We start from the raw sequence: 1,153,433 nt of genomic DNA, 5'->3' as shown, positions 1-1,153,433 counted from the left end.
ACATAAACCCGAAATGACCGGCTACAAAGCAATCGTCACCAGATTGCGCCTCACGATGAGTTCCATATAGAGGAAGAGGAAACAAATACTCGCGGGTCTAAAATTAACCAAATTTTATAATGGATAACATATATGTTACAAAATAGACAAAAGCATCAAACTAAAACTGAACAATAAATGACATTAAGCAAATTATAGTTGAATCTTGCATGGCGAATCTCTTCATGGCCAAGTGGGGGGAGGACATTGTCTATAATGGTCATAGACCAGAACTCCTCCTTTGGAGGAGATATATAGACAATGTCTTCCTCCTTTGGAATTTGTGAAGTGCAGTCCTTGAATGATTACATTACACACCTAAACAACTCTCTAGGTATAGTATTACAGCAGGAGTCTAGTTGTGAAAAGATCAATTTTTTTGGACCTCAACATAGAGGTTAGGTATGGTGCTCTTGTTTCCACTACCACTACTTACTTTAAGGAGACCGACTTGAACAGCTTTATCAACCAAAATCCATCTTGGCTTAGGTCTGTTCCTAATATTCAGTTTTTAAGAGTACCTCGGAAATTGCACCATTCTTGATGATTATGAGCAGACCTCTGTGTGGAGATCCCAATTCATTGATAGAGGTTATTATCCTAATGAATTGGAGCACATCATCAGAGATGTGGGTAATCTTGATAGATATAAAACGTTGGAAGGTAAGCCTAGGTTTGAAAGAGATTTGAACCAATTCGGTTTCTCTTTTATTACCACCTATTTTGATCAGCATTGTGACAATAAACGTATCTTTTCTAGGCATTAGAAAGTTTCTAAAAATTATAAGTTACTGGGTCCTAAATTGGCAGCTAAACCCCAGGTTGTGTAACGGGAGGTGCAACCTTTGAGATTATATGTAGCCCTTACATAATAGATAATCCCAAGAGAACCACCTTTGTTCAAGATTTAAAAGGCTTTTTCCTTGTTATGGAAAAAAAAAGGCTTTTTCCTGCGTAGAAAGTGCCCTGTATGTTAATTCTTTAACTGATAGGAGGGTGTGTACTTTTCAATCTAATGTCACGTCTAAAATGTATGACATTAAATCTTTTATTACATGTTCATCCACTAATGTGGTTTTCCTCCTACAATGTCCATATGGCCTACAGTATGTGGGCCATACCAGAGGCGTAACTAGAACCTTCAGGGCCCCGATGCAAGAAACCATGAAGGGCCCCCCAGACCCCTGGCCGGGGCCCTTCCCTTCAAGCCCGGGGCTCTTCCCACTAATCCTGGGGCTCTTTAATCTCATTGCATGGCCTTTTATTATGGTCCCGCATCAGGATCCTTTCACAAGTTCTGCAGTGGGCCCCCTTCCTGCAATCTTGGGGCCTCCCCACAGTGATGAAATGCCAGGGCCCGATCGCAAGTGTGACCTTTGAGATCCTAGAAGTTCACCCACTGGTTTGCTACAGGGCCCCCTGGAGCATGGGGCCCGGTAGCGATTGCAACCCCTGCAACCCCTGTAGTTACGCCCCTGGGCCATACAATAAAGACTATGCAAATCAGAGGTAGTAAACACCTTGGTAACTTCCGACGAGGTTTTCCTTGGCATAGTGTGTCCAAACATTATGCATATTATCACATGAAAAAACCTGAGGGGACACTAATTTTGGGAATAGATCAATTTTCCGCACACTGGAGAGGGAATCATGTCTGGCGAGAGATCTCAAAGCTCAAGGCTCGCTGGATTTATGACCTCAAAAATTATTCACCTATGGGTATGAACATAGAGTAGGATGTTAACTGTTTTTTGAACAATGGGTGATTTTAAATGTATTTTTATCATTTGCTTTATGTCATTTATTGTTCAGTTTTAGTTCGATGCTTGTGTTTTTAACATCACATTGGAACTATTGTCTATTATTTTGTAACATATATGTCATCGAATATATATGTGAAAATTTGGTGAATTGTGATTATTTTTGAAAGTTTACTAGATGCTGCCTTCAATATGTGTGACATTGGGATTTTTATATACAAGTTTTTTTTATAAAAGTTCCACTGCGGTTCTATACAATAAATAGAAATAAATTTGGGCCCATATCGGGGTAGTTTTATTTTCCCCCTTTTTTATTCTAATATTATGTTAAGTACAGTTTTATTAATGCATTTTAGACCTGAGAGTATTTGCTTCCTCTTCCTCCATATGGAACGTATCGTGGGGCGCAAGCTGGTTACGATTGCTTTTTTGCCGTTCATCTGCTATTTAAAGCATGCCTACCTCTACGGGCAATGCCTCTGAAGACCTTATTATATGACAAAAAGCGTAAGGCGACTCCCACGACGTCACGTAAGCACACTGTATGCCGCGGCCATCTTTTTACTATGTTGAAACGCTTGTAATGTTTTTTGGAATGTGGGTGTATCCTAATATAAATAGTTTATATAGCTTTTTTAGAATTACTACACCATTGTAGCACTTTAATTTCTTTGAGGCTCATTGCCTATGGGGTCATATGCTACTTTGGGAGAGGAAGTGTTCTGTACCATGGATGCAAAGGGTACATGGAACTAGATACTACGGTGGGGAACGCGGTGTGCCTGGCTCTGATGTGAATTTTCAAATTCAAGCTTTTCATATGCGGTTATTGACCTCTCTATAATCTGAGGGTCAACACCATCCGGTAAGCTGGATTGCCCCCTTTTTTTCCAAATTGGTGACACGTGCACCTCTCTCACTGCAGTCGGTGTGGGGATCTTCTTCTACATCTTTGCAAGTTGTAACATGTGGACTTCAAATTACAGTGTTTCATAGAACTTTTTGTTGGCTCTGCACCCTTTGTTTTAAATTTGTACTGCGGGTGTATGATAAAACCTGTTGGTGCTGGCTGCCAACTCTGATCCATTCACCAAATACAGATATAATTTTGTTTGTGATCCACTAAAAAAGAGTGAGCTGCTTAATGTAATGCATGTTAAAGCAGGAAAACAATGCATGTTAAAGAGAGGTAATTTTTCCCATTCAAAGCAAAGCGACAATGTCTATCAATCCCCCCCCCCCCCCCAATCTACTAATACATTTCAAGTGATCCATTGTTGCTTCCTACTTCATTACAGCCACTACTGAATTTCCCAGTGCCAGAAAGAGAGCAGCAAAGGGACCAGAGCACCGTGGTTCCAGATAGGGATGGGACTTTTAATTGACACTGTAATTTTGTCATAAATTGGCCCCTAATTGCCCATCACACTTGTGTGTTGTGTTAAAATGTGGTAAAACATGTTTTACTGCATGTTGCTGAGTTGCCATCCTGTTGAGAGAATCCCCATAGTGCTGCTCACAGTTTTCATAAACCACCAGATGAAAAGCTTCACCATTGGTTATGGTGAGTAGGCACATAAAGCATATAAAGTGCACAACCTTCAAATGTTGTGTTGCAATTAGTCCCAATCCCCTACAGAGCAGTCCAGTTCCCACCAGCAGGCTGAATCAACTGTATGGAGAGGATAAATTATATTTGATTTGTCTCCTATCATGTAGCCCCCACTTTAACCCTCCAGCCAGCCATGGCCACCACAACTTGTAACCTAGCCAGGACATTAGGAGAGAAGATCTTTAAGTGACTTGAAACCTGGCCAGGACTTTGGGGAGAAGATCTTGAAGTACCTGCATGAAGCTAGAAAATACAGCACCCCATTTGGGACAGGTAAGCCCTGTGTGCCAAAAAAAAAAAAGAAAAAGCCAGGACTGTAAAATAGCAGCTATATGTATTAACTTTCTGGCAGTCTGTTCAAAAGTTACTGCTTTGCTGCTCCAAAGCCACTGCAGGTATTTCCACACTTCCACGTGCGTTGAATACCTGCCCCCCCCCCCCCCCTGCCACAGTGTATCCTCCTACCAGTTTCTATGTATTGTGTGATCTATAAACTGGTGGGAGGAGCCACAGCAACCAGTGGTAAAAGCAAGTATTCAACAGTGATTTTAAAAGATACAGGCCACTGGAAGTCTAAATATGCATGCCATTCTTTTAAAGTCTATAGTTACATAGTTAGTCTGGTTTAAAAAAGACACAAGTCCATATAGTTCAACCAATAAACGGGGGGGTAATTATACAATCCTATACCTACAGTTGATCCAGAGGGATGCAAAAAACCCCAGCAAAGCATGATCCAATTTGCTCAAGCAGGGGAAAAAATTCCTTCTTAATTCCCCGAGAGGCAATCAGATATTCCCTGGATCAAGTTAGTATCCAGTTATATTTTGTACATTTAGGAAAAAATCCAGGCCTTTTTGTAAAGCACTCTACTGAGCTGGCCAGAACCAGCTCTTGAGAAAGTCTATTCCACATTTTCAAAGCTCTTCTTGTGAAGAAAACTTTCAATATTTGGAAATTAAATCTCTTTTCCTCTAGACGTAAAGAGTGCCCCCTTGTCCTCTGTGATGATCTTAAAGTGAATAACTGAACACCAAGTTCACTATATGGACCACTTATGTATTTATACATGTTGTCCATATCCCCCCTTAATCTCCTCTTCGCAAGAGAATAAATTCAGTTCCTCCAATCTTTCCTCATAGCTGAACTCCTCCATGCCTCTCATCAGTTTGGTTGCCCTTCTCTGCACTTTCTCCAGTTCTCCGATATCCTTTTTGTAAACTGGTATCCAAAATGGAACTGCATATTCCAGATCAGATCAATCTTCTTTTACAAGTGACCCTGTGATACCCATCAAGGTTTTAGTGAGGCATTGTTTTTTTTCCTTTGGACATGCTTCGGTTTGTGTCAGTACAGAATTAAGGGCGTTTCTGCAGATATGTTTATGGCTATGTCCATTGTGTGTGTCTGTTTATCTTTTAGTACGTATTTTGTGGGTACAAGGCTAGTGTCAAATGTTACATAGTTAGTGAAGTTGAAAAAAAAAAAGACCAGTCCAACCTATGATGAGTGTGTGTGTTTAGGTCAATAGTACATTGTATACCCCTGTATATTGTTGTCGTTAAGGTGCCCATCTAATAGTTTTTTGAAACGTTCAACTCCATATGCTAACACTGCTTGTGGAAGAGAATTCCACATCTTTACCGCTCTGACGATAAAGAACCCTTTACGCAGTTTAAGGTTAAACCGCTTCTCTTCTAATTTTAGTGAATGCCTGCGTGTCTTTTTAACTTTCCTTTCGCTGAAAAGTTTTTTTTTACCCTATGCTAGGGTCGCCAGTATGCGATTTGTACATTGATATCGTATCCCCTCTCAAGCGTCCTCTCTTCAGAGAGAATAAGTTCAATGCCTGTAGTCTTTCCTCATAGCTGAAGTCCCCCAGTCCCTTTATTAGCTTTGTTGCTCTTCTCTGGACTCTCTCCAATTCCAGCACATCCTTCCTGAGGACCAATGCCCAGAACTGGACGGCATACTCAAAAAGCGGCCGGACCAGAGCTTTGTAGAGTGGGAGAAATATTGTTTTATCTGTGGAGTAAATCCCCTTTTTAATACATATCAGTATTCTGTTGGCTTTGCTTGCAGCAGCTTGCCCTTGCTGAGCTTGTCCTCTACTAGGACCCCCAGGTCCTTTTCCATACTAGATTCCCCTCGTGAGTAGCTTGCATTCATATTTTTGTCACCCAAATGCATTGCTTTACATTTTTCAACATTAAACTTCATATGGCAACCTTGCCATATAGTTTCCCACCCCATTATTTTGTTCAGGTCTTCTTGTAAGGTGTCCACATCCTGTGCAGAAGGTATTGCCCTGCTTAGCTTAGTATCGTCCACAAATACTGAGATTGAGCTATTTATCCCATGCTCTAGATCGTTTATGAATAAATTAAACAGGATTGGTCCCAGGACAGATCCTTGGGGGACCCCACTTTCTACACCAGACCATTCTGAGTACTTGCCATTTATCACAACCTTTAGGACTTGCCCCTGAAGACAGTTTTCAATACAGGTACTCACCCTATGGACCATACCTAGGTACCTTAGTTTGTACAGTAAACGTTTGTGGGAAACTGTATCCAAGGACTTTGCAAAATCCAGATACACATCTACAGGCCTTCCTTTATCTAGATGGCAGCTCACTTCTTCATAGAAGGTTAACAGATTGGTCTGGCAAGAACGATTCTTCATTAATCCATGCATACAGTTTTCATTGCTAAAATCTTGTATATAGTCCCTTATCATCCCCTCCAATAGCTAGCAGACTATCGATGTTAGGCTAACTGGCCTGCAGTTCCCAGGGCTATCTCCCGGTCCTTTTTTAAATATTGATGCCACAATGGCTTTTCTCCAATCAGCTGGTACCATTCCCGTCAGTAGACTGTCGACAAAAAATTAGGAACAATGATCTGGCTATCACCTGGCTGAGTTCCTTAAGGACCCTTGGGTGTAAGCAATCTGGTCTTGGTGACTTATTTAGGTTAACCACTTGCCGACCAGGCTATAGCCAAATGACGGCTACAGCACAGTCGGCTTATTCTGGGAGGGCATACAGGGACATCCTCCCAGAATTGTGATGATTAAATGCCACCAAAAAAAGCTCTATAGTGTGAAAAGAAAAGTACAAAAATGTCATATGGGTACAGTGTTACATGACTGAGTAATTGTCATTCAAAATGCGAGAGCACTAAAATCTGAAAATTGGCCTGTTTGGAAGGGGGCACCTAATGGGTAAGTGGTTAAGTTTTTCAAGTCTACTTCTGAGTCGGTCTTCTGTTAACCATGAGGGTGCTTCCTGTGTCGTATTAACATTACAGTCTAGGTTACTTTATACCCCTGCTTCTTTTGTGAAGACTGAAAAGAATTTATTCAGAACCTTTGCCTTCTTCCTGTCCTTTGTAGCCAAATTCCCTTCATCATCCTATATGGGGCTTCACTTTCTTACCATTTCCATACTTAAAGAATTTCATTTTCTTTTTTAAATCTCTTCTGCTATGTATTCTATCTTAGCCACCTTGATTGCGCTCCTACATTTCTTCTTGCATTCTTTGTAATGTTGGATTGCTGACAATGACCCCACAGCCTTGTATTTTTTGAAGGCCTTTTTTTTGTTTTTTATATGCCTTTTTACATTGGTGTTTAGCCACCCAGGGTTTATTTTAGCGCTTTTAAAACATATTCCCTGTTGGAATGCACCAGCCAACACCTTTATTTAGTATGTTCTTAAAGCACTCCCACTTTTCCTCCGTGTTATTCGTTCCTAGGATTCAATCCCATTTAATATCATCTAGCAAAGAGCGCAGTTTGGGGAAGTTTTGAAATTCAGTGTCCTTGTATTACCCTTGCGTTTCCTATTTCTGTGATTTATACTGAAACGAATTGACCTGTGGTCACTGTTTCCTAAGTTGCCCTGTATTTCTACAGCCTCGATCAGGTCTGTATTATTGGTAATCAGTAGGTCTAGTAACACATTGTTTCTTGTTGGTGCGTTTACCATCTGACCCATTAAATTGTCCTGCAAAACATTTGGAAATGACGAGCCTTAGATGAATGCGCAGTTCCTTCTGCCCAGTCTATATCTGGATAATTTAAAACCACCCAATATAATGACATTTCTCATCCTTGCCGCCATTCCAAGCTGTGATAGGAGGTCCACGTCCCCCTCCTCCCTTTGGTTGGGGGGCCTATAGCATATGCCCAGTATTACTTTCCCCTTAGTTTCCTCCCTTAGAGCGAGGGAGGAGGTGGAATCCTTATGGGTAGAGCTTCAATTAGTGAGATCGTCCCTTATATTCACTTGCACATCATTCTTGATATACAGGCATACCCCTCCCCCTTTTTTTTACCTTCCCTATCTCTGTGATAAAGGGAATACCCCCAAACAGCCAATCATGAAAGCTTTCAAAACAAGTCTCTGAAGTTCCCACAAAATCAAAATCTTCCTAATTTATTAGCAGCTCCAGTTCTCCCATCTTGTTACCAGACTTCTAGCATTGGTATACAAACCTCGATGGACCTTATGCCCCGTACACACATGCAGATTATCTGTAGACTTACCAAAACCATATAATATGAGGTCAAACCTAAACACTTTCAATTTGTATGCAATCCAGCAGGCCCTTGCACTACATAGAAAAGGTAAATCTGAAGACAAAAGTCTTCAGATAATCTGCACCTGTGTACGGGGCATTAGATGTTATGAGTGAATAAATGTATGAACTGTAGGTAGACTCTTTAAAGCAGAGTTCCAGCCACAGAATCGTTTTTTTTTTATCAATACCTCCCAAACTATCACCCCCCCCCCCTTCATACATCAACTAATCCTGTTTTTACAGTATAAAAATCCATTGGCAATTAGAAAATCTTACTTTATAAGTAGTCTCCTGAGCGCCGCCATCTTTGTCCGGGTTCCCCAGAAGCCGCTGTGTTAATGAATGCCCTGCTTCCTGGTTCGAGAAGGAGAGGGGCCGGTGAATGCAGCGCGAAATCTCGCGCATGCCCAGTACTATGCGATCGGCATAGTATAGGGATGCCTATCATCGCGTTAGTTCCTGTTTGGAAATAACGCGATGAGAGGAATGGCCTGCCTACGTCACTGCCCATTGCATCCTGGGAGCGACGAGTAAGAGCTCCCAGGACGCATTGTGGGACAGGAAGTGATGGCGCGGGCCGCGGAAGGAGGAAGTGGATGTAAAAGGTGAGTATATTATCCTCTGTAATAAGGCAAGTTAAAAAAAAAAAAAAAAAAGCCGGAAATATCCAATTCTTGCTCAGGTAAGGATAAGAAAGCGGATGTCATAAAATCTAAAGGCATGATTTTGTGGCCGGAACTCCGCTTTAACCACATCCAATATGCAGTGTTTCAGAGCCACAATCTGGTTTTGGATGCTATGTAGGCAATCTTCCTATCTCTTTACCCAATGAGCCCCCTAATCCCAATCTACCCCTGAAATCACCAATTACCGTCAAGACCACCTAAATTTTTCTATATACAAAGTAATTTTGGACGCAATGGGGTTGATTTACTAAATGTACCTTTCCTTTTCAAGCTGAAACACTAATTTTCAGTAAAATGCAATATGGCAACCTGGAGGCATTCTGTAAACCATTGGTAAAATGAATTACCCCCAAAAATTAAACAGCTAAACCGTAGTTTAATTTAAGCTTAATGTAAAATAATGCACCTAGGGAAAAATAATCCCATGGCAGAGTACAAAATTGGGGGTGCAGTGTTAGCCAGCACTACAAAAGAAAAAGATTTGGGTTACTTATTTTAGATGATTGCAAAATGAGCAAACCGTGTGACCAGGCAGTTGGAAAAGCAATTAGAATTATAGGATGCATCACTAGAGGGATCACCAGCAGGAGCAAGGAGGTCCTGGGAAATGCCGAAAACCCCTGTGAGGGAAACTTTTTTTTTTTTTGCGTTTGCTGAACTCTTAATAAAAATGGGCAAGAAAACCCCTTAAAAAGAATAAAAGCGAGTGGCGGTGTCCTTAAAAGCTCTACATTTGATGCTAGCTCTCACAAGGGTGAATAAGGTTCAGGAGGGCAGTGTTTTCAATATGAAATCAAAATCAAGAACACAGGGACATGACTTCAAACTAACTGGAAGAAAATGAAAAAAAAATGGATTTTTGTAAAATTGTACCGTAAAATCCTTTTCTCTTAGCTCATTGACAGACGTAGTCCTCGGTGATTCAACACCCTCGGGTTATGCTGCCCTCTACAGGAGTAGGACTAGACAGGAAAGAAAACGTTCTGGCCACACCCTAGGGGCAGTCCCAGAGGGTATATCCTCTCACTTCCTGCTCTAGCAAATCAGTTATGTCACAAAAGCAGTGTTTAGAGAATTTAACCCATGGAGCGACTGGGCGCCACCCTTCGCATTGAAAAGTTTATTTACCTGCATAGAGGTGCCCCGGCTAAGTTCCAGAAAATCTGGGGAGTCTGGCTGGGTTCTCCGGGGATGGCTCCTACCGACCTGGTCCTCGACCGTCTGCTGCTTTAGGTGATTGGGGGGGGGGGGGGGGCCTCTGGTGGTATGTGTTGTGAGAGCGGATTTGATTTTGATGCATGACTGTTTTTTTTTTTTGCTACGATTTTTTTGGTTCAGGCTGCTCTCTGATTTCTGATGTATACTGGTTCTGTGGCTGAGATCTGTAACACATTGTGTCCCTTATCTTGTGGCTGTTTTTATTTGTTTCTTCTGTTGCACTGTTTGTATTTGCCTGCGATTTCTCAATAAATTTTTTTTTCTTGATTTAAAAAAAAAAAAAAAAGAGAATTTAACCCAACCCAACTCAAAAACAGAGGGGCGGGTACTACGTCTGTCAATGAGCTAAGAGAAAAGTATTTTACAAAAATCCATTTTTCTCTATCGCACATTGACAGACGTAGTCCTCGGTGATTCAACACCCTCGGGACGTCCCAAAGCAGTACCACAAATGAGGGGTGGGAAAATGGAAATCAAATCCAATCTAGAAGGCCCAACCGGTGCCAACTAGAAGTTTACAATGCTCATCCTCAATGATGAGACTCAACAGAAATTTTTCAACAGAAAAAAACCCCCGAGGTAGACCACCGGTCTCCTCAAATTGCAGCCTGCAAAACCTTGCGGCCAAATGAGGCATCCGCCGATGCCATCACATCAATCTTATAAAATTTTGTAAAGGTATGTACCGACGACCAGGTGGCCGCCTTACATACCTGGACCACTGACGCCTGATGGCGATAGGCCCAGGAAGTACTAAGCGCTCGAGTGAAGTGTGCCCTAACAGGGAACGGAGGATTCCGACCCTTAATAGAATAAGCCTGTACCACCGTCTGACTGATCCATGTAGATATGGTCGCGGCAGACACAGGCAACCACCTTCAAGGGCTATCCGTGATCACAAAAAGTGAGTCTGTCTTACGAAAACAAGTTCGTAGTAGTCAAGTGTATCCTTCTGAACCCCATCCAAGGAGTGTAATGCAAACTCCCAAGCATGGCTAGTCTTAGGACACGGGGAAGGTAACACAATACTTTTATTCAGATGAAAAACTCTGAAAACCACTTTAGGAAGGAAGGATGGATTCGGAAGAAGAACCATCTTATCCCTATGAACCACCAGATATGGGGAACGACAAGATAATGCGGCCAGTTCTGACACCCTGCGTGCAGAAGTAATGGCCACCAAGAAGGCCACCTTCTGGGATAATGTAAGCAAGGGAATCTCCCTAATATATTCAAAGAGAAGTTTCTGAAGAACCGACCACACTAAATTAAGATCCCAGGCGGTAAGGGTGCACGCACTGGCGGAGCCAGATGTCGCACCCCCTGGATGAAATTCCGCACCAAGGAATGATTAGCCAAAGGTTTCTTGAAAGAAGATTGCTAACGCCGAAAACCTGACCCTTGATCGTGCTCAAGGATAGTTTCTGCTCAACCCCTTGTTGCAGACAGACCAAAATTCGGGTCACCGAATAGGTATGTGGGGGAAATCCAATAGATTCACACCATGCAATATAAGACTTCCATGTGCTGGAAGTCGCTTTCCTTGCTTTAACTGGAGGTAGGAATAACTGAAGCTGACACTCCCTTGTCCTTCAGTACCTGGGTCTCAATGGCCAGGCCATTAAGCCAGCGACTGTAAAGCAAGATGCAAGATCGGTCCCTGAGACCGCAAATCCTCCCTGAGGAGGAAGTCTCCAAGGAGCGTCCGCGACTAGCCTCACCAAGTCGGAGTACCAGGCTCGACGAGGTCAGTCCGGAATTTCCAGAATAACTGGAATTCCCTCCACCTCTATCCTGCGAAGAAGTTCCCGCAGCAACTTGAGCGGATGGAAGGCATGCCGTAGCTGATACTGCCCCCACGGGGTGATCAGCGTTTCTGCTGCATCCGCTAGAGGATCGCGGCGCGAGCTACAAACCTCCGCACCTTCCTGTTAAGCCAAGGTGCCAACAGATCCACATCCGGGATGTCCCAATGAAGGGACAGCTAGTGAAAAACCTCTGGATGAAGAGGCCATATGCGATTGGATCCGAATCGGGCTGCTCTAGAGCTGCTCGATCCAGTAAATCAGACAAAATCTGATCGCTCTCAGTTCCGATACCCTTATTGGTAATCTGGATACTATCGGAAGAAATTACTTCCCCTGGTTGAGCATCGGAGACTTCCTGGTCCGCTCGCTCAACCGGATCCAATTGTCCAGGGAATCGGAATTCTGATTCCATTAAAAAAGAATCTCCTTCAGGAGAATTCGGGTATGAGACTGGGTATACGGTACTGCCTCTAAGAAGGCCACCATCAGTCCCAGCCAATTGACGGACAGCAACATCCGAATCGTTGACTGAACCTTCTGGAGTTTCTCCGCAAGGAGAACTCTTGCCCAGGATGTATCCAACCTTAGGCCCAGATAGTTCAGTCTCCTGGTGGGAACCAGGGATGATCTTTGGGAAAGCGAAAAAACGCTGATGTCCTGCGATGATGGGGATATAAAGATAGGCCTCCTAAATGTCTATGGACGCCAGGAAATCCCCCTGATGCAGGGAGGCCACCACTGTACGAATGGACTCTATTTCTTCCCAAGTCCAGATTTGGACGCACATTGCCCTCTTTCCTGGGCATTGTGAATAGGTTCGAATAGAACCCCTGAAACCGTTCAATGTTAGAAGGGAAGAATCGCACCGGTGGAAGTGATCGAAACTCGATCCTGTGTCCTCCAGAAACCGGTGAAGACATCCCCCCCACCCCAGAGATGGGTAGGGGCGCATCAGGCTGTATCTTCAGGCTTGGCTGAGCCGGACTTTTTGTTTAGCCGACCAGCGCCCTTTGAAACCCCTCTAAAGGGGCTTTGGAGGGTTTCGCCTTATCGCCCGCCCTCGCGGAACGAACAACTCTTTATGAGCAGAAAAGGAAGGTCCTCGTTGTTACGAGGTCCTTTTATCCTAACAGTCTGTGGCAAGACAGCAGGTGGTACCGTCTATCCTATAAAGAGGAATTCCTCAAACGGATAGCACCTAGCCATGCGTTTGGAAATAACAGGGGTTCGTTTCAAAACGACCCCATTTGGGTAAAGGAAAATCCTTCGCCCTTTTGGTAGGCTAACAAGTACCAAAAAGGAATCTCAGTCTCAGCTACCTCTGCCGGTGTAACCTCAAGACTAAAGGTTTCCCGGACGGACACAACTAGTGGATCCACCACTCTTGTGCTATGGCGGAGGCAGAAACGTGCTCCTCACTGCTGAGGAGATATTACCTGAGACAACAGCCCCTGAAGTATCTGATAAACAATAGGGGTAGGCGGGGGTCGCTTCTTGACCCCCGTCCCTGACAGGCCACCTCCACCCGGGATACCAAAGACTCCAAAACTGCCGATAATGCATTAAAAACAAGTGGGGTACTGGAGGGTCCTGCGGCCACCTTGAGGGGATCAGGTGGGGATACCTATGCGGCAGGGTCAATGATTATACAAGACACTTGCCAGCGACAAAAAATGACAAAGTAAAAAACTTTTTTTTTTTTTTTGTGTCCCCCAGTCGCAACAGCGCCCCTCAGTGTTACCTGCCTTTTTGGACCCGAGAGAGACCCCAAGTTTTCATCAGCTTGCTCAGTGCTTGTCTTGTTACAGACAGAAAGTCTTTGGCCCTATTTCCTGGGTAAAGGAGGCGGCTCCGCCCCTTAACACGCCTGCCGGCGCCTCCCCCTGGCTCCATGAAGTGTTTGAGTCACCTCAAACATGGCCGCCCCCATGCTGGAGACACGAGGCTACACCAAAATGGCGGCCTCGTGCAATCTACCAGACAATGGCGGCGGCCTGCACAGAATAGCGGCATGTCTGCAGAAGGATCTCGGCCTCACAACCCTTCACCCTCATGGTGGTCAGCATGGTCGGCGGTACCGGACCCTGGCGGGCCGTATGCGGTCCGTGGCCGTCGGGAGGCATCTGCTTAGCTGGAGGAATGATCTGGAATGCAGTATACATGTATAGACATCGCCCTGTGGCTTCTGACAGGTAGGATACCTTATACTATCACAGTAAAGTTCCAGTACTGCCACTGACTACAATCATTTTCACATTTTTACAATTAGATTGTCAGCTCCCAAACCAAGCCTCCTGGCTTCTTGTACACAAAAATCACACTCAATTAGGGGGATCTGTGACATGTTATAGGATAGAGGGGAACCCATCCTTACCATTACAGAGAGGGGCCCGCGTTCACCACAAGACCCGTCAGGGGGAAAGGGGGAACATACTACTCACCATACCGGAACCAGGCGGGCGCCAACTCCTGACAGTACCCCTCTCCACCGAGGTAGGAGGGCTGTCGACCAATACGGACGCCGTGACTCATGGTCTTCGGCGTTTCAGCAAGACGTTTAACTCGCAGGGTCAGTCCCCATCCAGTGGGACTATGTCGCGGCCGACCCAGCGCGGAGCTATGGCCTGCACGCGCTCGTAGGCTGAACTGGGGTGACCACTGGATCTCAACATCCAGCCCGTCGCCCAGTTCAGCTTTCTTGCTTGAAGATCTCACAGGAACACTGGAGAAAAAAAGCTGTCTAAAAAATCTTTTCTAAGAAAAAAATCCTGCCAGGACCGAAGATCCCAGCAAGGTATCTAGGTCCTTACTCCTAACTAGACAGAAAAAAACTGATTTGCTAGAGCAGGAAGTGAGAGGATATACCCTCTGGGACTGCCCCTAGGGTGTGGCCAGAACGTTTTCTTTCCTGTCTAGTCCTACTCCTGTAGAGGGCAGCATAACCCGAGGGTGTTGAATCACCGAGGACTACGTCTGTCAATGAGCAATAGAGAAACTAATTTTAGAAAGCATTTTTACTAAAAGGGTAGTGAATGATTGGAATACACTTCCTGCAGAGGTAGTAAATCCGTCAACAGTAAATGGTTCAAACATGCTTGGAACAAACATAGATCTATGCTCAGCCAAAAAAGTTAAGAAAAAAAGGAGAAGGGCAGACTCGATGGACTACTTACATCTTTTTTCTGCTGTCACTTCTCTGTTTTTATTAGAAATGCAATATCCTGTTGGGTGAATGATTCACTCATTTTGCTAGAAGCCTGCATTAAGATACAGAGATCTTAGACTTTAGGCTAGGTTCACAGGTCTGAGTGTGGCTGTGGAAATAGCATGTTTCTGCATCTGCAAGCACCAGCAGCCAATTTGTGCTGCTCTTAGGGGGCGCGCGGGGCTGGCATTAATTCTGAATGGCACCCCCATGCATTTCAGCATGCAGCGTGTTTGTGGCTGAATGCATCTTTTTTTTGCAGAAATGCAGGCACAGCAGCCTTTTCATTTAAAATGGGCTGCCATGCCTGCACAAAATGCATATATGTAAACCTAGCCTTAAGTATTCTCTGAAATAGGTATTTCATTTTTGGTGAGATACTCCCGAAGGGTTAATCCCATGTAAAGGGATGATGACACTAAAATTTCCTCACTAAAACTCTGTAAGTGCATCAGTAAATTAATACTGGAAAAGTCACTCCCATTCAGATTCACTCTACAAACAACAAATAGCTTTTTCATCAAAGCAGAAACAGGTAGGACTCCGCAATAGTTTATTAAAATCCTTGCAATGTACATTGTTCACCTAAAGGAGATTGTTTTTTACTCAAGAGTGGAAGTGCTCCTTAACCATTTGCCTACTTTGCACTTTTACTCCTTCATGACCAGGCCAATTTTCAGTGCAGTCGCACTTTGGGTACAGCATTCCATGACTGCGCAATTGTCATTCAAACAATTTTTATCAATTTTTTTCATACAAATAGATCTTACTTTTGGTGGTATTTAATCACCACTGGGTTGGTTTTTTTTTGCTAAATAAAACAAAGACCAAAAATTTTGAAATTTTTTTTTTTTTTATAGTTTTATAAATAGTTTTATAGCCACTAATTGGCTCTTTACCTCACTGCCTGTAACCAGCAATGGGCGCGTTCACAGGAAGCCATCACGGGAAGCCAACCCAGAACTAGCACTGTAGCTGTCATTTGGCTATAGCGCGGTTGGGAATGGTTAAAAAATGAGGTGGAAGCTATGCGCAAATTCACTTTGCAAAGAATGCCTGATAATGTGCAAGGATACAAAAAAACAAATCGGATTTTTATTTGCACATTTAGATGAATAAAGTCAGCAGAGCTTTGACTCATTCACTAAGCTCAGTGAAAACTGCTATGTAAACAGCCTATACTACTTTAGTAAATGAACCCTAGGGTGCCAAACAGTAAATTTGTAACAGAGCCTATGCCAAAGGAAATGGAGGCTGTATAAGAAATAAATTTACCACCATTATTGTAAGGTATCTGATAATCACAATAAATGCAAAAAAATAGTGATTACGCACACTTCCTTTCTAAAATCTTTTATTTTATGCTGTTAAGCAAATAGCAGGTAATAAAATATGGCATTTAAGTCAAATTGATAAAAACAGGAACCATCTTTAGACATACAAATAAGAGCATGTAATTTGTAGACATTTTTTTTGCATTTATTTTAGAACATAAAAGTCCCAAATTTAAAATGACTAAAAACAAACAGGTAAACTTAAATTCTGACATTTTGGCTTAGGAATTCTGATTTCACAATCACTAAACCACCCAACAGATTCAACCACTTACAGAAAAAAGTGCAGATTATATACTAATGGCAATGCATGTTTAGGTATATTAAAGCGTTAACCGTTTCTCTACTTGCATTCCAGAGAGATGAGTGCCTGTTGCCAAGGCACCAATCAGTTCATCAAGCAATGTAGATTACTTCCAGTTGATGTGGTTGAGGTTTAGTTAAAAGGAGGAGAAACGTTGTTGTACACCAAAACGCCAGAACAGCAACAGCTAACCAGTTCATCAAAAAATCCAGGTTACATATAGTAAATTAAATAAAATGACATGGTTTAACTGTATAGCAAAGAATGTGCACCAACACCTGAAGATAATGGAAAAACTGTATTTAAAAAATATTTTATGTTAGAATAAGCAGAATCTGATATTGTAACCAGAAAGCCTTTAGTATTGCTAGTGATGTAAAAGGTCGATAAAAAAAAAATTAAAAAAATAAAAATCAATTCTGGTTGAGATTCTTCCCCCTGACCTCAATTTCCATCTGAAAACCACCAACAAGAATGCCACTCTTCATATGCAGCAGTGAGAGTCTCACTCCTACTACTATATTCTATTGAATTGGAAGGAAATAAAAAAAAATCAAACAGGTAGAGTGGGGTCCTTTTGCAGTGTCTATATAAGGTTAGCTCAGAAACTTGACTGCAGTTATTTCTCTGCTTGAGTTACTCAGAAAATTAACTGAAATATAGTTTTTTTTTTTAAATAGACATATCATTCAAATTTATCATTTGTAATAAAGGTTAAATATGTGTGTACTAGCATAAAAATTGTCCATTATGCTGTCTTTAATTCAAAAAAGTATACAGTATCTCATGTGAAATCAGATGAGAATCAAATGTCCATGCCAAGTTTCTTTTTACTTACAAATTGCCCCAAGTTGTATCCCTTTAAAGACCCTGAAAGTAACAAACTAAACAATTCAACCACTCCTATTATCAGACATCTACAACGTAAAAAGGAGGACACAGAACAAATTTTACATTTCTGACTAGATCAAAAAGTTTTGGCACTTATCAAACAGAAATATTAAAATGCTTTAATGGTATATTAAACAGACCAAAAGGAAACTAATTATAGTTCATTGCTAGAGTTTACAGTTCATTGCTAGAGTTTACAAACTATAGGCAGTGAAGAGGAGACCTTCCATTTCTTTTCCAGTGCAGTATTGCTGGAGAAGAATAGGTGGGAAAGGTAAGGCCATTAAGACTTTATTTACCCCTTGTTTGTACCAAACTATATTTACCAAAGCTATTGCCAACACTGTATGATTAGGTTTATACTTTGGACGCTTACCGTACGTATTACCTGAGAAACAATCAATAACCAATTATTAATGTTCTGTAAAATGCAATATGTATGTAAATGAGACATCTAGACATTCACACATACACCTATATGTACATTTTTTGTGTTTGTGTATGCATGCATATAGTTGCTTATTTATATCACAACACATGCACATCAGGAAATCTGTATACATACACATGCCTACCTATTTTGCAATACACAAGGGGAGATTTACGAAAACTGATGCACACAGAATCTGGTGCAGCTGTGCATAATAACCAACCAGCTTCTAACTTCCGCTTGTTCAATTACGCTTTGACAATAAAACCTATTGGTTACTTTACACAGCTGCACCAGATTCTGTGTGCTCCAGTTTTAGTAAATCTCCCCTACGGTGTCATCACTCAGGCAATAGTCATTGAAGACTGGGGGACACGGTGATGACAATCAGATCTGCAGTTAGCAAAGTCTACACTCCCTGCTCATGATCAAGTTGACAAATCTGTATGTTTCTGGTTGCTGCAAATACACCATTAGTAAAACACAGGGCATTTCTAGTCACATCCTACTGAGGAGCACAGTTTTAAATTTCACTGGTGCTACACCTGCATCAGTATTAGAAAACATGGAGGAAAATCAAAATGAGAACATAAATTGTTTTGCTGCTGCAAATTCATCTGGACACTTTCAAGTTCAATTCAGTGTTCAATTTGGCTTTATAAGCAATAGTACTTCAGGGTAATGGTCTATTGCTCATTCCTTGAGAATGCCAAGCTTTTTCAAGGCTTGCCGTCTATGCTCATCTGTGGATCCTTTTGGTGCAATCTTCACACTTGTGACGGGAGCAGATTGACGAGATGGCTTTGAAAAAAATGAATGCTTTACTGTGCTGTCTGCAGCTGCAGTACTGGAATCTAGGTTTGCAAAGTCTTTCCCTGTACCAAGGGAAGCTGGTCTTGGTCTGTTATTTCGCAGGAAATTTCCAGAAAATAGCGGCTTCTTAAAGAAGGAATTGCCTCCCTTTTCAATACTCGGAAGAGAGCTACTAAGACCCACCCCAGACCGTTCCAAGGTATTAGACTTGATGCTTATTTGTCGCAGACCACGGACTGAACCTTCAGGAAGATGCAAATATGGTTCATCAGATGATTCAAAATGAGTGCTGTGTCTATTGCTCTTATCAATAGGTGGCCTGCCCTTCCCATCATTAGGAGTAATTTTAGGACTGTGTTGAGTATCCAGTGGTTCTTTTGGAGGAGAAAAACTAAACCTATTTCTAGGGATGGAACTAATCATGTTAATATTTTCTAAAGAAGCTGCTTTATTTTCTTGGGCTATCCTACCCTGAAGATGATCAACTCTTTTAAAATGCTCATATGTTTTGTCAAGCACAAGATTTTTTTCTGGTACTGTGGATGCTTGAACGGGTGCTATTCTTGTCTGTAACTTTACAGGATTTTTACTACTATCTTGACTCGGATTCAAAAAAGAGTCTGGATTAAAGCGGGCTTCTCTAAATGGATGATCAGGTTCATCAGTCACATTTTCCTTTCTTTGAGGTACTGGATTCCGTTGTGAGGCATTTTCATGACTTTCAGATTTTTCATTCTTGGAGTTATCAGTTACTTCATGCACATCAGATAAAGATAGAGTTGTCAGTTCATGTGGCTTTTCTTCGATGTTGGTCTTCTCACTGTGTTTAGTCTTTACAGTGATATCATGGTTTATGGGGACATGACTCCGAATATTGTTTTCTATCGGATTCACTAGAGGAGTACCACTTATGGGCTGTTCAGCTTTCTCAAACAAGTTTGACTTCATGCTTAGCCTATTCCTAGCAACTGCTTCATTTTTCGCATTAGTTACAACAAGAGGTTGTACTGGAATACTTTTTGATGAATTTATTTCCTCTTGCTGATTTGTTACAACACTTGTGTTTTTATCTTCCTTTTTTCCTTGTTTACTACCATAGGGTGCTGCAGGATGGTCTGTTTTGGATGGTGGAACAGAGTTAATTTCATGAGAACTAGATTTCTTCTCCAAGCCTAGTTTTTGCAGTGCCTCTTGCCTAGCCCGCTCTTGTTCTTTAGAATGGAGAACATTTGTGATCACAGATTCATTGGCTGTGCTCCTTTCATGTGCTGAAAATGTTCTTGGTCTTTTCTGTGGGTCTAGATTTTGAATATCGCCCCTGCTTGTTTTAATAACTATGTGGGGTGGTAATAAACGTGGCTTGGGTGCTGTAGGTGGGCCCTGTTTAAAGTTGGTCTCTGAAGGCTTTTCTATGGCTTGACTGAGATTCTCTTGTTCACCTGTTAAGAATTTATTTGGTGAAGACACCCTTGGGTATACAGGCGGTGGTAATTTTTGGTCAGATTGCTTTAATGCAGTCGGTGCCTCTTGATGTTCTGAAATCACTGCAGGTTTCAGTACTATTCTATCAAACCAGACTTCACGAGCATCTGTGGGATCAGTGACTGAATGCCGTTTGTCTACAACTTGCGGGTCCCTAAAAGCTTCGGGAGGTGGTAGAATTAAGGATTCTGATATAGGAAATTCTCCTGCGTGCTGCTGATTAATTGTAGACATCCTCTTGGGTTTCTCAGGTGATAACTTCTGTTGGTCTTTTTGGGGGGCTCCCATCTTATTTCCAAATGGTTCTTTTGGACTTTGCTTGGAAACTTGGACTCTTGGAAAACTGTGGTGTCCCTGTAAAACTGTATTGAAGTTGTTAGCTGTATTTGTCCATTCTTCCAGTTTAGGCAGTGTTGCAACCTTTGGTGATATTTTCTCATTGTCTGTAATAACAATATAAAACATTACTTTGGCATATATCTTTCGAGAAAAAAGGAAAAATTCACTCATTATCAGGTGGTGAATCTCAAATTAAAAATCAATACCATTAGGATACTAGAAACATACTTCGTTTTTTCAAGTAGATAACAATACTTGTTAATACATGTTAATTAAGTCAGTAAAGAGCTGGCTTCTCACCTATGCATCTGTATTATCCTCTTTTTTTTTTTTTTTTTTTACTGCTGTGGGTATGTGTAGAAGCATGCTGCCATTTATATGATTAAGCTCTTTAACATGCAATCACACACCCAAAAAAAAATAAAAAATATGAACTTTTTCACCCAATGCACATTAATCCATCGTACAGATGTGAAATAGCACTGATAAAAATAATGGCAAATCTGTGCACAAATGTTAGCAGCCATTTAAATGCATCAGTGTGTGTAAAGTATTTTTATTTTTTTTATTTTATTTTGGGTAGTGTGTGAAATATTAGAATGTTTTTGATTAGATGTTTGTTTTAATAGCTTTCTCTTGAGTTCCTTTGCATTTAATGGGGTGTTCGAACAGAAATCTAGGGAGCTTCCTATTTTTTAGTGTTTTTTTGACAAGAAGAGAAAATCTCAATACCAAAGTTCCAAGTAGAAATAAAAGCGACAAACCATAAGGCCCCTTTCACAGGGGCGGTGCGCCCGGCGGACTCCGTTTTGGCATTTGACAGCTCTGTCTCCTCTCACTGTGCAGAGACGGAGCTGTCAGAGCCCCGCTCTCCTCTATGGGAGATCGGATGAGGACGGACCGACTGTCAGTTTTCATCCGATCCTCCAGATGGATGGAAAATAGGGTTTCCCTCCGTCCAGATTTCACGGACAGTATCAGATAGCAGTGCGTGTCAGTGGAGATGTCTCTGCTGACATCCGCTGCTCCATGGAGCTGCATGTAGCATCCGATCAGGTCCGCATGAAAAACTGACAGGCGGGCCAGATCGGAAACCCCGTGTGAAAGGGGCATTAGTATAGTGTTGTAAGGATTTTATTGCCTAATGCCTATAGAGATTTCCTTTTACTTCTTATCCATGTGACATGTATTAGGCAAAACAAGAAGAGAGAAGAAAACCTCTGACAAATTTTCTGTCTTTTCCCAAATCCATCCAAAATAAAAGTAACACTGCAAAACAAAAAATGTATTACACAATTTTTACAATTGTGTTCGCTTTCCTCTTTTGGCTTAGAACACAAAAAAAATGCTTGGATTATGGCACAGTGGTATACATGAGCTTATTGTGAAAAAATGTTCGTAAACTGATTGAAAATAATTTTGCTTAACCTACTGTTAATTTTAAAGGATTTACACTAAGTGCACTGCTCTGCAAATCACATGCGATGTCTGTGCGTTGTATGGCTGAAATTGCATCGCATTCAGACTAAAGTCGCACAGGACCCCTTTTTTGGTCCGCACCTGAATTGGGTCTCATGGGTGTTCACACTTATGCGATCTGATTCATGTCCGAATTGACAGTTCGCACTGCGATATGCGAATTGATCTGGGGGTGTCGTTAACTCTGTATTGACACCCCCAGCGATTCGCATATGGTAGTGTGAACTGCCTTGCGAGTCGAGTGCGATGCTAGAACCCGCAGTGAATTCGCAGGGTTTCTGCATCGCATGTGTGAACCGGCACTTAAGGATGATGGAAAAAATACCTTCAACAAAAAGCTGTTTCTATGAAAGTACACCTCTATATTTGTTTATAGAACCCTGTGTTCCAAGCAGCTTAGGACATGCTGAAAATAGAAGGGAGGCTCCGACTGTACATTCATTTAAAATGACTCACATGCTTATAGACGTATTAAATTATTCATAGCTGAATATTTGGTCATACATTGCTGCAATTAATTGTTTCATTTCTTATGTAAGATTAATTGTCACATAAACAAGAAAAAAAAAAAAAAAAAAAAAAGTTTACCTTTCTCAGATAATGCTTACAGAGGTGACGTAAAAAAAAAAAAATTAAATCTAAACTTAATACCTCATGCGAATCTCATACATTTTGAACACTAAAATAAAGGTTCTTCTTATGTTCATTACTCATGGCTTTATAAATGATCAGACTAGACACAGACAACTTTGTCTGCTTTCACCCATCTATCGTTACCAGGGAAATCATAAAACCACGTTTCTGCAAACTGAATTCCTTACCTCATGGCATGAAGGGTCATTAAAATATAGTTATAAAACCACTGACAAATTAACTCATGGACTTATGAAAATGGTTCTTAGGTCAGTTTCACAATGATGTGCTGTGCTACAGGTGTAACTGTGGGTTTTCATTTGTTAACCAGTTTCCCATAGAATTTCTATTATATTGTGTGTTTTTGGCGTGTTTCCTGAAAGCGCACCAAAGATGCAGCATGCAGGACTTTTGATGCTCTTTCAGAAAACATGGCAAAAACATGCAACCTAATAGAAAGTCTACAATATGGTTAAGTAAAAAAAACGTTTTCCTGGTATCCTAGGTATAAAGGAGCATTTAAACCTTGGAGTATGGCGGATTAGGAAGGAGGGGATATTTCTACTCACAGGGTTATGCTTTAACCCCTTGCTGACAGGCACCATATATTTACTGCCGCAATGCGGTGCTATTGGGTGAAACAACATACCTGTACATCGTTTAGTTCAATAGCCACTAGATGGAGCCATGATTTGCTAGCAGGAATTTCAATCAATTTCAATGTCCACCAGCTAACCACGATCATCCCTGTGTTCTGAGTGGAACCTGTCCTGGTAAACCCCTGTATGGTCTTGGCCACTGTGCTGCAGCTCAGTTTCAGGGTCATGTCAAACTTGTTATAGCCTAGGCCATCTTTATGTAGAGCAACAATTCTTGTTTTCAGATCCTCCGAGAGTTCTTTGCCATGGAGGTGCCATGTTGAACTTCCAGTGACCAGTATGAGAGAGCGTGAGCGTGATAACATCAAATTTAACACACCTGCTCCCCATTCACACCAGAGACCTTGTAACACTAATGAGTCACATGACTAATTGTGGCCAATTTGGACATTTTTACTTAGGGGTGTACTTACTTTTGATGCCAGTGGTTCAAACATTAATGGCTGTGTGTGGAGTTATTTTGAGGGGGGGACAACACATTTACACTGTTATGCAAGTTGTACACATGTGAGGGGTACACTCACTTTTGTGAGATACTGTATATACACAGTATACTATAATATATATATAGGATATAGAGCAGGTTTTCCAGGCCTATGGCCTGATGTGGGTCTGTCATTGTTACCGGTTACCTTTCCAGCCCATGTGAGCTGTGGCCCTGAGTGTGAAGACTGAGACATGAACCACTCTGGCATCTTTGTTTTGTTGTTTTAATGTAGATAAAGGGGATGGGAGAAGGGAATGAGCGGGATACTCCTTTAGGCTTCAACTATATACAATTGGGACTTTGTTCCTGAAAAATGCCTGTTAGCGCTTCCTTAACATCAGCCGGCGCCAGCCAACGCCCACTATCTCTGAGAACACTCTGTAACTTAACCACTTAAGCCCAGGAAGATTTGGCTGCTCAAAGACCAGGCCCTATTTTGCGATTCGGCACTGCGTGAATTTAACGGATGATTGCGCAGTCATGTGATGCTGTACCCAAACAAAATGGATGTCCTTTTTTTCCCACAAATAGAGCTTTCTTTTGGTGGTATTTGATCACCTGTGCGATTTTTATTTTTTGCGTTCTAAACAAAAAAAGAGCGACAATTTTAAAAAACAACAATATTTTTCAAAAAAATTTTATGTGAAATTCTCAAAAAAAAAAAAAAAAAAAAAAAAAAAAATGTAAAAAAATCAAAAATTTAACATTTTAGGCCTTTTTGTTTTCTGCTACATATGTTTGGTAAAAAAAAAAAAAAAAAAAGTCGCAATAAGCGTATTTTAATTGGTTTGCGCAAAAGTTATTGCGTTTATTAACTACGGGAAATATATGTCATTTTTATTGTTTTTTTTTTTACTAGTAATGGCGGCGATTTGGGATTTTTTTTTGCCAGACTGCGACATTGTGGCGGACAGATCGGACCCCTGACTGACATTTGACACTTTTGGGAGTACCAGTGACATTACTACAGTAATCAGTGCTATAAATATGCACTGTTACTGTCAAAATTACACTGGCAGGGAAGGGGTTAACTTTATTGGTGATCAAGGGGTTAAGTGTGTCCCTAGGGGAGTGGCTTGTGATGTAACCACAGAGACATACGATCCTACATAGCAGGATCGTATAGTCTCTGCACTTACATCAGGGAGAACGACAGATGGCTGTGTTTACATCAGCTGTCTGCCTTTCTCCCTCTCCTGCGGGAGATTGCGAGTGACCGGCGGACATCGGAGCCGCCGGTCATTTGCGTGGGGATGCCTGTGAACGAGCAGGGGCGGGAGCGCGCCAGCGAGGGTGGGAGCGCGGCACGTGCTCGCCCCCTACAGGCGAGTGACGTACCCCTGCGTCACTGACCAGCAGCGGCTGCCTGCCGCAGTATATTTGCGGTGGGTGGTCGTTATGTGGTTAAGAGAAGTGCTGAATCCTTGACTTGTAGTCCAGAAGATCCAGGACTGTGAAATTGTAGAACCAACTACACTGTTATACTGCAACAAGTCACTGAATACTTCCCTCCTGCCTTGCTCTGGCAAGTATGTTATAGAATCCTGTCAAACTGTACATTCCAACTGGCACACTCTGTACAATTCAAGGCCCATTAGTAGGTGCCCCCTTTAGCCTCTCTTCGGGGTTCACTGTCTATGCACCCCCTCTGTAACTTCAGGGTCCTCAACCTAGGTACCCCCTTTCAACTAACTGGTACTGGATCCCAAAACCTCTTCCAGAGTGGTCCCCTCTGACTTTGGCAGACCCCCAGGGGCAATCCGCAGTACTCACAACCTGTGTAGGCTTTCCTGGGACTGGACCCCTCTCACTCTCCTCAGGTTCTTGGCACAACAGATCCCCTCAGCTCAACTCGGTACTCTGGATTCTCAGGCGACACCCCGAGACATCCTCTTCCCTCAGACAGGAGGAGAGACAGCCGCACTCTCCATCCTGGGACTCTGCTTCCGCCAAAGACACAGTGTCATGCGCTTCCCCCAAACTAATACCCACTCCCAGAATCCTTTGCAGCATATTCTGCCTTCTGGGGTAGTTACAGGCTTGGATGTTTCCCCTGCCCTATCAGAAGCCTCTAATAGAGCCAGCGGGGAGACTCCCCTCTCAGGAGACACACTTGGAAACCATGACATGCTTCCTAGCAAAAAGAAACATGGCCCTGCTGTTAGGCAGACAAGGCCCACTATGCATATACCTAGCACCTACCTGTAGGGTGCTACACACATACACACAAGACCTGAGACTGGGATGGAGATTTGTCTTCCAACAAGACAATGATCCAAAACATAAAGCAAAATCTACAATGGAATAGTTCACAAATAAACATATCCAGGTGTTAGAATGGCCAAGTCAAAGACCAGACCTGAATCCAATCGAGAATCTGTGGAAAGAACTGGAAACTGCTGTTCACAAACGCTCTCCATCCAACCTCACTGAGCTTGATTTTAGTCTCTCGATGTGCAAAACTGATAGAGACATACCCCAAGCGACTTACAGCTGTAATCGCAGCAAAAAGGTGGCGCTACAAAGAAATCAGAAAGCCGGAATAACGGTTGCAGTGGAGCACAGACGTCACTTCTGGCCTTGTATAGACCCTGAAGGCATCTGGAAGCAGTAAGAAGTGTCACTTTAAACAAGCCAGCCACGGCACCCCTGCACATCTTGCCTGGGCATCTGTTAGTTACAGGAGGGGAGCCACTAGGAATACAAAAACCTAAAAAAATCCCCTAAGAGCCAATTGACCAGAAGGGCAACTACAAGTGTGGGGTTAGAAACTGCGGCACATGTAGCTTTATGTAGCATCATAAGCGGGATGTACTCGGACTTGATGGCAAAATTATGGCATTACCTCATTTGTAAAAGATGGTCTTTTATGCCCCTGTGGTTTATTATACGTTGGTCAGACATGTCCTCTCAGGGTTTGCATTGGTGAATACACATGCAGTGTCATCAATGGGAGAGACATTTTCTGTCCCCAGGCATTTTAAAGAAAAACGTAAAGGGAATCCCACAGGCATGAGAATTTTTGGTATTGAAGCTAGCTCTGACGAACTAGACAGGGGGAGGAGAGATCAGAATCTGTGCAAAAGAGAACGTTTTTGGATCTTCACCCTTGGTATTCTGACACCCAAAAGGATTGAAGATTTGGAAGTACACAATTTAGTTAATTAGTTTTAGATTTTCATGCATTTTTTATGAAAACATCAATATCAGTGATAAAGGTTAGATTTTATGCCCTTTGTGCATCAGGGCGGTCAGTCCCTGTTCCTATTGACAGACTGTCCTTAAATTCTTTTACATAATGCCAATATGTTTTCTGGCACACAATCCTCTATTGTATTTATATACATCTTTCAGGATTTCTCATGTTCTTTTTATGGTTTTATATAGGATTCTATGCCTTCTCCAGCAAGCACCTAGCACTGAATGTGGTACATACAAGTATCAATATAATAATGTCTTCATATCAATACTCATAGCCATGATTAGTAATTGAATTTATTGATAAATTTAAATTTGTGTGTGTGTGTGTGTGTGTGTGTGTCCTCACAGCACAACAAGCACATAGTATATTTTGAGCAATGGCAGGTCTCCCTTCATCTATTGTACGGTGTAGTGGCTCCACTCCTGTACCTAACAGATACCCATGCTAGATGTGCAGGGGGGTGCCACGGCTGGCTTGTTTACAGTGTCACTTCTTACAGCTTCCAGATACCTTCAGGGTCTATACAAGGCTGGAAGGGACATCTGCGCTCCACCGCGACCGGTTTTCCAGCCTTCCTGTTTTCTTGTGGCGTGGAGATGACGTGACAGGGCATCACCGGAAGTGACATCCACGTATTACAGGTCCGGCGCTTGGAACGCATAACGCGGCCACAATCCCAATTTTTGGCCGGCATGCATTTCAATGGTCGTCTGTCAGACTCCCATCACCATTCCTATCACTTTGATTGTTATCTTTGGCCGCACTTGCACCCCAACCTAATGAGTATCCTGGATGGCAAGTACACGGTAACTAGTTGACGCTGATGAGCTTTCCATCTCACAGATTCATTGATAAACACATGGTATGTCACACAGTATACAATAGATTATAGAGCCAAATTACCTGTCTGTATTTTTGAGTTTATTTTAGGAATAGGTTTATACATTTCCCCCCCCCCCCCCCTTTTTTTTTTTTTTTTTTTTTTTTTTTTGTAAATACCGTAATGCTTTTTTAAAGGTCTTTTTATACTTTTTTTTTTTTTTTTTTTTATTATGTTCTTTCATGATGTAGGCCTATTGTAGGTGATTTAAATTTGTATTGATCTAGTTACCTACACGTGACCTAATTTCATCAGCCTGCCCATTATAGGAGGGGCTTCTACTAGAGGTCACATGGTTTTGATCATATAAAGACCAGCTACCTGCATTCCAAATCCAGCTGTGAGGAAAAGGGGACACCCCTTGAAACGTGTCAGCTTTAGTTCGACGTTTCAATTCCACAACTGTCACTAGTCAGCAGTCCATGCGGAGTGGATATCTGGTGGACTTTACATATATTTTGCTTGACTTCTTCCATCTCATTTGGGAGTATGATGTACACACAGTTTTAACAATAAATTGTCGTAAAGGTAATGCGCTAGGCTGGTGTGCCCTATGTTTCTTTCTAAATCCACCACTGACAGGACATCTGTAGATGCATTTCCTGCGTGGATCACTCCAGATAAGTTCATGGTTGAGGGAGTACTGTATGGATTTCATCTCTGCAGACAGGTTTCAGGTTGTCTCACCAGGTGATTGATTTGTGGCTCTGTGGACCTGTGCACTACAATATGGATTGTCCCTCTCTGGACCTGTGCACTACAATATGGATGGTCACTCTCTGGACTGGTTATGATTTTTCTCACTGGAATTCTTAATTGTCACTTCTTTCTTGTTTTCCCACCATAAATTGTGTCTCTTTTGACATGTTTCTTGTTGTCTCATTAGGATATGGATACGTTTGCCTTACAATTATAACTTACTGAGAAGCGGTTTCTTGTGTTTGTCTTGTAAATGGTCCAATTTTTTTTTTTAAGTGCAAAGGTTTACTCTAGTGTGTCTATTACTACATCTTTGCTTTACAATATTCCATGGAACTCTGCATATGCCTTATGTGCATGTGTTAGAAAGGCAGTGAACAAACCCGTTGTTTGAGGGGGAACAGGGTAGCTGGACTAGAAGGGGAAAAAGGTACAAATCTGGCTCTGGCCAGTTTGCTCTGTCCATAGCAAGGCTTTTGTTTTGTACAAGAAAAAGTGGGCTTTTATTATTATTGGGGGGGGGGGGGGGGGGTCCACAGCCAAATACGCACAGACTTTCAGACTATGCGGTCACCAAAACTTCCATAAAAAAAAAAGAGAAATAAAAAAAAAAAAAATTTCATAATTTTTAAATGATTTGTGCATCTTGTTTTCAGAAACTCATAAAATGGTCCCCTCCTTGCTAAACATTATGTACTAAAAACTTTATTTGCATTGGTACATGTCCCCCAAAGCCTAGCTTCCTATGCCTCTTGACAAACTTTGCCTATTCGCCCTAAAAATAGCCAGAATTTTCATGCACAGTTTATTCCCCATTTCCCCCGAAAGACATTAGCGAGCAAAAGCCCATCAGAGTATTTGCTGTCTGGGTTTAATTTGGGGAGATTTCCTCCCATATGCTTTCCTGGTTTAACTCAGGGACAGAAAATGGGTCTAAGACAAGAACGGCAAGCCTAACAAAACAGGAAAACTAAAGAACACATTAAACACGTGACAGAGGTTTTAATCATTCTTTACTCTACGCTATCCAAAGCAAACATTTGCAGATGGAGTTCCACTCCCAGTCCTATTAATAATTTAGCTGTCTTCCTTTGAATCCCTCTACTTATGCCCTTATAATGTGATGCTCAAAGTTACACCCCAATTTCAAGAGGCTGGCCTTTTTATCAAGTAATTTAGGAGCAAAGTAGAGGTTATCTTAACTAGATGGTGGTGGCATCTGCATGTGCGCTAGTGTGTGGCTGTCTTCTCTTGGCCATGGTCTGGTAAATGTCTTCTTGTACAGTTGTGCATATCTATCAGAGTGGGCATGTAATAAAACGAGCTATTTTATGCTTGGCCTTACAAGAGCCCTTTCTACAATGCCGACTGGTCTTCAATGGGTTTAGGTCAGGTCAGATCACAGAAATATGGATGAATTCCTGTTACCAACGTGGCTAGTTATCAACCCTACTTTTGGGCTCTCCTCCTTTGCCTATGCCTGAACCTTCACTTTTAGGTTACAAACTGCATTGAAGCTTTGCTTCTGCCTCATGAACAGAAACCTCACTACCAGCCAAATGCTGAACAGGGCTCATCTCCTGACCCTGCCTGCTGCATTAGATCTCGGTGTGATCTTTTTCATCTCCAACCTGCATTCAACCCAAACCTGCTGTTCTCCTGCACCTGTGTCCTTTGGCTTCATGGATTTTGCGCCAGCATCTTTAGTGTGATTACCACTGTGGTGTGCCCTGAGACAACACCCAAAGGTTCAAGCTAATCACCAATTCCGCTGCCCATGCATTGCACTAATCCACTGCCCAAGGACTACGTGTTACCGTATAAGGGATAAGGTTTCCAAGCAGTGTTTTCAAGAAAGGCATACTGGATAAATTCAAGAACAAATGTAGGAACACCAGAGAAAAAAAATGCCAACTTCAAAAAACAAAAATGTGATAGTCAATATGTATCACTTCAATGTTACTACTACAGCCTGCATCTAGTGCTGATCACTCGCATGTGATCAGAGCATGAGAAATTACATGAGAGAGAGTGATTACCTGTGGGATCAAGGAGCCTTCCATTGCTTTCAGTGAGGCTGCCTCTCACAGCTTACCACGGGAACACCCTCTGAGATTCTCACACCTAGTCACCGAGTGGGTGCATTCACAAGTGTGAATGTGCCTTAAAGAGGAAGTAAACTCTCCTCTGACACTTTTACCTATAGGTAAGCCTATATTAAGGCTTACCTATAGGTACTGTAAATATCTCCTAAACATGTACCGTTTAGGAGATATTTACCTTGCATGCATCCAGTGACGTCACTGGCGCATGTGCTCTGAAGGAACGGCCGCTGGTGCCGTTTCTTCAGAGCCCCATGCCGTGACTGTCGGCTCCCGCGCGCGGGAGTGACGTCACCGCGGCTCCGGCCAATCAGATGGCTGGATGCCGCGATCCCGGAAGACGGGTGACTGGACATGTCGCCCGTCATACAGGTGAGCGGGCGGCACGGCGGGGGCTCGTTCTTAGGTAAGTATTTCATAATGAGCTAGTATGCGATGCATACTAGCTCATTATGGGTTTCTCTTTCAGGTTGCAGCAAAAAAAAAAAAAAAGTTTCGAGGGTTTACAACATCTTTAAGGGAAAGTGGAAGAGTAATAAACCTGAAACCTGTGAAAAAAGGACAATGGTGGTGAACATCCAAACATGTATAAAAAGTGGTAGGCAAGGGTAAAACCCCCCCACACACACAGTTGATCCAGAGGAAGAAAAAAATAAAATAAAAACACCTCTATAAAGCATGGTCCAAATAAATCCAGTGGGTGAAAAAAAGCCTTCCTAACTTCCTGAAGGCAATTGAATATACCCTGGTCTAAATCTGCAGTGCGGTTACCTACAAAAAACTTTAATATCCAGATATATTTTGTGTATATGCATCCAGAAAGCTTCGTACCAAGTTCATTATATGAACCACCTTTTTACAAGGTGATCTTTTCTCAAGACAGAACAAACTTAGTTTGGCTAATCTTTCCTGTGGTCTCCCAGGACTATTATCTAGCAGTTTGGTTGTCCTCTGTACTTTCTCCAGTTCCCCAATACCCTTTTAGTAAACTGGTGCCAAAACTGAACTACATATTCTAGAGGTGTTACAGTGGCTTTGTACAGGGGCACAATTTTGTCTCTCTCTAGGGTCTTTAATACTTCTAAACACAAGGAAGTATTTTGATTGCTTTTGAAACTCCAGCTTTTCCCTGCATGCTATAATTAATTCTATGATCTGCCACAACATCCAGATCCTTATAGACCATTGACTCCCCCAGTTGTACCCCTATTAGAATATATGTTGCATGCATGCTTTTAGAGCTCAAGTGCATAACTTTACATTTATTAACATCAAACCTCATTTGCTAGATAACTGCTCAAACCGTGCATAATGTCTGCTCATAAGTTAGAGGCCTTCTCTTAGGGCATTATATTGATACATAACTTGGTGTTATCTGCAAACAGAGAAATTATCATTTATAAATAAGTTAAAAATTAAGGGCCCCAACAGTGAATCCAAGACAAGGTTAGTTAGGGGGACTTCTTGGTCCAAAGGACAAGCTTGATGCTAGTCTAAATTCTAGGTTTTCTTACTCAAGAGGACCCTTTACTCAAGAAGAGTAAGTCCGCAGTATAAGCTTCCCTTGCCGGATACCCTTAGCCCACCCAGTCACTTGTCGAGGCATCAGCGTAGGGTGGAAAGATGCATAAGACGGTTTATTCAAACACCGGCAATAAGATATACACTCAGGGACAACCCCCCCTTCCCTTTAGCAGCTAATCCACATATATATCCCATAATAGGTTGATCCCAAGGCAGACAGAAAAAAAAAAAAAAATAGGACAATGGGATACAGGCACTTCACAATAACACACCCCACCCCAAACTATCCAACAATGGTCTAGGAGATAAACTCCTACAAGGAGCCTGATAAGGTTGAACCAATGTGTCATACTATTTTTCTTGAGGGATATTGTTCATAAATATTACTGTCCTTAGTGAAAGAGCCCCTTCATTCTTTTAACACAAACCACACATATAGAACCCAGGATAACCGGGGTAACATGAAATGCTGAGTCCGGTGTGGTTGTACTGTGAGCCTGGTTAGTGCAGACCCGACTGGGGTTCTCAGTCACCCTGTGCCCCTAATAGACACAGGGTGACTTACACATAGGAGGGGCTGGGGAAGCTGGTCAAGGAGTTTCCCAACCTCTCTAAAGGTAATCTGGGTTCCATAAGCCCCCCCCCCGTCCAAAGTGACTCCCGTCATACGTCATAGAGGGCCTTTTTGGTCCAAAGGACAAGCTTGATGTCAGTCTAAAGTCTAGATTTTCTTACTCAAAAGAGGACAGAATAATGGGAAGAACCATGTAAAACTGAATCTGATGATAGTATCCTAGGCTTGGCGCCAAATGCAAGTAACTAGGATATGAATTTCCTTACAGGATGTCTCCAACTTACAAGCCAACCTCAATGCACTGTTTCATTGGGCAACTATGTGGAAAATGAGGTTTAAATGATGATAAATGTAAAGTTATGCACTTGGGGGCTAGGAATATGCATGCATCATACATACTAGGGGGAGTAGAACTAGTATGTATGGAGGAATCCATGCAGGGAAGAATCTGGGTGTTCTGGTAGATCATAAGCTATATAATAGCATGCAATGCCAAGCTGCGGTTTCCAAAGCAAGCAAATTCCTTTCTTTCTTTATTAACAGAGGCATGGACTCCAGAGAGCGAGATCTTTTTGCCCCTGTACAAATCATTAGCAAGACCTCATCTGGAATATCCATTTCAGTTTTGGGCACCAGTTCTCAAAAAAGGATAAATCGGGGAACTGAAGAAAGTGTATAGAAGGGCAACCAAACTGATAAGAGGCATGGGAGGAGTTTAGCTATGAGGAACTGCATTTATTCTCTTTTGAGAAGAGATTAAGGGGGGGGGGGGATATGATCAACATTTAAAAATACACAAGGGGTCCATATAGTGAACTTGGTGTTGAGTTATTCAATTTAAGATCATCACAGAGGACAAGGGGGCACTCTTTACGTCTAAAGGAAAGAAGATTCCTTCTCCTAACACGGAAAGGTTTCTTCACCGTAAAAGCTGTGAAAATGTGGAATAGACTCCCTCCAGAGATGGTTCTTTAAATAAACTCTGTTTATTTTGTAGCCATAAAATCCCTCAGGAGAGTTGGAGAACCAAATACTGCAAGGGGTGTAACAATGTGTGATAAAAAAGCAGGCTCCCCTGCAAAAGGAGTGTGGCATCCAATTAGATATGATTTTCAAATTTATGGTGGCATCGGAGAAGGATTCAGAGATCCTAGGGTATGAAGTATCCAAACAAACCTATTTAAAAAGGTCAATAGAGTGCCAGAGTGCCGTAATTCCAGAAAACGCAGGTAAGGAGGGTGCCCGATTCAAGAAGGAGGTAGGCTGATCATCTTTGAATTACTGCTTTAGTAGTAGGCGAAGAATGATTTTTTTCCCCCCATTCCAATAACTCCTACAGTAAGGCAGGAGCCATTCCCAGTCTGAGTACCGGAGACATCAGAAATGGTCATTTCAAATGCAGAACCAGAGATGCCTACCCTTAAAAAGGTCAAGCAAATCAAGTGTTTCTTAAACATAGTCTTAAGCAAGCGATACATTATGCAGTTTTCTTTCCTTCCACCACAGGATTCAGTGTTGATGGGGGAATCCCTCCTGCAGCACTAATGTGTTCTACCGGCAGGGAGCCTTCCCTTCCAGCAGAACACAATGATTTTGATGTCTTATAGCCTGCAGCACTAATCATTTGGGAAAAAAACCCCAATAGGCTGGTTGTACACAAGTCAATCGATAAATCAAATTCTGTTCAACCAGAGTATCTATACACGGATTGAAATTCTGTCGGTCCCTGCTGAACCAGCCGAACTACGATCCATGTTTGGCCTGCTTTAGTGTGCTAGGCACAAAGCCAAAGCATCCTGCACATCTGAGCAGACAATATACCCATGCAAATCACAAACTTAGATGCTTGTAAGAGACCATCACCACTAAACCATAGGGCCCCAGACTTTTGTTCTAAAAGTTTCATGACACAACAGTTTGTTCTTGAACGCCTTATAAGCGATTTGATTAATCCACAATGACAGATTCACAAATCTGAGTCACTGCAGGGGATGGAGAGTTAGGCTAGATAATTCACACTGGGACCTAAGTGGGGACTATTTATGTTAGTGAAACTACTAAAGATAAGAACACCCATTTTCTGGTATGTTTGTTAAAGGTGGAGGATGCCTACAGTGAGAGGAGACAAAATGTCCAACATTCTTTTTCAGAAGGAAAAAAAGCTCCTTTGTGATGTAAGGTTTGAGCTGTGATTACAGATGTTGTGTTCAGTGCTCACAGAGGAAGGTTTAACATAACGAGTCTATTAGGAAGGTCTTTTCAGCCATTACAGCTCTAAAAGACGCTATGCCTGGAATGCCAGCGGATCCTCCAACTGCAGGGTCAATAGATTAACAAGAACTACTTGTAAATCTGAGTCATATGGAATTTTCAGAAATAAAGCGCTTTAGAGCTTCTCTAAATTTCTCTATATTTCTCTTTGAGAAATATGAATATGAAATGGTAATCAGGGCCTCAGTCACACAAGGTCTTCTCCAGTAGTGTCAGAACTAGACTCCGTCATGGATGGCATCAGCTCTCGGTTCCTTCAGCCTTAATAATTACAACTAAGTTTGCAATGGGGGAAATTTAAAAAATGGTATCCAATCCTACTGACAGTGAGGTAGTTCCCAGTGCTTTAGCTTGACCAGCCCTACTAAATTTTGAGGACAGTCACGGCTCTGGACCTGGAGAGACCTGTGTGGCTAACAGCACAAAGTAGTCTAGAAAGCACAATGTAGATACCAGTCCTCGAAGATCACATTCCAGGTAAGCCATGACATGTCCAGAGGCCTACTCACTGAGTGAGTGTCCAGAGACTGGGTCCTACCAGAAGCTGTGCCATGGCTCCAGACATGGAGAGCACTCTGCAGGCCAGCTAATACAATACACAAAGGTCTGGAAAGTACCATAACATAGAGCCTAGAGCCTAGTGCCTGAAGGACTCATTCCAGGCTAATCCCACAATGTTTCAATCTAGCAGGTTTGGCTATGGCCTCCCAAGATTTCCTGAGCATATAGGGCTGGGCTATATATTGCGCGGGGTCTTCATCTCAGGCGATTTTTCCATTGGCTCTCAGATGCTGCCACCACCATTGCTAGTAAAGAAACAGGCAGTAAAGCCTTGTGACTTCAAAGCCGGTTCCCTAGTGCACTTGGTGAATGGCCCGGCAGTGGGGGGGGGGGGAGGGGGGGAGAGGAGGGGTGCCGAACTTCCTGGTGATCTTGCTGTGGCGGGATCACCCAGGGGTGGGAGCGGGTACCTGTCAAAAAGGTTCCAAGTGTGGCACCAGGGGGGAGGGAGCAGGCAGGCAAGCAGATCTTCCCCTTTTGCATGGAGCTCCACTTTAAATGAACTTGACAAAAACTCAGTATACCAACAGCTGTACTCACTGGATAACGGCACCCCAAAGTTCCAGGCCACAGTGTTGGCACCCTGGCACTTGCGTCTTTCCATCACCCTTGCAGACCCTGTCTCAATTTCCAGGAGTGCTCTTGCAGAATGGTGCATTTTGCCACCCTCATTTTAGGCTCTATATACAGTATCTCACAAAAGTGAGTACACCCTCACATTTTTGTAAATATTTTATTATAGCTTTTCATGTGACAACACTGAAGAAAATGACACCTTTGCTACAATGTAAAGTAGTGAGTGCACAGCATGTATAGCAGTGTAAATCTGCTGTCCTCTCAAAATAACACAGCCATTAATGTCTAAACCGCTGACAACAGAAGTGAGTACACCCCTAGGTGAAAAAGTCCAAATTGAGCCCAAAGTGTCAATATTTTGTGTGGCCACCATTATTTTCTAGCGCTGCCTTAACCCTCTTGGGCGTGGAGTTCACCAGAGCTTCACAGGTTGCCACTGGAGTCTTCTTCCACTCCTCCATGACAACATCAAGAAGCTGGTGGATGTTAGAGGCCTTGCGTTCCTCCACCTTCCATTCGAGGATGCCCCACAGATGCTCAATAGGGTTTAGGTCTGGACACATGCTTGGCCAGTCCATCACCTTTACCCTCAGATTCTTTAGCAAGGCAGTGGTCATCTTGGAGGTGTGTTTGGGGTTATGCTGGAATACTGCCCTGCGGCCCAGTCTCTGAAGGGAGGGGGACCATGCTTTGCTTCAGTATGCCACAGTACATGTTGGCATTCATAGTTCCCTCAATGAACTGTAGCTCCCCAGTGTCGGCAGCACTCATGCAGCCCCAAACCATGACAATCCCACCACCATGCTTGACTGTAGGCAAGACACACTAGTCTTTGTACTCCTCACCTGGTTGCCGCTATACACGCTTGACACCATCTGAACCAAATACGTTTATCTTGGTCTCATCAGACCACAGGACATGGTTCCAGTAATCCATGTCCTTAGTCTGCTTGTCTCCAGCAAACTGTTTGTGGGCTCTCTTGTGCATCATCTTTCCTTCTGGGGCAACAGCCATGCAGACCAATTTGATGCAGTGTGCACTGACAGGCTAACCCCCACCCCTTCAACCTCTGCAGCAATGCTGGCAGCACTCATACGTCCATTTACAAAAGACAACCTCTGGATAGGACTCTGAGCATGTGCACTCAACTTCTTTGGTCAACCATAGGGAGACTTGTTCCGAGTGGAATCTGTCCTGTTAAACCACTGTATGGTCTTGGCCACCCTGCAGCAGCTCAATTTCAGGGTCTTGGCAATCTTCCTAAAGCCTAGGCCGTCTTTATGTAGAGCAACATTTCTTTTTTTCAGATCCTCAGAGTGTGCTTTGCCATGAGGTACCATGTTGAACTTCCAGTGACTAGTAAGAGAGTGAGAGTGATAACACCAAATTTAACACACCTGAGACCTTGTTACACTAGCGAGTCACATGACACCAGGGAGGAAAAAATGGCTAATTGGGCCCAATTTTGAAATTTTCACTTAGGGGCGTACTCACTTTTGTTGCCAGCGGTTTAGACATGGCTGTGGGTTGAGCTATTTTGAGTGGACAGAAAATTTACACTGTTATACAAGTTGTACACTCACTTCTTTGCTTTGTAGCAAAGTGTCAGTTCTTCAGTGTTGTCACATAAATAGATTTTTTTCCAACACAGTACACTGATTGGTCTGCGCAAAAGCCACCACATCTAAAACCAAAAAGGGAAAGATTTGTAATTTTTATTTATTTATTTTTTAATAGTAAAGGCAGGGATCAGCGATTTTTAGCGGGACTGCGACAATGTGGTGGACAGATCGGACACCTGATATTTTTGACACTTTTGGGGGGGGACAAGTGACATTACTACAGCAATCAGTGCTAAAAACATGCACTGTTACTGTACTAATGACACTGGCAGGGAAGGGGTTAACATCAGGGGTGATCAAAGGGTAAGGGTTAAAGGTGTTCCCTGGGGGGGTTTACTAACTGTGTGGGGGATGCTTTGACTAGAGGAAGACAGAGATCCGTGTTCCTGCTTAGCATAAGCACAAAATATTAATCTTCCCCCCTGACAGAACTATCTACCTTGTTTACATAGGCAGACTGCCATTCTGCCTCTCTCTCATATCGGGTCCGCCGGTCCCAATGATTCGCTCCTGCTGTGTCGAGATCACAGTGGGAGTGGGTCGCGGATGTGCTCCCCAGATCCGAAAAAAAAAAAACATACCAATACGCGACTTCATTCTGAAGGGCCGCCCTGCCGCAGTATATATGCGTGAGGCTGTCTGGAAGCGGTTAAATTAGAAGAAAAGGCCAGCACCAACCACTACCAAACAAGTTCCCCTCTCCCTCCCCATATCTATTCGGCATACCCTGTGTAAAAAATAATTTGCATATTTTGCAGCTGTGCCCCTCTCTGTAAAGGAGGGCTTGACACCAGGTGCAAATTCTGGGAGCTGTGACATTACCCATAGGTTCTCATGTCCCAACCTTTGTTGGCATTTCCTCCTCTTTGCAGCAGTTGTTCAATGACACAAAGAAGCCGGAGCTGTAGGATCATGCGACTTTGATTTACAAAAATGTAAGGGGTTTACTCCCTTTTGTGAGATACTGTATATAGGTATGTAACAACAACATATATGGGACCCGCGGTAGTAGGAATCGACCGATTATCTGCAAGGCTGATAGATCGAGAGCCGATATGGACTTTTGCCGATATATCTGTATCAGCCCGGGAACTGGCTGGCCGATATTCTAAATATTGAGTGAGAAGGCTGCAAGTTAGGGAGCGCTTCTGGTAATAATTGTATTAATGAAATCAGTCACAAACACCTGAGGGTAAACAGCATAGTGGTGGGAAAAGCTACACAGTTTATTGCATAAAATTAATAGAAGTTAAAAACACACACTGGTCGGATGTCAGGCTGAGCCTGTGTACTTGCCCCCACCGCCGATGTACTGCTAGCTGGGTTTCTGGCCAGTGTCAACGTCGCCAGCAGGCGTCCATGCCGTCACAAGGATGGATGCTTGATGTGACAGGGCTCCAGGTGGACCAATGGTACACAGACCGATACAGGAAACACTTGCGCCGGACAGCTGAAGCGGTGGTGGCACGCGAGAGGACGTCACTCCCCCGGCAAGAGTCCTAGTGGACCTTTGGCTCTTCCACTGTAGGAGTCATAGGCTCTTCCTCCCTGTCTCTCTCGGACAGCTGAAGCGGTGGCGGCGCGGGAGAGGACCTCACTCCACTGCGCAAGCAAGAGACAGGGAGGAAGAGCCTGCAGGTGGCACCGAATGTTTGGAATCCACCAAAGCGGATATCCTTTTTTCAGGATAAATGTGGCTTCTTTCCGTGCAAATCATGTAGAGTTTGCAAAATAAATATTGCTGGCAGAAAAAAGAGTGAAGAATTTGAGACCTGTGTAACCAAGGTGACACATAAAATCAAACCCGTCATTACCTGCGCCTCTAGGCACGTGTTGTACCTTATTAGGTGCCCATGTGGGTTGGAGTATGTGGGACGTACCACCAGGATGCTTAGAGTGCGTTTAAATGAGCATATCACAAATATCTTAAATGGCTTTGCAAAGCATATAGTGTCTCTCGTCATTACGACACTTGCCATAATAGAAACCCTGCAGGTACTTTGTTTTTAGGGATTGACAGGTTCACAGGAAATTGGAGGGGCAGTAATTGGACAAGGGGGGTTTCCAAGCTGGAGACAGCTTGGATATAAAAGTTAAAATCATATACACCACACGGGCTGAACGTAAAGTGGGACATAAATGCGTTTATCGCCAATTCGTGATCACCCTCTTTGTTTGCTATTAGACCCCTCTTTTGGTTCATCATATCCATATTATTCATCATGTGGACATAATCTATTTGTACTTTATCATGTCCAGGTTTTTATGTTACTAAAAGTTTTTGTCCGGTATATTTATATATCCTTTTAACATATATCATGTATATGTTTTTAATTTACTGTTAATTTGTGGTGTTCTTTGTGTGACACTGACTGTCCATTACACTTTTTGTATAATTAGCGCTGTGTTAGTGTGGTTCCCTTTCCTGAACACAAGATAGCGCTGATGTTTTCAGACTGCACATGTCAAAACAAATTATTTTTTTTTGCCATTGTGGTAATTATAATGCCTAGTACGCCATTTAAATAATTTATTGAACTAATAGCTGAATTTGTATCTGCGTTTCTGTAATATTGAACGTGGTTACTTTCGGCTAACTTATCTATATGCGCTTTCCTCTTCCGGGTTGTGGAGTGCACTTGATTGAGTCTCCCATTTCCGTTTTTCTGAATGGCCAATCCAAATTGTCCTCCTGCTATATAACGGCGTTTACTTATCACGGGGCCACGCCCCTGAAGACGTCATTTGCGTATGACGAAACGCATTGGGACTCTCCCTATTGGTGGACACCTTGACGCATATGCGCAGCTGAGGACGACCGCGCCAATCTTTTCGGTTAGGATCGGAGCCACGCAGATCGGCGTCTACATGCCTGTATCCCCCGGGTGTAATGTGAGTGTACCCTTTTTGTACTAATAAAATCATTGATGTATACATGCTACACCATGAGGGGTATCATTTATTCTCTTTTAGGAGTCAATTCTGGTGTGCCATTTGATCATTTATCTGTGGGAACCTCATTTAAATGTGGAGTGGGACGGCCATCTTCTGACTGTTACTAGCAGCTTGCCATGGCCAATGCTTAAATGCATGTGTTTTCATCTATCTGGTAAGCATATTCTGACAAGCTCACTTGGTGGTGGATTTGTTGCACCCTTCCACTCGAGATTGATTGCTGTGTTTACACTGTTCCACGAGGATCTCTGCTTATCTTTTTATGAACCATCTATGGACTTTTTATTTATGATTAAGCGCTACATATTTGTATTTATCCTACAGTGGAAGAGCCAAAAGGTCCTGTCACCAGGACTCTTGCCGGTGGAGTGAGGTCATCTCCTGCGCCGCCACCACTTCAGCTGTCCGGCGCAAGAGTTTCCTGTACCGGTCTGTGTACCGTTAATCCACCCGGAGCCCTGTCACATCAAGCATTCATACTTGTGACGGCACGGACGCCTGCTGGCGATGTGGACACTGGCCAGAAACCCAGCTAGCAGTACATCGGCGGTGGGGCCAAGTACACGGGCTCAGCCTGACATCCGACCAGTGTGTGCTTTTAACTTCTATTGATTTTATGCAATAAACTGTGTGTTATTGGACCTTTCCCTGGAGTGGAGTTTTTTTCCACCACTATGCCGTTTACCATCATCAGGTGTTCGTGACTGATTTCATTAATACAATTACCAGAAGCGCTCCCTAACTTCCAGCCTTCTCACTGATCTGACACTTTCATCCACTAGTTGTTTGGGCGCCCTGTCTCTCTTTGTCTGCAAGAGTACCTGTCAAGTAATAAAATACATTTTTTTTAAAAATGTACGCAAATATCAGCCGATACCGATATGCATTGGCAAAAATATCGGCATCGGCAACGAAAAACAGATATCGGTCGACCACTATACGGTAGTAAGCATGCCAGTTGGACTAATATATATATATATATAACTGTACATTGTATACCCCTGTATGTTGTGGTCTTTAAGGTGCCCATCTAATAGTTTTTTGAAACGATCGATGCTCCCTGCTGATACGACTGCTTGTGGAAGCGAACTCCACATCTTTACTGCTCTGACAGTGAAGAACCCCTTACGTATTTTAAGGTTAAACCGTTTTTCCTCTAGTTTTAGTGAGTGGCCACGTGTCTTATTGTATTCCCTTTCTCTTAAAAATTTTGTTCCTTATGCTAGGGTCGCCATTACAGTATTTGTACATTGATCTCATATTCCCCCTCAATCGTCTCTTCTCCAGAGAGAATAAGTTCAGTGCTTGTAATCTTTCCTCATAGCCGATGCCCTCCATTCCCCCAATTACTTTTGTTGCCCTTCTCTGGACTCCCTCTAGTTCCAGCACATCCTTCCTGAGTACCGGTGCCCAGAACCGGACAGCATACTCCAGATGTGGCCGGACCAGAGTCTTGTAGAGTGGGAGAATAATCTCTTGATTTCTGGAGTGAATCCCTTTTTTATACATGCCAGTATTCTGTTGGCTTTGCTTGCAGTGGCTTGGCATTGCATGCCACTGCCAAGCCTGTTGTCTACCAGTGCCCCCAGGTCCTTTTCCATCCTAGACTCACCCAGAGGTTCCCCCCCAGTGAGTGGCTTGCTTTCGTATTTCTGACACCCAAGTGCATTACTTTACATTTTTCAACATTAAACCTCATCTGCCATGTAGTTGCCCACCCCATTATTTTGTTCAGATCCGCTTGTATGGTTTCCACATCCTGCATAGAAGATATTGGCATGCTTAGTTTAGTATCCTCCGCAAATACTGAGATTGTACTCGATATCCCCTCCTCTAGATCATTTATGAATAAATTAAACAGGATTAGCCCCAGGACAGAACCTTGGGGGACCCCACTTTCCACACCCGTCCAATCCGAGTACTCCCCATTAATCACCACCCTCTGTACTCTCCCCTGGAGCCCGTTCTCTATCCAGGTACTCACCCTATGGTCCATACCTACCTTCCTTAGTTTGTACAGTAAGCATTTGTGGGGAACGGTGTAAAAGGCCTTTGCAAAGTCCAGATCAACCACATCCACAGGCTTACCTTTATCTAGGTGGCAGCTCACTTCATCGTAGAAGGTTAATAGATTGATTTGGCAAGAACGATTTTTCATGAATCCATGCTGATTACTACTAATGATACCGTTTTCATTATTAAAGTCTTGTATGTGGTCCCTTAGCATCCCCTCCAAAATCTTGCAGACTACTGATGTTAGGCTGACCGGCCTATAGTTACCCAGGATATATCTATCTCGGCCCCATTTTAAATATTGGTACCACATTGGCTTTTTTACAATCAGCTGGCACCATACCCATCTGTAGACTATCCTTAAAGATCAAGAATAATGGTCTGGAAATCACCTGGCTGAGCTCTCTAAAAACCCTCGGGTGCAAGCCATCCGGTCCCGGTGATTTATTTAGGTTAAGTTTCTCTTAACCTAAGTCCATCTTCTGTTAGCCATGGCGGTACTTCCTGAGATGTATTATTTAGTTTAGCCTTACAAGCTGGGTTAGTGTAGCCCCCCAATTCTTTTGTGAAGCCTGAAGAGAAGAAACTATTTAACACTTCCGCCTTTTCTCTGTGGCCATATTTCCTTTGTCATCTTTTATGGGGCCAATGTGTTCTGGCCTCGCTTTTACTGTTTATATACTTAAAGAATTTCTTGGGGTTCTTTTTACTTTCTTCCACTATTTGTCTCTCATGTTCTATTTTAGCCTCCTTGATTTAGTCTTTACATTTCTTATTACACTCTTTGTAATGCTTGAATGCTGCCAATGACCCCTCAGTCTTGCATTTTTTTTTAAGGCCTTTTCTTTAGTATTAATATGCATTTTTTTGTTGGGAGTTTACCCAGGGTTTAGTTTCGCTCTATTTAATTTATTTCCTTTTGGAATGCACTGGCCAATCCCTTTGTTTAGTATGCTCTTGAAGCACTCCAATTTTTCCTCCATGTTCCTTGTTTCCAGGTTTCTATCCATTTTGATATTTTATAGCAGAGAGCACAGTTTTAGGAAATTGGCTCTTTTGAAATTCAGTGTCCTTATAATACCCTTGTGTTTCCTATTACTATGATTAATACTGAAACTAATTGACCTATGGTCACTGTTTCCTAATTTGCCCCATATTTCTAATATGTGATCAGGTCTGTATTGTTGGTAATCAGTAGGTCAAGTACCACATTGTTTCTTGTCGGTGCGTTCACCATTTAGGAACTGCCAAGCCTTGGCTGAATGCGCGGTTCCTTCTGCCCAGTCTATATCTGGATAATTAAAGTCCCCCATTATAATGACATTTCCTATCCTTGCTGCCAATCCTATCTGTAAAAGGAAGTCCGCCTCCCCCTCCTCCCTCTGGTTGGGGGGCCTATAGCATACACCCACTATTACCTTCCCTATAGTGCCTTCCCTTTTAAGTTCTACCCATAGGGATTCTGCCTCGTCCATATCTCCATTATTAATAACATCCCTCATATTTACCTGTACACGGTTCTTAATATACAGACATACCCCTCCCCCTTTTTTACCTTCTCTATCCCTGCGATCAAGGGAATACCCCTGAATGGTTGCCATCCAATCATGGGAGCTGTCGAATCAAGTCTGTTATCCCCACAAAATCTAAGCCCTCCTCAAACATCAGTAGCTCCAGCTCTTCCATCTTGTTGGCCAGGCTTCTGGCATTGGTATACAAACCTCGTAATTTTGACCGGTTGCATATATCCTCGTTTGATGTTGTTTTCAGGCTGCTCTTGTGATTTTTCCCCAAACCCACCTTGGGTTTTTGGAGCTCTGAACACCCTACCGCTAATGTCCCCAATTGTACCCTCTGAATCTTGCTCCCCGCTGGCTAATTCTACATCTGTACCCTACCCCCCATCACGTAGTTTAAAAGCCCCTCTAACTTTATGGCCATCCTCTCACCCAGTATGCCTGCACCCTCCCCATTTAGGTGCAATACGTCCCTACCAAAGAGCCGGTGGCCTACTGAGAAGTCGGCCCAGTTCTCCAGGAACCCAAAACCCTCCTTACTACACCAGCTCCTCAGCCACTTGTTAACTAATCTCCCGCTGCCTCTCTGGTATGGCTCGAGGTACAGGTAGTATTTCTGAAAATACTATCTTGGAGGTCCTACTCCTCAACTTAGCGCCTAAGTCCCTGAAATAGTTTAGAACTCTCCCATCTTCCTCTGCCTATGTCATTGGTACCCACGTGTACCATGACCGCTGGGTCTTCCCCAGCCCCACCCAATAATCTGTCCACCCGAACTGTGATGTGCCGAACCCGAACGCCCGGTAAACAAGACTGTTCGGCACTCAGTCTTTGTGACAGATTGCACTGTCTGTCCTAATGATTGAGTCCTCTACTACCAGCACCTGTCTTTCCTTTCCCTTTCTACCGGCCTCACTGGAGGAGTTCTTCCCCTGGCAGCTAGGGGCATCGCTCTGCTCCAACCATGCTGGTCCCTGACTGGTTTTCCCAACATCCCACAACGGGGCATATTTTTTGGGTTGCTCCAGCCCAGGATCGGCCTCCTTGCCCTTTTCCCTTCTACCCTTCCTGTCACCCATCTACTCTGCTCTGATACCTACACCTCCGTTACTCTGCCCTCCTCTGTGCAGGCCCCGGCCTGTCCCTGTCGGGTACGATCCCAGCTCTCCTTCCTATGGACATTCGTCTCAGTGTTGCCTAGATTCAGGACCTCAGCTTCCAGCGAAGCAACGTACTTACATTTTGTGCATTTGTATTCGCCATCTCATGATCGAGGAACGTATACAGACCACAAGAGGTACACCGAATCACATCTCCACACCCGCCGGGCATTGTACCTACTAATCTAATCTAATGGGGATTCAGTAGTTTAAGTCTGTCCTGTGTGGCTGTTTCCTAGCTTCCTAACTCTACTTTCTCACCCTCTGGTACTCCGCTACAGTCACTGACACTCACAGTCAGACGCAGGTCACAGTCAGACGCAGGTCACAGTCAGACGCAGGTCACAGTCAGACGCAGGTCACAGTCAGACGCAGGTCACAGTCAGACGCACAGTACCCACTGATATTCAGTTACATGCAAGGACTTTGGCAAACTTTTTTTTGCAGACTATTACCCTCCGAAGAAAAGGTTTGTTCCCCACAAATTTTCTCAGACTGACAGCAAAATCAGTAAGAAAAAGACTTCCATGTCTGTATCTCTTTAAAGAGGACAGGTCTTTCAGACTACAGTATATGACCAAAAAATAATATTCATAGTGAAGGAGATACCTGAAACTTTACATTACAAAGGCGTGCGTTGCGATTACTTTTCCTCTCTCAACAAACGTGGAGTTTTTAAAAGGAAATTTCCGTACCATTCAGAAAAGGAAAACTTTTGAATGAAGAATGTATTGCTCTTTGATACAAAAGCATAATGGTCTCAATGTACATTTTCGCTTTCTAAATCAATATCGTGTATTTTTAGGACCATTTTCACCTCTGACTCCTCTTTCATTCTATAACCTACTCTGTACACCTTATCTGACTCACTTTTATTGCCCTGTTTTTCACTCTATGGCCGGTGACATAATTATAGAATCTGTCTTGGCATTTTGCAGGGATGTTTGTGAAGCACTGCTACTTGGATCAGAAGAAAGTGGATCTCCTAAATATGTTAGTACAAATAACAGAAGTGTCACACACAGAATTCAACTGTGCTGGTACAAATATCCTTTTGATCTGCTAGCATCAGGGTATGGCTAGAATTCTAAAGGACCGTGGGCACACTAGAAAGAGAAAAAACGATGGCGTAAAAGAGCATGGCTAAATAGAGCCAGAGCCTTGTATACATATGCTACAGTATCCACAAAAATATGTCTGAATTACTGAGCCATAAGCAAGAGTTAACTTCAGTCGTATGAAATGACAAGACAAACTATCAAAACAGGGTGAACAGTTTGTCTGAATCTACTAAAAAGATAACTTAAAATAGTTGGGGGATACATAACCAGCAACAGATGAGATAATGAACAGAAGACTGCAATATACTGCAGTCCAGAGCAGTGTTTCTTAACTCCCGTCCTCAGGGCACACTAACAGGCCAGATTTTAATTATTACCTTGGGGAGATGCAGACTAGAATACTGCAATCACTGAGCAGCAAATGATATCACCTGTGATGCATTTCAGTTTTCTTGCAAACCTGACCTGTAAGTGTGCCCTGAGGACAGGAGTTGAGAAACACTGGTCCAGAGTATGTAACATACATGTAAGCAGGTGCAGTCTACTTTCTAAACTGCAGGTGGCACTTAAACCACAGCAGCATTGCAGAGGGAGAGAGTCAAGAGGAACATGGTTCCTCTATGGTTTCCTGGGTCACTAGGGAAGCTATCCGTTTGAATGCTGCTGCTCCATATGACTCTGGCAGACACCTTGGGTCAGGCAGAATCTATTTAAGACCATGGCTCCCAGGCTTGACATGCACTTCAATATAATGAGGGTTTGTAGCGCAGAGATATCAGCAGTACCCAGGAGAATATGTAAATTCCAAGCAGACAGTCTATAAAGTCCTTTACAAAAAGTCCAAAGTCTATGGGATAATCACACTTCAGGCAGCTTGTTCTAAAGAGTAGAACTCCATGCTGAAAAAAAAAAAAAAAAAAAAAAAAAACACAGGATTTATTGTGCTTACTTTAAGCATTAACTGGATAACTGTAAATACAGCTCATCAATCTTCCGCTATCCGGGCGTCTGAGCAGCACAACTCCCACTGGGATAGAATGTGAACTCCTGGAAAGGTGTCCCCTGCAAGAATCCCGCGTCTTCAGGTTCAGGACAAGAGGCAGACGAGACGTCACCAGTGATGCAGCTTAGGCGTGGCTATACGTTTGCAGAGCATGCGTGCTCCTTCCTCAGACCTGGCATCCATTTTAGAAAAGGCATTTAAGGACACCGGCAGTTAGCGGACTATAGAATCCAGCCAATCGGGTGCTACATTACAAAATACTGAAAACCAGGATATTATTGAGCAGTCTGACAGAATCAACTAAGAGCATATATTGTACATAAATGTTTAAAATAGTATTAGGAATAAAATGGCATAATACTTACAATAAATGGATTAACTCTATAATTACCATAGGAATCCCCTGAGAAGAAGGTATGAAGGTAATTTTAATACTGCTAAACTAACAGTATATATCGATGTAGCACCCTCCTAGGTAGGTGCTAGGCAAAGCATATATGCGACCCTGTTCTGCTTATCAGGAGGGTCTGATCTGTTAGTTAGCCTATCACATGCTTCCAGGTGTGACCTGTTGAGTCTAGGGAATCTCCCCACTGTATCCAATGAGGGACCTTGTTGGACAGTGTAGAAAACCTAGCCAATAGCACACCAGGGTTTAGGACTGTCCCAATGGGTGGGCATTGCATTGCATCCTGGGATTGGGAATAAATCCAGAGGGGCATGGGAGAGAATCTTCGGGCAGGAAGCAAGGTCCCAGGAAGAGGGTGACGGCTGTCTCTCCTCCTGTTGCTGAGGAAGGTGTTCCAGGCAGTCTGCCTGGACTAGGGGTTGAGCTGTGTTGCAAAATGATCCAGTGTGTGCTGATCAAGTGGAGCTGCTGGGCAGAATAATTCTGGAAAAACAGTATCGTGAGTACTCAGGCAGCTGCCCAGGCGTCTGCCTAAGAGAGAAGGGACCACACCAGAGGGGTCAAGGGGATCCAGACGTCAGCTCACCCAGAGTGTCACCATCACCATTAGATGCCAATATTCCAGATGATGAACCTGATCCAGTTTATTTGGTACTTTTGGAGGATCTTCTAGCTGGACGAGGAGATGTAGATATGTCCTGGTTTATTCAACCTTCCACTTCTTTTCCAACTACACATACTTAAATTTAGACCAAAATCCATATTCAATCCAACTAGATCAAAAGGCCCATATTTACAGACCTTTTATCAGATTTTTGGGTATATGTCAAACGTAGACATGTGCATGACGAAAAGGTTTGTTTCGTTTATATTCGTTAATCTAGTTAGTTTCTGTAAATTCAGTTGATTCATTCAATTCGTATTCGTATTCGGAATTAGTTTTAGGTCTTTCAAATTTTTTTCAAAGTTACCCATTTTTTTCAATTTGAAACAATAAATTTTGAAATCGGTCAAATCGAAAAAACTTCAGATTTTTCTATTCGAATGTGGCAAAGTGAACAAATAAAAGAAAAATCTTCATCAAATGATTACAAGGACTCATCTTTGGCTTAACAAAAACAGCATTATTTCAAAATGCTACTCTAATAAAAAAACATTTGATTTCAGAAATAGGTTTACAGTTCAAATTCGACTAAAATTTGATGTAAAATTTACTTGAATTTCAATTAAAATTTTGTTTAGTTATTCAGAGCATTCGATAAACTTTGTTTATACTGCAATTCGGGTATTCAGATATATTCGAATCTCCGAATACCAAAAAATGTGTCCGAATATTTATTCTGAACTAAACTAACCGCACACGTCTAGTCATAAGACCACTTCTATTAAAAATAGACCATCCAAACTTAAACCTTTAGAATTACGAACCTTTGATGATCCATCTAAAAAATATGAAATTATAATTAAGTCAGCGGATAAAGGGGGTGGCACCGTTTTCCAGGACAGGGTGGACTATGTGAAAGAAACACTAATAAAATAAATACTCACACTATCGTGAATTTAAAGTGAAATTATAAGCCGCAGCTGTGCACCAAGTGTTAATCACTCGTAAACCTGAAAGAATAAAAAAAAAAAAAAAACAACAACAACACAGCGCTAGCATCAAATATATGAAATATAAAAAAAAAAAGTCCAAAAACTGATGTAATCAATATAAAGTGCTCTAGTGCTCCAATCTTCTTAAAAGTGCTGAAGTGCTCCACATACAGTAAATTCATTCCATGATGTAACACACACCCCCTTTTGTGTCCCCCTTACCGGAATCAATTGACTCCCAGATTGAAGTGCTGGGGATACGACAAGCTTGGTTGAAAAGAAGACTAATGGGTCACAAGGAACGGATCAAGGACACCCCAGCAGCCTCTTAGATGTTCCAAATAATCCCCAAGTGTAGAACAAAGAGAAGGAGCCAATAGTAAAGTACCGTAGGGTTGCAATTTAATTGTGCAATAAAAACATACTTCCAAGACAGTAGTAATAAAACAGCATGTGAATAACGCTTTTCTTCCATGAACGCCGTACCCACCATGCGTTCCAAGGATTCCAGACTGCTCATAAATATCCTGGTTTTCAGCATTTTGTAATGTAGCACCCGATTGGCTGGATTCTATAGTCCACCGACTGCAGATCACTTAATACCTTTTCTAAAATAGATTGGAATTAGGCCTGAGGAAGGCACATGCATGCTCCGCAAACGCATAGCCATGCCCAAGCTGCATCACTGGTGAGGTCATGTCCACCTCCTATCCTGAACCCAAAAGACGCCGGATTCTTGGAGAGGACATTTTTCCAGGAGCTCACGTATGGCGTTCCCCCCCCCCCCCCCCCCCCACTTCCATCCCAGCAGGAGTCATGCTGCTCAGACACCCAGATAGCGGAGGATGGATGAGCTGTATTTGCACAGTAATCCTGTGAGCTTCTAAAATGCAAGCGCAATAAATCCTGTGTTTTTTTTTTACCACTGCACTTGTCTTTTCTTCTTTTATTGTTGACATGCACTTTGCATGTGGGTAGTGTATGGGGCAGGTCACCCATCTATCAGATACAGTATTAGAGGTAGGGAGAGGTTTCAGATGAGCGGAGAAGGTGCAGGGACACACTCTTGTTCCTGGAAACCACCCTGTTTGGACAATGACCAGAAAGGCCACATTACATCCTTAAAGAAAGATGCTGTCAGTGCATCAGAGACCTGCTGCCACATCTGTGCCCAGTTGGTTTGAGTTCCCACTGGATAGTTGTACTTGTTTGAACTGCATTTACAATACAGTTGTATTACTGCATCTGGACTGAGTGTTATCTGCCGCCTTACCTCCACACATAAAATATAAGATCCAGCAGTAGGATTTTTGTAATGTACAGCACAATTTACAGAATACAGTGGCTAGAAGTAGGTCTATGGTATGTAGCTAAAAAGTAAAGACTGCCTCACACTATTGGTGGTTGAAGGTTTTGATTACCCTTTATGACCCTTAATAAAATGGCTTACCCATCTTTATCTGATCATCCGACAAGCTCTGCCCTGTCACACCTCAACTTTGATGATCTCATGTCCACAGGAGGAGTTAAATTGTCAGAATGCAAAGAATGAACTATTTAAAAACACACCACCAAAAGCTGAACAGAAAAGGATTAGCAAATTTGAACAAAATAGGGAAAATTAATGCAAACAGTCCACCCAATACCAGTCCCATCTGGCAATGAGAAATCACCTGGACTATTCACGCAAAAGAGAGAAGATTTTAAATTCAACTATGGGGACAATATCGGAGTTGGATTAATTGGCTGTTTTTTCAGGAAGTACTGCACCTGAAAAAAGGTAACACTGCACCACCGATCCAGACACATAAGGGCTAGCTGAAAAACCTGAGCAATGAGAGGAGATTGCCCCATTTTCTACTCATGTGTAACACTTTTTGAGCAAAATATGGGATTTAGACTAAAAAAATAAAATGTACGTACATAAATGTATCTTGGAGCAGGATTTGTACCAATTATTTTGCTTGAGGTCATTGTAGCCATATTAGTTCACTTGCGGCAGAAAATTGAGTACTGTCCGTGATACTTTTTTATTTGCACTAACATACAATTTTTCAGGACAAGCTTTCGGGGTATGTCCCCTTCTTCAAGATCCAAGCAGTACTGATTCACAAAATGTTTAGCAGAATGGTAAAAAAAAAAAAAAAAATAAAAAAAAGAAATCTCTAAGCCAAAAGGAAAAAAAGAAAACCAAACAAATAAATTTAACTGGCAATGGTAATAAAACTAGCATAGTTAGTGAGAGAAGACAGAGGCACAGCTGAAGACCGGGGGCGAAGGTGGGGGGGATAGTCACAGAGGGGGTCGTAAAACTGTGGGATAATGAGTAAGGAAACCCATAGCTACTATTTTTTGTCTCAAAAAGAAGTATCATTCTTAATTAAAAAGTTTTCCTTTTCTGGATAGTTCTGAAATTCCCTTTAAGAACTAAAACATTGAGGTCTTCCATAGTGTGGTCCGGTTGTGAAAAATGATGTTCCACAGGTGTGCAGAAACTTTCTTTATGTTCCTTGATGGTATGTCTGTGCAAATTCATCCTCGCTTGCAACTTCTGTCCTGTTTCCCCTACATAAGATCCCTTAGCTACATCTTTTGCATTGGATGAGGTACACAACATTACTGGAGGTGCAGTTGTATGATCCTGTTACATTGAAGGTCCCATTTGTGTGCATGATACTTTTAGACAGATTGATCTGGTTGCACAGTTTGCAGCGTTTTTATGGCTTCATAATCAGAATGAAGTTTTCTGCTGATTAGTTTATGTCTGAGGTTGGGTGGTTGTCTGAAAGCCAGTATTGGAGGTTGTTGGAATATTCCTTTCAGAGTTTCATCTTCGGTTATGATGGGTTGTAAATCTTTGATTATCTTTCTTATCCCTTCTAGTGCTGGATTGTATGTGGTGACTAGAGGTACACGGTATTTGTTTTTTTCTCTTTGTATTGGAGAAGAAGATTTTCTCTTTGGGTTTTCAAGGCTGTGTTTATGCTGGTGTTGATGGTTTTGTTTTTGTAACCTTTCTTATGGAAGGAGTTTGCTAGTGTTCTGAGATGTTTATCTCTGTCTTCTGGGTCTGAACATATTCGGTGGTATCTGATGGCCTGGCTGTGTAGGATGGCCCGTTTAGTGTGTTGGGGGTGAAAACTGGAACTTTGGAGATAGCTGCATCGGTCAGTCGGTTTCCTGTATATCGAAGTATGAAGCTTGTCATCCCTGATGTATACTATGGTGTCTAGGAAGTTGACATGCCTGTTAGAATAATCCATTTTAAAGTTTGATAGATGGGTGAAAGGTGTTGATCAAGGAAAAAAAATTGAGAGATTTTCCTCACCTTCTGTCCATATGATGAAAATATCATCAATATAGCAATAATATCTGTATGGCTTATGTTGTATGCTGTTCAGGAATTTGTCCTCCAGATCAGCCATAAATAAGTTTGCATACTGGGGTGCCATTTTACTTCCCATAGCAGTACCCATACACTGGAGATAGATGTCGTTATTGAAAGTGAAGTAGTGGTGTGTAAGAATGAATTTGATGAGCTGTGTAACATCCTCAGCACTGTCTTTGTGGTTTGGTGAGGATAAGAATCTGTGACATGCAGCCAATCCATCCTTCTGAGGGATGTTACTATACAGCGATTCTACATCCATAGTGACTAGAAGTGTATTTGGTGGTAATTGTTGTATATTGTTAAGCTTGTTAAGAAAGTCAGTTGTGTCTTGAAGGAAACTCGCAGTATTCATGACTAATGGTTTTAAAATATTTTCTACAAGGCCTGAGAATGGTTTGTATCATGGCCTGATTATTGCGCAAAGCATGTATAGCTCTTCGCTCCAGTGGTGAAAGGTTGTATAACATTTTCTTTTGCTGGGTGGATATCAGGGATGTAACTCGCAGTCTGAAGCGTTCAATATAGGTGTCCAGTTTGGCGTCCTTGTGGAGGTGTGAAGTTGCTCTTTTTTCTTTTTGTCACATTCTGTTGTCCTAGGATAACTTTCATTACTGTGAAAAAATTATTTGAGCCTTAGTCTCCTGAAGAATTCCTCTATATCTGACAATACCTGTAAATTATCCAATTTGGTGGTTGGGCAAACGTGAGGCCTTTGGAGAGGACTGTTATTTCTGGTTCAGAAAGTTTATGATTTGACAAATTAATGATTCCAAGTTCCTGTTATATCCGCATTTTCAGTCATGTCAGCATTTACACAGAGGATACCTTGGGATTTTGAATCTGATTCCAAGTCACTGATAGCAGGAGTTATAGATGTTGTCGGCCTAAAAGTGTCACACACACAAATGGGACCTTCAATGTAACAGGATCATACAACTGCACCTCCAGTAATGTTGTGTACCTCATCCAATGCAAAAGATGTAGCAAAGGATATTATGTAGACGAAACAGGACAGAAGTTGCAAGCGAGGATGAATTTGCACAGACATACCATCAAGTAACATAAAGAAGATAGAAGACCTCAATGTTTTAGTTCTTAAAAAGGGGAATTTCAGAACTATCCAGGAAAGGAAAACTTTTGAATTAAGAATGATACTTCTTTTTGACACAAAAACTAACGGCTTAAATTTAGATATGGGTTTCCTTACTCATTATCCCACAATTTTACGACCCCCTCTGTGACTATCCCCCCCACCTTCAGCTCTCCCTCTGTCTTCTCTCACTAACTATGCTAGTTTTATTACCATTGCCAGGTAAATTTGTTTGTTTTTCTTTTTTTTCCTTTGGCTTAGAGATTGTGTTTTTTTTACCATTCTGCTAAACATTTTGACAATCAGTACTGCTTGGATCTTGAAGAAGGTGACATACCCAGAAAGCTTGTCCTGAAAAATTGTATGTTCGTGCAAATAAAAAAAAAGTAGTATCACAGAGAGTACTCCATTGTCTCTACCAATTATTTTAAAAAAGATTTCAAACCTGCCTGGACTGTGAACCACTAGGACGTTTTTTTGTCCACTTTCTCATGAAATTATGTGCAGACATCTTGCTTCAGTTTTCTCATATTTTTGAGATTTTCTACAGATTACAGATGTTGCAACCTTATTTATATGCTGACAAAAGATACTAGATAGGCCAGGTTTACCAATGGATTTGCAGCAGAACCTTTGTAGACATTCCTACATTTCTGGATAAAAGACTATTGCCTTTCATACAATACTCTAAAGCATAGTTAGTTATTTACAGTGACTGATACGTTTGCAGCAGTCTGGAACCACCCAATTTTGTTCATTTTAACCTCAGTTTCATAGACGTTGAAAAATTCAGATACTTACCAGTAGAAAATGGAATCTTCACTGGCTTTGAAGCTAGGAGGCTGTCCGCATTATTTGTTTCAACTTCATCATTTGATAATCCACTGTCTTCCTCATTGTCTAAGGACTCTATAGTTTCTTCAAGAAACATCAAGCATTCTCGCTCCTCAGCAGAAAGATGATCATATCCTTCTCCACTCTAAAAGAACAAAATTAAAAATCATCTAACTAACAGCAGTTGTTGTTACACTGATGCAAGTGTATGCATTTACAAAGTGCAGGGTTGCTAAGCTCCTAATGGTATAGCACTGGAAGATGAAGTATATATGTCAAATGCACTTTAAGTTTAATGTGTCTTTCTCCAAGATTATTTTCTCTGCCTATACAAACTTTTTAACCTAAATTAAATTGCTTTAAGTTTTATGATGCATTGTACATTTGTAGCTAGTATATTGTTGGCAGGGATTTATTCTAATCAGTAGGGCATTGGTGCAATTTCCCACTGGCGGCATACCATCTAGAATTAGCTTTATAAAGCATGTTGCAATTTTACAGTAAATGCTGCTCCAAACCTCCCAACTGTACATGAATTAGGGGAGCGGGGGGGGGGGGGGGGTTGACTGTCCCTCTTTTGGAACCAAATCCCTCTGTCCCTTTTTCATGCTCAGCTGTATCTCCCCATGGGAGGATCCCTATACAAACTTACTATTTAAAGTGTTTTACGGCGTTACAATTCTATTTGTTTTTTTAAAAGCCAAAATAAAAAGTGATAAAAAAATAGTTATAAAAAATTAAACCAGTAATATTTTGCGCATTAATCCTCATGGTCCATGTTACTGGAGGCATGGCAGGGGCATGTCGTTTGCCTATATGCTTTGTGCTATAATAATATGTCCTCTTTTCTCAACCCACGAAGTTAGAAGGTATGCTGCTCTATCAATGAAAAATATCAGTGATAGGTTTGCTTCTCCTTAATAGGATGAATAAACAACCATTATGTGGGATTACCATATCGTATGTGAATACATGTACCATCAAATAATAACACAAGATGAATGGAAGAGATAATCTGTAAAAGCATGAGAGATTATATATAGGCTCCCGTAAATGATTTTATTAGAAAAGGATATGTATGTGTTTTACATGAATAAGGTTGGACATTCAGTGTGTCAGAAAGAGTGACCCGATTTCAAAACCTTATATCTGTGCAACCACGCACAACCAATGAATGAAACGTGTACTACTTGAATGGGAGTGGCCTAGAATTTCAAAGCTGCTAGATACCACTGCTAGAGCCCAAAAAAACTGTATTATCAGTCATTAACAATATGGCGTCTATATGCAACAGAAGGAGCTCTCCATATTAGCAAGATTGAGTCTGTAAATAATGGTGCAGCTTGAGTGTCAACAGCATTTCAGGATTTATGCACCAGTAGCAAAGAACATTCATCATTGCTATAGAAAATTTGAAGAATCGTGATGTTTATGTAAGGGCAGGATCCCAGGGTGACCACGCACTTCAGAGGAAAATGTGCAATGTGCAACGAATTCAGCAAAGCCCACACAAGTTGTCGTACTAACCAAAAACTTGTAAATCCTCATATGTCGGTTTGTGTCGTGTTAAGACATTTGCTTTTGAGGCCATACTGATTGCAACTGATGGAAAGTTGTGTAAGTGTTGTGTTTGTGTAAGTGAACGAAGAAAACATTTTGATTTAGGTCATATGCTCTTAGAGGACATGGAGGAGGACGACGGATTCTTACAGCTGTTGATTTTTAGGCCTCATGCACACTAAAAACACCAGTAGCATTAGCTGTAGAACGCCGTGTTAAAAAAAGCGAGTTTTGCAACGTTTTGCTGCATTTTTGGAGAAGTGTTTTTTTAGCAAAACTATGCTCCCACAAAAGCTTGAAGCTCAAAAACACTCATGAAAATCGGGTATCTGCATTTTGCCACGTCTTTTAGGGTTAGAGTGTTTTTATAGCTAAAAAATACGTGTCAAAACACAGTAGTTCTGGGGTTTTTTTCCAGCCTGAAAACGCCCCTGCCAAAAAATGCTGATAAAATGTGTGCATGGACACACAGGATAGCATGCTGGGGAATTTACTGGCTGTAGAAAAAAAAAAAAAAAAAAACACGTCCGACACCCAAAACAGCAGCTGTAAAAATGCCCAATGTGCATGAGGCCTTAGTGATGAAGCAAGGTTTTATCATTTAAGTTTTGCATCACAATGTTTGCATATGGGGACTTAAGGAGCAAGACAAACTTGTACAGCATGAGCGAGATTCACCAAAAATGAATGCGTTTTGTGTGGCTTCATTTACAAAGATTTATGGCCCTTTTTTGAGGGAAACACTGTTACAGGGCATTCCTATCCTGAAATGCTTAAAGCGGAGTTCCGGGCACAGAATAGTTTTTTCAAAAAACATACCCCCGGGACAGTCAGGGCTAGTACATTCCACAATGGATGGCCTCTGATCTGTCCCTGTTCGCACTTACCTGCAAGAAGAAATACTCACTTTTAAAATTTCTTCTCCAGCGTTGCCATCTCTGTTGTGGGCAGCTGAAGCCAGCGCGATCCTCTTCTGCGTCTCCTCCCAGAATGCGCCTTCACCGGCCCCTCTCGTCACTTCCGGTGCGGCGCTGCATTCCTCCACAGCTTCTGGGCATGCCCAGAAGCTGTTTAGCAGGGAATGCGGCGTCGCACCAGAAGTGACGAGTGGGGTCGGTGCCGTCGCATTGATTCCTGGGAGCGATGGCGTTCAGCTCCCAGGAATCATTGCAAACCGGAAGTGATGGCGCGGGCCGCGGCCACAGAGGGAGGAAGTGGAAAATAGGTGAGTATTTCTATCTACAAATTACAAGGTAAGTAAAAAAAAAAATAAATAACCCTAACTATCCAATTCCTTTTCAGGTGAAGAAGAGCAAGCGGATGGACACAAAATCGAGGTCGATTTTGTGCCCGGAACTCCGCTTTAAGGACTGGCTTTTCCCACAACTTAAGACGGAGACTGACTAAAGATTTCAATTTTTAGAAAGAGGGAGCACCACCACATTGGCACAACCAACTTCATCCGTTTCGAAATTCAACATTGCCTCAACATTGGATAGGTTGCACAGGACTCCAAGACTTAGTACCATACATTCTTGGCCTCCAAGATCTCCAGACATTACACCCGGTGACTTTTTCCTTTGGGTATATGTAAAAAAAAAAAAAAAAGAAGTGTTTATGTTCCACCATTAACCGCAGACTTGAATGAGCTCAAAAACAGAATCACAGCTGCAGTAACTTCTGTGGAAGAGGACAACCTCAGATGCATTTGGGATAAATTCAGCTATCATCTTGATGTTATCTATATAGCAGGTAGAGGGCACAGAGCATTCAGAAAATGGTGAGGGAACCTTGGGAGGTTTTAATAAGTTTGTTATGTAACTGCAACACATTTTTAATTATCTAATAGATCTACCAGTATTTAAAAAGCAGGTCTTTTTGAAACACACTTCTATTTTGTGAGAGAGTGAAGTTTCACTTTAAGCCCATTCCGCATTTGTAATAAACATCTAGCACTGCCTTTAAACTTTTTTTTTTTTTTTAAAGTATTTCCCTGAATTACCTGCACAGGTTACAAAGAGAATACCTAAACTTCTAGTCCTTGGTGCATTAACCACTTCTGGACCGAGCCCATTTTGGACACATGTTTACAAGTTACAATCTGTATTTTTTGCTAGAAAATTTCTTAAAACCCCCAAATATTATATATATATAAATTATATATATATATATATATATATATATATATATATATATATATATATATATATATATATATATATATATATATATATATATATTTTTTTTTATTATCAAAGACTCTGGAGAATAAAACGGCAGTTGTTGCAATATTTTTTGTCACGCGGTATTTGCGCAGCGGTTTTTCAAACGCCATTTTTTTGGGAAAAAATAAATTTTACTGCATTTAAAAAAACTAAACAGTAAGCCCATTTTTTGTATATTGTGAAATATGAGGTTACGCCGAGTAAATACCCAACATGTTACGGTTTAAAATTGCGCACGCCCGCTACAAACTATGGTCAGCAAAAAATCTCCATAAAAAAAAAAAAAATTGTAATGGTTACCAGGTTAGAGTAGCTTTTTTTTTTTTTATTATTGTTTTGCGGGCGCGACTTCTGTATACGTTTTCTTTTGTATGCGTGCTCGCGGCAACGGGGGGGGGGCAACTTTAATTTTTTTTTCCTATTTTACTTTAGCACAGGTTTTTAAAAAAAAAAAAAAAAAAAAAAATCTGAACACTTTTAATGCTGTCACAAGCAATGTAAACATTCCTTGTGACAGCAATAGGCAGTGACCGGTACTCCTTATGGAGGGACGGGGGTCTAAAATACCCCAGACCCCTACACTGCACTTCAAAAAAAAAAAACTGCATTATTGAATACTGTCACCTTTTTCAATTCGGCGCCTTTAGCCGCCGAGTAACCCGGACGTGACTTCATGAACGCCGCTTCCGGGTTACATCATTGAAGACCCGATCAAAGCCAAATATGGCTTTGTTCGGGACTCCAACAAGCCGGCCGAGGTGCCGGCTGGTTGCTCGGGTCTCTCGGTTGGACGGGAGACCAGGGCAGAGCCGCGGAAGGTGGCGAGAGGGGGGCCTCCCCTCCCACTCACTGGGGTAAAGACCGAGCGGCTCCCGCGCTGCATCAGCCATTACCACATGAAAGTCGACCACTGGCTCTAAAAAAAAACGGTACCGGGATTATGACTCTAGCTGCAGGCATCACCCTGGTACAACCACTTCTTGCAGCTGACGTAGAGCTACGCGAGTTTGCAGGGAAGTGGTTAAAAAGGCCTTTTGACTTCCTAACTGTAAAACCCCTATCCTGGGATATTTATGCTCCCATAGTTCACAATATAAGCCAGGATACTATTGTCAGAATGGAGAACTTGCACAAATGTATTTGAACAGTAGGCAAGCCTTATGTTCTGCTTTCTCAAATCTCCAACACAAAGCTCTACCAACTCTTCTTGGTTCTACACACTGACTTTTTCAGTTCCTGAGTAAAGCTCCTAATTATGAGAATGCTTCTGCCTTTGATGCCACAGTGATGTCACATTTGCCATTACTGTCCTCACAGCCTACATGTGGATTTATACATATTCTTCTTGCCATTGAAGGAACACTGCTTTCTTTAGAAACCAGCTTATGAAATCTTGGGTTCATTATGCATTTTTACAACCATTTGTTTGCCTACACCATGCTGTTGTTATCGGTACGTTCCATGCATATTCATTTGCTTACTTTATTGCCTGGTCACAAAATGCTTGCCTTAGATCTGTCAGTGCTTATGTACCTCCAAAATTATGTAGACAAGGTTGCAGTTATATTTTCCACAGTGTTTTGTTCCTTCACCAAAAGTCAGAGACCTAGAACATGTAGCCATACTACCTTCAGCTAGTAGGGGAGAGAGGGACTTTTTCCCCATTTAGGGAAAGGCTGAAACCTAAAAAGGGTAGGATTTTTCTGCTGACTGACTTGTTGTCAAAGTGCCCCATGTGCCACAATATGTTGTCCTGGTTACTAGGGGAAGAAAGGGAGGGAAAACTTTTAGTGGTGAGGGGGAAAAAAAAATCACAAACAGCAGTAAAGAACTGACATTTCCATCATTTTCCTACTTTATTCAAAATTTAATAAAAGCTTTGGCTGGAATGTTAAAAAAAAAAAAAATAAAACTGTAGAACTAACAAGATACACTATAATACCAAAAGTATTGGACGCATGCCTTTACACAAATGAACTTTAATGGCATCCCAATCTTAGTCCATAGGGTTCAATATTGAGTTGGACCACCCTTTGCGGCTATAACAGCTTCAACTCTTCTGGGAAGGCTGTCTACAAGGTTTAGGGTTGTGCCTATGGGAATGTTTGTCCACTCTTCCAGAAGTGCATTTGAGAGGTGAGGTGTTGGTGTGAACGAGAAGGCCTGGCTCATTCCACTCTAATTCATCCCAAATGGCAATGCGCCAACTCCTATCCTGCCAATTCATCCCAAAGGTGTTCTATCAGGATGAGGTCAGGACTCTCTGCAGGCCAGACAAGTTCCTCCTTGTCCTTATAGACCTTGCTTTGTGCGCTGGCCCAAATCATTTGGTTGGGGGGGGGGGGGGGGGTTCTCTATGGTTTCAGCTTCCAACAGCTATCTACAACTGCCATTTTTATGTAGCCCCCAGATAGGTACCCATGTACACAAATATACACACAGTATAAAGTACATATATATACATATATATATATATACACACACACACACACACACACACTACTATCCAAATGTCACTTTGCACATATCCACAAAATATACTTACAAAAGTAGAGTGGTTGGAGGAGATGCTTTCAATACTGTCACAGCTACCGGTACTGCCAATGCTGTTCAAGGCTTCCATACCTACATGCCTTGTCCAAAGTTTTTTCTCTGGCATTACCCAAACCAGATTTTAGAATAGACACCTTGACTAGTCTCAAAACCGATGCTGTAGAAAAAAAAAAAAAAAAAGACAACCTCCAATTACTAAGTGTTAACGTTATAAATAAAGTGGTACAAATTAAACATGTTCTGCTGTATCGTTTTTTTTTTTTTTTTTTTTTTTTAAATGAATAGAAGTAGTAATGGCAAAATATGTATATATGCATATAAGTAGATGCATACCCTCTTTTTATAAGTACATCTCTTATTTGTTAAATACATGTAAAAAAAAAAAAAAAAAAAAAAAAACTTTGACTGTTTTTCCTCAATCTTCATAAAATGTCTCAAAAGCATTTCTCCTGCCTGGGGCATGACTGATTTACAGAAGGAGCTTTCTATGCTTCATAGAAAATGGCCACAAATGTTTGTATTCTCTGATGCGCGGGTAGCCCCCAGACTATATTACCCATAACTACTGATGCCAAACTGTACTAGTGCAGGCATGTACAGGGGGGGAGAGAAGGACAGAATACTGGAGGAGATTTCCTCTTGCGATCCAGAAGCTCGTTGGCAGCAGCAGTAAAAATTAGGGAAATTAGGAAAGGGTGAGGTGCTAACATATACATAACATTAGAACGTTCACTTGCTCTCCAGACACAAATTACACACAGAGGGCTGACATCACTGCTTAGCATTTTCTTGTTACGGTGTCAGCCCATAACAGTTTGCAACAGCCTGAAGTTTGGACAGCAATTTTTAAAGAGAAATGCCACGGGGCAAGGCTCATGTATGGGAAACCTATGCTGCATATGATTTTATTCATATTTGACCACACGTACTGTACATTTTAGTACTGGGGCTCTTACAAAACAGCAATGACTTGAAAGATTTTTAAGATGAACACTAGTTTTTTTCCTCTTTATCTGCATGAAGATTATAATAATAATAACAACAACAACAACAACAACATAGGATTTATATAGCGCGGACAGTTTACGCAGCGCTTTACAACTTGAGGGTAGACAGTACAAATACAATACACTGATTCCTACTGTATTAGAGGGCCCTGCTCATTAGAGCTTACAATCTAAGGAGGGAGGGTCAAGAGATACAAGAGGTAACAACTGTGGGGGGATGGGCTGATGGAGAAAGTAAAAGTACAGTTGTTAGGTGGATGCCAGATAGGTTTCTCTGAAGAGATGTGTTTTCAGGGATCGTCTGAAAGTAGACAAAGTAGGATATAGTCGGACAGATTGGGGTAGAGCATTCCAGAGGATGGGAGAGGCTCAGGAGAAGTCCTGGAGGCGAGCATGGAAAGTGGTTACAAAGGAGCTAGAGAGCAGGAGGTCAAGTTTACCATAATACATCAGATATCCATATACTGTAGCCTTTGACTACATTGCTATATAAACAGTGAGATAACTAAGGCAAAGTGACACCTTTTGAGTGATATAGAAATAAAGAGAAAACTTTAAGCTGACTGCATGATCAAAGGCACAGATTAGGAATCTCCTGTTTATTGAAGGTGGAGGAAAAGTTCAAGCATAAATAATTTTAATAGGAGCAAAAAGAAACAATGTTGCTAAACCATTCAGGTTTCACAGAATATGAAAAGACTAAAAATAAACAAAATAAATTTGAAAAAAAAAAAAAAAAAAAACACTGGATTAGAAGAGATATGATGGATTTCAAGACAGGACAAATACACACATTGATGATCACACAGACTAGATACACAACTATGACTACAAAGAGTGAAACCAAAATTTCAAATGTTAGCAGTCAAGAGAGCAGCTCCTTCAGATTAAGCTTTCTCCCTTGAATTGGAGCAAGATGGGAATTGAAGTAAAAAAGTAAAATCTAAAAAACGGAGTTGTAGGTTTTAGCCAATGGCAGAATACAGGAAGCACTACTGAACAAGTTATAGTGGTGCCAATATTTTAGGCATACTCATCTGTTCACAGAATTCTCAGAAATTGATAACTTTGAGCAATTTAGGTCACAGAAGGGGTATAGAGGTTGGAGATGTAAAGGAAGAGACAGGAGTGAACAGACTGAAAATATTCAATATAAGAAAAAACTAAAAATTTAGTCCCCATTATATTTCATATGGCATATACATGCACGGTATTCCACATAATGATTACAACCCTCACATTTTTGTAAATATTTTAGAATATCTTTTTATGTGACAACATTGAAGAAATGAAACTTTGCTACAATGTAAAAGTAGTGAGTGCACAGCTTGTATAACAGAATAAATTGGCTGTCCCCTCAAAATAACACACAGGCATTAATGTCTACACCGCTGGCAACAAAAGTGAGTACACCCCTAAGTGAAAATGCCCAAATTGGGCTCAATAAGCCATTTCTCCCTGGTGTCATGTGACTCGTTAGTGTTAAAAGGTCTAGGGTGTGAATGGGGAGCAGGAGTGTTTAAATTTGGTGTTATTGCTCCCACACTCTCATATTGGTCACTGGAAGTTCAACATGGCACCTTATGGAAAAGAACTCTGAGGATCTGCAATAAAGAATTGTTGCTCTACATAAAGATGGCCTGGGCTATAAGAAGATTGCCAAGACCCTGAAACTAAGCTGCAGCAGGGTGGCCAAGACCATACAGCGTTTTAACAGGAAATGTTCCACTCCGAACAGGCCTCGCCATGGTCGACCAAAGAAGTTAAGTGCACGTGCTCAGTGTCATATCTAGAGGTTGTCTTTAGGAAATAGACATATGAGTGCTGGCACACTGCTTCAAATTGGTCTGCATGGCTGTCATCCCAGAAGGAGGCCTCTTCTAAAGATGCACAAGAAAGCCTGCAAACAGTTTGCTGAAGACCAGCAGACTAAGGACATGGATTACTGGAACCATGTCCTGAGGTCTGATGAGACCAAGATAAACGTATTTGGTTCAGAAGGTGTCAAGAGTGTGGCAGCAACCAGGTGAGAGTACAAAGACAAGTGTGTCTTGCCTACAGTCAAGCATGGTGGTGGGAGTGTCATTGTCTAGGGCTACATGAGTACTGCTGACACTGGGGAGCTGCAGTTCATTGAGTCAACCACGAATGCCAACATGTAATGTGACATACTGAAGCAGAGCAAGATCCCCTCCTTCGGAGACTGGGCCACAGGGCAGTATTCCAACATGATAAATGACCCCAGACAAACCTCCAAGATGACCACGATCTTGCTAAACCCTATTGAGCATCTGTGGGTCATCCTCAAAATGGAAGGTGGAGGAGCGCAAGGTCTCCAACATCCACCAGCTCTGTGATGTCATCATGGAGGAGTGGAAGTGGACTCCAGTGGCAATCTGTGAAGCGCTGGTGAGCTCCATGCCCAAGAAGGTTAAGGCAGTGCTGGAAAATGTGTGTTGAGTTATTTTGAGGGCACAGCAAATTTACACGATTATACAAGCTGTGCACTCACTACTTTACATTGTAGCAAAGTTTCATTTCTTCAGTGTTGTCACATGAAAAGATAATAAAATATTTACAAAACTGAGGGGTGTACTCACTTTTGAGAGATACCGTGTGCTATAAAAAGGACATTATACTTTCCCTTCCAAAAATAGAGAGGTTACATAATGTGTAGACCAATCTGTATCACGTGGAAACAATAGAACAAAGCTTCTTTGAAGAGCATCATTAACAGCCTATTAAAGTCAAACAACGTGACTGACAACTGCCGGACAGACAAAATGTCTGTACATGAAAGTGTTGATCATTCCCTTTTCTGTTAAACAAAGGGAACAAACCTTTCCCCAAGCATGTGTTACATAGTACTTTCAACCAAGTAGGGAGAGGACAGATGAGGATGGGTACGGGTCTCGAACATTCACTAAAATGAAATTACACAGAGGTATACTTGCAAGCAAAAAGAATAGTATATATAGGATCAGGTAATAAAGAGCTAAAGTAGATGACAAACATAAATAGCAATTTAACTAGTGTCACCTTCATATCAACATTAATGTGGTCATGTGTCACAGACAGAACTTGACAAACCGGGTTTACTAGGTAGTGTACATAGGGTGTGTAACATGGGGAGAGGACGTGACATACGTAATAAAAGAGCATGGGGAAAAAAAAATAAATAAAAAGGAATGCAGTTGAATCTCTTGCTTACCGAGTATAATGCTACTGATCAGAAAGAGGATGCAAATGATTGTACAACTTATTTAGTACTTAAATAGCTGCTTTCTGAATCAGAAGGTACAGTAATTTTACCAACAGCATCTCACAAATTTAAAAAGAAATGCATTCCATGTCTACACATAGTAATAATGGGTACCAAGACTAGAACAGTTTAAAAAGGAATACAAAAAACAAACCCCTCTAAATAGCGAAGACCAAATCTATGCAAGGGTCCTTTCACACGGCCGCTCAGCTGCTTTCCGTGTGTCCGCAAATCATCCTATTTTTTTGCGGATGATTTGCGGACATCAATGTAAGTGAATGGCACTGCGGGTGTCAGCGGAATACCATCCGCTGACACCCGATTTTCCTCCTGTCAGTTCTGTTCCGTTTTTATGAACGGAACAGAACCCTATTTTTCCTTCCGTGTAAAAAACGGAAAGGAAGGAAAATCGGATGTCAGCGGTGTCATCCGCTGACATCCGCAGTGGCATAGACATACATTATGTCCGCATATCATCCGCAAACGGATGGGATGATATGCGGGCACACGGAGCGGATGACAGAAAGGTCATCCGCTCCGTGGAAAAAAAAAAAAAAAAAAAAAAAGTCCCGCAGCGGACCTTTCACACGGAGCGGCCGTGTGAAAGGAGCCATACAGAACATTTCCTTCTGGAATCCACACAGGCACTTTGTTTGCTGCAACAAAATATTTCCAAATTATCCTTTAGTAATTAAAACAATGAATGTGGTTAGTTGTAATAAAGGCAGTCATTTATTTTTAGATTTGATTTTGCCATCACTACATCAATCCCCAACACTAGCCATATTTGCTACAGTCTAATTACACAATCTTTTAGATATACTAACATGATAGTTATATAGATACCAGTCCATCCATTTCAACCTATGTGCATGCGATTTTTTATTTTCTAACAATTCCCATGACCCCGTGTATTCTGCCTCCTGAGAAAGTAAAAGCCAGGAACTGAATGCATAGTATAAGTGGAGGGCCTGCCTGACAGAGTTTGCTGGGTAGGCTGTAGTTTGGGTTTGTAAAATAAGAGTATAAGGCTTACCTCATTGTGTGGCCAAAGGGGGGCAGGGTGTGGCAGCAGGGAGGGGTTGAGTGAGGGTCAGTGGGAACCTGGTCAGAGTGGAAGACACTTGTCCACCCTCCCTCCCCTTACTTTATATGGTTTTCATGGGTCGATTTAGGTATTGTATTTCCTTTAGGTGGGTTACAGGGGCTACAGGGTGATTGAGCTCATGGTTTTTGCTGGTGGGTTTGGGAGTTTGTTTTGTCATAGCAGCAGGCGGGGGGGGGGTCACAGGTTTTTATAGATCAGCATGGTCAAAACATTACGTGGAGTGTGAGGTTGTGCCCATCTCGGTATGGGTGTACCTTCCCTACTAAGTGAAGTCAGCAAGGGGCTATCAGTCATCGGGCTGCATCTGCCCTGAAAACTGGTAATAAATGGTCACTGAGCTAATGGAACAGTGGCTATGGGCCGGTATAGTGGTGGTGGACACAGTTGATGCGATAGGGAAGCCATCCATCTACCCGAGACATATAAACAGGCAGTTCGATACATTAGGTTTGGAAAGTTCTTGTTTACGTGGAATTAAATTAAAAGTTAGTGTTATTTATGGTTGTTAATAAAAGGGCTGCTATGGCCATTTAAATCCAAGATGTGTTGTCATTATTTAAGGCAGCCGTGGGGAACCTTTTTTCTGCCAAGGGCCATTTGGGTATTTATAAAACCATTCGGGGGCCGTAAAAAATTATCAACTTAAAGTTATGTTATATTTGGTCAAAAATTGAATGAACTCGCCCCTAATGTGATGGCTGCAACTGCTTCTCTTTGGTGAGGTGTGTGATGTTAGCTGGTATCGATGTTGCTACTCGCAACTGGTTTTCCAGGTTTGCATCGGTCAGTCTGGAGCGCAGTCGACTTTGTGGTGGTAAGTTTTGAAAAGAACTGCTGGCGGGTAATGCTGGTGGGTACAGCTGGATGGTACTGCTGTGGGTACTGCTGGCTCAGGCTGGTACTGCTGTAGGTATTGCTCATTCAGGCTGGTACTGTGCTGTAGGTACTGCCTTGGGTACTGCTGGCTCGGGCTGGTACTGTGCTGTGGGTACTGCTGGCTAGTACTGCTGGCTGGTACTGTGCTGTAGGTACTGCTGGCTGGTACTGTTGTGGGTACTGCTGTGGGTACTACTGGCTCTGGCTGGTACTGCTGTGGGTACTACTGGCTCTGGCTGGTACTGCTGACTCAGGCTAGTACTGCTGTGAGTACGGCTAGCTCTGGCTGGTACTGCTGTGTGTGCTGCTGGTGGGAAATGCTGGCTAGCAGCGGCACCGCACTGGAGGAAGAGGCAATGTTTCATGTATTGTTCACAGGCAGAGTGCAATTGATATCACTCTGCCTGTGACTCACTCAGACTGTCAGAATGGAGCCGGAACTATACAGGAAGCATTGGCTCCATTCTGACAGATCAGCTGAGAGACACAGACTCAGATGCACGGGGGGCCGGACAAAATGACTTTGAGGGCCGCATACGGCCCCCGGGACGTAGGTTCCCCACCCTTGATTTAAGGTAAAGAATGGTATGTGGGTAATAAAAAGGTAAGGTCATGGCAGCCGCAACATCAGCAATACCTAGCCAAGACATTTTTACGTTTTTGAAGTTGTCGACACTCAGCTAGTACCACTTCCTGAGGATGGTTCCATAATTGACTGCTCTAACAGTAAAGAACTCTTTCCACAAAAGATTAAGCTTCCTTTTTTCTAACCCTAAAGCAATATTAAACCAAAAAAAAACCAAAAAAAAAAAAAAAAACAATTCCACAAGCAAACATGTTCTGCCCTGCCCAACCCAGACCCTCCTTGGGTCCCACACTGGCGCTTCTGGCCCCTCCCTCCCACTGGATGCCCCCCACATGAAACAGCTTGCTGTGGGATCACCCAAAACAGGCACATTCCCGACCAGTAACTCCGTGTGTCCATTCACACAGAGCTGCGGCTTGGCCCTGCCCCTCTATCTTTTGATTGGCTCATTGGCTGTGATTGAAAGCAGCGGGAGCCAACTGCTGTCAAAAGCAATTTAGCAGTGGGAGCCCCCGGAGAGGCAAGGCTCTCATGGACATTGCTGGATCAAGAGGGGGCTCAGGGGAGTATTAGGGGGGCTGGTGCACACAGAAGGTTTTTTACCTTCATGTATAGAATGCATGAAGGTTAAAAACCTTCTGCCTTCACAACCACTTTAAATTAATAGTTACATAGCTACATGACTGGATATAAAAACTTAACTGGACTGACCAGGTAGGATCTCACATTATACAGGTCCCTCTCAAAAAATTTGCATATTGTGATAAAGTTCATTATTTTCTGTAATGTACTGATAAACATTAGACTTTCATATATTTTAGATTCATTACACACAACTGAAGTAGTGCAAGCCTTTTATTGTTTTAATATTGATGATTTTGGCATACAGCTCATGAAAAGCCAAAATTCCTATCTCAAAGAATTAGCATATCATGAAAAGGTTCTCTAAACGAGCTATTAACCTAATCATCTGAATCAACTAATTAACTCTAAACACCTGCAAAAGATTCCTGAGGCTTTTAAAAACTCCCAGCCTGGTTCATTACTCAAAACCGCAATCATGGGTAAGACTGCCGACTTGACTGCTGTCCAGAAGGCCATCATTGACACCCTCAAGCAAGAGGGTAAGACACAGAAAGAAATTTCTGAACGAATAGGCTGTTCCCAGAGTGCTGTATCAAGGCACCTCAGTGGGAAGGAAAAAGTGTGGCAGAAAACGCTGCATAACGAGAAGAGGTGACCGGACCCTGAGGAAGACTGGGGAGAGGGAAATGCCTGAAGTCCAGTGTCAAGTACCCACAGTCAGTGATGGTCTGGGGTGCCATGTCAGCTGCTGGTGTTGGTCCACTGTGTTTTATCAAGGGCAGGGTCAATGCAGCTAGCCATCAGGAGCTTTTGGAGCACTTCATGCTTCCATCTGCTGAAAAGCTTTATGGAGATGAAGATTTCATTTTTCAGCACGACCTGGCACCTGCTCACAGTGCCAAAACCACTGGTAAATGGTTTACTGACCATGGTATTACTGTGCTCAATTGGCCTGCCAACTCTCCTGACCTGAACCCCATAGAGAATCTGTGGAATGTTGTGAAGAGAAAGTTGAGAGACGCAAGACCCAACACTCTGGATGAGCTCAAGGCCGCTATCGAAGCATCCTGGGTAGGGATGCACCGAAATGAAATTCTTGGCCGAAGCCGAATAATAATGAAATGCTTGGCCGAAGGCCGAATACCGAACGCAGTGTTTCGCATTTTTTAACATAAAATATGCCTATTAGCGTGCCCCTTAACATAAAATATGCTCATCAGAGTGCCCCTTAACATAAAATATGCTCATCAGCATGTCCCTTAGCATAAAATAAGGGGCACGCTGATGGGCACATTTTATGTTAGGGGGCACTCTGATGGGCACATTTTATGTCAGGGGGCACGCTGATGGGCACATTTTATGTTAGGGGGCACGCTGATGGGCAAAACAAAACATTTAAATCAGCATTGCTCTTAACATAAAATATGCCCATTAGCGTGCCCCTTAAAATGAAATATGCCCATCAGAGTGCCCCTTAACATAAAATATGCTCATCAGCATGTCCCTTAGCATAATATAAGGGGCACGCTGATGGCCACATTTTATGTCAAGGGGCACTTTATAGGGCACTCTAATATAATTAGCATGGCAAGTGGCAACAACATATGGCAGTCTGCACACTAATGCTTGTGCAGCTGCCAGCTACCGTATTCTTCTCCCCCAAATGTGCTCAGCTCCACATCACATACCTCAACTGCAGCCAGAGCCAAAAGCCGCGAACAGGGGGGCGGGGCGTGGACCTAGTGTGCAGGAGCCGCCAGTCAGGAGCAGGGGGCGGGACGCGCGCGTGACGTCACACCCCCTACTCGCGGCCGGACAGGACACCGGCGGCGTGTGAGAAGGGAGCCGCAATGAGGAAGGTGAGCGGTCAGGGCGGAAGCTACAGAGGATCATTGCATACATTATCAGAGGGTTACTTACTGCAGAGGACATTTTTTACATAGATCATAATAGAGGACCGCGAGCCGCAATGAGGAAGGTGAGACATTGTTCGGCTCAAAATTATTCGGCCTTTTGATTTATTCGGCCGAACACCGAAAGTGCCATTTTCTCTATTTTCGGCCGAATAATGTTCGGCCGCCGAATATTCGGTGCATCCCTAATCCTGGGCCTCCATAACACCTCAGCAGTGCCACAGGCTGATTGCCTCCATGCCACGCAGCATTGAAGCAGTCATTTCTGCAAAAGGATTCCCGACCAAGTATTGAGTGCATAACTGAACATCATTTTTTGAAGGTTGACTTTTTTTGTATTAAAAACACTTTTCTTTTATTGGTCGGATGAAATATGCTAATTTTTTGAGATAGGAATTTGGGGTTTTCATGAGCTGTATGCCAAAATCATCAATATTAAAACAATAAAAGGCTTGCACTACTTCAGTTGTGTGCAATGAATCTAAAATATATGAGAGTCTAATGTTTATCAGTACATTACAGAAAATAATGAACTTTATCACAATGTGCTAATTTTTTGAGAGGGACCTGTATGTGATATGTGACATTTTAACAAGACCTTTTATAAGGTCTTAAGACACAAGACTATATTTCTAGTGGTCTCCGTGCTAATGCCCCTTTTTTACCTACCCTAAGGATGCAGCAAACAGTTCCTTACTATATTGCAATATCATTCTATTTTCACATCAAAAACATATAGTAAATCTAAATACAAAATGTAACAGCAACCTAAAATATTTGCTTGCAAACGCTGGAAATCTGGCAAGCAAAATGATAGAGCTTGAACTTTGATACATGAAGAACACTGATCTAACTGGTTTTGCAGAATCAAGGTCAGATTCCTCACGATTGAGATGAAAATATTCCTGGCTTTTGAAAAGGACCGGGTGAATGAAAAAAGTAGTGGGGTCTGTCTATTTGATAGAAGATATTTAAAAAGATTTTGAAATTGTGATTGCGTTGGAGTGCATTAAGGATCTGTGTCATAGCAGGATTTACATATAGGCGTGCATGCTGCAATTACTGAAGTATGTTGTAGGCTGCCAAGTGTTACGAAAATAGAAAGGACTGATGTCACAATATACAGTGGGTGTTCTGTGCGATCAACAGGGAATGAAAGGTTCTTAATGAGGCACAGATTGTCAGGTCTACCCTGAGCAAATTAAGGTACAGATAGTGTGCAGAGATTGCACCAAAGCAAGACCCTTGGGATTGCCTAAAGGGTAAGCCTTCACTCACATGGCAAAAATGTGCCAGCCACAGCAAGAATCCAGTAGATTCCTGTGACCGGATTCTCAGGTGGATGCGGAATGTTGCAGCTTCTAAATCTGTACAAAATAATGACCAGCTGACAGCGAGTGCAGCTGTTGGCTGATTTTGGGATGTAATTGCACATAGAGCAATTACTTATGGTTACAGACAGATGATTGCCCATGGATGCAACTAGCTTGCTTGTGTCTCCAACAGCTTTTGATCTGTCCCTTAAGCTGGATACACACTATCCAACTTTTAGTGCAAGGGCCTGCCAGATTGCATACAAATTGAAAGTGTTTAGGTTTGACCTCATATTATATGGTTTTGGTAAGTCTAAAGAAAAAAGTGCTGATAATCACTCCATGTATCATTACCTCTGAATGCTGTCCTGACAGCTGCGTCCACTATCAACTTGTCCTTCCTTTGGACATGCTCAACAGCCACAACTATCTATATCCACCCAGGATTCCACAGGATTCTTTTCACAGCTGCCACATTTTTTTCTGTGTGAAGCCAAATAGTTGCTATGTGAATGACCCAACCAAAATCAAGTACCAAATTGCTAAACAGGACAGGAATCAAAATCAAGGTTGTTTGGTAAAAGTAAAAAAAAAAAAAAGTTTAGTGATAAACTGAAGATCACGGTAGTCAAAGGGGAAAGCGGACGAAACGATAGGTAGGTGACAATGACCAGAACATGATCTCAGTTTATAACAGTATAGTACAGTGCTTATTTACCCTAAACCCACATATTCAAAATGCATAAGTAACATAAATAAAACGTCACAATGCTTGTGAATTGTACAACTTGCAAAATAAAGTATTTTTAAATATGAAGAAGTGTCATTTCTGCAAACAAAAATCCTTATAAAAATATATTGCATCTTATACATTAGGATTTTTGTTTGCAAGAAATTGCACTTCTTCATCTTTAAAGAGACTATTTTGTAAGCTGTACAATTCATAGGCATTGTGTTTTTATAGGTTGCATATGCATTTCAATATGTGGGTTTAAAGTGTTAAATTCAGCACCCTGCATTCACTATATTTGGTCTCCCACACTACATAGAACATGGAAATGCAATTAGTTTAGTTAATATAAACTGCTAAATAACTTCTCTCATCAGCAGTATATAGCAGTCTTCTGACTCCTAACAGTGTCTGGTTAAACCTTGTAGGAGGAGTTTTCATTGTACTTTGACTGTCCTATGAAGCTGCAGGACCTCTGACCCTCTGTCTGGACAGTGCCGATTGGCCTTGTGCCAATCACAATCACATGCACCCTCCACCCCCCCCCCCCAAAAAAAAAACAAAAAAAAAAAACTCTCTAGCAATACAATAAACCAAACTGGAGCATGTACTGAGTGCCCCCAAGGCTCTATCAGGAGATGGATTGGGGACTGTGGAAAGGGAGGAGGATCAGAGAAGACAGGTTCAAACAGCCTTTTTACATTAGGTTCCACAGTGAGTATAACAAGCATGCTTTACTGCATAAAAAGACTGATTAGCAACACTTTAAAGTAAATAGCTTTGCTATACTGTTTTATATTTGTGTTCCATGCATATATTAGAATGTAGGGAGGGGTTAGCAGCTGAGGGGTCGCTTTATTGGTAACATTGAATATGATCTCAGTTAAATATACTGCAAGAACGAGAACATGCTAAAATAAAAAAGCACTGTATTTTAAGAAAGCCATTTTCCTAATGTTGAAGATTGCTCTCTAAAAAACACACAAAAAAAAAAAAAATAATAATATGTGAGAAAATATTGGTCGACAAAAGACAAAGAACAAAAAACCAGAGAGGTTTCAAAATCATTTTACGTATAACACATTACACAGTACATTCCCTGAGGGAAGATTTTTAAAATGCTAGAAACAAAAAACTGGTTTTAATGTCTAGCAAAAAAAAAAAAAAGTCCATAAACGTATAAGATATTCTAACTTTCCATGGTTTGTTCTGCACTATGTCTATGGCTAAAGATGAGCGTTTTCCTTCATGTCAGAACTGCTCATTTAATGACTGGTGGTCTGATGACTAATAGATGAATAATCAAGGCAAGGTTCAGAAAACAGAATCCAAAAAGGTCCACAGAACAAATAAAGTCAAAGCAGGGAAATGTTGGTCTGCAAGCCCACCGCCACCAGTAATCCTTTTCTCTCCAGCAAGAAAACCGGTAAACAGTCTGTTAACATTGCCAAATCTCACTGCACATCTTGTAAAACTAGCAGTCAGAAGCAGCAATGACTGATCTCACTCAGGAATTCAAAGCAAGGGAAAATATGTTTATGGTGTTGCATACTGTAGGTACAGCTAGCATTTCTTCACTTTTTGAGTTCAGGTACAATTTTAAAGGCCTTGAATAATTTAAAAGTTAGAAAGAATACACGAAAAGCTGCAAAAGAAAATAAAGTTGGATAAAAATCAAAATAAGCAAAACTCTTCAAAGCTCTTTAACCACTTCTGGACCGGAAGGTTTTACCCCCGTAATGACCAGGGACCAGGCTATTTTTTTGCGATACGGCACTGCGTTGCTTTAACTGACAACTGCACGCTGTACCAGTGGCGGCTGGTGCTCAAAATTTTTTTGGGGGGGGGGGCGCAAAAAGAAAAAATGTAATAGGTATTGCTTCGCGTCAAAAAACGCAGTAAAAAATTGCATGACTTTGAAGTCATGGTACAGGCATGGCACAGGAGATGGTATAGGCATGGCACAGATATGGTATAGGCATGGCACAGGTCATGGTACAGGAGATGGTATATGCCCCCTTTCAATGCAGAGATCAGCGTGCGTGCCCCCTTTCAATGCAATGAATATGGTGCTGTGCCCCCTTCAATGCAATAAACACTGTGCTGTGCCCCCTTCAGTGCAGAGTTCAGCGCGCAAGCCCTTTCAATGCAGAGCGCCACAGCATTGTCCCCAATCACTGCAGAGCACCACAGCATAGTCCCCAATCACTGCAGAGCGCCACAGCATAGTCCCCAATCACTGCAGAGTGCCCACAGCATTGTACCCCAATGATTGCAGAGTGCCCACAGCATTGTACCCCAATGATTGCAGAGTGCCCACAGCATTGTACCCCAATGATTGCAGAGTGCCCACAGCATTGTACACCAATGATTACAGAGTGCCCACAGCATTGTACCCCAATGATTGCAGAGTGCCACAGCATTGTACCCCAATGATTGGAGAGTGCCCACAGCATTGTCCCCCAACCCAATGCACTTACCTGGCGGCGGCTCGGCTATCGGCGGCGGCTTCTCCCCTCCTCGATCCTTCGTCCTCTTCTGCGGTGGCGGGAAGGTGAGCGGAGCGGCTTCTCCCTCGTCCTCTTCTGCGGTGGGAACCGGCGGGAAGGGGAGCGGCGGTGACGGTGAGTGACTGATGCACGCACCGGCACCGCCCCCATTGCGACGTCAGCAATCGGATGTCCTGGATGATGATTGGTCCAGGCTGGAGATATCACGAAGGTGGGGGTGGCCAAGCGCTCTTTCCTGCGCCCAGGTTATGCCCCCAGAAGGCAGCCAATCGGCGCCTTTCTGGGTCGTAAACCCCACCCCCCCCCCTTTAGCCACCACATAGGCCGGCGAACCGTTTTTTTTTTTTTTTCTATAACTATTTTGTCATTTTTTTTCTCCTTTTTTTAAGGGGGGCGGCGCCCTGGCGCCCCCTATGCACAGGCCGCCACTGCGCTGTACCCAAAAAATATTCCCCCCATAAATAGAGCTTTCTTTTGGTGATATTTGATCACCTCTGCGATTTTTATTTTTTGCACTAACAAAAAAAAAAAAAAAAAAAAAAATTTACATATTTTAGGTAAAAAAAAAAATAAATAAAAAAAAAAAAAATCACAATAAGTGTATATTCATTGGTTTGCGCAGAAGTTATTGCGTCTACAAACTAGGGGAAAGATTTGTTATTTTTTTTATTTATTTTTACTAGTAATGGTGGGGATCAGCGATTTTTAGCGAGACTGCGACATTGCGGCGGACAGATCAGACACCTGACATTTTGGAAACTTTTGGGGGGGACCAGTGAAATTACTGCAGTAATCAATGCTAAAAATATGTAAATATATATATATTATATATATATATATATATATATATATATATATATATATATTAGTTAAATGTATCCCTAGGGGGTGCTTTCTAACTGTGTGGGGGATGGGCTTGCTGGATGAACACAGAGACCTGTGTTCCTAAATAAGAGGAACAGAGGATCCCTGTGTTCATTACTGACAGAACAGCGGTCTGCTGTGTTTACAATGGCAGACCACCATTCTGTCTCCATGGGGAGCGAATGCAGGTGCCTGGCGGACATCACTGCCACTGGACCCGCTGATTGACTCCCCCCGTGGCCAATCGCCGCATGCGCATCTCCACTAGCTGTCCCGCAAAACAACATACAGGTATGTCGCTTCGTGGGACAGAGCCGACCTGCCACAGTAGAAGTACGGCGGCTGGTTGGCAAGAGGTTTAATAATTAGCAAGATCTGAGAACATAAGCCTTCTATAAAAAACTGCCTTGGAGTTGGTCACTGGGGACCAAAAAAAAGCAAACCTTTTAAATATCTAATTAGCTCCATGTGTACAAAGAAAATAGGCGACGTTGATTCAACAACAATGGTATTAAAGCAGTTGTAAACCCCGCCTGGTCATTTTTACCTACAGCTAGGCCTAAAAGTCTTACCTGTAGGTAAAATGAATAACTCATAAATGTGCAATGTTTAGGAGATATTCACCCTGCATGCAGCCAGTGACATCACTGACGCATGCGCTCTGAAGGTCCGGTATACCTTGCCGGAACTTCAGAGCTTTGTGCCGGAACCGAGGGTTCCCACACACATGCGCGGGAGTGAAAGCACTGCGGCCCTGGCCAATCACATAGCTGGAGCTTACAAACTCAGACGACAGGTGGAACGTGTCAGCCCTCTCAGTGGTGACATTACAACCGCTTTAAGGCACCTTTAACCACTTCGGCCCCAGAGGATTTTACCACCTTCCTGACCAGGCCCTATTTTGCGATTCGGCACTGCGTGATTTTAACGGACAATTGCGCGGTTGTGTGACGCTGTACCCAATTTAAATTGATGTCCTTTTTTCCCCCACAGAGCTTTCTTTTGGTGGTATTTGATGACCTGTGCGATTTTAAATTTTTGCGCTATAAACAAAAAAAGGAACAATTTTGAAAAAATTATATATTTAATTTTTTTTTTTTTTATATATATATGAAAATTCCCAAAAAAAAAAAAAAAAAAAAAAAATCGCAATATGCGTATTTTGATTGGTTTGCGTTTACTAACTAAGGGAAAGATTGTCGTTTATTGTTTTTTTGACGAGTAATGGCGGCGATCTGCGATTTTTTTTTTGCGGGACTGCGACGTTGTGGCGGACAGATCGGACTCTTGACTGACATATTTGGGGGTACCAGTGACATTACTACAGTAATCAGTGCTATAAATATGCACTGTTACTGTAAAAATGACACTGGCAGGGAATGGGTTAACTTTATTAGTGATCAAGGGGTTAAGTGTGTCCCTAGGGGTATGCTTCTTACTGTAAAGGGGTGTGGCTAGTGATGTAACCACAGAGACATACGATCCTACATAGCAGGATCGTATGATCTCTGCAGTTAGATCAGGGAGAATGAGAGGTGGCTTTGTTTACATCAGCCGCCTGCCTTTCTCCCTCTCCATCGGGAGATCGGGTCCGCCGGTCACCAGCGTGGATTTGTCAGGAACAAGCGGGGGCAGGAGCGCGCCTCCGGTGGCACGCGTTCACCCTCTAGAAGCTCACAGGCGAGCGACGTAGTACTACGTTACTTTGCCTGTACAGGGCTGACTGCTGCAGTAAATGTACTTGTGGCGGTCGTCAAGTGGTTAACACTTGCCTCTCCTTCGGCGGACTCTGTTTTTCTCAGCGGGGGATTGATCTGCTGATCCCCCCCTGAGCAGGCGGATGGCAGCTCTGTCTCCGCGCTGTGTGTGGAGACAAAGCCGTCAGGTCCCCGCTTTTCTCTATGGGGGAATTGGATGAGAAAGGAAAGCCTGTCCGTTCTCATCCGATCCGCCAGACGGATGGAAAATAGGGTTTCCATCCGTCCATATTTGACACAGGATCGGATGTCAGCGGGCATGTCTCCACTGACATCCGATGCCCCATAGAGATGCATGGGGCATCCTGAAAAACTGACAGGCGGATCTGAACGGTCCACAAGTATGAAAGGGGCCTAACAGTTTCACATATATCAAAGTAATGTTTTCCAAAGACACTTAAACAAGAAAATGTGAATAAAAATTACCTAGACCAAATAACAGACTCCTACTTCTTCTCAAAGAGGTTAGCTCAGCTACATCTAAGCCTTGGTTTATAATTTAAGAGGCATGGTACACCTTTGATACTAGGTTTCATATCGCACGCGTTTGTAGGTGTAATATTAAACATGGTTACTCATTTTATTCCAGCCCCTTCCCCTTACATGAATTATGAGGTGCATCCCCCCCGAGGAAAGTTGTAGATATTTTATTAATATGGCTATGCATGACTCTGCCAGCATAGCCGCAATGCTCTGGTTTGTTAGTTATTGTTTACATACAAGTCCCATCTGCCACTGCAGCAGATTTGTACAGAGTGTGCCGGTGAACTGCACATTTTTTATTTTATCATTGCCAGTGAATTGATTACATTTTTGCAAAAAGTGGGATATGCTTTGAAGAACTAAGCCTTTAAGAGACTCTTAATGACTGACAAAAAGCGTTCAAGGTCTTTACCAGTCATGGCCTGTACCTGTAAATTTTTACATTCATTTCAGGGGATTGGTAAAGAGCCATACATGAGCATATTCTAGAAAAAAAATAAAAATAAAATAACCAGAAATTAGGACAAAAAGGTAACTGTGGAAGATATATACGAGTTGGTTATTGTCAGTCAATGGGGATCAGGGTAGGGAATTTAATTAGGTTTTGTTTGATTGTGGGGACATGTCACCCAAGGCACATAGGACACAGTATTTATTAGTGTTGGTGAATTCAAACACATCTTAAAATTGTTCTCTTGAAGGGGCTAGCATGTTCCACCATCCATTTTATTTTGTTGATTCTTCTGAAAAGCATGCTGCATTCACTAAGTTTACTGTTTATCAATTTTTGAATGCTTCGAAAACATTGGGTCTGTTAGGCTGTCATTTTTCATTTTATTAGTGAAAATATTTTACAAAATTTATATTTTAACCTTCTTCACACACAAGGAGAACAGAACCAGCCAGCCTAAACGGCCTATTCCTTACCACACAAAAGGGAGCACAGTCCATTTACATTTAGAAGCCTGTGTTCTACAAAGAAATATTGACAGGATAGGCTTAAAAGGAATCAAGGCTGCATGCATTAATTTATTCAACATACTTCTAATGATAAAATATTTACAATAAAACAGTAGGAATGGTGCACTGTGTTGCACATTCACACCACGAGGATTTGATCTAAGGTGGTAGAATTTTTATTCTGCATACAGCCGGGTCCATAAATATTGGGACATCGACACAATTCTAATCTTTTTGGCTATATACACCACCACAATGGATTTGAAATGAAACAAACAAGATGTGCTTTAACTGTAGACTTTGAGCTTTAAATTTGAAGGTATTTACATCCAAATCAGGTGAAAGGTGTAGGAATTACAACAGTTTGTATATGTGCCTCCCACTTTTTAAGGGACCAAAAGTAATGGGACAATTGGCTGCTCAGTTGTTCCATGGTCAGGTGTGTGGTATTCCCTCATTATCCAATTTACAAGGAGAGGATAAAAAGTCCAGAGTTCATTTCAAATGTGCCATTTGCATTTGGAATCTGTTGCTGTCAACTCTCAATATGAGATCCAAAGAGCTGTCACTATCAGTGAAGCAAGCCATCATTAGGCTAAAAAAAAAAAAAAAAACAAACCCAACAGAGAGATGGCAAAAACATTAGGTGTGGCCAAATCAACTGTTTGGAACATCCTTAAAAATAAAGAATGCACCAGTGAGCTCAGCAACACCAAAAGACCTGGAAGACCACGGAAAACAACTGTGGTGGATGACCAAATAATTCTTTCCCTGGTGAAGAAAACACCATTCACAACAGTTGGCCAGATCAAGAACACTCTCCAGGAGGTAGGTGTATGTGTGTCAAAGTCAACAATCAAGAGAATACTTCACCAGAGTGAATACAGAGGGTTCACCACAAGATGTAAACCATTGGTGAGCCTCAAAAAACAGGAAGGCCAGATTAGAGTTTGCCAAACATCTAAAAAAGCCTCCCCAGTTCTGGAACAACACCCTATGGACAGATGAGACCAAGATCAACTTGTACCAGAGTGATGGGAAGAGAAGAGTATGGAGAAGGAAAGGAACTGCTCATGATCCAAAGCATACCACCTCATCAGTGAAGCATGGTGGTGGTAGTGTCATGGAGTGGGCATGTATGGCTGCCAATGGAACTGGTTCTCTTGTATTTATTGATGTGACAGCTGACAAAAGCAGCAGGATGAATTCTGAAGTGTTTTGGCCAATATTATCTGCTCATATTCAGTCAAATGCTTCAGAACTCATTGGACGGCGCTTCAGATGGGTGCAGATGGGACAATCACCCGAAGCATGCTGTGAAAGCAAAGAGTTTAAGGGAAAGAAGTGGAATGTTATGCAATGGCCAAGTCCATCACCTGACCTGAATCCAATTGAGCATGCATTTCACTTGCTGAAGACAAAACTGAAGGGAAAATGCCCCAAGAACAAGCAGGAACTTAAGACAGTTGCAGTAGAGGCCTGGCAGAGCATCAACAGGGATGAAACCCAGCATCTGGTGATGTCTATGCATTCCAGACTTCAGGCTGTAATTGACTGCAAAGGATTTGCAATCAAGTATTAAAAAGTGAAAGTTTGATTTAGGATTGTTACTGTGCCATTACTTTTGGTCCCTTAAAAAGTGGGAGGCACATCTACAAACTGTTGATTTTCCTACACCGTTCACCTGATTTGGATGTAAATACCCTCAAATTGAAGCTTAAAGTCTGCAGTTAAAGTACATCTAGTTTGTTTCATTTCAAATCCATTGTGGTGGTGTATAGAGCCAAAAAGATTAGAATTGTGTCAATGTCCCAATATTTATGGACCTGACTGTAAATGGTTCTAGGTGAATTTTGTGGCAGACACTCGGATCCATGGCAAATGAATTAAATCTTTAGAAAATATTGTCACCAAAAAAGCTTTCTAGAGTTCATTGATGTACAATATAACAAATGGAGCTGCAAATCCCATCCCATAATTATGTTGGCCATCACATAACACTGAAAACATTTTTCCCCAAAACACCAAATGTGGTGAATAGCACTGGCAGCATGGTCATTCTTCTCAGTGCACCTATGAATGAGCTAGCCATGATCCAGTATTCTATAAGATTGATTTTTTTTTAAATGATAATGCATCATGATGGGCAGCAAAATGCTTTATAGTATTTTTATATTTTTTTAGGCTTCTTGTACACGGGAGTAAAAAAAAAAAAAAAAAAAGTTATTTTTTACTGATCTGAGCACGGCAACAAAGATCAGTAATAAAGCAATGGATAGAGAGGTAAAGAAAAAAAAAATATTTAAAAATGTTTGAGTGCAGTATTTTAAGCGCATACACATGTATTTGCGCCTACATTGCAACACTGGCAACTAAAAGGGGATGAATAAGAGTTTTACACACATGTATACTCATACACGCAAGACAAAACACAAAACATTTTACTGCAGATAGGTCAACAAGATTCTTAGTATAAACATCAGTAGATTATTACATTCGTGTGCAAGAGGCCTTAGTGTGACTCACAGGTCTTCTTGTTTAATATACTGTACAGTTAGGTCCATATATATTTGGACACAGACCCAATTTTTAGTTTTTTTCAGGGATTTACCAAAACATATTCAAGCTATAGTTATACAATAGATATAAGCTGAAAGTGCACACTTCGGTTTAATTTAAGGGGAAATGTACATCCAAAATTAAAAAGGAAGGGTTTAGGATTTAAGCTCTTAACAATAGCCACCCCCATTGTTTAAAGGAACTATAAAGGGACTATAAGTAATTGGACAATTAAATCAAAAGTGGTTTTATGGCCAGGTGTTAGCTACTCCTTCGTTTTTTTCTTCATCAATCAAGCAGGTAAAAAGGTCTGGAGTTGATTCCAAGTGTGGTATTTGCATTTGGAATCTATTGCTGTGAACCTACATCATGCGTTCAAAAGGAGCTGTCCATGCAAGTGAAACAGGCCATCATAAGGCTTCAAAAACAAAACAAATCCATCAGAGAGATAGCAGCAACATTAGGAATGGGCAAACCAACAGTGTGGTACATTCTGAGGAAAGAAGAACGCACTGGTGAGCTCAGCAACATGGAAAGGCCTATACAGCCATGGAAGACAACAGTGGTGGATGATCGCAGGATCCTCTCTATGGTAAAGAAAAACCAATTCACAACATCCAGACAAGTGAAGGACACTCTCCAGGAGGTGGGCATATCATTGCCAAAGTCTACAATCAAGAGAAGAATTCACAAGTCTGTCTCCACGGGGGGCGAATGTGGTTTCTTTTATTCATAAAATAGGGAGAAAAGTCCTCAGTCTTTTGGAACCATGTAGGATCCCTTTATCAAGGTAAAAAATAAAAAATTTAAAAATTGAGATCCTGGAGATACAGTGCATCAGGAAAAGTATCACCATGCTTTACTTTTTCCACATTTTGTTATGTTACAGCCTTTTCCAAAATGGATTAAATTCGTTATTTTCCCCACAATTCTACAGACATAGTGAAAAAGTTTGTTTGAAATCTTTGCAAATGTATTAAAAATAAAACAGAAAAAAAAAAAATGACATGTACATACAAGTATTCACAGCCTTTGCCATGACACTCAAAATTAGGTGCATCCTGTTTCCACAGATCATCCTTGAGATGTGGCTACAACTTGATCGGAGTCCACCCTGTGGTAAATTCAGTTGATTAGACATGATTTGGAAAGGCACACACTTGTCTATATAAGGTTACGCAGTTAACAGTGCATATCAGAGCACAAAGCAAGCCATGAAGTTTAAGGAATTGTCTGTAGACCTCCAAGACAGGATTGTATCGAAACACAGATCTAGGGAAAAGTACAGAAAATTTTTTCAGCATTGAAGGTCCCAATGAACACAGTGGCCTCCATCATCCATAAATATAAGAAGTTTGGTAACACCAGGACTCATTCTAGAGTGGGTGGGCCGGCTGGCAAAACAAAGCGATTGGCAGAGAAGGACCTTAGTCAAGATGCTGACCAAGAACCAGGTGGTCACTCCTGACAGAGCTCCAGCATTTCTCTGTGAAGAGAGGAGAACTATCCAGAAGAAGAACCACCACCATCTATGCAGCACTCCACCAATAAGGCCTGTATGGTAGAGTGGGCAAAACGAAAGCCACGCCTCAGTAAAAGGCATAGGACAACCCGCCTGGAGTTTGCCAAAAAGGCACCATAGACCATGAGAAACAAAATTCACTGGTCTAATGAAACAAAGATTAAAAACTCTTTGGTCTGAATGTCAAGCGTCAGTTCTGGAGAAAACCAGGCACCGTTCATCACATGGCCAATACCATCCTAACAGTAAAGCATGGTGGTGGCACCATCATCCTGGGGGAAAGTTTTTCAGTTTCAGCGGCAGAAACTGGCAGACTAGTCAGGATCCAGGGAAAAATATGAATGCAGCATAGCTTTGTACCTCAGAAGGTGAAGGTTCATCTTCCAAACAGGACAAGGACCCTAAGAACACAGCCAAGATAACAAAGGAGTGGCAACCCGACAACTCTGTAAAGGTCTTCCAGTGGTCCAGCTAGAGCCAGGGCTTGAACCCAATTGAAAACCTTTGGAGAGATCTGAAAATGGCTGTGCAGCGACGCTCCCCATCCAACCTGATGGAGCTTGAAAGGTCCTGCAAAGAAGAATGGGAGAAAGTGCCCAGAAATAGGTGTACCAAGCTTGTAGCATCATACTCAAAAAGACTTGAGGCTGTAATTGGTGGCAAAAGGTACTTCCAAGTATTGAGCAAATCCTTACGTACATGGGATTTTTTCTCTTTTTTTTTTTTTTTAAGTTTAATTTGCAAAGATTTCAAACAAACTTCTAGAATGTTGTCATTATGGGGTATGGTTTGTAGAATTCTGAGGAAAATAATGAATTAATTCCATTTTGGAATAAGGCTGTAACATAACATAATGGGGAAAAAGTGAAGCACTGTGAATAACTTTCACATGCACTGTATAGCATTAACAATGGTTGGACCAAAACAAGAAGTCACTGCAAACAGTTTAAGGGCCCATTCAGAGGTCTGTGTTTATGTGCATTTTTTCCCTAAAGTCTTTATTTTCATTTAAATAATCTGAAACACATCAAAATGCATGTCAAACGATGCACTTTGCCTTGCATTTCAACGTGTGCTGCAAAAGCACTTTGCATTTAATGTCAACACATGTGTTGACATGCATCAATGTGCATTAACCCTTGTGAACTGCATAGAACAATGTACAAAGCAGCAAGCAAAACCTAAGGTGTGTTTCAAACATTAAAAAGGTCAAAATTCTTTCCTGTACTTAATGTCATTATGATATTGCGTACTAGTCTTTTGCTTGGTTTGTTTACCAGGATCAGAAAACAAACCTCACTACATGTTCAGACGGAAACGGTCAATCATAAAAATTAAAACATAGCATACTTCGCTAGAAAGCAGACTTCATTAATTTAATAAATGCCAGGGAGGTACTTGTGGCAAAGCACATTCAGGGTCTGTTCACACTCGATGTACTAAAGTGTGTGGTACAGCACGTTTTAATCATAGGCAACATGATGTACATGTTCTTTGCAATTCATAAAGAGCACAGCAGTATGCCACAACTCATGGAAGGGCATTGTGGTGCTCTAAAATATCTAACAATATAGAACAGGGTCAATTTTTTCTTGCATTGGGCCTACTAAAAATGATTGGGTCATGATAATGTGGCATTACCTGGAAAGCCTTCTAAAATGGTAGATAAATTAGCAAAACAAAATGGCCGAATAGGACAATCCCAGTAGTAATACAAAGACAGAAACAGTCAAGCTGTGCAGTTTAGACCCCCTTTTTCTCCCACTATCTCTCTGTTCTCCTATAACTAACAAGAATACAGATAAGTGTGAAGCCGGGAATGTAACTCTCATAGATCAGAAGTAACAGGGAACATTTGTATTGCTTGCCAGGCTAGTTAGAAAAATATGTATCTATGACGTAACTGCAGTTATAAATGTGATGTACACACTTATTTGGGCACTTGGCAAATTGACTTAAGTTATTGCTAAATCTTCTTCGCTATCGAATAAAAAGGTTTGTTTTCCTAACATTTGCATCCGGACTCCATTTCTGGTTTCCAAAAACGGTTTGCTGCTACATTACTTGGTGCATTGGCCGGAAAACCAGGTGGAAAATCCGACATGGGTGGCCGTTCCACTGCGACTCGTGGGTGGCCGTTCCACTGCGACTCGTGGGGATCGATCCGGAGTCGGCCCCTTGCATCACGCCTACGTCTCAGGCGCCACTGGACAAATTGTCTGGAAGACTACGCTACATCCTAGCCACCTGCTCCGAAGCCACCCCGACAACATCTTGAACCTGGACTCAGGAACCAATCAAACAGTTGGAGCTCCACTTCAGGACCAGGCAAGATCTTTGCCTTTTAGTTGGGATAACCGCCAGACAGGACCTCTCGACTAAAATTCGAAAGAAGCGGAGCCTGATCACCTCTCCAGCGAACCTTAATCTGTTAGTTATCCCAGGTGGCAAAAGTTGGTATGAATGGTGAGTCAAGAGTCTTGGACCCCTTACCAGATTCTCAAAACCTTATCCTACCCTGTGTCTGTCTTGAGGTCTCTAGCTTACAAAATGGGTGGGAACCAGTCAGTCCTATCCCCCCTAGAGTGTATGATGAAAAAAAATTCAGGGAGGGATGCTCAAAAAGGTATAGAGACATAAAACAACAGAATAGGGTTATTGCGGTGTCTGCATCTTTAAGTGTTAAACTTCTAAACTAAAAAAAAAAAAAAAAAAAAAAAAAAAAAGGTATCAGCTGTGTTCGTCAGTGCTTGCCAGCCTTCCAGTGAAAATGAATAGACACGGACATCGTAATATTTAGTGCTTTGCTTAACTGCTGTTCTGCTTTAAGAGGGTAAAGTCCCTGGTAAGGGACCTCTGCCCAATGTACCTTATACTCTGTAAGAGGTATTATAAAAAGAAATAAAGAGAGCGGAGCAAATGACATACGAGTTACAAAAAAAAAAAAAAACCCTAACAACAACAACATGTAAAGAGAATGTTATAAGAATCTCTTCCTGGTATGATTAATATGTAGACCCATGGATTGATAATTTAGCAACATGGAGTGAAAAATTGTCCCTTTCTCCGGGATGGAGAAAATTATGAGTTCCACATAAATATGGTGAAGGGATTGTGTTTGGCGGACAGGAAAGCATTCCTATGGTCTTCAGGCAATCCAGAGTGGGTCATGAAGTATTTGAGGGCGGGAGGACTATATTGGTTGCAGTATGCCCTGGGATATACTCCTGAGCCCCCACAAGTATTTTATAATGTTGACCAAATCTTACTGCATCTATGCCCACACAAGTACGTCCTGCCCCTGTTCAACAAGTAGAACAACAACTCCCAGATAGCCAGCATGGTGCACGAGGGGGAACAGGGAGCAAGAGGAGAAGAAATTTCAAGGGAAGATAAGGGTGTGGCAAGTACCTCATCGTCTGACTCTACAGTGGTGTATTCCCCTATTGCATTATGGTCAGGGCCGGCGCCACCTATAGGCGAGATAGGCCCCCGCCTAGAGCGCACACCAGTCAGGAGCGCTGCCAGGGCTGAAACTAGAGGGCAGGGAGTCGCTTCTCCATTCTGCAACTGTGAGGGGGGGCCGCCTGCTGTCCGTTCTGCCACCGTGGGGGGGGGGGAGCGGCCGCCGTCCGCTCGCCGCCTGCTTACTCACTGCAGGGGAGGCTGAGCACTTCTCTCCATGCCGTGTAGCTGTACCGTACTGTACGGAGGAGGAAACTGAAGGACAAAGTCAGCTGACTAGCTGACAACCAATAGCGGTAAGGGGGAGGAGCTCTGCGTGGAGTCCAAGCCACCATTAGAGGCACTGGAAGAGATGAATGAGGAATCCATCGGCTGACATAGTGAGTAATTACCAGGCCCTCCACCACAGGTCTCATCCCCATCCCCCCTATCACCTCTATGGAAGGAGGGGGGGGGGATAGGGATGAGACCTGTGGTGGGGGATGGCACTGCCACTGATCTCATCCCTATCCCCCCCTCCATCCCTGCTCCCACTTATCCCACCCCCTCCATCCCTGCTCCCACTCATCCCACCCCATCCCATCCCTGCTGCCACTCATCCCACCCCATCCCATCCCTGCTGCCACTCATCCCACCCCATCCCATCCCTGCTGCCACTCATACCACCCCATCCATCCCTGCTCCCACTCATACCACCCCATCCATCCCTGCTCCCACTCATACCACCCCCTCCATCCCTGCTGCCACTCATCCCACCCCCTCCATCCCTGCTGCCACTCATCCCACCCCCTCCATCCCTGCTCCCACTCATACCACCCCTCCATCCCTGCTCCCACTCATACCACCCCTCCATCCCTGCTCCCACTCATACCACCCCATCCATCCCTGCTCCCACTCATACCACCCCATCCATCCCTGCTCCCACTCATACCACCCCATCCATCCCTGCTCCCACTCATCCCACCCCATCCAATCCCTGCTTCCACTCATCCCACCCCAACCCATCCCTGCTCCCACTCATCCCACCCCAACCCATCCCTGCTGCCACTCATCCCACCCCATCCAATCCCTGCTTCCACTCATCCCACCCCCTCCCCCCCCCACCTCAGCCACTCATCCCATCACCGCTGACACCCATCCCTTCCACCACCACCGCTGACACTCATCACATCCCAACGCCCAACACTGATCCAATTCTGCCCTCCCCCACCACTTCTGCCATTAATACCATCCCCCCACCACAGCTGCCACTCATCCCATCCACCCACCACAGCTGCCATTAAGCCAGGGGGGGGGGCGGCAAAATGAAGTTTCGCCTAGGGTGTCAAAAATCCTTGCACCGGCCCTGATTATGGTCAGGGCAGAAAGACCAGTGATGCAATTTCTATATATTAGAATGGGAAAAGATGTAGTAATTAAACCCATGGATACACCTAAACTAAAAGAGAATAATTGACAAAATCTTGGGATATGGCTTGGACTCAGGGTTTGACTGGACAAAGGTGCCCATGACTGGACACCGGCTTGCAATTTTGTTTGACAAATTGGGTGATAGACTGATATACAAATGAAACTATACAAATGAAACTATTGTATCTTCAGGAAGCCTCAAATTGGAATCGTAAAAAAAAGCATTGGTCTTCGGATTGTAGAAGTTTCAGAGCAATGAGACTTGTTTGAATATTGAGAACGATGAGCTGACCGCTCAGATTGTAAAACTGCAGAAACGTAAGATGTGTGTATGCGCCAAGCTCTTTGTGTTAGCTAACTAATGAGAAAATGTTGCTTGTATGAAGATGTTGAATGCATTTTGTTTTCTCTGTAGTAAATGTGGCAAGGTTGCCTGAATTAAGACAGAAAGGTTAAGCTAAATATGACTGATTTGTAACATAAGTTTTGCTACTTCTGTTTTGAGAGTTTATGCAAGTTTATTATTTGGAGAGATAAGTAATCAAATTAGGGTGAAAGTTTTGTAAAGTGGCACTGTATAAAAGAAGAAAAGAAGCCTTTGTAAAAAGTTTTTGTATGTTTAAGGCTTCTTTCACACGGCCGCTCCGTGTGAAAGGTCCGCTGCGGGACTTTTTTTTTTTTTTTTTTTCCCCACGGAGCGGATGACATTTCTGTCATCCGCTTCGTGTGCCCGCATATCATCCCATCCATTTGCGGATGATATGCGGACCTAATGTAAGTATATGGCACTGCGGATGTCAGCGGATGACACCGCTGACATCCGATTTTCCTTCCTTTCCGTTTTTTACACGGATGGAAAAATGGGGTTCTGTTCCGTTCCAAAAAACGTAACAGAACTGAAAGGAGGAAAATCGGATGTCAGCAGATGGTATTCCGCTGACATCCACAGTGCCATTCACTTACATTGATGTCCGCAAATCATCCGCAAAAAAATAGAATGATTTGCGGACACACGGAAAGCAGCGGAGCGGCCGTGTGAAAGGACCCTAACTGAGAAATCATTTGTACAGCCTCCCCCATACGTAGGGGGACATGTAATGGGAAGGTATGAGCAGAAAGCAAGTCTCTACGCCCCACCCTGTAGACTGGGGGAATAAAGTTTAAGTGGGCTTGATTTTTATTTTTAAAAAGGTGTAATTTTGAAATCATATACAATATTGATGTGGTGTTTAGGGACTCTGAGGCTTATGCTGAAGTGTATATTATCTATTTCTATAATCCCTGCCCTATATGGATCACTATGTTAACTCTCTATATACCCTGTATTTGGGTTATAGTGGGAGTTACCGGGTTAGGCTACTATATATGCACCTCTTCTCATGCTATTCTGTGTTTCCGCCTGACTCACGTGCATGCATATAAAAAAAAAAACTTAACGCACCAACACTGGGCGCTTCTATTTCAATACCAGAAGTTTCCTGTGGCAAGTAAATATATATTTTCATATCCTGTCCAGATACTGAACATAAAGTGATTACCCTCATCTTTGTGCAAAGGACTACCCATTACCATATGAGCTTCCTGTAAACTCACAATAGTCCTCCTCGTTAAGTATCAAGAAAGTTGAGATTTATGTCTCACCATACAATGTACAGGTATGTACAGTGGGTACGGAAAGTATTCAGACCCCCTTAAATTTTACACTCTTTGTTATATTGCAGCCATTTGCTAAAATCATTTAAGTTCATTCTTCTTCCTCAGGAATGTACACATAGCACCCCATACTGACAGAAAAACACAGAATTGTTGACATTGTTGCAGATTTATTAAAAAAGAAAAACTGAAATATCCCATGGTCCTAAGTATTTAGACCCTTTGCTGTGACACTCCTATATTTAACTCAGGTGCTTTCCATTTCTTCTGATCATCCTTGAGATGGTTCTACACCTTCATTTGAGTCCAGCTGTGTTTGATTATACTGATTGGACTTGATTAGGAAAGCCACACACCTGTCTATATAAGACCTTCCAGATCACAATGCATGTCAGAGCAAATGAGAATCATGAGGTCAAAGGAACTGCCTGAAGAGCTCAGAGACAGAATTGTGGCAAGGCACAGATCTGGCCAAGGTTACAAAAAGATTTCTGCTGCACTTAAGGTTCCTAAGAGCACAGTGGCCTCCATAATCCTCAAATGGAAGACGTTTGGGACGACCAGAACCCTTCCTAGAGCTGGCCGTCCGGCCAAACTGAGCTATCGGGGGAGAAGAGCCTTGGTGAGAGAGGTAAAGAAGAACCCAAAGATCACTGTGGCTGAGCTCCAGAGATGCAGTCAGGAGATGGGAGAAAATTGTAAAAAGTCAACCATCACTGCAGCCCTCCACCAGTCGGGGCTTTATGGCAGAGTGGCCCAACGGAAGCCTCTCCTCAGTGTAAGACACATGAAAGCCCGCATGGAGTTTGCTAAAAAACACCTGAAGGACTCCAAGATGGTGAGAAATAAAATTCTCTGGTCTGATGAGACCAAAATAGAACTTTTTGGCCTTAATTCTAAGCGGTATGTGTGGAGAAAACCAGGCACTGCTCATCACCTGTCCAATACAGTCCCAACAGTGAAGCATGGTGGTGGCAGCATCATGCTGTGGGGGTGTTTTTCAGCTGCAGGGACAGGACGACTGGTTGCAATCGAGGGAAAGATGAATGCGGCCAAGTACAGGGATATCCTGGACAAAAACCTTCTCCAGAGTGCTCTGGACCTCAGACTGGGCCGAAGGTTTACCTTCCAACAAGACAATGACCCTAAGCACACAGCTAAAATAACGAAGGAGTGGCTTCACTCCGTGACTGTTCTTGAATGGCCCAGCCAGAGCCCTGACTTAAACCCAATTGAGCATCTCTGGAGAGACCTAAAAATGGCTGTCCACCAACGTTTACCATCCAACCTGACAGAACTGGAGAGGATCTGCAAGGAGGAATGACAGAGGATCCCCAAATCTAGGTGTGAAAGACTTGTTGCATCTTTCCCAAAAAGACTCCTGGCTGTATTAGATCAAAAGGGGGCTTCTACTAAATACTGAGCAAAGGGTCTGAATACTTAGGACCATGTGATATTTCAGTTTTTCTTTTTTAATAAATCTGCAACAATGTCAACAATTCTGTGTTTTTCTGTCAGTATGGGTTGCTATGTGTACATTCATGAGGAAGAAGAATGAACTTAAATGATTTTAGCAAATGGCTGCAATATAACAAAGAGTGAAAAATTTAAGGGGGTCTGAATCCTTGTTTCCCAATCCTTCCATTTCTAATGATTAATTTAAGGATAGGGGCACCACCAAGAGCCAACTATATGGGCCCAGATAGCTGCTGTCTGAAGGCACATTTTCTCAATTAATTCAGAAATGGAGAGAATCTGACTGTAGAATAAAACAGTAAGTTGACATGTTAGAGGCACTGACAAAAAAAAAAAAAAAAAAAAAAAAAAAAGAACTCAGAAAGGCAGAGAACGCGCAGACGGGGATCAAAGGAGATAAAAGGGAAGTTCTGTTTCAAAACTGAGCAGTAACCAGTGTGCATATTGCAAAGAAGAGGGGACACTGGGGAGAATGTCTCCAGAGTGGACCCAGGAGGCGGGGACCGGACCCTGCGAGGAAGGAATGGCGGGGGGGCAGGTTCAAAATAAGCAATATGAGAGGAACAGGCAGGGAGACAAGTATGCAGACTTTGTGGGACTGGTGGGTTTTGTGTACCCAGACGCGGACCAGTACTGAGACCAACCAGGCTCCATCCCATTAGCTCCCCTGGAGCCCTTGGTCACTGCTACAATAGGGGGCCAAAGAACCAAGCTCATGGTAGACACAGGAGCACAATATTCAGTGATAACCCGACAAATAGCCCCCATCTCCGACAAACAAATCCCCATTGTCGGAGCCACAGGAAGTAAAGTTAAAAGACCCTTTTTGACAAAAAGACTTTGTAACTTGGGTGGACACCAAGTCCAACATCATATGCCAGAGTGCCCTATTCCCCTGCTAGGCAGAGACTTAAGCCCCACACACACGCACCGATTGTCGGCCGAACGATCGGCCGTCTTTTGTCCGGTGCTGTCCTGTCAGCTGAAAAGTGCTAAAGACTGCACACGAATTTTGTCGGCCAACAACAGCCGACTGCAGAAGTGATGTCATGTGATGGTTAACTTTCCGTGTGTTTTTTCTTTTCTGAGCATGCCCAGTCTTGCTAATCTGCCGTTTGTCGGCCGAATTCTGTACTGACTGGCGAACAATCGGCTGTTCTGGTGACGGCCAACAAAAATTTTAAAGTCTGCACGCCAGATTCTGTTCGGCCTAAAATTCGCTGTCGGTTGTCGAAAGCATCATACTAACAAGCCGACAATCGGCCGATTGTTCGGCGGTCGAATATTTATGGCCGACAATCGCTACGTGTGTACGGCGGCTTTACTCACCAAACTCTGAGCACATATATACTTCGGATCTGATAGACAGGCTGTCCTACAACTGCCCCATCCCTCCAAGACTCCTATTCCAGTCCTCAATGTGCCAAGAGTGGAGGAATGGAGAAGGTTTACTCTGAAAGAGGACCCACTCCTCTCCCTGTAGGACCGGGAGTATGGGCAGAGGATAATCCACCAGAACTAGCTAGGCACATTCCACCAGTCCTTCTTGAACTAAAACCAGGAGACCTCCCAGTCAGCCTGAAACAGTACCCATTCCCACGTAAAGCCCTCGCAGGTATCCAAAAATACTTGAATAAAATTCCTGCGGTATAGGATCCTGAAGCCCTGCCACTTGCCCTGGAACACCCCCCCCCCCCCCCACCACCACCACTCCCAGAACAAAAACCCACGACAACGGAATACCGCCCTGTTCAGGATCTAAGAGCTGTCAATAAAGCTGCAGTGACCATCCATTCAGTGGTCCTGAACCCGCATAACCCATTGGGACTGATACCTGGGTAAGTCACCCATTTCACAGTCTTAGACCTGAAAGATGCCTTTTTCTGCCTCAGAATGGCAGAACAATCCCAGTGCATTTTTTGCCTTTCAATGGGAAGACCATCAGGGTTAAGGGACAACTGACTTGGGCACGTCTAGCCCAGGGATTCAAAACTCCCCCACTCTATTAGGAGCATTTAAAGAGTGTTAATACCCTAAACCCAGCCACTCTGCTTCCCACCTCACCAAGACCTCTGGCACATGACTGCCTTCAGGTAATGGATAAAGTCTATGCAAGTTGGCCAGACTTGAAAGACAGTGCCTTGGAAAAGCCAGATTGAGTACTTCACTGATGGCAGCAGTTTTGTAAAGGATGGGATCTGCTATGCCGGCCATGCAGTGGGTAAACAGGAGACAGTAATAAAGGCAGGAACCTTACCACATGGAATCTCTTCTCAGAAAGCTTAACTAATTGCACTAACCAGGGCATTAAAACTCACTGCCGGACTAAGACTGAATGTTATGTGGACTCAGTATGCCTTCCTGAATCTCCAGGCTCACAGAGCCCTGTATAAGGAAAGAGGGCTCATTACATCCGAAGGGAAAAGCATCAAATATGGAACAGAAGTACTGAAATCTTAAAAAACAGTATGGGCCCCCTCTGAAGTTGCAGTGATCTACTACCATCAGAAGGGAGACTCCCAGGTAGCTAGAGGCAACAGGACAGCATACTGGCCAGGGATGCAGCATTCCAGCAGCCCCCACAACAGATAATGGCCCCCCTGTTCCCAGTACCACTCTCTGAATGGGATCCAATCTACACAAAGGCAGAACAAGAATAGATAGAGACTGAACCTTGAAAGTACAGGGAAGACCGGGGGTACCAGCAGCAGGATGGAAGAATGGTCATCCCAGCTGCAGTAGCAACTGAGTTATTGACAGAATTCCACAAGGGAACACACATTGGCAAAACAGCCATTGAAAAGGCCCCAAGATAAAAATTAGGTAGCAGTTACAAATACTGTAGCGGCTGACTTTAAATATTAAAGACACTCACCTGTCCAGGTATCCAGCGGTTTCCTCACCCAAGCAGATTTTTCAATTGACTATTGCATGCTGCCACCACTATCTCCACTAAGAGAAACCAGCAGTGAAGCTTTGCAGCTTCACTTCTGTGCATGCGCAAAGCACGCTGCATTCTGCGAAAGGGCTAGCTGCAGGGGGAAGGAGGAGGGGGGGGGGGCAAACTTCCGGCTGAGTTAGCTGCAGCGAACTCACCTAGAAGTGTGAGCAGGTACCCATTAAGCTAGGTACCCACTCCCCCCACCCCCAAAAGGTGCCAAATGTGGCACCAGAAAGTGGGGGGGGGGGGGGGGAGAAGGCAGACAAGTGGCGCTTCCACTTTCGGGTGGAGATTAACTTTAATGATCATTGCCAGCTTGAATACGTGTTCGCAAAACCACACCTTTATTTGCCAACATTTTACACAAACTGGCATTCCTGGCTTACAGACAGTAGAAGCCTGACCTCTATCACATAATCCCCCAGGCTTAGACATAAACATCCCTGTATAGTCATCTCTTACACTTCCAGAGGTTCAATCCATGCCTAGTTAATATGTAGTAGCAGGATCCTTTGTTTAATTTGCTCTACTCTCACTATCCTGCCTAGAACCCCTTTCTCCCCCCCCCCCCCCCTTCTTTTTAGGACTAGCCAACTGGCCTACAATGGTGTATAATCTTCAGGTTTTTATGTTAACATTCCCAATGTGGACTTATGGTTTTGTATTGTGCACCATTATTTACAGATGTCATTCTCTTGACAAAGACATCTATAAAATTAAGCTAAAAAAAAAAAAAATAGTTAATAAGCATCCGAAGTGACTGATGTTTCCTCTTTGGTCAATGCACCAATTCCTTTATCAGGACATATAAAACAAATGTTGCTGGAAAATCTCTGTAAGAGCTTTCTGTCGTAATTAGTGCTTGACATTAGTGTTTGAATGCCCCCTACAGTATACCAATTCAGATCTGCTATGCTGACAAAATGCATTCATTTTTACAAAAAAAAAAAAAACACTTTGCTAATAGCTACGTTAATTAACGTTTATTTTAAAAAAAGCTTGCTGTGATGACCCCATGAGGAAAATTAACTTAAGAAAACAAAAAAAAGTTTAAAAAAAAAAAAAAAACCCTATAGTAAATGCATAAATCTGGCTGCAAGGTTTAAGTGATAAACGTGGTTATGCAATAAATTACATTTACATACCAAACATACTGGCTGTATCTGGATTGAAGCATTCCAGAAACCAGTTTTTATACAGACACAAATGAAGTGCATATTAAGGTAGCCAACCATATGCAAACGTAATAAGCAACAACAAACTGTTAATATACAACTACAATCTGGGTCTCCGGTCAATGCTGTAAAAAGCTTAATCTCACTTCTGTTTACCACTCAGGCGGAGACTCCAGTCGCATGTGTAAATACACACGTTGTACTCTCCAGCGGCAGGAATCAGGGGAGTCTTGCAGATGGAAATGACAGATGAGTCAAACTGCATCCAGCTATAACCACCACAGGTAATCTCTAGCTGGCTGTACAGACTAAAAAATAGCTGTTGCTGCTGAAAAAGTTGCATTGCAAAGTTTCAACGCAGCTTTTTACACACATCTAGATTTTGCAGATTCCTGCCACGTGAAATCCTAGCACGTTTAATCGCTTGTGTGAATAGAGCCGAATGTGAAACTAAACCGCTTGAAAAATGAATATAGGAATAAAGTAGAAACCCCACTAACAGGAAATTATATTTATGTATATAGTTATTGGGATGCATGCCTTTACATGAACTATAATGGCACCCCAGTCTTAGTCCATAGGGTTTAATATTGAGTTGGCCCACCCTTTGCAGCTATAACAGCTTCAACTCTTCTGGGAAGGCTGTCCACAGGGTTTAGGAGTGTGTCTATGGGAATGTTTAACCATTCTTCCAGAAGCGCATTTGTGAGGTCAGGCTCTGATGCTGGACAAGAAGGCCTGGCTTGCAGTCTCTGCTCCAATTCATCCCAAAAGGTGTTCTGTCGGGTTGAGGTCAGAACTCTGCAGGTCAGTTAGGTTCCTCCACTCTAAACGGGATCTTCTATGTCATTATGGACCTTGTTTGTGCACTGGTCCAAATCATTTGGTGGAGAGGGGGGGGGGGGGGTTGGAATATGGTGTGGGGTTGTTTTTTAGGGCTTGGCCCCTTAGTTCCAGTGATGGGAACTCTAAGGCATCAGCATACCAAGACATTTTGGACAATTTCATGCTCCCAACTTTGTGGGAGCAGTTTGCGCACGGCCCCTTCCTATTCCAACATGACTGCTCACCAGTGCACAAACAAGGTCCATAAAGACCTGGATGAGCGAGTTTGGGGCAGAGGAACTTGACTGTGCTGCACAGAGTCCTGACCTCAACCCTATTCTTGTGGCTTAGGTGAGGATTAGATCACATTTAACCACTTAAGCCCCGGAAGATTTTACCCCCATTCCGACCAGGGGGTATTTTGCGATTCGGCACTGCGTGACTTTAACGGACAATTGCGCGGTCATGCGACGCTGTACCTAAACGAATTTGGCGTCTTTTTTTTCCCACAAACAGAGCTTACTTTTGGTGGTATTTGATCACCTGTGCGATTTTTTGATCACGCGCTATAAACAAAAAAAAGTGTCAATTTTGCAAAAATAACAATATTTTTCACATTTTTTTTATATAAAATTCCCCCCCAAAAAAAAAATGTAAAAATCAAAATGTTTTAACATTTTCGGCCAATTTGTTTTATGCTACCTATGTTTGGTAAAAAAAAAAAAAAAAAAAAAAAAAAAAAAAAAAAAAAAAAAAAAAAAAAAAATCGCAAAAAGCGTATTTTGATTGGTTTGCGCAAAAGTTATCGCGTTTACTAACAAAGGGAAAGATTTGTCATTTTTGTTGTTTTTTTTTTAACGCGTAATGGCGGCGATCTGCGATTTTTTTTGCGGTACTGCGACATTGCGGCGGACAGATCGGACCCTTGACTGACATTTTTGACACTTTTGGGGTTACCAGTGACATTTCTACAGTAATCAGTGCTATATATATGCACTGTTACTGTAAAAATACACTGGTAGTGAAGGGTAGTGAAGGGGTTAACTTTATTTGGGAGGGAGGGGCTGTGTGTGTCCCTAGGGGCGTGCTTTCTACTGTGATTGGCTGCGGCTTCAGCTGTAAGGACACTGATCAACGGATCTACATAGTAGATCCATGTGATCAGTGTCTTTGCAGCGAGGAGAATGACAGGCAGCTTGTTTACACAAGCTGCCTGACATTCTTCCTCTCCCCCGCCGATCGCCGAGTGACCAGCGGACATCGGGTCCGCTGGTCACACGCGCGGGGGGGGGGGTCCGTGACCACGCGGGAGCGCACCTCCGGGGGCGCGCGCTCGCTCCCTAGACCCTCACAAGCAAGCAACGTAGCCCTACGTTAGTTTGCCTGTGAGGGGCTGACCGCCGACGTAGATAGTCGTGCGGCGGTCGGCAAGTGGTTAATGGCAAATTACTGCAGAAAACCAGTTAAGTCCAAAGGGTCCACATACTGTTTATTGGCAGATTATGCATATTCTAAGGCAGACCTTGCCAGTTTCCCCCCCCCCCCCCCAAAAAAAAAAAAAAAAAAAAAAAAACACCTTTTCTTGGCCAGGCAGGCTGTATGATCTGATAAGGGTTTGGTATAGATTTTGGGACAGACCCCAAACTTTTCCTTGTTTGTGTAGGGTCGGTTGGTAAAATTCATAATAGGATTACACAGCATCCTTTGTTACGGTGCAGCAATGATCGTGTGGCTGGAAGTGGCAAGGGCGCAGGCAGCACAGCAAGAAGTCACTTCGTGGTGTTGCCACCATTAAAGGGAGGACTTTCTTTTTCAGTAACAGCCAGAGGTTCACATGGGCAAAACAGGCCAAATCTAGCTTTTTAGTTTATACTATCCATAAATCACAAACATGCAGAGTTCAGTGCGAACCTCAAATGGCGGCATATGCATGCCGATTTCCCACCCTTAGGCAATGATAGTAAACAATATTCAGCATCTACATGTCTACAAAGCCTCCCCTCCCCCCCCCCCCCCCCCCCCCACACACACACCAAACCTATTTCCTTGCAGGAGTTCAATCCACAGCTGGAAGTCAACATTTAAGTTTGTTTAGCATATATTTTATATATCATGGCTAGCCTAAAAAGGATACATTTGTTTTTTTTTGTCAGGTTTTTAAGTCAAGTAAATATAAAAAATATTGCATGTGGATATTTTGCATTCTCATTTTATAAATGGATACAAAGTTTAAGGGGTTTTGAGTCACTACAGAAAATTAAGCAATTAAAAAAATCACTATAATGTTATCAAAGATTAAAATCAATAAAAGGGCCCCTTACAATTTGCTACTGTATAAATATATTCTCCATCATTAACCACCTCAATACTGGGCACTTAAACCCCCTTCCTTCCCAGACCAATTTTCAGCTTTTAGCGCTGTTGCATTTTGAATGACAATTGCGCGGTCATGCAACATTGTACCTAAACCAAATTTATGTCATTTTTTCCCCACAAATAGAGCTTTCTTTTGGTGGTATTTGATCACCGCCAGGTTTTTTTTTTTTTGGTGCACAAATAAAAAAAGGAAAAGTTTGAAAAAAAAAAAAAAAGTTTTTTTGTTTAGGTTATAAAATTTTGTAAATAGATACGTTTTTTCCTGCACTGATGAGCACTGATGACGCCGCACTGACAGGCACTGATGAGGAGACACTGATGGGGTGGCACTGATGGGGTGGCACTGATATGCAGCACTGATGGGCACTGATAGGTAGCACTGATATGCAGCACTGATGGGCACTGATATGTGGCACTGATAGATAGCACTGATATGCAGCACTGGTGGGCACTGATAGGCAGCACTGATGGGCACTGATCGGCGGCACTGATCGGCACTGATAGGCAGCACTGGTGGGCAATAATGGGCACTGGTGGGCGGCACTGATAGATGGCAATAACGGGCACTGGTGGGCAGCACTGATAGATGCCTTTGGTGGGCAGCACTGATAGGGGGGCACCACTGGCAGGCTCTCTGAGCCCTGTTTCCCATCCCTGGTGGCCATGGTGGGCATCCCTGGTGGTCATGGGTGGGCATCCCTGGTGGCTCTAGTGGCATCCCCTCCCCCCAGGGCTGCACTGGTAATCAATCATCTGATTACCAGCACAGACCCCCCCTGTGATCAGTGAGTAATTAGAAATACTCACTGATCACCCCGGCTGCAGAAACGATCCTCTGATCTTCTCCTCACTGACAGGATCTGTCAGGAGGAGAAGAGATCGAAGCCGTTACAACGGCTGTATTGACATTACATGACGGCTGTGATTGGTCACAGCCGTCATGTGATCAGGAGGGCCAATCACAGGGCCCTCCTGCCGAGTCTCGTTGCTCTGTGTCCTAGGGACACAGGCACATCGAGATCGCGCCGCTGCACGTGCCCGCGGCGGCGCGATCTCTCTCCTTCTGAAGGACGTTCCGGAACGTCCATTCAGAAGGAGGAAGCTCCCACCCGGCCGTATATGTACTATGGCCCGGGTGGGAGGTAGTTAAATAACTCCCCACGGGGAACTGAAAATCAGAGCAAAATCGTTGCTTGGTTGAGGAGGAATGAGAAGAGCTTCCCTGGGAAGGTAAAAACAAGGCTGGGAAACAGTTATCACAACTAGGGATGATCGAACGGTTCGGGTCGACCATCGGTTTGGCCGAACATTGGGTGTTCGAGGTTTGGCCGAATTTAGAACTTTTTGCCCAAAAAGTTCGGAATTCGGCAACCAGAACCGCCCAAAATGCAATGCTTCAGGAAATGGGCTTTAAAAGCCAGTGATTGGACCAGAACCATTAGCAAAAGCCAATTGAGGGGGCAGGAGAATGCTAGGAATGTGATTGGAGTGACTAGGGGGTCCCTAGACCAATCATTAGTGAATACGCCCCCCAGTATACAAGATCGCCCCCGCCATATTCCTAGCATTGTTATACTGGACATGGAAGAGAGTGGAAGCAGTTCTGTTAATTTTACTTTAAAAGTGTCATTTAGCTATTTATTAGTGTGAGGAAAGGGATATCTAGTGTAGTTAGAGTGCTCCTTTACACTTAAGTTAGCTTCAAAAATTTAGTTTCTGTAGGGAAAGTGTTAAGTGTAAGGGGACCGTAGTGTAGTGTAGGGTTAACTGGCAGTGACTGCTATGGCAGGGTGACAAAACCCTTCCATAGCAGGGTGACCGCTATAGAGAAGTTATCATTTCTCTGAGTTGCTTCGGAACTGGAATATGGCTTCTCACCAGCCAAGCATTTTTTATGCTGCAGGGGCTGCCACTGTCAGTGCTTTTTTGAGGACATGTTTGATGTCAGACATGACATCTGAACATGTGTATAGGGGATATATATACACATATATGTCTGTATATATACCCCTAGACATATATAGGTGTGATAGTAGCAGAAATAAATGCTTGCGCTAATGAAATCATTTACAGTAATATATTTCTGCTACTATCACACCTATATATGGCTAGGTGTCTATATACATATAATTATGTTTGTATATATACCACTATACACAAGTTCAGATGTTTTGCCTGCCTCCAAAAGAACCCAAAAAATGCCAAAAAAACGCTAGCGTCAAAAAAAATGCCCAGGTGTGTTTTTGCTGGCATTTTTTGGGGGGTTTTGGAGGCAGGCAAAACATCTGAACTTGTGCACAGTACCACTATACACAAGTTCAGATGTTTTTCCTGACTGCAAAGAAAACAAAAAAATGCCTTCTATTAAACCGGCAAGGTGTTACAGCAGCGAAGCCATACTCCTGTGCTGAAAGTTTTCTAATACAAACGATCTTTTTTTTTTTATGGTTCTGGACATGCTACAGAGCTGAAACTTCACATGTACACTTTTTAGACCCCCCAGATCTGAAATCCAAAGTAAAAATCAAAAAATCTTTTTTTTTTTTTTCTCAATAATTGGCTTTTTTTTTTTTATCAAAAATGACAATTTTTAAGAACTTTTTTTGTGTGATTTTGTGTCTGGGGGGGGGGGTCTAAAAGGTGTACCTGTGAAGTTTCAGCTCTGTAGCATGTCCAGAACCAGAAAAAAAGATCATATAGGTGTTAAAGGAGGGTCCCACATCCCTGTTCTACTGAAAAATTATCTTTTTTTTTTCATGGTTCTGGACATGCTACAGAGCTGAAACTTCACATGTACACTTTTTAGACCCCCCAGATACTAAATCCAAAGTCAAAATCAAAAAATCTCTCTTTTTTTTTTCAATAATTGGCTTTTTTATCAAAAATGACAATTTTTAAGAACTTTTTTTTGTGTGATTAATAGTTAATGGGGCATGACCCAGAACCCTAGGCACTTTTTAGGGGCATTTATTGGGTTTTAGGGCTTCAAAATGGTGTTTTTTGATTCCAGAAGTTCGGGTCCCATTGATTTCAATGGGGTTCTGGAATCCGAATCGAACTTTCCTGAAATTAGGGTGTTCTGGTCGAACCGAACTTTTCAAAAGTTCGATCATCCCTAATCACAACCTGCAATATCTCCAGCCACCACTAGACCGAAACCCCTCCAAAGGCCAGCCATACATTATTCCAGTGGGTTGCACAAAAAAAAAAAAAAAAAAAAAAAAAAAAAAAAAAAGTGAGCCAATTCCCCCATCCACCCACTCCATGCAGATGGGGTAATCCTTCTCGCTGAGCCTTTGTATTCTGATAGTGGGGAGCCTTCCCCGCCATCACAATACAGATATAAATAACTTCCACCTCTTCCCCTAGTAAAAGTACCTCACGCAGTTCACATAAACATGGATTAGGCACACCAGTTAACCCTTTGATTGCCCCTTATGTTAACCTCTTCCCAGCCAGTGTCATTAGTACAGTGACAGTGCATATTTTTAGCACTGATCACTGTACAAGTGTCACCGATTCCCAAAAAGTGTCAAATGTGTCAGTTAGTGCCAGAATGTCCACCGCAATATCGCAGTCCCGCTATAATTTGCTACTCTGACTTCGAGTCTACTGGGTTAGTGCATCTAACAAGATGGCATGGCAGGGGTTACATAAACTTCTTCCTCTTTATAGCTAGCCAGAACCCATAGCTAGCCAGAACCCATAGTGTTCACTGCCATAATTTATAGAATATGAGTGGGCACTCAAACACTCACATGTAAAATTTAGGAATCAGCATCAATGACCACATAGATATAGTATAGGATCGCCATGAGGCCCAAATAATGAAATATGTCACTCTGCTCCAAAAAACAACTGTCATCCCATCAAGCAAGCATGGTGATATCACAAATGGGTACTACCCTTAAGAATTACGTCCAATCAGGGACTTCAGAGGAAAAAGCGTACAGAATAAAGATTACAAGAGGCAAGGATGAAAAATGCTTACAAGAAATATTGGATATTTGCTATAGTACAACAATACCATTTGGACAGTATTCGTTTATCTGGTTAGTGGGAGCAGCCCAGACATTGCTTTTCACCACTTTTGAACACCAAAGATTCTTTGGTCTTTGTTGAAGAGGGGGGGGGTGTTATGGGGGTAGGTAACCGCTGTGGATCTTCTTTCTTTGTGGCTGTTGTAGTTTCCTTCTGCAGGGTTAAACTGAACATTCATTAAACCAGAATTATGGGTTCACAAAAAAACAAAGATATGTACTCGCCTAGATGGCTGCACCATTGATCCAATACTTCAGCTGTACCTCACAGAGCAACCGCTAGTCTCAGTTCTTCGTCTTCAGAAGCAGAGAGCCAGTGACTGTCAGTCGCCAGCTCTCTGCTCTGCCCCTCCAGTGCTCACTGTCATTGCTAGGAATGCAGGTGAGTTCCGTTAATTATTGTTTGGGCCAGTTCACAAAAAACGCATGGAAAGTAGGTTATATGGTTTCCAATGGCATAGTTCACACCAGTACTTGCAGTTCCAGAAAAAAAAAAAAAAAAGTATAACCTGCTACATTTTTCCTGCACTGGACTGTACTGGAACACTGTAAAATGCATCAAAAAACACACTGGAACACAAATGTCCTTATTTAAGATTAAGTAAAAAGAAGGGGGGGGATGCATTGGACTGCATCAAAAATGCGCATTCAGAAAAGCATCTGGAACGCATCCCGGACTGCGTTTTCTATGGTGTGAACTGTCCCTTACTCAGAATATTGTAGGTGTTTAACCATATATCTCTGAGTGCATTGTTATTGTCTGTTTGTATGTACAAGTACACTTGCCTAATCCTTTCCTATTATAGGCTTAAGCCTAGTACACATGATGAGATTAACGGACGAATAATCATCCGTTTTTTTTTTTGGATGCTAGTCTTGATATCGAAAAGGAGTAGGTTACTAAATTCCGAATTTTTATTCTGTCGTAAGAGAATTTTTGTACGTGAAGTGATGTAATGTATTTGTATCGTATTTTTGGATGAAAACTGTGCCAATTAAACGAAAATCTTACAAGAAAAATGTTTTCTTCAGCATCTGAAAATTTCGGATGACAGCTGCATACCAACGGATCAGATTATCGCACAATCACTTTGAAAGCGGTATTTTTTTTGTACAATATTCTGATCGTGTGTATGGGGCTTAAGCTTGGTCTAATAAATTCTTTGAAATATCTCAAGGTGGTGGAGAGAAGGGAATTTTCCCAATATGGATTTTGAGGTACCCCTTTCCTTTTTTTTTTTTCCTTTTGGATTCTGCCCCTCTTTTTCTTTGGGGGGGGGGGGGGCGGAGAGATGCCGAGATAAAAGGGAAATAGACATTGAATAAGAAGATTTAACTTTTGACGTATTATGTGAAGGGTTTAAATACCCCGGCAAAGAGACATAAGATACTTAAAGAAATTCAACATTACTCCGCTAGCATAGTCATTTTACAAGAAACACATTTCACATGAATCAAGGGTTAAATTATACTCAAAACAAATATCCACTATGTTACTATGGGGGACTGCATAACAAGTAGAGCAAAGGGAGTGGCAATAGGATTTGCAAAAGATATAAGGTTTTCGGAAAGTGAGAGGAGGACAGATCCGGGAGGGTAGATACATGCTTCTGAAGGGAGAATTATTTGGTAAAGTCTATAAGTTGGCAAATATTTACTGCCCTAATAAGGATCCAAGGTATTTAGGGCGGATTTTAAATGATCTTTTGGAATTTAAAGTAGGTAAAGTGGCAGAAGATTTCAATTTCTCAATGGATCCACAGCTTGATGCCTCGGGTCGTGTCCGGAGGAGCAAAATGTTATCAACTTAAGTTATTGAAAAAAAAAAAACACTAATATCAATGGACATTTGGAGAATTCAACACCCAAATGTAAGGGATTATACATCTTACTCCTCTGTACACAAGACATATTCAAGACTGGATTATATTTTAAGAGAACATTTTGGACATGGTAGGTAAAACATCTATTGAAGTAATAACATTGTCTGATCATGCACCAGTAACAACAGAAATCAAGATAGCGGAGGAATAGAATAAGATAAATAACTTGAGATTAAATGAGATATTAATACAAAATCAAGAGGTGGAAGGAAAAACAAACAAAAAGGAAGAAATAGAACAGTACTTCATGCTAGCCAAGACACAAGATTTATCAAAACTCATGATCTGGGAAGCTCATAAAGCCTACATCAGGGGTATTCTGATATCAATAGGGACTCAGAAAAAGAAAGATTGAACAGAAAAAAAATCAAATATTAAAAGCAGAGTTCCGGCCTCAAACATTTTTTTTTTTTTTTTTTTAGATAAAAAATACCCCCGGGACAGTCAGGGCTAATGCATTGCAGCAATGATAGCCTCTGAACTTTCCCAGGTTTCACTTACCTTTTAGAAGAAATACTTACCTTGAAAATTTCTTGTCCAGCGCTGCCATCTCAGGTGTGGGCAGCTGAAGCCAGGGCGTCCTCTTCAGTCCCAGAATGCCCTGCACCTGCCCCGCTCATCACTTTTGGTGCAGGCGCGTCATCCCTGCACAGCTTCTGGGCATGCCCAGAAGCTGTTTAGCAGGGAATGACGCGCCTGCACCGGAAGGGACTAGCGGGGCCGGTTCAGGCGCATTGACTCCTGGGAGCGATGACATTCAGCTCCCAGGAGTCAATGCAAGCAGGAAGAGACGGCATGGGCCATGGCCGCAGAGGGAGGAAGTGGAAGGAAGGCAAGTAAATTTTCTTCAAAAACAAGGTAAGTAAATGGAGGGGGGGGGAGGGAAAAAAATAAATTTTTTAGTATAAAAAATAAAAATTGTTAGAACTAGAAAGTCCCATAACTCGAAGGAAGAAATCTTGAATGCATAAAAGGATATACTGTAGCTATAGGGAAATGCCCAGGACCAGACGGTTTCCTTGCCATCTATTATAAATGGATTTTTGTAAAATCTTACCGTAAAATCCTTTTCTCTTAGCTCATTGACAGACGTAGTCCTCGGTGATACACCACCTTCGGGTTATGTTGCCTCCACAGGAGCAGGACTAGACAGGAAATTAAAAAGCTCTGGCCACACCCTAGGGGCAGTCCCAGAGGGTATATCCTCTCTCTCTCTCTGCCTCAGCAAATCAGTTATGTGAAAAAGCAGTCTTTAGAGATTTTAACCCAACTCAAAAAAACAGAGGGGCGGGGACTACGTCTGTCAATGAGCTAAGAGAAAAGGATTTTACGGTAAGATTTTACAAAAATCCATTTTTCTCTAGCGCTCATTGACAGACGTAGTCCTCGGTGATACACCACCTTCGGGACGTCCCAGAGCAGTATCACAACTGAGGGGTGGGAAAATGAAATCAAATCCCAATCTAGAAGGCCCAACCGGTGCCAACTAGAAGTTTACAATGCTCATCCTTAATGATGAGACTCAACAAAAGAAAGAAAAAATTTCTCTTTTTTTTTTTTTTTTTTTTCTTCAAACAGAAAAAAACCCTCGAGGTAGACCACCGGTCTCCTCAAATTGCGGCCTGCAAAACCTTGCGGCCAAATGAGGCATCCGCCGATGCCGTCACATCAATTTTATAGAATTTTGTAAAGGTATGTACCGACGACCAAGTGGCCGCCTTACATACCTGGACCACTGACGCCTGATGGCGAAAGGCCCAGGAAGTACTGAGCGCTCGAGTGGAGTGCGCCCTAACAGGGAACGGAGGACTCTGACCCTTAATAGAATAAGCCTGTACCACCGTTTGTCTAATCCATTTGGCAATGGTCGCGGCAGATGCATGCAAACCCTTTCTGGGGCCATCCGTGATCACAAAAAGTGAATCCGTCTTACGGAATGATTCCGTAGCTTTCAGGTATACCCTGATTGCCCGAACCACATCTAAGGAATGCAACGCATGTTCCCGATGATGCTTGGGCTGAGGACACAAGGAAGGTAGTACAATATCTTCATTCAGATGAAAATCTGAAACCACCTTAGGAAGAAAAGATGGCTTAGGATGAAGTACTACCTTATCCCTATGAATCACTAGGTATGGGGACTGGCATGATAATGCAGCCAGTTCTGACACCCTGCGAGCAGAAGTAATAGCCACCAAGAAGGCCACCTTCTGGGATAAAGTAAGCAAGGGAATCTCCCTGATGTTTTCAAAGGGAGGTTTCTGTAGAACCGACAAAACCAAATTAAGATCCCAGGGCGGTAAGGGCGCGCGGACTGGAGGAGCCAGGTGCCGCACCCCCTGGATGAAATTCCGCACCAAGGATTTGGTAGCTAAAGGCTTCTGAAAGAAGATTGCTAATGCTGAAACTTGACCCTTGATGGTGCTCAAGGCTAGCTTCTGCTCAACCCCTTGTTGCAAAAAAGCCAATATTCGAGACACCGAATAGGTACGTGGAGGAAATCCTAAAGATTCGCACCACGCAATATAAGTCTTCCATGTGTGATAATAGACTTTGCTGGAAGTCGCTTTCCTTGCTTTAATAAGGGTAGGAATGACTGAAGTAGACAAACCTCTGTCCTTCAGTACTTGGGTCTCAATGGCCAGGCCATTAAAACCAGCGACTGTAAAGCACGAAGGTAAATTGGTCCTTGAGACCACAGACACTCCCTGAGACGAAGTTCCCACGGAACGTCTGTGACTAACATGTCCAAGTCGGCCAGGCCGGCTTGAGGAGGCCAGCCTAGAATTTCTAGGACCACTGGCGCTGATTGGATCTGAACCAGGCATCCCTAGAACTATCTGGCCCCGACCATCCGAGAAAGTCTGGTCGTTTTCTGTTCCCACACATTTATCAGATACCTGATAGTTATCAGGAAAGGTGATCTTTTCTGGTTGAACCTCAGGGACCGAAGTCACCCGACTAGAGGCTACTTGGCCTATCTGGTCAACCAGATCCGATTCCTGTGAGGTATCGGGACTAATCTTAGGAAAAGGTAAAGGAAAAGATCTATTCAGGGAACGGTAACTACCGCTTCCTGTGGTACTTAAATGTTGGAAGGGAAGAATCGCACCGGTAGTAGTGGTTGATGCTCGATCTAATGTCCTGAATACCGGTGAAAACGTCCCCCCACCCTGAAACCGGGTGGGGGCGCACCTTCAGGCTGTGTACTCCTTTACTTCGGGTTTGGCTGGGTTGGCCCTCTGCTTGTCCGACCAGCCCTTCTTGAACCCTCCTGGAGGAGTCTTGCCTTTCGCGCTAGTACCAGCCGGGCGCCCCTTATGGGCGGTAAAGAAAGGTCCTCGCTTGTTGCGAGGTCCCTTAGCTTTTGCAGCCTGTGGCAAAAAAGTGCTCTTGCCCCCAGTGGCATCCTTAATGATTTCATCTAGGTTGGCCCCAAATAGACGATTCCCCTGAAAAGGGAGATTGGTCAAGGTCTTTTTGGAACCTAGGTCAGCTGACCAGCATTTTAACCACAGCACACGTCTGAGGATCACTGCTAACTTAGATGCATGCCCTAATAAGGGAGTAGTGTCCAAGGCTGCGTCACAGATAAACCGTAGCCCTTGTATGATCTGTTCCATCAAATCAGATGTCTCCTGGGGAATATCTTTTCCCCTAAGATCTTGGCGTACCATTTTCGCCCATTCCGTAAGTGTCTGGGAAACTAGACCAATAACAATTACTGGTCTAAATGCTGACCCTATCAGAGAAAAGATAGTGCGGGACTCTGCTTCTATCTTTCGATCCACCGGATCCTTAAAGGACGAAGTGTCCTCCACTGGAATAACCGTGGCTTTATTCAGCCTGGAAATAGGCGGATCCACGATTGGTGGTACCGTCCATTTCTTAATGATGGATTCCTCAAACGGATAGCGTCTAGCAATACGCTTGGAAATAGTAAAAGGTACGTTTAGAATGCTCCCATTCTCCTTTAATCTGATTACCAAAACATTTAGGTACAGGAAAAGCCTTCGCCGTCTTGGTGGGCTTATTAGTACCAAAAGGCATCTCTGTTTCAGTTGCCTCTGCCGGTAAAGCCTCAAGTTTTAAGGTTTCTTGCACTGCCACAACTAGTGCGTCCACCAATGCTTCTTCCTGAATAATAGCAAGAGAAGAAGCGTCCTCCTCACTGTCTGAGGGGGCTTTACCTGGGATAACAGCCCTTGCAGAGGAACCTGCAACTGCCGTGACCATCTCTGAATCTGAGTCAGAGGTGTCAGATAGTATAGGGGTAGGCGGGGGTCGCTTCCTTGACCCCCGTCCCTGACAGGCCGCCTCCACCCGAGCCACCATAGACTCCAAAATTGCTGTAAATGACTCTATACTCTGTGCACCGGCGGGTCCCGAGGCCCCCTCGAGGGAAACAGGTGGGGGAATATGTGTGGCAGGGTCCATGATAACTCCAGTTACTTCCTGGATAATATAATTCAAAAGTAAAGAAAAAAATTTTTTTTTTTTTTCTTTTTCTGACCCCCAGCGCCACAAAAAGCCCCTTAGTGTTATATCGATCGATCGAGAGAGAGAGAGATAGACCCCCAGGCTCACCACTTGATGCTCAGAGTTAAACTGCAACAGCTTACAGCGCTGTCTTGACAAACAGGAAGTCTTTTGGCTGGCTGCCCAGGAAGAAAGGAGGCGGCTCCGCCCCTCTGCACGCCTTCCGGCGCCTCCCCCAAGCTCCACGAGGTGTAGGATCACCTCAAACATGGCCGCCCCCATGCTGGAGACACGAGGCTACGCCAAAATGGCGGCTCGTGCGATCCTGCAAAAAAAAAATGGCGGCGGCCTGCTGAATAGCGGTGTGCTGCAGGGCACACAACACTCTCTCTGCATGGGGATATGGCGTGGTTGGCGGTACCGGCCCTGGCGGACCGCATGGCCGTTCGGGAGGCCTGCTAATAGCTGGAGATCTGATTTGGAAGGCAGTCTACATGTCCGTGGCTTCTGACTGGTAGGTAGCTTATACTTAACCCATAAGATTCCCAGAATGCCACAGATTACATCTTTTAAACATGTATACAATAGATTGTTAGCTCCCAAACCAAGCCTCCTGGCTTTTTGCACACATAAAATCACACTCAAAGTAGGAGGATCTGTGACATGTTATAGGATAGAAAGGACTCTTTCTTACCATACAGAGAGGGGCCCGCGTTCACCACAAACCCGTCAGGGAAAAAGGGGGAACATACTACTCACCATACCGGAACCAGGCGGGCACCAACTCCTGACAGTACCCCTCTCCACCGGGGCGGGAGGGCTGTCGACCGATACGGACGCCGTGACTCATGGTCTTTGGCGTTTCAGCGAGACGTTTAACTCGCGGGTTCAGTCCTTTTAATGGGACTTTGTCGCGGCCGACCCAGCGCGGAGCTATGGCCTGCACGCGCTCGTAGGCTGAACTGGGGTGACCACCGGATCTCAACATCCAGCCCGTCGCCCAGTTCAGCTTTCTTGCTTGAAGATCTCACAGGAACACTGGAGAAAAAAAGCTGTCTAAAAATCCTTTAAGAAAAAAATTCTTGCCAGGACCTAAGATCCCAGCAAGGTATCTAGGTCCTTACTCCTAACTAGACAGAAAATAACTGATTTGCTGAGGCAGAGAGAGAGAGGATATACCCTCTGGGACTGCCCCTAGGGTGTGGCCAGAGCTTTTTAATTTCCTGTCTAGTCCTGCTCCTGTGGAGGCAACATAACCCGAAGGTGGTGTATCACCGAGGACTACGTCTGTCAATGAGCGCTAGAGAAAAAAAGTTTAAAGGACTATTCGTACCCAAACTTTGCTCGTATTGGAATTCTATGGGGGAAGAAAGTGAAATGAGAAAGAAATCACTATTAGCCTATATTACAGTAATACCAAAGAAAAGAGGATAAGGATATAATGCAATGCACTAGTTATAGACCCATATCATTACTAAATGTACAAAACCATATGCCAAAATATTAGCAAATTGAAAGGATTAATGCCGGAATGGATACATGTGGATCAAGTTGGATTCATCCCTGGAAGAGACAATGGAGTGAGAACATTGTTACTCTTACAAAAAGTATGCAAAGAAGGACCCCCAACTCTGCTACTGTCAGCAGATGCTGAAAAAGCATTTGACAGGGTGGATTGGGGCTTCAGGTTAGCAACATAAGGCCCCTTTCACACAGGAAGTCCATCAGGCGGACTCAGTTTTTCTCAGCGGGGGAGTGATTCGCAGAGCAGGCGGATGGCAGCTGTGTTTCTGCACTGGGTGCGGAGACACAGAACAGCGGGACCTGACAGCTATGGGAGAATTGGATGGGAACGGACCGTCTGTCCATTCTTATCCAATCCGATCCACTAGACGGATGGAAAATAGGGTTTGCACCAGTCCAGATTTGACAAATTGGATGTCAGTGGAAATGTCTCCGCTTGCATGCGATGCCCCATAGAGATGCAAGGGGTATCCGTTCAGATCTGCCAAAAAAACTGACAGGCGGATCTGAACGGTCCACCTGTGTGAATGGGGCCTTAGAGGAAATAGGGATGGGCCCAATAATGATCCACTGGATTAAAACATTATACAAGTATCCAATGGCCGCAAGATAAATGAAACCCGGTCTTAATCCTTTGAATTAAACAACCAGATCTCGGTGCATGGCAGACTGGGGAGCAGCAATACCTGAGTGAGGCATTTGAAGCGTTCTGCTGTTGGGAAAGTGTTGGGGGGGATGGATTCGATGATCCAAACCTTGAGGCTCAAAGAGGACTTCTGGTGATGTTTAGGAAAATGTCGGGGAACGCTGTGCCGGTATTTGCCAACTGAAATGTAATTGACTACTTTTTTTGAATAAAATATTATATTGAATACTACACTATGAGCCTCCCTACTATATCCATCTCTATGCTGATACCCTACCACTAACGAGTGCAAGACTAGCGAATAGGGGAATCTCCAACACAGCCCCCACCGCGCTCTCTACTGAGGGACACAGCGGACCCCCTCTAAGGATATCTCAAACCCTAGGACAACCCTTGGTGTATCATCCTGAGTAGAGGGACCCCCAAGAACTGACCCATAGAGACCACTTACCTACACGAGACCCCAAGGGGTCATCTGGTAAGTGGGAAGCATATAAGGTGGAGGATACTCACACTCCAGATACCCACTGAAGTCACCTGTTTACAGAGCATGAACCTGCACTTTTTTGTAATTTACTTAAATATTACCACCTTTGGAGCACTATCACTTTATCAGCATACACAGCTAGTGTTTGCACAAGGACTTACTATTGCACTATTATATAATATATTTTTTATATTTATCCAATTGTGCACAAATCCCTTTATAATTAATTTTTATTGTGTTATTAATATTGATTTGCCTATTCGGTGGAATAGGACACTGAGTTCATTTATACACAAATATTTTATTTTATGAAAGGGGACATTGTTGTCATTCACATATGAGCACTGTTTTTTTTACTATACCCTTATTATATAAGTAACCAATGGCAGCAATTAAGATAAATGAAACCCGGTCTTAATACGTTGAATTAAACAACAGAAGGAGACAGTTGTCCTCTCTCCCCCTTATTATTCACATTATCACTAGAACCACTACTTGCAACTATCAGAAACAGCGTAGATATAAAAAAAAAAAAAAGAGTGAAAATAAGAGAGGAAGAACATAAAGTGGCAGCATATGAGGATGATTTTTGGTTTAGGTTTCAAATCCTAGAATATCCCTACAAAACATGATGAAATCATTGAAATATTATGGAGAACTATCAAACTTTAAAATGAACCTGATAAAATATCTTAAACATAAATGTGGATAAAAAAAATAATAAAGGAGGAACAATGCTTACAAGAAACGTTCCTGTTTAAATGGCAGGAAAAACTAAAAAATATTTAGGGGTAAATTTAACAGCTGCTTGGAAGAAAAAGAAGAAAAAGAATTGAGAAAAAGAAGAAAAAGAATTGAGAAAAAGAAGAAAAAGAATTGAGAAAAAGAATTGAGAAAAAGAAGAAAAAGAATTGAGAAAAAGAATTGAGAAAAAGAAGAAAAAGAATTGAGAAAAAGAAGAAAAAGAAGAAAAGGAATTGAGAAAGAGAAGAAAAAGAAGAAAAGGAATTGAGAAAAAGAAGAAAAAGAAAAAGAAAAAGAAGAAAAGGAATTGAGAAAAAGAAGAAAAAGAAGAAAAAGAAGAAAAGGAAAGAAAAGGAAAGAAAAAGAAGAAAAAGGAAAAAGAAGAAAAGGAATAAAGGAAAAAGAAGAAAAGGAATTAAGAAAAAGAAGAAGAAAAAGAAGAAGAAAAAGAAGAAGAAAAAGAAGACACTGGGGCATATTTTGCAATACAAAAAGCAAAAAATAAAATTTGCAACAATAAGTTAAGATAAAATTACAAGGGGGATTGGTTGTCCCAGATTTAAAAAGAGAGAATAAGGCGGTCTTACTAACAAGACTTCTGGATTGTAAATATAATTTACAAGAAAAAAGCTGGGTTAAAATTGAAAATGTATTAAGACACCACTACACAAGGTAATATGGGTACCTCAACAATACCGTCACTTTTCAAAAGACACTAGTACACTTATAAAAACGCACGTATTTAAAATATGGGATTTGATGCACAAGCAGAGGAAATGGGAGTATAAAAGTCACAATTAAAACCATTATCAGGGACAGATTTTTTTTTTTGTGCCAGGTAACAAGACACTATTTGGGGTATGGATAAAGGACAAGAATGCACAATTAAAAAGATATGACAAAAGGAGGGATATATATATAAACTACAGGAACTAAGGCACAAGAGAGAACTGCTGTTGATGAATGAAATAATGTATCACAAATGAAAGCACCGTATAAAAAGATACTACCTCAGCCACAGGGGCATACTGCAACTTTTGGCACAGGGGGCAAGTACAAACCAGAGGCCCATGGTGCAGCACCCCAGGCCCCTCTCCCTTTTCCCGACCTCCTCCTGACCCCCATTCCGGGCTGAAGCTCTGCTCCAGGCACTCTCTATTCACTCACAGGCCGAAACCGGGTTCCTGACCTAGCCAGCAGGGGGCGGTTAGGGGGAGCTGGGACAGCTTGGTTGGGGCCCAAGTGGGGCAAGGAACCTGCCTCTGCTCAGCCACAGTTTACATCATCCATGCTGCCCTTTGTCCTTTTTTTCATCCCACACGCAATAGGTCAGCAGTGGGGACTTTTTACTGTTCTTCACCAGGAATCCTTTAGGCATGTCTGTGCCACCTTTTTACTGGGCATCAGAGCGGCCCAGGGGGCAAGTGCCCCCCTGACCCAGTCCTCCCCTGCTCAGCCAATAAGATCAGGCAAAAATGTATTACCATTTGAAAAAATGCTTAGCTCACAGTCTGCACCGAAGTACTGCATTTATATGCAGGTATACAAGATTCTTCCAAGATGGCAGAACCAGAAACTCCGCCTTACCTGGGGAAATGGGAGGCAGAGCTTGGCACAAACTGGTGAAAGAAAGATAAAAGAGAAAATATTAAAACTAGCAGATGGGACAGCAATAGGCATTTATAATTCATTTCTATCATATTTATATCTATAAAAATGGTATAGGACACCTACTAAAGCACATAAATGCCAACCAGAAAAATAACTGCTTTTTTGGAGAGGTTGTGGGCTAACTGGAACAATGGCACATATATGGTGGGAATGTCCAAAGATACAAGAATTTTGGGATGAAATTATACAAACAGATTCAGAGGATATCAGGAGTAGAAATGTCTAAAAATCCTGAAACGTATTTATTCCACAATACTAACTTGACAATCAAGCAATATATTAAAAAAAAAAAAAAAAAAAAAAAAAAAAACCCCACACAATATTTTTCACATTCTGCTATACGACATTCCACCCAAAAAAAAAAAAAAAAAAAAAAAATCTAAAAATATTGCAATAAGTATTTTTATTGGTTTGCGCAAAAGTTATCGCGTCTACCAACTATGGGAAAGATTTGTCATGTTTATTGTTTTTCTTTCCACTAGTAATGGTGGCGATCTGCAATTTATTGAGGGACTGCGACATTGTGGCGGACAGATCGGACCCCTAACTGACTTTTACACTTTTGGGGGGTACCAGTGACATTACTACAGTAATCAGTGCTAAAAATATGCACTGTTACTGTAATAATGACACTGGCAGGGAAGGGCTAACAGTATAGGTGATTAACGGGTTAAATGTGACTCTAGGGGAGTGATTCTAACTGTGGGGGCGTGGCTTCTGAGATGACCATAGAGGCATGTGATCCTATATAGCAGGATCACATGGGCTCTGTGCTCATCCCAGGGAGAAGGAAGGAGCAGCTGTGTTTACAACAGCCGACAGTCCTCTTTCAGAGGGGAGCGATCACGGGTGTCAGGAGGCAATTGGAGCCGCCTGACACATGCACCGGCTTCCCGGCAACGCGCGCTCGCCCCTAGACTCCCAAGAGCGAGCGCCGTACATGTACGGCGATTCGCTCAGGAGCGGCTGCCTGCCCCAGTACATCTGCGGCGGGCGGTCGTAAAGGAATTAAAAGCACAGAGAAATATTGTGAATTAAGGGGAGCTTGAAATGGAATATAGGGAAGGAATAGGAGGATAAAAAGGAATGTATAGGAAGTGAAGATTAAGTGGAACGTGGGAAATAGGGAGGGAAATTTAGAAATTGTATTGAAGTGTATGTAGTTTGTAGAATAAAAAAACTAATAAAATTTATTAGAAAAAAAAAAAAAAAAAATGAATTATTTCAAGATGTGTCGGTAAGTGCTGGGTGAGAGAGGAGTGCAGAGAAATAAAACAATTCAGTGGGGGTAGCATACAATTACCATCCACATTTTCAAACAAACAAATTACATTTTTCATGCTACTGAATTTATAGAAGCAACATGTGGCATGGACTCTTCCCCCTTTGGCTAATAAACTTTAGAGGCGGTACCTCTACTAGGGTATATGGACCAGCTAGTTTTGATAGCTGGGTCGGAGTTAGGACACCTGTCCATTATCCATTTGCAAAGAGATCATTATCCCCAGTTGAAAGCTTACAGGTTCCCATCAGAGATCCATTAGTAGTGAAGTGTTAGCACCTTCAGGTCCAAACGGTCTTTTCAAATTCTAGATTGTAAACCTTTCTCCATACTTCTGACCACTGAATTAAGAACCGATCTAGAATATTATTTTACTTCCTTTGTGTAAAGTTACATGCAAATCTATCCATCTATTGAAGCAAATCCAAATTGTCATACCACTCTAATAAAATATTTTGTAAACCAATTTAAAGCTTCACAATCTATTTCAAATGTACGTTGTAGTAGAATTTGGACTACTGTATTGATAACTTCTCTAGCCTTTGCCTTTGTTATTGCAAAACGGTTTACTTATAAAAACACAAGTACAAGTGATAAATCGTTTAACTGTCCGGCGTGCTGACGTTGCCACGCTACCCGGAAGGATGGGCTTACTTTGAGCCGGCCGGCTGTTTGTTTCATGCATATTTTCTCCTATTCATGGAACTTTTAATTAATTTTTAAATAAATATATATTGTGGTTTTACACTATGGAGCATATGGTTTCCTTTTTATGACATCAGAGGCAACCTCAGGAAATAATGGTGTAATACACCACCGCCCGTGTACTACTTACTGTTTGTGGACCTGCCGAGGATGCATTCACGGAGAGGAGTGAGGACATGAGCATTGGCATTGTATAGGCTCCATTACTATGCAGTTCTGGTAAGCATATATGCATGCTTATCTATTGAGCACCGTGGTGGAAGTTATCAGTGACAATCAACTTCACTTTTACCAATTCACCATTTTGGGACTCCTTTTTTGCAGCTCTTAATCACCAGAGAAGCACTAAGGCCCCTTTCACACAGGTGGACCGTTCAGATCCGCCTGTCAGTTTTTTTGACGGATCTGAACGGTCCCCCAATGCATCCCTATGGGGCAGTGGTCCTCAACTCCGGTCCTCGGGGCCCACTAACAGGCCAGGTTTGCAACATAACTAAATTACATCACAGGTGATCTCATTCGCTGCTCAGTGATTGCAGTATTCTAGTCTGTATCTCCCCAAGGTAATACTAAAAATCTGGCCTGTTAGTGGGCCCCGAGGACCGGAGTTGAGGACCACTGCTAAGGGGCATCGGATGTCAGCAGAGACATGTCCGCTGACATCCGATCCGTCAAATCTGGACGGATGGAAACCCTATTTTTCTATCCGTCCAGCGAATGGGATCAGATGAGAACGGACCGACGGTCTGTTCCAATCCGATTCCCCCATAGAGCTGTATGGGGCTCCGACAGCTGTGTCTCCGCACACAGCGCGGAGAACAGCTGTCATCCTCCTGCTCAGCGGATTGATCCCCCGCTGAGATAAAACGGAGTCCGTCCGACGGACACACAGTGTGAAAGAGCCCTTACTATTATTTTTTTGGGACTTTCTTAATCTCAAGAGAGGCTCTAATTATCTTTCACATCACTTGTGATTTAATTGTCTTCAATATCTGTGATACCTTTTTTCACCTTTTTTCACATTTGTCCTTTGATGTTTTACTATCATTGATCACTTTATGATTCATTTATCTGTTATATCTTTGATCAACATTTGTCCTTTGGTGTTTCACTTTATTATTGAGCACTTTAATTAGATACATTCATAATTTAGGTATTTCGTGTCTTTTTTAGCGCAGCTTTTTTCCCTTTTAGATTTATGTTTGGTGACATCTCACTTTAAAGCTGCAGCTGTTGACTATTTGGATCCAATAGCGCGGTTATACACTGGTTACAAAAAGTGTACGTAAACTTAAAAGTGTTACTAAACCCACAACCATAAAATCAGTCTGTATATGCAGTAAAGCATGCATGTTATATTAACTGTGGAATCTGAGGGATTAATCCTGCACATTGTGTAAAAAGGTGGTTTGATCCCATCTTTTCTGATCCTCCCCTTCTTCCACTGTCCCCAATCCATCTCCTGATAAGACAGAGCCTTTAGAGTCACTATGCACATGCTCAGTTTGGTGTATATTGCTAGAGAGTTTTTTTTTTTCTTGAAAGGGTGCATGTGACGGCACAGGGCCATTCAGCACTATCCAGAGAGAGGGTCAGGGGTCTTGCATCATGATCGATCAGTAAGTGCAGAATGAAAACCCTTCCTACAAGCTTTAACTAGACAGGGGAGGACTGGGCAAGGGGGCAGGGGGGCAATTGCCCCCTGGGCCACTCTGATGCTCCGTAAAAAGACTGCACCGCTTCTGCCACAGACATGCTTTAAGGATTCCTGGTGAAGAGAAGTAGAAAGTCCCCACTGCTGACCTACTGAGTGCAGGATGAAGACAAGGACAGAGTGCAGACCCCCCCAGCATGGATGGTGTAAACTGTGTCTGAGCAGAGGCCAGTTCTATGCCCCACTGGAGACTCTCCTCCCCCAGGCAGCCATGACCGAGCTGTCCTAGCTCCCCCCATATGTCCCCTGCTGATCAGGTCTGTAATCCGGAGAGTACCTGGAGCAAAGCTTCAGCCTGGAAGGGGGGGGGTCAGGAGGAGGCCGGGAAGAGGGAGAGTGGGAGGGGGGGGGGCAAGTCACTGCACTATGGGCATATGGTTTGTACTTGCCCTCTGGGCGGAAAGTTGCCAGTCAGCCCCTGTAACCAGACACTGTTAGTCACAAGACTGCTATATATTGCTGATTAGAAAAGGAATTTAGCAGTTTATAGCTACTAAAATAATTGCATTTACATATCCTGTGTAATGTGGGAGACCAGATATACTGAATGCAGGGTCCTGGGTTTAGTAACACTTTAAGTTACATGTAGTCTTAAAAACGGCCTATTTAGCTACAAAACTGGAAAATCACATGCCCTTGAAGTGAACCTTTATAGGAGTCCCCTTTTTCTTGACATAAATACAAATCCTGCTCTGAGCACTAACAGCATAGGCAAATTTTTCCATTTCCCCCGATTACCATTCGCATGTTGGGTGCTTCACATCATTACAGGCTGAAAAAAGTCAGTTGTTTAACAGACAGACCTTATTAGTGAGATTAAATAATTAGCAGAAAGAATAACCGGTTTATGGCATGTAAAGCCAGTTCCCAAGGAAGGCATTATTATTATTATAATTGGAGTGTGCTATTTATAGTGCTTTGTACAGGTGAGTGTATTTTACAGGAGGTTGCTACTTTTAATACTGGCTGCCCTTTCTTGCTTTCATGAACTAAAGGGCCCATTTAATTACTGTTGCTCCTGGATGCTTGTACAATTGGAAGTTTTTACTATTGGTGTTGTCCAGTATGTGCTAACCTTGAAACAATACTGCAAAAACTATTACAAAGTGGTCTAGACCCTCCTATTCATTTGGGGGTCATATTAGCAAGGAGTATAGCTAGGTTCACACTTGCACATCTTCCTTTTCATGCATTTTTCATTCGTTCCCCTGGAGTGCATCTATAAAAAAAAAAAAAAAAATGCGTTGTAGCATCAAAAAAAGCACCTGTACCTGTAGGACTTATGGAAACTGTGCGCCCACTCAAGGTTAACAGCTACTACTGCATTTCCAGAAAAAACACGGAGCACTTTGGTATTTCACGTTATAGTAATAGTTGAACCTTACAAACATTTTAAAATCGGAGAGAAAGAGGCTATAAAAACCTTTCAAATCTGCTTTAAAAATAAGGAAGTGTTGTGTTTATCAACTAAAGAACAGCTAGGGCCTTGCTCAACTTGTTCAAAAAACATTGAGTGCTGCAAAGAATGAGTGAGAAAAACCAGGAAGCCCAAAAAATATATGGCATGCCTCAAATCAGAAAAAAAAAAACATTCACATACTCCTCATCTGATAAGCCTATCCACAACTAGCCCTCCACTACTCAACTACAAAATGCCGTTGACCTAGAATGACCATACAGGTCAAGTGTACTTGGATATCAACTCCATTTATGCGACAGGCTTGCCTCCCTTGGACTTGTATGTAAGGAGGTTTCTAAAATAGCTGAAATCACAGCTGCAAGCAGAACCTCTTGTCGGCTGGAACAGAGCAGCAGCCGACATATGCGAATAGGTACTTCCAGTACAGGAGAAGAAAAAAGAAAAAAAAAAAAAAGAAAGAAAAAAAAAAAAAAAAGAAAGAAAAAAAAAAAAAAAGAAAGAAAAAAAAAAAAAAGAAAGAAAAAAAAAAAAAGAAAGAAAAAAAAAAAAAGAAAGAAAAAAAAAAAAAGAAAGAAAAAAAAAAAAGAGAAAAAAAAAGAAAGAAAGAAAAAAAAAAGAGAAAAAGAAAGAAAGAAAGAAAAAGAAAGAAAGAAAGAAAGAAAGAAAAAAAAAGGAAAAAAGAAGAAAGAAGAAAGAAGAAAGAAGAAAGAAGAAAGAAGAAGAAAGAAGAAGAAAAAGAAGAAAAAGAAGAAAGAAGAAGAAAAAGAGAGGAGAGAAGAAGAGGAGAGAGGCGAGAGAGATGGTTGTGTGAATTGAGTTAAAGTGGTTGTAACCCAAAATAAAAAATAAAACAAAAAACCTCTTCTTTTAGGGCATGATCTATAGCACAGTGCTTGTGCTGTGCAATTTGTCCCTTCCTATGTTGTAACATACCTGGTTAATTCTGCCTGTTCCTGTGTCTGTGCTAACCACGGTAATCATGGCTGCTGAGCCATTACTGTGGTCAGGTTACATGCCTCTGTCAGCCCACTGTTTTGAGAGTCTCTCGCCTCTCCCATTCCTACTCTGCCTGTCAACGTGAGCGGCTCTCCTTCCACCCCTCCCTCCGCTATTCAGCTGCAATATTGAGCAAATATACATGTATACCCTCCGGAATATGCTGCCTATAACTACTATGCATTTTCTTTTTTTAAATGAAAAGGCTAAATACCTTTTCACACATCACTGCTGTGCGGTCATGTGACCCCCCTCTGCTGGCTAAAAAATGTCACAGGGGAATCTTGGCCCCTCTTGCTTCTCTCCATAGATCGGGGAAGAAGATCGGAGGGGGAAATCATGTAAACACACAGCTGTGGTGTGAGAAAAACACATACACACAGTAGTTATAGGCAGTATGATCTAGAGGGGATACATGTAAAGCCACTATGTGACTTTACAAAACACTTTAAACATTCAAGTGCATTTGACTTGTATTAATCTACTGGGTCAAAAACATTAAGGCCTCGTATATGCTACTAGCTTTTTTTTTTTGCTCAAAGCTGACAGTTTAGGTCAGAGCCACTGTACTAACTATGTGAAGTTAGTACAGCGATTTCCACTGCTTAGCTATTGTGTTCTGCCATTGGCCGAGATCGATGAATCGGGAGCCGGTCGGCAGATCTTTTTGGTCATGAGCCTTCGACAGAAGCAGGCCAAACGGCTGGCTTCTGTTAGACTAGCTGCCGTGCACACGGGCCGAATCTCAGCTGGATTATATTGAACTGGCCGATGCCAGCCGATATTCAGCCCATGTGTACTAGGGTTAAGTGAGTGGTATAAAGAAGAAGTCATACACTTTTCAGTATTTAGGTTCTTACCAGCTGCAAAAACCACAGTATAGATGAGTGTGTTTGAATATTGTACATATATTTTGGCATGCCTGCAGTGGCGTACCAACGGGGGGTGTGGGGGGGGCAGCTGCCCCGGGTTCCACGCACTGTGGGGGTGTCAGGCTGGCGCAACTCAGGGGTGCCTGCTGGCTTTGCCAGGCCGGCCGCATCTCCCTGTGAAGGCAGCTGCAGTAGGAGCTCCTTCAGTCCGGGCTGCTCACGGGGGACGGGAAGAAGGCGAGTGCCCGAGCAGCCTCCCAGTGTGCCTGGATAGGAGAAGCAGTGGTGGGGCAGCTGCATATAGAGGAACTGATCTTTCCATATTCCTCCTGCGGCCACTGAATGCCTGATTCTCCTCTTCTCCCTCCTGCAGGCATTCAGCGGTTGCAGGAGGAATATGGAAAGATAATTCCTCTATATACAGCTCCCGCTGCTTCTCCTATCCAACTTCTTTTGCTGGCCCCCCCAGTGCTGTCTAGCCCCCCCAGTGCTTTTCCGCTCCCCTCTGCTCTCCACCCCCCTGTGCTCCCAGGCTCCCCCCACTCAGTGATCTCCAGTCCCCCCCCCAGTGCTCTCAATTCCCTTCCAGTCGCCCCCCCCCCCCCGTGCTCTCTGTTCCACTGGTTTTCCCTGCCCCCCCCCCCAGTGCTCCCCGCTTTCCAACCCCCCTGCAATGCTTTCCAAACCCCCCCCCCCCTAATTCTCTCCAGTCCCCCCCCCCCCCCGTGCCCTTCAGCTCCTTCAGTGCTCTTCGCTTCCCCTGTATTCTCCAGGCCCCCCCTAGTGCTTCCATCATGTCCATGGTCTCTGTCTATTTCTTGTATCATGTCCGACGTATCTAACCATCTCTTGTATCATGTCCACAGTCTTTGATCATACATAGTCTTGTATCCACAGTCTTTGATACATACATATATATTGTATGTTAACACTTTATTTTTTAAGGAGTACACTTATTTACAGTCTGTTATGTTTAATAACAGAAGAAAAAAGAAAGGAGGAAGAAACATTTAATACCTGCCCAATGAAATGGTTTTGCACAGAGCAGCCCGATCCTCCTCTTCCTGAGTCCCTTGTCTGTGTTCCTGGCTCCTTCCACCCCCCCCCCCCCCCCTGCCAAGTGCACTTGTGCATACTCGCTCTCGAGCCGTGCTCTCTGTGTCCATAAGATACAGAGAGAGTGGCTCAGCCCCGCCTCCCCCCTCCCACTGGCTGTGTTTTAAAGCAGAAGCCAATGGCTCCAGCTGCTGCATCTCAGCAAACGAGGGAGAGACCCAGGAGAGTTGCTGCTCTTGTACTCATCGCTGGTTCAAGTTCATGCTCGGTAAGTATTAGGGGGGGACTGGAGGGGAGCCACACACTAAAGTTTTACCTTCATGTATAGAATGCATGAAGGTAAAACATCTTCAGCCTTTAGAACCAATTTAAATGCACCAAGACACCACATCCTTAAATCACTCTGTTACCATAGCTGCTACTGAAGTTAGGCAATCTTCTGTATTCTTGTCTGGAGAGCCTAAAAGGCAGAGGTTCTTCACATGCAGGTAGTAGGGGTGGCAAGCAGGTTCTGCATCCTAATTGCAAATCAATGGTTGGGCCACCCCTTTGAAAGGCAGGACACATACACCTTTATTTTCTGGCAGTGGGTTGGCTATAGAGCCAGAGCACACTGAAGAGGTTGTGGAGTCACAATTTAGTCTTTCATGTTCCTCCTCCAAGGCACAGAGCAGTGAATTTCCCAGCAGCTGCAAAATTTGCAGGCTCTTTCCTCCTCTACAACTAATCCTGTTGCCCCATGAATGGCATTGAGGAGTGGGCAGATTTGAGCACAGCTTGAGTAATTTAAAAGCAAGAGATTGATCAAAAAAAAAAAAAACACATTTGCTGTAATGGTTTGCTGCATCAAGTGTGGTAAAAAAGGTACTAGTAATTTGGGTACCATATGCATGAGGTGACAGGATTCTTTACCACAAATCACAATGGCGGTAGGCAGCAATACACATTCCTTTTCCACCTCTCCCCACAAGAATTTCCATCTGCAGCCTCAATCATAAGAGATGTTAAAAAAGGGTTAGTGAGTCTTACCTTATGGCACATACAATTAGAAAGGGGTTAACAAGGGGCCATCCCTTGCCTTCACCAGCACCTGGAAGGTGATGTCCCCATGTTTCTGGATCACGCAAACAGAGGTTGGGTCTGCATGACTATAGACACATGGTCCAGCACGCAAGGGCAGGGACGTTACATCTCATTTACAGTGGACTTGATAAGTTGGTGGTATAGAAGACATTCTGCACCCAAATTTTTCCTGCTGCTGACATTTATTCTTTTTAACCATGACAGTTCTCACAGAGCCTTTACTGAATTCTACAAAAATATTGAATCCAATTTCCCAGAAGCTTGTCAGAATTTAGGAAAAAAAAAAAAAACGTTTTTAAAACATTAAGTATAAATCCATGGTCTATCTTCCCTAATATGTCATGACATCAAAACATCCAAAAAGATTATGTTGTGTGGGAATCTATGTTCCCATCCAGGTTAAAGGGGCAGAATTTGGTAGAATTGGATAATGGGGTAGTGAGGAACCCTTGATTGATCAATCTGATGAATTAGGAAAATGTTCCTGACATGTCTCAAATTGTCCCTCATGTTACTCATTCTTCGTATCCCTCAGATTGCTTTCCCTACAGTCCAGCAAGAACAAAGGATAGTGGAAGAAGGAGAGATTGCAACTTAGAACTTTTAGACAAATTAGACCACCTCTTGGTGAGCGGTCTTTGGATACATGAGAAAATATTATATATATATATATATATATATATATATATATATATATATATATATATATATTTTTTTTAACATTACCAGGCTGAAAACCTATCCTAAAAACTTTTAGCAAATCTGCCAACTTTCAGCTATGAGCACTTACAGATATGTATTGTTGATGAAGGGAACCTTAAGGGTCATACACACAGGCCAAATATCGGGCAGGAACAGGCAGTTTAATAGAATGCGGCCGACATTCGGCCCGTTTGTACGACAGCCAGTCCGCCAGAAACCGGCAGTATGGCCAGTTCCTGTCGAAGGGGCTTGATCAAAAAAGGTCTGCTGATCGGCATCCAATCAGCACTCTCAGCCAATGGCTCAGAGCACTGACCGGTGTGTTCTGCCAGGGGGGGCGTCCATCAGAACACAATAGCCCAGCGGAGGAGATCGCTGTACTAACATCGCATAGTTTGCAAATGCGGCTCAACCCAAGCTGTCAGTTTTTTTTCTGCTCTGCCCGCTGTAGTGTGTACTAGGCTTAAAAAGGAACCAGCCCTGTCATCTACAGGGAGTCAAGATTTAAAATGGTGTCACTTGTGTCAAAAAAAAAAAAAAAAAAAAGTGTCTGACACCTTTTAGATACAGTATATAGAGGAGAGCTTTTCAGCTTTCTCATACCAAGTGTTGGAGGAAGTGTAATCTCTCATATTTTTCAGAATGGTTTCCTAATATTACTGGGGTTCTGTGCCATCTTTAATTAGGTAAAACAACCAAAGTGCGGCACTTTTCCTGCTGCATCTGAATTCATGAGAATTTAATAAAAATAGTTTACTGGTAACTCAATGAAAATAAATCTCCAATTATATATACAGATATAAAAAGGCAGAGAAGATTATTAGAATGATATATTTTTGTCTTGCTGCTTCCAATTGCAAGGCAAAAGTTTTTAAGGCCTAAATCCTGCATCCCAGGAAACCCCATTGCTGCCAAAATGGTTTGCTTGTATCAACAAGATCAAAATCTTAAAAATAGAAAAACAGGGCGCCAGGTCAGTGAGAGTATAAACACCAGGGGCGTACCTAGAGCATTTGGCACCCGTGGCGGATCGGATTTCTGGCATCCCCCCCCCCCCCCCCCCAACTTTAAAATGTAAAAACAGCCACAAAAATTTGTAATATTTTTAAGAATATTTGCAATAGGCCCTCCATACTTCTGTCCTCCCCTTAGCAGACAGGAGGTAGCCCCTCCATGCTTCTGTTTCCCCCCCCCCCAGCAGACAGGAGGTAGCCCCTCCATACTTCTGTCCCCCCCCCCAGCAGACAGAAGGTAGCCCCTCCATGCTTCTGTCCCCGTCCCACCCCTAGCAGACAGAAGGTAGCCCCTCCATGCTACTGCCCCACCCCCCCCCCCCAGCAGTCGGGAGGTAGCCCCTCCATGCTTCTGCCCCCCCCTAGCAGAAAGGAGGTAGCCCCTCCATACTTCGGTGACAGAAGCATGGAGGGCCTACCTCCTGTCTGCTGGGGGGGCAGAAGCATGGTGGGCCTAGCTCCTGCCTGCTGGGGGGGGGGGGGACAGAGCATGGGGGGGGCTACTTACTGTCTGCTGGGGGGGGGAAAGAAGTTCTGTCCCCCCCAGCAGACAGGAGGTAGCCCCCCCATGCTCTGCCCCCCCCAGGCAGACAGGAGCTAGGCCCTCCATCCTACTGTCCCCCCCACAGCAGACAGGAGGTAGCCCCCCATGCTCTGTCCCCCCCCCCAGCAGCCAGGAGGTAGCCCCCCATGCTCTGTCCTCCCCATTAGCAGACAGCAGGTGTTCTGATATCCTCTCCTCTTGAGGCAGCGGAGCGGCATGAAAGTTATTGAAACCCTAACCCACTGACTTACCTGCTTCTTCAGCACTCTCTCCCTGAGAGCATGCCACTGCACCAGAGAAGAGAAGGAGTTGGGTGGAGCGTGTAGGCGGAGCTAATTACTGGCGCGGAGGAGCACGCTGTGAATGCTGGGGCCTCGGTATCAGTCGACTTCTGTCAGTGACGTCACTGGTTGCTAGACGCCAAGCGGTAGGCGGCTAGCAACCAGTTAAGGATCAGGATTAAAAATAAATATAGCTGGCTGGCTGATGCATTTCGGTTTCATTCTGGGACACTGCATTGTCCCAGAATGAAGCTGCCTGTGACCTACACATGCCAGTACACGGCGGCGGCACCAGCCTGTCTGGCACGGCACCCCCCTCAATATATGGCACCCGGGGCGGACCGCCCCCCCCCCCCCCCCGGTATGCCCCTGATAAACACCACTTTATTCCAATATCCACTTACATCTGAATAACTTGCAGACTGAATGTAGAGGAGCTGGGGTACCCTGTGTGGTAATCCAAGACAGCAGACAGGGTGGACTGGAGGGCTGCTGATGATGTCTGGACCCACTAAAGATGACCACTGGGGCTAATTGCATTAGCAAACTCCAAGGCTCCCACGGCCAAGTGACCCAAAAAAAATGGCCCGATAGGGAGACCACCGCTCAAACAAGTCCAGACCCACCACATAAGAGAGCAGGAGGATGGCGGCGTCACGGCTCTCACTCACCACTACTGGCTGCAACAAGACAGAGCACACAAGGTGGGGAGGGGAGCGGGCCTCAACTAGTCCAAAACATCCACCACATCTATTGATAATGTGTTAATATCTTCCACAATTTTTCCAATTGGAAACCTTCACTCTGCTAATAGCATTACACCTTCTACACCAGGGAATTTAGCTCATACCCCACCTCTGTCCAGCCGAAAAGACATCAAAAAGAAAGAACAAGAAGAGGCAGATGAGGTGGGAAACACAAACAAGAGACATCACACAGAGGCACTATAGACAGGATAAAAATATTCAACCTTTCTTCGCATACATTGTCTGTTGAGGAGACCTCTATCCTGAAGAAAGGTCTAAATTTCGCCCCAAGCAGTCCTCCCAACCCCTTTGTTTTGTTTAGGGATAATTAGCTTAAAAAGATTTTTCCATATAAACAGTAGCATCCCAAGCTCTTCCTCCTCTGGATCTAGGGATGATCTTTTGAGTAAGGAAGATCAAGGCTTTGGAAGAATTAGTCCGAACAGTTGTGCAAGGATTTTCCCTTACGCCCACCTATATAATTTGCCCCTATTGTACACACAGATTTCAAACCACCCTCCACCTTTTATCCAACACACGCAAAGGCCTCGTTTAATAGACGCATTCTATCATGTTACCTTTGTGGATTTGCGCCAGTTGTGTACAGCTGCACAGTCTAATCATCATAAACACCAAAGCTTGACCAAAAATGAAAAACTAGCCCTAGATTCTCTAGGTCAGAACAAAAACATTATCAAACAGGCAGATAAGGGACAAGGTGTGGTGATCCAAGATAGATCGGACTATCTTAAAGAAGCAGAGAGACTTCCCACCTTGTGTGCTCTGTCTTGTTGCAGCCAGTAGTGGTGAGTGAGAGCTGTGACGCCGCCATCCTCCTGCTCCCTTATGTGGTGGGTCTGGACTTCTGTGAATGGTGGTTTCCCTATCAGGCCGTTTTATCTTCGGTCACTCGACAGTGGAAGCCTTGGAGTTTGCTAATGGAATTAGCCCCAGTGGTCATCTTCAGCAGTCCTCCAGCCCATCCTGTTTACCGTCTTGGATTACCACACAGGATACCACAGCACGTCTGCAAGTTTTTCAGATGTAAGTAGATATTGGAATAAAGTGGTGTTTTTACTCGCACTGACCTGGCACCCTGTTTTCCCTTTTTATTTTTGTTCTCGAGGGAATCCCATACCTCAACAAGGAGCTGCCGTCTTGTGAGTTTTCTGTCGAGTCACCACCTACCCTTTCTCCCATTGGCCTTGTTATCCTGTGGTTCTCAGCTATTTATGGACTAAATGGGACTTAGAACACCATAATATCTCATTACAATTTTTTTTTTCTCTGTTCCCATCAGTCTGCATATTTTTACTTTTATTTTTATTTCCATTTAATCTCATATAGATCCCATTTAATGTCAGTGAGCACTGACTCACTTACTTGCAGTTGGAATTGTTTGCAGAAGATCAAACTCGTGGAGGATCTTTCCACCACAGTCAAGGGAAAAGAATAATCCTCCCAACAAGATTGGTTCCTGAAACATCCATTTATTTAGGGGAATATTTCTCCCTCATTGCTGCTCCATGAGTCCTGCAAGTATAATTGATGCAACGGGTGTGTATAAGTCAACATTGCAAGTTGATCTCTATGATCCCCCCTATTCCTGCTCCTTCCTTCTACCCATTCTCGCAGCTAATACTCCCAGCCTGCTTTCCATCTTTCTTCTCCCCTCAATCCTCTCTCCATACCGCTCCTCAACCACATATCTCTGGTCTTTGCCATTCTCCTTTGGTGAGAGCCAAATACATTTGCCCTTGCACCAGGGGTTGTTTTCTTTTACTTGCTTTGTTTTTTACAGTCACATAATACCATGTGATGATGTAACAAAGTATTGGCTCGAGTTTAGACAAACAATAGAATGTTTGTTATAACGGACCATAGTATTATTGCTTAATAGGTTGTTATTTGTGTCATTTTTGGTTAGATTATAACTTTAGGATTAGTTATGCGGACGATCTATGCTCAGTCAGGTAAAAGCAGCTTAGCTTTTATTGCTCATAACCACACTAGGTTTTCCCTTGTTGCACTTCATTAAAAATAAAAAGCGCTCTCAATCCAGTCCCTTTTAGCAACAGCTTTTCCCACGGCAAATTTAGAGAATGTGTGAACTGAGGACCAGTTGGCAGCCTTGCACATCTGGGAAACCAATACTGGATGCTGAAAATCTCAGAAAGTACCCAAAGTTCTAGTAGAGTGCACTTTGATAGGAAATGGTGTAACCCAATCCTTAAGGCAGTTTTTGAAGTGTTTGACAGAACCATATTCATATCCTATAGATTCACAGTTGGTTGCATAGGAGGAGCCACAAGAAGCATCCTGTACAAAAGGTCTTAATCAATGAACAGAAGGCTGTGGGTCTTTGGAATAAAATCTCAAGAGCTGAGATTTGTCCCTTGATGGTACTCAGGGCAAAATTCTGTTCAGGTCTAATTGCAGAAAGGAAATATTCTCATTTTTACAGGACTATTTTCTGGGGTGGAAACTTCTTTCCTTGCACCAGGCAAGGTATGCCTTTCATATGTGTAGCAAGGTTTCCAGGCCTGTGGCCTGGTGTGTGTCTGCCATTAGTACTGGTAGTCTCTCCAGCCCATGTGAGCTGCGACCCTGGGTGTGATAACTAAAGCAGCGACAACTCTGGCATCTGTTTGTGGTTTTTATTTGAATTAAAGGGGATGGGAGAAGGGAATGAGTGGGATACTCCTTGAGGCTTAACTAATTACACTTGGGACCTTTACTCCTGAAAATGCCCATTGGCGCTTCCTTGACGCCAGCCGGCGCCCACTAATGCTGAGAAACTTTGTAGAATACAGAAGTGCTGAATCCTCGACTTTTAATCTAGAAGATTCAGGACTGAGAACTGTAGAACTCCCGACACTGTTGTGCTGTACAAGTCACTGAATACTGTCAGGTGCCCCCCCTTTGTAACTTGAACGCTTCAGGGTCCACTGACTATGTACCCTCTTTGTAACTTGCTGACTCTGGATCCCAGAACCTCTTCCGGAGTGGTCCCCACCTAACTCTAGGCACACTCCCAGGGGCACACCTCAGTACTCACGACCTGTGAAGGCTTTCCTGGGACTGGACCCCTCTTGCTCCCCGCAGGTTCTCGGCACACGGGATCCCCCTCCGCACTCTCTGGATACTCAGGCGACACCCCAAGATATCCGCTTCCTCAGACAGGAGGAGAGACAGCCGTACTCTCCCTCCTGGGACTCTGTTCCCTCCAAAGACACTGTGCCAGGCACTTCCCTCCAAACTTATACCCACTCCCAGAATCCCTTGCAGTCTAATCTGCCTTCTGGGGTAGTTACAAGCTGGGATGTGTCCCCTGATAGGCTTCTCATAGGGCAGAGGAGGAAGCCCAATCACAGGAGCCAGTGGGGAGACTTCCCCCCTCAGCAAACACACCTGGAAACCATGACACCCTAACCAAATAAAATACAGCCCTGCTGTTAGGCAGACAAGTCCCACTATACATTTACCTAGCACCTAACTGTAGGGTGCTACATACGCTATGGTAGACTTTACAGCAGGTAGACTTCCTAGCTTTAAACAGTGTGGGAACAACTAAATTCAGGAGACCCCTGGCTCTTTAGAAAATATAAGAAAAAAACAGAGCGCACAGGCTCTTGGTGCAATACTGTTTTAATAGACAACAAAATAAAATCAATGCACTTACAAGGTGGCAATGAAAGCGGACATCAAAAGGTTGACAAAATGGTTCCTTGGGCAGTAGGTCCTCGGGCACAGCATATAAAGTAACATCCAGAGAGTGGTTTAGCCACCGAAAAGCTGCAAACACTCGTCCTCTCTCGGAGCTGAATCGGCCACAGGGAAATGGCGCTGCCTCCTTTGTCACGCGATACAAGGGAGAGCCAGCTGACCAGGATGCACTAGGTTGCCAGGACAACTCATTTCAGAGGGCGTGACCTCCTTCAGGTTCTCTAAAGCGGGAAGCTCTTAAATAGGATCAGGGCGGCGGCGCTGGTTCTCCATGGCCGATAAGCTTCCAAGGAACCCACTGTCCAAGGAACAGAATCGTCGACCGTTGATGCCTGCTTTCATTGCCTTTTTGTAAGTGCATTGATTTTATTGTTTTTATCTAATAAAACTGTATTGCACCAAGAGCCTGTGCGCTCTAGTTTCTCTTATGTTTTCACAGTTGTCAGTAGTCCGCTGAATCACAGAGCTGCAAGGCGGTGTGCATACCTGTTATTTTATCCCTTTTGTAAAAGACTCATGAAGCCACCCCATACATCACCCTGCACACAAGGACACTGTTGGGGACTCTAGCGCAATACTGTAAAAAGTGGATTCCCTGTCTCTTAAGACCTGGGCTTCAACATCCATGTTGTTTTAAAAGATACATTTACTGTATCGTTGGGAACATGTTCCACCCATTTTTTAGGGTGGAACATATAAAAATGTTCCCACTGCTGCAACTGACACCCATTCTCCCTGTGGCAGCAGTACGGGGAGAAGTTCCCTGTACTAGCAGCCACTTTTTTAAAACGGCGCAACCGCCCCCGTGGCCGCGTCATTCATACACAGAGCTTTGTATATGAATGAACTACAAGTCCAAACATCCTTTACAGCGGTCAGCTTGTAGTTTTCAATTAATCTTCCTGTCAGAATGTATCGGCTTCCTTGTACGGGAGGTATGAGCAAGCAGATACACAGGTCTGCAAGAGACTTGCATGGTATCAGCGATTTGCTTATCGCTGGTACAATGCTTTACAGGCTGCAAAAAAAAAAAAAAAATTATAATGCACATTTTAAGTGAACTTATACTTTAAAAGTCAGCAAGGCTGTAAAAGGAAAACCAGTCATTGGTATAGGAGATCAAGATGATCTAGAAAATGCCACGAACTGTCTGCCAAAAGTTTGATCAGGTTGGAGTACCCCATCCTCCATCACAAACCCACCAGAGCATTCACTGGTTCCACCAGAGATTATCTGCATTCGGAGACATATCTGTCCAGTTTGTTAATGAACCTGGGATTCCAGGAGGTCCACATTGGGCCTCCCCTACTGGTGACATACTTCCCGAAAGACTTTCAAGTTAGGGACTATTAGGTCCAGGCACTACCGGCTGAGGTAGACGGTCTGATAATTGTCCACATAAACAGTTGTCCCAAGTAAGGAGTGTACCTGAAAAGTTTTGGAACCAACCAATCAGGAGATCCCGGACTAGTACCAACACTTAAAAGTTAATGCTTACATCCTTAATAAGGTGGTACATACTGTGCAAGTCAGAACTGATAAGGTATCTTTAATCCTGGGAACCATGACAGCTGCATGCGGCTCCTGAGGGACAAAATTATCCATTATAGCTTTGTGAGACTATGACAGATCGTGACCACTGAGCCTTTTGCTGCAGAGGCTCTAACAGCTGTAGGTATGTCGGACAATGATTTTAGAGGACAGGCTCTGCATTCCTAGTAAGCAATCAGATTTGTAATTTGGTCCATATAATGAAGCCAAGGTTGACTCCAAGGGGGGTGTGGACTCAAGCAGGGGACAAAGATCCAGGGTATCAGTATCAGGTCTATGAGGTGGAACACTGCAGGCTGCCCTGGAACTGTTCACAGATCATGAGCTGGAGAGACCTGAGGCAGCAGGACCAATCCCCTTGCCCATTTTGATTTTTGCCCAAGAACACCAGGTAAAAACAGTGGGTACTCCCAAACCCACTGCTGAAAGCAGGAAAGGCCTAAATGTTTAGGAGGCGACTAGGCAGCAGCAAGTACTAACCAAGCTGGAGCAGCACGTCCCTTGGAAACAAGAGCAATATCAGAAAGTTGCTACCACATACTGAAAAGGCAGCGTGTGGAGTACATGAGTGCGACAGTTCAGCTGGTGACACAGCACCCAACTCCTCAGTATGTTAATCTTTTCCGTGGACCCAATTTAAACTAGGATAAGAATGGCACCTTAAGTTTCCAATAAATGTAGTAGTTTACAATGCTCAGCCAACATGGCATTCTCCATAAGGAGTATTCAAAAAAAAAATGGGGCACATCAGAGGCTGCACTACAGCTCTGGACATAGAAAGTGCTCTGTGGTGAAGTTACACTCTCCACAAAAGGTCTTGAAAGTGCCACCGAGCCTAATGCCCAAATGCCACATTCCAGGAAGGGCCCTGCAATCTTTGGTTCAGCGGGGTTCATGTATGGCTTTCAAAAAAGATTGTAGAGGATGTGCTGATCCTGGTGTATATAGGGGTCAGCTTAGAGGCACAAAGACAAAGGCCCCTTAATGTGCCTGTAAAGTGGCACATCTTTAGCATTCATTAAACATGCTACAGTAAAAAAAATTTATTTTTTTTTTCCTCTTTTAGAAAAGTCAAATCCCATTTAAAATTACAATTGCCAGCTCCTGGCTATTAAAATGATGGGGAAAAAAAAAAAGTCTGCTCCCTAACCAGATTATACTGTTCCCTGATTGGGCAAAGCTTTGCCCAATCAGGGCGCAGCATTGCAGTGTGAACACCCTGCAAATTCGGGTGTTCGGTGACGACTGAACAGGCAAATGTTCGGCCCAAACGCTTGCTCAGGCCGAACCGTTCGCCCACCCTAGTGGAAAATGGATAAAATAGGTTTTTAAAATGGGCAAGTCTCACCTGATACTGTATCCATGATACCTTAAGATCGTCATGTGTAACCGGGAGCGGACTACCATTATCTGACATTGCAAACTTATTCTCCAATTCTTCAGATGTTTTCTGTATCCTAGTGTTGGGCTTAGATTTCTGAGCCTAGAGATGAGCATTGTGAGAGCTGTAGTCCTCTGTGCAGCCATCGCTGAACTGTTGGAACTACACCTTCCAGCAGGCCATGCTCTCCAGGGGAGAATGATGGAAAAGACTTTAAGAGAATCTGCTGAACCAGCCTAAACTCCTGGGGTCCATTAAGTGAGCATCGGTCCGCTGCTCCATCTGGAGACTTGCAGCCTACCACGCCACCCAGTGTCACTGTGATTTCAGCCCAGCTTGGACGATCTTTGCTCTGCCACACCAAGGGTATCCTTCACACCAAGGGTATCCTTGCATCATCGCTGACAGCAGAGATGCCAGGCAGACTGCTGAATCAGCTGACTGAACAGTCATCTTGAGCTGATCGCCATATGGGGAATCGACTTGCATCGCTTGCAGTATAGTTGTGGTCATCAGGATTGGGAAGCGGGCACATGCCCAAAGTCCCATTTCCAGCCATTAGCACTTCGCTTAACACTGTATACAGACATCACAGACTCAGATTGCCAAGAGGACCGGTCATTAGTCAGATCAAGTATCCTTGCATTGATTGCTGACCACTTTTGCCACACCCAAGGATCCTTTGCTTCTCTGAGCTCCAACTGCCGGTGAAGATAATCATAAGGCCTTATAGTCAGAACACTAACCAATTTCTCTTAAGGGGACACATTGCTGGTACCTATAATACTCAATCCCTTAGGATTAGAGGTACTATAGGTTGGCCCGGGTTTTCCCTTTAGTATTAGTATTGACATCAACTAATGCCCCTTCAAAAATTCGTTTGATTAATGCCCGTTACTCTGTATACTATGGTCATGGATTTGTTATTGCCATTTTCATTCAACTGCTCTGAGATTTGCCTCAACTGAGTCTTGATTGCGGTTTTAAGGACATGTCAGATTTGACAATCTTAGCCTCTTTTTCTTATTAAGTAAAACTATCTAAGAAGGCTGAATTATGTGTGCATTGTGTCCGTGCCTCATTTAAAAAGGTGTACACATCATGTCTAAACCTAGAGTGTCAGAGGGGCTGGAAAGTTCACAAGGTCAAGGCTGTACAGCAGAACATAAAACATTTAACAGCCCTTGGGGGGGGGGGGGGGGGTAGCACTACACATTTGAACTATTCTACAAACATAAAATTATGGACCAAAAAGTGTCTGCACTGCCACAATAATTATTTTTTTCACTTGAGTGGCATAACATCTATAAGAAGCCCTCTGTATTCCTTAACAGCATTTAGATGGTCAGTTGGCCATATATCTTCAACAAAGTAACAGAATTTCAAAGGTCATTTCATCAGCTTTTTAAAAATGTACAACTTTCATAAAAAATAAATAAAAAAAAGCCTACCATGAAGGCCCACGCATTATGTTATAGGGTGTTACATGATCAGTTGCCTCCCAATCAATGCCGGAGGGCACACTAGGGGGCATGTGTTCCATAATGCACAGGTATACTGTGCATATCTTCACAATATGCAAGAGATCTGGGTACCCAAAGCAGAGAGAATATATGAAACTCTACTTTCTGCATTCAAAGCAAAATTACTTTACGACAGTCAGAGGCAGGGCTTTTGCACCGGTATTTTTTGCAACTTCTAGCTTTTGGCAGGCCTTGCACAAAGATAGCCCCCTTTTATTAAAGTTTATGATGTGTAATCTGGATGGATTTTGGGGGTTTCAAAAAGCTATACATGCAGCAAATATTCTCCCTGGTAGTTTTAGCATGGGAGAGTGAAAGTGAGAGAGAAGAGAAAAAAAGGGAAAAAAAAAAAAAAAAAAAAAAAGGAAGGGGAGGAGAGGGGAAGAGACAAATGGGCATGGAAAAATACTATATAGTATATGTGAAGCTTGCTAGGTGTGTAAGGATGTACTGCCATGTGCAGTGAGCTAGTTAAAATGTTAATATCTGGGCACACCTCTCTAGCACCTGGCATGTTATACATCTAAATACCATTTGGGTTTGGGGAGGAAATGAAAGTACTAGGAGGTGGCTGGCTTTCACACTTTGAAAAAACACCGTTGTCGTCTGGTGGTCATTGGAAGAGTCGGGGGGGAAACCCAGTTTCCCCTGGAAGCAGTACCTCAGTCAGAAAAGTCAGCAGCAAAGGCCCACTCTCGTACTTATTCTTCAGTTACCACAAGACGCTCCTACACAAGCTTTTCCAGTTACATTCTTCGTAACATCTGTGGCCTGGGAGAGATATCTCACAATGGATTTCTGATTCTTAGCACATGAAATGTGAGTGGGGGGGGGGGGTCATACGGCAAGCTCTTTTGCAGTTCTCCTATACCTACCCCACTGTCTCCAGAAGCTTCCTCACAAGGAAGGCATTTCCTCTGCAGCTGATGGAAAAACAATATCTCCCAATAACCCCCATAAACATCATCATTTTAATGCCAGTTTGGAATAACTGCTGGTATTGCAGAGGCTCCCAGTCCAGCTTGTGGAATCAGTCTGTAGGTAGGTGCAGTTAGCTACTCTGCCACTGGGTGGATTTTTGCCAGAATATGGTCTGGTTACAGCAGATAGTGTCACCATGTTAAGGACAGCTGGCTATAACCTCTGACCCTTATGTAGGTGGTGGCCAGATTGGCTTGCAAAAGGCATTTTAAGCAAAGAGATCCCTGAGGTAGGCTATTCCCCTGGATGATCCCAGGAGAGATGTACTTATGGAGGAGGGGGGACTACAGAGACCTCATTCCAATGAGTACTAATGAGCCCAGGTAGAAGGAGAGGCTGTTGAAGGGAAATGGCTGTTTGAAGTGCTGCATATGCTTTCACATGTGACTGTTGCGGACCAGCCACTAAACGTGATTAACTATTTATTGTCAAGCGACTCCAGAATGCAAGTCGATGTGCTATGTCTGTTATGCTATTTCCTTAGTACCATCAGTAAAGTGAAGCAACCCTATTTATATGTGGACATTCTTTCCTTGGGATATAAAAGGTCAATGGCCGGGAGTGTTCAGCCTCAGCAGGAGTGGCAGTATTCTAGCAAAGAAAAGAGTGTGTCAAAGACGTGCTCTTGGTGCGAATATTAGCCAATAGTGAAGCTCCTCTTACAAGCCACCTTCTACAAAATGTATGGCCTTAGCTACACCACAGTGCAGGTACCTAGTCACCATTATTTTGTCCAGAGGGCCATCTCTATCTTCCACTAGCATGTGGAATAGAATGTGTGTCTTTTGACAACACTGTCAGGGTAGACATGACCATGGACAGTAAGCATTGGCAGGGATGCTACATATTGTTCACGGTACACTGGGACAACCTTCGGGCAGGTGGCAAAGATGCAGGATGGGGCACACCACCAGAGCTGATGGTGCCGTCATGTGTCTTGTCTGATAGTGACAGTGCAGTCACCTGAACATCCTCCTCTTAATTGAACTCTGAATCCTCTGACTCTTTGGAACCAGCAGCCCCACCCCCACCAAAACCATGTTTCCCAGAGAAAATGCAATGCCCTGTTACAACTTGCATGCCTAGGGGACAGGGGGGAGTCACACTGGGTATAAAAATTGCTGGTACCTCTCTAGACCCAGGGTAAGAGGTGGCTGTCCCCAAGCCATCTTAATCCAGGCAAGGTCATGTGTGACAATTGGATCCTACCACAGGCAAAGCCGCTCAGGTGAGATGAATGATCCAGGTGCAAGTCGGATCTGCAGTCCAGGTAACAGTCCAAAGCAAAAGATGGTGACCGCACTCAGGTGTAAATTAAAGCATGGAAGGGTTTAATTCTTCACCACAAGTAACAAACCTGACAGTACATCACAGAACAGGTATACAGGTTGGATCGCTTACTCATAACCATATCATATGGTTATGAGTAAGCGATCAAAAGCATCATGAAACGTGTCAACCTGCATACCTGTCCTGTTATGTACTGTCATGTTTGTTACTCGTGGTGAAGAATAAAACGCTTCCATGCTTTCATTTACACCTGAGTGCGGTCACCATCTTTTGCTTTAGAATGTGTGACAATTGCACTAACCTTTTGTGCTGGCTTCCCATTGCCTGGGGAAAAAGTGCACATGTACCTTGCCTGGCCCATGTTCTCAGCCTGGTAGTGCAGTGGTTTATTATGAAGCACCCTGGCTAGAAAGGCATTTGGCCCTGTTAGGTGGTCATATCCAGCTAATATTTGCCTTGGAAAAATACAGCCTCAATATTACTGTAGCTGCCTTCCCACCACCTCATCTATGATACCTCCATGTGCTGTAACCTACAATTTGGCCATGCTGCAGTGGCTGCTGCAACAGCAGCATGACATCAGTGAGTGGTATGATTATTATACAAAGATAGGCTTTAGAGAGCAGAGTTTCATTTTACCATGTCAATGGTTCATCATTCACAATACATTCATGCAGAAATTCAACACCTTAGAAAGAGGCAATCAAAATGGGGAGCTGCAACAAAGTGGAGATAAACAGTACAACCCTTCTCATGCCACTCCTGGAGCACAAACTTTGTGGCATGATAAACCAGGCACTGGGGGCAGGCAAAACAGCATGAGAAAGATGGATTTGTCACTGTCTCAGGGTCAGCAGGTTCATTTGCGCAATTAAAATAAACCCTGTGCTAGCTGTCAAACTACCCACTTTAAAAAAACATCACTGACTGTGGAAAATTTTGATATTCATTTGGAATTTAAGGTCCCAGAGTCTGGAGGAAGAGTGGAGAAGCACAGAACCCAAGCTGCAGGAGTTGTGAAGTTTCCACAGTCAGTGATGATTTGGGAAGCAATGTCATCTGCTGGTGTTGGTCCACTGAGTTTAATCAAGTCCAAAGTCAGTGCAGCCTTCTACCAGGAAATTCTAGAGCACTTCATGCTTCCCTCTGCTGACCAGCTTTATGAAGATGCTGATTTAATTTTCCAGAAGGACTTGGCACCTGCCCACACTGTCAAAAGTACCAATAGCTGGTTTATTGATCATGGTATCATTGTGCTTGATTGGCCAACAAACTCGCCTGACCTAAACCCCATAGAGAATCTGTGTAGTATTGTCAAGAGGAAGATGAGATAAACCAGACCCAACAATGCAGATGAGCTGAAGGCCACTATCAAAGCAACCTGGGCTTCCATAACACCTCAGCAGCGCCCCAGGCTGATTGCCTCCATGCCACACCACATGGATGCAGTAATTCATGCAAAAGGAGCCTGCCCCTGACCAAGTATTGAGTGCATACTATACTGTACTTGGACATACTTTACATAAGACCAAAAAAAGGCTTTTTAATACAGAAATGTTGGCCTACTGTAATCTAAATTTTCTGAGATACTGAATTTTGGGTTCTCATTAGCAGTAAGCCATAATTATCAGAATTAAACAAAAAAATGTTTGCAATATATCACTCTGTGTAACGCATCTATAGATTATAAAAACTAGTTTCACTTTTTGAATCGAATTACTGAAATTAACCTTTCATGACATTCTAATTTTATGAGATGCAGCTGTATGTTAGACAGTTAGAAATTATACGTTTTTTCAATAAGTTTTTTCATAAAAAAATGTAATTAAAACAAAATGTGTGTCAAAGTGAATACATATAAGCTTAAAACTATAATAGAAAAATATAGAGTATGGGCACTAGGGACTTTGTAGGTGCATAAGATAAACCAAGTAGGTTATATTGAAAGCCAAAGAAAAAAAAAAAAAAAATTATATATATTAAAATTTATAAAAAATCTATATAAAATGTATTACAAATATGTTTAAAAGCCTCATCAAGATAAAATCTATCTATCGTAATGTTTGGGGGGGGGGGGGGGGGGGGGATTGTGGCTCCACAGGACCGAGTGTAAAATCGTTAACTTTAAAAACAAAAAGGCTTTTATTCAGCAGGCAACACAAAAATAAGGCTTCCAGCCACACACAAGCACAAAAATACAAAATAAAGTCCGCTTATCTTCAGCGCAAAGTAAAAGCAAAAAAACACACAGTTTGTAGTTCGGTCTTCGCCCCAAGGTTTAACAGTCCTTGTTAAGTCCTGTTTCTTGCAGCCTCCAGCCAAACTCGCAGCTCTCCCAAACAGGTGCATTCACTCCTCCTATCATTACTTCCTGTCCTTTAAGAGCTGCTTCCTGGAGGTTCTTAACCCTGTGTGTGCTGGAATCCTCAGTCAGAGGTGGCGACCCCTTCCCACCCGAATATCACTTCAGGGTCTCCCAAATCCCGGGTCCCATATATTGCTCTATTACACCAGAGAGAACTGCGAGTCAGTCCTCTCCTGCTTCAGGCTATTCCCGGGAATTCCTCACCCATCCTGGGTGACCCCCTGAGTACTTCCACACTTCCCTTAAGGGACCATAACCCAAAAAAAAAAAAAAAAAAAAAAAAAAAAATCGGTGCTATATAGCACCCGTCCAGGACCCAACCTTCACGTCCTGTACTAATATATATATATATAAATAAACAAACAAACAAACACATACATACACACACACCCTTAAATAAACCGATTTTGCCTAAGCGGCTTCTTCTGAACAAGTGCAGATCAAAAAATCGTAGCTAGATGAATAAATACAAAACATTAGAATGTCATGAAAGGTATATACAAACCAATTCATTTAGACATATTTTAATGCACACATTTATATCATTGCAAACCCCACCAACCAAACCAAGGGAACATCTCTACCAGAGTGTGGAATACACGGCGCAGACAAGATGGTACAGATTCAACCCAGAAAACCAGTCGGGACAAGCACCATGTACCAATGGGAGGAAAGAGTGGGGGGGGGGGGGGCTAATATTGATAGAAGATTATTGCAAACTGAGACCCAGTGGATTTATTCGCTACATGCTACCCAATATCCAGGGCTGAATGAGGGGGGTTTCAAACCTTTTTTTTTTCTTTAGCCTTGGTAATTGGGATTCTATATTGATTTTGATCTTGATCTAATAGTTTCCCCCCCTTTTGCTCCTCCTTTTTTTTCCCCAGTGCCTCCCCGTGATGGACCAGTCTCTCATTGCAAATATTGTGGTGCCATTATCTTACTGTGTTATCCATTATGCATACAAGATGAACTTGTCTTGTATTTAGGTTGGATGTTTTTGGAATATCAGTATGGTATCTTTATAATTTAGTTTTTTCTTTTTTGATGTAATAAACATAAGCTGTTGTAATTGGTAAAGTATTAGGATTAAGATATTTCTCAGTAGTCATTGTGGCCCCTTTTCTTGCCTGCAGGGGGTGGTCTCTTCCAATGAATGTGATGCGTTGTCCACTGTGTGTGGTTTGGATTGCCTGGACGTTCGGGGTTGAGTACTGGGGAATTGATCTACCATTGTTAGGGCCCCCATACGGATGCCCAAGGCGTCCCTTGTGGTTATGACAATCTAGGTCTATGATTTAGTGGGGTGTGTCCTCTTCACCAGAGCGCTGCCTATTGTTGGGGGGGGGGGGGCATGTCGGCACATGCGGTGGCCGGCCCTGGACTGCCAGGATGCTTCCGTTCCCTCCGCACTTCTCACAGGATGTTGCGATCCACTCCCCCATGGGCGTAGCATGTGGGCAAAGGTCTGGCTGTTCTAGTGTGCAGGTGTGGCCTCCTAACTGTGTCCGCATGAAGCTGATCTTTAGGATCAGCTGGGTGGGGAATTAACCCATACTGGTCATTTACTCTAGGATGCATACACACACAGACCTGGGATCATTAGGAGGAGTGCCCAAAGGTAGCTATGCTGCTCTTAATGGAGGGTCATTGATATAGGATATATTTAAGCTGACCTATGAGGCTTATAGCCTGGGTGGTTTCATTGCGTTTTTATGTTAATTATCCTTTTTAGGTTTCAGTTTCTTTCCTTGGGACCCCCCTCCTGTTCTACATTTGGCCTTTTACAAGCCAAAAAGCAGAATTGTTGTGGGCTTTTAATTACAAAACATCAAAGGATCTACTTGCCGTCTCTGGCTCAGTACTAGACATCACTCCTTTAGTATCCATCAACATGGCCCTTTTTGGAGGATATGCACTGTTATAGCCCTTGTAAGTATATATTGAAGATTGGGGATAATGATGGTAATATAGGTTTATTGGATTATGTAATAGACTGAGACATGTCCAAATACTCACACGATAATTATTGACAGGGTGAGTGGGTGACCCCTTTGGGTCATATATCTCTCCCCCTGCGGGTTGGCCATTGAGGTGGGCTTTCCCCAATTGGTGCCTTTCCCGAATGTTTTTTTGGGTTGAATCTGTACTATCTTGTCTGCGCCGTGTATGGGGTAGTAGGCAGGATTTCCTTAAACTTACTTGTAACTATTAAATAAGACACCTTCAGACTTAAATTTGGAATGAAAGAGGCCGCGGCCGTTTATTATTTTACACATTAAAGATCGATAAATCTTTTAAACTTTAAATAACAGCAGTATAGAACAAACCCGGTCCCAACGACCCAGGTTGTCATTACTCAACTAAAAACATCGACACATCCAACTTAAAAATATAACAAACGTCCCCCTTCGTCATGACCGAAGGTGACCCTAAAATAACAAACTGACCGCGACAAACAAAAAAAGGGGGGGGGTGGGAGGGGAACCGCTGGGCTGTCTTCCTTCTTCGCTGCTTGACCGACGGAGTGACGGCTCATCTGTGAGGGGATTCTTAAATGGGTCCTCTTGAACCCCTTCAGCCAATCAACTTGAACTTCTTCACAGGCGGGAGAAACCGGCTCAGACAGGTCAGGGGCTTATTCTCCCTAGATACTCAAGTACACTGACTAAACCCTATAGCCAATCAGCTTACATTAAACTCTGACAGGCTCTAAACTGCCTGACAACTTAAATTCTGCCTATTCCTTCTCCTAAGCTATCCTCACCTGCCACTACCCCATGAATAAAAGGGGGCATTCGTCCCCTTTTCTTTTCATGGGGTAGTAGGCAGGATTTCCTTAAACTTACTTGTAACTATTAAATAAGACACCTTCAGACTTAAATTTGGAATGAAAGAGGCCGCGGCCGTTTATTATTTTACACATTAAAGCTCGATAAATCTTTTAAACTTTAAATAACAGCAGTATAGAACAAACCCGGTCCCAACGACCCAGGTTGTCATTACTCAAATAAAAACATCGACACATCCAAAAGGCAGGCGGCTCACACCCGCCTGGCACACCCCCACCACGCGGCCTCTTCCACGCAAGTACCCAGATTGGCATTAAAAGTATCCAGGCCAATGTCTGATAAATGGGTGTCATCAAACCTGTATAGTCCACTAGTACCTCCCTCCAACTCTATATGCCGAAAGGATAAAACACCAACGACGCGCAGCAGCTTCTCCAAAGCCCTGTTTACGCGCTTACGGATTTTCTCAAGCGGTTTCAAGTAACAATGCTTGAACCAAGCGAGCCTAGGTATAACCTCCGAAAAAACAATGGTCATAAAAGGGAATGTTGACCTTAATAATTGCAAGTCATCCCGGATCGCAAAAATCAGGTCTAAAGTTCTCGCTCTGCCTACATCATTCCCCCCAAGGTGTACAACTAGTATATCCGGGGGGGGGAAGAAACTGCAGTAGTCTAAAAATTTCCGGACGAAATTCTGACCACAGCATCCCTCTCTTGCTAAACCACTGAACTCTAAAATAATTGGGATCTAAACCGATGTTTTCGCCATAAGGACGTCTTCTGGCTCGTGCACGAGCCCAGTGCACGAACGAATGTCCGATGATCCACACGTCCAGACATTGACCTGAAAAATTTTTTAACAAACAGTGTCAGGGCGGATGTAAGTTTGAAAAAACATCCGACTTCCACCTGCCCAACTTTTTAACAACTTGATCATCGAGACCCAATCTTGCCGCTTCAGTAGCAGCACCAATACGAAATGAATGTGAAGTCAACCTTTCCTCTTCCAATCCCAATTGAACGAGACATTTTTTAAACACTGCATTGAATTGATAGCCAGTCAATGGCCTACCATCCCGGTGATTGAACAAGAATTTGGAACCGGCCGATCTAATTGTCAAAAAGTTTTGTAATAAACGCACCGGACATATGGAAGAGTTGCGAAACCTGTGTAAATTAACGCGCTTCCCAACACCCAATTGATCCGTCTTAGAGAAGCGTATCAAAATGCAACACGACACGTCAGATAAAACCGCATCCGAGAGAAAAAGACCAGAGCTAAGCGTCCTACTCGTCGGCACCAGCTCCGATATTCTCAGTGCCGCAAAGAACATTAACGAAAAAGCCGCCCGAAAAAGGACCGACTCATAATAAGAAAAACAAACGACCGACGTAACTGCACACAAGCTCTCCAAAAGTGGGACAGTAATGGGCTTCCTAGAATCGGGCAAAAATTTCGCTTTACGGTAACCCTTCAGGGCCTGACGCACTGTAAAAAAGGAAGAGCATGAAGGGAAATTTTTTAACTTAACGAAAAAGGATACTCCTGCCAGAATTTTGTTTACATGAGACCATGCATACTCCATACGGAATAAGGAATTTAAAAAGGACAAAACCAAATTTTCCGAAAAACTATCGGGGGATGCACCCAAGGACTGAAGATGTGACACCCATAATGACCATGCTGATTGGTATCCCGCCATGGTCGCCGGAGCCAAGGAACGCAAAACATTCTTTGCTACCAAGTCTAAACTATGTGCCATAGGTGGCTCGGGTAATGACAGCTCAGCTCGTCCGCTTCTGGAAACAGCGTAAAAAATCGCTCCATCTGTAAGCGAGACAAAGCATCCGCCAAACCATTATCTTTGCCAGGGACAAAAGTCGCCTTAATCCAAATATTAAATGATAAGCATTTAGCTACTAAATACCGCAATAAGGCTATAACAGGAGGGGACTTCGAAGACAAACAATTGATAGCGAACATCACCCCCCTGTTATTGGTCCTAACCATTAATCTCCTGTTCCGAAAATGATGGCCCCAAACCTCCAGGGCCACCACAATGGGAAAGAGCTCGAGAAGAACACTATGCGTGTATAACCCAATTGAACCCATTTCTGGCACCAGCGATCAGCGCACCAATGCGTGCGCCAAATGGCGGCGAAGCCGACCGAACCCGCTGAATCGGTGAAGAGACAAAAATCCTTATCAAGAATAAATTCTTCCTGCCAAAGACTTTTGCCATTGAAATCCGTTAAAAACTGGAACCACACCAGCATGTCCTCCCTGACCTCCTGAGTTAACCTCACGTGAGAATTTGGCGACTTCAGACCCGCAATTGTTGCATACAGCTTCCTGGAAAATAGCTTACCCAGGGGAATAACCCTGGAAGCAAAAGCCAGCAAACCAAGCAAGGACTGCATCTCCTTAAGGCGAACCTTACGTCTCCGTATCAAAGTTAAAAGGCAAAACTTCAATTTAGACACTGTCTGGCGGGAGCCTAAATTCCATCTCATCGGAGTCGATTGTGATGCCTAAAAATTGAATGCAAGTAGACGGAAAAGCCGTCTTCTCATGCGCCAACGGGATCCCAAACAGCTCGCACAACTGAACAAAACCATTCAGTAAGCGCGAGCAGTCTGTAGACCCTGCCCTACCCAAGAACAAAAAATCGTCTAAATAATGGACGATGTCGGTCGAATCGCAAAGTAGCGAAACTGCCCATTCCAAAAAGGTGGCAAAACACTCAAAATAAAAACATGACAGTGAACATCCCATGGGGAGACATCTGTCAAAATAAAAATTACCCGAAAAGAAAAAACCCAGGGAATTAAAAGGCGTCCGGGTGAACCGGCAGCAGACGAAAAGCCGATTTGATGTCCGCCTTGGCCATCAAAACCCCTCGTCCCAGACCCCTTAATTTAACCAAGGCATCGTCAAACGAAGAATATTGGACCGTAGCTAAATCCTCGCTTATTTCATCATTTAAGGAATCCCCGAAAGGAAACGACAAATGATGAATAAGCCTGTAAGAATTAGGCTCCTTCTTTTGGACAATGCCCAAAGGGGAGATCCTAAAATCCTCAAATGGTGGGACAGAGAAAGGGCCAGCGAATCTACCTAACTCGATTTCTTTACTTACCTTTTCGGCCACAACCGATTACAAACCCGCCACGGATCTAAGGTTATCTACCAACCTACAACCCTTACCATAAAATTTGGGAAGGGGGAAACCGTCCTGAAAACCCTCAATTAGTAGGGTGGCTCTCACCCTGTCTGGGTAGCGCTGGAGCCACGGGAGCATGGCGGTGAGGTTCACTGGGGACACCGCCTTTGTGTAAAAAACCCGGGGCCTGACCCCCTTGCTTCTTGAAGCATTTTGCAATGGGGTGGGCCCCAGAGCAAAAGGCGCATTCGTGCCGATACTTGCACGAACCCGGCCACTTACAGACGGATTCGTTGAAGTTAAAGCACACTCCTTTTCTAAATTGAAAACCCGGAGAGGCTGCTTGGGACTGCTGACTCGGAAAGGGCTGTCTGGAAAAAATAGACCTCTGGGGGAGAAAAAGGTCCAGCCAAAGGCTGACGTCCTTAGTTCCCCATTTCATGGCAGGCTGCACCGCCAGTTTCTGGCGAAAAGCCACGTCATACTGGAACCATGATGTCCCACCAAAATTCTTGTACGCTTCTAATATGATATCCGCGTGTTGAAAAAGCCCCACGCTTTTAGTAGGGAATCTCTCACACATTACTGATGAAAAAATAAAGAAACCCTGCAACCAGTTATTGAAAGATTTGGAAACAGGGCGCCTTCGTTCCTCATCATCCTTCCTATCCCCTTTAGCAACAAAATCCCTAGCTGAAGGCAACAGTGACAACATATCAATAAAATGTCCCTGCCATATCCTCTCCTTAACCGATTCGGATAGGGGGAAACCTAGCGGGGACATTTCACAGGTGAGAGTTTCCCTAAGGGAAGTCTCAGGTAAATTCTGTGATTGAGCTAGGAGATAAGAAGCCGACATCTCAGAGTGCAAGCTTTGGGGCCTATGAGGTTCAACCTCCAAATTGCCCATGGGAGGAACCCAGACATCCCTAGGAGAAGGGGCAGGTTGTGATACCCCCATATCGCCCGTTACATGAGCGGGGTTGGCAGATACGGCTGTAGCATTGGCCGGTGTACTAGCTGGGATGCAAGACCCAGTAACAGTACTGGTCTCAAGCATAGACTTAAAATCCTTTAGGAAATTCTGTAGTAAGCCTGAAATGGCTGGCAGGGGGGTACTGTCCTGAGCGGCAGCACCCCCAGTGTTAAAATCTGAGATAACCTGCTGTGGTCCTGGGGGCCCAGTGCTTAAGGCAGATGCTGGCGACCCCTGCTGCTGCGTCCCGGGGGGCCTAGGGGCCCTAGTAGGGGCTGGTGGCCCGAGCTGCAGTGTTCCGGATGGCCTAAATTCTAAGTGTCTGGCTGGTGGGAGTGACTGATGTCCGGGGGGCCTAGCGATCAATGTGGGGGCTGGCACAGTGTCCATGAAGGTCTCCTCACCTGATCTCGCCGGCGCGATCCCCTCCGGATTCCTGGTCCCGCCGATCGATCCCGCCGCTTCCGACCGGGACCTCGCTCCGGGTCCTGGAGCAGGTCTTCCCGCTTTTCTTCTTGGCGAGTCTTCGCCTCCCCTCCCGGCGCGCCTGACGTCTGCCGGAGGGGAGAACCGTTGGCGCGGAGTGCGCCGCCTCTTCGCCGGCCCGATCCCTTGGCCGGTTCTTCCGGGTGTGACGCGCCTGTGCACACCCCTCTCCGTGACGTCTTCTACGACCGGCGTCACCGACGATGACGATCTTCCGTCTGCGCCCGCCGCGTCACCCGATCCTCGCCCGACGTCTCTTCCGGCGGCCACCGTCGATGCCGGTCCTGCGCGTTCTTCACCTTCCGCTCCCTCGGATGCAGCGACGAGCGGCAATTCGAAACACCTCCGGAGCCAATCTTCGCCGCCATCTTCTCCCGCCCGTTTGATCAGTCTTCTTAGGAGGCTCATCTCGGCTGAGGTAAGCGGGGGCGCCTAACTCCTCTCTTCTGTCTTCTTCCAGGAAAACCGCCGCTGTCGTCTTCTTCCCCGAACCGCCTGCTGGAACTACCGACAGTGGAAAAACGCTACCACTGACGATGATTCTTCCCGAAAGCCTATTCTGGAACCGCTGGAACCGCTGGGCTGTCTTCCTTCTTCGCTGCTTGACCGACGGAGTGACGGCTCATCTGTGAGGGGATCCTTAAATGGGTCCTCTTGAACCCCTTCAGCCAATCAACTTGAACTTCTTCACAGGCGGGAGAAACCGGCTCAGACAGGTCAGGGGCTTATTCTCCCTAGATACTCAAGTACACTAACTAAACCCTATAGCCAATCAGCTTACATTAAACTCTGACAGGCTCTAAACTGCCTGACAACTTAAATTCTGCCTATTCCTTCTCCTAAGCTATCCTCACCTGCCACTACCCCATGAATAAAAGGGGGCATTCGTCCCCTTTTCTTTTCATTCCGCACTCAGATAGAGATGTTCCCTTGGTTTGGTTGGTGGGGGTTGCAATGATGTAAATGTGTGCATTAAAAATGTGTCTAAATGAATTGGTTTGTATATACTTATAATTTATCCATCTAGCGATTTTGATCTGCGCTTTTTCTTAAGAAGTCGCTTAGGCAAAAACCACTCAATTTAAAAGCGTAGGTATACATATTTTGATTTTATCTTGGATGTGGTTTTCAAACACATTTGTAATAAATAAATTTATATAAATATTTCTATTTTCTTCATTTTTTTGTTTATTTGAATTTCTTTGGGTTTTAATATAACCTTCTTGGTTTATCTTATGCGCCTACATAGTTCCTAGTGCCCATACTCCATTATATTTTTCTATTAGTTTGGGATGTTGGCGCTTCAAGGTTTTACAAATGGTTCCACCCTTCTAATGTAATCTAAAACTAGAATACTATATTTAGAAAAATAACAAAAATGTGTCCAAACTCTGAATACTCCAAATAAAGTCTCCTTCACAAGAAACATTATCTTCTTTGTGTTCAAATGTTCTTCCTCCATGCATAAACACTTCAAAGGCAATGCTATGCCCCACACCCGTGTTTCTCAAACAAACTCACCAGAGGTGAATGACCTTACTCCGCATTCAGGCCCTAAACACTTTTTCCACAATAAATCATCTCCTCCATTAAGTTTTCACTTTTCCACCCGTCATTATCTCAAGACAACACAAACACAGCTCCCTGTAGTGTTCTATAAACTTTCTGCTTTATTTACATGCACATCTTCTGGTGCCAACATTCACACCAGTTTAAACAGCATACGAACATAAAAATACCCTGCTGTTAATACTGCCACTGTATGACACATCTCACCCACCCAATACAACCTCAAGCAGCCGTAAAGGCATTTTTTTTTCTCTCTAAAATATGAAACAGGTTATACTTACAAGTAAACTTGTTACTTACTAATAGTATTGCACAGAGCGGTTCGAACCCCACCCTACAGGGTTCCCCCACCAGAGCTCTCGGCTCCTCCTATTCTGTGAATGCCCCCATAGTAAGTAGCTAACCTGCAGGCATGCTCCTGATCCGGGCTGTGTGTGTGCATAGACACACACAGTGTGGTTGAGCCCCGTCCCCTGCTCCCTCCTCACAGGATTTGATTGACAGCAGCAGTCAATGGCTCCTGATGCTGTCAGTGTCCTGGGTGGAGAGGAACACAGATAAGCACCATTGCAGTAGTGCAAATCACTGAAATGAGATTGGACTCCGGTAAGTATATAGGAAGGTGGAGGGGGGGGGGGGGAATACAATTACTGGGACATTTGTTACCTTAATGGAGGTTGTAAAGGCACATTCTATGCCAAAACCTTCTGTGTGTGGCAGCCCCCTCCTAACACTTGCCTGAGCCCCCTTGTGATCCAGTGATGTCCACGAGAGCCTTGCCTCTCTGGGGACTCACACTCCTGGCTTTTGGCAGCAGCAGGAGCCATTGCCGCTTTCAATCACAGCCAGTGAGCCAATTAGGAGATGGAGGGGGCATGGCCGAGCCACAGCTCCATGTGTGAATGGAAACACAAAGCTATGGCTTGGGAGCGCACCTGCTTGGGTGCCCCCAGAGCAAACTGCTTGCTGTGGAGGCACCCAGCAGAAAGGAGGAGCGTCGGCCAGGGACCTGAGAAAAAGGAGGAATACGGGCTGCTCTGTTTAAAACCATTGCGCAGATCAGAATGTTGATTTTTTTTTTTCTTAACAAGGCTTTAATATTGCTTTAATGGATGGAATGCATTATGGTAAAAAAATAAATAAAAAATGTGTGTCCTTTAGAACAACCTTAACCTGGCCATACACCGATGGAATTTCGATCAGTGTGTGGCAGTCCTCGCTTGACAGAAGTTGATCGTTTGACTTCTGTCAAAAAGACATGTTGGAAATTTCTCACACATCTACTGAAGCTGCTGTTTAGTGTATGCTGACAATTGGAGGTGTAGATCTTTGCTACAGTTTTTTTTTTTTTTTTAATGTGGCAGGATCTCTTCTGAAGATTGTGCTTTTGATCCTCGGTTTCCTCAAAGGAAAAGCAGCAGTGGCGGTCTCAGTTCTGCTTATCAGTTTGTTTTTTTTTCCTCCCTTCCACCCCCCCCCCCCCCCAAAACCACAGCAGCCAGGTCAGCTGCAAAATGGCAGCCACAGATAGCACCTGAACCATATAATTGCTGACTATATTGGGTCCAGGGCTTACACAGACACTCTCAAAAGTAAGGAACCCATTGACTATTGGGTGTCCAGGGCCAGACCCATGGCTGCAGCTAAAGCTGGATACACACTATACAACTTTTGTGGTTAGATTTCCTGTAGATTTACCTTCAACTAGGTAGTGCAAGGGCCTGCCTGATTGCATACAAATTAAAGTGTTTAAATTTGACCTCCTATTATGGTTTTGGTAAATCTAAAAAGGAAAAAATCTAAAGACAATTGTAAAGTGTGTATGGCCCATTACCCAGTATGCTTTGGAACTTCTGGCTTGCCAGTGTGTGGTCCGGTGCCTTCAGCAGGTGGAGTGTATGGTCTGCATACCATTAAAATGAACTGGTCCTGGATCATCATTGACTACAAAACCCTTGCCCCTCTTCTAAAAGACATTTTAGGTAATCATCATGATCTTAAAACAAAAAAAAAATAGAGAACAAAGCACTTATTCATTAACTGTATATTATCAGGTCATTACCCACTTAAGCCCCGGAGGATTTGGCTGTTCAAAGACCAGGGGTATTTTATGATTCGGCACTGTGTGACTTTAAGGACAATTGCGCGGTCGTGCGATGCTGTACCCAAATGAATGCGATTTTTACGCAAAAAAAAAAAAAAAAAAAAAAAATCGCAATAAGCGTAGTTTGATTGGTGGGCGCAAAAGTTATTGCGTTTACTAAGGGAAAGATTTGTCTTTTTTTTTTTTTTTTTTTTTTTTTTTTTAACGAGTAATGGTGGCGATCTGCAATTTTTTTTTGCGGGACTGCGACATTGCGGCGGACAGATCGGACCCTTGACTGACATTTTTTACACTTTAGGGGGTACCAGTGACATTACTACAGTAATCAGTGCTATACATATGCAGGGTTACTGTAAAAATGACACTGGCAGGGAAGGGGTTAACTTTATTGGAGAGGGAGGGGTTAAAAGGTCCCTAGGGGCGTGCTTCTAACTGTAAAGGGGTGTGGCTTTTCATGTAACCAGAGAGACATACGATCCTACATAGCAGTATCATATGATCTCTGCAGTTACACCAGGGAAAGTGACAGGCGGCTTTGTTTAAATCAGCCGCCTGCCTTTCTCCCTCTGCAGAAGCCGATCGCGACATGCTCAGACATGTCAGGGAACGAGCGGGGACGGGAGCGCGCCCCCTATTGGCTCGCGGGCGAGTGATGTATATATACACACGTCACTTTGTCCAGGAGGGGCTGACCACCGCAGTAAATGTACTTGCGGCGGTCGGCAAGTGGTTATATATATATATATATATATATATATATAAAAAAAAAAAAAGGTTAATAGTGGTGCAGCAAAACATGGGGATAATAACAGGCCTGCATCAAATTATATTCAATAAAAAACGGGCAACAGTCCAATGTTAACAAAACATGGGTAACACACAGGCAACCATTGTAATACATAGGCATTAAACAGCTGATTGTTACAATATTGAGGATACGACAAATAGTGACACAAGTAACAATACTTTGTCCAGTCAGTGAGGCAAAGCTCACATTTAAAAGCAATTTTTTTGCCACTCTCCATCTAGACCAGGGTGCCTGTGGGTCAGTCAAGGGTGCTGTGCAAAAATGAAAAAACGTTGGCAAAAAATAAAAATACACATGCATACAGAAAAAAGAAAGGCTAGTGGATCAAGGGTGACGTGAGAGTGAGAGAGAATTAGGTTTAATTCACATCGGGCATTTAGCCCAGATGCATGAGGCTTCAGCATTTAGCTGTGGCTGGTGGACACCAACACACCATCCAGCATCCTGTCAAACTCTATGAGAGTCTGACAACTGGTGTGGCAGGACAGGGCTTGGTGGCGCACCCAATGCGTCTGTTTAGGGCACTATGTGCCTGGGGACTAATGCCTGGAAAACACACAGACTGCTTGTTTTTCCAGGCATACATTTTGTCTTTTTTTTTTTTTTTTCATATTTCTGTAAAAAGTACAATGGTCTGATTTACTCAACGGTATAGTGAAAGTCCATAGGTGTTAGGTTTACAATATAAAGTAAATTATATTGTAAGCTGTTATTTATACAACACATCTTTTCACAGAGTTTGCTCTACTTTTTTTCCCCAAGAAAACCTGTTTCAGTGGCAAGGAGCAGAAGCTCTGGCCTGTGCCAAGTCAAACAACTGTGCACACCCATAGTAATGGGTTGATGTGTTTCTTGCCCCAACTTTGCCCTTGGTCCATCTCTATGTAAAGGCATCATGCTACATAAGGACAATAAAAAAAACACTTAAGTTAGGAGGTGCCACGATGGACAAAATATTGAGAAACATACACTAGAATTCTAGACAATATGTTGATATTTAGCAGAGGTTCGGAAAAGCATCTCCCTAGTGTACAGGTCATGTTAACCTTAAAAAAATTATTAACTTTATTGTACAACCACCCAAAAAGTGTACACAGCAGTTATGTAAATGTAACATAAAAAAGGTCAATACAGAACCAAAAAAAAAAAAAAATTAATAATAATAAAATGGGGCTGAATTGAGCTAACAACGTCCAAATATCACAACACTAAAGAGTGAAAAATGTACAACCATTACAACTGGAACATGAATTGAGTTGAGAAATCAAACCTATCACATAGATATTTACTTGACACCTGTAGAAATATCAACTGTAGAATAACGTATATTATTACAACAGTCTAGCAAAATGAAAAAGATTCAACAGTACTTTCATTCCAAGCACCGCTCTAGGTATTAGTTGGTATAGTGCGATTAGAATTCACCCATACATCCTAGACTTTATGACATTTATGAGGACAGCCTCTGGCTTCATACATCAATTTGTATAATGGAAGAGCTTGATTGATAAGAGTACGCCAAAAAGCTATAGTAGGAGGGGCTGAGGACTTCCATTGCATAGTAATAGATTTCTTAGCATAATACAGAACAAACCATAGAAACAGCTGGGTGTTTTTAGAGAGGGATTCATCAATATATCCAAGGAGGCACCTTAAGGAATTACAAAAGGTTAGGCATTAAAGAAATGGAGCTAAGAAATGCAGTGAGTTCTGACTAAAACGCTCTGATTGGCGGGCACTCCCACACTATATGATAAAATGTGCCATCCGCTGAGGAGCATCTGGACCATAATCGCAGATGAAAAGTCTATTTAATCTAAAGAGGGGATAAGAGGTGTAATATGCTCTGTACAGAAATTTAGTTTGAATAACATTATCCTACCCGAGGGTAGGCAGGACAAGCGGCTCCTCATTATTTCCAAAGGCCTCGGTTTATGATCCGGGGGGCAACATCCCATAATGCTGGGGGACATGCACTAAGAGACCTTGATACATCCTGTCTCCATGTGTATCTTCAGACCACATTAGAGCACGTTATAGTATTGAAGGACGTGGCTTGGGAAGGCTCATCCATTGAAGTGGAAAGTCCAAAGACTTGGCTAGAAAGTTATACTTTTGATATTAACTCAAGGAGCCAGGATGCAGCGTTTGTGCTGACTGACTATGAGGATACGTCCAGATAGAGGGGTATAAAAGGACTACCTTACAACATATGGGGAACCTACATAAACCTAAGGATCAGTAATTTCAGATTGGTCTGGTGTACCATTTTAGTGCTCACAAGATATTTATGAGCACAGGATTCTGGATGTTCTGCCCATGAACAACACGATATACAGCAAGGGTGGTATAAGATGCCCACAGGGACTCTGACTAGTGATCTTACCCACAGCATATAGATTTGTATGTAAATTTGATGTTACTAACTGGATAATGAAAATATTTTTGAAGCTATCTATATATGTATGATCTAATTTATGTTCTTTATTGTATATGTACATATTACAGAAAGATCGGTATTGCTCGGTCTCATTGGCCCTGACGAAGCCCGATGCGAAACACGTTGGCTCATTGGGACCTTCAAACCGTATAACAGAGACTTCTCGCACCAACATCAGCTTGAAGCATGTATTAGCCCCTATTAGGGTATATTTCTGTGCTGCGGTTTTTTTAATGATTTTGGTGAATAGATGGGGGAATTTGTCTCTTGGTGTTCAGTAATCCCTCATGTATTACACACTATATTTTTATATGATCTAAATAAAATGTTCAATTTTTTATTAAAATGGTCTCTTGGTTTTCCTGTTTCAATTGGTCCCTAAAACCCATACTTTCTCTATATTTTTGTGATATATATACCTTTTTTGGGGCTTGGGCCAATTTCACTGTGATTTTCTAGATAATAGGTAGATACAAGTTAAGAATTGCTCGGGTCTGTAAAAGATGTTCCAAAAGGGAAGGTTGTATAGAGAGGTTAGGTAGGCCAAATGGAGTTGCAGCTGTATGCCGTATGCCGTAATTGAAGGATATCTAAAGTATGCAGTAGGGGGAGGCCAAGGTCGTTACAGAATTCAGAGAAGGAGTGAAATGCATCTATTGTAAACAGCTGAGATCAATTTTACTCCCCTCCTGGACCAACACGCCCCCTCCATCCATTGAAAAAAATTCTCGTAGATGTGGATTTTTCCAAAAAAGGGAGCATTGGGAGACCATGATGGATTTGCAGCAGATGGAAGCAGATTTGAAGATTTAAAAATCCTCAGTGTCACAGATAACAGATTGGTACTTTCTCTACCCAAAGTGGACTGACTGTGAATAAGATTCTGAAGTGACTCAGAAGATGTAAGAATTGCTGCCTCCAGAGCAGTTGCTGCATTGTTATGTTCTGGATAAAACAACCAGTGGGCATGAGCCAGTTGGAAGCAAAATAATATAAGTTTTTAAATTGAGAGCTGCTGCTGGGCCTCCCTTTGAAAAAAAGTAATTGAAGTGTATCCTTAGCAATTCTAACTGATTTACCTCCCCAAATGAAAGATGTAAGAATAGCGTCAATCTCCCTAAATCAGCGTTTAGGAACATATACTGGCGAGTTAGGCAATATTAAATTTCATAGGTAAGACTAGGTTAATAGTGAACCTAAATAAATATGTCCTAGACCTAGAGTAGGTAGATTGCTTTGGATACTGGGAGGTGTAACAAAACCTCAAAATTTACAAGGTAGAAGCACCCAGAGATTTTCCTCAACGCACCAGGAAAAAACAGGTTAGAACTTTCCTGGACATAATGGGATAGGATTAGAGCTTGTTCACATTATATGCTGAGCACCACAGGTCAACACTATGGCTAATAGAAAACAATTGTTTCATATGTGTCCGGTTCCCACCAAAATGCTGCAATGATGTGCATTTCAGAAAAATGCACACAACAGACCTGCTGCGTTTTTCTGCACCGCATTGGACAGCAATAGGCGTCACCACACTGCTGCACGGCAAAGATTTGAATAGAGTAACTTTGTACACTCTCAATAAAGGTAAAAGAAAAAAAAAAAAAAAAAGAAACCATGGTCCCCATACCCACATCTTCTGCTGGATGCTGGTCTTCATCCATCTCAGTAGCTGGCCCAGGGTGACGTCATTCCTGCACAGGAATCAGTCATCCCAGCACACAGGGACCAAGCCGGCAATGCAAGTTGAACTGTGAAATTTTAGAAAACAGTTCATTGACTATTGAGGTATGTTCAACTATTATTACTAAGTAAAGCCTTCTTTATGTAGTACCACCTCCGTAGGGGCCGCCGAGTAGAGATCTATTGGGTGTCCCTCTGATTATCCCGTTACCAGACATTTTCACACACTGCCAGGTGCATACCAGTGGTCAAGTCCTGGGGAACAAAAAGTGTGGGAACTCACCCAAGACACCCCCCCCCCCCCACCTCAAAAAAAATAAATAAATAAGGGCTCTTTCACACGGGCGTCCAGTTTTTTATGCCCGATCAGTTCCTTTTTTTTTTTTTGAAACGGACACGGATGACACTTGTGTCATCCGGTCCATATGTCCGTTTTTCATCCCATCCGTTTGCGGATAAAAAACAGACATAATGTATCTCTATGTAAATACAGGTGTCAGCGGATGACACCACTGACATCCGTTTTTGCGTCCGTTCCGACGAAAAACGGATGTCAGCGGATGATCATCCGCTGACATCCGTATTTACATAGAGATACATTATGTCTGTTTTTCATCCGCAAACGGATGGGATGAAAAACGGACATACGGAACGCCCGTGTGAAAGAGCCCTAAATGTTGCACTTTATTTGTTAAAGTGCCAGTTTACGAGGTCACCTCGAAAAGTCACATGCATTAAACAAATATAGAACAGCTGTAACAAAATAATTCAACCTGTATGCTGTACAAACCAAAAAAAAAAAAAAAAAAACCACCACAATATGGGATAATCGTTCCCTCGCAGGAAATTTCTAAAAAAAAAAAAAAAAAAAAAAAAAAAGTGTGTATATATATATATATATATATATATATATATATATATATATATATATATATATATATATATATATATATATATATATATATATATATATATATATATATATATATATATATATATATATATATATATATATATATATATATATATAATATAAAACCCACACGTAGCACAGTCTATTCGAAAATATCCCACAAACAGGAATACATTTTTCTCTTGCTGTACAAGATGATCAACTTTGAGATTTAGGATCATCTGCAGTGAGATGTGTGGTCAGCCATTTTGAGACATATGGTAAAAGGGTCCCAGAAATGCACAGGGGGGCAATGAGACTGACAAACAAAAGAGAAGACAGGCGTTCAATGCCAAGCCCATCATAATGGGTGACATCACCAAATTTATTGTACTGAAGCCCCTTTCACAATCACTGGATGTCCCTGGAGGACTGTTAACTGGTGTCATAACTGGTTTCAGATTTTCAGGAACCTCTGCACCACCATTATCAATGAAATCTCTGAAACCTTCACAGATCACGGTTGCATTGTTCAGACGGAATCTCTTGCACAGCTGCTCCAGCTCATCTCACCGGAATCTCTTGCACAGCTGCTCCAGCTCATCTCACCTTCAAACCAAGGACTGTACACATCAATTGGCCAGCGTTGGAAATTCAGCATGTCAATTTCAGAGACAAGAATTTCAAATTCACCTGCGTGTGATGAAGCTGCAGGTCTGTTGCTCACAGTTAAAGCATGAAGCCTTTAGATTAAAACTATCCAAACATTGATAAAATTTAAGGAGTTTTATCCTCATTTGTCATTTTGTATTCTCTGGATTGATGGTCACACCTTAAAATGTGATGACTTCTTTCAAATGTTTTCCAGGCATGCCTTTCATTTTTTCAATTGCACAAACTGACCATCAGCTGGTAGGCTCGTGGAAGTGTGATGCCATCTCTCTGAAGGGCTTCAAATAACAGTCCCATTTCCTGAACAGCATCTCCAACTAATGTCAGGACCTTGTTAGGGCCACTAAATTGAGATTTCTGCTTACGGTTAGGAGCTGGATTTAAAGCAGAGTTCCAACCTAAAAATAAAAAAAACTTTGCACCGTCCGTTAGACTAAAAAAACATGAAGAATTGGATAGTTAAAATTTTTTTTTTGTTTCACTTACCTTGTTTTTAATGCAAATATACTTACCTTCCTTCCTCTTTCTGCGGCCGTGCCCCCCCCCCCCGACGTCCCTTCCTCCTTGCATTGACTCCTGGGAGTTGAGCGTCTTCAGTCCCGGGAGTCGATGCGCCTGCACCGGAGTCACTCGTCACTGCCGGTGCAGGCACGTCATTCCCTGCTGAACAGCTTTTGGGCATGCGCAGAAGCTGTTCAAGGATGGCGCGCCTGCCCCGGAAGTTACGAGCAGGGCATTCTGGGACTCGACGTCACCAAAGTGGGACGCTCCGGCTTCAGCTGCCCACACCGGAGAAGCGGTGGACAAGACATTTTCAAGTAAATTATTTCTTCTTACAGGTAAGGCAGTTCAGAGGCTATTGTTGCTTAACCACTTGCCGACCGCCGTAAGTACATATACTGCGGCGGTCAGCCCCTCACAGGCTAAGTGACGTATGGATACGTCACTAGTCTGTGAGGCTCTGGGGAGCGAGCGCCGCAGGAGGCGCGCTCCCGCTCGGTCACGGATCCCCCCCACGCGTGGGCCCGGTGGACCCGATGTCCGCCGGGCACTTGCGATCATCCGTGACAGCGGGAGAAAGGCAGGCAGCTGATGTAAACAAGCCACCTGTCATTCTCCCCTGTGTAAGAACAGTGATCATACGGTTCTACCATGTAGGACCGTTGATCACTGTTCCTACACCTCAAGCCACAGCCAATCACAGTAAGAATCACGCCCCTAGGGACACACACCACCCCTCCCTTTCAAATAAAGTTAACCCCTTCACTACCAGTGTCATTTTACAGTAACAGTGCATATGTATAGCACTGATTACTGTAGTAATGTCACTGGTATCCCCAAAAGTGTGAAAAATGTCAGTCAAGGGTCCGATCTGTCCACCGAAATGTCGCAGTCCCGCAAAAAAAAAAAAAAAAAAAAAAAGACCAAAATCTTTCCCTTAGTTAGTAAACGCAATAACTTTTGTGCAAACCAATCAAAATACGCTTTTTGCAATTTTGTTACCAAAAATACGTAGCATAAAACAAATTGGCCTAAAATGTTAAAAAAATTAAGATTTTTACATTTTTTTTTGGGGGGGGGGGGGGGGGGGGGGAGGAGAATTTCACATAAAAAAAAAATTTAAAATATTGTTATTTTTCCAAAATTGTCGCTTTAAAAAAAATAAAAAACGTCAAATTCGTTTAGGTACAGCGTCGCACGACCGTGCAATTATCCGTTAAAGTCATGCAGTGCCGAATCGCAAAATACCCCTGGTCAGGAAGGGGGTAAAATCTTCAGGGGCTTAAGTGATTAAATGCACTAGCCCGGACTGTCTCGGGGGTATTTTTAGCTAGATAAATGTTTTTAGGGTGGAACTCCGCTTTAAGCTTGCTTTCATGAAATGACTGCGCAGTGCAGGATATGGCTCCCAAACTGCTTGTATAGCTCTTTGACTTGAAGCAACCCACCTAACTGAAAAAAAGGTTTCAAATTTTAGGAATTTGTACTTCTAATTCTTTTGCACATTCAGAGTGCTCCGACAGGTTTTTTTGTGACTGATAATACACAGCATTACAACTTCTCAAAAGAATTATTTTACATGAGGAAGACCAGAAATAGAATCAATTATATCACATTATTATATTATGACACAAGCAGTTCCATTTCACAAGCTGTGGAAGTGTTTCACTAAGTCATTCCAGAACACCCGATTTCTTCCAACATTACACTTGCACCATCACTACAAATCCCAATCAAGTTTTTAGCAAGCAAGTCATTACTAAACCCATGTTTAGAAAGACAAGCAAAAAAAAAAAAGTGCAACTTAATAGACTGCGTGTCTGCTTTACGCAAAATCGAGAAAGAAATTGACTAGGTCTTAACAGTGGCACAAATATAAACATTAAATGTGAGCGCCGGTTCACACTACCGCGACGCTACTTCAGGTGGCGACCTCCGAGGTCGCGGTGCGAGCAGCGCGCCGCGACCTCGGAGCGGCCGCCACGGACTTCATAACAGTGAAGTCTATGGCGGTCGCCTCCTGGTCGCCCCAAAGAAGCTCCGGACCCTTTTTCTAGGTCGGAGCGACTTGTGTCGCTCCTATTAGAACGGGTCCGTAGCTTCCCTATGGGAGGCGACCTGAGGCGACCAGGTCGCCTCACAGGTCGCCCTAGTGTGAACCGGCACTTAAACTGTAGTGGATTCATCAAAATACACACACATTTTTGAAGTCTGTTCAACAATTGCCTTGTAAATCTTTTTTCCTCATTTCACTGGCAATGCAATCTATTATTTGTGCAGCTGCATGCTCACTATGGAGAATACATCCAAGTTTGCACCATTTGCAACCTGCAAACTGATAAGATCTCGGAAGTCCGTGAAAGGATGATTTTGTTTTGCACAAAAGTAGGCAGTGCAAAATACTTAAGTGGTGGATGCAAACTTATACTTCTGCAATGTTGGATTGCAAAATCCTATTTCTAGATACAGCTTGAATATCTCCTACCTTTACATGTGCTTCTGAAATCTTAAGGCCCGTACACACGTACCGATCGTCGGCATACAAACGTCGGCGGACGAAAGATCTGCCGATTGTACGCGTGTTAGTATGGTGCCTCCGACAGATGTCTGCGCACAATCCGCGGACAAAAGTCTTTCGTGCAAACATGAAAATTTTTGTCTGCGGACACCAGAACGGACGATTGTTCGCCTGTCAGTACAGAATTCGGCCGACAGACCGCAGATTTGCAAGACTGGGCATGCTCAGAAAATAAAAAACACAGGGAAAGTTAACCATTACATGACATCACTTCTGCAGTCAGCTGAAGTCTGCAGACAAAATTCTTGTGCTGTCCTTGTGCTGTCTTTGCACTTTTCAACAGACACCGACATCCCGGGGAGAAAAGAGGAACATTTGTATGCCGACCATCGGTACGTGTGTACGGGGCTTTATGTACTGTATATGGACTTTTTTTTTTTGGTCAACATATTTTTTTTTTTTGTTTTGCCATATGAATTAGTCATACCAGTGGTCTATTCTTTTGAAATATATACACCCTGTGAAACAGACACTCCAAGGTGTTTACCCCATGACACACATTGCATCCTAAAGGGCCATTTTAGAAAAACAGCCAAGTGTCTTTTTTTCCCCAATTCTAGCCACAGATTTTGGTTTCAACATTCTGGTAGAATTATCTCACTAACAGCAGCTGTATCTCTTCAGTAACTTAAGCCCCGTACACATGCACAGATTGTTGGCCGACCGATCGGCCGTCTTTTGTCCAGTGTTGTTGGTTGGTTGGTTGAAATGTGCTCTAGACATGCACTGGACTTTTGTTGGCCAACAAAAAACAACTTCAGAAGTGATGTCATGTGATGGTTGACTTTCCCTGTGTTTTTTCTTCTCCAAGCATGCCCAGTCTTGCTCATCTGATTTTGGTCTGCCGAAATCTGTACTGACTAGTGCCTCGTACACACGTGCAGATTGTCGGCGGAGGGCTGTCTTGTCTGTTGAAAACTGCAAAAGACTGCACACGAATATTGTCGGCCAACAACAGCCAACTGCAGAAGTGATGTCATGTGATGGTTAACTTTCCTTGTCTTTTTTCTTTTCTGAGCATGCCCAGTCTTGCAAATCTGCTGTCTGTCGGCCGAAATCTGTACTGACTGGCGAACAATCGTCCGTTCTGGTGTCGGCATACAAAAATTTTAATGCTTGCACGACAGATTCTGTTCGGCCGAAAGTGCGCTGTCGGAAGCGTCATACTAACAAGCCGAAAATCAGCCATCGGCCAAATCTTTTCGGCCGACAATCTGCACGTGTGTACGAGGCATGAGGAACAATCAGCCATTCTGTTGTTGGCCAACAAAAATTTTATAGCATGCACACCAGATTTTTTTCGGCCGAAAAGTCGCAGTTGGTTGTCGGAAGCATCATACTAACAAGCCTACAATCGGCCGATCGGACGTTGGCCGACAATTTACGGCCAACAATCTGTGCGTGTGTACGGGGCTTAAGTCAACTACAGCTGAGTTACTGACTGGTGTAGTTTCTGCAGAGGACATGGGTCATCCCGCTGAAGCGGAGGCTCACACTGAGATGAGCAACTTGCAGAGCCTGTATGTTTTTGTTTTTTTTTTACTGGAAGCCTTGGAGAATAAATCTATAATGCTGCCCTTTCGTTTGCTCATTTCTGTACAAAAAAAAAAAAAAAAAAATCATAATTTACTGAAAGAGTGGAACACACACTGGGTTCTGCAGTAAATCTAAAAGATGGCAAAAACCTTTGAAGCCAAAATGGTAATCAAAAAAAAAATGTCTTAATAATGTAGTATTTTTTCCATTACTCAGGATATATAGGTTTTGTGCTCTGCATGCATCTTGAACACCACTTTTTGCATATCACCTTTTTTTTTTTTTTTTTTGTGTGAATCTCTCATTTTAGTTTATGGCACTTACATTAATTATTTTATTTATAAATCAATCAATTTAAAAGTTCCCCCAATTAATGTTGATGCTTCTTCCCCTGGCTGTACCTGTTGCTTGAGAGCCTCACTAATTAGTTGGCTGGGGCGTGTGTAATGTAGTAAGCTGCCTGTTCCTTGCAGTGGGAGCTGCTCTGTGAAGTGCATTTTGACCCAGGATGCCACTTCCTCCACAGCGAGCTGCACGGAGCTGCTGTGAATCATTCCAGGGGGAAGCTAAAGGAGGAATACTGGCAGTCTACTGCAGCTGCATCTTTATCCTTTGCAGAGGCTCTGCTTTGAGCCTGTGCTCAGCCTCAATCAGTGTGCGCCACTTACTATTGCGAGCTGTGTCGGCGGCTGCTGGTGTAGCATCTGTCACACAGTGGAGACTCTAGGAACAATATATGGGGGGCACATAAGATACCACAGTCAAAACTAGGGGGCACTTATAATTTTCACAACTAAATCATACCACTGAAAATAAATAAGTATATATAAATAAGTTTACTAAATAAGTTTACAAAATACAAGAGTAATGCAGCATGCAAAGATACCTTTTTATTGTACTAACCTAACACTTTAAAGACAAGCTTTCAAGAGTTTTCCTTTCTTCCCCAGGTATTGCTTCAGACCCGAGATGGAAAACTCTCAAAACCTTTTTTTTTTAAAGCCTAAAGCAATTTCAGCAAACATTTTACACAGTAATAGCCCCGAGTATTGGTGCCAGCTTTACGCAGTAATAACCCTTAGTATTGATGCCAATTTATGCAGTAATATAGCCTAGCATAGGTGCCAGTTTATGCAGTAATAAAGCCTAGCATTGGTGCCATGCTTTCAGCGCAGAGGAGGTGGGGGGGAGGGGGAATAGTGAGAACTGCCAACTCCAGTGATATAAAAAAAAAAAAAAAAGTGTCAAGGCCAGTCACGACAGTGGCAGCAGTCTTAACACTTTTATCAACTTCACAGGAGATCTTTGCGATTTTCCCCCTTTGGTCTCCCGCTACAGTACTGCACACCTCTCCATCCGGGACTCCTTTCTTCCCCCACACACCACGGTGAAACTTAAGGCCCGTACACACGTACCGATCGTCGGCATACAAACGTCGGCGGACGAAAGATCTGCCGATTGTACGCTTGTTAGTATGGTGCCTCCGACAGCTGTCTGCGCACATTCTGCGGACAAGAGTCTTTCTTGCAAACATTAAAATTTTTGTATTGCCGACACCAGAACGGACGATTGTTCGCCAGTCAGTACAGAATTCTGCCGACAGACCGCAGATTTGCAAGACTGGGCATGCTCAGAAAAGAAAAAACACAGGGAAAGTTAACCATTACATGACATCACTTCTGCAGTCGGCGGACAAAATTCTTGGGCAGTCTTTGCACTTTTCAACAGACACCGACATCCCGGGGAGAAAAGACGAACGTTTGTATGCCGACGATCGGTACGTGTGTACGGGGCTTAAGGGGGAAGGCTGCTACAGCACACCTCTTTATCCAGGACTCATGCCCTTACAGCAGGGGTGCCCAAATTTGAGGAGCGAGGGCCACTTTAGCGAATTGGTAACCGGTCACAGGCCACTATGAGCAGGGCAGACAGATGACAGGTCCATGTTCACTCAACATATGCAGAGCAGACATGGACACAGCCTGCTCTACTCTATGGGCCCTCCAATCAGACAGATGGGGATGGATTCCCTTCTGTTTTTTTTAAGTGGATCAGATTGGAGATAGGACACAACAAAGAGGTGAATGGAGGGTCCGATTGGGTCCACCTGAAAAACAGACAGGCGGACCCGATCAGACCAATCGTGTGAAAGGGGCCTAAAGCGGCTTTCCCACAGATGCACTACTGTTTACCTGCAACTCAACTGACCTGGGGGAATACTGCTGGCTGGTGCTGCTGGCAGGTACTGGTGGATGGTTCCCAACCCACTGTATCCCCGAGCATCAGTGTAAATCTGTGAAAGTAGCCGGTGCTAGAGGAAGCATGTGGCTGCAGTAGATAGAGCCGATGCTTCCCTGTATCACACCTGTCATAGGCAGAGGCAGAATGCATTTGGTATCAGCCTGTGACAGGAGCCGGCGCTAAACTATACAGGAAGCATCAGCTTTGCTTCCTCTAGTGCCGGCTGAGCGGCTCTGTTCTTCACAAGGCCAGTGACGGTCAGTCCTGAAGGACGCGGCTGATAACGGGAAGGGCATTCCTGCTGTGGCAATAAGTACAGGAACGCCGTTAATATGAGTTCCTGCAGGACTCGAGACCTGGTACACACACACACACTCTTTCGCTCGTTGTCTCCAATGACCTGTCTAAGGGATGTATTTTTGGCGTTTTATTTGGAGAACTTGGATAGGAGAAGGGGTTAGTGGAATACTCCAAATTCAACTTTGTACAGGTGAGGAAAACTCTCACTTGGCCTCAATAAGTGGAACTAAATTGCAGATCTTCTGCTGAACCCTACAGCACTTGCATGGGAAGAATTAAGCCTCGTACACATGCTACGAATTTCCGCTGACCGGTCATCCATCTTTTGTCCAGAATGCGTGTCCGTTGGTTGGAATGTGCTCTAGACCGCACACGAATTTTCCCGTACAACAGAATTTTATTTCAGAAGTGATGTCATGTGTTGGATTGCTTTCTATGTGTTCTTTCTCTCTGAGCATGCCTAATCTTGCTCATAAGATTTTTCCCCGTCGAAATCTGTACTAATGAGATGAAAATTGGACGTGTGTTGACGGAGGACAAAAATTTTATAGCCTGCACATCAGGATTTTGTCAGCCGAAAAGTCCAAGTCGGCTGTCGAAAGCACCATACTAACAATCCGAAAAATCGGCAGATTGGTCAGACGAATTTTCCCTTCCGAATTTCTTATCGTGTGTACGGGGCTTAAGTCCTTTGCGTGTGTTAGCAGCAGACTCAATGAACTCTTTATCTTCAGGACACTATTAAGTATCCCCTATAAAGCGGTTGTAAACCCTAGAAAGAAAAAAAAAAAAAAAAAAAAAAAAAAAAAAAAAAAAACCTGCAAGACAAAGGCATAATGGGCTAGTATGAATCGCATACTAGCCCATTATGTGTAACTTACCTTAGAACGAAGCCCTGACACGGACCCCCGGACATCGCTGCGGGCGCTGCCATGATCCCTCGCTGTCTCTTCCTGGTTCGGTGGCTCCGGCGCGGTGATTGGCCGGAAAAGACAGCTCCGGCGCGGTGATTGGCCGGAGCCACGATGACGTCACTCCCGCGCACCTCCCCCGGACCTTCAGAGCGCATGCGCCGCTCGCGAGAGCGGCTGCATGCACTGTAAATATCTCCTAAACCATGCCGGTTTAGGAGATCTTATTTGTACCTACAGGTAAGCCTTATTATAGGCTTACCTGTAGGTAAAAGTGTGAAAAAGCGGGATACTACCGCTTTAAGCTTACACCCAGCCTGCTGACATTCTAGCACCAAGTGGGGGATTTTCGCAACAGTCTCTAGTATCCCAGTGGATCCAACAATCACAGCTCCTAGATTTACCTGGCGGTCTCCCTGTTAACCGGTTGCCGATCGCCGCAAGTACATATACTGTAGCGGTCAGCCCTGGCCAGGCAAAGTGACGTATGGGTACGTCACTAGCTTGTGAGCCAATAGCGGGTGAGCGCGTGCCCGCCCCGTTCCCTAACAAGTCAGTGGGTGTGACCAGCGGACTCTATGTCCGCCGGTCACTCGCGATTGTTCACCGCAAAGGGAGAAAGGCAGGCGGCTAATGTAAACAAAGCCGCCTGTCATTCTCCCCTGTGTAAAAATGGAGATCACACGGTTCTACTATGTAGGACCGTTGATCTCTGTTCTTACACCAGTAGCCATGTCCAATGACAGTTAGAAATGAGCCCCTAGGGACATACTTAAGCCCTCCTTCCCCAATAAAGTTAACCCCTTCCCTGCCAGTGTCATTTTTACAGTAACAGTGCATATTTATAGCACCGATTACTGTAGTAATGTCACTGGTACCCCCAAAAGTATCAAAAATGTCAGTCAAGGGTTCGATCTGTCCGCCGCAATGTCGCAGTCAGGAAAAAAAAAAAAAATTACAAAAATCTTTCCCTTAGATAGTAAACGCAATAACTTTTGCGCAAACCAATCAAAATAGGCTTAATGTGATTTTTTTTTACCAAGCATATGTAGCAGAAACCAAATTGGCCAAAAAAATTTTGATTTTTACATTTTTTTGGGGGGAATTTCATATAAAAAAAAAAATGAAAAATAGTTTTCCTGACAGACTCCATGGCAGCATACGTTCGGGTAGCCCCGCCTCCTCTCCTACCCTATAGGACCCCACTCCCATAAATCTTTGCTCCCTTTCAGCATCCGTGTTCCTTTTTTGTCCTCCTCAGCATAAGTGATGCATTCCTGCCAAAGCAGTCCCATACGTATACTGGAAGCGAGGATTGGGTCAGCATGGAGCCTCCGATAAGCCCTTTGCTCTTAGCAGGGTATGGAGGGGGCAACCGAAGAAGACCCCAGGCAGGAGCTTGGTGGTCTGGCCAAGAGAGCCTGACTGCTGCGGGTGGCCTACTGTTGCCCGAAGGAGAAGTCCGGTGTTGTGTCTCCATGGACCTGTCCCTGCTCCAGGACGCAGGGTGGTAAGCCCTGCTATGGGATCTCTTTTATATCTATATATCTATATGTGTGATGTCTCTTATAAGTACCAATGGTCTCTCCTTTTCTTCTTTGTTTATTCCTGTTGGCTTATTCTCTGTGCCCTTTTTGCATTTCCTACTGTGCCTGCAGTGCGGGTGGTCTGTCCCCTGTGGGCTTGTACTCACTGTTCAGACATCCGGTGTCTCTGGCCGCGGCCGCTATTGCGGTCCGCTTCCGGGTTGCGCGGCGTTCTGCGCATGCGCAGTAGAGTCGGGTGTCATTTCTCGGTGCGCATGCGCAGGAGAGACGTGTGACGTCTCTCGCACATGCGCCGTGCGTCCTGATGGCCGAATGGCGCCATATTTAAACTCATAGGTTACCTGGAGCTGGTGGGAAGGTCGGCGTTGTCTATAGCCTCCCCCAGCTCCGTGGCAAGTGGCATAAGGTCAGTTTTTCTCTGGTTTGTTCCCCCCCCCCCCATGCTTATTACAAATGCGGGCTGTATGTGATGTATATCCTTTTATTATACAGTCAGCAAGATTTTTTCCTCTGTGTCCAATGGACTCATCTCCGCCCCCTGGTGGCCAGCCCGCTCGTGCCAGGTAGGTACAGGGCTGTAAGGGGGCAGGGAGGATCTTTTCTGTCTGCTTCATAAGATTTTCTATGTGTTGCATATCTGTCTCTGCCTTAGGTCTGATCCGCAGCCCAATACATGCAGCGAAGATCGGCGTTCAAAATCACAACACCGACACTCATCGTCCAGATCCAGACGCAGGTCTCCCCATAGGGAGCGCGAGGGCCAATCCTCTTCTACAAGTCATCATGGCCGCTCACAGCGTCCTCATGGACGGAAATGCTGGGGATGTGATACACCGGTTCCGGATGGTGCATCCCTTTGCAACCGCTGTTATGCTCAAGCAACAGGCGAGCGGGAAAACTCTGACCAGCGCATAGAGGAAGTTGTGCGAAAGGTCTTAAAAGACTCTCTGGCTGACCTGCACCGCCCAAATACATCTGCTGGGCCATCTCGCTCACCAGAAAGGGACAATCTGGATCAAGACCTTTATGAGGCCTCTCAGCCGAGTCATCCCTCCATTCTTCCCTCGGACTCAGACTCGGAAGCAGATGAATCCTCTTTGGGGTTTGAATTTCATCTCGTGTCTCCCTTGGTAAAAGCGGTAAGAGAAGCGCTTGATTGGGAGGACCCTGCAGTCCCTCCCCCGAAACAGAAAAAATTCTTCAAACAACTGTGTAAGGAACGGTTGAACTTCCCGTTCCTGGGGGAGTTAGGAGACATCATTACAGAGGAGTGGAGTAAAGTTGAGAAGAAAAACTCCATGATCGCTAAAATGGCAAAGCTATACCCCTTTAAACAGGAGGAAGTCAAGCATTTGGAGTCTCCACCTTTAGTTGACGCCGCAGTGATGCGACTTGTAAAACATGTCACTTTGCCTATGGAGGATACGGTGTCATTTAAAGAACCTCTAGAGAGGAGAATTGATGCCGACCTCAAGCGGGCTTATCTTACAGCAGGCATGGCTTGTAAACCAGCCTTAGCTCTGGCTACGGTCTCAAAAGCCATGGAGGTTTGGATCAATAGCCTTGATGATACCCTCAAGGGAGTATCGGAAGAAACGGCAAACAACTCCCCAATCCAAGAGCTTAGGATGGCGGCGGGGTTCTTGGGGGAGGCCTCCATTGACATCATTCGTCTCTTGGCCCGGGTGATGTTATCCTCGGTCACCGCTAAACGCGCCCTCTGGCTCCGGCCTTGGGTGGCTGATGCCGCGTCTAAACAGGCATGGTGCCGAATTCCCTTCGAGGGCTCGTCCCTCTTTGGGAATAAGTTGGACGCGGCCATAACCCGGGCCACGGGCGGTAGGTCTGGCTTCCTCCCCCAGGACAGACGCGCAAATGCCCAGAAGCGGGCTCCTCCGAGAAAACAAAACACAAGCCGTGCCAGAGAGGCACGCAGTTATAGGCCAGGCAAGTCCTTTGGGAGAGGATGGAAATCCAGGCAGTCAGCCTTCCAGAAGGGCTCTAAGGCTACATCGTCTGGAGACCGAGAAGCCACGAAATCTTTTTGAAATTGGGCCCGCCCAGGCATCCCCAGTGGGAGCTCGCTTGCTCCGCTTTCGGGACGTTTGGGCGGCCTCAGTTCAAGACCCCTGGGTCCTCAGCACAGTATCTCGAGGACATTCCTGGGTTTTCAACAACACCCCCAGGGCCAGGTTTGTTGCTACGTCCCTTCCTTCCTCCACCGACAAAAAACAGATCCTTCTCTCTTACCTAGAGTCTCTAGTGGCCCAGGAGGCCGTGGTCCCAGTTCCAGAGCCGGAAAGAGGTCAGGGGGTCTATTCACCCCTCTTCTTGGTTCAAAAGAAGAACGGCACATGGAGGCCCGTAATAGATTTAACGTACCTCAACAAGTCCATTTGCAGAGAAAAATTCAAAATGGAGTCCTTGGTTACAATCCAACACTCGATACATCCAGGGGATTGGTTAGCGTCCATAGACCTAAAGGACGCCTATTTTCACGTGCCAGTAGCAAAGGAGTTCCAGCAGTTTCTCCGCTTTGCCATCGGAAAAGCCCATATGCAATTCACCTGTCTCCCCTTCGGGCTTTCAACATCGCCTCGCACATTTTCCAAAACCTTATTGGCTGTAGTGGCTCTTATCAGGATCAGAGGCATCAGGTTACACCACTATCTAGACGACCTGCTTCTCCTGTCGCAGGACAGAGCTCAACTGCTACTACACATAGAGCAAGTGATCTCCATTCTCCAAGAGTTCGGGTGGATCCTGAACTTCGAGAAGAGTCACCTAGTGCCCACACAATCACTCGTGTTTCTGGGAGCTCTTTTCGACACAGTGAAATGTACCATCTCCCTACCCGAGGAGAAAATTCCGGTAGTTCGCGACAGAGTGGCACTCGCTCTTGCCTCATCCCACCTCACAGCTCGGCAGTGCCTGAGAATAGTGGGCACTCTAGTGGCTACGGCCCCTATGGTCAAATGGGCCTTATGGAAACTGAGGCCGTTTCAAAGAGGCTTTCTCCAACAGTGGACTTCAGAGAGCATGTCTCAACCTGTCCGGATAACCTCATCCATGAAGAGCTGTCTTCCCTGGTGGCTAATACGGGGGAATCTAGTCAACTGCCATTCCATAGCTCCAATCAGGTGGATCATAGTAACCTCGGATGCAAGCAGTACAGGTTGGGGAGCGCACTGCCAGTCAGAAGTGGCACAGGGCAGATGGTGCTTCCCCGCCCACGGGGTGGTTTCCAATATTCTGGAACTGAGGGCGGCCTTCAAAGCCCTACAAGCTTTTCGTCACTTGATCCAGGGAGCCTCAGTCATGCTCAGACTGGACAATACAACGGCAGTGGCGTATGTGAGAAGGCAAGGGGGGACCCGCAGCCTGTCTTTACTCAAGGAAACAGAGCCGATTATGTCCTGGGCTCAGAAGCATCTGGACAATCTCTCGGCGGCCTATGTTCCAGGGACACTGAATGTGGAAGCAGACTTCCTTTCCAGGTTTACACTCAACAACAACGAGTGGTCTCTCCATCAGGAGGTGTTCGAGTGGATACTATCTCTAGGGTTCGATCCGGAAGTAGACCTCTTCGCGGCCCCCAACAACAACAAGCTCCCGAGGTATTACTCGAGATTCCGGGACCCTCGGGCATTCGGGGTCGATGCACTTACAGACAACTGGTTCTTCAAAAAAGCCTATGCTTTTCCACCGGTACCCATAATTCTCCAGTTCCTGCGGAGACTGAAAATGGAGACGGTGGAAGTTCTGGCAGTAATTCCTTATTGGCCCAACAGACCTTGGTTCCCACTCTTGTCTCTCCTCAGCTACCAGGATCCGATCCCTCTGCCTCTCAGACGGGACCTGTTGTCGCAAGGACCTACACTGCATCCATGCCCAGCACGCCTGCATCTCAAGGCTTGGTTCTTGAGAGGGGGAGGCTGGAGGCCTTAGGATGTCCAGTAGAAGTGATCCCTACACTTATGAACGCTAGAAGAAGTAGCACCAACAGGGTCTATGAGAGAATTTGGGGAAAATTTGTGAATCATCAAAACTCCAGATCTGGCTCAATAGAGGCACCTACGGTCCAGGATGTCTTGGGTTTTCTACAGTCCGGCTTGGATCTCTCCCTCTCGGTCAGCTCGCTCCGTGTACAAATTTCAGCCATCTCAGCCTTTTCAGGAGTACCATGGGCTAAACATCAGCTGGTCCAGCAATTTTTCAGGGGCGCAGTCAGGCTTAGGCCCCAAAGGAGACCAAGATTTCCCAAGTGGGATCTTCCCCTAGTATTGGACTTCTTCTCTTCTCTCGATGCTACTTCTCTTTCAGTTAAAGAACTTACTCTTAAGACGACGTTCCTAGTGGCTATTACTTCTGCCAAGAGAGTTTCCGAACTTCAGAATCTAGGGTCAAAGGAGCCTTTCTTGACCTTCTTCTCAGATAGGGTGGTCCTGATCCCCATGTTGGGGTCAAATCCCAAAGTGACCTCAGTCTTCCATGAGAACACAGAAATAGTCCTTCCCACATTCAAGACCAGTGGAGATTCTTCGGTTCATCCGTTGGATGTGGGTGGCACCCTGAAGCAATATCTGGCGGCCACTTCTTCTTTTCGTCAGTCGGATTTTCTGTTTGTACTTCTTCAAGGGAGTAAGAGAGGTACGCGTGCTTCTTCCAGAGCAGTGGCTGCATGGATCGTCCAGGCTATCCAGTGGGCATACAGAGCAAAGGGCCTGGCTCCTCCGGAGGCGGTAACGGCACATTCAACCCGTAGCATCTCTACGTCTTGGGCAGTCTCTCGGCATGTCGCGCCTGAGGTGATCTGCAGGGCAGCGTCCTGGTCGTCTATCAACACGTTTCTTTCTCATTATTGTGTTGAACCAGCTGCCTTATCTTCTGTTAATTTTGGTGTTCAAGTACTGTCAGTGGATGGCAATAATTAAAGCTTTTTGTTCAGCATCTTCCCACCCGGGAGTGTATAGCGAGTTATTTCCCGAACGTATGCTGCCATGGAGTCTGTCAGGAAAACGGAAAATTGATATCAAATACTTACCGTAATTTTCCTTTCCTGATGGACTCCATGGCAGCAGGAGTCCCCTCCCGATTCCTGAGTAGGCTAGTTACAGAACACGGATGCTGAAAGGGAGCAAAGATTTATGGGAGTGGGGTCCTATAGGGTAGGAGAGGAGGCGGGGCTACCCGAACGTATGCTGCCATGGAGTCCATCAGGAAAGGAAAATTACGGTAAGTATTTGATATCAATTTTCCGTTATTTTTGCAAAATTGTCGCTCTTTTTTTGATTATAGCGCATGATCAAAAAAAAAAAAAAATAAAATAATAATTCGCACAGGTGATCAAATACCACCAAAAGAAAGCTCTATTTGTGGGAAAAAAAAAAAAAAAAGACGTCAAATTCGTTAAGGTACAGCGTCGCACGACCGCGCAATTGTCCGTAAGTCACGCAGTGCCGAATCGCAAAAAACCCCTGGTCAGGAAGGGGGGTAAAATCTTCCGGGGCTTAAGTGGTTAAGCAGAGAAACCAAAAACGATATACACATACATTAGCACCTATCTCTAGGAGGGTGCTACACTTAGAAATAATAGGCAGCAGCTGAAGCAGATGCATGTAGATAAAGGCTGATGGTGATCAGTAGCATGAAGAGATCTATATATATATATATATATATATATATATATATATATATATATATATATATATATATATATAAAAAAGCATAAATAGCATTTCTAAAGAAGCGCAAACCTAGATCATGATAAAATAGTTTAGCAGCAATTTAAAGGTCACCTATTTATGGTTTATACCTGCTTTAAATATGAACATGTATGCTTTGTATAAATAAAAAATTATTCTCTTCTTCTATCCTAAATGTACAGCAATGAAAGATCTTTAGCATGTGATACTGGGTTACAGTCAAGTGTCAGAAAGAGTTTTTTGCTTAAGTAGTAATCTTTTCATGAAGAGGTTCAATTCAAGACATGTATGTACTTTTCTATGTTTACTGGACTTTGTGCCAATTTGTTTCAAAAGATCTGCCTGCATAGCTTAAAGTGACAGTTAAATATATCAGGGTGTAAATTTTTTTTTTTTTTTTTTTTTTTTTTTACAAAAAGAGTATGGCTGATGATAGTCAACTATTCTGTGTCCATTTCGGGATAAACCTCTTAATGATCAGATCCTCACCCAAACTTTGAAAATAGCGGTTTATCAGTCATCCTGCAAGACTCCCAGTTATGCCTCGTACACACGCAACGATTATCGGCCGACCGATTGGCCGTCTTTTGTCCAGTGTTGTTGTGTTGGTTGAAATGTGCTCTAGACTGCACACAAATTATCGGCCAACAAAAACCAACTTCAGAAGTGATGTCATGTGCTGGTTTACTTTCAGTGTGTTTTTTCTTCTCTGAGCATGCCCAGTCTTGCTCATCAGATTTTTGTCTGCCGAAATCTGTATTGACTGACGGAAAGTCGGCCGCTCTGTTGACGGCCAACAAAAATTTTATAGCCTGCACACCAGATTTTGTTCGGCCGAAAGAATCATACCAACAAGCCGAAAATCGGCCGATCGGACGTTGGCCGAAAATTCACGGCCAAATATCGATGCATGTGTACGAGGCATTCTTCTCCATGAGGAAAGCTCTCATGACAGAGGACCAGAGTGGTAATGAGAGGAGTATGACTAACAAGTGACTAAGGTTTAGAGGAATAATAATAACAACAATAATGACAGGTAACAAAAGGTTGGAGGAAGAAGACGGACACGTTTTAGAGGCGCAGTGAGAAGGATGATGATATGTCCTACAATAGATATTTAATGGCTATTTTTAGCAAATATTTATAACAGTATGTTGTACGTGTGTAAAGTGGTAGGCTATTTGATTACAGTCTAAAATTATCCCTAGAACAACTGGCTTGGCGTTAGAACTTTTGCTTTCAGCAGTAGGGTCCTCAGGTTTAAATCCTGACCAGGACACTATCTGCATGGAGTTTGCATGTTCTCCCTGTGCTTATGGGAGTTTCCTACCAACTCCATGCTCATAGGTTAATTGGCTAAAGAATGAGTGCGCCCATGATGGCTACCTCACTTCATAAGCGATTTGAGCTCTCAGGGAGAAAAGCCCTATAGAAATACAAAATGAATTAAATAATCTACTCAGCATGTCAAAGACGGCTGCCTCACCTCTCATCTACGCCAACACCAATTTGATAAGCTATTTCCCTGTGCTGTCCCCTGGGAGAAGCACAATAGCAATACAGAATAAAAAAAGAGAAAGTTCACCTCCAAATACCTTGGACATCCCTCCTGACCCCGCTGTCATAGTGGGCGCGAGGCACTGTATTACCAGTCTGCAGTGCGGCCCGTCCATTGGGGCGCAGGAGTGACGCCGCCCCCCCCCCTCCCCCATCCATGCGTCTGGTGCCCTGCATGTAGATTAGAGGGCCGGACACATGGATTCCAATGGGATTTTTTTTTTTTGAAGCATGTCATTTAAGCCAGAGGCTCCAAAAAAGGGTGGGCTTGGGGGCGCAGAGCACTGCGCCCTGAGCCCACCCAGTTGTGTGACCATAGCGAATTAATATTTGCTTTTATCACACCGATTCTCCTCTCAGCCAATCAGTCCTGAGACCCATTTCCCGATTGGCCGAAAGGAGAGGCCATGCTCTTGGCCGAGGAGGAGGAGGGAGGAGACGCAGGGGAAGCCACCACCAGGGAAACCGCCGCCGCCTGCCCTCCACGTCAGTCCAGGATGAGCGAAGGGGGGGGGGGCGAATGGTGCGCGAGTTGTCCGGGGGGGGGGGGTGGTATGGTGTGGTCTGCCACTGCCAGTCTGTACACCACAACACACTGGCCCATGAGTATTCATTATAATGCTCACAATGTCAAGCTCTCATTGGTCAGCACAGCTATGTGATCATGCTGGCCAACGAGAAGCACATCTGATGCTTCTTCTTCTGGTAAGGTGTTCCAGATTAAAATTAACAAAAAAAAAAAAAAAAAAAAAAACACACTGGTAAACAGGTTTACAGACCAATCAGAAACCTATAATATAAGAGGACCCTACTGCTGTCAAAGCATGAGGAAAGGAATGCGATAACTGGTAAGTATATTTACATTGTGATCAGCTGTGATTAGACACAGGTGATCACATAGTAAAGGGCTGCTGTGATTGGTCCTTTCCCCCGATCTGTGATCATCGGTGTCTGGCGGACATAGCAATTACAGAGCGTGCCGGGTGTGCGCCACAGCGAGCGGACATCAATGGACACCCTCCCAGAACTGGACGACCGCGCTGTAGCCATCATTCGGCTGCAAGACATGCTGTATTTCTAGGTAAAGCAGGCCATGTACTAGCAGATTTAAGAATGAACGTTCGTGCAAACATTTGTATGAAAATACAAAGTACATTTGATGACTTAACGAATTTTGTTAAAAAAAGTATGTCAAAAATTTGTTTGCTTTTAACAATCGATTTTGGAACAAAGGAACTTTACAAACAACAACCACATACACTGCTAAACATTTTCCTTCCTGCCCTTTTGAGTTTTTTCCATCACTGCGGTTGAAAAAACAAACATCAATTTGATCCCACTAATGATAAAAAAAAAAAAATCAAGTTAACTTTCCTAAAGCAAAAAAACACGGCCAGCAAAGCAGCAGTAAACACTGTGTCACTTGTACCTACTAAGCTTATAATAACACTTAAGCCTCATACACACTATACAACTTTTGTTGTTAGATTTTCTTTAGATTTACCTTCAACTATGTAGTAAAAGGGCCTGCCTGATTGCATACAAATTGAAATTGAAAGTGTTTAGGTCTGACCTCAGATTATATGGTTTTGGTAAATCAGGAACAAAAATCTAAAGACAATTGTATAGCGTGTATGGCCCATTACCCGTAGGTACACTGAATGACTATCTCCTAAACATGCACTAGGAGGTATTCACAATTTCTTCAGCCGGTGATGCCACCACGGCATGCACACTACGTTTTGAAGTGAGGGCACACTAAATGTGCCATCATCCAGCGAGCTGTACTGCGATCGGGACTCCCCTGTAACTACGCAGGAGTGACTTCATCACAGCTCAGCCGTTCAAATGGCCAAAGTCTGCAAACCCGGAAGGAAGACCGGGTGAAGATGGAAACCCTGACAGTGGTGATTGCGCACTGCTGGAGGGATACCTTTTAGTGCCGGTTCACACTAATACGACTTGTCAGGCGACTTGGTCAGCCTGGCGAGTCGTGCACCGTCGCTCCCATAGTGTAGTACAGGACCCGTTCGAATAGGAGCAACACAAGTTGCTCCGACTTAGAAAAAGGGTCCTGTACTACTTTGGGGCGACCTGCATTGACATTCATTTTATGAAGTCCGTGCAAGTCGCACCGAAGTCACGCTGCACGCGACTTCACAGGTCGTCCCCTAAGTCGGAGCGACCTAGTGTGAACCGGCACCCACAGGTAAGGCTGTCATAATTTGCTACTATGTGGTGCATACTTGCATATTCTGCCATTTACAGATAGACTTTTTTTTTTTCTTCAAACACTTCGCTACCGCTTTAAGGCTGGTCATACATTATACAATTTTCTGTACAATTTTCTTCAACTATGTAGTACAAATGCCTGCCTAATTGGATACAAGTGAAATTGTTGTTTAGCTTTGACCTCATATTATATATTTCTTGGCAAATCTAACAGAAAACTGTACATGTATGGCCAGCCCAAGTATGCCTTCATTGGCAGACATACAACTCTGCAAAATACACTGACAACATACTGGCAGTAGCATAACAAAACAGGTCACGGTATGTGTAACAAGTTAACATATACACTATATAAAGAAGGGCGCAATGACCTTAAAAAAGGGCCTACGTTTGAACTTTAGATTGGAAACTTCAATTGAAAATATAGCTGTAATATTTATTTCAGATTTCCTTATCTAAATCAGCTACTATGGTTTATTCATGAGAGCAGGGTGAGTTCAGCAATGCAAAGTAATCAAGCTCACAACGTACGATAACCCTAGTTTATCTCAAATCCGTTTTCCAAATAAATGCGATTTCACTTTTTCACTTGAGTTCGCCGCATACAAAAAGGCGAAGAATATTTGAAAATAGAAGAAAGCCATTTCCAAGAGACCATGAACGCAATCCTTAATACCCTATGCAAATAATTAAAAATAAATAAATTGCTACTTATTAACTTACCTTGGCAGCAGGATATTAAAAGCTTAAAAACACAGAAGAAAGCGAGAAGGAAGACACTCGATCGGTTCAACGGGCAAAGCGATTAACTAGAGATTGACTCTCCTTTCTGAAATCTTCAGAAGTCAGTAACTCTGGATAAAAGTCACCTGCCTCTCCCTCCCTAACCTGCTCTCTACCTTTGCTTGCTCATGGAAGGGGCGGATAGACAGCTTTTATTAACCAACCAGAAAGCTTAAAGTGCAGGTACACAAGGAATGCTGGAGGAAGTTAACCCTGTACTCTCTGTTGATGACGTGATTGGAAGCAAACAGCCAATTCCTGTATGACACACTGTGCTAAGTATCTAGTCTTTATGTCAATAACGTTTTGCATAAAATGTACCGAAGATATGCAAACAAGTGTTCGAGCTGATAAATATTCAATAATGTGTGTTAGATTGACACACAGGTCTTGTTAGGTGTAATAAATAAAGCTGAGATTTTAGCTTTGCACTAATTCCTACTTCTTAAGATGTTGCCACTGATAGGGCGGCATGAACAACACCCACATACTTACGTATTTCAGCGCACAGGACTGTGTTAGGACCAGAAGGTTCCCCCCCCCCCCCCACCCCCCCTAAATGACTGGACCGTTTTTTGCGATTTGGCACTGCGTTACTTTAACTGACATTTGCGCAATCGTACAACGCGATAAAATTGATGTCCTTTTTTTCCCCCCACAAATAGCGCTTTCTTTTGATGGTATTTGATCACCTCTGCGATTTTTATTTTTTGCGCTATAAACAAAAAAATAGCGACAATTTTGAAAAAAACAATATTTTTTTACTTTCTGCTAGAAAACACTCCCAATAAAAAAAATGATAAATCAAAATTTTTTCATCTTTTTAGGCCAATTTGTATTCTGCCACATATTTTTGGTAAAAAAAAAAAAAAAAATCACAATAAGTGTATTTTGATTGGTTTGCGAAAAAGTTATCGCGTCTACAAACAAGGGGAAAGATTTATGTCATTTTTATTTAATTTTTTTTTTTTACTAGTAATGGCGGCAATCAGTGATTTTTAGTGGGACTGCGACATTGCAGCGGACAGATCGGACACCTAACTGACATTTTTGACACTTTTGGGGGGGACCAGTGATATTACTATAGTAATCAGTGCTAAAAATATGCACTGTTACTGTAATAATGACACTGGCAGGGAAGGGGTTAACATCAGGGGTGATCAAAGGGCTAAATGTGTCCCTAGGTGGGGCTTTCTAACTGTGTGGGGGATGGGTTTGCTGGATGAACCCTGAGACCTGTGTTCCTAAATAGGAGGAATGCAGGATCCCTGTATTCATTACTGACAGAGCAGCGGTCTGCCATGTTTACATCGGCAAACCGCTGTTCTGTCTTCCCGTGGAGTGATCGCGGGTGCCCGGGAGCAATCATGGCCGCCAGCCCCGCGGATCCGCTTCCCCTCTCTCGAGTCGCCACGCAGGACCCCACGCTTGCTCCCGAGGAGCGAAGTATGGGTACAGCGATTCACGCAGCCCAGCCAGCCTGCTGCAGTATAGAGAATTGTTACAAAGCAAACACCTGTCTCATAAACTTCTGCAGGAAGCTGCCAGCTTGCAGACTTTTATCCCAATGTAAGGTTGACGGAGTCGTTCTCCGGACATGTAGTTGGCCCAAGAGTCCAGATATGTGGGCTCATTTAGACATGCTTTGAAGTTTTTGATACCATGTAAGCTCATTAACGTGCCCATTACAGTAAAGGAAAGCTCCAGTCTGGGCAAAAAAAAAAGAAAAGTCAGCAACTACAAATAGTGTAGCTGCTATCTTTTAATATAAGGACACGTACCTGTCCAGGGATCAAGTGATGCCGGTGTTCCGTGAGAATTACCTACCCGTGAGAAAAACCTACCCTCGTCACTTCCGGTTCACGGCAGTGTGTGTAATGCGGCGGTTACATTAACACAGCTGTGCTGCAATATGAGTCATCTCCGCTCCTATCCCTGACACTTCCCTGATCTCGGCTAATAAATCTAAAAGCGGCGGCGGGTGTATGAAAAGATAAATCACGGAGCCGAGAGCCGCTTTTATATTTACTAGCCAAGATCAGGGAAGTGACAGGGACAGGAGCGGAGATGACTCGTATTGCAGCACAGCTGTTTTAATGTAACCGCCACGTGGGTAGGTTTTTTTCACGGAACACCGTGATCATTTCATACTAGTGCGCATGCATACTAGTCAGCTCCTCAGCTGTTCCATTACGTATCCGGGGCTGTGAGCATGCGCACTGCTGCGCTGCTCAGCTGTTCCTGGCAGGAAGTGAAGAGGGTAGGTTTTTCTCACGGGGTAGGTAATTCTCACGGAACACCGGCACACAGAGCCAATTTTTCAATCAGCTTAGGGTGCATCTTCAGGCCTAACAGCTGGTTTCCTACTGAGCATGCGCAAGCCGCTCTTTCTGAATGGTGTTGCCATCTTCTTGGACCTGTGTGTGTCCCAGAAGGCAATGGGGGAATGATCTTACCTTGAAGTGGGAGCAGATATCTGTCAGAACCAGGTACCTGCTACCTCCTCCCCTCCGAAAAAGTGCCCAATTTGGCAGTGGAGTGGGGGGGGGGGGGTGCAAACAAGCAGAGCTTCCTCTTTTGGGTGGAGCTCCACTTTAAGACGCATTATTGGCATATTTTTAATGCATCTACGTTTCATTAACCACTTTACCACTGGAGAATTTTGCTGTCTTACGTCTGGGCCACTTTTTGCGATTCGGCACTGTGCGAATTTAACTGACAATTGCGCGGTCGTGCAGAGACATGGTCAGCAAACAGGCAAAGGATCGGTGCAGACACTGCAGAAACATTATCAATAAACAGGCCAGGGTTGTTACAGGTGCCAGGCAGAGACAACGCTGCACTGGTGTGGCGGTGGGACTTGTGTTATTGCAATCAGGAACATTGTTGCTGGCTTACAATGGTCTGGTGACACTGGGAACTAGTGTGGCAGCAATCAGAAACACGTTTACTGACTTACACTGGTATGGTGACATTGGGACTGGTGTGGTGATAATCAGGGACACCATTGCTGGCTTACACTGGTGTGGTGACATTGTTACTGGCCTGGCTTTCCTGACCTGGCAACCCAGTGCTTACTGACCAGCCGTCTGCTTCATAGCTGCTGACCATCCATCCTATGGTCAAGTGTCTGCTGATCACCCACCTGCCAGCTTAGTGCCTGCTGTTGTTCACCTGCTCCTAACCAGTGACCACCAAGATCCTTCCAGCCATCTCACCAGTCATGTCACTACCTGCTTCCATCAGCTGCCCGTCTTCTGACTTGACTCTGTGGGAGCACTGGCCACCTACCTGCACCAGCCGCTGGAAGAACCAATGAGTACTCGTGCCACTCTGTGCCCTTGCACCTCTTGTTACATTACCAGAAGGCCTGGAGCTGGAGGTGTGAGGGTGGTCTTCCTCATTGCACCAGGCTCCACTAAAAAGGTATGTGACCAGTGATGATCACTGTATAAGCAATCATTTTCTAACTGTGTTTGGCCCCATTCATAATGCCATTGTTTACTACTATGATTGCTGTGCTTGGCCACAGATCTCACAGGGTACAGGACCACTGTAATTGGCCCTGTACCATGTGTTCACTTTGACTAATTACAGAAATCACAGTAGTAAGCAGCAGCATCATGAATGAAAGCCATTGTTTACTACCTGGCATGTGATCACTGTGATTGGTCACAGGGATCACATGATACCAGGGCCAATCACAGTGACCCGGTACCCCGATCAGTGATCTACTGTGTCCACAGGTCATGCCACTGCATGCCCATGGGGGCATGCATGAAGAGTGCTTCTGGGAGGATGTATCAGTACATCCTCCAAAAATAATGCTGCTCCTGTCTGTCCGTTTATCTACAGTGGTCGGGCAAAAGGTGGTTATGAAGGCAGGCATTGTGATGTGGTAAGTTTTAGCATAGTTGGAAGTGTAGTAGAAATTGGCACGTATGTAGATATCCTCCTGGCCTGGTCCTCTCCAGTTCCAGGTCTGACTTGACCAGAACTAACATTTCATAGAGACCGGAAGCCGGAAGCTGCGAGTGATCCACAGCACAGCACACACACACACACACACAGCGAGGAGAGCTGTGTGGAGGAGGAGCGGAGGAGGAGCCGCACGTGCGGGGGGAGCGGGGAAAGCCGCACTAGGAAGCTGGGGGCCGGGTGCAGGAGCCTCGGAGCCGCGGACCAGGGAGACAGTGAGGGGGACATAGCAGCAGCAGCGGCGACAGAGCGGACAAGGGAGGCAGTGCGGGGCCGGAGCAGCAGCGGCATCAGTGTGGACCAGCAGGGAGCCAGTGCGGGGACATAGCAGCTGCGGCGTCAGAGCGGGGACAGAACAGCAGTGGCGGAGATAAGGACCTGGACCTGACCGAGGGGCGTAAGTAGGAAGCAACTGATCTGCTGGTAGGGGGGTGGGCTGGTGGGGGACTATAAGTACAATCTACATACAAGTACAAAAAACTACAAGCAATACAGATTACTAAGGGGCTACTATAGACTGAGAGGTGCTCTTGCGACTGGTGGGTATCTTGCGACTGGTGAGTATCTGCGACTAGTGAGTATCTGCGACTGGTGAGTATCTGCGACTGGTGAGCATCTTGCGACTGGTGAGTATCTGCGACTGGTGAGCATCTTGCGACTGGTAAGTATCTTTGCAACTGGGGAGTATCCTTGCGACTGGTGAGTATCTTTGTGATCGGTGGGTGAGTATCTTTGCGACTGGTGAGCATCTTTGCGACTGGTAAGTATCCGTGCGACTGGTGAGTATCTTGCGTCTGGTGAGTATCTTTGCGACTGGTAAGTATCTTGCGTCTGGTGAGTATCTTTGCGACTGGTGAGTATCTTGCGACTGGTGGGTGAGTATCTTTGCGACTGGTGAGCATCTTTGCGACTGGTAAGTATCCGGGCGACTGGTGAGTAGCTTTGCGACTGGTGAGTAGCTTTGCAACTGGTGAGTATCTTGCGACTGGTGAGTATCTTTGCGACTGGTGAGTATCTTTGCAACTGGTGAGTATCCTTGCGACTGGTGAGTATCTTTGCGACTGGTGAGTATCTTTGCGACTGGTGAGTATCCTTGCGACTGGTGAGGATCCTTGTGACTGGTGAGTATCTAGTGACTGGTGAGGGTATTAGCGACTGGTGGGAACCCCAGGTTTAGTACCAGGGTAGTTAGAGGTAGTGTAGGTAAGGAAGAGCGGGTCGTTAATATTATCCCCATAGAGTAGTGGGTAATAATGTCCGACAGGATTGGGGATGCCACTCAGTGCACTTCTTGCTGCATGTATGAGTTTCTTGATGAACCAATCGAGGACGAATACTGCTGTGCAAGATGTGAGTGACTTGTTGCTCTGGAAGCCCACATCGTGGATCTAGAGAACACAGTGGCAAGACTGCGTGGCATCTACAACCTGGAAAGGAGCTTGGACATTACCCATCAGGCGCTGGCAGGGGCCAGCATAGAGGAGGAAGGAGTAGAGGAGACGCAAGCAGCAGAGGTACGCAGCTGGGTGACCGTTAGGAAGCCTAGTGGGAAGAGTGTCAGGGAGGCCAGTCCTGAGTTGGTACACCCTAACATATTTGCCGAGTTGCAGGTTGAGGGGGATATCAGCTCAGGGGTGGCAGTGCTGGAGCATACACCCTCCCCCAGCTGCCAGGGGAGGGGCGGCTCCAGGAAGAAGGGGGGCCATAACTCAGGAAAGGTTAGACAGGTTGTGGTAGTTGGGGACTCAATTATCAAGAGGACAGAGAGGGCAATCTGTAAGAAAGATCTCGGTAACCGAACAGTATGTTGTTTACCGGGCGCCCGCGTTCGGCACATCGCAGATCTGACAGACAGATTGTTGTGTGGGGCTGGGGATGACCCAGCGGTCATGGTGCATGTGGGCACTAATGACAAAGTAAAAGGTAGGTGGAGGATCCTTAAGAACGATTTCAGGGACTTAGGTAATAGATTGAGGAAAAGGACCTCCAAGGTGGTTTTCTCTGAAATAATGCCTGTACCTCGAGCCACACAAGAGAGGCAGAAGGAGATTAGGGAACTTAACAAGTGGCTGTGGAACTGGTGTAGGAAGGAGGGGTTTGGGTTCCTGGAGAACTGGGCTGACTTCTCAGTCGGCTACCGGCTCTTTAGTAAGGATGGGCTGCACCTTAATGGGGACGGTACAGCTCTTTTGGGGAGAAAGATGGCCACCAAGTTGGAGGGGCTTTTAAACTAGGAGACGGGGGGGAGGGCTCAGAAGTAGAATCAGTCAGGAGGGAGCAGAGGACTGAAGGCAGTTGTAGGGTCAGCAGCGACAGTAGGTCCACAACGTCAATTGGCGGGTCTGTGCGGGAAAACCTCAGACCAAACAGGAATAAACATAACCGCCAATCACGTTTAACTTCCGTAAAACTAAGAGGGGTATATGCTAATGCCAGGAGCCTAGCTAATAAAATGGATGAGTTGGAAATGTTAGTACATGAGGATGACATAGACCTTGTGGGAATAACAGAGACTTGATTCGACCCCTCACATGACTGGCTGGCCAATATCCAAGGGTATTCGGTGTACCGGAAGGACAGGGTAGGAAAAAGAGGGGGAGGGGTATGTCTCTATGTCAAGAACAATATAAAGGTGATAGAGAGGAGTGACATTACGGAAGGGATGAGCATGGATTTAGAATCTGTGTGGGTTGAACTCGATAGGGAAGAAGATAAGGGAAAAGTAGTTGTGGGGGTTTGCTATAGGCCACCTAACCAAGGGGAGGAGGTAGAGCTGGAATTTTTAGCACTAATGGGTAAAGTGGCAAAACTGGGATCAGTCATCATATTGGGGGACTTCAATTATCCCGACATTGACTGGGAAGAGGGGACTACACACTCACAGAAGGCCCGTCTATTCACGGAAACCTTACAGGACAACTACATGTCACAGTTGGTGGATTCCCCTACCAGAGAAAACGCAGTCCTGGATCTATTGATCACTAATGACCCAGACATAATCTCGGAGGTAGGAGTCCAGGACAACCTGGGCTCTAGCGATCACAGGATGATCACATTTAGTATAAATAACAATATAACAAGGCAAGTGGGGAACATAAGAACCCTAAACTTCAGAAGGGCAAACTTTCCAAAATTGTACTCATTGATGGAAAGGGTAAACTGGGACCAAACCCTGGGATCACTGACCACATAGGAAAAATGGGAATGCTTTAGGAACATATTAAGCAAATGCATCTTGCAGTGCATTCCTATGGGAAATAAATTTAGAAGAGACAAAGCCAAACCTGGCTGGCTAAACCGTAGCGTTAAAAAACTTATTAGGGGAAAAAAATTGGCCTTCAAGAAATATAAATCAGAGGGCACAGTATCGGCCTTCCAGCAATACAAGGAGGCAAATAAGAAAAGTAAACAAGAAATCAAGATGGCTAAAATCAACTTTGAGAGACAAATAGCGGAGGATAGTTAAAAAAAAACCCAAAGAAATTCTTTAAATATATCAACAGCAAAAAAAACTAGGGCAGAGCATATTGCACACATAATTAACGACGATGGGAAGATGGTTACAGAGGACACTGAAAAAGCAACCGTACTGAATGCTTTTTTCTCGTCAGTCTTTACGCAGGAAAAGGAGGGGTACACTGACCATGACCGTATGGTTAGTAGTAATACACAGGACTTGCCACTATGGCTAACAGAGGGTGAAAACAGGGAAGACTGGATAAACTTAACACAAACAAATCACCGGGCCCGGATGGCGTACATCCGAGAGTACTCAAGGAACTCAGTAAGGTTATATCTAGACCACTGTTCCTGATCTTTGCTGACAGTATTAGGACAGGAGATGTACCAGGGGATTGGAGGAAGGCTAACGTGATTCCGATATTCAAAAAGGGCCAGAGGCATATCCCGGGAAATTATAGGCCTGTCAGTTTGACATCAATAATATGTAAACTTTTGGAGGGGATGATAAGGGACTATATCGTAGAATATGCTAAAGACAACAACATCATCAGCAGTAACCAGCACGGGTTTACAAATGGGCCTTCTTGTCAAACCAATCTCTTAGCATTCTACGAGGAGGTGAGCTGTGAGCTAGATAGGGGAAGACCAGTGGATGTGGTGTACTTGGATTTCGCTAAGGCGTTTGATACAGTTCCCCACAAGCGCTTAATTTATAAAATAAGGTCTGCAGGTATCGACAGCAGGGTTTGCTCTTGGATACGGAACTGGCTAAAAGGCCGTGTCCAAAGGGTGGTAATAAACAGCGCATACTCAGACTGGTCTGAGGTAGTAAGCGGGGTGCCCTAGGGCTCAGTCCTGGGACCAACCTTGTTCAATTTATTCACAAACAGCATTGAGGATGGGATCAGTAGTTCGTTATCAGTTTTTGCAGATGACACAAAATTGGCCAGGGCAATAACTGCACAGCATGAAGCAGATATCCTACAGAATGACCTGGACAAAATTACGGAGTGGGCAACGACATGGCAAATGAGGTTTAACGTGGAGAAGTGTAAGGTTTTGCACTTGGGGTCTAAAAACATAAAAACACAATACACGTTAGGAGGGGAACCCTTGGGGGAATCAAAAATGGGGAAATATCTGGGAGTCTTGGTTGATGATAGATTAGGCAACAGCATGCAATGTCAAGCGGCAGCTTCCAAAGCCAACAGAATATTAGCATGCATAAAGAAAGGGATGTATTCCAGAGATAAGACTATAATCCTTCCACTTTATAAAACTCTGGTCCGACCGCATCTGGAGTATTCTGTCCAGTTCTGGTCGCCAGTCCTCAGGAGGGATGTGTTGGAGCTGGAGAGAGTCCAGAGAAGGGCAACTAAACTGATTAGGGGGTTGGAGGACCTTAACTATGAAGAGCGGCTGCAATCGCTCGATTTATTTTCCCTGGAGAAGAGACGCCTGAGGGGGGACATGATAGCAATTTTTAAATATCTCAATGGGGATCTAGGTTAGAAAAAAAGCTGTTCAGTCGAAGGGATTGCATGAGGACTCAAGGACATACAATGCGATTAGAGGAGAAGCGTTTTAACCTCAGGCAACGAGGAGGGTTCTTTACTGTTAGGGCTACAAGATTGTGGAATTGTCTACCACGAGAGGTGGTTTCTGCGGGTAGTATGGTGGCTTTCAAAAGACTCTTAGACTTACATCTCAAGGATCAGGACATTAAGGGCTATGTTAGATGATTACAGCCACACACACCTACACAGGTTGAACTGGATGGACTATTGTCTTTATTCAACCTCACCTACTATGTAACTATGTAATAATGCAATAATTTATATTCCATGATCCCATCAATATACAACAGGCATCACTAAATGGCAGACCGCGGTCTGGGTCCAGACCCAGTTAATGTCTCATCCGGACCCCTGTAGTCCCACCCTTTAGAGTCGTTCTGCCCACAGCCATCACCACGGCCATTCTCACAGAGCCAACAGCTGGAGGCAGGACAGCTATGGACAGAGGGCGGGGGCTACTAAAGTTAACAAGCAGGGGATTGGTTGCGAGGATACAGGGCGATCATCACACAAACATGCGATTCGGACCTCTGCTGGAAGAATATTTTACTGACTGGACCTTTGTGAATTTTAATTCAATACCCCTGATATACAGTATAGTGTGGTTATATGTATTTGCCTATATGTACAGGACTTACAGAGCCTTATATCTTAAGATCATCCAAATATGAACAGCGGTGAACTTTATGTTTTTCAAAATGCAATTCTGCCTTACAGCACCAGGGTAATTGGTTTAAATACCCACCACAAAACTACCTGCATTGAGTTTGCATGTTCTTTCTGTGCTTGCCTGGGTTTCCTCCAGATACTCCAATTTCCTCTTACACCTCAAAACATGAGGGTACATTAATTGACTCCTGCCGAAATTGGCTCTAGTATGTGCAGTGGCGGAGCCAGAGGGTTAGCTGGGGTGGCAATTGACACCCCAGAAAAAGTCCCTGCCACCCCTGTTGCCACCCCGATCCTGGACAGGTGCATGGCTGGCAGTGGAGGAATCACAGGCAGTGGTGGGATCAGCCGGTTCGCAGAACCGGCTGATCCCTCTAAGCTGGCGGCCAGGGTCAGGGAGCAGCAGAGCAGTGCGTCCCGAGGCCGAGCCCGCCCATTCTGTGACAATAGCGAATGAAAATTCGCTATTGTCACAATAGCGAATGAAAATTCGCTATTGTCACATGGATCCTCCTCTGGCCAATCAGGGAGCCGTGCCATTGGTCGAGGAGGCGCCGGCGGGAGGACTGAGAAGATGCAGGGAGCCGCGGACCGATGAGAAGCTGCTGTGATGACCGTCCGTCCATGAGGTAAGTAAGCCGGTCTCACGGGGGGGGGGGGACGCTGGCACTCTGCAATGATTGCGGGCAAATGCTGTGGCTGTGGCTGTGGCACTCTGCAATAATCATTGGGGGCAAGGCTGTGGCACTCTCCAATAATCATTGGGGGCAAGGCTGTGGCACTCTGCAATAATCATTGGGGGCAAGGCTGTGGCACTCTCCAATAATCATTGGGGGCATGGCTGTGGCACTCTGCAATAATCATTGGGGGCATTGCTGTCTCACTCTGCAATAATCATTGGGGGCAAGGCTGTGGCACTCTCCAATAATCATTGGGGGCAAGGCTGTGGCACTCTGCAATAATCATTGGGGGCATTGCTGTCTCACTCTGCAATAATCATTGCGGGGCAAGGCTGTGGCACTCTGCAATAATCATTGGGGGCAAGGCTGTGGTACTCTGCAATAATCATTGGGGGCAATGCTGTGGCACTCTGCAATAATCATTGGGGGCAAGGCTGTGGCACTCTGCAATAATCATTGGGGGCAATGCTGTGGCACTCTGCAATAATCATTGGGGGCAAGGCTGTGGCACTCTGCAATAATCATTGGGGGCAAGGCTGTGGCACTCTGCAATAATCATTGGGGGCAAGGCTGTGGCATTCTGCAATAATCATTGGGGGTATTGCTGTGGCACTCTGCAATAATCATTGGGGGCAAGGCTGTGGCACTCTGCAATAATCATTGGGGGCAAGGCTGTGGCACTCTGCAATAATCATTGGGGGCAAGGCTGTGGCACTCTCCAATAATCATTGGGGGCATGGCTGTGGCACTCTGCAATAATCATTGGGGGCATTGCTGTCTCACTCTGCAATAATCATTGGGGGCAAGGCTGTGGCACTTTGCAATAATCATTGGGGGCAAGGCTGTGGCACTCTGCAATAATCATTGGGGGCAAGGCTGTGGCACTCTCCAATAATCATTGGGGGCATGGCTGTGGCACTCTGCAATAATCATTGGGGGCATTGCTGTCTCACTCTGCAATAATCATTGGGGGCAAGGCTGTGGCACTCTCCAATAATCATTGGGGGCAAGGCTGTGGCACTCTGCAATAATCATTGGGGGCATTGCTGTCTCACTCTGCAATAATCATTGGGGGCAAGGCTGTGGCACTCTGCAATAATCATTGGGGGCAAGGCTGTGGCACTCTGCAATAATCATTGGGGGCAATGCTGTGGCACTCTGCAATAATCATTGGGGGCAAGGCTGTGGCACTCTGCAATAATCATTGGGGGCAAGGCTGTGGCACTCTGCAATAATCATTGGGGGCAAGGCTGTGGCACTCTGCAATAATCATTGGGGGCAAGGCTGTGGCACTCTGCAATAATCATTGGGGGCAAGGCTGGGGCACTCTGCAATAATCATTGGGGGCAAGGCTGTGGCACTCTGCAATAATCATTGGGGGCAAGGCTGTGGCACTCTCCAATAATCATTGGGGGCATTGCTGTGGCACTCTGCAATAATCATTGGGGGCAAGGCTGTGGCACTCTGCAATAATCATTGGGGGCAAGGCTGTGGCACTCTGCAATAATCATTGGGGGCATTGCTGTGGCACTCTGCAATAATCATTGGGGGCATTGCTGTGGCACTCTGCAATAATCATTGGGGGCAAGGCTGTGGCACTCTGCAATAATCATTGGGGGCATTGCTGTGGCACTCTGCAATAATCATTGGGGGCATTGCTGTGGCACTCTGCAATAATAATTGGGGGCAAACCTGTATCCTGTCTGTATCCTCTGATCGCCACCTGTATCCTGTCTGTATCCTCTGATCACCACCACCTGTATCCTGTCTTTACTAGTAATGGCAGCGATCAGCGATTATTAGAGGGACTGCGACATTGCGGTGGACGAATCTGACACTAAATAACACTTTGTATATTGACCCCCCAAAATAATACCTAGCCACCCCTTTGCCACCCCTGTTTTAAAAGTCTAGCTCTGCCACTGAGTATGTGTATATATGGATGTAAGGTAGGGACCTTAGATTGTAAGCTCCTTGAGGGCAGGGACTGATGTGAATGTACACCATGTAAAAGCTATGTGTAAATTGCTAGCATATATAAAAAACTATAATAAATGAATAACCAAAGTTTAAAAAATTAAGTTTGCTACCTAACAAAAGCACCTATGACAGGGGCTAGTAAAATTACAAAGGACTAGTAGAAAGAGCCTGTTCCTTGAATGGCTAATTCACAATGGTGTGTTTTAATTAGGTTTAAATGTTCTTAAAGCCTGAGTGCAGCCAAAATTCTTGCCCCCACCAATACTGCTGTAATCTTCCGGTGCGGCAGGGAATAATACAACTAAGAGCTCATCAAGACAGCCTGACAATGTTCACCCTCTCAGTCCAGTTTCTGTGTTTATAGAAGCTGTACTACAGCTTCTATGAATGAAACAGGATCAATGAATGGAGTGGCGGACCTTTAAATCATCTGTCTCCTCCAATAATAGATCATGTTTCATTCATATAAGCCAGTGATGGCGAACCTTGGCACCCCAGATGTTTTGAAACTACATTTCCCATGATGCTCAACTACATTGCAGAATGTATGAGTATTATGGGAAATGTAGTTCCAAAACATCTGGAGTGCCAAGGTTTGCCATCACTGATATAAGCTGTAGTACGGCTTCTATGATTAGAGAAGCTGGGCAGAAAAGGTGGGCATTGTCGGGCTCTTGCTGAGAGCCTGTGACAGCCTTTTAGTTGTACTAAGCCCAGTCCCACTGGAAGAATACAGGGACGGAGGAGAATTTCAAAAGAAGAGGCATCAGCACAAGGGGCGCATCCTACTGACTGTAAGTTTTGTCTCTTGTGCTGATTTTTCTTTTTTTAAACAAGATTTTATTGAAATTACAACATAACAAACAGGTAAGAGTATGCAGGAGTACAGAATTGCATAATAAAACATCATCTAAGATAAGTCGCCAGGTAACATGTGGCAGGAGGTAGAGGAACTTCAGGTTTACACCAATTTTGCACACTATGCTTTTAGGGAGGAAAGCTCAAAACTGGGTCAAGAATGGAGAGAAGGGAGGAAGGGAAAGAGGGGGAGGGATGGATAAGGTAGTAGGGCGAGTGGGAAAGGGGGGGAAGGGCTGGGGTGGGGACGTAGGGTAGACAGATGCAAGCTCAAAGAAAAGCAGAAGTACCATCACTATACTCTGTGGTCAATATCATGAATGCTGGGCAATGGTTTGCCTAGTAAGTAGGGAAGCAAAGGACACCTCCACAACAAATCATTCAGAGCTAATGCGGTATAGCAGTAGGTATGAACATAGGCGTGCGCACAGGGTGTGCCGGGTGTGCCTGGGCACACCCTAATCACCTAGGGCACATTAGCATTATCGCTCTGTTTGCCAGTGAGGAGATGGGAAAGATCTCCCTCAGACCTGCTCTGCCATAAGAGAAGTGCCACACACTTCTATTTCAGTTTGCCAGCAGGGAGAGTAATGCCATATACATGTAGGCAAACACATGCATGTGTATTTAAACTTTGGGGTGCACACCCTAATGCAATAGGCTGCGCACACCTATGGGTATGAAAAACAAAGTCTCACAAGCGCGTCGGGTGAAAAGGGACAGAGGGTGGAACTCAGGTCAAAAGAAGTCAGAGATCAGGAGACCTTGCCAAGAAGCAGTTCCATTTTCGGAGGATCTTTAGTTGGTCCATCTGTGGGTTTAGGGATAGGCCAGTTTGTTCCTTACTTATGAGGGCATGCAAGTCAGCAATCAGTTCTGTGATGGAGGGGGAGGAAGCGTCCATCCAGTGCCTTAGTATAACTCTCCGGGCGGTCAAGAGACATGTGATCACCCATGGCTTGTAGCCAAGTAGGTAAGCTCTGGGCCGACGTGGTAAGGAGCCCAGGACTGAGTCCAAATACCCAAATAACAGAAGATAAATATCTTTAGGAAGGATCAGGCCTGTCATTTTAGAGATGTATAAGAGTAGTTTATCCCAAAAGGAGGATATCAAAGGACAATCCCAAAGCTTGTGGAGAAGGGAGGGGTGATTTGCTTTACATAATGTACAATAATGATGCTGTACGTCTTGGGACCATCGCAGGTGGGGAACATATGCCCTGTGGAGAATTTTAAATTGTTGTTCCCTTCAAAACTCGTTGTGAATGTAGCGACGAGTGGTGTGGTATCCTTTCAAGACATACAGGTGAGCAGAGTCAGAGTGAAGTATCTTATTCCACGGCTTAGCCACCGAGAGGGATGTGTTCTTGAAAAGTTCCTCATGAAGCGGTTTATATAGATGGGATATCCTATGTTTGCCTTGTTGCCCCCAAGAGTCTATGACCGAAGTGTTAAAGCGCCTGGGTTTAGCAGTATAAAGAGAATCCACAAAACTCACACATTGTAGAAAATAGAGATGATGACCCAGGGGGATGCCGTATGAAGAGGAGAGATCAGTAAAAGCCTTCGGATTTCCCTTTGAGTCATCAAAGTGCTGCTAGAATAACGTCACTGCCCTTGCCAGCAAATCCTGATAAGCTGGGTGTTGCTGCTCCTGTGGGAACAGGGGGTGATGATGAATGGGCAAGTAGCGTGAGAGACGTTGGAAGGGGCACAGTCTCTTCCTTACCTCCCTCCAAGCCATCACCGTATCCCTGATAAAAGTGTTGTGCCTTAGAAGAGGGGGGAGGTCTCTGTGACCACAGTGCAGATACGCCGCTAGATCATAAGGGGTGACCATCTGAGACTCTAGTTTGTAATTGGTGTATCTAGATTCATGATATATCCAATCCAAGCACCCACGAAGAAAACAAACAATATTATATATCCTTGTGTTAGGGAGGTCAGTCCCAACATTCTGTTTTGAAAGGTGTCGTTTACTCATAGCTATTCTGGGGCGTTTACCCCTCCATAGGAAGGTGGTGACGGCTTTATGGAGCCTGCTAATATATGAATGCTTCAGTAGGAGAGGAATCGTTTGCAAGGGATATAATAATTTGGGAAAAGAGGATATTTTGTAAAGATGACATCTCCCAAAAAAAGAGAGTGGTAAGTTTGCCCAGTTAGCTAGTTCACCTATAATCTTGTCCAGGATGGGGGTGAAATTAAGGCGATAAAGTGAGGAAGGAAAGCGTCCTATCTTTATCCCTAGGTAGGTGATATGGGTGTTGGTAACACGGAGGGTAGAAGAGGAAGCCAAGAGAGGTGTGTGCATGGTGTTGAGGGGGAGAATTTTGCTTTTAGAGAAGTTTATACGGAGTTCCGAGCACCTTCGAAACTCGTCAAAGAGAGATTAAATGATAGGGAGATCATGTTGGGGGTCAGATGTAAAAATGAGGACATCATCCGCAAATAGTGACAATCTCAGTTCCTCTGAACCCACTTGGATACCCCTCAGCGCAGGATGTCCCAGCAGAGCTCTTGAGAGCGGGTCTATAGCCATATTAAATAACAAAGGGGAGAGGGGGCAGCCCTGCCGTTTTCCTTTTGAATAAACGAAAATAATTTGAGGCGGCCACCACCTGCGCCGAGGGGGAGGAATACATCGCTCTAATTAGATGTAGGAAGGGACCCAAAAAGCCAAGTTTAGGGAGAACTCGGTCTAACCATTGGAAGCTGACATTGTCAAAAGCCTTTTCGGCGTCAAGGGTAATAATAGCTGCTTCTGTGTTGGGATTAGCTTTGGAAATTTCGAGTGCAACGAGAACCTTGCGAATGTTGGACGTGGCGGACCTACCCTGGGTGAAGCCCGATTGGGCGGGGGGGAATGAGGAAGGGTAAAATAGAAGCCAACCTGTACGCCATGATTTTGGAGAGCAGTTTGGAATCTACATTCAGTAGCGAAATAGGTCTGTACGATCCAGGATCAGTAGGGTCCCTGCCTTTTTTTGATATGGGCTTGGAATCCCGAAGGTAAGTATGGATTGCCTGCTAGGATGTGGTTAAAAGTTGATAATAAGGTGGGGGTGATCGAGTCCGCAGCTAATTTAAAAAATTCAGGGGTGTACCCGTCGGGGCCGGGGACTTCCCTGGAGCTAGCAATTTGATTGCTGTAGTGACCTCTTCTAAAGTAACGGGGGCATTCAAGAAAATTAATTGAGCATCCGTGATCGATGGGAGGGAGACTGAGGACAACCACCTGGAGGTGGCTTCCTCATCAATTGGTTCCTGACCATACAGAACCTGGTAAAGCCGTTCAAAGACCTGTATTATGTCTTTCGGGTCTTCCACCAGCGTACCATTTGAGACTTTAAGGGCACTGATGTTAATGGGTGTATGAGAGCCTTCACAAAGGGAGGCCAGCAATCTCCCGGGTTTGTTTCCAAAGCTATGGTATTTCCAATCTTGGTGGGATTTGTGGAGGCTTTCCCACATCTCGGCCCACTCATCAAGGTTTGTCTTGGCTAATCGCCATTGTTCTCTTTTGCTAAGGTTGTTGGAGTGATTCAGGTTAGCTTGTGCCTTTCTCAAAGAGGAGCTAGCGACCAAGAAAGCCTTGGCCACAGATTTCTTGTAAGCTGAGGCGTACGAGATGAGGTGGCCTCTGAGGACCACTTTCCCAGTCTCCCAGAGAAGAGTGGGAAAGAAAGTCAGGAGTGGCGTTGTGGGTAAGGAAATCAGACCACACATCTTTGATGAGGGAAGAGACTCCAGGATCCCTAGTCAGCAGTGGCTTAGCGTGGGTTGTCAGCGCCCGGGGGAAAGCCAAGTAATTTGCGCCCCCCAACCTGTGGACTTTTAGCACTCCCTAAGTCCCTTACTACAATATTACTAACCTACCTGATTCCTACACTGACCTACCTTTCCACTTCACTAACCTACCGGATTCTACACTGTCCACTACACTGACCTACCTGATTCCTAAACTGACCCCTACACTGACCTACCTGTCCACTACACTACACTATCCATTACACTACGATGACCACTACATTACACTGTCCACTACACTGTCCACTACACTACATTGTCCACTACACTACACTGACCAGCCTGAACAGTGTAGTGGGGAGTGTAGTGTATTGGGCAGCATAGTGTAGTGGGCAGTATAGTCTAGTGGGCAGCATAGTGTAGTGGGCAGTGTAGTGTAGTGGGCAGTGTAGTGTAGTGGTCAGCGTAGTGTAGTGGGCAGTGTAGTGTAGTGGGCAGCGTAGTGTAGTGGGCAGCATGGTGTAGTGGGCAGTGTAGTGTAGTGGTCAGCGTAGTGGGCAGCGTAGTGTAGTGGGCAGTGTAGTGTAGTGGGCAGTGTAGTGGGCAGCGTAGTGTAGTGGGCAGTGTAGTGCAGTGTAGTGGGCATTGTAGTGTAGGGGGCAGTGTAGTGTAGTGGTCAGTGTTGTGTAGTGGACAGTGTAGTGGTCAGTATAGTAGTGTAGTGTCAGTGTAGTAGTACCACTACACTACACTGCCCACTAAACTACACTACACTGCCCACTACACTACACTGCCCACTACACTGCATTACACTACACTGCCAACTACAATACCCACTACACTACACTGCCCACTACACTACCCACTACACTACACTACACTGCCCTCTACACTACACTGCCACTTCATTGCCCACTAGACTACACTGCCCACTACAATGCACTACACTGCTCACTACACTACATTACACTGCCCACTACACTGCCCACAACATGATATTGCTAACTACACTACACTGCCCACTACACTACACTGCACTGCCCACTACACTACACTACACTGCCCACTATGCTACCACCTACACTACACTGCCCACTACACTACACTGCCACTACACTGCACTACACTGCCCACCAGACTACACTGCCCACTACAATGCACTACACTGCCCACTACACTACACTACATTACACTGCCCACTACACTACACTACCCACTACACTACACTGCCCACTACACTACACTGCCCACTACACTACACTACACTACACTGCCCACTACACTACACTGCCAACTACACTACACGGCCCACTACACTACACTGCCCGCTACACTACACTGCCCACCACACTACATTGCCCACTACACTACACTGCCCACTACACTACACTGCACTACACTGCCCACTACACTACACTGACCACTACACTACACTACACTGCCCACTACACTGCCCACTACACTAACCATTACAGTACACTGTCCTACCTACAGTATTCCTATACTGAACTACACAGTGTGACCCTAACTGCTCTCCCCTAACTCACTCTGTCTGGCCATGTGGCTGCTGACTTACCTGAGATCCAGGCTTGAGGAGAGGAGGAGAAGAAGACCTTCGCGGTTCACATTCAGAGGCGGAGGCAGGACTCCAGGAGCATCCTGTGCATATGTGCCACCCGGGATCTGAGACAGGCCAGGCCCCCTGCTGCCGCACATGATCCTATTCGCCCAATAACAGGGCGCAGCCTGACAGAGGACATGGCGGCCTGGAGCGCGGGGACACCATAGCGGATTGGGAGTGACACGGCGGTGCGGGATTTCGCCCCCCTAAAGTTTGCGCCTGGTGCCACCGGCCCCCTCCGCATCCCCCACGCTATGCCACTGCTAGCCAGGTAGGATGGAAAGCGTCATTCATGCCGCTGGGGGGAAGCCGCAAAAAGTGTAAGGGCGACAGACACAGGGTCGTGGTTGGATATAGCTATGTCATGGGTTTGGGGTTGGACGGAATACAGTAGCATCTTATCGTTAGGGAAGATATAGTCAATTCTAGTGAATGTGGTGAGGGTGCGAATAGAAAGAGTATTCTTTGGTGTCAGGGTTGTTCAGTCGCCAAACATCTGATAGATGAAGGCTGTCTGCAAAGTTGGCCAGAAGGTGGGAGTGACTGTGGCGGTTGGCAGCAGGAGCTACTGCCCGAGGATTTGTCCTCTTCCGGGTGCATGAGCAGGTTAAAATCTCCTGCCACCTGCAAGGGGAGGTGAAGACAGGGGGCCAGGAGGGTGGTTAGAGTTTGGAGAAAGGAAGGAGAGGGTGTGTTAGGGGCATATACCCCGGCTAGCGCCCAGTCATAGTGCGCGGTGGTGAGGTGCAGGAGAATTATGCGTCCTGCTTCATCTAGGCTTAAAGATATCAAAGAGGAAGGGTGGCGTTTATGAATCAAAATTAGAACACCGGACTTGCCTTTGACTGCAGGAGAGCCGAAAACCTGGCCCACCCATAGCTTCTGCATGCAAAAAAATCCTTTTCCTCCAAGTGAGTCTCCTGTAAAACAGCTATGTCTGACCTCAGACGTCTAAGGTGTCTGAGAACAGCCATCCGCTTGTGAGGTGACCTAAGACCTTTTACGTTCCATGAAACAACTCTCATGGGGGTCATATTTGTGAGAGGAGGTACAAACCATATATAATAACCTGGTAGGTGGCAGTGTGGTAGTATGAGAGCACAGCAAATAGCCTAGGGGCTGGATAGGTCTGAGAATTGGGCGTAGGGAAGATGGAGCTCAACGGGGGCTAAGAGTGAAAAAACAAAGGTAGCACATAAGGTGAAGCCTGGACTTCGCTTTTTTCCACATGTAGATACACATACGTAAGGGACAACTTTACTGGTTTTTAGAAAGAATGGCGTCCTTGACAGAAATAGTAGGGACCGAAAAATCGCGCCCAGCGGCTGGGGGGTCTGACTGTCCAGTGAGGAAGTAAGAGCGCTGTCACTTTACGAAAGACGGTAAGGCTGTGGTCCTGGAACAGAAGCAAAAGCTCCCTGGGAGGAACAAAAATAACACAGGTTAAATATCATACAGTAGAATGCTACAGTACAGTCTAGATAAAGTTAGCAAACATTAAAGAACATATCCTAAACAGTAGAAATTGTCAAAAATTATTAAAGTAGCCCGTCACAAGTGAAATTGAACAGAAGAGATGGCATCAAGGCAAACATAGGATGTTTGAATAGGGAGAGATCCCGGTATCTGGCGGGTGGGTACAGTGGGATCAGCGTGGTCTAGAACAAGAAGAGGGGCCAGAGAGGTGTTGTTTATTGGTCGATTCCTTCCTGGGACTCCTTTGTTCCCTCGTGCCCTGAAGACGTTGGGGTGAGGGGATAGAAGAGGTTTCCAGAGGAATATTGAAGTGGTGCTGGAGAAACTGACTGGCCTCTTCAGGGTGGCTGAAAGATGTTTGCTCCCCAGAATGATCCACAAGGCGTAGTGTGGCCGGATAAGTCAGGGTGAACTTGATGGCCTTGTGGTACAGGGCTTGACAAATGGGTTGAAAGGCCTTTCTACGCCTTGACATTTCCTGTGAGTAGTCGGCGAATATTAACAATTTATGGCCATCAATCTGAAGAGACTTAGATTTGCGAAAGGATTCAAGAATGTTTTGTCTGTCCATATAATTGAGGTATCGAACTATGATAGGGCGGGGGGAGCGTCGTTCGTTAGAGGGGGCCCCCAGATGTTGAACCCGTTCCACTGTGCAAGTGCCAACAAGTCCCAGGGCAGAAGGGAGCCGTGTCATGGTGAAATCAAGCAGGGTATCTGTGCCATAGGTCTCTGGGAGCCCAATGATCCGGAGGTTATTGCTCCTGGATCGGTTCTCAAGATCATCATGTTTGTCTAGGAGGTAGCGCTGGGTTTGGCGTGCCTGCTGAACCATAAAAAAGGATCCTTGCATCTCATCTTCTAATCTGACATCCTATGTTCCAGTTCAGAGATCCTGTGAGAATGTTCCCCCATCTCTTTCCTCAGCTGAGCTATACCCTGTGAGATAGCCTTGTCTACTGCCTCTGTAGTCATGGGGGACATCAGGGCAGCCACTGCCTGGGCCAAAAGTAGCGATCTGAGTGTCAGGGAATGGACTGGATGACTGACCATTAGAAGCTGCGGCGGGCGGGAGAGCTGCGTCCGCCATGTCTGACACTGCAGAGGCCTGAGGCGGCGATGTGGCTTTGTGAGGTGGAGTAGGACCGTGCTGCAAGAAGCAATCCATGCCGCCGAGTCCCAGGGATATAGCTGACAGGACCGCCAGGTCGGATGGCTCAGATGGACTGTGTAAGCCGGTTTTATATGCTGCCTGTCACGTAGCCGTTGTCCCGCGCTGCCTTCTACATGGGTGCCGGAACCGGAAGTCCCCCTTTTGCTGCATTGTTATCAGTTAGCAGTTTTTAATGTGAGCTGCAAAACAGAAGAAAAGGGGAGAGAGTTCAGTAATCTGTCCTGTCCTAGTGTGATAATGGTGTTCCTCCACAGATACAGTACAGTAAGTGAGTGCTGTCATCCAAGGACAAGAAGTGTATCACTGATAGAATCACCAGGTGAAAATAAATGAAAAAAAAAAAGGCTAAAAAAGACAACAAAAAAAGAAAACAAATTCAGCCACAACATACTGGAATATAATGCATTACTGTTCTGATATTTTTTAAACCTTTAACCTTTAGGCCCCTTTCATACTTATGTGACCTAAAAGTCACGCAATTTTACCGTGATTTTGACTGGACTTGAAGAATGCCTATGTCTTTGGACCTCAAAACACATTAAAATCATCCCAAAGTAGTGCAGGGACTACTTTGAAGTCGTCGCGACTTGAAGTCGTACAGATATGAACGGTACTCATTGGAAATCATGGAGTAGGACTTGTCATGTGACTTTGCAGTCCCAAATCACAGGACAAGTCGTACATGTGTGAAAGGGGTCTTAAACATTTTTTTTCTTGCATGTAGTGCATTGTTGTGCATATGTAGGAGATCCTACTTTAGTACAGTATGTCATCAAGGTGGTGACTGGGATCCAGGAGGGTATGGTGGCTTCATGAAACATGCTCAGCAAATTACAAAACAAATATTATATGACAGCTTGCCAATTTTTAAATGTTGTGGGCTGCATCTTTTTTAAGGTTTTTTACCCATATTTCCATCTGGTGATCTGGCCAGTAACACATCTCCTATCTTAGGCTGGGTTGAGGTTTTTTTTTGTTCAGCCAAAAAATTGAATGAGAAAAAATAAAAAAAAAAAAACCTCACAGATGCCTGCATCCACACAAGTGATTTGGTCGCAGGGATCGCCCCTGCCACACTATTGTATTCTGACAATAGGGACTCCCTCCATCAGAATACACTGATCAGAGCTGCAGCAGCTGATTAACTTGCCAACTGAATCGCAGATCGCCGCCATTACGCGTTAAAAAAAAAAAACAACAAAAATTACAAAAATCTTTCCCTTAGTTAGTAAACGCAATAACTTTTGTACAAACCAATCAAAATACGCTTTTTGCAATTTTTTTTACCAAACATATGTAGCATAAAACAAATTGGCCTAAAATGTTAAAAAATTTAGATTTTTACATTTATTTTTGGGGAATTTCATATAAAAAAATGTGAAAAATATTGTTATTTTAGCAAAATTGACACTCATTTTTTTGTTTATAGCGCATGATCAAAAAATCGCACAGGTGATCAAATACCACCAAAAGAAAGCTCTGTTTGTGGGGGAAAAAAAGACGTCAAATTCGTTTAGGTACAGCGTCGCATGACCGCGCAATTGTCCGTTAAAGTCACGCAGTGCCGAATCGCAAAATAGGCCCTGGTCAGGAAGGGGGTAAAATCTTCCGGGGCTTAAGTGGTTAAATGCTGGTTTTGCAGCAGGACTGTGTAATAGAAGCCAGTCTACCAACCAGCTTCTGTTGAACAGAGAGGGGTACATACTGATCGAAACCGAAAATTGAACCGGCCAAATTTTTTATATGTGTATACAAAGCTTTAGGATATCTTCTCTATGTGTGGAGAAGCAATGGAGTCACCCATGGATAGCAGCATTATCTGGAGGGAATAGTGTTCGTGTAATATACAGTGCTTCTGGAAAGTATTCATACCGCTTAACTTTTGCCACGTTTTGTTATGTTGCAGCCTTTTTCCAACATGGATTAAATTCATTATCTTCCTCAAAATTCTGCAAACAATACCCCATAATGACAATGTAAAATATGTTTGCAAATTGTTAAAAAATAAAGAAATCACATGTACATAAGTATTCACAGCCTTTGCCATGACACTGAAAAATTCAGGTGCATCCTGTTTCTACTTATCATCCTTAAGATGTTTCTAAAACTTGATTGGAGTACACCTGTTCTAAATTCAGTTGATTGAACATGATTTGGAAAAGCACACACCTGTCTATAATAGGTCCCACAGTTAACAGTGAATGCCAGAGCACAAACCAAGCCATGAAGTCCAAGGAATTGTCTGTAGACCTCAGAGACAGGATTGTATTGAAGCACAGATCTGGGTAAGGGTACAGAACAATTTCTGCAGCATTGAAGGACCTAATGAGCACTGTGGACTCAATCATCCATAAATAGAAGAAGTTTGAAACCACCAAGACTCTTCCTAGATCAGGCCGCGGTGCCAAACTGAGCGATTGGAGGGGAAGGGCCTTAATCAGGAAGGTGACCAAGAACTCGATGGTCACTCTGACAGAGCTCCAGTGTGTGGAGAGAGGAGAACCTTTCAGAAGAACAACTATCTCTGCAGCACTCCATCAATCAGGCCTGTGTGGTAGAGTGGCCAGACGGAAGCCCCTCCTCAGTAAAGGGCACATGATAGCCCACCTGGAGTTTGCCAAAAGGCACCTAAAGGACTCTCAGACCATGAGAAACAAAGTTCTTTGGTCTGATGAAACAAAGATTGAACTCTCTGGCCTGAATGGCAAGCATCATGTCTGGAGCAAACCAGGCACCACCTGGCCAATACCATCCCTACAGTGAAGCATGATGAGGACAGCATCATGCTGTGGGGATGTTATTCAGCGGCAGGAACTGGGAGACTAGTCAGGATCGAGGGAAAGATGAATGCAGCAAAGAATGTCTTCATGAAAACCTGCTACAAAGCACTCTTGACCTTAGACTGGGGTGAAGGTTCGTCTTCCAACAGGAAAATGACCCTAAGCACGCAGCCAGCTATTGTCACACAACTGGGTGAGCTCAGGGTGCAGTGCTCTGCGCCCTGAGCCCACCCTGTTTTGAAGCCTATTAGAGCCTCTGGCTCTAATCACGTGCTTCAAAAAAAAAAAAAAAAAAAACCCTCATTGGAATCCATGCATCCATCGCCCTGCATGTAGATTAGGGGGCCAGACGCATGGATAGGGGGGCGGTGTCCCTGCCCCCCTAACGAATGCGTCACCAGGTCACGGTGAAAGTCCTGATGAAGGCGCACGCATGCTCCGGGCGCGTGTCACCCCCACCGCTACGCATTGCGGGGGTGATGTCGCAGCCGCTTGTCTTGTGTACCCACACCAGCCAGGAAGTCCTGGGAGCCACCAGCACAGCCAAAGTCAGTGTCCATGGTGCATGTAAACAGGACGGGAGTGCTCTACTAAAGTGGTGTTTACTTTCTATTCTTTCCAAGTGAGTTTTGAATTGTGTGAGAATAAATCGTTATACAGCCATACTATATTCAGATGGCTCTGCTCTTCTCTTTTTTGTTGCTTCAAAAGGTCATAAAACTGTGTTACATGGAGGACCCTGAAAAGCAAAGACTGTTGTAGTAATTCTAGGGACAGACTGCATCATATAAGTGATTTTTTATTTTGTCTTTAGTTTAACTTTAATTTATTGAATATATAGGTCATAGGAAAAGTCTTTAACAACATGGCAACAAAAATATGGAGGCTGTTCGCACATGATCAGACACAATTCATCATCAGCAAAAGTAATGGCCACGTCACCCTAGCAAGTTTGTAGCAGCTATCTACTGTATGTTTCTGCTTATTATCTCCGGTGATTTGTAGCTAGCTATAAAGTTTCTGCTGCGGTTGGTTACAATGCTTATCTGTGCAGCTACACGGTGCTTTTTGCCATGATCATCAGCAAGTACGTTGCATAACATGAGTAAGCTGCCGAACCCGGGTCCAATAACTCCAAACCCTACAGAAAATTAGTGGCTCAGTCAATAAACTACAAATCTCTTAAAATGTCAGCAACATAAATCTTTTATTAATACATGTAGCACTGCCCCCTAGAGGACTGCTGGATATAACACTTTCTGGATTCCCCTGGGTTACCCGTAGCAATGGCTTGCAGAAACGTATCACTTTAAGTACTTGGCTCAGTCAATGATCAGTCCAGGGGATGTTGTTTTGTAGTTTTATTTAGAACTTGGATAGGAGAAGGGATGAGGGAGATACTCCAACTAGGAACTATTCACAGTAGGGATAGACCGATATGGTTTTTTCAGGGCTGAAACCAATATATTTTGGTCACAACATATCGGTATCGGCTGATATGGGCCGATATTTTGTACATTTAAAGTTTTGAAAAATAAAGACAATTTTTTGACACAAATCTGGTACTGAACAGGTTAATTTTTGTTTAATGCTTAATGGCTGGCTTGCTAGCACCCTGTGGTGGGTGGCTGGCTGGCTGGCACCCTGTGGTGGGTGGGTGGGTGGCTGGCTGGCTGGCACGCTGACACCCTGTGGTGGGTGGCTGGTTGGCTGACACCCTGTGGTAGGTGGGTGGCTGGCACAGGGGCTGTGGGTGGCTGGCTGGTACAGTGCCTGTGGGCGACTGGCTGGTACAGGGCCTGTGGGCAGCTTGCTGGTACAGGGCCTGTGGGTGGCTAGCTGGTACAGGGCCTGTGGGTGGCTGGCTGGTACAGTGCCTGTGGGCGGCTGGCTGTCTGGCACCCTGTCTGTGGGTGACTGGCTGTCTGGCACCCTGTGGTGGGTGGCTGGCTGGCTGGCACCCTGTGGTGGGTGGCTGGCTAGCACCCTGTTGTGGATGGCTGGCACAGGGGCTGTGGGTGGCTGGCTGGTACAAGGCATGTGGGTGGCTGGCTGGTGCAGGGCCTGTGGGTGGGTGGCTGGCTGGTTGGTTGGTACAGGGTCTGTGGGTGGCTGGCTGGCTCGCTGGCTCGCTGGTACAGTGCCTGTGGCTGGCTGGCTGGTACAGGGCCTGTGGATGTGGGTGGCTGGCTGGCACCGGGCCGCTGTGGGTGGGTGTATGGCTGTGATACACTCCCGCGAGACTAGTCCCGACTCCAGATAGGCTGTCCAAGGCGAGGGAGGCGGCCTAAGAAGGCAGAATGACGTCACAAAAATATCGCCAATATCGGCCTTGCCGATAATCGGTCTATCCCTAATTCACAGTATTGAGGACATCTGACTTGAGAATGTGGCAAGGCCGCTGCTTCACTTTGCCACTGAAATGAAGGTAATAAAAGTGTTCCTATGTGCAGTTATCTTCAGGGTTCTAACTTGGCACCCCTTTTCTCTCTCCCCGTGGAGCTGACACCTGTCCACTGACTCTACACTCCAGAGTTGTCCCCTTCCTAGGCAGACCCCTGGGCAAGTTCCTCTGTACTCACGGACACTGTTTTTCCAGAGTCACTTCAGCCCCAACTCTTCCAGTCAGCTTCTCCTGGACCTCTGCGTTCAGTCACACTCCCTGGTTCACTAGGCCGACCACCTGTGACCACCATCTACTGCTACAGAAGAGGAGATAGTCATCACCCTCCTTCTGGGACCTGGCTTCCCGCCCAAAGACCCCTTGCCTCATATGCTCCTGGCTTTTATACCCTATCCCATGATGCACCACTCTCTGTGCCAAACCCATGGGATAGATATCAAAGCCTGTGTGTCATTGACTGGGTTTTCTCCACTGTCCAATGTACCTCTCCATTGGATACAGTGGGGACACTCCCTTGGCTCACATGAATCACACATTGAATACATGGAGCAGGCCTAACTAGCAGATCAAACTCCCTGGTAAGCAGAGACTACAAATGCTTTGCCTACTGCTTTTCTGGTAAGCAGAGAAAGCCAAAATTATATCTGCTGTCTAGCACCTGACTAGGAGGATGCTACATAAATATGGAAATACACTGAGCTACCTGTAACTTGAAAGCTACCAGCACTACAATTGACATAAAATTTTTTCCACAAATCATACATAAAAGTGCAGCGCTTAACCACTTCTGGAACCGGAAGGATTTGCCCCCTTAATGACCAGGTCATTTTTTGCGATGCAGCACTGCGTTACTTTAACGGATAATTGCGCAGTCGTGCGGCGCTGTACCCAAATAAAATTGATGTCCTTTTGTTCCCCACAAATAGAGCTTTCTTTTGGTGGTATTTGATCACCTATGCGATTTAAATTTTTTGCGCTATAAACAAAAAAAGAGCGACAATTCTGAAAAAAAAAAAAAAATAAAATAATTTTCACATTCTGCTATATAACATTCCCAAAAAAAAATGTTAAATTCAAATTTTTTTAACATTTTAGGCCAATTTGTTTTCTGCTACATATTTTTGGTAAAAAAAAAAAAAAAAATCGCAATATGTGTATTCTGATTGGTTTGCACAAAAGTTATTCCGTCTACTAACTACGGGAAAAATTTATGTCGTTTTTATTGTTTGTTTGGTTTTTTTTACTAGTAGTGGCAGCGATCTGCAAATTTAGCGGGACTGCGACATTGCAGCGGACATATCGGACCCCTAACTAACATTTTTGACACTTTTGGGGGCCAATGACATTACTACAGTACTAAGTGCTAAAAATATGCACTGTTACTGTAATAATGACACTGGCAGGGAAGGGGTTAATACTGTGGGTGATCAAGGGGTTAAATGTGAGCCTAGGGGAGTGATTCTAACTGTGGGGGGGCGGGGCTTGTGAAGTGATCACAGAGACCTGTGACGCTATATAGAAGGATCACAGGCACTCTCTAATCATTCCAGAGAGAAGAACGGTCAGCTGTGTTTACAACAGCTGACTGTTCTTCTCTCTCAGCAGGGAATGATCGCGGGTGTCAATCGGACCCGCCTGCGCCGTGCATCTGAGACCCCGCTGCCAAGTGGGGGCGGGAGTGTACCGCTGGCGGTGCACGCTCGCCCCCTAGCTGCAGGCGCGCGACCGACAAGGAGTGTTGTCTCCAAGGGTAAGAGAGGCTGGATTCACCCCTTTTTTATGGATAGTGTAGGACCCACTAACAATGGGGTACTTTGACGCAGTGGTGGGCTTGAGCACGATATGGCCATATGGTGGAACTAAATCCCCATTTTTATTTATGGATTGTCTCCATATTTGATAGTCATTTCTTTTGCATGGTTGCGCTATTCTTTTTTAATATGCGCGACCGACGTATACCTACGTCGGTTCGCGCAGGATGGGCTGCCTGCCACAGTTTAACCGCGGCGGGCGGTCCTTAAGTGGTTAATGAAAGAATAAGTACATATAACTGTAATGATAAAAATCAAAGAAGTGCCTCTTTATCACAGAAAGTGAGTCCAGAGTTCATATGACATGGTGAGGAAATACTGGAAAACACAAAGGGAAGTATTCTGATATCCAAACTCATCAGTGAGAGAGAACCCAGCACCAACATAAAAGGCATAAGAGCTCACCAGAAGATTTGGGCCCAAGTACCTTACAGTAAATGGGTCAAACAGGCCAAATAATGCTCATAAGGGAAAGTGGCTCGATTGTGGATGATAAATAAATCCATACACTCCTGGGTTATGGTGTCTTGGTCTCCCTGCAGCACACCGATATAAAAAGCAAGCCAAAGTACACATACATAGCGTAAAACCACTTCAATAAAATTTTATTCCAATGGTAAAAAAAAAAAGAAAACACTTACAGACATCAGCAGATAACTAGCATGTAGAAGCCAGACATGGAGACAAGCAAAAGGGAGTGCTTTGATCATCCAATATTTTTTCTCCTAGCCACAAAATGCTAAGCTAATGAGCGCGCTTCTGTATCTGCTACAAAATCACAGCACAAACTGTGGCTTTGGAAACAAATGGAAGTGGTATTATGAGATTATAGGTGCTATGGTGCCAAATTCTAGGTTGCCAAACAGACATGACAAACATTGAGGATGTCTGCATATGCACAAATAATAAGTTAGCATGACCATCTGCACAGCAACATATTAGGTCCGGTTATATAGTTATGTCAGCATGTGACCTATGTTATGGGTAATGCAGCCTCATTGTTACATTATCTCTCTATGCTTTGAAGCTTCACATTCATAACATCATAAACCCATATAAGACATGACTCCATCTTCCTGTAGTCATTTCTTGTGTATTCATTCTTCATTGTTCCACATAACAGGGGCACAACAGGGGGTGTATCCTTTGCCTACATGATTTGCGTTATTACCTACTTGCCAATCAGCCGCCATACTTATACCTGTACGTCATTTCGAGGGACAGCTAGTGGGGGCACGCGCCGATTGGCTACAGGCCGGACCAGTGGCTGCAAGTTCCGCCTTGGCACCCGCGATCACTCCCTGCGGAGACAGGAATAGCGGTCTGCCGATGTACACACAGCAGACCGCTGTTCTGTCAGTAATGAACACAGGGATCCTGTGTTCCTCTTATTTAGGAGAGAGAGAGAGAGAGAGAGCCAAGCGCCGATCTGAGTGTAGCACAGCAGTAATTTTAATGACACACAATAAAATCGTTACTCACAAGAGGTCCATAAAAACAGGCATTGGTAAATTCCAAGAGGGGAAGGTCTCTGGGGTCACATCCGAGGTGGAACATCCAGTCAGGCGGTGCCGCTGTGATGAGGGAGGACAGCCGATGGCCTCATGTCGGAGGCGGGAGACGTGCAGGTCCTCTGTGGTGGTGGAGCAGCGTGGGACCGCCGGTCGGATGGTTGTGATGTCACTTCCGGAGACAGCAGGGAATCAAACGGCGACGCGTTGCGGAGCTCCGCTCCTTCTTCAGGCCGGACACGGACTTCATAACATTGAGGCCAATGCAGGTCGCTCCAGGTCACCCCAAAGAAGCTCCGGACCCTTTTTCTAAGTCGGAACGACTTGTGTCGCTCCTATTAGAACGGGTCCACAGCTTCTCTATGGCAGGCGACCTACGGCGACCTGTCAGGCGACCAGGTCGCCTGACAGGTTGCCCCAGTGTGAACGGGGTCTTAGGGCTACAGGACAAAACAAAAACAAAAGCAAAGAAAGGAAGAAATACTGAATGTGTTCTCATTCTTAAGGTAACATTACAAAATGAAATAAATAAAAAAGTGATAATAATAATTAGGGATGCACCGAAATGAAAATTCTGGGGCGAAACAGAAACCGAAAATTCAGGATGCCCTTGGCTGAAAACCGAAACCTAAAATAAATTTTTTCCCCCAAATGATTTTAAAATAGTTACAGTCTGTATATAGATGCTCCTGGCACTATATAACTGTCCCATAGCTGTATTATACAGGTATAGTGCCAGGGGGTAGCTAAGTATAGGGGAACAATGATGCACATCATAACACATAATATGTTGTCACTCACTGCTCCCCACAGATAGCAGGTTGACTCTGGTGCTGCTCCTGTCCTTCCAATCCGCAGTGGCTTACAGTAGAAGATGGAGGGAGGAGGTGGGTGGAGCCAGAGAGTCAGTAATAAGCGCGGAGGAGGACGAGGAAGATCCTCCTCCACTCTGCATGCTGGGTCCTTTTCTCGGCCTCGCTTTCCTCTCGGGACTGTGACGTCACTGGTTGCTAGCACAGGGCTAGTGAGGAGGTACAAACGGCGGGTCTTGGGAGCAGGCCGCGGCCGGTCACGCACCATATAAATTAAAGTGAAAGCTTCTGCTGCGGCGGCCATTCATTTTTAGGATATATGACCCATTTTCGGACGAAAATTTTGGTTGCCGAAATTTTGGTGCACCACTAATATCAATGATAAACAAACAGCAATGCCTTGCAAATAAGAAGTACAAAAACGAGTTAAGCATTACATGAACTTAAAAAAAAAAAATGGAAAATGTGCTAATTTGTCCTCACATCTCTTCCTCACTGTACATGCACATTTTAGAGCACTAGTTAGGTGTATCTGTGAATGTTCCTTTTTACCAAGGTCATGACATAGCTAGTAGTTTTTAGGCACATTCAACCAGATTCTTTCTATAATCTTGAAGATATTTTGTAGCTTACCCAAGTCATTCCTTCATTTCAAACTGCTTCAGGAACATACCTCAGCATTTATATTCACACAGGTTGCACAGACACCTTATTCAAGTTACCATATAACAGGGGGAATTTACTAGAAATGGAGCAGCCAGAATTGGGAGCAGCTGAGAACAGTAACCAATCAGCTTCTAGCTTCTGCTTGTTCAGTTAACCTTTGAAAATGAAAGCTAGAAGCTGTTTGGTTGCCATGCACAGTTGCTCTAAATTTTGTTCTCTCCAGTTTTAGTAAATTCCTCCCAATGTGCCAATGCAGATGTTGACTAACTACTTCTACAAACTACCAACTAGCAATTAGTCAGGTGACACTTTTCTTCTGGCTTCATTTTCGCATATAAGTCAAATCTTTCAAGAGTCACGTCTCACTACATTCAACTGTGTCAACTGGGTAAGTTGTCATTCCAGTGAACCGCGTTAAGTGTTGCTGGAAACCACTGGAAACAGTACACTTTTCATTTACTTTCTATGCACAGACATTAAGTATGTGCTGAGGCAAAATGGAAAACAGAGACCTTTTGACCTATTGACGTTTTTGTCAATATGTACAAAATCAAAGGCTTTGTCATGCAAAAATGACTGCATGAGCCCATGATATAGTACACCGGAGGGTGGATTTAATAAAGGCAAATAGACTCTGCATTTTGCAAATGCAGTTGCTCTCATCTTCCCCAGAGTTTAGTAAATGTTGTAAAGCTCTGTAGATTTCCATAATCCAAACCTGTGCAAGCAAAAATGCTGTTTATTTATTTTTCTTGTACCTGATTGGGTAATTTTTACAATTTTTTACAAAAGGAAAGCTTCACCACATACATTAGGCTCTGGGGAAAAGGAGTGCAACTAACCTTGCAAACTGCACAGACTATTTGTCTTTAGTAAATTCACCCCTAGTCTTTTTAGATTCAGCTAGGTCTTTTTAGGTTTATCCAAAATGATGACACAGCCCTCTTATCATCTATACATCAAATGTCAGGCCCTGCTATGCAAAAATGGATGTTGTAGCCCAAAAATGAAGGCATCTCTTCTAATTAGGCTCAGCCAAAATGGTGGCTGCAGCCTACTCACTACACTCTGTGCAGCAAATACCAGGCTGAGGTACACAAAGTGGGCAGCTGGAGCCCATAGTGTAGGGCACCTACCCTAACCTTACCATTAGTCTTATGCACATAGGAGGGGTTCAGGCAGCTATTCGCTAGAGCCTACAGACAACACAAATTTGCATCTACTAACTTTGGTAGCCATTTTTGTGTAGCCGTAACCATCATTTGTTATTAACATACAGGCTCCAGTGAGCATTTCTGCATAACCCAGCCCGACACTTTCCCTATAGATTGATAGGAGAGCTGTGGTCACCATTTCAAATTAGCCAAGTAGTGTATAGATCTCCTATTTAATCAAGTATTTTTGGCCATAGTGCCCACCTCATTCAAAGTCCCAAGGCGATTTTTTCCTTTGTTTATCCTGATTGTCTGAGATACAGCTGCGGCCCTATTGGCTCCTGTGGCTGTCAATTAAAGTGAGTGAGCCAATCAGGAGAGAGAGGGGGCAGGGGCCAAATGGCAGCTCCATGTCTGAATGGAGCTGCAGCTCGGCTCGGGTGCTCCCAGAGCAAGCTGGTTGCTGTGAGGGCACTCGATAGGAGGGAGGGGCCAGGGGCAGGAATGAGGACCCGAGAAGAGAAGGATCCTGGCTGCCCTGTGCAAAACCAACTGCACAGAGGAGGTAAGTATATCATGTTTGTTATTTATTTATTTATTTATTTAAAACGAGACTTTACAATCACTTTAAATAGATGTCCCAATTTACAGGGCTCAGTAGATCCTTTTGTGTAGCAAGACCTGCCATGTGTTATTCAAGGCACATCTTACTACTGTTGGGATGAAAAGATAGAGAGCTCCTAAATCGTGCATGTGCATGAGGAGATGCAAAGAGGACAAATGACCTAATTTGCTCATATGACGAAGACAATGATACTTGTCTACTGTGAGGAGCAAGGCCGTCTTTAATATTGATTAGACCCTGGGCAAACATTTTCTTTGCCCCTCCAGAATCCACTTATAAACTATTAGCAGGCAGCGAGGCTCAAGGGACAACTGCTTTGGGCCCCACAACAATGACTGGGCCAGGGGCAGCTTCCCCTTTTGCTCAGAATTAAAGATAGCCCTGGTGAGGAGATGCAAAGAGTATAAAGGAAAATGAACACTGTATAGGAAACTATGCATAGAGGGTTTGAATGTTTCTAGAGGTGCCATTTTATGAAAGACATGAAGATACATAGATGATATATGATGAAATAGTTTCACTAAAATATGTGCATCTCTTTTCTGCGAGAGGCAGAGCATGTACACAGTGCTGGTGGTGAGTGACAGTTAGCTTAGGTCTTCAGCAGCTGACAGCAATGGATGCAGCTGAACTCCTCTCTAAGTGGACCAGGAAGTGGAGGGAAATCCAACAAAAACCTCTGTCCAAAAATGAAAGAAAAATGTTTTGGCTTTATATACTGTATACTTTAAGCTATATCACATACAAAAAATGTAATCAGCACCTGAATTTAACCACTTGCTGACCGCCCACACAGATTTGCTGCTGCAGGGTGGCTCGGCTGCACATAATCCCGTAGATCTACCTGATTATGTGCACGCACCGCACTCCGCTGGAGCTGCGCTCCCGCTGGCACTGCGCTCCCGCTGTGATTAGTCACAGCATGAGGCTGGCCGCAGGAGGAAAAGGGTCAATTGCCGCAGGCCTCCCACGATCTTTGGCAATACTGACAGGAGATACTGATCACCCCATTGTTAACCCCTTCCCTGCCAGTGTCATTATTACAGTAACAGTGCACATTTTTTAGCACTTATTACTGTAGAAATGTCACTCGTCCCCCCAAGAGTGTCAAAAAGGTCAGTTGGGGGTCCGATCTGTCCGCCACAATGTCGCAATCCCGATAAAAATTGCTGCTTGCTACCATTACTAATAAAAAATAAAGTCCATAAATCTATCCTGTAGTTTGTAAACGCTATATCTTTTGCGCAAACCAATTATTATACGCTTTTTGGGAATTTTTTTTACTAAAAATATGTAGCAGAATACAAATTGGCCTAAACTGATAAAAAAAAAATTAGATGTTTTAAAAAGTTTTTATTGGGAATGTTTTATAGCAGAATGTAGAAAATATTGGTGTTTTTTTCAAAATTGACACTCTTTTTTTGTTTATAGCGCAAAAACGAAAAACCGCAGAGGTGATCAAATACCACCAAAAGAAAGCTCTATTTGTGGGAAAAAAAGGACATCAATTGTATTTGGGTACGGCATTGCAGGACCGCGCAATTGTCAGTTAAAACAAGGCAGTGCCGAATCACAAAAAATGGCCTGGTCATTAAGGGGGTAAAAAAGGGAACACTGCTAGTGACTGAGCTATGTTTCGAATTAACCCTATTTACCAACATGCTCTGATACTATTCTTTAGAGGTGGCAAAAAAGAAACAGACCAAAATATCTGGCCTAAAAGCATACACTAAGCCCAAAACTAGAAGGTTTACAGGAAGGTCTGTAGGAATGCTGCCTGCATAATCTAGATCACAGATATTTATTACCACTGTCACCCTTGATAGGACACTGGACTGCAGATCTACTTTCAAGAACAATAAAAATACTGCAGTGGAGGCTGTCCTCTCACTGCAGTGTTATAGAAGAAGGCATGTGTCTAAAAGACACATGCTCCCATCCAGCCCAGCCCTCTTTTTTTTGTTTAATAATTTTTTATTGAAAAGAAAAATTTTCAGATACAATCAGCATCAAACAATAACTTATATCAGTTTGTACATTGTAACGTGTCCATAACCCACAAATCTGAGAATACATCTAACAAAGACTTCAACATGTATCCATAAAGCAGGCAATATGTCAACAAGAGGAGCCTCAGTCGAAGAGTGACAGCACCCAACGCAGATCCACATTGGCAAGAGAACGCCACTAATCAAAGAGGCTGTATATATGCATCTCTATTAAGGAACCGATAAATAGTAAGCAATACAGTAGTAGGCTGGTACAAGCAATACAGTAGCAGGCTGCTACAAAAGTTAAATAAGAAGAGGGTAAGAAAGAGAGAAAAGCAAGGAAGAAAAGAGGTAGAGGGGGGGGGGGGGGAGAACCACAGCAGCGACCTTACATTTGAATACAGTACAGACATTCTCCATTGGCATAAGCAATACACTCTTGAGGTTATGTACATAGATTCAAAAAGACCTGAACAAATGTAGGCCAGTGGGGTCACCTTACATGGATGGCAGAGCCATTAGGGCAGCGTAATCGGCAGTTGCAGTGAAGGCCAGACTACACGGCCAAATTTAGTAGGACAGTGAGGAAAGATTTCTTTGTGAGTATATTAGATCCTCCGATTGGTATATACGATCAACTCTTCTGAGCCATTGTGGGATCGTGGGGACTGTAGTTTGTGCCCAGTGGCAAGGAATAAGGGATTTATCAGCGTTTAATAGATGAGGGGTAATGGATCTCTTATAAGCCCTCGCAGGCTCTGCCACTCCATGAAATAGGACCACCCACGGATCATGTGGGACCAGAAAACCTTGAATTTTGTGTATCAACTGTAAAACCCCTGACCAATATGTCTGCATTTTAGGGCAGGACCACCACAGTTGAGCATGAGAGGCTATTTCACCGCAACCCCTCCAACACAACGGGGAGGAGGAAGGGTAGATGCGGTGCAGTCTGACTGGAGTTAGATGCCAACGAGTAAGCAGTTTGTAGTTCGCTTCAGCTGTCAAAGATGAAGTCGTGGTGGAATGAGTCAATATAAGGATGTTAACACGTTGATGGTCAGATAAGGTAGCGGATAGGTCCATTTCCCATGTTTTCAAAAATGGAGGGGGTTCCTCCGGTGTGAGGTCATGTAGAGCTTCATAGAACAATGAAAGAGTTCCTTTGAGAGGTTTAGACGATGCAAATACGCTTTCCACCTGGTTCAAGTCAGAGATAGAGCATATAGGTTTCTGGAGTTGTAGTACAAAATGTTGTAGCTGTGCATAACGCCATTGATCCATGTAAGTAAGAGAGGCGGAGGTGCAAAGCTTACGCAAGGGTAGTACCGCATCTTTAAATACTATGTGGTGTAGCAGAGTGGACCCCAGTGGCGGATGGTGCTCAAAAATTTTGGGGGGGGGGGGGCGCAAAAAGAAAAATGTAATAGGTATTGCTTTGCGGCAAAAAACGCGGTAAAGAAATTGCGTGACTTTGAGGTCATGGTACAGGCATGGCACAGGTCAATGTACGGGCATGATGGCACAGGTCAATGTACAGGCATGATGGCACAGGTCAATGTACAGGCATGATGGCACAGGTCAATGTACAGGCATGATGGCACAGCTCAATGTACAGGCATGATGGCACAGGTCAATGTACAGGCATGATGGCACAGCTCAATGTACAGGCATGATGGCACAGGTCAATGTACACTCATGATGGCACAGTTCAAAGTACAGGCATGATGGCACAGCTCAAAGTACAGGCATGATGGCACAGCTCAATGTACAGGCATGATGGCACAGGTCAATGTACAGGCATGATGGCACAGGTCAATGTACAGGCATGATGGCACAGCTCAATGTACAGGCATGATGGCACAGCTCAATGTACAGGCATGATGGCACAGGTCAATGTACAGGCATGATGGCACAGCTCAATGTACAGGTATGTGTCTACTCACCCTCCCTGGCTGCGCCTGCGGACTGCCTGAAGTCGACTGCCGGTCTGTGGTGGGGTGAGCCAGGATTCTCCTACCGTCCTGGCCGCGGGCGGCTGTGGCTCACTCACTCCTCCTCGCGCTCCGATGTCCGATCCGTACAACTGTCAGCTCCTCCACGCAGCTCTTGCTTGCGAGTCGATCGCCGTTCCGAGTCCTCTCTCTCTGCATCGGGCCGTGGGAACGGAAGGTGATCGTGGCGCCGGGGCGGTGCACCGCCCCCAGGCGTCACGTCGCCAGGTCCGATGTCCTCCTGTGATTGGTCCAGGCTGGACTCTGGGCCAATCACAGCCCGGACATCGTTAAAGTGGGGGCTCTGCGCCCCGACACACCCCCAGAAGAGCGCCAATCGGCGCCTCTGCCAGGCGAGGGTGGGGTCAAAACCCCCCCCCCATACCCAGCACTAAGTCCGGCGCCCCTAGTGGGCGAAAAATTTACTTTTTTTTTTATCTTTTTTTTTCTGCTTGTGTTTGGGCGGGCCGCCACTGGTGGACCCCAGAAGAAAGGAGGAGCTGAAAACCGGGTTCAGTTGACCAGGCGGGAAAAAAGAATGACCCATAATAAGCATAAGCGGAGAATTGCACTGCCACTTATTAGATTGACGGAGTTCCCAAATGCGAAACGTGGTGGTAGTGAGAGGAGAGATAGTGGCGGTTTGTGGGCGGTAGGATTTTGGAATCCAGAGAAGTGGGTAGAGATCCGATCCAGCTAGATCTTTTTCCAGTTGTACCCAAATTTTGGAGGCAGTATGATGTTTCCAGCCTGAAGCCCTTTGAAGAGCTATTGCATAATAATAATGGAGATAGTCAGGTAGAGCTAGGCCACCCCTTCCTTTAGGTTTATGAAGGAGTGAGCGAGCTATACGTGGGTGCTTGCGGTTCCACATATATCTTAGAGACAATTGGTTCAACATTTTAAAGAAACTAGATGGAAGCCAATACAATATCATCTGCAACAGAAAGAGGACCCTGGGCAACACATTCATTTTCAAGACGTTGATTAAGCCTAGCCAGGAAGTGGCTAGATGATTCCACGACCGTAGACCCTTACGCAGGGAATTGAGCAACGGGAAAAAGTTGTATTGGAACAAAGAGTAGACTGACCTAGTTTGGAAAAGGCCTAGATATTAAGGTGTGTGACGTTGCCAATCAAAGGGGAAGGAAGTTTGTAATGCTTTTACTGTTTGGGGCGGAACAGATATATTGAGGATTTCCGATTTGGACAGATTATTTTGAAATTAGAAATTTCCTGGAATTTCCTAAACTCAGATAGCAACTTAGGGAGGGATATCACTGGTTGTTGTATATAAAATAATATGTCGTCCACATACGAGGCGTATTTATGTTCTTGAGAGGGGGTCCGAATGCCACGTATTTTGGGATTTTGCCTAATCAACGCTAAAAAAGGTTCAAGAGTCAAAGCAAAAAGGACTGATGATAGGGGACAGCCCTGCCTGGTGCCATTGTGTAAGGTAAATTTGTCACTGAGGGTACCATTAATGTGGATCTGAGCATTCGGGGAGTCATACAGGGCCGTGATCATATTCAACATACTAGGGCCAAGACCCAGAGCTTTGAGAGTCTCCCGGAGGTACTCCCAGTCCACCCGATCAAATGCTTTGTCAGCATCTGTGGATAAGAGAAGGGTGGACTGGGAGAGAGCTCTCACGTAGGAGATTAACGAGAGGGTACGCAGAGAGTTGTCCCGCGCTTCACGGCCCAGAATGAAACCCATCTGGTCTTTCATGATCCATTGAGGGACAAAGGGCAGTAGCCTTCTCACTAGTGCTTTAGCATAGATTGTAACCAGCCTAGCCCTCTTAACTACAAGGAAATAACATAGATTTATGGGTATAAGGTTTACCCATCCCTCCTAACTTTTGAACTTCAGAATGAGGTGCACTTAAGGGAGGAAGCATCCAGCGGCGTGCTAAGCGCACCAAGGCAAAAGGGGGTGTGGCCACTGATTGCTGCACCACATGCAAAAGTCTCATGGACACATACAAACCCCAGCACAATTATTTAAAAAAGAATAAAAAACTTCCATTACAAACAGTTTTCAGTAAACTATGAAAGTGTGCGTTACACAAAGTGTGGAAGAATTCAGGAGTGCATTACGCACAGAGTGCAGGGTTCAGGAATGCGCTACATACAGAGAACAGAGTTCAAGAGTGCGTTATGTACAAAGAACAGGGTGCAGGAGTGAGTTATGTACAGAGAACAGGGTTCAGGGGTGCATTATGTACAGAGAACAGGGTTCAGGAGTGCATTATGTACAGAGAACAGGGTTGAGAAGTGCGTTATGTACAGAGAACAGGGTTGAGGAGTGCATTATGTACAGAGTGAAGAGTTCAGGAGTCCGGTATGTACAGGGTGCAGGGTTCTGGAGTGCATTATGCACAGGGTACAGGGTTCAGGAGAGTTCTAGACAAAGAGTGCAGGGTTCCGGAGAGTGCTAGACAAAGAGTGCAGGGTTCAGGAATGCACTACATACAGAGAACAGGGTTCCGGAATGCGTTATGTACAGAGAACAGGGTTCAGGAGTGCGTTATGTATAGAGAACAGGGTTCAGGAGTGCGATATGTACAAAGAACAGGGTTCTGGAGTGTGTTATGTACAGAGAACAGGATTCAGAAGTGCTTTATGTACAGAGAACCGGGTACAGGAGTGCTTTAAGTACAGAGAACAGGGTTCAGGAGTGCATTATGTACAGAGAACAGGGTTCAGGAGTCCGGTATGCACAAGCTACAGGGTTCTGGAGTGCGTTATGCACAGAGTGCAGAGTTCTGGAGAGTGCTAGGTACAGAGTGCAGGGTTCAGGAGAGTGCTAGACATTGATTGCAGGGTTCTGCAGTGTGTTATGCACAGGATGCTGGGTTCGAGTGCTAGGTACAGAGTGCAGGGTTAATAAGAGTGCTATATACAGAGTTCAGGGTTCTGTAGTGCGTTATGCACAGGGTGCAGGGTTCAGTAGAGCGCTAGGTACAGAGTGCAGGGTTTAGGAGCGTGTTAGATACAGAGTGTGGGGTTCTGAAATGCATTATGCACAGGGTGTAGGGATCATGATAGTATTAGGTACAGAGTGCAGGGTTCTGAAGTACGTTTTGTACAGGAAGGTAGGTACTGGAGTGTGCTATCTACAAAGTGCAGGGCTCTTGAGTATGTTATGCACAGGGTGCAGGGTTTTGTAATGCATTATGTACAGAGTGCAGGAGAGTGCCAGGTACAGAGTGCAGGGCTCTTGAGTATGTTATGCACAGGGTGAAGTGTTTTGTAATGCATTATGTACAGAGTGCAGGAGAGTGCCAGGCACAGAGTGCAGGGTTCTGGAGTGTGTTATGTGCATAATTCTGGAGTGTGTTATGTACAGGAAGGTGGGTTCTAGAGTAAGTTATGCACAAGGTGCAGGGTTTAAGAGAGCGCTAGGTACAGAGTCCATTCATCTATTCACATCTCACTATTGCACCTCTCGTCAGCTATAACCTCTACACACACACACAAACACACACACATATACAAACACACGCACACATATAAACACATATACAAAACACACACATACAAATACACACACACACATCCCTCTACTCTGCCCTCCCCTTCTCCAAAGCTCTATCATCTTCCACATGGTTACCTTTGTAAATGCACCTTTCTGTAGCTGGCTAGCACAGCTTCCTTTTCCTTTTCAGTGCACTAAGTGCACTCTCACCTCATTTTCAGCTCCCAAACTCCCCGAGCAGGAAGGCGATAAGGATTACAGTGCAGCTCATCCCTCTCCTGCCCTTGAACATGCTTCATGCATTCAGTCAGACCAGCAGCACTTGTCCTGGTTCTAAGTGCAGAGCAGGCCGCGGGTGAAATGTAACTTTCACTTTCAACTGCAGAAGCTGGGCTGTGAGTGCAGGGCTACCACAAGGCTGGAAAAAACCTCTGGGTACAGTATGTGAATGGATAATGGATTCTAAACCTTGGCATCTTTTACCTCCAGCAATGTATAATTGTGGGCTGTTTCCCCATACACTGGTTGCTTGACAAATGGATGGGCCTGGGTAGCAGTCTCGTCCATCCCCGACATCACAGCTTGAATTTGACAGCTTCACTCTCTGCAGCCTCACAGAGCATACCCAGCGGGTTTATTTGCCAATCCCTGGTTCTTTTTGATGTTTACACTTCCACTGGAATTTACTATGTTATCAATGGGGTGATGTGGGACAAAGCCCTTGTACAGCGGGACTGTGGGACAGAGGTATAAATGCGGGAAAGTCCTGCCCAATCCAGGACTGTTGGGAGGTATGCGTTTACCCATAATCCAATGCTTTTCTCACACAGTTAAGAGGGAGAATCTGCCGCTGCTGAAAAGATACTTTTTTATCAAGAAAAAAAACATATTATGCTATATGTTCTTACATAATATTTTATTATTTATTTACTGTGTAATTACTGGTTGGAAGTCATAACTTCAAACTTCAGTAATTTGTCCGTTAAGCCACCTGCTTGAGCACAGTTTCTGAAAATATAGTAAATTACCTTAAAACAATATATAATAATTGGTTGTTGTATATAAAATAATATGTCGTCCACGTATGCGGCGTATTTATGTTCTTGAGAGGGGGTCCGAATGCCATGTATATTGGGATTTTGCCTAATCAACGCTAAAAATGGTTCAAGAGTCAAAGCAAAAAGGACTGGTGATAGGGGACAGCCCTGCCTATGACTGTGTCCAAATGATCCGAGATATAGTCCATGATATATCAAAAAATCCAAAAACCATAATATAATAAGTGATAAAAACAAGAAGTCCAAATTCAATATTATAGTAATGGTGAAAATGAGTCCAAAAAACTGCTGTGGTAGTGATAGACCAGATGATCTTTGTGGGATTCCAGTGCTAATAGGATAAGGTGACACCCAAAAAGAGATCCACCACCGATGTGATCCACACCCCTCAAAGTAGCTACTTACCCTCATTTGTTGCCTACCACTCTCGTGGATAAGGCAAATATCGCTGTATATGGTAGTATATAGTAATCCAACTTGGCAATCCAGACAGCAGCCCTCGTAAAGACCAGATGAATGGGGAATTTTCCTCAGCTCGAAACCATGTGGAAGAAACATACAAAAGAGGAGCCCCGCTGGTGCAATACCATTAAACCACTTTATTGGATGAGCAAAACAACTTAAAATGCCCGTACATGTAATCAACTTGCCAAGCGCATATACAAATCAAATAGCACAAATGAGAGGGGTAGGAGAGCTCACTCTAGTTCCGGGATGCTGCAGCGTTGAGTGCGTTGTGTCCACGGAGCCAGAGGGACATCTCCGCTCACCTCGATCTATCCTTCAGTCTGTCGTTTGGCCACGTCCTGACGCATTTCGTTACCTGCTGACTTTATCAAAGGGGGCTGGCCACACAATGCGACTGTCGGTCTTATCACTACTTCTTTCCTCACACCGACCAATCAGGGCGCCTTAACCACGTAGTCTACCTGCACCAAATGTTCTACAGGTATCTGTCAGTATTCCCCGCATGTCCGTCTATACCATTAACCCTTTAGCGGCAAAATATTCACGGCTAGAATCAATAAGACAATCTAATAGATCAGGACATGCCACGGTCTGGCTATACCATTGACTTACGTATTTCATTAATCAATAGGATTAATCAACATAGGAATGTCCGTGTGTTCTATTAACCCCTTATATACCTGGTATCGGCCGCTATAAAGCAAGCGCAAAGCATAGATCATTAGGATCATATCGACACTAAGGTGTCCGTGTGTTCAATTAACCCCTTATATGCCTGATAACGGCCGCTGTAAAGCTAACACTGGACATATATCAATTCAATGGTAAGTTATTTGGTGTGTTGGACTCGGGAGAGATAAAAATGGTATATATGGCCATAAAAATATATATATACAATATGATACATAAATACAGACCATAAATTTATAAAATGTTATATACAAATCGACGTATAAAATATACATACTGTATATAACATATATATATATATATATATATATATATATATATATATATATATATATATATATATATATTGTAAGGGATTACTCGGTGGTAGGCGTGGATGACCCCTTGGGGGGGTGCGTTTTCACAAGAAGATATCCGAGAAGTGGTTGCAAACAACAGTTTGGTTTATTAATGCAATTTTCTTCACCAGACTGCAAGCGTCAAAACCAGCAAAATAAAATAAAACACCAAAATAAATCCTTGCCTCTGTGGGCGGCTACCTTCTCACACTGGAACCTACCTAAGAGTCTGTCTCCAACCTACTGTTGGGTAGACTTTCTTGTCCTACAGCGGACACTCAATAGTCCATGTTTTATCTTCCCACCACAAATGTCTATTGAACATGTCCCTTTACTCTTCACATTGAGAATGTCCCTTTGCTTGTCTCTTCATATGGCAAACATTCCTTTATTTCTTCCACATAGAAATAGTTTGTTTTCTCACCTTGAGAAGTCTACACAACTGGTTACCATCCTTAGCGCACATCACTTCAGGGGGTCTTCTCCCATGCTCACACAGCTTGTCGGGAGGCACACATCTGACTGCTCTCCTGTCCCCAGCTCACACAGCTTCAGGAGACAGCTTCCGGAGGCAGTAATCCTTAGACTTCCTTTGGACAAATTATAGAGGCCTTCATTTCCTCATTCTGAACAGCTGAATGGTCTTCAACTTCCTGCTGGCCATCTCTGCAGCCAACACCCTATAGTAATTGGTGAACTTTCTAAATCAGGTGGAAATGTATCTCCTGTCTGTGACTACATCCACAGATTTACCTGACTTCCTGTCACAATATATATACACATAGAATTATATATATAAAAAACACATAAAAAACCAAGGAATTGGTGCAACTCTACGCTAATAAAAAGCATAGAACTTCAAATATAATGGAGATTAGTAAAAGATTATATATGTGTGTATACGGAAAAGGAGAAAATCGTTATGAAACGATATATAATGATGAGATATAGGTAAAATGATTAATAAAATATTAATATTAATATAAAATTGGTAAAATAGGTAAAATATTAATTAATAATCACTGATAAAACAATTCAAGTCTAATTCAATGTTCATCCCTGCTGGTTCCAAGGTATTTAATAAATATATCCACTTGGTTTCACATTGGGTAAATATCTCTGACTCTATTGGATCCCCTCCAATCGGTGGGGACCCTTTTAACGCCCTAAAATTGTAAACCTCTAGGGTCCTTGTGTTGAACCGTTCTAAAATGTTCCGAAACACTGTGGTATATAAAACCTTTTTTATATTTTGGACGTGTTCACATACCCTTACTTTTAATGTTCTTTTGGTGCGTCCTATATACATGAGATTGCAGGGACAGGTCAGGGCATATATCACATGCGTAGTATCGCATGTGATCAATTGATTAATTTCAAATACTTTGCCACTGTGAAATGATGGGAATAATGATCTGTTTTTTATATTGTTTGGTGTATGTTGGCATGCTTTACACCTCCCACAGGCTTTAAATCCCTTTCTATCTGAAAAGAAAGTGGCCACAGGGGGATCCAATATCTTTTTTACTATCCTTTGGCCAAAACTAGGGGCTCTCCTGTAAATAAAAGTAGGAGCTTGGGGGAGGACAGGTCCCAGGACCCTATCCATACTTAGTTTATGCCAATGTTTCTGGAATATTTTCTCTACCTCCTTATATTGACTATGGAAGTTAGATAAAAATGAAAATTGATGTTTGTTATCTCTGACTTTTATTTCATTATCCAGACATTGGCTTCTTGGTACCCCAAGTACCTTTTGGATCTCCTGATCAATTACCTGTTCTTTGTAACCTTTTTGTATGAATCGGTCCTTTAATATTTGGGACTGTTCAAGGTAGTCACTATCAAAAGTGCAGTTCCTTCGAACCCGCATCAGTTGGCCCCTGGGTATGTTTCTAAGCCAGATGGTGCCCACTGTTGATGGACAGATAACTATTTCTGTCTGTGGGCTTGAAGTATACCCTGGTGGCAAACCTATCATTTGACCTGAAAATGGTTACATCTAAAAAGTGTATAAAATCATCGTGACATTTAAAATCCAATTTTATATCATTCGCATTGTTATTTAATTTAGTCAGAAAATCCTCCAGACTTGTTTTAGATCCTTGCCATATAAAAACAATATCGTCTATGTACCTTATATAATAAATTAGTTCAGGTTTTCGTGTTTCATAGACATATTTGTCCTCCCATTCTGCCATGAACAGATTTGCTAGGATGGGAGCAAACTTTGCTCCCATCGCAACTCCTTTTACTTGACTAAAAAATTCCCCTTGGTATCAGAAGTAATTATGCGCAAGGCAAAAGTCCATGGCACAAAAAAACTTTATTAGCATGTGGAAGATCATCCCTTCTACTTCTACTTAGAGCCCAATTAAGGGCCAGTAGTGCGTCATCGTGTTGTATAATTGTATATAAAGATGACACATCGGCTGTCACCAAAAAAATGGGAGATCCTTCCGACACTTTTATAGTTTCCAGTGTATTTAAAAGGTCCTTCGTATCTTTCAAAAAGGATTTTGTTGCTGTGACGCTAGGTTGGAGGAATTTATCTAGATATTCTCCCACCCTAGCTGTTACTGACCCTATCCCATTTACGATGGGTCTTGAGGGAGGGTTCTTCTCATCTTTGTGTATTTTTGGCAAGGTATAAATAATTGGAATTCTGCAGGCACCGGGCAGTAAATATCTCTTTTCTTTTTTGCTTAATACATGTGTTTTGTAACCATAATTGACAAGGGCTTTCCATTCTTTTTTAAAATTGTACGTGGGATCTTTTCTTATTTTCTGGTAGGTGGAATTATCATTCAACATGTCTCTCAACTGTTTGTGGTAGTAATCCCTATCGAGTACTACCACTCCTCCCCCCCTTATCAGCAGGTCTTATGATAATTTCTTTCCTAACTTCCAAGCTTTTTAGTCCCTCATTTATATGCTGATGATTATTCTCTCTTTTGGGTTGTAACCCTTCAAGATCTTTTAACACCAGCTGTTTAAAAGTTTCAATTTGATGATTATTACTTGAAGGGGGATTGAATAAAGATTTATTCTTTAGACCACTGTCTACTGGGACTTGTTCAAACCGTGAGTTACTAATGGATATATCAGGGTTGTTGATATAGTATTTCTTTAAATTCAACTGGCGGATGTATTTATGTGTGTCTATAAACACACTAAATGTATTAATTGGGCGTTTAGGAGCACATTTAAGTCCTTGATGCAAAATATGTAATTCGTTATAATTTAATGTGACGCCACTTTAATTAAAAATACCTTGGTTTAAAACTCGCGCCTGCGCTTTTTTGTTTTGGATTTTTCTTCCAACGCCTTGGTTTTTTATGTGTTTTTATATATATATATATATATATAAATATATATATATATATATATATATATATAATGTTTTGTGTGTGTATATATATATATATATATATGTTATATATGTATATTTTATACGTCGATTTGTATATAATATTTTATAAATGTATGGTCTGTATTTATGTATCATATTGTATATATATATTTTTATGGCCATATATACCATTTTATCTCTCCCGAGTCCAACACACCAAATAACTTACCATTGAATTGATATATGTCCAGTGCTAGCTTTACAGCGGCCGTTATCAGGCATATAAGGGGTTAATTGAACACACAGACACCTTAGTGTCGATATGATCCTAATAATCTATGCCTCGCGCTTGCTTTATAGCTGTCAGAGACTCAATACCCTGCGCAGGCGCTGTTAGGAATGCTTCCTGAGCACACTGATGTGCTGTCATGAGTCTCCTAAAGGGTTAACCTAGAGCAGACTAATTGCTGTAATTGGCAAACAGGCTGCCTTATTTAAACAGCCCAGCAGTACTGCACTTTGCTGTGTTGTCTTCAGCTCTCCTGTATCCTGTGCCTGTTATATCTGCTGTTCCTGTTTACCTGACCCAGCTTGTCTTTGGATTCTGATTACCTGCTGCCCGCCCTGATCTTGGCTTGTCCTGACTATCCTCCTGTCTCGTCCTGATCTGTTTACCTGCTACCGGCTATTGGTCCTGGATCTGTTCCTGGCTCTCCCAGGGAATCCGGGGGGCCGCGACCTGGTGTTAGCAAGCAGCCAAATCCATCCCCACCTTCTGGGGCCCTGGTGAAGACCGGCTTACACTTAGACTCCGCGCCTCTGGTGAACCTGTGCCACGCCAGTTACCCGGTAAGCCACTCCTCTTACGTCAGGCTCTGCCACGTTACCCCGTGACAGTACAACACAGCCTAGACTGAGCCTGCTAGAGGAGCCTCTCCTATGGATGACATCTGCCAGCACCTTGCGGCCCTTACCCAAGCCGTTAAGTCCCTGCAAGAGGGCTATACCCAGCTGGAGGGGCGTGTTCAGTCCCTGACCCCCTCCACGGACCCTACAGTTTCTGCTGCTTCCATGGCTCCCTCCGGTCCGACCGTGGTGATGCTGCCTCCTGAGCCAAGGGTCCCTACGCCGGAAAGGTTTTCTGGGGATCGGAGCAAGTTTAGAGCCTTCCGCAATGCCTGCGAGCTGTACTTCTCCCTGCAACCCCGAACCTTCTCCTTGGAAGCAACCAAAGTGGGGTTCATCATATCCCTGCTTCAAGGTGAACCTCAGTCCTGGGCTCACCGCCTGCTTGAAGAGCGCAATGACCAGCTGGACTCCATGACGACTTTCTTTAACGCAATGGCGCAGTTATACGAAGACCCGCAGCGCACTGCTACCGCAGAAACCGCGCTTACTTCACTTCAACAGGGCCGTAGAGCCGTAGAGGATTACGTCACTGACTTCAGGCATTGGAGTACGGACACTCACTGGAACGACGCAGCCTTGCGACATCAGTTCCGCCTGGGTCTTTCAGAAAACTTGAAAGATGAACTGGCCCGAGTGGGTATACCCAAGACCTTGGAGGCATTAATCACCCTGGCCATACAGATAGACCGCCGGCTCCGTGAACGTAGAGCAGAGAGGTCCACGCAGCAGACCCGCCCAGTCTGGATGTTGCCTCAGGTTCCTAATCCCGTCCACACCTTCTCCTCTGGTGCCCGTTCCAGCAACACTGCTCCGCTTATTTCTGAATCGGATACGTCGGAGCCGATGCAACTTGGGCTTATGCGTCCTTCCTTATCAACAGAAGAACGCTCACGACGATGTCAGAACAACCTGTGCCTGTACTGCGGAGAGGCCGGACACTTTGTACGCTGATGCCCAGCAAAGATGCGTAAGCGTCTTTTTATATCCCCCTCAAGTTATCCAGTCTCTGTCAACAATACCACTCACCTGGCTCTCTCTATCTCATTTCAGCTCCCAGAAGGCCCGATCCCGGTCACCGCTATTATTGATTCCGGGGCATGCAGCTGCTTCATTGATCTTACCTGCCCATCAACGCATCCCACTTCGACCCAAGTCGCAGGGAATCTCCATCTTCCTAGCAGATGGGTCCCACATCAAGTCTGGGCCAGTTACCCAAGAAACCCCTCCATTGCCTGTGGCCACTCTCGAAGGGCACAAGGAGTTGTTATGCCTGGATGCCATCTCTTCTCCCTTGTTTCCCGTTATTCTGGGGTTACCCTGGTTGCAGGCGCACAACCCGCAGATTAATTGGACTTCTGGAGACGTCAAGTTCCAGTCCCCTTACTGCCAGAATCATTGCCTGCCAGTACGCCATAGTGCTCCTAGCACCCTACTCTGTATGGACGCTGATAAGGAGATACGTTCCTCTGTCCCAGTATCTTATCACGAATACTTGGATGTCTTCAGTAAACAGGGGGCTGAGACCTTACCCCCCCACCGCCCCTATGATTGTCCAATTGAATTGCTTCCGGGGGCCGAGATCCCTTTCAGACGTATCTTTCCTTTATCGGAACGAGAATTGGGTACCCTTAAAGACTATGTGACGGAGAATCTAGAGAAGGGATTCATCCGACCCTCTACTTCTCCGGCAGGAGCTGGGATCTTTTTTGTGGAGAAAAAAGACCATTCACTTCGGCCATGTGTGGACTACCGTGAGTTAAATAAAATTACGGTCAAAAACCGGTACCCCCTACCCTTGATTCCTGAACTTTTCCAGAGACTAAGAACCGCCTCTGTATTCACCAAACTGGACCTACGGGGAGCCTACAATTTGGTCCGTATTAGGGAGGGGGATGAATGGAAGACAGCATTCCGCACCCGATTCGGGCATTATGAATATTTGGTGATGCCTTTCGGGCTCTGCAATGCCCCGGCCACCTTCCAGCACTTCGTCAACGACATCTTCAGAGACTATCTGGACATCTTTGTTATTGTCTACCTGGACGATATCTTGGTCTTCTCTTCCTCCCTGGCCCAGCACCGAGAACACGTTAAAAAGGTACTCCACCTACTACACAGGCTCTACGCAAAACCCGAGAAATGCGAATTTGAACAGCAGAGTATCCAATTCCTCGGGTTAATAATCTCCTCTGAAGGGGTCAAAATGGACCCCCAGAAGGTCTCCGCCATCCTGGATTGGCCCGCACCGGTGGATAAAAAAGGGATTCAGCGTTTCATAGGATTCGCAAATTTCTACAGGAAATTTATCAAGGGGTTCTCTTCCATCATCGCCCCTATTACCCTGCTCACCAAACAAGGTACCCGCTTCCACTGGTCTCCCGAGGCGCAAGTCGCATTTACAGCCCTGAAGGAGCTGTTTACTTCTGCTCCTATCCTCAGCCACCCGGATCCCGCCCTGCCTTACATCCTTGAAGTTGACGCCTCGGAAATCGCAGTAGGAGCAGTCATCTCCCAGCGTCAAGGTCTCAAGGACCTGATTCATCCGGTAGCTTTCTTCTCCCGTAAGCTTTCTCCTGCGGAGAGGAACTATGATGTAGGGGATCGGGAGCTCCTTGCCATCAAGACCGCCCTGGAGGAGTGGAGGTATCTATTGGAAGGGGCGGCACATCCCATACTCATCTACACGGATCATAAGAACCTGGAGTATTTGAGGACGGCCAAACCCCTGAGACCTCGCCAAGCAAGGTGGGCACTTTTTTTTTCCAGATTTACGTTCCATATAACGTACCGACCGGGTTCCAAGAATACGAAACCCGATGCTCTCTCTCGAATGTACGACAGTTCTAAAGAAACCATTGTACCTGACACCATCTTAACCCAAGGTAACTTTCTGCTATTACAGTCTGACCTTCTTACCGCTCTGAGACAAGCCACAGTAAATGCTCCCCATCCTGCTGGAACTATACTGGTACCCAGAAATGGACTGCTATGGAGAGGGGATCAAATTTTCGTTCCAGAAAGTGCTCGTGTGTCCATCCTAGGACTGTGTCATGACCACCCGATGGCTGGTCACTTCGGGATCCATAAGACCCTGGATCTTGTGCAGCGCACGTTCTGGTGGCCCGACTTGGAGAAGTGTTGTAAACAATATGTTTCCTCCTGTACTGTTTGCACACGAAGCAAGGCAACCCGAAATAAGGCATGGGGCCTGCTCAGACCACTACCAGTCCCTGACAGACCATGGAAGATGATTGCCATGGATTTCATTGTGGAACTTCCTCCATCAGACGGTTATTCTGCAATCTTCGTGGTAGTAGACCGTCTGTCGAAAATGGCTCACTTCATACCACTAAGAGGTACACCCTCCGCGCTTGAGACGGCACAGGTCTTCATCAGAGAAATTGTAAGACTTCACGGGGTCCCAATGAACATTGTGTCGGATAGAGGTGTCCAATTTACTTCTCGCTTCTGGAGAGCGTTATGTGATTCACTGAAAATCAAGCTGTCAATGTCCTCCGCATACCATCCCCAGACTAACGGGCAGACTGAGAGGACCAACCAGACCCTCGAGCAATATATCCGATGCTTCACCACCTTTGTTCAAGATAACTGGGTCTCGCTACTTCCATCAGCAGAGTTCGCATACAATAACGCCAAACACTCGGCTACAGGTCAGTCCCCATTCTATGCCAACTACGGGTTTCACCCATCTTTCTTGCCCTGCTTTATTCCTGAATCTACAGTGCCAGCAGTCCGGGATATCTTGGAGTTCCTTAAGGAGAACAACAAAATCTTACAGGATGCCATGACCAAGGCTCAGACCTCCAATAAAGAGTTCTTTGACAAAAGAAGGAGAGGTGAGTTGGTTCTCCAGCCCGGCAACCTGGTATGGTTAGCCACCACCAATCTCCGATTGGCATGCCCTTCCAAAAAACTGGCACCCAAGTTTATTGGCCCATTCCCTGTGAGGAGAAAATTAAATGAGGTATCTTACGAATTGACGCTTCCCGATTCCCTCAAGATCCATCCAGTCTTCCATGTTTCACTCTTGAAACCTTCAGTACCTGACTCCTTTCCTGGTAGAAGTTCAGAACCACCTGCTCCTGTCACCATCAACGGGGACGAAGAATTTGAGGTGGAGGCCATCCTAGACTGCAGAAGGCGGAGGAACCAGCTACAATACCTGGTTAAGTGGAGGGGCTACGGCCCCGAAGAAAATTCCTGGGAACCGGTACAGAATTTCCATGCCCAGGACTTAATCCGGAATTTCTTCCGCAACCATCCCCACAAAGGGAACCTTTTGGGCACCCGGAGGTTGCCCTTAAGGGGGGGGGGCAATGTCAGAGACTCAATACCCTGCGCAGGCGCTGTTAGGAATGCTTCCTGAGCACACTGATGTGCTGTCATGAGTCTCCTAAAGGGTTAACCTAGAGCAGACTAATTGCTGTAATTGGCAAACAGGCTGCCTTATTTAAACAGCCCAGCAGTACTGCACTTTGCTGTGTTGTCTTCAGCTCTCCTGTATCCTGTGCCTGTTATATCTGCTGTTCCTGTTTACCTGACCCGGCTTGTCTTTGGATTCTGATTACCTGCTGCCCGCCCTGATCTTGGCTTGTCCTGACTATCCTCCTGTCTCGTCCTGATCTGTTTACCTGCTACCGGCTATTGGTCCTGGATCTGTTCCTGGCTCTCCCAGGGAATCCGGGGGGCCGCGACCTGGTGTTAGCAAGCAGCCAAATCCATCCCCACCTTCTGGGGCCCTGGTGAAGACCGGCTTACACTTAGACTCCGCGCCTCTGGTGAACCTGTGCCACGCCAGTTACCTGGTAAGCCACTCCTCTTACGTCAGGCTCTGCCACGTTACCCCGTGACAATAGCGGTCGATACCAGGCATATAAGGGGTTAATAGAACACACAGACATTCCTATGTTGATTAATCCTATTGATTAATGAAATACGTAAGTCAATGGTATAGCCAGACCGTGGCATGTCCTGATCTATTAGATTGTCTAATCTGGCCGTGAATATTTCGCTGCTAAAGGGTTAATGTTATAAACGGACATGCGGGGAATACTGCCAGATACCTGTAGAACATTTGGTGCAGGTGGACTATGTGGTTAAGGTGCCCTGATTGGTCAGTGTGAGGAGAGAAGTAGTGATAAGACCGACAGTCGCATTGTGTGGCCACCCCCCTTTGATAAAGTCAGCAGGTGACGAAAAGCGTCAGGACGTGGCCACACGACAGACTGAAGGATAGATCGAGGTGAGCGGAGATGTCCCTCTGGCTCCGTGGACACAACACCCTCAATGCTGCAGCATCCCGGAACTAGAGTGAGCTCTCCTACCCCTCTCATTTGTGCTATTTGATTTGTATATGTGCTTGGCAAGTTGATTACATGTACGGGCATTTTAAGTTGTTTCGCTCATCCAATAAAGTGGTTTAATGGTATTGCACCAGCGGGGCTCCCCTTTTGTATGTTTTTTCCACATGGTTTGGAGCAGAGGAAAATTCCCCATTCATCTGGTCTTTACGAGGGCTGCTGTCTGGATTGCCAAGTTGGATTACTATATACTACCATATACAGCAATATTTGCCTTATCCACGAAGAGTGGTAGGCAACAAATGAGGGTGAGTTGCTATGAGGGGTGTGGATCACATCGGTGGTGGATCTCTTTTTGGGTGTCACCTTATCCTATTAGCACTCACAAAGATCATCTGGTCTATCACTACCACAGCAGTTTTTTGGACTCATTTTCATAGTTACATAGTTACATAGTAGGTGAGGTTGAATAAAGACAATAGTCCATTCAGTTCAACCTGTGTAGGTGTGTGTGACTGTAATCATCTAACATAGCCCTCAATCTCCTGATCCTTGAGATGTAAGTCTAAGAGTCTTTTGAAAGTCACCATACTACCCGCAGAAACCACCTCTTGTGGTAGACAATTCCACAATCTTGTAGCCCTAACAGTAAAGAACCCCCCACGTTGCCTGAGGTTAAAACGCTTCTCCTCTAATCGCATTGTATGTCCTCGAGTCCTCATGCAATTCCTTCGAATGAACAGCTTTTCTTCTAAGCTGAGATCCCCATTAAGATATTTATAAATTGCTATCATGTCCCCTCTCAGACGTCTTTTCTCCAGGGAAAATAAATCGAGCGATTGCAGCCGCTCTTCATAGGTAAGGTCCTCCAACCCCCTAATCAGTTTAGTTGCCCTTCTCTGGACTTTCTCCAGCTCCAACACATCCCTCCTGAGGACTGGCGACCAGAACTGGACAGAATACTCCAGATGCGGTCGGACCAGAGTTTTATAAAGTGGAAGGATTATAGTCTTATCTCTGGAATACATCCCTTTCTTTATGCATGCTAATATTCTGTTGGCTTTGGAAGCTGCCGCTTGGCATTGCATGCTGTTGCCTAATCTATCATCAACTAAGACTCCCAGATCTTTCTCCATTTTTGATTCCCCCAAGGGTTCCCCTCCTAACGTGTATTGTGTTTTTATGTTTTTGGTCCCCAAGTGCAAAATCTTACACTTCTCCACATTAAACCTCATTTGCCATGTCGTTGCCCACTCCGTAATTTTGTCCAGGTCATTCTGTAGGATATCTGCTTCATGCTGTGCAGTTATTGCCCTGGCCAATTTTGTGTCATCTGCAAAAACTGATAACGAACTACTGATCCCTTCCTCAATGCTGCTCAATCCTTTTCACCATTACTATAATATTGAATTTGGACTTCTTGTTTTTTCACTTATTATATTATGGTTTTTGGATTTTTTGATATATCATGGACTATATCTCTGATCATTCGGACATTTCTAATATATAGGTACATTCACGGGTTTAGTGATTGTTTTTCTTTCACTAATTTCCATTTTGTTTATTTAAGTTACGGCACATTTATTCATATTTACACACACTGTTTTATTTGATTTCCTTCAAATAGGATATGATAATTTAAAGCGCAAGATTCTTCTTTAGTATAATATATAGTAATTATTTGTATATTATTTACTTATGGTAATTAACCACTTGGCACCCAGGCCAATTCTGACACTCCTCTCCTACATGTAAAAATCATAATTTTGTTTGCTAGAAAATTACTCAGAACCCCCAAACATTATATATCTTTTTTTTGGCAGACACCCTAGGGAATAAAATGGTGGTTGTTGAAACTTTTTATGTCACACAGTATTTGTGCAGCAATTTTATAAAATGCATTTTAAAAAAAAAAAAGTTAGCCGGATTTGTTTGTCTAATGTGAAAGATTAAGTTACGCTGAGTAAAGAGATGCCTAACATGTCACACTTAAAAATTGCGCACACTTGTGGAATGGCGCCAAACTTCAGTAATTAAAAATCTCCATAAGCGACAATTTAAAAATTTTTACAGGTTACAGAGGAGGTCTAGTGCTAGAATTATTGCTCTCACTCTAACATTCACGGCGATACCTCAAATTTGTGGTTTGAACGCTGTTAACATATGCTAAAACAAGTCCTCATGCTGGTTAAATTAGTAAACTATGAGAACTAATGAAGGTGCTATATATAATCTATATAATCCAAGAATGGTTCAGTTTCTGTTATTATATAGATTATATATGACACTTCCATTAGTTCTTATAATTTACTAATTTAACCAACATAAGGACTTGTTTTAATAACATTAGGACTGTTGTTAGCTATAAAGCACAGTGTAATTTTTATTTTTTATTTCTGCCTTCTGTAACAGCCCTGTACTTGACCAGGGAAATCTCAGGATTTACAGGGCTGTTACAGAATGCAGAAAAAAAAAAATCTGCTGTCCAATAGATTACTTTCACCAGACGCTTGTTTGTCTGGGGGAATCTAAATGACTGTATTCGTCCTGACGCGCAAGTTTTTAAGCGTAAGTCAATGGGCTGAGGATGAAGATGACATTTTTCATCTCACAGTGCTCGGCTATGCTGTGGGGATTTATTCACTAAATGATAATGTGGGGGTTTATCCACTAAATGGTGATGTGGGGGTTTATCCACTAAACGGTGATGTGGGGGTTTATCCACTAAATGGTGATGTGGGGGTTTATCCACTAAATGGTGATGTGGGGGATTATTCACTAAATGGTGATGTGGGGGTTTATTCACTAAATGTTGATGTGGGGGTTTATTCACTAAATGGTGATGTGGGGTTTATTCACTAAATGGTGATGTGGGGGTTTATTCACTAAATGGTGATGTGGGGTTTATTCACTAAATGGTGATGTGGGGTTTATTCACTAAATGGTAATGTGGGGGTTTATTCACTAAATAATGTGGGGGTTGTATCTGGCTCTGATAGTAGCCAGTGCCCCACCAGCCACTGACCTCACTGCATGTATGAATTTCCTTGAAATTGGGAGGTTACTTAACTTAAAGGGTCTGGTGTGTATTTTTGTGATTTCATTCATGCTGTTAACCACTTTATGACCAGCCACCACAGATGTACTGCGGCAGTCTGGCTCGTACAGGCAAAGCCCCGTACATGTACGGCACTCGTTTCCGGGGCCCTGGGGCGCGCTCCCGGCCGATGGCCTGATTGGGTTCAGAACCGATCAGTCATCAGGTCCAGGCCAATGATTTCTGGCCTGGACCTGTTGATTGGTACTGACCAATCACAGACCGACTTGTGCCTGTGTAATGTAAACACAGGCACAGAAATTACCCTCTCTCTCCTCCTTTTTGGATTCATTGAGAGAAGAGAGAGGATCAAACATGAGTACTGCACCAAGCCCACTTCCACACACCTAGCTAGGTACATTTAACCCCTGATCACCCCCCCCCCCAGTTAACCCCTACACCCCCTGTCACATCGCACACTGTATACAGTATATAGCAGTTTTCTATATTTCTGTATTAGTGTGCCTTGTGGCATCATTTAGCACTAGCGACCGTTACTTTTAGGCTTAGGATACACACCACCCCCCCAATAAAGATTTGACCCCCTGATCCCCCCCCCCTGCCACATTGCACACTATATACAGGTAATATAGTGGTTTTCTGTATTTCTGTATTAGTGTGATTGTGACTTAATTTAGCGCTAGCGAGTTAGTTTCTGTCCCAAGTAGGTTTAGGGTCCCCGCCACCCCCCAATAAATATTTAACCCCCTGATCACCCCCAGTTAACCCCTACACCCCCTGTCACATTGCACACTATAGGCAGTATATCGCATTTTTCTTTATTTCTGTAATAGTGTGACTTGTGACTTGGTTTAACGCATGCGACCGTTACTTTTAGGATTAGGATACCCGCCCCCCCATTACAGATTTAACCCCATGTCCCCCCCCTGATCGCCCCCAGTTAACCCCTTCACCCCCTGGAACATTGCACACTATATACAGGTATAGAGTGGTTTTCTGTATTTCTGTATTAGTGTGATTGTGACTTCAGTTAGAGCTAGCGAGTTAGTTTCTGTCCCGACGGGTCACGACACCTGCAAGCACCTGCGTTTAGCCCCTCCGAGCAGCCCACCCCACCCCATCCAGGCAAGTGCAGTAATCAGTAGATTACTGTCACTTCCAAAAAACACAACACACAAAACCGCTGCATTAGCAGAGTCAGGCCTGATCCCTGCTAGCATTAGCAGTTTATTGGTAGCGGTTGAAATAGTCCTTGACAACCAGGTGCTTTTTTTACCTGTGAGTCACACTACTGTACCTGTAAATTTAGCTGCTAAAATGTCCAAACGGTGGTTCAGTAGTAAAGAGACCTACAGCATACTGACCATGTCAGATGAGAGCGATGGGAAAGCCTCACTGGCAGAATCAGGGTCAGTATACCAGCCTGTAGACAGCAGTGGCTCCCTGACAGATAGCTCCAACGATGGATGGGTCCCTGCTAAGATCAGGCGTACCTGACCCCATTCTGGAGTTGCTGAGGTGGAGGAATTGCAGGGTGCTCTATGCAGCAGAGTGTCGGTACTAGTGCCGCTCACACTTCTGATGAACTGGCAAGCACCAGCGGCCTAGTACACTTTGGACCTAGACATACTAGCACTGCAGTATCACTTGGTGATGTGGCGAGTCCCATAAGTGCAGTTGAAACTGGTGCGGTGGCTAGCACGAGTAGTGGCCCGCAGCCACCGCACATTCGAAGACAGGCCCGTAGAGGCCATAGTGCCCTCCCTGAAGCGCTGGCATATCCTAATTGGCAGCCCACTGATTCTACATCGCCCGTACATCCCCCATTCACTGCCCAACCCGGAATTCACGTGGAAACAGCCAATTTTACGCCCCTTAATTTTTTTGAGCTGTTTTTAACGGAAGATCTTTTCAGATCTATTGTGGACCAAAGCAATTTATATGCTGGTCAATTCATCGCCGCCAACCCAAATTTGTCCCAAGGCAAACCATTCGGCTGGAAACCTATAACGGTTTCCAAGTTTAAAACCTTTCTAGGCCTTTCCCTTAACATGGGCATAACCAAAAGGAGTGAGTTGCGGTTATATTGGTCCACTAAGTAAGATACAGGGTAAGATACAAGTAAATTCTGCAGTTCATGCACTTCAACGACAATGAACTCTGTCGTCCCTGGGTAGACCCTGGATATGACCGGCTCCACAAAATTCAGCCCCTCGTAAACCACATCAATCAGCAGTTTGCAGCCTTGTTTACCCCCCAACAAGTTGTCTGCGTTGATGAGTCCCTGATTAAGTTTACTGTCCGCCTTGCTATCAAGCAGTATCTCGCCAGCAAGCATGCCAGATACGGGGTCAAGCTGTATAAGCTGTGTGACAGGGCCACAGGCTATACAGTTAGTTTCCGGGTTTACAAGGGAAAAGATAGCACTGTGGAGCCCCCCACCTGCTCACACTACATCGGGAGCAGCGGAAAGATAGTTTGGGACTTTGTGTCACCCTTATTCAGAAAGGGGTACCATTTGTACGTGGACAATTTTTTTTCAAGGGTGCAACTTTTTAGTCACCTGCTAGAATTATAAATTGGCGCATGTGGCACCGTGCGACCTAATCGCCGGGGGTTCCCCCAACGGCTTGTAGATTCCCGTCTTAGTCGGGGAGAGGGCCTGCTTGAAAACGGACAAATTGCAGAATGCATGTGAGGTATCGCCACGAACGTCAGGTAGAGGGCAGTAATTATTGCAGTAGACCTCCTCTGTAAGTCCAAAGTGGTAACCTATAAAGACTTTTAAAGGCTTTTAAAAATGTACGTAGTTTGTTGCCGCTGCACAGGTGTGCGCAATTTTAAAGCGTGTCATGTTTGGTATCTATGTACTCGGCATAAGATCATTTTTTAAATTTTACCAAACAATTAGGAATTATATAGTGTATTTGTGCATTCAGTTTTACAAAGATTTATATCATTCGCATAAATTGCATTTGGAATATCTGTGCACAAATACCGTGTGACAAATAAAATTGCAACATCCACCATTTTGTTCTGTAGGGCCTCTGCTTTAAATAAATATATAATGTTTTGGGGTTCAAAGTAATTTTCTAGTAAAAAAAAAATATTTTTTCATGTAAACAAAAAGTCATAGAAAAGGCTTGGTTTTCAAGTTGTTAGAAGAGTGGGTGATGTGTTGCTAAGATTGAGCATAAAATGCCAGGCAGTTCAAACACCCCCCCCCCCCCCCCAAATGACCCCTTTTTGGAAAGTAGACACCCAAAGCTATTTGCCGAGAGGCATATTGAGTCCATGGAGTATTTTATATTTTGCCCTAAGTTTCGGGAAGGTGACAATTTTTTTTTTTTTTTACACAAAGTTGTCACCAAATGATATATTGCTCACACATGCCATGGGTATATGTGAAATGACACCCCAAAATACATTCTGCTGCTTCTCCTGTGTACAGGGATACCACATGTGTGAGACTTTTTGGGAGCCTAGCTGTGTACGGGACCCCGAAAGCCAATCACCACCTTCAGGTTTTCTAATGGCGTAAATTGCTTATTTTACTTCTGCACTACCTGTCACAGTTTCAGAGGCCCTGGAATTTCAAGATAGCACAAAACCCCTCCAAATGATCCTATTTTTCAAAGTAGACACTCCAAGCTATTTGCTGAGAGGCATACCCCATGTGTGAGACTTTTTGGCAGTCTAGCCGCGTACAGGACGCCAAAATCCAACCACCGCCTTCGGTCTTGCTAAGGGCGTAAATTGTTGCTCCTCGCTACCTATCACAGTTTTGAAGGCCATGAAATGCCAAGATAGAACAACCCCCCCCCCCCCCCCACCCAAATGACCACTTTTCGAAAAGTAGACACCCCAGGGTATTTGCTAAGATGCATGGTGAGTATTTTGCAGCTCTCATATATTTTGGAAAATGAAGAGAAAAAAGGAAAATTTATTTTTTTCCTCTTTTTTCAATTTTCAAAACTTTGGGACAAAAAGTGAGATCTCCAAAACATTCAACATGCCTCTCTGCAAATAGCTTAGGGTGGCTACTTTCCGAAAAGGGGTCATTTGAGTGGAGTTTGTGCTGTCTTGAAATTTCATGGCCTCCAAAACTGTGATAGGTAGTGAGGAGTGAAATCAACAACTTACGCCCTTGGAAAGCCTGAAGGTGGTGATTGGTTTCAGGGTCCTGTATGCGGCTAGACTGCCAAAAAGTCTCACACATGGGGTATCCCCATACTCAGGAGAAGAAGCAAAATTTATTTTAAGGTGTCATTTCACATATACCCATGGCATGTGTGAGCAATATATCATTTAGTGACAACTTTGTGTAAAAAAACAAAAAAAATAAATAATAATTTTCCCGGAACTTGTGGCAAAATATAAAATATTCCATGGACTCATAATGCCTCTCAGCAAACAGCTTGGAGTGTTTTCTTTGCAAAACGGGGTCATTTGGGGGGGGGGGCTGTGCCAGCTTGAAATTTCAGGGCCTCTGAAACTGTGACAGGTAAGGCGGAAGTGAAATGAACAATTTACGCCATTAGAAAACCTAAAGGTGGTGATTGGTTTTTGGGGTCCCGTACACAGCTAGGCTCCCAAAAAGTCTCACACATGTAGTATCCCTGTACTCAGGAGAAGCAGCAGAATGTATTTTGGGGTTTCATTCTACATATACCCATGGCATGTGTGAGAAATGTATCTTTTAGTGACAACTTTGTGTTAAAAAAATAAAAAATAAATAAATGTAATTTTTCCAAAACTTGTGGTAAAATATAAAATATTTCATGGACTCAACATGCCTCTCAGAAAATAGCTTTGGGTGTCTACTTTCCAAAATGGGGTCATTTGGGGGGGGGGGGGTTTGTGCTATCTTGAAATTTCAAAACCTCAGAAACTGTGAGAGGTAGTGAGGAAGTAATATAAGCAATTTACTCCATTAGAAAACCTGAAGGTGGTGATTGGTTTTCAGGGTCCTGTAAACAGCTAGGCTCCCAAAAAGTCTCACACACGTGGTATCCCTGTACTCAGGAGAATCAGTAGAATGTATTTTGGGGTGTCATTCCACATATACCCATGTCATGTGTGAGAAATGTATCTTTTAGTGACAACTTTGTTTTAAAAAAAAAATGTCAGTGTACCTCACAGATTTGTACCCTTCACAGGCAGGATTTGTAATTTGGCGTTTTTAATGTTTCCCTTTAAGCATTAAAAAAAACAAAAAAAAAACACTGCTCCTGACCAAATGAAATGTAATATTTTTTTTTTTTGGATTGGTACGAGTTAGCCTAGAAAATTTGCATTTTTAAATTGACGGATTTGGCTGCCATTGATTTCAATAGGGTTCGGGTCTGAAATCCAAAGGTTTGCCAAAGAACACTGAAAACAAACCCAGAGCAGTTCAGTTCATCCCTAGTCATGCCAAATATACATGGTGAGCTCTTGTTAACCACCTCAAAATACTAGTTGCTTAACTGTTCCTGGCTTCAATGCATTGAATAGCAGACCCTGCAAACCATGCGGCCATTGAAGTAAAAACCTCTGGTTTGCAAAGAGAAAAAGGAAGTCTGGATGTCTTCTGTAGAAATCACCGTTATTAAGAAAATCGCCAAACAGGGTACAGGCATCGAGGAATTAGCAGTGGAGTAGCAGGGTGACCCGCTGACATGTTTTGCACTACACTAGCGCTTACTCATAGAGGTCTCAACCACCGCTGTCAGACATATTTATATAAAATACTCATGGCAATCAGGACAAAGGGGAAAGAAAAGAACTCACCCGCAAAAGGTACACATGTATGTGCTAGAAACAAAATAAAAATATAAACATATCCACTTCAATTAAATAATATTATAAAATAATAAAGATTCAAAACCTTCAAAAAAGTAATAATATACTTGAAAATGCATGGAGCTGTGTTTTCTCTCTTGTCCCAACTTGCATACCTGTCATTTTCTCAGTGTATTCTAGTATTATCAGGAGACTAACATTTCCACAAACAGATCAGCATTGTCAAGGTTGAAGAAATTGCCTTGCATCAAGTTAACGTCTTACAACTCCTGGAGATTTGACCCACAGGAAAACAGAACAAAAGTCATTATCGATTTTTTCCACACAGTGAGAAATTAAATCCTTTATTATTATTATTCAGGATTTAAATATTGCCAACAGTTTGCTCAGGGCTTTAGAAGATAAAGGGAGACCGTACAGTTACAATACAACTTAAAACAAGAGGGTTAGGAGGGCCCTGTTCATGCCTACAATCTAAGGAGAGGGGCTAGTGATACAAAAGGTAGAAACTGTGTGACCCCTCAAGGTCCGTCATCTTTTTTCTCTGCATTAAAATATTTCTCTCTTCGCCTTGGGTAATTTTTATATTATGGCTTTACATTAAAAAGCAACCTAACAGTGTCTTTTCAACTAATGTTGTTGTAAAAATAAAAAATAAAAACTTCCTGAACTGACGGAAAATATTTTCACCAAATATTTCCTTGTCGTTGAACTTCAAATTATATTTCATAAAGATAAGATTTTCTTTCCTGATTCGGATTTTCTGTCTCTCTCCAAAACCCCTTGTTTCAATTTTACAAATACATTTTACAATTTTTTATTCAGCTAACGATTTGTTTGCTTTTACAGCTGCTGCTTAGCATTAAATGGTGCCTCCTTACTTTTTCTTACCTAATATTTCCAAGTCCTTCTTCACCTCAACTTTTTGCCTACTGTATTCCATCAAAGGTGCTGTATAAGAAACAAGGCTCTTGACTGAGGTGTGTAACCTTAGCCTTTTCAGCTTTTCGTTTCTTTTGCCACATTCTTTATTATGTCACATCTGTGCCCTTCTTTAAGCCCTATAGTCATAACAGGTTGAATGTGTTTTTTTTTTTTTTTTTTTGCAAGGCATGATCTACAATTGTAATACAGAAACCGCACACTAGATGTTTAACAAATAATATTGAAATTGTTAACAGCTGAACCGTGTATGGTACCAATCTGGGCTAAATAGTCAATATATATACAGTATCCCACAAAAGTGAGTACACCCCTCACAATTTTGGAAATATTTTGTTATACCTTTTAATGTGACAACACTGAAGAAATTACACTTTGCTATAATGTAAAGTAGTGGGTGTATAGCTTGTATAACAGTGTAAATTGGCTGTCCCCTCAAAATAACTAAACACACAGCCATTAATATCTAAACCACTGGCAACAAAAGTGAGTACACCCCTAAGCAATAATGTCCAAATTGGGCACAATTAGCCATTTTCTCTCCCCGGTGTCATGTGATTCGTTAGTGTTAAAAGGTCTCAGGTGTGAATGGTGAGCAGGTGTGTTAAATTTGGTGTTATCGCTCTCACTCTCTCATACTGGTCACTGGAAGTTCAACATGGCACCTCATGGCAAAGAACTCTCTGAGGATCTGAAAAAAGAATCGTTGCTCTACAAAACATTGACCTAGGCTAAAAAAAGATTGCCAAGACCCTGAAACTGAGCTGCAGTACGATGACCAAGACCACACAGCAGTTTAACAGGACAGGTTTCACTCAGAACAGGCCTCGCCATGGTCGACCACAGAAGTTAAGTGCTCATGCTCAGCGTCATATCCAGAGGTTGTCTTTGGGAAATAGAATTATGAGTGCTGCCAGCATTGCTGCAGAGGTTGAAGGGGTGGGGTGTCAGCCTGTCAGTACTCAGACCTTACGTCGCACACTACATCGAATTGGTCTGCATGGCTGTCGTCCCAGAAGGAAGCCTCTTATAAAGATTATGCACAAGAAAGCCCACAGTTTGCTGAAGACAAGCAGACTAAGGAAATGGATCATTAGACCCATGTCCTGTGGTCTGATAAGGCCAAGATAAACTTATTTGGTTCAGATGGTGTCATGTGTGTGTGGCGGCAACCAGGTGAGGAGTAAAAAGACAAGTGTGTCTTGCCTACAGTCAAGCATGCTGGTGGGAGTGTCATGATCTGGGGCTGCATGAGTGCTGCCAGCACTGGGGAGCTACCGTTCATCAACATGTACTGTGACATACTAAGCAGGGCATGATCCCCTCCCTTCGGAGACTGGGCCGCAAGGCAGTATTCCAACATGATAACGACCCCAAACACACCTCCAAGACAACCACTGCCTTGCTAAAGAAGCTGAGGGTAAAGGTGATGGACTGGCCAAGCATGTCTCCAGACCTAAACCCTATTAAGCATCTGTGGGGCATCCTCAAATGGAAGGGGGAGGAGCGCAAGGTCTCTAACATCCACTAGCTCCGTGATGTCATTATGGAGGAGTAGAAGAGAATGCCAGTGGCAACCTGTGAAGCTCTGGTGAACTCCATGCCCAAGAGGGTTAAGTGCTGAAAAATAATGGTGGCCACACAAAATATTGATACTTTGGGCTCAATTTGGACATTTCCACTTAGGGGTGTGCTCACTTTTTTTGCCAGTGGTTTAGACATTAATTGCTGTGTGTTGAGTTATTTTGAAGGGGCAGCATATATACACTGTTATACAAGCTGTGCACTCACTACTTTACATTGTAGCAAAGTGTAATTTCTTCAGTGTTGTCACATGATAAGATATAATAAAATATTTACAAAAATGTGAGGGGTGTACTCACTTTTGTGAGATACTGTATATACAAAAATCTGATGATGTGAACACGAGTCAAAAAGTTCCATGACAGAGGGTAGAACCGAAGGTGACTAGTCCCGGAGGAGAGATGGACTAGTGGATGGAAGAGTTCAAACAGTCTCTGGCTAACTATGCATGGAGGCGGTGAGGAAGCCTATATGGCGGGCTGGGAATCTGACTGCTGTAGCACAAGAAGGCGATGGGGAAAGAGAGGCACCAAATCTGGCAATAGTGTAGTATTGTTTGTTAGATGATGAACAAATAAAAAACATAGGTAGCGCACTCACAATGTTTCCAGGATAACAGGCATATGTGGTAAACAATAAGTCTGCTTAAAGAGTCCAGGTCTGTGCAGTAGACATCATGAAGCAGGATCCTCCGAAGGCAGAGACGCCATCTAATAAAGGGTACTACACTATTGGCGGTTTTGACGCCTCTCTCTCCCCCAACCCCTACTTTCCAATTGTTGCTGGCTGTAATTGCTTTTTTTTTTTTTTTTACAGGTCTTTCTTTGAAATAGTAACATCAATGGAAAATGTCTGGACAATATGCATCAGCACAGAAGCTTACAGTATAGTTTACTCTTGGAGAGCATGTTAAAAAAAAAAAAAAGAAAAGTGCTTAAAGGTAAATCTGCATACAATCATAAAACAACATAAAAAATAGTGATGTTGGGAAATGGCTGGGTCTGGACCAGCATTTAGCTTTCAGCACAATCAAATGTCACATTTCTGCCTTTCTATCTTGTTTCAGAGACTGTTGGCCTTTCAGCCCTTGACTAAACCTAATTTGGTTCTCTCTGCGATTTACTCTGTCTTCATCCTGATCAGTGCATTGGGCCTGCATGGATGTACAGTTGGGTTGTACTTCAAGATCCATGCAGATGCCCACCTGTCATTTATTTGAATAGGCTACCTGCACGGAATACCTGTGCATCCCACGGGGGTGAAGATGCAAAAATGTTACTAGTTTTGGAACAAGTGGGTTAGGATTTAAACTCTTTTTGGGTTTGCATTGTTTGCATCCTTTTTAGACATTATTGCTGAAGAACTTGAACAGGGGAGGGATTTAGGGTCACAGGATACTTGAAAACGATAACAGCAATCAATTTGAGGACAAACTTCTTAGCAGAAAATCTTTATAGGAGCAGGTACACACTAAAGTGCCAAATCAGGTCTTACTCGCAATGTCCCAGAAGCTGTATGACGTCCAGCTTCCACATTGAGAGAGATAAAAGATAAATAGTGCCCTCCAGCAAAATCCTTAAGCAACTTCCTCCAGGCCCTCAGTCCAGCTGAGCTGAGGCCCAGACTGCAATTTCTTGGCTCAGAGGCAGCAGCCCCTGGAGAGGAAAGAATGCTCTGGAAAGGCCTCCCAAACATTTATCCCCTCCACAACCACCCTCTAGATGCCTCCTTCTAGGGTTTGGCTGGAAAATTATAAATATTCATACTGGTCATTGAACTTTCCCTGCCCTGTATTCTTCCAGAAGCAGGTGGGAGAAAATCAAACACCCAGCTTAGGAAGCCCTGATCAGACAATACCAATAGATCACTGCTTCACTGACAGCCTGACCACAAAAACCCATGCATATTTTTAGCACTGTTCACTGTATTAGTGCCACTGGTCCCCAAAAAAGTGTCACTTAGTGCTTGATTAGTCCACCGCAATGTCGCAGTCCTGCTATAAGTTGCAGATCGCCGCCATTACTATAAAAAAATAAAAATTCCATACAAATGTCCCATTGATTGTAGACGCTCTAAGTTTTGCGCAAACCAATCAATATACGCTTATTTTTTTTACCAAAATTATGTAGCAGAATACATATTGGCCAAAATGAATGAAGAAATTGAATTTTTTTACATTTTTATTATTGGGAATGTTTTATAGCAGAAAGTAAAAAAATATAGAATTTCTTTTAAAAATTGTCTGTCTTTAATTGTTTATAGCGCAAAAAATAAAAACCGCAAATACCACCAATGGAAAGCTCTATTTGGGGGGGGGGGGGGGAGGAAATTTTTATTTGGGAACAGCATCGCACAACCGTACAATTTCCAGTTAAAGTAACGCAGTGCCTTATCGCAAAAGGGTCATGAAGGGGGTAAACCCTTCCAGGGCTGAAGAGGTTAAAGAAGAAAAGGCACCCTGGGTGTCTGCATTGCCTTTAACCCCAATAGCATGCCAAGTTACAGCTTTTTTAATACGCTTTGTTATCAGATTTTTCTAGCCTATAAAAAGTGGTCAGATAACATATTTCCCAGGAACCAAAACAATCTCAAATAAAACTTATTTTATTAGCTCCATAAATGCATGTATACAGACTTGAAAACAAGCAAACTTTACATGGCTAAAAAAAGTCTACACATGCATAAACCAAGATTTATGTATCACACATACATTTTCTTCCAGGTAATAGAAACATATTCCATTGCCTCTGCGGTCAAGAATAAATGCCAGGGCTCCAAATGCAAATAAAAATAATAACACTACAGGGAAAGGTTAACCACTTCAGCAAATGAATGACCAGGCAATTTTTTGCGATACGCTACTGCGTTATTTTAACTGTCAATTGTGCAGTCGTGCAATGCTGTACACAAAAAAAAAAATTATGTCCTTTTTTCCCCACAAATAGAGCTTATTTTTGGTGGTATTAAATCACCTCTGCAGTTTTTTTTTGTTTTTTTTTTGCGCTATAAACAAAAAAAAGACTGACTATTTTGAAAAATAGAAATACAATAGAAAAACAATATTTTTTTTACTTTCTTCTATAAAACACATCAAATAAAAAATGTAAAAAATAGAATTTCTTCATAAATTTAGGCCAATATGTATTCTGTTACATATTTTTGGTATAAAAAAAAAAAAAAAAATCCCAATAAGCGCATATTAATGGGTTTATTTACTAAAGCTAGAGAGGGTAAATTAGTTACAATTCTGCAGAGAAACCAATCAGCTTCCAGGTTTTATTGCTAAAGCTTAACTAAACAAGTTGAGGTTAGAAGCTGATTGGTTTCTCTGCAGAATTGTGACAAATTTTGCCCTCTCTAGCTTTAGTAAATAAACCTCATAGTGACACTTTTTTGGGTATCAGTGACCACAATACAGTGATCAGTTTTAAAAAATATGCACTGTCACTGTACAAATTACACTGGGGGAAGGGGTTAACATCAGGGGCAATCAAAGGGTAAATATGTCCCTAGGGAGTGCTTTCTAACTGTGTGGGGATGCTTTAACTGTGGGAAGACAGAGATTTGTGTCCTTGCGTAGCAGAAACACAAGATCTCTATCTTCCCTGGTCATAATCCTGGGGCCAATTCTGTTTAATTTATTCATAAAGGATCTAGAGGAGGGGATATCGAGTACAATCTCAGTATTTGCGGATGATACTAAACTAAGCATGCCAATATCTTCTATGCAGGATATGGAAATCTTACAAGCGGACCTGAACAAAATAACGGGGTGGGCAACTACATGGCAGATGAGGTTTAATGTTGAAAGATGTAAAGTAATGCACTTGGGTGCCAGAAACCAGAAAGCAAGCTACTCACTAGGGGGGGAACCTCTGGGGGAGTCTAGGATGGAAAAGGACCTTGGGGTACTGGTGGACAACAGGCTTGGTAGTGGCATGCAATGCCAAGCCGCTGCAAGCAAAGCCAACAGAATACTGGCATGTATAAAAAAGGGTATTCACTCCAGAAATAAAGAGATTATTCTCCCGCTCTACAAGACTCTGGTCCGGCCACATCTTGAGTATGCTGTCCAGTTCTGGGCACCGGTCCTCAGGAAGGATGTGCTGGAACTGGAAAGAGTCCAGAGAAGGGCAACAAAAATAATTAGGGGAATGGAGGACATCAGCTATGAGGAAAGACTACAAGCACTGAACCTATTCTCTCTGGAGAAGAGACGATTGAGGGGTGATATGATACCAATGTACAAATACTGTACTGGCGACCCTAGCATAAGGAACAAACTATTCAGAGAAAGGGAATACAATAAGACACGTGGCCACTCACTAAAACTAGAGGAAAGGCGGTTTAACCTTAAAATACGTAGGGGGTTTTTCACTGTGAGAGCGGTAAGGATGTGGAATTCTCTTCCACAAGCAGTCGTATCAGCAGGGAGCATTGATAGTTTCAAAAAACTATTAGATGGGCACCTTAAAGACCACAACATACAGGGGTATACAATGTACGGTTAACAGCAAACACACACACACATCATAGGTTGAACTGGATGGACTATCACTAACTATGTAACTATGTAACAGAGCGGCAATCTGCCTTTCTTTGGAATGATCAGCGGGTCCTGGCGGACATCAGATCCCCTGGACCCGCTGATTAGCTCCCACTGTATCTAATTGCAGAACACAGTGGCACGCATGCTGCAGACCTGGAAACACAAGATGACATACCTGTACATGATTTTGCGTAGACGAGCCGCCGACCCGCAGTATATGTACAATACGTGGAGCAGTCGGCAAGTGGTTTAAACTAACCCTTTTAGATTTTTATTGCTAGTCACAGCTCTGTTAGAGATTTTTTCTCTCACTTCCTATCCTGCAGACATTTTACTCCTTAACAGCAACACAAGCAAAACAACAATGATTTCTTTAGTAGAATAGAGAAAGGATATAACACCGGTCGGATATGTATTTCTAGATTTTCTGAGGGCTGGTTCATTTTTGAATGCATTGTGGGAAAGTTGTGTTGCGTATGAGTTTCCTGCAATACCATCCGATTTGGTTCAGCGCTTTTTTCAAAAGTAGTGCATGCCCTATTTTCTGTATGATCTGGTGTTATTTCAGCCCAAATAAATAGGCAGAAAATCACACTGCAGGGGAAGGAACAGGAATGCACACCACATTACTGTGTGATTCTGTTGTGAACTGGCCCTTAAAGAGGTTGTAAACTCGTTCAAAAATATTTTTTTTTTTTACAACCTGCAAGAGAAAGACATAATGAGCTAGTATGCATCGCATACTAGCTCATTATGAAATACTTACCTTAGAACGAGCCCCCGCCGTGCCGCTCTCTTACCTGTATGACGAGCGACATGTTCAGTCGCCCGTCTTCCGGGATCGCGGCATCCGGCCATCTGATTGGCCGGAGCCGCGGTGACGTCACTCCTGCGCACGCGCGCGGGAGCCGACGGTCACGGCACGGGGCTCTGAAGGAACGGCACGATCAGCCGTTCCTTCAGAGCGCATGCGCCAGTGACGTCACTGGCTGCATTAAAGGTAAATATCTCCTAAACCGTACATGTTTAGGAGATATTTACAGTACCTATAGGTAAGCCTTATCATAGGCTTACCTATAGGTACAACTTCCTGAGGAGGGTTTACTTCCTCTTTAATGGAGGTCTTCTGTGCTCACCATACATATACAACTTGATTTTTTCCAAAAAATGTAAAACAAAATATCTAAATAGTATCCTCTATTAGGGTCTAGTTAGAGACACAAGCAAAACTATTTCAACAAATGTAACCCCAAGGAAGCTGACATTGCCACTTGTTACCTGTCATTGTTTTCCCATCTAAGAATATCACCACCTACTACAATTTGGCATCCACTCGGTAGTCTTAAATTGGTACTAAAGTCTAAATTTTTATTACATTAATGCATTCTCTGCATTAAGGTAAAAAACACCCCACTACCTGTACCACACTATTCCCTTTCCCCTGTCCCTAGACATCTACCAGGCTCCATGTTACCACTCAAGTGTTGTCTCAGGCTTCAGGACCACTCCCCATGCTTCCTGCTTTCACATAAGAAACTGAGGGCAGCAGAACCATAGGCTCCTACGGCCATCAAACTCCTATAAGTAGGAAGCAGGGTGATGGTTTACCAGCACTGCATATGTCTATGAATGCACACAACCGGTGTTCTATCAGAATACCGCTACCTATCAGATTCTGCAACCAGAAGTGACGTTTGGACGAGAACAACTTACTGCACATGCACCATGCGTTCCAACATGGCCGCTATGCGTTCCAATAGGTTTCCTAATGTGACAGCACACAAAGCAGCAGCGGACATCTTCTTAAACCCACGCAAGTCTTGAATTTTACATCTATTTTTGCAGTAAACTCACCTTATATACTGAATAACAGTATTAATTTTTTATTATTATTGTAAAATAGTAAATATAGCAAGAAACCTGCATGTAAAAGGTGGCGACGGCCATCTTGGTACACTCCACACTGCTCAGCGACAAACTGATTATATAGTGAAACAGACTATTCACTCGGTTGCAGTGAAATAGTCTGTTTCAATCTATAAGGTGAGTTTACTGCTAAAATAAATGTAAAATTCAAGACTTGTGTGGATGTAAGAAAATGTCCACCGCTGCTCCGTGTTCTGTCTCCTAATGGAGCTCATAGCAGCCATGTTGGAACATATGGCGCATGCGCAGTAAGTTGTTCTTGTCCGAACATCACTTCTGGTTTCAGAATCTGATAGAACAACGGCTCAGGACCATGCACACCCAGCTTGTTAAAGGAAGCACCTGAAGGAGGTAGACGCTGACAGTGCTTGGGGGACTCCCCCGAGGAGAAAAGTGACCCTCATATATCAATATCATTGCACAGAGTAGGTAAATATTACCTTTTTTATTAAAATTGCCTTTAGTATCACTTGAAGTCTTTGATACAAACTCTCAGTTTAGATTTGCAGTTTTTCAGATGGATCCAGATTGAACCACAATGTATATCAACGAATGGGTGGATATGGATGTTTGCCTGTATGCATCTGCTTACATTCGAGTCAATTTGTGTCCACAGAAAGAAGACAAAGAATTGCATCCTTTTCCATTTTTGTGGACATAAACAGATGCCGTCTGTCAACATCCAACTTTAGACATGAAACATATTTTTAGTTCATCATTTTTCTCACCTATGATTTATCTTCAACAGCTAAAAAAGAAAAGGCGTGTGAAAAATGTATATTAATCACTTTACGTCTGCCTGCAGTAATATTACTGCGGCAGAGTGGCTCGTTATCGTCTGACGACATAATACTACGTCGTCAGACACTCCCCCTTCTCGGCGGCGCGCGCGCGCCGCTGGAGGCTCGCTCCCGCTGTATTCAGTCACAGCGGGAGTCGGGCCAGGGGAGGAGCAGCGGCGATCGCCGCCGCTCTTCCCCGATCATCCGGGATCTAGTGTGGAGATCCGCCTGCTTGTGTAAACACAAGCGGGCGGATCTCCTAAGTGACAGGCAGGGTCAGATTGCAGTGTTCAGCGTAGCTGAACCCTGGATCTGTCCTTGTTTCACTCAGTCACCTCCCCCCACACATGTCAGTAAGAACCAGGCATACATTAACCCCTCCCTCTCTAATAAAATTAACCCCTTCCCTGCCAGTGTAATTTTTACAGTAACAGTGCATATATATAGCACTGATTACTGCAGTAATGTCACTGGTACCCCCAAAAGTGTCAAAAATGTCAGTCAAGGGTCCGATCTGTCCGCCGCAATGTCGCAGTCCCGCAAAAAAAATCGCAGATCACCGCCATTACGCGTTAAAAAAAACCACCAAAAATGACATAAATCTTTCCCTTAGTTAGTAAACGCAATAACTTTTGCGCAAACCAATCAAAATACGCTTATTGTGATTTTTTTTTACCAAACATGGGTAGCAGAAAACAAATTGGCCAAAAATTTAAAAAAAAAAATGTTTTTTACATCTTTTTTGGGGGGAATTTCATATAAAAAAATGTTAAAAATATTGTTATTTTTTCACAATAAACGCTCTTTTTTTGTTTATAGCGCAAAAAGTAAAAATCGCACAGGTGATCAAATACCACCAAAAGAAAGCTCTGTTTGTGGGGAAAAAAGGGGACATAAATTTTGTTTGGGTACGGCGTCGCACGACCGCGCAATTGTCAGTTAAAGTCGCACAGCGCCGAATCGCAAAAAGTGGCCCAGACGTAAGACAGCAAAATGCTCCGGTGGTAAAGTGGTTAATGTAAAATGAACTGAAGACAGAAGTATAAACAAATAAAACAATGTAAAATGATTAAATGTTCACGCATTTTGTAACAGAATTGTTGACCCTCGTCGGAAAGGACCCTTAGGGCTCATGCACACTGCAGCTCAAAGAAGCGGTTCCTTCAGGCTTTTGAGCTTTTTTGAGCTCTCGTTTTTGCTGCCTGAAAACTCACCTCCATGTTAGCCAATGTGTCCATGTACACTATGGCTTTAAGAGTTTACATGCATATGCTCTTACAGGCAGAAAAAAACCCCCACCAAACTCGCATTTTTTTTTTTTTTTTGTATACAAACTTTTATTGAAAAACAGAAAATTGTGGTACAAAGAGGGTTGACAAATTTGTCAAGACAAGCAATGGTAACACACTTAGTTTATAAAAATATAATCAATTAAGGTATTCTCTATGTTTGCACAATTGAATAAGGCACAATAAAGTAAAGTTAGGAGTAGAATATCAGTTAAACAACTGAGGATAATAGATCTGCAATAGTATCAACTATAGTATCACGTGAGATTAAGGTAAGTTTCATACATTAAAGAACAGGAAGGAAGCATAGTGTGTAATGGTCCGGGTTTAAGTGTGTAGATCTCCATTATTGAAACAATGAAAAAAAATTCATAGTGTGTAATCCATGGGTTCCATTTATTAGTGTGAAACTCAGTGGCGGCCGGTGCGTTGGGGGCGCAGGGGAGCCGCCCCCCCCTATCCATGCATCTGGCCCCCTAATCTACATGCGGGCCTCGGACTCATGGAGTTCAATGAGGTTTTTTTTTTTTCTTCTGAAGCACGTGATTAGAGCCAGAGGCTCTAATAGGCTTCAGAAAAGGGTAGACCCGGGGCGCAGAGCAGTGCGCCCTGAGCCCACCCATTGTGTGACAATAGCGAATGAATATTCGCTATTGTCACACGGATCCTCCTCCTGGCCAATCAGGAAGCGGGTCCGAAACCAGTTTCCTGATTGGCCGAAAGGCGAACCTTTGCCATTGGCCAAGGTGGAGGACTCGGGAGACGCGGGGGACTGAGGAGAAGCCGCAGTGGCATCAGGTAAGTGCACTGGTCTCTCTGCATGCTGTGGTCACTCTGCATTGAAAGGGGCACGCTGTGGTCACTCTGCATTGATGGGGGCATGCTGCGGTCACTCTGCATTGATGGGGGCATGCTGTGGTCACTTTGCATTGATGGTGGCACGCTGTGGTCACTCTACATTGATGGGAGCATGCTGTGGTCACTCTGCATTGAAAGGGGCATGCTGTGGTCACTCTGCATTGATGGGGGCACACTGTGGTCACTCTACATTGATGGGGGCACACTGTGGTCACTCTACATTGAAGGGGGCACGCTGTGGTCACTCTGCATTGAAGGGGGCACGCTGTGGTCACTCTGCATTGATGGGGGCACGCTGTGGTCGCTCTACATTGATGGGGCATGCTGTGGTCACTCTACATTAAAGGGGGCATGCTGTGGTCACTCTACATTGAAGGGGGCACGATGTGGTCACTCTGCATTGATGGGGGCACGCTGTGGTCACTCTACATTGATGGGGGCACGCTGTGGGCACTCTACCCTGAAGGGGGCATGCTGTGGTCCCTCTACATTGAAAGGGGCACGCTGTGGTCACTCTGCATTGATGGGGGCACGCTGGGGTCACTCTGCATTGATGGGGGCATGCTGTGGTCACTCTGCATTGATGGGGGCACGCTGTGATCACTCTGCATTGAAGAGGGCATGCTGTGGTCACTCTACATTGAAGGGGGCATGCTGTGGTCACTCTGCATTGATGGGGCATGCTGTGTTCACTCTGCATTGATGGGGGCATGCTGTGGTCACTCTGCATTGATGGGGGCATGCTGTGGTCACTCTACATTGAAGGGGGCATGCTGTGGTCACTCTACATTGAAGGGGGCATGCTGTGGTCACGCTGCATTGATGGGGGCACCCTGTGGTCACTCTACATTGATGGGGACACACTGTGGTCACTCTGCATTGATGGGGGCATGCTGTGGTCACTCTGCATTGAAATGGGCCACGCTGTGGTCACTCTGCATTGAAGGGGGCTGTAACGCTCCTGCGTTTTCTGAAACAAGATGGATTTGCAGCTGCAGAAAAACTCCACTCAGCAGTCATGTAGAGATACGTTGAAATACCAATTCCAACTCCCAAAACTCATCACTGTGGTCTGTCTGATTCAGCATACAAATATACACACTCAATAAGATGTTCCTGGAGTGATAGATGTATATAGCAGTATAGTGGTGATGAGCTGAAGAGACAGGTATGAACAGTGACAATAGGTGAACAGCAGTTGAGAGAAATGTTCATGAGAGCATAGATGGTAACAGGTAGGATCCAGATAGGTTAGCAATCATGTATGGTAGTAGGTGGTAGGATAGCAGATGACATACAGGAGAGACTAACCCAGTGCAAGGATAGATGTTAGTAGGCTCAAGAGCTAGCAATCTAATTAGTGCAGATGATAGTAACAGTCCTTAATATGCAGAGCTAGATAGTGTAAGCTTAGTAGGAAGGTTATGGAGGATTCCCCTGTGGGGTACTTATCACTAATAGCAAGCAGTAGTAGAGAGGTTCAGTATGAGCGAGTGATCCGGTAGCGGGATACAGGGATCAGTAGCGAGGTTCCGACAGCGAGGTACGCTTGCAAGCATATGAGCTTCAAGGCAGGTCAGCAACAAGGCACATTGAACGAACATGTGAGTGAGAACGCCGGCGGTTGAAATAGCCGCCCTGCGGCGCTCAGTGATGACAGCATCGGTCTGAAAGGTGTATGCGCACCTACCAGAAGAGAATGGTGGGACGCATACACTGAAGTGGAAAGTGGAATAGGGGTACCAGAGGTACCAGAACATTACAGGGGCACGCTGTGGTCACTCTGCATTGATGGGGGCATGCTGTGGTCGCTCTACATTGATGGGGCATGCTGTGGTCACTCTACATTAAAGGGGGCATGCTGTGGTCACTCTACATTGAAGGGGGCATGATGTGGTCACTCTGCATTGATGGGGGCACGCTGCGGTCACTCTACATTGATGGGGGCACGCTGTGGGCACTCTCCCCTGAAGGGGGCATGCTGTGGTCCCTCTACATTGAAAGGGGCATGCTGTGGTCACTTTGCCTTGAAGGGGGCACGCTGTGGTCACGCTGCATTGATGGGGGCATGCTGTGGTCACTCTACATTGATGGGGGCACGCTGTGGTCACTCTACATTGAAGGGGGCACGCTGTGGTCACTCTGCATTGATGGGGGCACGCTGGGGTCACTCTGCATTGATGGGGGCATGCTGTGGTCACTCTGCATTGAAGGGGGCATGCTGTGGTCACTCTGCATTGATGGGGCATGCTGTTGTCACTCTGCATTGATGGGGGCATGCTGTGGTCACTCTGCATTGATGGGGGCATGCTGTGGTCACTCTACATTGAAGGGGGCATGCTGTGGTCACTCTGCATTGAAGGGGGCATGCTGTGGTCACGCTGCATTGATGGGGGCACCCTGTGGTCACTCTACATTGATGGGGACACACTGTGGTCACTCTGCATTGATGGGGGCATGCTGTGGTCACTCTGCATTGAAAGGGGCCACGCTGTGGTCTCTCTGCATTGAAAGAAGGCATGCTGTGGTCACTCTGCATTGATGGGGGCACTCTGTTGTCACTCTGCATTGATGGGGGCACGCTGTGGTCACTCTATATTGATGGGGGCACGCTGTGGTCACTCTGCATTGATGGGGGCACGCTGTGGTCACTCTGCATTGAAGGGGGCACACTATACTTTGATTACTGAAGGCCCCTTTCACACTTTTGTGACCTCAAAGTCATGCAATTTTTTGCCGCAAAGCAATGCCTATTACATTTTTCTGTTTGCGCCCCCCCCCCCCTCCCCCCCCCCCCCCGAAAAAAATTTTGAGCACCAGTCGCCACTGGTGAAACTGCATAGAGTTATATATGGTATGAAGAATTCTTTCCATTATATATATATATAGAGTTTAGTCTTGCTTTAAGTTGCGAGATCGGGAAAGAATCTGATTTCCAGTTTATAGCAATCAGCCAATGTATAGCTACCGCAATTGTGTGGATTAGCCTACTGTGCGGTACGGATAGATTTATTATTGGGGTAAAGAGCAGGCAGTTAGATAGGGAGAGGGGGACATTAGTATCTGAGATTTTTAATGCAAAGATTTCTAACTGGCGCCAAATGAATGAAATTTTAACGCAATTCCAAAATATATGTTGAAAGGATCCTGGAGAGGAGCAGCATCTGAAGCAACTAAATGGAGCAGATGGGAAAATAGCGTGTATTTTTAAGGGTGTATAATACCATCTGGTGAGCAGTTTGATAGGTGTTTCTCAAATGGTGAGGGATCTAGTACATTTCCTAAGATTGTCTATACTGACATACCAGTCTTCTAGGGTAAGGGTTAATGCACATTCATCCTCCCATTTAAGCATATATGGGAGTTTGTTTAGAGGAGTAGTATTGATTAAATTAATATATAGTGAGGAGAAAAGGCATATATTCTCAAGTAGGTAGGGGGTTCAATGTTGGAAAGGGGGTTCAATGTTGGAAAGTGGGTAATGAGTGTGATAAAAAAATGTCTAATTTGTAAAAAGGTGAAGTCTGTAAACCTCGAGTTATTGATGAATTTAGAAAGAGTTATTAGGTTCTTATTAATCCATAAAGAGAATGGATTCGTTTTATGTAGATCTAATGGGAATTTCGGGTCACCAAGGAAAGTAGCATTGTTAGGGGTTGTGGATGATAGTTGGAATTTAGATTAGTATGTTCTCCAAAGCGATAGAGAGTGTGAGACCAGTACATTGAAAGATTTAAGTCTATGCAATGGGATATTTTTTGACCATAATATTCCAGAGATGTGGAAAGGGAGAATGGAATGTTTTTCAAATTGTATTCAGGGAATTTTGGAGTTAGGGATATGCCATTGGGTTAATTGAGAAAAGCGTGCAGATAAATAATATAGCCAGAAATCCGTTAATCCCAAACCACCTTTGTGTTGAGAAGTGTACAGGATTGTTCTAGAGAATGGGAATGGGGATGGGAATTCGCCCAAATAAATTTATAGATTTTTTTTTTTTAATCTCGTAATGAAGTATTTGTTTAATCTGATGGGGATGGCTCTAAATAGGTACAGAATCTTTGGTAACACTGTCATTTTAAATGCAATGACTCTGCCTAAAAAGGAGATATGAAAGAGGGGAGTGAAATTCTTTACAAAAAGGGAGTTAATGTCTGGAGTGAGGTGAATCCCTAAATAAGAGACTGCGGAAAAGGACCATGTAAATTTAAAGGTTTGTTGAAGAGTGTTAAGTTGGGAGGTAGGAATATTCAGTGGCATTCCAATTGATTTAGAGACATTTACTGTCAGTCCTGAAAAGGAGAATATTTGAAGTGTCTTGAACAGGTTAGGTAAAGAAGTGATAGGTTGGGATATGAAGAGCAGCATGTCATCGGTATACATGTTGAGTTTATACGTTTTATTGGCTGAATGATACACTTTTATATCGGGATGGGATAGAATGGCTATGGCTAGGGGTTCTATGGCCAAGGCGAAGAGCAGGGGGGAGAGAGGGCATCCTTGTCTGGTATCTCTACCTAATCTAAAAAATTTGGAGTTGCACCCTGGAATACAAATTCTAGTAAGGGGATTTTCATATAATGCTTGAAATGCGTGTAAAGATTCTCCCTGTATGCCATATTTGGGAAGGATCATATTCAAGTAGTCCCAAGATACACTATCGAAAGCTTTATTTATATCCAAACTTAGAAGGAGAGCTTCAGATTTGATGTTCGCATCTAATGTTGGTTGGCGAATATTGTCGGTGATTTGGCGTCCAGGGATGAAGCCTGATTGAAACAGAGAGGGGGAATCACTGAGGAAAGTCTGTTCGCCAAAAGTCTACAGAAGATCTTAAGATCATTATTAATAATAGAAATTGGTCTATAGTTTTGTGGGAGGGTGTGGTCCTTATCAGGTTTGGGGATAAGGGACATATTGGCCAACAACATTTCATCAGGAAATGAGCTTCCTTTCAAGATGACATTATACATTTCCGATAATTCAGGTGACAATAGATGTGAAAATTGTTTATAATAAAAGGAGGTGAAACCGTCTGGGCCAGGGGGTGAGCCTTTTTTAAGGGATTTAATTATTTGTGCAATTTCATCAGGAATACAGGGGCGTTAAGTTTATCTGCTTGAGATGGTGATAATGAGGGAATTATTTGCAGACACCATTTTTTTTTGTTTTCTGTTATTTTAAAAGTGTAAATGATGGAAATAAAATCTAACTTTTGTTGACATATTATAAGAATGTCTAATCTGTAATTTGATGCCTTTTGGAGATTTTTCCATCTTTCCTTGGCTTCTTTATGCACATTAATACAAATTTTTACCTGGGGTGCCCAAACTTTTGATCACCACTGTATATCCTCTCCCATCTAAGTTTATTTCGAGTGGCTGCTAGGTGGAGAACCGCTTTGTGTGCCAGCCATATTGTCGTGGTATTTACTTCAGGGTTGTTATTAAGGTTGAAATATTCCGGGGCGTGGCTTGGCGCGCAACGTGGATGGCTGCCTGAGAGCGGAGCTCCGGGCCTGAAGCGGCTCCTTCTGCATACTCTGCGGCCTCACGAGCATCGATTCTTGCCGAATATGGGCAGAATCAATAAACCAAACTCCCAGGCAAGATTTTGAGGAATTCCAGGACCTCAAACGGCAAGGTGATTGCCGAAATCTTCAGGACACAGGCACAGCTGAAAAAGCACACTACAGGATCCAAGATGGCGAGGAGACTGTCACAGGAGATGGAGGAGGACTTTGAAACTGAATCGCTGGCAGCTTCGGAGGACACAGTAAGTGATCTACCATCTGCTGATAGACAATTGACATTTAATGATATGACTGCTATAGCTGCTGACATAAAGGGCTCATTTGCAGCTGAGATCACCGATCTTAAGGCAGACATAGTCAGTCTCAAAGAGCAGATGGCAGGGGTGGAGAAGGCGGGCAGACAAAGGGACAAGGCCATAGACAGACTGGAGGCCATCACGAGCACCCATTCCAACCATTTGATTGAGATGAACAGACATCTGGAAGACCTTGATAATCGTGGTAGAAGGAATAACATCAGGGTGAGAGGTCTTCCGGAGTCTGTGGATGGAAATAATATACGTTCTGCCTTAACCTCCATATTCAATAATTTATTGGAGAGACCACAAGAATCCCCAATAGAGATGGACAGAGCTCACAGAGCCCTAAGACAGAAACCTTCAGATTCTATGCCACCCAGGGATGTGATCTGCTGCTTAACAAGTCACATGTTGAAGGAAGAAATACTCACAAAATCTAGACAAAGTGACCAAATCCTGTTCAATGAGGCACAAGTTTTATTATTCCAAGATTTGTCACCAATCACTTTGAAGAACAGGAGGGCAGTGAGACCAATTCTTGAAGCATTGAAAGACAAAGTATTCCATATAGATGGAAATACCCCTTCGCTGTCCAAGCTACTTTCCGCGGCAAACAATTTTATTTGCGTACCCCAGAGGATCTGCCCTCTTTTTGTACCAATCTTCAGCTGGATCCCATTGACCTCCCAGAATGGTACGCAGAATTTCTATTGCCAGCCTCACCGAACAACCACTTGGCTCGAGAGGGACCGTCCTCTAGCTACAGATCACCCTCCTCTAAAGAAGGGAGAAAGACCAAAACCAAAAGTCCTCACATTCAGTCTTCATCGCCTCCTAAAACCCCGAGATCCAGGAACTACAAATAAATCGTAGATGTGCTATAGCCGGGAATAATGTCACCCTTTTAATTTTAATTTTGACTGTGGGACTTTTTTCCCAGAACACTTTTGACTTTCCCCAGTAGATGGCAGTCTTGGACCTCTTTAATACATATGTCTTACAGAAGATGCTTTCCTGCAACAACTATCAGTTATTTAGCATATTCTCTATTCAACGAACAGAGGATGTTCACGTTTACCTATAGTTCTCCTGTTTAATAGATCCCTGGCTGATAAATTACCGCAGGGAAACTGCTGTTGGATCGCATCTAGCAAACAACTACACAAATCTGATGGTTCACGGTTTGACCCAGATTTACTAACACTGTCTACCACCATCCTCACTGTCCATGTTATTGGAACTTCCCTGAAGGTCACTGATGGGACTGAAACTTGTAGCTTGGTTGTTGTTAGATATTAGAACTTATGCTTTTTCCTTTGGTGCTTAGACACGGTCACCTGAGGGACAGAATCTTGCTGCTTGCTAACTCCTTTTTTCCATGCACTTCCACAATTTCGAAGAGGTGATTTGCGAAGTTACCTTGTACTCTTACACTTCTAACAAGCCTTTGTCTTTTTTGTTTCTGATACTCAAGAGGTACACTTTCAGAGCCCTCCCTCAGAAATATACTATGTTTGGACAATCCAGGAGAGGTAAGCAGGGAATTGACATGCTGATGAAGGAAGATCTCAGTTACCTCACCAACAACAACCACCTCAAGGTACTGTTTGTTATTCTACAGTTGCTAGGGTATACATGTTAGTCTACCTTGCCCATGTTGTAGAGACTCTGGCAGATTTAAGTGCAAGACACTCTATTGTGAACTTCCACCACAAGTATCACTAAAGCATAAGCTCCTATGTCAATAACATGGACTCTCACTGAATGTTCCTGACGTCCAAAGACTACTGCCTATGTTTTTCTTCCCCTTTTTGTGTTCCTGGGACCTCCCCTTCAAGGTTTTAATTTTTTTTTTTTGGTGACCACGGACTGTAATTGCTCTGGTTTATATTTTTATTTTCTATTTTCCATTGCCGCAGAACACAATTAATAGAGTTGATTCAGCTATTCTATAAGGAGCCGTCTTCCCCACGGTTCGGGACATGTATCTTGATTCATAGGATCTCAGATACTGTCGGTGACATTCACCTTCGCTCCTTCCACATCACCCGAAAGGCTACTGTCACAGTTGATATTTATAACATCATATTTGAATATATAGCCTATTATTATAGTTGACAGGGAGTTTCTCTAGTCAACCGGTCTTGACTTGTGTCTTTCTTCTTCTCCATTCTCTTTACCTTTCCCTTCTGCTTTCTCTCTTATCTCTCCCCTCCCACCCTCTCCCCATTGCTGTACACGAAATATTCTGGTAAAGATGGCTTTCTCACACTTGGGGAAACAACCCACGATAATCTCATATAATGCAAATGGACTCAACATTCCCGAAAAAAGGAGGAAGTTACTAAACGAACTTAGAAAAAGTAGAGCTCAATTTGTTTTCGTGCAAGAAACCTACTTTCATGGGAACAAAACACCAAAATTAACAGACAAACATTTCCCCACGATTTACACTGCGTCAAATCCACTTGCAAAAACAAAAGGAGTCGCCATTTTAATTAGTAAAACTGCCCCCTTTACTATAGATAAGCATTACGCGGACCCTGAGGGTAGATATATCTTCTTGGCAGGGACCCTAAAAGGCCGTCCAATAACTTTAGCTAACGCCTATTTCCCAAATAAGGCCCATGTGTCTTTTTGCACTAAGCTTATTGAGGACTTGAAGAGTTTTGCAGTGGGATGCATCGTGCTGGGGGGAGATTTCAATATCCCATTGGACCCACTTCAGGACTCTTCCACTGGTAAATCCAGCGTGACATACAAGAAGATCAAAAAAATTAGGACCTTACTGAGATCATTGACCCTAGTAGACACTTGGCGCTCGCTACATCCTACGGACAGGGATTTTACACATTTTTCCGCACCACACAACAAATACGCCAGGATTGATCTTCTTTTTATATCTCAAAGAGATATACCAGAACTAACAGAAGCCGAGATTGGTGTAACGGCGCTATCTGATCATGCTCCTGTTTCGATAACAATTGCTACAGATAAAGTCAGTAAACCAATATTTAACTGGAGATTAAACCCCTCCCTGTTAACTGATCCTACAGTCAAAGAGAAAATCTCAGATTCCATAATAAATTATTTTAATGAAAACTCCACGGCGGACGTTTCCCCAATAACTATTTGGGAAGCCCACAAAACCGTAATAAGGGGGGAGTTTATTAAATATGGAGCAAGAAAAAAAAGAGAGAAGGAAAAACAAATAAACGATCTTATTGCCAAAATCACACGTTTAGAGACCCAACACAAACTCTCACTCGCTAAATCTCTCAGGTGGGAGCTGACGGATGCTAGAAAAGAGTTGGCAAATATTCTCAACAATAAAACTAAAAGAGCCCTATACTTCAATAGGGCAATTTACTATGAGCATGGGGATAAGGGTGGCAAATATCTTGCTAGAGCCCTCAAGGATCTCCAATCTGCCTCTAACATCTCCTGCCTGAGAGACAAGCAAAACAATAAGATTCATGATCCCAGGTTCATTGCCAAATCCTTCCGCTCCTTTTACGAGAGTTTATATAATTTACCACAGAAAACACGCCCAGCAGATCTTAAGGGTTCGAGATCCTCTCTCATTTACCAATATATTAAACAGAGCCGTCTCCCTAATTTACCTAATTCGGATATTGCTAATCTTGAAAAAGACATCTCTACTGACGAAGTACAACAAGCTATCAGTTCCATGAAAAGTGGCAAAAGTCCTGGGCCTGATGGACTGACTTCCCAATATTTTAAAACGTTTGAATCTGCCTTAACTACTCCCTTAACAAAAGCTTTGAACGTCCTCGCCAAAAATGGTAAACCATCCCCTGAATTTCTAACAGCCCACATAACAGTGATCCCCAAAAAGGATAAGGACCCAACTTTATGCGCCAACTATAGGCCCATCTCTCTTCTCAATCTGGACGTTAAGCTGCTGGCAAAAATATTAGCAAACAGGATTAGACCCCTGCTATACCTCATCATTGGACCAGAACAGGTGGGCTTTATGCCGGGCCGGGAAGCCAGAGACAACATCATAAAAACATTGAATCTGATTCATGAAGCACGCAAAAACAATTTAGAAGGGCTACTTTTGTCAACGGATGCCGAAAAGGCTTTTGACAGAGTGGCCTGGGATTATCTCCAGGCCACCTGTCGCCACTTAGGTCTTGGTTCCAACATGATGGGCTGGATAGGAGCACTATATGCAGATCCCATTGCCAAAGTGAAGGTTAATAACACTTTCTCCACGCCCTTACATTTGAGAAATGGAACAAGACAAGGGTGCCCCCTATCACCAATACTCTTTATCTTGGCCTTAGAACCGCTAATAAGACATGTCAACGCAGAACCGGCAATTCATGGCTTCCAGATTGGGACCAGAGATTACAAAGTTTCTGCATACGCAGACGACTTACTTTTCTACATTACCCAGCCACACATTTCGATACCAAACCTTAATTTGAAATTTCAAACATTTAGATTTTTATCTAATTTTAAAATAAATCATTCAAAATCAGAGGCCCTAGATATATCATTACCCACAGATATGAAATCACTAACCCAACGCAATTGCCCCTATAAATGGGAGACTAAGTCCCTCACATACTTAGGCATCCAGCTCACCCCTAAAATAGAATCCCTCTTTGAAGCAAATTTTATTCCACTCATAAGAAACATAAAGAAAGATCTACATAGCTGGAACACTAAGAATTTCTCCTGGTTCGGAAGAGCGGCCATCTTAAAAATGGTTATTTTACCAAGGTTACTTTATTTGTTTCACGCTCTTCCGATTAAAATTCCGAACGCTTTCTTCCGCAACCTTCTCTCCATACAGAGACAATTTATCTGGGCCCTTAGAAAACCCAGAATCAAGCTGAAATTCTTACAGCTATCTAAGATCAAGGGTGGAATAGGCCTACCCGACTTCATCAAATATCACCAAGCATCCCACATAACTAGGGTGGTTGATTGGCATTGCCATTCCCATCACAAAGATTGGGTAGATCTCGAAATAGGCCTATCGAGGTACCCAGCCCACCAACTTATATGGACAGACCCTTCAAAATATCCATCTGATGTCAAGAAACATCCCCTAGTCTCCACCACCTTGTCAATTTTCAATAAAATAGCTCCGGGACACCAATTGGTTTCCAACCCTGGTCCTATGACCCCAATCACCGGAAACCCAGATTTTCCCCCTGGTCTGGAGTTTAAAGCACATTTAACAGATACACAACAGATCAGCACCCCGTTAAGGGTGAAAGATTGTCTGACAAACTCGAGATTGCTATCCCTGCAGGAGTTCAATGAGATCAAACCTAAGGGTTACACAATTTCACACTGGAACTACATACAACTACACAATTTTGTTCAGAATAACAGGCGCAGGTCCCTTTTTTCAAAGCCAACAACTGCTTTCGAGAAAATCTGCGGGGAACAAAGACTTTGCTATAAAACCACGTCTCAAGCTTATAAATGGATCGCTCATGCCCCTGACTTGGATCTGGAGGGCTACAAGAAACTATGGGAGAGAGACTTAAACCGCTCTTTCACTGAAAAGATTTGGGAGAAAGCGTGTGTATTTACGCACAGGTGTTCTCTTAGCACCAAGATCCAAGAAACTTCGTTCAAAATAATGACTCAGTGGTATTTGACACCTGTGAAATTAAAATCGTGGTCCCCGCAGAGTTCTGACAGGTGCTGGAGGTGCCTAAAGGAAAAAGGGACCTTTGCCCATATCTGGTGGTCATGCACTAAAATCCAAACATACTGGGAACAGATCATTCACCTGATTAAAACTATAACAAACACTTCTATGCTGCTGGATGCAGCGACTTGTCTATTACATGTGAACACCCTTTCATACAAGATGTACAAACATTCCCTGGTTAGACACCTGCTGAACGCAGCTAAGGCATTATTCCTCTTTATTGGAACTCTCAATCTATTCCTTCAATTAAGGAATGGGCAGACAAAGTAAAACTGATACTTGAAATGGAAGAAATTGTTGCTATCAAAAAAGAAAACTGCACAGCTTTTCATGAAATCTGGAGACCATGGATAGCATTTACGCTATCCGCCAACTATACAAAGCTTATTACTCGTTAGTCGATTGACCTGCGGCTATACTCCACTCGCTGACATGATTTGAGTCCACTCATTTCCTTTGTGTACTCCCCCCCAATTCTCCTTATACCGCCCCCCTTTTTTCTTACTTTCTCCTTTTCTTTTTCTTTCCTTTCTTTTCTATTCTGTCTCTCTTTATCTTGGGCTTAGGCCCCTGGTGTGGGCCCTTTGGTCCATGCCCCATATGTATTTCATGATTGCTTCGATGTACATCTAGGTTTATACAAGTTGCACTTTTATGTACATTATTTTTGTACCACGTTTATTGGATGTATGTCATTTCACTACTGTTATATGGAGCTTTACTTGATATGCAATTTTAATGTTATTATTGTACTTTTTCATTTGACTTCAATAAAGCACCTTATTGAAAAAAAAAAAAAAAAAAAAGAAATATTCCTCTATAGAGGAAGCAACCTCCTGTTGGAGTGTGGGGTCGGTGAGCAGGGCTTCATTAAGTCTCCATGAATAAGGGGTATGGGAAAGACCTATGAAAACAGTGGAGAAGTAATAATGTGGTGATCCGACCACGGGACCGTATGAATGGAGGAGTCTATGGAATTGGAAAGAATTATTGGGGTGCAAAATATCGTATTTATCGGCGTATAACACGCACCGGCGTATAACACGCACCTCAAATTTAGGAGGGAAGTTTTAGGAAAAAAGCTTAAATTTGAAATAAACAGCTTGAACTCAGAACTTTTTTTTTTTTTAGTCAAATGCAGACTTACCAGTGCCCCTGAATGCAGCCTCATCAGCACAGTGTTTTATATGGTATATATATATATATATATGACTTTACAATCACTGTAAAGGAACAAGCTGAAGTAAAATGATGTACATAGCTGCACCAGATTTTGCAGGCTCTGGAAAATCAACCCACCACATGTGAAGGATCTCCTATTTACTGACGGTGCTTATCACCAGTTTAGGACTTCAATTGCTCTATATACACAGGTCACACTCATAGTCTATAAAATAAAAGCTATTAAGAATTTAGCCATGTACTTGCAGCGATATACCGGTATTTTAAAAACAGTCCAGGCAGCGCTGAGAAGCCTAGGAGGGGGGCGGGCCAGACCGAGGAGGAAGAGAGGACGAGCGGCCGCTGTCATCAGAAGTCCCGGCGTCTACCTATGATAGACGTCAAACGTCCCGTATCCCTGCATTGGACCACTGTGCTGTCTATCATAGGAGGCGGGACTTCCTATGACAGACACCGCTCGTCCTTCCTTATACTCGGCCCGGCCCGCCCCCCTCCTCTGCCTCTCAGCGCTGCTCGGACTGTTTTTTTTTTTACTAGATCGGCGTACAACAGGCACTGGTGTTTTGCCCTCCATTTTTAGGAGTAAAAAGTGCGTGTTATACGCCGATAAATACGGTATATAATCTAATTGTGAGTATGATTGATGTGGGTGAGAATAAAAAACATATTCTTTGGCACCTATATTTAATGCTCTCTAGGAATCAATGAGCTGTAGGGAGTTTAAGTTATATTGTAGGGACTTGGAGAAGGTATCTGAGGATGGGGAGACCTTACTACGATCCAAATGTGGTTGTGAAACAGAATTGAAATCGCCCCCTAAAATTATGTGTGTAGAGTGATATTTCTGTAGGAAAATCTATCTACATGCACAGTCCATACCTGCCAACTGTCCTGTTTTTCCCGGGACAATCCCAGGAAATAGGAGCCTGTCCCGGGTATTTTACAGTGTCCCTGTTAATCAGGGACAATGTAAATCATTTAAAAGAAAAAAAAAACATTTTTTTTTTTATTTTGTGCCACACAGTGTCGCTCTCACCCCAGCTAGGAGTTGTAGTTCTGGCAGCAGGTTGTCTCTCTCTCTGTGCCCGCTCACTCTTCCCGCCTGTCGCAAATTTAACGTGTCACCGAAGGCAGGGTGTCAGCATGGTGCACTTTCCAAAATCCGCCAGCAGGGGGAGGCAGAGCACCTTCCGACAAGCTGGAGGCCTCACACTCCATTAATTACTACTATCATTAATGTTTTTTTATAGATATAATTTATACACCTGTTAATTGATACATATATATCGTTTTCTAGCTCTAGATAAATGTGTGTACATATCCGTGTATGTGTATGTGTGTGCATATATATATATATTGCTCAAAAAAATGAAAACAGACCTCAATTCTCAATGGGAAAAATCTCATGCTGGATATCTATACTGGTATGGACTTGGTATGTGTTAGGATAGTATGGACTGGGTAATGTGTTAGGATCTATACTGGTATGGACTGGGTAATGTGTTAGAATCTATACTGGTATGGACTGGGTAATGTGTTAGGATCTATACTGGTATGGACTGGGTAATGTGTTAGGATCTATACTGGTATGGACTGGGTAATGTGTTAGGATCTATACTGGTATGGCCGGGTAATGTGTTAGGAAGGAAAGGATGCCACATTGTTTGATGGAAATGAAAATTATCACCCTACAGAGGGCTGAATTCAAAGACAGGTGAATAAAGTGTGAAATGTGCTCAGGTGTGACCATACAAAAAATGTAATATGTAAATATAAATAAAGTGCAAGGTGTAAATAAGTACAATAAAACCTAATTATACCAGATAGTATAATCATACTTACAGTATTTACACCTTGCACTTTATTTATATTTACATATTCCATGTTTTGTACGGTCACACCTGAGCACATTTGACACTTTAGAATTGCAGGGAATTGTGATGAGAATTTTAAACTTTAGGCAGAAGTAGTGCAGCTGAATGGGAGAATTATTCCAACTCTGCTACTTTGGCCTTAAGTTTTCAATTCCCTTTTCAATTTCCTGTAATTCTCTCTTTATGAAGTAGACCCTATAATCTGATAAGTAGGCGGAGATTAATTATGCGGAGTGGGCGGGGCTTCGGGGAAGTGGGTGTGGTAAGTAATTGATAGCTGTGCTGCAAAGTGTCCCTGGAAATTTTTTTCAAATGTTGGCAACTATGACAGTCTGTTCAGTGGCCTTTGTAATTGCACTGCACTGCACATATCTAAGACAGTATTAACACAGCCTGCAGGCCTCATATTTAAATTGGAAGTATCCCCAAATTTTTACCTTAAACTCCTTAGGCACCTGAATTGAGCCTTCCTTTCAATACTGTATACAGTCTGTGTCTCAGTCCTCACGTGCTGCACCTGCATGCACCTGCAGCCAGCCTGCACTGCTAACCGCGCGGTAAAACCACCTTCCATCACCACAAAAAAAGACAACCTTGCAATCCAACAAACACATCCATGCAATCCAACAAACAAGAACATAGTGTAGGTACTAAATGTACAGAGTAAAGAACTGTATATAAATTCCACCAATAGATGTCCAGGAGAGATACTATACAACCCACAAGGGAAAGGCAAGAAAACCAGGCCAATGGGAGGAGCTCAGGCGTAAAGTGCATATAGCCCAGAGCTCCAAGCTAAATAGCCATAATATATTACTCTAAAGAAGTATCTTGGGGCGTAACAAATATAAAGCACAAGGGGGTGCAGCAAACATACTGGGAAGCAAAAATGTCTATCAGATATTTTACCACTATAGCCTAATATTAGAAGTCCTGGAAATTATCCATATGTATGTATATGCATATAGGCGTTGGTGGACTATAACTGTCAGCAGAAATCAGAAAAAGTCATATTAGCCACAGCGGGAGCATATAGCCAGATAGTTAAAAGCAAAGCAACATGAACAGGGAGATGACAGCATGTTTTCAAGCAGTAGCACATATTGCAGAGCAGACACTGTCTCAGCACCTGATCTCACAGCAAGATGAAGCAGCCACAGCAGAGGGTGAAGCAATGGGCAATGTAGTGCACGCCACAGTGAAAAACAGTCATTTGATTATCCACTTCTCAACCTCCGCTGACAGAGTAGATAAACACAGCTTGTGCATAAATACCATACATCGGTAGTGCCTCCTCATGAGTCACCCGCTGTATGCAGGATCAGTCCCTGTCACTCAAAGCAGGACACCATTGAAATGTACCATGCCGTCTCCCATGTGGCAGAAGTGGAGTGGGTGGAGTGGAGGTGGAGCCAAATTGGAGTAGGCGGGGCCAGGGAGGCGGCGGCACAGCAGAGTGGAGGAGCCGAGGTGGAAGGAATGACGTCACTGGTTGCTAGATGCCAAGCGGCTCTAGCAACCAGTGCTGTGTGGCCTCCGCAGCAGAGAGAGAGTGCGCAGCAGCCACAGAGTCGGATCAGATGTGGTCCGGTCCTCTGGATTATGATGACGAGATCCATTCCATATGGTGCACAGCACAGGTCACTCACAGTAAGTGACACAATCCGAGTCAGGCAGTCAGCAGTTCTGCAAAGTCTGGCCAGCAGTGCGCCCCTAGGCGGCTGGCTAGTTCGCCTAGGGGGAGCGCCGACCCTGCTTGTGCATCATTAGGGGCATAAATGTTGGCTATTGTTAAGTCTCTACCTGCCAAGCGACCCTTTATGATTATAAAGCAACTGTCAGGATCTTTATATACGTGTTCAATTTCCATTGGAAAGGTATGGTGCAGGAAAACTGCTACTCCTTTAGTTTTTGAGGAAGTGGCAGCATAAAACGATTGGTTGTAAGCTTTGTGGAAAAAGGTTGGATGATTATCAGTCATAAAGTGCGTTCCTTGTAGCAGCACAATTTTGGCGCTGAGTTTTTTATAATGCAGAAATGTTTTTTTGCGTTTGATGGGGGAATTAAATCCCTGGACATTATGTGAAACAATGACTATAGCCATATCAGAATATTATTAGAGGATAGTTGGATTAATATTGCAAAATTAACAAAATTTATGTGGGAAAATAATGAGATGAGTAATTGATTTTTAATAAGGCTCAAGAGAATAGGAATGAGAATACAAGTATGAAAAAAAGCGGGAGTCGGGCCAGGGGAGGAGCAGCGGCAATCGCCGCTGCTCTGCCCCGATCGTCGGGGAATCCAGTTTGGAGATCCGCCCGCCTGTGTAAACAGAGCGGGCGGATCTCCTCAGTGACAGGGAGTGACAGATCGGAGTGTTCAGCATAGCTGGACATCCGATCTGTCCCTGTCTGACACAGTCACCTCCCCCCCCACACGTCAGTAAGCACCAGGCATACATTAACCCCTCCCTCTCCAATAAAATTAACCCCTTCCCTGCCAGTGTCATTTTTACAGTAACAGTGCATATTTATAGCACTGATTACTGCAGTAATGTCACTGGTACCCCCAAAAGTGTCAAAAATCTCAGTCAAGGGTCCGATCTGTCCGCCGTAATGTCGCAGTCCCGCAAAAAAAATCGCAGATCGCCGCCAAAACACCAAAAATGACATAAATCTTTCCCTTTGTTAGTAAACGCAATAACTTTTGCGCAAACCAATCAAAATACGCTTATTGCAATTTTTTTTACCAAACATGGGTAGCAGAAAACAAATTGGCCAAAAATTTAAAAAAAAATTGGTTTTTACATCTTTTTTGGGGGGCATTTCATATAAAAAAATGTGAAAAATATTGTTATTTTTTCAAAATAAACGCTATTTTTTTGTTTATAGCGCAAAAATGTAAAATCGCACAGGTGATCAAATACCACCAAAAGAAAGCTCTGTTTGTGGGAAAAAAAGGACGTAAATTTTGTTTGGGTACGGCGTCGCATGACCGCGCAATTGTCAGTTAAAGTCGCACAGCGCCGAATCTCAAAAAGTGGCCCAGACGTAAGACAGCAAAATGCTCTAGTGGTAAAGTGGTTAAACCTGTTATAAGATTTGGGAGAAATTAAAATCTGAAAACCAACATAGTATAAATATAACAAATCACTATGAAAAGAAATGAGGGCTCTAAAGAATGTTGCCATCTACAAAGGTGACATTAGGTGTCCTCAGTGCAATACACCATTCCAGCAAACATGTCATTTGGGAAGTAACAGGTTGTAGTTTGGTGAAACAACCACAAGATGTCCTCAGTATGATAGAACAGTCAGAATGGTAACAGCTGTGGGTATGAAAAGGGCATTCTTCTTCAGTGATGAGCAACAAAACTAAAAAATTTGAAATGCAACCAAGTAAAAAAATATGGAATTATAGAGTATGGAAAAGGATGCCAAGAATACAACCACAACTATTAGAGATTAATATTTAGTCTTGAAATTGTGGACCAGCTTCATGGCGGAGTCTACGCCTGTCCCTGCGTGCAGTAGGCATATTCCAAATTGGAATAGGACGTGGGGTTAAGGGGGTGCGAGTTATTGTTCCCGGGTCAAGGAGACCCAATTTGACTAGAATATCTTGACCTTCTGGAATGGATGTGGCTATATAGGTGGAGCCATTATGTGGAACAATTAATGCAAATTGAAACCCCATCGATAGCGGATTCTTGCTGAGGATAAGACATATATTATTTCTTTCATCTTTCTTCACCTGTCTAACGTGGCTTGTGATACATCCAGATAGATCTGGATTGGAATACCGTCGAGTTTGAGGTTTCGGGTGTTACGAGCAGCTCTTAAATTCTTCTTTAATAAGGAAGTCTTTCATGCAGAGCATGATGTCTCTGGGGGGGGGGGGGGTTGTCTCTCAGGGCACGGTGAATCCTATTGCAAGTAAATGCCTGTGCAGGTTGATCAGGGAGAAGGCTCTGGAACAGCCTAGTGGAAAATGCTGTCAGGTCTGTGACTGACTCAGGGGCTCCTCTGATTCTGAGCTTGTTCCTCCTGTTTCTATTGTCCAGATCTTCAACATGAGCCTGTGATTGGGAAAAGGCTGAAGATAGGGATTCATGCTCTCTGGAGAGGTCATTATAAGCAATGGCTAGCTCGTCATGCTTATTTTCAAGGAGGTCAGTGCGGGTGCCCAAAGTTGCAATTTCCTGTGATAATGTGGAGGTAGACTTTTGCAGTTCTGTGTGGAATTTACTTAATAATGTAGTGCAGAGGGTCTCCAGGCTGCTATCTAAGTCACTTTTTGTGAGGGGGGTGTACTCACAGTTTGATGCAGAGCTTGCAGCATGTTGAGGAGGCTCTGGTGTGGAAGACATAGTAGCTGTAACTGCAGTTGAAGAGGGACTCAGCGCCATGTTCAGCCATGCTGAATTTCTCATGGGATCGTAGGAGGTAATAGGTGAGCGATTTAGGAAGTCCCTTACGCTGTTTCTTCTTTGAAGTAGGCATGCACGGTGCTCGGGTGACCAGGGGGGTGTAAGCAGTGTGAATCTGTGATCTTCTGACCCTGGTATGACGGCTTTAAGTCCAGTGCAGAGCGGAGCTCACATCAGAAGTGGCTGCTCTGCTCCATGCCACGCAAACTCGCATTTTTGAGCAGACAAGTGGCCAAAAACACGCAAAAAAGCATGACAAATGAGCTTGGGGGGGGGGGGGGTTATGTGAAAAAAAAGTTTATGCTCAAAGCAGCTTGAATAAGCTCAGTATAAATGTGCAAAAGAGCACAAAAAAGCACAAGCTTCTTCAAGCTAAAATAAAAGCTCAAATGCCTGTAAAAGCAGCTTTTTTTTTTTAGCTTAAATGTGCATGAGCCCTTGGGCCCTATTCACACCTGAGCTTTTTTCAGCTCGCCAAACGCTCATCTCTGAAGTCTTAAAAACACCCAACAAGCAAAACCCCATTCATTTCAATGGCCCCTGTTCACATATGACCGTTTTGTCACCTGAAGCTCAAAAAAGTACATGAACTTCTTTTTTGGCAGATTACAAGCGTTTTTGTTAGATGTCAATACCTGCAAAAAACGCCTGAAAAAAGCCCAAAAATAGCCTGAAAAACGCCCAAAAAAACTTCTGAAAACAATACGCTCAGGTGTGAATGAAGCCTTCGAAAGAAATATTAAAACACATTCTGCTGAGCTCACAAGAGGACAAGGTGCTAAATGTTTAAAAATCAACAAAAAAAGGGGGAATTTACTACAATTTCTTGGTTCTACTTCTACTGCAATCACTCAAGTTCTACTTCTACTGCAATCACTCAAGTCCTCCAACAGCTCACCTGTTGGGTTGTTTTTAAAGTAGTTCTAAAAGAAAAGGTTTTTCTTTTTCTTAATGCATTCTCTGTATTAAAGGAGTTGTAAGTAAAGGCAGCAGGTTTTTTTTTTTTTATCTTAATGCATTCTATACATTAAGATAAAAAACCTTCGGTGTGCACTGCAGCAGCTGCTCTCAGCCCCCCTAATTCTTACCTGAGCCCCATTTCTGTCCAGCAATGTCTACAAGTCCCTCGGCCATCTGGGACTCTCTCTCCTGATTGGCTGAGACCAGGGGCAGACTGGCAAGTTTCAGCCCAGGGGGCAAGTACAAACCAGAAGCCCATGGTGAAGCCACTCAGCCCCTTCCACTCTCCCTCTTCCTGCCCTCCTCTCGACCCTCATTTCAGGCTGCAGCTCCGCTCCAGGTACTCTCTACTCACCGACTGAATTCTGGTTCCCAACCTGACCAGCAGGGGGCAGTTGGGGGGAGCTGGGACAGCTCGGTTGGGGGTGGCCAGGGGGAGGACAGTCTCCAGTGGGGCATTAAACCGGCCTCTGCTCAGACACAGTTTACACCATCCATGCTGGGGGGGAAGGGGCGAGCTGCGCTCTGTCCTGGTCTTTAAGCTGCATACAGTAGGTCTGCAGCCGGGGCTTTTTACTTCTTTTCACCAGGAATCCTTTAGGCATGTCTGTAGAGGAAGCAATGCAGCCTTTTTACAGGGCATCAGAGCAGCCCAGGGGGCAATTGCCCCCCTGCCCCAGTCCCCCCCCCCTGGCTGAGACACAGCAGCTGCGCCATTGGCTCCTGCGGCTGTCAATCAAAGTCAGTTAACCGATCAGGAGAGAGAGGGGCAGGGCCGAACGGCAGCTCCATGTCTGAATGGACACACCGAGCTGCAGCTTGGGTGCCCCCATAGCAAGCTGCTTGCTGTGGGGGCACTCAACAGGAGGAAGGGGACAGGAGCAGCAAAGAGGGACCTGAGAAGAGAATGATCCAGGCTGTTTTGTGCGAAACAAACTGTACAGAGCAGGTAAGTATAACATCTTTGTTAGTTTAATAGGAAAAATAAAACGAGACTTTACAACCACTTTAGGGTAGAAAAAACTTCCAACGTTATCTGACACCAAGCTCGATCCAGCGCTGCCCCTCTGGCAGCCCTTCTCTATGCTCTTTCTGCATTCACAGGCTTTACTGAGAGCAGCAGGAGCCATTGTTTGCTATGAGAGCACTCAGAGAAGCGGAGTGAACAGCGCCGGCAGGGGACCACCGAGCAGGATTTTTAGAGCTGCTCTGTGCAATACTATTGCACAGAGCAGGCAAGTGAATAAAGTTTATTATTCTAATAAATAAAATTTAAAAAAAATGTAGCTTTACAATACTTTAGGTTCTCCAATTCAGCTACTAAATTCCACAACTGAGTCCTCAGAATGCCGCGCAGAGACAGAATATTCTGTATTAAGGGTTTATTTAGCCACCTACTGCCCGCCCACCGTCAAATGACGGGTGGAGCAGTGCAGCTCTCGTTTTCGGACGCTGATGGCGCACCAGAACAGCCTCTCTCGCGCACCCGACACGTTGCTAGGACATGGCGCAATCCCAATCTTGGTAAAGAGCCAATGACATGGCTCTTTACCCATGTGATTGGCTGTGACCAATCACAGCCGGTCACATGTAAATGAGGAAGTGCCATTTATCGGCTCTCCTCGCCTCTCACTGTCAGAGTGTGTGGCGAGGAGAGCCAATCAGCGGCTCCTCCTTTAAAGGGAAGACTAGGACAGGCAATCAGGGCACTGATCATCAGTGCCCCGATTACAGAAAAGTGAAAAAACAGTGCCAATTAGTGCCCACCATCAGTGCCCACCATTAGTGCTCACAGTGCCCACCATCAGTGCCCGCAATCAGTGCACATAGTGCTGCCAGTCAGTGCCTGCTCATCTGTGCTACCCATCAGTGTCCATCAGTGCCGCCCGTCAGTGCCTATCAGTGCCGCTTGTCAGTGCCCATCAGTGCCGCCTCTCAGTGCCACCTATCAGTGCCACCCATCAGTGCGGCATATTAGTACCTCCTCATCAGTGCCCATAAGTGCCACCTGATCAGTGCCCCTAAGTGGCACCTCATCAGTGCCCATCAGTGCCGCCTCATCAGCGCACATCAGTGAAGGAGAAAAATTACTTATTTTAAAAAAAAAAAAATTTTGTAAGAAATAAAAAAACCTAGTGGTGATTAAATACCATCAAAAGAAAGCTCTATTTTGTGTGAAAACAAATTATAAAAATTTCATATGGGTACAGTGTAGTATGACTGCGCAATTGTCATTAAAATTGTGACAGCGCTGGAAGCTGAAAATTGGCCTGGGCAGGAAGGGGGTGAAAGTGCCCTGTATTGAAGCGGTTAATTATCCAGCAGTGAAAGTGTTAAGTGGGTGTATTAAAAAGGCCAGAAATTCCTGCAAGCATGATCTTGAGGAAGGGGAAACCTTTCTCCCCAGAATGTGTCGTGTAACAATTGGGAAGCCTTATCCAGTGGAAAAGCGGCTTGGCTTCTCTGTGAGACACCACTACATTGCTGACCACAAGTGTGTGGTGTTCTTTGCACACAAGGACCTCAGAAGACCTTTTGCACTTTAGAGTATCAAGGACAACAGCAGAATCCTTGGACGAGGTCTCCTCAATTTTAAACATTAATAACAACTGATACTAACTCTTGGCCTTGCATCAAATTGGCAGCTGGCACCTCCTCCTTGCTGCCTTAAAGCGGAGTTCCGGGCACAGAATCGTGTCTGTAGATTTGACGGTATCTGCTTCCTTATCCTTTCCTGTGCCTGAATTGGATATTCCCGGCCTTTTTTTTTTTCCTTACCTTTTTAGAGAGGATAATATACTCACCTTTCCATCGACTTCCTCCTTCCTCGGCCGCGGCCCGCGCCGTCACTTCCTGTCCTGCAATGCGTCCTGTGAGCTCTTACTCGTCGCTCCCAGGATGCAATTGGCAGTGACGTAGGCGGCCGGCCGCTCCTCTCAATTGCGTTATTTCCAAACAGGAAATAATGCAATGATAGGCATCCCTATACTATGCTGATCGCATAGTACTGGACATGCGCGAGATTTCACACTGGATTCACCGGCCTCCGCCCACTAGAACCAGGAAGAAGGGAAGACATTTCCCCACAACGGACTCGGCGATCCAGAACAAAGATGGCGGCACTCATCGCAAATTTTATAAAGTAAGATTTTATGCTTGCAAACCGATTATTTCATTGTATGAACCAGGATTAGCGGATGTATAGAGGTCTAAGGGTCACTGTTTGGGGGAAATTAAAAAAAAAAAAAACGATTCTGTGCCTGGAACTCCGCTTTAAGGATCTGGATCTGCCACCAAAGGGGGGTTGGTGGCTGAGGAAGGTTCCTTGTTAGAAACCTCAGAAGAGGACAGAGAAGGAGGGGCATGATTCTTTGAGGAATTCAGCAACTAAGCCTACTCAAAATAGGAAACAAAGTTGTCCATTGCAAACTGTAAGAAGCGAAAAGTTAAAACCAACCCTGAAGCATCCAAAGCCTGAGAACAAAACCAGTATAGAAAGAGATGATCTACAGGCAGGAAAGAGCAAATCACTGGGATAAGCAATATCAAAGAGCCCACAGCTCATATGCAATGATTCCAGAACCCTCGGTTTTTCAGTTACTGGCCTTCCATATGCCCTACAACTGGGGAGTAAAGGTGATCACAGAGGTTGATCCCCAACAAGGAAAGCTTAACACCCCCCAAGCTGTGCTATGTCCCCAGCAAAATGTTCCTGTGCACCGTGGGAAAGTGCAGAGCTGCTTAAAGCTGCTGCTGTGTTGCCCCCAAACTGCCCTCCCATCCAAGTAGGCCTTCAGGCCTCCATGAGGCGGCAGGCAGAGAAATCCAATGCAAAGGGCACACACCCAAAATAAAAAGGTGGCAGCTGCAGTTACTGCTACACTATACAGGCCACAACTGTGAACCCAGTAAAGGCCGGGGGAAACTTAGCACCCACAGAGAAGGCAAAGCAGATGATCCAGGCCAATTTTCAACTTCCGGTGCTGTCTCACATTGAGTGATAATTGCGCGGTCATGCAGCGTTCTGGGAGGAGCTAGCCGTGTCGCGGGTGGGGGGGACCAGTGACATTACTACAGTAATCAGTGCTAAAAATATGCACTGTTACTGTAAGAATGACACTGGCAGGGAAGGGGTTAACACCAGGGGCGATCAAAGGGTTAAATTTATCCCTAGGGGGTGCTTTCTAACTGTGCAGGGGATGGGCTTGTTGGATGAACACAGAGACCTGTGTTCCTAAATGGGAGGAACACAGAATCCCTGTGTTCATTACTGACAGAACATTCTGTCTCCATGGGGAGCGATCGGGGGTGCCCGGTGGCAATTGTGGCCGCCAGACCTGCTAATTGGCTCTCCCTGTAGCCAATCGGCGCACGTGTGCCCCCACCAGCTGTCACGCGAAACGACGTACAGTTACGTCATTTTGCGGGACAGAGCCGACTTTCCGCAGTATATGTACTGCTGGTGGTCGGGCAAGTGGTTAAAGTGATACTAAAGTCTTGGGGTTTTTTTGGTTTTATATTAACAAACATGTTAACTTACCTGCTCTGTGTAGGAGTTTTGCACAGAGCAGCCCAGATTCTCCTCTTCTCAGGGCTCTCGCCAGTGCTCCAGGCCCCTCCCTCCTGCAGAGTGCCCCCACAGCAAGCAGCTTGCTATGGGGGCACCTAAGCCGAGCCGCAGCTCTGTGTTCATTCAGACACAAAACCGCGGCTTGGCCCTGCCCCCCTCTCTCCTCATTTCCTCTCTGACTTTGATTGACAGCAGAGGAACCCAATGGCGCCCTCTGTGTCTCTCAGCCAATCAGGAAGGAAAGTCCCAGACAGCCGAGTCTCTCGTGCAACACGGCTGGATCGATATGGGGCTCAGGTAAGTATTGGGGGGCTGCTGCACACTGAAGGTTTTTTTATCTGAAAAAATAGAATGCATTCAGATAAAAATCCTTCTGCCTTTAGAACCACTTTAAACAAAGCAAGTTGTGCAGCATCACTTGCAGTCAGAGGGTCGAGACTAACTGTTTAACACTGGCACAGATGCTTACAACGATTAGCTTTTATCCAATTGATTAAAACCTTTATCCAAAAAAAAAAAAATGTTGCTGTGCTTAACCACTTCCATACCAGGCCTATTTCGGACACTTTGTGTTTACAAGTTAAAACCAGTATTTTTTCCTAGAAAACTACTTAGAACCCCCAAACATTATATATATTTTTTTAGCAAAGACTCTTGAGAATAAAATGGCGGTCATTGCAATATTTTTTGTCACGCGGTATTTGCGCAGCGGTCTTTAAAACGCCATTTTTTTGGGAAAAATTACATTTCACTGCATTTAAAAAATACTAAACAGTAAAGTTAGCCCATTTTTTTTGTATATTGTGAAAGATGATGTCATGCCGAGTAAATAGATACCCAACATGTTACGGTTTAAAATTGCGCCCCCCTGTGGGATGGCGACAAACTACGGTCAATAGAGATCTCAATAGGCGACACTTTAAATTTATTTAACGGTTACCAGTTTAGAGTTGGAGTGTAGCTCTTTTTTTTTAATTATTGCTCACGCTCTGGCGATCGCGGCGATACCTCACATGTGTGGTTTGAACAGCGATTTCATTTGCGGCTCGACTTCCGTATACGTTTTTTTTTGTGCGCGAGCTAACGGTGATCGGGGCGGCTAAATTTTTTTTTCCCATTTATTTTATTTATTTTTTTAACTTTATTACAGTTTTTAAAAAAAATAAAAAAATCTGATCACTTTTATTGCTGTCACAAGCAATGTAAACATCCCTTGTGACAGCAATATGCAGTGACAAGTACACTTTATGGAGGGATCGAGGGTCTAAAAGACCCTCGACCCCTCCACTACACTTCCCTGTATGCAAAACGCCGAAAACTGTGTTTTTGCATACAGCCGTTTTTCAAATTTGGCGCTGTTTTGCAGCACACTAACCCGGAAGTGACGTCATGGACGCCGCCTCCGGGTTACGTCATCGGAGACCCGATCGATGCCGTTTCCGGCATTCATCGGGACTCCATCCAGCCGGCGGACGTGCCGGCTGGATGCTCGGGGCTCCCGGTGAGACGGGAGCCCCGGTAAAAGCCGCGGAAGGCGGCGGGAGGGGGGGGACGTCCCCTCCCGCCCCCCCGGGTAACGATCGAGCGGCTCCCGAGCCGCATCGATCAGTACCGACGGAAAGCCGACCGTCGGCTTCAAACAACGGTACCGGGATGATGCCTCTAGATAGAGGCATCATCCCGGTATACCCCCGCAAAGTTTACGACATCATATGACGTCGTCCTAGGGGGAAGTGGTTAAAAACTGTTTGCTGGAGTTCAGCTTAAATTTGTTAGTCAAGTCCATCAAGGTCTACTAATGTATTCAACACTATCTTCTCCCCATATCTTACATTATTACATTTTTGCTTTTGGGTTAAGATATGCTTTAAAGCTCAACCCTGGTAGAGAAAAAAAATAAGGCACAAAACACCAGTCCCATTCAGTAATTTGCCTCTAATAAAAGCGTATGCACTACTGGAGATAGCAGCAGTGGCTAAAACTGTAAGGGATCGTGTCACTTGCCTTGAAGGTAAGGCATTCTGTGAATGGAGGAGGGGCAGGTGAATGACAAGATCTCTCCTGTCCATTCACATAAAGCTCTGTATCCTGGGAGAAGAAAACCAGCAGACCAGCAGTTTTGTGATTACTTTTGTAACTGGTGATGAGTCCAAAACATTATTTTACTGGTGTTCAGCTTTAAATACCCAAGTGTTAAACACAGAGTGAGGCGTTTTTTTCTTATGAATGACATTATACACAATACTTTTAGACACTGTAATTTTCTACTTACAGTAGTCTTTAATACAGTATGGTTTTAGACCTCTAAATTTAGAAGTATTCTGTTTAACTACTTGTCGACCGCTCACGTTGAGCCTACTGCGGCAAAGTGGTTAGTTATCGTCCAGGGACGTAGACCTATGGCGCTGGACTCCACCCCTTATGGGTGGCGCGCGCGAGCCGCCGGAGGCTCGCTCCCACTGTATTCAGTCACAGCGGGAGTCGGGCCAGGGGAGGAGCGGCGGTCATCACCGTCGGGGATCGAGTGTGGAAATCCGCCCACTTGTGTAAACAAAGCGGGGGGGATCTCCTAAGTGACAGGCAGGGACAGATTACAGGATTCAGCATAGCTGAACCTGCGATCTGTGCCTGTGTCACACAGTCCCCTCCCCCCACATACGTCAGTAAGCACCAGGCATACATTAACCCCTTGATCACCAATAGAAGTTAACCCCTTCCCTGCCAGTGTCATTTTTACAGTAACAGTGCATATTTATAGCACTGATTACTGTAGTAATGTCACTGGTCCCCCCAAAAGTGTCAAAAATGTCAGTCAAGAGTCCGATCTGTCCGCCGCAATGTCGTAGTCCCGCAAAAAAAAAATCGCAGATCACCGCCAGATCGCCGCCATTACTAGTTAAAAAAAAAACAATAAAAATGACATAAATTTCCCGTACTAGCTGCGATAACTTTTGCACAAACCAATCAAAATATGCTTATTGCGATTTTTTTTACCAAAAATATGTAGCAGAAAACAAATTGGCCTAAAATGTTAAAAAATTTAGATTTTTACATTTTTTTTTTTGGGGGGGGGAATTTCATATAAAAAAAATGTAAAAAATATTGTTAGTTTTGCAAAATTGTCGCTCTTTTTTTGTTTATAGCGCAAAAAGTAAAAATCGCACAGGTGATCAATTACCACCAAAAGAAAGCTCTATTTGTGGGGAGGGGGGAAAGGACATAAATTTAATTTGGGTACAGCATCGCACGACCGCGCAATTGTCCGTTAAAGTAATGCAGTGCCAAATCGCAAAATATGGCCTGGTCAGGAATAGGGTAAAATCTTCCGGTCTTAAAGCGGTTAAAAATACGCTCATTGAGAATCTTTTTGTCAAAGACATGTAGCTAAATACATTTTGGACAAAATATATGACACAAATGGAATATATTGGATATTTTTAAACTGTCAAAGTAGAAAAATATTGTTATTTTTTCAAAATTGTCGCATTTTTAATTAATATCGCAAAAAATAAAAAGCGCAGAGGTGATCAAATACCACCAAAAGAAAGCTCTGTTTGTGGGAAAAAAAGGACGTAAATTTCGTTTGGGTACGGTGTTGCATGACCGTGCAATTGTCAGTTAAATTTGCACAGTGCCGAATCGCAAAAAGTGGCCTGGACGTAAAGCAGAAAAATCCTCCGGTGGTAAAGTGGTTAAAACCCATGAATTGCACATTAGGAGTTTTGCCAGCAGGTGTCATGAGAGTTCAGATATTTGCCATGTGACAAAAATTGACTGAGAAAATGGATTTTTACTAGAGTGAACTACAGTATAAAATACTAATGTGTCTGTGTTTTGAGTACATGGCATCATTACTTAGAGTCTAAACTTTAATTTAAAATTTGTTTTCTAAAGAGTATTAACCTCCCTGGCGGTATTCCCGAGTGTGGCTCGGGGTTAATATACAGTGCCAAAAGCTGTAACCCTGAGCCACACTGGGGATTACCCCGCATTCAAACTTATCTTCCACTGCGATCCCCCGCCGTCCTCCCCCACTGTCCTTCAGCCATCCTCCCGCTGTCCTTGATGTGTGATCAGGCCGATGCTGGCACCTGTCTTTTGGTTCCCTTGCCTGCGAGCGCCGAAAAATAAATAAAAACAAATTACATGATGCAGTGTATTCTGTTAGAATTACAACTTTGTATCAAGCCATTTTACCACAGGTTTTCAGCTAGTGGCTTTTCAAGTGCCCTGCCTGTACTTTTGCGGTTCTTTGTGCCTGGAAAATTTAGAACGTCCATGACGTCCAGAAAGCATTCTTTTAGCTCAAAAGCGCTTTTAGATTAACTGGAAAAGAGTGACGGTGAATCGGAATTATTTGAAGAACTGAGCTATAGTGATTCGTGGGAAAATTCGTCATCAGGTTGTAAAAGTGACGACAGCAATGATTCTGCGACTGAGCTCAGCGATGTGAGAACTTGGTGCTCTATTGACTGCGGTACGAATCAGACAGCGCCCCCAAGATTCCCACTTACTGGAGCACCTGGTATGAAAGTTGACGTTGACCATGACAACCCCTTGGCATACCTACAATTATTACTGACCGATGAGGTTATTGAAAAAATAGTTACCGAGACAAACCGGTACAAAGAGCAACAATTGGCTATGCATCGGAAATTTTCAAGATGCAGAAAGTGAGAACCAGTGACCAAAGAGGACATTTTGGAAGTTTCTGGGCCTAATAATTATTCAGGGAGTGGTGAGGAAACCCCTGCAGAAGTGGTATTGGACAACCAATACATTACTTGTCACTCCATTCTTTGGCACGGTCATGTCAGAGTACAGATTCTCCCTCATAATGAAATATCTACACTTTGAAAACAATGAAGAATTTGATGAAACTACGCATCCTGCACCAAAAATGAAGAAAATTTGGGAAGTATTTCAAATGATTCTACAGAATTTCCAACGGAGGTATGTGCCAGAAAGAGACAACAGCATAGATTAAAGTCTAATGGCCTACAAGGGAAGGCTCAGCTGGGTGCAATACATTACATCAAAGAGGGCACGATTTGGCGAAAAATCCTACATGCTATGCGAATCGTCAACTGGCTACATTTGGAATTCAGTGCTATACACTGGAAAAGGAACAAAATTCAACCAAAAATATAGCAATTATGGAATGGCAACATCTTCTGTTCTTTCACTAATTGAGCCATTGCTAAATCAGGGCTATTGTGTAACAACGGACAACTTTTATACGTCTCCTGAACTTTGAACTATGAGGTTCTACTGCAAAACAAAACCGATGCCAATGGAACCGTAAGGGCATACCGGCGCGAAATGATGCCAATGTTTGGCAAAAAGAAGCTCAAGACAGGAGAAATGATTGCCTGGCAGAAAGGCAAAATGATGGCACTGCAATGGCGTGACAAGAAAGATGTGTGCCTAATGAGTACATTGCATAATACCTCCACTGTTATGGTACACTTGAAAGGTGGGAAAGAAGTCATGAAGCCACAAGTAGTGGATAGACTACAGACAACACTATGGGAGGTGTCGACAGAGCTGACAAAGCAATGACATTCTACCCAGCAATGAGGAAACAGCAAAAGAAGTACTATGAGAAGATCTTCAGATATCTTCTTGAACAATGCTTGTGGAATGCATACATTCTGTTTGAAAAAAGTGACAAGCCTGTTATTCATTCGTACTTCATTTGGAAAGTTGCCAAACAAATCTTTCTGAGTCACCAAACACCATCAATGGCTGTGAACAGATCTGGACATCGTGCTGTTGGCGTTGTCAAGCCGGAACGCCTGACTGGTCGTCACTTCATGGACTACATCCCAACAACTGAGAAAAATTCAGCACCTACAAGAATGTGTGTGGGTGACAGTGGAGATGACAGTCAGTGTTGGGGGTAACTAGTTACAATGTAACGGATTACAGTAACTACGTTACTTTTTTTTTTTTTACGTAGTAATGTAACGAGTTACATTTGTAAGATCGGTAACTAAATTACTTTACACGGCTTGAGGAACACGCTTTCCTGCGTTACTCAAGCTGTGCGATCATCATACAATCAGGGCAGCTTTATTGCCTATATAATAAAACGATTTTAATAGCTTCAGCCACCCACTCCTGCTTTTACTACCCAGGGCCTTAAATAAGTTAGTTTCCCTGGGCCCCATCTGCTCAAAAGAGGGTCCCAGGAGGCGAACCTTTTTTCCATTTTCGGGCCACGTAGGTATCTATCATGAAGAGCCGCGTCGCATGAACCGCTGCACATTATAGTTCCGGCTGGGCGCCGGCCGCCCACTGCCTATGCTCTGCGGCCGGCGCCCTCCTCGTCGGTGGAGTGATTCTCCGCTCCCTCCGCAGCTGCCGTGGGCGTGGACTCGGAGTGAGGGAGAAGAAGTTTCTGTGAGGTGGGCGGCTGTCTGAGACTGAGAGGGCGCAGAGATCACCAGCAATCCCAGTGGCGGGTGGCGGACCTGGCGGTGTAAGCGGCAATCACACAGTGACACAGTGACAGACTGAGATAACAAAGGAAGGTAAAGTCCGCAGACTGAGACTCCCAACGAGGAGACGCGGGGAGGAGGAGGCGGGAGTACCCAACGAGGAGACGCGGGGAGGAGGAGGCGGGAGGACTTGAGGAGAGCGGGGGACTGAGGAGAAGATGCCCGCCACTGCAGGTAAGTGCATTGGTGGTCAATCTGGGGGCACACTGACTGTGGTCACTCTGGCATTGAAAGGGGGCACACTGTGGTCAATCTGGGGGCACACTGACTGTGGTCACTCTGGCATTGAAAGGGGGCACACTGTGGTCAATCTGGGGGCACACTGACTGTGGTCACTCTGGAATTGAAAGGGGGCACACTGTGGTCAATCTGGGGGCACACTGGCTGTGGTCACTCTGGCATTGAAAGGGGGCACACTGTGGTCAATCTGGGGGCACACTGACTGTGGACACTCTGGCATTGAAAGGGGACACGCTGTGGTCAAACTGGGGGCACACTGTGGTCACTCTGGCATTGAAAGGGGCACACTGACTGTGGTCACTCTGGCATTGAAAGGGGACAAACTGTGGTCAATCTGGAGGCACACTGACTGTGGTCACTCTGGCATTGAAAGGGGGCACACTGTGGTCAATCTGGGGGCACACTGAGTGTGGTCACTCTGGCATTGAAAGGGGACACGCTGTGGTCAATCTGGGGGCACACTGTGGTCACTCTGGCATTGAAAGGGGGCACACTGTGGTCAATCTGGGGGCACACTGTGGTCACTTTGGCATTGAAAGGGGGCACTCTGACTGTGGTCACTCTGGCATTGAAAGGGGGCACACTGTGGTCAATCTGGGGGCACATTGACTGTGGTCACTCTGGCATTGAAAGGGGGCACACTGTGGTCAATCTGGGGGCACACTGACTGTGGTCACTCTGGCATTGAAAGGGGGCACACTGTGGTCAATCTGGGGGCACACTGACTGTGGTCACTCTGGCATTGAAAGGGGGCACACTGTGGTCAATCTGGGGGCACACTGACTGTGGTCACTCTGGCATTGAAAGGGGGCACGCTGTGGTCACTCGGGCATTGAAAGGGGGTACGCTGTGGTCACTCTGGCATTGAAAGGGGGTACACTGTGGTGGCATTGAAAGGGGGCACACTGTGGTCACTCTGGCCTTGAAAGGGGGCACACTGTGGTCATATATATATATATATATATATATAAATATATATATAAATAAAACAATAAATATTGTATTGTTTTTTTGTGCACTACAAATAAATATGCGCATTGGTATTTGTTCATATTTTTTTTCAAAAGTAAAGTAAAGTAATAAGTAGTGAAGTTACTTTTCAAATGAAGTAACAAGTAAAGTAATCTCATTACAATTTACAGAAGGAACTAGTAACTAGTTACATTTTTTGAGTAACTACCCCAACACTGATGACAGTGGAAGAAAATAGGAAAGAAAACCAGATTCTATTGTCCCGATTGTGACGTCAGACTTTGTGCAGTCCCATGTTTCAAAATCTTTCATACCCGAGATGTTTACTAAACCATTATTACAGTGACTAGTAATAATTTGTTTGTACATATTTCAGGTGTTTTTGGTTTGATTATATTATTGAATAAAATGTATTATTATATTATATTATAATTTATGATTTTGTGTTTTAAACTTTATCATACACGGATGTCTACTAGACTTTTTTGGATAGATTTAAGTGAGTTATTCCTAAGAATTACAGGCCTAAAATATAAAACAACAGATTTCTATGCAAAACAATGTACCGCTTTTAGATCAAAAATTGTGACATAATCAGACCGCCAGGGAGGTTAAACAATTGCTATGATTTCTTTTCATAAAATATGGTTTTACCATATTTTTTTTAACCTTTTTTTTTCTTACCCCTTTTTCACAGTTGTTATCTCTTAACATAATGTGCCTGAACAAAGATCTTCATGGAAGGTATTACTTAACCACTTTCTGTCCGGCCACTAAATAATAATAATAAATAAACAGCTGGACAGGAAAAGTGCTGTTCTGGGAGGACCTACCCGTACATCCTCCCAATCTAGCCACCCGTGCGTGCCCTCAAGGGCATGGGGTGATGCAATGTGATTGCTGTGTCCAGTGCCGAGACAAGTTCATCCACCGCCCAGGGCAAAGATGCCAAACTGCGCCCCCCCTTCCCTTAGGCTTAGGGTCAAGACGCCCCCATCCCTGCAATAAACCATTACGCCCAGGGCAGCTTCCCCTCCTGCCCACCCCTTGTCCCGACCAAGGCTGTGTCCCTCAGACACAAAGGATCACAGATCGAGGTACAAGGCCCTGTACAATGTGATTGCTGTGAGCAATCACAGTGAAAGACACAGGATGCATGAATGCAGCCAAATGGTGTTAGAACTGATTGCTTATATGGTCATCATGAGACCCCCCCCAGACCAGTACAGTGTCACTATGGTAATACAGCACTGCTCTGGTGGCTATATGTAAAAGTATATCAAAAGAATATATATTTTTGGAAAATACTGTCACCAGAGCAAGTGCAGTGTCACTATGGTGATGTTGTACTGTTGTGGTGGTGATCATGTACAATGACTGGCTGCTCTGATATCACTGTTTTTCAGTGTTGCTAGCTATTGTCTCTGATCACCACCACAGCAGTACAATGTCATCAGACCAGTGCTGCTGGTCACAGTGTCTCTAATCACCACCACACCAGTCATAGTGTCCCTGATTGCTGTCACACCAGTCCCAGTTTCCAGATCACCGCCACATAAGTCACAGTGTCCTTAATCCCCACCACACCACTCATAGTGTCCCTGATCACTGTCATTCCAGTCCCAGTGTCCCTGACCAATGCCAAAACAGTCCCAGTGTCCCTGTTCAATGCCAAACGAGTAATAGTGTCATCATAAGGACTTGTTCACATGTGCTATGCTCTCTAAAGAGTGATCTGTGTTTGGATCACTCTTCATACAGCATTTGACAGGTGGTGAGGAGGTGTTGTATCACCTCCTCATCACCTGCTTTAACCCCTTGGATCATGCATAAGCACTCCCATTCACTTTAAATGGTCATTGTCGGCAGGCGTACATGGGGTAAATTTCCCACCACTGATGAGAAGCAAAGCATCACAGATATGGCATGTGTAAACCTTTGGCCGCTGCCTCTGCAGCTAAAGTGGGTAGCAGTTGGAGATAGCAGTCTCCAATCATCACCACACCAGTCACTGTGACAGCAGACCAGACTAGCTAGAATCAGTGTTCCTGATTGCCACCACACTATACCAGTGTATGCCAGCAACATTGTTCCTTATCAATACCATTCCAGCTGCAGCCTCACCAGACCAGTGCAAGCCACCAAACTGTGTGCCTGATAGTCCCCACACCAGTCCCAGTGTCACCAGACAGGTGTAAGTCAGAAACAGTGATGATGATTGCTGCCACACTAGTTCAGTGTAAGCCAGTAAGAGTCCATTCACACTGCCGCGACTTGTGAGGCGACTTGTGTGCCCTCAAGTCGCCCCAAGTCGCTTGACATAACAAAAGCAATGTTAATCAATGAGTGCCGTCTTAATTGGCACTACTGAAGTCGCTCAGACTTCAGAAAAGGGTCCTGTACTACTTTGAGGCGACTTGTATCCGACTTGTCCCATAGACTTCAATGGGAGTCGCCTCCTTATCTTATTTGAAGTGACTTGTGATCCGACTTTCCATTAAAATGGTCCTGAACCAGAAAAAAAAGACAATTTTTCTTAGAATTTTTAGTAGTGCAGGGATGGGGCTCCACTCCACCTGGGCGTTTTTGTTGCAGGCGTTTATCGGGCATTTTTTGGGCGTCTTTGGAGGCAGGCATTACATCTGAACTTCTGTATAGGGGTATCTATACACACACACATATATTTATATACACATACACACATATAGGTGTGAAAGGAGCGGAAACCCATCCCTGCAAATAATTTCATTAGCGCAGGGATGGGGTTTCGCTCCTTTCACACCTATATGTGTATATGTGTATATATACATATATGTGTGTATGTGTGTATATACCCACACCCAGAAGTTCAGATGTCATGCCTGCCTCCAAAGACGCCCAAAAAATGCCCAATAGAAGCCTGCAACAAAAACGCCCAGGTGGAACGGAGCCCCATCCCTGCATTACTAAAAATTCTAAGAAAAATTATCTTTTTTTACTGGTTCTGGACAGGCTACAGAGCTGAAACGTCACAGGTACACTTTTTAGACCCCCCAGACACTAAATCCAAAAGAAATCTAATTTTTTTTTTTTTCAATAATTTTTTCAATAATTGGCTCTCTATCAAAAACGACAATTTTTAAGAACGTTTTTTTGCGTGATTGAGCATGACCCAGAACCATCATATTCTGATTGGCCAAATACAAAGTCGTACAAAGTCGTCTATCATACAAGTCGCTCTGAATTTGCGCAAAGTCGCGCTGAAGTCGCGCTGAAAGTCGCGCTAACAAGTTGCCCCTTACGAGGCGACTTTCTGGTTGCGGCAGTGTAAATGGGGTCTTATAGTGTGCCTGACAGTGCAGTGTCACCAGACCAGTGTAAGTCAGCAACAATGTTCCCGATTGCTGCCACATTAAATCATAGGTTCACCAGACCAGTGTATGCCAGCAACGGTGTTCCTGATTGTTGCTACACAAGTCCCAGTGACATTTCACAGGTGGTGAGAAGGCATTGTATTGCCTCCTCACCACCTACTTTTTTATTTTTTTTTACAATAAAACTTTATTGAAAAAAAGTATTATAACAAGTACAGAAAAGTGCACAGTGCATCTGGAATGTATTCACAGCGCTTCACTTTTTACACATTATATCATATAACAGTCTTATACCAAAATGTATTCAATTCATTATTTACCTCAAATTTCTACAAACAATACCCCATAATGACCACATGAAAAACGTTAGTTTTAAATCTTTGCAAATTTATAAAATAAATTAAAAAAAATCACATGTACATACGAATTCACAGCCTTTGCCATGACACTCAGAATTGAGCTCAGGTGCATCCCGTTTCCACTGATCATCATTGAGATGTTTTCTATAAGGCTCCTTTCACACACTCCGTCCGTTGGACGGAGTCCGTTTTTCTCAGCGGGGGATCAAGCCGCCCATCCCCCGCTGAGCAGCAGGAGGACAGCTGTGTCTCCGCGCTGACAGTTCCCCATGCATCTCTATGGGGGAAATCGGATGTCAACGGACCGTCAGTCCGTTCTCACCCGATCCCATCTGATCCGATCCGCTGGACGGATGGAAAATAGGGTTTCCATCCGTCCAGATTTGACGGATCAGATCGGGTCGGATGTCAGCGGACATGTCTCCGCTGACATCCGATGCCCCATAGGAATGCATGGGGGGACCGTTCAGATCCGCCAAAAAAACGGACAGGCGGATCTGAACGGTCCGCCTGTGTGAAAGGGGCCTAACTTGAAACATAGTACAGAGCTTGTATGGGAATTACATGGTCTGGAGAACCAAGGCAAAAGGCCAGAGCAGTTGCACTGCTAGAGAGGGCCAGGAGGCTGAATGCAATTTCTGTTTGTGTTGATGGTGGAAACCCCTGTTTCGGAAACTTATTTTCAGTGTGAACTTTTCCTTTTTTTCAATAAAAGTGGGCAAACAAGCCCTTAAACAGCATTTGTTGAATGGACTGAGAAGCACTAGCACTGAGCGAAACCCCCCACAACAGAACAATATATCTTCTTCCCGGTTAGCAGAAGTCCTACATGCACACATACATGTACCATATATACTGTATAAAAACTTGAATGGCAAAAAAAAAAAATCACAGATTACACAAAACAGCAGACCCCTGCATTTAACCACTTGCCAACTGCTCACAGTAATCCTACTGCGGCTCCCCTGGGTCCAGCAACGTAGACCTACGTCGCTGGACTCCTAGTGATTCCGGCGGCACAGCGAGAGTCGGGCTGGAGGAGGAGAGGTGGCGATTGCCACCTCCCTTCCCCGATCGTCGGGGAAACTGTGAGAAGACCCGCCTGCTTATGTAAACAAAAGCAGGCGGATCTTCTCAGTGACAGACAGGAGGAGATCTCTGTCTCTGTCATAGAACCCCCCCCCCCCCCACACACACACACACACACACACACACACACATCAGTAAGTATGAGGCATACATTTAACCCATTGATCACCCATAGGGTTAACCCCTTCCCTGCCAGTGTCATTATTACAGTAACAGTGCATATTTTTAGCACTGATTACTGTAGTAATGTCACTCGTCCCCCCGAAAGTGTCAAAAATGTCAGTCAGGGGTCCGATCTGTCCGCTGCAATATCACAGTCCCGCAAAAAATTGCAGATTGCCGCCATTACTAGTAAAAAAAAAAAAAAACAATAAAAATGACATAAATCTTTCCCGTAGTTAGTAAACGCGATAACTTTTGTGCAAACCAATCAAAATAGGCTTATTGCGATTTTTGTTACCAAAAATATGTAGCAGAAAACAAATTGGCCTAAAATCTTAAAAAAAATAGATTTTTAAATTTTTTTGGGGGGAATGTTATATAGCAGAATGTGAAAAATATTGTTTTTTTTTTTTTTTTTTTAAATTGTAGCTCTTTTTTTTTTTTTATAGCGCAAAAATTAAAAAACACACAGGTGATCAAATACCACCAAAACAAAGCTCTATTTGTGGGAAAAAAGGACGTAAATTTTGTTTGGGTACAGCATCGCACGACCACGCAATTGTCCATTAAAGTGCCGAATCGCAAAATAGGGCCTGGTCAGGAAGAAGGTAAAATCTTCCGGGGCTGAAGTGGTTAAAGGCTTACATAAAAAGACTGTGATCCATCAAATGCAGTCACATCCCTCCAAAATAGTAATGAATCGGATATCCTTGGGGCGATTTTGCATTGATTTTACTGCGTTTGTGGTGTGTTTTTTTTTTAACGGACATGCGACTTAAAAACCTCACCAAAAAAAAAAACGCATCGCGGGTGCGTTTTTTGCCCTGGTTTTACCACTTTTTCCATTGCTTTCAATGGGAAGGTGCGGTTTTTTTAGCTCCCCAGAATGCTCCAAAGATGCTGCAGGCAGGATTTTTTTCACAGCAACGGAAGCGCACCCCTCCACCGTACTACTCCATAGTACCCCTACTTATTCACCAAGGAGAATAAAGTTGATAAAAACACAAAACCAGTTTTTGGCAAGTTCTTTATTGAAAATATTAAAAAAAAAACACAAACGCCGACCTGAACGAAAAATAAAGATAAAAAAAATAAAAAGATTCCTGCCAAACACGACTGCTCCCATCCAGGGACACAGCTAAATGACAGGTAAACATAGAGGTGGGGGTTACCTCCATAACAGGATGACCCCGCACCCATGTCTACCGCTCATTAGCGCTTTTTTTTTTTTTTTTTTAAATAAAGGGCTTTTTAAAAAATGGTGTTATTAACCCATTGAGCACCTTTTTCAAAATGAGTAGGTGTACCCCATACCCACGTACCCCATACCCATTTATATGGGGGGCGGGGATCTGGGAGCCCCCTTGTTAAAGGAGGCTTTCAGATTACTGATAAGCCTCCCGCTCTCAGGCCCCCCACAACCACTGGACCAAGGTTGTGTGTGGGGAAGCCCCCCTGCCCCCAAAGCACCCCCCCCCTCTTTATTGGCTTGCATTCTCGGATAAGGGTCTGGTATGGATTTTGGGGGGTCCAATGCCATTTATTTTTACATTTTGGTATGGAGATCCCCTTACAATACAAAGCAGACCTATGAATCTGATATGGGTTTTGAGGGGGGACCCCTCCCCATTTTTAAAAAGATCTCCTGGAAGGAGGGAGTCCGTTTCCATATGGAAATTGCATTTTTTAACCTGCATGAACAAGTTGAGAATCTTCAGATCCATAATAGGCCAGACTCCACAATTGTTTTGAAACCTCTGAGACGTGGGGGAAATCACTGGGAAGAAGCCTATGATCTAATCTTGGCTGGTTTGGAAGGCTACGTCTTCTTACAAATTTACATTTCTCTAGAGTTAAAAAAAAAGGGCTAAATCTTTAATGGATTCAGGAGGTGAGGTAGAAGGGGCACGAGTGTGACCCCCTGCTATCTACAGCCTCAATAAACCCAGACATTCTAGCCATTAAATCTGAAATTGTGGAAGAAAATTTCTCTCTGGGTAAGAAAGAAGCAGCTGGTGTGGCAGTTGGGCCAGAGTCAGATTTGGGGCAACCATCAGATTAAGGGGTACTAAAGCCCAGGGATAAACTACTACCCTTATTAGAGCTAAAAGCAGAACCTGAGCTTGCAAGTCCATCTGGTCCTTTTCCTTTACTCTTGAGATCAGCTGTGCTTATGAAATACTGTCCTCGTAGGGGTGCTTGTGAGCTCTACTCTTGTGTAGTGGGAGAAGAATGCCTTTATGCCAAGCACTTGTAAGCCCAGATGTTCGATAAAAACCACTATACCATGCCACTAAAAGGAAATCAGGAGTTGTTGGCAGTCTTGCCCAGAACAAGGAAGAGGCACGACATGCAGGATTTTGAGAGAAAAGGCATCCTGGGCATAGATTTTAAAGGGCTTTTGCCCTGTACTCACCAACACAGCATCTGTAGGCAGGATTAATGAAGATTCCATTCTGGCTTTGTGCTCAGAATCCAACACAAGTCATCAATATTACAGGTCAGCCATGCTTTTTTTTTTTAACTCAGCAGGTCCAGGCACAGTCCCCCAAGGATCTGCCGAAGAGTCATCTAATCCAGAAGCGACAGAAGGTGCCACAATGGCTATTGTGTAGCTGGAATTTACAGGAGAATCATCTTTGTAGAAGAATTATCAATACAGAAAGAAAACCTCCACAGGAAGAGGTTCAGTATAGAAGTCCATCACCTCTTTGCTAGGACACCAGCAAAAAACAGGGTTAAGAATGGGAGGGGTTAGATGAGGGGAGGGGGGGTGTAATGATATCCCGTACTGGACATACGAAAAGCTGTAGCAAGCAGCCATGCTGTTCAGTCATTATAGGTCAGCCATGACAGTCTTGCAGAACAGTTACACCTTGCCGCAGTGATTACCCCCTCCCTCTAATTCATGGAATGCATAGGTTCTACACTTCAAAAGAGCCATTGAGACATAAAAATCCAGCGCTTAGGCCTGTGCAGAGCTGTAAACCGCTAATTAAGTCCTGGCAGGATGTCTGTTTCTTCTGTTCAGGCCTATCATAAAACGTTGACCAAATCCATTAAGGATAACCAGAACTAATGGGGATCATACAAGGCAATCATAGAGCTCTACACAATTCAAAACTTAACAAATCCACACACAATTCATAAACTCAGACAGGAACATGACACATTAAAAATAAGTATTTATTTGAATTAGAAATGTTGTACTGAACGAAATAAGATCATACATGACTACACTAGCACATATAGAAGCTGTCAGATATTCCCTGGGTGACATGTTTATCTGAGCTACCCTGTGTGTAGTATCCCTGGATGCGAAATTCAATGCTTGCTGAATAATAATCTATTAGTTTCAAGAATGCAACCGGTACATATTGGAAGATATTAATAGTGGTATAAAATTGTCAATAAGGGAGGGACCTGATATTGTCATAACCCCAGAAGAGCCCATGGCCACTCCGTTTTAATGATCAGGGGCATCTGTCAACACCCCTTTGATCCCAGAGAAAAAGGGAGATCCCTAACCAGTTGGGAGTTCTCCTTTACCATCAAAGCAGGAATATCTGTCAAGTTTGAGAACCGATAACACCTGGCTCATCACCTGAACTCTGATAGCACCCAGGATATTGACTGCAAGTATTCTTCCTCATCAATTCGACCTTATTTTTCTATTGCTGAATTTTGTCTCTAGTTCTTTGAAATACCTTTTTTCTGTAAATATTTTATTTGCACCAACTTTGACCTTTTCATTATTAAAACCTTATTTTAAAAAGCGTTAGCTTGTATTAAGAGCTTAGGGACAAGGTTAACAAAGAACCCGTCTCTTGAAGAGTACTACTGTATAGAATAAATTCTCTGAGCATACCTGACTATGGTGAAAGTGTGTGTTACCAATTATTCTTTTAGAATAATCACCTGTATTGCTAAAATTACGAGCTTCCTCCTGCTCAGACCAAAATGGAGGTGGCATTTAAAGGGTTAATTGCTTAATTAGCACAGTAACAATCGCTCTCAGCCCGTTGGCACCTAGATTGTGGTGCTGTGAGCTGGAAAATCTTTGTGCAGGATGCAGCTGAGAGTGGCATTGTTACATGAAAGCGTGGTGTGAGATTGGCTGGTCCTTTGTCACGAGTTGGTAAGGAGGGCAGGGATCTGATACCCGCATCTGGTACAGGGGGCAGTTTCTTCTTCTTTGTGGCACTGCACCAGTGTAGGGTCTGACAATGGGTCCAAGGATTTCATCCTAATACCTAATGGCAGTCTGTGCGCTCCTGCATGGATATGCCTCTCCAGACCATCACTAACCCACTACCAAACCGGTCATGCTATACGATTTTACAAGCAGTAATGTTATCCATGGCTTCTCTAGACCCTTTCACGGCTGTCACATATGCTCAGGGTAAACCTGCTCCACCCTGTGAAAAGCACAGGGCGCTAGTGACAAACCTGACAATTCTGGTGTTCACTGACAAATGCCAATCGAGTTCCCCAGTGCTGGGCAGTGAGCACATGGCCCACTAGAGAACATCAGGACCTCAGGCCACCCTCACAAAGTCTGTTTGATTGTTTGGTCACAGACATTCACACCAGCGGCCTGCTGGAGACCATTGTGTAGGGCTCTGGCAGTGCTCATTCGGTTCCGCCTTGCACAAAGAAGCAGATACCGGTCCTGCTGATGGGTTAAGGACCTTCTATGGCCCTGTCCAGCTCTCCTAGAGTAACTGTCTGTCTCCTGGAATCTCCTCTATGCTCTTGAGACTGTGCTAGAAGACACATCAAACCTTTGGGCAATGACACGTACTGATGTGCCATCCTGGAGAAGTTGGACTGCCTGTGCAACCTCTATAGGGTCCAGGTATCGCTGCTACAAGTAGTGACACTGACCCTAGCCAAATACAAAACTAGTGAAAAACAGTCAGAAAAGATGAGTAGGAAAAAAAAGTGAATTGGCCTCCACCTGCAAAACCATCCTGTTTTGGGGGTCATCTCACTGTTGCGCATCTAGTGCAGCTGGTAATTTCATTAATACCAAAGCAGCTGAAACTGATTAACAACCCCCTCTGCTACTTATTTAACCAGATCAATATCCCAGGAGTTTAAATTGACTATACTCTTTTTTTTTAGCAGTATTATTCACCAGCATGCTGGTGAAAGGCATCATAGCGACTATTTACCCTGATATTTTGCATTTGCAATTTGGGAGTTTTGTGAACAAGGGAAGTCTGAAGGTCAGCATCTGAACCAGGATGAAGAAGGGCCCATCTTCCTATCGTCAGCAGGTTTCTTTTAACCACTTTAAGACCGGAGGATTTTCCTGCTTAATGACCAGGCCACTTTCTTCAACTTGGCACTGCGTGATTTTAACTGACAATTGTGCGGTCATGCAATGCTGTACACAAACAAAATTTACGTCCTTTTTTCCCCACAAACAGAGCTTTCTTTTGGTGGTATTTGATCGCCTCTGCGCTTTTTATTTTTTGCGATATTAATAAAAAAATGAGTGAAAATTTTGAGAAAAAAATGATATTTTCTACTTTGTCTTTTAAAAAATATCCAATATACTCAATTTTTGTCATATATTTTGGCCAAAATGTATTTAGCTACATGTCTTTGACAAAAAAAATTGCAAAAGTTATAGCGTGTACAAACTATGGTGTAAATACTGGAATTTATGCAGCTTTTACTTTCTGACTGCCTACCTCATTTCAAGAAGTGCTAAAATGGTAGGGCAAACCCCCCGCAGAATTTACCACTTTTTTAAAAAAAAAGGAAGTCCTGGAATGTCCTGAAAAAGGAATGTAAAAAAAATAAAGGAAGGTAAGGAATGTCCTGAGAGGCATGTTGAGCTCATTGAATATTTAATTTTTTTGTCACAGGTGTTTGTAAAATGACTATAGCTATAAAATGTTTTTTTTTTTTTTTTTTATACAAAGTTGTCATTGAAATAATATATTGCTCAGGCGTGCCAGGGGTATATGTGTAATTACACCCCAAAATATATTCTGCTGCTTCTCCTGAGTACAGGGCTATCACATGTGTGAGACATTTTGGAAGCCTAGCTGTGTACGGGACCCCGAAAACCAATCACCACCTTCAGAATTTCAAAGGGCGTAATTTTCTCATTGCACTTTCTCACTACCTATCACGGTTTCAAAGGCCCTGAAATGTCAAGCTAGCATAACCCCCCCCAAATGACCCCATTTTGCAAAGTAGACACCCCAAGCTATTTGCTGAGAGGCATGTTGAGTCCATGGAATATTTCATATTTGCCACAAGTTTCGGGAAAATTCCTTTTTTTTTTTTTATTACACAAAGTTGTCACTAAATAATATATTGCTCACACATGCCATGGGTATATGTAAAATGACACCCCAAAATACATTCTACTGCTTCTCCTAAGTATGGGTATACTTTATAAAACTCTGGTCTGACCACATCTGGAGTATTCTGTCTAGTTCTGGTCGCCGGTCTTCAGGAGGGATGTGTTGGAGCTGGAGAAGGTCCAGAGAAGGGCAACTAAACTAATTAGGGGATTGGAGGACCTTAATTATGAAGAGCGTCTGCAATCGCTTGATTTATTCTCCCTGGAGAAGAGACGCCCGAGAGGGGACATGATAGCAATTTATAAATATCTGAATGGTGATCTCAGCATAGAAAAAAAGCTATTCAGTCGGAAGGATTGCATGAGGACTAGAGGGCATACAATGCGTCTGGAGGAGAAGTGTTTTAACCTCATGCAACGAGGAGGGTTCTTTACTGTTAGAGCTACAAGATTCTGGAATTCTCTACCACAAGAGGTGGTTTCTGCAGGAAGTATGGTGGCTTTCAAAAGACTCTTAGACGTACAGCTCAAGAATCAGAACATTCAGGGGTATGCAAGATGATTATGGCCACACACACCTACACAGTTTGAACTGGATGGACTATTGTCTTTATTCAACCTCACCTAATATGTAACTATGTAACTCCATGTGTGAGACTTTTTGGCAGTCTAGCCGCGTACAGGCCCCTGAAAACCAATTACCACCTTCAGGCTTTCCAAGGGCGTAAATTGTTAATTTCACTCCTCACTACCTATCACAGTTTCGGAGGCCATGAAATGCCAAGGCAGCACAATCCTCCCCCCCCCTCCAAATGACCCCTTTTCAGAAAGTAGACCCCCCCCAAGCCATTTGCAGAGAGGCATGTTGAGTGTTTTGCAGATCTCACTTTTATTCACAAAGTTTTCAAAAATGAAAAAAAGAGGGAAAAAAATGCATTTTCCTTTTTTTTTTTTCCATTTTCCAAAATAAATGACAGCTGCAAAATACTCACCACATCTTAGCAAATACCCTGGGGTGTCTACTTTTCGAAAAGGGGTCATTTGGGGGTGGGGGGGGTGTGCTATCTTGGCATTTCATGGCCTTCAAAACTGTGATAGGTAGTGAGGAGTGAAATCAACAATTTACGCCCTTAGAAAGCCTGAAGGCGGTGATTGGTTTTCAGGGTCCTGTACATGGCTAGACTGCCAAAAAGTCTCACACATGAGGTATCCCCATATTCAGGAGAAGCAGCAGAATGTATTTTGGGGTGTTATTTCACATATACCCATGGCATGTGTGAGCGATATATCATTTAGTGACAACTTTGTGAAAAAAAACAAAAAAATAATAATTTCCCCGAAACTTGTGGCAAAATATAAAATATTCCATGGACTCACCATGCCTCTCAGCAAATAGCTTGCAGTGTCTACTTTGCAAAATTGGGTCATTTGGGGGGGGGGGGGGGGTTGTGCTATCTTGAAATTTCAGGGCCTCTGAAACCGTGACCGGCAGTGAGGAAGTAAAATAAGCAATTTACACCATTAGAAAACCTGAAGGTGTTGATTGGTTTTCGGGGTCCCGTACACAGCTAGGCTCCCAAAAAGTCTCACACATGTGGTATCCCTGTACTCAGGAGAAGCAGCAGAATGTATTTTGGGGTGTCATTTGCCATATACCCATGGCATGCATGAGCAATATATCATTTAGGGAAAACTGTGCAAAAAAACAAAAAAAACAAATTGTCATTTTCCTGAAACTTAGGGCAAAATATAAAATACTCCATGGACTCAATATGCCTCTCAGCAAATAACTTTGGTTGTCTACTTTCCAAAAAGGGGTCATTGCTGTTTACATATGACACTAGACCGACGCTTGCGTGCACCTTTGTGCCAAAGCACGGGGGACAGGGGTGCTTGAATTTTTTTTTTTTTTTTTATAATTATTTATTTTGCTTTTTTATGTTATTTTGACATCTTCCCTTTGTTTTTTTAATAATTTTTGCTGTTATCACAGTGAATTTACATATCCCCTATGACAGCAATCTGTAGTGACAGGTACCCTTTTTTAAAAATTGGGGTCTTTTAGACTCTAGATCACTCCTCTGACCTTAAAGCCTCTGACCACACCAAGATTGGTGTGATAAGATGCTTTCCCAATGGCGCTGTTTATTTCTAGCGAAACAGAAGTCATGAAATGCTCGTAGCTTCCGGTATCTTAGGCCACAGAGATAATTGGAGCCATTCTCGTCTCCAATCAGCTCTATGGTTAGATAATTGAACCACCAGCTGTACTCTCTGGTTAATGGGTGGTCCTTGTTGGGCATATATTGTAGCTTTTTTTCCCTCATCCATATTGATCGATGTGGATGAAGAAATCTCCGCCAGAAAATGTGTAGTATACCCATCATTAGCCGCCCAAAACATCCAACCCACTTTCTAATGATGGGTATATGTGACCAACGCCATGTATACCTTTTTTTTTTTTTTTAACTATGGTGGTGAAATCACCTCCTACAGCGCTGCCATCAGAGATTTCCATATATGCGGTTTGTGTCAGAATATATATAAATCAGTGTGACAGCTGATGAGTGTACCTGCAAGGCAAATTGAACAGTAAACATAATAACATTACACTGGTACCTGAAAAGTAAAAAATGGTTATCAATGAAAAAAAAAAAACTATATATATATATATATATATATATATATATATATATATATATATATAGCAGTGCGATCTTCAAGTTCACACAGAATCGGATCGCACTAGTGTGAACCACCATGTTATCCAATTCTGCTGCAGATAAAAAAAAAAAGGGTCATGTGCGTGTTTGGCGCGATTGCGGTGTGAATTAGCCATACAAACTGTATGGCTGAAATTTGCACAGCACAAAGATCGCATGTAATTTAGGAGCAGTGCGCTTCAAATTACATGCGATCTCTGTGATCGCACTAATGCGAACCAGCCCTTAAAGAAGAAAGAGTAGAAGTAGAAGAGCAAAGTAAGAACAGAAAAATAACTCAAACAAAATCTATTTTTGGCTTTTTTATTTTGTTTTTTTTTGTAACTTTATTTTGTAACTTTTTTTCCCCTTCAATTGTAACATTCCAGCTTAGGGTCTCTCAAAATGATGATAGCCATCGAACATCTTTTGAGACCCTGTGTAAGTGTACCGTAGACTGTGTCGTGCTGTACCCTACGCTAATACTCCACTAGTGTGTGGTAGCGTTGGAAACATTTCCCGATGCAGAGACCAGGTTGGTCAGAACAGAAGGGACAATAAGTGCGGGTGTCACGCCTAAATCCGTGCTTACTACAGACACAACATCTTCTTTGGGGGTGTCTTTGGGTAGGGGTACTCGGGAGGACATGTGGAAAATGCCTCTCATGCAGCCGGCTCACTGCATCTGGTGGGAAAATTGGGGCAGGAGCACCTCCTGGATACAGGTAGGCACTGATGATCTCTTCTTGGAATTCTAGGAAGGATCCAGTTCATCCTGACGCTTTGTATAGCACAAAAGCTTTCAGCAAAGCCAATTGGAATAAATAAACAGACTTTTTTTGTACCAGCGTCTGGCCTTACAGGCAACTGAGTACGGCGCCTAAAGCTGGTCGTGAGATCCACCCCTCCCATATTAAGGTTGTAGTCGTGGATGTGACGGTGGCGGGTATCAGATCCCTGCCCTTCTCACTAACTCGTGACCAAGGACCAGGCAATCTCACACCCACATGTGTAACAATGCCACTATCAGCTGCACCCGACACAAAGATTTTCCAGCTTGCGGAACCACAATCTAGATGCCAGCAGGCTGAGAGCGATTGTCACCGGGCTAATTAAGCAATTAACCCTTTCACTGTCATCACCGCTACATCAGGAGCCCAGCGGATGCTCGTAATTTTAGAAATACCAATTATGACTTTAGAATAATCATCTGTAACACGCACTGTCACCGCAGACAGGGATGTTCAGAGGATTTATTCTATACAGTAGCACTCTTCAAGAGACAGGTTCATTGTTACTTTGCATTAAGAGCTTAGGGACAAGATTAACACTTTTCAAAATAAGGTTTAATAATAAAAAGGTTAAAATTGGTGCAAATAAAATATTTACAGAAAAAAGTGTTTCAAAGAAATAGCGAAATAATTCAGCAATTTAGAAAATTACGATAGAATTGAGAAATGAAAATAATTGCATTCAATGTCCTGAGTATTTATCAAATTTCAAAAGCTGAGCCAGGGTGATCGGTCCTCAAACTTGATAGATGTTTCTTTCTTGATGGTACATGAGAACTGAAACCCCATCTACTTCTCTCTTTTTCTCTGAGACCGCAGGGGGTGTTACCAGAGGTCCCTGACCAATAAACACAGTGTCCATGGGCGGCCCTAAGGTTTAGACAATACCAAGGAACCTCCCGTATAGACAGATTTATAACATAATTCATATCTCGAAATATGTAATGGTTACATTCTTTAAACTGCTAGTTTATAACTCAGCATGTCGTTTGGCTTTAATAGATACTAAACATGAATAACTTTATCAAACAGGGAATATCTTACCGCTATTTTCTATTCTATATGTGATAGGGTGGTCATGCATGATCTCGTTCCGTTCAGTATTTTATTTCTCATCCAAATATATACTTTCTTGAGACACATCTTGTTTGTGTTTAAAGTTATGAATTGGTGTGTGTGTGTGTGTGTTACATCTCTAATTAACAGCTGGGCTTTGGTATTTACGACACAGCTCTGGCCAGCCTTAATGGCTTGCTCGTTTATGACCCGGCCTGTACATCTGCCAGGGTTCCTGTCTGTGGAGATAAGGTTCTTTAAAGAGCCGTTTCTTTGAAGTCCAAGCCCTGCATTCCAGGAATTAATTAAGGAAGGGAAGGGGCTGTGTGAGTGAGTGGTCTCTGGTCTACCTGTCATGGCTGCTTTAAACAAAATGGTTGCTTGCGACAGCTTCCATATCCAGTGCAGGATATCATTACAGTGGACACAGAGGGGCTTCTCCAAAACACCAGTTGCCGTAGGAATTTGGACCGTCGTGTCTGCGTGAATGGAGGACAGAACGAAAACATTATATGTATCCCACTTCACTGCAAGCAATTGGTCAGTTTTCAAGCAGGCTTTCCCCCCCCCCCCCCCACTAAGTTGGGAATCTACAAGCCATTGGGGGAAGCCCTGGCGATTAGGATGCACGGTGCCACATGCACCAATTTGTAATTCGAGCAGGTTATGAAAAAGTGGCACGCTTGAATAAAAATTGTCCACGTACAAATGGTACCCCTTTCCGAATAAGGGTGACAACAAGTCCAGAACTATCTTGCTGCTGCTCCCTAAATAGTATGGGCAGTTGGGGGGCTCCACAGTGATATCTTGACTCTGGTAAACACGGAAACTAACTGTATAGCTTGTGGCCCTGTCACACAGCTTATACAGCTTGACAGCTTGACCCCGTATCTGGCACGTTTGCTGGGAAGATACTGCTTGATAGCAAGGCGGCCAGTAAACTTAATCAGGGACTCATCAACGCAGACGACTTGATTGAAGATTGAAGTGGTTTACGAGGGGCCGAATTTTGTGGAGCCGGTCATATCCAGGGTCTCCCCGAGGATGACAGAGTTCATTGTCACTGAAGTGCATGAACCGCAGAATTTGCTTGTATCTCGCCCTGGCCAAGGAAGCAGACAACACGGGTATATGGTGAATTGGGTTAGGGGACCAATATAATTGCAACTCACTCCTTTTAGTTATACCCATGTTGAAGGAAAGGCCCAGAAAAGTCTAAAACTCGGAAACCGTTATAGGTTTCCAGCCGAATGGTCTGGCAAGGGACAAATTTGGATTGGCGGCGATGAATTAACCAGCATATAAATTACTTTGGTCCACATTAGATCTGTAAAGATCTTCCGTGAAAAACAGCTAAAAAAAATGAAGGGGAGTAAAATTGGCTGTCTCCACCTGAATTCTGGGTTGGGCAGTAAATGGGGGGGGGGGGGGGGGGGGGAGTACGCGCGCTGTAGAATCTGTGGGCAGCCAATTAGGATATGCCAGCACTTTAGAGAGAACACTATGGGCTCTACGGGCCTGTCTTCGAATTCTCGGTAGCTGCGGGCCACTACTCGTGCTAGCCACCGCACCAGCTTCAACTGCACTTATGGGACCCGCCACGTCACCATTATTGATTTCCAGCCGAATTGTCTGGCAAGGGGTGAATTTGGGTTGGCGGCGATGAATTGTTGTGCATATAAATTTGATTGATCCACAATAGATCTGAAAAGATCTTCCGTGAAGAACAGCTCAAAAAAGTTCAGGGCCCTAAAACCAGCTGTCTCCACGTGGATTCCAGGTTGGGCAGTGAATGGGGGAAGTACTGGCGCTGTAGAATCAGTGGGTTGCCAATTGGGATATGCCAGCGCATCAGGGAGGGCACTATGGGCTCTACGGGCCTGTCTTCGAATACGCGGTGGCTGCGAGCCACTACTCGTGCTAGCCACCACACCAGCTTCAACTGCACTTATGGGACTCGCCACGTCAAGTGATACTGCAAGTGCTGGTATGTCTAGGAACAGTGTGTACTAGGCGGCTGGTGCTTGCCAGTTCACCAGAAGTGTGAGCAGCACTAGTACCAACACTCTGCTCCATACGAGCACCCTGCGATCTCTGAACCTCAGTAACTCCAGAATGGGATCGGGTGCGCCTGACCTTAGCAAGGACCCCTCCGTCATCTGAGCTGTCAGGGAGCCACTGCTCTCTACAGGTTCGTATACTGACCCTGATTCTGCCAGTGAGGCTTCCCCATCGCTCTCATTTGACATGGTCAGTATGCTGTAGGCCTCTGCACTACTGTACCACCGTTTAGACATTTTAGCCACTAAATTTACAGGTACACTAGTGTGACTCACAGGTAAAAAAGCACCTGGTTGTCGAGGACTATTTGAAACACTACAAAAAAAACTGCTAGTGCTAGCAGGGATCAGGCCTGACTCTGCTAACGCAGCGGTTTTGTGTGTTGTGTTTTATGGAAGTGACAGTAATCTATTGACTACTTAAAATAATAAAGTGAAGTCAGCGCCTTAAAATAACTCTACTAGCAGCTTGCAAACAGTGTAATAAAAAACACTGAAAAACATGTGAAAAAATATAGGTTGCAGCGCCTAAAACATAAAATAGTGAAACATATATATGTGCATATATGTAAGTGCAAAAAAGTATATTGAACTTAGTCCATAAAAAACTTGAAAATAAGTCCACAGAAAGTAATATTCAGTGCCAATGTGAAATAGTCAAACCTCCACCAGTGATTCTTTACCCAAAAGCAGGAATGTGCACTCACCAGACCATTTTGCTGTCTTGTTAGGACAGCTATTGCGTTTAAAGTATAACATCAGGTCTTGAGCCAAAACAGATAAGGAAGAAAGATATACATCGGAGGTAATTCTTCAAATACTCCAACTCAGCAGGAAATTAAATCAGTAGGCATAAAGGATAGAAAAATATTCTCTGAATTACTGATTACTGCACTTGCCTGAGTGGGGTGGGGTGGGCTGGGCGGAGGGGCTAAAAGCAGGTACTGGCAGGTGTCGTGACCGATCCTCCTAAAGCTGCTTTTGGGAACCCTAAACTATTAGGGACGCTAGTATAGTTCTGATTAGATCAAAGATATTGATACTATACAAGTAATGGAGGTGTTTGGTGTGTGTATGTGTGTGTTACTGGCAATCAAAGGGTTAACTAATATTTCTAACTATGCAGCGGGATCTGCGCTGTCCTGGACTGATGCTGACTAGCGTTAACGCTAACTAATGTCACCTGTGACACTAATAATAGTGATCAGAAAAAAAACTGTACACTATAAAAGTGACACTGTGACAGGGCAATGAAGGGGTTAACTGGGGGTGATCAGGGGGTTAAATCTTTTTTTGGGGGGGATGGCGGGTACCCTAAACCTACTTGGGACAGAAACTAACTCGCTAGCGCTTAATCCAGTCACAAATCACACTATTACAGAAATACAGAAAACCTCCATATACCCGTTTCTAGTGTGAAATGTGACAGGGGGTGAAGGGGTTAACTGGGGGTGATCAGGGAGTTAAATCTTTATTTGGGGGGTGGCGGGTATCCTAATCCTAAAAGTAATGGTCGCAAGTGCTAAACTAAGTCACACTATTACAGAAATATAGAAAACTGCTATATACTGTCTATAGTGTGCAATGTGACAGGGGGTGTAGGGGTTAACTGGGGGTGATCAGGGGTTAAATCTTTATTGGGGGGGTGGCGGGTACACTAAACTTACTTGGGACAGAAACTAACTCGCTAGCGCTAACTGAAGTCACAATCACACTAATACAGAAATACAGAAAACCGCTATATACCTGTTTATAGAGTGCAATGTGACAGGGGGTGAAGGGTTTAACGGGGGGTGATCAGGGGGTTAAATCTCTATTGGGGGGTGTCGGGTATCCTAAGCCTAAAAGTAACGATCGCTAGTGCTAAACCAAGTCACAAGTCACACTAATACAGAAAACTACTTTATACTGTATTTAGTGTGCAATGTGACAGGGGTGTAGGGGTTAACTGGGGGGGGGGGTGATCGGGGGTTAAATGTGCCTATCTACGTGTGTGGAAGTGTGCTTGGTGCAGTACTCACAGTTGATCCTCTCTCTTTTCACACTGGAGGATTTTGGGAGGGGAGAGAGGGTCATTTCTGTGCCTGTGTTTGCATTACACAGGCATAGCTAGGTCTGTGATTGGTCAGGACCGATCAGCAGGTCCAGGCCAAAAATCATTGGCCTGGACCTGATGACTTATCGGCTCTAAACCCAATCAGACCATCGGCGGGGCCAGGGGCATGCGGGGGCAAGCCAGAGCGCGCCCCAGAGCCCCAGGTACAAGCAACGTAGTACTACGTCGGTTTGCCCAGGAGCGTCCCCCTGCCGCAGTAAATCTGCGGTGGGCGGTCGTCAAGTGGTCAAGGTTTACATATTAAAGCAGAACTTTACCCATAACAACTAAAAAAATTATATTATAATATATATATATATATATACACACACACACACTTTAGGAAAGTACATACATTTCACAGGAATAATTATGCTACTAAAATTAAGGTGTGCTGTTTATTGCCTCCAGCATTGCTCCTGTTACTTCTTGCTGGAAGCTGTCATTTTGTTGAAGCCCAGAGCCCCATGAACAGCAGTAAATCATTAAGTGGAATTAAACAAATCAATTTAACAGTTTCAAAAAAACAGTTACATTCCTGTCAAACCATCAAATGGCTCGTCATAACTAATCACCATGGCAGTTGCAAATCAAACAGAAGCAGCTTACTTGGCTGTAAACAATAAGAGGGTTTAATTCCCCTTTTAAGCAGTTGTATCCCGTGTAAAAAAAAAAAACCTAGCAGGACAAAGGCATATTGTGCTAGTACACATCACATACTAGCACATTATGAAATACTTACCTTAGAACAAAGCCCCCATGCGGTCGTCTGGACATACCAGAAGGAGCTGACATGTTCCCTCGGCGTCTCTTCCGGGTTCGCCGACTCCGGCGCTGCGAGTGGCCGGAGCTGCGGTTACGTCACACGGCTCCTAGCACTTTCTGGCTAGGAGCCAGCAAGATACAGCGGACCTTCAGAGCGCATGTGCCGCTGGTGTCAGCGGCTACATAGTTAGTGAGGTTGAAAAAAGACATCAGTCCATCCAGTTCAACCTATGATGTGTGTGTCTGTTTGCTGTTAACCGTACATTGTATACCCCTGTATGTTGTGGTCTTTAAGGTGTCCATCCAATAGTTTTTTAAAACTATCAATGCTCCCTGCTGATACGACTGCTTGCGGAAGAGGATTCCACATCCTTACTGCTCTTACAGTGAAGAACCCCCTGCATATTTTAAGGTTAAACCGCCTTTGCTCTAGTTTTAGTGAGTGGCCATGTGTCTTATTGTATTCCCTTTCTCTGAATAGGTTTTTCCATATGCTAGGGTTGCCAGTACAGTATTTGTACATTGATATCATATCCCCCCTCAATCGTCTCTTCTCCAGAGAGAATAGGTTCAGTGCTTGTAGCCTTTCCTCATAGCTGATGTCCTCCATTCCCCTAATTATTTTTGTTGCCCTTCTCTGGACTCTTTCCAGTTCCAGCACATCCTTCCTGAGGACCGGTGCCCAGAACTGGACAGCATACTCCAGATGTGGCCGGACCAGAGTCTTGTAGAGTGGGAGAATAATCTATTTCTGGAGTGAATCCCCTTTTTTATACATCCCAGTATTCTGTTGGCTTTGCTAACAGCGGCTTGGCATTGCAGGGTGAATATCTCCTAATCCGTGCAGGTTTAGGAGATATTAATTTTACCTACCGGTAAGTCTTATTATAGGCTTACCTGTAGGTAAAAATTAAAAAGCGGAGTATACTACCGCTTTAAGGCTGTCAGCAGATCGGCCTCTACAAACGCTGCAGTGCCTAAAAATGGGGAGCAACTGAGCATGTGCAGAGCAGGGTGAGACAGTGTATTACTAGACTTTAAACAGTATAGGCACTTATTTTTAATGTTTTACATTGCTATACCTGCAAAAGGGGCCAGCCTGAAGAGATCGAACAGGACTTAATTTTCTGACTAAAGTTTCGCTTTAAGGCACCTTTTTTGGTGGAAAAATGAGCTTTGTACCAATATAGCACAGTAATTCAGGAATCAGATGATACCAACCAATGACATAGTGGAGTTGGTTAGCTTAAAGTGGTACTAAATGCTAGCATTTTTTAATACATTCTCTGTATTAAGTAAAAAAAAAAAAAAAAAAAAAAAAAAAAAAAAAAAAAAAAAAAAAAAAAAAAAAAAAAAAAAAACACCCCAGCGCCTTTTCTACACCCTCACTTAATTCCAAAACTTACCTGTAGTGCATATTCACTGCTGCCAGCTCCTTTGATCAGCACCGCATTCCTGAACTTCCAGGTCATTAGGATTGCAGCAGGGAAATTGATTCCTGCTCACCTTAGTCAAAATGCTGGGAGGAGGGAGCAGGGGCATTGTGTGTACTCTGTGTGTCTATGCATGCACACAGCATTGCCTGGACATGTACATGCATATGAGTCTCCTTAGCAGCCAGCTGCTAAGTAGATACCTGCAAACAGGAGAAGACTGTCTGCGTCTTAGGAACTGGCCATAAAAGTACAAAGAAAATAGGACATAAAATGTAGGTCACCCTCTTAAAATAAAGGGGTTTAACCACTTAACCTGTGGAAGATTTACCCCCCTTCATGACCAGGCCATTTTTTTTCGATACTGCGCTGTGTTACATTAACTGAGAATTGTGCGGTCAGGCGGCACTGTACCTAAACAACATTTTGGTGCTTTTTTCCCCCCCACAAATATAGCTTTCTTTTTGTGGTATTTGATCACCACTGTATTTTTTTTTTTTTTTTTGCACTATAAACAAAAAAAAAAAAAACTAAAGATTTAAAAAAAAAAAATTATAATAATAATAATCTTCTACATTTAGGCCAGTATGTATGCATGTATGTATGTATATGTAAAATTCCATTAAGCGTACGTTGATTGGTTTGCACAAAGGTTATAGCGTCTACAAACTATGGATAAACAGTGCCTGAAAAAGTATTCATACCTCTTGAAATTTTCCACATTTTGCCATGTTCTAACCAAAAACGTAAATGTATTTTATTTGGATTTTATGTGATAGACCAACACAAAGTGGCAGATTATTGTGAAGGGGGAAGGAAAATGATAAATGGTTTTCAAATTTAAAAAAAAAAAAATATTTGAAAAGTGTGCATGCATTTGCATTCCGCCCTCTTTACTATAATAACATTAACTAAAATCTAGTAGTACCAATCGCCTTCAGAAGTCAGTATGAATTAGGCTGTTCTGTGAAGCCCCCAAAGGTTTGTTAGAGAACTTTAGGGAATAAACAAAATCACAAAACCCTAGGAACACACCAGACAGGTCAGGGATAAAGTTGTGGAGAAGTCTAAAGTAGGGATGATCGGACTTTTGAAAAGTTTGGTTCGACCAGAACACCCGAGCTTCCCGAAAGTTTGGGTCCTGATTCCAGAACCCCATTGAAATCAATGGGACCCGAACTTCGGTAATCAAAAAACACCATTTTGAAGCCCTAAAACCCAATAAATGCCCCTAAAATGTGCCTAGGGTTCTGGGTCATGACCCAGGGACTATTAATCACACAAAAAAAGTTCTTAAAAATTGTCGTTTTTGATAGAGAGCCAATTATTGAAAAAATTATTGAAAAAAAAAAAAGAGATTTCTTTGGATTTAGTGTCTGGGGGGGTCTAAAATGTGTACCTGTGAAGTTTCAGCTCTGTAGCATGTCCAGAACCAGAAAAAAAAAAAAAAAAAAAAAAAGATTGTTTGTCTTAGAATTGCAGTAGAGCAGGGATAGGGCTCCGCTACTTTCACACCTGGCCGTTTTTGTTGCAGGCATTTTTTATTGGGCTTTTTTGTGGACGTCTTTGGAGGCAGGCATGACATCTGAACTTCTGTATAGGAGTATACATACACACACACACACTATATATATATATATATATATATATATATATATATATATATATATATATATATATATATATATATATACACACATATAGGTGTGAAAGTAGCGGAACCCTATGCCTGCGCTAATGAAATTATTTGCAGGCATAGGGTTCCGCTCCTATCACACCTTTATGTGTGTATATATACATATATGTGTGTGTGTGTATATATATATATATATATATACCCCTACACAGAAGTTCAGATGTTATGCCTGCCTCCAAAGACGCCCAAAAAAAACGCCTGCAACAACACACCTGGGCGTTTTTGATGCAGGCGTTTTTTTGGGCGTCTTTGGAGGCAGGCATAACATCTGAACTTCTGTGTAGGGGTATATATACACACACACACACACACACACACACATATATGTATATGTACACATACACACATATAAGTGTGAAAGTAGCGGAACCCTATGCCTGCGCTAATGAAATTATTTGCAGGCATAGGGTTCCGCTCCTATCACACCTGTATGTGTGTATGTGTATATATACATATATATATGTGTGTGTGTGTGTGTGTATATATATACCCCTATACAGAAGTTCAGATGTTATGCCTGCCTCCAAAGACGCCCAAAAAATGCCTAAAAAAACACATGCAACAACACACCTGGGCGTCTTTGGAGGCAGGCATAACATCTGAACTTCTGTATAGGGGTATATATATACATACACACATATAGGTGTGAAAGTAGCGGAACCATATGCCTGCGTGTATGTGTATATATACATATATGTGTGTGTGCATATATACCCCTATACAGAAGTTCAGATGTCATGCCTGCCTCCAAAGACGTCCACAAAAAAGACCAATAAATGCCTGCAACAAAAACGGCCAGGTGTGAAAGTAGCGGAGCCCTATCCCTGCTCTCCTGCAATTCTAAGACAAATTATCTTTTTTCTATGGCGGTCACCCTGACATGGAAGAGTTTGGTCACCCTGCCATAGCAGTCAGAGTCAGTTCACCCTACACTACACTACAGTCACCCTGACACTTAACACTTTCCCTACAGAAACTAGATTATTGAATCTAACTATAGTGGAAAATAGTACCCTAACTACACTAGATATCCCTTTCCTCACACTAATAATTGCTAAATTACACTTTTGAAGCAGGAGTAACAGAACTGCTTCCATTCTCTTCCACAGCCCCTGTATTACAGTGCTAGAGATTTGTTATATACTGGGGGGCGTATTCACTACTGATTGGCCTCTGGACCCCCTAGTCACTCCAAATCACATTCCTAGCATCCTCCTGCCCCCTCAATTGGCTTTTACTGATGGTTCTGGTTCAATTACCGGCTTTTAAAGCCCAGTTCCTGTCCCATTGCATTTTGGTCGGTTCTGGTTGCCGAATTCCGAACTTTTTCCGCAAAAAGTTCGGAATTCGGCCGAATTTCGAACAGTCAAAGTTCGGGCCGAACCGTTCGATCATCCCTAGTCTAAAGCAGGGTTAGGTTATAAAAAAAAAATATCCAAAGCTTTGAACATCTCCCGGAAAGCCTATGGCACAACTGCAAATCGACAAAGACCTGGCCATCCACATAAACTGACAGGCTGGACAAAGAGAGCATTAATCAGAGAAGCAGCCAAGAGGTCCATGGTAACTCTGGAGGAGATGCAGAGATCCACAGCTCGGGTGGGAGAATCTGTCCACAGGACAACTATTAGTCATGCACTCCACAAATCTGGCCTTTATGAAAGAGTGGCAAGAAGAAAGCCATTGTTCAAAAAAAGCCATAAGTACCATTTGTAGTTTGCGAGAAGCCATGTGGGGGACACTCCAAACACGTCAGATGAGACCAAACTTGAACTTTTTTGCCTAAAAGTAAAAGGCTGTGTGTGGCGGAAAACTAACACTGCACCTCACACTGAACACACCATCCCCACCATGAAACAAGGTGGTGGTAGCATCATGTTGTGGGTATGCTTTTCTTCAGCAGGGACAGTGAAGCTGGTCAGAGTTGATGGGAAGATGGATGGAGCCAAACACAGAGCAATCTTTGAAGGAAACCTGTTAGAGTCTGCAAAAGACTTGAGACTGGGGTGGAGGCTCCCCTTCCAGCAGGACAATGACCCTAAACATATAGCCAGAGCTACAATGGAATGGTTTAGATCAAAATTCAGGTGTTAGAATGGCCCAGTCAAAGTCTAGACCTACAGTATCTCACAAAAGTGAGTACACTCCTCACATTTTTGTAAATATTTTATTATATCTTTTCATGCAACAACACTGAAGAAATTACACATTGCTACAATGTAAAGTAGTGAGTGTACAGCTTGTTTAACAGTGTAAATTTGCATAATGTGTAAACTTGTAAACTGTAAACTTGTATAACAGTGTAACTCAACACACAACCACTAATATCTAAACCTCTGCAACAAAAGTGAGTACACCCCACTGACAGGCTGACCCCCCACATCTTCAACCTCTGCAGCAATGCTGGCAGCACTCATACGTCTATTTCCCCAAAGACAACCTCTGGATATGACGCTCAGAGATGTATAGTAACGAAGTAGAACTACTTAAGTACTGTACTTAAGTACCGAAATGCGGTATCTGTACTTTCCTAGAGTAGAATTTTTTTCTCCTACTTCTACTTTTACTTCACTACATTTTTTCGATGATTTCGATACTTCTACTCAAGTATTTTTTTTTTTGTGCTGCATAGTTACTCGTTACTTTTAAAAAAATTACCACTGCCAGAACAGTAGATGGCAGGTTGCATAAAGCTTAAAAAAATGTGTATGATGTCATTTGTAAATCAGTGCATACGAAAATAAAAAGAACAAAAAAGGGCGCACCGACCTAGCGCATTATCCTCAATAAAAGGCTTTATTTAAATAACATAAAAAATGGCTACTCACAGACGTAGATAAAAGTAAAGCATATCAAGCTGGATTGCTCGAAAGTCCGTGTTTTAGTCCATATGGTTGTCCATGATGAGATGACTGACGCGTTTCGAGGCCTAGCCTCTTCCTCAGAGCCACTCGAAAATAAAGGCTGTGTATAATAAAAGCTGCTATACCAAATCTTTCCAATAAAAAGAAAATATGAAACAAACAAATAAATGGTGCTTCAGCGCTTAAAGTGCATCAAGAAACTGCTAAAAAACACAGGTTAATCATTTGAATAAATCATTTGAAATAATAAAAAACAATATGATGTTCAAACTTTTGACTTCTTTCTTTAATAACTACATAACACAGTACTTGTACTTCTACTTTCAGTACTTGAGTAGAATTTTTTTTTCAAAACTACTGGTACTTTTTACTTTTAGTACTTAAGTAGCAAATTTTTTGAAAAAACTACTTGCAATACTTAAGTAAAAAAAATGTTGAATACTTTAGTACTTCTACTTAAGTAACTTTTTCTGCGAGCACTTCCACTTCTACTTAAGTCACTTTTTGATCGAGCACTTGTACTTTTACTCAAGTAGAAATTTCGAGTACTTTATACAAGTCTGATGACGCTGAGCATGTGCACTAAACTTCTTTGGTCGACCATGGCCTGTTCTGTTAAATCGCTGTATGGTCTTGGCCACTGTGCTGCAGCTCAGTTTTAGGGTCTTGGAAATCTTCTTATAGCCTAGGCCATCTTTATATAAAACAACAATTTTTTTTTCCCCGAATCTCAGAGTTCTTTGCCATGAGATGCCATGTTGATCTTCCAGTGACCAGTATGAGAGAGTGAGAGCGATAACACCAAATTTAACACACCTGCTCCCCATTCACACCTGAGACATTGTAACACTAAAGAGTCACATGACACTGGGGAGGGAAAATGGCTAATTGGGCCCATTTCAGACATGTGTACTCACTTTTGTTGCAGGGGTTTAGACATTAGTGGCTGTGTGTTGAGTTATTTTGAGGGGACAGCAAATTTACACTGTTATACACTCACTACTTTACATTGTAGCAAAGTGTCATTTCAACAGTGTTGTCACATGAAAAGATATAATAAAATATTTACAAAAATGTGAGGGGTGTACTCACTTTTGTGAGATACTGTAAATCCAATTGAGAATCTGCAGCAAGACTTTAAATTAGCTTTTCACAGACGCTCTCCATCCAATCTGACTAAGCTTGAGCCATTTTTCAAAGAATGGGCAAAAATGTTACTCTCTAGATGTGCAAAGCTGGTAGAGACATACCCAAAAAGACTTGCAGCTGTAATTGCAGAGAAAGGTGGTTCTACAAAAGTATTGACTCAGGGGGGCTGAATACTAATGCACACCACACTTTTCAGATATTTGTAAAAACTTTTGAAAACCATTTATCATTTTCCTTACACTTCACAATTATGTGCCACTTTGTGTTTGGCCTATCACCTAAAATCCTAACAAAAATAAGATTTTTGTAAGATCTTACCATAAAATCTTTTTCTCTGATGTCCATTGACAAACACAGCCTCATCTTCATGAGCAATGTGGGATGTCCCAAAGCAGTATAGGCATGAGGGTTGGGAAAAAAGCAAACCAGAAAGTAACGTAAACTGCAAAGGCTAAACCTAGCCAACTGGGTAACATTAAGCTCAACCAAAACAACATGAGCTCACCCAGATAAAGACCCCTAAGAGAATAAGAAAAAAAAACATTCTTGCATGAAACAGCAGCCTGCAAAGCCTTGTGGCCAAAAGAGGCATCCAAAGAAGCCGCCTCGTAAAATTTGGTAAAGGTGTGCACAGACGACCAAGTCGCTGCCTTACAAATCTTATACGACTGAGGCCTGATGGCAAAAAGCCCAAGAGGCACTCAGCGCTCTAGTAGAATGAGCCTTCACATGGAAAAGAGGAACCTGACCCTTGAGAGAATAACCGTCTGTAAGAACAAAGAGTGTCCGAATCTCTAAAGGACTCTGTAACCCATCAGGTAAACCCTTATCACCCGAACCACATCCAGAGAGTGCAAGGCAATTTCCTAGGGATGTTTAGGCTTAGGACATAAGGAAGGCAAAACAATGTCTTCATTAAATGTGAAAAACCAAAACAACCTTAGGGAGAAAAGATGGTTTTGGCCGGAGGACCACTTTATCCCTGTGGACCACCAAATAGGCGAAAGACAGGATAGCGCCGCCAACTCAGAGACTCTGCGAGCAGAAGTAATAGCCACTAGAAAGGCAACCTTCTGTAACAAGGAAAGCAGAGAAATCTCCCTGATATTCTCAAAGGGAGGCTTTTGAAGAACAGACAAGAACCAGATTGATATTCCATGGAGGTAACGGAGATCTCCTCGGAGGAGCCAGATGACGCACCCCCTGGATGAAAGTGTGAAAAGCTATTATTTGCCAATGGATGTTGGAAGTAAACAGCCAAGGCCGACACCTGGCCCTTGATGGTACCCAATGCCAAGTGCTGCTCAACCCCTTTTTTTAAAAAGGTCAAAACCCTAGCTATAGAAAACAAGCAAGGGTGCAGCTGCAGCAGCGATTCACACCATGAAATGTATGATTTCCACGTGCGATGATAGATCTTCCTGGAAGTCGACTTCCTAGCCTTCAAAAGGGTAGGAATCACTGAGTCAAACAGACCTCTATCCCTCAACATCTTGCTTTCAACAGCCAAGCCGTTAAAGCCAGCGACCGTAAAGCATGATGGAAGATCGGCCCTTGAGACAGTAGATCTTCCCGCAGAGGTAGTCTCCATGGAGGGTCTACGACCATTTGTACCAGGTCTGTGTACCAAGACCGCCGAGGCCAGTCTAGTGCCACCAGAATGCCTTCCATCGCCAACCGGCGAAGAAACCTCGGGAGGACTACGAGCAGAGGGAAGGCATAGATCAGGTGATCGCGGCACCAAGGAGCCACCAGAGCGTCTGTGGCGTCAGCCAGAGGATCCTGAGACCTGGCCACAAACCGCTAAACTTTACTGTCCCCCACCGGGCACAAAGGAGATGAAACACTTCCGGATGAAGGGACCATTTCCCTTGATCCAACACCTGCCGACACAGATAATCCGCTTGCCAATTCCCCACCCCCGGAATGTGGACTGCGGAAAGAGCCGGAACATGTTGTTCCGCCCAAAACAGAATCTCAGTCACAAGCACACTCCTGGTTCCCCCTTGATGATGGATGTAAGCCACGGCGGTGGCACTGTCCGACTGTATCCGAACCAGCGAGCCATGTAGCCGACCCGTCCAGTGAAGCAGGCAGAGTTTGATCGCTCTCAGCTCCAGAATATTGATTGGCAAGGAAGACTCCTCCGTCACCCAAGTCCCCTGGGCACATAGCTTCCCTAGCACTCCACCCCAGCCTGATAGGCTGGCGTCCGTGGTGACCACCATCCAAAACACCAGCAGGAAGGACTTTACCATGGCACAGGACAGGTGATCGGAGCCACCAAGAGTCGACTTTGTTAGATGGCTCAAGCGAATCTTCTGGTCCAATGACCAAGGATTTCTGTTCCATTTCGCCAGAATCTTCTTTTGCAAAGGTCTTGCGTGAGAAGGAGCAAACGGGACTGCTTCGAAGGTCGACACCATCAGACCCAGGGCCCTCATGCAAGCCCACAGGGAGGACTGATCAGTCTCCATCAGCAACCTAACTGCTTTTTGCAGCTTCTGAAGTTTGTCCAGGGGGAGAAAGACCCTCGCCAGTGCATGGTTGAGAGTCAACCCCAGATAAGTGACCCATACTGATGCCGTCAGAGCAGATTTTTTTTAATTGATCGCCCACCTGAATTCTTGAAGAGTTTAAATCGTGATAGGTTGCCCAACAGATCTGAGTGGGAGACTGCTCACAACAGGAGATCGTCCAGATATCCCACAACAGGGTAACGCCACAAATGGAAAGTGCTCCTCTGCCATTCTGAGGAATTGCTGATGCCCCTTGAAAATGGGGACATGGAAGATCGATGGAAGCCAGAAAATCCCTGTGATTCAAGGATGCCACCGACCGAATGGACTCAATATGAAACTTCTGCACCCGCACAAATCGGTCCAGAGCCTTGAGATCCACAATTAGATGCACATTGCCCTCCCTTCTGGGCACTTTGAGCAGGTTTGAATAGAAACCTTGAGAGCGTTCCTGCTGAGGAACCAGCACAATCACCCCTTGAGCCAGGAGATCTTGCACAGCCTCCCACAGATCCTTCAAATGCTCTGGAGACAGGCGAAGATTTGACTGAAAAAGAACTGTCCCCTGGCCGGGACCAGAATTCGATCTTGTACCCGGAACAAATCCGTTTGTGAACCCAATCATCCTGAATGAAGGAAGTTCAGGGTTCCTGGAAGAAGCACAGACGTCCCCACACCCCTGAGCCAGGTGAGGGCGCCCCTTCATGCTGAAGAGGACTTATCAGCAGCACCAGACTGACCAGCCTTGGGCTTGCCCCAATGCTTTTTTAGCCCCTCCAAAAGCTCTGAACGGCTTACCTTTTTCTTGCTCCCCGGGAGGCACAAAAAAAAAAAAACGCTTGCGAGTAGAAAAAGAGGGACCCTGATTAGTACGGGGAGTCTTACCCTTGGAGGATTGAGGAAGAAGAGTACTCTTCCCGCCAGTCAAGCCCTTGATCAGCTCATCCAATGAGTCGCCAAACGCTCTCCTAGAAATGGGAGGTCAGCTAGGGCTTTCTTAGAAGCTTGGTCAGCTGACCAGCTCTTCAGCCAAACCATGCGTCTCAAGGCAATGCCCACGGCCGAAACCCTGGCCACCAGGGGAGCCACATCCATAGACGCATCAAACAGGAACACCAGAGCCTGGATCACCTGGTCCAACAGTTCCAGCTGTTCTGAAGGAACAGTCTCGGGGTCCAACGACTCCCGCAAACTCCTAATCCATTCCGTCACCGTCTGTGAGATTAAAACAGACACAAACACTGGTTTCAAAATGGAACCCGCCAACACGTGAAGATGGCGGGAAAGGGATTCCACACGCCTGTCCACCGGATCCGTAAAGACCGGGGAATCTTCCATAGGCACAAGAATAGATTTGTTTAATCTGGAGACAGGATGGTCCACTTTAGGTGGCACCGTCCAATGGTTCGAGACCCTTTCAGCAAAAGGATACCGATGTTTAAAGCGTTTTGGCACAACTAACACTTGCTTAACGCGCCGCCATTGATCATACACAATATCGTGAACAGTCGGGACAAGGGAAAACCTTGCCAGCTTTCTGAGAGCCAAAAGCCACCCGCATCCCTGCCGGCGTGGGCTCATCAGCCAATTTTAAAGTATCCAGTACTGAAATAATCAGGGCCTCCACCAAAGCGTGTTCCCACGCTGCGGCTGAAGAGGACAGGTCCTCTTCGCCATCTGACTGCGAGGACAGCGACCCCTCAGGAAATGGGAGTATCTGAGGCAACCTCATCATCCTCTGAATCAGAGGACACCTCCATAGACGGAGAAGGCAGCGGCCGTTTACGGCTATCAACCTTTTTCATGACTAAATCATCTTTTGTCGTCACCAGGCTTTTCAGAGTTGCTGAAATCACGGTCAGCGACTGCGATCCGTACTGTCCGGGAGCCGCACAGAGTGGGTCAGAGGGTGAATTCATAGTTTGGGACTCCATATTGCAAGTTGCAAAAAATGGACTACTGTCGCTTTAAGAAGCGCCGATCCTGGTTCCCACCACCGATCGCAGCAGTCTGCAGAGATCCCCTTTAAACTAAACAGCAGAGCGTGCAGGGATATGTCCGCAGGGACCCCAGTACTGTACCACCTCAGAGAAAAGTCCTCCTGATCGTTCCAGCAGCATGCAGAAAGAGACAGGAAATGACCTCGGCCAGCAGCAGGAAACAGAGCACAGGAAGTGATCTCGCCTGAATGAAAGGTCATGCTGCTCAGTGCAGCACAAAGACTACATAAGCATGGTTGCCCATACAGTCGCAATAGGAAGCTCAGGGAAAATGGCTGCCCTATACAAGTCTATGGGGAAAAAACTACATTGCCCACACTTAAGATGGCGGCGCCCACGGCGAGCCAGGGACCGACACTATGAAGGCCTCAGGATCCACAACAGGAACCAGCAAGCCCAAGGTACCATCCCACCCCCCCCCCCCCCCAAGGCTCTAGGCGCCCAAGACACATAGCCCCCACAGGAACAGGGAAGGGAGGGGGTAGACAGACCGGGCAGGCCAAGGGAATCTTTCAGGAGGTAGAATACCATTATCCCCAGGAGAGGGCCCACATCCCCCCAAGGCCAGCAGGGGCAAGGGGGGCATATTTACTCACCATACCATGGACCGGGTGGACTCCACACCGGGCAGACTGCCTCCCACTCGAAGTGGGGGTGCTGCCAGCCGAGGGGTACGCCGTGACTCAGGGCATTCCAGGTTGTCACATGCCGGCAAGGCATCCACTCGCAGGCTCGTTCCCATCCGGAACAGGGGGACCGTTGTGGCTAGGCCTAGTGAGGGACTATAACCTGCTCACGCTTGTAGGCCAGGCTAGGGGGACCTTGAGGATCTGGATTATACAGTGCGAAGCCTCAGCCGGCATCGTTGCTTGTAGATCACCAGGAAATTCTTCCCTGAACACTAGCTAGCAAGTGAGTAAAGAGAAATAAAAGAAAATATTCTGAAAAGAATACAAAAAACTTAGACCGGTGTCCCAGCAGGAAACCTAGGTCCTACTCTTTCTCTAGGCAGAAACAAACTGATGTGCTGGGCTGTGTCTGTGAGGACAGCCCTGTGGGCGTGTATATGTAAAAACTTTGTACTGACGTACTGCCTAGACTACTCCTGCAGGTGGCAGCATAACCCACACAGCTCATGAAGATGAGGTTGCATCTATCAATGGATGATAGAGAAATACATTTACGTTTTTGGTTGTAACATGACAAAATGTGGAAAATTTCAAGGTGTATGATTACTTTTTCAAGGCACTGTATACTAGAATTTTTTTTTTTTTTACTAGTAATTGAGGCGATTAGCAACTTCTAGCAGGACTGCGATGTCCAACGGACATTCAGACACTGACATTTTTTTGGGAACCAGTTACACTAATACAGTGATCAGTGCTAAAAATATGCAGTCACTGTACTGGCTGGGAAGGGGTTAAACATCAGGGGTGATCAAAGGGTTAAATGTGTGCCTAGCCAGTGTTTGTGTGTACTTTGCGCAGTGCTTTTTCTAGGGGAAGAAATAAGATTTTATTCCCTGGTTTGAGGGGAAAGAAAAGCTTTGGACTTCCCCGCTGACATGACTCTGCCTTGTTTACAAAAGGCAGGGCTCTGTCCTGTGTGAATTCATGATGATCGCCAGGTGCTAGCAGTAATCCATTGGTCGGCACCCAGTGATAGACATCGGCTGTGTGTAACCGCATTGCAGGCAGCTTGCGTGTCTCCTACCCAGAAGTGTCAGATGACGTACTAGGTACGCGATCTGGCGCAGCTGAGCAACCTTGCCGCTGTTTATGTAACTTATACATTTAGCAATCGGTTAACCACTTAAGCCCCGGAAAATTTTACCCCCTTCCTGACCAGGGCCTATTTTGCGATTCGGCACTGCGTGACTTTAATGGACAATTGCGCAGTCGTGTGACGCTGTACCTAAACGAATTTGATGTCCTTTTTTTCCCCACAGAGATTTCTTTTGGTGGTATTTGATCACCTGTGCGATTTTTTGATCATGCGCTATAAACAAAAAAAGAGCGTCAATTTTGCAAAAATAACAATATTTTTCACATTTTTTTATATGAAATTCCCCAAAAATGTAAAAATCTAAATTTTTTTACATTTTAGGCCAATTTGTTTTATGCTACATATGTGTGGTAAGAAAAAAAAAAAAAAAAAGATCGCAAAAAGCGTATTTTGATTGGTTTGACAAAATTTTTGTCATGTTTGTTGTTTTTTTTAACGCGTATTGGCGGCGATCTGCGATTTTTTTTTGCGGTACTGCGACATTGCGGCGGACAGATCGGACCCTTGACTGACATTTTTGGGGTTACCAGTGACATTACTACAGTAATCAGTGCTATACATATGCACTGTTCCTGTAAAATTACACTGGCAGTGAAGGGGTTAACTTTATTTGAGAGGGAGGGGTTAAGTGTATCCTTAGGGGCGTGATTCTTACTGTGATTGGATGTGGCTTGAGGTGTATGTGGCTTGAGGTGTAGGAACAGTGATCAACGGTCCTACATAGTAGAACCATATGATCATTAATCTTACACAGGGGAGAATGACAGGCGGCTTGTTTACATTAGATTCTGCTCTAACGGACGATCGCGAGTGATCGGCGGACATCGGGTCCGCCGGGCACACGCGCAGGGGAGTCCGTCACCGTGCGGGAGCGTGCCTCCAGCGGCGCGCTCGCTCCCTAGACCCTCACAGGCTAGCGATGTAGCCCTATGTCGCTTTGCCTGTGAGGGGCTGACTGCCGACGTAAATAGTCGTGCGGTGGTCGGCAAGCGGTTAATATCACTTTAAGACCGGACTATTTTTGACACTTGGTGTTTACAAGCTAAAATCGTTTTTTTTTTTTTTTGCTAGAAAACTACTTAGAACCCCCAAACATTAGGACGACAAAACTACCAGTGGATAGTCAACCCCCCCCCCCCCCCCCCCCGAAAGGTGCCAAATGTTGCATGTGCCACCGGAGGGGGGGGGAGCAATTGAGCAGAAGTTCCCCTTTTGAACACACAACCATGTGCAAGGGAAAATAAAATAATGCTTTGATTCAGGTGCAGATAGATTTGCCTTGCCCACAAACAGTGAACAGTTACAAAATGATAAGTCCCTATTCCTAGTACGATGACCCCCATTAAACAGGTTGACCAAAACTGATTAACTGAACAAGCTGTGTAGTAGGAATAAAACTAAGCAAGAGCAACCCATAGGAACAAAGATAAGGTTCCAAAGATAAGGTTCCAGTTAAGTGTGGCAAATACCATACCATGACAACAGTGAGCATTGCAACAAGTCAAGATAATTATCTTGCATCAACAAGGTTTCTCCCGAATTTTGCAGAGGACAGGTTTTTCCAGACTGGCTTCTTTCATTTCTGAGCTGATAAAATCCTCTGGCCTCCCACTTCCTGCTATAGGACTTCAGTTTTATAACAAGCAGTGTCAGAAGAATATATAACCACACTCACAGAGGGGTGGGTGCTGTGTCCGTCAATGAACATCAGAGAAAAGTATTTTACAGAAGACAAAAATCCAGTTTTCTTTCGTTCATTGACGGACACAGCTCCATATCTTCTTTGACCCTTGGCACGTCCCAAAGCAGTGTGAACATGAGGGGTGGGAAAAAACACAGCAACAAACAGTTCCCAAAGGGGCTAAACTTAGCCAACCAGGTAAACCAGGAGCTCAACCACAAGGCTCTTTGCTCTTGGAGGCCTGTGGAAGCAGAGTACTCTTACCTCCCATAAGACCTTTTATGATCTTTTGCATAGAAGCTCCGAACAGGCGGTCTCTTAAAAAAGGTAGCTCAGTCAGCACCTTTTTTTAAGCCTGGTCCGCAGACCAGTATTTCAGCCAAATCATGCGGCAAAAGGGTCACAGCTGTCAGACACTCTGTAGGCTAAAGGGGCCACATTCAGAGAGGCATCACAGATATATTGTAACCCCTGTACCAACTGATCCGCCAGCTCAGGAGAATGCTGCCCCCTTCCAAATCCTGGCGCAGAAGCTTTGCCCATCCTGTTAAGGTCTGGGAGACCAAGGTTATGGCAAACATTGGCCTCAAAATTGAAACCTGCCTCTCTTGTCCACCGGGTCTTTAAAGGACGGTGAGTACTCCACCGGTAGCAGTGTTGCTTTATTCAATCTGGAAACCTGAGAATTCACCACAGGAGGGAGGAACAGTCATTTTTTTCAAAAGGAATACTCCTACCGAAACACTACGGTATCCCAACCATACGTTTTGGGGAACCCCACCGACTCAAAACAGGCAGGAAATAGGAAGACCTTAGTCACCTTGGATGGTTTGCGGGTACCAAATTGCATTTGCTGTGTCCTCCAATTGTCCCCCAGTGATACAATCAATGCCTCCACAAGCTCCTTTTCATGCGCGGTTGTAATGGAAGAGGACTCATCCTCCCTTTCGGAGCACTCAGGGTGTGTGGACGCAGACCCAGCGGGTTGACTCACGTCCGTGGCGGCCAAATAAACCTCAGAATCTGAGGAATCAGAGGATACAGGAGAAGGGGGTACTTTTTGCTAGGCCTCTTTTGAGGAGCCATATCAACACCAGTGACTGTAGGACCGCAGTCCTGGCCAACAGGGCAGACTGAGACCCAGAGGATCCCGCAGCTTCTGGGAGTGGGTAAAGTGGTGGCACCACAGTCCCTTCACACCAAGCGCTGCTTTAGCAGAGAGAGGGAGAATGCACACCCCCAGGGACTCACAACCATCGACTCCGGAGGGACAGAGCGCCAAGCTGCATGCCGCACGGCGATCAGAAAGGAAAAAGGAAGCGCAGGCATCGTCACTAGAGGCCCACCACCGAACACTGCTCCACAGATCTACAAGAAAATGTCCGCTGCATTGACTTTAAGGGGAAACTACAAAAACATGGCCACCGGACTACACAAATATGGCCGCTAAGCTCAATAGCAGCCATCAACAAGAAAATGATGGTGCCATGCGACGGCTGCACGACACCCGGGTCCCCCAACAGCCCCTCAGGTACATGTAATCCAGCCAGGGGGGCCTTAACAGGGACCGTCCCAGGACATTTTTCCTCAGAAAAAAACATTGATGTGAGCCGCCGGCGGCGCGCTCCCACCCCCTTCACCACATAACACCCCACACTGAAGGATAGCCTGGCCACCCTGTGGGTGGACTAAGTAGGGGTATTAGAGCAGGGGGACCCCGCTAGTGAGGTGGGCACCATTGGGAAGAAAGGGCACATAGGGGGCCTACTAACCCAAGGGAAGGGCCCGCGTTCACCCCGATAATTCCCCAGACGAGAGGGGGGGGGGGGAACACTACTCACCGCACCTTGGAACCGAGCAGGTACCACTCTGGGCAGTCAACTGCACCATCTTGGAATGTGGGTGCTGTGGCCCAGAGGTACGCTGGGACTCAGATCGTGACCAGGGCTATGCGTCCTCGCGAGGCGTTTAACTTGCCGGCCAGCCCCTGTCCATTGGGGCTATGTCGCAGCCAACCTAGTGCGAAGCTAAAGTTGGGTCACACTCGCTGACCAGACTGGGTAGACCGTAAAGATCTAGAATATCCAGTGTTTTGCCTAGTCCGGCTGTTGATTGTAGTGCTCTCAGGAACAGAAAATAAAAAAAAATAATTTTGTTTAAAAAAAACTAAAAAATGCCAGGACCAGAAATCCCAGCAAGGAACCAGGTCCTGACTAGGCATAAAAAAACTGAAGTCCTATAGCAGGAAGTGGAAGCATACCCCCTGAGACTGCAGTATAGGCATAGTCAATTCCTTTTCAGCCTAGTCCTACTCCTATGGAGAGCAGCATAACCCAAGGGTCAAAGAAGATATGGAGCTGTGTCAGTCAATGAACGAAAGAGAAAAAGTTAGATTTTTGTGTTCTGAACTAAGGCTTGGTTCACACCTAAGCAGTTTGCTTTTGATCCATTTCTGAAGTGCATTTTTTATGCTTTTGGGGGTTTTTTTGGTCAATTTGTTGGGCAGATTAAAGAACCCAAAATGCAAATCGCCGCAAAAAACACACTGCATGCTTTTCTGCACCTTCTCCATTGAAGTCAACTGAACCAAAAATTGTTTTGCATTTAAAAAAGTCCCTGACCCTTTCCAAAAAAGCAGCAGCTGAAAAAAGCATAGATGTGAACATGTCCCATAGGAAACCATGTTAAATGGACTATAGTGCGTTTCTGCAAAAAGCATTAAAAAACACAGGTGTGAACCGAGCCTTAATGCGGAGCTTCAACCAAATGAGGAAATTCCGCTTTAAGGCCTCCTCCCCCGCACCTCTAAATTAAATGGCACTTTGGGGAGGTCTTTAAAACCAGAGGATGATGCTATCAGTTTAGAATTGCAAAAAAAACAGTAGGACTCTGGTACACACATCTATATTTCTGAGAAGTCTTACCAGAAGCGGTCTTCATGTAGTAGCAAACAAAAAAAAACCCTAAACATTCTTTTAAAAAGGTGGAAACAAAGCCAAACCGCTCACACAAAAACAGAAGGATCAGGACGCAATAAAATAGATCTATAGTAAAAGACAGTTTATCACCTTAAAGAGATTGTAATCCACCCTTTTAACCACTTCCCGTCCGCCCTATAGGCGATTGACAGCGGGAAAGTGGTTGCATTATCCTGACTGGACGTCATATGACGGCAGGGGGCGCAGAGCGGCGATCGGTGACACACCGCATCTCCGATCTCGTTAAAGAGCCTACTGACGTAGGCTCTTTACCATGTGACCAGCTGTGTCCAATCACAGCTGGTCACATAGTACACAGGAAGAGCCATTGATCGGCTTTCCTTAGTTCGTGCCTGACAGGCACGAATAGAGGAGAGCCGATCTGCGGCTCTCCTGACAGAGGGAGGTCTGCACTGATAATCAGATCATTGATTACCAGTGCAGACCCTCGGGAGGGGGGGGGGCTGCCACTAGAACCACCAGGGATGCCCACCATGGCCATCAGGGATGGCAATCAGGGCTCAGGGAGCCCGCCAGTGCCCTCCCCATCAATGCTGCCCACCAGTTATCATTTCCATCTATCAGTGCAGCCCACCATTGCCACCTATCAGTGCCCACCAATGCTGCATATCAGTGCTACATATCAGTGCCGCATATCAGTGCCACCCCATCGGTGCCTCCTCATCAGTGCAGGAAAAAACGTATCTGTTTACAAAATTGTATAACAAACAAAAAACTTTTCTTTTTTTCAAATTTTTCGGTCTGTTTTTTTTTTTTTATTTGTTTAGCAAAAAAGAAAAAACCTTGCAATGATCAAATACCACCAAAAGAAAGCTCTATTTGTAGGGAAAAAATGACAAATTTGGTTTAGTTACAGTGTTGCATGACCGCGCAATTGTCATTCAAAATGAAACAGCGCTAAAAGTTGAAAATTGGCCTGAGCAGGAAGAGGGTGAAATTGCCCTGTATTGAAGTGGTTAAAAGAAAAGAGGAACAGAGCATATCCCTAGCCGAGCGCCTGGTCTGTGTTAATAGACGAAGATAGGACAGCTGTGGCGCAAGCCTGCACAAGTGCCCCCATAGGAAGCCGCTTCCTTTGTGGGGCACTTGCCGAAGTGGAGGAGCCAGGAGCATGGGCGGGGAACCCCAGAAGGGATGGAGGATCGGGATGCTTTTTGCAAAACCATTGCACAGAGCAGGTAAGTATAACATGTTTATTATTTTAAAAAAGAAAAAGAAACCATCTATAATATCCATTTTAACCTTGCATAATTTAAGAAATGATTTGCCATTATTTACTTTACCAATTAAATGGTTTTGTAAATTATGTATACAAATTTGCATTTCGCAAAAATTGTAGAGATATGCTCTGCACAAAGTTTCTTCTGCCAAGTTTTGCTACTTCCATAATATGCAACTTGCGCTGAACACAAAAGGTACACATTTAAAAAAGGTTAAAATTGTTCATTACTTCTATGTAAAAGAAAAAGCACAATCACGGATTCGTTGAAATAGTGTCTTAATTATTTTGTGTACACACAGCCAAAGTAACAGCCTTTACCAGTGATAAATACAAAATTAAAAAAAAAACAAAAAAACAGCTTATTCAAGAGAAAAATATTCAAGTACTTATTTTGAATGCAGCTTATATTTGTACCGGAAATTCAGTTATAAGATCTTTCAAATGGTTTTCATGCAGGAAAAGAAATTAAAACATCCCTTTCCCTGGAATGGTCCATAGCTGTATTGGACAAGTGATGCTCCGGCAGTTGGCTAAAGCGATGCATTCATCTGTGTTGGTTCCAGTTTGTAAACAAGTGATCTCCCAAGAAGGTGGCAAGGATAACACAATTCTTTAGATCAGTAACAATAAATACAAAATCGGTGACAGTTATAGGTCTCTGCAGAATTGTTTTTACAATTATTCATTTGACATGCTTGTAAAATAAAAAGCACTGAAGATTTCCAGTATTGTGGCTTTGTAAGGCTTTGGTAGGGTTGCACAGAAACTTACATGCATACAGCCCTCTTGTGCAAATTAAAATACAGTAGCAGCAATGGTATCTGAAAAGTTTAAATGCAGCTCCAGCAAACGTGGATGTGATATCAATTCCAAAAACAAATGCATCAATGAGCAGTTCCAATAAATTATCAACTTTGATATGGTAGTGATTATTTTGAACCATTGTACATTAATGGCTGCAAGCAATAAACCATGCAGATTGTCTATTTATGCACTAAAAGTGTCAAAAAGTCCATCTTTACAAACTGCTTCAAATGAAAACTTGCTTCCACAGTATGATTGGGATATGTAACAAAATAAAATGTTGCATAATTCACAGAAAGAATATTTAATTATATTGACCTAACAATCTTTTCACATATGGAAGGGAATATCATCAGTCTGAATTACAGCTCACAGGTGTGATGAGGAGTAATCTAGAGGAGTTTTTATCCACCCATCCTGCATTGGAAATACTAAAGATTAAAGGAGTAACTCCACCTTTGTTGGGGGGGGGGAGCACATTCCCTTCTATATGAATAATGAACATTACAGGGATTTAAATACACAAATTTTGTTGAAGATTCCTACTTTTGGTTACTAGTTGTTTGCCTGTTTCCATGTGCAGTGAAGCTGTATGGAAGGGATTTTGTAATTATCAATCAGCTGCTGCACTTGCAGGGCTTTAATTAGGAAAGTTGCAGGGTCTGCAACCTTTTAGACACGATTTCCCTTTTGGAGAATCTCAGCAAAAATTAAATTTTTGTTGCAGGGGATAGCCAAAAGTGGACTTGTATGTTAGTGCAGACTTCTGGGACAATCAGCAAGCCAATCCCACAAGCATGAAGTGACATTTCTGTAAGGGGAGGGTATTCTATACATTATCTGTGTACAGAATGACGAGGTTGCCATATTACAGAAAATTAAAGCGCTGCATCTTGTGTAGCAGTTACATATGCATTTTTTTTTTTTTTAACACAAAGTGGAGTTACCCTTTAAAACTGGCGATGCACTTTGTGCTCGTCTAGGACAAAATGCAATGAAACCAATGGGTTCACAAAAAACACTGCTCCCAAATACTCCTACCAACTCAATTTATTCTTCTGCCTACAGGAAGAGATGCAAAAAATAAAGAAATTAAAAATTGTAAGTTAGCGCCCCCCCCCCCCCCCCCCTCTTACTAGCAGCATGCCTCGTTTTTTTTTTTTTTTTTTTTTAGCAAAGCAGCAAAAACTGGGGATGGTCTGAAGTTCAAAGAGCTATCTGATGAACCTTACATCAGATGCGGACTAAACATCCACCTAGTAGAACTTGGAAGGCATGTGAACAGAAGGCTTTGCAAATATGGGAAACAGTAGCCTGATGCTGAAGTGCCCAAAGGCACTCACATATCGAATAGTGAGTGCCTTGACAGGAAAATTATGCAACTACATCCTTAAAACCAAAAGATTTGACAATAGTTTGTCCAAGAAATGGTGGAACAGCAATGGGGACATGCAGGTATGTATCCTTGATATCCACATGCCAGGAAGTCTCCCTGATGAAGGGAGGCAATGAGAGAACTGATAAGTTTCACACAGAACTTCTGAACTCAAATGAAAACATTTAGAGCTTTTAGATGCAGGATGGGCACTTAGACTCAATCTCAGCCGCTGATGGCTCAGAGGCTGCTAACCGATCCGATACAGAATATGCAAGGAAAGGGGGCGAAAACTAGCTTGGGACCTCTGTCTTCAGCAAGTCAACAACCGCCTGTGCCATTTGGCCTTAAAAGTGAAGCATGACTGAAATAAAAACCGCCTTGTATAGAGCAGAAGCAGTAGCCATGTTCAAAGGAGCTAGGGAAGACTTTAAAGGTGGCATAGGCTATAGGAGCAGATGGCAAAATAATTCCTGGCTGCAGATGTCGAACGCATCAGTAGGCACACTGCAGACAACACCTGGAGACTTTAGTCGAGTGTAAGCTGAGGGCACCTGGAACAGGACTGTCCCCTCCTGTTTCTAGTATCAGAAATGTTGCAACTGCTTGGTGATAAGCAGCTTAGCACAGGGTACGGGACAAAGCCTCCTGGATACCTACAGAACCCAAATTTTGGTAGCAGATGTCGGGTCAGATAGCTGAAGGGCATGTCATAGTAGGCGAGCATTAGGAACGTATCGAAGATTGGAGGTCTACGTGGCTCCTTGAAAAGTAGTTGGGGAAAAAAGGGAGGAGCACAGCAGAGTTCATCTCATCCCAAGTGAAACCAGCAGAGACTGGGAAATTCAAGGCACCCAGAGGTTCAACAACTAGAAAGAGTTTCCAGTGTTCAGACTAATTGACTTACTCACAGTAAATCTTGGAAAATAGGGCAAACAGAACCCAGTCCCTGGAGGTCACTTCCTGGCTCAGCCTGCAACATCTGTACCAGCAGGCTCCTGGTACAACACTCCAAAGCGAGGCAGGAGATAGGCTACTCTGGATAGATGCAAATGTAGAGACCAGCTCAAGCAGCAATGTAGCGAAAAACCTTGACTAAAGAGAAAAATGCTAGCAAAAAATATGATTTTTCCACTTCGAACTGAAGAAAAGACATCTGTCCTAGGACATGAGCAAAAAAAAAAAAAAAATTGGTGTGGCAAGCTGGTAGTAAGAGGGCTTATCCTATAACTTTTTTGTTTACCAGTATCTAGTCCTTCTGTAGATGGTAGTATACCTCTAAACATTGAATATCTCCCTATGTCCCTCAATGGATGAGTAAAAACTAAATAAGGATACGAGTCTAACTTAAAGGCAAACATAAAAAGACACAAACAAATTCAGCTTTGTATTATTAAAACATCAAGTTTTTTTTAAATGTTTTTTTTTTTTTTTAAAACCTAATCTGGCCTTTTCAATGTGAACTGAACTTGACCTGGTATAAGCCTTTTGCAGTCAACTGTACAGCAGAGTTTACACTGGCAGAAAAAGAAGCACCACAAAGAGCCAGTCATTTGTACTGCTGCGTTCATGCACTAATAAGGGACATGCTGATAGGAGAAGGGATTGGATTGACGAGCTCATCTACGTTCTGCTTCACCTTTCACTGTCAAGACCTGTAATTGTTACTTAACTGCAGCAAAGAAAAGATGGTCTGCTGTACAGCAGGGCTGTGTAAACATCTTGACTGGATGAACAGAAATGCAAATACTTTGGCAGGCAAAACAGCTCCAATACATGCATTTCATCTGTTTGCCTGGTGTTCAACTTTAGGCATATCTAAAGCCAAGAACAAAAAAGTATATATTGTAGCTCAGCAGATCTTAGATGTGGCGATCAACTAGTTTTCTTCCGCCTTTATTTTAACCTGGTGATCTTGTCAGTAATCCTTCCTTCTCATGTTGACAACACTCACTCACTGTACAGTATCTATGGAGAAGAAGTGTTGTCACCTTGGGCTGCTCTCCTGATCTGAACTACAAAGACCTCTTCTTCTGTATAACAGAGGGTAGGGGTTCTGTAGACTTCAGAGAAGGGTGGGAAAAAATAGAGTGCAGCACAAGCACTGGACGTTATCAAGTCCCACGGTTTTGGAAGGGAAAATTTTTTTTTTTTTTTTGCATGCATCATTGTTAGGATTAAAAACAATGTTAAAGAAAAACAAGATCTTAGCTAATGTTGACCTAGAGTTTAGCTAGCTAAAGAAACAGTAATATTGTATAATATGCACTGGAGATATGCCATGTCTTACTTTTTTAGCAAACCACCTTGCCCATTTGCTACGGAAACCCAAAGACATATTTAGTAATGTATGCAGGACACAGTCTCCCCAAACTGCAGTACCCAGTGCTTGGGAGAGTTACCAGACCATAATGTTGTTAAATATAGAGGCGTTTGCTTGGTCCTTTACACTTTCAGATTGCTGTATCTGCATTGGATTATCAAAGGGCTGAAGTGGTATACGAGATAGTGAAAAAGGTGGGAAATGGCAGTCAATAGCACCTATTATACAATATGACTTAAAGCGGAGTTCCACCCAAAAGTGGAACTTAAGCTCATTTACTTTTTTTTTTGACAGATACCCTTCCCCATTCCTAGGAGACAGCGCCACAGCTTGTCCCCTTTCTCCTTCCCCCAGCACCAAGCCAATGAGAATGTGTACCGTGCTTCGCGCATGCGCAATAGGGATCCAGCGGTGAAGCCAAAAGGCTTCATTGCCGGCTTCCCTTACAGTGAATGGCAGCGGCAGAACCCTGCAGCAGATCCAAAAATGGGCTGGGGTGCTGACATCACAGGCTTCCTGGACAGGCAAGTGTCTATATATTAAAAGTCAGCAGCTGCAGTATTTGTTGATTTTTTTTCTACAGCTGGAACACCACTTTAGGAGTAAAGTAAGTGTACACAAAAATTGTTAAATGCAGTGTACCTACAGTAGAGCTGCACGATTCATTGAAAAAAAAAAAAAAATTCGTGATCTCGATTCACTCCCCCTCACGATCTTAAAATGGCATGTCCTCGATTCTTACAGAGCTGTTCTCTGCTAACAGCTGTCAAAAAAAAAAAAAGAGCCTAAGTGCCCATTCACACTACCGCGACTTGTCAGGCGACTGGTCAGCCTGACAAGTCGCGGTCCATGCAGTGCTACGGGAACCATTCTAATAGGAGCGACTCAAGTCGCTCCGACGTAGAAAATAGTTCCTGTACTACCTCGGAGCGACATGGGAGCAACTTGCATTGACATTCATTATATGAAGTCTGTGCAAGTCGTGCCGAAGTCGCGGTGCACGCAACTTCACAGGTCGCCCCCGAAGTCGTGCCGCGGTAGTGTGAACCGGCACTTAAGCAAATGTTTATCAACATTGTTAAGGCTGCTAGATAACTATAAAACACAATGTTTTACAATGTATACTTTAGTTCTTTAGATGAAAGGAATGAACTTTACTCTGTGAGGGCAGTTTAACCTCTTAATGACTAAAGCCCCCTAGGGTTGCCACCTCATCCCTTTAAACCAGGACACACTTTAATTACACAGGTTCTGTGGCTGTTTAAGGTGGTAATTAAACTTGCTTGGTGCCTTATATGTGCATTATATCAGCCTCAGAACCTGTGTAAATAATGTGTGTCCTGGATTAAAGGGATGAGGTGGCAACCCTAGTACACACGTACTGATCGTCGGCCGAACGATCGGCCGTCTTTTGTCCAGGGCTGTCGTGTCTGTTGAAAACTGCAAAAGACTGCACACAAATTTTGTCGGCCAACAACAGCCAACTGCAGAAGTGATGTCATGTGAAGCCCCGTACACACGTACCGATAGTCGGCTGAACGATCGGCCGTCTTTGGTCCAGGGCTGTCGGTGTCTGTTGAAAAGTGCAAAAGACTGCACAAGAATTTTGTCCGCCGACTACAGAAGTGATGTCATGTAATGGTTAACTTTCCCTGTGTTTTTTTCTTTTCTGAGCATGCCCAGTCTTGCAAATCTGCTGTCTGTCGGCCGAATTCTGTACTGACTGGCGAACAATCGGCCGCTCTGGTGTCGGCATACAAAAATTTTCATGCTTGCAAGACAGATTCTTTTCGGCCGAAAGTGCGCTGTCGGCTGTCTGAAGCATCATACTAACAAGCCGAAAATCGGCCGATCGTTCGGCGGCCGAACATTTTCGGCCGACAATCGGTACGTGTGTACGGGGCTTGATGGTTAACTTTCCTTGTCTTTTTTCTTTTCTGAGCATGCCGTCTTGCTAATCTGCTGTCTGTCGGCCGAAATCTGTACTGACTGGCGAACAATCGGCCGTTCTGGTGTTGGCCAACAAAAATTTTAATGCCTGCACACCCGATTCTCTTCGGCCAAAAATGCGCTGTCGGAAGCATCATACTAACAAGCCTACAATCGGCCGATCGGTCGTCAGCCAAATATTTACGGCCGACAATCGCTACGTGTGTACGGGCCTTAAGCCTTTTGCTTACAAGTTAAAATCAGTATTTTTTTTTTTTTCTAGCAGAGATTCTAGAGAACAAAATGGCGATCATTGCAATCTTTAACGGCACAATGTATTTGCGCAGAAGTCTTTCAAACGCAGTTTTTTGGGAAAAAATACACTTTAATCATTTAAAAAAAAAAAAACTGCCCAGTAACGTTACCCCAATTTTTTTGTATAATGTAAAAGAGGATGTTACGTCGAAAATCGTGAGAGAATCGTGATCTTTATTCTAAGCAAAAAAAAAAAAAAATTGTGATTCTCATTTTTTCCAGAATCGTGCAGCTGTAAACATACAGTTTACCATTTTACGTGGCAAAAAAAAGTGTTTCTTTTTTAGCCAGTTTTCTAATCAGATATTATAGTTCATAGGCAGATTGGGGGTACCATTTAAAATTACATTTAGGTAATTAATGAATTGGCAGCTAGAATAAATGAAGGATTTTTAAATTTGCATACGCTAAAACCCTAGTACATGTTTAGCTTAAATATCACACCATTATCCCAAGTAGCATTCCATCTTAATACAATTATTTAATTGTGGAAAAAATGAACACGTGTCAACTTCTTTGCCAGATTAAAGTGTGTGTGTGTGTTGTTGAGCCTCTTTGGCTCAATAACGACTGGCTGACCGTATGCTGTCAAATTCACAGATCAAAAAAAAAAAAAGAAGACCTTAAAATACCACATATAAAAGCATTAGGAATACGCATGTCAGATAAAATAAAAGATCTTTTGCTACCTGATGGTCTTAGCCTCTGACACAGGAGCCGCCTAATGTATATGGGTACCTTTAGCCTGTGGCACAAAACTTGTTTTAACTACAAATCCTTTAAATTAATTTTAAAACTGCCAAAATATTGGCTGGAGTTCAGCTTTAACACCACAATAAATATCCCAAAACCTTGAATACTTAACAAAAAAAAAAAAAAAGCAGGTGTTGCCAACTTTCTTTCCTTAGTTTGCAAGAATATCACTACGTGTGCACGTTAAACTAAGTTCTGGGGTGCGAGGTAGTTTTCACCAATTTTCCGATATTTTTTCGGATACTACACCTCCCCAAAGTTGGTGTGCCCAGTTTCCTTGGCATGATCTCTTGCTGCCGACTGTCCAGTTAATCCCTTCTGGCAAACCATACAACGTAGGGCAAATCTATTCACATCTGTGAACTTCCTTTTCTTCCTCGCTTCATCTGCCAACTCCAAGGCCTGCACCAGTGCATCATCATCTGTTGTGGGAAAAATGGTCATAGGGGGCATGCTAGGATCAGGAAACTGGCGCTGTAAAGGGTCATAGTGAATGCCATCATAAATAAGCAATACCCGTCTGCTGTAACCAGCGTCTTCCCCAAAACGATCTATTCTCACTGTCTGGGTATCTACTACACAAATTTCACACTGATAAAATTTGGAAAGTATTGAAACTTCTATAGCTCCACCCCATGTGTCATCCCTACGAATCCACAAGCAATATTCTTCATTACTTTTTCCAAGCACAGCTTCCGAATAACTTGTGGGATCACTTGCAACAATTTCAGCTATAAGGCTGCGCATGTCTGGGGCACATCCTGGGTCATATACACCACCTTCCACCACATAGTAAACACTTGTAAAGAGACAGGAATTGTCTGCTGGAACTACTCTACGAACAATTGCTGGAGCTCTTGGCAGAGACTGATCATTAACACATTGCTTCACGACAGTAGCATTCCTGCTTTTATCTTCTTCCACAACCAATGTGTCACCTGTTTAAAATACATAAAAATATACACTTTGAATACCTGTCAAAATACAGAATTGTACAAAAAAAAATGGATTATGAACAGTTTATTACACACACACTATATATATATATATATATATATATATATATATATATACACACACACACACACACACACACACACATATATATATATATATATATACACACACACACACACACACACACACACACACACACACACACACACACATCACACCATCTTTCAATGCAAGTTAAAAGAAATACAATCCTCAGCTGCTAGATAGCACTCAAAAGGTGTCCACTCTAATGGGCTATACACACTATCGGATTATCTGAAGACTTGTCTGTAGACTTACCAAAACCATATAATATGAGGTCAAACCTAAACACTTTCAATTTGTATGCAATCCGGCAGGCCCTTGCACTACATAGAAAAGGTAAGTCTGAAGGAAAAAGTCTTCAGATAATCGGATAGTGTGTATGGCCCTTTAGGCTAGGTGCAAACATATGCAGCTCTGCTCTTTAAATGGGATGCCATGCCTCCTGAAACACAGGGAAAAGGTCCCTGCAGCATTTTAGAAATCGCAACCCACACAGAAAGAAAAACATGCTTGAAATATATCACTGTGTATTGAATCTATACAATATACAAATATATAGTTTCACAATTTGATTACTGAAATAGAAATTAAGTTTTTGATGATATTCAAACTTTTTGAGATGGATTTATAGGCTCCATTCACACCTGAGCGTATCATTTTCAGGCATTTTTTCTGGCTTTTTTTTCAGGCTTTTTTTTTGCAGGCGTTTGGTGGCGGGCATTGACATCTAACAAAAACACTTGTAAATCTGCCAAAAAAGAAGCTCGTGACTTTTTTGAGCTTCAGGCGTTTTGCTTTAGGTGACAAAACGCTCATATGTGAACAGGGGCAATTGAAATGAATGGGATTTTGCTTGTTGAGCATTTTGAGACTTCAGAGATGAGCCTTTTACGAGCTGAAATACGCTCAGGTGTGAAAAGGGCAATAGAGCTGAAAAGTGATCAGTCCTGGTGTACCGATGCCCTATCTCGTTTCTTGAGGCCCTTAAAAAGAGGAAGTAAACTCTCTCTCATCACTTTAGCACATACAAATCTGAATAAAAAGCTCTATTGATCGGTGTCCTCAGATCTCACCTTACTTGCTCAGTTTGCTTGTCATCCGTCCATTTATCTGTAATGACGTCACCGGCGCATGCGCATATCTCCTGCGATTCACGGCACGCTCTTTGTGCTTATAGTCCATTAAGCAATGTGCCGTGACCACTGGGCTCCAATACCGCGAGATTACATTCCCAACCTCAGGAACTAGAAGGAGGCTTGGGTGGGAAATATTGCGCGTGCGCGAGATTACAGCAAAGGGCGGAAGTATTGTACACTACAGACACGGAAAAACAAGACTAAAATAAATCCTGGGATAAACAAATTTATAAACTTCTTAAAGACACAGTAAGGAACCTGCGATTTAAGCTAAATGATATAGTATAATGCGTTAGAAGAATTTAACAAAATGGTCTAATTGAAAAGCAGCATAGGAGGGGGAGAGTTTACTTCCTCTTTAAAAAGCCACAAATACCCCCCAAATGACCTTTTTTGGAAAGTAAACAGTCTGAGGTGTTTAGCAAGAGGGATAGTGAGGTTTTTTTTTGCAGTACAGTGTTATCATATGGTGTGGTGGTGATCAAGGATACTGACTGTGGACAGTATGGAAAAAAAAAAAATACATTTAAAAAGGAGTTTAAAGCAGAGTTCCGGGCACAAAATCTGTATTTTTTTTTGTGCCCCTCCGCTAGCTACACAACCTGAAAAGGAATTGGATAGTTATATTTTTTTTTTTTTTTGTACACTCACCTTGTAATCGAAGATCGTAAATACTCACCTCAGGGTACTTCCTCCTCCAGCACCGAGGCTCACCCCGTCACTTCCTGCCTCGCGATGATTCCTGGGAGCTGAACGTCATCGCTCCCAGGAATCAATGCGACGGCACCGGCCCCGCACGTCACTTCCGGGCGACGCCGCATTCCCCTGCTAAACAGCTTCTGGGCATGCCCAGAAGCTGTTTAGGAATGCGGCGCCGCACCGGAAGTGACGAGAGGGGCCGGTGCGGCGCATTCTGGGAGAAGACGACGCGGAAGAAGACACCGAAGAGGACCGCGCCGGCTTCAGCTGCCCACAAGAGATGGAAACGCTGTGGAAGAAATTTTCAAAGTAAGTATTTCTTCTTGCAGGTAAGTGCGAACAGGGACAGATCAGAGGCTAGCCATTGTGGAATGTGTTAGCCCTGACTGTCCTGGGGGTATGTTCATCAAAAAATGAGATCTGTGCCCGGAACTCCGCTTTAACTTTTTTTTTCTTTTACTATTTTTAAGTACATCCTGTCATCAGAGTGATCGGGGATTTGTTTAATACAGTTATTGCTTATTCACGGATGATCACTGTAAAAGTAATAGTTTTAGCGGTCATAAATTGGTTAACATACATGAACAGCTTGCTTATGGTTGTGATCTGTGATTGGCTACAGCTAATCACGTTACAGGTAGCCAGGTACCATGTGATTGCTGTGGGCCAATCACAGAGCACAACCGTAAGGCAAGCAGTTCATGAAGGAAAATCCTTTCATGACAGTTTGCTTAGATGGTCATCACATGATCGCGAGGACCAATAATTGCAATCTCATGATACCCGTTACTTTAAGTTACCCTAACCAAGAACAGGCTGGATGACGTACAGGTACTGCAGGCAGTGCGGAAGAGGTTAAAGATTTGTCAAAAAAAGGCGTGCGTGTTTACCATTGAATTTTATATATTTTTATTATAGGTTAAGGAAAGGAACACACATGCTCACTCCCCCTATCCTGGCTGCATGCTTGGACAAGGGTCTGGTATACATTTTTTGGTGGGACCTCATACTTTTTTTTTTCACCTTTTTGCATTAGGTTCCCCCTTAAAGTCCATGTTTTCATGGAATCCTCCTTAAAATCCACACCAGAACTAAAGAGCCTTGTATACATTTTAGGAAGAGGAGGATTTTTTTTTTCAATACAGCATCCCCGCTATTATTCCTTACACTTGCACGAACTGTGAAAAATTCACAAAGCAAATGTATTTTAACCACTTGCCAATCGCCCAATGACTATATACGTCCTCCGTTTAAACCTAAATACCGGTGTTATGGCAGCAGATAGCTGCCATAACACTGGTATTTTTTTAAACAGTGGGAAGTTGGCTTTCGGATAAGGGTGGTCCCAGCAGCGGCTTTGCCGCGGGATCAACCTTCTGGGATGGCGGAATAGGTGCCCCCGCCGTGTCCTGGTCCTTTTTCCCCGCTTACCGGACCCGCCGGCAGTGGGGAAAACGATCCAGTCCCGGATCCTCACAGACAGGATTTAGAGTGAGAGCAAGCTTGCCCTCACTCGACTCTATGGTCTTGGAGGACCGGAGCAACGGCAAACGTGGTTGCCTAGCAACCAGTTTAAAGGTCCCTTTTTTTTTTATTTTATTTTTCTTCATCTTTTAGTGTACTTGTGAGATCTGAGGACTTTTTGACCCCAGATCTCACAAAAAAGAGGTCCTGTCGTGCCTATTTCTATTACAAGGAATGTTTACATTCCTTGTAATAGAAATAAAAATGATATATATATATATATATATATATATATATATATATATATATATATATATATATATATATATATATATATATATATATATATATATATATATATATATATATATATATATTTTTTTTTTTTTTTCTCTAAAACGGTGTAAAAATAAAAAGATAAAAAAAAAAAAAAAAAATGAAAGCGCCCTGCCCCCGTTCGCTCGCAGAAGCGAACGCATATGGAAACCCCGCCCACATATGTAAACTGTGTTCAAACCACACATGTGAGGGATCGCCGCTATCGTTAGAGCGAGAGCAATAATTTGAGCCCTAGACCTTCTCTGTAACTCTAAGATGACAACCTGTAGAAATGTTTAAAATGTCGCCTATGGGGATTTTTAAGTACCAATGTTTGTCGCCATTCTGTGAGCGTGGGCAATTTTGAAGCATGGCATGTTGGGTATCTATTTACTCGGTGTAACATTATCTTTCACATTATGGAAAAAAATTGGGCTAACCTTACTGGTTTCTTATTTTTTAATTAAAAAAAGTGAATTTTTTCCAAAAAAATACAGGGTGATAAAAAAATATTGCAATAATCTCCATTTTATTCTCTAGGGTCTCGGTTAAAAAAAATATATACAATGTTTAGGGGTTCTAAGAAGTTTTCTAGCAAAAAAACTTTAGCTTGTATACACCAAGTAGTTAAATAGACCCCTAAGTGTCAGCGTGTGCAAGCTAGTGTATCTGCCAGACAGAGGTGTGTGTGTATGGTTGTCAGACCAGTCAGCTGACAAACTGCTAAGTTGTGAATGTTAATGTGTATGTACACCATTTTATGGTTGTTACCTGAGTCTAGACTAGAGAACTTTGGATTCTGATGACAATCTGGCAGTGTGCCGATATCCAAGGACACAAGACACACAGCGATACCTGACATATGCTTTATATACATTATATTGAGTTTTGGGTCTGTGCAAGTGCTGTGGCTATTTTGAAGGTATCCCAACCCACTCTTCCTGATTGCTATTTTAAATCAGATTTCAAATTCAGCTGAATAAAACAAGAGATATGGGAACATGCAAGAATGAATGGTTAATAACCCAAAATTCCCAGGTTGATGAGAGAATTATGAAAGAAAGCTCTTGTGTGGTATCTGCATAGGGCAATGGGTTAGAGCAATGTTTCTCAACCTTTTTTCAGTCGAGGCACACCCCAGAAATTATGGACAGTCTCGAGGCACCTTTTAAAAAATTAAGGACAGTCTTGAGGCACCCCATCTTAAAGGTTTTACATAATGCAGCAACATACACACACATAGGAGGCCCAACATTAGAGGTACAGGTTGGTACTGACTAGTATTCCAATGTTTCTCTTTTTCCCTCAGTTTTTCTCCTTCACTTAGCTAATATGACCCCAAAACTTATGGAGAGAAGCAGGGGAGAGTCAAACAAGCATGCTATGCAGGCGACTGACATCCTCCTTATCAACTCATGATGTCATTGGTCGTTATCAGGTCGTCAGCTAGAGGGTCGTAATGGTGCACAATGAAAACCCGTGACTTTGTGTAGCGTAAAAAGGCAGGCTTCATCCACCCACTGCCCTGTATACAATTTTTGGGGTATTTTGCTGAGGCACCCCTGAAGAAACCTCAAGGCACACCAGGGTGCCTGGGCACCCTGGTTGAAAAAGGCTGGGTTAGAGGTCAGCCTAAAACAGGAGTTGGTATTACTGGCAGAATCTATAGGAATGAGAATGAATGGAATGAAAAAAAAAAATCATTACATACAATAAAACACAACATGATGAAAAATAGATTTGGGTGATCCTGAAGTGTACAATGCTCATTCCCGGGTGATACCTAAACCTAGGACATGAAAAACCTCACCTTATAAGGAAGTAAAGAAAGCCAAATTCCACAGATCCCAAACTCACTTGAATTTACCACAAGGAAACTACAAATTCGCACAAGGGATAGAATTTAGGAGTCACAGTTGTATAAATAGCTAAATTAACATGACAAGTAGGGGATGATTGGCAATATGGATTATGCAACAGATTACAATGTTCAGAGTGGAATTTTCACATAGCCCAGAAATGAGGTGTGGAGTATGCAACATTCTGTACGTGACATTGAAAGGTGTAAATCAGGATTACATGACATACATAGTGAAGACACCACACCATTCAACCTAATACACTCAGCACACCCTGCCATATACACATCACATCGAATACCCACCTCACAGCTTCCATTAGCGGATGAGCAGACTTTATAGAATTTATTATTTTTATTAGGCAACACAGCAAGCTTCCTTTTTCCTGAGGCTTATCTATGCATCTGTATAGTTTAAAGCTCTGCTGAAGAATAAATGCAAAACGCCTCCCGTTACCTTTGTTATGCAGAAAAGGTTAATCGACTTGCTTTTATTTTGTTACTTTAGACTTCAAGAATGAGACTAACAACTGCCATGTCAGTGTCCAATGAGACAGCTTGCCAGTAAAAAGGTAAGCTCCCTGGAAATGGTGATCACAGTTGAGACACTTAGCCATGAAGTCAGGGAAAGCAAGCCCCGGTAAATAAGTGAAATGAAATCAGAGGCAAAGAAGCTGCTTGTTTGAGTAATAGGGAAATAGCTGGGATCTTGTAATGTATGCTTATACACTAGAGACTGTAGCTTACCCGGTTAGATTTTCTGGGTGTCATGGTTTTGCACTAAACGCTTCTTTTTCTTCTCTTTAGACTTGGCAACCCTGCCAGTATGAAACTTCATATCTTGAGGTAACAGCACTGTCTCACAGTCTATGGAAGTGAAGTCTTGTCAGATCAGGCCACACGTTCCCATCGCAGTACAATGTTATGTACCAGCGCATAGCACATCAGCATGTTCAGCTTGATTGCTGCTATGGAGAACAATCTCTTCATAACTACAGCATAAGGTCTGCTCAGAGAGATCAAAGTTTAGGCCATGAAAAGCACCTGGCGCTATGTAGAAACCAGACCTACGAGTTACTGTACAGTAAAGTAGAGGTTGGCAACCATTGAGAGGTGAAGATATACAGTACTGTGCAAATGTTTTAGGCAGGTGTGTAAAAATGATGTACAGCATCTCATAAAAGTGAGTACACCCCTCACAGGTTTGTAAATATTTTATTACATCTTTTAATGGGACAACACTGAAGAAATGACACATTGCTACAATGTACAGCTTGTATAACAGCGTAACATTTGCTGTCCCCTCAAAAAAACTCAAACACAGCCATTAATGTCTAAACCGCTGGCAACAAAAGTGAGTACACCCCTAAGTGGAAATGTCAAAACTGGGCCCAATTAGCCATTTTCCTCCCCGATGTCATGTGACTCAGTGTTATAAGGTCTCAGGTGTGTTAGATTTGGTGTTATCGCTTTCACTCTCTCATAATGGGAAGTTCAACATTGCACCTCATGGGGAAAAACTTTGAGGATTGGAAAAAAAAAAAAGAATTGTTGCTCTAAATAAAGATAGTCTAGGCTATAAGAAGATTGTCAAGACCCTGAAACTGAGCTGCAGCATGGTGGCCAAGACCATACAGAGGTTTAACAGGACACGTTCCACTCAAAACAGGCCTCACCATGTTCGACCAAAGAAATTGAGTGCATGTGCTCTGCGTCATATCCAGAGGTTGTCTTTGGAAAATAGACGCAATGAGGTTGAAGGGGTGTGGGGTCAGCCTGTCAGTGCTAAGACCATACGCCGCACACCATGCCCAAGAGGGTTAAGGCAATGCTGGAAAATAATGGTGGCCACCCAAAATATTGACACTTTGGGGCCCAATTTTGGACATTTTCACTTAGGGTGTACTAACTTTTGTTGCCAGCAGTTTAGGCATTAATGGCTGTGTGTTGAGTTATTTTGCACATTTACACTGTTCTACAAGCTGTACACTCACTACTTTACATTGTAGCAAAGTGTCATTTCTTTAGTGTTGTCACATGAAAAGGTATAATAAAATATTTACAAAAATGTGAGGGTGTACTCACTTTTGTGAGATACTGTAAATAAAAAATTATTTCAGAAAATAAAAGTGTTAGTTTATTTTTTATCAATTAACAAAATGGAAAGCAAACAGAAGAGAAATCCAAATCAAAATTTGGAGTGGCCACCGCCTTTAAAATACTATGAATTCTTCTAGGTACACATTGGGGTACATATTTTGAAGGAGCTCAGCAGGTAGGTTGTTCCAAACATCTTGGAGAACTAGGACCCAAACTAAATTTACAGTTGCAGCTCCAGGCTTCACCAGGTCCTCTTCTGTAGCAACCGCTTGGAGTCCAGGCACGGACAGACCTTCCCCTAGTTCTAGACATCTAAATGGAAAAGGGAAAAGTCCTGGAAGTCGCACATCTCTGCAAAACCCCAAAAGGTGTTATGACAGCCTCAGCCCAGTCTCCAACCAGGCCATGCCCACAACGTGTTTCACTTCGCTCTCTGAGCTTAGTCATGACCATGCTCCGTGGGCAGAGTGAAACGTGTTGGAGCAGGGCATGGCCTGGCTGGAGCCCAGGCTGAAGCCATTATACACCACCTTTTGGGGTTTTGCAGAGATGTACGACTTCCAGGACTTTTTCATCTTGGAGAACTAAGCAAATATCGTCTGTGGATGTAGGTTGCCGCAAATCCTGTCTCTTCATGCAATCCCAGACACATTCAATGTTGAGATTAGGGCTCTGTGGGGGCCCAAACCTTCACTTCCAGGACCCCCTACTCTTTACGCTAAAGAAAGTTTTAATGACATTGGCTGTATGTTTGAGGGGGTTGTCCTGCTGCAGAATATATTTGGGGCCAATTACATGCCTCTTTGATGGTATGCCATGATGGATAAGTATCTGCCTGTATTTCTCAGCACTGAGGACACCATTGATCCTGACCAAATCTTCAACTCCAGTTGCAGAAATGCAGCCCCAAACTAGCAAGGAACTTCTACCATGCTTCGCTGTTGCCTGCAGATACTCCTTATGGTGCCACTCCCCAGCCCTTTGGTGAATAAACTGCCTCCTGCTACAGCCAAATATATTCAAATTTTGACTCATCAGTCCATAGCACCTGCTGCCATTTTTATGCACTCCAGTTCCTATGTTTTCATGCATAGTTGAGTCACTTAGCCTTGTTTCCACATCGGAGGTATGACTTTCAGGCCGCAGTTCTTCCACAAAGATGGAAGAGCTGCACCAGATTTTGCACGCTCTAGTTTTCAAAAATTAACCCCAATCCGTCATCTGCCTGGCCATGTGGAGAGGCAGAGATGTGAAAAAGACAAGATGGGTTAAACAGGCAGGTGGTTTCCGATGGTATTGGTATTATGGTTGGCTGTGAACTTGAGGCTTCCTTCGCTGATGTGAAGATAATCAACAAAGGCCAGGCTTCTTACATTCCGGTTGGATATGTCGCAAGGCTTGAGTCAACATAACATTTGGTGAGTGCATTTGTATGGTGAAGGGAAAGCACACTGCAGGAACCGTTTACAACAGATGAGGTGTTCCATTGTTTGTACATTTACGGTAATTCTTCTTACAAGTTTGGTGAGTGTTCTGACACTCTATATACATCACGGATGGATTAAGCATCTACTTATTGGACTGTGCACTTTATACACTTTAACTTATTTATTTTTGTTTGATTTTATAATACTATTAGCGCTGCACCTATATTTGTTTTATAGTGTCACTTGAAGGTTGTATATTCACCTTTATTGGTTCTAGCTGCTGTTTGCATTTCTGGGACTCACTTTGCACACAAATTTTGGACCACTTTGAGCCAGACTACTCTGGACAGTAGATGGGTTTACCTGGGTAATACAGGGTTCTGTAAGTTCTGTGCTAATGGCCCTGCTGGACATCTTCAAATATCAAAGGAAAGAAAGCATGAGATGTCTCATCTGCTGCATTGAGTTTCCTTGGCCTACGGTCCTCAACATTGTGCTTCTTTAAAAAAGCTTGAACAGCACATCTTAAAACCCCAGTAGGCTTTGAAATCTTTGCCTGGGAGAGAGCTTGCTGATGCAATATAACTACATCGTATCTTGTTTTTGTGCTCAGTCTTGCCTTGGTGTATGACCTGTAACATGAAACTGTCTTCCACAACCTCACCTCAGTTTGGCAGGTTTAGTTAATGACTGGGTTTAAACCTACTTTATGAAATTGATGATCAATCAGCACCTTCTTGATAGAAGTGGTTTATCATACACCTGACTGCAAGCCTACAAAATCCCTGACTTTGTGCAAGTGTACAAAGTGTGAAAGTGTAAGAATTAAATGCTTGTTTATGCTTGAGGGCTGGTTTGAAATCGTGCAAGTTCAGCTGAGCTCGCAAAATTTTAAACCCGCATCTCAGTGCACATTCGGGGTTGATTTGACAGACATCTGTGTAGGTTTATGCACAGATGTCTATTAAAATCGCCCCCCAAAAGTAGTGCAGAACCTACTTTTGGGAATCAGTGCAGCGCCGCAAAGTCGGTGTCGCACTGATTCAAACGGTGCCGTTGCCGGCAACAGGCTGTGATTTGATATATCAAATTGGCACGATGTGAACTGCGGGGGGGGGGTGGAGGCTTAAAGCCAATGGGTAGCAACAACAAATATTTGATTTAGATTTTTCTTCCGTTTGCTCACTTTGCATTTTGTAAATTGATACACACACAATTCAAATATACATTTGACAAAATAAAAAGTCTACACACCTAAATTCTAAAAATGTCAGGTTTCTGTGATGTAAAAAAAAAAAGACAGAAATATTTCAGAACTTTTTACACCTTTAATGTGACCTATAAACTGTACAACTCAATTGAAAAACAAACTTAAGTCTTTAAGGGGGGAGGGGTGAAAAAATAAAAACAAACTGAATTAATGTGGTTGAATAAGTGTGCACACCCTCTTATAACTGGGGATGTAGTTGGATTTAAAATTAGGTTCAGCTGTCTTTCCAGACATTTTCTTTGTCCCATCCTACAGCAAAAACCATGGTCCGCAGAGAGCTAAAAAAGAATTTCCAAGGCATTAGATATACTATGGAACCCAGTGAAGACTGTAGTCAAGTGGAGAAAATATGTCAACAGTGACATTACCAAGAACTGGACGTCCCTCCAAAATTGATGAAAAGATGAGAAGAAAAAACTGACTCAGGAAGGCTGCCAGGAGGCCTACAGCAACATTAAAGGAGCTGCAGGAATATCTGGAAAGTACTGTGTGGTACACGTGACAAAAATCTCCTGTATTCTTCATATGTCTGGGATATGGGGTAGAGTGGCAAGACAGAAGCCTTTTCTTACAAAGAAAAACATCCAAGCACAGCTACATTTTGCAAAAACACATCTGAAGTCTCCCAAAAGCATGTGGGAATATGCGTTATGGTCTGATGAATCCAAGGTTGAACTTTTTGATAATTTCATAATTCCAAAAGATATGTTTGGCGCAAAAACAACACTGCACATCACCAAAAGAACACCATACCCACAGTGAAGCACGGTGGTGGCAGCATCATGCTTTGTGCCGTTTTTCCTTCAGCTGGAAAGGGGGCCTTAATCAAAAGGTTGAGAAAATCTAAACAGTTCCAAATACCAGTCAATATTGGCACAAAACCTTCAGGCTTCTGCTAGAAAGCTGAACTTCATCTTTCAGCATGACAACGACCCAAAGCATACATCCGAATCAACAAAGGAATGGGGTTACCAGAAGAAGATTAAAGTTTTGGAATGGTCCAGCCAGAGCCCAAACCTGAATCCGATTGAAAATCTGTGGGGTGATCTGGAGATGCCCTCACAATCTGACTGATTTGGAGCGTTTTTGCAAAGAAGAGTGGGAAAATATTGCCAAGTCAAGATGTGCCATGCTGATAGACTCCTACCGCAAAAGACAGTGCTGTAATAAAATCAAAAGGTGCTTTAACAAAGTATTAGTTTAAGGGCGTGCACACTTATGCAAACATTGTTTTCGTTTTTTATTTTAACTTCCCTCCACCTAAAAGATTTCAGTTTGTTGTTTAACTGAGTTATACAGTTTATAGGTCACATTAAAAAGGTGGAAAAATTTCTGAAATGATTTGTCTTGGTCTCATTTTTTTTTTTTTTTACATCACAGAAATCTGACATTTTAACAGGGGTGTGTAGACTTCTTATATCCACTGCATTGAAAGCATAAATTTACAGCATTACACAGTACTGTGTTTAACAGCCCCCAGACTGACAATGCTGTTGTCTGCTGTGACTCCTGTTCTCATTCACCCAGAATTGCGTCTCACTAATACAGGAAGCAGGTCACTGGCCAGATCAACTGAAAACAGAGGGAAAAAAAACGGAAGCAGCCAACACATCTAATGATTGGCAAGCTGCAATACATTATATTTTTGGTTTAAGAAAACCGATGCAGCCACCACATCTAATGATTGTAATTGAGCAGACAAGGACTCACTGCTCAAGGTGGTGTAATTGCCTGATGACTCACACCGATGCATGCCCCGGCTCGCCTCCGTGAAAACTTGATAAAGGAAAAGGAATTGGCAGCACTCCAGGTTGAGTCAAAATCCAGGTTTATTGACTGGACATCCAAATTATGACAATCGTGACAAGGTAGACGCGTTTCACACACTGACTGTGTGCTTAATCATTACCAGCCAAGTAATGATTAAGCACACAGTCAGTGTGTGAAACGCGTCTACCTTGTCACGATTGTCATAATTTGGATGTCCAGTCAATAAACCTGGATTTTGACTCAACCTGGAGTGCTGCCAATTCCTTTATAATGATTGGTAAGCCACAATATAACGGAATTTTTGTAAAATCTTACCTGTAAAATTCCTTTCTCTGAGTCCTCCGACAGTCGCCGCCTCTTCATATTCGTCACATATGGGGTATTAGACTTTGCTCCGAAGGAGTAGCTAGGCAACAGAATATGTTAACATTAAAGCTTTTAACATATCCCACCCTCAAGGGGTGGTCCCCTCAATCAATACCCTCCTACTTCCTGCAACCATATCTCAGTTTTAGTGGAATAGCAGTAGAGTATACAACCAAACCCCAAAAGAGGGGCGGGGGCGGCGACTGTCGGAGGACTCCGAGAAAGGAATTTTACAGGTAAGATTTTACAAAAATTCCGTTTTCTCTTACGTCCTCCGACAGTCGCCGCCTCTTCATATTCGTCACATATGGGGACGTCCCAAAGCAGTGCAAACATGAGGGGTGGGAAACGCATCCGCGCCGAAAAGGCAACGCAGTCTCCGCATCAAAGAAAGGAACCTTACCAAAGGAAGGAAACCAGCTGGGCAACAGGAAAAAACAAGTGCTCAACAGGAGCAACAACCCAGGAAAAGACAAATAATCATGGGATAAAAAACTTATCCCAACAGCCAGAGGTCCCCAACAAGGGACCCTAGGGAATTGCCGCACTAAGAACCTTGCGGCCAAAGGAAGCATCCGCCGATGCCTGAACATCTACTTTGTAGAATTTTGTGAAAGTGTGTACAGTCGACCAAGTCGCCGCCTTACACACCTGGGCTACAGAAGCCCCATGACGACAGGCCCAAGACGTACTCAGAGATCTAGTAGAGTGCGCCTTCACAGGCACAGGGGGAACCTTCCCCTGCAAGGCATAGGCCTGTTCAATGGTCTGCCTGATCCATTTGGCGATGGTAGAGGCCGACGCCGCCATGCCCTTCCGAGGACCCTCTGGAAGAACAAACAAGGAATCCGTCTTTCGAAAAGACTCAGTCGATTTAAGGTAAACCCTTATCGCCCGAACAACATCCAGAGAGTGTAATCTCACCTCCTTTGGATGTTTAGGCTTCGCGCACAGCGAAGGCAAGACAATATCCTCATTAAGATGGAATTCCGAAACTCTTTTCGGAAGAAAAGAAGGATTAGGTCGCAAGACCACCTTATCCAAATGAACAACCAGATACGGAGACTTGCAGGATAAAGCTGCCAGCTCCGACACTCTGCGAGCCGAAGTGATCGCCACCAAAAAGGCGACCTTTTTGGACAACATAGACAACGAGATCTCCCTGATCTGTTCAAAAGGAGCACGTTGCAACACAGACAGAACGAGATTCAAGTCCCAAGGGGGCAAAGGATCCCTGCTAGGAGGAACCAGATGCCGCACACCCTGAACAAAAGTGCCAACCAAGGAGTTGGAAGCCACGGGACGTTGAAACAGAACGGCCAGCGCAGACACCTGACCCTTAATCGTAGCCAGCGCCAAACGCTGATCGACACCCGTTTGAAGGAAGGACAGCACTCGGAAAACCGAGTACGTGCGGGGTGAAAACCCCCTGGACTCACACCAGGCAAAATAGGCCTTCCAAGTACAGTAATAAACCTTCCCCGAGGAAGAATTCCTCGCGTTGATCAAAGTATGAACGACCTCCGGGGAGAGACCCTTCTCCTTCAGGACCTCGGTCTCAACAGCCAGGCCGTCAAAGCCAGAGACTGTAAAGCAGGATGGTATATCGGTCCTTGAGACAGGAGATCGTCTCGAAGAGGCAGACGCCACGGGGCGTCGACCGCCAGATTCACGAGGTCTGCGTACCAGGACCGGCGAGGCCAGTCCGGTGCCACAAGAATCACCGTGCTGCGTTCCGAGTGTAACCTGCGAAGGAACCTGGACAGCAACTGAATCGGTGGAAACGCGTACATCAGCCTGTACTGATGCCACGGGGCCACTAACGTGTCCGACGCGTCTGCCCGAGGGTCGCGCGTCCTTGCCACGAACCTTGTAGTTGAGACGAGACGCGAACAGGTCCACATCTGGAAGACCCCACTTCGCGCACAACATCTGGAAGACAGTCGGGTGGAGAGACCATTCCCCCTGATCCAGGGTCTGGCGACTCAAGATAGTCCGCCTGCCAGTTCTCCACCCCCGGAATGTGAACCGCCTGCCAGTTCTCCACCCCCGGAATGTGAACCGCCGTTATCGCCGGGACATGAGTCTCGGCCCAAGACAGAATGCCGGCCACTTCTCGAGCCGCTCGGGCACTCCTGGTGCCCCCTTGGTGGTTGATGTAGGCCACCGCCGTGGCATTGTCCGTCTGCACCCGAACCGGGCAGCCCTGCAGCCGGTCCGTCCAGCGATGAAGACAGATTTATCGCACGCAATTCCAGAATGTTGATCGGAAGGGAAGACTCCCTCTCCGACCAAGTTCCCTGGGCGGACAGAACGCCCAGAACACCACCCCAGCCCGACAGGCTGGCATCCGTGGTGATCACCGTCCACGAGATAGGACGAAACGACTTGCCCCCGGACACCATCGGGGATTGGAGCCACCACAGAAGGTCTCTTCTGGTGCGATGACTCAACGAGATTTGAAGATCCAGAGATTGAGGTCGCCCGTCCCACATGGACAGGATCTCCGCTTGGAGACCCCGCGTGTGAAACTGGGCGAAGGGAATCGCCTCGAAGGCCGAGACCATCAATCCCAGACATCTCATGCACGTCCGCAGAGACGAGTGCGGAACGTCCCTGAGGGACCTGACTTCCTCCTGAAGAGTTCTGAGTTTGTCTTCCGGCAGGAAGACCTTCGCCTGCACCGAGTCCAGAATCATTCCCAGGTAGGGAAGACGAACCGACGGACTCAGTGTCGACTTTGGAAAATTTATCGTCCAACCAAACTCCTGCAGAGTTTGCATCGTGACAGACAGGTCCTTCTCCAGACCCTGGCTGGTCGCAGACCGAACCAGAATGTCGTCCAGATACCCCAGGACAGAAATGCCCTGGGCCCTCAATAATGCCAGAACCGGTGCAAGCACCTTGGTGAAGACCCGCGGAGCCGAGACCAAAAGGCAACGCCACGAACTGGTAGTGATCCTCCGCAATGGCAAATCGAAGGTACCTCTGGTGACCCTCGAAAATGGGGATGTGAAGATACGCATCCTTCAAATCGATGGAGGCCATGAATTCCCCCGGAACCAGGGCAGCCACCACCGACCGCAGGGATTCCATGCGGAACTTGCGAACCCGCACAGAGCGGTTCAGAGCCTTCAAGTCCAGAATTGGACGAACCTTGCCCTCCTTTCTGGGCACGGTGAACAGATTGGAATAAAACCCCCGAAATCTGTCCCGATGAGGCACCGGAACTACCACTCCCTGAGCCCTCAGGTCCCGCACCGCCAGGTGCAGGTCCCGTAAACGCTCTGGAGACAGTTGAAGATTTGAGGGAAAAAATCTGCTCTCCGGCCGAGAGAGAAACTCGATCTTGTAACCAGATCGAACGATCTCCTGAACCCATCTGTCCCGCACGCGGGCCAACCAGGGCTGAAGAAAACCGAGCAAGCGTCCCCCCACCCCAAAACTGGGTGAGGGCGCCCCTTCAGGCCGCACTGTTATGGGCTGCGGATCCGGATTGACCGGACTTCTGTTTTCCAGACCAGGGCTTCTTCTGAGAGCCTTGACCTTTGAACGGTTTGCCCTTGTAGTGCGACCGAAAGGCACGAAAGGACCCCTGAGGGGGCCGAAAATTAGCATGCTTCTTCCCAGAAGCCCCCTTAGCCTTGGGGAAATGGGGCAAGAGACGGCTCTTACGTCCGGTGATCCCCTTAATCAACACATCCAAGGACTCCCCAAAAAGGCGAGACCCATCATAAGGCAGATTGGCTAAGGTCTTACGTGAAGACTGGTCCACCGACCAACATTTCAACCAAACCAGGCGGCGAGACAACACCGCCACGCTGTGTACACGTGCAGCCAACGGGACTAAGTCCAAGTCCGCATCACACAGATACATGACACCCTGGTGGATTTGATCCACCATATCCAGGGTCGCCGACGAGGCCGAATCGGCCACTAGGACGCGCCGAAGCATCTGCGTCCAACTTGCGACCGCCTGGGCCGCCATGAGAGAGGCAAACAGAGCCTTAAGCATAGAACCCGTAACAGAATAAGTATGACGGGCAAGAGACTCCAATCTCCTATCCGTGGCATCACGGAACACCGGGGAATCCTCTGCAGGAATCGCAGTGGATTTGTTTAAAACCGCAATTGCGTGATCCACTGGGGGTGGTAAACACCACCTGTCATCAGTGGAAGGCGAGAAAGGATAACGCAGCTTGAACCTACTTGGTACAGCAAAAGGTTTGCGCAGATTGCGCCATTGTTCCTTAACAGCGCACTGAAAATCATCATTGCAGGGAAAAACCTGCGGCGTCCTGCGTTTTCTCTGCGTCCTATAAGCCGCCAAGGCAGCGGGGGGACACACCTCATCCTGCAAACGCAGCGTTTGTTTTATGGAAGCAATCAATTCATCCATGATTGCAAGCTCTTCAGGCGAGCCAGGGGGAGAATTATCAACCCCTTCAACTTCAGCCTCCACCTCGGACCCCACTAGATCCAGGAAGGAGCGGGACCCCGATAAGGAGGCCCCCGCCATAACAACCCCATCACCTTCACCCTCAGAATCAGAGGAAAGAGCAACTCTGGGTCTTTTAGTAGATTGAGCAGCCACCAGCATCTGCACCTGAGCAGCAAGGCCAGCCACAATAGTGGCTAAATCCCCCCCTGGGGGGGGAAACAGCGGTCCCCTGGCTTTCCACCAAGGCGGTAGGAAATTTGCCCTCCTGAGAATCCATTGCCCCAACAACAAATGCCGGATAATAAAGGGTTAACTGCCCCTTTAACACGCGCGGCGAGCGCAGCCCACCGCACCACAACACAAGCACAATGAGACCCCCACAGGGACAATAAAACTGACACAGGCAATGGATAGGAAGGATAAAACCTGAGGAGACCCTCGCCGCTGCTGCTGCCTCGATCGGTGTTCCTGGAGAAGAGGAAGTGATGCTGCCAGGGCGCTCTAAGAAAGCCTATGGGAGGCTACAAGAAAATGGCCGCCATGCATGTAGAACATGCGGCCGGAGCGAGTGTAGGCAAAATGGCGCCGTTTGGCGCGGAAACCGCCGCTCCACAGTACAGTAATGCACACGTCTCCATATAAAAAAAACATGTCAGATCGCCGCAGCGATCGCTGTATAATGCCCAAACATGCCACAAAACATGCCCCACAGCACACAGCTTCTCACACTGACAAGGCTGACACACACAGTGTCACACAGCTCCCCCCCCCCCCCCCCCCCTTGCAGCCCACAGCATGCAGCCGAGAGATAGGGAGACAAACAGTGTGAATAGAGGCAGGTTACACAGTCCCAGACTGACACCCCCCCAGACAGACAGGTCCCCACATAAATACACTTACCTCACAGTGGCGTGGGGGACCCGCACAGGCGAACAAGCCGCTGCACATGAGGCAGGGAGAGTCGCATACAAGACGCACAGAATGGGGGTTAAGAAACCGCACAGCGTCCAGTGAGGTAGCCACCTCACCAATCTTCCCTGCACCGAACAGGGATGGGTCGTTCACTGTGCCAGGAGCGTTACCTGGCTGAACGCTCGATGGCAGGCTGGGAAGCCACTGACCCACGACCTGCGACCAGGGGGATCAGCCCGAGACCCAGCCCGCATGATCCTCTTCATCCGAAGAACTAACTAATGCTGACAAAAAGAACAGCTAAGTAAAAGGTAGAGAGAAAACTCAAACAAAAAAATCAAAAAAGAAGAAAGAGTCTGGGGCACAAAGCCCCAGCACAGAGAGAGCCAGCCACTCCTGACAAGCTAGACATTAAAACTGAGATATGGTTGCAGGAAGTAGGAGGGTATTGACTGAGGGGACCACCCCTTGAGGGTGGGATATGTTAAAAGCTTTAATGTTAACATATTCTGTTGCCTAGCTACTCCTTCGGAGCAAAGTCTAATACCCCATATGTGACGAATATGAAGAGGCGGCGACTGTCGGAGGACGTAAGAGAAATTATATTTTTGGTTTTAGGTTGAATACAACTTTAAACAAATTCAGTCCCTGTGAAGTACCGGTACGTCCCTGAACTGAGTGGTTATACCAGGATGATGGCAGCGGCTGCAGGCATCATCCCAGTATTTTTTTTTTTTTTTCAGCCGGCAGTCTGCTTTCTTGTAAAAGCAATGCTAGGAGCCTCAATAGCCACTGTGTGATGTTCATTTGCAGTAAAGTCACTGCCTATTACTATCACATAGGATATTTCCATTCTCTGTGATAATAATAGTGATCCCACTTTTTTTTTTTTTTTTTTTTTTTTTTTAGAGGGACAGTGTAAAAATAGAAAAAACTAAATAAACAAAAAAATGTTTAAAGCACCTCCCCCTGCTTGCACGCAAAGGTGAACATCTGTGTTGGTCACGTAAACAGCGATTACACCACACATCTGAGGTATCACCGTGAATGTCAGATTGAGAGCAAAAATTTAGCACCAGACTTTCTGTGTAAAGCCCCTTTCACCTTTGCAGACCATTCAGATCCGCCTGTCAGTTTTTCAGGCAGATCGGAACGGATGCCCCATGCATCTATGGGGCATCGGATGTCAGCGGAGACATGTCCGCTGACATCTGATCCGATCCTGTCCGTCAAATCCGGACGGATGGAAACCCTATTTTCCATCCATCTGGCAGATCAGATGAGGACAGGCGGTCCGTTCTCATCCGATTCCCCCATAGAGGACAGTGGGGACCCGACAGCTGTCTCCGCACACATAGAGACAGAGCTGCCATCCGCCTGCTCAGCGGGGGATCGATCCCCACTGAGATAAACCGAGTCCGCCGACGGAGCGGATAGTGTGAAAAGGGCCTTACTCTATAGTGGTAACCTGTAAAAGGCTTTTAAAGAGTTGCCTATAGATAAATAAGTGTACGTAGTTTGTCGCTGTTGCAACATGTGCGCAATAGATTTGGTATCTATTTACTCGGCGTAACAACTTTTATATTTTACCAAACAATTGGGTATTAAACAGCCAGTTTCCTATTATTACACAGGATTTATATAGCGCCAACAGTTTGCGCAGCGCTTTACAATGTGGGGGAAGACAATACAGTTACAGTACAATTCAATACAGGAGGAATCAGAGGGCCCTGCTCATTAGAGCTTACAATCTAGAAGTTTCCTACTGAATATCCGTGAGCCACGCTGCGCTTTCTGAATGGTCCTGCTGTCTTCTGGGACCTGTGTGACCAAGGAGGCTGCGGGGGAAGGAGGAGGGGCCAGAGATACTCAAAGATCGCCACGGTGATCTTACCCGGAAGTGGGAGCGGGTACCTGTCAAAATGGGGAGGCGGATGTCAGCAAACATGTGCACACTGTCACCCGCTGGAATCCTATCCTGTTCCCAAAAAACAGGTGGATCGGGATACGAGCGCCATCTGTCCGGCGGATCTGATAGCAATCCGTTGGAAATGGACATGCAGTCCGTTTCCATCCAACCGCCCCATAGAGAGCAGCAGGCTGTGTCAGTGTTCGCTCTACATAGCGAAGCAGACACAGACCTGTCATCCTTGATCAGCGGAGAGATCCCCCGCTGAGCAGGCGGATCTGTTTGGACGGATTCCGCCCTGTGTAAAAGGGGCTTTCGGCATGCAAGCAGTTCAGTGTTTTCACTCACAGCCAGGATTCTCCAAAGCCATCCTATCGCTGGAGGCTTCTCACCAGAAGGGATGAGAACAGGTTTGGACTGAACCCACAAGGGAGCCGTCACTACTGCCAAAGCAGCACCCAATCAGCTGTGACCAAGGCATTCCCTGCCCACAGCCACATGTAACAAAGGGGTGGGGAGGCTCATGGCATCATTAATCAACACAGGGTGGGGAATGCCATGGTCTGAGCACATTTTATATTGTCCTGCTCCTCACTACTCACGTGTGGCCAGACACACTTCTATTTTATGTGCCAATTCAATCAAAATGGTTGAATCGGAAAACCGTAATAATATCCCTCCTGATCAATTTTGACTTGGTTTAGATCAGATTTGATCATAATGAGCCAATCAGCCAGGGTGGAAAATGAACTGATTAAGCAGCCCTGCAATATTTTGGTCATGAACAATCGTATTTCGATCAATCACATTATTAGATAGCATGGTGGAAACAAAGATGCGATCGATAACTTATAATTATAAAGAGAAGCTTCAGTCTAGGCAAAAAAATTAAAGTTAGAAGCTGCAAATACTGTAGCTGCCGACTTTTACTTTAAGGACACTTACCTGTCCAGGGATCCAGTAACGTCGGCTCCAGGTGCAGGCATCGGCATCTTCACTAAGGGAAACCAGCAGTGAAGCCTTCAGGCTTCACAGACAGTTTCCTACTGCATGTGCGCGAGTCACGCTGCGCTTTCTGAATGGTCCTGCTGTCTTCTGGGACCTGTGTGTCCAAGGAGGCAGCGGGGGAAGGAGGAGGGGCCGGACATACTTTAAGATCACCGCGGCGATCTTACCCGGAAGTTGGAGAAGGTACCTGTCAAAACCAGGTACCCACTTTCCCCTCCTCACCAAAACGTGGCAGTGGAGGGGAGGGTGCGGACAAGCAGAGCTTCCCCTTTTGTGTGGAGTTACCTACATATCTTGCGGTGATATTCTAGCTTACACCTAACTAGTCTTAAAGCAAAACTAAACCCATCGATTTAATGGTTTAAAAAAACAGCTGGGAATGCTAACTGTCATATTTGCTTTTGCCCTCAACTAAACCATGACAGTTGCAGATGATACAGAGGCTAAGAACCTCCTTGGCTGAAAAAGAGGGTTTAGCTCCAATTTAAAACTGGCTAGTCCCCCCCAAAACACCTATGCTGAAAAACCTGTGTAAGAAAGATGTATATACTTACCTATTTTCAGGGCCGTTTTTTCCAATGGGCACGCCCGGCGGCCCCACTTGCCAGGGGGCCCCACACACAGGGTGGCAATTACACTGTTTCCTCCCCCCCCCCCCAGGCCAGATTAGTTTATCTGGTGGTCTAGGGCCCCCCCACCCCGTTGTCCGCCGGTGGCTCAGAGTCTCCAATGCACACTGGTTGCTAGGAAGGCCAGCCGATTGGCATCTAGCAACCAGCGACGTTCTGAGAGGACCCATCATGCACAGCGGAGGAGGATCCTCCTCGTCGGCTCGTCCTCTCCTCCATGCCTAGAAGAATGGCTCCACCCACCTTTTCCCTTCATGCGCTGTGCAGCCATTGTAAAAAGGTAATCAGACTGCTGCAGGCTGCTTGATTTATTTTTTCTCACTCTCTCTCCATTGATTGTCTGTGCCATCCTTTTCCTGCCCTATATATCCTCTGTGTGTGTGCCATGTTCATCCTCTGTGTGTAACATCCTCTGTGTGTAACACCCTCTGTGTGCCATCCTCTGTGTGTGTGCCACCCTCCGTGTGCCATCCTCATCCTCTGTGTGTGTGCCATCCCTTTTGTGTGTGCGCCATCCTCTGTGTGCCATGTTCATCCTCTGTGTGACATTCTCTGTGTGACATGTACATCCTATGTGTGCCATCCTGTGTGCCATGTACATCCTCTGTGTGCCATCCTGTGTGCCATGTACATCCCCTGTGTGCCATGTACATCCCCTGTGTGCCATCCTATATTTGCCATGTACATCCTCTGTCTGTGCCATCCTTTACCTGCCATGTACATCCTCTGTGTGCCATTCTATACTTGCCATATACATCCTCTGTCTGTGCCATCCTTTACCTGCCATGTACATCCTCTGTATGCCATCATCTATGTGCCATCCTATATCTTCCCTGTACATCCTCTGTGTGCCATCCTATATTTGTCCTGTACATCCTCTGTGCCATCCTATACCTGCCATGTACATCCTCTGTCTGTGCTATCCTATACCTGCCATGTACATCCTCTGTGTGATATCCTATATCAGTCCTGTACATCCTTATATTGTCCAAACGTTGTGTTAATGTTTAAACACTGATTTTGTTGGAGGGACCAATGAATATCGCCTTATCGATAATTTGCATTTTTATTCTCGTGGGTGATTGTGTAGGCGGGGCCCCAGTGCACTGTATTGCCTGGGGGCCTATAAGACTCTTAAGATAGCACTGCCTATTTTCAGACCGCTCTCATCCACTCACGTGCTCCGGATCCCCTGTATCAGTCAGTGCAGGGGAAGGAGGGGACACTAACAACAGATAGACCATTGATGCCTATGGGTGATGTCACCGCTCCAGCTATTACCAGTTTTGCCATCGAAGTGCTCTCTCCGCTGCAGCCGCCTCTGGCTGATACATGGGACCACACATGACCGAGCAGCCTAAAAATAAATAAGTATATAAATCTTTCTTACACAGGTTAGTTAGCATAGGTGTTAGGGAAGGGGGGGGGGGGGGACAGTTTTAAGGTTGTTGGGATGCAAGCTGGCATTCTACTTTAAACTATTGATCGAAGTCCACTTCTCTGTGTATGGAGTATATGGATTAAAAGGGTTGTTGGCTATGGAAGTATTGTTCTTATTGATAAAGAATGATCAAACGAGAAACTGATTATTTATTGAACAGACTATAGCCACCATTAGGCTAAAAGCAAACGGTCGATTCTGCTGCTAGAGACAAATTGCCATCAGCAGGATCACTAAAGGCTTTAGGTATTAGGAGGGAAGAGAGGGAAGTTTAAAAAAGAAGTATGGCCAAAGCTTTCTTTGCACTCCTGTGACCCAGATTCATCTGAAAGCAGGCTAAAGTCAATGACATCACAGAGCCGGTCCAGGCTCTGCAGAGTGGTCAACAAAATTGTCAGGATCCACCCAGATGCTTGGATAGGCCAGCCACTTCTGCCCCTTTCACAATTCGGTGCTCCACTGAGCTCTGGAGGGGCCAAGCACACAGCCAGTGACTGACAGTTACCACTCTGTGTTCAGATCGAACCTGAGAACTGAGCAATCAGTGGTCTTTGATTGCTCAGTTTTCGGTTTAGAGCCAGCAGGGGACAGCTGCAGCATTGGATTTATGCTGCATCCACCTAAGTGTGTGTGTGTGTGTGTGTGTGTTATTTTGAAATCACAAATTCCTGTTTTAAAGTGGATGTAAACCCTCATATATACCCAGTGAAGTGAACAGCCTCAGATGATACAAAGAGATGAGAAAAATCTCCCTACATAAGTTTTAGGCTGGATACACACTATACAACTTTTGTTGTCAGATTTCCTTTAGATTTACCTTTTCTATGTAGTGCAAGGGCCTGCCCGATTGCATACAAATTGAAAGTGTTTAGGTATGACCTCATATTATATGGTTTTGGTTAATCTAAAGGAAAAAATCTAAAGAAAATTGTATAATGTGTAAGGCCCTTGAGGCTCCGTTCACATCTAGGCGTTTTGGGGGCGTTTTTCTGCTCTAGGATCAGCTCTCAAAACGCCCAACAAGACAAATCCTATTCATTTCAATGGCCCCTGTTCACATCTGAGCGTTTTGACGCTGTATACAAAACGCCCAACGCTCAAAAAAGTACATGAGCTTCTTTTTGGGCAGATTACAGGCGTTTTCCATTGATCTCTATTCAATCTAAAAACGCCTGCACAAAAATCGCGGTAAAATCGCGGTAAAAAACGCCGCAAAAATCGCGGTAAAATCGCGGTAAAAAACGCGCGAAAAACGCTACGCTCAGGTGTGAATGTAGCCTAACACGTATATCTGCTGTCTTCAGCTTTCTATAGTCTTTAGAAAGTACAGATTAGGTAACAATTTTTTCTGTTTCATCAGGGGGAGGGGAGTCTACACATACACTGTGTGAGCTGATTGGAGGAAAGGCACACACCCCCCACCTCCACATAGGCAGAGGAACGAAGAAACTTGCAGAGCTGTGCTGCGAATAGACAAGCTCTGCTCTTATCTAGCTTTAAGTTCCTCAACACAAATTTTCTTCTGCTTTTAGCTTGTGTTTCAGAGAACTTGTCAGGCGATATCATGCTGATGACAGAGGAATGGAGCAGCATAAAGACACTTAGGGCTTTGGAGAGAAATAGGTAAACACTACAGATATATTCCCCCAGGTCAGATTTCATTAATGGGGTTTACATCCACTTTAAAGCTAGTTAGGTGCAAGCTTGAATTCCACTTCAAATGTTAATTAGAGCTACACGATTAATCGTTAAAAAAAATGCGATCGATTCAACATCCCCCCCCCTCCCCCCTCACAATCCTAATCTGGCATTTCCACGATTCAGTGCAGAGCCGTTTGCTCACTAACCGCTGTCACAAAAAAAAAAAAAAAAAAAGCCCCAGGCAAATGTTTATCAACATTGCCCAGTGCTTAAAGAGGTTGTAAACCCTTTTTTTTCTTTTTTACCCTGAAAGACAAACACATAATGAGCTAGTATGCATTGCATACTAGCTCATTATGAGATACTTACCTTAGAACGAGCCCCCGCCGTGCCGCCCGCTTACCTGTATGACGGGCGACATGTCCAGTCGCCCGTCTTCCGGGATCGCGGCATCCGGCCATCTGATTGGCCGGAGCCGCGGTGACGTCACTCCCGCGCACGCGGGAGCCGACGGTCACGGCACGAGTGGCCGTTCCTTCAGAGCGCATGCACCAGTGACATCACTGGATGCATCGAAGGTAAATACCGTATTTTCTGGCATATAAGACGACCCCCCCTAATACTTATACTTTACCTTGGAGATATTATACTCGGCATATAAGGCAACCCCCCATTTTTGGGGGATTTTTTTTAAGGTTCAAAAGTAGTCTTATACGCCAGAAAATACAGTATCTCCTAAACAGTACATGTTTAGGAGATATTTACAGTACCTATAGGTAAGCCTTATCATAGGCTTACCTATAGGTACAACTTGCAGAGGAGGGTTTACTTCCTCTTTAATTTCAAACATGTTTTACAATGTATCATTTGGTTCTTTTAGATCAAAGGGTTGAACTTCGGTCTGTAAATTAGGTCAGTTTAACCGTTTAAAGCGGAGTTCCAACCATTTTTTCATGATCATTGCAGGACAATGCCCACCCGCAGAACAGTATGTAATGGCAATCTTTTTTTTTTTTTATTGCTAAATCCCTAATTTTTCTCTCTGCGGTTTGCACTTTCTGTCCCAGCCACCTAGGCGGTTTCGTCATTAGGCGATTCCCTAGGACTTCTGGGATACCGGCATCATCTATCCCAGAAGTCCTAGGGACAACAATGAAATCTTGCGGTATATAGAGACAAGAAGTTCTGTGTTGATTGACAGATTGAATGGGGCTGGAAATTCTGCCAATGCCGACACTTTTATAGCAACGTGTAAGCAAAACACCACGCCACGTATTGTCATTACTGCGCAGGCACGAGCCGGCCGCTCAGAATCCCGAAGCAAACGGGCTTCAGATGCCCATATTACCAATGGTCACTGCCTCCCTTCTGGGAAGAAGAATGTTTACACTAGGGATGCACCGAAATGAAAATTTTGGGCCGAAACCGAAACCGAAAATGCAGGATGCCCTTGGCCGAAAACCGAAAATGACTTTTTCCCCCAAAAAAATTTGAAATGGATAGAACAGGGACATAAACCAAAAACAGGCAGCGACGTACACCTACACCTGTCGCTGCCACCCTGTCACAGTATATGTACTGTGATGGGTTGGCAAGAGGTTAATTTAATTACCAATGGTATTTGTATTATGAGGCATGAGGGGTTAATGTATTGTCACTGCTGGTCACTCATCTATTAGTGACTGACCAGTGGCAGGTAATTAACCCCTTTGTGCTGCATTAGTGAAACCAGTGTTAATTAACACTGACACTGGTTGCACTAATGCAGCACAAAAGGGGTTAATTAACTGCCACTGGTCAGTCACTAATAGATGAGTGACCAGCAGTGACAATACATTAACCCCTCATGCCTCATAATACTAATAGCATTGGTAAGCTGCCTCAGCTCCCCTCCCCCCTCCCCCACTGCCTCAGCGTCCTCCTCCTCGGGTGTCCTCTCCTGCATTCAAAAGTCCCGCCTCTGGCCGGCGGCACCGCCTCTCAATGATGTCCCTACTACTCTGTGCATTATGAATGGACATACTAGGCGGGGGGCGGGGCGAGCGGCCGCTATAGAGAGAACTATTGTGATCCTTCACTGTCAGCTCCTCACGTCTATGTATGAATGAGAACTGAACTGAGCTGACACCGGGCGGGGGGGCGGGCGGAGCGGCCGCTATTAGCTGTGACTATGTGAGAGCTTCTCTTCCTTGTCAGCGGAGATACGTGCCTGTCAGGGAAGTGAAGCTCTCACATAGTCACAGCTAATAGCGGCCGCTCCGCCCGCACCCCCGCCCGGTGTCAGCTCAGTTCAGTTCTCATTCATACATAGACGTGAGGAGCTGACAGTGAAGGATCACAATAGTTCTCTCTATAGCGGCCGCTCGCCCCGCCCCCCGCCTAGTATGTCCATTCATAATGCACAGAGTAGTAGGGACATTATTAAGAGGCGGACGGCCGGCCAGAGGCGGGACTTTTGAAACCTGCCCTGCGCTGCGCTGCGCCCTCCTCCTTCCCCACGGCGGCCATTTTTATTTTCGGCACTGTTAACCCATTATCGGCCGAAATGAGAGAGGCTCATTTTCGGCCGATAATTTCGGTGGCCGAAATTTCGGTGCATCCCTAGACTTTACACTTACAGCAGTAACCTAATTTTATAGTACAACTAACAAGAATCTGGGGGGTGCTTTTTGAAAAAAGTTGTCAAGGAGGCTGGAACTCTGCTTTCACATGAGCGATCCGATCAGATCCACCTGTCAGTTTTTTAGGCTGATCTGATCGGATGCCCCATGCATCCCTATGGGGCAGCGGGTGTCAGCGGAGACATGTCCGCTGACACCTGCATCCGATCCTGTCCGTGAAATCTGGACGGATGGAAACCCTATTTTCCACCCGTCCAGGGGATCGCCTGTCCACTCTCATCCTATTCCCCCATAGAGATGCATGGGGCTCAGACATCTCCCTCTCCGCACACAGAGCGGGGAGGGAGCTGTCACCTTCCTGCTCAGCGGGGATCCGTGTTTACGATCCCCTGCTGAGCAGCACAGATCCACCTATGGAGGCGGACCGTGTGAAAGAGCCCTAAGCCTTTCTTTGACATTTGTTGCTTACAAGTTAAAAATCATTTTGAGTTTTTTAGCAAAGACCCTAGAGAATAAAATGGCGATCATTGCAATATTTTGTCACACTGTATTTGAGCAGTGATCTTTCAAATGCAATTTTTAGGGGGGAAAAAAAAAATACACTTTAACGAATATAAAAATAACTAAACCGTAAAGTTAGCCCAATTTTTTTGTATATTGTGAAAGATGATGTTACACCGAAAATCGTGACCTTTATTCTAAGCCAAAAATTTGCGATTCTCATTTTATCCAAAATCACGCAGCTCTACTATTGATCAAAATAAACGTCTTTGTGTGTGGCATATTGATTGAATGGGTCGTCGACTATAGATGGAAGATTGCTACCAAAAAAGACTGATCAGAAAATAAATCCATAATTTATCAGGTCGTTTATGGCTGCCATAAAGCCCCTTTCATACCGAGCGGATCCGTTTTCACGGACTCCGCATGCTCAATGGGGATCGCTCTGTTGAGCAGGCGAATGACAGGTCCGTCTCCGCTCACTGTAGGGAGACGGACCTGTTAGTCCTTCTCTCCTGTCTAGGGAGATCAGATGAAAACGGACAGCCTGTCTGTTTTTATCTGATCCCGCCTGCTGCGCGGATGGCGAACGTATCGCCATCTGTCTGTTTTTGGCGGATGGTGTCGGAACGGATGCCAGCGGACAAGTCCGCCTCCCCGTAGTGTAAAATGGGCGGCCCGATCAGGTCCACCTGAAAAACATACCGGCGGATCTTATTGGTCCGACCGCGTGAACTGGGCTTTCGTGTGATGTCATATAGGAGATTCTGATGCCAGAGATAAACCGCCAGTGGCAGGATTGCTAAAGAGGCTACCTATGGAATTGCTTCTTCTGTAACCTGGTTCGGCAAGATATCGCTGGCCTGAATGCTGCTGTATCTCCGTCGCTAGCGATGGATGGAAGCGACATCTTGCTGCTTCAGCTACAGACGAAGCAATTCCATAAAGATATATAGCCTCTTGGAGATGCTATGAGAATCCTTAGCAGTAATTACCTGGCTGACTTCAGCATCATAGCACAGGTGACCCTAAACAAACCCAACAAGTAGGCCCTCGCACCATTACTTTTAGCAGACCCCAATGACAATGTAGTTGGACGGCCACCTTGTGCCCCCTCATCAGCCCCTGTATCACACACTGGTCACAGTCATTACCTGATTTGATTGGCAGCTCCCGCAGGGGGGCGTCAGCATCGCTCAGGTCCAGACTGGCGGGGGGGTAGCCCACCATGACTCGCTGTGCGGGCCCGGAGATGCCGCTCACCCCCGCTATAAGCTCCTGCAGCTCCCGGACACTGGACACCTCTGTCAGCCCCTGCAGTAAGTGTGTCCCCTGCCGGGTTTTACAACGGAGCCGCATCATTGTAGCTGCTAAGACCGGTAACGGTGACCGACTACACAATAACTGGGGGAAGCCGGGTAGGCACGCTGAATGACAAATCTCGCGAGAGTTCGTGGTAATGAGCGATACGCCATCTTGGTACACCCTTCTTTCAGGTGTCTTTTCTCAGTCACCAGTGAAATGTTTTCTAGTGCGGAGGGGGAAGGGCTACCATCTAATTGCTTTTGTGGTTGCTATGGGTTAATGTAACCACTTTAGCTCCAGAAGGTTTTACCCCCTTAATGACTAGACCATGCATTTCTTGCTTAAAGCGGTATTATACTGCTTTTTTCCACTTTTAACTACAGGTAAGCATATAAGGCTTACCTGTAGGTACAATTAATTTTTCCTAAACCTGCACGGTTTAGGAGATATTTGCAGTGCATGCAGCCGCTCACGCGAGTGGTGCATGCGCTCTGAAGGTCCGGGGGGACCTTCAGTTTTCCTTGCTGGGAGCTTGCCGGAAAATCACTCCCGCGTGCATGCGCGGGAGTGACGTCATCGCGGCTCCGGCCAATCACAGCGCCGGAGCCGCCGAACCCGGAAGAGACGCCGAGGGATCATGTCAGCTCCCACAGCAGTGTCCGGGGGTCCGTGTCGGGACTTTGTTCTAAGGTAAGTAATACATAATGAGCTAGTATGCAATGCATACTAGCTCATTATGCCTTTGTCTTTCAGGTTTTTTTTTTTGTTTTGTTTTTTTCGGGTTTACATCTGCTTTAATGACTACTAGACCATGCATTGCTTGCTAAAACTGACAGTTGCACGATCGTGCGACGTTATACCCAAATAAAATTGATCTCTTAGATCAGTGTTTCTCACCCTTTTTCAGTCAAAGCACCCTTTAATATTATAGATAATCTCAATTATGATCAGTCTCGAGGCACCCCATTCAAAAATGTAAACAACTATTCTAATAGCTTTACACAATGCAGCAACATCCACACATAGGACACACAGCACTAGAGGTGATTATATCTTTCAAAACAAATACACTTTTAGATACTGGTACTGACTAGTATCCAATGTTTCTCTTCTCCCGTCATTTCCTCTCCGTCGGTCAGCTAATGTCACCCCAGTGCTAAGGGAGAAGGGCGCAGGAGGGTCAAACAAGGATGCTGTGGAGGCAGCAGACATCCTCCTTATAAACTGATGTAATTCCTTTCACGCGACCGCTCCAACAGATCCGCCTGTCAGTTTTTTAGGCGGATCTGATCGGATGCTCCATGCATTCCTATGGGGCAGCGGATGTCAGTGGAGAAATGTCCGCTGACACCCGCTGCCATCCGCATCCGATCCTGTCTGTGAAACCCTGTTTTCCATCCGTCCAGCGGATCAGATCGGATGGGATCAAATGAGCGGACAGGCGGTTCGCTGTCATCCGATTCCTCCATAGAGGTGCATGGGGCTCTGACACCTCCCTCTCCGCTCACAGAGAGGAAGGGAAGCTAAGCTCACCTGCCCGCTAAGCAGGCAGGTGATAGCTCCCTCTCTGCTCACAGAGAGGGAGCTGTCACCTGCCTGCTCAGCGGGGATCTGTGTTTGCGATCCCCTGCTGAGCAGCACGGATCTGCCTATGGAGGCGGACCGTGTGAAAGGACCCAAAAGGTTTTGTGTAACTAAAAGGCAGGTTTGATCCACCTGCTGGCTTGCAGGGCCGGGACAAGGGGTGGGCAAGAGGGTCAGTTTCCCTGGGTGCAATAATTTATTGCAGGGATGGGGGGTCTTGACCCTAACCCTAAGGGAAGGGGCGGTGGGCATAGGTTGGCATCCTTGCCCTGGGCGCTGAATGACCTTGTCCCGGCACTGCTGGCTTATATACATTTTTTGATCAAACCTCAAGGCACCCTGGTTGGAAAAGGCTGTCTTAGATTGTAAGCTCTAACGAGCAGGTCTCTCTGCTTCCTACTGTTTTAAAGTGTATTGTATTTGTACTGTCTACCTTCAAGTTGTAAAGCGCTGCGTAAACTGTCAACGCTATATAAATCCTATATAGTAATATTAATGTCTTTTTTTCCCCCCACAAATAGAGCTTTCTTTCAGTGGTATTTGATCACCTCTGCGGTTTTTATTTTTTTGCACTATAAACAAAAAAAGGCTGACACTTTAAAAAAATATATATATATATTTTTTTACTTTCTGCTATAAAAACACATGCAATAAAAACATTTTAAAAATCAAACTCCTTTATCAGTTTAGGCCAATTTGTATTCTGCTACAAATTTTTGGTAAAAAAAAATCCCAAAATGTGTATATTGATTGGTTATAGCATCTACAAACTATGGGATAGATTTATGGACTTTTTATTTTTCCTATTGTTTTTATTAGTAATGGCAGGGATCAGCTTTCTAACTGTAGGGGGACTGTACTGACTGCAGGAAGAGAGAGATCTGTGTTCCTGATTAGTAGGAACGCAAGATCTCTCTCTTCCTGTCTGACAGAACGACAGTCTGCCTTGTTTTGACAGTCAGGCCCGCTGATTGGCTCCCGCTGTGTCCAATCACAGTGGGAGTGTGGCTCCAGCGGCGCTTGCACCCCCTAGATCCCTTTCACAAAATCATGCTACAAATACTGTAGCTGCTGACTTTTAATATAAGGACACTAAGGGCCCAATCGCATTAGATGCAGTGTGAATTTGCTGCAAATTCGCACTGCATCAAAATCACAACCTGTTCACAGGGCTGTTAGAAATCATGGGGCCCCATACTGCCTACCTGCCAGGGATCCGCTCCCACCTCCCTCCCAAAAAAATTATAAAATGATATTCCCCTGCTCTCCACCTTTGAAACATCCCTGCTGCCAGCGGGAGAATAGAGGAGGGAATCCGGAGATGCTGCTGGGAAAAGGTGCACAAAAGTGGAACTTCCGCTTAACTGTGTGTTCCCCCCCCCCTCCGGTGCCACACTTGGCACCTTTCGGGGGGGGGGGGGGGTCCCTACTTCCGGTGGACTTGGCCCCCGGCAAAGTATGTCACAAGCTCAGCCTCCTCCTCCTTCGCCCGCCACCGCCCTATTTAGAATACGCAGCGTGCTTCGCGCATGCGCAGTAAGGAATTCTTCCCGGCAATGGCGGCGGCAGCACCAGGCAGCCTTTGAAAACATCAGCTGGGGTGCCGACATTGCTGAATTCCAGGACAGGTAAGTGTCAGAACTCCACTTTAAGGCTCCTTTCACGCTTGTACGACCTGAATGCCGTGTGACTTTGATGCGACTACGCCGCAACTTGAAGCAATGCCTGTGTTATCTTGAGGTCTCAGGACCTCAAGTCACATTAAAGTTGGACCAAAGTAGTGCAGGGACTACTTTGAAATCGCACAGATATGAATGGTACTCATTGGAAATCATGGGGTATGACTTGTTATGCGGCTTTGCAGTCCCAAGTCGCAGGACAAGTTGCACAAGTGTGAAAGGGGCCTAAGTTAACGACACACCGCAAACAGTTTGCAAAATGCAGTGCAATTTGCAGAATCAGATCCATTGGGTGTGAACAGCCATGCGATCCGATTCTGGTGAGGACAAATAAAGGATCCTGCGCAAGTTTGGACCGAATACGATTCAAATTCATCCATACAGTTTGTATGGCTGAATTGGAATCGCACAGACATCGCATGTGATCTACACAGCAATGCAGTGCGAATCACATGCGATATCTGCCATTGCACTAGTGTGAATCGGCCCTCACCTGTCCAAGGATCCAGTGATATCCTCACACAAGGCGATTCTTCAATTGGCTTTGGGTAAAGGCGCCAGCATCCTAACCACTTCCGCTCTGGAAGGTTTACCCCCCTTCAGCACCAGGCCATTTTTTGCGATACGGCACTTTGTTACTTTAATTAACAATTGCGTGGTTGTGCGACACTGTATCCAAAAAAAATGTGGGCGCTTAAGTAGAGCTTTCTTTTGATTGGATTTTTATCACCTGTGTTTTTTTTTTTTTTTCTTTTTTTGCACTATAAACAGAAAATGAGTGACAATTGTGAAAAAAAAAAAAAAAAAAAACATTTCTTACTTTTTACTTTTTCTTACTATAAAACAAATCCAATAAAAAATGTAAAAAATTCTAGTTTCTTCATTAATTTAGGCAAAAATGTGTATTCCGCTACATACTTTTGGTAAAAAAAAAGCAAAAAGCGTATATTGATTTGTTTGCGCAAAAGTTTTAGCATCTACAAACTATGAGATATATTTTTGGAATTTTTATCCATTTCTTTTTTTTTACTAGTAATGGTGGCAATCAGTGACGAATAGTGGGACTGCAATACTGCAGTGGACAAATTGGATAACGTCTGACACTTTTTGGGGACAAGTGACATTAATACAGTGATCAGTGCTAAAAATATGCACTGTCACTGTACTGACACTGGCAGGAAATGGGTTACCATCAGGGGGCGATCAAAGGGTTAAATGTGTTCCCTGGGAGTGCTTTTTAACTGTGGGGGAGATGCTTGTACTGTGGAAAGACAGAGATCTGTGTTTGTGCTTAGCAGAAACACAGGATCACAGTCTTCCCCTGTCGCAGAACGGCGATCTGCTTTGTTTACGTAGGCAGATCACCGTTCTGCCTGTGTCCTGAATGATTGGTGGGTCTTGGCAGGCATCACGTCCACTGTACCCACTAATTGGTTCTGCTAAATGGCTCCCGCTGTGTCCAATCACAGCAGGAGTGGGTTGCCGGCAGCACGCATGCTCGCCCTAGACCTGGAAGTGCAGAATCACGTACAGGTACATGATTCTGCTCAGAGTGATCACCCTTCTGCATTAAATGTATGTGGGGCGGTCAGCATCTGGTTAAAAAGGAGCTCCAGCCTGCCCCTAAAAATTTTAAATTCAGCCGCTGACTTTTGAAGTGGTTGTAAAGGCACAAGGTTTTTTACCTTCATGCATTCTAAGATAAAAAAACTTCTGTGTGCAGCAGCCCCTCTAATAATTACCTGAACCCCCTCTTGATCCAGCGATGTCAACAAAAGCCTTGCCTCTACCGGGACTCGCACTTCTGATTGGCTTTTGGCAGCAGCTGGTCATATACAGCCAGTGAGCCAATCAGGAGATGGAGGGGGCGGGGCAGTGCCGCGGTTCCGTGTGTGAATGGACACACAGAGTTACTGAGTGGGAGCACTTTATTATAAGGACGCTTACCTGTTCAGGTATCCAGTGATGTCGGCACCCAGGATCATTCTTCAATGGGCTTCAGGTGCAGGCTTCAGGTATCTTAGGTAAGGGATACCATAGCCAGTGTTCTACTGCACATGCGGGAGTTGCACTGTAGTTTCTAAATGGTCCCGCGGGGGGGGGGGGATGAGGGGCCCAACATAGTTTTAGAACACCACAGCGATCTGACCTGGAAGTGGCCGCTGTTACCTGTCATAATCAGGTACCCGCCCCAAAAATTGCCAAATGCGACAGTGGAGGGGGGGGGGAGAGTGCAAACAATCGGAGCTTCACTTTAAATCTGTATTGAACTTAAAGAACAGCTGCAGGCAGGATTTTTGTAACAGAAAAAACCCTAGTGGTCACCTCTGCCCTAAATGCCCCTCCATTTCCCATCTGTAAGTGGTACCTTAGATTGTACGTAAATTGACGGCGCTATAAGAGTACCTGTAATAAATAAAATAATGTGATATCCACTGCACTCACATAGCTCAGACTGCATTTACTGCACCTACTGTGCGCCATGGTGGCTTGACTCCCGTGCACATGCACAGGAGTGATGTCATTGGGGCCCGGCCATAGTGACGGAACACAGAAGGAAAACCGGGGCAAACATGGAAGCAACTGGAACCAGGGGAAGATGTGGCAGCACATCGCTGGAGGACAGTTTTACAGGTAAGGTACATAGTTACATAGTTACTCAGGTTGAAAAAAGACACAAGTCCATCTGGTTCAACCAATAAAAAAATAAAAAAAAAACAGTAAAGAAAACCCAACCATACAATCCCATATACACAATCCTATTCCCGCAGTTGATCCAGAGGAAGGCGAAAAAACCCCAGCAAAGCATTATCAAAGCATTATCAAATTTGCTACAGCAGGGGACAAAATCCCTTCCTGATCCCCTGAGAGGCAATCTACAAACCCGATTCCAAAAAAGTTGGGACACTGTACAAATTGAGAATAAAAACAGAATGTAATGATGTGGAAGTTTCAAATTCTCATATTTTATTCAGAATACAACATAAATGACATATCAAATGTTTAAACTGAGAAAATGTATAATTTTAAGGGAAAAATAAGATTTTAAATTTCATGGCATCAACACATCTCAAAAAAGTTGGGACAAGGCCATGTTTACCACTGTTTGGCCTCCCCTCTTTTTTTTTCATAACAGTCTGCAAACATTTTGGGACTGAGGAGACAAGTTGCTCAAGTTTAGAAATAGGAATGTTTTCCCATTCTTGTCTAATACAGGCTTCTAGTTGCTCAACTGTCTTAGGTCTTCTTTGTCGCATCTTCCTCTTTATGATGCACCAAATATTTTCTATGGGTGAAAGATCTGGACTGCAGGCTTGCTATTTCAGTACCTGGATCCTTGTTCTACGCAGCCATGATGTTGTAATTGATGCAGTATGTGGTCTGGCATTGCCATGTTGGAAAATTCAAGGTCTTCCCTGAAAGAGATGATGTCTGGATGGGAGCATGTGTTGTTCTAGAACTTGGATATACCTTTCAACATTGATGGTGCCTTTCCAGATGTGTAAGCTGCCCGTGCCACACGCACTCATGCAACCCCATACCATCAGAGATGCAGGCTTCTGAACTGAGCGTTGATAACAACTTGGGTTGTCCTTGTCCTCTTTAGTCAGATGACATTGTGCCCAAGTTTTCCAAAAAGAACTTCAAATTTTGATTCATCTGACCACCAGTGGCGGCCTGCCCATAGGGGGCGCTGGGGCGCCCGCCCCCCCCCCCCCCCCCAAAGAAAAGAATAAGAAAAAAAAAGATAAAAAAAAAAAAAATCAATTTTTAGCCCACTAGGGGCGCCGGACCACTAGGTGGGTATGGGGGGGTGGGGTTTTCCACCGCACGTGCGGCGGACAGAGGCGCCGATTGGCGGCCTTCTGGGGGTCATCGGGGCACAGAGCAATGCGCCCCGACCCTCCCCACTTTTGTGATGTCCTGCCTGTGATTGGTCCAGACTCCAGCCTGGACCAATCACACAGGAGGACATCCCGGGACCTGTGACGTGGCGCGAGGGGGCGGCGAGTGCGCCAGTCAATACGTCCCGGGCCGGCGTCACACGTCACAGGATCATCAGGAGCATCAGGAGGAGTGCAGCGCAGGACTCAGGACGGAGAAGATGTTCCACCACCAGTATCTAGTCCGGCAGACAGTGAGTGACCAGAGCCCCGGGCCTACAGTCTCAGTCAGAGGCAGAGCAGCAGGCCAGCAGCACGCCACGCAGCCGGTCACCACTCACCGTCCGCGAGGTAAGTCCACTCCACACTGGTCACTGCATTGATGGGGACATGCTGGTCACTGCATTGATGGGGGCAGCCCGGCGGTAATGGTAAGTGAAGTGAATGATAATTTGTATTATTTCGAGGGGTAACTATGAATACTTTTTCAAGGCACTGTTCCTTGATTACTGAAGGCCCCTTTAACACTTGTGTGGCGTCAAAGTCACGCAATTTTTTACCACGTTTTTTGCCGCAAATTTTTCTTTTTGTGCCCCCCCCCAAAATTTTGAGCACCAGCCGCCACTGCTGACCACAGAACAGTTTTCCACTTTACCACAGTCCACTTTAAATGAGCCTTGACCCAGAGAAAACACCTGCACTTCTGGATCATGTTTAGATATAGCTTCTTTTTTGGCCTATAGAGTTTTAGCTGGCAACGGCGAATGGCACGGTGGGTTGTGTTCCCCAACAATGTTTTCTGGAAGTATTCCTGAGCCCATGTTGTGATTTCCATTACAGTAGCATTCCTGTATGTGATGCAGTGCCATCTAAGGGCCCGAAGAACATGGGAATCCAGTATGTTTTTCCGGCCTTGACCCTTAAACACAGAGATTGTTCCAGATTCTCTGAATCTTTGGATGATATTATGCACTGTACATGATGATAACTTCAAACTCTTTGCAATTTTACTCTGAGAAACTTCTTTCTGATATTGCTCCGCTATTTTTTGCTGCAGCATTGGGGGAATTGGTGATCCTCTGCCCATCTTGACTTCTGAGAGACACTGCCACTCTGAGAGACTCTTTTTATACCCAATTATGTTGCCAATTGACCTAATAAGTTGCAAATTGGTCCTCCATATGTTCCTTATATGAACATTTAACTTTTCCGGCCTCTTATTGCTACCTGTCCCAACTTTTTTGGAATGTGTAGCTCTCATGGAATCCAAAATGAGCCAATATTTGGCATGACATTTCAAAAAGTCTTACTTTCAACATTTGATAGGTTATCTATATTATATTGTGAATAAAATAAAAGTTTATGAGATTTGTAAGTTAGTCCATTCCTTTTTTACTCACAATTTGTACAGTGTCCCAACTTTTTTGGAATTGGGTTTGTAATATTCCCTGGATCAACTTTACCTATAAATATTAGTACCCAGTTATATTATGTACACCCAGGAAAGAATCAAGGCCATTTTTTAAGCAATCTAGTGAGCTATCCAGAACCACATCTGGAGGGAGTCTATTCCACATTTTCACAGTTCTTACGGTGAAGAAACCTTTCCGTATTTGGAGACGAAATCTGTTTTCCTCTAGACATAAAGAGTGCCCCCTTGTCCTCTGTGTTGACCTTAAAGTGAATAACTCAACACCAAGTTCACTATACATGTTGATCATATATAGATAAGGTTACATAGTTAGTCAGGTTGAGAAAAGTCCATCTGGTTCAACCAAAAAAAAAAACAGTATTGAAAACCCAACCATACAATCCCATATACACAATTTTGATCCAGAGGAAGGCAAAAAAACCCCAGCAAAGCATGATCCAATTTGCTACAGCAGGGAAAAAAAATCCTTCCTGATCCCCAGAGAGGCAATCGGATATTCCCTGGATCAACTTTACCTAAAAAAAATGTTAGTACCCATTTATATTATGTACACCTAGGAAAGAATCCAGGCCTTTTTTAAAGCAATCTAGTGAGCTGGCCAGAGCCACCTCTGGAGGGAGTCTATTCCACATTTTCACAGCTCTTACAGTGAAGAAACCTTTTCATATTTGGAGACTAAATCTGTATTCATATCCCCCCTTAATCTCCTCTTCTCAAGAGAGAATAAATTCAGTTCCTCTAATCTTTTCCCATAGCTGAGCTCCTCAATGCCTCTTATCAGTTTGGTTGCCCTTCTCTGCACTTTCTTCAGTTCCCCGATATCCTTCTTAAGAACTGGTCCCCAAAACTGAACTGCATATTCCAGATGAGGTCTTACTAATGATTTGTACAGGGACAAAATGATATCTCTCTCTCTGGAGTCCATGCCTCTGTTAACACCCAGATCCTTCTCCGCTATGGATTCCCCCAGTTCTACTCCTCCTAGTATGTATGATGCATGCATATTCTTAGCCCCCAAGTGCATAACTTTACATTTATCAACATTAAACCTCATTTGTCACATAGTTGACCAATAAAACAGTGCATTGAGGTAGACTTGTAAATTGGAGACATCCTGTAAGGAAGTTATTCCACTGCAAAGCTTTGTGTCATCTGCAAAGACTGAAATGGTACTTTTAATCCCAGACCCTATATCATTTGTAAATATGTTAAAAAGTAAGGGTCCCAACACTGAACTTTTGGGTACACCACTGATAACCTTAGACAATTCAGGGTAAGAATCATTAACCACTACTCTCTGATTTCTATCTTTTAGCCAATTTTCTATCCATTTACAAACAGATCTTTCCAAGCCTGTAGACTATACCTTACACATTAGCCATGTGTGGGGAACTGTGTCAAACCCTTTTGCAAAATCCAAGTATACTACGTCCACAACCACCCCTCTGTCCAAGGTTTTACTTACCTCCTCATAAAAAGAAATCAAGTTTGTTTGACAAATTCTGTCTTTCATTAATCCGTGCTGTCTGTTGCTTAAAATATTTTTTTTTTCCAGCAAGAACTCATCTATGTGGTCTTTTATTAAACTCTCCAGTATGTTCCCAACTATAGATGTTAAACTAACAGGTTGATAGTTACTTGGCAAAGACACCAATCGAGTGGTACTATTCCAGTCCTTAAAATTTAGAAACAAAGGCTTTGAAATGACAGAGCTCAATTCTTTTAGGATGCGTGGGTGGATGCCATCTGGTCTAGGCGCTTTATCCACCCTTTTTCTGTCTAAATATTTCTGGACCATATCACTTTTGAGCGATTGTGGATCATTTGGGGCTGTGTCAATACCATCCTCATTATGGTCATGAGCTTCCCCATGCTCCTTTGTATACACAGAGCTGAAGAAAGTATTTAACCTCCCTGGCGGTGATCCCGAGCGTGACTCGGGGTTAATTTTTTCTATCAGGAGCGGTAACCCCAAGTCACGCTCGGGGTAGTATTGCAGAATGCCAGCGGAGCCCCCTTAGCTCCCCGGGTAATGCACTTACCTTGTCCCCGCGATCCAGCGATGTCCTTCGCTCCGATCGCCGGGTGACCGGCGTCTGACTTCCTGGTTCCGTTCCCTGCGAGCAGAGGCGGCGCACGGGAGCGGAACTGGGCGGGAATTTCAAATAGTAAAAATAAATAAAACAGGTGATACAATGTAATCTGAGAGGATTACACTGTATCACCACAGATTACCTCAGATCTGACAGTACAGTGCCCCTTCTGATATTATACTTGTGATTTGTGCCCAAAAAATATATATATTATGGCATCAAAAAAGCGCCAGTTTACTAAAGCGCTTTAGGACCAGCTGAGTGACAGCGGCAGCGACCCGGAGGTTCTCGCGGAAGTGAGCGATAGCGAGTCGTGGGGTGACATGTCGTTTGACACTGACACGGATCTGGCAAGTGACAACGGCGATGACCCTGCACCTGACCTGAGCGATGTGACTTGGTGCGCTATTGATTGCGATGCGGACCAGGTAGCACCCCCAAGATTCCCGTTCACTGGATCACCTGGGATGAAGGTAGATGTCGAGCGTGACAACCCTCTGGCATTCCTGCAATTATTCCTCACTGAGGAGGTAATTGAAAAATTAAAGTTACTTACTGGTAATGTCTTTTCCAGTAGTCTTTCAGGACAGGCACTTCTGAGAGAACCTGGCTCCTCCCTTCTTAGGAAACACCGCCCCAATTCATTGGATTTAAGCCTCCCTCCAGCTGGCTGCCTCAGTTCTTCAAGAGTACCTCCGGCCACTGGGGAGACACAAAGATATATCATACTAACCTCCATCCTCTGATCATCTTATATTCAGTCTTCGGGTGGGTATTAGTGCTGTCCTGAAAGACTACTGGAAAAGACTTTACCAGTAAGTAACTTTTATTTTCCCTTATCGTCTTTCAGGACAGGCACTTCTGAGAGGATAAGCGAGTACTTACTTTCAGGGTGGGACTACCGCTTGCAGGACTTTTCACCCAAAAGCCTGATCTTTAGCGGATATTAGGTCCAGTCTGTAGTGCTTGGAGAAGGTTGTGTAACTGGACCAGGTTGCTGCCCGACAGATCTGCTCCGGGGTAGCTCCAGCTCTTTCCGCCTGAGAGGCCGCCATTGCTCTTGTAGAGTGCGCCTTAATGCCCATAGGAGCTTCTTTACCGGAAAGCCTATAAGCCTCACTAATGGCTAGCCTAAGCAATCTGGCTATCGAGCGTCTGGACGCTTTAGTACCCTTTTTTGAACTATTAAATAAAACAAAAAATGACTGACTTCCTGAACTCCTTTGTGATGTCTAGGTATTGCAGAACACATCTTCTGACATCTAGTTTGTGAAAATTAATTTCCTGTTCCCTCACAGGATCTGAACAAAATGTCGGTAGCGCTATCTCCTGGTCTCTGTGGAATTTTGAGACCACCTTGGGAAGAAATGCTGGGTCGGTTTTAAAAATAACACGATCTGCAAAAATTTTTAAGAAAGGTGCTTTAACAGAAAGGGCCTCTAATTCACTAATTCGTCTGGCGGTAGTGATTGCCACTAAAAAAACTGTCTTGAGGGTTAAGGTTTTCACCGAACAAGACTCCAATGGCTCAAATGGCTCTTTAATGAGAGCCTGCAAAACTAAGGACAAATCCCACATTGGAAATGGGAGACTTCCTGCTGGTCTTTGTCTATTCAAAGCCTTAAAGAAACGGATCACCCACGGGTCCTTTGCTAATGGAAGTTCTAGGAACACGCTAATGGCTGAAACCTGGCTTTTTAGGGTGCTGATGGCTAACCCCTTGTTTGCCCCTTCTTGCAGGAACTCGAGTACTGACACTGTGCTTCCTGCGTCTAAAGAGCTTGCTTTGCACCAACCTCTAAAAAATTTCCAAGTTTTTAGGTAAATGCTCTGTGTCTCTTTCTTCCTGCTTCCTAGCAGAGTTTGCAACAGTTGGCCCGAGAAACCCTTGCTCCTTAACAGTTCTTCTTCAGAAGCCAGGCTGCAAGGTTCCAATGTTGTGCCTGAGGACAGAGTACTGGGCCCTGGTAGAGGAGATCTTCCCTCACTGGTAATAACCAGGGGGGTTTTACCGCTAGATGCTTTAGGGTCGAGAACCACGGCCTCCTCGGCCAGTGTGGTGCTATAAGTATTAGCGTTGTAGTTTCCTCCTGAAACTTCCTCAAGACCGCTGGTATTAGCACCTGCGGAGGGAAGGCATAAGATTTGGGGAACACCCAGGGTTGAGCCAGAGCATCCACTCCTAGAGCTTCGTCCCATCTGCTCAGGGAAAAAAATTGAGGTGTCTCTGTGTTCTGCCGTGAGGCAAACAGGTCGATGTTTGGTATTCCCCATCTCTGGGTAATTCCATTGAACACCTCCTGATTTAGCGTCCAGTCACCTTCTCTTACAGTCTTTCTGCTGAGAAAGTCGGCTAGTTGATTAAACTCTCCCTTGAGATGAACTGCCGAAAGAGAGAGAACTTGGACCTCGGCCCATTGCAAGATCTTCTTTGCCAAACCCCATAGGAGATTGCTCCTGGTTCCCCCCTGTCGGTTTAAATATGCCACCACTGTATCATTGTCTGACCGGAACTGGATTCGGCGACCCTGCAAGTCTTCCTGGAAGGCTCTGAGGGCTAGCTCTACCGCCCTCAATTCCCTCCAATGTGAGGATTGTTTTGCTTCCTCCAGTCCCCAAGCCCCCTGAGCTAGCTTGGATCCCAGATGGGCCCCCCAGCCTATGCCGCTTGCATCTGTGGTGATGATGGTGAAGGCTATCTGAACCCGACAGAGGCCCTGTGATAGATTTTCGACTTTTCTCCACCACCACAGGGATCTTTTCACTGCGGTTGGGATGTGTATTAAAGTCTCCAGGGAATCCTGGCAGCGGTCCCAAGCTTCCAGAATGAATAGTTGCAAGGGAAGAAAATGCAGGCCTGCCCACTGAACTGCTGGGATGGCTGCTGTTAGTAACCCCAGTATAGACATGGATTGTCTGACTGAGATTGCTTGGTTGGTTTGCAACTGTCCTACCGCCTTGTTTATCTTCTGCTTTTTGTCCAGAGGTAAGAAGATTTTTTGGACCCTGGAGTCTATCTCGTAACCCAAGAACAATATCCTTTGTGTTGGTACTAGGGAGGATTTTTCTAGATTCAGTAACCAACCCAGGCCTTCCAGAATCCGTGTTGCATCCCGGAGATCCCTGGACAATTGTTTTTGGGAGTGGGCGAACAATAACAGGTTGTCTAAGTACGCGATGACCGACAATCCCTGTAGTCGCATAAATGCCAAGGTCTCTGCTATGACCTTCGTGAATATTCGGAGGGAAGAGGAGAGGCCAAAAGGGAGGGCCTGAAATTGCCAGTGCTGAATGTCCTCCCCTATTCTTACGGCTAACCTCAGGAACTTTTGGCTTTTCTCTGCGATGGGAATGTGCAGGTAGGCATCCTTGAGGTCTATTGAGGCCATATAACACTGTGGGGGAAGGATGGTCCTTATCGAATAGATAGAGTCCATTCTGAACTTCCTATATCTGATTGAACGATTCAGGGGTTTTAGGTTTAACCGCTTCCATACAGAGCAGTTAGACACCCTTCCTGCCCAGACCAATTTTCAGCTTTCAGCACTCTCACACTTTGAATGACAATTGCTCAGTCATGCTACACTGTAACCAAACAACATTTTTATCATTTTTTTCACACAAATAGAGCTTTCTTTTGGTGGTATTTGATCACAACTGGGGTTTTTTATTTTCGTGATATATGCAAAAAAAAGAGCAAAAATTTTGAAAAAAAAACACTTTTTTTTAGTTTCAATTATAACATTTTGCAAAAAATTAATTTTTCTTCATACATTTGGGCCAAAATGTATACTGCTACATGTCTCTGGTAAAATTAACCCAAATTAGTGTATATTATTTAGTCTGTGTGAAAGTTATTGAGTCTAGAAGCTATGGTACCAATTACTGAAAATTGATCACACCAGATGTACTGACTGCCTATCTCCTTTCTTGAGGCCCTGAAATGTCAGGACAGTACAAATACCACCCAAATTACCCCTTTTTGTAAAGTAGACAGTCCAAGGTATTTAGTAGGAGGCATGGTGGGTTTTTTGAAGTTGTAATTTTTTCCCACAATTCTTGGGAAAATGAAGAAAAATTTTTTTTTTCTTTTTTTCCCCACAAAGTTGTCAATTTATAAGCTATTTCTAACACATAGCATGTACACAGCAAAAATTACACCCCCCAAAAATACATTCTGCTACTCCTTCCGAGTATGGCGATACCACATGTGTGAGACTTTTACACAGCCTGGCTACGTCCAAGAAGCACGTTCAGGCGTTCTAGGAGCCTAACATCCAAGGAGCATCATCATGCATCCTAGCCACTTGCCTAGGCCTATTTTTGACATTTGGTGTTTACAAGCTAAAATCAGTTGTTTTGCTAGAAAACTGCTTAAAACCCCCAAACATTATATATTTTTTTTAGCAGAGACCCTAGAGAATAAAATGGAGATTATTGCAATTATTTCTTATCACACCGTATTTGCGCAGCGGTCTTCCAAACGCAATTTTTTTGGAAAAAATTCACTTTTTTTAATTAAAAAATAAGAAACCAGTAAAGCTAGCCCAATTTTTTTCCATAATGTGAAAGATAATGTTACGCCGAGTAAATAGATACCCAACATGTCATGTTTCAAAATTGCGCACGCTCACGGAATGGCGACAAACTTTGGTACTTAAAAATCCCCATAGGCGACAATTTAAAAATTTCTACAGGTTGCCATCTTTGAGTTACAGAGGAGGTCTAGGGCTCAAATTATTCCACTTGCTCTAACGATCGCGGCGATACCTCACATGTGTGGTTTGAACACCGTTTACATATGTGGGCGGGGTTTCTGTATGCGTTCGCTTCTGCGCGCGAGCTCACGGGGACAGGGCGCTTTAATTTTTTTTTTTTTTTTTTTTACTATTTATTTTATTTATTATTTTTTATTTTTACACCGTTTAAAAAAAAAAAAAATTATCATTTTTATTTCTATTAAAAGGAATGTAAACATTCCTCGTAATAGAAATAGGCACGACAGGACCTCTTTTTTTGTGAGATCTGGGGTCAAAAAGTCCTCAGATCTCACAAGTACACTAAAAGATAGAAAAAAAAAAAAATTATTATATAAAATGAAAAAAAAAAAAAAAGGACCTTTAAACCGGTTGCTAGGCAACAACATTTTCCGTAGCTCCGGTCCTCCAAGACCATAGAGTCAAGTGAGGGCAAGCTTGCCCTCACTCGACATCCTGTCTGTGAGGATCTGGGACCGGATCGTTTTCCCCGCTGCGGGCGGGTCCGGTAAGCGGGGAAAAGGACCAGAACGCGGCGGGAGGGGGGGGCGCCTCTTCCGCCATCCCGGAAGGGTGATCCCACGGCGAATCCGCCGCTGGGACCACCCTTATCGGAAAGCCAACCGTCCACCGTTTAAAAAAATACCAGGGTTATGGCAGCTATCTGCTGCCATAACATCGGTATTTAGGTTTAAACGGAGGACGTATATAAACCTTTTTGGACTTGGACATGGTGGCTGTATGAAGGGTGACAGGTACTCGGGTACTTTGCTGGGCAGGTGACAGGTACTCCGGTACTGATGAGCAGGGGGCAGGTACTCGGGTACTCCGATAGGCAGGTGACAGGTACTGATGAGTAGTACTGATACTGATAGGTGATACTGTACTGATGGGTACTGATGAGCAGGCAGCAAGTACTCGGGTACTTCAGGCGTCAGGTACTCTGATGAGCAGATGGAAGGTACTCGGGTACTCTGATGGGTAGGTGACAGGTACTCAGGTACTCTGATGACGGGTACTCCGTTGACAGGTACTCAAAGTACCCGAGTACCTGTCATCAGAGTACCCGAGTACCCGTCATCAGAGTATCCGAGTACCCGTCATCAGAGTACCCGAGTACCCGTCATCAGAGTACCCGAGTACCCGTCATCAGAGTACCTGCGTACCTGTCATCAGAGTACCCGCGTACCTGTCATCAGAGTACCCGAGTTCCCGTCATCAGAGTACCCGAGTACCCGTCATCAGAGTACCCGAGTACCTGTCATCAGAGTACCCGAGTACCTGTCATCAGAGTACCCGTCATCAGAGTACCCGAGTACCCGTCATCAGAGTACCCGAGTACCTGTCATCAGAGTACCCGAGTACCTGTTATCAGAGTACCTGATGGGCTGGTGACAGGTACTCGGGTACTTTGATGGGCTAGTGACAGGTGCTCTTTATTGGGGGGGGGGCAATCAGTGTGTTTAGCGTGCACTGTAATCGGTAACTAGCTGTTACCACAATCTCCTCCTCACACAGGATCAGTGTGTGAGGAGGAGAACACAGTGACAGCTAGTTACCGTGTTCTCTGTTGACATTTGTGACCGGCTGTGATTGGACACAGCCGGTCACGTGGTAAAGAGCCAATTTCATTGGCTCTTTACCTAGATCGGGGATCGACTCTGTCCGAGGGACGAGCCTCGTCCCCGATCGCTGCTCTGCACGCCCCCGGGGGCGCGCATTGCAGAGAGAACGAGCGGCTCGTGCTGGAGCCGCTCATGTGATCGGCTGTGATTGACACAGCCGATCACATGGTAAACAGCCAATTTCTATTGGCTGTTTACCTTGATCAGGGATGGGCTATGTCCAAGGGACGAGCCTCACCCCCGATCGCCGCGCTGCGCTCCCCCAGGGGCGAGCAGTAGAGGGGAGTTCCGGGCGACGTCATATGACGGCGGCCCGGATCCTTACAACCACTTTGCCGACGTCATATTACATGACTCGGTATGGAAGTGGTTAAGATTAACCTGTAATTGCCTGAGGGCTTTATTACCACAAAAATGTGGGAGTAAAACCCTTCTCCCACTTCCCCTGATGAAACTCTCCGAATGACCTTCGGTCTCTTTAGGTCCTTGAGAGAGGAGTGTATGGCCATGGACTTCTTTTCGCACTTTGGCAGATGGGTAATTAGCATTCTGGCAGGAGGGGGACTTGAGAACTTCAGCTGATAACCCCGTCTTATGATTTGCAGGATAAAGGGGCTGGAGGTGATCTCTTCCCTCCGAGGGAGAAAGGTCCCCAATCTTCCTCCCACAGTGGTGAGGTCGTCATTGTGACTTTCGGGGCTGTTCAGGAGGGCGAAAAATAGCCCCCCCACGGCCCTTCCCTTTTTGACTCCAGGATTTCCTCTGCCCTTCAGATTTTCTTGGAGCCGAAAAATTCTTCTGGGGATAAGACTTTCTATTGAACCCCGTCTTTTTCCCCTGTTTTACTGGAAAGGATTTATTTCGATCTGCCGTATGATCTAGGATTGTCTCTAACCCTGGACCAAATAAGTGGTCCCCTGTAAATGGGATCCCACACAGCTTGGCTTTAGAACCCCCATCTCTTTGCCAAGTTTTTAACCAGAGGGCTCTCCTAGCCGAATTGGTTAAGGCCGATGACCTGGCCGTCATGTGCACCGACTCTGCGGAGGCATCCGCTATGTATGCTACTCCCAGTAGCAACATGGGAAATGAGGATAATATGGTCTCCTTACCAGTACCCGCCTCAATGTGCGCCTTTATCTGAGTTAGCCAATACTCCATGTTACTACAGTAATTGCCATAGCAGGCTTTAGGTTTCCTAGAGCTGAGTCCCAAGCTTTCTTGAGGAGGGAGTCTGCCCGCTTATCCATGGGATCAGGGTGCGACCCCATATCCTCGAAAGCCAAATCAGTATGCCTGGAGACTCGTGAAAAGGCTGCGTCCAGTTTAGGTGATTTGTTCCATACCGCCGAATCATCCTCAGAAAAAAGGAAATCTTCTTTTTAGAGCCCCTGAAAAGAAGGGTTTCCTTTCTGGGTCCTGCCAAATCGTTCTTTACTGTGTCTACTAGGACCTCGTGTACTGGGAAAACCTTTTTCTTAGGTTAGCCTAGACCCGCATACATCTGATCATGCAGGGATAAGGCTTTCTTCTCTTCCTGGATTCCCAGAGTGGTGTGGATAGCCGCTAACAGGCCCTCCACCTCTTCTAGAGACAGTTTGTATCTAGAGGTCCTATTGGATTCCCCATCCGACCCCTCTGCCTCAGATTCCCCTTGGGAATTGGGGGGTGTGCTATCGCACTCTTCCCCCTGACGTTCAGAAACCGCAGGTGCCTCCCCACTTGTAGAGGGTAGTACCTGCGGTGTTGGAGCAATTTCCTGCCGTGCCGACTGGGGGGAACTCTGTGGAAGCTGTATGTTAGCAAACAAATCCTTAAAGGACTGGAAAGTGCTAGTAAGCTCCTTGACAGAGGTGGCTAAATCTGCATTCTGACTTTGCCTCCGACATGGCTCTTGGAGTGGCTCACGATATGTTCAGGCAGCTGTCCCCCAGCTTGTTGAAGTGCACCAGCCTTCATATCTGGCCCACTCACTGCCGCGACCTGGAACCGGAAGTCGCGGTTGCCGCCGGATGTGCCCGCCCCTACCGGAAGTGACGTCCCCCGTCATCCGGCCCGGCTGCTCTACACCGACCGCAAGCGGGGGCGGTTGCACAATCGGCGGACACGTGGAGAGCAGGCCCCCCAGCCTGGAAGCCCCGTTGAGCGGGGCTGGGGTGATACAGGAAACTTTTTGCCGCGGACAGGTAGGCGGGTCCCCCCCCCCCCCGGTGCTGTCTTTCTGGCCGCTTCTGAGAGTACCTGACTGTAACGCTCCTGCGTTTCTTATAAGGTGTGGATTTTCAGCTGCAGAAGTAGTTCCACGTCAGTAGTCATGTAGGAGATATGCTGAGATACCAATCCCAACCTCAATGACTCATCATGTATGGAAGGTCTTATTTCAGCAAGTAAATACACACAGTAATTAAGCTGGTTCCTAGTGTGACTTTATATACATGTGGTAAGACAATGATAAAGGTCTTAGGGATAGGTTTGAGTGGAAGTGGTAGGTGACAGACACTTGAGGTGAGACAGTGCAGATGGATGCAGGAAGGGTTAGCGATCATGTATGATAACAGATGACAGAGTAGCAGGTGCATACAGGAGAGATCAACCCAGTGCAGGAAATAGTAGCAGTAGCCTCAAGAGCTAGCAATCTAGTTATGCAGATGTAAAAGACAGTCCTTGCTATGCAGAGCTAAATAGTGTAAGCCTAGTACAAGTCTATAGAGATTTCCCCTGTGGGGTACTTAGCACTAATAGCGATAGCCGAAGGATCGCTCAGGAGATGCGGATGATCCAGTAGCAGGATGCAGGGATCAGCGCAGCGAGGTTCGTCAGCGAGGAGAGCTTGCAAGCATGGAAGCTTCAAGCAAGATTAGTATCCAGGTACTGGTGTTTGAACGAACACATGTGAGTGAGAACCGACGCCCTAAATAGCCATCTAGTCCGGCGCTGGGTGATGACAGCTTCAGCCTTAAAGGGAAACACACCTATATGTGTTTCTTCTGTCTAGGTAGATGGAAATCACCCGGAATAAATGTGATAGGAGGCACTGAGAGTGCCAGAACCTTACATTACCCCCCCTTAAGGCCGGCTCCGGAAGGCCTCTAAGGCTGGTTGTTGATATAAGAATCACATGAGACTGGTTGCCGATGCGAAAATCGGAAGGAAAAAAAAAAAATTTCTCTTTTTTTTTTTGTTGCCGATATGAGAATCGGATAAGACTGGTCTCCGATATGAAAATCGGAAAAAAAAAAAAAATGGTTGCCGATATGAGAATCGGATCAGGTTGGTAACCGATCTGAGAATCGGATCCCTTGTTGCCGATTTGAAATAAGGATCAGGTTGGTAGCCGATGAGAATCGGATCCCTTGTTGCCGATATAAAAATCGGATCAGGTTGGTAACCGATGAGAATCGGATCACTTGTTGTTAGGGTGTCTGCTACATGGACCCCTCACTAGAATCGGACGCATAACCATCCGAAGTAATCCTAGTAGACCTAGCAACCAATGCTTCTTCAAACATCCTCAGATCCTTCCTACATACCACCGTGCCATTAGAAGCACGTACGCAGTCAGGTGCAAGAATCTCTGTATTTTCATCGGAAGCCAGAAATGTGCTTGCAAAAATAGGAGTATCCTCAGGAGGTGGTACAGGAGGGTTTTTTGAACGTGGTATAAAGTTCACTGGAGTTGAAGGAATATCTATTCCAATATTTGTTAATTTCTGGGTGTCCTTCACTGATATAGAACGGGGACAGGGCTGGCAACAGCCTTGATAATTTCCAGGCTGTTTTTCAGGGAAGACCCTTCGGATTCGCCTGGCCTCCATTGGGAGAGCCTTAGGCCTATGGGGTCTGGTTGGGCAGAATGTAATGAAATGTCCCCCTTCACCACAATAAAAACAAAGGCCACAGATTCTCCTGTGATCTCTTTTTTCTTGTGAGGACAACCTAGCATGTATGGCACCAATCTCCATAGGCTCCTCATCCATCTCTGTAGGATCAGGGTCCAAATGGGATGTGTCAGAGTGACAAGGTCGACTGTTTGAGGCAGGCTCGGACCATGACCAGGCAGGATCACCATATCTACTAGGTCTCCTTTTTTCCTTAGGTAGCCGGGGTCTGTGGTTACCTGGAGCGGGTTTAGGAGTGGGGTCAATAGCTGAATTCTGAGAAGAACTGGATAATGGCATTTCCATTTTTTCAGACTTCCTTTCTCGTAGTCTTCTATCTATGGTGATACTGAGTTGTATCAATGTATCCAGGGTTTTTGGCATCTCTGCTCGGGCGAGCTCGTCCTTGATGGCTTCTGATAGGCCAAGCCTAAATTGGGTTTTCAGAGATGCATCATTCCATCCTGAATCAAGGGTCCATCTCTTGAATTCTGCGACAAAGTCTTCTACAGGCCTTTTTCCTTGTTTCAAGGATCTTAACTGAAGATCGGCAGTACTCTGCCTATTGGGGTCATCATATAGGCTAGTGAGCTCTGCCAGGAACAAGGCATAGGAGTTGAGAAGCTGGTCGTTTTTTTCAAAAAGAGAATCTGCCCAGGCTCGAGGATCGCCTGATAGGTAAGAAATAATAGTACAAACCTTAATGTGATCAGTAAGGTAGGTACGAGGTTTTAGCAAAAAAAGTAACTCACATGCGTTTTTAAATTCGCAAAATTTTTTGCGATCGCCTGTAAATACCAAAGGGGGATTTATCTTGGGTTCAGGAGACTGTGCAGAGGTAAGTTGTGTCAGTCTAATTACCTGCTGCGACAGAGCCTGATTGTCGTTTTTCAATTCAGCAAGTGCGTGTATTAACGCAGATACCTGCTGTTTTAATTGTGTCACCTGAGTGGCTACTTCTGCTGAATCCATTTTTTGGGTTCGTTCAATCTGTAACGCTCCTGCGTTTCTTATAAGGTGTGGATTTTCAGCTGCAGAAGTAGTTGCACGTCAGTAGTCATGTAGGAGATATGCTGAGATACCAATCCCAACCTCAATGACTCATCATGTATGGAAGGTCTTATTTCAGCAAGTAAATACACACAGTAATTAAGCTGGTTCCTAGTGTGACTTTATATACATGTGGTAAGACAATGATAAAGGTCTTAGGGATAGGTTTGAGTGGAAGTGGTAGGTGACAGACACTTGAGGTGAGACAGTGCAGATGGATGCAGGAAGGGTTAGCGATCATGTATGATAACAGATGACAGAGTAGCAGGTGCATACAGGAGAGATCAACCCAGTGCAGGAAATAGTAGCAGTAGCCTCAAGAGCTAGCAATCTAGTTAAGCAGATGTAAAAGACAGTCCTTGCTATGCAGAGCTAAATAGTGTAAGCCTAGTACAAGTCTATAGAGATTTCCCCTGTGGGGTACTTAGCACTAATAGCGATAGCCGAAGGATCGCTCAGGAGATGCGGATGATCCAGTAGCAGGATGCAGGGATCAGCGCAGCGAGGTTCGTCAGCGAGGAGAGCTTGCAAGCATGGAAGCTTCAAGCAAGATTAGTATCCAGGTACTGGTGTTTGAACGAACACATGTGAGTGAGAACCGACGCCCTAAATAGCCATCTAGTCCGGCGCTGGGTGATGACAGCTTCAGCCTTAAAGGGAAACACACCTATATGTGTTTCTTCTGTCTAGGTAGATGGAAATCACCCGGAATAAATGTGATAGGAGGCACTGAGAGTGCCAGAACCTTACACTGACTCCCTTGTAGCTTCAGCCTCCTGACTTCAGCTATGGCTCCTCTTTTTGGACGGTGTCTCCCCGCTGGAGGAAACACCAGAACCGAGGCAGCCAGCTGGAGGGAGGCTTAAATCCAATGAATTGGGGCGGTGTTTCCTAAGAAGGGAGGAGCCAGGTTTTCTCAGAAGTGCCTGTCCTGAAAGACGATAATGGAAAAATTGTCACGGAGACGAATCGCTACCAAGAGCAGCAATCCGCTACGCTGCATGCCAGGTTTTCCAGAAGCAGAAAGTGGGAGCCGGTGACGAAAGAGGATATATGGCAGTTGCTGGGACTCCTCTTTCTTCAGGGGTTGGTGGGGAAACTGTTCCAGAAATGGTACTGGACCACCAACAGGTTACTGGCCACTCCGTTTTTTGGCACCGTGATGTCTGAGTATCGCTTCTCCCTGATTATGAAGTATTTCCACTTCACAAACAATGAGGAGTTTGATGAGGCCACGCATCCTGCGCCCAAACTGAAAAAAATCTGGGAGGTATGGCAAATTATTGTGGCCAATTTCCAGCGGACCTACGTGCCAGAGAGGGACTTCAGCGTGGATGAGAGTTTGATGGCCTACAAGGGACGCCTAAGCTGGATTCAGTGCATTGCATCCAAAAGAGCGCAGTTTGGCATCAAATCATATATGCTCTGCGAGTCATCCACGGGGTACATCTGGAATTCGGTAATTTACACCGGTAAAGGCACTAAATTCAACCCCAGGTACAGCGGCTATGGGATGGCCACATCATCCGTCCTTACACTTCTGGAGCCATTGCTGAACCAGGGATATTGTGTGACCACGGACAACTTCTACACGTCCCTGGAACTATATGATGTTTTGCTACAAAAGAAAACCGACACATATGGTACCGTTAGGCCTAACCGATGAGACATGCCATCTTTGTTTGCCAAAAAAAAACTAAAAACCGGAGAAATGGTTGCCTGGCAGAAGGGTAAGATGATGGCAATGTGATGGGGAGACAAGAAGGACGTGTGTCTCATGAGCATTGTGCACAATACCTCCACTGCCATGGTCCACACAAAATGTGGGACAGATGTGCTGAAGCCGCAGTTCGTGATAGACTATAACAAAACAATGGGAGGTGTCGACAGAGCCGATCAGGCCATGACCTATCCGGCTATCCGAAAACAGCAAAAAAAATATTATAAAAAAATATTCAGACACCTTCTGGAACAATGTCTTTGGAACGCTTACATCCTGCACAGAGCAAACAGTGACAAGCCTCTTGCTCATTCCAAGTTTGTCTGGAAGGTGGCTGAGCAGATTTTTGTAAAGCACCAGACACCATCAGGAGTTGTAAATAGACCTGGATGTCGCGCTGTTGACGTTGTCAACCCAGAACGTCTGACCGGCCGTCACTTTGCAGACTATATCCCGCCAACCGCAAAAAAGGCAGCACCGACCAGGATGTGCGTAGTTTGCTGCTCAAAACGCGATAGCAATGGAAAGAAAGTCCGAAAGGAAACCAGGTTCCATTGTCCTGATTGTGACGTTGGACTTTGTGTAGTTCCTTGTTTCAAAATTTATCACACTAAGGATGTTTATTGAATTTTCTTTGTTTGACAAATTTCCTTATTTACTACATTATTGAATAAAATTACATTATTTATTAGATTATAATTCATTATTTTGTGTTTCAAAGTTTATCACATCTGGTATGTCTACTAGAGTCTTGTTTGGTCAGGTTTAAGTCAGTAATTATTAAGAATTGTAGGCCTATAATACATAACACCAAATTTCCATGCAAAAAATTGTACCGCTTTTGGTATAAAATTCCAGACATAATCATACCGCCAGGGAGGTTAATAAATTTGTCTTCTCTGTGTCCCCAGTCACCCACTCCTGATTATTTTGTAAAGGGCCTACATGCTCAGACCTAACCTTTTTACTATGAATATATTTGAAGAATTTTTGGGGTTTTGGGGGTACTATCTTTTGCAATTTGTCGTTCATTTTAAATTTTTTGCATCCTTGATTTCCTTTTTACGTATTCTGTTATATTCTTTGTAACAATTAAACAATGATCGTGTTCCTTCATTTTTATATTTTTTAAGAGCTCTTTTGTTATTATTTATAGCTTTTTTAACTTTGGCCGTGAGCCACATAGGTTTTATTTTTAGCCTTTTAAACTTGTTTCCCATGGGAATATACTTTGCAGTGAGTTTGCATACAGTTTTTTTGAAAAATTCCCATTTCTGTTCTGTGCTCATCGATGTCAATATTCCCTCCCAGTCTAAATACTGGAGAGCAGCCCTCATCCATGGAAAATTTGCTGTCTTATGCCTCGTACACACGTGCAGATCGTCGGCCGAACGATCGGCCGTCTTTTGTCCCCGGGCTGTAGTGTCTGTTGAAAAGTGCAAAAGACTTCACAAGAATTTTGTCCGCCGACTACAGCCGACTGCAGAAGTGATGTCATGTGATGGTTAACTTTCCCTGTGTTTTTTCTTTTCTGAGCATGCCCAGTCTTGCAAATCTGCTGTCTGTCGGCCGAAATCTGTACTGACTGGCGAACAATCGGCCGTTCTGGTGTCGGCATACAAAAATTTTAATGCTTGCACGACAGATTCTTTTCGGCCGAAAGTGCACTGTCGGCTGTCGGAAGCATCAAACTAACAAGCCTACAATCGGTCGTCGGCTGAATCTTTTCGGCCGACAATCTGCACATGTGTACGGGGCATAAAAGTTAAGTGTTTCTATATTTTCTGTATGCGTTCTTTGCTTTGTTTTTAAGTCTAGCACAATGTGCTAGTATAAGGCGCATACTAGTGTAATATGACTTATGCTGGCCATACACTAGCCAAAAGATAGGTCAAAAATCTGTCATTTGGTCCGTTTGTTCGTTTTTCGTCCAGTTAATGGGCACAAATTGAAAATCGGTTTTAACTTTTTAGAGCTGAAAAATCGAAGGAACAGTTTGGAAAATTCCACCGAACGAATGATAAATTGAAAGGTTGATGTGTTTCTCGCCCCAAAATGTTTTCACTAGCATATGAGACAAAGCGAACGAAAAACAGATTCATTTATGTGCATTGAACGATTTATCAATCGAAATTCGGTCATTACATGATGGCAAAATTGTTTGCTCTCATGGCCGATTGTTCGTTATTCGAAAACTAGTTTGAACAATTTTTTGGCTAGTGTAAGGCCAGCATTAAACCTGCAGGGGGGGGGGAGGGGTGACTATGCTTCTACTAGGGTTGAGCTTAGGCATGTTAGTCCCAGTCTGAACCCACTTGAGCTATTCCGCCAGAAAGCTGACACTTCACACCACCAATCATAAGCAGACATGGCCTTTCCCACAGCCACATGCATATGGGGGCTGCAGGATGGGGGATTCCTCAATATAATATTGATAAGACAGGACGATTTCGGAGACTGGCAAAGAAAAAATGTTCAAAGGTCAGAGGAATAAAACATATCAGGAGAGACTTCAGCCACCTAAAGTGGAACTAAATGCTCCTGTCCTTTACAAGGAAGCTGCCTCTAAAGCCCCGTACACACGTACTGATCGTCGGCCGAACGATCGGCCGTCTTTTGTCCAGGGCTGTCGTGTCTGTTGAAAACTGCAAAAGACTGCACACAAATTTTGTCGGCCAACAACAGCGACTGCAGAAGTGATGTCATGTGATGGTTAACTTTCCTTGTCTTTTTTCTTTTCTGAGCATGCCCAGTCTTGCTAATCTGCTGTCTGTCGGCCGAAATCTGTACTGACTGGCGAACAATCGGCCGTTCTGGTGACGGCCAACAAATATTTTAAAGTCTGCATGACAGATTCTGTTCGGCCGAAAATGCGCTGTCGGCTGTCGGAAGCATCATACTAACAAGCCTACAATCGGCCGATCGGTCGGCGGCCGAATATTTACGGCCGACAATCGGTACGTGTGTACGGGGCTTAAGACTCTGTTTGATCTGGAGTTGCCATGGTGCTGCACATGTGGTCAATTATGACACCAACCATTTGATGGTTTGACACTTTGGTTGAGAATAGAAGCAGCTTTGACAGTTATCATTCTAAGCATGCCCTGAATATAACTGTTTGGAAAACTGGTAAAATGATTGATTTAGTTTTGCCTTTAAAAAGTAAAAAAAAAAAAAGAAAACATTTGATCTTGTTCCTTTAAAGCATGTTATACAGCACAGTGCTTGTGATGTCTAATTTGGTCCCCTGTCTCACCTGAAGTACCTGGCTGATCCTGCCCTCCCCCCTGTAAACTGACCACGGTTTATCATGGCTGCTGAACACCATGGTCAGTTTACATGCCTCCGTCACCCGCTGCTCTCTTCTGTCCTATCCCCTCCCCCCGTCTGCTCAATTCGTAACCCGTTCCTCCCCTCCTGCTGCTAAAATAACAGTGTTAGTTAGTTAATCTCATCTGTTGTATCAAATGATGTGCCCCAGTGTATGTGTTTTGTAAAAAATAAGCCGCTGATTACCTTTTTATATAGCGGCGCTTAGCGCTCACGTGATTGGCCACCTCTTGCCTCTTCACCTTTCCTCCTCCTGGCTAGCGTCAGCGGGGGATTCTCAGCCCCTCCCACTGTAGCTGTTAGATCTCAAGAGGAGAGAGATGGCCGGTCACGTGAGCGGCGCTATAAAATAAGGTATACAGCTGCTTATTTTTTTACAATCTGGAGATTCTGGTGAGCACAGTTTATGTGTTTCTCACGAGGTGGAGCACTGGTCTTAAGCCAGAAGAGCACCTTTATTGGGAGTGGAGTGTCACAGATTATTGATATCTTATTTATATAGGTGTGGACTGTTACAGATTATTATTATTATAGCAAACTATATATGTTATATATTTTTATTGTGCAAAATATTGGTTATATTTTATTTGTTTATTTGCACTATTTGCAACTCTGCAGGGGGTTGTGATTAAGTGTCGGTTCACACTATGGCGATCCGACTTCAGGGGCGACCTGGACTTCACATAATGGAAGTCAATGCAAGTCGCTCCGATGTCGCCCTGAAGTAGTACAGGAACTATTTTCTAAGTTGGAGTGACTTGAGTCGCTCCTATTAGAACGGTTCCCGTAGCACAGAATGGACCGCGACTTGTCAGGCTGACCAGTCGCCTGACAAGTCGCGGTAGTGTGAACCAGGACTTATTCACTTGTTTATTAATATTGATGTTTACAAGTTTGAAGTTCATGGCACTGTAATTTATATGTAGTTTAACACGGGTGTCGTTCGCTCTAGCGGTAGATGCGTTTTTCAAGGCATTAGCGTCAGTCAGAACTTTGGTTTTAGGGCATGGCAGCCCATTTTTATTAAAAGGCATAAAGGAAAATCCATAACACATAGAGAGGAGGGGTTCTTCTCCCATCAACAAATGACAAACAGAAAATGCTAGCCCACCTGGCTCTTAAGCTCTCACTCAGCTTTATGTTAGCAGTACCTCTGTTTTTATGCTGGTCCCCAGAACATAAATTCTCCAAAGCGGACAGCTTCACTCTGGCCTTAGTCCTCAGGATGTCACCTGTCTCTTGCAGACACACATGTGCTCTGGCTGCCACCTGCAGCCTCTGACTCCTAGAGACCTCCTGTCTCTCTTGGGTGGAGCCATCTCCAACTGGACACTACAAAGTCTTCCTAGACCTTTATTATAAGGACTGTGTGCACCTGGGCACACACCCTGCTGGTGATCCCCAAAACATGGACACAGGGTTGGAGATTCCATCCCTCCCAAGACACTATGGAATCCCCAAACTACAGAGCCCCAACCAGGTATATCAAAACCTGGAGAAAAAGCTGCAAAAGCAGTTTTCTCCACTGTACATCTACGCTCTGTAGCCCTGCACAGAGCCAATGTGCACACTCTGTGTCCTTTAAATTACCACTTTCACCGTGACGAGTCTCCACCTGTCACAGTAGTTATCACACATTTGTGTCATATTTGCATATTGTGTCATTTAAGTTTTTGTGTGTTCACTGTATGCACAGTTTTCCATAACAGCCCCTTACTTTACTGAGTTTATGATGGTCTTTAATATGGTTCACATTTAAAGGGGCGGCAGTTATGTTTTAGATTAGCTGCACATCTTTGTCTGATGTAATTGTCATGTATCAGTATGTTTTGAAAGAGTATGTGCTCCATAGTATATTGATCAAGCTGCCACTATATACACATAAAGAATCCTTCTCCAGAATCAAAATAAAGCCTTTCCCCTTGATCGGAATATAGGATAACTATATCCAATATCCTTTTATCTTTTTGCTCTAATTGCTGTTTTTTTGTAAATGGAGTATACCTTTTTCCTTTAAGTAGACCATCCATTACAGGTTAAGCGATATTAAAGCGTTAAATGTACAAGAAGCTCCCTTTAACTGTTTGCTAGATACACCTGTTGCCCGTTCAGCTGAGGAGACTTGCATAAAAGGGATCAGCTTGCGGCTTACCATCGTCCAGACGAAGCTACGCTATTCAGATAGCGAAACGCGTTGACGTCACCAAACGCCAGTGTTAATCCACTAAGAACCCCTCACGGATGGTGGACCTATGGTAAAGTTCCAATAGCAGCATCTAAAGCCTTGAGTGGAGACGTGAGTGACTATCAGTGGTTCAAGCAGTGGATGGCTAATTCAGCAGGCAATCCCTGGAGAGACCCAAGCATAAGATACATCGGTAAAGGTGCATTCAACCCTTCTAAGGAACTAACCAGGGGATTATCAGGAGAATTTCAAACTTCAATCAGCTGGAAGGTAAAGGGCACTGTGCAACGAGTTGATTTATACATTCTCAATATTTTGTCAGCTCTATTAATACCATTATCAGCTACAATCTAATTCCCCTGTCTGTATAGGAAAGTAACACCTTTGCACCAATGTATTCATCGCTGATCTGCCGACTTTCTCATGACACATAGTTGTCAAGGGAGTAGCCTGCAAGATACAATTGTAGCCAGTCCTTCACACAGTATACATCTGTTTTTTTTCTTAACCACTTAAGCCCCGGAGGATTTGGCTGCTAAACGACCAGAGGGTATTTTGCGATTCGGCACTGCGTGACTTTAACGGACAATTGCGCGGTCGTGCGACGCTGTACCTAAACGAATTTGGCGTCCTTTTTTTCCCCACAAACAGAGCTTTCTTTTGGCGGTATTTGATCACTTGTGCGATTTTTTGATCACGCGCTATAAACAAAAAAAGAGCGTAAATTTTGCAAAAATAGCAATATTTTTCCCTTTTTTTTATATGAAATTCCCCCAAAAAAAAATGTAAAAATCAAAATTTTTTAATATTTTCGGCCAATTTGTTTTATGCTACCTATGTTTGGTAAAAAAAATCGCAAAAAGCGTATTTTGATTGGTTTGCGCAAAAGTTATTGCGTTTACTAACAAAGGGAAAGATTTTTGTCATTTTTGTTGTTTTTTTTTTTAACGCGTAATGGCGGCGATCTGCGATTTTTTTTGCGGTACTGCGACATTGTGGCGGAAAGATCGGACCCTTGACTGACATTTTTGACACTTTTGGGGTTACCAGTGACATTTCTACAGTAATCAGTGCTATATATATGCACTGTTACTGTAAAAATACACTGGTAGTGAAGGGGTTAACTTTATTTGAGAGGGAGGGGCTGTGTGTGTCCCTAGGGGCGTGATTCTAACTGTGATTGGCTGTGGCTTCAACTGTATGCAGAGTGATCAATGGATCTACATAGTAGATCCATGTGATCAGCTCTCATACAGAGAGGAGAATGACAGGCAGCTTGTTTACACAAGCTGCCTGACTTTCTCCCTCTCCCCCGCCGATCGCAGAGTGGCCGGCGGCGATCGGGTCCGCCGGTCACGCGCGCGGGGGGGTCCGTGACCACGCGGGAGCGGGAGCGCGCCTCCGGCGGCGCGCGCTCGCTCCCTAAACCCTCACAGGCGAGCGACGTAGACCTACGTCACTTTGCCTGTGAGGGGCTGACCGCCGCCGTAGATAGTCGTGCGGCGGTCGGCAAGTGGTTAAAGCGGTAGTATACTCCGCTATTTGACTTTTACCTACAGGTAAGCCTATAATAAGGCTTACCTGTAGGTACAATTAATATCTCCTGAACCTGCACGGTTTAGGAGATATTCGCCCTGCATGCAGCCGCTGACTTCAGCGGCGCATGCGCTCTGAAGGTCTGGCGGACCTTCAGAGCTCTTTGCCGGTCCTTGCCGGAAAGTGAAACTCCCTTAACGTTGTCCAGGCGACCATGTGGGGGCTTCGTTTTTAAGGTAAGTATTTCATAATGAGCTAGTGTGCAATGCATACTAGCTCATTATGCCTTTGTCCTGCAGGTTTTTTTGTTTTTTTTTACTGAGTATACAACCGCTTTAACCACTATGAAGATCAAAGGACAATGCGTCACTGACCATCTCATGCACTCCACATAATTTACAGCCGTTCATTGCACCCTGTTAGCAATATCCCTAATCAGCAAACCTGTCTGAATCATAGATCATTTGCATTCCAAATACGGAACTTTTCTCATGGTTTATTGCATCAGGAACAGCACCGTCGGCGGCTATTATGCCTCAGTTTCAGGCTTATTTTGTGCTATTTTTTGATACAGAAAATTTATATACTGTGGGGTGACTAGCTCAGTGGTAGGCGTGGATGACCCCTTTGGGGGTGCGTTTACACAAGAAGATATCCGAGAAAGGGTTGCAAACAACAGTTTGGTTTATTAATGCAATTTTCTTCACCAGACTGCAAGCCTCAAAAACAGCAAAATAAAATAAAACACCAAAATAAATCCTTGCCTCCGTGGGCGGCTACCTTCTCACACTGGAACCTACCTAAGAGTCTGTCTCCAACCTACTGTTGGGCAGACTTTCTTATCCTACAGCGGACACTCAATAGTCCATGTTTTATCTTCCCACAACAAATGTCCATTGAACATGTCCCTGTACTCTTCACATTCCTTTATTTCTTCCACATAGAAATAGTTCGTTTTCTCACCTTGAGAAGTCTTCACAACTGGTTAATTTCCCCTTCACACAGGAAATGTCCATTGGTTTCTTTTCACCTAGAAACGATCCAAGACCTCACTTCAAGTAGTCTTCACACTTGTTACCCTCCTCAGCTTCACATCGCTTTAGGAGGTCTTCCCCATGCTCACACAGCTTTCAGGGGGCACACGTCTGTCTGTCCTCCTCTCCCAGCCCACACGGCGACAGGAGGCAGCAATCCTTAGACTTCCTTTGGAAAAATTATAGAGGCCTTAATTTCCTCATTCTGAACAGCTGAATGGTCTTCAACTTCCTGCTGGCCATCTCTGCAGCCAACACCCTATAGTAATTGGTGAACTTTCTACATCAGGTGGAAATGTATCTCCTGTCTGTGACTACATCCACAGATTTACCTGACTTCCTGTCACATACCCCCCCCTCTTGTTTCAACCCTAGGGTTGGGACACATATTTCCAGGCACGCATGTGTCAAGCACTGCTAACTCTCACTGATAAGCCTCCTATTATCCTCAAGCTTCCGGATGAAACTGTTTCTGTCATCTTCATTGACAGATTTCTCATAAATGTCACACAGTTTGTCTCTCATCTCATATACACATTCTTCAACTGCATTTTTGGCATCATTTTGCTCCTTCTCGTTTCTGTCATCTTCATTGACAGATTTCTCATAAATGTCAGACAGCTTGTCCCTCATAACCGTCTGTCCTATCCACCAAGGAGGACCGTGATCCATAGGCAACTCAATTTTGATAGTCTTAAAGTCTTCAACATTCTTAAGACGCCTCTCTCTGCAATCAACAAATGATTTCCACAACACTTTGAGAACCTCTGCTTCACTTAGCTTTGTTCCAAGAAATGCCTTCTTGAGCTTGGCTTGCTCTAAGATGCTGTGCAGAAGGCCTTCCATTTGAGACAACAGGCTGTCACACATTTCTTCAAAGTGACCCCTGTTCATTTTTCCAGCGACATCATCAACTTTCCTTCCACCAACATATGGGTCAAAGGCAACAACACAGTTGAACCCAGCGATCTGGGTGGTATCCATTATAGACCTCCTCTCTGCATCAGTGAAGAAGCATGGAACTGCAACACATTCTTTTACAGGTTTCTTCAATGCACTTTCTGCTGAACTATTTGACCGCTCAAGGTCCCCTAGTTCCTTTTCTCTATCTGAATTCCACATGGAATGCATCTCAAGATCACGATCAAACTTCTGCCACCTGTCTTTCACCAGTTCCATTTTGGAAATATTCCCTGAAAGGCACTTATTCATTTGCTTCACGTTTTCATCAACAGCCTTAGTTTTCTCCATTAGGTGGTGTTTCCTTTTTTCTCCCAGCTTTATATCACTTGCTTTAGTTTTCTCCGCTTTAGTTTTCTCCACTAGGTTTTCAGCCTGAACTGAGAAATCATCACATTTCTTACACAGCTCCTTTGTTTGCTGAAGTTCTAATGATACATTTTCCAATGCTTGAAGTTTTTGAAGGAACTGTTTATTCCAGGGGGTGATTCAAGCCACATGTCATCACATTTCTGAGACTCACTCAGGACAGACCCCAAAACACTGATCCTTTTAAAAACTGCATCAGGCACACTATCCCCTCTTTGGGACAGATCCTCTGTTGCCTATAATTCCTCTTCCAGTTCCTGCAACGGAATCTTCATCTCTTCTACTTGCTGTTCTAAGGCTCGCTTTGACTCTTCTAGCTCCTGAACGCGTTTCCCAACATCATCCTTGGAGCTGACCAATTCTTCCATTTCTGTACGCAGCTGTTTGTTAACACTTTCTAGTTCAGCCTTACACTCAAGAGCTTCCTCCAAGGAGCGAGCCAAGAACAGGGCTTTGCTCTCTTTATCACGCGCCTCCGCTTCTGCATGGTCGCGTTATTCTGCATATTTTGCAGACACAGTCTTCTCCCCACCAAGCATCTGATCAAACTTCTTTTTCACATCTTCAACACACTCTAATGAACCAACGCTTTCTTCCATGCGTTTTTTCATATCTGCTATCTGAGCTTGCAATGTTGCGTCTTGCTCTGTTAGGTTTTTCTTGGCTTCCTCCTCCTCTTTTAATTGTTCCAGGAAGCCATTTTTCTCAACTTCCATTTGTTTTAGTTTTGTGCTAAAACTCAGCCTTTGACACCTCTCTTCCTGTAAGAGTTCCTGCGTGTCTTGCAGCTGCGATTCCAAGATAGAAAAATCTTCTGCAATTTCTCTAGATTTGCTGTCTGCTTGAGAAAGCTGATTTGTGACATTGTTCAACTTCCTGCTGGCCATCTCTGCAGCCAACACCCTATAGTAATTGGTGAACTTTCTAAATCAGGTGGAAATGTATCTCCTGTCTGTGACTACATCCACAGATTTACCTGACTTCCTGTCACAATACATACAATATATGAACTTCCTATTACAGCCCGAGCTTCTTAGGGGACTTTTTTTTTGCCAGGGGAATACTTTTCAATCATTTATTTATATATAAAGCATTGGTTGTGAATTTATTGCATTTCCCCTGTCATTGGAATTTATTACACACCAGCCGGTATTCTCTCATGTCAATTTTTACATGTCCGCATGTTTATGTATTAGCATATATATTTTTCACTACATGATTAATAAATATTTGGAATCACTCATTTGGTCTCTCTGCCTAATTTAGGATCTAGCCATAAACCCTTCTTTTTTTTTCCCACTACTAGTTGGGATATATTTTTTGCTGGAGTTCTGTTTGGTTAGGCTGATCCCCACTAAATCGTGGAGGCATTGTAGAGAAAACATTCCAGTATTGAGGATATGTCATGTTTTAGATCAGGGGTGGGGAACCTTTTTTTTGCCAAGGGCCATTTGTATTTTTGTAACATCATTCGGGGGCCGTACAAAATCTATGCATAAATGTAATAGGCATTGCTTTGCGGCAAAAAACGCTGTAAAAAATTGCGTGACTTTGAGGTCACAAAAGTGTGAAAGGGGCCTTCAGTAATCAAGGTATAGTGTGCCCCCTTTCAATGCAGACTGACCACTGCGTACCCCCTTTCAATGCAGACTGACCACAGCGTGCCCCCTTTCAATGCAGACTGACCACAGCCTGCCCCCTTTCAATGCAGACTGACCACATCGTGCCCCCTTTTCATTTTTAATTCAGACTGACCACAGCGTGCCCAATTTTAATGCAGACTGATTGACCACAATGCAGAGTGCCAAGCCCCAGTGCACTTGACTTACCTGTTGTAGCGGTGGCTTCCTCTCTTCAGTCCCTGCGTCTCTTCGAGTCCTCCCGCGTCCCGCCTCCTCCTCGACCAATGGCATTGGCCAAGGAGGAGGAGGATCCGTGAGACAGTAGCGAATTTTCATTCGCTATTGTCACACAAATGGGCGGGCTCAAGGTGCACTGCTCTGCGCCTCGGGTCCACCCTTTTCGGAGATTCACAGTGCCAGAACGGAGCCATCGGCTCCTTCTGACACAGCGTCACGGGGGGGGGGGGGCGGATCGCAACGATTGTGCGGGCCGGACAGAACGATCGTGAGGACCGCATGCGGCCCGCGGGCCAGAGGTTCCCCACCCCTGTTTTAGATTAACAGGGTTGGCGCCTTCAACAATTATATGTTATCTTTTTACAAAACACATACACTGGGGCACATCATTTGCTATAACAGACGAGATTGTACCAAGAAGACACAGTGGCTTAAAGCGGTTGTATACTGCCGAAAAAACAAACAAACAAACAAACCCTGCAAGACAAAGGCATACTAGCTCATTATCAAATACTTATCTTGAAACGAAGCCCGGACACGGACGCGCAGACACCACTGTGGGAGCTGACATGCTCCCTCGGCGTCTCTTCCGGGTTCGGCGGCTCCGGTGCTGTGAGTGGCTGGAGCCGCGATGATGTCACTCCTGTGCATGCGCGCGGGAGTCATGTCCTGGCAAGTAGCCAACAAGGAACTCTGAAGGTCCGCGGCTGCATGCAGGCCAAATATCTCCTAAACCGATATTAAGATATTAATTGTACCTACAGGTAAGCCTTATACCTATACAGGCTTACTTGTAGGTAAAAGTAAAAAAAAATGAGTATACTACCACTTTAACAACCACTTTAAAGTGTTACTAAACCCACAACGGTAAAATCAATCTGTATGCAGTAAAGCATGCTTGTTATACTGGCTGTGGAACCTGAGGGGTTAATCGTCCACTTTGAGTAAAAAGGCTGTTTGATGATCTTCTCTGATCGTCCCCTTTCTCTCACGGTCCCCAATCCACCTCCTGATAGTACAGAGCCCTGGGAGGCACTTTGCACATGCTCAGTTTGGTGTGTATTGCTAGAGACATTTTTTGTTTTTTGGGAGGGTGCATGTGATCGGCACAGGGTCAATCAGCATTAAAAGAAAATAGGTGTACTGCGCTCTTAGAATATGTTAGAATTATATTTCCACTGATAGGCCAAGTAGGTATAACCTCTGTGTAAGGATGATCTCAAACCAAATCGGATGTTGGGCACTGACTTATCTTCTACTATGACTGAATCGCATATGTTGCGATTTAGAGCATATGTGGCTATTTAAAGTGCTTAAGTGTGAACATATACCTTAATTAAATGTAGTATACATTGGTTCATATACTAAAAATTAGGAATCGCATACGTAAAATATTAAATCCAAAAATAAGAATTCGCATACGTAAAATCTCAAATTAAATAGTGCTTAATCCAAAGTGCAATCAAGCTATATATGTGCAAACCTTCAGGTGTTTGAATAGCAAATAAATATTATGTGCAAATAAGCAGTAAAGTGCATTGAATTATTTAAAGTGCTAAACAATTGTGCGAAATAACATTATAGTAAACCATATTATCTTATTCAAATGTGTCAAATAGTCATTCCTTGTGAAAAAAAGTCCATAAATAGTGATTCTCTGTGCAATAAATTCAATTCATTAAACGTGATTCCCAGCTGTAGTGGAAATGCCTCCACCTCCAGTATTATGCTCCTATTTATATGTGCTCTTCAGTAAAAAACACTTATATGTGTGCTAGCCTCTCACCTCTAGCCACACATGTCAGAGCATATGGGTTTTTAAAGATCAGGGTTGCCTCGGGTCCTTTTCCTATTAGTACTATGGATGCCTTCAGCGGGATGGTTTCTCCTTATTAGGGGTGGGGGAATGGACCCTCCTGTATGTTCCTTCCAGTCCTCGTATATCCCTCTCCCTTAGGCCCCTTTAACACACAGAGTCTGTTCAGATCCGCCTGTCAGTTTTTTTTGACGGACCTGAACGGATGCCCCATGCATCTCTATGGGGCATCGGATGTCAGCGGAGACATGTCCGCTGACATCGGATCCGATCCATCAAAACCGGACGGATGAAAACCCTATTTTCCATCCTTCTGGCGGATTGGATCGGATTAGAACGGACAGACGGTCCGTTCCCATCCGATTCCCCCATAAAGATGCATGGGGACCTGACAACTGTGTCTACGCACACAGCGCGGAGACACAGCTGTCATCCGCCTGCTCAGCACATAGTTACATAGTTAGTCAGGTTGAAAAAAGACACATCGGGTTCAACCAAAAAAAAACAAAAAACAGTATTGAAAACCCAACCATACAATCCCATATACACAATCCTATACCCATCGGCGGATCGATCCCCCGCTGAGGAAAAAACTGAGTCCGCCTGACGGACTACTGGGTGTGAAAGGGGTCTATGGCTCTTGGGCTCTCCTGGGGGGGGGGTTCCCACCACCCCCCCCCCCCCCCCCCCCAGGAGAATCCAAGAGCCTAAGGGAGAGGAATATACAAGGACTGGAAGGAACATACAGGAGGGACACTTTGATTTGAGATCATTCTTACACGGAGGTTATACCTACTTGACCTATCCATGGAAATATAATTCTAATATTTTCTAAGATTGCAGTACACCTATTTTCTTTTATTGATCATAAATATTGTTTAGGTAACTGCCCAGTACTTGCAGCATCTTAGAGATATACATAGATACCCCATTGTGGTAGCGCGAGGATCACCACACTACAAATTTTGTCAGTCAGCATTGTTTTCGGACAAAGGTCAGGGGTCATGCAACCTCATAGGACAGTCAGAGGAGAATGAAATCTCCTTCTACAAGCTTTAATCAATGCCCGGCCAGACACTGATAGAAGTCACAAGACTGCTATATACTGCTAATGAGAAAAAGTATTTAGCAGTTTATTTACTAAAATAATTGCATTTCCTTATTCTGAATACTGTTGGGGACCAGATATAGTAAATGCAGGCTCTTGGGTTTAGTAAAGCTGGCCAAACACTAGCCGAAAAATCATTCGAAAATCTGTCATTTCGTCCGTTCGTTTGTTTTTCGTCCAGTTAATGGGCACAAATAGAAAATCGTTTTTAACTTTTCTGAGCCGAAAAATCGAAGGATCAGTTTGGAAAATTCTGCTGAACGGACGATAAATTGAAAGGTTAATGTATTTCTCGCCCGAACTGTTTGCACTAGGCATATGTGACAAAATTAACAAAAAATTGATTCATTTATGTCCATTAAACGATTTATTGTTCAAAATTCGGTCATTACATGATGGCACGATCGTCTGCTCTCACGGCCGATTATTTAGAACGATTTTTCGAATAGTGTATGGCCGCATTACACTTTAAAGAGGAAGTAAACCCTCCTCTGCAAGTTGTACCTAAAGGGAAGCCTATGATAAGACTTACCTATAGGTACTGTAAATATCTCCTAAACATGTACAGTTTAGGAGATATTTACCTTACATGCAGCCAGTGACGTCACTGGCGCATGCGCTCTGAAGGAACGGCCGCTGGTGCCGTTTCTTCAGAGCCCCGTGCCGTGACCGTCTGCTCCCGCGCGCGGGAGTGACATCACCGGTGCTCCGGCCAATCAGATGGCCGAATGCCGCGATCCCGGAAGACGGGCGACTGAACATGTCGCCCGTCATAGAGGTAAGCGGGCGGCACGGCGGGGGCTCGTTCTAAGGTAAGTATTTCATAATGAGCTAGTATGCGATGCATACTAGCTCATTATGGGTTTCTCTTTCAGGTTGTAAAGAAAAAAAAAAAATTTGGGTTTACAACCTCTTTAAGTAGGGTACACACTAACAGAAAATACGGCAAACATTTTTGTGCGAGGAGCGATCATACGATTTTCTGACAGCCGATTCAGACTTTCTAAACAAAAGTTTCCGAAGGGACAAGCTTCAAATGTATTCCTGTGTGAACAGACCTAACGATTTTTGTTTAATGTACACTGTTTTCATACAAAAAAAATCGATCAGAAACAATAAACAACAATATAATCTTCGTAGGACATTTCGGCTGTTCAGCCGCTTGATTGTTTTTCCAGGTGGTGAGAGGGGACCCAGTGCTTCTGCCGGCTTGCTTGTGTGATCAACGAGCCAGAGAATGAATCGGCCAGCGGTGGAAGTTTACCATAGTGCGGACCACCGGATGGTCTGCGAACCCCCAGATGGTCCCCGGCAGTTTCTTTGACCTTCAGAGGCCGGTTGTGACGTTATGTCTCGGCAAATGTAAACACTGACATTTTTTTAACAGGTTAGGCTGAGATCAATTTCATTTTTTTTTTTTTTTATCTCAGTCTTTTAAAGAGGACCTGTCATGCCCTATTCTTATTACAAGGGATGTTTACATTCCTTTTAATAAGAATAAAAGTGATAAAAAAAAAAGTTTAAAGGGAAAGTGTAAAAATAAAACAAACAATTTAAAAAAAAAAAAAAATTGGAAGTGCCCCTGTCCCTGTGTACTCAAACAAAGAAGCGAACGCATACATACGTCGCGCCCACATATGTAAATGGCATTGAAACCACACATGGGAGGTATTACCGTGAACATTAGAGTGAGAACAACAATTCAAGCCCAAGGCCTCCTCTGTAACTCTAAACAGGTAACCTGTAAAAATGTTTAAAGTGTTGCCTATGGAGATTTTTGTGTACAGAAGTTTGGCACCATTCCAAGAGTGTGCGCAATTTTAAATCATGACATGTTGGGTATCTATTTACTTGGCGTGACCTCCTCTTTCAAATTTTATAAAAAATTGGGCTTACTTAGGTGTTTTTTTTTAAATTTACGAAACCACTTTTAAACCAATATCGTGTAACATAAAAATTTGCAATGACCGCCATTTTTATTCCCTAGGGTCTCTGCTAAAAAACATATATAATGTTTGGGGTAGTGATCGACCGATATCGTTTTTTAGTGCCGATACCAATATTTTGGTCATCGGATATCGGTATCGGCCGATATTGGACAATATTTTTGGACATTTAAAAAAAAAGTTTATTTTTCACAGGTACAGTTGTGGAGGCATTTGGGGATCTAAAATACCCCAAATCCCTCCTCTGCACTTAAAAGCATTCAAAACAGCCAAGTCCCTTCGACGGCCGTGGAGGTAGGATGCCCGGGCGAGCCGTGGAAGGCTCCGGGAGGGGGGGGTCGTCCCCTTCCGCTCCTTGTAATGACAGCCGAGCGGCTTCTCAGCTGCATCGGTTGTCATTACAAGACACCTGACCGTCGGCTATGGACGCCGCAACCAGGGTGATGCCTCTAGCTGCAGGCTTCACTCCGGTACAGCACTTTCCTGGAATATCAGTAACCTCAGGGGCCAATGCACTTTCCCCGATATATTGGAATCGGCCCCCAATATGTCGGCATTTCCGATAGTTGGTTGATCCCTAGTTTGGGGATACTGAGTAGCAAAAAAGAATGATTTTTACATGTTGGAGAGGAGTGCCAGAATTGGCCCGGTGTGGAAGTGGTTAATATGCTATTCATCTGCAGCGTCAATGTTGTCCTGGTTAATGAAAGAGGCGTTTTGGTTGCCATAGTATCAGAGACCATCTACTAAACTGCTGTTTGAGTGCCCTGGATGTAACACGTACGGGGGAGGAGCTACGCATGTCGCCACCCACGGGCGGCTATCTTCTGGTTTGTAATGTACATATTGAGCACTCAACATTTCCACTTGTTATAAGTGCTGGACTTGTAAGGTATTGACTTTTTTTTAATAAAGGAAAGTTTAGCAGAGAGCACCATATTTCTTTATCTCTTTTTACATACCAACTTTATCACGGAGGAACCCTTACTCCAGACTTACAGTGAGGGGAAAAAGTATTTGATCCCTTGCTGATTTTGTACATTTGCCCACTGACAATGAAATGATCAGTCTATAATTTTAATGGTAGGTTTATTTTAACAGTGAGAGACAGAATAACAACAAAAAAATCCAGAAAAACGCATTTCAAAAAAGTTATAAATTGATTTCCATTTTAATGAGTGAAATAAGTATTTGTCCCCTTCGCAAAACATGACTTAGTACTTGGTGGCAAAACCCTTGTTGGCAATCACAGAGGTCAGACGTTTCTTGTAGTTGGGTACCTAGCTTTGACAGGTACCTGCTCCCACTTCCGCTTGGGCCACCTAGGCAGCTTGAGCGGAAGTTCTCTCCCCCTGCCTCCCTGCAACCTTCTTTGACACGTCACAGATCCCAGAAGATTGGCCACCCATTCAGGACACGCAGCGCAACTCACGTATGCGCAGTGTGCACCCAGCTGTAATGCCGCAAGCTGTCACAGCTGGGTGCCCTTACTAGTGATGCTGGCGCAAGGGAGAGCCGAGATAGAGAACCGAGGCTTCAGGCGGCCCCATCGCTGGATTGTGGGACAGGTGAGTGTGTGTTTATTTAAGGTCAGTGTGATGGGACGTTCATGACGGGTTACTGGAGGAGTGTGGAGGCCAGCCTCCTGCCCACGGACTACGGCCCTGGCTTGTAGGGGAGCGCGGCTCTGGTTGGGGGTGTATGCTGGGGGACCCTTGGAGTACTGTTACTTTGCATTCAAGTCCCTGTCACCCCAAGCGACACAGACTTTGGGCCTAAGCTGCATATTACAGCAGAGGACTTCTCCACATATTGAGAGACTAAAGAGATGCTAATGACGTCTACTGTGGGGATGTGTATTGACAGTTATAATAAGGTGTGTTGAAAATGGAGACGTGCAGTCTGAGAGCCTATGTCTTCTGCTTTCATCTGTTTAGAGGTGAAGTGTGTTCACACTTCTAGGAATGTGTATTCGGCTATGTTTTGGGCTTGTTGTTTGTTTAATTAATTATGATAATGTTGCAGTCTTATTCACCTATTGTCTCTTTCCAGAAGGCCAAGGTATGTTAATTACGTTCTGTATACAATACATTTGCATGATGTAATCAAGCTCCTAAAACTGGATATATGTTGGAAGTGAGTTGGTGAATAAAGTGTCTTTTGTTTTACCCTTCATTGAGCTCAGGCTAATGTTTGGGGGGAATTGAGGGGCCAGGTCACTGCATCACTTGAGATTCTGGGGACTTAAGACAGAAATACTTGGTCCAAGTATTGGGGATCTGTTACAGTCAGCAGCTACACTTTTTGTAGCTGCTGACTTTTGACAAACACATGTAGCACTACTCCCTTGGGAGCTGCTGGTTACAGATTCCCCTGGGTTACCCTTGGCAAAAACTTGAAGATAAAGCATGTTCAAAGTACTTGGCTCAGTCAGAAAAATGTCTAGGGGTTTTGTTTTTTTGTAGTTTTATTTGAGAACATGGATAGGAAAAGGGATGAGTGGAATACTCCAACTTAAATAACTATGCACGATGTGCTGGGACTGCTGAATAACTGAATGCGGCAAGGCCGCTGCTTCACCTTGACTTTGCAGTGAAGAAGTATTTAGAATAAGCTGTACTGTACTGTAGAACACTCTTCAGGGCCCTTCCTGGTACCCCATTTGTCCCTATTCTTCAGGGTTCTCTACACGGCACCCCCTTTACTGTAACTCTCTGTGTGAGCTGGCTCCCTGATCCCCTGACTTCGCTGGAGTGGTCCCCCTTCCTGGGCAGACCCTTTGGCAAGTCTCTTAGTACTCACGGACACTGTTTTTCCCAAGAGACTCTGCCAGCGGCTCCACTGTCAGCTTCACTGGATCCTCTGCAGCTCAGCTCCACACCTGGTTCACTAGGCCGACTGCCTAAGACCACCTAATACACAGCAGGAGGAGAGATAGCCGTCTGCCTCCTCCTGGGGCTCTGTTTCCAGCCAAAGACCCCCTGTCACATGTCCCCCCTGGCTTTTATGAGCAATCCCAGGATGCAATGGAAGAATGCCCTTCCACTGGGATTCCCACAAAAGCCAATGTGTCACTGGCTGGGTTTCCTCCACTGTCCAACAAGCTCCCTCATTGGATACAGTGGGGACACTCCCTCCGACCCAGTGAATTACCCCTGGAAACGTGACAGGCAACCTAATAGATCAGGCTCCCTGATAAGCAGAAGGAGCAATAGATGCTTTTGCCTAGCACCTACCTACCTAGGAGGGTGCTACACACAGAAATGACTGGAAATCCGCTTTAGGGTTTCGAGGCTGACATGTGGTAACTTTAACCTTCAGCTCCCTCCACTTATTTTCTATGAGATTAGGGTCTGGAGACTGGCTAGGCCATTCTAGGACCTTAATGTGCTTCTTCTTGAGCCACTCCTTTGTTGCCTTGGCCGTGTATTTTGGGTCGGTCATTGTCATGCTGGAGTACTCATCCACGACCCATTTCAATGCCCTGTCTGAGGGAAGGAGGTTCTCATCCAAGATTTGATGGTACATGGCCCTGCCCATCGTTTCTTTGATGCAGTGAAGTTGTCCTGTTTCCTTAGCAGAAAAACACCCCCAAAGCATAATGTTTCCAGCTCCATGTTTGACGGTGGGTATGATGTTCTTGGGGTCATAGGCAGAAATCCTCCTCCTCAACGCCAAGTTGAGTTGATGTCAAAGAGCTTGAATTTGGTCTCATTTGACCACAACACTTTCGCTCAGTTCTCCTCTGAATCATCCAGATGTTCATTAGCAAACATCAGACGGGCCTGTACATGTGCTTTCATGAGCAGGGGGGCTTTGCTGGTGCTGCAGGATTTCAGTCCTTCACGGCATAGTGTGTTACCAATTATTTTCTTGGTGACTATTGCCCCAGCTGCCTTGAGATCATTGACAAGATTCTCCTGTGTAGTTTTGGGCTGATTTCTCACTGTTCTTATGATCATTGAAACTCCACGAGGTGAGATCTTGCATGGAGCAGGGGATCAAATAATTTTTTCCCTCACTGTATATCGACCATAAGAAGATCCTTAGACTCCTATAGGGGAATGCTTGCTTTGACCATCCTGTTGATTCAGAGGGTCATACCTATGAGGTGAGCAGCCATAAGTGGCTTTGGTGGAGGTGATACATGGACTCTGATACCTGTATGCTTGTTTGGATGCACAGCTTCACACCATCTGGTGTCTTTCATTTTTAATATATGAACTTTATAATATATAAACTTTATTCTCTCTGGTTGATGACTTGATATTGGTATTTTACACTGCACTATTTATTTTTTTTGACAATTTGATTTGAGGCATTGTGGGATTAGCCTTAAGTGTTCAGCTTGCAGTTTTTTATTATATTTATATCTATGTAGCACTAATCCCTTGGGAGCTGCTGGTTACAGGTTCCCCTGGGTTACCCATAGCAACAACACAATAGTTTAGCGACTTTAAAGTGCTTGGCTCAGTCAAGAAACAGTCTAGGGTTTTTTTTTTTTTGTAGTTTTATTTAAGAACTTGGAAAGGAGAAGAGATGAGTGGGATACTCCAACTTGAATGAACTATGCACAATTTGCTGGGACGTCTTGAAATAACTGAGTGCGGCAAGGCCGCTGCTTCACCTTGTCAATAGCAGTGAAGCAGAATTTAATGGACTTTTACTACTCTGTGAATCGCTCTCCAGGGCCCAACTAGGCACCCCCTTTATCCCTATTCTTCAGGGTTTTACACATCACCCCCTTTACTGTAATTCTCTCTGTGTGAGCTAGCTCCTTGATCCCTTGACTTTATTGGAGTGGTCCCCCTTCCTGGGCCAGACCCTTTGGCAAGTCCCTCAGTACTCATGGACACTGTTTTTCCCAAAAAACTCTGCCAGCAGCTCCACCGTCAGCTACACTGGATCCTCTGCAGCTCAGCTCCACACCTGGTTCACTAGGCCGACAGCCTAAGACCACCTTCCTCACACATAGCAGGAGGAGAGACAGCCGTCCACCTCCTCCTGGGACTCTGCTTCCCGCCAAAGATGCCCTGTCACATGTTCCCCCGGCTTTTATGAGCAATCCCAGGATGCAATGCGAGAATGCCCTCCCACTGGGACTCCCATAAAAGCTAATGTGTCACTGGATAGGTTTCCTCCACTGTCCAACAGGCTCCCCTATTGGATGCTGTGGGGACACTCCCTCAGACCCAGTGAATCACACCTGAAGACATGAAACGGACACCCTAATAGATCAGGCTCCCCTGATAAGCAGAAGGAACAATAGATGAATTTTCCTAGCACCTACCTAGGAGGGTGCTACATTTAGGATTGTTTGCGCTGATTATTTTTACCTGATTTGATCTGCAGCTTGTCTCCAGATCACCAGATGGACATTCCTCACAATCTCAATCTTAACAGGACCAGTAACTTATGTCACAAAAAGGGATAAAATAACACGACTCCCATAGTGTAAAACTGCATAAGAAACAAGCTTTATTAAGCAAATGAACTTACAATGTATTGCAGAGCATACAGCGTATATAGAATCAGAAACCTCCGCTACGCCAGTAACCAAGATGGCTATGGCACAGTATGCATACGTTGTAACTGGCTCCGCCCTACGCATATGACATCATTTGCGTGAGATCAGTGCTGTTTAAACACCAGTGTGGACTTTGAAATACTTTTATTTCACTTTATTTTTCTTATACAAATTGCACTTATTTGTACATTATTCTTGTAATTTTATATAGGAGTGGCTGATATAACCACACATATACTGTACATATGTTTTGCGTATTTGCACATTCATTGCTAATTATAGGGTAACTGTTATATGAATTGCTAATGCATATGAATTATGGTTAAGCATTTTTTTATATATTTGCACATTTATGATTGTTATGCGATTGGACAGTTTTGATGAATTAGAGAATATAATTTTATTTATTATAGCACTGTACTCTAGTAATTTTTTATTTGGTTTATACATTGTATCAGAGTATAGTGTTAGTTGCTTTTAGATTTATTTGGACCCTAGAGTGGATTTTTAATATTTTAAATACTGCCAATAAGTCTGTTTTTTTTTCTCAACAGAACAAGCTGTCTTTCAGATGTAGCAGTTAGAGCTTGCTGTCACTTTATTAGGTGTAAGCTGGAGTTTGGCTTCATTTTATCAATGTATTTAAAGTGAAACTTTAGTCAGAAAATTAGTCCTAGATCACTTCAGGCTGGCCTCTTTTGCAGCTATCGCAATGTAAAACATAAAAAATAAGTGCCTTTACTGTTTAAAACCCAGTAATACATTGTCTCACCCTGCTCTGCACATGCTCAGTTGCTCTCCATTTTTCAGCACTGTGCCAAAAATGTAGAGGTTGAGCCTAAAGATTGACTGCTGCTCAGGAGCTCTGGGCTTTAGCAAAATAGCAGCCTCCAGCAAGAAGAAGCAGGAACAATGCTGGACGCAGTTTACAGAACAGGACAATTTTAGTAGCATAATTATTAATGTGGAATGTATGTTCCTTGCTAAAGAAAAATATTTTTTTATTAAGTTGTTATGGGTAAAGTTTGGCTCTAAATCTGCTAGTACATCTAGCATTCCCCTCCCCCCAAACTGACAGTGCTGCTGTCCAAAGGTGCCCCCCCCCCCAGAGTGAGGGCATTCTAATACAGGAGGTGTGTTACTGGCCAGATTACCAGGTGACGACAGAGGTGGAGAAAGCCTTCAAAAAGAAAATGAATGCAGCCACCACATCTGATTGGTATTACATTTTTGTTTTTGGGTTTAATGCTGCTTTAACCACTTCTGGGCCGGAAGATTTTACACCCCTTAACCACTTCAATACAGGGCCCTTTAACCCCCTTCCTGCCCAGGCCAATTTTCAGTTTTAAGTGCTGTCACACTTTGAATGACAATTGTGCCGTCATGCTACACTGTACCCATATGACATTTTTTTTTTTTTTTATCTTTTTTTTTTCACACAAATAGAGCTTTCTTTTGGTGGTACTGTATTTAATCACACTGCTGGGTTTTTTATTTCTTACCAAAAAAAAAAGAAAAAAAGAGAAATTTTTGAAAAAAAAAGAAGCTTTTCTTATTTTTGTCAGTAAATTTTGAAAATAAGTAATTTTTCTCCTTCACTGATGTGCACTGATAGGCTGCACTGATGGCCACTGATGAGGTGGCACTTATAGGCACTGATGAGGAGGTACTAATATGCCGCACTGATAGGCTGCACTGATGAGCACTGATAGGCTGCACTGATGGCCACTGATAGGCGGCACTGACGGGCAGCACTGACGGGCAGCACTGATGGACACTGATGGGCAGCACAGATGAGCAGGCACTGATGGGCACTGACTGGCAGCACTATGGGCACTAGTTGTGGGCACTGATTGTGGGCACTGTTTTTTTTACTTTATTGTAATCAGGGCACTGATTACCTGTCCTAGACTCCCCTTTGAGGAGGAGCCGCTGATCGGCTCTCCTTGCCACACACTCTAACAGTGTGAGTCGAGGAGAGCCGGTAAATGGCACTTCATCATTTACATGTGACCGGCTCTGATTGGACACAGCCAATCACATGGGTAAAGAGCCACGTCATTGGCTAATTACCAAGATCGTGTGCTAGGAACAAAGCGCAGCCACGATTGCCACACTGCGTGCCCCCCCCGGGCGCACAAGAGCGGCCGTTCTGGGGCACCATCATATGATGTTGTCCCAGAACGAGAGCCGCACCGCTCCGCTGTCATTTGACGATGGGCGGGCGGCAAGTGGTTAAAGACCAGGCCATTTTCTCTATCGTTCATTGACGGATGCAGTCCTCTGATGATATCAGTAGGGTAATACTGCTCCCTACAGGAGTAGGACACTAGGCAGAAAGAATTTCTGGCAGTGTGAGAGTACAAAAAGCCACACTACTGGTTGAAGATGTGAAATGTTAAAATCCAGATTTATTGAAGTCCAAAAGATAAAAACATGCGAAATATAACCACAACAGTCAGAGACATGGGGAAAAAAGCAAAGCGGTTAACGCGTTTCACGGAAACGTCCGCTTAGTCGTAACCATGCACAAACATTACAAAACACTGCTTTAAATGGAGGAAAACATTTCCTGTGCTCCTCCTAGATCGTAAATTGATTGGGCACACAGCTGCAGGTATTCACCTTCAATTAGAGGCACACAGACAGCCCAGCAGGAATTGTTTGTATAATTCAGCTTCACCCCGAACCAAATATATAACAAAATACACCAACAAAAATATAATGGATGTAAAACACCTGGTAAATGAGTGAAGCCCAAAAAAGAAAAAGATATATAGAAAAACCAGAAAGTATAAAGAAAAAAGATGAAGAGGAAAAAATGTTAATGAATAAAATAAGATAAAGAGAAACGAAAAAAGGAATGAAGAGAAAAAAGAAGAAAAGGAAATGAAGAGGGAGCAAGCGAAGCTGAAGGAGAAAGGGATGTATAAATAAAATATATAAAATATATACCAAACAAATACATAATGGAAAACTCTAGAGAGCATGGCACCATTCATAGAAGATGTCCCGACAATCGTGTGCACAAGCAAAAAACGATCCATGAGACACGATATATCATTGATCAAAACCATTAAAGGATAAACATATGATCCTCCCAGTAAACCAAACATATTAATAGATAACACACTCGTACAAAAATATTTAGGGTATATCACATACCGATATGTACATATATAAATAATAAATCCAATATACATAGTTATCATAGAAAATATATACATATATGGTTAACGGTCCCACATTCTACACACATGGATTCAGATAAAGTTCAAATTGAATAATGAAAAATATATACATACTTCAATGTGTCAAACATGGGTAATGATTCATAGAATATCCAAACTCATAAAAATCCTAAATATAAATAACTGTATGTCACAATGGACATCCACGATATCGCAAGATCTCCATATATGTTGCGATAAATTAAAATTAATTGAAAAGCCCATTATGTATAATATCGTTAAATATAACCATCCCAATCAGACTGGAAAAAATGCAGGGTACAAAAAGTACAAGGGGGAAAATAGAATGGAAAAGAACAAGAAGGAGAGTGAAAGACAAAAGACTGGAAAAGAACATCATAGAGACACAGAATGACTGATCAAAAAGAACATACACAGATGCTCCTGGGGACCGAGTAACAAATAACATGAAGACATGAGCACCATATCCATATATCGCAGTATTGTTAGAACACCCTATCCAACACATATATGTATTAGATATTACCATCGTACGTATCCTGCCACTGTAATATAATCGTTGTCCCATTCAAAGATAAGTACTAATCAATATTAAAGATTAAAGATTAAAGATACTGCTTTGAAGGTAAAGACATTAAATCAAATGAAAAGAAATGAAGGATGACTATTGACATCCTCCAAGAGTATTCCTAATACATATATTACCCAACAGGAACAGAATGCACATAAATTCGGGCTAGGGAGAACAAAAGCCAATGGAAATAGTATATAAACGAAGTATATGTCAAAGATACGACCAGACTGATAATCCAGATATATGACAAAATACGCCAATAGGCACTCCTTCTGTGATGTCAGTTTTAATATGCCTAGTCAGGAGTAAGGACCTAGTTTCTTGCTGGGATCTTTGGTTCTGGCATTAAAATAATTTTTTTATGTAGATTTTTTTTAGCTAGTCTTTTTTTCTTTGGAACGTTTTTCCTGTGAGATCTTCAAGCAATTATGCCAGGCTGGGAGACAGACTGGACCCCCATATCCAGTGGTCACCCCAGTCTGGCCAACGAGCGCGTGCAGGCCTTAGCTCCGTGCTGGGTCGGCCGCGACATAGTCCCACTGGATGGGGACTGGCCCTACGAGTTAAACGTCTCGCCAGGACGCACACGACAGGGTCTGGGCTTATGTCGCAGGGTTCCTATATGGCCGACAGCCCCCCTACTCTGGTGGCATGGGGTCCTTTCACGAGATGGCGCCCGCCTGTGTTCCCTATATGGTGAGTAAACGTCCCCCCCCTTCCCTGGCGGATTGTGGGGTGGACGCGGGCCCTCTCTCAGGGATGGTCGGACCCTCACACTCCTGGGTTTCCCTCTGTCCTGTTGTGGCTGTCATTGCTCCTGGGGCACGGGTTGCCTTTGGCACCCATAAGCCTCCAAGGGTGGAAAAGTCTTTACCCTTCCCCACTTTTTTTGCTGGCCTGTTCGCCAAAGAATGGCAGCGGCTGACACGTTCTCCCGGGGTGTCTAGGCGTTTTAACAGATGCTACCCTTTTGAGGAGTCTCTGGTAAAGAAGTGGTCGGTGCCACCTAAGGTGGATCCCCCGGTCTCCAATCTTAACAAGGCTACCGTGATTCTGGTAGAAGATTCCCCTTCCTTTAAGGACCCAGAGGATAGAAAGGCGGAGGCTGTGGCCCGCAACATGTATGCCAGCCCTCAAATTTTCCACTCGCCTACTCGCATTGTGCGAGTGGAAAATTATGTAGGGCGAGCTCTGGTCAGGGGAAGAGAGGAGAGGAAAGCCGGCCGAAGGATTGGATAATGTCAGCGGCGGATCATCCCGCTGTACCAGCTTTAATTGTAATTGCCGGGCGCTCGCCGACATACACATCCCGCCTCCTAGCCCGGCTTCTTTGATAGACAGAACACCTGGCCAACCAGGACGTGTTCTGTCTACAAAGAAGCCGGGCTAGGAGGCGGGATATGTATGTCGGCGAGCGCCCGGCAATTACAATTAAAGCTGGTACAGCGGGATGATCCGCCGCTGACATTCTCCGGCCAGCAGTACTGATGGAGGGGGTAAGCCGATCATCTCTTTTTGAGGCGAGCCGGTACAAGGGAGGGTGGATGGATGGATGGCTGCCCTGGGCGTCTGTGTCATGGGAGGTGGAGGGGGCGCTGCCAGGATTGTTTCTGTGACTAGTGACAGGAGAGAGCGGGATGTGCTCTCTGTCTATCTTCTCGCCGGGCTTCACACTGCTGTCAGTGTATAGCAGACATCAGATCGGGACTTCTTCTCCCCTGGAGGTGGAGCAGAGGAGAAGACAATTAATTTCTAAAGCTTTGCACGGACAGCTGGCGGGAGAGATGCGGCTGCAGAAGGGGAAGAAGATTGTGGCTCAGGAATGACACTGGATGTCAGATCCGGACTATACAGAGTTTGTTACCCGCCCCCTTTCCACATTGCTTGCTTTGACTCGGAGGACAGGGGATAACAAACTCTGTATAGTCCGGATCTGACATCCAGTGTCATTCCTGAGCCGCAATCTTCTTCCCCTTCTGCAGTCGCATCTCTCCCGCCAGCTGTCCGTGCAAAGCTTTAGGAATCGGCTTCTCTTATTCTCCTTCTCCTCCGCTCTGGCATATGAAGAGGAGGATCACAGAGCGATGTGCCGCGCTGTATCTGAGGTCTGCATGCTGGAGGCAAGGGAGAACTGCACTGGGGGTACAAAGCTTATCCTGTCACCTCCCAAATTCCCATCTCGGCACAACCCCCCCCCCCCTCCTAGCACAACCCCCATCTCAGCACAACCCCCCCCATCTCAGCACAACCCCCCATCTCAGCACAATCCCCCCCTCCTAGCACAACCCCCCCATGTCAGCACAATCCCCCCCTCCTAGCACAACCCCCCCATCTCAGCACAACCCCCCCCCTAGCACAACCCCCCCATCTCAGCACAACCCCCCCCATCTCAGCACAACCCCCCATCTCAGCACAACCCCCCCCTCCTAGCACAACCCCCATCTCAGCACAACCCCCCCATCTCAGCACAACCCCCCCATCTCAGCACAACCCCCCCATCTCAGCACAACCCCCCATCTCAGCACAACCCCCCCTCCTAGCACAACCCCCCATCTCAGCACAATCCCCCCCTCCTAGCACAACCCCCCCATCTCAGCACAGACCCCCCCTCCTTGCACAACCCCCCATCTCAGCACAATCCCCCCTCCCTCCTAGCACAACCCCCCCATATCAGCACAATCCCCCCTCCCTCCTAGCACAACCCCCCATCTCAGCACAGTCCCCCCCTCCTAGCACAATCCCCCCTCCCTCCTAGCACAACCCCCCCATCTCAGCACAACCCCCCCCCCTCCTAGCACAACCCCCCCATCTCAGCATTATCCCCCCCCTCCTAGCACAACCCCCCCATCTCAGCACAGTCCCCCCCTCCTAGCACAACCCCCCCATCTCAGCACAACCCCCCCATCTCAGCACAACCCCCCCCTCCTAGCACAACCCCCCCATCTCAGCACAACCCCCCCATCTCAGCACAATCCCCCCTCCTAGCACAACCCCACCATCTCAGTACAATCCCCCCCATCTCAGCACAACCCCCCCCCATCTCAGCACAACACCCCCTCCTAGCACAACCCCCCCCCCCATCTCAGCACAATCCCCCCCTCCTAGCACAACCCCCCATCTCAGCACAGTCCCCCCCTCCTAGCACAGTCCCCCCCTCCTAGCACAATCCCCCCCTCCTCAGCACAATCCCCCCCATCTCAGCACAACCCCCCCATCTCAGCACAATCCCCCCTCCTAGCACAACCCCCCATCTCAGCACAATCCCCCCTCCCTCCTAGCACAACCCCCCCCCCCCATCTCAGCACAATCCCCCCCTCCCTCCTAGCACAACCCCCATCTCAGCACAGTCCCCCCCCCTCCTAGCACAATCCCCCATCTCAGCACAACCCCCCCCCCCTCCTAGCACAACCCCCCCATCTCAGCATTATCCCCCCCTCCTAGCACAACCCCCCCATCTCAGCACAGTCCCTCCCTCCTAGCACAACCCCCCCATCTCAGCACAACCCCCCCCCCCTCCTAGCACAACCCCCCCATCTCAGCACAATCCCCCCTCCTAGCACAACCCCCCCATCTCAGTACAATCCCCCCCATCTCAGCACAACCCCCCCATCTCAGCACAACCCCCCCATCTCAGCACAATCCCCCCCTCCTAGCACAACCCCCCCATCTCAGCACAGTCCCCCCCCCCTAGCACAACCCCCTCATCTCAGCACAACCCCCCCATCTCAGCACAACCCCCCCATCTCAGCACAATCCCCCCTCCTAGCACAACCCCCCCATCTCAGCACAACCCCCCCCCCCTCCTAGCACAACCCCCCCATCTCAGCACAATCCCCCCCTCCTAGCACAACCCCCCATCTCAGCACAATTCCCCCCTCCCTCCTAGCACAACCCCCCATCTCAGCACAATCCCCCTCCCTCCTAGCACAACCCCCCCCATCTCAGCACAGTCCCCCCCCCTCCTAGCACAATCCCCCCCCCCTCCCTCCTAGCACAACCCCCCCATCTCAGCACAACCCCCCCCCCTCCTAGCACAACCCCCCATCTCAGCATTATCCCCCCCCTCCTAGCACAACCCCCCCATCTCAGCACAGTCCCCCCCTCCTAGCACAACCCCCCCATCTCAGCACAGTCCCCCCCCTCCTAGCACAACCCCCCCATCTCAGCACAACCCCCCCCCCCCTCCCATATTGATCCCACCTAGAATTAATCATCTTCTCCCCACCCCTCCTGCTACAAATTCTCTTAATCCCCCCCCCCAAGGACAATCCCCAAAAAGTATTTGTACTAGGAGGGGTGGGGAGAAGATGATTACTTCTAGGTGGGATTGATATGGGGGGGAGGGGGGTTGTGCTGGGATGGGGAATTTGAGAGGTGACAATACAAGATTTCTTCTAGCAGGGGAATTGGGGGGGGGGGGAGGGTGCTAGGAGGAGTGATTCGTGCTGGGGGGGGTGAGGATTTGTGCCAGGAGTGGGGATTTGGGGATCGTCCTTGTAGAGATTATTGGAATGGGGTGGGGGGGGGTAAATTTGTGCCAGAACAGGAAGTCTTGGGGCTGTTAAAAAGGGGTATTTGGGGGGGAGGGGTTGTGCCAGTAGGAATAATGGGGTTTTTTTGTGCTAGGGGGAAAATTTTGATGGGGGAGGATTTGACGGGTAGGATTTGTTCTAGGAGGTGAAATTTGGGGGGGGGGGGTACTAGGAGGGTGATTTGGGGGTTCCAGACCCTTGATGGGCACTGATTAGGCTGCACTGATGGGCACTGAAAACGTTGTTATTAATATTTATTTTTGTAACTGTAATTTTATGAGATAATTTATGAGGGCGTGTTTAGGGGCGGAATTTGGGGCAGGGCAGGGTAGGAGTTGGGTGGGGCAACTGGTGGCGAGTAACCCTTAAGGCCTGGCTAGTAGCTCAGGACTTTAAATTTTGAGCCCTGATGTATGCTATGGCAGGGACTGCACTGCGGCTTGCCTTTGATTCGGCCCTTGTCACCCAAACGGTAAATGAATGGGCGAAGCTGCTACGCCGTGACGTGGAGGGCCAGCCTATTCCTCCTGAATTTGGGGAACCGTTGGACCAGATGGTGCAGGCGCTGCAGTATGCTTGCGATGCTGTGTTGGACATTGCTTCCCTTTTGGGTGGTCTTTCGTTTTCGACGGTGGTCATCAGGGGCATGTTGTGGCTGAAGTGTTGGTCTGCGGATCACGCTTCTAAGAAGGCCTTGACGGAACTCCCTTTTCAGGGGGACCGTCTGTTTGATGCTACACTGGATGACATTATTAACCACTTCCGGTCCACGCTATAGCCGAAGTACGGCTGCAGCGCGGACTCTAATTTTCGGAAGGCCGTCTTTACACGGCCTCCCAGAAACAGGCTCGGGGAAAATCTGTGTTGGCCGTGTCCCTTGGACACAGCCAATCACAGATCGTGGTAAATGGCCAATCACAGCGGCCATTTACCACGTGATCGGGCCGTGCAATGAGAGATGATCTCATATGTAAACATATGAGATCATCTCTCATCGCCAGCTCTCTTCCTCACACAGAGACTGCGTGTGAGGAAGGAGCAGAGCCCGATCACCGGTAAGGGAACACACAGCAATGTAATCAGGGCACTGATCACCAGTGCCCTGATTACTGAAGAGGGGAAATAATGCCACAACTGCCCACAGTGCCCGCCATCAGTGCCCCCATCAGTTCCCACAGTCAGTGCCCATAGTGCTGCCAGTCAGTGCCCATCAGTGCCTGCTCATCTAGGCACTGATGGGCACTAACTAGCAGCACTATGGGCACTGAGTGTGGGCACTGATGGTGCTGCCCATCAGTGCTGATCAGTGCCACCCGTCAGTATCCATCAGTGCCACCCATCAGTATCACCCATCAGTGCCCTTCAGTGCCGCCCATCAGTGCCGCCTCTCAGTGCCCAGCAGTGCCACCTATCAGTGCTCATCAGTGCGGCATATTAGTACCCCCTCATCAGTGCCCATAAGTGCCACCTTATCAGTGCAGCCTATCAGTGCCCATCAGTGCCACCTCATCAGCGCACATCAGTGAAGGAGAAAAATGTATTTATTTTCAAAATTTACTCACAGAAAATAAGAAAAACTTTTTTTTTTCAAAATTTTCTGTCTTTTTTCTTTTTTTTTTGTAAGAAATAAAAAAGCCAGAGGTGATTAAATACAACCAAAAGAAAGCACTATTTGTGTGAAAAAAATTATAAAAATTTCATATGGGTACAGTGTAGCATGACCGCGCAATTGTCATTCAAAGAGTAAGAGCACTGAAAGCTGAAAATTGGCCTGGATAGGAAGGGGGTATAAGTGCCCAGTAGGCAAGTGGTTAAAGGTGTTACGGGTGGTAAGAGTACCTTTCTCCCACAGGCTTCCAGGGGTAGGGGCGCAGGCGTCCAGGGGTAGGGACTCTCGCCGTTCTTTTCGGCTCACAGAAAGTATTCTCGTCCCTCGGGGGCAGCCGATAAGGCTAAGCCCTTCAAGGCTCCCTCGTGTGCTTCCAAGCATCCCAGGTCTGGGATACAGAAGTCCGGTTCCGCCAGACCTGCGGACAAGGCCCCGTCGGCCTGAAGGTGCGCCCTCACCCGTGACTGGAGTGGGGGAATGCCTTTGCCGGTTCTCGGACTTGTGGCTGGCCCTGATCCCAGACAAATGGGTCCTCGAGGTTGTGCAGTCCGGATACAAGATCGAGTTTCGATCCGTTCCTCCGGACAGGTTTTTCCCTTCCAATGTCCGCCTATCCCTGGATCGCTTGCGAGTGCTCTATGGGGCAGTGCAGGACCTGCTACAGCAAGGAGTGATAGTGTCTGTTCGCGCACGTGGAACGCTTTCACTGGTTTTATTCCAACCTGTTCACAGTTCCCAAGAAGGAGGGCAAGGTGTGGCCGATCCTGGACCTAAAGGCACTGAATGTGTTCGTGCGCGCTCAAAAGTTCAAGATGGAAACTATTCGCACAGTGGTGGCCTCTCTATGTCAGGGGGACTTGCTGGCCTCAATAGACATCAAGGATGCCTACCTTCACATTCCAATCTGTGCTGCTCACCAATGGTTTCTCAGTTTTGCCGTGGGAGAGGATCACTATCAGTTTGTGGCGTTACCCTTTGGTCTCTCCTCCGCTCCTCAGTCTTCACGAAGGTGTTGGCCCCGATCCTGGCGCTGTTGCGGCAGCAGTGGAATATCGGTCCTGGGTTACCTGGACGATCTGATTTTCCGTGTGGAGTCCCCCCACGTTGCTGATGGAAAACGTGGGGATCACCATGAGTACTCTGAAGGAGTTTGGTTGGATCGTTAACCTTCAAAAGTCGTCTCTGACCCCTCTTATGAGACTGGTCTATCTGGGCCTGACCTTGGACTCGTCCTCTGCCAGGGTGTTTCTTCCTCCGGAAAACTCCAGAAGATCCAGTCAGTGGTTCATTTGTTGATGTCCAACGACTGGTTGTCCCTTCGGACCTGTATGAGTGGCCCACTCCCCGGACCCTCTGGCAGACACCGCAGACGCGCTGGTGGCCCCCTGGGGCCAGTACCGGCTGATGTATGCCTTGCCTCCTCTCAAGTTGCTGCCAAGACTTCTTCGCAGGATAGAGGCGGAAGGGATTCCGGTCATTCTTGTGGCTCCGGACTGGCCCAGTCGCGCTTGGTACGCCGACCTGGTCAGGCTTGTCGCAGACGCCCCGTGGAGACTCCCTCTAAGGGAGTATCTGCTGTCTCAGGGGCCAATCTTTCATCCTGCTTTACTGTCGCTGGTTTTGACGGCTTGGCTATTGAAAGCCAGGTGCTGAAGGACAGGGGTTTATCTGCTTCAGTGATTTCCACTCTGCTAAAAGCGAGGAAGGCGACTTCCAGGAAGATTTATCATCGTAGTTGGAAGTCGTACATTGTGTGGTGTGAGTCCCTTGGGACCCACCCTCGCTCCTATTCAGTGGCTCGGATACTGGCTTTCCTTCAATGGGGAGTTGACCAAAAGTTGGCCTTGAGTACTATTAAGGGTCAGGTCTATTTTCTTCCAGAGGCCATTGGCCGCCCATTCCCTGGTGCGTAGTTTTATCCAGGGGGTGCGACACTTGGTACCTCCGGTGGGACCTCCGCTGCCGCCATGTGATCTTAATTTGGTGCTGTCGGTACTCCAGAGGCCTCCCTTTGAGAATATTCAGGAGGTCCCCCTGCTTACCTTGTCTCAGAAGGTGGCCTTCTTAGTGTCGGAATTGGCGGCGCTGTCCTTTCGTTCTCCCTATCTGGTGGTTCACAAGGACAAGGTGGTCATTCGGCCGGACCCGTCTTTCCTGCCGAAGGTGGGTTCTAGTTTTCACCTGAATGAGGACATTGTGTTACCTTATTTGTGCTCTAAGCCTAAACATCCTAAGAAATTTGCTCTGCATACCCTGGATGTTGTTCGGGCGATCAAGGTGTATTTGGCGTCTACCGAGTCTTTCCGCAGGTCTGACTTGCTCTTTGTGCTCACGACTGGCCCAAAGAAAGGGCTGCCTGCATCTGCTGCAACTATTTCCAGATGGATCAGACAGACAGTGGTGCAGGCTTAATCCATTAAGGGTCAGGTTCCTCCTTTCCCTGTCAAGGCGCACTCTACTCGGGCACTTAGTGCTTCCTGGGCTTTTCGCCATCAGGCGTCTGTGCTTCGGGTGTGCAAGGTGGCGACCTGGTGGTCTGTTCACACCTTTAACCACTTCAATACAGGGCACTTTCACCTCCTTCCTGCCCAGGCCAATTTTCAGCTTTTAACGCTGTTGCATTTTAAATGACAATTGCGCGGTCATGCAACACTGTACCTAAACCAAATTTATGTCATTTTTTCCCCACAAATAGAGCTTTCTTTTGGTGGTATTTGATCACCGCAAGGTTTTTTCTTTCTTGCTAAACAAATAAAAAAAGTCTTATGTTTATGTTATACAATTTTGTAAATAGATAAGTTTTTTCATGCACTGATGAGGCCACACTGACAGGCACTGATGGGATGGCACTGATGGGGTGGCACGAATATGCGGCACTGATAGGCAGCACTGCTGGGCACTGATATGTGGCACTAATAGGTAGCACTGATTTGTAGCATTGGTGGGCACTGATAGGCGGCACTGCTGGGCACTGATAGGCGGCATTGATGGGTACTGATAGGCTGCACTGATGGGCACTGATGGGCACTGATAGTTGCCACTGATGGGCACTGATATGTGGCACTATTTGGCAGCACTGATGGGCACTGTCAGAGTGACACGACGCAGCACCGATCGCCGCTCTGCGATATGCATAATCATATCATATGCCGCTGTCATATGACGTCCGGTCAGGATAATGCAACCACTTTCCCGCCGTCAATCGCCTATAGGGCGGGCGGGAAGTGGTTAAAACGTTTTATAAGGTGGATGTGATGGCATTTGCGGATGCCTCCTTTGGCTGCAAGGTTTTGCAGGCTGCGGTTTAGGGGCCCCTTGGCCTTCCTTAAAGGGTGCTTTTTTCTGTTTGTTTTCAGGTGTACCTCATCTGGTTGTTCTGATGAGTCCAGTGTTGCCTGGTTGGCCATGTTGGCATTGGGGACTGTTTGTTTCTTTGTTCTGCTGTTCCCACCCCTCATTTTGGTACTGCTTTGGGACGTCCCTACTGATATCATCAGAGGACTGCGTCCGTCAATGAATGATAGAGAAAACTGGATTTTTGACTATCGTCCTTTTCTCTTAAGTTAATTGACGGACACAGTACCTGCCCCTCTAATTCTTGAGTTGGTTGGTATTATTTTCTCTGACACGGCTTTGATACTAAACTGACATCCTATGCAGAAGGAGAGAGGGTATACCCCCCAGGGACTGCCCATAGGCGTAGCCAGAAATTTTTTCTGCCTAGTGTCCTACTCCTGTAGGAGGCGGTATTACCCTACTGATATCATCAGAGGACTGCGTCCGTCATTTAACCTAAGAGAAAAGGATTTTACAGTAAGTCAAAAATCAATTTTTTTGTGATAAGGCACTGCATTATTTTAACTGACAATTGCACAATGCTGTACCCAAATAAAATTGATGTAATTTTTTCTCCACAAACTGAGCTTTCTTTTGGTGTTATTTGATCACCTCTGCGATTTGTATTTTTTGCGCTTTAAACAGAAAAAGAGCGACAATTCTGAAAAAAAAACAATATTTTTTACTTTCTGCTATAAAACATTCCCAATAAAAAAAAAAAATTAAAAATCAAATTTTTTCATAATTTTAGGCCAATATGTGTTTGCTACATATTTTTGGTAAAAAAAAATCCTAATAAGTGTATATTGATTGGTTTGCTCAAAATCTGTCGCGTCTACAAACATTTTTCTTTCTTTCTTTCTTTTTTTACTAGTAATGGCGGCGATCAACGATTTTTAGTGGGACTGCGATATTGCGGCAGACAGATCAGACACCTAACTGACATTTTTGGGGGGACCAGTGACATTACTACAGTACCAAGTGCTAAAAATATGCACTGTTACTGTACTAATGACAGGGAAGGGGTTAACACCAGGGGCGATCAAAGGGTTAAATTTGTCCCTAGGGGGTGCTTTCTAGCTGAGTGGGGGATGGGCTTGCTGAATGAACACAAAGACCTTTGTTCCTAAATAAGAGGAAAACAGGATCCCTGTGTTCATTACTGACAGAACAGCGATCTGCTGTGTTTACAACACAAGGAGCGATCGCGGGTGCCCGGCAGACATCACAGCCACCCGACCCGCTGATTAGCTCCCCTGTAGCCTCCAGCGGCACACTCGCTCCCCCACTAGCGGTCCCGCAAAACAATGTACAGGTACATCGTTTCGTGGGCCAGAGCTGACCTGCTGCAGTATAAGTACAGAGGCTGGTCAGCAAGTGGAAAGGTCGTCTTTAACAACAATCCTAGCTCTCTATTAGGAATATATTTGATTTAAAAAACAAGTATGGAATTTAGGGAAAAAAAAAAACAATAATACTCATCTAGGTGAATGCAGCATCGGTCCAATGCTGCATCTGTCCCCAACCTCGTCTAAGACCGAGTTCTCAGTCTTCTCTAAGCAGAGAGCAGTAACTGTCAGTCATCAGGTCTGTGCTCTGTCCCTCCATTGCTCACTGGAGGTAGGAGCAGGTGGCTCGCTGACAGGCTTAGTCAGATGCCAGTCAGTAATTTGGGTGAAATCACTCCAGATAAGAGTTGAAGGTCCCAGGGAGCATCAGAACAAGAGCCACTGTATATGAACAAGTGGCAGTCTCAGGCTGGACCCCCACCAGGCCATGCCCCCAACACGTTTCACTCCATCCACTGGAGCTTACTCATTGTAAGATCCTGGTACCTGCGGTACCCTTCCAGCCTATTATTTGTACATTACGTTCCACCATATAGATAGGTGGAACGCATCTAGTACCTGTCCCTTTAAATTCCATGACCTCATCAGTGAGTGCCGCTCTGAGCGGCTATTTCAACCGCCGGCATTCACTCACATGTGTTTGTGCAAACCGCTTACTACAGCATTACCTAACGCTGCCGAATCCTCCAGCTATTCCCTAATACCTGGATTGACCGAAGACTTGCTACAACATCTTGTATCTCGCTACAAGATCATTACCTCACCGCCGGAACCCTCTCCTTACATACCTACCAGTGATAAGTACCCCACAGGGGAATACCTTCCTAATCTACTTTCACTACTACTCTGCTTACTAAAGACTATTGCTACCCTAAGAACTATACTGTTACATCTAACATCTGCACCGCTACTTAGATTGCAAGCTCTTGAGCCTATTACCATCTTGTCACTACACTAGCCTAGCATCTCCTGTACACTTCATCTGCTCTTCACTACCACCTGTTACCTGTACATGATTGCTATCCTAAGTGCTTACTATCACCATCTGTTACCTCTTACCATTGCTATCACTATCCACGCCTGTCCCCTCAGTATCACCTCTATACTTTCACATATAAACATATCACTCCAGGAACATCTTTAATGAGTGTCTGTGTTTGTGTATGTGCTTGCTGAGACAGGCTGATGCACAATGATGAGTCTTGAGAGTTGGATATGGTAGTTCAACACATCTCTACATGACTACTGAGTGTAACTTCAGCAGCTGCAAATCCACACCACACAAATAAACGCCGGAGCGTTACAGATTGCACGAACCCGAAAAATGGATTCAGCGGAAATAGCTACACATGTGATACAACTGTCACAAAAGGTAGATTCATTAATTCTCTCACTTACTGAAGTGAAAAATGAAAACCAGACCTTGAGACAGCAGATAGCCCGTGTTTCACAGCTCACTGCTGCCCAACCCCGTGAGCCCAAAATAAACCCTCCACAAGTGTTTATGGGTGATCGAAAAAAATTCCGTGAATTTAAAAACGCATGTCAATTGCTTTTTAATCTAAAACCTCGTACTTACACTACAGACCAATTAAAAGTCTGCACCACTATATCATATATGTCAGGTGATCCACGGGCTTGGGCAGACTCTCTTATTAAGAAAAATGACCCTCTTCTCAACTCCTATCCTACGTTTTTAGCAGAGCTCTCTAGCCTATATGAAGACTCTAATAGGCAGAGTACTGCTGACAGCCAATTGAGGGCTTTAAAACAAGGAAGGAGACCTGTTGAAGATTTCGTAGCAGAGTTCAAGAGATGGACCCTTGATTCAGGGTGGAATGATGCATCTCTGCGAACCCAGTTCAGGCTTGGGTTATCTGAAGCCATAAAAGACGAGCTCGCCCGAGCGGATTTACCTGGCACCTTGGATGCCTTGATACAACTTAGTATCAAAATAGACAGACGATTGCGAGAGAGGAAGGCTGAGAAAATGGGAATACCATTACCCAACCCTTCTCGGGAGTCGTCCTTCGATCCTACTCCTATGGAGGTAGGAACCATCCGCCCACCAATATCGTCTACTGAAAAGGCCAGGAGAAGAACAGAAAATCTCTGTATGTACTGCGCCTCCGCCGAACATTTGATAAGCGTTTGTCCCCTTGTCCACAAGAAATAGGGTGAGTGTTCACAGGTCTTGCTGGGGGGATTAACGACTTCTTTTACTAATCCCTATCTCTTTATTCGTTTGATCCTACAGTGGGACCAAATTAGGATCACCACCAAGGCCATGATCGACACAGGATCTTGTGGGAACTACATTGACACTAGTTTTGTTGCTTTAAATAAAATACCTATTATTTCAAAACCCAAACCTGTCTCTGTTAGTTTGATTAACGGTATTCCGTTATCTTCTGGTCCAATTACCACTCAGACACAAGCACTCCTTGCTACTGCTAACGAGTCTCATGTTGAGACCACCACGTTTGATGTGTTACCCTCACCACATTTTCCCATTATTTTGGGACTTCCCTGGTTACATATACATCAACCAACTATTGATTGGAAGACACGGTCCCTAACCTTCCCTTCTCACTATTGCGAGACCACGTGTAACCTCCAATCTCAAAAGAAAATCCTGTCCATGGTGTCAGAGGAAATTACACCACCACCATGCTATCAGGATTTATCAGAAGTCTTCCTTGAGAAAAATGCTCAAGTGTTGCCTCCCCATAGGGACTACGATTGTTCTATTGACCTACTCCCTAATAGTAAGCTACCTTTCGGTCATGTTTATCCTCTTTCTCAGGATGAACTTTCTCATCTCAAGGAATACTTGGATGAGAACTTAGTGAAAGGGTTCATTAGACCCTCTACTTCCTCTACAGCTGCAGGACTTTTCTTTGTCCACAATAAGGATTTAAGCCTTCGGCCTATTATTGACTATAGGCAATTAAATATTATTACGATAAAGGATCGCTATCCCTTACCTCTCATCCCGGAACTGATTGAACAAGTGCGTGGAGCCACTTACTTCTCAAAGTTAGACCTTAAAGGGGCTTACAATCTCATCCGCATCCGTAGTGGGGATGAGTGGAAGATGGCATTCAGAACTAGATACGGACTATTCGAATATCTAGTGATGCCGTTTGGGTTGTGTAATGCTCCCTCAGCATTTCAGCGGTTCATGAACGACATCTTCCGAGATCTACTCGATGTCTGTGTCGTAGTATATCTGGACGATATACTCATTTACTCTCAATCCTTGTCTGAACATAAAAGACATGTAAGACTTGTGTTGTCCAGATTGCTCGCACACAACTTGTACGTAAAACTGAAGAAATGCCTATTCCATAAGGAAGAGGTGTTATTCTTAGGATACATCATATCCAAGAACAGTATCAAGATGGATATGAGCAAGATATCCTGTATTCTGGATTGGCCTGTACCAACAACTCTTAAGGCCTTACAACGATTTCTTGGATTCTCAAACTTCTATAGGAAGTTCATCAAGAACTTCTCGTCTATTGTGAGACCACTCACACAACTTACAAGTGTTAAGCAAACATTTAAATGGTCTGAAGAAGCAAATAAAGCGTTCAGCTTGTTGAAATCAAGCTTCATTACCGCTCCCATACTACGCCATCCAGACCCATCCCTCCAATACATCCTGGAGGTAGATGCGTCAAATATGGCTGTAGAAGCAGTTCTTTCCCAACGACCTACGAATACTTCACCACTTCATCCAGTTGCCTTCTTCTCTAAATCACTAAGTAACCCAGAGGTGAACTACCCAGTGGGTGAAAAAGAGTTACTTGCCATGAAGTTGGCACTGGAGAATTGGCGACATCTACTTGAGGGCACCCGGTTGCCAATACTCATATATACAGACCATAAAAACCTCCAATATCTCCAGACCAACAAGACCCTTTCCCACCGACAGGTACATTGGTCGCTATTCTTCCTAAGATTCAATTTCTTAGTGACCTATACACCTGCAGACAAAAACAAGAAGGCAGATGCGTTATCACGGTTAACCGAAGATAACTGTGCCGAAATTCCTTCATTACCTATAATACCCCATGACCGTATTATTGGTGTTGTTCGTCCCTTAAAGGAAGAGATTCTGCACAGTCTAAGACTTGATTCACCACCACCTCAACTAAGTACTGATGCAGAAGGCTTCCGCTACTTTAACGACAAACTCTACATACCTCCCGGTATGCGTACCAAAATCTTGGAGTTATCCCATGACGTACCTATGGCAGGACATATGGGTATGACTAAGACATTTAATTTGCTCACTAGGCAATTTTGGTGGCCTGGGATGAAGACGTCTGTACAAAAATTCATTTCTTCATGTGACATCTGTGCAAGGTCCAAAATTGACACTACAAAACCTTCTGGTTTACTTTGCAGTCTACCAATACCCAAAGTTCCATGGGAAGTTGTTTCTTTAGACTTCATAGTGGAATTACCACCGTCCAAGGGATTCACTACCATCCTAGTGTCAGTGGACCATCTGACAAAAATGGCACATTTCATTCCCATTCGCAGACTACCTTCATCTAAGGAAACAGCGGAATTGCTAGTAAAATATGTGTTCAAACTACATGGAATTCCAAAGACTCTTTTATCTGACCGGGGCTCGCAGTTCATCTCTAAGTTTTGGCAAGCTCTATGTCACATACTGCGCATTGAGCGAAAACTTACTTCCCCCTATCACCCGCAGACCAACGGACAAACTGAAAGAGTCAACCAGTGTATTGAACAATATTTGCGTTGCTACACCTCATACCTACAGGATGATTGGGTGGACCTCCTCCCTCTGGCAGAATTTGCTTATAACAATGCAACCCACAGTACTACTAAGCAAAGTCCGTTCTACCTGAACTATGGGTTCCATCCCACAATTCTTCCACCACGCATCCTAACATCAAGTAACCCAGTAGCCTCTGACTATCTCACCCAAATAAAAGACTCTTTGGGCTTACTTAACACCACCATCTCACATGCTCATAGCCAACAAAAGAGGTACTATGACCTCAGCAGAAGACCTTCACCTCAATATGCTATTGGGGATCTTGTTTGGCTATCTACGAGGAACTTGAGGTTGAAAATTCCTAGTAAAAAGCTTGGACCTCTATTCCTGGGACCTTTCCCAATTGAGAAGCTTTACCGGCAGATCTTAAAATACACCCCACGTTCCATGTATCTCTATTGAAGCCACATACACCCAACCAAGGGATTAGACCTACCACCGCGCCTCCACCTCCAATACAAGTTGAAGGTGGAGAAGAATTTGAGATTAAAGAAATTTTGGATTCTCGTATCCACAGAGGAAAGCTCCAATATTTCATAAGATGGAAAAATTATGGTCCCCAAGATGACACCTGGTTGGATGCTTCAGACGTCCACGCACCCAGGCTTATACGAAGGTTCCACTCCAAATACCCGGAGAGACCAGTGTTATAGGCCTTCCGGAGCCGGCCTTGGGGGGGGGGGGGTACTGTAAGATCCTGGTACCTGCGGTACCCTTCCAGCCTATTATTTGTACATTACGTTCCACCATATAGATAGGTGGAACGCATCTAGTACCTGTCCCTTTAAATTCCATGACCTCATCAGTGAGTGCCGCTCTGAGCGGCTATTTCAACCGCCGGCATTCACTCACATGTGTTCGTGCAAACCGCTTGCTACAGCATTACCTAACGCTGCCGAATCCTCCAGCTATTCCCTAATACCTGGATTGACCGAAGACTTGCTACAACACCTTGTATCTCGCTACAAGATCATTACCTCACCGCCGGAACCCTCTCCTTACATACCTACCAGTGATAAGTACCCCACAGGGGAATACCTTCCTAATCTACTTTCACTACTACTCTGCTTACTAAAGACTATTGCTACTCTAAGAACTATACTGTTACATCTAACATCTGCACCGCTATTTAGATTGCAAGCTCTTGAGCCTATTACCATCTTGTCACTGCACTAGCCTAGCATCTCCTGTACACTTCATCTGCTCTTCACTACCACCTGTTACCTGTACATGATTGCTATCCTAAGTGCTTACTATCACCATCTGTTACCTCTTACCATTGCTATCACTATCCACGCCTGTCCCCTCAGTATCACCTCTATACTTTCACATATAAACATATCACTCCAGGAACATCTTTAATGAGTGTCTGTGTTTGTGTATGTGCTTGCTGAGACAGGCTGATGCACAATGATGAGTCTTGAGAGTTGGATATGGTAGTTCAACACATCTCTACATGACTACTGAGTGTAACTTCCGCAGCTGCAAATCCACACCACACAAATAAACGCCAGAGCGTTACACTCATGGGGATCTATGAGTAAGCTCTCAGTGCGTGGTGACATCAAATCCAAAGCCCCCCTATGTGTTTCGTTATCTGACATCTTCAAGGGGCAGTAGCTACTGTTTTAAGCACAGTTACATAACAGCAGACTTTAGCCTGCTGTCAGCTGAATATGGGTCACAGGACTGCAGAACTAAGTGCACTCCTGTGACCTACAGTATAGGAGAAGTAAGACCAAAAGAGCTTTGGTTCTTCTTTTCTTTTAAAACAAAAGAGTAATAGGGGTCACAATCCAAAGGCACCACTTTTGTTTTTCTTTCATGGCCCAAACATCAGTTCTGGATTAAACTCTGCGGAGGCCCTTAGGCAGTCAAAACTTTGTGACCCCCCTTGCAGGTTTCTGGATTTGTAAGGGCCGTAGGGGGATAACAATGAACTAACTAGGGCCACTAGATGGAGATGACTCACTACTGTATATTACACGTATGTAGGTTTCACCAACCGTTTTTCCCAAACTGACAGCTGAAAGCAGATGAGTTTTTAACCACTTGCTTAATGGGATCTTATAGTTCCGATACTATCAGCTGCCCTACGCGTGTTGTCACCGTCACGACGGTTGATAGTATCGGAATAGTTGCCAGAGGACCGGCCGACCTTCTACGCGATGTATGCCGCTTTGCGGCTTTGCCTAATGTGAGTTTTTTTAGCCTTTTGCCTAAATACATTTTAATAAAACTGTATCACACTATTGGAGTCCCTTCTTCTCCGTATATCTTCCTGTGAAATCTTCTTTGTGGAGCACCCACCGCTGCCAGGATAAAGATACACACTAGCCGTAGAAGGCATCCCCTAGAGCAGTGTGGAGCAAGCGGGAGGATCCTCAAGCACAGACCCGCCGTGGTGCAGGAGTTTATGCTGTTACCTTACAGCAGTAAGGTAAGCAGGTAGCCCTTGCACCCCCTCCCCCCTCTTGTTTAGTATTTACCTCTATTTGACTGAGACTGAGAGATCTTTGGAAGAGACAGCTGGAGGGTGCCCTGTCCGTATAACCCCTTTAGAACTTCACTTACAGACTTACTTCATTAGATTCATCAATATGTTACTTTATTAATACTAAGAGGAGTCCGTGGACCTACCTTTGGTTGCCTTTTTTAGCAATCAATGTGTTCTATCTACTAGTCCCAACATTATTCGTCTTAAAGTGATTATTTGCCTGAGCTTTTCAGTTTACCTTCTATGAGTGTTTCTGTCATTATCATTTACAGTGGGGATCGAACGTTTGGGCACCCCAGGTAAAAATTTGTATTAATGTGCATAAAGAGGCCAAGGAAAGATGGAAAAATCTCCAAAAGGCATCAAATTACAGATTAGACATTCTTATAATATGTCAACAAAAGTTAGATTTTATTTCCATCATTGACACTTTCAAAATGACAGAAAACAAAAAAATGGTGTCTGCAAAAGTTTGGGCACCCTGCAGAATTTATAGCATGCACTGTCCCCTTTGCAAGGCTGAGACCTGCCAGTGTCATGGATTGTTCTCAATCATCGTCTGGGAAGACCAGGTGATGTCAATCTCAAAGGTTTTAAATGCCCAGACTCATCTGACCTTGCCCCAACAATCAGCACCATGGGATCTTCTAAGCAGTTGTCTAGAAAACTGAAACTGAAAATAGTTGACGCTCACAAAGCTGGAGAAGGCTATAAGAAGATAGCAAAGCGTTTTCAGATGTCAATATCCTCTGTTCGGAATGTAGTTAAGAAATGGCAGTCATCAGGAACAGTGGAAGTTAAAGCAAGATCTGGAAGACCAAGAAAAATATCAGACAGAACAGCTCGCAGGATTGTGAGGAAAAACAATTCAAAACCCACGTTTGACTGCACGATCCCTCCAGAAAGATCTGGCAGACACTGCAGTTGTGGTACACTATTCCACTATAAAGAGATACTTGTACAAATATGGTCTTCATGGAAGAGTCATCAGAAGAAAACCTCTTCTACGTCCTCACCACAAATATCAGCGTTTGAACTTTGCAAATGAACATATAGACAAGCCTGATACATTTTGGAAACAAGTTCTGTGGACCAATGAGGTTAAAATTGAACTTTTTGGCCGGAATGAGCAAAGGTACGTTTGGAGAAGGGGCACAGAATTTAATGAAAAGAACCTCTGTCCAACTGTTAAGCATGGGGGTGGATCAATCATGCTTTGGGGTTGTATTGCAGCCAGTGGCACAGGGAACATCTCACGAGTAGAAGGAAAAATGGATTCAATAATATTTCAGCAAATTTTGGATGGTAACTTGATGCCATCTGTGAAAAAGCTGAAGTTAAAGAGAGGATGGCTTCTACAAATGGATAATGATCCTAAACACACCTCGAAATCCACGGGGGATTACATCAAGAGGCGTAAACTGAAGGTTTTACCATGGCCTTCACAATCTCCTAACCTCAACATAATTGAAAATCTATGGATAGACCTTAAAAGAGCAGTGCGTGACAGACAGCCCAGAAATCTCAAAGAACTGGAAGACTTTTGTAACGAAGAATGGGCAAAGATACCTCAAACAAGAATTGAAAGACTCTTGGCTGGCTACAAAAAGCGTTTACAAGCTGTGATACTTGCCAAAAGGGGCAGTACAAGATCTTAACTCTGCAGGGTGCCCAAACTTTTGCAGACGCCATTTTTTTGTTTTCTGTTATTTTGAAAGTGTAAATGATGGAAATAAAATCTAACTTTTGTTGACATATTATAAGAATATCTTATCTGTAATTTGATGCCTTTTGGAGATTTTTCCATCTTTCCTTGGCTTCTTTATGCACATTAATACAAATTGTTACCTGGGGTGCCCAAACTTTCGATCCCCACTGTAAGCATAATTAGAAGATTTTTCACCTGGTTTTTACTAAATATTTTTATATATTATTAATGCTTGCAATCTAGCACTTTAATAATATTTTTTTCATCTGTATTCACGAGAGTGAAGATATAATCAATAATTATTGTTTTTACCTCATCAATTGTGCTCTATTTTTTCACCTTTATTCACGAGATTTAAGACATAATTATAAATTCTCCTTTCATCGTATTAAAGAGGTTGTAAACTCGGTAAAATTTTTTTTTTTTTTTACAACCTGAAAGAGAAATATATAATGAGCTAGTATGCATCGCATACTAGCTCATTATGAAATACTTACCTTAGAACAAGCCCCCACCGTGCCGTCCACTCACCTCTATGACGGGCGACATGTCTAGTCGCCTGTCTTCCGGGATCGCGGCATCCGGCCATCTGATTGGCCGGAGCCGCGGTGACGTCACTCCCGCGCACGCGCGCGGGAGCCGACAGTCACGGCACGGGGCTCTGAAGGAACGGCATGAGCGGCCGTTCCTTCATAGCGCATGCGCCAGTGACGTCACTGGATGCATCGAAGGTAAATATCTCCTAAACGGTACATGTTTAGGAGATATTTACAGTACCTATAGGTAAGCCTTATCATAGGCTTACCTATAGGTACAACTTGCAGAGGAGGGTTTACTTCCTCTTTAATTGTGCACTTTTGTCATTTTAGATTATTATCTATTTTGTAGTCACCTTCATACATTAAGTATTTATCACTAGTGCACCTTATTTTATCTACCATCTACCACACATGCTGAATATTTTATCTGTTATTTTATTGGAGATCCAGCACATTTATTTTTGAATAGGGCAGCACCATTTTTTCTTTATCAATCTTAGAACTTGTGACGTGAGTTACTTTGGTTGGGGGGCTTGTGGAATCCAGATTGCTTTAGGGAGGTTGGGAGACTCCTCGTCCAGTTTCCCCAGTCCTTCCTATGTGTAAGTCACCCTGTGTCTATTAGGGGCACAGGGTGACCAACAACCCCAGTCAGGTCTGCTCTGCACTAATCAGACTTTTGCTAGTGGGGTGGGGGGTTTGTTGTTGTTGAATACCTGCATTCCATTGTTCTATTGTTCCTGTCTGCCTTGAGTAAGCTTATTATGGGAAGTGTATGTTTGTGTGGATTGGGGGGAGGGGTTGTCAGATTGTATATCTCTGTGTGCATGTGTTTTGAATAAACAGTTTCATTCTGGTTGACTCCAAAACTTGTACTGTCTAGTTCTTGGGGTAACTGTAGCCAGATTCACGGATCCCGTTATCACGTACCTGGTGTTGGAGGCAAATGGAGAGAGGGCTTCCCTTGCGGCTAAGTTCCAGACTCCCCTGAAAGTGAGAACAGGAGGAGTCAGGCTCAAAGTAGCACAGGTCGCCTGTGATGTTGATTGCAGAAGAACTCAGAAGGGTTTCTGATGTGTGAAGTAGTGGCTGCAGCCAGGTGGCGCCTGTGAGAGGTGGCAGGTCTGTGTTTGCACTAAGGCAATGGGAAGTCAGTTCAAGCCAGAGTTCAGAGCCAGAAGGATACCAGAGCAGGCAAGGTCAAATAGGGAAGCCGAGATCAGACACAGGTAACAGGAGAGAATATCCAAAGACAAGCCGGGTTTGGGTCAGGAGACAAGCAGAATAGTAAGGACAAGCCGGGTCAGTAACAGAGAACTTTCAGGAACAAGGAACATGGTACAAGCTGAAGATCACTTCCTTATAAAGGCCCATGTGATGTGCTGGCTGAGATGCTGGGTCCTAGAGCCCTTCTCCTGCCATTGGTGTCCTGACTGATGCTGGGTCCTAGAGACCCTCCTCTACCATTGGAGCCCTGACAGTGCCCCCCCCTCGCCCCATTTGGGCAATTTTCTCCGGGTGTTTGGCCCGAAACTCTCGGAGGAGTCTAGGGGCATGTAAATTGGCTTCGGGTTCCCAGGAGCTCTCTTCGGGGGGATACCCCTTCCATCTAATCAGATATTGGATCTGCCTTCCTTGTCTCCTGCAATCCAGAACTGACTCTACTTCATACTGTCTCTTCTCCAACAGTTACTGGTGGTGAAGGTGGTTCCACTCTTCCTGGGAATGGGTCAGGAATGGCTGGTTTGAGAAGAGAAACATGAAAGACCGGGTGGATCCTGTAAGAGTCAGGCAGGGAAAGCTCAAATGCCACTGGGTTTATCTCACGTTTGATTTATAAAGGACCGTTTTTTCTTGGTCCCAACTTCCTTGACGGGCACGGTAGCTTCAGGTTCACAGTTGACAGCCATACCTTGTCTCCTACTTTAAGGGGAGGATTGCCTCTTCGTTTCCTGTCAAAGAACCTCTTGTAATCTGTCTGAGCCTTTTGTATGCAGTCTTGAAGGATTTGGTAGCTGTTCTGTATAAAGGTAAGCCTGTCTTGCACTGCTGGTACTGCTGATTCGCACATTGTTGCTGGCAGGGCGGAAGGGTGAAATCCGTAATTGGCCCAGAATGGAGATTGGTTGGTTGCTGAATGTAAAGAGTTGTTGTAGGCAAATTCTGCCAGTGGGAGCAGGGATCCCCAGTCATCTTGAGAGAATGCAGAGAAACAAAGCAAATATTGCTCCAGTGTCTGATTTGTGCGTTCCGTCTGTCTGTTGCTTTGAGGATGGTAGGCGGATGAGAGGCAAAGTTGCACTTGTAGTGCATTACAGAGGGCTCTCCAAAACCTGGAGGTAAACTGTACCCCTCCATCCAAAACAATATTACTGGGTAAGCCGTGGAGTCTGATAATCTCTTTGATAAAGATGTGGGCAGTTTCTGTAGCAGAAGGAGTACCAACCATGGGCAGAAAATTTGCCATTTTGGACAGCCGGTCTACCACTACCAAAATGGTAGTAAACCCTTCAGAGGGAGGTAGGTCAATGATAAAATCCATGGAGATCATCTCCCAGGGACGGTTAGGAATGGGCAGGCACCTTAAAATCCCCCAGGCTTTAGCTTTGATGCCCTTGCTGCGTAGACACACTGTACAGGAATTGACATAGGCCCTACAGTCCCGGCTAAGGTTAGGCCACCAGAAGGCCCGTTGAATGAGCTCGGAAGTTTTACGAGCCCCAAAGTGTCCGGTTAGTTGGTGGTCATAAAATGTCTTGAGAACCTGAGGCCTTGCCTCCAGAGGTATAAAGACCTTATCTTGGTGCCACAGCAATCCATCCTTCTTTTTTAGTGAGGCTTGTTCAGATTCAGGACATGATGCTGAAGCCGCCTGATGGAGGATTTCAGACTAGGATGAATTAGCAAAAAATTTTGGGCAGAAAGAATGGTGCTGGGGGGAGCAGGTTCAGATCTTCAGGGAACATCCAAGACAGGGCATCTGCCTTCCCGTTCTTGGATCCTGGTCTGTATGTCAAATGAAAATTAAACCTGGAGAAAAACAAGGCCCATCTAGCCTGACGAGGTCTTAGGCGTTTAGCGGATCTCAGGTACTCCAAGTTGTTGTGATCAGTAAAAATCATGATTGGGTGACTAGCCCCCTCCAGCAGGTACCTCCACTCATCAAAGGCTACTTTAATTGCCAGGAGCTCCCTATCACCCACATCATAATTCCTTTCGGCTTGGTTTAGTCTATTAGAACAAAAAGCTACCGGGTGAAGCAAAGCCTTTGGGCCCTGACGTTGAAAAAGCACTGCTTCTGTTGCTACTTCGGAGGCATCTACCTCTAGAACGAAAGGAAGTGCTGGGTCTGGGTGTTGTAACACAGGGGCAGAGGTAAATAGGGCTTTCAACTGTTCAAAGGCAGCTTGGGATTCTTGATTCCAAAGAAAGCGTGTATGTGAACGAGTAAGCTGAGTAATCGGGGCAATGATATTTGAGAAACCCTTGATAAATTTCCGATAGAAGTTAGCAAATCCTATGAATCTTTGGACTCCCTTCCTGTCTGAGGGCGCAGACCATTCCATAATTGCTGAGACCTTCTGAGGATCCATGGAAATTCCCTCGGTAGAGATTATGAGTCCCAAGAACTGAATAGACTGTCTCTCGAACTCGCATTTTTTGGCGTATAAGCCATGAGTTCTTAGGGTATTTAACACCTTTTTGACATGGTCCCGAAGGAGCTCGAGTGAGGCAGAAAAGATTAGTATGTCATCCATGTAGACAATGAGAAAAAGGTCAAGGTACTCTCTGAATATGTTGTTCACAAAATGCTGGAACGTTGCAGGAGCATTACAAAGCCCGAAGGGCATCAAGAGATATTCAAAATGACCGAATCTTCCGGTCGTCCCCCTCCCTTATGCGGACTAGGTTGTAGGCCCCTCTCAAGTCCAACTTCATGAACACCCGGGCTGCTCGGAACCTCTGAAATAATTCTGGAACTAGAGGAAGTGGGTTTCTATTCTTGATAGTGATCTTGTTAAGCTCCCTGTAATCAACGCATGGTCTGAGGGAGTGATCCTTTTTCTCGACAAAGAGGATACCTGCTCCAGCCGGCGAGGAAGATGGACGGATGAATCCCTTGGTTTTCATCAATGTACTGTCGGAGGGCTTCCAGCTCAGTTTCAGACAGTGGAAAGATGCGCCCAAAGGGTATCTCCGCTCCAGGAAGTAATTCAATTGGACAATCATAGCATCGGTGTGGGGGCAGAGTATCGGCTTTTCTTTTGTCGAATACATCAAGGAAGTCGTGATAAACTGGTGGGACGGCAAGACTGGTACCTGTTGAGGGCTGGATGGACAAACATGCAGGAGGAACGGCATGCATGGAGGTGCCACAGTGTTGTTGACAGTAACTAGATGAGAAGGTAATTTCTCCCTTGGACCAGACAATTTGTGGATTATGCATTATAAATAATGAATACTTCCATTATACTTTGCTGACCTCTAGCCATCAGAAATACTCATTATTGGCAGGTATGATATATACACTCTCACTATTCCTTCCCTTTTCACATGGTTTTTCAGATACCCGGTTACTGAATACAACTATATATATATATATATATATATATATATATATATATTTTTTTTTTTTTTTCTAAACCGATTCATTTTAGGTATTCTATACCGGCCCATATGCCCACCAAGGATTTTCCCGGACTAACTGTGGATCATTGTGGCGCCCACGGTCTTGCCGCTTACCAGCTATTTTCTACTTTCTTCTCTTTCCCAGTGAACTATGCACATGGGAGACTTGGCACTCCTCTTTCGGTTAATACCGTTTTAATTGACAGCCCAGCTATCTCTATATGAGGACTTCCTTCGGTAGGTACCTTTTACTAAATGATGATGATACTCTATATAGAACTTTTTCTGAATATGTCTCTACTTGCATAATACTAAATGCAGATTTATTTATATAGGTATAATTAGTGTATTGAACTTTGGTTGACCCCTGAAGAAGGGTTTCATACCCGAAACGCGTAGGGTCCGGTCCGTGTTCCACATTGCTTAGGAAGCAGCTTCTTGGTGGAGATATCCAGTCCGGGTGTCCTGTTCCGTAACATTGCAGTTTGTTTCTGGTTGACTCTAAAACTTGTACTGTCTAGTTCATGGGGTAACTATAGCCAGATTCACGGATCCCATGTTGCAGAGCTTAGGAAGCAGGTTCTTGGCGGAGATACCCAGGCAGGGTGTCTGGATTCCATCACAGAACTAAATACAGATTTCAGTCTCACTATAACCCTCCCGTGTCATACCTCCATAATCCCGCTTTCTACCCAGCTTGGTCCTCCCACTCTTCCTTCCATAAGTGGTCCTCATCTAACCTCATCCATGCCTACCAATTTACAACTCCCGATACCTTTAAACTGTTCCCCTTAATGAATCTCATGGCATCTCTAATTGATAAATTGTTCGCTAACCCCCCACTCCTCCCTCCGCTATGTGGCGAACTGGGAATCTGACTTAGACCTTCATCTGGAAGCCAAAGACTGGTCCTATATTTGGCTAGCCACTAAGTCTGCTTCCCAGAAGGGTGTGGTTTCTGAATCCAACTAGAAGGTATTAATGCGCTGGTACTTGGTCCCTGCCCAGATCTCTAAATACCTCCCATCCTACCCTCCCAACTGTTTCCGAGGCTGTTTAGACAGTGGCACCCACCTATACATTTTTCGTATTCTCTTCACTCTAGTTCGAAATACTCTAGTTCCTGACCCTTTAGTTGCCCTACTTAATCACAAGCCCCCCCCCCCCCCCCCAGATCACTCACAGCTTCAATTCAAGATATTTCTACAAGTTACAACTGCTGTGAAGCAAACGATTGCAAAGGTTTGGAAATCTGCCCGTTTAAATTCCGTGGAAAGCAAAAATAGAATCACAAGAAGAATGATTCATGCTAAGATTGAGGCTGTAATCCTTGACAAGATTACAAACACCTGTGTCAGCCATGGGTCGATCACTTCCTCCTCCTTTACTTTGATAATTCATTACTTCACTTCTAGCCTACCTCCTCCCCAGCTATGTTTGCATATAGACACCTTTTCTGTCTCTCCTCTCTTTATCCCCCCCTTCCCCCCGGCAACACTCCCCCTTTCTCTTACTTATCTTCCTCTTGCTCCTCCTCCTTCTCTCTTCCTCTTTCTTCCTCTCTTCTCATGGATCCCTTTCAGATCAATCTCCCCCTTAGGGTAATCCCCCTTGCCTAGCCTCACTGATCTGTGATGTAAAGAACTGGGCGCCCCCAGTTATTTGTATCTTAGCAGACCCTGCACCTCAACGTCTCTTGACATCACTTATATCGGGCTCCCGCTCATGCAGGCCCCCCCCCCCCCCTCTACCTGGCCCTACTGGTAACCTGCTTCTGTTTACCCTCAGGATTTCAACCATTTACATGTTGAGTTATTTTCTTGCACCCCTATTGCACTGCATTGTTGATTTTCAAAAGTTTGTACTGTACAGGCTGCATCCCAGTTTTCTCTTTTGATTGCCTTTTAAGTACCATTTTTTTCTCTTTTTGCATTTTGGGAATGTCCCTCCCTTTATTCCTTTTTATTCTGTACTTTGTACTTTGTGTAATGCTTTTCAAAAAAATGTTTGAACAAGAAAAAAAAGAATTTGCAAAAAAAGTAATTTTTCTCCTTCACCGATGTGCGCTGATGAGGCTTCACTTATAGGCGGCCCTGATCGGCATTGCTAAGGGCAGGACAGATGAGGCTGCACTGATATGCTGCACTGATAGGACACACTGATGAGGAGGCACTAATGGGCAGCACTGATGGATACTGGTTTGGTCACTTACCTTATTATAGAAGAAAATATACTCACCTTCCTTTCACTTCCTCCCTCTGCGGCCGCGGCCTGCGCCGTCACTTCTGGTTTGCGATGATTCCTACATGATTTACAACAGTAAAATCAGTCTGTATATGCAGTAAAGCATGCTTGTTATACTCACCGTGAAACCCAAGGAGTTAATCCTCTACAATGTGTATTAAGGCTGTGTGACCGGGTCTGTAGTGTATTAACACGGACCAGGCTGTACAGGTTGCTTCTTTATTCACTGAACATCACGCATGCAACTAAACTTCAGCCACACCCAGCTCCCAGACATATACATAATTGTAACATTTTGCAGACAGCAACTTAACCCGTTGCTTACCATACTACATTCCCTCCTCTCTTTGAATAAAACATAACATGCACAACGTATTAATAAGATTAACAAAATGCATGGATGAACAACCAGAAATTTAAACTATAAACTCCTGACTATACACATAGTCCTTAAGGTAGGCCGGTGGATTAGTTGCTCGTTTTTCTCTTGGCCATTCCGATGTGGATGGTTGTGGATTGAAGTCTGGATCACTGGCAGTATCATCACTACTCTTTGCCTGTTCGCCGTCTTCCGATACTTGACCTTCTGACTCAATAAATTTCTTCACAAATGAGGAATTACGCACTTTTGTGTGTCCATCTAAATCCTCTAAAACCACTTGAGTACCTCTTTTCTCCTTTACAACATAAGGCTCAGGTTCAAAGGACGGAGCCAGTTTGTTAAACCGATCATTTTGAAGCAACACCTTATCACCCTGTTGAAGGCCACTAGGTTGACACTGGCGGCGGTGGTTTGCATACTGTTCAGCCCGGATCTTCCTTTCCTCATCAATATGCCGAAAAGGTTTCTGACTCGTAGGAGGACCCCCAATGTCTGGCAATTTTGTCCTGAATTTGCGACCACAAAGAAGTTCCGCAGGACTAACTCCAGTGACAGTATGCGGAGTTGTGCGATAAGCCAAAAGAAAACGCCACAGTTCCTTTTTCCAGTCTCTTCTCTCTAAATGAGCAATCTGCAAAGCTTTCAGCAAGGTTCAATTCTGGCGTTCCACTTCCCCGTTAGCCTGTGGCCAGTATGGAGTTGTACGATGATGTTCAATAGCATTTGATTTCAGATAATCCTGAGAAGTAAATTGGGCACTATTATCACTCACAATCCGTTTAGGCAACCCATGAGACTTTGCCAGATATTTCAGCCTAGTCACATAACTGTCTGTGGTTTCTCCCAGGCCTTGCACAGCCTGTCTAAACTTATATCTTTCATAGGGAATATTTTTCTTTGGCTCAAAGTACTCACTCAGTCTATTCATGGCTGTCTCATAGTCTGAATCATCCCCTGTTGCTCCCAGGGTTTCAAAAATGTCCTGAACTTGAGGTCCAGCTAGATGCAGCAGCATGGCTCTCTTCTGAGCAGGTGCAGTCACTCCTGTGGCTATAACATAGAGCTGAAATCCCTTCTTCCACTTGTCCCAGCGCTGTGAGAGACTAGTGTGGTCTCCAGACACATCAAACGGTCCGATAGCCGGTAAATCCAGAAAGCTAGCCATCCTCGTCGCCAAAATGTAGTGTATTAACACGGACCAGGCTGTACAGGTTGCTTCTTTATTCACTGAACATCACGCATGCAACTAAACTTCAGCCACACCCAGCTCCCAGACATATACATAATTGTAACATTTTGCAGACAGCAACTTAACCCGTTGCTTACCATACTACAGGGTCGCTCTGATCCTCCCCTTTTTCCACTGACTCCAATTCAACTCCTGACAGAACAGGGCATTAGGGGACAAGCTGCACCTGCTCAGTTTGGTGTGTATTGCTAGAGAGTTTTTTTCTTGGGATCAGAACAGAGCTCATTAGCACTGTGTCCAGTCCAGGGGTCCTGCAGCCTGATAGGACAATCAGGGGAAAATGAAAACTCCTCCAAGCTTTAACCAGACACTGATCCAAGTCACAAGACCGCTATATACCGCTAATGAAAAAAGTATTTATCAGTTTATATTTACTAAAACTATAGCATTTACATGTTCTGTGTAGTGTGGGAGACCAGATATAGTGAATGCAGAGTCCTGGGTTTAGTAGCACTTTAAAGTAAATGTTAAGGCATCAAAGTCAGTGAGTAAATGAGAAAGAGAGGGCAGCCGTGGCTCCGTATCTGAATGGACACACGGAGCTGCGGCTTGTCACTTTTGCCCCCATAGCAAGTTGCTTGCTGTGGGGGCACTTGTAAGGAGGGAGGGTCCAGAAACGCAGAAGAAGGGACCCAAGAAGCAGTGGTGTATTTAGGTTTTGTGGTGCCCTAGGCCTGACTAAACTTGTGCACCCCCTAATTTAAATATGACCCACCCCTTCCGGTAAAGGCCACACCCCTTCCTGTTTATGACCCACCCTGTCATCTGTAAACCACAGACCATAACCACAGTCTATCAGTGCCCATCAACATAGCTTCATCAGTTCCCATAAGTTCAGCCTCATCAGTGCAGCCTTATCAGTGCTGCCTCTTTACTGCCCATCAGTGCCGCATATCAGTGTGGCCTCATTAGTGGATACCAGTGCAGCCTTATCAGTGCCCATTAGTACAGCCTTATGTCACGGGATTAGTAAGATTACTCTGTTAAGATATTTGGACTTGTGTTTGCTGCCACTGATTGTAATTATAGGATTATTTCACTTATGTGTATAATAAATAGGACGTCCATAGTCATTATACAAATAATGAAATATTTTTTTTTTGCTGCCCCCCTGCAAAGTGCCGCCCTAGGCCTGGGCCTTGTTACAGCACTGCGGAGAAGAAGAGGATCCGGGGTGCTCTGTGCAAAAGCACTGCACAAAGCAGGTTAGTATAACATGTTTGTTATTTTTAAGCAAAAAAAACAAATTTAGTATCACTTTAAGTTGTTATTGGGTACATTACATTAATATAGTATTTTCTCTTAAGAGCCGGTTCACACTGCCGCGACCTCTAAGTCGCCTCATAAGGGGCGACTTGTTAGCGCGACTTTCAGTGTGACTTCAGCCCGCTTTGTGCCTATTCAGCGTGACTTGTATGATAGATGACTTTGTACGACTTTGTATTTGGCCAATCAGAATATGATGGTTCTGGGTCATGCTCAATCACACAAAAAAAAATTCTTAAAAATTGTCATTTTTGATAGAGCCAATTATTGAAAAAAAAAAATTAGATTTCTTTGGATTAGTGTCTGGGGGGGGGGGGGGGGGGTCTAAAAAGTGTACCTGTGAAGTTTCAGCTCTGTAGCATGTCCAGAACCAGAAAAAAATGATCATTTTTCTTAGAATTTTTAGTAGCACAGGGATGGGGGTCCGCTCCTATCACACCTATATGTGTGTATGTGTATATATACATATATGTGTGTGTGTATATACAGTGGCGTAGCGTGGGTTGTCAGCACCCGGGGCAAGGTAAGTCATTTGCGCCCCCTAACCCGGGGATTAGCACTCCCTTCCAGTAGTATAGTAGTTCTGACCTACTTGACTCCTACACTGACATTCCTGACCCCTGCGCTGACCTACCTGACCCATACACTGACCTACCTACACTAACCTACCTACACTGACCCCTACACTAACCTACCTGACCCCTACACTAACCTACCTGACCCCTACACTAACGTATCTACGCTGACTTACCTACACTGACTCCTACACTAACCTACCTGACCCCCTACACTGACCTACCTACACTGACCTACCTGACCCCTACACCAACCTACCTGATGCCTAAAATTACCACTACACTAACCTACCTGACCCCTAAACTAACCTACCTGACCCCTACACTAACCTATCTGACCCCTAAACTAACCTACCTGCCCCATACACTAACCTACCTGACCCATACACCAACCTACCTGATGCCTAAAATGACCACTACACTAACCTACCTGACCCCTACACTAACCTACCTGACCCCTACACTGACCCATACTGTACACTAACCTACCTGACCCATACACTAACCTACCTGACCCCTACACTAACCTACCTGACCCATACACTAACCTACCTGACCCCTACACTAACCTACCTGGCACCTACACGAACCTACCTGACCCCTACACTGCCCTACCTGCCCCATACACTAACCTACCTGACCCCTACACTAACCTACCTGGCACCTACACTAACCTACCTGACCCCTACACTGCCCTACCTGCCCCATACACTGACCTACCTGACCCCTACACTAACCTACCTGGCACCTACACTAACTTACCTGACCCCTACACTGCCCTACCTGCCCCATACACTGACCTACCTGACCCATACACTAACCTACCTGGCACCTACACTAACCTACCTGGCACCTACACTAACCTACCTGACCCCTACACTAACCTACCTGCCCCATACACTAACCTACCTGCCCCATACACTGACCTACCTGACCCCTACACTAACCTACCTGACCCATACACTGACATACCTTACACACCTACTTCCTGCACTACTCACCCCCCATCCTCCACACACAGTACGATGCAGATGGTGGATCCATCATTCTCCTTACCTCTCTACTGCCTCATCGTCCATTTGATCAGAGCTCTCCCCAGCAGCGGGCGGGCAGTATTGTAGGAGCCCCCACCATCCAGCCACAAGTTGGTATCCCTGCCTCCGGGAGGTCAGCTAGCAGCCACTGCACCTCTGACCTCTCCCATGGCCATAACTGCTCTGAGCACTGCCCCTCCCCCTCCGCTGTTTCACAGCCCGCGCCAGAGAGACAGACTGGACCAAAGGAGCCCTGGGGCAGGGGGAGCTGGAATAGGGTGCCGTTGAGAGGAATGCCCTAATGCCTCACCGGAGGTGGAGGGGTCTGGGGGAGGCAACAAGCTGCAGCACAGACCCTCGGGATGGCAAGGGAATCATTTTGCGCCCCCCTAAATGTTGCGCCCGGTGCGAGATGACCGGCTGCACCCCCCACGCTACACCACTGTGTATATATACCCCTATACAGAAGTTCAGATGTCATGCCTGCCTCCAAAGACGCCCAAAAAATGCCCAATAAATGCCTGCAACAAAAACGCCCAGGTGTGAAAGGAGCGGATTCCCATCCCTGTGCTACTAAAAATTCTAAGAAAAATTATCTGTTTTTTCGGGTTCTGGACAAACAGTCTTTTTTTTTCTGGTTCTGGAGTCCAGTGGGGAATGTGGGGGATGCCTGGCTAATAAATTTCCTTCTTCTTCATGGAAAGTGGGATCACAAGTCGCTTCAAATAAGATAAGGAGGCGACTCCCATTGAAGTCTATGGGACAAGTCGGATACAAGTCACCTCAAAGTAGTACAGGACCCTTTTCTGAAGTCGGAGCGACTTCAGTAGTGCCAATTAAGATGCCACTCATTGATTAACATTGCTTTTGTTATGTCAAGCGACTTGGGGCGACTTGAGGGCACACAAGTCGCCTCACAAGTCGCGGCAGTGTGAATGGACTCTAATGACTCAGTCTTTAATGTTGTTTTCTTTTCTTTGAGTTGATTCATTCTTTCTATCCTTTGTAAACAATTTAAGAAAGCTTCATTGTATTTTTCTTTCAGGCCTTATGCACACATCATGTTTAGCAAACTCTCCTAGAAGCCTTTCCTCCTGGCAGCAGCGTTTTGGCAGACACAATTTCCTAATGCTTGTAAGCCTCGGTTCACACTAGGGCGACCTGTGAGGCGACCTGGTCGCCTCACAAGTCGCCGCAGGTCGCCTCCCATAGGGAAGCTGCGGACCCGTTCTAATAGGAGCGACACAAGTCGCTCCGACCTTGAAAAAGGGTCCGGACCTTCTTTGGGGCGACCAGGAGGCGACCGCCATAGACTTCAATGTTATGAAGTCCGTGGCGGCCGCTCCGAGGTCGCGGCGCGCTGCTCGCACCGCGATCTCGGAGGTCGCCTCGGGAAGTAGCGTCGCGTAAGTGTGAACTGGCGCTTAAAGTGTGCAACATCAAGCGCTTGGGTGTTAATTCATTTCAATAAATATTTTTCTGGCCATTGAAATGAATTAGTGCTAAACGTGCCTAACATTAACATGTGTTTAGCCGCGTATACAAGCACCAAGCATGTTTTCTGCCAAAACGATGCTGCTCCTGGACGCACTGGCAGTGTTTTTTTCTGCTTCTAAAAGCCCCTAGAAGCAGCTGCAAAAACATCCAGTGTGCATCAATATTATTATTATCTGTTGTCGCGGAGCCCTTAAGGCTCCGTTTCCACTATTGCGGCTACAAAGTAGTGCTACTTCTAGCGCGACTTTGTAGTGTAAGTTGTTTGCGGCTTTCAGTGCGACTTGTCCCTCATTATAGAAGGAAGTCGCACTGAAGTCAGCCCAAAAGTAGTGCACAAACTATTTTTCAAGTCGCGGCGACTGAAGTCGCAGCAGTTAGAACGGGCCAAATTGAAATGAATGGCTTTTGACTTGCTGTGTGACTTGACATGTGTCAAGTCGCACAAGCCGCAATAGTGGAAACGGAGCCTAAATGCCATGGAGGGGCCCATAGGCCAGTGCCTACTCCTCCTATTTGGTAATCCAGGACTTTCGAAGGCTCCTTTCACATGAAGGGTCCGATGAGGTCCACCTGCCAGTTTTTCAGTCAGACCAGATCGGACCCTCTATTCACCCCCATAGATGTGCGCAGCCTATTACATTAGGGTGTGCACCCCTAACCTCAAACACATATGCATATGTATATATACTGCCAGAGTCAGTAAAGCAATGGACGTGTAAGTAAGGCAGAGTTTGGTGTCAGTAGGGCATTGAACGATGTCCGTCATTTTTATTATTTTATTTTTTATAATTTACAATTTTATTTTTTTTTATTATTTTTATACAATTTTTTTTATGAGCCCCGTTAGGGGGCTTTGGTGAAATATCGGGGGTCTAAACAGGGGGAATCTGCAGCACTTGGAGTGATTAGGGTGTGCCCAGGCACACCTGGCACACCCTGTGCGCACGTCTATGTTCACCCCTATGGCCTTGGGGTTGTAAAACCGCTTATCTCCAATCCGATAATAAAAAAATTAAAAAATGGACGAGGATCAGTCCTACCCTGTCAAGGTGGATCAAATCAGAGGGCAATTGGATATAAACGGACAGGGGAGTCAGTTTACATCCATCAGTCCATTAAACTGGGTGGGCTTGGCCCGTGTCCCCTCTGCATAAACTGAGCTGGCACAGACCTATCATTTGGCCTCTCTGCGCCAATCAGCAGGGGATTAGCGAACAGATTCCCCGCTGATCTAATCAGAGTCCGCCCCGTGTGAACGGGGCCTAGCATAATATACCAGCATCCATCAGTTTGCGTGTAGGAAGAAGAACCCAGCCAGGATTATAGGTATGACACCATCTTAGATTAGCACTAGTGAGTGATGAATGATTATTCAGGAGATGAATCCAAGCTCCAACCATTGAAACTATATATATATATATATATATATATATATATATATATATATATAGTATCACGCTGAAGAATCTAGTTCAACTTTTTTCTAAAAATTTTCCACAAAGTATTATGTGTGCTGCATTCATGAAGCCGACACTGAGCTTCCCTTCCTGATCCTTCTCTGCAAACTGACCAAACTCATCTGTTAGTGCCGGTTCACACTTATACGATCACAGACATTGCATATGATTTGGAGCGCACTGCTCCTAAAATGACCCTTTTTTTGGTCCGCAGCAGAATCGGATCGCATGGTGGTTCACACCAGTGCAATTCGATTCATGTGCGAACTGTCAGATCGTACTGCGATATGCGATTTGATCTGAGGGTGTCGTTAACTTGAATTGACACCCCCAGCGTATCGCATATGGCAGTGTGAACTTCCTGTTTTGCGGATGCAAGGCGGGAACACGCAGTATATTCGCAGTGTTTCCGCATCGCAATAGTGTGAACCGGCACTTAACCACTTAAGCCCCGGAGGATTTGGCTGCTCAAAGACCAGGGCCTATTTTGCGATTCAGCATTGCGTGACTGTAACGGACAATTGCGCGGTCGTGCAATGCTGTACCCAAATAGAATTTACATTTTTCCCACAAACAGAGCTTTCTTTTGGTGGTATTTGATCACCTGTGCGATTTTTACTTTTTGCGCTATAAACAAAAAAAGAGCGACAATTTTGAAAAAATAACAATATTTTTCACATTTTTTTTATATGAAATTCCCCCCAAAAAATTTAAAAATCAAAATTTTTTAACATTTTAGGCCAATTTGTTTTGTGCTACATATTTTTGGTAAATAAAATCGCAAAAAGCGTATTTTGATTGGTCTGCGCAAAAGTTATTGTGTTTACTAACTACGGGAAAGAGTTATGTCATTTTTATTGTTTTTTTTTTAACTAGTAATGGCGGCAATCTGCGATTTTTTTTTTTTTTTTTTTTTTTGCGGGACTGCGACATGGCGGGAGACAGATCGAACCCTTGACTGACATTTTTGACACTTTTGAGGGTACCAGTGACATTACTACAGTAATTACTGCCATACATATGCACTGTTACTGTAAAAATGACACTGGCTGGGAAGGGGTTAACTTTATTGGCGATCAGTAGGTTAAATGTAACCCTAGGGGCGTTATTCTAACTGTGGGGGGGGGGGGGCGTGGCTTGTCATGTAACCACAGAGACATACGATCCTACATAGCAGGATCATATAGTCTCTGCAGTTACATCAGGGAGAATGACGGATGGCTGTGTTTACATCAGCCATCTGCCTTTCTCCCTCTCCAGCGGGAGATCGCGAGTGACTGGCGGACATCGGAGCTGCCGGCCACTCGCGCGGGGATGTCAGGGAACGAGCGCGGGAGCGCGCCTCCGGCTGCGTGCGCTCGCCCCCTAGAGGCTCGTAGGCGAGTGACGTACCCCTACGTCACTTTGCCCAGCAGCGGCTGCCTGCCGCAGTATATCTGCGGTGGGCGGTCGTTATGTGGTTAACCACTTGCCGACTGCCCGCCACATATATACTGGCTCAGCTGCGGCACTTCGCGGGAGCGCACGCCCGCCCCATTAGGAATTAGGGAAGCCGATCCACGGGACCGCCAAGCACCCGCGATCGCTCCACGCTGAGAGAAAACGACGGTCTGCTGTTGTAAACACAGCAGACCGTTGTTCTCTCTAGAATGAACACAGAGCGCCTGTGATCCTCCTATTTAGGATCACAGGTCTCTGTGTTGATTCCACAAGTCCCTCCCCCATACAGTTAAAAAACACTCCCCTAGGCTCACACTTAACTCTTAAAACACCTCTGGGTTAACCCCTTCCCTGCCAGTGACATTATTACAGTAACAGTGCATATTTTTAGCACTGATTACTGTAGTAATGTCACTGGTCTCCCCAAAAGTGTAAAAAATGTCAGTTAGGGGTCTGATCAGTCTGCCGCAATGTTGCAGTCCCGCTAAAAATCACAGATCACCGCCATTACTAGTAAAAAAGAAATAACAATGACATCAATCTTTTCCCTAGTTTGTAGACACGATAACTTTTGCGCAAACCAATCAAAATATGCTCATTAGGATTATTTTTTTTTTTACCAAAAATATGTAGCAGAATGCAAATTGGCCTAAAAGGATGAAAAAATTTGAATTTGAATTTTATTAATTTTTTTTTGGGATTGTTATATAGCAGAAAGTGAAAACAAAATATATATATATATTTTCAGAATTGTCACTCTTTTTTTGTTTATAGCACAAAAAGTAAAGATTGCACAGGTGATCAAATACCAACAAAAGAAAGCTCTATTCGTGGGGAAAAGGATGTCAATTTTATTTAGGTACAGCGCCGCATGACCACAATTGTCTGTCAAAGTAACGCAGTGCCGAATTGTAAAATAGGGCCTGGTCATTAACGGGGAAAATCCTCCGGTCTGAAAGTGGTTAAGGGGACAAAACCTTCCGTTCCAGAAGTGATTAAAAACTCAGAGAACACTAATCATGTGATTTGTAGTCCTTAGACAACATTGTAACGGAAACGATGACAGGAATGTCCGCACTTAGCACATCTTGATCATACCCTTGAAAGTAATCAGGTGCAATTAATTAAGGAAAAGCAGCTCTTGTCAGCGATTGGTGGAGTTGTGTGACGTTGAGCTGTCACAGGGAAGGAGTGGCTGATGATGATCGCTGTGAGTAGAGAAGCTCGGTGACAGGTGCACTGGGTGGACGGCGGAGAATCTTGTGTGAAGAGACGATCTGTAGTGTCTGGGATAAAGTCTGGTAAGTTGTTTCTACCATATGATAATATTTCATAGATCAGCCGGACTTAGTGCTCAGGTTACTGCTGTTTGTTGACTTTTTTCTCTTTTTATTATTAATCTGCGGTACGGATGATGTTCCGATCGGTGTGCTGCTGTCTGTCAGTATTTTACCAATCCTTGTATTAATAATGAACGGCAGCAGGTGTGGATCAGATGTCATATTCATAGTGATTGATTCATTTGATAACTCATATGATTGGTTGTGGTCCTGGGAAATGACAAACCTGAATGTGGAAATAGCGATGTCGCATACCTGCCCTCTGTAGAGGAAAGCTATGGTCATCGAAACCGAAAGTGAAAGTAGCTGCTGTGTTTATGGAAATACCTGGATGTGTCGGCACTGCTCACTGTGTTTTTGGTTGTAGAGAGAATTATCTGGAATGTATAGACAAACTTATGACTCCCAGATCATGTTCTCCTGTATTTTTGTGTACTTAGCTTCCTGGAAGTTTAGATGAGTTCCGAGTACCTAATTCAGGGCTGCTATTAGAAATCACAAGGACCCTCAGGCTGGGTTCATGCTATTGCGATGACCGACATCTCATGTGATGTCTGTGCAATGCAAACCGTATCGCTGAATTTGCATCGCATTGAGATAAAAATGGTGCAGGACCCCTTTTTTTTTTTTTGGTCCGCACTGGATTCAGATTCATGTCCATATTCACAGTTCACACTGCGATCTGCGAACCGATTTGAGGTGGTCATTGTCTTTACATTGACACCTGCAGCAGTTTGCATAGGGCAGTGTGAACTGCCTCCGAGTGAGATGCAATGCGGGAACTCACACTGAATTTGCGCTGTTCCCGCATCACACAAGTGTGAACCGAGCCTAAAGCACAGTCTACTTGACACAGCCAACCCCCCCCCAGAAAATATAAAAATTATATTTTTATATTATATTTTTGCAAAAAATACACCAAAGTCAGTATTTGCCGATACACAACATGACTTACAAAATTCTTTCTTACTAAAACTGTACTTGGTTAATAAGGGTCCTTTCACATGAGCGGTGCTCCCGGCGGACCCGTTTTTCTCAGCGGGGATTGATCCACCGATCCCCGCTGACTTTGCAGAGACGGAGCTGTCAGAGCCCCGCTCTCCTCTATGGGAGATCGGGTATAAAAACGGACCGCCTGTCTGTTTTCATCCGATCCTCCAGACAGATGTAAAATAGGGTTTCCATCCATCCGTATTTCACGGACAGGATCGGATCGGATGACAGCGGGTGTCAGCAGACATATCTCTGCTGACATCCGCTGCTCCATAGAGGTGCATGGAGCATCCGATCAGGTCCGCCTGAAAAAACTGACAGGCGGACCTGATCGGAAAGGCCGTGTGAAAGGGGCCTAAAGCTCTTTGTGTGGATGAGGTCTTGGGTTTCATTCACATGGACACTGTGGCCTGAACATTATTATTTTTATGTTTTGTGTGACTGGAGCTTTATGCAGTCTGTGTTACACTACGGGGATGCAACAGCTGAATACAGCCGCAGGTCCTAATTTGACAGGAGTGTGGGTGCAGGTGTATGATCTTGAACAGAGACCTTCAGCATTTGGGGCCACTAATCCACATCTGCACACCTGTCATAATTAGGACCTATAGCTGTGACATAGTTTCCGGCCCCTTCCCCCTAATCTCCCTTTTGAAACATTCCCTTGCAGCGGTAGGATAGGCCAGGAAGCTGGCAGCGCTGAAGGTAGAGAGGACAGCAGAAGGAAGTGGAACCTGGATAGGGGGGGCAGTTTGCTTGGCACAGTTACAGTAATCCCCCGCTACATCGCGGTTCAGTTTTTGCGGTCCCGGTAATTCGCGGTTTTTTTTGTAATGTTATTTTTCTATATAAATCATTAAAAATGAAAGATTTTTGTGTTTTTCATAGCTCTTGCTCTGTCTCTAAGTATCTTTTATGTGTTTAAATGAGTTTCTATTGTTTTAAAAGTGTGTTTAAAGACCTTAAAATTCTTCTACACGTACAGTGACATTTTAATAGGGTTTTTCTATTTCGCGGAATTTCACTTTTCGCGGCTGGGTCTGGAACGTAACCCCCGCAATGGAGGGGGGTTTACTGTACTGGAAATGATCCCCTATAGTTCCCCCCCCCCTTCCCAATCCCAAGTATAAATGAGCCCTTCTAGGTATTTATAAAGCCCTGACAGTTTACACAGCCCTTTACGTATACTGCATATTGTACATTCACATCAGTCCCTGCTTTCAATGAGCTTATGATCGAAGGTTCCTAACTCTCATTCATACAAACACCTACTAGGGACCATTTAGACAGGAGCCAGTTAACCTACCAGCATGTATTTGGAGTGTGGGAGGAAATGGGTATACCCGGTGAAAACCCACGCAGGTAAAGGGGGAACATGCAGGTAGTGCCATGGTTGGGATTCAAACTAATGACAGTAGTGCTGCCAGGTGGAAGTGCTAACCACTCATGTTCTATGGTGCCCTTTCACGTCCATGCAACATGGTGAAGTTTTATTTTTGAAAAGGTACAGTTGCTCAGTATCCTTTTGTATGTTCCTGCTGCGTCCCAACATCGCTAAAGCCTGGAAGTCCCCTAACCTATGTCTACTGGAAACCAAAAATAGACTAATGCAATTTGTGATCCAAAGTAAAATAGAGGCTAGCTGCTTGACCAAATATCTGAACACCTAAAAGTCTGGCAACCGTGGGCTGATTACTTCTTGCCTCCGCACTTTGACCAATCCCTGTTCGAACCCTGATTGATTCTATTGGGCATAGCAGGATTTGTCTCATACTACGAGTATGTGCTGCCTTGACCTTTGGAATCCCGAGCCCCTTCCCCTCCCCTTCTTTCTTTTCCTTATTACTCTACTACATTCTTTCTCGTACCTTGAACTTTTTATCTATGTACATCCGCCAACACCCCATGTCTTGTATCTCGGGGCTTTTAAGGACTAAGTTTACTTTTTTATTATTGCCTAAATTCCAGCTCACCTATGTACTAATATAGCATTATTGTACTTTTGCAGACACATAGCCCTTACCACACTATTCAGCTTGTTGCATTAAAAAAAAAAAAAAAGTAATTACTTCCTGGACGAACCTTATCAAAACTATTAAGACACATGAAGTAGTTCACCAGCTGACCTCATTAGACATACCCTGCATCTGCCCTCCCCCGTTCCAGAAGATTGCTCCCACCCACCTCTGTAGGGGCATGTTTTTCTAATGCAGTCCGTGATCACCTTTCTCACTAAATATACATGCATCCTTTTTTTTTTTTTTTTTTTTCTACCTTACTTTTTTGCATAGATCATTTTAAATCCTTTGGGTGCAGTAGTGTTAAGCTGGATACACACCATACAATCTTTAGATTTTTTTTTTTTTTTTTTTTTTCCTTTTTAGATTTACCAAAATCATATACTATGAGGTCAAATCTAAACACTTTCCGCCTCTCCCCTGTTGTATGTAATCCCCTTGCATCCTAAGGAAGGGGGCGGTTGGGGGGTTTAAAAATTCTACCCCCTCCCCACCTCAAGTCTAATGCCCCATACACACGTGCAGATTATCTGCAGACTTTTGTCTGCAGACTTACCAAAACCATATAATATGAGGTCAAACCTAAACACTTTCAATTTGTATGCAATCCGGCAGGCCCTTGCACTACATAGAAAAGGTAAGTCTGCAGACAAAAGTCTGCAGATAATCTGCACGTGTGTATGGGGCATAAGAGAGCCCTAAAACTTAATTTACACTGCAGATTTCAGGTCTGGCAATGGATTCCTGTGGCTAAATGTGGATCCTTGCAGTTTGAGTCACAGGTGATTCAAACCAGCCTCAGCCTGTGCAAATGTTGTTACCCAGTTACCTGCAGATGGGGACAGATAATAACCAACCCTGAAGGCAATCTTTAAACTGTCCCTAGCCACAGGTAACCGCCGGATGTGCAGATACCCAACATTTGGCAGACAGCTAATGTTCCTTTCAGCCTGTTGTTGCTTTGTGATTCCAACCAAAATAATCCACCAACTCTCTTGCTGTAAGAATCTGCAGCTGGACTTGAAATCAGCAGTGTGAATGAGGCCTAATCTCTGCTGAGGGATTCTCATATTTATAATGGGGAGCCTCCTTTCCTGTATCGGAACAAGGTCTAGGTTAAACACCACTAGTATTGTGTTTCTAACCTCTCACTTTTATCCTCCTCATTATGCTGTGAATTGCACATCACTGCACAGCCGAAGGAGGGACAGAGGCACAACGCTTTTTAGGCCTCTTTCACACAACTGTTCCAATCAAGCCTGCCTGTCCATTTTTTTTTTTTTTTTTTTTTTTTTTTTTTTTGCTTGTTTAGGCAGACCTGATCAGACGCTTTATCCATCTTTATGGAGGGGCAGGTGAAAAAAAGACTTGTGTCTGTTTACTCCGGACTACCCCTTGATCCACAAAACAAAAATACAGAAGGTGTGATTAGATCGAAGAGCAGCCCAGTGTTAACGGAGAGCTAGTTTGTTTACACCCAACTGCCCTTAGAGCAGAGCTGTCTGTATCCATGTCCGCTCTTCAAAAAATGAGCGGACTTGGACCTGTCATCTGCCAGCCCTGCTCACCAGCAGATCAGTGAACAGATCCTTATTCTGCCCAGTGTGAAGGGAGCTTTGCCAATGTTGATCATAGACCTCTTTACGATGCAGCAGGATGCCAGAAGTTTGGCTTCCCAGTGTACCCAGTCCCTTAATGCTTTGGGCTCACAGGAAGTAGGAGTCATGCTGGGTGTTGCTCAACCCTAGAAAGGGACATGCTGTGGGCCTCAGGAGGAAGACTAAGCAGGCAATACAGGAGCTTAGGGTTTTTATGCCATCTGTGTTCCATGTTGGAGATTTCCCTTTACTTCCTTTCCACAACAGAAAGTGAGGGAATCCCAGTAAGTCCCTAGAATCTGTGTCTCAATTGGTAGTGTCCCTCTTTTTTCTTTTTCTGATGACCTCTTAAAATGTGGGTTTTTCTTTCACATTTCCTGGGAGCAGTCATCAGGAAAAATATTTTACCCTACCCTTTTCCCTATTTGGGACAAAGAAAACCATAACAACCTGATCGATATTCTAATCCCTTACTACTCTACCCGAAGCTAAAACATTTTGCCTTCATTTTTTTGTTAATTGCCTAAAATTGACAGCTATTCTTTATTAGCTTTAAAAGGTGTTTGTTGCTTACCTTAAGTCATTCTAAAAATATATATCCACTGGGTGACCACGCTGTGGTAATTTTAGTGCTGAATGATCAGTGTTGTTGTACTTCTAAATTCGAAAATCAATGCATTTACTGGCAGGAATAACAGGAAAAACTGCTTCAGAAGAACTTGTTAGTTGCTGTGTTTATAGCATAGACAAACTTTTTGACTTCCTCATAATTTAGTGTAATATGAGTACATGTACTCACTTGAGATACAAATCTGAGCCTCTTCACATTGGGCATAGTTCCCACCCAGCCTATTACAGATTAATGCCGGTGGGAACCTCTTATCCTTCCGGGCGGACGTCATATGATGTCCTCCTGGTCACGCTGCTCAGGGTTGAGGCATGTCCTTCAGACACAGCCCATCCTCCAATCAGGGTAAAGCCAAAAAAATTGGTTGTTTACAACGTGACAGGCTGTGCCCAATCACAGCTGGTCACAAATGTCCACAAACAGCAGTAACTTGCTGTTACTGGTTTCTCCTCCTGACACAACGATCCAGTGTGTGAAGGAGATTGTGATAACAATGAGTTACCAATTAGTGTACCTTACTGTGCCTCGATTGCCCCAGTAATAAAGAGTACCTGTCTGTGCAGCCCACCAGAGTTATCTATCATACAGCCACCATGTCCAAAAAATTGTTCAAACGTCTCATTATGCCTCATAGAATATACGTTTGTTTGCTTTCCAAAACTGGGGTCATTTTGTGGGCGTTTCCATTGTTCTGTTGCTGTAGGGCCTTCAAAAGTGTGACAGTTAAGGCCCGTACACACGTACCTATCGTCGGGCGAAAAGCGTCGGCCGACGACCGATCTGCCGATTGTAGGCTTGTTAGTATGATGCCTCCGACAGCCGTCAGCGCACATTCTGCCGACAAGAATCTGTCATGCAAGCATTAAAATTTTTGTATGCCGACACCAGAACGGCCGATTGTTCGCCAGTCAGTACAGATTTCGGCCGACAGACAGCAGATTTGCAAGACTGGGCATGCTCAGAAAAGAAAAAACACAGGGAAAGTTAACCATCACATGACATCACTTCTGCAGTCGGCTGTAGTCGGCGGACAAAATTCTTGTGCAGTCTTTTGCACTTTTCAACAGACCCGACAGCCGCGAACATTTGACGGCCGATCTGTCGGCCGACGATCGGTACGTGTGTACGGGGCTTAAGTCTGGAAATTGGATGTGTAACTTATGTCCCTAGAACACCTGAAAGTGCTACTTGCATGTTGGGCCTCTGTATGTGGCTAGGCTGTGAAAGTCTCACACGTGGTATCGCCATACTCGGGACAAGTAGCAAAATAGGTTTTGGGGTGTAATTGCAAATATGCAGTGTGTGAGAAATAACTTGTTAATGAGACACTTGTGTTTAACCACTTGCCGACTGCCGCACGACTATATACAGCGGCAGTCAGCCCCTCACAGGCAAAGTGACGTAGGGGTACGTCATTAGCCTGTGAGGCTCTAGGGAGCGAGCGCGCGCCGCCGGAGGTGCGCTCACGGCCCCCCCCCCCCCCGTGCGCGCTCACGGCCCCCCGCCACCCGTGCGTGTGAGTGGCGGACCCGAAGTCCGCCGGTCACTGCGATCATCAGTTACAGAGGGGGAAAGGCAGGCGGCTAATGTAAACACAGCCGCCTGTCATTCTCCCTTGTGTAACAGCAGAGATCATACGGTCCTGCTATGTAGGATCGTATATCTCTGCTGTTACATGAAAAGCCACATCCCACAACAGTAAGAAGCACGCCCCTAGGGACACACATAGCCACTGCATCTCTAATAAAGTTAACCCCTTCCTTGCCAGTGTCATTTTTACAGTAACAGTGCATATTTATAGCACTGGTACCCCCAAAAGTGTCAAAAATGTCAGTCAAGGGTCCGATCTGTCTGGCGCAATGTCGCAGTCCCGCAAAAAAAATCGCAGATCGCCGCCATTACTCGTTAAAAAAAAGAAAAAAAAACAATAAAAATGACAAAAATCTTTCCCTTAGTTAGTAAACGCAATAACTTTTGTGCAAACCAATCAAAATACGCTTATTGCGTTTTTTTTTTTTTTTACACCAAACATGTAGCACAAAACAAATTGGCCTAAAATGTTAAAAAATTTTGATTTTTAAATTTTTCTTTTTTTTTTTGGAAAATTATATAAAAAAAAATATGAAAAATATTGTTATTTTTGCAAAATTGTCGCTCTTTTTTTTTTTGTTTATAGCGCATGATCAAAAAATCGCACAGGTGATCAAATACCACCAAAAGAAAGCTTTTTGTGGGAAAAATGGACGTCAATTTCCTTTGGGTACAGCGTCGCTGTCCGTTAAAGTCATGCAAAATAGGCCCTGGTCAGGAAGGGGGTAAAATCTTCCGGGGCTTAAGTGGTTAAAAAAAAAAAAAAACATAATAAATTTTCTTAATCTTCCCAAGAGTTGTGGGACAAAACTCACAACTTCAAAAAACTCTCAACGCCTCTTGCATGTGTCTTGAGGGAGCCCATCCCTTCCTAAATGCACAGGGAAGCACGTCACATCCAGTAAGATCACAGCCAAGTCATGTATTATCCTGGCCATAGACAATATGGGTATATGTGGGTGCACAATGTGGGCAGCCTTTTTTTTTTTTTTGTATGGCAGGTTCACACCTGTACAGCTTGACATAGAAGTGCTAAGATGCTGAGCTATAAAATCATTGATTGGACTCTGAGCAGTACACAGCATTGGGGAAAGGTCCAACCTGATGTTTGTGTTCATGTTACACAGTTACCTTTTACCTAAGAATTAGTCACCTGCATACTTTCTTTCTCAGTTAATAAAAGACATATGTAGGTTAAGTGCAGCTTTGCAAAACTTCTGCAGTGTTGATACAGGAATGGCAAAACAAAACTCCCTCTGAGCAACTGTTGGCACTTTTGCCACATAGAAGAAAAACGGTTACTTCCTAATTCCCACAAGGGCAGTCAGGTAAATTCTCTGGCTCAAGATACTGCTCCTTTAGCCCCAATTCACACCTGTTCATATTAGGTGTACTTTAGGTGCAGTGTGTTTTTAAAAATAGTCCTTAACAACCCTTGGTTTCCCCTTAGCCTACATCCCTACCAGTTTAACTGGCATTTAAATAAGGGTTTATACTGGATCTGACATTTCCTAGATCATAAAGGGATCTCAACTCAGGAATACTTCTCCCAAACACTTGAGATGCCCCCCTCAAAATCTACTACATGCACATAGTTACATAGTTAGGTTGAAAAAAGACACAAGTCCATCCGGTTCAACCAAAAAAAAACAAACCATGTTGGAAAACTAACATAACAAACAATCCCATATACACAATCCTATCCTATGTTGATCCAGAGGAAGGCAAAAATAAACCCCAGCAAAGCATGATCCAATTTGCTACAGCAGGGGAAAAAAATTCCTTCCTGATCCCCCAAGAGGCAATCGAATATTCCCTGGATCAACTTTACCTAAAAAATATTGGTACCCATTTATATTATGTACACCTAGGAAAGAATCCAGACCTTTTTAAAGCAATCTAGTGAGCTAGCCAGAACCACCTGGAGGGAGTCTATTCCACATTTTCACAGCTCTTGCGGTGAAGAAACCTTTCCATATTTGGAGACAAAATCTGTTTTCCTGTAGACGTAAAGAGTGCCCCCTTTTCCTCTGTGTTAACCTTTAACAACTCGACACCTAATTCACTATATTATTATTATTATTATTATTATTATTATTATTATTATTATTATTATACAGGATTTATATAGCGCCAACAGTTTGTGCAGCGCTTTACAATGTGAAGGAAGACAATACAGTTACAATGCAGTTCAAAACAGGAGGAACTAGAGGGCCCTGCTCGTTAGAGCTTACAATCTAGAAGGGAGGGTCAAGTGAAACAAAAGGCAATAACCGTGGGGGATGGGTTGATGGAGAAAAAGGAGGTACATTTGTTAGGGGTTGGTAGGATAGGCTTCTCTGAAAAGGAGGGTTTTCAGAGATCGCCTAAAAGCTAATAGAGTGGGAGATAATAGGACAGATAAGGGTAAGGTGTTCCATAGGATTGGAGAGGCTCCGGAAAAGTCCTGGAGGCGAGCATGGGAGGAGGTGATGAGGGAGCTAGAGAGCAGGAGGTTTTGAGAGGAACAAAGAGAGCGATTAGGTTGGTATTTTGAGATGAGGCTGGTGATGTAGCTGGGGGCTAGGCTGTGGATTGCTTTGTAAGATGTTGTAAGTATTTTGAATTTAATTCGTTGGGTGAGCGGAAGCCAGTGGAGGGCTTGACAGAGAGGAGCAGTGGACGCTGAGCGATTGGTGAGGTGGATGAGTCTGGCGGCAGCATTCATGATGGATTGAAGGGGGGATTACCTGTGTAGAGGTAAGCCAATGAGAAGGGAATTGCAGTAGCCGAGGCGCGAGATGACCAGGGAATGAACTAGGAGTTTTGTTGTGTCTTTGGTTAGAAAAGGGCGTATTTTGGAGATGTTGCAGAGGCTGAGGCGGCAAGATTTGGACAGCGATTGGATGTGGGGTTTGAAGGAGAGTTCAGGACAACACCTAGGACCTTGGCATGTGGGGATGGGCTGATAGTAATGCCATTGATATTGACGGAGAAATCAGGGGAAGGGGCACGCGGTGGAGGAAAAATTATAAGCTCGGTTTTGGATGGATTGAGTTTGAGGAAGTGGTGAGACATCCAGACCGATATATCTGATAGTAAATTAGTGATACGTGAGGAGACTGAGGGAGAGAGCTGAGGAGTGGATAGATAGATTTGGGTATCGTCAGCGTAGAGATGGTATTGGGAGGCTATCAACTGACCTAGAGAGGAGGTGTAGACTGAAAATAGGAGGGGTCCAAGAACAGAGCCTTGGGGGACCCCAACAGAGAAGGGAAGAGGAGAGGAGGAAGTAGAATTGTAGGTAATGCTAAAGGTATGGTTAGATAAGTAGGAAGATAACCAGTGAAGAGTACAGTCACGGAGACCAAAGGCATGGAGTTTTTTGAGGAGGAGGGGATAGTCAACCGTATCAAAGGCAGCAGAAAGGTCCAGAAGTAGGAGTACAGAATAGTGTCCATTGGTTTTGGCCATTAGCAGATCGTTTGTCAGCTTTAGGAGTGCAGTTTCAGTGCAGTGTTGAGGCCGAAATCCAGACTGAAGGGGATCAAGGAGGCTATTCTCGGCAAGGTGGTCGCACAGTCGGTTGTAGACTAGACGTTCGAGGAGTTTGGATGAAAAGGGGAGCAAGGAAATGGGGCATAGGTTGTTCAGATCGGTTGGGTCCAGTGAGGGCTTATTCAGTATGGGGCTGACTAGTGCATGTTTTAGAGAGTTGGGGAAGATGCCAGAAGAGAGGGAGAGATTGAAGATGTGGGTTAGAGAGTGTAGAATAGGGCCAGAAGGTGAACGTAGCATTTGCGAGGGAACAGGATCCAGAGGGCAGGTTGTTAAGTGGACGTTAGCAACCTCGTCTGTAGTGGCGGGGTTGAATGAGGGAAGTAATGATCGCACCTGTGGGCGTGAAGCATAAGGCATGGAGGAAGGTATCTGAACAGCAACGATCTCCTTACGATTTGTATCAATCTTCTGTTTGAAGTGGTAGGCAATCTCCTGGGCAGTGAGTGAGTCGGTGGGAGTGGGTAGTGGAGGACGGAGTAGAGAGTTAAAGGTAGCGAAGAGTTGCTGGGGGTGCGATGACAGGCTGTTAATGAGAGTGATAAAATAGGTCTGTTTGGCAGTGTGGAGACTGGAATTGTATTTTTGGAGGGCGGATTTATATGGGTTGAAATCCTTCTGAGACCGAGTCTTACGCCATAGGCGCTCAAGAGCATGGCTATGCTTTTTCAGACTTCTAGTGTTATTGGTTTGCCAAGGTTGAAGGGGTCGGGCCTGATTCGGTGTGGTGAGGGGGGCCAGTGTGTCCAGGGAGGCTAAGAGTGAAGCGTTGTAGACAGAAGTGGCTAGGTTGGTGCAGGACAGGGGTGCAATTTTGTCATAGAGGTGGTCGGTAGCAGAGTAGAGAAGAGAAGGGTTGAGATGCCGTAGGTTTCTGCGGGTAACTGTATGTACGGTAGCTGGAGGGAGAGGAGGTGGAGGAGAGGGAGAGAGTGAAACTAATAAGGTAGTGATCAGAGAGAGGGAAAGGATTGTTGTAAAGGTTGTGCGGGGTGCATAGGTGGGAGAAAACAAGGTCAAGGATATTGCCTTCAGAGTGAGTAGAAGCATGTATCCATTGCTTCAGGTCAAAGGAGGAGGTTAGATTGAGAAGTTTGGAAGTGGTAGGAGTGTTAGTATTAATAGGGATGTTGAAGTCGCCCAGAATGATTGTGGGGATTTCGGAAGAGAGAAAGTAGGGTAGCCAGGCAGAGAAGTCATCAAGAAAGGTTGATACTGGTCCAGGTGGGCGGTAGATCACAGCTATCCTTGGAGAGACAGGGGAGAAAAGACGAATGCAGTGTACCTCAAATGAGGAGAGTGACCAAGAGGGAGGCGCTGAAGTACCTGAAAGGAGCTAATCGGGGGCTAGAAGGATCCGGACACCGCCCTCCCTTGCGTTCCTTGCACCACCCCTATATGGACCCCTTATGTATTTATACATGTTGATCATATCCCCCCTTAATCTCCTCTTCTCGAGAGAATAAATTCAGTTCCTCTAATCTTTTTTTCTCATAGCTGAGGTCCTCCATGCCTCTTATCAATTTAGTTACCCTTCTATGTACTTTCTCCAGTTCCCCCGATATTCTTTTTAAGAACTGGTGCCCAAAACTGAACTGCATATTCCAGATGAGGTCTTACTAATGATTTGTACAGGGGAAAAATATCTCTCTGGAGTCCATGCCTCTGTTAATACAAGAAAGGACTTTGCTTGCTTTGGAAACAGCAGCTTGGCATTGCATATTAAGCTTATGATCTACCAGATCCTTCTCCGCTATGGATTCCCCCAGTTCTACTCCACCTAGTATGTATGATGCATGCATATTCTTAGCCCCCAAGTGCATAACTACATTTGCCACATAGTTGCCCAATGAAACCGTGCATTGAGGTCAGCTCAGCTTGTAAGTTGGAGAACTCCTGTAAAGAAGTTATTCCACTGCATAGCTTGGTGTCATCTGCAAAGACTCAAATGCTACTTTTAATCCCAGACCCTATATCATTTATAAAGATATTAAAAAGTAAGGGTACCAACACTGAACCTTTGGGGTACACCACTGATAACTTTAGACCATCCAGAGTAAGAATCAATAACCACTTGCCGACCGCCGCATTTTACATAGACTGTCAGCCCCTCACAGGCAGGGTGACGTAGATCTACGTCGCTAGCCTGTGAGGGTCTAGGGAGCGAGCGCGCGCCGCCGGAGGCACGCTCCCGCGTGGTTGCTAAACCATTGATCATATAAAAAGAAATTGATACATAACTTAATAATCATCAGACTTAAACATCAAAGTGCTAGTGGCTTGTGCATAACTGTGCAAAAAACAATTCATAAATGTCCATTCAAGTGCTGGTGATTCCTCTGTGTAATCAATTACGGTGTGCTCCCCCTTGTGGTATTGTACTCACCACAACACGCTAGGTCATCAGCTGTTTTAGTAATCCGTGGCAGCTTTCCTTGCTTAATACTTACAAACAAACATGAATTAAAAGCAACATGTAGGCTCGGTGGTTGCTGCTCACGCAGCGTGCACCTCACCGACCGGAAGCTGTAGCTCCAGAGCTACAGAGGAAGCTGTGATTGGATGGCGAAACGCGTCTAGCGATTGGCTGAGTGGACCTGACGTCACTTCCGGTCGGTGAGGCGCACGCTGCGTGAGCAGCAACCACCGAGCCGAGTCTACATGTTGCTTTTAATTCATGTTTGTTTGTAAGTATTAAGTCCGTTTGCTTGAATAAATTTGATGAAACGTACTTCACTATGTCTGGCCTTTATTTATATCTGAGGACATACGAAGCAAGCAGGACCAGAGAAGGATCTATGCCTACAGCACTGGCAAGGAAAGCTGCTACGGATTACTAAAACAGCTGATGACCTAGCGTGTTGTGGTGAGTACAAAACCACAAGGGGGAGCACACCGTAATTGATTACACAGAGGAATCGCCAGCACTTGAATGGACATTTATGAATTGTTTTTTGCACAGTTATGCACAAGCATATTCATTGCTATAGTTGCACATATACTTTTTTTATTAATTTTATTAATTTTAAGCAGCGCTGCAACACTGGTTTCACAATTTTAAAGGCACATGCACTTTATTTGCAGCTAGCAGCTTATGACACATCATACTCGTATTTATTTATTCACAGATTGCTAATTAAGTAATATATTTATTAATGAATTTTATTTATTTAAATACACCTAAAACGTGGGGTCCTTTTCCGTTATACAGTGCATATGTATAGCACGGATTACTGTAGAAATGTCACTGGTAACCCCAAAAGTGTCAAAAATGTCAGTCAAGGGTCCGATCTGTCCGCCGCAATGTTGCATTCCCGCAAAAAAAATCGCAGATCACCGCCATTACGCGTAAAAAAAAAAAAAAGACAAATCTTTCCCTTAGTAAACGCAATAACTTTTGCGCAAACCAATCAAAATACGCTTTTTGCGTTTTTTTGTTTTTTTTTTTTACCAAACATAAGGTAAAAAAAAAAAAAAATTGGCCCAAAATGTTAAATTTTGATTTTTACTTTTTTTGGGGGGGGGGGGGGGAATTGTATATAAAAAAAATTTGAAAAATATTGTTATTTTTGCAAAATTGACGCTGTTTTTTTTGTTTATAGCGCAAAAAGTAAAAATCGCACAGGTGATCAAATACCACCAAAAAGCTCTGCTTGTGGGAAAAAAAGGACGTCAAATTCGTTTAGGTACAGCGTCGCACGACCGCGCAATTGTCCGTTAAAGTCACGCAGTGCTGAATCGCAAAATAGGCCCTGGTCAGGAAGGGGGTAAAATCTTCCGGGGCTTAAGTGGTTAACCACTACTCTCTGAATTCTATCTTTTAGCCATTTAGCCAATTTTCTATCCAATTACAAACCAATCTTACCAAGCCAGTAGACTTTACCTTACACATTAGCCGTGTGTGGGGAGCTGTGTCCAACGCTTTTGCAAAATCCAAGTATACTACATCCAGAGCCACCCCTCTGTCCAAGGTTTTACTCACCTCCTCATAAAAAGAAATCAGGTTTGTTTGACAACTTCTGTCTCTCATGAATCCATGCTGTCTGTTGCTTAAAATATTTTTTTCCAACAAGAACTCATCTATGTGGTCTTTTTTATTAAACTCTCCAATATCTTCCAGACTATAGAAGTTAAACTAACAGGTCTATAGTTACTTGGCAAAGACTTTGATCCCTTTTTAAATACAGGCACCACATTGGCCCTACGCCAATCAGTGGTACTATTACAGTCCTTATCGAGTCCCTAAAAATTAGAAACAAAGGCTTAGAAATTGCAGCGCTCAGTTATTTTAGGATGCGTGGGTGGATGCCATCTGGTCCAGGTGCTTTATCCACCCTTATTCTGTCTAAATATTTCTGGCCCATATCACTTTTGAGCCATTGTGGATCATTTGGGGCTGTGTCAATACCATCCTCATGATGGTCATGGGTCCCCCCATGCTCCTTTGTATATACAGAGCTGAAGAAAGTATTTAATAAATGTGCCTTCTCTTTGTCCCCAGTCACCCACTCTTGTTTGTTTTGTAAAGGGCCTACATGCTCAGACCTAACCTTTTTTACTGTTCATCTATTTGAAGATTTTTTGGTGTTTGTCCTATCTTTTGCAATCTGTCATTCATTTTGAATTTTTGCGTCCCTGATTTCCTTTTTACATATTCTGTTATATTATTTGTAACAATTAAACAATGATGGTGTTCCCTCGTTTTTATATATTATTATTTTTTTTTTTTTTATTTTTTTTTTTTTTAAAAGCTCCTTTTAACTTTTGCTGTGAGCCACATAGGTTTTATTTTTAGCCTTTTAAAACTATTACCCATGGGAATATACTTTGCAGTGAGTTTGCATAAAGTCTTTTTGAAAAATTCCCATTTTCTGTTCTGTGCTCATCGATGCCAATATTCCCTCCCAGTCTAAATCCAGGAGAACAGCCCTCATCCTTGGAAAATTTGCTCTCTTAAAGTCAAGTGTTTTTGTATTTCCCGTATGCGTTCTTTGCTAACAGCTAACATTAAATGAAATCATGTTATGGTCACTGCTACCCACATGTTTGTTTATATGAACATTGTTAATAAGCTTTGCATGGTTTGAGATTACCAGGTCCAACCGAGCATCATTTCTAGTGGGGGCCTCAATAAACTGCACCATAAAATTGTCTTGTAATAGACATACTGTAATATTGCCTACCTGATGTCCTCACTTAGGCACTAGCAGGTGTCTTTGAGTTAAGTATTATTTCTGTCTTTTTCCTTTTGTAGTTTTCTTATTGAACCAGACAGGTTTACTGTCACCAGTCTGTTTTATGCCTTTATTTTGTTCTAAGGCTGGTTTCACAAGGACGGTCCGATCGGACAAGCCATTACTCTCTATGGAGCAGTGCTTCTAAGCCATTACTCTCTATGGAGCGGTGCATGTCAGTGGACATGTGTCTGAGAATCCTTTCCCCATCCATCTGGTGGATCAGATTATAGTCAGATGGAAACAGACAGCTGGTCCGTTCCCATGTTACAGCCCCATAGAGAACTGGGCTGTGTCCATATCTGCTCTGCATAGCTGAGCAGACAGGGATCTGTCATCTGCCTGCTCAGCGGAGAGATCCACTGCTGAGCAGGTGGATGCTCATTATGGATACCGCCCGTGTGAAACCAGCCTTATATTAGTCTGTACTGGGTAGGCCAATACCAAGGCAGGAGAGGTGTTGGGCGCTTGTGCCAAGGGGAAAGGACCCCAGTGCAGCAACAGATAAGTTGAGACGATCAGGGACTGCTGAAGGCTAAGCTCTACAGGTACTGATGTAACTCAGGACAGCTCTGGCAGGCAAAAGACGGAAATCCCGCTTACAAACAAGAAAAACAGGCGCCGCTGAGTGTAGCATAAAAATTTATTACATGAAATTGTATAGCAACTCGCATTGGGAATTGGCTTGTGTCCATATTCCTGAATCTCTTCCTGTGTTAGTATGTCCGCATACCGACTGGCCCGCAGCCAGGTGATGACGATGCAGGAAGGACCGTGAAGGAGCTGTATCGGGTGGTGGCTGCGGTGAACCACAAGCCTACCGGTAGTGACGTAACTCGTTTCGAAGCATGCGTACTGGGCTCCTTCCTCAGACGTATGAAAACACTGCAGCGGCAGCCATAAAAGGACCCGCACTGGAAGTGACTGCAGCAAATATTAAAAGGCAATGCAGACTGCACCAGGAACGGGGTGAATACATTTTTTAAATTTATTTTTTCTTTATTCCCACCCCGTTTTTTTTCTTTTTCTTCATTTTTCATTATTTTTTATTTATTTTTATTTTCATATTTATTATCTTCCAATTATTATCTTATAATTTTTTTCTTTTTTTATATTTTTCTTACCATTATACATATATAGGGGACATCTTGCACACATACTAATACATGTGTGTCACTTTTTATACAGATTAGTTACAATTCCATGCTTCTTGCTTTTCTTACTAGATTGTGCATTAAGATATAATTCTATGTTTTTTAAATTATGTTTTTAATTAATTCTGTGTTCTCCATGGCACCAGAGTACTTCCTGGTGCAGTCTGTATTGCCTTTTAATATTTGCTGCAGTCACTTCCGGTTCCTTTTTATGGCTGCCGCTGCAGTGTTTTCATACGTCTTAGGAAGGAGCCCAGTACTCATGCTCCGAAACGTTATGTCCCTTCCGGTAGGCTTGCGGTTCACTGCAGCCACCACCCGATCCAGCTCCTTCACGGTCCTTCCTGCATCGTCCTCACCCGGCTGGGGGCCAGTCGGTATGCGGACATACTAACACAGGAAGCGATTCAGGAATATGGACACAAGCCAATTCCCATGTGAGTTGCTATATAATTTCATGTAATAAATGTTTATGCTACACTCAGCGGCGCCTGTTTTTCTTCTGGGTAGGCCAATACCGTTGTTCCGTGAGAAAACCATACCCTCGTCACTTCCGGTGCACCTACGGAGGGTATGGATTCATCACAGTTGTGTGTGTGTAACGTTACACATGCCGCGCTTACATTAAAACATGTCCTCTGCAACATGGGTCATCTCCGCTCCTATCCCTCTCACTTCCCTGATCTTGGCTAATAAATATAAAAGCGGATCACGAAGCCGACATCTCCGTCATTTACATTTCATACACCCGCCGCCGCTTTTATATTTAGTAGCCGACATCTGGGAAGTGACAGGGGTAGGAGCGGAGATGACTCATGTTGCAGCCGAACTGTTTTAATGTAACCGCCGCAAGTATAACATTACACGCACACTACCGTGATAATTTCATACCCTCCGAGCATGCGCACTTGTCAACTTCTCTGCTGTTCAATGACGTATCCGGGGCTCTGAGCATGCGCACTGCTACGCTGCTCAGCTGTTTCTGACAGGAAGTGACGAGGGTATGGAATTCTAACGAGATATGGTTTTCGAACGTTACACCGGCTGCTATCGATCAGGCTGATTTCTCCTGACTGTGTGTTTCTGGGCTATGTGCCCTGATAATTTTGGTTGATTTGTATGTGACTCTGAAACTGTCAATACAAATATCATTTTAACCCCCCCCCCCCCCCCCAAAAAAAAAAAAAAAAAAAACAGGAAAGCATCTCAGTAGCATATTTAGTTGTTTTTTCCACAACCTCCATGCCTCGCCACCAAGCATGGGAAGCAGTTTATCTAGAACTGACATCCACTGTGTTATCTGGTACCAGCAAGGATTGCTTAAGATTTATCCTAATGCATCCCTGGTTTGCTTTAAAGGATGTGGCCTGGTGGGAACAATGTTTCACATCTGGTGGACTTGTTCCCAAAATAAAGATCTTGTACTAGGGTATGTACTGTGCTTTATTCCGCCACAAGTGTTAATGCACTCAAACGCCCAACTGCTGTCCTAAATAAACAGACTGAAGACATTCCTAGATATACAGTAAAACCTTGGTTTGAGAGTAACTTGGTTTAAGAGCGCTTTGCAAGACAAGCAAAATTTTCAAATAAATTTTGACTTGATATACAAGCGATGTCTTGATATACAAGTAGCCTCAAGTCACAGCTGAGTATAAAAGAGAAGAGAGGCGCCTCTAAGTGTAGCAATATGGTTACATTTAATGAAGGTACAACATTTAGCAACTCACATGGTTGATGATTGGAACAGGCACATCTAAGGATGCAGACATCCAGGCTAAAGCTGTCCACATAGACCATCCTCCGCACTGTCATCTACGTCATCCTTTCCATGCTGCCCCTCGCTTTCAGATCGCTTTACTGCAGGGTGGTCTTCCCGGTCAGGATTACAGACTGGCAGCCGGCGGTGCAGAAGATAGTCTATGTGGACAGCTTTACACCGGATGCCTATATACTTAGATGTGCCTGTTTTATTCATCAATCATGTGAGTTGCTAAATGTTGTACCTTCATTATATGGAACCATATTGCTACACTTAGAAGCGCCTCTCTTTTTTTTGATACCCTGTAACTCCAGCTGGATTTTGCTTCCAATCCCCTTGTGGAAGCGGCTATTTGTGGATGGACATTTTATGGTTACAAAACCTATCGCAATGCTATAATCTTTTTATATGGACTATAAATTGAAGGATTTATGAATAAATGGTTGTGGAACGAATCATCTGAGTTTCCATTATTTCTTATGGGAAAATTCGCTTTGATATAAGAGTGCTTTGGATTACAAGCATGTTTCCAGAACGAATTATGCTCGCAATCCAAGGTTTTACTGTATTCAGACCTTCATCTTCCTAGTAGCAAAATGCCCAGTGCCAAAGCATGGAAATGATCAATTACCAAAAAATAAGATTTCCTGGATGCTCCAGAAAATGATAGAAAATATTTACAACTCAAAGATTTAGAATTCCTGGGCAAGAGATATAGATATATACAATTTCCAATATAGGATCAGGAATGGATGGCGATGGAGGCTGGTGGGGACCCTGGCCTGAAAGAGCAGTTCTTCTTCTTTTTTTTTTTTTTTTTTTTTTTTTTTTTTTTTTTTTTTTTTCCCCTTATACATCTTAACCAAGGCTCCTGTATTAGGAAATATTGGTTCTGCATTTAATGTGTTGGTTTAATCAAGAATGACATGTAGTGGACATTGGAAAACAGTTAATTTGGCTTGCGTCTCCGGTACCTAGATGGCATGGAAGTAAAGGGCCCATCACTACCTTAAACCTGCTGGCTTGTGCAACAAGTGACGCTGCATGGCTCTGGAGCTCTGCCCCATCCCATTATATTTTGCAAACGCTGTTCTGTTTTATGATTCCCTTACTAGTAATTGGTTTTACTCAGACATTGAACAAACATATGCTTGTTAAAACCTTTTATTGTGCTTAGTAATAGAAACCGGAAAGTCTTCTTTTGTGAACTCTGTGGTTTGTGGTTTGAGCTCAAAGGTAACACACCTAAAAGGCATGTAAAAGACACCAGATGGATGTGAACCAAGCCCTTGGGCTCATTTACATGAGCTTTGTGAGAGCTTCCCTATCTGAAGAATGATTTGCATTCGATAGGTGGTGAGTTGTTGTATCGCTTCCTCACCGCTTGCTTTAACCACTTCTGGACCGGAAGATTTTCCCCCTTAATGACTAGGCCATATTTTGTGATTCGGCACTGTTACTTTAACGGACAATTGCGCGGTCATGCGACACTGTACCCAAATAAAATGATGTCGTCGTCCCCCCCCCACAAATAGAGCTTTCTTTTGGTGGTATTTGATCACCTGTGCTTTTTTTATTTTTATTTTTTGCGCTATAAACAAAGAGCGACAATTCTGAAAAAAATATATATTTTTCCCATTCTGCTATAGAACATTCTCAAAAAAATTTTAAAAATCAAATTTTTTCATTTTAGGCCAATTTGCTACATATTTTTGGTAAAAAAAATCACAAGCGTATTTTGATTGATTTGCACAAAAGTTATTGCATCTTCTAACTACGGGAAAGATTTATGTATTTATTTTTTTTTTGCGGGACTGCGACATTGCGGCGGACAGATCGGACCCCTAACTGACATTTTGAATCTTTTGAGGGTACTAGTGACATTACTACAGTAATCAGTGCTAAAAATATGCACTGTTAATGTAATCATGCCATTGTCAGGGAAGGGGTTAACCCTGTGGGTGATCAAGGGGCTAAATGTGAGCCTAGGCCTAACTGTGGGGGGGCGTGGCTTCTGAAATGACCATAGAGACATGTGATCCTATATAGAAGGGGAGCGATTGCGGGTGTCAGGCGGCAATCGGAGCTGCCTGACCTGTGCATCGGCCTCCCCGCTGCCGGCGGCGCGCGCTCTCCCCCTAGACTCCCTCGCGACCGACGAAGGTTTACGTCGGTTTGCACAGGAGAGCCATCCTGCCACAGTAAAAAGGCGGCAGGTTGTCAGGAAGCGGTTAACCTTCCTAGCGGTATTCCCGAGCGTGGCTCGGGGTTAAATTTCAGTGCCAAAAGCGGTAACCCCGAGCCACCACAAGATTGATGGATCCTGGTAGAGGGGTTACTTACCTTGTCACCGGGATCCAGCGATGTATCTCGGCGGTGAGCGTCGGCGGAGCTTCCTCCCGATCCTCTGTGAGCCCCGGCTTCCGTCTCCTGCGACAGGACGTTCGCAGGGGGGTGGAACCGGTGGCAAATTCAAATGTAAAACACACCAAATGCACTGATACAATGCAAAATAAAATATAGTCACATTAGTTTGCCCCCCAGTGCCCTTTCCTGCAGTTTTACTGTACTTTTTATTTATATGCATACATACATACTTTAACTTATAGTTTTTTTATTATATTTTTTATGATTTTTGGTTTCAAACTTTATCATACCCGAGATGTTATAAAGAACGCACAGTAAAAAAAAAAAAAAATATGTAAATAGTTGGTTTGGGCTGCTCATTCTTAAGAATTGCATGCAAAATAATGGTATCGGTTTCAGCACCTAAAATCCGAAAGAATCATACCGCCAGGGAGGTTAAACACTTCAGCCGTGGAAGGTTTTACCCCCTTAATGACCAGGCAATTTTGTGGGACGCTGTACCCTAACAAAATTAATGTCCTTTTTTCCCCACCAATAGAGCTTTCTTTTGGTGGCATTTGATCACCTCTGCGGTTTATATTTGTTGCACTATAAACAAAAAAAAAAAAGCAGCAATATTGGAGAAAGAGTACACCCCTCACATTTTTGTAAATCTTTTATTCTATCTTTTGAAAAAATGACCCTTTTGCTACAATGTAAAGTAGTGAGTGTACAGCTTGTATAACAGTGTAAATTTGCTGTCCCCCTCAAAATAACTCAATACAAAGCCATCAATGTCTAAACCGCTGGCAACAAGTGAGTATACCCCTAAGGTAAAATGTCCAAATTGGGCCCAAAAGTGTCAATATTTTGTGTGGCCACCATTATTTTCCAGCACTGCCTTAACCCTCTTGGGCATGGAGTTCACTAGAACTTCACAGGTTGCCACTGGAGTCCTCTTCCACTCCTCCATGGTGACATCACAGAGCTGGTGGATGTTGGAGACCTTGCCCTCCTCCACCTTCCATTGAGGATGCACCACAGATGCTCAATAGGGTTTAGGTCTGGAGACATGCTTGACCACCTTTACCCTCAGCTTCTTTAGCAAGGCAGTGGTTGACTTGAAGGTGTGTTTGGGGTCATTATGTTGGAATACTGCCCTGCAGCCCAGTCTCTGAAGGGAGGGGATCATAGTCTGCTTCAGTATGTCACAGTAAATGTTGGCATTCATGTCTCCCCAGACCATGACACTCCCACCACCATGCTTGACTGTAGGCAATACGGACTTGTCTTTGCACTCCTCACCTGGTTGCCGCCACACACACTTGACACCATTTGAACCAAATAAGTTTGTCTTGACCACAGGCAGTGGTGGCCCGCTGCCCCCCCCCAAATGAGGCAGAAAAGAAAAAAAAAGTTTTCGCCCACTAGGGGCGCCGGACTGTGTGCTGGGTATGGGGGGGGGGGGTGGGGTTTTTGACCCCACCCTTGCCCGGCAGAGGCGCTGATTGGCGCTCTGACACACCCCACTTTAACAATGTCCGGGCTGTGATTGGTCCAGAGTCCAGCCTGGACCAATCACAGGAGGACATCAGACCTAGTGACGTGACGCCTGGGGGCCGTGCACCGCCCCGGCATCACGTTCACCTTCAGTTCCCGCCGGCCGGAGAAGAGGAGACAGGAGAGCCGCCGCGCGTGATCACACCGCATCCCGCCCCCCCCCCCCCCCCCCGGGCCGAGCACAGCACGCCATCCATGACGAGGTAAGTGTCTGCTTTGAAGGGGGCACGCACGCTGATCTTTGCATTGGGGACATTTACACTGGTCACATTGGAGGCACGCACGCTGATCTCTGCATTGGGGACATTTACACTGGTCACTGGCTGCATTGGAGGCACGCACGCTGATCTCTGCATTGGGGACATTTACACTGGTCACTGGCTGCATTGGAGGCACGCACGCTGATCTCTGCATTGGGGACATTTACACTGGTCACTGGCTGCATTGGAGGCACGCATGCTGATCTCTGCATTGGGGACATGTACGCTGGTCACTGGCTGCATTGGAAGCACGCACGCTGATCTCTGCATTGGGGACATGTACACTGGTCACTGGCTGCATTGGAAGCATGCACGCTGATCTCTGCATTGGGGACATGTACGCTGGTCACTGGCTGCATTGGAGGCAGGCACGCTGATCTCTGCATTGGGGACATGTACACTGGTCACTGCATTGGGGACATGTACACTGGTCACTGCATTGGGGACATGTATGCTGGTCACTGGCTGCATTGGAGGCACGCACGCTGATCTCTGCATTGGGGACATGTACACTGGTCACTGGCTGCATTGGGGACATGTGCGCTGGTCACTGCATTGGGGACATGTGCGCTGGTCACTGCATTGGGGACATGTGCGCTGGTCACTGCATTGGGGACATGTGCGCTGGTCACTGCATTGGGGGCATGTACGCTGGTCACTGCATTGAAAGGGGGCATGTATACTTGTCACTACATTGAAGGGGGCCTGTACTGTGGGGTTTGTGCTAGTGGGCCTGTACTGTGGGGTTTGTGCTAGTGGGCCTGTACTGTGGGGTTTGTGCTAGGGGGCCTGTACTGTGGGGTTTGTGCCACTCTCAGTCAGTGTATCCCATAATAGGGTGTCTCTCACAGTATATCCCATAATGGGGCCCCTGCTCCCTATTATGGGATATACTAGTACTGCTGGACCCCTTAATATGTGATATATTGGGAGAATTTGTTCACGCAAGCAAAATACAGGGGACAAAATGGGTGGAGTCTATAAGGGGTGGGGCTTCTGAGAAATGGGAGGGGTCAAAATGGAAGGGCGGGGTCTTGCACCCCCCCATCTTAAAACTTCACCAGCCGCCACTGACCACAGGACATGGTTCCAGTAATCCATGTCCTTAGTCTGCTTGTCTTCAGCAAACTGTTTGCCAGCTTTCTTGTGCACCATCTTTAGAAGAGTCTTCCTTCTGGGAGGACAGCCATGCACTCCACTTTGATGCAGTGTGCGGCGTATGGTCTGAGCACTGACAGGCTGACCCCCCACCCTCTCAACCTCTGCAGCAATGCTGGCAGCTCTCATACATCTATTTTCCAAAGACAACCTCTGGATATGATGCTGAGCATGTGCACTCAACTTCTTTGGCAGACCATGGCGAGGCCTGTTCTGAATCGAACATGTCCTGTTAAACCACTGTATGGTCTTGGCCATCGTGCTGCAGCTCAGTTTAGGGGTCTTGGCAATCTTCTTAGAGCCTAGGCCATCTTTATGTAGAGCAACAATTCTTTTTTTCAGATCCTCAGAGTTCTTTGGTAAGAGGTGCCATGTTGAACTTCCAGTGACCAGTATAAGAGAGTGAGAGCGATAACGCCAAATTTAACACACCTGCTCCCCATTCACATCTAAGACCTTGTAACACTAATGAGTCACATGAGATTGGGCCCAATTTGGACATTGTCACTTAGGGGTGTACTCACTTTTGTTGCCAGCGGTTTAGACATTATTGGCTGTGCATTTTTTTTGAGGGGACAGCAAATTTACACTGTTATACAAGGTGTACACTCACTACTTTACATTGTAGCAAAGTGTCATTTCTTCAGCGTTGTCACATGAAAAGATATAATAAAATATTTACAAAAACGTGATGTATGGGATATTTTTATGGCATTTTCGTTATTTTTTGTTAGTAATGGCGGCTATCTTCTTTTTTTTTTTTTGCAGGACTGCAACATTGTGGCAGACAAATCGAAAACCCTAACTGACCCTTTTCACACTTTTTGGGGACCAGTGACATTATTACAGTGATCACTGCTAAAAATATGCAGTTACTGTAATAATGACACTGACAGAGAAGGGGTTAATGTGGCGATCAAAGGGTTAAATATGTCCCATGGGGGTTGCTCTGATTGGGGGGGGAAGACAGTTTGGTGTTCCCACTTAGCTGGAACACAAGATCGCTATCTTCTCCCCTGTCAGAACAGCCATCTGCCTTGTTTACATAGGCAGATCGCCGTTTTGCCTGTCTCGGGAATGATTGCGGGTGGCCGGCGGACATCGTGTCCATCGGACCCGCTAACTGGCTCCCCCTCTGTCCAATCAGCACGTAATTGAGCCAGCTAGTGGCTATTGCACGAAAATTATGTCCAGGTACACGATTTCACGCAATAGAGCCACTTTGCTGCAGTAAATGTACGTTAGGCAGTCGGCAAGTGGTTAACCTCTGCAAACCCACAATAGCGTGCAGCTATATCGTGCATTGCACACAGTTGTGGGGCACTTAACAGAGCAGCCCCATTTACTTTATTAAGTAGCACTATGCCTGCCGAGAGCAACAGGAGGTGTAATTTCTGCTGCAGCATGTATATACCCCTGCCTGCTGTCTCTGCAGCTAAAGGGAGTAGAGGTTGCAGGGCAGCAAAAGCAGGGCTCAACCTCTGTGTTTTTAGCGCCCTCCGACCCGCTAGTGTGAATGAGCTCCTAGTCTTTTATGATTCTAACTCTGGATATAATTGCAGGAAAATTAATCTGTTTTTATACCATTATTGGAAGTAATGTACAAAGAAATAATACAGCTTTGCAAGTTTTTATGCTTTTGGTGTATTTTATGAGAGTTGGCTTTAGTCAGGTAGTTTCTTTTGCAGCTATCATTTGCTGTGATTGCTGAAAATAATGGCCATTGGGGTAAATAACATTTGTTACTACTTAACATTTCGATACCATTGTGATATTGAATATTTTTTTTTTTTTTTCTTTTTTCAATTAGTGAATCGTCATCATCATGTTTACTCAGAAGAACATTGTAAGAGACCATTGGGGTTTTCTACTTCTATGCCTTTCAACCTTCATTGCTGCTAGCTATGGTAAGTCGTGTGTGTTTGTCTGGGGGAAAAAGTCCATACATCATTAATAAGAACGGTTTGTGTGACCTCAATATAGCCTGGCAACCAAAGAAAGTGGACTGGAATGCGCATGCATGAACAGCTTCACTGTACTAATCAGTGAGGGCACTAGATGCCTTTTGAGCATGTCTGTGTGGCTGTTTCATTCAAAATGGCGAATAGAGCAATGAATTTGCATCAAATTTTGTGTGAGCTTGAGCATTCCACCACAGAAACTATTTGGATGATTCAGAAGGCTGTTAGGGACAGCAATGAGTGGATGCAATGAGTGCAATGCAAAAAAGCTTCAAAGATGGTTGAAAATCTGTTAAGTGTTTTATTGTCTGGGAAGGTCTGCAACAAGTCAAGCACCTGAGAATGTTTAATGTGTATAGGCTGCAATCAACAAAGATTGGCGACTGTCTGTGAGAGCTAGAAGCTGATCTGGGGATAACAAAAATGACTGTCTTTGAGACAGACTTTGATGTCCCAAGGTGCCTACTTTGTAGGGGACTGAGGTGTCATTGTTCTATTGTTCTGTCTTTTGTCTCATTTGCATCCCTCCCCCAAGGTCCAGCACTTCTATTGCATGCTAAATTCTGACTTTTAAATGCTAGATGGCTACAGTGTCTTGAAAAAAGTATTCATACCCCTTGACATTTTCCAAATTTTGCCATGTTACAAACATAAATGAATTTTATGTGTTCAACCAACACAAAGTGGCATATAATTGTGAAGTGGAAGGAAAATTATAAATGGTTTACAAATCTCTGAAAAGTGTGGCATGCATTTTTATTAAGCCCCCTTTTACACTGATACCCCTAACTGAAATCTAGTGGAACCAATTGCCTTCAGAAGTCACCTAATTAGTAAATAGGGTACATCTGTGAGTAATTTATTCTCAGTATAAATACAATTGTTCTGTGAAACCCTCAGAGGTTTGTTAAGGAACCTTAGTGAACAAACAGCACTATGAAGGCCTATGAAAACACCAGACAGGTCAGGGATAAAGTTGTGGAGAAGTTTAAAGCAAGGTTGGGTTACAAAAAAAATTTGCAGAGATCCACAGCTCAGGTGGAAGAATCTGCTCACAGGACAACGATTATTCATGCACTCCACAAATCTGGCCTTTATGAAAGAGTGGCAAGAAGAAAGACATTGTGCAAAGAAAGCCATAAGAAGTCCCGTTTGCAGTTTGCAAGAAGCCATGTGGGGGACTTAGCAAACATGTGGAAAAAGGTGTTCTGGTCAGATGAGACCAAAATTGAACATTTTGGCCTAAAAGAAAAATGTGGAGAAAACTAACACTGCACATAAACCCAAACACACCATCCCCCCATGAAACATGGTTGTGGCAACATCGTGCTGTGGGGATGCTTTTCTTCAGCAGGGACAGGAAGCTGGTCAGAGTTGATGGGAAGATGGATGGCGCCAAATACAGGGAAATCTTAGAAGAAAACCTGCAAAAGATTTGACTGGGGCAGCGGTTCACCTTCCAGCAGGACAATGACCCTAAACATACAGCCAGAGCTACAATGGAATGGTTTAGATCAAAGCGTATTCATGTGTTTAGAATGGCCTAGTCAAAGTCCAGACCTAAATCCAATTGAGAATCTGTGGCAAGATTTGAAAGTTGCTGTTCACACACTCCTCATCCAATCTGCTAATTTGCAAAGAAGAATGGGCAAAAATTTCACTCTAGATGTGCAAAGCTGGTAGAGACATGCCCAAAAAGACTTGCAGCGATAATTGCAGTGAAATGTGGTTCTACAAAGTAGTGACTCAGGGATGCTGAATACAAATGCACGCCACACTTTTCAGATATTTGTAAAAATTTTTTAAAACAATTTATCATTTTGGTTCTACTTCAGTGAACCAAATATATATACACGTTTTGGTTGTAACCTGACAAGACAATATGTGGAAAATTTTAAGGGGTATGAATACTATTTCAAGGCACTGGATCTGGATATCGACTTAAAAGTTATAATATCTATATACAAACTTGTATGGTCGGGTTGAGAAGGGGGGGGGGGGGTGAGGGAACTGCACCCAAAAGGTTTTTTACCTTTTTAATGCACAGAATACACTACAGAGGTTCTAAAGGCGGAAGAATTAATATTTATTTTTATTTTTTTAACTACCTTAATGAATTCAATGCATTAGGGTAAAAAACTTTCTGGGTGCAGCTTCCCCCTCGACCCCCCCCTCTTATTCTTACCTGAGTCCCATCTCAAGCCATCCATGTGCATCAGAGCAGCAGCTCTCCTGGGTCTCTTTCCTCATTGGCTCACACAGTGCTACTGTAAAAAACAACCAAATTAGGTGAGAGCGGAGGATGGTGCCGAGCCATTCTCTGTGTGAATAGACAATGTACATTCACAATAGCACAGGAGTGAGCCTGCTGGAGTGCTCCTATAGCAAGAGGCTTGCTATTGGGGGCACTTGGCTGGGGGGGAGGAGGCAAGAACTCCAGTGGGGGCCCAAAAAGGACTGAGGCTGCTCTGTGCTATGGTTTTGTTTAGCTTGTTTGTTTGTATTGTTTGTTACTAAAAATAAATAAATAAAAAGTAAACCTTTTTAGAATCCCCTTAGGCCCCGTTCACACTGGGGCGATTCGACTTGCCGGGGCGACCTAATAGGTCGCGGCGCGCTGCTCACACCGCGACCTCGGAGCGGCCGGCACGGACTTCATAACATTGAAGTCTATGCAGGTTGCTCCGGGTCGCCCCAAAGAAGCTCCGGACCCTTTTTCTAAGTCGGAGTGACTTGTGTCGCTCCTTTTTAGAACGGGTCCACAGCTTCTCTATGGCAGGCGACCTACGGCAACCTGTCAGGCGACCAGGTCGCCTGACAGGTCGCCCCAGTGTGAACTGGGTCTAAGTGCCGGGTCACGCTTGTGCGATGCCGGAAGGCTGCGAATTCGCAGCCTATTCCCGCATTGCATCCGCACATCTGGCAGTTCACACTGCCATATGCGATACTCAGGGGGTGTCAATTAGATGTTAACGACACCTCCAGTTTGATCGCATATCGCAGGGCGATCTGACAGTTCGCACGGGATCGGATCGTACAAGTGTAAACCACTGTGCGATCCGATCCTGATGCGGCTGAAAAAGTGTCCTGTGCGTGTTTGCTGCAGATACAGTGCGAATTCAGCCATACAAAGTGTATGGCTGAGATCGCATGTAATGAAGGAGCAGTGCACTCCGAATTGCATGCAATCTCGCAAGGCGCACATATGTGAACCGGCCCTTAAGGTAAAAGACATTTAGCCTAAGGCCCATTTCACACTTGTGCGACTTGTCCTGTGATTTGGGACTGCAAAGTTGCATGACAATGAGTACCATTCATATCTGTACGACTTCAAGTCGCAACGACTTCAAAGAAGTCCCTGCACTACTTTGGGCCGATTTTTTTTTTTTTTTTTTTTTAAATGCGTTTGAGGTCCAAAGACATACATTGCTTCAAGTCCAGGTAAAATCTCATTAAAATCGCGTGACTTTTAGGTTGCATAAGTGTGAAAGGGGCCTTACAGCTACCTTAATTGTTTTAAGCAAGCCTGGTTTGATGGATAATAATGCTCTTTGGTGAGTTGGGAATTTGTATTGTTGTAATCTTACAGTATGTATAAAATGTTTTAGCAAATGCTTTATCAGTGGGCACTCCTACCATATGTGTCAGGGTCCCTTTTTAACATATGACCTCTCCAGCAGACATCAGAGACAGTTGGATACATGTGCTTTAAGATGATCAGGGTATCTACACCAAAAATTAAATCTGAATCCCTTTTTCCTGAGCTCCGGTTGCTATTGATGGCTTATGGGTTAGTATAAAGCATTTTTTCCACTCCTGAGAAGGAATCGCAGTTTCACGTTCATTTTCCCATACCGATGCATAACTAGGTAGCCCTGGGTGGGCTAAAGAGGAAAAAATGTAATATGCTTGAGAACGCATGAGATGAAGAGGTATTCCCTAAGACTCGTTCATCAAAAGCTGTTGGAGGAGACTGAAGTGCGAAAATATTTGGAACAGATTGAATGAAGGAGATACGTGTTGTGTGTTTTTTTTTTTTTTTTTTTTTTTTTTTTTTTTTATGAAACCATGAGTCTGTTGGCAATCTCGTTTGTAAGCTGCCAGATATAAGAGAAGGGTCAGTTTGTAAGACTTGGGATATTCTGTAGTAATCTTTAAGTCCAAGGGCCAAAGATATTGCCCTGGGAAACAGGTGGAAAAGCTAGGTTACCACAAAAAGAGGTGTCATAGAGCTAAGACATTGTGAAAACGTCAGATTTGTAAGTTTGGTCTCACAAAGAAAGTGTTTGCTTTGTGTTATCTGGAAGATATTCTATAGTGGTTAAAAGATAAGGAGAGATCCATGGTAAAGCCAAGGGATCTGTAGAGGTCATGTTTTTAAGATGAACCTTTTTGCTTTGCGGAAATTTGATTAAATCAGTCAACATTTGAATAAGAACCTCTGAATTCTGATGAAGAGCCATGTTAGCAGCACCTTCTCCTCCCTTCTTCAGTAACTCAAGTACTTTATATCGGAGCCTGAGATGTTTGTGCCAAAGAAAAGTAGAGAACATCTGTTGGAGCTTTCACAGATCTGACTGAGAAACTTTTAATTTGATTGTTTGAAATAGGTAGAAAAATCTCGGATTGGCATCCATTTTAAAAACATTTATGCAGGCTAGCCAGGATAAGTGTTTATCCCTTTCACTGCCAGGTCCATACATCCACCAGGATTGTGTGTAAAACTGACAACCAGGCTCCTGCCTGTTGGGTGGAAGCATTCTGCCCTATTGCTTCCACACCCCCCCCCCCCAAGTAATGCCCCCCCCCCCCTCTATGTATTCCAGGCTCTGCTTGCCCATCAACAGGCCCGGAAACCGACATGGCTGGTGCCAGTGGGTGGAGGGTGGGCAGACATTCTCTTTTTCTCTTTCTCCTCTCGCTCTCTTTCTCTCTCGCTCTCTTTCTCTCTCGCTCTCGCTCTCTCTCTCTCTCGCTCTCTTTCTCTCTCGCTCTCTTTCTCTCTCGCTCTCTTTCTCTCTCTTTCGCTCTCTTTCGCTCTCTTTCGCTCTCTTTCTCTCTCTTTCGCTCTCTTTCTCTCTCGCTCTCGCTCTCTTTCTCTCTCGCTCTCGCTCTTTCTCTCTCGCTCTCGCTCTTTCTCTCTCGCTCTCTCGCTCTCTCGCTCTCTCGCTCTTTCTCGCTCTTGCGCTCTTTCTCGCTCTTGCGCTCTTTCTCGCTCTTGCGCTCTTTCTCGCTCTTGCGCTCTTTCTCGCTCTTGCGCTCTTTCTCGCTCTTGCGCTCTTTCTCGCTCTTGCGCTCTTTCTCGCTCTTGCGCTCTTTCTCGCTCTTGCGCTCTTTCTCGCTCTTGCGCTCTTTCTCGCTCTTGCGCTCTTTCTCGCTCTTGCGCTCTTTCTCGCTCTTTTTCTCTTTCTTGTTGGTGACCCGGAAAGCGACGTGTATGATAACCCTTTCGAGTCACATTGTCACTTTCCCCAGGTTAGCATACCCGGGAAGGAATGTAATGTAATTCATTCAGTGAAGCACAGAGGAGACCTACAGGGTCTTTAGTTTACCCCTGCTAAGTGTTCCATAATTATAACCTACAGTAGGGGGGTAGTGGGTAACCTTGATGTGTGCCATTTTTAATAGAAAACTTAGACAAGAGCGTTCCATTAACCCTAAAATATAAGTTCACCTTTTTTGACAAAAAAATAAATGCTCTTCTTTTTTTTTTTTTTGGTTAAAAAAAAAAAGTGCATTTTATTTTTTGTTGCAGGAGCCTGTAAAGCATTGCACCAGCAGATCACTGATGCCATACCTTATATGAGCAAGCCAATGCACTGACCGCATCCATGAACTAAGCTGCGGTAGTTCATTGAGAACTGATGTCTGTAGGGAATTTGTAGTTTTCTAGTCATAGAACACAGTTTTTTAAAATTGTGACAGCTAGCGGGGGGAGAAGATCCCCCGCTAGCTGTCGGAGCAGGGGCCAGTTCATTCATAACATGTATTACATGAATATGGGTGTAACATGTTATGAAAGATGAACTTATCCTTTGAACCTGGGAGAGGGTGAAGAATATCAGGACATGATATAGGAAGTAATTTTAGGCCTGAGGCCAATTTATGAGAGGGGAAAGCTCTAAGAATTCCCAATTCACTTTATTTAATGCATTATCAGGATCGATTGAGAGATGGCCCAAATGTATATCATGCATGAGCAATATCGTTTTTTATGCTGTTATCCTTTTCCTCTTTTCCATTTACCAAGCCCACCTGGTCAAAATAAATGAGTTGTGGTAAAATTGGTTTTAGAGGATATCTTTAAGATCTACTCCAGTCAACAAGATTGAACAAAAGTTGGAGCATAGTGAATGGTCCTTTCCTCATTTTGGAATTGGTGTAATATGGGCTTTGCATTACTGTAGTGGAAACCTGGAGCCCTGTGGTAGTGAGTTAACGACTTTAGTCAATAATGGAAGGAAATTGGAATAAAAAGTTTTATAAAATTTGAGCGTAAAACCCACCAGGTTGGGCGTTCTTGTTTGAGTTTGATAGTGACAGCTACCCTCGCTTCTGTAAAATGGTAATCCCAAGGCTGATCTAGTTTCCTTTTCTCTAAAGGGTAGGGAATTTATCTATGATGTGTTTTGCCATTTGGTCTCTCTGGGACCCTTCTTTATTCTCGAATTGAGGGACAGGACTATTGTACAGATCCTTGTAAAAAGGCTTAAAATTTGATTGCCATGATGGGATATAATTATTATTCTCTATAGAAAGAAAAGGGTTATGGAGTAGCCAACATAACCCCCCACAGCGACCATCTCCTAAAAGACCATGCAGGCATTAATGAATTCAATTAAGCTTTACTACAAAAATAGCATTAAAAAGTACAACCAACTATCAAAAATGTCACCCCTCACCTTTGCCATTAAGAACAAGACAACATTGTTTGTAATAAACACAAGTTGGGTCCGGACGTGAAGCATGTTGGGTTAAAGGCAATAGCCTGCAAATATCTTAATGTTCAAAGAACGATCTATGTAGGTATGAACATGCGTTCATATATCCCACTGCTCTAATTTCTTAAAATATTGCAAAGAATCTGAGTGCACCAGCTACTCTATCGGAGAGATGTAAATTCCATGAATAATCAGTGCACGTATTATCAGTCCAAAGGTTGTAATTGCACAAGTAAATAAAGGCGTAAACATAGCAAATAGTTACAAGCCAATATATATCTGTAAAGGCAACATAGTTAGTCTGGTTGAAAAAAAGACACCAGTCCATCTAGTTCAACCAAGAAAGGCAAAAAAACCCCAGCAAAGTATGATCCAATTTGCTCCAGCAGTGAAAAAATTCCTTCCTGATCCCCCAAGAGGCAATCGGATATTCCCTGGATCAACTTTACCTATAAATATTGTTGGGGTTAAGGTTCTCAGGAAAGCTGAGAAATGACAAGCAGCCATCTTTGTAGCAGAGCTCAATGGCAGTTAAATATCGGCCAGAAGAAGAAACAGTGTAGCAACAGCTTTAACCGCTTGAGCTCTGGAAGGTTTTACCCCCCTTAAGCACTTGCCGACCAGGCACCGTAGTTATATTGCAGCAGTTCGGCTCTGTTATACGAAACGGCGTACATGTACGTTGTCTTGTGTAGCAGTTAGTGGGGGCTCCCCATGGAGACAGAACGGCGGTCTGCCGATGTAATCACAGCAGACAGCTGTTCTGTTAGTGATGAACAGAGGGATCCTGTGTTCTTCCTATTTAGGAACACAGGTCTCTGTATTCATCCAGGGAATACAACCCCCACACAGTTGGAGAGCATCCCCTAGGCACACATTTAACCCTTTGATCGTCCCTGGTGTTAACCTCTTCCCTGCCAGTGTCGTTAGCACAGTAACAGTACATATTTTTAGCACTGATTACTGTAGTAATGTCACTGCTCCCCCTCCAAAAGGGTAAAAAAAAGGAAGGTGTCCGATCTGTCCGCCGCAATTTTTTAGTCCCGTTAAAAATCGCTGATGGCCGCCATTACTATAATAAAAAAAAATAAATCTTTCCCATAATTTGTGGACGCGATTAACTTTTGTGCAACCAATCAATATACACTTTTTTTTTTTTTTACCACAAATATGTAGCAGGATACATATTGGCCTAAAATTATGAAAAAAATGTAGATTTTTTTTTATTTATTTTTATTATTGTTATTATGGGGAATGTTTTAGAGCAAAAAGTAAAAAATAGAGTTTTTTTTTCTTCAGAATTGTCGCTCTTTGTTTTATAGCGCAAAAAAACAAAAATTGCAGAGGTGATCAAATACCACCAAAAGAAAGCTCTGTTTGTGGGAAAAAAAAGGGACATCAGTTTTATTTTGGTACAGCATCATACGACCACGCAATTGTCAGTTAAAGCAATCCAGTGCCGTATCGCATAAAATGGCCTGGTCATTAAGGGGGTAAAACCTTCTGGTGCTTAGGTGGTTTATGACCAAGCCATTTTTTGCGATAGGGCACTGCATTGCTTTAACTGACAATTGCGTGGTTCTGTGACGCTGCACCCAAATAAAATTGTCTTTCGCTCCCCCCCCCCCCAAAGCAAATAGAGCTTTCTTTTGGTGGTATTTGATCACCTCCCCCTGTTTTTTTTTTTGGTTATAGCGCAAAAAAAAAAAAAAAAATATATATATATTTTTTTTTTTTTTTACTTTCTGCTATAAAACCTACCAATAAGAACAAAATGTAAACAATCTAATTAATTTTATTCATCAGTTTAGGCCAAAATGTATTCTGCTACATGTTTTTGGTAAAAAAAAATCCCATTCAGTGATCGGATGAGAGCGGACAGGCGGTCCGCTCTCATCCGATTCCCCCCCCATAGAGGGCAGCGGGGGCTGAGACACCTCCCTCTCCACTCTGCAAGCGGAGACGGAGCTGTCATCCGCCGGCGGCGGAGGCGGACCGTGTGAAAGAGGCCTATGTGTGCTCCTAGGGAGTGCTTTCTAACTGTGGGGGCATTGAATGTACTAGAGCAGTGATGGCAAACCTTAGCACCCCAGATGTTTTGGTACTACATTTCCCATGATGCTCATGCACTCTGCAGTGTAGTTTAGCATCATGGGAAATGTAGTTCCAAAACATCTGGGGTGCCAAGGTTCGCCATCACTGTACTAGAGGAAAAGAGATCTGTGTTTCTGCTTAGCTGAAACGCAAGATCTCTTTTCCTCTTGTTTACATAGGCAGACCTCCGTTCTGTCATTCCGTGGAACGATCGGTGGGTCCCGGCTGCCATTGCGGCTGCCCGACCAGCTGATTGGCTCCTGCTGTGTCTAATCGTAGTTGGAACGGCAGTCCGGCGGCACACGCTACCCCGAAATCCCGTGCACAAAATAATTTACATGATTAAGTGCAGCTGGGCCGCCCTGCCACAGTATATACATGGCAGGCGGGCAGAAGTGGTTAGAGATAATGTAGCCCATGAAGATGTTAAAGAAAAAATATGTAGCATTTTTCAACCTAAATGCTTGAGTCTAGCATAGCTATTGCTACAAATGATAAATGCAGTTGAAAGCCCATGCATGCTGACAAGTTTGTGCACACAGAGGCTTGAGATGACGGAGTAGTGTAATTCATCACGGGTCACACAAACATTAAACACATTGTTAGAAAGCAGAGCATACTTCCAATCCACCAGCCAGTGTCTTACATGTAGCAATTACCTAAAGCCGACATCAACACTCTTCGTCTGCTTTTTATTATGCTGCTTACCCGAGATTCACATTGCTAACATAGCCTCATGTGCACTCTGTTTATGACGCATTAAAGTGGTAGTAAACCGCAGAAAAAAAAATAAAATTAGGCCCCGGGTAGTTTGTCATGCACCCCATACTGGCACATTATGACAGACTTACCTGAAAACTATGCCCTCCAGCGGCATGCTGTCACTGCTGTAAGAGCGTCCATCTTCACCTGGTCTTCCTTCTGGGTTCGCGGGCTATGACTAGCCGAGCCGGATGGCACGGTCTATTCAGAGCCCATTTGCATGTGCCGGTGACATCACTGGCTGCTTCTAAAGTAAATCTCTCCTAAACAGTGCACATGTAGGAGATATTTTAGTGTACCAATAGGTTAGGCTTGCTTATAGGTAAAAATCAACAAAAGGAGTTTACTCCCACTTTAAGTCAATCCTCAGCTGCTCAATTCTCATCTTGGCATTGATATAGCTCCAGCTAGCGTTCAACGCGTTTCGCCAGTGTGGTGTAGCTGGTTTGATCAGGACGCAAAGGGCTGTGCAAATCCTCCTCTTTCTACATATTCGGTATCTCCCCCTTACACTCAAAGGTAACCTTTCCCTGTTCTAGAGTTTTTTACATTCAGCTGCAATTGAAATGAAAGGACACAAATGAGAAAGCCAAAACCCCAAACTAATTGTTGTAATACTGTATTACACACTAATCAAATTAGAACTACTGCTAGAAATCCAACAATTTAAAGCTCCAGTTGTTTTGATCTCTGTTCTAAAAAAATAAAAAATCAGGGGCGTCTTTTTCGCTCCAGAAATTCTCCACTCTTTAAGGGAAGGTTTAAAACGTATATTCCCTTCACTTTCAATCCCTCAATTGTGCTACTCATGTCAGTGGCTGAACTACCAGGGTTGCAGCAGTCGCACTTACGACTGGGCCCTGCAGTTCCGCAACTGGAGGGGGCCCCACCGTGAGGGGCTCGCCTGTTCTGGCTGTGCTACTGTCGATCTCGCGCCCGTCTGTTTGTTCCGCCGTGCGAGGGGTCAGCTGCTGAGGGGAGGCTGAGCACCATATCATTGGTGCCTGGAGCACCCTGCCTATCCTCTCCAGAAGTCCATCTGTGTACGGAGGCAGAGGTGGGCACTGACAGTCAGCTGGCACCAATAGACTGAAAGTGGGGAGAGCTCTCCCCTCTGCAAGGAGACACTATGACAGAGGAATCCCTGCAGACACATGAACACTGAGGGGGAATCTCCTTGATGACCAAGTAAGTGAACTGATTCCATCCTCCACCACCTCTGCCTTTTACTGATCACCCCCCCCCCCCACTGGGGGATAGAGATGAGATCTGTGGTGGTGTTGGTGGGGGTTGACACTACCATCACCACTAATCCCACCCCCACCTCAGTGCCACTGCTGCCACCCCCTTACCACAACTGCCACTGATCCCACCCCCCCTTCACCACCACCACTGATTTTCCCCCCCCTCACCACCACCGCTGCCACTGACCCCACCCTCCCTCACCACCACCACCGCTGCCACTGATCACCCCCCTCACCACCACTGCCACTGATCACCCCCCTCACCACCACTGATCCCACCCCCACTCACCACAACCACTGCCACTTATCATTCACCCCCCTCACCGCTACCACTGATCCCACCCCGCCTCACTGACACTGATTCCACTCCTCTCACCACCGCCACTGTCACTGATCGCACTCCCTTTACCACCACCGCTGATACTGATCCCACCCTCTTCACCACAGCTGCCACGAATCACCCCCTCACTGCCACTCATCCCACCCCCCCTCACCACAACCACCACGGGCACTTATCCCAGCCCCCCCCACCACCACCGCTGCCACTAATCCCACCACCACTGCCACTAATCACCCCCCTTACCACTGATCCCACCCCCCCTCACACCCACCGCTGCCACTGATCGCACTCTCTTCACTTTCGCTGATACTGATCCCACCCCCCCCCCACCACCACTGCCACTGATCCCACCCCCCCACCACCACTGCCACTGATCCCATCTCTATTCCCCACCACTGCTGCCACTCATCCCACCCCCCTCACCACCACTGCTACTCATCCCATCCCTCCACCACAGCTGCCAGTGATCCCACCCCCACCACTGCCTCCCCCCCTCCCCACCACAAAAACTTCTGCTGCCACTGAACACCCCCCTCACCACTACCACTGCCACTGATCCCACCTCCCTTCACCACCACCGCTGCCACTGATCCCGCCTCCCTTCACCACCGCTGCTGCCACCCTACCCACGCTCTTCACCACCACTGCTACTCATCCATCACTGCTACCACTCATCCCATCCCACTACTGATGCCACTCATCTCATCTCATCCCATCCCATCCCACCATGGCTGCCACTCATCCCATCCCATCCCACCACGGCTGCCACCCATCCCACCACGGCTGCCACCCATCCCACCACGGCTGCCACTCATCCCATCCCATCCCACCACGGCTGCCACTCATCCCATCCCATCCCACCACGGCTGCCACTCATCCCATCCCATCCCACCATGGCTGCCACTCATCCCGTCCCACCACTGCTGCCACTCATCCCATGCCACCACCGCTGACACTCATCCCATCCCATGCAACCACCGCTGACACTCATCCTATCCCATCTCATCATTGCTGGCACTCATCCCATTCCATCCCACCCCACCACTGCTGCCACTCATTCCATCCCATCCCACCACTGCTGCCACTCATCCCATCCCATCCCATCCCATCCCACCACGGCTGCCACTCATCCCATCCCATCACAGCTGCCACTCATCCCATCCCACCACGGCTGCCACTCATCCCATCCCATCCCACCACGGCTGCCACTCATCCCATCCCATCCCACCACGGCTGCCACTCATCCCATCCCACCACGGCTGCCACTCATCCCATCCCACCACGGCTGCCACTCATCCCATCCCACCCCACCACGGCTGCCACTGACCCCCATTTCATTCCCCCCCCATCACTACCACCACTGCTGTGACTCATTCCAACCCCATGCTCCAGGGGACACGTGCCTTACCCCTGTACACCTGGATAGGAGGGGTGGCGGGGCAGCATTTAGAGGATCCAATCCCCTCTCTGCTGCAGGAAGAAAATGGAGGGGGATCAGTTTCTCTATATGCCGACCCTCCTATCCAGGTGTACATGGGTGATGCATGGGGCTGGGTCGCTCCGGAGGGCCATTCATGGTTTCTTGCACCGGGGGCCCTGAAGATTCTAGTTACACCTTGACTCATGTTGTTGTTTTCAAGCCATGGCTACAGATTTTTTTTTTTTTTTTTCTTTAGCATCTACAAGATTGCTACAATTGGTGTTATCTATAGAGCAGTTGCTACATTGTTTCTTTTGCTGGCAAATATTTACTACCATTCAGCTCTGTTACAAAGACTGCTGCTTATCATTCCTCAGCTTTCACGGCTATAAATTGGCTTGTAACTACATGCTTGGTTTATGCATCTATTTACTTGTGCGATTACCATCCCTGAGCTGGCAACTCAAGGCAGTTTCAAAGGAACAATACATGCATTGATTATTCATGGAATTTAGGTCTCTAAATACACATCAAAAAATGTTGAAACGGGTGCTTTAACCACTTGCCGACCGCCTACTGCATATTTACTACAGCAGGTCGGCTCCATCACACGAAACGGTGTACCTGTACGTCCTTTCGTACAACTGTCGCTGGGGGGCACGCGCGTGCTGATTGGACACAGGGGATGCCAGTTAGCGGCCACCTGCGATAGTTCCCCAGAGAGGCAGAATGGCGATAGTCAGAGCAACCCCCACACAGTTGGCAAGCACCAGCTAGGCACACAGTACAGTAACAGTGCATATTTTTAGCACTGATTACTGCAATGTCACTGGTTCCCAAAAAAGTGTCAGGTGTCTGAATTGTCCGCTGCAATGTCGCAGTCCCGCTAAAAATCGCTGATCATCACCATTACTAGTAAAAGGAAAAAAAAAGTAAATAAATCTCCCATAGTTTGTAGATGTGATTGGTTTGTGCAAAAGCTATCAATAAATGTTTATAGGGATTTCTCCCCTATGGGGTTCCACCACTATTGCTCTTTACTCATCAGCCATACTGGTGATATGGTGATAAATGTAGTTTAACAAATGATGTTTCAGATGCTTCATAGAGTACACGTAATTTTGACCTTGCTAAAGTTATAGCTGGAATAAGAAAAACCAGTGGGGAAAAGTGTTTGTCTGCTGTTTTTTTTTATACTGAATAAAGACCCCCTCAAAAAAAACGCTTTGAACGCCTCTGGTACATTAACAAACAAAAGTAAAATTCCCAGTTCAATTTGCTAGCCAGTTTGCTTACCAACCAGATTAACCTGTCTAACAGTTTGCGTCAAAACAGGGGCTTAGTTAGCACACATTTGCAAACGCATGTGAAAGCTGCAGGGCCACTTCACGGCTCCCTGTATACCTGCAGTCCTAACTCTAATGAATTTATAAGAGCCTCTGGTACATTGAGGAGAATATATCTAAATCGCGGCCAGTTAAAAAAAGTTTTCAATTGCTTCTGTAATCTTGCGACAACACTCATCATCTGTTTTCAGCGAATCATTAAGACGCCAGGTCTACTCCGACTTAGGCAGATGGGGTACCACCAAAGTAAGGAGAGCTGGGGAATGATCAGACCATATCAAATTATCGATATTGCAGGTCACCGACCACTCCTAAGAGGCTATGGTCTACAGAAATACATCAAGATAGCTAAAGGATTGGTGGGTTAAAGAAAAATATGTAATTCCTAGTTTTGTGGATGGAGTATCTTCCTAATAATCTATCAGATGATTGTCGTGTACATGGGAATGTAGACTGCTCTATTACTGTAAATATAACTTAATATAAAAGAAACACCAATTCAATTGGTAGTTAAATGGCCGCGGCACTTTTATTGGCATAAATAATGGATAAATGAATAAATAATTCAAATAACTTTATTAATTCTAAAATTCTAATAAATATTGAATAAATTCAAACTCCAAATAAATATGCAAATAAAATTATCGCTTAGTCATATAAAACTCAAGCAAATAAATCAGGCAAATTAAATCAGAAGTCCCCCCCTTTCAATAAGGGTGACAAGCCACATAAAAGTGCTGGCGACAGGGGTGGGTGGGAGGGGAGCTCGATATGCCGTACTAGACTAACTAAGCCTGGAGCCCTCGCGCAGCTGCTTACATAGCCCTATTTGATCACGTGACGGAAGCTTATAAGGTCACATGTTCTCCCGTATGACGCAAAGTCACGTTTCTGCCGCCTAAAGGCCCCCTGCGCGCCGCGCGTGGCTTAAAGGTATATTCAAAAATTCTTCTTCTTTTTTTTTTTAATTTCTTTATTTAAACGCACAGCGGCAGCCACAATCCCATGCAGCGAGCCGTGTACTGCACCTCGCTTGCCATGGTAATGTATACTGCACTATTACTGTAAATATAACTTAATATAACCAACACAATTCAATTGGTAGTTAAATGGCCGCGGCACTTTTATTGGCATAAATAATGGATCAATAAATAAGTAATTCAAATGACTTTATTAATTCTAAAATTCTAATAAATATTGAATAAATTCAAACTCCAAATAAATATGCAAATAAAATTATTGCTTAGTCATAAACTCAAGCGAATCAATAAATAAATCAGAAACTCAAGCGAATCAATAAATAAATCAGAAGTCCCCACCAGCCGCATTTTGTTTGCAACAAAATGCGGCCCAACCCAGCACCACGGCCATTTCAATAATATTTTGCAAGCCTAAATTAAAGATATCTAGGCCAACATCTGACAGATGAATGCCATCCTGTCTATATAGGCCCGAAAAAAAAAAAACCCTTCAAGATGAACGTGTCGATACGAAAAAATTCCAACAGACGGGGCGAATTTCGCAATTGAATGGTTGACTCTCCTTCGAATCTTATTTAGTGGACGGAGTTCGGGAGACGCCAACCAAACAAAATGAGGCACTATTTACGAAAATACCACAGAAGACCCTGGGAAGAATGATTTTTAACAAAACTAAATCACGTTTTATCATTAACATTAACTCCTAAAGTCTTACATTTACCAACGTCGTTGCCACCCAAGTGTATGATTATCTCATTTATGGCCTTTACCTTCGTTGTTAATCTATAAATGTGCGTGAAAAGGTTAGACCATTGTAGACCCCGTATGCCTTCCCACAAAACCTGAAAGGAGGTAAAGATAAACTGGATGTATAACACCGTTGACATGCTCTCTTATGGGCCCAATATATAAAGGAATGTCCAATAATCCAAATGCACACATCACTTTACCAACTGACAAATTCAGTGGTCTCAGCCACTGATCTGCCTGTGAACGCAAAGCTGAAAGGATTGCCGGACCAGTGTGTCTCTTGGCTTCCAGGCACAATAGACACAGCACAGCATGGCAACGTCTCACCTGGCATGTGGAATAGGTTCTGGGGATCTCGGGCGGCGCAGGAGAAGAGACGGTAGCAGCGAAAGAGGAGGAGGAGAGGGAGGATGGAGGAGGAGGAGGAGAAGAGGCAGCAGGCCAGCTTGCAATCCGTGGCGGTACAACTAAATCTACACGGGTGCCACGGGTTGCATGCGTAACGGCCGTCAGAAGGTTCACCCAGTGGGCAGTAAAAGTGATATACCTTCCCTGCCCATGTTGGCTAGACCATGTGTCTGTGTAGATAACACCCCGCTACAATCTGTGGTATTGGGGGTCCACAGGTTTATCACACCAGTTCTACAAATAATTGGCCAGTATCTGTTGTCAATGTGTGTAGCACAGTTAACACAGCAAAAGAGGCCAAATTTTTGCAGGACTAAAATACAATCTTAGAAAAGTATACTGTTAAATAACACCCCACTTCAATATGTGGTATTGGGGGGCACTGGTTTATCACACCAGTTGTTCAAAAAATTGGCCAGTGAGTTTGGCACTGTGTGTATCAGACTTCACTCGGCAAAAGAGGCAATATTGTTGCAGGACACAAATACACTTGTAAAAGTATACTCAGGCTCCAAAAATTGGCTCACATGGTTTGAACTGACTGCAAAGAACGTAGTATATGATTGCTAGAGGTACAGTAGGCGTTCACAGTATACACAAGTTGGTGGCGGGCTGTTTAGGCCGCAAACATGAGCTCACATGGGTTGAACTGACACCTTTTTTTACGCTCCAACATTTGAGCCACAGAAGCCTTTTTTCCAGAAAAACGTGACGATGGCATCATGGAAGGTGGAGTGTTGGACAACTGTGAGGAGACAGGAGAAGGAGAAGAGGCTGGACGGTGAGAGCATGGAGTGTGGCTTTGTGGGTTCTGACAGTTTTTTGCTCCCACTGGGCTTGGTGATGGGATTTCAGGTGCCTTCTTAAGGCAGTTGTCCCTAGGTGAGGGTTGGGCTTACCGCGACTTATGCGTTGACTGCAAAGGCTGCAGATGGCAACACTGGTGTCGGCAACGGACACATTAATAAAAGCCCACACTGCGGAGCAATGTGCCAGCGTCCTGAGAGCGCCAGATGTGACTGTACATGGTTGATGTCTCGCTCCTGATACATTTGCAGTCTGCTTTATACCTCTTCTGCAATGCAAGTTCTGCCTGCCTCTCCTCCCTATCTGCCGGTCCGTCAGTCCGCCAGTTCTACAAATAATTGGCCAGTAACTGTTGTCACTGTGTGTAGCAGAGTTAACACAGCAAAAGAGGCCATATGTTTGCAGGACTAAAATACAATCTTAGAAAAGTATACTGTAAATGACACCCCACTTCAATATGTGGCATTGGGTGGGGGGGCACAGGTTTATTACACCAGTTCTACAAATAATTGGCAAGTAACTGTTGTCACTGTGTGTAGCACTGTTTACACCGTGAGAGGCCAAATTTTTGCAGGACTAAATCACACTCTTAGAAAATTATACTGTTAAATAACACCCCACTTCAATATGTGGCATTGGTGTAGCACACCAGTTCAAAAAATTGGCCAGTGAGTTTGGCGCTGTGTACCAGACTTCACTCAGGAAACAAGGCAATATTGTTGCATGACACAAATACACTTGAAAAAGTTTACTCAGATAACACCCCACTTCAATATGTGGCATTGGGGGGGGGGGGGGGGCACAGGTTTATTAGTCCAGTTCTACAAATAATTGGCCAGTAACTGTTGTCGCAAGAGGCCAATTTTTGCAGGACTAAAATACACTCTTGGAAAATTATACTGTTAAATATTACCCCACTTCAATATGTGGCATGGGGGAGGGGGGCAATTGGTCTATCACACCAGTTATAATACTAATGCATTATAAGTGCTTTTGCCACTGTGTGTAGTGTTGCTGCAGAAACGCTCAGTCTCACCACCACACCTGTCACAATGCTGCACAGTGCACAATGATAGTACTAATCCACTATAATATGCTTTCTACAAAGTATATTATACTGTGGATTACCCTCCCCCCCCCCCTTTTTAGTGCACGGCACAGCAATACCAAAAAATTTGCAGCCCTTTACATGACTTTTGTGGACATTGACAAAGCGATTTCTGTGCGACTGCAGCCGATATTGAACTATCCCTAAAGCAACCACAGGATACCTGGCCCTAACCTGAAAAGAGACTGTAGAAGGCCTATACCAAAATACCAGCCCTGGAAAGGACTTTTGTGGATCTTCAAAGCGCTATATGTGTCTAGCAAACTCTCCCTAATGAGCACAGCAGACCTCTCCCTACACTGGCAGAAAGCGGAATGTGAAATAGCCGCCAGGTCAGGTCTATTTATAGGGTAGGGGGACTGTCCCGTTCCACCTGATGGCTGTGTCATGGGTCAAAGTTCTCCCCAATGTAAACAAATATGGCCGCCGCAAATGACCCCATGCGTCCGAAAATTTGGTGGGTAGCCAACAAGCAAAATTCGCTGCAAACCGACCGCTGGGCGAACCGCAAGGCCATCTTTATTTATCAACAATTTACCTTTCTCCTTGTTTGGGTAAAGGAGTAGCCACTGGTACATTTTTTTTCCAGTTTCACCGGAGTGGAAGCTTTTGGTATCATCTTTTGACTGAGAGTGAGATCTTTTAAAGCACTTCACTACCGGATGACTGCCAAAACAAAAAGAACACTCATGCCTATAACGGCATGATGTTGCCCATTTACATTGAGCCTCATTAAAGGCGTAACAAATACCCTTTTTATGAACTGAGACTGTGCTACTGACAGGCGCAGGTCACGGTTGTTTAGGAAAAGCTGGTTTTTGAGGAGTGATGAGATTTAACCACAAACCAACATCCTTCATCCCCCATTTAATCAAAGAAAAGGAACTCGCTGCTCAAGGTGGTATGAAAGCCTGATGACACACACCGGTGCACGCCCCGGCTCGCCTCCGTGGATAATCAATGAAGAAAAAGAATTGGCTCATCTGGAGTGCAGCCAATTCTTTTTCTTCATCCCCATTTAAGACTGGGATCAACCGCCATCTTTTGGCGGAATGACTCCTCATAACTGAACCATCCGAAACCGCCAAAATTTCTATATGCCTCTAGGATGTTTTCCAGATGCTGAAACAATCCACTACATTTATCGGGCTGTTTCTCACCCAATACAGCTGAAAATATGCAAAAGACCTGAAGCCAATTATAAAAGGATCTAGGAGGGAACCTGCGCTTGTCATCAGCATCATCTTTTTTTTTCATTTTTTGAAATGGAAGTAAAGAAAAGTCAATAAATTCACCTCTCCATATTCTTTCCTTTGTAACATTTGACAAATGAAAGCCCAAAGGAGAGATTTCACATCGTAAAACTTCCTTAAAACATGTAGGAGGAATATTATGAACTGCAAACTCCTTTGCAAGACTGGGCTCCACAGTATCAGCAATATTGACCTGTGAATTGCTAGCCACTGGGTCTGACCATACTCTTGCTACAGGAGGTACTTGAGGAATACTAACTGATAACATTCCTCATCGTTAATACTGGAGATTGCTGACAACAGCTGCGTCAGCAAATGATGAGGTAACTCACCATCCTGAGAGGGCTGGACAGCAGCGGGCATAGGCAAGGGATGATCCCCAGAGGCCTCTATCCTGGAAGGGGCGGTGGGCGGAGCCTCCTGTAGCTGAGGGAGCACAACAGCATCCCTCTGTAAAGGCCTTGGTCCTGGCATAGAACCAGGCCCAGCCTCATTGGAGGGTCACCCACGGCAGGCACTCACCAGGGGGGATGTTCCCTGCCCTACCGCGCCAGGTCCCTGCGCTCTCCCTCCTGCCGCCGGTCCGGGCCGGGGAGGGTGAAGCCCTTCTTCTCCTCTTCTTCTGGAGCCTTCTTCCGCCGCGCCGCCCTGACCTAGCGGCTGGCCGGGCGGGCAGGATGCTCCGCTGCATCTTCCTACTTGCTGGAAGACGACTCCTCTTCGGGCTTGAAAGACATCTTGAGGCCGCCTCGGTCATCTCCCTCTGTTCGGACACCGCCACCGACCTCTTCTCCTGTTCCCGGGCTTGCTCCGGTCTTCTCCTGCTCTCCAGCACCGACTCCGCATCTTCCTTTCTCGAAGGCGCTCCGACCGCTTCTTCGCCCGACAGGCCGAGGCATCTCCGCAGCCAGTCTTCTCCGCCGTCTTCCGCTGCCTTCTCCAGGACTCTTCTGACAAGCGTATTCATGGTTGTTCCGGCGAGCGAGCTCTGTATTTTAGCCGATGAGCTGTACTAGACCAACTGAGCCCGGAGCTCTCACGCAGCTGCTTATATAGCCCTATTTGATCACGCAATGGAAGCTTCTAGAAGGTCACGTGTTCTCCCGTATGACGCAAAGTTACGTTTCTCCGGCCTAAAGGCCCCGTACGTGCCGCGCGCGGCTTAAAGGTATATTCAAAAATGTTTTATTTTTTTTTTTTTAAATTTCTTTATTTAAACGCGCAGCCACAATCCAATGCAGTGAGCCGCGTACTGCGCCTCGCTTGCCATTTCTTTGAATAATTTAGTTTTAGAATAATGGACAGAGGAATGTGGAGCATTCTAAATGAGGTTCAAGGAAGATTAAATTCTCCTCCTGGAGAATGTGGCCTGCATGGTATGTAGATGAACAGGTCATCTGCTCTCTCCACTGGAGAATACTGTAAAGCATCTTGTCAGCACCAAACATCCGCCCTGGAACCGCTCCTTCGCCACTGGGGGAGGCTCTACTCCCTGGAGTGAGCTGGAACAAATGCTATGCAGTTTCAGGAAGCTGGGGGCTCCAGCAACAGCTTAATTGTGAGCACTGTAACCCCTCCCCCCTGATGTGGCCCAGGGCACTAAGCTAAAGGGCACTGATCCTTACAGCAGTTACCACCTGTAAGGCTGGCCATAAACAGTTTGAATTTTGGCCGGTTTAGCAGGAACCAGCAAAGATTCTAACCATGTATGGGCTGCTGAATGTACCAGGTTGATTGATCAACTTGGGTGCAACCAGCCTACCGGAATTTACATGCTAATATTGCTAGGGGTTGGTATAGCCGCTAGCAAAAATTACCGTCTTCTCCCAGCGGGGATGTAAACTGCGGCCGGTAAACTCTCCAGCATGGTATTCTATGTGTCCATGCACACATGATTTTATCAGCGTTTTGTGGCAGGAGTGTTTTCTGGCTGGAAAAAAACCCCAAACTAGTGGGTTTTGAGAGGAGTTTTTTAGCTGTAAAAACGCTCTAACTCTGAAAAACGCAGATATTGGGCGTTTTGAGTGCTTTTGAGCCATAAGCTTTTGTGGGAGTATAGTTTTGCTAAACTGCAAAACGCTACTGCAAAACTAATTTTACAGCTAACGCTACTGCTGTTTTTTATAGCGTCCAGGGTGCATGAGGCTGAAGACTGACTTGCTAGCTGGTTTCTCTTGTTGCTTGCTTTTGCCAGCCTCTGTATTCCATATCCATAGAATTCTGATGGGATATACTCAATGACTCTATTGACTGTAAAGTATAAACGTTTGCTCTTGCTCTCTAGAAGGGCTGGTGGGCTAGGAGACGAGATTAAATGAGCGGTGGAATTTACAACTCTTTAATGATGGGTTCACACTTATGCGAACTGGATGAGGATTTCCCCGCATCCAATTCGCATGACAAGAGAGTATGACTGGCTCTCAATGAAGCCGGTTCACACAGCTGCGTGGCTGGTGCGGTCCGCATTTGGAAAGGGTCCTTTTTTGTCTTTGACTACAAATCCGTTGCAAATCCAGGCAGAAATTTGGACCTGTTCGGGTTAACTGGGACGCACCAGACCCCCTGCTGTAAGCAGCGTCAGCAGCATGTGTGAACTCAGCCTAAGAGGCTTTTGCCTTCACTAGTATGCTTACAGGAAATTCATACGAAACCCAACTTTTTACATCTACTTTGCTCCCAATTGTATCGCACCCAATATCATTCTACTTATTTGTCTTTCCCTAGAGGAAAGAACAACCCTAATTTCTCAAATGGTACAGTTTATCTGTTTTACATAACCAGATTGATGAAGGAAGGAGGTAGATGTGTTTCTTTTGGCAAGCTGGATGGCTTTACTTGTATTGTGGCTATGTCCCTCCACCCTTCTCTGAGGTCCTAAAACATTTGGCTCAATTCATGGCCCTTTACCCTGACCTCCCACTACTGGCGTTGGGGTGATTATAACCACTACATAAACCCTTTCCATTGTTGGCCTTAGACTCTACTCTTCCACCCTTCAATTTACTTATCCAACATTAAACTTAACATACAAGGTCTGGCAGTCTACTAAAACCTTTTTTTATGTACACCACTATGGGCGAACAGGGCATTAATGGAAATCCTAAAACTGGTAGTTATCTCAAGATGGGAGCGTGCAGGGATTACTACTTTGATACAATTGTACTCTGAGTCTTGAAAACGTGCCAAAAACATTGTACTGAATATAATCTAGAACAAAAAAAAAATGTTTTTCTTTCAATAGTTACAACTAAGACATGGCTTGAAAATTCAAGGCTTGGTCCCAACAGTCCCTTTTTTTTTTTCTTTCTGTTCCCATTTTGAACAACATAGTGCAAATACCACGGAGGACCTTTATCACTAAGGTTTATACGTGATTGCTATCTGAAATGCTATGTAACATTCCGGTTCCACGTAGGCAGAAATAGATGTGACCCTAGGGGACATATGGGATCAAATATTACAAAATGTTCAGCTTGTTTCATTATCTCTCACTCAGTGACACAACTTTTTATTCTAATATAAACAAAGAGAAAAACGACGCTCAAACACAATATGTGAATAAATTGGAATTAAGTCACAAAAAACACCATGCTGTTTAAATAAATATGAATGAAGTGACAATAAATCAAATCTCTAGTGCTCAAATGCTGAAATTAGAGTGACGATAAATTTTATAAATCAAGTCTCTGGTGCTCAAATGGCAACAAAAAAATGTCCCAAAATCAACATCCGCTGATAGGAAATCTCAAAACTTGATGGAGTGTATTCCTTTAAAGGCCCGACGACCGATCTGCCGATTGTAGGCTTGTTAGTATGATGCCTCCGACAGCCGTCAGCGCACATTCTGCCGACAAGAATCTGTCATGCAAGCATTAAAATTTTTGTATGCCGACACCAGAGCGGCCGATTGTTCGCCAGTCAGTACAGAATTCGGCCGACAGACCGCAGATTTGCAAGACTGGGCATGCTCAGAAAAGAAATAACACAGGGAAAGTTAACCATTACATGACATCACTTCTGTAGTCGGCGGACAAAATTCTTGTGCTGTCTTTGCTCTTTTCAACAGACACCGACAGCCCGGGGACAAAAGACGGGGCTTAAGCCTCCACCTTCACTCATTCACCCAGTGAATGCAAATTTAACTGCTTACCAGAAATATGGGACCCCTTGATTATAGGGGATCACATAAGCGTAATCCTTTAAGCAGCTGACCAGATAGATCTCACATCAACGTATTCCACGTATGAATTGGCAATGGATGATGATAAGCACTCTCTCCACAAGGAAAGTGTATAGCCAAGCCGTAATGTTTAAATCAGGACCATGACCTAAGTGGAGAAAAAGAGGCTCTCATGGAGTAGTATCTCACAATAAAATCGTTTGTTTAATGATTAAAATTGCACTTACTACATCACAGTAGAAAGAAAGCCTTTAGTGTAGGAATCGCGGTATCAAGGGATGGTAACACCGCTTTTGCGTTCCATCTTGACCGGAAGTTCCTCTAGGTTGCAATCTCACGTTCCCGATGCGTTTCGTCAGCACGCTGCTGACGTCATCGGAGGATCATGTGATCGGAACCGCCATAATGGATTATATAGAGGCAAGTGCTCACCGTTTAAACAATCCGCTTGCATCCTTCACAAGAACCTCCCAAATAGGAAGTCTGCTTAGTTCCACTGATTAACTAAGGATGCTACTTTGGAACAAAATTAATATTAATGCGATTGGAAAAAATGTTGTGTACCGCGGCATCAATATAAACCACGAAGGAATATATCCTCCATCAGGCTAATTATCATTATAATCTAGTTTATAGTTGTATTCTCATTGAGCAAATTGGTCAAAGGTTGGATACCAACTACAACTATATATAGCTTAAATTATAAGATTATAAAAAGTACATATAAAATTTATTTCTCTGTCGCTCATTGACAGACGTAGTCTTCTTGATTCACAAGAAATGGGTTATGTTGTCTCCGCAGGAGCAGGACTAGGCAGAAAGAAAAAACGTTCTGGCTCCACCTTAGGGGCAGTCCCTGAGGGTATATCCTCCCTCTCTCTGCTACAAGGCATCAGTTTTTTTCTGTCTAGTCAGGAGTAAGGACCTAAGTTCCTTGCTGGGATCTTTTTGGTCCTGGCAAGATTTTTTTCTTTAGAAAAAATATATTTTAGGTAGTTTTTTCTCCAGTGTTTTTTCCTGTGAGATCTTCAAGCAAATACGCCGGACTGGGCGACACTAGTGGTCACCCCAGCCGGCCTACGAGCGCGCGCAGACCATTGCAATGCGCTTGGTCGGCCGCGACACATTCAAGTAAGTATGCGGGGCCGGGCGACGGGCTGGATGTTGAGATCCAGTGGTCACCCCGGTTTCTGCCTACGAGCGCGTGCAGACCAGAGCTCCGCGCTGGGTCGGCCGCGACGGAGTCCCATTGGAGGGACTGACCTTGCGAGTTAAAAGTCTCGCTTGGACGCCAGGAGAGTCGAGGCATCCGGAGTGGTCCACAACCCCCCACCCCGGTGGAGAGGGTATTGTGAAGAGAGGGTGCCTGTCGGTTCGGAATGGTGAGTAAACGTTCCCCTTTTTTCCTCGTTATGAGGCAGTATGAATTATGGGCCCCTCCATACATGGTCAGTATATATCTGACACTAAAAGTCCCCCCTTGTAAATACAGCATGTGTTTGGTGGGAAGTGGACTTGGTTTGAGAGCTAACACTCTACCCAGCAGACTGCAGTATTGCAGCAGACATAGGAGGTATAATCCTACCTTAATTGTAGTGGACCTCCTGTAGATCAATAAACCGCCATTTAGCAGAATGCAGGTGGATGTGCTGGGAAAACTATTTCGGCAATCCGCCGCCATTTTTCTGTAGACCAGGTGCATGAATGTCCTCAGGTCACGCCGGCCGCCATGTTTTTGGAGTCTATTGTCTCCCGTATGGGGGCGGCCATGTTTGATGAGCCCAGCTAACCTCGTGGAGAGCTGGGAACGCCGGAAGGCGTACACAGGGGGCGGAGCCACTTCCTTTCTACCCGGGAAAACGAACACCGCTCTTTCCAGTCTGTAAAGACAAACGCTGACTGCAGTTGGTTGGAAACTTCTCTGCATCGGGTGGTGAGCCTTGAGGGTCCCTCTCTCTCTCTGTGGGGATCAAGAAGCAGGTACTCTGAGGGGCGCTATTGCGCTAGGGGGATACACATAAAAAAAAGAGGTATTTTTTATTTAAAAAAAAAAAAAAAAAAAAGATGTTTTTTCTTTTTTACTGGCAAAGTGTCCTAGATTAACATGGACCCTGCCACTCATGTATCTCCACCAGATCCCTTCGAGGGGTCTGCAGGATCCTCCAGCACCCCACTGACAATTGAATCATTGTCAGCTATTATGGTAACTTTTGTGTCCCGGGTGGAAGTGGCTTGTCAGGGACAGGGCGCAAGCCCCCGCCTAACCCCATATTATCTGAAACTTCGGATTCAGAATCTGAGCCTATTTCTGCAGTTGCAGGTTCCTCATCTGGGATTGGTGTCTCGGGTACTGTCTCTTCAGACAGTGAGGAGGATGTTTCGGCATCAGCCATAGCCCGAGAGGAAGCGTTGGTAAACGCACTCATTGTATCTGTTCAAGAAACCTTAAGATTACAGGGTACTCCATCGGAAATAGCTGAAACTGTAATCCCCTTTTGGGACTAAAAAACGCATCAAAGTGGCGAAGGTTTTTCCATTGCCCAAAGTTTGGGCAATCCAATCAAAGAAGAATGGAGTCTGCCAAGACGCACTTCTGCTATTTCTAAACGCATTAACAGACGTTATCCGTTTGAGGAAACCCTCATTAGGAAATGGACAGAACCACCTGTGGTGGATTCCCCAATTGCTAGATTGAATAAAGCCACGGTTATTCCATTAGAAGACGCTCCGTCTTTTAAAAGATCCGGTGGATCGCAAGATAGATACTATGTCTCGCACCACGTTTTCCTTGATTGGATCAGCTTTCAGACCAATAATTGCTATTGGGCTGGTTTTGCAGACTGTAACCGAATGGACCAAATGGTTACGCCGGGACTTAGAAGAGGTCCCCCAGGCGGTATCAGATTTGTTGGAACAGATGATACAGGGGTTACAGTTTGTGTGTGATGCGGCGTTGGACGCCACTCCATTATTGGCGCGAGCATCAGTTTCAGCAGTGGTTCTCAGGCGTACACTGTGGCTAAAAGGTTGGTTAGCCGACCAAGGTTCCAAAAAAGCATTGGCTAATATCCCCTTTTCAGGAGAGCGTTTATTTGGAGCCAACTTAGATGAGATCATTAAGGATCTCACGGGTGGAAAGAGCACCTTTTTACCGCAAAATGCTAAGGGTAAAGGAACTCGTCAAAGACGAGGGCCTTCTTTCTCTGCTCACAAAAAGTTTTTTCGCCCCGCGGGTGAAAAAATGAAGTACTCCAAAGCTCCTTCAGGAGGCTTCAGGGGACGTTGGTCGGGCAAGCAAAAGCCCGCCCCCTCCAGACCTGAAGATAAGTCGACCAAAGCCTGAAGGTGCGCCCCCACCCATAATTGGGGTGGGGGGACGTCTTCGCCGGTTCCCGGATCCATGGCTTTCCAGAATCCCGGACAAGTGGGTTTGCGAAATCATAAGATCAGGGTACAAGATCGAGTTTCGATCTCTCCCACCGACGCGATTCTTCCCTTCCAATATCCGACTACCCCCGGATCTTTTAGAAGATCTGCGGAGAGCAGTCACGGATTTACTACATCAAGGAGTGGTAGTCCACGTTCCTTGGACAGAACGTTTTTTTCAAGGGTTTTATTTAAACCTATTTACAATACTCAGGAAAGAGGGCAAAGTGCGTCCAATTCTGGACTTAAGGGCACTCAATTCCTTTCTCAACATAAGATAATTCAAAATGGAATCCATTCGCACAGTAGCAGCCTTCCTCCATTCAGGGGATGTCCTAGCGTCCATAGAATCTAGGACGCCTATCTTCACATTCCCATTTTTTCGCAGGACATCAGCGGTTTCTACGTTTTTCCGTAGAAGAGAACCACTATCAGTTTGTGGCGTTACCTTTTGGTCTCGCCATGGCTCCTCGGGTCTTCACGAAGGTGTTGGCCCCAATGTTGGCACTACTGCGCCAAAGAGGCAGATCGATTCTAGGTTACCTAGACGATCTCCTGCTTCATGCAGAGTCTCCTCAGACCCTGCTACAAAACCTAGAAATTACTATAATTTCTTTACAGGAATTCGGGTGGCTGGTGAACCAGCAAAAGTCATTTCTGGTTCCCACCCAGAGGCTCGAATATCTGGGTCTAATTCTAGACACGTTCAGGACAAGAGTTTTCCTTCCGGTAGGGAAACTCCGGAAGATTCAATCAGCAGTCCAGTTGTTACTATCCAACAGCTGGTCTTCCCTTCGGACTTGCATTAGGGTTCTGGGGTTGATGGTGGCTTCCTTCGAAGCAGTCCCATTTCCGAATTCTTCAGCAAGAGATTCTTCTCAGATGGAATCGGAATCCGGTATCTCTGGACTATCGGATCCGATTGAGCAAACAGACCAGAGAGTCTCTGGTCTGGTGGCTTCAGTCTCCGATACTCAGCCAGGGAAAGTCATTTCTGCCAATATATTGGACGATAGTGACCACGGATGCCAGCCTATCCGGATAGGGAGGAATTCTCGGTCTGTTATCCGTTCAGGGACTTTGGTCCCCGGAAGAATCCAGGTTACCGATAAATGTATTGGAACTGAGAGCGATCAGACTTTGTCTGATTCACTGGACCGAGCAGCTCCAGGGCAGCCCGGTTTGGATCCAGTTGGACAACGCCACGGCCGTGGCTTATGTCAATCACCAGGGGGGCACCAAGAGTGTCCGAGCGGTTAAGGAAGTGGCTTGCATTCTTTGCTGGGCGGAACGATTTGTTCCAGCTATCTCTGCGGTGTTCATTCCGGGGGTGGAAAATTGGCAGGCAGATTATCTCAGCCGTCAGACTCCGGATCAGGGGGAATGGTCCCTCCATCCAGAAGTTTTCCACCAGTTGTGCCTACGTTGGGGTACTCCGGATGTGGATCTGTTGGCATCGCGATTCAACAGAAAAGTACAGAGATTCGTGGCTCGATCCTCTAGCAGAGACCGCAGACGCACTGGTAACCCCGTGGGGGCAATACCAGCTAATGTATGTCTTCCCTCCTCTTGGATTACTGCCAAGACTTCTTCGCAGGATAGAGGAGGAAGGAATTCCAGTAATTCTGGTAGCTCTGGACTGGCCTCGTCGAGCTTGATACGCCGACTTGGTCAGACTGGTGGCGGACGTCCCGTGGAGACTTCCTCTCAGGGAGGATCTACTGTCTCAGGGACCGATCTTCCATCCTGCTTTACGATCGCTGGTTTTTAAACGGCCTGGTTATTGAGACCCAGGTGCTGAAGGACAAGGGATTGTCAGCTTCAGTTATTCCTACTCTAGTTAAAACAAGGAAAGTGACTTCCAGAAAGATTAACATCGTACATGGAAGTCTTATATTGCATGGTGTGAATCCCTTGGGTTCCATCTACATCTTTATTCGGTAGCCCGAATATTGGCTTTTCTGCAACAGGGAGTTGAGCAGAAGCTGGCCTTGAGTGTTATCAAGGGTCTGGTTTCAGCATTTGCTATCTTCTTTCAGAAGCCTTTGGCTACTTATTCCTTGGTGCGGAATTTCATACAGGGGGTGCGACACCTGGCTCCGCCAGTGCACGCGCCGTTACCATCCTGGGATCTTAATTTGGTGCTGTCGGTTCTTCAGACACCTCCCTTTGAAGATATCAGGGAGATTCCCTTGCTTACTTTATCCCAGAAGGTGGCCTTCTTGGTGGCTATCACTTCTGCACGCAGGGTGTCAGAACTGGCTGCATTATCCTGTTGTTCCCCAGATCTGGTGGTTCATAGGTATAAGGTTGTTCTTCATCCAAATCCATCCTTCCTTCCTAAGGTGGTTTCAAAGTTTCATTGAATGAGGACAGTGTATTGTCCTTCCTATGTCCTTAGCCCAATCATCCTCGAATTTGCATGGCATTCCTTGGATGTAGTTCGGGCGATCAGGATATATTTGAATACTACGGATTCAATTTGTAAGACGGATTCACTGTTTGTGATCACGGATGGCCCTAAGAAGGGGTTGCCTGTTCTGCTGCGACCATCTTTAGATGGATCAGACAGACGGTGGTATAGGTTTATTTTATCTAAGGGTCGGGATCCCCCGTTTCCTGTTAAAGCGCATTCTACTCGGGCGCTTAGTTTCCTGGACCTTCCGCCATCAGGCGTCAGTGGTTCAGGTTTTCAAGGCGACTGTTTAGTCGTCGGTTCATACCTTTACAAGATTGTATAAGGTTTATGTGATGGCATAGTCGGATGCCTCTTCTGGCCGCAAGGTTCCTGCAGGCCACTGTTTGAGGAGACTGTTGGTGGGGTAGGTCTCATCTGTTTACTCGATGAGTCCTTTGATACTTCTGGTTGGCTCCGGTTGGGCCTTCTAGATTGGATTTTGATTTCTGTCAATCCCACCCCTCATTTGTGGCACTGCTTCTGGATGTCCCATTTCTTGTGAATCAAGAAGACTACGTCTGTCAATGAGCGACAGAGAAAATCGGATTTTTGTAAGATCTTACCGTAAAATCCTTTTCTCTTAGCTCATTGACAGACGTAGTACCCGCCCCTCTATCATTGAGTTGGGTTGGGTTAAATTCTCTGTTGCTGCTTTGTGACAGAACTGATGCCTTGTAGCAGAGAGAGGGAGGATATACCCTCAGGGACTGCCCCTAAGGTGGAGCCAGAACGTTTTTTCTTTCTGCCTAGTCCTACTCCTGCGGAGACAACATAACCCATTTCTTGTGAATCAAGAAGACTACGTCTGTCAATGAGCTAAGAGAAAAGGATTTTACGGTAAGATCTTACAAAAATCCGATTATTCATAAATGGGTACAGACCAGACCACATACAATTGGCATAAGTGATAAATATTAAATAAATTCAAAATGCCTGCGTATATTTGCTTGTGCTTATATTCCCACCCAATCTATTCCGGCGTTTAATTAGTGTTTATTACATTTTTATATTTTAAACTGATATATTATAAAATGTATTGTTTAGTAATAGAGTGATAAAATTGAATTCAATTGAAATATATATTGTATAGTACTAAATGAATTCATATAAATATGTTAAATGAAGAGGAAATGGTCCAGAAGCTCGCTCAATAATTAGATATAAAACAATTTAGGTCTATATCGATATTCATTCCTGTAGGGTGCAGAGTATTCATCCTGTACTGTATATCCATTCGGTCTCATTCATAGAGACCTTTTTGTTCATGTTATCTCCTCCAATGATTATCCACCTTGTCTATACCACAAAACGACAGGAGACTTGGATCCCTATTGTGGTACAGGCGAAAGTGGTTGGAGAGACTATGTTTTGGAAACCCCTTTCTAACATTTTTGATGTGTTCGTTTATTCTTATACATAATTTTCGGGTGGTTCTACCAATGTACTGTAGCCCGCAAGGGCAAGAGATCAAATAAGTAACGTGAGTTGACTTGCAGGACATTAATTTCTTGATTTTAAAATTTTGACCTGTGTCGGTAGACTGAAAAGTGGTGATTTTTCCTAGGATTTTTCTTTGCTATTTTGCAAGCATTACATCTCCCACAGGGAAAAAACCCATTTTGGTCTAGAAAAGTAACCTTCTTTTTCGGGGGGTCAGGTATATTTGGTGCTATGTTATACCTCAAATTTGGGGCCTTCCTATAGATGAATGTTGGTTTACTAGGTAAAACCCCATTCAAAGTCTTATCCTTTTTAAGGATAGGCCAATTTTTCCTTATGATGGATTCCACTTTCTTGTAGTCTCTATTTAAAATTGGTTAAGAAAGCCAATTCTCCCTTGTTATTTCCTTTTTACTCTAGTTTTTAGCAGCTCATTTCCAGGAATTTGGCGTACTTATTCTTGTGTTTTCTGTACATCACTTCGGTTGTACCCTTTCTCCAGAAATTTGATTGTACCATGTAATCGTCTTCATTTTTACAATTTCGTTGGATCCGCAAGTATTGTCCCTTTGGTATGGCCCCCAGCCACTTCGGATGGTGACCGCTTCTAATGGGAATATAGCTATTCCTGTCTGTCTCCTTTGAAGTAACTCTTAGTAGATCTAATATTCCCTTGTTTCTCCAAGGTTAGATCTAGGAAATGTACCGCTGATTTATCCCATGAAGCCGTAAACTTTAGGCCACATTGATTGTTGTTGATTCTCTCCATAAATTGTTTTAGAGAATCTTCAGAACCTTCCCAATTTTGAAGCATCCTTAGTTAATCAGCGGAACTGAGCAGACTTCCTGTTTGGGAGGTTCTTGTGAAGGATGCAAGCAGATTGGTTAAACGGTGAGCACTTGCCTCTATATAATCAATTATGGCAGTTACGATCACCTGATCCCCTGATGACATCAGCGGCGTGCTGACGGGAAACGTGAGATCGCAACCTAGAGGAACTTGCGGTCAAGGTGGAACGCGGAAGCTACATTACCATCCCTTGATACCGCGATTCCTACACTAAAGGCTTTCTTTCTACTGTGATGTAGTAAGTGCAATTTTAATCCATTAAACGATTATGGATATAATCGTTGATGTGAGATCTATCTGGTCTGGTCAGCTTCTTAAAGGATTACGCTTCTGTGACCCCCTATAAACAAGGGGTCCCATATTTCTGGTAAGCAGTAAAATTTTCATTCACTGAGTGAACAAGTGAAGGTGAAGGCTTAAAGGAATACACTCTCCTATCAAGTTTTGAGATTTCCTATCAGCTGTTGTTGATTTTGGGACATTTTTTTGTTGGCATTTGAGCACCAGAGACTTGATTTATAAATTTATCGTCGCTCTAATTTGAGCATTTGAGCACTAGAGATTTGATTTATTGTCATTTCATTCATATTAAACAATTAAACAGCACGGTGTTTTTTGTAGGGCTGCAACTAACGATTATTTTCATAATGGATTAGTTGGCCGATTATTGCTTCGATTAATCGGATAAAAACCTAAAAAAAAAAAAAGTGTATAATTTAGTTAATATTCTTGAATATCTATATGTAGTGGTAAATATAACTATCCAGCTATATAGTTCGATATTTAATCCACTCTGAAACAGATATATGTATTATTAGAGGTTTAAATGTGGTACATATCAGACTCTGAGATCAATATTTTTAAAAGACCTAAAACACTGTTTTGCAAATTTTCAGACCGGATTTGTATATAATCATGATAGACTCCCTTATTAATAGGCGGGTAGTTTTATACAAGCTCCCTGTGCCTGCTGTCACTTATGCTGGTAATACACAAACTAAATTTTTTTTAGAAAATTTTTAAAAACATTTATCCGATTTTTCTAACCATTAGTGTATATTGGTGTCCGGTGTCAACCACAGTGACAGGAAAATTTGAAGGAGCAGAATAGAAAACTTCTCGATCAAACAAATCTTCAAATAGTGTATGTGGTTTTTGCTCAGAAGTTTTATTCATTTTAAAATTTATTGTTAAATGCAAGTGGAATTTCAACAAATATACAAATCATTTTTGAACAAATATAGATGCAAATATTTTTGTCCAAAAATCCAATACATGTATGGGAAGCAGAAGACCTTTAGTAGCAGCAGCATGCTTTTTTTTTTCATGTGTATGTAATATAAAAAAATTATGCCCAGAAGTCGGATATGCAGGATATTTTAACTGGGATTCAGACATGAAGAAATAACATTTATATATTAAAGTAGTACTAAAAGCTGAGACTTTTTTTTTTTTTTTTTTTTTTCATGGATATAATAATTTTAAATACAGTATAATGCACAATACTAATAAACTTTTACTTTAAATGTAATTGTAATGCCTTATATCACCTCTAGTCTATCGGCCTCCACCTTCTCTGGGTTCAGATGCTGATCTTCCCAGCACAGAGCCCTTACAGTGATTGTAAACGTTGGATTCTTTTCTTTTTAACAACAATCTTGTCATACTTATCCTCTCTGTGTAATGATTTTTCACAGAGCATCACTGATTCTCCTCTTCTGCCCCCCCCCCCATGGCACTTCCAGCCCCTTCTGCCTTCAAAGTGCCCCTATAGGAAGCAGCAAAGTATAGTACTGTACAGAGTGTCCCTATAGCAAGGTTAAAAAACCTCTGCCTTTAGAATCACTTGGTTCCTTCTCTTGCCCAGGACTACATTTCCCATGAGGCATTGCTCCTCACACATTCACAAGTTCTCTGTCATCTACTGACATGTATGGATGGTTTACTGAGCTGTATGTGTGTTGCACTGTATTTTCTGATATGTAAACAAATAATGCATTCTGTATGAAGGACAACTAATCGGCTGACGATTAATCGATTACAAAAATAGTTGACAACTATTTTCATAATCGATTAATCGATTAGTTGTTTCAGCCCTAGTTTTTTGTAACTTCCAATCTATTCACATATTGATTCACTACATTGTTTGAGCTCCGTTTTTTCTCTTTGTTTATACGTTTCCACGTGTACCACGTTTACATTGCAGCTCGCAAGGTTGAAAGTAATTTCACATATCACAAAAGAATACACAAATCAAAATTAATATTTTCACTTTCCACTTTATTTATCCATTAGCGCAGGTTGGTTGGTGTTCACACCAATCTTCTTTTTTCAACTTTCTTTTTTCAACTTTTTATTCTGTATAGGGCTTATCGCACCACAGAGTTGTTGCAAAGGATAGGTAGGAGAGGAAACTCTGAATGCGATCTCCTGGCTCCTTTTTTATGCACCTCTTTTGGATATGCCCAAAGCTTTCGCTATTGGCAGGAAGTGTTGGATTTGTTTACATTCTGTATGATACCATTCTGATCCCAGATCCCACTTTATTCCTTCTGGCTTATGTAAATCCTAATGGCCTGGATTTTAATCAGACGGTGGCTATTATGAGATTTCTATACCATACAAGCTGATCTTGTTGGGTTTCACCTAACCTTCCTACTCTTGGGAACTGGATTTGTGAAATGGAAAAATATGAAGGGTTTGAAAATTTTCCTTATGCTCAACGCAACACCTCTCAAAATTTAGAAAAAAATATGGAGAAAATGGTTAGATTTAATTTTTAACTTTAATTTAAATCTATAATTGAGATTGGGTACCTTTTTCAGTGGAGGGGAAAGGACTGTCAAAGGAAAAAAATTTAAATGGAAAGGTGTTTGTGTGTTGGGGCGTGGGTGTGTTTTTTCAATTCTATGCTGTTTGTATTTCTAAAATATCTGGGAATATTTTGGGTAAACTATATGTTGATGTATCAATGTACTAATGCTGATATTCTTTGGAATGTTGCATGGCCTTTTGCTGTTAGTTGTGTGTTACCGGGCTGCTGGCATCACCCCAATACGATCACTTAAACCCAAATTACGTACATGTACGTGAATTGACGTTAAGTAGATCAGTATGGACAGACTGTTGCAAGTGTGAAGGTATATCTTCACTTGATTACTGGTTAATTTATAATACAAATCGAAGAAGTATGGGACTGGCCCACTATCCGTTTCTATTTAGTGGAATGTATCACTGCTGGTCATTGCTATGGAAGTGTATGTGTAACCTTGTTATCTAAATGTTGGTAACTGTTTGTACAATGATCCACTGATGCTACATTTAACAAATTGTCATGACTAATCTGACTATGGAATCAATTTACTAACGTTTACCACATGTGGTGAATTTTAAGTCCAAATAAAAAAAAAAGATAATGCAATATTTACTGCAAAATTAAAGATGTGCCGGTAAATATAGATTAAAAACCATGCTGTAAGCTCGAAGTCCAATTCACAAATCGAACATTAAAAACAAATGCAATATTTATGGCCGGGTTTTGCTGGCGGTATCACATGCAGTTTTCGTAAAAAAAATAGTGTGGGCCCCCCCAATGGCTGGTTTGTAATGAGTGGGCCAGGAAGCCGGCCTCCACGTCCTTGCCAACAGATGACCTGCGCTCCCTCCTGAACCATACCAGGCCCCATGCCCTCAACACGGGGGGGGGGTGCTTTGCCCCAAAGCACCTTGTCTCCATTTTTATGAGGACAAGGGCCTCTTCCCTGTGGTTGTGGGGGCTTATCTAAATCTGGAAGCCCACAGATCCCGTCCCCCCCCCCCCCCCATGTGAATGAGTATGGGGATACATTGAATCCCAGTTTTTTTTTTTTTTTTTTTTTTAAAGTCCTCCATTGTAGATCCAACATCCATCACGACGCCCACCGCAATGCTGACAAGAAAAAAGCTTCACTCCCGACTAAAGCTCCCATGGTCTGCCTGCTCTGCCATGTGACAGTTCTTAAATGGGTAAAGGGCTGGGCCACCCAGGGATGTGACCTTGTGGCACTGCCCCTTGTGACATCACCGACCGTTGCAGGCTCGGTCGTTTGTCAAAAGGGGGCAGTGTCACCAGGTGATGTTGCTGGGTGGCCTCTCCCCTTATCCGTTCAGGAACTGTGGAGCAGGCAGACTGCGGGAGCCTTTGTCGAGAGCGGAGAATTTTTTTTTTTTTTTGGGTCGATGATGGCTGCTAGTGTTTTTAAATGATCATGGATCTACATCGGGGAGACGTGTGTGTGTGTGTGTGTGTGTGTGTGTTTGCTTAGGGTTTTTTTTTTCCCCCCATAATTTTAAAATTGCCGGCGAGAGGGGAGCGTCAAATAGAGAGTAGATGATAAATAAGTGTGGCCAAAAATCAAGTGAGCTGCGTTCTATTCAGGTAATCGAAGACCAAGACAGTTAGGCTACATTCACACCTGAGAGTAGCGTTTTCGTGCGTTTTTTACCGCGATATACAGGCTTTTTTCGTGCAGGCGTTTTTAGATTGAATAGAAACCAATGGAAAACGCCTGTAATCTTCCCAAAAAGAAGCTCATGTACTTTTTTGAGCGTTGGGCGTTTTGCTTACACCGTCAAAACGCTCAGATGTGAACAGGGGCCATTGAAATGAATAGGATTTGTCTTGTTGGCGTTTTGAGAGCTGATCCTAGAGCAGAAAAACTCCCCAAAAACGCCCCAAAACGCCTACATGTGAACGGAGCCTTACGGTTTTGTTTGTTTTTTTTGTCCTTTCTCATGAGAAAAAGGAAGAATTTATTTTTGAAAACAAAAAAAATACAACAAAAATAAACAAAATATATTTTATGAGAACTAACTTCCCTTAATCACCCCACCTCCATTTTAGTTGATGGGTAGACAGTGGGGGAAAGCAAGAGAGCCCCACCAACCCCCTAACATTATGAGCATCCTAATGAAAGGTAACGTTCTAGCGAGAGCAAGAATTCTAGCACTAGCCTTTGTGTAACTCTAAGCTGATAACCTGTAAAGGGCTTTAATAGCATTGCCTATGGAGATTTTTATTTGGCATAACATCATCTTCTATATTTACCAAAAATGTGTGTAATATTTTGTTTGTGTGGAAATAAAATTCACTTGGAGATATCCCCAGGTCTTCCCTGTCTGATTTGGCCTGATGTCAATGCCTTGACCACTACTACTACTATCTTGCCACTCTTCTCTTAACCAAATGTTTCATGTCTTGGACTCTTCTCTCGCTCAATTCATTCATCTAGTATGTGGAGCTGTCAGACAAGTTACTTCGATACTTTTCTTATCTCCTTCTGAGTCTCCCGCTGCTTAATATGGTTGTAAAAGGCTGAAGGTTTTTTATCTTCATGCATGAAGTTAACAAACCTGTATCTTGCTCCCCCCACAGCCCCCCTAATACTTCCCTGAACCCACTCTCGATCCAGTGATGTGCATGAGAGCCTCAGTTGTCCCGGAACTCCCTCTCTTCACTGGTTCTCACTGCTGTTAATCACAACCAGTGAGCCATTGAGGAGAGATCGGGGGGGGGGGGGGAGGGGGGAGGCCTTAACAACGGCTCTGTGTTTAATGGATGCATAGAGCAGGGCTCGGGAGCATCCATAACTCTCATCCATCCAGTTAAGTGCATGCTGTTTGGACTCTTCTGTTACTGCTAAACTCGCTTACCTGACTTGTGTAGCTTTTGAAATTCTTCTGCTGCTTAACTCAGCTGTTGGACAACTCCTTTACTTATTTAAGTAAGTGCTTGCTGTTTTGGACTTTCCCGCTGCTTCTCACACTACTTGTATTGCTTATCACTCACTAGGGTTGTTTAGCTGTCAGACAACCCAATGAGTGTTTTGCTGTTCTAGATCTGCCTGCGATTTAATTAACTGCTGTTTAGCTTATTCACCCATCCTGTGCAACTGCCAGACCTCTCTCCTCTTTGGCTCACTGGCTGTGATTGACAGCAGTGGGGGCCAATGGCAGAGAGGCAGTTCTGAGACAGCTGAGGCTCTCTTGCACATTTATTGGATCCAGATCGGGCTCAGGTGAGTATTAGAATGGGCTGTGGGGGGAACAAGACACAGGTTTGTTATCTTCACGCATGAAGTTAAAAAACAACTTCTTCAGCATTTACAACCATTTTTAACCGCTTGCCGATCGCCGCAAGTACATATACTGCGGTGGTCAGACCCATGCAGGCAAAGTGACGTATGGGTACGTCACTCGTCTGTGAGCCAATAGGGGGTGAGCTCCCGCTTGTTCACGGACACCTCCGCGCGAGTGACTGGCAGACCCGATGTCCGCCCGTCACTCGCGATCGTCAGTTACAGAGGGAGAAAGGCAGGCGGCTAATGTAAACAAAGCCGTCTGTCATTCTTGTGTAACAGCAGAGATCATACGGTCCTGCTATGTAGGATCGTAGATCTCTGCTGTTACATGAAAAACCACATCCCTGCACAGTAAGACGCACGCCCCTAGGGACACGCTTAGCTACTGCATCTCTTATAAAGTTAACCCCTTCCCTGCCAGTGTCATTTTTACAGTAACAGTGCATATGTATAGCACTGATTACTGTAGTAATGTCACTGGTACCCCCAAAAGTGTCAAATGTCAGTCAAGGGTCCGATCTGTCCAACGCAATGTCGCAGTCCCATAAAAAAGATCGCTGCCCTTACTCGTTAAAAAAAAAAAAAAAACAAAAATGACAAAAACCTTTCCTTTAGTTAGTAAACGCAATCACTTTTGCGCAAACCAATCAAAATATGCTTATTGCGATTTTTTTTTTTTTTTTTTTTTTTTTTTAACATATGTAGCAGAAAACAAATTGGCCAAAAATGTTAAATTTTGATTTTTACATTTTTTTTTTTTTTGGGAAATTTCATATAAAAAAATGTGAAAAATATTATTGTTTTTGCAAAATTGTCGCTTTTTTTTTTTTTTTTTTTTTTTTTTTTTTGTTTATAGCGCATGATCAAGAAATCAAGCTTTGTCTGTGGGAAAAAAGACGTCAAATTTAGTTTAGGTACAGCGTCGCACGACCGCGCAATTGTCCGTTTTTAAAGTCACGCAGTGCCGAATCGCAAAAATAGGGCCTGGTCAGGAAGGGAGTAAAATCTTCCGGGGCTTAAGTGGTTAAGCAGTAGGAGACTTGGGAGGAGATGAGCAAAGCATCTGAGTAAGTAACTTGTCTGACAGCTGCACATGTCAGATGAATGAATTGAGATACAGATGAGTCCAAGACATGAAGCACTCTGTTAAGTAGCAGAGCGGCAGGGCAGTAGTAGAAGTGAAGGCATGGACATCAAGCCATGTCAGACAGGGAAGACCTGGGGATATACACTCACTGGCCGCTTTATTAGGTACACCTTGCAAGTACCAGTTTGGACCCCTTTTTTGCCTTCATAACTGCCCTAATTCTTCGTGACATAGATTCAACAAGGTGTTGGACACATTCCTCAGAGATTTAGGTCCATATTGACATGATAGCATCACGCAGTTTTGTCGGTTGCATCTCCATCATGCGATTCTCCTGTTCCTCCATATCCCAAAGGTGCTCCTATTCGATTGATATCAGGTGATTGTGGAGGCCATTGGAGTACAGTGATCTCATTGTCCTGTTCATGAAACCAGACATGATTTGAGCTTTGTGACATGGTGCTTCCTGCTTGAAGTAGCCATCAGAAGATGGGTATATTGTAGTCATTAGGTGATGCACATGATCAGCAATAATACTCAGGGAGGCCGTAGCATGTAAATAATGGCCAATTGGTACTAAGGGACCCAAAGTGTGCCAAGAAAATATCCCCCCCCCCCCCCCCCCATACCATTACACCATGTATATGAATGTCCTGGGTTAAACCTTTTTTTTGGGGCTTATTCAGTCTTAAACCTCCATATGAAAATTATGAAAATGTCTATTTCTTCACAATAGTTCTGACAGGATGGTGCCCCCTGCGAGAACCTTTCGGGAGATCTCTTCAAAGCTCCTTGTGGACAAAAAGGCAACGCAACTTACTCTATATGCTCTTTTGATTTACCTTCAGTAACCTCAGTTCTCCCTTTTTTTTTTTTCTTGGCTCATCTGGAGAGGTGAGAAACTGTACTGTATTGCCATGCTGTACCTGAAGCGGGGCGGGAAAGCACATACTGTACTTGGGGCTTTGCGACGTAGTGCCAGCTTGACTTGATCAAAGTATCGCTGGAGTCTGTGTCGCCACCAAATCCAGAAAAATCATCACTTTAGCTGCCTCATAGAGCAATTCCTCTTGTTTTCTTGCCTCATGTAGGACCAGGTCTCTGTCCCTAAAATGCATAAGTCGTAGGATGAAAGTGCGGGATGGGGAGCCTACTGGGCCTCTGGTAGATGGCATTCTGTGTTCTTTCTCCACCTTAAAGAATGGGGGAAAATTTGGCCTGTGGCGGCAGCAGCACGCGGAGAAGGCGCTCAGCAAAGGCCGCTGGATCTTGGCCCTCAGCTCCCTCAGGAATTCCAGCAATGCTCAGGTTATTCCTACGGTTGCGGTTTTCCGCATCTTCTGCTCTTAACTCCAGGGACTTAACTTTAGTGCGGGGGGAATCCAGATCTGCTGTATGGTCACAGGCTATGTCCCCCTGATCTCCCAGGCACCGCTCGGCCTCTGTCAGGCAGCCCCTGAATTTCTCCATGTCCCTCCTGATCAGGCCAATGTCCATCTGAAGGGCAACTATTTTTTTAGTAAGGGTAGTCAGACATCCTGTAATGGCCTGGAACTGATCAGGATCCGTCTCCACTTGCTTAGAGTCAGTTTGAGTCCCCATGCTGGCCACGTGTGCAGTATCTTGGGAATCACTCAAGGTATCTTGTGGTGTTCTTCATGTCCTCATCTGGGAAGACCCCCCCCCCCTCGGAATCAAACAGTGTCTGCATCAAGGATTGCTCCAGAATCATGGGTAAAAGCAGGATTAGGCAATGGAGCTCAGCTCTCACACATCTGCTCCCACTGCCCTCTTGGACATGCCCCCTTAAGCATTCTTACTACTTTCTGTGTTGCTGTTAGAGCGTTTTTTCTTTTTTTTTTTTTTCCCCACGCTTCCTGATAGGGCCACAACTTGGTTACCAAACAGGAGATGACAATCTCTACAGCATAGCCCCCGACTGCAGTAAAACCTTATGGTGGGGGAAAAAAAGGTTTAGATGTAGGTAAACTTTAACAATGGAGCTCTAAGGCTAAATGCAGTGGAACAAGAAACAGAAATTTTAAAAAATAAACATGCTACTTACAAGTACTAGTTGTTTGCATATATTTTTAGTTGTCCAGTAATATCTGTTCTGCTTTGCCCTATGAATGCCTATTGGATATACAGTAATTTTAAAGTACACATTCTGATCGTATTTTAAAATTTTCACTGAAAGAATGTGGTTACTTCTTGAGACTATGGGGTTGATTTACTAAATTTAGAGTTCAAAATTTGGTGCAGCTCTGCATAAAAACCAATCCGCTTTCATTTTTTTTTTTTTTTTTTCCTTGTCAAAGGCTAATTGAACAAGCTGAAGATAGAAGCTGATTTGCTACCATGTAAAGCTACCCCAGATTTTACATTCTCCAATTTTAGTAAATCAACCTCGATGCTCTCTAATACAGGAACTGGTTTATTTGTTTAGTAATTAAATCTTGTGCTGTTTTCTATAGGGAACTGTGGAGCGCCTTTGAGGTTGGACTTTGCCATTGTGGAAAATCAGTTTATTGGCCAAGACAATTTTTCTGTTGGTGCTAATGTAACGTATGCCTGCATACCTGGATACAGCCGTGTTCCTGGAAGCAAAAATGTTATATACTGCTTGAATAACTCATCATGGTCAACTCCTGAGACTTTCTGCCAGCGTAAGTACTTTGTACTGTTGTGTTTTTTTTTTATTTCTTTATAGATCTCTTATTTCTGTCAAACGCCAAACAGATACTGTATGAGATAAAATCCGTATACTCCCTTGTAAGTTTTTTTCATTGCTTAACAGAAATTAATTCTATTTTTAAATAAAAAATATCCCTTTATGCCTCTTTGAAATGCCCCCCTCCCCCTTTTTTCACTCTTCTACTCTCTTTTGCTATTGCTCCCCTACTCTTTCTTTTCTGCCCATGGCTGTAGTAGTTGGCTTCCTATGCTTTCTTATAAATAGAAAACATTGGGTCCTCTCACACAGCCAGATATGAGTTTACCCTTGTATGTCTATGTATGTCTTGTGATCTTCATACCCCAGATTCAGTTCATATGGTCTGAGCATTTACAGGCTGACCCCCCACACCCCTTTCAACCTCTACAGCAATGCTGGAGCCACTCATACATCTATTCCCAAAGACAATTTCTGGATGTGAATCTGAGCATGTGCACTCAACTTCTTTGGTCGACCATGGCAAGGCCTGTTCTGAGTGGAACATGTCCTGTTAACCACTGTATAGTCTTGGCCACAGTGCTGCAGCTCAGTTTCAGGGTCTTGGCAATCTTTTTTTATAGCCTAGACCAGGGATTCCCAAACTACGGCCCTGCAGCTTGTGCAGAACTACACATCCCATGAGGCATTGTAAAACTCACATTCACATACATGACTAGGCATGATGGGAAATGTAGTTCCTGAACAACTGCAGGGCCGTAGTTTGAGAATCCCTGGCCTAGACTATCTTTATGTAGAGCAACAGTTCTTTTTTCAGATCCTCAGAGCTCTTTGCCATGAGGTGTCATGTTGAACTTCCAGTGACCAGTATGAGAGAGTGAGAGTGATAACACCAAATTTAACACCTGCTCCCCATGCACACCTGAGACCTTGTAACACTAACGAGTCACATGACACCAGGGGGGAAAATGGCTAACTGGGCATAATTTGGACATTTTCACTTAGGGGTGTACTCTTTTGTTGCCAGCAGTTTAGACATTAATGGCTGTGTGTTGCGTTATTTTGAGGGGAGAACACATTTACGCTGTTATAGAAGCTGTACACTCACTACTTTACATTGTAGCAAAGTGTCATTTCTTTAGTGTTGTCACATGAAAAGATATATAATAAAATACTTATAAAAATAAGAGGGGTGTACTCACTTTTGTGAGATTGTGTGTGTGTGTGTGTGTGTGGTCCGCTAACTGAAGATGAGATGCCATGAGAAATTTAAATAGTGTTAATTCACATTTTATTAGGTGAACTAACTGCACACCCTCAGACAGCAAGCTTGCAACTGTCTTTTTTGCATTTGGTCCTTTTTAAAGGGATGCCATTAGCAGCTTTCCTTGCAACTCTTCCCCAATTTTTGAAACCTGCTTGACACAAATTAAAGGACTAATCCCTATGCTGAAGTCAGTGATCCTCCATGTGTTGTTGTTTTACTTCTTTTTCACCACTAGTGAGAGATAGTGCAGTATATGACACACTGTAGTCATTAAGCAAGCATGGTCATGATATAAGTCTGTATATAACCTTTGATCCATGCAGCATCAAGGTGACAAAAAAGGTAGTCAACAAAAAAGATCCAATAGAAGTACAGGTTACGTGAAGAAATAGCTTCTAAAATATGGTACAGACTTCATATCAGAAAGCCCTGAAGTGTGCTCTGATGGCTGTTTTAGGTGTCCTGACAAGCTCATAAGCACATGCACAAGGATACATTGATGCTAGTACACAGCTGGTCATGGATACAGTCTCACCAACTGATCATACTAATCATACTAATTTCCTGATAGTGGTTAGATAATTTTACTTAACCACTTCAATTCCAGTCACTTTCACCCCTTCCTGCCCAGGCCAGTTTTCAGCTTTCAGAGCCATCCCACTAGTAATGAGAATTGCAACACTGTACCCAAATTAAATGTATATCATTTTTTGAGATAGAGCTTTCTTTTGGTGATAGTTAATCACCAGTGTTTTTATTTATTTATTTATTTTTTGCTAAACCAATGAAGAGACCAAAAATTTTTAATGAAAAAAACATTTTTTTCTCTATCGCTCATTGACAGACGTAGTCCTCGGTGATTCAACACCCTCGGGTTATGCTGCCCTCTTCAGGAGTAGGACTAGACAGGAAAGAAAACGTTCTGGCCACACCCTAGGGGCAGTCCCAGAGGGTATATCCTCTCACTTCCTGCTCTAGCAAATCAGTTTTTTTCTGTCTAGTTAGGAGTAAGGTCCTAGATACCTTGCTGGGATCTTCGGTCCTGGCGGGATTTTTTTCTTAGAAAAGATTTTTTAGACAGCTTTTTTCTCCAGTGTTCCTGTGAGATCTTCAAGCAAGAAAGCTGAACTGGGCGACGGGCTGGATGTTGAGATCCAGTGGTCACCTCAGTTCAGCCTACGAGCGCGTGCAGGCCATAGCTCCGCGCTGGGTCGGCCGCGACATAGTCCCACTGGACGGGGACTGACCCTGCGAGTTAAACGTCTCGCTGAAACGCCAAAGACCATGAGTCACGGCGTCCGTATTGGTCAACAGCCCTCCTACCTCGGTGGAGAGGGGTACTGTCAGGAGTTGGCGCCCGCCTGGTTCCGGTATGGTGAGTAGTATGTTCCCCCTTTCCCCCTGACGGGTCTTGTGGTGAACGCGGGCCCCTCTCTGTAATGGTAAGGATGGGTTCCCCTCTATCCTATAACATGTCACAGATCCCCCTAATTGAGTGTGATTTTTGTGTACAAGAAGCCAGGAGGCTTGGTTTGGGAGCTGACAATCTTAATTGTAAAGATGTGAAAATGATTGTAGTCAGTGGCAGTACTAGAACTTTACTGTGATGGTATAAGGTATCCTACCTGTCAGTAGCCACAGGGCGATGTCTATACATGTATACTGCATCCCAGATCATTCCTCCAGCTAGCAGATGCCTCCCGGCGGCCACGGACCGCATACGGCCCGCCAGGGTCCGGTACCGCCGACCACGCTGACCACCATGAGGGTGAAGGGTTGTGAGGCCGAGATCCTTCTGCAGACATGCCGCTATTCTGTGCAGGCCGCCGCCATTGTCTGGTAGATCGCACAAGGCCGCCATTTTGGTGTAGCCTCGTGTCTCCAGCATGGGGGCGGCCATGTTTGAGGTGACTCAAACACCTCGTGGAGCCAGGGGGAGGCGCCGGCAGGCGTGTTAAGGGGCGGAGCCGCCTCCTTTACCCAGGAAATAGGGCCAAAGACTTCCTGTCTGTAACAGGACAGCACTGAGCAAGCTGATGAAAACTTCTGTGCATCAGGGATGAGCCTTGGGCTCTCTCTCTCTCTCTCTCTCTATCTCTCTCTATCTCTCTCTATCTCTCTCTATCTCTCTCTATCTCTCTCTATCTCTCTCTATCTCTCTCTATCTCTCTCTATCTCTCTCTCTCTCTCTCTCTCTCTCTCTCTCTCTCTCTCTCTCTCTCTCTCTCTCTCTCTCTCTCTCTCTCTCTCTCTCTCTCTCTATCTCTCTCTATCTCTCTCTATCTCTCTCTATCTCTCTCTATCTCTCTCTATCTCTCTCTCTATCTCTCTCTTTCTCTCTCTTTCTCTCTCTCTCTTTCTCTTTCTCTTTCTCTCTCTCTCTTTCTCTCTTTCTCTCTTTCTCTCTTTCTCTCTCTCTTTCTCTCTCTCTCTCTCTTTCTCTCTCTTTCTCTCTTTCTTTCTCTCTCTTTCTCTCTTTCTTTCTCTCTCTTTCTCTCTTTCTTTCTCTTTTTTTTTTTTTTTCTCCTTTTTTTTTCTCGTCCAAAAAGGCAGGTAACACTGAGGGGCGCGACTGGGGGACACAAAAAAAAAAAAGTTTTTTACTTTGTCATTTTTTGTCGCTGGCAAGTTTCTTGTATAATCATTGACCCTGCCGCATAGGTATCCCCACCTGATCCCCTCAAAGTGGCCGCAGGACCCTCCTGTACCCCACTTGTTTTTAATGCATTATCGGCAGTTTTGGAGTCTTTGGTATCCCGGGTGGAGGTGGCCTGTCAGGGACGGGGGTCAAGTAGCGACCCCCGCCTACCCCTATTGTTTATCAGATACTTCAGATACAATGCAGTTGCAGGTCCCTCCTAGGGGGCTGTTGTCTCAGGTAATATCTCCTCAGCAGTGAGGAGCACGTTTCTGCCTCCGCCATAGCACAAGAGTGGTGGATGCACTAGTTGTTGTGTCCGTCCGGGAAACCTTTAGTCTCGAGGTTACACCGGCAGAGGTAGCTGAGACTGAGATTCCTATTTTGGTACTTGTTAGCCTACCAAAAGGGCGAAGGATTTTCCTTTACCCAAATGGGGTCGTTTTGAAACGAACTCCTGTTATTTCCAAACGCATGGCTAGGTGCTATCCGTTTGAGGAATTCCTCTTTATAGGATAGACGGTAGCACCTGCTGTCTTGCCACAGACTGTTAGGATAGAAGGACCTCGTAACTAACGAGGACCTTCCTTTTCTGCTCATAAGAGTTGTTCGTTCCGCGAGGGCGGGCGATAAGGCGAAACCCTCCAAAGCCCCTTTAGAGGGGTTTCAAAGGGCGCTGGTCGGCTAAACAAAGAGTCCAGCTCAGCCAAGCCTGAAGAATATAGCCTGATGCGCCCCTACCCATCTCTGGGGTGGGGGGGTTGTCTTCACCAGTTTCTGGAGGACACCGGATCGAGTTTCGATCACTTCCACCAGTGCGATTCTTCCCTTCTAACATTGAACGGTTTCAGGGGTTCTATTAGAACCTATTCTCAATGCCCAGGAAAGAGGGCAAGGTGCGTCCAAATCTGGACTTGGGAAGAGATAGAGTCCATCTGTACAGTGGTGGCCTCCCTGCATCAGGGGCATTTCCTGGAGTCCATAGACATTTAGGAGGCCTATCTTTATATCCCCATCATCGCAGGACATCAGCGTTTTTTCGCTTTCCCAAAGATCATCCCTGGTTCCCACCAGGAGACTGAACTATCTGGGCCTAAGGTTGGATACATCCTGGGCAAGAGAGTTTCTCCTTGCGGAGAAACTCCAGAAGGTTCAGTCAACGATTCGGATGTTGCTGTCCGTCAATTGGCTGGGACTGATGGTGGCCTTCTTAGAGGCAGTACCGTATACCCAGTCTCATACCCGAATTCTCCTGAAGGAGATTCTTTTTTAATGGAATCAGAATTCCGATTCCCTGGACAATCGGATCCGGTTGAGCGAGCGGACCAGGAAGTCTCCAATGCTCAACCAGGGGAAGTAATTTCTTCCGATAGTATCCAGATTACCAATAGGGTATCGGAACTGAGAGCGATCAGATTTTGTCTGATTTACTGGATCGAGCAGCTCTAGAGCAGCCCGATTCGGATCCAATCGCATATGGCCTCTTCATCCAGAGGTTTTTCACTAGCTGTCCCTTCATTGGGACATCCCGGATGTGGATCTGTTGGCACCTTGGCTCAACAGGAAGGTGCGGAGGTTTGTAGCTCGCACCGCGATCCTCTAGCGGACGCAGCAGAAACGCTAATCGTCCCGTGGGGGCAGTATCAGCTACGGCATGCCTTCCATCCTCTCAAGTTGCTGCGGGAACTTCTTCGCAGGATAGAGGTGGAGGGAATTCCAGTTATTCTGGAAATTCCGGACTGACCTCGTCGAGCCTGGTACGCCGTCTTGGTGAGGCTAGTCGCGGACGCTCCTTGGAGACTTCCTCTCAGGGAGGATTTGCGGTCTCAGGGACCGATCTTCCATCTTGCTTTACAGTCGCTGGCTTAATGGCCTGGCCATTGAGACCCAGGTACTGAAGGACAAGGGAGTGTCAGCTTCAGTTATTCCTACTTCCAGTTAAAGCAAGGAAAGCGACTTCCAGCACATGGAAGTCTTTTATATTGCGTGGTGTGAATCTCTTGGATTTCCCCCACATACCTATTCGGTGATCCGAATCTTGGTCTGTTTGCAACAAGGGGTTGAGCAGAAACTATCCTTGAGCACGATTAAGGGTCAGGTTTTCGGCGTTAGCAATCTTCTTTTTAGAAACCTTTGGCTAATCATTCCTTGGTGCGGAATTTCATCCAGGGGGTGCGACAGCTGGCTCCGCCAGTGCGCGCACCCTTACCGCCTGGGATCTTAATTTAGTGTGGTCGGTTCTTCAGAAACTTCTCTTTGAAGATATCAGGGGGATTCCCTTGCTTACATTATCCCAGAAGGTGGCCTTCTTGGTGGCCATTACTTCTGTACGCAGGGTGTCAGAACTGGCCGCATTATCCTGTCGTTCCCCAGATCTGGTGGTTCATAGGGATAAGGTGGTTCTTCTTTCGAATCCATCCTTCTTCCTAAAGTGGTTTTCGTAAGACGGACTCACTTTTGTGATCACGGATGGCCCTTGAAGGGGATTGCCTGTGTCTGCCGCGACCATATCTAGATGGATCAGTCAGACGGTGGTACAGGCTTATTCTATTAAGGGTCGGAATCCTCCGTTTCCTGTTAGGGCGCACTTCACTCGAGCGCTCAGTACTTCCTGGGCCTATCGCCATCAGGCGTCAGTGGTCCAGGTATGTAAGGCGACCACCTGGTCGTCGGTACATACCTTTACAAAATTTTATAAGATTGATGTGATTGCATCGGCGGATGCCTCATTTGGCCGCAAGGTTTTGCAGGCCGCAATTTGAGGAGACCGGTGGTCTACCTCGGGGGTTTTTTTCTGTTGAAAAATTTCTGTTGAGTCTCATCACTGAGGATGAGCATTGTAAACTTCTAGTTGGCACCGGTTGGGCCTTCTAGATTGGATTTGATTTCCATTTTTCTCACCCCTCATTTGTGGTACTGCTTTGGGACGTCCCGAGGGTGTTGAATCACCGAGGACTACGTCTGTCGATGAGCGATAGAGAAAAATGGATTTTTGTAAAATCTTACCGTAAAATCCTTTTCTCTTAGCTCATTGACAGACGTAGTACCCGCCCCTCTGTTTTTAAGTTGGGTTGGGTTAAATTCTCTAAACACTGCTTTGTGACATAACTGATTTGCTAGAGCAGGAAGTGAGAGGATATACCCTCTGGGACTGCCCCTAGGGTGTGGCCAGAACGTTTTCTTTCCTGTCTAGTCCTACTCCTGTAGAGGGCAGCATAACCCGAGGGTGTTGAATCACCGAGGACTACGTCTGTCAATGAGCTAAGAGAAAAGGATTTTACGGTAAGATTTTACAAAAATCCATTTTTTTCTTAGTTTGTTATAAAATAAGTAATTTTTCTGTAGCACTGATGGGCACTGGTGAGGCTGCACTGGTGGGTGGGCACAGATGGGGTGGCACTGGTGAGACTGCACTGATAATCGGGGCACTCATTATCAGTGATTGGAAAAAAATGAAGGTGCGCAACCTAGTGAGTCTCCTATCAGCAGCAACTGAAACTCCAACCTGAGTGGAGTGAGTGTATTGAAAAAGGTGTATGAGTGCGCTTAATAGTGTGTATGTGTATGTATATATGTGTGTGTGTATATATATATATATATATATATATATATATATATATATATATATATATATATATATATATATATATATATATATATATATATATATATATATTAATATAATATAATATAATATAATCAAAATCGTCAAAAATGTGATCAGAATTGAAAAGTGATGCTCCAAAAAACCATCAAAGGTTATAAATTATTTAAAAATAAAAGAATAAAATATAAAGTAGGTACATAAAATTCACAACAAAGGTGCACTGTGTATGTGAAAACACGCATATAATATTCAAGTCCCAAGAGTCTAGGGCTGCAACTAACGATTATTTTCATAATCGATTAGGTGGTCGATTATTGCTTCGATTAATCGACTAATCGGATAAAAACCTAAAAAAAAAAAAAAAAAAAAAAAGTGTATAATTTAGTTAATATTCTTCAATATCTATATGTAGTGGTAAATATAACTATCCAGCTATATAGTTGGATATTTAATCCACTCTGAAACAGATATATGTATTATTAGAGGTTTAAATGTGGTACATATCAGACTCCGAGATCAATATTTTTAAAAGACCTAAAACACTGTTTTGCAAATTTTCAGACCGGATTTGTATATAATCATGATAGACTCCCTTATTAATAGGCGGGTAGTTTTATACAAGCTCCCTGTGCCTGCTGTCACTTATGCTGGTAATACACAAACTAAATTTTTTTTAGAAAATTTTTAAAAACATTCATCCAATTTTTCTAACCATTAGTGTATATTGGTGTCCGGTGTCAACCACAGTGACAGGAAAATTTGAAGGAGCAGAATAGAAAACTTCTCGATCAAACAAATCTTCAAATAGTGTATATGGTTTTTGCTTAGAAGTTTTATTCATTTTAAAATTTATTGTTAAAGCAAGTGGAATTTTCAAACAACACTCGTCCATTCAACAAATATACAAATCATTTTTGAATAAATATAGATGCAAATATTTTTGTCCAAAAATCCAATACATGTATGGGAAGCAGAAGACCTTTAGTAGCAGCAGCAGCATGCTTTTTTTTTTTCATGTGTATGTATATAAAAAAAAAATATGCCCAGAAGTTGGATATGCAGGATATTTTAACTGGGAGTCAGACATGAAGGTATATGAAGGGTGGAGGGGGGAAATAACATTTATATATTAAAGTAGTACTAAAAGCTGAGACTTTTTTTTTTCATGGATATAATAATTTTAAATACAGTATAATGCACAATACTAATAAACTTTTCCTTTAAATGTAATTGTAATGCCTTATATCACCTCTAGTATATCGGCCTCCACCTTCTCTGGGTTCAGATGCTGATCTTCCCAGCACAGAGCCCTTACAGTGATTGTAAACGTTGGATTTTTTCTTCTTAACAACAATCTTGTAAGCCCCCGTTCACATAGGGGCGACGCTACTTCGCACCGCGACCTCCGAGGTCGCGGTGCGAGCAGCGCGCCGCTACCTCGGAGCGGCCGCCACGGACTTCATAACATTGAAGTCTATGGCGGTCGCCTCCGGGTCGCCCCAAAGAAGCTCCGGACCCTTTTTCTAGGTCGGAGCGACTTGTGTCGCTCCTATTAGAACGGGTCCGCAGCTTCCCTATGGGAGGCGACCTGCGGCGACCTGTGAGGCGACCTGGTCGCCTCACAGGTCGCCCTAGTGTGAACCGGCACTAATACTTATCCTCTCTGTGTAATGATTTTTCACAGAGCAGCACTGATTCGCCTCTTCTGCCCCCCCCCCCCCCCCATGGCACTTCCAGCCCCTTCTGCCTTCAAAGTGCCCCTATAGGAAGCAGCAAAGTATAGTACTGTACAGAGTGTCCCTATAGCAAGGTTAAAAAACCTTTGCCTTTAGAATCACTTGGTTCCTTCTCTTGCCCAGGACTACATTTCCCATGAGGCATTGCTCCTCACACATTCACAAGTTCTCTGTCATCTACTGACATGTATGGATGGTTTACTGAGCTGTATATGTGCTGCACTGTATTTTCTGATATGTAAACAAATAATGCATTCTGTATGAAGGACAACTAATCGGCTGACGATTAATCGATTAGTTGACAACTATTTTCATAATCGATTAGTTGACGATTATAATCGATTAATCAATTAGTTGTTTCAGCCCTACAAGAGTCCATAAACATGTGTACATGAAACTTCTTGATAAAGTGCAAATGAGAGTGCAATAATGGTTCACAGACTTGTGTCCTCCACAACACCACGTGAAAAGTGGGAATGGTGATGGTACCCTTACCAGCTAACCAGATAGCATACACTTTATAACTTGCAAGGCCTTGTGTAGTGCAGCAAGAAATGTTCCCACAACCGAATCTTTCACCTCGTAAAATGGTGAGGATGAAACTCTTACCAGATGTAAATTATTACGGGTCAGGTATGGGAAATATTGCCAGCAACCACTGGTATCTCTGATATCCAAGTTGTCTCCCTCTGAACAATCCTACTGCGGCTCCGTATCAATATGGGTCTATGGGACACTCCCGGTGTGTCTCATTCACAGTGATAGTCCCCACATAAGAAAGTAAGGAGCAGGCAATAGTGCATTATCTCAATGATAAGTTTAATGCAAATAAAGGTAGAACACTTACATAAACAGACGATAAGATGGGCGAGTAGATAACAGATGATCGCAGCTGCTCTGTAGCGTGGACCGCGAGAAGTGACAGCGCGGCTTCTCCACCCGACGCGTTTCCCCTAAGAAGGCGCCCAATCCCAGTTTGCCATTGGAGTCCTCTTCCACTACTCCATGACGACATCACGGAGCTGGTTGATGTTAGACCTTGCGCTCCTCCACCTTCCATTTGAGGATGTCCCACAGATGCTTAATAGGGTTTAGGTCTGGAGCCATGCTTGCCCAGTCCATCACCTTTACCCTCCGCTTCTTTATCAAGGCAGTGGTTGTCTTGGAGGTGTGTTGGGGGCCGTTATCATGTTCGAATAATGCCCTGCAGACAGTCCCTGAAGGGAGGGGATCATGCTCTGCTTCAGTATGTCACAGTACATGCTGGCATTCATGGTTCCCTCAGTGCACTGTAGCTCCCCAGTGTTGGCAGTACTCATGCAGCCCCAGACCATGACACTCCCACCACCATGCTTGACTGTAGGCAAAACACACTTGTCTTTGTACTCCTCACCTGGTTGCTGCCACACGCTTGCCACCTTCCGAACCAAATAAGTTTATCTTTGTCTCATCAGACCACATGACATGGTTCCAGTAATCCATGTCCTTAGTCTGCTTGTCTTCAGCAAACTGTTTGCAGGCCTTCTTGTGCATCATCTTTAGAAGAGGCTTCCTTCTGGGATGACAGCCACGCAGACCAGTTTTGATGCAGTGTGCGGCGTATGGTCTGAGTACTGACAGGCTAACCCCCGCCCCCCCACCACCACCCCTTCAACATCTGCAGCACTGCTGGCAGCACTCCTATGTCTATTTCCCAAAGACAACCTCTGAATATTACGCTGAGAATGTGCACTCCACTTCTTTGGTTGACCATGGCGAGGCCTGTTCTGAGTGGAACCTGTCCTGATAGACCACTGTATGGTCTTGGCCTCCATGCTACAGCTCAGTTTCAGGGTCTGGGCAGTCTTTTTATAGCCTAGGCAAATCTTTGTCGACGCCCTCATTCAGGCCTTTGCATCTCTCATTGGATTTCCTTTGACTCACCCTTCCTCTCTTGCTAGCAAACTCTCACAAGCTGATGTCATTTAGCCTAGGCTAATTACCAGACAAAGAGTAAGTGGGCTGTAAGGTATTTACTGGCTGAAAATTTTTTTTTTTCTGAAAAAAAAAAAAAAATGTTTTACTATCCAAAGTTTAAAACAACAAGGGCAGAAGATTGTATAGACAGAAAGATGTAAAAAAAAAAAAAAATGACTGAAGGTCCGCTTCAAATGCAGCAGAGAAAATCAGGTCTACTACCCTGCCACACAGGGTTGTGTTGTGTGGCAGAGATTGTGTGAATCTTTGGACTGAATGGACAGATTATAAATTCTTTGACAGGTAGTAAGAGCCACCAAATATATAATCCTATGACTATTTACTGATCTGTTTTAAAGCTTTTCTCTTAACATTTGTAAAATATTTATGTTGAAGTTTAGTCTTTTGAACCAATGTCACAGAATTTCAAAACCTTCTTTTTAATATGGCTCATTCTCCATACTAAAAGTTTTTATACATTTATTTTTCCGACTTTAATATATCCTTGTTTACATTTTTGTATATCTAATATGCAGGGAGAGATTGTAGGTCTCCTGGGGATATAGCAAATGGAGATGTACACTTTGACGATACTCTCTTTGGATCTAGAGCAAATTTTACATGTCATACTGGGTAAGTGTTCTTTTTTATATTCTGTTAAATTCACTAAGCTAGAATGCATGTTTTTTGTTTTTTTTGTTTTTCTCTTCTCTTTTTTTTGCCACAATTGTTAGATTCAACCTTGTCATAGTGTTATCTATCAAATTACAATCCTACTCCCACCATCGCTGTCTGCTCCTTTTCTGAGTGTGCCCCTGTTGCAAGCCGTGTGCCATGTGTAGGGGCAATCTTACGGGCACATTCCCGAGCTGGGCTGTGTGCATCCATAGACACCCACATTGTGGCTTGGCCATGTTCCCTGCTCCCTCCTCATCTAAGTTTACCTCTAATGACCTGTAAGCTAATATACAGGCGGTCCCCAGGTTACAAACATCCGACTTGCAAACGACTCCTACTTACAAACTGGGAGAGACAACAGGAAGTGAGGAGCAATCTAGCCCTAGGAAGGGACATTCACTCCTGTAAGAGTTGTCATGGGAAAAATGTGTCTCCACTGGTGCTTCATCACCAATCCTTGTTCCCACAACAACCCAAAATTTTCAAAATTCAGTTGTCATAGGGACAGAAAGGGAGGTGAAATCTTCTGAACAGGGGTACAGACCGCAAAACAAATGGTACAGGGGTGTTAACCATTCCATATGTTATCCAAAAAACGTAGAAATTATTCTTTAGGCTGGAGCTACACTTAAAAAATGTACCTCTTCCGACTTGCAAACAAATTTGACTTAAGAACAAACCTACAGTCCCTATCTTGTTTGTAAGCTGGGGACCGCTTGTATATTGGATTTAGGGCTATGCTTTAACCTCTTAAGCCCCGGAAGATTTTACCCCCTTCCTGACCAGGGTTTTTTTTTTTTTTACTGCGTGACTTTAACGGACAATTGCACGGTCGTGCGATGCTGTACCTAAACGAATTTGACGTCCTTTTTTTTTCCCACAAACAGAGCTTTCTTTTGGTGGTATTTGATCACCTGTGCGATTTTTTTTTTTTTTTTTTTTTTTTTTATCATGCGCTATAAACAAAAAAAGAGTGTAAATTTTGCAAAAAATATTTTCAATTTTTTTAAATGAAATTCCCAAAAAAAAATGTAAAAATCAAAATTTTTTTAACATTTTCGGCCAATTTGTTTTATGCTACATATGTTTGGTAAAAAAAATCGCAAAAAGCGTATTTTGATTGGTTTGCGCAAACGTTATAGCGTTTACTAACAAAGGGAAAGATTTTTGTCATTTTTGGTGTTTTTTTTTCTCTGTCGCTCATTGACAGACGTAGTCCTCTTTGATTCTCATCAATAGGATTATGCTGCCCTCTACAGGAGTAGGACTAGGCAGAAAGAAAAACGTTCTGGCTCCACCTTAGGGGCAGTCCCAGAGGGTATATCCTCTCCCTCTCTGCTACAGGATGTTAGTTTTTTTTCTGTCTAGTCAGGAGTAAGGACCTAAGTTCCTTGCTGGGATCTTTTTGGTCCTGGCAAGATTTAAAAAAAAAAAAAAAAAAAAGAATTTTTTTTAGGTAGTTTCTCCAGTTTTTTTCCTGTGAGATCTTCAAGCAAATTACGCCAGATCTGGGCGACGGGCTGGATGTTGAGATCCAGTGGTCACCCCAGCCGGCCTACGAGCGCGCGCAGACCATAGCACCACGCTTGGTCGGCCGCAACACATTCAAGTAAGTATGCGGGACCGGGCGACGGGCTGGATGTTGAGATCCAGTGGTCACCTCGGTTCAGCCTGCGAGCGCATGCAGACCATAGCTCCGCGCTGGGTCGGCCGCGACAGAGTCCCATTGGAGGGACTGACCTTGCGAGTTAAACGTCTCGCTTGGACGCCAGGAACCAGAGAGTCAAGGCGTCCGGATTGGTCGACAGCCCCCCACTTCGGTGGAGAGGGTACTGTGAAGAGAGGGTGCCTGTCAGTCCGGTATGGTGAGTAAATGTTTCCCTTTCCTCCCTGTGAGGCGTTTTTGGGATACGGGCCCCTCTATGCATGGTCGGATTCTTTCTGACACTAAAGTCCCCCTTGTAACCTATGATAAGTTCACATATCCTCAGTGATAATGTGCTCGGTTTGGGCAGCGGACTTGGTTTGGGAGCTAACATTTTAAACCAGCAGGCTTGGTTTGCAAACTGACTTCAGTACTATAGCAATACATAGGAGGTATAGCCTACCTTGACTGTAGTGGATCGTCAGACTCCCGCAGGCCGACAGGCCGCCATTAGCTGGGAGCATGTAGGCTGCTGTGCTGAGAACGCTACATCGGCAGTCCGCCGCCATTTTGCTGTAGACCAGGTTCACATACCCCCATTTCATCTGAAACTTCAGATTCAGAGTCTGAGCCTATTCCTGCAGTTGCAGGTACCTCATCTGGGATTTGTGTCTCAGGTACTGTCTCTTCAGACAGTGAGGAGGATGTTTCGGCATCAGCCATAGCCCGAGAGGAAGCGTTGGTAAATGCACTAATTGTATCTGTCCGAGAAACCTTAAGCTTACAGGTTACACCGTCGGAAGTAGCTGAGACTGAAATTCCCTTTGGTACTAAAAAACGCACCAAAATGGCGAAAGTATTTCCATTGCCTAAATGTTTCGGTAATCCGATCAAGGAAGAATGGAGTCAGCCAAAACGCACCCCTGCTATTTCCAAACGCATTATTAGGCGTTATCCGTTTGAGGAAGCCCTCCTTAAGAAATGGACAGTACCACTGGTGGTGGATTCACCAATTTCTAGATTAAATAAAGCTGCGGTCATTCCATTGGAAGACGCTCCGTCTTTTAAGGATCCGGTGGATCGCAAGATAGAAGCTATGTCTCGCGCCATTTTTTCCTTGATTGGATCAGCTTTCAGACCAATAATTGCTATTGGGCTGGTTTCGCAAACTGTAACTGAATGGACCAAGTGGTTACGCCGGGACTTAGAAGATGTCCCTCAGGCGGTATCAGATTTGTTGGAACAGATGATACAAGGGTTACAGTTTGTTTTGTGACGCGGCGTTAGACGCCACTCCATTGTTGGCGCGAGCATCAGTTTCAGCAGTGGTCCTCAGGCGTACACTGTGGCTAAAATGTTGGTCAGCTGACCAAGGTTCTAAAAAAGCATTGGCTAATCTCCCTTTTTTAGGAGAGCGTCTATTCGGAGCCAACTTAGATGAGATCATCAAGGATCTCACTGGTGGAAAGAGCACTTTTTTACCACAAAGTACTAAGGGTAAAGGACCTCGTCAAAGACGGGGGCCTTCTTTCTCCGCTCATAAGAAATTTTTTCGTCCCACGGGTGAAAAAACAAAGTCCTCCAAAACTCCTTCGGGAGGTTTCAGGGGACGCTGGTCGGGCAAGCAAAAGTCAGATTCTTCCAGACCTGAAGATAAGACTACTAAAGCCTGAAGGTGTGCCCCCACCCATAACTGGGGTGGGGGGACGTCTTCGCCGGTTCCCGGATCCATGGCTTTCCATAATCCCGGACACATGGGTTTGCGAAGTCATAAGGTCAGGGTACAAGATCGAGTTTCGATCTCTTCCACCGGTGCGATTCCTCCCTTCCAATATCAGACTATCCCCGGATCGCCTAGTAGCTTTGCGGGGGGCGGTCACGGATTTACTGCAACAAGGAGTGGTGGTCCACGTTCCTTGGGCAGAACGTTTTCAAGGTTTTTATTCAAACCTATTTACAATACCCAGGAAAGAGGGCAAGGTGCGTCCAATTCTGGACTTAAGGGCACTCAATTCTTTTGTCAACATAAGAAAATTCAGGATGGAGTCCATTCGCACAGTAGCGGCCTCCCTGCATCAGGGGGATTTCCTAGCGTCCATAGACATCAAGGATGCCTATCTTCACATTCCCATTTATGCAGGACATCAGCGGTTTCTACGTTTCTCCGTAGAAGAGAACCATTATCAGTTTGCGGCGTTACCTTTCGGTCTCGCCACGGCTCCTCGGGTCTTCGTGAAGGTGTTGGCCCCAATGTTGGCACTACTGCGTCAACGAGGCATATCGATTCTAGGTTACCTAGACGATCTTCTGCTTCATGCAGAGTCTCCGCAGACCCTGTTACAAAACCTAGAGATTACTATGATCTCTTTACAGGAATTCGGGTGGCTGGTGAACCGGCAAAAGTCATTTCTGGTTCCCACCAGGAGGCTCGAATATCTGGGTCTAATTCTAGACGCATCCAGGGCAAGAGTATTTCTTCCGGCAGGGAAACTCCGGAAGATTCAATCAGCAATTCAGTTGTTACTATCCAACAGCTGGCCTTCTCTTCGGACTTGCATGAGGGTTCTGGGGTTGATGGTGGCTTCCTTCGAAGCAGTACCATTTGCCCAGTCCCATACCCGAATCCTTCAGGAAGAGATTCTTCTCAAATGGAATCGGAATCCGGAATCCCTGGACAATCGGATCCGATTGAGCGAACAGACCAGGGAGTCTCTGGTCTGGTGGCTTCGATCTCCGATGCTCAACCAGGGGAAGTCATTTCTGCCAATATATTGGACGATTGTGACCACGGATGCCAGTCTATCCGGATGGGGAGGAATTCTCGGTCGATTATCTGCCCAGGGACTTTGGTCCCCGGAAGAATCCAGGTTACCGATAAATGTATTGGAACTGAGAGCGATCAGACTTTGTTTGATTCACTGGACCGAGCAACTCCAGGGCAGCCCGGTTCGGATCCAGTCGGACAACGCCACGGCCGTGGCTTATGTCAATCGCCAAGGGGGCACCAAGAGTGTCCGGGCGGCCAGGGAAGTGGCTTGCATTCTTCACTGGGCGGAACGGTTTGTTCCAGCTCTCTCCGCGGTGTTCATTCCGGGGGTGGAGAATTGGCAGGCAGATTATCTCAGCCGTCAGATTCTGGATCAGGGGGAATGGTCCCTCCATCCAGAAGTTTTCCACCAATTGTGCCTACGTTGGGGCACCCCGGATGTGGATCTGTTGGCATCTCGATTCAACAGGAAAGTGCGGAGATTTGTGGCTCGCTCCCGCGATCCTCTAGCAGAGACCGCAGACACACTGGTCGCCCCGTGGGGGCAATACCAGCTAATGTATGCCTTCCCTCCTCCCAGGTTACTGCCAAGACTTCTTCGCAGGATAGAGGGGGAAGGAATTCCAGTAATCCTGGTAGCTCCGGACTGGCCTCGTCGAGCCTGGTACCCCGACTTGGTCAGACTGGTTGCGGACGTCCCGTGGCGACTTCTCTCAGGGAAGACCTACTGTCTCAGGGACCGATCTTCCATCCTGCTTTACGATCGCTGGCTTTAACGGCCTGGCTATTGAGACCCAGTTGCTGAAGGACAAGGGATTGTCAGCTTCAGTTATTCCTACTCTAGTTAAAGCAAGGAAAGCGACTTCCAGAAAGATTTATCATCGCACATGGAAGTCCTACATTGCATGGTGTAAACCCCTGGGGTTCCACCCATGTTCCTATTCGGTTAATCGAATATTGGCTTTTCTGCAACAAGGAGTTGAGCTGAAACTGGCCTTGAGCACTATCAAGGGTCAGGTTTCAGCATTAGCTATCTTCTTTCAGAAACCTTTGGCTACTCATTCCTTGGTGCGGAATTTCATCCAGGGGGTGCGACATCTGGCTCCGCCAATGCTCGCACCTTTACCGCCCTGGGATCTTAATCTAGTATTGTCGGTTCTTCAGAAACCTCCCTTTGAAGATATTAGGGAGATTCCTTTACCTACGTTGTCCCAGAAGGTGGCCTTCTTGGTGGCTATCACTTCTGCACGCAGGGTGTCAGAACTGGCTGCATTATCTTGTCGTTCCCCATATCTGGTGGTTCATAGAGATAAGGTGGTTCTACGTCCGAATCCATCCTTCCTACCTAAAGTGGTTTCAGAATTTCATCTGAATGAGGAAATTGTATTACCTTCCCTGTGTCCTAAGCCCAGCCATCATCGGGAGTTTGCTTTACACTCCTTGGATGTGGTTCGGGCGATCAGGGTATACTTGAAAACGACGGACTCGTTTCGCAAGACGGATTCACTTTTTGTGGTCCCAGATGGGCCCAAAAAGGGGTTGCCTGCATCTGCCGCGACTATTTCCAAATGGATCAGACAGACGGTGGTACAGGCTTATTCTATTAAGGGTCGGGAGCCCCCGTTCCCGGTTAAGGCGCATTCCACTCGGGCGCTTAGTGCGTCATGGGCCTTTCGCCATCAGGCGTCAGTGGTCCAGGTGTGCAAGGCGGCTACCTGGTCGTCGGTGCATACCTTTACAAAACATTATAAAGTTGATGTAATGGCATCGTCTGATGCCTCGTTTGGCCGCAAGGTTTTGCAGGCCGCAATTTGAGGAGACCGGTGGTCTACCTCGAGGGTTTTTTTCCGTTGGAATTTTATTTGAGTCTCATCCCTTTTTGTCTGATGAGCCTTTAAACTTCTAGTTGGCACCGGTTGGGCCTTCTAGATTGGATTTTGATTTCTGTCAATCCCACCCCTCATTTGTGGCACTGCTTTGGGACGTCCCTATTGATGAGAATCAAAGAGGACTACGTCTGTCAATGAGCGACAGAGAAAATTGGATTTTTGTAAGATCTTACCGTAAAATCCTTTTCTCTTAGCTCATTGACAGACGTAGTACCCGCCCCTCTATCATTGAGTTGGGTTGGGTTAAATTCTCTGACACTGCTTTGTGACATAACTAACTAACGCGTAATGGCGGCAATTTGCGATTTGTTTTTTTTTTTTTTGCGGGACTGCGACATTGCGGCGGACAGATCGGACCCTTGACTGACATTTTTGACACTTTTGGGGTTACCAGTGACATTACTGCAGTAATCAGTGCTATACATATGCACTGTTACTGTAAAAATGACACTGGCAGGGAAGGGGTTAACTTTATTGGAGATGCAGGGGTTAAGTGTGTCGTAGGGGCGTGTTTCTAACTATGATGGGACATGGCTACTGGTGTAAAAACAGAGATCAACGGTTCTACATAGTAGAACCGTCTGATCTCCATTTTTACACAGGGGAGAATGACAGGCGACTTGTTTACATTAGCCGCCTGCCTTTCTCCCGCTGTGCCGACGATCGGCGAGTGACCGGCGGACATCGGGTCCGCCGGTCACACGCACGGACTCCTTGGTGAACGAGCCGCGGCGGGCACGAGCCTCAGCGGGCGTGCGCTCGCCCGCTATTGGCTCACAAGCCGGTGACAGGCTAGTGACGTAAATATACGTCACTTTGCCTGGCCGGGGCTGACCGCCGCAGTATATTTACTTGCGGCGGTCGGCAAGTAGTAAAGTGATTTCATCAACTGTGTAACTTTTTTATTTTTTATTTTTTTTTTTTTAACCCTTTCTAGAGTACATTTTTCATGGTTTACTTTCAGGTTTGCTTCAAAAGCTGCCATGTAGAAAAACATTATACATTTTGAAAAACTGTATAGAAGGATAGAAATCCAGTTTTATTGGACTTGGCTGACAATAACTGAAACTTTTTTGGAAATGAGAAACCTTAAGCTTCTTTTTCACTTTTTTTGTGATTTTTGTGATTTTTTTTTTTTTTTTTTCTTTTGTGATTTCAGACGATTTTTATTTCCTAACCTTACAGTTTTTATATTGAGGTTTTCTTTTTCTTTCCTCCTTTGGATGATTATCTTCTAAGCTAATTTCCTATCAATCTGCTGCACCACTGTGACTTTTATGCAGTTTTCAGATCGGTGGACTCCTCAGCAGAACCTTGGACTGTACTGGGACCCACCTGTAATGCTGTTTTGGGTCCGGCTGTGGGTACTCTTCCTGGCACATGGGTTTAACCGCAGGGTGCTTAAAAGGTCCTGAGCCGTTCTCTACCTGGGGGGTGGAGGCGGGATATTGGGTGGATAAAGCAGGCTGGAGGTAATTTCCCGGTTTTATCTTGCTACTGATGTGGTTAGTACAGGGCGGAAGGCCAGGTTTTTGTCAAGATTTCCCCTTTGGGTACATTGGAACTGCGCAGCCCCACAGCCCTCTCCAGATTGCCAACATCTAGTTATTTCCCTACTACAGAGCACTCTACTAGAGGATATTCTCACGACACCTGGGTTACTATGGCCTACAAGTGCATGGCACCGAGGCATCCCATTGCTTCATTGTTTTGGGGGATATGAGTAGATTTCTGGAGACAAATTTTACAAGCATGGCAGTGCAGAAGTGCAGAGAAGAGGCCAGGTGGAATTACTAGTGCTGGCTCAGCTTTCATTTCATTTGTAGTACACCAGTTCAGGGCCCTAGTCCCTTTCCATCTGATGGTTGCCCTACCCTGAATCCCTGCCATCCTCTGCCCATTTGGCTGACCATTTGTCCACACCGGTCGCCTACTTTTATTTTGTAAAGAGGACTTTTCTACCATAATGTCGGATTTCATTGGCATAATTTTTGCTCTTATTGAGGCCATAGATAACAGGGTTTACAGCTATGCCCCTTGGACCTCCACTCCTGAATTGGTTTTTGATTTAGCTCTTCAGCCAAACACTATGCCAGAGGAGGAGGTGACTGCAGGGGAGGACCTTTCACCTTAAGCATCAGATGAGGATGCTTATTGATGCTGTATACTCTTGTTTAGCAGTCAGAGTCTTCTTGCCCTAAGGTATATTCAGTATGGGGTCTCTCAAATTCTCAAAACCAGTAAACCCACCAGTTGCTGGTGGAGCTTATCCTATATGGAAAATTTCCCCAAACTGGGAAGATTTTTCCTTCTCCTAAACTTGTTGCCACAATATCCTATTGAGGAATAATTTTGTGGGAAAGAATTACTTCCTATCATACAATTCTGCCTTTTCTGCCCACACAAGACCCTCATGCCTTGTGGTGGATAACCTAGTGTTCAAAGACCCTGTAGATAAGTGGTTAGAGGCTCTCCTTAAAGCTGTATTTTCTTTGGCGGGCCCTGCTATGCAACCTGTGCTTGTGTATATGGCAGTCTCTCCAACCAACCATTCCTGTCTGGATTAAGCATATGACCCAGAATCCCAGTTTAAAGATGCGTTTTTTTTTTCTTGTTAGGCCTTTTATCTATAGACTTGCATTACTGAGTGAATGGCTGTGCAGATACACTTTGCCAATTTTCCAGTATGAATCTTCTCTCTATCCACGTTGCATATCTACAGGATTCTCAGGCTCAAATGTTGATCAGTGAAACTCCTATGCAAGAAATGCCTTGAGTGGTTCCCTTTTGAAGAGGAGTGCCTGTTTTTTTTTTTTTTGTATCCCTCCATGGATAAGGAGATCAAAAGCAGTTAAAGAGTACTCTCCTCCCGGAAGAAAAAGACTTGTGTCACAGCCAGTAGATCTACTTTAGAGGTTGGAAAGGGATCCTTTCGTCCCTCTTCGTCTTTCAATGCCAAGTCTAACACAAGAAACCTACTTTTGCAAGAAGATATGGCCTTCCAAGCCAGTTCCCACTTTTTTAAATAATGGGACATCTGTCGTCCTTCTGGTCCCAGAAAATCTCAGACGCCTAAGTCCGTAGGGTCATTTGCAGCGGCTACAATCTGTAGTTTTGTATTCTTTCCACCTTCCTACCTAGTGCACTCCAACCTGTCTCATTTCCTGTCACAGCCCCGTCTGAATCCTGCTATCTGGCAGCTCTTGTCTGAATGGGTTAATACTCCTGTTCCATCAGAGGAATGCTTTAAGGTTTTCTACTTAAACCTTTTCATGGTTCCCAAACCAAATGGAGCAGTTTAGCCCCTTCTGGATTTCAAAACTCTCAACCTGATCCTACAGGTTAAAGTTTGGAAACTGCCAGGTCAGCTATTCTGGCATCGGACATCCGGGATACCTATTTGCCAACTGGCGATTAGCATTACCAGTTTGACGCCCTTTCCTTTTGGCCTGTCCATGGCTCCTCTGGTCTTTGCCAAGCTGCTTGACCCGGGTTCTGGCTTCGTCTCCATTCCCAGGCAATTTACGTTATTCACAAGCCTCTAACGGGCAGTACAGGCTCTGCAGAGTTTTGGTAATCAGCCGGAGGAAGCCATCGCTGGACCCTTTTCACAGATTGGAGTACCTGGGTTTGACACTGGACATAGCCCTGTCCAGAACCTTTTTTTCTTCAGTAAAACTCTTATCCCTTCATTCTTAACCCAGACCCCGAGGAGGCCCTCATTTATATACTTGTATGAGGGTCTTGGGTTTTATAGTTTCCTTCTAGGCTGTACTAATGTCCAGTTTCACCATTAAAAATCAACATTCTGGCTGTGTGGGACAAATGTACTCAATGTTTGTCCACTGACTAAACCATGCGTCACGATGTAGTGAGGGTCAGGTGCACTTGTTTTGTGTGTGTTGGAATTGCATAGGTTCACAGCACTCAGCAAGGGTTTTTTTTACTCTCCACTCTGTTAAAATGCAATATATGTGCATTGTGGTGCACTGCAATTTCTTATGCACCCAAATGCACATATACAGTAGGCTATGAGACACTGGCATTACTGTGCAACAAGACATAGAGGCAAATATTTTGTGCATTTTGGTACAAAAAAAAAAAAAAAATAGGTCCTGCACAAATTTTTTTTTTTTTTTTTTTTATGTGTTAATGCACAAAGAGCCTCAGCACACTAAAACATACCTGAATATCTAAGTCGTTGTGAATGGGCCCCATACTAAAACCATTTGTTATATCATACCTCCCAAACTTCCCAGGTTCCCGAACGTCCCGGGATTTAAAGTAAAGGCCCGTTAACACGATAAGAAAATCGGAAGAAAAATTTAGTCCAACGAATGATCTGCCAATTTTCGGATTGCTAGTATAGTGCTTTCAACAGCCGATTACAAATTTTTTTGCACAACCAAAACTGGATGTGCAGGCTATAAAAAAATTTTAACGTACGTGAACACAACGTCTGATTTTCGTTTTATAAATTATAGTTTTCGTCCAAAAAAAAAAAAGTAAGAGCAAGACTACGCATGCTCGGAAACAAAAGAATGCATACAGAACACTTTAACACATGGCATTACTTCTGCAGATGAATTCTGTCGTACGGGAATTTTCGTATGAAAGTAACCTCTTCACTTTCGATATGAGGCTAGCATGCAACAAAAAACAGATGAAAATGTGCCTGATAATCTGATCGTGTGTATGAGGTTTAAGTCCTGGGGTCTGGGCTAAAGTCCCGGAGCCCACTGTCTTAAGTTCCGAAGTGGGCTCCACTCAGTTTGGGTATGCTTCGTGAGTGCAATGTGCACTATCGCAATTTCCCCAGGGATGGTTTCTGCATGGATGCACTCTCCTGTTCTACCCCCAACTCCACCACTTCAAATCTTCCTCTGTCATTGGTTGCTAGGACCTTCGGTGTCCTAGCAACCAATGATGTGCTTAGCAGGCGCCCACATTCAAAGGAAGGTCCCCCTGTGCAAGTCGCTTCAGGACCTCCAGCTCCCCCCCGACTCAATCTCCCACCCGTAAGGGGGCGACTACCAGTTAAATTAATTTATTTGAGGGTACCTGCTCACATCTCTTGCTGAGTGCCCCTGGGTCACCAGTGCAGCCAAATCCAGCATCACCTTGCCATCTGCATGTAATAGCAACACTGTAGAGTGCCAAGAACATCTTTTGAAATAACAGGGGGAGGAAGCTAGGGGAACATATTTTCCAGTGTTGAGGTCCCAGAATCAGAGAACAGTGCTGGGAGGTAGGATGGGGGGGGGGGGGGAGTGGATTTGTGCTGGGAGGTATCTGTAAGAGCATTTGCACCAAGGAGGGAAGGGGGAAATTTGTGCTTATTAATTAAAGAGGGATAAAAAGAATTGTCCTGGGGTCCTTTTTGTGCTGGGAATGGTTTAAAAGGATTTCTGCTGTGGGGGCCGCGGTGGGGCTTGTGTTGGCGGCTGGAGCATTTGTATTTGGGAAGGGGTGGGGGGTTGCTGTGAGGGTAAGTGGATATTTGCTAGAAGGAGACTTTAGGAGTGGGAATTTAGGTGGAGGTTATAAGCAGATTTGTGCTGGGGGGTAGTTGTAGGAGCATTTGCACTGAGGAGGGGGGAAATTGTGCTTGGTAAAGAGGAGTAAGAGAAATTGTATTGGAGGGTTAGCTGGGGTCATTTGTGCTGGGAGAGATTTGAGGCAGGAGCAATTTGTATTTTGGAGGGGGGCGGTGCTGGAAGGGGGATTTGGGAGAGTAATAGGATTTTTGCTAGGAGGGGTTTTGGTAAAGGAGGATTTATGCTGGGGAAGGGGGGGCGGGGGGTTGTGCCAGGAGAGGGGTATAAAAAAAATTTGTACCGGGGGGGGGGGGGGGCATTTTATAAAAGCTGTGCCCTAAGGGGGTGAGGGGAATTTATTCTTAGTAAAGAGGAATTGTGTTAAGAGGGGGTGTGTGCCTTTCCTCCATTCAGCTCTCGCACATGGTCGCTGCAGTCACCCCTTCTCTCGCTCCTGACAGATGAGGAAAGCTTTTACAATTTTCTGCCCTTTTGAAGGGGCGTAGACTTCAGATAAACAATTAAAACCCATGTATGAGGATTTGTTTTCATCTTTGTGTATCATCTGGGTCTGCTCACTTCATTGGATATATGTGAGGGTTTACAACTACTTGCCAACCAGCTGCCGCAGTTTTATGGGGGGGGCAGGTTCCCTCTAATCGCCATACCTGTATGGCGGCCCGCTCGCCAGCGGGGAAGCTGATCCACAGGGCTGGTGGCTGCGAATGCTGCCCGGCACCTGAGATTAAGCGAGAACGGCGGTCTGCTGTTGTAAACGCAGCACACCGTTGTTCTCTATGGAATCAATACAGAGCTCCTGTGTTCCTCCTATTTAGGAACACGTCTATGTATTTGATTTGACAAGCCCAATCCCCCCCCCCCTTAGTCTCACACTTAACCCTTTGATCACCCCTGGGTTAACCCCTTCCCTTCTATTACAGTAACAGTACATATATTTAGCACTGATTGCTGTAGTATTGTCACTGGTCCCCCCAAAAGTATCACAAATGTCAGGGGTCCAATCTGTCCACCGCAATGTCGCAGTCCAGCTAAAAATCGCTGATCACCGCCATTACTAGTAAAAAATTAAAAACAAATAAAAATTACCTAAATCTTTCTCTGTAGACGCGATAACTTTTGCGCAAACCAATCAAAATGCGCTTATTGGGATTTTTTTTACCAAAAATATGTAGCGGAATACAAGTCGGCCAAAAATGATGAAAAAAATTTTGATTTTTAATTTTTTTGGGGGAATGCTTTACTGTACTGTACAGAATTGTCGCTTTTTTTTTTTTTTTTTTGTTTATAGCGTAAAAAATAAAAATCACACAGGTGATCAAATACCTCCAAAAGAAAGCTCTATTTGTGGGGAAAAAAGTACTTCAATTATATTTGGGTACAGCATTGCACGACTGCGCAATTGTCTGTCTGTTAAAATAACGCAGTGCCGAATCGCAAATAAATGGCCTGGTCATTAAGGGGGGAAGATATTCTGGTCCAGACGTGGTTAAATAAGAATCTTTGACTGCATGTTTGTTCTGTTTGTATATAGGGGGGTTGCAGAAGGCTGACCTAAAAAGAGATCCTTGCCAGTTTCTGTAAAAATGTATTTCATGAATGCATTACCCATATACTTTGCTGCCTGTAGTCCGGTCCTAACCTTAGTGGTTTCAATATTGTTTTCTTCTATTTCTATCATAAGTACCTTTTTTCATTTAATCTATTTTAGATACAATATGATATCCAAAAAGCCTTACAGAGATTGCCAAGCAGATGGAACTTGGAGTAATGAAGTACCCACATGTGAAGGTAAAACCAGACACTCCGGGATATGAGTTTATGGAAAAAACAGACTTTTTATTTTATTTTTTTTTTATATTCAAAGCAAACTCACTCATCCATCCATGTCTCCATGTTTTTTTTTTTTTTTTTTGCTGAAAAATTGCTTTGAAGAACTCACCCCCCCCCCCCCCCCACCCCTAGCATTTTTGGCCACGGCCACTTGAGTAAGGGCAGATTATGATTAATGCAGCATTTATGTCCTGGATTCCATCTCCCCTCTAAGCCTCCTGGGATATATGACCTCATTTGCCTAGTATTTACACCCATGCGATGCTATTCTGGCAGTCGCACTGTGTTTTTGTGAGCTGTTTCGGGGTGGCCCTTAATGTAACATTGACACCTGCAGCAGATCACATGGACGAAAAAAAAAAATACCATTTATGACCTGCATCTCCTTAAAGGGCCCGTTTTTTGTTTTTCTTGCTAAAAAAATGCTTTTATATTTATTATTAAAGAGGACCTGTCCTGCTAAAAATAAAAAGGTAAAAAAAATTTAAAGCACACCGTCCCTCCGAGCTCACGTGCAGAAGTGAGCGCATACGCAAGTTGTGCCCACATATGTACAGTGGGTACGGAAAGTATTCAGACCCCCTTAAATTTTTCACTCTTTGTTATATTGCAGCCATTTGCTAAAATCATTTTAAGTTCATTCTTCTTCCTCCTGAATGTACACATAGCACCCCATACTGACAGAAAAACACAGAATTGTTGACATTGTTGCAGATTTATTAAAAAAGAAAAACTGAAATATCACATGGTCCTAAGTATTCAGACCCTTTGCTGTGACACTCATATATTTAACTCAGGTGCTTTCCATTTCTTCTGATCATCCTTGAGATGGTTCTACACCTTCATTTGAGTCCAGCTGTGTTTGATTATACTGATTGGACTTGATTAGGAAAGCCACACACTTGTCTATATAAGACCTTCCAGATCACAATGCATGTCAGAGCAAATGAGAATCATGAGGTCAAAGGAACTGCCTGAAGAGCTCAGAGACAGAATTGTGGCAAGGCACAGATCTGGCCAAGGTTACAAAAAGATTTCTGCTGCACTTAAGGTTCCTAAGAGCACAGTGGCCTCCATAATCCTCAAATGGAAGACATTTGGGACGACCAGAACCCTTCCTAGAGCTGGCTGTCCGGCCAAACTGAGCTATCGGGGGAGAAGAGCCTTGGTGAGAGAGGTAAAGAAGAACCCAAAGATCACTGTGGCTGAGCTCCAGAGATGCAGTCAGGAGATGGGAGAAAGTTGTAGAAAGTCAACCATCACTGCAGCCCTCCACCAGTCGGGGCTTTATGGCAGAGTGGCCCGACTGAAGCCTCTCCTCAGTGTAAGACACATGAAAGCCCGCATGGAGTTTGCTAAAAAAACACCTGAAGGACTCCAAGATGGTGAGAAATAAGATTCTCTGGTCTGATGAGACCAAAATAGAACTTTTTGGCCTTAATTCTAAGCAGTATGTGTGGAGAAAACCAGGCACTGCTCATCACCTGTCCAATACAGTCCCAACAGTGAAGCATGGTGGTGGCAGCATCATGCTGTGGGGGTGTTTTTCAGCTGCGGGGACAGGACGACTGGTTGCAATCGAGGGAAAGATGAATGCGGCCAAGTACAGGGATATCATGGACAAAAACCTTCTCCAGAGTGCTCTGGACCTCAGACTGGGCCAAAGGTTTACCTTCCAACAAGACAATGATCCTAAGCACACAGCTAAAATAACGAAGGAGTGGCTTCACAACAACTCCGTGACTGTTCTTGAATGGCCCAGCCAGAGCCCTGACTTAAACCCAATTGAGCATCTCTGGAGAGACCTAAAAATGGCTGTCCACCAACGTTTACCATCCAACCTGACAGGACTGGAGAGGATCTGCAAGGAGGAATGGCAGGGGATACCCAAATCCAGGTGTGAAAGACTTGTTGCATCTTTCCCAAAAAGACTCCTGGCTGTATTAGATCAAAAGGGGGCTTCTACTAAATACTGAGCAAAGGGTCTGAATACTTAGGACCATGTGATATTTCAGTTTTTCTTTTTTAATAAATCTGCAACAATGTCAACAATTCTGTGTTTTTCTGTCAGTATGGGGTGCTATGTGTACATTCATGAGGAAGAAGAATGAACTTAAATGACTTTAACAAATGGCTGCAATATAACAAAGAGTGAAAAATTTAAGGGGGTCTGAATACTTTCCGTACCCACTGTACACAGTGTTCAAAGCACACATGTAAGGTATCACTGCAATCCTTGGGGCCTCCCCTGTAACTCAAAACTGGTAACCTGTAGAAATTTTTAAAGGGTCGCCTATGGAGATTTAAGTACCAATGTTTGTCGCCATTCCACGAGCGTGTGCAATTTTGAAGCATAACATGTTGGTTATCTATCTACTCGGCGTAACATTCTTTCACATTATAGAAAAATTATAGAAAACAGTATAGAAAAGAAATTGCGCAAATAATAATTAAAGTATTTTTTGCCAAATAATTGCGTTTGTAGGACCGCTGCACAAATACGATGTGACATAGTATTGCAATGATCTCCATTTTATCTTCTGGGGTCTCTGCTAAGAAAAAATAAAATAAAAAATGTAATGTTTGGTTATTAACTTGTAGACAACAAGCGTCAGAAATAGACCTAGTCCTTCAGTAGTTAAACAAAGAACAATCAAAAGTCAATTGGTACCAGAACGGGTGTGCAAAGCCATTCCAGCCAAATATTTTGAAATTTATTTAAAGCCCCTCTGTGTTAAAGTTCAGCATTAAGTAAAAAAGAAATAAAATAAAAGAAAATTGACTGTAAATAATCCTTTTGAATTTGCTTTTGATTGACTCCCAATACTATATGCCCTAAAAACACTGGCTCATTATGTACAGTGGATATAAAAATTCAACACAACCCTGTTAAAATGTCAGGTTTCTGTGATGTAAAAAAAAAAAACAAAGATAAATAATGTTAGAACTTTTTTTTCACCTTTTAATGGACCTATAAACTGTACAACTCAATTGAAAAACAAACTGAAATATTTTAGGGGGGGGGGGGGGGGTGGTGGAGAGGAGTAAAAATCAAACTAAACATAAGTGTGCACACTCTCTTATAACTGGGGATGTAGCTGTGTACACCTGCCATCATTGTGCCTCTGACTAACTCCAAATAAAGTTCAGCTATTCTAGTAGGTTTTTCCTGACATTTTCTTAGTCGCATCCTACAGCAAAAGCCATGGTCCGCAGAGAGCTTCCAAAGCATCAGAGGAATCTCATTGTTAAAAGGTGTCAGTCAGGAGAAGGGCACAAAAGAATTTCCAAGGCATTAGGTATACCATGGAACACAGTGAAGACAGTCGCCATCAAGTGGATAAAATATGGCACAACAGTGACATTACCAAGAACTGGACGTCCCACCAAAATTGATGAAACGACGAAAAGAAAACTGGTCAGGGAGGCTGCCAAGATGCCTACAAGGAGCTGCAGGAATATCTGGCAAGTACTGGCTGTGTGGTACATGTGACAACAATACCCCGTACCCAGACATATGAAGATTATGGGAGAAAGTGGCAATATGGAAGCCTTTTTCTTACAAAGAAAAACTTTGCAAAAACCCATCTGAAGTCTCCCAAAAGCATGTGGGAAAATGTGTTCTGGTCTGATGAAACCAAGGTTCAACTTTTTGGCCTTAATTCCAAAAGATATGTTTGGTGCAAAAACACTACACATCACCAAAAGAACACCATACCCACAGTAAAGCATGTTGGTGGCAGTTGGGGCTGTTTTTTCTTAAGCTGGAACAGGGGCCTTACTGAAAGTAGCCGGAATTATGAACGGTTGCAAATACCAGTCAATATTGGCACAAAACCTTCAGGCTTCTGCTAGAAAGCTGAACATTAAGAGGAAACCTCTTTCAGCATGACAATGACCCAAATCATACATCTAAATCAACAAAGGAATGGTGGATCAAAGTTTTGGAATGGCCCAGCCCAGGGACGTACACAAGGGGGGGGGGGGGGGTTAGGGGGTTAACCCCCCCCCCCCACCCAGAGCATCAGTGTACAATATACATTGAAAAAAATATATTATTTTAATGCTGCTGCCTGCTTTTACTCCACCTGACCACCTGCAGGCTTGGATTAGGATGAGGGAGGCTCAGGCTGACAGTGCTCTCGTCTGTCTGCTCCGCCTCCACACCTCCTCCTCTAGTCCAAACTGAGACTCCAGAGACATGACTTGTCCAGCCAGTTACAGAGGCTTCCAGTAGGACATCAGCACTGAGAGCAGAGCGTGAGGGAGTGGGCAGCACCTATCCCACCCACTGACACATGATCGGCTCCTCCTCTCTTCGACCTGCCACTTCCTGCCTTTAGCTGTCGCTTGGGGAAGGAGCTGCTTGAGCCTGAGTCTGAGTGTTGTTAGCTCAGCTGTGCCTGCCTACATAGTTTGAACTTCAGCAAGTCAACTTCACCACGTCTAGATGCCTAAATGCATTAAGTTGCTGCCATGTGATTGGCTGATTAGCTGGTTTGTGTTGCCAAGCAATTGAACAGGTGTGCCTAATAAAGTGGCCAAAGTGTGTGTGTGTGTGTGTGTATATAATATATACAGAGTCATAAATCATAACATATGGGTTACATAGCCACCTATAGGTGAAGGACACTGGCAACCAATCAGAAAAGATGCCCCCCTATATAACCCCTCCCACACAGGGAGTAGCTCAGTTTTGTAGCAAGCAATAAAGACCCCATAGAAGAGGGGAGGGACCTCCTGTGTCCCGTGATGTACTTCAAGAAATTGATTTTCTCTGTCGCTCATTGACAGACGTAGTCCTCGTTGATTCAACACACTCGGGTTATGCTGCCCTCTACAGGAGTAGGACTAGACAGGAAAGAAAACGTTCTGGCCACACCCTTGGGGCAGTCCCAGAGGGTATATCCTCTCACTTCCTGCTCTAGCAAATCAGTTTTTTTCTGTCTAGTTAGGAGTAAGGACCTACAGTGGGTACGGAAAGTATTCAGACCCCCTTTAATTTTTCACTCTTTGTTATATTGCAGCCATTTGCTAAAATCATTTTAAGTTCATTCTTCTTCCTCATGAATGTACACATAGCACCCCATACTGACAGAAAAACACAGAATTGTTGAAATTGTTGCAGATTTATTAAAAAAGAAAAACTGAAATATCACATGGTCCTAAGTATTCAGACCCTTTGCTGTGACACTCATATATTTAACTCAGGTGCTTTCCATTTCTTCTGATCATCCTTGAGATGGTTCTACACCTTCATTTGAGTCCAGCTGTGTTTGATTATACTGATTGGACTTGATTAGGAAAGCCACACACCTGTCTATATAAGACTTTCCAGATCACAATGCATGTCAGAGCAAATGAGAATCATAAGGTCAAAGGAACTGCCTGAAGAGCTCAGAGACAGAATTGTGGCAAGGCACAGATCTGGCCAAGGTTACAAAAAGATTTCTGCTGCACTTAAGGTTCCTAAGAGCACAGTGGCCTCCATAATCCTCAAATGGAAGACGCTTGGGACGACCAGAACCCTTCCTAGAGCTGGCCGTCCGGCCAAACTGAGCTATCGGGGGAGAAGAGGCTTGGTGAGAGAGGTAAAGAAGAACCCAAATATCACTGTGGCTGAGCTCCAGAGATGCAGTCAGGAGATGGGAGAAAGTTGTAGAAAGTCAACCATCACTGCAGCCCTCCACCAGTCGGGGCTTTATGGCAGAGTGGCCCGACGGAAGCCTCTCCTCAGTGTAAGACACATGAAAGCCCGCATGGAGTTTGCTAAAAAACACCTGAAGGACTCCAAGATGGTGAGAAATAAGATTCTCTGGTCTGATGAGACCAAAATAGAACTTTTTGGCCTTAATTCTAAGCAGTATGTGTGGAGAAAACCAGGCACTGCTCATTACCTGTCCAATACAGTCCCAACAGTGAAGCATGGTGGTGGCAGCATCATGCTGTGGGGGTGTTTTTCAGCTGCAGGGACAGGAAGACTGGTTGCAATCGAGGGAAAGATGAATGCGGCCAAGTACAGGGATATCCTGGACAAAAACCTTCTCCAGAGTGCTCTGGACCTCAGACTGGGCCGAAGGTTTACCTTCCAACAAGACAATGACCCTAAGCACACAGCTAAAATAACGAAGGAGTGGCTTCACAACAACTCCGTGACTGTTCTTGAATGGCCCAGCCAGAGCCCTGACTTAAACCCAATTGAGCATCTCTGGAGAGACCTAAAAATGGCTGTCCACCAACGTTTACCATCCAACCTGACAGAACTGGAGAGGATCTGCAAGGAGGAATGGCAGAGGATCCCCAAATCCAGGTGTGAAAGACTTGTTGCATCTTTCCCAAAAAGACTCCTGGCTGTATTAGATCAAAAGGGGGCTTCTACTAAATACTGAGCAAAGGGTCTGAATACTTAGGACCATGTGATATTTCAGTTTTTCTTTTTTAATAAATCTGCAACGATGTCAACAATTATGTGTTTTTCTGTCAGTATGGGGTGCTATGTGTACATTCATGAGGAAGAAGAATGAACTTAAATGATTTTAGCAAATGGCTGCAATATAACAAAGAGTGAAAAATTTAAGGGGGTCTGAATACTTTCCGTACCCACTGTAGATACCTTGCTGGGATCTTCGGTCCTGGCAGGATTTTTTTCTTAGAAAAGATTTTTTAGACAGCTTTTTTCTCCAGTGTTCCTGTGAGATCTTCAAGCAAGAAAGCTGAACTGGGCGACGGGCTGGATGTTGAGATCCAGTGGTCACCCCAGTTCAGCCTACGAGCGCGTGCAGGCCATAGCTCCGCGCTGGGTCGGCCGCGACATAGTCCCACTGGACGGGGACTGACCCTGCGAGTTAAACGTCTCGCCGAAACGCCTAAGACCATGAGTCACGGCGTCCGTACTGGTCGACAGCCCTCCCACCTCGGTGGAGAGGGGTACTGTCAGGAGTTGGCGCCGCCTGGTTCCGGTATGGTGAGTAGTATGTTCCCCCTTTCCCCCTGACGGGTCTTGTGGTGAACGCGGGCCCCTCGCTGTAATGGTAAGGATGGGTCTTCCCTCTATCCTATAACATGTCACAGATCCCCCTGTTTGAGTGTGATTTTTGTGAACAAAAAGCCAGGAGGCTTGGTTTGGGAGCTGACAATCTAATTGCAAAGATGTTAAAATGATGAAGTCAGTGGCAGTACTAGAACTTTACTGTGATAGTATAAAGTATCCTACCTGTCAGAAGCCACAGGGCGATGTCTATATATGTATACTGCATTCCAGATCATTCCTCCAGCTAAGCAGATGCCTCCCGACGGCCACGGACCGCATACGGCCCGCCAGGGTCCGGTACCGCTGACCACCATGAGGGTGAAGGGTTGTGAAGCCGAGATCCTTCTGCAGACATGCCGCTATTCTGTGCAGGCCGCCGCCATTGTCGGGGTAGTTCGCACGAGACCGCCATTTTGGCATAGCCTCGTGTCTCCAGCATGCGGGCGGCCATGTTTGAGGTGACTCAAACACCTCGTGGAGCTAGGGGAGGCGCCGGAAAAGAGCCGCCTCCTTTCTTCCCGGGAAGCCAGCCAAAAGACTTCCTGTCTGTTCTAGACTATGCTGAAACAAGTTGCATTTTGAAACTCTGAGCAGTAAGTGGTGAGCTTTGGGGTCTATCTCTCTCTCTCTCTCTCTCGCTCTATAGGGGTCCCTAAGCAGGCAACACTGAGGGGCTTTGTGGCGCTGAGGGTCTGAAAAAAAAAAAAAAAAAGTTTTTTTTGGCAAATTAATTTTTCCGGGCAGTATCTGGAATTATCATGGACCCTGCCACACAGGTACTCCCACCGGTTTCCCTCGGGGGGGCCGCGGGACCCGCCAGTGCACAGAGTATGGATGCATTCACAGCAGTTTTGAAGTCTTTGGTGGCTCGGGTGGAGACGGCCTGTCAGGAACGGGGGTCAAGAAAGCGACCCCCGCCTACCCCTATATCGTCTGAGACTTCAGATTCAGATGCTGAGATGGTTATTGCAGCTGCAGGCCCCTCTGCAGGGGCTGTTATCTCAGGTAAGGTTCCCTCAGACAGTGAGGAGAACGTTCATGCTTCCGCCATAAATCCGGAAGAAGCATTGGTGGACGCACTAGTTGTGCGGTTCGGGAAACCTTAAGACTTGAGGTTTTTCCGGCAGAGGCAAATAAAAAGGAATTTCCCCTTGGTACTAGCAGACCCACCAGGACGGTGAAGGTTTTTTCTTTACCCAAGTGTTTGGGTAAAAAAGATTAAAGAGGTATGGGATCATTCTAAGCGTACCTTTACTAGTTCCAAGCGCATTACTAGACGCTATCCGTTTGAGGAATCCCTCATTAAGAAATGGACGGTATCACCAGTGGTGGATCCACCTATTTCCAGACTGAATAAAGCCACGGTTTTTTTCAGTGGAGGACGCTTCGTCCTTTAAGAATTCCGTGGATCGGAAGGTAGAAGCCGCACTATCTTTCCCTGATAGGATCAGCCTTTAGACCAGTTATTGTCATTTGATCTAGTTCTCAGACATTTACGGAATGGGCGAGATTGGTGCGCCAGGACCTGAAGGGGAAAGGTATCCCCCAGGCAACATCTGTTTTGATGGAACAGATTATATAAGGACTACAGGTTGTCTGTGACGCAGCCTTGGATGCTACCCCCCTATTAGGGCATGCGTCTATGTCAGCGGTAATCCTCAGACGTGTGCTGTGGTTAAAGTGCTGGGTCAGCGTAAGTACTACAGGGAGCGGTAGTTACCGTTCCCTGAACAGATCATTTTCTTTACCTTTTCCAAAGATTAGCATCAGTTCCCCACAAGAATGGGATCCGGTTGAACGGACAGACCAAGGAGCCTCTAGCCGGGTGACTTCGGTCGCTAATGTTTAACCAGGAGAAATCACCACTCGTGATAGGAATCAGGTGTCTAAATAATGTGTGGGAACAGAGAACGATCAGACTTTGTCGGATTGCCAGGGCCAGATAGCTCTAGGGCAGCCTGGTTCGGATCCAGTCAGGCAATATCAGGGTGATGACGTAAGTCATTCGCCAAGGATTTCACCATCTGTGCCTTCTTCACAGCATCCCGAAGGTGCGGAGATTGGTAACGCGCGCCCAAGATGCTCCAGTGGACGCAGCAGACGCGCTGAACGGCCTGTAAAGGCAGTGTCAGCTATTAAAGGGATTCCCTCATCTCAGATTGCTGCTGAGATTTCTCCGCAGGATGGAGATGGAGGGAACTCCAGTTGTCCTGGAAATTCTAGGCTAGCCTCGTCAAGCCGGTCCGGTCGACTTGGACATGCTAGTCGCGAACGTTCCTTGGGAACTTCTTCTCAGGGAGTGTCTGCGGTCTCAAGGACCGATCTTCCATTGTGCTTTACAATCGCTGGGTTTAATGGCCTGGCCATTGAGACCCAGGTACTGAAGGACAGAGGGTTGTCAGCTTCAGTTATTCCTACGCTAATTAAAGCAGGGAAAGCGACTTCCAGCAAGGTCTATTATCGCACATGGAAGACGTATATCGCGTGGTGCGAATCTTTAGAGATTCCTCCACGTACCTATTCGGTGACCCGAATATTGGCCTTTCTGCGAAAGGGGGTTGAGCAGAAAACTAGCCTTGAGCACCATCAAGGGTCAGGTTTCAGCATTAGCAATCTTCTTTCAGAAGCCTTTGGCTATTAAGTCCTTGGTGCGGAATTTCATCCAGGGGGTGCGGCACCTGGCTCCACCAGTCCGCGCGCCCTTATCGCCCTGGGATTTTAATTTGGTTGTCGGTTCTGAAGAAACCTCCTTTTGAAAGCATCAGGGAGATTCCCTTGTTTACTTTATTCCAGAAGGTGGCCTTCTTGGTGGCTATTACTTCTGCACGCAGGGTGTCAGAACTGGCTGCATTGTCAGACCAGTCCCCATATTTAGTGATTCAGAGGGATAAGGTAGTTCTTCATCCTAAGCCATCCTTTCTTCCAAAGGTGGTTTCAGGCTTCATCTGAATGAAGATCTTGTACTACCTTCCTTGTGTCCTCAGCCCAATCATCATCAGGAACATGCGTTGCATTCCTTGGATGTGGTTTGGGCAATCGGGGTATACCTGAAGGCTACGGAATCATTCCGTAAGACGGATTCACTTTTTGTGATCACGGATGGCCCCAGAAAGGGGTTGCCTGCATCTGCCGCGACTATCTCCAAATGGATTAGACAGACGGTGGTACAGGCTTATTCTAGTAAGGGTCGGAATCCTCCGTTCCCTGTTAGGGCGCACTTCACTCGAGCGCTCAGTACTCCTGGGCTTTCCGCCATCAGGCATCAGTGGTCCAGGTATGTAAGGCGGCCACCTGGTCATTGGTACATACCTTTACAAAATTTTATAAGATTTAGGTGATGGCATCGGTGGATGCCTCATTTGGCCGCAAGGTTTGCAGGCCGCAATTTGAGGAGACCGGTGGTCTACCTCGAGGGTTGTTTCCTGTTGGAATTTTCTGTTGAATCTCATCTTTAATTGATGAGCATTGGAAACTTCTAGTTGGCACCGGTTGGGCCTTCTAGATTGGATTTGTTTTCCATTTTCCCACCCCTCATTTGTGGTACTGCTTTGGGACGTCCCGAGTGTGTTGAATCAACGAGGACTACGTCTGTCAATGAGCGACAGAGAAAAATTGATTTTTGTAAAGTCTTACCGTAAAATCCTTTTCTCTTAAGCTCATTGACAGACGTAGTATCCGCCCCTCTGTTTTTGAGTTGGGTTGGGTTAAATTCTCTAAACACTGCTTTGTGACATAACTGATTTGCTAGAGCAGGAAGTGAGAGGATATACCCTCTGGGACTGCCCCTAGGGTGTGGCCAGAACGTTTTCTTTCCTGTCTAGTCCTACTCCTGTAGAGGGCAGCATAACCCGAGGGTGTTGAATCACCGAGGGACTACGTCTGTCAATGAGCTTAAGAGAAAAGGATTTTACGGTAAGATTTTACAAAAATCAATTTTTACAGGTAAGTCTGTATTTAAAAAGTTTCTTTTCGTACATCACGGGACACAGAGCCATAAATTATAACATATGGGATGTCCCAAAGCAATGCATCTGAGAGGAGGGGGGGCACCAAAAAATACTGCCATCTGACCACAAAAAGGATTACACTGCTGCCTGCAGAACACTGTGGCCAAATGCAGATTTCTCCTTGGTCCCAACATCCACTCGATAGAAACGAGTGAACGTATGGACCGATGACCAGGTCACGGCCTTGCAAATCTGAGCCATCGATCATTGAAGGCGATGTGCCCAAGAGGCACCTACTCCTGATAAAATTGTGTCCTTACAGGAAAAGGTGGAACCTTCCCTACTAAACCATACACTTGGGTAATAAACTGGTGAATCCAAAAAGAAATCGTAGACTTAGATGTTGCCAACCCCTTCCTGGGCCCTTCTGGCAGCACAAACAAGCTCTCGGTCTTGTGAATCCGAGCTGATTTCTCGAAGTAAAACTTAAGTGCATGTATTACATCAAGAGAATGCAATAACTTTTCCTCCTCTGAGTGAGGATCTGGAAAAAGGAAGGTAGTATTATGTCCTAATTCAAATGAAAGGTGGACACCCCCTTGGGCAAAAAACCTGGATGTAGAATGTAGCCGTAGAATCACCCTATCTTATCTTATACTATCAAGAATGGCTTTTTACAAGAAAGAGCTGCTAGTTCTGATACCCTTTTTAGCCAAAGTTATCACAATCAAAAGGACAAGTTTTCTGGTCAAAAGAACCGTGGGAACCTGCCCCAGAGGCTCAAAATGCTGTTTTTGTAAAACTGCCAACACCAAAGTCCCAAGAACAAAATGGCTTCACCGGCGTAAGCAAACGTAACATTCCCCGGATCGAAGGTCTGAACCAACGAATGGGAAGTGATCGGTTCCTGGAAGAAACCCGATAAGGCTGAAATTTGCCCTTTGCTAGTTCATATCTACCCCTGCTTGAAGGATAGCTAGAATTCTCCTGATGATATATTTGTGGGGATGCCATTGCCTGGCTTCACACCAGGCAATGTAGGATTTCCAGACCCTGTAATAAATGTTTCTAGAGACTGTTTTCCTAGCGTTTATTAGCGTATGAACTACAGGGCCAGATTCACCCTGCTCCTTCAAGATTAAGGGTTCAATAGCCAAGCCATCAAATTTAGAGACTGTACAGCAGGGTGGGTTATCGGACCTTGAGAGAGTAGGCCTGGATGCAGTGGAAGAGCCCAAGACCTTGTCCCTGCCAACCTCTGGATTTGTGCAAACCAAACCCTCCTTGGCCATGCCGGAGCTACCAGAATTACTGGTTTCCCCTCTAGCTGTATCTTGCACAACAGACGCTGTATCAGCTGCACCAGAGGAAAGGCATACATCAGGGAATACTCCTCCCAAGGAGTCACCAAAGCATCCACTCTGACAGCGAGTGGATCCCTGGTTATGGACACAAATCTCTTCAACTTTTTGTTGAACCTGGATGCCAACAGATCTGTCTGGGACCCCCCAGCGTAAGCAGATTGAAAAATCTCGGGATGTAAGGACCATTCCCCGGAAACATCTGTTGAGGACTCAAAAATTCTGCCTCCACATTCTTTTCCCGGAATAAAAACTGCTGTCAGGCATGGCACGTGGCGTCTGCCCAAGACAGAATGAAATCCACCTCTTTTTGGGCTGATCGACTTTGTGCCTCCTTGATGGTTGCTATAAGCCACGGCCGGGGCATTGTTGGATAGTACCCTGAGAGGGTGACCCCCGCAGCCTGGACGTCCAGAATTTCAAAGCCCGACTGACTGCTCGGTTTTCTAAAACGTTGATGGAGAGACCTTGCTCTACCCAAGACCATTTCCCTTGGACAGTGGCTTCCTCCAGAACTGCTTCCCAACCAGAGAGACTGGCATCTGTAGTCACCAATTTCCAGGTCACTGGAAGAAAGGGATTTCCCCTTCTCCAGATTTCTTGTCAACAACCACCAATTTAGACTGACGTACTCTTGGTACCAGAGACATGGACCGGTCCAGAGACTGAAACTTACCGGTCCAGGTAGACAGAATTTTGTTCTGTAAGGGTCTGGCATGGAATTGAGCATAGGGAATTGCCTCAAATACAGAAACCATCTTACCCCAATAACTTTATGCAAAGACGTATAGAAGGATATCTTAGCCTTACTGCGGACCGAACCAGATCCTTCAGGTCTGTGACCTTTCTTGCTGGCAAGAATATCTTTGCCTGTACTGTGTCCACAAGAAGACCCAGATATTCCAGATGCTGGACCGGCTGTAATGCTCACTTTACCAAGTTCGGTATCCAACCCAGACGCTCTAGGAACTGTACTGTCTGGAGGACATTTCGGCTTAGAGCCGAGGCCAATCGATCTATTTGTAATGGATTGTCCGGATATCCTATTACAGATATCCCTTGGGAACTTAGAACAGCCAAAACTGGAGCAAGGCTCTTTTTGAAAACTTTTGGAACTGTGGCTAACCCGAAGGGCAGGATCACAAACTGAAAATGACGGTTCTCTATTGCAAAGCGTAAGAACCTTTGATGAGCCTGGAATATAGGCAAATGAAGATATGCATCCTTGATGTCTATGGAGGCTAGAAATTCCTCTCCCTGCAGGGAGGCTATGATTGAAAGAATTGACTCCATACGAAAAGTACAAATGTTCAGAAACTGGTTTAAAGCTTTGTGATCCAGAATCGGTCTCACATCCCCGTTTTTGGTTTGGGGATTACGAACAGGTTTGAGTAAAAACCCCTGAACTTTTTGTCCTTTGGAACCTCTATCTCGTTTTGAGCCTTCAGCTGGTCCAATGCCAGAAAGAGAGACCATCTTTTTAGGGAATCTGTCAGTATACCTTACCTTTATAAATCAGGGATACAGGAAAACCCGAAATTCCAGTTTGTACCCCTTTGAAATGGTGGAGATAACCCAGTTGTTACATAGTAGTTGAGCTTGAATAAAGACAATAGTCCATCCAGTTCAACCTGTGTAGGTGTGTATGGCCGTAATCCTCCCTCATATACCTGAATGTTCTGATCCTTGAGATGTACGTCCAAGAGTCTTTTGAAAGTAGCCACACTTCCCGCAGAAACCACCTCTTGTGGTAGAGAATTCCACAATCCTGTAGCCCACAATCCTGTAGCCCTAACAGTAAAGAACCCCCTGTGTTGCCTGAGGTTAAAACGCTTCTCCTCTAATCGCATTGTATGCCCTCGAGTCCTCATGCAATCCTTTTGACTGAATAGCTTTTTTCTATGCTGAGATAACCATTGAGGTATTTATTAAATTGCTATTATGTCCCCTCTCAGGCGTCTCTTCTCCAGGGAGAATAAATCAAGCAATTACAGACGCTCTTCATAATTAAGGTCCTCCCATCCCCTAATTAGTTTAGTTGCCCTTCTCTGGACTCTCTCCAGCTCCAACACATCCCTCCATAGGACTGGCGACCAGAACTGGACAGAATACTCCAGATGTGGCCAGACCAGGGTTTTTTATAAAGTGGTAGAATTATAGTTTTGTCTCTGGAATACATCCCTTACTTTATGCATGCTAATATTCTGCCGGCTTTGCCAGCTGCCGCTTGACATTGCATGCTATTGCTTAGTTTATCCTCTACCAAGACTCCCAGATATTTTTCAATTTTTGATTCCCCCAAAGGTTCCCCCACCTAAAGTGTAATGTGTTTTTATGTTTTTAGTCCCCAAGTGCAAAACCTTACACTTCTCCACATTAAACCTCATTTGCCATGTTGTTGCTCACTCTGTTATTTTGTTCAGGTTATTCTGTAGGATATCTGCTTCATGCTATGCAGTTATTGCCCTGCCCAATTTTGTGCCATCTGCAAAAACTGATATAGAACTACTGATCCCGTCCTCAATGCTGTATATGAATAAATTTGACAAGGTTGGTCCCAGGACTGAGCCCTGGGGGACCCCACTTACCACCCTTTGGACACGCCCTTTTTAGCCAGTTCCGTATCCAAGAGCAAACCTTGCGGTCGATGCCTGCAGACCTTATTTTATAAATTAGGCGCTTGTGGGGAACTGTATAACGCCTTAGCGAAATCCAGGTACACCACATCCACTGGTCTCCCCCTATCTAGCTCACAGCTCAACTCCTCGTAGAATGTTAAGAGATTGGTTTGACAAGAACGTCCATTTGTAAACCTGTGCTGATTACTGCTGATGTTGTCTTTAGCAAACTGTACGCTATAGTCCCTTATCCCCTCCAGAAGTTTACATACTATCGATGTCAGACTGACAGGCCTATAATTTCCCGGGACAAGTTGTCTTGGATCGAATCCACCCAAACCTTTGAGAACTGCCGCAGCCTTCAACCCCCCCCACCCACGTGAGTGGGGGCGCCCCTTCACAGAATAGGCTTAGCGGAAGACTTGGCTGATTATTGGGCCCAGGGCTTTTTCTGACCCTGCCCTGAAGGCTTGGTTCCCGATCCAGATGGTTGAGGCCGTCACCTCTGTCTGGAATTCAAAGCACTGGTAGTATGAGTGCTGGGGATTTTAAAAGGATGCTTGCTTTCCTTTTCACAGGTAGCAACGCACTCTTCCCCTTCTGAGATCTTTTGGATATACTTGTCCAGATCATCATCAAAAAGGCGTTCTCCCTGAAAAGGGAAGCCAGACAGTAATTTTTTTACATTGTAATTCCAAACCAAAGGATTCTGCGCATATGCACTGTTATCAGAGCAAACCGTGACATTTGCCTTATGGAGTCTGTAAGAGCATCCTCTGCAAAACATAAAGTGTGAGGGATATCTGACAGATCTTCCACAGACTCTTTGAGAAGGAACTGTTTTGAAAACCGCTTCATATGGTCTTTTAAAGACTGACAAACTCCTATGGCCACTACTGCTGGTTGTATCGCAGATCCTGCAACCGCAAAGGAGGCTTTCAATAAAGATTCCAACTTTTTATCTGCTGGATCTTTAAAAACCTGGGCATTATCCACAGGGCAAGTTAAACTCTTGTTAACCGCAGAAATGGCAGCATCCACAGTGGGTATATTCCATTTCTTAGTAAACTTTTTTGCTCCATAGGATACAATAGGATTTCTGTTCCTCCTAAAACTAAAAGGTTTTCGCTATCAGGACGGTCCCAATCTTTATACATTTCTTGCTCCAAGAGCGGATGCATGGGAAACATCCGGGGACTAGGAGTAGGGCGCAATGAGCCTAGAGAGGAAAAAGACTTCAGCTGTCTCGAAGGGAGGAAATTTGTATTCAGACCAAACATTTCAGTAAAAAACTGAAAAAACAATCTCTGGGTTTGAGAGGTACCCTCTGACCCTGACCTCTGTCCCGGACTCCCCAGAAGTGGAAACCTCAGCTTAACCTTCCATATTGTCACCTTTAGCTACTTCTTCCACATCCTCTGCCCAATCCTGAACTGACTCAGGGGGTGGCTCAGATGAGAGGGATCTATCATGTTTCCTCCCTTGAGATGCTGCAATGATGCCAGCAATCCTACCCTCAAGGCTGGCTAATGCCAATGCCAAATCTTCCTTAGTGACGTAGGTTGCGACAGAAGTACTTGGAGTAGCTACTATGCCTGACAACTGTAATGGCTCAGAGCTCAGATTGGCTAGATGGCTCTTCAGGAGTAGACACAGTGGAAGTATGGCTAGACCCTTCAAGGCCTGACAGTGGCATCACAGTGCCTCTTCCAACTGTGCCCCCCGGCCCTTTTTGGGGCAGACATTGCTTTAAAGCCAGAGAAACTTGAGGTACTATCTTAAGCGTACTCAAGGCTACTGCCAAGCATCTACAGCCTAATGCCGGTAACCTATACCCACAGTGACTTACACAAACCAGCTGCTACTGCTGTGTCCCCTTCTGCCTTTGACAGAGGCTAGTGTGTTGGAAACAGTTCCTTCCAGAACGCGCCAATTTATGCTGTATAGTGCATGTGTGGCGTAGTATGAGGCGTCCTATTGTCACGCCAATTGAGTTGGAACACTCCCATGTGGCATATGCCTGTACTTAAAGGCGAAGACGCTTTGGTTCCCTTTTGCCCTCACAAGCCATCCAGACCAGCAAAGGTGTTTTCCTTCCCCTCCTATTGTGACAGAATTGAAAGAGTGGAAATTAATAGGCTTGTGCTATAGACACGCTATCAAGGCAGAGACGAGCTTATGCACCAAGGCAGAAAAACAACCATATGGGATGAGAGCAGCTTAGGCTGAATCTTGTTTCTCATGGCTGATACCATGATCAGCTCAGGGTAGAAAACAATGTGATAACAATAGGCAAATAAATAAATAATAATTTGAATTAACTTGGCACATGGTCTCTGTTACTTTTTAAAAAGGAACACTGCATAAAATATTTACATTTGCAATTATGCCAGCATTTTTTACCTTCAAGGTTTGCTGTATGAGTAAATATTTTAAAATGGACTCACCAGTCCTGCCGCAGGATTCTGTTTTGAAACAGGAATCCAATCTTCACACATCACGGCAAGCTTTTTCTTCAAGGACTGGGTCCCCTTATTTAAGAGTGGCTACGGCCTTGGACCTGTAGGGCACCCTGCATGGAGTGCCTTTGGGGTTTGTTATTCCAAGGGTCCGGATCCCAGGGTTCAGCGCTTAAAAAGCACAACATTACAGGCAAAACCTCGTATCTGCTTCCCCAGGCTCAGGTACCATCTTTTTAGTCCATTGACTGTTTAAGATGGATCTGATAGTTAACCCTTAGATTCAGTGATCTTAAATCAAGGTTAATAGCATAATCTTCTGTCTTCATTTTAAGAGAATTTGTGGAGACACTCTCCAGTGACCATCACCTTTAAACACTGGCGAAAAAACTGAGGTACTTCCTGTGTGGGAGGGGTTATATAGGGGGGCATCCTTTCTGATTGGTTGCCAGTGTCCACTTAAAGGTGGCTATATAACCCATATGTTATGATTTATGGCTCTGTGTCCCGTAATGTACGAAAAGGTGTGTGTGTGTGTGTGTATGTATGTATGTGTATGTATATATATTCCGGCCTCTGCTGTGGATGGTGATCACCACGGATGCCAGCCTGTTGGGCTGGGGTGGAGTTCTGGGCATGCTTTGTGCCCAGGGGAGACAGACAACGCCACGGCAATGGCTTACTTCACTCACCAAGGGGGCACCAAGAGTGCCCGGGAGGCCAAGGAAGTGGCCGAGATCCTCTCTTTGCCTGAGATGCACATTTCGCAGATTTTGGCCGTTCACATTCCGGGTGTGGATTACTGGCAGGCGGACTATCTCAGTCACCAGAACCGGACCAGGGAGAATGGTCCCTGCATCCGGTGATGTTTTACCTCCTGTGTGCCTGTTAGGGGACTCTGGATGTGGACTTGTTCGCATCCCGTCTCAACAAAAAGGTGGGAAAGTTCGTGGTCAGAACCCGTGATTCTCTGCCGGATGCCACGGACGCATTGGTGGTGCCTTGGCACCGGTATCGGCTGATTTACGCCTTCCCTCCGATTCAACTGTTATCCAGGTTCCTCCGCAGGTTGGCGTCGGAAAGGATGCAGGTCATTCTGGTGGCCCCAGACTGGCCGCGTCGGTCTTGGTACGCAGACATCGTGCAGATGGTCATTGAGCCTCCCTGGTGGCTTCAGCTAAGAGAAGATCTTCTGTCTCAAGGGCCGATCTTCCATCCTTCTTTACAGTCTCTGGCTTTGACGGTGTGGCTGTTGAAAGCCAGGTCTTGAGAGATAGGGGTCTTCCGAATGCTGTCATTTCTACCTTTATTGAGGGCTCAGAAAGCTACACCTGGAAGGCGTATATTGCCTGGTGTGAGTCGCAAGGGTTCCATCCCCGCTCTTTTTGGTGGCGAGGATTTTAGCATTCCTGCAGGAAGGTGTGGATCAGCGTTTGGCGCTGACTACGATAAAGGATCGGTTGTCGGCCTTAGCCGTTCTAATCCAGCGTCCCATGGTGACTAATTCCTTGTTTCGCACCTTTTATCTAAGGGGTGCGGCATCTGGCTCCCCCGAGGAGGGCTCATTTGCCTCCCTGGGACCTAAATTGGGTGTTATCCGTGTTACAATGGCCTCCCTTTGAGAACATCAGACATTCCTCTGCCTGTGTTGTCCCAGAAAGTGGCTTTTCTGGTAGCTATTACATCTGCTCACAGAGTGTCTGAATTGGCGGCTCTGTCTTGCAGTTCGCCTTATCTGGTGATTCATAGGGATAAAGTGGTTCTGCGACCCAATCAGTCTTTTTTTTTTCTCCCCAAGGTGGTCTCGACTTTCCACCTCAATAAGGATATCGTGTTGCCTTTGCTTTGTGTGAAGCCCAAGCATCCCAAGGAATTTGCCTTGCATTCCTTGGATGTGGTCCTGGCGGTCAGGGTTTACCTGTCTGCCATGGAGTCTTTTAGAAAGTCTGATTCTCTGTTTGTCCTTCCTGAGGGACCTGGGAAGGGTTCGGCTGCGTCCGCGGCAACCGTTTCTAAGTTGATCAGACAGACGATTGTTCAGGCCTATTCTATCAGGGGTCAGGTTCCGCCTTTCCCTGTAAAGGCTCATTCTACTAGAGCGGTCAGTGCCTCTTGGGCTTTTTGCCATCAGGCTTCTGTGCCTCAGGTGTGCAAAGCGGGGACCTGATTGTCTGTGCACACTTTGACAAAATTCCACAAACTTGATGTGATGGCATCCTCGGATGCTTCCTTTGGCCGTGTTGAGTGCGGCGCTTGTTTGAAGAGACGTGTTTTTTTTCTGTCTCTTCCTGGGGTGTTTTTTGTTCTGGGTTAGCTCCTGTTTTGCGTTTTGTTGCCCTGTGGGCTCAGTTGTTTTCTGGCCTGGTTGATTCGTTACCTTTTCGGTAGGTTGCGTCTTCCCACCCCTCCCATCTACACTGCTTTGGGACGTCCCACTAGTGAAGGCTGACCGAACGGGCGGCGACTGTCAGAGGACATAAGAGAAAATAGAAATTTTGTAAGAACTTACCATAAAATTCTTTTCTCGGAGTCCTCTGACAGTCGCTGTCCCCACCCCTCTGGTTCTTGGATCTGGGGGTTATTGCCTTCTGGTACTGCTTGCTACAAACTAAGGAACAGTGATAACTGGATCAGGTTAATGGCTGAGGGACAGCCCCCTAGAGGTGTGTCTAAGTATAGAAGGTTTATTATTAACCTTTCAAACTGCCTAGCTTGGTCCTGCAGAGGGCGCCATTACCCACTAGTGAAGGCTGACTGAAAGGGCGGCAACTGTCAGGACTATAATATATATAGAAAATAATTTTACGGTAAGTTCTTACAGAAATTCTATTTTTGCTTGGACATAATTGGATGATAGAAATCGGCAGAGCTTCCCCCTCCATTTTAGAGCTTCCCCTCAGATCTTAAGCGACTGCACTTGTAGTGCACAGTGGATTTGCCTTTAGTAAATCAACCCCAGTATGTCTAGAACACATACAATCCTTACAGGGATTCAATTGCCGCATATTTTTGGTACATTTGTGACTAGAGTTGAGCAGACACCTGGATGTCCGTGTTCGGCGGGTTCAGCCGAACTGGAAAAAAAAAGTCCGGGTTTCCGAACTTTACCCGGACACCGTACCCCATTGAAGTCAATGGGGACCCAAACTTTCAGGCACTAAAATGGCTCTAAAAAACCAATGGAAAGGGCTAGAGTGCTGCAAATGGCAGCAAAATGTAGTTAAGAGCATGGCAAGTGCTCTGCAAACAAATGTGGATAGGGAAATAACTTAAAACAACAAAACAAACAGAAAAATAAAACCATTTTCTTCATCTGTGAAGGACGAGGCCCATATGGAGTAGGAGGGAGGTTGATGTGGCGGTGTAGGTGGAAGCGTCGGTGGAGAGGGATGAGGTAGCCAACACTGCTTTTTTTTTTTAACCCTTTTAAATTAGGGTACACCCCAAAAGAGTGAGAAAGATCAAAAATATAACAATGGCTGGGTAAGGTCGGTATCCATCTGTATTCTGCACAAGGTACGGAAAAGTCCTGTGGGATCCATGCCTGGTTCATTTTAATGAATGTGAGCTTGTCCACATTGTCTCTAGACAAAGCGGCTGCGCTTGTCTGTGATAACGCCCCCAGCCATGCTAAATACACATTCAGATAATACACTAGCTGCAGGGCACGCCAGCACCTCCAAGGCGTAAAGGGCAAGCTCAGGCCATGTGCCCAATTTGGAGACCCAGAAGTTGAAGGGGGCAGACCCGTCATAAACTACATGTAGGCGTGTGCACACATACTGCTCCACCATGTTGGTGAAATGCTGCCTCCTGCTAAGACGTTCCATATGAGCTGCTGGTGCTGCTGTTTGTTGTGGCGTGCTGACAAAGCTTTTCCACATTTTGGCCATGCTAACCCTGCCTTCTGAGGTGCTGGTGGTGCCCTGATTGCGTTGGCGACCTCTTCCTCCTCCTTCTTCTGCCTTGGCCTTGTGCTTCCACTGTGGCCCCGCTGTCAGGTGGGAATGCCAGCAGCATCGCGTCTACCAGCGTGCGCTTGTACTCACGCATCTTGCGATCACACTCCAGTGAGTGAATTAAGGACGGTATGTTGTCTTTGTAACGGGGATCCAGCAGCGTGGCCATCCAGTAATCAACACAAGTTAGAATGTGGGCAGCTTGGCGGTCGTTGTGGAGACACTGCAGCATGTAATCGCTCGTGTGCCAGGCTGCCCAGAGGCAACGAAAGGCTGTGGGAGGTGTATCGTCTGTGTCCTCTGTATCCCCCCAGCCACGCACCAGTGATGGCCATGAGCTGGCCTGGGTGCCACCCTGCTGTGAACATGGTTCCATCTCCTCCTCCATCTCCTCGTCCTCATCCTCCTCATCCTCCAGAACTGTGCCCCTGCTGGATAATTGTGTACCTGCCGTTTGTGGGTGCAGGAACCCACCCTCGGAGCCACTTGTGAATGACTGCCCTGAAAGCCTTGGAAATTATCCCTCTTCCTCCTCCTCCTCCTCCTGTGCCACATCCTCTTCCATCATCGCCCGAATCGTTTTTTGAAGGAGGCATAGAAGTGGGATAGTTAAGCTGACAACGGCGTCATCGGCACTGGCCATGTTGGAGTACTCAAAACGGCGCAACAAGGCACACAGGTCTCGCATGGAGACCCAGTTATTGGTGGTGAAGTGGTGCTGTTCTGCAGAGCGACTCACGCGTGCGTGCTCCAGCTGAATCTCCACTATGGCCTGCTGCTGCTTGCACAGTCTTTCCAGCATGTGCAAGGTGGAATTCCACCTTGTGGGCATGTCACATATGAGGCGGTGAGCGGGAAGTCCGAAGTTGCGCTGCAGCGCTGACAGGCGAGCAGCAGCAGGGTGAGAACGCCGAAAGTGCGCACAGACAGCCCGCACTTTCTGCAGCAGCTCTGACATATCGGGGTAAATTTTTAAGGAACCTCTGCACCACCAAATTCAGCACATGCGCCAGGCAATGGATGTGCGTCAAACCGGCTAGGCCCAGAGCTGCTATGAGATTTCGCCCGTTATCGCACACCACCAGGCCGGGCTTGAGGCTCGCTGGCAGCAACCACTCATCGGTCTGCTGTTCCATGCTCCTCCACAACTCCTGCGCGGTGTGTGGTTTTTCACCCAAACAGGCAAGTTTTAAAACTGCCTGCTGTCGTTTACCCCTGGCTGTGCTGAAGTTGGTGGTGAAGGTGTTACACTGACCGGATGAGGAGGCGGTAGAGGATGAGGAAGCGGAGTAGGAGGAGTTAGGAAATTGGAGGCAAACTGAAGCGCCCTGCAATCCTCGGTAGTGGAAGGAGACGCGCCAAACAAATTAAAAGGGTGTATCTCACACGTACACATACAGACTATGCCGCAATTTAATTTTTTTCACCTGCATGGGTGTATATTGAATAGCGGAATAGAACAAAAGTATATAAAAGGGTATATCTCACACGTACAGACTAGGCCGAAATTGAATTATTTTCACCCGCATGGGTGTATGTTGAATAGAGGAATAGTTCATTCAGGAGGAAACTGCTTTGCAGGTTTTCTGGGAGTGCCCCTTTGCACAGAGCCTGTTTAGGGCCTTGGAACCTGAACTTAAGGACTTTGTACCATAGACTGCCATCACACACTTTGGTGTGCTAAATGGATTATTTGGCGGAACTTTTTCCCAAGAGGACGTTCACGCCTGGCAGGTTCTGTGTTCCTTTAACCACTTTAGCCCCAGCCCTATTTCGGACACTTTTTGTTCACAAGTTAAAACCAGTATTTTTTCCTAGAAAACTACTTAGAACCCCCAAACATTATATATATTTTTTTAGCAAAGACTCTGGACAATAAAATGTCGGTCATTGCAAAATTTTTTGTCACGCGGTATTTGCGCAGCGGTCTTTAAAACGCCATTTTTTTGGAAAAAATTTGAAAAATCACATTTCACTGCATTTAAAAAATACTAAACAGTAAAGTTAGCCCATTTTTTTTGTATATTGTGAAAGATGATGTCACGCCGAGTAAATAGATACCAAACATGTTACGGTTTAAAATTGCGCCCCCCCGTGGGATGGCGACAAACTACGGTCAATAGAGATCTCAATCTGCGACGCTTTAAATTTATTTAACGGTTACCAGTTTAGAGTTAGTGTGTAGCTCTTTTTTTTTAATTATTGCCCACGCTCTGGCGATCGCGGCGATACCTCACATGTGTGGTTTGAACAGCGATTTCATTTGCGGCTCGACTTGCGTATACGTTTTTTTTTGTGCGCGAGCTAACGGTGACGGGGACGGCTAAATTTTTTTTTTTTTTTTTTTCCTATTTATTTTTTCTTTTTTTTTAAACTTTATTACAGGTTTTTTAAAAAAAAAAAAAATCTGATCACTTTTATTGCTGTCACAAGCAATGTAAACATCCCTGGTGACAGCAATATGTCGTGACAGGTACACTTTATGGAGGGATCGAGGGTCTAAAAGACCCTAGACCCCTCCACTACACTTCCCTGTATGCAAAACGCCGAAAACGGCATTTTTGCATACAGCCGTTTTTCAAATCTGCCGCCTTTTGCAGCACAGTAACCCGGAAGTGACGTCATGGACGCCGCCTCCGGGTTACGTCATCGGAGACCCGATCGATGCCGTTTCCGGCATTCATCGGGACTCCATCCAGCCGGCGGACGTGCCGGCTGGGTGCTCGGGGCTCCCGGTGGGACGGTAGCCCCGAGCAAAGCCGCGGAAGGCGGCGGGAGGGGGGGGACGTCCCCTCCCGCCCCCCCGGGTAACGATCGAGCGGCTCCCGAGCCGCATCGATCGTTACCGACGGAAAGCCGACCGTCGGCTTCAAACAACGGTACCGGGATGATGCCTCTAGCTAGAGGCATCATCCCGGTATAACCACTCAAAGTCAGCCGACGTAGAGGTTACGTGACTGGTAGTAAAGTGGTTAAGGACGCTTTATGGTGCGCCAAAAAGTGCCTTATCTACCAGCGAGAGAGGATGTCCATTGAGGACTGTCGCAGACTCTTCCATAGTCTGCTCAGAGACTATAACCTAATGGATCTCATGGAGGAAGAGGAGGTCTAGCGATTTCCCCTTCCCCAACTCTCCCTTGTGTGTGTTTGTCCTTTCAATAAAGCTTCGGGCTTGCACTTCTCCACCTCCCTTTCCCCCACTCTTTATTGTTTGTGTGTTTCACGTTTGTCTTTTTGTAATGTGGCGGTACACTTTATTTGCACACATAATCTGATTAGTAGGGTGTAGGTCCTTGGGACTGTCCCTGAACGTCTTGGGGGGGGGGGGGGGGGGATATGGACTTTTGGCTTGGTTCACCCACCTAGTACTTTGCAGTGTAAGTACACCAGTCCCTTTCAGCAGCCTTGTGCCCCGAGGGATCAGGGTCAGGGTCCTTCCTCTTTCGGGAGGAGGACCATGTGTACACCCTGTGTACTTTTTTATGCACCCGCCGGGTGATAGTTTTGAGTGTGTTCACACACCACGGGCTTATAAAAAAAAAAAACGGCTGGTGGTCCTGGTTTTTGTGGCGTGCCGACAAACCTTTTCCACATTTCATGCATGCTAACCCTGCTCTCTGAGGTGCCGGCGGTGCCCTGGGTGCGTTGGCGACCTACTCCTCCTTCTCCTTTGCCTTGTGCTTTCAATGTGCCCCTGCTGTCATGTGGGAATGCCACCAGCATCGCTTCTCGACCTTTTGGCTAAGATCAAGTGTAGTATAAGTTATACAGTGGGGGCGCTGTGATGTCATTCTGCCTGACCAAGATTGGATGGCGGCTATGGAAACCTGCTGGAGAAATGGGGGCTTGGAAGGTTTGACGTGTGGCCCTCAGGTTCCTTCCTCCTGGGGGGGGGGTCTCTCTTCGGGAGAGCACCCCTGACCTAGTATTCGAGGTGGCTTCGGCTACCATGAAGAACGGGGTTCTGCCAGGCCTTCTGGCTAGGCAGATCATGGAAACCCTATGTCCCCGTCAGACTTGCCAACCAGTAATCGGCACAAGTTAGAATGTGGGCAACTTGGCGGTCGTTGCGCAGACATTGCAGCATGTAATCGTTCATGTGTGCCAGGCTGCCCAGAGGCAACGAAAGGCTGCCCTCTGTGGAAGGTGTATCGTTTTTTGTCCTCTGTATACCCTCAGCCACGCACCAGTGATGGCCCCGAGCTGGCCTGGGTGCCACCCTGCTGTGAACATGGTTCCTCCTCCTCCTCATCCATCATCCAGCAATTTTTCAAAAAGTTATACAAGTGGGATAGTAACGCTGAGAACGGCGCCATAGGCACTGTCCATGTTGGTGGCGTACTCGAAACAGCGCAACAAGGCACACAGGTCTCGCATGGAAGCCCAGTTATTGGTGAAGTGGTGCTGTTCTGCAGCTGAACCTCCGCTATGGCCTGCTGCTGCTCGCACAGTCTTGCCAGCATGTGCAGGGTGGAGTTCCACGCGGTGAGCGGGAAAGCCGAAGTTACGCTGCAGCACTGACAGGCGAGCAGAAGCAGGGTGAGAACGCCGCAAGTGCGCACAGACGGCCTGCACTTTCTGCAGCAGCTCTGACACATCGGGGTAATTTTTAAGGAACCTCTGCACCACCAAATTCAGCACATGCGACAGGCAAGGGATGTGCGTCAAACCAGCTAGGGCCAGAGCTGCTATGAGCTTTCGCCCATTATCGCACACCACCAGGCCGGGCTTGAGGCTCGCTGGCACCAACAACTCATCGGTCTGCTGTTCCATGCTCCTCCACAACTCCTGCGCGGTGTGTGGTTTTTCACCCAAACAGGCAAGTTTTAAAACTGCCTGCTGTCGTTTACCCCTGGCTGTGCTGAAGTTTGTGGTGAAGGTGTTACGCTGACCGGATGAGGAGGCGGTAGAGGATGAGGAAGAGGAGTAGGAGGAGTTAGGAACAGGAGGCAAACTGAAGCGCCCTGCAATCCTCGGCGGTGGAAGATGCGCCAAAAAAATTTGAAAGGTGTATCTCACACGTACCGATACAGACTATGCCGCAATTTGATTTTTTTTACCCCAAAAGGGTGTATATTGAATTGCGGAATAGAAAAAAATTTATAAAACGGTGTATCTCACACGTACAAACACAGACTAGGCCCCGATTACAATTTATTGTACCCTAAAGGCAGGATGAGGAAGAGGAGTAGGAGGAGTTCAGAACAGGAGGCAAACTGAAGCGCCCTGCAATCCTCGGCGGTGGAAGATGCGCCAAAAATATTTGAAAGGTGTATCTCACACGTACCGATACAGACTATGCCGCAATTTGATTTTTTTTACCCCAAAAGGGTGTATATTGAAAAGCGGAATAGAAAAATGTATATAAAATTGGTGATTTTTCAATAGCACATGTGAACACAGCAGTGTCTTATGTTTTATGTCACGGTCAGCAGCAGGCTATGAAGGGGGGAAAAAAAAAAAATTCCCCTTTTAACTTTGTAATTTTTAAATAGCAGATTAGAACAGCACTCTGTAGTAAAATATAGCTGAACGCTGCACACAACAGACTGATAAAAATATATTTTTTTCTCCCTCCTCCTCCTCAGTGGGCTCAAGTGAGGGCAAAAAGATCGTTCACTGCACCACACCCCACACAGCAAAATCGATGTAGATCGCTAACGGACGATTGTTCTGTCCTGTGTCTCCTAATCTCTCCCTGCCTACTCTCTCCAGCCTGTCCCTAAAATGCTCAAATATCTTTCCCTGCCTAGACTCCGACCTGTCCCTGCATTCTTTTCGGGCACAATGTTGTTTTTCCCTGTCTGTCCCTAATCAGCAGCAGCCAGCACCGTTGTGTGCGCTCTCCCTACACTACAGCAGACTGACGCACAGCGCGCTGTGTCTTGAGCTTATAAAGACCTGGGTCACATGCTTCAGCTGGCCAATCACAGCCATGCCATTAGTAGGCATGGCTGTGATTGCTTCTATGGCACACCAGTTAAACGCTTGTTGATTGGCTGTTGAAAGCCCGCCATTAAAAGCGTGCCATTACATACAAAACAGGAAATAAAATTACCGAACACGGATTTTAAACCCGAACATACAGTAAAGTTTCCGTGTCCGGGTAACAAAAATCCAATTATCCGGTACGGACCCGAATAATACAGTCCGTATTCGCTCAACACTATTTGTGACCTGATTTTCATCTTTGACCGTCGTCTACCTCTTACCATATTCCTGGACTATCTGAACGACAACCCCCTAATTTAAGGTTTACATCAGAGGAACACAAGGTCAAGAATAAAATGTTTATCTAGACCTTACATTGTCTGGTTCTGTTCAGGATAAGACACTGACAGTGTGTTTTGTGTAGGAAACCTACATCTAAAAATGCACTTTTTTACATGCGTCTAGCTGTCATCCCACTGAAACCATCAGGGCTATCCTATGAGGGAAATTTATTTGAGTTAGACGTAACTGTTCTTTTGACAGGGAGGCCACGTCACATGCCAGAAACTTGTTTAGGATGGATTTATTGACGCACCAATCCTCAAGAAATTAAACTTATCCTATCCAGACCCCTTCCCATCTTGCCTATGGGAGCTGATCAGAAAAAATCAAAAATTCCCATTTTAAAGGCTTATATGCAAGTAGATGGCAATAAAAGGGGTATGGGGGTCTGGGTACTGCCCTGGGGAACGTATCAATTAAATTACTTTTTTTTAGAACTATCATTTTTTCAGGAGCAGGTATTTTAATTTATGCTTAAAGTGCAACAAAAAACTATATATATATAAAGTAAAGACAGCAAGGGCCCCCCCCCCACAGTCCATACCAGGTGCTTCAGGTCTGGTATGGATTTTAGGGGAAACCAGAAAAAAACAAAACAGCGTGGGTTCTCTGCCACCCCCACCCCCCCCCCCCCCAGCACGCCCCTCTCCGAACAATACTAGGCCACTTACCTTCAACATGGGGGATGGGTGCTTTTGGGAACTTCCTTAACATATGACTCGCACACTCCTCCTCCTTCCTGAACCATACCAGGCCACATGCCCTCAACATAAGGGGAGGTGCTTTGGGACCTCATCCCCACAACCGTGGCCGGTGGTTATGGGGTCTGCAGGTGGGAGGCTTAGCGGAATCTGAAAGCCCCCTTTAACAAGGGGGCCCCCAGATCTGGCCCCCCATGTGAATGAGTATCGGGTACATTGTACTCCTACCCATTCACCAAAAAAGTGTCAAAGTAATAAAAATGAGACAAGTTTTTGACAAATCCTTTATTAAAAAATTAAAAATAGTGTCCCTCGATGTAAATCATTCAATCACACCGCCCCGCGACCCGGAAAAATAAAAACGCTCCACCTTCTGGGGCGGCAGCCCACTGAATGCTTTCTCTGCGCTTTGACAGTTCTTATATAGGTAAGGGGCGGGGCCACCTGGCTACGTTAACCTGGTGGCCCTTTCCCTTCTGATGTTACGGGCTGGTGCATGCTTGGGCCTGTAACATCACAAGGGGTGGGGCCACCAGGTGGTTTTGCCAGGTGGCTCCACCCCTTACCTATATAATAACTGTCAAAGTGCAGAGGAGGCATTCTGCGGGCGGCCATCCTAGAAGGCGGAGTGTTTTTTAAATGTATTTTTTCGGGTCGGCGGGCGGCCCTTCTTTGTCCTTCTTTTTTTTTTTTTTTTTTCCGTGGGGTTCCCCTCTAAATCCATGTCAGACCCGATGGGCCTGGTATGGATCGAGAGGGAGGACCCCACACTTTTTTTTTTTTTTTCCCCCTTATTTATTTTTTTGCAAGCCCACTCCTTAGCAACCAGCTATACACATTGTGTGAAAGTGTGTGTGTTTTAAAGAGAAAAAGAACAAACGCGAAATGCATGTAAAAATGCAACACTTGCGTTTCTGGTGTGGGTCCATTGAAGTCTATTACACGCAAAACAGAATCTGCTGCGGGAAGAATGTCCCTGACCTTTTCCAAAAACGCACCAGCTGAATAACTCATAGATGTGAACCATAGGAAAACACGGTGAATGGACTGTTTTGTGTTTCTGCAAACTGCAAAATGAACTAAAAAACACATAAGTGGGACCATAGGGTAAATTGGCAGCCTTGCTTTGCAAAAAAATTAAGGATCAGAATTTAAAAAAATATTTAATGCAATAAAAAAATAAATTTGATCTCAGTTCAGAGTAATGCAATATATTTGTATAGAAGATATTGTAATCTTTTATATGCATTGGCTACTAAATTGGGTGGAGCAAGGAAGATTAAAAGCTCATTCATTTTTTTTTTTTTTTTTTTTTCTTCCTTTTTTGTATGTTTTTCTCAGTTGGGTAGATTCATCCTCTCTGTACTGGTGGCAATTGTCACCAGAACAGAAAGTGCGCAAGTCCAAAATGTTAGTTTTCAATAGAACAGGAGTTGAAGAGGTGGATAGAGGACTCCTCCCCACTGAGACACTGTAGTCTGACAGTGTGGACTCTGTTGTCAGAATATACTGATCAGCAGCTGCAGCCCTTTGGCTGATCATAAGTTTTCCAATAAGCCCGTTCGACAGAAGTGGATTATTAGATCAACTTCTGTTCAGTGGGAGCATATACACACGGATCGAAATTCAGCCAGACTCCGCTGAACCAGCTGAATTTCGATCCGTTTATGGCCAGCTTTAGTATCTCTTTTTAGATTTCCTTTCAGTTTATATTATGTCTCCAGGACCAAGGAATGATTCCCTCCTGTGGGATGAAGACAACCAATAAAAAAAAATAATTTTTTTTCCATCCATAATGGCAAAAGCTCAGTTTTGACTTGGATGTACTTGAAATTATTATTTTGCAGACCTCTAATTTTCAGTTGTTCTTTGTTTCCGCAGTTCAGATTTGTGCACCTCCAGACCCTATTACAAATGGATCATTTAGCCCTGAAAAGGAAGATTATGAATACCTAAACAGTGTAACATACGAGTGCAATGAAAAAAAATTTGCACTCATAGGACAACCTTCTATATCTTGCACTGCTTATGGAAATTGGAGTTCTGATGCCCCTAAGTGTGTTGGTAAGTACATGTAGGTTTTTTTTCACTGCATTTTCATTTGCACAGAAGTGTAAGTTTTTTTTGTTTTTTTTGTTAGCCAATAATGATATATTTTCAGATTTCTTTAGTTACTTAATTTCACAACATTAGCGGGTTTGAAAATCATTTGAGTATTGGTAGCATATGTACATATTATTTAAAGCGTTATTAAATGCTAAAGCAAATCTTTTTATTATATTGCAACTCACTAATTCTTAGATTTGATGGCTGCATTAGTTTTTTCTTTTTAGGCTTGCTTTTCATCTGGCCAGTAAGTCTGTTTTTAAACTGAACAAGCTCCCCTGCAGATGTAGCAGTTCGAGTATTGAGACTATCCTGACAAGCATGCTTACGATGATTATCTTTTTATTTATGTAAAACCTTTTATACCAAAAAGGTGTTTGCTGTAACTGCGTATAAAGTGTGAGGTGGAGTTTGGCTTCAGTTTGTTGGTGTATTTAAATCTTCTAGTACATCTAACACTACCCTCCTCCCAGACTAACAATGCTGCTGTCCAAAGGTGCCCCTGTTCTGTCATTCAGAGTGGAGGCACTTTAATACAGGAGGTGTGCTACTGGTCAGATCATCAGGTGAAAACGGGGGGGGGTTGCCAAAAAAAAAAAACATAGAAAAAAAGCGAATGAACAACAAGAACTAGGAAGTTCTCTCTGAGTGGGATTTTGAAGGGCAATAGTATAGCGTACAGAAGTGTCAAGGAAGATTTATGTAAAGCCAAATTGTACAGTTTATTACAAAATACGAAAAACTCAAAAAACTGGCTGGAGGACATCACAAAAACTCAACTCAAAAAAGCACAAAAATTAATGTAAGAATACAAATGGATTAAAATTAAAGGCGGTTTAAATACATGAGTAACCAACGTTCATGTCTACTATACACAGAGAGGACCTCGGAAAACCCAGTCCTGCACTGTCACCTCTGTGGATAGTAGACATGAAAATTGGTCACTCATGTATTTAAATCGCCTTTAATTTTAATCCATTTGTAATGTTACATTACATTTTTGTGCTTTTTTTGAGTTTTTGTATTTTGTAAGAAACTTTACAACTTTGTTTTACATAAACCTTCCTTGACACTTCTGTACTCTATGCTAGTGCCCTTCAAAATCCCACTCAGAGGGAACTTCCTAGTTCTTGTAGTTCATATTCAGGCAGAGGCGGCTCTCTAATTAGGCAAATTAGGCGATCGCCGAAGGCCTCGCACTCACAGGGGCCTCGCGGCCGCCTAATATGCCGAGTTACAGAGCCGCCTCTGAGGCTGGCAGCAGGGATCTCCTTGCCATCAGTAAAGTCCCGGCCAGTCTGTAAGCAGGAGAATCTGCTACGAAATCGGGGCTGTGATCAGGAGCAGCTCACCGCGGAATGGGAGCTCACTGACATCTCCTGATCACAGCCAAATACTGGAGCCGCAGCGCTGACACTTCTCCCTCACAGACCACAGACGGGGGAGGAGAGAGAGCTGCTTCTGCTCCTCCTCCCGACCTCTCCACCTGTGCTTGCCCCGCCCACACTCCCCGACAGTTTTCATCTCGGAAGATGAGGTATAGGCGGGAAGAATTTGCAGACCAGGAACAAGAAGAGGAAAGATGGTGCCTGAATCCTGATCTCTCCCTCCATCCATCCATCCATCCATCCCTTCCAGTGAGTACTCGGATCAAAGGGGCACCCTTCCTCCATCTCTTTCCATTCCTTTCTTTCTCCCTCCCCTCCTTTCTTTCTTTTCTGTCTGTCCATCCGTCAGTCTGTCCCCCTGTCTGTCCATCCATCTGTCCCCCTGTCTGTCCATCCATCTGTCCCCCTGTCTGTCCATCCATCTGTCCCCCTGTCTGTCCGTCCATCCATCTGTCCCCCTGTCTGTCCGTCCATCCATCTGTCCCCCTGTGTGTCCGTCCATCCATCTGTCCCCCTGTGTGTCCGTCCATCCATCTGTCCCCCTGTGTGTCCGTCCATCCATCTGTCCCCCTGTGTGTCCCCCCGTCTGTCTGTCCCCCCGTCTGTCTGTCCCCCCGTCTGTCTGTCCCCCCGTCTGTCTGTCCCCCCGTCTGTCTGTCCCCCATCTGTCTGTCATCCCGTCTGTCTGTCATCCCGTCTGTCTGTCCCCCCGTCTGTCTGTCATCCCGTCTGTCTGTCATCCCGTCTGTCTGTCATCCCGTCTGTCTGTCCCCCCGTCTGTCTGTCCCCCCGTCTGTCTGTCCCCCCGTCTGTCTGTCATCCCGTCTGTCTGTCATCCCGTCTGTCTGTCATCCCGTCTGTCTGTCCTCCCGTCTGTCTGTCCCCCCGTCTGTCTGTCATCCCGTCTGTCTGTCCCCCCGTCTGTCTGTCATCCCGTCTGTCTGTCATCCCGTCTGTCTGTCATCCCGTCTGTCTGTCATCCCGTCTGTCGGTCCCCCCGTCTGTCCCCCCGTCCCTCCCCCTGTCTGTCTGTCCCCGTCTGTCCCCCTGTCTGTCCCTCTGTCCCCCTGTCTGTCCCTCTGTCCCCCTGTCTGTCCCTCTGTCCCCCTGTCTGTCCCCCTGTCTGTCTTTCCCCCTCATTCAAGCACAAATCCTTCTTTTTTTTTTATCACTATACAGACCAGGATCCCTCAGTCTCACTCCAGTTCTCCTCTACCCATCCCTAATCATTTACCCACTCCCCCCTTTTTACCCCCTCCTCTTTCTCCCCTACCCCATGGTTCCCAGTCCCATCCCTCTCCTATTCATCCCATGTGATTTCCACAGTACACATCCCACCCACACAAGCAGCAGTAATTAGATGCTCGGCCTTGGGGTTCTTCCTTAACCACTTTATCACCGGAGCATTTTGCTGTCTTACGTCTGGGCCACTTTTTGCGATTCGGCGTTGTGCGACTTTAACTGACAATTGCGCGGTCGTGCGACGCCGTACCCAAACGAAATTTACGTCCTTTTTTTTCACACAAACAGAGCTTTCTTTTGGTGGTATTTGATCACCTGTGTGATTTTTACTTTTTGCGCTATAAACAAAAAAACAGCAACAATTTTGAAAAAATAACAATATTTTTAACATTTTTTTATATGAAATTCCCCCCAAAAAAGATGTAAAAACCAATTTTTTTTAAATTTTTGGCCAATTTGTTTTCTGCTACATATGTTTGGTAAAAAAAATCGCAATAAGCGTATTTTGATTGGTTTGCGCAAAAGTTATTGCGTTTACTTACTAAGGGAAAGATTTCTGTCATTTTTGGTGTTTTATTTTTTTTTTTAACGGGTAATGGCGGCGATCTGCGATTTTTTTTTTTTTTCTTGCGGGACTGCGACATTGGGGCGGACAGATCGGACCCTTGACTGACATTTTTGACACTTTTGGGGGTACCAGTGACATTACTGCAGTAATCAGTGCTATACATATGCACTGTTACTGTAAAAATGACACTGGCAGGGAAGGGGTTAATTTTATTGGAGAGGGAGGGGTTAATGTATGCCTGGTGCTTACTGACGTGTGTGGGGGGAGGTGACTGAGTGACACAGGGACAGATCAGATGTTCAGTTATGCTGAACCCTGCAATCTGTCACTCACTCCTTGTCACTTAGGAGATCCGCCCTCTTTGTTTACACAAGCAGGCGGATCTCCAGACTCGATTCCCCGACGATCGGGGCAGAGCAGCGGCGATCGCCGCCGCTCCTCCCCTGGCCCATCTCCCGTTGTGAATGAAAACAGCGGGAGCCCGCCTCTGGCGGCGAGCGCCGCCTACAGGGGGAGGAGTCCAGCGACGTAGGTCTACGTCGCTAGACGATAACGAGCCACTGTGCGGCAGTAGCAGCACAGTAACGAGTGGTAAAGAGGTTAACCTCTGCGAAGGGGGTGAGTGGGGCCTCATGTCTAAATTCTGCCTAAGGCCTCACAAAGCCTAGAGCCGCCTCTGTATTCAGGGATGTGGGCATTTATTTTAATTTTTCCACCCATTAGCCCAATACATCCAAAAAAATGAATGCAACCACCACATCTAAATAGCAAGCTGCAATACATTACAGTTTGGGCTTTGGGTTTAATACTAATTTGATTTAGGAGTATTTAAAGCAGAACTAAACCCATGGATTTAATGGTTTCAAAATAGTTGTGGTCACAGCATGCCAGGGATGCTAACTGTCACCTTTTGCTTGTGCTCTCAACCAAACTGTCAGACCATCAAATGGCTGGTATTCGAAATGATCACATGTGCAGCATCATGGCAGTTGCAAATCAAACCGTGCTAAGATGGCAGCTTCCTTGATTAAAAGGGATAGGAGGATTCACTTCTGTTTTTAAAACCTAACTTCACTCTTTTTATAGTTGTACAAGGTATTTGCCTTTACTGAAATTAATTTCATTGCACAGTGATCTTCTCATAGTTGAAATAGGAGCTGCAGCAAATCAGATAAAGCCTTCTTCATTTACTTAGTGGAGGATATCCATTGTCCTTTTTCCCTTTCCTCCCTATGCTTACTGTCCTTGGCCTGCCCCTTTCATTGAATTTCAGTCACGGAGACTCTGAATCACATGTAGACATTACCTTAGGCCAGGGATGTGACACCCTCCTTTTTTTATTTTATTTATTACATATTTATCAAGCACCCAGTAAAAAAATGTCATGAAGAACGCATAATATGTCCCAGTTGTGTCCCTGCCCCCCCTTTCACTTCAACCCACACACACGCAATAAAACCTATATTTTTAGTTTTTTTTTTTTTTAAATGAATAAGTCCCTAATAAAAACACAGCCTGAAGAACACAAAGCATGTAAACAGTAGTGCCTGCCTTTTATCCCTCTCTCTTCACCCCCCCCCCCCCCCAAGTAGTATTCTTGGCCCCATTACACTTCACACCCCACAGTAGTATACTATGCCCCACTTTTTTCAGCACAAAGTGAAGATATTTGGAGACCCCTGATGTCTTCTAAAGAGATGTAATGACTGGTGTATATAGTGTCCGCAGGAAACTTGTCACTCCCCTGGTGATAATTACTGTAATTGAAGCAAAATAAATGTTACAAAAAATAAATATATTAAACAAAAAATACAAAAACCCTATACACAAACTTTCCAGACACACAAACACTATGTACAAATACAAACCATGATGCATATTTATTTCAGTTCACATTTTATGTATCTGCTGCATATATCAAAATATTAAGAATAATTTTGAGGGCCGCTTCTTGTAGTGCATTACTACACATGCAATATAGTACAGTATCTCATGCGTTGTGTCAAAGTTGGGGGAGGGAAGAAATACATGGGAGGACTATAGTTTGGGGAATATGTATTGTAATGAATGCATTATGTTGAATAAAGTTTTTTTTTTGATGTTTGATAATTACTAAGAAAATTATATTTAAAAAAAAAAGCATATGTGGGGATGGGATGGACACAGAGGACGGAGCTCCCCTATGCTTCGCCATATATTTTTTTAAAACTTTTCTTGACAGAGATTTATTCATCCATATTGATCGATGCGAATGGAGATATCTGTTATATATATATTTTTTTTTTTTTTTTTTTTTGGGCTGAAGGAAAAAAAAGAACATTGCATGTATGCCCATCATTAGAAGTGGGTGGATGCTGGGAGGTCTAAAGGTGGGCATACCACACACTTTCTGGCAGAGATTTCTTTATCCCCCATCGATTGATGTGAATGGGGGAATCTGTAAGGTTCGCTTTTTTTTTTTTTTTTTTTTGTTCAGCCCACAGGCTGCATGGAAAAAAAAGAACCTTACAATATATGCCCAACAAACGACCAGCAATGTACTGGTACATAGCTGGACTTTGAGTTGACATACCGGAATGATGTCTGCAGATTTAGGCATCATCTTGGTATCCTTCTTTTTTTTTTTTTTTTTTTTTTTTTTTTTTTTTTTTTTTTACAGCCAGTGGTCAGCTTTGATCTAAAAGCAATCCTAGGGGCTAATTAGCCACTAGACTGCTTTAAAAAGCAATGGGAGTGGACTCCAGGCACCTTCCATGGTTTTCTCTGGCTTTCCTGTCCCATTGGGTAACCCGAGACTGCAGCCGGTGTATCTGTCAGCTGACCATAGAGCTGATTGGAGACCAGAATGGCTCCAATCATCTCTATGGCCTAAGATACCGGAAGCTACAACCATTTCATGACTTCGGTTTTGCCAGATATAAACAGCGCCTTTGGGAAAGCTTCTTATCACACCAATATTGGTGTGGTCCGATGCTTTAAGGGCAGAGGAAAAAAAGAGTACCTGTCGCAACGTATTGCTATCATAGGGGGTATTTAAATTCCCTGTGAGAACAATAAAAATGGTATATTTAAAAAAAAAAAAAAAAAAAAAAAACACGAAAAGGAAGGTGTCAAAATAAATAAAAAAGAAATAATAAAAAAAATTCAAACACTCCTGTCCCCCGTGTTTGTGCACAAAGGCGAATGCAAGCAAGCTTTGATCTGGTGTCCTATGTAAACAGCAATTGCACCATGCATGTGAGGTATCGCCGCAAACGGGCAGTAATTCTTGCAGTAGACCTCCTCTGTAAATCTAAAGTGGTAACCTGTAAAGACTTTTCAAAATATAAGTAGTTTGTCGCCGCTGCACAGGCATGTGCAATTTTAAAGCATGTAGTGTTTGGTATCTATGTACATAAGATCTTATTTTATATTTTAACCAAACAATTGGGCAATATATAGTGTATTTGTGCATTAAATTAAAACTTTTTTTTCCCCCAAAAATTATGTTTGGAAAATCTCTGTGCAAATAGCGTGTGACGACAAAAAAAAAACTTGCAACAGCCACCATTTTTTGTTCTGTAGGGCCTCTGCTTTAAAAAAAATATATAATGTTTGGGAGTTCAAAGTAATTTTCTAGTTAAAAAAAAACAAACAATTTTCATGTAAACCAAGTGTCGAAGGCTTTGTCTTCAAGTGGTTAGAGTGTGTGATGTGTGGCATAAAATGCCAGAACAGTTCAAACACTGCCTAAATAACCCCTTTTTGGAAAGTAGACACCCCAAGCTATTTGCTGAGAGGTATGTTGAGTTAATGAAATTTTATATTTTGCCACAAGTTTCGGGAAAATTACAAAAAAAAAAAAAGAAAAATTATCACTTAAAAGCGGAGTTCCGGCCTAAAAATACCTTTTTTAACTAAAACCCCCTATAATACTAATCCATCGCCCTTTACAGAACCGCTATTCTCATACTTGCAAGGTGTACAGTATTGGATTAGTCAAAATCTTACTTTTAAAAACGCTGTCTGGGCGCGGCCATCTTAGAGGTGGGCATCTGATGCCGCAGTATTTTCTTCCTGATTCCAGGGAGTGTTCTGGGAGTTCTTCCGGATTCCAGCCTCCTGGGAGTGATGACAAACCGCTCCCAGGATGCAATGCAAAGGCGGAAGTGATGTCGGTGGCCATGGCCACAGAGGGGGGATAAGGAGGAAGTACAATCTATAATGCCCTGAAAATAAGGTAAGGGACCCCCCCAAAAAATTGAAAAGGCCTAATTGTTGATCAGCATAGCGAGCACTCCAGGAATCGCTAAAGTTGCAAAATAGGCCGGAACTCCACTTTAAATGTTTTAAGTTGATTAAGTTGTCACTTAAATGATTGCTCAAACATGCCATGGCTACATGTAAAATTACACCACAAAATACATTCTGCTGCTTCTGCTGAGTACAGGAATACACCACGTGGGAGACTTTTTGGCAGTCTTGTCATGTACAGGACCCCTAAAACCTATCACCGCCTTCATGCTTGCTAAGGGTGTAAATTGTTGATTTCACTCCTCACTACCGATCACAGTTTCAGAGGCCATGAAATGCCAAGATAGCACAACCCCCCCCCCCCCCCATGACCCCTTTTTGGAAAGTAGACACCCCAATGTATTTGCTAAGAGGCATGGTGAGTATTTCGCAGCTCTCATTTGTTTTGGAAAATAATGAAAAATGTATTTTTTGAAATTTGAAAAAATAAATAAACTTTGACAAAAAGCGAGATCTGCAAAATTCTCAACATGCCTCTCAGAAAATAGCTTGGGGTGTCTACTTTCCGAAAAGGGGTCATGGGGGGGGGGGGGTGGGTTGTGCTATCTTGTCATTTCATGGCCTCCGAAACTGTGATAGGTAGTGAGGAGTGACATCAACAATTTATGCCCTTATAAAGCCTGAAGGCAGTGATTGATTTTCGGGGTCGTGTATGTCTCACACATGGGGTATCCCCATACTCAGGAGAAGTGTCAGAATGTACTTTGGGGTGTAATTACACCGCTGCCTTCAGAACACTGCGGCCAAATGCAGATTCCTCATGGGTCCCAACATCTACTCGATAGAAACGAGTCCACATATGCACCGAAGACCAGGTCGCGGCCTTGCAAATCTGAGCCATAGAGGCTTGATGGCGATGTGCCCAAGAGGCACCTACTGCTCTGGTAGAATGTGCTTTTACAAGAAAAGGTGGAACTTTCCCTACTAAATCATACGCCTGGTTAATAACCTGGTGAATACAAAAAGAAATCGTAAATTTAGATGCTGCCAACCCCTTTCTAGGGCCTTCTTACAGCACAAACAAGCTTTCAGTCTTACACATCCGAGTTGTTTCCTGTAAGTACAACTTAAGTGCATGCATTACATCAAGGGAATGCAATAACTTTTCCTCCTCTGAGTGAGGATCTTGAAAAAAGGAAGGTAGTATAATGTCCTGATTCAAATAAGGCGGACACCACCTTGGGTACAAAACCTGGGTGTGGATGTAGAATCGCCAAATATCAAGAATGGCTCTTTACAAGAAAGAGCTGCTAGTTCCGATACCCTTCTAGCTGAAGTTATCGCAATTAAAAAGACCAGTTTTCTGGTCAAAAGAACCAGGGGAACTTGCCCCAGATGCTCAAAAGACTGTTTTTGCAAAACTGCCAAGACCAAATTAAAGTCCCAAAGACATAATGGTGGCTTCACAGGCAGAAGCAAACGTCGCATTCACCGGACGAAGGTCTGAACCAACGAATGGGAAGCGATTGGTTCCTGGAAGAAAACCGATAAGGCTGAAATCTGCCCTTTGATAGTGCTCATGGCTAACTTCATATCTACAGCTGCTTGAAGGAAAGGTAGAATTCCTGATGATATAATTGCAGGGATGCCATTTCCTGGCCTCACACCAGCCAATGTAGAATTTCTGGACTCTGTAATACTGCAGGGCCAGATACACCCCACTCCTTTAAAGATTAAGACTTCAAAAGCCAAGTCGTCAAATGTAGAGACTGTACAGCAGGGTGGAATATCGGACCTTGAGAGGGTAGGTCCGGATGCAGTGGAAGGGCCCAAGGCCTCGTCACTGCCTATCTCTGGATTTGTGCAAACCAAACCCTCCTCGGCCATGCCAGAGCTACCAGAATTGCTGGTTTCACCTCTAGCTGGATTCTGCACAACACCCTCCCAAGGAGTCACCAAAGCATCCAATCCGACTGCGAGTGGATTCCTGGTCCTGGACACCAATTTCTTCAATTTGTTTTTGAACCTGGATGCCAACAGATCTACGTCTGGTACCCCCCAGCATAGGCAGATTGATTGAAAAATTTCGGGATGTAAGGACCATTCTCCTGGAAACATCTGTTGACGACTCAGTTCTGTCAGTTCTCTATTCCCGGAATAAAAACTGCTGTCAGGCATGGCACAAACTTCTCTGCAATCAAACAAAAAGTTGGGGGAGCACACCCTGAGCATGCATTTCAAAGCTGGTGCCGCTATAAACCAAGCAACATGCATATTTACAAAAAATAGCGCACACATGCAAAAGAAATGACTATCAAATATAAAGGCAATCAATAAATAAAAATGGGGATTTGGTCCCACCATATGGCCATATCGTGCTCAAGCCCACCACTACGTCAAAGTACCCCGTTGTCAGTGGGTCCTACACTATCCATAAAAAGGATGAATCCAGCCTCTCAACCATTGGAGATACTTAGTCCTTACTGGGAGAGATGCGCAACTGCACTATAAGGGACTCCTCCTATATCTGCTTGCTAGTGGACACTGATGAAGTAAATCCAAATCCCCATTTTTATTTATTGATTGCCTTTATATTTGATAGTCATTTCTTTTGCATGTGTGTACTATTTTTTTTGTAAATATGCATGTTGCTTGGTTTATAGCTGCACCAGCTTTGAAATACATGCTCAGTGTGTACTCCCCCAACTTTTTGTTTTGATTGCAATGTATTCGGTCTGACCAGACTGAGGTTGAGCACCCCACCCTTCCACACCTGTACTCTATCAGTGTCCACTAGCAAGCAGATATGAGGAGTCCCTTTATAGTGCAGTTGCACATCTCTCCCAGTAAGGAGTGTATCTCCAATGGTTGAGAGGCTTGATTCATCCTTCTTTTTATGGATAGTGTAGGACCCACTGACAATGGGGTACTTTGACGTAGTGGTGGGCTTGAGCACGATATGGCCATATGGTGGGACCAAATCCCCATTTTTATTTATTGATTGCCTTTATATTTGATAGTCATTTCTTTTGCATGTGTGCACTATTTTTTTGTAAATATACAAACTTTTCTGCCCAAGACAGGATGAAGTCCACCTCTTTCTGGGCTGACTGACTATTTGTGCCTCCTTGATGGTTGATATAAGCCACAGCCGTGGCATTGTCGGATGTACCGTGACAGGGTGACCCCGGAGCCTGGTCATCCAGTTTTTCAAAGCCCGACTGACTGCTGGGCTTTCCAAAACATTGATGGGAAGACTTTTCTCTACCCACGACCATGTCCCCTGGACAGTGGCTTCCCCCAGAACCGCTCCCCAGCCAGAGAGACTGGCATCTGTAGTAGTGTAGTGTAATTTCCATGTCCCTGGAAGAAAGGAATCTCCCTTTCTCCAGATTTCTGGTCAACCAGCACCAATTTAGACTGACATACTCTTGGTACCAGAGACATGGATTGGTCCAGAGACTGAACCTTTCTGGTCCAGGCAAACAGAATGTTGTTCTGTAAGGGTATGGCATGGAATTGGGCATAAGGAATTGCCTCGAATGCGGACACAGTCTTCCCCAATAACTTCATACCAAGACGTATAGAAGGAAATCTCAGCCTTACTACGGACCGAACCTGATCCTTCAGGTCTGCAACCTTTCTTGCTGGCAAGAATATCTTTGCCTGTGCTGTGCCCACAAGAAAATATTCCAGATGCTGGACTGGCTGTAATGCTGCCTTTGCAAAGTTTAGTATGCAACCCAGACGTTCTAAGAACTGAACTGTCTGATGGACATTTTGGCTTGGAGCCGAAGCCAACCAATCTATTAGTAATAGATGGATCGTCCAGATATCATATTATAGATATCCCTCGGGACCTTAGAACAGCCAATACTGGAGCTAGGGTCTTTGTGAAAACTCTTGGAGCTGTGGCTAGCCCGAAGGGCAGAGCCACAAACTTTAAATTACAGTTCTCTATTGCAAAGCGTAGGAACCTTTTTGATGAGCCTGGAATATAGGCACCTGAAGATATGCATCCTTGATATCTATGGATGCTAGAAATTCCTCTCGCTGCAGGGAGGTTACGACTGAATGAATTGACTCCATCTGGAAAGTACGAACGTTCAGAAACTGGTTTAAAGCTTTGAGATCCAGAATAGGTTTCACATCCTTGTTTTGTTTGGGGACTATGAACCGTTTTGAGTAAAAACCTTAAACGTTTCATCCTCCGGAACCTCTATCACTTTTTGAAGCTTCAGCTGGTCCAAAGCCAGAAAGAGACCTTCTTTTTAGGGGATCTGTCGGTAAACTTGACCTTTATAAACCAGGGATATAGGAACACCCGAAATTACAGTTTGTACTGTAATGGAATGGAAAACCCAGTTGACTTGGGTCGATACCACCCAAAACTTTGAGAACTGCCACAGCCTTCCCCCACCCATGTAGGTGGGGGCACCTCATCACAGAGAGGGCTTAGTAGAAGACTTGGTTGATTTCTGGGTCCAGGGCTTTTTCTGACCCTGTCCTGAAGGCTTTGTTCTGGATCCAGATGGTTGAGGCTGTCGCCACTGTTTGGAAGTAGAAGCACTGGTATTATGAGTGCTGGGGATTTTAAAAGGACACTTGCTCTTCCTTTTTTACAGGAAGCAACGTACCCCCCCCCCCCCCCCGAGATCTTTTGGATATACTTATCCAGATAATCAGCAAAAAGGTGTTCTCCCTGAAAAGGGAAGCCAGCCAGTAATTTTTTACAAGGTAATTCCACAGACCAACTTTTTAACCAAAGGATTCTGCGCATATGCACTGATATCAGAGCAAATTGTGACATTTGCCTTTATGGAGTCCGTAAGAGCATCCACTGCAAAACATAAAGTGCGAGGTAGATCTGACAGATCTTCCACAGATTCTCCTTGAGAAGGAACTGTCTTGGCCACTTGCTTCATACGGTCTTTCAAAGACTGACATACTCCTATGGCTGCTTCTGCTGCTTGTATCGCAGAACATGCAACCACAAAGGAGGCTTTCAATAAAGATCCCAACCTCTTATCTGCTGGATCTTCAAAAACCTGGGAATTATCCACAGGACAGGTTAAACTCTTGCTCACTGCAAAAATGGAAGTATCCACAGAGAGTATATTCCATTTCTTAGTAAGCTTTTCTTCCCATAGGATACAATAATGAACACCTTTTGGGAGAAACAAAAATCCTATCAGGATGGTCCCAATCTTTATACATTTCTTGCTCCAAGAGCGGATGTATGGGAAACGTCCGAGGAATATGAGTAGGGCGCAATGAGCCTAGAGACGAAAAGGACTTCAGCTGTCTCTAGGGAAGGAAATCTGTATCCAGACCGAAACCATTTCAGTAAGAGACTGAAAAATCTCTGGGTCTGAGAGGTAGATACAGACTCCTCTGACCCAGACTCCCCAGAAGTGGAAACCTCAGCTTGACCTTCTATAGGGTCATCAAAAGCTACTTCTTCCACATCCTCTGCCCAATCCTGAACCTCAGGGGGTGGCTCAGGTGAGGGAGATCTATCGCATTTCTTCCCTTGAGATGCTGCAATGATACCAGCAATCCTACCCTCAAGGCTGGCCAATGCCACAGCCAAATCGTCCTTCGTGACGTAGGTTGCTGCAAAAGTACTAGGAGCAGCTACTATAATGGCTCAGATTGGCAAGGTGTCTCTGGCTCTTAGGAGTAGACACAGTGGAAACATGGCTAGGGCCTTCAAGGACTGACGGTGTCATCACAGTGACTTTCCAACTGTGTCTCTACAACCCCCCCCCCCCCCGCCCCTTTTTCGGGCAGACATTGCTTTAAAGCAAGACAAACTTGAGGTACTATCTTTAAGTGTACTCAAGGCTAGTGCAAAGCTTATACAGCCTAATGCACACAGCACTGATTATCCCCAGATACAGGACCTGTTTGTGCTAGGAACATACACCCACAGTGATTTACGCAACCCAGCTGCTGATGCCCTGTGTCCCTTTCAGCCTGTGACAGAGGCTAGTGTGTTGGAGACAGTTCATTTATGCATGTGCAGCATGGTACGTGGCATCCACGTGCACGCCAATGGCGTTAGAACTCGCCCTCCAAGCGACGTACACCTGTATTTAAAGACGAAGATTTACAATTTGTCGTCATGCCAGCAATATTTACCTTTTAACCACTTACCGCCCGTCATATAGTAAAATGATATAGTAAAATGACGTTGTATGACGTCCATCGGGATAGGCCCCCGGGGGGCCCGCAGAGCGGTGATCGGCGGTGTGGTGTGTCAATCGGACACACCACCTCTCCAATCCCGGAAAAGAGCCTATGACGTAGGCTCTTTACCATGTGATCAGCTGTGTCCAATCACAGCTGGTCACATAGTAAATAGGAAGTACCGTTGATCGACTTTCCTCAGTTCGTGCCTGACAGGCGCGAGTAGAGTAGAGCCGATCAGCACCTCTCCTGACGGGGGGTCTGTGCTGGTAATCAGAGCATTGATTACCAGTGCAGACCCTTGGGGGATTGCCCACCCATGCCACCAGGGATGCAAATCAGTGCTCAGGGAGCCTGTCGGCGTCCTCATCAGTTCCGCCCATCATTGCCATCTATCAGTTCCACCCCCCAGTGCCCATCATTGGTGCCCATCAGTGCCTATCAGTGCAGCCCATCAGTGCCGCCCATCAGTGCTGCATATTAGTGTCATCAGTGTCACCCCATCAGTGCCTCATCAGTGCCTGCCAGTGCGACCTCATCAGTGCTTGTCAGTGCAGGAAAAAATGTATTTATTTACAAAATTTTATAACATAAACAAACTTTTTTTTTTTTTTTTTTTTTCCACACTTTTCGGTCTTTTTTTATTTGTTTAGCAAAAACTAAAAAACCTTGCGGTGATCAAATACCACCAAAAGAAAGCTCTATTTGTGGGAAAAAAAATACATATTTGGTTTAGGCACAGTGTTGCATGACCGCGCAATTGTCATTCAAATTGTAACAGCGCTAAAAGCTGAAAATTAGCCTGGACAGGAAGTGGGCGAAAGTGCCCTGTATTAAAGTGGTTAAGGTTTGCTGAATAAGTAAATATTTTAAAATGTACTCCCCAGTCCTGCCACAGGATTCTGTTTTAAAACCGGAATCCAATCTTCACCCATCACGGCAAGCTTTGTCTTGGCAACCTTCAAGAACTGGGTCCCCCATATAAGAGGGGCCACGGCCTTGGACCTGTAGAGCACCCTGCATGGAGCGCCTTTGGGGTTTGGTATTCAAGGGTCCAGATCCCAGGGTCCAGCACCTAAAAAGGACAACATAACAGGCAAAACCTTGTATCTGCTTCCCGATGCTCCAGTACCATCTTTTTAGTTCATTGACTGTTTAGGATGGATCTGATGGCTAACCCCTTAAATTCAATGATCTTTTATCGGGGTAAATAACATAATCATCTGTCTTCTTTTGAAGAGAAAGTAAGAAAAATGTGGAATGACTCTCTCCACAGTGACCATCACCTTTAGACACTGGCGAAAAAACTGAGGTACTTCCTGTGTGGGAGGGGTTATATAGGGGGGCATCAATTCTAATTGGTTGCCAGTGTCCTTCACCTAAAGGTGGCTATATAACCCATATGCTAAGATTTATTGGCTCTGTGTCCCATGATGTACGAAAAGAAATATAATTTCAATGATTACTATGATCTATATTTTTTTTTTGACATTTTACAAACACACCTGTGTCAAACAAATTAAATATTCAACATGCCTTTCAGAAAATTCCTTGGGGTGTTTCCAAAAAAGAGGCAATTTTGAGGGGGGGGGGGGGTTGTGGGGTTGTACTGCCCTGCCATTTTAGCTCTTCAAGAAATGATATAGTCATAACTTTTGCGCAAACGAATAAATATATGCTTATTGAGATTTTTTTTTCTATCAAAGACTTGTAGCTAGATACATTTTGGCCTAAATGTATGACAAAAATTGAGTTTATTGGATATTTTTTATAGGAAACCGTGGAAAATTAAATTTTTTTTTTTTCTTTAAAGTTTTGGTCTTTTTTCGTTTTTATATTGCAAAAAATAAAAACTGCAGAGGTGATCAAATACCACTAAAAGAAAGCTCTATTTGTGGGGAGAAAAAGGACATACATTTTATTTGAGTACAGCATTACATGACCACGCAATTGCCAGTTAGTCACGCAGTGCCAAATTGCAAAAAATGGTCTGGTCATTAAGGGGGTAAAACCTTCCGGTTCTTAAGTGGTTAATGCGAGTTCAGCCCTGTGTCAAAATAAAAAAAATCCCAGTTTTTCTCCCTTTTTATTTAGCAGTTTTCAGTGCTGTAACATGACTTCAATTCCTCTTACTGCTGAGTCCAAAAGCATATACAGAATGGGAGGAGCTGATCATAGGTTCCTGCCCAAGTGCACATATACAGTATAGCTGTGCTGGGTTTTTAATGAAGACTACCATAGGAGAAGGGGGGGGGGCTGTTAGTGTAGCTGGAAGTGCTTGGGGGTCTCCGCTCAGTCTACAATGATCATAGTACAGGCAACCACACTAAGTCTATGTTTCCACTAGTGCGACTAATCAGTGGCACCCATTCCCATCTATGTGACTTTGAAAATCAGCGACCTTGAAAAGGTACCTACACTACATTGAAGCGACTTTGATCCAGAGAGTGTATGATTTAGAGTCGCACTCTAAATCGCAATAGTGGAAGCGTAGATTAAAGCTCAGTTTCCACTAGTGTGACTTGTCATGGGACTTTGGACAAACAAAGTCACATGACAAGTCAGAGCCCATTTATTTCAATGGCAGCCGTTCCCATCTATGCGACTTTGAAAATCAGCGGCTTTGAAAAGGTACCTGCACTGCTTTGATGCAACTTTTGATGCGACTTTGATCCAGAGTGTAAAGTTGGATCAAAGCTGCACTCAGTTGCACTCTAGCCTAGTGGCTATGTTTCTACTAGTGCGACTCTTAGGTTGTGTGATTTAGAATGTGACTTTGAGTGCAGCTTTGATCCAACTTTAAACTATATGGATGAAAGTCCCATCATGTAGTGCAGACACCTTTTCAAAGTCATTGATTTTCAAAGTGGCATAGATAGGAACAGGTGCAGTTGAAATCAATGGGCTTTGATTTGTCATGCGACTGTGTCCAAAGTCGCATTACAATTCGCACTATGGGAAACGGAGCCAAAAATTCATTACTTACATATATTGAGCAATCAAAATGGATCTGTATCCTTCTAACTTTCAGAAATGTTCCTTTGTACCTTATTTCTTTCATATCTTGCGCCAGTCACTAAAATCTCCCCCTCTCCCCCCGAGGAGAAGCTGCTTGCCCTAACGAGGCAATGAAGACAGGAGGAGATCATGGCGAAGGATGGGGATGGGGCGGGGCTGTGCATGTCTAGTCATGCCCGTCTAAGAAAGACCAACAACCTTTTCAGGAAGTAAAAGACAGCTTGGCAAATTCAGATAACAGAAAATAGTGTTGTCTGTGGAGAACAGGAAGAAACAGTTTGTCTAGTTTAGATAAGACTTTCTAAGCTACACAAGCAGCTAGCCAGAAAATGAATTATATTAAATATAAAGATATTTAACATACTATTAATAGGAAATTTTTTTATTTTTGACTGGAATTTCCCTTTAATTGTCGAGTTAAAGTGATTGTAAAGTCTGTTATTTTTTGTAAAAAATGTTTTACTGCTCTGTGCATTTGGTTTTGCACACAACAGCCCGAATCCTCTTCTTGGGTCCCTTGTTCCTGCTCCTAGCCTTTCCCTCCTATTGAGTGCCCCCACAGCAAGCAGCTTGCTATGGGGACACCAGAGCCGAGCTGCAGCTCCATGTGTTCATTGAGACACTGAGCTGCCATTCGGCCCTGCCGCCTCCCTCTCCTGATTGTTGTCAAAGTCGGTGAGCCAGTGGGAGCCAGTGGCGCCCCAGCTGTACCTCAGCCAATCAGGAGGGAGAGTCCCGGACGGCCGAGGGACCCGTGGATATTGCTGGACAGAGGGGGCACAGGTAAGTATTAGGGGGTGCTGGGGAGGCTGCTACACACAGGTTTTTTTATCTTCTTGCGTAGAATGCCTTTACAACTCCTTTTTTAAGAGGCAAATCCATCTGATGATCATGCCTCTGGATGCAGAAAATATTTTTGCGATCCATACAGAGGCTAGTGAGGGTCTGTGACATCAGCTGACAGTGGTCTTAAGCCTGCTTTCAGGTGATTCTGGATCTCCTCAGAGCAATCGTATAGCATTTAGGTGACCCAAGAGAGACGTATGACCAAAGAATTGGATTTTTCAGGTCTTCAGTAACCTCAACATAGGATATTATGCAATGTTTACTTTTTCAAGTGAGCATACTATTTAACATTAAAACAGAACTTCAGAATTTAAAACAAAGGATCATACTCCCCTTGGTGGATGCAGCATCGATCCGATAATGCATCTGCCCCCGGCCACTATTAAGTCTAAGAACTGAGTGATCAAAGACTGTTGATCCTACAGTTCTCACTCTTAAGCCCCGTACACACGCACAGATCGTCGTCATACAAACGTCGGCGGACGAAAGATCTGCCGATTGTACGCGTGTTAGTATGGTGCCTCCGACAGCTGTCTGCACACAATCCGCGCACAAGAGTCTTTCTTGCAAACATGAAAATTTTTGTCTGCGGACACCAGAACGGACGATTGTTCGCCTGTCAGTACAGAAATCAGCCGACAGACCGCAGATTTGCAAGACTGGGCATGCTCAGAAAATAAAAAACACAGGGAAAGTTAACCATTACATGACATCACTTCTGCAGTCAGCTGAAGTCTGCGGACAAAATTCTTGTGCTGTCCTTGTGCTGTCTTTGCACTTTTCAACAGACACCGACAGGGGAGAAAAGACGAACATTTGTATGACGACGATCTGTGCGTGTGTACGGGGCTTAAGGAGTGCTCCTAATCTCAGCTTGTTGCCTATATATAAAACTTGTCCACAGAAGCAATCAGATTCCAGTCCCTCCACTACGGCCAAGACCAAAGAGCTGTCCAAGGATGTCAGTGACAAGATTGTAGACCTACACAAGCCTGGAATGGACTACAAGACTATTGCAGAGCAGCTTGGTGAGAGAGTGACAACAGTTGGTGCGATTATTCGCAAATGAGAGCAACCCATAATAACTGTCAATCTCCCTCGTTCTGGGGCTCTGTGCAAGATCGCTCCTTGTTGAGATCATGAGAACGGTGAGAAATCAGCCCAGAACTATATGGGAGAATCTTGTCAATGATCTCAAGGCTGCTCGGACCATGACGCCAAGACCATCCCCACCATCAAACATGGAGGTGGAAACCTTAAGCTTTGGGGGTATTTTTCTGCTAAGGGGACCACTGTGCACTCGCAATGATAAACTGCTTACCAGATCCTCTAACCTCAAATGACCAATAAGTTAATAAAAGCAGGAAGGTACTTACAACCAAAAAAGTAAACCAGCATTGCACTGACTACATCTCTGTTGCATCAACAGACAGCTTACTGTGAAGATGTGTTTTAGTGGTAGTATAACTGGGTTTTAGACCTCCTGTGTGGATGTAGCACATTAACCCTTGCAGTTACACATACAAAAAGAATATTGCATTCAACCTTCTGGGTTGGGAAACAATGAACAGTTAGCAGAAAGCTGGGTAGAAAGCGGGTGACTTGGCAGGTGCTGGCAGCTCTTTTGGTAGTGGGGGACTGGTGTGCTTTTTGTCCCTCCCCCTTGTGCCATCTGCATTCATTTGAATTCACAGATAATTAAATCTCTAGTCAGTGTTCAACATGCAATACATGCTGGAGCCAGGCAGATGGCGCAGCATACATTGCGAGACCCGTCCTGATGGACTTCTCGATGTCGCTTCCGAAAGCTTGGCCGGAAGTGATGCAAGTGGAGCCAAGTCCTGGAACGCAGGAAGCGTCCAGGATGGCGACACCGGACATCTACATTCGGGTACCAACAGGAAACTGAGACACACAGATGCACAGTGACGCTCTGGTAATGTCCCTAACACCATTTTGTTTCTATTAATAGCACTGAATGCTCCCATTGCGGCCGGCCTATTCCCCCTGACCTTATGGTCTGTTCCAATATGGAAGCTGGGCAGCATTTAGAGAGCGGGTCGGTACTTACATTATGTTATATATAATATCTAAAATGTACATCTGGGAAATAAGGAACATCAGGGAACATCTTTTCTATTATACACCAAGTCTGTGGCTGCATTTGGACGTTCTATACTGATTGCACAAGGTAATGGGGCGGAATTTTTGTTTCATAATTCCCAAGTAGGGAGTGCTTGTTCCTTTTAAGGTGAAATGTGATTTATTGTTTTAGCTACCAATCCACTTGCATATGCATTGGTTTTAATATTATCATCATTGATGTTTTTATTTTCATTTTTCATCCTTATTGTCATTATTGTTTTTGACCTACCCACAAGGGGTGGAGCATGGGGTCTTGATCATGTGACCTTTAGAATACAAAAAGCCCTACCACTCATTCCCCCAACTAGCTCTGAAGAAGGGGGAACACCCTGAAACGCGTAAGCATTTTTTTTGGAGGTCTGCATCCTTCCACGGCCTGCGGCAGCAGAGGATGCCCAGTGGAGACCCTCGGTGGTCCCATATTGCTTACACTTGCCCATGTTTTCACCATTGGCCTAGACCTGGTCAGGAAGGGCGCAGGAGTGAGACCTGGTTTCTGTGCATAAGATCTGGTGTCAAGGGGAAACATGGGCTTGTGAAGAGCAGGACAAGTTCTACATTGCTTATTAAATGCTATGTAATATACATACATACAGTGCCTTGCAAAAGTATTCACCCCCTTGACCTTTGACCTATTTTGTTACATTACAGCCTTAAGTTCAATGTATGTGATGGATCAGAACACAACAGTCTAAGCTGGTGAAGTGAAATCAGAAAAATATACATAAAACTATTTTTTAGAAATAGAAAACAGAAAATTAGCATGTGTGTATGTATTTAACCCCTTTGTTATGAAGCCCATAAAAAGCTCTGGTGCAACCAATTACCTTCAGAAGTCACATAATTAGTGAAATGATGTCCACCTGTGTGCAATCTAAAGCCCCGTACACATGCGTCTAAAATTGGCAGGGAATTTTCGGCCAATGTCCGATCTGCCGATTTTCGGCTTGTTAGTATGATGCTTCCGACAACCAACTCCGACTTTTCGGCCGAAAAAAATCTGGTGTGCAGACTATAAAATTTTTGTTGTTCGTCAACACAACGGCCGATTTTCGTGCAGTCAGTACAGATTTCGACAATGAAAAATCTGATGAGCAAGTCTGGGCATGCTCAGTGAAGAAAAAAAACAAAGAAAACAAACCAACACATGACATCACTTCTGAAGTAGAATTTTGTTGGCCGAGAAAATTCGTGTGCAGTCTAGGCACATTCCAACCAACAAAACACAACTTGGACAAAAGTCGGACGATCGGTCGGCCAATAATCGTTGCGTGTGTACGAGGCTTCAGTGTCGCATGATCTGTCATTACATATGCACACCTTTTTTGAAAAGCCCCATAGGCTGCAACACCGAAGCAAGTGGCACCACTAACCAAACACTGCCATGAAGACCAAGGAACTCTCCAAACAAGTAAGAGACAATGTTGTTGAGAAGTAAGGCAGGGTTAGGTTATAAAAAAAAATATACAAATCTTTGATGATCTCCAGGAGCATCATCAAATCGATCATAATCAAATGGAAAGAACATGGCACAACAGCAAACCTGCCAAGAGGCGGCCAACCACCAAAACTCACGGACCAGGCAAGGAGGGCATTATTCAGAGAGGCAGCAGAGAGACCTAAGGTAACCCTGGAGGAGCTGCAGAGTTCCACAGCAGAGACTGGAGTATCTGTACATAGGACAACAATAAGCCATACGCTCCATAGAGTTGGGATTTATGGCAGAGTGGCCAGAAGAAAGCCATTACTTTTAGTAAAAAACAAAATGGCACGTTTTGAGTTTGCGAAAAGGCACGTGGGAGCCTCCCAAAATGTATGGAGGAAGGTGCTCTGGACTGATGAGACTAAAATCAAACTTTTCAGCCATCAAAGAAAATGCTATGTCTGGCTTAACCCAACCCATCACATCACCCAAGGAACACCATCCCCACAGTGAAACATGGTGGTGGCAGCATCATGCTGTTAGGATGTTTTTAAGCAACCAGTACTGGGAAACTGGTCAGAGTTGAAGGAAAGATGGATGGTGCTAAATACAGGGATATTCTTGAGCAAAACCTGTACCACTCTGTGCATGATTAGAGGCCAGGATGGAGGTTCACCTTCCAGCAGGACAATGACCCCAAACACACTGCTAAAGCAGCACTTGAGTGGTTTTAAGGGGAAACATGTAAATGTGTTGGAATGGCCTAGTCAAAGCCCAGACCTCAATCCAATAAAAAATCTGCGGTCAGACTTGGATTGCTGTTCACAAGCTCAAACCATCCAACTTGAAGGAGGTGGAGCAGTTTTGCAAGGAGGAATGGGCTAAAATCCCAGTGGTATGATGTGACAAGCTCATAGAGACTTATCCAAAGCGACTTGGAGCTGTGATTGCCACAAAAGGTGGCTCTACAAAGTATTGACTTTAGGGGGGTTAATAGTTATGCACATTGACTTTTATCTTGTCCCATTTGTTTGTTTCACAATTAAAAAAAAAAAAAATCTTCAATGTTGTAGACATATCCTGTAAATTAAATGCTGCAAATTCTCCAACAATCCATGTTAATTCCAGGTTGTGAGGCAACAAAACACAAAAAATGCCAAGGGGGTGAATACTTTTGCAAGATACTGTAGAAGAGAGAGCGAGTTCAAGAACAACAGAGTTTCTGCATCAAGTGGTGTTGCTTAGAAAATACAGTGGTGTAGAGTGCTACTTAGTGAATCTTCACCCTCCAAAACAAACTTCCCTCCTCTCCGCTACACCAACATTGCTACTTTTTATTTTTTCTTTCGATTTCAGTCCTGCCTCTCCATGTACGTCACTCACCTAGGCAAATGGTGTGCACCGTGCTCCCTGTGCCTCCGGAGATGTGATGTGCATATCCCAGGAGGAACAGGGAGCGTAGTCTTTCTTTCAGGAAAAGGATGAGGGGGTGTGCCTAGCGGCACATCATCAGGATGCCCCCAGCTGAATTTGGAAGAGCTGATAGCCTCTCGATGTTGGAAATGAAAAAGGGGAGGCGGTAAAAAATGGCGCTGCCAATGATGTACACAAAAAATAATATAATGTAATACTTTTTAAGCCATCAATAAACGTGTTTGCAATCTAAATCGTGTGAATGAACAAATAAGTTCTGTAAGTGGAAGACCATCCTATGATGTCAGGGAAGAACTTGATAAAGAATGGCAAATATGCCAATTTCCAAAATAGCTACACAGGACTGTCAGGAAACGGCAGATATGCCAATTTCCAAAATGGCCGCGTGGGACGTCCTAATTAGTGCCAATTATCAACATTCACTTCCTATTTAAACCCAGCACTGGCTGCCATTCATTGCTAGATTATCTTTAGCTAGTACCTGGTTTCCTTGTGCCTTGAAACTACTGCTTGATTGATTACCCAATACCGACCCGGCTATCCTTGACCTGTTCTGGCTTTCTCCTGCTCTGAACCTGGCTTGCCTTACGGACTTCTCCCTGCTCCTGATTAACTACCGGTGTTTGACCCTCGGCCTGGCTTCTGACCTTGATTGCACTAACCTGCCTGCACTTCCAGGGATCCAAATGACTGTCTTATCTACTGCGGATCCGGTTCCTGACACAGCTACACCTGCAGGCAACCCGTGCACCTTTTGGGCACAGCACCCTCTGTCACCATCTCCAGGGGTGCTCTTCAATCAGCCGCAAGGGGAGTCCTCTCGTCACCTCAGCCTCCAACCAGGCTTGTGACAGCATAATCCAGCCATTATGTCTGAGGCTAAAGAGGTGCTTCCCCACTAGATGCTCTGTGCCAGCAGGTCGCTGGCCTTGCCCAAGCAGTGAAGAATCTGCAAGATGGATACTTTCAATTAGAGGGTCGCCTACAGAACCTTGCGGTATCTGCTGCACCAGTCGTCCAGAATCCATCTGCTGCACCCTCTGCTTCAGCTGCTTCAGCCCAAGAACACCCCACATTTCCCTCCTCGGTGGGCATGCCAGCTCCAGAACCCAGAGTTCCAATCCCCGAACGCAAGTTTAGGGCATTCCAGAACGCCTGCCAGTTATATTTTGCCCTACAGCCCAGGACTTTTTCCCTGGAGTCCGTGAAGGTGGGGTTTATAATATCTCTACCTTCAGAAGACCTCCAGTCTTGGGCTCACCATTTATTAGAGCAGAAGAGCCCGGTGCTTAATTCAGTCTCCACGTTCCTGGATGCCATGGCACAATTATATGACGAACCTCAACGTGTGACGACTGCAGAAACTGCCCTTCATAACTGTGGCAAACACAGCCACTGTATATTGTCCTTCATGTATGCATTATGTTTATTGCATGTGTATACGTTTAAGAACCAAGGGTTTGGAATGTAATGCTACAGCCCTTCTCCCCCCCCCCCCCCCCCATCCCCCCCCTCCCTGTTTCTGTGTCGAAGTGTGTGGATTCATGACACAATGGTCTGAGTTGGAGACATCTCTCCGCAGGGTTTGTGTATTAAGACTGCCTGTTTCAAATGTACAAATGTTCAGTTCTCATTGGTTGGTCTATGTTCCCTTCCCCCCTTCTGTGGCAAGGCGAAGGGGAGTTTCCCTAACTGTATGTAAAACTGTATGTCTTGGAATGTAATAAACAGTTTAAGCTCTGCATGGTTAACCCTCAACACCTGTGTGGATTGTCTCGTGATTGAGGGGTTACGGGCTGGGTATGGCTTCTCCGCAGGCTGTGGGTGCGTTTGGAGGACAGGAGACAGTTTCGGCGGATGTGCCCAGCTGGGGTACAAAGATCCGTCACAATAACATCCAACAGGGGCGACGCCCAATGGAGGACTATACTGTGGACTTCCGCAAGTGGTCGGCAGATACTGGCTGGAACGAGGCAGCTCTTAAATACCAGTGTATAAAAAGGAAAGAAATCTGCGCTAATTCACAAAATGAAAAATGAGCACTGAGAAGTAATCAATAAGCAGAACGATGAAGTGGCAAAAAAGAAGTATATAGATAATCCAATATAATAAAGTGCAAGTGCTAACAAGCATGCAAATAGCTCCGTGCATGTGGTGAAAATCAGCAAGATAAATGTGACCAAAGCTGAAAAGATAACCGTGCCAAAGCCAGCTGATCACTGCTACAAGATCTGTGACAAATGCTGAATGATCAACAAAAGTGCAAATGTGTCCGTACAAGTCCATATAATATAAAATGGTGCACAAATGGAAATAATCAGTGTCCAATGAAAGTAAAATACACAAAATGGTATATCCAATAATAAGTGACTGGGTGATGATTCCACAAATAAATATATGAAAAAATGTGATTCATAACAAGTGTTGCCAATAGAGACGGCGTGTCACACCAGTGAGCTAAAAATATGTGCAATGGCCGCTCACCTCCATGCACACTCAAATGAACTTGTTGTATTGATCCCAGGGACTGACACAGGCCTCTCTGATCAGGTGGTAGGCTGGACTGATGTAATGGATTGAATGCCTCTTTTTCTCTTCCCTCAATAGGGGTCAGCTCACCCACAGTAGTATTGTATCGGTATCAAATCACTGTGCCTCACGATATCGGGATGTTTCTAATGCTTGTCACTCGTGTAGAGGGATAATTAGAGAAAGGATTTCATGGTGCAGTATATCAAGATTTAATAGAATAAAAATCACTTACAGTTAGGTAATTTTGTATTCGTTTATATTTACCTAACTAAAGCAGCAATCAGGACTTTAAAGCACTTTCATGAAAACGCACTTTGTAATAGAAATTCAATAGAGATGCACCTAAAGTCCAGGTAAAACGCACATACAATCACACCGGCCAAACCACAGTTCACCAGTTATTAGGGATAAGAGTGAATGGGGGGGGTCTGGGTTGTAAGAATATATGTTAATGAAGAGCTAAGTGAAGGACTGTAGAGAAAGTGCTAAGGCTGTATTTTGGGACAGGACAGGGCTGGGACCAGAGGCTGCAGGACATTCAGTACAGATTTCTGGAGGGGACAGCTGAAAGATAGAAGTAGGTGAAGGATTAATGTGAACAGGAGAGAGGAGCAAAAGAATGGCTGCTGACTTACATTGTGCAGGAAGATAAAAGACACATGCAGGGAAGATAAAAGACACATGCAAGGAGATGGACAAAGTGAAAGTGACCAACTCAAGTGACCTGGCCAGGAAGGAGAACAAACCAACAGGGGGAGGGGAGCTTGGAAGGAGAGAAGTGATTAAAGGCTGCAGGAGAGATAAGTGGCTGGAACGGAGGAGTCCAGAAATCATGCATTGTGCAATAACAGGAGGGAGAATGACATTCACTCCTATCAGGCAGGAAAAGTCAGAAGCTCCTAGTGCGCCCCCCCTCATCACAGATATGGACACCGCCCACCCCTGCACGTACCGACAGTGTTCGGTCTATCAAAGGAGCCGAGCCAGGAGGCGGGACTGTCTGAGCGCCCGGCAATTCAAATGAAAGATGTTACAGTGCAGCGATCCCCGCTCTCATTATCCGGCCGCCTTTCCTCTTCCTCTCCTCTCGCCCTCAATCATTTTCTACTCGCAAAATGCGAGCAGGCGAGTGGAAAATTTGAGGGCTTCCCTACCACCTCATCGGCCATATGATTGCCCTATTGAGCTAATTCCAGGTGCGGAGATTCCTTTTGAGCAAAATTTTCCTCTATCTGAAGTTGAATTGGAGGCTCTACGACTTTATATCAAGGAAAATCTCGAGAGAGGATTAATTCGCCCCTCCTCCTCTCTGGCTGGCGCCGGCATCTTCTTCGTCCAGAAGAAAGACCACTCACTGAGACCTTGTAGGGATTATTGGGAACTTAATAAAATTACAATTAATCGTTACCCACTCCCTTTTGTCCCTGAACTCTTCCAAAGATTCCGTTCTGCCCAAATCTTTACCAAGCTAGATTTACGCATTCACGAGTGAGATGAGTGGAAGACAAGCTTTCCGGACCCGCTTTGGGCACTTTGAATATCTAGTCATGCCCTTTGGATTATGTAATGCTCCAGCCACCTTCCGACATTTTGTCAGGGAAGAACTTGATAAAGAATGGCAAATATGCCAATTTCCAAAATGGTCGCGTGGGACTTTAGGGAATGGCAGATATGCCAATTTCCAAAATGGCCGAGTGGGACGTCCTAATTAGTGCCAATTATCAACATCCACTTCCTATATAAACTCAGCAATGGGTGCCATTAATTGCTGGATTATCTTAAGCTAGTACATGATTTCCTTGTGCCTTGAAACTCCTGCTTGATTACCTGTTACGACCCGGCTATCCTTGACCTGCTCTGGCTTTCTCCTGCTCTGAACCAGGCTTGCCTTACGGACTTCTCCCTGCCTGCTCCTGATTGACTACCTGTTTTGACCCTCTGCCTGGCTTCTGACCTTGATTGCACTAACCTGCCAGCACTTCCAGTGATCCAAGTGACTGTCTTATATACTGCGGATCTGATTCCTAACACAGCTACACCTGCAGGCAACCCGTGCACCATTGGGCACCGCACCCTCTGTCACCATCTTGCCTCAGCCGCAAGGGGAGCCCTCTCGTCACCTCAGCCTCCAACCAGGTTTGTGACATATGATCCAAGAAAGTAAATCCAAATGTTAAAAGCTAAAAAATATATATGCCTTAAAAATGTGTCTTAATATTGAGTGGCGGATAAGTGTTTTTAACTCGTGCTCCCCCCCCCCTTGGGGTCCACACTTACCACAGAGTCGCACCCCTGCAGGGGTAAAGAGCATATAGATATAAGCCAGATGCAGATCCTCTCTCCTCTTACTCCTTATTACTTTACGTAAAAGCGCACTTACATTTGCGCTGTGCAATCAGAGCATGGACAGGTAAAGTTTCCAAAGCGCTATGCGTTCCATGGACTGGGCTATCCAACTCCGCAGGTGACGTAATGACGCTCTAAGTACCGCCTAACTCGTTTCGTCAAAAAAACGCCATCAGGAGCACTCACTAGGGATCGACCGATTATCGGCAAAGCCGATATATCGAGGGCCAATATGCATTTTACCCGGTATATCGGAATTGGCCCCGAAGGTTACCGATTTTAGTGATTGACTGATATCTTTTTTTCATTGCGGATAACGAAGAGGAGAGGGTTGAGACTTCAAATGAGACGTGTGACATAGGCCATGGTTGTTAAAATGGTAATAACAGATTTGTTGTATAGATGCACATATACATAACAATTATAAATACAATTAAAAAGCAATGATTCTGAGCTGGAGTACATACATACATACATACATACATCAAAATTGCACAATACATTGGTCAAGATTGTACAGCATGAGTGTGTCAAAGTAACCCATAATATGAGTAATAGTCTGCATCAGGATAGGCTCGACGCGTTTCTGTGGACTGGTATTCCACTTCATCAGGAGCATATGATGCGAATCTGCAAGGAATATATGTATAAAAAATATCGCAAAGAATGCAAAAAGGGTACAACAGAAAAAAGTAAAAATAAAAAGAATATAACAGGAAATCAAAAATGGAAAAATTCCACCCAGATCTTCTTACAGGGCAGCTCAAATCGTGGCAAATTATATGGGTACATAGTGTTGGCAACGGTCGACCAACCAATCTCACCGGGAGCTGTGGGGACTCAAAGGAAGGGGCGGAAACGGGCATGAAACCTGGCGCATAAGTATAAAGGAAGAAAGAGAAAACTTAAAAAAAGGGAAGTGGAGCAGTGAAGGAGGTAGTGTTAGGACATACCTAGGGACTTGTAGGTGGACTGATAATGGAGTTCATACAGAGTACCGCTGAATAGCATGGAGTAAAAAAATACTAAATGATAATCCTAGGTATGTACCGAAGTAAGAATAATACAAAATGGTGTTAAGGACAGATACCAAAATAGCCCCAAAAAGATAAGAGGTAAGAAGGTATCGCCAAAAGAATGATGAAGAGAGTTTCCCAGGACAACCCCGTGAAAAAAGCAAAAAGGAGATCAGTGTATGTAGAAATGTTTGGAGGTAGCTATATTGGCTAACATACCATGGGTGATGATAGAAGTTGTGTCGATAGGTGTGCCGAATCCATAGGGTAATGAAGCCAGAGTTGGAGTAGGAATCCTAGAGAGAGATGCGCTGGGAGTATCAGCCATCAGCCCCCTCAGCATACCCAACACCGGTGTGTGAAGGAAGAGGCATACCTCTACAGAGTGTAGACGCCAGCTGGCGATCAACCTCCGGGGGGTGCCTTAAACACGCTAGGTGGAAAGTGCGCGGCCAATCCTGCGGCGCCAGGAAATGGCGTCACGGATATGGCGCGAAGCGTGGCGCCGCCGCTCAGCGGGACAACCGCCCCATTGACCACGGCCAGATGGGCTGGGGAGAAGGGGAGGAGTCCCGGTGTGCGTCGCATTGCGGATACTGATATTTTGGTCATTGCGTTTCGGTATGGCCCGATATTTTCGTACATTTAAGAAAATTTTTTTTTGTTTTTATCCTTGACAGGTACTCTTGTGGAGGGATCTGGAGATCTAAAAGACCCCAAACCCCTCCTCTGCACTTAAAAGCATTCAAAACGCCAAGTTTGGCTCTTTTGAATGCTGTCATTTTTTTTAATCTAGCACCAGTCATAACATCACTTCCGGGTTTTTTGCATGGAGACCCGATCAGAGCCGAATGTGGCTCTGATCGGGTCTTCAGCTGGCTGGTTGCCCAGATATCCCGGTGAGAGGCATCCCCTCCTGCTCCTTGTAATGACAGCTGAGCGGCTTCTCAGCTGCATCGGTTGTCATTACAAGACAGCAGACCGTCGGCTATGGACGCCGGTACCGGGGTGATGCCTCTAGCTGCAGGGATCACTCCGGTACAAGCAATTTCCGAAATATCAGAGCAAATTGGATTGTGTGTGTGTGTGGTTTTTTTTTTTTTTTTTTTCTTCCTCTTTATTAACTATGGGTAAAGATTTGTGTATATGGAGGTTTTCTGTTGGTTTTGCTATTTTTTTTTCCCCCGATTGGTTTAACTAGAAGGGCTTGTGTCTAACTATGTAAAATTAAGCCTGGTTTTTTTTTTTTTTTTTTTTTTAGGTAGGGGACCATTTTTAAATTCAGAACCAATTTTTTATCAGGCTATCGGCCTAGACGCCCAAACTGAGTCCGCACAGCTAGCTTTTTGGACTGGCGTATGGAGCATGTGCACATCCTCTTCGAACAGGTGTGCAGACCCAGCTCTGCATCTCCTGCCTGTGCTTCAACCACTCCTGCATTGCAATCCACAATTACATTTCCAGGTTCACTGCTGCCTCCAGTGACAGTCTCAGGTGGCATTAACCCTTCTGCACTGCTGTATGCAAAAGCCGGCACCTAATTGTGATTAAAACACCATGGTAGAACAGTGTTGACTCATTTCAGTTAGGTACAGCCTTAGTCATAACAAAGTTTTTTATAGTTTTGTTATGACTAAAGCTGTTCCTGCCTGAAATGCATCAACACTGTTATATCATGGTGTTTTTATCAGTTATTTAATAAAGAAGATTCTACAGTCCTTTGAGTGCCGGCTTTTGCATTTAGATTACATGGTCTGCATACGGCAGCCCTATCCGAAGCACATGACTTGCACATAGACACCAGATTTATCTGGCATGAGCGCAGTGTTTTTTAATTAGTCACTACTGCACTGATGTGCCTGTTGGGTGTACCACTTCCAAAAATGGTGGATTATAGGCGCAAGGGGGGCACCCAGTAGGCCCTGCTGGCTTACGCTTGGCTTAGGGGAGATCTGCAGCGTTTTCCCTAAGGGTCCTGACTCTCAAAGCCTGGACCTTTCTTCCCAGCCTGAGTTGCTGCCCTAATCAGGGGAATCCTAAAGGATAAGGTCATTTTGTAACTTGTTACATGTTACACCCATGTTCAGGGTGTAACACACAACCTGTTACAAAAGCACCCCCCCCCCTTCCTCCTTAGAGGCCCTGTATTTTTACAGCGAGCTGGGGATCTTCTCTCCCCGCTCGCTGTCACAGTCCCTGCCCGCCCTGTTGCATCATCCGTTCAGTGTTCTGTGAATGGGAAAACTACAATTCCCAAAAGCCTTTGTGGCTGTCAGCTTGTAGGTCTCAGTGAACTTTAAGGGCACTGTTCATTGCTCTATTAAGCTTTGTGTCAGAGTGTAACGGTCTTCCCAGGCTGAGGAACAGGCAGACAGCTACATGGTCTGCAGGACTGTGGCATTACACCCACAATCTGCTAATCGTAGGTGTAATGTTTTACGGGTCTATAAAAAATAAATAAAAATAAATCCCATATTTTGTTACCTGCAGAAATGCATTTATTTTTTTGTAAAAGTGAACTTGACCTTTAACCTCTTCAGGAAAAAAACAACAACAATGTAGGAGCGCTAACAAAACCTCCAGCACATGAAGAGTAAATGGGTTAGAATGGGTGGGGGAGGGGAAGGGAAGGGAAGAGAACATGAGGAATAGAAACTGCAAAAAAAAAAAAAAAAAAACGCAGATGAAAAAACGCAGATAAAAAAACGGAGATGAAAAAATACCATAAATTGATGAATGACAGAGTCCTGATGGAAAATGTCCGAGGCACCGAGCTGCTCTCCACAGACAAGAGGAGTTCTGAACTAAACAAAAGAAAAAGAGAGAGAGCGCTCTAAGTGCAGACAGTCTTTATTAATAACAAGGCATAGGTGATATAAACTCACTAGAAACCAAAGTCATCGAGCTGTGTCAAGTCATGGAGCACCTGAAGAAAGAGCGCGCAGGGCCGTACGTGACCCAGCGCATGCTCAGAAACGCGTCGTGCATACCGTGCATATTCCACACACCATACATTCCCTGGTGAGGAGGCCGCGTTCCAGCTTCCACCGCACATCGCAGCCGCTGCCTTAGACGCTGACCGCCGACTGCTGGAGGAGGTAGCCGGCTTCCTTTTCTCCTCTGATCAGCGATCAAGCTTCTGAATTGCTGCACACGAGTGGATGGCACCTCCCAGAGGAATTCCTGATGTCCATGACTTGACACAGCTCGATGACTTTGGTTTCTAGTGAGTTTATATCACCTATGCCTTGTTATTAATAAAGACTGTCTGCACTTAGAGCGCTCTCTCTCTTTTTCTTTTAACCTCTTCAGGGGTGGCTGCCTCCTCTTGTTTATCAAGACAGAAGTATTCTGCAACAATGTCAAATTTATGGGGAAGCTTTCAGCTTCAGCGAGTAAGTGCAGGTTCAGACTCACGACTTCGGGAGGCGACCTGTGAAGTCGCGTGCACCGCGACTTTGGCGCTACTTGCACAGACTTCACATAATGGAAGTCAATGCAAGCCACTCCGATCTCGCCCCGAAGTAGTACAGGAACTATTTTCTAAGTCTGAGCGACTTGAGTCGCTCCTATTAGAACGGTTCCCGTAGCACAGAATGGACCGCGACTTGTCAGGCTGACAAGTCGCCTGACAAGTCGCGGTAGTGTGAACTGACACTAATGGGCTGTAGGGACCACAAGTAAGCCCCCTCATCCTTTCCTCCAGAGTCTCTCTGATCTTCCAATAACCGTAGTTACTTTTGTACATTCTGATCAGGAAGAGGAGGATGGTACCTTGTCCGTTTTTCTATAGACTGAAAGCGGTATTAAACCCAAAAATGTAATATTGCAACTTACTAGTCATTCTATGTGGGGCTTCATTAGTATTTTCTTTGGCTTTTTTCCCTCGGTTTTCACCTGGTGATCTGGCTAGTAACACCTCCTGTATTAGTGCGACACAACTATGGATGACTGAGCAAAGGAGGCACAGCGGACAGCAGCATTGTCTAGGACAGTGATGGCAAACCTTGGCACCCCAGATGTTTTGGAACTACATTTCCTATAATGCTCATGCCCTCTGCAGTGTAGTTGAGCATCATGGGAAATGTGGTTCCAAAACATCTGGGGTGCCAAGGTTCGCCATCACTGGTCTAGGGGGAGGGAAGTGTTAGCGTATCCAAATCTGTTAATACATCTAACAAATTGCCAAACTCCAGCGTACGCTTTTTCTTGTTCAATATTGATTAAAAAATATACAGTAAACACATAATAATAGCGCTCAATGTGCTTATGATCATGAGAGGTATACAAAGACCATAGAAATCAAAACAGTTTAAAATGAAGGCTAGCCGAATAGAATTGTCCTGTAATGGAATGATTTGTCTTGATTGGAGAAGGATCGGGGACCCAAGCCCACCATTATAAGCATTGTGGTCGATCATGTAAATATAAATACAATGTGAAAGAGAAAAACAGTGCTATATAATTTAAGCAAGAGGGGGAGAAAGCAAGGAAAGCATGAGTAAGAGGGAGGAAGAGGGGAGGAAGAGGGGAGGAAGGTAAGACACTGAAACTGAGTCACAAGCAGCAGCCTCAAGGTAGCCCAAGATGTCAAGGCTCAAAGTGAGAAGAGTCAAAACCAGGTGGAAGGACGTAAACAACCCATGTCTGCCAAGCTGTGCAATGTTTTGGACTTGTGTCCCAGCTTACACTTTTTAATCGGTTACAGCAAACTTTTTTTTTTTCCTTTTGGGATACAGTTGTTTTATCAATAAGTAAAAGCTGATTACTTTATACACCCCTGCCAGTTTTAAGTGGTTTGGCTCATCCCTGGAACTGATACAGTCTGCTGGAGGTAGTGCTTTTGAAAAACAGACTTGCTGGATGTATCACCAAATGAAAAAAGAAGAAAGCCTAAAAAATGCAGCCATCATGTCTAAGAAATTATGTGCTGTAATACAAGAAATGTTTTCTTTTGGGTTTAATACTGCTTCAGATATAGACTGGGCAGAAGGAACTGCACATTTATCCAAGGCTCAGCAGTTCCTAAATGTTTTGCAGGACAATTTTATGTCCGATGGTGAACGCACCGACAAACAATGCAGTACTAGACCTACTGATTGCGAACAATACAGACCTCATCACGGATATAGAAATACAAGGCAACTTAGGAAACAGTCACCATAGGTCAATTAGTTTCAGTATTAATCATAGTAATAGGAAACACAAGGGTAATATAATGACACTGAATTTCAAAAGAGCCAACTTCCCAAAACTGCGCTCTTTACTAGAAAATATCAAATGGGATAGAACCCTGGGAACAAAGAACACGGAGGAAAAATGGGAGTGCTTCAAGAGCATACTAAACAAAGGGATTGGCCAGTGCATCCCAAAGGGAAATGCATTTAAAAGTGCAAAACTAAACCCTGGGTGGCTAAACTCCAACATAAAAATGCATATTAATACTAAAGAAAAGGCCTTCAAAAAATACAAGGCTGAGGGGTCATTGGCAGAATTCATGCATTACAAAGAGTGTAATAAGAAATGTAAAGGCAAAATCAAGTCGGCTAAAATAGAACACTAGAGACATATAGCGGAAGATAGTAAAAAAAATCCAAGAAATTCTTTAAGTATATAAATAGTAAGAAAGCAAGGCCAGAACACATTGGCCCCATAAAAGACGATGAATGGAATCTGGCCACAGAGGACAGAGAGAAAGCGAAAGTGTTACACTAACCCAGCATGTAATGCAAAACTAAATAATACACCTCAGGGAGTACCCCCATGGCTAACAGAGGATAGACTTCAAACGAAACTAGAGAAACAACATAAATAAATCAGGGGGACCAGGTGGCTTGCACCCGAGGGTTCTTGAAGAACTCAGGCAGGAGATGGCTAGACCATTATTCTTGATCTTTAAGGATAGTCTACAAATGGGTATGATGCCAGCTGCTTGGAAAAAGGCCAACGTGGTACCAATATTTAAAAAAGGTCAGAGATATATCCTGTGTAACTATAGGCCGGTCAGTCTAACGGTAGTCTGCAAAATTTTGGCGGGGATGTTGGACTATATACAAGACTATAGTAATGAAAACGGTATCGTGGTAATCAGCATGGATTCATGAAAAATCGTTCTTGCCAGACCAATCTATTAACCTTCTACAATGAAGGGAGTTGCTATCTAGATAAAGGAAGGCTTGTGGATGTGGTGTATTTGGACTTTGCAAAGGCATTTGACACAGTTCCCCACAAACGCTTACTGTACAAACTAAGGTACGTAGGTATGGACCATAGGGTGAGTACCTGGATAGAGAACTGGCTCCAGGGGCGAGTCCAGAGGGTGGTGATAAATGGGGAGTACGCGGATTGGGCGGGTGTGGAAAGTGGGGTCCCCCAAGGATCTGTCTTGGGACCAATCCTGTTTTATTCATAAATGACCTAGAGGAGGAGATATCTAGCACAATCTAGGTATTTGTGGATGATGCTAAACTAAACATGCCAATATCTTCTATGCAGGATGTGGAAACCTTACAAGCAGATCTGAACAAAATAATGGGGGTGGGCAACTACATTGCAGAAGAGGTTTATTGTTGAAAAATGTAAAGTAATGCACTTGGGCGTCAGAAACACAAAAGCAAGCTGCTCACTAGGGGGGGGACCTCTGGGGGAATCTAAGATAGAAAAGGACCTGAGGGTACTAGTGGACAACAGGCTTGGCAGTGGCATGCAATGCCAAGCCGCTGCAAGCAAAGCCAACAAAATACATACACACACATATCATAGGTTGAACTGGATGGACTGATGTCTTTTTTCAACCTCCCAAACTATGTAAGGACCCTGTGGACAAAAGCCTAGAAGCCCTATTAAAGACCTTGTCCTCTATTGCAGGCCCTTTCATGCAACCTACTGTTGTGAGTATGAGTATCTGCCAAACTCTAGCTGTCTGGTCCAAGGAAGTTTTTATAAATTCTGGGTCTATATTGATGGTTCCTTCTTTCCTTCCAAAAACCAGGGGTCCTGCCAATGGCCCTGTGCTGTTGTGTGGATGGGCTCGTGAATACGATTTGTAAAATATCCAGAATGAGCCTCATTTCAGTGCATGTGTGGAGGATGCTTTGGTGCAAATGTTAAGTTTGTGGAGCTTCAGTGCAAGAAGCATCTCTTGTGGGTGCCCTTTGCTAGGAAACACCTTTTTGGCAAAACCTTTAGACATTTTTGAGGATGTCACAAGAGGGATACTTGCTTATCCTCATCTACCTGGGGCACGTAGTGTTTTGGTTTTGCCTCTCAGCACTGAACTCAATAGCTTTTTTTGTTTTGTAAACATGTGCCACAGGATTACCTTCTGTCCCCATATTGCCTGGCAAGTTATATGCTCAAAACCTGTCCCTAGTAATAGCCAACAGCTATCCTCCCTGTTTTTTGGTCTGTAGTTAAAACCTTTAGGTTGTGATTATATAAAAGTTTGATATACCTGGTACCACAAAAATCTTGCATTACATATTATTTAATAGACATTTTCAGAATTGAGAAATCCATTATTCTCTTGTGAACCCTCCTTATTTCTACCTTGAATATCCTTGTTCATAACTTGCCATGGAATACCATTGTATTTTTGTATGGTTGCACCCGGATTTCAGATTGTGAAGAACAGTTGAACCTCCTTGTACACTCTGCAACTGCAATCCTTGATACATCCATTTGGGAAAACATGTATGGTATTGTACAGATCGTTCATACTATAGAAATTTTAATTTTCCCTGGAAAATCCATATAATGTGAAACTCCTCCTTTTAGTTTTGAGTGGAATGGGAACAATAGTCCATCTTGCGTTTTTTATTGCAGCGCATGGGTCAGTTGGGTAGGGTTTCTTTTCTTTTTTTTCTCAGCAATAACTGTCATTGGGACAGGAAGTGAGGGGAAATCTGGGGAAACGGACAGCAAACGTAACCCAACAGAAGATCTAACCCTTGCCCACTCCATCCAAAAAAAAAAAAGTCTTGGCTAGAGTTTTACTTTAAATCTGTAACTTTTTGTTTTGAAATGTTTTACTGATCCATCTGGTGCAATATGTTTGTTTTTTGTTTGTGTGTGTGGGTTTTTTTTTTTTTTTTTGTGAATTAAAAAATCTGGTAAATTAACGAGAGATTATATTTTGCTTATTTGCAGCTGTTGAATGTTCAAGTCCAGATGTGGCCAATGCAAATAAATTATCTGGGTTTGCTGGTCCATACTATTACGATTTTGCGGTCACTTTTGAATGTTTAAAGGGCTTTACGATGAAAGGTGCCAACTCGGTCAAGTGCAATGCCAGCAGCCAGTGGGATCCTCCGTTACCCACATGTTATGGTAAGTTGCACTATAATTTCCTGTTAATGTGAGCGCTGGTAATAACAAGTAGTTTGATCTTACACTATGCGGTTATATACTTTAAACAAATATAACTAGTTATCTTTTGGTGACTGTAGATCTGTTCTGTATCTCATTTTTGGTAGCTTGGCACTTGTGCCTATAGGCATTTTAAACTGTTGGGCATGGAATTAGGCATCAGCCTCCAGTGGAATCATCAGTGCTGTTTGGAGAGTTTGTGTACAGTAAATGTTGCTTTATTAGGAAGGGTCTGCACATTTTCAGTTGATGGGTCAGTTTATTTACCCAAAGCATTGGGAGACTTCAGAACATAGCTATTACAGGTTACTTGAATTGGTGATACATCGATGTGGGGAGATTTAGTAAATGTTTTCTATCCAACTATTGGAGCTGGAAAAATTATTTTCCAGATATTTGGAAGCTTGCATTACACCAGGGGTATCCAAACTATGGCCCTCCAGCTGTTCAGGAACTACAATTTCCATGAGGCATTGTAAATCTCTGACATTCACAGACTTAACTAGGCATGATGGGAATTGTAGTTCCTGAACAGCTGGAGGGCCATTGTTGGACATAGCTGCATTACACACATCTGTCTCCAATGCTAATTGAAATTTACATCTAGCCTGTGATAATTTAGGACATAGACACAATTTGCTAGAATGTCTAGGGAGAGCCCAGAGAATAACGACCACCGGATCAGATTAACCATCAAGTCTAGGGTTAGGATGTGTGCAGAAGAAGTTGTTAAATGGTCCATTTCTGGAGCTGATATATAACTGTGCTTTTTGACTGTCCCTTTTCTGGGTGATCAAATCTTTAAGGTAAGAGACTGTCCATGTGGTTTGAAGGTGAAGGTCTCTTCCTTTAGTATCACATCTCTGAGCACCATCAACTACTAGTCTTCTTACAAGGACTTTATGGACTTATCTTACCCAACATAGCTGCTTTGCACCATTTTTTTTTTTTTTTTATTGTTCTTTATTGTGGTGTGTTTGCACTATGTCTAAATACATTTGCTTATATTAATAATTACCAGCACTGCACAGTTTCTATATTTATTCTTATATTGTTGTCTACATGCTATTTTATGATTCTTTGATTTGAGCCCTAGCGCAGGTATTATCTTTTTTATTTTTTTTATTTTATCAACTATGGTTTAAGGATTCTGAGGGTGTATTTTTTTTTTCCCTTAGGTTGACCTCAATGGACATGTTAATATTAAAGGGGGTGGGGCTTTGGTATCGGGAGGTGGACTTTAGAGCCAAAGTCAGTGTTATGCCCAAGCCCTGGTATATAGAAAATGTAAGAAAAGTACAGCGCTAAAAATCTTTACCTAAACAGACAGAATAAACAAATTAAGCAGTAATGATGCGAGTCTGTGCTTAATCGAACTAGTAAATATAAACAGCAGCTTTAACGCTATTACACATTTATCAGATAATAAAATTAAAAACCATACAGCATTGTAAGTTCCCACCTAAACAGACTGCCTAAATATAAAAAATTAGGCAGTAATGATATGAGAAATCGTGCAATAATATGCATACATAAAAAATACTAATTTTTATTTTCTCCCTCTTCCTTTTTTTTTTTTTTTTTTAATTTATTTAATTTTCTTTTTTTTAGACTGATTTTGCACATCTTAGAGGTTAAAGATTGTGTCCTCCCCAACGAAGGCTAGGGAAAAAGTGTTTTAGTACCTACTGTAATATTTTTTCTCTTGTGTCCTCTGACAGACGCAGGCCTTCCAAGTTTCATCACGATTGGGTAATGGCGCCCTCTGCAGGAGCAGGCTAGGTAGTGAAACTTCATCAAAAAACTTTCACTAGACACACCTTTAGGGGCTGTCCCTCCAGACATTACCCCTAGACACATTGAGCTTACTAATCAGTTTCTTGCTGCCTAGCTCAAGAGTAGGACCTAGGATACCCTGCTGGGACTCCGGTCTCAGTTTTTTATTTTTCTTTGCAAAATGTTTATTTTATTTCTTCATTTACTATCGCTAGCTAGTCAGGGGGATCCTCCTGGAGAACCTTGTGGTGTTGCTGGGAAGAAGCTGGGGGCAGAGTGAGGAAGCATAAAGTGCAGGGTCTGGAGGAGGCCCAAAGGAAGGCTGGAGCTCTACTGCAGCTCTAGGAGAGGTGCGAGGGCCACATAAAATGGCCTGGAGGGCCGAATTCGGCCCACGGCCTTGTGTTTGACACATGTGTTCTAAGCAGTTGTCTAGAAAACTGAAACTGAAAATAGTTGACGATCACAAAGCTGGAGAAGGCTATAAGAAGATAGCAAAGCGTTTTCAGATGTCAATATCCTCTGTTTGGAATGTAATTAAGAAATGGCAGTCATCAGGAACAGTGGAAGTTAAAGCAAGATATGGAAGACCAAGAAAAATATCAGACAGAACAGCTCGCAGGATTGTGAGAAAAACAATTCAAAACCCACGTTTGACTGCATGATCCCTCCAGAAAGATCTGGCAGACACTGGAGTTGTGGTACACTATTCCACTATAAAGAGCTATTTGTACAAATATGGTCTTCATGGAAGAGTCCTCAGAAGAAAACCTCTTCTACGTCCTCACCCAAAAAAAATCACAGTTTGAACTTTGCAAATGAACATATAGACAAGCCTGATGCATTTTGGAAACAAGTTCTGTGGACCAATGAGATTAAAATTGGACTTTTTGGCCGGAATGAGCAAAGGTACGTTTGGAGAAGGGGCACATAATTTAATGAAAAGAACCTCTGTCCAACTGTTAAGCATGGGGGTGGTCAATCATGCTTTGGGGTTGTATTGCAGCCAGTGGCACAGGGAACATCTCACGAATAGAAGGAAAAATAGATTCAATAAAATCTTGGATGGTAACTTGATGCCATCTGTGAAAAAGCTGAAGTTAAAGAGAGGATGGCTTCTACAAATGGATAATGATCCTAAACACACCTCGAAATCCACGGGGGGATTACATCAAGAGGCGTAAACTGAAGTTTTTACCATGGCCTTCACAATCTCCTGACCTCAACATAATTGAAAATCTATGGATAGACCTTAAAACAGGGTTCGTACGGTCCTTGAAAACCTGGAAAAGTTTTTACATTTGGAGAGGACCCTTTCCAGGCCTGGAAAGGTCATGGAAAATTAGGATTCCACTAAGGTTTTGGAAAAGTCATGGAAATGTAACTGGGGAGGAGCAGGGAGCGGCAGGGGGGGGGGGGGGGTCGAATGCTTAAAGACTTTAGTGTAATTTATTATTTTATTCAGTAATGTTTGCCAGTGCCACATACTATTTGTCTTCCGGGTCCGCGGTATGCCCGTGCGCTGTCACGCAGCAGCCGAGGAGATGATCGTGCACCAATCACTGGCAGCGGGGAGGGCCGGCCGTGGTTTGCCTTGTTGTAACTGGCCCGCAGCAGCAAACCAATCACAGGCAGCGGAAGCGTCACTGGAGGGCGGGCCGGCCGCATGAACGTGATGACGCGGAAGGGGGTGGTAACCGTTTTGGTTACCGCACCCCGCGTCATCACGTTCATGCGGCCGGAGATTAGACCGGTGTAGGCGCTGCAGCTCGACGTCAGCCATGTATGTTGTGGGCAGGAAGTGGGGCTGTCATCTGAGCAGAACTTTCAGAATTTTCCTGCTTGTGGCTTCCTTTGGCTCTTCTGAGAAGTGGAAGCTGTCACCTGTCTTGTCCACATTCCGAGTGCAAGACCTGGAAAGTCACCAAGCATTTCCATACTTCTGCTGGGCACACAACACAGGCCATACAACTGATCACCCCACACAGGGCAGATGACTCTGGGGACATCACGCTGGGCGCACAACCCGTCACACCATTGTGGGCACATGACGCAGTACACAACTCTTAGGTACTCCACTGTGGGCATACGACTCTGGGTACATCACATTGGGCATGCGACTGATCACCCCACACAGGGCAGATGACTCTGGGGACATCACATTGGGCACATAAATATGGGTACACCCCTTTGTGGGCACACAAGTCTGGATACATGACACACAGTACACACAGCTCTGGGTACATCACACTGGGCATACCACTGTGGACACACGACTCTGGGTACAACGCGTTGGGCATACAACTGGTCACACCACACAGGACAGATCACTCTGGGTACACTCCTGTGGGCACACAAGTCTGAGCATATGACACAGTACATGCAGCTCTGGGTACACCACTGTGGGCACACGAGTCTGGGTTCACCACGCTGGACACATGATACAGTGTATACCACTGTGGGCATATGATGCGCACACCACTGTGGGCACACCACGCTGGACAGATGACGGTGCACTCGAGGCTGGGCACATGACACAGTGCACACAACTCTGGGTACACCAAATTGGGCACACTACTCTGGGAACTTCACGCAGCTTCCAATCCGATCGCTGGCTTTTTCACCCGTGCGCCTGAAGTGACACCGGCTCCCAGCTGCGGCAGCGGTGCTTCCATCTCATCCACTGTAAAACAAGGGACCATTTTGAGTCACGCTGTATCCAGAAACGAAACCCTAACTGCAGAGGTACTGTACACTACAAAGATTGTCATTTATTTTAGTAAAAATATCCTGGGTGTGACATGGATTTTCTTATTTAACATGTATACGTAGACATTTCATGAAACATTAGGTCATGAATATTTACGTGAAGTCATGGAAAAGTCATGGAATTTTATTGGTGAAAATGTGTATGAACCCTGTTAAAAGAGCAGTGCGTGTGTCACGTACCTGATCCGAGGCCGAGATGCAGAGAGGGCTCCCCTTGCGGCTGAGTGCGGCACACCCCTGGGGTTGAGACAGAGGGTGTAGCGCCCGCAGAAGCACTGGCTGCCGGCAGGGTCCTGATGGTAGACAGGCGGTTTCTAGCAGTGTGGTCTCTAGCGAGTGCTGGGCAGGAATACACCAGACAGTCCAAGGAGGAACCAGGAACAACCAGACAGTAGGTGTAAGACCGGCCGGGGGTCAAACACAGGGCAGGAAGCTGCAACAGGTGCAAGCCAAAGGTATAGCAGGAAGGCCAGAAGCAGACAAGTCCGTGGGAAAGCCAAGATCAGGTACTGGAGGGCAGGTAGACAGGAAGCAAGTCCGTGCGCCAAGCTGAGATCAGATAACGGGAGAGCCAAACTGGAGCAAGGATGGTCAGACTAAGCCGAGGGTCACAGCCAGGAGAGAAGAGCAGACAGGTCAGGAACAAGCCGGGTCAAACTGGAATCCAGGAAGTAGCAATGCTCAGAAAACAGGAAGAGCTGAAGACAATCCAGCAATCTGATGGGCTGAGTAGAGTCCTTTTTATAGGCCAGTGAATTAGTCTATGGCCTGAGTCCATTGCGGCCATGGGAAGTACAGGCAAAGTTGCCAGTTGCAGCACAGCCATTTCACTGACAATGAGTCTATGGCCTGAGTCCATTGCGGCCATTGGAAGTACTGGCGGAGTTGCCAGTTGCAGCATGGCCATTTCTCTGACAGCGTGACAGACAGCCCAGAAATCTCAAAGAACTGGAAGACTTTTGTAAGGAAGAATGGGCAAAGATACCTCAAACAAGAATTGAAAGACTCTTGGCTGGCTACAAATAGCGTTTACAAGCTGTGATGCTTGCCAAAGGGGGCAGTACAAGATATTAACTTTGCAGGCGCCATTTTTTTTATTTTCGGTTATTTTGAAAGTGGAAATGATGGAAATAAAATCTAACTTTTGTTGACATATTATAAGAATGTCTAATCTGTAATTTGATGCCTTTTGGAGATTTTTCCATCTTTCCTTGGCTTCTTTATGCACATTAATACAAATTTTTACCTGGGGTGCCCAAACTTTCGATCCCCACTGTATGCCTTCCCTCCGCTCGTTCTCCTTGTTCATTGCCACCCTGCAAAGGTTTCTTTGTAGGGTGGTAATGGAAGTCATTCCGGTCATTCTGGTGGTGCTAGACTGGCCTCGATGGTCTTGGTACGCAGAGCTGGTAAAAATGGTTGTGGATCTTCCATGGCGTCTTCCTCTGTGGGAAGATCTGCTATCTCCAAGGACCGATCTTCGATCCTGCTTTACGGTCACTGGCTTTAATGGCTTGGCTGTTGAAATCAAGTTGAGGGATAGAGGTCTCTCTGATTTGGTGATTCTTTTGAAGGCCAGAAAGTCGACATCTAGGAAGATCTATCCTCGTATGTGGAGATTGTACATTTCTTGGTGTGAATCGCTGCAGCTGCACCCTTGCTTTTTTTTCTATAGCTAGGGTTTTGGCCTTTTTACAAAAAGTTGTTGAGCAGCGCTTGGCGTTGGGTACTATCAAGAGCCAGGTGTCGGCCTTGGCTATTTACTTCCAACGTCCCTTGGCTGCTAATAGTTTGATTTGCACCATCATTCAGGGGGTGCGTCATCTGGCCCCTCCGAGGAGATTCCCGTTGCCTCCGTGGGATCTTAATCTGGATTTGTCTGTTCTTCAAAAGCCTCGTTATGAGAATATTAGGGAGATTCCTCTGCTTTCTTTGTCGCAGAAGGTTGCCTTCCTAGTGGCTATCACTTCTGCCCGCAGAGTCTTGGGAGTTGACGGCGCTGTCCTGTCCACCTTTTTTGGTGGTCCACAAGGATAAAGTGGTCCTCCAACCTATTCTGTCCTTTCTTCCTAAGGTGGTGTTGGATTTTCACCTGAATGAAGACATTGTGTTGCTTTCCTTGTGTCCTAAGCCTAAACATCACAAAAGTTGCCCTGCACTCTCTGGTTGTGGTTCGAGCAATAAAAGGTTTATCTGATGGTTACGAAGTCCTTTAGGAAGTCGGACTCTTTGTCCTTCCGGACAGTCCTCGCAAAGGTTTGGCTGCGTCCGCTGCTACCATTTCGAGATGGATCCGGCAGACGGTTGTTTAAGCTTATTCAATCAAGAGTCAGGTTCCTCCTTTCCCTGTGAAGGTGCATTCTACTAGAGCACTGAGTGCCTCTTGGGCTTTTTGCCATCAGGCTCTGTTGAACAAGTTTGTAAGGCAGCAATTTGGTCGTCTGTGCACACCTTTACAAAATTTTACAAGGTGGATTTGTTGACATCTTTGGATACCTCTTTTGGCCGCAAGGTTTTGCAGGCTGCTGTTTTGTAAAATGTTTTTTTGTACTTCGGGGTCTTTATCTTTGTGAGCTCCTGTTTGGTTGAGCTCCATGTTGCCCAGTTGACCAAGCTTAGCCTTTTGGAGTTGACGTTGCTGTCTGGTTGCGTTTTTTCCACCCCTCAGGGCATCCCACTCAGCTCATGGAGATGAGGCTGCGTCTGTCGACCGACGATAGAGAAAATAAGATTTCTTGTAAGATCTTACCGTAAAATTTTTTCTCTGATGTCCGTCAACACGCAGCACCCGCCCCTCTGTTTGGGGTTGGTTCTTTGCTTTCACTGCTTTAACCTAAACTGATGCGCTGAGTCATGCAGTGGGGGTTTATGCCTAGGGGGACAGCCCCCTGGGCATGTGTATTTACATTTTTTTTATGCCTAGACTACTCCTGATGGGAAGAGCATAAACGGACTCAGCTCATGGAGATGAGGCTGCATCTGTCAACGGACATCAGAGAAAAAGATTTTACGGTAAGATCTTAGGCTGGCCATACATGATATAATCTTCTTACAATTTTCTGTCCAATTTTCTTGAAATTTACCTTCAAGTATGTAGTACGAAGGCCTGCCTAATTGGATACAAGTGAATGTGTTGTTTAGCTTTGACCTCACATTATGTGGTTTGTGGTAAATCTAACAGAAAATTGTACAACAAAAGTTGAACATGTATGACCAGCCTTACAAAAATCGTATTTTTCTTTTCATACATCACGGGACACAGAGCCATAAATCACAACATATGGGATGTCCCAAAGCAATATCTGAGGGAAGGGGAACACCAAAAAAATACCACCATCTGACCCCACAAGAAGTATTACACCGCCGCCTGCAGAACACTGTGGCCAAAAGCAGACTCCTCCTGGGTCTCAACATCCACTCTAAAAAGGAGTGAACGTATGCACTGATGACCTGGTCGTGGTCTTGCAAATCTGAGGCATAGAGGCTTGATGGATATGTGCCCAAGAGGCACCTACTCTGGTAGAATGTGCCTTTACAGGAAAGGGTGGAACCTTTCCTACTAAACCATACGCCTGGGTAATAACCTGGCGAATCCAACAAGAAATTGTAGATTTAGATGCTACCAACCCGTTTCTGGGCCCTTCTGGCAGCATAAACAAGCTCTCGGTCTTTCAAATCTGAGCGGTCTCCTTTAAGTAAAACTTAAGTGCAGGCACTACATCAAGAGAGTGTAATAACTTTTTCTCCTCTCAGAGAGGATCTGGAAAAAAGGTAACATAATGTCCTGATTCAAATGAAAGGTGGACACTACTTTGGGCAAAAAATCTGGTTGTGGACATAAAATCACCCTATCTTGATAAAATATCAAGAATGGCTCTTTACAGGAAAGAGCTGCTAGTTCCGATACCCTTCCAGCTGAGGTTATCGCAATCAAAAAGACCAGTTTTCTAGTCAAAAGAACCAGGGTAGCCTGCCCCAGAGGTTCAAAAGGCTGTTTTTGCAAAACTGCCAGCACTAAATTGAAGTCCCAAGGACACAATGGTGACTTCACAGGTGGAAGCAAACGCAATATTCCCCGGAAAAAGGTTTGAACCCACGAATGGGAAGCAATCGGTTCCTGGAAAAAAAAACGATAAAGCTGAAACCTGCCCTTTAATCATGCTCAAGGCTAATTTCCTATCTACCCCTGCTTGCAGGAAGGATAGAATTCTCCCGATAATATATGTACGGGATGCCATTTCCTGGCTTCACACCAGGCAATGTAGGATTTTCAGACCCTGTAATAAATATCCTAGTGACTGGTTTCCTAGCATTTATTAGCGTATGGACTGCAGGGCCCAATACACCCTGCTCCTCCAAGATTAAGGCTTGAATAGCCAAGCCGTCAAATTTAGAGTCTGTATAGCAGGGTGGAATATCGGACCTTGAGAGAGCAAGTCCGGACGCAGTGGAAGAACCCAACCTTTAAATTTGTGCATACCAAATCTTCCTCAACCATGCCGGAGCTACAAAAATTACTGGTTTCCCTTCTGGCAGGATCCTGCGCAACAGACGTGGAATCGGCTGCACCGGAGGAAAAGCATAAATCAGGGAAAACTCCTTCCAAGGAGTCGCCAAAGCATCCACCCCAACTGTGCGTGGATTCCTGGTCCTGGACACAAATCTCTCCAACTTGTTGTTGAACCTGGATGCCAACAGATCTACGTCTGCGCCCCCCCCCCCCCCCCCAGCGCAGGCATGGCACAAACTTCTCTCCCCAGGGCTGGATGATATCCACCTCTTTCTGGGCTGACCGACTCCTTGTGCCTCCTTGATTGTTGACATAAGTGACAGCCATGGCATTGTCAGATTGCACCCTGACAGGGTGACCCTGAAGTCTGGCCGTCAAGAATTTCAGAGCCCGACTGACTGCATGAATTTCCAGAACATGATGGAGTCAACTCTCCACCCAAGACCATTTCCCCTGGACATTAGCCTCCTCCAGAACCGCTTACCAGCCGGAGAGACTGGCATCTGTGGGTACTACCTTCCAGGTCACTGGAAGAAAGGATTTCCCTTTCACCAGATTTCTGGTCAACAAGCACCAATTCAGACTCTGCCGTACCCTTGGTACCAGAGACATGGGCCAGTCCAGGGACTGAACTTTCTTGCTCTATGCAGACAGAATGTTGTTCTGCAAGGGTCTGGCATGGAATGGAGCATAGGGAATAGCCTTGAATGCGGATACCATCTTCCCCACTAACATCATGCAAAGACGTATAGAAGGATATCTCAGCCTTACTATGCCTGAACCTGACCCTTCGGGTCTGAGACCCTTCTTGCTGGCAAGAATATCTTTGCCTGCACCGTGTCCGCCAGAAGACCCAGGTATTCCAGACGCTTGACCGACTATAATGCTGACTTTGCTAAGTTCAGTATCCAACCCAGACGTTCCAGAAATTGTACTGTCTGAAGGACATTTTGGCTTAGAGCTGATGCCGATCGATCTATTAGTAATAGATTTTCCAGATATCCTATTACAGATATCCCTCGGAACCTTAGAACAGCCAATACTGGAGCTAGGATCTTTGTGAATACTCTTGGAGCTAAAGGAGGAGTTTTCTATAGGAGACTGGAGACAGTCCTAGAAGACAGAGAAAGCTTTTTCTTTTCTCCAACAGAGTACATTGATGGTATATTGGTACAGAGGGAAGCTGGAATTTGGAAAAAAAATGTTGAACTTGGCCTTTAAGAAATGTATCTGATCGAGGAGGGAACTATAAATTAAGGCTGGAGGTTTGTTGGAGGCTCTGCTGACCCATTCATCCCTATTGGCTATCCTTGGAGTATCACTGCATATTTGAGGCTCAATTATATTTAAAGTCTGTTAAGTGGATCCCAAAAAGGAGTCTTTTTTTGGAGCACCTTGGCACCTGTGTGGAGCACCTCAAGCACTTTATCCAGCACCTTATTTAAATTTTAAGTGGACTATTTTTTTTGGACTGCATTTTTTAGCACTCTGGCACTGATAGCACTTTTACTGAATTCGATTGCACTTTCTTTTTATTTATTGATTTATTTATTAATTTCTCACTAGTGCACCTTATTAATTGCTGTATTTGCTGATTTTGTATATTTAATATTGGATGATTTTACAAATTTGAGATTTTCCACTAGTGCTCTTTATTTTTATATACATTTCAATTTGATGAGTTTTGTATTATATTATTACTTTTTGCACACGCCTGGTAGCGCTGTTTTAGAATATTTTACATCTTTTCCTTGGTTTTTACCTAAGTGAGCAGCAGCTGCAGGTGACACTATTTTATATATCATTTAGCACGGGTTTTAAGTTACATTTTTACACTCTTGGAACTGTGGATAACCCAAAGGGCAGGGCCACAAACTGAAAATAATGGTTTCCTATAGCAAAACGAAGAAACCTTTGATGGGCCTGAAATATAGGCACATGCAGATATGCATCCTTGATGTCTATGGATGCTAGAAATTCCTTTCCCTGTAGGGAGGCTATGACTGAACGAATTGACTCCATGCGGAAAGAACGAACGTTCAGAAACTGGTTTAAAGCTTTGAGATCCAGAATAGGTCTCGCATCCCCGCCTGGTTTTGGGATTATGAACAGGTTTGAGTAAAAACCCTTGAACCTTTCCTTGTCTGGAACCTCGGTTATCACCCTTTGAGCTCTCAGCTGGTCCAATGCCCAAAAGAGAGACTTTTTTTAGGGGATCTGTTGGAATACTTGACCTTACAAACCGAGGATGCGGGAACACCCGAAATTCCAGCTTGTATCCCTGTGAAATGGTGGAGACAACCCAGTTGTCTTTGTATGGACTCCTCCCATAACCCTGAGAACTGCAGAAGCCTCCCCCCCCCCCCCCACCCAGGTGAGAGGGGCGCCCCCTCACAGAGAGGGCTTATAGGAAGGCTTAGCTGATCTCTGAGCCGAGGGCTTTTTCTGACCTTGCCCTGAAGGCTTGGGTCCAGATGCAGACGGTTGAGGCCATCACCGCTGCCTGGAATTAGACACACTGGTATAATAAGTGCTGGGGATTTTAAAGGAAAGACGCCTACTCTTCCTCTTTACAGGTAGCAATGTACTCTTTGCCCCCCAAGATTTTTTGGATATACTTATCCAGATCATCACAAAAAGGCGTTCTCCCTGAAAGGGGAAGCTAGCCAATAATCTTTTACATGGTGATCCTGCAGACCAGCTCTTTAACCAAAGGATTCTGTGCATATGCACTGTCATCAGATCAAACTGTGACATTTGCCTTATGGAGTCCGTAAGAGCATCTACTGCAAAACAAAGTGTGAGGTAGATCTGACTGATCTTCCACAGAATCTCCTTGAGAAGGAACTGTCTTGGAGACTCCCTTTATGCGGTCTTTCAAAGACTGACATACTCCTATGGCCGCTACTGCTGGTTGTACTGCAGAACCTGCAGCCGCATAGGGGACCTTTTAATTAAGACTCTAACCTTTTATCAGCTGGAGCTTTAAAAACTTGGGCATTATCCATAGGGCAGGTTAAACTCTTGTTAACCGAAGAAATGGCCGCATTCACAGACAGAACTTTCCAATTCTTAGTAAACTTTTCCTCCATAGGATATAACAATGAAAACCTTTTAGGAGGAACAAAAATCCTTTCGGGATGATCCCAATCTTTATACACTTCTTGCTCCAAGAGCGGATGTATGGGAAATGTCCGAGGACTCTGGGGAGGGTGCAATGAGCCTAGAGAGGAAAAAGAGGCTTCATTTGTCTCTAGGGGAAAGATTTTATATCCAGACCAGACCATCTTGATAAGAGATTGAATAAACAATCTCTGGGATTGAGAGGCTGATAGAAACTCCTCCTGACTCTGTCTCCCCGGAAGTGGAAACTTCAGCTTGACCCTCTATAGGGTCACCATCAGCTACATCTTCCATGTCCTCTGCCCAATCCTGAACTGATTCAGGGGGTGGCTCAGGAGAGGGGGATCTATCTAGTTTCTTTCCTCCATGTGGTGCTGCAATCATGTCAGCAATCCTACCCTCCAGGCTGACTAATGCCGATGACAAATTGTCCTTGGTAACAGGCTGTGGCAGAAGTACATGGGAGTAGCTACTATGCCTGACAACCGTAATGGCTCAGATTGGCTAGTTGCCTCAGGCTTATCAGGAGGAGTAGACACAGTGGAAGCACGACTAGGACCTTCAAGGCCTGACGGTGGCATCACAGTGCCCTTTCCACCTGTGCTCCCTCCAGCCATTTTTTCGGGCAGACATTGCTTTATAGCAAGACAAACTTGAAGTACTAACTTTTAAGTGTACTCAAGGCTAGTGCCAAACTTATACAGCCTAATGCACACAGCACTGATTATCCCCAGATACAGGACGTGTTGGTGCCAGTAACATACACCCACAGTGACTCATGCAACCCAGCTGCTGCTGCTCTGTGTCCCTTTCAGCGTGTGACAGAGGCTAGTGTGTTGGAGACAGTTCCTTGCAGAACGCGCCCTTTTATGCATGTACGGCGTGGTACATGGCATTCACTTGCACACCAAATTGTGTTAGAACACGCCCACCACGCGGCGTACGCCTGTATTTAAAGGCGAAGATTTCCGCACGTACGAATAGGCCTATGCCATAGACACGCAATCAAGGCAGAGGCGAACATGCGGACGCTTATTCGACAGGGCGACCACAAACAAATAGGGTGAGAGCAGCTTAGGCTGAATCTTGTGTGTCACAGCTAATACTATTGAAGTGATCAGCTCAGGGTAAGAAACCGTGCAATAACAACATGCTTTAAAATGTACTTTTGCATAAATCTGCTACAATAGATGTAAATATAAGCAGAAACCCACTTGGCAAAAGTCTTTGTAATCCTATTAAAGGCAGCAGTGCATAAAATATTTACCATTTGCAATTTTTACCTTTTTTTTTTTTTTTTTAAGGTTTGTTTGCTGTGTAAATATTTAAAATGGACTCACCAGTCCCGCCGCAAGAGTCCAATCTTCACCCATCACGGTGAGCTTTGTCTTGGAGACCTTCATGGACTGGGTCCCCTTTATAAGAGGGGCCACAGCCTTGGACCTGTAGAGCACCATGCATTGGAGCGCCTTTGGGGTTTGGTATTCCAAGGGTCTGGATTCCAGGGTTTGGCGCCTATAAAGGACAGCGTTACAGGCGAAACCTCGTATCTGCTCCCTGAGGCTCAGGTACCATCTTTTTAGTCCATTGACTGTTTAAAATGGATCTGATAGCTAACCCCCTAGATCCAGTAATCTTTGATTGGGGTATGTAGCATAATCGTCTTTCTTCTTCTTTAAAACCAAACATGTGGAGCACCTCTCCACAGCGACCTTCACCTTTTTAGACACTGGCGAAAAAACTGAGGTACTTCCTGTGTGGGAGGGGTTATATAGGGGGTCATCAATTCTAAATGTTTGTCAGTGTCCTTCACCTCTAGGTGCCTATATAAACAATATGTTATGATTTACGGCTCTGTGTCCCGTGATGTACGAAAAGAAAAAAGGTTTTAAATTGGCTGGGAGTGTCTTAGCAACGTTCTAGCAACAAGGTGGGAAGGGATGATGTGATCTCAGGGTTTATGGCCAGGCTTTGGGGGACATTACTTAACTTTGGTCAAAGCTTAACATTTGTGTTTCATCTACAGCTGCACCTTTCCTGCATTGGCAGGTTTTTAGTAAAGGTATACTGACCCTTTCAATTAGCACTCTTCCTTGCGTCCCAGAGTGAGCCGGGAAAAGTCTTGTTTGGGGTTTACACATCTCCCAGGGTCCTCTCATACACATTTATGGATCTCTGATCCACAGTCCAATTCAGGTCTTGGTCCTCTCTCCTAGGTCAATTTATACTCACCTGAGACAGACAGCCAGCGCTCTCACACCTGGGGACCGACAAGTCCTGTCTGGGAGAGCTGCTAAGGTCAGTAAAAAGCTAACCAGTTGTGTATGCAGAGACTGACAAGCATTAGGATTGTTCAGCCTGATAGTAAGAATTACAGTTTGTATAGTTAGCGCTGGGACATGGCTAGGATTTTTTTTTTTTTATGTCCTATTTACTTTTCTTTTGGAACACCGTACAGCACCTGTAAATCAACTAGTTTATAGTACCAATAAAACACAGCACTGTTTGTCACTACAACACTGGACTGTTATTAATGCCTCAAAGTATGTTCACCCCAGGGAGCATTTTTACCTGCTACCTTTCCCTTTTGCTCACATACTACTTCGGCCTCATGCACACTGGACATTCTCAAAACGTCAGTAGAAAACTGTAGCTGTAAAGGAGTTTTTCAGCTTTTTTGCAGTAGCTTTTTTTTAAGCTGTAGCATTTTTTGTAGCTTTTTTTTAGCAAAACTATACTCCCACAAAAGCTTATGGCTCAAAAACGTTGATAAATGCAGAATAGTCATGTTTTTCTGTGTTTTGTCATTTTTAGGCTTTTATCAGAGAGCTAGAGCATTTTTACAGCTAAAAAACGCCTCTTAAAACCCACTAGTTCTTTTGTTTTTTTGTTTTTTTGTTTTTTTGTTTTTTTTTTACAGCCAGAAAACGCCACTGCCAAAAACTGCTGATATCAGCCTATGTGGACCCATTGGATAACATGCTGGGGAGTTTACTGGCTGCAGAAAAAAATGTCTTGATGCCAAAAACAGCTGTAAAAACATCCAGTGTGCATGAGGTCTTAAAGGGCCAGTACCTGGAGTAACTGAATATGGAGGAAATCCTGAAACAATAAATGCTGTCTGACGCTGCACAGCAGCAAGCAAACTCTTTACTTCAACAACAGATTGGTGCTGCACAAGAGCAAACGCAATTGATGTTTGAAAAATTAAGCAGTGCTTCGGAAATGGACAGAGAGGCGCTGACCGAGGTGGTGCAGACGCTTGCCCACTGTCATACCCTCCACACTCCTCTCCTGAACATTCTGCCCACCGTCATACCCTCCACACTCCTCTCCTGTACATACTGCCCACTGTCATATCCTCCACACTCCTCTCCTGTACATACTGCCCACCGTCATACCCTCCACACTCCTCTCCTGTACATACTGCCCACTGTCATACCCTCCACACTCCTCTCTTGTACATACTGCCCACCGTCATACCCTCCACACTCCTCTCCTGTACATACTGCCCACCTTCATACCCTCCACACTCCTCTCCTGTACATACTGCCCACCGTCATACCCTCCACACTCCTCTCCTGTACACAATACTCACCAGCATATCCTCCTTAGCATGTGTCCTTAGTCCCTTTCTCTGTATCAAATGTGAGACTTCAGGGGTCTGTTTAGACTCCTGTTATCTCACCAAAGCTCCCTGCCCCCACCAGTGTTGTGGAAATAAAAAGTAAGAAAATCATTAAATTGGAACAAAAAAATTAAAATGGAAAAAAATAATTGTAAAAAGAAAAAAAAAACACTAAAATTGCCACGCCCGAAATGTGGCCGAATTTATCCACAGCCACTATGCACACCACAGGTCACCATCTCTCTGCTGTCCCAGGGCAGTACTTTGCCCAGGGGCCCATGATGCTGGTAAGGTGGCACTGACCATGAGAGGCTCCTCATTTCTTTATTGGGTCACCAGCTTTAAGTCTTCTGCCTGTCTACACGTTCATGAGCTTCATGCCCTTCCACGTAGGCCTAATGCATTAATGTTGCATCATAGTGGCAGCCATCTTTAAACCTGGGGGCCCCATGATCTCCTATTTTCCAAGGGCTCCATGAGTTGTCAGTCCGCCCCTGGTTGTGCACCTCCATCCGCTATAACAAATGTATAATTTAGCCCCGTAAAAGGAGTATATACTTACCAAGATGTTGTACGTACCAGTGCAATAAAAAACTGCACTTATAGGACCACCTTCTGTGACTTGCACCTCTTATGGAAATTGGAGTTCTGATGCCCCTAAATGTGTTGGTAAGTACAATTTTTGAATGGTGTTTTCATTCCCGCAAAAAATTAAGTTTTAGAAAACATACATATATTTTCAGATCTCACAGAGCCCTTTAGTTACTGGATTTCACAAAATAGGCGTGTTGTTTGAAAATCATTGGAAGGTACTGGTAATGTACATATTTGATTTAAGGGTACTTAAAGCCTAACTTCAGTCTTGCACAGTTGTACAGGCTTCTGCCTTTACTGAAATTGATTTCACTGCACAGTGATTTTCTTCCAGTTCCAAAAGGAGCTTCAGCAAGTCAGAAGTGCAAGCAGATATGCAGAAGTGCAGTAACATCAGGATTTTTATTTCCTCAAAACAGATTAAAAACCCTTACTAGAAACAGAAGACATGTAAGCTCATCAAATCACATCTGTGTTCAGTGGGCTCTGTGAGAGCCTGCTTCATTTACTGGTTGGAGGAAATCCATCATCTAATGCTATAATCCCTACCCTCTCTGTCCCTGGCCTGCCCCTTATTTCATTGGATTTAAGTTCTTTAAATCATGAAGGCTCAGCATTGCATGTGGACACAGAGGTGTAATTAGAACCTTCAGGGCCCCCTTGCAAGAAACCATAAGGGGTCCCCTTGATCCCCCTTCCATCTGAGTCCCAGGCTTCCAGTTCTGGGATGATTAAAAAATAAAGGAGCACTGCCCCCTTGAGGACTGCTGGATAACACACTCTCGGGTTCCCCTGGGTTACCGTTGGCAACACAGGCATTCACAGATTATCATTTACTTCTTGGCTCAGTCAATGATCAGTCCAGGGGTATGTGGCTATTTTTGGTGTTTTATTTTAAATAGGGATGGGAGAATTAAAGCGTGGGATACTCCAAATTGAACTGTTTACAATAGATGAGGACACCTGTCTGAAGATACAGCCCCGCTGCAGATTCACCTTGCCACTGGATGAATTTAGATTAAGGCTCTGGACAGACGACTTAGTTGGGTAGATTATCTTCAGGATTCCTGCCTAGTATCCCCTCTCACTCCACAGTCTGACACCCGTCCTCTGACTATCCTACACTGGGGTGGCCCCCCTCAGGTCAGGCCCCTAGACACGATCCCTGTACTCACGATACTGTTTTTCGAGGGTCTCCAGTGTCTCTACCCCTCCAGTCAGTTCTTCTGGACCTCTGGGTTCAGTTCCTTTCCTCTGGTCCCCAGGCCGACTGCCCATGACCACGTGCCACAGCTGCCACCCTCCCTCCTGGACTCTGCTCACCAGCCAAATACCCCGCAGCACATGTGCTCCTGGCTTTCATGCAGTAACCCATAATGCACTGAGACAGCCAGTCTCTACCGATCACTGGGACTGTATCAAGGCCTCTGTACCCATTGGTCTGGTTTCCTCCCACTGTCCCACACGCCTCCCCATTGGACCAGTGTGAAACACTCTCTAGAGCCAACGAATCACACACTGAGCAGACCTAACTCACAGATCCTGCTCTTTGGTAGGCAGAAAGCAATACAGATTTCCCTGCTGATCCCCTGATAGGCAGACAGAGCCAAAAAAATATATCCTCCCCCGAAAGATGTACACACACTGACTCTTACCATCCAGAGTGGACCACAACATACAGTGAATGCACTTGTTGCAGAATCCAATTGATTGAACAGAAGCACTCTTCCATCTTCAAGCAGATTTCACTTCATATGGCCCTCAAAGGATATAATGTTCCATCCAGAGTGGACCACTACTGACAGCGGTCAAATACACTGGTTACAGGATCCAATTAATCGTATGGCAGCACTCTTTCACCCTTAAGCAGGTTCCACTTCATATGGGCCCTCAATGGATATGAGGTTCCAACATAGATAGAAAGACACATCATAGTGTAATAAGTTCAGTATAAAATGTATTCGAATGCAGAAAACTCACTCACCAAAAGGTAAGATAAAAACTTGCATGTGCATAAATAATCCGCAGGGGAATGTTTCCAACCATCAAGATGGCGGATGTTCAGTAATCCTGCTCTACTCAACTGGTTTTGTCGTATCAACGTCATCAGGGGCATGGCCTCACGTGTACTGGGATGCCTTATATGTGACAGGGGCCAGATATAGATAGACCGTATCCCATGTGTTCTAAGAGCAGGAACTGCTCAAACTACTGGAATAGGAACTGATGCCATATCCGACCAAAAAGATCAGACCTGAGGGAGTTGGAAACAGGAACCTAAAAGCAAAGGTTGTGATCAAGGAAAATAAATCCTGGCCCCCACAACGTTTGCATACTATTAAGTAGCAAAAAACAAACTTAACTCGGAAAGTTCCGGTCACTCAAAAATAGTTAGAGGTGGCCAGTTGGAAAACCCATATGCATGAAAAACTCCAAAAAATGCAAGGATATTTAACCACTTTACGTCTGCCTGCAGTAATATTACTGCGGCAGAGTAGCTCGTTATCGTCTGACGACGTAGTACTACGTCGTCAGACACTCCCCTTTCTCGGCGGCGCGCTCCCGCTGTATTCAGTCACAGCGGGAGTCGGGCCAGGGGAGGAGCAGTGGCGATCGCGGCCGCTCTTCCCCGATCGTCTGGGATCTAGTGTGGAGAGCCGCCTGCTTGTGTAAACACAAGCGGGCGGATCTCCTAAGTGACAGGCAGGGTCAGATTGCAGGGTTCAGCATAGCTGAACCCTGGATCTGTCCTTGTGTCACTCAGTCACCTCCCCCCACACACGTCAGTAAGCACCAGGCATACATTAACCCCTCCCTCTCCATTAAAATTAACCCCTTCCCTGCCAGTGTCATTTTTACACTAACAGTGCATATATATAGCACTGATTACTGCAGTAATGTCACTGGTACCCCCAAAAGTGTCAAAAATGTCAGTCAAGGGTCAGATCTGTCCACCGCAATGTCGCAGTCCCGCAAAAAAAAATCGCAGATCACCACCATTACGCGTTAAAAAAAAACACCAAAAAATGACAAATCTTTCCCTTTGTTAGTAAACGCAATAACTTTTGCGCAAACCAATCAAAATATGCTTATTGTGAATTTTTTTACCAAACATAGGTAGCATAAAACAAATTGGCCAAAAATTTAAAAAAATTTTGATTTTTACATTTTTTGGGGGGGAATTTCATATAAAAAAATGTGAAAAATATTGTTGTTTTTTCAAAATTTACGCTCTTTTTTTTGTTGTTAGCGCAAAAAGTAAAAATCGCACAGGTGATCAAATACCACCAAAAGAAAGCTCTGTTTGTGGGAAAAAAAGGACGTAAATTTCGTTTTGGGTATGGCGTCACACGACCGCGCAATTGTCAGTTAAAGTTGCACAGCGCCGAATCGCAAAAAGTGGCCCAGACGTAAGACCGCAAAATCCTCTAGTGGTAAAGTGGTTAAAATCAATTTGCAATAATAACAAAGCAAAAGTTATAGGAACGTTCTGTCCCATATATAGATGGCCGAGCATGGTTGGTTCCATCTTGTGGTTCAAAACACTCAATACAATTTACCCAAAAAATTATTTCAATATATATCCCACATAAGCACCATGAAAACAGAAAAGCTTAGTATAAAACAAATGTTATTTGGGTTCATATGACAGTCCAGAAAAATTCATCCATTGTTTATGAAGGCATTAATATCCCACTCTATATTATAAGGCCGTTGGGTCTGAATGATCTTAAATTAGATCCATCTAGTTCAGGGATTCTCAAACTACGGCCCTACAGCTGTTGCAGAACTACACATCCCATGAGGCATTGTAAAACTCTAACATTCGCAGACATGACTAGGCATGATGAGAATTGTAGTTCCTGAACAGCTGGAGGGCCATAGTTTGAAGACCCTGATCTAGTTTCTAACCTGGAGATTTCTCTCCTTAACCACTTCAGCTCTGGAAGGTTTTACCCCCCCCCCAAGACCTTTTTGCAATTTGAAACTGCACTGCTTTAACTGGTAATTGCGCGGTCATGCAATGCCGTACCCAACAAAAATTTGCATCCTTTTTTTCCCCAAAAATAGAGCTTTCTTTTGGGGGTATTTGATCACCACTGGGATTTTTATTTTTTGCAAATTAATGAAAAAAAGACTGCAATTTTTTAAAAAAAATTATATTTTCTACTTTTTGTTTTAAAGGAAAAATCCAATAAACTCCATTTTTGTCAAACATTTAGGCCAAAACGTATTCAGCCACATATCTCGGGTAAAAAGACAAATTCAAAAGGCGTAATATTTATTGGTTTGCGCAAAAGTTATAGCATCTACAAATTATGGTACATTTTCTTGAATTTACGCAGCTTTTAGTTTGACGGCCTATCTCATTTCTTGAGGTGCTAAAATTGCAGGGCAGTAGAAACCCTCCCCAAATTACATATTTTTGGAAAGTAGACACCCCAAGGAATTTGCTGAGAGGCAGGTTGAGCCCATAAAATATTTCATATTTTACAAGTGATTGAAAAAAAAAATGTACACAAAGTTGTCACTGAAATTATATATTTTTTTACACATGCCATGGTTAGCTGTGTAATTACACCCCAAAATACATTCTGCTGCTTCTCATGAGTATAGGAATACCCCATGTGTGTGACTTTTTGGGTGCTTAGCCATATACAGGACCCCGAAAACCATCACCACCTTCAGAATTTCAAAGGCCGTAAATTGCTCATTTCACTTTCTCACTACCTATTGCGGCTTCGGAGGCCCTGAAATGTCAAGATAGCACAAACCCCTCCAAATGACCCCATTTTGGAAAGAAAGTAAAAAAAAGTTGTTTTTTTAATACAAGGTTGTCACTAAAAGATATATTGCTCACACAAGCTGTGGGTATATGTGGAATGACACCCCAAAATACATGCTGCTGCTTCTCCTGAACATAGGGATACCACATGTGTGAGACTTTTTGAGAGCCTAGCTGTGTACAGGACCCCAAAAACCAATCACCGCCTTCAAGCTTCCTAAGGGCGTAAATTGCGCATTTTACTTCCTCACTGCCTATCACAGTTTCGGAGGCCCTGAAATGTTAAGATAGCACAATCTCCCCCCCCCCCCCCCCCAAATTTTTTTTTTTTTTTTTTTACACAAAGTTGTCACTTTAATGCTATATTTCTTACAAATGGTATGAATATATGGGAAATTACAGCCCAAAGCACATTTTGCTGCTTCTACGAAGTACAGGGATACCACATGTGTGAGACTTTTTGGCAGTCTAGCTGCGTACAGGACCCCGAAAACCAATCGCCACCTTCAGGGTTTCTAAGGGCGTAAATTGTTGATTTCACTCCTCACTACCTATCATCATAGTTTCAGAGGCCATAAAATGCCAAAATGGCACAAATCCCCCCATAATGACCACTTTTCGGAAAAAATCTGCCGGCATCACCCAGGTATAACCACTCAAAGTCTAGCAACGTACGTTGCTGGTCCTTGTTGAGAATATATTGTAAGGTTCTTCTTTTTCATGCAGCCTGTAGGCTGAACGAAAAAAGAAAACCTAACAGATTCCTCCATTCACATGGATCGATTTAGAATACCACCCTGCATCCACCCACTTCTAATGATGGGCATACACTGTTCTTTTTTTTGCTGAACGAAAAAAAACAACAAACAGATTCCTCCATTCACATCGATCAATGTGAATGAAGAAATCTCTGCCAAGTAAAGTGAATAAAAATATATGCCGACGCATAGAGATCCACCTCATCCCCAATGCTTCAGAAAATATGCTTTCTTTCTTTTTTTTTTTTTCTTTTTTTTTTTAAACTGTGGAGGTGAAATCCCCTCCTACAGCGCTGGAGTCACCGATTTATGTATCGTAAGAGGAAACCATATTGCTCCCAAAATAAATTAGTGCTGCAGCTGAATGGCATACCTACAAAGCAAATAACGGTTACTGATAAAACACAGTATCAATATAGCATTAACTGTCTGTGCCAAAAAAAGATTTAAAAAAATATGGCTAAGCATAGGGGCAATCCGCCCCTATGTCCACCCCTGCCCCTTTGCTTCACCATATTTGCTCTTTTTTTTAAACTGTGGTGGTGAAATCACCCCCTTCCGCACTAGAGTCGCTGATTTTCCGTATTGTGAGAGCAAACCAGGTTGCTGTCACCATATGCAAATCAGTGCTGCTGTTGAATGGAGCACCTGCAAAGAAAACAATGGTTAACAATAAAACACAGTAACAGTACAGGAAAACCGTAAAATTACATACCTGCAAAGCAAACAATAAAACGCAGTAAACAATAAAACAGAGTATAGCAGAAAGTACAGTAAAAAAGAATAAAACGACAACTATTTTTTTCTTTTTTATTATTTTTTTTTTTTTTTTAAATGTTTTGCCTTTTTTTTTTTTTACACTTTTTTATTTTCAACTGTAAAAAGTTCCAGGTTAGGGTCTCTCGAAATGCAAAAGCTATCTAACATCTTTCGAGACCCTGTGTAAGTGTGCCCTAGACTGTGCCGTGCTGTACCCCTTACTAATAATCCACTAGTGTGTGGTAGCAAAGGAAACAATCACCTAAGGTTGGCCAGGACAGGAGGGCTAAAAATGAAGGGTGTCACGCCTATATCCGCGCTTGCTACAGACACGGAATGTTTTTTGGGGGTATCTTTGGGTAGGGGTACTCTGGAGGACATCCGGAAAATGCCTCTCATGCAGCCGGCTCACTGCATCTTGATCGGGAAGTTGGATACAGAAGGGCTGTAATGATCTCTTCCTGGAATTTTAGGAAAGATTCAGTTCATCCAGACGCTTTGTATAACACATAAGCGTGGAAAAGAGCCAGTTAAAATAAGTGCACAGACAACTTTATTTGTACCAGCGTCTGGCTTTACTGGCAATTAAGTACGTTCCCATCATCTGGTCGTAGTGGTGGACAGAGGGGCTTTTCAACAACACCAGTGACCGTAGTAATTTGGACTGCCGTGTCTGGGTGAATGGAGGACAGAACGAAAACGTTCCATTTGTCCCTCCACTTCACTGTGCGCAATTAATCTCACCACAAGCAGGCTCTCACCCCCTGTAAGTTGGATATTTACAAGCCATTAAGGGAAGCCCCGGCGATTCAATTGCACAGTGCCACATGTGCCTATTCCTAATTGAATTGGTGTCTAAAAAGTTGCACACTTGTATAAAAATGGTCCACGTACAGTACAAGTGGTACCCCTTTCCGAATAAGGGTGACACCAAGTCCCAAACAATCTTGCTGCTGCTCCCTATGTAGTCTGGACAGTTGGAGGGGCTCCACATTGCTGTCTTTTCCCTCGTAAACCCGGAAACTACATGTATAGCCTGTGGCCCTGTCACAGAGCTTAAAGAGCTCGACCCCGTATCTGGCACGCTTGCTAGGGAAAAACTGCTTGAAAGCAAGACGGCCAGAAAATGTAATCAGTGACTTGTCAACGCAGACATCTTGTTGGGGGATAAAAAAAGCTGCAAATCTTTGATTGAAATGGTTTACAAGGGGCTGAATTTTTGTGGAGCCGATCATATCCAGGGTCACCCAGAGGACGACAGAGTTCATTGTTATTGAAATGCATGAACCGCAATATTTGCTCATATCGAGCCCTGGCCATAGCAGCAGAGAACACGGGCATATGGTGAATTGGGTCTGTTACCAATATGACCACAACCCACTCTTTTTACTAATTCCCATGTTGAGGGATAGGCCCAGAAAGGTTTTAAATTCGGGAACCGTTATAAGTTTCCAGCCAAATTTTCTGGCAAGGTTCAAATTTGGATTGGCGCCGATGAATTGGTTAGCGTACAAATTGCTTTGATACACAATAGATCTGTACAGATCTTCCATGAAAAATCGCTCAAAAAATTAAGGGAATTAAAATCCACCTGAATTCCGGGTTGGCCTGTGAATGGGGGGGGGGGGGGGGAAGTACGGACGCTGCAGAATCTGTAGGCTGCTAATTGGGATTTGCAAGCACATCAGGAAGGACACTATGGGCTCTATGGGCCTGTCTTTGAATTCTTGGTGGCTGCGGGACACTACTCGTGCTAGCCACCGCACCAGCTTGAACTGCACTTGGATTCGCCACATCACCAAGTCTTACTGCATTGCTGGTATGTCTAGGACCAGGGTGTACTAGGCCGTTGGTGCTTGCCAATTCACCCGAAGGTTGAGCGGCATTAGTACTGACACTCTGCTGCATACAAGAACAAGCAGTTATAAAAAAGATAACACTATACTCGTGTATCTCCCCGCGCCTCGGAAAAGGTTTTGTTTAAATATAAGATAAAAATATAAAAATGTGTGTAATTAGTGAGATATAAATATAAAAATATATATTGTGTGGCAGCAGCTGTAGATTTAAAATGGATGATCGAAAAATAGCCTAGGCTATATACAGTGCTTGCCACACTATCTGGAGCCTTTCTTTTAACCCCATATCCTGAGGATCGAGATCGGGTAAGGAGGAACCTAACCTGTATCCCACCAGGATCATCCACAAAGGGGATCCCCAATCCGGCCTGAACGGCCTCAAAGCGCTGTAGGTCCTAGTGCTATACAGCACATAGGACCCAACAATTCTGGTAAGTCATTTATTTCTACCACAAGCCACAGGAAAAGAGGAATCCACGTCACGAAAGTCACAAACTTTTATTTATTGAGCACGAAGCACTTTGCACCTGATCACCACTTGAAAAGACTTTATTTATTGAATTTTACATTTATTTTATTCACATATATTGATCACCACTGGAAAATACTTATTTATCTATTTATCAATTCCTTGGAACTTTTTATTAATTTTCATGTGTTTAATTGATTTGTATTTTCACTTATACTGTAAAGATAAGTTTTCAACATTGTTCACATTTATTAAGTTAATTGTTTTTCTGCGGCAAGCACTGTATATAGCCTAGGCTATTTTTCTATTAAGAACAAGCAGTTGTTGCACCTCAGCAACAGAAGAACGGGGTCGGGTACACCTGACCTTAGCAGGGACCACTCCGTCGTCAGAGCTATCTGTCAGGGTGCTGCTGCTGTCTACAGGTTTGTATACTGAGTCTGATTCTGACCGTGAGGCTTCCCCCATTGCTCTCATCAGTCATGCTCAGTATCCTGTAGGCCTCTTCTCTAGTGTACCTCTGACTTGACATTTTGGCCAATAAATTTACAGGTACCTAGGGCGACTCGCAGGTAAAAAAGCACCTGGTTGTCGAGGACTGTTTGAACCGCTACAAAAGAAAACTGCTAGTGCTAGCAGAGATCAGGCCTGACTATGCTAACGCTGTGGTTTTGTGTGTTGTGTTTTGGAAGTGACCATAATCTGTTGATTACTGCACTTGCTTGGGTTGGGTGGGCTGGGCAGAGGGGCTAAACACAGGTGCTGGCAGGAGTCAATGTTGATCGTGCGAACACCGCATTTTGGGAACACTAAACCACGGGGACGCTAGTATAGTTCTGATCAGATCAAAGAAATTGATCCGTTCAAACACTATATTAGTGATGGTGGTGTATAGTGTGTGTGTGTGTGTGTGTTTTAGTTTTACTGGCAATCTGTGATTGACCCTAACTGACGCTAAATAACTTAACTTGGGGGGCGATCAGGGGGATAAAACTTTATTAGAAAATGTGGTGGGACCCTGACCCTATATTAAAACTGACGCTAACTAGCGTCACCCGTGACATGACGGGACGCCGTAGACCCGTGAATGCGCATTACGTAGATCTATTTGACTTTGCGCAGCTGAGCTGCCCTGCCGCAGTAAATCTGGGTGGGGCGGTCGGCAAGTGGTTAAGTGACTTATTTTCCAATTGACATTGAACTGGTCAATGGCTATAAAAGATGAACCCTTAGGGTTTCTATTAGAACGATCATAATGCTTGGAAAGGCTATGGTTAGGGAAGCATTTTTCGAATATTAGCAAGATGCTCCTTCCTTCTACAATAATCTAAAAAGTGCGAACAGTGTGTCCCACATAATGCAATTCCTGCTCTTGGAAAACCTAGGATATGGTCTTGTCTATATCCGGCCCCTACCACATAAAGGGCATCCAGTACACGTGAGGTCATGCCCCTGATAACGTCGGTACGACAAAACCAGTTGGGTAGAGGTGGATCAGATGACATTGCCAAGCACGGAGGTCGGTCATCTTGATGATTGGAAACATTCCCCTGTGGATTGACGCACATGCAAGTTTTTATCTTACCTTTTTGGAGTTTTCTGGAATATAATACATTTTATACTGAACGTATTCCACTATCAGGTGACTTTCTATCTATGTTGGAACGTTCTATCCATTGGGGACATATGAAATGGTATCTGCTTAAGGGTGAAAGAGTGCTGCTGTACGATTGAATGGATCCTGTAACCAGTGCATTCAACGACTGTATGTAGTGGTCCTCTCTGGATGGACGTTATATCCATTGAGAGCCATGTGAAGTGGAATCTGCCTAAAGGTTGAAGAATGCTGCTGTTTGATTGGATTCTGTAACAAGTGCATTCGACCTCTGTATGTAGAGGTCCACTCTGAATGGTAAGAGTCAGTGTGTGTACATCTGATGGTGGAGAATCACTCACAAGATTTTCTATTTTGGACTCTTTCTGTTGAATTTCCTGTCAAGGACTTTCTGTTCGTTTTTAGCGCTGCACCTTTGCATGTTTTTATGCCAGTGTTCACCACCAGTGAATTGTATCCGCTTCTTTGCTTTACAATATCCTAATACTGTAAGCTTAGGTCTGTTGTTTTCATTGGTTCTGGGAATGTGTCAAAAAATAGCCTAGGCTATATACAGCACTTGCTAAAAACCTATTGCGATATAAGTGTATGAATATAGGTTAAGTGAATAAATAATAAATAAATATGGAAAAATCAGTGAATACAAAAATATGATGAATAATAAATTGTAAATAATAGTGGCAAATATTTGTGCAAAACATTAATAGTGAGAAATAGAGTCCAACAAAAGTAACAAATATAACTGTCTTTTCCAGAGTATAAATTGAATCAAGTGCAGGTGCTTTGTGCTCAATATTCAAAAGTTTGTGACTTGCGTGGCGTGGGTTCCTTTTTCCAGTGGCATATGGTAAAATATATTGGTAAAAATTGGATCACTTACCAGTGGGTCTTATGCGCTGTATAGCACTAAGACCAGACACGCTTGGAGGCCTTCCAGGCCAATAATAGCGGGTCCCCTGTGCCGCTCCTAGTGGGGTGCAGGTTAGATCCCCCCTCACCTGGTTTCACTCCTCAGGGTATTGGGTCAGGGTTATGCAAAGAAATAATATGCTCCAGATGGTGTAATACATTTTTAAAGGTTTATTTTCCACATGGGGTATTCAATTAAATGGCTCCAAGATTCCAGACAACCGCTAACAGAGTGGAGAGCGGAGCGTTCCTGCTTGCGTTCCACTGTGCAGTACGTCCTGCCATGCGTTCCAAGAGCTGACGCGTTTCGTCACTTCCTGTGACGTTATCAAAGGTAGGTATCCCTGCGGTAAGAAACTCCACTGAGGCCCCCGAACAGTGGCAGAATGTGACCCTGGTAGTTCTGCCACTGTGTGGGCATTATCTGGTCTGGTCTGATCTAGCAGTCTGCTGGCTGACACCTTGTTATCAAGGCACTTTGATATTTTTCTACATTTTCCGCAAGAGCCGACTTTCTGCTTGCATCAGGGGCTTAGGACTCTTGAGAGGAATAGAAAGGCAAGGTACTGTGATGTTTTAGGTAAGCTATGTACAGAACCATGATGTCCCCTCCCACCAGCCATGATCTGCTTGCATTATATATATATAGGCGCACAGAGAACCAGTTATTGTCACTGGGTCTAAAATATGGTAATAAAAAAAAATATGGTTTTAAAAATATCATCAGCAAGCTACAGTAGGTACACACAGACGTTTTCCGGTTAAAAACATGGCTGACATTCGGCCTGTGTGTATGTTGGTCTGTCCGACAAACTGCCCGTTCAGCCGGCTTTTGTCAGACGTGCATGCTGGAAAACTAGCGGCCGACCGACTGAGCAGAGAGCGCTGATCGGAGTGCTCTGGCGGGTGGCCACATAGTTAGTATAGCGGCTCCGATCACAGATGACCGTTTTTTTTTTTTTCGTTCAAACCGCTGGGTTGAATGGAAAAAACGTATAGTGTGTACCAGGATTAAGAGTGGAAGTCTGGGCTAATACTATTTAAACCTAAACCTGCTCCCTCCCCCATTCTAAGCCCTATACTAACTATCCTGTAAAAGAAAGATGTCCATTCTTACCCAATATAAGGGCACTGGGCACATGATCCGCTCCCAGCACTGATTTTCAGGGGAGAGGAGGGACAGCAGACAAGGGATGCCCCATAATAATTCTATTGATGATGTCACCACACAGGCCTTGCACTTGTTGCTGCTCTATCCTCCCTGGAAAAAAATACATAGCTAAAAGAGAACTGCAGCATATTGGGTAGATTGTACCCTCAGTTACTTACCCACTCATGCAACTGGATACAAATAGGGCTCTGTGGCAAATACAAATATATACAAAAGACTGTACCAGAAAAAAAGGTACAGTTGATAAGTCACACTGATGAACCTCAGGGGTATAGAAAACAGCCAGCTGCTATTGAAGAAAAATGGATCTAAATTTTAGAAAAATGCAAAAGTTTTGGTCACAACATGGATATAAAAGCATAAATCTAAAAAAACGCTGCCTTCCATCACCATAAAGACAGGCTGCGAAATAGCCCTAAACACATCACATTTATGTTTCATTTATAGACTGATCTATATGAATATTCACTAGGATTCAATACTGTACATTGGAGTTTGATGGACATTCTATATCTGTTGATTTGATTGACTTTTCGTTATGCTCTTTGGATTCACTGCATCTATAGGCCATTCCCAGTAGTGATATTGCATCCAGATGCGACTTTCCTGAAGTCATCTTTTTAGAGCTACAGTATTTTGCAGCCACACCTGGGCTCTATGCACAATTTCTATGAGCGTTTTTGCCAAGGCCTTCATTTATCTAATGGAGTCCTATCACTCCAGGATATTCATAGGTGGAATGTTCCCACCATCCCATATCTTTCTGTTTAACTTTAATTGGTGATTGGACTGTATGGATGTGTGTGAGGTGTCTAGATGCAAGTTTTGATTATAGACATTTTTTTTTTTTTTTTATGGTGATTGAAGGTTGCGTTTTTGTTACATTTATGCTCTTATATCCATGATGTGACTAATAAACTTTTTAAATTAAAAAAAATGTAAAAAAAATTGAAATTTTTCTAAATTTGGATCTATTTTTCTTCAATAATGGCTGGTTGATTGTGCAGCCCACAAATCTGCAGCAACTGCGTGATGCTATCTTGTCAATATGGACCAAATCTCTGAGGAATATTTCCAACACCTTGTTGAATCTATGCCATGAATAATTAAGGCAGTTTCTGACGGCCAAATGGGATATAACCCGGTACTAGCAAGCTGTACCTTTTTATAAAGTCGCCGGTGAGTGTATATAATAAAGGTTTCAGTACAGGTGAGTGTATATAATAAAGGTTTCCGTACAGGTGATGTATGTATGACATGACAGTATAGAGTCTACATTCGAGTAGATCAGGATAGAGTGACCATATTGAGAGACATGCATAATATTTAAAAGCTGTCATGGGTTGGATTGGAACCTCCATGGGGGTTATATTGAGTCATTAATTTAACTCTGTGGCAGCTTTGTCAGAATAATCCTTACCAAAGAGGGACGTATGTTGGTTAACATGACCAAAGACTGGAGTACCCCTGGGCTAGTAAAGAAGAAAATAAAAGAAAAAAAGGGGAGGGGGGGGGGAGAGAGGTAAAGGTGCAAGAAGAAACCTGGGCAATAATTAGGTCAGCCAACAGAAAGCAATATGGTCCCCATACTCTCATTTTGATATTTTCTGATGTCGCAGCTAAACCTGAGAGGTCATGTTGGTGCCACTCACAAGTTCTCTGGGTGTTCTTCTCTAAGGTTGTGATATGTGGTGGTCGTCTGGAAGTGTGACCAGCATGCCTATGTGGCTGTAAATTTAGAAAGTTTGTCTAGGGGATATATTTTGTATGAGATGTTTTATTTTTTGCATGTCCGCTATATAATCCATTTTTTGGAGCCACTCTCTCATGGAAGTTTCGATCTCCAGTGCAGAGACACACAAAGCCTTGACGCACTTATCATATTTTTGGCTAGGAACTTGTCATAGAGCCTGTAGAGCAGGTATCACTAAATGGCGGACCGGGGTCCGGATCCGGACCCAGTTAATGTCTCATCCGGACCCATGCGGTCCCACCCTTTAGAGTTGTTCTGCCCACAGCCATCACCACTACCAGTCTCACAGAGCCAACAGCTAACAGCTGGAGGCAGGACAGCTATAGACAGAGGGCGGGGAGTATCCAAGTTAACAAGCAAGTGATTGGTTGCGAGGATACAGGGTGACCATCGCACAAACATGTGATTCGGACCTCTGCTGGAAGAATATTTTATTGAATGGACCTTTGTAAATTTTAATTCAATACCCCTGCTGTAGAGTAAGGTTGGCCTTCTATACCAGCTTAACCTAAGTTTATAGCCATTCTCTCCTGGACCGTGATGTTTTAGAGACCCTTTGTGAATCCTTTGATGATGGACCAATCTTCCTTCCTGCCTACGTCCTTTTCCCAAGCTTTACATGTCTGTTCTGTGTTTTGCTGGTTGAGACTCAAATTGGAATTTGTAAAGGAGAAGGATGGCACAAATGACCTGAAGCGGTCAAGAAGTGTCGAATTTGAAAGTAGGACTAAAATGGGAAGGACCTTATGTCTGAGGTCTCAATGGAATATGGCAAGTTCCAGCAATAGTTATTTGTGGACAAATGCTTCACTATCATCAGAGTGGGGCCATTCCACAGCCAGGATTGGTTGGTTCATGTCAGGTGCCATATGCATGCCATATTTAAATTGCGCATGCGATCCTGAAACTGTTAATTCACTATGCAGTTTTGCGGTATTTGCGCTAAATACGCTCGGTAAATACCGCATTAAAAGACGTTAAAGTGTTAAATGCATGCAGTAAATATAAAGTGGTCCTGGCATACGATATTTAAAGAACCAGCATCCTTTGCAACCAGTACACTACTATTGATTTTGTGGGGGACCTAATGCCATTTAAAAAAAAAAAAAAAAAATTGGCGTGGGGGTTCCCCTCAAAATTCATACCAGACACAAAGGGCAAGGATGGGGGGGGGGGGGGGGGGGGGAAGTACCCCGCGCCGCGCCACGCCACTTTTTTTTTTTTCTGACTCATCGGTCGTTAAGGGTGCTGTTGCTGTCTGCTCCTTACCATATTGTTTACTAGTAGTTAAGGATGCCAGCGGCTGCCCGCTCCTAGCAGCAATTTACGCTGTTTAAGGACTCCGCTGGCATCACCCCCAGTTAACCCCTTCACTGCCCTGTCAGTGTCACTATTATAGTGTACAGAACTTTTTTTCTGATCACTGTGTTAGTGTCACAGGTGGCGTCAGTTAATGTTAGCGTCAATCCAGGATAGCGTCAGATTGCCCGCCACATATTTAGCAATACATTTTACCCTTTAGTGTGTGCATGTGTGTCACTTACAATCAAACCTCTCCGTTACTAGTATAGTGTCTGCGTTTAGCCCCTCTGCCCAGCCCTCAAGAAGTGCAGTATCAGCACATTACTGTCACTTTCGATACCCAGCACACAAACCTGCAGCGTTAGTAGTCAGGCCTGATCTCTGCTAGCACTAGCAGTTACATTTTCTGGTAGCGATTCAAACAGTCCTTGACAACCAGGTGCCTTTTTACCTGTGAGTCGCACTAGGTACCTATAAATGTATTGGCCAAAGTGTCCAAACAGAGGTACACTAGTGAAGAGGCCTACATGATGCTGAGCATGACCGATGAGAGCGATGGGGAAGTCTTACTGTCAGAGTATCGGTACTAGTGCCGCTCAACCTAATGGTGAACTGGCAAGCACCAGCGACCTAGTACATTCTGGTCGTAGACAAACCAGCCCTGCAGTATCACTTGGTGACGTGGCAAGTCCCATAAGTGCCGTTCAAGCTGGTGCAGTGGCTTGCACAAGTAGTGTCCCGCAGCAACCAAGAATTCAAAGACAGTCCCATAGTGTCCTTAGTGTCCTTCCTGATGTGCTTGCAAATCCTGTTTGGGAGCCCACCACTTCAGCAGCGTCCCTACTTCCCCCATTCACTGGCCAACCCGGAATTCAGATGGAAACAGACCATTTTACGTTTTTATGAGCTGTTTTTCACAGAATATCTGTACAGATCTATTGTGGACCAAAGCAATTTATATGCCGATAATTTTATCGCCGCAAATCCAAGTTTGACCCTTGCCAGAGAATTTGCATGGAAACATATCACGGTTTCCAATTTTAGAACCTTTCTGGGCCGATTCCTCATCATGGGCATTACTAAAAAGTGTGAGTTGCGGTCATATTGGTCAACTGACCCAATTCATCATATGCCTGTGTTCTCTGCTGCAATGGCCAGGACTAGATGCAAGCAAATCTTGCAATTCATGCATTTTAATGATACTCAACTCCATCGTCCTCGGGGTGACCCTGGATATGACCAGCTCCACGAAATTCGGCCCCTCGTAAATCACTTCAACCAAAAATTTGCAGCCTTGTATACGCCCCAACGAGCTGTATGCGTTGAGGAGTCCCTGATTAAAATTTTCTGGCCGCCTTGTTTTCAAACCATTTTTCCCCAGCAAGGGTGGCAGATGGATTTGGTTGGATTATCTAACCACACATATATCCGTTAGTCAGATTGGCTTCATTTGAGGAGAACTAGCCTATCGGGAGGCTACTGATTTATTGCCTATACATCTCTGTCTTCTGGTAAGCAGTAGTCAGACTCACTGTGGTGCCGAGTGTTTCCTGCACAATTCTCTGGTATTGGCCTGTTTTACCCTTTTATTGTCCACTGACCCTGGACATGTGATTTCATATTACACATCAATACTACACTATGAGGCTATTTCCTTTTTGCTGGATCTCGATTATCCTCTGCTTCTCATCCTTGAGGGAAACTGTGAACATATAGCTGAGTTGATCGTGGTCTGTCGAAGAGGATTTTACGGTTTGGCTTTATGAATTTTATTCTCTGGTAAGGAGGTAAAATTACTCACCTTGGTGACTGGTGTCTAAGTGCACTGAAGCTGTTGAGGATTTTTTCCCCTGGAATTGTTTTTTAGCGCCGCTATACGAACTTTATTTTATAGAGCTTCGAGAGCTGTGATACAGACTGTTCTTGGTACCTCTCCTCAATTGGCAGAGACAGCCTCAGGGGCTGATTTCAGTGACCACTCAGAGGAAGCAGAGGAGGCTTGCCCCACAGGATTTGATTTCAGTTGGATGGATCCTTTTGTCATAACCATAAAAGAGGCTAAAACATGGGAGGATCCAGTCTAAGAACCTTTAAAAGTGTGAAGATGCTTTCCTCAATTGAAAAAAAAATCCAGTGTTCCTTTCCTCTCATGAAGGTTACAAAAGTGGAAATAAATAAAGAAGCCTTGCCTAAGTATTAGGCTCACTGAGCATTACCCCTTAAAAGAAAAGTATACATCCAGTCACAACAATTCTCCCTGTCTTTGAAGCTTCTGTAATGAGACTAGCCTGCCTTGTTGCCCTGCCTATGGGGGATGCAGTCTTTTTTTAAAGACCCGCTCAACAGGAAGGCAAATGCATATCTGTCCTTTGAAGCTACATACCATCCTGCTATACCCTGACTTCTGTTGCCACATGCAAAATAATTTACATAGGTGTCCCAATCCACCAATTATAGCAAATCAGTGCCGCTGGAGGTGCTCACAAGACTCGAGAAGTTCCGGAATCCCGTGGATAGTCAGCTTGGGGGCGGGCCACCTCTACATCTCCAGCCCTGTGAGCATCTCCAGGGGCCCTGATTTGCTATCATCGGCGGACCAGGACACCTATGTAAATTATTTTGCATATGTCCAGATATTTAGTTCTAACATTTTTTTTTTTTTTAATTTATTTATTGTTTTAAAAAAAGAGAGCATACAAAAATATTTCACACAATAAAAAACATCAATTTTCAGTAATGTAATTTCTCCCTTCCCTTATTTCCCCCCTATAGACCCCCCCCCCCCTTTGGTCTAAACTAGTTATCTTTCTCTTTTTCTCCACTCCATTTAGTGTATTCTCTCGTTGTCTTGAACTCCTTCCAATTTTCCCATATATCCCCCCATTCCTCTGTATCATCTTCTTCCCAATCTCTCAAAAATTCCATTGTTCTTATTCTCTCGACTAAGTGCTTGAATTGTGATCGGGTGTGTATTGAAGTTCTGATTCCTATATTGGGCAGGTATCCATATAATTTTTCCTAAGTGAGTTTGACTCATTGTGAATTCTATTTTTACCCAGTTTTTTTTTTTTTCGCTTTTTGTTTTCCCCCATTCCATCACACGTGAGAGAATAGTTGCATCGTAATATTTTTTAAAGTCTGGTACTGCTAGGCCCCCTTGATTTTTGCCCTTGATTAGTACTGCATGTTGTATTCTGGGTTTATATCTTTTCCAGATAAATCTAGTTATTAAAGATTTCAAAGTTCTAAAATATATCTGAGGAATCGAAATAGGTAACATTTGAAATTTGTAGGTTATTTTTGGTAGGATTGCCATTTTTATTATGTTTATTCTCCCTATCCATGATAACGGCCTATATGATATCCTGTTGAGCTCTTTTTTATTTTTGTTTAATAACGGGATATCATTTTCTTTATACAGTCCTTCAGGTTTTTTTGTTAGGATAATTCCTAAATATTTTAGTCCTAGTTTTTTCCAGGTAAAGGGGAATTCCAGTTTTAGTTTTTCTTCTTCTCCTTTTTTTTTTCATTGATATTTAATATCTCTGATTTAGTATGGTTAATTTGTAAGTTAGATAATTTTCCATATTTTTTTCTAGCTTTCTAGTACATTTGGTAGGGTTATCCTCGGTCTGGAGATGTACAACAGTAGATCGTCCGCGAATGCGGCAATCTTATGCTCCACATCCCCCACCTCTATTCCTTTCACATCCGGGTTCTTCCTAACTGTCGCTAGTAAGGGTTCCAATGAAAGAACAAACAATAACGGGGACAGCGGGCATCCCTGCCTAGTTCCGTTAGACATCCAGTTCTAACAAAAACTACCCACCACTAGATGGCGCTTTAGTCCCTTTCTATACACACATGAGCATTGGGGCAAATTGCATACGATTCTTTGCAGTGTGATTTGCGGCCATTCATTTTGTATTGATGCAAATCGCACTGCAAAGTATCGGTTTCAGAAGCATTTGGACGAGTAACGATACTCTTGCAAATGCTTGGTATCGGCGCATCCCTAATTTAAAGTTATGCACTTGGGGGCTAAGATTATGCATGCATCATACATACTAGGGGGAGTGTAACTGGGGGAATCAATGGCGGAGGAGGATCTGGGTGTTCTGGTAGATCATAAGCTTAATAATGGCATGCAATGCCAAGCTGTGGTTTCCAAAGCATGCAAAATCCTTTCTTGTATTAGGAGAGATATAGACTCCATAGAGAGAGATATCATTTTGCACCTGTGCAAATCATTAGTAATACCTCCTCTGGAATATGCAGTTCAGTTTTTGGCACCAAATCACAAAAAGGATATTGGGGAACTGAAGGAAGTGCAGAGAAGGGCAACCAAACTGATAAGAGGCATTCGGCTATGAGGAAAGAATAGAGAAACTGAATTTATTCTCTTGCGAAGAGGAGATTGACCACTTCACTGCCAGGTCCGTACGTTGTATGGACCTGACAATGGGGGTTTCACACGCAATCCGATGGTTACAGCCACCAGGATTGTGTGCAGAACTGACAGGCAGATTCCTTCCTGTCAGGTAGATGCATTCGGGAAGCAGCACACACAACCCCGGTACCGGCGCCACCCCCACAATGTATTCCAGGTTCCGCTTGCCCATCTGCCGCCTGGGACCGTCATGGCAGGTGTCGGCAATGGGAGGGAGAAGAGCGGATGTATGTCCCCCCCCCCCTTCTTGCTGTGACCCGGAAAGCAATGTGTATGTCACTTCCAGGTCATCTTCTGTGTCCCCGGCTAGCATGGCCGGGAAGGGATGTATTGCAATGTGATCTGCATTGCAATACATTTAGTGGAGCACAGAGGCGACATGCAGGGTCCTTTGGTCCCCGATGCAAAAAAAGTTACACCCAAGCACAACCCCCCCCCCCCCCCCCCAAAAAAAAAACTTTTTGAGGCCCCCTCGCATGCATACGTACGAGCGTAAATGCTTTGTGTGCGCCTATTCGTGAAAGCGTAGATTGTGATACACACGTTGCATATCGCCACGCATGCAGAAGTGAGCAGAAGACCTCCTGCATAACACTAAACTGACCTATAGAGGGCTTTTGAAGCGCCGCCTATAGAAAATATAGGATAATGAAGTTCGTCGCCATTTCACAGACGCACAGAAATTGAAGGTTTGATATTGGGTATCTATTTATTTACCTGGGCCAACCTTGTCTTGGCTTATATATTTTTTTGCCCTAAAATTCACTTTAGTGTTTTTTTTTTTTTTAACTGAAAATTTTGCGGTAATATCGTGTGACATAAAAAATTGGAACTACCACTATTTTTTTTCTCTTGGGTGTCTGCTTTCAGAAGATATGTTTGTGGGGTTTTGTGTAATCTTCAGGCCTAAAAACGGAAAATTTATATCAATACTTACCGTTATTTTCCTTTCCTGATGGACTCCATGGCAGCACATGTATGGGTAGGCTCCGCCTCCTCTCCTACCCTATAGGACCCCACTCCCATAAATCTTTACTCCATACCAGGAGCCGTGTTCCATAAATAGACTACTCCAGCAGATGGGAGGGGACTCCTGCTGCCATGGAGTCCATCAGGAAAGGAAAATTACGGTAAGTATTGATATAAATTTTCTGTTTTCCTGACAGATTCCATGGCAGCACACGTATGGGAAATAACTAGCCATACACACCCGGGCGGGTAACTGCTGGTTTAATTTACACCGTCAACAGACAAGACTTTTAAACCAAAATTGACCGAAGACAAAGAAGCCGGTTCAACACAGTAATGCGACGTAAAGGTATTGATTGATGACCAAGAAGCCGCTCTGCAAATCACGTCAGGAGCTACATGAAGAGAAGCTGCCCAGGACGTAGAGATATCTCTAGTGGAATGAGCTGTCATCACCTCTGGAGGAGCCAGTCCCCTGGCTTTATATGCCCACTGGATGGTCTGAACTATCCAACTCGCTATGGATCTTGAGGAAGCTTGTTTGCCTTTTGTTTTTTCCGCAGATGAGGACAAAAAGATGGTCTGATTGGCGAAAAGGAGCCGTAGGCTCCAGATATAGCCGTAGAGTTTCCCCCACATCCAAAGGATGGATAGAATTTTCATCCTGAGATTTGAACGTAGGCAGGACAATTTCCTGGTTGACATGGAATACCGACATCACTTTTGGATTGGAGCCAAGCATCGGAACCAATACTACCCGATCAGGGAAAAACGTAAGGAATGGTTCCTTGTAGCCCAAGGCACTGAGTTCAGAAACCCGTTTGGCTGAAGTAATAGCCACCAGAAAGGCAGTCTTCATGGAGATATTTTTAAGGAAGAGTGGATCCTCCCGATTTAAGGTGACTGAGGAAAGAAACTCCAATACCGTAGGAAGATCCCACTTAGGAAACCTGGGCTTTCTAGGAGGTCTTCGCCTGGTAGCACCTCTGAAGAACTGGCGAACCAGAGAGTGTTTCTAAGTCTATGGATATCATCCAATCCTCTGGCTGCACCACTTGACGAATTGTGAAAAGTCTCCATCCTGAACCTCTTTCTTGATGAAGGTGTTTAGGTGTGTTAGGTCTATAACCGGCCTCCAAGAGCCGCTTTTCTTCAAGACCATGAAGAGCGGAGAATAGATGCCTTGGAACCTTTCCTCGGTTGGGACAGGTACTGCCGCAACCTGGGCAACCAGGGATTCTACAAATGATAGAAGAATCAACTTCTTTTCTTCTGAACGGGGTAAGGCCGTAGGAATGAAGCGAAGAATGGGACTTTTGTCGAAGATCCACACATGCCCGTGTGATACGGTTCTGACAGCCCACTGATCTTCGACCGAGGCTGCCCAGACGTGCGCAAATTGAAGTAAGCGTGCGCCTACCCGCACTGTCTGGACAGGCTCGATATCAAAAAGACTTAGTTGTCTCTCGGCTTCCAGAAGACTTTCCTTTGGAGAACTTTTGCCCCATAGACAATTCTTCCTGAACTCACGGCCAGGCCTGCAAAAACGAGCCTCTCTGGCACGATCAGGATTTTGCCTGTTTTGAGGTCTTCTCTGGTCTATCAACCGGCGATCCTGGGGAAGGAACCCCGATTTACCACCAGTGGCACGGGTAATAGCACTGTCCAGTTTATTACCAAAGAGAGAGAAACCCTCAAAGGGGATACTGCACCAAGCATGTTTAGAGGCAGGGTCAGCCAACCAGGGGCGCAACCACAGGGCACGTTTGGCCGTGACAGAGGACAGCATGACCCGCGCCGCCAAGCGGACGATATCAATGGATGCCTCACCCAAGAAAGCCGTTGCCAGCCTCAACTCTTCAATGGCCGAGCTCCTGGCCACTTCTTCGGAGACACTCTGAAGTGTAGCCTCCACGCTGTCCACCCAGGCTTCCATTGCCTTGGATGTGGCTGCCAAAGCCAGGGCCGGCTTACACGCCATACCTGCGGAGAGATAAATCTTTTTAAGATCTGTGTCGATCCGCCTGTCAAGAGCGTCTTTGAAGGAGACTGAGTCTTCTAATGGCAAGGCCGCATCCACCGTGGGAGCGGAATCTAGATGTTTCACTTTATCATTCTTAAAGGGATACATCTTGGAGACCTTGGATGACAAAGAATTTCTCTTTTCAACTCCCTGCCACTCATCTGTAATAATTTCTCCCAACTCCCCCAGAAGGGGAAAATGGGAACGCTCTTTCTTGAGATGTTTGAAATATTTCTTTTGTTTTAGCTGGGGATTCAGCTGGATCTTCCCATTTTAATGCCTCCTTAACCGCTTTAACTAGCGGTGGGACCATAGCAAGTTCAAAACCTACATTCTGGTCTCCCAAATCATCCTCGCTGTCTGTAGAATCTTCCGACAAACGACTTGGTTGTGAAGTACCTGGCTCCAAATCATCCCTCGGGAGGAGTCCAGGAGCCTCTGAAGAGTGACCAGACAGCCTGTCACGATCCCAGTCTCTGAGGGATTCCTGTATGATCCGCCTGACCATAGACTCCACTGGTTGTACAGTGTCTTGCTTCTCCCTTAGTGCCCTGGAATAACAGGTATCGCATAAGGATCTATCCTCAGGGACACGGGCTCGACAGCCCCAGCATGATTTCCCTGAACTGCGGTCAGAATGGCGGGATTGTCGCTGTGCGACCGAACTGGTAGTGTCTTCATGTCGTTTAGACCTGGAGCTAGACCTATGACCAGACTTTGATCAAGAGTGACGGTGGACTGAAGGAGAACGATTCTTTGATCCAGAAATGGGCCGTTGGTCAGACCTAAAAGGGCTGTTGCGCAGGGACTGGCCACCGGGGTGGTGAAGCATCCATTGCAGATAGAAGCAAAGCCTGCACAGGAAGAAAGTAAGCATACATGTACTAACTTTCGTCTCCACACCATCCCCTTTACCCCAAATGGCCCCTGGTTCAAAGCATGACTCACCGCTGAGGAGCAGAGAAACCGCACGGGGAAGCCACCGCAACATCCGCAGACATCCCATTGAAAAAGGGTTTGACAGCTGCTTAAATCTCCCGGGCGCCACAAGGCCACGCCCCAAACGACGCAATAGCGTCATAGGAGATCGGGAGCGATGCATGCGCAGATGAAACCAGAGCCAAGCCTCATCCCGAACGACCAATCGAAGGTTCGGTGAAGCAGGGGGAGGAGCCTAAGCGACGATCTGGAACGCAGGAGCGCTCCAGCCGCACAAACTGGAAATACAATGAATTTATACTTTACCACAATGATGATAACCGAACAGTCTTAGGCCTGGATAAATTCATGCATGTGTGACAGGGCATCAGGGCCTATCCGCTCAATAGCAAGGACGTATTGGCCAACAATGCAGCCCACCTCTCATGCAGGATTTACGGCATCTTCAGCATTTAAAACAATATTGCCCGGGTCCACCCAATAAATATCGAGATTGCTGGACATAAAACAGGAGGCATACGACAGCAGGAAATCCACACGCCACCAGATCGCCTGAAACCGATAGACATCCTATAAGGTAAGACTTCCTTCTTGCAGGAGGAGGACAAAAAAGAAACACGGCTCCTGGTATGGAGCAAAGATTTATGGGAGTGGGGTCCTATAGGGTAGGAGAGGAGGCGGAGCCTACCCATACATGTGCTGCCATGGAGTCTGTCAGGAAAAAATTTTTTAAACGTGTGCAAAAAACACAAAAACGGCTGTGGCAGTAAAAAGGTTAAGGGGGGATATACTCAACATATAGAAATACATAAGTGGTCTATATAGTAAACTTGTTGAGTCATTCACTTTAAAAGGTCATAACAGAGGACAAGGGAGCACTGTTTACGTTTTGGAGGAAAAGAGATTTAATCTCCAAATATGGAAAGGTTTCTTCATAGTAAGAGCTGTGAAAATGGGGACTAGACTCCCTCAAGAGCCTGGTTCTGTCCTGCTAAGTAGATTGCTTTAAAAGAGGCCTGGATTCTTTAATGTACATAAAATAACTGGATATGAACATTTAAAGGTAACGTTGATCCAGGGAATATCCGACTACTACAGGAGGGATATTTTCCCCCTGCTGGAGCAAATTGAATCATGCTTTACTGAGGTTTTTTGCCTTCCTCTGGATCAACTGGGGGTATAGGATTTTGTATACAGGATTGTACTTTTTTTTTTTTTTTTTTTTTTTTTTTTAATATACCATTTTTTGGTTGAACTAGATGGGCTTGTGTCTTTTTTTTTTTTTTTTTTTTCCCCAGCCAGACTAACTGTAACAGAAAGTGGGTAAAGCCCCGTACAAACGTACCGATTGTCGGCCGTAAATATTCGACCGATCGGCCGATTGTAGGCTTGTTAGTATGATGCTGCCGACAGCGCATTTTCGGCCGAACAGAATCTGTCGTGCAGGCATTAAAATTTTTGTTGGCCAACACCAGAACGGCCGATTGTTCGCCAGTCAGTACAGATTTCGGCCGACAGACATCAGATTAGCAAGACTGGGCATGCTCAGAAAAGAAAAAAGACAAGGAAAGTTAACCATCACATGACATTACTTCTGCAGTCGGCTGTTGTTGGCTGACAAAATTTGTGTGTTTTTTTTTTTTTTGCAGTTTTCAACAGACACGACAGCCCTGGACAAAAGACGGCCGATCGTTCGGCCGACGATTGGTACGTGTGTATGGGGCTTTAGTCAAACAATTTTACCAATGTTGCTAGAACTGGAGATGAGGTGAATAGAAAAATCCTCCCCGCTGATTGTATTCTGACGGCGGGGGGCTGGTCATACAAACATTTTCTAAAAAGCCCATTTGACAGAAGTGGGCTCGTTGGATCATTAGATCAACTTCTGTCGAGTGGGAGCAGCTTCACATGGATCAAAATTCAGCTGGTCCCTTCTGAACCAGCTGAAGTTCGATCTATTTATGGCCAGCTTTAATCTCACTTTGAATAGATTTTCTTTCACTTTTTATTATGGGGCTGATATACTAAAGGCAAATAGACTGTGCACTTTGCAGTGCAAATGCTCCAGAGCTTAGTTATTGTAGTCTTTTTTTTTTTTTTTTTTTGTTTACAAAAGATTTTATTAGAAAGTCAGTACAAAAAAAATAACTTTTACACAGGTCAACAATGTAACATCGCATATATATTAAAAAATATATTGCATAGAAAAATACTCTGAAAACATAGCAAGTGTGCAACAAATATTGGTCATAGTATAGCAGAATATCAAGTACTGTAGTCAAATACACATGAGGTGTCAGAACTGTCAAGTTAGACATATCATTTAGATTAAGAAGTACTTACTGGCCCAACACAATTGTCCCAAGAGTCCCATTTAGCATGGAATGTCATCATGGAGCTATGAAGGGAATGAAAGATTTTTTCTGTCAGTTTGATGCATTCCATCCTGGAGAGCACCTGAGACCATAATTATTGGCCCATCTCGGTCATGAATAATGACCTTTAAACTATTCGGCAGACTGCTAGCTAACCGACTATCCAATGTAATCCATAAATTGATCCATCCTGACCAGACCGGGTTTATTCCAGGTAGACAGCTTTCAGACAACATTAGGCTAGTCGCTAATATAATTAATGATGCCAATCTCAGCAAATCCCCTACATGCCTTGTGAGTCTTGATATTCACAAGGCTTTTGATAGCGTCAGCTAGCCTTATCTAGAACACCTTCTTCCTAAGTATGGACTAGGAGAAGGGTTCATTCACGGATTTAAAGCTCTATATATCAGTCCCCACAAACAAGAGTTTGCCTTCCCGGGTGTAACTCTGAATTTTTTCCCTTACATAGAGGTTATTGTAGTCTTAATAACTTTTTAGCCCCGGAGGATTTGGCTGCGTAATGACCAGGCCCCTTTTTTCAACTTGGCACTGCGTGATTTTAACTGACAATTGCATGGTCATGCAATGCTGTACCCAAATTAAATTTATGTCCTTTTTTGTTCCCACAAACAGAGCTTTCTTTTGGTGGTATTTGATCACCTCTGCGCTTTTTATTTTTTGCGCTATTAATAAATAAAATGCGAAAATATCGAGAAAAAAATGACATTTTTGACTGTCTTTTAAAAAATAACCAATATACTCAATTTCTGGCATATATTTTGGCCAAAATGTATTTAGCTACATGTCTTTTGACAAAAAAAATCTCAATTGCCACTTTTTGGAAAGTAGACATCCTAAGGAATGTCCTGAGAGGCATGTTGAGCTCATTAAATATTAATTTTTTTTGTCACAGGTGTTTGAAAAATGACTAAAAAAAAAAATAATTTTACACAAAGTTGTCATTGAAATGATATATTGCTCACGAATGCCATGGGTATATGTGTAATTACACCCCAAAATATATTCTGCTGCTTCTCCTGAGTACAGGGATACCACATGTGTGAGACTTTTTGGGAGCCTAGCTGTGTACGGGACCCAGAAAACCAATCACCGCCTTCAGAATTTCAAAGGGCGTACATTTTTTATTGCATTTTCTCACTACCTATCACGGTTTAGGAGGCCCTGAAATATCAAGATAGCACAAACCCCCCCCCCCCCCCAAATGACCCCATTTTGGAAAGTAGACACTCCAAGCTATTTGCTGAGAGGCATGGTGAGTCCATGGAATATTTTTTTATATTTTGCCACAAGTTTTGGGAAAATTACATTTTTAATTTTTTAACACAAAGTTGTCACTAAATGATAAATTGCTCACACATTCCATGACACCATGGAATGACACCCCAAAAAACATTCTGCTGCTTCTCCTGAGTACAGGGATACCACATGTGAGACTTTTTGGGAGCCTAGCTGTGTACGGACCCTGAAAACCAATCACCACCTTCAGGTTTTCTAATGACGTAAATTGTGCGTTTTACTTGCGCACTACCTGTCACAGTTTTTAGAGGCCCTGAAATTTCAAGATAGCACAAACCCCCCCCCCCCACCACCAAATGACCCCATTTTGGAAAGTAGACACTCCAAGCTATTTGCTGAGGCATGGTGAGTCCATGGAATATTTTATATTTTGCCACAAGTTCCGGGAAAATTATTATTTATTTTTGTTTTTTTCCACAAAGTTGCCACTAAATGATATATTGCTCACACATGCCATGGGTATATGTGAAATGACACCCCAAAATACATTCTGCTGCTTCTCTTGAGTATGGGGATACCCCATGTGTGAGACTTTTTTGCAGTCTATTCGCGTACAGAACCCCGAAAATCAATCACCACCTTCAGGCTTTCCGAGGGCGCAATTGTTGATTTCACTCCTCACTACTTATCAGTTTCGGAGGCCATGAAATGCCAAGACAGCAATACCCCCCCCCCCCCAAATGACCCCTTTTTGGAAAGTAGACACCCTAAGCTATTTGCGGAGAAGCATGTCAAGTGTTTTGCAGATCTCACTTTTTGTCACAAAGTTTTGGAAATTGAAAAAAGAGGTAAAATGAATTTTTCCTTTTTTTTTTTTTTTTTCCCCTTAATTTTCCAAAATAAATGAGATCAGCAAAATACTCACCATGCCTCTCAGCAAATAGCTTGGAGTGTCTACTTTGCAAAATGGGGTCATTTGGGGGGGTTTTGTGCTATCTGATGGCCTTCAATACTGTGATAGGTAGTAAGGAGTCAACAACTTACGCCCCTAGAAAGCCTGAAGGTGGTGATTGGTTTTTGGGGTCCTGTTAGCAGCTAGACTGCCAAAAAGTCTCACACATGGGGTATCCCTGTACTCAGGAGAAGCAGAAAAATGTGTTTTGGGGTGTAATTTCATATATACCAATGGCATGTATGAGCAAGATATCATTTAGTGACAACTTTGTGTAAAAAAAAAAAAAAACAACAAAAAAAAAAAATAATAATAATAATTTTCCCGAAACTTGTGGCAAAATATAAAATATTCCATGGACTCACCATGCCTCTCAGCAAATAGCTTGGAGTGTCTACTTTCCAAAATGGGGTCATTTGGGGGGGTTTTGTGCTATCTTGAAATTTCAGGGCCTCAAACTGTGACCGGTAGTGCAGAGGTAAAATGCACCATTTACGCCATTAGAAAACCTGAAGGTGGTGATTGGATTCGGGGTCCCGTACACAGCTAGGTTCCCAAAAAGTCTCACACATGTGGTATCCCTGTACTCGGGAGAAGCAGCAGAATGTATTTTGGGGTGTCACTTCACATATACCAATGGCATGCGTGAGCAATATATCATTTAGTGACAACTTTGTTTAAAAAATGAAAACAAATTGTCACCTTCCCGAAACTTGGGGCAAAATATAAAATACTCCATGGACTCAATATGCCTCTCAGCAAATAGCTTTGGGTGTCTACTTTTCAAAAAGGGATCATTTGGGGGATGGGGGGTTTTGAACTGTCCTGGCATTTCATGCTTAATCTTAGCCACACATCACCCACTCTTCTAACCACTTGAAAACCAAGCCTTTTCTGTGACTTTGTTTACATAAAAAAATATATATTTTTTTACTAGAAAATTACTTTAAACCCCCAAACATCATATAATTTTGTAAAGCAGAGGCCCTACGGAACAAAATGGTGGATGTTGCAAATTTTTTTGTCACACGGTATTTGCGGTCCCCTCCCACTGCTTGTAAAAGCAGTCTAGTGGCCAATTATCTGCTAGGATTGCGTTTACATGTAAGCCGACTGCTGGCTGTAAAAAACGATACCAAGATGATGCCTAAATCTGCAAGCATCATCCTGGTTTAACCACTCAAAAGTCCAGCAACGTACCAGTACATTGCTGGTCCTTGTTTGGCATATAGTCTAGGTTTTTTTTTCATGCAGCCTGTGGGCTGAACGGAAAAAGAGAACCTAACAGAAATCTCCGCAAGAAAATTGTGTAGTATACCCACCATTAACCGCCCAAACATCCAAACCCACTTCTTAATGATGGGTATACATGACAAAATTCCATGTATACCTAATGGTTTTTTAACTGCAGTGGTGAAATCACCTACCACAGAGGTATCCATATATGCTGAGCGCAAACGCTGTTTTTGTCCGAATATATAAAATCAGTGTGGCAGCCGATGAGTGTACCTGCAAGGCAAACTGGTTAACAATAGAATGAAAAACAAAGTACAGTAGGAAGAGTAGAAGAACAGAAAAATAACTCAAACGACCACTATTTTTGGCTTTTTTATTTTATATTTTTTTTGTAATGTTTTTTTTTTTTTTTTACACTTTTTTTTTTTTTTTTGAACTGCAACTTTCCAGGTTAGGGTCTCTCAAAATGTCGATAGCCATCTAACATCTTTCAAGACCCTGTGTTAGTGTGCCCTAAACGGTGTCGTGCTGTACCCTACGCTAATACTCCACTAGTGTGTGGTAGCGTTGGAAACATTCCCCGATGCAGAGACCAGGTTGGTCAGGACAGAAGGGACAATAATAGTGGATGTCACGCCTAAATCCGTGCCTGCTACAGACACAACCTCTTCTTTAGGGGTGTCTTTGGGTAGGGGTACTCGGGAGGACATGTGAAAAATGCCTCTCATTCAGCCGGCTCACTGCATCTGGTAGGGGACGTTTGGCAGGAGCGCCTCCTGGATAAAGGTAGCCTCCGATGATCTCTTCCTGGAATTCTAGGAAGGATCCAGCTCGTCCTGACGCTTTGTATAGCAATAACCAATTAGAATTAATAAACAGAAACTTTTTTGTACCAGCGCCTGGCTTTACGGGCAACTAAGTAACCAAAAGCTGGTCGTTAAGGTCCACCCCTCCCAAGTTAAGGTTATATTTGGACACAGGGGTTTCTCCAAAACACCGGTTGCCGTAGTAATTTGGACCGTCGTGTCTGCATGAAGGGAGGACAGAACGAAAACATGCCGTGTATCCATCCACTTCACTGCAAGCAATTTGTCTGTTTTCAAGCAGGCTCTCTCCCCCCGACTAAGACCAGAATTTACAAGCCGTTGGGGGAAGCCCCGGCGATTAGGTCGCACGGTGCCACATGCGCCAATTTGTAATTCAAGCAAGTGACTAAAAAGTGGCATGCTTGTATAAAAATTGTCCACGTACAAATGGTACCCCTTTCCGAATAAGGATGACACTAATGGTGCTTTTCCACTGCATGGTACGGGTTAGAATGGTTCAGTACGGTTTGGTACAGCGACGCTTTTCCTCTACATGGTACGGCGTCGGTATGGCTCGCTTAAACAGTACCACCTCGGTTGGGGTTACAAGCAGGCCATACCGATACCATATCCCACAATCCTTTGCATGCAGCATTAATTGTTTGTCACTACTAGCCACTGATTGGTCAGATAATTGTTGTAATCCCACCCACTTACTACTTAGTACTACTTTAGTGGAAAAGCAAACCAAGCCGAGTAGAGCCTGTACAGTGCTGAAAGGTGCCAACTTGTACCACACAGTGGAAAAGAAAACTGAGCCGAGCTGGGCCAAGCAGTGCTGAGTGGAGCCAAGCCGGTACTTGCAGTGGAAAAGTGCCATGAGTCCCAAACTATATTGCCGCTGCTCCCTATGTAGTCTGGGCAGTTAGGGGGGCTCCACAGTGCTATCTTTTCCCTCGTAAAACAGGAAACTAACTGTATAGCCTGTGGCCATGTCACACAGCTTATACAGCTTGACCCCATATCTAGCACGCTTGCTGTGAATTTACTGTTTCATAGCAAGGCGGCCAGTAAACTTAATCAGGGACTCCTCAACGCAGACAACTTGTTGGGGGGGGGGGGGGGGTAAACAAGGCTGCAAACTGCTATATGAAGTGGTTTACGAGGGGCCAAATTTTGTGGAGCCGGTCATATTCAAGGTCTCCCCGAGGACGACAGATTTCATTGTCAAAGTGCATGAACCGCAGAATTTGCTCGTATCTCGCCCTGGAAATGGAAGCAGAGAACACGCGTATATGGTGAATTGGGTTACTGGACCACTATAACCGCAACTCACACTTTTTGGTTATGCCCATGTTTTTGGTTTGGTTAAGGCCCAGAAAGGTTTTAAACTCAGAAACTGTTATAGGTTTCCAGCCGAATGGTCTGGCAGGTGGCGAATTTGGGTTGGCGGCGATGAATTGACCAACATATAAATTGCTTTGGTCCACAATAGATCTGAAAACATCTTCCGTGAAAAACCGCTCAAAAAAATTCAGGGGAGTAAAATTGGCGGTTTCCACATGAATTCCAGGTTGGGCAGTGAATGGGGGAAGTATGGGCGCTGTAGTATCAGTGGGCTGGCAATTAGGATATGCCAGCGCATCAGGGAGGGCACTATGGACTCTACGGGGCCTGTCTTCGAATACGCGGTGGTTGCAGGCCACTACTTGTGCTAGCCACCACACCAGCTTCAACTGCACTTATGGAACTCGCCACGTCACCAAGTGATATTGCAGTGCTGGTTGTTCTAGGTCCAGGGTGTACTAGGCCACTGGTGCTTGCCAGTTCACCAGAAGGTTGAGCGGCACTAGTACTGACACTCTGCTCCATACGAGCACCCTGCGATTCCTGCACCTCAGCAACTCCAGAATGGGGTGGGGTACGCCTGATCTTAACAAGGACCCATCCGTCATCAGAGCTTTCTGTCAGGGAGCAACTGCTCAGGTTCGTATACTGACCCTGATTCTGCCAGTGAGTCTTCCCCATCGCTCTCATCTGACATGGTCAGTATACTGTAGGCCTCTGCACTAATACCCTGCCTCTGTACCACCGTTTGGTCATTTTAGCAACTAAATTTACAGGTACAGTAGTGTTACTCACAGGTAAAAAAGCACCTGGTTTTCAAGGATGATTTCATCCGCTACCAAAAAAAAACCTAATGCTAGCAGGGATCAGGCCTGACTCTAACACAGCGGTTTTGTGTGTTGTGTTTTTTGGAAGTGACAGTAATCTATTGATTACTGCACTTGCCTGGGTGGGGTGGGGTGGGCGGAGGGGCTAAAAGCAGGTGCTGGTAGGAATCAGTGCTGATCATGCAAACACTGCGTTTTGGGAACACTAAACTATGGGGACGCCAGTATAGTTCTGATCAGATATTGATCTGTTCAAACACTATACTAGTACTGGAGGTGTATGTGTGTGTATGTGGTAATTAAGGGGTTAAATAATATTTCTAACTATGCGCCGGGGATCTGCGCTGTCCTAGACTGACGCTAACACTAACTAATGTCACCTGTGACACTAAAAATAGTGATCAGAAAAAAAACTGTACACTATAAAAGTGACACCGTGACAGGGCATTGAAGGGGTTAACTGGGGGTGATCAGGAGAGGGACAGAAATTAACTCGCTAGCGCTAACTGAAGTCACAATCCCACGATCACACAAATACAGAAAACCACTAGATTACCTGTATATAGTGTGCAATGTGACAGGGGGAAGGGGTTAACTGGGGGTGATCAGGGGGTTAAATCTTTATTTGGGGGGTGGCGGGTATCCTAACCCTAAAAGGAACGGCCGCAAGCACTAAACCAGGTCACAAGTCACACTAATACAGGAATATAGGAAACCACTATATACTGTATACAATGTGTGTTGTGACGGGGTGATCAGAGGGTTAAATCTTTATTGGGGGAGTGGCGAGGACCCTAAACCTACTTGGGACAGAAACTAACTCGCTAGCACTAACTGAAGTCACTATCACAGAAATACAGAAAACCACTATATTATCTGTGTATAGTGTGCAATGTGACAGGGGGGAAGGGGTTAACTGGGGGAGATCAGGGGGTTAAAACTTTATGGGGGGGCAGGTATCCTAAGCCTAAAAGGAACGGTAGCAAGCGCTATATCAGGTCACATGTCACACTAATACAGGTATATAGGAAACTGCTATAGACTGTATACAGTGTGTGTTGTGACAGGGGGTGTAGGGGTTAACTGGGGGGGTGATCGGGGGTTAAATGTGCCTATCTACGTGTGTGTGTGTGTGTGTGTGTGTGCTTGGTGCAGTACTCAGTTTTGATCCTCTCTCTCCTCTCGATGAATCTAAAAAGGATTTTGGGAGGAGAGAGCGGGTCATTTTTGTGCCTGTGTTTACATTACACAGGCACAAGTCAGTATCTGATTGGGCAGGACAGATCAACAGGTCCAGGCCAATGATTTTTGTTCTGAACCCAATCAGACCATCAGCTGGGCTGGGGGCGCACAGGAGCGCGCCCCAGAGCGGTGGGAGCGAGCGGCGTAGGGCTATGCTGCTTTGCTCAGCAGCGGCTGAGTGCCGCTGTAAATGTACGGTGGGTGGGGCTGAACTGGTTAAAGTCTCGTTTCTTTTTTTTTTTTCCCTATAAAATTAAAAACATGTCATACTTACCTGCTCTGTTGCAGTGGATTTGAACAGCGTGGCCCAAAACCTCCTCTTCTTGGGTCTGCCTATTGTGATCCTGACCCCTCCCTTCTGTTCAGTACCTCCACACAAGCAGCTTGTCCATTAAGACATGAAGCACTGCCCCAGCCCCCAATCTCCTATGATTGGCTAGCTGACTTTGACAGCAGTGGCAGCCAATAGGACTGCTGCTGTGTCTTAGGATGGAGAATCTTGGATGGCTGAGACACTCGTGGACATCGCTGGACAGAGAGGGACCTCAGATAGGTGTTATCGGGGCCGAGGGGGGCTGCTGCACATAGTTTTTTTATCTTAATGCATAGCTTGCATTAAGATAAAAAAAACTTCTGATTTTAGAACTCCTTTAATAAATGAGGGGAAGCTATACAAACTTCATTATCCACTCCTGTTGCAAGCAAAAATGTGGTGTTGTTTTCCTTGCATGTGATTGGGTATGCTTTGCAAAGTGAAGCTTCAACTTATTTACTAAGGTCTGGAGCAACTGCTCTTGCACGGTGCACAATTGATTTGCCTTTAGTAAATCAACCCCTAGGTCTCCAGAACCAGGGAATTATTCGCTCCTGTGAGACGCAGACAACCTTAAAAAACTGGCAGGTGTTTTAACCTTCCATAATAGCTAAAGCTCAATAAAAGAAAAGAAAGTTTTTGGGCGTTTGATGTACTTAAAATCCTTCTTTTGCAGACATCTCATTTTCAGTTCTTCTTTTGTTTTTGCAGTTCCAAGTTGTGCACCTCCATCTGCTATAACAAATGGATCATTTAGCCCCGTAAAAGGAGTATATGCTTACCAAGACGTTGTAACATACCAGTGCAGTGATAAAACATTTGCACTCATAGGACCACCTTCTGTGACTTGCTCCTCTTATGGAAATTGGAGTTCTGATGCCCCTAAGTGTGTTGGTAAGTATATTTTGAATGGTGTTTTCATTCCCACAAAAAGTTGTTTTAGAAAATATACATATATTTTCAGATCTCACAAAGCCCTTTAGTTACTGCATTTCACAACATAGGCATGTTGTTTGAAAATCATTGGAAGGTACTGGTAATAAATGTGCATATTTGATTTAAGAGTACTTAAAGCGGTTGTAAACCCAAAAAAAAAAACCTGCAAGACAAAGGCATAATGAGTTAGTATGCATCGCATACTAGCTCATTATGAATTACTTACCTTAGAACGAAGCCCTGACACGGACCCCCGGACACCGCTGCTGGCGCTGACATGATCCCACGGCCTCTCTTCCGGGTTCGGTGGTTCCAGCGCTGTGATTGGCCAGAGCCGCGCTGACGTCACTCCCGCGCATGCGCGCGGGAGTCATTTTCCGGCAAGCTCCCGGCAAGGGAAGCTGAAGGTCCGCCTTACCTAAAGAGCGCATGCGCAGCTGCATGCACTGCAAATGCGTTCCGGTTTAGGAGATGTGAATTGTACCTACAGGTAAGCCTTAATATAGGCTTACCTGTAGTAAAAAGTGAAAAAGCGGGATACTACCACTTTAAAGCCTAACTTCAGTCTTGCACAGTTGTACAGGCTTCTGCCTTTACTGAAATTGATTTCACTGCACAGTAATTTTTTCCCGGTTCCAAAAGGAGCTTCAGCAAGTCAGACGTGCAAGCAGAAGTGCAGTAAGATCAGGATTTTTATTGCCTCCAAAACAGATTAAAAACCCTTACTAGAAACAGAAGTTATGGAAACTCATCAAATCACATCTGTGTTCAGCGGGCTCTGTGCGAGCTTGCTTCATTTACTGGTTGGAGGAAATCCATCATCTAATGCTTTAATCCCTATCCTCTCGTCCCTGGCCTGCCCCTTTAATTCATTGGTTTTAAGTTCTTTAAATCATGAAGGTTCAGCATCACATGTGGGATTAGAGGCATAACTAGAACCTTCAGGCCAGGCCCCGGTGCAAGAAACCATAAGGGCTCCCCTTGACCCCCCTTCCATCTGAGTCCCAGGCTTCCAGTTCTGGGAGGGTTAAATACTAACAAAGTCCTTGACAGGAAATTTACCAGAGTCCAATAGGTGTGGTGTCCAAAATAGAAAATCTTATGAGAGATCCTCCACCGAAAGATGTACACACACTGACTCTTACCATCCAGAGTGGACCACAACATACAGTGGCCGAATGCACTTCTTACCGAATCCAATCGATTGAACAGAAGCACTCTTCCACCTTCAAGCAGATTCCACTTCATATGGCCCTCAATGGATATAATGTTCAATCCAGAGTGGACCACTACAGACAGCGGTCAAATGCACTGGTTACATACAGGATCCAATCGATCGTGCGGCAGCACTCTTTCACCCTTAAGCAGGTTCCACTTCATATGGGCCCTCAATGAATATAAGGTTCCAACATAGATAGAAAGACACTTCATAGTGTAATATGTTCAGTATAAAATGTATTCGCATCCAGAAAACTCACTCACCAAAAGGTAAGATAAAAACTTGCATGTGCATCAATAATCCACAGGGGAATGTTTCCAACCATCAAGATGGCGGACCTCACTGCTTGGCAATGTCACGTGATCCTGTTCTACTCAATCGGTTTTGCGTACCAACATCATCAGTGGCGTGGCCTCACGTGTATTGGGATGCCTTATATGTGGTAGGGGCCAGCTATAGATAGACCATGTACTATGTGTTCCAAGAGAAGGAACTGTTCATCCCACTGAAATAGGAAGTGATGCCGTGTCCGACCAAAAAGAGCAGACCTGAGGGAGTTGGATACGGGAACCTAAAAGCAAAGGTTGTGATCATTGAAAATAAATCCTGGTCCCACAGCATTTGCAGACTATATTAAATGGCAAAAAACAGAACTTGAATCGGAGAGTTCCGGTCGCTCAAAAATAGTTAGAGGTGGCCAGTTGGAAAACCCATATACATGTAAACTCCAAAAAAATGAAAGGTTACAAAGCAAAAGTTATAGGAATGTTCTGTCCCATATATAGATTGCCGAGCATAGTTGGTGCCATCTTGTGGTTGAAAACACTCAATACAATTTTACCCAAAAAATTATTTCACTATCTATATCTATATATATATATATATATATATATATATATATATATATATATATATATATATATATATATATGAACCATAAAAACCTAAAAACATAGAAAAAAAAATTAACCATAATTGCCTGAGTATAGAACAAACCCTATTTAGGTTCATATGACAGTCCAGAAAAATTCATCCATTGTTTATGAAGGGGTTAGTATTCGACTCTATTATAAGGCCATGAGGTCTGAATGATCTTAAATTAGATGCACCTAGTTTATAGCCTGGAGATTTCTCTCCTTAAGTGACTTCCTCTCCAATTGACATTGAGCTGGTCAATGGCTATAAAAGATGTACCCTTAGGGTTTCTATTATGATAACGATCATAATGCTTGGAAAGGCTATGGTTAGGGAAGCACTTTTGAATGTTAGCAAGATGCTCCTTCCTTCTGATCTAAAAAGTACGAACAGTGTGTCCCACATAATGCATGCCACATGGGCAAGTGATCATGTGTATCTGGTTGGGTAGAGCTGGATCACGCGACATTGCCAAGCACGGAGGTCAGCCATCTTGATGGTTGAAAATTTTCCCTTGTGGATAGATGCACATGCAAGTTTTTCTTACCTTTTTTGGAGTTTTCTGGAATATACCGTAATACATTTTATACTGAACGTATTCCACTATGAGGTGTCTTTCTATCTATGTTGGAACGTTCTATCCATTGAGGGCCATATGAAGTGGAATCTGCTTAAGGGTTGGAGAGTGCTGCTGTATGATCGAATGAATCCTGTAACCAGTGCATTCAACCACTGTATGTAGTGGTCCACTCTGGATGGAACGTTTTATCCATTGAGGGCCATGTGAAGTGGAATCTGCTTAAAGGTGGAAGAATGCTGCTGTTTGATTGGATTCTGTAACAAGTACATTCGATCTCTGTATGTAGTGGTCCACTCTGGATGGTAAGAGTCAGTGTGTGTACATCTGACGGTGGAGGATCTCTCACAAGATTTTCTATTTTGGACCCCACACCTATTGGACTCTTTCTGTTGAATTTCCTGTCAAGGACTTTGTTAGTTTGCAGCGTTGCACCTTTGCATGTTTTTATGCCAGTGTTCACCACTAGTGAATTGTACAATACTGTAAGCTCGGGTCTGTTGTTTTCAATAGTTCTGGGAATGTGTCCATGGACATCCTCCCACATGTCCCCTTGGTCACGTATCCAGCACACAATGTGACTACTGAGTCTTTCGGGCACAGCTGATCACAGATCAGGGTAAGGGGCCAATCACAGCAGCCCTTTACCATGTGATCAGCTGATCACATGTAAACAGACTTGCTGGTTATTAACAGTCCTTTCCTCACACGCTGTGAAAGGAAAGGAGAGCCGTTAACCAGCAAGACTGTCAGTACGTGTTTTACACTGATAACCAGGGCACTCATCAGTGCCTTGATTATCAGTGCAGCCCCATTAGTGCCACATATCAGTGCCTCCTTCCGCAGGACTCCCAGAGCATCCACTGACAGTCCCCCCCCCCCCCTCCTTCCTCGCACGGATGGAAGAGCAGGGAGCGGATTGGCTCTTTCTCCTCCCGCCCCTCTCCTCCTGTGTATACTGCGAGAAGTGTGAAAGACGGGAGCTAAATGATCAAATTCACCTGCTTAGCTTCACACTTCCTGCAGTGCACACAGGAGGGGAGAGAGGAGAAGGAGCAGATCAGGGCTCTCCTCTCCCATCCGTGCGAGGGAGGGGGGAACTGTCAGTGTAGGCTCTGGGCTGTATTAGAGAGACGCTCTCAGCTCCAGAGCCCTGCGGTAAAAAACTCCACTGTGGCCCGGGCAGTGGCAGAATGCCAGGGCCTGGTCACAAGTACGACCCTGGTAGTTTTGCCACTGTGTGGACATTATCTGGTCTGGTCTGATCTGGCAGTCTGCTTGCTGACACCTTCTTATCAAGGCTTTTTGAGGTTTCTCTACATTTTCTACATTTTCCCCAAGTTGCAGCTCACTGCTTGCATCAGGGCTTAGAGAAATAGAAAGGCAAGGTGCTGTGATGTTTTAGGTAAGCAATGCACAGAACCATGATGGCCCCTCCCACCAGCCATGATCTGCCTACATTATATCATTATATATAGAAGCACATAGACCCAGTGATTGTCGCTGGGTCTAAAATAAGGTAATGAAAATAATATGGTGTTCAAAATATTGTCAGCATGTTAATGGGTAGGAAAGAAGGAATCAAAGAGGGGGGCAGGGCGGAGAAGGGGGGGGGGGGGCAAGACAGGAGCAGAATAATTTCTTGAAGCTAGGTACACAGACATTTGCCAGTTAAAAAAAAAAAAAAAGGGCCTGCATTCGGCCCATGTGTATGTTGGTCTGTCCGACTTTTGTCAGGCGTGCAGGCTGGAAAACCAGCAGTCCACCGACTGAGCAGAGAGCCCTGATTGGAGTGCTTTGGCGGGGGCGGGGGGGGGGCCACATAGTATAGCAGCTCCGACCAGAGATGACCGTTTTTTTTTCGTTCAAGTCGCTGGGTTGAATGGAAAAAAATGTATAGTGTGTACCAGGATTAAAAGTGGAAGTCTGGGCTAACACTATCTAAACCTAAACCTTCTCCCACCCCCATTCTAAGCCCTATACTAACTATCCTGTAAAGGAAAGATGTCCATTCTTGCCCAATATAAGGGCGCTGGCCACATGATCAGCTCCCAGCATTGATTTCAGGGGAGAGAAGGGACAGCAGACAAGGGATGCCCCATAATAATTCTATTGGTGACGTCCCCACACAGGCCATGCACTTAATGCTGCTCTCTCCTCCCTAGAAAAAAAATAAATAGCTAAAAGTGAACTGCAGCATATTGGGTAGATTGTACCCTCAGTTACTTACCCACTCATGTCACTGGATACAAATAGGGCTCTGTGGCAAATACAAATATATACAAAAGAGACAGTACCAGACAAAAGGTACAGTTAAAAGAACCACACTAATGAGCCTCGGGGGTATAGAAACCAGTCAGCTATTATATAAATGGATTCAAATTTAGAAAAATACAAAAATTTTGGTCACCGCATGGATATAAAAGCATAAATCAAACAAAACGCCACCTTCCATCACCATAAAAAAAAGACAGGTTGCGAAATAGCCCTAAACACATCACATTTATGCTTCATCTATAGACTGATCTATATGGATATTCACTAGGATTCAATACATTGGAGTTTGATGGAGATTCTATATCTGTTAATTTGATTGCTCTTCATGCTCTTTGAATTCACTGCATCTATATGCCATTTCCAGTAGTGATATTGCATCCAGATGCGACTTTCCTGAAGTGCTCTTTTTAGAGCTACAGTATTTCGCTACCGCACCATTTTTTTTTTATGGTCATGGAAGGTTGTGTTTTTATTTCATGCTTTTATATCCTTGATGTGACTAATTAAAGTTGTATTTTTCTAAATTTGGATCTATTTTTCTTCAATAATGGCTGGTTGGTTTCTATACCCCTGAGGCTCATTATTTCAGTTCTTTTGACTGTCCCTTTTTTTCTGGTATATTTTGTATATGCTCTCTCCCCTGATGCCAGCTGCTGGGGAGATCACATGATCGTGCTGTAGCACCCTTAGATTAGGTAAGTATACACCTTTTCCTTTACAAGATAGATAGGGCATAGAATGGGGTGGTCGCAGAATTTTGGAAGCCTGGACTTCCACTTTTTTCGGCCTAAAGTGAAGACATCCGCGGACCCTGATGTCTTCCTAAGAGAAGCTGTAATCACTAGTATATACGGTCACCAGGAAACTTGTCACCCCCCTGGTGATAGTAATTATTGTAAGCAAAGCATAAAAAGTAAAACATGTAATATTTAAAAAAACAAATACACCACTATACACAAACAGTGCAGACACACACTATGCATAAATATAGAACATTATGGTGAATATTTACTACACATATTATGTATCCCCACCTACATTAGAGTATTAAGAATAATTTGGGGGCTTCTTCACACCTTTCTGGTCTGTAGTGATGCATTAATACACATGCAATAAAGTACAATATTTCATGTAATGCGTCAAAGCCCAGTGTCATTTGACCCCCTTCCTGTAAACCCTGATGTGAAGGCTGTACCCCCCTCCTCCTTCACCCTGGACTTATAGGTAAAGACTATAGAGAGCTGCTGCTCCCTGTGGTATTTAGTAGCCCCCCCCCCCCCTGCCAAAGGCAAAAATGACGTGACATCACTGGACTAGATCACACACCTGGAAAAGGTATGTTTCTTGAGGGGGGGATAGGGAGCAGCATGGGAGGGAACCAGAGCACAAAAATTAGCTGCCAGTGCAGAGCAAGTGACCAAAAAAAAGGTACTTGCACTTTTCTTTTCTTTTTTTTTTTAGCGAACCACTAAGCATGGCATGTACAGTTTGATGCCTTGCAGGGCAGTTTTTTTGCCATCCTCTAAAGTTGTGAATCCAGCCTTAGGGGCTTTTATTTTATTATAATGGTAAACCTAGAAAGATTTCATTTTTTTATTTATTTTTTTTAATTTTTATTAGGATTTTCAAAAGTATAAACAGTCGAAAAAGTGAACACATTATGTAACTGTGTCAAAGTCAATATTGCAAACAAAAAAAAAATCAAACTGAGATACATAACATAGGATAATAGCAGTCAACGGTAGAGCATAGTGTCACATATTTAAATATGGAGGTTAGGAATCCTGCAGGTCTGTGAGAAGGTAGATACCTGTTCTGGAGTTGTGTGGAAGCGAGAGGGGTTCATAGAAAGTGGGACAGAAGTATAGATGCAGAGAATGATCAGGAGGGGCCACACACCCAGGTCACCCTCAAGGGGAATTCACTGTGTCCGAAGGGCGCGCCTCCCCCCATCCCCGGGCCTCCCCTCCCACCTCCACTCCCTCCGTCAATGTGTTAGGTAATAATCGTTAAGTTATACACATACCCAGATCGACCATTCCTAATCACATTTGGAGATAGATTAGCCAGTGCTAATATTTTCTCATAGGAGTGGTTATCGTGCACGAGGGATACCAAGTCAGCCAAAGTTGGGGGTATGAACGGTTTTCCAGTGCCGCAGGAGAATTTGCGGGTGGATAAAAGTATATGGGAGACCACAGTCCTGTGCCACGGAGGGAAGTTATTGATACCTAGATGTAGGATGGCTAGAGAAGGGTCAGGCTTGGTTATGATCACCGTACAATTGGAGATGAGTGGAAAAACTTGAACCCAGAGCTTGTTCCATTTTGGACAGGACCATAGGGAGTGAAAGAGGGTTCCTACTTGTCCGCAACCTCTCCAGCAATTGGGTGTGGGTGACATTATGGATAGGCAATAAGAGGTATAGTACCAGCGGTTCAGAATTTTGATCGTGAGTTCCCACTGCGAGGAGCAACGCAAGCTCTCGATAATCATCCTTAAGGCCCTCTTCCAGTCAGTAAGATCAAAAGACCGGCCTAGGTCCGATTCCCATTTAACCATGGAGGGGGATTTGTTGGTTGTAAAGCTAATATGTAGAAGGTGATACAGCCGCGATATATGACCGTTTTTCGGGAAGGTAGGTGGGAGCATTAGTTCTTTCAGTTCTTCATGCACCGTGAAGGGTGGTAGGGGGTATTATGTAAGGAAATGTAGAATACTAAAGCAAGAAAAGTGGCCCAAGGTGTGAGGAGATGTCTGTCTGAAAATTCCGCTAGTGAATTGACGCGACCCTCGGATAGCTAATTGTGTACATATGAAATGCCTGAGGAGCATAGGATATGGGTGTTCAGGTGAGGGAGAAGATGGAGAAAAATGTCAATGTCGATTTTGTGCGTTAGAGGGGCACCCCCCGAGGGCTTTAGGGTAGTGAATGTCCTCCAAGCTAAAATTGATGCCTGTATGGTTGGGGGAAGGGGTTTCAATTGCAGAGGGGTCTACTGGTCTGCTAAGAGTAGTAGAGGTAAATTTCTCTTACGTCCTCTGACAGTCGCCTCCCACTCATACAATCTGCACGTCTGGGTATTGGCCTTCTCCACAGGAGTAAGCTAGGCAGAAGATTTTGTTAGAATAATCACAAAAAACTTTGCATAGACACACCTACAGGGGGCTGTCCCTCTGGTCAATACCCCCAGCTAGCTGCATTCCCAATTCAGTTTGCTGCTGCCTTGCTTAGGAGTAGGCTGGCTTTTCCCTGACTGGGGCTGCGGTCTTAACTTTTTTCTTCTTTTTATGTTTTCTCTCTAGAAAAGTATTTTTTCTTTTAAAAGATAGCTTTTTATTTGTTTCTTGCGCTTAGTCGGACCTAGGAAGACTACAGTGTTTGCGGAGCTGGGAATCGCACTGGTTATCCTAGAGCCTTACGGAATCCCAGCCTGCCATCGCGCGTTAGCAGGTTATTGGTACGCCCAGGCCTCGCAAATGACTGTCCCTGACCTCAGGGTCGAGCCTGCGAAGTTGCTATCTTCGCCGGGATGTCTCAACTGCGGTACGCCCGCGTGTTGCTAGCGTCCCCTTCGACTGACGGCACCCCCACTCAGGGTGGGAGGCTTCCTGTCACAGAGCGGTGCCCACGTTTTCACTGGACTGGTGAGTACCATGATACCCCTCTGTCTCTGACATGTCTGTCGGGGTGTGTATGTGGGCCCTCTATTTTATGGGGATGGCAGTTCGGTATGGGTTCTGTGATGTCCCCCCTCATGTCTGTAGGTGCGGTCCGTGTGTGTCCCTTCCCGGTTCCTTGGGGGGGGCGCTGTAGCGGTTCCACCGCTGTATGGGGGGTTTCGGGGGTCTCCTATGTCCCTGAGGTGCTTGTGCAATGTGGGTGTGGGGGCCGCTTTTGGTGTGAAACCGCGGCGGAAGCGAGCGGCGCAGGGCTACGTTGCTTTGCCCAGCAGCGGCTGAGTGCCGCTGTAAATGTACGGTGGGTGGGGCTGAACTGGTTAAAGTCTCGTTTCTTTTTTTTTTTCCCTATAAAATTAAAAACATGTCATACTTACCTGCTCAGTTGCAGTGGATTTGAACAGCGTGGCCCAAAACCTCCTCTTCTTGGGTCCGTCTATTGTGATCCTGACCCCTCCCTTCTGTTCAGTACCCCCACAGCAAGCAGCTTGTCCATTAAGACATGAAGCACTGCCCCAGCCCCCAATCTCCCCTGATTGGCTAGCTGACTTTGACAGCAGTGGCAGCCAAAAGGACTGGACTGCTGCTGTGTCTTAGTATGGAGAATCTCGGATGGCTGAGACACTCGTGGACATCGCTGGACAGCGAGGGACCTCAGATAGGTGTTAGCGGGGCCAAGGGGGGCTGCTGCACATAGGTTTTTTTATCTTAATGCATATGCAACCTTCTGATTTTATAACTCCTTTAATAAATGAGGGGAAGCTCTACAAACTTCATTATCCAATCCTGTTGCAAGCAAAAATGTGGTGGTGTTTTCCTTGCATGTGATTGGGTATGCTTTGCAAAGTGAAGCTTCAACTTATTTACTAAGGTCTGGAGCAACTGCTCTTGCACGGTGCACAATTGATTTGCCTTTAGTAAATCAACCCCTAGGTCTCCAGAACCAGGGAATCATTCGCTCCTGTGAGACGCAGACAACCTTAAAAAACTGGCAGGTGTTTTACCCTTCCATAATAGCAAAAGCTCAATAAAAGAAAAGAAAAAGTTTTTGGGCGTTTTGATGTACTTAAAATCCTTCTTTCTCTTACGTCCTCCGACAGTCGCTGCCTCCTCGAAGTCATCACTTTTGGGTATTGACTACCGCTCCGTAGAAGTAGCTAGGCATAAGACTTAGTCAAAAAGAACAAAGGCATTTGCATATACACACCCATGGGGGCTGTCCCACTAGGTCAATACCCCCCTGCAGTGACCACTCCCAACTCAGTTTCTTTCTGCCTAGCGTCAGGAGTAGTTAGGCTTCCCTGTGCTGGGGCTACAGTCTCAACCTATCTAATCTTTTTTTTCTTTGATTTTCTTTTAAAAATTTCAGTTTTTTCTTGCCTTACTAGCTGTTTATTTTGTCAGCTTTAGTTTAGTCGATTCTTCGGATGAAGATGGATTCATGCGGTGCTGGGATTTGGACTGACCGCCCTGGTTCTCCAGGGCAGAGGGTCAGATGGACCCCCAGCCCGCCATCGAGCGTTCAGCCATGGTTCGTCCTGGCATTATAAATGACCCATCTCTGCTCGCTGCAGGGATGCAGCCGTGAGGTGGCTACCTCACAGGACACATCTGCGATACTGGAGTGTAAGGTCCCTGGCTAACGGCACTCCCTGTCAGTTGAGGACAGCAGCTTTTCGTTCTGAGAGGCTCCCCACGCCATCTGGTACAGGTAAGTACTTCTGTGTGGGGCCTCTATGTGGGGTGGCAGTCCTTTGTTGCTGTGTGTCCCCATGTCTGTGCCTGTGTGACTCCCTAGGCAGTCCCTGCGGGGATCGCTTGTACATGCGCTGCAGTGCTGTGTGTTTTTGGGGGTCCCCTTCCCTGTGTCACTTCGGTGTTGTGGGGGTGCAGACTGTGTGTGTGGCGGCCGCTGCGGGGTAAAACTGCGCGGTCCGCCATTTTAGATATGGGCATGCATGTTTTGGCTTCACTATGGGCAATACTACATGCTGTTTTGGCACCTTCCGACGCCATTTTGCGGTGGCAGAACGATCGTTCCGACCGCATGTTCGGTGGCCATTTTGCCGGAGCCGTCCATTCACTCCTATGGGGCAGCCATTTTCCCTGAGTCATGCAGCTTATAGTTCAGCCTCCTCTGACAGCACTTCCTTTTCCTCTAAGGCAGCGACATCGGTGGTAACACTCTGTGGGCTCTGCAGGCTATCTCTCTCATTACCTTCTGTATTGTCATTTCTGGCTCAGTTTTTTCTTCTCCTGTTTGGGGGTCTTTGTCACTGTATCTGTAGCGGTGGGCAGCGCACTCCGCAGCGGTCTTAAAGGGGCAGTACAAAACTTATTGAACTGTTGTTTCATCTTGGGCAATGGATTCTCAGGACAGCAAATTCCCCTCAGCTCTGTTGGGGGACCCCAGTTCTCCTGTGGCCCCTCTGAGACTTGATTTGGCCGCTGTAGTGGTGACCTTGCTGTCCAATATGGAAATGCTGATGGCTGAACGTGCTGCTAGAAAGAGGTCCAGATTGTCTCTCTTCTGATTCAGATGGTGATATGGCTGCTGCGGCGAGCGTGCCCTTTTCAGGGTTTCGCTCATCCTTAGACCCGCTGGGGTCTGTGGGGGAGGTGGAGGGGGTTGATACTTCCTCCCCGGGGTCGCCCGAAGAGCGTGCGACCATGGATGAATTGATAGTTTCTGTTAAGGAAACACTACATTTGGAGGATGAGCCCAATCCTCCGGGCATTGTGTCCTCATTTGGGACACACAGGACTCACAAGTCGGCGCAGGTTTTTCCCTATCCCGCTGAGTTTCATTACACTGTTAATGAAATGTGGCGCACTTTAAAACGTCCATTCCTGGTGCCTAGTCGGTTCAAATTGCTTTATCGCTTTGCACCGGCTACGGAATCGCGATGGTGTGTGCCTCTGCAGGTGGATCACACTGTGGCCGTGCTGAACAAGGCTACCTTGGTTCCTTCTGAGAATACCCCGTTTTTTTCCGGATCCCACGGACCGACGGTTGGAGTCTCTAGCCCACCATTCCTATACGTTGCTTAGACCCGTTTTTCTCGTCCGTTTTGGTGGCTCAGGCGGTGGCGGATTGGACTAAGGTGCTTAGGAGCGACCTCGTGTTTGATGCTGTTCCGCCTGCCCGGCTGGGATATGGTGGATCAAATTCACCAAGGAATCATGTATTTGTGTGATGCGGCCTTAAATGAGGCCCCTTTAGTAGCACGCCTGTCCAGTGTCTCGGTACTCAGCCGGCGACTGATCCTGCTGACCAGTCCTTGCGGAAAACAGTTGCTGAATTTCCCTATGCTGGTTCTCGCCTTTTTGGCGAGGCGTTGGATACCCTGGTGAAGGGCGTCACAGGGGGCAAGAGCACCATGCTGCCCCAGAACCCGAAGAACAAGTCCTTTCGTGGCAAGCGAGGTTCTGCGCCTCTATCCAATCAGGGGTCCTTTCGGGAACCAATCCAAGGGCAAACCCTTCAAGGGCCAGGGTAGCCAAAAGAAGCCCTGGGCGGGCAAGCAGAAGTCAGGCAATGCCGGCTCGGCGGGTCAATCTGTCTCTGCATGAAAGGAACGCCCTCACCCGTTTCAGGGGTGGGGGGATGTTTGCGCGGTTTCCTCCAACCTTGGCTGCTCCGGATTTCGGACCGGTGGGTTCAGGAGCTCATTCGATCAGGGTACAAGATCGAATTCCTTTCCCGGCCGGCGGACAGATTTTTTCCCTCCAATCTTCATTTGCCTCCAGGGCGTCTGCAGGACCTGCATCAAGTGGTGCAGGACCTCCTTGCCCAGGGGGTGATTGTCCTGGTGCCTCATCGGGACAGGTTTCGGCGATTTTATTCAAATCTGTTCACTGTGCCCAGAAAGGAGGGCAAGGTATGTCCTATTCTGGACCTGAAAGCGCTGAACCTCTTCATGCGCGTTCAGAAGTTCCGTATGGAGTCTCTCCGCTCGGTGTTGGCCTCCCTGAGTCCAGGGGAATTCCTGGCCTCGATAGATCTAAAAGATGCATACCTGCACATCCCCATTTTCGAGGGTCATCAGCGGTACCTTCGTTTTGCTATCGCAGAGGACCACTATCAGTTTGTGGCGTTACCTTTCGATCTCGCTTCGGCTCCAAGGGTGTTTACCAAAGTACTGGCACCAGTTCTGGGCCTGTTAAGGGCACAGGGCATTGCGAGTGTCAGCCAGGACCTACTACGCGATCTCTCCACCACGGTGCAGACGCTACAGGAGTTCGGATGGACCATCAACGTTCAGAAATCGACGTTGTCTCCATCGGTTCGTCTTCCCTATCTGGGAATGATTCTGGACTCTGCTCAGGCAAAGGTGTTTTTGCCGGAGGACAAGCTCCGGACTTTACGGGACGAGATCAGGTCCCTCAGGGACAATCCGTCCTCGTCACTCAGGACCTGTATGCGGGGCCTGGGGTTGATGGTGTCGGCCTTTGAGGCGATTCCCTTTGCTCAGTTTCACATGTGGGCTCTCAAGGCAGGGATCCTGACCAGGTGGGACCGACTGCCTCAGTCCCTGGATCTGAGCGTCTCACTGAGTCGTCAGACCAGATTGCCTCTTCTGTGTTGGCTTCAGTCCCCGACGGTGTCGGAAGGCAAGTCCTTCCGTCCGTTGTTATGGACGGTGATTACCACGGATGCCAGCCTGTCGGGCTGGGGTGAAGTCCTGGGCAACCTGTCTGCTCAGGGCACTTTATCGGGAGGGAGGATTCCTCCTCCGACCAATGTGCTGGAATTGCGAGCGATAAAACTCTGTCTCTTTCAGTGGTCGGACCGACTTCGGGGCCGTCCTGTTCGGGTACAGACGGACAATGCGACCGCGGTGGCTTACATCAACCACCAAGGGGGCACCAGGAGTGCCTGGGTGGCCCGGGAGGTGACCGACATTCTGTCTTGGGCCGAGACTCATGTCCCGGCAATCTCAGCAGTTCACATTCCGGGTGTGGAGAATTGGCAGGCCGACTATCTGAGCCGCCAGACCCTGGACCAGGGGGAATGGTCCCTGCACCCGGAGGTCTTCCACATGCTGTGTGCGAAGTGGGGATCCCCGGACTTGGATCTGTTCGCGTCTCAGCTAAACCACAAGGTGGAAAGGTTCGTGGCAAGAACGCGCGATCCTCTGGCGGACGCCTCGGATGCGTTGGTGGCCCCTTGGCATCAGTATCGTCTGATGTATGCCTTTCCTCCGATTCAGTTGCTATCCAGGTTCCTCCGCAGGTTGGCCTCGGAACCGCACCTGGTGATTCTGGTGGCGCCGGACTGGCCACGCTGGTCCTGGTACGCCGACGTTGTTCACCTGGCAGTGGCGCCTCCGTGGTGGCTGCCTCTGCGGGAATATCTCCTGTCTCAGGGTCCCATCTTCCATCCTGCTTTACAGTCGCTGGCTTTAACGGCTTGGCTGTTGAGACCCAAGTCCTGAAGGACAGGGGTCTCTCCCCTGAGGTCATCCCTACCCTTGTCAAGGCTAGGAAAACTTCCTCTGGTAAAATCTTTTACCGTACCTGGAAGGCTTATTTCGCCTGGTGTGAGTCCAGGGGGTTCTCCCTCGCTCGTACTGGCTATTCTTTTCCAATGCCCTGTGGCGTCTCATTCTCTGGTTCGCACCTTCATTCAAGGTGTGCGACATTTGGCTCCTCCCAGGAAGGAGCCCTTACCTCCATGGGACTTGAACTTGGTTCTGTCCGTGTTACAGCGTGCTCCCTTTGAAGACATCCGGGAGATTTCGTTGCCTCTGCTGTCTAAGAAGGTTGCCTTTTTGGTGGCGATCACTTCGGCTCGCAGGGTTTCAGAACTGGCAGCGTTATCTTGCCATTCTCCGTACTTGGTGATTCACAAGGATAAGGTGGTCTTGCGTCCGCATCCCTCCTTTCTTCCTAAGGTGGTCTCTGAGTTCCACATTAATGAGCAGATTATCTTGCCTTCGCTTTGTACGAAGCCTAAGCATCCTAAGGAGTTTGCTCTGCATTCCTTGAATGTTGTCAGGGCGATCAGCGCTTACCTGTCGTCTACGGAATCTTTCCGAAGACGGATTTCCTCTTTGTCCTTCCTGAGGGACCTTGGAAGGGCATGGCTGCGTCCTCAGCGACAATTGCCAAATGGATCAGACAGATCATTGAGCAGGCTTATGCTTGAAGGAACGGGTTCTACCCTTCCCTGATCTTTGAGTGCGTCCTGGGCCTATTGGCATCGGGCTTCAGTGGCCCAGGTGTGCAAGGCGGCGACTTGGACATCCGTGCACACTTTTTCCAAATTCTACAAGGTAGATGTTCTGGCATCAGCTGATGCCTCCTTTGGTCGCAAGGTTCTCAGTGCGGCAGTGCCATGAGGGACCCTTGTTTTTTTTATGGGTCCCTGGCTGTTGGTGTTTGCTTTCCTGGGCTGTTGCTCCTGTTGAGCTTTGTTTTCTGTTGCCCAGAAGGTTCTCTTACGGTGCATGTAAGATTCCTTTCTCTGATGTGGGTACTGCGTTGCCTTTTCTACGGTTGCGTCTCCCACCCCTCATGTATACACTGCTTTGGGACATCCCAATAGTGATGACTTAGAGGAGGCGGCAACTGTCGGAGGATGTAAGAGAAAACTGAACTTTTGTAAAATCTTACCTGTAAAATTCCTTTCTCTGAGTCCTACGACAGTCGCCGCCCCCGCCCCTCTTTTGGGGTTGTTGTCTTAATTCCTACTGCTATGCTACCAAACTGAGTTGGGAGTGGTCACTGCAGGGGGGTATTGGCCTAGTGGGACAGCTCCCATGGGTGTGTATATGCAAATGCCTTTGTTCTTTTTGACTTAGTCTTATGCCTAGCTACTCCTACGGAGCGGAAGTCAATACCCAATAGTGATGACTTAGAGGAGGCGGCGACTGTCGGAGGACTCAGAGAGGAATTTTACAGGTAAGATTTTACAAAAATTCAGTTTTTGCAGACATCTCATTTTCAGTTCTTCGTTTGTTTCAGCAGTTCCAAGTTGTGCACCTCCATCCGCTATAACAAATGGATCATTTAGCCCCGTAAAAGGAGTATATGCTTACCAAGACATTGTAACATACCAGTGCAATGATAAAACATTTGCACTCATAGGACCACCTTCTGTGACTTGCTCCTCTTATGGAAATTGGAGTTCTGATGCCCCGAAGTGTGTTGGTAAGTATATTTTGAATGGTGTTTTCATTCCCAGAAAAAGTTGTTTCAGATCTCGCAAAGCCCTTTAGTTACTGCATTTCACAACATAGGCATGTTGTTTGAAAATCATTGGAAGGTACTGGTAATGTGCATATTTGATTTAAGAGTACTTAAAGCCTAACTTCAGTCTTTCACAGTTGTACAGGCTTCTGCCTTTACTGAAATTGATTTCACTGCACAGTAATTTTTTCCCAGTTCCAAAAGGAGCTTCAGCAACTCAGACGTGCAAGCAGAAGTGCAGTAAGATCAGGATTTTTATTGCCTCAAAACAGATTAAAAACCCTTACTAGAAACAGAAGTTATGTAAACTCATCAAATCACATCTGTGTTCAGCGGGCTCTGTGCGAGCTTGCTTCATTTACTGGTTGGAGGACATCCATCATCTAATGCTTTAATCCCTATCCTCTCGTCCCTGGCCTGCCCCTTTAATTCATTGGTTTTAAGTTCTTTAAATCATGAAGGTTCAGCATCACATGTGAGATTAGAGGCGTAACTAGAACCTTCAGGCCAGGCCTGGTGCAAGAAACCATAAGGGCTCCTTTTGACCCCCCTTCCATCTGAGTCCCAGGCTTCCAGTTCTGAGAGGGTTAAATACTAACAAACTCCTTGACAGGAAATTTACCAGAGTCCAATAGCTGTGGGGTCCAAAAATAGAAAATCTTATGAGAGATCCTCCACCGAAAGATGTACACACACTGACTCTTACCATCCAGAGTGGACCACAACATACAGTGACCGAATGCACTTCTTACCGAATCCAATCGATTGAACAGAAGCACTCTTCCACCTTCAAGCAGATTCCACTTCATATGACCCTCAATGGATATAATGTTCAATCCAGAGTGGACCACTACAGACAGCGGTCAAATGCACTGGTTACATACAGGATCCAATCGATCGTGCGGCAGCACTCTTTCACCCTTAAGCAGGTTCCACTTCATATGGGTCCTCAATGGATATAAGGTTCCAACATAGAAAGACACTTCATAGTGTAATATGTTCAGTATAAAATGTATTCGCATCCAGAAAACTCACTCGCCAAAAGGTAAGATAAAAACTTGCATGTGCTTCAATAATCCACAGGGGAATGTTTCCAACCATCAAGATGGCGGACCTCACTGCTTGGCAATGTCACGTGATCCTGCTCTACTCATCCGGTTTTGTCGTACCAATGTCATCAGGGGCGTGGCCTCACGTGTATTGAGACTTGTATGTGGTAGGGGCCAGCTATAGATAGCCCATGTCCCATGTGTTCCAAGAGCAGGAACTGTTCGTCCCACTGAAATAGGAAGTGATGCCGTGTCTGACCAAAAAGAGCAGATCTGAGGGAGTTGGAAACGGGAACCGGAAGAGTTCCGGTCGCTCAAAAATAGTTAGAGGTGGCCAGTTGGAAAACACATATACAGTACATGTAAACTCCAAAAAATGAAAGGTTACAAAGCAAAAGTTATAGGAATGTTCTGTCCCATATATAGATGGCCGAGCATGGTTGGTGCCATCTTGTGGTTGAAAACACTCAATACAATTTACCCAAAAAATGATTTCAATATATATCCCACATAAGAACCATAACCTAAAAACATAGAAAAAAAAATGTAACCATAATTGCCTGAGTATAGAACAAACTCTATTTAGGTTCATATATGACAGGCCAGAAAAATTAATCCATTGTTTATGAAGGCGTTAGTATTCGACTCTATTATAAGGCCATGAGGTCTGAATGATCTTAAATTAGATCCATCTAGTTTATAACCTGGAGATTTCTCTCCTTAAGTGACTTCCTCTCCAATTGACATTGAGCTGGTCAATGGCTATAAAAGATGTACCCTTAGGGTTTCTATTATGATAACGATCATAATGCTTGGAAAGGCTTTGGTTAGGGAAGCACTTTTGAATGTTAGCAAGATTCTCCTTTCTCCTGATCTAAAAAGTACGAACAGTGTTGCATGCCACATGGGCAAGTGATCATGTGTAACCGGTTGGGTAGAGCTGGATCACGCAACATTGCCAAGCACAGAGGTCAGCCATCTTGATAGTTGAAAATTTTCCCCTGTGGATTGATGCACATGCAAGTTTTTATCTTACCTTTTTTGGAGTTTTCTGGAATATAATACATTTTATACTGAACGTATTCCACTATGAGGTGTCTTTCTATCTATGTTGGAACGTTCTATCCATTTTACATTCAGCCTCTGTATGTAGTGGTCCACTCTGGATGGTAAGAGTCAGTGTGTGTACATCTGACGGTGGAGGATCACTCGCAAGATTTTCTATTTTGGACCCCACACCTTTTGGACTCATTCTGTTGAATTTCCTGTCAAGGACTTTGTTCGTTTGCAGCGCTGCACCTTTGCATGTTTTTATGCCAGTGTTCACCACTAGTGAATTGTACAATACTGTAAGCTCGGGTCTGCTGTTTTCAATAGTTCTGGGAATGTGTCCATGGACATCCTCCCACATGTCTCTTGGTCACGTATCCAGCACACAATGTGACTGCTGAGTCTTTCGGACACAGCTGATCACAGATCACGGTAAGGGGCCAATCACAGCAGCCCTTTACCATGTGATCAGCTGATCACATGTAAACAGACTTGCTGGTTATCAACAGTCCTTTCCTCACACGCTGTGTAAGGAAAGGAGAGCCGTTAACCGGCAAGACTGTCAGTACGTGTTTTACACTGATAACCAGGGCACTCAGTGCCACATATCAGTGCCTCCTTCCGCAGGACTCCCAGAGCATCCACTGACAGTTCCCCCCCCCCCCTCTCCTTCCTCACATGGATGGAAGAGCAGGGAGCGGATTGGCTCTTTCTCCTCCCGCCCCTCTCCTCCTGTGTATACCGCGAGAAGTGTGAAAGACGGGTGCTAAATGATCAAATTCACCTGCTTAGCTTCACACTTCCTGCAGTGCACACAGGAGGGGAGAGAGGAGAAGGAGCAGATCAGGGCTCCCCTCTCCCATCCGTGCCAGGGAGGTTGGAACTGTCAGTGTAGGCACTGGGCTGTATTAGAGAGACGCTCTCAGCTCCAGAGACCTGCGGTAAGAAACTACACTGGGGCCCCGGACAGTGGCAGAATGCCAGGGCCTGGTCACAAGTACGACCCTGGTAGTTTTGCCACTGTGTGGACATTATCTGGTCTGGTCTGATCTGGCAGTCTGCTGGCTGACACCTTCTTATCAAGGCATTTTGAGATTTCTCTACTTTTTCTACATTTTCCCCAAGAGGCAGCTCGCTGTTTGCATCAGGGCTTAGAGGAATAGAAAGGCAAGGTGCTGTGATGTTTTAGGTAAGCAATGCACAGACCCATGATGGCCCCTCCCACCAGCCATGATCTGCCGGCATTATATCATTATATATAGAAGCACATAGACCCAGTGATTGTCACTGGGTCTAAAATATGGTAATTAAAATAATATGGTTTTCAAAATATTGTCAGCATGTTAATGGGTAGGAAAGAAGGAATCAAGGAGGGGGGCAGGGCAGAGAAGGGGTGTGGGGGCAAGACAGGAGCAGAATAATTTCCTGAAGCTAGGTACACAGACATTTGACAGTTAAAAAAAAAAAAAAAAAAAAGGGCCTGCATTCGGCCCATGTGTATGTTGGTCTGTCCGACAGGAGCTGGCTGTTCAGCCGGCTTTTGTCAGGCTTGCATGCTGGAAAACCATCAGTCGACCGACTGAGCAGAGAGCCCTGATTGGAGTGCTTTGGTGGGGGGGGGGGGGGGCACATAGTATAGCAGCTCCGACCAGAGATGACCGTTTTTTTTTTCGTTCAAGTCACTGGGTTGAATGGAACAAAATGTATAGTGTGTACCAGGATTAAAAGTGGAAGTCTGGGCTAATACTATCTAAACCTAAACCTTCTCCCACCCCATTCTAAGCCCTATACTAACTATCCTGTAAAGGAAAGATGTCCATTCTTGCCCAATATAAGGGCGCTGGCCACATGATCAGCTCCCAGCATTGATTTCAGGGGAGAGAAGGGACAGCAGACAAGGGATGCCCCATAATAATTCTATTGGTGACGTCCCCACACAGGCCATGCACTTAATGCTGCTCTCTCCTCCCTAGAAAAAAATAAATAGCTAAAAGTGAACTGCAGCATATTGGGTAGATTGTACCCTCAGTTACTTACCCACTCATGTCACTGGATACAAATAGGGCTCTGTGTCAAATACAAATATATACAAAAGAGACAGTACCAGACAAAAGGTACAGTTAAAAGAACCACACTGATGAGCCTCGGGGGTATAGAAACCAGTCAGCTATTATATAAATGGATTCAAATTTAGAAAAATACAAAAATTTTGGTCACAGCATGGATATAAAAGCATAAATCTAACAAAACGCCACCTTCCATCACCATAAAAAAAAGACAGGTTGCGAAATAGCCCTAAACACATCACATTTATGCTTCATCTATAGACTGATCTATATGGATATTCACTAGGATTCAATACATTGGAGTTTGATGGAGATTCTATATCTGTTGATTTGATTGACTGCTCTTCATGCTCTTTGGATTCACTGCATCTATATGCCATTCCCAGTAGTGATATTGAGTCCAGATGCGACTTTCCTGAAGTGATCTTTTTAGAGCTACAGTATTTTGCTACCGCACCTGGGCTCTATGCACAATTTCTATGAGCGTTTTTGCCTAGGCCTTCATTTATCTAATGGGGAGTTTTATCACTCCAGGATATTCATAGGTGGAATATACCACCCCATATCTTTCTGTTTAGCATGTTTAAATTTACTTGGTTATTGGACTGTATGGATGTGTGTGAGTGTCTAGATACAAGTTTTGGTTATAGACAACAATGTTTTTTTATTTTTATTTTTATTTTTTTTATGGTCATGGAAGGTTGTGTTTTTGTTAGATTTATGCTTTTATATCCTTGATGTGACTAAAGTTGTATTTTTCTAAATTTGGATCTATTTTTCTTCAATAATGGCTGGTTGGTTTCTATACCCCTGAGGCTCATTAGTTCAGTTCTTTTGACTGTCCCTTTTTTCTGGTATTTTTTGTATATGCTCTCTCCCCTGATGCCGACTGCTGGGGAGATCACACGACCGTGCTGTAGCACCCTTAGATTAGGTAAGTATACACCTTTTCCTTTACAAGATAGTTAGGGCTTAGGTGGTCGCAGAATTTTGGAAGCCTGGACTTCCACTTTTTTTCGGCCTAAAGTGAAGATATCCGCGGACCCTGATGTCTTCCTAAGAGAAGCTGTAATCACTAGTATATACGGTCACCAGGAAACTTGTCACCCCCCTGGTGATAGTAATTATTGTAAGTAAAGCATAAAAATAAAAAGTAAAACATGTAATATTTAAAAAAACAAATACACCACTATACACAAACAGTGCAGACACACACTATGCATAAATATAGAACATTATGGTGAATATTTACTACACATATTATGTATCCCCACCTACATTAGAGTATTAAGAATAATTTGGGGGCTTCTTCACACCTTTCTGGTCTGTAGTGATGCATTAATACACATGCAATAAAGTACAATATTTCATGTAATGCGTCAAAGCCCAGTGTCATTTGACCCCCTTCCTGTAAACCCTGATGTGAAGGCTGTACCCCCCTCCTCCTTCACCCTGGACTTATAGGTAAAGACTATAGAGAGCTGCTGCTCCCTGTGGTATTTAGTAGGCCCCCCCCCCCCTCCCTTGCCAAAGGCAAAAATGACGTGACATCAATGGACTAGATCAGACACCTGGAAAAGGTATGTTTCTTGAGGGGGGATAGGGAGCAGCAAGGAATGGAACCAGAGAACAAAAATTAGCTGCCAGTGCAGAGCAAGTGACCAAAAAAAAGGTACTTGCACTTTTCTTTTTTTTTTTTCAGCGAACCACTAAGCATGGCATGTAAAGTTTGATGCCTTGCAGGGCAGTTTTGTTGCCATCCTCTAAAGTTGTGAATCCAGCCTTAGGGGCTTTATTTTATTATAATGGTAAATATAGAAAGATTTCATTTTGTTTTTTTTTTTTTTATTAGGATTTTCAAAAGTACAAACAGTCGAAAATGTGAACACATTATGTAACTGTGTCAGTCAATATTGCAAACAAAAAAAAATCAAACCGAGATACATAACATAGGATAATAGCAGTCAACAGTAGAGCATAGTGTCACATATTTAAATATGGAGGTTCGGAATCCTGCAGGTCTGTGAGAAGGTAGATACCTGTTCTGGAGTTGTGTGGAAGCGAGAGGGGTTCATAGAAAATGGGACAGAAGTAGAGATGCAGAGAATGATCAGGAGGGGCCCCACACCCAGGACACCCCAAGGGAAATTCACTGTGTCCGAAGGGCGCCCCCCCCCATCCCCGGGCCTCCCCTTCCACCTCCACTCCCTCCGTCACTGTTAGGTAATAATCATCAAGTTAGGTCGATCTGGGTATGTGTATAACTTATCTCCAAATGTGATAAGGAATGATTAGCCAGTGCTAATATTCTCTCATAGGAGTGGTTATCGTGCACGAGGGATACCAAGTCACCAAAAGTCGGGGTATGAACGGTTTTCCAGTGCCGCAGGAGAATTTGGCGGGTGGATAAAAGTATATGGGAGACCACATTCCTGTGCCACGGATGGAAGTTATTGATACCTAGATGTAGGGTGGCTAGAGAAGGGTCAGGCTTGGTTATGATCCCCATACAAGTGCAGATGAGTGCAAAAACTTGAACCCAGAGCTTGTTCCGTTTTGGACAGGACCATAGGGAGTGAAAGAGGGTTCCTACTTGTCCGCAACCTCTCCAGCAATTGGGCGAGTGTGTGGGTGACGTTATGGATAGGCAATAAGGGGTATAGTACCAGCGTTTCACAATGTTGATCGTGAGTTCCCACTGTGCGGAGCAACGCAAGCTTACGATAATCGTCCTTAAGGCCCTCTTCCAGTCAGTAAGATCAAAAGACGGCCTAGGTCCGATTCCCATTTTAACCATGGAGGGGGATTTGTTGGTTGTAAAGCTAATATGTAGAAGGTGATACAGCCGCGATATATGACCGTTTTTCGGGGAGGTAGGTGGGAGCATTAGTTCTTTCAGTTCTTCATGCACTGTGAAGGGTGGTAGGGGGTATTATGTAAGGAAATGTAGAATACTAAAGCAAGAAAAGTGGCCAAAGGTGTGAGGAGATGTCTGTCTGAAATTTCCGCTAGTGAATTGACGCGACCCTCGGATAGCAAATTGTGTACATATGAAATGCCTGAGGAGTGTAGGATATGGGTGTTCAGGTGAGGGGAGAAGATGGAGAAAAATGTCAATGTCGATTTTGTGCGTTAGAGGGGGCCCCCCCCCCCGAGGGCTTTAGGGTAGTGAACGTCCTCCAAGCTAAAATTGACGCCTGTATGGTTGGGGGAAGGGGTTTCAATTGTAGAGGGGTCTACTGGTCTGCTAAGAGTAGTAGAGGTAAATTTCTCTTACGTCCTCTGACAGTCGCCGCCCACTCATACAATCTGCACGTCTGAGTATTGGCCTTCTCCACAGGAGTAAGCTAGGCAGAAGATTTTGTTAGAATAATCACAAAAAACTTTGCATAGACACACCTACAGGGGGCTGTCCCTCTGGTCAATACCCCCAGCTAGCTGCATTCTCAATTCAGTTTGCTGCTGCCTTGCTTAGTAGTAGGCTGGCTTTTCCCTGACTGGGGCTGCGGTCTTAGCTTTTTTTTTCTTATGTTTTCTCTCTAGAAAAGTATTTTTTCTTTTAAAAGATAGCTTTTTATTTGTTCCTGCGCTTAGTCGGGCTTCGGAAGACTACAGCGTTTGCGGAGCTGGGAATCGCACTGGTTATCCTAGAACATTTCGGAATCCAAGCCTGCCATCGCATGTTAACAGGTTATTGGTACGCCCAGGCCTCGCAAACGACTATATCCCTGACCTCGGGGTCGAGCCTGCGAAGTTGCTATCTTCGCCGGGATGTCTCAACTGCGGTACGCCCGCGTGTTGCTAGCGTCCCCTTCGACTGACGGCACCCCCACTCAGGGTGGGAGGCTTCCTGTCACAGAGCGGTGCCCACGTTTTCACTGGACTGGTGAGTACCATGATACCCCTCTGTCTCTGACATGTCTGTCGGGTTATGTATGTGGGCCCTCTATTTTATGGGGATGGCAGTTCGGTATGGGTTCTGTGATGTCCCCCTCATGTCTGTAGTTGCGGTCCGTGTGTGTCCCTTCCTGGTTCCTTGGGGGGGGGGGGCGCTGTGGCGGTTCCACCGCTGTATGGGGGGTTTCGGGGGTCTCCTATGTCCCTGAGGTGCTTGTGCAATGTGGGTGTGGGGGCCGCTTTTGGCGCGAAACCGCGGCGGGAGCGAGCGGCGTAGGACTACGTCGCTTTGCCCAGCAGCGGCTGAGTGCCGCTGTAAATGTACGGTGGGTGGGGCTGAACTGTTTAAAGTCTTGTTTCTTTTTTTTTTTTTTTTTTCCCTATAAAATTAACAAACATGTCATACTTACCTGCTCTGTTGCAGTGGATTTGAACAGCGTGGCCCAAAACCTCCTCTTCTTGGGTCAGTCTATTGTGATCCTGACCCCTCTCTTCTGTTCAGTACCTCCACAGCAAGCAGCTTGTCCATTAAGACATGAAGCACTGCCCCAGCCCCCAATCTCCCCTGATTGGCTAGCTGACTTTGACAGCAGTGGCAGCCAATAGGACTGCTGCTGTGTCTTAGGATGGAGAATCTCGGATGGCTGAGACACTCGTGGACATCGCTGGACAGCGAGGGACCTCAGATAGGTGTTAGCGGGGCCGAGGGGGGCTGCTGCACATAGGTTTTTTATCTTAATGCATGCATTAAGATAAAAAAAAAACCTTCTGATTTTATAACTCCTTTAATAAATGAGGGGAAGCTCTACAGACTTCATTATCCAATCCTGTTGCAAGCAAAAATGTGGTGGTGTTTTCCTTGCATGTGATTGGGTATGCTTTGCAAAGTGAAGCTTCAACTTATTTACTAAGGTCTGGAGCAACTGCTCTTGCACGGTGCACAATTGATTTGCCTTTAGTAAATTAACCCCTAGGTCTCCAGAACCAGGGAATTATTTGTTCCTTTGAGACGCAGACAACCTTAAACTGCCAGGTGTTTTACCCTTCCATAATAGCAAAAGCTCAATAAAAGAAAAAAAAAAGTTTTTGGGCGTTTGATGTACTTAAAATCCTTCTTTCTCTTATGTCCTCCGACAGTCGCCACCTCCTCTAAGTCATCACTATTGGGTATTGACTTCCGCTCCGTAGGAGTAGCTAGGCATAAGACTTAGTCAGAAAGAACAAAGGCATTTGCATATACACACCCATGGGGGCTGTCCCACTAGGTCAATACCCCCCTGCAGTGACAACTCCCAACTCAGTTTCTTTCTGCCTAGCGCAGGAGTAGTTAGGCTTCCCTGTGCTGGGGCTACAGTCTCAGCCTATCTAATCTTTTTTCTTTGATTTTCTTTTAAAAATGTCAGTTTTTTCTTGCTTTACTAGCTGTTTATTTTGTCAGCTTTAGTTTAGTTGATTCTTCGGATGAAGATGGATTCATGCGGTGCTGGAATTCGGACTGACCGCCCTGGTTCTCCAGGGCAGAGGGTCAGATGGACCCCCAGCCCGCCATCAAGCGTTCAGCCATGGTTCGTCCTGGCATTATGAACGACCCATCCCTGCTCGCTGCAGGGATGCAGCCGTGAGGTGGCTACCTCACTGGACACATCTGCGATACTGCAGTGTTAGGTCCCTGGCTAACGGCACTCCCTGTCAGCTGAGGACAGCGGCTTTCCGTTCTGAGAGGCTCCCCACGCCATCTGGTACAGGTAAGTACTTCTGTGTGGGGCCTCTGTGTGGGGTGGCAGTCCTGTGTTGCTGTGTCCCCATGTCTGTGCCTGTGTGACTCCCTATGCGGTCCCTGCGGTGATCGCTTGTACATGCGCTGCGGTGCTGTGTGTTTTTGGGGGTCCCCTTCCCTGTGTCACTTCGGTGTTGTGGGGGTGCAGACTGTGTGTGTGGTGGCCGCTGCGGGGTAAAACCGCGCGGTCCGCCATTTTAGATATGGGCATGCAAGTTTTGGCTTCACTATGGGCAATACTACATGCTGTTTTGGCGCCTTCCGATGCCATTTTGCGGTGGCAGAACGATCGCTCCGACCGCATGTTCGGCAGCCATTTTGCCGGAGCCTTCCATTCAGTCCTATGGGGCAGCCATTTTCCCTGAGTCATGCAGCTTATAGTTCAGCCTCCTCTGACAGCACTTCCTTTTCCTCTGAGGCAACGACATCGGTGGTAACACTTTGGGCTCTGCAGGCTATCTCTCTCATTACCTTCTGTATTGTCATTTCTGGCTCAGTTTTTTCTTCTCCTGTTTGGGGGTCTTTGTCACTGTATCTGTAGCGGTGGGCTGCGCACTCCGCAGCGGTCTTAAAGGGGCAGTACAAAACTTATTGCACTGTTTCATCTTGGGCAATGGATTCTCAGGACAGCAAATTCCCCTCAGCTCTGGTGGGGGACCCCAGTTCTCCTGTGGCCCCTCTGAGACCTGATTTGGCCGCTGTAGTGGCGACCTTGGTGTCCAATACGGAAATGCTGATGGCTGAACGTGCTGCTAGAAAGAGGCCCAGATTGTCTCTCTTCTGATTCAGATGGTGATATGGCTGCTGCGGTGAGCGTGTCCTTTTCAGGGTCTCGCTCATCCTTGGACCCGCTGGGGTCTGAGGGGGAGGCGGAGGTGGAGGGGGTTGATGCTTCCTCCCCGGGGTCGCCCGAAGAGCGTACGACCATGAATGAATTGATAGTTTCTGTTAAGGAAACACTACATTTGGAGGATGAGCCCAATCCTCCGGGCATTGTGTCCTCATTTGGGACACACAGGACCCGCAAGTCGGCGCAGGTTTTTCCCTGTCCCGCTGAGTTTCATTACACTGTTAATGAAATGTGGCGCACTTTAAAACGTCCATTCCTGGTGCCTAGTCGGTTCAAATTGCTTTATCCCTTTGCACCGGCTACGGAATCGCGATGGTGTGTGCCTCCGCACTGTGGCCGTGCTAAACAAGGCTACCTTGGTTCCTTCTGAGGATACCCCGATTTTTCGGGATCCCACGGACCGACGGTTGGAGTCTCTAGCCCGCCATTCCTATACGGTGGCGGGCTTGTTGCTTAGACCCGTTTTCGCGTCCGTTTTGGTGGCTCAGGCGGTGGCGGATTGGACTAAGGTGCTTAGGAGCGACCTCGTGTTTGATGCTGTTCCGCCTGCCCGGCTGGGATATGGTGGATCAAATTCACCAAGGAATCATGTATTTGTGTGATGCGGCCTTAAATGAGGCCCCTTTAGTAGCACGCCTGTCCAGTGTCTCGGTACTCAGCCGGCGACTGATCTGGCTGAAGAGCTGGTCGGCTGACCAGTCCTCGTGGAAAACAGTTGCTGAATTTCCCTATGCTGGTTCTCCCCTTTTTGGCGAGGCGTTGGATACCCTGGTGAAGGGCGTCACAGGGGGCAAGAGCACCATGATGCCCCAGAACCCGAAGAACAAGTCCTTTCGTGGCAAGCGGGGTTCTGCGCCTCGATCCAATCAGGGGTCCTTTCGAGCCTTTCGGAACCAATCCAAGGGCAAACCCTTCAAGGGCCAGGGTAACCAGAAGAAGCCCTGGGTGGGCAAGCAGAAGTCAGGCAATGCCGGCTCGACGGGTCAATCCACCTCTGCCTGAAGGGACACCCTCACCCGTTTCAGGGGTGGGGGGACGTTTGCACGGTTTCCTCCAACCTTGGCTGCTCCGGATTTCGGACAGGTGGGTTCAGGAAATCATTCGATCAGGGTACAAGATCAAATTCATTTCCCGGCCGGCGGACAGATTTTTTTCCCTCCAATCTTCATATGCCTCCAGGGCGTCTGCAGGACCTGCATCAAGCGGTGCAGGACCTCCTTGCCCAGGGGGTGATTGTCCTGGTGCCTCATCGGGACAGGTTTCGGGAATTTTATTCAAATCTGTTCACTGTGCCCAGAAAGGAGGGCAAGGTATGTCCTATTCTGGACCTGAAAGCGCTGAACCGCTTTGTGCGCGTTCGCAAGTTCCGTATGGAGTCTCTCCGCTCAGTGGTGGCCTCCCTGAGTCCAGGGGAATTCCTGGCCTCGATAGATCTAAAAGATGCATACCTGCACATCCCCATTTTCGAGGGTCATCAGCGGTACCTTCGTTTTGCTATTGCATAGGACTACTATCAGTTTGTGGCATTACCTTTCGGTCTCGCTTCGGCTCCAAGGGTGTTTACCAAAGTACTGGCGCAGATTCTGGGCCTGCTAAGGGCACAGGGCTTTGCGGTCTTGGGGTACCTGGACGATCTTCTTCTGAGATCGAGTGTCATCCAGGACCTACTACGCGATCTCTCCACCACGGTGCAGACACTACAGGAGTTCGGATGGACCATCAATGTTCATAAATCGACGTTGTCTCCATCGGTTCGTCTTCCCTATCTGGGAATGATTCTGGACTCTGCTCAGGCAAAGGTGTTTTTGCCGGAGGACAAGCTCCGGACTTTACGGGACAAGATCAGGTCCCTCAGGGACAATCCGTCCTCGTCACTCAGGACCTGTATGCGGGGCCTGGGGTTGATGGTGTCGGCCTTCGAGGTGATTCCCTTTGCTCAGTTTCACACGCGGGCTCTCCAGGCGGAGATCCTGACCAGGGCGGACCCTCAGGGCGGAGGCCTCAGTCCCTGGATCTGAGCGTCTCACTGAGATTGGCTCTTCTGTGGTGGCTTCAGTCCCCGACGGTGTCGGAAGGCAAGTCCTTTAGTCCGTTGTTGTGGACGGTGATTACCACGGATGCCAGCCTGTCGGGCTGGGGTGGAGTCCTGGGCAACCTGTCTGCCCAGGGCACTTGGTCGGAGGAGGAATCCTCCCTCCCGATAAATGTGCTGGAATTGCGAGCGATAAAACTCTGTCTCTTTCAGTGGTCGGACCGACTTCGGGGCCGTCCTGTTCGGGTACAGACGGACAATGCGAATGCGGTGGCTTACATCAACCACCAAGGGGGCACCAGGAGTGCCCGGGCGGCCCGGGAGGTGACCGGCATTCTGTCTTGGGCCGAGACTCATGTCCCGGCAATCTCAGCAGTTCACATTCTGGGTGTGGAGAATTGGCAGGCCGACTATCTGAGCCGCCAGACCCTGGACCAGGGGGAATGGTCCCTGCACCCGAAGGTCTTCCACATGCTGTGGATCTGTTCGTGTCTCGGCTAAACCACAAGGTGGAAAGGTTCGTGGCAAGAACGCGCAATCCTCTGGCGGACACCTCGCATGCGTTGGTGGCCCCTTGGCATCAGTATCGTCTGATGTATGCCTTTCCTCCGATTCAGTTGCTATCCAGATTCCTCCGCAGGTTGGCCTCGGAACCGCACCTGGTGATTCTGGTGGCGCCGGACTGGCCACGCCGGTCCTGGTATGCTGACGTTGTTCACCTGGCAGTGGAGCCTCCATGGCGGCTGCCTCTGCGGGAAGATCTCCTGTCTCAGGGTCCGATCTTCCATCCTGCTTTACAGTCGCTGGCTTTAACGGCTTGGCTGTTGAGACCCAAGTCCTGAAGGACAGGGGTCTCTCCCCTGAGGTCATCCCTACCCTTGTCAAGGCTAGGAAAACTTCCTCTGGTAAAATCTATTACCGTACCTGGAAGGCTTATTTCGCCCGGGTGTGAGTCCAGGGGGTTCTCCCCTCGCTGGTATTCGGTGTCGAGAGTGTTGACCTTCCTCCAGTGTGGGGTGGACCAACGCTTGGCGCTGGCCACGATAAAGGGCCAGGTGTCTGCACTCTCTATTCTTTTCCAACGCCCTGTGGCGTCTCATTCTCTGGTTCGCACCTTCATTCAAGGTGTGCGACATTTGGCTCCTCCCAGGAAGGAGCCCTTACCTCCATGGGACTTGAACTTGGTTCTGTCCGTGTTACAGCGTGCTCCCTTTGAACACATCCGGGAGATTTCATTGCCTCTGCTGTCTAAGAAGGTTGCCTTTTTGTTGGCGATCACTTCGGCTCGCAGGGTGTCAGAACTGGCAGCGTTATCTTGCCGTTCTCCGTACTTGGTGATTCACAAGGATAAGGTGGTCTTGCGTCCGCATCCCTCCTTTCTTCCTAAGGTGGTCTCTGAGTTCCACATTAATGAGGAGATTGTCTTGCCTTCGCTTTGTACGAAGCCTAAGCATCCTAAGGAGATTGCTCTGCATTCCTTGGATGTTGTCAGGGCGATCAGGGCTTACCTGTCGTCTACAGAATCTTTCCGGAAGACTGATTTCCTCTTTGTCCTTCCTGAGGGACCTCGAAAGGGCATGGCTGCGTCCGCAGCGACTATTGCCAAATGGATCAGACAGACCATTGAGCAGGCTTATGCTTTGAAGGAACGGGTTCCACCCTTTCCTGTTAAGGCGCACTCTACCAGATCTTTGAGTGCGTCCTGGGCCTATTGGCATCGGGCTCGGTGGCCCAGGTGTGCAAGGCAGCGACTTGGTCGTCTGTGCACACTTTTTCCAAATTCTACAAGGTAGATGTTCTGGCATCAGCTGATGCCTCCTTTGGCCGCAAGGTTCTCAGTGCGGCAGTGCCATGAGGGACCCTTGTTTTTGTTATGGGTCCCTGGCTGCTGGTGTTTGCTTTCCTGGGCTGTTGCTCCTGTTGAGCTTTGTTTTCTGTTGCCCAGAAGGTTCTCTTACGGTGCGTGTAAGATTCCTTTCTCTGATGTGGGTACTGCGTTGCCTTTTCTACGGTTGCGTCTCCCACCACTCATGTATACACTGCTTTGGGACATCCCAATAGTGATGACTTAGAGGAGGCGGCGACTGTCGGAGGACGTAAGAGAAAACTGAATTTTTGTAAAATCTTACTGTAAAATGCCTTTCTCTGAGTCCTCCGACAGTCGCCGCCCCCGCCCCTCTTTTGGGGTTGTTGTCTTAATTCCTACTGCTATGCTACCAAACTGAGTTGGGAGTGGTCACTGCAGGTATTGACCTAGTGGGACAGCTCCCATGGGTGTGTATATGCAAATTCTTTTGTTCTTGTTGACTAAGTCTTATGCCTAGCTACTCCTATGGAGTGGAAGTCAATACCCAATAGTGATGACTTAGAGGAGGCGGCAACTGTCGGAGGACTCAGAGAAAGGAGTTTTACAGGTAAGATTTTACAAAAATTCAGTTTTTGCAGACATCTCATTTTCAGTTCTTCGTTTGTTTCAGCAGTTCCAAGTTGTGCACCTCCATCCGCTATAACAAATGGATCATTTAGCCCCGTAAAAGGAGTATATGCTTACCAAGACGTTGTAACATACCAGTGCAGTGATAAAACATTTGCACTCATAGGACCACCTTCTGTGACTTGCTCCTCTTATGGAAATTGGAGTTCTGATGCCCCTAAGTGTGTTGGTAAGTATATTTTGAATGGTGTTTTCATTCCCACAAAAAGTTGTTTTAGAAAATATACATATATTTTCAGATCTCACAAAGCCCTTTAGTTACTGCATTTCACAACATAGGCATGTTGTTTTAAATCAAATATGCACATTTATTACCAGTACCTTCCAATGATTTTCAGAGTTCTTAAAGCCTAACTTCAGTCTTTCACAGTTGTACAGGCTTCTGCCTTTACTGAAATTGATTTCACTGCACAGTAATTTTTTCCCAGTTCCAAAAGGAGCTTCAGCAAGTCAGACATGCAAGCAAGCAGAAGTGCAGTAAGATCAGGATTTTTATTGCCTCAAAACATATTTAAAACCCTTACTAGAAACGGAAGTTATGTAAACTCATCAAATCACATCTGTGTTCAGCGGGCTCTGTGCGAGCTTGCTTCATTTACTGGTTGGAGGACATCCATCTAATGCTTTAATCCCTATCCTCTCTGTCCCTGGCCTGCCCCTTTAATTCATTGGTTTTAAGTTCTTTAAATCATGAAGGTTCAGCATCACATGTGGGATTAGAGGCGTAACTAGAACCTTCAGGCCAGGCCTGGTGCAAGAAACCATAAGGGCTCCTTTTGACCCCCAGGCTTCCAGTTCTGAGAGGGTTAAATACTAACAAAGTCCTTGACAGGAAATTTACCAGAGTCCAATAGGTGTGGGGTCCAAAATAGAAAATCTAATGAGAGATCCTCCACTGAAAGATGTACACACACTGACTCTTACCATCCAGAGTGGACCACAACATACAGTGGCCGAATGCACTTCTTACCGAATCCAATCGATTGAACAGAAGCACTCTTCCACCTTCAAGCAGATTCCACTTCATATGGCCCTCAATGGATATAATGTTCAATCCAGAGTGGACCACTACAGACAGCGGTCAAATGCACTGGTTACATACAGGATCCAATCGATCGTGCGGCAGCACTCTTTCACCCTTAAGCAGGTTCCACTTCATATGGGCCCTCAATGGATATAAGGTTCCAACATAGATAGAAAGACACTTCATAGTGTAATATGTTCAGTATAAAATGTATTAGCATCCAGAAAACTCACTCAAAAAAAGGTAAGATAAAAACTTGCATGAGCATCAATAATCCACAGGGGAATGTTTCCAACCATCAAGATGGCGGACCTCACTGCTTGGCAATGTCACGTGATCCTGCTCTACTCATCCGGTTTTGTCGTACCAATGTCATCAGGGGCGTGTATTGGGATGCCTTATATGTGGTAGGGGCCAGATATAGATAACCCATGTCCCATGTGTTCCAAGAGCAGGAACTGGTTGTCCCACTGAAATAGGAAGTGATGCCGTGTCCGACCAAAAAGAGCAGACCTGAGGGAGTTGGAAACGGGAACCGGAAGAGTTCCGGTCGCTCAAAAATAGTTAGAGGTGGCCAGTTGGAAAACACATATACATGTAAACTCCAAAAAATGAAAGGTTACAAAGCAAAAGTTATAGGAATGTTCTGTCCCATATATAGATGGCCGAGCATGGTTGGTGCCATCTTGTGGTTGAAAACACTCAATAAAATTTACCCAAAAAATGATTTCAATATATATCCCACATAAGAACCATAAAAACCTAAAAACATAGAAAAAAAAATGTAACCATAATTGCCTGAGTATAGAACAAACCCTATTTAGGTTCACATATGACAGTCCAGAAAAATTAATCCATTGTTTATGAAGGCATTAGTATTCGACTCTATTATAAGGCCATGAGGTCTGAATGATCTTAAATTAGATCCATCTAGTTTATAACCTGGAGATTTCTCTCCTTAAGTGACTTCCTCTCCAATTGACATTGAGCTGGTCAATGGCTATAAAAGATGTACCCTTAGGGTTTCTATTATGATAACGATCATAATGCTTGGAAAGGCTATGGTTAGGGAAGCACTTTTGAATGTTAGCAAGATGCTCCTTCCTTCTGATCTAAAAAGTACGAACAATGTGTCCCACATAATGCATGCCACATGGGCAAGTGATCATGTGTAACCGGTTGGGTAGAGCTGGATCACGCGACATTGCTAAGCACGGAGTTCAGCCATCTTGATAGTTGAAAATTTTCCCCTGTGGATTGATGCACATGCAAGTTTTTCTTACCTTTTTGGAGTTTACTGGAATATAATACATTTTATACTGAACGTATTCCACTATGAGGTGTCTTTCTATCTATGTTGGAACGTTCTATCCATTGAGGGCCATATGAAGTGGAATCTGCTTAAGGGTGGAAGAGTGCTGCTGTACGATCGAATGAATCCTGTAACCAGTGCATTCAACCACTGTATGTAGTGGTCCACTCTGGATGGAACGTTATATCCATTGAGGGCCATGTGAAGTGGAATCTGCTTAAAGATGGAAGAATGCTGCTGTTTGATTGGATTCTGTAACAAGTACATTCGATCTCTGTATGTAGTGGTCCACTCTGGATGGTAAGAGTTAGTGTGTGTACATCTAATGTTGGAGGATCTCTTACAAGATTTTCTATTTTGGACCCCACACCCTTTGGACTCATTCTGTTGAATTTCCTGTCAAGGACTTTTAGTTTACAGCGCTGCACCTTTGCATGTTTTTATGCCAGTGTTCACCACTAGTGAATTGTACAATACTGTAAGCTCGGGTCTGTTGTTTTCAATAGTTCTGGGAATGTGTCCATGGACAGCCTCCCACATATCTCTTGGTCACGTATCCAGCACACAATGTGAGACTGCGGAGTCTTTCGGACACAGCTGATCACAGATCACGGTAAGGGGCCAATCACAGCAGCCCTTTACCATGTGATCAGCTGATCACATGTAAACAGACTTGCTGGTTATCAACAGTCCTTTCCTCACACGCTGTGAAAGGAAAGGAGAGCCGTTAACCGGCAAGACTGTCAGTACGTGTTTTACACTGATAACCAGGGCACTCAGTGCCACATATCAGTGCCTTGATTATCAGTGCAGCCCCATTAGTGCCACATATCAGTGCCTCCTTCCGCAGGACTCCCAGAGCATCCACTGACAGTTCCCCCCCCCCCCCTCCTTCCTCGCACGGATGGAAGAGCAGGGAGCCGATTGGCTCTTTCTCCTCCCGCCCCTCTCCTCCTGTGTATACCGTGAGAAGTGTGAAAGACGGGTGCTAAATGATCAAATTCACCTGCTTAGCTTCACACTTCCTGCAGTGCACACAGGAGGGGAGAGAGGAGAAGGAGCAGATCAGGGCTCCCCTCTCCCATCCGTGCGAGGGAGGTTGGAACTGTCAGTGTAGGCTCTGGGCTGTATTAGAGAGACGCTCTCCGCTCCAGAGACCTGTAAGAAACTACACTGGGGCCCCGGACAGTGGCAGAATGCCAGGGCCTGGTCACAAGTACAACCCTGGTAGTTTTGCCACTGTGTGGACATTATTTGGTCTGGTCTGATCTGGCAGTCTGCTGGCTGACACCTTCTTATCAAGGCATTTTGAGATTTTTCTACATTTTCCCCAAGAGGCAGCTCACTTCTTGCATCAGGGCTTAGAGGAATAGAAAGGTAAGGTGCTGTGATGTTTTAGGTAAGCAATGCACAGAACCATGATGGCCCCTCCCACCAGCCATGATCTGCCTGCATTATATCATTATATATAGAAGCACATAGACCCAGTGATTGTCACTTGGTCTAAAATAAGGTAATGGAAATAATATGGTTTTCAAAATATTGTCAGCATGTTAATGGTTAGGAAAGAAGGAATCAAGGAGGGGGGCAGGGCAGAGAAGGGGTGTGGGGGCAAGACAGGAGCAGAATAATTTCCTGAAGCTATTTACACAGACATTTGCCAGTTAAAAAAAAAGAAAAGGGCCTGCATTCGGCTCATGTGTATGTTGGTCTGTCCGACAGAAGCTGGCTGTTCAGCCGGCTTTTGTCAGGCGTGCATGCTGGAAAACCAGCAGTCGACCGACTGAGCAGAGAGCCCTGATTGGAGTGCTTTGGCGGGGGGGGGGGGGGGGGGGCCACATAGTATAGCAGCTCCAATCAGATATGACCATTTTTTTTTTCGTTCAAGTCGCTGGGTTGAATGGAAAAAAATGTATAGTGTGTACCAGGATTAAAAGTGGAAGTCTGGGCTAACACTCTCTAAACCTAAACCTTCTCCCACCCCATTCTAAGCCCTATACTAACTATCCTGTAAAGGAAAGATGTCCATTCTTGCCCAATATAAGGGCGCTGGCCACATGATCAGCTCCCAGCATTGATTTCAGGGGAGAGGAGGGACAGCAGACAAGGGATTCCCCATAGTAATTCTATTGGTGACGTCACCACACAGGCCATGCACTTAATACTGCTCTCTCCTCCCTAGAAAAAGATACATAGCTAAAAGAGAACTGCAGCATATTGGGTAGATTGTACCCTCAGTTACTTACCCACTCATGCCACTGGATACAAATAGGGCTCTGTGGCAAATACAAATATATACAAAAGAGACAGTACCAGACAAAAGGTACCACACTGATGAGCCTCGGGGGTATAGAAACCAGTCAGCTATTATATAAATGGATTCAAATTTAGAAAAATACAAACATTTTGGTCACAGCATGGATATAAAAGCATAAATCTAACAAAACGCCACCTTCCATCACCATAAAAAAGACAGGTTGCGAAATAGCCCTAAACACATCACATTTATGCTTCATCTATAGACTGATCTATATGGATATTCACTAGGATTCAATACATTGGAGTTTGATGGAGATTCTATATCTGTTGATTTGATTGATTGCTCTTCATGCTCTTTGGATTCACTGCATCTATAGGCCATTCCCAGTAGTGATATTGCATCCAGATGTGACTTTCCTGAAGTGATCTTTTTAGAGCTACAGTATTTTGCTATCGCAGCTGGGCTCTATGCACAATTTCTATGAGCGTTTTTGCCTAGGCCTTCATTTATCTAATGGGGAGTTTTATCACTCCAGGATATTCATAGGTGGAATATTCATACCACCCCATATCTTTCTGTTTAGCATGTTTAAATTTACTTGGTTATTGGACTGTATGGATGTGTGTGAGTGTCTAGATACAAGTTTTGGTTATAGACAACAATGTTTTTTTATTTATTTATTTTTTTTTTATGGTCATGGAAGGTTGTGTTTTTGTTAGATTTATGCTTTTATATCCTTGATGTGACTAATTAAAGTTGTATTTTTCTAAATTTGGATCTATTTTTCTTCAATAATGGCTGGTTGGTTTCTATACCCCTGAGGCTCATTAGTTCAGTTCTTTGGACTGTCCCTTTTTTCTGGTATTTTTTGTATATGCTCTCTCCCCTGATGCCAGCTGCTGGGGAGATCACACGACCGTGCTGTAGCACCCTTAGATTAGGTAAGTATACACCTTTTTCCTTTACAAGATAGATAGGGCATAGAATGGGGTGGTCGCAGAATTTTGGAAGCCTGGACTTCCACTTTTTTCAGCCTAAAGTGAAGACATCCGCGGACCCTGATGTCTTCCTAAGAGAAGCTGTAATCACTAGTATATACGGTCACCAGGAAACTTGTCACCCCCCTGGTGATAGTAATTATTGTAAGTAAAGCATAAAAATAAAAAGTAAAACATGTAATATTTAAAAAAACAAATACACCACTATACACAAACAGTGCAGACACACACTATGCATAAATATAGAACATTATGGTGAATATTTACTACACATATTATGTATCCCCACCTACATTAGAGTATTAAGAATAATTTGGGGGCTTCTTCACACCTTTCTGGTCTGTAGTGATGCATTAATACACATGCAATAAAGTAAAATATTTCATGTAATGCATCAAAGCCCAGTGTCATTTGACCCCCTTCCTGTAAACCCTGATGTTAAGGCTGTACCCCCCTCCTCCTTCACCCTGGACTTATAGGTAAAGACTATAGAGAGCTGCTGCTCCCTGTGGTATTTAGTAGGCCCCCCCCCTGCCAAAGGCAAAAATGACATGTGACATCACTGGACTAGATCAGACACCTGGAAAAGGTATGTTTCTTGAGGGGGGGATAGGGAGCAGCAAGGGAGGGAACCAGAGCACAAAAATTAGCTGCCAGTGCAGAGCAAGTGACCAAAAAAAGGTACTTGCACTTTTCTTTTCTTTTTTTTTTTCAGCGAACCACTAAGCATGGCATGTACAGTTTGATGCCCTGCAGGGCAGTTTTGTTACCATCCTCTAAAGTTGTGAATCCAGCCTTAGGGGCTTTATTTTATTATAATGGTAAACATAGAAAGACTTCATTTTTTTTTTTTTTTTTTTTTAATTTTTATTAGGATTTTCAAAAGTATAAACAGCCGGATAATAGCAATCAACGGTAGAGCATAGTGTCACATATTTAAATATGGAGGTTAGGAATCCTGCAGGTCTGTGAGAACGTAGATACCTGTTCTGGAGTTGTGTGGAAGCGAGAGGGGTTCATAGAAAGTGGGACAGAAGTATAGATGCGGAGAATGATCAGGAGGGGCCCCACATCCAGGACACCCCTAAGGGGAATTCACTGTGTCCGAAGGGCGCGCCTCCCCCCCTTCCCCGGGCCTCCCCTCCCACCTCCACTCCCTCCGTCAATGTGTTGGGTAATAATCATTAAGTTATACACATACCCAGATCGACCATTCCTTATCACATTTGGAGATAGATTAGCCAGTGCTAACATTCTCTCATAGGAGTGGTTATCCTGCACGAGGGATACCAAGTCAGCCAAAGTCGGGGTATGAATGGTTTTCCAGTGCCGCAGGAGAATTTGGCGGGTGGATAAAAGTATATGGGAGACCACAGTCCTGTGCCACGGAGGGAAGTTATTGATACCTAGATGTAGGATGGCTAGAGAAGGGTCAGGCTTGGTTATGATCACCGTACAAGTGGAGATGAGTGGAAAAACTTGAACCCAGAGCTTGTTCCGTTTTGGAAAGGACCATAGGGAGTGAAAGAGGGTTCCTACTTGTCCGCAACCTCTCCAGCAATTGGATAGGCAATAAGGGGTATAATACCAGCGGTTCACAATTTTGATTGTGAGTTCCCACTGCGTGGAGCAACGCAAGCTCTCGATAATCATCCTTAAGGCCCTCTTCCAGTCAGTAAGATCAAAAGACCAGCCTAGGTCCGATTCCCATTTAACCATGGAGGGGGATTTGTTGGTTGTAAAGCTAATATGTAGAAGGTGATACAGCCGCGATATATGACCGTTTTTTGGGGAGGTAGTTGGGAGCGTTAGTTCTTTCAGTTCTTCATGCACCATGAAGGGTGGTAGGGGGTATTATGTAAGGAAATGTAGAATACTAAAGCAAGAAAAGTGGCCAAAGGTGTGAGGAGATGACTGTCTGAAATTTCCGCTAGTGAATTTACGCGACCCTTGGATAGCAAATTGTGTACATATGAAATGCCTGAGGAGTGTAGGATATGGGTGTTCAGGTGAGGGAGAAGATGGAGAAACATGTCAATGTCGATTTTGTGCGTTCGAGGGTCACCCCCTGAGGGCTTTAGGGTAGTGAAAGTCCTCCAAGCTAAAATTGACGCCTGTATGGTTGGGGGAAGGGGTTTCAATGGCAGAGGGGTCTACTGGTCTGCTAAGAGTAGTAGAGGTAAATTTCTCTTACGTCCTCTGACAGTCGCCGCCCACTCATACAATCTGCACGTCTGGGTATTGGCCTTCTCCACAGGAGTAAGCTAGGCAGAAGATTTTGTTAGAATAATCACAAAAAACTTTGCATAGACACACCTACAGGAGGCTGTCCCTCTGGTCAATACCCCCAGCTAGCTGCATTCCCAATTCAGTTTGCTGCTGCCTTGCTTAGGAGTAGGCTGGCTTTTCCCTGACTGGGGCTGCGGTCTTAGCTTTTTTCTTCTTTTTATGTTCTCTCTAGAAAAGTATTTTTTCTTTTAAAAGATAGCTTTTTATTTGTTCCTGCGCTTAGTTAGTCGGACTTCGGAAGACTACAGCCTTTGTGGAGCTTGGAATCGCACTGGTTATCCTAGAGCCTTACGGAATCCCAGCCTGCCATCGCACGTTAGCAGGTTATTGGTACACCCAGGCCTCCCAAACGACTATGTCCCTGACCTCAGGGTCGAGCCTGCGAAGTTGCTATCTTCGCCGGGATGTCTCAACTGCGGTACACCCGCGTGTTGCTAGCGTCCCCTTCGACTGGCGGCACCCCCACTCAGGGTGGGAGGCTTCTTGTCACGTAGTGGTGCCCACGTTTTCGCTGGACTGGTGAGTACCATGATACCCCTATGTCTCTGACATGTCTGTCGGGGTGTGTATGTGGGCCCTCTATTTTATGGGGATGGCAGTTCGGTATGGGTTCTGTGATGTCCCCCTCATGTCTGTAGGTGCAGTCCGTGTGTGTCCCTTCCCGTTTCCTTGGGGGGGGGGGGGCGCTGTGGCGGTTCCACCGCTGTATGGGGGGTTTCGGGGGTCTCCGATGTCCCTGAGGTGCTTGTGCAATGTGGGTGTGGGGGCCGCTTTTGGCGCGAAACCGTGGCGGGAGCGAGCGGCGTAGGGCTACGTCGCTTTGCCCAGCAGCGGCTGAGTGCCGCTGTAAATGTACGGTGGGTGGGGCTGAACTGGTTAAAGTCCCGTTTCTTTTTTTTTTTTTTTTCCCTATAAAATTAACAAACATGTCATACTTACCTGCTCTGTTGCAGTGGATTTGAACAGTGTGGCCCTCTTCTTGGGTCCGTCTATTGTGATCCTGACCCCTCCCTTCTGTTCAGTACCGCCACAGCAAGCAGCTTGTCCATTAAGACATGAAACACTGCCACAGCCCCCAATCTCCCCTGATTGGCTAGCTGACTTTGACAGCAGTGGCAGCCAATAGGACTGCTGCTGTGTCTTAGGATGGAGAATCTTGGACGGCTGAGACACTCGTGGACATTGCTGGACAGCGAGGGACCTCAGATAGGTGTTAGCGGGGCTGAGGGGGGCTACTGCACATAGGTTTTTTATCTTAATGCATGCATTAAGATAAAAAAAACCTTCTGATTTTATAACTCCTTTAATAAATGAGGGGAAGCTCTACCACACTTCATTATCCAATCCTGTTGCAAGCAAAAATGTGGTGTTTTCCTTGCATGTGATTGGGTATGCTTTGCAAAGTGAAGCTTCAACTTATTTACTAAGGTCTGAAGCAACTGCTCTTGCACGGTGCACAATTGATTTGCCTTTAGTAAATCAACCCCTAGGTCTCCAGAACCAGGGAATTATTCGCTCCTGTGAGACGCAGACAACCTTAAACTGCCAGGTGTTTTACCCTTCCATAATAGCAAAAGCTCAATAAAAGAAAAGAAAAAGTTTTTGGGCATTTGATGTACAGTACTTAAAATCCTTCTTTCTCTTACTTCCTCCAACAGTCGCCGCCTCCTCGAAGTCATCACTATTGGGTATTGACTTCCGCTCCGTAGGAGTAGCTAGGCATAAGACTTAGTAAAAAAGAACAAAGGCATTTGCATATACACACCCATGGGGGCTGTCCCACTAGGTCAATATCCCCCTGCAGTGACCACTCCCAACTCAGTTTCTTTCTGCCTAGCATCAGGAGTAGTTAGGCTTCCCTGTGCTGGGGCTACAGTCTCAGCCTATCTAATCTTTTTTCTTTGATTTTCTTTTAAAAATGTCAGTTTTTTCTTGCTTTACTAGCTGTTTATTTTGTCAGCTTTAGTTTAGTTGATTCTTCGGATGAAGATGGATTCATGCGGTGCTGGGATTCGGACTGACCGCCCTGGTTCTCCAGGGCAGAGGGTCAGATGGACCCCCAGCCCGCCATCAAGCGTTCAGCCATGGTTCGTCCTGGCATTATGAACGACCCATCCCTGCTCGCTGCAGGGATGCACCCATGAGGTGGCTACCTCACTGGACACATCTGCGATACTGCAGTGTAAGGTCCCTGGCTAACGGCACTCCCTGTCAGTTGAGGACAGCGACTTTCCGTTCTGAGAGGCTCCCCACGCCATCTGGTACAGGTAAGTACTTCTGTGTGGGGCCTCTGTGCGGGGTGGCAGTCCTGTGTTGCTGTGTGTCCCCATGTTTGTGCCTGTGTGACTCCCTATGCGGTCCCTGCGGGGATCGCTTGTACATGCGCTGCGGTGCTGTATGTTTTTGGGGGTCCCCTTCCCTGTGTCACTTCGGTGTTGTGGGGGTGCAGACTGTGTGTGTGGTGGCCGCTGCGGGGTAAAACCGCGCGGTCCGCCATTTTAGATATGGGCATGCATGTTTTTGCTTCACTATGGGCAATACTACATGCTGTTTTGGCGCCTTCTGACGCCATTTTGCAGTGTCAGAACGATCTTTCCGACCGCATGTTCGGCGGCCATTTTGCCGGAGCCTTCCATTCAGTCCTATGGGGCATTGTGTCCTCATTTGGGACACACAGGACCCGCAAGTCGGCGCAGGTTTTTCCCTGTCCCGCTGAGTTTCATTACACTGTTAATGAAATGTGGCGCACTTTAAAACGTCCATTCCTGGTGCCTAGTCGGTTCAAATTGCTTTATCCCTTTGCACCGGCTACGGAATCGCGATGGTGTGTGCCTCCGCAGGTGGATCACACTGTGGCCGTACTGAACAAGGCTACCTTGGTTCCTTCTGAGGATACCCCGGTTTTTCGGGATCCCACGGACCGACGGTTGGAGTCTCTAGCCTGCCATTCCTATACGGTTGCAGGCTTGTTGCTTAGACCTGTTTTCGCGTCCGTTTTGGTGGCTCAGGCGGTGGCGGATTGGACTAAGGTGCTAAGGAGCAACCTCGTGTCTGATGCTGTTCAGCCTGCCTGGCTGGATATGGTGGATCAAATTCACCAAGGTATCATGTATTTGTGTGATGCGGCCTTAAATGAGGCCCCTTTAGTAGCACGCCTGTCCAGTGTCTCGGTACTCAGCCGGCGACTGATCTGGCTGAAGAGCTGGTCGGCTGACCAGTCCTCGTGGAAAACAGTTGCTGAATTTCCCTATGCTGGTTCTCCCCTTTTTGGCGAGGCGTTGGATACCCTGGTGAAGGGTGTCACAGGGGGCAAGAGCACCATGATGCCCCAGAACCCGAAGAACAAGTCCTTTCGTGGCAAGTGGGGTTCTGCGCCTCGATCCAATCAGGGGTCCTTTCGTGCCTTTTCGGAACCAATCCAAGGGCAAACCCTTCAAGGGCCAGGGTAGCCAGAAGAAGCCCTGGGCGGGCAAGCAGAAGTCAGGCAATGCCGGCTCGGTGGGTCAATCCGCCTCTGCCTGAAGGGACGCCCTCACCCGTTTCAGGGGTGGGGGGACGTTTGCGCGGTTTCCTCCAACCCTGGCTGCTCCGGATTTCGGACAGGTGGGTTCAGGAAATCATTCGATCAGGGTACAAGATCGAGTTCATTTCCCGGCCGGCGGACAGATTTTTTTCCCTCCAATCTTCATATGCCTCCAGGGCGTCTGCAGGACCTGCATCAAGCGGTGCAGGACCTCCTTGCCCAGGGGGTGATTGTCCCGGTGCCTCATCGGGACAGGTTTCGGGGATTTTATTCAAATCTGTTCACTGTGCCCAGAAAGGAGGGCAAGGTACGTCCTATTCTGGACCTGAAAGCGCTGAACCGCTTTGTGCGCGTTCGCAAGTTCCGTATGGAGTCTCTCCGCTCGGTGGTGGCCTCCCTGAGTCCAGGGGAATTCCTGGCCTCGATAGAGCTAAAAGATGCGCACCTGCACATCCCCATTTTCGAGGGTCATCAGTGGTACCTTAGTTTTGCTATCGCAGAGGACCACTATCAGTTTGTGGCGTTACCTTTCGGTCTTGCTTCGGCTCCAAGGGTGTTTACCAAAGTACTGGCACCAGTTCTGGGCCTGTTAAGGGCACAGTGCTTTGCGGTCTTGGGGTACCTGCACGATCTTCTTCTGAGATCGAGTGTCAGCCAGGACCTACTACTCGATCTCTCTACCACGGTGCAGACGCTACAGGAGTTCGGATGGACCATCAACGTTCAGAAATTGACGTTGTCTCCATCGGTTCGTCTTCCCTATCTGGGAATGATTCTGGACTCTGCTCAGGCAAAGGTGTTTTTGCCGGAGGACAAGCTCCGGACTTTACGGGACGAGATCAGGTCCCTCAGGGACAATCCGTCGTCGTCACTCAGGACCTGTATGTGGGGCCTGGTGTTGATGTTGTCGGCCTTCGAGGCGATTCCCTTTGCTCAGTTTCACACGCGGGCTCTCCAGGCGGAGATCCTGACCAGGTGGGACCGACTGCCTCAGTCCCTGGATCTGAGCGTCTCACTGAGTCGTCAGACCAGATTGGCTCTTCTGTGGTGGCTTCAGTCCCCGACGGTGTCGGAAGGCAAGTCCTTCCGTCCGTTGTTGTGGACGGTGATTACCACGGATGCCAGCCTGTCGGGCTGGGGTGGAGTCCTGGGCAACCTGTCTGCCCAGGGCACTTGGTCGGAGGAGGAATCCTCCCTCCCAATAAATGTGCTGGAATTGCGAGCGATAAAACTGTCTCTTTCAGTGGTCGGACCGACTTCGGGGCCGTCCTGTTAGGGTACAGACGGACAATGCGACCGCGGTGGCTTACATCAACCACCAAGGGGGCACCAGGAGTGCCCGGGTGGCCCGGGAGGTGACCGACATTCTGTCTTGGGCCGAGACTCGTGTCCCGGCAATCTCAGCAGTTCACATTCCGGGTGTGGAGAATTGGCAGGCCGACTATCTGAGCCGCCAGACCCTGGACCAGGGGGAGTGGTCCCTGCACCCGGAGGTCTTCGACATGCTGTTTGTGAAGTGGGGATCCCCGGACGTGGGTCTGTTTGCGTCTCGGCTAAACCACAAGGTGGAAAGGTTCTTGGCAAGAACGCGCGATCCTCTGACGGATGCCTCGGATGCGTTGGTGGCCCCTTGGCATCAGTATCGTCTGATGTATGCCTTTCCTCCGATTCAGTTGCTATCCAGGCTCCTCCGCAGGTTGGCCTCAGAACCGCTCCTGGTGATTCTGGTGGCGCCGGACTGGCCACACCGGTCCTGGTATGCTGACGTTGTTCACCTGGCAGTGGCGCCTCCGTGGCGGCTGCCTCTGCGGGAAGATCTCCTGTCTCAGGGTCCGATCTTCCATCCTACTTTACAGTCGCTGGCTTTAACGGCTTGGCTGTTGAGACCCAAGTCCTGAAGGACAGGGGTCTCTCCCCTGAGGTCATCCCTACCCTTGTCAAGGCTAGGAAAACTTCCTCTGGTAAAATCTTTTACCGTACCTGGAAGGCTTATTTCGCCTGGTGTGAGTCCAGGGGGTTCTCCCCTTGCTTGTACTCGGTGTTGAGAGTGTTGGCCTTCCTCCAGTCTGGGGTGGACCAACGCTTGGCGCTGGCCACGATAAAGGGCCAGGTGTCTGCACTGGCTATTCTTTTCCAACGCCCTGTGGCATCTCATTCTCTGGTTCGCACCTTCGTTCAAGGTGTGCGACATTTGGCTCCTCCCAGGAAGGAGCCCTTACCTCCATGGGACTTGAACTTGGTTCTGTCCGTGTTACAGCGTGCTCCCTTTGAACACATCCTGGAGATTTTGTTGCCTCTGCTGTCTAAGAAGGTTGGCTTTTTGGTGGCGATCACTTCGGCTCGCAGGGTGTCAGAACTGGCAGCGTTATCTTGCTGTTCTCCGTACTTGGTGATTCACAAGGATAAGGTGGTCTTGCTTCCGCATCCCTCCTTTCTTCCTAAGGTGGTCTCTGAGTTCAACATTAATGAGGGCATTGTCTTGCCTTCGCTTTGTACGAAGCCTAAGCATCCTAAGGAGTTTGCTCTGCATTCCTTGGATGTTGTCAGGGCGATCAGGGCTTACCTGTCGTCTACGGAATCTTTCCGGAAGACGGATTTCCTCTTTGTCCTTCCTGAGGGACCTCGGAAGGGCAGGGCTGCGTCCGCAGCGACTATTGCCAAATGGATCAGACAGACCATTGAGCAGGCTTATGCTTTGAAGGAACGGGTTCCACCCTTCCCTGTTAAGGCGCACTCTACCAGATCTTTGAGTGCGTCCTGGGCCTATTGACATCGGGCTTCGGTGGCCCAGGTGTGCAAGGCGGCGACTTGGTCGTCCGTGCACACTTTTTCCAAATTCTACAAGGTAGATGTTCTGGCATCAGCTGATGCCTCCTTTGGCCGCAAGGTTCTCAGTGCGGCAGTGCCATGAGTGACCCTTGTTTTTGTTATGGGTCCCTGGCTGCTGGTGTTTGCTTTCCTGGGCTGTTGCTCCTGTTGAGCTTTGTTTTCTGTTGCCCAGAAGGTTCTCTTACGGTGCGTGTAAGATTCCTTTTTCTGATGTGGGTACTGCGTTGCCTTTTCTACAGTTGCGTCTCCCACCCCTCATGTATACACTGCTTTGGGACATCCCAAAAGTGATGACTTAGAGGAGGCGGGGACTGTCGGAGGACGTAAGAGAAAATTGAATTTTTGTAAAATCTTACCTGTAAAATTCCTTTCTCTGAGTCCTCCGACAGTTGCCGCCGCTCTTTTGGGGTTGTTGTCTTAATTCCTACTGCTATGCTACCAAACTGAGTTGGGAGTGGTCACTGCAGGTTTTGACCTAGTGGGACAGCCCCCATGGGTGTGTATATGCAAATTCTTTTGTTCTTTTTGACTAAGTCTTATGCCTAGCTACTCCTATGGAGCAGAAGTCAATACCCAATAGTGATGACTTAGAGGAGGCGGCGACTGTCGGAGGACTCAGAGAAAGGAGTTTTACAGGTAAGATTTTACAAAAATTCAGTTTTTGCAGACATCTCATTTTCAGTTCTTCGTTTGTTTCAGCAGTTCCAAGTTGTGCACCTCCATCCGCTATAACAAATGGATCATTTAGCCCCGTAAAAGGAGTATATGCTTACCAAGACGTTGTAACATACCAGTGCAGTGATAAAACATTTGCACTCATAGGACCACCTTCTGTGACTTGCTCCTCTTATGGAAATTGGAGTTCTGATGCCCCTAAGTGTGTTGGTAAGTATATTTTGAATGGTGTTTTCATTCCCACAAAAAGTTGTTTTAGAAAATATACATATATTTTCAGATCTCACAAAGCCCTTTAGTTACTGCATTTCACAACATAGGCATGTTGTTTTAAATCAAATATGCACATTTATTACCAGTACCTTCCAATGATTTTCAGAGTTCTTAAAGCCTAACTTCAGTCTTTCACAGTTGTACAGGCTTCTGCCTTTACTGAAATTGATTTCACTGCACAGTAATTTTTTCCCAGTTCCAAAAGGAGCTTCAGCAAGCCAGACATGCAAGCAAGCAGAAGTGCAGTAAGATCAGGATTTTTATTGCCTCAAAACATATTTAAAACCCTTACTAGAAACGGAAGTTATGTAAACTCATCAAATCACATCTGTGTTCAGCGGGCTCTGTGCGAGCTTGCTTCATTTACTGGTTGGAGGACATCCATCTAATGCTTTAATCCCTATCCTCTCTGTCCCTGGCCTGCCCCTTTAATTCATTGGTTTTAAGTTCTTTAAATCATGAAGGTTCAGCATCACATGTGGGATTAGAGGCGTAACTAGAACCTTCAGGCCAGGCCTGGTGCAAGAAACCATAAGGGCTCCTTTTGACCCCCCTTCCATCTGAGTCCCAGGCTTCCAGTTCTGAGAGGGTTAAATACTAACAAAGTCCTTGACAGGAAATTTACCAGAGTCCAATAGGTGTGGGGTCCAAAATAGAAAATCTTATGAGAGATCCTCCACCGAAAGGTGTACACACACTGACTCTTACCATCCAGAGTGGACCACAACATACAGTGGCCGAATGCACTTCTTACCGAATCCAATCGATTGAACAGAAGCACTCTTCCACCTTCAAGCAGATTCCACTTCATATGACCCTCAATGGATATAATGTTCAATCCAGAGTGGACCACTACAGACAGCGGTCAAACACACTGGTTACATACAGGATCCAATCGATCGTGCGGCAGCACTCTTTCACCCTTAAGCAGGTTCCACTTCATATGGGCCCTCAATGGATATAAGGTTCCAACATAGATAGAAAGACACTTCATAGTGTAATATGTTCAGTATAAAATGTATTAGCATCCAGAAAACTCACTCACCAAAAGGGAAGATAAAAACTTGCATGTGAATCAATAATCCACAGGGGAATGTTTCCAACCATCAAGATGGCGGACCTCACTGCTTGGCAATGTCACGTGATCCTACTCTACTCATCCGGTTTTGTCGTACCAAAGTCATCAGGGGCGTGTATTGGGATGCCTTATATGTGGTAGGGGCCAGCTATAGATAGCCCATGTCCCATGTGTTCCAAGAGCAGGAACTGTTCGTCCCACTGAAATAGAAAGTGATGCCGTGTCTGACCAAAAAGAGCAGACCTGAGGGAGTTGGAAACGGGAACCGGAAGAGTTCCGGCCGCTCAAAAATAGTTACAGAGGTGGCCAGTTGGAAAACATATACATGTTAACTCCAAAAAATGAAAGGTTACAAAGCAAAAGTTATAGGAATGTTCTGTCCCATATATAGATGGCCGAGCATGGTTGGTGCCATCTTGTGGTTGAAAACACTCAATACAATTTACCAAAAAAATGATTTCAATATATATCCCACATAAGAACCATAAAAACCTAGAAAAAATAATTGTAACCATAATTGCCTGAGTATAGAACAAACCCTATTTAGGTTCATATATGACAGTCCAGAAAAATTAATACATTGTTTTTATGAAGGCGTTAGTATTCGACTCTATTATAAGGCCATGAGGTCTGAATGATCTTAAATTACATGCATCTAGTTTATAACCTGGAGATTTCTCTCCTTAAGTGACTTCCTCTCCAATTGACATTGAGCTGGTCAATGGCTATAAAAGATGTACCCTTAGGGTTTCTATTATGATAACGATCATAATGCTTGGAAAGGTTATGGTTAGGGAAGCACTTTTGAATGTTAGCAAGATGCTCCTTCCTTCTGATCTAAAAAGTACGAACAATGTGTCCCACATAATGCATGGCACATGGGCAAGTGATCATGTGTAACCAGTTGGGTAGAGCTGGATCACGCGACATTGCCAAGCATGGAGGTCAGCCATCTTGATGGTTGAAAATTTTCCCCTGTGGATTGATGCACATGCAAGTTTTTATCTTACCTTTTTGGAGTTTTCTGTAATATAATACATTTTATACTGAACGTATTCCACTATGAGGTGTCTTTCTATCTATGTTGGAACGTTCTATCCATTGAGGGCCATATGAAGTGGAATCTGCTTTAAGGGTGGAAGAGTGCTGCAGTACGATCGAATGAATCCTGTAACCAGTGCATTCAACCACTGTATGTAGTGGTCCACTCTGGATGGAACGTTATATGCATTGAGGGCCATGTGAAGTGGAATCTGCTTAAAGGTGGAAGAATGCTGCTGTTTGATTGGATTCTGTAACAAGTACATTCAATCTATGTATGTAGTGGTCCACTCTGGATGGTAAGAGTCAGTGTGTGTACATCTGACGGTGAAAGATCTCTCACAAGATTTTCTATTTTGGACCCCACACCTATTGGACTCTTTCTGTTGAATTTCCTGTCAAGGACTTTGTTAGTTTGCAGCGCTGCACCTTTGCATGTTTTTATGCCAGTGTTCACCACTAGTGAATTGTACAATACTGTAAGCTCGGGTCTGTTTTCAATAGTTCTGGGAATGTGTCCATGGACATCCTCCCACATGTCTCTTGGTCACGTATCCAGCACACAATGTGACTGCGGAGTCTTTTGGACACAGCTGATCACAGATCACGGTAAGGGGCCAATCACAGCAGCCCTTTACCATGTGATCAGCTGATCACATGTAAACAGACTTGCTGGTTATCAACAGTCCTTTCCTTAGAGCCGCTAACCGGCAAGACTGTCAGTACGTGTTTTACACTGATAACCAGGGCACTCATCAGTGCCTTGATTATCAGTGCAGCCACATATCAGTGTCTCCTCAGCAGGACTCCCAGAGCATCCACTGACAATTGCCCCCCCCCCTCCTTCCTCGCACGGATGGAAGAGCAGGGAGCCGATTGGCTCTTTCTCCTCCCGCCCCTCTCCTCCTGTGTATACCGCGAGAAGTGTGAAAGACTGGAGCTAAATGATCGAATTCACCTGCTTAGCTTCACACTTCCTGCAGTGCACACAGGAGGGGAGAAAGGAGAAGGAGCAGATCAGGGCTCTCCTCTCCCATCCGTGCGAGGGAGGGGGGAACTGTCAGTATAGGCTCTGGGCTGTATTAGAGAGACGCTCTCAGCTCCAGAGCCCTGCGATAAGAAACTCCACTGTGGCCCCGGACAGTGGCAGAATGCCAGGGCCTGGTCACAAGTACGACCCTGGTAGTTTTGCCACTGTGTGGACATTATCTGGTCTGGTCTGATCTGGCAGTCTGCTGGCTGACACCTTATCAAGGCATTTTGAGATTTCTCTAAATTTTTCTACATTTTGCCAAAGAGGCAGCTCCCTGCTTGCATCAGGGCTTAGAGGAATAGAAAGGTAAGGTGCTGTGATGTTTTAGGTAAGCAATGCACAGAACCATGATGGCCCCTCCCACCATCCATGATCTGCCTGCATTATATCATTATATATAGAAGCACATAGACCCAGTGATTGTCACTGGGTCTAAAATATGGTAATGAAAATAATATGGTTTTCAAAATATTGTCAGCATGTTAATGGGTAGGAAAGAAGGAATCAAGGAGGGGGGCAGGGTGGAGAAGGGGGGTGGGGGCAAGACGGGAGCAGAATAATTTCCTGAAGCTAGGTACACAGACATTTGCCAGTTAAAAAAAAAAAGGGCCTGCATTTGGCCCATGTGTATGTTGGTCTGTCCGACAGAAGCTGGCTGTTCAGCTGGCTTTTGTCAGGCGTACATGCTGTAAAACCAGCAGTCGACCGACTGAGCAGAGAGCCCTGATTGGAGTGCTTTGGCGGGGGGGGGGGGGGGGGCACATAGTATAGCAGCTCCAAATGAATGGAAAAAAATGTATAGTGTGTACCAGGATTAAAAGTGGAAATCTGGGCTAATACTATCTAAACCTAAACCTTCTCCCACCCCCATTCTAAGCCCTATACTAACTATCCTGTAAAGGAAAGATGTCCATTCTTGCCCAATATAAGGGCGCTGGCCACATGATCAGCTCCCAGCACTGATTTTCAGGGGAGAGGAGGGACAGCAGACAAGGGATGCCCCATAGTAATTCTATTGGTGACGTCCCCACACAGGCCTTGCACTTAATGCTGCTCTTTCCTCCCTAGAAAAAAAATACATAGCTAAAAGTGAACTGCAGCATATTGGGTAGATTGTACCCTCAGTTACTTACCCACTCACGCAACTGGATACAAATAGGGCTCTGTGGCAAATACAAATATATACAAAAGAGACAGTACCAGACAAAAGGTACAGTCAAAAGAACCACACTAATGAGCCTCGGGGGTATAGAAACCAGTCAGCTATTATATAAATGGATTCAAATTTAGAAAAATACAAACATTTTGGTCACAGCATGGATATAAAAGCATAAATCTAACAAAACGCCACCTTCCATCACCATAAAAAAAGACAGGTTGCGAAATAGCCCTAAACACATCACATTTATGCTTCATCTATAGACTGATCTATATGGATATTCACTAGGATTCAATACATTGGAGTTTGATGGAGATTCTATATCTGTTGATTTGATTGACTGCTCTTCATGCTCTTTGGATTCACTGCATCTATATGCCATTTCCAGTAGTGATATTGCATCCAGATGCGACTTTCCTGAAGTGATCTTTTTAGAGCTACAGTATTTTGCTACCGCACCTGGGCTCTATGCACAATTTCTATGAGCGTTTTTGGCTAGGCCTTCATTTATCTAATGGGGAGTTTTATCAGTCCAGGATATTCATAGGTGGAATATTCATACCACCCCATATCTTTCTGTTTAGCATGTTTAACTTTACTTTGTTATTGGACTGTATGGATGTGTGTGAGGTGTCTAGATAAAAGTTTTGGTTATAGACAACAATGTTTTTTATTTATTTTTTATTTTTTTTATGGTCATGGAAGGTTGTGTTTTTGTTAGATTTATGCTTTTATATCCTTGATGTGACTAAAGTTGTATTTCTCTGTCGCTCATTGACAGACGTAGTCCTCTTTGATTCACATCAATTGGGTTATGTTGCCTCCGCAGGAGTAGGACTAGGCAGAAAGAAAAAACGTTCTGGCTCCACCCTAGGGGCAGTCCCAGAGGGTATATCCTCCCTCTCTCTGCTACAGGGAATCAGTTTTTTTCTGTCTAGTCAGGAGTAAGGACCGAAGTTCCTTGCTGGGATCTCTGGTCCTGGCAAGATTTTTGTTTTTAGAAAAAATATTTTTTTAGGTGGTTTCTCCAGTTTTTTTCCTGTGAGATCTTCAAGCAAATTACGCCGGATCTGGGCGACGGGCTGGATGTTGAGATCCAGTGGTCACCCCAGCCGGCCTACGAGCGCGCGCAGACCATTGCATTGCGCTTGGTCGGCCGCGACACATTCAAGTAAGTATGCGGGGCCGGGCGACGGGCTGGATGTTGAGATCCAGTGGTCACCCCGGTTCAGCCTACGAGCACGTGCAGACCAGAGCTCCGCGCTGGGTCGGCCGCGACAGAGTCCCATTGGAGGGACTGACCTTGCGAGTTAAAAGGTCTCGCTTGGACGCCAGGAACCAGAGAGTCAAGGCGTCCGGAGTGGTCAACAACCCCCCACCCCGGTGGAGAGGGTATTGTGAAGAGAGGGTGCCTGTCGGTTCGGTATGGTGAGTAAATGTTTCCCTTTCCTCGTTATGAGGCATTTTGGATACGGGCCCCTCCATACATGGTCAGAGTCTTTCGGACAGTCCCCCGTGTAATACAGTATGTGTTCGGTGAGCAAGCGGACTTGGTTTGGGAGCTAACACTCTACCCAGCAGACTGCAGTATTACAGCAGACATAGGAGGTATAATCCTACCTAGTTTGTAGTGGACCTCCTGCAGGTTGATAAACCGCCATTAGCGTGGTATGCAGGTGGATGTGCTGGGAAAATGCTATTCCGGCAATCCGTCGCCATTTTGCTGTAGACCAGGTACTCGAGCGTCCGCAGGTCACGCCGGCCGCCATTTTTTTGGTGTCTATTGTCTCCCGTATGGGGGCGGCCATGTTTGAAGAGCCCAGCTAACCTCGAGGAGAGCTGGGAACGCCGTAAGGCGTACACAGGGGGCGGAGCCACTTCCTTCTACCCGGGGAAACGAGCACAGTTCTTCCCAGTCTGTAAGAGACAAACGCTGACTGCAGTTGTTAGGAAACTTCTCTGCATCGGGTGGTGAGCCTTGGGGGTCCCTCTCTCTCTCTCTCTGTGGGGGTCAAGAGGCAGGTACACTGAGGGGCGCTATTGCGCTAGGGGGATACAGATAAAAGAAAAAAAAAAAAAAAATTTTCTGGCAAAGTGTCCTGGGTTAACATGGACCCTGCCACTCATGTATCTCCACCTGATCCCTTCGAGGTGTCTGCAGGATCCTCCAGCACCCTGCTTACGATTGAATCATTGTCAGCTATTATGGAGACCTTTGTGTCCCGGGTGGAAGTGGCTTGTCAGGGACAGGGCGCAAGAAAGCGACCCCCGCCTAACCCCATTTTATCTGAAACTTCGGATTCAGAATCTGAGCCTATTTCTGCAGTCGCAGGTACCTCATCTGGGATTGGTGTCTCGGGTACTGTCTCTTCAGACAGTGAGGAGAATGTTTCGGCATCAGCCATAGCCCGAGAGGAAGCATTGGTAAACGCACTCATTGTATCTGTTCAAGAAACCTTAAGATTACAGGGTACTCCGTCGGAAGTAGCGGAGACTGAAATTCCCTTTGGGACTAAAAAACGCAGCAAAGTGGCGAAGGTTTTTCCATTGCCCAAATGTTTTGGCAATCCGATCAAAGAAGAATGGAGTCAGCCAAAACGCACTTCTGCTATTTCCAAATGCATTAACAGGCGTTATCCGTTTGAGGAAGCCCTCATTAAGAAATGGACAGAACCACCTGTGGTGGATTCACCAATTTCTAGATTAAATAAAGCCACGGTTATTCCATTAGAAGACGCTCCGTCTTTTAAGGATCCGGTGGATTGCAAGATAGAAACTATGTCTCGCACCATGTTTTCCTTGATTGGATCAGCTTTCAGACCAATAATTGCTATTGGGCTGGTTTCTCAGACTGTAACTGAATGGACCAAATGGTTACGCCGGGACTTAGAAGAGGTCCCTCAGGCGGTATCAGATTTGTTGGAACAGATGATACAGGGGTTACAGTTTGTGTGTGATGCGGCGTTAGACGCCACTCCACTATTGGCGCGAGCATCAGTTTCAGCAGTGGTTCTCAGGCGTACACTGTGGCTAAAAGGTTGGTTAGCCGACCAAGGTTCCAAAAAAGCATTGGCTAATCTCCCCTTTTTAGGAGAGCGTTTATTTGGAGCCAACTTAGATGAGATCATTAAGGATCTCACGGGAGGAAAGAGCACCTTTTTACCGCAAAGTGCTAAGGGTAAAGGACCTCGTCAAAGACGGGGGCCTTCTTTCTCCGCTCATAAAAATTTTTTTCGTCCCGCGGGTGAAAAAATTAAGTCCTCCAAAGCTCCTTCAGGAGGCTTCAGGGGACGTTGGTCGGGCAAGCAAAAGCCCGCCCCTTCCAGACCTGAAGATAAGTCTACTAAAGCCTGAAGGTGCGCCCCCACCCATAACTGGGGTGGGGGGATGTCTTCGCCGGTTCCCGGATCCATGGCTCTCCAGAATCCCGGACAAGTGGGTTTGCGAAGTCATAAGGTCAGGGTACAAGATCGAGTTTCGATCTCTCCCACCGGTGCGATTCTTCCCTTCCAATATCCGACTATCCCCGGATCGTTTAGAAGATCTACGGAGAGCAGTCACGGATTTACTACAACAAGGAGTGGTAGTCCACGTTCCTTGGACAGAACGCTTTCAGGGGTTTTATTCAAACCTATTTACAATACCCAGGAAAGAGGGCAAAGTGCGTCCAATTCTGGACTTAACGGCACTCAATTCTTTTGTCAACATAAGAAAATTCAAAATGGAATCCATTCGCACAGTAGCGGCCTCCCTGCATTCAGGGGATGTCCTAGCGTCCATAGACATCAAGGACGCCGATCTTCACATTCCCATTTACGCAGGACATCAGCGGTTTCTACGTTTTTCCGTAGAAGAGAACCACTATCAGTTTGCGGCGTTACCTTTCGGTCTCGCCACGGCTCCTCTGGTCTTCACGAAGGTGTTAGCCCCAATGTTGGCACTACTGCGCCAAAGAGGCATATCGATTCTAGGTTACCTAGACGATCTTCTGCTTCATGCAGAGTCTCCACAGACCCTGCTACAAAACCTAGAGATTACTATGATTTCTTTACAGGAATTCGGGTGGCTGGTGAACCAGCAAAAGTCATTTCTGGTTCCCACCCGGAGGCTCGAATATCTGGGTCTAATTCTAGACACATTCAGGACAAGAGTTTTCCTTCCGGTAGGGAAACTCCGGAAGATTCAATCAGCAGTCCAGTTGTTACTATCCAACAGCTGGTCTTCTCTTTGGACTTGCATGAGGGTTCTGGGGTTGATGGTGGCTTCCTTCGAAGCAGTCCCATTTGCCCAGTCCCATACCCGAATTCTTCAGGAAGAGATTCTTCTCAAATGGAATCGGAATCCGGAATCCCTGGACAATCGGATCCGATTTGAGCAAACAGACCAGAGAGTCTCTGGTCTGGTGGCTTCGGTCTCCGATGCTCAGCCAGGGAAAGTCATTTCTGCCAATATATTGGACGATAGTGACCACGGACGCCAGTCTATCCGGATGGGGAGGAATTCTCGGTCAGTTATCCGTTCAGGGACTTTGGTCCCCGGAAGAATCCAGGTTACCGATAAATGTATTGGAACTGAGAGCGATCAAACTTTGTCTGATTCACTGGACCGAGCAGCTCCAGGGCAGCCCGGCTCGGATCCAGTCGGACAACGCCACGGCTGTGGCTTATGTCAATCACCAAGGGGGCACCAAGAGTGTCCGGGCGGCCAAGGAAGTGGCTTGCATTCTTCGCTGGGCGGAACGGTTTGTTCCAGCTATCTCTGCAGTGTTCATTCCGGGGGTGGAGAATTGGCGGGCAGATTATCTCAGCCGTCAGACTCTGGATCAGGGGGAATGGTCCCTCCATCCAGAAGTTTTCCACCAGTTGTGCCTACGTTGGGGCACCCCGGATGTGGATCTGTTGGCATCCCGATTCAACAGAAAAGTACAGAGATTTGTGGCTCGCTCCCGCGATCCTCTAGCAGAGACTGCAGACGCACTGGTCGCCCCGTGGGGGCAATACCAGCTAATGTATGCCTTCCCTCCTCTCGGGTTACTGCCAAGACTTCTTCGCAGGATAGAGGGGGAAGGAATTCCAGTAATCCTGGTAGCTCCGGACTGGCCTCGCCGAGCTTGGTACGCCGACTTGGTCAGACTGGTGGTGGACGTCCCGTGGCGACTTCCTCTCAGGGAGGACCTACTGTCTCAGGGACCGATCTTCCATCCTGCTTTACGATCGCTGGCTTTAACGGCCTGGCTATTGAGACCCAGGTGCTGAAGGACAAGGGATTGTCAGCTTCAGTTATTCCTACTCTAGTTAAAGCAAGGAAAGCGACTTCCAGAAAGATTTATCATCGCACATGGAAGTCCTACATTGCATGGTGTGAACCTCTGGGGTTCCACCCACGTTCTTATTCGGTTAGTCGAATATTAGCCTTTCTGCAACAAGGGGTTGAGCAGAAACTGGCCTTGAGCACTATCAAGGGTCAGGTCTCAGCATTAGCCATCTTCTTTCAGAAACCTTTGGCTACTCATTCCTTGGTGCGGAATTTCATCCAGGGGGTGCGACATCTGGCTCCGCCAGTGCGCGCGCCGTTACCACCCTGGGATCTTAATTTAGTATTGTCGGTTCTTCAGAAACCTCCCTTTGAAGATATTAGCGAGATTCCTTTACCTACGTTGTCCCAGAAGGTGGCCTTCTTGGTGGCTATCACTTCTGCACGCAGGGTGTCAGAACTGGCTGCATTATCTTGTCGTTCCCCATATCTGGTGGTTCATAGAGATAAGGTGGTTCTTTGTCCGAATCCATCCTTCCTACCAAAAGTGGTTTCAGAATTTCATCTGAATGAAGAAATTGTATTACCTTCCCTGTGTCCTAAGCCCAGTCATCCTCGAGAGTTTGCTCGCTTTTTTTTTTCACTTTTTGTGGTCCCGGATGGACCCAAAAAGGGGTTGCCTGCATCTGCCGCGACTATTTCCAAATGGATCAGACAGACGGTGGTACAGGCTTATTCTATTAAGGGTCGGGAGCCCCCGTTCCCTGTTAAGGCGCATTCCACTCGGGCACTGAGTGCGTCATGGGCCTTTCGCCATCAGGCGTCAGTGGTCCAGGTGTGCAAGGCGGCTACCTGGTCGTCGGTGCATACCTTTACAAAACATTATAAAGTTGATGTAATGGCATCGTCTGATGCCTCGTTTGGCCGCAAGGTTTTGCAGGCCGCAATTTGAGGAGACCAGTGGTCTACCTCGAGGATTTTTTTCCGTTGGAATTTTTATTTGAGTCTCATTCTTTGTTTATAATGAGCCTTTAAAACTTCTAGTTGGCACCGGTTGGGCCTTCTAGATTGGATTTTGATTTCTGTCAATCCCACCCCTCATTTGTGGCACTTGTGGCACTGCTTCTGGATGTCCCAATTGATGTGAATCAAAGAGGACTACGTCTGTCAATGAGCGACAGAGAAAATTGGATTTTTGTAAGATCTTACCGTAAAATCCTTTTCTCTTAGCTCATTGACAGACGTAGTACCTGCCCCTCTATCATTGAGTTGGGTTGGGTTAAATTCTCTGTTACTGCTTTATAACAGAACTGATTCCCTGTAGCAGAGAGAGGGAGGATATACCCTCTGGGACTGCCCAGAGGGTAACATAACCCAATTGATGTGAATCAAAGAGGACTACGTCTGTCAATGAGCTAAGAGAAAAGGATTTTACGGTAAGATCTTTCAAAAATCCAATTTTTTCTAAATTTGGATCTATTTTTCTTCAATAATGGCTGGTTGGTTTCTATACCCCTGAGGCTCATTATTTCAGTTCTTTGGACTGTCCCTTTTTTCTGGTATTTTTTGTATATGCTCTCTCCCCTGATGCCAGCTGCTGGGGAGATCACACGACCGTGCTGTAGCACCCTTAGATTAGGTAAGTATACACCTTTTCCTTTACAAGATAGTTAGGGCTTAGAATGGGGTGGTCGCAGAATTTTGGAAGCCTGGACTTCCACTTTTTTCAGCCTAAAGTGAAGACATCCGCGGACCCTGATGTCTTCCTAAGAGAAGCTGTAAACACTAGTATATACGGTCACCAGGAAACTTGTCACCCCCCTGGTGATAGTAATTCTTGTAAGCAAAGCATAAAAATAAAAAGTAAAACATGTAATATTTAAAAAAACAAATACACCACTATACACAAACAGTGCAGACACACACTATGCATAAATATAGAACATTATGGTGAATATTTACTACACATATTATGTATCCCCACCTACATTAGAATATTAAGAATAATTTGGGGGCTTCTTCACACCTTTCTGGTCTGTAGTGATGCATTAATACACATGCAATTAAGTACAATATTTCATGTAATGCGTCAAAGCCCAGTGTCATTTGACCCCTTTCCTGTAAACCCTGATGTTAAGGCTGTACCCCCCTCCTCCTTCACCCTGGACTTCTAGGTAAAGACTATAGAGAGCTGCTGCTCCCTGTGGTATTTAGTAGGTCCCCCCCCCCCCCCCCCGCCAAAGGCAAAAATGACATGTGACATCACTGAACTAGATCAGACACCTGGAAAAGGTATGTTTCTTGAGGGTGGATAGGGATCAGCAAGGGAGGGAACCAGAGCACAAAAATTAGCTGCCAGTGCAGAGCAAGTGACCAAAAAAGGTACTTGCACTTTTCTTTTTTTTTTTTTTTTTTTTTTAGCCAACCATTAAGCATGGCATGTACAGTTTGATGCCTTGCAGGGCAGTTTTGTTGCCATCCTCTAAAGTTGTGAATCCAGCCTTAGGGGCTTTATTTTTTTATAATGGTAAACATAGAAAGATTTCATTTTTTTATTTTTATTTTTTAATTTTTATTAGGATTTTCAAAAGTATAAACAGTCGAAAATGTGAACACATTATGTAACTGTGTCAAAGTCAATATTGCAAACAAATAAAAAATCAAACCGAGATACATAACATAGGATAATAGCAGTCAACGGTAGAGCATAGTGTCGCATATTTAAATATGGAGGTTAGGAATCCTGCAGGTCTGTGAGAACGTAGATACCTGTTCTGGAGTTGTGTGGAAGCGAGAGGGGTTCATAGAAAGTGGGACAGAAGTATAGATGCGGAGAATGATGAGGAGGGGCTCCACACCCAGGACACCCCCAAGGGGAATTTTCTGTGTCCGAAGGGCGCCCCCCCCCCATCCCCGGGCCTCCCCTTCCACCTCCACTCCCTCCGTCAATGTGTTGGGTAATAATCATTAAGTTAAGTTATACACATACCCAGATCGACCATTCCTTCTCACATTTGGAGATAGATTAGCCAGTGCTAATATTCTCTCATAGGAGTGGTTATCGTGCACGAGGGATACCAAGTCAGCCAAAGTCGGGGTATGAACGGTTTTCCAGTGCCCCAGGAGAATTTGGCGGGTGGATAAAAGTATATGGGAGACCACAGTCCTGTGCCACGGAGGGAAGTTATTGATACCTAGATGTAGGATGGCTAGAGAAGGGTCAGGCTTGGTTATGATCACCGTACAAGTGGAGATGAGTGGAAAAACTTGAACCCAGAGCTTGTTCCGTTTTGGACAGGACCATAGGGAGTGAAAGAGGGTTCCTACTTGTCCGCAACCTCTTCAGCAATTGGGTGAGTGTGTGGGTGACATTATGGATTGGCAATAAGGGGTATAGTACAAGCGGTTCACAATTTTGATCGTGAGTTCCCACTGCGTGGAGCAACGCGAGCTCTCGATAATCATCCTTAAGGCCCTCTTCCAGTCAGTAAGTTCAAAAGACCGGCCTAGGTTCGATTCCCATTTAACCATGGAGGGGGATTTGTTGGTTGTAAAGCTAATATGTAGAAGGTGATACAGCCGCGATATATGACCGTTTTTTGGGGAGGTAGTTGGGAGCATTAGTTCTTTCAGTTCTTCATGCACCGTGAAGGGTGGTAGGGGGTATTATGTAAGGAAATGTATAATACTAAAGCAAGAAAAGTGGCCAAAGGTGTGAGGAGATGTCTGTCTGAAATTTCCGCTAGTGAATTGACGTGACCCTCGGATAGCAAATTGTGTACATATGAAATGCCTGAGGAGCGTAGGATATGGGTGTTCAGGTGAGGGAGAAGATGGAGAAAAATGTCAATGTCGATTTTGTGCGTTAGAGGGGCACCCCCCGAGGGCTTTAGGGTAGTGAACGTCCTCCAAGCTAAAATTGACGCCTGTATGGTTGGGGGAAGGGGTTTCAATTGCAGAGGGGTCTACTGGTCTGCTAAGAGTAGTAGAGGTAAATTTATCTTACGTCCTCTGACAGTCGCCGCCCACTCATACAATCTGCACGTCTGGGTATTGGCCTTCTCCACAGGAGTAAGCTAGGCAGAAGATTTTGTTAGAATAATCACAAAAAACTTTGCATTTGCATAGACACACCTACAGGAGGCTGTCCCTCTGGTCAATACCCTCAGCTAGCTGCATTCCCAATTCAGTTTGCTGCTGCCTTGCTTAGGAGTAGGCTGGCTTTTCCCTGACGGGCTGCGGTCTTAGCTATTTTCTTCTTTTTAAGTTTTCTCTCTAGAAAAGCATTTTTTCTTTTAAAATATAGCTTTTTATTTGTTCCTGCGCTTAGTTAGTCGGACTTCGGAAGACTACAGCGTTTGCGGAGCTGGGAATCACACTGGTTATCCTAGAGCCTTACGGAATCCCAGCCTGCCATCGTGCGTTAGCAGGTTATTGGTACTCCCAGGCCTCGCAAACGTCCCTGACCTCAGAGTCACAACCAAAAAAGGTTCCCCTTGGGTGGGACTTTTAAGGCACCAAATTTAGACGACAAATAAAGTAGATAAAATGTAAGAAACTTTATTAACTTATACAAAAGAATAAAAACAATAGGCAAGCTGTAAAATACTCCACATGAACCAGTGCAACTTGGACCACTGAACCCCCGGGTTTGACCCGACGCGTTTCGGAGTATGAATAAACTCCTTCCTCAGGGGTGCCCTTGGAGGGTGGTCTGTAGATAATTATCATAAAACAATTAATTATCACATATTGCAAAAAAACAACATACAATGCATTGAGGGTTAACGTGTAATCTACTTACATAGTTCACTGTAATGGGAGGTGTGGATAGCCTGCCTCAGAGTTAAAAGCAAAGGGTAAGCATGCCAACGTTGTCCACTAGGGGTGCCTTCTGGTTATCCTAGAGAATCTAGGGGTCTTGGATAAACTCCTGGATCCGGGTGGTCAGCAACTGTCCGCTAGCTAGTCTCGGTCAGAGGCTAGATGGGAGCAGCTGGAACCTATTCACAGCAGTTCTGCTGAACAAAAATTCGAGCAGTTAACTAAAATGTATGCTCAAACAGAAATAGAAAAATATATATCAAAAAGTGCCCAAACATCGCTCAAAAACGTCCATGAAAGCTGACAGCCATCAATGTTATAAGGTACATGGAGAGCATAATGTAAGAGAATAAATGCTAGACTGTAAAATCAAACGCATATAAAAAGAGAATCCCATATAGTCAAAGAGCTTGCAACATTGTCACAATGGAGCAGAGTGTCTTGTTTATAAAGACATTACAATGTATCTGCTTGGTACAAGTAGCTAGAGGCTGTCATCATGGATAGAGCTGGGCAGAGTAATGTTGAAGAGCAGGCTAAATTTCTTACCTATAGCCAGAGCGGTTCAAATATCCCCGATGGATGTTGGAGCATGAAAGATCCTGCGTGTCCGGCAAGGGAGCAAGCAGCTCTCATGTCGGACAGGCAGGATCTTAAAGGCAGCGCCATCAGCTGAAACAATCATCAGCTGAATGACGCCGCTTGCTCAGCTGATCGCCGATAAGGTTCCCTGAAACGCAGCCGCCGCACACGCCCCCAACCGGAAGTGATCTGGCGGGAGTGCGGACGGCCGATGCGTTCCACGGGCACGGGATACACTCTGTCTGCGTGGAACGCAAACAGAGTGTAATGAGCATGCGTCACCAATCTCAGCTAGAGATCGGGATGGAAAATGCATGCAACTCAAGCGGACGCCACTGGGTGGTGTGAGTCAGTGAAGTGAATTTATAGCCAATAGAGGCAAAGATCACTGTAAATTCAAAGGAACCTTTATATGTGGAACATGCAAGTATTGTAGATATATGTATACAAGCAAAAACCCAATTCTACCTAACGGACAAGTCTTTAGGCCACAACACTTTGCCAACTGCCGCACCCATGGAGTGGTATACTTGCTCCTCTGTGGGTGCGGCTGTTTTTATGTTGGCAAGACTAAACTTGAATTTACGAAACGAGCATGTAGACACATAAAAAGTATTACAACACGTGACCCTGATTTGCCACTTGGACGCCACGCCGCTTTAGTCCACCCAGATAGAATCCCCAAGATCAAATTTTTGATCTTGGACAGGATACATCCTAACCCCAGAGGAGGGGACTGGAATAAGACCCTCCTCCAAATGGAGTTACGATGGATCTACCGCTTGAGAGCAACTGAACCACCATACTCCGAAACGCGTCTGGTCAAACCCGGGGGTTCAGTGGTCCAAGTTGCACTGGTTCATGTGGAGTATTTTACAGCTTGCCTATTGTTTTTATTCTTTTGTATAAGTTAATAAAGTTTCTTACATTTTATCTACTTTATTTGTCGTCTAAATTTGGTGCCTTTTTTGGTTGTGATTTCCATTTTGGGGATGTGGCACCTTGGGGACTATACAGCATGAGCAACATTTCTCTGACCTCAGAGTCGAGCCTGCGAAGTTGCTATCTTCGCCGGGATGTCTCAACTGCGGTACGCCCGCGTGTTGCTAGCGTCCCCTTCGACTGACGGCACCCCCACTCAGGGTGGGAGGCTTCTTGTCACAGAGCGGTGCCCACGTTTTCGCTGGACTGGTGAGTACCATGATACCCCTCTGTCTCTGACATGTCTGTCGGGGTGTGTATTTGGGCCCTCTATTTTATGGGGATGGCAGTTCGGTATGGGTTATGTGATGTCCCCCTCATGTCTGTAGGTGCAGTCCGTGTGTGTCCCTTCCCGTTTCCTTGGGGGGGGGGGGCGCTGTGGCGGTTCCACCGCTGTATGGGGGGTTTCGGGGGTCTCCGATGTCCCTGAGGTGCTTGTGCAATGTGGGTGTGGGGGCCGCTTTTGGCGCGAAACCGTGGCGGGAGCGAGCGGCGTAGGGCTACGTCGCTTTGCCCAGCAGCGGCTGAGTGCCGCTGTAAATGTACGGTGGGTGGGGCTGAACTGGTTAAAGTCCCGTTTCTTTTTTTTTCTCCCTATAAAATTAACAAACATGTCATACTTTCCTGCTCTGTTGCAGTGGATTCGAACAGCGTGGCCCAAAACCTCCTCTTCTTGGGTCCGTGTATTGTGACCCTGACCCCTCCCTTCTGTTCAGTACCTCCACAGCAAGCAGCTTGTCCATTAAGACATGAAGGACTGCCCCAGCCCCCAATCTTCCCTGATTGGCTAGCTGACTTTGACAGCAGTGGCAGCCAATAGGACTGCTGCTGTGTCTTAGGATGGAGAATCTCGGATGGCTGAGACACTCGTGGACATCGCTGGACAGCGAGGGACCTCAGATAGGTGTTAGCGGGGCCGTGGGGGGCTGCTGCACATAGGTTTTTTTATCTTCATGCATAGCATGCATTAAGATAAAAAAAAAACCTTCTGATTTTATAACTCCTTTAATAAATGAGGGGAAGCTCTACAAACTTCATTATCCAATCCTGTTGCAAGCAAAAATGTGGTGTTTTCCTTGCATGTGATTGGGTATGCTTTGCAAAGTGAAGCTTCAACTTATTTACTAAGGTCTGGAGCAACTGCTCTTGCACGGTGCACAATTGATTTGCCTTTAGTAAATCAACCCCTAGGTCTCCAGAACCAGGGAATTATTCACTCCTGTGAGACGCAGACAACCTTAAAAAACTGGCAGGTGTTTTACCATTCCATAATAGCAAAAGCTCAATAAAAGAAAACGTTTTTGGGCGTTTGATGTACAGTACTTAAAATCCTTCTTTCTCTTACGTCCTCCGACAGTCGCCGCCTCCTCTAAGTCATCACTATTGGGTATTGACTTCCGCTCCGTAGGAGTAGCTAGGCATAAGACTTAGTCAAAAAGAACAAAGGCATTTTCATGTACACACCCATTGTGGCTGTCCCACTAGGTTAATACCCCCCTGCAGTGACCACTCCCAACTCAGTTTCTTTCTGCCTAGCATCAGGAGTAGTTAGGCTTCCCTGTGCTGGGGCTACAGTCTCAGCCTATCTAATCCTTTTTTTCTTTGATTTTCTTTTAAAAATGTCAGTTTTTTCTTGCTTTACTAGCTGTTTTTGTCAGCTTTAGTTTAGTCAATTCTTCGGATGAAGATGGATTCATGCGGTGCTGGGATTCGGACTGACCGCCCTGGTTCTCCAGGGCAGACGGTCAGATGGACCCCCAGCCCGCCATCGAGCGTTCAGCCATGGTTCGCCCTGGCATTATAAACGACCCATCCCTGCTCGCTGCAGGGATGCAGCCCGTGAGGTGGCTACCTCACTGGACACATTTGCGATACTGCAGTGTAAGGTCCCTGGCTAACGGCACTCCCTATCTGTTGAGGACAGCGGCTTTACGTTCTGAGAGGCTCCCCACGCCATCTGGTACAGGTAAGTACTTCTGTGTGGGGCCTCTATGTGGGGTGGCAGTCCTGTGTTGCTGTGTGTCCCCATGTCTGTGCCTGTGTGACTCCCTATGCGGTCCCTGCGGGGATCGCTTGTACATGCGCTGCGGTGCTGTGTTTTTGGGGGTCCCCTTCCCTGTGTCACTTCGGTGTTGTGGGGGTGCAGACTGTGTGTGTCGCGGCCGCTGCGGGGTAAAACTGCACGGTCCGCCATTTTAGATATGGGCATGCATGTTTTGGCTTCACTATGGGCAATACTACATGCTGTTTTGGCGCCTTCCGACGCCATTTTGCGGTGGCAGAACGATCGTTCCGACCGCATGTTCGGCGGCCATTTTGCCGGAGCCTTCCATTCAGTCCTATGGGGCAGCCATTTTCCCTGAGTCATGCAGCTTATAGTTCAGCCTCCTCTGACAGCACTTCCTTTTCCTCTGAGGCAGCGATATCGGTGGTAACACTCTGTGGGCTCTGCAGGCTATCTCTCTCATTACCTTCTGTATTGTAATTTCTGGCTCAGTTTTTTCTTCTCCTGTTTGGGGGTCTTTGTCACTGTATCTGTAGCGGTGGGCTGCGCACTCCGCAGTGGTCTTAAAGGGGCAGTACAAAACTTATTGCACTGTTGTTTCATCTTGGGCAATGGTTTCTCAGGACAGCAAATTCCCCTCAGCTCTGGTGGGGGACCCCAGTTCTCCTGTGGCCCCTCTGAGACCTGATTTGGCCGCTGTAGTGGCGACCTTGCTGTCCAATATGGAAATGCTGATGGCTGAACGTGCTGCTAGAAAGAGGCCCATATTGTCTCTCTCTTCTGATTCAGATGGTGATATGGCTGCTGCGGCGAGCGTGCACTTTTCAGGGTCTCACTCATCCTTAGACCCGCTGGGGTCTGAGGGGGAGGCGGAGGTGGAGGGGGTTGATACTTCCTCCCCAGGGTCGCCTGAAGAGCGTGCGACCATGGATGAATTGATAGTTTCTGTTAAGGAAACACTACATTTGGAGGATGAGCCCAATCCTCCGGGCATGGTGTCCTCATTTGGGACACACAGGACAAGTCGGCGCAGGTTTTTCCCTGTCCCTCTGAGTTTCATTACACTGTTAATGAAATGTGGCGCTATTTAAAACGTCCATTCCTGGTGCCTAGTCGGTTCAAATTGCTTTATCCCTTTGCACCGGCTACGAAATTGCGATGGTGTGTGCCTCTGCAGGTGGATCACACTGTGGCCGTGCTGAACAAGGCTACCTTGGTTCCTTCTGAGGATACCCCGGCTTTTCGGGATCCCATGGACCGACGGTTGGAGTCTCTAGCCCACCATTCCTATACGGTGGCGGGCTCCTTGCTTAGACCCGTTTTCGTGTCCGTTTTGGTGGCTCAGGCGGTGACGGATTGGACTAAGGTGCCTAGGAGCAACCTCGTGTCTGATGCTGTTCCGCCTGCCTGGCTGGATATGGTGGATCAAATTCACCAAGGAATCATGTATTTGTGTGATGCGACCTTAAATGAGGCCCCTTTAGTAGCACGCCTGTCCAGTGTCTCGGTACTCAGCCGGCGACTGATCTGGCTGAAGAGCTGGTCGGCTGACCAGTCCTCGCGGAAAACAGTTGCTGAATTTCCCTATGCTGGTTCTCGCCTTTTTGGCGAGGCGTTGGATACCCTGGTGAAGGGCGTCACAGGGGGCAAGAGCACCATGCTGCCCCAGAACCTGAAGAACAAGTCCTTTCGTGGCAAGCGGGGTTCTGCGCCTCGATCCAATCAGGGGTCCTTTCGTGCCCTTCGGAACCAGTCCAAGGACAAACCCTTCAAGGGCCAGGGTAGCCAGAAGAAGCCCTGGGCGGGCAAGCAGAAGTCAGGCAATGCCGGCTCGGCGGGTCAATCTGCCTCTGCCTGAGGGAACGCCCTCACCTGTTTCAGGGGTGGGGGGACGTTTGTACGGTTTCCTCCAACCTTGGCTGCTCCGGATTTCGGACAGGTGGGTTCAGGAAATCATTCGATCAGGGTACAAGATCGAATTCCTTTCCCGGCCGGCGGACAGATTTTTTTCCCTCCAATCTTCATATGCCTCCAGGGCGTCTGCAGGACCTGCATCAAGCGGTGCAGGACCTCCTTGCCCAGGGGGTGATTGTCCTGGTGCCTCATCGGGACAGGTTTCGGGGATTTTATTCAAATCTGTTCACTGTGCCTAGAAAGGAGGGCAAGGTACGTCCTATTCTGGACCTGAAAGCGCTGAACCGCTTTGTGCGCGTTCGGAAGTTCCGTATGGAGTCTCTCCGCTCGGTGGGGGCCTCCCTGAGTCCAGGGGAATTCCTGGCCTCGATAGATCTAAAAGATGCATACCTGCACATCCCCATTTTCGAGGGTCATCAGTGGTACCTTAGTTTTGCTATCGCAGAGGACCACTATCAGTTTGTGGCGTTACCTTTCGGTCTCGCTTCGGCTCAAAGGGTGTTTACCAAAGTACTGGCACCAGTTCTGGGCCTGTTAAGGGCACAGGGCATTGCGAGTGTCAGCCAGGACCTACTACGCAATCTCTCCACCACGGTGCAGATGCTACAGGAGTTCGGATGGACCATCAATGTTCAGAAATCAACGTTGTCTCCATCGGTTCGTCTTTCCTATCTGGGAATGATTCTGGACTCTGCTCAGGCAAAGGTGTTCTTGCCAGGGGACAAGCTCCGGACTTTACAGGACGAGATCAGGTCCCTCAGGGACAATCCGTCCTCGTCACTCAGGACCTGTATGCGGGGCCTGGAGTTGATGGTGTCGGCCTTCGAGGCGATTCCCTTTGCTCAGTTTCACATGCGGGCTCTCCAGGCGGAGATCCTGACCAGGTGGGACCGACTGCCTCAGTCCCTGGATCTGAGTCATTAGACCAGATTGGCTCTTCTGTGGTGGCTTCAGTCCCCAACGGTGTCAGAAGGCAAGTCCTTCCGACCGTTGTTGTGGACGGTGATTACCATGGATGCCAGCCTGTCGGGCTGGGGGTGGAGTCCTGGGCAACCTGTCTGCCCAGGGCAGGGAGGATTCCTCCTCTGACCAATGTGCTGGAATTGCGAGCAATAAAACTCGGTCTCTTCCAGTGGTCGGACCGACTTCGGGGCCGTCCTGTTCGGGTACAGACGGACAACGCGACCGCGGGGGCTTACATTAACCACCAAGGGGGCACCAGGAGTGCCCAGGCGGTGACCGACATTGTCTTGGGCCGAGACTCATGTCCCGGCAATCTCAGCAGTTCACATTCCGGGTGTGGAGAATTGGCAGGCCGACTATCTGAGCCGCCAGACCCTGGACCAGGGGGAATGGTCCCTGCACCCGGAGGTCTTCCACATGCTGTGTGCAAAGTGGGGATCCCCGGACGTCGATCTGTTCGCGTCTCGGCTAAACCACAAGGTGGAAAGGTTCGTGGCAAGAACGCGCGATCCTCTGGCGGACGCCTCAGATGCGTTGGTGGCCCCTTGGCATCAGTATCATGTATGCCTTTCCTCCGATTCAGTTGCTATCCAGGTTCCTCCGTAGGTTGGCCTCGGAACCGCACCTGGTGATTCTGGTGGCGCCGGACTGGCCACGCCAGTCCTGGTACACAGACGTTCACCTGGCAGTGGCGCCTCCGTGGCGGCTGCCTCTGCGGGAAGATCTCCTGTCTCAGGGTCCGATCTTCCACCCTGCTTTACAGTCGCTGGCTTTAACGGCTTGGCTGTTGAGACCCAAGTCCTGAAGGACAGGGGTCTCTCCCCTGAGGTCATTCCTACCCTTGTCAAGGCTAGGAAAACTTCCTCTGGTAAAATCTATCTCCCTGGAAGGCTTATTTCGCCTGGTGTGAGTCCAGGGGGTTCTCCCCTCGCTCGTACTCGGTGTTGAGAGTATTGGCCTTCCTCCAGTCTGGGGTGGACCAGCGCTTGGCGCTGGCCACGATAAAGGGCCATGTGTCTGCACTGGCTATTCTTTTCCAACGCCCTGTGGCGTCTCATTCTCTGGTTCGCACCTTCATTCAAGGTGTGCGACATTTGGCTCCTCCCAGGAAGGAGCCCTTACCTCCATGGGACTTGAACTTGGTTCTGTCCGTGTTACAGCGTGCTCCCTTTGAACACATTCGGGAGATTTCGTTGCCTCTGCTGTCTAAGAAGGTTGCCTTTTTGGTGGCGATCACTTCGGCTCGCAGGTGTCAGAACTGGCAGCGTTATCTTGCCATTCTCCGTACTTGGTGATTCACAAGGATAAGGTGGTCTTGCGTCCGCATCCCTCCTTTCTTCCTAAGGTGGTCTCTGAGTTCCACATTAATGAGGACATTGTCTTGCCTTCGCTTTGTACGAAGCCTAAGCATCCTAAGGAGTTTGCTCTTCATTCCTTAGATGTTGTCAGGGCGATCAGGGCTTACCTGTCGTCTACGGAATCTTTCCAGAAGACGGATTTCCTCTTTGTCCTTCCTGAGGGACCTCGGAAGAGCATGGCTGCGTCCACAGCGACTATTGCCAAAGGGATCAGACAGACCATTGAGCAGGCTTATGCTTTGAAAGAACGGGTTCCACCCTTCCCTGATCTTTGAGTGCCTCCTGGGCCTATTGGCATCGGGCTTCGGTGGCCCAGGTGTGCAAGGCGGCGACTTGGACGTCCGTGCACACTTTTTCCAAATTCTACAAGGTAGATGTTCTGGCATCAGCTGATGCCTCCTTTGGCTGCAAGGTTCTCAGTGCGGCAGTGCCATGAGGGACCCTTGTTTTTGTTATGGGTCCCTGGCTGTTGGTGTTTGCTTTCCTGGGCTGTTGCTCCTGTTGAGCTTTGTTTTCTGTTGCCCAGGAGGTTCTCTTACGGTGCATGTAAGATTCCTTTCTCTGATGTGGGTACTGCGTTGCCTTTTCTACGGTTGCGTCTCCCACCCCTCATGTATACACTGCTTTGGGACATCCCAATAGTGATGACTTAGAGGAGGCGGCGACTGTCGGAGGACGTAAGAGAAAACTGAATTTTTGTAAAATCTTACCTGTAAAATTCCTTTCTCTGAGTCCTCCGACAGTCGCCGCCCCCGCCCCTCATTTGGGGTTGTTGTCTTAATTCCTACTGCTATGCTACCAAACTGAGTTGGGAGTGGTCACTGCAGGGGGGTATTGACCTAGTGGGACAGCCCCCATGGGTGTGTATATGCAAATGCCTTTGTTCTTTTTGACTAAGTCTTATGCCTAGCTACTCCTATGGAGAGGAAGTCAATACCCAATAGTGATGACTTGGAGGAGGCGGCGACTGTCGGAGGACTCAGAGAAAGGAATTTTACAGGTAAGATTTTACAAAAATTCCGTTTTTGCAGACATCTCATTTTCAGTTCTTCGTTTGTTTCAGCAGTTCCAAGTTGTGCACCTCCATCCGCTATAACAAATGGATCATTTAGCCCCGTAAAAGGAGTATATGCTTACCAAGACGTTGTAACATACCAGTGCAGTGATAAAACATTTGCACTCGTAGGACCACCTTCTGTGACTTGCTCCTCTTATGGAAATTGGAGTTCTGATGCCCCGAAGTGTGTTGGTAAGTATTTTTTGAATGGTGTTTTCATTTCCACAAAAAGTTGTTTTAGAAAATATACATATATTTTCAGATCTCACAAAGCCCTTTAGTTACTGCATTTCACAACATAGGCATGTTGTTTGAAAATCATTGGAAGGTACTGGTAATAAATGTGCATATTTGATTTAAGAGTACTTAAAGCCTAACTTCAGTCTTTCACAGTTTTACAGGCTTCTGTCTTTACTGAAATTGATTTCACTGCACAGTAATTTTTTCCCAGTTCCAAAAGGAGCTTCAGTAAGTCAGACGTGCAAGCAGAAGGGCAGTAAGATCAGGATTTTTATTGCCTCAAAACAGATTAAAACCCATACTATAAACAGAAGTTATGTAAACTCATCAAATCACATCTGTGTTCAGCGGGCTCTGTGCGAGCTTGCTTCATTTACTGGTTGGAGGACATCCATCATCTAATGCTTTTATCCCTATCCTCTCTGTCCCTGGCCTGCCCCTTTAATTCATTGGTTTGAAGTTCTTTAAATCATGAAGGTTCAGCATCACATGTGGGATTAGAGGCGTGACTAGAACCTTCAGGCCAGGCCTGGTGCAAGAAACCATAAAGGCTCCCCTTGACCCCCCTTCCATCTGAGTCCCAGGCTTCCAGTTCTGAAAGGCTTAAATACTAACAAAGTCCTTGACAGGAAATTTACCAGAGTCCAATAGGTGTGGGGTCCAAAATAGAAAATCTTATGAGAGATCCTCCACCGAAAGGTGTACACACACTGACTCTTACCATCCAGAGTGGACCACAACATACAGTGGCCGAATGCACTTCTTACCGAATCCAATCGATTGAACAGAAGCACTCTTCCACCTTCAAGCAGATTCCACTTCATATGGCCCTCAATGGATATAATGTTCAATCCAGAGTGGACCTGTATGTAACCAGCGGTCAAATGCACTGGTTACATACAGGATCCAATCGATCGTGCAGCAGCACTCTTTCACCCTTAAGCAGGTTCCACTTCATATGGGCTCTCAATGGATATAAGGTTCCAACATAGATAGAAAGACACTTCATAGTGTAATATGTTCAGTATAAAATGTATTAGCATCCAGAAAACTCACTTACCAAAAGGTAAAATAAAAACTTGCATGTGCATCAATAATCCACAGGGGAATGTTTCCAACCATCAAGATGGCAGACCTCACTGCTTGACAATGTCACGTGACCCTGCTCTACTCATCCGGTTTTATCGTACCAATGTCATCGGGGGCGTGGCCTCACGTATATTGGGATGCCTTATGTGGTAGGGGCCAGCTATAGATAGACCATGTCCCATGTGTTCCAAGAGCAGGAACTGTTCGTCCCACTGAAATAGGAAGTGATGCCGTGTCCGACCAAAAAGAGCAGACCTGAGGGAGTTGGAAACGGGAACCGGAAGAGTTCCGGTCGCTCAAAAATAGTTAGAGGTGGCCAGTTGGAAAACACATATACATGTAAACTCCAAATAATGAAAGGTTACAAAGCAAAAGTTATAGGAATGTTCTGTCCCATATATAGATGGCCGAGCATGGTTGGTGCTATCTTGTGGTTGAAAACACTCAATACAATTTACCCAAAAAATTATTTCAATATATATCCCACATAAGAACCATAAAAACCTAAAAACATAGAAAAAAAATGTAACCATAATTACCTGAGTATAGAATAAACCCTATTTAGGTTCACATATGACAGTCCAGAAAAATTATTCCATTGTTTATGAAGGCGTTAGTATTCCACTCTATTATAAGGCCATGAGGTCTGAATGATCTTAAATTAGATCCATCTAGTTTATAACCTGGAGATTTCTCTCCTTAAGTGACTTCCTCTCCAATTGACATTGAGCTGGTCAATGGCTATAAAACATGTACCCTTAGGGTTTCTATTATGATAACGATCATAATGCTTGGAAAGGCTGTGGTTAGGGAAGCACTTTTGAATGTTAGCAAGATGCTCCTTCCTTCTGATCTAAAAAGTACGAACAATGTGTCCCACATAATGCATGCCACATGGGCAAGTGATCAAGTGTAACTGGTTGGGTAGAGCTGGATCACGCGACATTGCCAAGCACGGAGGTCAGCCATCTTGATGGTTGAAAATTTTCCCCTGTGGATTGATTCACATGCAAGTTTTTATCTTACCTTTTTGGAGTTTTCTGGAATTTAATACATTTTATACTGAACGTATTCCACTATGAGGTGTCTTTCTATCTATGTTGGAACGTTCTATCCATTGAGGGCCATATGAAGTGGAATCTGCTTAAGGGTGGAAGAGTGCTGCTGTACGATCAAATGAATCCTGTAACCAGTGCATTCAACCACTGTATGTAGTGGTCCACTCTGGATGGAACGTTTTATCCATTGAGGGCCAGGTGAAGTGGAATCTGCTTAAAGGTGGAAGAATGCTGCTGTTTGATTGGATTCTGTAACAAGTACATTCGATCTATGTATGTAGTGGTCCACTCTGGATGGTAAGAGTCAGTGTGTGTACATCTAATGTTGGAGGATCTCTTACAAGATTTTCTATTTTGGATCCCACACCTTTTGGACTCATTCTGTTGAATTTCCTGTCAAGGACTTTGTTTGCAGCACTGCACCTTTGCATGTTTTTATGCCAGTGTTCACCACTAGTGAATTGTACAATACTGTAAACTCGGGTCTGTTGTTTTCAATAGTTCTGGGAATGTGTCCATGGACATCCTTCCACATGTCTCTTGGTCACGTGATCACAATGTGACTGCTGAGTCTTTCGGACACAGCTGATCACAGATCACTGTAAGGGGCCAATCACAGCAGCCCTTTACCATGTGATCAGCTGATCACATGTAAACAGACTTGCTGGTTATCAACAGTCCTTTCCTTAGAGCCGCTAACCGGCAAGACACTCAGTACGTGTTTTACACTGATAACCAGGGCACTCATCAGTGCCTTGATTATCAGTGCAGCCCCATTAGTGCCACATATCAGTGCCTCCATCCGCATTACTCCCAGAGCATCCATTGACAGTTCCCCTCCCCCCTCCTTCCTCGCACGGATGGAAGAGCAGGGAGCTGATTGGCTCTTTCTCCTCCCGCCCCTCTCCTCCTGTGTATACCGTGAGAAGTGTGAAAGACGGGAGCTAAATGATCAAATTCACCTGCTTAGCTTCACACTTCCTGCAGTGCACACAGGAGGGGAGAGAGGAGAAGGAGCAGATCAGGGCTCCCCTCTCCCATCCGTGCGAGGGAGGGGGGAACTGTCAGTGTAGGCTCTGGGCTGTATTAGAGAGACGCTCTCAGCTCCAGAGCCCTGCGGTAAAAAACTACACTGGGGCCCCGGACAGTGGCAGAATGCCAGGGCCTGGTCACAAGTACAACCCTGGTAGTTTTGCCACTGTGTGGACATTATCTGGTCTGGTCTGATCTGGCAGTCTGCTGGCTGACACCTTCTTATCAAGGCATTTTGAGATTTCTCTACTTTTTCTACATTTTCCCCAAGAGGCAGCTCACTGCTTGCATCAGGGCTTAGAGGAATAGAAAGGTAAGGTGCTGTGATGTTTTAGGTAAGCAATGCACAGAGCCATGATGGCCCCTCCCACCAGCCATGATTTGCCTGCATTATATCATTATATATAGAAGCACATAGACCCAGTGATTGTCACTGGGTCTAAAATAAGGTAATGAAAATAATATGGTTTTCAAAATATTGTCAGCATGTTAATGGGTAGGAAAGAAGGAATCAAGGAGGGGGGCAGGGCGGAGAAGGGGGGGGGGCAAGACGGGAGCAGAATAATTTCTTGAAGCTATTTACACAGACATTTGCCAGTTAAAAAAATAAATAAAGGGCTTGCATTCGGCGCATGTGTATGTTGGTCTGTCCGACAGAAGCTGCCTGCCTGTTCAGCCGGCTTTTGTCAGGCGTACATGCTGTAAAACCAGCAGTCGACCGACTGAGCAGAGAGCCCTGATTGGAGTGCTTTGGCGGGGGGGGGGCCACATAGTATAGCAGCTCCGACCAGAGATGACCGTTTTTTTTTCGTTCAAGTCGCTGGGTTGAATGGAAAAAATGTATAGTGTGTACCAGGATTAAAAGTGGAGGTCTGGGCGAATACTATCTAAACCTAAACCTTCTCCCACCCCCATTCTAAGCCCTATACTAACTATCCTGTAAAGGAAAGATGTCCATTCTTGCCCAATATAAGGGCGCTGGCCACATGATCAGCTCCCAGCATTGATTTCAGGGGAGAGAAGGGACAGCAGACAAGGGATGCCCCATAATAATTCTATTGGTGACGTCCCCACACAGGCCATGCACTTAATGCTGCTCTCTCCTCCCTAGAAAAAAAATACATAGCTAAAAGTGAACTGCAGCATATTGGGTAGATTGTACCCTCAGTTACTTACCCACTCACGCAACTGGATACAAATAGGGCTCTGTGTCAAATACAAATATATACAAAAGAGACAGTACCAGACAAAAGGTACAGTCAAAAGAACCACACTAATGAGCCTCGGGGGTATAGAAACCAGTCCGCTATTATATAAATGGATTCAAATTTAGAAAAATACAAAAATTTTGGTCACAGCATGGATATAAAAGCATAAATCTAACAAAACGCCACCTTCCATCACCATAAAAAAAGACAGGTTGCGAAATAGCCCTAAACACATCACATTTATGCTTCATCTATAGACTGATCTATATGGATATTCACTAGATACATTGGAGTTTGATGGAGATTCTATATCTGTTGATTTGATTGACTGCTCTTCATGCTCTTTGGATTCACTGCATCTATAGGCCATTCCCAGTAGTGATATTGCATCCAGATGCGACTTTCCTGAAGTGCTCTTTTTAGAGCTACAGTATTTCGCTACCGCACCTGGGCTCTATGCACAATTTCTATGAGCGTTTTTGCCTAGGCCTTCATTTATCTAATGGGGAGTTTTATCACTCCAGGATATTCATAGGTGGAATATTCATACCACCCCATATCTTTCCGTTTAGCATGTTTAACTTTACTTGGTGATTGGACTGTATGGATGTGTGTGAGTGTCTAGATGCAAGTTTTGGTTTTAGACAACAATTTTTTTTTTCTATTTATTTTTTTTATTTTTGTTATGGTCATGGAAGGTTGTGTTTTTGTTAGATTTATGCTTTTATATCCTTGATGTGACTAATTAAAGTTGTATTTTTCTAAATTTGGATCTATTTTTCTTCAATAATGGCTGGTTGGTTTCTATACCACTGAGGCTCATTATTTCAGTTCTTTTGACTGTCCCTTTTTTCTGGTATTTTTTGTATATGCTCTCTCCCCTGATGCCGACTGCTGGGGAGATCACACGACCGTGCTGTAGCACCCTTAGATTAGGTAAGTATACACCTTTTCCTTTTACAAGATAATTAGGGCTTAAAATGGGGTGGTCGCAGAATTTTGGAAGCCTGGACTTCCACTTTTTTCAGCCTAAAGTGAAGACATCCGCGTACCCTGATGTCTTCCTAAGAGAAGCTGTAATCACTAGTATATACGGTCACCAGGAAACTTGTCACCCCCCTGGTGATAGTAATTATTGTAAGTAAAGCATAAAAATAAAAAGTAAAACATGTAATATTTAAAAAAACAAATACACAACTATACACAAACAGTGCAGACACACACTATGCATAAATGTAGAACATTATGGTGAATATTTACTACACATATTATGTATCCCCACCTACATTAGAATATTAAGAATAATTTGGGGGCTTCTTCACACCTTTCTGGTCTGTAGTGATGCATTAATACACATGCAATAAAGTACAATATTTCATGTAATGCGTCAAAGCCCAGTGTCATTTGACCCCCTTCCTGTAAACCCTGATGTGAAGGCTGTACCCCCCTCCTCCTTCACCCTGAACTTATAGCTAAAGACTATAGAGGGCTGCTGCTCCCTGTGGTATTTAGTAGCCCCCCCCCCCCTGCCAAAGGCAAAAATGACATGTGACATCACTGGACTAGATCAGACGCCTGGAAAAGGTATGTTTCTTGAGGGGGGGATAGGGAGAAGCAAGGAAGGGAATCAGAGCACAAAAATAGCTGGCAGTGCAAAGCAAGGGTCCAAAAATAGGTACTTGCACTTTTCTTTTGCTTTTTTTTTTTTTTTTCAGCGAACCACCAAGCATGGCATGTACAATTTGATGCCTTGCAGGGGAGTTTTTTTGCCATCCTCTAAAGTTGTGAATCCAGGCTTAGGGACTTTATTTTATTATAATGGTAAATATAGAAAGATTTCATTTCTTTTTTTTTTTTTTTGTTAGGATTTTCAAAAGTACAAACAGTCAAAAATGTGAACACATTATGTAACTGTGACAGTCAATATTACAATCAAAAAAAAAATCAAACCGAGATACATAACATAGGATAATAGCAGTCAACGGTAGAGCATAGTGTCACATATTTAAATATGGAGGTTAGGAATCCTGCAGGTCTGTGAGAAGGTAGATACTTGTTCTGGAGTTGTGTGGAAGCGAGAGGGGTTCATAGAAAGTGGGACAGAAGTAGAGATGTGGAGAATGATCAGGAGGGGCCCCACACCCAGGACACCCCCAATGGGAATTCACTGTGTCCGAAGGGCGCTCCCCCCCATCCCCGGGCCTCCCCTCCCACCTCCACTCCCTCCGTCAATGTGTTAGGTAATAATCATTAAGTTAAGTTATACACATACTCAGATCGACCATTCCTTATCACATTTGGAGATAGATTAGCCAGTGCTAATATTCTCTCATAGGAGTGGTTATCGTGCACGAGGGATACCAAGTCAGCCAAAGTCGGGGTATGAACGGTTTTCCAGTGCCGCAGGAGAATTTGGCGGGTGGATAAAAGTATATGGGAGACCACAGTCCTGTGCCACGGAGGGAAGTTATTGATACCTAGATGTAGGGTGGCTAGAGAAGGGTCAGGCTTGGTTATGATCACCGTACAAGTGGAGAGGAGTGCAAAAATTTTAACCCAGAGCTTGTTCCATTTTGGACAGGACCATAGGGAGTGAAAGAGGGTTCCTACTTGTCCGCAACCTCTCCAGCAATTGGGCGAGTGTGTGGGTGACATTATGGATAGGCAATAAGGGGTATAGTACCAGCGGTTCACAATTTTGATTGCGAGTTCCCACTACGTGGAGCAATGCGAGCTTGCGATAATCGTCCTTAAGGCCCTCTTCCAGTCAGTAAGATCAAAAGACCGGCCTAGGTCCAATTCCCATTTAACCATGGAGGGGGATTTGTTGGTTGTAAAGCCAATATGTAGAAAGTGATGCAGCCGCAATATATGACCGTTTTTCGGGGAGGTAGGTGGGAGCATTAGTTCTTTCAATTCTTCATGCACCGTGAAGGGTGGTAGGGGGTATGATGTAAGGAAATGTAGAATACTAAAGCAAGAAAAGTGGCCAAAGGTGTGAGGAGATGTCTGCCTGAAATTTCCGCTAGTGAATTGACGTGACCCTCGGATAGCAAATTGTGTACATATGAAATGCCTGAGGAGCGTAGGATATGGGTGTTCAGGTGAGGGAGAAGATGGAGAAAAATGTCAATGTCGATTTTGTGCGTTAGAGGGGCACCCCCCGAGGGCTTTAGGGTAGTGAACGTCCTCCAAGCTAAAATTGACGCCTGTATGGTTGGGGGAAGGGGTTTCAATTGCAGAGGGGTCTACTGGTCTGCTAAGAGTAGTAGAGGTGAAATTTCTCTTGCGTCCTCTGACAGTTGCCGCCCACTCATACAATCTGCACGTCTGGGTATTGGCCTTCTCCACAGGAGTAAGCTAGGCAGAAGATTGTGTTAGAATAATCACAAAAAACTTTGCATAGACACACCTAGAGGGGGCTGTCCCTCTGGTCAATACCCCCAGCTAGCTGCATTCCCAATTCAGTTTGCTGCTGCCATGCTTAGGAGTAGGCTGGCTTTTCCCTGGCTGGGGCTGCGGTCTCGGCTTTTTTTTTCTTTTTATGTTTTCTCTCTAGAAAAGTATTTTCTCTGTCGCTCATTGACAGACGTAGTCTTCTTGATTCACAAGAACTGGGTTATGTTGTCTCTGCAGGAGTAGGACTAGGCAGAAAAGAAAAAATGTTCTGGCTCCACCCTAGGGGCAGTCCCAGAGGGTATATCCTCCCTCTCTCTGCTACAAGGCATCAGTTTTTTTCTGTCTAGTCAGGAGTAAGGACCTAAGTTCCTTGCTGGGATCTCTGGTCCTGGCAAGATTTTTTTTTAGAAAAAATATTTTTTTAGGTAGTTTTTTTCTCCAGTGTTTTTTCCTGTGAGATCTTCAAGCAAATACGCCGGACTGGGCGACACCAGTGGTCACCCCAGCCGGCCTACGAGCGCGCGCAGACCATTGCATTGCGCTTGGTCGGCCGCGACACATTCAAGTAAGTATGCGGGGCCGGGCGACGGGCTGGATGTTGAGATCCAGTGGTCACCCCGGTTTCTGCCTACGAGCGCGTGCAGACCAGAGCTCCGCGCTGGGTCGGCCGCGACGGAGTCCCATTGGAGGGACTGACCTTGCGAGTTAAAAGTCTCGCTTGGACGCCAGGAACCAGAGAGTAGAGGCGTCCGGAGTGGTCCACAACCCCCCACCCCGGTGGAGAGGGTATTGTGAAAAGAGGGTGCCTGTCGGTTCGGTATGGTGAGTAAACGTTCCCTTTTTTTTCCTCGTTATGAGGCAGTATGAATTATGGGCCCCTCCATACATGGTCAGTATCTGTCTGACACTAAAGAGTCCCCCTTGTAAATACAGCATGTGTTTGTGGGAAGTGGACTTGGTTTGAGAGCTAATACTCTACCCAGCAGACTGTAGTATTACAGCAGACATAGGAGGTATAATCCTACCTTAATTTTGCCGTAGACCGGGTGCATGAATGTCCTCAGGTCACGTCGGCCGCCATGTTTTTGGAGTCTATTGTCTCCTGTATGGGGGCGGCCATGTTTGATAAGCCCAGCTACCTCGTGGAGAGCTGGGAACGCCGGAAGGCGTACACAGGGGGCGGAGCCACGTCCTTCTACCCGGGAAAACTAACACAGCTCTTTCCAGTCTGTAAAAGACAGACGCTGACTGCAGTTGGTTGGAAACTTCTCTGCATCGGGTGGTGAGCCTTGAGGGTCCCTCTCTCTCTGTGGGGATCGAGAAGCAGGTACTCTGAGGGGCGCTATTGCGCTAGGGGGATACACATAAAAAAAAAAAAAAAAAGAGGTATTTTTTATTTAAAAAAAAAAAAAAGTTTTTGTTTTTTCTGGCAAAGGTGTCCTGACTTAACATGGACCCTGCCACTCATGTATCTCCACCGGATCCCCTCGAGGTGTCTGCAGGATCCTCCAGCACCCCACTGACGGTTGAATCATTGTCAGCTATTATGGAAACTTTTGTGTCCCGGGTGGAAGTGGCTTGTCAGGGACAGGGCGCAAGAAAGCGACCCCCGCCTAACCCCTTATTATCTGAAACTTCGGATTCAGAATCGGAGCCTATTTCTGCAGTTGCAGGTACTTCATCTGGGATTGGTGTCTCGGGTACTGTCTCTTCAGACAGTGAGGAGGATGTTTCGGCATCAGCCATAGCCCGAGAGGAAGCGTTGGTAAACGCACTCATTGTATCTGTTCAAGAAACCTTAATATTACAGGGTATTTCGTCGGAAAAAACTGAAACTGAAATCCCCTTTGGGACTAAAAAACGCATCAAAGTAGCGAAGGTTTTTCCATTGACCAAATGTTTTGGCAATCCAATCAAAGAAGAATGGAGTCTGCCAAAACGCACTTCTGCTATTTCTAAACGCATTAACAGGCGTTATCCGTTTGAGGAAACCCTCATTAAGAAATGGACAGAACCACCTGTGGTGGATTCACCAATTGCTAGATTGAATAAAGCCACGGTTATTCCTTTAGAAGACGCCCCGTCTTTTAAAGATCCAGTGGATCACAAGATAGAAGCTATGTCTCGCACCATGTTTTCCTTGATTGGATCAGCTTTCAGACCAATAATTGCTATTGGACTGGTTTCGCAGACTGTAACTGAATGGACCAAGTGGTTGCGCCGGGACTTAGAAGAAGTCCCTCAGGCGGTATCAGATTTGTTGGAACAAATGATACAGGGGTTACAGTTTGTGTGTGATGCGGCGTTAGACGCCACTCCATTATTGGCGCGAGCATCAGTTTCAGCAGTGGTTCTCAGGCGTACACTGTGGCTAAAAGGTTGGTTAGCCGACCAGGGTTCCAAAAAAGCATTGGCTAATATCCCCTTTTTAGGAGAGCGTTTATTTGGAGCCAACTTAGATGAGATCATTAAAGATCTCACGGGAGGAAAGAGCACCTTTTTACCGCAAAATGTTAAAGGTAAAGGACCTCGTCAAAGACGAGGGCCTTCTTTCTCTGCTCACAAAAAGTTTTTTCGTCCCGCGGGTGAAAAAATTAAGTCCTCCAAAGCTCCTTCAGGAGGCTTCAGGGGACGTTGGTCGGGCAAGCAAAAACCCGCCCCCTCCAGACCTGAAGATAAATCGTCCAAAGCCTGAAGGTGCGCCCCCACCCATAACTGGGGTGGGGGGACGTCTTCGCCGGTTCCCGGATCCATGGCTTTCCAGAATCCCGGACAAGTGGGTTTGCGAAGTCATAAGGTCAGGGTACAAGATCGAGTTTCGATCTCTCCCACCGGCGCGATTCTTCCCTTCCAATATCCGACTATCCCCGGATCGTCTAGAAGATCTGCGGAGAGCAGTCACGGATTTACTACAACAAGGAGTGGTAGTCCACGTTCCTTGGACAGAACGTTTTCAGGGGTTTTATTCAAACCTTTTTACAATACCCAGGAAAGAGGGCAAAGTGCGTCCAATTCTGGACTTAAGGGTACTCAATTCCTTTCTCAACATAAGAAAATTCAAGATGGAATCCATTCGCACAGTAGCAGCCTTCCTGCATCCAGGGGATGTCCTAGCGTCCATAGACATCAAGGACGCCTATCTTCACATTCCCATTTTCGCAGGACATCAGCGGTTTCTACGCTTTGCCGTAGAAGAGAACCACTATCAGTTTGTGGCGTTACTTTTCGGTCTCGCCACGGCTCCTCGGGTCTTCACGAAGGTGTTGGCCCCAATGTTGGCACTACTGCGCCAAAGAGGCATATCGATTCTAGGTTACCTAGACGATCTCCTGCTTCATGCAGAGTCTCCTCAGACCCTGCTACAAAACATAGAAATTACTATAATTTCTTTACAGGAATTCGGGTGGCTGGTGAACCAGCAAAAATCATTTCTGGTTCCCACCCAGAGGCTCGAATATCTGGGTCTAATTCTAGACACAGTCAGGACAAGAGTTTTCCTTCCGGTAGGGAAACTCCGGAAGATTCAATCAGCAGTCCACTTGTTACTATCCAACAGCTGGTCTTCTCTTCGAACTTGCATGAGGGTTCTGGGGTTGATGGTGGCTTCCTTCGAAGCAGGCCCATTTGCCCAGTCCCATACCCGAATTCTTCAGCAAGAGATTCTTCTCAGATGGAATCGGAATCCGGAATCCCTGGACAATCGGATCCGATTGAGCAAACAGACCAGAGAGTCTCTGGTCTGGTGGCTTCGTTCTCCGATGCTCAGCCAGGGAAAGTCATTTCTGCCAATATATTGGACGATAGTGACCACGGATGCCAGCCTGTCCGGATGGGGAGGAATTCTCGGTCAGTTATCTGTCCAGGGACTTTGGTCCCCGGAAGAATCCAGGTTGCCGATAAATGTATTGGAACTGAGAGCGATCAGACTTTGTCTGATTCACTGGAACGAGCAGCTCCAGGGCAGCCCGGTTCGGATCCAGTCGGACAACGCCACGGCCGTGGCTTATGTCAATCACCAGGGGGGCACCAAGAGTGTCCGAGCGGCCAAGGAAGTGGCTTGCATTCTTCGCTGGGCGGAACGATTTGTTCCAGCGATCTCTGCGGTGTTCATTCCGGGGGTGGAAAATTGGCAGGCAGATTATCTCAGCCGTCAGACTCTGGATCAGGGGGAATGGTCCCTCCATCCAGAAGTTTTCCACCAGTTGTGCCTACGTTGGGGCACCCCGGATGTGGATCTGTTGGCATCACGATTCAACAGGAAAGTACAGAGATTCGTGGCTCGCTCCTGCGATCCTCTAGCAGAGACCGCAGACGCACTGATCGCCCCGTGGGGGCAATACCAGCTAATGTATGCCTTCCCTCCTCTCGGGTTACTGCCAAGACTTCTTCGCAGGATAGAGGAGGAAGGAATTCCAGTAATCCTGGTAGCTCCGGACTGGCCTCGCCGAGCGTGGTACGCCGACTTGGTCAGACTGGTGGCGGACGTCCCGTGGAGACTTCCTCTCAAGGAGGACCTACTGTCTCAGGGACCGATCTTCCATCCTGCTTTACGATCGCTGGCTTTAACGGCCTGGCTATTGAGACCCAGGTGCTGAAGGACAAGGGTTTGTCAGCTTCAGTTATTCCTACTCTAGTTAAAGCAAGGAAAGCGACTTCCAGAAAGATTTATCATCGCACATGGAAGTCCTACATTGCATGGTGTGAACCTCTGGGGTTCCATCCACGGTCTTATTCGGTTAGTCGAATATTAGCTTTTCTGCAACAAGGGGTTGAGCAGAAACTGGCCTTGAGTACTATCAAGGGTCAGGTCTCAGCCTTAGCTATCTTCTTTCAGAAGCCTTTGGCTACTCATTCCTTGGTGCGGAATTTCATCCAGGGGGTGCTACATCTGGCTCCGCCAGTGCGTGCGCTGTTACCACCCTGGGATCTTAATTTAGTATTGTCGGTTCTTCAGAAACCTCCCTTTGAAGATATTAGGGAGATTCCTCTACCTACGTTGTCCCAGAAGGTGGCCTTCTTGGTGGCTATCACTTCTGCACGCAGGGTGTCAGAACTGGCCGCATTATCTTGTCGTTCCCCATATCTGGTGGTTCATAGAGATAAGGTGGTTCTTCGTCCGAATCCATCCTTCCTACCAAAAGTGGTTTCAGAATTTCATCTGAATGAAGAAATTGTATTACCTTCCCTGTGTCCTAAGCCCAGTCATCCTCGGGAGTTTGCTTTGCACTCCTTGGATGTGGTCTGGGCGATCAGGGTATACTTGAAAACGACACTCGTTTCGCAAGACGGATTCACTTTTTGTGGTCCCGGATGGACCCAAAAGGGGGTTGCCTGCATCTGCCGCGACTATTTCCAAATGGATCAGACAGACGGTGGTACAGGCTTATTCTATTAAGGGTCAGGAGCCCCCGTTCCCTGTTAAGGCGCACTCCACTCGGGCACTTAGTGCGTCATGGGCCTTTCGCCATCAGGCGTCAGTGGTCCAGGTGTGCAAGGCGGCTACCTGGTCGTCGGTGCATACCTTTACAAAACCTTATAAAGTTGATGTAATGGCATCGTCTGATGCCTCGTTTGGCCGCAAGGTTTTGCAGGCCGCCATTTGAGGAGACCAGTGGTCTACCTCGAGGGTTTTTTCCGTTGGAATTTTTATTTGAGTCTCATTCTTTGTTTATAATGAGCCTTTAACACTTCTAGTTTGGCACCGGTTGGGCCTTCTAGTTTGGGTTTTGATTTCTGTCAATCCCACCCCTCATTTGTGGCACTGCTTCTGGATGTCCCAGTTCTTGTGAATCAAGAAGACTACGTCTGTCAATGAGCGACAGAGAAAATCGGATTTTTGTAAGATCTTACCGTAAAATCCTTTTCTCTTAGCTCATTGACAGACGTAGTACCCGCCCCTCTATCATTGAGTTGGGTTGGGTTAAATTCTCTGTTGCTGCTTTGTGACAGAACTGATGCCTTGTAGCAGAGAGAGGGAGGATATACCCTCTGGGACTGCCCCTAGGGTGGAGCCAGAACGTTTTTTCTTTTCTGCCTAGTCCTACTCCTGCGGAGACAACATAACCCAGTTCTTGTGAATCAAGAAGACTACGTCTGTCAAAGAGCTAAGAGAAAAGGATTTTACGGTAAGAGCTTACAAAAATCAGATTTTTTCTTTTAAAAGATAGCTTTTTATTTGTTCCTGCGCTTAGTTAGTCGGACTTCGGAAGACTACAGCGTTTGCGGAGCTGGGAATCGCACTGGTTATCCGAGAGCCTTTCGGAATCCCAGCCTGCCATCGCGCGTTAGCAGGTTATTGGTACGCCCAGGCCTCGTAAACGACTATGTCCCTGACCTCAGGGCCGAGCCTGCGAAGTTGCTATCTTCGCCGGGATGTCTCTACTGCGGTACGCCCGCGTGTTGCTAGCGTCCCCTTCGGGTGACAGCATCCCCACTCAGGGTGGGAGGCTTCCTGTCACAGAGCGGTTCCCACGTTTTCGCTGGACTGGTGAGTACCATGATACCCCTCTGTCTCTGACATGTCTGTCGGGGTGTGTATGTGGGCCCTTTTTTTTATGGGGATGGCAGTTCGGTATGGGTTCTGTGATGTCCCCCTCATGTCTGTAGGTGCTGTCCGTGTTGTCCCTTCCTGATCCCTGCGGGGGCGCTGTGGCAGTTCCACTGCTGTATGGGGGGTTTCGGGGGTCTCCTATGTCCCTGAGGTGCTTGTGTAACTATTTGGGGAACAGTACATGGTGTGTGGGGGCCGCTTTTGGCACGAAACCGCGCGGCCGCCATTTTAGGTGTGGGCAGGCTGTTTGGCCTCATAGCATTTTCTACTATGCTTTTGGCGCCGATCGGGTGCTATCTTTAGTGTGGGCAAATGTGTTGGTCAGCGGCCATTTTCCCAGAGCTTTTTCCCATAGACTTGTATTGGCAACCATTTTTTTGTGGCTCAGGGCTGTTTCTGTCTCTAGAGGCGTGAGGTCACTTCCTCTTTCTCCCATTCAGATCATTCAGCAGCGTGGGGCAAGTATAGCACACTGTGGGGGAGTTTTTACTGTATTTCCTGGTCTGCATTCCTGCTAGCAATCATTTTTTTGAAGTTTCCTGTAGCACAGGACTTGCTCTCCATTTGCGGTGCATTTGCGATGGGGACCGTGGGAATCGCCGATCTAAAGGGTCAGCGTCATTTGAATAGAGATTGCTATTATGGATTCCCAGGATAGCAAATTCCCCCCCAGATCTGGTGGAGGGTTAAGGTACTCCTGAATCCTCTGCTATAGTCTCACTTACTGCTGCACTTGCGACTTTAGCGTCAAAAGTGGATAGTTGATGTCTGACCGGGCTTCTAAGAAAAAGCCTTTGCCCTCTCAGTCTTCTGCTTCAGAGCCAGATTTGGTTGCCACGGACAAAGTACTCCCTGAGGGGTCTCATTCCTCTGTCGGATGTGGAAGAGGATTCCTCCTCAGGATCAGCACGGGACCGTGCTGCGGTGGCCGTGCTTATTAGCTCTGTTAAGGACACTTAAAATTTGGATGATGAGCCCCACCTGTCGGCTAAGTGGTCTTCCTTTGGGACCCGCAAAGCCCAAATATTGGGTCAGGTTTTTCCTTGTCCCGCAGAGTTTCACAAAACCGTGAATGAACAATGGCGTCGTATAAAACATAATTTCTCTTACGTCCTCCGACAGTCGCCGCCTCTTCATATTCGTCACAATGGGGTATTAGACTTTGCTCCGAAGGAGTAGCTAGGCAACAGAATATGTTAACATTAAAGCTTTTAACATATCCCACCCACAGGGGGTGGTCCCCTCAGTCAATACCCTCCTACTTCCTGCAACCATATCTCAGTTTCAATGTCTAGCTTGTCAGGAGTAGCTGGATCTCTCTATGCTGGGGCTTTTTGCCTCAGCCTTTCTCTTCTTTTTTGATTTTTTTGTTTGAGTTTTTTCTCTCTCTTTACTTAGCTGTTCTTTTTGTCAGCGTTAGTTAGTTTTTCTGATGAAGAGGATTCGTGCGGGCTGGGTCTCGGGCTGATCCCCCTGGTCGCAGGTCGTGGGTCAGTGGCTTCCCAGCCTGCCGTCGAGCGTTCAGCCAGGTAACGCTACTGGCACAATGAACGACCCATCCCTGTTCGGTGCAGGGATGATTGGTGAGGTGGCTACCTCACTGGACGCTGTGCGGTTTCTTAACCCCGATTTTGCGCGTCCTGGATGCGACTTTCCCTGCCTCATGTGCAGCGGCTTGTTCGCCTGTGCGGGTTCCCCACGCCATTAAGAGGTAATTGTATCTATGTGGGGACCTGTCTGTCGGGGGGGGTGTCAGTCTGGGACTGTGTAACCTGCCTCTGTTCACACTGTTTGTCTCCCTATCGCTCTGGCTGCATGCTGTGGGCTGCAGGGGGGGGGGGGGGCCTGTGTGACACTGTCTGTGTCAGCCTGTTTACAGTGTGAAGGGCTGTGTGCTGTAGGGCATGTTTTTGTAATGTTTGGGGCACGATACAGCGATCGCTGCGGCAATCCGCCGTGTTTTTTTACATGGGTGGTGTTATATGCATCACAGTAGTGGGGGAGCGGCGGTTTCGGCGCCAAACGGCACCATTTTGCCTGCGCTCGCTCCAGCCGCATGTTTTCACTGCGGGCGGCCATTTTCTTGTAGCCTTCCATAGGCTTTAATAGAGCGCCCTGATTGCATCACTTCCTCTTTCCTGGGTGCACCGATCGAGGTGGCAGCAGCAGGGGTCTCCTCAGGTTTTATCCTTCTGTTCCTTCCTATATCCATTGCCTGTGTTCAGTTTTATCCCTGTGGGGGTCTCATTGTGCTTGTGTGTGTGTGTGCGGTAGGCTGCGCTCGCCGCGCTTGTTAAAGGGGCAGTTAACCCTTTATTCTCCGGCATATTTTTTTGGTGCAAATGGATTCTCAGGAGGGCAAATTTCCTGCCACCTTGGTGGGAAGCCAGGGGACTGCTGTTTCCCCCCCGGGGGGGATTTAGCCGAAGTGGTGGCTAACCTTGCTGCTCAGGTGCAGATGCTGGTGGCTGCTCAATCCACTAAAAGACCCAGAGTTTCTATTTCCTCTGATTCTGAGGGTGAAGGTGATGGGGCTGCTATGGCTGGGGTCTCCTTATCAGGGTCCCGTTCCTCCCTGGATCTCGTGGGGTCCGAGGTGGACGCTGAGGTTGAAGGGGTTAATTCTCCCCCTGGCTCGCCTGAAGAGCTTGCAATCATGGATGAATTGGTTGCTTCTATAAAACAAACGCTGCGTTTGCAGGATGAGCTGTGTCCTCCCGCTGCCTTGGCGGCTTATGGGACGCAGAAAAGACGCAAGACATCGCAGGTCTTTCCCTGCACTGATGATTTTCAGCGCGCTGTTAAGGAACAATGGCGCAATTTACGCAAACCTTTTGCTGTGCCAAGTAGGTTCAGGCTGCGTTATCCTTTCACGCCTGCCACTGATGAACTGTGGTGTGTGCCACCCCCGGTTGATCACGCCATTGCGGTTTTGAACAAATCCACTGCGATTCCTGCAGAGGATACCCCGGTGTTCCGAGATGCCACGGATAGGAGAATGGAGTCTCTTGCCTGTCATACTTATTCTGTTACGGGTTCGATGCTTAAAGCTCTGTTTGCCTCTCTTATGGCAGCCCAGGCTGTCGCAAGTTGGACGCAGGTGCTTAGGCGCGTCCTAGTGGCTGATTCGGCCTCGCCGGCGACATTGGATATGGTGGATCAAATCCATCAGGGTGTCATGTACCTGTGTGATGCGGACTTGGACTTAGTGCCGTTGGCTGCACGTGTACAAAGCGTGGCGGTGTTGTCTCGCCGCCTGGTTTGGTTGAAGTGTTGGCCGGTGGACCAATCTTCGCGCAAGACCTTAGCCAATCTGCCTTATGATGGATCTCGCCTTTTTGGGGAGTCCTTGGATACGTTGATTAAGGGAATCACGGGCGGTAAGAGCACGCTCTTGCCCCATTTCTCCAAGGCTAAGGGGGCTCCTGGTAAGAAGCATACTAATTTTCGGCCTCCTCAGGGGTCCTTTCGTGCCTTTCGGTCGCACTACAAGGGCAAACCGTTCAAGGGTCAAGGCTCCCAAAAGAAGCCGTGGTCTGGTAAACAGAAGTCCGGTCAGTCCGGCCCCTCTACCCATAACACTGCGGCCAGTTCTGGGGTGGGGGGACGCTAGCTCTTTTCTTCAACCCTGGCTGGCCCGCGTGCGGGACCGGTGGGTTCAGGAAATCGTTCGATCTGGCTACAAGATCGAGTTTCTCTCTCGGCCGGAGAGCAGATTCTTTCCCTCAAATCTTCAGCTGTCTCCGGAGCGTTTGCGGGACCTGCACCTAGCGGTTTCGGGACCTGAGGGCTCAGGGAGTGGTGGTTCCGGTGCCTCATCGGGACAGATTTCGGGGGTTTTATTCCAATCTGTTCACTGTGCCCAGAAAGGAGGGCAAGGTTCGTCCAATTCTGGACTTAAAGGCTTTGAACCGCTTTTTGCGGGTTCGCAAGTTCCGCATGGAATCCCTGCGGTCGGTGGTGGCTGCCCTGGTTCCGGGGGAATTCATGGCCTCCATCGATCTGAAGGATGCGTACCTTCACATCCCGATTTTCGAGGGTCACCAGAGGTTCCTTCGATTCGCCATTGCGGAGGATCATTACCAATTCGTGGCGTTGCCTTTTGGTCTCGCCTCGGCTCCTCGGGTTTTCACCAAGGTGCTTGCTCCCGTTCTGGCTTTGTTGAGAGCTCAGGGCATCTCTGTCCTGGGTTATCTGGACGACATTCTGGTTCGGTCTGCGTCCAGCCAGGGTCTGGAAAAGGACCTGTCCGTCACGATGCAAACTCTACAGGAGTTTGGTTGGACGATAAATTTTCCAAAGTCGACGCTGAGTCCGTCGGTTCGTCTTCCCTACCTGGGAATGATCCTGGACTCGATCCAGGCGAAGGTCTTCCTGCCGGAAGACAAGCTCAGGACTCTTCAGGAGGAAGTCAGGTCCCTCAGGGACAGTCCGTGCTCATCCCTCCGGACGTGCATGAGATGTCTGGGATTGATGGTCTCGGCTTTCGAGGCGATTCCCTTCGCCCAGTTTCACACGCGGGGTCTCCAGGCGGAGATCCTGTCCAAGTGGGACGGGCGACCCCAATCTCTGGATCTTCTGATTTCGTTGAGCTTTCGCACCAGAAGGGATCTTTTGTGGTGGCTCCAGTCCCCGATGATATCGGGGAGCAAGTCCTTTCGTCCTATCTCATGGACAGTGATCACCACGGATGCCAGCCTGTCGGGCTGGGGTGGTGTTCTGGGCGTTCTGTCCGCCCAGGGAACTTGGTCGGAGGGGGAGTCCTCCCTTCCGATCAACATTCTGGAATTGCGTGCTATAAATCTCTGCCTTCGTCGCTGGACGGACCGACTGCAGGGCTGTCCGGTTCGGGTGCAGACGGACAATGCCACGGCGGTGGCCTACATCAACCACCAAGGGGGCACCAGGAGTGCCCGAGCGGCTCGGGAAGTGGCCGACATTCTGTCTTGGGCCGAGACTCATGTCCCGGCGATAACGGCAGTTCACATTCCGGGGGTGGAGAACTGGCAGGCGGACTATCTGAGTCGCCAGACCCTGGATCAGGGGGAATGGTCTCTCCACCCGGCTGTCTTCCAGATGTTGTGCGCGAAGTGGGGTCTTCCAGATGTGGACCTGTTCGCGTCTCGTCTGAACAACAAGGTGAGAAGGTTCGTGGCAAGGACGCGCGACCCTCGGGCAGACGCATCAGACGCGTTGGTAGCCCCGTGGCATCAGTACAGACTGATGTATGCGTTTCCACCGATTCAATTGCTGTCCAGGTTCCTCCGCAGGTTGCACTCGGAACGCAGCACGGTGATTCTTGTGGCACCGGACTGGCCTCGCCGGTCCTGGTACGCAGACCTCGTGAATCTGGCGGTCGACGCCCCATGGCGTCTACCTCTTCAAGACGATCTCCTGTCTCAGGGCCCGATATTCAATCCTGCTTTACAGTCGCTGGCTTTGACGGCCTGGCTGTTGAGACCGAGGTCCTGAAGGATAGGGGTCTCTCCCCTGAGGTCATTCACACTTTGATCAATGCGAGGAAACCTTCCTCAGGGAAGGTCTATTACCGTACTTGGAAGGCCTATTTTGCCTGGTGTGAGTCCAGGGGGTTTTCACCTTGCACGTACTCGGTTTCTCGAGTGTTGTCCTTCCTTCAAACGGGTGTCGACCAGCGTTTGGCGCTGGCTACGGTCAAGGGTCAGGTGTCTGCGCTGGTCGTTCTTTTTCAACGTCCTGTGGCTTCTAACTCCTTAGTTGCCACTTTTGTTCAAGGAGTGCGGCATCTGGTCCCTCCTAGGAGGGAGCCTCTGCCTCCTTGGGACTTGAATCTCGTTCTATCTGTGTTACAACGTGCTCCTTTTGAACAGATCAGGGAGATCTCGTTGTCTATGTTGTCCAAAAAGGTCGCCTTTTTGGTAGCGATCACTTCGGCTCACAGAGTGTCGGAGCTGGCAGCTTTGTCCTGCAAGTCTCCGTATCTGGTCATTCACTTGGATAAGGTGGTCTTGCGACCTAATCCTTCTTTTCTTCCGAAGCGAGTTTCGGAATTCTATCTCAATGAGGATATTGTCTTACCTTCGCTGTGCGCGAAGCCTAAACATCCGAAGGAGGTGAGGTTACACTCTTTGGATGTTGTTCGGGCGATAAGGGTTTACCTTAAATCGACGGATTCTTTGTTTGTCCTTCCGGAGGGTCCTCGGAAGGGTATGGCGGCGTCGGCTTCTACCATCGCCAAATGGATCAGACAGACCATTGAACAGGCATATGCTTTGCAGGGAAAAATTCCTCCTGTACCTGTGAAGGCGCACTCTACTTGATGTCTGAGTACGTCTTGGGCCTGTCGTCATGGGGCTTCTGTAGCCCAGGTGTGTAAGGCGGCGACCTGGTCGACCGTACACACTTTCACAAAATTCTACAGAGTAGATGTTCAGGCATCGGCAGATGCTTCCTTTGGCCGCAAGGTTCTTAGTGCGGCAGTTCCTTAGGGTCTTTTGTTTTGGACCCCTGGCTGTTTGGGATACGTTTTTATCCCTGAATTGTTTGTTTTTCCTGGGTTGTTGCTCCTGTTGAGCAAGTTTTTTTTCATGTTGCCCAGCTGGTGTCCTTCCTTTGGTAAGGTTCCTTTCTTTGATGTGGAGACTACGTTGCCTTACGGCGCGGCTGCGTTTCCCACCCCTCATGTTTGCACTGCTTTGGGACGTCCCCATTGTGACGAATATGAAGAGGCGGCGACTGTCGGAGGACGTAAGAGAAAACTGAATTTTTGTAAAATCTTACCTGTAAAATTCCTTTCTCTGAGTCCTCCGACAGTCGCCGCCCCCGCCCCTCTTTTGGGGTTTGGTTGTATACTCTACTGCTATTCCACTGAAACTGAGATATGGTTGCTGGAAGTAGGAGGGTATTGACTGAGGGGACCACCCCCTGTGGGTGGGATATGTTAAAAGCTTTAATGTTAACATATTCTGTTGCCTAGCTACTCCTTCGGAGCAAAGTCTAATACCCCATTGTGACGAATATGAAGAGGCGGCGACTGTCGGAGGACTCAGAGAAAGGAATTTTACAGGTAAGATTTTACAAAAATTCAGTTTTTGTGGTGCCAAAGAGATTTCAGTACCGTTATCCCTTTGCGGATCCGGTGGATTCTCGCTGGACTGCGGCTCCTAAGGTGGACCACACTGTGTCCAGATTAAATAAAGCCACTTTAATGCCTGTGGAGGATTCTCCGGTGTTTAAAGACCCGGCGGATAGGCGGGTGGAAACTCTTTCCCGCCACATCTATCTGGTAGCGGGTTCCTTGCTGAAACCAGTGTTCGTTTCGGTAATGGTCTCTCAGGCTGTTGTGGTGTGGGCCAAGGCGCTTAAGCGTACTCTAATTGCTGACTCCGCTTCTCCTGCTGCTCTGGAGATGGTGGATCAAATGGGCCAGGCCGTTCTGTACCTGTGTGACGCGGCCTTAGATGAGGTTCCTTTAGTCGCAAGACTTTCAGCAGTCGCAGTTGCGATTCGTCGCATCGTTTGGTTAAAAAGCTGGTCGGCCGACCAGTCTTCCAAGAAGACAGTGTCTGACATCCCTTATGCGTCGAGTCGTCTTTTTGGGGACTCTCTGGATGAACTGGTCAAGGGGCTCACTGGGGGCAAGAGCGCTCTGTTGCCCCTGGTGTCCAGGGGGAAAATCATCCCGCGGCAGGCGGGGTCCCTCCATTAAACCTAACCAGGGGTCCTTTCGTGCCTTCAAGACACAAGACAAAGGTAAGGCCTTCAAGGCCCCTAGTGGCCAGAAGAAGCCTTGGGCGGACAAATCAAAAGCCGCCCACACTGGCACAGCGGCTCAGTGCGCCTCGTCCTGAAGAGGCGCCCTCACCCGTTTCAGGGGTGGGGGGACGTCTGCGTTGTTTTCCCGAGCCTTGGCTGTCCAACAGGACAGGTGGGTTCAAGAACTCATTTGTCTCAGGGTACAAGATCGAGTTTCGACACAGCGGGACAGGTTTCGGGGTTTTTTCCCTCGAATCTGTTCACCGTGCCCAGAAAGGACAAGGTGCGTCCGATTCTGGACTTAAGGTTTCTTAACCACTTTGTGCGGGTTCAGAAGTTCCGAATGGAGTCCCTCCGGTCAGTGGTGGCATCCCTGAGTCCAGGGTATTTCCTGGCTTCCATCGACCTCTTGAATGCGTATCTACACATCCCTATTATTCCTATAGCGGAGGAGCACTATCAGTTCGTGGCGTTGCCTTTCGGCCTCGCTTCGGCTTCGAGGGTTTTTGCCAAAGTGTTGGCTCCTGTTCTAGCCTTGTTACGGGTACAGGGGATCGCCATTCTCGGTTACCTGGACGATCTCCTATTAAGGTCGAGCTCCAGTGCCACTCTGTTGCGCGATCTGGCAATCACGGTTCAGACGCTCCAGGAGTTCGGGTGGACCATCAATTTTCAGAAGTCAACTTTGTCCCCTTCTGTTCGCCTCCCTTACCTGGGGATGATTCCGGACTCTGCCCAGGCGAAGGTCTTTCTTCTGGAGGACAAGCTCCGGTTCCTGCAGGACGAGGTCAGGTCTTTCAGGGACAATGAGTTCTCCTCGCTTCAGAGCGGCATGCGGTCCCTGGGTTTGATGGTTTCGGCTTTTCGAGGCAATCCCATTTGCACAGTTTCACACGAGATGTCTTCAAGCGGAGATTCTGGTCTGGTGAGACGGACATCCTCAGTCCTTGGAAAGGAGGATTTCTTTGAGCCCCCATGTCAGGTCGGATCTCCTGTGGTGGCTCCAGTCTCCGGCTCTGAGGGAAGGCAAGTCCTTTCGTCCATTGCTATGGACTGTGGTCACCACGGACGCCAGCCTATCGAGCTGGGGTGGAGTTCTGGGTAAGTTGTCTGCCCAGGGCACTTGTTCAGTGGGGGAATCCTCCCTGCTGATAAATGTCTTGGAACTGCGGGCAATTGGGCTCTGTTTGCTCCGTTGGTCGGATAGAATTCGAGGCTGACCAGTGCGTGTTCAGGCGGACAACGCAATTGCGGTGGCTTACATCAATCACCAAGGGGGCACCAGGAGTGCCCGGACGGCCAAGGAAGTGGCCGAGATTCTGTCCTGGGCCGAGACGCAGGTCCCAGCGATTTCGGCAGTTCGCATTCCAGGTGTGGAGAACTGGCAGGCGGACTATCTGAGTCGCTAGACCCTGGACCAGGGGGAATTGTCCCTACACCCAGAGGTGTTTCAAATGCTGTGTGCACTGTGGGGATCCCCGGACGTGGATCTGTTCGCATCTCGTCTCAACAACAAGGTGGGAAGGTTCGTGGCAAGAATGCGCGACCCTCTGGAGGTCGTCTCGGACACGTTGGTGGTGCCTTGGCATCAGTATCGACTGATTTATGCCTTTCCCCCGATTCAGTTGTTGTCCAGATTCCTCCGCAGGTTGGTCTCGGAACCGAGGTTGGTGATCGTGGTGGCTCCAGACTGGCCGCGCCGGTCTTGGTACGCGGACATCATGCAACTGGTCGTCGAGCCTCCCTGTCGGCTCCCGCTAAGAGACGATCTTCTGTCTCAAGGGCTGATCTTCCATCCTGCTTTACAATCGCTGGCTTTGACGGCGTGGCTGTTGAGAGACAGAGGTCTCTCGTCGGCGGTAATTTCTACCTTGCTCAAGGCCAGGAAGGCCTCCTCAGGTAAGATTTATTATCGTACCTGGCAGGCTTATTTCGCCTGCTGCGAGTCGCAGGGGTTCCATCCACGCTCCTTTTCGGTGGCGAGGGTGTTGGATTCCTGCAACTTGGTGTGGAACAGCGTCTTGCGCTGGCCACTTTTAAGGGCCAGTTGTCTGCGCTGGCCATTCTTCTTCAGCGCCCTTGGGTGTCAAATTCCTTGATCCGCACCTTTATTCAAGGGGTGCGTCATCTGGCACCCTCTAGGAGGGCACCTTTGTCCCCTTGGGGCCTGATTTTGGTTCTGTCCGTTTTGCAAAGTCCTCCCTTTGAGAACATCCGGGAGATTCCTCTGCCTGTGCTGTCACGGAAAGTTGTCTTTCTGGTGGCGATCTCTTCTGCTCGCAGATTGTCGGAGTTAGCGGCCCTGTCTTGCCGCTCCCCCTAGCTGGTTGTTCATAGGGATAAAGTGGTCTTGCGACCTCATCAGTCCTTCCTTCCGAAGGTGGTTTCAGACTTCCATCTCAACGGGGACATTGTCTTACCCTTCGCTGTGTGCGAAGCCTAAGCATCCTAAGGAGTTTGCCTTGCATTCCTTGGATGTGGTCCGGGCGATCAGGGTTTACCTGTCGTCTACTGAATCCTTCAAAAAGTCAGATTTTTTTTTTTTTGTCCTTCCTGACGACCTCGGAAGGGTACGGCTGCGTCTGCAGCAACCATTTCTAAATGGATCAGGCAGACGATTGTGCAGGCCTATTCAATTAGGGATCAGGTTCCGCCTTTCCCTGTCACAGCGCACTCTACCAGAGCGATTAGTGCGTCTTGGGCCTTCCGCCATCAGGCGTCGGTAACTCAGGTGTGCAAAGCCCGCGACCTGGTCGTCCGTGCATACCTTTACAAACTTTTACAAACTTGATGTTTTGACCTTAGCAGATGTCTCTTTTGGCCACAAGTTTTGTGTGCGGCAGTGCCTTAAAGGAGACAGGGTAGTTTTTTGCCTGTTTCCTCCTGTTGGGGTCTCCCCTTTTTTGTTTTCCTGGGTTTTCCTGGGTTTTCGCTCCTGTTGAGCTCCTGTTGAGCTTTCTTATTGCCCAGTGTTTTCTTTCTGCTTCAGGAAAGATTCCTTTCTCTGACCTGGGTGCTGCGTTACCTTTTTGACGGTTACGTTTTCCCACCCCTCACATCTACACTGCTTTAGGACGTCCCAGACATGCATATTGTATGAGTGGACGGCGACTGTCAGAGGACGTAAGAGAAAATAGAATTTTTGTAAGAACTTACCGTAAAATTATTTTCTGGGTCCTCTGAAGGTCGCCGCCCCCCACCCCTCTTTTGGGGTTCATGGATCTCTATACTGCTTGCTACGAAACTGAATTGGGAATGCAGCTAGCTGGGGGGTATTGACCAGAGGGACAGCCCCCTGTAGGTGTGTCTATGCAAAGTTTTTTGTGATTTATTCTAGCAAAATCTTCTGCCTAGCTTACTCCTGTGGAGAAGGCCAATACCTAGACGTGCAGATTGTATGAGTGGGCGGCGACTGTCACAGAAATTTACGGTAAGTTCTTACAAAAATTCTATTTTTTCCCAGGTATCAGAGAAGATTCCAGGTCTACCCAGGCGGGTGTATCGGTGGTGGAGAACCAGTGCCTAGATTGTTCCATCACTGCCGCCCAGTAATAATTGTGGAGATCTGGCAAACAAGCATCTCCCAACGAACTGTGGAGGGAGAGTGTGCGATGGGCACATCTCGCTCTTTTGCCACTCCACACAAAGGAGTGGATAAGTTTGGAGAGGGCCACAACTTGGGCAGCAGGGATGGGAACAGGTAGAGACCTAAATAAATATAGTATCTGAGGGATGATAAACATTTTAACGGCTGCTATTTTACCGAACCAGGAGATTTCATGTCGGATTAAGTTATTGAGGTCCTTAGCTATCTGTGCCTGAATGCGCTTGTAGTTGGATTGAATCATAACTGAGATTGAAGAGGAGAGGAGAATTCCCAGGTAGGTCATCTTGCCAAGAGAAAGGGAAATGTTTTTGGAGAGAGGATTTCGTTAGTCTGTCCATGCCCAGGTTGAGTATAAGGGATTTTGAAGCATTTAACTTATAGTAAGAAATGGACCCAAAGTTGATGAGTATATCGTAGGCTGCCGGAAGAGAGATAGCTGGGTCGGTTAGGGAAAGTATTATGTCATTGGCGAATAGATTGAGTTTATGTTGGCTATCATGAATAGTAAAACCTTTTATCTCCGGATTCGCTCGCACCGCTTCAGCTAGCGGTTCAATAGAGAGGTTGAAAATTGATGGAGAAAGTGGGCAGCCTTGGTGGGTGCCGTTGGTAATAGCAAAGGTCCTGGAGAGTATACTCGAAGCGTTAACTTTAGCTGTGGGGCAGGAGTACAAAGCCAAAATGGTGTTGAGAATGTTTCCCCATAATCCGAATTTTTGCAGGGCCAACTTCATATACAGCCAGTTAACTCTATCAAACGCCTTCTCTGCATCCAAGGCAAGAAGCAGAGAAGGCGTTTGTGTGTGGTTCGCATAATGAATTAGGTTAATGATCCTCCTATTTGCATCGGACGTTTGACGCCCCGAGACAAATCCTGTTTGATCTTTTCCTATTAAAGAGGGGAGAATTTGCTGACAACATGTCGGAGGGGAGTTGGCCTCGGCAATAGCTTTAGTATAAACGTCCAGTAGGAATTTAGTTAAGAGGGTCAAATATTTTATAATCATTTGGTATCCCAACCGGGCCAGGGGATTTGTTGTTAGGCAGGGACTTAATCGTCTTGCTAATTTCTTGTGTGGTGATAGGCCCATTAAGGGTCTCTAATTGTAGGGCTGACAGGGAGGGAAGCTTTAGAGGGGAGAGGAACTGTTGTAAGGCTTCCAACGAGGGTTGCAATACAGAGGGGTCCTCTTGTAGATTATAGAGGGTCTCATAATAGGACGCAAATTCATCTGCTATATCTTTGGGGTTGGATATATAAGCCTTGTCCGAAGCGCGGACGAGATGAGTTTCTGGATTTGGCCTGAACAGTTTTTAACCTGGATGCTAGGTATTTCCCAGTTCTATTGCCCCCCCCCCCCCCATAGTGGGCAACTTTTAGGCAGCGGACATGCATGTCATATCTATGAATGAGGAGGGTATGCAAGGATTCCCTGAGTGTAGTAAGGAACTGGGATGTAGATGGGTAGGGATCCCTTTTTGTTACGGGTTTCTAGGACATGGAAATAATTCAGCAGAGTTGTAATTTTGTTGTTGAAGGATCGGTTGAGTCTGGCGGTCTGTTGTATACAGATGCCTCTCACGTATGCCTTCTGGGCACGCCCGAGGGTGCATGGATCCTCAACCGAGCCTTCATTGATGTCAAAGAAGTCCCTGATGCTCTTCTGTAGAATATCAGAGGAGTCCTTGTTTTGGAATACTGTCACATTGCATCGCCATATTTTGGATCTCCTGGCATCGTCTATCGTGAGGGAAATAGCAGCGTGGTCCGACAAAGCTATGTCATGTATAGACAAGGAGGACGATTTTTGAAGGAGATTCTGGTCCACTACAAACATGTCGATGCTGGAATAAGCACGATGTCTGGAGGAGAAAAAGGTATAGTCTTTCTTTAGGGTGGTGACACTTCCAGACATCGTACAGGCTCTCCGCATTCGGCAGGTTCCCCAAAGTGTGGTGCGTGGAACGGGCATCTGATTTGATATCTAGCAGCGGACAAGCAGTCCTGTTGAAATCCCCACATAGCATTACCTGCCCATACTTAACCTTCTGGACACTTTAAAAGTCTCTTCAGGAATCTGGTCTGATGAGAGTTCGGGGCATATAAAGAGACCAGCGTATATGGAGCGTTATTTGGATCACCCGTTAAGATAATGTAGTGGCCATCTTCATCCAGGAGAGAGTCTCTGAGGATGAAGTTGACAGAGTTCCTGATGGCAATCAATACTCATTTCTTCTTTTCAGATGCCACTTGTGAGGAAGAGATGAGGGTAATCCTTGTGGGAAAAGTTAGGAGTTGCAGTCCTCTTAAAGTGGGTCTCCTGGGCACAGACCACATCCGCGTCGGCTGTTTTGGCTTCCTTCCAAAGGGAAAAACGCTTGGCGGGGTGGTTGAGATTTCGCACATTTATATGATCTTAAGTGTGCATGGCATTGGCGGGAAAGTCCGATGAGACATGGCATGCGGCCAGGAAAAAGTGGTTGAGGTGCAATTATGAAGTACATCAGGGGTGGTGGTCCAAGATATGGGCAGGTCAGCGTTTGCATGGTAACAGGACTGGGCTGGAGATCACTTACGACATGGCGGCAATGCACAATGGTCAGGGTTAGACTGCTAGAGTTCACTGAAGCAATATAAATTAAAAAAACTGAACAAAGGGAGCAAACAATAATAAAAAAAAAAACAAGGAAAGTAGCCTCGCAGGCGAGGCGAGCACAGACACGCTGTGGTAGCAAGCGGTAGGGGGACCATAAGGTAGAGGTCTGCCGCGGGCCCCGGGCTTAAGGTGGATGATTGGACTTGTGGCCTGTAGAGCCATGTTACATAGTTACATAGTAGGTGAGGTTGAATAAAGACAATAGTCCATCCAGTTCAACCTGAGTAGGTGTGTGTGGTTGTAATCATCTCACATACTCCTGAATGTTCTGATCCTTGAGATGCATGTCCAATAGTCTTTTGAAAGCCACCATACTACCCGCAAAAACCACCTCTTGTGGTAGAGAATTTCACAATCTTGTAGCCCTAACAGTAAAGAACCCCCCACGTTGCCTGAGGTTAAAACGCTTCTCCTCTAATCGCATGTTAATAATGTTGGTGCATAGATTTCCTGGAAGAGCGTTTCCGGGTAACAAGGTGCCATTCTTGAGGTAAAGGTGGTGGCTGCTGGGCTTTTCGGAGAGATGGTGAGGGGTCTGGGACAATACCCCATTGGTAAAGGAGCGAGAGGCCTTCCTCCAGGGTGGTGATAGCATGCGGTCACCATTATGGGTGATCAGCAGAGTAGCAGGGTGCTTCCATTTATGGGGAACGTTGTGATTTTGAAGAGCCTTGGTGATGGTCGCCAGGTTTTTCCTTCCTTGGAGAGTGTGTCGGGAAAGGTCTGGGAGTAGTTGAAGAGCGGCGTAACGTTCCGGAATCTGTGTGGCTTGCCTGAAAGCCAGCATGATCCTATCCTTGGATAGAAAGAAATGCATGCGCAGCAGCACATCCCATGGGGTGTCCGTAGTGATGAATGAGGGTTTGGGTAGCCTACAGTGGGTACGGAAAGTATTCAGACCCCCTTAAATTTTTCACTCTTTGTTATATTGCAGCCATTTGCTAAAATCATTTAGGTTCATTCTTCTTCCTCATGAATGTACACATAGCACCCCATACTGACAGAAAAACACAGAATTGTTGACATCGTTGCAGATTTATTAATAAAGAAAAACTGAAATATCACATGGTCCTAAGTATTTAGACCCTTTGCTCAGTATTTAGTAGAAGCCCCCTTTTGATCTAATACAGCCAGGAGTCTTTTTGGGAAAGATGCAACAAGTCTTTCACACCTGGATTTGGGGATCCTCTGCCATTCCTCCTTGCAGATCCTCTCCAGTTCTGTCAGGTTGGATGGTAAACGTTGGTGGACAGCCATTTTTAGGTCTCTCCAGAGATGCTCAATTGGGTTTAAGTCAGGGCTCTGGCTGGGCCATTCAAGAACAGTCACGGAGTTGTTGTGAAGCCACTCCTTCGTTATTTTAGCTGTGTGCTTAGGGTCATTGTCTTGTTGGAAGGTAAACCTTCGGCCCAGTCTGAGGTCCAGAGCACTCTGGAGAAGGTTTTTGTCCAGGATATCCCTGTACTTGGCCGCATTCATCTTTCCCTCAATTGCAACCAGTCGTCCTGTCCCTGCAGCTGAAAAACACCCCCACAGCATGATGCTGCCACCACCATGCTTCACTGTTGGGACTGTATTGGACAGGTGATGAGCAGTGCCTGGTTTTCTCCACACATACCGCTTAGAATTAAGGCCAAAAAGTTCTATTTTGGTCTCATCAGACCAGAGAATCTTATTTCTCACCATCTTGGAGTCCTTCAGGTGTTTTTTAGCAAACTCCATGCGGGCTTTCATGTGTCTTACACTGAGGAGAGGCTTCCGTCGGGCCACTCTGCCATAAAGCCCCGACTGGTGGAGGGCTGCAGTGATGGTTGACTTTCTACAACTTTCTCCCATCTCCTGACTGCATCTCTGGAGCTCAGCCACAGTGATCTTTCGGTTCTTCTTTACCTCTTTCACCAACTCTATTCTCCCCCGATTGCTCAGTTTGGCTGGACGTCCAGCTCTAGAAAGGGTTCTGGTCGTCCCAAACGTCTTCCATTTGAGGATTATGGAGGCCACTGTGCTCTTAGGAACCTTAAGTGCAGCATAAATCTTTTTGTAACCTTGGCCAGATCTGTGCCTTGCCACAATTCTGTCTCTGAGCTCTTCAGGCAGTTCCTTTGACCTCATGATTCTCATTTGCTCTGACATGCATTGTGACCTGGAAGGTCTTATATAGACAGGTGTGTGGCTTTCCTAATCAAGTCCAATCAGTATAATCAAACACAGCTGGACTCAAATGAAGGTGTAGAACCATCTCAAGGATGATCAGAAGAAATGGAAAGCACCTGAGTTAAATATATGAGTATCACAGCAAAGGGTCTGAATACTTAGGACCATGTGATATTTCAGTTTTTCTTTTTTAATAAATCTGCAACAATGTCAACAATTCTGTGTTTTTCTGTCAGTATGGGGTGCTATGTGTACATTCATGAGGAAGAAGAATGAACCTAAATGATTTTAGCAAATGGCTGCAATATAACGAAGAGTGAAAAATTTAAGGGGGTCTGAATACTTTCCGTACCCACTGTATGTTCCCTGTCTATGGACAGCTCCAGGGGGGATAGGTCAGGGAGTAGAGCTGAGAACAGTTCCTGTGTATACTGCAAAAGCTGGGAAGGCACAACACTTTCAGGAATGCCCCTGACTTTTGTTATTTCTTCTTGATCTGTCCTCTACGTCAGCAACCTTATCTCTCAGCCAGGCAATTTCCTCAGTGTGAGCGGTCTGTGTAGCAGCCATGGTATTTATGGAGGAAGCATGGGTATCCATGAGGCATTCTACTTTATCCACTCTCTCTCCCACTTGTATGTCAGATTTTCACTGTTGTTTAAGGGTCATCATTATCTCCTTAAGGCTGACACAGGTTGTCCCTGGGTGGGGAAGTTGAGAAATGGGTCCTGTTGTTGGGGGCAGTCAGCAGGGCTTATACTGTCTGGGGCACTCGCCTCCATACCTGAGGGATGTGTAGGCCTCACAGGGGAGGTGATGTGTGGCCGCGATTTAGCTGGGCTCTTGGTGGATGGCGAATCTGATCCAGAAGATTAACTGCTCCCTGTGGGGGCTCCTGATGCAGTGGTTGGGGCCAGAGGAGTAGATGGGGCCCAGGATGAAGTTGGAAGGCCGCTCGGGTGTGGATCACGGCCGGCGCTGCTCTGGGAAAGACCGCGGCTTTGAGGCCTAATTTTCGATCCAGGCATCTCCCGGGGGGGCCAGTAGTGGATGGGCAGTGTTTAGCTGGTGGATGTAGGCTCCAGTGAGGCAGATGGCGGCGGATTGCCCGAGGCCCTGCGGAGAGCTCCTAAAACGCGGCCATCTCGGGTCGCGGTCGCCATGCCCCCCTTCATTTTTTTTTTTTTTTAATGCAAATCACTTGTTTACAGTTCTGTAACCTAACATTTTCTTAATCAAACATTACAGGACACTGAAAAGGGTTTTCAGGAACATTGTTATTTTGCCGCCTTAAGGAGATCAGACACTGGCAATGCAAAGCTATAGGACAGCCCAGTATGTTACCTCCCACTCCCTGCATGCCTCAGTTTTTTGTTTGTGCCCTTAAGAAAAATAGCCATTTTTTCTTTGCTTTGAGATAAGCAAACCATTTCCTTTTTTTTCTCTTTGACTATTAAAAAGGTTTTTTTCTCCCAGCAATATTCTTCAGTTGCCGGGGAGCCACTTAGGCTAATTTTTGTAGCCTCTGGATTAGAAGCTGTTTGGGTTTTTATATTCCATAAAAGCTTTATTGTAACATATTCCATAAAAGCTTTTTTGTAACATAAGATATCTTAAAAATAGAACAATCTCAAAACCAGGAATGCCAAACACATACGGTATGAATGTGAATACATAACCAGTACAATATACACTCACCAGCCACTTAATTTGGTACACCTGTTCAATTCCTTGGTAACACAAAGTGCTAATCAGCCAGTCACATGGCAGCAACTCAATGCAGCTCAATGCATTAATGGCATCTAGACCTAATGAAGGTGACTTGCTGAAGTTCAAACTGAGCATCAGAATGGGGAAGAAAGGAGATTTAAGTGACTTTAAACGTGGCACGGTTGTTGGAACCAAACAAGCTGGTCTGAGTATTTAAAAAACTGCTGATTGTCTGGGTTTTTCATGTGCAACCATCTCTAGTGTTTACAGAGAATGGTCTGAAAAAGAGAAAAAAATCCAGTGAGCTGCAGTTGTGTGGGCGAAAATGCCTGGTTGATGTCAGAGGAGAATGGGCTGACTTATGTCAGATGAAAGAAAGACGATAGTTACTCAAATAACCACTCGTTACAACCAAGTTATGCAGAATAGCATCTCTGAATGCACAACACATCGAACCTTGAAGCAGATGGGCTACAGCAGCAGAAGACCACACCAGGCGCACTCCTGTCAGCTAAGAACACAAAACGGAGGCTACAATTCCCACAAGCGAGTCTCGATTTCAGCTGCAACATTCAGATGTTAGGGTCAGAAATTGGCGTAAACGTGAAAGCATGGATCCACCCTGCCTTGTACAATTCAGGCTGGTGGTGGTGTAGTGGTATGGGGAATGTTTTCTTGGCACCGGTTTACCCTCTAGTACCAATTGAGCATCGTTTTAACGCCACGCCTACCTGAGTATTGTTGCTGGCCAAGTCCATCTTCTGATAGCTACTTCCAGCAGAGTAATTCACCATGTCACAAAGCTTACATCCTCTCAAACTGGTTTCTAGAACATGACAATGAGTTTACTGTACTTCAGTGGCCCCCACAGTCACCAGATCTCAATCCAATAGAGCACCTTTGGGATGTGGCTGAATGAGAGATTCGCATCATGGATGTGCAGCCGACAAATCTGCAGCAGCTGTTATCTTGTCAATATGGACCAAATCTCTGAGGAATATTTCCAACACCTTGTTGAATCTATGTCACGAATAATTAACCACTTGCCGCCTGCTTACATTAACAGTACTGCGGCAAAGTGGCTCTTGTAGGTCTGTTGACGTAGACCTACGTCGGGCGCGATCACAGCTGCGAGCCGATCCTGGTCTGATTTGGCTGAGAACCGATCAGTCACCAGATGCAGACCAATGATTTTTGGTCTGGATCTGGTGATCGGTTCTAGCCAATGGCATCATGTCCCCTGCCTGTGTAATGTAAACACAGGCAGGGGAAGTGATGTAATCTTCCCTCCTGGAGCCCTTTCGAAAGCATCAAAAATGGGAGTTCCACCAACACTATACTGACACAAACACACACAGGCACATTTAACCCCTTTATCACCCCTGATCACCCCCCAAAACCCCTCACAGTGAACACTATATACAGTGGTATACAGATCTTTTACTGATCACTGTATTAGTGTCACTTGTGACCCTAATTTGCGCTTGCGCTAGGCCCAAATAGGGTTAGGACACCTGCCATCTATCCCCTAATAAACTTTTAACCCCTTGATCTTCCCCAGTTAACCCCTTCACTCCCTATCACACATTGCACTAAATACAGTATATAGGTAAATACTGACCACTGTATTTAGTGTCACTTGTGACCCTAATTTACGCTTGCACTAGGCCCAAATAGGGTTAGGGCACCCACCATCTATCCCCTAATAAACTTTTAACCCCTTGATCTCCCCCAGTTAACCCCTTCACTCCCTATCACACTGCACTAATATATACAGTATATCCGATAACAACTGATCACTTTATTAGTGTCACTTGTGACCCTAATTTGCGCTTGTGCTAGGCCCAAATAGGTTTAGGCCACCCGCTATCTATCCCCTAATACATTTTAACCCCATTTATCTCCTCCAGTTAACCCCTTCACTCCCTATCACACAGTGCACTAATATATACAGTATATCCGATAACAACTGATCACTTTATTAGTGTCACTTGTGACCCTAATTTGCGCTTGTGCTAGGCCCAAATAGGTTTAGGCCACATGCCATCTATCCCCTATAAAGGTTTAATCCCTTGATCTCCCCCAGTTAACCCCTTCACTGCCCTGTTACAGTGTTCACTATATACAGTGATTACCGATCACTGTATTAGTGTCACGGGTGACGCTACTTAGGCTAGTTAGCGTCAGGGTCCCACCACACCACCGTTATTTAGCGTCAGTTAGAGTCAAGTACACTAACACACACACACACACACACACTTCCATTACTAGTATAGTGTTTCAACAGATCAATATCTAATCTGATCGGAACTATACTAGCGTCCCCATAGTTTAACCACTTAAGCCCCGGAGGATTTGGCTGCTAAAGGACCAGACCCCTTTTTTCAACTTGGCACTTCGTGACTTTAACTGATAATTGCTCGGTCATGCAATGCTGGACCTAAACGAAATTTACGTCCTTTTTTTCCCACAAACAGAGCTTTCTTTTGGTGGCATTTGATCACCTCTGCGCTTTTTATTTTTTGCGATATTAATAAAAAAAGAGCGAAAATTTTGCAAAAAAATGACATTTTCAACTTTGTCTTTTAAAAAATATCCAATATACTCAATTTATGTCATTTTTTTTGGCCAAAATATATTTAGCTACATGTCTTTGACAAAAAAAAAATCAATGAGCGTATTTTTATTGGTTTGCGCAAAAGTTATAGCGTCTACAAACTATGGTGTAAATACTGAAATTTACGAAGCTTTAATTTCTGACTGCCTATCTCATTTCATGAAGTGCTAAAATGGCGGGGCAGTACAAAACCCCCCCAAACTACCACTTTTTGGAAAGTAGACATCCTAAGGAATGTTCTGAGAGGCATGTTGAGCTCATTGAATATTTTATTTTTTTGTCACAGGTGTTTGAAAAATGACTAAAAAAATTTTTTTTTTTTTTTTTTACACAAAGTTGTCATTGAAATGATATATTGCTCACACATGCCATGGGTATATGTGTAATTACACCCCAAAATATATTCTGCTGCTTCTCCTGAGTACAGGGATACCACATATGTGAGACTTTTTGGGAGCGTAGCTGTGTACGGGAGCCGGAAAACAAATCACCACCATCAGAATTTCAAAGGGCGTACATTTTTCATTGCATTTTCTCACTACCTATAACGGTTTAGGAGGCCCTGAAATGTCAAGATGCCACAAAACCCCCCCAAATGACCCCATTTTGGAAAGTAGACACCCCAAGCTGTTTGCTGAGAGGCATGGTGAGTCCATGGAATATTTTATATTTTGCCACAAGTTTCGGGAAAATTACAATTTTTTTTTTTAATTTTTTTTTTTTTACACAACGTTGTCACTAAAAGATAAATTTCTCACACATGACATGGGTATATGTGGAATGACACCCCAAAATACATTCTGCCGCTTCTCCTGAGTATGGGGATGCCCCATGTGTGAGACTTTTTGGGAGCCTAGCTGTGTACAGGACCGCGAAAACCAATCAACACTCTCAGGTTTTCTAATGGCGTAAATTGTTCATGTCACCTCTGCACTACCTGTCGCAGTTTCGGAGGCCCTAAAATTCCAAGATAGCACAAAACCCCCCCAAATGACCCCATTTTGGAAAGTAGACACCCCAAGCTATTTGCTGAGAGGCATGGTGAGTCCATGGAATATTTTATATTTTGCCACAAGTTCCGGGAAATATATATATATATATATATTTTTTTTTTTTTTACACAAAGCTGTCAGTAAATGATATATTGCTCACACATGCCATGGGTATATGTGAAATGACACCCCAAAATACATTCTGCTGCTTCTCCTGAGTACAGGGATACCCCATGTGTGAGACTTTTTTGCAGTCTAGCCGAGTACAGGACCCCGAAAACCAACCTCCACTTTCAGGCTTTCCAAAGGCGTAAATTGTTGATTTCACTCCTGACTACCTATCACAGTTTCGGAGGCCCTAAAATTCCAAGATAGCACAAAACCCCCCCAAATGACCCCATTTTGGAAAGTAGACACCCCAAGCTGTTTGCTGAGAGGCATGGTGAGTCCATGGAATATTTTATATTTTGCCACAAGTTCCGGGAAATATATATATATATATATATTTTTTTTTTTTTTTTACACAAAGCTGTCAGTAAATGATATATTGCTCACACATGCCATGGGTATATGTGAAATGACACCCCAAAATACATTCTGCTGCTTCTCCTGAGTACAGGGATACCCCATGTGTGAGACTTTTTTGCAGTCTAGCCGAGTACAGGACCCCGAAAACCAACCTCCACTTTCAGGCTTTCCAAGGGCGTAAATTGTTGATTTCACTCCTGACTACCTATCACAGTTTCGGAGGCCCTAAAATTCCAAGATAGCACAAAACCCCCCCAAATGACCCCATTTTGGAAAGTAGACACCCTGAGCTATTTGCAGAGAGGCATGTTGAGTGTTTTGCAGATCTCACTTTTTGTCACAAAGTTTTGGAAATTGAAAAAAGAGGAAAAAAAATGCATTTTCCTGTTTTTTCTTCATTTTCCAAAAAAAATGAGAGCTGCAAAATACTCACCATGCCTCTCAGCAAATAGATTGGAGTGTCTACTTTGCAAAATTGGGTCATTTGGGGGGGTTTTGTGCTATCTTGGAATTTTAGGGCCTCCGAAACTGTGATAGGTAGTCAGGAGTGAAATCAACAATTTACGCCCTTGGAAAGCCTGAAAGTGGAGGTTGGTTTTCGGGGTCCTGTACTCGGCTAGACTGCAAAAAAGTCTCACACATGGGGTATCCCTGTACTCAGGAGAAGCAGCAGAATGTATTTTGGGGTGTCATTTCACATATACCCATGGCATGCGTGAGCATTATATCATTTACTGACAACTTTGTGTTAAAAAAAAAAAAAAAAATATTTTCCCGAAACTTGTGGCAAAATATAAACTATTCCATGGACTCACCATGCTTCTCAGCCAATAGCTTGGAGTGTCTACTTTGCAAAATGGGGTCATTTGGGGGGGTTTTGTGCTATCTTGAAATTTCAGGGCCTCTGAAACTGTGACAGGTAGTCAGGGGTAAAATCAGCAATTTACGCCATTAGAAAACCTGAAGATGTGGATTGGTTTTCGGGGGCGCGTACACAGCTACGCTGCCAAAAAGTCTCACACATGGGGTATCCCTGTACTCAGGAGAAGCAGCAGAATGTATTTTGGGGTGTCATTTCACATATACACATGGCATGTGTGAGCAATATATCATTTAGTGACAACTTTCTGTAAAAAAACAACAAAAAAAAAAGAAATAATAATTTTCCCGACACTTGTAGCAAAATATAAAATATTCCATGGACTCACCATGCCTCTCAGCAAATAGCTTTGGGTGTCTACTTTTCAAAAAGGGGTCATTTGGGGGGTGTTTGAACTGTCCCGGCATTTTATGCTCAATCTTATCCACACATCACCCACTCTTCTAACCACTTGAAAACCAAGCCTTTTCTGTGCCTTTTTGTTTACATGAAAAAATATTTTTTTTTTACTAGAAAATTACTTTGAACCCCCAAACATTATATATTTCTTTAAAGCAGAGGCCCTATAGAATAAAATGGGGGATGTTGCAAATTTTTTTGTCACACGGTATTTGCGCACAGATTTTCCAAACGCAATTTTTGCGAAAAAAATACATTTTTTTTAATTTATTTCACAAATACACTATATAATTCCAATTTTTTTGGTAAAATTTAAAAGATGATCTTATGCCGAGTTCATAGACACCTGACATGACATGCTTTAAAAATTGCGCACGCCTGCGCAGCGGCAACAACGTACGTACATTTTTAAAAACTTTAAAAGTCTCTACAGGTTACCACTTTAGACTTACAGAGGAGGTCTACTGCAAAAATTACTGCACTCGATCTGGCGATCGCGGCGATACCTCACATGCATGCTGAAATTGCGGTTTACATATGACACTAGACCAACGCTTGCGTGTGCCATTGCGTGCAAGCACGGGGGGAAAGGGGGGGGGCTCAATTTTTTTTTTTTTTTTTGCTTTTTTATGTTATTTTGACACCTTTCCTTTAATTTTTTTTTTTTAAATCATTTTTATTGTTATCACAGTGAATTTAGATATCCCCTATGATAGCAATCGGTAGTGACAGGTACTCTTTTTTAAAAAAAATTGGGGTCTTTTATACTCTAGATCTCTCCTCTGACCTTAATGTATCTGACCACGCCAAAATTGGTGTGATAAAATACTTTCCCAATTTCCCAATGGCCCTGTTTATTTCTGGCGAAAAAGAAGTCATGAAATGCTCGTAGCCTCCGGCATCTTAGGCCATAGAGATGATTGGAGCCATTCTAATCTTCAATTAGCTCTATGGTTAGATAACTGAACCACCGGCTGCACTCTCGGGTTAACCGGTGGGACAGGAGAGCCCGAGAAAAACCACGGAAGGCTTCGGAAGGCGGCGGTGGGGGGGGGGGAGACCCCTCCCACTGCATGTAAAAGCAGTCTAGCGGCCAATTACCTGCTAGGATTGCTTTTACATGTTAGCCGACCGCTGGCTGTAAAAAACGATACCAAGATGATGCCTAAATCTGCAGGCATCATCCTGGTACAACCACTCAAAGTCCAGCAACGTACCAGTACATTGCTGGTCCTTGTTTGGCATATAGGTTTTTTTTTTTTCATGCAGCCTGTGGGCTGAACGGAAAAAAAGAGAACCTATCAGAAATCAGCACAGGAATAATGCGTAGTATTACTCATCATTAACCGCCCAAACAACCACCCACTGAATTTAATGATGGGTATACACGACACTATCCACGTATACCAAAATAGGATTTTAACTGCAGTGCTGAAATCAGAAAATCACCACAGCTGCTATCAGCAAAGGTATCCATATATGCTGAGCGCAAACACTGTTTGTGTCAGAATATATAAAATCAATGCGTGGTAGCCGACGAGGGACCTGCAAGAGAAACAGGTCACAAAAGAATGAAAAAACAAACAAAGTACATTAAAAAAAGTACATTAGGAAGAGTAGGACATATAAAATGACTGACACAACAAAAGTTTTTGGATTCTCATCATTAACCGCCCAAACAACCACCCACTGAATTTAATGATGGGTATACACGGCGCTATCCACGTATACCAAAATAAGATTTTAACTGCAGTGCTGAAATCAGAAAATCACCACAGCTGCTATCAGCAAAGGTATCCATATATGCTGAGCGCAAAGGCTGTTTGTGTCAGAATATATAAAATCAATGCGTGGTAGCCGACAATTACCTGCAAGAGAAACAGGTCACAAAAGAATGAAAAAACAAACAAAGGACATTGAAAAAAGTATAGTAGGAAGGAGTAGAAGGACATATAAAATTACTGACACCACAACAGTTTTTGGATCCTTTTATTTTACTTTCTAACTGTTCCTTTATTTCTTGATTTGGGAGGGAGTGCGATCTTCTGCGATCTTCTCTTCCAGCTTGGGTCTCTCAAAATGTCGATGGACATCCAACATCCTTCGAGACCCTGTGTTTATGTGCCCTACACTGTGTCGTGCTGTACCCTACACTAATACTCCACTAGTGTATGGTAGCGCTCAAAACATTCCCCGATGCAGAGACCAGGTTGGTCAGGACATTTGGGACAATAATAACGGGTGTCACGCCTAAATCCGCGCCTGCTACAGACACGACATCGTCTTTGGGGTCGTATTTGGGTAGGGGTACTCGGGAGGGCATAAGGAAAATGCCTCTCATGCAGCCGGCTCACTGCATCTGGAAGGGGAAGTTGGGCAGGCATGCCTCCTGGGTACAGGTAGGCAAGGATGACCGCTTCCTGGAATTCCCGGAAGGGTCCAGTTCGTCCTGACGCCTTGTATAGGACAAAGGCGTTCAGCATAGCCAATTGGAAAAGGTAAACAGACACTTTTTTGTACCAGCGTCTGGCTTTACGGGCAACTAAATACGGCGCCAAAAGCTGGTCGTTAAGGTCCACCCCTCCCATGTTAAGGTTATATTCGTGGACACAGAGGGGTTTCTCCATAACGCCAGTTGCCGTAGGGATTTGGACTGTCGTGTCTGCGTGAAGGGAGGACAGAACATAAACATCCCGTGTATCCTTCCACTTCACCGCAAGTAATTTGTCCGTTTTCAAGCAGGCTCTCGCCCCCCGACTAAGACGGGAATTAACAAGCCGTTGGGGGAAGCCCCGGCGATTAGGTCGCACGGTGCCACATGCGCCAATTTGTAAATCAAGCAGGTGACTAAATAGTGGCACGCTTGTGTAAAAATTGTCCACGTACAAATGGTACCCCTTTCCGGATAAGGGTGACACCAAGTCCCAAACAATCTTACCGCTGCTCCCTATGTAGTCTGGGCAGTTCGGGGGCTCCACAGTGCTATCTTTTCCCTCATAGACACGGAAATTAACTGTATAGCCTGTGGCCCTGTCACAGAGCTTATACAACTTGACCCCGTATCTGGCACGCTTGCTGGGGAGGTACTGTTTGATAGCAAGACGGCCAGTAAATTTAATCAGGGACTCGTCAATGCAGACAACTTGTTCGGGGGTAAACAAGGCTGCAAACCGCTGATTGAAGTGGTCTATGAGGGGCCGAATTTTGTGGAGCCGATCGTATGCAGGGTCTCCCCGAGGACGACAGATTTCATTGTCGCTGAAATGCATAAATCGCAGAATTTGCTCGTATCTCCCCCTGGACATGGAGGCAGAGTACATGCGCATATGGTGAGCTGGGCTAGTGGACCAATATAGCCGCAATTCACTTTGTTTAGTTATGCCCATGTGGAGGGAAAGGCCCAGAAAGATCTTAAATTCGGAAACCGTTATAGGATTCCAGCCGAATCGTCTGGCAAGGTGCGAATTTGGGTTGGCGGCGATAAATTGTTGAGCATATAAATTTGATTGATCCACAATAGATCTGAAAAGATCTTCCGTGAAGAACAGCTCAAAAAAGTTCAGGGGCGTAAAACCAGCTGTCTCCACGTGGATTCCAGGTTGGGCGGTGAATGGGGGAAGTACTGGCGCTGTAGAATCAGTGGGTTGCCAATTGGGATATGCCAGCGCATCAGGGAGGGCACTATGGGCTCTACGGGCCTGTCTTCGAATACGCGGTGGCTGCGGGCCACTACTTGTGCTAGCCACCGCACCAGCTTCAACTGCACTTAGGGGACTCGCCACGTCACCAGGTCTTACTGCAGTGCTGGTTGTACTAGGTCCAGGTTGTACTAGGCCGCTGGCGCTTGCCAGGTCGCCAGAAGGATGAGCGGCACTAGTACCCACACTCTGCTCCATACGAGCACCCTGCGATTCCTGCATTTCAACAACACCAGAATGGGGTCGGGTACGCCTGGGTCTAACAGGGACCCATCTGTCGTCGGAGCTGTCTGTCAGGGAGCCGCTGCTGTCATCTGGTTCGTATAATGACCCTGATTCTGCCGGTGAGGCTTCCCCATCGCTCTCACCTGACATGGACATTATACTGTAAATAGCTTCATCACTGTACGAACGTTTAGACATTTTGGTAACTAAATTTACCCGTACAGTGATGCGACTCACAGGTAATAAAAGCACCTGGTTGTCGAAGACTATTTCAAGCGCTACCAAAAAAACTGCTAATGCTAGCAGGGATCAGGCCTGACTCTGCTAACACAGCGGTTTTGTGTCTTGTGTTTTTTGTAAGTGACAGTAATCTATTGATTACTACACTTACCTGGGTGAAAGGGTTAAACGCAGGTGCTGGCCGGAATCAGTGCTGATCGTGCAAACACCGCGTTTTGGGAACCCTAAACTATGGGGGCGCTAGTATAGCTCTGATCAGATCAGATATTGATCTGTTCAAACACTATACTAGAAATGGAAGTGTAGGTGCGTGCGTGCGTGTGTGGTGATCAAGGGGTTACTTCTAAACTATGCGCCGGGGATCTGGGGGGGGGGGTGGCGGGGACCCTAAACCTCCTTTGGGAAAGAAACTAGCTAGCTAGAGCAACCTCAAGTCACAATGACACCAATACAAAAATACAGTAAAAACAGTATATTATGTGTGTATTAGTGCTAATGTGACAGAGGGTGTAGGGGTTAACGGGATGTGATCAGGGGGGGATCAGGGGTTTAAATCTTTATTGGAAGGGACTGGCGGGTATCCTAAGGATAAAAGGAACGGTGGCAAGCGCTAAACCTGGTCACAAGTCACACTTATACGGGTATATAGAAAATGCTATATACTGTATACAGTGTGCGTTGTGGCAGGGGGTGTAGGGGTGATCAGGAGGGGATCAGGGGATTAAATCTTTATTGGGCGGGTGGGGGGGACCCTAAACCTGCTTGGGACACAAACTTAGTCGCCTGCGCTAATTCTGATCACAATGACACTAATACAAAAATACAAAAACACAGTATATTACGTTTGTATTAGTGCTGATGTGACAGAGGGTGTAGGGGTTAACTAGCGGTGATCAGGGGGGGATCAGGTGGGATCAGGGGCTTAAATCTTTATTAGGGGGGGGTGGCGGGTAATTCAAGTGGAAAAAGGGGGGTCGCAAGCGCTAGACCTGACCACAAATCACACTTATACGGGTATATAGCAAAATGCTATATACTGTATACGGTGTGTGTTATGGCAGGGGGTGTAGGGGTGATCAGGGGGGGGTCAGGGGCTTAAATCTTTATTGGGCGGGTGGCGGGGACCCTAAACCTTCTTGGGACAGAAACTTAGTCGCCTGCGCTAATTCTGATCACAATGACACTAATACAAAAATACAATAACACCGTATATTGCGTTTGTATTAGTGCTGATGTGACAGAGGGTGTAGGGGTTAACGGCGGTGATCAGGGGGGGTTCAGGGGGGATCAGTGGGTTAAATCTTTATTAGGGGGGGGTGGGGGGTAATTTGAGTGGAAAAGGGGGGGTCGCAAGGGCTACACCTGTTCACAAATCACACTTATACAGGTATATAGGTATATGCTATATGCTGTATATAGTGTGTGTTGTGTCAGGTGCTGTAGGGGTTAATTGGGGGGGCGATCGGGGGTGAAATGTGCCTATCTAACTGTGTATGTACGTGCTTGGTGCTGTACTTACAATTAGATGTGCTCTCCTCTCACGCTGGATCCAAAAAGACCGTTGGGAGGGGAGGGCACATCTCCTCTAAGCCTGTGTTTACATTTCACAGGCTTAGAGGGAGATCTGATTGGGCAGGACCGATCAACAGGTCCAGACCAAAAATGATTGGCCTGGACCTGATGACTGATCGGTTCTGAACCCAATCGAGTCATCGGCGGGACCGCGGGTGCGCGCGCGCGCGCGCCAGAGCGGCGAAGGCTAGTGACGTACCGCTACGTCACTCTGCCTGGCCGGGGCTGACCGCCGCAGTATATAGTCGTGCGGCGGTCGGCAACCGGTTAATGTTCCCAAAACGCAGTGTTTGCACAATCAGCACTGATTGCTGCCAGCACCTGCATTTAGCCCCTCCGCCCAGCCCACCCTACCCAGGCAAGTGCAGTAATCAATAGATTACTGTCACTTCCAAAAAACACAAATCACACAAAATCGCTGCGTTAGCAGAGTCAGGCCTGATCTCTGCTAGCACTAGCAATTTTTTTTTTGTAGCGACCAAATAGTCCTTGACAACCAGGTGCTTTTTTACCTGTTAGTCACTACTGTACCGGTAAATTTAGTTGATAAAATGTCCAAATGTTGGTACAGTAGTGCAGAGGCCTACAGTATACTGATCATGTCAGATGAGAGCGATGGGGAAGCCTCATTGGCAGAATCAGGGTCAGTATATGAACCTGTAGACAGCAGCGGCTCCCTGACAGATGGCTCAGACGACGGATGGGTCCCTGCTAAGGTCAGGCGTACCCGACCCCATCCTGGAGTTGCTGAGATGCAAGAACCGGATGTTTCTTGTATGCAGCAGAGTGCCAGTACTAGTGCCGCTCACAATTCTCGTGATCTGGCAAGCACGAGCGGCCTAGTACACCCTGGACCTAGTACAACCACTGCATTAAGACTTGGTGACGTGGCGAGTCCCATAAGTGCAGTTGAAGCTGGTGTGGTGGCTAGCATGAGTAGTGGCCCGCAGCCACCATGTATTCGAAGACAGGACCGTAGAGCCCATAGTGTCCTCCCTGAAGTGCTGGCATATCCTAATTGGCAGCCCACAGATTCTACAGCGCCAGTACTCCCTACCCCCCCCCCCCCCCCCATTCACTGCCCAACCCGGAATTAGAGTGGAAACAGCTGGTTTTAATCCGTTTAACTTTTTTGAGCTGTTTTTCACTGAAGATCTTTTCAGATCTATTGTGGTTCAATCAAATTTATACGCACGTCAATTCATCGCCGCCAACCCAAATTAACCCCTTGCCAGACCATTCCCCTGGAATCCTATAACGATTCCCGATTTTAAAATCTTTCTGGGCCTATCCTTCAACATGGGCATTACAAAAAAGAATGAATTGCAGTTATATTGGTCCACTGACCCAATTCATCAAATGCGCATGTTCTCTGCTGCTATATCCAGGGTTCGATATGAACAAGTATTTCGGTTCATGCATTGCAAGGACAATGAACTCTGTCGTGCTCGGGGAGACCCTGAATATGATCGGCCCCTCGTAGACCACTTCAGTCAGCGGTTTCACCTTGTTTACCCCCGAACAAGATGTCTGCGTTGACGAGTCCCTGATAACATTTGCTGGCCGCCTTGCTATGAAACAGTATTTCCCCAGCAAGCGTGCCAGATACAGGGTCAAACTGTACAAGCTGTGTGAAAGGGCCACAGGCTATACAGTTAGTTTCCGTGTCTACCAGGGAAAAGATAGCTCTGTGGAGCTCCCCGACTGCCCAGACTACATAGGGAGCAGCGGTAAGGTAGTTTAGGACTTGGTGTCACCCTTATTTGGAAAGGGGTACCACTTGTACGTGGACAATTTTTATTCAAGTGTGCCACTTTTTAGACACCTCTTTCAATTGCAAATTGGCGCTTGTGGCACCGTGCGATCTAATCGCCGGGGCTTCCCCCAACGGCTAGTAAATGCCCCACTGAGTCCGGGAGAGAGAGCCTGCTTGAGGTGCGATGAATTGCTTGCAGTGAAGTGGAGGGACAAACAGAACGTTTTTGTTCTGTCCTTCATTCACCCAGACATGGCAGTTGAAATTACTACGGCCACCGGTGTTGTTGTTGAGAAGCCCCTCTGTGTCCACGACTATAACCATAAAATGGGAGGGGTGGACTACAACGACCAGATGATGGGACCGTACTTAATTGCCCGTAAGGCCAGACGCTGGTACAAAAAAGTGTCTGTATACCTATTTCAATTGGCTATTTACAACGCTTTTGTCTTATACAAAGCGTCTCCTGGAACATTATCCTTCTTTCAATTCCAAGAAGAGGTAATCGTAACCCTTCTGTATCCAGCTGGTGCTCCAGCCCAACTTCCCCAACCAGATGCAGTGAGCCGGCTGCATGGGAGGCATTTTCTTGAATTCCTCCCAAGTACCCCTACCCAAAGATACCCCCAATCTTTGTCTGCAGCAAGCGTGGATTTAGGCGTGACACCCGTAATTATTGTCCCGACTGTCCTGACGGACCTGGTCTTTGCCACGGTGACTGTTTCCGTCGCTATCACACACTAGTGGATTATTACTGTAGGGTACAGCACGGCACAGTTTAGGGCACATTTACACAGGGTCTCAAAAGATGTTCGATGGCTATCGTCATTTTAAGAGACCCTAACCTGGAACCTGGAACTCTAACGTTGAAGAAAAAAAAAAAGTGTAAAAAAAAAAAAATACATAAAATCATAAAATAAAAATTACAAAACATAAAGTAAAAAAGCAAAAAATAGTTGTCATCTAAGTTTTTTATTTTTATGTTCTTCTACGCTTCCTACTGTACTTTGTTTTTCATTCTTTTGTTTTTATATATTCTGACACAAACAGCGTTTGCGCTCAGCATATATGGATACCTCTGATGGCAGCAGCTGTGGTAGGTTGATTTACCCACTGCAGTTAAAATACCTTTTAGGTATACGTGGAATATTGTCATGTATACCCACCACCATTAAATCAGTGGGTTTGGTTGTTGGGTGGTTAATGGTGTGTATACTACACCATATTCCTGTGGTGATTTCTGTTAGGTTCTCTTTTTTTCGTTCAGCCCACAGGGGTTAGGATTACTGGATTACCTATAGTAGAGAGGGGGTTATATGCCAGAAGGGACTGCCCATAGGTGTGGCTGTGTTCTTTTATGCTTAGTGTCCTACTCCTGTAGGTGGTGGTATAATCCTATGGTCAAGAACCGGAGTAAGGGGACAAGGAGTACAACAGGTACTGAAACTTTGGAGTATTAAGCCTGTGGTTTTGTGCTCTATTACAGAAGGCGAGATGAGTCGTGGCTGTATCCAAGGGCTATTAGCCACTAGCCAGTGGCTAGGTGGAGCACGGACCTTTACCAAGTCCTTTAGATTGGCATGGAGCTTCTAGTCTTCCACCCTGGCAAGGTGGCATGCCTAGAAGTATTTCTTAATGTCTGGAAGGCCAATACCTCCCCGCGATTTAGACAGCACCAGCTGGGCCCAGGTGTACCTGGGGGGTCTTCTTCACCAGAGGAATTTAGAACACATCTTGTAGGTTTCAAAGGAGGATGGTGGTTTGATGGGGATCATCTGCAGTTTGTATAGGATCCATTGGAGTACCAATACTTTCAGGTTTATTCCAGACCAGGAGATCCTGTTGAGTGGCCTGCAATTCTGGGATGAAATTCTTAGAGAATAGTTCAGAGAGATCCAACAGAAGCTTGATTCCCAGATGGGTGATGACATTAATTTTCTACATGAAAGGGAAATGGTCCCAATAATTCTGGACTAATCCCAGGGCAATAAAAAGGTTTAAAGCACAGGCTTTAGAGAAGTTGACTTTGAGTTTGAAGATCGTTTGAAGTGTTTGAGATCCTGTATTAGATTAGGTAGTGTTGTGAAAGATTCAGTTAGGAAGAGCAGGCTCTCATTGGCAAATGCCACTACTTTATATTCCTTCCCGCCAACTGAGGCCCCTTTGATGTTTGAGTTGGCCTGTATGCGTTGTAAAATGGGCTCCAATGTCAGGCCTGCCTATAATGTGACCTAGGAGCACTGGTATCTGTTTATGGTGCCCTCCATGCAGCTAATCTCCTGTGCTGTTTACAGACTGCTATACAGGTCCACGGCCCTGATATGCGTGCTGACCTAATCCTGTACCTGGAGATTCTTTTGGGTGTATCCCTATCTGGAATGTTGGGGCCTCAGCAGTACCTTGTTTTGTTTGCTTGCTGCAGGGCACTCTCCAGACCACTGCTGCTGTAAATATTTCGGGCTTGCCATCTTTTTTTTGTCTTTTGAAAATTCTTTTTATTGCAGTTTTCAGAACAGTACAGAAACCGAAAATGCATATATACATTTAAGAACAGCCTGACCATCAGGTGACCCTTAACAAACAAAAATTCAGCCCAAAGGCAAACCTAGCTCGAAGGCTAGGATATTTTTGTAGTAACCGTAACATCTTATTTCAAGCTTATCGTGTCAAAAATTACTTTATTTTACAGACTAGTAACAGTCTACCAGTCCACAGTGCTAACTAACCGACCCTAGAGCTGATACAGGTTCAACTCGCCCAGACCAAGGGACACATCTTACACAAACCCCAAAGTATCAGCATCAAACTACATCAATATACAATATGGCAACTGCCAGGAGCCATTAAAATAGACCGATTTAGTCAGACGCTGTAGATGTGCTCTTTGTCCATCCACCCCACACTTTCTCAAATTTATTGGGTATTCCCCTACTGGCATAAGTGGCTTTATGGAAGGGAAGTGCTTTATTTACAAGTGCCTTCCATGCCTGAGCAGTGGGAGGTGTAGGCTTTTTCCAAGATAGAGCTATCATCTTTCTAGCATAGTAGAATAGCAAAGTCAAAAGGGTAATGCCACTTTTTGAAACCAGGGCATCAACTAGTCCCAGGAGACACACTTTTAAGTGGGTCTAACACAGAGAGTAGTAACTTCCTCTATACATTCAGCATCTTCTATCCAGAACCCCTGTGTGGCCACGCAGTCCCAAAATATATGCAGAAAATCTGCTCTGGGTGAGGTGCACCACCAACAGCAGGAAGACTGGGAAGGAAAGATTCTAGCTAACCTGGCCGGGGTAAGTTATATGTGATTTAGGAATTTGTATTGGATGAGATGGTCTCCAGTTGACACCAATCTGGAAAAATTAATATCCCAAAGATCATCCCAGTCATCCCTGTCTGAGGGAACAAAAAAAACAAGGACACAAGCAAAGAAAGTTACCCCAAAAGCGCCATATTTGAGTAACTGGGGTATAGATAAGCTAAATTTCAAAAAATTACCAACAAATTATGAATAAAAAACGAATGTTTATTAATCAAAAAAACGTAAATAATCCATAGTTTATTATCCCTTTGGGTACGGTATATAGATATGATATTCTGGTGGTCTGGAGGGGCAATGAATGGGGTCTTCATGAATTTATTGGTAAACTTCAATGTAATGAATGTAACATCAAGTTGACTTATTCTTTTGATCTGATAAGTATCCCGTTCCTTGACCTCCAGATCACCAAGGACTCTTGACATCTAGTGACTTTCTGTAAGCCCACAGCTGCCAATACATTGTTGAGAGCAGTTTTCATCCTCCTCCTTTGGTTTGAGGTATCCCGGTTGGACAGTTCCTCCAGATTCGGAGGAGCTGTTCTAGGGAAAGTGAGTTCTCCCAAGAGGCACATGACATGTTTCGGAGATTTAAGGAGAGAGGCTACTCTAATAAAGTTATTAAAAAGGCCAAGAAGGCAGCACACAGAGGGAACGAGTTTTCCTTCTAAATAAAAAAGAGCTGGTAGAGGAGCACAATGCTATATATGTACCTACTAGATTCATTACACGCTATGGGGCCTAATGGAATAAAGTGAGAGGAGTTCTGTCATCACACTGGCATATTTTACAGCAATGCCCCCATTTGTCCAAAATTGTAGGTGACTTTCCCCAGATGGTAGCCAGACGTGCTCCCAATCTTACGGATAGACTCACACAATCAGAATACACTCATTCACAAGATTCTACCTGGCTTTCCTTTATGCCTAGGTCAGTTTGGATGTTCGCATGTGGACACTGTCAAATCTGTCGACATGTGGACAGGACGAACAGGTTTTTTGATTCAGGTGGCAGCAATTCATATTCTATTAAAACCTTAATCAATTGCGCAACGACCCCTGTCATTTACAGTATCAGTTGTCCGTGCGATAAGATATATATCGGAAAAACAAAGAGACAACTGCGAGTGCGTATCGGCGAACATTTAAGGGACATAAAGAAAAGAGAGCCAGAGAGTCCCCTAGCCCAACATTTTTTACAGTTTCATGACTCATGACGAAGGTTTGAAGGTTAAGGGCATTTTTGCACTCAAAATAAAGTCCAAGGCTTGGTGACTTTGACAGAATCTTATTGAAAAAAGAATTTGGATTTATAAATGGAATATTCTCTGTCCTTTTGGCTTGAACAAGGAAATTAATTTACAGGTCTTTTTGGAGTAAGCATTGTAGATTTGTCAATGAGATTTTACGGGGGAAATTCAATTTTTAATTTGCCCCTTTTTTTTTTTCTTCAGTCCTTACCCTAGGTTTATTAGTGTTTATTTTTACTGTGTTATGTTTAGGATATATGTTGGTGTACTTTCCTAGAATTGTTGTCCCCTTTAAATTTGTGGATCTGCTAAATTGATGGGTGTATTTAAGACAACTGATAGCTAGGGGGCGCCACGTCCTGACGTAGCTGATAGGTCAGCGAAACGCGTGACGTCATGCCACCTGTCTGCTGTGGCTCACCTAAACTCACCTGGTCAGGAGCCTTAGAATTGAGAGCTGAGCACCATCCATCCCTACTGAAGCTGCTTGGCTGGGGCAATGGAGAGTCTGGCATTGTCTGCAGGCATTTATCTGTGCTCATATCCCTCCCATAGAACCATCTAAACTCTTTTTGTCTGAGTCCTTTGAAGCCTGGGACCTGTGAGCTGAGTGTCATCCATCCCCGCTGGAGTCTGTCTGCCTGGGGCGATGGAGAGGATGGTAATGTCCACAGGCATCGCTATGTGTGTGTATTTCCTATATGGAACTGCATAAATTCATCCATATACGCTTTGAATACTTCGTATGATATGTCTGCTATTTGCTGCTGTCAACCAGGAAAGAGTGTTTAGCGGTCCATAACACTATTACAAGTATATATACCGGGCATAAACTATTGGCACTGAAGGGAGGTTGATACTATATTTTTGCTGTCTGGACTTGCACTTCACTAATCACAGTTCATGTATTTTTATTCCCTGATGCCTGGATTGCTACTACCCCTTAGTCAGCAAACCTTTTGATATGACTGTACCATATCACAGCAACCTACACAGGTGGGGTGGAGAGCCCTGATTACCAAATGGTCGGCTGCTCTCAGGATGGTTACGTCTTGTTACAATTCATCTCCGCATGAAATATATATGGACTGCTCTTACTGAAATTGTATCTGCAATATACCTTGTTATAATTTACCATCTTCCCATGAACTGTGTATGGATTGCTCTTACTGACATTGCATCTGACTGCACTATATCATAGCTACTTACACAGGTGGAATGGAGAGCCCTGATTACGTTTGGCTGCTCTCAGGATGGTTACATCTTGTTACAGTTCACCATCTCCCCATGAACTGTGCATGGACTGCTCTTACCGACATTGTATCTGGAATATACCTTATTACAATTTACCATCTCTTCATGAACTGTGAATGTACTGCTCTTACTGACATCATATCTGAAATACATCATTGTTCGTCTTTGAAGGTAATTACATGATTGGTTGCTTTAAGCCGTTTGTTTACTTGGCGCTGGGATCTTGCCTTCAGAACTTCCACATTAATGCTATATCAGATCTCCTGGCTGTTGAAAGTCTGACTGGTCTTATAGCGACATTTCTAGGACTTCTTACCTTTATGGTTCGATGTGCAGTAAACTTGGAATATATCATGACTGTATGAGCGTTTCACTTCAGCTGTTCCTAGAGCTGCATAAAAGTGCGACCCTGCTCCAGTGACTTTTATTGAACCCTGTGCTACATTTGGACCACTCATTCAGTATCCATCTTGGCTCATGAGCAAAACGCTTAATTTCTGAGGTTGTCTGGAGTGCCCCGACAATTATCTGCATTTACTGTAGATTTCTTTTGCAGTGATATTTGATATCTTCATACTTATGGTTTGGATGTATTCTGGCATTGGGTTGGCTCAGCATATGGGCTATAGGGGTTTGACTTTATTACTTTTCTACTCCCGATATTGGCCCATGTGTGGAGGCTTGCCCGATGCTGCTGCTGCTCAGCGCTTCACACAGTCTGGGTGTCCGCTCTCCTTAATCGGTAAATCGGTTTTTGGATATGTTGAGTCACTGACTGTGTTTGGTGAAGCTCCTATATGACCACTGTTCTATTTCATTATCTGATATTATATCTACATTCATACACTAAATTAGGGGGTATGTGAAGTGATTGGCTCTGCCTATGTTATATCAACAGAGGTGTGGTATAAACATTCAAATACTGTTACTTAATATTGATCAAAAATAACATTGGGTAAGTGATGTCACATACAGCATATATGTAAAAAGCAAGTAAATAATGTGCAGATAGATGCTGATAATAAATATAACAAGTGACTCAAATAAAGTGCTGAGTGATTGTGCAAACCTCTATTTGCCAAATGTGGTAAAGTTAATAAATAATCGGATTATAACACGTGTCCCCACAGCAAAGTAGTTTAAAATGGACAAAGCGGCTGACAGGGATGCATCCGGGTCCCACAAAAATAATACCATGTCGTCTGCGTACAGTGCCGACCTGAATACCCCGCACCCCTGGCGAGGCTCTGAGCCACAGCCAGAGATTCAATTAACAGGGTCGTTAAGTTTAATGGCTGCAGTTGGGCCATGGTATAAAATATTTATCCACTGCCTGAACTTAGGGCCAAACCCATATGCCTCTAACACTGATGCCATATACTGCTAGTCCACCGAATCAAAGGCCTTTTTGAGGTGGATAAAAAAAAAAACAGGAAGAACACCTCCACTGGATATATCTGGTCCTAATTGCATATGGGTAAAAACCCTACGCAGGTTAATGTCCAGTGGCTTTTTTCGGCATGAAGCCCGTCTGGTCAGGGGAAATGAAGTGCTCCAAGACAGGCATGAGTCTGTTAGTTAACAAATTAGTGAGTATTTTGAAATCCAAATTAGGTAGGGAGATTGGTCTATAGGAGGAACATTGAATGGGATCTTTCTCAGGTTTGGCTAACAGCACTATATGTGCCTCATAGAAAGAAGGGGGAAGGGAACCAGTCTCCAAACACTCATTGTACAACTTAAGTAATCTTGGTGAAAGGACCTCAGCATAGTGTTTATACCACTCGATCGGTAGTCCATCCGGACCTGGTGCTTTTCCATTAGGAAATGAGCCTATTGCACTGGTCACTCCTCACCTCCCTAAAGGAAGCATCTAGAGCCTCCCTAATCTCTTCAGGCACAGTAGGCAGATTCAGGGGGTTTAAAAGAGTCAACAGATCCTCTACATCATAAGGGAGTATAGGCGAGTAGAGGTCCCTATGGAATCAAATGTTTGTAACATATATTACTGTAAGTAACATGCCTGATTGGGAGGAAATGCAAGGGATCACTGTCTGGGATACAGCTTTAGCCATCAATAATGCTAACCTCTTCCAATTTTTGTCCCCTTGTTCAAAAATCATTTTCGCACTCTGGCGCAAGGAGCAGTGTGTGATGTCCTGGTAATGGAGATGTAAATCTCTCCGAACACATTGTACATTTGCCAGAGAATTTGGGGAAGGAGTAACAGCAGGTGCCTTCGTACATTCTTGTTCTTTGCCCTGCAGGGTTGCTAGCGTGTGGTTATGTTCTGCTTTTACTGCTTTAAAGGCTATGTGTATTCTCCTGGAAGTAGCCTTGAAGGCATCCCATTCAATTTGGCCCATAACTAACCTTTCATTTGTTTGCCCGAATGATTACAAGTGTGGTTTAAAGATCTCCTCCACCACAGAATCTCCCATCCAGCCAGGTGACAATTGCCAGGACCCCCTAGACCCATGGTCTCCGATTTGTAGGATAATCTGCATCGTGGTATGATCAGATACATCCCCAGAAAGATATGTAACATCCGACACCATAGAAGGGAGAGCCTCTAAGGCAAAACCCAGCGGCAGTAGCTTACTCAGCAGGATTGCACAGAGGAGGAGAGGATTAGGCAGGATTCTGTGCGGGGAAGCCGGAGCTCTCACTGGAATGTCTGCTCTCTCCTACATCCAGACACGCCCCCTCCTTGCCACCCTTCTTGAGCTTATTTATCTTCTGCATGTTCCGTTGTGGGTTTGTCATGTACCTGGGAGGAGTCTGAGCTGACGAGGTCGGCCTCTCTTATATCTCCTGCCCAGACCCCACTGAAGGTGAGACAGAGGGTGTCAAGGGCCAGGAGGGACACGAGTGCCTGTGGTTGTTGATGGATCAGGATAGGCTGCTGGTCCGGATCCCGGAAACTGGAACATGCAATGATGTATGGAACAGGTGCAGCAGATAGCCAGCTGGCGCAAGCACTCGGGTAGCTCTGAGAGACAAGGTTTGAGACAAAGTCAGAGTAGTAGGAAAGCCAGGGTCATCAACAGGCGGTGCAGCAGGGTACCAAATCGTAAGCAGAGCCAAAGTCAGGGACGGAGCCGGGTCAGGTTTAGCAGAGAAGCAGAATCCAAGTCCAAGTTCAGAACAAGCCAGGTCAGCAACAGGGAAGCATACAGTTATCATTAGGTCACAGGAAACCGCTGAAGATCAGTCAGCAAAGGAAACAGGATTGAACTTCCTTTAAATAGCCATTCTGGCGCCACGCCCATTAGTCATTCTTCTGGGAATAGCCTGTGCACGGCCACGCCCCAGACGTCTCACAGGGATTCCCTGACAGGGTTAAAGCTCTAAAGATTAGTGCAACAACACTTTTCAATGTGTCACACTCTGTGGCAACATGACTGCGACTCTTTAAATGTGTTATCCGCACCCAGCCTGTTCTAACTTGCGGCTGTTTGGCACATGCATAGTGAATTTTTAGCTGTGACACTTGGGCCCATGTCACATGAGCCCAGTCTGCTCTGACATAAGGCCCATGGGACCATTTCAATGCGCCACTTCAGCCTTTTGCCCTCCAGTGTGTTGCAGCTGTCAGGCATGTGCAATTACGCTGTCTTTTTGCTGCTTCACTGTGAGATACCTCACTGCAACAGCTCTCCCAGCAAGAACCTTTGAGACTGTTTTCCTTGCTGCTGCCTACAATGACACAGCCACAGCTGGCCATATAACCTTCCCTGCTTTTGCAGCTGTTTTTTGGGAGTTCCCATTTTACTGGGCATTTTAAATGCTCGCATACTTGCAGCTTGTCATAAATGCTAAGGAATCAGTCCTGTGTGCCTTTCCAGCTAGCCAATTCACTAACTGCTCCATTGCAGCTTGCAGTGTTCCTCCTCGGGAACTTGTAATTAACAGCCGGGACCATTGTCACCTTGAGTCCATGTGCTCCTCCGTCATCTCTAGCCCCCATCAGATGTGGCTCCCTTGGCGTTATCCAGAAAGGATTTTTTTTTTTTGTTTGCTGCAATGTCAGATTTATGCTAAAAATTGCTGCCGTAATAGCTGACACAGAAATCAAGTGCCACAAATGTATTTCCACCCCAAGGCTAGGCTTCAGTCTTAAGAATCTTGGGGGTATGGGGCATGGCTACAGCCAAGATGACTGGACATGTATAGAGAGAGCTCCGCCTGCTGCCTTTAGAATCCATCACCATTCTGCTTATTCCTAGCTGCTCCTGCAACATCACACAGCTCCCTGGATTGCCCAAGTTTCCACCTGCCTCCATGAGTAAAGATCGCTCCTCTACGGCCACGGAATGGCTGAAAGAATTTGCTTGGCCTGAGAAGCAAGATGGAGGCTGCAGCCCTCCTCACAAGAGGAGCAGTGGGACAGCTGCTATTGAGACACCTAAACATGCATCCACCACAGAGAAAGCGGATAAACTCACCCTGGAACAGGTCATCACATAGTTATAGTTAGGTTGAAAAAAAAAATAGACACCAGTCCATCCAGTGATGTGTGTGTGTGTGTGTGTCGATAGTACATTTTATACCCCTATATGTTGTGGGCGTTAAGGTGCCCATCTAACAGTTTTTTTGAAACTATCAATGCTCCTCGCTGATACCACTGCTTGTGGAAGTAAAAGAAAGAATGGTCTCACGTTTGCAATTGTGTGCACCTCCATCCCTAAATTGTTTGCAATTAAAAACGGTCGCCCTGATAGGACTTTATATGAGGTTGACACAATAGTCATGGAAAGTCAAAGAGTAAATTTATTTGTAGAGTAAAAGCATACAATAAATATATATACATAGCCATAAGCATAATTGCCAGACCTATAAAGCATGTAAGACAGATGGCAAAATAACAGCATTACAGCATATTGTACATGGTGACAACACTGTAGCATCCGTGTAACATAACAGTAAGTATATTTGTATTGGAAACTCGATGCGTTTCGTGGGTCTGTACGCCCACTCAGGAGTATATAAGTAGATCTGTTTAAAGTAAATAATTAAAATGTCAATGTTTACTGTGCGTTATATTGGCCAGCAAATGTGAGATTTCAACAAATTTATGACCCAAGTGGGGAAATAACACTTACATCTGGATAAATCAGATTGGTAAATGCTGCCATGAAGTGGGGGTACCATCGTCTGATCCGGGAGCTGAAGGGACAAGAATTCCCACAACAAAATGGGGAGCCGGGCAAGGAGATGTATATGGTGGAAAATGTGATCATTAAAGATGATATGACACTGGCTGAAAATACAAAAAGTAGTATGCAGAAGTATTAGAATATGAACTGTATCACATAGTGATAGCTGAAATGTAGGAGTATTCAAGTGTGAAAAGTATATTCCAGCAGAAGCAGTGTCAAAATCATAAGAAGAAAAAGAAAGGAGAAGGAAAAACCAAAAGAGGCTCAGATCCCAAGAAAAAGTTCTGACCTCTATGCAACCAATAAACCGAAATAGTAATGAGAGAGCTGTGATAAAAGGAATTGAGTGAAGGACATTGGTGAGCTTGTTTGGTTTCCAAACACAGACTGAATTGACACAAATAGTGAATAATAGTATCTCAGGATAATGGTAGTTCAAAAAAGTAACAGTATAATAAAAATAAAAATGTAGTTGGGTTGAGACAACCTAACTACATTTTTTTTGCGAACAATTTAGGGATGGAGGTGCACACAATTGCAAATGTGAGACCATTCTTTCTTTTACTAGTATCCCCCAGGTGGAAGACACCCATTGCCTGCCTTTGGTCTCGCACTGCTTTAGTCTAACCTATGCAACATTACAGCATTGGTTAACGAAAGCACTTTATATATTATTAATCCATTTTTACCATTCATTGTTGCAGGTGCATTTTGGCACCTAAATCTCAGTGGTATATGCGCTTCCCCTGGTGGCGGGTGCAGATCTGCTCCGGGAGCTGCTATATATTATAGGGAGGGTTTCCTCCCTTTCTGTCTCCTCCCTCCTGGGGTGGAGCCACCTATATATCGGCGCCATGCTCCCGCTGATCATGTGCACCGCTGCATCTGCGGCATCTACATGTGTTGGCGGTGCTTCTAACATCCATGGTCATGGTTGCCAGCCAGTGCTGGCCTTTTCCATATTGACGAACAATGGTGTGTTTGTCCTACCATATACATGGCGTTAGGGACAAGATCTACGTGCAGCCTATGTGGATATTCGGGTGAGGAATTTATCTTCTATGCACTTCTATCACGCACTGACATCTTATTTTCTCTTCTATGGGTTTACTATGTGGCAACATTCAGATACTTGTCACATCCTGATCATTTCCCTCACTATCTTTTGCTCCAGTCTTCTGAGACCCTTCACTCATTCAGTCCTTCACTACTTTCATTATTGCTGCTTGTGGCACAGGCATCACCCTGCGAGTTCATTACTTTATGGTTTCTACACTTGTCTCAACCTAACTACATTTTTATTATACTGTTCCTTTTTTGTACAACCATTATCCTGAGATACTAATAATCACTATTTGTGTCAATTTAGTCTGTGTTTGGAAACCAAACGGGCTCACCTATTTCCTTCACTAAATTCCTTTTATCGCAGCTCTCTCATCACTATTTCCGTTTATTGGTTGCATAGAGATCAGCACTTTTTCTTGGGATCTGAGCCTCTTTTTGTTTTTTCCTTCTCCTTTCTTTTTCTTTCTGTATTCTTCTTCTGATTTTGACACTGCTTCTGCTGGAATATACTTTTCACACTTGAATACTCCTACTTTTCAGCTATCACTATGTGATACAGTTCATATTCTAATACTTCTGCATACCACTTTTTTGTATTTTCAGCCTGTGTCATATCCTCTTTAATGATCACATTTTCCACCATATACGCTCCTTGCCCGGCTCCCCATTTTGTTGTGGGAATTCTTGTCCTTCCAGCTACCGGATCAGACGATGGTACCCCCACTTAATGGCAGCATTTACCAATCTGATTTAGCCAGATGTAAGTGTGATTTCCCCACTTGGGTCATACATAGTTATAGTTACATAGTAGGTGAGGTTTAATAAAGACAATACTCCATCCAGTTCAACCTGTATAGGTGTGTGTGGCTGTAATCATCTCACATAGCCCTGAATGTTCTGATCCTTGAGATGTACGTCTAAGTCTTTTGAAAGCCAGCATACTTCCCACAGAAACCACCTCTTGTGGTAGAGAATTCCACAATCTTGTAGCCCTAACCGTAAAGAACCCCCCACGTTGCCTGAGGTTAAAACGCTTCTCCAATCGCATTGTATGCCCTCGAGTCCTCATGCAATCCCTTCGACTGAATAGCTGTTTTTCTATGCCGAGATCCCCATTGAGATATTTATAGATTGCTATCATGTCCCCCCTCAGGCGTCTCTTCTCCAGGGAGAATAAATCAAGCGATTGCAGACGCTCTTCATAATTAAGGTCCTCTAATCCCCTAATTAGTTTAGTTGCCCTTCTCTGGACTCTCTCCAGCTTCAACACATCCCTCCTGAGGACTGGCGACCAGAACTGGACAGAATACTCCAGATGCGGTCGAAACAGAGTTTTATGAAGTGGAAGGATTATAGTCTTATCTCTGGAATACATCCCTTTCTTTATGCATGCTAATATTCTGCCCGCTTTGGCAGCTGCCGCTTAACATTGCATGCTATTGCCTAATCTATCATCAACCAAGACTCCCAGATCTTTCTCCATTTTTGATTCCCCCCAAGGGTTCCCCCCCTAACGTGTATTGTGCTTTTATATTTTTAGTCCCCAAGTGCAAAACCTTACACTTTTCCACATTAAACCTCATTTGCCATGTCGTTGCCCACTGTGTTATTTTGTCCAGGTCATTCTGTAGGATATCTGCTTCATGCTGTGCAGTTATTGCCCTGCCCAATTTTGTGTCATCTGCAAAAACTGATATCGAACTACTGATCCCATCCTCAATGCTGTTTATGAATAAATTGAACAAAGTTGGTCCCAGGACTGAGCCTTTGGGGACCCCGCTTACCACCTCAGACCAGTCTGAGTATGCACTGTTTATTACCACCCTTTGGACACGCCCTTTTAACCAGTTCCGTATCCAAGAGCAAACCCTGCTGTCGATATCTGCAGACCTTATTTTGTAAATTAAGCGCTTGTGGGGAACTGTATCAAACGCCTTAGCGAAATCCAAGTACACCACATCCACTGGTCTGCCCCTATCTAGCTCACAGCTCACCTCCTCGTAGAATGTTAAGAGATTGGTTTGACAAGAACGCCCATTTGTAAACCCGTGAGGATTACTGCTGATGATGTTGTTGTCTTTAGCAAACTCTACGATATAGTCCCTTATCATCCCCTCCAGAAGTTTACATGCTATTGATGTCAAACTGACAGGCCTATAATTTCCCGGGATATGCCTCTGCCCCTTTTTGAATATCGGAATCACGTTCGCTTTCCTCCAATCCCCTGGTACATCTCCTGTCCTAATACTGTCAGCAAAGATCAGGAACAGTGGTCTAGATATAACCTTACTGAGTTCCTTGAGTACTCTCGGATGTACGCCATCCGGGCCTGGTGATTTGTTTGTGTTAAGTTTATCCAGCCTTTCCCTGATTTCACCCTCTGTTAGCCATAGTGGCAAGTCCTGTGTATTACTACTAACCATACAGTCATGGTCAGTGTACCCCTCCTTTTCCTGTGTAAAGACTGATGAGAAAAAAGAATTCAGCACGGTTGCTTTTTCAGTGTCCTCTGTAACCATCCTCCCATCATTGTTAATTATGTGTGCAATATGCTCTGCCCTAGTTTTTTTGCTGTTGATATATTTAAATCATTTTTTGGGTTTTTTTTTTTTTCTATCCTCCGCTATTTGTCTCTCAAAGTTGATTTTAGCCTTTTTGATTTCATGTTTACTTTTCTTATTTGCCTCCTTGTATTGCTCGAAAGCCGATACTGTGCCCTCTGATTTATGTTTCTTGAAGGCCATTTTTTTTCCCCTAATAGTTTTTTTAACGCTACGGTTTAGCCAGCCAGGTTTGGCTTTGTCTCTTCTAAATTTATTTCCCATAGGAATGCACAGCAAGATGCAGTTGCTTAATATGTTCCTAAAGCATTCCCATTTTTCCTCCATGGTCAGTGATCCCAGGGTTTGGTCCCAGTTTACCCTTTCCATAAATGAGTGCAATTTTGGAAAGGTTGCCCTTCTGAAGTTTAGGGTTCTTATGTTCCCCACTTGCCTTGTTATATTATTTGCTCTAAATGTGATCATCCTGTGATCGCTAGAGCCCAGGTTGTCCTGGACTCCTTCCTCCGAGATTAGGTCTGGGTCATTAGTGATCAATCGATCCAGGACTGCGTTTTCTCTAGTAGGAGAATCCACCAACTGTGACATGTAGTTATCCTGTAAGGTTTCCGTGAATAGACGGGCCTTTTGTGTGCAGTCCCCTCTTCCCAGTCAATGTCGGGATAATTGAAGTCCCCCAATATGATGACTGATCCTAGCTTTGCCACTTTACCCAATAATGCTAAAAATTCCAGCTCTACCTCCTCCCTTTGGTTGGGTGGCCTATAGCAAACCCCCACAATTACTTTTCCATTTTCTCCTACCCTATGGAGTTCTACCCACACGGATTCTAACTCCATACTCATTCCTTCCGTAATGTCACTCTCCTCTATCACCTTTACATTGTTCTTGACATACATTTGTTGAAATCTCACATTTGCTGGCCAATATAACGCACAGTAAACATTGACATTTTATTAATTTACTTCTAAACAGATCTACTTGTATACTCCTGATGAGTGGGCGTACAGACCCACGAGTTTCCAATACAAATATGCTTACTGTTATGTTATGTGAGTATCTTGCGTTTGTATTTCTGGCACCCAAATTCATTCATTACCTTACTTTTTTAAACATTAAACCTCATTTGCCATATACAGGTGAAACTCGAAAAATTAGAATATCGTGCAAAAGTTCATTTATTTCAGTAATGCAACCTAAAAGGGGAAACTAATATGAATTAGACTCATTACATGCAAAGCAAGATAGTGCAAATCGTGATTTTTCATAATTGTGATTATTATGGCTTACAGCTCATGAAAACCCAAAATCCACAATCTCAGTAAATTAGAATAGTACATGCAATCAATAAAACGAGTGTACACAGAACCAATATCAGACCTCTGAAAAGTATTAACATGCATATGCACTCAGTACTTGGTTTGGGCCCCTTTTGCAGCAATTACTGCCTCAATGCCTCGTGGCATGGAAGCTATCAGCCTGTGGCCCTTAGCTTGTAAGGTTTCCACATCCTGCGTAGAAGTTATTGCCCTGCTTAATTTAGTTTTTGTCCACAAATACGGAGATTGTGCGGTTTATCCCATCCTCTAGGTGGTTTATGAAAAATTTAATCGGATTGGTCCCAGGACAGATCCTTGGGGGACCCCACTTTCCACACCAGACCATTCCGAGTACTCCCCATTTATCACCACCCTTTGGACTCACCCCCGCAGCCAACTTTTAATCTAGGTACTCTCCATGGTCCATACCTACGTACCTTAATTTGTACAGTAGGCGTTTGTGGGGAACTGTATCAGATGCCTTTGCAAAACCCAGATATACCACATCCACGGGCCTTTATCTAGATGGCAGGTCACTTCTTCATAGAAGGTTAATAGATTGGTCTGGCAAGAGCGGTTTTTCATGAATCTATACTGATTTCTTCTAATAACGTTTTCATTACTAAAGTCTTGTATATAGTCCCTTATCATCCCCTCCAATATATTAGACTATTGATGGTAGGCTAGCCAGCCTGTAGTTCCCAGGGATATATCTCTGCCCTCTAAATATTGGTACCACGTTGGCTTTTTTCCAATCAGCTGGTACCATTCCCATCAGTAGACTATCATTACAAATTAGGAACAATGGTCTGGCTATCACCATCTTTAAGGACCGTTGGGTGTAAGCCATCTGATCCCGGTGACTTATTTATGTTAAGTGTTTTCAAGTCTAGTTCTGAGTCTGTCTTCTGCTAACCATGAGGGTGCTTCCTGGGACATGTTATCTTTAACATTACAAGCTGGGTTAATGTAGCCCCCCAATTCTTTTGTGAGGAGAAGAATTTTTTTTTAGCACCTTCGCCTTCTCTCTGTCCTTTTGTACACACAATTGCTGAATGCTATATCCACTTGTGGCACCATTCTCACTGGTAAAATTGATGAAATCAAGGTGGATATCGGCCTGCTGTTGCAGGATATGCAGAGTGAGAGAGTGACTGAGACTAAATGAAGAATCTCTTCTCTTTAGGATGATTTTTCACCTTTCCCTAGTAGGGTGTCAGCAGCAGAGAAACAGATCTCTTTCTGGTGTCCAAATTAATCTCAGGATTAATCCCTGAGAAGGCAGAGGGTCAGAATCCTGGGGACTTTGTTGAAAAGTGGCTCAAGCACCCCATCCCCGATGCAAACTTTTCTGCTGCTTTTGCTGTGGAACAGGCTCATAGAGTGCCAGCACAACCTCCTGTTCCTGATGCTACTCCAAGGCCTCTACTTGCCAGAATGCTCAATTGCAAAGACCGGGACCTAGTCTTGAGAAAAGCCAGGCAAAGGGGCCAAATCCACTTTGAGAATGTGGCTGTCTCAATATTCCTAGATTTCTAAGTGAAACTGCAGAAACATGGAGCCTCCTTCACTGAAATCACTGAGGAAGATGAGGGAATCTGGGATTGTATTCTATAGCTTACCCGGTTCGCTTGAGGATGATTGATGGTGGCAGAGTTCATCTCTTTACAACACCAGGAGCTTCCAGGATTGGTTTGCCATGAAAGGTCACCCTCCATAGCCTCAGGTCGAATGGATCTCCCTTTTTTCATCACGGAGTCCCCTTTGTCATGCATTCAGAGCTAGGAAGCAAAGATAATTTAGACTTTTATCTTGCAAGTGTGTTCCTTTTACTGATGTGCCTGTTGCCATCAGCATTGTCTATACCTGGAACGGTTCCTTTCTTTTACTGCAATAGTTATATGGAGTTTCTACAGCGAAATCCCCTCTCACATTATCTCTGAATATTTACCTGTGTGGACTATGCTATTTGATATTTGATCATCCGCTGCCACCTACTGGCTGACTGTGGATATTGCATCTTTAGCATTACTCTTCTGGATATTTGTTTATTTGGAGGCCTTACAAGTTTGGGTAATGACTAATATATTTCACTTTTTTGGTTATGCCCCTGGGGCAGTCCCAGAGGGTATGTTATCACTTCCTGCTTTAGGACTCCAGTTTGTAACAAGCAGTGTCAGAAGAACATATAACTCAACCCCAACAGAGTGGCGGGTGCTGTGGAAGGTGGAAGTTTCAAATGTCAATATTTTATTCAGAATACAACATAGATGGCATATCAAATGTTTAAACTGAGAAAATGTATAATTGTAAGGGAAAAAAAGTTGATTTTAAATTTCATGGCATCAACACATCTCAAAGAAGTTGGGACAAGGCAATGTTTACCACTGTGTGGCATCCCCTCTTCTTTTTATAACAGTCTGCAAACATCTGGGGACTGAGGAGACAAGTTGTTCAAGTTTAGGAATAGGAATTTTGTCCCATTCTTGTCTAATACAGGCTTCCAGTTGCTCAACTGTCTTGGGTCTTCTTTGTCGCATCTTCCTCTTTATTATGCATCAAATGTTTTCTATGGGTGAAAGATCTGGACTGCAGGCTGACCATTTCAGTACCCAGATCCTTCTTCTACGCAGCCATGATGTTGTAATTGATGCAGATGTGTAAGCTGCCCATGCCACACGCACTCATGCAACCCCATACCATCAGAGATGCAGGCTTCTGAACTGAGCGCTGATAACAACTTGGGTTGTCCTTGTCCTCTTTAGTCCAGCTGACATGGCGTCCCAGTTTTCTAAAAAGAACTTCCAATTTTGATTTGTCTGACCACAGAACAGTTTTCCACTTTGCCACAGACCATTTTAAATGAGCCATGGCCCAGAGAAAACGCCTGTGCTTCTGGATCATGTTTAGATATGGTGTCGTTTAAGGGCCCGAAGATCACGGGCATCCAATATGGTTTTCCGACCTTGACCCTTACGCACAGATTTTGTTCCAGATTCTCTGAATCTTTGGATGATATTATGTACTGTAGATGATAACTCCAAACTCTTTCAAATTTTTCTCTGAGAAACGTCTTTCTGATATTGCTCCACTATTTTTCGCTGCAGCATTAGGGGAATTGGTGATTCTCTGCCCATCTTGACTTCTGAGAGACACTGCCACTCTGAGAGGCTTTTTTTTACCCAAAAATGTTGCAAATTGGTCCTCCAGCTGTTCTTTATATGTACATTTAACTTTTCCAGCCTCTTATTGCTACCTGCCCCAACTTTTTTGTAATGTGTAGCTCTCATGAAATCCAAAATGAGCCAATATTTGGCATGACCTTTCAAAATGTCTCACTTTCAACATTTGATATGTTATCTATTTTATATTGTGAATAAAATCTAAGTTTATGAGATTTGTAAATTAGTCCATTCCTTTTTTTACTCACAATTTGTACAGTGTCTCAACTTTTTTGGATTTGGGTTTATATATGCATACCCCATCTCCCAGCTTCTGGTTAATGTCTTATATACATCCATTCCACATCATAGGGGTACACAGCAAGGATATCTGCTTCTTTTTGCGGTGACTATAGAGACCTTGACTTTGCGGTTCCGGCAGTCTCCTCTCGTGAAAGGAATTACATTGGGTGATAGAACTGATGTAATAGGATTGTATGCAGATGATCTAATTTTGGATCTACAGGATGCCTCAGGGTCATTTGAGTGCTGCAATACAAATCGTTGATCTCTTCGGGACATACTCAGGCCTAAAAACTGGCAAAAGTCTGCTCTGATGCCTCTCCGACCTTAAGTATTTGTAGAGAGTGGTGCTGCACCCCTCTAAAAAAAATTGTCACACCTTAAATATTTGGGGATTTGAGGATTGGGAAGAGGCTTGTTCCGCTCATTTACAGGTGTCTCCAGCAATTAATAACAAGTTGACACAACTATACATGATACACCAGACTTACCTTATTCTATTGAGATTGCATATTATGCATTGCATATCCACGTCTAACTGTACAAGATGTAATCACACAAAAGCGGATTTAGCACATGTAATTTGACCTCTTTTAAATATTTGGGAATTTGAGGATTGGGAAGAGGCTTGTTCCTCTCATTTACAGTATCTCCAGCAATTAATAACAAGTTGACACAACTATACATGATAGACCAGTCTTACCTTACTCCGGTGAGATTGCATGCTATGCATCGCATATCCGCGTCTGTACGAGATGTAATCACACAAAAGCTGCTTTAGCTCATGTAATTTGGGTATGCCCTGTCCCCCATCTGTTTGTACATGGATAAAGATGGTAAGTCAAACACTGCCATATGAAACACTTGTACAGTGGGTACGGAAAGTATTCAGACCCCCTTAAATTTTTCACTCTTTGTTTTATTGCAGCCATTTGCTAAAATCATTTAAGTTCATTCTTCTTCCTCATGAATATACACATAGCACTCCATACTGACAGAAAAACACAGAATTGTTGCAGATTTATTAAAAAAGAAAAACTGAAATATCACATGGTCCTAAGTATTCAGACCCTTTGCTCAGTATTTAGTAGAAGCCCCCTTTTGATCTAATACAGCCAGGAGTCTTTTTGGGAAAGATGCAACAAGTCTTTCACACCTGGATTTGGGGATCCTCTGCCATTTCTCCTTGCAGATCCTCTCCAGTTCTGTCAGGTTGGATGGTAAACGTTTGTGGACAGCCATTTTTAGGTCTCTCCAGAGATGCTAAATTGGGTTTAAGTCAGGGCTCTGGCTGGGCCATTCAAGAACAGTCACGGAGTTGTTGTGAAGCCACTCCTTTGTTATTTTAGCTGTTGTTATTTTAGCTTTGTTATTTTAGCTTAGGGTCATTGTCTTGTTGGAAGGTAAATCTTCGGCCCAGTCTGAGGTCCAGAGCACTCTGGAGAAGGTTTTTGTCCAGGATATCCCTGTACTTGGCCGCATTCATCTTTCCCTCGATTGCAACCAGTCGTCCTGTCCCTGCAGCTGAAAAACACCCCCACAGCATAATGCTGCCACCACCATGCTTCACTGTTGGGACTGTATTGGACAGGTGATGAGCAGTGCCTGGTTTTCTCCACACATACCGCTTAGAATTAAGGCCAAAAAGTTCTATTTTGGTCTCATCAGACCAGAGAATCTTATTTCTCACCATCTTGGAGTCCTTCAGGTGTTTTTTTAGCAAACTCCATGCGGGCTTTCATGTGTCTTACACTGAGGAGAGGCTTCTGTCGGGCCACTCTGCCATAAAGCCCCGACTGGTGGAGGGCTGCAGTGATGGTTGACTTCTACAACTTTCTCCCATCTCCTGACTGCATCTCTGGAGCTCAGCCACAGTGATCTTTGGGTTCTTCTTTACCTCTCTCACCAAGGCTCTTCTCTCCCGATAGCTCAGTTTGGCAGGACGGCCAGCTCTAGGAAGGGTTCTGGTCGTCCCAAATGTCTTCCATTTGAGGATTATGGAGGCCACTGTGCTCTTAGGAACCTTAAGTGCAGCATAAATCTTTTTGTAACCTTGGCCAGATCTGTGCCTTGCCACAATTCTGTCTCTGAGCTCTTCAGGCATTTCCTTTGACCTCATGATTCTCATTTGCTCTGACATGCATTGTGATCTGGAAGGTCTTATATAGACAGGTGTGTGGCTTTCCTAATCAAGTCCAATCAGTATAATCAAACACAGCTGGACTCAAATGAAGGTGTAGAACCATCTCAAGGATGATCAGAAGAAATGGAAAGCACCTGAGTTAAATATGAGTGTCACAGCAAAGGGTCTGAATACTTAGGACCATGTGATATTTCAGTTTTTCTTTTTTAATAAATCTGCAACAATGTCAACAATTCTGTGTTTTTCTGTCAGTATGGAGTACTATGTGTACATTCATGAGGAAGAAGAATGAACTTAAATTATTTTAGCAAATGGCTGCAATATAACAAAGAGTGAAAAATTTAAGGGGGTCTGAATACTTTCCGTACCCACTGTATATGAACAGAGGGTGTCCAACAAAATATAAAAAGATTTGGGATGTGTGGTGTGCATCCACCCTTACCGTTTCCACGAATTAAGAAGCCCATCGACTCAGACATACATTATAATAAGCGTTAGAATTCAGACTTCTCAAAGCTGATATCAAATACCTGGGGAAATAACGGTGACTCATTGTACGCCTTATATCCTTTTATTATGTGATATTTTCAAATAACTTAATACATGTCAGTTTAACTGTATTATATTGCTATGGTGCTCATGTTGAGCATTTTGTTGAATTAGTTACTGTAACGCACATTCGTTAATAAAAAGTGTTAAAAAAAAAAAAAGAATCTTGGGTGTATGCACCAAGGATTTGACTAAATCACCTAAGTCAATCCTAACTGATCTTTCAGTTTAAAAAAATTAGAACTCATAGCTAAAAACCAGGATAGAAAAGATGGGGCTTTGTAGGCCAGTTGGGAGGAGGAGGATCATGAACCACACAAAATTATATAAAATGCATTTTTATTGGATACATATTAAAAACATGTACATAAGGGACACAAGGAGTCCCATACAGGAAAACAAAAATTATTAAAAAACACGTGCAGAAATACATTCCCTAGGGGGAATGCCGATACTTATAGCGGATGTTGAAAGGGTCTCTGATGAAACACGGTCTAGGGGTCCAAGCAAGCCAGAGATTTTCTAGCCATTACAATGGATGCCCTGGTGACTCCAGGAGATCTATTCGGCATGATCTTTACTTTTCCTCCTTTTTAAGCTTCTTTATCTGCACTGCAGAATCAAGATGAAGGGCATTAGAACAATCTCATCACACCGAACTGGCACAGACAAATGTTGTACTCCGATCCCAGCAGACTCTCAATGGCCTCTTCATAATCCCCCCAAACGTTTGGTTCCCAAGCTACACCCAGCTTCACAGTCTCTAGTTTTGACGGCATGGCTATTGAAGCTGAGGCCCTAAAGGATATGCGCCTATCTGATTCTGTTGTTTTTACGCTCTTCAAAGCTAGGAAATCCACCTCCTTATAAGGTCTGCCATCGCCACACCTAGTAAGCGTACTTTGCATGGTGCAAGGAAGTTTTACTCAGTGGGACACATTCTGACTTTTCTCCAATCCAATTTGAGTCAACATATGACCTTGAATCCTATCGAACAGAGCTTGGCTCTAGCAGTTCTTTCAAAGACCCCTAGCCTCTCATTCTTTTGGTAAAAGCCTTTGTACTGTGTTGACCACATAGTTCCACTTGTATGTCTACCTTTTGACTTTATGGGACCACAATCTGGTTCTCTTGGGTCCTTGTCCTGGAGCCTTTTTTGTAGCTTGAATTGGGCAGATAAGAGTGTTTTTGTAGTGTTTTTATATCCCCATAGAAATGAAAAGAAACGCGCCATTTGCGTGTTTTTTTGCGCGGTTTGTTGCTCGCTTGTCCGTGGTTTTCTGCTTAAATTAACCACTTGCCGACCGCCGCAAGTAAATATACTGCGACGGTCAGCCCCGGCCAAGCAGAGAGACGTACCGGTATGTCACTAGCCTGTCACCGGTTTGTGAGCCAATAGCGGGCGCGCGCACGCGCTCGTTCATTGAGGAGTCAGTGCGAGTGACCGGCGGACCACATTTCAGGTTTCAAACATAAAGATATAAAACTGTAATTTTTTGTGAAGAATCAACAAGTGGGACACAATCATGAAGTGGAACGGAATTTATTGGATATTTCAAACTTTTTTACAAATAAAAAACTGAAAAATTGGGCGTGCAAAATTATTCAGCCCCCTTAAGTTAATCCTCTGTAGCGCCACCTTTTGCTGCGATTACAGCTGTAAGTCGCTTGGGGTATGTCTCTATCAGTTTTGCACATCGAGAGACTGAAATTTTTGCCCATTCCTCCTTGCAAAACAGCTCGAGCTCAGTGAGGTTGGATGGAGAGCGTTTGTGAACAGCAGGTTTCAGTTCTTTCCACAGATTCCAGATTAGATTCAGGTCTGGACTTTGACTTGGCCATTCTAACGCCTGGATATGTTTATTTGTGAACCATTCCATTGTAGATTTTGCTTTATGTTTTGGATCATTGTCTTGGTGGAAGACAAATCTCCGTCCCAGTCTCAGGTATTTTGCAGACTCCATCAGGTTTTCTTCCAGAATGGTCCTGTATTTGGCTCCATCCATCTTCCCATCAATTTTAACCATCTTCCCTGTCCCTGCTGAAGAAAAGCAGGCCCAAACCATGATGCTGCCACCACCATGCTTGACAGTGGGGATGGTGTGTTCAGGGTGATGAGCTGTGTTGCTTTTACGCCAAACATAATGTTTTGCATTGTTGCCAAAAAGTTCGATTTTGGTTTCATCTGAGCAGAGCACCTTCTTCCACATGTTTGGTGTGTCTCCCAGGTGGCTTGTGGCAAACTTTAAACAACACTTTTTATGGATATCTTTAAGAAATGTCTTTCTTCTTGCCACTCTTCCATAAAGGCCAGATTTGCAGTATACGACTGATTGTTGTCCTATGGACAGAGTCTCTCAGTCACCTCAGCTGTAGATCTCTGCAGTTCATCCAGAGTGATCATGGGCCTCTTGGCTGCATCTCTGATCAGTCTTCTCCTTGTATGAGCTGAAAGTTTAGAGGGACGGCCAGGTCTTTGTAGATTTGCAGTGGTCTGATACTCCTTCCATTTCAATATTATATCTTGCACAGTGCTCCTTGGGATGTGTAAAGCTTGGGAAATCTTTTTGTATCCAAATCCGGTTTTAAACTTCTCCACAACAGTATCTCGGACCTGCCTGGGGTGTTCCTTGTTCTTCATTATGCTCTCTGCTCTTTAAACGGACCTCTGAGACTATCGCAGTGCAGGTTCATTTATACGGAGACTTGATTACACACAGGTGGATTCTATTTATCATCATTAGTCATTTAGGTCAACATTGGATCATTCAGAGATCCTCACTGAACTTCTGGAGAGAGTTTGCTGCACTGAAAGTAAACGGGCTGAATAATTTTGCACGCCCAATTTTTCAGTTTTTTTTATTTGTTAACAAAGTTTGAAATATCCAATAAATTTCGTTCCACTTCATGATTGTGTCCCACTTGTTGATTCTTCACAAAAAATTACAGTTTTATATCTTTATGTTTGAAGCCTGAAATGTGGCAAAAGGTCGCAAAGTTCAAGGGGCCGAATACTTTCACAAGGCACTGTATATATAGGTTTGAAATTGATTACCAGGGTAATGGATGAAAAGATATTAGCCATAACCCCGGTTTTGTTTTTTACAGCTGGAGGCTGGTTTTCTCATGACAGCGTTCCAAGCGGCTCATGAGCTACTGGAACGCTTTTAGAAGCGGCCGGAGGGGATGTCCCCCCCTTCCCAGCTGCTCACCCGAGAAACAATTAAATGGTGCGGCCAGCTAGTCCCAGAGGCGATGATAGAGTAGATCCTCTTTCAACGCCCCTATGGCCGTACCGGAGCGACGTCAGGCTGGAAGCAGTAAACTATTTATTTATTTATTTATTTTTTAAAGCATAAGCTTTTTTTTTTTTTTTTGGTCTTTTGCTTTTAAGAGGTAAAGGAGAGATTTGGGTTCTTTTTGACCCCAGATCTCTCCATAAAGGGGACCTGTCATCCTTATTTCTATTGCAAGGGATGTTTACATTCCTTGTAATAGTAATAACCGTGATAAAAAAAATTAATAAAACAAAGGGACAGTGAAAATAAAAAAAAGTAAAAAAAATAAAACAAAATAAATGTAATGCGCCCCCTATCCCTCCATGCTCGGGCACAGAAGCAAATGAATACATAAGTTTGACATTTTTGGTTGGTGTGCCTCAAGATTCTGCCAGATTTTAAAGGGTGAATAGGTTAAAAAAAGGTTGAAAAACACTGCCCTAGCTCATTGTCAAAATATATTAGAGGTTCATTATGCATCATGTTTTAGTTTGCAAAGCATTCACTGTTGCCCCTGACCCAGATGGTGAAATGCAAGCTCCTGGTCCACTGGTTCTCCACAGAATACAACAGAGCTCCCATGCACTGCCCCTAGCACAAGCAATACTCCACACTCTTCCACCCAAAGTAAGGTTCCATGGTCAGAGCAGGGAAAAGCCAGGGGAGTTGATGGTTTAGACCAGTGGTCTCAAACCTACAGCTCGGTACCCGGATATGGCTCCTTGCTCACCATTTTTCAGTCCTTGGAGCGCTTTTCTTCCCACTGATACAAGACACTATTCCTACCACTAACACAAACAATGGGGCATCATTCTTCCTACTGACATCAACAATGGGGTAATATTTCTCCCATTGACACCAACAATGGGGCACTATTCCACACGCTGATACCAATGATGGAGCACTATTCCTCCCACGTACCCCAATGATGGGGCACTATTCCACGCGCTGATACCAATGATGGAGCACTATTCCTCCCACATACCCCAATGATGGGGCACTATTCCACGCGCTGATACCAATGATGGAGCACTATTCCTCCCACGCACACCAATGATGGAGCAATATTTCTCCCACTAATACCAATGATGAGTCTTTATTCCTCCAACTGACACCAACAATGGGGCACTATTCCACACACTGATACCAATGATGGAGCACTATTCCTCCCACGTACACCAATGATGCAATATTTCTCCCACTGATTAGAGATGGCCTTGCAGTTCGCCCAGCAGTTGGTTCGTGGCAAACGGATCACGCGAACATATGGCGATGTTCGCGGCCGCCATATTCTTTTACATTGTGAAGAACTTTGACCCATGACACATCCATCAGGTGGTACAGGACAGCCAATTGAAACATTTCAGCACATGGACATACCCCCTACCTTATAGATAGACCTGATCTGGTGGCCATTTTACATTCTGCTTTTTGTCAGTGTAGGGAGAGGTTTGATGTGTGCAGCAGGGACAGACTGTTAGTGAGTGACACAGATCGCTCTGTTATAGGTGCACAAAAGTCCTTTTAAAGACTGGTATTTGGTATAGGTGTACTATCTATATTCTCTTTTGTCAGTGTAGGGAGAGGTTTGCTGTGTGGAGCAGGGACGGACTGTCAGTGCCGGTTCACACTGATGCGATGTGGGAACACTGCGAATATTTCTGCGTGTTCCCACCTCGCATCCGCAGCACAGGCAGTTCAGCTTGCCATATGTGATACGCTGGGGGTGTCAATTCAAAGTTAACGACACCCCCAGCTCAGATCGCATATCGCAGTGCAATCTGACAGTTCGCACAGAATCGGATCGCACTGGTGTGAACCACCTTGCGATCCGATTCTGCTGCGGACTAAAAAAAGGGTCCTGTGTGTGTTCACTGCGATTGCGGTGCTAATTCAGCCATACAAACTGGCTAAATTCGCACCGCACAGACATCGCATGTAATTTTAGGAGCAGTGCGCTCTGAATTACATGCGATCTCTGTAATCGCATCAGTGTGAACCGGCTCTAAGTGCCAGTTCACACTGCGAATCACTGATGCGATCACAGAGATCGCATGTAATTTGGAGCGCACTGCTCCTAAAATTACATGCGATGTCTGTGCGGTGCAAATTGTCATGGTCTTACCTTCTTGCTGTTCTCCTTCGTTTGACATGTGCTGGCGGCCATCTTGGTTTCTGGGTTTCTTGTAGCCTCCCACCCTGCGGCTCCTCTTTCCCACTGGGAGGAGCTGGATGCCTAGCTCATATATATAGGAGGTCTGTGGCTTCAGTTCCTTGCTTGGTCCTCCTGTGTTCACATGCTTCTAAGACTGCTGCTGCTTCTGGTCCCTGATCCTGGCTTCGTCTGACTACCCTGCTGGTTCCTGATCCTGGCTTCGTCTGACTAACCTGCTGGTTCCTGATCCCGGCTTCGTCTGACTACCCTCCTGGTTCCTGACCTCTGGCTTCGCAAGGACTCTGCCTCGGTTTCGCCATCCGTTTGGACTTCTGCTTTACAGCTTGATTTTCAATAAAGCCTTCTTATTTTCACTTATCTGTTGTTGTACGTCTGGTTCATGGTTCCGTGACACAAATTCAGCCATACAGTTTGTATAGCTGAATTCGCACCGCAATCGCTGTGAACAAGCACAGGACCCTTTTTTTGGTCCGCAGCAGAATCGGATCGCATGGTGGTTCACACCAGTGATTCTGTGCGGACTGTCAGATCGCACTGCGATATGCGATCTGAGCTGGGGGTGTCGTTAACTTTGAATTGACACTTCCAGCGTATCTCATATGGCAGTGTGAACTGCCTGTGCTGTGGATGCGATACAGGAACACGCAGATATATTCGCAGTGTTCCCGCATTGCATCAGTGTGAACCGGCACTGAAAGGACTGGTATAGGTGTACTATTGTTTGGTGTGCAGTATATAGGGATGTAATACACTTATACTTTCTAATATAGAAAGCATATTATAGTGTATTTGGGTACTGCAGAAATTTTGCCTCCTTTACTGCGTTGACTCTGCTAAACACAGTGACAAAAGTTACTAGAAAATATTTTTCATAACTGGTGTGATAAACCAGTGGCCCCCCAATACGACAGATTGAAGCTGGGTGTTGTATACCTTCTTCCACATATACTGCGCTTCTCTAGAGACTTTTGTCACAGGGTCATTTAAAAAATGACAGGCAGAGGAAGAGGCCGGCCCTTCGGCAGGGGTGGTAGGGGTAGGGCAGGAGCACCAGGCCAAGGCCAAAATGGAAAGTTGCAAAAGGTGCGTTTGATTACGTCAAAGGACACACCAGACTTGGTTGAGTGGCTTACTCAGCCTTCCTCTTCTGCACCCTCCTCATCCTCTCTATCTGCACCCTCTTCACTCTCTGCTGTGTGCACCCCCAAAGCCACCACCAACACCACCATATACCCTCCACTTGAGTCACAGGAATTATTTTCCAAAAAATCACAAGACATTTACGATGCGCAGCCATTCTTGGCATCGGATCAGGAAGAGGAGGTAGCAACAGCCACTCAGCAGTCTGACGACAGTAGGCAGATCAGACCAAGGAGGTTGGTCCCCACTGTTGCTGCCTATTCCGAGATCTCTAATGTTAGTGGTGGGGAAGGTGACGTCGATGCAGAGGCAAAATTTCTGCAGTACCCAAATACACTATTATGAAAGTATATTGTTGTATAACACCCCCGCTTCAATCTGTCGTTGTGGGGGGCCACTGGTCTATCACACTATTTATAATACTTTTTTCTAATTGCGTTTGTCACTTTTTGTAGTTGTAGTATCGCTGCAGAACCGCTCACCAGTCACAATGCTGCACAATACAAATCCACTATAATATGCTTTGTATATGCATACAGCATTGCGACTTCCTCATCTTCCTGCTCCTGTTCCTCGATGGCTTGATCAATGACACATCGCAATGCACATTCCAGAAAGAAAAGGTACGATGTCACTGATGGCGCCTTGGCTGCGAGTGACCAGTTTGATCTCATCAAATGGGCGCAGAAGTCTGCATGCGTCACACATGAGCATCTACTGGCGCGGTGAAAAAACCTAAGCTCCCCAGAACCTGTCCTGCCGCAGAGTTCGTACAGGTAGTCATTAACTGCACGTTTCTGCTGGACCAGCTACAAGGTTGAGTTCCATTGTGTCGGGCAGTCACAAATAAGACGTATGACGGGCAGGTTTTGTCGTCGCTGAAATGGGCCGAGATTTTCCTGGCGTGCGACTCTGTGTTGTGCGTCTGACCGGGCTGTGCGACTCTGTGTTGTGCGTCTGACCGGGCTGTGCGACTCTGTGTGGTGCGTCTGACCGGGCTGTGCGACTCAGTGTTGTGCGTCTGACCGCGCTGTGCGACTTAGTGTTGTGCGTCTGACCGGGCTGTGCGACTTAGTGTTGTGCGTCTGACCGGGCTGTGCGACTTAGTGTTGTGCGTCTGACCGGGCTGTGCGACTTAGTGTTGTGCGTCTGACCGGGCTGTGCGACTCAGCGTTGTGCGTCTGACCGGGCTGTGAGATTGTGAGTGTTGGGTGACTGACCGGTGTCAAGTGAGTGGAGCGGAATACCAGAGGGTGAGAAGGTAGCGTTAGGAAGCCAGGAAATAGCCACATAGGATAGACTTAAATCGCTGAATCCCCATTAGATTAGATAGTAGGTACAATGCCCGGCGGGTGTGGGGATGCGACTCGGTGTACATCTTGTGATATGTATGCGTTCCTCGGTCATGCGATCGAGGGCGAATACAAATGCGCAAAATGTGAGCACGTTGCTTCCCTGGAAGCTCAGGTCCTGAATCTAGGGAAGCAGCTGGCAACACTGAGACGAATGTCCATACCGGAGGAGAGCCAGGATTGTACCAATCAGGTGCAGACAGGGGCCTGCACAGAGGTGGGCGGAGTATCGGAGGTGCAGGCATCAGAGCAGAGCAGAGGGGTGACAGTTAGGTGGGGTAGAAGGGGACAAGTCAAGGAGGCTGATCCTGGGCTGGAGCACCCCAATAGATACGCCCCGTTGTGTGATGTTGGGGAAACCAGTCAGGGACCAGCATTGCTGGAGCAGAGCGACGCCCCTAGCTGCCAGGGGACGAACTCCTCCAGTGAGGCCGGGAGAAAGGGAAAGGAAAGACAGGTGCTGGTGGTAGGGGACTCAATTATTAGAAGGACAGATAGTGTAATCTGTGACATAGACCGTGTGCGCCGAACAGTCTGTTGTTTGCCGGGCGCTCGGGTTCGGCACATCGCGGATCGGGTGAACAGATTATTGGGTGGGGCTGGGGAAGACCCAGCTGTCATGGTACACGTGGGTACCAATGACATAGGCAGAGGAAGACTGAGAGTCCTAAACGATTTCAGGGACTTAGGCGCTAAGTTGAGGACTAGGACCTCCAAGGTAGTATTTTCCGAAATACTACCTGTACCTCGAGCCACACCAGAGAGGCAGCGGGAGATTAGGGAAGTTAACGAGTGGCTGAGGAGCTGGTGTAGTAAGGAGGGTTTCGGGTTCCTGGAGAACTGGGCCGACTTCTCAGTCGGTCACCGGCTCTTTGGTAGGGACGGATTGCACCTAAATGGGGTGGGTGCAGCCGTACTGGGTGAGAGGATGGCCAAAAAGTTAGAGGGGCTTTTAAACTAGGGAATGGGGGGAAGGGTACAGATGTAGAATTAGCCAGTGGAAAGCAAGTTTCAGAGGGCAGAAATGGGGGCATTAGCGGTAGGGTGTTCGGAGCCCCTATACCCAGGGTGGGTACGGGGAAAAATCAAGAGAGCAGCCTAAAAACATCAAAATTACGAGGCTTATATACCAATGCCAGAAGCCTGGCCAACAAGATGGGAGAGCTGGAGCTGCTGATGTTTGAGGAGGACTTAGATTTTGTGGGGATAACTGAGACTTGGTTTGACAGCTCTCATGACTGGATGGCGACCATTCAGGGGTATTCCCTTTATCGCAGAGATAGAGAGGGTAAAAAAGGGGGAGGGGTATGTTTGTATATTAAGAACAGTATACAGGTAAATATGAGGGATGATATTAATAATGGAGCTATGGACGAGGCAGAATCCCTATGGGTAGAGCTTCAAAGGAAAGGCACGGTGGGGAAGGTAATATTGGGCGTATGCTATAGGCCCCCAAACCAGAGGGAGGAGGGTGAGGTGGACCTCATGTTACAGATAGGATTGGCAGCAAGGATGGGAAATGTCATTATAATGGGGGACTTTAATTATCCTGATATAGACTGGGCAGAAGGAACCGCGCATTCAGCCAAGGCTCGGCAGTTCCTAAATGTTTTGCAGGACAATTTCATGGGTCAGATGGTGAATGCACCGACAAGAAACAATGCGGTACTTGACCTACTGATTACCAACAATACAGACCTGCTCACGGATATAGAAATACGGGACAACTTAGGGAACAGTGACCATAGGTCAATTGGTTTCAGTATTAATTACAGTAATAGGAAACACAAGGGTAATATAAGGACACTGAATTTCAAAAGAGCCAATTTCCCTAAACTGCGCTCGCTGCTAGAAAATATCAAATGGGATAGAACCCTGGGAACAAAGAACACGGAGGAAAAATGGGAGTGCTTCAAGAGCATACTTAACAAGGGGGTGGGCCAGTGCATTCCACAGGGAAATAAATTTAAAAGAACAAAACTAAACCCTGGGTGGCTAAACTCCAACATAAAAATGTATATTAGAGCTAAAGAAAAGGCCTTCAAAAAATACAAGACTGAGGGGTCATTGGCAGCATTTAAGCATTACAAAGAGTGTAATAAGAAATGTAAAGATGAAATCAGGGCGGCTAAAATAGAACACGAGAGACATATAGCGGAGGAGAGTAAAAAGAACCCCAAGAAATTCTTTAAGTATATAAACAGTAAGAAAGCGAGGCCAGAACACATTGGCCCCATAAAAGATGATAAAGGAAAAATGGCCACTGAGGACAGAGAAAAGGCGGAAGTGTTAAATAATTTCTTTTCTTCAGTCTTCACAAAGGAATCGGGGGGCTACATGAACCCCGCTTGTAAGGCCGAACTAAATAATACACCTCAGGAAGTGCCGCCATGGCTAACAGAGGATAGACTTAGAGCTAAACTAGAGAAACTTAACATAAATAAATCCCCGGGACCGGATGGCTTGCACCCAAGGGTTCTAAATGAGCTCAGTCAGGTGATTGCCAGACCATTATTCTTGATCTTTAAGGATAGTTTACAGACAGGTATGGTGCCAGCTGATTGGAAAAAAGCCAACGTGGTACCAATATTTAAAAAGGGGCCGAGATATATCCCGGGTAACTATAGGCCGGTCAGCCTAACATCTGTAGTCTGCAAAATTTTGGAGGGGATGATAAGGGACCACATACAAGACTTTAGTAATGAAAACGGTATTATAAGTAGTAATCAGCATGGATTCATGAAAAATCGTTCATGCCAAACCAATCTATTAACCTTCTACGATGAAGTGAGCTGCCACTTAGATAAAGGTAAGCCTGTGGATGTGGTGTATCTGGACTTTGCAAAGGCCTTTGACACCGTTCCCCACAAACGCTTACTGTACAAACTAAGGAAGGTAGGTATGGACCATAAGGTGAGTACCTGGATAGAGAACTGGCTCCAGGGGAGAGTACAGAGGGTGGTGATTAATGGGGAGTACTCGGATTGGGCGGGTGTGGAAAGTGGGGTCCCCCAGGGTTCTGTCCTGGGACCAATCCTGTTTAATTTATTCATAAATGATCTAGAGGAGGGGATATCTAGTACAATCTCAGTATTTGCAGATGATACTAAATTAGGCATGCCAATATCTTCTATGCAGGATGTGGAAATCTTGCAAGCAGACCTGAACAAAATAACGGGGTGGGCAACTACATGGCAGATGAGATTTAATGTAGAAAAATGTAAAGTAATGCACTTGGGGGCCAGAAACCAGAAAGCAAGCTACTCACTAGGGGGGGAACCTCTGGGTGAGTCTAGGATGGAAAGGGACCTGGGGGTACTGGTAGACAACAGGCTTGGAAGTGGCATGCAATGCCAAGCCGCTGCAAGCAAAGCCAACAGAATACTGGGTTGTATAAAAAAGGGGATTCACTCCAGAAATAAAGAGATTATTCTTCCACTCTACAAGACTCTGGTCCGGCCACATCTGGAGTATGCTGTCCAGTTCTGGGCACCGGTCCTCAGGAAGGATGTGCTGGAACTGGAGAAAGTCCAGAGAAGGGCAACAAAAATAATTAGGGGAATGGAGGACATCGGCTATGAGGAAAGACTACAAGCACTGAACCTATTCTCTCTGGAGAAGAGACGCTTGAGGGGGGATATGATATCAATGTACAAATACTGTACTGGCGACCCGAGCATAAGGAACAAACTATTTAGAGTAAGGGAATACAATAAGACACGTGGCCACTCACTAAAACTAGAGGAAAGGCGGTTTAACCTTAAAGTGCGTAAGGGGTTCTTCACTGTAAGAGCGGTAAGGATGTGGAATTCTCTTCCGCAAGCAGTCGTATCAGCGGGGAGCATTGATAGTTTCAAAAAACTATTGGATGGACACCTTAAAGACCACAACATACAGGGGTATACAATGTACGGTTAAAAGCAAACACACACACATAGGTTGAACTGGATGGACTTGTGTCTTTTTTCAGCCTCACTAACTATGTAACTATGTAACTATGCCACAAGACATCATGGACCCCAGGGTATTTGACAACTAATCGCTGCACGATTAAGTTCAGGACGTGTGCCATGCATGGCACATGTGTAATTTTGCCCTGTTTCAGCGCGCTCAGCAGATTGGCACCATTGTCGCACACCACTTTACCAACTGTCAAATTGAGCGGTGTTAGCCACTGATCTGCCTGTGAACGCAAAGCTGAAAGGAGTGCTGGACCAGTGTGGCTCTTGGCTTTCAGGCACAACTGATGCAGCACAGCATGGCAACGTCTCACCTGGCATGTCGAATAGGTTCTGGGGATCTTGGGCGGCGCAGCGTAAGAGAAGGGAGCAGCGTAAAAGGAGGAGTCAGCCAAGAAGGAGAGGGAGGATGGAGTAGGAGGAGGAGGAGAAGAAGAGGCAGGCCTGCATGCAATCCATGGCAATTAAACCAAATCTACACGGGTGCCACGGGTTACGTGCTTGACTGCCATCAGAAGGTTCACCCAGTGGGCAGTAAAAGTTGTATACCTTCCCTGTCCGTGTTTGCTAGACCACGTGTCTGTGGTCAGATGTATCTTGGCACCGACACTGTGTGCCAGAGATAGTCACTTGCCACTGAACATGGCGGCCAATATAGCTCTGGGATGCTCTTCTGCGAGAAATATTTCCTTTCTGGGACCTTCCATAGTGGTGTTCCAATGGCCACAAATTTTCGAAAGGCCTCTGAGTCCACCAGTTTATATGGCAGTAGTTGGCAGGCTATCAGTTCCGACAAGCCAGTGGTCAACGTTTGGGCAACAGGGTTATCTGGCGTCATCATTTTTTTTACCCTCGAACATTTTGGCCACGGCATGATGGAAGGTGGAGTGGAGGACAATTGTGAGGAGAGAGCCGAAGAGTCTGGACGGTGAGAGCCTGGAGTGTGGCTTTGTGGGTTCTGACGGCGTTGCTCCCACTGGGCTCGGTGATGGGAGTCCAGGTGCCTTCTTAGGCCCCTTTCACACAGACGGACCGTTCAGATCCGCCAAAAAAAGGAACAGACACGTGGTCTAGCAAACACGGACAGGGAAGGTATATAACTTTTACTGCCCACTGGGTGAACCTTCTGACGGCAGTCAAGCATGTAACCCGTGGCACTCGTGTCCCCCCATGCATGACCTATTAGCTAGCGACTTGTGACACTATACAGTCTGTCCCTGCTCCACACAGCAGGTGTCCCCCCATGCATGTCTATGGGGCATCGGATGTCAGCGGAGACATGTCCACTGACATCCGATCCGTCAAATCTGGACGGATAGAAACCCTATTTTCCATCCGTCCAGTGGATCGTCCCTAGGTGAGTGTTGGGCTTACCGTGACTTATGCGTTAACTGCAAAGGCTCCAGCATCAGGGAACGCATAGACCGATAGGTGTCCGACTACATCGGGTTAACGGCCGATGTGGACGCTCTTGAGAAGTGATGAACCCCTGTACTACTTTGTGGGCAGGCTTGAGCTCTGGCCAGAGCTTGCACAATTTGCAATGGAACTGTTGGCTTGCCCCTTGTCCAGTGTCCTGCTCGAAAGGACGTTCAGCGCAGCAGGGGAGATTGTGACTGATAAGCTCACTCGCCTAGCTCACGACAGTGACTACCTCACATTTCTAAAAATGAATGAGGCATGGATCTTGGATCTTGGAGGAATTCAATACATGTGACCAGTAGACCATGTTTGATTCAAATTCCTCATGACAGGCCACAAATATCCGCCACCACCCATAACAATTCATGGTCCCACGTCTTGGGTAAATACAGCGAAATAAAAGGCCTTTTATGTTTGTTGAATGCCTAATTGCTACAGTCTGTCCCAGCTCCACACAGCAACCAGTCCCTACACTGACAAAAGAATTTTGTGGACCTATTAGCTAGCGACTTGTGACACTATACAGTCTGTCCCTGCTCCACACAGCAACCTCCAGCCACAGAATACAAAGTTCTTTGCTGTCAGGTGAATGCCTGTGTGGGCTAATATTTGGGGCCTGTACTGGCTGACACTTACTTCTGTATCCTGTGAAAGCCTAATATACCTCCAGCCACAGAATACCAAGTTCTTTGCTGTTAGGTGAACGCCTGTGTGGGCAAATTTTTGGGGCCTGTACTGGTCAACACTTCTGTATCCTGTGAATGCCTAATGTACCTCCAGCCACAGAATACCAAGCTCTTTGCTGTCAGGTGAACGCCTGTGGGCTAATTTTTGGGGCCTGTACTGGCCAACACTACTTTATCCTGTGAATGCCTAGTTTTTCAGACTGGAATTGAAAAGCAATGGGTCTGTAAACGTTCCGCTAAATTGTGAAACGGATGCGGACCCATTTTACAGACGTATGAATGGACCCTAAATGTATTTGACATGTATTTACCTGCTGTAGTATTTTGTGGCTGCAAATATGACCTGGAGGTTTTTAATGTTCGCCTGCCATTAAAGTGAATGGGGGTCCACCGCAAACTTGCGGTTCGCAAACATTTGAGAAAGTTTGCAGATGGCGTTCACGAACCGCCCCGACCGATGTTCGTCCATCACTTCAAATGATACCAATGATGAGTCTTTATTCCTCCAACTGACACCCACAATGGGGCACTATTCTTCAATAATGGGCACTATTCCTCTCATTGACACCAACAATGGGGCACTATTCCCCCCCATTGACACCAACAATGGGGCACTATTCCCCCCCCCACTGACACCAACAATGGGGCACTATTCCCCCCCCCCCATTGACATCAACAATGGGGCACTATTCCTCCCATTGACACCCAACGATGGGCACTATTCCTCCTATTGACACCAACGATGGGCACTATTCCTTTTACTGACACCAATGATGGGGCTCTATTCCTCCAACTGACACCAACAATGGGGCAATATTCCAACCAGTGACACTGATGATGGGGCAGTATTCCCATTATCTGCTGGTTTGAAGCCAGGAGGGTGTCGTTTTTCATAGCCCCACATGTGTTAAGTGCATTTGTGGCCACTGTGCAGCACTGGCATCCATTGTACTTGGACTTCGGTTGTCCACATTGAGAGACATATGGTCAATGTGATCCGCTACATTTATCTTTTTCCATCATTTGGCGGACGATCTATGCTTCTATGATAAGTGAAATATCGCCAATTAGACCGCGGCTAACCTGTTGATTTTAAATGTTCTTGTAAGCATCATAAGTCTCACACAGAGTCAACCTTATTATTTTCAGAACCACCCCTGAGGAAGAAGAGTCAAATCTTCGAAACGCGTTGGGTTTTGGTTTCTGTAATACATGGTCTGATTGTGTGATTTTGATTATTGCTTGCAAAAAGCTTTTTAAATTGTATTTTGGTATATGTTCAATAAAAAATTGTATCATTTTACAAATTTAGTTTTTGCGCCTAAAAAGTCCCAATCTAGGGGAATTTTCCAATTTGCAGTATTCCTCCCATGGACATGCATTGTTTACCCCCTCTGATGCCACGACAATTTCTACTCCCAATGGCCACAGCCTAGACCTCCTAAAGTCCGAAGGACCATAAACTTACCCTTTGTTTAGAAAGTTTGGAGACCCCTAATTTTAGACCATGTTTTAAACATGAACACCCCATCACAGCTATTCTAAAATCATACCGAATATGGGTCTTTAGATAGGGTCCTCGCACATTTAACTCAAGTTGTTACAGCTCTTGACCATGGCTAGAATAGATGCATGCTTTTGCTTCCCATTTTAAAAAATTGCAGCATTGAATGATAAATGTTTTTACTAAAACAAATAAAAACGATTTATTAACCTAAAAAGTGCATTGGAGAAGGACCAGGGATTTAATAAGCATGCATGTAGCCACTGCCATTTGCAAGCATCTTCTTGGCTGAGATGATGAAAAGAGGCAACAGGTGAGAGCCCATCTGCTGGGTCCAAACCAAATTAAAAAGAACAGGTATTATGTGAAAAGCATAGGTTACATTCCTTGCTGTGGATAAGCTGCCCCTCTGAGGGACCTCTGAAAGCCCAGAGTCTAGGAAAGAAGGTGTGTCTGCAGGGCTGTTTCTGAAGCTATTTTAACTCGCATTGCTAAAGGATGCCAAACTCTGACGTATAATAAATGGCATGCCACAAAATGCAAAATATACATCCCATCTTGTGTAAAATTAGGTATGGCGAATCTTGTGTTGGAGGATAGAAAAAATATGCTAATAGTTCATATTCTCATCGCACACCTTCCTAGATATAGGCACATCAGTTGTGTGTGCTGCAGCGATCACCAGCTGGACACTGGATCTATCACAGATACATATACGCCAGCACACCAAGGATCTTGCACAGCAGTCCAAAGAAACATTTTATTGCAAAAGGATCACTTCAGGATAGGTGCAACGTTTTAGAGTTACTCAGGACCCCTTCGTCAGGCATGTGCTGGCAAATATGTATGTATATAAAAATATGCTGACGCAGCGGCATTCTGTTTAAAGAGTGATGGGACACAAGACAGGTGCAACTTAGGGAACCTATCAATAATAACCTGGTTATATCCATAACTCTGTTCCTGAGAAACACCTGATTGGTTTGCTGGACAGTTAGATGCTGAGCACACCACAGCACATATACTGAAACATCTCTCACATGGGGGCTACAGCAGTGACAACATAATAATTCAGAGCTATGATGGTGCTTCTGTATTGAGTGGAATAAGAGGTGGGGTGCAGGAATTTCTACAAAAAAATATTGGCTGACATATACCATACATACACTGTTACAATTATCAGCTTCATCTGGCAGTGGTGAATGCTATGCAGGCTGAGCCATGTGCCAAACCAGTCACAATGATGTGGCCAGGGGTGTTTTCTTGGATCCTCTCTCGGAGATTCAGAGAATACTGCTGCAGGAATAGGTATATGTACAGAAGCATCAGGACTTTTAGTACAGCTAGGGAAACAGGAATTCTTTGCAAAAGGTGAATTTATTTTCCAGATTATTTTCTTGGTGCCTTAAAGCCAGCTAATTATTTTCTGCAAGCTCGCTCAGTAGACCTCTGCAGTGCTGGGGAGGTTATCACATCCTGTGTAAGCACTACATCATATGTGAGGAGATATTTTATGTACTTGGTTTAAACAAACACAATGCATAAAAGCCTTAAAAATTAAATTCTAGTTGCAAAACCAATGTTGCTCAATAAATTTACTACAGAGGTGGGTCAGAAACTACAAGGAAGTGTTACCATAGCTGCATGCACTGTAACTGCTCTGGTGATTGGGGTATCCACAGCATCATGTGAGAGTTCATTCTCCACACTGTCCCAGGTTCTAACAGCATTTCACAGCACAATGGGCTCGTGAGAAGGCAATAAATAATACCCTAGACATGAATGAGCTTGTCAGTATTTTTTCCCCACCAAAAAACGAATTCTGTTGCTTTTCTATAGTAATAAATCTGAATGTTAGAGGGGAAATGATTACAAGTTTGATGTTGGATAGAAAAAAAATAAACCTAAAAAAAAAAAAAAAAGTAGGTCGTTCGAAATGTTAAGTTAATAATTTTCACATAGGTTCTGTATTGTTCAAGCACTTAAAGTTCATTATTGCTCCATTTATAGACATGTACAGTATACATCTGCTATAAAATTTTAAGAGATCCAGTCCAAATATTAGCATTTCTCCAAGGTTGTGGCACATAGTTTTACAAAGTGGGTTTTTGAGCCTCATCTGTTGCCAATTTCAGATGCAAGGTTCTTCAGGCAGCCTTTTGAGCTAAAGCTAGTGTCCAGTTTACTCTATTTGTGAGCATGTTAGTCTTTTTGTTTTGGTGTTGCTCACCTCTCAGTTGGACTGCTTTGGGATGACCCAGTTGTCTCAGAAATCCTTCGGATCCTGTCCCCCTTAATTGTATAGGTTGAAAAGACACGAAGTCCATCTAGGTTTACCAGTAGAATAATCACAAAAACATTTTTTGAGTTACCGTAAAACCCTTTTCTTACATTTCTTTTAGGGACACCACCCCTTTGTCTTATGACCACTCTAAATACTGTATTTGTACAAAATAGAAGCATGATTGGGAGGGAATATTACTCTCTTCGAAGTTACTCTGTAAGCTGCAGTATAAGGCTTCATGTACACATAGCCTACTTTGACCACCAGCCGTGGGACTATGCGGTTTCCATTTTCCAGTGGCCGGCAGTAAAAACGTACCTATCCTGAACATGATTCTTTTCCGTGTTCAGGAGAGGGATGTTGAAACTCCCCTAACCACAGTAGCTCCTAAATTTTGGTAAAAGCCTATACATTAACACAGACTTTTATGGAGTTGAGTTTAGGAGCTTTAGCAAAAAAAAAAAAAAAAACAAACGCTCCTAAACTCAAGTTTAGAGCTGTAGTGCACATGAAGCCTAACCCAGTTGTCTTAGACATTTCTTGTGACATTGTGTCCCTAATGAACTCACAGAAAAGGACATTACAGTAAGGCCAAAATCCTGTTTATTATGTGCCTTGAGGTTTTTTGTGGAGCTATGCATGGTATTATCTTTATTTTGCATTTCATGGTCCTAAATCTTTAATTTTTTTTTATGTCTTTTAGAGAAAAGTGGTGCAGAGGGTCCAGGTAAGAAAATTAATTTAAGTAATTACCTAGAATTTACTCTCCTGATTAAGTATGATAGTGAATGTCTCAAGTAAATTTTAATGGTTTTGTACATATATTCTCTTTGACTAGAAAATGTTTAAACCACTTCAATACAGGGCACTTTCACCCCCTTCCTGCCCAGGCCAATTTTCAGCTTTAAGCGCTGTTGCATTTTGAATGACAATTGCGCGGTTATGCAACACTGTATCTAAACCAAATATATGTAATTTTTTTCCCACAAATGGAGCTTTCTTTTGGTTGTATTTGATCACCGCAAGGTTTTTTCTATTTTGCTACACCAATAAAAAAGACCAAAAAGTTTGAAAAAAAAAAAAGTTTTTTGTTTAGGTTATAAAATTGTGTAAATAGATACGTTTTTTCCTGCACTGATGAGGCCGCACTGATAGGGAGCACTGATATGCAGCACTGGTGGGCACTGATAGGCAGTACTGGTGGGCAATAATGTGCACTGGTGGGCGGCACTGATAGATTGCAATGATGGGCACTGGTGGGCAGCACTGATAGATGGCAATCATGGGCAGCTCTGATGGGGAGGGCTCTGAAAGGGCCTGAGCCCTGATTGCCATCCCTGGTGGTCATGGGTAGGCATCCCTGGTGGCTCTAGTGGCACCCCCCCAAGGGTCTGCACTGTTAATCAATGCTCTGATTTCCAGCACCCCCGTCCCCCCCGTCAGGAGAGCCGCAGATAGTACATAGTTTACGAGGTCGAAAAAAGACACCAGTCCATCCAGTTCAACCTATGATGTGTGTTTGCTGTGATGTGTGTGATGTTGATGATGTGTGTTTGCTGTTAACCGTACATTGTATACCCCTGTTTGTTGTGGTCTTTAAGGTGCCCATCTAATAGTTTTTTAAAAACTATCGATGCTCCCTGCTGATACGACTCTTTTGTGGAAGAGAATTCCACATCCTTACCTCTCTGACAGTGAAGAACCCCTTACGTTTTTTAAGGCTAAACCGTTTTTCCTCAAGTTTTAGTGAGTGGCCACGTGTCTTATTATATTCCCTTTCTCTGAAGTTTGTTCCTTATGCTAGGGTCGCCAGTACAGTATTTGTACATTGATATCATATCCCCCCTCAATCGTCTCTTCTCCAGAGAGAATAAGTTCAGTGCTTGTAGTCTTTCCTCATAGCCGATGCCCTCCATTCCCCTAATTATTTTTGTTGCCCTTCTCTGGACTTTCTCCAGTTCCAGCACATCCTTCCTGAGGACCGGTGCCCAGAACTGGACAGCATACTCCAGATGTGGCCGGACCAGAGTCTTGTCGAGTGGGAGAATAATCTCTTTATTTCTGGAGTGAATCCCCTTTTTTAAGCATGCCAATATTCTGTTGGCTTTGCTTGCAGTGGCTTGGCATTGCACGCCACTGCCAAGCCTGTTGTCTACCAGTACCCCCAGATCCTTTTCCATCCTAGACTCACCCAGAGGTTTCCCCCCCACCCCCCAGTGAGTAGCTTGCTTTTGTGTTTCTGACGCCCAAGTGTATTACTTTACATTTTTCAACATTAAACCTCATCTGCCATGTAGTTGCCCACCCCATTATTTTGTTCAGATCCGCTTGTAAGGTTTCCACATCCTGCATAGACGATATTGGCATGCTTAGTTTAGCATCATCTGCAAATACTGAGATTGTACTCGATCTCGCCTCCTCTAGATCATTTATGAATAAATTAAACAGGATTGGCCCCAGGACAGAACCTTGGGGGACCCCACTTTCCACACCTGCCCAATCCAAGTACTCCCCATTAATCACCACCCTCTGTACTCTCCCCTGGAGCCAGTTCTCTATCCAGGTACTCACCCTATGGTCCATACCTACCTTCCTTAGTTTGTACAGTAAGCGTTTGTGGGGAACAGTGTGAAAGGCCTTTGCAAAGTCCAGATACACCACATCCACAGGCTTAACTTTATCTAAGTGGCAGCTCACTTCATCGTAGAAGGTTAATAGATTGGTTTGGCAAGAACGATTTTTCATGAATCCATGCTGATTACTACTAATAATACCGTTTTCATTACTAAAGTCTTGTATGTGGTCCCTTAACATCCCCTCCAAAATCTTGCAGACTATTGATGTTAGGCTGACCGGCCTATAGTTACCCGGGATATATCGCAGAGCGGGGTCAGTCGCAGAGCACAGTCAGTCGCAGTCAGTCGCAGGTCACAGTCAGTTGCCTACAGTCCCTAGCTATTCCCCTCTGGTCCCCCCCCCCCCACCAGCTGCCGAACAGCTGATCGGTCACCTACTCACGTCCCTGCTGCTGTTCCAGGTCACCAGCTCACTCCCAGTTCTTCAGCCCTCCTAACCGTCCACCGCCGCCACCGTTGGGTACTTTACTACTGGTGGTTACAGGCTTCCCCCAGATGGTACACACAGCTTCCGATTTCTCGGCTCCTCACACCGCCTCCGCCTCCTCACAGCGCCTACCAAACAGTCTGATGCGGCTGTTACCTGCTTTGTTCAGTGCAGCAGTGTCCTACCTGTCAGGCACAAACTGAGGAAAGCCGATCAACGGCTCTTCCTATTTGCTATGTGACCAGCTGTGATTGGACACAGCTGGTCACATGGTAAAGAGCCTATGTCAGAGTGACACACCGAACCCCCGATCGCCGCTCTTTGCGCCCCCGGGGTCAGGTAAATTTTGCTTTTGAATATAAAGCTCAATAAGTTACACTGTCATTTTAAACTCACAAGTGAAAGAGCAAGATTGTCCCTTATCTGTCAGCTCAGTCTGAAGTTTCAGTCAGACAAAGCAAGCCCCAAAGCAGTAAGATTTGTCTGTGCTGTTTCTTTAGGTAATCATAGTACTCTGGAAATCCTTTGTCATGTGTTACATTTTTTTTGTAAAAGACAGATTTTCAGTTTAGAAACTTGTAAAAAACAAAAAAAGAAAACCAGGATGTTCTCTACTTACAATAAAAAAAATAAATAAAAAATTACACACTGCAAAATTGTATCAACCATAGGCCAAATGACAGGCCTGTGGGGGATTTAGAGGATAAGTTCACCCTTGTAAACATGTTACATGTGCCACCTGATTTTAGGGTGGTACATGTAACATGTTCTGAATGCTGCAGCCGCCGCCTGCTGTCCCTGTGGCAGCAGTATGGGGAAAAGTTCCCCACACTAGCTGCCACTATTTGAAATCAGCGCAGTAGTGTGGGACTCCGCCCACACTGCATCATTCAGGCACACAGCTCCATGTGTCTGAATGAACAAACCCTGACATCCTTAGTGGCTGTCAGCTTGTAGTTCTCAATGAACTATCACGGCGCTCCACAGCTGTGTCAATGCAGTAATGCATTGAGTTTTCTGTCAGCGAGTATCGGCTTACCCATAGGCGATATATGGGTAAGCCGATACACTGACACCTGCATGGCATCAGCAATCTGCTTGATCGCTGGTTCAATGCTTTCCAAAAAAATGTGCATTTATTTATTTCTTTTTTTAAAAGGCAACTTATCCTTTAACCTCCCTGGCGGTATTCCCGAGTGTGGCTCGGGGTTTACTTTCAGTACCAGAATTGGTAACCCCGAGTCACACTTGGGATTACCCCTGAATGTTACTCACCTTCCCTGCGCTCCCACGCCGCCCTCCCCGCCATCCTCCCCGCCCTCCTCACTGTCTCTCCCCGCTCTGTGCATGGCCGATTGCCGGCACTTGCCTTCTGGTTCCCTCCCTGCGAGCATTGCGATGCAGGGGGGGTGGAACCGGCGGCAAATTCAAAAGTGTAAAAACACTAAATGACATGTTACAAAGCTGTGATCCTAACAGATCACACTGCATCATGGCATTGCAGCACAGGATTGCACCTGGTGACTTTTCCAGTGCCCTGCCTGTGCTTTTCCAGTGCTTTGTGCCTGGAAAATTTTGAGCGACCTCGTCCTCCAAAAAGCATTTTTTTGCTCAAAAGCGCATTTAGACGAACTGGAAAACAGTGACAGCGAAACGGAGTTACTTGAACTGAGCGATAGCGATTCGTGGGAAAATTCGTCATCAGGTACGGAAAGTGACGACAGCGACAATTCTGATTTCTCTTTCTGGCACATAGCTTATGGAATTTGGGAAGTATACCAAATGATTCTTCAGAATTTCCAATGGAGCTATGTGCTAGAAAGAGACATCAGAATCGTCGCTGTCATCACTTTCCGTACCTGATGACGAATTTTCCACGAATCGCTATCACTTCAAGTAACTCTGTTTTCTCTGTCGCTCATTGACAGACGCAGTCTTCTTGATTAATATCAAATAGAGTTATGCTGCCCTCTACAGGAGTAGGACTAGGCAGAAGGAAAACGTTCTGGCCACACCTTAGGGGCAGTCCCAGAGGGTATATCCTCTCTCTCTCTCTCTGCTACAGGAAGTCAGTTTTTTTCTGTCTAGTTAGGAGTAAGGACCTAAAGTTCCTTGCTGGGATCTTTGGTCCTGGCAAGATTTTTTTTTAGAAACTTTTTTAGGCAGCTTTTTTCTCCAATTGTTCCTGTGAGATCTTCAAGCAAGTATGCTGAAACTGGGCGACGGGCTGGATGCTGAGATCCAGTGGTCACCCCAGTCAGCCTGCGAGCGCGTGCAGGCCCTAGCTCCGCGCTGGGTCGGCCACGACATAGTCCCACTGGACAGGGACTGACCCTGCGAGTTAAACGTCTCGCCTGGACGCCAACGACCAGTTGGAAACTGAGTCACGGCGTCCGTATTGGTCGACAGCCCCCCCACTTCGGTGGAGAGGGGTTCTGTCAGGAGTTGGCACCCGCCTGGTTCCGGTATGGTGAGTAAAATGTTCCCCCTCTCCCCCTACGGGTGTGTTGGTTGACGCGGGCCCCTCCCTGGGATGGTCACTATCCTATAACAGGTTACAAATCCCCCATTTGAGTGTGATTTTGTGTATAAGAAACCAGGAGGCTTGGTTTGGGAGCTGACTCTCTAAAGTCACTGTATGAGGGTGCACTGTTTAAGGACCATGACTGAAGTCAGTGGCTGGCATTACTGTGAATGATGGCCAGGTATGTGGGATAGATCCTACCTGATCATAAGGCTGCAATACAGGCCGATGCCTGAGCCTAGATTACCGCCATCCGCAGACCGCCATCCGTCCGCAGGTCGCCATCCTCCCACACCTCCCGCAGGCCGCACAGGCCGATACCATCCTCCGCAGGCCGCACATTGCAGCAGGCTGCCGCCATCTTCCCATAGGTGACAGGCGGCCATTTTGAAAATGCCCAGCTACCTCGAGGAGGAGCAGGGCAGCGCCGGGAGGCGTGTAAAGGGGCGGAGCTGCCTCCTTTACCCAGGAAAAGTGCTAAAAGACTTCCTGTCTGTAACAAGACAGTGCTGAGAGCAGGTGGATAAAACTTCTGTGCATCAGGTGGTGAGCCTTGGGGTCTCTCTCGCTCTCTGTGGGGTCCGGAACAGGTACACTGAGGGGCGCTGTTGCGCTGGGGGATTACAAAAAAAAAAAAAAAAAAGTTTTTTCTTTGCAATTATTTTTTTTTTGTTTGCTGGCAAGTGTCTTGTATAATCATGGACCCTGCCACACATGTATCCCCACCTGATCCCCTCGAGGTGGCCGCAGGGCCCTCCAGTACCCCACTTGTAATTGATGCATTATCTACAGTTTTGGAGTCTTTGGTATCCCGGGTGGAGGTGGCCTGTCAGGGACGGGGGTCAAGAAAGCGACCCCCGCCTACCCCTATTTCATCTGATACTTCAGATTCGGATTCTGAGCTGGTCACTGCAGCTGCAGGTCCCTCTTCTTGGGCTGTGGTCTCAGGTAATGTCTCTTCAGACAGTGAGGAGGACGTTTCTGCCTCCGCCATAGCACAAGAAGAAGCGTTGGTAGACGCACTAGTTATGGCTGTCCGGGAAACCTTAAGATTGGAGGTTACACCGGCAGAGGTAACCGAGACGGAAATTCCCTTTGGTACTAGTAAGCCTACCAAGATGGTGAAGGTTTTTCCCTTGCCCAAATGCTTTGGTAATAAGATTAAAGAGGAATGGGATCATTCCAAACAAACTCTTGCTATTTCCAAACGCATTGCTAGGCGCTATCCGTTTGAGGAATCCCTCATTAAAAAATGGACGGTACCACCAGTGGTGGACCCACCGATTTCCAGATTAAATAAAGCCACTGTTATCCCGTTGGAGGACGCTCCGTCCTTTAAGGATCCGGTATATCAGAAGGTGGAAGCCGAATCCCGCTCTGTTTTTTCCCTGATAGGATCAGCCTTTAGGCCAGTGGTGGCCATTGGTTTAGTTTCACAAACATTGACAGAATGGGCCAAGTTGTTACGCCGTGACTTAAAGGGGACAGGTATCCCCACGGCAGCATCCGATTTGATGGAGCAGATCATACAGGGACTACAGTTCATCTGTGACGCCGCTTTGGACGCAACTCCCTTGTTAGGGCATGCGTCGATGTCAGCAGTAGTCCTCAGACGCGTGTTGTGGTTAAAGTGCTGGTCGGCGGATCAAGGTTCCAAGAAAGCCTTGGCTAATCTCCCTTTTCAGGGGGATCGCCTGTTTGGGGCCACCTTAGATGAGATTATAAAGGATCTCACTGGGGGTAAAAGCGCTTTTTTGCCACAGACTGCTAAGGGTAAAGGACCTCGTAACAGACGAGGACCTTCCTTTTCCGCTCATAAAAGGTTTGTTCGCTCCGCTGGGGCGAGCGAGAAGGGCAAAGCTCCTTCAGGGGGTTTTAAAGGACGCTGGCCGGACAAAAGTCCGGTTTAGCCAAACCTGAAGATAAAACCAATATAGCCTGAAGGTACGCCCCCACCCATCTCTGGGGTGGGGGGACGTCTTCACCGGTTTCCAGATCCATGACTTTCCTGAATCCCGGACAAAGGAGTTCAGGAGGGCGTATGGTCGGGATACAAGATCGAGTTTCGATCACTTCTACCGGTGCGATTCTTCCCTTCCAACATTCGCATGCTACAGGGAGCGGTAGTTCCCGTTCCTTGAGCAGAACGTTTTCTTCACTTTTTTCAAAGATCATTTTCAGTTCCCTCCAGGAGAATTCTTCTAAGGGAGATTATTTTCTAATGGAATCGGGATCCCGATTCCCTAGACAATCGGATCCGGTTGAGCGAGCGGACCAGGGAGTCTCTGGTCTGGTGGCTTCGGTCTCCAATGCTCACCCAGGGGAAGTCACTCCTTCCAATAGAATCCAGGTTTCCGATAAATGTGTGGGAACTGAGAATGATCAGACTGTGTCTGATTTACTGGACCGAGCAGCTCCAGGGCAGGCCGGTTCGGATCCAGTTGGACAATGCCACGGCTGTGGCTTAGGTAAATCACCTAGGGGATTGGCAGGCAGATTATCTCAGCCATCAGACTCTGGATTAAGGGGTATGGTCCCTTCATCCAGGGATATTTCACCAGCTGTGCCTTCTTGGGGGCACCCTGGATGTGGATCTGTTGGCATCTCGGCTCAACAGGAAGGTGCGGAGGTTTGTAGCACGCGCCCGCGATCCTCTAGTGGACGCAAAAGGCGCACTGATCGCCCTGTCGGGGCAGTATCAGCTACGGTATGCCTTCCATCCTCTCAAGTTTGTGCGGGAACTTCCTCGCAGAATAGAGGTGGAGGTAATTCCAGTTATCCTGGTAACTCCGGACGGACCTCGTCGAGCCTGGGACGTCGACTTGGTGAGGCTAGTCGCGGACGCTCCTTGGAGACTTCTTCTCAAGGAGGATCTTCTGTCTCACGGACGGATCTTCCATCTTGCTTTGCAATAGCTGGCTTCAACGGCCTGGCCATTGAGACTCAGGTACTGAAGGACAAGGGTTTGTCAGCTTCAGTTATTCCTACTCTAATTAAAGCAAGGAAAGCGACTTCAAGCAAAGTCTATTATCGCACATGGAGGTCTTATATTGCATGGTGTGAATCTCTTGGATTTCCCCCACGTACCTATTCGGTGACCCGAATCTTGGCCTTTCTGCAACAGGGAGTTGAGCAGAAATTGTCCTTGAGCACTATCAAGGGTCAGGTTTCAGCATTAGCAATCTTCTTTCAGAAACCTTTGGCTACTCATTCCTTGGTGAGGAATTTCATCCAGGGGGTGCGACACCTGGCTCCGCCAGTGCGCGCACCCTTACCACCCTGGGATCTTAATTTAGTGTTGTCAGTTCTTCAGAAACCTCCCTTTGAAGATATTAGGGAGATTCCCTTGCTTACGTTATCCCAGAAGGTGGCCTGCTTCGTGGCTATCACTTCTGCACGCAAGGTGTCAGAACTGGCCGCATTATCTTGTCGTTCCCCATATCTGGTGGTTCATAGGGATAAAGTTGTTCTTCGTCCGAATCCATCTTTCCTTCCTAAGGTGGTTTCAGAGTTTCATCTGAATGAGGACATTGTATTGCCTTCCCTATGTCCTAAGCCCAGTCATCCTCGGGAGTTTGCGTTACATTCCTTGGATGTGGTTCGGGCAATCAGGGTATACCTGAAAACTACGGACTCGTTTCGTAAAACGGATTCACTTTTTGTGATCACGGATGGCCCCAAAAAGGGGTTGCCTGCATCTGCCGCGACTATCTCCAAATGGATCAGACAGACGGTGGTACAGGCTTATTCTATTAAGGGTCGGAATCCTCCGTTCCCTGTTAAGGCGCACTCCACTCGGGCGCTTAATGCTTCCTGGGCCTTCCGCCATCAGGCGTCAGTGGTCCAGGTTTGCAAGGCGGCTACCTGGTCGTCGGTTCATACCTTTACAAAATTTTATAAAGTTGATGTGATGGCATCGGCGGATGCCTCTTTTGGCCGCAAGGTTCTGCAGGCCGCAATTTGAGGAGACCGTTGGTCTACCTCGAGGGTTTTTTTCCATTGGATTTTCAGTTGAGTCTCATCCTTTGGTTTGATGAGCCTTTAAGACTTCTAGTCGGCACCGGTTGGGCCTTCTGGATTTAAATTTTTGATTTCTGTTATCCCACCCCTCATTTGTGGCACTGCTTTGGGACTTCCCTATTTGATATTAATCAAGAAGACTGCGTCTGTCAATGAGCAACAGAGAAAAATGGATTTTTGTAAAATCTTACCGTAAAATCCTTTTCTCTTAAGCTCATTGACAGACGCAGTACCCTCCCTCTGTTTTTGAGTTGGGTTAAATTCTCTGACACTGCTTTGTGACATAACTGACTTCCTGTAGCACAGAGAGAGAGGATATACCCTCTGGGACTGCCCCTAAGGTGTGGCCAGAACGTTTTCCTTCTGCCTAGTCCTTCTCCTGTAGAGGGCAGCATAACCCTATTTGATATTAATCAAGAAGACTGCGTCTGTCAATGAGCTTAAGAGAAAAGGATTTTACGGTAAGATTTTACAAAAATCCATTTTCGCTGTCGCTTTTTTCCAGTTTGTCTAAAAGCGCTTTTGCGCAAAAAGAATGCTTTTTGGACGCCATGGTCGTTCTCTATTTTCCAGGCACAAAGAATGGAAAAGCACAGGCAGGACACTGGAAAAGTCACCAGGTGCAATCCTGTGGTTAAATGGCATGATACAGTTTAATCCGTTAGGATCACAGCTTTGTATCATGTTATTTAGTGTATTTACACTTTTGAATTTGCCGCCGGTTCCACCCCCCTGCATCGCAACGCTCGCAGAGAAGGGAACCGGAAGACAGGTGCCGGCATTGGCCGAGAACACAGCGGGAGGACGGCGGGGGATCGCAGGGGAAGGTGAGTTTCAAAATGTAAAACAGATTTCTATGCAAAACAATGTACCGCTTTTAGCACAGAAATCTGGACATAATCAGACCGCCAGGGAGGGTAATTAAATCAATATAGCCAAAAGTGAATTCACAATTAAAGCAAAACATAGCAACCCTGACAACACACGGGCAATAATGTCAATATGCGAGCAAAAATGGTCAGTCGTGACAAAACGCAGGCAACAACAAGCAGGCAGCCAATATAATACACAAGCAACAAAACAGGCAATTGTGCCAAATTTTCAAAATAAAAACACCAAAATAGGGAATAAGCACTGTGGAACCGCCGTCTATCCTGCCAGCCTCGAGCATCTTGGCCATCTCCACCTGCCCTGGGGTCTCAGGAAGCTGTATTGCCACAAGCAGGTCTCCACACACGGAACCACATACCCATCAGATTGAGTCACAACCTTTATTTAACCCCTTGTTTTTTGGCTGTTTTCTCCTCCACCATACAGACCAGTTGGTATTCCTGGCATCACTTGTAGTCACCCTGTCACTCTTGTAGCCCGCATGACCAGGTATTTCATCATTGGCAACGTTCCTCGTGGTTACCTTTTGGCCTCTGTTTAGCCGTGGTTTGTTCAATAAAAACCTGTTTTTTATCTGGAAAGCAGGAACAAAAGAAAATACTCTCACAAAATAGTGACGGCTTGGGATTTTTAAGGTGCCAGTAACTGCAGTCAACATATTACATAAAATTCAAATATTTTTAATTGCATTTGTTAAAAAACATTTAGTGATCACATATTAAAATGCAAGAGGACCAATCTCAAGTCGCTGTATATATGATTTAGTGCGATATGAAGTCACAGTGTAGCAATCCTGACATATTTCACCATTGATTTGGTTTCTTCAGGGGATATTTTTAGCTACACCTAAGTGGATGGGTCCAAAAAAGGAAAACGCACATAATAATACAAATGACAAAATCAATCAATAAAAACAAGAAAAGGAAGAAAACAAGCAAATAGTTTTTTTTTTTTTTTTAGATTTTTAGGAGATATGAAGTATAAAATAATGCCAAATTACATATTCAGAATTGTATCATAAGGTAGAATTAACCTTCAGTCAGAAATCAAACAACATATTTCTACATACTGAAGTCACATATATTAATCTGAAATAAATTTGAAGCATCTTACCCAAAAACAGTACACAGATTGAAATAAAATTAGGTCCATTTGGTATATCGCATTGAACTGGCAACCAGGGAGGGAGCACAAAAAAGATCCCAGATTTAAAGCCCACAGGTGTGGCTGGTGTAAATCAACCGCAGGGGGGAACTCTGAAGGTATATTAAGAAATAGATTTGCATTATATATATACACCATATTGTACATTTAGGGAAAGAATACTTATAAAAAAATGTTTTTATATACCTTTATTCCCAATTGAAAAAGTATTGGCAGGATTCAAATTCCCAGTTGTCCTAGACATTTCTTGTGACATTGTGTCCCTAATGAACTCACAGAAAAGGACATTACAGTAAGTGCCGGTTCACACTACGTCGCTCCGACTTGGGGGCGACCTGTGAAGTCACGTGCAGCGCGACTTCGGCGCAACTTGCACGGACTTCATAAAATGAATGTCTATGCAAGTCGCCTCCAGGTCGCCCCGAAGTAGCACAGGACCCTTTTTCGAAGTCGGAGCGACTTGTGTCGCTCCTATTAGAACGGCTCCTGTACCGCACAATGGGAGCGTGACGAACTGCGACTTGTCAATCTGACAAGTCGCGGTCCAAGTCGGACTAGTGTGAATGTGGTCTAAATCAAAAATCCTGTTTATTATGTGCCTTTATATTTTGAGATTGTTATTGAATTTCACTGTTGAAGTTTTTTTGTGGAGCTATGCATGGTATTATCTTTATTTTGTATTTCATGTTCATAAATCTTTAATTTGTTTTATGTCTTTTAGATAACAATGTTGCAGAAGTTATGGGTAAGAAAACAAATTTGTTTAGTAATTACCTAGACTTTGCTGAGTATGATAGTGAATGTCTTTAGTACATTTTATTGGTTTTGTTGGTATATTCCCTTTATAGCAATGACTAGAAAATGTTTTAAAAAACATTTACTTTTTTTGTCATGTAAATCTTGCATTTGAATATAAAGCTCAATAAGTTACACTGTCATTTAAACTCACAAGTGAAAGAGTGAGATTGTTCCTCATCTGTCAGCTCAGTCTGAAGTTTGTCAGACAAAGCAAGCCCCAAAGCAGGAAGTTTTGTCTGTCCTGTCTTTTTGAGTAATCATAGTAGTCTGCAAATCCTTGGTCATGTAGTATTTTTTTTGTAAAAGACAGATTTTCAGTTTAGAAACTTGTAAAAAATCAAAACAAAAAACAGGATGTTCTCTACAATAAAAAAATTACACTCTGCAAAATTTATCAACCATAGGCCAAATGACAGGCCTGTGGGGGATTTAGAGGATAAGTTCACCTTTGTAAACATGTTGCATGTTCCACCTGGTTTTAGGGTGGAACATGTAACATGTTCTCAATGCTGCAGCCGCCGCCTGCTGTCCCTGTGGCATCAGTATGGGGAGAAGTTCCCCATAGTAGCTGCCACTATTTGAAATCAACACGGTAGCGCGGGACTCCGCCCACACTGCCGCATCATTCAGGCACACAGCTCCATGTGTCTGAATGAACAAACCCTGACATCCTTAGTGGCTGTTGGCTTGTAGTTCTCAATGAACTACCACGGCGCTGTGGAGCAAACTTAGGTTGTACAAGATAGTCGAATCAGGGAAGATGTGGGTCCCTAAGTAAGGCAAAGAACCCGTACACTGCATAAAGGGGAAGGATACCTGTAGGGATGTCGCCATTGCAGCTGGGACATTGATTTTGAAAGTTGACCAAATTTCCGTACTTCGGACATCAGTATTGGTAGAGCAACTAGGGGATTTGAGAGCTAAAATAACAGATCATCTGCGTAGGCTGATGGTTTGCGTTCCATAGAGCTGATATGGATCCCGGAAATGTTCGTATTGCTCCGTACACTTTCCAAAAATGGTTCTAGAACCAAAGCGAACAATAGCAGAGAGAGCGGACACCCCTGCCTAGTCCCATTGCGTATGACGACAGAGTCTGAGAGTACACCATTAACTTTCACCCGTGCCTTAGTATCCTTGTAAAGTGATGCCACCCAACCCATCATGAGGTCACCCAGGCCCATTCCGCGTAATACTTCTAACACACAGACCCAATTTACCTTGTTGAAGACTTTTTCGGCATCCATCGAGAAAACAGCGCAGGGTACTCACTCCGGCCCACTTTGAGCCCAATGACGAATATGCAAAGCCCTAATCGTGTTGTCTCTCGCCTCTCGGCCCACCATAAAACCTGTTTGGTTGGGATGGAATAATGCCATTACATGATCTTGGAGGCCGAGAGCCAAAATATTAGCCAGTAATTTGGTGTCAGATTTCACCAGGGAAATGGGTCTATAATTTGCGCAATGTTGGGGATCTTTGCCCGGCTTGGGTAGTACCGTCACACGGGCAAGCTAAGCTTCGGAGGGCAATGGGTTAGTGGCGTTGATAGAATAAAAGTAGCTACAGAGTGGAGAGGCCAAGATTGGGAAAAATGTATTTTAATAGGTGTTCGTAAAGCCGTCCCCTAACTTCAAACTCGCAACTGCTACACTCCTCTCCTCTGAGGTGATAGGGCATTCAGCTCATCCAACACCTGAGGCGACAGGGTAGGAAACTCAGAGGCTCTAAGATTTGCCCCAATATTATCCACATGAGACAAGGTTTTTCCCTGTGGAGAAGGTGGTGGGAGGCTATACAAGGAGGCATAGTACTGTTGAAACTCAGCTGCTGTGGAGTTGGAGTCAACAACCTGCCTGGTCTGGACCATTAAACCATAAGCATGACGTAGGGTAGGCCTGCACGATATTGGAAAAAAAATAAATTGCGATATTTTTTTTTCAACTATATATATTGCGATATTGAAGGACCCGTCAATCCAGCCTTTCTGACCATAATGTATGTTACTGTAGGGAATAGGATTCAGTGCACACTGCAGCCTTCTACCATAGGGTTAATGTTACTGACACTGTAGGGATTGGGAAGGATTCTGGGAATGGAAATCAGGAAGCATGCAGGCAGCCTTCTAAATTTTAATTGCAGATACAGGGCACTGGGCAGGTCAGGGTTAAATGGTAACATCAATTAGTGACATGTCAGTGAGGCGGAGGGGCGCTATGGCTGATCCAGCGGTATTATAAGACTTAGCTAATACAATGTCATTCTACACACTATAAAGCCATCCCGTCTGGATCTGTGTTTTTCTTTTAACAAAAAACGTATGGCTTCTTTCTCTGCTCACTTAAGTAGATTACGGCATAAAAGTTCATTGTAAATTTTTTGTTTTGGTTATACTACTTGGCCGTAACATTTATTGCAGGCTTCCCAGCAGCTGTAGGGTTAAGCCAAAGACATAAATTCTTAATAAAGTACCTCTTCTTATCTCGATCAGATTAGATAGTGGTGGTTGTAGGAGGCTGGAGCTAGGAGCCGGGAAAGGATCACAGCACAGCCGCATACATTTACTCACTCGTGAACTGCAGCCCGCCCCACACGTTCAGTGAGTCTCACTCTCCGCCCTAGATTTCTCAATGGCACATTCAGAGAGCCAATCACGCCGTGAGTAGCGGCACAGCAGAACCAATCAGGTGTGCAGGAACGCGTGATTGGTTAGCTGTGCAGCTAATCATGGCGTGATTGGCTCCCTGAATGTGCCATTGAGAAAACTAGGGCGGAGAGTGAGACTCACTGAACGTGTGGGGCGGGCTGCAGTTCACGAGTGAGTCAGTGTATGCTCACCGCTGAAGCGTCCCGACTTCTCCCCCTGCCTAACACGTTAGTCTGTGAGTCCTCCGAGTCCCTCCCCCTGCCTATGCAAATATCGTGACCTCGGCGATATGAATATCGCCTACGGCCACAGAACGATAGTCGATATCATATCGACTATCGTTCAGCCCTAACGTAGGGCCTGTTGTTTCATTAACTGTCTGGCCAGCAGGCAGCCACATTTATTCCCATGTTCGGTTTGCATAGTACCGGAGCTTATCCTTAGCTCTGCGGTCCAAACACTGGGAGAAGCTAGAATGTAGCACCTCCCAACTGTTGGGCATCCGCTGGAGTAAAATGCATCTTGTGTTTTACCTCGAGCGTGAATCTTATCTAATAACAATTTATTTTTGCTTTTCCTTTTTTAACACGAGAGCCTTGGGATATCAGCTCCCCTCCGATGACTGCTTTATGGCCTTCCCAGACTCCCTAGGTGGACACCTCGCTGGGGAAATTGAGCTCAAAATAGGATTTCAGAGAATAAGAAACTGCTTCAATGACCAATCGGTCGTCCAGATGGGTCTGATTAAGCTGCCACGTCCTCTCAATCCGGCAAGCAGACAACTGGTGAAGGACCAATGTTACAGGGGAATGATCAGAGATTGTTATAGATTCTATAGTGGAGTACCGGACTTCATTCAAATAACAAGAATAGATATGAAAAGATTCAGAGTAATAACTATAATTTCTGTCCCCGGCATGCAGCACTCGCCAACTATGCACCAGAAGGAGAGAAGGTAGCAATTTTTTTAACATGTTTGAGGGCTCGGAAAGAAAAAAGTTCTACCAGATGAGTTGTCCAAACCAGGGTTGAGAGTGATATTAAAGTCGCCCCCCCCCCAAATACCAGTATTAATTCCCGGAAGTCCGCCAGATTCCTGAGGGTCGCTGAAAGAAAACTGTCTGTGTGTGAGTTAGGGGCATAAGTATTGGCAAAACTATACAGGGGACCATGAATCAGCCCTTTAATGAAAAGGAAGCGGCCCTCAAGATCAGCCAGCATGGACTGCAAGGAGAAAAGGCAAGACTTCTGTATGGCTATTAGGACATCTCTAGCCTTTGGGATAGGGGAGGTACTTTGAAACCATTGGTTAAATGTAGAAAGGGGCATGCGAGGCAAAGAATTGGCAGTGAAGTGCATCTCCTGCAGGAAAACAACATTGGGTGACAGATGGCGCAGTTCCTGTTAGAGGCGACCCCTTTTAGTTGGGGAACAAAGCCCCCTTACATTATAGAACGAAATCTTTGTCACCAGCCAATAATGAGAGTATAATGAGATAATAATAATAAAACCCATTACATAATACATAACCCCATAGACCATGAGATGGGAATCATCCAAAGATCACACCCCAGCAAGAACATTCAGTCCCTGACACCCCCGAGAGGTAGCCTAGAGAAGAACGAAACAGATATAGAAAGTAAAGAAAAAGGGGAAAACTAACATTACCTCAATAACAAACCTAAAGGAAGGGTAGACCGGGATTGAGGAAAAAGCACTCCCTCCTTTCAACTGAAGGGGGACAATCTTTATGTAGGTGCTCTTCCCTGTCTCAGTGTTTTCAAGAAGCAAGTCACATGATTAGAGCCCCAGCAGAGAGTCAGGAAGATGTGGCGGCCACCACACTCTGACTTTGACGACGTGGACCGTTCCTTCTATGGGATCTGGAGGATGCCTGATGCCATCTTTCAGGTCGTTGTGGAAGGGGTATCGAACTATTCAATCTCCAGTCAGGAAAATCAATTGATAAGAGGTCCGTTTCCACAAAGTGCGGCAGGTCATCTTTGGTGTGGAGAATTGCTGTCTTCCCATTCCAAGAAGCCATCAGTCGAAAAGGGAAGCCCCAGTGATGGGCCACATCTACAGAGCACAAGGCTTTCAGCAAAGGACGGACAGCCCTGCGCTGCATAAGAGTCAGTTGTGACAAATCCGGAAACAGAAATAGCTGAGCGCCATCAAAGTCAATAGTTGGTTTGCCACGAGAGGCTTTCATAATTGCTTCTTTTAAGGAGTATTTATGTAGCTTACAAATGACGCCTCTAGGTCTCTCAGTATCTTTGGGTACAGGGAGCAGATCATGGTGCACCCTATCCACTTCGATTAAATCAGGAGCTGCATCTCCAAAGATTTGGCGAAAGAGACCTTGTACTGTAGGGAGCAGATCAGCAGCAAGCGTAGCTTCTGGGAGGCCGCGAATGCGGATATTCTGACGCCAATCCCTATTCTCATAGTCACCAAGCTGGTCGATCAAGGAGTTTAGGACATCTTCATGATGATTAGTAGTGTCCTATATGGCAGCCACAGAGTTAAGAATGTCATCCTGGCTAGTCTCCAAGGCTTCCCCTCTATTGCCCAAAGCTACTGTCTTCCCTGAGGCCCTACACTGCCTGCTTACATGAGAGATCCACTGCAGCTATCAGTTGCTGTATATCATACTACGTTGGTAGAGCCCTGATGTGTTCTCTGAGGTCCCAATCTGTTTCAGCTGCCTCAAGCTCTGATGGGGGAGAAAGCTGGCCAGCTGAATGTATGGAGGTTGGTGGGCTAGGGTATCTCACCTAGGGTGTCACCAGCAGTCCCGGGGAGCCGCCACTGTGAGCCAGTGAAGTGTGCTGAGCCACCTCATGGCCAGGCGCCACTTTAACTGCAGGCCCGGAGCTCAAGAAGTGCAGGGAGGAGGAGGACTGTTTGTTGCCCGCCACCGTCTGGTGTTTGCGAGGCTGTGCGACACTAAGGAGGCATTGCTGGATGTGCTGGGAGAGCGGTGGATCCCTGTCACTAAGTGCATGTGCCCAGGAATGTCCAAGCTCTCTGTCGAAGCTTCCTCACTCCATGCAGGTTAGGCCATGCCCCCTTTGCCCCAATGTTTTAAAATGTTTTATTAGTATTTGATGAATCAAGTTTTTGTATTTTTTATACAGTGCCTTGCAAAAGTATTTGGCCCCCTTGAACTTTTTGACCTTTTGCCACATTTCAGGCTTCAAACTTAGATATAAAACTGTAATTTTTTTGTGAAGAATCAACAACAAGTGGGAAACAATCATGAAGTGGAACAAAATTTATTGGATATTTCAAACTTTATTAAATAAAAAATTAAAAATTGGGCGTGCAAAATTATTCAGCCCCCTTAAGTTAATACTTTGTAGCGCCGCCTTTTGCTGCGATTACAGCTGTAAGTCGCTTGGGGTATGTCTCTATCAGTTTTGCACATCGAGAGACTGAAATTTTTGCTCATTCCTCCTTTCAAAACCGCTCGAGCTCAGTGAGGTTGGATGGAGAGCGTTTGTGACCAGCAGTTTTCAGTTCTTTCCACAGATTCCAGATTGGATTCAGGTCTGGACTTTGACTTGGCCATTCTAACACCTGGATATGGTTATTTGTGAACTATTCCATTGTAGATTTTGCTTTATGTTTTGGATCATTGTCTTGTTGGAAGACAACTCTCCGTCCCAGTCTCAGGTCTTTTGCAGACTCCATCAGGTTTTCTTCCAGACTGGTCCTGTATTTGGCTCCATCCATCTTCCCATCAATTTTAACCATCTTCCCTGTCCCTGCTGAAGAAAAGCAGGCCCAGACCATGATGCTGCCACCACCATGTTTGACAGTGGGGATGGTGTGTTTAGGGTGATGAGCTGTGTTGCTTTTACGCCAAACATAACGTTTTGCATTGTTGCCAAAAAGTTAGATTTTGGTTTCATCTGACCAGAGCACCTTCTTCCACATGTTTGGTGTGTCTCCCAGGTGGCTTGTGGCAAACTTTAAACAACACTTTTTATGAATATCGTTAAGAAATTGCTTTCTTCTTGCCTCTTTTCCATAAAGGCCAGATTTGTGCAGTATACGACTGATTGTTGTCCTATGGACAGAGTCTCCCACCTCAGCTGTAGATCTCTGCAGTTCATCCAGAGTGATCATGGGCCTCTTGGCTGCATCTCTGATCAGTCTTCTCCTTGTATGAGCTGAAAGTTTAGAGGGACGGCTAGGTCTTCGTAGATTTGCAGTGGTCTGATACTCCTATTTCAATATTATCGCTTGCACAGTGCTCCTTGGGATGTTTAATGCTTGGGAAATCTTTTTGTATCCAAATCCGGCTTTAAACTGCACAACAGTATCTCGGACATGCCTGGTGTGTTCCTTGTTCTTCATGATGCTCTCTGCGCTTTAAATGGACCTCTTAGACTATCACAGTGCAGGTGCATTTATACGGAGACTTGATTACACACAGGTGGATTCTATTTATCATCATTAGTCATTTTGGTCAACATTGGATCATTCAGAGATCCTCACTGAACTTCTGGAGAGAGTTTGCTGCACTGAAAGTAAAGGGGCTGAATAATTTTGCACGCCCAATTTTTCAGTTTTTTATTTGTTAACAAAGTTTGAAATATCCAATAAATTTCGTTCCACTTCATGATTGTGTCCCACTTGTTGTTGTTTCTTCACAAAAAATTCCAGTTTTACACCTGTTTGAAGCCTGAAATGTGGCAAAAGGTCAAAAAGTTCAAGGGGGCTGAATACTTTCGCAAGGTACTGTATATTGTTTCAAAGCATATTTGTCTGTGTTGTCACTCTTCTAGTCCCATAAACGAGGAGGGTATTCCTTTTTCTCTTTTTTCAGGGATGAAGGCACTCCCACCCTTCCACCATATCCCCCATATGACACATGGTGAAAAGTTCATGTCAATAGAACCTTTAGAAATATATTTACCTAGAAAAATGGTGACGTGTTCAATACTTCTTTTACCCGCTGTATATACAGTGCCTTGAAAAAGTATTCATACCCCTTAAAATTTTCCACATTTTGTCTTGTTACAACCAAAAATGTAAATGTATTTTATTGGGATTTTATGTGATAGGCCAACACAAAGTGTCACATAATTGTGAAGTGAAAGGAAAAGGATAAATGGTTTTCAAATTTTTTTTACAAATAAATATTTGAAAAGTGTGGCATGCATTTCTTTTCAGCTCCCCTGAGTCAATACTTTGTAGAACCACCTTTAGCTGTAATTACAGCTGCAAGTCTTTATAGGGTATGTCTTTACAGCTTTGCACATCTAGAGGGTGACATTTTTGTCCATTCTCCTTTGCAAAATAGCTCAAGTTCTGTCAGATTGAATGGAGAGCATCTGTGAACAGCAATTTTCAAGTCTTGCCACAGATTCTCAATTGGATTTAGGTCTGGACTTTGGGCTATTCGAACACATTAATATGCTTTTGATAAAAAACATTCCTTTGAAGCTCTGGCTTCATGTTTAGGTTTGTTGTCCTGCTGGAAGGTGAATCTCCACCCAGTCTCAAGTCTTTTGCAGACTTTTAACAGGTTTTCTTCTAAGATTACCCTGTATTTGGATCCATCCATCTTCTCATCATTTTTTTTTTTTTTTAAACCCGTTAACATTGAGATGTCACATTCAAATACAGTCAAATACAGGAGATGATGCGAGATTTGGTGTGTTCTAAGTAATCTGTAGAGTTGGAATAGTTTCTGTGAAACATTCAACAAACATACTCGTATAGTTTCTAAGGTCTCTTCCCACTGTTCCCCAGGTAAAAAACCAATATATAGTTACATAGTTATAGTTACATAGTTTGTGAGGTTAAAAAAAGACATCAGTCCATCCAGTTTAACCTATGATGTGTGTGTTTGCTGTTAACCGTACATTGTATACCCCTGTATGTTGTGGTCTTTAAGGTGCCCATCTAATAGTTTTTTAAACGATCAATGCTCCCTGCTGATATGACTGCTTGTGGAAGCGAATTCCACATCCTTACTGCTCTGACAGTGAAGACCCCCTTACGTATTTTAAGGTTAAACCTTTTTTCCTCTAGTTTTAGTGAGTGACCACGGGTCTTATTGTATTCCCTTTCTCTGAAAAGTTTGTTACTTATGCTCGAGTCGCCAGTACAGTATTTGTAAATTGATATCCTATCCCCCCTCAAGCGTCTCTTCTCCAAAGAGAATAAGTTCAGTGCTTGTAGTCTTTCCTCATAGCTGATGTCCTCCATTTCCCTAATTATTTTTGTTGCCCTTCTCTGGACTCTCTCCATTTTCAGCACATCTTTCCTGAGTACTGGACCAGAGTCTTGTAGAGTGGGAGAAAAATCTCTATTTCTGGAGTGAATCCCCTTTTTTATACATGCCAGTATTCTGTTGGCTTTGGTTGCAGAGGCTTGGCATTGCATGCCACTACCAAGCCTGTTGTCCACTAGTACCCCCAGGTCCTTTTCCATCTTAGATTCGCACAGAGGTTCCCCCCCTAGTGAGTAGCTTGCTTTCGTGTTTCTGACGCCCAAGTGCATTACTTTACGTTTTTCAACATTAAACCTCATCTGCCATGTAGTTGCCCACCCCATTATTTTGTTCAGGTCCCCTTGTAAGGTTTCCACATCCTGCATAGAAGATATTGGCATGCTTAAATTAGTATCATCCGCAAATACCGAGATTGTGCTAGATATCCCCTCCTCTAGATCATTTATGAATAAATTAAAAAGGATTGGTCCCAGGACAGAACCTTGGGGGACCTCACTTTCCACACCCGCCCAATCTGAGTACTTCCCATTAATCACCACCCTCTGGACTCTCCCCTGGAGCCAGTTCTCTATCCAGGTACTCACCCTATGGTCCATACCTACATTCCTTAGTTTGTACAGTAAGCGTTTGTGGGGAACCGTGTCAAATGCCTTTGCAAAGTCCAGATACACCACATTCACAGGCCTTCCTTTATCTAGATGGCAGCTCACTTCATCATAGAAGGGTAATAGATTGGTCTGGCAAGAACAATTTTTCATGAATCCATGCTGATTACTACTAATACCGTTTTTATTACTAAAGTCTTGTATGTCACTTAACATCCCCTCCAATATCTTGCAGACTACTGATGTTAGGCTGACCGCCCTATAGTTACCCGGGATATATCTCGGCCCTTTTTTTAAATATTGGTACCACGTTGGATTTTTTCCAATCAGCTGGCACCATACCTATTTGTAGACTATCCTTAAATATCAAGAATAATGGTCTGGCTATCACCTGACTGAGCTCTTTAAGAACCCTCGGGTGCAAGCCATCCGGTCCAGGTGATTTATTTAAGTTTCGCTAGTTTAGTTCTAAGTCTATCTTCTGTTAGCCATGGCGGTACTTCCTCCATAGACCTCTGGGCCTGAACAGCATGCCATAGTTGTACATAATAAAACTGCAGATTTGAGGGGTGCCAAACCTGGACTGCAGTTGAGCAAAGGATAGCAATGCTCCATTAGCAAAAATGTTTTAGATGTGTCACACCTACAGCGTGCCACCTAGTAGCGTACTGTAGCTTTAGGAGTTCAGGGTGAGTATAATTATCCCAATTTGGGCTATAGGCAGTGTACCCAGTGGCCTTTTGTAAATGCTTTGCTTTCTCCCACACTTTTGTAGTAGCCTATACAATGGGTAACGCTTACTTGGTTTAGCGAAGAGCTGTGCCTACAATCCCTCCACCAAGGTAGATGCCCCATTGAATTATAACATTATGTCTAAAGAGGAGTTATGAGATTCAGCTCTGGAAGTTGTATTCTCCACCATGCCTCCCACCATGTGTTGTAGCTGAACAGCCAAATAATATAACCATATCCTTTGGCTTTTGCAGCTGCTCTAATTTTATTCTGGCATTGCCCCCTTTCCATAGTAGAACCGAAAAATGTATTTGACTACACGGAATATCTTAAGGGGAACTACCATTGGGGAGGTATGGAGATGGTACAGCAACTGTGGCATCAATGTAATATTAACCACTTAAGCCCCGGAGGATTTGGCTGCTCAAAGACCAGGGCCTATTTTGCGATTCGGCACTGCGTGATTTTAAAGGACAATTGCGCGGTCGTGCGACGCTGTACCCAAATTAAATTGACGTCCTTTTTTCCCACAAACAGAGCTTTCTTTTGTTGGTATTTGATCACCTGTGCGATTTTTTTTACTTTTTGCCCTATAAACAAAAAACAGCGACAATTTTGAAAAAAATAACAATATTTTTCACATTTTTTGTATGAAATTCCCCAAGAAAAAAAAATGTAAAAATCAAAAATTCTCTTGCGTCCTCTGACAGTCGTCGCCCACTCATACAGTCTTCACCAATAGGTATTGACCTCTTATCCACAGGAGTAAGCTAGGCAGAAGATTTTGTTAAAAACACAAAACTTTGCATAGACACACCTACAGGGGGCTGTTCCTCTGGTCCAATACCCCCGGCTAGCCTCATTCCCAATTCAGCTTGTCTTTTGCCTAGATAGGAGTAGGCAGGCTTCCCTGTGCTGGGGTTACAGTCTCAGCCTTTTCTCTGTGTTATTACATTTTATTTTCTGCTAAGTGTGTTTTTCTTTGCACTAATAGCTTTTTATTTGTTCCTGCGCTTAGTCAGACTTCGGACGACTACAGCGTTGCGGATCTGGGAATCAGACTCGTTGTCCTGGTGTCCCAGGACATAGAACCTTATGGAATCCCAAAATAGAAAATATATACTCCAATAGGTGTATATTCTTCGCGCCTATGGATGGCCTACTTGGAGGGGGGTGTAGAGTGGTAGATGTGATTAAATAAATAAATAATGGAGGGGGTGATAATAGCAGCTGCTATAGAATAAGTATAGAATGAATAAAGAAAAACCCCAAAATAGTTGGGATTATTATAGCGCTTGCTGTTGGGGACCAGGGTAAACAATTATCTGGATAAAATATGGGAGGTCAAATATATAAAAACATAGAATAAAAATAATAATAATATTGGTGACTAATGACTGAATAAATACCATATACTGGATGGTGGTGTATTATACAATAATACAGTGTAAAAATCAATAAATAATCATACAATATCAAGTATCAAATCACATAAGTGCCATTAAAGTGCAAATAAGTGCCAAATACGGCAAGTCCAATCAAAGTTCATATGTGACTTAAGTGCATAAGATAAACTTCCATGCCAAAAAGGGAGAAAAGTGCAAGTGCTTGTGCTGGGTCCTCCAGTGGTCCAACTGCCAATACTTATGGAGTGACTTTAGGGAATAGTGGGGGTGTGAACTCACCAGATGTTGTGGGTCTTAATTACCTTATAGTAAAAAAAACCTATAGAGCCTAGGTGGCCTCCTCGGCCGTAGAAATGGCGACTGCTGGGCTTTGTAGTCCCCTACGATCCGGGGTCCCCTTCCTGATTACACTTGATACTCAAGGTCCGGTTGGGGTAAAAAATAATTGCTCCAAATAGTGCAGTACCATTAAAAAAGATTTTATTAAATGCACAGTACAAATAAGTTAAAATTTAAAAGGATCGCGCCCGCTGTATAAGTGCCTGTAGCGTGGAGAGCGGTGACTACCGGCTTGCGCTTCACCTGGCTTCAGGGCGTGCGGCGTGTGTTCCACCTATCAGGTGGAGCGCAAGCCGGTAGTCACCGCTCTCCACGCTACAAGCACTAATACAGCGGGCGTGATCCTTTTTAATTTTAACTTATTTGTACTGTGCATTTAATAAAATCCTTTTTAATGGTACTGCACTATTTGGAGCAATTATTTTTTACCCCAAGCGGACCTTGAGGATCCAGTGTAATCAGGAAGGGGACCCCGGATCGTAGGGGACTACAAAGCCCAGCAGTCGTCATTTCTACGACCGAGGAGGCCACCTAGGCTCTATAGGTCTTTTTAACATAAGGTATTTAAGACCGACAACACCTAGTGAGTTCACACCCCCACTATTCCCTAAAGTCACTCCATAAGTGTTGGCAGTTGGACCACTTGAGGACCCAGCACAAGCACTTGCACTTTTCTCCCTTTTTGGCACGGAAGTTTATCTTATGCACTTAAGTCACATATGAACTTTGATTGGACTTATTTGGCACTTATTTGCACTTTAATGGCACTTATGTGATTTGATACTTGATATTGTATGATTATTTATTGATTTTTACACTGTATTATTGTATGATACACCACCATCCAGTATATGGTATTTATTCAGTCATTAGTCACCAATATTATTATTATTTTTATTCTATGTTTTTATATATTTATTTGACCTCCCATATTTTATCCAGATAATTGTTTACCCTGGTCACCAACAGCAAGCGCTATAATAATCCCAACTATTTTGGGGTTTTTCTTTATTTATGGAATCCCAGCCTGCCATCAAGCGTTTAGCAGGCTATGCATACACCCAGGCCTCGCAAACGACCCGTCCCTGTCCTCGGGGACAAAGCTTGCGAAGTGGCTACTTCGCTAGGATGTCTCTACTGCGGTACGCCGCGTGTAGCTAGCGTCCTGTTCGGCTGACGGCACCCCCACTCGGGTTGGGAGGCTTCCCGTCTCATGGCGGCACCCACGCTATCGCTGGTCGGTGAGTAACCCCTCGATTTGTGGGGTGTTTGTGGGGCCTCTGTGTTGGGAATGGCTGTCTGTCTTTGATGTCTGTGTTATTCCCCTCATGTCTGTCAGTGTGCTTCCCGGTCTCTCCCTGTCCCTGCGGGCACTATAGCGGTTATGCCACGCTGTGGGGGGGTCACGGGGGGTCCCTCTCCCCGATGTGTGCTTTTTGTGTACAATTTGGGGTACCAGGCATGTGCGTGCGGCCCGCTGCGAAAATTTGCGGGGCGGCCATTTTTGGTGTTGGCATGCATTTCAGCTTCATGTATGGGCTTCTGCACTCCTCCCTGCAGCAAATTTGCGCCTTTTGGCGGCATCTTGATGTGGCACGGTCCTCTTCACAATGTGCTTGGCAGCCATTTTCCTGTAGCCTCCTCATTATTTTACATGGGCAGCCATTTTCCCTTAGTCTGTGTCCTCTAGCTGATGACATCACTTCCTTTCCTCACACTGCAGATCGTTCCAGCTAGCATAGAGTCTGTATGTATGCACTTCTGGGGGGTCTTTTCACTTCTCCTGGGTCGTTTTTCATGCTGGCAGTCACTTTCTTGCGGTTTGCTTGTAGCACTATTTCATTTCTATTGCGGAACCTTGCGCTGCGGTCCACAGCGGTTACTTCTTAAAGGGCCAGCACCTTCAAAACCTTCATCCGTTTTGATATGGATTCCCGGGACAGCAAATTCCCCCCAGCTCTGTTGGAGGATTCAGGTATGCCTGGGTCCTCTGAGCAGAGCTCTCTTAGCGCTGCACTTGCGACTTTAGCATCAAAGGTGGATCTGCAGATGTCTGCGCGGTCTTTTAGAAAAAGGTCCATCGCCTTCTTTTGATTGAGATTCTGATATGGTTGTCACGGACAGAAACTCCCCTGAGGGGTCTCAGTCCTCTCAGTCGGAGGGGGAGGGGGAAGTGGAGGGGGCCCGTCAGGGCTGCCAGAAATCGCGCTGCTATGGCTGCACTCATTAGTTCTGTCAAAGAAACACTGCATTTGGAGGATGAGCCCCACCAGCAGGGTACGCGGTCATCCTTTGGGACCCGCAGAACCCAGGGATCGGTTCAGGTTTCTTCCTGTCACGCCAACTTTCATGCAATGGTGCATGAACTATGGCGCAATCTGAAGCGCAACTTTGTGGTACCTAGGGGGTTGACTACCGTTATCCCTTTGCGTCTCCAACGGATTCGCACTGGATTGTGGCCCCTAAGGTGGACCACATGGTACCCAGTTTACACAAGGCCACTCAGATGCCCATGGAGGCTTATCCGGTGCTTAGAGACCCGGCGGATAGGCTCTTGCCCGCCACTCCTATGTGGTGGCAGGTTCCTTGCTGAAGCCCGGGTTCGCCTCAGTAATGGTCTCTCAGGCTGTTGTGGAGTGGACTAAGGTGCTCAGACGCACCCTTGTGGCTGATTCCGCCCCTCCTGCTACTTTGGAGATGGTGGACCAAATTGTTCAGGCTGTTTTATGCCTGTGTGATGCGGCCTTGGATGAGGCCCCTTTAGCCTTACGCTTCTCTGCTGTCACAGTGATAATCCGTCGCCTTGTGTGGCTGTAGAGCTGGTCGGCGACCAGACTTCCAGGAAGACGGTGTCTGACATCCCTTATACAGGGAATCGCCTTTTTGGGGACTCCCTGGACGAGTTGGTAAAAGCACTCTGCTGCCCCATGTGTCCAAGGGTAAGTTTTTTCCTTGGTAAGCGGGGCCCTTCCTTTAATCCTAACCAGGGGTCCTTTCATGCCTTTAAGGCACATGACAAGGGCAAATCCTTCAAGGCCTCTGGTGGCCAGAAGAAGCCTTGGGCAGGCAAGTCTATAGCCGCCCACTCTGGCACGACGGCCCTGTCCGCCATTCAGGACAGATGGGTTCAGGAACTCATTCGGTCAGGGTACAAGATCGAATTTCGATCGCACCCAGCAGACAGATTCTTTCCCTCAAATCTTCATTGACCCCAGGTCGTTTTTACAATCTTCAACGGGCAGTTCAGGATCTCCTCGCCCAGGGGGTGATCATCCCGGTGTCACATCGAGACAGGTTTTCGTTTTTTTTTTTTTAACTTAAATCTGTTCACGGTGCCCTGAAAGGAGGGCAAGGTACGTCCGATTCTGGACCTGAAGTTTCTAAACCGGTTTGTGCGGGTTCAAAAATTCCGTATGGAATCCCTCTGATCGGTGGTGGCCTCTCTGAGCCCGGGAGATTCCTGGCTTTAATCGACCTCTCGAAAGCGTTACTACACATCCTTATATTCGAGGGTCATCAGAGGTACCTCCGATTTGCAATCGCGGAGGAGCGTTATCAGTTCGTGGTGTTACCTTTCGGTCTCGCTTCGGCTCCAAGGGTGTTTACCAAAGCCTTGGCTCCTGTTCTGGTCCTGTTGCGGGCGCAGGGGATTGTAATCCTTGGATATCTGAACAATCTCCTGTTAAGGTCGAGTTCCAGTTTAACTGTGTTGCGCGATCTGTAAACCACGGTTCAGACGCTCCAGGAGTTCGGTTGGGCCATCAAATTTCAGAAGTCGACATTGCTCCCTTCTGTTCGTCTCCCTTATCTGGGATTGGTCCTGGACTCGGCCCATGCGAGAGTTTTTCCTGCCGGAGGACATGCTCTGGACTCTGCTGAACGAGGTCAGGTCCCTCAGGGACAACGAATCCTCATCACTCAGGACCTGCATGCGGTCCCTAGGATTGATGGTGTCAGCCTTCGAGGTGATGCCGTTTGCACAGTTCCACGTTCGATCTCTGCTAGCGGAGATCCTAGCCAGGTGGCACAGGCATCCTCAGTCCTTGGACAGGAGTATATCTTTGAGTCACTGGGTCAGAGTGGACCTTCGGTGGTGGCTCCAGTCAGGCCCGGACTGGGACAAAAATAGGCCCGGGCATTTTGGACTGAGCAGCCCACGAGGGGGGGGCGTGGCGTTCGTCGGGATGGTTGATGACATGATTTAATGTTCCAGGATGTGTGGATTCGATTTATGGTTCCTTTTTTAGTTTAATCTGACAGACTGGGTCCAATTTAGATCAGAGCTGCCATATGATGCTTTTTTTTTTTTTTGTCTTACTTTAAATCCTGTTTTGATGGTTGAGTCCTAAAAATAGTATGAAGCAGCACAAGATGAGGGTTACTCTAATCAAGGGGTAGACAAGCTTTTTGGGCACAGTGTGCCGAAAAATGTTTTCAAAGAAATTGGGAGTGCCAGATACATAAAAAAACAACTGTCAACTTCATATAAGGTAACTGCTGTAAACCGCTTGAATAATAGTAAGAAATCAAGTGAGCTTTGCACCTTCACACATCAGATCACCCCAATTCCTGCACTATCACACATCAGATCACCCCAATTCCTGCACCTTCACACCTCAGATCACCCCAATTCCTGCACCTTCACCCCTCAGATCAGTCCCAATTCCTGCACCTTCACCCCTCAGATCAGTCCCAATTCCTGCACCTTCACACCTCAGATCAGTCCCAATTCCTGCACCTTCACACCTCGGATCACCCCAATTCCTGCACCTTCACACCTCAGGTCACCCCAATTCCTGCACTAGCACACCTCAGATCACCCCAATTCCTGCACTAGCACACCTCAGATCGCCCCAATTCCTGCACCTTCACACCTCAGATCGCCCCAATTCCTGCACCTTCACACCTCAGATCACCCCAATTATTGCACCTTCACCCCTCAGATCAGTCCCAATTCCTGCACCTTCACACCTCAGATCACCCCAATTCCTGCACCTTCACACCTCAGGTCACCCCAATTCCTGCACTAGCACACCTCAGATCACCCCAATTCCTGCACTAGCACACCTCAGATCGCCCCAATTCCTGCACCTTCACACCTCAGATCGCCCCAATTCCTGCACCTTCACACCTCAGATCACCCCAATTATTGCACCTTCACCCCTCAGATCAGTCCCAATTCCTGCACCTTCACACCTCAGATCACCCCAATTCCTGCACCTTCACACCTCAGATCACCCCAATTCCTGCACCTTCACACCTCAGATCACCCCAATTCCTGCACCTTCACACCTCAGATCGCCCCAATTCCTGCACCTTCACACCTCAGATCAGCCCCAATTCCTGCACCTTCACACCTCAGATCGCCCCAATTCCTGCACCTTCACACCTCAGATCGCCCCAATTCCTGCACCTTCACACCTCAGATCAGCCCCAATTCCTGCACCTTCACACCTCAGATCACCCCAATTCCTGCACCTTCATACCTCAGATCACCCCAATTCCTGCACCTTCATACCTCAGATCACCCCAATTCCTGCACCTTCACACCTCAGATCACCCCAATTCCTGCACCTTCACACCTCAGATCACCCCAATTCCTGCACCTTCATACCTCAGATCACCCCAATTCCTGCACCTTCATACCTCAGATCACCCCAATTCCTGCACCTTCACACCTCAGATCACCCCAATTCCTGCACCTTCACACCTCAGATCGCCCCAATTCCTGCACCTTCACACCTCAGATCAGCCCCAATTCCTGCACCTTCACACCTCAGATCACCCCAATTCCTGCACCTTCACACCTCAGATCGCCCCAATTCCTGCACCTTCACACCTCAGATCAGCCCCAATTCCTGCACCTTCACACCTCAGATCACCCCAATTCCTGCACCTTCATACCTCAGATCACCCCAATTCCTGCACCTTCATACCTCAGATCACCCCAATTCCTGCACCTTCACACCTCAGATCACCCCAATTCCTGCACCTTCACACCTCAGATCACCCCAATTCCTGCACCTTCATACCTCAGATCAGCCCCTGGTAGGCTGGCACTGGCAGAAACAATTTTATTCAAATCAGGATTTCATCTACAAATAGGATGGCATCAGAGTCAGACAATTACCAAAACCAATGTCATCATGACACATGATCAAAAATGAGGAAAAATAAGGATTTCTTCTGCAAATAGCCTGGCAGTGACATCATCAGATCAGACAAGGCACTGGCAGGCATAGTACTAGACTAGTACTATGCCTGGCTGCCAGTGCCAGGCCAGCCTATTTGATACAGGAGATGGTCAGAGACGGAGGACATGATACAGAAGATGGTCAGAGACTGAGGACATGATGCAGGAGATGGTCAGAGACTGAGGACGTGATACAGGAGATGGTCAGAGACTACAGACGTGATACAGTAGATGGTAAGAGACTACAAATGTGATACAGTAGATGGTCAGAGACTGCAGATGTGATACAAGAGATGGTCATAAACTGCAGACGTGATACAAGAGATGGTCAGAGACTGCGGACATGATACAAGAGATGGTCAGAGACTGCGGACATGATACAGGAGATGGTCAGAGACTGCGGACATGATACAGGAGATGGTCAGAGACTGCAGACATGATACAGGAGATGTTCAGAGACTGCAGACCTAGTACAGGAGATGGTCAAGAGACTGCGGATGTGATACAAGAAAAGGTCAGAGACTGCAGACATGATAGAAGATTGAAGGACACTAGGGGGGCCGGAGAGCACAGGGAAAGCAGATGGCACTGGAGGAGCTGAAGGGCAAGGGGGGGGACTGGAGAGAATTAAGAGGGGGGTTGGAAGGCGCAGGGTGTGGATAGCACTGGGGGGGGGGGGGGGCAGGGAAAACCAGGGGGATTGAGAGCATGGGGGGGGGACAGGAAATCACTTAGGAGAGAGCCAGGGAGCACAGGGGGTGGAGAGCACTGGGGGAGCCAGAGAGCATAGGGGGAGATGAAAAGCACTGTGGGGGCTAAAGAGCACTGGGGGGAGGGGGGCTAAGATCACTGGGGGGAGGGGGGCTAAGAGCACTGGGGGGGGCAGTAAAAGAAGTTGAATAGGAGGGGGATGGGACAGCTCATATAGAGCAGCCGCAGAAGTGAGGAAGAGAATCATCCATCCATCCAGCGGCAGCATGAGCCGGAATAGGGAAACATCAAGATCAAATCCTCTATATGCAGCTGAGCCGCCCCATCCCCCTCCTATTTAGGACACACGGCCAGGGCTGCACTGCAGGCACTTACCTTCTCTCCCCACCACAGCCCCCCGCGAGCAGCCCAGAGTCGGACTGAAGGAGCTCCCATCTGCAGCTTCATGCCGATGCGGGCTGGGCTGCTGGCCGCGCCGGGCAGGACATCGGCGGCCGCGGGAAAGTTCTGAACCCACAGTTACACACTCACTACTTGACTTCCGGGCCGGTTCCACGGCCAATCAGCCTTCTGCTCAGGGGGGTGTGACTCACACCCTGATTGGCCGCGGAGCCGGTGTAGCTGGCCTGGCAAGTACACCGGCCGGCGGCCGCAGTGAGGGAACTTCTTTTAAACGGTTTTATTGAAGGCAAAGGAAACATGGTACAGCAATATGCATTGAAAATAGAAGGTACACGTCTAGATAAAACAAGGCACATTGTGATTCAATACTGCTGTATATAACATACAAATAACATGTAACAAATGCAATACATATATGGGATCGACCCGACGTACCGTCTGGGATGCAATGAGGATACACTCAAACTGAAGGTGTGGCACGAGGCCACGCTGTGTGGATGGACCCCCACACAGAAGGGGTCTCAACCAAAACCAAGGTATAGCTCTCAAGTGGGTACGCCAGGGGCCGAGTGGGGGGGGGGGCTGGGTTGACAGGCAAGGAAAAAAGTAGGGTAAGGAGGGGAGGGTTGTGGGAGGGAGGTAGCAGCAGGGGTCCGGAGGGAGCCTCGAACCCTACTAGGGGCCCAGGAGGGAGAAGTGAGCCGGAAGTGAGGAAGCCCAATCAGGTGAGTACAAGGCTATCGTCAAGGCCAGGAGGTAGGCAATGGTCAATCCAGGGTCGCCATAGCCGCTCATAGGGGGTCAGTTTGTCTAACAAAATTGCTTCCGTTTTAGCATGGAGCATGGCTTGGGTAACCCTGTGTAGCATAGCCAGATGGCAGAGTGTGGGGGTTTTCCATGCTTTCGCGATGGTTTGCTTTGCAGCCGTCGTGACATATAGGTAAAGTTTGAATTGACGGTGTGTAAGGTTAGGTGGCTTGCGATTCAGGAGAGTAGATGTCGGGTCAGGGACAAGAGGGACGCCAAACATGGTAGACAGAGTTTCGTGCACTTTGGACCAGAAGGCTTGAACCACAGGGCACTCCCACCAGATATGAGCGTGAGTACCTGGGGATTCGCACCCCCGGAAGCAACGTGGGGAATACTGAGGCACATATTTAGAGATCCTAGCGGGAACCAAATACCACCTGGTGAGGACCTTGTAATTCGTTTCGAGTGCAACAATATTTGGGGATGCCGATTTGGTAGCCTGCCAGATTTGTATCCAGTCCTCGTGATCAAGTGTGATGTGCAGGTCACGTTCCCACTTGGCTATGTATGTAGGTGGTGTGGTCTCCTGAGCCGACAGGAGGTGGGCATAGAGGTCAGAGAGGAGTCCACGTCTGTGAGGGTCAGTTTTGCATGCGCGTTCAAAGGTCGAGAAGGTTGCGGAGGTCTCCCTAATCGGAGTAGCTTGTGTAAAGAAATGCTTGAGTTGTAGGTAGCGGAATATTTCCCCAGAGGGGAGATTATAAGTTTCCCGCAGGGTAGGGAATGGGCAGAAGGTGCGCGAGGTAAAGAATTGATGGGCCCGTATCAGGCCAGCACTAGTCCAGGCGGAGAAGGAAGTCCGCGAGGACCAGGCCGGGTAGAAGGACGGATTGCGGAGAAAAGAGAGTAGGGGGTTATGAGGAGATTGCAGGTGGAAGCGTCGACCAAGTCTATCCCAGATGGTCAAGCTATGTTTCGTGATTGGGTTGGTTACGCTCCGCCGTTGTGCGGGTGGTAGCCAGAGCAGGTTGGCCACAGATAATGGATCACATTCCACTGCTTCTAGGGAAACCCACAGTGGAATTTCCTTCGAGGCGTGGTATTTTGGGAGCTGAGCTAGTTGTGCTGCGTAATAATATTTGGCAAAATGCGGTACGCTCAGCCCGCCGCGAATTCGTGGGCGGTATAGCGTCGGTCTCGGTAAGCGAGGTTTAGATTTGCTCCAAATAAAGTCCAAAGCTCGTTTTTGTAAGATGCGTAAGAAGTAGGACGGCACCGGAATAGGGAGAACTCGAAAGAGGTACAGGATTTTGGGTAAAATGGACATCTTGATCACCGTGATTTTCCCCATCCAAGATAGGGGCAGGGAGGACCATTTAGACATGAGGTTCGTAAGTGTAGACAGCATGTGGGGGTAATTGGCGGAGTAGAGCCCAGCAGGGTCAGCCGTGAGGTTCACCCCCAGATAGGGGATATACGAGGTTGCCCAAGGGAACGGGAGTGAGGACCTAAGGTGGGAATGGACATCAGTCGGGAGAGATACATTTAGAGCTAGCGATTTTCGAGGATTAACCACGAGGCCCGAGACGGAGCCAAAGATTGCTAGGGTACGTAAGAGGCTAGGAACCGACACCAGGGGGGCAGTAAGAAAAACGAGGACGTCATCCGCAAAGAGGCAGAGTTTATGGTGATGTCCCCCTAGCTCAATTCCCTTAATGTTAGGATCAGCACGTACAAGAATAGCGAGGGGTTTAATAGCTAGGGCAAATAGGAGGGGGGAGAGGGGGCAGCCTTGTCGAGTGCCTCTTTCAATGGGGAAGGAGTCAGACCGGAAGCCGGAGTAGTGTACATATGCTCTTGGGTTCCGATAAAGGGCTTTCACCCACTGCATAAAATGTGAGCCGAATCCCCAACGACCGAGGACCGAGGTAAGGTAAGGCCAGGATAACGGAGTCAAAGGCTTTGCAGATGTCAAGGGAGAGGAAGCAGGAGGGAATGCGGCGTTGTCTAGCGATGTGGGCTAGGAGAGTAGCCCGTCTGACATTGTCGCCTGCTTGACGAGACGGGATGAAGCCCGTTTGGTCTGCGTGAACTAATGACCCAATGACTGTATTGAGACGGGTGGAGAGGACTTTGGCTAGTAGTTTAATGTCTATATTCAGTATGGAGATGGGTCTAAAGTTAGACCAAGAAGTGTGGTCGGAGTTGGGTTTAGGAATCATAGAAATAGCAGCCGTTAGTGACTCCTCCCGGAAGAGGTGCCCATCTAGCAGGGAGTTGAGCGCCCCTACCAGAGGGGGGATCAGAATGGGAGCGAAGCGTTTATAATAAGTAGCGGAGAAGCCGTCTGGGCCTGGGCGCTAAGTGGTTTCAAAGACTTTATGGCTTGCTGCAGTTCCTCAGCTGTGAGGTGCTGTTCCAGCATTTCCCTGTGGGAGGATGATAGGGAAGGTAGTTGAACGGAAGATAGGTTGTAGTGTATATGCTGATTCTGTAAATGTAGTGTATATACTGATTCTGTGGCTGTAGTGTATATACTGATTCTGTGACTGTAGTGTATATGGCTGTGTATTCTGATACTGTGGCTTTACTGTATATGGCTGCATATGCTGATACTTATCAGCATATACACTACAGCCACAGTATCAGCATATACACTACAGCCACAGAATCAGTATATACACTACATTTACAGAATCAGCATATACACTACAACCACAGAATCAGTGTATACACTACATTTACAGAATCAGTATATACACTACAGCCACAGAATCAGTATATACACTACAGCCACAGAATCAGTATATACACTACAACCACAGAATCAGTGTATACACTACAGCCACAGAATCAGTATATACAGTACAGCTATTGAATCCGTATATACACTACAGCCACAGTATCGGCATATACACTACAGCCACAGTATCAGCATATACACTACAGCCACGGTATCGGCATATACACTACAGCCACAGTATCGGAATATAACACACAGATACAGTATGGGAATATAACACACAGACACAGTATCGGAATATAACACACAGACTCAGTATCGAAATATAACACACAGACACAGTATCGGAATATAACACACAGACACAGTATCGGAATATAACACACAGACACCGTATCGGAATATAACACACAGACACGGAATCGGCATATAAAGTACAGCCATATAGCACCTACTGTACTATGATCATCATAATGATCATACTGTAAACATAGTGAGATGCTTCTGCTTAGGCCTTGTTTACACTTGTATTTGGAGGGCAGTAAAAATGTGCAGCTGAGCTGCTTTTTTTTTTTTTTTTACCACCCCCAAAACTCTACCCTAGGGCCCTTTCACGCAACCTTTCCAACCAGGGTCGTCTTGTCTCTTTTTCAGGCAGGCCTGATCATGAGGTCCATGCAGGTCTATAGGCAGGCTGATGTAAATAGACTTGTGTCTGTTAACACCTACCCCCTTTTCATTCATTCAGGTCCAGAAACAAAGGGAAAAGGACTGCATGTAGGGTTACCACCTCATGCCTTTAAACCAGGACACATATTAATTACACAGGTTCTGTGGCTGATTAAGGTGGTAATTAAACTCACTTGGTACCTTAGGTGCATTAGCCTCAGAACCTGTGTAATTATTATGTGTCCTGGTGGACACATAGATGGGGTGGTAACCGGTTTCAGAGCATGCGTGCGTTAGTTAACATGTATACATAGACCTTTGATGAAACATTAGGTCATAAATATTTACGTGAAGTCATGCAAAAGTCATGGAAAAGTCATGGAATTTTATTGGTGAAAATGTGTATGAACCCTGTTTACACACATAAGCACATCCCCCTCCTGATCAGATTACCATACCCAGGTCAGGGGTTGCCTGATTACATTATCATATGCAGATGAAATTGTATACAGAAATAGAATTAACCTGAACTAATTATCTAGCCATCTGGCCAGAACAATGAGTTCATTAACATTTAACAATGGAACAGAAAGGCTTAACAGAATACACGTCTAACCCCAATACACAAACAATAGGGAGAGCCTGTCTCTGACATTGAAGTTCAATATACATTATCATAAGTAAACACAGAACCCATTTGAAGCAATTCAAACCTTTAAGTATCTGTCTTTCACTCCCAGTGACGGTGAGTACCGTCACAGTTGCCTTTGCACTTAGGCTAAAAAGTCTGGGTAGAATGAAATCTTTACTCCATTGAATGGCATATCGGGCCTTTGTCTTGCCAAGCAGAGTATTTTTTCTCTGTCGCAGTAATGAAAATGCGTGCTAACATTGGCCTGGGTGCGTTACTCGGTAGAGCTCTAGCAGGGTCACAGTGGGCCCTTTCAACCACAAAGGTGTAAATGCACCTTTACAGAAGGTGCCTAGGAGCCAGTTTTTAATAAACTCTGTAGGATCTCTATCTTCCACTTTCTCTGGCAATCCCACTATGTAGACGTTAATGTGTCGCAATCTATTTTCAGTGTCATCAGTTTTGCTCTTGTTAACATTCTCTAACCGAGCAGTGGAACAGGATTCAGTAATCAAAGGCAGCAACTGATCCTCCAAGTTGCTTATGCTGCTTTCCTCAGCTGTGGTTCTCTTGCGGATTTTTTGGAGATCTTGTCGGAGGAGGGCTACTACCTTTTTGTAAGCCCCCTTAAGTGATTTTTCTCTGTATTAACATTTGTGCACTGCCTGGAGGATCTGACTCAGTGTGGGTTGCTCCTCTATCTCAGCAAAATCCTCAGCTCATGATGGCTGTTCAGAAATAGGCAGTGCTTTGGTATCTGCTACAGCCCCCTTGCACTACATCAGTGTCCACATGTGTAAACCCGGATCAGTGTCCTCTCCACCTCCTGCCCTTGCATTTCAGACAATCTTTTCATGTAAAATAGAATGTCATCAGGATTATCTTTGACCGCAGGGCGATTTGAGCTTGCTTTTTGCTCCTGGATCCTTAGGCTTGTCTGCTCCCCTCGCGGTTTGCGGTGGCAGAGCTGCAGCCGCACCATGTTGGCTATCCTGGGCCTGCAGCATTCTAACAATTCTTTCCTCCCCTGGTCATGGTGGCAGGGAAACAAGTAGCCCCGGGGCACCACTGGAGTTCTGAGAACCTGCTGCAATGAACGGTGGTGGTCAGAGTCCGTATTGGCCAGGGAAAGGATCACTAGCAGGAGATTGTGCAGGGAGCTCCGTGAGACTGAGCCGCTTGCATGCCCTGCTTGGCTACGCTCCCTTCCATCAACTTTGACCAGCTTCCCTGTCCCTGCTGAAGAAAAGCATCCCCCACAACCTGATGCTGCCAGCGCCATGTTGCACAGCGGGGATAGTGTGCTCAGGGTGATGGTGCAGTGTTAGTTTTCTACCGAACATAGCGTTTTTTGCTTTTAGGGCAAAAAGTTAAATTTTGTTCATGTCCCCCACATGGCTTGTTGCAAACTACAAATGGGACCTCTTATGGCTTTCTTTCAATAATGGCTTTCTTCTTGCCACTCTTCCATAAAGGCCAGATTTGTAGAGTGCACGACTGTGACGGTACTCACCGTCACTGGGAGTGAAATACAGATACTTAATGGTTTGGATTGCTTCAAATGGGGACTGTGTTTACACTTATGCTAATGTGTATTGAATTTCAATGTCGGAGACAGGCTCTCCCTATTATTTATGTAATGAGGTGGGATGTGTATTCTGTCCAGATGCCTAGATAATTAGTAAAGTTTATTTTTATTTCTGTATACAATTTCATCTGTATATGATAATGTAATCAAGCAACCCCTGACCTGGTGGGGTAATTTGATCAGGAGGGGGATGTGCTTATGTGTGTATAACTTGAGTGTGAAACTGTTCAATAAAGAAGAAGATTCCAGTACAAGCTAAGTTGTCGGCTAGCTTTGTATGAGGGCGGCTGGAAAATCTGATATCTATGTTCACGACTGGGAGGAAGCCGTATACTGACGGAAGTCCACAAGTACAGTGTGGGTTGTGGTTCCGTTACCAGGACTAATAGTTATCCTGTGGACAGATTCTCCCACCTTAGCTGTGGATCTCTTCAGCTCCTTCAGAGTTACTATGGGCCTCTTGGCTGCTTCTCTGATTAATGCTCTCCTTGCCTGGCCTGTCAGTTTAGGTGGACGGTTATGTCTTGCAAGGTTTGCAATTGTGCTATACTTTTTTCCATTTTCAGATGATGGATTGAACAGTCCTCCATGAGATGTTTAAAACTTGGGTTTTTTTTATAACCTAACCCTGCTCTAACCATTTCAGCCCTGGAAGGTTTTACCCCCTTAATGACCAGGCCATTTTTTGCGATTCTGCACTGCGTTGCTTTAACTGACAATTGCACGGTCGTGTGACGTCATACCCAAATACAATTCATGTCCTTTTTTCCCCACAAACAGAGCTTTTTTTTCGTTTTTGCTCTATAAACAAATAAATGAGCATCAGAAAAAACACCAATATTTTCTACTTTCTGCTATAAAACATTCCCAATAAAAAAAATTAAACATTTAATTTTTTTTTGTCAGTTTAGGCCAATTTGTATTCTGCTACATATGTTTGGTAAAAAACTGTATAATTTGGTTTGCGCAAAGTTTATAGTGTTTACAAACTATGGGAAAGATTTATGGACTTTTTAGATTTTTAATTAGTAATGGCAGCAATCAGCAATTTTTATCGTGACTGCGACATTGTGTCAGACAGATCGGACTCCTAACTGACCTTTTTGACACTTTTGGGGGGACCAGTGACATTACTACAGTAATTAGTGCTAAAAATATGCACTGTTACTGTTATATGACACTGGCAGGGAAGGGGTTAATACCGGGGGTGATCAAGGGGTTAAATGTGTTCCCTATATGTGCTTACTAACTGGGGAGGATGGATTGACTAGAGGCAGAGAGAGATTGGTGATTCAGCTTAGCTGAATCACACAATATTTTCCTGCCTCTCTGACAGGAGAGCCGTCTTACATTGTTTACATTACAGTCGTTTCTCCTATCCGTTTTGGAGTGGATCGTGGGAGGCCAGCGGCGATCGAGCCCGCTCCTCCTGTGGTCTGCCTGCCGAAACCACGTGTACATATTTATGCAGATCTACGTGATTATGCGCAGCCGAGCCGCCCTACCACAGTAAATCTGCGTGGGGCGGTCGGCAAGTGGTTAAACTTCTCCACAACTTTATCCCTGACCTGTCTGGTGTGTTTCTTGGCCTTTATGATGCGGTTTGTTCACCAAGGTTCTCTAACAAACCTCTGAGGGCTTCACAGAACAGCTGTATTTTTAACGAAGATTAAATTACACACAGGTGGACTCTACTTACTAATTAGGTGACTTCTGAAGGCAATTCGTTCCACTAGATTTTAGTTAGGGCTATCAGAGTAAAAAGGGGCTGAACACAAATGCACGCCACTCTTTTCAGATATTAATTTGTAAACATTTTGAAAACCATTTATCATTTTTCTTCCACTTCACAATTATGTGCCACTTTGTGTTGGTCTATCACATAAAGCACCAATAAAATAAATTTGCGTTTTTGGTTGTAGCATGACAAAATGTGGAAACTTTCAAGGGGTATGCATACTTTAAGGCACTATATATAAATCTAAAGAGCTAGCTTTTTGTGATGGCAAAATTCCCACAGCATAACCTTAGTCACAAGACTACCTTTTTTTAATTTCTTATTCTAAGAATAGCCTCTTTTTTTTTTTTTTTAATGCTCCAGTTTTGTTGCAATTAGTATTAGGCTTGGCTTTTTTCATGTAGACGTGTTTTATATAAATGTGTTATGTTGAGAATCAAACTTTATTCACAAATATACAGCATTTTTTAACTTCTGATAATCCCCAGTGAGGATCTGTAATGTTCAGTTTGGCTATACAGTAAATCGGGTAGTGTATGACTAGCAAGTTACTCCAGTGGGGTAAAATAAATCTGTCCTGACAGAAATGTGTATGTTAGTGTAGCTGACCTACTGAAAAATGCCAGTTGCTCAACATTTTCTGAGTCAATTGCCTAAAAAGTGTACAGTAAAACTCAAGACTGGCTGTGTATGTTTATGCTGGGTCAATGACTGATAATATTGAATGAAGATCAAAATTAGGGCTAGGAAAATGGCATTTTCTGAAGGAGCTTGAATGCCTGCCCACATATTTTTCTCTTGGCAGGATTCTTTTTACATTGTGTATCATATCTTACTTGTTTATCCTTTAAATACAGTATTTATCAAACAATCCAGTTCAAGTGCACAGCCCTGGTATTTTTTCTTTTAATTATAAATACAGTTATGTAATTCACTCTTCTCTTTTTCTTTCTCTAAAGGAAACATCATTGTTCTTCTCACAATGATCCTCATGGGACATGTAATAAGTCATCACTTCTGAGATGTAAAAGAATATTCCTTAAGATGAGATGCTTACTGTTGCACCAAAACCTGCCTGATGTGACGTGCCAATTAAATACCTTAATGTACTGCTGATCAATTGCACTAATTTTATGTAAAAAAAAAGTTTATCTTCTTTGTTAATGTCAAAAGGGATGGACAATTTTTTAACAAAGATTTCCGATTTCTTTTTTGTTTTTTGTGGTCATTTTGTACTTGCCTTGCATTATGTTTATAAATACACTCCTGGACTTGTGTTAGATTTGTGTTAGATAAATAGGGTTGGGTCTATGGATGTAAACACTGGTAGGGATTTTGCAAATAAACTATATAGGACACAATTGTATTGTAGGGGAACAAAATTTTAAGACTTTTGTGTTTTGGTAACGTTCATTATACTGCGTATTACTGCAACAAACAGTAATGCATAACACGAAGTGCGGTGGGTTGTTATGCTGTTCATTTTGAATTGCACCCCTAGTACAACCTAGTTAGCCTTCAATAAGGCACGTAGGATTTAGTGTATCACATAACACAGATGTTAGGCATATGTGCATTTGAATGTGCTGCATTGAAAATAAAATGTTACAAGTCTGTTAAAAACCTGAAAATTCTAAAATAATATGCTGCCTAACCACACTGCACATAATGCACTTGACACACAAAGTCTGCACTAAGGGGGTTTTTACTAAAACTGGAAAGTGCAAAATCTGGTACAGCTCTAAATGGAAACGAATCTGCTTCCAGGTTTTATTGCCAAAGCTTAACTGAACAAGCTAAAGTTAGAAGCTAATTGGCTACCATGCACAGCTGCACCAGATTCTGGGCAATCCATTTTTAGTAAATCTGCCCCTTAGGGCTCTTTCACAGGGTCCGCCTCCGTATGCTGATCCGTGTTGCTCAGCGGGGATCGATCCGCGATCCCCGCTGAGCCGGCGGGTGACAGCTCCGTCTCCGCTTGCAGAGCGGAGAGGGAGGTGTCTCAGCACCCGCTGCCCTCTATGGGGGATCGGATGAGAGCGGATCGCTTGTCCGCTCTCATCAGATCCGCTCCGCTCAGATTTCACACACAGGATCGGATGCGGATGGCAGTGGGTGTCAGCGGAGGTGTCTCCGCTGACACCCGCTGCCCCATAGAGCTGCATGGAGGATCCGATCAGATCCGCCTAAAAAACTGACAGGCGGATCTGATCGGATCGCCTGTGTGAAAGAGCCCTTATTGTTCACTGATGAGTAAAAGGTAATGCAGAAAGCGTCAAACTAAAGCTGGCCATACACTATACAATTTTCTTGTTCAACCCTCCTTTAGATTTACCAAAACCATATAATATAAGGTCAAACCTAAACACTTTCAATTTGTAAGCAATCAGGCAGGCCCTTGCACTACATAGTTGAAGGTAAATCTAAAGGAAATTGAATAAGAAAATTGTATAATGTATGGCCAGCCTTAGACTGAAATGGCTGATAGTGTTAGGCTTGGTTCACACCCATGCAGTTTGCTTTTAATCCATTTCTGCAGTGCTTTTTGCAGTGCGTTTTGCATTTTTGTATACTCGTTTTTCCCCACGTTTTTGATGCATTTCGCATTTTATATGCTTTTGTTTTTTTTTTTATTTGAACAATTTGTTGTGATCTTGGTAAAAAATGCATTTCATGCACCGTTTTGCTTTTAAAAAAGTCCCTGACCCTTTCCAAAAACGCAGTGATGTGATGTGAACATGTCCCATAAGAAACCACTTTAAATGGACTGTAGTGCATTTCTGCAAAAAGCAATAAAAATGCATAGGTATGAACTGAGCCTTACAGTACCCAGTAAGGTCCTGTAAGGCTAACACTTAAGTGTTGTCATAGCTTAATGTGTTGCCTCTTTATAGCTTATGGGTTAGCTTAAGTGTTGTCATAGCTTAATGTGTTACCTATATTAAAAAAAGAAAAGTATATTTAGAGGTTGATAACCTGTTTCACCTGTTGATTTAAGTGCCATACCAGTATGCCATTTACAGCACCCCCAAAGCCTGGCTGAAAAACTCCTATATACTTAACGTTTACCGGTGCTGTCTTGTAAGAATACTCCATACATGTGTTGGGAGCAAGCTTCAAGTGTGACCTACAGGTACGGTACTTAAAGTATTAAAAAAAATAAAAAATTCCCCTACTGGGACTCCTTGTCTGTAGTATTTTTTATGCAAAAGGTGAACTTTGCCTTGTTATAGCACACTCTAAATGTCCTTATAGTACCCACAAAGTAGCAAATTGTTGCAATTGGGTATATTTACTATGCTGCTCCAGTTCATAATTTAGAGAGGAGAAAAAAAAGTAACTGTTTAAAATTTGTTTTGACTGTATACATGTGGATAGGGTTACTAATCCAAATCCAGTGGGGACTTCTTTAAAAAAAAGTAAGTGTGTGCATTTGGGACATATTTAGCATGTATTTTTTTTAAAACCTTCTATAAATGCCTGTTTAGTGTTCACAATTTGCTGTGTTCCAGTTTATAATGTGACCTTGCTAAAGCACATACAGGCAGTCCCCCGGTTACAAACAAGATAGGGTCTGTAGGTTTGTTCTCAAGTTGAATTTGTACGCAAGTTGGAACCAGTACATGGAACAACAGGCAGGAAGGCCTTTAAACCAGTAAAGAAATACACCGAACACCAGGCTTGGATAAATAATTTCCCACTGCTGTTAATTGATGGTTTAAAAGATATGACAGAATTAAGGAAATAACATTTCAAGAATAACATCACTCAAAGCAGCTTAGCAACCAATGCTCAAGCTGTATCAGAATTATTTTCAAACTTTAAAATCTCCAAAAGACAGGTGGGACTAACTTTAACCAAACCTCCGCAGTGCAGGTAGCTCAATACAAGCTTGTAAATCTGTATTAAAAATATCCAGCCCTATCCCCACAAGTGTATTCTGTCTTCCCTGTAAAGCCTGGAAAACCCTCCTTCCAGCTTGACCTGTCTGAAAGAATCAAATAAAATAAAATAAAATAAAAATCAAGTCTTAAGTCTTTGCTTGCTCTATGTTGTTTGTTGTTTTCCCCCAAATGAATAATCAAAATACCGGGGGGGGGAGGGGGGGGGTAATGGTGGAGATGACTCAATTCAAAATACAGGTTTGCCCATACCATACCTCCCCTCCCGCTCCTGAAAAGTCTAAAGCTGGATCAAGACATCAATTTCTTAGTATATCGTGTTGGCTGCTCTGCGCTGGGCCCAAAACCTGAAGGACTGGCCAATAATCCATATAACTTGATTAGATAAAATTAGTCAAATGCAAGAATTAGGTCTGACAAACAACTTGTAACTCTTAGATCTCTTCCTCCCCACTGACTTTATGATAAGAAGAGTCCAACCCACATCTAGATGCCTCAGTAGCTGCCGCAATCCTAAAAGAATGTGATGTAAAATGCTCAAGCAAATTAAATGCGGAAATACATCTTTTAAAAGGGGAACTGAACTGAAAATTTTTAGCAATCATCCTGAATAACTATTTGAAAACTGTAAACCATGTTTACCGATTTTATTATGTGGGACCAACTCAGAAACCTTAAGTGCTGCAAAAAAAATGATTGAAAAATAGCTTTACACATCACAGATTCAAAACCAGAAACACACACCTGTATCACACAGCTTCTTAAAAATGTCTGGAGCAATAGGCTTCTGCCTATCTACATTAAAATGACCTTTTTTATAACTCTTTAGAGCTTGCTTTACTGAAAAAAAAAAAACTTGAACATGAAGGTAAATTCTGTAACTTAAAAAATAAAGACTCCAAAAATAACTTTATTAACCACTTAAGCCCCGGAGGATTTTCCTGCTAAAAGACCAGGGGGTATTTTGCGATTCGGCACTGCGTGACTTTAACGGACAATTGCGCGGTCGTGCGACGCTGTACCTAAACGAATTTGACGTCCTTTTTTTCCCACAAACAGAGCTTTCTTTTGGTGGTATTTGATCACCTGTGCGATTTTTTTGATCACGCGCTATAAACAAAAAAAGAGCGACAATTTTGCAAAAATAGCAATATTTTTCACATTTTTTTTATATGAAATTCCCCAAAAAAATGTAAAAATCAAAATTTTTAACATTTTCGGCCAATTTGTTTTATCCAACCTATGTTTGGTAAAAAAAAATCGCAAAAAGCGTATTTTTATTGGTTTGCGCAAAAGTTATCGCGTTTACTAACAAAGGGAAAGATTTTTGTCATTTTTGTTGGTTTTTTTTTAACGCGTAATGGCGGCGATCTGCGATTTTTTTTTTTTGCGGTACTGCGACATTGCGGCGGACAGATCGGACCCTTGACTGACATTTTTGACACTTTTGGGGTTACCAGTGACATTTCTACAGTAATCAGTGCTATACATATGCACTGTTACTGTAAAAATACACTGGTAGTGAAGGGGTTAACTTTATTTGGGAGGGAGGGGCTGTGTGTGTCCCTAGGGGCGTGCTTTCTACTGTGATTGGCTGTGGCTTGAGCTGTAAGGACACTGATCAACGGATCTACATAGTAGATCCGTGTGATCAGTGTCTTTACACCGAGGAGAATGACAGGTGGCTTGTTTACACAAGCTGCCTGACATTCTCCCTCTCCCCCGACGATCGCCGAGTGACCGGCGGACATCGGGTCCGCTGGTCACACGCGCGGGGGGGTCCGTGACCGCGCCTCCGTGGGCGCGCGCTCGCTCCCCAGAACCTCCCAGGCTAGTGACATTAATTAACGTCACTCTGCCTGGCAGGGGCTGACCGCCGCAGTAAATCTACTTTGGGCGGTCGGCAAGCGGTTAACATGAGACCATGAGTATTTTTTAATAAATGGTTAAAAAATAAAAACAATTCAGAAAAGGAAAAGGAACTACATTTCTCATTTAGTGAACCCAAAGAAGATAACCACAAAAACCAGGCCAACTGATATCCAGCCCAGGTCGCAGGTGCTATTGAATTCCTTATATTAGCCGCAATTAGTCCTAAATGATAGGGTGGGCACTCTATTCCTACTGTATCTGCTTCTGACATTAGACTGAAAAACCGGTCCTTCTGTAAGCAAAATAATGAATCCGCCAGGTCATTATTTCTTTATCGTTCATTGACGGACGCAGTTCCTGATGCATATCAGTAGGGTTATACTGCCCCCTACAGGAGTAGGACACTAAACAGATAAAAAGTTCTGGCTACGCCTATGGGAAGTCCCTGAGGGTACACCCTCTCTCTTCCTGCATAGGATGTCAGTTTTAATCTGTCTAGTCAGTAGTAAGGACCTAGTTCCCTGCTGGGATCTCTGGCCTGGCAAAGTTTTTTTTCTAGTTAATTTTTTTTAGGTAGCTTTTCTCCGGACTTTTTCCTGTGAAATCTACAAGCAACTATGCCAGCTCTGGGCAACGGGTTGGATGTATAGATCCAGTGGTCACCCCCAGCTGGCCAATGAGCGCGTGCAGACCTTAGCTCTGCGCTGGGTGGGCCACAACATATTCCCACTGGACAGGGACTAGACTCACGAGTTAAATGTCTCGCCAGGTCGCACACGACCGAGTCTAGGCCTAAGTCCCAGCGGTCCTAATTGGCCGACAGCCCCCCCCCACTTCAGCGAAGAGGGGTCCTGTCAGGAAATGATGGCCGCCTGTGTTCCTGGTATGGTGAGTAAATGTTCCCTCCTCTTCTCCTGATCGATTTTGGGGTGGACACGGGCCCCTCCCTGGGACGGTTGGACCCTCGCAATCCCGGGTTTCCCTCTGTCCGGTCACGCACCCCCTCATCTACCTGCTCATCCTCACGCTGTGGGCTATTTGGACCTACTTCGGCGCTGGGACCGCGTTCCAGGCCGGATGCACGGGGGGGTGCGCCATCGGTGATGAACGAACAATCGTGCGGAGGGTCTCTGTACCCTTAGGGCCCACCTGCCAATCGATCCGGTTGTGGAGTCTGGAGGATCCCCACAAGGGTCTCAGCACATTTCCTTTTGTATCAAGCTTGCTGCTGACACGCGCAGACGTTCTGGGCCTTCTGCTGCTGCTTCTGGTACAAGGGGCCTGGGGGTCTCTCTCTCTCCCTCTGCTGGGGGTCTCCAGCGCGATTGCCTGACCTTCGGGGGGGTGCTGCAGTGCAGTGGGACTTTTAAAAAAAAAAAAAAAAAGTTTCTGTCCCTTTTTCAGCTTTTTGCTGATGGGTTCCACTGGTGCAACATGGACCCTACAGATCATGTGTCCCCACCTGACCCCCCGGGGAGGCCGCAGGGCCCTCCGGATCCCAACTGTCTACCGATGCAATTTTGGAGGTCCTGGAAGCCTTTGTGTCCTGAGTGGAGGTGCTCTTTACAGGGCGAGGTGCTAAGACACACCCTCTGCCTACCCCTGCCTCATCTCAGGTTCTGAGTCTGATTCAGCCACCGCAGACGGGGGTCTCCTTGCCGGGTCTGCTACCTCGCGCCCGGTTTCCTCTGACAGTGAGGATGCCATTGCTACCTCCGCTGCCGTGCAGATCAAGGCGCTGATGGACTCATTCGTTGTTTTTGTGCGGGAGACCCTGAAATTGGAGGACGCAGCTGCGACTGGCGTGCAGGATATGTTTGGCACTCACAAGTCATATATAGCGGCAAAAGATTTTTCCCTTTCCCACGTATTTTGACAACATGCTCAAAAAAGAATGGGGCCAGCCAAAGCGTTCCCCTGGGGTGCCTTAGTGGATTGCTAGATGCTACCCTTTCAAGGAGTCCCTGATAAAGAAGTGGACTGTACCACCTACGGTGGACCCTCCGGTGTCAAGACTAAATAAGGCTACCGTTATCCCAGTGGAGGATTCCCCATTCTTTAGGGATCCGGAGGATAGGAAGGCAGAGGCTGTGGCCCGCAATATGTACTCCCTGGCGGGATCTGCACTCAGACCGGTGTTTACGGTTGCCCTTGTCACGCAAAAGTTGACTGAATGGGCCAAGGGCGGACTGACAACTCATGGGGCCCCTGTGTCCCTGCCCACACTCAAGCCACACCCACACAAAGCCCCGCCTACGTTTTGCACTGCCCACATTACATTTGTTCATCACAGAGTTTCTCTACACTATGTTCAAAATAAATGTTTTTTATAGAAAAAAAATAAAAATAAACTTATTTTAAATAAAGTGCAACAATGGTACGTTTCCAAAATTAAGGTTTTCATAAATTAACACAATATAATAGGTGCAATAAATGTCTTAGCTGAACAGTTTATTTAAAAAGATATAAAAAATAAAAAGCTCTGACCAGCATGTTACCATATTATGGCCCTAGAATTGCTCTCACTCTGACATTCCCAACGATAGCATACATGTTTTGCCATTATTGTTTACATACATGTTCTCGTTACATAACACCCTACCTGGATGTGCTTTACAATCATTTTTATTTACTTTATATAATTTTCCCTGACCACCAATGTTAGGGGGCCATTACTCCCATCAACCACCATTGTAACAGGCATTCTTCCTACTGACCACCAATGTTTGGAGCATTTTCTTCATTGACCAACAATATAAGTGACATTCTTCCCAATTTTGTTTATTAAAAGTCTTGCAATCAATAAGCATAAAATCAATATACATAAATATATACATATTTACATGAAAAGGGGAAAAAAATACATAGCAAATTCTGCTCTCAAACAAAGAATGGCTTTACAGCAAAAGCAAAACTCACATCATGAACATGTCATTAGAGGGGAAAATAATCTTAGTAAGACTCACACCACTGCACCAGACATCTAACCTGCAAGGTCAAGAAACAAAACCACCTCCATTATGCATGCAGCCCTTCTTCAGAAAGAAGATATTAACCAACAAAAGCTAAGGGAGTGAAAGAAATAGCATAGGAAAAGAGCTCCTCACCCAGAGATGGACAGTTCACCAAAGGCAGGTCTGATATTCCTCCACGCCTTTATCCAGACCGCTCAGCGCCCCCTGCCCTTCTCAAGACCCCGAATCTTCCCAACCTCGCCCAGAATATTTTACACCACCTCGACAGGGAGGACTTTCTTCCGCAGGGTATTCTGGCACCGTGCATTCCACGTGAAGTAACGGACAACTATACTAACTGGAAAAAGTGTATCCAAATCAAAATCCCAGCGAGTCTTGAATGCCCTGTGACCCACTCCGCATAGCTCATGCGATAGAGAAAGGGGATGCCGAGAGCCCTTCCCACCCTTTTATACACCTCCTATGTTAGAGACACTGGAGCAAAAAGTGGACAATATACTCCACTTTACCAACACACTCTGCTCTAGGACAATCCTGATCATCCACAGCGTGATGCTTCAGGTTCCCTCTCACATAGAGCCTTCCATGGAAAGCGAGCCACTAAAACACTGAACACTAAACTTCAAAGGGATTCTTCCCAAGTTAATTAAACGCTATCCCTCCCTCATTACGGGGGCCTGGGCAATCCCTTTACTACTTCAGGATCTGAAGATTTTCCTGCTTTATGACCAGGACCTATTTTGCGATTCGGCACTGTGTGATTTTAACAAGTAATTGCGTGGTCGTGCATCACTGTACCCAATCAAAATTGATGTCCTTTTTTTCCCACAAATATAGCTTTCTTTTGGTGGTATTTGATCACCTGTGCGATTTTTATTTTTTGCGCTATAAACAAAAAAAGAGTGACAATTTAAAAAAAAAAACATTTTTCACATTCTGCTATGACATTCCCAAAAAAAAAAAATTTAAAAATCAAAATGTATTATCATTTTAGGCCAATTTGTTTTCTGCTACATATTTTTGGTAAAAAAATTGCAATAAGCATTTCTCTAGCGCTCATTGACAGACGTAGTCCTCGGTGATACACCACCTTCGGGTTATGTTGCCTCCACAGGAGCAGGACTAGACAGGAAATTAAAAAGCTCTGGCCACACCCCAGGGGCAGTCCCAGAGGGTATATCCTCTCTCTCTCTGCCTCAGCAAATCCAGTTATTTTCTGTCTAGTTAGGAGTAAGGACCTAGATACCTTGCTGGGATCTTAGGTCCTGGCAAGAATTTTTTCTTAAAGGATTTTTTTAGACAGCTTTTTTCTCCAGTGTTCCTGTGAGATCTTCAAGCAAGAAAGCTGAACTGGGCGACGGGCTGGATTTTGAGATCCGGTGGTCACCCCAGTTCAGCCTACGAGCGCGTGCAGGCCATAGCTCCGCGCTGGGTCGGCCGCGACAAAGTCCCATTAAAGGACTGTCCACGCGAGTTAAACGTCTCGCTGAAACGCCAAAGACCATGAGTCACGGCGTCCATATCGGTCGACAGCCCTCCCGCCCCGGTGGAGAGGGGTACTGTCAGGAGTTGGTGCCCGCCTGGTTCCGGTATGGTGAGTAGTATGTTCCCCCTTTCCCCCTGACGGGTTTTGTGGTGAACGCGGGCCCCTCTCTGTATGGTAAGATAGAGTCCCTTTCTATCCTACAACATGACACAGATCCTCCTACTTTGAGTGTGATTTTATGTGTGCAAAAAGCCAGGAGGCTTGGTTTGGGAGCTAACAATCTAATTGTATACATGTTTTAAAGATGTAATCTGTGGCATTCTGGGAATCCTATGGGTTAGGAATAAGCTACCTACCAGTCAGAAGCCACGGACATGTAGACTGCCTTCCTAATCAGATCTCCAGCTATCAGCAGGCCTCCCGAACGGCCATGCGGTCCGCCAGGGCCGGTACCGCCAACCACGCCATATCCCCATGCAGTGAGAGTGTTGTATGCCCTGCAGCACACCGCTATTCAGTACGGGCCGCCGCCATTTTTTTTGCTGGATCACACGAGCCGCCATTTTGGCGTAGCCTCGTGTCTCCAGCATGGGGGCGGCCATGTTTGAGGTGATCCAAACACCTCGTGGAGCTTGGGGGAGGCGCCGGAAGGCGTACAGAGGGGCGGAGCCGCCTCCTTTCTTCCTGGGCAGCCAGCCAAAAGACTTCCTGTTTGTTTAGACAGCGCTGTAACCTGTTGCAGTTAAACTCTGAGCATCAAGTGGTGAGCCTGGGGGTTTATCTCTCTCTCTCTCTCGATCGATAGGGATACCTAGCAGGTAACACTAAGGGGCTTTTGTGGCGCTGGGGGTCGAAAAAAAAAAAAAAAAAAAAAAAGAAAAGTTTTATTTTTGAATTATATTATCCAGGAAGTAACTGGAGTTATCATGGACCCTGCCACACATATTCCCCCACCTGTTTCCCTTGAGGGGGCCACGGGACCCGCCGGTGCACAGAGTATAGAGTCATTTACAGCAATTTTGGAGTCTATGGTGGCTCGGGTGGAGGCGGCCTGTCAGGGACGGGGGTCAAGGAAGCGACCCCCGCCTACCCCTATACCATCTGACACCTCTGACTCAGATTCAGAGGTGGTCACGGCAGTTGCAGGTTCCTTTGCAAGGGCTGTTATCCCAGGTAAAGCCCCCTCAGACAGTGAGGAGGACGCTTCTTCTCCTGCTATTATTCAGGAAGAAGCATTGGTGGACGCACTAGTTGTGGCAGTGCAGGAAACTTTAAAACTTGAGGCTTTACCGGCAGAGGCAACTGAAACAGAGATTCCTTTTGGTACTAATAAGCCCATCAAGACGATGAAGGCTTTTCCTGTACCTAAATGTTTCGGTAATCAGATTAAAGGAGAATGGGAGCATTCTAAACGTACCTTTACTATTTCCAAGCGTATTGCTAGACGCTATCCGTTTGAGGAATCCATCATTAAGAAATGGACGGTACCACCAGTCGTGGATCCGCCTATTTCCAGGCTGAATAAAGCCACGGTTATTCCAGTGGAGGACACTTCGTCCTTTAAGGATCCGGTGGATCGAAAGATGGAAGCAGAGTCCCGCACCATCTTCTCTCTGATAGGGTCAGCTTTTAGACCAGTAATTGTTATTGGTCTAGTTTCCCAGACACTTACGGAATGGGCGAAAATGGTACGCCAAGATCTTAGGGGAAAAGATATTCCCCAGGAGACATCTGATTTGATGGAACAGATTATACAAGGGCTACAGTTTATCTGTGACGCAGCCTTGGACACTACTCCCCTATTAGGGCATGCATCTAAGACAGCGGTGATCCTCAGACGTGTGCTGTGGTTAAAATGCTGGTCAGCTGACCTAGGTTCCAAGAAGACCTTGACAAATCTCCCCTTTCAGGGGAATCGTCTATTTGGGGCCAACCTAGATGAAATCATTAAGGATGCCACTGGGGGCAAGAGCACTTTTTTGCCACAGGCTGCTAAAGCTAAGGGACCTCGCAACAAGCGAGGACCTTTCTTTACCGCCCATAAAGGGCGCCCGGCTGGTACTAGCGGGAAAGGCAAGACTCCTCCAGGAGGGTTCAAGAGGGGCTGGTCGGACAAGCAAAGGACCAACCCAGCCAAACCCGAAGCTAAGGAGTACACAGCCTGAAGGTGCGCCCCCACCCGGTTTCAGGGTGGGGGGACGTTTTCACCGGTATTCAGGACATTAGATCGAGCATCAACCACTACTACCGGTGCGATTCTTCCCTTCCAACATTTAAGTACTACAGGAAGCGGTAATTACCGTTCCCTGAATAGATCTTTTCCTTTACCTTTTCCTAAGATTAGTCCCGATACCTCACAGGAATCGGATCTGGTTGACCAGGTAGGCCAAGTAGCCTCTAGTCGGGTGACTTCGGTCCCTGAGGTTCAACCAGAAAAGATCACCTTTCCTGATAACTATCAGGTATCTGATAAATGTGTGGGAACAGAAAACGACCAGACTTTCTCGGATGGTCGGGGCCAGATACCTCTAGGGACGCCTGGTTCAGATCCAATCAGCGCCAGTGGTCCTAGAAATTCTAGGCTGGCCTCCTCAAGCCGGCCTGGCCGACTTGGACATGTTAGTCGAAGACGTTCCGTGGGAACTTCGTCTCAGGGAGTGTCTGTGGTCTCAAGGACCAATTTACCATCATGCTTTACAGTCGCTGGGTTTAATGGCCTGGCCATTGAGACCCAAGTACTGAAGGACAGAGGTTTGTCAGCTTCAGTCATTCCTACCCTTATTAAAGCAAGGAAAGCGACTTCCAGCAAAGTCTATTATCACACATGGAAAACTTATATTGCGTGGTGCGAATCTTTAGGATTTCCTCCACGTACCTATTCGGTGTCTCGAATATTGGCCTTTTTGCAACAAGGGGTTGAGCAGAAGCTAGCCTTGAGCACCATCAAGGGTCAAGTTTCAGCATTAGCAATCTTCTTTCAGAAGCCTTTAGCTACCAAATCCTTGGTGCGGAATTTCATCCAGGGGGTGCGGCACCTGGCTCCTCCAGTCCGCGCGCCCTTACCGCCTTGGGATCTTAATTTGGTTTTGTCGGTTCTACAGAAACCTCCTTTTGAAAACATCAGGGAGATTCCCTTGCTTACTTTATCCCAGAAAGTGGCCTTCTTGGTGGCTATTACTTCTGCTCGCAGGGTGTCAGAACTGGCTGCATTATCATGCCAGTCCCCATACCTAGTGATTCATAGGGATAAGGTAGTACTTCATCCTAAGCCATCTTTTCTTCCTAAGGTGGTTTCAGATTTTCATCTGAATGAAGATATTGTACTACCTTCCTTGTGTCCTCAGCCCAAGCATCATCGGGAACATGCGTTGCATTCCTTAGATGTGGTTCGGGCAATCAGGGTATACCTGAAAGCTACGGAATCATTCCGTAAGACGGATTCACTTTTTGTGATCACGGATGGCCCCAGAAAGGGTTTGCCTGCATCTGCCGCGACCATTGCCAAATGGATTAGGCAAACGGTGGTACAGGCTTATTCTATTAAGGGTCAGAGTCCTCCGTTCCCTGTTAGGGCGCACTCCACTCGAGCGCTCAGTACTTCCTGGGCCTTTCGCCATCAGGCGTCAGTGGTCCAGGTATGTAAGGCGGCCACCTGGTCGTCAGTACATACCTTTACAAAATTCTATAAAATTGATGTGACGGCATCGGCGGATGCCTCATTTGGCCGCAAGGTTTTGCAGGCCGCAATTTGAGGAGACCGGTGGTCTACCTCGAGGGTTTTTTTCTGTTTGAAAAAAAAAAAAAAAAAAAAATTGTTTTCTCTTTTTTTGTTGAGTCTCATCATTAAGGATGAGCATTGTAAACTTCTAGTTGGCACCGGTTGGGCCTTCTAGATTGGGATTTGATTTCCATTTTCCCACCCCTCAGTTGTGATACTGCTCTGGGACGTCCCGAAGGTGGTGTATCAACGAGGACTACGTCTGTCAATGAGCGCTAGAGAAAAATGGATTTTTGTAAAATCTTACCGTAAAATCCTTTTCTCTTAGCTCATTGACAGACGTAGTCCCCGCCCCTCTGTTTTTTTTAAGTTGGGTTAAAATCTCTAAAGACTGCTTTTTCACATAACTGATTTGCTGAGGCAGAGAGAGAGAGGATATACCCTCTGGGACTGCCCCTGGGGTGTGGCCAGAGCTTTTTAATTTCCTGTCTAGTCCTGCTCCTGTGGAGGCAACATAACCCGAAGGTGGTGTATCACCGAGGACTACGTCTGTCAATGAGCTAAGAGAAAAGGATTTTACGGTAAGATTTTACAAAAATCCATTTATTTTGATTGGTTTGAGCAAAAGTTATTGCATCTACTAACTACGGGAAAGATTTTATGTCATTTTTATTGTTTTTTTTTTTTTTTTTTTACTAGTAATGACGGCAATCTACGATTTTTTTGAGGGACTGCGACATAGCGGCAGACAGTTCGGACCCCTAACTGACATTTTAGACACTTTTGGGGGGACCAGTGACATAACTACAGTAATCAGTGCTAAAAATATGCACTGTTACTGTAATAATGCCATTGGCAGGGAAGGGGTTAATACTGGTGGTAATCAAGGGGTTAAATGTAAGCCTAGGGGAGTGATTCTAACTGTGGGGGGGGGGGGTGTTGGGCTTTTGAAATGATCACAGATACATGCAATCCTATATAGCAGGATCACATAGCCTCTGTGATCATTGCAGGGGAGTGATCGCCGTTGTCTCTCAGCGGGGAGAGATCGCCATTGACAGGCAGCAATCGGAGCTGCCTGACACACGCGCCAGCTTCCACGCTTGCCCCCTAGCTCCTCCCAGGCAGATGCCATCTATTAACGTAATTTTGACTGTAGCTGCCACTCTGCCACCGTTAAAATACAGTAAGCCGATGGGAAGTGGTTAAGGTCAGTGACACACTGAAAGCAGAGCCCAAACATCTATTCTCCAGAAGCTTCCTGGAGAGGGACTTGATATCCCCCACTGTCACCTGCCACTGCCTAAGTATTTTCAGACACGGGGCAACATAAGCCGGAAACTTGCCATGTCGGACTCTCAGACTTTTCACTGGCCCACCATCTTCCCAGCGTCGCAGAAAAGGTTCTTTACCTTTTTGACAGAAGAATCACAGTGGATTGCCTCATGGATGAAGGGAGAGAACCCTCTTCTAAACAGCTGTTATAAACCTCCGCTAAAAAGGGAGCCAGAATGGACTTAAAACACTTGTAAAATTCAGCTGTCAACCCATCTGGCCCAGGCGATTTTTTTGGTAGCCAGCTTCTCTATAGCAGGAACTACCTCATCCGCTGAAATTGGTTCTGTCAAATCCATTAAAGGCAATGTACCATTTCCCAATCCTGGAGTAGAATCCAGAAAGTTTTCCATCCCGTCCTGACTAAGGTCCTTTCCTCCCAGAAGGTCTGCGTAAAATGACCTGAAGATCTCCAGTATCCCTGATCTGGACTTCACTAGGGAACCCGTATTATCCCTCAGACCTATGACCGCCTTAACTGCTATGCCTTGCTTACAGTTCTGTTAAGGATCAGGCGAGTGATATTTCCAGTAATCTCTCTCCAGAACCAAGGAGGCATGCTGCTCGTATTGACACTTCCTAAAGAAGAAGCTTCACCTCAGAGATCTGCCCTGGATCACCTCCATACACGACAAGACGATCAAGCTTCCTCAGCAAATGCTGGTAGGCAATATACATACCAAGCTGCTTCTTCTTACTTATGGCCTTGAAAAGTCCAATCGCCCTTTGTTTCACAAGCTCCCACCACTCTGACTTACTGCTGCAAAAGACCAGAATAGAAACCTGTGCCTAAAAAAAATCCTCAAAGAATTATCTTCCCTCTACATCTTCCAGGAGAGCTGAATTCAGTTTTCAAGTACCCCTTCCCCTGGGTGGAGGGTCTGAGGCATTCAAAGTCACAGACAGCATACAGTGGTCTGAGAACTCCACAGCCCTCAACTCAGGAGCCAAGAAAGCAGAGTTCTCCTTTAAAAAAATCTATCCTACTCTGGCTATTCCCTCTCTGAAATGTGAATCCCGTGCTGCCAGAGCAGTGCTTAATGTACACATCCACCAGGCCTGCTTGTCTAACCATATCGCTAAGAAAAACGCTATTGTAACCCAGCCTGTCTATGGAGCCACTTCTGTCTTCAGGCCTAATCAGGGTGTGAAAGTCACCTCCAAAGACAAACTGCTGGGATGTAAATAGGAAGGGCTTGATCATTGTGAGGAGGCATTTCCTGTCCCATTTTGACTGCGGTCCATAAATATTGATCAGGCACAGGTCCTGCCCCCTAACAGACGTCTAAGACTATGCATCTCCCCATTTCTACCTCAATTACCTGCTGGCACGTTATCATATCGGTTTCAAAAAGTATCGCAACTCCGCTGCAAGGCTCAGCCGCAAGAGACCAAAAGGAGGGACCGCACCTCCACTCCCTTTTTGCTAGATGGACATCGGCCAAAGTATTGAGCCAGGTCTCTTGCAAAAGTAAAATCTCAGCATCAAACTCACTGAGCAAAAATAAGGCAATATCACGAGCTCTTGCAGATTTAATGCTGGCGACATTAATAGTCGCCACCTTTATCGGAGCGGGAACTGCCATCAGGATGATTGGGGTAGTCGTTTCATAACCTCTACCACACTATCATCACCCGAAACAGCTCTCTTCAGATTATGTGACTCCCTCTCATCCATAGATGAAAAAGAAATGGATAAATCTGATACCAATTCATCCCCTGATAAAACAGAAGATGCGTTGCCAAGAGGAACCCCTCCCGGGTCCGACTGTAAGGAGGAAATTATCGCTTTACTGGTCTTCCTCTTCTTCTTTTTCTTCCTCCTAATCCTCTCCCACCCCTCCTCCTCTGAATCCTCCTCAACAGAGGGTGAGACATGGGACATAGACACCCCTCCCTCAACCCCATCGACCCCACCACCATCCAGCACCCCTACACTCTCTTGGCCACATTTGTGGTGTTGAGGAACAGGGACTAGAGGTGGAATAGGCCGAGTGGGACGATCCACTAAACCCACCCCCCCAGCTGCTTCCGCTAGCCTGGAGGATCTACGCACAGTAGATGTTAGAACAACAACAGGGGGGACAGACTCGGGGACCACATCACTAGGGGAAACAGAATCTGACACAGGAGGGGCAACAACAGTTTTGTCCCTAACTTCAGCTGCTTCATCTTCTTTATCAAGCCTCTGCAGCTCAGTCTCCAATCCTGGCAAGTTATGCAGTGCCTCTGGGCACTGGCTATATGGATGACCCAGATGCTGGCACAAATTGCACTGAATCTGGGTGCATTCTCTGGCCAAATGGCCTAAATCCTGGCACAGTGAACACTTCTTGAGGATGCAGGACAATGCAAAGTGGCCTTTATCACCACATTTATTACACACCTTAGGCTGACCTTGGTAGAAAATGGTCAACCTATCCCTTCCCAGAAAGGCTGAGCAGGGAAGGTGCTGAACTACATTGCCCAGCACCCTCAATTTTAGTGACCCTATCCATATCCTATGCTCATCAAGGTCCTTCCGCAGTGGAGTGAGGACCTCACCATATCGGTGTAGCCATACTACTAAATCAGCCTTGGGTATGGATTCGTTACGCACCAAGATTGTCACCGATTTTTATCAAAGGCTGCCTTGAAATCACCTTTGGCACTAAGCCACTCCACTGCTGAAGGCTCTTGCACATCCTATACCTCTCACAAAAGAGATCCAAACCCTCAGGTTTCACAAAAGACAAATACAATTTATAACTTCCCACTGGGCAAATAAAAAATATCACAAGCTTTAAACCCCATTTCTAAAACCAACTCAGCCACCCTCCCCCTTACTGGTGGGGTTCCCTCCCCCTCCCATCTCAACTGAACTATATTCCTCCTCCTATACCCACTAACCAGTCCCCTACCAATCCTCCCTGAATTGTGACTATTAACAAAATTCCCACCACTCACTGTGGTGGAACTCCCCAAAACTGAAGCATAGCTTCCTATATTCCTTGCAGCAGAAAATCCATCTGTTTGTTTTAAACCATCTGACACACACCTAACAGATAACGATTGTACAGATTCGGGAGTGATCTGTACAACCGATGAATCCTTCCTCTGCTGAGCAGGGGGAGAAATGTCATTTTTATTTTTCCCAGCAATATTAACCCCTTCACCACCACCCACCGCATTCATTGCTTTATCATTATTGTCATTTTTAATACTTGCTGGGACATTTATTATTCTTGTTGTCTTCACAGCAGAATCCATATTTGCTGCTGCATTGGTAAGAACTCCAGCTGTCATCTTCTCTTCCACTGGGACAGGGTTTTCAGCTGTGGAAATGGAATTCTTTTTTTAACACAGCAACAGGGGAACCATGCTGATCCCCTCTACCACCAGCAATCAGCTGGTCAATCAGCAATGGAAGACTGGGAGGCTCAGGTGAAGATGAAGTAGGCTCTTTGGAGCTGGCAGCCATTTAGCTTGTCGTGGGACTACTGGTCTCAGCAGGACCAGCAAAATCCATGCCTGGGGTGTTGGGTGCAGGTCCATCCACATTCCTCTGATGTTCTGGTGACTCCTCTGTCAGGGATTTTCCCTGCATGTCTGCACTGGGTTTGTTCACAGCAGAATCTCCAATAGGCAGCTGTTTTAAGAGCTCTTTCTCACCTGGGGCACCATCCACCACAGCAGGTGGGTCAGACATGCTGGAAGGCAGCTTGGTGTACTGGGATTTCTCCACCAGTACTGGCTTTGCTGGTTTGTATCTCCTCTGCTCATCCTCAGGGACTTCTGATGGATCATCAGAAAAAGCAAACTTGTCTGCTCTCAGGGGTGACTCCATCTGCTGGATGATGGTCAGGGTTCCATGCTCACTCTGAACCCCCTGGCTGGTTCAACCATTACCTGAGGCTCCAGGAAGGATGTAATCGAGAAACAAACTCAGACTGAACTGTTGGACAATAATGATGATTTCTATGAGGAAAGGAGTGTAATTCCTGTATCAGGTCCAATGACTAATGAGACCCCAGATTCTTTAGAGGAGATTGTAGAGGACAAAGATGAAGACCATGATACAAGATACCCTACAAGAAATAGAAAAACTCCTCAGTATTTAAATGACTACAGTGGGTACGGAAAGTATTCAGACCCCCTTAAATTTTTCACTCTTTGTTATATTGCAGCCATTTGCTAAAATCATTTAGGTTCATTCTTCTTCCTCATGAATGTACACATAGCACCCAATACTGACAGAAAAACACAGAATTGTTGACATTGTTGCAGATTTAGTAAAAAAGAAAAACTGAAATATCACATGGTCCTAAGTATATAGACCCTTTGCTCAGTATTTAGTAGAAGCCCCCTTTTGATGTAATACAGCCAGGAGTCTTTTTGGGAAAGATGCAACAAGTCTTTCACACCTGGATTTGGGGATCCTCTGCCATTCCTCCTTGCAGATCCTCTCCAGTTCTGTCAGGTTGGATGGTAAACGTTGGTGGACAGCCATTTTTAGGTCTCTCCAGAGATGCTCAATTGGGTTTAAGTCAGGGCTCTGGCTGGGCCATTCAAGAACAGTCACGGAGTTGTTGTGAAGCCACTCCTTCGTTATTTTAGCTGTGTGCTTAGGGTCATTGTCTTTTTGGAAGGTAAACCTTCGGCCCAGTCTGAGGTCCAGAGCACTCTGGAGAAGGTTTTTGTCCAGGATATCCCTGTTCTTGGCCGCATTCATCTTTCCCTCGATTGCAACCAGTCGTCCTGTCCCTGCAGCTGAAAAACACCCCCACAGCATGATGCTGCCACCACCATGCTTCACTGTTGGGACTGTATTGGACAGGTGATGAGCAGTGCCTGATTTTCTCCACACATGCCGCTTAGAATTAAGGCCAAAAAGTTCTATTTTGGTCTCATCAGACCAGAGAATCTTATTTCTCACCATCTTGGAGTCCTTCAGGTGTTTTTTAGCAAACTCCATGCGGGCTTTCATGTGTCTTACACTGAGGAGAGGCTTCCGTCGGGCCACTCTGCCATAAAGCCCCGACTGGTGGAGGGCTGCAGTGATGGTTGACTTTCTACAACTTTCTCCCATCTCCTGACTACATCTCTGGAGCTCAGCCACAGTGATCTTTGGGTTCTTCTTTACCTCTCTCACCAAGGCTCTTCTCCCCCGATAGCTCTAGGAAGGGTTCTGGTCGTCCCAAATGTCTTCCATTTGAGGATTATGGAGGCCACTGTGCTCTTAGGAACCTTAAGTGCAGCAGAAATCTTTTTGTAACCTTGGCCAGATCTGTGCCTTGCCACAATTCTGTCTCTGAGCTCTTTAGGCAGTTCCTTTGATCTCATGATTCTCATTTGCTCTGACATGCATTGTGATCTGGAAGGTCTTATATAGACAGGTGTGTGGCTTTCCTAATCAAGTCCAATCAGTATAATCAAACACAGCTGGACTCAAATGAAGGTGTAGAACCATCTCAAGGATGATCAGAAGAAATGGAAAGCACCTGAGTTAAATATATGAGTGTCACAACAAAGGGTCTGAATACTTAGGACCATGTGATATTTCAGTTTTTCTTTTTTAATAAATCTGCAACAATGTCAACAATTCTGTGTTTTTCTGTCAGTATGGGGTGCTATGTGTACATTCATGAGGAAGAAGAATGAACCTAAATGATTTTAGCAAATGGCTGCAATATAACAAAGAGTGAAAAATTTAAGGGGGTCTGAATACTTTCCGTACCCACTGTATGTACTAGAATCTGTTGGTGATGATCAGATACTAATGAACATAGATTACTGCTATAGAGTACATGATGTACCTCAGACCTTCAGAGAAGCTATGGAAACACCCCAGTCACAAAGTTGGTTAAATGCAATGAAAGATGAGATGGAGTCACTAAAGGAGAATGATACCTTCAAATTGACCACACTACCAGAAGGCAAACATTCAGTGGGGGGTAGATGGGTGTATGCAATAAAAAGCAATGCAAATGGAGCTGAAACGTACAAAGCCAGATTTGTGGCAAAAGGCTATAATCAAGTAAAGAGAACCGACTACATGGAAACTTTTTCTCCAACTGCGAATTTCACTTCATTACGCATTTTGATGCAAATGGCAGCACAATACGATATAATCTTGCATCAAATGGATGTGAAGACAGCTTACTTGCATGCCCCAATTGATTGTGATATATATATAGACCAACCAGAAGGTTTTGAGATCAAAGATGACACAAATAAAAAGCTAGTTCTCAAACTAAAAAAGTCACTGTATGGTCTTAAGCAATCGGGAAGAAACTGGAACAAGATGCTACATGATTATTTATGTTCAAATGCATTTATACAAAATCCTGTAGACCATTGTGTATATGTCAAACAGAACAGAGATGAACAAGCAATATTACTAATATGGGTGGATGATCTCATCATTGCTGCAAGCAATGAAAAACTACTCAATGATGTGAAGTCAACACTAGCGACAAAATTCAAAATGAAGGATCTTGGAAAACTGAGCTATTTTTTGGGCATTGATTTTAGACAGACTAGTGAAACGGTGAAGATGAATCAGAAGAGATACATTTTGAAAATGATAGAAAGATTTGGTATGTCAGATTGTAAACCGAGATCTACTCCTTGTGAACAAAAATTAGATTTCAACGACAAAAGTGAACTTGCAGATGTAAAAAGCTATCGGGAGATAGTAGACAGTTTGATTTATGTGGCTACGTGTACAAGACCGGATTTGAGTTGGACTATAAGCAAACTGTCACAACACTTTTCACAACCAAGTGTACAACACATGATCACGGCCAAACACGTACTGAGATATTTGAAAGGAACTGTCAATTTTGAACTATGCTACAGAAAATGTAAAGAGAAATTAAAACTAGAGGCGTATAGTGATGCCAGTTGGGCCTCAGACCAGATTTATAGGAGAAGTAACCCAGGGTATTGTTTTAGCCTGACTGAAAATGGACCTCTGATTTCTTGGAAATCAAAGAAACAACCAACAATTGCACTATCTTCGTGTGAAGCTGAATATATAACATTAGCTGCAACCACACAGGAGAGTCTATATCTTGCACAACTGCTGAGAGAATTGGACAGTGAATGTTAGTTTGAGCCAGTGAAGATTTTTGAAGACAATCAGAGTGCGATAGCTCTCGCAAAGAACCCAGTTTACCATCAAAGATGCAAACATATTGACATTAAATTCCATTTCCTTAGGTCTATTCTGAGTGAAGGCAAGATAGATCTTGAGTATTGTTCTACGGATAAAATTGTAGCTGATGTAATGACTAAACGAAATAACAAAGTTTAAGCTTGATAGGTTTGTGAGTTATATTTTTGGAGTATAGAGAGTAAAATGATGTAACTGTACTAAACAATTTTTCATAAGCAGTATAAGAGCAAGTGAGGGTGTTAAGATATATGACATTTTGTTTATATGCCCTTATACAGCTTATCCATTGATCTACAGTCATATGAATATGTTGTCTGTTTGTTAACCAGGAAGTGTTTAAATAAAGTTGCACTCACTAAAAAAAAAAGAGAAAAGAGGCAGCAGAGACTGCAGTGTGTGTTCCTGAGAAAACTAAAGCATGGTGCCTGTGTGAGTTTGTCCTCCATCAAAGATCTGCTATAATCCGGTTATCCTATCTCTTAAGTAAAAAATGGCAACAATGGGTTTTTTGCTTATAGCCCCATTCGTGTTTTGTTTTATATGCCAGCTCGTCATGGGGTTGGGGTATTATGCTCCCACACAGTTGATGTTGTGGAGAGCGGGGTGGGGTCAGTTGTTTTTTATGTTTTCTCACAGTTTAATTCACTTATTATGCACTTGATGTGGTTGCTTAATGGATACAATGATCGTTTTTTACTACATGCTTTTTCTAAATATAATGAGATGTGTACACCTGCCTTGGGAGTTCCCCGCACATATATGCTGTTTTTGTTTTTTATCTTTATGCTGTGATGGCTAATGTGAAGTTTCTTACGTGGAACGTGAGAGGCCTCCGGGACAAAGTGAAACGTTCCGCCATTTTTAGTTGCCTTAAAACATATAGAGCGGATATTGTAGTTTTGGTGGAGACGCATATTACTGGACAACTCCAGCTTGCGCTTAAGCGTCCATGGATTGGATGGACGTATCATGCCACCTACACTTCTGCTTCCCGAGGGGTCTCGGTTTTGATTTCTAAGCATGTGCATTTTTCCCTTATTTCTGTTCGGTTGGACTCCCAGGGCAGGTTTGTTTTTCTGCATGTGGTTTTATACAACAAGCAGTATCTGCTTCTGGCTTGTTATGTCCCCCCTCCTTACAGCTCGGAGGTGGTTCAGGAGGGCTTGTCCTTTGTGGCTCAGCACCCTGATGTCCCGGCTGTTTGGATGGGGGACTTTAACATGGTATTGGCTCTGGCCCTTGACCGTCAATGTGTTGTGACGGCTCAGGGGTCTCAGCCCCTCACCCGGCTGGGACGTCTGTTCAGGGATTTTGCCCTGACGGATACCTGGCGTTATCAGCACCCCCATTTACGCCTGTACTCGTGCTTCTCAGCCACCCACTCCACAATGTCACGTATAGATTTTATTATAGTCTCAAACTCCTTACTTCCTACGCTCCGGGATTCGGGATTTGAGCCCCGCTCCTTGTCTAATCATGCACCCTGTTGGTCCTCTTTTTGTATAGCACCCCAGGCGATCCCTCGTCCTTGGCGTCTCCATCCTTTTTGGCTTACTGCTATAGAGGACCAGGAGGGTCTGGCTCGGGAGTGGTCTTATTTTTTTTCCATTAACGTTGGCTCAGCGGCCGCGGGGATGGTGTGGGAAGCTTTTAAACTTCATGCTCAGGATACTCTGGCCCGCTGAATCAATCGATTCAAGTGGTCCTCGGGTATTGCTCTGGCTGCTGCACAAGCACATTTGACTTCCCTGACTAATAGTTGTTCAGTTGACCTGTTACCTGGCAATATTTCTGCATTGAAAACTCAGACAAGATTAGTAGACCAGATGTTATATGAGAAAGCTAAACAGAAGTTGTTTTTTACTAAACAAAAAGTTTTTGAACAGGGAGAGCGGGCAGGTAGACTTGTGGCATATCTAGCCCATCTGGATACTAAACCTCCGGTTGTGGTTCAGCTTAGGGACTGTGATGGGACTCTTATTTCTGAACTGCCGCAGGTGGCTGCTGCGTTTCGTTCTTTTTATGCTCAATTATATACTTCTCAGTCGTCGGTTGCCACCCAGGACACCCAAGAATTTTTTCACAGTATGTCCTTGCCCCAGTTATCCGATGCCCAGCGAGCGGAATTGGATGCTCCTTTATCAGTAGATGAAATTGCCACTGCCATTGCCTCTTTGGCCATGGGTAAAGCCCCCGGTTCCGACGGTTTACCCCTTGATTTTTATGCGACTTTTTCTGAATCCTTATCCCCGGCGCTCCTTTCCCTTTATACCCATGTTCATGACATTGGCCTCCTGCCAGACTCTATGAGAGAAGCCAATATTATTATTCTGCCAAAACCTGGTAAAGACCCTTTATATCCAGAATCCTACCGTCCCATCTCCCTACTACAGGCGGATATTAAAATTTTAGCTAAATTGTTGGCGCTTCGCCTAAATAAGGCCATACTTTCCTTGATACACTCTGATCAAACTGGCTTTATGCCAGGCAAAAATACTGCAGTGAATATTCGCCGTTTATATATGAATCTGCAGGCTGTTCATGATGGGGTGGGTACTAGAGCCTTGGTGGCGCTAGACGTCCCCAAGGCCTTTGACTCAGTTGAGTGGAGTTATCTATGGGAATGCCTGCGTGCTTTTGGATTTGGTCCAGAATTTATTAGATGGGTCCAAGTACTATATTATAAACCTGTAGCCAGGATATCGGTCAATGGATGGACATCAGATTCTTTCCTTCTAGGCCGAGGTACCAGACAGGGCTGCCCTTTATCACCCTTGCTTTATGCGTTGGCTGTGGAGCCTTTGGCTTTCCAGCTTCGGTGTCACCCTGTCCATGGATTGTGTCATTTGGACCTGACTGAAAAGATTGGTCTTTACACGGACGATATGCTCCTATATTTGGAAGACACGGATGACTCTTTATGCTCCGCGTTGCGTATAATAGAACAGTTTGGATCCCATTCAGGCCTACGTATCAACTGGTCAAAATCTCAATATTACCACTGGACCCATCCCCACCCTCAAAAGTTTCTGCTTCCCTCCCTTTGTAGCGAGTTGCGGCGATTCGGTATCTTGGGGTTACGATTACCAAATTTCCTACAGACTATGTGCGGGACAATATTGAACCTCTAATTGATATGCTTAAACAACGTACACAAACATGGGCTAGGTTGCCATTGAGATTAATGGGTAGGGTGAATCTTATTAAAATGATTTTATTACCAAAATTTCTTTATGCCTTTTGGCACTCCCCTGTCCCATTCCCACTGAAATTTTTTAAAATTATTGACCGTATCCTGAATTCCTTTGTTTGGGGACCTGAGCGCCATAAGTTAACATGGGTGTCACTTAAAAACCCTACGGATAAGGGGGGTGTGGCTATACCGGATTTTCAATCTTTTTACCTTGCGTCGCAACTTTCCCATTTTTTTTATTTTAATAAATTGGAGGCTACTAGATACCAAACCTTTGTTTGTCATGGATTTCCTCAAGTTGTTTACACCCCTATGCAGGTACTTTTACGAAAATGTGGTCCTTCGCCTCGAGCGATGGTGATGAACAATTTGTTGTTCCATCACCGGAAGATTTGGGCGATTGCGGCAAAACAGTTAAATTACCCTCGGATACACACCAGGACCCCCTTATGGCATAACTCAGGCCTGTGAGAGCTTCTATCTATCCCGGATTGTCAGTTGTGAGAAACTAGGGCCATACTGTATCTGGGCCAGGTGCTTTGTGATTCAGGCGTTCGTTCCTTTCAATCACTTAAAGCTGAGTATGATCTCCCTTCGCATATGTTTTTTCTATACGCACAGTTGCGTCACGCATTACATGCACAATTCTTGACACAATTTTTCCAGTTGCGACACGCATGAGGGTCTTATCTCATCCTTATACATTGAATTGCGTGGTGTTGAGGATGATCGCCAGGTGACCCGGATACAGCTTGTTGGGCTGTGGATACAGGTCCCCTGGATGAGATGGATTGGGATGATATCTTGGTGGGCCCTAGGTTGGCTTCACCCAAACTTTCAGAGCGTGTGACTCTGTACATCTTGCATAAAGCTTATCTTACTCCGCTTAGAATATCGAAATATAGGCGGTCATATAACTCCTCCTGCCCTCGTTGCCCCCTGCAACCGGGTACGTTTATACATCTCATTTGGTCTTGCCCGGATATTCAGGCTTACTGGACACAGGTTATTAAGTTTTTGCACGATCATATGGGCTCCCCCTTACAGTTGGATGTTTTGCCCTGTGTGTTAGGTTTTTTCCCTGACTGTGACATTGATACATTTTTTACCATTTTTTCTTCAGGAATCTATTTTTAGCGCTCGCAAACTTATAGCCAGACAGTGGATGCGTGAATCAGTCCCTACTCTTCAGGACTGGATCGCGGAAATAAATTCTGCTCTTCGTTATAAACAATGGATTTATAAACACGGGGGGTGTCCCAAGAAATTTGATAAAATTTGGAGTCGGTGGTTAGAGAGTACTCGTACATTTAATGTATGAATTTTTTGTGATTTTATTTTTTCTGAAGTCTTTGGGGGATGGGGGGAGGCGGTGGGGCCAGGGTATGGATATGATTGTTTGATTATTGCTCATGGTGACAGGATGTAATTGATATATCACCAGGGCGGGGTACTGCTGAGTGAGATATTTATAACATTGTATCATTGTACCTCTTCTTTTGTACGGTGAAGGTATATCTCGTTTCACTTATTTCACTTTAAGTGTTTCACAAGTGTGTAACTCACGTGTTAATGAGTTTTTGAATTTTGTATTGTATTTTTGCAGCACAAATAAAAAAAGAAAGATCCACAACTGAGCAAAGGTTACTGTGGCTAATATCAGCAGTGATCTCTACTCCTACAGGTCTGAGACCCTATAGAAAGAACCACAACTGAGCAAAGGTTACTGGGGCTGATATCAGCAGTGATCTCTATTCCTACAGGTCTGAGACCCATATAGAAAGATCCACAACTGAGCAAAGGTTACTGGGGCTGATATCAGCAGTGATCTATATTCCTACAGGTCTGAGACCCCTATAGAAAGTCCCACAACTGAGCAAAGGTTATTGTGGCTGATATCAGCAGTGATCTCTATTCCTACAGGTCTGAGACCCCTATAGAAAGTTCCACAACTGAGCAAAGGTTATTGTGGCTGATATCAGCAGTGATCTCTATTCCTACAGGTCTGAGACCCCTATAGAAAGTTCCACAACTGAGCAAAGGTTACTGTGGCTGATATCAGCAGTGATCTCTATTCCTACAGGTCTATGAATATTTTAGAATGTTGCAGAAACTGACCAATGAACAATACTGTGACTGGTATCTGATGTAAAGAAATACAGCTCTCCCTACCTCACACAGGAACCTTGGCCCTCCCTACACTGCTACTCACTCACTGGCGTTATACTGTCTGATATGATGTAAAGAAATCAATCTATCCCTACATCTCACATGCCTGTCCCTGTCTGATCGCCCGCACAATGACACTGCATGCTGCGCAAGCAGCCTTTATGTAGTGTGCTTGGCCCCTGAGCCATAATTGGCTAAAGGCAACCTATCTTTAGTCCAATCATGGCAGAAATCATTTGATTGGTCAAATCATGAGGTCAGGGTGCATGCTTTGGCCAATCACATAACACACTGCACGTGCAGCGTGCATGCAGTGCATTATAGGAAACTCGGATTTCCTGCGAAGAAGCACATTTGTTCTTCATTTGATGAATGATCGAATTGGCGATGAACTTACCTTTGACTCGAACTCGAAGCTCATCCCTATTGTATTCTTTGCAATTTACATGTGTGGATGACACCAAGTTTACTCATTTTCGGATGTTTTTTTAGCACTTCACTTTTATCATTTATTTTCTTACAACAGAGCCCATTGTGAAGCTGAATGGTTTGCCTCTTTTCAACCTGCTAGCCTACAGTGAGAGATTCAAACTTCAAGCTGAGCAACCGCTGGACATCACTGACCATGATTGTTATGAATAAAAGGAATTCATTTATAACCCTTATTTTTCAAGAAGACTGTTCCATAGTCTATTGACCATTTGGGAGTTCACTATTCCAACCACAATAAGCAATCACATGAATAGGAATTCTGTATTGGATCTGACCCACACACAGGCATTCGGCATCACCAGAAAGGCAACCATATTATTCCATTTATGCTTGCATAGCATTAGATGCCCGTTTTCCTATATGTCTCGGTGAGTGGGGACACACAGGAGGGGAGAAGAGAGTGAGTCACGTTTTGCCTCGTACACACGTACTGATCGTCGGCCGACCGATCGGCTGTCTTTTGTCCAGGGCTGTCCTGTCCGCTGAAAAGTGCAAAAGACTGCACACGAATTCTGTCCACCGACTGCAGAAGTGATGTCATGTGATGGTTAACTTTCCCTGTGTTTTTTCTTCTCTGAGCATGCCCAGTCTTGCAAATCTGCTGATTGTCGGCCGAATTCTGTACTGACTGGCGAACAATCGGCCGTTCTGGTGTTGGCCAACAAAAATTTTAATGCTTGCACGACAGATTCTGTTCAGCCGAAAATGCGCTGCCGGCTGTCGGAAGCATCATACTAACAAGCCTACAATCGGCCGAATATTTACGGCCGACAATCGGTACGTGTGTACGGGGATTTTGTTTGGATTCCAGCAGTGGCACTTTCAACGAACTCACTTATTTGCATTGCTAACAATTCCAATCCAATGACTTTTTTTTGTGACACCTTACATATATGTTTATATGTGATTAGTAAACATACATATGTATGTTTATGCTTCATGACTTATCAGGGTAATTTTCTGTGTAGCTGCTTTTTGTATTGACTTACTTGATTATTGTGGAATACGTATAATGTGAATTATTTAATGCTATTTGATTTTTAGCCAAGTGGTGCATAGCGCAGCTGTTTTATATATAGTTTATATGTGATTAGTAGTTTGTAATTTATTCATTTATTCTCTTCACATTATATCATAGGAGTGTAATGCTTTGTTTCACCAATTAATTATTTATCTAAATATTTATTTATTTTTGCATTAGTCGCTTTATATTTTACATATAAGAGCAGCGCTGATACCCATATTATATATATTTTTTTCTTACAATGTTCTGTCAATTGTAGTGTGAGCAGCTTTACTCTTTACACCAACCTAGTATATAGTATTTTTCACTATATAACTATGTAGTATTGCTGCAGCTGCTGCATTCAGGGAGCTGACTGACTCTAAACTTTCTTCTTGCTCCTTATCTGCAAACTGACCGAACTCATCTGTTAGAAAGTACGAAGTCACAGAGAACACTAATCATGTGATCTGGAGTCCTTAGACGACATTGTAACAGAACTCAAAAATTAGGAAGTTGATGGTAGGAGTAGAATACAGAAACGACGACGGGAATGTCCGCACTTAGCACACCTCGATCACATCATTGAGAGCAATTAGCTGCCGTTGATGTAGGAAAAGCAGCTCTTGTCAGCGATTGGTGGAGTTGTGTGACGTAGAGCTGTCACAGGGAAGGAGTGGCTGATGATCGCTGTGAGTAGAGGAGCTCGGTGACAGCTGGGTTGTGTGGACGGCGGAGAATCTTGTGTGAAGAGACGATCTGTAGTGTCTTGGATAAAGTCGGGTAAGTTGTTTCTACCATATGATAATATTTCATAGATCAGCCGGACTTAGTGCTCAGGTTTCTGCTGTTTGTTGACTTTTGCTCTTTTTATTTTTAATCTGCAGTACTGATGGTGTTGTGATCAGCGTGCTGCTTCTCTGACATTATTGGCTATAACTTTAACCTAGTCCTTGTTTCAGATCCGCTCCTACTAATAAAGAACTACAGCAAGTGTGGTTCAGATATCATATTTATAGTGCGATTATGACTTATGAGGATAACTGTCCTAGGAAATGACAAACATGCATGTGTACATAGCGGTGTCACATGCCTGCCCTGTGAACTGGAAACGCATGAGTCATCAGAACCGAAAGTGAAAGTAGCTGCTGTGTTTATGGAAATAACTGGACGTGTCAGCACAGCTTTCTGTGCTTGGGTTATTTCACTGAAGAGGGAATTATCTGGGAAGTTTAGACAAACTTCTATCTTCCTGATCATGTTCTCCTGTGTTTGTGTACTTGCTTTCATATGAGTTTAGACGAGTTCCGAATATCTCTAATCCCCCCATACACACAATTCTATTTTCTCTAAAGTAAGCTGACCAGATTTTAAAAATGAAATCCAGAGACATATTTTTTTTATTATTGGCAAATGGCACAGGACTGCATGATAAACGGAGTGCTGGGTACAGGACTTGATAATACACAGCGCGCTGGGTACAGGACTTGATGATACACAGAGCGCTGGGTACAGGACTGCATGATAAACGGAGCGCTGGGCACAGGACTGCATGATAAACGGAGCGCTGGGCACAGGACTGCATGATAAACGGAGCGCTGGGTACAGGACTGCATGATAAACGGAGCGCTGGGCACAGGACTGCATGATAAACGGAGCGCTGGGTACAGGACTGCATGATAAACGGAGCGCTGGGCACAGGACTGCATGATAAACGGAGCGCTGGGCACAGGACTGCATGATAAACGGAGCGCTGGGCACAGGACTGCATGATAAACGGAGCGCTGGGCACAGGACTGCATGATAAACGGAGCGCTGGGTACAGGACTTGATAATACACAGAGCGCTGGGTACAGGACTTGATAATGCACAGAGCGCTGGGTACAGGACTGCATAATAGACAGAGCGCTGGGCACAGGACTTGATAATAGACAGAGCGCTGGGTACAGGACTTGATAATACACAGAGCGCTGGGCACAGGACTTGATAATACACAGAGCGCTGGGTACAGGACTTGATAATAGACAGAGCGCTGGGCACATGACTTGATAATACACAGAGCGCTGGGTACAGGACTTGATAATACACAGAGCGCTGGGCACATGACTTGATAATACACAGAGCGCTGGGTACAGGACTTGATAATACACAGAGCGCTGGGTACAGGACTTGATAATACACAGAGCGCTGGGTACAGGACTTGATAATACACAGAGCGCTGGGTACAGGACTTGATAATAGACAGAGCGCTGGGTACAGGACTTGATAATACACAGAGTGCTGGGTAAAGGACTTGATAATACACAGAGCGCTGGGTACAGGACTTGATAATACACAGAGCGCTGGGCACATGACTTGATAATAGACAGAGCGCTGGGTACAGGACTTGATAATACACAGAGTGCTGGGCACAGGACTTGATAATACACAGAGCGTTGGGTACAGGACTTGATAATAGACAGAGCGCTGGGTACAGGACTTGATAATAGACAGAGCGCTGGGTACAGGACTTGATAATACACACAGTGCTGGGCACAGGACTTGATAATACACAGAGCGCTGGGTACAGGACTTGATAATACACAGAGCGCTGGGCACATGACTTAATAATAGAGCGCTGGGTACAGGACTTGATAATACACAGTGTGCTAGGCACAGGACTTGAGAATACACAGAGCGCTGGGCACAGGACTACACAATACACAGAGCGCTGGGCACAGGACTACACAATACACAGAGCGCTGGGCACAGGACTACACAATACACAGATTGCTGGGTACAGAACTGCATAATACACACAACGCTGGGTACAGAACTGCATAATACACAGAGCGCTGGGCACAGGACTGCATAATACACAGAGCGCTGGGCAGAGGACTGGTTAATACAGAGTGCTGGGCACAAGACTACATAATACACAGAGCACTGGGCACAGGACTACATAATATACAGGAGAATGTTAGGCATAGAGTACAGGGTTCAGAGGTTTGCCATTATGCACAGAGGACACTTCTGCCCCAACATCCATAGCTCACCTCTGCACCCTTTTCTTACAGATTATCTCTGCAGTCACCTCTTAGCCCTTCCCCCACAACAGCTAAACTCTCCATCTATCCATGCAGCTGCATCAGCTCTGACCCCTGCTCCCCCACTGCCCTCACCTGTGTACAAACAGACCCCCCCCCCCACCCATCTGCTTATCTCCCGTTCTCAGCCCTCCACATAGTCAATTTTCGGCTCTGCCCCTCCTCCACTGAAGAGCAGCAAGAGTGGCAGTGAGATTGTCCAGCAGGGACGTCTGCATCTGAGCCACCAGGCTGTTTCTCAGCCAGCATAGGATGCCTTGTCTACAATAATCTGGCCCTGAATCCGGGGACAAAACCGGTGACAGACTAGGACCGGGGACAAGGTCCTCAATCCAGGGATTGTCCCCGGAAACTGGGGATGTCTGGTCACCCTACTCTAAGGCCACGTTCAATCTAGTGTGATTTCTCCTGTGTCAACCTTCACACTTCAGTGGATGGCCATGGAAATTACATTATTTTATTTATGTATTTAATAGGGCTCAATTACACCTGTTGTGTCTCTGAAGAGCATTGTGTCGCCTCCTCAACACCTGCTTTAACCACCTAAATACAGTACAACCACGAATAGTTGTGTACATTTGCGGGGAGGTTGCAGCGTCGCCTATTTACTTGAATGGGGTGCACTCAGCGGGTGTTACCGGCTGCCAAGCACAACAGGGGGTAGAACTCCTGTCACAGTGCGAAGCTTCAGGACTGCAGCATGCTCCCCTCCTCTTGGTTGATTCAGCAGCGGGGCGTGATTGGCTCCTATTGCCGTCAATCAAAATCATTCCGCCAATCAGGAGAGAAGGGGGCAGGATGGGTCGCAGCTCCGTGTCAGCTTCTTGGACAACATCCAGTGTACCATATCTAGGTATCACTCTGACCCCCCCCCCCCCCCCCCATCTCCACCTTAGTGGAGACTAATCGTAAGCCCTCCTATTGACACTCACAACTGATTTAAATCACCTCTCTTGTCATGAGTTATCCAGGGCAGGCAGACTGGTTGCCTGTAAAATGCTCATCCTTCCCGGAATACTGTACCTTTTTCGTGCACTCCCTATGGGGTAGTAGACAGGATTTCTCGGATAACTAAATAACTTAAACTAAGATAAATAAATGACACCACAATATTTTTAAGGTTGGAAATTGAAGAGGCCGCGGCCGTTTAATATTTATTAAAATTAACCAATAACTTTTAAATATCAATACAAAACATCATAAAAACAACCCAGTCACCACGACCCAGGTTGCCACCAGCAAAATTAACACTTCAGAATAATTATCCAAACAAACTTAAAACATTCAATCACAAGAATAAACGTCCTCCTTTGTAGCATGCAAAGGTGACCCTAAAATAATAAACTGACCGCGACAAATAAGGGAGGGGAACCGCTCGGCTTCGGCTTCCTGAGGCGATCTGAAGTCCAGTCAGTGAGAGACCCCTTAAAGTGGAGTTCCAGCCTATTTTGCAACTTTAGTGATGGGAATGGTAGGCAGGATGTTTTATCCTGAATAAATAAAACCCAAATTTGATAATTTAACCATACAGACATTTATATAAAACATGTGAAACTCACTATACCTTTTTTTTTTTTTTTTTTATAAATAAATAGACCACACCAAATTGACTTGGATGTAAAAAAGGCCGCGGCTGTTTTATTATTGGCTTTACATAAAATAAATAATTTAAACTGTGTTTACATTTCAGAATAGACTTACATCAACAACCTAGCCAGACGGCTCAGGTTGACAAACATCACTAGAACTTTTACCAACATTATCCACCAGACAGGCGGAAAACTTCCGCCTGTCCCCACCATCCCAGCACGCGGCCTGTTCTATACATGTGCCCAAATTGTTATTCAGGATATCCAGGCCAATATCGGAAAGATGGATACCATTCTTCCGATATAGACCTAACAAACCACCCTCTAACTCAACGTGCCTAAAAGACAGGATTCCTAAACCCCCCCAATAATTTGGAAAGACCCCTATTTAAGCGTTTCCTCATCCTCTCTATAGGCTTAAAACCGTGATAACGGAGAGAAACCAAGCGAGGTATCACTTCAGAAAAGACTAAACGCAGCTTAGGGAATAGTGATTGAATAAAAACTAAATCATCTCGAATGGAGACTAACAAATCTAAGGTTTTTACCCGCCCAATGTCCTTACCCCCCAGGTGTATTACTAAGATATCAGGAGGGGGGGGCTGATCTGGTAAGCCTTAAAACTTCAGTAACAAGCTCAGCCCATACCATACCACGTTTACCAAACCAAAAAACTTGAAACTTGTTCCTGTCCAATCCTAAGTTCTCGGAGTAGACCCTTTTCTTCGCCCGTTGATGAGCCCAGTGAATATATGAATGGCCCAGGATCCAGACCGTGAGCTCCCTGAAATCAAATATAAGCGTTAGGGCGAACGTAAGATTTGTAGCAATCTGAAGACCACCTACCAATTCTTTTAACCGATTCCACCCCTAAACCCAGCCTAACAGCCCCAATGCGGAACGAGTGAGAGGTTATTTTTTCTTCGCTTAAATTTAGATACTGTAAGCACATACGCAATACCGCAGAAAACTGGAAACGAGAGAGAGTTTTTCCCGAAGAATGAACGAATAAAACATCGTTGCCACACAGTCTTAACAAAACAAACTCTTTCAAAAGAGACACAGGGCAAATTGAAGAATTCCTGAACTCATAAAGAGTAATTTGCTTTCCAACGCCTATTTGATCGGTCTTGGAATGCGCCAAAAAAATACCGACGCTGGCCGAATGAAAGGAAATGTCCTGAATTCGTAGACCTGTAAAACCCAATTTCCGATCAGGAATCAATTCTGAGATCCTGAGTGCCGCAAAAAACATAATTACAAAAGCAGCCCTAAATAATTTTGCCTCATATTCAGAAAAGCAAACCTTATCCAGGGCTGTGCATAGTTCACCCAGCAGTTCTAATGAAATAGGTTTCCTGTCGTCAGTTTTGAAATGATGCTTTTTGTAACCCTTCATGGCCTGTCTTATTAAGAAATAGGAAAGGCAAGCTGGCCTGTTATGAAGCTTTTGAAAGAAGGATATTCCTGCAAGAATCTTGTGGATATGTGACCAAGAGAATTTGTTTTGAAAAAGAGAGTTTAGGAAGGATAACAGCAAAAATTCGGAGAAAGCATCCAATGGCACACTAGCGGACTGAAGATGCTGTAGCCACAGCAACCAAGCTGATCGATATCCAGCGAGCGTTTATGGGGCTAGAGATAATTCAATGTTTTCCATGACACCGGCTAGATCAGGTCCCACAGGTGCCCCGGGCAGGAGTGTCCAGTTAAATCTGCCGTTGGCAGCAGCTGAAAGAATCGTCCCATCTGAAAACGGGATAAACAGTCGGCCAAAATGTTATCTTTTCCTGGCACAAACGATGCTTTTAACCAAATGTTAAATTTCAGACACTTTGCAACCAAGTACCTCAGCATTATAGTAACGGGCGGTGATTTTGAAGACAAGCAATTTATAGCGAATAACACGCCCTTGTTATCCTTTCTTACCATAATCCTTCTGTTCCTAAAATACTGGCCCCATAGTTCCAGGGCCACTATGATCGGGAACAGTTCTAGAAGGACAATGTTGCGTGTAAGACCAAGATTTTTCCACTTGGCGCACCATGGTGCAGCGCACCAATGGTTGCGCCAAATGGCGGCAAAGCCTTTGGACCCCGCCGAATCCGTGAAGAGCAAAAAATCTTTGTCTACAATAAAAGGTTCCTGCCAGACTGTAGCACCATTAAAAATAACAAAAATTGTATCCATACTAAAAAATCTTCCCTCATCTCACCCGAAACCCTCACGTGAGACGAGGGGGATTTCAGGCCCGAGATTGCTGCATAAACTCGTCTGGAGAATATTTTACCTACCGGTATCACCCTGGAGGCAAAAGCTAACAGCCCCAATAGAGACTGTAGCTCTTTAAGACAAACCTTTTTCTTTCTGATCGTCTGTAACCGGGATCCGCAAAGTTTTTTAATCTTTTCTTCCGGTAGTATAAACTCCATCCGGGCCGCATCTATTGTGATACCTAAAAACACTATGCAATTGCAGGGGGAAAAAGTTTTCTCAAGGGCTAGAGGGACCCCAAATAGCTCACAAACTTGTAAAGAGGTGTTCAATAGAATTTCACAGGTGTCAGAGGAAGGAGGACCTATAAAAAGAAAATCATCTAAGTAGTGTACTAAGAGGTGCGACCCTGAAACCTGACTAACCACCCATTCTAGGAAAGTGGAAAAACTCTCGAAATAAAAGCATGATAATGAGCAACCCATTGGGAGGCACTTATCAAAATAAAATTGGTTTTGAAAATGGAATCCCAATGAATTGAAACTGCTAGGATGAATGGGTAACAGGCGAAAGGCGGATTTGATATCTGCCTTGGCTAAAAGAGCCCCCCTTCCTGCAAACCGGAGTCTCTCCAAGGCATCCTCAAAGGTAGCGTATTGAACTGAAGCCAATTCATTGCTAATTTCGTCGTTAAGAGAGTCATCTTTGGGGTAGGATAGGTGGTGGATCAATCTGTAGGAATTTGGCTCTTTCTTTTGGACTATGCCTAATGGAGAGACCCTAAAATCCACGAAAGGGGGCTCAAGAAAAGGACCCGCAAATCTACCCTCCTTTAGTTCAGTAGCAATTTTACCGGCCACAATGCTTTGCAGGCCCATTACTGACTTTAGGTTTTTATGGATGACACAGCCCTTGCCCTTAAAGGAAGGCAACACAAATCCAAACGTAAATCCCTCAATTAAGAGGTCCGCTTTCTCCCGATCTGGGTAGCTGAGGAGCCAGGGGAGCATTTCTGGCAACCTCACTGGGGAGTTGGCTTTTTTGAAAACCTGGTTGTTGTGCTGCCATTCTCTTAAAACATTTAAATACGGGATGTGGCCCGGCGCAAAATGCGCATTCATGCTTAAATTTGCAAGATTCGGGCCATCTGCATTGCGTTTCATTAAAGTTGAAACAGAGGCCTTTTTTAAAGGACTGCAGGCCTGTCTGTTGAGGGTTGGTAATAGGCTTGGGGAGAAAGGACCGTTGAGGGACAAACAGATCCAACCACAGACCCACATCTTTGACTCCCCATTTTAATGATGGCTGAACTGACAATTTTTGCCTGAAAGCTACGTCGTAACTAAACCAGGCAAAACCTCCAAAATTCTTATATGCCTCCAAGATTATTTCCATGTGCTGAAATAATCCCACACTTTTACTTGGGAACTTTTCACAAAGCACACTAGAAAATATCAAAAATGCTTGCAGCCAATTATTAAAGGATCTTGTAATTGGTCTCTTTCTGTCATCCTCCTCTTTTTTATTGGACACAAAATCCTTAGCTGATGGCAACAAAGACAATAGGTCAATAAATGCTCCTTGCCAAATCTTTTCTTTAATTACCTCAGAAAGGTGGAAGCCAAGAGGGGAAACTTCGCAAGTCAGGGGTTCCCTTAAACATATTTCGGGTAAGTTCTGACTCTGAGCCAGGTCAAAGGAGGAAACAGGCTGGCTGACTGCAATTTCCCCACTAGGTGGCGCTATCCACACAGAGCTAGCATTATTAGGAATCTCAGGAGAATTTTTAAATGATCAGTGAAAGACTTAAACTCTGACAGCAATTGAGACCTCAATGATGTCACGGACTCAGGGGCAGATGACTCACCCGTGGAAGGCAGAGCCGACGTTCCGGCCTGTGATGAAGATGAGGCTTCTCTGGCGGCCGAAGGGGGGGCCCCCTCCGGAGTAGCAGGCACCGTTCTGTCTTCGGGCGCCCTGCGCCCAGGGGTACGCTGCCTCCGCGATGTTTCCTCTGCCGGGATGCGATTCGGGCGACAGCCTCCTCTTCCGTGGGGGGAACTTCTCTGTGACGGACCGGCCTCGTCCCTTCCGGTTGACGGTGAGTAAGTCTTCCGGGGCATCCGACGTCTCTTCGATGGACCAGCCTCCGTTTCGGAAATGCCTGAAGAGATGCTACTGCGCATGTGTGACGACCCGGCTGCCATAATTCCGACATCCGCCGGGCGAGATGGCTCTTCACTTGCTCTCTCTTCCACCGGGACTCCGCTGTCGCTGGGAACTCCGATGGCTGCCGTCATAGAAGTGGCCGAGGCTGACTGCGCCGACGATAACGGTAACTCTAGACAGCGGCGAAGCAAGTCCTCGCTGCCCTCCTCTCCAGCTTTCTCTATCAGCTTCCTGATAAGGCTCATGACGGGAGATAGCACAGAACACTGAAGTTGAGGTCCTGACAGGATGAAGTGACCCGGAGTCCCGCGGTCGCTTCTTAAATAGCCCCCCTTTTGGAATCAGCTTGAGCTGGAACAGCTGACCAGGAGCGGGAATATTTGAGCGGGAGCAGAGCTCCACACTCAAGATCTGCCTAGTGATAGCCACAAAACAGGCGGGAAAGCTGTATTTCAAATAAAACTTGCCTGTTAACTACCTCAAATGAGCGGGAAATACCAACCCCAGACTGACCTGGGTCAAAAGTTCACTACACTGACCACCTAAGGAAAGCCCCATAGATAATACTATAGATTTCTATCCCCCCTGCCACCATCCCATAAAGAAAGGGGGGCTATAGCAGCACCCCTTATCTTTTTATTCCTGGAATGCTCGCTATGCTAATCAACAATTGGGCATTTTCAATTTTTTTTCGGGGGTCCCTTACCTTATTTTCAGGGCATTTTTTATTGTACTTCCTCCTTCTCCCCCCTCTGTGGCCGCGGCCAACGACATCACTTCCGCCTTTGCATTGCATCCTGGGAGCTGTTTGTCATCACTCCCAGGAGGCTGGAATCTGGAAGAACTCCCAGAACACTCCCTGGAATCAGGAAGAACTCCCAGAACACTCCCTGGAATCAGGAAGAAGGACACAGCAGATTACACTGCGGCTTCAGATGCCCACATCCAAGATGGCCACGTCCAGACAGCGTTTTTAAAAGTAAGATTTTGACTAAAATCCAATATCGTATACCTTGTAAGTATGGGAATAACGGTTCTGTATTTTTAGTTAAAAAAGGTATTTGAGGCCGGAACTCCGCTTTAAATGAGGCTGAAGAAAGGCTCTGGACCAATCCTGGATGAGGAAAACAGGCGGGAAAAACGGGATGCAGCAGGTAAGAAGCCTAATCTACCTGGATACTGGGGCAGCTAGTAACAGGAACAGCCAATCAGCTCAAGGATGAGCTAACCGGCCTAAACTCGCTAGTAATATCCCTGGTCCTATAATACTTATGCTATGCTAACTGTACCTGTCACTACCCCATAAATAAAAGGGGTTAATTAACCCCTTTTCTTTTTATTCCGCTCAAAGCGTTCTCTATAACAACAGCTACAATCCCTTCTTAAACAATTGATATGGAAGCAAAAGAGAGCCCGTTGTCCACAGGATCAGCTTATTAAACATAAACTAGTAGAGGGGATTGGTATGGTAGAGGACTATTATCATGCTTTCCTCTAGACCAGTGGTTCTTAACCTGGGTTCGATCGAACCCCAGGGGTTCGGTGAGTCAGTCTCAGGGGTTCGGCGGGGGGGCAACAGGGCAATTGCTCCCCCCCGAGAAAATATTACTGATTGTGATGCCAACCCCCCCCCCCGGGAAATCAGAGCTGCGGTTAGGATGACTCACAGCCATTACACATAGACACTTGACGCTCTGCTCCCTGTACCTCCCCCAGCAGGTTTCCAGCCTATCTTCTGCAGGCTGCTTGCTGCTTGAGTGGGCGGGATGGGGATGTACCTGACCACGGAGATCACGCCCGCCTGGAAGAGGGAAGTGTGCGCAGCTGAGCAGAGGGAGCCGAGTGAATGTTCCTGGAGGTAGGCTCAGCTAGCTTTACATGGTGGATTAGTTTGCAAGCACCTCTATGCTAAGTCTGCTGAGTTACTGCAGCTTAGCATAGAGGTGCTGTTAGCTGACAAATGGAAATGCATGTCCTTTTCATTTAGCTCAATAAGCATTGTGAATGCCCCCTGGTGTGTGCCCTCCTGATACCCCATGGTATGCCCTCCCAACACCTCCCCCCCCAGTGTGTGTCCTCCTGACACCCCATGGAATTCCCTCCCAACCCCCCCAAGTGTGTGCCCCCCTGATACCCCATGGTATGCCCTCCAACCCCCCCCCCAGTGTGTGCCCTCCTGATACCCCATGGTATGCCTTCCCAACCCCCCCCCCCAGTGTGTGCCCTCCTGGCTCCCCCAGTGTGTGCCCTCCCAACCACTGATGTGTGCCCTCCTGACACCCAGTGTGTGGCCTCCTGAATCTCCACTGGTGTGTGCCCTCACTACCCTCCCCCACAGTGTGTGTCCTCCTGACCCTCCCCCCTGTGTATGCCCTTCCAACCCCCTGGTGTGTGCCCTCAGAACCCCCCCGGTTTGTGCCCTCCTGACCCCCCCCCCCAGTGTGTGCCCTCCTGACCCTCCCCTGGTGTGTGCCCTCCCAGCCCCCTGGTGTGTGGCTTTACTGATCCCTGTACACTGTCCTATCCTCTGTCCTGTCAACTCCTGTCCTCTGCCCTATTCTCTGTAGAACACCGTCCTTCAGTCTACTGACCACTCTATCCTTCCCTACAATCAACTGACCTGTATACACTGCCCTACATGCTACTGGCCTCTTTACACTGCCCTACATCCTACTGACCTCTGTACACTGCCCTACATGCTACTGGCCTCTGTACACTGCCCTACATCCTACTGACCTTTCTACACCGCCCTAAAAACTACTGACCCCTATACACTGCCCTACATGCTACTGACCTCGCTACACTGCCCTACAAACTACTGAGCACTGTACACTACCCTACAAACTACTGAGCACCACTGTACACTACCCTACAAACTACTGGCCACTGCACATTGCCCTACAAACTACTCACTACTGCACACTGCCCTACAGCCTACTGACCTCTGTACGCTGCCCTACAGCCTACTGACCTCTGTACGCTGCCCTACAACCTACTGACCTCTGTACGCTGCCCTACAGCCTACTGACCTCTGTACGCTGCCCTACAACCTACTGACCTCTGTACGCTGCCCTACAGCCTACTGACCTCTGTACGCTGCCCTACAGCCTACTGACCTCTGTACACTGCCCTACAGCCTACTGACCTCTGTACACTGCCCTACAGCCTACTGACCTCTGTACGCTGCCCTTCAGCCTACTGACCTCTGTATGCTGCCCTACATACTACTGACCTCTGTACATTTTACTTTGTATGATACGTTTAATTCAGTTCTGTAAACAACACCTTATTTTCTGGCAGTGCCCCTCCCAAGACTAGACTCATAAAATCATATTTTATTTTTCCAATTAAGAAGGGTTCGGTGAATGCGCATATGAAGCTGGTGGGGTTCAGTACCTCCAACAAGGTTAAGAACCACTGTTCTAGACCATCACTGGTTCTAATCCCCCAGTGAAACACTATGGGTAGATATAGAGTCTGCATAAGTCCCAGCTAGGGACTTACACCTCCTCTTACTAGCGGATAGCTGGGTTCCCTTATCTTTAGACTCTTTGCCACCCACTACTAAAGCTACTCTGGTAGCCTGGAGGGCATTTCAAACTAGCCTGAAACATGCCAAACTCAATACCAAAGTAAAGGTACCCATTTCAATTTTCAAGGTACTCTTACCCCATTTGAACCAGCCAAAATGGTCCCAATACAACCTATGCTGGGTGACTGACCTCTACTACTCTGGCAAACTCAAAGGCATTGAGGACATTCATAAGAAATACACACTGCCAACAGCTAATTCCTTTCAGTTATTTAGTTTCCATCACTATTTAGTTGCTTCTACTTTTAGCCCAGTGTCAATACATGCAGCAGTATAGAACTTTTATCAGCACCCATCTAGCGCAACCAAGCGGATATCTTTTTTTAAACCTATTGCAGGACAAATTGCTATTCTCTAAAACATCCCCTATTGCAGCATGGGAAAAAACCCTACAATCCTCCTTCTCAGCATCCCAATAGTGCAGCGCACTTTGCTACTCATACAATATATCTCATTGTGTGAACCATTGGGGCTAACACAGAAAATAGTAACCAGATGGTACCTCACTCCATATCACATGGCACACTTTTCCCAAGCAAGCTCTCCTCTTTGGTGGCGCAGTTGTGGTCAAATTGACAACCTATTACATCTATTTTGGACATGAAAAACTTGAAAAGCTTCTGGCTGAGCGTGTTTCACCTTCTGCTCAAGTTCACCAAAGTCTCTACTGACCCTAACCCGGTCCTTTCAACTTTAAACATAGGGACAGACAATTTGCCTTTCCGATTTTGGAAAATAATATCCAATATACTACTGGCAGCTAGACCAGTTATCAAAAGGCTTTTCTTTGTATAGAATTCTATAGAGTTGTGTTGTATTACTGGACAACTTCTTTGGTGGACCATGGCGAGGCCTATTCTGAGTGGAACCTGTCCTGTTAAACCGCTGTATGGTCTTGGGCACCGTGCTGCATCTCAGTTTCAGAGTATTGGCAATCTTCTTATAGCTTAGGCCATCTATGTGGAGCAACAATTTTTTTTTCAGATCCTCAGAGTTCTTTTTCATGAGGTGCCATGTTGAACTTCCAGTGACCAGTATGAGAGAGTGAGAGCAATGACACCAAATTTAACACACCTGCTTCCCATTCACACCTGAGACCTTGTAACACTAACGAGTCACATGACATCGGGGAGGAAAAATGGCTTATTGTGCCCAATTTAGACATTTTCACTTAGGGGTATACTCACTTTTGTTTCCTGCGGCTTAGACATTAATGGCTGTATGTTGAGTTATTTTGGGGGAACAACAAAGTTACACTGTTATACAAGCTGTACACTCACTACTTTACATTGTAGAAAAGTGTCATTTCTCCAGTGTTGTCACATGAAAAGATATAATAAAATATTTACAAAAATGTGAGGGGTGTACTCACTTTTGTGAGATACTGTATGTGTATGTGTGTGTGTATGTATGTGTAATATATATATATATATATATATATATATACACACACAGTTCCTTGCAAAAGTATTCGGCCCCCTTGAACTTTTCAACCTTTTGCCACATTTCAGGCTTCAAACATAAAGATATAAAACTGTAATTTTTTGTGAAGAATCAACAACAAGTGGGACACAATCATGAAGTGGAACGAAATTTATTGGATATTTCAAACTTTTTTAACAAATAAACTGAAAAATTGGGCGTGCAAAATTATTAAGCCCCCTTAAGTTAATACTTTGTAGCGCCACCTTTTGCTACGATTACAGCTGTAAGTCGCTTGGGCTATGTCTCTATCAGTTTTGCACATCGAGAGACTGAAATATTTGCCCATTCCTCCTTGCAAAACAGCTCGAGCTCAGTGAGGTTGGACGGAGAGCGTTTGTGAACAGTAGTTTTCAGTTCTTTCCACAGATTCTCGATTGGATTCAGGTCTGGACTTTGACTTGGCCATTCTAACACCTGGATATGTTTATTTGTGAACCATTCCATTGTAGATTTTGCTTTATGTTTTGGATCATTGTCTTGTTGGAAGACAAATCTCCGTTCCAGTCTCTGGTCTTTTGCAGACTCCTTCTGGTTTTCTTTCAGAACGGTCCTGTATTTGGCTCCATCCATCTTCCCATCAATTTTCACCATCTTCCCTGCCCCTGCTGAAGAAAAGCAGGCCCAAACCATGATGCTGCCACCACCATGTTTGACAGTGGGGATGGTGTGTTCAGGGCGATGAGCTGTGTTGCTTTTGTTTTGCATTGTTGCCAAAAAGTTTGATTTTGGTTTCATCTGACCAAAGCACCTTATTCCACATGTTTGGTGTGTCTCCCAGGTGGCTCGTGGCAAACTTTAAACGACATTTTTTATGGATATCTTTAAGAAATGGCTTTCTTCTTGCCACTCTTCCATAAAGGCCAGATTTGTGCATTATACGACTGATTGTTGTCCTATGGACAGAGTCTCCCACCTCAGCTGTAGATCTCTGCAGTTCATCCAGAGTGATCATGGGCCTCTTGGCTGCATCTCTGATCAGTCTTCTCCTTGTATGAGCTGAAAGTTTAGAGGGGCGGCCAGGTCTTCGTGGATTTGCAGTGGCCTGGTACTCCTTCCATTTCAATATTATTGCTTGCACAGTGCTCCTTGGGATGTTTAAAGCTTGGGAAATCTTTTTGTATCCAAATCCGACTTTAAACTTCTCCACAACAGTATCTCTGACCTGCCTGGTGTGTTCCTTGTTCTTCATGATGCTCTCTGCGCTTTAAACGAACCTCTGAGACTATCACAGTGCAGGTGCATTTATACGGAGACTTGATTACACACAGGTGGATTCTATTTATCATCATTAGTCATTTAGGTCAACATTGGATCATTCAGAGATCCTCACTGAACTTCTGGAGATAGTTTGCTGCACTGAAAGTAAAGGGGCTGAATAATTTTGCACGCCCAATTTTTCAGTTTTTTATTTGTGAACAAAGTTTGAAATATCCAATAAATTTCGTTCCACTTCATGATTGTGTCCCACTTGTTGTTGATTCTTCACAAAAAATTATAGTTTTATATCTTGGTTTGAGGCCGAATACTTTCGCAAGGCACTGTGTGTACATATATATATATATATATAATTATTATTGTTACTTTTTTTTTTTTTAAGCAGAGACCCTACAGAATAAAATGGCAGTCACTGCAGTATTTTATGTTGCACTGTATTTGCGCAGCGGTCTTTTAAACGCAGATTTTTGGGAAAAAATACACTTCAATAAATAAAAAAATAAACAGTAAAGGTAGCCCAATTATTTTTTGTATAATGTGTAAGATGATGTCACACCGAGAATCAAGAGAGTATTGTGCTCTTTTAAGCAAAAAAATTCTGATTCTCATTTTATCTAGAATCGTGCAGCTCTATTCCCATGATTATGCAGCAGCAGTGGCATGAACCTATGCTAAGAGTCCGTTCACATGACTGCCATTTTTTCCTACTAAATAAACCTCATTCACTGCTAGAGCGCATAGAAAACAATTGTTTTCAATGTGCCCTACCCGTGAATGATGTTTAAACATAAAAATTGTTTTCCATATGCCCTGTTTCTGCTGCACTGCAGCCTGCAGGAGCGTACGCGCAGAAGTGTAACATTTTACCATAGTGCACTGGATAAAAGCTATTTACTGCTGGGACACATAGCAAACAATTGTAAAGGTCGATGAAAAAGAGTATTGGTGTTTTCATGGGATGGGAATGGGCAGTGTCTCAAAGAGATAAAGAAATTTGGGCAAGATTGTCATCTTGATGGTCGCCATGTGACCGAAGAGAGATAGCTTTTGGGATTTCCACCTAGCAAAAGACGATTTAATGGAGGCATATAATGGAGGGAAGTTAGCCTTATAAAGGGTATCGTAAGAGGGTGTAAGATATACTTGAAGATACTTTAAGGTAGAAGTCCCTTATGAATACTTAAAGGATTGGGAGAGAAGAGATAGCGTCTGGTGGGACATTTTGAGAGGAAGGGCCTCAGTCTTAGAATTTTTAATTTTGTAACGTGAGAGAGCTATAGCGATCCAGCTCCATATGAAGATTAAGGGGTGAGATATGGGTTTATTAAAAAGAGATGCACTTCCATATAAAAATTCTTAAAAAATGTGGTAAAAAGATAATGACACGGCCACCTACAGTGCGGACCGTGTGGACGTGACAAATGCTGGCTACTCCGTCCGACGAGTTTCCCCCTCTGGCAGGCGTCAACTGGGAATGGAGTGTTCACACTCCATCTATCTTTAACACATTTTTTAAGAATTATTTTCATGTAAGTGCATCTCTTTTTAATAAACCCATTTTATAATGATAATGCACTATGTGAGCTTTCCCTTATTCTCCTGTACGGTCAACAATTGTCTGAGTCGGTCAGTGTCACAACTGATCATCTCAGCTGAAAGCGGTGAGAGGGGGAAGATTGTATCTGTGTCCAGAGAAGACGGCCGGCTCCGCCTTCCGGATCAGCTGTTTCAACCCAAGAGAGTTGGATCTAGGAGCAGGAGCATAGAGGCAACGGTCTCCTACATTGGTAATCGGGATTGTTATGCCGCTTGCCCGCGGCTAGCTGGTAAGCGAGCACTACCTCCTATTAACACGGTATTGATGTTTCAAGTGCTCATGCCCGCTTGTGTTTAGAAGTCCTGTGGGTGATTTCTGTTGTGCTCCTGTGGTTTTGGCAGAACTATCTCTTCAGTTCACATACACATGCAAATACAGGACTGCACTGCTTATTAACCCTACATGTGGAGGGTTTTTTTTAGGGCTGCAACTAACGATTATTTTCATAATCGATTAGTTGGCCGATTATTGCTTTGATGAATCGACTAATCGGATAAAAAAAAAAAGTGTATAATTTAGTTAATATTCTTGAATATCTATATGCAGTGGTAAATATAAACATCCAGCTATATAGTTGGATATTTAATCCACTCTGAAACCGATATATGTATTATTAGAGGTTTAAATGTGGTACATATCAGACTCCGAGATCAATATTTTTAAAAGACCTAAAACATTGTTTTGCAAATTTTCAGACCGGATTGGTATATAATATTTATGATAGACTCCCTTATTAATAGGCGGGTAGTTTGATACAAGCTCCCTGTGCCTGCTGTCACTTATGCTGGTCTATACACAAACTAAATTTTTTTTAGAAAATTTTTAAAAACATTCATCCGATTTTTCTAACCATTAGTGCATTTGGTGTCCGGTGTCAACCACAGTGACAGGAAAATTTGAAGGAACAGAATAGAAAACTTCTCGATCAAACAAATCTTCAAATAGTGTATGTGGTTTTTGCTCAGAAGTTATATTCATTTTAAAATTTATTGTTAAAAGCAAGTGGAATTTTCAAACAACACTCGTCCATTCAACGAATATACAAATCATTTTTGAACAAATATAGATGCAAATATTTTTGTCTAAAAATCCAATACATGCATGGGCAGCAGAAGACCTTTAGTAGCAGCAGCAGCATGCTTTTTTTTTCATGTGTATGTATATAACAAAAATATGCTCAGAAGTCGGATATGCAGGATATTTTAACTGGGAGTCAGACATGAAGCTATATGAAGGGTGGAGGGGGGAAAATAACATTTATATATTAAAGTATTACTAAAAGCTGAGACTTTTTTTTTTCATGGATATAAATTTATTTTAAATATAATGCACAATACTAGTAAACTTTTACTTTAAAATGTAAATGTAATGCCTTATATCACCTCTAGTCTATCAGCCTCCACCTTCTCTGGGTTCAGATGCTCATCTTCCCTGCACAGAGCCCTTAACCACCCCTCATCCGCGCTACAGCCTATATACGGCTGCAGCGCGGACTCGAATTTTCGGGAGGCCGTTTTTAAACGGCCTCCCAGTGACACGCCCCCAGCGCGCTCCCGCGAGCGCGCTGCGGGGAAAATCTGTGTCGGCCGTGTCCCTTGGACACGGCCGATCACAGATCGTGGTGAATGGCCAATCACAGCGGCCATTCACCACGTGATCGGGCCGTCCAATGAGCGATGATCTCATATGTAAACATATGAGATCATCTCTCATCGCCGGCGCTCCTTCCTCACACGGAGCCTGCAGTGTGAGGAAGGAGGGGGAGCCTCACAGCGCCGGGGACACAGGAGAATGTAATCAGGGCACTGATCACCAGTGCCCTGATTACTAAAGGTAAAAATACACATACAGTGCCCCCCCATCAGTGCCCACAGTGCCCGCCATCAGTGCCCCCCATCAATGCCCACAATCAGTGCCCATAGTGCTGCTAGTCAGTGCCCATCAGTGCCTGCTCATCTAGGCACTGATGAGCACTGACTGGCAGCACTATGGGCACTGAGTGTGGGCACTGATGGTGCTGCCCATCAGTGCCGCTCATCAGTGCCACCCGTCAGTGTCCAGTGCCATCCGCCAGTGCCCATCAGTGCCGCCTATCAGTGCCCATCAGTGCCGCCCATCAGTGCCACCTCTCAGTGCCGCCTCTCAGTGCCCAGCAGTGCCACCTGTCAGTGCCCAGCAGTGCCACCTCTCAGTGCCCAGCAGTGCCGCCTATCAGTGCTCATCAGTGCCGCCTCTCAGTGCCGCCTATCAGTGCCGCCTATCAGTGCTCATCAGTGCGGCATATTAGTACCTCCTCATCAGTGCCCATAAGTGCCACCTCATCAGTGCCCATCAGTGCAGCCTATCAGTGCCCATCAGTGCCGCCTCATCAGCGCACATTAGTGAAGGAGAAAAATTTATTTTCAAAATTTACTCGCAGAAAATAAGAAAAACTTTTTTTTTTTTTTCAAAATTTTCTGTCTTTATTCTTTTTTTTTGTAAAAAAATAAAAAACCCAGAGGTGATTACATACCACCAAAAGAAAGCTCTATTTGTGTGAAAAAAATGATAAAAATTTCATATGGGTACAGTGTAGCATGACCGCGCAATTGTCATTCAAAGTGTGACAGCGCTGAAAGCTGAAAATTGGCCTGGATGGGAAGGGGGTTTAAGTGCACAGTAGGCAAGTGGTTAAAGTGATTGTAAACGTTGGATTTTTTTCTTTTTAACAAAAATCTTGTCATACTTATCCTCTCTGTGTAATGATTTTTCACAGAGCAGCACTGATTCTCCTCTTCTGCGCCCCCCTGCGCCCGCCCCCCACGGCACTTCTGGCTTCTCCTGCCTTCAAAGTGCCCCTATAGGAAGCAGCAAAGTATAGTACTGTACAGAGTGTCCATATAGCAAGGTTAAAAAACCTCTGCCTTTAGAATCACTTGGTTCCTTCTCTTGCCCAGGACTACATTTCCCATGAGGCATTGCTCCTCACACATTCACAAGTTCTCTGTCATCTACTGACATGTATGGATGGTTTACTGAGCTGTATGTGTGTTGCACTGTATTTTCTGATATGTAAACAAATAATGCATTCTGTATGCAGGACAACTAAGCGGCTGACCGATTAATCGATTATGAAAATAGTTGACAACTATTTTCATAATCGATTAGTTGACGATTATAATCGATTAATCGATTAGTTGTTTCAGCCCTAGACTTTTTTTCTTAGAACCGCAATTTAGTGCACAGGACTTGTATTATGTAGCATCAATATTGTTGGACAATTCTACACTAGAGACCGCTGTGTTTTTTTTTCCAGGTCTTTATTGATAAATAGAGCATACAGTCTGGTTAGTTGGCAGAAATGGGTAGATTGTCTGTCTAGGGCTGGACAGGACCTTCCACGACCCAAAGTGTGTTTGTCTAGGCTAGTGGAAAAAGGTAAATTGAGGTCTCCCCCAACAACCAGATATTGATGAGGAGAGGCGAACAAACGTTTATACCAGTGGTTCTTAACCTGGGTTCGATCGAACCCCAGGGGTTCGGTGAGTCAGTCTCAGGGGTTCGGCGGGGGGGCAACAGGGCAATTGCTCCCCCCGAGAAAATATTACTGATTGTGATGCCAACCCCCCCCCCCCCCCCGGGAAATCAGAGCTGCGGTTAGGATGACTCACAGCCATTACACATAGACACTTGACGCTCTGCTCCCTGTACCTCCCCCAGCAGGTTTCCAGCCTATCTCCTGCAGGCTGCTTGCTGCTTGAGTGGGCGGGATGGGGATGTACCTGACCACGGAGATCACGCCCGCCTGGAAGAGGGAAGTGTGCGCTGCTGAGCAGAGGGAGCCGAGTGAATGTTCCTGGAGGTAGGCTCAGCTAGCTTTACATGGTGGATTAGTTTGCAAGCACCTCTATGCTAAGTCTGCTGAGTTACTGCAGCTTAGCATAGAGGTGCTGTTAGCTGACAAATGGAAATGCATGTCCTTTTCATTTAGCTCAATAAGCATTGTGAATGCCCCCTGGTGTGTGCCCTCCTGATACCCCATGGTATGCCCTCCCAACACCTCCCCCCCAGTGTGTGTCCTCCTGACACCCCATGGAATTCCCTCCCAACCCCCCCAAGTGTGTGCCCCCTGACACCCCATGGTATGCCCTCCAACCCCCCCCCAGTGTGTGCCCTCCTGATACCCCATGGTATGCCTTCCCAACCCCCCCCCCCCCCCAGTGTGTGCCCTCCTGGCTCCCCCAGTGTGTGCCCTCCCAACCACTGATGTGTGCCCTCCTGACACCCAGTGTGTGGCCTCCTGAATCTCCACTGGTGTGTGCCCTCACTACCCTCCCCCACAGTGTGTGTCCTCCTGACCCTCCCCCCTGTGTATTCCCTTCCAACCCCCTGGTGTGTGCCCTCAGAACCCCCCGGTTTGTGCCCTCCTGACCCCCCCCCCCCAGTGTGTGCCCTCCTGACCCTCCCCTGGTGTGTGCCCTCCCAGCCCCCTGGTGTGTGGCTTTACTGATCCCTGTACACTGTCCTATCCTCTGTCCTGTCAACTCCTGTCCTCTGCCCTATTCTCTGTAGAACACCGTCCTTCAGTCTACTGACCACTCTATCCTTCCCTACAATCAACTGACCTGTATACACTGCCCTACATGCTACTGGCCTCTTTACACTGCCCTACATCCTACTGACCTTTCTACACCGCCCTAAAAACTACTGACCCCTATACACTGCCCTACATGCTACTGACCTCGCTACACTGCCCTACAAACTACTGAGCACTGTACACTACCCTACAAACTACTGAGCACCACTGTACACTACCCTACAAACTACTGGCCACTGCACATTGCCCTACAAACTACTCACTACTGCACACTGCCCTACAGCCTACTGACCTCTGTACGCTGCCCTACAGCCTACTGACCTCTGTACGCTGCCCTACAGCCTACTGACCTCTGTATGCTGCCCTACAGCCTACTGACCTCTGTATGCTGCCCTACAGCCTACTGACCTCTGTACGCTGCCCTACAGCCTACTGACCTCTGTACGCTGCCCTACAGCCTACTGACCTCTGTACGCTGCCCTACAGCCTACTGACCTCTGTACGCTGCCCTACAGCCTACTGACCTCTGTATGCTGCCCTACATACTACTGACCTCTGTACATTTTACTTTGTATGATACGTTTAATTCAGTTCTGTAAACAACACCTTATTTTCTGGCAGTGCCCCTCCCAAGACTAGACTCATAAAATCATATTTTATTTTTCCAATTAAGAAGGGTTCGGTGAATGCTGGTGGGGTTCAGTACCTCCAACAAGGTTAAGAACCACTGGTTTATACACTTTAGTGTAATATATTGGTGTGGGTAAATGGCGCTGCTCAGTGTAGTATATGCAAAAGGCAGTGCATATAATGTTCAAACCAGTTATAAATAAATATAACAAATATATAAAAGATATATAAAAAACATATAAAAAACAGTGCCTGTGTCCACTCGTGACATACAAAATTATATGAGCCAGTAAAGTGACATGTGCATCAATAAACTCTGTGCCATGAAAATTCAAACAATTAACCAATAAAAGTTGTTCACTGAAAGTGCAAAGTGCATAAAATTATACAATATGCCAAGGACGTATCAAAATTGTGCAAATAGTGCAAAAAAGCAATGTAAACTGAATCAAATAAGTGACTATAACAAATTAGAAAATCAGGAACAACTGCATGTTATAGAATGTACTTCCATCAATGTGGTGAAACCAGTCTTTATAAAAATGCACTTGGAAAAGTGCTACTGTGCAAGTGACAATCCGTGAAGTCCCATGCAATACAGGGGGACTGTGGTGAAGACTAGATGATATATCTGATGTGGTTATATACTTGGCCTTTGCTGTGCTTGGTGCGGTATACCGTGCCCCTTAAGAAATGCACTCACCGCAATGCCCTCCCCATAAAGGGGTATCAAGCCAGCACAGCAAATAGGTGGTCCTGCGGGTTCCCTCTGGGTCCGTTAGGTCCTGCCAGATGTGGGAGAAGCGTGCCCTCAAAGCCTCGAGATGGTCCTCAAATGGTCCCAAATACAGAAGGTAGACACTCCATTGTGCAGTATGTACAAACTTTTATTTCAAAAATTATAATATCCACTCACATTTAAGTATCCGATATAGCATTGGTGGTATAGCGTCCGAGCCGGATGTCCGGGTGTGGATGCGTTCCAGCCGCCTGTGACCACTTAGCGGAAGTGACGGAGCGACGAGAAGTCCAGCCCTACCGGTTTCGTCAAGACTGATGTCATCAGGAGCTACATCACTCCGTACGCTCTCCGCTATTTATATACAGAGCTTCCAGGTAGCCTCTTTGATCAGCCGCGTCTATCGTCCAATTGTTTAATTTAGTTACTATAGTGACCCCACCCGCAAATCCCGCCTTGATAATACGAGTCTCAGGATGTTTAATATATACATCAGAGAATATCTATGTGCAAATAAAAATGGATATAAATACATATGAGAGAAATACATGTAAAAGTATTAAAATAGAAATAAAAGATATTTAATGAATTAAAAATAAAAATTAAACAAAACAAACAGATATGGAACACAATTAAAGAATTGGAGGAAAAAAGAGATGTGGTCATAAGACCAGCTGATAAGGGAGGAGGCCTGGTCATTTTAAATAGGGAGGATTATGAGAAGGAGATGGACAGACTGTTGAAATTGGAAGGCACATATAGACAACTAAATTACAACCCGAGACAGTAGGGAACTCATCTCAGAAATACAAGATTTTAGGGTAGGAGAAGGTGACATCATGGCCACGATCTATGTCAATTCCCTGTATACCAACATAATACAGAAGGATGGATTATCAGCGGTAGAATGGGCTTTAAGAAAACACACAAACATGAAACAAGCACAAATAGCCTATATCCTAGAAGGGCTTGAATTGGCTATGAGCCACAATTACTTCTGGTTCATAGCCAATTCCGATATTACATTCAAACAAAAGGTGTGGCAATTGGAGCCAAATATGCGCCAAGCGTAGCCAACATGTTCATGAGTAAATGGTAAGAGGAGCAGATTTATCACCATCAAAAGAAGGAGTTGGTCTTTTATCGGAGGTACATAGACGACATAATATTGATCTGTAGGGGCACAACTGAAACATTACAGGACTTCATAGAAGACATTAATTATAACAATTATGGAATAACCTTTACTGCTGAATGGAACCACGAAGAGGTAAACTACCTGGACCTTAATTTATACAAAAAAGAAAATAAAATAGGCACTAAGACAGTGGTTCTTAACCTGGGTTCGATCGAACCCCAGGGGTTCGGTGAGTCAGTCTCAGGGGTTCGGCAGGGGGGCAACAGGGCAATTGCTCCCCCCGAGAAAATATTACTGATTGTGATGCCAACCCCCCCCCCCGGGAAATCAGAGCTGCGGTCAGGATGACTCACAGCCATTACACATAGACACTTGACGCTCTGCTCCCTGTACCTCCCCCAGCAGGTTTCCAGCCTATCTCCTGCAGGCTGCTTGAGTGGGCGGGATGGGGATGTACCTGACCACGGAGATCGCGCCCGCCTGGAAGAGGGAAGTGTGAGCAGCTGAGCAGAGGGAGCCGAGTGAATGTTCCTGGAGGTAGGCTCAGCTAGCTTTACATGGTGGATTAGTTTGCAAGCACCTCTATGCTAAGTCTGCTGAGTTACTGCAGCTTAGCATAGAGGTGCTGTTAGCTGACAAATGGAAATGCATGTCCTTTTCATTTAGCTCAATAATCATTGTGAATGCCCCCTGGTGTGTGCCCTCCTGATACCCCATGGTATGCCCTCCCAACACCTCCCCCCCAGTGTGTGTCCTCCTGACACCCCATGGAATTTCCTCCCAACCCCCCCAAGTGTGTTCCCCCCTGACACCCCATGGTATGCCCTCCAACCCCCCCCCCCCCCAGTGTGTGCCCTCCTGATACCCCATGGTATGCCTTCCCAACCCCCCCCCCCAGTGTGTGCCCTCCTGGCTCCCCCAGTGTGTGCCCTCCCAACCACTGATGTGTGCCCTCCTGACACCCAGTGTGTGGCCTCCTGAATCTCCACTGGTGTGTGCCCTCACTACCCTCCCCCACAGTGTGTGTCCTCCTGACCCTCCCCCCTGTGTATGCCCTTCCAACCCCCTGGTGTGTGCCCTCAGAACCCCCCCGGTTTGTGCCCTCCTGACCCCCCCCCCCAGTGTGTGCCCTCCTGACCCTCCCCTGGTGTGTGCCCTCCCAGCCCCCTGGTGTGTGGCTTTACTGATCCCTGTACACTGTCCTATCCTCTGTCCTGTCAACTCCTGTCCTCTGCCCTATTCTCTGTAGAACACCGTCCTTCAGTCTACTGACCACTCTATCCTTCCCTACAATCAACTGACCTGTATACACTGCCCTACATGCTACTGGCCTCTTTACACTGCCCTACATCCTACTGACCTCTGTACACTGCCCTACATGCTACTGGCCTCTGTACACTGCCCTACATCCTACTGACCTTTCTACACCGCCCTAAAAACTACTGACCCCTATACACTGCCCTACATGCTACTGACCTCGCTACACTGCCCTACAAACTACTGAGCACTGTACACTACCCTACAAACTACTGAGCACCACTGTACACTACCCTACAAACTACTGGCCACTGCACATTGCCCTACAAACTACTCACTACTGCACACTGCCCTACAGCCTACTGACCTCTGTACGCTGCCCTACAGCCTACTGACCTCTGTACACTGCCCTACAGCCTACTGACCTCTGTACACTGCCCTACAGCCTACTGACCTCTGTACGCTGCCCTACAGCCTACTGACCTCTGTATGCTGCCCTACATACTACTGACCTCTGTACATTTTACTTTGTATGATACGTTTAATTCAGTTCTGTAAACAACACCTTATTTTCTGGCAGTGCCCCTCCCAAGACTAGACTCATAAAATCATATTTTATTTTTCCAATTAAGAAGGGTTCGGTGAATGCGCATATGAAGCTGGTGGGGTTCAGTACCTCCAACAAGGTTAAGAACCACTGGGCACTAAGATGTTTTTTTTAAAAAACAGACAGGAATGGATGTATTCCTACTAGTAGCTGCCACCATCCAAAATGGATTGCTAACATACCAAAGGGACAGCTACTACGAATAAAACGCAACTGCAGTGACGCAAAAGATTACGACAAGCAAGCAGATATACTTATCAATAGGTTCCATGAAAAAGGATATATCAAAAAAGAATTAGAAAACCTAAAAATAACAGTGAGCAATATGGATAGAGTATCCCTTATCAAGAATAACAACAAAAAAACTAACAACAGCCATCACAATATGGACCTAGCGTTTATCACAGAATTCAGCAGACAATATAAGGATCTTGAAAAGATAATTATAAACAGATGGGAAATCCTAAAATCTGACACAACGTCAGAAAAAAGATCTTACCAAAAAGACCCAAATTCATTTACAGAAAAGCTCCCAATTTGAGGAACAAATTAGTACACAATAATGTTGACCCCCCTAAGGAAGTCCAAATATGTCCTGAGATCAAAGGATTTTTTAGGTGCCAGAACTGTTTGGCCTGTAGAAGGAGCAAAAAGAAAAAAGACCCATTTTACATCAACAGCAACAGGAAAAATGTATAAGATCAAAGAGCTCATCTCCTTTAAAAGTACTCATGTTACATACGTTTTGGAATGTCCGTGTAACATGCAGTATGTTGGCAGAAAGACGAAACCATTACATGTTAGGATACAGGAACATATTGGCAATATCAAAAAAGGCTATAAGAAACACAGTGTTTCAAGAGATTATAAAGAAGTCCATGAAAAAAATCCAAATTTTATGTCATTTTACGGGATTGACCGAATCAAAGACCACTGGAGGGGCAATAATAAGAGAATCCAAGTATCGCAAAACGAAACCAAGTGGATTTTTCTTTTAAATACTCTCCATCCTGTAGGCCTTAATATTGATATAGACTTGAATTGTTTCATTAGCAATCCCTGATACCACATTTTAGATTCCATTTACCTCCAATATCTTTTATATATTTCATGTATTAATATCAATTTATTATTTATCTTATCTACGTTTTTAACATCCTCTCCCTACACCACAGTATATCTCATCCGCCCTAGAGATTATCCTCCCACCATGCTCTTATCCATTTAAATATTATGTATCATTTACAACAAAGATTATCAAGAGCAGTGCGCCTCGAGCCCGCCCATTTGTGTGACAATAGCGAATGAAAATTCGCTATTGTCTCACTGATCCTCCTCCTCCTCGGCCAATTGGCCTAGGAGGAGGCGGGACGCGGGAGGACTCGAAGAAACGCGGGGACTGAAGAGAGGGAGCCGCCGCTACAACAGGTAAGTCAAGTGCACTGGTCTGGGGGGCTTGGCACGCTGTTCACTCTGCATTGTAAGGGGGCACGCTGTTCACTCTGCATTGTGGTCAGTCTGCATTGAAGGGGGCATGCTTTGGTCAGTCTGCGTTGTAAGGGGGCACGCTGTGGTCAGTCTGCGTTGTAAGGGGGCACGCTGTGGTCAGTCTGCATTGTAAGGGGGCACGCTGTGGTCAGTCTGCATTGTAAGGGGGCACGCTGTGGTCAGTCTGCATTGTAAGGGGGCACGCTTTGGTCAGTCTGCATTGTAAGGGGGCACGCTGTGATCAGTCTGCATTGTAAGGGGGCACGCTGTGGTCAGTCTGCGTTGTAAGGGGGCACGCAGTGGTCAGTCTGCATTGAAAGGGGGCACGCTGTGGTCAGTCTGCATTGAAAGGGGGCACGCTGTGGTCAGTCTGCATTGAAAGGGGGCACGCTGTGGTCAGTCTGCATTGAAAGGGGACACGCTGTGGTCAGTCTGCATTGTAAGGGGGCACGCAGTGGTCAGTCTGCATTGTAAGGGGGCACGCAGTGGTCAGTCTGCATTGTAAGGGGGCACGCAGTGGTCAGTCTGCATTGAAAGGGGGCACGTTGTGGTCAGTCTGCATTGAAAGGGGGCACGCTGTGGTCAGTCTGCATTGAAAGGGGGCACGCTGTGGTCTCTCTGCATTGAAGGGGGGCATGCAGTGGTCAGTCTGCATTGAAAGGGGGCACGCTGTGGTCTCTCTGCATTGTAAGGGGGCACGCAGTGGTCAGTCTGCATTGAAAGGGGGCACGCTGTGGTCAGTCTGCATTGAAAGGGGGCACGCTGTGGTCAGTCTGCATTGAAAGGGGGCACGCTGTGGTAGGGCTGGGCGATAAAACGATACCGATATGTATCGCGATAGTGACGTGCTCAATAGCAATAAGAAAACTTGAACGATAAATCGAAAAGTCCGCTCCGACGGGTTTAAACTTTAAAAATGGCGCCGCCCGGCACCAACACGTCATTGCGCACGCGCCGCCGCCGCTCGGGAGAGGCCGGGAATAGCCGGAATTACATGAGCGGTGAAGGCGCGTGCGCAATGACGTATCGGCGCCATTTTTAAAACGAAGGCGCCTCTGGAACAGGTAAGTGAAACAGCTTCACTACCTGCCGTTATGCAGGGCTGCGGGCATACTACAAGGGATGCAGTGCTGCGGGCATGGTCTACCTGTACCATGCCCACAGCACTGCATCTCCTGTAGTATGCCCACAACCCCGGATCCTCTTGTACCATGCCAGTACCCTGCATTCTCCTGTACCATGCCAGTGCCCTGCATTCTCCTGTACCATGCCAGTGCCCTGCATTCTCCTGTACCATGCCAGTCACCCTGCATTCTCCTGTACCATGCCAGTGCCCTGCATTCTCCTGTACCATGCCAGTCACCCTGCATTCTCCTGCACCATGCCAGTCACCCTGCATTCTCCTGCACCATGCCAGTCACCCTGCATTCTCCTGCACCATGCCAGTCACCCTGCATTCTCCTGTACCATGCCAGTCACCCGGCATTCTCCTGTACCATGCCAACGCCTTGCATTCTCCTGTACCATGCCAGCGCCCTGCATTCTCATGTACCATGCCAGTACCCTGCATTCTCCTGCACCATGCCAGTCACCCTGCATTCTCCTGCACCATGCCAGTCACCCTGCATTCTCCTGCACCATGCCAGCGCCCTGCATTCTCCTGTACCATGCCAGTCACCCTGCATTCTCCTGCACCATGCCAGTCACCCTGCATTCTCCTGCACCATGCCAGTCACCCTGCATTCTCCTGCACCATGCCAGTGCCCTGCATTCTCACCCTAGGGTCCTTATTTTAAATGGGTAATAAAAAATATCAATATATATCGATATCGACCGATATGAAACACTGATATCGTGATACGGTTTTCAGCCATATCGCCCAGCCCTACGCTGTGGTCAGTCTGCATTGAAAGGGGGCACGCTGTGGTCTCTCTGCATTGAAAGGGGGCACGCTGTGGTCTCTCTGCATTGAAAGGGGGCATGCTGTGGTCTCTCTGCATTAAAAGGGGCACGCTGTGGTCTCTCTGAATTGAAAGGGGGCACGCTGTGGTCAAATATAACAGGCTAATTTTTACGTTGATTATTTTGTACGGCCCCCGAATGATGTTACAAAAATCCAAATGGCCCTTGGCAGAAAAAAGGTTCCCCACCCCTGTTATATATAAACATGTCTATAGATAAGGATATAACTTATATCGCATATTGTCCCACACACCTTACAGGCAGATTCCCCCTGGGATAAATATTTGCCTCATATTTCAGGTCACACAGACCATTATAGGGAATTTAGCACATTTTGTCTCCTCTTCTCCTCCTATAATTTTATATTATATTTAATTTTTATCTTTCACTTACATATATTTATAATTTTTATTTTTAATTCATTAAATATCTTTTATTTCTATTTTAATACTTTTACATGTATTTCTCTCATATGTATTTATATCCATTTTTATTTGCACATAGATATTCTCTGATGTATATATTAAACATCCTGAGACTCGTATTATCAAGGCGGGATTTGCGGGCGGGGTCACCATAGTAACTAAATTAAACAACTGGATGATAGACGCGGCTGATCAAAGAGGTTACCTGGAAGCTCTGTATATAAATAGCGGAGAGCGTACGGAGTGACGTAGCTCCTGATGACATCAGTCTTGACGAAACCGGTAGGGCTGGACTTCTCGTCGCTGCGTCACTTCTGCTAAGTGGTCACAGTCGGCTGGAACGCATCCACACCCGGATATCTGGCTCGGACGCTATACCACCAAAGCTATATCGGATACTTAAATGTGAGTGGATATTATAATTTTTGAAATAAAAGTTTGTACATACTGCACAATGGAGTATCTACCTTCTGTATTTGGGGCCATTTGAGGACCATCCCGAGGCTTTGAGGGCACGCTTCTCCCACATCTGGCAGGACCTAACGGACCCAGAGAGAACCCGCAGGACCACCTATTTGCTGTGCTGGCTTGATACCCCTTTATAGGGAGGGCATTGCGGTGAGTGCATTTCTTAAGGGGCACGGTATACCGCACCGAGCACAGCAAAGACCAAGTATATAACCACATCAGATATATCATCTAGTCTTCACCACAGTCCCCCTGTATTGCATGGGACTTCACAGATTGTCACTTGCACAGTAGCACTTTTCCAAGTGCATTTTTATAAAGACTGGTTTCACCACATTGATGGAAGTACATTCTATAACCAGAAGTTGTTCCTGATTTTCTAATTTGTTACAGTCACTTATTTGATTCAGTTTACATTGCTTTTTTGCACTATTTGCACAATTTTGATACGTCCTTGGCATATTGTATCATTTTATGCACTTTGCACTATCAGTGCACAACTTTTATTGGTTTATTGTTTGAATTTTCATGGCACAGAGTTTATTGATACACATGTCACTTTACTAGCTCATATAATTTTGTATGTCACGAGTGGACACAGGCACTGTTTTTTATATGTTTTTAATATATTTTTATATATCTTTTATATATTTGTTATATTTATTTATACCTGGTTTGAACATTATATACACTGCATTTTACATATACTACATTGAGCAGCGCCATTTACCCACACCAATGTATTACACTCTTTCTGGCTTCTCACTTTGGTGATAAGCTTCTGGGTAGGCAGCAAACTCTTTTTTGGTTTACATATAATATCCTCTTTTTCCATTGGGCGGGAATACCCCAAATCTATAGTTAATACACTTTAGACAGAAAAGATATTTGATTAACATTCGGGAAGTGGATGTTGCAAAGAGTAAGATCTGAGCCTTTCCATGAGCCTCAGAGAATAAGGTAGTGCCCCATTGGATCAGCATACAAAGAGTGTAGTTGGAAAGGGGAGCCTTGTTTAAAGAGGATCACCATGCCCATCCCATTTCTGTGGGTTGGAGGCAAGGTACATTTGAATGAAATTTTTGAGGGCAAATACCATAGTGCTGGATTTATCTAGGTGCATTTCTTGGACAAATAGAATGTCTGCTGTGGACCGTTTGAACTCGTGAAGGGCCAGACCACGTTTAACATGAGTTAAGACCTTTCACGTTCAACAACAGTATGTCAGTCATGGTGGATACAGAAAGAGAAAATACAGTGGCATACTTAACAGTCCAGAAGTTGTCCAGATACTCTGCGGGTGGTTGGAGAAGGTCCCACGAGCGGTCCTGAGCCGGTTGACCAGGATCAGTCTGTTGAGCGAGAATTTCGGAGGTGGTGGGTGTCCAGGTGGGAAGTGAGGAGACAGGGAAGGGAAAAGAAAAACCAGAGGAGAAGAAAGAAAAAAAGAAAAGATGACCAGCAAAAATAAAAAAATATCATATACATTCAACATTTCACAGTATAACCTGCCTAGATAAAATGGCGGGTTGAAGGTCTCCGAGATGTCCCTCCCGACTGGGGTATGAAAAAAAAAGAAAAAGGAGAAAGGAAAAGGACAAAAAAAAAAATGAGGAAAGAGTATGGAACCCTTCAGGGAACCTCAAAGTGGGAAGAGGGCAGCTAGACCAAGGATGCACAAAATCCATTCCAAGCCCTGCCTATTAAAGTAGCTAAGAATAAACCTGCAATTTTCAATTTTTCAACTAGCTGTAGCCCAATAAAGACATAACATATTCAGACCTGAAAATGAAAGAGAGGGAGCTCGAGGTCTGTGGGGCTCGAACACAATTACGTCCCTCACACCGGTACCTCAAAAAAGGACACCGGGGGAAAGGGAGGGGAGGTCAATAGAGTTAGGAAGTAATAACAATCATCAACAGAAAAGAACATATCATCGTCAATCAAATAATGCCTATAAATTAAAAATGACCGGAAAGTCTATAGGGATGTATCTAAGAGTGTAGCCACTGGGTGGTGAGGACCTAGGACATTGTTCATAAAACATGCAACCAAAATCTGGGAGAGTTCAAGGAGTGGGATCAGATGGTAAATGCTGAGTAGAGAAATGCACAGGACACCAATCACCATCAACCATGAGCAGATGGTGGGGAGGGTACAACAGATGAACGTGGCCATGGTGACTCTAGTCCAAGGCTTCGTGCGCGGAGTAGGGATCGGGAGAGGTTTCCAGCCTGCGGTGGCTGGAACAGGAATAGCCAGAGCTTTGCAGAAGTATGGAAGATCTTCCGGGTATTGTAACAATACGGATCTTCCATCTTTTTTAGCTGTCAGACTAAAAGGGAATCCCCAGTGGTATCAGAAGTCACGATCTCGTAGCGAAGTGAGAAGTGGTTGTAGAGAACAACGTTGCTGGAGCGTGATCCATGACAAGTCTGGAAAGAGTTGTATGGAGGCCCCATCAAATTCAATAGAGAACACAAACCTTGCCTTTCGCATGATCTCCTCTTTGAGGGTATAATTATGGACCCTGCAGATCACATCTCGTGGCCTAGACGCTGGGCATGGTCCAATTAAACTTTCTGGTGAGTCGGGCGACCAAATACATTGTTGGAAATTGCTTGTAGAGTAGAAGACAGGTCTTCATCATGGGTCGCCTCTGGGAGGCCTCGGACCCTGATATTGTTGTGTCTGCCCCTGTTATCTAAGTCCTCAAGATGATGCTGAAAGTCACGGGGAGTAGAGGCCTGCAAGGTAAGAAGAGTGGGAATTTGTGAGAGTTCTTGCTTTAATGTCATGGACATTTTCTTCTAGAGATGTGACTCTAGTAGACAGTTGATGAAGATCAGTGCGAAGCATATTGATTTCAGATCTACACGTTTCACGCAGCTCCTGGATGAGCAAGCGGAAATCTTCCTTTGTAGGCATGCAGCGTACATAATCTCGCCAGGTAGTATAGGCTTCAGGGTCAGTGTCAGCGTCTATCATGGCTTCCGCATGAACACCTGCTGCTGCAGACATGCAGGAGGCAGAAGAGGCTTGGTGACCCTGGGTAAGCTGACAGGGTGCCTCTATGTGGGATTTCCTTTTTTTTTTTTGAGGAACCAGCTGGGTGGCTGGAATGAGAGCGCAACCCGTGGTGACTTGCTGGTTGCGAGGTGCTGGGGGTTGCCGGATATGGGATCTCCCCTGGCGTGGGGTGGCTGCAGAGGACCGCCCCCTTGATACACGAGAGCGTTGGGGGAGAGACTGAATCAGATCCCAGTCAGGGGTTGGGGACTCCCATGGAGAAGATTGGGCTGCTTGAGTGGGAGCAGATTTTGGAGGCTCCACGAGGCACAGGGCAAATGGCTGAGAGAGGCTTTCTAGCAGGTGCCCATCTGAGGGTGCAGGAGCAGCCATGGGGGAACTGGCAGAGGGGTCTGGGTTATGAGCTGGGGACAGACCCCCCCCCCCCCTTAGGAGCCATACCTCAGCGATCCGGATCTGGTTCCTGTAGATGCGAATGGAGGAGAGAGAGCTGTATCGGAGGGAGCTGGCACCACCTTGGCTGCATGCTGTCCGTGGATCTCCGTGGGAGAAATACTCCATTATGAGTGGTGGAGGAGGATCTGGCATCCTGTCCCGGAGTCTTGGGGTCCTTTATCTTCTTGGGCTTCCCCATTTTCCATGGGATAGATTGCTGCAGGTATGGTTAAAAAGGCAGGCTTGGAGAAGAGGATCCAAACGACACCCTCTCTTTGCCTTTTGGACAGGTGTCTTTTATCCACATAAGGAGCTGTTATTAGGAGCACCTTCTTAAATTGACAGGACTAATCTGTGTAGCACATGAGCACATATTGTAGCCAGTATGTGGGAGCCAGAAATCTTGTTGGTTGGTAGGGGATCAAACACTTATTTTATTCACTGAACTACAACCCAATTTATAACATTGGTATCATGTGGGTTTTTTTTCTTTCTGGATTTTTGGTTGATATTCTGTCTCTATCATTTAAAATACACCTATGGTAAAAAAAATTATAGACCCTTCATTTCTTTGTAAGTGGGCAAACCTACAAAATCTGCAGGGGATCTAATAATGTTCCCCACTGTAAAATACACTAACAATAAGGTTACACTGATAATGTACCTATCTGAATAAAAAAAACATCATTATTATTATTTTTTATATATACTGTGTATATATATATATATATATATATATATATATATATATATATATATATAAGTAAAAGAGGGCATAAAACTAGTGCAACATTTGACACAGTTTGTGATAAACGAACCCTTCAATATCTGGTTCGACAGGATATAGTAGCAATTCTCAATGAATTCTCACCAAATGCTCATCAGATATTTTGGGTGTAATTTTGACCTTTGTGTGATTTATCATTGAGGCCGGGTTCACACATATGCGGCTGCTGGTTCATGCCTGGGGTCTGATGCATCACAGTTCATCAATTCCGGTGCGAATCAGGTCCGAAATTTTTGCCTGAATTTGCACCTGAAATGGACCCAAAGACGCCTGAGTGTCCTTTAATCCAAGGGTCCGTGTTATTGTTTTGTTATTTTCATCCACAAATGTAACATTAATAGCAAAATAATTGACTCTGTGACGTGTGCATGCATCCATTTTAAGGAAGACAAAACGTCCTTTCAGAACTTTCTGTAGTTCTTCCTTTTTACATTTGGCCTCCTCAATTATAAGTTTCCTTATACTAAGTCATTAATTATAACTTTTTGTGAATTGGTACATTTAAACTTGCTTTTTTTTTAATTCCAATCTAAATTTAGTAGGAGTCGGAGTCGGTGCATTGTTTGCTGACTCTGACTCCGACTCCAGGTACCCAAAATTTCCTCCGACTCCACAGCCCTGCGTCAGCCCCTACTACTTCCTATCAATGGAACGCACGCTGCGAGAGCAGCGTCGATCAGACTAGACCAGACCGCATTTTATTTCCTGCAACTTTGTAAGTGTGATTCTTTTATTTTCAATAAACTTTCATGATGTATTTCACCATTGGTGGGCTTTTCTTGTTCTATCCAAATACACAGCCAGCGATGTTACCAACAACCCTGTAGAGATATAGGATAGACTGTATATATGTGGGATTATCCGGCTACTGCCATATCCAGATACAAGGCGCAGTATCTATATCTTTCTGGTGAGTGGGGTCACCCAAGGGGAGTACCAGCACTTTGTGTGTGTATACTGCACTGAAGCACCTTTTGTTCACCATCAAATGATTTATTGAAGGACTTTTTTCATTGCATATTTTTTCATTGTATATTTATTCATTGATTAGTTAATGATTTAAAAGCACAACTAGCACTTTTAACATTTTGTTAAATATATTCCTTATTTTTGGATTCTATTAGGACCCATATAGAAGGTAATTAGATTTGCACCCTTGCACTTTATTATATGTATCATTACATTACACAGTATGCTAGATAAAAAAGGGCAGCGCTGACTCACTTATCTTTTTGATTTTAAAGGCACCACACCTTATCAGCCAGCAGCAGCCTTTCATGGATTAATACTCACGTTTTTATTAATTTACACTACTGGTTTAGAGAAGACCCATAAGCGCCCGGACCCCCCCCCCCTTTTTCATGGTGATTAATGCCTCCAGAGTTTCTGGTATGCCAACCCGGGCCAATTCGTCTTTTAGACCTGTTGTACAGCAGCTTCGTTCCAGTGAGTGTCCGTGCTCCAGCGTCTGAAGTTGGTAACTTAATCCTCCACGGCCCTGCGGCCTTGTTGGAGTGTGCGGAGTGTAGCCTCTGCGGTGAAAGTGCGCTGCAGGTCGTCGTATAGCTGCGCCATTGCGTCAAAGAATGATGTCCTAGTATTCAACTGTTCGTTGCATTCCTTGAGCAGGCGGTGAGCCCAGGACTGAGGTTCACCTTGGAGCAGGGCTATGATGAACCCTACTTTAGTGGCCTCCAGGGAAAAGGTCCGTGGTTGTAGCAAAAAATATAACTTGCAAGCATTGCGGAAAGTCCTAAACTTGCTTCTGTCCCCTGAAAACCTTTGCGGCGTAGGGACCCTTGGCTCAGGGGGCAACATCACTACCGTAGGTCCAAAGGTGGTCCCGGTGGGTGCCATGGGGACAGCAGAGGCTAAAGCCAGCGCAGGATCCATGGCGGAGGTTAGGGACTGGACATGACCTTCCAACTGAGTGTAACCTTCCTGCAGTGATTTGACGGCCTGAGTAAGGGCCGCAAGATGCTAGCAGATCTCATCCATAGGAGAAGTCCCTCTTGCAGGCTCAGTCATGACTGTGTGATACTGTCAGGGATGTTGTGGCAGAGCCTGACGTGTAGGAAAACTTCTCACCGGATGAAGAGCCTGGAACGTATGTTCGATCCCAGGACGGCAATGCTGACAGGATACCTTAGCAGGACACAAGTTCACCAGAGGCGCAGAGTCTAGCCGGTATTCCTAAGGGCGCCTGATGGTGGGGATGGATTTGGCTGCGTGCTAACACCAGGTCGTGGTCCTCTGGATTCCCCAGCCATGCCAAGAGCAGGTCCAGGCTCAATAGCCGGTAACGGATGAGCAGATCAGGATAAGGCAGAAGAGTAGTCAAGACAAGCCGGGGTCAGGGCAGGCAGCAGGTAATCAAGGTCAAAGCAAGCTGGTGTTCTAAATTTTCGTCGGACCCATGAAAATTACGGACCCTCGTCACTTCCGGTGACGCTACGTCATAACCCACCTGATGCGAGCCCCGGTGCGCATGCGCACAAGGCATTTTCAAGGTCAGATGAAATTCTAAGACTTAGCGAACAGCTGACTGAGAGGATGAGGGGCTGAGGTGGGATGCACACACCGGATAGTGTTACAACACCGCCGCGTCTTAGAGGAGGCGGGAAGGAAGTGAATACTCATACTAAATAGTAATGATAAAAAAAAAATAATAAGAAATACTAAACATTTTTTATCATTACTATTTAGTATGAGTATTCACTTCCTTCCCGCCTCCTCTAAGTTAGCTCTGCGCGGCGGTGTTGTAACATTTTCCCCGCAGTGGTGTGTGCGTCCCACCTCAGCCCCTCCTCCTCTTAGTCAGCTGTTCGTAAGTAAGAAAATGCCTTGTGCGCATGCTCACCGGGGCTCGCAGCAGCTGGTGGTGATGGAGCGTCCCCGGAAGTGACGAGGGTCCGGAATTTTCACAGGTCCATCTAAATTTTAGAACACCGGGTCAGATGATCAGGAACAGCAGGTAATTTCAGGTACAAGAGACAGGAGAGCTGAAGATCACACATTTGGCGCCAATGGTGATTGCGCGCACATCATTCATTGACAGACGCAGCACCCGCCCCTCTGTTTCTGAGTGGGTTGATTTTTTTTTCTTCTGACGCTGCTTGCAACAAAACTGATTCCTATAGCAGAGTGAGTTGGTGTATGCCCTCAGGGACTGCCCCTTAGGCGTGTTAAAGTTTTTTCCTGCCTAGTGTCCTACTCCTGTAGGGGGCAGCATAATCCAATGATTATGAAGAACATGGAGCTGCGTCTATCCAGTTTTTTTATTTTCCTTGCATTTCCCCATCAGGTCTACAGCGACTGCACTTCCAAGTGCACTAGTTGTGCATAGTGGATTTGCCTTTAGTAAATAAACCCCAATGTCACATTTTTTCTTTCGTAATATGTGTTTGCTAAGTGTAGATGCATTTTTACAAACCCCCCCCCCAAAAAAAAAATCAACCTTTTTTATGTGCGTTTCCAATTTTCTGTTCTGCTGCATTCATTGACGTCTTGGGCCATAGGTTGGACACCCCTGTTGTTTTAAAATATATCTCTTAGGAAACAATCAACACCTGATCTTCTTATCATCAAGTCACTAGTCAGTTTAATTATCCAGCTTGTTACATAAAATAAACAAAATAGCAATATCACTGGCTATTCCACCTATTAGGTCCCTTTGACACTAGCTGACCATTTAGATCCGCCTGTCAGTTTTTAATGCGGATCTGAACGGATCTCTATGGGGCATCAGATGTCAGCAGACATGTCCGCTGACATCCGATCTGGTCTGTCAAATCTGGACGGATGGAAACCCTATTTTCCATCCGTCCAGCGGATAGGATCGGATCGGATGAGAACGGACACGTGGTCTGTTCCCAATCCGATTCCCCCATAGAGAACAGTGGAGACCTGACAGCTCTGTCTCCGCACACAGCGCGGAGACAGAGCTGCCATCCACCTGCTCAGTGGGGGATCGGCGGATCCATCCCCCGCTGAGATAAACGGAGTCCGCCGACGGACTCCCTTGTGTGAAAGGGGCCTTTCTTGTAATAAACAGAAAAGAAACACATCACTAATACAATAAAGGAAAAAAGACTGTTGGGCCTCATGCACACAAGATGTTTTGCAAACTCTCCTAGAAGCCTTTCTTCTGGCAGCAGCGTTTTTTAGGAAAAAAAGTTTCATGCCCCGTACACACGTTCCGATAATCGTACGACAAAACTCGCTTTCGACCTGATCGCACAATAATCTGATCGTTAGTACACAGCTTTCGACAGCCGATCACGACAGTTGGTCCAACAAAATCCGAAGGGACAAACAGGAAAACGACAATAGTTTCATCAGTACAGTATGCGTCCGCTAAAAATCGATCGACAAATACCACGCATGCTCAGAAACACTAAAATAGCCCTGAAAAAGCCTGGCTGCCATTGTTTTTGTTTTGCACCATCTGATACATAGCTAAGCAACCAGGAAGCTTTTCCAGAATCGTACGACAAAAATCATACGGTTTGTACTCATTGTTGAATTCGATGTTAGTATCATGCAACAAAATGCGAAGGATAAGTCATCCGATTATCTGAACGTGTGTACAGGGCATTACTCTTGTAGGGCCTCGTGTACACTGCAGCTGCTAAACTCCCATTTAGGAGCAGTTGTGCGTTGTGCGTTTTTTGTTTTTTTTTAACCCCCTGAACTCTCCTCAATGTTATCTTATGTATACATGTACACTCAGTCGTTTATAGTAGTTTGGAGGCAGTTAAGTTTACTGATGTTTTTTTTGAAAGCAGCATTTCAAACGCTAAATGCTTGTAACTGCTTAAAAACATTAAGATACAGCGTTAAGCCACGTCAATAATTTTTTTTGACATGTAAAAATCAATGGTTCCTTAGGAGAACCATCTTAACTTACCTGACTTTCAGCCCATTGATTTGAATGGAAGTCCCATCCAAGCCGGATCATGATGAGCCGACTTGTATAGCGCCTTTTGCTCTAAGGATCTTGAAGGGGAACCCCACGCAATAAATAAAATAAAAAAAACAGCGTGGGGTCTCCCCTAAGATCCATATTAGGCCCTTTGAGTCTGGTATGGAGCCAAATTGGAAAAAAAAATGGGGGATGAGTGAGCACCCCCTCCTGGACCATACCGGGCCACACATCCACAACATGGTTGGTGTGGGTGCTCAGGGCAGGGGGGCTCTGCTTCCCCCATCCTAAAGCACCTTGTTGATGGGGACAAGAGCCTCTTCCCGACAACCCTGGGCAGTAGTTGTGGGGGTCTGAGGGCAGGGGGCTTTAACATGGGGACCCCAAGATCCCGCCCCCCATGTGAATGAGTATGGGGTACCTATTTACCCCAACAAAAAGGTAGTGTAGTGTAAATAAAATAAGAGACAGTTTTGACAAGTCCTTTATTAAAAATCTTCCTCTGGTCTTCTCTTCCTCCTGTCTTCTCCGTCTCTGACCCGGTCCTCCTCTGACACTGTCTGCCGTCGTTGTGCCAGCTCCGCTCTCTGACGGTTGTTATATAGCCATGGGGCATGGCCATCTGGTGGCATTACAATGAGACGTGAAGTAACAAGGGGCGGGAACTCACGGTGACATCACCGGATGGTCATGCCCCATGGCTATATAAGAACCAGCAGAGAACTGAGCTGGCACAATGACTGGAGACAGCGTTAGAGGGGGACCGGGTCGGTGGTGGACAAGACACCTGCGGCGGAAGATTTTTAATTAAGGACTTGTCAAAACTGTCTCCTGTTTTTATTTAGACTACACTGCTTTTTTTTGGGGGGGAGGGGGGTGAATGGGTTGGGGTACAATGTACCCCATACTCATTAACATAGGGGGTGGCTGGGATTTGGGGGCCTCCTTGTTAAAGGGGGCCTCTAGATTCCGATAAGCCCACTGCCCGCAGACCCTCACAACCACCGCCCAGGGTTGTTGTGAAGAGGCCCTTGTCCCCATCAACCCCCCCTGCCCCAAAGCATCCACACCCCCCATGTTGAGGGCGTGTCTGCGGGGGGGGGGTGCTCGCTCATCCCCCCTCTTTCCTGGTTTGGTATAGATCTTGGTGGGGACCTCATGCCGTTTTTTTTTTATCTTGCCACACAGTTCCCCTTCAAGATCCTCAGAGCACAAGTCGCACCACAAGTTGGATCATCATAATCCGACTTGGATGCGACTTCTATTCAAATCAATAGGCTGAAAGTCGGTTCAGTTAAGACGGCTCTCATCGGAAACCATTGATTTTGAATAGAGGCAGAAAAACGCTGCTAAAAGCTAATACAGGTAAATGCCCATTAACATCAATGCAAACCCCATGCCCCCATTTTCCAAACCTAAGTGGATACATTTATTTTTATATTAAGTACAAAAAGATCTAGTGAAAACAAAATGCATTTGGAAAAGATTGGGCAACATAACTAGGGAAGAGAGGAAAGCTATGAAAGAACTAGAGGAGGCACCCAACCTGGTAATTAAAGTGATTGTAAAGTCTCGTTTTTAAAAATAAATAACAAACATGTTACACTTACCTCCTCTGTGCAGTTGGTTTTGCACAGAGCAGTCCGTATTTTCCTCTTCTCAGGTCCCTCATTGCTGCTCCTGGCCCCTCCCTCCTTTCGAGTGCCCCTACAGCAAGCAGCTTGCTATGGGGGCACCCAAGCTGCAGCTCCCTGTGTCCATTCAGACATGGAGCTGCTATTCGGCCTCACCCCCCTCTCTATCCTGATTGGCTCACTGACGGACAGCCGCGAGAGCCAATGGAGCCATGGAACTCATATATGCAGAGGAAATGGCTGCACACCATGACTACTTTTAGGTTCATTTATTGCAACATCCCAACAATAATCTACACAGGATAGTAACAGGTACAGAAGGCTGACACATTTCACACAAATATGCTGTGACTATTCATAAACCTAAATTCAATTTGGAATTAAAAACTAGTGTGGTGCGCATACATGCTGTGCAGCCAATTCCTCTTCATATACAATGCAGCAAAATGCCAGAGTTTTGGCTTCCCAGTTTTCATATCAGATTCACTTAGCGGAACTTAGAGAACCCCTGAAATAGTACTTAAAGGAGTGTGTTTGAGTGGGTTGCAGAATAAAGATATAAAAATAGATGTGCCTGAAGTTAGGCATTAAAGCCCAATTTCAGCTTTCTTGTCAATCCCACCTCCCTGTTCTGTCCTCCACCCCCAGCATTTGTTTTTAAAAAAAATCTTTATATATATATATATATATATATATATATATATATATATATATATATATACCTTTTTTCCTGGTCACTTTAGTCCAGTCATGTAATGCTCATAGTTCTTCTCCTCCACTGCATCATTATTGGGTCAGGCCGAATACTGCAATAAACTGGGTAAAGTATAGTTCGCTATAACATTTTCCTGTGTGCCCAGGGTGGCTTGGGTGGTGTTCAACCCAGAAAGGGACTGGCTCTGGGCCACAGAGTAAGACTAGGAGGGCTATGCTGGAGCATGGAAAGGTTTTTTTCTTTAGCATTCCTGCCATGGAAAGGTTGAAAAACACCAAAACAAAAACCAATTGGGATTTTATTTATTTCTATTTATTCATAAGAGGAAAGAACTGCTATTTATGCAAAATGGAAAAACAGAACGTTTTTCCAGCAGTTTTATATTAGAGTAAGAGTCGGTTCACACTAAGGCGACACGACTCCTTACTACTTCGGGGGCGACTTGTGCATTACCATGCACCACGACTTCGGAGCGACTTGCAGGGACTTCACATAATGGAAGTCTATGCAAGTCGCTCCGAGGTCCCCCCGAAGTAGTACAGGACCCTTTTTCTAAGTCGGAGCGACTTGTGTCCTGTACGGGTCCTGTAGCGGTCAATGGACCGCGAGGGAGCACGACTTGTCAGGCTGACAAGTCGCCTGACAAGTCGCGCTAGTGTGGACCGGCTCTGTTATTTATGCCATCTGTGTCTCATTATGGAGATTTCCCTTCACTTCCTTTCCACAACAGGAAGTGAGGGGAAATCCTTGGAAGTCACCAGAATGTGTGTCTTCACTGGAAGTGTCCCTCTATTCCTTTTTCTGATGACCTCTCAAAATTGTGGGTTTTCCTTTCACATTCAGGGGAGACAAAGACCACAATAAACACCTGACAGGTATATAGTCCCTCACTGTTCAAAATTGTTTCCTTCAGTTATATTTTAAACTGCCTAAAATTGACAACTATTCTTCTTGAGCTTTAAAACGTGTTTGTTGCTTATACCAAGTCCATCTAAAAATACATATCCATTGGGTAACCATGCTGCATTGATTTTAGTGCAGAACGAACAGTGTTCTGCTAAAGTTGAAAATCTATGCGTTTACTGGCAGGATTAACAGGCAAAACAGTTTCAGAAGAATGTAAATGTTGTTATAGCATTGATAAACTTGTTGATCCCCCTCATAATTTAGTTCAATATGAATACTGACTTCAGATACAGTACATACCTCTTCACATGCATTGCCTTGGAGTGTTTACATATAAGCGGCAACCACCCCCAACCAATAAATTTGCAGTAAGGTGCACATGGAAGGGCAATGCACATCACAAACAAACAAAAGATTTCCCTGCATCCAAATTAATCCTGTCTATCTGTTTACATTAAAAACAGAGTTTTTTTTTTGCATATATATATATATATATATATATATATATATATAATATATGTAAGCTGCAGCGCCCCCGACAAGGCTTTGCTGTATATATGCGGTTCTATAACTACATTTTTCTGAGTCTCCTAAACAGGAGCACATATAGCAATAGATACATTAAGGACAGGTGTGCCTGGAGGGAGCCCACTCCTCAAAGTCACAGGGATGCACCTGACACCAAGCAAGAGCACAATGGCGGTGAAGGCATCAAGTGTTTACATAGTTCAGCAGTTCTGGCAGCTCCGTGCCAATTTATGTATTGTCCTGGCCATAGACCACATGGGTGTGTGGGTGTACAATGTGGGCAGCCTTTATTCTGTACAGCAGATTCACACCTGTAAGATTTGACCTAGAAGTGCCAAGATGTTGAGCAGAAATTGACAGACTTTGTGCAGTACACGGCATTGGGAAAAGGTCCCACGTGATGTTTGTGTTCATGTTGCACAGTTACCTTTTTTAGCTTATCTTAAAAATGATTCACTACAGGACCTTCATACTGGATGTATTATTTCTCAGTTAATAAATGACTTGTGTAGGTTAAGTGCAGTTTTGCAAAACTGCTGCGGGGTTTATACGTGAATGGCAAAACAGAACTCCCTCTGAGCAACTGTTGGCAATTTTGCCACATAGAAGAAAAACAGTTACTTCCTAATTCCCACAAGGGCAGTCAGGTCAATTTTCTGGATCAAGATACTGCTCCTTTAGCCCCAGTTCACACCTGTGCATATTAGGTGTACTTTAGGTGCAGTGCATTTAAAAAAATTCCTTGAGTGCCGGTTCACACTTGTGCGGTTTGCGAGATCGCATGTAATTCGGAGTGCACTGCTCCTAAATTACATGCGATCTCATGTGCGGATGCGAGTTCAGCCATACACCATCCGCAGCAAACTCTCACATGAGGCTTTTTTTGAGGCGCATCAGAATCGGATCGCACAGTGGTTCACACTTGTGCGATCCGATTCTGTGCGAACTTGCAGAACGCACTGCGATATGCGATCGCAACTGGGGGTGTCGTTAACTTTTAATTGACACCCCCTGCATATCGCATATGGCAGTGTGAACTGCCAGATGTGCGGATGCGATGCGGGAACACGCTGCATATTCACAGCGTTCCCACATCGCACAAGTGTGAACCGGCACTTAAAGTGGAGTTCCACACGTTTTGGTGTTTATTAAATGTCAGCAGCTACAAAATGTGTAGCTGCAGACTTTTAATAAACACACATTCACCTGTCCCACGGTCCAGCGATGTGGCTGGCCGGGAGCCTCGTTTCTCCCCACTTCTCCCCACGGCGCCGGCACCCGACACTGGCAGCTTGCGGCTTCACTGCCGGGTGCGCACTGCGGGTCCTTAGTGGACGGGCAATCTTCTGGGACCTGTGACACGCACACAGGATGTGGAACAACGGGATTGCATCTCCGTAATAGTTGTTTTCCAAAAAGTTACCTCACCACTATGCATGGGAAGCAGTTTAGCAATAACTGACATCCACTAGTCATTATGAATGACATATGAATATGTTATGAGATATTTAATGCGACTTTAACAGAAGCTAACTACAAGTTTTTATCCTGCTGGTATCTGGTACCAGCCAACATTGCTACGATTTATCCTAACTCATCCCTGGTTTGCTTTAGAGGTTGTGGACCATTGGGAACAATGTTTAACATCTAATGAACTTGTCCTAAAATCAAGATATATTGGACTAGGGTGTGTACTGTGCTTCAGTGTACATGTACCAAAAAACGCCACACTGCTTCCCTAAATGAACAGACTGCAGAAATTCCTAGACCTTCATCTTTTGCATTCTCCTAGCAGCAAAAATGTCTATTTTTTTCCCCCTGCCTAGTGTCCTACTCCTGTAGGGGGCAGCATAAACCAATATGTAGCTGCGTCTGTCAATGAACTTCAGAGAAAAGGTTTTACGGTAAATCAAAAATCCAGTTTTGTTAGTTTTTTTTTTGTTTATTTTATTAACTGTAATATTACTTAAACATTTTAAAGCCATTGTGATTTTAAATATTTTATTTTTTTTTTTTAATTAGTGAATGGTCATCATCACTATGTTTCCTCAGAAGAACATTGCAAGAGACCATTGGGGTTTTCTACTTTTATGCCTTTCAGCCTTCATTGCTGCTAGTTATGGTAAGTGTGTGTGTGTGTTTTTTTTTTAAATCATTTTTTAACTATATATACAGTAATAAACACGTGAAAACAAAAAATAATCTAACTTTTGTTCCTATGCCTATTTTGATATAAAAAATAAAAATTCTGGCCAGGTGTATGAATGAATCCTTAAAGAGCAGCTCCAGCTAGCTATGTAAAAATTAAAGGCAGAAGATATAGGTGCCTTCTAAGCATAGGTTGTATAACATTTAGGCCTCATGCACACAGGGTGTCTGAAAAAAGGAGCTGCAAAGCCAGTTCTGACGCCAGGAAAAAGCAGCTAAAAAATGTGCTTTTAGGCTCCATGCCCACAGGGCGTCATAAAAACGAGCTCCAAAGCTTTTTTCATTTGCGTTATTGCACGTTTGGCCACGTCGCTTTTAGCAGCATTTTTTCTGCCTCCATTCAAAATCAATGGTTCCCTTTGGGAGCCTATTGATTTGAATGGAAGGCGCACCGCAAGTCGGATCAGGATGATCCGACTTGCCGCTGTGAGAATCTTGAAGGGAAACTCCACGCCAAAATAGGGAAAAAAACAGCGTGGGGTTCTCCCCCAGGTTCCAAGCCAGGCCATTCGGGTCTGGTATGGAATTTGAGGGTAGCCCCATGCCGAAAAAACGGCGTGGGGTCCCCCTCAAAATCCATACCAAACCCTTATCCGAGCATGCAGCCCAGGAAAGGGGAGGGGACGAGCGAGCGGCCCCACCCCCCCTGGACCATACCAGGCCACACACCCTCAACATGGGGGGTGTGGGTGCTTTGGGGCAGGGGGGGCTCTGCACCCCCCCACCCCAAAGCACCTTGCCCCCATGTTGATAAGGACAAGGGCCTCATCCCCACAACCCTGGCCGGTGGTTGTGGGGGTCTGCGGGCAGGGGGCTCATCGGAATCTGGAAGCCCCCTTTAACAAGGGGGCCCCCCAGATCCCGGACCCCCTCCCTATGTGAATGGGTATGGGGTACATTGTACCCCTACCCATTCACCCCATAAAAGGCAGTGTATGTAAATAATGTATGTAAGTAACCACTGGCCAGGGTTGTGGGGATGAGACCCTTGTCCTCATCAACATGGGGGCAAGGTGCTTTGGGGTGGGGGGGCGCAGAGCCCCCCCCTGCCCCAAAGCACCCACACCCCCCATGTTGAGGGCATGTGGCCTGGTATGGTCCAGGGGGGGTGGGGCCGCTCGCATACCAGACACAAAGGGCCTGGTTTGGAACCTGGGGGGGAACCCCACGCCATTTTTTTTCCCCATTTTGCCGTGGAGTTCCCCCTCAAGATTCTCACAACGCAAGTCGCACCGCAAGTCGGATCATCCTGATCTGGCTTGCGATGCGTCTTCCATTCAAATCAATAGGCTCCCATAGGGAACTATTGATTTTGAATGGAAGAAAAAAAACGTATAACGTGGCTTAACGCACGTTAAGCCACGTTATTCAGCCTTTAGCAGCGTCAGACGTTTTTACAGCTTGACGCTGCAGCTCCAGAACGCACTGGTCCTGGGTTTTATTTGCAGCTATTAAACGCCTATGCCACTTGGAGCTCCTAAAAGCTCTATGTGTGCATGAGGCCATAGAATAACATGGATGGGCGTTCTGCAGCTGCAAAAAAAAACGTCTGACGCTGCTAACAGCAGCTCCAAAAACGTCCAGTGTGCATGGGGCCTTAGAATCGTTTTGTATTGGCGTAAATGCACGTTTTAGACACTTTTAGCAGCGTTAGCATTTAGCAGCCTTTCTCTGCTCTCTTCTATTTTCCAACCTGAAATCCAACTACTATAGCTTAAAAACGTCTTGACGTGGCCTAACGCTGTATGCAGCCTTTAGCAGCGTCAGGCGTTTTTACAGCTTAACGCTGCTGCTTCAGAACGCACTGGCCCTGGGTTTTTTTACAGCTTAAAATTGGCTATGCCACTTATAGCTCCTAAAATCCTAAGTGCATGAGGCCATAGAATAACCAGGAGGGACATTTTTAAGCTGCAAAAAAAAAAAAAACATCTGACGCTCCTAAAAGCAGCTGTAAAAAACGCCCTGTGTGCAGGAGGCCTTATTTGCACAAAGATATAAAAACACTCACATTGGTTATCCTGCATGGGTGAGTCACCGTGCATGCTGGTTTAGGCAGTGTTCTGCCATGTGTCCTGTCTGAGCTGTCCGCAGGCTCTGTGTTGCTTGGACCAGGAAGGAGGGCTGAAAAGCAGGTGGACCGCAGCGGCGGGCGTGTGATGTCACCTGAAATGACAGCAACGCACTTATTTCTCAAGCTAGGGCATAGAAGCCTTATATATGGGGGGCACATGCACGGCATGGAGAGGATTAGCCGCTTCTAGCAGAGCTCCGCTCTCCCACAGGCTTTAAAAGCCACATCCCCGGGCTTCCATCACCCGCAATAAGCACCAAATGACTCACCTCCGCAGAAGAACATCTGTGCATGCCTACCCAGAGGAAGAAGAAATGAGGAGGAGCCCAGAAATCCCTCACCCAGTACTTGCTGAAATTGAGGGAGAAATACAGCATGGAGAAACATGGCGCTGGCTCCCTGCAGCCCTCCCCAGCTGCATCTCCTCTTACTAATCAGCACGCTGACAAGATTCTGGAGAATTTAAGCCTGACGCAACAGTGAGTACACCCCCCTCACAAAAGCTGACCTGGACAGTAGCCTTGACTCACTGTGTGCCAAATTGCTAAACAGATTCCAATCTGAACTTAATAAATCTACTGCAACCTTATCACAGGAAATTTCAGCCTTGGGTTCACGCACTGACCTGGAGAACAAACATGACGAGCTTGCAATAGCCTTTAGTGACCTCTCTAGGGAACATGAAGCACTTTCCTCTGTATTTACTCAGTTACAGTCTCTTGGAGAATTTGGATAATAGGAACATGAGGAATAAAAAGGATCAGAGGTGCCCAGGTTCTGCCACTGATTTATCTGCATATTCCATAAAACTGTTCCAATCACTTTTACCTGACCAGGATTCAAGTGCCTTTACATGCAACAGGATCCATCATGCTTTGTGTGCTAAACCCCCCTGACAAACCGCCCACGGACATTGTCCTATGCTTGAAGGACTTTTTAATTAAAGAAGAGATCCTGAGAGCTGCCCATAACACCAGGAATATAATGCTGGACAGAATATCATTGCAGGTCTTCCCAGATATCTCACAGGCCACTTTGAAGAGGTGCAGAAGGTAATAACCTCGGTTTTGGCGGTGGCGAGAATTCGCTATAGATGGGGCTTTCAGTTTAAACTGATTATCCCCCACAACGGCACCACATACATTGCCACATCTATTTTAGAGGGCCAAAAAATTTGAATTAAACTAGGTCTATTAGACCCCGGATCAATCCGCTTTACCCCTTGTACACCACGCCCTGTTCCCATTTGGAACACCCCCTCTCCTAGGGGCAACAGGGGCAAAGTGCACTATGAAGCTGGCAGACCAAATCCTCATTAGGGTTCCTGGTTACTGAACTCCCCTTGAACTCTCAATAGTTAACCACTATAAAATAGTCTTTCTGCAGCAGGAAAAAAAAGTAAGGAGAAACTCCTCCTCCTCTGGGGGGGGGGGGGGGATCTCCTATGAATATTGAACTGATTTCTCTGCTCATGCTAAAATTCTCATTTCATGCGTATTTGCACAGTTATATGTACTTGTTATTGTTGTGGCGGCCCGTATCTATGTTGGGCATGATTTTCCCCCACTCGGTCACCCCCTTTGGGTGTCGGTTTTGATGCACTACTTTGAAGAGAATTTTATTCTTCATTTTCTCCCTTTGCCCCAGTGGTGTTTATCCCACCGCACCCCCCCCCCCCCCCGAGTTTTGTTCAGCCCTCTGGGGGTTGCTGAGACGGTCCTCCGATTTTTCTTTGTCGGTTGGGAAGTAATAATAATAATAGTATTTAACTATCTGTTTCAATGGTTGACCTATCATTGTGTTATACTTCCAAGAAATGGGCAATCTTCATTTGTTTGGCTCTTGAAATTTTCTACTTATTTAGCAGATAGTCCTACAACACCTATTCAAAATGACAATTACAACACTTACACATAACGTTCAGGGTTTTAATTCCCCAAATAAAAGGAAGAAAGCCTTTCTTCAATACAAAAAACTAGGGGCTGACAGATAATAATGCCCAAAAATATATCTCTGACACGATTACGGAATATTTTAGTCTTAACGCTTCCCCGGGCACTCCCCCCCCCCCCCCACTACTCTTTGGACTGCAAACAAGGCAGTCCTTAGGGGTCACCTCATCAAACTAGCAGCACAACAAAGAGAAATGGAAAAAAATCCTTTTAATTACTAAAGCACTCCAAGAATTGTATAGAACACACACCACTACACATGATCCTATGATTGCCAACTTGATAAATCAAAAACGCACAGAATTGGATTCGATACTCTCATACAAGGCAGAAAAAAAACTCAGATGGTCTAAAGGGAAAATTATTTTATCTAGTAACTCATGCTCAACAATGTTTGCTTGCAAACTCAATCAGTCTATTAAACCACCTCATACTTATAAACTCAAAAATAACTTTAATCGGGTAGTTACTGCAGGATATTCTCTCAGTATTCAAGACATTTTTATTCAGACCTCCTATCTAGTCCTACTTCCCCTAATTCGCCCTCAGGTATATCTTGGTTAGATGGAAAACCCACCCCTTCATTGTCCCTTAATCAATTGGAAAAATTAAACGCCCCATGTACAGATGATGAAGTAACACAAATTATTAAATCCCTCTAAAAAGGCTCAGCCCCAGGCCCAGACGGTTTTTCTTCACTTTATTACAAACAATTTTCCCCCCTTCTTGTTCCACACCTAACTTCCCTTCATAATAATATACTTAAAGGGGGCTTGTTTCCTGACGAGATGCTAATGGCCAACAAGTCATTGATCCCTAAACCAGATAAGGACCATACACTACCTCAAAGCTATCGCCCAATTTCGGTAATTAATAATGATTTGAAAATCTTTAGCAGATCATTAGCCAATAGACTAAGCTCAATTATTCCCTCTTTGATATCCCCATAATAATCAGGGTTTATCCCTGGACGTAAAAAAACAGACAATATCCGTTAAGTCACTAACATAATTCAAGATGCTAATATACATGCTAAACAGGTCTTCTCCTAAGTTTAGACATAAAGCGTTTGATAGCGTCTCCTGGGAATATCTGAACCTGGTTTTGCGGAAATATGGTTTCCATGGTGAGTTCCTGCACGCATTTCATGGACTAAATAATAAACCACAAACAAAAATTAAATTACCAGGTTGTAACTCCAATTTTTTTATGAAACAGGCAGAGGAACAAGACAGGGATGCCCACTATCTCCCCTTTTATTCTCACTAGCAATAGAACCATTGGCCATAGCAATATTATCTCCTCCTGATATTAATGGATGCTCTTCCTCAAACAGAACGTATAAATTTAGCATGTATGCAGATGATATGCTATTATTTCTCACCCAGCGCTTAATCTCCCTCCCTAATCTATTAAAAACTTTGGAAGATTTCTCTTGCCTCTCGGGTTTATCAGTAAATATCTCTAAATCTATTGGTATGCCAATAAATATCACGCCCTGTCAATATAACTCCCTTAAGGCTTCTTTCACGTTTACATGGTCCATGGATTCTATTCCTTATTAAAGAGGTTGTAAACCTCAGAATTTTTCTTTTTTTTTTTAAAAAAGTACGCCTGAAAGACAAACACATAATGAGCTAGTATGCATCGCATACTAGCTCATTATGATATACTTACCTTAGAACGAAGCCCCGAAGCGCCGACCGATCACCTCTCCCATGGGTGACATGTTCTGTCACCCTTCTTCCGGGTTCATAGCATCCGGCCATCTGATTGGCTGAACCAGCGATTACGTCACTCCCGCGCATGCGCGCAGGAGCCGACGGTCACGGCATGGGGGTCTCAAAGGGATGGCACCAACGGCCGTTCCTTCAGAGCGCATGCGCCAGTGATGTCACTGGCTGCCTTTAAGGTAAATATCTCCTAAACTGTACATGTTAAGAAGATATTTACAGTACCTATAGCAAACCCTTATCATAGGCTTACCTATAGGTACAGCTTGCAGAGGAGGGGTTACTTCCTCTTTAAGGGACCTGCCTCACTCCCAAACTTGAATCCCTGTTTTCCAAAAATTATGTCCCGCTCTTTCTTAAGTTGAGAAATTTGCTAAAGATCTGGAAGTCATATCACATATCCTTTTTAGGTAGAATCACAGCCATTAAGATGACTATCCTTCCTAAGTTATTGTACCTTATCAGAGCAATTGCTATCAGAATTAATAAAATCTTTATTACTTAATTTTAGAAAGAAATCAATAAATTTGTTTGGTCAGACTCCCACCCTCGCCTTTCCAAATATGTCCTATATACATACTTCGCAAACCAACAGGGGATTTGGCCTCCCAGATTTTTGGCTATACTATTTAGCTGCGAGGTTCTCTCAGATTGGTCAATGGCACATTGCAAATTCAAGTGTCCCGTGGGTCAATTTTGAGAGAGGCTCAATATCTCCATTCTGACTTTCGGGACTCTTGTGGGCGAAGGGTGTCTCACCGTGCAAAATTGTCCCCCTTAATCAACTGGTATTTCAGTCCCTCCAACTCTGGAAACTATATAAAACAACATTTGTATTGATTTCCGGCTCCCCTCCTCATGCCTCTTTCTAAGGAGACCCTAAGTTTCCTTTAGAACTATATAAACCAGAGAATTTTTCATGGTGGATAGCCAATGATCTCGCTAATTTACATAAATTCATCCATAACTCCACTTTCATTACTTTTACTGCAATTCGAACAAAATATCATATCCCTCCATAGTGAACATAGGAACTTTTTACAAATCAGGCATTTTTATGATTCACAATTCCGAATCACTAATTTTGGACCTCCTAAATTTTTTGAAAAGTTATGTCGTAAAAACCCAGGGGTCCGGGCCTAATCTCGGAGATTTATGGCAATCTATTAAGAGCAAACTCTCAAGAAAAGCTTCCCTACCCGCTGAAATGGGAGTCAGAATGTAACTCTATCTATTCCACAGAAGACTGGTGTGATAACATCACCAATCTTCGTAAATGTACTAGATCCCTTTCGTTTAGAGACACCGCAATTAAACTCTTCACTAGATGGTATTACACCCAAATTTATCTACAAAATCTCTGTGTAGCCCATAACCATGGAACTCTCTAAATTTGATGCCTGGGGAATGAGAACAAAGTAATGCTGGTATGATGTATTCAATGCACCTAGGATTTTTATGTCTTGCATATGTATAAATTCGTCCTACATGTCAATGTGGGTGGCGGCAACATGTAAAAGATGACAAAAAACAGAAACTCAACCCATTCACGGACATGGGGAGAAGAATGTTTCATATGTATGTACAGTATCTCACAAAAGTGAGTACACCCCTCACATTTTTGTAAATATTTTATTTTTTCTTTTCATGTGACACACTGAAGAAATGACACTTTGCTACAATGTACAGTAGTGAGTGTACAGCTTGTATAAGTGTAAATTAGCCGTCCCCTCATAATAACTCAATACACATAGAAAAAACTTGTGAGAGATGGAGGATCCTTCACAATGAAAGAGATCAACTAAGGGCACCCACGAGGCAGGCTACAAAGATTATGTGAAAAAACTTTATTAGGCACTTGTGCCGTGAAAAGCAGGTATATACATATGAAAAGATGCGGCACAGCAATGTATAATAAAAACAGTTAAAAACAAGCAATAGTAATGGACCACCATCAACCAAGATTGCTACAATTACCTGGTATGAATACACGGCAAAACCTGTAATGGCTAAAACGGCTGGATATTGCACTGTCCCAGATTGCCAATAGTCGGTGGCTAAATTATCCAGATATAACAGTGGAATCCAGCAGGATTTCAGATAGCATAAAGGTCAGGTATCCCAATTGGGGAAAATTAATGCTAAAACCTGTGATGGCTAAAGCGGTGAAGTATTGCACTGTCCCAGATTGCCAATGATCAGTGGCTAAATTGCACAGATAGAGTAGAAGAATCCAATAGGGTTCCAAATGGCATAGGGCGTTAGACAATAGTAAGACCACAGTCCAATGTCCCAATTGAGGAATGACTGATGCTGGACTGAACCTCGTATGGAGTAAGGGTATTGGATGGCAAAAGAAACAAGACAAGGAATGTCAGCCTTCAATTCAGTTGCAAATTCCAGTAAGGGCCATTGATAATAAATGCAGGTGAAGAAAGGAGATAAGAAGAAAGTCTTCTGGTCTACCGTGTAAGTATCAACAATACATGCAGTAGCAAAGTTCCTGAAGTATCTGTACCTCTGTATGAATATCACCGGACATGCCGGTATTGGCGTTCCTCATGTGGCGTTCTCCTTCCGCACTCACTCTGCAAACTTCCTGGTTAGACGTTCAGGTCCGTCGGAGTCCAGATGTTACAGAGGAACCGGATCCATCTACTATGGGCAAATGACGCAAACTCTGACGCGTTTCACTGGCAAGACACCAGTTTCTTCAGTGAACTCGCCAGCCAGCGTGCAACAAACCAAATAGTCCTGTCTAACAGTTCACATTAAAAACAGGTTTAGCTTGCACACATTAGCAAATACATTTTTCTTTGTTTTTTGTTTTGACATGTGCTCCTTGCTGTGAAGGCCAGTCATTGGTGGGGGCAGTTGCCGTTCGTTTGTACTGTTGGTTAATTGGTGAGGGGACACACTGGACACCTTTGCTGCCATTGTATTTGTTGGGAGGCCAGTGCGCCCCTGTGCCTTTTGAGGAGTGGGCTCCCTCCAGGCATACCTGCCATCAGTCTTGTGCCCCTAAATCCTCCTCCAATTTGTCAAGGATATAGTGTTGGGTCTGTGCAATCTGTTGATCATTGGTCATATTAGATTGGATTTCATCCTCAACCTCAGCCTGTGTTCCAGGTCAGATAAGCGTTTTGCCTTCTCCCCTATCTCCTTGCGCAGCTGTATTATGCCCGCTGAGACTGCAGCATCCACTGCTGCTGTTATGGTCGGGGAGAGTAGCGCAGCTACAGCTTGCGCAATGCAGGCATATTGTGCATCATCGGTGGGGGAGCTAGGGATCCCTGATGACTGCAGGAGAGGGGCCGCTTGTGGTAGTGTGGGTGCGGTGGCCATATTGGCTGAGCATGCAGCGGGAGGCTCAGTGTCCGGGCGGGCTTCCCCAGTGCCCGGAGTATTATGAATCACGTACCGATCCATTAGCATGGCACACCAGGTGTTACCGGAGCTGGTTACTGGGGTCACCGTCAGGCAGGAGAGCTTTAGCAAGGTTTTTTTTTATCGCGATTAGTCCGGAGCCGCCGCTCTAACCGCCTACCTCATCAGGCGCCAGAACCAGAAGTGTAGTCTTGTGCTCCTACAGGGGAGGTTCTCAAAATTGATAGTTAGGACTGCAGATAATACTGGGGTGCCTTGTTATGGTCTCTGCAGCTTATGCATGTATTTGCAAATGTGTGCAAATTAAACCCCTGTTTTTACCATTAACTGTTAGACCGGACAATTTGTTTTGTTGCAGGTTGGCTGGCAAGTTGAGCTGGGAAATTTTCTTTTGTTTTTGTTTGACATGTATGAGGTCAGTTTGCAAAAAGTCAGCCATCAGCAGTGACAACGGTTTGCACAACATCAGTGTAGCCTAGCAGCCAAGAAAAATTGACTAGAATGCCCATTTGTGAACGATGCCCCCCCTGAGTGTACTAATTAGTGGAGGCACTAGATGCCTTTGAGTGAACATGTGTACTGTGTGGCCATCACATTCTAAATGACTGAGCGAGTAGGGCAATGAATCTGCAAAAGATTTTGCGTTCAGCTTCAACAGCCACCCACGGAAACAATTTGGATAATTCTTAAAGCTGTTGGGGACAGCAATGAGTGGATGCAATGAGTGTGGCACAAACGGTTCAAAGATGGTCGAGAATCTGTTGAAAGTGATTTATGTTATGGAAGGCCTGTAATTAACAAAAGATTGACGACTTTCAGTGCGAGAGCTAGAAGTTGTGCTGGGGATTCCAAAATCTATTGTGTCTGAGATTTTGAGGTCTACTTTGAAGGGGACTAACGTCTCATTGTTCTATTGTTTATTGTCCGGTCTTTTGGTTTAAAATAGAGAACAAGGCTGCCTAAGGGGACTTTGGGGGACACAAAAAATGTTTTTAATAAAAAAAATAAAAATTTTATTTCAATGACAATATTTTAAATAGTTTTTCTCTATCGTTTATTGACGGACGCAGTTCTCTTTATCCATATCAGTCGGGTTATACTGCCCCCTACAGGAGTAGGACACTAGGCAGAAAAAAAGTTCTGGCTATGCCTATGGGCAGTCCCGGAGGGTACACCCTCTCTCTTCCTGCATAGGATGTCCGTTTTAATCTGCCTAGTCAGGAGTAAGGACCTAGTTCCATGTTGGGATCTTTAGTTCTAGCATAAAAAATTTTTATGTAGATTTTTTTTAGCTAGCCTTTTTCTCCTGGAATTTTTTCCTGTGAGATCTTCAAGCAACTGTGCTGGGCTGGGCGACGGGCTGGATCTCTATATCCAGTGGTCACCCCTGTCTGGCTAGCGAGTGCGTACAGGCCTTAGCTCCGCTCTGGGTCAGCCGTGACATAGTCCCACTGGACGGGGACTGGCCCTGCGAGTTAAATGTCTCGCCAGGAAGCACACGACAGGATCTAAGCTTATGTTGCAGCGTTCCTATTTGGCCGATGGTGGCCGACGGTGGCGTGGGGTCCTGTCAGGAGATGGCGCCTGCTTGTTTTCCTGGTATGGTGAGTAAACGTCCCCCCCTTCCCTTGTGGATTTTGAGGTGGATGCAGGCCCCCTCCCTGGGATGATCAGACCCTCACACTCCTGGGTTTCCCTCTATCCTGTTGTGACCCCCCCTTCCCCCGGCCTCCACGTGGGGGACTGTTTGGGCCTACCTGGAGCTGGGACCTCTTTTGCGGGCCGCATGGGGGGCCGGAGAGTGTGCCGTCCGCTGCACTCCTTGGTGAGGTTCCTGTAGATGGGCTGACAAGGGGTCCCCCTGTGGGTCCCGATTACTGCGTTCCCGCCATTTTCTTGTAGCCCCTGTCTGCTTCTATGGCGGTGGCCATCTTGGTACACTCACCCCGGCCATTTTGCGATGGATTTTTTACTGTGAAGGCCGGTGGGAGTGCCTGGAGGCGTTCTTTTGGTGGGAGGAGCCTCTCCCTTCACCCAGGCAGTTCACTGGCTCACTTCCTTTCATTGAGCCACCACTCCTAATCTGATTGCTTATCTGGGGACAGTGAGTCATGAGGGTAGTCTCTCCCTCTCTGTGGGGGTTCATTGGCGCATGCCTGACCTCCGGGGGGGGGGGGGGCACTGAAGCGCAGTGGGGCCGCTTCTTAAAAAAAATATAAATTTTTGTCTTTTTTTTTTGCAAACTTTTGCTGGCGGGTTTCTCAAGTTCAGTATGGACCCTGCAGACCATGTGTCCCCACCTGATGGCTGCAGCGCCTTCCTGATCTCCACTGTTTATCAATTCATTTTCGGCGGGTGGAGGTGGGAGGTGTGCTGAAACATTTTCTCCACCTACCCCTGCCTCATCTGATGTCTTGAATTCTGAGCCTGACTCAGCCGCCGCAGACGTGGGCCTCCCTGCCGGGTCTGTTACCTCGCACCCTGTCTCCTAAGATAATGAGGATTACGTTTCTACCTCCCCTGCTGTGCTTGATACATTCGCTGGCGGATGCACTGGCTGTTTCTGTGCGTGACACCCTGTAATTTGGAGGCTGCAGTGGCGGCTGCGCCTAGGGCGCAGGTAGCATCCTGCAATCACATGCCATCCGGAGCAGCTTATTTTTGCTAGCATGCTCATGTAGGATGGGACCGTCTGAGACGTTCCCCTGGGGTGTTTAAGCGGTTGCTAGATGTTACCCTTTTGGGGAGTCTCTGGTACAGAGGACTGTTCCGCCTTTGGTGGACGTACGGTCTTTAAGCTGAATAGGACTACCGTTGTTCCAGTGGAGCAATCCCCATCCTTTAAGGACTTGGGGGATAGGATGGTGCAGGCTGTGGCCTGCAATCTGTACTCCCTGGCGGAGTCTGCACTGGGAACAGTGTTCGTGTTTGCCCTTGCCATGCAGACTTTGCCTGATGGACGGAGATCCAATGGCGTGACTTGGTGAGGGGCAAGTCCCTCCTGCCCTGGGGGAGCTGTTGGACCAGCTGGCACAGGGGCTGCAATTTGTTTGCGATGCCGCGCTGGACGAGGCTCCTTTGTATGGGTTACCTGTCGTTTTCGACGGTGGTTGTCTGGCATATACTTGACCGAAGTGTTGGTCAAACTTTTAAGAAGGCCTTAATGGATCTCCCATTTCAGGAGGATCACCCGTTTGGCGCAGCCCTGGTTGACATTATTTAAAGGGTCTCACGGGGTGGGCAGAGTGCTTTTCTTCAACAGGCTAACAAGGGTACTAAACCCCACGTACTAAAACCCCACGAACTTGGTTGACTTCCTTACCCCCTGTCAAAGGGATGTTTGCATGCGGAAAATGTTCTATTTGCAAACAAGCAATAAACTCAAAAACGTTTTTTAGCTGCGACATGAGCCAGGAATTCACAATTAACAGCTTTATTAACTGCCAAACGGAAAGGGTGATCTATCAGATCATATGTCCCTGCAATAAGTCCTACATAGGGAAGACGAAACGTTAGCTTAGGACTAGGATCCTGGAACATATGTCAGACATCAGGAATAAGGTCGACAAAAAGACGATACCTCTGCACTTTCTGGAGTACCACAGTGCGAACCCTGATGGACTTTTGTTCCGGGGGATCTATGCGTTAAAACTTCCAGCTAGACGTGGTGACTTCGACACTGTGCTACTCCAGAAAGAAAAACTCTGGATATTTAAAATGGGTTCTTTAGCCCCTGTAGGGCTGAATGTCGAATTTAGTCTGAGGCCATTTCTGACCCCTTAGACTTAATTCTCGTCATTTATATCCTCTCTGCCTTTTTACACATATTACTGTGTTATAGGACAATTCACTTTTATTTAATTTGTGTATCTTCTATTGAGCTTCTGGGCTGCTACTCCTTTAAGCCTTCTATGTCACCCGATTACAATTAACGTGGTGAACAAACGGCCTGGTATTACTGTATTTTGGGTGATAATGCATTTTGGTGTCTTCCCCACACTATGGGGAATCAGGAAAATTTATACAATACTTTTATATCTTCACCAACTATATCATATTTCTATATATAAAAAGGACTATGCTATAGCCTCTGGCACCGATACCCCGTGGACACCCTTATCCCTTAATTTTGGTTTATAATGCACCTCTTTATACATCTATCCTTCTTCTCTCAAGGTATTTTTTTACCAATATGATGAAATATGGCTTTAAGAGACCTCTACCTTTTATCATTTTTTATTATAATTTTTCATCAACATGTTACGACTGCATTGCTCTATAGCTCTCCTTTTATATCAATGTATCTTCATGAGCAATCTATCTATTTAGCATAATACAAAGGCAGTCGCCATTAAGATGTTTAATGTACAGAGGTATTCTGTTGGGAGTTATTTTTGTTTTCCTTTTTATTGTTTAAATTGTATACTGACATCTTGTGGTCAGAAATGGATAATACATCCTGCTGGTCTTTGGTTGATTACTTCCACCTGAATCACATCTATCAATTATTAACCACTATAAAAAGGACTCCAATACTCCTTCCTAATTAGCTCCGATGAAACCGACATGATTCGGTGAAACGCGTCAGCTTTCACAGTTGGACTTTTCACCATGACCTAACACCTCCATCTTGTGTGTATGTGACCCCCTGTGCTCCGGCTTGGCCACGGATCCCTGGGTACGCTGCTCGCCAACACCGGATGTGACGCAAGACCGTCCGCCACGGACTTGTCTGTCACCACCTGCAGATTTGGCTTGAGCAAGCGCTAAACCGGACCACGCCGCTGGAAGCCTTCACAAGCAGCCGGGTCACCGCAATTTTACACACGGAGGTATGGATTTTTCCCATTTACTTTAAAGCATTTATATTCTTTGGCTTGGTGACACAAAAGACGTTTTTGCCCATTTCCCCATCACCTTTGGGATATACTTACATTCTAATTACTTGACCGATCAGCAACCGCCCTATAGGCACTGCTCTACCTACATAGAGGAATCTTTCACCTGCTGCCATTGCATCGGCCTTGCTTTGAATGGACAAAACCACCCAGTGAAATCTACATCTTTCAGCCAGTATCCACTTACCATACAGTAGTAATCGGTTAATCATCTGCATCCTCACTGTCCGGATCCATATTGTTTGAAGAGGCCCTTCCTCGGATTGATCCATTGGTGATCACACACCCGGTATACTACATATTATCCTTTCAATTTTTTCTTCATGGAGTTCCTATTTAGGAACACGGCAGGAAATTTGTAATTAGTCCATTGGAGGTGGCCCTCACTTTGTAGTTCACCATCAGAATTTGCATTTCTCATTCACGATTTACCTGTTGGGTCTGCTTTGTGATATTGTCCACTGTTTGTACATGTTTTTATATTTTTAATGTGTATTGTGTTCATGTATGTTCTTGTTTGTCCACCAGGCACAAGTGCTTTAATAAAAGTTAGATAAAATTTTCACTACAACTCAGCTTGCACAGTGCATTTGTTGGAGCCTATATCTGATCTATCCTTTTGTTGGGGTTTGTGGTCTGTGAAGTGGTTCTTGAAGTATCTTGTCTTCACCACTTTTACAGACACTCTCCCCTCATCTCCCCTTCTACATGCATTTATTTTTGATCAATAGGCATCCCATTAGCTACGTTTCAGCTGAGTGACCATTGATTCTCCACGTTATATGATACTCATCTAGAGGCCTCTATAGGAACCAACCTATTTTTGTTTAACAAGGGTAAGGGCCTTCATCACAGACGGGATTCCTCCCTTTCGGCTCACAAACGGTTTCTTTGTCCCTCGGGTGGTTCCAAACGACCCTGGTCTGGCAAACAAGGGATTGTTTTTTTCCAGACCTGTGGACAAGGCCTACTCAGCCTGAAGGTGCGTCCTCACCCATCTAGGGGGTGGGGGGGGGGGGGTGTCCTTGCCGGTTCTCGGACCTGCAGCTGACCCTGATCCCAGGCAGCTGGGTTCAGGAGGTCATGCGGTCCAGTTGCCATAGCGAGTTTCTATCCGTGTTTTTTTTTTTTTCCGATGAGGTTTTCCCTTCCAATGTATGGCTGACCCTGGATCGCTTGCAGGCACTCTGTGGGGCAGTTCAGGCTCTGGTTCGACAAGCTTGACCTACTGACCCTTTGATGCTTCCGTGCGGTTCAATAATTCAAGATGGTATCGGTTCGCATGATGGTTGCTTCCCTATATCAGGGGGATTCCGGGCCTCCATAGACATCAAGCTGCCTACCTTCACACCCCGTTATGTTCGGGGACACCTACAGGTTCTCTGTTTTTTTGCCGTGGGGAAGGATCTCTATCAGGTTGTGGGGTTACCCCTTGGTCTCGCTTCTGCTACTCGGGTCTTCACACAGGTGTTGGCTCCGGTCCTGGCGCTGTTGCGGCAGCGGGGCATATTGATCCTGGTTTCCTGGCTGATCTGCTTCTCCGTGTTGAGTCCCCTACAGTGCTGTCAATGAAGTTGGAACTCACCATGAGAACAGGAGGAATTCAGGTGGGTTCTGAACCTTCAGAAATCATCCCTGGTCACTTCCATGAGACTGGACTATCTGGGCCTGACTTTGGACTCGTCCTCAGTCAGGGTGCTTCTCCCTCCGGGGAATAAAACTCTTGGAACTTGAGACTGTGGTTCGACTGTTACTGTCCCACACATGGTTGTCCACATGGTTGTCCCTTCGGACCTGCATGCAAGTCCTGGGACTGATGGTGTCGTCGTCTTTCAGACGGTCCCTTTCGCTCAATCCCTCTTGGGGATCCCCCAGAAGGCAATCCTTCTCGAATGGGACTAGAATCTAAACTCTCTAGACTTGCGGATACGGTTGAGCCGGGTGACCTTGGAGTCTTGATCTGGACTCCTTCCCCTTTTTACTGGACAATTATCAATGCTGATGCAAGCCTGTCCAGGTGGGATGGGAGTCCTCGGCAGGTTCTCTGCTTCGGGAGTATGGTCCCAGGAGAATCCAGGTTACCGTTTACTGTCCTGGAGCTGAGAGCAATTCAGCTTTGCCTAAGTCACTGAATCGGGCTCCTGCAGCTGTCCGGTGCACGTTCAATAGATTACGCCTCGGCCGTGGCTTATGTCATTTACCAAGGGAAGAAGGAATTACACAAGTACAAACCCCCAGGGTTTTTTTAGCAGCAATAACTTCTAAGAGTAGAGTGTAAGAGACTGTAATGTTGTCTAAAAAATTCTTCTTTATTGTCAATAGCAAGGTAAAAAAACATAGGTAAAACATCCCCGGAGGGGAAAGGTATATTATGAGCTCTGGTTACAAAAAATGACATATGTTACAAAAGTAACAATCGCACAAATTATCATCACATTGAGATGCAGGAACTCCGACGCGTTTCAACCTATATGATAAGGTCTTCCTCAGGGGATCTGTGATGTCTGGAGAGAACATATATTTTACAATTATAGTACATTAATACAGAATTTGTGTAGTATCACATAGATGTATACAAGCATGTGAAATATCTTTACCAGATTGGCGATGTCAAACAGGGACCAGAAATCATATTGGAGGCTGGAAAGTCCTCTTGAAATATGGAGATATAGGTTCCCCCCACCAAGGGTAGCAGAAAAAGGAAAAGGGGGGAGGGGGAGCGAAAGGAGGAGAAGGGTAAAAAGGTGGGAAGGAAGAAAGCGCAATGATTAACATGAACTGCAGAAAGTGGAGACTGTGGCAAAGATGTTAAGTGTACGCCTCAATGTTGAGGCAGTTGACCGGGCAGTGGATGGATTGAAAATATCCAAAGAGATGAAAAAACAGCCTAGAAGCTTAAATGACAGATGAATACTATGAACTGAGTAAAAAAAGGGGGGCTGGAGTGCAGTTAAGTGGTAGGAGCAGAGAGAGATTGGCGTGACAAGAAGACCAAGTAAAGTGAGGGTCAGATGGAGAGGAAAAGAGTGATTCCCGCTTACCCGTCATGCAGCAATGTACAAGCCTATTTTTTCTTTATACAGGAGTCTCCATGTGAAGGGATCAGGGTACTGATGAATGTGTGATCCTTATATACCTGTGCAGGGATCCTAATGAGAAGATTCCAGGCAGGTGTGCAGCCCCAGTTGCGTGGCATCCACAAAGCGGATGTTGTGATTCCCTCTGCGTCCCGGAAGGGGAGGCGGAAGCCTCCCGCCGGCATCTGTAGTCTCCACGACAACCCGATGGCCTGGTGCGCAGGCACGGCAAATGGCCGCGCTTGTGCAACGGCACTTTACGGGCAGGGGAGATCCGGAACGGCGCCAGCATGGGGATGCTCCGCCCAATAGGCAGAAAGCCAATCGGTAGAGCATTAAGACGGCCAGGGGAGATGGCCGAATGTCTCCCCATGCTGGGAGACCAGGGCATAGTCACGCCACCCTGGGGGGGGGGGGGTGGGGGAGGAAAAAGGAAACTATCTCCAAAAGAAGGACTGGCCATCAACATTTGAGACAGGAACAAAACTTCAATAACATCATTAAATACAATTTCTTATATTACAAAAGGCATAATACAATAACATTATAGATTATTCAAGAATACATCAAAGCTATGGAATCATATAATCGTGAAGAAATATATGGAAAAATGCCATAAAGTGCAATACATTGCAACAGGGTAATAATAGTATGCAAAAGTCAAAACAAAACAAACCAAAACAAACACAGAAAACAATAACCATAAAAAGAAAGAGAAAAGAAGTGTCATTCACCAAGGGGCACCGAGGGTGTCCTTGCGGCCTTGGAAGTGACCATTCTTCCTTAGGCAGAGCGCCTTGTTCCTGCTCTCTGCTGTTCCCTTTCCAGATGTGGAAAAATTGGCAGGCGGATTGCCTCAGTCCACAGGCCTTGGATGCAGGGAAATGGTCCCTTCATCCGGAGGTGTTCCAGCAGTTGTGCCTTCGTTGGGGGCACTCCAGACCTGGACCTGTTGGCGTCACATCTACAGGATAGTGCAGGGTTGTGGCCCGCTCCTGGGACCCTCTGGCGGGTGCAATGGTGGCACCATGGGTTCTGTTATAGGCAAGAACATTTGCTAGGTTCAACATGAACGATGCTGAGAAGTTTGGCATGGTCACATACGCAAGGCTGATGCCCGCATTGTCCTATGAGAGTGCTCACGGATGGTCCAAGGTCAGGATCAGCTGCTGTCTGCCTTTCCTCCTCTCAAGTTGCTGCCAAGAATCCTTCGCAGGATCGAGGCAGAGGGAATTTGGTCATTCTCGTGGCTCCGGACTGACCTCGCCAAGCTTGGTACGCCGACCTGGTCAGGCTAGCCGCTGACACTCCTTGGAGAATTCCTCTCAGGGAGGATTTATTGTCTCCAGGGCCAATCTCCCATCTGGCTTTATGGTCGCTGGCTTGCCGGCTTGGATGTTGAATGCGTGGGCAGCGTCTTTTTTTTATTTTTTTATTTTCATCATACGAGAAAGTCGTCTATTGCGTGATGTGAGTCTCCTTGGGCTTCGCCTCACTCTTACTCGGTGGCCCAGATCTTGGCTTCCTTCATCGGGGAGTTTATCAAAAGTTGGCCTTGAGTACTGTCAAGGTTCAGGTTTCGGCTTTGGCAATTTTCTTCCAAAGGCTGTTGGCCGCCCGTTCCCTGGTGCTTAACTTCTTCCAGGGGGTGTGACACTTGGTTCTTCCGGTGCGACCTCCCTCACCAACTGGGGACCTTGATTTGGTGCAGTCGGTTCTTCAAGACCCTCCATTTGCGAGTATCGAGGGTATCACCTGCCTACCTTATTACAGAGAGTGGCCTTCTTGGTTGCTTTTACTCTGTGCGCAGGATGTCGGCACTGGCGACATTGTCTTGTCCTCCCTATATGTTTGTTCATGGGGCCAAATGGTACTTCGTCCGGATCCGTCCTTCCCTCCGAAGGTGGTTTCTAGTGTTCACTTGCATGAGGAGATTGTATTACCATCTTGTGTCCTAAGCCCCCACATCCTAAGGAATGTGCGTTGCATACTCTGGATAGTGTTCGGGCACTCGAGGTGTACTTGGAGTCTTTTCGTAACTCAGGTTCGCTCCCTGTACTCACGGATGGCCCAAGAACAGGGCTGCCTGCGTCTGCTGCGACTATTTCCAGATGGATCGGACAGTTGGTGGTGCAGGCTTATTCAATTAAGGGTCGGGTCCTACCTTTCCCTGTTTTGGCACATTCTACTCGGGCCCCTGGTGCTTCCTGGGCTTTTCGCCATACAGGCATCTGTGCTTCAGGTTGCAAGACGGCTACCTGGTCGTCTGTTCACACCTTTACCAACTTTTTTTGCTGGCTGCTGTCTGGAGGGCTTTTGGCCTTCCTTGAGGGTGTTTACTGTTGGTTTCAGGTGGGCCTCATCTTTTGTTCTGATGAGTTCTATGTTGCCTGGTCGGCTATGTTAAGTAACACCAACACAACTCAAAATAGAGGGGCGGGTACTGCGTCCGTCAATGAACGATAGAGAAAACTGGATTTTTGACTTTTGACCATAAAAATCCTTTTCTCTTAAGTTGATTGACGGACGCAGTACCCGCCCCTCTATTTTGAGTTGGGTTGGTGTTACTTTCTGACACTGCTTTGATACAAAACTGACATCCTATGCAGGAAGAGAGAGGGTGTTCCCTCCGGGACTGCCCATAGGTGTAGCCAAAACTTTTTTTATGTCTAGTGTCCTACTCCTGTAGGGGGCAGTATAACCCTACTGATATGGATCAGAGAACTGCGTCCGTCAATGAACTTGAGAGAAAAGGATTTTACGGTAAGTCAAAAATCCATTTTTTTTTTTCACATTTTTAAATTCTTAGAACATTTTTCCAGATAAATCCACATAGGCTATCAATAGTTCCATGAATCATAGCATGACTAGTAGTCCAAGGAGAATATGCTTGTGTATTTGAATCTTGACCAGTTTTGCGAGATAGCACTCGCCTCCTCAAGAGAAATGCACTTAAATATCTGAAAGCAGAAACCAGGTAACTAGAAAGAGAAAGAAAAAAGAAGGGGGAGGGGCACATGCTTGGTTGGGCGAGCAGAGTAAAAAATACTTATAATTTAAATGAAATCCCAACATGAATCTGTGCTAGATCAACATTTCCATTGGACAATTAATTGCATAAACCCTTCAAACGTAAAGGCATAAAGGGGGGGAAAAAAGAGATACCTTATGGTCTACACTGTCCCCTTTGGGAGTTGTGAAGGGGGGAGACAAAAAGGAATCAGGCCAGTTCCTAAGTAGTCCCAGCTGTCTCATGGGATGGGACCGATGTTGTCTCAGGAAACTGGGGAAACAAAAAAACTCTATAAAAAGGGGCACTTTGGCCAAAAGCGTGATAAAAACAACAGAAGCCCAAAGTGCAACTCCAACACAAATTGAAAGTTAAAAAAGTAACGTAAAACAGAAATTTGTAAATATAAGAGTCACCTGGATGGTATTTCCAGGTAGATATGAATGAAAATAGTTGCCAGTGATGAGAGGAGGCGAAGACTCCTGCGTAGTCAAGTGAAGTGATAGGATTTGAGTAAGATTAAATACCTGAGTGAGAACTGAAAAAAGAAACTTCTAAAGGCAATGAATAGTGGGTGGTCATATATACAGTGCATCTGGAAAGTAGTCTTTTTCCACATTTTGTTATGTTACAGCCTTATTCCAAAATGCAATAAATTATTTTCCTCAAACTTCCACAAACCATTCCCTATAATGACCACATGAAAGAAGCTATAATGACCACATGAAAGAAGCTGGTTTTAAAAAAAAAAAAACTCACATGTTCATACAATAAGTATGCACAGCCTCTGCTTAAACCTTTTGTTGGAGCACCTTTGGCACCAATTACAGCCTCAAGTGTTTGAGTATGATGCTACAAGCTTGCCACACCTATTTTTGTGCAGTTTCTCCCATTCTTCCTTGCAAGACCTCTCGAGCTCCATCAGGTTGGATGGGGAGCGTCAGTGCACAGTCATTTTCAGTTCTCTCCAGAGATGTTTAATTGGGTTCAAGTCTGGGCTCTGGCTGGGCCATTCACAGAGCTATCCTGTAGCCACTCCTTTGTTATCTTGGCTGTGTGCTTAGGGTCGTTGTCTGTTATCTTGGCTGTGTGCTTAGGGTCGTTGTCCTGTTGTAAGATGAACCTTCATACCCAGTCTGTGGTCCAGAGCGCTCTGGAGCCTGTTTTCTTCAAGGATGTCTCTGTACATTGCTGCATTCATCTTTCCCCCAATCCGGACTAGTCCCCCAGTTCCTGCCGCTGAAAAACATCCCCACAGCATGATGCTGCCACCGCCATGCTTCACTGTAGGGATGGAATTGGCCTAGGTGACGGCGGTGACTGTTTTTTTTTTTCCCCAGACATGACGCTTGGCATTCAGGCCAAAGAGTTCAATATTTGTTTCATCAGACCAGAGAATTTTTATCTGAGACTCCTTCAGGTGCCTTTTGGCAAACTCCAGGCTGGCTGTCATGTGCCTTTTTTTTTACGGAGTGGCTTCCGTCTGGCCACGCTACCATACAGGCCTAATTGGCGGAGTGCTACAGAGATGGTTGTTGTTCTGGAAGGTTCTCTTCTCTCCACAGAGAAATGCTGGAGCTCTGTCAGAGTGACCATTTGGTTCTTGGTCACCTCCTTGATTAAAGCCCTTCTCCCTCAATCACTCAGTTTGGGCGGTCGGCCAACTCTAGGAAGAGCCCTGGTTGTTCCAAACTTCTTCCATTTATGGATGATGGAAGCCACTGTGCTCATTGGGACCTTCAATGCTGCAGACATTTTTCTGTGCCCTTCCCCAGATCTGTGCCTCGATACAATCCTGTCTCAGAGGTCTACAGACAAATTCTTAGACTTCCTGGCTTGGTTTGTGCTCTGACATGCACTGTTAACTGTGAGACCTTAAAGACTGATGTCCAATCAAATGAATTTACTTTAGTTTTTTTATTTTTATTTTTTACTTTTAATACGCAAAGATTTCAAACTTCCTTCACATTGTCTGTCATTATGGGGTGATGTTTGTAGAATTATGAGGAAAATAATGAATTTAATACATTTTGCAATAATGCTGTAATATAACAAAATGTGGAAAAAGTGAAGCGCTGTGAATGCACTGTATAGATAAATCTACACAGTAACAAGTTTGTCTCAGAAAGAAAATGCCATATCTATATTAATAAAACCCCAGTGTCCCTGCGTCCGCTTTCCCTGCTTTTCCCTGTGTCCGCGGAAATGAGCTACTGCGCATGTGCTGAACAAACAGCCGTTGGGATGCAGAGAACACCGCCGCGGGAAAATTGCTGTCACGGGCGAACCAAAGGTGCTGGAGACCCCAAAATTGTCAGTCCCCTACAGCTGAGAAAAATTTCGGGGTTCAGGGATGAAAGGGCAGGGAACAGTGACCCCGAGAACCGGGCCTCCCCCCGCCATAGACTCCAATGTTAAACCTGGTCACCCCGCGGTTAGGTCATGGCCCGGTTCTCGGGGTCACTGCTCCGTGCCCTTTCATCCCCGAACCCCGAAATTTTTCTCAGCTGTAGGGGAGTGTCTTGGCCACCTGCGGTACAATTTTGGGGTCTCCAGCACCTTTGGTTCGCCCGTGACAGCAATTTTCCCGGGAGGGGAGGTGGTGGTGTATTTGGGTGTCTTTTCCTATTGAATGATCCACTGTTCTGTGTGTGTGAGGAGCTCCCCTCCCCCCTCCTCTCTGATTTCCTGCCCTCACATCTCCCCTCCCCCACACCAATCTCCAACCCGACATTTATCGTTCAATCCCCCCCATTAGGGTTGCCACCTCATCCCTTTAAAACTGAACACATATTAATTGCACAGGTTCTGTGGCTGATTAAGGTGGTAATTAAATTCACTTAGTGCCTTTTCTGCATTAAATTTGCTCCAGAACCTGTGTAATAAATATGTGTTCTGTTTTAAAGGGATGAGGTGGCAACCCTACCCCCCATACACTACAATCCCCTCCCCTCCATACAATACAATCCCCGCCCTCCCCCATACACTACAATCCCCTCCCTCCCCCATACACTACAATCCCCTCCCCCCATACACTACAATTCCCTCTACCCCCCCCCCCCACACTACAATCCCCTCCCTCCCCCATACACTACAATCCCCTCCCTCCCCCATACACTACAATCCCCTCCCTCCCCCCACACTACAATCCCCTCCCTCCCCCTCACGCTTCAATCCCCTCTCTCCCCCATACACTGTAGAACCCCTCCCCAATACACTGTAGAACCCCTCCCCCATACACTATAATCTCCCCCCCATACACTACAATCCCCTCTGTCCCCCCACACACTACAATCCCCTCCCTCCACCATACACTACAATCCCCTCCCTCCCCCCATACACTACAATCCTCTCCCCCCCACACTACAATCCCCTCCCTCCCCGATACACTACAATCCCCTCCCTTCCACAACACACTACAATCCCCTCCCCATACACTACAATCCCCTCCCCTCCCCAACACACTACAATCCCCTCCCTCCCCCCACTACAATCCCCTCCCTCCCCCCCACGCTTCAATCCTCTCCCTCCCCATACACTGTAGAACCCCTCCCTTATACACTGTAGAACCCCTCCCCCATACACTATAATTCCCCCCCCATACACTACAATCCCCTCCGTCCCCCCATACACTACAATCCCCTCCCTCCCCCCCATACACTACAATCCCCTCCCTCCCCCCCATACACTACAATCCCCTCCCTCCCTTCCACACTACAATCCCCTCCCTCCCCCCCACACTACAATCCCCTCCCTTCCCCATACACTAAAATCCCCTCCCTCCCCCCACTACAATCCCCTCCCTCCCCCCACACTACAATCCCCTCCCTCCCCCCCACGATTCAATCCCCTCCCTCCCCCATACACTGTAGAACCCCTCCCCCATACACGATAATCTCCCCCCCATACACTACAATCCCCTCCGTCCCCCCATACACTACAATCCCCTCCCTCCCCCCCACACTACAATCCCCTCTCTTCCCCATACACTACAATCCCCTCCCATTACACTACAATCCCCTCCCTTCCCCAACACACTACAATCCCCTCCCTCCCCCCACGCTACAATCCACTCCCCCCCCCCCACGCTTCAATCCCCTCCCTCCCCCATACACTGTAGAACCCTCCCCCATACACTATAATCTCCCCCCCCATACACTACAATCCTCTCCGTCCCCCCATACACTACAATCCCCTCCCTCCCCCCCACGCTACAATCCCCTCCCCAAAGGGACCGTGACCTAACCACGAGGTGACCAGGTTTAACATTGGAGTCTATGGCGGGGGTGGCCCAGTTCTCAGGGTCACTGCTCCGTGCCCTTTCATCCCCGAAACCCCAAATTTTTATCAGCTGTAGGGGGAGCATCTTGGCCACCTGCGGTACAATTTTGGGGTCTCCACTACCATTGGTTCGCCCGTGACAGCAATTTTCCCGGGAGGGGAGGACGTGGTGGATTTGGGGGTCTTTTCCTATTGGATGATCCACTGTTCTGTGTGTGTGAGGAGCTCCCCTCCCCCCTCCTCTCTGATTTCCCGCCCTCACATCTCCCCTCCCCCACACCAATCTCCATCCCGACATTTATCGTTCAATCCCCCATACACTACAATCCCCTCCCCTCCATACACTACAATCCCCTCCCTCCCCCATACACTACAATCCCCTCTCTCCCCCCCACACTACAATCCCCTCCCTCCCCCATACACTACAATCCCCTCCCCATACACTATAATCCCCCCTCCCCCATACACTATAACCCCCTCACCCATACACTATAATCCCCTCCCCCATACACTATAATCCCCCCCCATACAGTACAATCCCCTCCCCCCATACACTACAATTTCCTCTCTCCCCCCCCCCTCATACACTACAATCCCCTCCCTCCCCCCCACACTACAATCCCCTCCCTCCCCCCACACTACAATCCCCTCCCTCCCCCACACTACAATCCCCTCCCTTCCCCATACACTACAATCCCCTCCCCATACACTATAATCCCCTCCCTTCCCCAACACACTACAATCCCCTCCCCCCAGCACACTACAATCCCCTCCCTCCCCCCACCCACGCTTCAATCCCCTCCCTCCCCCATACACTATAGAACCCCTCCCCCATACACTATAATCTCCCCCCCATACACTACAATCCCCTCCCTCCCCCATACACTACAATCCCCCCCCATACACTACAGTCCCCCCCCCACACTACAATCCCCTCCCTCCCCCATACACTACAATCCCCTCCCTCCCCATACACTATAATCCCCCCTCCCCCATACACTATAATCCCCTCCCCCCATACACTATAATCCCCTCCCCCCATACACTATAATCCCCCCCCCCATACACTACAATCCCCTCCCCCCATACATTACAATTCCCTCTCTCCCCCCTCATACACTACAATCCCCTCCCCCCCCCCACACTACAATCCCCTCCCTCCCCCCAACACTACAATCCCCTCCCTCCCCCCCCCACACTACAATCCCCTCCCTTCCCCGTACACTGCAATCCCCTCCCTTCCCCATACACTACAATCCCATCCCCATACACTACAATCCCCTCCCTTCCCCAACACACTACAATCCCCTCCCCCCCCCCCAACACACTACAATCCCCTCCCTCCCCCCACTACAATCCCCTCCCTCCCACCACCCACCCACGCTTCAATCCCCTCCCTCCCCCATACACTGTAGAACCCATCCCCCCATGCACTGTAGAACCCCTCCCCCATACACTATAATCCCCCCCCCCCCATACAGTACAATCCCCTCCCCCCATACACTACAATTTCCTCTCTCCCCCCCCCCTCATACACTACAATCCCCTCCCTCCCCCCACACTACAATCCCCTCCCTCCCCCCACACTACAATCCCCTCCCTCCCCCCACACTACAATCCCCTCCCTTCCCCATACACTACAATCCCCTCCCCATACACTATAATCCCCTCCCTTCCCCAACACACTACAATCCCCTCCCCCCAGCACACTACAATCCCCTCCCTCCCCCCACCCACGCTTCAATCCCCTCCCTCCCCCATACACTATAGAACCCCTCCCCCATACACTATAATCTCCCCCCATACACTACAATCCCCTCTGTCCCCCTATACACTACAATCCCCTCCCTCCCCCATACACTACAATCCCCCCCATACACTACAGTCCCCCCCCACACTACAATCCCCTCCCTCCCCCATACACTACAATCCCCTCCCTCCCCATACACTATAATCCCCCCTCCCCCATACACTATAATCCCCTCCCCCCATACACTATAATCCCCTCCCCCCATACACTATAACCCCCCCCCATACACTACAATCCCCTCCCCCCATACATTACAATTCCCTCTCTCCCCCCTCATACACTACAATCCCCTCCCCCCCACACTACAATCCCCTCCCTCCCCCCAACACTACAATCCCCTCCCTCCCCCCCCCCACACTACAATCCCCTCCCTTCCCCGTACACTGCAATCCCCTCCCTTCCCCGTACACTACAATCCCCTCCCCATACACTACAATCCCCTCCCTTCCCCAACACACTACAATCCCCTCCCCCCCAACACACTACAATCCCCTCCCTCCCCCCACTACAATCCCCTCCCTCCCGCCACCCACCCACGCTTCAATCCCCTCCCTCCCCCATACACTGTAGAACCCATCCCCCCATGCACTGTAGAACCCCTCCCCCATACACTATAATCTCCCCCCCATACAATACAATCCCCTCTGTCCCCCCATACACTACAATCCCCTCCCTCCCCCATACACTACAATCCCCTCCCCCCCATACACTACAATCCCCTCCCTCCCCCATACACTACAATCCCTCCCCCCTTCCCCATACACTACAATCCCCTCCCCATACACTACAATCCCCTCCCTTCCCCAACACACTACAATCCCCTCCCCCCCAACACACTACAATCCCCCCCCCCCCATATATATAGCTCCTTCTGTTCTAAGTATACTAAATAATCTATACATATAAAGTACAAGTGTCTCTGCGTCCAGTCCCTGTGTGCGTGGGATTGCGCTACTGCGCATGTGCCCCACGGACAGCCATTGGGACTTGGAGCGCAGAGACTTCGGGCAGCCGGGCAAAACTGTTGGAAGCGGTTGGTGTGCTGCTAAGTCTGTTTTTACAAATGTTTGACCACATATGTTCTAGCGCCCGTTAATTTAACGGGCTTAATGTCTAGTATTAAATAAGTAGTGTCCTGTATAGATTATACATACAGTGCCTTGCAAAAGTATTCGGCCCCCTTGAACCTTGCAACCTTTTGCCACATTTCAGGCTTCAAACATAAAGATATAAAACTGTAATTTGTTTGTGAAGAATCAAGAAGTGGGACACAATCATGAAGTGGAACGAAATTTTTTGGATATTTCAAACTTTTTTAACAAAAAAAAAACTGAAAAAGTGGGCGTGCAAAATTATTCAGCCCCCTTAAGTTAATACTTTGTAGCGCCACCTTTTGCTGCGATTACAGCTGTAAGTCGGTTGAGGTATGTCTCTATCAGTTTTGCACATCGAGAGACTGAAATTTCTGCCCATTCCTCCTTGCAAAACAGCTCGAGCTCAGTGAGGTTGGATGGAGAGCGTTTGTGAACAGCAGTTTTCAGTTCTTTCCACAGATTCTCGATTGGATTCAGGTCTGGACTTTGACTTGGCCATTTTAACACCTGGATATGTTTATTTGTGAACCATTCCATTGTAGATTTTGCTTTATGTTTTGGATCATTGTCTCGTTGGAAGACAACTCTCCGTCCCAGTCTCAGGTCTTTTGCAGACTCCATCAGGTTTTCTTCCAGACTGGTCCTGAATTTGGCTCCATCCATCTTCCCATCAATTTTAACCATCTTCCCTGTCCCTGCTGAAGAAAAGAAGGCCCAAACCACGATGCTGCCACCACCATGTTTGACAGTGGGGATGGTGTGTTCAGGATGAGATGAGCTGTGTTGCTTTTACGCCAAACATAACGTTTTGCATTCTTGCCAAAAAGTTTGATTTTGGTTTCATCTGACCAGAGCACCTTCTTCCACATGTTTGGTGTATCTCCCAGGTGGCTTGTGGCAAACTTTAAATGACTCTTTTTATGGATATCTTTAAGAAATGGCTTTCTTCTTGCCACTCTTCCATAAAGGCCAGATTTGTGCAGTATATGACTGATTGTTGTCCTATGGACAGATTCTCCCATCTCAGCTGTAGATCTCTGCAGTTCATCCAGAGTGATCATGGGCCTCTTGGCTGCATCTCTGATCAGTCTTCTCCTTTTATGAGCTGAAAGTTTAGAGGGACGGCCAGGTCTTCGTAGATTTGCAGTGGTCTGATACTCCTTCCATTTCAATATTATCGCTTGCACAGTGCTCCTTGGGATGTTTAAAGCTTGGGAAATCTTTTTGTATCCAAATCCGGCTTTAAACTTCTCCACAACAGTATCTCGGACCTGCCTGGTGTGTTCCTTGTTCTTCATGATGCTCTCTGCGCTTTAAACGGACCTCTGAGACTATCACAGTGCAGGTGCATTTATACAGAGACTTGATTACACACAGGTGGATTCTATTTATCATCATTAGTCATTTAGGTCAACATTGGATCATTCAGAGATCCTCACTGAACTTCTGGAGAGATTGCTGCACTAAAAGTAAAGGGGCTGAATAATTTTGCACGCCCAATTTTTCTGTTTTTTTATATGTTAACAAAGTTTGAAATGTCCAATAAATTTCGTTCCACTTCATGATTGTGTCCCACTTGTTGTTGATTCTTCACAAAAAATTACAGTTTTATATCTTTATGTTTGAAGCCTGAAATGTGGCAAAAGGTCGCAAAATTCAAGGGGGCCGAATACTTTCGCAAGGCACTGTATCTCCAGCTTCGTCATGCACTCCACTCCCAGTTCGGATCAAATGAGGTTATTCTCTCTGATTATCTACTAATTGGTATTTTGCACTCTCAGGGACCCAGGGGCCTTATCTCCACGATTTATTTGCATCTACTATCGGCCACTGTTAATAGTAACCCACTGGTAGTGCGTAACAAGTGGCAACAACTCATCCCTGATTTGTCGGACGAGGACTGGGAGGAGGCCTGTTTGACGCACCTCTCGGTTACTTCGGCTTTCAACAACAGACTGATCCTTCTCTATATGTTAAACCAATCTTATCCGACTACGGTACGGTTGCGTGCCACGCATAGACTCCCGACCCCTGCATGCACCAGGTGTACTTACCAGCGTGCAAACTTTGCGCATGTCATTTGGCAGTGTCCAGTAATTGCGCGGTACTGGCGGAGGGTGACTGAGGTTCACTCTTCGGTCCTGTCTAATACGGTACCGTGCACCCCCATGGTGTGTTTTCTGGGAGTACTGGACGAAGAACAGCGGCCGAGACATGCTAGGACCTTGTTACAGGAGTCTTTGTTTATGGCACGTAAGGCCGTTGCCCTCAAGTTGCCCTCAACCCGCTCCTTCAATACGTATGTGGTTACAGTTGGTTAATCAGGTATTGCCATATGAAAAACTCGTGTTTGAACATAGAGGTTGCCCAGCCAAGTATGATAAAAGTCTGAGGGGCATGGTGCTCCTCTGATCTTACCAACTCTACTACTTAGGCTTAGCTGTATGAGACTGGATCTTTTTGTGTATCCTGTTCCCTGCATTGTTGTTATATTATCTTTATTTGCCTTACGCCGTGCTGGACTGCAGTATACTGCTTGACTTCTAAGAAAACAAAACAATAAGCAAAGTATCCCATGGAATTCTCTTTAATGTATGCCTTAGTGATTTAGATGTACCGTTTCACTTTGTATTTTATTTTCTCTGTTGGTGCTCCTGTTGAGTGCCTTGTTGTATGTACTTTATGCTTTTTCTCCGTTAAGAGTTTAAAAACTCCTAGCTCTTAGAGAGGATGGTTAGTTCACTTTTACCTAAATATCTGCCTGAACAGGTAAGGGGCATCTGTAGATGAAACAAACTGAGCAGCTTTAAATATATAGTTGAATAATTCCCTTGCTATAGGTGTAGGTAATATACATACCTCCTGATTTGGGCCAAAAAACTCTGATGGCATTATCCCATCTTGCCTTGTTCCTAAAACACTCTCAGTTGTTACTGGTCACTCCTATTATCACATGTGTGGTCTGCTATCTATTCTTGCGGAGCTCAGGGTTACTGCATCGGGGGGGGGGGGGGGGCACATGCAAAAGTTTTTCAAATAACTGGGAGTATTTTAGCAACGTCCTAGCAACAAGGCAGGATGGGATGATGTCATTTTTGTGAATGTTTTGCCTAGAATGTACATAAATGGCCTACAACTATGGCAAGGGCATTATATATTTTAGGTCAAATCTGGATTTGGTTTTATTTACAGGTGCCCCTTCCCTGCATAGGCAGGTTTTTTTTTTGTAAAGGTATACTAACCCATTTAGCACTCTTCCTTTGCAAAAAATGAAGTATCAAAATAAAAATTGTTTAATGCAATAAAATAAAATTGATCTGGGATATCTGTTCTCAATGCAATGCAATAATACAATAACGGAATTTTTGTAAAATTTCCAGACGAGGCTTTCCTAGCCTTGATTAGAGTAGGAATGACCTCTGGGGAGAGACCCCTGTCTCTCAGGACCCGGGTCTCAACAACCAGGCCGTTAAAGCCAGCGACTGTAAAGCAGGATGGAAGATCGGTCCCTGAGACAGTAGATCTTCCCGCATTGGCAGCCGCCAAGGAGGCGCCACTGCCAGGTGTACAACGTCGGCGTACCAGGACCGGCGCGGCCAGTCCGGCGCTACCAGAATCACCAAGTGCGGTTCCGAGGCTAACCTGCGAAAGAACCTGGACAACAACTGAATCGAAGGAAAGGCATACATCAGATGATACTGATGCCTAGGGGCCACCAACGCATCCGAGACGTCTGCCAGATTATCGCACGTTCTTGCCACGAATCTTTCCACCTTGTGGTTTAGCCGAGACACGAACAGATCCACGTCCGGGGATCCCCACTTCGCACACAGCATGTGGAAGACCTCCTGGTGTAGGGACCATTCCCCCTGGTCCAGGGTCTGGCGGCTCAGATAGTCGGCCTGCCAATTCTCCACACCCGGAATGTGAACTGCTGAAATCGCCAGGACATGAGTCTCGGCCCAAAACAGAATGTCGGTCACCTCCCGGGCCACCAAGGGGGCACTCCTGGTGCCCCCTTGGTGGTTGATGTAAGCCACCGCGGTAGCATTGTCCGTCTGTACCCGAACAGGAAGGCCCCGAAGTCGATCCGACCACTGGAAGAGACAGAGCTCAATCGCTCTCAATTCCAATATGTTGATCGGAAGGGAGGATTCCTCCTCCGACCCAAGTGCCCTGGGCAGACAGGTTGGCATCCGTGGTAATCACCGGCCACAGTAACGGACGGAAGGATTTGCCTTCTGACACTGCCGGGGACTGGAGCCACCACAGAGGATCCATTCTGGTCCGGCGACTCAATGAGACACTCAGATCCAAGGACTGAGGTAATCTGTCCCACCTGGCCAGGATCTCTGCTTGAAGAGACCGTGTGTGAAACTGAGCAAAGGGTATCGCCTCAAAGGCCGATACCATCAACCCTAGGGACCGCATGCAGGTCCTGAGTGACGAGGATGGATGGTCCCTGAGGGACCTGATCTCGTCCTGTAAGGTCCGGAGCTTGTCCTCCGGCAAGAACACCTTTGCCTGAGCAGAGTCCAGGATCATTCCCAGATAGGGAAGGCGAACCGAAGGAAACAAATTCGACTTCTGTATGTTGATGGTCCATCCGAACTCCTGAAGCATCTGTACCGTGGTGGACAGATCACGCAGTAGGTTCTGGCTGACACTCGATCTTAAGAGGAGATCGTCCAGATACCCCAAGACCGCAATGCCCTGTGCCCTTAGCAGGCCCAGAACAGGCGTCAACACTTTGGTAAAGACCCTTGGAGCCGAAGCGAGCCCGAAAGGTAACGCCACAAACTGATAGTGGTCCTCCGCAATCGCGAACCGAAGGTACCTCTGGTGACCCTCGAAAATGGGGATATGCAGGTGCGCATCCTTCAGGTCTATAGAGGCCAGGAATTCCCCTGGGCTCAGGGAGGCCACCACCGAGCGGAGAGATTCCATACGGAACTTCCGAACGCGCACAAAGCGGTTCAGCCCTTTCAGGTCCAGAATAGGACGCACCTTGCCCTCCTTTCTGGGCACAGTGAACAGATTGGAATAAAAACCTTGAAACCGGTCCCAATGAGGCACCGGGACAATCACCCCCTGGGCGAGGAGGTCCTGCACCGCTTGATGCAGATCCGGCAGGCGCCCTGGGGTCAAATGAAGATTTGAGGGAAGAAATCTGTCCGCCGGCCGGGAAAGGAATTCGATCTTGTACCCTGATCGAATGATTTCCTGAACCCACCTGTCCGGAATTCGGAGCAGCCAAGGTTGGAGGAAACCGTGCAAACGTTCCCCCACCCCAGAAATGGGTGAAGGCGCCCCTTCAGGCATAGGCGGATTGACCTGCCGCACCGGCATTGCCGGACTTTTGCTTGCCTGCCCATGGCTTCTTCTGGCTACCTTGAAGGGCTTGCCCTTGGTTTGATTCCTAAAGGCACGAAAGGACCCTTGATTGGGTCAAGGGGCGGAACCCCGCTTGCCACGAAAGGACTTGTTCTTCAGGTTCTGGGGCAGCATGGTGCTCTTGCCCCCCGTGACGCCTTTTACCAAGGTATCCAACGCCTCCCCAAAAAGGCGAGAACCTGCATAGGGAAAATCAGCAACTGTTTTCCGTGACGTCTGGTCAGCCGACCAGCTCTTCAGCCAGATCAATCGACGGTTAAGCACTGCAGCACTAGATAGGCGTGCTACCAAAGGGGCCTCATTTAAGGCCGCATCGCACAAATACATGACTCCTTGGTGAATTTGGTCCACCATAGCCAGCGTGGCAGGCGGGGCAGAATCAGATGCGAGGTTGCGTCTAAGCACCTTAGTCCAATCAGCCACCGGCTGAGCCACCAGAACGGATGCGTAAACAGGTTTGAGCAAGGAACCCGCCCCCGTGTAGGAATGGTGGGCTAGAGACTCCAACCTTCTGTCCGTGGGATCCCGAAAGACCGGGTCTCCTCAGTAGGAATCAAGGTAGCCTTGTTTAACACGGCCACAGTGTGATCCACCTGTGGAGGCACACACCATCGCGATTCCGTAGCCGGCGCAAAGGAATAAAGCAACTTAAAACGACTAGGTACCATGAATGGACGTTTTAAAGTGCGCCACAGTTCATTCACAGTGTAATGAAACTCAGCGGGGCAGGGAAAAACCTGCACCGACTTGCAGGTCCTGTGTGCACCAAAAGAGAACACAACGCCCGGAGGACTGGGCTCATCCTCCAAGTGTAGTGTTTCTTTCACAGAAGAAATCAACTCATCCATGGTCGCGTGTCCTCAGGCGACCCCCGGGGGAGAAACCTCAACCCCCTCCACCTCCGCCTCCCCCTTAGACCCCAGAGGATCCAGGGATGAGCGAGACCCTGAAAAGGGCACGCCCGCCGCAGCAGCCACATCACCATCTGAATCAGAGGAGATAGATAATATGGGCCTTTTCCGAGCAGCACGTTCAGCCATCAGCACCTCCATTTTGGACACTAAAGACGCCACTACGGCGGCCAAATCAGGTATAACAGGGGCCCCAGCGGGACTGGGGTCCCCCACTAGGGCTGGAGGGAATTTGCTGTCCTGAGATTCCATTGCCCAAGTTAGAAAACAACAGTGCAATAAAAGGTACTGGCCCTTTAAAATCGCTGCGGAGTGCGCAGCCCACCGCTATATGTACAGTGACCAAAGACCCCCAAAAGGAGAAGAAACTGAGCCAGGAAGGAAAAAACAGAGTTATGGAAGAGACAGTCTGCAGAGCCCCCACAGAGTGTTACCACATCGATCGCTGCTTCAGAGGAAAAGGAAGTGAGGTCATCAGAGGCTGAACTATAAGCTGCAAGAAAATGGCTGCCCATAGAACTGAATGGGAGGCTCCTGCACAATGGCCGCCGAACATGTGCTCGGAACGATCGTTCTGCCACACGCAAGATGGCGCCGGATGGTGCCAAAACAGCATGTAGCCCACAGTGAAGTCAGACATGCTTGCCCATACTAAAAATGGCGGTCCGTGCAGTTTTTCCCCGCTGCGGCCGCCACACACACAGTCTGCACCCCCAAAAACACCGAAGTGACACAGGGGAAGGGGCCCCCAAAAACACACCGTACCGCAGCGCATGTACAAGAGACCCCCGCAGGGATCGCATCAGGGAGCCCCACACAGGCACAGACATGGGGAACACACAGCAACACAGGACTGCCACACCAGACAGAGGCCCCACACAGAAGTACTTACCTGTACCAGATGGCATGGGGTGCCTCTATGAATGGAAAGCCGCTGTCCTCATCTGACTGGGAATGCCGTTAGCCAAGGACAGGACACTGCAGCACCGCAGATGTGTCCAATGAGGTAGCCACCTCACAGTCTGCATCCCTGCTGCGAGCAGGGATGGGTCGTTCATAATGCCAGGACGAACACATGGCTGAACGCTTGATGGCGGGCTGGGGGTCCCTCTGACCCTCTGCCCTGGAGAACCAGGGAGGTCAGTCCGAATCCCAGCTCCGCAAGAATCCATCTTCATCCGAAGAGTCAACTAAAACTAAAGCTGACAAAATAAACAGTTAGTAAATCAAAGAAAAAACTGACATTTTCAAAGAAAATCAAATAAAAAAGATTAGAAAAGCTGAGACTGACGCCAGGCAGAAACAAACTGAGTTGGGAGTGATCAATGCAGGGGGGTATTGACCAGTGGGACAGCCCCCAAGGGTGTGTCTATGCAAATGCTTTTGTTCTTTTGACTAAGTCTTATGCCTAGCTACTCCTGCGGAGCGGAAGTCAATACCCAATAGTGATGACTTAGAGGTGGCGGCGACTGTTGGAGGATGTAAGAGAAATACTGCATTTGCATAAAAGATACCTTATTTTTTATATGAACTGGATGCTAAATTGGGTATAGTGGGGAAGAGTAAAAACCCATGTATTTTTTCTTTTTTTTTTGCATGTGTCTTAGTGGGGGAGATTCACCCTCTTTGCACTGGTGGCAAACGCCACCAGATCAGAAAGGTGGGGGAAGTCCAAAACATAACTGTTGTCACTAGGACAGGATTTGAGGAGGTGGATGGAGGAATCCTCCCCGCTGAGACATTGTATTCTGACAATGGAGGCTCTCTGTTCAGAATATACTGATCGGCTACTGAATCCCATTGGGTGCTGCTGCTGATCATAACATTTTTTCCAAAAAGCCCATTTGACAGAAGTGGATGGTTAGATCTACTTCTGTTGAGCCAGAGCAGTCACATGTGCATTGAAATTTGGCTGGTCCCTGCTAAGCCAGCTCAATTTTGATCAATTTATGGCCAGCTTTAGTCTCACTTTAGATAGATTTCCACTCAGTTTCTGTTTAAGGTCTCCAGAACCAGGGAATTATTCTTTCCTGTGGGGGATACACAACCAATCAAACTGACAGGGGTTTTACCCTTCCATGATAGCAAAAGCTCATTAAAACGAAAGACGTTTTGACTTTCGATGTACTTGAAATACTTATTTTGCAGACATCTCATTTTCAATTTTTCTTTTGTTTCTGCAGTTCAGAGTTGTGAGCCTCCATATGCTATTACAGATGGATCATTTAGCCCTGAAAACGAAGATTATGTATACCAAGACAGTGTAAAATACCAGTGCAAGGGTATAGAATTTGCACTCCTAGGACAACCTTCTATATTTTGCACCGCTAATGGAAATTGGAGTTCTGATGCCCCTAGGTGTGTTGGTAAGTACATGTAATTTTTACATGGTATTTTCATTTCCACAAAAGGTTTTAAGTTTACCAATTAATCATATATTTTCAGGTGTCACAAAGTACTTTAGTTACTGCATTTCTTTTTCAATAGCTCTTATTGAAAGTTTTTGGTAAAAAAGTAAAACTCAACAGGTATATTGATTGCAAATAATGTACATTAGTTGTATATCAGAATACAAAAATTCTTGACATAAAGAAACAACATATTGTCAATATGAACTATTCTCTGCACGCAAATCACGAGAGTCCAGACCGATTCACAGTCAGAATATACCCTCTCCGGCCCAGTCATGTTTCATCTCTACCACCAATAGCATGTCGCAGTGGGTAGGAATGGGGATGATGCTGTGGTGTTCTGAAAAATAATCAACCCCTCTACTAGGGCCCTGTGAATGGGGGGGCCAATAGGGAGAAACAGCATCCCTGTCATCCTCAGCCCACAGCACATCCCCAGAGTATAGGAATGGGCTTGAAATGTACTATGTAATACTGCACATGGCCAAATAGCCTTGGGGGAGAAAGGGGGGAGAAAGGAAGGTAGATTGGAAAAATAAATAATTTGGATAATTAAGCTATTTTGGATAAAGATAAGCCACATAATAGCAGATAACAGATATACAGTGGTACTCGATAACAAATGCTGCATTCAGTATAGCGTTCCGCTAAAACCCATGGGGAACCGCTGATCTAGAGACTGGAACGCAAATCTGCTTCCGGTATGCGTTCCAACCCTGTCTATTGACTTTACTGCGTGCATTCCAATCTTGCGTGTTTTGTCACCGGAAGTGATGTCTTCAGAGATGGCAATTCTAGCTGCCAGAAAGATAATTGGTATGAGCCGTATTTTGTGTCCGGGAGTCTCCTCCACCGGACGCCCCAGCAGCGTCTCTAATGGGGACTTGATGAGGTTCACCTGGGTAAGCGAGTAGATAAAATTCTAGGTATGGATTTAAAATCTCCTTACTTTTGGGCAGGTCCACCGGGTGTGGAACATCGTGCCTAGTTACTGCATTTTACAACATAATTTTGTGGTCTCAAAATCATTAACCACTTCAATACAGGGCACTTTCACCCCCTTCCTGCCCAAGCCAATTTTCAGCTTTTAACGCTGTCACATTTTGAATGACAATTGTGCAGTCATGGTACACTGTGCTCAAATGAAATTTTTTATCATTTTTTTCACACAAATAGAGCTTTCTTTTGGTGGTATTTAATCACTGCTGGGTTTTTTATTTCTTACAAAAAAAAAAAAGAAAAAAGACAGAAGATTTTGAAACAAAGTAATTTTTCTCCTTCACTGATGTGCGCTGATGAGGTGGCACTGATGAGGTGGCACTCATGAAGAGGTACTAATATGCCATGCTGATGGGCACTGACTGGCAGCACTATGGGCACTGATGGTGAGCACTGATGGGCATGGGTTGGGGGGACTTATGGGCAAGTTTTTTTTAATTTTCTGTAATCAGGGCACTGATGATCAGTGCCCTGATGATCAGTGCCCTGATTACTTTTCCTATGCTCCCCTTTGAGGAGGAGCCGCTAATCGGCTCTCCTCGCCACACACTCTGACAGTGTGAGGCGAGGAGAGCCGATAAACGTCACTTCCTCATTTACATTTGGCCGGCTGTGATTGGACAAACCCGATCACATGGGTAAAGAGCCATGTCATTGGCTCTTTACCAAGATTGGGGTCGGGCCGTGTCCTAACAACACGGCACGGCCACAATCGCCGCACTGCGTGTGAGAGAGGTTGTTCTAATGTGCCGTCATATGACGGCATCCCAGAGCGAGAGCCGCACTGCACCGCCGTCATTTGATAGTGGGCCGGTGACAAGTGGTTAAAGAAAATTGGTAATGTACATATTTGATTTAAGAGTACTTACAGCCTAAATTAAGACTTGCATGGTTGTACAGACTTTTGTCTGTACTAAAATGGATTTCACTGCACAGCAATCTTCTTACAGTTGCAAAAGGAGCTTCAGTAAGTCAGAGTCTGCTTCATTTACTGGCTGGAGGACACCCATCATCATCTCTTTCCTCCCTACCCTTTCCTTTCCTGGCCTGACTCTTTCATTCATTGGATTTCAGTTTTTATTCATGATGGGTCAGCATCACATGTGTAAGAATGCCCACTTCTGCTGGCTGACACCCACCCATCAAATTTTGATATTTGTCTATATTTCCCCCCAGGAGCCAGGTCACTACTTGCATCAGGGCTTTGGGCTCTTGGGAGGAGTATAAAGGCAAGGTGCTATGATATTTTAGGTAAGCTACAGAATTCTGATGGCCCTTCCCACCAGCCATGCTCTGTCTGCATTACATATCAAAACCACAGAGACCCATTATGTCATTGGGTCTAAAATAAGGTATGTAGTCAAAATGATAGTTTTAAACATTTCATAAGCACATTGATAATGGGGAAAGGAGGAATCGGCAAAGGCAAAATATGAGCAGAATAATTTACTTAATTCTTTTTTCTGCAGAAAGTGAAGACATCTGGGGACCCTCATGTCTTCTAAAGAGAAGGTGTAATCACTAGTATATACTGTCACTAGGCAACTTGATAGTAATTACTGTAAGTGAAGCAAAAAAAAAAAAGCATATACACTGAACAAAATTATAAACGCAACACTTTTGTTTTTGCCCCATTTTTCATTAGCTGAACTCAAAGATCCTGAGACTTTTTCTATGTACACAAATAAAAAAATTCTCTCAAATATTCACAAATCTGTGTTATTGAGCACTTCTCCTTTGCCATAATCCATCCACCTCACAGGCATGGCATATCAAAATGCTGATTAGACAGCATGATTATTGCACAGGTGTGCCTTAGGCTGGCCACAAAGAATAGCCACTCTAAAATGATAGATAACCAGATACTGCCTCACCCAGTGCAACACATCTCCTTCGCATAGAGTTGATCAGGTTGTTTATGTGACCTGTGGAATGTTGGTCCACTCCTCTTCAATGGCTCTGCAAAGTTGGATATTGGCCAGACCTGAACGCGCTGTCGTATACACCGATCCAATGCATACCAAACATGCTCAGTGGGTGACATGTCTAGTGAGTATGCTGGCCATGCAAGAACTGGGATGTTTTCAGCTTCCAGGAATTGTGTACAGATCCTTGCAACATGAGGCTGCATTATTGCTACATTATTGTTGCATTATCATGCTGCAACATGAGATGATAGTCATGGATGAATGGCACAACAATGGGCCTTAAGATCTCGTCACAGTATCTCTATGCATTCAAAATCAAACGCCATCAATAAAATGCACCTGTGTTCGTTATCCATAACATATGCCTGCCCATACCATAACCCCACCGCTACAATGGGCCACACTATTCACAACATTGACATCAGCAAACCGCTCATCCACACAACGCCATACATGCTGTTTGCCATCTTCCCTGTACAGTGAAAACTGGGATTTATCCATGAAGAGAACACCTCTCCAAAGTGGCAGATGCCATCGAATGTGAGCATTTGCTCACTTAAGTCGGTTACGACGACGAACTGCAGTCAGGTCGAGACCCCGATGAGGACAATGAGCATGCAGATGAGCTTCCCTGTGACGGTCTCTTAACAGTTTGTGCAGAAATTCTTTGGTTATGCAAACTGATTGTTGCAGCAGCTGTTCCGGGGGGCTGGTCTCAGATGATCGTGGAGGTCCTGGGCTGGTGTGGTTACACGTGGTCTGCGGTTGTGAGGCCGGTTGGATGTACTGCCAATTTCTCTGAAACACCTTTGGAGACGTCTTATTGTAGAGAAATGAACATTCAATTTACAGGCAAAAGCTCTGGTGGACATTCCTGCAGTCAGCATGCCAATTGCACGCTCCCTCAAAACGTGCAACATCTGTGGCACTGTGCTGTGTGAGAAAATTGCACATTTTAGAGTGGCCTTTTATTGTGGCCAGCCTAAGGCATACCTGTGCAATAATCATGCTGTCTAGTCAGCATCTTGATATGCCCCACCTGTGAAGTAGATGGATTATCTCGGCAAAGGAGAAGTGCTCACTAACACAGATTTAGACAGATTTGTGAACAATATTTTAGATCAGGACTTCCCAAACTTTTTTGGGCCGAGACCCACTTCTGAATACAGATTTTTTTCGGGACCCACTTGCTTGTAATTGAATATTGTAAAGCGCTACAGAATTTGTTGGCATGGTGTGGCTCCAACTTCGCAGAGCCATTGAAGAGGAGTGGACCAAAACTGCGGGCATGGTGCCGGAGATGCAGGGCTGTGGGCATGGTGCAGGGTTACGGGCATGGTACATGAGATGCAGGGCTGTGGGCATGGTGCAGGGCTGCAGACATGGTGCATGAGATGCAGGGTTGTGGGCATAGTGCAGGACTGTGGGCATGGTGCAGGATTGTGGGCATGGTGCAGGAGATGCAGGGCTGTGGGCATGGCGCAGGACTGTGGGCATGGTGCAGGAGATGCAGGACTGTGGGCATGGTGCAGGGCTGTGGGCATGGTGCAGTAGATGCAGGGCTGTGGGCATGGTGTCGTGAAAATTAATAGGGCTTGGAGCACAGAAACCCGCTTCAGTGCGCTCAAGATTATTACGCACCAAGCTCCATTAATAGCTTGTACTGAAAAGTACAAATGCACCGCTCTTTTGTGTAACGGTTTACCAAGCGCTGGTAGCAAAGAAATGAACAGACACGCTTGCTGTAGTCAATCCGATGCTCTCTGGAGGGTCCCTCTGAGTAAAAACTGCACTCTTGCAGGACACATCAGGTTTATTTAACAAAAGGGAGTTACAGGGAGTGGCTTCAAAACCACCAATCACAGAACAAGTATACATTCAAAAAACACAATAGAAACTGGAGTACATGCCCATAAATGGACACGAGAGAACAAAGGGCTCAACTGCCACAAGGGGCACATGGCTTTTCATTGTTCATTCATGTCAATCCATAAACATGAGTCCATTACTTTTTAGTGGATCTTCATCAAACATGATTCACATATAAATCATATTTGATAGTGACCATTCTATTTGTTCCAGTCGATGAGGTTTTATCTGCATAAGATAATAGCAGCAGCCCCCCAGTCACACCGATTGAATGTGACTAAAAGGAGCCATCTATTTATCTTGGTAAAATGCTAAGAATTTCCATATCACAGACATATCTCAGCAGCACAGGGACCCGAACTGCAGACATAGATCTGTGCGATGGACTCTCTCTGCTACTAGTATTCTGCCATCTCATCCAAAGGAAGATTTTCACCAACAAGTCTTTCCTGCAATGACAGTTAAAGCGACAATCACTGTAAATGGCGATTATCGGTAAAACTGACACTGGGAGACATTATGACTATTTAACTAAAGAAATGTCTATAAAAATTTCCACAACAGCCCCTCCTCTTTGTCATATGCTCCCATGTGTCCCTTGATGAATCTTCTTCTAAATAAACAGAACAGTTCTCACGATAAAACAATCCATTTCAAAAAGTTTATAAAAAGAAAAAGATAACGGGTAAAAACAATCCATCGAAAGGAAACGACACTTGGGTTCCGTTCTTCGGGAGATGACTTCAGACAGAGGGCATGAGATGATGGGATGCGTTGACCAGCGGTCGGGCTGGAGTCCTTGGCGTCGGATGCAGGGGCGGAATCTCGGGGCGTCTCGTCTCCGCAATCAGGACGAGGTCATCTGCTCTGGCTTTGGTGACTCAGTCGACCAGACAACAGGATCATATAGGAGGAATAGAAACAAGAACAACATAAGTATATATACTCATATTTCCTTCAACCAAGATCCAATGGAGAACAAAAAAATCCCCAGAACCTCCCAAAGCATTAAAAGGATTCCAACCCTCGCTAGCTATAGCTCTGGCTCTGCCTTGCAATGAAGTTACCTTATCCATATGGGCTTGGACCTTATCACTAGTGTTTGCTATACTGGAACAGCAGTCTTCCCCTATGAATTCACAGAAACCCCCCTTGGAAGCTAAAAGAAAATCTAGTACCATTTTCTCCTACAGTAAAAACACCCGGAGTTTCATTGGTGAGATGACTGCTATACCTGTCCCACAAGTTGTAGATCCTACAATTCTATTTCCGGTGCCTAAACTGAAGTTAAAGCCCAGCCGTGGACTACCTGATACCCAAATTGTATTGACCAGAAAAGAACAGGAGCCAGAGCTAACATTAAAACTATAACTGATGTTACCCTCTAGGAATGTGTCATTAAATTCTGTGGACAAGTGTCTCTTGGTTGTCTTCATGATGATACGAACGTCTGCCATTGCTTGGGTGTAATAGCTAGGTGGGAGTTTGGAGCACACCCAGCCATTAGACCTGTTTGCCGTCTTGGCCAGCTGAAAATGCATTACCCTTGCTAAAACACACTTGCTAAATATGTAAATAAAAACGATACTCCTCATTATTATTCTTGGATGGAGCTGAGCAGCTTTTTGCAGTGACTGGCATGGATCCAGAACCTCAAGGAAGTCGGCGTTGTCAGCTGAACCTGGTAATACCTCAGAATACCTCCGCTCCAATCCCGTCCTTTGACGTTTCCTCACAACGACTCTGTCACCTGGTTGGACAGAATGTACACCGGTTATCTTGTCAGGGTCCGGGAGAAACTCCAGAACCCTATGATGGACCTTTTGTAGCTCCCTTTGCCAGGACTGCACCCACCCCGTCAGCTGAGAATGTAAAAATGACAGCTGCTGAGGAAAGCACAATCCAGGCTCTGGTTGACTCCCAAACAAAACTTTGTAGGGTGATAACCCATGGGGCATTCCTGTTGGGGTAAAGAGCAATGAGAAAACATTCGAGCCGTGGCTCTTTCTATTCAGCCGTTCAACCTTACCGCTAATCCCTGAAGAGCCGTACATACCTCTGCAAAGATCTGACCAGTGAAGTGTGATCCGCGATCTGACATGATCGTTCCAGGCAGCCCCCTTGCGACAAACTATCTCAGACAGGATCTTTTTCGTGGTGGCAGTGGCAATGGCATGGTGAACGGGCTAAGCCTCTGGACACCCAGAAAACATATCCAGACAGACCAAGACACGCTCGTTCGCCTGTAAAGTATTATAGTCTATCCGAATGCGCTAAAAGGCATATTCTGGTTTGGGTGTGTGCCTTCTCGGTACCATTACCGTTTTCAGCTGCGGTAGTAAAGCCAGGGCTAATCCAATGCTCCTCCACCTATGCACACATAACCATCTTTGGCTGGTGCCCGGGGTAATGAGCCGAGTGGGCAATCATTGGAAAAAGGGATCTGGGTAAACACCATTTACCATCAAGACCCCAGATGTCATCTGGACCCTGTGTAGCCCCCAAAACCATCCATCTCCTCTTTTCCTGCACTCCCGCTTGGGACTGCAGCTTCTTAACACATCAGAGGGGATGGCTAGTATCAGGGTTTCTGTCACCGGGCTCAGAGCACCTTCCTTTAGCAGCTCTATCTGCCAAGGCGTTTCCATTGGCTTCCATAGTCGTCTCAGTAGTATGAGCCTTTACCTTCAGAATGGTTATCACGTGTGGCAAGCAAAAGGCAATGAACAGCTCTATTAACTCTGCACGTTTCACCGACCTCCCCAAACTAGTCAAGAACCCTCTTGCCTTCCAGACAGGACCACAATCATGTGCCAGCCCAAAAAGCGTATCTTGAATCTGTATAGAAATTGATCCTCTGATCTCTGTCTTACCATCTGGGGTGTAGTACCTGGAACCATCGACCAAAAGGTTAGCAACTGGAATGGGGGTCTCATTCACTGGACTGACAGCCACTGATTGCCACTCCATCAAAGCAAGACAATTGTGTTGTTCCTACTAAAGTTGATTGATGAGAGAGAAAAAGAGAGAGAGAGAGAGAAAGAGAGAGAAAGAGAAAGAAAGAGCGAGATAAAGTTTTGAAAATTACCATTTTTCTGCACTGCCTTCTCCCCCCTTCTCTTCCTCCTTAACAGGAAGAAGAGACGCAGGGTTCAAAAATAGTGCATCGTTTAAGGTTACGAGGACTTTGGGGGTCCTTCAATGTCTGTATTCTCTGAGTGGTTAGATGTTGGGTACCTAGAGAAATGCAATGACCTAAAAAAAAAAACAAGCTTCTCCTTGCAAAACTGGCCTAGCCTGCAATAGAGAGGTTCTGTCACTGACACTGTCTGGCCCGTGAGACCTACAGTGGGAGTTGTCTCCCCTGTAAGGGGAACCTTGCCTCTGGGTCAAAAGGACAAAAAAGATAAAGTGAAGTCTCAAAGGAAGCAGCTGTTGCTGGGTGATTCAATCATAAGAAGTGTGGAGCTTAAAGAAAATGGTTTTGTGAGATGTCTCCCTGGTGCTATTGCTAGACGAGATAGAAGACGTATTATTAATATTGTTAAGCAAGCAAAGCAGGAAGGGGACGTGGATGTTTTTGTCCATCTAGGGACAAATGACCTGGCTTGCAATGAAGTGTCAGAGGTGAAAAAATCTTTTATCACACTTGGTAATGACGTACAGGATTTTGCATCCACCATTTCATTTTCTGAAGTTCTGCCTGTGCATAATGTTCAGAATGATAGGCAGAGGCGCATAAAGGAGTTCAACATATGGCTTAGTAAATGGTGTCAAGAGCAAGGATTTGGCTTTGTTTCTCATGATAGCTCTACTTGGAATAGAAAGGAACTGTACAAAAAAGATGGTTTGCATCTTTCTCTCAAAGGAACAAATGTACTTAGTGAACAACTCCAAGAATTTGCGAAAGAGTATTTAAACTAGGAAGGGGGGGGGGCAAAAGAGTGAAAATACAAGAGTCCAATTGCCCCCCGAAACAATGCCAGAACAGGTCAGAAGCACAGAGGTGAAGAAATGATAAGCTCAGAGTCCTGTCTACAAATGCTCGCAGTTTAGGTAAACAAATCAATGAACTTGGGTCAATAATGGCATCTGAGAATGTAGATTTAGTGGCTGTTACGGAGACATGGTTTAATGAAAGAAATGACTGGGACATAACCATACCAGGGTACTCTTTATACAGAAGAGACAAAGAAGGCAAGAAAGGAGGAGGAGTGGCCCTGTATGTGAAAGATAGCATTAAATCTAACCTAATACAAGTTGGTGAGGCCAACATAGAGTCAGTTTGGGTTACGTTGCAGTTTGCTAATCATGCAGTAACTCGTGTAGGTGTGATATATAGACCACCTGGTCAAGTTAAAGAACTAGATGATCTACTAGTTGAAGAAATAGCTAAAATGACAATGAAAGGAGAAGTTATCATTATGGGAGATTTTAATCTTCCAGATATAAACTGGAAAACCAAAATAGCAAGTTCTACCAGGAGTACAGATATTCTAAATTCCCTACTGGGGTTGTCTCTGCAACAAGTGGTTGAGGAGCCAACCCGGAGGGAGGCCATTTTGTATTTGGTATTCACAAATGGGGATTCGGTATATGATGTCATTGTAGGCGAAACCTTGGGATCTAGTGATCACCAGTCAGTGTGGTTTAATATAAGAACTGTGAAAGAGTCACACCACACAAAAACAAAAGTTTTAGATTTTAGAAAAACAGACTTTTCAAAAATGAAATTAGTCATAAATGAGTCCTTATCAGACTGGAACGGATTACATGGAGTCCAGGAGAAATGGGACTACTTAAAAGGTGCATTATTGAAGGCAACAGAAAATTGCATTAGACTTGTCAGTAAAAGCAAAAAAAGGAAGAGACCACTGTGGTACTTAGCAGAAGTGGCCTAAATCATTAAAAATAAAAAGCTAGCATTTTGTAATTATAAGAAAACCCAGAGCAATGAAGATAAGGAAATCTACAAGATTAGGCAGAAAGAGGCCAAGCAAGTTATAAGAACTTCTAAAGCGCAGGCAGAAGAAAAACTAGCTCAGTCTATGAAAAAGGGGGATAAGACATTCTTCAGATATATAAATGAAAAAAGGAAATTAAAACAAGGAATAACTAAATTTAAAACAAAGGACGGAAGGTATGTAGAAGAGAATAAAGGGCTAGCCGACTGCCTTAATGAATACTTCTGTTCAGTTTTTACAGAAGAAAAAGAAGAAGGACCTCCACTTGAAAGGATGACTAATGAATAGTTTGATGCATGTGTCTTTACAGAGGAAGACGTTCTAAGATTGCTGTCTAAAGTGAAGACAAATAAGTCACAGGGTCCTGATGAGATACACCCAAAATTATTAAAAGAGCTTAGTGGTGAGCTGGCAAAACCATTAACAGATTTAGTTAACCAATCATTAGTAACAGGAGTCGTCCCGGAAGATTGGAAATTGGCAAATGTCGTGCCCATTCACAAGAAAGGTAGTAGGGAGGAATCGAGCAACTATAGACCAGTGAGTCTGACATCAATAGTAGGCAAATTAATGGAAACCCCTTTTAAAGGATAGGATTGTGGAACATCTTAAATCCCATGGATTGCAAGATGAAAAACAACATGGGTTTACTTCAGGGAGATCATGTCAAACAAATCTTATACATTTTTTTGACTGGGTGACTAAAATAATAGACGGTGGAGGTGCAGTAGACATTGCATATCTAGATTTTAGTAAGGCTTTTGACACTGTCCCACATAGAAGACTTATCAATAAACTACAGTCATTGAGCATGGACTCCCATATTGTTGAGTGGATTAGGCAGTGGCTGAGTGACAGACAACAGAGGGTTGTAGTCAATGGAGAACATTCAGAACAAGGTCATGTTACCAGTGGGGTACCTCAGGGATCTGTACTGGGACCAATTTTGTTTAATATCTTCATAAGTGATATTGCAAAAGGCCTCGATGGTAAGGTTTGTCTTTTTCCTAATGACACAAAGATATGTAACAGGGTTGATGTTCCTGGAGGGAAACGCCAAATGGAAAAGGATTTAGGAAAACTAGAAGAATGGTCAGAACTCTGGCAACTGAAATTTAATGTGGATAATTGCAAGATAATGCACCTGGGGCCTAAAAACCCAAGGGCAGAATATAGAATATTTGACACAGTCCTGACCTCAGTATCTGAGGAAAGGGATTTAGGAGTAATTATTTCAGAAGACTTAAAGGTGGGAAGACAATGTAATAGAGCAGCACGAAATGCCAGCAGAATGCTTGGATGTATAGGGAGAGGTATAAGCAGTAGAAAGAGAGAAGTGCTTATGCCGCTGTACAGAACACTGGTGAGACCTCACTTGGAGTATTGTGCGCAGTACTGGAGGCCATATCTCCAGAAGGATATAGATACTCTAGAGAGAGTTCAGAGAAGAGCTACTAAACTAGTACATGGATTACAGGAAAAAACTTACCAGGAAAGGTTAAAGGACCTTAACATGTATAGCTTGGAAGATAGAAGAGACAGAGGGGATATGATAGAAACTTTTAAATACATAAAGGGAATCAACTCGGTAAAGGAGGAGAGCATATTTAAAAGAAGAAAAACTACCACAAGAGGACACAGTTTTAAATTAGAGGGGCAAAGGTTTAAAAGTAATATGAGGAAGTATTACTTTACTGAGAGAGTAGTGGATGCATGGAATAACCTTCCTGCAGAAGTGGTAGCTGCAAATACAGTGAAGGAGTTTAAGCATGCATGGGATAGGAATAAGGCTATCCTTCATATAAGATAGGGCCAGGGACTATTCATAGGATTCAGATATATTGGGCAGACTAGATGGGCCAAATGGTTCTTATCTGCTGACACATTCTATGTTTCTATGGGTTCTTGAGATCTTAAGACCGCGTTGGCTGCATCGGTGTCATCGAGGCAAGGGAGGGGCTATTTTAATTCCTCTAGGATGTGAGCTGACACCGGTTTATCAACGCCCTATGATAAGTCATGGTCGTTTCTGACCATACCTACCTTTGAATTTTCCGGATCCTCCGGAATAAATTTCCACTTACCCCACGGACCAGCCGGGTTGGTCGGACAATTATGCCTGATGTACTCTGACTTTCCACATCCATAGCAGACCTGTTAAAAGAACTTCTAGTTTGCCACAGTGTTAGAAGGAGAGGGTTCAGCTGTTATGACAGGCTGTTGAGAGATAGAGACACTGTGAGGTGGGACGGTGTTTACCAGTATCAAAGTCTGCACTGTGAGCTGAAGAAAACGGAGATTAAAGTGCAGAGACAGTGACAGGTTCAGTGTCAGCGGATCTGGCTCGTCTTGGTAAAGTTAGCCCAGTAAGAGCTTCCTCCACTTCTCTCACAGGATTGCTGGGCTCTGCTATCTCATCAGGCCAAGTGTACATAATGCGGTTCTTCCGGGCTGAAACCGCCTCATGCACGCCTTGCTGATTGACCATAATAGATCTCTGAAGCCACAATTGCGCTACAATTAGCATCTTTGTTGCCTGGAGTCTAGTTCTGAATTCAATAATGAACTCCCATCTCCAGACATAAAAAACACCTTCCAAAAGGGATGTACCAACTGTTTCCCTTGGTTATCCCCCTTCCTGAGGGGTCTCATTGCCTGAGCCCCAAACTCAGACTTCATGTACTGCGAAAGTTGTTTGGCTAACCTGGGGGACCTGCGTTACCCCCATTGCATGGATGTACTATTACCCATGACGATTCAAATCGCTTCCTTGCACCTGGTTTAGGAGCAACACTGCCAGGTGCCAACTTTGACAGTGTTGGCCTGCTTCCGGACTCCCGCGCCGGTCAGCTAGAAGACCTCAACCCGGTGGCTTCGTACGGCTATACAGCCCATCAACCCCCACACGCTCCCCAACTTCCGATTATCTTACACGGCCAAATGTGGGGCGGATTTCGGTATCTACTCCTCACACGTTGAAGGCTGAAACAAGCGTGTCGCAATCACCCGTTTCCCGTAGACGGCTCAAAGTACACACGTTTCGACCTAACCCGTGCAGCCAAACAATCCCGAAAGCACAATGAAAGTCCTCCCTATACAAACCTTGGCTTCAGTCTATTCCTTGATGTTGCATTAAAAATTAAATTGAGATGCCGGTTACTGATTGCACACTGGAAGGTATAACCTCTCTACCTAAAATCCAACCTGCAGTACTGAAAACTACCTCTGTGAGAAACCACTACTCAGTACAAAACAAACCTGTAGACTGAATCCAATATCAGTCACTCCACAATGTACTCTTATCATTGGAAAAAAACTTAGTTACAACAAAAAATGAGACAAAATACACCACAAAAACAGCTTAACCAAAAACTTACAAAACAAAAAAAATAGTTACCCCTGAAAACAGACAAAAACACAAAAAACAAAACTGATGGGTTGGATATGTGTATGTATATATATATATATATATATATATATATGCTAAATATGAACAAAAAGATGGACAAAGCTAGCTAGAAAAACACCTGCAATGATCCTGTAAAAAAATCTTCCTAGATGCCGAATTTCAATTAAAATGAAAAAACATTACTTTTAAACTGAAATACAGTGCAAAAATAACATCACAAAGTTGCCCTTTAAAACTACCAAAAAAGAGAAAAATGTTTGTTAAGGCTCAAAATAGCATTTCGGCCACATGGGTTTCAACACCATTTAACAAAATGGTAATGTGGAGTCCAAAAAAGAGTGGCTCCCACACAAAGGAAATTACATCATAACCACATGTTACAAAATGGCTGCCAAGCACATGGTCCACACAAAATGGGGGCACAAAACAAAGAGTTTAAGCAACCGTGTGGTACTTCGTGCATAACAAAGATATACAAAAAAGAAGAAAAAACAGGATTTACAGGATCCGCTGTATTCAGACAATAGCTATCCTGGTGGAATGCTTATTTTAGGCTGCACAACACAATCTGCTACTTAAAACAGAAACTTAGTCCAAAACTGTCTGCTCTATGCTCAATTCAAACCTCAGAGTCCAAAGCAAAAACCAGTTTCACTAATAAACGAGTTCCCGCCAAAAACCAATCCAGCACACACACCAACCAATCTGCCGCCCAAACCAACATCGATCGATAATATATTGTTATCTCATCGAACGAAGCTGATATCACAACAGAGATGTTACAAGGAAATATTTAACACATATATCTCACAACCCCAGGATGTATTAACTGGGAACCTTGTATACAGGTTTCTCCCCCAATTATTAGACCTGATCCCTAGCCACAAATATTAATGCAAAACACCCCATCGTTATACAAAAGAGTAAACGCTGCAAATGAAAAGGTTCTTTTGCTAAGCTTTGTTTCTAGCTTCCACAGCGGACAAAGAAAGTAAGCCTTGGTTTAAAACAACAAATTTTCAAAAACTGAAATGAAGTGTCTTACCACATGAAACATGATTAACATATAAAGCATATTTGATAGTGACCATTCTATTTGTTCCAGTTGATGAGGTTTTATCTGCATAAGATAATAGCAGCAGCCCCCCAGTCACACCGATCGAATGTGACTAAAAGGAGCCATCTATTTATCTTGGTAAAATGCTAAGAATTTCCATATCACAGACATATCTCAGCAGCACAGGGCCCCGAACTGGAGACATAGATCTGTGCGATGGACTCTCTCTGCTACTAGTATTCTGCCATCTCATCCAAAGGAAGATTTTCACCAAGTCTTTCCTGCAATGACAGTTAAAGCGACAATCACTGTAAATGGCGATTATCAGTAAAACTGACACTGGGAGACATTATGACTATTTAACTAAAGAAATGTCTATCAAAATTTCCACAACAATGGTGCAAGCGATGCAGGGGCTGTGGCCACGGTGCAGGAGATGCAGGGGCTGTGGCCATGGTGCAGGAGATGCAGGGGCTGTGGCCATGGTGCAGGAGATGCAGGGGCTGTGGGCATAATGCAGAAGATGCAGGGCTGTGGGCATGGTGCAGGACTGTGAGCATGGTGCAGGAGATTCAGGACTGTGGGCATGGTGCAGGAGATGCAGGGCTGTGGGCATGGTGCAGGGGATGCAGGGCTGTGGGCATGGTGCAAGAGATGCAGGGGCTGTGGCCATGGTGCAGGAGATACAGGTACTGTGGGCATGGTGCTGGAGATGCAGAGCTTTGGGCATGGTGCTGGAGATGCAGGGCTGTGGGCATGGTGCAGGAGATGCAGGGCTGTGGGCATGGTGCAGGGCTACGGGCATGGTGCAGGAGATGCAAGGCTGTGGGAATGCTGCAGGACTGTGGGCATGGTGCAGGAGATACAAGGGCTGTGGGCATAATGCAGGAGATGCAGGGCTGTGGCATGGTGCAGGACTGTGGGCATGGTGCAGGAGATGCAGGGCTGTGGGCATGGTGCAGGAGATGCAGGGCTGTGGGCATGGTGCAAGACTGTGGGCATGGTGCAGGAGATGCAGGGCTGTGGGCATGGTGCAGGAGATGCAGGGCTGTGGGCATGGTGCAGGGCTGTGAGCATGGTGCAGGAGATTCAGGACTGTGGGCATGGTGCAGGAGATGCAGGGCTGTGGGCATGGTGCAGGGCTACGGGCATGGTGCAGGAGATGCAGGGCTGTGGGCATGTAGGAGAATTGTGGGCATGGTGCAGGAGATGCAGGGCTGTGGGCATGGTACAGGAGAGTCAGGACTGTGGGCATGGTGCAAGACTGTGGGCATGGTACAGGAGATGCAGGGCTGTGGGCATGGTGCAGGAGATGCAGGGCTGTGGGCATGGTGCAGGAGATGCAGGTATGTGGGCATGGTGCAGGAGATGCAGGGCTGTGGGCATGGTGCAGGACTGTGGACATGGTGCAGGAGATGCAGGGCTGTGGGCATGGTGCAGGAGTTGCAGGGCTGTGGGCATGGTGCAGGAGATACAGGGGCTGTGGGCATAGTGCAGGGCTGTGAGCATATTCAGGACTGTGGGCATGGTGCAGGGCTACGGGCATGGTGCAGGAGATGCAGGGCTGTGGGCATGGTGCAGGATTGTGGGCATGGTGCAGGAGATGCAGGGCTGTGGGCATGGTACAGGAGAGTCAGGACTGTGGGCATGGTGCAGGACTGTGGGCATGGTACAGGAGATGCAGGGCTGGGGGCATGGTGCAGGAGATGCAGGGCTGTGGGCATGGTGCAGGAGATGCAGGTATGTGGGCATGGTGCAGGAGATACAGGGGCTGTGGGCATAGTGCAGGGCTGTGAGCATATTGAAGGAGATTCAGGACTGTGGGCATGGTGCAGGAGAGTCAGGACTGTGGGCATGGTGCAGGACTGTGGGCATGGTGCAGGAGATGCAGGGCTGTGGGCATGGTGCAGGGCTGAGGGGATGGTGCAGGATCCGTTTTAGGTGCATTTTTTCTGGTTGTTAAGGTGTGGCCAGGGAAAAGTTGATTGTTAAGGAGTCGGCACATGCTGACTTTCTTAATGATCAGCTCTCTCCCTCGCACAGCCTCCTGTCCTATTGGTGCTCACCAGCGGCTTGGACCGGCCTTCCCCTCCTTTCAAATGCTCCCTGCTGTTCTACCTGCTGTTTCTCTGTCTCCTTCCCTCAGATTCTGGAAGCCGATGCTCCTTGCTGTTCCGCTCAATGTCTCTCCTCCTCCTCACCTCAGATTCTGGGAGCCGATTTGGGCATGGTGCAGGAGGGTCTTATTTACCCATCCGTGAGGCACCTTCCTTTTAAAAATGGCGCCGCCCGGCCGCTGCGTCACTGCGCATGCGCCGCCTGCTCTAGCGTGCACGGCCTCCTGAGCAGTGTCGACGGCGCATGCGCAGTGGACACGCAGACATTTCTTTTATGGGAGTCGCTGCAGCTCCGGCTTTCTACAGTTTGGGCGGGTCGCTCAGCGCGACCCACTGACCCACAGTTTGGGAACTGCTGTTTTAGATAAATAGGCCTTTTGTGTACATAGAAAAAGTCTTAGATCTTTGAGTTTAGCTCATGAAAAATGAGGGTAAAAACAAAAGTGTTGTGTTTATAACACAGGGACGGGGGGCTAAAAAGCGACCCCCGCCTACCCCTGTCTCGTCTGATGCCTCAGATTCTGATTCTGAGCCAGTCGCTGCTGATGTGGGTCTCCCCTCTGGGGCTCGCAAGCCCTCCAGGGTGGTGAAGGTTTTTCCTTTTCCCAAATGCTTTAACGATATCATTAAGAAGTTGTGGGTCCGTCCGAAACGACCCCCTGGGATGCCCAAACGGATTGCTAGGGGCTACCCGTTTGAAGAGTCCCTCCTTAAGAAATGGACGGTGCCGCCTTCGGTGGATCCGCCGGTCTCCAGGCTAAATAAGGCTACTGTTATCCTGTTGGAGGATTCCCCGTCCTTTAGGGATCCGGTTGCAGGAGATTCAGGACTGTGGGCATGGTGCAGGAGATGCAGGGCTGTGGGCATGGTGCAGGGGATGCAGGGCTGTGGGCATGGTGCAAGAGATGCAGGGGCTGTGGCCATGGTGCAGGAGATACAGGTACTGTGGGCATGGTGCTGGAGATGCAGAGCTTTGGGCATGGTGCTGAAGATGCAGGGCTGTGGGCATGGTGCAGGAGATGCAGGGCTGTGGGCATGGTGCAGGGCTACGGGCATGGTGCAGGAGATGCAAGGCTGTGGGAATGCTGCAGGACTGTGGGCATGGTGCAGGAGATACAAGGGCTGTGGGCATAATGCAGGAGATGCAGGGCTGTGGCATGGTGCAGGACTGTGGGCATGGTGCAGGAGATGCAGGGCTGTGGGCATGGTGCAGGAGATGCAGGGCTGTGGGCATGGTGCAAGACTGTGGGCATGGTGCAGGAGATGCAGGGCTGTGGGCATGGTGCAGGAGATGCAGGGCTGTGGGCATGGTGCAGGGCTGTGAGCATGGTGCAGGAGATTCAGGACTGTGGGCATGGTGCAGGAGATGCAGGGCTGTGGGCATGGTGCAGGGCTACGGGCATGGTGCAGGAGATGCAGGGCTGTGGGCATGTAGGAGAATTGTGGGCATGGTGCAGGAGATGCAGGGCTGTGGGCATGGTACAGGAGAGTCAGGACTGTGGGCATGGTGCAAGACTGTGGGCATGGTACAGGAGATGCAGGGCTGTGGGCATGGTGCAGGAGATGCAGGGCTGTGGGCATGGTGCAGGAGATGCAGGTATGTGGGCATGGTGCAGGAGATGCAGGGCTGTGGGCATGGTGCAGGACTGTGGACATGGTGCAGGAGATGCAGGGCTGTGGGCATGGTGCAGGAGTTGCAGGGCTGTGGGCATGGTGCAGGAGATACAGGGGCTGTGGGCATAGTGCAGGGCTGTGAGCATATTCAGGACTGTGGGCATGGTGCAGGAGATGCAGGGCTGTGGGCATGGTGCAGGGCTACGGGCATGGTGCAGGAGATGCAGGGCTGTGGGCATGGTGCAGGATTGTGGGCATGGTGCAGGAGATGCAGGGCTGTGGGCATGGTACAGGAGAGTCAGGACTGTGGGCATGGTGCAGGACTGTGGGCATGGTACAGGAGATGCAGGGCTGGGGGCATGGTGCAGGAGATGCAGGGCTGTGGGCATGGTGCAGGAGATGCAGGTATGTGGGCATGGTGCAGGAGATACAGGGGCTGTGGGCATAGTGCAGGGCTGTGAGCATATTGAAGGAGATTCAGGACTGTGGGCATGGTGCAGGAGAGTCAGGACTGTGGGCATGGTGCAGGACTGTGGGCATGGTGCAGGAGATGCAGGGCTGTGGGCATGGTGCAGGGCTGAGGGGATGGTGCAGGATCCGTTTTAGGTGCATTTTTTCTGGTTGTTAAGGTGTGGCCAGGGAAAAGTTGATTGTTAAGGAGTCGGCACATGCTGACTTTCTTAATGATCAGCTCTCTCCCTCGCACAGCCTCCTGTCCTATTGGTGCTCACCAGCGGCTTGGACCGGCCTTCCCCTCCTTTCAAATGCTCCCTGCTGTTCTACCTGCTGTTTCTCTGTCTCCTTCCCTCAGATTCTGGAAGCCGATGCTCCTTGCTGTTCCGCTCAATGTCTCTCCTCCTCCTCACCTCAGATTCTGGGAGCCGATTTGGGCATGGTGCAGGAGGGTCTTATTTACCCATCCGTGAGGCACCTTCCTTTTAAAAATGGCGCCGCCCGGCCGCTGCGTCACTGCGCATGCGCCGCCTGCTCTAGCGTGCACGGCCTCCTGAGCAGTGTCGACGGCGCATGCGCAGTGGACACGCAGACATTTCTTTTATGGGAGTCGCTGCAGCTCCGGCTTTCTACAGTTTGGGCGGGTCGCTCAGCGCGACCCACTGACCCACAGTTTGGGAACTGCTGTTTTAGATAAATAGGCCTTTTGTGTACATAGAAAAAGTCTTAGATCTTTGAGTTTAGCTCATGAAAAATGAGGGTAAAAACAAAAGTGTTGTGTTTATAACACAGGGACGGGGGGCTAAAAAGCGACCCCCGCCTACCCCTGTCTCGTCTGATGCCTCAGATTCTGATTCTGAGCCAGTCGCTGCTGATGTGGGTCTCCCCTCTGGGGCTCGCAAGCCCTCCAGGGTGGTGAAGGTTTTTCCTTTTCCCAAATGCTTTAACGATATCATTAAGAAGTTGTGGGTCCGTCCGAAACGACCCCCTGGGATGCCCAAACGGATTGCTAGGGGCTACCCGTTTGAAGAGTCCCTCCTTAAGAAATGGACGGTGCCGCCTTCGGTGGATCCGCCGGTCTCCAGGCTAAATAAGGCTACTGTTATCCTGTTGGAGGATTCCCCGTCCTTTAGGGATCCGGTTGATCGTAGGGCGGAATCTGTGTCCCCCTCTATATTCTCCCTGGCGGGGTCGGCCTTTAGACCAGTGTTTACCATTGCTATGGTTTCGCAAACATTGACGGAATGGGCCAAGCTGTTACGTCGTGACCTGGAGGGGAGAAGCCTCCCACCTGCCGTGGCTGAGTTGCTGGACCAGATGGTGCAGGGGCTGCAGTTTGTTTGTGACGCCGCGCTGGATGATGCTCCACTGCTGGGGCGTGTGTCGTTCTCGGCGGTGGTCCTCCGGTGCATGCTATGGTTGAAGTGCTTGTCGGCGGATCAGGCTTCCAAAAAAGCCTTGACTGATCTCCCTTTTCAGGGGGATCGCCTGTTTGGTGCTACCTTGGATGAGATTATCAAAGGTCTCACTGAGGGCAAGAGCACCTTTCTCCCACAGGCTGCCAAGGGTAAGGAACCTCGTCGCAGACGGGGACCTTCCTTTTCAGCCCACAAGAAGTTTTTTTGTTCCCCCGGGGCGGGTGACAAGGCGAAGCCCTCCAAGGGCCCACCGGGGAGTTTCAAGAGACCCAGGTCTGGTAAGCAAAAATCCGGTCCTTCCAGACCTGAGGATAAGTCCGCTTCAGCCTGAAGGTGCGCCCCCACCCATGTCAGGGGTGGGGGGCATCTTCGCCGGTTCCCGGACCCGTGGCTCTCCAGGATTCAAGACAAATGGGTTCACGAGGTCATACGGTCGGGATACAAGATCGAGTTTCGATCAGTTCCACTGGTGCGGTTCTTCCGTTCCAATGTGCGACTGTCCCCGGGCTCTGTTGGGGCAGTGCAGGACTTGTTACAACAGGGAGTGGTAGTTCCGTTTCCCTGTGGGGAACGTTTTCGGGGCTTTTACTCAAATCTGTTCACAGTGCCCAAGAAAGAGGGCAAGGTGCGTCCAATCCTGGACTTAAAGGCGCTCAATTGTTTTGTCCGGGTGCAAAAATTCAAGATGGAGTCCATTCGCACAGTGGTGGCCTCCCTGCATCAGGGGGACTTTCTGGCCTCCATAGACATCAAGGATGCCTATCTTCACGTTCCCATTTATGCAGGACACCAACGTTTTCTGCGCTTTGCTGTGGGAGAGGACCATTATCAGTTTGTGGCGTTACCCTTTGGTCTCGCCTCTGCTCCCCGGGTCTTCACAAAGGTTTTGGCCCCAGTTCTGGCGCTGTTGCGGCATCGGGGCATATCAGTTCTGGGCTACCTGGACGACCTCCTCCTCCGTGCTGAATCTCCGCAGGCTCTGTTGTCAAACTTGGAGATCACCATGACCTCTTTGGAAGAGTTCGGGTGGCTTGTGAACCTGCAGAAGTCATCCCTGGTTCCCTCCAGGAGGCTGTACTATCTGGGCCTGACTTTGGATGCGTCTTTGGCCAAGGTGTTTCTCCCTGCGGAGAAACTCCAGAAGATACAGTCGGAGACTCAGCTGTTACTGTCCGCCAACTGGCCGTCCCTTCGGACCTGCATGAGGGTTCTGGGACTGATGGTGGCATCTTTCGAGGCAGTACCTTTTGCTCAGTTTCATACGAGGACTCTCCAAAAAGAGATTCTTCTCAAATGGAACCGGAATCCAGATTCCCTGGACAATCAGATCCGGCTGAGCGAGCGGACCAGGGAGTCCCTGGTTCGGTGGCTTCGGTCTCCGATGCTCAGTCAGGGGAAGTCATTTCTTCCGATCTATTGGACGATTGTCACCACAGATGCCAGTCTATCCTGGTGGGGAGGGGTTCTCGGCAGGCTGTCTGTTTAGGGGCTCTGGTCCCTGGAAGAATCCAGGTTGCCGATAAATGTGTTGAAACTGAGAGCGATCAGGCTTTGCCTGGTTCACTGGGCCGAGCGTCTTCGGGGCTGCCCGGTTCGGATTCAGTCGGACGATGCCACGGCCGTGGCTTATGTCAATCACCAGGGGGGCACCAAGAGTGTTCTTGCGGCTGTTGGGCGGAACGTTCTGTTCCGGCTCTCTCCGCGGTTCACATTCCGGGTGTGGAAAATTGGCAGGCGGATTTTCTCAGCCATCAGACCTTGGATCAAGGGGAATGGTCTCTTCATCTAGAGGTGTTTCACCAGTTGTACCTTCGTTGGGGCAACCCGGATGTGGATCTGTTGGCGTCTCGACTCAACAGGAAAGTGCAGAGCTTTGTAGCCGCTCCCGCGATCCTCTGGCGGACGCCACAGACGCGCTGGTTGCCCCGTGGGGGCAGTATCCGCTGCTGTATGCCATTCCTCCTCTCAAGTTGCTGCCGAAACTTCTTCGCAGGGTAGAGGCGGAAGGAATTCCAGTCATCCTTGTGGCTCCGGACTAGCCTCTTCGGGCCTGGTACGCCAACTTGGTCAGGCTGGTCGCGGACGCTCCTTGGCGACTTCCTCTCAGGGAGGATCTGCTGTCTCAGGGGCCGATCTTCCATCCTGCTTTACGGTCGCTGGCTTTAACGGCTTGGCTGTTGAGAGCCAGGTGCTGAAGGACAGGGGTTTGTCTGCTTCAGTTATTCCTACTCTGCTTAAAGCAAGGAAAGCGACTTCTAGAAAGATCTATCATCGCACGTGGAAGTCTTAAATCGCGTGGTGTGAGTCCCTCGGGGTTCCTCCACGCTCTTACTCGGTGGCTCGGATCTTGGCCTTCCTGCAACGGGGGGTTGAGCAGAAGCTGGCCTTGAGCACTATCAAGGGTCAGGTTTCAGCCTTGGCGATTTTCTTCTCATTCCCTGGTGCGGAATTTCATCTAGGGGGTGCGGCACCTGGTTCCTCCGGTGCGCTCGCCCTTGCCGCCCTGGGACCTTAATTTGGTGTTGTCGGCTCTTTAGAAACCTCCCTTTGAAAATATTAGGGAGATTCCCTTGCTTACCTTATCCCAGAAGGTGGCCTTTTTGGTGGCTATCACTTCTGCGCGCAGGATGTCGGAACTGGCTGCGTTGTCCTGTCGTTCCCCCTATCTGGTGGTTCATAGGGATAAGGTGGTTCTTCGTCCGAATCCATCCTTCCTTCCTAAGGTGGTTTCCGGCTTTCATTTGAATGAATATATTGTATTGCCTTCCCTGTGTCTTAAGCCCAGTCATCCTCGGGAGTTTGCGTTGCACTCCTTGGATGTGGTTCGGGCAATCAGGGTGTACTTGGCTACTACTGACTCTTTTCGTAAGTCTGATTCGCTTTTTGTGATCACGGATGGCCCTAGAAAGGGGTTGCCTGCGTCTGCCGCGACTATCTCCAGATGGATCAGGCAGACGGTGGTGCAGGCTTATTCTATTAAGGGTCGGGTTCCTCCGTTCCCTGTTAAGGCGCACTCTACTCGGGCTCTTAGTGCTTCCTGGGCCTTCCGCCATCAGGCGTCGGTGCTTCAGGTTTGCAAGGCAGCTACCTGGTCGTCTGTTCCTACCTACTAAATTTTATAAGGTTGATGTGCTGGCATCGGCGGATGCCTCTTTTGGCCGCAAGGTTTTGCTGGCTGCTGTTTAAGGGGACCTTTGGTCTACCTCGGGGGGTTCTGTTTTTTCAGGTGGGTCTCATCTTCTTGTTTCGATTAGTCCTCTGTTCTTCTGGTTAGGTCTGTTTTGGCCTTCTGGATTGAGTTTTTTCTGTTATCCCACCCCTCATTTATGGCACTGCTTTGGGACGTCTCTATGGATATCAAGAGATGGAATCTGCGTCTGCCAATGAGCGACAGAGAAAACTGGATTTTTGAATTACCGTAAAATCCTTTTCTCTTAAGCTCATTGACAGACGCAGTAACCGCCCCTCTATTTTGAGTTGGGTTGGTTTGATTTCTCTGACACTGCTTTGTTACATAACTGACATCCTATAGCAGGGAGAGACAGGGTATACCCCCTGGGACTGCCCACAGGTGTAGCCAGAACTTTTTTTTCTGCTTAGTGTCCTACTCCTGTAGGGGGCAGTAATACCCTACGGATATCAAGAGATTGAATCTGCGTCTGTCAATGAGCTTAAGAGAAAAGGATTTTACGGTAAGTCAAAAATCCAGTTATTCTTATCACAGGGAATGTAAATATCCCCTATGATAGCAATAAGTAGTGACAGGTACTCTCTTTTTTTTAAAAAAATTTGGTGTCTATTAGACTCTAGATCTCTCCTCTGCCCTTAAAGCATCTGACCACACCAAGATCAGTATAATAAGATGCTTTCCCAATTTAAAAATGGTGCTATTTATATCTGGCGAACCTGAAGTGATAAAATGTCCGGCATCTTAGATTATAGAGATGATTGGTCAGCTGGCGGAACCCCTGGCTGCACTCTCAGGTTACCTGGTAGGAGAGCCAGAGAAAACCGTGAAAGGCAGCGGGGGGGGCGGCGTCAATGTATGTTCTTTTTTTTTAAAGAATCTTAACAGATTCCTTCATTCCCATTGATCGATCAATGTGGATAAAGAAATGTCTGCCAGAAAGTGTGTGGTATGCCCACCATTCGAGCTCCCAGCACTTCTAATGACAGGCATACATGCAAAGCTCTTTTTTTTTTCCCTGCAGCCCATGGGTTGAATGAAAAAAAAAAGAATATAACAGATTCCTCCATTCACATCGATTGATGTGGATGAAGAAATCTCCGCCAAGAAAAGTGTAAAAAAAATATTTCTCTTACGTCCTCCGACAGTCGCCGCCCACTCATTCAGTCTTCACCAATGGGGGTATTGACTTCCTCTCCACAGGAGTAGCTAGGCATAAGACTTGTTAAAAGCAAAAGCATTAACATAGACACACCCATGGGGGCTGTCCCACTGGTCCAATACCCCCCTGCAATAGCCATCCCAACTCAGTTTGTCTTCTGCCTAGCTAAGGAGTAGATAGGCTTCCCTGTGCTGGGGCTACAGTCTCAGCCTTCTTCTTCTTATGATTTGATTTTCGGAAAATGTCATTTTTTCTTTACATTACTAGCTGTTTATTTTGTCAGCTTTAGTTTAGTCGACTCTTCGGACGAAGATGGACGAAGATGGCTTTTGCAGAGCTGGAAATCGGACTGGTCACCCTGGTTCTCCAGGGCAGAGGGTCAGATGGATCCCCAGCCCGCCATCGAGCGTTTAGCCATGTGTTCGCCCTGGCATTACAAACGACCCATCCCTGTCTGCAGGGATGCAGCCTGTGAGGTGGCTACCTCACCGGACACATCTGCGGTTCGTCCGTGCTCTGTGGTGTCCTGTGTTTTTGGCTGACGGCATCCCCTGCCATCTGAGGGCGGCGGTTTTCCATTTGATGAGAGGTGCCCCACCCCATCGGGTACAGGCAAGTACACTCTGTGTGGGGCCTCTGTCTGGGGCTGGCAGTCCTGTGTGTCTATGGTATCCCCTCATGTCTGTGCATTTTTGGGCTCCCTGATGCGATCCCTGTGGGGTTTTTTTCTTTCACAGCCAGCGCTATGTAATTCTTGGGGGCCCCTCTCCTGTGTCACTTAGGGCTCTTGGAGGTGCAGACTACGTGTGGGTGACCGCTGCGGGGTTAATAACCGCCGGTCCGCCATTTTAGGTGTGGGCAGCATGTCTGGCTTCACTATGGGCGCTTGTGCAGCATGCTGTGTAGTGTATTTTGGCGCCTTACGGCGCCATCTTGTGTGTGGCAAAGCCATCTTGCCGAAGCCTCCCATTGCATTCTATAGGCAGCCCTGTTTCCTTAGCCTGCAGCTATATTTCAGTCTCTGGCACGACATCACTTCCTTTTCCTCTGGAGCAGCGACTGTGGTGGTAACACACTTGTGGGGCTCTGTGCTGCTGTCCTTTGCTATTTCCCTGTAACCTCCTTCTGGCTTCAGTTTTGTCCCTGCGGGGGGTCTGTATTACACAATCAGTATAGCGGTGTGCTGCGGGGTCTGCGGCACGCTTAAAGGGCCAGTACCTTGCATCTAAATTTTTCTGCAATGGAATCTCAGGACAGCAAATTCCCTCCAGCCTTGGTGGGGGACTCCAGTTCTTCTGAATCCCCTGCCCTGACTAATTTGGCTGCTGCGGTGGCAACTTTGGTGTCCAATATGGAGGTGCTGATGACTGAACGTGCTGCTAGAAAAAAGCCTAGGATTTCTTTTTCTTCTGATTCTGAAGGCGATTTGGTTACTGTCGGTGGCGTGCCCCTTTCAGTGTCTCGCTCTTCTCAGGACCTGCAAGAGTCTGAGGGGGAGGCGGAGGTGGAGGGGGCAGATGATTCTCCCCCTGGGTCGCCTGAAGAATGCGCAGCTATGGATGCGCTGATTCTTTCTGTAAAAGAAACATTACATTTAGAGGATGAGCCCAATCCTCCGGGCATTGTGTCATCTTTTGGTACACACAGGACCCGCAAGACGGCACAGGTTTTTCCCTGTCCCGCTGAGTTTCATCACACAGTGAATGAGCAATGGCGCGGTTTGAAACGCACCTTCACGGTGCCTAAAAGGTTTCAACTGCTTTACCCCTTTGCGTCTCCTACGGATTCGCGCTGGTGTGTGGCTCCTCCGGTGGATCACACTGTGGCCGTATTGAACAAGGCTACCCTGGTTCCCACTGAAGATTCCCCGGTATTCCGGGATCCTACGGATAGGAGGTTGAAATCACCTGCCCGCCATGCTTAGATGGTGGCAGGTTCCATGCTAAAACCTATTTTGGCCTCTGTCATGGTGACTCAGGCGGTGGCGGATTGGACTAAGGTGCTTAGACGCACTCTCGTGACTGATTCTGCCCCCCCTGCTACACTGGAGATGGTGGACCAGATTTATCAAGGGGTCATGTATTTGTGCGATGCGGCCTTGAAAGAGGCCCCTTTGGCGGCATGCCTGTCAAGTGTCGCGGTGCTTAACCGTCGACTGATCTGGTTGAAAAGCTGGTCGGCTGACCAGACATCCCGGAAAACGGTGGCTGATTTTCCTTATGCGGGGTCTCGCCTTTTTGGTGAGGCCCTGGATACTTTGGTTAAGGGTGTCACTGGGGGCAAGAGCACTCTGCTGCCCCAGAATCCGAAGAACAAGTCCTTTCGCGGTAAGCGGGGTCCCGCCTTTAAACCTAATCAGGGGTCCTTTCGTGCCTTCAAGGCACAGAACAAGGGGAAACCTTTCAAGGGCCAAGGTGGCCATAGAAAGCCCTGGGCGGGCAAACAAAAAGCCGGCCAAGCCGGTGCGGCGGCTCAGTCCACCTCTGCCTGAAGGGGCGCCCTCACCCGTTTCAGGGGTGGGGGGACGTTTGCGCGGTTTCCTCCAACCTTGGCTGCTCTGAATTCCAGACAGGTGGGTTCAGGAAATCATTCAATCAGGATACAAGATCGAATTCCTTTACCATACATGGAAAGCTTATTTTGCCTGGTGTGAGTCCAGGGGCTTTTCTCCTCGTTCATACTCGGTGGCGAGAGTGTTGGCTTTCCTCCAGTCTGGTGTGGACCAGCGCCTTGCACTGGCCACGATTAAGGGCCAGGTATCTGCACTGGTTGTCCTTTTTCAACGCCCTGTGGTGTCTCATTCTTTAATTCGCACCTTCATTCAAGGTGTGCGTCACTTGGCCCCTCCCTGGAGGGCGCCTTTACCTCCATTGGACTTGAACTTGGTTCTGTCCGTGCTACAGCGTCCTCCCTTAGAAAAATTAGGGAGATATCGTTACCTCTGCTGTCTAAGAAGGTTGCCTTTCTAGTGGCGATCACTTCGGCTCGCAGAGTGTCGCAGTTAGCGGCGTGGTCCTACCGCTCTCCTTACCTGGTGGTTAACAAGGATAAGGTGGTCTTGCGACCTAACCTGTCCTTTCTTCCTAAGGTGGTTTCTGATTTTCACCTTAATGAGCACATTGTTTTGCCTTCGCTCTGTGCGAAGCCTAAGCATCCTAAGGAGGTTGCATTGCATTCCTTGGATGTTGTCAGGGCGATCAGGGTTTACCTGTTGTCCACTGAATCCTCTCGAAAATCGGATTCTCTCTTTGTCCTTCCTGAGGGACCTCGGAAGGGTATGGCTGCGTCTGTGGCGACCATTGCCAAATGGATCAGACAGACAATTGTTAAGGCCTATGCTTTGAAGGAACGGGTTCTGCCCTTCCATGTAAAGGCACACTCTACCAGGTCGGTGAGTGCGTCCTGGGCTTTCCGGCATCAGGCTTCGGTGGCCCAGGTGTGCAAGGCTGCGACTTGGTCGTCAGTGCACACCTTCTCAAAATTCTACAAAATTGATGTTCTGGCATCAGCTGATGCCTCCTTTGGCCGCAAAGTTCTATGTGCGGCAGTGCCATAGGGGACCCTGGGTTTTTTTGCGGGTCCCTGGCTGTTGGGGTTGTTTACCCCCTCTGGTTATTTGCTTTCCTGGGTTGTTGCTCCTGTTGAGCCTTTGTTGTTGCCCAGAAGGTTCTCTTACTGTTCGTGTAAGGTTCCTTTCTCTGATGTGGGTACTGCGTTGCCTTTTCTACGGTTGCGTCTCCCACCCCTCATGTCTACACTGCTTTGGGACATCCCATTGGTGAAGACTGTATGAGTGGGCGGCGACTGTCGGAGGACGTAAGAGAAAAAGGAATTTTTGTAAAATCTTACCGTAAAATTCCTTTCTCTGAGTCCTCCGACAGTCGCCGCCCCCGCCCCTCTTTTGGGGTTCTTATACACTTAACTGCTTGCTAATAAACTGAGTTGGGATGGCTATTGCAGGGGGGTATTGGACCAGTGGGACAGCCCCCATGGGTGTGTCTATGTTAATGCTTTTTGCTTTTAACAAGTCTTATGCCTAGCTACTCCTGTGGAGAGGAAGTCAATACCCCCATTGGTGAAGACTGTATGAGTGGGCGGCGACTGTCGGAGGACTCAGAGAAAGGAATTTTACGATAGGATTTTACAAAAATTCCGTTATGGCAAAGCACAGGATAGATCCGTTCTCTGTGTCCACCCTATCCCCTATGCCATATGTGCTCTTTTTTTTTTTTTTAAACTGTGACTGTGGTGATGAAATCACCTCCTACAGCGCTGCAGTTTATTGATTTGTAAACATTACAATATAATAGCATACAGTACAGTAAAACAGAATGATGGTATCTGCAAAGCAAACTATGTTAACAATGAAAACCGTAACTATAATATACTCCTATACTGTAATGTTTTATTAAGTACAGTAAAACAGTAAAAAACTAAAATTAACTCAATAAAATGACAACTATATTTGGCTTTTTTTTTTTTATCTTTTTTTCTAACTGTAAAAATCTTTAAATGTTCCAGGCTAGGGTCTCTCAAAATGCAATAGCCATCTAACATCTTTTGAGACCCTGTGTGAAAGTGTGCCCTAGACTGTGCTGTACTGTACCCTATACTAATACTCCACTAGTGTGTGGTAGCGACGGAAACAGTCCTTCTTTGGGGTGCTCTTTGGGTAGAGGTACTATTGAGGACATCCATAAAATGCCTCTCGTGCAGCCGGCTCACTGCATCTGGATTGTGAATTTGGGCCACAGCACCTTCTGGATACAGAAGGGCTGTGACTATCTTTTCCTGGAATTTTAGGAAGGATCCACTTCTTTCTGACGCTTTGTATAGCACATAAGCGTTCAGCAGATCCAATTGGAATTGGTATACAGACACTTTTTTTGTACTAGCGTCTAGCCTTATGGGCAATTGGGTATGGCGCCATCATCTGGTCGTTAAAGTCCACCTCTCCCATGTTAAGGATGTAGTCGTGGACACAGAGGGGCTTCCCAACAACACCAGTCGCCGATGTAATTTGGACTGTCGTATCTGCGTGAATGGAAGACAGAATAAAAACATTCCATGTGTCCTTCTCTCCCCCCATCTAAGTCGGCATCTACAAGCCGTTGAGGGAAGCCCCGGCGATTAGGCCACACAGTGCCATATGCTCCAATTCCAGAATCAAAAAGGTGACTAAAAAGTGGCACACTTGTGTAATAATTGTCCACGTATAAATGGTACCCCTTTCAGAATAAGGGTGACACCAAGTCACAAACAATCACTCCGCTGCTCCCTATGTAGTCTGGTCAGTCGGGGGGCTCCACACTGCTATATTTTTCCTTGCAAATCCGGAAACTACATGTATAGCTTGTTGCCCTGTCACAGAGCTTATACATCTTGACCCCATATCTGGCATGTTTGCTGGGGAGAAACTGTTTGAAAACACAGTGGCCAGAAAACGTAATCAGGGACTCATCAAGGCAGACAGCTTGTTGGGGCGCTGCAGAAGTGGTGGGCTCCCAATCAGGATTTGCAAGAGCACCAGGAAGGACACTATGGGCTCTACGGACCCGTCTTTAAATTCTTGGTGGCTGTGGGACACTACTTGTGCTAGCCACTGCACCAGCTTGAACTGCACTTATGGGACTCACCACGTCACCAAGTGTTACTGCAGTGCTGGTTTGTCTACGACCAGGATGTACTAGGCTGCTGGTGCTCACCAGTTCACCAGAAGGTTGAGCGGTACTAGTACCTACACTCTGCTGCATACGAGAACCATGCGATTGTTGCACCTCAGCAACCTAGGAACGGGGTCAGGTGCGCCTGACCTTAGCAGGGATCATTACTCCATCGTCAGAGCTATCTGTCAGGGTGCCGCTGCTCTCTACAGGTTCGAATACTGAGCTTATTCTGACAGTGAGGATTCCCCATCGCTCTAATCTATAATGCTCAGCATCGTGTAGGCCTCTTCACTAATTTACCTCTATTTGGAGATTTTGGCCAATAAATTTATAGGTACCTAATGAGACTCACAGGTAAAAAAGCACCTGGATGTCAAGGACTGTTTGAACCACTACCAAAAAATGTTATTTCTAGGGCTATGACTCTGGTCTGACAACTTAAAGAGGTATTTAACCCTGGAGGGGAGGTTGCATTTAAGTCTGCTATCCAACATGCCTCTCTCTGCAGAAGTATTTTATTCCAATCACCTCCCCTATTGTCAGGATGGACTCTGTCTAGGATCAAAATTTTTTATCTGAGGGCATTTACCCAAATGGACATCCTTTGCATGTCTCCCTAGTGGTAAGTCCGGGTTGGAAGTTGTCATACTTGCTAGATGCCTATACGCCCTTTTCTGAAATTCTAATTTAGTTCATTAGGGAGTCCAATATTTTTAACAGTATTCATGAATTGGCAGTATGAATAGCCTCCACATCGAAAAGTACCCGGAGGCTTACATGGGTCCTTTCTAAATTCCCCCACAAACTCACTTTGGACCAGATGGTCCTTAAAGGATTTGGCTTTATGGATGGGTTTTCGGGTATGTGGGGACTTAGAGATGGGTTTACGCGCAACAAATGCCAATGTTTTTAATAATGTTCTTAACTTTTTGATGTCTGGCATATTTGGTGATAATTCATAATGTATTGGATTTCGAGTTGTTAGATCTTGTGATGTCTTTCTTACCAAAGAGGAGGTCATGTCACGTCGACTTAGTGGCTCGTCTGTATGCTTTTTTCAAACAGGTTATGGAATAACCTGTTTGTAGCAGTCAGTCTTTCAATTTGATCAGCTTCATTTTAAAGGTGTAGTCATCAGAGCAATTCCTCCAAATACGGAGGTATAGACTGAAAGAAATAGATGTAATTAATGGCTGGGGGGTGTGAGCTAGTAGCATGTAATAAAGTGTTCCCAGCCATTGGTTTATGGTATAGTGTGCTTGTAAGTTTACCATCAGATTCCCTATTGATGGTGACATCCAAAACGTTAATAGAAGTAAGGTCATAAGACAAAATAACGTTTAGATTGAATTAATTTTTGTTCATATTTACAATACATCTGTGTAGCAACTCAATGGATTCAATCCATATGATGAAAATGTCATTTTTGTAACGGTGCCAAGTTAGGATTTTGTCAGTTAGAAAGGTAAGCTCCTCATCAGCCAGAAGGAATCACTCCCATTCCCCCGGGTACAGATTGGCATAGGATGGGGCACAGCATGTCCACATTGCTACACCCTGTACTTGGAGGAAATGGGAGCCGTCGAAGGAGAACACGTTATGAGTGAGAATGTATTCCAAGGCTAGCACTCTAAATTCATTAAGGCTTTCCCTAGCTGGGTGGGATTGGGAAAGGATGTGCCTAATCACTGAGACTCCCTGCTAGTGTTGGATGGAGCCATTAGAGAGCTTCTACATCTACAGCCGTCAGCAGGGTGTCCGGGGGTATGTAAAGTCCCTCAAGAGTTTGTAATAGGTGTATATAGAATGGGAGGTTTAGGACAAAGGGTCACAGTTCGTCATCAACAAATTTGCTCAATTCTTCCATTATACTGCCTCTCCTAGACATGATTGGTCTACCTGGGGCATTTTTTTGTGTATCTTAGGTAAGCTGTAAAATGTGGGTATCTTAGGATGACTTGTACGTACAAATTCCCAACTTTGTCTGTGATGTTATTCAAGTATGCGTTGTCTATCAATAGGTAAAACTCTTGAAAATCTATCAATTTTAGACTTTGTGATAGGCCTATACCAGTCCTTTTTTTTTGAAGAATTTGCAAACACATTTTTATATTGGGTATTGGTAAAAATTACAATATTACCTCCTTTATCGGAGGGTTTTATGGTCAGTTGGTATTGGTTAACAAGGGTGTCTAGGGCTTGTTTTTCCCGTATCAACAGATTATAAATTGATAATGACAATTTGAGTTTTTTGATCTCCTGGGTGATCATTGCAAGGAATGCCCCCAGATTGGGATTAAGATTAGGAGAAGGTATTTTATCAGATTTTTTCCTAAGAAGTGTGTTACCTGTTGTATTGTCCTTTATTGTGTCGACATGTTCATTTAGAAGAGACTCCAAATCAATTTTGTCTAAAGACGAGAGCTTTTCATCTATTGTTTTCGATTGGAATTGTGGTTTGTATGGATTGTGCTGTTTAGTATACAGACTTTTAAGTAATAATTTTCTTGCAAACAGCTGCACGTCTTTGACAATTTCAAACTTGTTATATGTTTTTGTCAGGACAGAAATTTTGGACTTTGGTTAATAGCAATAATTGATCATGTGGTAATGTATAGTCTGAAAGATTGATAATATCAAGTGAATCCTCCTGAATTTCTACCTTGGATTTTGTGTGTTGTGTGTGGGTACTATGCGGGTGAGTTCTAAAAAACCTTCTGTGCATTCCCTGTCTGAGTTCTTTACAATAGGTGATGTTCATGGTGAGTGGTGTATTTCTGGAATGCCCAGGTGGGCCACCACATGCATTATCTTTGACCTGTGTAGTGGCTGACCCAATAGGAGGAAAAGAAGAGGCTTGTGAAGAAAGGTGCGAGTCCGGAATGTGTTTCTTATGGTTCTTATCACCACCCCCAGGTGATGTTCACTTCGTTTTCTGTGATTTTTTTTTTTTTGCATCCATGTGAATTCTGTGAGGATAAAGAAACAGAAGAATTAAGTGATCAATTAGAACCATTGTTACTGTGTGAGCCTGTAAAGTCTTTGCTCAGTTCGTGTCTGTGTATTTCTATGTTGCCACCGTTATACCACACCGTGTCCTCTGGGAAAGTGGCCTGGCACCATGGCCCTTTAGTTCTCACCCAGCGCAGGGGGGGGGTCCTTAATGTTGTTCCTTTCGGGGCCCCTATATGCAGTGATTGTCTGAGTGACCGATCTGTTGCTATATGCAATGATGTCTGTCTCCAGCCGTGAGGTCACACTTGCGCGCCAGTGCCTTTGGAATGCACGACGCACCCCCTCATCACATCGGGACGATGCCATGCGCTCCAGAGTCAGTTGGTCCTATTGGCCGTATCGCTGCGCATGTGCAATTGCCTGTTGACACTGCGCGGACGTCAGACACTATATTTAAACTGGCAAACTGGTCGGTTTAGTTGCAGAGGCCGCCACCACTACGCACGGACTATATACTAGAGATAGGTAAGCCCAATTATACCTGCTTGAACTAGGGGGATTTTGTATCAAAGGGCCGTTTTTTCCTCAATGAGACATACCAATTTTAAAGCTGATATTAACCCCTCCTCCCCCGTGCATTGTCTTTAGGAATCAATATGCTTGGGGATACTTTGGTCTACCTATCGGGAAATACTAGTATACCGAGGGAGCAATCTATAGAATACCCCTATACTCTAATGCACAGGTATTGATCATTTCTACTTATTGCTCCAACTTAGATATGCATTTATTATGAAGGGACTTGACAGTCCCGCCTCACATTGAGCTCATTTCGATTATTACCCTTTTTAGATATATCTTCATATCAAGCTATGATACATCATATGCATATGTTTTATGGAAAGACTTCTTTCTGGGACGCCGATATACTACTGGCCAACTATTTTGTGAGGACCTCCGTGAGATAATAACAACGGTTCTATTACACCAGCATCCCCATTTTGACATGTGTAGTGCAGCAGAGATAACTACATCCTTTTCTTCCCCTTTTCCCCTAGTTTCTGGTTTTAATTTACATGGCTTATGATCACCAGGAATATCTTGGTATGCAACCAATTACGTTGTAATGAAGATGTCTTATGTAATATATTTGCTATATGATTGAAATGTGTTCTTTTGTTAATAGAGTATAGGAATAGCCATAGCTCCATCTATTATACCAGTGGTTCCCAACTCCGGTCCTCGGGACCCACCAACAGGCCAGGTTTGCAAGATAACTAAATTACATCACAGGTGATCTAATTTGCTGCTCAGTGATTGCAGTATTCTAGTCTGCATCCCCCAAGGTAATACTTAAAATCTGGCCTGTTAGTGGGTCCCGAGGACCGGAATTGAGAACCACTGTATTATACCACTAAGGAAAGGTTTCACCTGAAACGCGTCGGGTTATTTGGAGAAATCGACAACCATTTCAAGCTGTGACATTATTTTATTTGCTTATAAACTCACAATTTTGGTGTTTTGTACTATTTGATTATTTCACTATTTCATTGTACTTGATTTTAACATGATTGAATAAATAAACGATTTTACTACTTTTGATGTTTGGCTGCCTTTAAAGTCCCATCCATACAGGGGGATTCTGGTTTATTTATGTTATCATTGGGATGATGGCCACCAACATCGTGGATTCCAAATAGTGGGGTACTTTACATAGAGTTACAAAGAAGGCCTAGTGTTAGAATTATTGCTTTCGCTCTAACGTTCGCGGCGATGCCTCACATTTGTGATTTGAACGCCATTAAGATATGCTAAAACAAGTTGTCCTGCTGGTAAAATTAGTAAACTATGAGAACTAATGAGGGTGCTATATATAATCTATATAATCAGAGAATGGTTCAGGTTTTGTTCTGTTATTATATAGATTATATATGACACTTTCATTAGTTCTCATAATTTACTAATTTAGCCAACATAAGGACATGTTTTAATAAAATCAGGACGGTTGGTAGCTATATAAAGCACAGTGTAATTTCTATTTTTTATTTCTGCATTCTGCAACAGCCCTGTACTTGACCAGTGAAAGCTCAGCATCTACAGGGCTGTTACAGAATGCAGAAATAAAAAATAAGAATCTGCTGTCCAATAGATTACTTTCACCAGACGCTTGTTTGTGTGGGGTAATTTGATTGTCTGCCTTCGTACTGACGTGCGGGTTTTTAAGCGTAAGCCAATTGGCTGAAGATGACATTTCTCTTACGTTCTCTGACAGACACAGCTCTCAATACTTCTTCACTAATGGGTAATGCGCCATCTACAGGAATAGACTAGGCAGTGAAAAGTCATCACAGTTTTCACTCGACGCGCCTATAGGGGCTGTCCCTCACGACATTACACCAGACACACTGTGCTCTGAGATCAGTTTTCTTGCTGCCTAGTTAAGGAGTAGGACCTAGGTTTCCATGCTGGGACTTCGGTCTCAGTTTTTATTTTCTTTTGAAAATGTTTTTTTTTTTTCTCTTTGCTCACTATCGCTAGCTAGTGTCAGGGGGATCCTCCTGGTGAACTACAAGCGACAGCCGGGCTGAGGTTTCACACTGGATAATCTAGATCCTTACGGTCTCCCAGCTTGGCCAACAAGCGTGAGCATGTTTTGGTCCGCCCAGGCCTCATCACGACAGAGCCCCAACGGATGGAGACGAGCCTAGGAGCAGAAGCTTTCGCTGGGACGCATCAACCTGGAACGCCCTGAGTTGCAGCGTACCCCTCTTGGCTAACAGCAACCCCGCTCAGGGTGGGAGGTGAACTGTTTTGGAGCGGAGCCCCACGGTCCATGGTATGGTGAGTGATGCAACGTCCCCCGTGTCCCTGGGACAGATACCTGTGGGGGAGATGTGGGCCCACTCCATGGGGATGACAGGGCTGTGTCCTCTGAAAGATCCTCCAGGAGTCCTACCCTCCCTGCTCCCGCTGGGGGTGCTTTTGTGGCATCTAACGCCTGGGGGGGTATATGTGGTGTTACCTTGTCCTGGGGGGTCCCCTTAGGTGGATTCCCGTGGTGGCCTCATTCCTGGGTTCCTGAAAGGCTTGGCACCGTTTTCGGCCGCCAATTTAGCTGTGGGTATCAGGCTGCATCAGTGTAAGGGCAGCAGCCATTTTCCCTGTCTTCCTAGTGTGTGGCGCCGTTTTCGGGTGCCATCTTGAGTGTGGGCATAGGCTGCACTGTATGGGCGGCAGCCATTTTCCCTGAGCTTCCTATTTCTTTCTATTTGGCACCAGTTGTAGCCAAAGGTGGGCTCGGCCTCTAGTAATTTTGGTAACTTCCTCTCAGAAGTTCACTAACACTGAAGACTGTCTGCAGAGTGGCTGCTTATCAGGGTTGCTGGCACAGTAAGGGGTTTTTAGTCATTGGGGCATTCCTAAGACACACTCAGCTCCTGTCAGGGCACTTATTAACCTTAAAGAGGGACTCCAACTGTAGCGCGGTATAGCTGTGCGGACCGCGATCGTTATTTAAAGGGCCAGTGTACTCCTTTTTTTCATTTACTGCAATATGGAGTCCCAAGGTGACAATTTCCCCTCTGACCTTATTTGTGCATCCTGACCTTCCGGATAACCTTCTCTGGTGTCTGTCTGCAGCCTTAGAAACCCTGGCATCCAAGGTGGATCTTGTGATGAAGCAAGTTACTACCCAAAAACGGCCGATGCCCTCATAGTCCTCTGATTAAGAGCCTGATGTGGTTGCTACGGACAACACCCTCCCTGAGGGGTCCCTGTCCTCAGTCAGGCGGTGAGGAGGATGAGTCCTCCTCAGCTGCAGTGCGGGAATGCACTCTGGTGGAAGCACTGATTTGTTCAGTAAGGAAAATATCGCAATTGGATGATGAGCCCTCACAATCAGGAAAGCGAGTTGCCTCCGGCTCCCACAAAGCCCAGAAGTCGGGTCAGGTTTTTCCCTGTCCTGAGGTTTTTCACAATATTGTGTATGAGCAATGGAGGCACATTAAGCACATGCTAGTGGTTCCCAAACGCTTTCAGCGCCGTTACCCCATTGCAGACTCAGTTTCCAATTGTTGGACAATGTCACCTAAGGTGGATCACACTGTTTTCCGGTTGAATAAAGCTACTGCGGTACCTGTAGAAGACTCCCCCGGTGTTTAAGGACCCGGTGGACAGGCGAATGGAATCCCTTTCCCGCCACCTGCACTTGTTGGCGGGTTCGATTCTTAAACCTACGTTCGCGTCCGTCCTGGTTTCTCAGACGGTGACGGAATGGGTCACGGTACTTAGGAGCAACTTGACCACTGAGTCGGTTCCTCCAACTCTAATTGAGCTCACAGATCAGATGGCCCAGGCCTTGGTGTACCTGTGTGATGCGGCCCTGGACTTGTCCCCTTTGGCTGCCAGAGTGTCTGCGGTGGGGATCGCAATACGCCGCATGGTGTGGCTGAAGAGCTGGTCGGTGGACCAGGCTTCTAAGAAGGCAGTGACTGATCTTCCCCTTTTTAGGTGAATGTCTGTTTGGTGACTCCTTGGATGAGTTAATCAAAGGTCTAAAGGGGGGTAAGAGTACTCTTCTCCCTCAATATGTAAAAGGTAAGGCAGCTCACGGCAAGCGGGGGCCTTCCTTCAAGGCTCGCAGGCCTTTTCGTGCCTCAGGGGCGCAGGAAACGGGCAAACCATTAAGAGCCTCCGGAGGGGACCAGGATGCTGGGTCGGATAAGCCCGGGACTAGTCAGTCCGGCTCATCAGATGCAACCTTCTCTGCATGAAGGGACACCCTCACCTGGTTTGGGGGTGGGGGGACGTTTGCGTTGCTTTTACAAATCCTGGGAGACTCTGGTTCAGGGCGATTGGGTTCACGAACTAATTCATTCAGGATACCAGGCTGAATTTTGGTCTCGCCCAGCAGACAGGTTCTTTCCACCGTAGTCTCTGTCTATCTCTGGATCGCTTGTAGGATCCCAGGGGGGCAGGGCAGGCTCACCTTGCTCAGGGAGTTATTGTGCCGGTTCTTCAACAGGAAAGGTTTCAAAGTTTTTTAGTCAAACCTTCACCGTGGTTTTGGCTTTGGGGTTAGTTTTGCTCCGCTAAAAGGGATTGTAATCCTCGGATATCTGGACGATCTCCTGTTGAGAGCCAGTTCTCACCCGACCCAGCTGGGTGGTCTGTTTATCGTGTTTCAGACCTTGCTGGGCCAGATCAGGTTTCTGATGGACACCGGTCTATCCTCCCTGCGGACTTGTGTGAGGTTTCTGGGGCTGATGGTGTAGAATTTCGGGGCGGTCCCGTTGGCTCGATTTCACTCAGGACCTCTACATGCTAGGGTTTCTTGTCCGGTGGACCAAGGATCCACAGTCTTTGGCCAGGATGATGTGTCACGGCCGTTTTCCAAGATCGTAACTCTCATGGTGGCTTCTGTCGTCTGCTCTGAGATAGGGCGGCCTTTTTTTCTACCGTTATTGTGAACAATGGTCCCCATGGCTGCCAGCCTGTCGGGCTCGGGTGGTGTGCTGGACATTCTCTGTGCCCAGGGACGCTGGTTGTCGGGGGAGTCCTCTTTACTGTCCGATACACTCCGACGGTGCCACGCCTGTGGCTTACGGCATTTCTCAAGGGGACACCAGGAGTGTTCAGGCGGCCAGGAAGGTGGCGGACATCCGGTTTGGGCCGAGGAACATGTTCCAGCTCTCCCCACAGTTCACATTCCTCCCCAAACTGGCCTCGCTGGTCTTGGTACACAGACCTGGTAGAGATGATAGTCAGGGCTTCCTGACGGCTGCCTCTGTGAGAGGATCTGCTGTCTCAAGGACCGATCTTCCCTCCTGCCATGCGGTCGCTGGCTTTGACGGCATGACTGTTGCAGGCCAGGTGTTCAGAGACAGGGGTTTCTCTGATTCTGTGATTCCTACCTTGTTGAGACATGGGAAGCCGTCTTCCGGGAAGATTTCTCATCGTTCTTGGAAGATGTATATTGCCTGGGGTGCATCGCTAGGGGTGCATCCTCGCTCCTTCTCGGTGGCGAGGGTCTTCGCCTTCTTGCAGAAGGGAGTGGAGCAACGTTTGGCTTTAGGCACGATTAAAGGTCAGGTGTCAGCCTTGACCATTTACTCCCAACGTCCCTTGGCGACTGATTGCTTGATTGCACCTTTATTCCAGAGGTACGTCACTTGGCTCCGTAGAGGGGATCCCCTTTACCTCCGTGGGATCTGCATTTGGTTCTGTCTGTTCTACTACGACCTCCCTTTTCACATTATCAGGGTAATTTCTCTGCCTTGTTGTCTCAGAAAGTTGCCTCTTGGTGGCTGTCGCCTCTGCTTGCAGAGTGTCTGACTGGCAGCTCTGTCCTGCCGTTCGCCTTATCTGGTCGTTCATGGCGATAAGGTTGTTCTGCATCCTAACCACTCTTTTCTCCCTAAGGTAGTGTCAGCTTTCCACCTCAATGAGGATATTATTTTGCCCTTGCCCTGTGCTAAGCCCAAGCATCCCAGGGAATTTGCCTTGCTTTCACTCGATGTGGTTCGGGGAGTCAGGGTCTACCTGTCGGCCATGGAGTCCTTTCGGACATCTGATTCTCTGTTTTTGCCCTTCCTGAGGGACCTCGGAAGGGTTCAGCTGCATCTGCCGCAACCATCTCAGTGTGAATCAGGCAGACTATTGTTCAGGCCTCTTTGTTACAGGGTAAGGTTCCTCCTTTCCCTGTGTGGGCATCTTTTTCGCCATCAGGCTTCTGTGGCTCAGGTATTTAAAGTGGTGACCTGGTCCCCTGTGCACACTTTTCAAATTTCTACTTGATTGATTTGCTGGCAACCTCGGATACTTCCTTTGGCCGCAAGGTTTTTTGCAGGCTGCTGTTTACAAAGACTTGTTTTTTCTCTTTAGGGGTGAATTTTTGCTTTGGAGTAAACTCCTTGTTTGAGTTGCGCTTTGTTGTCAACCTGTTTGCCTATGTTTAGCCTTGGATATACGTTAACGTTTGGTTGCGTTCTTCCCACTCCTCATGCCTACACTGCTTTGGGACGTCTCATTAGTGAAGAAGCATTTAGAGCTGCGTCTGTCAGAGGATGTGGAAGAAAATTGGATTTTTGTAAGAACTTACTGTAAAAACCTTTTTTCTGAGTCCTCTGATAGCCGCAGCTCCCGCCCCTCTATTTTGAGGTTGGTTGTGTCTTCTTTCACTGCTTGCTATGAAACTTATCTCAGAGCACAGTGTGTCTGGGGTAATGTTGTGAGGGACAGCCCCTATAGGTGTATCGAGTGAAAACTGTGAAGATTTTTCACTGCCTAGTCTACTCCGGTAGATGGCACATTACCCATTAGTGAAGAAGCATTGAGAGCTGCGTCTGTCAGAGTACGTAAGAGAAAAGGATTTTACGTTAAGTTCTTACAAAAATACAATTTTCTCATCTCACAGTGCTCGGCTACGCTGTGGGGGTTTATTCACTAGATGGTGATGTGGGGGTTTATTCGCTAAATAATGTTAGGTTGTATCTGGCTCTGATAGTAGCCAGTGCCTCACCAGCCATTGACCTTACTGCTTGTCCCATGTGTTTACTGGCCCTTACTTCACACATTATATATCTCCACATACATCAGAGTATTAATAATTTGGGGGCCACTTCACACCTTTCTGGTCTCTTGTAGTGCATTACTACACATGCAATAACGTGCAATTTCTCTATCGTTCATTGACGGACGCAGTCCTCTGATGTATATCAGTAGGGTAATACCGCCCCCTACAGGAGTAGGACACTAGGCAGAAAAAAATTTCTGGCTACGCCTATGGGCAGTCCCTGGGGCTATACCCTCTCTCTTCCTGCATAGGATGTCAGTTTTGATCTGCCTAGTCAGGAGTGAGGACCTAGTTCCTTGCTGGGATCTTTGGTCCTGCCAGGGGAGTACTTTTTTATGTAGATTTTTTTTAGCTACCCTTTCTCTCCGGAATTCTTCTCCTGTGAGATCTGCAAGCAATTATGCCAGGCTGGGCGACAGACTGAACCCCCATATACAGTGGTCACCCCAGTCTGGCCATCGAGCGCGTGCAGGCCTTAGCTCCGCGCTGGGTCGGCCACGACATAGTCCCACTGGACGGGGACTGGCCCCGTGAGTTAAACGTCTCGCCAGGATGCACACGACAGGGTCTGAGCTTATGTCGCAGCGTTCCTATTTGGCCTACAGCCCCCCTACTCCGGTGGCGTGGGGTCATGTCATGAAATGGCACCCGCCTGTGTTCCTGGTATGGTGAGTACATGTCCCCCCCCCTGCCCGTCCACCCCCTCCCCGGGCGGATTTTGGGGCAGACGCGGGCCCTCTCTCTGGGATGTTTGGACCCTCACACTCCTGGGTTTCCCTCTGTCCTTTGTAACCCCCCCTCCTTGCCCCCACGTGGGGGACAGTTCTGGGCCTACCTGAGGCTGGTGCCTGGTGTGCAGGCCGCATGGGGGGCCAGGGGGTGCACCGTTCGCGTTGCTCGATCGCTGGTGTGCGGGGAGCCTCGGTCAGGCCCTCCAGGGATGGATGACGTGGTAGGGCTGGCTGGGGGTCTCCGTGAGGGGGTCCGATTGCCGCACGGGGCCGCCATTTTGTTGTAGCCTTTTCTGCAGTTATGGAGGCGGCCATCTTGGGGGGGTGGTTTTCGGCCATTTTGCAGTGGATTTTTGCTGGGAAGGCCTGTGGGTGTGCCTGGAGGCGTTTTTTTGGGGAGGAGCCCCTCTTCAGCCCGGGAAGCTTCTGGCTCAGGTTTCCTTTTCTGAGCCACTGCTGACACATGCAGATCGCAACTGTCCACTGATGCGATTTCAGTGGTCCTGGAAGCTTTTGTGTCCCGGGTGGAGGTGGCCTTTAGAGGGCGGGGTGTGCAGAAACTGGCCCCCCTACCCCTGTCTCCTCTGATGTTTCGGACTCTGAGTCTGACCCAGCCACCGCAGACGCGGGTACCCCGACCGGGTCGGGTACCCCGCGAGGTGCCTCCTCTTATAGTGAGGATGAGCTTTCTGCCTCTTCTGCTGTGCAGGATAAGGCGCAGGTGGACGTACTGGTTGTTTCGGTGCGCGAAACCCTAAAGTTGGAGGATGCGGCTGTCATCACTCCTGGGACGCGGGTTGCCTTCGGCACCCATACAGTGGTGATCGAAAGTTTGGGCTCCCCAGGTAAAAAATTGTATTAATGTGCATAAAGAAGCCAAGGAAAGATGGAAAAATCTCCAAAAGGCATCAAATTACAGATTAGACATTCTTATATGTCAACAAAAGTTAGATTTTATTTCCATCATTTACACTTTCAAAATAACAGAAAACAAAAAAATGGTGTCTGCAAAAGTTTGGGCACCCTGCAGAGATAATATCTTGTACTGCCCCCTTTTGGCAAGTATCACAGCTTGTAAACACTTTTTGTAGCCAGCCAAGAGTCTTTCAATTCTTGTTTGAGGTATCTTTGCCCAATCTTCCTTACAAAAGTCTTCCAGTTCTTTGAGATTTCTGGGCTGTCTGTCACGCACTGCTCTTTTAAGGTCTATCCATAGATTTTCAATTATGTTGAGGTCAGGAGATTGTGAAGGCCATGGCAAAACCTTAAGTTTACGCCTCTTGATGTAATCCCCCGTGGATTTTGAGGTGTGTTTAGGATCATTATCCATTTGTAGAAGCCATCCTCTCTTTAACTTCAGCTTTTTCACAGATGGCATCAAGTTACCATCCAAAATTTGCTGGAATTTTATTGAATCAATTTTTCCTTCTACTCGTGAGATGTTCCCTGTGCCACTGCCTGCAATACAACCCCAAAGTATGATTGATCCACCCCTATGCTTAACAGTTGGACAGAGGTTCTTTTCATTAAATTCTGTACCCCTTCTTCTCCAAACGTACCTTTGCTCATTCCGGCCAAAAAGTTAAATTTTAACCTCATCGGTCCACAGAACTTGTTTCCAAAATGCATCAGGCTTGTCTATTGTAACGCTCCTGCGTTTTATGTATGGTGTGGATTTTCAGCTGCAGAAATATTCCACTTCAGTAGTCATGTAAGAGAAACGCTGAGACACCATTCCCAACTCTCAATGACTCATCATGTGTGGAGGATCTCAATTCAGCAAGTAAATACACACACTCAATAAGATGTTTCCTAGAGTGACTTATGTATATAGTATCACAGCGATGATAGGCTGAAGAGACAGGTTGGGTAGAGATGGTAGATGACAGACACTTGAAAGGAAATGTTCTTGAAAGTAAGATAGTAACAGATGGGATGCAGATAGGTTTAGCAATCATGTATGGTAGCAGATGACAGAGTAGCAGGTGGACATACAAGAGAGATCAACCCAGTGCAGGAACAGGTGATAGTAGGTTCAAGAGCTAGCAATCTTAGATAATGCAGATGTAGTAATAGTCCTTAGTATGCAGAGCTAGATAGTGTAAGCTTTAGTATAAAGGTTATAGAGGTTTCCCCTGTGGGGTACTTATCACTAATAGCAATGTAGCAGAGGAGAGGTTCAGCAAGAGCGGATGATCCAGTAGCGGGATACAGGGATCAGCGCAGCGTGGTTCCGACAGCGAGGTATGCTTGCAAGCATGAGAGCTTCAAGACAGGTTACCATCAAGGCACAAAGCAGTTTGAACAAACACATCTGAGTGAGAGCCGGCGATCTAAATAGCCATCCAGTCCGGCGCTCAGTGATGACAGCATCGGTCTTAAAGGTGTATGCGCACCTTACCAAAAGAGAATGGTGGGGCGCATACACTTATGAAAGAGTAATTAGGGTACCCAAAGGTACCAGAACATTACATCTATATATTTTCATTTGCAAAGTTCAAACGCTGATTTTTGTGGTGAGGACGTAGCAGAGGTTTTCTTCTGATGACTCTTCCATGAAGACCATATTTGTACAAGTATCTCTTTATAGTGGAATAGTGTACCAAATTCCAGTGTCTGCCAGATCTTTCTGGAGGGATCGTGCAGTCAAACGTGGGTTTTGAATTGTTTTTCTCACAATGTAGCGAGCTGTTCTGTCTGATATTTTTCTTGGTCTTCCAGATCTTGCTTTAACTTCCACTGTTCCTGATGACTGCCATTTCTTAATTACATTCCGAACAGAGGATATTGACATCTGAAAACGCTTTGCTATCTTCTTATAGCCTTCTCCAGCTTTGTGAGCGTCAACTATTTTCAGTTTCAGTTTTCTAGACAACTGCTTATCCCATGGTGCGGATTGTTGGGGCAAGGTCAGATGAGTCTGGGCATTTAAAACCTTTGAGATTGACATCACCTGGTCTTCCCAGACGATGATTGAGAACAATCCATGACACTGGCAGGTCTCAGCCTTGCAAAGGGGGCAGTGCATGCTATAAATTCTGCAAGGTCTGCTTTTGCTTTGGCCCTTGTCACCCAAACTGTGACTGAATGGGCGAAGCTGCTTTGCCGGGACGTGGAGGGCCAGCCTGTCCCTCCTAAATTTGAGGAACTGTTGGACCAGATGGTGCAGGCACTGCAGTATGCTTGCGGTGCTGCGCTGGATATTGCTTCCCTTTTGGGTCGTCTGTCGTTTCCAGCGGTGGTCATGAGGCGTATTACGGGGGGTAAGAGTACCTTTCTCCCGCAGGCTTCCAGGGGTAGGGACTCTCGCCGTCGGCGGGGTCCGTCCTTTTCGGCTCACAGGAAGTATTCTCGTCCTTCAGGGGCAGCCGATAAGTGTAATGTTCTGGTACCTTTGGGTACCCTAATTACTCTTTTTCCTAAGTGTATGCGCCCCACCATTCTCTTTTGGTAAGGTGCGCATACACCTTTAAGACTGATGCTGTCATCACTGAGCGCCAGACTGAACAGCTATTTAAATCACCAGCTTTCACTCACATGTGTTCGTTCAATGTGCTTTGTCCCTTGATGCTGACCTGTCTTGGAGCTCTCATGCTTGCAAGCATACCTTGCTGTCGGAACCACGCTGCGCTGATCCCTGTATCCCGCTACCGGATCATCCGCTCTTGCCGAACCTCTCCTCTGCTACATTGCTACTAGTGATAAGTACCCCACAGGGGAAACCTCTATACCCTTCATACTAAAAGCTTACACTATCTAGCGCTGCATACTAAAGACTATTACTGCATTTGCATTATCTAAGATTGCTAGCTCTTGAGCCTACTACCATCTGCTCTTGCACTGGGTTGATCTCTCCTGTATGTTCACCTGCTATTCTATCATCTGCTACCATACATGATTGCTAACCTATCTGCATCCCATCTGCTACTATCTTACTTTCAAGAACATTCCTTTCAAGTGTCTGTCATCTACCATCTCTACCCAACCTGTCTCTTCAGCCTATCATCACTGTGTTACTATATACATAAGTCACTCTAGGAACATCTTATTGAGTGTGTGTATTTACTTGCTGAATTGAGATCATCCACACATGATGAGTCTTGGGAGTTGGGATTGGTGTCTCAGCGTTTCTCTACATGACTACTGAAGTGGAATATTTCTGCAGCTGTAAATCCACATCATACATAAAACGCAGGAGCGTTACAGATTGAACGAACCTCAAATGGATTCAGCAGAAATAACCACTCAGGTGACACAATTAAAACAGCAAGTAACTGCGTTAATACACGCACTTGCTGAATTAAAAGAAGACAATCAGGCTCTGTCGCAGCAGGTAATTAGACTGACACAACTTACCACTGCTCAGTCCCCTGAACCCAAAATAAATCCTCCTTTGGTATTTACAGGCGATCGCAAAAAAATTCGCGAATTTAAAAACGCATGTGAGTTACTTTTCTTGCTAAAACCCCGTACCTACCTTACTGATCACATTAAGGTTTGTACTATTATTTCTTACCTAACAGGCGATCCTCGGGCCTGGGCAGACTCTCTTTTTGAGAAAAGCGATCAGCTTCTCAACTCCTATGCCTTGTTTCTAGCAGAACTTACTAGCCTATATGATGATCCCAATAGGCAGAGTACTGCCGATCTTCAATTAAGATCCTTGAAACAAGGTGGGAGACCTGTGGAAGACTTTGTCGCAGAATTCAAGAGATGGACCCTTGATTCAGAATGGAATGATGCATCTCTGAAATCCCAATTTAGGCTTGGCCTATCAGAGGCCGTTAAAGACGAGCTCGCCCGAGCGGATCTGCCAAAAACCCTGGATGCATTGATACAACTCAGTATCACCATAGATAGAAGACTACGAGAAAGAAAGGCTGAGAAAATGGGAATGCCATTATCCAGTTCTTCTCGGATTTCGGCCGTTGACCCCACTCCTATGGAGGTAGGAACCATACGCCCACCTCTATCAACTATGGAAAGAGCCAGAAGACGATCTGGTAATCTCTGCTTGTACTGTGCATCCCCGGATCACAAGATAAACGTCTGTCCCCTAGTCTACAAAAAGAAGGGTGAGTGTTCACATGTCCTCCTAGGGGGATTGGCAACTTCAATCACTAACCCTTACCTTTTTGTTTGCTTAACATTACAGTGGGACCAGAACAGGATTACTACTAAGGCCATGATTGACACAGGATCTTGTGGAAATTATATTGACATACGTTTTGCTGCTTTAAATAAAGTTCCTATTATTTCTAAACCTAAACCTGTCTCAGTGAGTCTTATTAACGGTGTTCCTTTATCCTCTGGTCCGATCACTGATCAGACACAGGCACTCCTAGTCACTACTAACGGATCTCATATGGAGACCACTACCTTCGATCTAATACCTTCACCCCACTTTCCCATTGTTTTGGGACTTCCCTGGTTACACACACATCAACCAACCATAGATTGGAAGGAACGGACCCTGGCCTTCCTCTCTTGCTATTGCGAGGGTACGTGTAAACTTCCCGTCTTTCGGGAAGATCCTGTCTGTGGTGACAGATGAGATTGCACCACTATGTTATCAGGATCTCTCTGAGGTTTTTCTTGAGAAAAATGCTCAAGCACTACCTCCCCATCGAGACTATGATTGTAGTATTGATCTACTCCCAAATAGCAAATTGCCGTTCGGTCATGTTTATCCTCTTTCGTAGGATGAACTTTCCCATCTCAAAGACTATTTGGATGAGAATTTGAAAAAAGGTTTTATTAGACCTTCCACTTCTTCCACAGCAGCAGGACTCTTTTTTTGTCCGCAATAAAGACTCAAGTCTCAGGCCTATCATCGACTATAGGCAATTAAATGCTATTACAATAAAAGATCGCTATCCTCTACCGCTTATCCCTGAGCTCATTGAGCAGGTGCGTGGAGCTACCTATTTTTCAAAATTGGACCTGAAAGGAGCATACAATCTCATTCGAATCCGTGATGGACACGAGTGGAAGACTGCATTCAGAACCAGATACGGATTGTTCGAATATCTTGTAATGCCATTCGGGCTATGCAACGCCCCTGCAGCCTTTCAACGATTTATAAACGATATTTTCAGAGACTTACTAGATGTCTGTGTTGTGGTATATCTGGACGATATACTTATATATTCACGATCCCTGTCTGAACACATAAGACATGTAAGACTAGTATTATCGAGATTGCTTGCACACAACCTTTATGTGAAATTGAAAAAATGCTTGTTTCATAAAGACGAAGTACTGTTTCTAGGCTACATCATATCCAAAACAGGAATCAAGATGGACATGAGTAAGATATCCTGCATTCAGGATTGGCCTACACCAACCACACGCAAGGCGCTACAGCGATTCCTTGGATTTTCGAATTTCTACAGGAAGTTCATCAGAAACTTCTCTGCCATTGTGAGACCCCTCACACAGCTCACTAGCATTAAAAGACCATTCAAATGGTCAGATGAAGCAAATAAAGCTTTTCACCTGTTAAAGACAAGGTTTACTTCTGCTCCCATACTACGCCATCCAGACCCATCCCTCCAATACATTCTGGAAGTAGATGCGTCAAACATGGCAGTAGGAGCAATACTTTCCCAACGACCAACTCACACTTCACCACTTCATCCAGTCGCCTTCTTTTCTAAATCCTTAAGCAGTCCAGAGGTAAATTACCCCGTGGGTGAAAAGGAACTGCTTGCTATAAAATTGGCTCTGGAGAATTGGCGACATCTACTCGAAGGCACCCGACTACCAATACTTATATACACGGACCATAAAAATCTTCAATATCTTCAGACTAACAAAACTCTCTCTCACCGACAGGTACGATGGTCACTATTCTTTCTAAGGTATAACTTCCTAGTGACCTACACACCTGCAGATAAGAACAAAAAGGCGGATGCACTATCACGACTAACTGAAGAAAACTACTTCAAAATCCCTTCTGTTCCTATAATACCTCACAAACGTATTATTGGAGTTGTCCGTTCTTTGAAGGAAGAGGTTTTGCATGGTATAAGTTTGGATTCACCCCCACCACAACTAAAAACTGATGCAGAAGGCTTCCTCTACTACAACGACAAACTTTACATACCACCTACCATGCGCACCAAGATCTTGGAATTATCGCATGATGAGCCTATGGCAGGACATATGGGTATGACAAAGACTCTCAATCTGATTACCAGGCAATTCTGGTGGCCTGACATGAAAACATCTATACAAAAGTTCGTCTCTTCATGCAATGTCTGTGCCAGGTCCAAAATTGACACTACGAGACCATCCGGTCTACTATGCAGTCTACCAATACCCCAAACTCCATGGGAAGTTGTGTCCTTGGACTTTGTAGTGGAACTACCCCCTTCCAAAGGATTTAATACCATCTTGGTGTCAGTGGACCATCTGACAAAAATGGCACATTTCATTGCTATTCGCAGACTACCTTCGTCCAAACAAACGGCAGAACTCCTGATGAAACATGTCTTTAAGTTACATGGTATCCCAAAAACTCTTCTGTCTGACCGTGGATCACAATTTATTTCCAAGTTCTGGCAAGAACTATGTCACATACTACAAATTGAGCGGAAGCTCACTTCTCCTTACCATCCGCAGACCAACAGACAGACTGAAAGAGTCAACCAATGCATCGAGCAATATTTACGTTGTTACACTTCTTACCAACAGGATGATTGGGTGGATCTTCTCCCTCTGGCAGAATTTGCCTACAACAACGCAACCTACAGTACGACCAAGCAGAGTCCGTTCTACTTGAACTATGGGTTTCATCCCTCTATTCTTCCACCACGCATCCTTCCTTCAAATAACCCAGTAGCCTCAGACTATCTTACCCAAATAAAGGACTCTCTGGGTTTGCTTAATACTACCATTGCACACGCTCATAGTCAACAAAAGAAGTACTATGATCTTCGCAGAAGACCTTCTCCTCAGTATGCTATCGGGGACCTCGTTTGGCTCTCAACAAAAAATTTAAGACTGAAAATCCCTAGCAAAAAGCTTGGACCTCTGTTCTTGGGACCTTTCCCAATCAAGAAACTTATTGGAAAAGCTGCAGTACAGCTTACATTGCCAATAGACCTCAAAATACATCCCATTTTCCATGTGTCACTACTGAAGCCCCATGTTCCTGACCAAGGAATAAGGCCTACTATCCCACCTCCTCCTCCTGTACAAGTTGAAGGTGGAGAAGAATATGAGATAAAAGAGATTCTGGATTCTCGTATCCACAGAAGAAGACTTCAATACTTAGTTCGATGGAAGAACTATGGGCCCCAAGACGACACCTGGCTAAACACCTCTAACATACATGCCCCTAGATTAATCCGCAATTTTCATGCGAAGTACCCAGACAAACCAGCTCCAGAGGCCTTCAGGAGCCGGCCTTAAGGGGGGGGTACTGTAATGTTCTGGTACCTTTGGGTACCCTAATTACTCTTTTTCCTAAGTGTATGCGCCCCACCATTCTCTTTTGGTAAGGTGCGCATACACCTTTAAGACTGATGCTGTCATCACTGAGCGCCGGACTGAACAGCTATTTAAATCACCAGCTTTCACTCACATGTGTTCGTTCAATGTGCTTTGTCCCTTGATGCTGACCTGTCTTGGAGCTCTCATGCTTGCAAGCATACCTTGCTGTCGGAACCACGCTGCGCTGATCCCTGTATCCCGCTACCGGATCATCCGCTCTTGCCGAACCTCTCCTCTGCTACATTGCTACTAGTGATAAGTACCCCACAGGGGAAACCTCTATACCCTTCATACTAAAAGCTTACACTATCTAGCGCTGCATACTAAAGACTATTACTGCATTTGCATTATCTAAGATTGCTAGCTCTTGAGCCTACTACCATCTGCTCTTGCACTGGGTTGATCTCTCCTGTATGTTCACCTGCTATTCTATCATCTGCTACCATACATGATTGCTAACCTATCTGCATCCCATCTGCTACTATCTTACTTTCAAGAACATTCCTTTCAAGTGTCTGTCATCTACCATCTCTACCCAACCTGTCTCTTCAGCCTATCGTCACTGTGTTACTATATACATAAGTCACTCTAGGAACATCTTATTGAGTGTGTGTATTTACTTGCTGAATTGAGATCATCCACACATGAGTCTTGGGAGTTGGGATTGGTGTCTCAGCGTTTCTCTACATGACTACTGAAGTGGAATATTTCTGCAGCTGTAAATCCACATCATACATAAAACGCAGGAGCATTACAATAAGTCGAAGCCCTTCTAGGCTCCCTCGGGTGCTCCAAAGCGTCCCTTGGCTGGGAAACAGAAGTCCGCTTCTGCCAGACCTGCGGACAAGGCCCCGTCGGCCTGATGGTGCGCCCTCACCCGTGTCTGGGGTGGGGGGACGCCTTTGCCGGTTCTTGGACGTGTGGCTGGTCCAGATCCGAGACAAATGGGTCCGGGAGGTTGTGTGGTCCAGATACAAGATCGAGTTTCAAACCATTCCTCCGGTCAGGTTTTTCCTTTCCAATGTCCGCCTCTCCCTGAATCGCTTGTGAGCGCACTATGGGGCGGAGCAGGACTTGCTACAGCAAGGAGTGATAGTGTCTGTTCCACACGTGGAACACTTTCGCGGGTTTTATTCCAACCTGTTCACGGTTCCCAAGAAGGGGGGCAATGTGCAGCCTAAAGGCACTGAATGTGTTTGTGCGTGCTCCAAAGTTCAAGATGGAAACCATTCGCACGGTGGTGGCTTTCCTACATCAGGGGGACCTCCTGGCCTCGATAGACATCAAGGATGCCTACCTTCACATTCCGATCTGTGCTGCTCACCAACGGTTTCTCAGTTTTTGCCGTGGGAGAAGATCACTATCAATTTATGGTGTTACCCTTTGATCTCGCGTCTGCTCCTTGGGTCTTCACAAAGGTGTTGGCCCCGGTCCTGGCACTGTTGCGACAGCGAGGGATATCGGTCCTGGGCTACCTGGAGGATCTGATTCTCCGTGCGGAGTCCCCCGCGTTGCTGTTGGAAAACTTGGGGGTCACCATGCGTACTCTGGAGGAGTTCGGTTGGATCGTGAACCTTCAAAAGTCGTCTCTGACCCCTTCCATGGAACAGGTCTATCTGGGTCTGACCTTGGACTCATCCTCTGCCAGGGTGTTTCTTCCTCCAGAAAAACTCCAGAAGATCTAGTCAGCGGTTAGTTTGTTGATGTCCAAGGACCTGTATGAGAGTCCTGGGTATGATGGTGTCCTCCTTCGAGGCGGTCCCCTTTGCTCAGTTCTAGATGAGGGTTCTTCAAAGGGAGATTCTTCTCAAGTGGAACAAACACCCGAATTCTCTGAATTCTCGTGTTCGGTTAAGCCACAGGACCAGAGAGTCCCTGGTCTGGTGGCTTCGGTCCCCGATGCTTCAGTCTGGAAAATCCTTTCTCCCTATGTACTGGACAGTTGTCACCACGGATGCGAGTCTGTCTGGGTGGGGGGGGGGGAGTTCTCAATCAGGACTCGGCTCAGGGAGTCTGGTCCCTGGAGGAATCTCATTTGCTGATCAATATCCTGGAGCTGAGAGCGATCCGGCTTTGCCCGATTCACTGGACCGACCGTCTGAAGGGTTGTCCTGTGTGCATTCAATCAGACAAGCCACGGTCGTGGCTTACATCAATCACCAAGGGGCACCAAGAGTGTCCTTGCGGCCCTGGAAGTGGCGGACATTCTACAATGGGTGGAGTGCCATGTCCCGGATCTCTCAGCGGTCCACATTCTGGGGGTGGAAAATTTGGCAGGCGGATTACCTCAGCCGCCAGGCCTTGGATGCCGGAGAGTGATCCCTGCATCTGAAGGTGTTTCAGCAGTTGTGCCTTCGCTGGGGCTCTCTGGACGTGGATCTGTTGGCATCTCGAATCAACAGGAAGGTACAGAGGTTTGTGGCCCGCTCTCTGGACCCTCTGGCAGATGCCGCAGATGGGCTGGTGGCCCCCTGGGGCCAGTACCAGCTGATATATGCCTTTCCTCCTCTCAAGTTGCTGCCGAGACTTCTTCGCAGGATAGAGGCGGAAGGGATTCTGGTCATTCTTGTGGCTCCGGACTGGCCTCGTCGCGCCTGGTACGCCGACCTGGTCAGGCTTGTCGCAGACGCCCCGTGGAGACTTCCTCTCAGGGTGGATCTGCTCTCTCAAGGACAGGGGTTTATTTGCCTCAGTGATTCCCACTTTGCTGAAAGAGAGGAAGGCGACTTCCAGGAAGATTTATCATCGTACGTGGAAGTCGTATATTGCATTGTGAGAGTCCCTTGGGATCCAACCTCGCTCCTATTCGGTGGCTTGGATCTTGGCCTTCCTTCAACGGGGAGTTAATCAAAAGTTGGCCTTGAGTACTATCAATGGTCAGGTCTCGGCCTTGGCTATTTTCTTCCAGAGGCCAGTGGCCGCCCATTCGCTGGTGCGTAGTTTCACCCAGGGGGTGCGACACTTGGTGCCTCCGGTGCGATCTCTGCTATCGCCATGGGATCTTAATTTGGTGCTGTCGGTTCCTCAGAGGCCTCCCTCTGGTGTCTGTGCGAATCCGAATGCGTATTCATTCCTTAAGTTAATAAGTTGAATTCAATTCCCTATACCCAACTGACTTTGTTGGGCCATGCACATACAAATTAAACAAATGGTCTCTCAAGTTCAACCCAAAAACAAAATGAATATTCATGCTCTCTAGAATAAAAACGAATGGATCCAAATAAATTCAGATGATTCGTTATGTTACTTTACTTCGGATGCTTCAAACATTAGCAAAAGGCCCAAACTATGGCATTATGTCATCCGACTGAAACAAATGAATACAAATGAATTTGTTGTTTTTCGTTATATTTGTTTCAGGTTAGTTGATGTTCATTACTGTCATGATTCGGAAATTCGGATACTTCCGATTCTCCAAATCACGAAAATTTCTTCCGAATTTGTATTTGTAACAAAACCAATTGCACATGTCTACCAGGCAGTAGTAAAACTTAATCTTTGTAACATCAGGCAAAGCACATACCAAATCCACTGTGGGATCACAGAAGTCACATCCTGTACAATTCACATGTGCCACTGAAAACTTAGCTCGCATGTGTCCCATTCATGGTGTAGAGTTATTCACTTTCAGGTCATTACAGAGGCCAAGGGGACATGGTTTTCTATTTCTGATGGAAAAGCAATTTAGCCTTCACCTACTGAAAGGCTTCTTCACAGTAAGAGGTGTGAAGATGTGCAATAGACTCCCTGAAGTAGTTCTAGCCAGCTCAGGAGATAATTTTTAAAAAAGAGCTGGACACATTCCTATATACAAAAAATGTAATTGAATAATGACATTTATAGGTAATAACATACGGATAATTGATCACAGGACTATCTGACTGCCTCCTGGGTGATGCCTCCAGAGATTATCTGACTGTCTCCTGGGGGGAGGAAGGAATTTTTTGGATTATGCTTCATTTGGGTTTTTTGCCTTCCTCTGGATTAACTGTAGTTATAGGATTGTGTATAGTGCCTTGAAAAAGTATTCAAACCCCTTGAAATTTTCCACATTTTGTCAAGTTACAACCAAAAATGTAAAAATATTTTATTAGGATTTTATGTGATAGACCAACACAAAGTTGCACATAATTGTGAAGTGGAAGGAAAATAAAAAAAAAGGTTTTCAAAATGTTTTACAAATATCTGAAAAATGTCTGATATGCCCAGTCTCATTCCAGATCATTGCAACTCAGTTTGTACTTCTGAACAGCAGGGTCAGGTCTATCCTGACCAGGTTGATCTCCTAACTGGTGTTGGAGATCATGACTGATGCCAGCCTTTCAGGTATGGGAGGAGTCCTGGGTACCCTCTCAATGCAGAGGGCTTGGCTGCTGGAGGAAGTTTAAATCTGTATCAATATTCTGCATCTGAGGACAATTTAGTTGTCATTTTAAAGCTCGAACTCTCTGTTGCAAAGTCACCTGACCAGGTTTCAGTTGGACAATGCCACAGAGTGGCTTACATAAACCATTAAGGAGGCACCAGAAGTTGCGTTGTTTAAAGAGAAGTGGACCTTATTCTGACTTGCCCCAAACTCTTTAGCCCTGACCACTGCGCATATCCCAGTTGTGAAATATTGGTAGGTGGACCTTCTCTGTTCTCAACAGCTGGACCATGGGGAATGGTTTCTCTTCACCCATAGGTGCTTTTGATTTTTTTTTTTTTTTTTTTTAGCAGATGGGGAACACTGGATATGGACCTTCTGGCTTCCAGGTTTAACAACAAACTGAACAGATTTGTCTTCACAATCGGGGATTCTCTACTCTTTGCATTGGATGGTCTGGTGACTGATAATGTCAACCTGATCTATGGTTTTCCCTCTAAATTACTTTTCTCTCCCACTCCATAAAATTGAATATAGGGTATTCTGGTGATCCTCAGCAAACTGGCTCAGAATGGACATGGTATTCAAATCCAACAAAAATCTTAGTAGGCCCTCTCAGATTATCTGGATCTTCTGTCCATGGGTCGGTCTAACATTTTTCTTGTCGTTGGCTTTAATGTATGGCTATTAAAGCCCAAGTACTGATGGACAGGGCCTCTCAGATTAGTCATCCCTTTTCTCTTGAGTTCTAGGAAATTGGCTTCCTACAAAGTCTTCCCTCGCACTTGGAAAGCATACTTTGCTTTACAATCCCTTTAAATATGTTATAAGAAGTACACATACCAGAAGGTACATTACTGGCTACTTTTGATGTAGGGGCTCTGTACTCCGGTATCCCCCACAAGAAAAGGCTGGAAATAATTTGCCAGTTTTTTTAGAAAGATGGTTGAACTCAAAGGTGTCATTTATATTTTTTTAAATGTTAAATTACAATTTTGCCAAATTGTGTGTTCACAAACCCATGTGTACCCCCCCCCCCCCCAGCCTCTGCAGCTAAAGGGATCGCAGCATTTGAGGGCAGTAGAACCACAGTTTAACCTCACGTGTGCTTGAGCCCCAATAGTGCAGCCAGTCAGTGTCTCCAATTACCACCACCACCACATCAGCCACAGACTGCGTAATTTATGCCCCTATAAAGCCTGAATGCTGTTTGCATTTTGGGCCCATCTATGGGTCTAGGCTGTGAAAATATTTCACTTGTGGTAATGCTATACTCAGGAGGAGTAGTAGAATAAAAATAAAATAAAAAATATGTATTTTTTCCCTGCGTTTTTCCAAAGCATTGTAGCAAAAAAATATTTTTTTTTAAAAGATTCACCATGTCTGTTAGAAGATACCTTAAGGTGTTTGCTTTCAAAAATGTGGTCATTTTGTAGATGCTTCCTCTGTCCTGGCGCTTGGTTCTCAAACATGTGAGTTTTTTTTTTTTTACTTTATATAGTAAAAAAGTAAACAACTCAGTGGTTTTTAAATACCACAAAAAAGAAAGCTCTATCTGTATAAAAAGATTAAGTTGGGTACAGGTTTGTATACCTAATTGTCATTCAAAGTGTGACAGTACTGAAAATGGAAAAATGGTCCAGATTGAAAAGTGGTTGAAATAGCCCAGTCTTCAATTGCTTAGTTTTTAATTTTTTTCTGCCCCATATTACCTGGCAAGTTATATGCTTGGAACTGATCCCTAGTCATAGCCAACAGCTCTACTGCTCCCTGTCTTTAGGTCTATAGCTACACCTTTGGTTATGATACAAGTTTGCTGTATCTGGTACCACAAAAGTTCCATCAACAAAGAAAGTTATAGCCAAATTAAAGGGATATAGGCACTATAAATAAATGGGTAGGACAGATATATTTCTGTTTTTTTATGATTTATTGCAAAAAAACTTAACATTACATATTTAATAGAGATTTTCAGAGAAAATCAGAAATCCAGTATTTTAGTGACCACTCATTGTTTTTACTCCCAGTGTCCTTCTTTTTAACTTGTCATATGAATACCACTGAATTTTTGGAAGGTTGCACCCTGATTCCCAATTGCGCAGAACACTTCAATCTTGTTGTCAATTCTGTGACTGCAATCCTTAGTAAATCTTTTGGCAGAACTTATATTGTATAACTTCATCTACTGTATTACTTTTATTTTTGAGTGGAATGGGGAATAATAGATCCTCTATCATGTTTTATTGCGCCATTTGGCTCAGTTGGGTAGGGATTCTTCCAACAGTGGATCTAAACCTTGCCTACTCCATCCAAAAAGGTTTTGGCTGGAATTTTATTTGAATGTATAACTTTTGTTTTGAGCTGTTTTACTGATTCATCAGGTACAACATCTTTTTTTTTTAATTAACCAAAGATTGTATTTTGCTTTTTTACAGCTGTTGAATGTGCAAGTCCAGATGTGGCCAATGCAAATAAATTATCTGGGTTTTCTGGTCGATACTATCACAATTTTGCAGTCACATTTGAGTGTTTTCTGGGCTTTACAATGAATGGCAATAACACTGTGAAGTGCAATGCCAGCAGCCAGTGGGATCCTCCGTTACCTACATGTAATGGTAAGTTGCACTATAATTTCCCGTTATTGTGTGAAGACGACGGTCACCAAAACATCTAAAAAGTTTGATAAATAAAGATGTTAAACTCCAAGTTAAATTGGTATAAAACTCATAGACAAAAATGTAATGCTCTGAGTGGAGGAGCAGCAGAGACAACTTTTACACTTGCAGCGTTGTCAACCTGGGGAGAGGGTAGTTTTAAGTTGGCCAAGCACTAGCAGATTTTTGAATGGATGTTCATTTGAGCATTCATACAAAAATGTCAGTGCATTCATTGACTTGACGATTGTCATTTGAAGGTACTTCAAAATTTTGTTTGCTGTTAATATTCAATTTTGGAATGAATAAGCTTTCGTGAATGGAAACCTCATTATTTGCTAGAAATTCATCCATTCATTCAATAAAAAGTTCCATCCTATTCCTTTGAATTTTCTTGTCACTGTGGTCGAAAGCAAATGTCGATATGACCCCACTAACATTTATATAATCAGATGAATGTTCTTAAACCAAAGATTTTTTTTTTTAACAAAATCATACTATGGGATGGTAGGAAGGAGTAATGCTTACCTTTTTTTTTTTTTTTTTTTAAAACAACCAAACTTAGCAAGTATATCTAAACCATATACCTTTTTTTTTTTTTTTTTTTATAATAATAATAATAAGGCACTCAGACACCAATTTGGATAAAAGGCCGCGGCTTACTTTATTAACTGGTATCAAATATAAACATAGACCATTTTTTTAAAATATATATAAAATACAGACCAACCCAGTCATAAACAACTCGGGTTGTCATTTACAGCAGATCAAATTGATCAACATCCAACCATATACCATATCAATAATAAACACAAAATAATAAATATAAATAAAATTACACGTCCCCCTCTGAAACAGAGGTGACCCAAACCAGTTAATTTATGTGAAGCCGCGACAAAACCAGGGGAGGGGGGGAGGGGAAAACAGGTAAAAGATTCCTGAAGATTGAGCCCCCTGAGACGGGCAGCAGCTTAAATAAGCCTTCTTGTGAGGTAACCTCCACCTCATAGGCTGAGGCGAGCGGGCGGGGAGAAGGGGCTCATTCGCTGAGAGCCCTCTGCAATATGCTAAACTGCCTAACAACCACCTAAGTCACCTAGAGACCCCACTAACCTGCCTAGTAACCCCTCCTGGCGGGAAAACTAGCCTGAGGAAATATATGGGCCTTATTACCTAAGCCTTACTTTAACCCTATACTCCCAGCTATCCCTTCCACCATCCCATAAGAAAGAGGGGCTAATTTAGCCCCCTTTCTAATATTGCATAGCCAGCTTAGGATACAGTAGCACATTTACAAGGACTTCACTAATAAATTTAAGGTGAACTCCAGCTACTTGAAATACCTCCAGCAACAACTGCCAAGGGAAAATATAGGTAAAAAAAAAACCCAAAGGAGAAAACTAGTGCAGCCACCACATTTAATGATTGTAAGCTGCAATATACTGTATATTAAATGTTTGTTTTCAGGTTTAATAGAGCTTTAGGTTACAAATAATGTTTAATACTTGTTTTGTCAAGGGGGAATGGAAATGCAGCTCTACCTACCCTATTTCCTTGTTTCCTCAAAATCCAGGGCTATTCTCCCCTCTCTGACTCTCTCCCATTCCCCTAGAGCTGTGGTCCTCATCCCTGGCCTACAGGGCCCACTAACAGGCCAGGTTTGCAAGATAACTGAAATACATCCCAGGTGATATCATTTGCTGCTCAGTGATTGCAGTACTCTAGTCTGCATCTCCCCAAGGTAATACTTAAAATCTGGACTGTTAGTGGGCCCTGAGGACCGGAGTTGAGGACCACTGCCCTAGAGGACCTAGACAAAACAAGCATTTAACCATTAGGCTAGGTTCACACTGTTGTGCTGCAGTAAGGTGTTAGTGCAATGTCAGTTTACTGTCGCTTGAGGTACACTGGGATGTACAAATTCTTAGATACAGTGCTCAGTTTATATACTGGTTTCTAGAGGAGGTTTGGACACTGACAAAAATAAAAAAATGTTGAAGGCCAGCCCCCATAAAACACCGACCCTAATCATCATGCTTCAGATTTTAGCTAGTGTCCTAGGAAGTTAAATGCCTTTTCCTCAGTTCTGCAGAGAAAATGCCTAACTTTATTTTTACTAGATTTATTTGTTTCTTGAGTAAAGATACTTGGTACACTGAACATATTTTTCCTTGGGTCTATACTCAAGACTTTAGATCAATGTTTGACTTAGGGCCTGTACACATAATGAGAATATTAGACAAAAAAACTGCATTCGGAGCGGTCGTCCGATAATCTATTCGTTAGTACACAGCTTTCAAGAACCAATCATGACATTTCATGTGAAAATATCCTTCGGGACAAGCACACAAATGTAGTGAGTGTACAGCTTGTAGAACAGTGTTCACTTAGGGGTGTACTCACTTTGGTTGCCAGCGGTTTAGACATTAATGGCTGTGTGTTGAGTAATATGCAAACTGTACACTACTTTACATTGTAGGAAAGTTTAATTTCTTCAGTGTTGTCACATGAAAAGATATATTAAAATATTTACAAAAATGTGAGGGGTGTACTCACTTTTGTGAGATACTGTGTGTGTATGTATGTATGTATGTATGTATATATATATATATATACAGGGCTCAAAATTTCAAGTCTTGAGGTACTAGCCAGGCCTTAAGGGTTACTTGTCACTTGTTGTCCCACCCAAACCCTACCCTGCTCCGCCCCTAAACACGCCCTTGTAAAATATCTCATAAAGTTACACTGTTAAATGTTTTATTCAGAATTAAGTTACAAAAATAAATATTAACAACAACAACCGAGAGAGAGAGGGTTCAACAGAGAGGGGGTTTGACAGAGAAAGACAAGGGGGGGTTGCCAGAGAGAGGGGGTGACGGGGAGAGAGAGGGGGCTGACACGGAGAGAGGCAAAGGGGTGACAGGGAGAGAGGCAAAGGGGCTGACACAGAGAGAGGGAAAGGGGGCTGACACGGAGAGAGGGAGATGACACGAAGAGAGAGGGGGGTGACACAGAGAGGGAGAGAGGGCGGGGTGACACGGAGGGAGAGAGGGGGGGTGTCACGGAGGGAGAGAGGGGGGGAGGCACGGAGGGAGAGGGGGGGTGGAACAGAGGGAGAGAGGGGGGTGACAGGGAGGGAGAGAGAGGAGGTGACGGAGAGAGAGAGGGGGGTGACAGGGAGAGAGAGAGAGGGGGTGAAATGGAGAGAGAGAAGGAAGGGGTGACACAGAGAGAAAGAGAGGGGGTGACAGGAAGAGTGAGAGGGGGAGACAGGGACAGACAGGGGAAGATGACAGGGACAGAGGGGGGAAGATGACAGGGACAGAGGGGGGAAGATGATAGGGACAAAGAGGGGGTGACAGGGAGAGACAGGAGGTGACAAGGACAGGGGGGGTGACAGGGACAGGGGGGGGGTGACAGGAACAGAGGGGTGGAGGTGACAGGGACGGGGGGGTAATGACAGGGACAGGGAGGTGACAGGGACAGAGGGGGGGGAGATGACAGGGACAGAGGGGGTGACAGGGACAGAGGGGGGAAGATGACAGGGATAGAGGGGGTTGATGACAGGGACAGAGGGGGGGAGATGACAGGGACAGAGGGGGGTGATGACAGGGACAGAGGGGGGTGATGACAGGGACAGGGGGAGGGGAGGTGGATGGGGGGGTGACAGGGACAGAGGGGGGGGAGATGACAGGACAGGTGGAGGGGGGGTGACAGGGACAGAGGGGGGAGATGACAGGGACAGAGGGGGTGATGACAGGGACAGAGGGAGGGGTGACAGGGTAGGGAGGAGTAAGTCCAGTCACAGTGCTCATCTTACTCAGTTCACCATGTAGCTGCTGGCTGCTAATGAAACTTTCCCGCCCACACATCTCCTTCACAGACAGCACGCACGGGCTGCACTGAGTGTGTGGGCGGGCACAGGGAGAGAGAAAGGGGCGGGAGAAGGCAGAGCAGATACAGCCTCTCCCATTCCTGGAGGGGGGGAGCTGCTCACTGGGCTATGAAACACACACACACAGCCTTGTGACAGGGGAGGCAGGCTGAACGGAGGAGCTGCAAATTCCCCCTACAGTACAGCCCTGTTCTTACTCGCCCTGCTCATCAATCCACTCGCAAAATGCGAGCAGGCGAGTGGAATTTTTGAGGGCTGTATATATATATATATATATATATATATATATATATATATATATATATATATATATATATATATATATATATGTATGTCTTCACACAGCATGCTCCCAGCACAAAGGCCGGGCCATCATCAAGGGCACTGGGTCTCATACTACTGGTACCTGGTTCATGGTCATCTGATCACTGTAACAGCCTCTGATTAGATATCACAGTGATCAGTCAATGTGCAGCATGCCCATGTGTTTTCTCTCTCTCTTCTGACTGGAGAGAAAGATACATTGTCCTGAAAAAAACAGGGTATAATCCACCTGGATACACAAAGTAGGTACAGTTTTACTAACGCATATCAAAGTTGCAAAATTAGAGCAGAGGTCATGGGACTTTAAGTGAGGCAGGTCACTAACTGAAATACACATAGATAAAATCAAAACATGGTAATTTATTGCACATTCAGTAATTCATACAGATATATAACATCAGTTTCCAAATGTGATGCAGACATGTGTGAAAAGAGCTAACAGACAAAATTCATATAGTAAAACAATTCATATTGCATTGGTTTAATAATATTTCATAGAAAAGTACATGGTCGATCTCTGAATAGTATATATATATATATATATATATATGCATCTATGTGGCTCTACACGTTTCGTGGATCTCTGTCCACTTATCAGGAGCTTGATGCAAAAAGTTACCTGTAAATATAGGTTTGTATAAGAATGCAAAAAATCTCATGAAAAAAAGTAAAAAATAGCCTAATCACTTATATGTCAGCATCAACAATACACCCAGCATCTAGGAGGGAAGTGAGAGCGCCAAAGCAAACATCTGATCCGGGGCTGTGGCAAGGATGAACCACCCAAGACATATAGACCAAACTGATCTAGAAAAAAAATTTATATAAATGTGTAATATATATATACGTATATAGAGATCAAATTTTGAGAACAACCTACAATTTCATAAATTTCAAGGTACTAAGAGAATGGGATCAGTGACCGTGGTGCTGGTGAGGGGGGTGGGATCTGTGGCAGCGGTGGTGGTTGTGGGATCATTGGTGGTGGTGGTGGTGGTGGGCTAGTATCAGTGGCAGTTGTGGTTGTGGGATCAGTGACAGCGGTAGTGGGGAGGGGTGGGATCAGTGGCAGCGGTGGGATCAGTGACAGCAAGCGATATTAGTGAGGGGGGTGGGATCAGTGACAGCGGTAATGGTAATTGAGAGGGTGTTTGGATCGATGGCCGTGGTATTGGTGGGATCAGTGGTGGTGAGGGGGTGGAATCAGTGGCAGCACTGGATGGGATCAGTGATGGCAGTGGTGAGGGGGGTGGGACCAGTGGGGTGGGATTAGTGGCAGAGTGGTGGTGGGATCAGTGACATCGATGGTGGTGAGGGGAGTGGGATCAGTGGCAGCGCTGGTGGTGGAATCAGTGACAGCAGGAATGGTGAGGGGGATGGGATCATTGGCAGCAGTGGTGGTGGTGAGTTGGGTGGGATCAGTGGCAGCAGTGGATGGGATCATTGACAGCGGTGGTGATGAGGGGTGTGGGATCAGTGACAGTAGCAGTTGTCAGAGGGGGTGGGATCAGTGACAGCTGTGGATGGGATCAGTGATCGCAGTGGGGGTGAGAGGGGTGGGACTAGTGGTGGTGAGAGGGGTGGGATCAGTGACGGCAGTGATGGTGAGAGGGGTGGGATCAGTGGCAGCGGTGGTGGTGAGGGGAGGTAGATCAGTGGCAGCAGTGGTGGTGAGATCAGTGGCAGCAGTGATGGGGGTGGGATCAGTGGCAGTGCTGGTGTCATCCTTCCCCCCACCACCACCTCTTACTGACCTCATCCCACCCACCACCAATCTCAGCCGCAGAGGTAATGAGGGTATAGGAATGAGATCAGTGGTAGTGGTGATGTGGGGGAGATAGGGATGAGATCGGTCGTGGGGGGGATTGGGACCAGTAAGAGGCAGCGGTGGAGGAGGATTGGATCGGTTGCAGTGGCAATTACTTGCTCACTTACTTTGTCAGTCGATTCCCCCTCAGTATATCTATTCACGTGCCTCCCAGGGATGCCTCTTCTGTCATGGGGTCTCCTTGCAGAGGGGAGAGCTCCTCCCCCTTCACTCTGTTGGTCGTTAGCTGACTTTCTCATTCAGTGTTCCCTCCCTACATGGCTGCAGGCCGGTCTGCAGTGACAGTGCTCAGCCTCTCCACAGTGGCTGGGAGGCCGGGCCCCTTACAGAGGCAGAACCGGTGGCGGCCAGGCCCCTCACAGTGGCAGAACCGGTGACAACAGGCCCCTCAGGGGCAAAAGGGGAAGACGGGCCCTCCCCACCATGTTGGGAGTCCAGCGCCCAGGCGCAAGTGCAACTACTGCAACCCTGGTAGTTCTATCAGGTACCAAAGTGCTGGAGGCCAATGGAGAGAGGGCTTCCCTTGCAGTTAAGTTCCAGACTCCCCTGTAGGTGAGACGGGAGTAGTCGGGTCCAAAGTAGCACAGGTCGCCTGCAGAGTTGCTTGCAGAAAAGGATAAGGGACACCGCTGATGTGCTGCTGGGCTGCTGCAGGCAGGTGACACCTGTGAGATGTAGTAGGTAACTAGGGTCACTAAGACAGAGGGTAGTCGGTTGAAGCCAAGATTCGGTGCCAGATGGGTAGCAGTGAAGACTAGGTCCGGTGGAAGCCGAAGTCAGGACAGGTAGCAGGCAGAGGAGATCCGTTAAATAAGCCAAGGTCAAGGACAGGAAGCGGGCAGGAGACCGGTCTGAAACAAGTTATGTCAGTAATCAAGAATCACAGGAAACATGGGACCATTGGCAATAGCTGAAGATCAAACAGCACGTCAGACCAGGACTGGCTTCCTTATAAAGGCCCATGTGAGGTGCTGGCGGAGAAGCTGGGCCCCTGAGTCCTCCTCCTGCTCTGACAGATACTGGGTCCTAGAGTCCTCCTGCTATTGGTGCCCTGGCGGTCCCCCCCCCCCCCGACGGGCAGCTTCCGAAAGCACCCAACTGGGCCATCATTCTCGGATATCTTGCATGGAATTCCCGAAGGAGTCTAGGGGCATGGGTGTTGATCTTCGGTTCCCAGGAGCTTTCTTCCCCTTGATCAGATATTGGATTTGCCTGCCTTGCTTCCTGCAATACAATATTGACTCCACCTTGTATTCTGTTTCTTCTCCAACAGTTACTGATGGCAGGGGTAGTTCCGGAATGAATCCGGAATGGCCGACTTAAGGAAAAAGGCATGAAAAACTGTGTGAATCCTTCAAGAATCAGGCAGGAATAATTTGAACGCCACTGGGTTTACCTCACGTTTGACTGGAAATGGCCGGATGTACCTTGGCCCCTGCTTCTTCGATGGGCATGGGAGTTTTAGATTGGCCGTAGAATGCCATACCTCATCCCTGACTTTAAAGGAGGGATTCCCCCTTCGTTTTTTGTCACACTTTTTGTAATCGTTTTGAGCCTTCATTATGCATTCTTGGAGGGTTTGGTAGTTTTTCTGTAAAAAGGCAAGTCTGTCCTGAACAGCAAGTACTACCGATTCAGGAATATAGTTTCAGGCAAGGCAATTGGGTGGAATCCATAGTTGGCCCAAAACAGAGACCAGTCATCCTGTGAAAAGGCTGAGAAACAGTGGATGTTCTGCTCCAAGGTTTGATTAGTTGCTCTGGGGATGATAGGTCGATGAGAGGCAAAGTTCTATTTTCAGGGCCTTACAGAGAGCTCCTCAAAACTTGGAGGTAAATTGTACACCCAATCTAAAACAATGCTACTGGGTACTGTGGAGTCTCTCAATTTCCTTGATAAATGTGTGTGCACTCTCAGTTGCTGAAGGTGTGCCTACCAAGGGTAAGAATTGGGCCATCTTAGACAGGCGGTGTATCACCACTATGATGGCAGTAAAACCCTCAGAGGACGGAAGCTCCACAATAAAATCCATAGAGATCATTTCCCACAGACGGTTAGGAATAGATAAGGGTCTCAGCAGTCCCCAGGGCTTTGTCTTGTCGCCCTTGCTACGTAGGCACACTGAGCAGGATCTGACATGGGCTCTACAGTCCCGACCAAGGTTGGGCCACCAGAAGGACCATTGGATGAGCTCACTTGTTTTACGAACTCCAAAGTGGCCGGCTAACTGGTGGTCGTAGTATGTCTTGAAGACCTGAAGCCTTGCCTCCTAAAGTACGAAGACCTTATCCTGATGCCAGAGTAATCCATCTCGTTTCCTTAACAAGGCCTGTTCAGATTTGGGGCACGAAGCAGAGGCTCATTCAATGACCGATTTTAAAGCTGGGTTGAATCAATAAAAGTTCTGGGCTGAAAGAATGATGCTCAGGGGAGCAGGTTTCGTAGCTTCAGGGAACATCCGGGACATGGCGTCCACCTTCCTGTTTTTGGAAGTATAATGCCCATCTAGCCTGTCGGTCTTAGACGTTTGGTGGTCCAATAGATACCTCCACTATTCGAAGGCCACTTTATTAGCTAGGAGCTCTCGGTCGCCTATGTCGTAGTTTCTTTTGGCGTGGTTTAATTTCTTAGAGCAGAAGGCTACTGGGTGCAATAGAACTTTTAGGGCCAGACCCTGTGAGAGCACGGCTCCTGTTGCCACTTCAGAAGCATCTACTTCACGAAGGAAAGGGAGTGCTGGGTCCAGGTGTTGCAACAGCAGAGCAGAGGTAAACAAGGTTTTGAGTTGTTCAAAGGCTACTTAGGTTTCCTGATTCCAGAGGAAACGAGTATGGAGTCGTGTGAGTTGAGCAATTGGGGCAATGATAGCTGAGAAACCTTTAAAAGAAACTCCGGTAGAAGTTGGCAAAACCTAAGAATCTTTGGGTTCCCTGTTCTGTCTGAAGGTCCTCCTTCTATTAATGCTCTGACAGGTCCGATGGGAAACATTATGTTCGTTGTCAAACTGGGGAAAAATTGAGCCCAAAGCGTGTAAAGAAGTCAGTGAAAGGTGGAGGGGAAGCGTCATGGTTTTGGGGATGTTTTCTGCAGCAGGAGTTGGGTCTCTTATACAGCTACATGGCAGAGCGAATGCAAATGTATTGCAAATAAATGCAAATTATCATGCATGACAATGCCCCGTTAAGCAGCAAAACATGTAAAGCAGTTCCTTGAAGCTGAAAATGTTGAAATAATGAAATGGCCAGCCCAGAGTCCCGATCTAAACCCAATCGAAAACCTCTGGAAAATCCTTGCCTACAACATTATGGCAGAGAAACCCACTACAGTTACCGAACTATGGAAGAGACCAGATAAAGAGTGGAACAAAATCACACCACGCAGAGCAGTGTCAGAGGCTATATCCACTGAAGATGAAACCATGGTCGACCAAAGAAGTTGAGTGCACATGCTCAGCATCATATCCAGAGGTTATCTTTGGGAAATAGACGTATAAGTGCTGCCAGCATTGCTGCAGAGGTCGAAGGGGTGGGGGGCCAGCCTGTCAGTGCTCAGACCATATGCCGCACACTGCATCAAATTGGTCTGCATGGCTGTTGTCCCAGAAGGAAGCCTCTTCTAAAGATGAGGCACAAGAAAACCCACAAACAGTTTGCTGAAGACAAACAGACTAAGGACATGGATTACTGGAACCATGTCCTGTGGTCTGATGAAACCAAGATATACTTATTTGGTTCAGATGGTGTCAAGCGTGTGTGGCGGCAACCAGGTGAGAAATACAAAGACAAGTGTTTCTTGCCTACAGTCAAGCATGGTGGTGGGAGTGTCATGGTCTGGGGCTGCATGAGTGCTGCCGACACTGGGGAGCTACAGTTCATTGAGGGAACCATGAATGCCAACATATACTGTGACATACTGAAGCAGAGCATGATCCCCTCCCTTTGGAGACTGGGCCGCATTCCAACATAACGACCCCAAACACACCTCCAAGAGGACCACTGCCTTGCTAAAGACGCTGACGGTAAAGGTGATGGACTGGCCAAGCATGTCTCCAGACCTAAACCCTATTGAGCATCTGTGGGGTATCCTTAAACGGAGGTGGAGGAGTGCAAGGTCTCTAACATCAATCAGCTCCGTGATGATCATGGAGGAGTGGAAGAGGACTCCAGTGGCAACCTGTGAAGCTCTGGTGAATTCCATTCCCCAAGAGGGTTAAGGCAGTGCCGGAAGATAATGGTGGCCACACAAAATATTGACACTTTGGGCCCAAGTTGGACACTTTCACTTAGGGGTGTACTCACTTTTGTTGCCAGCGGTTTAGACATTAATGGCTGTGTGTTGTTATTTTGAGGGGACAGCAAATTCACACTGTTCTACAAGCTGTACACTCCCTATTTGTAACATTAATTGAGATTTGGGCAACAGTGGTGTAAGGCCTCATGCACACAGGATGTGCAATGCAGATTTTACAGGCCTTTGACTTTTTTTTTTCTGTCACTACACACCACTCTATGTTACCCTAAGTCTCCATGCACACATATCAGGTTACAGGTATTTTGAGGCAGTAATCCGAATGTGCCAAAATCACGTTCAAGAGGGGAGCAGTTGGTTAGAAAAAAAGTCAAATGCGCATTACACCAGCACGTTCATGTGCATTGATGCGCTCTAATGACCCGTATACACTATTTTTCCTGGCCAATAGACTGTATTAAATGTGAAAATCGTATCAACGCGCATGTAAACATTACTTTTAGATGCGTTTTTTTTTTTTTTTTTTAGCTGTCTTTTCCTATTTAGGAGCAAAGGCATCTAGGAGATGTGCATGAGGCCTTAGAGAGAGGAGTAAAAACAATATAAGTAAAGAAAGAGGGAAATAAAACAGCGCATATAGATTTGCTGGGAAGTTATTTGCAGAAAACTATGACAGACGATGAATGAACCAAAGTATTAGAATGCTTGCAGAAGGGGGAATAGTGGTAAAGTGATAATGCAGATTTATGCGAGGGGAGAGCAGATAGGGGACAACTTGCTGGGTACTATTTGTGGCTGTGTTTGTAAGATCCTTGGTATATTCCATGCCTTTTCTGCCTCTTTACTTCCGGGTTGCGTTCCACCACTCAGGTAGGTGGAACGCATACAGCTGTGGTAATGGTTCACAGCGCTGACGTCATCATCAGGCGCCGCATAGGGCGCCTATTTCAACTGACGGTCTGCACTCACACATCGTTCGTGCAACTGCTCCTGATAGATGCCTAACCTGACGCTGCCGAATCTTCCAGACACACCCCACTCCTGGATTGACCGGAGCCTCGCTACCTCGCTCTACTCCTAATTGCTTCCTGGCTATTGATAAGTACCCCACAGGGGACCCCTCCTTATCAACAACGCTTGCTAACTATTACCTACATTATTGAACTGATTGCTAGCTCTATACATCTTGCTCTTAATATCTACTACCTGCATTGCTGAATTAGATTGCTAGCTCTCATACATCCTGCTTGCTAATACCTAAACCTGCATTACTGAACTAGCCTATAAACTCTTGTACATCTTGCCTACTGCTATTTACCACCTGTTGCATGTACTAGATTGCTAGCTCTTGAGATTACTATTCATCACCATTTGCTACCATTCCTCAGAACCTATACCATCAGTGTATTATATCACTGCTACTTGCATTTAGTACCTGTCACTCTCATAACATCACTTACTGAGTGTTTGTACATGTGCATACTGAACCAGGCTGAACCACTATGATGAGTCAAGAGCGTTGGATCAGGTGATTTAACATTTCTCTACAAGACTACTGAGTGGAACTCTGCAGCTGTAGATCCAGTCCATTGACATAAAAAGTCAGAGCGTTACAGATTGCACGAACCCAAAAAATGGATCCAGCAGATATGTGTAACGCTCTTGCGTTTCATGTATGGTGTGGATTTTCAGCTGCAGAAATATTCCACTTCAGTAGTCATGTAAGAGAGATGCTGAGATACCATTCCCAACCTCAATGACTCATCATGTGTGGAAGGTCTTAATTCAGCTAGTAAATACACACACTCCACAAGCTGGTTCCTAGAGTGACTTTATGTATGTAGTAACACAGTGATGAAGATTTAAGAGACAGGTTGAGTGGAGGTGGTAGGTGACAGACACTTGAAGGTAAGACAGTAGCAGATGGATGCAGGTAGGTTTAGCAATCATGTATGGTAGCAGATGACAGAGTAGCAGGTGGACATACAAGAGAGATCAACCCAGTGCAGGAATAAGTAGCAGTAGTCTTAAGAGCTAGCAATCTAGATATGCAAATGTGATAAATAGTCTTTACTATGCAGAGCTAGATAGTGTAAGCTTAGTATAAGTTTATAGAGGGTTCCCCTGCGGGGTACTTAGCACTAATAGCAATACAGCCGAAGGTTGGTTCAGGAGGAGCGGATGATCCGGAAGCGGGATACAGGGATCAGCGCAGCGAGGTTCCGTCAGCGAGGTATGCTTGCAAGCACGAAAGCTTCAAGCCAAGTTAGCATCCAGGTAAGGGTGTTTGAACGAACACATGTGAGTGAGAACCGGCGATTTAAATAGCCATCTAGTCCGGCGCTGAGTGATGACAGCTTCAGTCTTAAAGGTGTATGTGCACCTTTCCAAAAGAGAATGGTGGGGCGCATACACTTTTGAAAAGAGTAATTTAGGGTACCAAAGGTACCGGAACATTACAATACCCCCCCCCCTTAAGGCCGGCTCCTGAAGGCCTCTGGAGCTGGTTTGTCTGGGTATCTCGCATGAAAATTGCGGATTAATCTAGGGGCATGTATTTCAGAGGTGTTTAGCCAGGTGTCGTCTTGGGGCCCATAGTTCTTCCATCTAACCAAGTACTGAAGTCTTCTTCTGTAGATACGAGAATCCAGAATCTCTTTTATCTCGTATTCTTCTCCACCTTCAACTTGTACAGGAGGCGGAGGTGGAATATTAGGCCTTATTCCTTGGTCCGGAACATGGGGCTTCAGTAGCGACACATGGAAAATGGGATGGATTTTTAGGTCTATTGGCAATGTAAGCTGTACTGCAGCTTTTCCAATAAGTTTTTTGATTGGGAAAGGTCCCAAGAACAGAGGTCCAAGCTTTTTGCTAGGGATCTTCAGTCTTAAATTTTTTGTTGAGAGCCAAACGAGGTCCCAGATAGTGTACTGTGGAGAAGGTCTTCTGCGAAGATCATAGTACTTCTTTTGTTGACTGTGAGCGTGTGCAATGGTAGTATTTAATAAACCCAGAGAATCCTTTATTTGGGTAAGATAGTCTGAGGCTACTGGGTTGTTTGAAGGAAGGATGCGTGGTGGAAGAATAGAGGGATGAAACCCATAGTTCAAGTAGAACAGACTCTGCTTGGTTGTACTGTGGGTTGCGTTGTTGTAGGCAAATTCTGCCAGAGGGAGAAGATCCACCCAATCATCCTGTTGGTAAGAAGTGTAACAACGTAAATACTGCTCGATGCATTGGTTGACTCTTTCAGTCTGTCCGTTGGTCTGCGGATGGTAAGGAGAAGTGAGCTTCCGCTCGATCCGTAGTATGTGACATAGTTCTTACCAGAACTTAGAAATAAATTGGGATCCACGGTCAGACAGAAGAGTTTTTGGGATACCATGTAATCTAAAAACATGTTTCATCAGGAGTTCTGCCGTTTGTTTGGACGAAGGTAGTCTGCGAATAGCAATGAAATGTGCCATCTTTGTCAGATGGTCTACTGACACCAAGATGGTATTAAATCCTTTGGAAAGAGGCAATTCTACGATGAAGTCCAAGGAAAAAACTTCCCATGGAGTTTGGGGTATTGGTAGACTGCATAGTAGACCGGATGGTCTCGTAGTGTCAATTTTGGACCTGGCACAGACATTGCATGAAGAGACGACTTTTTGTATAGATGTTTTCATGTCAGGCCACCAGAATTGCCGGGAAATCAGATTAAGAGTCTTTGTCATACCCATATGTCCTGCCATAGGCACATCATGAGATAATTCCAAGATCTTGGTGCGTAGGGTAGGTGGTATGTAAAGTTTGTCGTTGTAGTAGAGGAAGCCTTCTGCATCAGTATTTAGTTGTGGTGGGGGTGAATCCAAACTTATACCATGCAAAACCTCTTCCTTCAAGGAACGGACAACTCCAATAATGCGTTTGTGAGGTATTATAGGAACGGAAGGGATTTCAAAGTAGTTTTCTTCAGTTAGTCGTGATAGTGCATCCGCCTTTTTGTTCTTATCTGCAGGTGTGTAAGTCACTAGGAAGTTAAACCTTAGAAAGAATAGTGACCATCGTACCTGTCAGTGCGAGAGAGTTTTGCTAGTCTGAAGATATTGGAGGTTTTTATGGTCCGTGTATATAATTATTGGTAATTGGGTGCCTTCGAGTAAATGTCGCCAATTCTCCAGAGCCAATTTTATAGCAAGCAGTTCCTTTTCACCCACGGGGTAATTTATCTCGGGACTGCTTAGGGATTTAGAAAAAAAGGCGACTGGATGAAGTGGTGAAGTGTGGGTTGGTCGTTGGGAGAGTATTGCTCCTACTGCCATGTTTGACGCATCTACCTCCAGAATGTATTGGAGGGATGGGTCTGGATGGCGTAATATGGGAGCGGAAGTAAACCTTGTCTTTAACAAGTGAAAAGCTTTATTGGCTTCTTCTGACCATTTGAATGGTTTTTTTATGCTAGTGAGCTGTGTGAGGGGTCTCACAATAGCAGAAAAGTTTTTAATGAACTTCTGTAGAAATTTGAAAATCCCAGGAATCGCTGTAGCGCCTTGCGTGTGGTTGGTGTAGGCCAATCCTGAATGCAGGATATTTTACTCATGTCCATCTCGATTCCTGTTTTGGATATGATGTAGCCTAGAAAGAGTACCTCGTCTTTATGAAACAAGCATTTCTTCAGTTTCACATAAAGGTTATGTGCAAGCAATCTCGATAGTACAAGTCTTACATGTCTTATGTGTTCAGACAGGGATCGTGAATATATAAGTATATCGTCCAGATATACCACAACACAGACATCTAGTAAGTCTTTAAAAATATCGTTTATAAATCGTTGGAAAACTGCAGGGGCGTTGCATAGCCCGAATGGCATCACAAGATATTCGAACAATCCGTATCTGGTTCTGAATGCAGTCTTCCACTCGTGTCCATCACGGATTCGAATGAGATTGTATGCTCCTTTCAGGTCCAATTTTGAAAAATAGGTAGCTCCACGCACCTGCTCAATGAGCTCAGGGATAAGCGGTAGAGGATAGCGATCTTTTATTGTGATAGCATTCAATTTCCTGTAGTCGATGATAGGTCTGAGACTTGAGTCCTTATTGCGAACAAAAAAAGAGTCCTGCTGCTGTGGAAGAAGTGGAAGGTCTAATAAAACCTTTTTCCAAATTCTCATCCAAATAGGTTTTGAGATGGGAAAGTTCATCCTGTGAAAGAGGATAAACATGACCGAACGGCAATTTGCTATTTGGGAGTAGATCAATGCTACAATCATAGTCTCGATGAGGAGGTAATGCTTGAGCATTTTTCTCAAGAAAAACCTCAGAAAGATCCTGATAACATAGTGGTGCAATCTCATCTGTCACCATAGACAGAATCTTCCCGGAAGACGGGAGGTTACACGTATCCTCGCAATAGCAAGAGAGAAAGGCCAAGGACCGTTCCTTCCAATCTATGGTTGGTTGGTGTGTGTGTAACCAGGGAAGTCCCAACACAATGGGAAAGTGGGGTGAAGGTATTAAATCGAAGGTAGTAGTCTCCCTATGAGACTCCTTAATAGTGACTAGAAGTGCTTGTGTCTGATCGGTGATCGGACCAGAGGATAACGGAACACCGGTAATAAGACTTACTGAGACAGGTTTAAGTTTAGAAATAATAGGAATTTTATTTGAAGCAGCAAAACATATATCAATATAATTTCCACAAGATCCTGTGTCAATCATGGCCTTAGTAGTAATCCTGTTCTGGTCCCACTGTAATGTCAAACAAACAAAAATGTAAGGGTTAGTGAATGAAGTTGTCAATCCACCTAGGAGGACATGTGAACACTCACCCTTCTTTTTGTTGACTAGGGGACAGACATTTATCTTGTGATCCGGGGATGCACAGTACAAGCAGAGATTTTCATATCGTCTTTTGGCTTTTTCCATAGTTGATAGCGGTGGGCGTATGGTTCCTACCTCCATAGGAACGGGGTTAACGGCCGGAATCCGAGAGGAAACGGGTAATGGCATTCCCATTTTCTCAGCATTTCTTTCTCGTAGTCTTCTATCTATGGTGATACTGAGTTGTATCAATGCATCCAGGGTTTTTGGCAGATCCGCTCGGGCGAGCTCGTCCTTAACGGCTTCTGATAGGCCAAGCCTAAATTGGGTTTTCAGAGATGCATCATTCCATTCTGAATCAAGGGTCCATCTCTTGAATTCCGCGACAAAGTCTTCTACAGGCCTCCTTCCTTGTTTCAAGGATCTTAATTGAAGATCGGCAGTACTCTGCCTATTGGGGTCATCATATAGGCTAGTGAGTTCTGCTAGGAACAAGGCATAGGAGTTGAGAAGCTGGTCGTTTTTCTCAAAAAGAGAGTCTGCCCAGGCTCGAGGATCGCCTGTTAGGTAAGAAATAATAGTACAAACCTTAATGTGATCAGTAAGGTAGGTACGAGGTTTTAGCAAAAAAAGTAACTCACATGCGTTTTTAAATTCGCAAAATTTTTTGCGATCGTCTGTAAATACCAAAGGGGGATTTATCTTGGGTTCAGGGGACTGAGCAGAGGTAAGTTGTGTCAGTCTAATTACCTGCTGCGACAGAGCCTGATTGTCTTCTTTTAATTCAGCAAGTGCGTGTATTAACGCAGTTACTTGCTGTTTTAATTGTGTCACCTGAGTGGTTATTTCTGCTGAATCCATTTGTGGGTTCGTTCAATCTGTAACGCTCCTGCGTTTCATGTATGGTGTGGATTTTCAGCTGCAGAAATATTCCACTTCAGTAGTCATGTAAGAGAGATGCTGAGATACCATTCCCAACCTCAATGACTCATCATGTGTGGAAGGTCTTAATTCAGCTAGTAAATACACACACTCAACAAGCTGGTTCCTAGAGTGACTTTATGTATGTAGTAACACAGTGATGAAGATTTAAGAGACAGGTTGAGTGGAGGTGGTAGGTGAGAGACACTTGAAGGTAAGACAGTAGCAGATGGATGCAGGTAGGTTTAGCAATCATGTATGGTAGCAGATGACAGAGTAGCAGGTGGACATACAAGAGAGATCAACCCAGTGCAGGAATAAGTAGCAGTAGTCTTAAGAGCTAGCAATCTAGATATGCAGATGTGATAAATAGTCTTTACTATGCAGAGCTAGATAGTGTAAGCTTAGTATAAGTTTATAGAGGGTTCCCCTGCGGGGTACTTAGCACTAATAGCAATACAGCCGAAGGTTGGTTCAGGAGGAGCGGATGATCCAGAAGCGGGATACAGGGATCAGCGCAGCGAGGTTCCGTCAGCGAGGTATGCTTGCAAGCACGAAAGCTTCAAGCCAAGTTAGCATCCAGGTAAGGGTGTTTGAACGAACACATGTGAGTGAGAACCGGCGATTTAAATAGCCATCTAGTCCGGCGCTGAGTGATGACAGCTTCAGTCTTAAAGGTGTATGCGCACCTTTCCAAAAGAGAATGGTGGGGCGCATACACTTGTGAAAAGAGTAATTTAGGGTACCAAAGGTACCGGAACATTACAATATGGCCACTCATGTCATGCACCTAACTCAAAAAGTAGAAACATTAGTTCATACCATCACTGAAGTACAAAAGGAAAATCATACCTTAAGACAACAGGTAGCCCGTGTATCGCAACTTACTGCTGCTCAACCCCGTGAACCCAAGATAAACCCTCCACAAGTGTTCACTGGTGACTGGAAAAAATTTTGTGAGTTTACAAACGCATGTCAATTGCTTTTCAGTTTAAAACCTCGCACTTATAATACAGACCGCATTAAAGTCTGTACTACTATCTCTTATATGTCAGGTGATCCACGGGCCTGGGCAGATTCCTTTTTTGAGAAAGATGACCCTATTCTCAACTCATATCCTGCGTTTCTAGCAGAATTCTCTCGCCTCTATGAAGATCCAAATCGGCAAGGTACTGCTGACAGTCAACTGAGAGCCTTAAAACAGGGAAGGAGACCTGTTGAGGACTTTGTAGTGGAGTTCAAGAGATGGACCCTTGATTCAGGGTGGAATGACGCATCTCTACGAACCCAGTTCAGGCTTGGTCTATCCGAAGCCATAAAGGATGAGCTCGCCCGGGTGGATTTACCTGGCACTTTGCATGCTTTAATACAGCTTAGCATCAACATTGACAGACGATTACGAGAAAGGAAGGCTGAGAAAACGGGAGTCTCACCACCCAATCCTTCTCGTTTTTCGTCTTCTGAACCTACTCCTATGGAGGTAGGGATCATACGTTCTCCACTATCAACTGCTGAACGAGCCAGGAGAAAATCCTCGAATCTTTGCATGTATTGTGCTTCAGCTGATCATCTAATAAGCGTCTGTCCCCTTGTCCGCAAAAAAGAGGGTGAGTGTTCACATATATTATTAGGGGGGTTAACGACTTCTATATCTAATCCCTATCTTTTCATTCAATTGATTTTGCAGTGGGACCAAAATAGGATCACTACCAAGGCTATGATCGACACAGGATCTTGTGGGAACTATATTGACACTAATTTTGTTACCTTAAATAAAATACCTATTATTTCAAAATCAATAACCGTCTCTGTTAGTTTAATTAATGGTGTTCCATTATCTTCTGGTCCAATTACTAAACAAACTCAAGCACTTCTAGTTACTGCAAATGAGATGCATGTTGAGACAAACATTTTCGATGTGTTACCTTCACCACACTTCCCAATTATTCTGGGACTCTCCTGGTTACACTTGCATCAACCTAACATCGATTGGAAAACACGAACACTGACTTTCCCTTCTCACTACTGTGAGACAACGTGTAAAATCCAATCCTACCAAAATGTCCTTTCTATGCTGTCAGATCAAACCCCACCACCATGTTATCAGGATCTGTCCGAAGTTTTTCTTGAGAAAAATGCTCAAGCGTTGCCTCCACACCGGGACTATGATTGTTCCATCGATCTACTCCCTAACAGTAAATTACCCTTTGGACATGTATATCCTCTATCTCAGGATGAACTTTCTCATCTCAAGCAATACTTGGATGAGAATTTAGCTAAGGGCTTTATCAGACCCTCTACCTCTCCCACAGCTGCAGGACTTTTCTTTGTCCGCAATAAAGATCAAAGTCTTAGGCCTATCATTGACTATAGGCAATTAAACAACATCACAATAAAGGATCGCTATCCTTTACCTTTAATCCCTGAACTGATTGAACAGGTGCGTGGAGCCACTTACTTTTCTAAGTTGGACCTAAAAGGTGCATATAATCTCATCCGTATACGTAAAGGGGATGAGTGGAAGACGGCATTCAGACCCAGGTATGGACTGTTTGAATACCTGGTAATGCCCTTTGGATTATGCAACGCTCCCGCAGCATTCCAACGTTTCATAAACAATATTTTCAGGGATCTACTTGATGTTTGTGTTGTGGTATATCTGGACGATATACTTATCTACTCGCAATCGTTGTCTGAACATGTAAGACATGTGCGACTTGTTCTTGCTAGATTACTTTCACACAATCTATATGTGAAATTGAAGAAATGCCTATTCCATATGGAAGAAGTTCCATTCCTGGGATACGTCATATCAAAAAACGGCATCCAGATGGATAAAAGCAAGATATCATGTATTCTAGATTGGCCTATACCAGTGGTTCTCAATTCCGGTCCTCGGGACCCACTAACAGGCCAGATTTTAAGTATTACCTTGGGGGATGCAGACTAGAATACTGCAATCACTGAGCAGCAAATGAGATCACCTGTGATGTAATTTAGTTATCTTGCAAACCTGGCCTGTTGGTGGGTCCCGAGGACCGGAGTTGAGAACCACTGGCCTATACCAACAACTCGTAAGGCATTACAACGATTTCTTGGGTTTTCAAATTTCTATAGGAAATTCATAAAAAACTTCTCTACCATCGTAAGACCATTAACTCAACTCACAAGTGTGAAAAAGACGTACAAATGGTCTGAAGACGCTAATCAAGCTTTCAGCCTATTAAAGACAAGTTTCACATCTGCTCCCATATTACGTCATCCAGACCCATCTTTACAATACATCTTAGAGGTGGATGCATCCAATATGGCCGTAGGAGCAGTTCTCTCTCAGAGACCAACAAGTACGTCTCCTCTACACCCTGTTGCTTTCTTTTCTAAAGCACTAAGTGCTCCTGAACTCAACTATCCAGTGGGTGAAAAGGAGCTACTTGCCATAAAATTGGCACTTGAAAATTGGCGACATTTGCTTGAAGGTACTCGGTTACCAATACTCATATATACTGATCACAAGAATCTCCAATACCTTCAAACCAATAAAACACTTTCCCATCGGCAAGTTTGTTGGTCATTATTCTTTTTAAGATTTAATTTCCTAGTGACCTACAAACCAGCAGAGAAAAACAAGAAGGCTGATGCATTATCTCGGTTAACTGAAGATAACTGTGTAGAAATCCCCTCACGTCCTATAATACCACAAGATCGTATCGTGGGCGTTGTTCCTTCCTTGAAGGAAGAGATTCTGCATAGTCTAAGATTGGACTCACCACCACCTCATTTACATTCCGATGCAGAAGGCTTTCTCTACTTTGATGATAAACTTTACATACCTCCTGATGTTTGTTCTAAGATCCTGGAACTATCACATGATGTACCTATGGCAGGACATATGGGTATGACCAAAACATTAAATCTGCTCACCAGGCAATTTTGGTGGCCTGGAATGAAAACATCCGTACAGAAGTTCGTTTCCTCATGTGACACCGGTATAAATCCGACACTTCAAAACCATTCGGATTACTCTAGAGTTTACCCATACCCAAAGTTCCATGGGAAGTTGTGTCCCTAGACTTTATAGTGGAATTACCACCTTCCAAGGGATTTACCACCATTCTAGTGTCAGTGGACCATCTGACTAAGATGGCACATTTTGTTCCCATTCGCAGATTACCTTCTTCCAAGAAGACAGCGGAACTATTAGTTAAACATGTATTTAAATTACATGGAATCCCAAACACTCTTATATCAGACAGGGGTTCATAATTTATTTCCAAGTTTTGGCAATCCTTATGCCGTATATTACGTATTGAGCGAAAGCTTACTTCACCTTACCATCCACAAACTAATGGACAAACTGAGCGGGTCAACCAATGTATCGAACAGTATCTGCGCGGTTACACTTCTTATTTACAGGATGATTGGGCGGATCTTCTTCCTCTAGCGGAATTTGCTTATAATAATGCAACCCACAGTACTACCAAGCAAAGTCCATTCTTCCTTAATTATGGGTTTCATCCCACACTCCTTCCTCCACGTATTTTATCTTCAAGTAATCCGGTAGCCACTGACTACCTCACACAAATAAAGGATTCATTGGATTTACTCAACACCACCATCTCTCATGCCCACAGCCAGCAGAAGCGGTACTACGATCTCCGTAGAAGACCTTCTCCCCAATATACTGTTGGGGATCTGGTTTGGTTATCCACAAAAAATCTGAGATTGAAAATCCCCAGCAAAAAACTTGGACCTTTATTTTTGGGGCCTTTCGAGATCGAAAAAACTCATTGGAACATCTGCAGTCCGTCTTACATTACCGATGGACTTAAAGATACACCCCATATTCCATGTATCTCTACTAAAACCTCATATACCTAATCAGGAGATTAGATCTACCCCGGTACAAGTAGAAGGAGGAGAAGAGTATGAGGTACGAGAGATTCTGGATTCTCGAATCCATAGAGGGAAACTTCAATATCTAGTCAGGTGGAGAAACTATGGACCTCAAAATGACACCTGGTTAGATGCTTCAGATGTTCATGCTTCCAGACTTACTCAGAGGTTTCACATCAAACACCCTGAGAAGCCAGCTTTGTAGGCCTTCTGGAGCCGGCCTTACGGGGGGGTACTGTAAGATCCTTGGTATATTCAATGCCTTTTCTGCCTCTTTACTTCCGGGTTGCGTTCCACCACTCAGGTGGAACGCATACAGCTGTGGTAATGGTTCACAGCGCTGACGTCATCATCAGGCGCCGCATAGGGCGCCTATTTCAACTGACGGTCTGCACTCACACATCGTTCGTGCAACCGCTCCTGATAGATGCCTAACCTGACGCTGCTGAATCTTCCAGACACACCCCACTCCTGGATTGACCGGAGCCTCGCTACCTCGCTCTACTCCTAATTGCTTCCTGGCTTTTGATAAGTACCCCACAGGGGACCCCTCCTTATCAACAATGCTTGCTAACTATTACCTACATTATTGAACTGATTGCTAGCTCTATACATCTTGCTCTTAATATCTACTACCTGCATTGCTGAATTAGATTGCTAGCTCTCATACATCCTGCTTGCTAATACCTAAACCTGCATTACTGAACTAGCCTATAAACTCTTGTACATCTTGCCTACTGCTATTTACCACCTGTTGCATGTACTAGATTGCTAGCTCTTGAGATTACTATTCATCACCATTTGCTACCATTCCTCAGAACCTATACCATCAGTGTATTATATCACTGCTACTTGCATTTAGTACCTGTCACTCTCATAACATCACTTACTGAGTGTTTGTACATGTGCATACTGAACCAGGCTGAACCACTATGATGAGTCAAGAGAGTTGGATCAGGTGATTTAACATTTCTCTACAAGACTACTGAGTGGAACTCTGCAGCTGTAGATCCAGTCCATTGACATAAAAAGTCAGAGCATTACAGTGTTTTGCTGGGTTGATAGTAATGCTATCCATAGCTACCTACAGTGAGCATCCGGACACAGCCTGGCTGCCCCTGCTCAAGTCAGAGGTCGGGACCCAATAGTGTTGTAGGTACCCCTTTGAGCCACGAATGTAAGCAGTCCTTGATCCTCTAAAGGGGCTACGCCACTGCTAAGTGTGTCAGTCTATTGTCATCTGGCAACATGTCTGACCCCTAAAAGATGACCAATTGCTATCAGGCAAATCTTTAGCAGGCAAACCTTAACACAGCCCATGTTTTCTGCGTGTGCCGTTTACAGTCCTCCTATACGACTCGGCTCTGTGACAGGTCATGTCAGGCAAATCGGCAGCTATTTTCCTTACCGTTGAGGCTTTTTCTTCCATTGTGGAATGTGTTATATCTCTACTCACAAATTGTCTCATTGTGACCATAGGGGCTGCAAGAGGCACAACATCCGTTCCCTGAACTCCTCTGCAGAGTAAAAACTCAGCACTTCTGAGTTTAGAGCTGTCAGATTCTGGCTAACCGTGGCCAGGAAAGGAGCAAATTGGGATGCCCTGTTTCTGATATGCTAGGGCAACTTCAGTGGAGACATTAGGAGATCAAAAGTAAATCCATGTACACTGAAGGCCCCATGAACCTCCTTTAGGGAAAGGGAGCCTTGACTGCTGGAAGCATGGCGTCACTGTGGGTGTGAACCTAAAAGAGAATTTAAGTAACTCCCTTGGGATTGGCTACAAAGACCTGAGGTGACTGGGTGGAGCCTGAACTCTAGGAAAAGGCTTCACTGGGGCACATCCATCTGCTCTGAGGAGATTCACTTGTTACAAGAGTTGCTAGGTGAGTATCCCTCCTCTGTTCACAGGCCCCTCACTACCAAATTTCACAGGAGTTATCCTTCCTCAGCGTTCCTGTACCATCATGGACACAGAACTTTTATCCGGGCTGACTGACTGCTTTCTCTTCTTATGGTGAGACTGTCCCCTCAGCTCCTACACCTGCTGACCATCCCTCGCTGCCAAGCCACCCTCCTCTAGGGTCATTCAATGCAATTTCCCTCCATCCAGACCCTCCAGGGTCACTACTAATACAGCCAGACGCAGGACCCCCTCTGGAGCTACTGGCGCTGAGGGCGCTAGCTCCTCTCCTTCTCTGCTAGCCCCTCACTCTGCCTTCCTTTCCATACAGCAGGAGGCACTGATCATTAACTCTTTGCATCCCTGCCTCAGCCTGCATACCATGTCTGACCCCTAAAAGAGTTACAGCCTCCCCAAGTGACATGCCTTAGATTCTCTGACAGGGCTTCTGTGTCACTTGAGGCAGGAGGCTCCTTTACTATTACCCTGCATGTCACAGCGCAACCTCTGACACACAGGGTCAACTTCTGGACTCCAGATTCTCCCTCCAGGTCTTTCTGAAGGCAATCGTCAATCTTCCCACTCAAACTCTGCTGGGTAAGTATGATTATAGGGTGGTCTGGGATAAGTCAGGTGTAGCTGTTTCAGAGCCACTAATGCATTTTTGAAGCAGTCCAATAAGTTTTTATTTTTACTATAGTTGAGTGTCACACCAACTGTGGCACCCACCCCATCCTCCAGCATCTGGTTCTCACCTAGGTGACCCACTATAATTAATTTCCCTGTCGATTTGCACAAGTGATTAAATAATTACATTTTAAAGATGGCACCGTCAGTTCACGGATGTGCTGACGCGGGTGCTTTTTGATACACAGAGAGTTGACAAATAAACACATATTGATGTTAATACTGAGGGTGAAAACTCAAACAGCTTCCTTGAATTTTGGGAACTGGCTGCAAGGTATTCTGTGCCTATGCATTGCTGTTTAATTTTGATACCAGTTTTGCCTAAATGGCTGCCAGGAAAGAACTGTGTTTTGACTGCCGAAATGTTAGTCTATGGTATATGTATTTTGACGTGCGTTGCTAGCTTCCAACATTATTTACTCTTGCGCTAACTTTTACTCTGCATATGGTTATTACTCATGTGCCTACACAGGCCAGCTTCTTTCCAGTCACCTGCATAGAATGTCAGCAGTATACCAATTGGCAACTGCTGGCTGTTTATCGAGAGTCTCTGTGTGCGGTACACCGCATGTCACTTTAAACACAACTTTTCCCTTGGCGGTAGTACCCACCCAGCAGTCAACTCTTTCTGCATAGGGAATACACCACCTGCCAAACCAAGTCCAAGTTTGCCCCTTCTAAGACAGAGGATGCCAGTGAATGTTTCACTGGCTAGACCAGTACCCTCTCAGTGGGGAGGCTTGAATCCTGCAATCTGGATTTATTCAGGGATTTTGGATCCCTTTCACGTGACCCCTAATGCTCCTTGTGGGTTTCCTCACTTGGTGTGGTACCCGAAAAAGTACCAAAAAAAAAATTCCAACTTGTACTTTTTTTTTCTTTCCCTACAGGCTTGTCAGTTATGAGGGTATTATCAGGAGAAATCCCTGGACTAATACTCCACTTTTGATACAGCAATTTCTTAGCTGAGTTTTCTGGTGCTTCTACCCTTCTGGTGAAGGCCGACATCAGGTCTGCCTTTCATCTCCTGCCTGTACACTGTGACTGTTCCATCTCAACAACGTGGAAGGTACTGCCCATCTTCTGTCCTTTTGGGCATTAAGATTGACATTGTTGAGATGGTCTGACAACTTCTTGGGGTTAATTAGTTTCTGTCCTTAGTTAAATTTCCAAGGGACTCTAGGAAGCTCTGGCTGTAGCAGCTTCAATACTTTTGGGCCATCTTGTTTTCACATTCTGTGTACTTCTGATACATGTAATACTGGCAGCACTGATGCAAAACCAATAGGAAAACCCTTTGGCCCTGGGCTGGTGCAAGGACATCCTAGGCAAAAATCTTTTTTTGCCGCACCTCCCTTTGCCCTGCCCATGTATACGCATGCTTCCCAACTTTTGAACTTGAGAATGAGGGACACTTAAGGGAGACAGTGACCTGCTGCAGCAAAAAGTGGATGTGGTAAAACATGATCAGGGGGGCTTAAGGGCCAAGGTTAAACAAAACCTAGGCTTCCTTCCTATAAAATATGCTTTGATTGCTGTGCCACAAGCTGGAGTCTCAGGGATACATAATAAACCTCAAAACAATCATTTAGAAAATTGCTTCCAATACATCTTGTTTTGTATACACCGAAAATAGACAGAAAGCTTAAAATAGAGGACTTTGAAGGACCTGATGGAACCTGGGATGGAGCCAGAGAATAAGTAGTGCAGTATGAACCAACCCTTAGGGGGAAATAATGGTAAGGATTACTATGGTATATGGAACAAAGGAAGGGGGGATCGCTATGGTACATTGAAGGCAGGAAGGAGGGATCATAATGGTACATGAAAAGCTGGAAGCATTACCTTGGTACTTGGAAGAAAGGAAGGATCACTATGGCATATGAAAGGCAGGAAGGAGGGATTACAATGGCACATGGAAAGCAGGAAGGATCACTATGGCACATGGAAGGAAGGATCACTGTGGCACATAGAAGGCAGGAAGGATCACCATTGTACATGGAAGGAAGGATCACTATGGTACATGGAAGGCAGGAAGGAGGGACCACTATGGCACATGGAAGGCAGGAAGGATCACTATGGTACATGGAAGGCAGGAAGGAAGGATCCCTATGGTACATGGAAGGCAGGGAGGGATCACTATAGCAGATGGAAGGCAGGAAGGAATGACAACTATGGCACATGGAAGGCAGGAAGGAGGGATCACTATGGTACATGGAAGGCAGGAGGGAGAGATCACAATGGCACATGGAAGGCAGGAAGGATTACTATTGTACATGGAACAAAGGACCACTATGTTACATGGAAGGCAGGATCACTATGTTACATGGAAGGCAGGAAAACTATGGCACATGGAAGGAAGAGAGGGGAGAGATCACTCACCCAAGGCTGCATTGTCTTCAGAGGCTCAGGGAGACATCAGGACAGGAGCACCAGCTGCTTTGAAATCTCCCGCCCACACCCCCTTTCCAGGTACCGATTGGCTGCACATGGGGGTTGTGGGCAGGCATAGGGGGAACATGGGGAGGAGGTGGGGCAGAACTAGCCTACCTTCTTCTCCATCCTCTTTCAGGATATACAGAATACAGTGGACAGGGGATGTGCAGCAGGCGGGGGATGTGCAACGGGCGAGCCAGTGGGCGGGTGAGTGGGAGGTGGGGTAACTGTGTTGCTTGGCACTGAGCGAGGCAGAGGCACCCCCGACTGATGTGTGCTTTAGGCCAGTGCCTACCTTGCTTATAGGTAATGCCGGCCCTGCTTAGGCCCCTTTCAAACTAGCAGGCCGATGGGGTCCGCCTGTCAGTTTTTCGAGGCAGACTCGATCAGCCCCTTTATTCTCCTCTATGGAGCGGCAGGAGTCTATGGACATGTGTCAGTTGACACCTGCCGATATCCAGACATGGGAGTAAGTCACACATGTGCAAGTCACAAGCAAGTCTCAAGTCTTAACCTTCAAGTCTCAAGCAAGTCACAAGTTACTGTGGCGAAAAGCAAGCAAGTCAAGTCGAGTCCCTGCTAGAAGTCAAGCAACTCAAGTGAAGTAATTTATTTTAGTCAAGTCACAAATCAAGTCAAAATACTGATCTACCCCAATTTTCACCTTTAAATCACTTAAAAGTCAGTGGTCAAGAAAGGTTTTGTTTTATTTTCAACATTAACAAAGCTGCTTAGTGCTTTTTTCTTGGCATATTAAAGAAACACTTTGAATGCCCAAACAGCTCAAAATCCTTCATCCGGTCATGTTTCAACACCACAGTCACTAAAAACATGTTACGTATTTCCATTGTTAAACAGCCAGTGTCCTAAAAATCAGAACACACTGAGGTGTTTTAAGTGACTGTGGTGTCAGAAACATAACAGGCACATTCATTTTGCTTTAACACATCTTGAGAAAATGCAAATATTTAATAACTTAAAAAAGTAAAGTCAAATGTCTCAAGTCAAAGTCAAGTCATGAATACCAAGTCAAAGTCAAGTCTCAAGTCATGGATACCAAGTCAAAGTCAAGCCTCAAGTCATGAATACCAAGTCAAAGTCAAGTCGAGTCTTTTATTAATTTTAGTCAAGCAAGTCTCAAGTCCTCAAACTGGTGACTTAAGTCTGACTTAAGTCAATTCATGTGACTCGAGTCCCCCACCTCTGCCGATATCTGATATAATCCTATCCGCTGAAAAAACACATGGGGATCCATTCCCCATCCATCTATCAGATCAGATGGCCATTGGGTGTAAATAGACAGGCATTCAGTTTACATCTGACTGGCCATAGAGGAGAGCAGGCTGTGTCTGTGTCCGCTCTGCATAAGCAGAGCGGACATGGACCAGCTATCCACCTGCTCAGCGATGATCAGTGGACAGATTCCCTGCTCAGCAAGCATACTCCAATGAAGCCGGCCCCGTGTGTAAGGGGCCTAAAGATCAATTGGCAGCTACAGTTGTGTATGAAAGTTTGATTGCCTAGAGGCGAACTTTAAAGCTTACTTTACATCAAAATGGAAAGTCTGCATACTCTTTAGAGCCCCTCCATCATGTCATAATGGGAAAATTGAATTCAATGCTCTGCTCTTTGCATGTTCCGGAAAAACGAGCCAAAAAACGTATGCTCTCACTACGCTGGGTGTGAATGGGACCTCAAAGTAAAATTAGTGTGTTTACACAAGAACAATGAAGCTCCATTCAAATCTGCACCTTTTCAAGGGCATGGCAAACCGCATATAAAATGCATGCTTTGCCATGTGTTTTGGAAACTAGCTGCAATTCTGCATTACCATTAAATGTTAATGGTACCCCAAGGGTGGGTAGCAGGCGCACGTTTGTCATGTGACAAATGTGTTCCAAATGCACCAAAAAGCAAGGTAAAAACGCACCACTCCAAGAAAAGGTTCTGGAGCTTCTTTGGGGTGTTTTTGGTGCATAGGGCATTGCATGAAGAGTAGAAACAGTCCCAATAAAATGCGTGCAGGAATGTGAGTTCCCGCTATGTGGAGATCTGAAAGGGGCCTGACAGCTGCTGTCTTCATCCACTCCCTTCTATGTACTACAATCTGATTGTATAATATCTGTTCAATGTCCGTTACATAGTTACATAGTAGGTGAGGTTGAATAAAGACTATAGTCCATCCAGTTCAACCTGTGTAGGTGTGTGTGGCTGTAATCCTCTCGCATACCCCTGAATGTTCTGATCCTTGAGATGTACGTCTAGTAGTCTTTTGAAAGTCACCATACTACCTGCACAAACCACCTCTTGTGGTAGAGAATTCCACAATCTTGTAGCCCTAACAGTAAAGAACCCCCCACGTTGCCTGAGGTTAAAACGCTTCTTCTCTAATCGCATTGTATGCCCCCGAGTCCTCATGCAATCCCTTCGACTGAACAGCTTTTTTTCTAAGCTTAGATCCCCATTGAGATATTTAAAAATTGCTATCATGTCCCCCCTCAGGCGTCTCTTCTCCAGGGAGAATAAATCAAGCGATTGCAGACGCTCCTCATAATCAAGGTCCTCCAATCCCCTAATTAGTTTAGTTGCCCTTCTCTGGACCCTCTCCAGCTTCAACACATCCCTTCTGAGGACTGGTGACCAGAACTGGACAGAATACTCCAGATGAGGTCGGACCAGAGTTTTATAAAGTGGAAGGATTATAGTCTTATCTCTGGAATACATCCCTTTCTTTATGCATGCTAATAATCTGCTAGCCTTGGCAGCTGCCGCTTGACATTGCATGCTGTTGCCTAGTCTATCATCAACCAAGACTCCCAGATCCTTCTCCATTTTTGATTCTCCCAAGGGTTCCCCTCCTAACGTGTATTGTGCTTTTATGTTTCTAGTCCCCAAGTGCAAAACCTTACATTTCTCCACGCTAAACCTCATTTGCCATGTCGTTGCCCACTCCGTTATTTTGTCCAGGTCATTCTGCAGGATATCTGCTTCATGCTGTTCTGTTATTGCCCTGCCTAATTTTGTGTCATCTGCAAAAACGGATATCGAACTACTGATCCCGTCCTCAATGCTGTTTATGAATAAATTGAACAAGGTTGGTCCTAGGACTGAGCCTTGGGGGACCCCGCTTACTACCTCAGACTAGTCTGAGTATGCGCTGTTTATTACCACCCTTTGGACACGCCCTTTTAGCCAGTTCCGTATCCAAGAGCAAACCCTGCTGTCGATACCTGCAGACCTTATTTTATAAATTAAGCGCTTATGGGGAACTGTATCAAACGCCTTAGCAAAATCCAAGTACACCACATCCACTGGTCTGCCCCTATCTAGCTCACAGCTCACCTCCTCGTAGAATGTTAAGAGATTGGTTTGACAAGAACGCCCATTTGTAAACCCGTGCTGGTTACTACTGATGATGCTGTTGTCCTTAGCAAACTCTACGATATAGTCCCTTATCATACCCTCCAGAAGTTTACATACTACTGATGTCAGACTGACAGGCCTATAATTTCCCGGTATATGCCTCTGACCCTTTTTGAATATCGGAATCACGTTTGCTTTCCTCCACTCCCCTGGTACATCTCCTGTCCTAATACTGTCTGCAAAGATCAGGAACAGTGGTCTGGATATAACCTTACTGAGTTCCTTGAGTACTCTCGGGTGTACGCCATCCGGGCCTGGTGATTTGTTTGTGTTAACTTTATCCAGCCTTTCCCTGATTTCACCCTCTGTTAGCCATAGTGGCAAGTCCTGTGTATTACTACTTACCATACAGTCATGGTCAGTGTACCCCTCCGTTTCCTGTGTAAAGACTGATGAGAAAAAAGCATTCAGCACGGTTGCTTTTTCAGTGTCCTATGTAACCATCCTCCCATCATCGTTAATTATGTGTGCAATATGCTCTGCCCTAGTTTTTTTGCTGTTGATATACTTAAAGAATTTCTTTGGGGTTTTTTTACTATCCTCCGCTATTTGTCTCTCAAAGTCTTTTTTAGCCATCTTGATTTCGTGTTTACACTTCCTATTTGCCTCCTTGTATTGGTCGAAAGCCAATACTGTGCCCTCTGATTTATATTTCCTGAAGGCCAATTTTTTTCCCCTAATAAGTTTTTTAACGCTACGGTTTAGTCAGCCAGGTTTGGCTTTGTCTCTTCTAAATTTATTTCCCATAGGAATGCACTGCAAGATGCCTTTGCTTAATATGTTCCTAAAGCATTCCCATTTTTCCTCTGTGGTCAGGGATCCCAGGGTTCGGTCCCAGTTTACCCTTTCCATCAATGAGTACAATTTTGGAAAGTCTGCCCTTCTGAAGTTAAGGGTTCTTATGTTCCCCACTTGCCTTGCTATATTGTTATTTACGCTAAATGTGATCATCCTGTGATCGCTAGAGCCCAGGTTGTCCTGGACCCCTACCTCCGAGATTAGGTCTGGGTCATTAGTGATCAATAGATCCAGGATTGCGTCTTCTCTAGTAGGAGAATCCACCAACTGTGACATGTAATTATCCTGTAAGGTTTCCGTGAATAGACGGCCCTTATGTGAGTGTGTAGTCCCCTCTCCCCAGTCAATGTCGGGATAATTGAAGTCCCCCAATATGATGACTGATCCTAGCTTTGCCACTTTACCCAAAAGTGCTAAAAATTCCTGCTCTACCTCCTCCCCTTGTTTAAGTGGCCTATAGCAAACCCCTACAATTACTTTTCCCTTTTCTCCTTCCCTATGGAGTTCTACCCATACGGATTCTAACTCCATACTCATCCCTTCCGTAATGTCACTCCTCTCAATCACCTTTACATTATTCTTGACGTAAAGACATACTCCTCCCCCTCTTTTTCCTACCCTGTCCTTCCGGTACACTGAATACCCTTGGATATTTGCCAGCCAGTCATGTGAGGGGTCGAACCAAGTCTCCGTTATTCCCACTAGGTCTATGTCCTCCTCATGTACTAACATTTCCAACTCATCCATTTTATTAGCTAGGCTTCTGGCATTAGCATATACCCCTTTTAGTTTTACGGAAGTTAAATGTGATTGGTGGTTATGTTTATTCCTGTTTGGTCTGCGGTTCTCCCGCACAGACCTACCGATTGACGTTGTGGAGCTACTGTCGCTGCTGACCCTACATCTGTCTTCAGTCCTTTGCTCCCTCCTAACTGACTCTACTTCTGAGCCCTCCCCCCCCGTCTCCTAGTTTAAAAGCTCCTCCAACTTGGTGGCCATCTTTCTCCCCAAAAGAGCTGTACCGCCCCCATTAAGGTGCAGCCCATTTTTACTAAAGAGCCGGTAGCCGACTGAGAAGTCGGCCCAGTTCTCCAGGAACCCAAACCCCTCCTTCCTACACCAGTTCCTCAGCCACTTGTTAAGTTCCCTAATCTCCTTCTGCCTCTCCTGTGTGGCTCGAGGTACCGGCAGTATTTCAGAGAAAACCACCTTGGAGGTCCTTTTCCTCAATCTATTACCTAAGTCCCTGAAATCGTTCTTTTGGATCCTCCACCTACCTTTAACTTTGTCATTAGTGCCCACATGCACCATGACCGCTGGGTCATCCCCAGCCCCGCACAACAATCTGTCTGCCAGATCTGCGATATGCCGAACGCGGGTGCCCGGTAAACAACAAACTGTTCGGTTAGCGAGATCTTTTTTACAGATTGCCCTCTCTGTCCTCTTGATAATTGAGTCCCCAACTACCACAACCTTTCTAACCTTTCCTGAGTTATGGCCCCCCTTCTTCCTGGAGCCGTCCCTCCCCTGGCAGCTGGGGGAGGGTGCATGCTCCAGCCCTGCCACCCCTGAGTTGATATCCCCCTCAACCTTCAACTCGGTAAATATGTTAGGATGTACCAACTCAGGACTGGCCTCCCTGACACTCCTCCCACTAACATTCCTAACAGTCACCCAGCTAGGTGCCTCTGCTGCTTGCCTCTCCTCCATTCCTCCCTCCTCTATGCTGGCCCCTGCCAGCGCCTGATGGGTAATGTCCAAGCTCCTTTCCAGGTTGTAGATGCGACGCAGTCTTGCCACTGTGTTCTCTAGATCCACGATGTGGGCTTCCAGAGCAACAAGTTGCTCACATCTTGCACAGCAGTATTCGTCCTCGATTGGTTCATCAAGAAACTCATACGTGGCGCAAGAAGTGCACTGAGTGGCATCCCCAATCCTGTCGGACATTATTACCCACTACTCTATGGGGATAATATTAACGACCTGCTCTTCCTTACCTACACTACCACTAACTCCCCTGGTACTAAACCTGGGGTACTCACCAGTCGCTAATAAACGAACCAGTCGCTAAGATACTTACCAGTCGCAAAGATAGCAACAGACGCAAAGATACTCACCAGTCACAAGATACTCACCAGTCGCAAGATACTCACCAGTCGCAAAGATACTCACCAGTCGCAAAGATACTTACCAGTCGCAAAGAATCTCACCAGTCGCAAGATACTCACCAATCGCAAAGAATCTCTCCAGTCGCCAGATACTCACCAGTCGCAGATACTCACCAGTCGCAGATACTCACCAGCCGCAAGATACTCACCAGTCGCAAGGATACTTACCAGTCGCAAAGAATCTCACCAGTCGCAAGATACTCGCCAATCGCAAAGAATCTCTCCAGTCGCAAGATACTCACCAGTCGCAGATACTCACCAGTCGCAGATACTCACCAGATACTCACCAGTTGCAAATATACTCACCAGTCGCAAGATGCTAACCCTCGCAAGATGCTAACCAGTCGCTAAGATACTCACCAGTCTCTAAAATACTCACGGTCGGTCAGTCACAGAGCACCGTTGGTCAGTCGCAGCGCACCGTCGGTCGGTCGCAGAGCACTGTCGGTCAGTCGCAGAGCACCGCGGTCAGTCGCAGAGCACCGTCGTTCAGTCGCAGAGCAGTCTGTCAGTCGCAGAGCAGTCTGTCAGTCGCAGAGCAGTCTGTCAGTCGCTGACGGTCGCAAGCAAGGTCAGTCAGTCACAGATCCCTATGTGGTCAGTCAGTCACAGTCACAGATCCCTATGTGGTCAGTCAGTCACAGTCACAGATCCCTATGTGGTCAGTCAGTCACAGGTCTGTCAGTCAGTCAGTCACAGGTCCCAAAGCACCGTCACACAGCTGCACAGATACTTACCAGTCGCCGCTGCCCGTCCTCCCCTGCTTCCGGGAACACTCACCTCCTCAGTACTGTGCGGTGTCCGTCCTCCGCCGCTCCGCCGTCCACCGCCGCAGCTTTCAGTCACGGTCCCTCTCTGACCCGGTCCCGCCGCTCTCTGTCCTGGTCCCGCAGCGCAGCCGCCGCTCTCTGTCCCGGTCCCCTGCACCCGCGCCGGCTTCTGGTGACCTAGTGCGGCTCCCCCGCACGTGTCACCCGGCTCTCCTCCACGCTCTCCTCCACACAGCTCTCCTCGCTGCTCTCCTCGCTGCTCGCAGTTGCTTGCTCCTCCCACACTGCTTCCGGTTCCGGGGGAATCGTGCGAATTTATCAAAACTTTGGAATAGGAGGACCCACCTGAACAATCCATTCAGTTTTATCAAATCAGGCAGGCTCTTGCACTACATAGTTGATGGTACATCTAAAGGAGATTGTACAATCAGATTGCACAAGTGTATGGTCACCCTAACGGAAGAAGTAGGAACGTGGGTGGAAATAAAACAAGAGGTGGTCTAATAATAAGGGAGGTGGGGTCAAGAGTGGTGAACACACCCTATTCTGTGATGCAGCGAGGCAGGGCATAATGGGATAAGAAGCTTCCTGGATGTCATATGATCTAAAGAAAATTATGGAATCAGAAAGCACTTTTACCCCTTTCCTGCCCAGGCCAATTTTCAGCTTTTGTCACACTTCGACAATTGCGTGGTCATACAACACTCTACCTACATAAATTGTTTAATAATTTTTTTCATATAAATAGAGCTTCCTTTTGGTGGTATTTAATCCGTACTGGATTTTTTTGCTATATACATGAATAAAAACTAAAACAAAATAATCTTTCTTGACAAATTTAGGCCAAACTCTATTCTGTTCCATTTCTTTAGTGAAAATACCCCAAATCTGTGTTTATTATTTAGTCTTTACGAAAATTATAGAGTCCACGAGCTATGGTGTGTGTATATATAAATATATATGTGTGTGTATATATATATATATATATATATATATATATATATATATATGTGTGTGTATAAAAATTGATCAATCCTGATGTACCGATGGCCTATCTTATTTTTTTTGAAGCCCGAAAACACCAGGACAGTACAGATATCCCCAAGTTACCCCTTTTTGGAAAGAAGACAGTCCAAGGTATTTAGTAAGAGGCATTGCGAGTTTTTTGAAGTTGTAATTTTTTGTCACAATTTTTTGGGAAATGAAGAAGTTTTAAAAAGTCTTTTTTTTTTTTACAATTTTCTTTTTCTTTTTTTTTTTACATACTGTCACCAGTGCAGTACAGCGTATTAATATACCTGGTGTGGTGGTGATCAGGGACACTGGCTGGTGACAGTATGTAAAAAAAGAATAATTCTTTTTTTGAATTTTTTCTTTTCTTTTTTTTAAGATTTTTTTTTTTTAATTCCCCGTGACCATAGCAATACATGGTTACCATAGTAACATTGTATCACTCTGGGGAAGTGATCAGGATTTTTTTTTTTTACACATGATTGTCACTTCACTGATTGAATTTCACGGTTATAAGCAACCATTTTTATTGAATGAAATTGATTCATTCTGTGTGTTTTGTTGTGATTAGCTGTGATTGGCCACAGCTAATCACATGGTACAGATGGACTTTGATTGGCCCTGTTTGGTGACAGTGATCACATGGTACAATCACAGCTAGCAATGCAATTGCAATGAATGGCATGAATCTAAGCCATTCATTGTTTACAATTATAATGTGATCTGCTGTGATTGGTCACAACGATCACTTGGTACCAGCAGTGGCCCGGTACAGTGATCTGTTTTTGGCTGTGTCCAGTGGACACAGTCAGTGACAGATCATGCCGCATTGCAGCCCGTGGTTAAAGTAAATTGTATAGAGAAAACACACATTACCAGTCCCTGCGCAGATCCTGGAGGTTGAGATCTGAAGAAGGAGGCTACGCCTCCGAAACGTTGTCCTTAGCAACCCCATGCAAGTCATGCTCTGGGTCCCGATCGGGGAGTCTCCCTCTGCTTAACCGCATTGTCAGTTTCTCTGAGCGGCTATAGCATCCGGCTCTTGGAGGGTGTGCGGCGGCGGCTGGACCGTGCGCAGGCTCACCACATCGAGTCTCCTTGAGTAATCCGAGGCGGTTGGCTTAGCCGTACGATACTCACTGACTAGTGCAGGACGAACAGCTGAGCCGCCGAGGCTAGGAGGAGAGAGCCCTGTAAACATCATCGGGGGATATTTATTTCCATGCATGACTTCCTATCTGTTTGTGAGTACCTGTTTTTATGGCTTCTATTAACTTCAAATAAATGGTGTTACACTAGGGCGGTGTGCGCTCTGTTCCTTTATTTTTTGTAAAGTAAATTGTATAAAGTAGTTAGTATTCAATCGGGCATCAGAATCATTAGGGGATTTATGCAATTCATTTAAATAAGACCATCATGGTATAAGATTGTGCAGGTCTACTAAACATGTGCAGGTCTACTAAACAGTAAACAGAGCCTGCACAAAAATTAGCAAATATGTCTAATTTATCATTTACAGTATATAGTTTCAACGGAAGTAATATGATTTTTTTACATTAAGATCTATTTTATTTTTATCTAAAACCTTACAAAACTATAATAACCATCAAAGCCCAACTCCAGCCAGATTAAAATTTTTGTTTTTTGAAGGGGGGCGCTTATGCCTGATATGCCTGCTGACATAATTCTGTCCCTGGAACCTCCTTTGGGACTATGCCAACCTGAGGGGTAAAGGCTATCTGGAATATGACATATTACGCTTGGAACTGTATCGGCATTCTCCAGTACCTTGTTTTGTTTGCTTGCTGCAGGAAACTCTCCAAACCACTATTGTGGTAAATTACCCAAATCTTTTGGTTCCAAACTTGAGCTGCTGGCTGTGACAGTGTGGCTGTTGAAGCTGATATCCCATCTAAATCCGTTGTTGTTAATGTTCTTTAAAGCTGGGACATCCAACTCTCATAAGGTTTACTATTGCACCTGGAAAGTGTACTTCATATGGTGTGAGAACAGGAAGTTTTATCCAAGGAAGTACTCAGTGGGATGCATTCTGATCTTTCTCTAATCCAATTTGAATCAATATATGACCTTGAATACTATCAAAGAACAGAGCTCGGCCCTGGCAGTCCTTTCAAAGATCCAAGCATCCCATTCTTTGGTAAAAAGCCTTTTTGTACTGGGTGTTGACCACCTGTATATCCACCTTTGACTCTATGTGATCTCAATCTGGTTCTTCAAATTCTGGATGACTCTGTCTCAATCTGGCTTTGTCAGGTCTTCAAAAACCACCATTTGAACCAATTAGTTATTCCTCTGACAATAATCACCCACAAGTTTGCCTTCCTTATTGTCATTACCTCTTCAATTTGATTTTGAGTTTGGGGCCCTCTTGTGGAGAACCCTTTCTTATTCTACATAGATATAAGGTTATCTTAATTGTTTTAAGACAATCTTGTCTTAATTTTCTTGCTCATTGTTTAAATGTAGTATGAACTGTTTCACTCTCAGCCAGGTCTGCTTTCAGGCAGATTGACTCTCTTCTCTAATTTTGAAGGCTCCTGTAAGGAACAGCACAGCTTGGTTCCACCATTTCTAAGTGTCTTCGACAGCTCATCATTCAGACCTTTAGGCTTAAGTATAAGTTTCTACTTTTATTGTCAAGGCATATTCCACTGGGTCGATAACTGTTTCAGAGGGCTTTTCAGCATAAGGGCATCTGTTTCCAAGATTGGAAGGCTGCCATCTAGTCTTCTGTTCATACATCCTTTAAGTTTTACAAGGTGAATGTTTAGGCCTCATCCAATGCCAATTTCGGATGTAAGGCAGCTTTTTGAGCTTCAGCTAGCACCCAGTTAACCAGCACCCATGTTTGTGAGCATGTTAGTTTTTAGTATTTACTGTGTTGCCCATTTCTCAATTAGACTTCTTTGGGATGTCCGTGTAGTCTCAGAAATACTTCTCACCCTGCGTCCCTTAATAAGTACATAGGTAGGTTGAAAAATTCCTTCTAGTTCAACCAGTAGAATAATATTCAATTAGGAAAACAGCACTGTTGACTTACTGTAAAACTCCTTTCTAAGATTTCATTAAAAGACACAGGTGCCATCCCTCTTTTGTCTTAGGATCGCTCCTAATGCTGCCTTTGCACAAAAAAGAAACATGATATAACTCATTGGCTAGCAGCTTTTTTGTTTGCCAGCATCCAATTATGCTATTAGCAGCAGTATAATCTTGTGTCATTGTGTCCCTTAATGAGCTCAAAGCAAATGTCAAACATCCTGTTTATTACGTGCCTTATGTTTTAAGATATTTACTGAATATCTTTGTTGGCTTTTTGTAGAGCTATATTCATTTCTTTATTTTGTAATTCATCTTCATAAATCTTTCATTTTTTTTTATGTCTTTTAGGGGGCAATATTGCAGAAGTTATGGGTAAGAAAACTAATTTGTTTAGTAATTGCTTAGACTTTACTCTGCTGATTAAGTATGACAATGAATGTTCTGGGTGAATTTGAATGGTGTTATACATATTTTCTCTTTATAGCAATGAATAGAAAATGTTTTTAAAAATGCTTTAATTGTTTTGTCAGTTAAATCTTGCATGCGAATATAAAGCTCAATAAATTACACTGACTTTTAAACTCACAAATGAAGTAGTGAGAGAATCGACTTGCCCCTTTTTTCGTCAGTTCAATCTGAGGGCTCAGTCAGACAAAAGTAAGCCCCCAAGCAAGAAGTTTTGTCTGTGCTGTCTCTTTAGGTACTCATAGTTCTCTGGGAATTCTCTAAGAAACAGGTGATAACCATATGTAGGCAGAAAATCTTACAACATGCAAGACACATTTTTTTTTTTTGAAGAACTGGGCAACAGTTACAACATATGGAAAACAAAAGTGCAATTCTAACAATAAATGTGCAGCAGGTACACATTACGAGAAGGGAACCACAAACTGCCAGTCATTACAATATGCTATGTTTAGTACAGTATCCAACCTCATGTTCCCAGCTGGGGCTCCTTTTTTTAGTTACAAGAAAAGTTTAAAAAATATTTGAAAGTTCCCTAATACTCAGAGGCCATTAAAGCACATTGTCCCCTAAAACACACAACAACGACCTTCATTTTGCTGTCTCTCATTTCAAAGCATTTTGCCATGAAAGCAAAAATACACAGAAATATCCAGTTTTTCTCTAAAACTTTAAGACGTTACAATACAAATTTGTTTCACACACCCCTAGTATGAAGGCATCTGGAGGTGCCTGCTTATTTGCTGGCATATTTTTGTTTACTGTTCCAGCAGTCCCAAAGCCCAGGGTAATCTTTTTTTTTTTTGCAAATTTTTGCTTGGTTACAATTTTTACCATCAATTTGAAAATGACTACAAGAACACTTTGATGGGCCAGTTGCATGAAGGCGAGAAATTGAAGTTACCCATGTATGGAGTATGAAAAAGAGCTAGTTTTTGTAATGCTTCAGTATGCCTTTGGACTATTCAAAATATCTTTAGGCAATTTCCACAGCACAGTCATGGTCATCAGAGTTCTTTTTCATTTACAATTCTAAGAATTACCTCACTTATCATGCTCCAGTTTTGCTGTAGTTTTGTACCAGGCTTTGCTTTAAATGTACAGTATTTCATGTAGATGTGTGTTTTATGTTATGTTGAAAATTAAGTTTTATTCACAAATTCCTAGCTTTTTTATCCTATGATCTACCTGGTTCATTTTCATTTTGGCCTAGTGTTGTTCAGTTTAGCTTCAAATCAGGTAGTATAGGACGAGCATAATACTCTGGTGTGGTAAAAGACATCTGTCACAAAAGAAATGTGTATGCTTTTGTAACTGATCTATTGAAAAATGCAAGTTACTCAACAACTTAAGGTAAATTACCTGAAAAAAAGTATACTGCTCAAGACCTAGACAATGTGGGCTATGTGGGACTTTAAATGAGACACCGGCAGGTATGCCCAGCGTCTCCATCCCTGTATCGGAAAAACCAAATTGAAAAGGATTAAAAGAGGTGCATGGAAGCCAGCCAGCCCCCAGTCTGATGTACTCACCCTCCAGTCTGCCACCAACCAAGTAGACCTGTCTCAATATACATAAAGAACAGGGGTTTAGTTGACACGCATTTGCAAACGCATATGTAAGCTGCAAAGCCACGACAAGGCACCCTGTTTTATCTTTATGTATATTGAGACAGGTCTACTTGGTTGGTGGCAGACTGGAGGGTGAGTACATCAGACTGGGGGCTGGCTAGCTTCCATGCACCTCTTTTAATCCTTTTCAATTTGGTTTTACTGCTCAAGACCTAAGTGGCTGTGTATGCTTATTCTGGGTCAATGACTGATAATATTGAATGAAGCTCAAAATTAGAGCTAGGAAAATAGCATTTTATGAAGGAGTTTGTGAATGCCTGCCCACATATGTTTATTGCATTGTATATCGTGTCTTACTTGTTTATCCTTTTAAAAACAGTAGTGATCAAACCTTCTTAGTTTGTTCAAGTGTGCAGCCCTGGAATTATTTTTTTCCTTATAAATATACAGTTATGTAATTAACTTTTTTCTTCTAAAGGAAACAACATTGTTATCCTCACAATAATCCTTATTGGACATGCAATAAGTCATCACTTCTGAGTTGGAAATCGCAAAAGGATATTTATTAGGATGAGATGGCTACTGTTGCACTAATACCTGTCTGATGTGAAGTGCCTATGAAATACCTTGATAGTCTGCTGATTAATTGCACTAAGTTTATGTTAAAAAAAAAAAAAAAAAGTTGTCTTCATTGGTAAAGAACTTCAAAAGGAATGGACAATTTTTTTAACAACGATTTGTTTTTTTTTGTTTTTGTTTTTTGTTATGGTCATTTTGCACTTGGGAATATTACTTTTTTACAAATTGTGCCTTGCATTATGTTTGTAAACTAAACAATACACTCCTAGACTCATGTTATATTTCATAGGATAAGAGGGTTTGGCCTAAAAAATTCTTTATTGCAAATAACTGTAAATACTGGTGAGTGTTCTGTAAATAAACTATATAGAAAGGTATTATTGGGGACCACACTGAGATTTTGCATTTTGGTAATGTTCAATATACAGTCTGTTACTGCAACAAGCAGTAATGCATAAAACTAAGTACGGTGAGTTGTTATGCCATTCATTTTGAATTGCACCCCAAAACACATAATCAGCCTGCAACAATGCACATAGCGTTTAGTGCACAACACACAGATATGAAGCATATGTGCATTTTAATGTGCTGCATTGGAAAAAAATGATGCAAGTCTGTTAAAAACGGAAAATTCCAAAATAGACTGCCTTACAGCATTGCACAATAATGCATGTGGACACGCTAAGTCTGCATTTAATCTCCAATAATCTGATTAAAAAGGGAATGCAGAGACTGAATTGACTGATACAGTGTTACAGTACCCAGTACAGATACCAGGTATCATTGTCATAGCTTAACCTCTTCCCACTGACATGGCACATATGCAGCCTCTCACCGAATGGGCATTAATGCCAAACGACTGCATATATGCATCTGTTTGTAAAAAAAGTTACTGTGTTGAGGGCGCCGGTCACTTTGCGCTCCAAGCACAGCAACTAACACATAATTGAAAGGTCCTGATGTATGTGATCAAGAGCTTTCCGGTCATGTGACAGCCAATCAGTGGTCACATGATCAGAATGCCCTCCTCCACCTCCAGGCATTTAGATCCATTCAAAGGGCCGGTAGGTGGCGGGCGGAAGGGGTTAAGTGTAACCTCCAGGTATGGTAAACTGCTCTGTTTTTTAATTCCTACTGGGGCCCCTTGTCTGTAGCCACTTTTATGCAAGAGGTAAACTTAGCCTTTAGTTATAGTGCACTCTGAAGGGCCTTATATTACACATACCCGCAAAGTAGAAAATTGTAGCAATCATTGGGTTTCTGTACTATGCTGCTCCTGTTGCACACAATTCAGAAGAGAGAGAAAAAAAATTTATATTTTAAAAACTTTTTTTGACTGCATACTTGTGGGTAGGGTTGCTAATCTAAATCCAGTGGTGACTAGTGTTGAAAAGAAAGTGTGTGTATTTGGGACATGTTTAGTATGTATTTAACAAACCTTTTATTAAGGCCTGCTTAGTGTTCACAGTTTGCTGTGTTCCAATTCATAATGTGTCCCTGCTAAAGCAAATAGGGATATGAATTTAAAAGTGAAAAGTAGTGCAGGTGTAGACAAAAAAAAAAGTTTTATATATTTGTATCAGGATGATGTACCATGACAGACCACACAACACTTCAGTTGAGTTTATACCACAAAGTCATACACCACTAGTTTGAGCAAGCTTCAGCCTCCGGTTACCAATATACTGTAAATACAAAAGTGTTAACAGAACCACTATTCATTCCTTTTCATGTCTTTTATTGCAGCAGCCGCCAACATTTTGATCCAGATGTCTTAAAATAGATCTGCTGAATAAAAGTTGATCTGCACCATGTGGAATTAAAAATCACTCGAAAAGGACTTCTTGTTGGTGCCACTATTTTTGCACTTTAGCTCTTGGTCAGTTTAGCGCCTGCTCTTCATACAAAACTCTATTATTTTCCTTCAAACTTCAGTCAGATATTCAGCAAACAATGTACTAACAAAAAAAAATAAAAATAAAACATTTTGGGGGCCTGGCATATTATGTGACACTCACAAAGGCTCAGTATCAATACTCACAAAAGCGAAAACAAGATTGGGCACACCTTGGACACTTAAGGGTTCAACGTGCTGAAAGCCTCTGAACTGCTTAGATATAAAAACAGGGACTGCAAAGTAGTATTTTAATGGTGAATACCTTTAATAAACTTAGAAACAATGATTCCACTTGAACACTTCTTATAAATATGCTTCCGTGCTGTGGTCTCTAGAGGATATCCGAATCTGTCGTGGCTGGCAGTCAGGCTTGCTAGTTGTATCCTCCATAACCATGGGCTCTACTCTGCATTTACTTCCAAGCCTGGGTTGGTTGCTAGGCACTAAATGGCACATTTTGGGGGTTTCCTCTTTGTCAAGCCTCTAATTGGATTAACTGCAATAGTGCATTTATAGCGTACCAGGAACTGCTAATAAAAAGTGTCTAAATTACAGACCGGGAGTATCAATACATCCAGGGAGCAGTCTAATTAACATATAATTCATAAGGAGCCCATCAGTATAAATGAAAAAAAAAAAACATAATTATGTTTTTTTTACATGAAAATTATGACATTTTTACATATTACAGAACCCTTAATTAGCACCAATACTTCCTTCTAATGCTGCCTAGGGCCATCTTTAGGAAAGCTCCTAGCGTAAGCAGCAAAGTGGCATTGAGTCAAATAAAATCTTGCTAAAGGAAACTAATAACCAAAACATTCCTGAAAGGATAAGTTCACCTTTGGAACATGTTACACCTGTATTTAGGTTGTAACATATTCCAGCACAGCACACCCCCTGAGGCCAGAATTTTCATAGCGGGGGAGTTTGGGGGGGGGGGGTTCCCTACAGCAGCTGTCACATTTAAAATAGGCTTCACCTGCACATCGACAACATTCATTCACCAGGATCTACTGAAAGGATTACTAAAAACCTGTACAGAAGTATGGACAGAAAGCTGGAGGGAGAGTGTTCAGGAGTCTGACATTGCAGTTTACAGGTGAACTTATCCTTTAGGCTCCGTTCAACTAGTGCGATTTCAAATATGATTTCCTTTTTAATTTCAAGCAGGGTAGTATTTCTATACCACTGTGGCATTGGTGCTGCCTTCCTATTGTTTTTATACTATTTATTAACTCGTTCTCTTGAACTTATTTGTAAGAAAGAGGACTTACATGAGGTGAGAATATGCAATGACCTATTATTATTATGTCAAAATCATTTTTTCTTTTCCGGCAATCCTAACCAAAACTAACAGAGCATATGAATTAGGGATATTTTAGATTTGAATGAGAAACAATGGAAACCCTACAAAGTGTAGCTACATATTAAAATCTAAACTTTATTTTTAAATTTAAATGGACCGTTAGGGTTTTGCCTTGCTATGACTTATTCAGCTGTAGAGGTTTTCAATGACCCAATATAATCCCATAATTAGACATTTTAAGGAGCCATTTAAACAGGAAAAAGTATAGGCAGAAGCAGAAAAAAGGAGAGGGGAGGCAAAGCATTGACTCTAATACCTACTGACTTCAAAATGTGATGACCACTGTGACCTATTATATTGCTTTTGGTGCCACTCAAAGTAGAGGGGAAAGTATATCCCTGTGTCCCAGAGCATGGGGTTCAGGCTTATCCTAATGCCAATCCAGAGAGATAGTAAATGTAAAGAGGAAAAAATTGCTGCTAGTTACAACCAGCCCAGGTGAACAAACAATAATGAGTGTCCTCCATCTTCATGCTATGACTAAGCCCCAGTGGGTGGGGCGAAATGCATCAGGGTGTGTGGTGTGGGGGAGACATGTTATGGTTTGTTCACTTGGGCTGGTCTGGAGCAGCGACGATCTATTCATCTTTATACCTAATGACGACTATTAACCCTGACACTGACTAGTGACTGTGACACCTACCAAATGGCTGTGGTTGATAATTGATGAGATTGACCATGGTTTGCCGAATATCTGGAGTTTGAAGGAAGATGACTTGGTTTTGCATTCATAGCATGGAGTAAACTGAGGTATGCTATATTTTGTATAAAGTAGTGCAGGAGTGAAAATGTGACGAATCTATTTATCAATAACTTGCTGCTATAATTTACTCTAGATAGACAACTGCTTTTTCTCTGCACTGGAAATTGTAAATATCTTCAATGGTAGGCCAATACAAACATATATCTAAAAGCAAATGTTTAGCACATAGATCAATGGTCCATAGCAGATGGCTGTATAAACCTTTTGCCATTGTACTACAAATGTGGAACAAGACATGCAACCCAATCCTGCAATTTTAGAATAGTTAGGTGAAATAATAATGTATGCCTGTGAGGTATTGAATTATGTAAAACATAAAACACATTCTTTTGCATTGTATTATTGAAACGGTAAGTAAAAAATGTTGGGGTAGAAAAACTAATTATCAGGAGCATGCATATTTGTATTTAATAGTCACATATGTTGGAAAATGAAGCCTGGCCAAAATACACCCTAGGTTTATATTTCTACATTCTGGCTTATTTTCTGCACAAGCTACATCAAAACAGCCACTGAGCCTTGTACTTTGAGGACAACTAAAGTGATTATCTCTGTAGTTGTCTTCGAAGAGGGAGCTTGGTGGCAATTTGTTGTAGCCCATGTCCTTAAAATAAGTTAAGACATGGGTATTTAGACACTGGGAGTATTTCAGCCAGGCTTAATGGTTTGTTAGAAGAGGTCTACAGGTATAGCATTTGCATTTAACAATATTTTACAAATGACAGTGTATTTTAAACTACCGATGCCCCTTGTCTGCATGGGTCAGCTTATGTACAGTAAATGGGGAACTTGGCAGTTAAAGTGAACAACGTTTGCAATACTTTTTTATATTTATACAAAGCTGTTATATCTACCATGAATTACCTCTTCCCAAGAATGAATAAATTCATATACTGCTTTTTATACATGAAATATATTTCTTGCTCTAGAAGCTGCAGTTTGACATTGCATGCTGTTATTTATGAGAAACAGATCTTTTCTATCATTGATTCACTCAGTTTTACCCCCACTTCTTTCTAGATTGTATAATGTGTTGATGAAAAAGGATGGATTCTGATTTTCTCATCATAGAAATCTCATCAATAGCCTCCTGTTTCAGTAATTATTAGCATTGTTTTTATTAAAAATGTCTGTTAATTAAATTCTACCTTGGAAATGCTTTAAGAGAAACTTTTCGATCCTGTAGCTAATTACTCTCTGAAACAATTAACTTGTTATACTCTGTTTAAGGGAATCGTGTCACATGCAACCTTTGTCTTTGGCAAAAAAACAATTGAAGTACAGTATTCAAATTTTAAAGTAAATGAACTATTGGTATATTTTTGTATGGGATGTAAACATTTTAAATTTTTTTTCCCTTTAGAGTATACTTTAAGAGCATCCATTTGCTTGCTGTTGTTTACTTGTGCATGTAATAAAAAAGATTTAATTTTACTGATCCAATCTATAGTTTGTCTTCTAAAACCAGTATTGCTCAAACCTGAAAATGAGAAATTTACCCTCATCCTAAAGGTAAAAAAGGACTGAAATCTAAAAGGTCTAATTTGACATGACCTTTACTTATTTCTAAACTTTATGTCCTACTTTCACTCTGTGCCTATACGTCACGATTAAACCTTCCTTGATTAGGTTCAGACATAAGTTGCTCTGTTTCAAATACCCATCCATAAGTGATTAAATGTGGTTTTATTAGATGAAGATTTTCGTTTGAAAATAATCTAAAACCACAGCTTGTTGCATGACCTGTTCAGGGAAAAAAAATAAATAAAGAAAAAACATAAAAATCACAAGAGTTTCAAATGGTAGATAGCCTAATGAGTTTATTAAACGAAAAAAATGGTCTGATACCAGATAGAGATTTAGGAGCCATTTTAAAGCACAGACAGAAAGAGAACAAAAGGGTGCACATGCATAGTACATTAACAGGAAATAGGTATTTCAATGTGCCAAAATCAATACTCCACAAATAGCAATTTTACATATCATAAAATCATTTTATTATGTTTACAAAATTAAGGAAAAAAGATTGGGACTTTAGATGAGAACAACCGGCCCTGAGTAAACCATACTCACCGACCAGTCTGCTAACAAACTGAATCAACCTGTCTAATAATATAGGTTAAAAACAGGGGTTTAGTTAACACACATTTGCAAATGCATGTGTAAGCTGCAAGGCCCCTTCACGGCACCCTGTATTACAGGGTGTATTGTTAGACAGATTGATTCGGTTTGTTAGCAGACTGAGTATGGTTTACTCAGGGCCGGATTGTTCTCATGCACCTCATCTAAAGTCCCAATCTTTATTCTTTAATTTCCATCACAGGGATAGAGACACAGAGCCTTACCCAGCGTGTGTCTTATTCAAAGTCCCAAAACTGCCCATACTTAACATATGTTTACAAAATCTTAAAAAAACACCATCAAGGTATAATTCGTAAAACCATAACAGAAGAACCGTGTGGCTTGAGCACTGATGCAATGACTTTCACCAAGATATGGATTCTTCAGGAATCTTATGTATACTGCATGAGCTTTTAGGGGGTGCTTAGAAGGTTTACATGACTTGAAAAACTTGTGCATCCAAGAAGGGGGCCTACCCCAGAAATACATTAGTGACCACTGCCATCCGTTGCTCCTTACCTTTATTCCTTAAGTAGGTGGGGGCACTTTAAGATCCCACAGCTCCGAGATGTCTATCAGTATACCACATGGATGAGGAAACCATCCTCTTGGAATGATTTCTTCACCACTCATAGAATGGGGGAATGTAAGAATATTTAATAATATCTCGCTGTGCCTCCATTATGTCAGAATATTTATACTGCTCTGAATATAACAGTGTCTATTTATGTCAATAAGCAAAGATCTGTGAAGAAGGAGAGTCTCCGCTTATTTCCACAAATCAATATGTAGCGAATTCTTTTTAATTGATTAATTTCTTTTTAAAAGCATATACCAATCTTAGTGAGTACAGTCTACAGTATGGAATATATATAAAATATTTATTCACAAGACATGTATTCACAATAAATGATCAAACAGGAAGTGACCCAAAAAGTTAACTACCTAAAATACAAACTTAAAACAATCAATGCAATGTGATGTTTAGCTCAATAATGAAAGTGAAACTGAAAGCAAGATTACCATTTCTTCCCAGGTATAGCATAAACCATAGGTAAGTGTTCTATATAAACAGACCACAATTGTCTGTGAATTGCATAGCCGAAAGGCGTTTTACTGCAGATGGAGCGAGAATAAGCCATGCAAAACGGAAGACTAAATTCACAATAATGTGCTGCATCTGATATTAATAAAAATGTATAAAAACAAAAATCAGCTTTTTAAAGAAAAATCTACTATGGTTTATACGGCTGGGATTGTAATCTTATTACCCTTAAATATGCAATATAAAACATATAAGGAAGGAAATAAACAATATTGAATAAAATCAAATAACATAGCAAGGAATATTTACCACACTTAAGATGGCTGCTAGCTTCAAATGGTCGTTACCAGAGTCCTAAGATGGATGCCTTTCTTAAGATGGTGGACAGTGAGGGAGGAGTTTCATTTGGCGTCCCTCAAAGTTTCAGATGAATGATGGAGCAAGATGGAGTATGTCTGGATGAGTATATCGAGGGATGTAGTAGTGTGTGTGATGTTGGTTTAATGTATGTTGGGCAATGTAATGTGTCCCGTCTCTCATCTGGGTTCTTCCTTTTATATGGTATGAACAAAGGGCTATTAAAATTACCATAGGTTAAACCCAGAGGGATGAAACATTATCCCCATTGGTTGGGATATTCTATACCTTAACTGGTGAGGTCATAGTCACACCTCTCCTAATAATTAACCCAATACTTTGTATAATAAAGTTAAAGGATGATTTCTCTATGTTCAAGATTAACCATAAAACACAACATAAAAACTTGTCCATACTCTCAGTACATACATAAATGTCCAACTAATCTCCATCATTCACCCTGGCAAGTAATGCCATTTCAATAATTATATTTTTAATACAATATAATATTTTTATATTGGAAATATCTAAATTATACCAAGACTGCATTTGGTATTTCATCCAAAGAGGGCAGTATTGTACCGTTCATTAAATTCAGTGTTTAAAATAATTATAACGTATTCTTATCTGATGACCTTTGACCTGTCTGGTTAGTGAAGATCCATTAATTATTTGAATGCTGACATTACTGTCAGACATTTAGGCTAGGATTGGAAGATCTATTACTTAGCTCATTCTAAAGCAATTCTTGTATAAACACTCCTACCACATGCCTTAAAATGAAGTAATTTAAGTGGAATTAGTTTTACCTAAGTAAGATTTGTTATTTAGCAAGAATATAAACCCAACATATCATACAGATAATTTCTAAATATGTATATGCCTTACATAATATAATGACATAATTATTGCTAATATCTTCTCACACATAATAATGTATCTTAAAAATATATAGTTCATATATCTGATACTAGGCTATTGTTAAATACAGACAGACTAACGTCTGGCTAAAATAAGTGACTAGTATGGTGTCTCGTTAATTGACCCTTATCTGAGGAGATGTCAATGGATCACTTTATTTATGACAAAAGGGATACAAAGACCTCTGTTGAAATTCTACTCTCTCTTGTAACAGACATTTTGCAACAGAACATATATGAACTTTCCTTCACCTTCAAACAAAATGGAAGCTTCACTGTTCAAAATCTTATATGTATAAGATGGAATATACATGGCTTTTTAAATCCTTTTTTTTTCTATTAATCACCCCAATACACCTGACAGGAAGAAGGGATTTGGGGGGATAAGGAAACAAGCCCCCACTCAATTATGGCACAGGTGCATCAAAGGTCACAGTATAAACTGTCCAGTGGTTGTTCCTCTTCAGTGTAAAGAAGAACACCGAGTCCTGGAAGTGACATTTTGGCCCCCACAGAACCCTGATCTCAACATCGAGTGTATGTGGGATTACCTGAAGAGGCCAAAGGATTTGAGAGAGCCTACATCCGCAGAAGATCTGTGGTTAGTTCTCCAAAATGTTTGGAACAAACTACCTGCTGAGTTCCTTAAAAAACTGTGTTCCTAGAAGAATTGATGCCATTTTAATGGAAAAGGGTGGTCACACCAAATATGAATTTGGATTTCACTTCTGTCCATTTACTTTTTGTTAATTGTTAATGATAAACAATTAACACTTCTATTTAACTTTATTATAGCTTAATGCAACGGGACTGTATTAAGAGATTTTCAGCTATCCAAGGATGGGGGAGCAGCAGATTTCCAAAGAAGGACAATTGCTTTCCTAGCATAATATAGGAGGATACTCAAGAGTATTCTGTTAACTTTTCTATAGGCAAGAGTTTCCACAAGATTCAATTAGCAGATTCTTAATTCCATGTAAATTACGCATCTAATTTCCTGACTACCTATCACATTTTTGGAGCACAAGAACAGTGGGAAAATAAAACACAAATTACCTCCTTTCAAAAAGCAAACGCCACGTTATTTTCTGAAAGGCATAGTGAGTCTTTTGAAAATTATAATTTTTCACCCCAAGTTTTGAAAAATGCAGGAAAGAAAATGAAAATGTATTTTTTTTTTTTTTTTACATAAATTTGTCAGTTAGTAGGATATTTCTAACACACATCATTGGCATACTTGGAATTACACCCCAAAACACATTCTGCTACTCCTCCTGAGTATGGGAGTAAATAACATGTGTTAGACTTTTTCACAGCCTAGTCATATAGAGGGGCACAAAATCCAAAAGCCCCTTCAGGTGTTCTAGGGACATAAATTATGCATCTAATTTCCTCACTACTTTTGTAAAATAACATTTTTTTTGGAGGCGCTGGAACACCAGGACAGAATAAACGCCCACGAATGACCACATTTTGGAGAGTAAAAACCCCAAGGTATTTTTTTAAAGGTGTCTTCTGAAGGCTTAATTTTATTGCCACTAGCCTTTGAAAAATGTGGAAAAAAATTTAAAATCTGTATCAGTGGTCAGGAAATATAGTTTAGTGTAGTGACACCTATAGCAATCTCAGTCCCTACTGGTACATGGCTACCCCCAGGAATGTCATGCCAACTGGCCTAGTGTCTTGTAAGAATGTAGTCAGTGGGATGTGCAGATGGTCAGCAAACCGTCAGCAAACCGGCAAAGGATCAGTCCCGGCAGTAGGAAGAAATGTGGTCAATAAATAGGCCAGGGTTAGTACAGGTGGCAGGCAAAGGCAACACTGCACTAGTGTGGGGATGATCAATATGACGTTTGTGGTGATCAGGGACACTGAGTGGACAGAGGTGATTAGGTGCACTGACTGGTGTGGCTGTGATTAGGGTTACTTACTGACAGCAAGGGTCAGCTGAAGTTGTACTGCTGTGCAGTCAGAGTGAATGGCTGGCGGCACCTATTTCCGTAACATTATCCAAGGTAGTCCCTGTGATTTGCAAAGAAAAATCAGGGTCTTAAAAAAAAAAAGGAACATTTAATTGGCCTATAATGCCATTTTTTCTTTAACCACTTGCTTACTGGACACTTATACCCTCTTCCTGCCTAGGCCAATTTTCAGCTTTCAGACTGACGCATTGTGAATGACAATTGAGTGGTTACCCAAACTAAAAAAAATTCACACAAATAGAGCTTTCTTTGGTGGTATTTAAACACCACTTGGTTTTTTATTTTTTGCTAAATAAACAAAAAAAGGCCAAAGATTTTGAAAAAAAATGTCATAGTTTGTTATAAAAATTTGCAAACAGGTCGTTTTTATCCTTCACTGATCAGCACTGATGTGTGCTGATGAGGCTGTTCTGATAGGTGGCACTGATGGGCTCTGATAGGAGGCACTAAAGGGCACTGAGAGGTGGAACTGATGGGCATTGAAAATTGGCACTGGTAGGTGGCACTAATAGGTGACACCGATGATGGACACTGGCAGCACTAATGGGAACTGATAAGTGGCACTTTTGGGCACTGATTGGCTGCACTGGTGGGCACTGATTAGCGGCACTGGTGGGCACAGATTGGGACTGATGTCCCTCTAACAGAAGCTGGTTACTGGCTTTCTTCTTCTCTCCTCATGCTGATAAAGGAATAAAGCTGATAACCTGATTTTGTTTACTTCCGTGATCAGCGGTCGTTGGCTGACAACTGATCACATGGTAAAGGGCCGCTGTGATTGGCCCCTTACCCTGCTCTGTGATCAGCTGAGACCGAAGGACTCGCTGATCACAGAGCCGGCGGCGCACAAGCAGCCCAATCACAGGAGATTGTCTATAGACGTTGTCCTGGCACTGGAAGCCCGCGCTATAGCCGTCTTTTGGCTATAGTGTGGGCGGAAAGGGGTTAAGGTTATAAATTCTAAGATCTCTAACCAGCGAATTCCCAGCTTAATAGATGCTTGGGCGGATCTATTTATGATATCTACCCACTTCAGGAAACTAGGTCCAAATCCCATACACTCCAGTGAAATCATGCATGTAGGTCCAGTCCAAAGAGTCAAAAACCTTTTCAGTATTGGAGGGCCACAACCACTCCTCTGCCCATATAAAAGAGTGAAACTTGTATGCTAAAGAGCCAGCATATATTAACTTCTGTGGACTTCTGAGCAATGAAGCTGGTTGTGTCCACAAGTATGCCAATCATTTTGAACAGGCGGGTGGCAATGAACTTAGGCTAGGTTCACACATATGCGGTTTTCCTGAGCGTTTTGCATTTTTTTAAGAAAATGGCGTAGAGTCCCCCCTAAAATCCATACCAGACCCTTATCCAAGCATGCAGCATGACCGGTCAGGAAAGGGAGGGGATAAGTGAACACCCCCCTCCTGAACCATACCAGGCCACATTCCCCCAACATGTTTGATGGGGACAACAAGGGCAACCCTGGCCAGTGGTCGTGAGGTTCTGCAGGAAGGGGGCTTATTGAAATCTGGAAGCCCCCTTTAGCCACCTCAATACTGGGCACTTTCACCACTTTCCTTCCCAGACCAATTTCAGCTTTCAGTGCTCTCACAATTTGAATGAAAATGACCCAGGCATGCTACACTGTGCCCAAATGATTTTTTTTTATCATTTTGCTCACACAATTAGAGCTTTCTTTTGGTGGTATTTATTCACCACTGATATAAGCGAAAAAGAGTGAAAAGTTTGAAAAAACAATTCTTTCTACTTTGTTTCAAAAGAAATCCAATAAAATCATGTTTCGTCATAAATTTAGGCCAGAATGTATTATGTTATAAAAAAGGTATTCTGCTCAGAGGTCAGAACAAAAGGAAGGTTAGATGGTTGGCAAATTATGGAATGGGGACACGGTGTCAAGTGTAAATCATAGCAGTTTATTAATAAGATATGGTGTGACAGTTCACTACCGTGAAGTGTACAAAAATAATGGGGTTACATCAGTATAAACAGAACCAGTTTGACAAGAAACAAGACAAACAACATAAAAAAGATAACGGTACCGGCCGGTGCACTATATAGTAATCAACATCAGGGGATGAAAACAATGTCTGTAAATGACAGTATGTTGTACTTTGGGGGGTTCCCCGTGTGGGTAGCTGTCCCGTGATGTGTTCCTGTGGTGGTTTCGGGCACTTCCAAGGTGACTGTGGGGTTTTACGATCCAGTGATTTAGGAAATATTCCTGTTTTCCTTTTTATATTTGTAATGTAAACAGTCACTTTGAAGTGGTGGTCTGTGTAGGAGGATCCGGGTGGGTTTTCTCCTTATTATGTGCGGTTTGCCTGAGTAGGGGTGCTGTATGACAGGCTTGCAGGGATGGCTGCTCGGGAGGTGTGGAGCTGATCGCGTGTAAGGATCTGGGAATGTATGGGGACTTAGGCAGAGTTAGGGGTAGACATGTAATTCTGACGGCTGCAGTGCCGTTTCTTCACCCCTCCTATTCCTTTTTTTGTTGTGCAATCTCTGTTGCTTCCTTGTAGAGTAGAGGGGGGAGGGGGAAGGGCAGAGTGGCAGAGTCATGTGGACAAACCACAGAAGTTTTGGGATAGTGTTCTGTGGACTGATGAAACAAAATTAGAACTGTTTGGGCCCATGGATCAACGCTATGTTTGGAGGAGGAAGAACAAGGCCTATGAAGAAAAGAACACCTTGCCTACTGTGAAGCATGGCGGGGGGTCAATAATGCTTTGGGGATGTTTTGCTTCTGCAGGGACAGGGAAGCTTCAATGTGTGCAAGGTACCATTAATTCTCTTCAGTACCAGGAGATATTGGATGACAATGTGATGCAGTACGTCACAAACCTGAGGCTTGGGAGATGTTGGACCTTTCAACAGGACAATGATCCCAAGCATACCTCCAAGTCTACTAGAGCATGGTTGCAGATTAAAAGCTGGAACATTTTGGAGTGGCCATCACAGTCACCAGACTTAAATCCGATTGAGAACCTCTGGTGGGACTTTAAGAAAGCAGTTGCAGTGCACAAGCCTAAGAATGTGACTGAACTGGAGGCTTTTGCCCATGACGAATGGGCGAAGATACCCGTAGGTCGCTGCAAGACACTTGTGTCAAGCTATGCTTCACGTTTAAAAGCTGTTATAACTGTAAAAGGATGTTGTACTAAGTACTAAGATTGAATGTCACTTGGGGGTTGAATAAAACTGATAATGATGTGAGCACAGAAAAGACATTTGTGGTTATTTCATTATAAATGTTATGTTATATTTGTCTGACCTACACGTGCCTCTTTGATTTAATTGTAAGCAGGATGACTGAATGATCAAAATCAATGTCAAACTGGCCAAAACAATCAATTTCAGTGGGGGTTGAATAATTTTGAATAGAACTGTATGTGTGTGGCTGTGTTGCCTGAGGATGGGATTATTTTGTCTGATGGCATAGTCATATGGGGACAATTTGTGTGCCAATTTAAGGGGTGAAGAATCAGCCAATTGGCTGACAGAGTTTTTTGGCAGATCGAGACTGGATCGTGGCTTAAAGGGATCCTATTACAGGATAAAGCGCCGCTGCTTTCCCCCGATTGACGGCAGCTCTAACACACTTACCCCAGAACAAGTAGCCATACTCTGCATAGTCCCCACATACCCCTGATGCTTCACATATAATACCGAAACATCCTGACCAACCGCTGCAACGCCACTCTGCCCTTCCCCCTCCCCCCTCTACTCTACAAGGAAGCAATGGAGATTGCACAACAAAAAAAGGAATAGGAGGGGTGAAGAAACGGCACTGCAGCCGTCAGAGTTACAGGTTTACCCCTAACTCTGCCTAAGTCCCCATACATTCCCAGATCCTTACACGCGATCAGCTCCACACCTCCCGAGCAGCCATCCCTGCAAGCCTGTCATACAGCACCCCTACTCAGGCATAATAAGGAGAAAACCCACCCGGATCCTCCTACACAAACCAACACTTCAAAGTGACTGTTTAAATTACAAATATAAAAAGGAAAACAGGAATATTTCCTAAATCACTGGATCGTAAAATCCTACAGTCACCTTGGAAGTGCCTGAAACCACCACAGGAACCCATCACGGGACAGCTACCCACACGGGGAACCCCCCAAAGTACAACATACTGTCATTTACAGACATTGTTTTCATCCCCTGATGTTGATTACCATATAGTGCACCGGCCGGTACCCTGTTATCTGTTTTATGTTGTTTGTCTTGTTTCTTGTCAAACTGGTTCTGTTTATACTGATGTAACCCCATTATTTTTGTACACTGCATGGTAGTGAACTGTCACACCATATCTTATTAATAAACTGCTATGATTTACACTTGACACCGTGTCCCCATTCCATAATTTGCCGACCATCTAACTTTCCTTTTGTTCTGACCTCTGAGCAGAATACCTTTTTTATGCTAGTTTTTCGGTTAGGTTGGCCACATATCACATTTGAACAGGGATTAATCATAGCACTATACCCTCTGCTCCGAAATAAAAACACTTTTATCAGAATGTATTATGTTACATGTCTTTGGTAAAACAAATCCTGAGAAGTGTATGATTATAGGTTTGTGTGAAAGTTATAGAGTCTACAAGCTAAGCTACGTATCATTGAAAATTGATCAATCCTGATGTACTGACTACTAGTGTTGAGCGAACACGGACTGTATTATTCGTGTTCGTACCGAATAATTGGATTTTTTGTACCCGAACACGGACACGGACACTTTACTGTATGTTCGGGTAAAAATCCGTGTTCGGTCGTTTTATTTCCGGGTTTTGCATGCTTTGGCGCTCTTTTCATGGCGGGCTTTCAACAGCCAATCAACAATCGTTTAACTGGTGTGCCTTAAGCCATCCCAGCCATGCCTGCAAATGTCTCAGTAGCTGTGATTAGCCGTCTGAAGCATGTGACCAAGTCTTTATAAGTTTCAGGCAGCCGCAGCGTCTTCATTCTGCTGCTTAGATCAGGGACAGAGCACACATCAACGTGCTGGCTGCTGATTAGGGAAAGACAGGCAGGAAAAAACCATTTGTGTCCGGATAGAATTGAGGGACAGGTCGGAGTGTTTAGGCAGGGCGAGTTGTAGGCATTTTAGGGATAGAGTCTGCTGAATTATAGGGTCAGTGTCTTCTACAAAGTACAATCGATATTGCTGTGTGGGGGGTGGGGTGACTCTGCACTCAATCCTGATCTACGATCTCTTCTCAATCCTGTTAGGGAGAGGCTGCTGCTGCTGAATTTTAGGGAAACTGTGTTCTACAAACTACAATCGATATTGCTGTGTGGTGTGGGATAGGAGATAGGCAGGTGTCAGTGATCCACATCCATTTTTCTGTGTGTGAGCTGCAGTGAACACAATCTTTTTGGGCTGCAGTGAACACAATCTTTTTGGGGTGCAGTGAACAACGTCCTTTTTGGGGTGCAGTGAACAAAATCTTTTTGGGGTGCAGTGAAAAAAATCCTTTTTGGGGTGCAGTGAACAACATCCTTTTTGGGGTGCAGTGAACACAATCTTTTTGGGGTGCAGTGAACAAAATCCTTTGTGGGGTGCAGTGAACACAATCTTTGTGGGGTGCAGTGAACACAATCTTTTTGGGGTGCAGTGAACAACATCCTTTTTGGGGTGCAGTGAACAAAATCCTTTTTGGGGTGCAGTGAACACAATCTTTTTGGGGTGCAGTGAACAAAATCCTTTGTGGGGTGCAGTGAACACAATCTTTGTGGGGTGCAGTGAACACAATATTTTTCGGGTGCAGTGAACAAAATCCTTTTTGGGGTGCAGTGAACAACATCCTTTTTGGGGTGCAGTGAACAAAATCCTTTTTGGGGTGCAGTGAACAACATCCTTTTTGGGGTGCAGTGAACAAAATCCTTTTAGGGTGCAGTGAACACAATCTTTGTGGGGTACAGTGAACAGAATCTTTGTGGGGTGCAGTGAACACAATCTTTGGGGGGGTACAGTGAACACAATCTTTTTGGGGTGCAGTGAACAAAATCCTTTGTGGGGTGCAGTGAACACAATCTTTGTGGGGTGCAGTGAACACAATCTTTTTGGGGTGCAGTGAACAAAATCCTTTTTGGGGTGCAGTGAACACAATCTTTGTGGGGTGCAGTGAACACAATCTTTTTGGGGTGGAGTGAACAAAATCCTTTTTGGGGTGCAGTGAACAACATCCTTTTTGGGGTGCAGTGAACAAAATCCTTTTTGGGGTGCAGTGAACACAATCTTTTTGGGGTGCAGTGAACAAAATCCTTTGTGGGGTGCAGTGAACACAATCTTTGTGGGGTGCAGTGAACACAATCTTTTTGGGGTGCAGTGAACAAAATCCGTTTTGGGGTGCAGTGAACAACATCCTTTTTGGGGTGCAGTGAACAAAATCCTTTTTGGGGTGCAGTGAACACAATCTTTTTGGGGTGCAGTGAACAAAATCCTTTGTGGGGTGCAGTGAACACAATCTTTGTGGGGTACAGTGAACAGAATCTTTGTGGGGTGCAGTGAACACAATCTTTGGGGGGTACAGTGAACACAATCTTTTTGGGGTGCAGTGAACAAAATCCTTTGTGGGGTGCAGTGAACACAATCTTTGGGGGGTACAGTGAACACAATCTTTTTGGGGTGCAGTGAAAAAAATCCTTTGTGGGGTGCAGTGAACACAATCTTTGTGGGGTGCAGTGAACACAATCTTTTTGGGGTGCAGTGAACAAAATCCTTTTTGGGGTGCAGTGAACAACATCCTTTTTGGGGTGCAGTGAACACAATCTTTTTGGGGTGCAGTGAACAAAATCCTTTTGGGGTGCAGTGAACACAATCTTTGTGGGGTACAGTGAACAGAATCTTTGTGGGGTGCAGTGAACACAATCTTTGGGGGGTACAGTGAACACAATCTTTTTGGGGTGCAGTGAACAAAATCCTTTGTGGGGTGCAGTGAACACAATCTTTGGGGGGTACAGTGAACACAATCTTTTTGGGGTGCAGTGAACAAAATCCTTTGTGGGGTGCAGTGAACACAATCTTTGTGGGGTGCAGTGAACACAATCTTTTTGGGGTGCAGTGAACAAAATCCTTTTTGGGGTGCAGTGAACAACATCCTTTTTGGGGTGCAGTGAACACAATCTTTTTGGGGTGCAGTGAACAAAATCCTTTGTGGGGTGCAGTGAACAGAATCTTTGTGGGGTACAGGGAACAGAATCTTTGTGGGGTGCAGTGAACACAATCTTTGGGGGGTACAGTGAACACAATCTTTTTGGGGTGCAGTGAACAAAATCCTTTTAGGGTGCAGTGAACACAATCTTTGTGGGGTGCAGTGAACAAAATCCCTTTTGAGGTGCAGTGAACACAATCTTTGTGGGGTGCAGTGAACACAATCTTTGTGGGGTACAGTGAACACAATCTCATACTTCTGAACATTTGAGGGTGCTGCCTGTTCCATACTCCTCCTCCTACTGCTCAACCATCCTTTTAGGGGTACAAACAATAGTAATTGGGGCCTAGTGTGGTGGTGTACGTGTGAGATACATACACTTTCTTTTTGATCATATTTTCTATTCCGCTATTCAATTAAAACCTTTGGGGATCAATTAAATTGCGTGATAGTCTGTGTCGGTACGTGTGAGATCCACCTTTCCAAGTTTTTGGGGTTCATCTCATACTTCTGAAGATTTGAGGGTGCTGCCTGTTCCATACTCCTCCTCCTACTGCTCAACCATCCTTTTAGGGGTACAAACAATAGTAATTGGGGCCTAGTGTGGTGGTGTACGTGTGAGATACATACACTTTCTTTTTGATCATATTTTCTATTCCGCTATTCAATTAAAACCTTTGGGGATCAATTAAATTGCGTGATAGTCTGTGTCGGTACGTGTGAGATCCACCTTTCCAAATTTTTGGGGTTCATCTCATACTTCTGAAGATTTGAGGGTGCTGCCTGTTCCATACTCCTCCTCCTACTGCTCAACCATCCTTTTAGGGGTACAAACAATAGTAATTGGGGCCTAGTGTGGTGGTGTACGTGTGAGATACATACACTTTCTTTTTGATCATATTTTCTATTCCGCTATTCAATTAAAACCTTTGGGGATCAATTAAAATGCGTGATAGTCTGTGTCGGTACGTGTGACATCCACCTTTCCAAGTTTTTGGGGTTCATCTCATACTTCTGAAGATTTGAGGGTGCTGCCTGTTCCATACTCCTCCTCCTACTGCTCAACCATCCTTTTAGGGGTACAAACAATAGTAATTGGGGCCTAGTGTGGTGGTGTACGTGTGAGATACATACACTTTCTTTTTGATCATATTTTCTATTCCGCTATTCAATTAAAACCTTTGGGGATCAATTAAATTGCGTGATAGTCTGTGTCGGTACGTGTGAGATCCACCTTTCCAAGTTTTTGGGGTTCATCTCATACTTCTGAAGATTTGAGGGTGCTGCCTGTTCCATACTCCTCCTCCTACTGCTCAACCATCCTTTTAGGGGTACAAACAATAGTAATTGGGGCCTAGTGTGGTGGTGTACGTGTGAGATACATACACTTTCTTTTTGATCATATTTTCTATTCCGCTATTCAATTAAAACCTTTGGGGATCAATTAAATTGCGTGATAGTCTGTGTCGGTACGTGTGAGATCCACCTTTCCAAGTTTTTGGGGTTCATCTCATACTTCTGAAGATTTGAGGGTGCTGCCTGTTCCATACTCCTCCTCCTACTGCTCAACCATCCTTTTAGGGGTACAAACAATAGTAATTGGGGCCTAGTGTGGTGGTGTACGTGCGAGATACATACACTTTTTTTGATCATATTTCCTATTCCGCTATTCAATAAAAACCTTTGAGGATCAATTGAATTGCCGGATAGTCTGTGTCGGTACGTGTGAGATCCACCTTTCCAAGTTTTTGAGGTTCATCTCATACTTCTGAAGATTTGAGGGTGCTGTCTGTTCCATACTCCTCCTACTCCTCATCCATCCTTTTAGGGGTAGAAACAATAGTAATTGGGGCCTAGTGTGGTTTTGTACGTGCGAGATACATACACTTTTTTGGATCATATTTCCTATTCCGCTATTCAATAAAAACCTTTCTAGGGCAAGATCTTAAATTACAGAAATATGAGGAGACCGTCAAATAAGGGCCGTGGCCTGGGACGTGGTGCTGCTGGTAGAGCTCCTGTTGCAAGGAGAGGACGTGGTCGATCTGTGCCAGCTACACGCACAAGTGAAACACCTTCCTCAAGTGTGAGTAGGCGACAGAACCTGCAGCAGTATTTGGTAGGGCATCATACGCCCCTAGAAGTGATGAGGCCAGAACAAGTGGAGGCGATAGTAGATTGGTTTGCTGCTGACAGTGCCTCCAGTTCCTTCACATTGTCTCCCACCCAGTCTACTGCAGAAAGGTCACAGTTGGCACCTGCAGCCGATGTCCAACCGTCTTTCACCTCACCCCCTTGCAAATCAGGCAAGCAGTCTGAGCCCCAAGCCATACAGCAGTCTCTTCTTCTTTTTGATGACTCTGTCAGCAGGGTTCTCCAGGGCCATCCACCTAGCCCTGCCCCAGAAGTGGAAGAGATTGAGTGCAGCGATGCCCAACCACTTATTTCTCAAGATGAGTACATGCAAGGATCATCGCAGCACGTCTCCGATGATGACGAAACGCAGGTGCCAACTGCTGCGGCGTTCAGCATTGTGGAGACCGACAAGGAGGGCAGGGGTGAAGACTGGGTGGAAGATGATGTGGAGGACGATGAGGTCCTCGACCCCACATGGAATGAACGTCATGCAGGTGACCTGAGTAGTTTGGAGGAAGAGGCGGTGGTCACACAGAGCCACCAGCACAGCAGAAGAGGGAGCAGAGTGCAGAAGCGGAGCGGCCGTGCCCTAGACACTACGCCCGCTACTGCCCAACGCAGCAAGGGAACGAGCGCACCAAAGTCAGCTCAAAGGAGTTCTCTAGAGTGGAAGTTCTTTAGAAAATGTGCTGATGACAGGACACGAGTGGTTTGCACCCTGTGCAATCAGAGCTTGAAGCGAGGCATAAACCTTCTCAACCTGAGCACAACCTGCATGATCAGGCATCTAAGTGCAAAGCACGAGCTGCAGTGGAGTACACACCTTCAAAACCAAGAAACGTCTCTGGCTCATCCTGCTTCCTCTTCTGCTGCAGTCTCGGCCGCTCCAGCCACATCTGTAGTGATACCGGCACCTGCCACCCCGCAAACAGACGATCTGTCAGCAACACCACCACCTGGGTCACCAACAACCATCTCCACAATGTCCCGTGGAAGCGTTCAGCTTTCCATCTCCCAAACACTTCAGAGGAAGAGGAAGTACCCCCCTACCCACCCGCGATCCCTGGCCCTGAATGCCAGCATTTCAAAATTATTGGCCTTTGAAATGCTGTCATTCCGTCTGGTGGAGACGCACAGTTTTAAAAACCTTATGTCGGTGGCTGTCCCACAGTACGTCGTGCCCAGCCGCCACTACTTTTCCAGGCAAGCCATCCCTTCCATGCACAACCAAGTGGGGGAAAAAATCAGGTGTGCACTGCGCAACGCCATCTGTGCCAAGGTTCACCTAACTACCGATACATGGACCAGTAAGCACGGTCAGGGGCGTTATATCTCCCTAACGGCACACTGGGTAAATGCAGTGGCGGATGGGCCTGAGGCGGATAGCAATTTGGCGCATGTCCTTCCACCACCGAGGATTGCAGGGCGCTTCAGTTTGCCTCCTGTTCCTAACTCCTCCTACTCCGCTTCCTCATCCTCTACCGCCTCCTCATCCGGACAGCGTAACACCTTCACCACCAACTTCAGCACGGCCAGGGGTAAACGACAGCAGGCAGTTTTACAACTTGCCTGTTTGGGGGACAAACCACACACCGCGCAGGAGTTGTGGAGGAGCATGGAACAGCAGACAAATGAGTGGTTGCTGCCAGCGAGCCTCAAGCCCGGCCTGGTGGTGTGCGATAACGGGCGAAATCTCATAGCAGCTCTGGGCCTAGCCGGTTTGACGCACATCCCTTGCCTGGCGCATGTGCTGAATTTGGTGGTGCAGAGGTTCCTTAAAAACTACCCCGATATGTCAGAGCTGCTGCAGAAAGTGCGGGCCGTTTGTGCGCACTTTCGGCGTTCTCACCCTGCTGCTGCTCGCCTGGCAGCGCTGCAGCGTAACTTCGGCCTTCCCGCTCACCGCCTCATATGTGACGTGCCCACAAGGTGGAACTCCACCTTGCACATGCTGGAAAGACTGTGCGAGCAGCAGCAGGCCATAGTGGAGTTTCAGCTGCAGCATGCACGCGTGAGTCGCTCTGCGGAACAGCACCACTTCACCACCAATAACTGGGCCTCCATGCGAGACCTGTGTGCCTTGTTGCGCTGTTTTGAGTACTCCACCAACATGGCCAGTGGCAATGACGCCGTTCTCAGCTTAACTATCCCACTTCTATGCCTCCTTGAAAAAACAATTTGGGCGATGATGGAAGAGGATGTGGCACAGGATGAGGAGGAGGAGGAGGATGAAGAGGTAACATTTCCAAGGCTTTCAGGGCAGTCATTCGCAAGGGGCTCCGAGGGTGGGTTCCTGCACACACAAACGCCAGGGACACAATTGTCCAGCAGGGGCACAGTTCTGGAGGATGAGGAGGATGAGGAGGAGGAGGAGCTGGAGGAGGAGATGGAACCATGTTCACAGCAGGGTGGCACCCAGGCCAGCTCATGGCCATCACTGGTGCGTGGCTGGGGGGATACAGAGGACACGGACGATACACCTCCCACAGAGGACAGCCTTTCGTTGCCTCTGGGCAGCCTGGCACACATGAGCGATTACATGCTGCAGTGTCTCCACAACGACCGCCGAGTTGCCCACATTCTAACTTGTGCTGATTACTGGGTGGCCACGCTGCTGGATCCCCGTTACAAGGACAACGTACCGTCCTTAATTCACTCACTGGAGCGCAATCGCAAGATACGCGAGTACAAGCGCACGCTGGTAGACGCCATGCTGCTGGCATTCCCATCTGACAGCGGGGCCGCAGTGGAAGCACAAGGCAGAGGAGGAGGAGGAGGAGGAGGTCGCCAACGCAACCAGGGCACCGCCAGCACCTCAGAAGGCAGGGTTAGCATGGCCGAAATGTGGAAAAGCTTTGTCAGCACGCCACAACAAACAGCAGCACCAGCAGCTCAGATGGAACGTCTTAGCAGGAGGCAGCATTTTACCAACATGGTGGAGCAGTATGTGTGCACACGCCTACATGTAGTGAATGAGGGGTCTGCCCCCTTCAACTTCTGGGTCTCCAAATTGGGCACATGGCCTGAGCTTGCCCTTTACGCCTTGGAGGTGCTGGCGTGCCCTGCAGCCAGTGTATTATCTGAACAGGTATTTAGCACGGCTGGGGGCGTTATAACAGACAAGCGCAGCCGCCTGTCCAGAGACAATGTGGACAAGCTCACGTTCATTAAAATGAACCAGGCATGGATCCCACGGGACTTTTCCGTACCTTATGCAGAATAGCAATGGATACCGACCTTACCCACCCATTGTTCCATTTTTGCTCTTTCTCACTCTTTTGGGGTGTACCCTCATTTAAAATTTGTGAAAAGAAGCAGTGTTGGCTACCTCGTCCTCCTCCTCAGGGCCAGATTAACGTAGGGGCTATTGGAGCTGCAGCTCCAGGCCCCTACCTTTTATATAGGCCCCGGGTTGACCATATTCACTGTTACCGCTCTTCTGTCACTTGTAAACACAGAAGTCTGGCTTCTATGCTCGCTTCCCCAGGCAGCACCCTCAGAACCTCCCCACACAGCGCGAAGGCCGGACAAGGAGGGACAGTTGCCGATGCATGGATGTGTTTATGGGCTTCAGAGACAGCATCCCATGTTGAATTAGGCATGCATGGCTGCACCCTTCCTCCTCTGGGTGCATGGCAAGGCACGGCCCTTAAGGCCCTTCAAAATCCTCAGCACCAAGCCCATGATGCTCTTAATCCGGCCCTGGTCCTCCTCCACCGCCGCTTCCACCTACACCGCCCATAGGTGTGCGCAGCCTATTGCATTAAGGTGTGCACCCCAAAGTTGAAATACACATGCATGTGTTTGCCAGCAGGGAGAGTAATGTATCGGGGCCATGTACCTGTAGGCAAAGAGAAATAGAGCAGAGCAGGTCCGAGGGAGATCTTTCCCATCTCCTCACTGGCAATGCTATGTGCCCTAGGTGATTAGGGTGTGCCCAGGCACACCCGGCACACCCTGTGCGCATGCCTATGTCACCGCCACATCCACCACCACCTCAACCTCCCTCCTACTCCATATGGGCCTCGTCCTTCAGAGATGAAGAAGAACATTGTTTTATTTTTCTGTTTTTTTTGTTGTTTTAAGTTATTTCCCTATCCACATTTGTTTGCAGAGCACTTGCCATGCTCTTAATTACGTTTTGCTGCCATTTGCAGCACTCTAGCCCTTTCCTTTGGTGTTTTAGAGCCATTTTAGTGCCTTAAAGTTCGGGTCCCCATTGACTTCAATGGGGTTCGGTGTCCGGGAAAAGTTCGGTAAAAGTCCGGGACACGGACCCGGACTTTTTTTTAAAGTTCGGCCGAACCCGTCGAACACGGACATCTAGGTGTCCGCTCAACCCTACTGACTACCTATCTAATTTCTTGAGGCTCTAAAATGTCAAGACAGTACAAATACTCCCCAAATGACCCCTTTTTGTAAATATGACAGTTCAAGGTATTTAGTAAGAAGCATAGTGAGTTTTTTGAAGTTGCAATTTTTTGCCCTCAATAATTTGGGTAATGAAGATTTTTTTTCCCACAAAATTGTCATATTAATAAGTTATTTCTTACACATGGCATAAATAAACTTGCAATTACACCCTAAAATATATTCTGCTTCTCCTCATGAGTATAACAATACCACGTGTGAGACTTTTTCTACAGCCTGGCCACATACAGAGGCCCAACATCCAAGTAGCACCGTCAGGCATTCTAAAGCCATAAATTACACATTTTATTTCCCGAGTACCTATCACGTTTTTGAAGGCCCTGGAACACCAGGACAATGGAATTACTCACAAAATTACCCTATTTTGGAAAGAAAACACACCAATGAATATTTTAGGAGGCAAAATTAGTCTTTTTGAACATGTAATTGTTTTCCACAAGTTTTTGGAATATGTGGAAAGAAAATTAAATCTTATTTCTTTTTACACAAACGTGTCAATTTATAAGATATTTCTAACACGTATGTACATAGAAAACATTTCCCCCCAAAATACATTCTGCCACTCCTGAGTATGGCGATAACACATGTGTGAAACTTTTCCACAGCCTGGCCACATACAGAGGCCCAACATCCAAGTAGCACCATCAGGCGTTCCAAAGTGATAAATAACACATTTCTTTTCCTGAGTACCTATCACATTTTTGAAGGCCCTGTGACAGATGTTGATCAATGGGATGTGGCAGATGTTGACTGGGACAGATGTGGCTGATCACAGATGGATATGGCAGATGTTGACTGGGACACATGTGGCAGATCACTGACAGATGTGGCAGATGATCATAGACAGGTGTGGCAGATGATCACACACAGGTGTGGCAGATCGAAGACAGATGTGCCAGATCAAAGACAGATGTGGCAGATCGAAGACAGATGTGGCAGATGATCATAGACAGATGATCATAGATGTGGCAGATGATGTGCGCCAGATGATCATGGACAGATGTGGCAGATGATTACAGACAGATGTGGCAGATGATCACTGGCAGATGTGGCAGATGATTACAGATAGGTGTGTCAGATGATAAACTTATTTGGTTCAGATGGTGTCAATCGTGTGTGGCGGCAACCAGGTGAGGAGTACAAAGACAAGTGTGTCTTGCCTACAGTCAAGCATGTTAGTGGGAGTGTCATGGTCAGGGGCTGCTTGAGTGCTGTCGCCACTGCAGAGCTACAGTTCATTGAGGGAACCATGAATTCCAACATGTACTTTGACATACTGAAGCAGAGCATGATCCCCTTCCTTTGGAGACTGGGCCGCAAGGCAGTGTTCCAACATGATAACGACCCCAAATACACCTCCGGGACAGCCACTGCCTTGCTAAAGAAGCTGAGGGTAAAGGTGATGGACTGGTCAAGCATGTCTCCAGACCTAAACCCTATTGAGCATCTGTGGGGCATCCTCAAATGGAAGGTGGAGAAGCGCAAGGTCTCCAACACCCATCATCTCCTTGATGTCGTCATGGAGGAGGACTCCAGTGGCAACCTGTGAAGCTCTGGTGAACTACATGCCCAAGAGGGTTAAGGCAGTGCTGGAAAATAATGGCCGCCACACAAAATATTGACCAGCATAAATGATGAATGTGATGTTCATCTAATCTACTCTCGTGTGGTAGCCGCTGGTGTGTCAGTAGCCAGAGGTCCGGGGGCCCTGGTGGCTGGTGGAATACTTCAAGGCATCCACAGCAAGACAAATATCAAGGGAAATCTGCCAGATGCTCTCCCAAGTCAATATTACTGCTTGTGGATTCTAACCCCCAGATAGATTAGCCTTACTTTAACCTTAAGGCTCTGGCAGACTCTGGAAGCTGCAACCACCAGCTGTAAGGCAGCATGCACCAAGGCAGAAAATGCCTTCTGCAAGGTTTCAAAACATTTGTCAGAAGCATCCATAAATACAGGGACTTCATCCACTGAGCAAATAAGCCCAGCTTCTTTTTGAGATAAATGTAGATTAAGCTCGGGTGGTGGTGTCCAAATGGAAACCTGCCAACATCCCTAATATAGTTGTAGTGGAAAAAAGAGGGTTCCCCTGGGTTCGGGACTTTTTAGGCAGGAGACCATTCAAAGAGGTAATAAGACTATATGCACGAATGTAAAAAAGTAAATACATAAATGTATTCAAAAGGGTAGAAAATTGTTACAAATGACATATAGTGTAAGATAAAAAAAAAAACGATACAATATACATGCGGTGTGAATACACCAAACAGAAAACTGAAGAGACGAAGACCATGAGTGATCTCCCAAAGTGAAACCTTGACGCGTTTCGGGTAATAACCCTTTGTCCAAAAGGTCGGTTTGGGGTACATTTCTGGTTGTAGATAGAGAAACTATAAATTATTTTAAATTCATAGAATCATGATCATATACAATACAAAAATCGAGTGGATGTATATATGCATTGCATTAGCTATCTCTAATGTAGTGAAAATGTGTAGAAGTGTGTATACGTATGACCGCATGTATAGATAGCTGTTGCGGTTAAAAGAGCCGCAGTATTAAGTAGGAGTGCGCCAGAATAGGGTAAAGGGCAGAGACCAGACAAGGCACCCCCTACGTAATTGCGGGGGGGGGCGGGGAAGGAAGACAAAATAATGGTAAAGGGTAGAAGCAGCGGGAGTATGGCCAGCTGGGAGTGGTAAGTTCTTAATTGTATGCTTGAAAAACCCTCCGGAACCTATCCCGCAAGGATCTCACATGGCCAGTGGCCAAGGACACAAGAATATCTGAGTGGAGAAATAAAATAGTATGAGGTGTGGGGATTGCCATATATTAAGATATGATATGAAAAAAGGGAGGAGAAAAGACTATATCAAAAGATTGTAGCTGATAGATATAAGGAATAATAAATTGTAATAGAATGTGAATTACCTGTAATTCACGTATAGTCCTTACACGTAGTTTTGGGAAAAGGAGTAATTAAGGAAGGGATTCCACTTCCACAGAGTAAACGGACCTGTGTGTATATATATATATATATATATATATATATATATACAGTATATATATATCAGAGGATGGCAATATTGATAAATCAGTCCCAGAAAAAAAGAAGAGATGTGATATGAGAACAAAGAAAAGGAAAAAGAAGAGAGAGAGTGCAGAAATAATAAAGGAGAAAAGAAAAAGGAGAAAGGGGGAGGGGAGGAAAAGAGAAAATAGAAAAGGAAGGGAAGAAGGAGGGGGGGGGGAGAAAAGAAAAACGGGGAAGAAATAAGAAAAGGAGGAGAGGGGGGGGGGGGAGAGAAAAAAAGAGGAAGAAGAAAAGGAGAGAGTCCAGAGAAGGGCAACTAAACTAATTAGGGGATTGGAGGACCTTGACTATGAAGAGCGTCTACAATCGCTCGATTTATTCTCCCTGGAGAAGAGACGTCTGAGGGGGGACATGATAGCAATTTATAAATATCTTAATGGGGATCCCAGCTTAAAAAAAAGCTGTTCATTCGAAGGGATTGCATGAGGACTCGAGGGCATACAATGCGATTAGAGGAGAAGCGTTTTAACCTCAGGCAACGCGGGGGGGTTCTTTACTGTTAGGGCAACAAGATTGTGGAATTCTCTACCACAAGAAGTGGTTTCTGCGGGTAGTATGGTGGCTTTCAAAAGACTCTTAGACTTACATCTCAAGGATCAGAACATTCAGGGGTATGGGAGATGATTACAGCCACACATACCTACACAGGTTGAACTAGATGGACTATTGTCTTTATTCAACCTCACCTACTATGTAACTATGTAACTATGTAACTATGTAACTATGAAAAAGAAAGTGGTGAAATGTGAGAGTGAATGGGATGAGCAAGGTGGTGTGTGTGTGAAAAAAGAAAAAAGGAGAAAAGGAAAGGGTAAGGTGGGTGGGTGGAAGTTAAGAAGGATGGAAAAGAAGTGAAAAAAAGAGAGAGGGAGAATGTGAGACATAGTGGTGAAATCCCCAAAACGTCCGTGCAAAGAAATGGGGGTCGGGCACGGCTGCGACCCTCCAGTGACATGCTGAAGGTGTGATGAGTGAGGGGGAGGAGAGCTAGACAGTGCTTAAAATGAGATGCATAATACTAACCAAGGTAAAAAATCGGAGGATCGCTGTGAATAGGTGGGGCTGGAAATTAGAAGATTGATCAAAAATGCTTGTAAAGGAGTTGGAGACAAAAATGAGTGAGGTGAGGGAGAGGAATAGCAGATCGTTACCTGGTAGCTGCCACGATCCCTGCATACTTCCGCCGGCACGGCGAGAACAGACAGTCCCGACCGCACCGGTTAAAGAGATGCCCGCGCATGCGCCGTAGGGGCCAATGGCGCGGGCAAGTCCGACTGGCCAATAAGGTCCCCCGTGTCTGGAGCGCATAGCCCCGCCCAGGGAAGGACGTTGGACGAGGGCCTGCGCTCCAGGCACGCCAGCGCAGTCAAGCCCGCCGTGGAGAGCGGTCCACAAGTTGGCGCTCGACCCCGGAGAGGAATGTAACAAGAGACGAGGAAAAAGAACTGATCCTATCCCCTGTGTGCGCCGGGGGGATAGGGGAGGGTGAGAGTTTGAAAGCAAGTGGACAAGGATGAGATGATAAGCCACCAATGCAATGCAAATACACATGTACAGCATATTACATGGACAGTAAGCATGTTCACAAAGTTACATCATAATGTTATATCATGAAAAGTTACAAGAGAGGACAAACAATAATGAGAAATGAGCAGACAAGCGATAACAAATAAATCCCTTATTTGTGCCATGTAAGTCATATACAATATGTATGGTATACCAATATTGGCCAGATATTACATCTTCTCGGGTCACATAATGTGAGTCATTGAGGTATCTACTCGGTGAGAAAAAAGAATAAAAAGTATATAGTTACTAAACCTGTCAGGAAAGTATATGTACAAACCATATAAGTACTGCATGTAAATACCCCCGAGGGGAAAAACGTAATAATACCCTTTTAGAGGTTTAGAAAATTGACAGGAAGGGTGATAGAGAGGACCAAACAGTAAGTCAGTAAGTATATTATAGAAGTAAGTAGATCCATATATCATAATGTTTATGACCCTCGAGTGTAATGGGATACTGCAAAGATTCTTAGGGTTCCCAGCTCCCTGAGGAGAAGCCCTCTAAGAAGGGTTTAAAACTAATTCTGTCATTGAGGCCGGGAGGCATAGTAGCACGTAATTGGTCAATCCATTTGGATTCTTTTTGTAGGAGAGTCTTGTCCCAGTCTCCTCCTCTGCTGCTGGGGTGCCCCCTATCCAGGATGGTAAACTGAATGTATGGAAAATTGCCATTATGAGTGTCGCGCACATGTCTCCCAAGGGGAAGGTCAGGATTACATATGCGTATAGTGGAAATGTGGCGTTGTGCTCTTTTTATAAATTCTTGTTTAGTTTTACCAACCTAAAAGCAACCACAGCAGCAGAGGAGGAGATAGATGACACCGACAGTCCTGCAATTGGCATAGTGTAAAGGTTTGTATTTTAATCCATTAGGTAATAGGATGTTATTATTGGTGTTCATATATCTACATAGGTTACAACCCCGCACCTGAAAGTGCAAGGCCTTTTGCAAGGGTCACACCTATATTCCCCCACAAACTCACTGGTGGCTGATGATCTTTTAGTGACCGTGCCTTTCGATATGTTATCTGAGGTTTGTCTGCAACAAAGGGATTGAGGGTGGGGTCTATTGTAAGCAATTGCCAATGCTTGCTGATGATTTTGTGTATCTGTCTGTGTTGTCATGTGTATTTTGTTACGATACGAGCTTGATGGAGAATTGGTGATTTTGAGTCAAACTCCTGTCGAGTTGGTAGGGTAGCTCTACGATAGGCCTTTTTTAAACAGGTATTAGAGTAACCTCATTGGAGAAGTCTCTGTCTTAGATTGTCTGCCTCGAGTTTAAAAGAATATTAATTTGAACAGTTCCTGCGTAGTCGCAGGTACTGTCCATATAGTATTGATCTAATTTGGGGTGGGAGCTTGAGGCATGTAATATTGTGTTCGCTGCAGTGGGTTTGCGGAAAAGAGTGGTGGAAACTCAGCCCTCACTGTCCTCTATGGTGACATCCAAGAAATTAATCTGCTACTTGGCATAAGTCATGGTAAAGTTTAAGTTATATGTGTTGATGTTTATATGTTTGGTGAACTCTAGTAAGGCTTCCTTGGTACCTGTCCAGACCACCAGTATGTCATCGATGTAGCGGTTCCATGAAAGTACATGTTGTGTGAATTGGGACAAATGTTCATTAGATAATAAAGAGCGCTCCCACTCCCCCAGGTACAGGTTGGCGTATGATGGGGCACAACAAGTCCCCATCGCAACGCCCTGTACCTGGAGGAAGTGGCAGCCATCAAAGGAAAACACATTGTGTGTCAGTATAAATTCTAGAGCCTCCAAAATAAAGTTATGTGTGGGTGATGGATCATGATTTCATTGTAGTAGAACCTGACTAACAGCCCGGATGCCCTGCTGGTGGGGGATGGAGCTTTATAGAGCTTCCACATCAATGGCCACAGGCAGGGCATCCGGGGGCACGTACAGATCCTCAAGTATTTGCAGGAGATGAATAGTGTCCTTTATGTAGGAGGGTAGGCTTAGGACGAAAGGAGACAATTTCTTAATAAATATATCTACTTAAGTTCTCAGTGATATTGCCTTTTCCATTATTGGTCTCCCAGGGGATCATGAGTATTTTTATGTACTTTGGGGAGGCTATTTAAAAGTTGTAATTTTTGGGTATTTAACCCTGATGAATTCCCAAGTAGGTTTGTCCAGTATGTTGAACAAGTAGGCGTTATCTACTAATGTATAGAATTCTATGTGAAATCTATCTATCGTTGTTTTGGAAATTTTTTTGTACCAATTGGTGTTATCTAGGATTCTCTGACACATATTTTTATATTGGTCGTTTGACATTACCGCTAGTGTTGAGCGAACACAGACTGTATTATTCGGGTTCGTACCGGATAATTGGATTTTTGCTACCCGGACACGGACCCGAAAACTTTACTGTATGTTCGGGTTTAAAATCCGTGTTCGGTAATTTATTTCCTGTTTTGTATGTAATGGCGCGCTTTTAATGGCGGGCTTTCAACAGCCAATCAACAAGCGTTTAACTGGTGTGCCTTAAGCCATCCCAGCCATGCCTACTAATGTATTAGTAGCTGTGATTGGCCATCTGAAGCATGTGACCCATGTCTTTATAAGTTCGAGAGCCACAGCGCGGTGCGTCATTCTGCTGTAGTGTAGGGAGAGAGCACACATCATACGTGCTGGCTGCTGATTAGGGACAGACAGTGAAAAATTGTGCCCGAAAAGAATGCAGGGACAGGTCGGAGTGTAGGCAGGGAAAGTTATTTGAGCATTTTAGGGACAGGCTGGAGAGATTAGGCAGGGACAGAACAATCGTCCGTTAGCGATCTACATCGATTTTGCAGTGTGGGGGGGTGGTGCAGTGAACGATCTTTTTGCCCTCACTTGAGCCCACTGAGGAGGGAGAAAAAAATATATTTTTATCAGTCTGTTGTGTGCAGCGTTCAGCTATATTTTACTACAGATTGCTGTTCTTACATAGTTACATAGTTACATAGTTAGTGAGGCTGAAAAAAGACACAAGTCCATCCAGTTCAACCTATGTGTGTGTGTTTGCTTTTAACCGTACATTGTATACCCCTGTATGTTGTGGTCTTTAAGGTGTCCATCCAATAGTTTTTTGAAACTATCAATGCTCCCCGCTGATACGACTGCTTGCGGAAGAGAATTCCACATCCTTACCGCTCTTACAGTGAAGAACCCCTTACGCACTTTAAGGTTAAACCGCCTTTCCTCTAGTTTTAGTGAGTGGCCACGTGTCTTATTGTATTCCCTTACTCTAAATAGTTTGTTCCTTATGCTCGGGTCGCCAGTACAGTATTTGTACATTGATATCATATCCCCCCTCAAGCGTCTCTTCTCCAGAGAGAATAGGTTCAGTGCTTGTAGTCTTTCCTCATAGCCGATGTCCTCCATTCCCCTAATTATTTTTGTTGCCCTTCTCTGGACTTTCTCCAGTTCCAGCACATCCTTCCTGAGGACCGGTGCCCAGAACTGGACAGCATACTCCAGATGTGGCCAGACCAGAGTCTTGTAGAGTGGAAGAATAATCTCTTTATTTCTGGAGTGAATCCCCTTTTTTATACAACCCAGTATTCTGTTGGCTTTGCTTGCAGCGGCTTGGCATTGCATGCCACTTCCAAGCCTGTTGTCTACCAGTACCCCCAGGTCCCTTTCCATCCTAGACTCACCCAGAGGTTTCCCCCCTAGTGAGTAGCTTGCTTTCTGGTTTCTGGCCCCCAAGTGCATTACTTTACATTTTTCTTCATTAAATCTCATCTGCCATGTAGTTGCCCACCCCGTTATTTTGTTCAGGTCTGCTTGCAAGATTTCCACATCCTGCATAGAAGATATTGGCATGCCTAATTTAGTATCATCTGCAAATACTGAGATTGTACTAGATATCCCCTCCTCTAGATCATTTATGAATAAATTAAACAGGATTGGTCCCAGGACAGAACCCTGGGGGACCCCACTTTCCACACCCGCCCAATCCGAGTACTCCCCATTAATCACCACCCTCTGTACTCTCCCCTGGAGCCAGTTCTCTATCCAGGTACTCACCTTATGGTCCATACCTACCTTCCTTAGTTTGTACAGTAAGCGTTTGTGGGGAACGGTGTCAAAGGCCTTTGCAAAGTCCAGATACACCACATCCACAGGCTTACCTTTATCTAAGTGGCAGCTCACTTCATCGTAGAAGGTTAATAGATTGGTTTGGCATGAACGATTTTTCATGAATCCATGCTGATTACTACTTATAATACCGTTTTCATTACTAAAGTCTTGTATGTGGTCCCTTATCATCCCCTCCAAAATTTTGCAGACTACAGATGTTAGGCTGACCGGCCTATAGTTACCCGGGATATATCTCGGCCCCTTTTTAAATATTGGTACCACGTTGGCTTTTTTCCAATCAGCTGGCACCATACCTGTCTGTAAACTATCCTTAAAGATCAAGAATAATGGTCTGGCAATCACCTGACTGAGCTCATTTAGAACCCTTGGGTGCAAGCCATCCGGTCCCGGGGATTTATTTATGTTAAGTTTCTCTAGTTTAGCTCTAAGTCTATCCTCTGTTAGCCATGGCGGCACTTCCTGAGGTGTATTATTTAGTTCGGCCTTACAAGCGGGGTTCATGTAGCCCCCCGATTCCTTTGTGAAGACTGAAGAAAAGAAATTATTTAACACTTCCGCCTTTTCTCTGTCCTCAGTGGCCATTTTTCCTTTATCATCTTTTATGGGGCCAATGTGTTCTGGCCTCGCTTTCTTACTGTTTATATACTTAAAGAATTTCTTGGGGTTCTTTTTACTCTCCTCCGCTATATGTCTCTCGTGTTCTATTTTAGCCGCCCTGATTTCATCTTTACATTTCTTATTACACTCTTTGTAATGCTTAAATGCTGCCAATGACCCCTCAGTCTTGTATTTTTTGAAGGCCTTTTCTTTAGCTCTAATATACATTTTTATGTTGGAGTTTAGCCACCCAGGGTTTAGTTTTGCTCTTTTAAATTTATTTCCCTGTGGAATGCACTGGCCCACCCCCTTGTTAAGTATGCTCTTGAAGCACTCCCATTTTTCCTCCGTGTTCTTTGTTCCCAGGGTTCTATCCCATTTGATATTTTCTAGCAGTGAGCGCAGTTTAGGGAAATTGGCTCTTTTGAAATTCAGTGTCCTTATATTACCCTTGTGTTTCCTATTACTGTAATTAATACTGAAACCAATTGACCTATGGTCACTGTTCCCTAAGTTGTCCCGTATTTCTATATCCGTGAGCAGGTCTGTATTGTTGGTAATCAGTAGGTCAAGTACCGCATTGTTTCTTGTCGGTGCATTCACCATCTGACCCATGAAATTGTCCTGCAAAACATTTAGGAACTGCCGAGCCTTGGCTGAATGCGCGGTTCCTTCTGCCCAGTCTATATCAGGATAATTATAATGACATTTCCCATCCTTGCTGCCAATCCTATCTGTAACATGAGGTCCACCTCACCCTCCTCCCTCTGGTTTGGGGGCCTATAGCATACGCCCAATATTACCTTCCCCACCGTGCCTTTCCTTTGAAGCTCTACCCATAGGGATTCTGCCTCGTCCATAGCTCCATTATTAATATCATCCCTCATATTTACCTGTATACTGTTCTTAATATACAAACATACCCCTCCCCCTTTTTTACCCTCTCTATCTCTGCGATAAAGGGAATACCCCTGAATGGTCGCCATCCAGTCATGAGAGCTGTCAAACCAAGTCTCAGTTATCCCCACAAAATCTAAGTCCTCCTCAAACATCAGCAGCTCCAGCTCTCCCATCTTGTTGGCCAGGCTTCTGGCATTGGTATATAAGCCTCGTAATTTTGATGTTTTTAGGCTGCTCTCTTGATTTTTCCCCGTACCCACCCTGGGTATAGGGGCTCCGAACACCCTACCGCTAATGCCCCCATTTCTGCCCTCTGAAACTTGCTTTCCACTGGCTAATTCTACATCTGTACCCTCCCCCCCATTCCCTAGTTTAAAAGCCCCTCTAACTTTTTGGCCATCCTCTCACCCAGTACGGCTGCACCCACCCCATTTAGGTCTAATCTGTTATTTAAAAATTACAAAGTTAAAGGGGAATTTTTTTTTTCCCTTCATAGCCTGCTTGCTGCTGAGCTGACCGTGACATAAGACACTGCTGTGTTCACATGTGCTATTGAGTGATTTTCAATTTTATTTACTTTTTTCTATTCCACTATTCAATATACACCCTTTTGGGTTAGAAAATTAAATTGTGGCATAGTCTGTACTCATCTGCTATTTAAAAATTACAAAGTTAAAGGGGAATTTTTTTTTTCCCCTTCATAGCCTGCTGCAGAGCTGACCGTGACATACGACACTGCTGTGTTCACATGTGCTATTGAGTGATTTTCAATTTTATATACTTTCTTCTATTCCACTATTCAATATACACCCTTTTGGGTTAAAAAAAATTAAATTGTGGCATAGTCTGTACTAATCTGATATTTAAAAATTACAAAGTTAAAGGAGAATTTTTTTTTTTCCCCCTTCATAGCCTGCTGCAGAGCTGACCGTGACATAAGACACTGCTGTGTTCACATGTGCTATTGAGTGATTTTCAATTTTATATACTTTCTTCTATTCCACTATTCAATATACACCCTTTTGGGTTAAAAAAAATTAAATTGTGGCATAGTCTGTACTAATCTGCTATTTAAAAATTACAAAGTTAAAGGGGAATTTTTTTTTCCCCCTTCATAGCCTGCTGCAGAGCTGACCGTGACATAAGACACTGCTGTGTTCACATGTGCTATTGAGTGATTTTCAATTTTATATACTTTTTTCTATTCCACTATTCAATATACACCCTTTTGGGTTAAAAAAATAAATAAATTGTGGCATTGTCTGTACTAATCTGCTATTTAAAAATTACAAAGTTAAAGGGGAATTTTTTTTTTCCCTTCATAGCCTGCTTGCTGCTGAGCTGACCGTGACATAAGACACTGCTGTGTTCACATGTGCTATTGAGTGATTTTCAATTTTATATACTTTTTTCTATTCCACTATTCAATATACACCCTATTGGGTTAAAAAAAATTAAATTGTGGCATAGTCTGTACTCATCTGCTATTTAAAAATTACAAAGTTAAAGGGGAATTTTTTTTTTTTCCCTTCATAGCCTGCTGCAGAGCTGACCGTGACATAAGACACTGCTGTGTTCACATGTGCTATTGAGTGATTTTCAATTTTATATACTTTCTTCTATTCCACTATTCAATATACACCCTTTTGGGTTAAAAAAAATTAAATTGTGGCATAGTCTGTACTAATCTGCTATTTAAAAATTACAAAGTTAAAGGGGAATTTTTTTTTTTCTCCTTCATAGCCTGCTGCAGAGCTGACCGTGACATAAGACACTGCTGTGTTCACATGTGCTTTTGAGTGATTTTCAATTTTATATACTTTTTTTTATTCCACTATTCAATATACACCCTTTTGGGTTAAAAAAAAAAATAAATTGTGACATAGTCTGTACTAATCTGCTATTTAAAAATTACAAAGTTAAAGGGGAATTTTTTTTTCCCCTTCATAGCCTGCTGCAGAGCTGACCGTGACATAAGACACTGCTGTGTTCACATGTGCTATTGAGTGATTTTCAATTTTATATACGTTTTTCTATTCCACTATTCAATATACACCCTTTTGGGTTAAAAAAAATAAATTGTGGCATAGTCTGTACTAATCTGCTATTTAAAAATTACAAAGTTAAAGGGGAATTTTTTTTTCCCTTCATAGCCTGCTGCAGAGCTGACCGTGACGTAAGACACTGCTGTGTTCACATGTGCTATTGAGTGATTTTCAATTTTATATACTTTTTTCTATTCCACTATTCAATATACACCCTTTTGGGTTAAAAAAAATAAATTGTGGCATATTCTGTACTAATCTGCTATTTAAAAATTACAAAGTTAAAGGGGAATTTTTTTTTTTCCCTTCATAGCCTGCTTGCTGCTGAGCTGACCGTGACATAAGACACTGCTGTGTTCACATGTGCTATTGAGTGATTTTCAATTTTATATACTTTTTTCTATTCCACTATTCAATATACACCCTTTTGGGTTAAAAAAAATTAAATTGTGGCATAGTCTGTACTCATCTGCTATTTAAAAATTACAAAGTTAAAGGGGAATTTTTTTTTTCCCTTCATAGCCTGCTGCAGAGCTGACCGTGACATAAGACACTGCTGTGTTCACATGTGCTATTGAGTGATTTTCAATTTTATATACTTTCTTCTATTCCACTATTCAATATACACCCTTTTGGGTTAAAAAAAAATAAATTGTGACATAGTCTGTACTAATCTGCTATTTAAAAATTACAAAGTTAAAGGGGAATTTTTTTTTTCTCCTTCATAGCCTGCTGCAGAGCTGACCGTGACATAAGACACTGCTGTGTTCACATGTGCTTTTGAGTGATTTTCAATTTTATATACTTTTTTTTATTCCACTATTCAATATACACCCTTTTGGGTTAAAAAAATAAATAAATTGTGACATAGTCTGTACTAATCTGCTATTTAAAAATTACAAAGTTAAAGGGGAATTTTTTTTTCCCCTTCATAGCCTGCTGCAGAGCTGACCGTGACATAAGACACTGCTGTGTTCACATGTGCTATTGAGTGATTTTCAATTTTATATACTTTTTTCTATTCCACTATTCAATATACACCCTTTTGGGTTAAAAAAAATAAATTGTGGCATAGTCTGTACTAATCTGCTATTTAAAAATTACAAAGTTAAAGGGGAATTTTTTTTTCCCTTCATAGCCTGCTGCAGAGCTGACCGTGACGTAAGACACTGCTGTGTTCACATGTGCTATTGAGTGATTTTCAATTTTATATACTTTTTTCTATTCCACTATTCAATATACACCCTTTTGGGTTAAAAAAAATAAATTGTGGCATAGTCTGTACTAATCTGCTATTTAAAAATTACAAAGTTAAAGGGGAATTTTTTTTTTTTCCCTTCATAGCCTGCTTGCTGCTGAGCTGACCGTGACATAAGACACTGCTGTGTTCACATGTGCTATTGAGTGATTTTCAATTTTATATACTTTTTTCTATTCCACTATTCAATATACACCCTTTTGGGTTAAAAAAAATTAAATTGTGGCATAGTCTGTACTCATCTGCTATTTAAAAATTACAAAGTTAAAGGGGAATTTTTTTTTCCCCTTCATAGCCTGCTGCAGAGCTGACCGTGACATAAGACACTGCTGTGTTCACATGTGCTATTGAGTGATTTTCAATTTTATATACTTTCTTCTATTCCACTATTCAATATACACCCTTTTGGGTTAAAAAAAATAAATTGTGGCATAGTCTGTACTAATCTGCTATTTAAAAACTACAAAGTTAAAGGGGAATTTTTTTTTTTCTCCTTCATAGCCTGCTGCAGAGCTGACCGTGACATAAGACACTGCTGTGTTCACATGTGCTATTGAGTGATTTTCAATTTTATATACTTTTTTCTATTCCACTATTCAATATACACCCTTTTGGGTTAAAAAAAATAAATTGTGGCATAGTCTGTACTAATCTGCTATTTAAAAATTACAAAGTTAAAGGGGAATTTTTTTTTCCCTTCATAGCCTGCTGCAGAGCTGACCGTGACGTAAGACACTGCTGTGTTCACATGTGCTATTGAGTGATTTTCAATTTTATATACTTTTTTTCTATTCCACTATTCAATATACACCCTTTTGGGTTAAAAAAAATAAATTGTGGCATAGTCTGTACTAATCTGCTATTTAAAAATTACAAAGTTAAAGGGGAATTTTTTTTTTTTCCCTTCATAGCCTGCTTGCTGCTGAGCTGACCGTGACATAAGACACTGCTGTGTTCACATGTGCTATTGAGTGATTTTCAATTTTATATACTTTTTTCTATTCCACTATTCAATATACACCCTTTTGGGTTAAAAAAAATTAAATTGTGGCATAGTCTGTACTCATCTGCTATTTAAAAATTACAAAGTTAAAGGGGAATTTTTTTTTTCCCTTCATAGCCTGCTGCAGAGCTGACCGTGACATAAGACACTGCTGTGTTCACATGTGCTATTGAGTGATTTTCAATTTTATATACTTTCTTCTATTCCACTATTCAATATACACCCTTTTGGGTTAAAAAAAATAAATTGTGGCATAGTCTGTACTAATCTGCTATTTAAAAACTACAAAGTTAAAGGGGAATTTTTTTTTTTCTCCTTCATAGCCTGCTGCAGAGCTGACCGTGACATAAGACACTGCTGTGTTCACATGTGCTATTGAGTGATTTTCAATTTTATATACTTTTTTTTATTCCACTATTCAATATACACCCTTTTGGGTTAAAAAAAAATAAATTGTGACATAGTCTGTACTAATCTGCTATTTAAAAATTACAAAGTTAAAGGGGAATTTTTTTTTCTCCTTCATAGCCTGCTGCAGAGCTGACCGTGACATAAGACACTGCTGTGTTCACATGTGCTTTTGAGTGATTTTCAATTTTATATACTTTTTTTTATTCCACTATTCAATATACACCCTTTTGGGTTAAAAAAATAAATAAATTGTGACATAGTCTGTACTAATCTGCTATTTAAAAATTACAAAGTTAAAGGGGAATTTTTTTTTCCCCTTCATAGCCTGCTGCAGAGCTGACCGTGACATAAGACACTGCTGTGTTCACATGTGCTATTGAGTGATTTTCAATTTTATATACTTTTTTCTATTCCACTATTCAATATACACCCTTTTGGGTTAAAAAAAATAAATTGTGGCATAGTCTGTACTAATCTGCTATTTAAAAATTACAAAGTTAAAGGGGAATTTTTTTTTCCCTTCATAGCCTGCTGCAGAGCTGACCGTGACGTAAGACACTGCTGTGTTCACATGTGCTATTGAGTGATTTTCAATTTTATATACTTTTTTCTATTCCACTATTCAATATACACCCTTTTGGGTTAAAAAAAATAAATTGTGGCATAGTCTGTACTAATCTGCTATTTAAAAATTACAAAGTTAAAGGGGAATTTTTTTTTTTTCCCTTCATAGCCTGCTTGCTGCTGAGCTGACCGTGACATAAGACACTGCTGTGTTCACATGTGCTATTGAGTGATTTTCAATTTTATATACTTTTTTCTATTCCACTATTCAATATACACCCTTTTGGGTTAAAAAAAATTAAATTGTGGCATAGTCTGTACTCATCTGCTATTTAAAAATTACAAAGTTAAAGGGGAATTTTTTTTTTCCCTTCATAGCCTGCTGCAGAGCTGACCGTGACATAAGACACTGCTGTGTTCACATGTGCTATTGAGTGATTTTCAATTTTATATACTTTCTTCTATTCCACTATTCAATATACACCCTTTTGGGTTAAAAAAAATAAATTGTGGCATAGTCTGTACTAATCTGCTATTTAAAAACTACAAAGTTAAAGGGGAATTTTTTTTTTTCTCCTTCATAGCCTGCTGCAGAGCTGACCGTGACATAAGACACTGCTGTGTTCACATGTGCTATTGAGTGATTTTCAATTTTATATACTTTTTTTTATTCCACTATTCAATATACACCCTTTTGGGTTAAAAAAAAATAAATTGTGACATAGTCTGTACTAATCTGCTATTTAAAAATTACAAAGTTAAAGGGGAATTTTTTTTTCTCCTTCATAGCCTGCTGCAGAGCTGACCGTGACATAAGACACTGCTGTGTTCACATGTGCTTTTGAGTGATTTTCAATTTTATATACTTTTTTTTATTCCACTATTCAATATACACCCTTTTGGGTTAAAAAAATAAATAAATTGTGACATAGTCTGTACTAATCTGCTATTTAAAAATTACAAAGTTAAAGGGGAATTTTTTTTTCCCCTTCATAGCCTGCTGCAGAGCTGACCGTGACATAAGACACTGCTGTGTTCACATGTGCTATTGAGTGATTTTCAATTTTATATACTTTTTTCTATTCCACTATTCAATATACACCCTTTTGGGTTAAAAAAAATAAATTGTGGCATAGTCTGTACTAATCTGCTATTTAAAAATTACAAAGTTAAAGGGGAATTTTTTTTTCCCTTCATAGCCTGCTGCAGAGCTGACCGTGACGTAAGACACTGCTGTGTTCACATGTGCTATTGAGTGATTTTCAATTTTATATACTTTTTTCTATTCCACTATTCAATATACACCCTTTTGGGTTAAAAAAAATAAATTGTGGCATAGTCTGTACTAATCTGCTATTTAAAAATTACAAAGTTAAAGGGGAATTTTTTTTTTTTCCCTTCATAGCCTGCTTGCTGCTGAGCTGACCGTGACATAAGACACTGCTGTGTTCACATGTGCTATTGAGTGATTTTCAATTTTATATACTTTTTTCTATTCCACTATTCAATATACACCCTTTTGGGTTAAAAAAAATTAAATTGTGGCATAGTCTGTACTCATCTGCTATTTAAAAATTACAAAGTTAAAGGGGAATTTTTTTTTTTCCCTTCATAGCCTGCTGCAGAGCTGACCGTGACATAAGACACTGCTGTGTTCACATGTGCTATTGAGTGATTTTCAATTTTATATACTTTCTTCTATTCCATTATTCAATATACACCCTTTTGGGTTAAAAAAAAATAAATTGTGGCATAGTCTGTACTAATCTGCTATTTAAAAATTACAAAGTTAAAGGGGAATTTTTTTTTTTCTCCTTCATAGCCTGCTGCAGAGCTGACCGTGACATAAGACACTGCTGTGTTCACATGTGCTATTGAGTGATTTTCAATTTTATATACTTTTTTTTATTCCACTATTCAATATACACCCTTTTGGGTTAAAAAAAAATAAATTGTGACATAGTCTGTACTAATCTGCTATTTAAAAATTACAAAGTTAAAGGGGAATTTTTTTTTTCCCCTTCATAGCCTGCTCCAGAGCTGACCGTGACATAAGACACTGCTGTGTTCACATGTGCTATTGAGTGATTTTCAATTTTATATACTTTTTTCTATTCCACTATTCAATATACACCCTTTTGGGTTAAAAAAAAATAAATTGTGGCATAGTCTGTACTAATCTGCTATTTAAAAATTACAAAGTTAAAGGGGAATTTTTTTTTTCCCTTCATAGCCTGCTGCAGAGCTGACCGTGACGTAAGACACTGCTGTGTTCACATGTGCTATTGAGTGATTTTCAATTTTATATACTTTTTTCTATTCCACTATTCAATATACACCCTTTTGGGTTAAAAAAAAATAAATTGTGACATAGTCTGTACTAATCTGCTATTTAAAAATTACAAAGTTAAAGGGGAATTTTTTTTTTTCTCCTTCATAGCCTGCTGCAGAGCTGACCGTGACATAAGACACTGCTGTGTTCACATGTGCTTTTGAGTGATTTTCAATTTTATATACTTTTTTCTATTCCACTATTCAATATACACCCTTTTGGGTTAAAAAAAAATAAATTGTGACATAGTCTGTACTAATCTGCTATTTAAAAATTACAAAGTTAAAGGGGAATTTTTTTTTTTCTCCTTCATAGCCTGCTGCAGAGCTGACCGTGACATAAGACACTGCTGTGTTCACATGTGCTTTTGAGTGATTTTCAATTTTATATACTTTTTTTTATTCCACTATTCAATATACACCCTTTTGGGTTAAAAAAAAAAATAAATTGTGACATAGTCTGTACTAATCTGCTATTTAAAAATTACAAAGTTAAAGGGGAATTTTTTTTTTCCCCTTCATAGCCTGCTGCTGAGCTGACCGTGACATAAAACATAAGACACTGCTGTGTTCACATGTGCTATTGAAAAATCACCAATTTTATATCATATTTTCAATTCCGCTATTCAATCTACACCCTTTTGGGGTAAAAAAAATTAAATTGCTGCATAGTCTGTATCGGTACGTGTGAGATACACCTTCCAAATTTTTGGGGCGCATCTTCCACCGCCGAGGATTGCAGGGTGCTTCAGTTTGCCTCCTGTTCCGAACTCCTCCTTCTCCTCATCCTGCCTTTAGGGTACAAAAAATTGTAATCGGGGCCTAGTCTGGGTCTGTATGTGTGAGATACACCTTTTTATATCATATTTTCTATTCCGCTATTCAATCTACACCCTTTTGGGGTAAAAAAAATTAAATTGCGGCATAGTCTGTATCGGTACGTGAGATACACCTTCCAAATTTTTGGGGCGCATCTTCCACCGCCGAGGATTGCAGGGTGCTTCAGTTTGCCTCCTGTTCCGAACTCCTCCTACTCCTCATCCTGCCTTTAGGGTACAAAAAATTGTAATCGGGGCCTAGTCTGGGTCTGTACGTGTGAGATGCACCTTTTTATATCATATTTTCTATTCCGCTATTCAATCTACACCCTTTTGGGGTAAAAAAAATTAAATTGCGGCATAGTCTGTATCGGTACGTGTGAGATACACCTTCCAAATTTTTGGGGCGCATCTTCCACCGCCGAGGATTGCAGGGTGCTTCAGTTTGCCTCCTGTTCCGAACTCCTCCTACTCATCCTGCCTTTAGGGTACAAAAAATTGTAATCGGGGCCTAGTCTGGGTCTGTACGTGTGAGATACACCTTTTTATATCATATTTTCTATTCCGCTATTCAATCTACACCCTTTTGGGGTAAAAAAAATTAAATTGCAGCATAGTCTGTATCGGTACGTGTGAGATACACCTTCCAAATTTTTGGGGCGCATCTTCCACCGCCGAGGATTGCAGGGTGCTTCAGTTTGTCTCTGTCACGGAACCATGAACCAGACGTACAACAACAGATAAGTGAAAATAAGACAGCTTTATTGAAAAACAAGCTATAAAGCAAAAGTCCAAACGGATGGCGAAACCGATGCAGAGTCTTTGCGAAGCCAGGGGTCTGGAACCAGCAGGGTAGTCAGACGAAGCCAGGATCAGGAACCAACAGGGTAGTCAGACGAAGCCAGGATCAGGAACCAACAGGGTAGTCAGACGAAGCCAGGATCAGGAACCAACAGGGTAGTCAGACGAAGCCAGGATCAGGAACCAACAGGGTAGTCAGACGAAGCCAGGATCAGGAACCAACAGGGTAGTCAGACGAAGCCAGGAACAGGAACCAGAAGTAGCAGCAGTCTTAGTAGCATGTGAACACAGGCGGACCAAGCAGGGAACTGAGCCACAGACCTCCTATATATATGAGCTAGGCATCCAGCTCCTCCCAGTGGGAAGGAGGAGCCGCAGGGTGGGAGGCTACAAGAAACCCAGAAACCAAGATGGCCGCCAGCACATGTCAAACGAAGGAGAACAGCAAGGAGGTAAGACCATGACAGTACCTCCCCCTCAAGGGCCCCTCCTCCGCGGAGTAAAGAACGGTTTTTGAGGGAAGCGTGCATGGAAGGCTCGGAGCAAGGCAGGAGCATGGACATCTGCGGAGGGAACCCAGGAACGCTCCTCAGGACCATAACCACGCCAATGAACCAAAAACTGCACCCGACCGCGGACCAGGCGAGAGTCCAGGATATTGCTCACCTCATACTCCTCACGATTGCCCACTTGGACCGGACGAGGCCGAGGAACCGAGGAAGTGAAACGATTACACACCAGTGGCTTCAACAGGGAGACATGAAACACGTTGGAGATCCGCATGCCAGGAGGAAGCGCAAGGGCATAGGCTACCGGATTTACCCTGCGAAGCACTCGGAAGGGACCAACAAAGCGAGGCGCCAGCTTGGGAGTGGGCACTCGAAGGTTGAGGTTGCGGGTGGACAACCATACACGGTCTCCGGCCTGGTAGGAAGGAGCAGGCGCTCGTCTGCGATCAGCCTGGAGTCTCTGGCGCTGCGCAGAGACCTCAAGGGACTTCTGGATCTGTACCCAAGAAGCACGTAGAACGGAAAGGTGATCCTCCACAGCCGGAATATCCTGGGGAGAGAATACCTCCGGTAACACGGCAGGTTGGAACCCATAGTTGGCCAAGAAGGGAGACGTCCCAGAGGACGAGTTCACCGCCGTGTTCCTGGCAAACTCAGCCCAAGGCAGGAGGTCAACCCAATTGTCTTGGTGATCGGAGACATAGCAACGAAGGAATTGCTCCAAGGCCTGATTGGATCGTTCTGCGGCCCCATTGGACTGAGGGTGGTAGGCCGAGGAGAAGGAGAGATGAATCCCCAACTGGGAGCAAAAGGCGCGCCAGAACCTGGACACAAACTGACTCCCCCGATCCGACACAATCTCCTTGGGCAAACCGTGCAACCGGAAGACCTCCCTGGCAAAAATCGTGGCCAACTCCTGTGCAGAGGGTAACTTCTTGAGAGGAACACAGTGGCACATTTTGGAAAACCGATCCACAATCATGAGAATGACCGTATGGCCTCGGGATGCAGGGAGGTCCACAATGAAATCCATCCCCAGGTGTGACCATGGGCGCTCCCCGGTGGCTAAAGGTTGCAGAAGACCCACCGGAAGGTGCCGAGGGGACTTACTCTGGGCACAAACGGAGCATGCCGCTACATATGCGGCGATGTCGGAACGTAGGGAAGGCCACCAGAACAGACGTGAAACAGCCCAGGACAGCTGATTCTTTCCAGGATGCCCCGCGGTCTTGGAGTTATGGTAGGTTCGCAACAACCGAGTGCGCAACTCCTCAGGCACAAAACATCTGCCGTTGGGTCTCCCAGAGGGAGCACCGGCTTGAGCCGCCAAAATCTGCTCACCCAGGGGAGAGGTCAGGCTGGTGCGAATGGCGGCCAGGATCTGATTCGGAGGTATGACCGAAGTCGGAATCGACTCCTCCCTGGACAGGTCGGAGTACTGCCGTGATAAGGCATCCGCCCTGATGTTCTTGGAACCGGGTAGGTAGGAGACCACGTAATTAAAACGTGACAAGAACAGAGCCCATCTGGCCTGACGTGGTGTCAATCTCTTGGCCTCAGAAAGGTAGGTCAGATTCTTGTGGTCCGTCAGGATGAGGACCGGAACCACCGAACCCTCGAGCAAGTGCCTCCATTCTTTAAGAGCCTGCACGATGGCCAATAACTCCCTGTCACCAATCTGGTAGTTGCACTCAGCAGAAGACAGTTTCCGGGAGTAAAACCCACAAGGAAGCAGAGGACCCTCTGGTGTTCTACGCTGAGACAGAAGGGCGCCTACTCCCGTCTCGGACGCGTCCACCTCGAGGACAAAGGGCAACCCAGGGTTGGGATGCGACAGAATCGGAGCCGACACAAAGGCGGACTTTAGAGCCTCAAAAGCTCGGATGGCCTCGGGCGGCCAGACCTGGGAATTACTGCCCTTCCTGGTCAGATCCGTGAGAGGTTTGGCTAGCATGGAAAAGTCCCTGATGAACTTCCGATAATAATTGGCGAAGCCCAAAAAGCGCTGCAGGGAACGAAGACCACTGGGCTGGGGCCACTGTAAGACAGCCGAAACCTTCTCAGGATCCATGGAGAACCCTTCAGCGGAAATGATGTAACCTAAGAAGGTTACCTGGGATCGGTGAAATTCGCATTTCTCAAGCTTACCGAACAGCTTGTTCTCTCGTAACCGTTGCAACACTCGTCTGACATCCAGAATGTGGGTCTCCATGGACTCAGAATATACCAGGATGTCATCCAAATAGACCACCACACACTGCTGCAACAGGTCACGGAAAACATCGTTGATGAATTCCTGAAAGACTGCGGGCGCATTGCACAGCCCAAAGGGCATAACCAAGGATTCATAATGACCGGTCCTGGTGTTAAACGCGGTCTTCCACTCATCGCCCGCCTTGATCCTTACGAGGTTATATGCCGCCCTCAGGTCGAGTTTGGTAAAGACCGTAGCCCCTTTAAGACGGTCGAACAGCTCGGAAATCAAGGGTATCGGGTAAGCGTTCTTGATCGTGATGCGATTGAGACCCCTGTAATCGATGCAAGGCCTCAACTCACCGCCCTTCTTTTTCACAAAGAAAAATCCAGCCCCTGCCGGGGACGAGGATTTGCGAATGTGACCGCGTGAAAGCGCCTCCCTCACGTACTCCTCCATGGCCTCATTCTCTGCTACCGACAGTGGATAGACTTTGCCACGAGGAGGAACGGCACCAGATTGTAACTCGATGGCACAATCGTATGGGCGGTGCGGAGGTAGGGCAACCGCGCGCACCTTATCGAATACATCCCGGTACTCCTCGTATTCAGGGGGCAACAGAGAGTCCGAGGAAGTACACAGCAACTTGACAGGCCCATGGATGCAACTAGCCCCACACTGCGGTGACCACGAGAGGATCTCGGCCGATCTCCAATCGAAAATCGGATTATGCTTCTGGAGCCAGGGGTACCCCAAGACCACCGAGTAGTGTGGAGACGAAATAACCTGGAAGCAGACCGACTCTCTGTGAACGGCACCAATGGCTAACCCCACTGGAAGGGTCTCATGAGTCACGTGTGGCGGCAGAAGGGGTCTGCCGTCTATCGCCTCAAGAGCCAGAGGTGAACCCCGAGCCTGCAGAGGAATGGAATTGGTGGCAGCGAACACACTATCAATGAACAAACCACCAGCACCAGAGTCCACCAACGCCTGGGTCGTCACCGAGCCCCCGACCCAGGAGAGGACAACAGTGATCAGTGGTTTGTCAACACGGGAAACCGGGGACGAGGAGACTCCACCCAAGATCTGCCCCTGACAGGATCTCAGGTGCGAGCGTTTTCCCGGACGGTTCGGACATGCCAACCGAAAATGCCCACCGAGACCACAGTACATGCATCGGCCCTCGCGTCTCCGGAGTACCCTCTCCCCCTCGGACAGGCGAGCAAACCCCAGCTGCATGGGTTCACCCCCAGACAAGTCATCCCCAGGAGGCGTGGGAGGAGAGGGAGGCACGGGTGGGACAGCAAACGTAGGCGCCAATCTGTTAGGAGGCCTCCGCAGACTCTCCTTAAAGGAAGGTCTCTCCCTGAGTCTGGTGTCAATCAAAATCAGGAAAGAAATAAGGGACTCGAGCTCCACTGGTAGGTCCTTAGCTGCAACCTCATCCTTCAAGGCATCCGAGAGACCATGAGAGAAAGCAGCGACCAGAGCCTCATTATTCCAGCCCACCTCTGCTGCCAGGGTACGAAACTCAATGGCGTATTCAGCTACGGATCGTGAACCCTGTCTGATGGACATAAGGAGCTTCGCAGCAGAGGCAGCACGAGCCGGCACATCGAATACCTTCCGAAGAGAAGCAACAAAACCGGAAAACTCGGCAACCACCGGATTGTTGTTCTCCCATAAAGGGCTGGCCCAGGCCAAGGCCTTGTCCGAGAGCAGCGAGATCAGGAAGCCCACCTTTGATCTCTCAGTAGGAAAGGCATGTGGCAGCAACTCGAAATAAATGCCCACCTGGTTAAGGAAACCTCGGCACTGAGTTGGCTCTCCCCCAAAGCGCTGTGGAAGGGGGGCAGAACCGGACATACCCCGAAACAACGCAGGCGCAACAACAGGTGTCGGGATAGACTCTGGCGCAACAACCGGAGCGGACCCAGGAGCGACAACCGACCCATCGGCAACGGGAGCGAAATGAGCCGTGCGTTCAAGCAGGGATTGCAACGCCACGGCGAACTGACCCAACAGGTGATCCTGCTGATCAAGTCTGGCAACCAACGTGGGTAGTGAGGATGGCCCTGTACCGTCAGAATTCATGGCCTGTGGTACCGTGCGTTCAAGCAGGGTTTGCAACGCCACGGCGACCCGACCCAACAGGTGATCCTGCTGATCAAGTCTGGCAACCAGCGTGGGTAGCGAGGATGGCCCTGTACCGTCAGAATTCATGGCTTGGTCCTAATGTCACGGAACCATGAACCAGACGTACAACAACAGATAAGTGAAAATAAGACAGCTTTATTGAAAAACAAGCTATAAAGCAAAAGTCCAAACGGATGGCGAAACCGATGCAGAGTCTTTGCGAAGCCAGGGGTCTGGAACCAGCAGGGTAGTCAGACGAAGCCAGGATCAGGAACCAACAGGGTAGTCAGACGAAGCCAGGATCAGGAACCAACAGGGTAGTCAGACGAAGCCAGGATCAGGAACCAACAGGGTAGTCAGACAAAGCCAGGATCAGGAACCAACAGGGTAGTCAGACGAAGCCAGGATCAGGAACCAACAGGGTAGTCAGACGAAGCCAGGAACAGGAACCAGAAGTAGCAGCAGTCTTAGTAGCATGTGAACACAGGCGGACCAAGCAGGGAACTGAGCCACAGACCTCCTATATATATGAGCTAGGCATCCAGCTCCTCCCAGTGGGAAGGAGGAGCCGCAGGGTGGGAGGCTACAAGAAACCCAGAAACCAAGATGGCCGCCAGCACATGTCAAACGAAGGAGAACAGCAAGGAGGTAAGACCATGACAGTCTCCTGTTCCGAACTCCTCCTACTCCTCATCCTGCCTTTAGGGTACAAAAAATTGTAATCGGGGCCTAGTCTGGGTTTGTACGTGTGAGATACACCTTTTTATATCATATTTTCTATTCCGCTATTCAATCTACACCCTTTTGGGGTGAAAAAAAATTAAATTACAGCATAGTCTGTATCGGTACGTGTGAGATACACCTTCTAAATTTTTGGGGCGCATCTTCCACCGCCGAGGATTGCAGGGTGCTTCAGTTTGCCTCCTGTTCCAAATTCCTCCTACTCCTCATCCTGCCTTTAGGGTACAAAAAATTGTAATCGGGGCCTAGTCTGGGTCTGTACATGTGAGATACACCTTTTTATATCATATTTTCTATTCCGCTATTCAATCTACACCCTTTGGGGTAAAAAGAATTAAATTGCGGCATAGTCTGTATCGGTACGTGTGAGATACACCTTCCAAATTTTTGGGGCGCATCTTCCACCGCCAAGGATTGCAGGGTGCTTCAGTTTGCCTCCTGTTCCGAACTCCTCCTACTCCTCATCTTGCCTTTAAGGTACAAAAAATTGTAATCGGGGCCTAGTCTGGGTCTGTATGTGTGAGATACATCTTTTTATATCATATTTTCTATTCCGCTATTCAATCTACACCCTTTTGGGGTAAAAAAAATTAAATTGCGGCATAGTCTGTATCGGTACATGTGAGATACAACTTCCAAATTTTTGGGGCGCATCTTCCACCGCCGAGGATTGCAGGGGGCTTCAGTTTGTCTCCTGTTCCGAACTCCTCCTACTTCTCATCCTGCCTTTAGGGTACAAAAAATTGTAATCGGGGCCTAGTCTGGGTTTGTACGTGTGAGATACACCTTTTTTATATCATATTTTCTATTCCGCTATTCAATCTACACCCTTTTGGGGTAAAAAAAATTAAATTGCGGCATAGTATGTATCGGTACGTGTGAGATACACCTTCCAAATTTTTGGGGCGCATCTTCCACCGCCGAGGATTGCAGGGTGCTTCAGTTTGCCTCCTGTTCTGACTCCTCCTACTCCTCATCCTGCCTTTAGGGTACAAAAAATCGTAATCGGGGCCTAGTCTGGGTCTGTACGTGTGAGATACACCTTTTTATATCATATTTTCTATTCCGCTATTCAATCTACACCCTTTGGGGTAAAAAAATTAAATTGCAGCATAGTCTTTATCGGTACGTGAGAGATACACCTTCCAAATTTTTGGGGCGCATCTTCCACCGCCGAGGATTGCAGGGTGCTTCAGTTTGCCTCCTGTTCCGAAACTCCTCCTACTCCTCATCCTGCCCTTAGGGTACAAAAAATTGTAATCGGGGCCTAGTCTGTGTTTGTACATGTGAGATACACCGTTTTATAAAAAAAATTCTATTCCGCTATTCAATACACACCCTTTTGGAGTGTAAAAAATTAAATTACGGCATAGTCTGTATTGGTACGTGTGAGATACACCTTTTTAAAATTGGGGAATGAGAAATCCGTGCTTTTGGACGGAGAATGTGGCTGCAGCCTACCTCAAAACACAGCCCAAAGGCTATATTGAGAAAGTGTGGGTACAGTGAAGTAAAGTGGCGCTGCTTAATATAAAGTGCTAAAGAAATGGAATGTTTTCGAGTGTAAAGTGCTATAGTGTTATTTGAAAGCAAAAGACCAATTGCCGGCAATAATACAAATTGTCCACCAGTTTGGTGTACTAAAGTGTTCAAGTGCAGATATAAATAAATAAATAGTAGTGCAAATAAATTTGTGTGTGAAAATAAATATATGTAAAAAAAGCACACTGTCTGGTGTGTAGTGTTTAGCTAATATAGGTAAACTATACAATGAAAAAGTAAATCATAACTATGCTGATACTAAATAAATATGACAATAAAAAATAATTAAATATAAATATAAATGTGACAGTAAATAATGTTCATGCAGCAAATTAATAGTCCCAAAAAGACAGCAAAGAACCGAAATCGGTAAACCAACAGTCTTTTCTATTGCTGGGTGATTCAGTGGGGTGTGGAGAAAATATTCCAATAATCGGTGAATAACAGAAATCTCAGTGACATATAAAGTGCTTCAAATCCTTTTGGGGTGATGTGAATGGTGAGTGAAACACACAGGTGCACCCCTCCAATTGCTCCCGCACTCACCGGAGGTATGCACCCCTGCAGGGGTAACAAGCCTTAATGCAGCGTGGTCTGTGAGGCTCCTTGCAGAGGGGGGGGAGAGGGGGGGATATCCCCCTGTTGTACCAGGTAATAGGATCTCCTTTCAAATGATGATGGTATGCAAAGAAGAATATGCCAATATAGTGAAGTACCGTTTAAAAAATACTTTATTGTAAATGATTAAAAGACAGGTACTCACAGGTGTCAGGTGTCATCACCGCACCTGATGACGTCAGCTCTGACGAAACGCGTCGTGCGCGATAACGTCATTTCCGCCCCACTGCAACGCAGATCCGGTCGCTGAAGCGCACAGCGTCCCGGAAGCGGCCGCCAGTGAGGGACTCGTGGCCCCTACTACTTTTGTTGCCTGTTACTATCGAACTAATGTGAGTACCTGTCTTTTAATCATTTACAATAAAGTATTTTTTAAACGGTACTTCACTATATCGGCATATTCTTCTTTGCATACCATCATCATTTGAAAGGAGATCCTATTACCTGGTACAACAGGGGGATATCCCCCCCCCCTCTCCCCCCCCCCTCTGCAAGGAGCCTCACAGACCACGCTGCATTAAGGCTTGTTACCCCTGCAGGGGTGCATACCTCCGGTGAGTGCGGGAGCAATTGGAGGGGTGCACCTGTGTGTTTCACTCACCATTCACATCACCCCAAAAGGATTTAAATCACTTTAAATGTCACTGAGATTTCTGTTATTCACCGATTATTGGAATATTTTCTCCACACCCCACTGAATCACCCAGCAATAGAAAAGACTGTTGGTCTACCGATTTCGGTTCTTTGCTGTCTTTTTGGGACTATTAATTTGCTGCATGAACATTATTTACTGTCACATTTATATTTATATTTAATTATTTTTTATTGTCATATTTATTTAGTATCAGCATAGTTATGATTTACTTTTTCATTGTATCGTTTACCTATATTAGCTAAACACTACACACCAGACAGTGTGCTTTTTTTACATATATTTATTTTCACACACAAATTTATTTGCACTACTATTTATTTATTTATATCTGCACTTGAACACTTTAGTACACCAAACCAGTGGACAATTTGTACTATTGCCGGCAATTGGTTTTTTGCTTTCAAATAACACTATAGCACTTTACACTGGAAAACATTCCATTTCTTTAGCACTTTATATTAGGCAGCGCCACTTTACCTCACTGTACCCACACCTTTTTAAAATTGTTTGGTGCATCTCCTTCCACCGCCGAGGATTGCAGGGCGCTTCAGTTTGCCTCCTGTTCCGAACTCCTCCTCCTCATCCTCATCCTGCTTTTAGGGTACAAAAAATTGTAATCGGGGCCTAGTCTGTGTTTGTACGTGTGAGATACACCGTTTTGTAAAAATTTTTCTATTCCGCTATTCAATATACACCCTTTTGGAGTGTAAAAAATTAAATTACGGCATAGTCTGTATTGGTACGTGTGAGATACACCTTTTAAATTTGTTTGGCGCATCTCCTTCCACCGCCGTGGATTGCAGGGCGCTTCAGTTTGCCTCCTGTTCCGAACTCCTCCTACTCCTTATCCTCGCTTTAGGGTACAAAAAATTGTAATCAGGGCCTAGTCTGTGTTTGTACGCATGAGATACACCTTTTATATCCTTTTTTCTATTCCGCTATACAATATACACCCTTTTGGGGTGAAAAAAATTAAATTGCGGCATACTTTGCATATTTGACTGTGAGATACACCCGTGCGATACTGTTGTTGTTTTGTTCCGCTATTCAATAAACACCTTTCTAGGGCAAGATCATAAATTACAGAAATATGAGGAGACCGTCAAATAGGGGCCGTGGCCTGGGTCGTGGTGCTGCTGGTAGAGCTCCTGTTGCAAGGAGAGGATGTGGTCGATCTGTGCCAGCTACACGCACAAGTGAAACACCTTCCTCAAGTGTGAGTAGGCGACAGAACCTGCAGCAGTATTTGGTGGGGCATCATGCGCCTCTACAAATGTTGAGGCCAGAACAAGTAGAGGCGATAGTAGATTTGTTTGCTGCTGACAGTGCCTCCAGTTCCTTCACATTGTCTCCCATCCAGTCTACTGCTGAAAGGTCAGAGTTGGCACCTGCAGCCGATGTCCAACCGTCTTTCACCTCACCCCCTTGCAAATCAGGCAAGCAGTCTGAGCCCCAAGTCATGCAGCAGTCTCTTCTTCTTTTTGATGACTCTGTCAGCAGGGTTTCCCAGGGCCATCTACCTAGCCCTGCCCCAGAAGTGGAAGAGATTGAGTGCAGCGATGCCCAACCACTTATTTCTCAAGATGAGTACATGGAAGGACCATCGCAGCACGTCTCCGATGATGACGAAACGCAGGTGCCAACTGCTGTGGCACTCAGAATTGTGGAGACCGACAAGGAGGGCAGGGGTGAAGACTGGGTGGAAGATGCTGTGGAGGACGATGAGGTCCTCGACCCCACATGGAATGAAGGCCATGCAGGTGACCTGAGTAGTTTGGAGGAAGAGGCGGTGGTCGCACAGAGCCACCAGCACAGCAGAAGAGGGAGCAGGGTGCAGAAGCTGAGCGGCCGTGCCCTAGACACTACGCCTGCTACTGCCCAAAGCAGCAAGGGACCGAGCGCACCAAAGCCAGCTCAAAGAAGTTCTCTAGCGTGGAAGTTCTTCAGAAAATGTGCTGATGACAGGACACGAGTGGTTTGCACCCTGTGCAATCAGAGCCTGAAGCGAGGCATAAACCTTCTCAACCTGAGCACAACCTGCATGATCAGGCATCTAAGTGCAAAGCACGAGCTGCAGTGGAGTAGACACCTTCAAAACCAAGAAAGGTCTCTGGCTCCTCCTGCTTCCTCTTCTGCTGCAGTCTCGGCCTCTTCATCCACCTCTGTAGTGATACCGGCACCTGCCACCCCGCAAACAGACGATCTGTCAGCAACACCACCACCTGGGTCACCAACCATCTCCACAATGTCCCATGGAAGCGTTCAGCTTTCAATCTCCCAAACACTTCAGAGGAAGAGGAAGTACCCCCCTACCTACCCGCGATCCCTGGCCCTGAATGCCAGCATTTCAAAATTATTGGCCTTTGAAATGCTGTCATTCCGTCTGGTGGAGACGCACAGTTTTAAAAGCCTTATGTCGGTGGCTGTCCCACAGTACGTCGTGCCCAGCCGCCACTACTTTTCCAGGCAAGCCATCCCTTCCCTGCACAACCAAGTGGGGGAAAAAATCAGGTGTGCACTGCGCAACGCCATCTGTGGCAAGATCCACCTAACTACCGATACGTGGACCAGTAAACACGGTCAGGGGCATTATATCTCCCTAACGGCACACTAGGTAAATGCAGTGGCGGAAGAGCCTGAGGCGTATAGCAATTTGGCGCATGTCCTTCCACCACCGAGGATTGCAGGGCGCTTCAGTTTGCCTCCTGTTCCTAAATCCTCCTACTCCGCTTCCTCATCCTCTACCGCCTCCTCATCCAGTCAGCGTAACACCTTCACCACCAACTTCAGCACAGCCAGGGGTAAACGACAGCAGGCAGTTTTAAAACTTGCCTGTTTGGGGGAAAAACCACGCACCGCGCAGGAGTTGTGGAGGAGCATGGAACAGCAGACAAATGAGTGGTTGCTGCCAGCAAGCCTCAAGCCCGGCCTGGTGGTGTGCGATAACGGGCGAAATCTCATAGCAGCTCTGGGCTTAGCCGGTTTGACGCACATCCCCTGCCTGGCGCATGTGCTGAATTTGGTGGTGCAGAGGTTCCTTAAAAATTACCCCGATATGTCAGAGCTGCTGCAGAAAGTGCGGGCCGTCTGTGCGCACTTTCGGTGTTCTCACCCTGCTGCTGCTCGCCTGTCAGCGCTGCAGCGTAACTTCGGCCTTCCCGCTCACCGCCTCATATGTGACATGCCCACAAGGTGGAACTCCACCTTGCACATGCTGGAAAGACTGTGCGCGCAGCAGCAGGCCATAGTGGAGTGTCAGCTGCAGCACGCACGCGTGAGTAGCTCTGCGGAACAGCACCACTTCACCACCAATAACTGGGCCTCCATGCGAGACCTGTGTGCCTTGTTGTGCTGTTTTGAGTACTCCACCAACATGGCCAGTGCCGATGACGCCATTGTCAGCTTAACTGTCCCACTTCTATGCCTCCTTCAAAAAACGATTCGGGCGATGATGGAAGAGGATGTGGCACAGGAGGAGGAGGATGAAGAGGTAACATTTCCAAGGCTTTCAGGGCAGTCATTTGCAAGTGGCTCCGAGGGTGGGTTCCTGCACACACAAACGCCAGGTACACAATTGTCCAGCAGGGGCACAGTTCTGGAGGATGAGGAGGAGGAGATGGAACCATGTTCACAGCCGGGTGGCACCCAGGCCAGCTCATGGCCATCACTGGTGCATGGCTGGGGGGATACAGAGGACACAGACGATACACCTCCCACAGAGGACAGCCTTTCGTTGCCTCTGGGAAGCCTGGCACACATGAGCGATTACATGCTGCAGTGTCTCCACAACGACCGCCAAGTTGCCCACATTCTAACTTGTGCTGATTACTGGGTGGCCACGCTGCTGGATCCCCATTACAAGGACAACGTACCGTCCTTAATTCACTCACTGGAGCGCGATCGCAAGATGCGCGAGTACAAGCGCATGCTGGTAGACGCGATGCTGCTGGCATTCCCACCTGACAGCGGGGCCACAGTGGAAGCACAAGGCCAAGGCAGAGGAGGAGGAGGAAGAGGTCGCCAACGCAACCAGGGCACTGCCAGCACCTCAGAAGGCAGGGTTAGCATGGCCGAAATGTGGAAAAGCTTTGTCAGCACGCCACAACAAACAGCAGCACCAGCAGCTCATATGGAACATCTTAGCAGGAGGCAGCATTTCACCAACATGGTGGAGCAGTATGTGTGCACACGCCTACATATAGTGAATGACGGGTCTGCCCCCTTCAACTTCTGGGTCTCCAAATTGGGCACATGGCCTGAGCTTGCCCTTTACGCCTTGGAGGTGCTGGCGTGCCCTGCAGCCAGTGTTATCACAAACAAGCGCAGCCGCCTGTCCAGAGACAATGTGGACAAGCTCACGTTCATTAAAATGAACCAGGCATGGATCCCACAGGACGTTTCCGTACCTTGTGCAGAATAGAGATGGATACCGACCTTACCCAGCCATTGTTAGATTTTTGATCTTTCTCACTCTTTTGGGGTGTACCCTAATTTAAAATGACTGAAAAAAAGCAGTGTTGGCAACCTCGTCCCCCTCCACTGCCGCTTCCACCTACCCCCGCCACATCCACCGCCACCTCAACCTCCCTCCTTCTCCATATGGGCCTCGTCCTTCACAGATGAAGAAAATTGTTTTATTTTTCTGTTTTTTTTTGTTGTTTTAAGTTATTTCCCTATCCACATTTGTTTGCAGAGCATTTGTCATGCTCTTAACTACATTTTGCTGCCATTTGCAGCACTCTAGCCCTTTCCATTGGTGTTTTAGAGCCATTTTAGTGCCTGAAAGTTTGGGTCCCCATTGACTTCAATGGGGTTCGGTGTCCGGGTAAAGTTTGGAAAAAGTCCGGGACACGGACCCGGACTTTTTTTTTCAAGTTCGGCCGAACCCGCCGAACACAGACATCCAGGTGTCCACTCAACTCTAATTACCACGATATTTCCCCCTTTATCAGAGGGCTTAATGGTGGGCAAGAGCAGATTTTTCCCTGAAAGTCAGATTCGAGAAGGACCGCGAGGGTTTGAGCTTCTCAATTTTAGCTGAAGTCAGCACGACAAAGGCGGCCAAGTTAGTATTCAGGCTCAGAGCCGGAAATGTATCCGATTTCTTACGAAATGATGAATCCATCTCCGATGCTATGGTCAGTGCTGTCTTGTTTGTTCAAGAGAGCCTCTAAATCAATTTTATCAATAAGGTTTAAGTTTTCTTGCTCTTCTAGTAAAGAGATTAGGGCATCTAATGCTTTTTCTTCTAATTGTTTGGATTTTGGTTGAAGGGCATTGGGTTGCATGCTGCATGGGTGCATGCTGGCTCTGAAGGAGAAGTTTGTGCGCGAACAGGTTAAGATCTTTTTTGACTTCGAATTTATTAAAGTTCATGTCAGGACAGAATGTCAGATCACTGGGTGGAGGCCGAAGTGCTGAGAGGGCTTCCCTTGCAGCTCGGTGCGAATCACCCCTGAGAGTGAGACAGGAGGTGATGCGACCCAAGTAGCACTGGATGATTGTGGTGGTACAAGTGGATGGCTGAGAGGGATATCTGGGTTCCTTCTGAGAGGCTCCAGTGAAAGCAAGCAGTGCAGTGGTAAATGCCAGGCCGAGGGTCATACACATGTGTTCAGTCCAAGTAACAGCAAGGCAGAGACAAGTCCTTGGGGCAAGACGGGGTCGGTACACAGGTTATCAGGCAGAGACAAGTCCGTGGAGCAAGTCGGGGTCGGTACACAAGTTATCAGGCAGAGACAAGTCCGTGGAGCAAGCCGGGGTCGGTACACAAGCAAGCAGGAACAGAACTCAGGTCAAAGGTACAGGAAGCTGACGATAATCCAGCGCCGGATGACAGGGTGAGCGATCCTTAAGAGGAGGCTGGGTTGGTACAATGTGCGTCATGACGCACGCGCACTGCGCTGGCACGTCTGTGTGCACGCGCACCCGCACTCGCCTAGATGGATCGTTGGTTACACAGCGGCGTCTGAGTCCCTGACAGTGCCCCCCCCAAAGGGCAGCCAACTGGGCTTGTTTTTCAGGGAATTTGTCATGAAATTCTTTTATGAGTTTAGGGGCGTGAATGTTACTTACAGGTTCCCACGAATTGTCCTCAGGGGGGTAACCTTTCCATTTGATTAAGTATTGTGTTAAAGTACCCTTCTTCCGACAATACAGGATGGACTCGACCCCGAATTCCGATTCCCCCTCCACCATGATTGGGGGTGGAGGCGGCTCTTCCCTCCCTGGGAAGGGACTAGGCACTGCAGGCTTCAGCAGGGAAGCATGGAACACAGGATGAATCTTGTAGGAGCCTGGTAGGGCCAGTTCAAAGACCACATGGTTGATGATCCTCCTGATCTTGAAGGGTCCGATAAACCTTGGCCCTAATTTCTTAGAGGGGCACGAGATCTTTAAGTTGATTGAGGAGAGTCAGACTTCATCCCCAATCTTAAATGCAGGATTCTCCCTTTTCCCGAGATCGTGGAATCTTTTGTACTCCTGTTGACCTTTTGCGATGTTATCCTGTAGCAGTCGATAATTGGTTTTAATGGTAGTTATCCGGTCCTGTACTGCAGGAACTGATGTCTCCGGTAAGATTTTGGGTAAAAAGGAGGGATGGAACCCGTAGTTTGCCCAAAATGGAGTCTGGTTAGTTGCAGAGTGCAAAGAGTTGTTATATGCAAACTCCGCGCAAGGAAGAAGCGGGACCCAGTTATCTTGAGAGCAAGTACAGAAGCAACGCAGATACTGTTCAAGGGTCTGATTGGTTTGTTCAGTTTGCCCATTACTCTGTGGATGATAGGCAGACGATAGGCAAACCTCGATAGACAGAGACTTACAGAGTTCTCTCCAGAACTTGGAAGTGAACTGAACACCTCTATCTGAGACAATGCTGTCCGGGAGTCCGTATAGCCTAACCACTTCTTTTATAAAGGCATCGGCTGTGTCAACTGCAGAGGGTGTGCCCATCATGGGCAGAAAGTGAGCCATCTTTGAGAGACAGTCTACGACCACCAGGACGGTGGTAAACCCTTCCGAGGGTGGCAGTTCCACTATGAAGTCCATAGAGATTCCCTTCCATGGTTGTTCAGGGATTGGCAGTGGTCTCAGTAGACACCAGGATTTAGTTTTGGCTCACTTGTTCCGCTGGCACGTGACACATGAACTTACATAGTTGGTACAGTCCCGGACCAGATTTGGCCACCAGAAGAGACGCTGAATGAGCTCACACGTCTTCTTGACCCCGAAGTGACCGGCCAGGTTGTGTTCATGTAAGGTTTCCAAGACCCGTAGTCTAGCTTGTGCTGGGACAAAGATCTTTTCATGGTACCATAACAATCCTTCTCGTCGTCTCAAGGAAGAGACACCCGGCTCTATACATTGGACGGAAGCTTGCTGGATTGCTGACCGTAAATCGGTCTGGATAAGTAAAAAATTTTGAGCCGAAAGAATGGTGTTAGGCTCAGTCATATTTGGAACGTCTGGAAACATCCGGGAAAGGGCGTCTGCCTTCCCATTCTTCGATCCTGGTCTGTAGGTTAGGTGAAAGCTAAATCGAGAAAAGAACAAAGCCCATCGGGCCTGACGGGGTCTCAGGAGTTTAGCTGTCCTGAGATATTCTAAGTTTTTTTGGTCTGTGTAAATCATGATGGGATGAGCAGCCCCTTCCAGTAAGTATCGCCATTCCTCCAAAGCACATTTTATGGCCAGAAGTTACCGGTCCCCCACATCATAGGTTCCTCTGTGGGGGACCGGCACGTCTGCGTGCACACGCACCCGCGCATGCGCATTCGCCTAGATGGATCGTTGGTTGCACAGCGGCGTCTGAGTCCCTGACACAGAAACGGAGTCCTTTCCGTAGGACTGACTTCTGATATTGTGTAAGTTGGTATGTTGATAAATTAATAATATCACTGTCATCATCATCACATCGTGAGGTTGATCGGGGTATTGTGGAATGGGCAGTTCATGATGAATCATCCTGAACTGGATCTTCCAAGGCCATAGTGTGTGTGGTGTCAGTGATATTGACAATTTTGTTATCAAGTGTTTTTTTAGTGGTAGAAGTATTAGTGCTTACCATTCGGCGTGTTTCATTCGAATTTGGTGGTTTAGGTATTGACTTATTGGTGATTGAGGGTCGTCTTTTTGAATTATACGAGCCCTCTGATGGAGATAAGAGAATGTCGCATCAACTGAGGGCATGAACTCCACTAGCAAAATATTTGTCTATAGAGTATTACTGAGTGAATCTCTTTGGTGGAGCAAACACTTTCTCAGGGTGAGTCCAGTCCACATACACAACCTCCTTAACCACTTTAAGACCGGACTGTTTCATCCCCTTGTTACCCAAGCCGTTTTTTTGACCAGACCTTTCCTGAATTCCTACTGAGGTGTCTTGGTGGAAGTAAGAAAGGTCATAGACATCTTGGTTTTTCTTCCATTTAAGTGCCAAAAGTTCCCTTTTGTGCAAACATGCTGATTTCCCCTTTTTAGCTTTGTGGTTCCAGTTTTTGTTGAAAGCCTTTGTGATTTGGTCACATTCTACCACAAGCTACAGTTTGCTGCAGAAAAAAGTGTTAGAAAAAGTGGCATACTGGTATATAAATTGATCACATGGAGGTAATATCCCTGATGGAGTAAGGGTTCCATACTATTTTTGCGCAGTTACCCATGTAAGTTGGGAATCCAGGGGGCTCCAAAAAGCTATTCCTTTCCTACGTAAACATGGTCATGTCAAGTCATTTGTACCTTGTGGCACTCTCACAAAGTTTATATAACTTCACTCTTATCTGGCACATTTACTAGGGAGATGCTGTTTGATGCCTGTTGCGAGTGTAGAACCCTCCTAGGTAGGTGCAAGTGAGAGAGTATAGTTTTGAGCTCTGTCTGCTTACCAGAGGGGCTGCAGGTAAATCTATATTGCTTTCTTCCTACCAGAGAAAAGGATCTGCTAGTGAGGTCTGCTCATTGTGCTCAGAATGCGATTCATTCGGTCTAGAGAGTGTTTCATGCTGGTCAATAGGGAGGCATGTTGGACAGTGGGAGGAAACCTGACAAATGAGTGCATAGGCTTTTGATACAGTCCTGATGATTGGCAGAGGGCAGGTAGTCTCGGAGCATGCTGGGATACTGTATAAAAAGCCAGGAGCACATGTGCTCGGGGTCTTTCGTTGGAGAGAGGAGTCCCATAGGGTGGAGGCGGCTGCCTCCTCCTCTGTAGAGGTGCCATGTGGTCTCAGGAGGTCGTTCTGAGGACCAGAGGAGTGGTCGACAGGAGCTGAACCCAGAGGTCCAGGAAAGCTGACTGAGAGGGGAGACACTGGAGATCCTGTTTCTGCAGTATCGTGAGTACAGGAACTCGTGTCAAGGAGCCTGACCTGAGGGGGCCACCCCGGCTCATTGGATAGTCAGTGGAAGGGTGTCCGCAGAAAGAGGATGCTAGGGAGAGTATCCTGAAAATAAGATATAATTTAGTCGTCTTGTGAGGATAAAGAAAGCTAGAGACTTAACCCCATTCATCTAAAGTGGCAGGGGGAATTAACAGCCTGGCTGTACCATATCTACAAGCGGATTTGTGAAGATAGAAGTCCTCAGATATTGTGAATAGTTAAATTGGAGTATTTCACTATTCCCTTCCCCTATTCCCATTACAAAATAAACAAAAAAAAAACAATACCCCTGGACTGTTTATTGAAGTGAAGAGCCAAGGGGAATTTAGGAACTATATTTACTTATAACTGTGTTGGTAACCAGGGGAGCCCGCAAAGTTAATATTCCGCAGTCCCTACGGGGGCAGTGCTACATTTGGGGTCTTGTCCAGGATGTACCCCTGGTTTACAGCAACGGTTGCTGCTGGCAACGGCTGTGTAGTTTCACCAAGTAATGCCTTGTTTTTCCAAGTAATATGCTGGAGTGGCAGTGAAGAAAGTAATATCTGTTTTACAGTGATCAGTAAAAGTGTGCTGATAAGTCATGATCACAGCAGTGGTTGCTATGGGCAATGACTGGACATTTACCAAAGAAACTGTGTTTCTCTAGTAAAGTGCTGTAGAGTTGATGGAGAAAGGATGCACTGTATTGTGCAGGAGAACTGTGTCTGCTTTACAGTAATCGGTGCAAGTGTGCTTTCAAGTGTTGATCGAGAAAGCAGTGATATGGAACGCAGGGATCGGTGCGTCAGGGGTCATGTCTGTACATGTACTGTGAAGAAAACTGTTGGCTGTGCAGTCAATGACAGCGAGACAATTTTTAATGGCAGTGCAGGAGATCGGTTCGCTTGTGAAGGAAGAAGTGCAACTGGGGCTCAAGTACAGATGGAAGAGGCAGATGTGTGTGTGTGTTCGTGAACACAGTCTGCAATGCAATACCATTCGGGGTGGCTGAGCAGAGTCGTAGCAGTGGCGAAGGGGTAACTGCACCGCGCGGGAGCTCTGCCTTATAGGAGGAGCCACTGCCAGAGAGTCAGCTAGTCTAGAGCCATGGGCGGAGTCACCGCCCGCAAGCTCCCAATCTGAGTGGAGGAAGAGAGCTGAGACATCACTTCCACCATCGGGTGTAGCTGAGGAGCAGACACGTTTGTGGAGGAGCAAGATGGCAGATGGCGGAGTAAGCCGAAGCGCAGGGGCTATCCCACATGTTGGCAGAGTACCTGAGGAGCAAGCAAAATCACCCAACTCACCCCTGTGGGACACAAGGGTTGATTGGTGCCCAATCAGGAGACTGCCTTTTTGCAGCGGAGGGGACAAGGAGCATCTCAGGCTGGTATGTAGTTGATGCCTGAATGTGTCCATGCAGCTGCGGGCGTAGAGTCAGTGTGGGCATTGCGGTGATATGCTGATGATGGCAGTGCGGACTGATTGTTGGCCCAGAAGACTGAGTGTGATCTGCGAGAGTTGCTGGCGTCTACGATGTAGATCCCTGTGGGCAGAGGAAGAGGAGTGTTGAGAGCACTGCTGGGCCTGGGACCAGAAGCGCAGACCTACACCATGGTATGCCAGGCCAGGAAGACCCATATCTTGGAAGTGAGATGCACACAGATTGTGCAGGCCGAGTCGTGGCCACAAGGAGGGCCAGTAATCCCTGCAGAAGCAGAACGCACTGCTCCTAGGGTCACCCTGCTTCCTATAACAGTTTGGGTTCCTGGAAGAGGGAATCGATGTGTGGAAGTCTGAAGAGGTGACTGAATGGGACTGGGGAATAAAGAGGAGGAGCTCTGCAAGTCCTAGTTCACTCAGTGAGGAGACAGAGGGGGCTGTCATTGGTATGCAGTGTGCCAGGAATTTGGGGTTCTTTGAGGCCTATGCCACAAGGGTCCCAGATTTATCCCCACCTCGCACCTTCACCCGGGCTCGGGATCAGAATAAGGCCTATGCCAATCTTATCAAGAGGGAGGAGACCCTATACTCCCTACCTGGGTGAGGAGACAGACAAAGACTTCCCAGGTTCTCTCGATTCTGGCGCCTGATCCAGAAGAAGGTGGCCCAGGAATATGGGTATGACTACCCCTACGATCCTCGGGAGATCATGGCGGAGATAGAGGCAAAGAGAGAGGGATGGTGTGATGAAGTGGTTTGGGATTTTCTTTACATCCCCAAACCATAACGCAACCAGAAGAGGCCTGAGTTGTGGGACACCTTCATCTGTAAAGGCTATCTATGAAGGCTAGCTGTAACTTGGGACCATCCATCCACATAGACCGTGTGGACGTTTACCACCCAAATGGAACAGGGCAGGCTTCGGCTGTTAGAATTCAGGACCCTGCGGGGAAAACAATCCGCATTCCTCATCCCAATTACTATTGTTGAGGATGCAGAGTCAGTATTCTTATCAGGAGAGCTGATTTGTTAATTTGTTAAGAGGCTAGTTAGCCTGAGTGTTATGTTACAGTGAAAGGGACTAGAGTGCCGGAATAAGTTTTACTGAGTTCAAAGTTGTTGTTAGGGCTGGAAGCCCTATTTCCAAATCCTCTTTCCCTTCTATCCTTGAAAGAGGAGTTGGGGACCTAACAAAGCAACTACCACCGTGCAGTTTTCTATGTGGAAGAGGGCCGACCCTCTAACCCACAAAGACTTCCTGTTGAAGGAACTTTAGTAGACAATTGGCTTTGTGCTACAGCTTGCTACAAGAAGCCATGTGTACTGGATACTCTGTCAAAGATCTCTTGGGCCAACGGGCCAGGATCACTAAATGCTGTTAAAGACATTCTGCTTAGAACTTGGGCCAGTGGGCCAGGTTGGTTGAAGGATGGAAGAGGATGCCTTACAAAGATACTTTGCTCAAAGGACACTTTGTGAAGATCTTGTCAGGCCAGCGGGCTGGTTGAAAGAAATTTGTGTGAGTTGCTACCTTGGGAAAAGGAGGTAGTGGCTCATTGTCTCTTCAGAGAAGGGGATGTCAGAGTGAAGGACCCCTTGAATAGATTTGGAGAGACTCACAGGTTAGACAATTTTGATTAGGCTCTAGCAAAATAGCTTGTCACTAGAAGAAGATGTGTTGCCTCTGTGTTACAGGAGGAGAGGACACTGAACACCAGTCGGGTGGACTCCGCATTTCTTCATTCTGAACTTGTGGATCTGACTAATAGGAGAGAGAGAGTCAGTGCCCTGGTGTCTGAGAGGGACTGTGCCTATTATTTAGTCAAAAACATGATTCTCGGTAGGAATCAATGGTGAAGTGTTAGATAGTCAGCTTGGTAAGATCTGTTTGTTGTCTATTACAGGTACACAACAGAATGTAGAGTCAAGCATGCCCTTAGGGGGCCTGGAGTGCTGAAGATCTCTACAGGAATGTCACAGCTAGAGATAATGTTGGAGAGAAGGTCGCCTCTGAGGAGAGGGCAGTCTCACCGTGAATAGGTAACGTTGTACATTTTTGTGCTTAACTCTTGTTTCCTTTGCAGGCTTGCATAGGAATTCCGGATCTGGATAGGCCCTCCACTACTCAATGTAAATTTATATACAATGTAAATATTGTATTCAGTTAGCTAGATAGGGTAATGTATTAACCTGTCAAGCAGATTGTTTGGCAGGGGTGCATTGGTCTAAATGCACCTGGTATATGTAAATAAATGTGTGAATATTTGTACAGCAGAGTCATATATTTTTCCACGTAATTTATTGTATTAGCTGGCCACATATAGGGTATGCCCCATGGCCCTGTACATATGTTAGTTGCCTTTTCCAAGTTTATGGGATACTCCGTAAAATTTTTGTACAAAGAATTTTTTGTAGGGGCGACTGCCCAGAGCCAGTGAGGACATGGCTCAGTTTGGTGGGGAGTAAGTGTAGCACTAGGTAGGTGCTAGTGAGAGAGTATAGTTTTGAGCTCTGTCTGCTTACCAGAGGGGCTGCAGGTAAATCTATACTGCTCTCTGCCTACCAGAGAGCAGGATCTGTTAGTGAGATCTGCTCATTGTGCTCAGTATGCAATTTATTCAGTCTAGAGAGTGTTTCACGCTGGTCCAATAGGGAGGCATGTTGGACAGTGGAAGGAAACCTGATGAATGGGTGCATAGGCTTTTGATACAGTCCTGATGTTTGGCAGAGGACAGGTCGCCTCAGAGCATTCTGGAATACTGCATAAAAGCCAGGAGCACATGTGCTCGGGGTCTTTCATTGGGGAGTGGAGTCTTGGTGGGAGGGGGCGGCTGCCTCCTCCTCTGTAGAGGTGCCATGAGGTTGCAGGAGGTCGTTCTGAGGACCGGAGGAGTGGTCAACAGGAGCAGAACCCAGAGGTCCAAGGAAGCTCACTGAGAGGGGAGACACTGGAGATCCTGTTTCTGCAGTATCGTGAGTACAGGAACTCGTGTCAAGGGGCCTGACCTGAGGGGGCCACCCCTGCTCATAGGATAGTCTGTAGACAGGTGTCAGCAGAAAGAGGATGCTAGGGAGAGTATCCTGAAGAAAAGATATTGTTCATTTAGTTGTCTTGTGAGAAAGGATAAAGAAAGCAAGAGACTTAACCCCATTCATCTAAAGTGTCAGGATGAATTAACAGCCTGGCTGTTCCATATCTACAAGCAGAGTTGTGAATAGAAGTCCTCAGATATTGTGAATAGTTAAATTGGAGTATCCCACTAGTCCCTTCTCCTATCCCCATTACAAAATTAACAGCAAAAAACCCAATACCCCTGGACTGTTTATTGAAGTGAAGAGCCAAGAGGAATGTAGGAAATGTATTTACTTATAACCATGTGTTGGTAACCAGGGGAGCCCACAGAGTTAATATTCAGCGGTCCCTAAGGGGGGCAGTACTACACGAGTATAAATTTGAGAAATTGTTTTGGAAAAATCCTTATTGAAAAATGGCCTAATTTTGTAAAGCCCATTGTATGCAGGGTGACATTAGGGATGGCACAGGTAATTGTCATTGTGGACCAGTTAATTTTTTTGTAATTCCCATGTTTAGGGTAAGGCCAAGAAATATTTAAAATTGGTCAATTGTTATGGGCTTCCAGTCAAATGACTGAGCATAAAATGAATTTGGGTTACTGGCAATTTACTGCTGGACATACTGAATTCATTGGTCTAGTTTAACCAGGGATGTATAGTAACTAAGTAGAACTACTTTACTACTGTACTTAAGTACCGAAAGGCGGTATCTGTACTTTCCTAGAGTAGAATTTTTTTCTCCTACTTCCACTTTTACTTCACTACATTTTTTCAATGATTTCAATACTTCTACTCTGATATTTTTTTTTGTGCTGCATAGTTACTCGTTACAATTATAAAAATTACCACTGCCAGAACAGTAGATGGCAGGTTTCATGAAGCTCAAAACATGTGTATTATCAGCGCATAAGAAAATAAATGCTACTGTATGTATGAATAAAAGCTGCATTTGAAATAATAAAAAACAATATGATGTTCAAACTTTTGACTTATTTGTTTAATAACTACATAACACAGTACTTGTACTTTTACTTGAGTAGCAATTTTTTTTCAAAACTACTGGTACTTTTACTTTCAGTACTTGAGTAGCAAAATTTAAAAAAAAAACTACTTGCAATACTTAAGTACAAAAAATGTTGAATACTTTAGTACTTCTACTCAAGTCTCTTTTTGATCGAGCACTTCCACTTCTACTCAAGTCACTTTTAGATTGAGCACTTGTACTTTTACTCAAGTATGGGTTTCGAGTACTTTATACAACTCTGAGTTTAACTGAATAGTTCCTCAGTATAAAAGATATTAAAAATACTAAATGGATGTGAAAAGTTTTTGTTTCTACATGAACCCCTGGTCGGGCTGTAAATGTGGGGATGATAAGTGCGGTGAGAGCATCACAGTAATAAGATTTCATATGCAGTGAAGCAATAAAAGACACACTGAGAGCTCACTGGTGCAGCTGTAAAAGTAGATGGCAATGCATGCACTGGACACTGTGTGACCCAGAACAGGAAGTTGCATTTTCCTTTTTTGCGAATAGGGACAAATTAAGTGAAATGAATGGATGGACATAGGGGAATTGATTCGCTATGACACAACAAGCTGCAGCCACAACATATGAGCCCTTGATTAGAAAGTATGACAAACAAACATCTCAAATAAAATAACTACACTAAGGCTACATTCACACCTGAGCGTAGCGTTTTCGCGTGTTTTTTACCGCGATTTTACCGCAATTTTTACCACAATTTTTACCGTGATTTACAGGCGTTATTACAGGCGTTTTTTTGTGCAGGCGTTTTTAGATTGAATAGAAACCAATGGAAAACGCCTGTAATCTGCCCAAAAAGAAGCTCATGTACTTTTTTGAGCGTTGGGCGTTTTGCTTACAGCGTCAAAACGCTCAGATGTGAACAGGGGCCATTGAAATGAATAGGATTTGTCTTGTTGGGCGTTTTGAGAGCTGATCCTAGAGCAGAAAAACTCCCCAAAACGCCTAGATGTGAACGGAGCCTAATACCTGGGTAAAACCCAAAGAAGGCCTGTGCACAGCTGACTATTTAGCGTGGTCTAATTATCAAGTAAAATGGGGACCTAGGACTGTAACCTTTATTCCACCCAAAGTTTGTCCAGTTTGTGAGCATGTGAGAAGGTGACACACTTTCCACCACTGCCAGTTTGTGCCTCACAGGACCATATAGACTTGTGCAAGTAGTTAGGCCATTCAGTAAAACAATTCAAGTTCCCCCCAATAACAAACCCCCACTCAATCCTCAAAGAAATTTCTCTTGAGTTTGCCTGGTTTTCTGTGTTTAAAGTGATTGTAAATGCCCTAAGTAAAAAAAAGGGAGCGACTTTGTGATACCAACAAGATATGGAACAATTAAAGCGATAAAATCAAATATTAAGTATCCTTAAAAGTGATCCCCAAAAAGAGAACAATCTAGGGGAAAATGTTTTACTTGAATTTTGGACTGATACGCAATATTTTCAAGGTACAGCTACATAACAGGTGCAAAATAATATTATATTTATACTTACCTGCTCTGTGCAATTGAATTGCACAGAGCAGCCCAGAATCCCCCCTGCCTCGAGTCCACCCCGGCACAATTACATTAAAGTGGTTGTAAATCCTCACATATACCCAGTGAAGTGAACAGCCTCAGGTGATACACAGAGATGAAACAAATCCTCCTACATAGGTTTTACTTGTTTATCTGCAGTCTCCTTTTCTCTACCCACCTTCAAAAGGGCAGATCGTGCTAAAATTATTTTTTCATCTGTCAGGAGCAGAGAGGAGGGAGCGGAGAAGCTGCAGTTACAGCGTGTGAGAGCCGATTAGAGGAAAGGTACACATCCCCCTCCACACAGCAGAAGAACTGTGTTCTGAATAGACAAGCTCCATTCTGAGCTTATCTTATATCTTATCTTATCCTCTGTAGCACATGGGAAAAGTCTGTGTGGTGGTTCTCAAGGGATTTTGTATATATATTAGAATGAATGGAAAAAGGGAAAGGGGTTTCAAGGACCCCATTTTCCTACTTTTTCCTCATGGGAGGGCTGCAGATAGGCAGTTTCTAGCTCCCCCCTGTATAGAGCGTTTAGGCGGGAGATACGGAGGTTGGAGGATTCTGATTGGCTAAAAATAGCTGCCTGCGGAAGGTCAGGTGACCGAAGTTTCTGGAACCGAGGCAGGCTATATATAGGAGTGGGAGCGAGGGCGTGGAGTCAGTCGCCTCAGAAGATCAGCCGGAGCGGAGCTTCAGGATGAAGACATTACTTCGCCAGCTGCTGGAGAAGGCTGAAGCTGAGGGAGGAGAGAAGTGGCTGCGGCGCTGCTTGGAGCTGACGGCAGAAGAAGAGACGGAAGAAGGACGACCGCAAAGAAGAGACTTGCCTGAAGAAAAGAAGAGGACAGCGGAGGGAGAAGCCAGCGGTGACGGAAGAAGAGGCGGGAAGAGAGGCAGGCCGAGCGGAGGACGGCGGGGCAAAAAGGAGGCGACTGCAGGAGAAGACATGACGGACCGGAACGCTACAGGACCGGGACTGGAACAACAAGAGAGTACCGCAACTACCGAAGAGCGGCTGAAGAGAAGAAGGACGCCAAGAAGACAATACAGCCCACCGGTGGAAGAACGGAAGGCTGGAAGAAGGCGGGGAAGTCAAGAAGCAGCGAGAGAAGAAGAGGCGGGTGCAGCGTTGTGGCAACATGAAGTAACAGAGGCCGGAGCTGTCGGAGGTAGGTCCACTGCTGGCCTCAGTGGCAGCTGCCGGAGGAGCGATAGAGAAGACAGCCCTTTGTATTGGCCGGCAGAAGAAATGCAGGTTTTGGAGGAACCGGGTACTGCCGGGCCGGGTGAGTTAAATGTGGCTATATTTGAAAACTTGAACCAGTCCTTAAATCTTATAGTCAATTCCTTAAATAGTCTACACAGTAAAGTACAACCTGGGAATGTATCTTCAGTGTGGCAAAACCCTGAGGAGGGGAAATTGGTGCCAGAGAGATCAACAGGTTTCAGAGAGAAAGTACCTGAAATTGTGTTGAAGGAAAGTATGCCCTGTTCACCTTCTCCTCTGGGCTTTCACCTGGGTGCAGGTATTAAAGAAAAGATTTGGAATGGGGAATTCGTGGATATCTTATCCCTACTTCCATCTAGCAAGGAATTCCTAAAGCCGGAGAAAAATGATGAGGATAGGCGAAGACCGGTTGCTAAAACTTTTAGTAACTGGCTGCAGGCTTTCTGCATATTTGCAGGTGTATTGTGTGAAAAACAGCCTAGTAAAGCAGTGGGCCTTTTCCATCATGTGGAAATCATTCTTGAGGCATACAAGAATTTTGGAGGTGTTGGTTGGTTTTCATACGATGAATCTTTCCGGCAAAAGTTGTCTGTGCATAAAGAGCTACAGTGGGGTTGTAAAGATGTGGGTCTGTGGCTTAACCTATTAATCCCACAGAGACCACAAATTGCCAGACCAGTGAGTATGGGAGCAAATCAGGTTACAAGTTATAAGAAAGGTATATGCTTTGCATTTAATGATTCTACTTGTAAGTGGCTACATAATTGCCGTTTTAGACACGAGTGTGCTTTTTGCGCTGGAGCGCATAGCGTGTCTAAATGTTTTAAAAAGATGGCAGCCAATACTCAATCAGGAAAAGAGCCATTTCTTAAGGGGCAAACTCCTGGTGAACCTGCAAGAAATGCAAACATGGCTGTGCAAATACCCAGATCAACAGAGGGCCAACATACTTTATGAGGGTTTTGCAGAGGGTTTTAGACTACCTATCTTTGAAGGAAAAGGTTGTATAAAGGTGAGAAATTTAAAGTCAATTGAGGAATTACCGCATATAGTAGAAGACAAAATAAATAAAGAAATTGCAGCGGGTAGGGTTGCAGGCCCATTCTGTAATCCACCATTTAATAACTTTAGAATTTCTCCTTTGGGTATCCTGCCGAAGAAAGAGCCGAATAAATTTAGGCTAATCCATCACTTATCTTTTCCCTTGGGCAGTTCCCTTAATGACCAGATAGACCCGAACGATTGTTCGGTGGAATATGCTTCATTCGAACAGGCGATAGTTTTGTTGAGGGAACTGGGCAAGGGAGCACTGATGGGCAAAGCTGATATTTTGTCAGCATTTAGGTTGTTACCCATTCACCCGAGTTGTTTCAACTCGCTAGGTTTCATGTTTAAAGCTAAATTTTATTTTGACATGTTTCTACCTATGGGGTGCTCATTATCGTGTGCATATTTTGAAACATTCGCCACCTTTCTGGAATGGGTTTTGAAAGAAAAATCAGGTTCCAAATATACAATGCATTATCTGGACGATTTTTTATTTCTGGGCCCAAAAAATTCTAGTGGCTGTTTACAGCTATTAAACTCGTTCAGAGATATTTGTGCCCAGTTCAACATCCCACTAGCTGAAGAAAAAACTGTACCTCCTTCTCAAAAATTAGAATTTTTGGGTATTTTGATAGATTCAAATAGCATGGAATTTAGATTACCTAAGAACAAGTTGGATAAAATGTACAATCTCATCTTAATATTGATTAGGAAGAAAAAGGTTTTGCTGAAAGAACTGCAAAAGCTTTTGGGTAATCTGGCCTTTGCTACTAGAATCCTGCCAGTTGGGAGAATATACTCAAGGCGTATGTATCTTAAAATGGCAGGATTGAAAAGTCCATTTTCGCATATTAGGCTGACTCAGGATATTCGTGAGGATATGCTGATATGGACACAATTTTTGCAAACATTTAATGGTAGAACAGTGATCCAAGAAGAATTCATTACAGACTCACAATTCTGTTTGTTCACGGATGCAGCAGGTTCTATCGGGTTCTCGGCCATTTGGAGAAATGAGTGGTGTGCGGAGAGATGGCCGGAAAAATGGAAAGTAAAAGGTCTGTTACAAAACATTGTATTGTTGGAAATATTTCCAGTCATAGTGGCAGTAGAGATTTGGGGACGGAAGTTTCAGAACAGGAGAATCCTATTGAGTACGGATAATAAGGGAGTATTATTTGCAATAAATTGTTTAAATTCTAGATCACAACCAGTTATTTCAATGATTCGATATTTAGTTTCCAGGTGCCTGTTGTATAACATTTGGTTAAAAGCTCGCTATATTCCAGGTAAACTAAATGTTATTGCTGACGCTCTCTCACGTTTACAGATGAGCAAATTCTTCGAACTGGTGCCGGAGGCCAACAAAGTGGGTATGAAATGTCCCGGGCATCTATGGGACTTAGTTTAGTCCAAGAGAATATTCGTAACTCCCTGGCGTACTCAACATGGAAAAGCTATTGCAGCTCCTGGTCACTGTGGTTATCATTCTTACATGAGACCAATAATGGACGGATGGCAATTTCAGAGAGATTGGTATTGTGTTTCCTCGAATCTTTACTTCAAAAGAAATGGTCTTGGTCACATGTTAACAAAACCTTATATGGAGTATCGTATTTTATGAAACTGAAGGGTTTTGAGTCTATATTATCCTTCTTTTCGGTACAGCAAGCTTTAAAAGGATACAAAAAGAAACAAACTAGGATAAATTATCAAGGCCCAATCTCTGTGAATAACCTAATAGATATTTGTAAATATGCTGATAGAGTATGTTTTTCAGAATATGAAGTTAAATTGTTGAGAGCAGCATTTTCTGTTTGTTTTTTTGCAGCCTTTCGAATATCAGAATTGGTTCCTAGATCGAAAAGAGATGAGGGTGGTTTGTTATTTGAGGATGTAGTTTTTGAAAAGGATAAATTAAAATTATTTTTGCGCAAGTCTAAGACAGACCAGTCAGGTAAGGGGACATGGATATTACTAAGAAAGTGTACAGTGGAATCCATATGCCCGATAAAAACATTGAAGACATACTTGGAGGTGAGGCCTGGAAAGGAGGCACGGCTCTTTATTCATAGAGATTCGTCTCCCCTGACTGGGTTTCAGTTTCGAAGGATCTTCGAAAAAATTTTAGCTGTCTTAGGGCTGTGCAATAAAGGCTTATCTTGCCACTCATTCAGAATTGGGGCAGCCACGGCTGCGGCAAACTTAGGAATGGGAGGTGATAACATAAAGAAAATTGGCAGGTGGAAATCAAATGTCTATCAGAGATATGTCAGATCTAACTATGTGCATTCTAATTCCAGGTAAGAAGTTAATAGTTTGGATCGTTGGGCACTCTTATGTCCGCTGGGCCCACAAAAGAGCTGCAGAAAGAATTTATGGAACCAATCTGGATCTGGACCCAAGTTTATTTGAATTATATTGGTGTGGTAAGGGAGGGATGATCTGGGACAATCTGATGACCGAGCTAGGTAGACTGAGTTATGGTTGGCCATTACCGGACATACTGTTAATCCACCTAGGAGGTAATGACATCGGTAGAATAAAAACAGTGAGGCTATTCTTTAAAATATGTTTTGTTATCAAAAAATGGAAGGCCTTTTCACCTGGTACGGTTGTAGTATTTTCTGAGATCATCCCTCGACTTATTTGGTTGCAAGATAACGTAGGAAAGGTGTTTGAGAAGATGAGGAGAAAAATCAATCATAGAATAGAGAAATTCATGAGTATAGGTTATGGCATATCCTTTAGGCATATGGACTTGGAAGGGGGTATTCCGGGCCTGTATTGGAAAGATGGGATACATCTTTCGGATATAGGTTTGGATATAATGAATTTAGGCTTACAGACAGCTATAGAATTGGCCGCGGGCTGGTGGGGTAGTCAGGAGGTTAGTACCTCCTGACTTAGTGGAGGTGTCTTTATATGGTTAAGTGATAACCCGAGCGTCAAAGCTGGGTAGTTGTGTTATGTATTGCAAAGTTATGCTAATGGTAAAAGTGAAAAATTATTGATTGATGGATTAATGAGTTAATTAATTTATAAACCAATAAATAAAGGCCGTGGCCAAGTTATTATCCAAGAAAGCTGTCTGGTGTAAGTTATTTATTAAATCTTTAATATAGATGCTTGCCATCCCATGAATGGAAAAAGGGAAAGGGGTTTCAAGGACCCCATTTTCCTACTTTTTCCTCATGGGAGGGCTGCAGATAGGCAGTTTCTAGCTCCCCCCTGTATAGAGCGTTTAGGCGGGAGATACGGAGGTTGGAGGATTCTGATTGGCTAAAAATAGCTGCCTGCGGAAGGTCAGGTGACCGAAGTTTCTGGAACCGAGGCAGGCTATATATAGGAGTGGGAGCGAGGGCGTGGAGTCAGTCGCCTCAGAAGATCAGCCGGAGCGGAGCTTCCCGCCCGCCCGCCCAAATATTATTAAGTCATGGCCTTATAAATTTATGTGGTAGGGTCACCTTTTTCGAAAGGGGGACAAAAATATGGAGGTGTCTTTATATGGTTAAGTGATAACCCGAGCGTCAAAGCTGGGTAGTTGTGTTATGTATTGCAAAGTTATGCTAATGGTAAAAGTGAAAAATTATTGATTGATGGATTAATGAGTTAATTAATTTATAAACCAATAAATAAAGGCCGTGGCCAAGTTATTATCCAAGAAAGCTGTCTGGTGTAAGTTATTTATTAAATCTTTAATATAGATGCTTGCCATCCCATATCATTGAGGTAAATCACCACACATTGCTGTAGCATATCCCAGAAGACATTGTTGATAAATTCCTGGAAAACTGCAAAAACATTGCAGAGATCAAAGGGCATTATGATGTATTCATAATGGCCAGTCCTAGTACTAAATGCAGTTTTCCATGTGTGGCCCTCTTTAATCCTCACGAGATTATATGCCCCTCTCAAATCAAGCTTAGTAAAGACAGTTGCTCCCTTGAGGCAGTCAAATAATTCCATAAGCACTGGGATCAGATAAGCGTTTACAGTAATGCGATTGAGACCCATATAGTTGATACAGGACCTGAGTTCACCACTCTTCTTTTTCACAAAGAAAAAGCCACCGCCGGTAGGAGAAGAGGATTTGTGGATGAACCCCCCGGATAGTGAATCCGCAAAATACTCCTCCATTGCCTTATCCTCTGAGACACAGAGTCAACCTGGGCACGACGAGGAATGGCACCAGGTTGAAGGTCAATTGTGCAATCATAGGGCTGATGTGGCAGCAAAATACTGGCCTGACCTTTGTCAAGGACATCACTGAATTCACTGTACTCTTCTGGCAATGAAGAGACTGAAGATGTGCACATGACCTTAATCACCATCTGCATGTATTAGTACATTGTGTCGACCATGACAGAACCTCGGCACTATGCCAATCAAAAGAGGGAATATGTCTCTGTAACCAAGGATAACCAATGACAATTGGGTAATGAGGTGAGGAAATTACTTGCAATTGGATTATCTCATGGTGTAGAGCCCCTACATCCATGGCCAATGGAGCGGTTTCATTGCTCACATGGACAGGCTGCAGTGGTCTCCCATCAATAGCCTCTGTAATGGAACTGCAACCCACACTGTACTTGTGGACTTCCGTCAGTATATGGCTTCCTCCCAGTGGTGAACATAGATATCAGATTTTCCCAGCTGCCCCCATACAAAGCTAGCTGACAACTTAGCTTGTACTGGAATCTTCTACTTTATTGAACAGTTTCACACTCAATTTATACACACATGAGCACATCCCCCTCCTGATCAAATTACCCCATCAGGTCAGGGGTTGCCTGATTACATCATATGCAGATGAAATTGTATATAGAAATATAATTAACCTGAACTAATTATCTAGCCATCTGGACAGAACAATGTGTGAGTTCTTTAACATTTAACAATGGAACAGACAGGCTTAACAGAATACATGTCTCACCTCAATACACAAACAATAGGGAGAGCCTGTCTCTGACATTGAAGTTCAGTACACATTATCATAAGTAAACACAGAACCCATTTGAAGCAATCCAAACCATTAAGTATCTGTATTTCACTCCCAGTGATGGTGAGTACTGCCACAGCCTCAATGGCAAGTGGGGAGGCACTGAACAATGAATGAACAAGCCTGCAGCCCCAGAATTGATTAGTGCCTGGGCATCGATGGAAAACTATGACCAGGAAAGGGTAACCAGAACTAGAGGCTTATTCTTCTGGGGATGCAAGGATACCACCTAAGGTCTGTACCCTACAGGACCTCAGGTGCAGCATTGCCTGGGCGCATTGGACAAATCTTCAATAGCTGGCCTGCCTGGCCACAGTAAAGGCACAATATCTCCCTCCTCCTAAAGGCCCTCTCTTCAGCAGAGACGTGTGAAACCCAGCTGCATGGGCTCTTCTTCACTGGAGGACTCAGGCCCAGGAGTCATGGGAGGTGAGGGAGGCATGGGTGGAAATGCAAGATTTAGAGCCAAAACGTACAGGAGGCTCCAATAAGCGCTCCCTAAAGGAATGTAAAGGCAGAAGGTGTTTTAGCTTAAAGTGATTGTGAAGTCTTGTATTAAATAAAAAAAAAAATAGCAAACATATAATTGCCTGTGGTTTTGTACAGAGTAGCCCAGATCCTCCTCTTCTCAGGTCTCTTTGCTGCTCCTAGCCCCTCCCTCCTGTCGATTGTCCCCACAGCAAGCAGCTTGCTATGGGGGCACCTGAGTCGAGCTGTAGCTCCGTGTATCCATTCAGACATGGAGCTGTTGTTTGGCCCCACTCCCTCTCTTTCCTGATTGGCTACCTGACTTTGATTGACAGACGTGGGAGCCAATGGTGCCATGGCTGTGTAGTCAATCAAGAGTGAGAGTCCCGGACGGCCGAGGGACTCGTGGACATCGCTTGACAGAGAGCCCCCTCTCTATCCAGCGATGTCCACGAGTCCCTCAGCCACCCGGGACTCTTCCTCCTGATTGGTTGAGACACAGCAGCGGCACCATTGGCTCCTGTTGCGGTCAATCAATGTCAGCCAATCAGGAGAGAGAGGGGATGGGGCCAAACGGCAGCTCCATGTCTGAATGGACACACGGAGCTGCAGCTCTGCTCAGGTGCCCCCATAGCAAGCTTTTTGCTGTGGGGGCACTCGACAGGAGCGAGGGACCAGGAGAAGCAAAGAGGGACCTGAGAAACGGAGGATCCTGGCTGCGCTGTGTAAAACCACTGCATAACATGTAAGCATAACATGTTTGTTATTTAAAAAAAAAATTAAAAATTACAATTACTCAAAAGGAAGGTCTCTCTCTCTGGTACCAATGAGAATAGCAAACAAGATCAATCCCTCAAGGTTCCTAGGTATATCTTGAGCTGCAATCTCATCTTTAATGTTTTTAGAGTGACCACCAGAGCCTCATTGTTCCAACCAACCTCCGCTGCCAGAGTACGGAATTCAATGGCATAGTCAACTGCAGTACTCATACTCTGTGTACTCTAATGGACATAAGACTTGGCAGCAGAGGTGGAGCGAGCAGGAACATAAAGGAGGCCACATACTCAGGGTAATTCTGGACAAAGGGTTTTTATGTCTCTCATAGAGGGTTTGCCCAAGCCAAGGAAAGCAAAGAAATAATGATGCCTACATCTGTAGGGAATGCCTAGGGCAGCACCGTTTGATCATCCCTAGTAAGTAGTAGAAGTGAGCTCTGACACAGGGCTCTCTGATTCCTTCTGTATTGTAATTGTACTGTCTGCCCTTATGTTGTAAAGCGCTGGGTAAACTGTTAGCGCTATATAAATCCTGAATAAATATAATTTATCTACCTATCTATCTAGAAAGCCTGTACTAAGAGAAATATTATATATAGGCTGCTATTGCTGGAGTCCTTTTGAAAAGTTGGCAGTGATGTTGCATCATCCCCTAAACTCACAATGCCAATTGCAACTTTATTTGGCAAGTTGACTTCCTGGCACTCAACGTGTTCTTATTTTTGATGACTATGCTAAGGAATAAGTTCACCTTTGTACAAAAAATAATAATGCTAATCTTTTTGCAGATAAAAAAATGTGCATTTATTATTCTTTTTTGTATTAAGCACCTGTAAAGCATTGCACCAGCGATCAGATCTCTGATGCCATGCAGGTCTCGAGCACACTGTCAGTGTATCTGCTTACCTGTACATCCCGTACGGGTAAGCCTATGCTTGCTGACAGGAAACTTAATGAACTACAACAGTGACCCACAGTGCCGTGGTAGTTCATTGTGAACTACAAACCTACAGCCGCTAAGGCTGTCGAGACTTGTAGTTCATTCATACACAGAGCTCTGTTTATGAATGACGAGGCCGGGCTGCTTTAAAAAACAAACAGGTACTGGAATAAGGCCAGATGCTCACGTGAGCTTCTCACCAAACACAGAAAGGTGGGCGGCATGGGGATGATTGACATACCTGACTATTCTGAAATATTGGTTCAACACAGGGGAGACCCCTTTATGGATTGACATTGAACAACACCTATCTAAAACTTCAAACTTGAGCCTCATGCTGCTGGCAGATGTCTTGCAACCATTGTCACTCACTACCCTACTGTAACATTCATGCGTTTTTGTTAATGGATGGATTTACAGCTGCAGAATTATTACACTCAGTATCCTTGTAGAGATCTGTTGAACAACATATCCAACTCTCAGGACTTCATCATAGTGCACAGCCTGTATACAATTTACATATACTCAATCAGATGTATAGATGGAGGGATAGAATATATGAGAAGTATAGATGAGAGACAGGCAATTGTATAGTGGGCACTTAGGAGAGTTGCAGGTGGTAATAATAGGCAGATAGGTTCTGATGTCAAGTATAGTGTTGAGCGAACACGGACTGTATTATTCGTGTTCGTACCGAATAATTGGATTTTTTGTACCCGGACACGGACACGGACACTTTACTGTATGTTCGGGTAAAAATCCGTGTTCGGTCGTTTTATTTCCGGGTTTTGCATGCTTTGGCGCTCTTTTCATGGCGGGCTTTCAACAGCCAATCAACAATCGTTTAACTGGTGTGCCTTAAGCCATCCCAGCCATGCCTGCAAATGTCTCAGTAGCTGTGATTGGCCGTCTGAAGCACGTGACCAAGTCTTTATAAGTTCCAGGCAGCCGCAGCGTCTTCATTCTGCTGCTTAGATCAGGGACAGAGCACACATCAACGTGCTGGCTGCTGATTAGGGAAAGACAGGCAGGAAAAAAACATTTGTGTCCGGATAGAATTGAGGGACAGGTCGGAGTGTTTAGGCAGGGCGAGTTGTAGGCATTTTAGGGATAGAGTCTGCTGAATTATAGGGTCAGTGTCTTCTACAAAGTACAATCGATATTGCTGTGTGGGGGGTGGGGTGACTCTGCACTCAATCCTGATCTACGATCTCTTCTCAATCCTGTTAGGGAGAGGCTGCTGCTGCTGAATTTCAGGGAAACTGTGTTCTACAAACTACAATCGATATTGCTGTGTGGTGTGGGATAGGAGATAGGCAGGTGTCAGTGATCCACATCCATTTTTCTGTGTGTGAGCTGCAGTGAACACAATCTTTTTGGGCTGCAGTGAACACAATCTTTTTGGGGTGCAGTGAACAACGTCCTTTTTGGGGTGCAGTGAACAAAATCTTTTTGGGGTGCAGTGAACAAAATCCTTTTTGGGGTGCAGTGAACAACATCCTTTTTGGGGTGCAGTGAACAAAATCCTTTGTGGGGTGCAGTGAACACAAACTTTGTGGGGTGCAGTGAACACAATCTTTTTGGGGTGCAGTGAACAACATCCTTTTTGGGGTGCAGTGAACAAAATCCTTTTTGGGGTGCAGTGAACACAATCTTTTTGGGGTGCAGTGAACAAAATCCTTTGTGGGGTGCAGTGAACACAATCTTTGTGGGGTGCAGTGAACACAATATTTTTGGGGTGCAGTGAACAAAATCCTTTTTGGGGTGCAGTGAACAACATCCTTTTTGGGGTGCAGTGAACAAAATCCTTTTTGGGGTGCAGTGAACAACATCCTTTTTGGGGTGCAGTGAACAAAATCCTTTTAGGGTGCAGTGAAAACAATCTTTGTGGGGTACAGTGAACAGAATCTTTGTGGGGTGCAGTGAACACAATCTTTGGGGGGTACAGTGAACACAATCTTTTTGGGGTGCAGTGAACAAAATCCTTTGTGGGGTGCAGTGAACACAATCTTTGTGGGGTGCAGTGAACACAATCTTTTTGGGGTGCAGTGAACAAAATCCTTTGTGGGGTGCAGTGAACACAATCTTTGTGGGGTGCAGTGAACACAATCTTTTTGGGGTGCAGTGAACAAAATCCTTTTTGGGGTGCAGTGAACACAATCTTTGTGGGGTGCAGTGAACACAATCTTTTTGGGGTGGAGTGAACAAAATCCTTTTTGGGGTGCAGTGAACAACATCCTTTTTGGGGTGCAGTGAACAAAATCCTTTTTGGGGTGCAGTGAACACAATCTTTTTGGGGTGCAGTGAACAAAATCCTTTGTGGGGTGCAGTGAACACAATCTTTGTGGGGTGCAGTGAACACAATCTTTTTGGGGTGCAGTGAACAAAATCCTTTTTGGGGTGCAGTGAACAACATCCTTTTTGGGGTGCAGTGAACAAAATCCTTTTTGGGGTGCAGTGAACACAATCTTTGTGGGGTACAGTGAACAGAATCTTTGTGGGGTGCAGTGAACACAATCTTTGGGGGTACAGTGAACACAATCTTTTTGGGGTGCAGTGAACAAAATCCTTTGTGGGGTGCAGTGAACACAATCTTTGGGGGGTGCAGTGAACACAATCTTTTTGGGGTGCAGTGAACAAAATCCTTTGTGGGGTGCAGTGAACACAATCTTTGTGGGGTGCAGTGAACACAATCTTTTTGGGGTGCAGTGAACAAAATCCTTTTTGGGGTGCAGTGAACACAATCTTTGTGGGGTGCAGTGAACACAATCTTTTTGGGGTGGAGTGAACAAAATCCTTTTTGGGGTGCAGTGAACAACATCCTTTTTGGGGTGCAGTGAACAAAATCCTTTTTGGGGTGCAGTGAACACAATCTTTTTGGGGTGCAGTGAACAAAATCCTTTGTGGGGTGCAGTGAACACAATCTTTGTGGGGTGCAGTGAACACAATCTTTTTGGGGTGCAGTGAACAAAATCCTTTTTGGGGTGCAGTGAACAACATCCTTTTTGGGGTGCAGTGAACACAATCTTTTTGGGGTGCAGTGAACACAATCTTTTTGGGGTGCAGTGAACAAAATCCTTTGTGGGGTGCAGTGAACACAATCTTTGTGGGGTACAGTGAACAGAATCTTTGTGGGGTGCAGTGAACACAATCTTTGGGGGTACAGTGAACACAATCTTTTTGGGGTGCAGTGAACAAAATCCTTTGTGGGGTGCAGTGAACACAATCTTTGGGGGGTACAGTGAACACAATCTTTTTGGGGTGCAGTGAACAAATCTTTGTGGGGTGCAGTGAACACAATCTTTTTGGGGTGCAGTGAACAAAATCCTTTTTGGGGTGCAGTGAACAACATCCTTTTTGGGGTGCAGTGAACACAATCTTTTTGGGGTGCAGTGAACAAAATCCTTTGTGGGGTGCAGTGAACACAATCTTTGTGGGGTACAGTGAACAGAATCTTTGTGGGGTGCAGTGAACACAATCTTTGGGGGGTACAGTGAACACAATCTTTTTGGGGTGCAGTGAACAAAATCCTTTGTGGGGTAAAGTGAACACAATCTTTGGGGGGTACAGTGAACACAATCTTTTTGGGGTGCAGTGAACAAAATCCTTTGTGGGGTGCAGTGAACACAATCTTTTTGGGGTGCAGTGAACAAAATCCTTTTTGGGGTGCAGTGAACAAAATCCTTTTTGGGGTGCAGTGAACACAATCTTTTTGGGGTGCAGTGAACAAAATCCTTTGTGGGGTGCAGTGAACACAATCTTTGTGGGGTACAGGGAACAGAATCTTTGTGGGGTGCAGTGAACACAATCTTTGGGGGGTACAGTGAACACAATCTTTTTGGGGTGCAGTGAACAAAATCCTTTTAGGGTGCAGTGAACACAATCTTTGTGGGGTGCAGTGAACAAAATCCTTTTTGAGGTGCAGTGAACACAATCTTTGTGGGGTGCAGTGAACACAATCTTTGTGGGGTACAGTGAACACAATCTCATACTTCTGAAGATTTGAGGGTGCTGCCTGTTCCATACTCCTCCTCCTACTGCTCAACCATCCTTTTAGGGGTACAAACAATAGTAATTGGGGCCTAGTGTGGTGGTGTACGTGTGAGATACATACACTTTCTTTTTGATCATATTTTCTATTCCGCTATTCAATTAAATCCTTTGGGGATCAATTAAATTGCGTGATAGTCTGTGTCGGTACGTGTGAGATCCACCTTTCCAAGTTTTTGGGGTTCATCTCATACTTCTGAAGATTTGAGGGTGCTGCCTGTTCCATACTCCTCCTCCTACTGCTCAACCATCCTTTTAGGGGTACAAACAATAGTAATTGGGGCCTAGTGTGGTGGTGTACGTGTGAGATACATACACTTTCTTTTTGATCATATTTTCTATTCCGCTATTCAATTAAAACCTTTGGGGATCAATTAAATTGCGTGATAGTCTGTGTCGGTACGTGTGAGATCCACCTTTCCAAGTTTTTGGGGTTCATCTCATACTTCTGAAGATTTGAGGGTGCTGCCTGTTCCATACTCCTCCTCCTACTGCTCAACCATCCTTTTAGGGGTACAAACAATAGTAATTGGGGCCTAGTGTGGTGGTGTACGTGTGAGATACATACACTTTCTTTTTGATCATATTTTCTATTCCGCTATTCAATTAAAACCTTTGGGGATCAATTAAATTGCGTGATAGTCTGTGTCGGTACGTGTGAGATCCACCTTTCCAAGTTTTTGGGGTTCATCTCATACTTCTGAAGATTTGAGGGTGCTGCCTGTTCCATACTCCTCCTCCTACTGCTCAACCATCCTTTTAGGGGTACAAACAATAGTAATTGGGGCCTAGTGTGGTGGTGTACGTGTGAGATACATACACTTTCTTTTTGATCATATTTTCTATTCCGCTATTCAATTAAAACCTTTGGGGATCAATTAAATTGCGTGATAGTCTGTGTCGGTACGTGCGAGATCCACCTTTCCAAGTTTTTGGGGTTCATCTCATACTTCTGAAGATTTGAGGGTGCTGCCTGTTCCATACTCCTCCTCCTACTGCTCAACCATCCTTTTAGGGGTACAAACAATAGTAATTGGGGCCTAGTGTGGTGGTGTACGTGTGAGATACATACACTTTCTTTTTGATCATATTTTCTATTCCGCTATTCAATTAAAACCTTTGGGGATCAATTAAATTGCGTGATAGTCTGTGTCGGTACGTGTGAGATCCACCTTTCCAAGTTTTTGGGGTTCATCTCATACTTCTGAAGATTTGAGGGTGCTGCCTGTTCCATACTCCTCCTCCTACTGCTCAACCATCCTTTTAGGGGTACAAACAATAGTAATTGGGGCCTAGTGTGGTGGTGTACGTGTGAGATACATACACTTTCTTTTTGATCATATTTTCTATTCCGCTATTCAATGAAAACCTTTGGGGATCAATTAAATTGCGTGATAGTCTGTGTCGGTACGTGTGAGATCCACCTTTCCAAGTTTTTGGGGTTCATCTCATACTTCTGAAGATTTGAGGGTGCTGCCTGTTCCATACTCCTCCTCCTACTGCTCAACCATCCTTTTAGGGGTACAAACAATAGTAATTGGGGCCTAGTGTGGTTTTGTACGTGCGAGATACATACACTTTTTTGGATCATATTTCCTATTCCGCTATTCAATAAAAACCTTTCTAGGGCAAGATCTTAAATTACAGAAATATGAGGAGACCGTCAAATAAGGGCCGTGGCCTGGGTCGTGGTGCTGCTGGTAGAGCTCCTGTTGCAAGGAGAGGACGTGGTCGATCTGTGTCAGCTACACGCACAAGTGAAACACCTTCCTCAAGTGTGAGTAGGCGACAGAACCTGCATCAGTATTTGGTAGGGCATCATACGCCCCTAGAAGTGATGAGGCCAGAACAAGTGGAGGCGATAGTAGATTGGTTTGCTGCTGACAGTGCCTCCAGTTCCTTCACATTGTCTCCCACCCAGTCTACTGCAGAAAGGTCACAGTTGGCACCTGCAGCCGATGTCCAACCGTCTTTCACCTCACCCTCTTGCAAATCAGGCAAGCAGTCTGAGCCCCAAGCCATACAGCAGTCTCTTCTTCTTTTTGATGACTCTGTCAGCAGGGTTTCCCAGGGCCATCCACCTAGCCCTGCCCCAGAAGTGGAAGAGATTGAGTGCAGCGATGCCCAACCACTTATTTCTCAAGATGAGTACATGCAAGGATCATCGCAGCACGTCTCCGATGATGACGAAACGCAGGTGCCAACTGCTGCGGCGTTCAGCATTGTGGAGACCGACAAGGAGGGCAGGGGTGAAGACTGGGTGGAAGATGATGTGGAGGACGATGAGGTCCTCGACCCCACATGGAATGAACGTCATGCAGGTGACCTGAGTAGTTTGGAGGAAGAGGCGGTGGTCGCACAGAGCCACCAGCACAGCAGAAGAGGGAGCAGGGTGCAGAAGCGGAGCGGCCGTGCCCTAAACACTACGCCGCTACTGCCCAACGCAGCAAGGGAACGAGCGCACCAAAGTCAGCTCAAAGGAGTTCTCTAGCGTGGAATTTCTTTAGAAAATGTGCTGATGACAGGACACGAGTGGTTTGCACCCTGTGCAATCAGAGCTTGAAGCGAGGCATAAACCTTCTCAACCTGAGGACAACCTGCATGATCAGGCATCTAAGTGCAAAGCACGAGCTGCAGTGGAATACACACCTTCAAAACCAAGAAACGTCTCTGGCTCATCCTGCTTCCTCTTCTGCTGCAGTCTCGGCCGCTCCAGCCACATCTGTAGTGATACCGGCACCTGCCACCCCGCAAACAGACGATCTGTCAGCAACACCACCACCTGGGTCACCAACAACCATCTCCACAATGTCCCGTGGAAGCGTTCAGCTTTCCATCTCCCAAACACTTGAGAGGAAGAGGAAGTACCCCCCTACCCACCCGCGATCCCTGGCCCTGAATGCCAGCATTTCAAAATTATTGGCCTTTGAAATGCTGTCATTCCGTCTGGTGGAGACGCACAGTTTTAAAAACCTTATGTCGGTGGCTGTCCCACAGTACGTCGTGCCCAGCCGCCACTACTTTTCCAGGCAAGCCATCCCTTCCCTGCACAACCAAGTGGGGGAAAAAATCAGGTGTGCACTGCGCAGCGCCATCTGTGCCAAGGTCCACCTAACTACCGATACGTGGACCAGTAAGCACGGTCAGGGGCGTTATATCTCCCTAACGGCACACTGGGTAAATGCAGTGGCGGATGGGCCTGAGGCGGATAGCAATTTGGCGCATGTCCTTCCACCACCGAGGATTGCAGGGCGCTTCAGTTTGCCTCCTGTTCCTAACTCCTCCTACTCCGCTTCCTCATCCTCTACCGCCTCCTCATCCGGACAGCGTAACACCTTCACCACCAACTTCAGCACGGCCAGGGGTAAACGACAGCAGGCAGTTTTACAACTTGCCTGTTTGGGGGACAAACCACACACCGCGCAGGAGTTGTGGAGGAGCATGGAACAGCAGACAAATGAGTGGTTGCTGCCAGCGAGCCTCAAGCCCGGCCTGGTGGTGTGCGATAACGGGCGAAATCTCATAGCAGCTCTGGGCCTAGCCGGTTTGATGCACATCCCTTGCCTGGCGCATGTGCTGAATTTGGTGGTGCAGAGGTTCCTTAAAAACTACCCCGATATGTCAGAGCTGCTGCAGAAAGTGCGGGCCGTTTGTGCGCACTTTCGGCGTTCTCACCCTGCTGCTCCTCGCCTGGCAGCGCTGCAGCGTAACTTCGGCCTTCCCGCTCACCGCCTCATATGTGACGTGCCCACAAGGTGGAACTCCACCTTGCACATGCTGGAAAGACTGTGCGAGCAGCAGCAGGCCATAGTGGAGTTTCAGCTGCAGCACGCACGCGTGAGTCGCTCTGCGGAACAGCACCACTTCACCACCAATAACTGGGCCTCCATGCGAGACCTGTGTGCCTTGTTGCGCTGTTTTGAGTACTCCACCAACATGGCCAGTGGCAATGACGCCGTTCTCAGCTTAACTATCCCACTTCTATGCCTCCTTGAAAAAACAATTCGGGCGATGATGGAAGAGGAGGAGGAGGAGGATGAAGAGGTAACATTTCCAAGGCTTTCAGGGCAGTCATTCGCAAGGGGCTCCGAGGGTGGGTTCCTGCACACACAAACGCCAGGGACACAATTGTCCAGCAGGGGCACAGTTCTGGAGGATGAGGAGGATGAGGAGGAGGAGGAGCTGGAGGAGGAGATGGAACCATGTTCACAGCAGGGTGGCACCCAGGCCAGCTCATGGCCATCACTGGTGCGTGGCTGGGGGGATACAGAGGACACGGACGATACACCTCCCACAGAGGACAGCCTTTCGTTGCCTCTGGGCAGCCTGGCACACATGAGCGATTACATGCTGCAGTGTCTCCACAACGACCGCCGAGTTGCCCACATTCTAACTTGTGCTGATTACTGGGTGGCCACGCTGCTGGATCCCCGTTACAAGGACAACGTACCGTCCTTAATTCACTCACTGGAGCGCAATCGCAAGATACGCGAGTACAAGCGCACGCTGGTAGACGCCATGCTGCTGGCATTCCCATCTGACAGCGGGGCCGCAGTGGAAGCACAAGGCAGAGGAGGAGGAGGAGGAGGAGGAGGAGGTCGCCAACGCAACCAGGGCACCGCCAGCACCTCAGAAGGCAGGGTTAGCATGGCCGAAATGTGGAAAAGCTTTGTCAGCACGCCACAACAAACAGCAGCACCAGCAGCTCAGATGGAACGTCTTAGCAGGAGGCAGCATTTTACCAACATGGTGGAGCAGTATGTGTGCACACGCCTACATGTAGTGAATGAGGGGTCTGCCCCCTTCAACTTCTGGGTCTCCAAATTGGGCACATGGCCTGAGCTTGCCCTTTACGCCTTGGAGGTGCTGGCGTGCCCTGCAGCCAGTGTATTATCTGAACAGGTATTTAGCACGGCTGGGGGCGTTATAACAGACAAGCGCAGCCGCCTGTCCAGAGACAATGTGGACAAGCTCACGTTCATTAAAATGAACCAGGCATGGATCCCACGGGACTTTTCCGTACCTTATGCAGAATAGCAATGGATACCGACCTTACCCACCCATTGTTCCATTTTTGCTCTTTCTCACTCTTTTGGGGTGTACCCTCATTTAAAATTTGTGAAAAGAAGCAGTGTTGGCTACCTCGTCCTCCTCCTCAGGGCCAGATTAACGTAGGGGCTATTGGAGCTGCAGCTCCAGGCCCCTACCTTTTATATAGGCCCCGGGTTGGCCATATTCACTGTTACCGCTCTTCTGTCACTTGTAAACACAGAAGTCTGGCTTCTATGCTCGCTTCCCCAGGCAGCACCCTCAGAACCTCCCCACACAGCGCGAAGGCCGGACAAGGAGGGACAGTTGCCGATGCATGGATGTGTTTATGGGCTTCAGAGACAGCATCCCATGTTGAATTAGGCATGCATGGCTGCACCCTTCCTCCTCTGGGTGCATGGCAAGGCACGGCCCTTAAGGCCCTTCAAAATCCTCAGCACCAAGCCCATGATGCTCTTAATCCGGCCCTGGTCCTCCTCCACTGCCGCTTCCACCTACACCGCCCATAGGTGTGCGCAGCCTATTGCATTAAGGTGTGCACCCCAAAGTTGAAATACACATGCATGTGTTTGCCAGCAGGGAGAGTAATGTATCGGGGCCATGTACCTGTAGGCAAAGAGAAATAGAGCAGAGCAGGTCCGAGGGAGATCTTTCCCATCTCCTCACTGGCAATGCTATGTGCCCTAGGTGATTAGGGTGTGCCCAGGCACACCCGGCACACCCTGTGCGCATGCCTATGTCACCGCCACATCCACCACCACCTCAACCTCCCTCCTACTCCATATGGGCGTCCTTCAGAGATGAAGAAGAACATTGTTTTATTTTTCTGTTTTTTTTTTGTTGTTTTAAGTTATTTCCCTATCCACATTTGTTTGCAGAGCACTTGCCTTGCTCTTAATTACGTTTTGCTGCCATTTGCAGCACTCTAGCCCTTTCCTTTGGTGTTTTAGAGCCATTTTAGTGCCTTAAAGTTCGGGTCCCCGTTGACTTCAATGGGGTTCGGTGTCCGGGAAAAGTTCGGTAAAAGTCCGGGACACGGACCCGGACTTTTTTTTAAAGTTCGGCCGAAACCGTCGAACACGGACATCTAGGTGTCTGCTCAACCCTAGTCAAGTATAATGCAGATGGTAAGAGGACACAGATGGAGTATACTTCAGACAGAGTAACCTAGTGCAAGGATAGTGTAGGTAGTCCCAAGAGCTAACAGTCTTATGCAGATGATAGGAGATAGATAGATATAGATAGTCCTGGTAGTTGCAGTAGATGACAGTAGGAGTGCAGTTAGTAAGGAATCCCCTGTGGGGTACTTATCACATAGATAGGTTAGTAAGGATAGATATATAATAGTGTAGCGCAGTCTAATAGCAATAAATAACAATCTTTTTAAAAGCCAATAATAATAAAAAACATATAATGAATAAAAAGAAGTTCATAAGGTGGTAAAAAGACGGTAAAAACAAAGTCCACTAGTGATCCGGTGAATAGACAATAAGTGTGACTTCAGTGCTCATAAGATCCCGTCACCCGGCATTATCTGCCTCTCACCTCCAGAACTTGACCCCACAGGGTCAAAAAGCATGAAGCAATCTCCACGATGTAAAGCCAATGAACTCAGTAAACCGGACTACAGCCTCCAGCAAACGCCTGCACTGATGACTTATGGGGTAAAAGGTACACCTTCCCAATCCACCCGGTGTGTGCAGACGGCAGGCTCCTCCATAATATCCTCTCTCTCTCTCTCTATGTATATATGGATGTCACACTCCCCGGATCTCCGCCGCTCTCCGGCCCTTATTTCCCCCACACTCAGTATTTGGAGCTCGGTGTTACTGGGGACTAAGTGAATCAACTAGCAGGGAGCACAGTAAGTTGAAGTGTCAAATTACATCGCCTATTCTATTACCATGCTGGCTGGTCGGCCGGAAAACCTGTCCCGGATCCGACAGGCAATTGTATAGTGGGCACTTAGGAGAGTTGCAGGTGGTAATAATAGGCAGATAGGTTCTGATGTCAAGTATAGTGTTGAGCGAACACGGACTATATTATTCGTGTTCGTACCGAATAATTGGATTTTTTGTACCCGAACACGGACACGGACACTTTACTGTATGTTCGGGTAAAAATCCGTGTTCGGTCGTTTTATTTCCGGGTTTTGCATGCTTTGGCGCTCTTTTCATGGCGGGCTTTCAACAGCCAATCAACAATCGTTTAACTGGTGTGCCTTAAGCCATCCCAGCCAAGTATAGATGAGAGACAGGCAATTGTATAGTGGGAACTTAGGAGAGTTGCAGGTGGTAATAATAGGCAGATAGGTTCTGATGTCAAGTATAATGCAGATGGTAAGAGGACACAGATGGAGTATACTTCAGACAGAATAACCTAGTGCAAGGATAGTGTAGGTAGTCCCAAGAGCTAACAGTCTTATGCAGATGATAGGAGATAGATAGATATAGATAGTCCTGGTAGTTGCAGTAGATGACAGTAGGAGTGCAGTTAGTAAGGAATCCCCTGTGGGGTACTTATCACATAGATAGGTTAGTAAGGATAGAGTCCAATGGTGAGAGGTGATCCCGTAGCGAGGTACGGATCAGCAGCGAGGTTCCGGCTTCAGTTCAGCAAAGGGAAATGCCAGCAGCTCTGACTTCACAGGAGAAGGTGCGGTGAACATGTGGTTTGAACGAGCGATGAGTGAGAGAAAGCCGGCGATTTAAATAGCCGCTCATAGCGGCGCTCGGCAATGATGTCATCCGGCTTAAAGGTATATGCGTCTCTTGTGTAACAAGATGAGACGCAATTAGAAAAGGAGAAATATATGGAACAAGGGTACCAGTGGTACCAGAACATTACAGTACCCCCCCCTTAAGGCCGGCTCCGAAAGGCCTCTAGAATTGGTTTTTCTGGATATTTCGAGTGGAAATTGCGAATCAGTCTAGGGGCATGTATATCTGAGGTATCCAGCCAGGTGTCATCTTGGGTCCCATAGTTCTTCCATCGTACAAGATACTGGAGTCTTCTTCTATGAAAACGGGAATCCAAAATTTCTTTTATCTCAAATTCTTCTCCACCTTCCACTTGTACGGGTGGTGGCGGTGATATAGTAGGCCTTATTCCTTGGTTAGGAACATGGGGCTTCAGTAGGGACACATGGAAGATGGGGTGTATCTTAAGGTCTGTTGGTAATGTGAGTTGTACAGCCGCTTTTCCAATAAGCTTCTGTATTGGGAATGGTCCCAGAAATAGAGGCCCAAGTTTCTTACTAGGGATCTTTAATCTTAGATTTTTTGTAGAAAGCCAAACAAGATCCCCAATGGCATATTGGGGAGAGGGTTTCCTACGGAGGTCGTAGTACCTCTTTTGTTGGCTATGAGCATGTGATATGGTATTGTTGAGTAGTCCCAGAGAATCCTTTATCTGGGCAAGATAATCAGATGCCACTGGATTACTTGATGGCAAGATACGTGGTGGAAGGAGTGTGGGATGAAACCCATAATTTAAGTAGAATGGACTTTGTTTAGTAGTGCTATGAGTCGCGTTGTTATAGGCGAATTCTGCCAGCGGGAGGAGATCCGCCCAATCGTCCTGTAGGTACGAAGTATAGCAACGCAGGTACTGCTCAATGTACTGGTTAACTCTCTCTGTCTGTCCGTTGGTCTGAGGGTGGTAGGGAGAAGTAAGTTTACGCTCTATTCGTAGTATCTGACATAGAGCTAGCCAAAACTTTGAGATGAATTGTGATCCACGGTCAGACAGCAGTGTTTTTGGAATACCATGTAACTTAAAGACATTGTTCAGGAGTAATTCCGCTGTTTGTTTAGATGAAGGTAGTTTTCGGATAGGAGTGAAATGTGCCATCTTGGTCAGATGGTCCACTGACACCAAGATGGTGTTGAATCCTTTGGAAGGTGGTAGTTCCACTATGAAGTCTAAGGATACCACTTCCCACGGGACCTGGGGTATCGGTAAACTACAAAGTAACCCCGATGGTTTCGTATTGTCAATTTTAGACCTTGCACATATATCACAAGATGAAACTAACTTTTTTACGGTTGTCTTCATGTCTGGCCACCAAAACTGCCTCGTAAGTAGATTGAAAGTTTTAGTCATACCCATATGTCCTGCCAGAGGTACATCATGCGACAATTGCAAAATCTTGGTTCGCATAGTAGGGGGTATGTATAATTTATCATTGTAGTAGAGGAAGCCTTCTGCGTCAGTAGTTAGTTGTGGTGGAGGAGAATCCAGTCCTATGCTGTGCAAAATTTCCTCCTTCAGGGAACGAATGACACCGATAATACGCTCAAGTGGTATTATAGGAACTGAGGGAACCTCGGTGCAATCCCTTTCGGCTAGTCGTGAAAGCGCATCCGCTTTTTTATTTTTTTCTGCAGGCGTGTAAGTCACTAAGAAATTAAACCTCAGAAAGAATAACGACCACCGTACCTGCCGGTGGGAAAGAGTTCTATTAGTCTGATGGTATTGAAGGTTTTTGTGATCGGTATATATCAAGATTGGCAATTGAGTACCCTCAAGTAGATGTCTCCAATTTTCTAACGCCAGTTTTATGGCTAGTAACTCCTTTTCACCTACTGGGTAGTTCACCTCGGGGTTTCTTAACGACTTTGAGAAGAAAGCAACTGGGTGAAGCGGTGAGGTGTTTGTTGGTCGTTGTGAGAGAACTGCTCCTACTGCCATATTTGACGCATCTACCTCCAAGATGTATTGAAGGGATGGGTCAGGATGGCATAGTATGGGGGCAGTAGTGAAGCTTGATTTCAGCAGACAGAATGCTCCATTTGCTTCTTTTGACCAATTGAATGTTTTTTTCGTGCTTGTGAGTTGTGTGAGAGGTTTCACAATCGCAGAGAAATTTTTTATGAATTTCCTATAGTAGTTAGAGAATCCTAGGAACCTTTGTAATGCTTTGCGAGTGGTTGGCACAGGCCAATCCAGAATGCAGGATATCTTGCTCATGTCCATTTTGATTCTGTCTTTAGATATAATATATCCTAGAAATAGTACTTCCTCTTTATGAAATAAACATTTTTTTGATTTAACATATAGGTTATGTGCAAGTAGTCTTGACAACACAAGTCTCACATGTTTATGTGCTCAGGTAAGGAATGAGAATAGATGAGTATATCGTCCAAATATACTACAACACAAACGTCAAGCAAATCTCTGAATATCTCATTTATAAAACGTTGGAAGGCTGCGGGAGCATTACATAGCCCGAAAGGCATCACAAGGTACTCAAACAGTCCGTATCTGGTTCTGAATGCCGTCTTCCATTCATCCCCCTTACGGATTCGAATTAAATTATATGCTCCCTTTAAGTCCAACTTTGTAAAGAAAGAAGCTCCACGCACCTGTTCGATAAGTTCAGGAATAAGAGGCAAAGGATAACGATCCTTTATAGTAATGGCATTTA

The 1,153,433-nt window shown here is 45.0% G+C and overlaps 3 protein-coding genes, 1 long non-coding RNA gene and 1 pseudogene across 7 annotated transcripts; 2 read left to right on the top strand and 3 right to left on the bottom strand.

The window, feature by feature from the left end:
- Positions 1-18,400: 18,400 nt before the first annotated feature.
- Positions 18,401-176,767, bottom strand: LOC309547085 (specifically androgen-regulated gene protein). The gene is made up of 4 exons (XM_082246873.1): positions 176,627-176,767; positions 61,136-61,300; positions 54,773-54,950; positions 18,401-20,611 (listed from the first exon to the last, which is right to left on the bottom strand). Exons 2-4 carry the CDS (start codon positions 61,247-61,249, stop codon positions 18,567-18,569), a joined length of 2,337 nt encoding a protein of 778 aa, XP_082102999.1. The 5' UTR covers positions 61,250-61,300; positions 176,627-176,767; the 3' UTR covers positions 18,401-18,566.
- Positions 176,768-329,784: 153,017 nt separating this feature from the next.
- Positions 329,785-359,895, bottom strand: YOD1 (YOD1 deubiquitinase). Its single transcript, XM_082247828.1, has 2 exons — positions 359,632-359,895; positions 329,785-330,863 (listed from the first exon to the last, which is right to left on the bottom strand). The coding sequence occupies exons 1-2, from the start codon at positions 359,837-359,839 to the stop codon at positions 330,169-330,171; spliced, it is 903 nt and encodes a 300-aa protein (XP_082103954.1). The 5' UTR covers positions 359,840-359,895; the 3' UTR covers positions 329,785-330,168.
- Positions 359,896-472,099: 112,204 nt separating this feature from the next.
- On the top strand, positions 472,100-1,060,938 carry LOC309548571 (complement component receptor 1-like protein). 3 transcript variants are annotated; one of them, XM_082248544.1, is made up of 12 exons: positions 472,100-472,187; positions 513,729-513,920; positions 525,666-525,762; positions 539,375-539,454; positions 569,726-569,908; positions 606,482-606,661; positions 673,795-673,980; positions 689,218-689,403; positions 704,169-704,354; positions 1,019,899-1,020,078; positions 1,058,638-1,058,661; positions 1,060,804-1,060,938. In XM_082248544.1, the coding sequence occupies exons 1-12, from the start codon at positions 472,106-472,108 to the stop codon at positions 1,060,863-1,060,865; spliced, it is 1,638 nt and encodes a 545-aa protein (XP_082104670.1). In that variant the 5' UTR covers positions 472,100-472,105; the 3' UTR covers positions 1,060,866-1,060,938. The 3 variants fall into 3 exon arrangements, with proteins under 3 accessions (XP_082104670.1, XP_082104669.1, XP_082104671.1); XM_082248543.1 differs by having other exon boundaries at positions 513,729-513,924; positions 525,670-525,762; XM_082248545.1 differs by lacking the exons at positions 673,795-673,980; positions 689,218-689,403; positions 704,169-704,354 and adding an exon at positions 963,269-963,451 and having other exon boundaries at positions 513,729-513,924; positions 525,670-525,762.
- LOC309546660 lies at positions 487,694-492,661 on the bottom strand (annotated as a pseudogene). The gene is made up of 2 exons: positions 492,348-492,661; positions 487,694-488,312 (listed from the first exon to the last, which is right to left on the bottom strand). The product of its transcript is annotated as an uncharacterized misc_RNA (transcript).
- Positions 1,060,939-1,061,999: 1,061 nt separating the features above from the next.
- On the top strand, positions 1,062,000-1,063,028 carry LOC309548457. The gene is made up of 2 exons (XR_014224991.1): positions 1,062,000-1,062,166; positions 1,062,206-1,063,028. It is a non-coding gene; the product is annotated as an uncharacterized lncRNA (long non-coding RNA).
- Positions 1,063,029-1,153,433: the final 90,405 nt, after the last annotated feature.

Source organism: Pelophylax lessonae (genome assembly GCF_965119305.1).
Source record: "Pelophylax lessonae genome assembly, chromosome: 2".
In the NCBI taxonomy this organism is placed as follows: Eukaryota; Metazoa; Chordata; class Amphibia; order Anura; family Ranidae; genus Pelophylax; species Pelophylax lessonae.
This window is presented reverse-complemented; position numbering and strand designations above follow the sequence as displayed.

Excerpts from the sequence above, each read along its gene's own strand:
- LOC309547085 (XM_082246873.1), bottom strand. The coding sequence starts at position 61,249 with ATGCCAGAGAAAAAACTTTGGACAAGGCATGTAGGTATGGAAGCCTTG. Across the intron at positions 54,951-61,135 it reads CCTCCAACCACTCTACTTTT|AGTGGAGAAGGATATGATCA; the intron begins GTAAGTATATTT and ends TTGTTCTTTTAG. Across the intron at positions 20,612-54,772 it reads GAAGATTCCATTTTCTACTG|ACAATGAGAAAATATCACCA; the intron begins GTAAGTATCTGA and ends TTGTTATTACAG.
- YOD1 (XM_082247828.1), bottom strand. The coding sequence starts at position 359,839 with ATGATGCGGCTCCGTTGTAAAACCCGGCAGGGGACACACTTACTGCAG. Across the intron at positions 330,864-359,631 it reads GGAGCTGCCAATCAAATCAG|GTGACACATTGGTTGTGGAA; the intron begins GTAATGACTGTG and ends TATTTTAAACAG.
- LOC309548571 (XM_082248544.1), top strand. The coding sequence starts at position 472,106 with ATGTTTACTCAGAAGAACATTGTAAGAGACCATTGGGGTTTTCTACTT. Across the intron at positions 569,909-606,481 it reads TGATGCCCCTAAGTGTGTTG|CTGTTGAATGTTCAAGTCCA; the intron begins GTAAGTACATGT and ends GCTTATTTGCAG. Across the intron at positions 689,404-704,168 it reads TGATGCCCCTAAGTGTGTTG|CAGTTCCAAGTTGTGCACCT; the intron begins GTAAGTATATTT and ends CGTTTGTTTCAG.